The 1,153,433-nt window shown below is 40.2% G+C and overlaps 1 protein-coding gene across 1 annotated transcript; it reads left to right on the top strand.

Moving 5' to 3' along the window:
- The first annotated feature begins 379,555 nt into the window (after positions 1–379,555).
- On the top strand, positions 379,556–1,076,724 carry LOC126444898 (uncharacterized). Its single transcript, XM_050090969.1, has 22 exons — positions 379,556–379,582; positions 380,234–385,567; positions 529,643–529,768; positions 574,798–574,911; positions 638,503–638,625; positions 639,314–639,436; positions 660,050–660,193; positions 699,203–699,325; positions 754,990–755,106; positions 835,937–836,053; positions 861,755–861,871; positions 886,640–886,756; positions 897,718–897,834; positions 899,077–899,172; positions 941,635–941,911; positions 974,908–975,017; positions 1,003,565–1,004,198; positions 1,037,070–1,037,146; positions 1,045,803–1,045,959; positions 1,059,888–1,060,027; positions 1,066,420–1,066,543; positions 1,075,629–1,076,724. Exons 1-22 carry the CDS (start codon positions 379,556–379,558, stop codon positions 1,075,631–1,075,633), a joined length of 8,319 nt encoding a protein of 2,772 aa, XP_049946926.1. The 3' UTR covers positions 1,075,634–1,076,724.
- The last annotated feature ends 76,709 nt before the right edge of the window (positions 1,076,725–1,153,433 follow it).

The raw sequence follows: 1,153,433 nt of genomic DNA, 5'->3' as shown, positions 1-1,153,433 counted from the left end.
ATCGGAAACAGAACGAGGGAAAAATGACAGCCTATATGCCTCTGTACGAGCCCTTAATCTGTCTTATCTTTGTGGTCTTTCCCTGAAATGTAAGTTGGCGGCAGTAAAATTGTACTGCAGTCAGCCTCAAATGGTGGATCTCTAAATTTCCTCAGTAGCGATTCACGGAAAGAACGCCCCCTTTCGTCTAGAGATTCCCACCCGAGTTCCTGAAGCATTTCCGTAACACCCGCGTGATGATCAAACCTACCAGTAACAAATCTAGCAGCTCGCCTCTGAATTGCTTCTATGTCCTCCGTCAATCCGACCTGACAGGGATTCCAAACGCTCGAGCAGTACTCAAGAATAGGTCGTATAAATGTGAGAAACTACTTCGTTTCCGTTTCTGACATTGAGTTTTTAAGCATATTCAAGATCAACCTGTAACCCTAGGCGGCGGGCTACTATCTGCTACTAACTGTATGTTAACATCGTCTCTATATTATATCCCAACTTAAATGACAACATGTTTGTTCGCCTTGTATTATATCCCCATTCAAATGACATCATCTTTGTTTTGAGATGCATTCAATCGATGTTAGAATAAGAATACGAGCACGGAACTCCCTAATAGCCCAAAAACTTGAAGCATGTTCAAAATGCACGAGTGCTTAAGGTTTTATCTTTTTACGTTATGTTTCGTTTTTAATTAGCCTGCGAACTTCGTAAATTACGTAAATACAACAGTATTTACAATATGCGATTCATTTTCTTCTTAAAATACTAGGTCGTTCTCTAAACAAGCTTCAAAGATGATATATCGAGGTGTTCGAATACATTTTACATTTAGTGTACATGAAGATAGAAAAGAGGTAGGACATTTAGGGACAGTGACAGATTGTACATATTTGTAACACATTCTGGGATCAGCATGAAATTTATAATCTTCCTTGTCACAAATATTTGGCCGTTTTATCCCGAAATTCGATGGCGTCTTTAGACAGAAAAATTGAGAAGACGATGGTATGCCATGCTGAGGGTTTCAACTCCAGAGTTATAGATAAATTCTACAGCAGAAATGACGACGTACCTTCTTCATTTTTTCGTCACTGAGCGACAACTACTTTTTATTTTAATATATTTTTTAAAACTTGTTTTATTTTTATTTTTTTAATATTGTAGCATACTTGTAAAACCTACACAAGCTGTGTACTTTCGTTGCTGTGAAGGGTGCTCGTTGTGTTTTGGTTTCATGAAACAATCTCTGCAACAACTGTTCGTAAATTTCGCACCGAAAATGCTAAAGAACCGCCAAGCAGGCCTAAAATTTACTCTTAGCACAAACACTTTGTAAAGACGTGTTGTTCACTGCAACATGATAAAACACCAGGTCGCCCGAGTGCTGATAATTATGTCGAACAGATTAGGCAGAGCTTTGCCCACGGTCCACAAAAATCAACGCCACGTGCGTCTCGTGAGACTAACATTCCACTAAATACTGTTTGGCGAGTGCTGCGTAGACGTTTTCACTTGAAACCATACAGATTCGTAATGGCACTGCACATTAATGGTGCAGGTAAGGTTACTCGTTGGGAATTCTGTGCGGAAATTTTGCATCGGATAGACGACGACGTGACATTCCTGAACACAATAGTCTTCAGCGATGAGTCAACATTACACATCAGTAGTGTGATGAACACCCATAACTCTAGACTATGGGGCAGCGAAAATCCAGTGAGCCTTGAGCAGCCGCTGCTGAAGTATCAGCGCAGCAGTAGTGCAGTAGCGAGTCGCATATTTAGCTTTCATATTTGTTTTGTAGTTTGATTCTTAATTTCTTTCCGAGTGTTTGTGCGCTTGCATATTTAATTACATAAAATCCTTGCGTATTCTCTTATTTGAGAGGAGTAATACTGCTTATTGATAGCCGTAGATAAATTCATGGAGCCGTTAGATATTAGCAGTAGGATGGATAGGGTGTGTGCGTGCTGTGTGCGGGCGCAGGAGGAAATGGCCGCGGTTCGCAAGCAGCTGAGCGTGCTGTTGGCCACGGTCAGCCGCCTTCAGGCTGCTGCCTCGAGGTGCAGCGACGGCGGAGGATCTGGCGCGTCGCTTGAGACACCCCAGGTGTCGCTTGCTGCGTCCTCTGACTCAGCCGCCGAGGCACCTTCTAGTGTACCTGACGCGTTGGGGCCACCCTCACCTCAGGGTGAGTGGCGGACTGCAACGCGTTCGCGTCGCTCGAGGCGGAGGGCCAATGTGGAGGTTGGTCGGCTGGCCTCGCCCGTTCATCCTGTCAGTGAGCAGGTGGCCGCTCCTTCAGCACGGCCCGAGCAGGCACACGGAGGCAAAGGTTTGCTGGTTATTGGGAGTCCCAACGCTAGGCAGGTGATGGAGCCCCTTAGGGAAATAGCGTACAGGGCTGGAAAGAAATCCAACGTGCACTCGGTTTGTCTGCCGGGGGGCCTCATCCAAGATGTTCAGGCGGCCTTGCCTGTGGCTATCGAGCGAACGGGGTGCAGTCGTCTGCAAGTAGTTGCTCACGTCGGCACCAATGATGCCTGTCGCTTGGGTTCTGAGGCGATACTCAGTTCGTACAGGCGGCTGGCGGATTTGGTGAAAACCGCTGGCCTCGCACGCGGGGTGCAAGCAGAGCTCTCTATTTGCAGCATCGTTCCCAGAGTGGATCGGGGTCCTTCGGTTTGGAGCCGAGTGGAGGGTCTCAACCAGAGGCTTCGTCGACTCTGTGACGGTCTTGGCTGCAGATTTCTAGACTTGCGCTATTGGGTGGCGAATTGTAGGACGCCCCTAGATAGGTCAGGGGTGCACTATACAAAGGAAGCGGCTACTCTGGTAGCAGAGTAGTTGTGGCGTGCACATGGGGGTTTTTTAGGCTAGGAAGTAGTGCGAAGTGTCCTCATGAACACTTACCAGTCGACGTGCAGGCAAGAAAATCAGGACGCGCTCAGTGTAAACACACTTCAGCTATCAAGATATTAGCAGTAAATTTTCAGAGTGTTAGGAATAAAGTTCCTGAATTTACTGCCCTCCAAGAAGCGCGTGGCGCGCAAATTATTCTTGGGACTGAGACCTGGCTGAACCCTGGGATAGGAAGTTCTGAAATATTTAGTGAGGGTTGGAACGTGTATCGGAAAGACAGATTAGACACCGTAGGAGGTGGTGTCTACTGAGGTCGAAGTAGAGTGTGATTGTTAAGTTATCTGGACACGTTTAACAGGGCTAGGGGAAATAAAGTTAATTGTGGGGTGTTATTACCGATCACCAGGTTCCACCGTGACAGTTCTAGAATCATTCAAAGGGAGTCTACACTCTGTATCGCAAAAGTACCCGGATCATGTTATATTAGTCGGAGGCGACTTCGACCTACCTAGTATAGACTGGGATGTCTATGGATTCATTACAGGTGGTACAGACAAGCCGTCGTGTGAATTACTTTTGAACACATTATCCGAAAACTGTCTTGAGCAGCTAAATCGACAGCCAACGTGTAATGAAAATATTTTAGATCTGAAAGCCACGAACAGACCAGACCTCATCGACGGTGTCAGTGTTGAGACAGGGATTAGTGACCATGATGTTGTCATTACGACTATGGTTACGAAAGTTAAAAAGTCGGTCAAGAAGGCTAGGAGAGTATTTTTACTAGGAAGAGCAGATAAGCCGTTGTTAGCATCCCACTTAGTAAATGAATCGACTTCATTTACTTCCGGTACGATGGACGTGGAAGAATGACGGAAAAATTTTAAACACATTGTAAATAACGCATTGGACAAGTATCTCCCGAAAAAAATGGGTTACGGACGGTAAAGACCCACCGTGGTTTAACAGCGCAATTCGGAGAATGCTCAGGAAGCAAAGACAGTTGCACTCGCGGTACAAAAAAGATCGGGAGAATGAGGACAGGCAAAAGGTAGTAGAGATGCGTGCTGCTGTAAAAAGAGGGATGCGCGAAGCATTCAACCACTACCACCGTCATACCTTAGCAAAAGATCTTGCTGCCGGCCTGTGTGGCCATGCGGTTCTAGGGGCTTCAGTCTGGAACCGCGTGACCGCTACTGTCGCAGGTTCGAATCCTGCCTCGCGCAAGGATGTATGTGATGTCCTTAGGTTAGTTAGGTTTAAGTAGTTCTGAGTTCTGGGGGACTGATGACCACAGATGTTAAGTCCCATGGTGCTCAGAGCCGTTTTGAACCAAAAGATCTTGCTGAAAACACAAGGAAATTCTGGTCTTAGGTAAAATCGGTAAGCGGGTCAAAGGCTTCCATCCAGTCACTCACTGATCAGTCTGGCCTGGCAACAGAAGACAGCAAAACGAAAGCTGAAATTTTAAATTTAGCATTTGAGAAATATTTCACGCAGGAGGATCGTACAAACATACCGCCGTTTGAGTCCCGTACACATTCCCGTATGGAGGACATAGTGATAGACATCCCTGGGGTTGTGAAGCAGCTGAATGGGTTGAAAATAAATCGCCAGGTCCTGATGGGATTCCAGTTCGGTTTTACAGAGAGTACTCTACTGCATTGGCTCCTTACTTAGCTTGTATTTATCGCGAATCTCTTGCCCAACGTAAAGTCCCGAGCGTTTGGAAAAAATCGCAGGTGCCACCTGTATATAAGAATGGTAGAAGGACGGATCCTCAAAATTACAGACCAATATCCTTAACATCTGTTTGTTGCAGGATCCTCGAAGATATTCTCAGTTCGAATATAATGAATTTCCTTGAGACAGAGAAGTTGCTGTCCATGCATCAGCGCGGCTTTAGAAAGCATCGCTCCTGCGAAACGCAACTCGCCCTTTTTTCACATGATATCTTGCGAACCATGGATGAAGGGTATCAAACGGATGTCATATTCCTTGACTTCCGGAAAGCGTTTGACTCGGTGCCCCACTGCAGACTCCTAACTAAGGTACGAGCATATGGGATTGGTTCCCAAGTATGTGAGTGGCTCGAAGACTTCTTAAGTAATAGAACCCAGTACGTTGTCCTCGATGGTGAGTGTTCATCGGAGGTGAAGGTGTCATCTGGAGTGCCCCATGGAAGTGTGTTAGTCGGCTGTTGTTTTCTATCTACATAAATGATCTTTCGGATAGGGTGGATAGCAATGTGCGGCTGTTTGCTGATGATGCTGTGGTGTACGGTAAGGTGTCGTCGTTGAGTGACTGTAGGAGGATACAAGATGACTTGGGCAGTGTTTGTGATTGGTTAAAGAATGGCCGCTAACTCTAAATATAGAGGAATGTAAATTAATGCAGATGAATAGGAAAAGAATCCTGTAATGTTTGAATACTCCATTAGTAGTGTAGCGCTTGACACAGTCACGCGATTAAATATTTGGGCGTAACATTGCAGAGCGATGTGAAGTGGGACAAGCTTGTAATGGCAGTTGTGGGGAAGGCGGATAGTCGTCTTCGGTTCATTGGTAGAATTTTGGGAAGATGTGGTTCGTCTGTAAAGGAGACCGCTCATAAAACACTAATACGACCTATTCTTGAGTACTGCTCGAGCGTTTGGGATCCCTATCAGGTCGGATTGACGGAGGACATAGAAGCAATTCAGAGGCGGGTTTCTAGATTTGTTACTGGTAGGTTTGATCATCATGCGAGTGTTACGGAAACGCTTCAGGAACTCGGGTGGGAGTCTCTAGAGGAAAGGAGGCGTTCTTTTCATGAATCGCTACTGAGGAAATTTAGAGCTCCAGCATTTGATGCTGACTGCAGTACAATTTTACTGCCACCAACTTACATTTCACGGAAAGACCACAAAGGTAAGAGAGATTAGGGCTCGTACAGAGGCATATAGGCTGTCATTTTTCCCTCGTTCTGTTTCCGAGTGGAACAGGGAGAGAAAATGCTAGTTGTGGTACGAGGTACCCTCCGTCACGCACCGTATGGTGGATTGCGGAGTATGTATGTAGATGTAGATCTACTACTATAAGTTTTTCGCTTCCTAATCTAACCGCGGTACTCGTTCATGACAGCTCCAATGTTAATTTGTTTTGTGTCCTTAGCAAATAGTATACTGTCCTTTCTTCTTCATGGAGAAAACTGTCACTGGTTTTGTATATCTGAATACGCTTGAAAACTTTTTAGTTTCACAGATCGATGAAGATGAACGAAATGGGATGGTTTACTACCAGCAAGACGGTGCAACCTCATTTTCTCACGTAATTTTGAGATTTCCACTATATTAACGCCCAGGTCACTGGACTCGCCGTGAAAAGCAAATAGCATATCTACCTCCCTCTCAAGACTTGACACAACTGGATTTCTTGCTCTGGGATTTCGTTAAAGACCGTGTGTATGTTCCTCCCATACCACACAATTTACTCGACCCGAAACTCGAATCTACACTGTTGTTGTACAAGATACAGCCAACTTGCTGCAAAGAGTGTGGGAAGAAATTGATTACCGGTGGGATGTTTGCCGCATCAGAAATGATAGTCATATTAAACTAAAATTACGGTTGACACTTTTATATGAAACTTGAGGTTGTTTGCTGCAAAATTATATAACTCACGATTCTGTATGTTATCTCAGTATCATTCCATTCTATATTATTCCAAAGTTGTAAAGTCCTTTGTGATTCACCCTGTATTACAAATACTATTTCTACCCAATGTCGAGAGTTTCAACGTACGTTTCATTTCTAACCTAATTAACACTAAATGTTCTCTTACGCACAGGAGTTATACAGCCCTCAACAACCCTATATACCTACAGTATAGGCTGTTTGACTCTCCAAAAGGGAAAAAAGAATTACAAATTTGTTACAATAGCAATACTTTGCGTACTTGTCTTCACTATTTTAATACTGTGTTTTTGTACAGTATATTGAACAACAATCTGTATGTTTGCTTTACCTAGGGACCTGAAGATGAATTTTCACCGAAATCAGTCTTAAATAAATAAAAGCTAATACAGAGCAGAAGGCATCATCATTATTGTACAGAATAAAGAATGATGCCTGAAGAGATTTAATTATGTCAGCTTGCAAACTAAAGTAACTGATAAAACTCTTACAGCTTGCCATATAATAGTATTGTGCCATTATTTACCTAAAAGTTTGGACTACTCGTTCTTCATTATATTGAAGAGAGAATTTTATCACTTTCTTGAATTATTATCTATGGAAGGTGATGTAACTCTAGAATATATTGACAGATTCAGTATGGACATGGGAAGAAGATGTGAAGATATTTTGAAACTGAGGGTGGATGAAAATCCTTTTACCAGAAGTACTGTAGAGAATTATACAGCTTGCCAGGAAGGACAGTTAGACCGTAGATATGATGATGAAAGGATACATATATTCGTTACTAATGGATATAAAAAAGTATGACAAAACGAAAACATGGTAGTGTTATCAAAATATGTGGAAAACGATATCACTTCTTTGATACCTTTCCCTACCTCATGTCTTGTGGAATAAGACTTTAGCGATGTTAATCATATTGTGACCAAAGAAAGAAACTGCCTGAATATTTCAGAACGAGGAGACCTTCATTTGTTCCGTATAAAAATTGAGCCATATATTCAGTATTTAGTTTTACAGTATCAGCCTAAGGGATTTCATTAATTATTTAATTGTCTAAATGTAATTCCATCAGAGTTCATGCTTCTGTGTATGCAAGGTATAAATAGACTGGTAGATTTAACTACAGTAATTTATTTTATAAAAATTTATTTTGCCACACTATACGAAAATTTTATAAAAAGTATTTCGTGTGTGATTATTATTGTGTACTTTAATTTGCTATAATTCTCCTCTACAAATTTAATAAAGTAAAGTTACTTCCCCTCTTTATAAATCACCATTACTGTGGAACACTTGGGAAGTTAGAAAATTTGACTACTAAAAGAGATACAGAAGTGGGCGATTGGTATAAAAAGGTTGTTTATCACTCCTGTACATCACGTGTGACGTGGAAGCACAGTCCCTGTGAATCCTGAGTTATGCATGGTGCGCCAGGGGTTAAAAATTCAGACAAAATGAAGAAATCTAGCTTTGCTTCAGATACCAAGTACAGTAGTGTAGTGCTGTATAGTATAGTGTGATGTAGAATTGTAAATTACAAAACTTGTGATGTAGGGACAGGACATAGTCCAGCAGAGCAGTTAGCATATGCCTCCTGGATTATGGATGAATGAATATCTGTGACCCATCTGAAAGAAGGTTAGTATGTGGTTCTTTGAGTATAAATATGATACGCAGATTTTTGTAACGTCATTATCGTGAGTTATACTGATAGATTAGAGTTTTGTGTTAAAATGTTATATGTTATATTCAGATATGCCAATTCAGGGCAACAGTTCTTCTGTTCTTATATGTAGGAAACCGACTAAAAGAAAAAAGTACAACTAAATAAATGCCCATTACTCGCTCACTGAAATGCAGGTTTCCAATCCACTCCCCCCTCCCTTGAAGCCAATCAACCAACCAACCAATCCGCTCCACTTATAATGTATCGCAATCCAGCTGTGACTCATCTCTTAATGTACTTGTTTTGCCCTTATCTCGGTATGTGTTGGTTGTAAAGTTAAAAATATGAGGGAAATCAGCAAACTAAATAATATCTTATATATAGAAAAAGTATTTTATTCGCCTACTAATGGCAACAATGTTTTTTGTTATTTATTTTGTCTGGTGTTTGATCATATAGCAAAAACTGTTCCATTCACTCACGTGTGTATTTAATATTGGGCATTTATAATCTTCAATCATAAGTTCAGAACAATGTCCGATTACAGTCTAATTCAGTTAGAGGAAAAAATGAAACTCCTTTCAGAGAAGAACAAAAAAATGCTTTTGCTTCCAAATACCATCCAAACTGGACAAAGCTGGATTTCGTTGTGTCAGTTTTTTTTGTTTTTTAACTGAACTATTGCTTCATGTCCGCCTCGCTAGCTGAATGATCAACATCAACTGACTGCCATGCGGGAGCCCCAGATTCTATTTCCGGTAGTGCTTGGGATGTTTCCTGGGTGAGAGAACTGGTACAGGGTGCACTCGGGCTAGTTTGGTCACCTAAGGCGATACTCAAACCGGTTACTAGCGCTTCCAAGGTCTAGAACAGTCAAGGACTAGGAGATCAGTGTGCTGACCACATACCCCTCCATACCACACCCGATGACACCATTGGCAGAGCACACTATGGTCGGTTGGGATCGATTGGCGTGTCTGGGGTCAGAACGTGGAACTTTATCTTTTTTACCTCTTTGTTTTCATGTTTATGTGGAGCTGAAAATCTTGCCGTTTAGAGCTGCCCTTAGGTGCAGCTTCTGCATGTATCGTTCCGTTTAGGGCTTTTGACAACTCCTTTTGAGATCGCAACATCCGCAGATAATGGGTAGCGGCTAAACGAAACATCGATCCCTGTAATGAGTAGTTCTTACACTAACTGTAAGTTGATTTGCCACCACATTTTAACACTTATTGAAGTTCGGAATGAATTTTCAGTCTACAGTGGACTATGCGCTGATTGAAACTTCCTGTCAGATTACATCCGCGTGCCGCAACTGGTACCTCTGTCAATACCGTGTAAGTGCTCTATCGACTGGGATGTCCAACCACGACCCGCAGTGTACTCTCCAAACCTCACAGTTTTCCTGTATACCTTCCGGAACTAGCTCTCCTGTACGAAACGATGTTACGTAGAAACGTCTTAGCCACAACGTGGAGTATTGTTTCCAGAAGAATTTTTCACTATCAGAAGGTAAGATTGGAGGTCAGACACTGGCGGAAATAGATCTGAGAGGGCAGATCGTTGGAGCACTTGCCATCGAGAGGCAAAGACCCCAAGTCTCAGTCTCGGTCCGGCATTTCTTGGGAGGTGCTTCGCGAGATTCTCGAGAATTTAGCTATTTCTCAAGCCAGAGAAATCCCTATCCCTATTACGACCTACCTGAAGATTTAATGCACGCAATACGCTGAGGGGCTGGGCAGATACCGGCTTCAGGATTAAGGCCGTTGTGAGCCATCTTAATGACACCATGTACACGTCTCCTTTGACAGGAGACAGAGCTCACACATCTCAGCACTGCAACGGGCTCACTCACTGCTATCGATCTCTCAGGATGCTCTCCAGTTCTCGCACTCACTTCTCAATGGTAACTGGACGATTACTTGCAATTAAGTGATCCTTTCATAATACTGGTCCAGCTACCATACATAGCAGTGCTCAAAAGAAATATTTGTTACCGTCCATAAACTACTTTCACCTCCGTAGTTTCAAAGATGTTGGAACAGGATACTTACTATGTTCCTTTATGTGTAAATGTTCATAGTGTAGCCCTTTCCATTTTCATCGTTTTGTATATAATGGAGAAAAAGTTACAACAAAAGGACATCAGTATAACGAAAATATTTATTTGTGAATATAATCTATTTATTAATGTTTAAGTAAGTAAATAATCATAGGTATGGTATTCCAGGATAGGTGGTCGACTAGCAGAAGGCTTCTCGCAGACTGACTATGCGTCAGCTTCTCAGGAGTCAGAAGGTGGTGCTCCTTCGTATGAAGTAACAGAACCTTCCGAAGGAAGCGTCTCAGTAAGTGCCACATCTTCACTTTCATCATATAACTTTATTAAACAAATCAATGGCGATTTTTACAAACGATTTAGCGTAATTTTCTGATTGTCTGTCTTTAAGAGTGTTTGCAACAAAAATTTGCCTATCTTAACACTTAGAGTTCCAACAGCACGGAAAAAATTTCAAAACGTAACCTTTGCCATCGTACTGAACAACGAGAACAAGAATAAAAGGGCTAAAAGTAAACACTTAGTTGATTTAAAAAGATGGTTTCACTATGGAACCACTAGGACACATAGTTTTAAACCAACCACCATTTCATGTAATATATTTGAGAGCAAATTCGGATTTTTCCGAAATGCGATCCACATCTTGAAACTCCATTAACTCATAACGCCCCAAACAAATAATAATCTCCAATAACAAAAAATGTGGTTAAAATTTAATAAATTTTGTATCGAAACTACATACATACACACTGTTTTCTTTTTGAAACTGCTCAGAGAAACGGTACCACAACATCAAACTTACGTTACAGTAACTTCAGATATACGTAACTTTCGCCGTCAATGATCTCTTCAATATGGCTACTATAAATAAATGACCCGCATGCCACAATCTCCTACATTCACGAAGCACTATCTCCGTGCCGATTGTTGCTTTGCACTCTATAAGTGACCCCTACAACGCACTACATCCGTAGAAGTACCTCAATGTACCATTACATGTCTCTGTCCTGGAACAGCGTCGGTGGTTTCATGCTAACAGCACTGACACTTCAAAAAAAAGTATTAAAATGGTCGTTTCAGGTAGAAACAACTGGTACGCAGAGTATTAAGAAAGGAAGCATAAAAGGCAGAAACACGTGGTACTCAGAATGTTAAGAAAGAAAGCATAGATCGTTATTGATTTTTCTCCGCGTCTCATTTGCCCATATGGTGTCTACTTTAACTGCTGTAAACATTTTTTTTTAACCTCTAACGAATGGTTAAAAATTTGTCACAAATGGGAAAACAGATTGCCAAATACCTCTCAACATCTCAGTTAAGCTCACTATTGGTGACCTCTGATTGTCTTTCCGCGACTAAGTAAATGTAAGTACAACCTGCCTTCTTACACGTGTCCACTGCAAACGGGTCATCATTATAGCGAACTAGAACTCGGAGCATTCGGTCGTATGCCGATTAGACCTTTGAGGGAAACACAATCTTAATACTCTGTCTGGCATACAAATAAAATTCAAGGATTTTATATTCGCTTCATGACCAGTTTAATTTTAAAATTCTATATGAACCTTGTGTTTGGTTTTATTTCATTCGAAAAATTCCATGTTACATCAAAAATTACAGTTAATAATTTTTTACCTACATCTGAATAATTTTAATAGGTGAAGCGGTTTATGTGTTTCCTTACTTCTGGTCCAAAGACGGCAAGGTAATTTATAAGAAATTACTGAAGCATATTGTATTAAACAATTATGAATTATTACTGAGATCTCCTCTTGCATGTCGTATGTGAATTGATAGCATTGGAGTGGGGGCCAAGTGAAAGAAACTTTAATGTTGTGATGCTTGACTCTACATAATATGGCACTGAGATGGGCGTGTTTCAGCCTGGCGAGCACATCGCAAATGTGTAGCACATCGCAAATGTGTTTATCTGAAAATAGGTTGTTGCTACTGAAATTCTGGGTAGATTTTGTGATAAATTGGGATTGCTTTAATGTGATTTCGAGACAAATATTGTGATGAACTGATACTTATTTTTTGGGACTTATACTTAGCTATGGCCTGTGCTAAAATAACCTATCCAGTAATGCAGCAATGACCATCCAACACACTCAAGGACAAACTGAGCCGTGCTTGTACAAGAAATTAGTGGCAACCTTTTTCCTGAGAATAATTTCAGCAGCAGTAGCTGCTACATACAATTAGTTGCATCACTGACTTGCTCACACTGAACAGTGATAGTGTTCTGTGCAATGTTGATCAAATCCATACATGCTTTAAAAGTGGATATATGTATGCATGTATGTATGAGAGTTGCACATCTCCTCCTAAATTACTGGATCGATTTCAACCAAACTGGGTACACGTAAAATTTACTGTATCGAAAGAACCACAATGAGTAAGAATCACCTTCCCCTCAAAGGGGCGGCGGTGGCGGTGAGTAAGAAGCGTAACTTACGACGTGCAAGTAGCAGGAACATTTGAGATTCAGAGCACTAGTGACTTGCTACTAACTTTACCCAGAGTTTCAAACCTCTATGCGACTTTTACTCTTTGACACCCCTCACAGAGTGGTGAAATGAAAGAAGTTTATCACTTATTACGTTTTCGCTGTTTATGCAGTAAAATTGCCGTATTAGGCATGACGTTTTAATTTGTTACTTCTTTGGTACTAAGGCTTGTTGTCGGGCCGTACAGCAGGCAACAGTGAGGTTGATATCCCACCGCTGTCTATGGCGTCTCCAGGCATGTCTTCGCGGGTCATCGGGGCACAGTTCGAAGCAGAACACAGCACTGAAGACAATTCTAATCCATTTCAGGAGATTTTAGGCCGAAGATATCTCTGGATACGTCCTGGCCAGTGGTGAGATACCATCTTGAATGTCGCTCGCCATATGCCCCGATAACCAGTAGTTATGGTCTACCTGGGGTGTCATTGCTTCTCATAACGGGACCCCTGTGGTTGTCATCCACGGCACCCTTACAACACACCGGTATGTCTATAATATTCTACGTTCCGTTTTGTTGCCCTTCGTGTTTGCGAAACCCTATCTTGGCCAGCAAGGTCGCCAGACCACCTCCCAGTCGAGAACGTGTAGAGCGTTATAGGCAGGATCCTCCAACCATCTCAGGAATTTGACGATCTAACGCACAATTTGGACAGTATTTGGCACTATATTCGCCAGGAGACTTCCAACAACTCTGTCAATCAATGCCAAGCCAAATAACTGCTAAAGGGCCAGAGGTTGACCAGCGCGTTATTTACTTGCTCAGTTTGTGAATCTCTTTCTCTTGGATAAATTATCCAGTTTTTCTGAAACAGTAATAAATTGTAATTTGTTTGTCTGTACATCACGTCTACCGATTTCCATCCCATTCGGATAACTCCTTTGTGGTGCGTTTTTTCTTTCTGTCTTACAAGTGTAAATGGTTGACTTGGCGAATAATTTGTCGTACCCTCCTATTGGCGCGTACGTGATTATATGGAGAGAGAAGGGGGAGGAGGAGAATGGACAAACAGAACGGGGGAGGGAGGAGATTGACACAGATAAGGTGGAGGAGGAGATGAATAGAAAAAGGGGAGGGGAAAATGAGCAAAAAGGGAAGAGGTGCAGATGGCCAGAGAGAGGGGACGAGATGGATAGAGAAAGGAAATAAGAAGAGATGGAGGGGGGGGGGGGACGGAGAGGGACAAACAGAGTATCTGAATAAATACATACCCGGGCAATGGTAGGCACTGAGCTAGTAGTAATAGTGGACAACAGTGAGACAAGCAAAAAGTAACAGGAAAAAGTTTGAGATTCCCTGCTCTTCACAGAGAGGGATTTTGCCTCGTTGTTCTTCGTTATTCACGTTTGACAACACTGGAAATATGGAATCCGTGCGCTTCTGCCTACTCAGCATGCATTGTCACAGCGTTGTTCTCCTTCAAATGCAAAACAAGAATTGCTGCACTATACCCGCTTTATCAATGAGCTGCACCATTTAGTTTTGGCTTCTCCAACAGCATGCTACGATCTGGTGGCGTGGGTTATTCGTGTGTACCATGACTGTAGACATTTACCTGCAAACAAACAAAACTTCAGCTACATAACTTCCTGTTTTGTAGGTGATAATTAAATTTTTTTGACTGATCCTTGTCCATGGAAGGATATACATGAAGTGGTTGCCAGATTGGGATAAGCTCTTTGCATCGCATGGGCTTGAAGCGAGATAGTTATCAGCCAAGCACTGTGACAATCACAACATGCTTAGGAAGTTCGCAGCAGCACAGTGGAAAAAATATCATGAAGTGGGGCAATTACACAACTGACACGAGAGTGTGGGGGATTACTCTAGATCAAATTTTACTGCCTCGGAGTAATTTATCGCTTGAAAAAGCACATTGCAGAAACCAACTTAAATGAAGAATGCGTATCTTGAAGTGTCAGAATCTGAAATACGTAAATCACGAACAAATTATTATTGATTAATTCACAGTGATACAAGTACAAAATGAATTGACTGTACAAGAAGGAATTACATAATTTAAGTCAGTTAATGTCGATTACCGATTCGGCGCCCACGTGGAGCAGATTGCATGCTGCCGTCTTGTAACCGGCGTGCAAGGAAACTCAGCCCAAAACACGCTGGTGAGACAAAACGCGGGTTTACTGAAGAATGGGATACAACCCGTAGGCCTTAACCAGTGACGTCAGAAGTTACTATAGATGATGTATTGCACAGATTTAACACCAGAGACGAATATTGAGAAACTAAGAAATGCAGGGCAGAGAAAACAGATGCTTGATATATAGCACGTACTTTCGTATTTGGAATATAATGTTAAGCATATCACTTCTTTGAGGCCTAGTATCCTATTCTTCAAATGACCTGATTTATCTACTCTTATGAATATGGGAGACTTGAAGCAGGGTTCGTCGACTGCAGTAAGAATACAAATTATACAGCTGTCGCTTTTTTTTCACCTTCGCTGGCACTTATACTACTACGATATTTTTCAATCTGTGCTAGTACTGTCGAAGGTGAAAAGCCGACCTATATAGGTCAACTGAAGAATAGGATAATAGTACTAGCAAAGGCGAAAAAAGCGACATACGTAACACTGGCATCCTGTAATACAGTTGAACTACGAATGTAGTATCCTGTTCTTCATTTGACCTATATAGGTCAACTGAAGTGTGGGATACAAATTTTACGTTGGACGGTCTTTCCGCCTTCCCAAGTACTAGTATCAGCTGAAGAATAGGATGCTTGTAGTAGTGGTGACGAAAAAAAAGATCACCTGTAAAATTTGTACCCCGTACTTCAGTTGACGTTCACAGGTCAGCTGAATAACAGATTCTGTCACTAGCGAAAGCGGGAAAGTCGACATACGTTAAATTTGTAACCCGTACTGCAGTTAACCCATACGGATCAACTGAAGTTTGGGATACAACTCATATATGTCTACTAAGGTATTCCATGCTAACGTTACTTCTAACACTTTTTTCTTTTCCTTCCTTTTTTGCACCAGTATCCCATTCTTCAGTTTAGTTGGTAAATCCATACCTAAGAAAGAAAATCAACAAGCAAAAACTAACTGTCCAGAATGAAACAATTCTTCCAAAATATCTCTAACTCACAAGGAATGAAAATAAGTACCGAATGAATTGGATCGAATTTGAACGGATTTGAATTAATACAAGCGCCAAAAATCGTACGCAATGCCTGGACCTGTCTTTTAAAAACACATCCATTTACATCAAATTACAATGATGACGCCTCGCCACAGAAGGTAACCGATTTATTATCAATGGCTCGAAAATAAAGACATTAATGTCTATGAGTAAATTATGATGTCATTGGTCAAAACCGATAGGTTGCAATAAACTTCTTTAGTTGGCCCCAAAACGTTATGACCACTGCCCAGAGCAGGTTGATTGTCGCCTGGTAACTGTGCTGGCGCGTGACGCTGTAAAGGAAAGTTTATGTACGTGGTAGAGACAAATAGGAAAAATGTTCCAGCAACGATACGAGTTTCAAATGGCTAACGTATTGACGTAAGTGACTCTGACAAAAGGGCATATTGTTGTGACCCGGCGTTCGGAAACGAGCATCGAGGAAACGGGAAGATGGTCGGCTGTTCGCGGCCATGTTGTGGGCACTTATGGAAAGTGGTTGAAGGAAAGTGAAACTACAAGTAGGAAACAAGGAATTGGACGTCCACGTCTCAGGACAGAACGTGGACGTCAGAGACTTGTGCATTCTGTGAAGTAGGATAGACGACAATCTGTGGCAGATCTGGCGACTGAGTAGAATGGTGATGCAGCCACAAGAGTTTCTGAGCACACTGTTCACGTACATTCTTGAACATCGGACTCCCGAAAGTGTTTTGAACATGGAGCTCCACAGCAGACGACCCACATGAGTTCCCTTGTTGGCATAATGACATCGCCATTTAGCACTGCAGTATTCACGCGAACATCGAGACTGGAATGCGGAAACGTGCCATCTGATCGAATGAATCACGTTTCTTGTTATATCAGGGAGACGGTGGTTTCCGCAGTACCGTCATCAAGGCGAAACGCTGCACGAAACACGCACAGCACCACGGAAGCAAGCCAGTGGCTATGCTATAGAGGAAGTTCACCTGAGTCTGTGGGACTTGTGATAGTAATCGAAAGCACCATAACGGCTGTGGACTACGCGAATATTGTTGTGGATCAGCTGCATCACTTCATGCTTTATGCCTCTCCTGACAGAAATTCCATCTTCTAGCAAGGATAACAGCCCACACCACAAGGCCAGAATCGTATTACAGTGGGTTCAGGAGTATGATAGTGAACTCACGTTCATGTCTTGTCCACCAAATTCATTTGATTAGATGAACCAGACGCTATTTTGCGATAGTCCGAGACAATAAACCACTGTCCCGTAATTTACGAAAATTTCCTGACCTGCGTGTACAAGTCTGGTGTGAGTGAAATGAGCCGGACTGACATTTACACTCTAAGACAAAAAATAACATCTGACGCACCGCAAAGGAACTATCCAAACGGGACGAAAATCGGTAGATGTGACGTACATGTAGAGATAATCGAATGATTACAAAGTCAGAAAAATTGGATGATACGTTGAAGGAAAGGAGCTTTAAAACTGAGCAAGTCAATAATGCGTTGGTTCTCATCTGGCCTTTATGGAAGCACTTATTCACCCTGGCATTGTTTATAAGAGCCGTGGGATGTCGTCCTGAGGGATATCGTACCAAATTCAGTCCAATTGGCGAGTTAGACCGTCAAAAACCGAGATGATTGGAGGGCCCTGCCTATAATGCTGCAAATTTTCTCAATTGGGGAGTGATCCGGCGACCTTGCTGACCAATTTCGGCTTTTGCAAGCACGAATACAAGCGGTAGGAACTCTCACGCCGGCCGGAGTGGCCGAGCGGTTGTAGGCGCTTCAGTCTGGAAACGCGCGTCCGCTACGGTCGCGGGTTCGAATCCTGCCTCGGCCATGGATGTGTGTGATGTCCTTCGGTTAGTTAGGTTTAAGTAGTTCTAAGTTCTAGGGGACTGATGACCTCATATGTTGAGTCCCATGGGGCTCAGAGCCATTTTTTTGGAACTCTCGCGGTGTGCGGGTGGACATTATCTTACTGAAATGTAAGCTCAGGATCTTACTGAAATGTAAGCTCAGGATGGCTTGCCATGAAGGACAACAAAGCGGGGCTTAGATTATCGTCAACGTAAGACTCTGCTGTTAGGGTGTCGCGGATTACAACAAAATGGGTCCTACTATGAAATGAAATGAAACCCCAGACCATCACTCCTGGTTGTTGGGCCATATGGTGGGTGACAATCAGGTTGGTATCTCCTGTTGTCCGGGACGTCTCCAGAGACGTCTTTGGTATGGAACCTCATCGACTGGAGTAGAATTGCCTTCAGCGATGAGTCCCGCTTCGAACAAAGCCCGGATAACAAGAGGAGGATGTACTCAACAATTATAACAAAGCTGGAAGACATGAGAACTACGAAAATCTGGAATTTTTGAATTGAAAATAAGCTTATTGTTGAGGATCGGTAAAATGCGTCTCGGGAAGAGTTAAAACAGACCAACGTGAAAGAAATTCTTATTTTTGATCCATCTTGATATGATCACATAAAAGTATCAGAAACGACAGTGGACTTCGTGGGCTTATAGTAGAAAGTGAAATAGTTGTTTGATGAATGATTTGAAAAAAAAATAAACTTAATGAGAAGTAACACTGAATCTGTGTTGTCAGATTGAATGGGGACATCAACATGAAAACAAAAAAGTAGTGCCGCAAGTGCTAAAATCAAGTAGATATTTTTAAACGTAATTGCCCTAGCATTGAGTATAATGATACCAGTTGAAACAAAATCTCAGATGCCTCCAGTGAATTGCTTTAAGTGTCTTTATATGGTTCTTTTATTTAATAGAAGTGAATCGTTGCTTGATTCGGGTGCTTATGTGCAGCTCACTGCAAACAAATTGGAAGAAAAATATTGTGAACAAAGTTAACACGCCTGAGATTAAGGCAGTGAATAAGCTAGAAATTCCAGTCCTGTGCTCTGGAGTAGTTTGACAACTATACCTACTAACACACCCGTACCCTGGAAACCACTGTGAAGTGCATGGTAGAGAATATGTTCAATTGTTCAAGTTATTGGGGCTTTTTCCTGTTTCGTCTAGTTATGGAGCGTGCGACGAGTGATAGTTTAAATGGCTCCATGTACGCTGTGATTAATCTAATCTTGTTCTCACGATCACTATGGGAGTGGTATGTAGCAAGTTGTAGTATATTCCCAGAGTCATAATCTAAGGCCAGCTCTTGAAACTTTTTTGAGTTGGCTTTCTTAGGATAGTCTACATCTGCCTTCAAGAGTCTGCCAGTCATGTTCCTTTAATTTCTCTATGACACTTTCCTGTGGTCAAACAAACCTGTGACCATTTAAGCTGCCATACGTTCAATATTCCCCGTTAGTCCTATGTGGTACAGGTCCCACACTGTTCAGCAATGTTCTAGGATGGGTCATGCAAGTGATTTGCAAGCAATCTCCTTTGTAGACTGTATCTATTTCCTAGTGTATTGAAGTCTGCCGCCTGCCTTAACCATGAGTGAGGTAATTCGGTATAGAATCTATTAGAGATTCAGTTGTGCCTTGGGGCTTTTTTTCAGTTTTAATGATTTCAGCTGCTTCTCAATGCCACTGATACTAATACCTATTTCGCTCGTCATTTCAGTAGTAAGAGAATTAAACTGGGCATTATTCCTGGGTGTTCCTTTGTAAAGGAACGTTCGAAATTAGAATTAAGTAGTTCTGCTTTTGCTTTGCTATTCTCAATTTCAATACCTGTCTCGTCTTCAACTGGCACTAACAACCTTCTCATGGTGACCAGAATTTCTTTGGGTTTTGTGGAATACCTTTCGACAATATTCTGCTACTCTAGCCATTCAAGACTTCATGCATTGCTCTCCTGACAGCCAATCGCGTTTCTTTTAGCATCTCTCTATCTATAGGCATGAAACTTCTTTTATACCAGTTATGTAGTAATCTCTGCTTCTTGAGAAGTTTCTTTACAGTGACTGTATACCTTAGTGGATCCCTCTCATCATGAAGTGTTCTGCTGGGCACATACCTCTCTAGTGCATCGTTAACTATTCTTTTAAACTCGAGCCATAGTTGCTCTACATGCTTCTGTCATGAGATACGAAAGTAGTGCTTCTTTGTCTACTACCCTTGGTACTTTTGAAATTCATCCTTGCTACAACTGACTCCTGGTCATTGATACCAGTTTCGACGTGGGCATCATTAAAGATGTTAAATCTGTTTGTTGCCATTAGATCTAAATATTTCCATTCTGCGAGGGGTCCCGAACTATCTGTTCTAGGCAGCGTTTAGCGAAGGCATTTAATAGTGTTTCATGTGATGATCGGCAGATACTCACTAGGATTTTAATACCCTCTCCTATAGGGGAGCATTTCTTTGAATCTTATGCCGACACTTCTGGTTTTCGTACGGCTATCGTTATCTGGATTGTATGGAGAGTCGCCTAGTCTAAAAAAAAAAATTGAGTGCACCTCCCACACACAGTAACGTACATCGCTAGCTGCCGCTGGCCAGTAGTGCACACCCGACTTCATCTAAAGGTGAATGTCCCTCTCAGTGTAGCAAACGTAGAAGATGACGCTCAGCCATGGCTCCGTTTATGAAATGCTGCTACAACTGTTGTGATTATAGGAAATGAGGATCTGCGTTTCAGAAAAGAGCTCTTAAATTTGAGTTGAGGGTTGCCACGTTTTATTTAGTGCTGTAAATCTTGCCACAACATTGTTGGTGCACAAACGAATTATTACACAACATGTCACTCATGTTTAATAATGTTTATCACAGTTTGTGATCTCGCAATTGACAGTAATGTTCAAGATAACTCTTCTTGATGTTTAAGATAGCATCTCAGAAAAATTTGCACAGTTTTACACTCTTGGTGATCATGACTTCATAAAAGCGTAACCGCACTCGGCAATCGCCGTCACCCTATTCTTACAACTACAAGAAGAGAGCTTCTGTCTCGAGCGTTTCAACTAATCACAGCCCAGGAAAATCCTTGCTACGTAGTATTACCAGGCTTAGTTCAGCCAGTGTTAAGTGAGGATGCTGTTTCTTAGTGGATCGTGACGCCTTAAGTTGTGACTCAGACGCAACTGAAATATTCTACCCACACTTAGATCTTGTAACAGATTTCAAGACATTATGATTTATTAGGTACAATTTGCTAGAAATGTTAAAAGAAGTTACGTCGATACGGCTAAAAATCCGTAATAAAGCCCTAACCCTAATGGGCAACGTAACGGTTGGCCGGGATCTAAACTCTAAGAGCGCTTTTTGGCAGTGTATAGTCACCAGTAACAATGACAAGACACTTCATTACTTCATTCAGTCGTAGATAAACTTGATAGTCGCCGTTTCTGATACACATCTACATCTGCATCTATACTCAGCAAGATAATTTCCTGCGTGCTGCGGGTGGTACTTTTCTGACCTAGTGGCATTTCCCCCGTTTCCTGTTCCAGTCGCGTACGGTGCGCGCGAAGAACGATTTCTGGTAAGCCTCCGTGTGAGTTCGAATCTCTCTAATTTTATCTTGGTAGTCTTTTCGGTATATATATGTAGGAAGAAACAACGTGTTGGTTGACCCTTATAGGAATGTACGTTCTCGGAACCTTAACGGTACATCATACCATGATGCAGAACGCCTCTCTTGTAGCGTCTGCCACAGAAGTTGGCTGGTCATCTCCGTGACGCTTTCGCGGTTACTAAATGAACCCTTTGGCTCATATATCTGGTAGGTATCTCATACTGACGAGCAATACGATGTATTGGTTGAAATACTGTTCTGTAGGCTTCCTTTGTTGTTAGACTACATTTCCTGAGGATTCTTCCGATAAATCTCGTTCTGGCATCTGCCTTATTCGGCATTAATTTTGTGTGCTCGCTACAATTTAAATCGCTCTGTACGTATACGTTATAGATATTTTGTGGAATTAACTGTTTCCAGTGATTGTTCTGCAATTTTGTAATCATACAATAATGGGTCTTTCTATCTTTGTATTCGCAATACGTTATTTTTTTATGTTGGCGTTCAATTGCCACTCACTACATCTAGCGTTGTTCCTCCGCAGGTCTCCTGCGTATCGCAAGAATTTTCAAGCGTTTCGACTTATTTTTATGCGAACATCATCATCCGCGAAAAGCCTTATGGTATTTCCAACGTTATCTACTAGTTATTTATACACACAGTCAAAAGCAATGGTCCTACAGGGTGCGACGCGGGAACTTCCTTATTTAAAAAATCATAAATCAGAAAGTATTAGAAACACCAATTTAATTCTTTTTTATTTACAAAGAGTAACATCTTAAGTTTTGTTGCATTAAGTTTTGAAAATGATATCTTGAAGGTAGCCTCCGTTCTGCTTAATGCATTTGGAGAGTCGAAATCGGATGTTTCGATCCACTTTTTCCAACACGTCTGTGTCGATGTTGGCAATAGCAACACGTATATTGTCCCTTAGCTGAGCCAGTGTCTGCAGACAATTGGTATACACCAAGGATTTGAGATAGCCCCTTAACAAAAGTCGCATGGTGCTACATCTGGCGAGCGTGCTGACCACTGGAGATCGCCCCGCTGATCACTGGAGATCGCCCCTCAAAGACATGAGACAATCGGGGAAGTGTTCGCGCAGCATGGTGATCGATGTTCGTGCCGTGCGAGCTGTGGTGCCATCTTGTTGGAACTAGACATCACCCACATTCATTTCTTCAAGTTCTCGAAAAAAAAAAAAAAAAAAAAGGAACTGTTCAATCGTCTCAACATAACACTCAAAAGCGACCGTCACTGCCTTAACATTCTCTTCGAAAAACCATAGGCCAATAATGCCAACTTTAGATAGTGCACACCAAACAGTCACACGTTCTGTATGCAGGGGCTGCTGATGAAGTTCTCGGGGGTTTGTGCCACTTCAATACCGCATATTTTATTTATTCATGCAGCCAGACAAATGAAAATGTGCCTCATCGCTGAAGAACACTAAGGCGCCACGAGGCAGCTCATCAATCAAGGCTTCACATGCATTTTTTGGAGAAACAAAATCATGTGGAAGAAGTGTGTGCACCACTGACAGTTGATACGCATAAAATTTCAACTCTTCATGAAGAATTCGTCCCACTGTGCGTTCAGAAATTGGAAGGACAGCTGCATGTTTGCGTGCAGATCGCTTGGGGATTCATTATCGACATCCTTGCCCTCTCGATGTTTTCAGGCGTCCTAGTGGTTCTTGAAGGTCCTGGTTTCTTTTTCTGCATACTTTCAGTTTCCATACAGGTGTCCACGCACGTAACAATTGATTTCCCATCAGGAACACGACCTGCAGGCGCTATGTTGAACTGTTTCCTGAATGCACGCTGAGTTCTGATGACTGAACGTCCATTGGAGTAGTAGGCCGCAACGGCGAAAGCGCGCTTCTCTCTTGCCCACTGCATGATCGCTACTAAACTAACTTAAAAAAACGCAACAATAAGTAACAGCAGCTGTGTGTCGCGCGTTTCAAGTAATGAAGTTTCTGCGCCGCAGCCTCTATATCTGAAGTTACTTTTACGTCTGAAGATCTCTCCATTCAGAATGACATGCTGTCTTCTCTTTGCTAGAAACTCTTCAATCCAGTCACACAGTTCGTCTGCTATTTCACACGCTGGCATTTTGTTTATTAGGCGGCAATGTGCACCTGTACCGAATGCTGCCCGAACGTCAAAGAACACGACATCTACCTGGGTCTCGTGGACGTACTGAGCGAGCTGGGTTTCACACGATCGATGTTTTCGGAACCCATCCTGTTCCTACAGAGGAGATTGGTCTCCAGACATGTCATAATACGCGAGCATAAAACATGTTCCAAAATTCTGCAGTAGACAAACGTCAGAAATGTAGGCCTATAGCTTTCCGTGACTTCTTGAAAATGGGAATGGCCTGTGCTTTTTCCCATTCATTAGAAACGTTTCGCCCCTTACTACTAGTGAGCATTCAGATATGCTAAACACATTTATACCGAAAAGCATTCCATGGCAGTGCAATTTATCAGTAGTCAACGACTTAAAATAATTTCATTACCCTATCCATCTTATTATTGGAGAACAACTTACTACACTCAGTGCGAACGATTCGATTCAATAGTTTCCACCAAAATTCCAACAGTTCCAAATTTAAATACCAAGCGAGACTTCATCAAAGTTATAAAATCTCCAACAGATGTCATAACTGTGAGTAGCAAGAAAGCAACAACAATTATCGTTACACCACTAGTTAAAAACTTCTCTGGCTTGTCTAGAATTTTCTTACCGAAAAGAAAAAAACATTTGAGACATCAATAAAAATCAATCACACAGCAGACCTCCGCCATATGGACAATCTCAGTCGAAAGACAGGAGGTGACCAGGATAATCATTATCGTGAAGAAATGATCATCAGGAGATTGACCCATTAATAGAGAACCTCAATTGCTGCAACCACGAATGCATCACTCCAGAGATCCTATGGGGACATTAAAACGTTCCTGAACCGGATCAGATCAAACCACTGCGCCTCGGACATGTGCCTCAAAGACTTCCGTAAATGAATCTTTAACGCTTGTTCAGTTCAACATTACCTCCAAAAGACAATGAAATTGGCAGAGGCCATTATCAAAAGTAGTCAAAGAATGACTATTTCTGCAGAACTACGGACTTACCTCTTTCCTTAGTTTTCTTGAAAAATTCCCGAAAGAATCTTACTGTAAGTCCTACATAGTTTCAAAATCATTGTCTCGCGACAGTTTAAATTTCGATATAATCAAAGCACAATCCATGAGGCCTTGAGGAAAGTCGAACACATCTGTGCAGTATGTTAACTCTAACCATGGCATTGTAACTGGTCTACTCAGTGTTGGAATGGATTTAGGCAAAGTTTGATGCTTAGAGTTAATCTACAAAATCATGCAATGTGACTTTCCTCAATACACATTGAAAATAATTATCTCCTCCTTGAAGTTAAGCCAGTCAGGATTAGCCATCTAGAATAAAATAACAAATTACATAGCATAGCTGCTGGACTCTAGTAAAGCTGCCTTGTTTGCAATAGTGTAGTCAATTAATCCGGAAAGTATTAACCGTAGCCATGTGATTAATTACCCTTGGTTGCACGCTTAACCTCCTCGCACAGGAGCAGCTAGAAGCTAATCTACATAGGTCGCAAGCTGACGGAATACCTGGATAACATCAAACGATGGGCATTACTCTGTAAAATTAGTCTCAAAAGCCCAAGTTAATTCCTTCACTTACCAAAGAGTTGATCAGAACGTTAAAACAACAGCTGATGATGTATCTGTCCCCTGGAAAAGTAATATGTTACAAGAAATATTTATGTATGATAGTAGACGCAATACTAACAATGAAGAGACGTATCCAACATATTATCTAATAAAGTTTCCGCTTATCACACGTAGTTGTCTTAGCATTAAAATGTAGTTAAGCATTTTCAACTCTTTTTGTCACTGTAAATTACCTGTTGTTGTTGTGGTCTTCAGTCCTGAGACTGGTTTGATGCAGCTCTCCATGCTACTCTATCCTGTGCAAGCTTCTTCATCTCCCGGTACCTACTGCAACCTACATCCTTCTGAATCTGCTTATTGTATTCATCTCTTGGTCTCCCTCTACGATTATTACCCTCCATGCTGCCCTCCAATGCTAAATTTGTGATACCTTGATGCCTCAAAACATGTCCTACCAACCGATCTCTTCTTCTAGTCAAGTTGTGCCACAAACTTCTCTTCTCCCCAATCATATTCAAGACCTCCTCATTAGTTACGTGATCTATCCACCTTATCTTCAGCATTCTTCTGTAGCACCACATTTCGAAAGCTTCTATTCTCTTCTTGTCCAAACTAGTTATCGTCCGTGTTTCACTTCCATACATGGCTACACTCCATACAAATACTTTCAGAAACGACTTCCTGACACTTAAATCTATACTCGATGTTAACAAATTTCTCTTCTTCAGAAACGATTTCCTTCCCATTGCCAGTCTACATTTTATATCCTCTCTACTTCGAACATCATCAGTTATTTTACTACCCAATTAGCAAAACTCCTTTACTACTTTAAGTGTCTCATTTCCTAAACTAATTCCGTCAGCATCACCCGATTTAATTTGACTACATTCCATTATCCTCGTTTTGCTTTTGTTGATGTTCATCTTATATCCTCCTTTCAAGACACTGTCCATTCCGTTCAACTGCTCTTCCAAGTCCTTTGTTGTCTCTGACAGAATTACAATGTCATCGGCGAACCTCAAAGTTTTTACTTCTTCTCCTTGAATTTTAATACCTACTCCGAATTTTTCTTTTGTATCCTTTACTGCTTGCTCAATATACAGATTGAATAACATCGGGGAGAGGCTACAACCCTGTCTCACTCTTTTCCCAACCACTGCTTCCCTTTCATGCCCCTCGACTCTTATAACTGCCATCTGATTTCTGTACAAATTGTAAATAGCCTTTCGCTCCCTGTATTTTATACCTGCCACCTTCGGAATTTGAAAGAGAGTATTCCAGTCAACATTGTCAAAAGCGTTCTCTAAGACTACAAATGCTAGAAACGTATGTTTGCCTTTTCTTAATCTTTCTTCTAAGATAAGTCGTAAGGTTAGTATTGCCTCACGTGTTCCAACATTTCTACGGAATCCAAACTGATCTTCCCCGAGGTCCACTTCTACCAGTTTTTCCATTCGTCTCTAAAGAATTCGCGTTAGTATTTTGCAGCTGTGACTTATTAAACTGATAGTTCGGTGATTTTCACATCTGTCAACACCTGCTTTCTTTGGGATTGGAATTATTATATTCTTCTTGAAGTCTGAGGGTATTTCGCCTGTCTCATACATCTTGCTCACCAGATGGTACAGTTTTGTCAGGACTGGCTCTCCCAAGGCCATCAGTAGTTCTAATGGAATGTTGTCTATTCCCGGGGCCTTGTTTCGACTCAGGTCCTTCAGTGCTCTGTCAAACTCTTCACGCAGTATCTTATCTCCCATTTCGTCTTCATCTACATCCTCTTCTATTTCCATAATATTGTCCTCAAGTACATCGCCCTTATATAAACCCTCTATATACTCCTTCCACCTTTCTGCCTTCCCTTCTTTGCTTTGAACTGGGTTGCCATCTGAGCTCTTGATATTCATACAAGTGGTTCTCTTCTCTCCAAAGGTCTCTTTAATTTTTCTGTAGGCAGTATCTATCTTACCCCTAGTGAGACAAGCCTCTACATCCTTACATTTGTCTTCTAGCCATCCCTGCTTAGCCATTTTTGCACTTCCTGTTGATCTCATTTTTGAGACGTTTGTATTCCTTTTTGCCTGCTTCATTTACTGCATTTTTATATTTTATCCTTTCATCAATTAAATTCAATATTTCTTCTGTTACCCAAGGGTTTCTATTAGCCCTCGCCTTTTTACCTACTTGATCGTCTGCTGCGTTCACTAATTCATCTCTCAGAGCTACCCATTCTTCTTCTACTGTATTTCTTTCCCCCATTCCTGTCAATTGTTCCCTTATGCTCTCCCTGAAACTCTCTACAACCTCTGGTTCTTTCAGTTTATCCAGGTCCCATCTCCTTAGATTCCCACCTTTTTGCAGTTTCTTCAGTTTCAATCTGCAGTTCATAACCAATAGATTGTGGTCAGAATCCACATCTGCCCCAGGAAATGTCTTACAATGTAAAACCTGGTTCCTAAATCTCTGTCTTACCATTATATAATCTATCTGATACCTTTTAGTATCTCCAGGATTCTTCCATGTATACAACCTTCTTTTATGATTCTAGAACCAAGTGTTAGCTATGATTAAGTTATGCTCTGTGCAAAATTATACAAGGTGGCTTCCTCTTTCATTTCTTCCACCCAATCCATAGTCACCTACTATGTTTCCTTCTCTCCCTTTTCCTACTGACGAATTCCAGTCACCCATGAATATTAAAATTTCGTTTCCTTTCACTACCTGAATAATTTCTTTTATCTCGTCATACATTTCATCTATTTCTTCATCATCTGCAGAGCTAGTTGGCATATAAGCTTGTTCTACTATAGTAGGCATGGGCTTTGTGTCTATCTTGGCCACAATAATGCGTTCACTATGCTGTTTGTAGTAGCTAACCCGCACTCCTATTTTTTTATTCATTATTAAACCTACTCCTGCATTACCCCTATTTGATTTTGTATTTATAACCCTGTAATCACCTGACCAAAAGTCTTGTTCCTCCTGCCAGCGAACTTCACTAATTCCCACTACATCTAACTTTAACCTATCCATTTCCCTTTTTAAATTGTCTAACCTACCTGCCCGATTAAGGGATCTGACATTTCACGCTCCGATCCGTAGAACGCCAGTTTTCTTTCTCCTGATAACGACGTCCTCTTGAGTAGTCCCCGCCTGGAGATCCGAATGGGGGACCATTTGACCTCCGGAATATTTTACCCAAGAGGACCCCATCATCATTTAATCATACAGTAAAGCTGTATGTCCTCGGGAAAAATTACGGCTGTAGTTTCCCCTTGCTTTCAGCCATTCGCAGTACCAGCACAGAAAGTCCGTTTTGGTTAATGTTACAAGGCCAGATCAGTCAATCATCCAGACTGTTGCCCCTGCAACTACTGAAAAGGCTGCTGCCCCTCTTCAGGAACCACATGTTTGTCTGGCCTCTCAACAGATACCCCTCCGTTGTGGTTGCACTTACGGTACGGCCATCTGTATCGCTGAGGCACGCAAGCCTCCCCACCAACGGCAAGGTCAATGGTTCATACCTATGGATCTGATTTCTGGGAATGAACTGCAACTACAAATATAAAAAAGTTCAGACATTTGAAAACAGTTTTCTGAGTAGTGGTTTAGTGTTTTGATAGTGGTAGCAGTTATAAGTAGTAGTAGTTCTCTTCGCGTATATACCACTTTTACAAAGAAATTGGATGCGTCTTGGTATTACAATACCAGAACAGCAAAAATAACATAATTAATATATGCAGGGTTTCATGTGCTTAGAGATTAATTTTGTCATGGATGGGACAATTATTGAGCTTCTTTTCGTTGTTCTCAATCCACTGCCGGACTTTGCTGTCCAAGTAAAGAACATGTATTCCAAACACGTCATGTCTTCCCACGTATTGTATTGGGTGATACGGTCGAGTCCTTTCACCCATTTTATCAAGTCCTGAGTAGCATCTTCAGAAAACACTGATGAATGCTTGATGGACATCTGACTTGCTGCTGCCTTGTAATCCATCTGTCTTCGAAATATATGGACTGTGGTAATTTTGGTTCGTATCTGCGTAGATTACGCTTTTTACATTGCCTAATTGTAGCCATGGTGATGTAAATGTTTTGTAGTACCTGGTGCCTCCACCGAACAATGCCACGCCATAACCACACTCAAGTCCAAATCTAAAAGTAGGATCGTCAGTGGAATACGACACTTATCACTGGAAACACATTTGTTACGAATACCAACGTGCAGCCAGAACAGAAATGAACTGACATAGTGGATCGATAGCTCAGCCATTTTTACAAACATGGAATATTCCAGGATGCTAGTATTTATACGAATATCGAGTATTCCAGAATATACAAACATTACAAACATAAGACATTTCAAGAACCTTAAACAAGGAACACTAAATAATAAACTGTTGCTGCTGTTCGGGTTTGAACTGACGACCCCCAGCTAGCGACACTAACCACTGCGTCAGACATCACTACAGCTCGTGCAGTATTATTTTTAATGTTTACAATTAATGAATGTACTCACATAGTGTAGTTAAAATCCCCATTGTTTTAAACAGATCTTTACATTGCGCTCGACTACTATTTTTTCTTTATTTTTCTTATGGCACTTATCCTCAGATTGAAAACTGCGTTCATATTACTTGCATTGCTTCTCCAGAAAATAATTACATAATTAAGATTTGAATGTAAATATGAATAGTGTGTAAGTAAAAGACTCTGCCTGTTACACGCTGATGATAGGACTGGAAGGGCATAACATGCTGTTGACATCCTGTTTCCTAACATGCTGTTGACACCGTGTTTCTAACAAGGGAACCTCCCCATCGCAGCCCCCTCAGATTTAGTTATAAGTTGGCACAGTGGATAGGCCTTGATAAACTGAACACAGATCAATTGAGAAAACAGGAAGAAGTTGTGTGGAACTATGAAAAAATAAGCAAAATATACAAACTGAGTAGTTAATGGGAAGATAGGCAACATCAAGTATATTGTGAGCTCAGGAGCGCCCTGGTCCGGTGGTAGCGTGAGCAGCTGTGGAACGAGAGGTCCTTGGTTCAAGTCTTCCCTCGAGTGAAAATTTTACTTTCTTTATTTTTGCATAGTTATTATCTGTCCGTTCGTTCATTGACATCTCTGTACACTGTAATAAGTTTAGTGTCTGTGTTTTGCGACCGCATCGCAAAACCGTGCGATTAGTAGATGAAAGGACGTGCCTCTCTAATGGGAAACGAAAACATTTGATCGCAAGGTCATAGGTCAACCGATTCCTCCACAGTAAAACACATCTGATATATTCTATACGACACTGGTGACGGCATCTGCGTCACATATTGTCGACCCACCTATCTTGTACACTTGGCGAATGGGTAAAAAGATAATTCTACCTTGCCCGATTTAGGTTTTCTTGTGGATGTGATAATCACTCCCAAAAAAGTGATGAAAACATAAGAGTTTGTCACATAAACTGAAAATAAAAAATTAAACTTTTGACTCGGTGGAATATTTGAACCAAAGACCTTTCGTTCCGCAGCTGCTCACGTTACCACGAGACCACGGCGCTCCTACGTTCCGAGTGTCCTTGATATTACATATCTTCCCCTGAACTACTCAGTTTGTATATTTTGCTTATTTTTTCACAGTTCCACACAACTTCTTCCTGTTTTCTCAATTGATCTGTGTTCAGTTTTACAAGGCCTATCCCCTGTGCCAACTTATAACTAAATCTGAGGGGGGTACGAGGGGAGGTTCCCTTGTAAGTATCTTTGTATGGTCACACCATTTCAGTTGAGCATCAATATTCATTCCTAGAAATCCCATGTTAGTTACACAGTCTATAGAGGTGTCATCTATTTGCAATTTAATAGTGTCAATTCCCCTCTTCGAACTGAAATTCATAGCATTTGTTTCTCTTTTTTTCAGTGTCACTTTATTTCAGAATGACCAGTTGTAAAGTTCTTTGAGGGTTTCATTTGCATTCTCCATAAGGAGTTCTCTTGTTTTCTCAGCGACTGCAATATTGCTGTCATGGGAGAGAAGTTTTACCCCATGAATAACGCTATTGGGGAAGCCATAGATGTAGATCAGGATCAGTATTGGTCCTAGTACTCCACAATGAGGAAGTAGTACACTCCTGGAAATGGAAAAAAGAACACATTGACACCGGTGTGTCAGACCCACCATACTTGCTCCGGACACTGCGAGAGGGCTGTACAAGCAATGATCACACGCACGGCACAGCGGACACACCAGGAACCGCGGTGTTGGCCGTCGAATGGCGCTAGCTGCGCAGCATTTGTGCACCGCTGCCGTCAGTGTCAGCCAGTTTGCCGTGGCATACGGAGCTCCATCGCAGTGTTTAACACTGGTAGCATGCTGCGACAGCGTGGACGTGAACCGTATGTGCAGTTGACGGACTTTGAGCGAGGGCGTATAGTGGGCATGCGGGAGGCCGGGTGGACGTACCGCCGAATTGCTCAACACGTGGGGCGTGAGGTCTCCACAGTACATCGATGTTGTCGCCAGTGGTCGGCGGAAGGTGCACGTGCCCGTCGACCTGGGACCGGACCGCAGCGATGCACGGATGCACGCCAAGACCGTAGGATCCTACGCAGTGCCGTAGGGGACCGCACCGCCACTTCCCAGCAAATTAGGGACACTGTTGCTCCTGGGGTATCGGCGAGGATCATTCGCAACCGTCTCCATGAAGCTGGGCTACGGTCCCGCACACCGTTAGGCCGTCTTCCGCTCACGCCCCAACATCGTGCAGCCTGCCTCCAGTGGTGTCGCGACAGGCGTGAATGGAGGGACGAATGGAGACGTGTCGTCTTCAGCGATGAGAGTCGCTTCTGCCTTGGTGCCAATGATGGTCGTATGCGTGTTTGGCGCCGTGCAGGTGAGCGCCATAATCAGGACCGCATACGACCGAGGCACACAGGGCCAACACCCGGCATCATGGTGTGGGGAGCGATCTCCTACACTGGCCGTACACCACTGGTGATCGTCGAGGGGACACTGAATAGTGCACGGTACATCCAAACCGTCATCGAACCCATCGTTCTACCATTCCTAGACCGGCAAGGGAACTTGCTGTTCCAACAGGACAATGCACGTCCGCATGTATCCCGTGCCACCCAACGTGCTCTCGAAGGTGTAAGTCAACTACCCTGGCCAGCAAGATCTCCGGATCTGTCCCCCATTGAGCATGTTTGGGACTGGATGAAGCGTCGTCTCACGCGGTCCGCACGTCCAGCACGAACGCTGGTCCAACTGAGGCACCAGGTGGAAATGGCATGGCAAGCCGTTCCACAGGACTACATCCAGCATCTCTACGGTCGTCTCCATGGGAGAATAGCAGCCTGCATTGCTGCGAAAGGTGGATATACACTGTACTAGTGCCGACATTGTGCATGCTCTGTTGCCTGTGTCTATGTGCCTGTGGTTCTGTCAGTGTGATCATGTGATGTATCGGACCCCAGGAATGTGTCAATAAAGTTTCCCCTTCCTGGGACAATGAATTCACGGTGTTCTTATTTCAATTTCCAGGAGTGTAGCTGCAGTTCACATGCACAAACTTCAAAGTGCTGATCGACACAGAATTTGCTTACTTCTACAGTTTTGTATTTATACTCTTGTTTTGTGTAAACAGCAACCCCTCCTTTATCCATGCTAAATCTATAAGTTTAAGATTCTAAATTATGCCCATTTATACTGACACTTTCCAATCCCACAGTTATGGTATTCAGACAGAGAAGTATGCCAGTCTCAGTCTTATTTTTGAGATCATCTAAACATTCAAACACCTCATCTACTGTATTTTTTATTCCCCTGATATTTTGACGAAGTAAATTGATACCATCCTTAGCTTTATCTCTCTTTACTGTACACAAGTTTTATAGCTTGTCCATAACCTGTCCATATTTGTGACCACATGGTTGATTACTTATCCAGTCATGGTAGTAACCCTTGCTGCAGTATTGACCAGCAGAGACATCCCAAACTCTGAAGGATAATAATTAGTATTTTTCTGCTACCACTCACATTTATTTATTTTATACTTAACATCCTACAATGTGTTTCAAGCATGTTTTACTCCTCATCAATCGTTTGTACATACAAACACCAGTTACGGTTTTTAAACTTAGCCAGCATGGCGTCAGCTAACTCTGATGGATATTTATGATGGTGGCACTAGTTTAATTTGTGACATTTATGTCTCCACATAATATAATGTTGACTTTTGTACTTCCAGCTTTATGCATAACTCTTATTAATTTATTGAAAAACGCTTTGACACTACTACTTGGGTAATGTTACAAACACAGAATGATTTATTTCTTGGTGATGTCAAGTGCAATAAATGAAATAAATGATATTATAAAGTGTTTGTCTTCACGGCATGGAATAAGGACAGTCTTCATTTAAACTGTTTTCCTTTACTGATACAAATACGTGATTCTCCTCCCTTTGAAGGAGTCTTACAGTAAGAGTCTGTCCCTTCATACAACAATAATACTACGTATTCGATTTCTGTGTTTCTACAGCAGTTCTGAGCAACACAATCTACTCTCCAGTTTAAAGATTGGAGCTCAATTTCACATTGCTGTATATATATATATAAACAAAGATGATGAGACTTACCAAACAAAAACGCTGGCAGGTCGATAGACACACAAACATACACACAAAATTCTAGCTTTCGCAACCAACGGTTGCTTCGTCAGGAAAGAGGGAAGGAGAGGGAAAGACGAAAGGATGTGGGTTTTAAGGGAGAAGGTAAGGAGTCATTCCAATCCCGGGAGCGGAAAGACTTACCTTACGGGGAAAAAAGGACGGGTATACACTCGCACACACACACATATCCATCCGCACATACACAGACACAAGCAGACATTCGTAAACGAATGATTGATGCTCTTACAGAGGATTACTTAATTTGTGAAATGTTCCCTGTTACCTTGTCTAATGCTTTCTTTTTGTTTATGAATGTAACAAGTATTCCAATTAATGTGTCAGAATATTTCTTCTCAATGCTTAATACAGAATTTTTTAACTAATGGGAATACTTTCTAGGCAAGAGAACCGGTAGTTCAGATTTTACCTTAAAAAAAAACCTACTTCTCCTGTCCATGACAGTAGGCATTTGAACATCCATGGCCCATCCATGGCCCTGCATCCATGGCCCAAGAGCGATTTCTATACGTTCATGAATCAGCTGTACCGTTCTGTCCTTCCCAGTCCTTTTTATGTGTAGGTCATTCCTGGAGAAATTTCGTATATAGGTGATCCTGAGTGCTACCACAGTGACATGCACAGTCGGCAGCCATCAGTGCCATCTCTAACCTTACATTAGTCCTTCTGAGAGCCCGATTAAGATGGCGACCATGATGCCAAAACAGCTCGACAAGTGTACGTTGCTGCCACGAGTCAGGGAAGTCATCTTGTCTAGGTCACTACCTATGTCATATACCCCATTTCTGTACAAACGTTTCTTGCAACACTCACTATCTACATGGCCCTCTTTTGAAAAATCTTTGCAGAAAGATGCTAAGTCTTCTATCACTTGACTCAGCCTGGGATTTGGTTTGAAAATGCTGGTGGCCTGTTACGCTACCCCTAAGCGTTCCTGTAATTGAGGGCTATGGCTACTACCTAACAGCCTACCATTCTTCATCCTGATACTTTGCACATTTCTAGGCTTCCTCATCTCATTTGATGAGTGCTGCTCACTTACTGCTCTGAGTCTTATCTGAGTTGCTTTAATCGCCTGTTTCGTATGTAAACCTGTTGTTGTGTTAAAATACGCTCTCTCCATGGCTAGAAAACTAGTTATTAATATATCACATTCTGATCTAGGCTAGGAAAATCAGGAAATAATAATCCCTTTAGTTCATGTGTGTTTGAGTGTTCTATATATCAAAGTTATTATGCCTTAATAAAGTGGGATAACTCTCATTAAATCATATATATTTCTTTACAGAGCCACGAGGAATCGGGCTATTATTCCACTATTCCAGAAAAACGAAGCCATGAAGGAAAAGAGTGTGAAGAGCTACGAGGAATAATAGACAGTCTCCAAAGAAGGATAGAAATTCTTGAATCAGAGAGGCAAGATTATCGTGGCAGTGACACATATGAAAATAGAGAATTAGCTAATCTAAAAGAACAACTTCAGAATCTTTCAGTAGAACGTGATAATCTTGTTTCTCAATTAAACAATTCCAGAATAGAAGCAGAAACGTTGCAGCAAGAAAAGGCAAGGTGAGATATAAAGCATAATTCATCTGGCATTCTAAACACTCATTGTGAACAAAGATTGTGCTAGCCTTAGGTGTCACTAAATACATTTTAAGTTCATGATGAAGATCTGATTTTTACATTGCTGTTAGTATGACACTGTAAGTATGTTCAGGGATGATAAGACCAACAGAAAAATTTAAAGCAATCAATTTTATTAACAGTTCCATTCGAATTTTAACCGTTATTTTGATAACTATTTGTCTTCAAATAGAACCACAAAAATGTCTCTATTGAATTAAGGGTATAGTTGGCAAACTATGTTGAATAAATTATAGGTGGATGAACTGATGTACTATTTTTGTGCTAAACAATTAGGCTATGGTAGAAAAACGTATTGTAATGATCCATTAAATTGTGGGCGTCAAGCCTCGTAAATTGTATTTCTTTTCCTTTTCCTGCCTCGAGATGACTGGGTGCTGTTGGGTCGTCTTCATCATCATCATTCATCCTCACTGTGGTCAGAGGAAGGCAATGGCAAACCACCTCCGCTAGGACCTTGCCTAGTACGACTCTGCGGGTCTCTCGCATCGTCCCCTACACTCTTCGGAGTATGGGACCTCATCATCATCATGTTAAATATTTAGCCCATATAGATACCTTACGGGATCTTGAGAGTGAGTCGACAACTAAAGCACTCATTCTATCCTTTGAAAACTGCGGATCGCGACATTTCACATGCAGCTACAAATACACAAGCGCCTCAAACGTTGATGGGAGGCAAAGAAGTATGCATGAAGTTAGTCTGTGGCTGCATGGTCGATCCACGGTGGCATATCGATGTATCTATATAAGCTGCATTGTGGAAACGCTTTGCAAAATCCATTAAAGAACATGAAGATGCATTTTATATTGTAGTTTACTACCATTGTTGATATTTAGACAATCCATTTCAGTGCATCAGATTGCAATAAGACAGACTATATGAAGTGCAGTAATACACTTGAGATTAAAAATTGCATAGAATGAAATTGGAGGATTAGGTCCACCAAATGCAGAAATGTAATTTATAGATGTCGTAATTTCCTTTTTGTTTTGACATGAGTTACCTATTTTGGAACATAGGTAAACTGATTGTTGATTATGTCTTTTCGCTAAAGTATTTAAGACATATCAACCAGTATTCTGACATTATACAATAGTATTTAAAAGCAGAACATGGTCATTCCATTAATTATAATCTCAGGATCACTTTTCTGATTATCACCTATTAATGACATTGAGACATACAGAATATTGATTGGTGAGATATTACTAGGGTGCCCCAGTTCATATCAGTAACGAAGTATTATCAGTTCATTTACAGTATTTGCTGATTTGGGGCATTCGTACTGTTAATGAGAGATGGCAGTATTTATCAGCTAGAAAAAGAGAGAGAGAGAGAGAGAGAGAGAGAGAGAGAGAGAGAGAGAGAGAGAGACGGAAAGAGGACCAGTGTCTAACAGCACTAACTAACTGGTTATCACGGTTTACCTAATAGTGCAACTCTCTAGCTGCTGTCCTGTGGAAGTCGACATCTTGTGTTGCACATTAGGTTTTGTTATAAATCCCCAAGTTGAAATCTATCAGAATTTTTCACCTTCGTAGATATCCTATGAAAATGTGTTGTGGGCTACCATTATTTTTCAGCTCATCAATGGTTGTGGATTTTTGCTGTACATGTTGTCTTTAGTATATCCCCACAAAAAGGAGTTGTATATATTCAGATCCAAAGAATATGGCACCAAATCGCGCCCATGCCAATGGCCTCTGGGTAACCCAGAGACAGAATTCGGTCCCCTAAGTGCTCCTCCACGACATCAAACACTCTCCTGCTTCGATGAGATCGAGTTCCGTCTTGCATGAACCACATATTTTCGAAATTAGTGTCACTTTGGATAATGGAGATGAAATCATTTACCAAAACCTTCACATACTGTTTGGTAGCCACCGTGCCGTCAAGAAATGTCACACCGATTATTCTGTGACTGGACGTTGCACACCACACAGTCACATGTTGAGAGTGAAGAGATTTCTCGATCACGAAATGTGAATTCTCAGTCCCCCAAATGCACCAATTTCGCTTATCGACGAACCCATCCAAATGAAAGTGGGTTTCGTTGCTAAACCAAACTATATGCGAGCATACTAATTCCCGTCATGCCCCATGGCCAACCGTGCAGTTTGAACGTCCTAACGCAAACTGTTAAGTTATGACGATTTTATTTCATACAGTTCAATAATAGTCGCCCTGTAACAATAATATACAACATATTAACTTTTCAAACCAATGACTGCCAGACAGCTGGTGTTTTGTCCATGGTGAGGTGTGCTGCTGTGAAGTCTTCATCACATGTAGTCAAATATCGAGTGTTACTAGTCACAAGAGTTGCAGTCATGCATTTAATGTATGGTGTGGCAGGATACAGTGCCCATAAAGCAGCATGAATGTACAAGAATGCTTTCCCAACAGGCATAATCCTAATTGGAAGAAATTTATCTCTGTGGATACCTAGTTACTAGACATGAAGTGATTCACGCCACAGAGAGCTGGCCAGGATACCAGAGGATACTTTGACGAGATGGTGTTCGATCGTGTAGCCAACTGTCCATCAATCTGCACCTGTCAACTTTCCCATGAAATGCACACTTCGAAGGACACAGTGTGGCGTGTACTTGTGGCACATGAATTACACCCCACTAGAAAAGAATTTATGCAAACACTGGGATCAATGTATTCACTTCTGTCAACTGATTATCCACCACAGTGCTGTAGCGCTGAACTTCGTACAGTTGGCATTGTTTACAGATGTGGCCTCAGTCACGCATGATGGTATTTTCAACAGCTGTGACAGCCTTGTCTGAAGTGAGGACAAACCCCATCGCACCCACATTGGTGGCCACCATCAACGATTCTCTGTCAATGTATGGGCGGGTATTGTCCAAGAACACCTAATACAGTCTTATTTGCTACCTCCCGGTTTGACTGGTCCACATTACCTGGTGTTCCTGTGAGATGTACCGCCACAGTTGTTGAGACTGTACCCCTTGTGCGCTAAAGGATGTGATTTCAACATGACGGTGCTCCAGCCAACTTTGATGTTAATGTATGTGAGCACCTGAGCAATACACACCTTCATTGTTGTATTGGAAGGGGAGCTCCTGTCCCATTTCACACCTCTCGGCTTTTTTCTCTGGGGTTACTTCAAGATGTTGGTGTATAAACCCATATAGAAATAGATGACGACCTGCTTTTAGGGTCCAAGCTGCCTGTCTCCTGACACAACAAACACAAGGGATCTCTGAGAGAGTGCAGCAGAACTTCATGAGACATTGCCATGCATGCACTAAGATTGGCAGTCGTCACTTTCATCGATTACTATGAACTTCGTTGCTGTTGTGCAGTATACACTTTGTGTGTCCATAACACAATAAATATTTATTTCTGACCAGTGGTTACCTATCTCAATATAATCGGTTGTGGACCCTCTATCACCTGTTTCAGTGTAAGACAAAAGATTTGAGATACCCTGTATAAATGCGAGGCAAGAAGCTATTTAAATTACAGAATAAAAAGCAGCTACATTGTTTCATGTGCAGTCGACAATAAGAGAGAAGTGTATTGAGCTAATTGAAGGTAGGTGAAAACCTGAAACCTGCCTTGGGATGAATAAAGCTATACAAAATATACCTGGCTACTGCATTTTTCAGGTCGTTTAATCCACAGCCATAGAGCTTTATCAACATTGTCGTGAATAAGTGAAAGGGTTGAATGCTCATCTTGCTGTAGCTCATCATAATGGTATATAGTCTGGACGTGACTGTTATCCTTGAAGGATATTTGCTCCATGTCTGTTTAATCACTGAAATGTCTTCGTTTCTTTCGTTGGAAAATGGCTTTGCGTCGAAAATTATTGCTAAACCTTCCTTTACAGACTGTGCAGCCATTGTGCTGAAGCATGGCCACTTTGGCTCTGAGCTTCAGCATGAGCAGGTATGCTGAGATAGTAATTGGTGGCCTACTACACTAGACACACAGAAATTAGATACGAGACTTGTTTGATACCCTCCTTTGGCTTGTCTAATTCGCTCATAGAGGGCTGCTTTCATCATCTTTAAAATATAAAGGTCTAGCTGATCCATACCCTATGCCTCGTCAAGTGTTGTATCTAACATGAGACTATGAGTAGACTAATTTGTTGTGCATCCCAGCTCTTGCCATTTAGACATGTTAATATATTGGGTATCTCATATCTGAGGTGGTGCTGAAAGGTAATGCCTCCGATATTTTTGTTGAGGTTCTACATATCACGCATATTACTAAATCAACACTCTCGCTTTGTTATTGCAAGTTTTAACCATCTGCCAATGGAGGGATCCGAATTGTAGCGTTTAATGTGGGTGTTGTAACGTAATATAGGAGCCCGCTAGATGTGGCCTGATATGTGTGTGTATGATGGACAAGTGGAGATGTGGTGATGGAGTCCTGTGGAACACTGAGGCGCTAATGAGATATTGTTGAATTAACCGTCATTTGTTAACAAGAGTTTGGCATTCACTTAGTCCACTTCCTTGTTCTACTTAGCAGTAGCTGTGCTGAGCCCATGTTACATGGACAAGTGGAGATGTGGTGATGGAGTCCTGTGGAACACTGAGGCGCTAATGAGATATTGTTGAATTAACCGTCATTTGTTAACAAGAGTTTGGCATTCACGTAGTCCACTTCCTTGTTCTACTTAGCAGTAGCTGTGCTGAGCCCATGTTACATTAAGGCATAGAGTAACACGCCCATGCCCCGGCAAGGAATTTGCAGGCAGAGGCTCTGGTGTAGTCGATGGTCAGTACTGTGGCCACATAGTGGGAGGGTCCAGTGGCCAGTGAGTCACTACAGCCTGGCATGGCTGTGGACGTAGATGGAGCCTCAGCACTCTTGTTGAGTAAAGCTGCTCTTAGACTTGGCCCCAGAAATCTCATGCCCCTGTTGTCAGGTGTCAAGATAAAATGTAGGGTTAAGACCCAACAACGATATGGACTACCTGAAAGGTGGTCCCAGCATACAGCTGGTAAAATTGTATTTGTACTGCCTAGGAGTGGTGGCACAGGTGCCTTGCTCCCAAGGTGAGTAGCTCGCAGATGAGCAGATCAGTTCTTCATTCACGAAAGATTGTCCCGGCCTTCATTTTCTGTGAGTCGCTATTATGACGTGCAGGAGTGCACCTAACGGAGGTGAAGTTCCCTCCACAGCCAGACGACTGCGGATTTGTAGCAGCCCACTCTAAGGTGGCGGTGGCTGTATTCACCAGGGCGTCCTGCACCTAGTAGAGCTGACCTTGCATCATTATCCGTGATGCAGATGGAATGGCCTAACTCTGAGAGTGCGTAGAAGAAGGTGAGCTTTTTCTAGTAGTCGATGATGTGATTCCTCCCGTATGTATAATCGAGTGTGCTCCCATTTTCTGAGCATATCCATGCTCTTTGCTGGCTTAATGATCGACTTCAGGACTTCATCGCATTCCTTTATGCAAAGCTTGCATGTTGAAAGTCGTTTTTGTCTCATCCCTAGGTAGAGTAGTTACATATAGTCTCGTTTCAAAAGATCGTTGTCTCTGTTCTGCACTGTTTTCTGAGTACCGAATGAGGAACTACTGGTGTCCTGTCTCACATACTATGAGGAAATAAGCTCCCTATCTGTTTGTGGTTTGGTTTTTCTGAGTGTTGATATAGTTACGCCACTGTTGCGTACTTGTTGTACATGCTCCACTTAGTCATCCAGGCCAGTTCTAAGAAAACTTTATTGCTACACATAATTGCTGTTCTGCTGACGCAACAGCAACTATTCCAGTGCATGAAAACAGCATCTTGCAATCAAGTCTTCAACCACAGATAATGTACCTCCAATTGAAATTCGTAGAAGAATGAAAGCTATGAATGATGATGATTATATCAACATCAGTAATGTATGACAGTGAGTTATTCATGCTCGTAATGAAGAAACGATGGTGCTAACCTTAACTTGTGTGACAGAACTTGGAAAGGACGATCATGTATGGCAACTAAAGGAACTCATTGGAATCGAGTTGTTGCACTCTTTACAGAAAATCGTTGTGTGACATACGAGTAGATACAGCTTTCTGGTAAGTGTGGCCAATCATTAGAGCATGTACGAGCCATCATGGCACAACTACAGCACAGAAAACTGTATAGCTCCAGGGTGCCTCGAATGATCACTTCTGAAATGAAACAGAGTAGATTGGACATCTGTCAACAATTTCTTTTGCATCTTGAGCATGAAGATGATGGGTTCCTTGACAACATTGTGTCAGGTGATGAAGGCTGGGTTCACCATTTTGACCCCAAAAACACGAGAGCATCAAGTGTGTAGTTCCGTCACAATGGATCACTGACCATCAAAAAGTTCAAGGCGATGCCATCAGCGGGCAAATTCATGTTCAGTACTCCAGGATTTTCAAGGTGTGCTGTTTTTGGAACTCACGTCTAAAGGCACCACTAAAACTCTGCAAGATACTTCAAGACCCTCATAAAACTGAAAGCACGATTTATTCTCCTTCAGCACGATAATGCCAGACCACTCGTGAACGCTGCGACATTAAAACAATCCTTGACTTCGCTGCCATAGATCATCCTCCATACAACCCCGACTTGGACCCATTCGATTTTCATCTGTTTCCAAAACTTACAGAACTCATTCGAGGGCTTCAGTTTAATATGCTGAAACGGTGCATGTTGAGGTGAGGTTGTGGCTCCATCAACAAGATCCAACTTCCTTTTCTTGCCAGAGTGTCTATGACGACAAATAAATGTGTAGACATGAATAATAAGGATGTCGAATGTTATTAACGTTTTTTATTTAAAAATCTTTTCACTTAATAAATTCGGAGGTATTAGTTTTCAGCACTCCCTCATATGTGCACTACATATCACACAGATGTGGCAGTCATGATATTTTCACGCAAAAGACGACAACCCCGAACCTTTCTGAGGTACTAAAATTCAGAATGATGCCACCTCATCTAAATTTTTTGTTTTAAATTACGCTACTGGCCAATAAAATTGCTACACCAAGAAGAAATGCAGATGATAAACGAGTATTCATTGAACAAATATATTATACATGAATTGACATGTGATTACGTTTTCACGCAATTTGGGTGCATAGATCCTGATAAATTAGTATCCAGAACAACCACCTCTGGCCGTAACAACGGCCTTGATACTCCTGGGCATTGAGTCAAACAGAGCTTGGATGGCTTGTACAGGTACAGCTGCCCATGCAGCTTCATCAAGAGTAGTGACTGGCATATTGTGACGAGCCAGTTTTCAATTGGCGAGAGATCTGGAGAATGTGCTTGGCCAGGGCAACAGTCGAACATTTTCTGCAACATGCGGTCGTGCATTATCCTGCTGAAATGTAGGGTTTCGCAGGGATCGAATGAAGGGTAGAGCCACGGGTCGTAACACATCTGAATTGTAACGTCCACTGTTCAAAGTGCCGTCAATGCGAGCAAGAGGCGGCCGAGACGTGTAACCAATGGCACCCCATACCATCACGCCGGGTGATACGCCAGTATGGCGATGACGAATACACGCTTTCAATGTGCTTTCACCGCGATTTCGCCAAACACGGTTGCGACCATCATGATGCTGGAAACAGGCCCTGGATTCATCCGAAAAAATGACGTTTTGCCACTCGTGCACCCAGGTTCCTCGTTGAGTACACCATCGCAGGCGCTCCTATCTGTAATGCAGCGTCAAGGGTAGCCATGGTCTCAGAGTTGATAGTCCATGCTGCTGCAAACGTCGTCGAACTGTTCGTGCAGATGGTTGTTGTCTTGCAAATGTCCCCATCTGTTGACTCAGGGATCGAGACGTAGCTGCACGATCCGTTACAGTCATGCGGATAAGATGCCTGTCATCTCGACTGCTAGTGATACGAAGCCCTTGGGATTCAGTACGGCGTTTCGTATTACCCTCCTGAACTCACCGACTCCATTTTCTACTAACAGTCATTGGATCGCGACCAACGCGAGCAGCAATGTCGCGATACGATAAACCGCAATCGCGATAGGCTACAATCCGACCTTTATTATAGTCTGAAACGTGATGGTACGCATTTCTTCTCCTTACTCGAGGCATCACAACAACGTTTCACCAGGCAACGCCGGTCAACTGCTGTTTGTGTATGAGAAATCGGTTCGAAACTTTCCTCATGTCAGCACGTTCTAGGTGTCGTCACCGGCGCCAACCTTGTGTGAATGCTCTTAAAAGCTAATCATTTGCATATCAGAGCATCTTCTTCCTGTCGGTTAAATTTCGCGATTGTAGTACGTCATCTTCGTGGTGTAGCAATTTTAATGGCCAGTAGTGTAGAAGAACAATGTGGGTGTTTAAAATTTACGTAAACCGCATCTTTTGTAGAAAATTTAAATCAGTCATCTGGGCCTGGTCATGATGGACAAAGAGTGTGGGAAATCCTGCGGAACGTTAAAGGAGATGGATTAATAGTCCAGACTAGGCCAGGAGGTAATCACAGAAGGAAAGCAACTTTGCACATATCAGACCCAAGTCGAGTTAGTAATTAGCGAGGAAGCATATACAAGAGTGTGCTAGCAACCTTGTCTTTGGTTTATTTCAATTTTCAGCGTCTTGTTTATTCACCGCTTATTATGTATCACTGAGCAGACAATAAAGTTATGTTCAAAGCGAGAAAAAAATTGTTAGAAAAGAAACGATGGTAATTGCCGTAAATTAGGTTTAGGCATCGCGTGTACACAGAGACTTCCAACATGTTCTGTATTTCAGATTAATAATACATAAAAACGTATAAATATTTATTTTACAACACTAATAAGATGTTAATGGTAATGGAAGCTGAGTATATTTTTAGTGGTTAAATTATGACCTTTTATAAAATAAAGTACCATAACCTAAATTTTAACTTTTCTTCAGTGAGTGTGCTGTTTTTAGTAATAATGTCGAAAGATCTGTGTACATCTTGGATCTAGTGTCTGCTAAGATACGCTTTAGATTAGTGGTGAAGGATTTCTTCAACTTTTTAGGTTAACAGGTACTTTTTTCAATACGAGTTTTGTTCTGAGCACAAAAAAATAACGTGATTCATTAAAATGAAGATTGAATGACATCCTGATTATTAAAGTTATAAAATACCTATTGCTTTTAAAATTACACGACCTTGAGATTTACATTGTTGGAACTGGTCTTTCATTTTACTACTTATTGTCCACTTCTATTGCTATTTTAAATAGTATCTTTCCTTCTCTGTTGTCACGAAGTTTGTGAATAGTAGTGGAATCTGAATAATGATATCGTTAGCGACAGCTTTGTTAACAGGATTGTCAGCGTTCTCATTAAGCTCTGCAGTGAAACGTACTTTCATCCACATAAGTTTTACTTTTTTTACATCTTCTACAACATTCTATTCCCTTTTAACCAGTATTTTCATGTACCTATTTGCACCATTGTTACATTTGTGGTTACGAAGCGTTCTAAGAGCGTTTTGGGCGGTGGTTGCAATAAGAATCTCTGATGCACAGACATATTTTTCGTATAGCAATTGTTTCTCTATGGCACTAGTGTCGGCACTTCATGTCGAACTATAACATATTGTTCCTGAGGCAATAAGACAAGACTTTCCCATTTACAAATAAGACAAGGTATACTATTGATTTCTACTTTCTTTCCAAAGTGTTATCTGTAATCTGGAAATCTGTTATAATTTCGTTCCACAGTCTCCTGTGGTTCATTAACGAGGATCGTGCATGGTTCGAATCATGAGAAAGCACGTGCTTAACTGTTAGACACTGTAGAAATCATAGAGATTTCTTATATATACACTCCTGGAAATGGAAAAAAGAACACATTGACACCGGTGTGTCAGACCCACCATACTTGCTCCGGACACTGCGAGAGGGCTGTACAAGCAATGATCACACGCACGGCACAGGGGACACACCAGGAACCGCGGTGTTGGCCGTCGAATGGCGCTAACTGCGCAGCATTTGTGCACCGCCGCCGTCAGTGTCAGCCAGTTTGCCGTGGCATACGGAGCTCCATCGCAGTCTTTAACACTGGTAGCATGCCGCGACAGCGTGGACGTGAACCGTATGTGCAGCTGACGGACTTTGAGCGAGGGCGTATAGTGGGCATGCGGGAGGCCGGGTGGACGTACCGCCGAATTGCTCAACACGTGGGGCGTGAGGTCTCCACAGAACATCGATGTTGTCGCCAGTGGTCGGCGGAAGGTGCACGTGCCCGTCGACCTGGGACCGAACCGCAGCGACGCACGGATGCACGCCAAGACCGTAGGATCCTACGCAGTGCCGTAGGGGACCGCACCGCCACTTCCCAGCAAATTAGGGACACTGTTGCTTCTGGGGTATCGGCGAGGACCATTCGCAACCGTCTCCATGAAGCTGGGCTACGGTCCCGCACACCGTTAGGCCGTCTTCCGCTCACGCCCCAACATCGTGCAGCCCGCCTCCAGTGGTGTCGCGACAGGCGTGAATGGAGGGACGAATGGAGATGTGTCGTCTTCAGCGATCAGAGTCGCTTCTGCCTTGGTGCCAATGATGGTCATATGCGTGTTTGGCGCCGTGCAGGTGAGCGCCACAATCAGGACTGCATACGACCGAGGCACACAGGGCCAACACCCGGCATCATGGTGTGGGGAGCGATCTCCTACACTGGCCGTACACCACTGGTGATCGTCGAGGGGTCACTGAATAGTGCACGGTACATCCAAACCGTCATCGAACCCATCGTTCTACCATTCCTAGACCGGCAAGGGAACTTGCTGTTCCAACAGGACAATGCACGTCCGCATGTATCCCGTGCCACCCAACGTGCTCTCGAAGGTGTAAGTCAACCACCCTGGCCAGCAAGATCTCCGGATCTGTCCCCCATTGAGCATGTTTGGGACTGGACGAAGCGTCGTCTCACGCGGTCTGCACGTCCAGCATGAACGCTGGTCCAACTGAGGCGCCAGGTGGAAATGGCATGGTAAGCCGTTCCACAGGACTACGTCCAGCATCTCTACGATCGTCTCCATGGGAGAATAGCAGCCTGCATTGCTGCGAAAGGTGGATATACACTGTACTAGTGCCGACATTGTGCATGCTCTGTTGCCTGTGTCTATGTGCCTGTGGTTCTGTCAGTGTGATCATGTGATGTATCTGACCCCAGGAATGTGTCAATAAAGTTTCCCCTTTCTGGGACAATGAATTCACGGTGTTCTTATTTCTATTTCCAGGAGTGTATTTTTTTGTGAAAGCCAAGATCGCTTGATTTTGAGACCTTTGTTCCAATTACTATTTTCGACGAATCGTGCTGTTATCTTCAGATTACAACGCAGGCAAAGAAGTCCAGTAACTCGTTATCTGCACAACCTACAACTATCTTTTGGGATGACCCAAATTTTACAAAAACTTCTATTTTTTTCCTTTATTGTATTTTCCCTTTATACAAAGGCGGGCCAGCAGCAGCGTACAGATGCTGCTCTTCAGCCAACAGAAAGGACATATAGCAAACATGGAGACATAGAAACAGAAATACATGAATGTTAAAAACAGAAGACACACACAAGAATAGTGATGAAGGCATACGTCGGAACGCATTGCTTTCAGAAACAAAGTCCACAGTGCTCACAAACGAAGGTAATAAGTTTTACACTCGAACAGAGGAGCACATCGAAGATAACAATGACGCACAGCAATGAAGAAAACACCGTTGCACTAAACACTGGTGACGATCTTTGGCACAGAAAGCACTGAACACACTTGATGAAATGGTGTGGGACCTGCCACTGGGTGTAGGGGACAAGCAAGGGGGGGGGGGGGGGGGAAGAAGCCAGTGGGAGAAAAGAAGGGAGAGGGGATGGGAGAAGGTAGGGAGAGGTAGGGAAGCCTGGGAAGGGGGGGAGGAAATGTGGAAAAATGGGAGAGGGGAGGGGGAGCAAGGAAAAATGGTGAGAAAGAAGAGAGATGGAGCCCTGGAAGTAAGGGGGGAAGCGGGAGAGGAAGGGAAGGATCAGATCTGGTAGGGAGGGTGTATGGAAGGAACAAGGACATCAACAGGGAGGGGGAGTTGGTGGAAGCCACCTGGGGCAAGGATATGGAGAGTGTGAAGATGAAGAGCAGGTAGGAGAGGATGGGAGAGAAAAGTGGGTGGGGCGGATCAAGCTTGCAGGAGGTGTAAAGGATCTATATCCGTTTGAGGAAAAGGAGGAGGTGTGGAAAGGGAATCAAATCGTATAGGATCCGCGTGGGGCATGGGAGATGGATGCGATAGGCAAGGTGGAGAGCATGGCGTTTCAGGATTTGGTGGGACTTGTAGTAGGTGGGAGGGGTGGAATTCCAGGCAGGGTGGACATTGCAAAGGATGGGTCGGATGAAGGATTTGTAAGTGTGGAGGATGGTGGAGGAGTCCAGACCCAATGTACAGCCAGACAGGAGTTTAAGGAGCTGGAGTCAGGTACGTGCCCTGGCTTGGACTGTCCAGAGATGGGGGGGGGGGGGGGGTCCAGGAAAGGCAACAGTTGAGGGTGATGCCAGGGTACTTGAGGGTGGAGGTTGGCCGATGGATTGGCCATATATGATGAGGTAAAAATCCAGGAGACAGAAGGAAGGGATGGTGTTACCTATAATGATTGCCTGGATTTTTGAAGGATTGACCTTGAGCAGCCATTGTTGCTCCAAGTGGTGAACTGGTCAAGGTGGGATCGGAGAGGGCATTGGGAGCATTGGAGGGTGGGAGTGAGGCCAAGGAAGGCAGTGTCATCGGCATATTGAAAGAGGAGGATAGGGCGGGGGGGTTGGAATGATGGCATGTCTGCAGTATAGAGGAGGTAGAAAAGAGGGGAGAGGACGGTGCTTTTAGGCACACCAGTTGAGGGGTGGAAGGTATAGGAGTCTGTATTCTGGAGGGTAACATAGGAAGGACGATGAGAGAGGTAGGAGGCGACCGGGTGGACGTAATTAATGGGAAGGGCGAAGGTTAGGAGCTTGAATAGGAGACTGGAATGCCACACACAGTCGTAGGCACATTCTAAGTCGAGGGAGATGAAGATGGTGGATACACGGGAATTGAGTTGATTAGAGAGGAGGTGGATGAGATGCAGGAGAAGGTCATCAGCAGAGGAGGAGGGTCAGAAGCCACATTGGGTAAGGGGTAGGAGGCGGTGCAGCTGGAAGTGCAAAAACTTATATTTTTTTCTTTATTGTGATTTCATTCCCCTACAACATATGGGCAGGGGAGAGCTGTCAGCGGCACAATCCACTGCTCTTCAGCCGAGTGACATGACAGCTAATACAAGAAGAAAATGTTACATATAAAGGCGACAAAAAGGGGGACATAAAACAGAGTAAGGGGAGATAATGGAGGTAAAAATACACTGACATGGAGACATTCAACACAGCTGGTGATTCGTAGAACACAAAAAATACACTGAAGTCACACACACAGATTAAAAGTTGGCCACAGTATTAAAAACACTCCTGAACAACACACTTTAAACCCACCTGGAGCACACATGATGAATAAAACCGCCAGGTGGGACCTGCTGAGGGAGAGACCTGAAAGGAAGGAAAAGGAGGGGAGAGCAAGGTGCAGCAGGGGAGGGGACATGATGAAAAGAGCAGGGGCATCAGCGGGTGCACCAAGAGGCAGGAGACAGGTGGGGCAGGAGATGAGAGAAGACAAGACAGGAGGGAGTGCAGAGACACTGAAGGGGAGCACAGGAGATGGAGGGTGAGTAGGAGGGGAAAGCCGCTCAGGAGAAGGGAGGGGGAGTGGTAGATGTTGAAAGTTGCATTGGGAAAGGAGGCAGAGTGTGTGGAGATGGAGAGAGGGTGGGACACAATGGCAAAGACACGGCAATGGGCTGGGGGTGGAGAGTAAGGGAGGCACCAGGGGGTGAGGGGGATCGAGGCAGCAGACAATATATAGGGTACGGATGTGTTCAAGGAAAAGGAGAAGATGGGGGAAGGGAATGAGGTCGTAGAGGATGCGTGTGGGGGATGGAAGGTGAGTGCGGAAGGCGAGGCAGAGTGCATGGCGTTCGAGGATTTAGAGGGCTTTAGAGAACCTGGGAGGGGTGGAAATCCAAGCAACGCTGGCATAACAAAGGATGGGGCGGATCAAGGATTTGTAGGTGTGAAGAATGGTGGAAGGATGCAGACCCCATGTCCAGCCAGACAGGAGTTTCAGGAGGCGGAGTCTGTTGTGAGCTTTGTGTTGGATGGTAAGGAGATGGGGAGTCCAGGTGAGGTGGCTGTCAAAGCTGAGGCCAAGGTATTTGAGAAAAACTTCTGCATACCTTTTTTTGTGTATGTTCCCATACATGTGTTGTAGACATCTTGAGAACAAAGTGTAAATACATTAAAAAACTCTACATGGTTTGTCATTTATAGAGCACAATGCTCCCAGTTGGGCTGTCAAATGTATAAAAGACATAGAGTGCAACATCCATAGCGTCGGCAATCTCACGTGGATTAAACTGACGCACCTCAGAGTTCATGTGACTTGCTGTGTAGAAGTCAGATGGTGCCACCTCATTAACCAGCATATACAGAAATATTTTGAAATTGGTTTCATAATATTTTTACACAATTTCTGTGTAGAAGTCATATGGTGCCATCTCATTAACCAGCATATACAGGAATATTTTGAAATTGGTCTCATAATATTTTTACACAATTTAAAAAGCATATTACTTAATGTAGGAATCATGAAGGTAAATATTTACACCTGATTGATATATACAAATGTGGTGCATTTCACCAACATAAATTACGTGTGTGGAAAAAAATAATGGTGACAAACATTTGTGATCCTACTACCTGTCATTAACTGCTACAAGTCAGCTACATATCTGATGTCTTCTGAGATTACAGAGCGCATGTGCCCTTTATGGCTTGCATCTCCCGTTTTCGCTTCTTCCTAATGGCACCCATGTAATTAAACGAATTTTTCGAGTGGAGAATGTGCACATAGGTATTTCTTCTTGTCCATAGGCTGGATCAAAAGTTTATCCGAGTGCAACCACATGGCTAAAACTACAGTTGTCCATTCATTGTGGAGTTATTTGAAACATATTTTGCTGCAGGTGACATTCTTAGCAACACATAGTGCACAATACTTTATTGTTCATATGTATAATTCATTTAGGACATTCGTTCGTAGCACATGACTCCATCCCATAATGTTACTACAATATAGTGAGCCTTTCAGCGGAAGTAAGAGGATCGTATGGTCGATCATCACTTTAGCAGAGCTACCAGATGAATCTACATATACGTGATCACTTTGCTATTCCAATAAAGTGCCTGGCAGAGGGTTTAGTGAACCACCTTCAAGCTGTCTCTCTATCGTTCCACTCTCGAAAGGTGCGCAGGGAAAACAATCACTTAAAATTTTCTGTGCGAGCCCTGATTCCTCCTATTTTATCGTGATGATCATTTCTCCCTTTGTAGATGGGTGCCAACAGATGTTTTTGCAATCGGAGAAGAAAACTGGTGATTGAAATTTCATGAGAAGATCCCGTCGCAACGAAAAACGCCATTGTTTTAATGATTGCCACTGCAGTTCACGTATCATGTGTGCGGCGCCATCTCCCCTATTCGTGATAATACAAAACGAGCTGGCCTTCTTTAAACTTTTTCGATGTCATCCGTCAATCCCACCTGATGCGGATCCCACACCGCACAGCATTACTTCAGAGTAGGGCGGACAAGCGTTGTCTGAGCAGTCTTTTCAGTAGACCTGTTGCACCTTGTAAGTGTTCTGCCAGTGAAACGCAGTCTTTGGTTTGCTCTACCCACAACATTATCTATGTGATCGTTCCAGTTTAGGTTATTTGTAACTAATTCCTAAGTATTTAGTTCAATTTACAGCCTTAGATTTGTGTCACTTGTTGCGTAATCGAAATTTAGCAGATTTCTTTTAATACTCATGTGAATAACTTCACACTTTTCTTTATTCAGGGTCAACTGCCAATTTTCGCACCATGCAGATATCTTATCTAAATCATTTTGCAATTCGTTTTGGTCATCTGATGATTTTACAAGACGGTAAATGACAGCATCATCTGCAAACAATCTAAGACAGCTACTCAGATTGTTTCCTATGTCGTTAATATAGATCAGGAACAATAGAGGGCCCATAACACTTCCGCCGGGTATTACTTCTGTTTTATTCCATGACTTTCCGTCTATTACTACGAACTGTGACCTTTCACGCAGGAAATCACGAATCTAGTCGCACAGCCGAGGCCATATTCCGTAGGCATGCAGTTTGGTTAGAAGACGCTTGTGAGGAACAGTGTCGAAAGCCTTCCGGAAATCTAAGAATATGGAATCAATTTGAATTCCCTGTTGATAGTACTTACTACTTCATGAATATAAAGAGCTGGTTGTGTTTCACAAGAACGATATTTTCTGAATCCGTGCTATGTGTCAATAAATCATTTTCTTCGCGGTATAATTCGAATACAGTATATGTTCCAAAACCCTATTGCAAATCGACGGTAGTGAGATGGGCCTGTAATTCGGGGTATTACTCCTATTTCCCTTTTTGGTTATTGGTGTGACTTGAGCAATTTTCCAGTCTTTAGGTACGGATCTTTCTGTGAGAGAGCGGTTGTATGTAACCGCTAAATATGGAGCTATTGTATCAGCATACTCTGAAAGGAACCTGACTGGTATGCGATCTAGACCGGAGGCCTTGCCTCTATTAAGTGATTTAAGCTGCTTTTTTACACCGGGGATATCTACTTCCATGTTTCTCATCTTGGCAGTTGTTCTTGATTGGAATTCAGGAATATTTACTAACATCTTCTTTGATGCAGGAGCTTCGGAAAACCGAGATTAATAACTCTGCTTTAGTGGCACTGTCATCAGTGACTTAACCGTTGTTATCGTGCAGTGAAGGTATTGTGATTCTTCAATTTCTCCTGGCGTATTCGGATGAAGAGCCTGGAGTGAGTGTACAAAGGACAAAATATTTCGGCAATCGACCTTTTTGCCAGATTCTCCCTCCCCCTCCCTCGGGCGCTTTCTTCGACGTCCGCGCCGCGGGCACTCTCTTGGCCGTCAGCGCCGCGATTCGACGCCCGGCTTGTGGCCCAACGTCTGAGTGTTCCCTCGTAGGTCAACGCCCAGGGAGGTTTGCTGGCGGCGGTTCGGAGGTTCCTCCACCTGCCCTCGAAGTTGGTACGTTCTGGGTTATTTCTATCTTCTCCTTAAGGCAGATAATGGCTGGTTCCCAAGCTTAGCTAAGAGAATAGCTGCTGTCACGATTCTGTTCAGGTTTTCTTACCATGATCTCTGTAGCTTATTTGATTATACAGTCACAATATTTTGAAGTCTGTGTTAGGACCTTAGTCTTGTCATAATCTATGCCGTCGAGTTCTGACAAGCAACGCTCGGCGATTTCATACTTATTAGGCTGTTGCAATCACGTATGCCGTTGGTGTTCACGGCATCGGTCTTCAGTGGTGCGAATTGTCTGACCTGTGTATTCCTTACCGCTCTGGCACGGTATTTTGTAAACCCCTGGTTTACGTAAACCAAGGTCGTCCTTAACACTGCCAAGAAGTGTTCTGGTTTTAGTTGGAGGGCAGAAGACAGTCTTTACTTGATATTTGCGTGGAATGCTTCCAACGTTTCCCGATAAGGCCCCACAAAACGGAATGAATGCCATGGCCGTATTTTCCTCAGGTTCTTCATTAGTTTCCGCCGGTTGTGTTGCGAGTGTCGGACGTAGAGCATCCCGGATTTGCCTTCCCTTATAACCAACCGTTCCTCAGAAACCCGTGTAGCCCCTTCGTGTGTGTAGTGGACTTGTGATCTATGGCACAAGTCAAGGAATCTGCAACCTACACGGTCACAGAACAGCTTGAGCTTCTGATTCAGACTCTCTACTCGGCTCTGCACCAAAGGACCACAGTCGGTTCTATCAACGATGCTGCAGATGGTTCGCTCCGCCTTAATATCGCAAGCAAGACTGACAGTCTTTTGGCCGGCAGGAGTGGCCTAGCGGTTCTAGGCGCAACAGTCTGGAACCGCGTGACCGCTACGGTCGCAGGTTCGAATCCTGCCTCGGGCATGGATGTGTGTGATGTCCTTAGGTTAGTTAGGTTTAAGTACTTCTAAGTTCTAGGGTACTGATGACCTCAGCAGTAAGTCCCAGAGTGCTCAGAGCCATTTGAACCATTTTTTTGGCAGTCTTTACCATTTCTGCTAGCCGCCCAAAACCAGGGAGAATCTCCTTCAGTCCAAAGCGACACACGTCATTGTTTCTGACATGAGCCACCACCTGCTGTTGGCTGCACCCTGTAGTTTTCATGGCATCCAGAAGCACCTTTCCCACATCCGGAATGACTCCCCCCCCCCTTCCCTCTCCTCCACGTATGCACACGGAGTGCACACTGGCTTCCTTCTTCTCTTTGGCAGCCATGTTCCTAAGGGGCCCCACTACACACCTAACGTTGGAGCTCCCACCCTCTGCGTTTGCCCAGACCTTGCTTCCTCTGGAGCAGGGTGGACGATTGTATGCGGCTTAGAGACTTCGTCAGCCACAGATAACGCCCGAAACTTGTTCGGAAAACGAACCGGGGAGGCCCTACGATCGGCCCCTCGGTAAGTATTTCGCCCTCTGCTTTCTTTACTCTGTCTTCCATGGTTGACTGAGGAACATTTAAGGCTTGAGGAGCTCTCTTGGAACCATTTTCCGCTCGACAACATCTTGTATCGCATCTGCCATATTCTTTTGTTGCATCGCATCTGGCAAATTCTTTTGTGACTAACTGTCGTGTCGTTTTCCGCTGGTAGTTCTTCGGAATAACTATGGGAAAAAAATCTGTACGTAGTGACAAATTATGTACTTACAGCTTCTAAAAAAACTTACACTCCTGGAAATGGAAAAAAGAACACATTGACACCGGTGTGTCAGACCCACCATACTTGCTCCGGACACTGCGAGAGGGCTGTACAAGCAATGATCACACGCACGGCACAGCGGACACACCAGGAACCGCGGTGTTGGCCGTCGAATGGCGCTAGCTGCGCAGCATTTGTGCACCGCCGCCGTCAGTGTCAGCCAGTTTGCCGTGGCATACGGAGCTCCATCGCAGTCTTTAACACTGGTAGCATGCCGCGACAGCGTGGACGTGAACCGTATGTGCAGTTGACGGACTTTGAGCGAGGGCGTATAGTGGGCATGCGGGAGGCCGGGTGGACGTACCGCCGAATTGCTCAACACGTGGGGCGTGAGGTCTCCACAGTACATCGATGTTGTCGCCAGTGGTCGGCGGAAGGTGCACGTGCCCGTCGACCTGGGACCGGACCGCAGCGACGCACGGATGCACGCCAAGACCGTAGGATCCTACGCAGTGCCGTAGGGGACCGCACCGCCACTTCCCAGCAAATTAGGGACACTGTTGCTCCTGGGGTATCGGCGAGGACCATTCGCAACCGTCTCCATGAAGCTGGGCTACGGTCCCGCACACCGTTAGGCCGTCTTCCGCTCACGCCCCAACATCGTGCAGCCCGCCTCCAGTGGTGTCGCGACAGGCGTGAATGGAGGGACGAATGGAGACGTGTCGTCTTCAGCGATGAGAGTCGCTTCTGCCTTGGTGCCAATGATGGTCGTATGCGTGTTTGGCGCCGTGCAGATGAGCGCCACAATCAGGACTGCATACGACCGAGGCACAAAGGGCCAACACCCGGCATCATGGTGTGGGGAGCGATCTCCTACACTGGCCGTACACCACTGGTGATCGTCGAGGGGACACTGAATAGTGCACGGTACATCCAAACCGTCATCGAACCCATCGTTCTACCATTCCTAGACCGGCAAGGGAACTTGCTGTTCCAACAGGACAATGCACGTCCGCATGTATCCCGTGCCACCCAACGTGCTCTAGAAGGTGTAAGTCAACTACCCTGGCCAGCAAGATCTCCGGATCTGTCCCCCATTGAGCATGTTTGGGACTGGATGAAGCGTCGTCTCACGCGGTCTGCACGTCCAGCACGAACGCTGGTCCAACTGAGGCGCCAGGTGGAAATGGCATGGCAAGCCGTTCCACAGGACTACATCCAGCATCTCTACGATCGTCTCCATGGGAGAATAGCAGCCTGCATTGCTGCGAAAGGTGGATATACACTGTACTAGTGCCGACATTGTGCATGCTCTGTTGCCTGTGTCTATGTGCCTGTGGTTCTGTCAGTGTGATCATGTGATGTATCTGACCCCAGGAATGTGTCAATAAAGTTTCCCCTTCCTGGGACAATGAATTCACGGTGTTCTTATTTCAATTTCCAGGAGTGTATATGTAGCTATAAATCACCTGTACATAGTTTATATCACAACAAAAATACCGTATGCGCATGTTTTAACTTAATAGGCTCAGACGTTTACTGTCCATAAAGATTTTAAATGGTGAGGTAAAACCAGGTATTGCTGGAATTTACCCCTCTTCGCAATGCCCATTTTTACCCCTCGGCGTCAGAAAAAGGTACAATGGTATTTGTAAACCAAATACAAACAATGAGATATTCGCCTTAACATTAAATTGTGTGTCAAATAACACTAAATAAGCACAAGTACTTACTGAAGTATAACTGGATTATTTTCAAGATACACTTGAGCAGATAATTAAAGAAATTCCGACCGAAATCTTCTAGTCACCATCACAGCGAAACTACATTTCATGCTCGCGAAACTCAACTCATACACCACTAGATAGCACAGTTAGAGCAACAGCGGTCACAGAAATACATGGGTACCCGCTTCCACCTATCCGGTTTTGGACAACTCTCCCCTATGTTAAAAAGCAACAATATTCCAGCGACCTTTACTGAAACAAATAACCTTGGACAATTAGCATAAAGAATAACCGACACCCAAGAAAATGACACAGCCATAGAGAGATAAATAACATTTATCTCCTAATACAATGTTTCTGCCCTTATGAAATTATACAAACTGCAATAAATTTTGGAAATCTGTGGTAAGTTCCTGAGGTTCCAAACTGCTGAGGCCATCGGTCATTAGGCTTACACACTACTCAGTCTCATTTAAACTAACTTTAATTTTAAAATAACAATAAAATACGTACCAAACCAGCAGAAGTCACTCGCTGAGCTAAATACAGAATAAATGAAATTGCGCACTCTTCCTTTGCGCTGTATCTTAGTTATTAGTTTTGCTAGTGAAATTTTACGTCGCTTTAAGTGAATGAAGTTGATACTTAAAACTGCAAACGAAGCAAGTTAAACCTCTATTGTCCAATACAATAATGAACAGTTATTGAGGCAGAAAATTTAGAATTAAACTGGTCAGTAGCAAACACACAAAATAGGCAGTAAATAGTTAATCAATTTTCGTATTCTTACGACACTCTGTGACTGCTTGGAAAGGGACTCTGCCTGGTAATGTCTGAGGACAATGACAACATAGGTGCCCTACAAGTTTTAACTACTGCAGGTTATTATTCAAGTTAGTCATACTTTGTGAAAGAAATGCAAGTGGGTAAAGCCTCTACATTACTATATATGCCAGTTAACAGTTTTACGATGTAGCAGTGCGGACGACGAAGAATGTAGCCGACGACAGTACTGAGCTGCCGCTGGTGCTGCTGCTGGATGAGAATCCCTAGTCGTCTTCAGAGCCACGGATAATCATGAGGCAGACACTAGTTAGAGTTGCAGCTTCCTCCACCTGTCCACTCCTACCGTGCTCTCAATACTAGCGACTTAACGAATTAGGCGCGCCTACACTGGCTCGATCATAGCTGCACCCCTCATCTGCGGGAGCGCCCAACAAACACTTCCGCACTGTTTCATGAATTAAACTGCTTTGCCTCCTCTCTGCTCGCAGCGTGACAGAGTGTCTCCATGCTCAAAGATAAACAACGGCTCAGCTACTGCCATTTCGACGTTGCTATCGATACATTTAATTAAAGTTCCCTTGGCTATTGCCCAGCAATTTACAATATTTTCATTTCTTTTAACAATCGTATTGACTAACTAGTATCACGTTACCAACTTCAGTTCCTCTCCTTCCTTTGTTGTTGGTTCCTGTTTTTCCAGTATTCCCTCATTTTCTCCCCATGACGACTCTTCCTTTCTCCTGTCCATGTTGTTCCCGATTTCTTATTTCTTCTGCTTTGAAAGGCTTCCAAATTTAGTATTTTATTTTTAAAACGGTTTCTTTCTGCTATTTCTGATTCTTTGATGTTGTTTCCATATAGATCTTTTCTTACTTCTGTAATCCATGCTGTTGTAGATTTCTTCTTGCAGACATATAGGAGTATTTGTTTTGTTAATCTATTTCCATCCATTTGGTAGAGGTGTCCGAAAAAGGTTAATCTTTGTTTGGCCATTTCTTCAGATATTTCTCTATATTTTTGTGGATCTCCTCATTACTTCTTATTTTCCAACTATCTGTAGTTTTTATTGCACCCATTATTTTTTTAATAATCCTTATTTCCAGTACCTCTAGTTTGTCCATCTTATAGTTCAGTTTTTCTAGATATACATTTCTCGTTGCAAATATTTTTGGTCAAACCATATGTTCTTTCCATTTTGTTAATTCTTACATCTATTGCAGATTTTCGTAGACCATTCTGTTGCATAGTTTCTCCTAGATATTTAAATTTATTTACTCGCTCTATTTTACCTATTTGTGTTTCTATGAATTTTGGCGCATTTTTCTATCTTTGCCATGAATTTTGTTTTTTCAGCTAAAATTCTGAGGCCAGTTCTGTTTTCTATTTTTTCCAGAAGGTTTATTTGAATAACTGCTTCTATCAGGTGTTCTGAAAGTATTGCAAAATCATCCACAAAAGCCTAGCAGTTTACCTTAATTACGTTTGTTTTCCTTCCCAGAGTTATTAGTTAAATTTTGTGATATTTTAGCTCCAAAATCCAGATCCTTACAATTTTTTCTAGAACAATTAAACAGAAAGGTGATAAATCATCACCAGTTTTTATTTCAAATGGCTGAAGTACTTCTTCCATAAAATTGACTGACATATTGTACCTGTTAGTGTTTCATGAATTATATTTGCTAATTTTGATTTAACACCAAATTCTCTAGTGACCTTATCTATTGTTTCTCTGTCTATACAGTCAAATGCTTTCTTGAAATAAATAAATGACACTACTATTGTTTTGCTGGTTAACATTCTATGGTGAATTATTGACTTTAAGTTAAGAATTTGTCGTGCACAGAATCTTCCCTTTTGAACACCACCCTGATATTCTCCCAGTTTATCTACCATTCTGTTCAGGAGAATTTTTGATAATATTTTATATGCTACTGGCAGAAGTGACATTCCTCTGTAATTATTGACATTTTGTTTGCCTCCCTTTTTAGGTAGCAGGTGGATTAATGCTGTTTGCCATTCAACTGGAATCGTTTTAGTTTCCAAATGTTCTCAAAAAGCAGCTGTAGAGCCTTTGATTTTTGGTTCTGACCACTTCAATAATTCTGCTTTAATGGAGTCTTCACCACTTTCTTTATTGCTTTTGAGTGTTTTGATGGCTTTATGAATATCTAACTCTGTTGGTGGGAAATCTTCCACTAGATTTTGAGGTGTCACTGAAAATTCTAATTTATCCATTGGAACTGGACAGTGTAACAGCTTTTCAAAATATTTTGCTAAAATTTCACAGTTTTCTTTGTTATATAATCCCATGTTGCCATTTTCATATTTGAAACAAATACTTGGTGCCTGATATCCTCTAAGTATGTGTTTAAAAGTTTGGTAAAAATTTCTTGTATTATTTTTGGTGAAATTTTCTTTTATTTCAATGAGCTGAGAATTTTCAAAGTTTCTTTTGATTTTCCGGATTATTTTTTATGTTTCTTTTCTTCGTTGTCGTAATTGTTCAATGTCTTCCTCTTTTTTCGAACATATCCATTTCCTCCATATCTGAGCTCTTTGTATTAGTGCTTCTGCACACTCCTCATTCCATCACGTCTTCTCTTTGCTCTTGGCCAGTCCTAAAGTTTTCTCTGCTGCTTGAGTTACTTGCATGTGGAGTTCACGCCAATCACCTTCTTTACTTGTCTCAATTTCTTCTCTAAAGTTTTCTATAATTTCTTTTGTAATATTAGCTCTAGTGGTATTGTATCTGATCACTTTCTTGGTCACCTTTTTTGTTCTAGAATGGAGAAATTTTATTTTAATCTTAGAGAGATAATGATCTGAATCGAATTATCCATTTCTGAGTAACATTCATAATTCCCGTGATATATCTTCTAGATATGGCTACGTGATCCAGTTGAAATTCCCTTAGGTTTGGATTTGGATGTCTCCAAGTTTTGACTTTTCTTGGTAGTTTGCGGAAATGTGTGGACATGAGTTTTAACTGGAACGTTTTACACATATGGTCAGTCTTTCACCATTTCCGTTTGTTGTTGAGTATGCTCGATATTCACCAACAATAGTCCTAATTTATTTCCCTCCAAATTTCCGCACTGAAGTCACCAAGAGTTATTTTAGTGTCCTTTTTAGGTATGATGGAAATTTCAGATTCTAAGAGGTCCCAGAACTGATTTACTTTCTCCAGATTTCTTCTGTTGTCAGCATTTATAGGTGCATGACATTTTATGAGGGTGTAGATTTTATTCTTCAACTATATTGTTAACATGGATATTCTTTCTGAATTCGATCTAAATTCTGTTACACTGTCTACGATTTTTTTGTTGGCATAAAATGCTGTTCCAAACATCTGCATGTTTTCCATTACTCTCACTGCCGGTTTCCCTTTGTAAATCTATGATGTTGTGTATGAACTACATTATCATCTAAGAATTGTGTTTCCTGGACTGCTATAATTTGTATATCGTTCTTTTGCAGAAATAATTCTATATCCTTTTGTTTCCCAATTTTTAGAAGAGATTTTACATTGAATGTTCCAAAGTAGTACTTCTTGAACTGAAACTTGGAAGGCTTTTCAATATATTCCATCTCTTCTTCACCACAAGTGTCAGGACTCCCTAGAATCCTAGGTCCCATTGCATTACATGATGTAATGGTAGATTCCTCACAATATTTTCATTATAATTATAATCATTATACACAGATAGAGATAAATATACCATTACATTGATTACTTATTAAATATACAGCTTCAGAACCATAAGTATAATACAAGTTATCAACAGATATTAAACGGCAAAATTTTTGGGTAGTACAGAAAGTATTTTATCTGCATTTTCGGTGTTACAAACTACAATAACCCAACGATTTTAATGTCCACCTCTTCCTCTAATTTTGAAGAAGCCATAAAAATTAGATTAACAGATAATTTAATAAATAGGTATAATGGTTTTAATTTGGATAAGACATGGAATCCAGTTCTTGGTGTAATTAAACTGCAGGCAAGCTGTCAAGGTTTCACTGCCGCCAAATATAAATCGATAAGTGAATCGAATATCCGAACGTTATCATCACAGGTGGTGCGCATGTTAAGTGCACCTTTCTGCCACCGATCAGCATGTGTGACCCGTGTGCACAGTAGCACCATGGTGGGGCATACACTGATCAGCCAGAACATTATGACCACTGCTCACTGTGATGTTGGATGCAGCCGTGTGGCACTGCAGGCAAGTGACGTGGTAACAGAAGTATGTGAGCAGAAGATTCACGGATGGGGGATCGCTCTACTGAAGGTATGGAGTGCAAATTGGGAAATCCATTGGTATAAGCAAATTTGACAAAGGGCAGATTATTATTACGCAGAGCATGTGAACAAGTATCTCGAAAAGGCGGAACTGGTCGACTGTCCATGCGCTACTGTCGTAAGCACCAACGGAAAGAGGTAAAAAGACAGGAAACTGCCAAAAGGCGCTAAAACCTTGGAGATCCACTACTGTTGACAGAAAGTGGATTTCAGAGGCTTGTCTGCTCTGTACAGTAGAATAGATAGTGATTTGTGGCATCTCTGCCGAAAAAGCAGAATGCTGGCGCATGCACAAGTGTTTTGGAGCACATTGTTCATCGTACATTGTTGTACGTGGAGCTCCACAGTAGACCACTCCTGTGTGTTAACATGTTGATGCAAACACATCATCAATTACGATAGCAGTGAGTACGAAATTGTCGGTATTCGACCGTCGACCAATGGAAACGTGTTGCCTCTCCAGGTGAATCACATTTTTGCTACACTAGGTCGATGGTCGTCTCTACAATCACTGTCATCATGGAGAATGGCTGCTCGAAACGTGCGGCATGCCACAGATACAGGCTGGTAGGTGCAGTATTATGCTATGGGAGTTGTTCTCCTTCGCTTGCATGGGACCTATGGTTGTAATCGAAGTGTAACAGGATGACCAGAGCAGGTGACGTGGTCGGGGTTGTAGGGTGTGGCTGGGTCGAAGAAGGTGGATGTTTTTAGCAATCTTCCTCTTTATTATTGGTTCTCCCAATACATTTTCCGGTAGCTCAGCACCACCGTGCATGTCGTGGTGGAGACGTGCTGTTGCGCGCAGTCTGGGGAACACGATGCCACGCTCGGTCAGCGGCTGCGCAGGTGGTAGGAGGTTAGCAGCACGAGGCCTGGCACAGGCGGTGGCTTGTGATGACGCTGGGAGTCGCTGGTGCAGCAGCGGGCAACGCCCTCCGCCGGCTGGTCTTCGGGGGACATCGTCACTGACGACGACAACGTAACAGCGACCGAACGCCCAATCGGTCGAACCGAATGCCGACGCCCACCTCTGATGCCCTTAAATAGTGCAGACCGCTGCTGAATCCGCCGGTTACGCGGCGGCGTGTTTATTAGAAGGTTCTCGATGAGTTGGCTAACGCAACAGCGCCACACGCGGCCCGCGCCTGCGTAATTCTGCTAATGCTGCGTTCCGATGGATGCTGCGTACATACACACATACCAACGCTCGTTGCAAAACTGTGTCACCTGCATAACGCGCCGGCCAGCCTTCGTCCGCCGTCTGCCGTGAGGCTGGCGCATTGCGCACTGAAACACACTAAATCACAATTTCGCACCATATTTCCTAAAAATAACCCCTTGTCCTCTACAGAAGACACGCTGACAGCTGTGAATCACCTGAATCCCTTCATGCTTGATGTCTTCCCCGACGGTGATATCATCTTTCAGCATTGTAATTGTACGTGTCTCGGAGCTACATTGGCTTGAGAAACATTATACTGAACTCACGTTGATGTCTCGGGGATCAGATTATCCTGATGTAAATCCAATGGAACCCATCCGGGTCGCTATCGTGAGCCATCACCGCGTACACAAATCAGCGACCCATTATTTATGCGAATTACATGACCTGTGCATATACATCTTATGCCACGTACCAACAAACCATCGGGTCCCTGATATGCAGAACCAGTGACGTAATTCGTTTCAGAGACGGACGGACAAGGTACTGCTAAGCAGGTGGTCATAATGTCTTGGCTCATCAGTGTATAAGGCCACGCTTGGCACTTTGTCGTCAGTCTCTAGATTCAATCTAAGGATGGCCGAACGATACGCGGGCGAAATGTCAGTCGAAGAAGTATTATTTGTTTGGCTGCGTGCCTTAAACTTAATAGGTAGTTGTTATTCGATTTTCACGTTTCCCCTTTAATGTTAATTACTCGATTTCTAAGGAATCTTCTTCTTCAAAATGGTCTAGATTATTTAGCAGTTGCCCTCTGATTTTCATTGCATAATACATATGCACTATCTTAGAATTTTCTTCAAGGATAAGAGTGCTGAGAATTCCTGGTTACTCATAGTTTTCGTATATGGCGATAAACTGTGTTAGGATACCAATACCTTTGCTCTGACACTTGTCTTAGGATTTGCATTTATCCATGCTAGCTATGATACTTAACATATCGAATGCTTCTCATATGTCTTTCTTTCATTTGGATTTGGTTTATTGAGCCATACTGCCATTATCTTCGTACAAATGTAGAAACGATATTGAGGTAGCAGAAACAGGAAAAATATTCAGAATAATTTGAGATAACGTTACAGCGTCAGCATAGTCGATAAACTTATAGCCGAAAGAATCTTGATACAGTATCAACTTCAGCTGAAAGAGAATTTAAAACAGGTAACATAACTCGAGGAAATTATTCCAGGAGATAATAATGTTCATTTAACCACTGATACCACCACTCCATAGCATATGTCCTTATACATGATGATAAGATTGTGAGAGTCGGCACCCTAGAAAGTTTCAAGACTGATCTCATTGTGTTATTTCTTTTTTCCGCTTTTTAGCTAATGTTGAGGACTTATAAATATCAACGATAAAAATTGTAATGTGGTCAACACAGGGAAGCAGAAACCTCCAAATAAAACGCTAGGGTAGTCCGTCATATCCTTCTGTTGCTGAAGTGAATTAGATATAAATTTTCAGATGTAATTTCAATATTTTATTGTCAAAGCAGTCGGTAAGTATGCATATCATAATGTCTATAACCAGGCGTAGAGATTCAGTATCTTGATAAGTGGTAACTGGCGAAGATCGTTTACCTACTACTGCTTAGTTCTAATACCTAGGCAATAAATATTGTTCGTATGTCACTTGTAGATTAAAAAACATTGTCGTAAGCACTCTCATTGTTAGTAAATGTTGCTGTCTGACACTGCTGAGTGTTGAAAGACAGAAAAAACCAGAAAGTGCAAGGTACAAAGGATGTTAAGCGTTTGCTCACCTTTTCGAAAGCCTAGTTGACTTTCTGAATGTTGATTCATGAACTCTGGCTACCATTCTAGACAGACCTTAATTAGTCTATTTAAAATTCTTTCCTCAACATATTAGTATAAAGCTATGGACTTGTATGAGCTGAACTTTAGGGCATTCTTTTTGTTCGAGAAAACTAACGATTATTTGAATCGTGCAGTCATTCTTTCCCCAAGATACCGTAAAGCATTTATAAAAGCGCCGTAAAGGCTGAACTGGTAAGTAAGAGAATAGAACAGTGAACATAATCTATTACGGGGTCGAAGTTCGTCGAGGACTTTCGAGTTGTTGTTGTGGTCTTCAGTCCTGAGACTGGTTTGATGCAGCTCTCCATGCTACTCTATCCTGTGCAAGCTTCCTCATCTCCCAGTACCTACTGCAACCTACATCCTTCTGATCTGCTTGGTGTATTCATCTCTTGGTCTCCCTCTACGATTTTTACCCTCCACGCTGCCCTCCAATACTAAATTGGTGATCCCTTGATGCCTCAGAACATGTCTACCAACCGATCCCTTCTTCTAGTCAAGTTGTGCCACCAACTTCTCTTCTCCCCAATTCTATTCAATACCTCCTCATTAGTTATGTGATCTACCCATCTAATCTTCAGCATTCTTCTGTAGCACCACATTTCGAAAGCTTCTATTCTCTTCTTGTCTAAACTATTTATCGTCCATGTTTCACTTCCATACATGGCTACACTCCATACAAATACTTTCAGAAACGACTTCCTGACACTTAAATCTATACTCGATGTTAACAAATTTCTCTTCTTCAGAAACGCTACATTTTATATCCTCTCTACTTCTACCATCATAAGTTATTTTGCTCCCCAAATAGCAAAACTCCTTTACTACTTTAAGTGTCTCATTTCCTAATCTGATACCCTCAGCATCACCCGACTTAATTCGACTACGTTCCATTATCCTCGTTTTGCTTTTGTTGATGTTCATCTTATATCCTCCTTTCAAGACACTATCCATTCCGTTCAACAACTCTTCCAAGGCCTTTGCTGTCTCTGACAGAATTACAATGTCATCGGCGAACCTCAAAGTTTTTATTTCTTCTCTATGAATTTTAATATCTACTCCGAATTTTTCTTTTGTTTCCTTCACTGCTTGCTCAATATACAGATTGAATAACATCGGGGAGAGGCTACAACCCTGTCTCACTCCCTTCCCAACCACTGCTTCCCTTTCATGCCCCTCAACTCTTATAACTGCCACCTGGTTTCTGTACAAATTGTAAATAGCCTTTCGCTCTCTGTATTTTACCCCTGCCACCTTCAGAATTTGAAAGAGAGTATTCCAGTCAACATTGTCAAAAGCTTTCTCTAAGTCTACAAATGCTAGAAACGTATGTTTGCCTTTCCTTAATCTAGCTTCTAAGATAAGTCGTAGGGTCAGTATTGCCTCACGTGTTCCAATATTTCTAGGGAATCCAAACTGATCTTCCCCAAGGTCGGCTTCTACTAGTTTCTCCATTCGTCTGTAAAGAATTCGCGTTAGTATTTTGCAGCCATGACTTATTAAACTGATAGTTCGGTAATTTTCACATCTGTCAACACCTGCTTTCTTTGGGATTGGAATTATTATATTCTTCTTGAAGTCTGAGGGTATTTCGCCTGTCTCGTACATCTTGCTCACCAGATGGTAGAGTTTTGTCAGGACTGGCTCTCCCAAGGCCGTCAGTAGTTCTAATGGATTGTTGTCTACTCCGGGGGCCTTGTTTCGACTCAGGTCTTTCAGTGCTCTGTCAAACCCTTCACGCAGTATCATATCTCCCATTTCATCTTCATCTACATCCTCTTCCATTTCCATAATATTGTCCTCAAGTACATCGCCCTTGTATAGACCCTCTATATACTCCTTCCGTCTTTCTGCTTTCCCTTCTTTGCTTAGGACTGGGTTTCCATCTGAGCTCTTGATATTCATACAAGTCGTTCTCTTCTCTCCAAAGGTCTCTTTAATTTTCCTGTAGGCAGTATATATCTTACCCCTAGTGAGATAAGCCTCTTCATCCTTACATTTATCCTCTAGCCATCTCTGCTTAGCCATTTTGCCCTTCCTGTCGATCTCATTTTTGAGACGTTTGTATTCCTTTTTGCCTGCTTCATTTACTGCATTTTTATATTTTCTCCTTTCATCCATTAAATTCAATATTTCTTCTGTTACCCAAGGATTTCTACTAGCCCTCGTCTTTTTACCTATTTGATCCTCTGCTGCCTTCATTACTTCATCCCTCAAAGCTACCCATTCTTCTTCTACTGTATTTCTTTCCCCCATTCTTGCCATTTGTTCCCTTACGCTCTCCCTGAAACTCTGTACAACCTCTGGTTCTTTCAGTTTATCCATGTCCCATATCCTTAAATTCCCACCTTTTTGCAGTTTCTTCAGTTTTAATCTACAGGTCATAACCAATAGATTGTGGTCAGAGTCCACATCTGCCCCTGGAAATGTCTTACATTTTAAAACCTGGTTCCTAAATCTCTGTCTTACCATTACATAATCTATCTGAAATCTGTCAGTATCTCCAGGCTTCTTCCATGTATACAACCTTCTTTTATGATTCTTGAACCAAGTGTTAGCTATGATTAAGTTGTGGTCTGTGTAAAATTCTACCAGGCGGCTTCCTCTTTCATTTCTTAGCCCAAGTCCATATTCACCTACTACGTTTCCGTCTCTCCCTTTTCCTACTACCGAATTCCAGTCACCCATGACTATTAAATTTTCGTCTCCCTATACAATCTGAATAATTTCTTTTATTTCATCATACATTTCTTCAATTTCTTCGTCATCTGCAGAGCTAGTTGGCATATAAACTTGTACTACTGTAGTATGCATGGGCTTCGTGTCTACCTCGGCCACAATAATGCGTTCACTATGCTGTTTGTAGTAGCTTACCCGCATTCCTATATTTTTATTCATTATTAAACCTACTCCTGCATTACCCCTATTTGACTTTGTATTTATAACCCTGTATTCGCTTGACCAAAAGTCTTGTTCCTCCTGCCACCGAACTTCACTAATTTCCACTATATCTAAATTTAACCTATCCATTTCCCTTTTTAAATTTTCTAACCTACCTGCCCGATTAAGGGATCTGACATTCCACGCTCTGATCCGTAGAATGCCAGTTTTCTTTCTCCTGATAACGACGTCCTCTTGAGTAGTCTCCGCCCGGAGATCGGAATGGGGGACTATTTTACCTCTGGAATATTTTACCCAAGAGAACGCCGTCATCATTAACGGTACAGTAAAGCTGCACGCCCTCGGGAAAAATTACGGCTGTAGTTTCCTATTGCTTTCAACCGTTCGCAGTACCAGAAAAGCAAGGCCATTTTGGTTAGTGTTACAAGGCCAGATCAGTCAATCATCCAGACTGTTGCCCCTGCAACTACTGAAAAGGCTGCTGCCTCTCTTCAGGAACCACACGTTTGTCTGGCCTCTCAACAGATACCCCTCCGTTGTGGTTGCATCTACGGTATAGCTATCTGTATCGCTGAGGCACGCAAGCCTCCCCACCAACGGCAAGGTCCATGGTTGATTTTCTTCAATTCTTTTAACTGAAAATGTGGGCTCGGGAAATGGTGGGATAATAATCCTATTGGGAAAGTAATAGCACTGTAAATATAACGAGGCGTGTCATAATGGTTCAGTTCCCTACACTGATTACTTTATAGGTGAATTTCTTCATGTTAATGACTTTAACTGCTTATCAAGTTTCAAAGCTAAGGGTCGAATATTAACCTTCCTTACATACCATGTACACAGGTGTAACAGGTCAGGTCCCAAATTGCACTAAGTCAGTAAATCCGATTGTGCTAAGTGATTGATTAGAATGGTGCATGTGGTGATGTTTCATTCCTACTGTGGCTTGGTATCGGCACTTCTCATCTAGCGGCAGCTCCTTATGAAGTATTATGTATACGAGTATACGAGATCTTTGCCATTCCAAAGGCACTGTTGACTGTGATCTATCTTTCGGATTGGCACGTTAACCTCGGCATACACCTTGTTCAAATAGAAGTTTCTATGTGCTTGCACCGGGTTCACGCTCTTTTCTCACCATCATCCGAGACAAAACATGACGCCACACACCACACACATCTGTTATGATCAACTGTTCTTACCGGATACATCAAAACACACACTTTGCATAGGAAAGGTGCCATATTGCGCGAAGAGTTGAGAAACCTTTCCTATAAGAAGGCTGATCCAGCCCTTTGCGCTCTTTCATCCAACAGTGGAATACGACTTTACTTTGTACCATTCCAGAATCAGTGGCACAGCAACACTTTGCTCACCCTCCAATCAATATAATATTCACAAAGCATCCATACATAATGAGGCCTTTAAGAATGTGTACGATGCGTGAGCTATTGCCACTTGACTTATGAAAAATACGATCTCTAACTTAGGGTTGTAGCCAACAACCGCACTGACTACTGATGTGGCGTAAAATAATTTTAGACTTAATGAGGTGCAAAAGAGACTCTCCTTTTGCCCATGTTTTTAATTCTACTGTTTACGATATTTTAAATGAGCATCATAGCTGTGTAAAGGTGTTTACAGACGGTTCTAAACAGTGGGACGCGCTAGACTGCTTAATAATTTCCTTTGAATGTGTGGCTAAGTCTCTTTTACCAAAGGAATTTATTGCATTTAACCCAGAGTTTCTTGCAGTCTCGACGGCCCTGGAGCAGATGTGACATATTCGTGCTGAAAAATTCTTTCTCTCATCCAGCTCTGCTGTATGTGATTATATGTCTTCCAACGTCTGTATTCAGCAAAGAAAAATGTATCCAGAATTTCCAGGACCCTCTTCTTTTCCTGGAAAGACTGAGAAAGAAGGTATCATTCTGTTGGGTACCACGGCACAAGGGAATTCAGTGAAATGAATTAACAGGTGTGGAGCCGCTAAATTGTGTACTCCCCAGACTCGGTGTGCAGTTCCCTTAGACGCCGCACTCTGCCACTGAGATAGTCTCATGCGTTTGTAGAAAGAAGGATGACATGATGTGACTAACAATACGTTGGGGTTAGTAAAGCATTTGGCCACTGAAGCAAGATACGATACTCTCATTCGACTTCAGATAGGACACAATCTGATGACTCATTTATTTCAGTCCCAGGTGGAGGATCCTTCAATGCATAGTGCTTTTAGTGCACAGATTTCAGTGTGCAATGAATGTATTTTATATTAGATAGGAGGGGGATGGTAATCTGTCGTCTACCGCAACCCCTACTCTCATAGATAACGAAACAACTTGCTACAATACCAGAAGAGCATAGACTTAGTGCGTTACGTAAGATGTCCTACAAAGTGAGAGGCAATGTTCGCTATATCGCTGAAGATTTTAGGTCGCTAGTGATAGTGTCCTCTATTTTCGGTATTTTTTTTAGTAATTTACTTAATTTATTGTTCTCAGCAGGTCATTTTGCATTGGTACTGCCTGTAAGAGGTATCACTTTACTTTAGCAGGCTTTATTCTAAGGACATAAAGTCTCATTAGCTTGAACACAGACTATCACTCAAAGACGAACTCTGTAGGACGAAAGTAAGGCGAGCCAAACGAGGATGATGGAGTGTGCTCATCTCTACACTCACCACCATCCCCACTGCGCACCCCAAAAAGAGGGCTATATATAGGACCTCTAATCCCAAGCGCCAGTGTTCAGTCCTCAGTATGTCTGAGATTTTTTTCTGTCGATTATCTCTTGACTCACCTGTAGCAACGATTTATCTGTCGAAGAAATGGAGCATGATATGAACCTTCTGGTCTCTCTATAGTTTGTGACAGGGGAAGACAATGGCACACCTCTTCCAGTAGGACCAGAACGGTGATTTTAACGTCGTAGACCGGCAAAGTGGTGCAAGAGAGAATATTTTCGAAGATGCAGAATTGGAGACATTGCTGAGTGAAGACTTGCGTCAAACTCAAGGAGCATTGGCACAATCAGTGGGAGTGACACACCAAGCCATTTCAGATCGACTCAAGACTATGGGAGTCATTCAGAAACAAGGAGCTTGGGTCCCGTGTGAGCTGAAACCAAGAGATGTTGAGTGGCGTTTGTGTGTTTGTGAACAGTTGCTTCAGAGGCAAAGACTGAAGGGGTTTCTGCATTGCATTGTGATCAGGGACGAAAAATGAGTTCATTATGATAACTATAAACGCAAAATATCATGGGAATATCCCGGAAATGCTTCCACGTCGACGGCCAAACCGAATATTCACGGCTCCAAGATCATGCTCTGCATTTAGTAGGGCAGCTTGGCGTCGTGTACTATGAGGTGTTAAAACCAAGCGAACAATCACAGGTGCTCGTTATCAAACTTCATGCGTTTGAGCAGAGCATTAAAAATCAAACTGCCGCAATACAGCGAGAGGCACGATAAAGTGATTTTGCCGCACGACAACACTCGACAACACGTTGCAAAAGAGGTCAAAACGTGCTTGGAAACGTTAAAATGGGAAGTCCTAACCCACCTGCTGTGTTCTCCAGACATTGCTGCCTCTTGACTGTGACATGTTTAGATCAATGGCGCATAACCTGGCTGACCAACACTTCCGATCTCGTGAAGAAGTCACACATTGGATTGATTCGTGGATCGCTTCAAAATATTAACAATTTTTTTGATGCAGGAATAGTACACTGCCCAAAATATGAGTGAAAGTAGTGGCCAACTATGGAAAATACTTTGAATGATACATGTGTAACCAATTTGTTTCATTAAAGCCTCATATGTTGGGGAAAAAACAGCAGAAGCAAAGTTGTCCACCTTGTAGTTTAAATAAAAGATCCCTAATGAAAAACACATCCAGCCACCCGACAACCGACGCCGACGCTGAAGTCCAGGTGCAACAGCAGTCACTGCAAAGTGGCAACGTGGCCTTCAACTTCCAAGTGACACACATGTGTCCATTCGAGTTCCACAAGCATGAGGCGGTGTGCATCTCTTTCATACTTGATACTTGAGAAATTCCTGTCGAAATACATATTCACATACTCACCATTGTTGGCGCGAGGACGCATAGCTGTAGTGCATTTCCAGCGCCGAGAGAGATGTTCCACGGTCTCCCAGAATAGCACAGGGTGCATTGCTCCTAGCGATCTTAATGGGACAGCCCGTTCGTCACTGAATTTACCTGTCAAACTGCTGCTGCTGCCAGTGTGGGAGCACCACCCGCCATTGTTTTCTGCAGACGAGTTTCAGAGGCAAAATTGTTTTTTGCAGGTAGCTACATTGTAGTGCAGTTAAACCCTGCAAAAATTGTCTACAGATCATCAAATACACTCCTGGAAATGGAAAAAAGAACACATTGACACCGGTGTGTCAGACCCACCATACTTGCTCCGGACACTGCGAGAGGGCTGTACAAGCAATGATCACACGCACGGCACAGCGGACACACCAGGAACCGCGGTGTTGGCCGTCGAATGGCGCTAGCTGCGCAGCATTTGTGCACCGCCGCCGTCAGTGTCAGCCAGTTTGCCGTGGCATACGGAGCTCCATCGCAGTCTTTAACACTGGTAGCATGCCGCGACAGCGTGGACGTGAACCGTATGTGCAGTTGACGGACTTTGAGCGAGGGCGTATAGTGGGCATGCGGGAGGCCGGGTGGACGTACCGCCGAATTGCTCAACACGTGGGGCGTGAGGTCTCCACAGTACATCGATGTTGTCGCCAGTGGTCGGCGGAAGATGCACGTGCCCGTCGACCTGGGACCGGACCGCAGCGACGCACGGATGCACGCCAAGACCGTAGGATCCTACGCAGTGCCGTAGGGGACCGCACTGCCACTTCCCAGCAAATTAGGGACACTGTTGCTTCTGGGGTATCGCCGAGGACCATTCGCAACCGTCTCCATGAAGCTGGGCTACGGTCCCGCACACCGTTAGGCCGTCTTCCGCTCACGCCCCAACATCGTGCAGCCCGCCTCCAGTGGTGTCGCGACAGGCGTGAATGGAGGGACGAATGGAGACGTGTCGTCTTCAGCGATGAGAGTCGCTTCTGCCTTGGTGCCAATGATGGTCGTGTGCGTGTTTGGCGCCGTGCAGGTGAGCGCCACAATCAGGACTGCATACGACCGAGGCACACAGGGCCAACACCCGGCATCATGGTGTGGTGAGCGATCTCCTACACTGGCCGTACACCACTGGTGATCGTCGAGGGGACACTGAATAGCGCACGGTACATCCAAACCGTCATCGAACCCATCGTTCTACCATTCCTAGACCGGCAAGGGAACTTGCTGTTCCAACAGGACAATGCACGTCCGCATGTATCCCGTGCCACCCAACGTGCTCTAGAAGGTGTAAGTCAACTACCCTGGCCAGCAAGATCTCCGGATCTGTCCCCCATTGAGCATGTTTGGGACTGGACGAAGCGTCGTCTCACGCGGTCTGCACGTCCAGCACGAACGCTGGTCCAACTGAGGCGCCAGGTGGAAATGGCATGGCAAGCCGTTCCACAGGACTACATCCAGCATCTCTACGATCGTCTCCATGGGAGAATAGCAGCCTGCATTGCTGCGAAAGGTGGATATACACTGTACTAGTGCCGACATTGTGCATGCTCTGTTGCCTGTGTCTATGTGCCTGTCGTTCTGTCACTGTGATCATGTGATGTATCTGACCCCAGGGATGTGTCAATAAAGTTTCCCCTTCCTGGGACAATGAATTCACGGTGTTCTTATTTCAATTTCCAGGAGTGTACATACAAGACTCACAAGAATATTGGGAGCCAGGAAAATATTTACCAGTGCAACTAAAATTAAATATTACAGTTGCTGCTGCAGTCTGACACTGATCGATGTACAGGCAATGTCTCCTCTTGACGGCTGTGGTTCTGAAACGAATCTCAGTATCTAAAGTGCACAAAGTTTTCCACGTAAAAATCTCTCTCATCCCCTCAGGGTTATCGATGTGCTGAATCTATATGTCCCTCATGATAGGACACACACTCATTTTCTCTGGTCATGCCACAACATAAGCCACAGTAACTTTGCACTGCAATGTATACGCATTTTACACAAACAGTGCAGTTACCTTTTATGTCTGTATGGAGCCCGAAAAAGTTATGTCATAACTACACTCACACCGGCTATATGTCTCGATTTTCCTCAGTTTTAGGAAATTATCTGACAGTCTTCGAATCAGCGCTTCTGGAAGGTGCTGCATTCTGCCAAGATTATCTCAAACAAGTATTCGTGAGGACAGGTGTCGGGCACTATATGATAATGAATACCGCACCTGTGGAAGTAATGCTTGGAAAGACTTACCGGCGTGGGATGGTGTACTGTAATCAACATCACTATTGACAGAACAACAAGGAAAATGCGAGGGTACGCTTAGGGGTGCCGATGATGGAACGTATGGTTACAGCCGTATTATCCGTGTTGTTTGTATACTATAGCAGGTCTAGTTGAACACTTGCATTGCTATATTGTGCATCTGTTTTTGCTTCATTCATATAGTTATCGGCCGCCAGACACTCATACATAAACCGCAAAGACAGACAGCACTGTATATACTCCTCGCAGCACTAGATATTTTCCTGCAGCCAATGGTCAAGTCATCCACTCCTTACATGTGAACACAGGGGCCTTCAGTGGACGGAAGCCACCCTGAGAACTTTTTTACAAATTTGGGGTCTTTTCCCCTCGGCACAAAAGCGTTACTGTTTCTGGTCCGGACCTGCTTGCTCGCTTGCTTTTCTACACCCATCTCCAGACACTGTGATTGTAAGTACACATGTATTTTCGCATGGTTTACCATAATATTATACCATTTTCGCGATACTTCTCGATATCAAGCACATAAAAATATCCTACTGAACGCACATGCAGTATAATTCCTAAGATATAGACTGGAATTTATTTCTGTACAAACCCGAAAATTTAGCCAGTTGGAGCATGCTGTAAACTACTGAGTAACTAGAAACTTATACTGTCTGCGAGGACCTTTTGCGTGAAAACTCGAAAAATAATAGAGGAAAGTGAAATTTCCACTTGTGAAAACCAAAGTCGGTGATGTAACAGATTCCAAGTCATCCCTATAATTTACAGAGTCAACTAAGGTGTTTCTCATGTCCAGAGAACAAGCAAACGTGTCTTGCACCCGTCTTTCACCTGCTAGATGCACACACCACAATCGATGTTCCCTCAACTAAATAAAGGCGCAAAATGTGCAGAAGCAGTCAACCGAGCAATTTACATGGGAGGGAATAATGGTCCGGTGCAAACACACGTCCATATTGAATCTTCCCAAATTTCCAATCAATCACGAAAGCTATCCAACGCATACTAAGTATTAGTTCACTATTCGGCCGTCTGGAGGACAACACAGTTAACTCAGCTACATTCCTACACTCCAACAGGCCTCTCCATTTGGATAGCTCCTACCATTAATGGGAAACGTGAATCATCACCGCCGCAGGACACTGGCGCTGCATGCCAAGAATGCATAGACAGAATCGTCCCAGGAAAAAAAAAACTGGCCTCATGTATATTTTATCCCTGTACCTACAACTAAATGTTAGGATTGCGTTCTCAGTTGAATGAAATTCGACAATGAGCAAAATATCAGAAATAAATCCTGCTGACGGATGTGGTCCTGGAAATAGAAATATCAGTACCATTCTTATGACTTGACATACTCTTCCCTTTGCTGTCACAGTACTCCATGTCAATCCATACCTTCCTTATGACTAGACATATTAATTTCCTTTGCACATGTTGGAACACAAACACATACTTTATAAGCCTGATGCTCAAGGCGAACCTATCATGCACCCCCTACTACTAAGTATAATACTTCATCAGTAACTGATTGCTGGTGACACGAAATAATGCTGATGGAAAATCAACGATGGGTGGACATGTCTCATAAGTTTCTCTTGCGAGTGCTGCCACCGTTTCTTAGAAAGAGAGGTGCAATCGACTTACAAACCGCTATATGTTAAAAAAAACACAACCATATTACCATCACAAGCGGTCTTGTTTCTACAGGTGCACACAAGTATTCATGTTAAAAGCTATATGGGCTTTATAAAGACTTATATTGCATTACCTAGGAATGATGTGGTTTTTCCAGAGAAATACCGTTACACTGAATGTTGACGGTTATCGCCGGAGTGCATATTATCACACCAGCAGGGCGGTTACACGTCGCAGATGGTGCACCCTTGTATTAAAATTACCAATTTTTGTAAGTGCTTCAGCTAAAGAGCATGCTATGAAACCGGTATTTGCAACTCCCTCAAGTCACCGACACTAGATGTTTCTCTAGTACTTGTGGTGTATTCTGTCTCGATGTCATGTCAAGAGTTTCTGCGATATATTCACTGAGTTATAGGCGATGATTGATTGAGAAAGATCACAAACAATAGATGGTGTGATGTTTGAGGTCGTAAGTAATGTACACTAGCTTTTCAGATCTCTAGTGCTACGCTTTCGGTAGAAATGATGTCTATGATTTGGAATCAAGTCTTCCCATTCAACCACATCCTATGGAGAAGTCCTTTAATGATTACAACTACTAGTGAACCATATTTCTGGCAGTCTCTTATCTAGAAACGAGCCACCGTTCTTGAACCTAACAGTTACAGTAAAGTTCCAACATGGTTTTAGGTAGCCCCGGTCAGACACTGCACTACGGTCCCTGCAGCTTTACACATGTGAATGTTCCAATGTAAGTCGTAACTGAGTAGAAGTCGGAGAAAGCTATATCTACCACCTTCTGCAACCCCTGTAGATACAGTCGAAGTTGACTTACTGTGACAGAACTGTGTTTTGACCATTCGACGGAAACGAAGCCTGCTCCTGCATAATGAGGTAGTATAAAAGACAGTATGGGAACTGGAGGAAGGACATGGATTTTGCATTGTGGTGCTTCTCCAAACTACAAGCAGGTACTACAGATGCACGTCTCTCAGGGCCCATTCACGTCTATCGCCCAAACAATCTATCATCATTATTCTGTACCGTCCACCAAAGAACAATCGCGAACTATAAAAGCTCCACTAACTTCATCCGATATAGAACAAGATAAGATTTTTACCGCATCTCACTCCTTCCATACATCGAAAACAAATATTATATGCATGCCGGCATTGAGCACATGTGACAAATCTATTAAATATACAGGTATTGATCCACTGCACAGACTATACTGTAAGTCGCAAGAGACGCACCCTGTGACTCTGTGTCATTGTTTGAAACATTGTTTTTTCTGTTATGACACACTTTGTACACTGCCATACATTTTGTGTTTCTGCCATGACTTCGAGGTCTGTGTCAGGTTCTAAATTGACATTAACACATTCTGGTCAATTGCCTCTCGCAGGAAAAACTAGATATCGCATGGTGTAAATCATGTTGTTCTTACTGCAGTTACCATAACAACTCACACATACGCTGGGAGAATTTTAAATAAAAAGACAGTTACAACATAAGGAAACTAGAACAGTTTGGCAGCATTGTGAAGAGTTTCCAAACTGCCATCTGAAAGTGATTGACGACCTATACATTTAAGCTCATCTGTCACACTGGTGGGGTTAGCCGTGGTGTGCTGCATTGTCCTGATGAAATTTGGACTTCCTGCCATTTTCTAGGGGAGGTGGTTTACCAGAGATGTAGAGGTAAATTAGTTGATCAATTTAATTAAGTAGTCAATCAAACTGATAAGAGTGAGAGGGGCTATTCCAATAACTCAGACATGAAAGTGTACCTGTAGCAGTGAGGGTGAGGGGGAGGGGGAGGGTGTGTGTTGGATGTTTCCCAAGGGGGGAGGGGAGTGGGAGGGGGTGGGGGAAGATTAGGTTAAATGCCTGTCAATCAAAAGGAAGGATCCTTTTAGTAGAACAATAGGTTAAGTGCCTGTCAATCAAAGGAGAACAATAGGTTTGCCCTGAACGTGTACCTGCCCCTGATGGAGGCAACCTGCACTAATAAAATGTGCCACAACATACTTGTTTCCACTACTCTCAAATGCTATACATGTAGGTTTGCCTTTCCTTAACCTAACTTCTAATGTAAGTCATAGGGTCAGTATTGCCTCACGTGTTGCTACATTTCTATGGAATCTGAACTGATTTTCCCCAACGTTGGCTTCTGCCAGTTTTTCTATTTGTCTGTAAAGAATTTATGTTAGTATTTTGCCACAGTGACTTACGAAACTGATAGTTCGGTAATTTTTACACCTGCCAGCACCTGATTTCTTTGGAACTGGAATTATTATATTCTTTTTGAAATCTGAGGATATTTTGCCTGTCTCATACAACTTGCCTACCAGATGGAAGAGTGATCATGGCTGGCTCTCGCAAGGCTATCAGTAGCTCTAAAAGGATGTTGTCTAGTCCCGTGGCCTTGTTTCTACTTAGGCCTTCCAGTGCTCTGTCTAATACTTCATGCAGTATCATATCTCCCTTCTCATCTTCATTTGTGTCCTCTTCCACTTCCGTAATATTGCTCTTAAGTACATCGCCCTTGTATAGACCCTTTATATACTTCTTCCAACTTTTCGGCTTTCCATTGTTTGTTTAGGACTGGTTTACCATCTGAGCTCTTCATACACGTACAGGTGGTTCTCTTTTCTCCAAATGTATTTTTAATTTTTCTGTAGGTGACATCTACCTTACCCCTAGTGATATATGCTTCTACATCCTTACATTGTCCTCTACACATTTTGACTTTCTGTCGATCTCATTTTTGAGATGTCTGTGTTCCTTTGTGCCTGCATTTACTGCATTTTAGTATTTTCTTCTTTCATCAATGAAATTCAATATTTCATGTGTTACCCAAGGACTTCTGCCAGCCCTCGCCTTTAATCTTTGCTGCCTTCACTATTTCATCTGTCAAAGCTACCAATTCTTCTTCTACTGTTTTCCTTTCCCCTGTTCTTGTCAATTGTTCCCTAATGGTCTTTCTAAAACTCTCTAAAACCTCTATTTCTTTCAGTTTATGCAGGTCCCATCTCCTTAAATTCTTACTTTTTTGCAGCTTCGTGAGTTTTAATCTACAGTTCATAACCGAAAAATCGTGCTCAGAATCCACATCTGCCCCTGGAAATGTCTTACAATTTAATACCTAGTTGCTAAATATCAGTCTTACCATTATATAATCAATGTGAACCTTCCTGTATTCATGTCTCTTCCACATATACAACCTTCTTTCATGATTCTTAAACCAGGCGACTTCCTCTTTCATTCCTTACCCCCACTCCATGTTTACCTACTACTTTTCCTACTCGTCCAATTGCAGTCCACCACGATTATTAAATTTTCGTCTCCCTTAACTGTTTGAATAATTTATTTTATATCATCATACATTTCTTCAATATCGTCATCATCTGCAGAGATAGTTGGCGTATAAACTTGCACTACTGTGGTAGGCGTGGGGGTTCATATTTCTCTTGGCTACAATAATGTCTTTACTATGCTGTTCATAGTAGCTTATCTGCGTTCCTAATATTTTATTCAATATTAAACCTACTCCAGCATTACCCCTATTTGATATGCCTTTATAACACTGTATTCACCTGACCAGAAGTCCTGTTCCTCCTGCCATAGAACTTCACTAATTCTCAGTATATCTATCTTTAACCTATCCATGTCCTTTTCACATTTTCTTATCTACCTGCCTGATTAAGGGATCTGACATTCCACACTCCGATCCGTAGAACGCCAGTTTGTTTCTCTTGATAACGTGGTCCTCCTGAATAGCCCCTCCCCTGGAGATACGAATGGGGGACTATTTTACTTCTGGAGTATTTTACATAAGGGGACGGCATCATCATTTGACCAAACAGTAAAGCTGCATGCCCTCGGGAAAAATTACGGCCGTATTTTCCCCTTGCTTTCAGCTGTTCGCAGCACCAGCAGAGTAACGCCATTTTGGTTGATGATACAAGGCCAGATCACACAACCAAAGACTGTTTCCCTTGCAACTACTGAAAAGGCTTCTGCCCCTCTTCAGGGACCACACGTTTGTCAGGCCTCTCAACAGATACCCCTTCGATGTGGTTGCACCTACAGCATGGCTATTTGTACTGCTGAGGCTTGGCAAGGTCCATGGTTTATGGGGGGGATTCTGTAGATAGAGAAACAATATATATAATCGTTGGAGAAGCTGGTGCTTAGCAAAGTTACAAAACATAATTCGTGAAAATGTAACAAATATGAGATCTAAAGTAAAGTGATGGGATAAATATTTCAGCTGTTTGAAATAATAGTTCATGTTAAACAAGGGAACGGATTATCACGTATACTGTTGAACTATGTCTTAGAAGAAAATTGTAAGAATGTGGAACTTAAGAGCTGAAAAATTACAGTAGAAAACCAAATGGACTTAAGATTAATTGCCTGTTCTTTACAGACCATTTTGAAATACTTTCAGAAAACCTAATAGAAACAGTTACTCAAATTTTCTAGAAATAATATGGATTAGAACTGGTCTAAGATTTTCAACTAAGAGAAAAAAAATCAAAAATATGTACCAAAATATGTTCAAACACAAATATGTAAACTAAAATGAATCATTAATTGTAAATATCTTGGAGAAACCACACAGTAGAATGAAATAGGTAAGATTTAATAAGATAGGAAGAACATATGATTTGACCAAAAATATCTAAAACAAAAAAAGTGCATATCCAGAAATAAAAATCTAAAACACTGTGCAAAATTAGACTTTTTATATGCACGTGAATGCTTAATGATGAGCTATAAGCTGGACAGAATAGTTACTTGGAAGACTGGTTATTATAAAAAATTATATTTGCAATACTAATTATAATGAAAATGAGACGTAATGGAGTTCTATAAAAATATACGTGATATTTTAGCAGCAGTGGCAAACGGACAGTTAATCTTCTTTGGACACTTTTACTGAATGAATGACAGAGGCTAACGGAAGAAATATTCCTGTGTTTGTGGAAAATAAATCAGTAATAGTATGAATTATAGAAATAAGAAAAGAACTAGACAGAAACATCATCAAAGGATTCGCAGCAACAGAAAGAAACTCTTTTAAGATAAAAATATTAAATGTAGAAGGCCTTGAAAGCAGAAGAAATAAGAAATCGTGAACAACATGGACAGAAGACAGGGCCAACAACGTGAAGTTGATCCTGGTGAATACAAGTACATAAAGAAACATGGGTGAAATTTATTTCCTCTTCTCCCACGAACACACAGGTGCTTCTCTCAATTGCTCTCCTAATAGTACATAAAACTGTGTCAAAAGTACTTACTGCAGAATATGAAAAGAAATAGAATGACAGCCAGTTTGAGATTCCCTTCATCGCTACGGATGTAATGGGCACAGGGTGGCAACCTCCCTAGGAAAACTGTTAGATTCACCACCAGGTAGCGTATTAGGTATGTTGACCAACTTAAATTCTTTCCTCTGTTTTGGTTCCGCCAAACTGTATGCAGTATCTAAAAACGTCACTAAACAGGAGTAGAAGTAGTATCATATATGCTACAGACGGATAGTATCCATAGTACCCATAAGTGTGTTACAGATGATACAGTTATCAGGGGACTGACGACATCAGAAGTTAAGTCCCATAGTGCTCAGAGCCATTTGATACAGTTATCGATAATGAATTACTCCTTGAGAAAAGCTACGCAGATATCTAGCCAGATCTTCATAAGACTGTAACGTGGTGCAAAGACTGACAACTCGTTTTAAATTTTCAGAAATGCAAAACTGTGTGTTTCAAAACATATAGCAAATGACATCCAACTGAGATCAGTCATTCGTTATAAATACATGTGTTTAATATTTTGTAGGCTTATGAAATGGAATGTTCTCATAGGCTAAGTCACAGGTAAAGCAGATGGCAGATTTCGGTTCTTTGAGAGGATACTAGGAAAATGCAGTCAGCGTACAGAGGAGACCACTTACACATCACTTGTCTGTAGTACCGTACTGTTCAATGGTGTGACCCATACCAGTGACGACTAACAGGAGACTGCCCTATATATACAAAGAAGGGTGGCACGAATGGTCACAGATTTGCTTGACTGATGGGAGAGCTTCACGGAAATCTCTTGAAGATAGCTGTCAATCAAACAACGAAAGGCTGCTTACAGAGTTTCAAAACCCAGTATTAAGTAAAGTCTCAGGAAATGTAATTCAACCCCCTATGTATCACTCCCATAACACCAACAGAGGTACTTCGGCAATCATTCTTCCTGTGCTGCCTAGGTGATTGAAATGGGAAGAAACGTTATCATGTGGAACCATGTTTACCCTCTTGCATCCACTTCACAGTGGTCTGCATTCATCATAATATCATTATTTCAGCATTCATGTTTTTAGACTTTTATGCTATTTTCATTTGCACCAGTATCTCTACTTGAAAACACCTGGCTTTGATTATGTTGCTTCTGTCTGTATTCTACCTCCTTATTTATTAATTCTTTGGTTAACATTTTCTTTTTTGGCAGTGGTATTTCGCTGAGTTTAAGAAATTCCACATCGGCCTCAGTCACATTGCTTCCTCTTCTGTCTGAGTGACATATTGTTAAGTCTTCTGAAATACTATTTTACTTGGGTCATCTGTGAAGATAAGTTCAGCTTACATGTTTTTCGGTATACACGTTTCAACTCTTTTGTCATCTTTTACTCTTAGATATCAAATATACTACACTTCTGTTTCTGTTGTCAGATAAGCTGAGCATATCCGTCGGAAATATGCTTTACTCCGTGCTGTCCATTCTCAACGATTCAAGTAATGCTGGGACTGACGTGTTGGGTTCCTTTAATTTGGCAATATCCTGCTTTTTTGTCTCTATCCCTGTAACTGTACAATGAATATACAATCTGTAGGGAGCTCAGTGTTTTCGTTTCTCACCATGCACACCCATTGTAAACCTACTTCTTATTTTATGGAAGCCAGATCTTCCGTGATAGCTCTTCTGTGCGTTTTTTCATTTTGATGGAAAAGCTACTATTTATTTACAAATTTAAGATAATGCCTACGTATAAACTGCTGTAGTTTGTCCATGGAGCTTGAATACAGGTATTAATTATAAAACTAAAGCCAATATTCTGTCGAACAGATTCACATATTACCACTTATAAAATACGACTATACCACGACCATTTGCAGCACACTGACATACGATGATCTTATCGTTTGACAGTTTTGCGAATGAAAGATGAGCGTTTGCTCATTCGTAGCTTATTGATCTGCATCATGGCAGTCACTCGCCTTAAAAATATAAATTTGTGCTCCTCTTTTTCTACAATGTGGTTACTGCAACAAAGTATATCTTCCTAGAGTAACACTATAATTATTTTACTTCCATAAAACACTGTACATGTAATTTATGACATGGGAAGGTGATCCTCCCACCTATAATATTAGACTTTAGTGATATCCTGATGTAAAAATATGTGTAACCCTTTCCTTACTATAGATCCATGAAAACAGGATTAATAATCTTCGTATTGTTTCATGTCATTCGGTCCTAAAATGCAATTTTTGTGCTCGCTTGGTTCACAAGTATTGTCAGTGGTAACTGGGAATGAGACAAGTTTAGTTCCTTCGTTACTAGCTTATTTAGGCCAAAGTAGAGTAATTTACTAAACTGTTGCTGAAGGAGTGTAGCACAACTACGACAGCACGATGCTTTGCAAAGTTTCACTCACCTTGTGGTAAATTTCTTCCCAGACGCAAGCCTCCTTGAAGTCACTGAAATGCTGGTTTCAGCCGTAAAAAGTTACAGAAAAACAGCGGTGCATTTCGTAACCACAAGTCACACTAAAACTGTTTTTTCGGTGGAAGGAATATCTAAATGAAAGTATTTATGAGCGTAAAATTTCACTTTGTTGCGATAAGCTTGCACACACCAGTCAATACCAAGTCTTCCTCTAAACTCTACAAAGTCTGAAAAGTCCACACGCACACCTCATTCATAACCGTAGCCAGTAGCGATAATTACCAATGGCACTTCCCAAAAAGTTTACAAACGGATTCTTTCTTTTAGAATAGCTCGCTCAGATGTTACTACAAACAGTCACACATAACACAATGTTCATGTTGGCGAGTAAGCAACCCGATACGCGAAATTTAGTTATTTTAATCGTCACCAAAAGTTCCGCATTTCACCCCGTGCATTAACTCCAACTCTCTTCTACACTTTACGGCACTTTTCAAATATTTAGGTACCAACATACTACACACATCAAAAAAGTTTTGCAACACCTCGGTTCCGAGGTTCCGACAGTTCCGGAACCTGTACAGATAATTGGAATAGAGATCAACATAAACATCATTGCCGCCCATTTTATTTCTCATGAAAACTACAGGTTGCATGTTGTACCACCATACAGCGAGACCTTCAGAGGTAGTGGTCCAGACTGCTGTACACACTGGTACCTCTAATACCCAGTAGCATTCATGCACGCCTGTATTCGTCGTGGCATACTATCCACGTGTTCGTCAAGGCGCTGTTGGTCCAGATTGTCCCACTCCTGAACGACGATTCGGAGGAGATCCCTCAGAGTGGTTGGTGGGTGACGTCGTCCATAAACAGCCCTTTTCAATCTATCAGACATGTTCGATAGGGTTCATGTCTGTAGAACAGGCTGGCCACTCTAGTCGAGTGATATCGTTATCCTGAATTATGTCATTCAGAAGATATGAACAATGGAGACTCGAATTGTCGTCCATAAAGACAAATGCCTCGCCAATGTGCTGCCGATATGGTTGCACTATTGGTCAGAGTATGGCATTCAGGTATCGTACAGCCATTACGGGGCCTTCCATCACCACCAGCGGTGTTCGTCGGCCCCACATAATGCGACCCCAAAACAGCAGGGAACTTCCACCTTGCTGCACTCGATGGAAAGTGTGTCTAAGGCGTTCAGCCTGACCGGGTTGTCTTCAAACACGTCTCCGACGATTGTCTGGTTGAAGGCATATTCGACACCCATCGGTGAAGAGAACGTGATGCCAGTCCTGAGTGGTCCATTCGGCATGTTGTTGGACCCATCTGTACCGTGCTGCATGGTGTCGTGGTACCAAAGATGGACCACGCCATGGACGTCGGGAGTGAAGTTGCGCATCATGCAGCCTATTGCGCACAGTCTGAGTCGTAACACGACGTCCTGTGGCTGCACGAAAAGCATTATTCAACATGGTGGCGTTTCTGTCAGGGTTCCTCTGTGCCATAATCCGTAGGTAGCGGTCATCCACTGCGGTAGTAGCCCTTGGGCGGCCTGAGCGAGGTATCGAAGATTTGTCAAAAGTTGTAATTTCTGTACTGGCGAAAGGAGGCAATTTTGCTGTGACGCCCCAAAACGTACCCACAGAGGATATTGTAGCAAATATTGAGGCCGGTATCCGTCAGCTTCCAGAGCAGTCCGCTGACGTAATTAGGATGGAAACGGCTAGGATTTTACTTACATGTAAGCCACTTAACAGTTATTTGTCGCAGGCACAAAGGAAGGCGCTGAGGGATGTAAATGCAGATAAAAACATTACTGTTCTTAATGAAGATAAGGTTAATGCCACCGTCATACTGAACAGTGAGGACTATCATGGAAAAATTAGTGATATTTTGGTTCCCTCCAATTACAAAAAACTTCAGAAAGATCCGACTGTGAAGATTTTAAGAATGACCATTCGACTGGTGAAAGCGTCTTCATTCGCCTCCAACGATAAGAAGCTGCTTTGTAAAACAGTAGCGTACCCACCTAGACTTTGTGGCTTACCCAAAGTGCATAATCCTGAGCGTCCGTTGAGGCCAATTGTCAGCGCTATAGGCGGACCAACACACAAGTGAGCTAGACACCTTGCCTCATTGCTGCAACCTTATGTTGGTAGGACGGACAGTCATATTAAAAATTCAGCTCATTTCATTGACAAGTTAAAGGAAACGAGCGTGGGCCCGGATGATATCCTCGTCAGTTTTGATATTGTGTCGTTATTTACCAAGATTCCGGTAAACGAAGCTATCTTATGCATAGCGGATATTTTTCCTACGGATATTGTGGCATTATTCCGACACTGCCTCACCACAACCTACTTTCAACACAAAAACAACTTTTATGAACAGATTGACGGGATGGCTATGGGCAGTCCTCTTAATCTTGCTGTGGGTAACTTATTTATGGAGACTTTTGAACAACGGGCGCTGCAGATTGCCAGTGAGAGACCAGCCACATGGTATCGCTATGTCGATGACACGTTCGTAGTATGGACACACGGAGCAGAGGAGTTGGATGCCTTCCTGACACATTTAAACAGCATTAATCCGTAAATCCAATTTACTATGGAGACGGAAAGGAATGGGCAATTGAATTTCTGGGATGTGTCTGTCATTAAACGACGGGACGGAACTTTGGGTCATAAGCTGTTTAGAAAGGCCACACACACTGATCGTTATCTACAAAATTTGTGAGCCTGTTTATTTAAAACATGAGATTGAACATCTACGGTCAACTTTCGCGAAGAATGGCTATTCTAGCAAGGATATAGATCGAGCACTTCGCTCTAGGCAGAGAATCAGGAGCAACGTCGAACAACAGTCACCCAAGGGCAAAATTTTTTTTTCCGTTCATTAGTAAGGTCGCAGATCGCATTGGGAAAGTTTTAAGCAAGTATGGAGTGGAAACTATTTTCAGACCCACCAGAAAAATAAAAGAATATTTAAGATCGGCAAAAGATGCACGACACCTTTTGGCTTCACCGGGGGTGTATAAAATTCCCGTGATGACTGGGTGTTGTGTGCTGTCCGTAGGTTAGTTAGGTTTAAGTAGTTCTAAGTTCTAGGGCACTGATGACCTAAGATGTTAAGTCCCATAGTGCTCAGAGCCATTTGAACCATTTTATAAAATTCCTTGTAGTTGTGGACAGATTTATATCGGTACCACAAAGAGAAGTGTGAACACCCGTCTTGTTGAACATAAGAGGAACTGCCGCCTGGGTCACACGGATAAATCGGCCGTAGCGGAACATGTTTACCAGGAAGGTGATCATGAAATAAAATTCAGCGAAACGAGCGTCATATCAAAAACCTCCCATTATTATGCACGCATGTATAGAGAGGCTATCGAGATTGATAAACACCATAATAGTTTTAACAGGAAAGACGAAGGTGTTAAACTGGATAAAATTTGGATGTCAGCGTTGCACTGCAAGCGTGACGATCGATTACTTTCAATGGAGAATGTTGGCATTACCAGAGACAATTTCATAGCCGGCGTCACGTGATCGACAGTGGCGCCCTCTGTACTGCCTATATAATCAGCGCTTCCTCGACTTCTCTTCGCAGTTCGCCGATGTACCTTCGAGGATGTCTCCCATAGTCAGAGACGAAACGTCAGGGGAGAGTTTTATACTTCGACCACAGCCTATCAGCCCGGAACTTTTAAGTGAAGACTGAAAGATTTTGTTATAAAAGACTACAAATTATATATTAAAAAGAGTAGTTAGAGGTTTTTACAAGAGAAGAACAAATGATAATGACAAAGGAACACATTAAACAGTTTATAAAGTATTTAGTAGTTAATTACAGACTGTATTATTCATATACTATAAATACTATCCTTTTGCTGCGTTTGAGGGTAATGAATATTACTCACATAATAACCAATTATATTTCCGTATGCTTCTTTCTGAAACTATCAATAGCAGATTTAGTTACAAAACTTGATTATGTATTTTAACACAGTTTAATAGTTATTTACGAAAATCATAATTTAAACAGTATCTCTCAGTGAAGAAAATACAGAAAAAGTAGACCACAATAATGATCTGTAACTGAGTTCACAATATAGAAGCTTTAATTACATACTTAAAATTAATGAATTGCAGAACAATTTCTAATATTTGGAAAGAATAATCTTCATTACAATTTTATTATGAAATTAGAATTAATGTGTTCAGTAAAAGTGTTGTAGGGGAACTGATTATTTTAAATAAAGAGGAATAAAAGAGAAATGGAAGGAAAGTGAAGTATCTTTCGTATGGTATACAAAAAGACAGCGATTAGAAATCATATGAAATTACTGGGTAAAACTGTACCTAATGTAATTTAAACATATGTTGGATTTCATTATTTCCTACTGAGAAAAAAAAATGTCGGACACATCTCTCCACACACAACTACACAATCTTTTAATACATTTAAGCAGCCTAATTATTAAAGTTTACAAACAATCTGAACATGAAATATTTAAAAAATATAAAACATGCAACCTTACAAAATTATGTACTAATTTATTAAAAAACTTGAATGTATCATGGATGTAAACGTACATTACCTGGTACATATGTTAGTTACAAAATGTTTGGAATACCTTAAATGAAAAAAGCTTTTTCATAATGTAAATATCTGAAGGCTATGACTAACAGAAATTCTACACATGATGTGACATTTGTTTTGTGAGTAATTAAATTTATGTCCACTGTTTGTAGGTAAAATGAATTTATGCTCATGCAAGTGTTTGTAGGATTTAAAATTAAAACTTTTGGGAAATAGACAAAATTGTACTGATCAACACTGTATATTTTAGACATAAGGTATTTTCTAAAGTTAATTTTATTGTATTGTGTTACACGTTAAGTTCACCTTAAATTTGTCTAGGTAGTACTGAGTATACACTATGTGATCAAAAGTATCCAGACACCTGGCTGAAAATGACTTACAAGTTCGTGACTCCCTCTATCGGTAATGCTGGAATCCAATGTGGTGTTCGCTCACCCTTAGCCTTGATGACAGCTTCCACTCTCGCAGACATACGTTCAATCAGATCCTGTAAGGTTTCTTGGGGAATGGCAGCCCATTCTTCACGGAATGCTGCATTGAGGAGCATCTCAAAGGTATTCTATAGGAAACAGGTCAGGACTCTCTGCAGGCCAGTCCATTACAGGGATGTCATTGTCGTGTAACCACTCCGCCACATTATGAACAGGTGCTCGATCTGTCGAAAGATGCAATAGCCATCCCTAAATTACTCTTCAACAGTGGGAAGCAAGAAGGTGCTTAAAACAATGTAGGTCTGTGCTGTGATAGTTCCACGCAAAACAAGTGGTGCAAGCCCCATCCTTGACAAACACGGCCACATCATAACCCCACCGCCTCCGAATTTTACTGTTGGCACTACACACCTGGCTGATGACATTCACTGGGCATTCGCCATACCCACTCCCTGCCATCGGATCGCCACATTGTGGACCGTGATTCGTCACTCCACACGTTTTTCCACTATTCAATCGTCCAATGTTTACGCTCCTTACACCAAGCGAGGCGGCGTTTGCCATTTACTGGCGTGGTGTGTGGCTTATGAACTGGCGCTCGACCATGAATCCAAGTTTTCTCAACTCCCACATAGTACTTGCAGTGTATTCTGATGCAGTTTGGAATTCATGTGTGATGGTCTGGATACATGTCTGCCTATTACACATTACGATCCTCTTCAGCTGTCAGTGGTCTCTGTCAGTCAACAGACGAGGTCGGCCTGTACGCTTTTGTGCTGTACGTGTCCCTTCCCCTTTCCACTTCACTATCACATCAGAAACAGTGGATCTATGGATGTTTAGGAATGTGGAAATCTCGCGTACAGACGTGTGACACAAATGACACTCAATCACCTGACCACGCTCTAAGTCCGTGAGTTTCACGGAGCACTCCATTCCGCTCTCTCACGATGTCTAATGACTACTGAGGTCGCTGATATGGAGTACCTGGCAGTAGGTGGCAGCACAGTGCACCTAATATGGAAAACGTATTTTTTGATCACATAGTGTATTTTTAGATGTCTAGATAATTTTCCTCTATATAATCCATTTTTACAAACAAACTGCTTTCAAAACACTTTCTTTACAAATGTGGTCTAGGCGTGACAAAAATTATCTATGACAACCATAAGATGTCTGTTGCCAAGCTGCTTCATACAAGACATGCCTAATATAGTGATTGCATACAGCATGAATGAACCAAAACTTTAATTTGTATTTGGAGGATATAGTTCTTAGCCAAGTAAGTCATATTTCAGAGTTTGTCAATAGACGCCATCAAGAAAGAGCCCACACTGTAACATTCCTTTATATGTCATTCCGCTGATATCGCTTTCGCATCATTAGGACTGTGTCCCTCACCACAGTTTCAAATGGATCGTACCATAGCATACTAAGCTAACAAGTTTTGTACTGATAGTTATTCTTCTACGCAGTGTATGGTAAGACAACTGTCTAGCCATATCAAATAGGCTTACGACGAGTAAACACAGTTTATCGAGATGTTATTTCCGCTATATTATTTCAGACAAAGGAGCAAATTTTCTGACTTGAGAAAGCAGTGTCTAACGCTTATAGCAGCTGAATGATGACGGTGACATTTTTGTTTTTTGTGTTAAGGAAACTATGTAATTTTTCCTGTGACAATGGAAGGAGCCTTTGAAGAGAACTTCGGTGACATACCAACTGTGAAATTTTATTAAGTAGTAACAATATAATAACGCTGAAAAACCATAAGACTACCATCGCGAGAAGAGATTACACAAACATCTGCCCTACGAGGTGCATTCAAGTTCTAAGGCCTCCGATTTTTTTTCTCCAGACTGGAAAGAGATAGAAACATGTGCATTGTTTTCAAATGAGGCCATGTTCATTGTCAATACGTCCCAGAGATGGCAGCACCGTACGGCAGATGGAATTTTACCGCCAGGGGCGAGAATGAGAACTGTTTTAAATACTTAAAATGGCGACGTTTTCCTTGCTTGAACAGCGTTCAATCATTCGTTTTCTGAATTTGCGTGGTGTGTAACCAATTGAAATTCATCGACAGTTGAAGGAGACGTGTGGTGATGGAGTTATGGATGTGTCGAAAGTGCGTTCGTCGGTGCGACAGTTTAATGAAGGCAGAACATCGTGTGACAACAAACCGAAACAACCTCGGGCTCGCACAAGTCGGCCTGACGACATGATCGAGAAAGTGGAGAGAATTGTTTTGGGGGATCGCTGAATGACTGTTGAACAGATCGCCTCCAGAGTTGGCATTTCTGTGGGTTCTGTGCACACAATCCTGCATAACGACCTGAAAATGCGAAAAGTGTCATCCAGGTGGGTGCCACGAATGCTGACGGACGACCACATGCCTGTGTGGCATGTTGCCAAGCAATGATGACGCGCAACGACAGCATGAATGGGACTTTCTTTTCATCGGTTGTGACAATGGATGAGACGTGGATGCCATTTTTCAATCCAGAAACAAGGCGCCAGTCAGCTCAATGGAAGCACACAGATTCACCGCCACCAAAAAAATTTTGGGTAACCGCCAGTGCTGAAAAAATGATGGTGTTCATGTTCTGGGACAGCGAGGGCGCAATCCTTACCCATTGCGTTCCAAATGGCACTACAGTAACACGTGCATCCTACGAAAATGTTTTGAAGAACAAATTCCTTCCTGCACTGCAACAATAACGTCCGGGAAGGGCTGCGCGTGTGCTGTTTCACCAAGACAACACACCCACACATCGAGCTAAGGTTACACAACAGTTTCTTCGTGATAACAACTTTGAAGTGATTCCTCATGCTCCCTACTCACCTGACCTGGCTCCTAGTGACTTTTGGCTTTTTTCAACAATGAAAGACACTCTCCGTGGCCGCACATTCACCAGCCGTGCTGCTATTGCCTCAGCGATTTTCCAGTGGTCAAAACAGACTCCTAAAGAAGCCTTCGCCGCTGCCATGGAATCATGGCGTGAGCGTTGTGAAAAATGTGTACGTCTGCAGGGCGATTACGTCGAGAAGTAACGCTAGTTTCATCGATTTCGCGTGAGTAGTTAATTAGAAAAAAGATCGGAGGCCTTAGAACTTGAATGCACCTCGTACTTTACTAAATGTAAGAAAGAGGTTCCGAGGCAGTACCGGTGCTAAATCGCTCAAAAACATCAGACATTTCCGTACTGTTATCATATTGCCCTCCAAGTAGCAAAATTAAAATTGTTGAGTGACGTTCATTGGTAAACAGCCTCGACGCCCCTTTTTTCTTGTTATGTAGAGATTTCAGTGCACAGCATATGATCTCGGCATGGGACATAAATGACATATAGGTCACCTGTTTTGGACAACTCCGGAATTCTGTCTGAATAGTCTTTGAAGACCTAGCGGTAACGACCGACCGCCATGTCATCCTCATTGCATAGGCGTCTTTTGCTGTGGATATAGAGGACAAGTCGTCATCACACTGCTATCCTTTCCGTTGTCAGTTTTCTCAAACGAGATAGCTGTTCAGTTTGCCTCACAAGGGCTGAGTGCACCCTACTTCACAAAAGCACTTTGGAGACTCAGATGGTCACCCATTCAGGTGTTAGCCAAACCTGACAGTGCTGAAATTCGTTAACCTGGCAGGAACCGCTGCTACCACTGCAACGACGTGGCTTTTGGATGTTGTAGATGAATTCATGTTATCTATACTAAACAACAGTTCTCCAACTGTCATCCCTGCACGGGAAGACGCTTGTTTGCTATAGACATCACCCTGTGTTCTCCCAACATATCACAGCATTCCGGTTTGCAAAACCGAGAAAAGCTCTAAAAGTTACTCGCAATGCTGCTCCTGGGTATAGTGACATACACTTCATAATGCTAGCCAATTTGCCAGATGAAGAATTAAGCATCCTGAGCGACAGTTACAAAAAAATGTTTCAAATGGCTCTGAGCACTATGGGACTTAACATCTAAGGTCATCAGTCCCCTAGAACTTAGAACTACTTAAACCTAACTAACCTAAGGACATAACACACATCCATGCCCGAGGCAGGATATGAACTTGCGACCGTGGCGGTCGCGCGGTTCCAGACTGTAGCGCCTAGAACCGCTCGGCCACACCGGCCGGCCGACATTTACAATCACTTACGGACAAAAGGCAAGTTCCTAGACGACTGACAGATTTAAGTAATTTTTCCGATACTGAAACCTAGCAAAGGCCCAGATTCAGCCTATTTTCGTACTGTCCCACCGTACTTTCTTCTTTAGTGCTCAAAACATTAGAAATAATGTTGAAGTGGCTGTTTAATAGTGATTTAAGAGTAATTTCTTCATTGCATGGTTCTCAGTACGGATTTAGGAAACGAAGAGGCGCCACTGATGGCGTAAGTCTATTGAATAAGGACGTACAATTCAGGTGTGCTTTTAATGGCCATGTGACGGCCTTGTGTGCTTGCGACACTACGGACTGCAGTCGATGGGTATTACACATATCATTACCATTACTCTATCTCTGATCTAGGTTGGACAACAAGACAATACCTTGTATGTACCACGCCTGGTCTGCAGAGGACTGCTGCATGGCTCCATTTTGAGTCCTATACTCTGTGCAGTATATTCATCAGAACTTAATACAACTTTCTATCCAAACATTAATATACGTTGGTGCTATCTGAATGTACACGTTTTCTCTAAACTTGAGGATGACATTAATTTGGCTGTATCGAGCGGCGGATGTGCTCTCCTCCTGAATATGCATAATAAGACGTCGTCGTGCAGAGATCAGATCTTCAGTGGTTGTCTTTACAAGACAAAGACGGACGTCACTACCGTCCGAGTTCCGATTAGGACCTTTTAACATCCCCTTCAGGAGATCATTCAAATGGCATGGACCCTCTGTCGACGATAGATTGACGTGGGAGCAGCGTGTGGAATGTTTGATTACCGTGGGCGATCACTCAACATAATACTAGTTGCCCACATATAGATGAGTGTCGACGTTACAGTCCTACGCATCCTTTATCGTTGGCATGATTCATTATATACTGTATAGGGTTGCACGTTGTATGATGGAAATGGAAATGTCGTGTGGCTAGGGCCTCCCGTCGGGTAGACCGTTCGCCTGGTGCAGGTCTTTCCATTTGACGCCACTTCGGCGACCTGCGCGTCCATGGGGATGAAATGATGATGATTAGGACAACACAACACCCAGTCCCAGAGCGGAGAAAATCTCCGACCCAGCCGGGAATCGAACCCGGGCCCTTAGGATTGACAGTCTGTCACGCTGACCACTCAGCTACCGCGGACACGTTGTATGATAATGCCCCAACATCTGTACTAGGCAAGATCGAAAGAGAACAGTACCCCGCTAGGCCTATTCGAATCTTTCCAGGAGCGCTGCATGCTTCACCTGAGAATGCACTTTTAACGGAGACAAGAGACATTCCTTAACTTAGAAATTCATACAGTATTTAGTAGAGCAGCGAACACAGCTCATCCTCTCCTCCATAACCTAAGTTGGTCCCCTGCAGATAATTGGTATACCGTTAGAATTCTAGAGAGGAAGGCATCTCTGAAAATAAAGAATTACATACAGCAAAGGTATGTAACACCTCTCATATTGAAAGACACACCGTCGTTTGCATTTAGCGTGGGATACGAGGCACTGAATTACCAGCCCAACGTCTTCTTTCAGCCCAGAAGGTCGGATTTATCATCCACTTCCCCTGCTACCATCTCCCAGCTGATTGCATCAGTGTGACCATCTTCGATCGACATATACACAGACGGCTCCAAAACAAGAGAGGACAATGGCTTCGTTTATGTCGGCGGACATACACTATCTTGGAGTATGTTTCAGCTTTCAACGGCAACTAAGATATTCACTGCCGAAGTTCTCGTAATTAAGGAGGGAAATCAATTTGATGACAACCTTATCACAGACTCAATGGGACTCTCAAAGTAACTGTCATGTACTTCATGTACTTAAAATGATCTACCAGTGTGAATGCCTACATAAAAGTATCCAGTTATTATTATTATGGATCAAGGGTCACACTGATATCTCATAAACGAGTTGGTGGAGCACCAGGCGAAACGTTGTGTGACTGATGGCCAATTTTACTACGCTTCTTTACTGCATACGGATTTCCATGCTATTGCAAAGAGGCAAGTCTTCCAAGAATGTTCAGAGGTGGCAGACCTGACAGCAGTCAAAAGGAAGACATTATGCAGCAATACAGCCGAGCACACCTCAGAAAATTTGGATTTCACAGAAAAAGCTACGTAGTTGATACACCACTACTATAACGCGCGTCCAGTTGGGACAGGGTGATTATCCTTCACATGTTTCCGTACTGCAAAGAAAATCGCAATGAGGTCCTAGATCTCAGCAACGTGTCAATAGGGTGTTACGTTGCGAAAAACAATGACGCAGACTTCTCCTGGACTTGACCACAGCGGGAATTCCACAAGCTACGTCTGTGACAGACCTATTCCGGCAGCTGTCCACGGAGGACTACGTCAGACATGCTCGGTTTCTGCAAGAAGTGGATATATAGCTATAAATCAGACACAAAGCCAAAGGAAATTTCACCACAGAGGTAGTCCCATGATCAACAAGACTTCCCCGTCATTTGGAATCCCGCGCGTACATTTGAACACTTTTAGCCCTCACCTCATAGCTAGTGCAGCCCAACTGCATCAGTTAGGGAAGAGAAAACACGCTATGTCTTATCCGTTTCTCATTGCCCATGCCGCTACCATACAGACTAGTCTTTAGAAACCATGATGAATATCAAATTGTTTTTGCCTACATTACGTAAGTAATTCACAGCATTTTTTCTCTCAGGTGTGCAATAATATTATTAATAATAACACATATTTTTGGAGCTACTAAACATTTTACACATTATTTCCTCCCAAAGCACTGTGCATCAGTGGCGCTCTGTTGCACTACAACGCTATTGATCAAGCTGTGATTACAGTTAACTGCGAGAATCCAGAATTCAAAATAACGTATGCCAATTCTTGTCTTTCAGAGTTAATAAAAGGAAGGAAGGAAGGAAGAAGTATTAGAGTTTAACGTCCCGTCGACAGCGAGGTCATTAGAGGCGTGAATAAAGAAAATTCCTGGTTTCATTCAGTGACTAAAAAATTTATCCAGGATAAATTTCTACACACTATTAGGAATATGTCAACAATATTTAGCCGGCCAAAGTGGCCGTGCGGTTAAAGGCGCTGCAGTCTGGAACCGCAAGACCGCTACGGTCGCAGGTTCGAATCCTGCCTCGGGCATGGATGTTTGTGATGTCCTTAGGTTAGTTAGGTTTAACTAGTTCTAAGTTCTAGGGGACTAATGACCTCAGCAGTTGAGTCCCATAGTGCTCAGAGCCATTTTTCAACAATATTTCAGTACCGCTGGAGCCTATACTCAGTTGAATTGAGATTGGCAAGGTATACGCCCTATCCTTTTCGAATCAGTTATTATGGCCATTATCTGGAGTGATTTAGCGAAACGGTGGTAAAATGTTTGTCAGAATTGGTCAGATGGGAATTAGAATAAAATTGGAAGTGTTAATCATTACATCAAGTTCGTTACTCTAACACAAAATACGAAAATCTTTAAAGAAACTGTTATCCTGCTGAGGCCACAGACTGTATGCATTTTCAAACCAGCCACATGTTGTAGCACCTGTGAGTATAAGTTTAAGTAGGAGGTATATCTGTATTGTTGCCTATATTGTTTACGATTTACGTAGGCCCTTCATATGAAACAATGACATTTAAATTGTCATTCATATGGCATATTCATCTTTATAATCTGTGTACGTATTCGCTTCTGATTTTGTTTTATTTCAAAGGGCATATAAATTGATATCTGTCTTAAGTTTTCGTATATGCTTCCCGTGTGCATCGTACAAATTGTTAATAATTATAAAAGTATTTCTTCGTCGTTTTTATGTACAACATGAAGTGCGTAGCTAATACCACTGCTGATCTAATTTTCTGTTAAATACAGCCTACTTATTGAAGCCGATGCGATTCGCCAGGATATGGGACAATTACAGGGCGAACATTTGGCGGCACTGGACTACATAAAATCACTAGAAGAGTCTACTGCAGAGTGTACAATGTTGAAAGAGGAAAATAAACGCTTTGAGGATAAATTACAGCAAAGCAATCGAGAACAGGCCAAGCTGCACCATGAGGTACACAGGCTTCGATGTGCCATTGGAGACATGGAAGACGACCGAAAGCGCACACTGAACCAGCTCGAGCGGCTCTCACACGCAGCTGAATGGGCAAAGGTACTGCAGAAAGTACACTGAAGTAAGATTCAATTGTAGCACACTAGGTCCTTCTGGACGAGTAGCTGACGTGCCTCCCAACGCCATTCGTACATTAAGCATCAATTACGTCACTTTTTGGTTATAGTCAAATTGTTCCGTGAAAAGAAAATACAATAAAATAGTTCTTGCTGCCTGCTACACCATATTCACTGTGATTTTTATCAGTAATTTAGTGACTATTGTTATCTAACGACTGTAGTTAAAGTAAGCTATAATCCGAATTTCCATTAATGTACTAGTTTAAGTATTTTGATTTAACGTAAATATCCGTAAATTCGGGCTTGAAATTTTTCTGTGTAGCACGTAACTTTGTGTAACTGCTAGTAATGAGAGCATACAAAACTACATTTTGTGCTCTTTACTGCACCTAACGATTGCAGCAACTGGTTGTTACCGAACGACCTGTAGCCAACATTTGTTAGACGCGCCGTATCGGACGTACGGTAAGCTAAGTAGGACTTTTAGAAAGGAGCTCGCTATGTGCTGCCATCATCTTTCTGCCTTTGATTTCCTGCTAATGCATATTTATATGTATTAAAAGCCGCTTTAGTGCATGCAGGAAAACTACATATACCTGATCACTTTGCATTCACAATCCACTTTGCGGGAAGTGTGTTCATAGAACCACCTCCAATCGATTTCTTTACCGTTTTACCGTTCTACTCTCGAACAAAGCGCCGCAAAAACGAACACTGAAATCCTTTCTTGCGAGCTCTGCTTTCTCTTATTCTGATGATCATTTTTCCAAATTTTGTTTGGGGGGGGGGGGGAGGTCGGTCTCCAACAACATATTTTCTCATTCGGAGGGAAGGCTGGTGAACATACCGCTGCAACGATAATAATAATTGCCACCCCACTTCGCATGTCATGTCGTCATATGCATAGTGCTCTCTCCCCTGTTTTGTCATAATACAAAATGAGCTGCCCCTCTTTGAACATTTTCGACGTCCGCCCTCAATGCTATCTGAAGTCCGCCCCCGGTAGCTGAGTGGTAAGCGCGACAGACTGTCAGTCCTAAGGGCCCGGGTTCGATTCCCGGCTGGGTCGGAGATTTTCTCTGCTCAGGGTCTGGGTGTTGTGTTGTCCTAATCATGATCATTTCATCCCCATCGACGCGCAAGTCGCCGAAGTGGGGTCAACTCGAAAGACTTGCACCCGGCGAACGGTCTACCCGACGGGAGGCCCTCGTCACGCGACAGTTTAATGCTATCTGAAGCGAATCCCACACCGCGCAGCAATGCTCCAGTACGGAGCTGACAAGCGTAGTGTAACCAGGGTCTCTAGTTGACCTGTTGCATTTTCTAAGTGTTTTGCCCGTAAATCGCAATCCTTAGTTTGCTTTCCCCCACAACATTATTTATGTGATCGTTGCAATCTAAGTTTTTCGTCATTTTAATCCCTTTTAGTTGATTTCACAAGCGTTAGATTTGTGTGAGTAAGATGCAACCGAAATTTAGCGGATTCCTTTCAGTACTCGTGTCAGTAATCTTACACTTTCCATTATTTAGAGTCAACGGTCACTTTTCGCACCATACAGATACCTTGTCAAAATCATTTTGCAATTAGTTTTGGTCATCTGATGACTTTACAAGACGGTAAGTGACAGCATCGTCTGCTGGCAGTGTAAGAGGTCTGCTCAGATTGTGTCCTAAATCATTTATGTAGATCAGGAAGAACAAAGGGTCTGCAATACGTCCTTGGGAAACGCCAGATATTATTCCTATTTCACTCGATGACATAACGTCGATCATTATGAACTATGACATTTCTGACAGTGAATCACGATTCCATTCGCACAACGGAGATGATAGGCACGCAGCTTGATTAGAAGTTGCTTGTGTCGAACGTGCCGGGAACTCTATGGAAATCTAAAAATACGTAATAACAATGTTAACAACATTTCGTTCTACTCCCTTCTCGTTGGAATCAGGCGAACCTGTCAGCGACCTTAGCAGCGTATCTCTGAGTTTGTTGGACGCCTGCTGTCATGCCTGTTCGACAGGGACTTCAGATGCTTCAGCAGTGCTGTGGTATTCCTCACATTGTCGTCGTGTTTGTGATTTCCTTTGTACGGGCACCACACTCTTCCAATTTTCCCAACAAATAAAAAAATAAAATCCGCTACGCGATTCGTTTCAGTCATATCCGCGGTAGAGATTTGTGCAAGAGAGAGCGAGGCCCTCGCGTTTTACACCGACCGGGGCACATTTTCGGATATTTCAGACACTCGAATGACCTGCCCTTGGCCAAAAATCGACAAGTAACTCCTACTTCCAGTAACTCGTACACCGCAGCGCCAAAGAAACTGGTACAGGCATGCGTATTCAAATACAGAGATAACGTAAACAGCTAGAATACGGCTGCGGTCGGCAAGCCTATATACTCGTAAGACAAAAAATGTCTGGCGCAGTTGTTAGATCGGTTACTGCTACTACAATGGCAGGTTATCAGGATTTAAATGAGTTTGAACGTGCTGTTATAGTCGATGCACGATCGATGAGTCACAGCATCTCCGAGGTAGTGATGAAGTGGGGATTTTTTCGTACGACCATTTCACGAGTGTACCGTGAATGTCAGGAATTCGCAAAACATCAAATCTCCGACATTGCTGCGGCTGGAAAAAGATCCTGCAAGAACGGGACCAACAACGACTGAAGAGAATCGTTCCGCACATTGGTGCAGATTTCAATGCTGATCATTAACAAGTGTCAGCGTGCGAACCATTCAACGAAACATCATCGATATGGGCTTTCGGAGCCGAAGGCCCACTCATGTACCCTTTATGACTGCACGACACAAAGCCTTAGCCTCGCCTGGGCCCGTCAACACCGACTTTGGACTATTGATCAGTGGAAACAGGTTGCCTGGTCGGGCAAGTCTTATTTTAAATTGTATCGAGTGGTTGGACGTCTATGGGTATAGAGACACGCTCATGAATCCGTGGATACTACATGTCATCAGGGGACTGTTCAAGCTGGTAGAAGCTCTGTAATGGTGTGGGGTGTGTGCAGGTAGAGTGATATGGGACTCCTGATACGACTCTGAGAGGTGACACGTACGTAAGCATCCTGTCTGATCACCTGCATCCATTCATATCCATTGAGCATTCCGACAGACTTGGGCAATTCCAGCAGGACATTGCGACACCTCATTCACCCATAATTACTACAGAGTAGCTCCAGAAACACTCCTCTGATTTTAAACACTTCCGTTGGCCACCGGACTCCCCAGACATGAACAGTATTGAGCCTATCAGCGATACCTTGCAACGTGCTGTTCAGAGAAGATCTTCAGCCCCTCGTACTCTTACGGATTTATGGACAGCCCTGCAGGATTCATGGTGTCACTTCCCTCCAACATTACTTCAGACATTAGTCGAGTCCATATCACGTCGCGTTTCGTCACTTCTGCGTGCTCGCGAGCCCTGCACGATATTAGGGAGGTGTACCAGTTTCTTCAGTGTATATACGAAGCCGAAATAGAGTCTGTCATCCTGTACTTCATGATTATCATCCATGATTATCATACAAATACAATTCTACACTTTAGACACCAACATCGTCGGTGAACAGGTTGATACTTACTCTGGCCTTGTCTGATAAATCGCTTATAAACACTTACTAGCGGGTAAACACATATCTATTGTCGTACATCATCCAATTACACCCCGACGACGGCGGCGACGCGTTGTTGTGTGAACTTCACAAAACACCGAAAGTGCTGTAGAGCTAGACTGAAGTCATGTGGCGCTGTTAATAATGATCCTCTGTCGAATGGGAAAGTCAATCTTGGCGGCTCCTTGATGCTATGCAAGAGATGTAAGGTCAGATCTTCCTCCTTCTCTCCCTCTGCCATCATTAATCGCGTCGACAAGTGCACAAACACAGCATTATACGCCAAGCATGGTTACTGAAGTATCACATACATTTCAGAGAGATTGATTATGTGGTGCCTGGCCCAAAACATGTACATCTTACTTGATATGTTCAAAATATGCTCATGTGGTGCCTGGCCCAAAACATCTACATCTTACTTGATATGTTCAAAATATGCTCAGTAGAACTGAGTTTATATGTCTTGTGGAGCCAAACAAACACTCCTCCTGTTCATAGGGTGCTCACCAAACCATTCTGACAGTGGTAGAATAGTGCATTGTGTTTTAGAACGCACTTATCATACTTTTCGTGCTGTAAGCGAATGAATGGATGCACATGATTGGACAGAAAGTTGCTTTATTGATCACCAGTCTAAGACATAGCAAAGCATAGTTTCCTCCATTTAAAAAATCTCCTTACCGGGACACACTCAATACATGCCTGAGCTGACATCTGACGACACACAGAAAGTATGCCTAACATGGTTTTCGATGTACTCGTGAGTAGCAGGGAAACAGGGGCATCACCATACTCTGCACTGTTGCCAAATTTATTCAAGATGGTGGATCCAAGATGGCGGCGATAGATGAAGTGACGTCGCAATGACATCATGGCAGAAGTTGAAATTTTGGTGGAAACATAGGTCAAATGGGCTACCTCTACCAACCTAACCCCCTCCCCTCCCCCTACCCATCACAAGAAAATGGTGGGAAGTTCAAATTTTTGTGGGAAAAAAGTCACTTGGGCTACCTCCACTAACCTAAGTCAACTGACCACTACCTCATCCTTGGAATTGTCAGGAAAGGACTCAGTCTGTGCTGGAAAGGATGGGTGTAAGTCTTTAATTTCTATGCAGTACTTATTTAAACAGTTTTAGTTGTCATAGGCAATAGCTCAATCCAGTGTGTTCACTATGAGGTCCACAATCCAACTGACCTAGTACACAGTACTGACACTAGAAGGCACTGTTGTCCCATGGCGGTCTGGGGAAAACAACAGGAAAAGGACTCAGACTGTGTCCAGCTGCTGGAGAGAGGAAGAAGTGTACTTTATTTATTTTCAATGGGAAGTTGGAACAATTTATTTAAGGATGAATTTCACACAGTATATTTATTACACTGTACAAAACACTCACCCTGGGGTGCTTGGGGCCACAGTACATATCTTACAAACCTGAAAATTACTCATAAATCACCGAAGTAATGCAGTACACTGACGTGCAGACACGAAAACAACTCGTAAATTGTCAAATTAATGCATGTAGAGTGCTCTGCAAACACGCTCACTAATAGTAAACTGTCGAAATAATGCATTGCACAGCCTACAGACATGTTCACAAAATACTGCAGTACACTGATTCAAAGACACGTTCACTATGCATAAAATTGGCGATATAATGCATGTATAATTCTGTGCAAACAAGCTCACAACGCTTAAACAGCTGAAATAGTGCAGTGCGCAATCATTCATTGCATGTAGAAACGTTTTTGGAGAATTGTTAAGAAATTTGACCACAATGCATCACAAACTGCTCTCACGCTGGTCGAATCAATTCCACATGCGAGAGGCCTCTGGCCACACACACATGTTTACTTAGGCTTCATTGCTGGTGCGATGACGTGAGATGTTTCCCTAGCGAGTCACCTACACAGGCGCAGCTAAAAGACTGTCAGTGTTATACTGACATCTCTTGTGTATATAAATAACAGCCAAGCCTCCCTCTGGCCGTGTTATAGAAATCTTTTACAATGCTTCCCAGAATAGCACAGGATGCATTCTTCCTAGTGATCTGAACGGGAAAGCCCATCTCACATGCGAGATGCCTCTGGCCGTGCACTTGTTTACCTAGCCACCATGGCTGACGTGGCTTTCATAGCTGCAGGTCCAGCACCCTGCGAGATGCGTACATAACAGCTCGACCTTGCAGGTGCAGCTAAAAGGTGGTCAGTGTTATACTGACATCACAAGTCTATGTAAAGAAGAGCCAAGTCTCCCTCTCCAAAATCGTTAAGTGTCACAGAAATAGTTGATGGTTGCTTTTGTTGTTGGAGGAGCTTTCGTGATGTCTCAGACTGTCTGCTTGGAAATTCTTGTCCTAACACGACCTGTTTACGAAAATAGCCCAGAATAACACCGAATTCATTCTTCCTGATGGTCCTAACGAGGCACCCCGACCATCACGTGTTACCCTTCCTGGAAATCGTGATGTCATGCTTTCAACAAACATTTCCGAAACGATAAACGTTCTCACCGCTATGTAGTACAATGGATGTCTTGTGGATGAATGGAGTATTCTGATTGGCTCTTACTGAATTTACCCACCAAATTACTAATGCTGCCGGTGTGGGAGCACTGTCCACCTTTTTTTTCTGCAGACGAGACTTTCAGCGGCAAATCTATTTTGTACAGATCACCATATTGCGCTGACAGTTACACCTTGCAAAAGTGATCTACAGATTGTCAAATATGATAAGAGACTTCCTCAATTACACTGCTCTGCGGCTGATGACAGAGGCTTGAATATATCAGCGTGAAACCCATCTCCAACCTGGCTACATATCACCACATACCATTTAGATTTAGTAAACACACAATTCATAACCTTCGCCATAAAAAATCACCAGTTCTGCATCTTGCATATAGCTATCGACCATCAGACACTCGTACATATACTGTGAAGACAGATAGGTTAAGCAGATGGACCGTATATTGTCGTTGCAGCACTACATATTTCCCGCGAAGTCGATAGGTCATCCACTGCAGCCCAGCCGACAGACACAAGTCATCTGCCCCCCCCCCCCCTTCCACACACACACTGGCCAGATGCACGGCCAGAGCAACCTCAGGAGGCCAAGGTCACTCTCTGAAAGGTTGTACAAAGGCTGGGTCGGTTCTCCTCGGCACAAAGGCGTTACTGTTTCTAGTCCCGACCTGCTTGCTTGCTTTCTACAACGATCTCTAGACTCTGGGATTACAAGAACATTTGTACTTTCACATGGTATGCCAGAATATCACACCTTTTTCGCGATACTTCTCGATATCAAACACATAGCAGTTTATTACTGATCGCTTGTACAGCATAATTCTGAAGATATAGACTGGAAATTATTTCTCTAGAAACCCGAAACTTTCGTGAGGTGCATCGTGCTATAAGCCACTGAGCAACTAGAAACTTTTCCCGTCTGTGAAGATCTTTACATGAAAAATCGAAAAAAATAGAGGAAACTGATATTTACACTCACGAATACCGATGTCGGTGATATAACAGATTCCAAATCATACTTATAATTTACAAACTCAACTAAAGTGTTTCTCATGTCTAGAGAACCAGCAAACGTGTCTTCCACCCGTCTTTCACCTGCTAGATGGACACAACACACACCAGAATCGATTTTCTCTCAACCAAATAAAGACGGGAAATGTGCAGAAGTAGTCAACCAGACAATGTACGTGGAAGGGAATTATGGTCCAACGCAAACGCACGTTCGCATTGAATCTTCTCAAATTTCCACACGCAACATACGTGAACATGAAAACTGTCCAACACATACTTAGCATTAGTTCACTATTCAGCCATATTGAGGACGACACATTTAGGTCAGGTACAATCCTGTACTCCAACAGGCTTTTCCATTGGGACAGCTCCTGCCGTTAGCCTGAAATGTGATTCATTCCCACCCCATGCCACCGCCACCTTGTCCAACGCAAACCCAGACAGAATCGTCCTAGGAAACCGGCTACATACATATTTTATCACTGTACTTACATTTAAATTTTACGATGACGGTCTCACTTGGACGACATTCGACAATGAGCGAAGTGCCGGAAATACCCAATGCCGACGGCTGTGGCTCTGGAAATAGAAATGCCTGTACCATTCTTATGACTTGACATACTTTTCCAAGTAAAAAAAATCTCCCACTCTCTTTGCTATCGCTTTATTCCACATCAAATCCATACCTTCTTTATGACTGGACTTAGTCATTTTCTTTCCACATGTCAGAAAACACACACACACACACACACACACACACACACACACACACACACACAGTTTATAAGCCTGATGTTCAAGGCGAACCTATCACGCACCCCCTACTACTACGTATAATACTTCGCCAAAAGCTGATTGCTGGTGATGCGAAACAATACTGACCGAAAATCAGCGGTGAGTGGACATGTCTCGTAAGTTTTTCTTGCGGGTGGTACCACAGTATATCAGAAAGAGAAACGTAACTGCCTTACAAGCCGCCAGATGTTAAAAACACAATCGCAACGACTATGTTACTGTCACAAGTAGTCTTGGTTTTACAGGTGCTCACAAGCATCGCTAATGGTATCCGTGTCAAACACTATACAAGCCTTATAAATCGAGGTATGGCATTACCTCCGAATGAAGTGGTTTTCCAGACAAATAACCGCGACACGGATCACAGACGGTGGTCGCCGGAAAGAATATTAACAGACCAACAGCGCGGCTACAAGTCGCCAACGGGTTTAAGCTCGTAATAAAATCACGAAATTTAGGAAGTGATTCAGCCAAGGAACACGGTATGAAGCGGTATTTGCAGCTCCCCCATGCTGCCGCTAGATATTTCTCCAGTATTTGTAACACATTCTGCCTCGATACACGTCAGAGGTTCTGCGATATATCCACTGGGTTATGGGTGATGGTTGATTGAGAATGATCACATACAGTAGACAGTGTGCTGATTGAGGTCCTAAGAAATGTACACTGGTTTTTCAGGTCTCTATTGCTACACTTTCTGCTAGTTTTTCCATCCATCCATATACCTGCAATGGATTCTATGGAGGAGTCTTTTAATGATTACAGCCATTAGTGAATCATGTTTTCTGGCACTGTCATATCTCGAAACAAGTCACCTTTTTCGAACCTATCTGCTATAATGAAATTTTAGATAGTCCCTATGCATTTGGCAACTGCCCTTCAGACTCTGCGCATGTGATTGTTCCAATTTAATTTGGAACTGAGTAGAAGTCGGAGAAAGCTATATCTACCACAGTCTGTGTAGAAACAGACAAAGCTGTTTTGACCACTTGATGGATATGGGAACAGGTTGTCATACGTCCGCTAACCATGTATGATGTGTAAGGTCGACACCAAAAGAAGACTGCTTCTGAAACAAGAAGTACTATAAAGACAGTACGAACAGTTACGGTGGTATTTCTTATTGGGAAAATTAGGAAGACTCAACATCATACAGGTACTGCAGTCCGAAGCAGATCCGCGTCCCTAAGGGACCATTCACATCTATTACCCCTACATTCTATCATCGTTATTCTGTACCATCCAACAAAGAAAAATTGCGAACTATAAAAGCTCTGCTAACTTCATGCGATAGAGAACTCGATAAGATTTTTACCACCTCTCGCTCTTCCCATATATCGAAAACAAATACCGTCTGCATACCGGCCTCGAGCACGTGTGGCGATCCCATTAAACACACACCAGTGTAAAGGTTCATCACCTGTAGTGTAGGAGGATGACCGTATCCCTCAGACTGTACTATCAGTCGCAAGAGAGGCTCCCTGTGCCCCTGTGTTGTTGTTTGAAACTTTGTCTGTTTCTGCTGTAACATGCTTTGTAAACTGCCATACATTTTGTTTTTTACGCCACAACTTCGAGGTCTGAGTCAGGTGTCACAAGGTGTAAATCATGCTGTTGCTGCTACCAACACACACACACGCACACACACACACACACACACACACACACACACACACACACTGGATGATTTTAAATAAAAGACAGTCACAACATTTGGAAACTGGAAGAGTTTTGCGGTGTTGTGGAGCGTTTCCAAGCTGCTGTCCGTAGGTGACTGACGGCCTCTACACTTAAACTCATCTGTCACAGTGACGGAATAGCTGATGGCTCAGTGTTCCGTTTCGATTCAATCCTCAATTGCAGTCATGTACGCGACCACTGTTTCGGTGTTAGCAATCTCCAGAAGCTGTTGACCCTCCACCAAGACTATTTCTCCATCTCAAACAAGCGATGTCCGTCAGTCATTATGTGGTAATCAACAGCGTACCAGTGGATGGATGGGATGGAAAAGACACCGTCGATGTACTGTAATAATAAGCATCACAGTTGATAGTGCGAACAATTTTAGCAATTTTACAGTATTTTCAACACTGACCAATGATGCGAGACAATGCTTCCCAATTTCAGTATCATCGCCAAAATGCCCCATATCTACTTTGCGTGATCATTGCGAATGTAGATAGATGACTGTGCAGTACGTCCATTCATTGTTAATTCTCGAACATGTATACCAGACAGTGGTCTACATACACTCCTGGAAATGGAAAAAAGAACACAGTGACACCGGTGTGTCAGACCCACCATACTTGCTCCGGACACTGCGAGAGGGCTGTACAAGCAATGATCACACGCACGGCACAGCGGACACACCAGGAACCGCGGTGTTGGCCGTCGAATGGCGCTAGCTGCGCAGCATTTGTGCACCGCCGCCGTCAGTGTCAGCCAGTTTGCCGTGGCATACGGAGCTCCATCGCAGTGTTTAACACTGGTAGCATGCCGCGACAGCGTGGACGTGAACCGTATGTGCAGTTGACGGACTTTGAGCGAGGGCGTATAGTGGGCATGCGGGAGGCCGGGTGGACGTACCGCCGAATTGCTCAACACGTGGGGCGTGAGGTCTCCACAGTACATCGATGTTGTCGCCAGTGGTCGGCGGAAGGTGCACGTGCCCGTCGACCTGGGACCGGACCGCAGCGACGCACGGATGCACGCCAAGACCGTAGGATACTACGCAGTGCCGTAGGGGACCGCACCGCCACTTCCCAGCAAATTAGGGACACTGTTGCTCCTGGGGTATCGGCGAGGACCATTCGCAACCGTCTCCATGAAGCTGGGCTACGGTCCCGCACACCGTTAGGCCGTCTTCCGCTCACGCCCCAACATCGTGCAGCCCGCCTCCAGTGGTGTCGCGACAGGCGTGAATGGAGGGACGAATGGAGACGTGTCGTCTTCAGCGATGAGAGTCGCTTCTGCCTTGGTGCCAATGATGGTCGTATGCGTGTTTGGCGCCGTGCAGGTGAGCGCCACAATCAGGACTGCATACGACCGAGGCACACAGGGCCAACACCCGGCATCATGGTGTGGGGAGCGATCTCCTACACTGGCCGTACACCACTGGTGATCGTCGAGGGGACACTGAATAGTGCACGGTACATCCAAACCGTCATCGAACCCATCGTTCTACCATTCCTAGACCGGCAAGGGAACTTGCTGTTCCAACAGGACAATGCACGTCCGCATGTATCCCGTGCCACCCAACGTGCTCTAGAAGGTGTAAGTCAACTACCCTGGCCAGCAAGATCTCCGGATCTGTCCCCCATTGAGCATGTTTGGGACTGGATGAAGCGTCGTCTCACGCGGTCTGCACGTCCAGCACGAACGCTGGTCCAACTGAGGCGCCAGGTGGAAATGGCATGGCAAGCCGTTCCACAGGACTACATCCAGCATCTCTACGATCGTCTCCATGGGAGAATAGCAGCCTGCATTGCTGCGAAAGGTGGATATACACTGTACTAGTGCCGACATTGTGCATGCTCTGTTGCCTGTGTCTATGTGCCTGTGGTTCTGTCAGTGTGATCATGTGATGTATCTGACCCCAGGAATGTGTCAATAAAGTTTCCCCTTCCTGGGACAATGAATTCACGGTGTTCTTATTTCAATTTCCAGGAGTGTATTTCTAGCAACTCATGCATAGTGCGTAATTTTCTATGCGGCTGGTAGTCACAGGTAATTCTCGCATTCTTTAGATAAAGTTAGAGACTCAAAGTCCCCCTCGCACTGTCTTTCACCAACGCACCCTGCAGCGCCGCTACTGATTTAATATGCAGCTGGCCAGAAGTAGACCGCCACATCCTGCGTCTCGTGAATAAATGTAGCTTGCCGCATCCATTCTAGTGCACAAGATTTCTCCAGAGGTGCACATGTCGAGGGGGTTAGCATGCCTTATCAGTATATAGTAGTAGATTTGAATGTGTTGTGATGTAATAGCAGACGGTTAAGAAGAACAGGAAACGGGTGCTGTTTATACATGATGGAGCTCCAGACGGATGGAGTGCGAAGCATTTTACGTAAATCAACTGTGCTGTCAATCTGAAGTATTGTTCTAGTGTCTGGGATCAGTTCCAGGAAGGTTTTGGTAAGAGAGAACATAAACACACGCACTCCTAGTGCTACAAGGTACTGCACTTAAAACAGGCTATAATGTTTGATCGCTTCAGTTTCCGAACTATTAGTCGTATCGAATGCAACACTATTACTATCCCAATGTAAGAAATATATTTTCGGCGCATGACATACATCCTTCTTGCAGGTTCCTCTACGACCAACTATGGTAACAAACTGTAAAATGAAAAAACTACTTCCTTAAAACATCAGTTATGTGTGATACATGCACAATGTAGCTTTCCAGAGATGTATAGCGTCCACAGTTCATATCCGATCACGGTTCAGAAGTTATACTGTCATACAATACATACATGCTGTCAAAAAGGCTGTCATACAAATCGTTGGAGGCAATTATCCGAAAATGTGTTCAGTATCACTTCTCAAGACAGTTTGTCCTGCCCGCGGATAATTATTCATACTTTTTGCAGTCGAAACTAGGAAAATTAAAGTCATCCACTATTACTATTCTTTGTTTGGAGTATAAAGATAATATCGAATTTAAGTAACACTTCCAGTGATGTGTTTTCATCTGGTGACTGCAGAAACGTCCGGTTTTTAATTTAAGTTCACCAATATTGGCTACTCTTCTTGTTATGAGTTAACACTATGAGTCGATTTTGGACCTGAAATGAACCAGTGTTCTTATTTTTTGATACAACCATCGATCTCTTGAGGAACTTCACCTATCATTCCGACATATGTAACACTCTTGGGTGGAAAAAACCTTGCTTCAGTTTTCAACTAATCCCCTGTGCCAACTCTGACGTATGTATCACAGAAGAGTGTTTGTTTAAACGCCTCTGCTTTTAACTGCTGGTATTTTAATATGCAAAGTTTCGGAATTTGGTTTCCATATGATTTTAGTAATTAGTTTCTGGAATGTCAAATTTTCGCCTGGACAGTTCAGAGTTTAACTTAATGAAAACGTTCCTAATGCACATTTCACGCATACTGTCCTGCCTGCGTGACTGCTTCTGTTGTACGCTCATGAGCCAATACACTCTGACCATTGCTCACTTGGTAGCGTTGCAGACACGTAATCCGGTAAAGGAAGTATACAGTTCGTTCACAAATACTTTTAAGAACTCCGAAGGCCGCTTCCGTTGACCAAAATGAGAAAAAATACACTACTGGCCATTAAAATTGCTACACCAAGAAAAAATGCAGATGATAAACGGGCATTCATTGGACAAATATATTATACTAGAACTGACGTGTGATTACGTTTTGCCGGCCGGAGTGGCCGTGCTGTTCTAGGCGCTACAGTCTGGAACTGAGCGACCGCTACGGTCGCAGGTTCGAATCCTGCATCGGGCATGGATGTGTGTGATGTCCTTAGGTTAGTTAGGTTTAATTTGTTCTACGTTCTAGGCGACTGATGACCTCAGAAGTTAAGTCGCATAGTGCTCAGAGCCATTTGAACCATTTGATTACATTTTCACGCAATTTGAGTGCATAGATCCTGAGAAATCAGTACCCAGAACAACCACGTCTGGCCGTAATAACGGCCTTGGTATGCCTGGGCATTGAGTCAAACAGAGCTTGGATGGCGTGTACAGGTACAGCTGCCCATGCTCGATACCACTGTTCATCAAGAGTAGTGACTGGCGTATTAAGACGAGCCTGTTGCTCGGCCACCATTGACCAGAGGTTTTCAATTGGTGAGAGATCTGGAGAATGTGCTAGCCAAGGCAGCAGTCGAACATTTTCTGTATCCAGAAAGGCCCGTACAGGACCTGCAACATGCGGTCGTGTATTATCCTGCTGAAATGTAGGGTTTCGCAGGGATCGAATGAAGGGTAGTGCCACGGGTCGTAACACATCTGAAATGTAACGTCCACTGTTCAAAGTGCCGTCAGTGCGAACAAGAGGTGACCGAGACGTGTAACCAATAACACCTCAGATCATCACACCGGATGATACGCCAGTATGACGATGACGGATACACGATTCCAATGTGCGTTCACCGCGATGTCGCCAAACACGGATGAGACCATCATGATGCTGTAAACAGAACCTGGATTCACCCGAAAAAATTTCGTTTTGCCATTCGTGCACCCGGGTTCGTCGTTGAGTACACCATCGCAGGCGCTCCTGTCTGTGATGCAGCGTCAAGAGTAACCGCAGCCATGGTCTCCGAGCTGATAGTCCATGCTGCATGCAGCGTCAATAGTAACCGCAGCCATGGTCTCCGAGCTGATAGTCCATGCTGCTGCAAACGTCGTCGAACTGTTCGTGCAGATGGTTGTTGTCTTGCAAACGTCCCCATCTGTTGACTCAGGGATCGAGACGTGGCTGCACGATCCGTTACAGCCATGCAGTTAAGATGCTCCACCAGCGTGAGCAGTCTTGTCGCGATACGGTAAACCGCAATCGCGATAGGCTACAATCCGACCTTTATCAACGTCGGAACGTGATGGTACGCATTTTTCCTCCTTACACGAGGCATCACAACAACGTTTCACCAGGCAACGCCAGTCAACTGCTGTTTGTGTATGAGAAATCGGTTGGAAACTTTCCTAATGTCAGCACGTTGTAGGTGTCACCACCGGCGCCAACCTTGTGTGAATGCTCTGAAAAGCTAATCATTTGCATATCACAGCATCTTCTTCCTGTCGGTTAAATTTCGCGTCTGTAGCACGTCATCTTCATGGTGCAGCAATTTTAATGGCCAATAGTGTATCTAGTAAGCATGGGCTCTGAAATACATTCCGTAAAAGCTGTGAGCACTTGTTCGTCTTTGAGAATATGAAGCACATCTCGCCTGCTGCAAACTCTGAGCTTTCCGTATTTCAGGAGGAGGTAGTATAGACCAAAAGAACAACACAAAATGACCAGCAAACAAGTGCTCTAAAATGCATACCTTTAACGGTACGAGCACTTGCTCATCTTCACTGCTGTGAAACACATCAACAAATGTTAATACCTCTTAAGGTACGCATTTTAGAGCCCATGTTTACTAGGTTTTTTTCCTTGTATTGGTGAAACGATCCTGTACCCAAAGTTTTCAAAAGTAATTTTGAAATACTCTGTATAAGCGAAGCAGAGACGCTTGGGGGAAGTATTCTATCAACGATACGGTCCGCGATGGGGAAATCCACTGCCACGAGCGACTTTCAAGAAAGGCAGATTGTTATGGTCCGGCGCCTGGAAGCAAGCGTCTCGGAAACAACGAACCTGGCACGCTAGTCATGTGCTACTGTCGTGAGCATCTGTGGGAAGAGACTGAAATATAGTGAAACCACGAACAGGCGGCAGTGTGGTGGACATACGTGTCTCATCACAGGACGTGGAGGTCGGTAGCTAATCCACTCTATAAATCAGGATAGGCGGCGATCTATGGCAGATCTGACGAGAGAGTACAATGCTGGTGTTGGCGCAATTGTCTTGGAACAGATTGTTTGGCACATATTGTTTAACGTATGGTTGCTTAGCAAACTACTCCTCATGTACCCGTGGTGAACCAACGACCTCTTCAGTTACGGCATCTTAGAGATTGGACTGCGGTTCAATGGGAACGTCGTGTTCATATATGCTGTAATCCAGGGAACAGCAGCTTAAAACATGCACTCTATCACAGACACAGGCCAGTGGGGGCAGTATTTTGCTGCGTGAGACATTCACATATAGCGTGTGATTGCTAGTTGCTATGTGTTCTTCTCCAGAAACTAGAGATGGGGGATCCGCTCCTGAACTGATTCATAGAGTTGAATCTTGCAAAGGAGTGAACAATCAGTGATTCAGAAAAAAAGAACGGTAGCTCCAAACGTTTCCCACAGCAGAGAGAGAGAGAGAGAGAGAGAGAGAGAGCAGATCAGCGGGGCCTGTGCTGGTCAGAGCACACTGCACGCCACACAACACCGCCAGCACTGGCCCCGCCCTGCTTCTGCCTTGGCTGCCTGCATTTTGTAGTGCCCCATTGGATTTTGTGTTTCACATATGCCGTGCCGTCTCTGTGCTTCCTCTGCCGCGTGCAGTGTCTGGCGCAACTTAGCATCACACGCCGTCGGCGATCGTTTCAGTCGCATGTCCTGGCCTCCGGGCAGTTGATGCGAGTAACAGGACACAGAGCCTCCTAGCGGAGAACATAAGAAGTACTTGCAACAGCCTGCTCGCAAGAGAACGGACGATTTGTCTCGGAGTGGGTGACTGGTGGCCGTTCACTGCCCCCCCACCCTCGGAACTCGCCCGCTCAACGCTCACCCCACCGTTCTCGACTCTAGCCAGAGCGTTGAGCAAAGCTGGTAGCAGTTACTTCTGTAAAATATCTGGGAGTATGCGTACGGAACGATTTGAAGTGGAATGATCATATAAAATTAATTGTTGGTAAGGCGGGTACCAGGTTGAGATTCATTGGGAGAGTGCTTAGAAAATGTAGTCCATCAACAAAGGAGGTGGCTTACAAAACACTCGTTCGACCTATACTTGAGTATTGCTCATCAGTGTGGGATCCGTACCAGGTCGGGTTGACGGAGGAGATAGAAAAGATCCAAAGAAGAGCGGCGCGTTTCGTCACCGGGTTATTTGGTAACCGTGATAGCGTTACGGAGATGTTTAATAAACTCAAGTGGCAGACTCTGCAAGAGAGGCGCTCTGCATCGCGGTGTAGCTTGCTCTCCAGGTTTCGAGAGGGTGCGTTTCTGGATGAGGTATCGAATATATTGCTTCCCCCCACTTATACCTCCCGAGGAGATCACGAATGTAAAATTAGAGAGATTAGAGCGCGCACGGAGGCTTTCAGACAGTCGTTCTTCCCGCGAACCATACGCGACTGGAACAGGAAAGGGAGGTAATGACAGTGGCACGTAAAGTGCCCTCCGCCACACACCGTTGGGTGGCTTGCGGAGTATCAATGTAGATGTAGATGTAGAACTCAGGTGTCACTCTGGTCTCTGTGGTCTTAGCTCACGCAGCAATACAGCTAGCGGCTCGACCTGCTTGACTCAGCGCCTCTGCATCGGAGTTCATCTGTACTGGATATTGTTCTTCGTAGTAATACCTGTATGTCTATTACATAATTATGTTATGTATACATCATTTGTTTTTATTTTATTTTTATTTGTTTAAACTGATCAGATTAGGTTCCTGACGACTCCTCTTACTATAGGATTTTTTATTATGGACACTTGAATTTACGCTTTAATTACGAGCAAACCGATAAACATATTGCAAAATGTGATACACCAATATTTTCCTTGTTTTGTGGGGCACTCAAAAGTGTCGTTATCAGCATACTATTTTAGTTTTATAGCCATTATCACATGCAGAGGTGAAATATTTATTACATATCTGACATGTCTGAATGATTATTGTCACAATATTACAATCATTCAGACATGTCAGATATCTTATGACTATTTCACCTTTGACCATGATAATGGCTACAAAGTCAAATCCACGATAGTGCAAAATAAATCAATAATCACTAACTTTGTCATATCGGGGAAATTTCAATAAACAATACAAAATTCTTACTCATTATCTGTGTTACTTCAAAATAGGATCAAATAAGGTCAAAATACAGGTATAGTACTGGAATAAACCAAGTTTAAAGGGCAATGTGCCTTCCATTTATTTTCTATTGTGAATGAGTGCTGAGTCATGAAAAAGAGCTAATTCATTTCAGGGAGTGAACAGTTCTGATCCGATCTCTGAAAAGAACAGTTTTGCCCATCTCTACCAGAAACGTGGATATTGTCTTCTTTGTGTGACAAGGATTCCACATCACAGACAATCGATTTGTTCCAAAGGAACTTGCTCTTTGAATGCTGGATGGTGTTTGTAGAGCTGTAGTTGTTCCTGACGATTTCACTCTGCAGTGCACAATACCCTACTATGAGTTTGACATAGCTTCAAGAAAATAGTTAATGGAAAATCACCACCATCACAGCATTGGCTCAGCTGATATGTCATAGGAGGTGTTGCTCAAATACTATCAGAGCAGCATGTCTTCTTGAAAGGTTTATGGTAGCTGTAGTGCATTAAGAAATTGTTTCCAGAATATGACATGCAAAATATTGAGGACCAGGGCTGCCACTCACTTCCCGTGCTGCCATAGAAAATATGTGTTGACAAACACAAACCAGTGACTGCTGAGTTAAATGTGAATTTGTTGGATCACTTGGGATGAGAATGTCACTTACAAGATTTCTCATATGATGCTAATGAGCGGAATGGACCTTGTTGAAGAATGAAAGGAATGTAATGTTTTTATAATAATAATAAAATTTATATATAGAGTATTATTGCTTGTTTGAGTTTTCCTCCTTCTTCCCCTCAGTAATATAATATTATATAAAGAAGCAGCGTATTCTTGCTGCTTCATTCGAAATAGGTCTTGCTCCTGTTGCTTGACTTCATTGTAATCAAGATGCAAGCTGAATTAACTGAAGAACTGCATTGACCAATATGCAAAAATTATCTGAGTAGAGTGATTATCACGAAAGGAGTTGATGACGCTCATCGGGCTGGTTTAGTTAGCTAGAGAGCATATTCTAATTACAATTCAGGCTGTAAGTATTTATTAACAGTAACTGATGTGTTCTCCATGCATGTGTTGCTGTGCAAAATACTAAAAATGGTTGTGAGGTTGCAGATGTGTCTACAAAGACATACGGAAGAAGTGGTAGAATTCCGAATGGTTTAAAAGTCACTTAGGTAAGGAACTATACAATACTCATTTCAAGAAGTTGATGCAAAAATATTAGATTAATCATTGCTCATCATTTTCTACATCAAAAGCTTCAGCAGTGAACTGATTCACTAGAACTCTTAAATCTAAGGCTTATGAACGTTTCGACATTCAAAGTTCTTTCAAATGGGTTGATATGGTGCAAAATCTACTCAATAAGTTTAGTCACATGAAATATAGAACAATTAATATGAGATCTCTTGATGTGATGGATAAAGCCATCTTTGTCGACCCCACCTGGCGTGCCAATCACCGCTATATGGGAGACAGCAGTTTTAACACGTTGGCTGCCGTGTGGCTGCCAGCGGTCACAAGTAGAACCGCACACCTGACACCCAGCAGCCGCCGAAGACCATAGTAGAGCCTCACGACTAGCACGGTGTGCCTGGCATGTTGGTGAAACATCAATCACTAACCGTGCGGCTGTCAATGTGTTATTTTTTTTAAGCCTCCCTCCAGCGCGCCACTGGGCGAGCGCACTCTTCTGTCACTCACCTGTCTTCAGTGTGGGGCGCTATGCATACACACCACCAGAAAACAATAAATTCACATAACCTAATTCTAATTGGCTGACGCGTCTTTTTAAGCTGTCTCGCACTATGCTTGACACTAGTCTCAATGCATCTTAGTACAGAGGACTGTAGTAAAGAAAAAAATACATCGACGTAATATGGTGCTACTAAACATTACTACGACTCAGTTACTCGTCGGATTGTACCAGACCTAGACTATTTGTTTCCATCAAGAATATTACTCTCATTGTATGTAACTCGGAACCATAAAAGGACCTTATAGCACAGCAAAGTAACGTATATATCAGTTATTCAGTGTGCATATTGTGAATAAACTTATTAATGTGTTACCTCTTGTAGATGTCGTATTGTCATTATTGGTCTTATTGTCGCTATTACGTACACTTCAGTCTTTTGTGTATAATAAGATCAAAATGATAAATCCATGTAAACCTGACTTTAAAGGCAGGAATTTAGGAATTTTGTTAGAGTTAGGAAAGATAAGAATATTTTTAAAATGTCTTCACTACCAACTGGTCAACTGATGTATTCAAAATTCTAGAGATTCAGGAAACTAACTTGAGAATACATCTACCGTAAGATTATAATTTACAGGCTGTACACCACAGAACTACAAAAAAACCATACATCAATTTGAAAATAATCTTATCAACAAAGGAAACAACGCTTTTGCAAAATTGTTGGGTTTCAATAAAAAAACACAGTTGCTGGACTACTAAGTAAGAAAGTGCATGTGTGTGAGGACTTGGCTCCATGGAGACAATCACTTGCAGCTATTTTTCCGAACATGAATCCATAATGAAAATGATACAGTGCCATTCCAGCAATAAGTTATTGGGTTCTCTGTGCATGGATGTGACAGCCTTTAGCAAGAGGTATGTCTTATTGTGCCTCACTGACAGCTGGGCACAAAAACAAACACTCGTGTGATGACGCTACTGCTGAATTACAAAATGGGAAAGGTCGAAGTGACCTAAGCAGAAGCTTTTTTCTCCCCCCTTCCAACTGTATTAAAATCTGGAGATGTGAGCATAATACCTCTCACACGTGTTTGTGTTTGTGTGTGTGTGTGTGTGTGTGTGTGTGCGTGTGTGTGCGTGTGTGTGCGCCTGTGTGTACGTGCGCCTATGAATGTGCACGTGCAAGTGCAAGAGTACAGGCGTGCTTGCATAGTTTTTGAAAGACAATACAGGTCGTTGGGATACTTAATGATATACATATTTAAAGATGTAGATGAGAAACTTAGAACAGAAATCAACATTTAGCACAACAGCTATCACGTAGAGTACTAATAAATAATAAAGAATAGAATAAGAAAAATGCCTTTTATTTTATGTGTCTGAAAACGAAGCTTGGACAGTTATATCAGTTAGTTCCATAATCTTAGTATGACATAGAATTTAGTATTGATGTTACTCTAGTACAGATTTTCATGTCTTCATTTTACTGAAATTCTCAGTAACGTTGCTGAAAATTATTTAATTGATTTTCCCAATTTTTTGTTTTACTCTATATACTGCCGACATTGATGTGTTTCAAATGGTGTTGAATATCTTTTGAGATATCTTGTACAGTCTTTCCTAATATTAAATAAAACCTCGTCCACGCGGTCGCACCACGGCTCATCGCTAGAGGGCTCGGTAATCGAGCCGTACCGGCAGTGCAACGCGCCTGTACGGACGGGCATTAGTGATGAATTGTATTTGTAACTTAGTGTAAGACTTGTGAAGAATAAATGCGTCACGATCAAAATTTCTCTAGTCCTTTCCGTCACAAGCCTCTTTCTTGAACATAGTGCGTGGGCACGGCAATAAAGCCGGATCACTGCACGTTAATGACTGTAAGCTGTGATACCACACGTCTCCGCTTCAACCTAAGAAAGATCCTCCAACTTCCACAGTATTGTCTTCTATATAAATGTATCAAATTATTTGAGAACTTTCAATACTGGATCGTATTTCGCCAAAAAATGCACCAATTCTAAGAAATTTCCTCTGTTTACCGATGAAACGTCTTCACAATGGCTGCAGAAAACAAGTAGTATGTAAAAACCGATGTGAAACTTTTCTCCAATTCTTTCTCTCACCATTAACAATCTTCTGATTATCTTTGTCAATGCTTTTATTAAGTTTCAAGGCCATGGAGAGTGTTTTTCATTTTTCTAAATTTGATTCATACTCAGTTTCATGATTTGTGGCGTTTGGATTCAATTTCAATCACTGACATGAGCCATAAATAAATTTAATTTGTAGACATCGACCACAGAGACAAATAATCGACAGCCAAAACTGTACAGTTTCTTTGTTGATGGTGAGTACTGGATCCATTTCCTTAAACATATAGTCTCCTTCAAATATGAATAAACCACGGTGAAGTTAAACAAATTTGCGTTCTTTTACTCTGTTCTCCTGGTCCTTCTGTAGATTTATAAGATCCCTCCTTGTTTTGGTATACTTCCCTTGGTTTTTCAAACTGACAATTTTCATATGCTCTGGGACAGGTACTGGCCAATGTGCAATAACACTGGATGAAGAAAAATCGAAGTTAGGTACATCAGAAATATGTTCATTCTCAGCAGTTTTCTCATCATTCTAAATTTGTCATCTTTCGTTCACTATCACATACGTCAAAGTCTTCATTTAATTCACATACAGTGGCTTTTTCGCCCGTGTTTGTAATATCTACATCAACAATTATCTGTACGCTGCTGCCAGATGCAAACAGTTCGATAATCCTTTTTTCCTTCGCCATCTCTATTTTGTCCACGTTCGGTAAGGTATTTGGATGACGACCCAGCGAGTGATTTAGTGTCTTCAGTCTTCGCCTTTCTTAGTTATCTTTCCTAACAGCCGGATAGGTGAAATTTTTAGCTACAGAAAAGATTCGAAAGACTAATTCGGTGACAGACACGTCTGTTAACAATATTTTTTTCTCTCGGTGTATTCTGTAGTCTCACAGTAGAGAGTAGATGGTCATAAATGCATGATCAAATTCAAATGAGTGTTGCATATCGAATTTGTTGCGGCTGACAAGAAGGCCAACGTTTTCAGTGGATGACAAGATTATTTTGCTATTTGATAAACCTTTTTCTGATAGTGAAACATAATGATTGTACTGTTTGTAACACATTTCGATATTACAACAAAGTGTTGTTTGTTGTGAAACAGTGTACAGGAATACTCTAATGTTTGCAAAGGATTATTGAAATTAAAGTGTCAATGCGTTTCTGAACCTAATAGTAAGTGCTAGAAAATTTCGAGATAATAATAGCCTCATTAGAAATTTTGGTACTTAGTTTTTGGTCTACTTTTAGGTACACGATAATACAATCACCGTTTAAACTCCCTTAACACATCACAACAAAAATCAGTGAAAAATTTACATTAATTATGTTGCAGTCCTAATCGAGCTTTATGAACAATGAAAGTGAGTTAATACGAACCTCAAGTTATTCTAAAGCACATGCGCTGGCGGTCTATTTTTGTTTTCCCAAATGGACATTTCCCAGGAGTTACAAATGGAAATCGAAGGGAAGTCACACAGCAGGAAAATTACAACACGGTTTTCTGAGTTTGGTTCCGGCGTATGAAGTCTAGATGACTCTGTTGTTGATCTTCATGTGTACAATTAGTACATCACACCGCTTGTCTCTGACCTTGCTGGTCCATATTTCGCAACCATAAAAGGAGACAAAAAACACGAATCTTTCAACAAGCCGGCTCTTTGTGTTGTTTTGTTTATTCCTCTGTTCTGCCAGATCTTGGTGAGCTTCTTCATGCCACTCGCCTTAAGGTGGTCCGTCTTCATAGCTGATTTTCACAGCTTCCCATGTCGCAGATGGCTAACCCAAGACTGATGAAAGAATCCATGAATTCTGAACACGCCCATTGACTGTGCCTGTGTCCTGATAATAGCTAAGAAGGAACCTAGGTTTATATTTTGCGTAAGTGTGGGGCCTCTAATTCCAAATTGCCTCTTGTTTCCTGAATATGCTTTGGCTGTGTTTCGGATATGAATAAAAATGGTGTGATTTTGGCGAGATTTATCGGCCCCCCATAACCAGAGGCCAAGGGCCCCTCCCCCTCTTCCTTCGTCCACCACTGAATGAAATGTCGTGTGACGAGGGCCTCCCGTCGGGTAGCCCGCTCGTCTGGTGCAAGTCTTTCGATTCGACGTCACTTCGGCGACTTGCGCGTCGATGAGGATGAAATGATCATGATTAGGACAACACAACACCCAGTCCCTGAGCCGAGAAAATATCCGACCCAGCCGGGAATCGAACCCGGGCCCTTGGGATTAACAGTCTGCCACGCTGACCACTCAGCTACCGGGGGCGGACCGTCCACCACTGATGTCTAGACAATCATTTAGCACTATGTTTTCTTTAGAATTCGTGCCCAACATATACCATGTACTACTACGTTTTGGTTGAACGGACCTATCACGTCTGATCTTCCACTTACAACAACACAGAGGTCCTCTCCACATCCCAGTGAAAATATAACATTCTTCCACCTATTACAACAAAACCTCTAGTATTTAGGGAATCCATTTATTTTAGACTGTTACACACAATTTGCACTTCATATCTGGTAGAGATACTATACACGGTGAGTCACCTAACATAACCGCTGGATATATTTCGTAAACCACATCAAATACTGACGAATCGATTCCACAGACCGAACGTGAGGAGAGGGGCTGGTGTAACTGATTAATGCAAACCATAAAAAAATGCACGGAAGTATGTTTTTTAACACAAACCTACGTTTTTTTTAAAATGGATCCCCGATAGTTCTGTTAGCACATCTGAATATATAAACAAATACGTAATCAGTGCCGTTTGTTGCATTGTAAAATGTTAATTACATCCGGAGATATTGTAACTTAAAGTTGACGCTTGAGTACCGCTCCTTCGCTGTTCGATCGTGTGTATCGGAGAGCACCGAATTACGTACGGATCCAAAGGGAACGGTGATAGACCTTAGGTACGGAAGAGACTGGAACAACACATTACGTCCACATGCTAACACCATTTTATTTGTCTTTTTCACTGACGCACATGTACATTACCATGAGGGGTGAGGTACACGTACACACGTGGTTTCCGTTTTCAATCACGGAGTGGAATAGAGTGTGTCCCGACATGTCAGGCCAATAGATGTTCAATGTGGTGGCCATCATTTGCTGCACACAACTGCAATCTCTGGCGTAATGAATGTCGTACACGCCACAGTACATCTGGTGTAATGTCGCCGCAGGCTGCCACAATACGTTGTTTCATATCCTCTGGGGTTGTAGGCACATCACGGTACACATTCTCCTTTAACGTACCCCACAGAAAGAAGTCCAGAGGTGTAAGATCAGGAGAACGGGCTGGCCAATTTATGAGTTCTCCACGTCCTATGAAACGCCCGTCAAACATCCTGTCAAGGGTCAGCCTAGTGTTAATTGCGGAATGTGCAGGTGCACCATCATGCTGATACTACATACGTCGACGCGTTTCCAGTGGGACATTTTCGAGCAACGTTGGCAGATCATTCTGTAGAAACGCGATGTATGTTGCAGCTGTTTGGGCCCCTGCAATGAAGTGAGGACCAATGAGGTGGTCGCCAATCATTCCGCACCATACATTTACAGTTCACGGTCGCTGTCGCTCTACCTGTCTGAGCCAGCGAGGATTGTCCACGGACCAGTAACGCATGTTCCGTAGATTCTCTGCCCCGTGGTTTGTGAAACCCGCTTTATCGGTAAACAGGTAGAACTGCAACGCATTCTCTGTTAATGCCCATTGACAGAATTGCACTCGATGATTAAAGTCAGCACCATGTAATTGCTGATGTAGCGACACATGAAACGGGTGGAAGCGGTGACGATGCAGTATGCGCATTACACTACTTTGACTCAGTCCACCGGCTCTCGCAATGTCCCGTATACTCATGTGGGGGTTCATGGCAACAGCAGCTAACACACCAACTGCACCCGCTTCTCCTGTGCCGGGCCTGTTACGGACCCGTTTGCGTGCTACGATCATACCTGTTGCATACAAATGGCTCTGAGCACTATGGGACTTAACTTCTGAGGTCATCAGTCCCCTAGAACTTAGAACTACTTAAAACTAACTAACCTAAGGACATCACAAACATCCATGCCCGAGGCAGGATTCGAACCTGCGACCGTAGCGGTCGCGCGGTTCCAGACTGTAGCGCCTATAACCGCTCGGCCACCCCGGCCGGCTGTTGCATACAGATGGTGGTAGATGTTTTGCAATGTGCGGCACGTTGGATGCTCTCTGTCCGGGTACCGTTCTGCATACACCCTGCAGGCTTCAGCTGCATTTCGTCGACACTCGCCATAGATGAGTATCATCTCCGCCTTTTCAGAGTTCGAATACACCACGGTCACAGCTCCTACAACACTACACTATCACAGACGTCTGGTAACACGGTGTACTACAGTTGGTCTGCGTGCGGAGACGAATGCAGAATAACAATAGCAGCAAGCGCTACATGCGGACACTGTGACAGCTAGGCCAAACCACAACAGTGCACTACAGCCACACTCGTAAACACCGTCGTCATCGTAAACATGTCCCTGCAGATGCTGCTCGCCGACCGTGACCCGTGTTTGTTACAACACGCAACTGAACGTCCGAGGTTTCAAGCGTCAACTTTAGGTTACCAGATCTCTGGATGTAATTAACATTTAACAATGCAACAAACGGCACTGATTACGTATTTGTTTATATGTTCAGATGTGCTAACAAAACTAACGTGGTTCCATTTTAAAAAACGTAGGTTTGTGTTAAAAAACATACTTCCGTGCATTTTTGTATGGTTTGTATTAAACAATTAAACTAGCTCCTCTTCTCACGTTCGGTCTGTGGAATCGGTTCGTCAGTATTTGATGTGGTTTACGAAATATATCCAGCGGTAACGTTAGGTGACTCACCCTGTATTTTAATAAATGAATTTGTATGATTTCTTATTTTGGAAAATGTTACATTCTTTCTTGTGCAGTATCATTAAAAAGTATCTCGGCTGGAAGGCAGTTCTGTGAAAATATGTTTTGAATGTACCAGAATGAAGGCAGGATTCACGCAATGGAACGTTTGAATCTAGATAGAGGAATGATAGTGTGTACCTCTTAAGAGAGGTAAGAAAGGAAGTGAAAGATTAGGAATAATATAACTGACGAAGGAAAGAAGATAGCTCCAAAGAAAGATACCCATTCCACCCTGGGATCCACTCAATGAAGAGACATGACTGGCAGGTTGGAGTCGTGATGTTCGCCAATCCTACAGAACAGTAGCTGCCGGCCATCCTTTCATAACGCCGAAACTTTTTTGTAGCATTCTACTAAGAAAAGCCAGTGGAGAGTGATGCAATGCAAATAGTAACTTCGGTTCAACGTCTGAACCGGACTACAATGCAGACTGAATAATTAGCCACAATTTCAGTCCATTTTTAAATTTATTAGTTACGGTAACAATGAGAATAAACTTGCCTATTCATATTATCATTAATTCAATAATAAACCTTAAGAAAATCGTACAAGCCCTAGCATATTATCATGTAGAAAATTACAAACGGTACAAATTCGCATTGTATAAAACATGTGCCATATCAGTGTTACAGCTTGTAGAAAGCAATACAAACACTTACCAGTCATCACCGACTAATAAATCAAACCTACAAAATTCTACTGTAACAATGAATAAATTTGTACACGACTAACCTTAACCAAAAACCTTTTCAGGGAATTGACGCGTTTAATAGAGGATGTGTCTGACAGCAGAAGACTCTTAGATGGCGTTGTGCTCATTCCAGAATCGGCAGTAGTAACATTACTATTTCTGATTAACTCTCCAATCATTTAAATGGTACTCCCCTCCAACAAGCAAAAAAGAAACTTACCTGCATGGAAGCCAAAGCATTCTAAGAGCGTGGTAGTTATTTTCAGACCCTTCACGATTCTCCACTCGTTTACTCTACATAAATACACTGAGGTGTCAAAAGACCTTCTAATATCGTGTCGGACCTCCTTTTGTTCAGAGCAGTGCATTATTTCGACATGGTACGGACTCAACAAGTCGTTGGATGTCTCCTGCCGAAGTACTGAGCCATGCTGCCTCTATAGCTGTCCATAAGTGTGAAAGTTGTAGGTGCAGGATTTTATGCAGTTCTAGATCATGTCCCATAAATATTCGACGGGTGGCTAAATCATTCGCTCGAATTATCCGGAATGTTCTTCAAACCTATTGCCAACAATTCTGGACTAGTTAATGACGTCGTTGTCGGAGAAAATGAAATCCATGAATGGCTGCAAATGGTCTCCAAGTAGCCGAACATAATCATTTCCAGTCAGTGATCGGTTCAGTTGGACCAGGGGATCCAGTGGGTTTCAACAAAACGCAGCCGACATCTTTATGGAGCCGCCACCAGCTTTCACAGCACTTTGTTGACAACTTGGGTCCACGGTTTTGTGGGATCTGCGCTACACTCTAAACTTACCGTCAGCTCTTTCAACTGAAAATCGAGACTCATCTGACCAGGTCGCGGTTTTCCAATCGTCTAAGGTCCAGTCGATATGATCACGAGCCCAGGAGAGCGCGGCAGGTGATGTCGAGCTGTTAGCAAAGGCACTCGCATCGGTCGTCTGCTGCAGTAGCCGTTACCGCCACGTTTAGCCGCACTGTCTTTACGGATAGATTCGTCGTATGTCCGACGCTGATTTCTGCGGTTATTTCACACAGTGTCACTTGTCTCTTAGCAACGCAACTCCACACAAACTCCACCACTCTCGGTCATTAAGTGAAGGGCGTCAGCTACAGCGTTGTCCGTGGTGAGAGGTAACGCCTAAAATTTGGTGTCCTCTGAACACTCTTGATACTGTGGGTTCCGAATTATTGGATTCCATACAATTTCCGAAATGAAACGTCTCAGGCGTCTAGCGCCAACTACTATCAAACGTTTAAAGTATGTTAATTCCCGTCATGCTGCCATAATCACATCAGAAACTTTTTCACATGAATCATCTGAGTAAAATGACAGCTCCGCCAGTGCACTGCCCTTTTATGCCTTGTGTACGCCATACCACCGCGGTCTGTATGTCTGCATATCGCTATCCTATGACTTTTGTCACCTCATTGTATACACCAATAACAGCGCCTACCCCTTTAAGGCTAAAAATCATTCAACACAGGTATTAAGTAATGCTAAAACTCGTGACGTGTGTAATTTCTATTGTGTTTTTGTTTCCATACAAATCGACTGTGCAGTCACATTAATGTGGCCACCTGTCAGAAGCCTGAATAACCACCTTTTGCAGCGCGGACTGGTTCCGGCAAGTACCGCCAGGGATGTGGAGTCATGCCGTGACCTGCTCCGCTAGGTTTCTTGCTTGACGATCCATAGCGCGAACAACCTGATCGAGGAGATCCCACAATTCTCGATTTAATTTAAATCCGAGGGGTTTGGTGGCTTGGAAAATTCGGTAAACTCATTCCTGTGCTCTCGAACTGCGTTTGTTCACTGGTGGTAGATGCCATAGTGCCAAGGATAGCGAACTGCAGGCAGGCGTGAACATGAAGCCAAGAATAGATGTATACTTGTGTTGGTTCATTGTGCCTTCCAGAATGACGAGATTACCCAGGAAATCCCACAAAAACATTCCCCAGATAATAATGCTCCCTCCTCTGGCCTAGACCTCTCCGACGATTGTTACACGACGTTTGATTTCGGACGTTTTCACGCCGTACGCGCCAACGACCATCTGTCCTGCTGCGGAAGCCCATACATAGCAAACATTCGCCGAAAAGTCGTTGAGCAGATACTGTTTGACTGCAGGTTCATCTTCGTGGTCTATTGCTCAACAGTTGCACGTCTCTTCACTCGCACACATCTCTGCAGCCGTCGTTCAACCGTGTTATCCATGGCTCATGGCGCACAACAGTTTCCTTGGCGCCGGTTTTGGATAGCGCCAATCTGCCATGCACAGTATACTTCAACCACGGCGGCAAGCGAATGGTTTACAGACTTCCCCTGTTTCAGGAATATTTCCATCCTTCGTCCGAAGGCCAATTATCATGCTCCTTTCGACATCAGATAAATCACTCCGTTTCAACATTACAGTAAGGACTGAACAGTTTTCCGTGTCCCCTCGACACACTTTATACATAGCCTCCACTACTGATGCTGCTACTTGCCGTCTGTGAGTGGTTATTGTACGTTGACTTTGAATATAGGCGATGGTCAAGCTAAGATGAGTGGACCGTGTATATAACCTTGAGCTATTTAAAAGTGGTCCCCCACTGAATCGGATATTCGTAGGTTATTAACTGAACGGTAGGCATGTTAGTCAATTAAATCTCGTCAAAGAAATAACAAAATGAGATTAGATTGTGGAATACTATTGATTGTGACTGTCAGACCTGCTGTCCTAACTGTAGCCTCCTCTAACAATCAACAAATAAGTAATATCTTACCTACGGGATCTTCCTACGGAGACTTAATAGGTAAAAGCGTCTGAAACAGCCCTGAGCGAAAGAGGGAAGACGTTGCTGTCCGTCAAGGCGAATGAGAATCGAATACAAATGGCACCATGCTCGGCAACCATTACCAGAATAAAGTTTTTGTGTGATGTACAGTCGGCTCGCAGAGCACACTGCGTGCGCACGTAGTCATTTGCATTCTCTCGCAATGCAATCGGATTTCTTCTGTCATAACTCTATGCCTGGCTATGATGGGGAACAAATTTCGCTGGAGACAAAATGTTCACTGACACTTCCCATTACTGACAGGCGCCCTTTAGTATTGCTGGTCCTGAGGTGACGTATTTCACTGAACTAGCGTGATCTACTAACCAGGTGTGACGCATACTACATAGCCCAGTAAATCGATACAGTAATTTTGAACAAGAAAACTTTAAGAATGAGATTGTCTAGTGGCAGAAAAATATTTTACAAGCGAATCAGGAACATTAATAGGATTGGCCTACCCCCTTTCACAGGGTGCACACGACCGAATTATAGACAACATACATTCCATACACACATGGCAGAAAGCCTATGCCATGCCACCTCTCAGAAGCATAACTCATGCAAGAAGTGTTAGCAAACATTTTGTCTCAAACAGAAACTGTACCCCGTGGTGTGATCTGTCACCTCTAGATGTTTGATGAAAAATACATTGCAGCATTCTGTGTCTATATATAACTACCTCAGCTTTATTTTCCACTAGCCATCTTTCCTGCGCCTCGAACTACAATTACAAACTCATTCTACACACATCAAAAAAAGTTTTGCATCACCCCGATTCCCAGAACTCCTGAAGCAAGATGTTGACATTGGATATTGTATCACGGACACAGTCCCTTTGACTGTTCAGAGATGTCACTAAACCCATCCAAAGATGTAAACAACCATGAATGAGCAGCACCTATTGGACGGAGGGGATCCGACAGCCGATCAGTTACAGACATTCCACCAGGAAGGAAGTACACGGCAAGTCTTGTCTGTAGTTTGATCGCGTCAGCATTGTTACTTTGTGATAGAAAGGGTTCTCAACAAAGGAAGTGTCCAGGCGTCTCGGAGTGAACCAAAGCAATGTTGTTTGGACATGGAGGAGATACAGAGAGACAGGAACTGTCAATGACATACCTCGCTCAGGACACCCAAGGGCTGTTACTGCAGTGGATGACCGCTACCTACGGATTATGGCTCGGAGGAACCCTGACAGCAACGCCACCATGTTGGATAATGGTTTTCGTGCAGCCACAGGTCGTCGTGTTACGACTCACACTGTGCGCAATAGGCTGCATGATGCGCAATTTCACCCCCGACGTCCATGGCGAGGTCCATCTTTGCAACCACGACACCATGCAGTGCGGTACAGATGGGCCCAACAACATGCCGAATGGACTATTCAGGATTGGTATCATGTTCTCTTCACTGCTGAGTGTCGCTTATACCTTCAACCAGACATTCATCGGAGACGTGTTTGTAGGCAACCCAGTCAGACTGAACGCCTTAGACACACTGTCCAGCGAGTGCAGCAAGGTGGAGTTTCCCTGCTGTTTTGGGGTGGCATTATGTGGCGGCGTGGTAGGCAAAGCCGGCTCGTGTTACCTGGGCAACGTCGTCATGTCCCCACCAGTGAGCCAAATGTCAAAAGTCGCAACTAATTTTAAATACACTGTAGTGCTTCACTTTTTCTCGTAATGCAGTTTCAATGGCGTCTGGCGACTGTTCGTGGCTTACACCCCTCGTGACCCACTCTTCTTCCATATTAGCGATTATCAACCCCTTAGTCAATCCTGTGTCGTCTGTCGTCTGTATCTATAGAAACAGGTACATTCTTTTCACCCTTTATATCTTGTATGTGTACAGTACCTCTTTTAACTGAGCAACCCGCCTTATCAAATACTTCGTTCTTTTCTAACTGTTCCACAACACACAAAATTCCTACCGGCGAGGTAGACTCAGCACTGGCCCAAAGTTATTTTCCAGCATCCTTAGGTACACAGTCGTGTGAATCAAGTCTTAGTGTGATCGTTCAGAGTTTAATCAGTTTCTCTTTCGTGACAGACTACCCTCACAACATCGCAACACTGGCAATGACTTCATCTAACTGAAACTTTTTTCCCTCAAGTTCCACCCTATGTTGCTGTAGATCTATTATGGCACAATGCTGATATAAGAAGTCTAATCCTAGTATCATGTCATAGCCCTCACTCACAGGTGGCACAATCGCTACACTTGTTTAAATTGAGCAGTATCCAGGATAAAGTCTATGTCCACTGATTCTAATGATGTGACGTCTTTATCCCCGACTCCACTCAACTTGTACCGTGGTGGTCCCGTTGCTTACATTTCACCAGATCACTAATGGCGACCAACACATGCACCCCTGTGTCCAATAATATCCCACAACACATGTTTCCTACTATTCCTCTTATCACACAATCCACCTCTGCATACGATTTGTCCGCAGCTCGTGGTCTAGTGGCTAGCGTTGATGCCTCTGGATCCGGGGTCGCGGGTTGGATTCCTGGCCGGGTTGGGGATTTTCTTCGCTCTGGGACTGGATGTTTGTGTTTTCCTCATCATTTCATCATCATTCATGAAAGTAGCGAAATTGGACTGAGTAAAGATTTGAAATTTTTATGGGCGCTGATAACCGCGCAGTTGAGCGTCCCACAAATCAAACATGATCATCATCGTTATCCCATACGATTTTGTAGCATCCATCCTTACTAGGAATCACTGTAGGTGGACCTGGGGCTCCTGTTGGCCTTAAACACCTTATTCTTCCACAGACCCGTACTTCTAAAACTATTTCTTCCTCTTACTTTAGTTACGTCACTCTAAGACTGGCGTCACTGCCTCTTTATATGCCCCATTTGTCCATACCTGTAGCTGCAGACATTGTACGTTTACTCTGCATGCCAGTCGACAAATTGGTCTCCTTACACTGTGTAGCTAACTGCTATGCTGTGCGCAAATATGTCGGACCATCTGACTGTGTACGTCTTGAGATTTCCACAGGCAACCCTGTTAAAAACGCACTGAGCTCCCTCTGCTCACCTTCTTGCAAAATAATTTCATTTTGTTGTGTCTAGGAATCCTGCATACTCGGTTCGCTAGACAAACAATCAAACAACTGGTATTAATGAGTTTTATTACAACTAGACAAAGCCGGCCGTGGTGGCCGAGCGGTTCTAGGCGCTACAGTCTGGAACAGCGCGACCGCTACGGTCGCAGGTTCGAATCCTGCCTCGGGCATGGATGTGTGTGATGTTCTTAGGTTAGTTAGGTTTAAGTAGTTCTAAGTTCTAGGGGACTGATGACCTCAGCAGTTGAGTCCCATAGTGCTCAGAGCCATTTTTGAACAACTAGACAAATACAAATACTTTAAAATGAAATTTTCATTATATAGCCTGAGTGTGTGCTGATATGAAACCTCCTGCCAGGTTAAAACTGTGTGCCGGACCGAGACTCGCACTCGGGATCTTTACCTTTCCTGGGCAAGTGCTCTACCAACTGAGCAACCCAAGCACGACTCACGCCCCCTCCTCATAGCTTTAATTCCGCCAGTCACAGAAGCTCTCCTGCGAACCTTGCAGAAGTAGCACTCCTGGAAGAAAGGATATTGCGGAGACTGGCAGAATTAAAGTTTCCGAGGATGGGGCGTGAGTCGTGCTTGGGTAGCTCAGTTGGTAGAGCACTTGCCCGCGAAAGGCAAAGGTCCTGAGTTCGAGTCTCGGTCCGGCACACAGTTTTAATCTGCCAGGAAGTTTCATATCAGCGCACACTCCGCTGTAGAGTGAAAATTTCATTCTAGAAACATTCCCCAGGCTGTGGCTAAGCCATGTCTCCGCAATAGCCTTTCTTCCAGGAGTGCTAGTTGTGCAAGGTTTTGCAGAAGAGCTTCTGTGAAGTTTGGAAGGTAGGAGACGAGGTACTGGTGGAATTAAAGCTGTGAGGATGGGACGTGAGTCGTGCTTGGGTAGCTCAGTTGGTAGGCAAGTTCGAGTCTCGGTCCAGCACACAGTTTTAATCTGGCAGGAAGTTACAGATACTTTACTTTGATTACACAGATGTGTCGCAAGCAAAGAGCAACATACAAAATAATCGGTCTTCTTCAGAACAGAAAAGCACAAGTCTGTGCTAGGTAGAGCTTGCTAATGATAGAGGCTACGGAGCATTGGCTAACAAAGTGGCTAACGTTGAAGCTGCTATCGAAGTGGCCGCTACAAGTCGGGCACGGCGCTTATGTGCTCTTCACCTAGGGGCCACTGCTGTTGCGTTGTCGTCCGGGAGGGAGGTCGGTCACCCTGCAATTGGCTGACCTCTTCTCATAGCTTTCCCTTTTTTTCGTTCCGACTGGCGTCTGGCGTTGACTTTATGCCGTAAAAATTCACTGCACCATCCTGTCCTAAGTCATAGGTGCATATATTAGATTTTCTTATCCTTTCCGCAAATTGTTCCACAGTTCAGTATTTCTCTTAATTACCACCTCTAATTGTTCGCTGTATTGTCTTGCACTATGCTGTTTCGTATCTCTCTGAATCAACTCATCTTTAAATTCTTAAAATGTTGCGACTCCTTTAAGAGCTTTGAAATACCTTACGTAAGTTTTAGCTTTCCGTGTTGATTTCAGTTTTGCAGCACTCAATAATTCCTTATCAGACCAAACTTCTCTCTCAGCAAGGTTTCCAAGGTCTCCCACAAAGGCTTGCACATCCTCAGTTGCCTTACCAGAAAAGGGAGCAATTAAAGTTGCTACTGTCGAATCTACACCCCACTGCGACGAAATTCTACCAACCCACACAGGTCTGTATTATCTGCTGTTAATTGTGCTACCTTTTCTGACAATATGCGTACTGCTTCGAGCTGTGACACACTATGCGTCTCCGATTCTGTCGAAGCTTTGTCCTTGACAACACTCATTTTGAGAACTAACATTCCCAAGACAAGAAAAGAAAATACATTAACTTAATTCTTACTTCTCATCATGAGCCATCTCTACTCCTGGCATTGCTCAGCCTTGTGCTGTGAACTATTACATGCATAACATTTTACAGGAACTGACTCTGTACTTGGTGCTAGTAACTGTGCACATCTAACAGGCACTAGCGAACTGCGACGTCCATTACCTCAGAAACTAGACAAATCCACTGGTTCTCTACTCAAAATAAAATATACTTTACAAAATGCATGATTGTCAAAACTTTTCTCCATGATCAAAATACGGTTAAAATTTTTTTGGGCTGACTGTACCATCGGATGTAGGTTCAGACATTGCTCTAAGAAGGCGACGTCACTGACCTGATACCGTTGTAATATGATCCAGGGATGGTCACCCGTGGAGAGTGAAATAAGGCGTCTGGATGGCAGTAGATTGGTTGAATTAACTTCTTCGTTCTGACAGTCAGCCATAGCACATCACAAACAGCTTCATGGAAACATCCAGTTGCCTCTCATACGAAGCAATAAACGTCTGGCATTGCTGACAGCATGAAGAGCAGTTCCGAGCTTTGACCATGATGACAGTACGAGGTGCATTCAAGTTCTAAGGCCTCCGATTTTTTTCTCTGGACTGGAAAGAGATAGAAACATGCGCATTGTTTTAAAATGAGGCCGCGTTCATTGTCAATATATCCCAGAGATGGCAGCACCGTACGGCAGATGGAATTTTACCGCCAGCAGCGAGAATGAGAACTGTTTTAAATACTTAAAATGGCGACGTTTTCCTTACTCGAACAGCGTGCAATCATTTGTTTTCTGAATTTGCGTGATGTGAAACCAATTGAAATTCATCGACAGTTGAAGGAGACGTGTGGTGATGGAGCTATGGATGTGTCGAAAGTGCGTTCGTGGGTGTGACAGTTTAATGAAGGCAGAACATCGTGTGACAACAAACCGAAACAACCTTGGGCTCGCACAAGCCTGTCTGACGACATGATCGAGAAAGTGGAGAGAATTGTTTTGGGGGATCGCCGAATGATTGTTGAACAGATCGCCTCCAGAGTTGGCATTTCTGTGGGTTCTGTGCACACAATCCTGCATGACGACCTGAAAATGCGAAAAGTGTCATCCAGGTGGGTGCCACGAATGCTGACGGACGACCACATGGCTGCCCGTGTGGCATGTTGCCAAGCAATGTTGACGCGCAACGACAGCATGAATGGGACTTTCTTTTCGTCAGTTGTGACAATGGATGAGACGTGGATGCCATTTTTCAATCCAGAAACAAAGCGCCAGTCAGCTCAATGGAAGCACACAGATTCACCGCCACCAAAAAAATTTTGGGTAACCGCCAGTGCTGAAAAAATGATGGTGTCCATGTTCTGGGATAGCGGGGGTGTAATCCTTACCCATTGCGTTCCAAAGGGCACTACAGTAACAGGTGCATCCTACGAAAATGTTTTGAAGAATAAATTCCTTCCTGCACTGCAACAAAAACGTCTGGGAAGGGCTGCGTGTGTGCTGTTTCACCGAGACAACGCACCCGCACATCGAGCTAACGTTACGCAACAGTTTCTTCGTGATAACAACTTTGAAGTGATTCCTCATGCTCCCTACTCATCTGACCTGGCTCCTAGTGACTTTTGGCTTTTTCCAACAATGAAAGACACTCTCCGTGGCCGCACATTCACCAGCCATGCTGCTGTTGCCTCAGCGATTTTCCAGTGGTCAAAACAGACTCCTAAAGAAGCCTTTGCCGCTGCCATGGAATCATGGCGTCAGCGTTGTGAAAAATGTGTACGTCTGCAGGGTGATTACGTCGAGAAGTAACGCCAGTTTCATCGATTTCGGGTGAGTAGTTAACTAGAAAAAAAAATCGGAGGCCTTAGAACTTGAATGCACCTCGTATGGCGGCACAATTGACGATGGCCGTGACCTTGCTCCAGCGGCGGCTCTCTTGTGACCCTGTCCTGTGGTCAAACAGTGGACCCGGTACTGCATTCCAGGACGTCGCTCCGTGTGTAACAGGCTCGTGGTACTGGTTGTGACACTGGGACGAGACTAATTTAGTACACGAATGGATGAGTACTGATACACACCAAACTATGTTCGTTTAGAACTTAAGGCGTGTCCCCTAAACACTTCTGTGGTGTCATGTGAGAAAAGGCTTCTGTCTTTCCGCTAGTGTACTGTAGCAATAGCTGTTGTATCATGCCCAGCTTGCTCTGCTTCGCAACACCTGTCGGCTGTGTTTTGCTTCGCAACACACAACGCCCTTGCCTGCCTGTGGCGGCCGCTGTTGCAACTCAGTTCCTCTCTGGCTTATTTTTTTACTGAATACGGTCGATATGCTACACTACTAGCAGATCCACATGTTACACATGTTGTGGTTGGCAGGAGGGCCAACACCGTGTTACTAGAGGAAGCCGAAAGGCACGCGTTTTAGCTCACACAGGCTGGTGTGAGGTCTGGAGCAGGACAAGGAAATTAGAATTTAGAAAAAAATGGACGTAGCTGGTGGAATACTTAACTTTAATCCATTAATGGTGAACGTCGCTCTTAACGGTACATGATTCAGTATCAATAGTAACTGGTAATGGCGCCTTGCTAGGTCGTAGCAAATGACGTAGCTGAAGGCTATGCTAACTATCGTGTCGGCAAATGAGAGCGTATTTTGTCAGTGAACCATCGCTAGCAAAGTCGGTTGTACAACTGGGGCGAGTGCTAGGAAGTCTCCCTAGACCTGCCGTGTGGCGGCGCTCGGTCTGCAATCACTGATAGTGGCGACACGCGGGTCCGACATATACTAACGGACCGCGGCCGATTTAAAGGCTACCACCTAGTAAGTGTGGTGTCTGGCGGTGACACCACAACACACAAGTACGGGGAACCATTAGGAGAATTTCAGTTGAAAGAAAGTAGACAGCTTCTTATATGCTCTCATTGTGAGCTGTCAGTGCTCTGCCGATAAACCAAACCTGCACGGGAAGGGTATACAGGTTTCTACTTGGATAGCATTGTATGACAACACGTTTTGACACTGACAAGGTGCAGAATACTTTTTGAAGCACAGTGTTTTAGGGCAGCTCTACCAACAGATCTTTCGTGGCCAAATACCTATACTGATTTTGTCCTTCGTGGAACAACTCTTCTTCAGATACGCAGTTGCTGATGTTCTTTTGGTAGTTTTAATCAGGAGAAATGTGTCCCTGAAGAAGATGTTTCTGGTGTTATCATATTTGACATAACTATAAGTAGTATCAAAAGTACACTATGGACTCCTGTACAACGCTCCTTATCAGAGGACATGTTCTAAACAGCCGGTGCAGCTCACAGTTGCAGTTTGGAAGTTGGGTTGCAGAAACAAGCTTTAAATTCTATATTGATACGTGTGTGTGTGTGTGTGTGTGTGTGTGTGTGTGTGTGAGAGAGAGAGAGAGAGAGAGAGAGAGAGAGAGAGAGTATATTTGTTGATTTGAATTTCTCTTGTCGCATTTCTTAGTTTCCTGCACTTAAAAAAAAAAAACGGAGCTTATTTACGTTTCTAAAAATTCGCTTAAGTTTCTGGGTCTCATACATATTTTATTCAGAACTTTCGTGGTCTTAACACTCTAGGAACCAGTATGTATGGACTGTGAAGGCACTGAACATATTGAATTGCCTTATTCACAGGATTTGGAGAGCAGACATGCTGCGTCTCTGCTAGCTTTGTGACGTATTGTGTGGATTAAAACTATGAATTATGTACTTTTGTGAGACCTGCTTTGCTCAGAACTATTAATGCTGTTAGAAACTACGCTGCTAAGAATTAAGAAGAATTACTGGGAATTGGGCTGAATCAACATTAAAACTACGATGAGGCAAACGTAATCTGCACAGCGAAAGAAAAACAAAGAGGATGCTGCATACTGTTGAAGGGTATCCGTGTTCGTCATCATTACATTTTGTTGCAATGTTCTTGTCACTGAATGTAAAACGTTACGGTCGAGAATAAATCAGTATATACAGCAGATAGAAACAAGACAAAAAATACCAGAAATCAATGTAACTGTCTATCAAATCTAAATTTGTTGGTAATTGTTAAGAGATGCGGTTGTTCTCCAAAATTTCTGAAAAAATTACTTGTACTTGATTATGTCAAACTTTGTAACTTCTTAGATTATGTATTTGACTTGATATTTAGTCTCACGAAAGTAACTCTTTTCCCTGAGATCTAAGATTCAGTAGTCTTGGAAAAGTAAAGTACATTAGTGCTTATGTTTTCCAATACTGGTAAACAGACAGTTATTGGCCATGAGAAATGATAACATTTACTACAGAATTCCGCAGTGGGGTGTCGTAACCATTTTCTTCATATAAATTAAAGACCGTTTTCACACCTATAATTACTGTGGTCAATTTTTTCTGGTTCTGTTTCAACTGATTTGTTGCCTTTAGGTTCATTTTTTTGAAGGTAGGAATTGTGTACTTTTATTAATTGTAGCTTTATTTCTAATTTTATCTTTTTTGCTTCCTTCGTCAAGTTCACTTTTTATTTTCTGTTACAGCAATCATGAAAGAAGGTATACATCTCATAAATCAGACACTTGACGCTGGTGCTATTAGGTAGCAAACCACTTCTAGTTCTTACCTTACTGCTTATTAGGAGTCTGGTTAGTTTCCATTGGTGATTCGTGTCATATACATTCTGAATTATGTTTCTCTCCAACCATTTTACAGGCGAAAGTTTCCAGTATATATACTCTACAATGTCTACCTTTTATAAATCCTTGAAGGCTGAAGCTTGTGCCTTTGTCCCGTAGTTTCGCAGGATCGGCATGGTTAGGGCCGGATTTAGCAAGCTTAATTTAGAGGGTGGCCGGATACCCTTCCTGTCGCCACCATGTTGCTCCCTGGGATGGAATTAGTGTACCCCAGCTGTCTGTGTCTAGTGTAATCCATGGAATAGTGCGAACATGTTCAGATGTCTGTGAATCGTGTAACTGAGGCGGCACGTGGGGACTAGCCCAGTATTCTCCTAGTGGGATGTGGAAAACCGCCTAAAAACCACATCCAGGCTGGCTGGCACACCGGCCTTGGTCGGTAATCCGCCGGGCGGATTCGATTCGTGGTCGGCGTTCCTACCTGAGCCCAGAAAGCAGTACATTAGCACTCTCGGCTAAATTGGCAAGTCCTTGACAGCTGAAGCATTATCACTAAAGAATTACACTCTGATAAGTGGAAACATTTTGACCACCAGGTTAGCAGCATGCTGTGCAACGTTTGTAACATACTAAGGCAGAGATTTTGACAGTGGTGTGGATTCGACAAGTCCTTTGCAGGTTTCCGAAAGTGTGGCACCAGATTTCTACACACAGTTCACTATTTCCCGTAAATTATAGGCCAGTTGTTCGTCGGCGCGGATCTGGTGACTTATAGCATCCCAGATGTGTTCCATACGGCTTAGATCTGGCGAATTTGGTAGCCAAACCGCCAACATGAATTCACTATCATGCTCCTGCAATCACTGCAGCTCGATTCTAGACTTGTGACATAGGCAGTTATTCTACTGGAAGATTCCTTCTCCTACAGGGAAAACATCAGCCATGCAGGGTAGCAGATGGTTCTCAATAATGCTAGCGTAGTCCACACCTTTCATGGTGCCTTCGATTATTATCAGAGTCCCATGAAAGCACAAGTGAATTACCCCCATAGCATAATAATACCCTCACCAACATGCGTCTGTGGCGCTGTGCATGTTTCAAGCAGTCAGTCGCCTACAAGATGGCATATCCTTTCTCAACCATTTATCTGTTGTAACGGTCCAATCTCGACGACATCGTGTTCACTGCAGTTGTAATTCATGGTGTCATTGTCTTAACTTCGGAACACTTAGGGGTCGTCTGCTGTGGAGCCCAATGTTCACGAACGTGCACTGAATTCTGTGCTCTGAAACGGTCATGCTAGCAACGGAATTGTACTCTGTCGTCAAACCTGCCACAGATCCCGTCTGTCCTGCTTCATAGAACGGGACGTCTACGTTTTGTGATGAGGCATGGAAGTCCAACAACGTGTCACCTAATCGTAGTTCACTACATTCCATAGATGCTGAAGATGGTAGCACGTGAATAGTAGAATAGCTTCGCCGTTTACTCGTTCCCAGGCGCCGGTCCGTAACTATCTGTCCTTTGTTAGTATTGCTTATATCAGTAGATTTACGCATTTACGGTCCCCTGACGTCTGTGTAATGAGCCTCATTCGTCTCTGCGCCGCTCCTTTGCATTTCTTAGCGCAACTTCACCATCTTACTGTGGGCAATGTTCATGTTTTAGCTCATCCATGTACGTCCAACGAACGTCTTGTCTTCATACAACTAATAATGCATTTCAGAACCAAAGTCACTATGAGCCACTTTATCTGTGCCATTTAGCTTTGCATCACTGTAAACCTGTATGGGTTTTGAATCCGAATTTTTCTCCATGCATCCCAGAAAGGCGCTAGCGGAAACAGGGTCTACTATATTTATTTTACAGAGCTGTTAACGAAACGCTGAGTCCTTTTTTTACAGTTATATTCGACACTCGCAGTTTTCTTGAAGACTGGTGATGACATACTGTTAATAGATTCGATGAAAACTTCCTTGTAATGTTACAAGCCGATTATTTCTTGGCAAATTCTGCTTGTAATGAAAATTAACTATTTGGCGATGTTTAAAGGATTGAATCATCAGATATCTGGTTTTCTTCTAGATATTTGATTTCATTCTTCTTGTTTACCAAAATTCAGTATGACTTTTGCCTTTTACTGAACTACTTCCAGTCAAATTTTGCTTAAAAACTGCATTATTTATCTGTCCATCGTTCAGATTCTCATTCAGGTTTTATGCGTATATTGCTGATTGTGCTAGCTCGACAAGTGTGTGCATTTCTCTTTCAATTCTTCCGCTTTGCCGAGGTGTGTACGTATTGGCCTTTATGTGGAAACTTCAAGTTCATCTACAAGCTTCTTAGTGAAAGCATTCTTGATTTCGGACCCTTTGTCTGACTTTAAGCATTTTACTTTCTTCCCATACTGATTTCTATCAATTTGACGAAAGTTTTTGTTTTGGAAGCAGCTTCATCTTTCGGCTTCAGAAAATAAACAGTCCGGAAATGGGAAAAATCATCTTTAAACAACAAAAAGTACGTTGCTCCTACTAATGATATGAGATTCATTTCACACAAGTCAACATTAACTACTATTTTAGCACTCTTCACATTTGTCCGATGATACTTGTGATGTTTATCATAGATTCAACCAACACGTGAATATTCATTCCAGTCATCAATATAACCAATGCCATTTCTTTTCAGTACGTCTGTGACTGATGTGCTAACTTTTCACTTTGTACAGCTGTCGTTCACATCAGCCTATTACTACAGTTCCCGGATTGTCAACAGTTTGGAAAACTGACATGTCTGCATTTATAATCTGAACATAGCCTTTATATAAGACTTGAATAAGAGAGGTTAAAGTTTGTGTTTGGTACATTTAAAACATTCTCAAGAACAACGCTGTACCACTGTCCTTCATCGAAAGCCTTTAATTCGACCTCTCCAACTTCAGTTCCTTCTAATTTGATAGAATTACCAATCAACACTTTCGTAAATTGATTTAATCTTACTTCGTTAACCATGTCTTTCTTAATGCCATCTGTTACGTAGCGCCACAATCTTGGTAACAAATGTTTCCTATTTGTGTTTGCAACAGACAATCCAACAGTAACTATTATTTTATGTCTCAAACCACTGATGTTTTACTGTGGGACTTTTCGCTTTTCTCATGTCCGTCTAAAGTTGTATTGGACAATCCATGACACAATGTCCCTTTTGGTTGCAGTTGATCCGTTGATAATTGTCTATACAATATGATATAAATTTCGCACATGATTCATTTCTGCAGTTTCTTTACATGCTAGTTTTTGCCGCCTTTGAAACACTGAGTTGGGAGACTTTTCCTATTGATTTCCTTTGACAATGCGTTTATTTTGTTTTGAGATAAAAGTGTTGTGGGTCATGTTCAACGGCTGTGTCTCATTTAATCTATCTTCTTCTAGAAGCAAACTTTCAAATAATACGTCGAGATTTTTTTCACATGCTGCTACATTATCGCGTGCAGTACAGAAGTAGCAAAATTTCGGCATTAACTTTCCAGGATTTCGTGACAGAATCCAACTTTCTTTCACAGCCTTGCCTTCTGCCGCAAATCTTCCGCGCATTCTTGAATCTACATACGGATCTGAATACTAGTGTCGTATTTGCAGCAGAAGATATTTTTCTGCAAACCTTCAGTTGTTAAATCTGACTCCTTACCATATATCGCTCCTAATTTTTTAAGCTTCTGACTGACAGACTTGCAGTTTACTGTTTTCGCGGTTATGTCCCTGCTGGCATTCAAACCTATAAAAATTTGTACCTCAAAATGCTTCTCAACCCAAGACTTTACATGTTGATCGGTTTCTCCTCCAGTCGGTTTAATTCTGTGTCTAGTGGCTACTGCTTACAAATACTTTGACTTCAATGTAAAGCCTAATTTAAATCACCAAGAGACATAACTGATATTTCCTTGATGATCCCCTGACAAAAGTTCCAATTGCGGCTTAATAGAATGCTTTGATATCAGACAAAAATTTATTACCTGTTACAAAAAAAAAAGCATGTAACTGGCTTTTCTGACTGCACTTTGACTAACGATTAACAAAATAATTCCACGCCTTTCATTAACTGACACCAATTCGCCGCCTGACGTTACGTCGCATCGCATCATTTGCTGATATGCAGTGCGTCAAGTGACCTGCTTGTGTGCTCTTTTGTAGTATCGGACGAATGATTCCGTATTCATTTTTCTACTTATGTGTATCCGGGACCATAACTTCTTACTAAATTCTGGTTATAATGATAAGTAACTGGTGATCTTTAAAGAATTACGCTTTAATATAACTTACACACAACATGCTCGCACAAGAAACAATTGACTGAGCAAAGAGTAATAACTACAGCGTTATTAAGAAAAATACATAGAACTTACACACACCTTGCACAACATATTAAAATAAAACATAGAAAAATAATTAACGATCGACATTATTCGAACAGAAATACATAACGACAAAAATTGGGAAAAACTGAAGCAGTGATTTTAAATGAAGTTACGCTAAATCTTATCGTAACGCATTTTGACCTAAGTCAGTACGAGGGTCAAAATATCATGGACTTTTCTAAACCTTGACGCCAGACGCAATTTTCTGAGCGATCTAAGTAATAATATTTATATACAATTTCAGAGCCGTCAAGTCTTTCTGAAGCAACATGCATTCGTCCAAATGACAGTAACTTGCACGACATATACAAAGTACGTAACACTGCATTTCAGTAAAACGTACTGCATGACTCTGAAATATCCTTCGATACAAAAAGCAGAGGAAATCACACTGCAGTATCCTTAGCAACCGTAAGATACATCATATTTTGGACGTAGAGCTTACAATGAACCTGCAAGAAGAGTAAGAACATTGTATCTACAGGGAGAATGCTTATCAAAATCTGCTCAGTTAGAATAGTGAAGTTCAACCGATTTTCAAAATTATGGCAAAGTACCGAATTCAAATAAACCCAACAATACATTTACAGGTCGACAGTTTTTTGTTTTTTTTTTGTTTTACTCTCTTGCATACACCAATACATTTTGATGCTGTACTTCCTCATTGTAGTCATGTAAATTATTTTATAAATATAGTTTAGTGGTCAATAAACGATTGATGATGATATGAAATTCATACAATAAAATTATATAATGCATTAATAAAGTTACGAGCCTTTGTCACTGCCCAAACAATGATATCTTGGACCATAAAACACTTTTTTAAGTCACAAACACATTCTCTCAACATCAGTTTGCAGCATTTGTCTTTGTTTTCCTTCCTCTGCAATTACTGCTTACTTCTATTTAATTAGTGGTAACAGTTATTAGCGTTTTAATCGACGAAAGTTTATCATTATCTAAGTGACAGTGGCGCCGTGAGTTATTATTTCCGAATGCTGCAATCACAGTTCTAGTGCCACAGTTCTCAGTATGATGCCAAACATTAATATCATAGTGAGGATTATGGCTGTAAAGCTGCACCACGGGCTAAATAAGAGGAATAGAAACCACAAATGTAAAATCGAAAAGTAAATGCGATACAAATATAACACGTGGGTTTCAAACACGGTGATGAACAGGAGTAATTTATTCATTATCTCCCGAAAAAAATTCAAACCATAATGTAGCTTTCAGGTTAATAAAAATAAAACTTCCTTCATTAATTGCGTAATCAACACATTGTTATATACAGGTGACGTTTGCGCTGTCGTGTCCCAATTTCCTGACCTTAAGTCAAACTGAAAGTTGCTGCCCCAGTGAAAGTTCTCTTGTGACTGTACTCTTTAAATTATTAAGTGCTTTTATAACCAGATTACACAGTCTTTACCGGAATGTGCCAGTAGTGAACGGCAGGATTTCATTAATTTTAGGTAGTTCCTTTTCCGCACGTTTGGCATGAAGTGAGGTGCTGGGAAACGGCCTACAGTTCTTAATTAATTGATAATATTCGTTAACCTACAAACTAGTCACGGATCAGAAATAATATGCTCAGAATTCTTTCAGTGGGTAAATTTATTACTGTGTCCCGACGAAACTTTCAATTGTCTACAATCTCTGCATAAAAAGTGGAGAGTTTTACGTTTATCCTTTTCTGGGAGGTTGTCATTCAATCTGAAATGTATACATCTTTATATAATGGTTGCAGATATAGCATTAATCTTGTACCCAATACACACAATTCTCTCAATTATATTTTGATTAATTTTCTTATACGCAGAAAAGAAAGAAGACGGTATCAGTTTAAGTACTTTTGAGTTATCATCACTTAATTTACTTGTGATAGCAGTTTGCCAGTACACAGGTCTGAGTCCTGGTATTACATACAATGAAATCATTTTCACATACGCGGAATACCCCATCTGCAGGGAGGCGGGGAGGGGTGGGGAAGGACCAAGAAAGCACTACCAAAAAATTTAGCACAGAATAAACAGTACATGGAATTGTGCGTGGAAAAGGTAAATGATCTTGCAGGAATGTCCAAAAATCAAGAATACACTGGTCGCCTTCATGAAACAAATAAGAGATCGATAGACCTTTTATCCTGTTCACCGCATTGGTCTTTGTAAGTGAGAAATAAGTGTCATCTGGGAACAGAAGTGACTTCAGCGCAATGGCATGGGAGCCTTATGTAGAAGAAAGGCATGTATTTTCTGAATCAGCTGCCACACCTCTGCATAAGATCCATATATCAGTCAATGTTCATCCATGTCAGATGTGTGACAGTGGTGGCAAAGCGAGGAATCTGTCAAGTTATTGCCATCTATAAGACGTTGTCTCATGTATTTCCCATTAACAACCTGATACCAGGTAGCTCGAGCATTCGAGTCGAGGAGGACGTAGTGCACGCAACTCCAGGCATTGGGTCATGTGACTGTAGTATGATCTATCATTAGGTTATAAGTATCACATGCCATACGGTTCCTAGTACAAGGCAAGTCGGTGTGGACATAACCGTATTCGATGGGAAAGGTCCTGACATATGAGAGGAAGGCAGAAATATGTGCTACTGCAAAGGGTACCACTCAGGAGGGAGAGTTCAGTTTGCAAATCAAGCTTCCCATTAATTCAGTTCGATGTTGGGTCCATGATTTAACCTTTGTACTTACATTAAGGGCAGCCATTCTTGCATGGATGTTGTAAGGACTGAGGCCACCATCTCGAAGAGGAAGAGTTTGCGTGTCATAGCGGACTTTGATGAAAACATACGCACTTACAAAGCAGCCAAACGCCGCCCACGACATGTGTACTACTGCCTTTGGCATCGGTAAAATCTGTGCCCAATTGAATAATCGTGAAGCCAGGTGAGTGTTAAGAAAATCCACCTGTTGCATCATTTCTATTGCTTGCGGGAACTTGCCACAAGTGTTCATGCAGATACTTGAAGAACTCATTTAAATAGGCCATTCACTGCATATTACACGTGAAGATGATTTCCAAACATTTGAATTTGTTCAGTAAGGGCAATGGGTTAACACTTCCTGCTGGAAGACTTCTGCCAACGAACAAAGGACCAGACTTCGTCTGATTCACGCGGCTTCCAACAGCAGTCCCATGTTGGTTGATTCATTCCAATGCCTTTCGCACTTCATCTCCTAACAGAACCAAGAAAATCAGGTCATCCGTGTACACATGGAAATTGGAAGCATGCCCCTCAGTGTAATTCCAGTTAGCCAGCTCCGCAGACCGTGTAACAGTGGCTAAAGGGCAATGGCATGAAGAAGCATCGAAGTGGACATCCCTGGAGGACTGACTGCATAATAGTAACAGGACCCACCATCGGGCGATTGACCAGCACTCGCGATATGGCACCTCAGAAGAGTCGCAAGACGATATGTACTCGTATTAATGTCTGGAGGAAGCCATCCGTCATAGCACATTTTCTGGAAACTTATGACTCACTATATCAAAGGCGTGGTCTATGTTCACCGTCACTAACACACCATGAATGGAGCATGTCGCTGCCAGGGCTATGACGTCACAATAATCGCTGAGCGCTGTCTGAATATTACTGCCGCCACCAAAGAACGTTTGATTAACAGAGATGACTTTAGGGAGGACTCGCCGAAGGCTGGCAGCAAGAATCCGGGTAAAAATCTTGAAGTCACAATTTAACACTGTTAATGGCCGATAAGGTCCTACTTCCTGACCTCTGGCACGGACTGGATACTGAGATAAGCAGGCTTTCTACGAATTCAGGTGAGAATGGAAGGTTTGAGTTCGTCAGTTCTTGACACATTGAAGTCCAGTGCGAAAGCGTGATGTCGTGGAATGCACAGTAAAACTCCAGCAAAATGCCGTCAGGACCTAGGACTCTGTTTGCTGCACCGATATGAAGAATATAAGTGATGTTATCTGCTGTAATCGTCACTGTAAGAATCTCCACAGCAGCCCTATCAAGGATCCTGTCAACGAATAGAGGACGTCATTCATTACTGTGATGTTCTGGTCCTCTGCCACATAGGATTGTTTGTAGTGTTCCACAAAGGCACTGCCGATATTGTTCTGGGACGTCAATCAGCGACCATATGCTATGTCGAGGAGATGGACCAGCGTTCTCAGACATCGCTGCTTCTTTTGGATAATATGATGGACGGACAGGGGATCTTCTCATAACCAATCTCGATATCTTGTACACACTATTGTGCCCTGGCATGCCCTGTGAGTTCGTGGAGAGTTGTAAAGTAATATTCCATGGTATGTCGTTGTCACAGTACTTTGTTGCGACGGTAATTCATCACTAAACGAAATAAAGTAGGCCTAGTGCAGTTGAGCCATCACTGGAGTGTTGAAGGATATGCTAGAAAGTGTCTCACACTGTTCTTCCACGTCATCTCTATGATCTGCCTGCTTTCCAGATCCTTGAGATGGTTGATATTCAGCTTCCTTGGGCCTCGATCATACCACATTTTCTGCCACGGTAGGGAAGCAGTCCAAATGTAGGCGATATGGTCTGAGAAGGCCGTAGGCCGCAACTCAGTGTTTAGTGTGGCAGTTACAAGTCGTTGGGAAACACATACACGGTGAAGATGACTCGCTGAATTGCTGGTGACATATGTGTATCCAGACCGAACACCATGCACATGTTACCATGTATCGATGAGGTTCAATTCATGCACTTTCCACCAAGAATAACATGGCTGTAACGGCCAACAAGCAAAGGAGCGACCTCTTCTGCATAAAATCGTGACCATTCCTGTCGCTTGGCCCAGCCTGAGGCAGCAGAAACATTGATGATTCGGATACCATGGAGGGTGACAGCAATACCCTTAGCCAGGGTAGGTCAGGCACTTCGTCTATCTGTATGCCTTCTTTTAAAAGTGTAGCCGCTCCACTACCACTGTCAGCACATGGCGTGAGATAAGAAACATAGTCACACATAGTCGGAAACGTTTCTAGGCGAACTTCCTGCAAGAGGCCGACAACGAGGGCCGACGCCATCGACGTTTGGCAGAAAAACTGTGCCAGTGGAGTTGACATTGATAGAGCAAATCCTGTAAGCTTGTCGCGAATTATGACCACTGGGATGCTCACTGAGGCAGAAGAGCAGCAGCGAACAGGAGTATTGTCCCAGCAGGCGGCACACCACCATTAGCAGTCATGTCTCAGTCATGTCTCAGAGAAGCAACATTCGCTGCTGTCACAATGACAGGTGTTCGTCTTCTACATCATGAGACCAAGCAGAAGTGCCTAGATGGTGTTGTTGTGTCTGTGGTGGAAGAGTAATGCTGGCTCAGCTACTGTTCAACGACCATAGGCATGATGCCTGGTGTGTAAGATGATGGTTTCACCTCAGACAGGGGCAGGACGGTGTTTCCACCACGAAATCTTCCATCAGAAATTAATTTTGGTAGTTGTGATCCTCATCATCTTGAGGCTGTGTCTTGTACGTGTTACACGGGGTAATCCGCCATTTCCGACCTCTGTTCAGCGACCGCTGCTTGGACACATGATCGTCAGTATCCGAAGACGCCAAGGGAACCTGATGGTCAGGCACAACCACAGATTCGAGGACCATCCCCTGCACCAGAAATTGCTCATCACTGCACAAGACAGGCGGTGTAGGAGGAGGCAAGGGCATAGCCATCATTCCATCCACAACACCCAGAGCTGCTACCGGAGATGGTACTGGTTCATTAGTAGGATCCTGCACGGATCACAGTCACAGATTGTTTTGGAGGATCTTGACAAACAGCAGCGGGAGCGTTACTAGGATGGTCATGGCCCATTCATCCCCAGGTGGCAACTCTGCACAGCATCCACCATATAAGTAGAACAGCACAGGATCTGTTGTACACCCCTCAGAACCGGGTATGCAGTAAACTGAGCCCGTTTTTCCGTTGTACGGCAAATCACCTTCCCATATGGGCAGAATGTAGATACCATCACGTCTGAAGACACTTCAATAGGGAACTCACACACATGGACCGTCCACAGGCCAAGTCCCACCTATTCTACAGTTACGTCACCAATGTGTCCATCAGAGTGACGAAATTTAAGACCACTTCTAGTTGCATGAAGAATTCTGCCACATACTTCTTCGTTAATAGGTTTCATGTACACCACATTGCTCACTATAGATGGGCGGCTGCCAACAGGATCGTTACAATCGATCTTCACTTCATCTGTGATACACTGTTCGATTTCAAGTGCTATTGATCGATCATAATAAGTCCAAAAGCTGATATTCAGTTCGATTTTCCGTGGGCATAAGCCATTCTCTTTCTAAGAAAATATAGCGGACTAACATGGCAGAATCATGTAAACAACTCTATGCGCGAGCTGTATGGTGGGGTCGTAAAAAAGACGTCCATACTGCTAGCCTGCCGTGGGGCGACTGATCATTCGGATACAGAGGCACTCTTGTCGATATAATTATTGGATTAAAAGACCACACTTAAAATGTTACTTATGTAATCAGATCAAACGAATTACATGATTGTAAGACATGAAGCACATTCATCGTATATTGTGACTGCCGACATTTCTTCCCCATAGAAGGTATCCAGCTGCAAAGTGTTATGCAGATGTCTGTGTTTCAGGGATACCGCAAACTAGTTGGTTCTTTCGCCTGATTGTAAAATCGTTTGTCAATACTTTAGTGGAAGCGAGGATACAAAATACTCTGATGGGGAAGGCCATAGATGCTAGAAACAGCATCAACAGCAAATCGACAGCTTCCTTGGGGATGTCACATGAGTTGCATTCAGCTGGTCCTTGCTGATTACCTCCTGCCTCCTTCCTTGGATGTGCGTATGATGTGTATGGCGAATGTAGTTACATTTTCTTCCGCAACATTCGTGACAGACAAATAAGTCCTGCGTGGTTTCAGCTCGTCACGTTTTTAGGCACACCTTCTGAATAATAGCTCGAAGGGTAATCAACGGACTGGAGAAATCAAGAGTCTTCCGGGCATAGTTTTACCTCAGCAGCCTCTGCGCCCACAAATATTACACGTAAGCTGTGATGTTCTGTGCTTGTTGATTTATGCTAATTAATTCAGACTGTATCTCATTAACTGTATCGCATTTCTTAAGAATAAAAAGAAACTCCACACATCTGAATATATTTCTTCCTGATAACAGTAATATAAAATAAATCGCTATAATACTTTCCCTTTTAATTTTAAATATTATTTGCTCGGGACTTGTGGGTTCTTCCAAATATTCGATGTGGAAGACAGGAGTCTCTTCTAATATTAATTATTTTCATTTTATAAAAGCTGATAGTTATTAAATCTCAAATCACGGAAGATGTGTTAAAAGTTTGAACTATACTCTCTGATTTCCATAATTAATGTGTCTTTCGTAGTTTTCCTTTGGACGAAGAGTTTTCAATATTCTCGAGATCAAGACTGGAAATACATACACTCCTGGAAATGGAAAAAAGAACACATTGACACCGGTGTGTCAGACCCACCATACTTGCTCCGGACACTGCGAGAGGGCTGTACAAGCAATGATCACACGCACGGCACAGCGGACACACCAGGAACCGCGGTGTTGGCCGTCGAATGGCGCTAACTGCGCAGCATTTGTGCACCGCCGCCGTCAGTGCCAGCCAGTTTGCCGTGGCATACGGAGCTCCATCGCAGTCTTTAACACTGGTAGCATGCCGCGACAGCGTGGACGTGAACCGTATGTGCAGTTGACGGACTTTGAGCGAGGGCCTATAGTGGGCATGCGGGAGCCCGGGTGGACGTACCGCCGAATTGCTCAACACGTGGGGCGTGAGGTCTCCACAGTACATCGATGTTGTCGTCAGTGGTCGGCGGAAGGTGCACGTGCCCGTCGACCTGGGACCGGACCGCAGCGACGCACGGATGCACGCCAAGACCGTAGGATCCTACGCAGTGCCGTAGGGGACCGCACCGCCACTTCCCAGCAAATTAGGGACACTGTTGCTCCTGGGGTATCGCCGAGGACCATTCGCAACCGTCTCCATGAAGCTGGGCTACGGTCTCGCACACCGTTAGGCCGTCTTTCGCTCACGCCCCAACATCGTGCAGCCCGCCTCCAGTGGTGTCGCGACAGGCGTGAATGGAGGGACGAATGGAGACGTGACGTCTTCAGCGATGAGAGTCGCTTCTGCCTTGGTGCCAATGATGGTCGTATGCGTGTTTGGCGCCGTGCAGGTGAGCGCCACAATCAGGACTGCATACGACCGAGGCACACAGGGCCAACACCCGGCATCATGGTGTGGGGAGCGATCTCCTACACTGGCCGTACACCACTGGTGATCGTCGAGGGGACACTGAATAGTGCACAGTACATCCAAACCGTCAACGAACCCATCGTTCTACCATTCCTAGACCGGCAAGGGAACTTGCTGTTCCAACAGGACAATGCACGTCCGCATGTATCCCGTGCCACCCAACGTGCTCTAGAAGGTGTAAGTCAACTACCCTGGCCAGCAAGATCTCCGGATCTGTCCCCCATTGAGCATGTTTGGGACTGGATGAAGCGTCGTCTCACGCGGTCTGCACGTCCAGCACGAATGCTGGTCCAACTGAGGCGCCAGGTGGAAATGGCATGGCAAGCCGTTCCACAGGACTACATCCAGCATCTCTACGATCGTCTCCATGGGAGAATAGCAGCCTGCATTGCTGCGAAAGGTGGATATACACTGTACTAGTGCCGACATTGTGCATGCTCTGTTGCCTGTGTCTATGTGCCTGTGGTTCTGTCAGTGTGATCATGTGATGTATCTGACCCCAGGAATGTGTCAATAAAGTTTCCCCTTCCTGGGACAATGAATTCACGGTGTTCTTATTTCAATTTCCAGGAGTGTAAATGTGTTTGAAATAAAAATACTGAATTCTTTAATATTTTTCCATAAGCTTCTTGTATCATAGTTTGTTGAATGTAGGGAACATAGGAGATTGTTCTCTGACTGTGCACTAATAGATACATTCTGATGCTCATCCAGTGCCGCTGGTCTACTTCTGTCGACAGTCAGTCACAAATCAACACTGAACACTTTTATTACGTTAATTGAGGAGTACAGCTAAGTTACTTTTCATATCTTTTGTTCATTCTTACTGTGTTAAGCACAATAAGGATCAGCAAACACCTCGTGCGATGTTCGCTGCGAGGCCTCGAATCCATTGTGAAAAAATACACCTTAATGTCACAATCTTCTAAACACATGAAACGAAAATAGAAACAAAAATGTGTTTACACACTGGTATCCAAAATTAAAATAACAGACGGAAATTTTGCAAGGTTGCATATATTTTTCCACAAACAATGTAAACAGCTGATAGTAAATTAGAAACAATGCAAAAAAATCAGAACGTAAACAACTGCAACACACATAACGATAGACAAAAATGTTCGTTTTTTCCAACTTAACGTATTTGCACACACGTTTCAGCAACTGATTAACGTGCTGACTATAGGGTGGGGTCCCCTCTGGCAGCAGCATTGGTTTGACAACGACAGGGCATGCTGTAATGTCATCAGCCTCATGCTGAGGCAACAACGCCCATTATTCCTGCAGAGCTGATCGCAAGTTTTGGAGAGTGACTGGTGGATGCTGATGTGACGCAACCTGTTTCCCTAGAGCATCTCAGACAGGCTTTATGGGATTCAAATCGGGAGGCCGAGCAGGCCACGCCATGCAGGCAGTGTCTTCCATTTCCAAGAAAGCATCAGCCACCCATGCTCTATGATGCCGAGCATTCAGTACTACGTCTGGGCCCACAGCACCTCGCAACAGCCGCACATTAGGTCCCAAGATCTCGTCACGATACCTGACAGCAGTTAAATCTCGCCAATTCACCTGTACAATTTCATGAAGAGGTGTTCGAGTGGTCAACGTAATCCCTGCCCAGACCATCTCGATATCGGTCTCCATCCACAATGTTTGGATTCCTAAATCGTGTTCCACGTTCCCTCCAGATGCGCCTGTGCCGAGAATCTTCCTCCAGACCAATTCGGGACTCATCTGTAAAAAGAACATTGGCCCACTTTTCGAAAGCCCAGGTGACATTTTGACAGCTCCATTCTAGACGTCCCCTTCTGTGAAGACACGACAGTAGTAGAAATACAGAAGATCTCCGACAACAAAGGCTACTTTGCCGAACCCTTCTGTATACCGTTTGTCTCGATACAACACGTCCAGTGGATGCTGCCAGGTCAGATTCCAGTTGCTGTGCAGTACTAGGTGGTACCGTCGTGTCTTTACGGCCAAATAACGGTCCTCTCTGATATTACTCGTGGTCGGCCCTGCCCTGGTCTTCGGGATACTGTTTCAGTCTCTATAAATTGTCGCCACATCCGAGAAACAACAGAACGATTCACATTAAGCCTTCGGGCCACATCAGTTGGCGACTGTCCAGTTTCCATTCTTTTTATGATCCTCCACCGCAGAGAGTCTGGTAGGCGTGTTCTTTGTGCCATACTGCACCGTCTGTGACTGTATACACATCGATGTGAATGTGGGACTACCTGGCAAACACTACCTCGCAGGGGCGGCTTCGGAGGTAGTGCCGCTGTGCCATAGCACCACTTGTATAAAAAAGGAAGGAAGAGAAATCTATGCGAACTGCGCATAAAACATTGTTTCGGAGTACGTATTTTCTGATTTGAAGAAGCGCGTTTCACTGCGCGCGCTGTCACGGTAGTTTGCTGAAGCTTGGAGTCTACTGCAGATTGTCACCGTCTGCCTCATACACGCTTACTATGGCGCAGGTATAGCAACAGCTAGTCTGGCCCAAAGCGTCACGTTTTTTTCCGCCAGAGAGCAGTAACGTGTAGGACCTGTAGAGGCACGATCTGCCATCAAGCGATCATGTTAGAATACACTGGGGTGAAGATTTCTTGTAATCCAGTTTTACAATCTTTCTACAAGTTAACGCTAATGCATTCCTAAACGCTAATTAATGCTTAATTAAATCGAATACAGAAATAATACACTTAAATATCTTTATAGCTATATGTAGTTTGAATATAATTATGCCCTTAGATTTTGAAACTAAGAGGCATTATTTCAATATTGGTATATTTCACAACAGCAGGGCTATTGCTACTGAACAAAAAGACTAACGTATTCACCAACGGTTGAGCATCTGATTTTCAAACAAAGGTGTAGTATTTCTGTTCACACTCGTTACGTGGATGTATCACAGTTTGTACAAACACGTTGTAGTTACTGTGTGGTTAGGTAATTGACTTTATATAGCTGTCTGCAAAGTGATATCTGTAAGGGAAAATTAATTTGACTGTGAAAATAGCAAAAACATGAACAAAGTAAATGAGTTATTGAAAACGCCATTTAGCGGCTGGACTGTCAGATAAAAAACACTAGATTGGCCACTCCCGAATCTGAATCTGTAGCAGCAAACAGTAAATTGATGTCTTAAATTCAATCCAGAAATTTACAAAAAAGAAGTAATGAATTTGTGGCTGTGAAGAAAGCAACGCTGTTTTTTGTGCCGGCCGGAGTGGCCGAGCGGTTCTAGGCGCTACAGTCTGGAACCGTGCGACCGCTACGGTCGCAGGTTCGAATCCTGCCTCGGGCATGGATGTGTGTGATGTCCTTGGGTTAGTTAGGTTTAAGTAGTTCTAAGTTCAAGGGGACTGATGACTTCAGCAGTTAAGTCCCATAGTGCTCAGAGCCATTTGAACCATTTTTTCTGTTTTTTGTTTTCTTTGTGTGTTATTTAGGGGGAGATGTCAATTGGTGTAATGCCGGAATAACTGATATTGGGCTTATATGGTCTAAAATGAAAGTTCATTAAATGCCAAAGCGACACATGAATAACGTGCTTAGCCTTTCATTTCTAGGCAAAACTAACATTCAGCAGAAATTAGATTAGCAATATAGACAAACAATTGACAGCCACAACAAACGTGTGGGAAAGAATAGATATATATTGAATTTAATTATAAACTGTGTTCGGTTCTATGGTGCTTTGGAACTGGCTCTCAGGAGCCACAGTGAATCTGATACCTCTCAAAATAAGGTGGATTTTCGCGAGATGATTCTGTTCAGGACGGGACTGGATAAACATCTTAAAGTAAATCTCATTCAAGCATCAGTGTTCAAAGGCATTTCTAAAAATGTTCAGGACGAACTACTGCAATGCACGTTGGAAGTGTGCTGATTATGTTGCAATAATCACTGATGAAAGTACAGATATGTTTTGCGAATTTCAGTTGGTTATTGTTTTGCGTTATGTTGTTGAGGAAATACCTTTGAAAGATTTTGGAACTATGTTAATCCAGAAAGTCAGCATGCTCATTCTATAGCAGAGTATTCTGAAAGAAATTGAACCATTAATTTTCGATGATCGAGCATAACTAATAGTTCAGAGTTACGATGGTACAAAAGTTATGAGTGGCACGTCGAACGGAGTTCAGAACTTAAAATCCAAATGCAAACTACATCCATTATTATGCGCATCAACCTTTTGCACATCTTTCAGGTAATTCTTGTTTCTTTTCTAACTCGCCACAGAGATCAAGAATGTTGCATAGCATTATTCAAAAAAGTTCGTCCCGTTTGTGTGACGAGATAGAATTTCTCGTACCTCCCGCCGCGGAAGTCGAACATGCGCCAGAACAAATGGACATGGTCAGCCCATAGAGGGCTCCGCGTACGCGGCGGCTATTCCGCGCAGCGAGGGCGCCACCGCTACGCCACGTGCAGACAGCGGCCAATAGCCGCTCCCCACGACGTCGTATATAGGGACACGCTCTGCCCTAGTCCAGTACCACGCTCCCCATAAACTCTTCCAAGTATTGGTCTGCTTTCCACCGCCTTACTGGGAACCGCCCCACCACCCAGTACCCTCTCCTCCTTAATGACCGTCCCTTTCCCGACAACCACTTTGCCTCTCACCTCTCCGATGTGATCCCCACTTTGATTATTCCCTCTTCCCTGACGTCATGGACCGTACGAATACCTCTGTTCCTCCCCTTGCTCCTAGCTTCCAGTACTTGGGCCACACACCACCATCTGAACTTAACACTCCCATCACTACACAGGACATCAGCCTCACACTCCACACTAAACGCAACACTGCTCCCGGCCACAACTGCATTACCTACCGCCACCTCAAACATTGCCCTCCCTCCTTGCTTTCAATCCTTGCCACCCTCTACATCACTACACAGGACATCAGCCTCACACTCCGCACTAAACGCAACACTGCTCCTGGCCACGACTGGATTACCTACCGCCACCTCAAACACTGCCCTCCCTCCTGCCTTTCAATCCTTGCCACCCTCTACAATGTCATCCTTGCCACTGGCTTCTATCCCGACCTGTGGAAAACCTCCCATATCCTGATGTTCTCCAAACCCAACAAGCCTCCATCTGATGCCTCTTCCTATCGTCCTATCTGTCTCACATCGGTGTTCAGCAAGCTCTTGGAATCCATGCTTTCCCGGCGCATCCATCACCACCTCTGCCAAAACCACCTCCTCCCCAACACCCAATGTGGCTTTCGACCTTCCTTCTCTGCTGATGACCAACTTCTCCACCTCACTCATCTCCTCTCCCTCCAGCTTAACTCCCGTTGCTCTGCCATTTTTGTCTCCCTTGACCTCGAAAAGGCCTACGACTATGTCTGGCATCCCAGTCTTCTGTTTAAACTCCAAACCTATGCCCTTCCTATCAACTACATCCATCTGATGGCCTCCTTCCTCTCCCACCGCCCCTCCTATGTTACTATCCATAATGCCAATTCCCACACCTTCTACCCCTCTGCAGGTGTGCCCCAGCGCTCTGTCCTCTCCCCTCTCCTCTACCTCCTATACACAGCAGATATGCCCCAACCCCGCCTCCAGTACACCTCTTGCAATATGCTGATGACACCGCATTCCTCGCCCTCGCTCCTACCCTCCAATGGTCCCAAGCCTTCTCCAGAATCGCCTTGACCTTTTTGCTGCATGGTGTAACCAGTGGCTCCTGAAAATCAATCCTTCCAAGACCCAGGCAATCATCGTAGGTCGTACCACTCGTTCCTTCCAGCTCCTGGATTTCTCCCTTACTGTCTGCGCCCATCCTGTATGCCTCACCCCTACCCTCATCTACCTTGGCCTCACCATTGACCGTCACCTCACCTGGATCCCTCATCTCCGCTCCATCCAATCCAAAGCCCACAACTGCCTCCGATTCCTCAAACTCCTCTCTGGCGAGACATGGGGATTGCACCCCTCTTCCATCCTCCACACCTACAAATCCTTCATCCGTCACATCCTCTGTTATGCCAGTCCTGCCTGGATATCTGCCCCCCCTCCCAAATTCTATAAGTCCCTCCAGATCCTTGAGCATCATGTACTCCGCCTCGCCTTCCGTATAGGCCTCCCGTCCCCCATGGATCCTCTATGATCTCATTCCTTTCCCCCATCTGCTCCTACTCCTCGAACATACCCGCATCCTCTACACATCCCGCCGCCTTGAACCCCCTCACCCCCTGGTTGCTCCTCTCCTCTCCCATCCCCGCCCCTGCCACGTCTTCACTGTTGTGTCCCCCCCTACCCTCCATCCCTACACCCTACATTTCCTTTCCCAAGGTGGCTTCCATCAACTCCCCCTCCCAGATGATGCCCTCTCTCCCTCCATTTATCCCTCCTATCAACTCTGATCCTCACGCCCCCACCTTTCCTCTGTCCTTTTCCCGGGCTCCCTCTCCCCCCCTTCCATCCTCTTTCTTCCCCACCTCCCCTCTCTTTGCCCCCTTCACTCCCCTGAGTCCTTTTACATTTCCCTCCTCTGCCTCCTCTCATTCCCTCTCGCGTCTGCCCTTCTTCCCCTTTATTAGTTCTCTCCCTCCTTGGTCCCCCCCTTTTTCGTTTTTTTTTCCTTCCTCCCTCCTTGTTCTTCCCCCTCCTCCAGCTCTCCCCCCTCCCCCATCTGCCTTTGGCTCGGGAGTGTCATCTTTGTGCCGCCATTTTCGTGCAGTGTTCTACATTGAGTGTTCTACAGTGAGTGTTTTACAGTGGGTGTTCCGTGTTGTGATTTTTGGGAAGTGTTGCGAACAGCCATCATACTGTCGCTGAGTGTGCCTTTTATCTCGTCGCTGTGTTTTTTTAATTGTGTGTGTGCTATGTTACTTGTCTGATTCCTGTGTCTTGTATTAACGTTACCAACCCCTTTTGCTTTCTGTTTTAACTTTCCCCATTTTTCCGCCATTTTAACTTGACGTCACCGTTTTATCGCCTGTTTTTCTTGTTTCTTTTCTTCTTCCGTTTTTTAAAATAAAAGTCTGTAGAGTACTAAGCTGCTGCCAGCCCGCCCCCTTCGGGGGGGGGGGGGGGGGGAGGGGGGAGGGGGAATTGAAAATCAATAAAGGAAAAAAAAAACTAGTCCAGTCGGTCTGGTACTCGCTCTGGATTGCGTTTCTATCTCGGCGGTACTGCGTTCTGGTCGTTGCTCGTTGTTGACATTGCCTGTCTCTGGTTCTGAGTGGATTTACTGTTAGTCTTTGGTGTTGTGGTTTCTAGAAGCCTCCGTTGTTTATCTCTCCTTGTTGTGTCGGTCATAGCGTGTCGTGTTCGGTTGTCGTTGGTCTGTCGTCCGACTCGTCCTTGTGTTTACCCGGTGGTGCATGTTCCACCGTCGGCGGCTTCCCCGCCTGGGGGCTCCGATCCGCAGCCCAAGGCGTTCCCGCAGTTGGTTTTGGTCACAACAGAATTACCATTCACGAGTAGTAAAAATGTTTTTGAAAACAGGGAAACATCGTGTTTCTGTTATGGAAGTCACTGAAACAAGCGAGAGAATAAAACTATTTCCTACATACAAACAAAGACTGCAAGATAACGAAGTCATTTTCTGGCTATTATTTTTCTGTAAGATAATGCCTCATGCACACGTACTTTTTAATGAGTTTCAGAAGTATATAACAAGAACATTGAAGCGGTATTGCAAAACATCAGAGATGACATTGACTCCATCCTTAACGAGATTAGTTCCGAAAATGATGAAACGATGCCTGCCAAAAAGCCACTGATTCTTGATGGGCTTTAAAAAGAGATGCTTTGGAATTGTGCGATGCCGTCCTTTCTGAAATAAAATTACGTTTTCAGTTCACTGGACACCTCACTGCAGCCAACTTATTTGAAGTAAATCAGTTTGACAAATACATCACAGATTTTCCTGACAAATACCTTGAAATTAAAGACATATACATTTCCGGAAAAAAGAAAGTTGAAGGGTGAGCTTCAAGTCTTCTATGCTAGGCCTGAGTTGAGAGCAGTTGCATTTCTTCCACTGATTCTAGAAGATGAACTTCGTGACACATTCGATGACGAGACTGTTAAAGTTTTGAAACTGCTAATTACGACGTCTATCTCGACCAGAAGCTGAGCGGTGCTTTTCAATTCTCAAGAGAATTAAAACGTTCTTACGAAACACTATGGAGGAAAAATGACTAGGTGCCTTAGGGTTGCTATCCTGTGAAAAGTCGTTCGTGTGTGAAATTAAACATTTCAATCTGAGATGACAGATTTATTGCCAACAAGAAGGAGCGACGCATCGATTTACAATATCGTTCCTCCCAACTATTTTGAAGCTGTCTTCCCAAGGCTCTGGCTCTGAGCACTATGGGACTTAACATCTATGGTCATCAGTCCCCTAGAACTTAGAACTATTTAAACCTAACTAACCTAAGGACAGGACACAACACCCAGCCATCACGAGGCAGAGAAAATCCCTGACCCCGCCGGGAATCGAACCCGGGAACCCGGGCGTGGGAAGCGAGAACGCTACCGCACGACCACGAGATGCGGGTTGTCTTCCCAAGTAATGGAGTTGCTGCTTTTGGTGAGTACAATGCTTTTAGTTTTAAATGTTGGTAATTTCATTAAATTTGCTTCGCAAAATCCAGATTACAACTTCGAATAATTTATAAATGCTGTATTATTTCTCGAACTGGCACTCATGTTGTAGCACTTTTCTGGTAGTCGGCTGCGAACGTAAAACAAACGAGGAGTTCAGGCTGTCGAAGGGAGAAGATCGGAGTGGGGGGACAAGCCACCCCTCTCTCTCACAGGGCTGGCAGCCTACGTCCGTGTTCGGTGCTCCTGGGAAGGCGGAACTGTACATGTGGATCGCTGATTCCATCTGGTGTTTTGAGAGTCATTGGAACCTTGTGACAGAGCAAGATTGCTCTCTGCACTCATTTCAAAATAAGAAAAGGAAACAACCAGCAAGCACAACTCAAAGCAAAGCGGAGCACATAAATGATTTGATAACGGCTATAGCGCAATTGTTAGCTGAGGTTGGTGGCGTCGTTACGTGGTAGTTCAGGCCCGATCTCCACCGGTATCTTAAACAACTATACATCAAAACATCCCCTGCTTACGACTGCCACGTTAATGTGACCGAACATACACTGTGAGGAGTGTGTGCATTTGTGTGTTCGAAAGAGATTTTCCGAGTTGGTGTTACGTTTTATATCTCATGCAGGCGTGCGAAAAAGGTAGCTATAGAAACTCTCTCTCTCTCTCTCTCTCTCTCTCTCTCTCTCTCTCTCTCTCTCTCTCTCTTATACAAACACTTGCTATCATGTTCTACAGGAATATATCAATTTTTTTACTGTGCATCAGAAGGGCGCTGTTGTACGTGTTCATTTCTGTCTCTCTATACGCTTTGTTTGATATAGTGTCTTGTGAAACATATGAATTATCGGCAAAATTCCGTATACGTTCGAACAAACTAAGTTTTTTTGGTGCCATCAATGGAATACCTCAGCGGCCGCCCCTGCTACCTCGTTTAAGAGATGCACTGACGTTATAGTTAATGTGGTTGTCCATTGACCGAAATGCCACCTTCCACGCAGAACACGATTGTACACATCTGTTGACAGTTCGTATGATTGTACCGTCATTTAGACACAACACGGGGAAATAGCGGTTTGTTGGTGTAATTTAGGACATCAGTGTATATTGAAACAAAGAGAAGGTAAATACATTGACATATAAATTGTAAGTGTGAGCCTGACGTGGCTTCGACAGGAAAGGCATCACTTTCACTGCCAATGTTTGGAACACTACAAAGGTGGTGTCAGAATATCTTCACTCATTTGAAAGACATTTAGGGGTTAACATTCCGATGAGGTCGATTTCATGCCATTCTGACCTCAAGTGCTATTTGATAAGGTTGAGGAAAAAAATTGACTTTAGCCTATTCAAATGAAACGCAGTGATTTAGGGAAACCACACCCTTCTGAACGTGAGTAGAGTGCTTCAGCCACTGAGTCACTTCAATTGGTTGAACTACTTTTGAAAGAAAATATTGATAGCTTATAACCTAATACGTAAAACAAACCAACAAAATCCCTCCGTTTAAACAGGTCAGTGTACCTACAAAAATTTTATTATGCTCAGTGAAAATGTGACTAGATGATGACAAATGTAATGATGAATAGTTCTGTACTCCGCACTGTGACTTTCCCCTTCCAGACGCGAATAGTTCGTGGCAAGAACGATTAGTGGTAAGCCTCCGTCAGGGCCCGAATCTCTCTGATTTTTTGTTCGTCTTTTCGCGAAATGTACATAGGAGAAATTAATATATCTATTGACTCTTCTAGAAACATATGCTATCGGCGCTTCAACAACAAACCACATCGTGATGCGGAACACCTCTCCTGCAGCATCTGCCACTGGAGTTCTTTGATCATCTGTGATGCTTTCATGCTTACTAAATGAAGCTATAAAGAACTTCGCTGCTCTTCTTGGGGGTCTTCTGTATTTCCTCAGTCCTATCTGGTATGGGTAATTTCCAAGAATGATTGCCTATCGAAGTTCAAATGGTTCACATGGCTCTGAGCAGTATGGGACTTACCATCTGATGTCATCAGTCCCCTAGAACTTAGAACTACTTAAACCTAATTAACTTAAGGACATTACACACATCCATGTCCGAGGCAGGATTCGAGCCTGCGACCGTAGCGGTCGCGCGGTTCCAGACTGAAGCACCAAGAACTGCTCGGCTACACCGGTCGGCGCTTATCGAAGTCACTGGGTCCAAACGATACATATCGTACGTGCGATCGTAAATCGATCATCCAACTCTGGTGGTGAGCATTATGAGTATGTTTACTGTGGTCACTACAGCAATGACAAAAGAAGAGCGTTACAAAAATACTTGTAATTGCAAATGAGACGTCTTACCTTACTCGTCGTCGGTGTTGTCGTCATGTTAAAGTCCATTACAGTGGTTTGAATGGATAACTTTGAAAAGTCGAACCATCTATTCTTCCTGTCCGCAATGATATTGTAACGGTATTTCAGCATCGACACTGTTCTTACGACGTTTTTCACACTTCGCACCACCACAGTCTACACAGTCCCTTCTTTCCTCGTCCGGTGGTACTCCATATTTGTTTCAAAAAGTCAAACAATTTTCTACGCTGGATAAACATGGAATTAGATTTTTCATGTGAGAGAATCCGCCGAAGAAACATAAAGAACATCAGACATCCCACTCACCAACGACATAAATCATCTGGTTTTCCCTAGCAACTCACAAATAATTCGCGGAGGTATGCAATTTAGAGTAACTACGGGAACAACGGGAAACAGATAAATATGACGATCACAAATAATTGATCGCAACGCCCGCCAGCGGAATCGCACGATAGATTTACGATCGTACGTTCGATATGTATCGTTTGGACCCGGTGACTTCGATAGGCAATCATTCTTGGAAATTACCGAATGTTTTTTAAGCTACTTCCTTTGTTAATGGACTACATTTCCTGAAAATTCTTCCAATGAATCTCAGTCTGGCATGTACCTTCTTGCGATTTAGATATTTTATGGAAGTACCTGCTTCCAGTGACTGTACTGCAATTGTGTAATCACATAATAAATGGTCTTTCTGTCTACATATCCGCAGTACGTTACATTTGTTAATGCTGAGAGCCACTTGGCACTACTTGCAGCACTACTTGTGGTGGAGCTTTTCGTATGGTTTTGCAGCCTTGCATTATACGGGCACGGACATTCTGAACCTCTTGTAATGGGATTCGATACACAAGATTTTTCGAGAGCTCCCACAAATAAAAGTCCAGTGTGCTTATATCTGGAGAGCGTGGAGGCTAGGCAACTGATCCATCTCTACTCATCCATCTGTCACCGAATCTGTTATTTAGAAGCCGACGGACATGAACACTTAAATGAGGATGTGCTCCATCGTACATGAAGTACATGTTTTGTCGCACGGTTAAGGGCACACCTGTTAACTGATCAGGTGGAACATTCTGTACGGAATTATGACAACTTTATCCGTTGAGCCTGGGTGGAAGAAAGTGAAGCCTACCAGACAGTCACCAACAATGTCGGCCCAAACATTGACAAAAAATCGTTGTTGATGACTTACTTCAACAGTTGCGTGAGGACTGACGTCTGCCCGTACATACCGATTGTGAAAATTTACAATGTGATCTTGATCAAAGGACGCCTCATCTGTGAACAGCACCTTTTCACTGAAATTAGGGTTGACACTTCGTTACATCAATCTTTTGCAGAAGAGTACCCGTGCAGGAAAATCTGATTGTGCCTGCACGCACTGTAAATGGTATTAATACAGTTCGTCCTCTTCAACACTCGCCAGATTGTCATGTGGTCAGTATTCAATGTTGCAGCCACATGTCTTGTACTGACACTAGGGTTGTCGTCAACTGCATGAAAAATTGCTACCTCCCGTTGCGGTATCCTCGTCTTTCAGTCGCGAGTATCAGGCTTAAAAGGTCCCCAAAGACGACGATCAGTGTCTTCAAACGTTTTCCTGTCGGGGCACCTTCGTCCTGGATACCCTCTCACGGTGGAAACGATGAGCATGAGTGCCATTGCCGTCAGCTAATCCATACATCAAATAGACATCAGCCATCTCTGCTTTTATGTACACTCTCACTGCACGAGCCAAGCCTGCAATTAAATCTACGTAGTAACTTGCGTGCTTCCAACGGTCGTACTGATCGCCGGAACAGTGATGTTAACTATAGCAAAGACGCACGTTGCATAGCAACAGAAACATGTTAAACAAAACACTGGCGGTGCACAATGTAACCAGATGTCACCAAGATTGGATGTTCTCCATGATTCTAGCGTTCTGTTCTTGTGTGTTACCCATGATTAATGAGCTGAATAAAACGGTTTCTAACATGGAAACGAAGCGTTTCCATACGTCTACGTGTGAGGAGACTGCCCTGCGTTTGTGCAGTACATTTTTGTTACGCCCTGTATATTGTGAAAACTAATGGTCCTATAGCACCCTCCTGGTGCACGCCCGGAGCTACTTTTCCGCCTCAAGACATCTCCCTCTTCGGAATGGCATGCAGAGTTCTATTTGCTAGAAGCTCCTCAGTCCAATCACATAGTTGTTCTGATATTACATACGCTCGTGTTTTGTTCAATAGGTGTCAGGGCGGAGCTATACCGAGTACTTTACGGAAGTCAAGGAACACGGCATCTTCCTGAGAACCTGTATGTACTCTTTTCTGGGTCTCATGGACGGTTAGAGTGATCTGTGTTTCACACACTTGTTGTTTTCGGAATGCATGTTAGCTCCTACAGAGGAGATTTTCGGCCTTCAGAAATGTCACAATACGTCTGCATATGATATGTTCCAAAATTCTACGAGAGAGCGACATCAGGGATTCCGGTCTATAGTTTCGTGCGTCTGTTGGACGACCATTCTTATTATTAATGCACTGTCCAAGTGATCATTGGGACGACATTTAGTGCATAATATTCAGACATTAACCCGTACAGACAAAAACCCGTACAGACAAAATAGAATACACTAAACACTTCTGCTGCTGTGCGGCTTGCGATAAAAGCAGTCTAGTACAGCAGGGATACCAGTGATAATTTCTACAAGAAATACGAGTAGGCATCAGCCCATTGCTCAGGGTAGCACTCTGTTCACAAGGAGCGAGAAGAACGCGACATCATTTTGACGTGTCACGCTGTATTGAAGGCGCTAGGAGCTGTCTGTCTGATTTCATGATAACTTGTGAGACACCTGTGAATTTCGTCATTCTTATTTGAAGCTCGTGTTTCTTAACTCTTATATTATAACATTTGTCCTATAGATATACGCTGTTTCAAAACACAAGCACACAGATGATCTCTCGAAAACTCACCAGTATTGATATAATTTGTTCTAATAAAGTACTGACAGTTTCAGAATTTTCGTATTTGATTGTTTACATATAACTGATGAAGCTTTATCTACAAGACGTCGTTCTTAGTATGAACTGTTATAAATAAATGTCACATAATAACATATCAGAGGTTGAAGCCTACAAGAGATAGGATAGTGGACAACTGTCATACACTGCACAAATAAACGATGAAAAGGCAGTTGTGAAAGACATACCATGTAGACATGACCTTATGGCATCTTCTGTCATAAACAAAGAGATCCTAAACGCCAACATGACTTACAGGCAGCCAGTCAAGTCCAAATGCTTCTTTCCTCAGCATAGACAATCTGGAAAGAAAACACTTTACATCCCAGGAAAAAATCATTACTCAGTCACAGAATTAAAGTGTTCCTAGGAAGTGTTTATCATGGAAATGAGAACTGGGACACTGTTGCACTGCATCAGAAGAAAAGGCGTGCAAAGCATCGTACACAGCCAAGGGCATCATATCCGTGCAGAATCCTTCTTTAATAGCTGATGCAGAGGACGAGGAAGCTGTCACTGCATATCCATCTGCACTCACAGCAACAACAACAATAGCAGAACACACTGAAGCAACACCAGCAGAAGAAGGGGGAACAGCTGCAAGTCCATCTGCACTCACAGCAACAACAGCAGTAGAAGACACAAACACCAGCAACAGAAGAAGAGGAAACGACTACAACTGTAGTGCAACAAGCAGACGAAAAATAGTTCCACCATCCCATCTGAACGATTTTTTAACGTCAGATACGAAAAGGAAGCAACCATCAAGATAAATAGAACTAAATATTTGACAGTACTTCATCAAAATAAGTTCAGCAACTAGAATTAGAATTTCAAACACTGGACAGTGTCATTGTATGTATAACCGAAGTCTGGTGTAATGAAAATGAAATTGTATATTTTGCATTAACATCGTATGACATGGCCTGTTCCTGTAGTAGAAATTTCATGAGAAGTGGGGCTTCATGCATTTATGTGAAACAAAATATTTCATTTAAAAATAGAAACGACCTTGTAGCATTAAGTGAAGAATACCATTTTGAATTATCAGGGGGCTGAAAGACCAGAAAAGAGGATATCAAAAAGAATTTATTGTATTTTTTTTGTGTACATTCCCTAGTGGTAATATGGACATTTTTTCCTCACAACACAATCAGAGCTTGGACGAGGTATCTAGGCAAAAAATGGACAGTCTCATATGTGGGGATTAAATATCAGTACAATGAAATTAGGTGATATTAGTATTACATATCATCTGCAGCTAAGGCATAGCATGATGTGTAAACTGTCCAACTAAAATGGCTAAACAGTCTTCCTCAAAAATAGACCACGTGGCAACAGACAAAAGAAAACACTGCAGGTTATATATCCAAAATCTAGGCCTATCAGGTCACCCCTGCCAAGTAATAAAAGAAATATTTATGTAGAAAAGTCCTAAATTGAATGCATACAAAAGGGTCATCTCAGAATCAAACCTATGTCAGTTCTCATTCCAGCTACAACATGAAAGGTGGCAGAAAGTGTATGCATTTAAAATGTAAAGAAAATGTTTAAAAAGAACATAAAAATATTTAAACTAAAATTTGAGTAGGCGTTTCCCAATACATTGTATTCCATTGGAGCTTCAAAAAAAGGTATATGCGTGACCAGAGGTATCAAAAAGTCATCTGAAACTCTTAGGTATTTCATGTGTATTAAAAATAACCAGACTGACAGAGGTTTCTCAGAATTTTACAAAACTTACAGGAGAACTTACAGAAAGGTGTTGGTAGGTGCAAAAAAACTTGCGAACAGTAAAACATTATTGAAGGCAGATAACAAAAGTGAAGCAACTGGGATACAAGCAAACTGGAGACAGCAAATGTTGGATCAAAACAATGTCAATGTTCAAATCAGCAACCCAAAGGAACTTGCAAACTTTGTTAATGAATACTATCCAGACACATACGTTCTACACCACCAGGAGCAGCCACCAGCCACCACCCTCAATGGTGCTCTTTCCAACATCAGAAAAAGAGGTGGCCCAGGTAATACACAGATTGAACAATAAAAAATCCACAGGGTCAAATGAAATGTCAGTCAGTGTCCTTAAGAAATGTATAAACACATTAAAATCCTATTAACAATAATAATTAATGAATCTTTCAGATCCTGCTGTATTCCTGACTACCTGAAACAAGTGAAAGTAACACGAGTACCAAAAAGTGGTGATCCAGAAAATGTGGGAAACCACAGACCAGTTTCTTTATTATCAAGCGTTTCCAAATAATAGAAACTATAATGAGAAATATACTTATGCAGAACTTAAACAAATACAGCCTTCTATTAAATGAACAATTTGGCTTCAGGCCCACAAGAAATACACAGTCAGCTACAGCACAGTTTACTAAAGTTGTACTTAAAGCACTAGATAAACGTGAGAATGCAGCAGGCTTTTTTTTTTGGATCTATCAAAAGTATTCGACATAGTTGACCACAGAAATTTACTACACAAATTAGAAGTGTTAGGAATAAGGGGTGTGGCATGGAATTGGTTTAACTCATATTTTGAAAACTGGGTGCAAACAGTTAAAATCTCACATGTTTCTTAAAGACTAGTAGCAAAACGCTTATCAGATCCAAAATATTGGTGTCCCCATGGAACTGTAATAGATGTAAATGATTTCCCACAGGGTGTCAGGTATGGAGAAAAAATACTATTTGCTGATGATAGCACCATGGTGATTAGAGACAAAAATTCAACTCAGTTAGAAGAAAAATCCAATGAAGCTCTCAGAGACGTTCACAGCTAGTCTTAAACAATAGAGTAAATTTAAATGTTAAAAAGACAAACTGTATAAACTTCTGGCTAAATAAAAAACCCAATAATACTATATCAAAAGTAAACAATGATGAATTAGCTTATGTAACTGATTCAAATTCTTGGGGATGGACGTAGATTGTCAACTGATATGGAGAGAATGTATGAGAATTTTTGGCAAAGAACCTATTCTCAGCATGTTATGACCTGCGAATCCTTGCACCAGTGTGCAGCATTTCAGGCCTCAAAGTAGCCTACTTTGGATATATGCATTCAGTCCTCAGTTATGGGATAATGTCTTTGGGAATACGTGCTAATAAGTGCTGTGAACATACAAACGTTTTACAGATACACAAAAGAGCAGTACCAATAATAACAAATATTTGTAACAGGGCACACTGTAAAGAATTACTCGAGAAGCTAGAAATCTTGACAGTTCCGAGTAAATAGATCCATCACGACATAATACATACACAAAAATCTTAATCCGTGCACCATAAGCAGCACAATACGTGACCACAGAACCAAATCCAAATAGTGTTTACATCTAAACAGGAGAAAAAAATCACTCATAATAGTCTATTACACTGTGGAATAAAATTGTACAGTAGACTGCCACAAGAAATAAAAGATGCAAATGATCCCCACACATTTAGCCAAAGTCTACAAAAATATTTACTAAATAATAGCTACTACACTGTAAATGAATATTTAAAATAATTATAGACAGTAATTTAATGTTAATGAAAATTGTACTACGTAACACTTCATAACAAGATTATAAAAGTAGAACTAAGTATAGGAAATATAAATACTGTTACCGAAATATTTATTTTAATAAGAAATATTGTAGATCCATAGAATGTAAATTGTTCTATAGATGAATAAATCACTCAGACATTCAAATTCACCATGGTGGAATGAATAGATGTTTAGATTTACAAGGTCTAGAGCAAATGAGTCTCTTCCCATCAATTCCTAATACTTTTTATTCAGCTTTTCACTTATAAAAGTTTCTGGAATTTTCCTATTAATTTAATAGAAGTATTTTTTCTAATATTTGATGTAATGTACATATTCCAGCGCTCTCTCTCAAGAGTAAGTTGTCACTGGCAGTAATTCACAAAATTGAATATGAAATGCACAAAACAGAGTAAATATTTGAAGCACATAGATCGTATGGTGAAGCAAACTACCACTCTGAATAAAAAGCTTAGAAAAGACTGACACATCTAGAAAAGAATTAAAATGTAACATGGATTCAGCTATATATAAAATATAGAGGAAAATTTAGAAGCTACTGGTTTCAGGAGACATCTTTTCTGTAGAAGAAACTCTGCTATTAAAGTACATGGGCAGATAAAATTTATTCAGGCACCAATACAGGAATGTTCTCACTGCTGTTTTTTCTCATTGTTTTACTTAATTTAAAATGCTAAAGGAAAAATGTTCATTTTTCTCGCAGTACATTGTAATTAATCACACAAAGTAGAACAAGACCAGCTTCACGCGACCAGCAAAGTTATTTATCATTGTCGAAGCTTATCGTTAAGTATTTTTCGTAATAAACGTATAAATAACGTATATGGACGTGATAGATTACCATTTTCAAAGAAAGAAAAGACAGCAATAGTTTCTAAAACTGCACTGATCGTACCAATGGAAAATATAATGAGCTGTTTTTTTAATTTGTCTGCTGTGGTTACTGACTCTTTCTAATTATAGTCTAATCAATGGCAGTTCATCCTAAGGCAGAATGGAGCAACGGAATCCAATAAATATATGGTAGAATTGGAAAGTAACAACAAACCCATTGTAGAATTAAAGTTTATTATCCCTGTACCATAGTTTTGGCAAATGTAAATTTGTCTTGTTCAGAAGGAAAATGGGCTTGTAGAAATATATATTTACAACACTGTATGTGAAATCCAATAGGTTCCTGCGTGCATGTTAACCACAGATATCAACGGTTAAAATGCATACATCTATATCTACATGATAACTCTCCAATTCACAGTTAAGTGCCTGTAAAAGGGTTCATTGGTGTACTTTTAAGCTACTTCTCTATAATTCCACTATCAGACAGCACATGGGAAAAATGAACACTTAAATTTTTTTGTGCAAATTCTGATTTTTTATGCAGTCGAACTCTGTTTATAAATCATTTATACAATTTATTCATAAAATAGTTTTTAACTGCATCTAAATACAAATTTGTGTTTCGTTCTAAAACAAAAAACTACAAACTAGAGGCTAAAAAAATCGATACATTAACTACTGCCCTAATACAACTGCAAGTCACTCACAGTTTGCCAAGAAATAACTGCCATACTACTAAAACCACTGCCATGCAGTTGCAACTGTCAGAACATATGAAGGGATTATTTCAATAGTGGTACAAGTCCATTACCTCCACTTTTCTGCCTATAATGCTTATGCAATTAATGATCCAAACAGACAGAAAGAAAGGTTCATCTCTGACAAGAAGCCATATGCTTAGACATTTCTAGTATCTCAACTGCAGGTTTTTCAGCGCTCATTTAACTTTAGGACTCTGTATCTCACAATCCACAAAAATGGTCTTGTACCACTATTGAAATAAGCCCTTCATACACTGGATAAAATTTTTAAATAGGGAAAAATTCTGGAATGATCCCTGAGAAGACAAGGGAAAAAAGAGGTCATTGGACATATGCCTGGAAAAGTGGAGATAAAATATCTTTGACAATGAAGGTTTCTGTGATTGAAAGCACACATGAGAACACACTAGGAATGTGGGTATTTTCAATCTCCACAAATGTTTTAGTGGTGCAGTGGTACCAAACCATCAGCACCAGTTCAGCCTCATTATAAAGTTGGGATAGACACTGAGGTGCCTCAGCTCAGAAATGTAGAAGTGAAGTGGAGCACCCTCATGCAGTAGCCACATCAGCCTTTGTAGCATCAAAAGCAAATCTTCCAGCAGGGGAGATAGGGTCTCCTCAGGTAGTGGAAAATGTCTGGTACAACTAGACAGTTCACCAATAATCTGTGCCTACACATTGAGATTAAACCTCTGCTGATAATTTGCTTGCCCTATACAACTAAAACACTAGTGCATGCCAATATGTACATTGTAGACATAAATAAATTGGTGCTTCACTTGCCTAAAATTGCAGTTGCTCAGTATGACAATTCTAATTATTTTATACTCAATTTTATTTTGTACAGAAGATTATAATTGTGACATCCGTTTACTTTACAGAAAGGTTTACACATTATTTTGTGAGGACTGGTGTAAGAATCAAATACATATGCTGTATTATTAATGAAATTGTAATCTGATTAAATCTTTACTCGAAATGTACAAGTTACACATATATTTATGTAAGTTGTCAGTGGTATATGTGCTAAAGCTTAGCAGTGTGAGCATATATGCTATATTATTCAAGACAGACAAGTATAATAACATCATAAATGGACGCATTAATAATAATAACTACAAAAATTATGAAACTTCTTCAGTCACATATTATCCTAATGAAATGAAGGAACTGTTTAATAGCAGAGAAAGGAAAATGACTATTATTTGAATCGTTCAGAAACAGTCTCCCATCCATTATCATATATAAAAGTTAGTTCTTCACCATAGTGATGAACAGAAGTGTTTTCAAAGATATACTGAAACAAAATGACAAAATCCACTGGTGGTATTCATGTTTGTAACGTATCAAGAAACAGAAATACGCTTCAACAAGACTAATGTTAAAAAATGGCACCTAAGAATTAATATGTGGGAATATGTAAGCGAATTGTAATTACAATTGAATAATATGACATGTTGTAAAGAAGGCATTAATTAATAATGTGTGATACATTATCTGATTATTCCATTTGAGTAATAATGTTTTGTGTCATTACAGTGACTGTAACCTACACTTCCCTTGTTACATTCTTCATTAATTGTAACATTTTTCCTGTGTGCTAGAACTTGTTTCTACCTAAGTCTTGATTGTTTCTCATTAGAGGTGACAAACATGGTGATTTCCAGTATTTATTACATTATTTGACAGTGAATCATTATCCCATATAGTTCCATACAAAAAATGTTAACAATTTATTCATTCATTACTAGTCTTTCTCATTCAGTAAGCTAATAATTGACATATATACTACATTTTATTTCGTCATTGATTATATGATGTCCATATTAGCTGGAAATTGTCACAGATATGCTACAAAAATTAATTCAAGTCTTACTTCTTTAGCACTTCTGTATTACCTGTCTATTACTACTCCACTTATACATTCCATGTAAAAACTGACTACAGTATACAGATTTACAAAGCCTATAATACCACTTAGTAGGTACACTGTGTGTCTACTCTTGCTTCCTCTTACACGTGACAGGGCAGTTATTACACCCAACAAGCAGTTATCTCCAAACACATGACTACAGACGCCCATTACCCTGCATTGCAAATATGCTGCATCCATTTCTGCTCTCATGAGATGCACAAAAGAGCAGAAAAAATTCTCACACAATATGAGGCCCACAACCACACTCTTACATGCTAAGACAATAACATAATTGCCCAAGTCACAGCTGCCATCTGTCGGTTAGAGAGGTAGAGGGCCAAACTCATCCATATCTCTGAAGTGGTAGGTTACACCTCAAGTTAATCCCTAATCATAACCTAATCATAATGATACTCTAAATACTTAAACAATGCATGTAGCATTATCTTCATAATATACCACAAAGAACCCTATTTTATCATCATAGTTATATGATCTCATTATGAAAACTAACTGTGACAACAACAGTATTAACGCTTTGAACACTATTTTATAGCAAGTGTTATCCGTGTTTGAGCTGTATGATTATTAAAAAGATTATTGTGCTTCTTGCAGAGAGCTTAGTGAGTAACTAATGTAGTCGCTGCATCCAGAAAAAATAGGAACTTCACTTCTCTATTACCTGCAATTATCGTTCTGATAAGTAATGTTTCCCACTAAAGCAAAATTACAGCATTTCCTACTGGGCCAGGAACAGAAATTAAATCACCTTGGGAACATTCCCCCTAGAAATCAATAAAACTACTTGCTGGTAGTGATGACCATGTCCTGAAGGGACGAGTTTTGAATGTAAGTCCGTTCATTCAGCCTATGCTAGATAATGAACTTATATTTTCTTAAGTGTAATTGCAGCATTTTGTACCAGAATGCAACTGCCAACATCTGAAATGACTTCCTTTTTAAAATTACTATACGCACTTTGAAAAGTAAAGATGAAGTTAGTAATAGTCAGTAGAGATTTCGAAATTTAAATTAATAGTGTTACAAAGCGATTCATCAAGTTTGTGTGTCTCCACCCTTCTTACTGTAACATGCGACAAGGCCGCCAAAGGACACAGCCGCTTGATGCCATGTGTCTGCTGGAAGTCATATGCTATACGTTGTGTAGTAAAGTAAATGTTTGGATGCTGTGTAGAGCTGCAAAAGAAATAAAGTTCATAATGTTGAACAGGTTGCTATACCCAGTTTCCAGTGTACCATCGTCACTCAATTCACAAATACAAATTATTGCATAGTCCTGCACTGTAAACGATAATAAACAAGAGTGGAGCACATGATGGCCAGCCAGTATACAGCAGCAGATGTGAACCTTTAGTGTGTCCATTGTTGGCCTCATGACAATCAAAATATTAATAAATCACAGAAATACTGCCTTCACTGTCGTTACTTTTCCTCTCAGTAAATTACAGTTCTCAGATGGAATTTTCGAAAATTAAATGATAGGTACTTTAAATAAGATAATAACTCTTTTTGTTATCATCTGTCAATATTTTTAACCAAAAGCACTTTTCCTCACAATTTATGTTAACACAATTTGGATCCCTTTGCATGAATAATGAAATACGAGGGCCGTTCAGAAAGTAACCTCCGGTTGATTTAAAAAAATACACCAAGTTAAATATAAATATTTTAATATATACATCTTACAACTACATCTTTGCACTATTTTTCTACATAGTCTCCATAGCGATTGAGGCACTTATCGTATCTCTTCACAAGCTTTGAAATTCCTTCTGCATAAAAATCACCCGCTTGTGCCTGGAGCCAGCCTGTGACCGCATCTTTGAGCTCTTCGTCGTCATGAAACCGCTGTGACCCGAGCCATTTCTTCAAATGCATGAAGAGGTGATAATCACTTGGCGCCAGGTCTGGGCTGTAAGGTGGATGGTTGATAACGTCCCACTTGAAGGACTCAAGAAGGGCCGTTGTTCTGCGAGCAGAGTGAGGACGGGCGTTATCGTGCAAAAAAACGATACCGGAAGTCAGCATACCACGGCGTTTGTTCTGTATAGCCCTTCGTAACTTTTTTATTGTTTCACAGTACACGTCTTGATTAATGGTCGTAGCACGTTCCATGAATTCAACCAACAACACCCTTTGGCATCCCAAAACACCGTTGCCATCAGTTTTCTGGCAGAAAAATCTTGCGAGGCTTTTCTTGGTTTGGTAGGCGAATTTGAATGTGCCCACATCTTTGATTGTTCTTTTCTCTCAGGGTTCACGTACTTAATCCAGGTTTCGTCACCGATCACGATTCTGTTTAACAATGGTTCTCCTTCGTCCTCATAACGTGACAGAAAGTCTAATGCAGAGGCCATTCTTTGAGTTTTGTGGTGGTCGGTAAGAATTTTGGGCACCCATCGTGCACAGAACTTACGGTAACCCAATCTTGCTGTCACTATCTCGTACAAGAGAGTCTTAGAAATCTGTGGAAAACCAGTAGACAACTCCGACATTGAGAAACGTCGATTTTCACGAACTTTTGCATCAACTGTCTGAACGAGTTCGTCAGTCACCAATGATGGTCTACCACTCCTCTCTTCATCATGAACGTTTTCTCGTCCACTTTTGAATAAACGTACCCATTCACGGACAACTCCTTCACTCATAACTCTTGGTCCGTACACAGCACAAAGCTCACGATGAATAGCTGTTGCAGAATATCCTTTGGCTGTAAAAAACCTTATGACAGCACGCACTTCACATTTAGCGGGGTTTTCTATTGCAGCACACATTTCAAACTGCCACAAAAACTAAACTAGCGCAGGTACGACGTTCACTCGACCACGGCTTGATGCCGACTGACCTGTTGAGTGCGTGAACGCACAGATGGCGTCGCTAATCCCTCCACAACCCGCACTGTGACCGATCGGAGGTTACTTTCTGAACCGCCCTCGTACATTGTTTGTAGATTACCTTGTCAGATGCAGTGCAAATGAGAGTGCGGTACAAAAATAATTCGACAGATTCACCACATCTCTTATTAATTAAGTAGACCAAAAAATGACTTAATGCCTACCTTCGATAAGCATTCTTGAAGTAAGATGAAGTAATTCTTGCAACACCATATTTTGACGTGGAAATATCTTGCATACATGACTTACTACTGCAGAAGTGCTAATTATCACCTTTTTCCATAAACTGTACCAGTATTACCACAAAATATTTAAGATTTATGAGCTTTCCAATATATAACCCCACTGAAGCACTGCTAATTAACTTCTCACTACAGTTCAGTCTTTCTTTGGTATATGGTTCTTGAAATTTGCACAGTGAATCGAATATTCCAACTTCCTTGTTCGTTCCTCCTGGATATTATTAACTCTTGTATTTCAGCTGAAAACCTTTCAGTCTTTTTCAAAGTGAGTCACTTGTAAAATTTTTTAAACACTTTACATTGTGGAGTGTAAAGTGCCTTAAAAATCTAGCAAGCAAGTCACCTTGAGGATGACTGAAAGATTGTCAGCCAAAACAACGGTACAGGAATTAATCAAATCCTGCAGGCACTCCCAAAAATGCTGGAATATGTCTGGTATACTTTGTACCATACGAAAGGCATACACAAAATGGAATCAACAAGCTCTCCTGCCAATCGTATCTCAACTGTGTCCATTGGATCAACCTTCTGGACATTATTACTCATACAAAAGATGCTCATAAATTTAAATGACAAGGAAAAGAGTTTGGTGGACTTCATGCATAAGGGCTTTCTCATTTAGTTGCCAGGATACTGGTATATTACAGTTTTCGTAATAATAAAATAATAATCCTTAAGAGGAGCTCATCACTAGCAAATAAGGTATTTCATTTTCTTAAGTCTATAACATTAAAATAAATGTACAGTTATTAATCACTGTTCACTTTTACAGTTGTTTGATAGCGTCTCTTCTGCAAAATCATCATTAAATTATCATTACTAAATAATGTCAGATGTCGACAACTAACTATATGAATGTGAATGCAGCATTCTTCCATTTGAAATGACCCATAATTTCTTGGAATATCTGTGAGGATAGTTTCAAGGAAATGTGCCCCACACATACTGTAGCTGTCTTCTGAATGTAGTGTGACATTTGTTTCTAAATCACATAAAACGTTACATATCGATATTTAAATGTTCGGCCTAACCCTTAGACAAACACTTACGATATTTGTGTATCTGTTTACTTATACTTACTGCTACTTTCTGTAAATATGTGTATCATATTTATTACAGAGATTATTATTCATCATTATTTCACTTAGTAATAACATATTACAAATCCTAATCTAAAAGTCATTTTGGTTCCATTTAGAGATAATTTTAGTTTTAATTTTAACAGCATCTCAGTCCACTGAGCGTTCTTAATGTAACACCAATTTTCTCTAGCATGCATTTCTTCCTTAAACTAAACGCTTTTTAATACAAAATTCCAATGCCCTGCGAGAAAAATGAACTTCTTCCACTGCACTTGAAAGTAACTGAAGCATTAAGAAAAGGCAGCAGCAGGAACATTCTGTAATGTTACCAGAATACATTTTGTCTGCATCTGTACTATAATTCATGATATTCCTGTTTGGAAAAGAAGCCTCCTAAAATAACTAGGTTGCAAATTTTCTCCATTACTTTATACACAGCTGAGACTAAATAGTCTTTTAATTCCTTTTCAAATGTTTCATGCTTTCCTATGCATTTTATTGAGAGAGATAATTTGTTTCCCCAAGTGATTAATATGTTTCGAATACTTACCTACATCTGCGTGTCTCATGCTTAATTTTTAAAATGGTCAACAGTGATATCTCTGACCTGAGAGAGAGAGAGTAGTCTTATATGTACATAACATTTAATATTACAGGGATACAGATATTAAATTAATAAGAACGTCCCATAATATTTAAGAAACGTGAAGGTTATCTAATTTTCCTTGAAAATGGCATGACTTAAACCAGCTGCTATAGACTACATAACTCTACCCTTCTAGTTGCTTCACCCTGGTGAACTTGTATAACGTATGACCATATTCTGTATGTTAGACTTCCTGAAAGTTTTAATTGCTGATTTGAAATTACCTGATGTGCCGAGTCCGACGTATTTTTAATAAATCTCGAATGTGCCATTGCCTTAAAATGGCACAGTTTAATGATTCATAACTTCTAATATGAACTCGATCAAATATGAAAGTAGTGTAACTACAAGTGTGACTTTCTCCAGCATTTTACTACAACAAATTTTACCAATACTGCCATGTTTTTGAGAGATCATTAATGTGCTGGTGTTTTGAAACAGATGTCTATATTCATAGGACATGCATAGCTTCAATTAAGAATGATGAAATGCAATATGGCTTCCCCCAAGTTATTAGGAAATTCGGTAGACACACAGAGTGTCATCTCAAAATGATGTTACATTCACCTCAAGTGTTAAGTACTGTGAGTTACCCCATTTGTGACGTTACTGCAAGTTTAGTCTCGCTCAATATTAGGCTGTGCATCAGTATCTGTGGTAGAAACTGCGTTGGTCGGATGACTTTCGTGATACCATAAGGAGGTATCTGAATCTGTAACGGCCACTATCTGGTGACGTTTCCCCATAACTTTCCTTATGATACAAGAGACATCTTCACCTGTTTGCCAAAGCTTTCAAATAGTTAGAAGACCTGTGAATACTCAGTATAGGGTTATATGTAGCTTCCTCTATGTGTAACCCAATTGTATTAAGAACAACTCGAATTAGCTGACAGACTGATATGTAATGTACTTCAAATTCGACTTGAATGTAATTGTCTGAAGACAAAAAGTGTTACCAGTTGAATGACAGGCTGATCTGTTTGTACCATGGTCCAAGTTATCAGCTTAATCAGAAAAATGATGATATAGTACCATTACCTCCATTTGCCCAGAGTTCAGAGTCACTTATGGATACTTTATTGTCAGAAAATGCGTAATAATGATCATAAAATAGTTGCTTAAGTGCAACTATCTTAGAACGTCGTAATTAGTTCAAATATGGTTAATTCATAATCATATAATCATAAAGATAGCTCTGTGCTATTATGTGATAATTATACACTGTCTCCATATATTTGAACATATTTAATATTTTATGTCATTAAAAACATAAAAGCGGTTTACTGAAGCCTTGAATACCGATGCACCAGCTCACTGTCCTACAGATCAGTGAGTCACTACATTTAAAATATCGTATTCACATTCACTGCCTTTGCTAACACACAACAAAATTGTATTTGCAGCAATTCCATCCCTCCTTTTTGAATCAGACAGAAGTCACAAAATCGAAAAACCTAATTCCTAAGGGAGGTCGCTCTTGTATGTAAATGATATCGAATACTACAGAATACCATTGCTTTACGTTAATAAGAAACCCAGAATTAATTTCAAACAAAAAATGAAAAGAATGTTAGTGTATAACAGGACACAAACATATTCCCTTCGACTCTGTAAGTCGACATCTCTAGCCACAGGACCATGGTAAATAAGTGCAATTGGAAAGTTGTGGTAAGATCTTATGGGAACAAACTGCTGAATTAATAATTTAACTTAAACTAACTTACACTAAGGACATCACACACACTCATGCCCGAGGGAGGACTGAAACTCTGACAGAGGGAAAGTGCAATTCTTGGTAATTTTGTCACTCATATTAGGATCTCCTAGAGGCTTTTACCGTTGATGCATCATTAACTGCCATTTAATTATCAGAAATCGTACCAAGGGTAATGTGTTTGTCATAAACATTCAGTGTCACATTGCCTTGAAATAGCATAATGCCATAACACACAAGTTGTAATACAAAAATAATGAAATACAACAAAATCAATATGACATCTCCAACATCGTCGACAGACATGATCACATCAAGTGACATGTCATTTTGAAGTCACTTCCAAGTGGGCTGAGCATGTCATGAATGCGGCGACCCTTCAAAGGATAGCTGCGTTCCAAAAAGAAGCAGTCATTTAGATTGGCTGGAATGGCTAGGCTATCAGCATCAATATTTGAGTGCAGTCTAATTTTTAGAATATGTTCATAGACTCTAACCTCCTTGGTCAAACCAATATCCAAAATGGTGTTCATTTATTGCATTATTATTTCTTATTTATCTTATGGCAATACATATATGAAGATAACAAAACTACTAGACTTGAACATTTAAGTGCAGCTCTCCAGCATAAAATAACACAAGTCACAACGGCTATAGATGGATATCAAGTTCTTTTATGTGTTTCATAACATTACTCATCACTGTGAGGAAATCTTCGGAAGGACCCTTGTAGGCACATGCCAGACATGTCGATACAACATGAGCAATTGTCTGTCGTTCCACACTGCAGTCACCAATGATGATTTGCCTCATTTGTAGTGGGTGTTTGCGCATCGTCCATAGAGCATTCGTATGCTGTTCAAGATAGTGCAAATTGCCCAAGGTTGGGTGAATATTAGTGGTTTCTTCTGGATGCAAGGCAGCTTCAGGCATTGTGAGAAACCGTTTTGTTGGCAGCCGCGTTTCCATTCATCGATGGGATTGAATTCAGTTTCCATGAGAGTCCTGGCTGTAACGAGAGTGGAGTGTCTTGTCCTTAGTCTTTTTCACTGTGCAGGGAATATGTCGTCCATTACTGCAAGGTCGGTGTTACTAGCAATCTTCTGGTGTTCACGCAGTAGCACTCACCCATCTGATATTAGATGGTGGAATGTGGCTGAAGATAGGCAGCCAGTACGTGGTAGTAGATCGTATTGACCCACTAACACTGTGCATGGTGTCGTTAAGTTGTATTGGTCTATCTTTTTTACGTGTGGGCTATTAAGCCAGACAGGCTCACAGTACTTTGCTACTGAGTGTAACAAATCAAGTGCTAATACCTGAAGAGTGACTGCTGATCGTCCCCAATGAGAGCAGCAGATTTATGGAGAATGTTGTTTCTGATTTCGAGCTTAGCAGATGTTTGTGTCAAGTGCTTCTTAAAAGAAAGTGTCATATCTAACGCAATCCCAAGATATTTTGGGTGCATATTATGATGAAGTTTGCCTCCTTAAAAATAGTCATCGAGAGCTCTGTTAGCCACACCACTGGACAGATGAAAACATTAAATTTCTGTTTTATTTGAGTTTGGTTGTAACTGCCATTAACGGAAATAGTGGCTTAAGACATGTAGATCAGAAATTAGGATTTCTTCAGTTCTTTCAAGAGTTTCCTGTTGGGTAGCTATTGCCTAGTCGTCTCCATAGGCAAACTTCCTGGACTGCGTTGGAGGAATGTCAGATGTATATAGATTAAATAAGGGAGGATTAAGGATGGATCCCTGTGGTAAGCCATTATACAATACTTTTGGGCAGCCAGTGTCCTCTTCTGCAGTTACAGTAAATGTCCTTCCAGTTAACATGTTGTCGATTAGTTTTGTTGTCCGTTTGCATGTGATAAGTTGCAATAATTTATAAAGCAGTCCATACCTCCAAACTGTGTCATATGCCACACTTAGATGGACGAAAGCAACTGATGCTTTCTGCCTCATTTGGTATCCTACTCGAAAACATGTTGTTAAAGACAAGATTTAAACAGCGTAGCTCAGTCCTGGTCGGAATTCAACTTGCCTAAGAGGAAGGATGTGACTAATCCTCTTTTGCTTTTGCTGTCAATAAACCATCAAAATTACAGCCAACACTGACCTTCGTTGTTATCCGAGTGTATAGAATTCTTTCAAGGAATTTATAAATAGTGCTCAATAGTCCAACTGGGCAGTAGTTTTTAGGCTGGTCTGGTGCCTTGCTGGGCTTGAGTATTGCTATGATTTTTGATTGATTCATTTTTTGTGGGACTCAAGAAGATACCATAAAGTCAGAGAAAAAAATCTGCTAGCCTTCTTTTTGCGTAGTTCCCATTATGCAGGAGAAACTCTGTGTGGATTCTGTTACTTTCCAGTCCCTTTCCATGTGTTTTCAGAGCAGCAGAAATTTCGGGTGTAGAGAAAGTTCTTAAGAAATCAGATTGTTCATTAATGTTATTTTTGAGCAATTTAAGTTTCTATTTGATGTATCTTGTGTGAGTTTGATCCCTTGGTGCTCTTGATGTGGACAGTAGATGTGAAGCAATTCTATTAGCTGATATATGAGTGTTCTTCCTTAGTTTAACTTTGTTTCTATCCAACTTTCTTAGTGGTGACCATGCTTTTCTATTTGATATTTGAAAACTGAGTGACTCAATAGTCTCTGCCCACCTAATTTGTCTGGCTGTATTGAGGTTATGAATCTGGTTATTGGCAATTCATTTCATTGTTTCTCAGTAGTTTCATTCCAACCTGCCCCTAGGTATTGCCGTCTTTGTGCACTTATCAAAGCTCCAACTAGCCTCTCATAGTGTTTTGCTTTTGGGAGAATCCAACCAAGACATTTGTTGAGATTTTTATCAAATACATCCCACTTTGCTTATCTGAAGTTCCATCTTGGTCGTGGAAAGGATTAAACGAGTGGGATATTTGTCCCTATTTCAATTAATATTGGACGGTGTTGGATGTGTGGGAAGTCTTGTAACCTGAACCGTGGACTTTGGAGAGGTAATTTATTTTCATTACTTGTTATAAATCATAAATCGGGATTATGCTCTTGTCTCCAAGCTGCTGATATGAACGTTCCTTTATTCTTGCATAAAACACCAAATAGGAACTGTTGTCTTCTGCCAAATTTACAATGGCTTCACGATTTCCATCACTTCAGTTATACTTTCATTGAGTATGATGGCTACTAAAATCTCCGAGGTATACACCGGGGTGTTATGATACTGGGACGACCTGTGGAGGCCAAGAGATAGCTGGGAAGTTTTATACGTTAATTACTGGTAGTTCTCCTATTTTTGCTGAAGCTTCGTGGATGTAATTGAGACTGGATACAGAGCATAGATGTGCGATCTTGATTGATGATCATATACATGTCGCCACTCTGTAAGCACAGTAGTACAACGCTTCTAGTAATTCAAAGCCAGGAATTTTTCCTCTCTGGTTCATTTGCTCTTCATTTGCTCTCCTGAACAACAACATCAATGTTATACTTTGCTAAAATCTTCTGTAAGACTTGGTCTTTCGATTTACTTATGCCTTCAGTGTTCATTTGACATATAGTCATGACCAGTCCCAAATTTATAGCTCGAGGGGCCTGGAAAGAACCATGTGAGTCCATGTCTTATGACAAATTCATTTTAGCCAGGAGATCTTTGCGATTATCTGGCTGTCTCTGCTTCTTGGCTTTAGATATTTGCCTTGAAGTGATTAGCACCACCCATAGGACACATGTGACTTATGGTGCGCCACTGTATGTTACTGTAACTTGTATTCAAGAAAATAACGTATTTAAACCTTAACTCATTAGGTGTGGTCTGTCAGACCGCGCGGAAGTTTCTGAACTCGGTCTCCATGGTCAGTTCCAGCGGAATGATTCTAAAGTCCCCCTACCCTTCTTAAATCGCGAACCACATAATTTTTTGTCACTTGCATTATGACCTTCCGTGTTTGTTGTTGACACATGCTGGAATCTCCTAGCCCGCACCTTGTGAAGTATGTAGACTACCTGTTTTCTTCAGTATGGTACAAAATGTGCTGTTAAGAATGTGTCAGTTTTATCGATCCTAAGTTCGATGAAATTGTTAATCGGTGGGTGAAGGAAATCTTCAATGATGTAGATCAAGAAATATACAAAAAAACGACGAGTTTACGATAACCCAGTCATCACAGTTTTGCTAGCGAACAAGGCGATCATTCTCAGGGAGAACTTCAGAGTAACTCTAATTGAGACCTTTCTGTGTCTCCACTTAGCGATTGCTAAGATAAAATGTGTTCTGAGTGGTGATAAAGGGAATTGAACATCAATTTTGCACATTTTATTTTTGTACCTACCAAGTGCAATTTTATGTGTAAAATTAAACTTTGGATTTTAGTTTTATGGGAACAGTTACTTGCTACAGAGATACTAAAATTTTTCATAATGTAAAATTCAGTTCTGTAACAGTAGGTTTATGTGTACTGTTAAAAAAATACATAGAAGTATGTAATTTTTAGTGATAAATACCAAAATATTGCAGGCATTATTTAGTGCAATAGAATGGACAAGGAATATTTCAACTACAATTAAATAATTAAAAAATAATGGTTATATAATTTCGCTTAGAAGTTCCAAACGATTTGCACCTTCACTCTCAGGTTAAATGTAGAGGTCCCAGAGACCCCATCTTGTAGTATACATTACAGGAAAGTCACCCCATGAGTTAAGAGTTATTGCTCTTAGCAGTATTTTCTTTTTGGGTATTATGCTGTGTTCTAAGACATATTTCTGTATGGAACATTTCGTCTTTCAATTCTTCAGCCATCATCAGAAAGCAGTTGGCTCTCAGACAAGCTCAGTGAACCAAACTTTAAATGTTTTCTGAGTTGTTAAAACCTCTGATAATGTGTCTAACATTGGAAGATGAAGGGCTTAGCAGGGCATTATGACTTCGACCACAGCTTAATGTTCAAAAACAAATATTACCAAAACCGAAAATACTGGTCGTGGGAACCTACATTGTATTTAATAGTATTTTGTACAAAAAGTGCTGCAATATAAGTGAACAAACTAATCATGTGTAGTGAATAACGAAATAAAACTAGAAATTATAAGTCCTCTACCAACAAAGTTAACAAACAAGCATTTTACAAGTAACAGCGACAGGCATATCAATTTAAATGAGTGGAATGAATTTTGAAAGTGAATTAGCGAGAAGACAAACTTTATTCAGAAAGGAAACACTGAAATGCAATTAAAAAACAAAATCCTTAGAAAACTTCTGTTATATCAGTGAGATTAAGAAGAACGTTAGAAATATCGAAAATAGTCCAAAGTCGAACTTTATTTACGATCTTAAATGCCGAATTTACAATGTTCAAGTATTTGTCTATAACAACTACATCTGCCCAGATTGAAACGGTCACAAATAAAAAACACAAGAAGAACAAGTTATTCATTTTAGCAGACACCTTCTATGATAGAATCTGGACTCATCTTCACAGGTGTAAATGACAACGATGTGTGCCTTTAAAGGAAATCACAAACAATGCCGTAAACCACAAAACGTTTGCAAATAGATGATACCACAGTGCCATTCAAATTATTAAGAAAATGGCCAATGTGTTTCAGTTTGTATTAAAGCTTTGTCTGAAAATTCTATAACACATGACATCTTAACTCAAAAACTGAAGCATTAAATCACTGTATGACACATTCAGTGAAATAAGAAAAGAAAACACAAGAAAAATCAGTGTGAATTTTTACATGGAAAAACTAAACCAAAACACATTTACTTCACATCGCTTCCCATAAATAGAAAAGGAAAGAATAAGTTTGTGAAACACTGGCTTTTCTCAGTTTCATGAAGACATTAAAAATTTTCAGATGTTAGAATACATCATTTTAATTCCATTTGATGAGATGAGTGATATTGAACCTCATTTCGACTCATATCTATTTTGAATACATAGACATCAGGGGATGCATGTGATGAAGGTGAACACTGTAATTATATGGTTAAAATTTTATAATGTTATATTTTTGCTGATTATAAGATTTTATATATAGAACATTTTTTATAAAACATAAAAAATGATTGTCTAGCCATTATGGTGAAAAATTCGAACATTACAATGGACATTCAGATCAAATTAGAAATATGACACAGCTACACCAGAATACAGACATCCTGCCTGAAGAATCTCTTTCTAAAATTTTTTCTATGTTTAATATTGTGAGCCTCATTCTTGTTCCCTAACGAATGCCATGCATATTTTACTTAAAAAATTATCACAGGTGCATACATTATTATTCATAAAAATTCTCATATTTCTCTGCCTTGGATAGTATGATAATGTAAATAAAAACAGTCCTTCATCAACTACTACCAATTCTATGGAATTATGTAGAAGATGATAATCCAATCTACTACCACAGTGCCACTTGGTGGATGTACATGTTGGTAATTATATTTATACCACTTCCGTCAGTTGACAGCTATCGGTGAACATGAAACTTGTAACTGGTGCAATAGAGTCATGTTTATGTTTGTTCATCATACTTTTACATTTGACATGTTTATGTGTAGTGATCTTCATGGAAGTAGGAAGTACATATGCATTGTGAATTGACTTACAACTCTTACGGACAATATGTTGTAAAAATTTTAAAGCATAGGTCGTGTTATAATCCGCTAAGTTCTCTAACAAGGCAGTTTATCCACTTGTAATATCACGACAGTAAAATATCTACATCTACATCCATACTCCGCAAGCCACCTTACGGTGTGTGGCGGAGGGTACCTTGGGTACCTCTATCAGTTCTCCCTTCTATTTCAGTCTCGTATTGTTTGTGGAAAGAAGGATTGTCGGTATGCCTCTGTGTGGGCTCTAATCTCTCTGATTTTATCCTCATGGTCTCTTCGCGAGATATACATAGGAGTGAGGAATATAATGCTTGACTCCTCAGTGAAGGTATGTTCTCGAAACTTCAACAAAAGCCCATACCGAGCTGCTGAGCGTCTCTTCTGCAGAGTCTTCCACTGGAGTTTATCTATCATCTCCGTAACACTTTCGCGATTACTAAACGATCCTGTAACGAAGCGCGCTGCTCCCATTGGATCTTCTCTATCTCTTCTATCAACCCTATCTGGTACGGATCACACACTGCTGAGCAGTATTCAAGCAGTGGGCGAACAAGCGTACTGTAACCTACTTCTTTTTTTTTCGGATTGCATTTCCTTAGGATTCTTCCAATGAATCTCAGTCTGACATCTGCTTTACCGACGATCAACTTTAATGATCATTCCATTTTAAATCACTCCTAATGCGTACTCCCAGATAATTTATGGAATAAACTGCTTCCAGTTGCTGACCTTCTATATTGTAGCTAAATGATAAGGGATCTTTCTTTCTATGTATTCGCAGAACATCACACTTGTCAACATTGAGATTCAATTGCCATTCCCTGCACCATGCGTCAATTCTCTGCAGATCCTCCTGCATTTCAGTACAATTTTCCATTGTTACAACCTCTCGATGTACCACAGCATCATCCGCAAAAAGCCTCAGTGAACTTACGATGTCATCCACAAGGTCATTTATGTATATTGTGAATAGCAACGGTTCTACAACACTCCCCTGCGGCACACCTGAAATCTCACTTACTTCAGAAGACTTCTCTCCATTGAGAATGACATGCTGCGTTCTGTTATCTAGGAACACTTCAATCCGCAATTGGTCTGATAGTCCATATGCTTTTACTTTGTTCATTAAACGACTGTGGGGAACTGTATCGAACGCCTTGCGGAAGTCAAGAAACACGGCATCTACGTGGGAAGCCGTGTCTATGCCCCTCTGAGTCTCGTGGACGAATAGCGCGAGCTGGGTTTCACACGATCGTCTTTTTCGAAACCCATGCTAATTCCTACAGAGTGGATTTCTAGTCTCCAGAAAAGTCATTATACTCGAACATAATACGTGTTCCAAAATTCTACAACTGATAGACGTTAGAGATATAGGTCTACAGTTCTGCACATCTGTTCGACGTCCCTTCTTGAAAACGGGGATGACCTGTGCCCTTTTCCAATCCTTTGGAACACAACGCTCTTCTAGAGACCTATGGTACACCGCTGCAAGAAGGGGGGCAAGTTCCTTCGCGTACTCTGTGTAAAATCGGACTGGTATCCCATCAGGTCCAGCGGCCTTTCCTCTTTTGAGCGATTTTAATTGTTTCTCTATCCCTCTGTCGTCTATTTCGATATCTACCATTTTGTCATCTGTGCGACAATCTAGAGATGGAACTACAGTGCAGTCTTCCTCTTTGAAACAGCTTTGGAAAAAGACATTTAGTATTTCGGCCTTTAGTCTATCATCCTCTGTTTCAGTACCATTTTGGTCACATAGTGTCTGGACATTTTGTTTTGATCCACCTACCACTTTGACATAAGACCAAAATTTCTTAGGATTTTCTGCCAAGTCAGTACATAGAACTTTACTCTCGAATTCATTGAACGCCTCTCGCATAGCCCTCCTCACACTACATTTCGCTTCGCGTAATTTTTGTATGCAAGGCTTTGGCTATGTTTATGTTTGATGTGAAGTTCCCTTTGCTTCCGCAGCAGTTTTCTAACTCGGTTGTTGTACAACGGTGGCTCTTTTCCATCTCTTACGATCTTGCTTGCCACATACTCTTCTAATACACATTGTACGGTGGTTTTGAACTTTGTCCACTGATCCTCAACACTATCTGTACTTGAGACAAAACTTTTGTGTTGAGCCATCAGGTACTCTGAAATGTGCTTTTTGTCACTTTTGCTAAACAGAAAAATCTTCCTACCTTTTTTAATATTTCTATTTACGGCTGAAATCATCGATGCAGTAACCGCTTTATGATCGCTGATTCCCTGTTCTGCGTTCACTGTTTCAAATATTTCGGGTCTGATTGTCACCATAAGGTCTAATATGTTATCGCCAGAAGTCGATTCTCTGTTTACTGCTCAAGGTAGTTTTCAGATAAAGCACTTAAATTTCACTGGATTCTTTGTCCCTGCCACCCGTTATGAACGTTTGAGTCTCCTAGTCTATATCCGGCAAATTAAAATCTCCACCAAACAAAAAACAAACACGAAATCTATGGAACACTATTACTAGCACTCGACAATCCTAAAAGCAAAAACACACGGAAGAAGAAGTGACAAGTAAGAAAAATACAGTTAATACTTAAATTAACGTAGCCCGCTGCACAGCAGACGTGACGCAGATGGCAGTTACCAGAGGCTGCCTCGGAGTGTAGCGGCAGTGGGGAGTCTGGTGCGTCGCATGGTACACCCCAGGTGTTACATGCTTCACCCACTGTCCGTGCTGTCGAGACATCTTCGCGGGTACCGGGCGCGGTTGGGCCACCCTCTCCCCAAGTGGAGTGGCGTGTTCAGCGGCGTTCGCATAACCCTCCTCACACTACTTTTCGCTGTGATGATGACAGGATAGCTATGCTGAAACAGGTCATCCAATAAAATGCTTTTTAGCGATCTTGGCTCGTGAAGTTTTCGTCTGTCACCTTTCACTTTAGATCGCTTCCAGACAGACCATGTAAGGGATATAGGGGCATAAATTCATAACAATTTCGCGATGTCTGACGCAACCTGAAGTTCCTTCACAAGAAATGTTGTAATTGTTTTTATTTTGCAATACTGTTATTGTGACGAAATGTGTTTTTCTGCCTTATGATAAGCCACTAAAGCTTTTCTGCCTTCAAATTTTATCGAAAACTTTTTAGGCCAAATCACACTTCGCTCTAAAGTCGTTTTCTTCCACAGACCATGTGGAAAAATCTTTATTTTTTAACCAGTTTTTCTTGAAAGCCGTATGTCTTTTAACTTTCTTCTTCGGAACTCGCGAACTTGACGAACTCTCCTCGTTATTAGACCAAGAACGAAACACGTTCTCGGAATGCGGATCCTTTCTAAATTCAAAATGCTCATATTGGACGCGAAATGCACTACGCAATAATTACTAATTTAAGAGACGAATCACATACAGTGACAAGCCAACAGGCAATCAGAAGCATATCACCCCTCTCTTGAGGGCTCTGAAACAATACTGCACGTAAATCATCGAGATTTTCAAAATCTTTTGCTTCTACTTCTCAAATGAATTTGTTTGTAAGCACGTTCTACAGTTTGAATCATATTTAAAAACTGTGTAGAGTCTTAGATCGAAAGCGTTTGATATACACATTTGCCATTGATTCACATTCTCCCTACTACATTTTTCGATGTTTTAACTTCTTTTCAGTACTATTATTTGCATAAACTATGCGTATAACAACGGCAAAATTTTCAATTTCTTTAGTGTCATGTGTACTAAAAGTTAGTGGACAAACACCATCCGTTACTGCCAACTCTTCTAAAATGAAATTTACGTTTTCGGATGTGTCGATTAAAAATTCTTCTTTTACAGTGTAAATATTTTCAGCTTCATTTCTGTAATCAGACACTACTTTTACGGTATTATTTTTGACTAAATTACCCTGGGCGTCAGATTGTTTGTGCTCTGATTCAAAGTAGAATTCTTTTCGTACCGCCACAATTTGAATGCTGTTGTTTTATCAACACTTTTAATTCGTTGTTTGCAACATTAGTTCTTCTTCCAAAGTCTTCACTTACACCGCTTTTATGGTGCTTCAGTTCTAACACCAAAATCATTAGACAATTCCCTTACCAGTTCACTTCTCGTGTGTTCGATATTTTTATTTGTTACAACTGTTTCTTTAGTTGGCTTACTAAATTAATTTTAATTTTAAAAATTAACAGCCCTAGTTGCACCGTTTACCTAGAATTTGCCTAGGTTTCAGTCGGGATAACCCAATCTTCTTCAGAATAACAGTAACTATCGTTTGTCCATAGCGGACATCTTCAAGCTAAAACTACAAATCCAAAAATCATCTTCAGACTATATAAACTTATCTGGAACTGCCTCGGCCCCACTTCATGACCGCGACGCGGCAGCCACTAGTGCTGTACTGGAACTGACCGTAGCATCATGAGGCCCGCCTAGCCGGACACAATACCTTGTGGCACAATACCTTGGTCAGTTCCAGTACAGCACTAGTGGCTGCCGCATCGCGGTCACGAAGTGTGGCCGAGGCAGTTCCAGATAAGTTTATATAGTCTGAAGATGATTTTTGGTTTTAGCTTGAAGATGTCCACTATAGACAAACGATAGTTACTGTTATTCTGAAGAAGATTGGGTTACCCCGACTGAAACCTAGGTAAATTCTAGGTAAAAGGTGCAACTGAGGCTGTTAATTATTAAAATTAAAATTAATATTTACACAGTTGGTGACAGGGCCGCGAAATGTTGAAGACACTTTAAGTGCTTACTAAATTGTTTCTGCATAAAACTCTTCATTTGCTCAAAATGATCGTTATTGGACCCTAAAAGTTATCTGTGGTCAAACCTTGGAATGGACTACAAATACTAACAACCATTCTGCCTATTGTCACAACTTTAAGTTCCATATTATTATCTAAAACCGGTACTTCATTAAACTACTACTGTCTTGGTGCCATATTGAACTATGCTAACTAACACACCATTAATGAATAAAATGTCATATGACCGAATCACTGTCTTTGAAGCTGAACACAAAAAAACATAGAAACAGAGTATATATGTTTTGGCTTTGCATGATAATCACAATGGCCCACGAAACATTTTCTGTGATATTCTGCATGACATTCCTTGTCTTTTCTTGCAAACGCTTACTTTTCTGACAATGCTGGTTTTTACTGTCGTATTCTTCTGTGACTTTAGATCGTTTCCATTCCAATAATTTTTTTTTGGTGCAGACCTACAAGTGATAAATATTTAGAATACAATCCTTATCTTCTCGGCATATCCTAATTTGGGCCACAAAGCTGAAATGTGCTGTCGTCTGCATTATCACATTCCACAATTTTTTCAACTAGGCCTTATCATACCACTCTAAAACCGCTTTTATATTTGCTCATTTCTTGTCTCAATCGATTAATCGTGAAGAGCTGAAATTTTCCATTGTTGTTATGAACACACTTCAGTACTTGACTGAAAAATCCCAATTTCGTTGTATGAATACTGCTCATCTCTGGAATGCAGACAATGCCAGGAAAATTTTGTGACATTCTAATTGTTAAATGACTTGAACTGCTTATTACAATATGAAAAAGAAAATAATAGAGTTTACATCACAAATACTGTTCCAGCACTGAGTGACCGTGGCTTCAACCATGTCCCTTTTGTAAATTGACAATAATTAAAGTTTAAAATATCTGTTATTGTTTCTCTGCATTTCATGAGTTGCAATCAAGTTTACACAGCTGTGAATGGCTTGATACTGAATTGAACTTGGTCATGACGCAAATTTCCATGCACAATAATAATATTGTTGATGTATAAGAATTTACTTTCAATATTATGTTATTTCAGTTGAATTAACAGTTTATTTGGAGAAAACTAACAACTTTCAAATTAAAAAAGTTGCGATATTCGTAAAACGTTCTCAGTATTATAATGCTGACTGCTTAAAGTTGAGTTACTATATTTCTGCCCAAACTAGTTTAAGTTATTATATTCATGTCAGTAGTAGGGCAAAGTTTGTAGGCCCACTCTGTGTTTTTGCCAAATTTATTCAATATGGCGGAGCCAAGATGGTGGCAATAGATGTGGCAACATTGCAATTATTTCATGGTGATAAGTTAATACTTGGGCCACCTGTACTAACCTAACCGCCTCCCCTCCCTCATCAATGCCCTCACAACCCCTCCCCTCCCTCCCCAAGAAAATGGCGGGAGGTTTAAAAATTGGTGAAAGAAAGGTCACAAGGGCTACCTCGACTAACCTATATCATCTGACTACCACCTCTTCCTTGGAATTGGTGGGAAAAGGACTGAGTCTGTGCTGGGCTGCTGGATGGTATGGACATAAGTCTTTATTTTGCATGCAGTGTTTATTTAAACAGTTTGAGTGATCATAGGCAGTAGCTCTCTCCAGTGTGTTCACCATGATGTCCAGAGTCCAACTAACCTAGTATACAGTATTGCCACCAGAGGACACTATTGTCCCATGGCTGTCTGGGCGAAAATGGTGGGAAAAGGACTCAATCTGTGTCCAGCTGCTGGAGAGAGGAAGGAGTGTACTTTATTTGTTTTCAGCGGGAAGATGGAACAATTTACTTGGAGATGGAGTTCACATACTTCATTTATTACACTGATATGACACACTCGCCCTGACGTGCTTGAGGTCACAATAAATAGCCTGCAGAACTGCAAATTACTTGAAAGTTGTCGAAATAGTGCTGTAGATTGATGTACAGACATGTAATCAACTCGTAAATTCAGAAAATTATGATTGTATAATGCTCTGCAAACACGCTCACTAATTGTAAACTGACGAAATAATACATTGCACAGACAACAGACCTGCAAACTACTCATAAATTACCGAAATAATACAGTACACTGATGCACAGACACTTTCACTACACGTAACATTATCAAAAACAGTGCATTTATTATGCTATGCAAACATGCTCACAACTCTTAAGCAACCGAAATAATGCAGTGCACAAACACTCAATTGCATGAAAAACAGTTTTCGAACTATCGTTAAGAAATTCGACCGCAACGTATCAGCCAACTGTTCCCTACAGAGTTCCAAGGCGGAATGATGACTGGATACATTCTTCCAAGCGACCCTAATAGGCCAGCCCATCCGACATGCAAGTTGCGTCTAGCGACGCACATGTTTGCTTTGGCTGATGCATAGCTCTCAGAGCTGTGGGTCCAATACTGAGCGAGATGTTTGCATAGCAGTTCACCCTCGCAGGTGCAGCTACAAGGTTGTCATTGTTACACTGATGTCACGTGTCTATATAAATAACAGCCAAGTTTCCCTCTCAGAAATTGTAGAGTGTCACAGTAATAGTTAACAAATGGTTCAAATGGCTCTGATCACTATGGAACATAACTTCTGAGGTAATCAGTCCCCTAGAACTTAGAACTACTTAAACCTAATTAACCTAAGGACATCACGCACATCCATGCCCAAGGCAGGATTCGAACCTGCGACCGTAGCGGTCACGCGATCCCAGACTGTAGCGCCTAGAACCACTTGGTCACCCCAGCCGGCAAATAGATAACAGTCGCTTTTGTTGTTGTGGGAGATGTTTTGATGTGTCAGCTTGTCTGCATGGAAATTGTTGTCCTAACAGGACCTGTTTACGAAAATAGTCCAGAATAACACCATAAGCATTCTTCCTGAGGGTCCTAATGAGGCACCCTAGCCTTCCTGAAAATGCATCCGGTAATCATTCCACCTTGCAACTCTGTAGGCAACAGTTCACTGATACGTTGCGATCTAATTTCTTAAAGATAGTTCAAAAGCTGTTTAACATGCAATGAATGTTTGTGCACTGCATTATTTCGGTGGTTTAAGCATTTTGAGCATGTTTGCATGGCATAATATATGCGTTATTTTTGATAGTTTTACGTGTAATTAATGTGTCTGTCCATCAATGTAGTCTATTATTTCGCTACGTTACTAGTGGTTTGCACGTCTGTAGGCTGTACAATGCATTATTTCAACAGTTCAAAATCAGCAACCTTGTTTGCAGAGCATTATACATGCATTATTTTGACAATTTATGAGTTGTTTGCTCGTCTGTACATCAGTGTATGGCACTATTTAGATAATTTACGTGAGTAGTTTGCTGGTCTGCAGGCTATTTCTTATGTCAGGGCGAGTGTTTTGTATCAGTGTAATAAATGAAGTACGTGAAATTCGTCCCTAAATAAATTGTTCCAGCTTTCCACTGAAAATAAATTAAGTACACTCCTTCTTCTCTCCAGCAGCTGGACACAGACTGAGTCCTTTTCCCACCTATTCCAAGGAAGAGGAGGTGGTTGGATGCTTAGGCCAGCCGGTGTGACCGTGTGGTTCTAGGCGCTTCATTCTGGAACCACGTGACCGCTAAGGTCGCAGGTTCGAATCCTGCCTCGGGCATGGATGTGTGTGATGTCCTTAGGTTAGTTAGGTTTAAGTAGTTCTAAGTTCTAGGGGACTGATGACCACAGATGTTAAGTCCCACAGTGCTCAGAGGCCATTTGAACCAATTTTTTGGATGCTTAGGTTAGAGGAAGTAGCCCATGTGACCTGTTTCCTGTCACTTTCTTAGGTTAGTGGTAGTAGCCGAAGTGGCTTTCTTCCACCAAAATTTGAACTTCTGGCTATGATGTCACTGCAACATTGCCACATCTATCGCCACCATCTTGGATCCACCATCTTGGGTAAATTTGGCAACAATGCAGAGTGGGGCCGTACAAACTTTGCCCTACTACTCATGTTCACATTACAATTTGGGTTGGAATTTTTAAAGAGTAACACGTATTAAATTTACTTCGAAACTCAGCCAACTTTTTTCAAAAGTAAACATTTGACACACTGACATTGATAATTCACTAACTGTTACGCAGTTTCACTATAACCAGTTGTCATTTGATGTTGTCCTGAGACTGGTTTGATGCAGCTCCCCATGCTACTCTGTCCTGTGCAAGCTTTTTCATCTCCCAGTACTTACTGCAACCTACATCCTCCTGAATCTGCTTAGTGTATTCATCTCTTGGTCTCCCTCTACGATTTTTACCCTTCACGCTGCCTTCCAATGCTAAATTTGTGATCCCCTGACGCCTCAGAACATGTCCAGCCAACCGGTCCCTGCTTCTTGTCAAATTGTGCCACAACCTCCTCTTCTCCACAATTCTATTCAGTACTCCTCATTAGTTATGTTATCTACCCATCTAATTCTCAGCATTCTTCTGTAGCACCACATTTCTAAAGCTTCTATTCTCTTCTCGTACAAACTATTTTCCACCCACGTTTCACTTCCATACGTGGCTACACTCCATACAAATACTTTCAGAAACGACTTCCTCACACTTAAATCTATACTCGATGTTAACAAATTTCCCTTCTTCAGAAACGCTTTCCTTTCCATTGCCAGTCTACATTTTATACCCTCTCTATTTCGACCATCATCAGTTATTTTGCTCCCCAAATAGCAAAACTCCTTTACTACTTTAAGTGTCTCATTTCCTACTCTAATTCCCTCAGCATCACCTGAGTTAACTTGACTACATTCCATTGCCCTCGTTTCGCTTTTGTTGATGTTCATCTTATATCCTCCTTTCAAGACACTGTCCATTCCATTCAACTGCTCTTCCAAGTCCTTTGCTGTCTCTGACAGAATTACAATGTCATCGACGAACCTCAAAGTTTTTATTTCTTCTCCATGGAATTTAATACCTACTCCGAATTTTTCTTTTGTTTCCTTTACTGCTTGCTCAATGTACAGATTGAATAACATCGGGGAGAGGTTACAACCCTGTCTCAATCCCTTCCCAACCACTGCTTCCCTTTCGTGCCCCTCGACTCTTATAACTGCCATCTGGTTTCTGTACAAATTGTAAACAGCCTTTCACTTCCTGTATTTTACCCCTGCTCCTTAAGAATTTGAAAGAGAGTATTGCAGTCAACATTGTCAAAATTTTCTCTAGGTCTACAAATGCTAGAAATGTAGGTTTGCCTTTCGTTAATGTTTCTTCCAAGGTAAGTCGTAAGGTCATTATTGCCTCACATGTTATAACATTTCTACGGAATCCAAACTGATCTTCGCCAAGGTCGGCTTCTACCAGTTTTTCCATTCGACTGTAAAGAATTCGCGTTAGTATTTTGCAGTTGCGACTTATTAAACTGATAGTTCGGTAATTTTCACATCTGTCAACACCTGCTTTCTTTGGGATTGGAATTATTATATTCTTTTAGAAGTCGGTGGGTATTTTGTCTGCCTCCTACATCTTGCTCACCAGATGGTAGAGTTTTATCAGGACTGGCTCTCCCAAGGCCATCAGTAGTTCTAATGGAATGTTGTCTACTACCGGGGCCTTGTTTCGACTCAGGTCTTTCAGTGCTCTGTCAAACTCTTCACGCAGTATCGTATCTCCCATTTCATCTTCGCCTACATCCTCTTCCATTTCCATAATATTGTCTTCAAGTACATCGCTCTTGTATAGACCCTCTATATACTCCTTCCACCTTCTTTGCTTAGAACTGGGTTTCCATCTGAGCTCTTGATGTTCATGCAAGTGGTTCTCTTATCTCCAAAGGTCACTTTAATTTTCCTGTAAGCAGTATCTATCTTACCCCTAGTGAGATAAGCCTCTACATCCTTATATTTGTCCTCTAGCCATCCCTGCTTAGCCATTTTGCACTTCATGTCGATCTCATTTTTGAGACGTTTGTATTCCTTTTTGCCTGCTTCATTTACTGCATTTGTATATTTTCTCCTTTCATCAATTAAATTCAATATTTCTTCTGGTACCCAAGTATTTCTACTAGCCCTCTTCTTTTTACCTACTTGATCCTCTGCTGCCTTCACTACTTCATCCCTCAAAGCTACCCATTCTTCTTCTGCTGTATTTCTTTTTCCCATTCCAGCCAATTGTTCCCTTATGCTCTCCATGAAACTCTGTACAACCGCTGGTTCTTTCAGTTTATCCAGGTCCCATCTCCTTAAATTCCCACCTTTTTACAGTTTCTTCAGTTTTAATCTACAGTTCATAACCAATAGAGTGAGGTCAGAGTCCCGATCTGCCCCTGGAAATGTCTTCCAATTTAAAACCTGGTTCATAAATTTCTATCTTACCATTATATAATCTATCTGATACCTTCTAGTATCTTCAGGATTCTTCCATGTATACAAACTCCTTTTATGATTCTTGAAACTAGTGTTAGCTATGATTAAGTTATGCTCTCTGCAAAATTCTACCAGACAGCTTCCTCTTTCATTTCTCACCCCCAATCCTTATTCACGTACTATGTTTCTTTCTCTCCCTTTTCCTACTGACGAATTCCAGTCACCTATGACTATTAAATTTTCATCTCCCTTCACTACCTGAATAATTTCTTTTATCTCATCATACATTTCCTCAATTTCTTCATCTGCAGAGCTAGTTGGCATATGAACTTGTACTACTGTAGTATGCATGGGCTTCGTGTCTATCTTGGGCACAATAATGCGTTCACTATGCTGTTTGTAGTAGCTTACCCGCATTCCTATTTTTTTATTCATTACTAAACCTACTCCTCCATTACCCCTATTTGATTTTGTATTTATAACCCTGTATTCACCTGACCAGACTTGTTCCTCCTGCCACCGAACTTCACTAATTCCCACTATATCTAACTTTAACCTCTCCATTTCCCTTTTTAAATTGTCTAACTTACCTGCCCAATTAAGGGATCTGACATTCCACGCTCTGATCCGTAGAATGCTAGCTTTCTTTCTCCTGGTAACGACGTCCTTTTGAGTAGTCCCCGCCCGGGGATCCGAATGGGGGACTATTTTACCTCCGGAATATTTTGCCCAAGAGGACACCATCATCATTTAACCATACAGTAAAGTTGCATGCCCTTGGGAAAAATTACAGCTGTAGTTTCCCCTTGCTTTCATCCGTTCGCACTACCAGCACAGCAAGGCCGTTTTGGTTAGTGTCACAAGGCCAGATCAGTCAAATGGTTCAAATGGCTCTGAGCACTATGGGACTCAACTGCTGAGGTCATTAGTCCCCTAGAACTTAGAACTAGTTAAACCTAACTAACCTAAGGACATCACAAACATCCATGCCCGAGGCAGGATTCGAACCTGCGACCGTAGCAGTCTTACGGTTACAGACTGCAGTGCCTTTAACTGCACAGCCACTTCGGCCGGCCCAGATCAGTCAATCATCCAGACTGTTGCCCCTGCAACTACTGAAAAGGCTTCTGCCCCTCTTCAGGAACCACATGTTTGTCTGGCCTCTCAGTAGATACCCCTCCGTTGTGGTTGCATCTATGGTACGGCCATCTGTATCGCTGAGGCACGCAAGCCTCCCCACCAACGGCAAGGTCCATAGTTCATAGGGGGCTATAAACAGTTATGGTACCATATTTTACAGTTGACATGGTATCAAGTATATCATAATATGTGATCCCATTCTGCTGCATTACAAAATGAATCTACTGCAGCGTCCCAGGTTTATTTTTCATGTTCTGATTTTCACTTGCCACGAGTGGTCATTTTTATTCAGACTTGTATTCCATGCTCGATTATAGCAACAACAGCGGCAAAAAGAAATGTGGCTCTACATCAACCCAATAATAAACTTGCACACAGATCAAGTACTTCATCCTGTCTGATGTGTAGAACTGATATGACTTCTTGTGCACAATGTACATGACTGTAGAAACAGGGTGTACAAATTGGAAAACTGCGTATGATTTGGAACGAACAGAACTGCAGTACAAAAAATGTGATTCTGTACATGGTGCAACAATACTGGTAACTGGTAACCCAAAAGAAGGAATATAAAGAAGAAATCATCACTGCATTTCGTTAAAATGTAAACTGAAACAACAGAACAGACAATTCGAAAAAAAACCATTGAACCATTGATAAACTCTAGGTCTCCTGAATACATAAATACTAACGTCGGTGATAAATGTAAGAAAACCCTGAAAAGTGGCATTAAGTGCGCTCACTGAAACTAGGTAAGCTTCTGATGTGGAAAGATAAACCCATAGACATATTCTTTTTAGTAAATATACAAGAAGTTTTTATGAATGGAAGTGTCTCAAAATGTCAAAATGAAGGGGCCCAAACGTCATACAAACGTCACATGCTGCTGTGTCAGCAACCCAAAACGAAAATGCTATGAAACCTTAAGGTTACCGGCACAAAACTCCCAGTGAAAAACGCGCGCTCCCCACTTCACTAAAGAACCAACTGAAATGTCTGAGATACAGAAGAAAAATATTCTTGTACTATCTAATAGTCATGTAAGGTGTTTATATAACATGATTAGCTCTGAACTCAGAAACATGTGCTGTACAAAGAATCATAAAGCCATGTGCACCATTCCGGCTAAACATTATGGTCTATGGATCGTATTCATGAACCATGGAACTAGTGTTAATCTAATCTAATCTAATCTAAATGATACAGTAATAGTTGTGCTTGGAACAAAAAATGTTGAGGAAATATCTTGTTATATTAGTAGATTAAGCAGTGCAGTTGTAGTACTTTCTCCACTTATCCATATAGCAAATGTAAAACTCAGTGTAGCGCTCAACAAATATGGCAAACCACAGCTACAAACTAATCTTAAAAGGCTAAGATAAAGATGAGCAGGTGGCACACAGTCTGTGACCCAGATACTGGCCTGACTGTGGATACATTGCAGCCTTTCGTCGACGTGGCACTAGATTAGATTAGATTAGATTTACTTTCATTCCAATTGATCCGTAGTGAGGAGGTCCTCCAGGATGTGGAACATGTCAGAAGAACAACAATACATGACAAATATTTAAACTAAAACAAATAAGCTAATGTACCATTCCACAGGTCCCAAGTGGAATGATCGTCATTTTTTAATGAACACTAAGAGTCATTTTACAAATACTATTGCACTGAATTTAAAATAAAAAAGTTTTTTATTTATTTATAAGGTAAGAAACATGTAATACAACTACTGTAATACTTATTTACAATGAACACATTACTGCACTGAAATGATGCAGAAGTTAGATTATACTTACACACACACGCACACACACACACACACACACACACACACACACACACACACACACACACACACAAATTTTCAGTGAACACATTACTGCACTGAAATTGTGCAGAAGATATGTTGTACTTATATACAAATCAGTTGGTTTTCCTCAGAAATTCATCAATGGAGTAGAAGGAGTTGGCCACCAATAAATCCTTTAGGCTTCTCTTAAACTGAATTTCATTGGTTGTTAAGCTTTTTATGGCTGCTGGCAAGTTATTGAAAATGTGTGTTCCTGAATAATGCACACCTTTTTGTACAAGACTAAGTGACTTTAAATCCTTGTGAAGATTATTCTTATTTCTAGTATTGATTCCATGAATTGAGCTATTGGTTTGAAAAAGTGATATATTTTTAATGACAAATTTCATTAAGGAATAAATATATTGGGAAGCTGTAGTTAGTATCCCTAGTTCCCTAAACAGGCTTCTGCAGGATGTTCTTGAGTTCACACCACATATAATTCTTACTGCACGTTTTTGTGCCCGGAAAACTTTAGCTTGGCTTGATGAATTACCCCAGAAAATAATCCCATATGACATTATGGAATGAAAGTAAGCATAGTATGCCAGCTTTTTCATTTTTATATCCCCTATGTCTGACAAAATTCGCATTGCAAACAGAGATTTGTTAAGACGCTTCAGCAGTTCTGTGGTGTGCTCCTCCCAGTTGAATTTATTATCAAGCTGTAATCCCAAGAATTTAACACCGTCCACTTCTTCTATCTTCTTGTCATCATATGTTAGACATATACTCTTGGGACACCCCTTACAAGTTCTGAACTGCATGTAGTGTGTTTTTTCAAAGTTTAGTGACAAAGAATTGGCTAGGAACCAGTGATTAATGTCTACAAATATTTTATTGGCTGATCTTTCTAAGACTACACTTGATTTGCTATTTATTGCAATGTTTGTATCATCAGCAAACAAAACAAACTTGGCATCTGGTAATGTTACTGATGAAAGGTCATTGATATACACAAGAAAAAGTAAGGGCCCCAAAATGGAACCTTGTGGGACCCCACATGTAATTAGTTCCCAGTTGGATGATGCCTGATAGCTTGATACATGTCTCTTTCCTAATAACACCCTTTGTTTCCTGCCAGAGATATAAGATTTGAACCATTTTGCAGCATTTCCTGTTACACTATAATATTCTAGTTTACTTAAAAGGATATTGTGATTTACACAGTCAAATGCCTTTGACAGATCACAAAATATACCAGTTGCCTGCAATTTTTTGTCTAATGAATTAAGTACATTTTCACTGTAAGTGTAGATAGCCTTCTCAATATCAGAACCTTTTAGAAATCCAAACTGTGACTTTGACAGTATGTTATTTGAGATAAGATGGTTATAAAGACGACTGTACATTACTTTTTCGAAAATTTTTGAGAATGCTGGCAACAGTGAAATTGGACGGAAATTTGATGCTATTTCTTTATCTCCCTTCTTAAACAGTGGCTTAACTTCAGCATATTTCAGCCATTCGGGAAATATTCCACTGATAAACGACTGGTTACACAGATAGCTTAATATGTTACTTAGCTCAGAATCACATTCTTTAATTAACTTTGTTGATATTTCATCATACCCACTAGATGTTTTTGATTTTAAAGATTTTATGATGGACATTATTTCTGTTGGGGTAGTGAGGGTCAAATTCATATTATGGAAGTTACTTGAAATGTCTGGTCTAAGGTAATCCATAGCAGCATCTACCGAACCTGACAACCCCATCTTTTCAGTAACAGTTATAAAATGTTTGTTAAAAAGTTCTGCAACACTATACACATCTGTCACCAATGCATCATTTACTCTTAATGCTATTTGTTCCTCTTCATGTCTGGTTCTACCGGTCTCCTCCTTCACTATATCCCATATTGTCTTTATTTTGTTATCTGATATGACTATCTTTTCCTTGTAATATATTTGCTTTGACATCCGTATTACAGTCTTTAATATTTTGCAGTATTTCTTATAATGTGCTATAGCATCAACATTGGAAATGTTTCGGATTGACAGATACAGTTTTCTTTTTGTTTTACAAGATACCCCTATTCCTCGAGTAATCCATGGCTTCTTTGTAGACTTTGCTCTAACCTTGGTAAGTTTTGGGGGAAAGCAGTGTTCAAATAAGATAAGCACTTTATTAGCAAAAATGTTATATTTTTCATTCATGCCATGAGCACTGTAAACATCAGTCCAGTGAATGTCTCTGAGGAGTGTCCTAAAATAATCAATTTTTGGCTTACTGATTACCCTCTTGAGCTCAGATTTAACAGATTTTATATCTTGTTCAGTATTAACATTTAACAGAAGGAACTGCATGTCATGGTCTGAGAGGCCATTGACTATTGGTTTTGTAATATAATTTTGTTCATTTGACTTTTCTATAAAGATATTATCAATGGCTGTTTGTGAGCAAGTGGTTATCCTAGTGGGGAACTTTACTGTGGGAATTAAGTTGAATGATAGTGTTACTAACTCAAATAGGTTCTTATTGGGAGAGTCTTTAAGGAAATCTACATTGAAATCACCAGCAACCATGGGAATGCGGCAAATCCATCAACTGGACTGCCTTTTACTGCAGTAAATATCTCCAGTATTCATTTGGTAACAGGCTGAGAGGATCTTGGCCACCCTGAAGGGACTGCAATGAGGAAAAATCCCCACCCCTCTGCAGGACTGAAACTGGAGCTTCCAGGGTCAGAGTCCAATGCTCTACTGCTAGATCACCATGGTCACTAAATACTAATATTAAGCTATTACTGACAAACCACACGTTACCTGGATTTTCATTTTGGCAATTTTCTACTAGAAACGAAAATAAAAAAGTAACCTGTGTTCGTTGTGTAATAACGAAAAATAATATACTTGCCATGTTTTTGAGAAGAACACCTTTTAAATTATGAAATAGTTTCATTGCGCTCGGCGCAGCTGATTAGCGTGTCTGCAACGCGATTTTGTAAGCACTTCTATGAAAACGCCTTTTTATAGCTGCAAAGAACGATCTTGGTTTTGCCTATAGCCGTTTGCGTTTTGCAGATGAAAGTTGTCTTGCTGCCAAAAGCGCTCCCAGTTGTCAGGGATTTTCTTAAGTTTAGTCGACTGTTGAAGGTAGGAGTGTTTTACAAGGGAACATGTCCAAAAAAGGTAATTTGGCATTTTAGGTTTAGAGGGAATATTTTCGAGACGATGATATATAAAAAATGATTGTCTTATAAAAGTTTGAGTAACTGATGTTCTTGAACGCTGTATAATCAACTTCAGACATAATTTAAAATTTTACAAAATTCCCCACAATAACTGTAAAATGGAGAGGGTAGAAACAAATGTGAACTATAGATTACAAATATGCTTTATAGTAGCCAAAACTCAGGTCTGTATTGCCCCTATCCGCTTATTACTATTAAATTATTTTATTTCAGTTAGATTTAAAAAGCACAAACATGATATTCTTATCACCCCACAGATGGGGGTGAATAGCGACAGTGCTATAAAGCAATAATAATTTCTTCTAAAAGTGAAAAAGGTGAGTAGGAACTATGAAATATATATTCTCTATTAGGGAGTAAATAGATAGACATCTATTTCACAAAATAATGCAGTATTAATGTAAAAAGTAAGTAAAATATACAAAAATGTTTATGTCACAGGGTTAATATATTCAAACATAAGGTGAACAAGCAGACTATAGTTCTTCATCGTGACTCTGATACTATATCATTAACAAACTGTTAAGTCAGACAGATCATACTGAAAATATAGCATGTCTTGGAAACGAGCGCTTGAACTGACAACTGGCAACGACAGTTTCAGGATGACATTCTTTCTCGAGACAAAAGATTCTTCTTTAGTAGTTGTTAGTTTTTTAGTTTGAGGAACTCTTTTTGAAAATGTTCCAATAAAAGCACTGTCAATGAGGTAATTAACTTTGCAAGTATAACATCTAACATATGTTATTGTTTCTCCGTACACTTTGACCACCATACAGTCACCTTCGCTTGTGGAGGTATCAGTATTTTCATATGGATCACAGGAATCTGAAGAGGGTAAAATCAGGTCCTCATTACCGTCTTGCAGTGAGTAGGCACCGTCATCCTCTGTTATGAATCAAGGTGTTTTCTGTTTCTCTTGAGATTTCATTTTTTCTTGGCCTTTTTTTCCTTGACTCAGCCAATTTAGATGTTCAAGGCTTGGGTCACTGTATAGAAAAGCACGGGGTTTATTACATCCTCTCAGTCCACATCCTCAAAGTCACCAGTATTAACTCTCCTGCCAGGCTGGAGATTTACTTTTGCCCTTTTTTTCCTTGGTTGAGGATTTTGATCTTGCCGAAGACTTTAAATGAGTCAACAGCAATAGTGTATTCTTTAAGATTGTTCATATTCTAGTTTTTGTCTTGCTGGATACCAGTACTTGGGAACACTGGTAACACAATATTGTGGTCCACACGTGTAATCTTGCATTTGCTAAAACCTTTTCTTCATTCAAGGAATTGCACAATGTTTTTCAAAAGAAGTTGAAATTTATGCTTAGGAACTGTTGTCTCCTTTCTTCCTGGGCTCTTGTTCTACGAGTATTCCTCCAATATTTGACACCAGGTCGTTTTGTGGCGTCGAAAAAACGCCATGTCCAGAGCTTGTGTCAGGTGTGTTGAATTTGCTGGTGGGAATATAAATCTTATCTCGTTGTCTTGACATAGCTTAACTGATTCTCGGAACAAGTGCGAAGATAAATTGTCTTCAGTGTGAAATTTCTTCCCTTCTTGCTTTTTCATATATGGGACAGCAACTGTAAGGGCACATTCCTCGAAACAGAACATCTCGAAACAGCAAGATTTCGTCAAATTGTATTTAGCATATTTTGACCTGGCTTTGCCTTAGCTGTGATAAACGCAAAGCCTTATACCGTGGCTGTACCTGTGCCGTCGAACCCTATGGAATCATCAGATGTCATCAGGTACGACAAGCAAAACGGTTCTTTTTCACACTGACTACTCACCTTTTCAAAGTTTTAAAAGAAACTAATGGTGAGTTTTGACAGAGAATTCGAGAATCTCTTTTTGAAGCCCCAAATGTCTTTGTGAAGCATTTAAACTTGATAAACAAACGTCTCTCAGGGTCTAAACATGTTTGGAAGTTGTTTTATTTCCCAGTGAATAAGAAGTACCCGTGTTATTGTTAGACTGCTGTGGTGGTCAGTGTTAAAGAACCGTTTAGAGCATTGTGGATGAGGACAAGGAACTTTTTCATCTGGTGATCGCAAAGGGCATGATGGCACAGATACACTAGGGGAACACATATGCCTTTCGATGTTGAAAGAACTTTGTGAGAAGATTTTCGGATCTATTTCTGTTGAATGAGTGTGATATCAATCTCCACTTGAAAAACAAGCCAGTCAAGCCAGAGCCACTAATACATAATCAAATTTCTTCACCATGGCTTACTAATGTGCTGAAATGTGCCCAATACAAGTCAAGTTATTTAAAGGATCACCTGTGACAATTGAAATGCTGCTGAATTTTGTTTTATATCTTCTCCGTCGTGTATATTATGTGAAGAAATTCCGTTCATTTTGTGAGCATGATGTAAAAAAGATTGTGTTTTAAGCATTTACTTACAAATTATCATTATTGTAATAATTTTCTATCATAATAGAGTTACTTATTACTTTCAATTAATAAAATACATGTATACAAAACAGTAAACGAAGAAACAAAAAATACCATGAATGCAAAACGTAAAATAGCAATTTCAGAAATTAAGCAAATGTAAGTAAACTAAATAATTAGAATAGTAGTGAATGTTTAACTACTACAGCAGGACATTTGTACCATTTATTTTCCAGAAAGGGTATTTCAGAAACCATATTTATTATACAGGGATGTATGTGCCTTGAAAGCTTCATTAATTTGCGTTGTAACAAACGTTCTCAGAATTAATTAATTAATAGTATTGGGATTTCACAAGATTTAAGATTCTTACAAAAGCTGATTATACAGTTATCAAAAACATTAACTGCATCTCAACTTTTGGATGACAAACACTTTTATATATCATCTTTCCAAAAATTTTCCGTCTGAACCTGAAATGCCACATTACCTTTTGGGGAGTGTTTTACCACTAAAAAGCGAAATTGAGCATAAACAAAAAAATAAGTATTGCGCTATTTGGCCCCTCTACACACCCAACAGGTTTCATTAAAGTCGTTAATTGACGCTTGAGAATGTTCCATTGTAAGTAGTAAAGAATAAATATATTAAAACTTCATGCATGAAGGTGGATTTTTTCACGCATCCCAGTGTTTATGGCATCATATCTCTTGAACTATGTGTCATACAATAAAATAATTTTACAGTCATATTCGGCCTTATATGTGGATGTTTACTGCAAAATGTTTTGCGAATAAGATTAGTAGCAAAGAAGTAATAAATTTAAACGTCACGGTCAATGAGTGCAGTTTTCTACGTATCTCACTGTTTATGACGTCATATCTGCTGAGCTGTGTGCGGTACCATTATATAATTTTGAAGGGGCATATTGCGGCATATGTGTACACCGTCTGCAAAGTTTATTTCGAAAAGATTTACTACCACAGCAGTAATAAATTTAAACGTCATGCATTATGTGGCAGTGTCTTTAGAGATGTGCAACATATATACACAAACATATCCATTTTTATCCCCCCCCCCCCATGAACCATGGACCTTGCCGTTGGTGGGGAGGCTTGCGTGCCTCAGCGATACAGATAGCTGTACCACAAGTGCAACCACAACGGAGGGGTATCTGTTGAGAGGCCAGACAAACGTGTGGTTCCTGAAGAGGGGCAGCAGCCCTTTCAGTAGTTGCAGGGTCAACAGTCTGCATGATTGACTGATCTAGCCTTGTAACACTAACTAAAACGGCCTTGCTGTGCTGGTACTGCGAACGGCTGAAAGCAAGGGGAAACTACAGCCATAATTTTTCCCGAGGGCATGCAGCTATGCTGTATGGTTAAATGACGATGGCGTCCTCTTGGGTAAAATATTCTGGAGGTAAAATAGTCCCCCACTCGGATCTCTGGCTGGGGACTACTCAGGAGGACATCGTTATCAGGAGAAAGAAAACTGGCGTTCTACGGATCGGAGCGTGGAATGTCAGATCCCTTAATCGGGCAGGTAGGTTAGAAAATTTAAAAAGGGAAATGGATAGATTAAAGTTAGATATAGTGGGAATTAGTGAAGTTCGGTGGCAGGAGGAACAAGACTTTTGGTCAGACGAATACAGGGTTATAAATACGAAATCAAAACGGGGGAATGCAGGAGTAGGTTTAATAATGAATAAAAAAACGGGAGTGCAGGTAAGCTACTACAAACAGCATAGTGAACGCATTATTGTGGCCAAGATAGACACGAAGCCCACACCTACCACAGTAGTACAAGTTTATATGCGAACTAGCTCTGCAGATGACGAAGAAATTGAAGTAATGTATGATGAAATAAAAGAAATTATTCAGATAGTGAAGGGAGACGAAAATTTAATAGTCATGGGAGACTGGAATTCGGTAGTAGGAAAAGGAAGAAAAGGAAACGTAGTAGGTGAATATGGATTGGGGGGAAGAAATGAAAGAGGAAGCCGTCTGGTAGAATTTTGCACAGAGCACAACTTAATCATAGCTAGCACTTGGTTCAAGAATCATAAAAGAAGGTTGTCTACATGGAAGAAGCCTGGAGATACTGACAGGTTTCAGATTGATTATATAATGGTAAGACAGAGATTTAGGAACCAGGTTTTAAATTGTAAGACGTTTCCAGGGGCAGATGTGGACTCTGACCACAATCTACTGGTTATGAACTGTAGATTAAAACTGAAGAAACTGCAAGAAGGTGGGAATTTAAGGAGATGGGACCTGGATAAACTGAAAGAACCAGAGGTTGTGCAGAGTTTCAAGGAGAGCATAAGGGAACAATTGACAGGAATGTGGGAAAGAAATACAGTAGAAGAGGAATGGGTGGCTTTGAGGGATGAAGTAGTGAAGGCAGCAGAGGATCAAGTAGGTAAAAAGACAAGGGCTAGTAGAAATCCTTGGGTAACAGAAGAAATATTGAACTTAATTGATCAAAGGAGAAAATATAAAAATGCAGTAAATGAAGCAGGCAAAAAGGAATACAAACGTCTCAAAAATGAGATCGACAGGAAGTGCAAAATGGCTAAGCAGGGATGGCTAGAGGACAAATGTAAGGATGTAGAGGCTTGTCTCACCAGGGGTAAGATAGATACTGCCTACAGGAAAATTAAAGAGGCCTTTGGAGAAAAGAGCTCAGATGGAAACCCAGTTCTAAGCAAAGAAGGGAAAGCAGAAAGGTGGAGGGAGTATATAGAGGGTCTATACAAGGGCGATGTACTTGAGGACAATATTATGGAAAATGAAGAGGATGTAGATGAAGATGAAATGGGAGATATGATACTGCGTGAAGAGTTTGACAGATCACTGAGAGACCTGAGTCGAAACAAGGCCCTGGGAGTAGACAACATTCCATTGGAACTACTGACAGCCTTGGGAGAGCCAGTCCTGACAAAACTCTACCATCTGGTGAGCAAGATATACGAGACAGGCGAAATACCCTCAGACTTCAAGAAGAATATAATAATTCCAATCCCAAAGAAAGCAGGTGTTGACAGATGTGAAAATTACCGAACTATCAGTTTAATAAGTCACGGCTGCAAAATACTAACACGAATTCTTTACAGACGAATGGAAAAACGAGTAGAAGCCGACCTCGGGTTTGTTCCGGGTTTGGCTTCCGTAGAAATATAGGAACACGTGAGGCAATATTGACCCTACGACTTATCTTAGAAGCTAGATTAAGGAAAGGCAAACCTACGTTTCTGGCATTTGTAGACTTAGAGAAAGCTTTTGACAATGTTGACTGGAATACTCTCTTTCAAATTCTAAAGGTGGCAGGGGTAAAATACAGGGATCGAAAGGCTATTTACAACTTGTACAGAAACCAGATGGCAGTTATAAGAGTCGAAGGACATGAAAGGGAAGCAGTGGTTGGGAAGGGAGTGAGACAGGGTTGTAGCCTGTCCCCAATGTTATTCAATCTGTATATTGAGCAAGCAGTGAAGGAAACAAAAGAAAAATTCGGAGTAGGCATTAAAATCCATGGAGAAGAAATGAAAACATTGAGGTTCACCGATGACATTGTAATTCTGTCAGAGACAGCAAAGGACTTGGAAGAGCAGTTGAACGGAATGGACAGTGTCTTGAAAGGAGGATATAAGATGAACATCAACAAAAGTAAAACGAGGATAATGGAATATAGTCGAATAAAGTCGGGTGATGCTGAGGGAATTAGATTCGGAAATGAGACACTTTAAGTAGTAAAGGAGTTTTGCTATTTGGGGAGCAAAATAACTGATGATGGTCGAAGTAGAGAGGATATAAAATGTAGACTGGCAATGGCAAGGAAAGCGTTTCTGAAGAAGAGGAATTTGTTAACGTCGAGTATAGATTTAAATGTCAGGAAGTCGTTTCTGAAAGTATTTGTGTGGAGTGTAGCCATGTATGGAAGTGAAACATGGACGATAAATAGTTTGGACAAGAAGAGAATAGAAGCTTTAGAAATGTGGTGCTACAGAAGAATGCAGAGAATTAGATGGGTAGATCACATAACTAATGAGGAGGTATTGAATAAGATTTTGGAGAAGAGAAATTTGCGGCACAACTTGACAAGTAGAAGGGATCGGTTGGTAGGACATGTTCTGAGGCATCAAGGGATCACCAATTTAGTATTGGAGGGCAGCGTGGAGGGTAAAAATCGTAGAGGGAGACCAAGAGATGAATACACTAAGCAAATTGAGAAGGATTTAGGTTGCAGTAGTTACTGGGAGATGAAGCAGCTTGCACAGGATAGAGTAGCATGGAGAGCTGCATCAAACCAGTCTCAGGACTGAAGACCACAACAACAACAATATCCATTTTTATAATATTTATTGATTTGACAGAATACTTGTCTCTTGTGTGGATAGGTGCAATGTGAACAAATGCATGACAGCTTCTTGATTCTGAAACAGAGAGACTGAAGAGATTCCATTTCAATATGTTTGGGCTGCCTGTGAAGGTTTTCTCCAGATCTGCCTACCTAATAGAAAATATAAAGAACGACAGACAAGACAGTATCGTACTAAGAGGCCTGATCAGTAAGCAATGAATGAAAGCAGAAAAAACTGTCATGGATCGACAGGTTGTTTAAAATGATCTGAGACAAGCCTTGTTTAGGTCAAACACAGAACAGGAGAAGCCCAAAAGAAAAACCACAGACAGAGTGCCAGGACGTAAAACTTTGAATTAATCCACCACAACACAGAATAAGGGAAAAGAAGGTATACCAATTGAAATTAAACTAAACAAAGACTCTCCTAATACTGTGGTTCCTACATAGTATGAATTAAATAGTCACGAAATTTTAATCTTACTCTCTTATCTGGATCCTAGACGTCTGTTGGTGGACGACAATATGGGGTATGATCACCTCCACATCTATACCGTGTAGGTTGCAGACTCCTTGACTTGCACCATCGGGTGGTGGGTTTCCAGGTTCCGCTTAATAGGTCAGGAGTCCACTACACACAGGAAACGGCTACACTGGTAGCGGGGCTGTGTGGAAGGGACTGGGCGCTTTTTAGGTGCAGAGCGTTTCAGAAAACCACAGAAAGGGCGTCCATCTAAAAGGGAGTAGGTAAATCACAGTAAGGTAGTTGTAGAAACGATTGATGTTGTGGTTGTAAATTGTCGTAGCTGTGTTGAGAAAGAACCAGAGCTCCAAGCCCTAATAGAAAGCGCTGAAGCTCAAATAGTTATGGTACAGAAAGCTGGCTAAAGCCGGAAATAAGTTCAGCCGATTCTTTTTAAATGACCTAACAGTGTTCAGAAAGGATAGATTAAACGCAGTTGGTGGAGGAATATTTATTGCTGTCAGAAGTAGTTTACCTTGTAGTGAAATTGAAGTAGACAGCTCCTGCGAAATAGTATGGGTAGAGGCTATATTTGACAACCGAATTAATATATTAATTGGCTCGCTTTACCGACCTCCCCGGCTCAGAAGATATAGTTGCTGAACAGTTCAAAGAAAACTTGAGTCTCATTTCAAATAGGTACCCCAATCATACAGTTATAGTCGGTTGTGACTTCAATCTGCCCTCGTTATCCCCGAAAAAGTATACGTTTCAAGCCGGCGGAAGGCATTAAACCTCATCCGAAATTGTACTGAATGCTTTCTCTGAAAATTATTTTGAACGATTAGCATATGAGCCGAATCGAAGCTTAAATGGTTGCGAAAGCATTCTTGACCTCTTGGCAACAAAGAATCCTGGGCAAATAGGGAGTATCATGACTGTTACAGGAATTAGCGACCACAAGGCAGTTTCTGCTAGGCTGAACACCGTAACACCTTCAACCATCAAAAAGACATGCAAAGTTCATCTACTTAAAAAAGCTGATAAAAATCCTCTTAAAGCCTTTTTAAGAGACAGTCTCCATTCTGATCATGTAAGTGTAGAAAAGATGTGGAATGATTTCAAAGAGATAGTGTGGACAGCAGCTGAGAGATATATACCACATAAATTAATAAGTGATGGTACTGATCCCCATGGTACACAAAACGGTTCAGATCACTGTTGCAGAAACAATGAGAAAAGCATACAAAATTTAAAAGAATGCGAAATCCCCGAGATTGACAGAGTTTTGCAGAAGTTCGAAAGATAGCGCATACTTCAACGCGAAATGCTTATAATAATTTTCAGAACGAAATTCTGTCTCGGAATCTGGCAGAAACCCAAAGAGATTCTGCTCATACAGAAAGCATACCAGTGGCAAGCCGAAATCAACACCTTCACTGCGCGATAACAACGGTGAAGTCACTGATGACAGTGCCACAAAAGCAGAGTTATCAAACACGTTTTTTCCAAAACTCCTTCACCAAAGAATTCCAATCAAGAACAACTGTTAAGATGATAAACATAGAAGTAGCTGTTCTCGGTGTAGCAAAGCAGCCTAAATCACTTAATAAATGCAAGGTCTCCAGTTCAGATTAAGAGCAGCGTAGAGTGCTGCTGACAGCCTGCCTGTTGTACAGGTTTTAAAATAACAAGAAAGAAAAAAAACTAGTTCAGATTGTTTACCAGTCAGGTTCCTCTCAGGGTATGCTGATACAATAGCTCCACATTTAGCACTTATATGGAACCTCTCGCTCACAGAAAGATCCGCACCCAAATACTGGAAAATTGCTCAAGTCACACCAATACCCAAAAAGGGAAGTAGGAGTAATCCGCTGAATTACAGGCCCATATCACTAACGTCGATTTGCAGTAGAGTTTTTGGAATACATACTGTGTCGAGCATTATGAGCTACCACGAAGAAAATTATTTATTGACACATAGTCAGCACGGATTCAGAAAATATCGTTCTTGTGAAACAGAACTAGCTCTTTATACTCATGAAGTAATGAGGGCTATCGATAGGAGATTCAAACTGACGGAAAGTCATCGAATAAAACAGAAGTAATATCCGGTGTTCCCCAAGGAAGTGTTACAGGCCCTCAATTGTTCCTGATCTATTTTAACGACACAGGACACAATCTGAGTAGCCCTCTTGGACTGTTTGCAGATGATGCTATCATTTACCGTCTTGTAAAGTCGTCAGATGACCAAAACGAATTGCAAAATGATTTAGATGCGATATTCTGTATGGTGCGAAAAGTGGCAATTGACCCTGGATAAAGGAAAGTGTGAAGTTATTCACATTAATACTAAAAGAAATCCGCTAAATTTCGATTACGCGATAAGTCACAAACCTGAAGGCTGTAAATTCATCTAAATACTTAGGGGTTACTATTACAAATAACCTAAACAGGAACGATCGCATAAATAGTGTTGTGGGTAGAGCAAACCAAACACAGGGATTCCTTGACAGAAAATTTAAACGGTGCAGCAGGTCTACTAAAGAGACTGCTTACACCATGCTTGTCCGCCCTATTCTGGAGTACTGCTGCGCGATGTCAGATTCGCATCAGGTGGGACTGACGGTTGACATCGAAAAATTATAGCGAAATAGGGGAGATAGTGCAACAGATATGATACTTGAAATGGAGTGGCAATTATTAAAACAAAGGCATTTTTCGTTGTGACGGCATCTTCTCATGAAATCATCAGTTTTCTCCCCCGATTGCGAAAACATTCTGGTAGCACCCACCCACATAGGGAGAAATGATGATCACGATAAAATAAAAGAATTCAGGAATCGCACAGAAAATTTAAGTGCTCGTTTTTCCCGCGCGCCGTTCGAGAGTGGAACGGTAGAGAGACTGCTTGAAATTGGTTCATTGAACCCTCTGACAGGCACTTTATTGTGAATAGCAGAGTAATCACGTGGATGCAGATATAGATAATGACTTGAACTCTGCTGGGAACACTTTTAATTATGTGTCTGAATGCCTGTGGAGAAATGGCAGCCCATTCTTCCTCAAGAGGGGTTCTGGATACAAGTCAACATTCTAAATCACGCCAAAGGCGGTACTTCGATTTCACGGCGAGCCTCTCGGCAGGCCAGTCCATTTTAGGAATATTATTGTCCAAAAATCGTTCCCCCACATACGTTGCCTAATAACAGGATGAATTGTCATAATGAAACAAACAATCGTTGTTTCCAAACGTCTCTAAGCAGTATACAGTAAGGTAGAATGTATTCATATCTTGACATACTCAATGTTTACTTACGCGCAATAAGAAGCTACACTCTCACCAGGAAAATGCCTCTGTACTGTAACACCACCTTTTCTGTACTTCACTGTTGCCACTACACGTTCACCAAATCCTAACCGTTGTATTGGATTTCCATAGGGTATTGGATTGCCAAATCACTCGTTTCCAGTAATCCGCTAGCTCTTCACAATGCCTCGTGTGCCATTGGCTGTAGAAATGTGTGACTTACGAGAAGCTGCTTGACCCTTGTACTCCTTTTTTTTTTTTAATTCACTGGGCAAAGCGATTGAGTTACCTGGACTGTTGGTTGAGCCTTGGTACTCATGAGTGATTCCTTTAGCTCATTTCATGTGATTTTTTACAACCATTCTCCGTGAATCACGGCGGTCTATTTCCATCAGTGCATGAAGTCTACCTGGTCTCGGTTTAGCTGTGATTGTTCCTTCACACTAGCGCTTCACAATTATTTGTGCCGACTTGATCAGGTTATAAGGCTGAAAATATACCTGATGGATTTGTTAGTCGGCTGACATCCAATGCCTAACTCACATCTGCAATCAATAAGCTCACCCTTCTGTTATTGTTTTTCTACTGACAATACAGTGCTCCCCACGTCCTTTTATGCCGATGGATCCACTTCTGGTGACATCTAGAGACCAGTTCTGCATTACATGGAACACATGGATTCTTTTGATCAGATTGTGTGTAGAGTCGTGATTTATGTAAAAAATGTTATATTGACAGTCTAGTGGACAGAATAGTGCAAAAACGTATTAATGTGCTACAGACTGCAAAATGGATGCATGGGTAGTTTCTTTGAAAATATTGTAGAATTCTATCGTATCATTCTGAGGGAACGTTTGCAAACTTTTACTTATGGGTGGTCTAAACATAAATACATTGGAAGATTCCAAGATAGGAAAGAAGTTCTTATCACATTAACAAAATAAAAACGTTGGACTCGGGCAAGACTATACCAAATTCAATAGTTACAACTGCAGTCTCACACATGTTGATCACATACAAATATATATGATTTTCGGCACTAAATTCAAGTTATAGAGAGAGTGGGTGATTCAGCTGCCCCTACCGCTGGGTTTTAAGCAACCCACAGTGTCTTGAAATACCATACACAAGATTTTCATATTCTCTCTCTCGCTATGTGCAAACTATTTGTCCTACAGAAAAAAATAAACAGGACATTTCTGAAGAAAAACTTTCAAATTATTCAAGAAAAATATGTAGAAGTGTCGTTCAAACGCGTTATTCTTAAATAACTCGAAAACCGTGGCCTCTGCCGAAAATGTATCCCAGAACAAAATGTAACTTAGTTAAATTTCCTACAAAAATGTCCTTTTCATTTTTTTCTGTAGGACTAACACTTTCTGCGGAGCGATCGGAGATTATGAAAGTTGTGCATGTGATATTTGAAGACGTCGTGGACTGCTAAAAACCAGAATTAGGGGCAGCTGAGTCCCTCTACATAACATATCGACTTTGGAGCCAACATTCGTCTTGTCTACCATCAGATAATGGGGGGGGGGGAGGGGGTTATAGTCAAATTTTACCTATTTAACACGTTACAACACTGAAACAAATTACCGGCTGAATACCAAACTAGGTAACATTAATGAGGAAGAGAAATAACGTAGAATAACCAACCGGTATTGTGAGGCATTCGTCTGTGATGTGGCGATGATTTGTAGTTGTCTGCACTCCCAAAGTGGGTATGTTTCTTTACGCCATTTGTGTAAAACGTATGCGCATCTGTCGTACTGGGTTCGAATTCTGTTTAGCACTAATCACGTTTTGCGTGGCGGGTCAAATACAAGTTGTTTTCAGGTCATACACTGTTGTACAGTCCAGTCTTGAATCCACACATTACTAAGATTGAACATATCTTCTGGAGTGACCCTTGCCGTTACTGTTGGAGATTGACTAGAATGGAGTCGGTTATACTTTACATAATCGATGCCTTGAATGGTAGATCTTTATTGTATGTAAGCGTTTTGTATTCGCTTGTGAGAGCATTTGTGCACTGTAGTTGGTGGGATGAAATGTGGCTTACTGCTGGCAGCCATTCAGTAGGTGTTGCTTTGAGAACACCAGAAGTCCTTCTCATGTATGTAAGAGCCGTTTAGCCAGACTGGGACGCAATACTCAGCGACTGAGAAGACACGACCCAGAGCTGATGAACGTAAGGTGGATGCCTATGCTTACCAAGTCGTAACACATAATCTACTGTATTATATTGTTTATTGTTTTCAGTTTTGTGCCTGTTTTGTTGGATGCTCTGTGAAAGATAGAGTTCTGTCAAGCAATACCCCCAGTACACTGGTGTATTATTATGAGTAAGTGTGGTGTTTTCTAACTGTATGTCGAGTATACCTCAGGCGAGTTTATTATTTAGGTGGATCAGGAAACCTGTTTTGGTGGATTATGATTAGAGTTTCCTCTTGTGAAAGTGGTGTCCCATTATGTCTTGATCCTCCGTTAGGATTTCTTTTGAGTGTTCAGTTGAGGTACACCGTGTTCCAGGTAGTCAATCCTAGGCTTAACCAAACTTTCGTGAGTGTCTTTCTCCATTTCTGCGTTCTACAATCTGAAGAGAAATGGAGCAAGGACTGATTCTATTTCTGGATCATTTTTTAATTCTCTTGGGGAGCTAATGTTGGACCCTACGAGTATTTCCAATAAAACAATACCAATCACCGTTATTTAGGTTTTAATTTTAGGCTACCAGTTCCGACGACACACTACGTCATCTTCAGGCCTGCTTCAACCGAGTAATCGTCGTGTTACAAAATACAGCAGCACTTTTAACTGGTCGTAACGATTATTACGGGCATGAGTGCTCCTTGGACAACCGTCAGTAACGGTCAAAATATCCACTCAAACTAGATGGCCAAAGACGAGTATTTGGGCCAGTAGGTCGTTTAGTATATAGTATTGCAGATTAGGCAAGCGACTGGTCTGGGAGGAGTTATGTGAAGAAAATTGTGTATCATGCTTTCTCTCCAAGCTGTATCATAGGTCAAATCTATGAATGCAACTGCAGTTTTAAGTAATCTTATACCGATTTTGTTATGTATAAGACGTTGTAATAGCTTGTAAGTCAACTATAGCTGGGCTATTGGCCTGTAGTTCTTAGGACCATAAGCTAGTTCATCAGGTTTTGATATAGGGTTGATATTTTCAAATCCTGGAACTTTTTCTGCCTTAACACGTTTAACCATTGTTAAGATTTCTTCACAAGTGAAAGTAGAGGAATGGTCTGTGTCTGTGACTTCAACTTTTAGGGTTCTGAGTTTTCATTTCACCTTTATTGTATGTGGTTTGTCTTTTGGTGCTCTAGATGTCACCAATAGACCTAAGGCTATGGCATTTGGATTAACTGTTGTGTTGTTCCTTGCATGGGGCCCCCCACTTCCTAGTTTCCTTAATAACTTCCGTGCTTATCTATGTCTGAAAATTTAGGCCTTCTGTCGTTTCTGCCCACTTTTGCTTCTCGCCACATCTAGACTGTGTTGTGAGCAATTGATCTGTTTTTCTTAACCAATTTTGAGGAAGTTTTGGTACAACTCCTCTTTGTTTTGGGATGAGGCAGAAAGGTATTGCTTTTGGTGGCCTCCTGGTGTTCTGTAGATTTCTTGTCACTACTATATATAGCGCCACCAAATATTTTGAAGTTTCTGCTTTTAGTGGAGTGTCCCATCTCTCTATTTTTCATTTACAAAAGGATATACAGGAAACTGCCACAGGATACAAAAAACCAAAATTATAAGATCATACAGAATTCAAGTAATAAAATCAAAGTAATTTTGAACATAGTATTACCAGAAACTGGCAGCACAAAACCAGAACAGATACATGAACATAAAATCAGAACTAAAGATTGTTTACTAGATATCCTAGGGACCTGGTCAACTTTATAAACTATTATATTAGTAATACAGCAACCAAACTGCAAAAAAACGACCATAAATACAGCATATAGTTACAAGTCACTATTTAGATTACATAGTGCTACTGCTAACCATCACTGGGTAGGATATCAGTTTTACTGTGCATTAATTAAAGAGTAAAATGTTAGTAGTTTAGACAAGGTTCCAATGTGTCTACTAAAATACTGCATTAGCAGCATAAAATCATCCCCAGCAGACGTTATAAATGGGTCATTCACACCTGGTTGTTTCCCTGATTACCTGAAACATGCAAAAGTTCACCCTATCCATTAAAACAGCGTACATGAAACCTAGAGAAATACAAACCAGTTTCACTACTGCCTTCTTTTTCAGAATTAATAGAAATTATTATACGAAATACTCATTTGGATTATGGATTACGTAAGTAAATACCAACTTCTGTCCAAAGTAGGGCCTACAATTTGGTTTCAGACCCGGAAAGTGGAAAGAAAATGCAGTAGCAAAATTTACAAAAGTAATTTTAGAGGCCTGGTGTGAAGGAGAAAATGTCACACATATTTTTCTAGATCTCAGTAAAGATCTTGAAATATTTCAAAGTAAAATTTAAGCACAGAGAATAAGGGCAAGGTGTGAGGGAGGTGGGTGGGGTAGAAAATAAATGGTTTAGGTCTTACCTATCAAACAGAGTACAGAAGGTAGAGATCATCTTGATTTCAAATGACTCACAATGTATGGTGAAATACCTTTCACATGCAGAAATTTGAACAGTGGAATCTCTCAAGCGAGTGTGTCAGGCCCAGTACTGTTTCTCGTTTACATTAATGGCTTCGCACCATGAGTCCCATAAGGTGAAAGAGTGTCTTTTCTGATGACAGCAATTTAATTATTACAGACAGGACTGTGTAACTGTTAGGAGTATAATGCGACAATGCATTTACAGTGGTCTGTATCTGGTCAACAAATACTATGATATATTTTAATATCAGAAAGACTAATAATGTGAACATCTGTATAAGAGAAAAACCAATACGAGACTTAAACTAAATCACGAGAAAATGAAGTGTGAAGCTAGCATGAAAATGTTAGATATGTACCATGATCAGAAATTAAAATGGGTAGAATATATCAGAGTATTTACAAAAAGAACTAGCACAATGTACTATATGTACAGCATACCACAGTGTGCAATAGCTCATACCTAAGAACATCTTACTTTCACATATACATTATATAAATAGGTTATGGCACAAATTCTGGGGTGCAAATTGTCATAATATTGAAAATATGTTCAAACTGTAGAAATGGGTCTCCAGAATGATGAGAACGAGTTACAGACTGCCCATTCCATCGATCTGTTTAAATATTGGTTGTTTTGGTAGATCCAAGTGAATACATTACCAAACTACATTTTTATAAGTTGGTTAATGGGTGGAGGGGACCAAACAGTGAGGTCATCGGCTCCTGTTTTTATACAGGAAAACATTGAGCACTATACTCCATACATGATCGCCAAACTAGATACAGTGGTTGTTTGTATCGGGACAGAAAGTATGAAGTCTAAATTCAGATGACTAAGTTTTACCAAGGTGGAAAGCTATACAATAAACTAACAAAAAAGATTAAAAACTTACAACATGTCTTAAACAAATCTACAAAAAGAAATAATAATTTTTACTCACTTAAGTATTTCATGGAATGAAAAACATTACGAACAAATAATTAAGCTTCCAAGCAGGAAATTAGACCAGAAAGATGGTGTATGTTTGTAAGCAACATAGTACATTTGACGTTTGTAAATTACTCCATGTTATCTAAAAGTGAAGATTTATTATCTGTATAGTCTTGTGCTTGATTTCCCTTCTTTGAATCGGCTTTTTTTTGTGTTTCTTTAATCTTGCCTTATGTAAGTCAGTGATGTATAGCAAGTAAATGTCTGTTTCATGTATTCCTTTTGCATATAATGTGTTTACATAACTCTTATTTTATGTAGGCTATCTCCACTATAAATAATGAATGTATGTATGTAGAATGAAACACATTTGTTTATGCCTCAATGTATAAATAAAATACAGCTCACTTCTGTATGTCCTGCACACACTTGGCTACCTAAAAGACATCACTGTTGTGACAATGCAGAACTGTACATAAAATAATTTTTCATTAAGTTGTTGCATAATTTTGTGCTGAGGTCCCTTGAAAATGTAAGAGATAGACCATCCAAATTGGAGAAAAGTTTGATAATAATAATACTAAACCTTAAATGGAGAGAATCATAAGCACTTAAGATACTAACTGTATCAAGTACATGTCCATATAAACTCCTATGCTGAACACAAACAAGAAGAAAAAACATAACCACCAATAAAGAAGTAAAAACAGAGAATATAACAAAATATCAAGACACGACCAAATGATGACACAAGGAAATAAAGTTCGTTCTTGAGCAACACGAAATTCAAATTAAAGTCATTGTATCCAAGACTGAAAACCGTACTAAAACTCCCATTCAGACTGGAGATCAGTGAACAAGAGAAATAATTTTAAATATCACAGGAAACGTTTTCGATACAAAGCTGTTTCTGTAGTATTAATAAGGTAATGTGCAATACAGAGTAAGACAAATCACAGTGCATTACTATGTAAAAAATGAGATGTATCTTTCATAAATCACACAATACGTTTCTAAAAGAGAGGGATAAAATCTCTCAAACCATATGGAAATATCTATCATTATAGCACAGATAATGCAAATAAAATTCAATTTAATATCATAAAATCCTAGAATACTTATGCATGTACTGGGAAGTCTAATGAGCTAAATGTTTGTTGTTAGGCACGTGTATTCTTTTCTGTGCTTCTGATACAAATTTGTCTTGATACAAACAATATATTTTGTCATTGTATCCAGTAAACGTCACATTACGTTACATTAAGTGGGAGACAAAATTGTGTGTGTTGTGTGAGTTACCTGCTGTCAAAGTTACGATTTGAGGACAACAAAGTCACAAAAAATATCGATATACACTAACAGAAGAAAAAACTAACAATGTGAATACAGTCTATTAATGACCAAAACAAAATTCATAGTGGATTTTTTGACAAAGTTCATATGAGAGTGAGTCAAATGAAAAACTTAAATATTTCTTACAATATTATTTATTGTGCAGAAGTGGTATAAAGCTGTATCACCTTTCAACATAATCTCCCCCACGCTCAATGCAAGTCCCCCAGCGCTTACAAAGTGCACAAATTCCTTTAGAAAAAAATTCTTTTGGTAGTCAGTGCAACCACTCATGCACTGCGTGTCGTACCTCTTCATCAGAACGGAACTTGTTTCCTCCCATTGCGTCTTTGAGTGGTCCAAACATATGGAAATCACTTGTGCAAGGTCTGGTGAGTATGGTGGCTGAGGAAACACTAAAAATGCAGGTCTGTGACTGTTGCAACTATGATACGGGCAGTGTGGGGCCTTGCATTGTCATCTTGCAAAAGGACACCTGCTGACAGCAATCCAGGTCACTTTGATTTGATTGCAGGCCGCAGATGGATTTTTTTAGGAGATCTTTAGGCATGTAATGCTCCAAAATGACGCCATTTTCGTCCAAAAAGAGAGTCAGCATAACATTTCCTGATGATGGTTCTGTTCGAAACTTCTTTGGTTTTGGTGATGAGGAATTGCGCCATTCCTTGCTCGCTCTCTTCGTTTCCGGTTGGTGGAAGTGAACCCAGGTTTCGTCCCCAGTAACGAGTCTTTCAGGGAAGCCATCACCTTCTCGTTCAAAGCGCCGAAGAAGTTCTTCACAAGCATCAACACGTCGTTCTCCCATTTCAGGAGTCAGCTGCCGTGGCACCCATCTTGCATACACTTCGCGAAACTGGAGCACATCATGCACAATGTGGTGTACTGACCCATGTCTAATCTGTACACATGCTGCAGTATCATTCAGTGTCACTTGGCGGTTTTCCTTCACTATGGCTTCAACTGCTGCACTGTTCTGTGGAGTCACAAATCGTTGTGCCAGACCTGGACGAGGAGCATCTTCCACTGATGTCACACCATTTGCGCACTTCCTACTCCATTCGTAGACTTGCTGCTGTGACAAATATGCATCACCGTACTGAACCTTCATTCGTCGATGAATTTCAATAGGTTTCACATCTTCAGTACGCAAAAACCGAATAACAGAACGCTGTTCTTCCCTGGTGCAAGTCACAAGTGGGGCGGCCATCTCTATACTGAAACTGCGACGGTATGTGTGCACCTGCATTTGGTGTCACCTACAGGCCAGTATGCACGCTGTGTGTAGCACGCTTACCAACTTACAGGATAACGGCGCGAAGTTTAGATGTGTTATTACAAATTTAAGGTTTTCATGTGACTCACCCTCGTATGTTTCAATTCTCCACACTGCTGATAACTTAAAGGATAGGAAAAATTTCGTTCAAATATTTCAAAACATCAACATTTGTTTGCTCAAGAACAAGTGTTCATATATACAAAACAAATTATATATATATATATATATATATATATATATATATATATATATATATATATATATATATATATATATATTGTTTTCTTTCGATGTTCCTAATTATATGGTATCAGCATGTTATATCCTTACAGAGTCATGTCATCAGTGTATAACAGCCGTCTTGTGTTATATACTATTCGTGTATACACAGTGGAACCTCGCATAACGAGCACCTCCCATTACTTGCAATTCGCATAACAAGCAAAAGATATTGTAGGAAAAAAACAAAAGAAAAAAGAACCTGTCTCGCTTAACGAGACACGACGACTTATTGTGACGTCACCAGCTGTTCGCGCGTGGTGTGGGGGAAATGTTCGACATTGTCAACACTCTCCATTGTCGGCAGCGGGCTATGAACAGTGTATTTAGTACGTTCTGCAGTCTCGGTTTAGCGCTCCTTATCCTACCCTCTTAGTGCAGCTTACGATCACACATTTTTCTAAACTGTGTTCCCACATTGTTTTTTTTTTTTTTTTTTTTTTGTGTGTGCAAATTTTGATGTCCCCGAAGACAAAGCCGCAAGAAGACGACCATAAAAGAAAGAAAATGATCTTAGAAATGAGATGTGAAGTCACTGAAAAACACTAACGTGGTGTGAGCGTTGCAGACTTAGCACGCAAATACAATCGATCTACATCAACTATTTGCACCACCTTCAAGAACAGGGACCAGATTAAGGAGATAGGTGCTTCATTGGGAGTGACAGAAGTATCTAAACATCGGTTTTGTATTCAAGACGATGTCGAAAGGCTGCTCCTTCTATGGATAAATTAAAAGCAACTGTAAGGCGACACTATTAAAGAGAACGTCATATGCGAGAAGGCGACGATGACATTCGCCGACCTCGTTATGTAGACACCAAGATAATCATCGGCCGAAGAAGTGTATAAGGGAATCCGTGGATGATTCCAGAAGTTTGAGAGAAGAATCGGCGTTAACAGTGTTGCGAGGCACGGCGAAGCAGCCAGCTCAGATACAAGGGGAATGGCGAACTTCATCAACAACTTCAAGATACTCGTAAATATTGTGGGTTATCTGAGGCAACAGGTTTTTAATTGTGACGAGACGGGTCTATTCTGGATAAAGACGTCGAAGTATACCTCTATAACAGCAGAGGAAAATGCGTTGCCTGGTGACAAGCTAACGAAAGACCGTGTCGCACTGCTATTTCGTGTCAACGCAAGTGGCGATTTGAAAGTTAAACCACTACTCGTTTACAAATCAGAAACTCCAAGAGCCTTCAAGAATTGTAAATTCGAGAAGAGCAGGTCAAATGTGATATGGAGGTCCAACAGCAAGGCTTGGGTGACACGTGATCTTTTTAGTGATTGGACCAATAAAGTGTATGGTCCTTCAGTGAAAAGACATTGAAAAGATATTTGCTTCAGATGAATTTGCCACTCTATGTTCTGCTTGACAACGCTCCTGGCCATTCCCCGCAGCTACAAGACCATCTCCTTGAAGACTTTCAATTCTTCAAGATCAAGTTACTGCCTCCCTACACCACTCCTTTACTCCAGCCTGTGGACCAGCAGATTATTTATAACTTTAGGAAGCTCTACGCTGAAGCACTCTTCGAGTATTGCTTTGGGTTGACTGAAGCTACTCGCTCTCAGAAAGTTTTGGAAATATCACTTCAACATAGTTGCCTGCATCAAGATAATCGAAAAGGAGTGGGAAGGGGTTACCAAGAGGAGTCTCACCTCTTCTTGGAAGAAGCTTGGCCAGAGTGCATTTGAGTCAGTACCTGTGGAGCCTGTAGTCAATGTAGCCAAGAGTATGGGACTAGAAATGGATAACAATGATATCGATGAGCTTGTGGAAGACCACAACCAAGGAATGGCCACCGGGGAGCTCAAGGGGTAGCAATGTGTTCACAGCAGGACGTTGTGGAGAGGTGTTCTTCAGAGGAGGAGAAGGAGGAGGAGGCAGTAATAGCAAAGTGGCACTCTTCTGGTGGAACAAGAAAAATTCTGAAAGCGTGGGAATTGGTTGCATCGTATATGAAACATCACCCCAATAAAGCATTTGCTACGTGTGCTACAAATTTGTTTGACGATAATGCTGTGTCGCATTTTCGACAAGTGAAGAAGTGTCGGCGGAAACAAATGACTGTAAATAGCTTCCTAACAAAAAGAAATTAGTTATATATTGTGAGTAATAAAGTACATAATATTCTATGTATAATTTTCTTTGAATAAGTGGCATGAATAAGATAAAACATTTACTACTTTTTCAGCATGGAGCACATTATCGTATTTTACATTAATTTATAGGGGCAAATTGCTTCTCTTAAGCAGTGTTTCGCTCCATGAGTAAGATTCTGGAACGAATTACTTTCGCTACATGAGGTTCCCCTGCACTTAGTTCTTAGCTATGGCATTCTTTTCTGGAGAACAAATTCACGAAATATGTACACAATTTTCAGACTGCGTAAATTACCCGTAGGAATAACGATCGAAAATAATGGTTCAGCTCATTGTAAAGATGTACTCAAAACACTGGGTATTTTAACTGCACTGTGTGAGAACATTTACCAATTAGTTGCACATGTAAAAACTAAGCTCTGTCCATGACCATGGAAGAAGATTTAGGCTGAATAAGAAAGAAACAGTGTTTTCTAACAAGGAATGAAACTACAATAAGGTACCAAAGAAGATTAAAGACATTACTGAAAACAAACTTAGTTAAAAAGTGCCAGTTAAGCATTCCATTATATACGTTGCAGGTTTATGTATGTAATACAGATGAAATGAAATGTGCATGTGGTTAGGGCTACCCGTTGGGTAGACCGGCCACCTGGTGGAAGTCTTTTTCAGTTAATGGCGCTTTAGCAACTTCCGTGCTGACTTGAATGAAAAGATGATGAAGACAACACAACAATCCATCCCTGAGTGGAGAAAACTTCTGACCCCTGCCAGGTATCAAGTCACTATTTACTCAGCCTCCTCACTTGGCATTCTGATGTGCTGACCACTCAGCTCTTTATTTATTTTTTTATTTATTTATTATTTACACCTCATGTTCCGTAAGACCAAATTGATGAACATATCTCCAAATCATGGAACGTGTCAATAAATGAAATTACAACATGAAAGTAATAACAGATAAAAACAAAATGTTTATGAACCCAAAAAAGTCAAGCCATAAATTTATGTAAATGCAATCAACAATACAACAAAAATAAGCTTAATTTTTCAAGGAACTCCTCAACAGAATAGAAGGAATGACCCATGAGGAAACTCTTCAGTTTCGATTTGAAAGCGCGTGGATTACTGCTTAGATTTTTGAATTCGAGCGGTAGCTTATTGAAAATATATGTAGCAGTATACTGCACACCTTTCTGCACAAGTGTTAAGAAAGTTCCGATCCAAATGCAGATTTAATTTCTACCAACTATTAGCTGAGTGAAAATTGCTTATTCTTGGGAATAAGCTAATATTGTTAACAAGAAATGACTGGAAGGAATATATGTATTGAGAGCCAATGTGCAAATACCTGGGCTCATGAACAAGGGTCGACAAGAGGTTCATGAACTTACACCCCTTACTCCCCGAACCGCCAGTTCCTGAGCCAAAAATATCCATTTAGAATGGGGAGAGTTACCCCAAAATACAAAACCATATGACATAAGGAAATGAAAATAAAAATGGTTCAATTGGCTCTGAGCACTATGGGACTTAACATCTAAGGTCATCAGTCCTCTAGAACTTAGAACTACTTAAACCTAACTAACGGAAGGACATCACACATGTCCATGCCCAAGGCAGGATTCGAACCTGCGACCGTAGCGGTCGCGCTGTTCCAGACTGAAGCGCCTAGAACCGCTCATCCACACCGGCCTGCAAATGAAAATAAGAAAAGTAGACTAATTGTCATGTTGAACCACCTCTCACTTCAGATATCGTTCGAATAGTAAAAAGGGCAGCATTAAGTCTTTGAAAAAGATCCTGAATGTGGGCTTTCCATGACAGTTTACTATCTATCTGAACACCTAGTAAGTTGAACTGATCAATTTCACTAATCATATGCCCATTCTGTGAGATTGAAACATCAGTTTTTGTTGAAGTGTGTATTAGAAACGGTAATAAATGAGTCTTACTGTGATTCAGCGTTAGTTTATTTTCTACAAGCCATGAACTTATGTCATGAACTTATAATGTTACAGCCTTCCCCAAAATTCATATGAAATGTCTGATACCACCTTTTTCGTTATGCATCTGGATAATTATCGGACAATTCAGTGCTTCCTAAGGCCTTGTATGTGTGTCTTTATATTTATCATTCTATCCTATTTAATAAAAAACGTGACATTCATTGTGAAGGCATGTGGAATGTTCTGTAAGGATGTGCGTTGTCGTAAATATCGGTGGATTGTTGTCATTGATAAAATTATGTACATATACTAAATTAAGTAACTAATCAAGAAATTGAAGTAATAAGTCCTTCGCAATAAATAACTAGAGACTGCAGAGATGTTAGCATGAAAAATCAATGCTTCTAATTAACAAAATGGTAATCCAGTAACAGAAGACCACACTATCTTGAGAAACAGCTTAGAAGTTATTACCAAGCGATGTATTTTCATTTGTTATTTATTTTTATGTCTTCCTCTGTAATTAATATTCTTTGTAATTACATTTCTAAGTAACTCTCCAATTGTTTACATCTCATCATTTTCCAATTTCCAAAATTTGAGGCCTTGTTTGTGCATTTTATGTATGTAATCAGATAAAGCATGAGCTCTGTACTACCAATGAATATTATTAACCAAATCCAAACTGTAGTTAATTATGTTAACTAAAATGATATGTGAGACATTATTTTAATTAAAGTCCAGAATGATGTTCTTATGGAAAACTAAAGACATTTCTATAAAAGATTGGAATTGAAAATTGTATTTTATACCTTCTTCGGCTGTAACATCAGTTTCTTTACGTTTTGTAAATTTTAATTGCAACACCAAAATTGTACAATATTAATAATCCTTTATTTTGGAAGTTATTGTTAAAATTCTATATAAATCGATGTTGCAATGCTGTGAGGAGTCAGTTTTGAAGTAACTTTTGGAAGTCAAAGAGATCAGTGAAGTCTGTCCGTGTTTTGTTTATGTGACGAGTGTGCAGTTTGGATGTCAATTAATGTGAATAAATTTTGAGAAGCATGAAAATTTCCCATTCATTCGTCAGTGGACCAGGCAGAAGAAACTTAAGTTAAGTAACATTCAACATGAATCAGTTAACAAACTGCACTATTTGAAACTGAGCCAATGTTGCACACAACATCCTTTACTACCAATCTAGTGTCATCAGCAAACAGAAATATTTTAGAGTTACCTGTAATACTAGAGGACATATCATTTATATAAATAAGGAACAGGAGTGGTCTCAACACTTATCCCTGGGGCACCCCCCCCCCCCACCCCACATCACCGTTCCTCCCTCAGACCTCACATCACAGCCATTCTCAACACTGTGATTAATGATCTTTTGCTGTCTGTTGCTTAAGTAAGAGGTGAACCAATTGTGAGCTACTCCCCATATTCCATAATGGTCCAACTTCTAGAGCAATATTTTATGATCAACACAATCAAATACCTTAGTTAAATGAAAAAATTATGTCTAATGCTCGAAACCTTTTGTTTAACCTAGCCAGTGCTTCACAGAGAAAAGAGGATATAACATTTTCGGTTGTTAAACGACTTGTGAAGCCGAATTGAACATTTGATAGCAAATCGTGTAATATAAAATGATCAATTACCCTCACATACACAGTATTTACAACAACTTTAGCGACTACTGTTGGCATAGAAATAGGTCTAAAATTGTCTACACTGTCTCTTTCTCCCTTTTTATAAAGCAGCTTTACTACTGAGTACTTTAAACAGTCAAGAAAATGATCATTCCTAAAGGAAAAATTATAAATATGGCTAAATACAGGGCTAACATGTGCTGCACAGTACTTTAATATTCTGCTAGGCCCTCCATCATATCCATGAGAGTCCTTAGTCTTCAGTGATTTAATTATTGATCCAATCGACCCCATGTCCGTATCACAGAGGAGTATTTCAGACATCAATCTCGCAAAGGCATTTGCCAAGAGAGTTATAGGATTATCTTTAGAAAATAAATTTTTATTTAATTCACCAGTAATGCTCAGAAAATGATTGTTAAATACTGTACATATATCTGATTTACCAGTAACAGAAATATTTTTACTATGGACTGACTGTGTAACGTCGACCTTGTGCTGTTGACCAGACACTTCCTTCACAACTGACCATATGGTTTAATTTTATCCTATGAATTAACTATTCTATATACGTACCACATACTCTTCGCCTTCCTTATAACATTTTTAAGCATCTTACAGTATTGCGCTCAACATGTCACTCACTATAGAAAATAAGTTTTCAGACTAGTAAATGGAAAATTGCAGTAAAGAAAAGGTCCTGATGTCAGATGGTAGTGTGTGCAGTGATATGAAACAATGTGTACGTAGGGCATGCAGAAATTAATGAACAGTGTAGCAATAGCGTTTTACATTATTAAATAACTTACTTATAAAACAGTATTGCGCACTAACGATAAACCGAATGAGGTAACTCTGTTTTAAATGAAGTGGCTTTGTATTTGGGAGGGTGGAGGCTCCAATCCTCATCTAGACATTCAGATTTAAGCTAGCCAATTTTTCCCTAAATTACTTCAGGCAGAGATGCTTACTGTAAGACCTGTCTCATCCTTGCCAACTAGATCTGTAAGTATGGAAATGTCTGTACATGTGAATTACTTTATTTTTGTTGTTATTAAGTTGTAATACCAGAACATGCACAATTTACTTGTAAATGTGATCTACAAATGAATAAAACTACTTCCACTACTACATTGAAAATTATTTTTTTCTCATTCATTAAGTCTAACCATTTCACTGCTGAAATATTTTTCATTAAAACAACTTTATCCATTTACATTCTTATTTATGCAGAGTGTAAGCATTTTCTCTTTACTGGTATAGTAAAATCTAAATAAATCTTTGCTGTCAGATATTAGGCCTCCCTTCAGGGAAAACATTAGTATACAAAAATACTAGATCGTCATGCAGCCTTTGAAACATGTCATAAAAACAAAGCGAACCATAAAATCAAGATTAAAAGTAGACAGAAAACATTACCAGCGTAATAAAACGAATCATGGTGGAGAGAATACGTTAACTTCCAGTTTTAGTGACAGAGGTGGGAAAAACCGACTAGTTCAAATCGATACCGGTATTTTAGTTCTGAATAATTTGTCCTTTTTGGCACTTGTTTGTTGTTGGTTATAGATGGTTAAAAAACTGATGTGTCAAGTTGTCATAGGAGTCAGTGGTGCTAAATCTTTTGGTTTTTAAATAAAAAATTTTTTGCAGGCTAGTAATTTTTATTTCTAAAAACTCCATTGTTTGGAAATACTGAGGTATTTAGAAAATACGAAAAGTGATAAGTGCTATTTTAATAACAACGTCGCCACTTGGAGATGAGCACCAAACATTTGAGATAAGAATCGGTACAGTATAATTGAGACAATAACCTCCTTTACTAATGAGGGAGTGTTCCTTCCTATTTTTTGGAGCAGAGTAGAAGATAGATGCCAGGCTTGTCATTTGCAACCCAAGCACATTTATTGTTGACACAAAGTTTTGTGACTTCTGAACGACTGGTATTGTCTCAGCATGATACCGATTCTGATGAAAGAAGTCAACACATTAAAAAACAAGTATTTATGAACAGATTGGGCAATAAATATTGGTAAACGAATTAATTCATTACTGAAATTTTAACTACCGTCAGATAATTGTTCCTGGCAAATGTTTTATCTTGTGTGGTATCTAAGGTGTTTACTTGCAGCTTCTAAAGGACATTTTAGTGTTGTCATAAGAAAATCAACTGTGTTTTAATTCCTTTTAAAATGTAAATAAGTATGTTTTACTACGAAAAGGGTTTTTGATTCGAAATAATTGAAGAAAAAAGAACGCTAAAAATTTTACACAAAACTTATTACTTGTCTGCCATTTACATGAAATTCTAGAAAAGAAAGGAAATTAAAGCAACAATAAGAAATTAAAATCATCGCAATTCATCTACTGTTTGAATAAAAACAGAATGTAGCTGATCTCCTGCCTGTATCAACATACTTAATTTGTCTTCAAGAAACGAATAACAACACAAAAATAAAGTTCTCCAGCCTCAGTTTTCATCCTTTAGCACTGTCTATTTGTAAGTCACAAATAGTTGTTTAGTTCTCGATTACAACATGATTATCGAGCACAGTTTTTAAAAAATTAGAATCAGTATAAATCTACTTGTGATTTTTTGTTGTATTCAGGTGTCCGTTACTTTCTAAGAAAAGCAGTAAACAGTATATGTGCAGACAAGTTTTCGCTAATTTATGTGAAATTTTGATTCTAGGTATCTTGAAATGAATAATTCAAAAGTTCTTAGGGTGTCTTAGAACTAAACAGACTTTGTTCAGTGTCTATGTTTATTAGCGGAGTAACAGCAATTAAAAAAAAAAAAAAAAAACAGAAAATCTGTTATTCCAGAAACCAGCTATTTTGAGGGGTTTTAACAATCAAATGAAACAGTAGAAGAAAAAAAAAACGGTGTAATCGAAAACCAGTTGTTTCGGCGATAACGGAAATCCCTAGATAGCTGAAGACGCCACTCAAGCATCTGTTCTCGCAAGTGCAATTGTACTTTGATGATTGATGCTGCTGAGCCACTTTCAACGTGGTTGATGGTTTATTGACACTCAGTCACATGACGTGCATCTATCGTGAGTAATCAGTTTTGAACAGAAGGTAGCTTGTGTAACATGAGCTTAAGAGTAACGTGACCCTTACACGGTTGTTTAGAATATTATTCAGTAGACGCGTCTGCAAGTAGCCTATGTCAGTTCCCGGTGCAACTGAAATGAGAAAAGGTATTAGGCATGTGAAACATTTAATGTATTTGATGTAATTTAGGTATGATGTGTGTCTGGTGTATTTTATTGTCAAACAAGTTGCTGAAAGGAAAAGTGACGAAAATTAAAACGCCCATGGAATAAGTAGTGCCTACCACACACTGTTGCACAATTAGCAATAGCTGACACAACAACTGAAACGTACTGTACTGTAATTGGTATGACGTGTTGAAGGTATTTCCAATGCGATGAATAGGTGTCAGAAGAAGTGTATAGTCTGTACAAAAGAATAAGGACGAAGGACAGAAATACTGAAATGTTTGCCTTGCTTTTAGAAGAGGTGCAGTGAATGCGAGTAACTTTGTACCACTTACTACTCTGGTTTCAAATTACTGGTGTTTTGTTTCCTCTCTTACAAAGCAGTGCCACTAAGTGGAATACCAGCAATTTAAAACAAAAATTGTAAGTTGTACAAATCTACATTGACTGGTAAAATGTTACCGTACCGTGATGCCGTAGGTATTTTAACCTCAAGCAGCACAACCACCTGCGTAATAACGACAGAAACAGTGAGCTAGATATCTACACTAGGACTTCATGAAAAAATTTACAGCTTTTCCCACTGAACAGTGGTGCACAGTTCCAAAGTAAAGTTTAAGGAATGACATCATGGGCTCACCATTAGCTGTTTTACAACAAATTTCGGTGGTTCCGTTATGCTGTTCCTTAAAAGTGATCGCGTTTGTAAAAAGTGCGGGAAAATCGTGAAAAGTGGTTATATAGGCTTATGTGTTATGTGTGGCATAAAATTTCACTTTCTATATGTACATATAGATCCCCATCGAAAGGAAACTCTTAACAGACGAAAATACGGACATGCCATGATTGAATGAATATATGAAGATTGCGTAGAAATATTCCATTAACGAACAGATTTGTTCTCATTAACGGTACTGTGGTGTTGCTGTAGGTCGAACTGAACGTATTCAGATACTGCGTACCGCAGTACCTACGGTAGTCTCTAAACCACCTGTACTTCTAAACTAAAATGCGCAAATATGCGGAGTTCATCTTCTGCTGTTCTTGTTTTTCAAAATACCCTTCATCATTATTGAAAATGTAATTGCCTGAGATAGCTTGTCATTCTCTCCTTTAATTATGGACGTAATTCGTTTCTCAGTATTCCCAGATTTATTTTCTTTCCCGCACGCAGCAGCCTATGTTCAAAAAACGTTTTTATAATATCTGCAGCCTTCCGCCTTATGCCATTGCAGTGCAGTTACTCCTGAAGGATTCTATGACGGACGCAATCAGAAGCTTTGGAAGGTTCAAGTATATGGTTTCCTCTAATCATCCAGGGCCCTATTTATGTTTGTTGTGGACTTCGCCACAAAGGTTTTTGTGCGTCTTACCTTCCTGCAGCCATGCTGTGCTTCTTTTATAAAGTTTATCATTCTATCTTTAATTACTGTTTCTATGATATTGGAGAAAACATTTGCAATAGTTATGGTTCCATAGTTTCCTGCATCTCTTTTATCCCCTCCTTTAAGCCCTGGTACTGCCTAGCACAGTGTTTAACCATTCTTACAGGTATGCCGTTCATACCCTCTGTAATTCTATTTCTTAATACTAAAAGTCTTTTAAACTTCCGGTTCATCTGGCAATAGTAGGTAAAACTCTTAGCCCCCTTTTTTGGGGCTTTTCACGCTCTTTGGTATTGCTATGGTTTGTTTTATGGGTTTTTCTGCTATAGCTATATACTATCAAATGAAACTATAAGCGGCATTCAAAAAGACACGATTCGGAGGCATAATTACAGAAACCAGTACCTTTATGTTAAAAATATTGACCCTGGCTGTTGAGACACTTGTCCTACTGTGACACAAAGTGGTGAATGGCTGTCTCATAAAATTCCCGGGGCTGCAATGTTAATCAGTTCCCTACGTAAAGCTGGAAGTCGTCGTCTGAGGTGAATCGTTTGCCCCTCAGAGCCTTTTTAAGGGGACCAGAAATGGCGTAATCACAGGGAGAGCGTTCTGAACTGTATGGAGGGTGGCCCAAAACCTCCCGATTGAATTTCTGCACGAGTGCCGCGACTGTGTTGGCCGTATGAGGCTACATTGTCGTGGAGCAGAGTGACCCCAGGGGTGATTTTGCCTGGTAGTTTTGATTTGTTCACTTGGCGAAGGGTGGTCAAGGCTTGCGAGTAACATTCACTGTTGTCCCATGCTGCAGGAGGTGAATCAGAAGCGGACCATCTTGGTCAAAGAAGAACGTCAGCATAACCTTTCCTGCACTTGTGTGGATGGCCTTGGCTTTGTTTGGTGGTGGTGATCCTGGATGCTTCCACTGGAGACTTTGTCGTTTTGGTTCTGGTTCGAAGTGTTGACACCATGACTCATCTCCAGCCACCACTTATGCCAGGAATGCATTCCCTTCCTGAGCACAGCGCTGCAGATGAGCAAGGCAGTGGGTCATTCAACATGCTTCCTGGTATGGTTGAAGTCTGTGGGGCACCCATTGCGCACACACTTTGAGCATGTGCAGAAGTTCCTGCATGATAGTGTGAACACTTCCGACGCTCAATCCGACCACGGCGGCTATAGCTTTCACTGTCACTTGGCGGTCCTGAGTATGAGTGCCTACACTAGCTGGACGCCAGCCGAAGTGGCCGTGCGGTTAAAGGCGCTGCAGTCTGGAACCGCAAGACCGCTACGGTCGCAGGTTCGAATCCTGCCTCGGGCATGGATGTTTGTGATGTCCTTAGGTTAGTTAGGTTTAACTAGTTCTAAGCTCTAGGGGACTAATGACCTCAGCAGTTGAGTCCCATAGTGCTCAGAGCCATTTGAGCCACTAGCTGGACAATGTCATTGGTAATTCAGTGTAGTACTCCAGACCGTGCATCATCGGCTAATGACACTCGTCCTTCCCTGAAGCGCTTGTTCCACGCCTTGACCCTTGCAAAGGACATACAGTGTTCTCTGTACACTTGTGACATTCGTCAATGGATATCCGTTCCTCCTACTCCTTCCACTGCTAGAAAACGAACATCTCTTTGCTGTTCTGTTGAATATATCACAGAAAGATTCCCAGCTCATTTGTACACTGTTGTCTTTGTGAATACCATCTCATTTTTGTACCTGTAGCAAAATTTCTAGCCTGCTCAAGTCCAAGTTTAATCTGCATAATTCGACCACGATGTTGTCCTCATCTTTTTATAATTTCACAGCTCAGTCGTTTGTCCATGATGATCTGAAGCAACAGTATTCACAACTTGGACGCTTGTCTGAGTCTAGGTATATTTGCCAGAACATGTACTACTAACGTGCTTGAAGTTTTTGAACGCCTTGTTGGATATTTTACATGATTTTCGATGTTGTACGTCTTTATAATCCTTGAAAAGTTCCTGTACAACCACTGACCTTCAGCATATCTACACATGAGTCTTCTGCTACTACTTCGAAAGTGAATTTCCTCATGACATTGCGCAATAGCAAATCAAATTTCAGTTAAAAGCTTTAAGTGCTCGAACTTGGTTATTGATGTATTCTTACTAGAAGACATTTTTCTCGAATATTTTATTAGTACTGCTGCTGCCTCGAAACCAATTTTATGCAGTTTGGAATCCCAACTAAGATTTCACTCAAAAATAAGTGTATTCTGTGCTAAGCCTCAAAGCTACAGTGCAAAAAAATCGTTGTTATCACAAAATCAGCATGATTTAGCAAATCCAACTTTTCATTGATAGCTGACAATGTGCATCACTATTTAGAAGCTCATTTGAAAGCACTGGATGACGGAGAACACACTATTGGAATTTTTATTGATCTGTCGAAGGCATTTGACGTAAGTCCCAAAACGTTTCAGAGGAATCCTTACCCGTGGGTAAAGTTTCCATATTACACAGGCAACAACTGTATTATTAAGGCATAATGACATAAAAGAAAATGCCTTTAAAACAAAAACAAATGTATCTAGTAAATCACTGATTATGTATGGTGTCCTACAGGACTCTGTCCTATGACTTCTGTTGCTAGTTTTGTATTGTATGTACTTTACTGATCAAGAAATCAAAATATTGTTGGACAAATGAAGTATATATTTTTAACAAACAAATTTTTACCATTTATTTTCTTACAGCAATATTGCAATGCTGTAACAGACATCTCACTGCACCTTCATTAGCTAGGGGGGCTGCAGCTTGTTTTTACAGTAAGATGAAATAATAAGTGGTACCATGAAATACGATGGGAGCAAAACCAGGAATAAATACAGAACAAAATGTTACATATATTTAAGAAAAATACACTACAAACAATCTATCAGGAGTGAGAGAGCATTTGTAAAATTTTTCAAAAAAATTAACTTTACCAAAACTTTTTCCAATAGAAAAATTTTTAATTTATAGAACATCTTGGCATTTCTGTGCCTTTAACTTCATTTGGTAAATTGTTATACATCTGCATACCAAAATGTAGCTCACTTCTCTGAAAATAAGCTATTCTGGATAGGGTCAAATGATTGCCAGATTTCTGGCTCATTTCGGATTTAATGTGTTCATTTAATATCAATGAGCTCTCTCTGTTTAATAGATAGTGCTGAACAAACGATGTGATATAGCAGTAAATGTATTGTGGAGTCATAATGCCTTGTCCCCTGAAATGTTGACTACATGATGCAGTATGTCTCAGATTGCTTATTATACAAACTGCCTCTTTTTACATGATGATGTATATCTGCTGCAGTGTAAGTTTCCCCAAAAGATGATTCCATGCTGTATTGTGGAGTAAAAGTGATAATAATATACTTGTAGCAGAAATAAAGTGGTGTCTACTTTTTTGAACACCCTTAGAACTGAACATACAGTTGACAGCTTATTGAGATACAATTGACGTGAGTACTCCTTTCAAGATTTTCTTCAATTCACATACCGAGAATCCTGAATGTACCTAACATTAGACAACTCTTGGCTGCTTAGGTATATACTGGGGAGTCCTAGTTTTTGAGGTGAGACCCTACACTACCTTTTCTGTTTTTTCATTACAAAAAGATTGCTCCCGCTGAGCCATTCATTCAGTGATGAATTGCTCCATACTTTAATGAAATATTCCGTCTGTAAGAAACGTTTATTTATAACAACACGCCGTTTTTTTTAGAATGTTCCTCGATGTTTTATGGAGCAGGTTAACCTCCTTCACAATCTAGCAAGGCATCACTACGTAAAACGAAGGATGTAAAATCTAAATAGAGGTCTGCAAGACACTTTCAGGATTAGAATTTGCTTACAAAACTCTCGTTTTTTAAAATTTCATTTCATGTCTACTCATCTCTGTGGACGAGGTTATTAATACACGGCTGTGCAGTGGCACTCGCCTCAGAGGTAAGCCAGTTCGGATTCTGCTGGTGGAAGAAATTTTCAATGCCAGTATTTGGCTGGCAGGGGCAGATGGGGTGGTAGCGAAAAGCACTTGATCATCAGACTTTTCGCCAACGCCCTGGTTTAAATACCAAACCTCTACACAGTATCCCATGTAGTGAAGGCGTATGACACTGGGGAAGTTGTGCTCATCAGTCCCCTTGGTGCTCTCCAAAAGGATTAGGCTATGTGCCGGCACTGGGTTTCGCACTCTCCGTTCCCCGATCATATAAAACACAAACATGTAACAGATATGCTTATGCACACAGTTCTCATACTTTAGCAAAGGAAAGATGGCTGTGGGTAAAAAGGATACAGAAAACCTTTCCAATTAGGTGACTGAACCTGCCCTTCAGGGTCTCCCAGTCAAGCATGCTATACAAGTCCACCTTACTTATTTATTTCGTATGTGATTGGCTAAATGGTTCAAATGGCTCTGAGCACTATGGGACTTAACTTCTGAGGTTATAAGTCCCCTAGAACTTAGAACTACTTAAACCTAACTAACGTAAGGCCATCACACACATCCATGCCCGAGACAGGATTCGAAGCTGCGACCGTAGCAGTCACGTGGTTTCAGACTGTAGCGCCTAGAGCCCCTCGGCCAGTCTGGCCGGCCGTGTGTGATTATTAGGGTAAATAAAATGTAATCCAGACAGAATTTTGCATTAAAACAGAAACTATGATCATTTACCTCCACTTAGAATTCATATTTTTAATTCACTTTATTTACACTGAAGTAGGGAATACAGTGATCTTATCCATCAAAAAACGTTTGTAGAAAGAAAAAAATAGTTTTGGCTTCCATATCAAATTTAATATGTTTACAAGCAGTCTTGAGTTATAGTGTTATTAAAAATCACTGAACTACGTAAAAAAATTGTGAAATATGTATACACCCTTCAGCAGTGTCCAGCTCAGTTTGAGAGAAACACAACAAAATCAAAGAAAGACAGTTTCTGTATATTATAGTACGCTAAATGTGTGCCATCATTTGTTGATAAACATCTAAGTTATAAAAATAAGTGTTACTCATATGTAATATATTTAAGTGCACACTTATCATAAAAGCTTGTTACATTTGTTACCTTGTACTTTTCTATCAAAAGAAAGGAAGCATACCAGTGTTTGTGGAAAAAGACTACAAATTTGGTGCACGAGCTAATGGGCCACAAAGTTTAATAATTTCATTTGACAACATAGGACATAAGTTTCCGCTTAGTAAAGGGAAAGACTTTTTAGCCTTTTCTCACAAAACTTTACAATTTTTGTAAGACCTAATTTTCAGCTTTAAGCCTATTTTCCAGTACATGACTGATTCCCAGTGAATCAGTTGTGTACTGGAAAGTGGGCTTTCTACCCAAAACCTAGACTGTACAAAAATAATAAAGTTTTGTGATCAAACACAGAAATGGTTTGGGTGTAATTAATACTGTATACATGGTTTCTCCAGGAACCCACAGCCGAATTAGTTATAATTACTGATTATTAGATATGTCCATTTGAGGCTATCAGATACTTTTAATTCAGATGGAAACATGACTCAAAGTTTGCTGTATTTCGTATGATAACAGCTGATGTGCTGCTTTCTTTAATGAAAGATTCTGTCTGTGAGAAACGTTTGTTTATAACTACTTACCGTTTTTTACAGTGTTCCTCAATGTTTTACAGTACATGTTAACCCCATCCACATTCTAGAAAGGCATCACTATGTAAAACGAAGGAAGTAAAATCTAGCTAGAGGTCTGCAAGGTGCTTTCAGGATTAGTATTTATTTATAACTTTTGTTTTCTAATATTTCATTTTCTGCTTGATTACACAGGTAAATAAAATGTAATCCAGACAGAATTTCGCATTAAAAGCAATATTATAATCATTTACATCCACTTAGAATTCGTAGCTTTTAATTTGCTATATTCAGACTAAAGTAGAGAATTCAGAGAACATATATGTCGAAAAATGATTAATTTCGCTTTCCATATGAAATTTAATGCACTTACAAGCATTCTTGAGTTGTATTGTCACTAAACATCAGTAAAACATATAAAAAGTTATGAACAATCTAGATTACCTTTGAGCAATATCGATCTCGATACGAGAGAAATAGAATAAAAGGATAGAAAGGTACTTTCGACATTATGCTGTGCTAAATGTGAGCCGTCTGTCGTCAATAAACATCAAAGTAGGAAAATTAGTATTGGTCATGTACTTCACATTTACTTACATACTCATTACATTCCATATTATCATAATAATTTGTTACATTATACTTTTCTGTGAAAAACAGGAAGCACATGAAAGTTTGCTGGAAAAAGACTGCAAACTTGAAGCTCAAGAGCAAGAAATAAACTATCTTTTGAATACTATTGATGATATTTCATCTGAAATGGACAAATGTAAGGTGAGCATAACTGTACAATAATAAAGAATTCACTTTTTTTAAAAGTATCTTTCTGGGCTCACTGCTGACAGCTGTCTCTGTAAGCTACACATGTCACCTGACTGAGCACCATGGTAAGCTCAGCCTGCAGTAGTTGACGTAGTTATGGTGGGCGTTAGGTTCATTAATTACGTGCTGGTAAATTTTCTGTTGTCATGTCACTTTGTGATCTGTGCATACTTCAACAACTGCAACGTTTTGTGTAACAGAGATTGACAATCTTAGTCAAATATTTTGATTGTTAGGATGGTGTAAAACAAAACAAGAAGAACCTCATTGCAACCTGCGAGCCAGTGACACTGGTGGCTTTTAAATGTAATATGTTTAGCCTAAATTCAGTAGATTTTTACAGGTAAGCAATGCTCTGTTTAGAGCAAACTAATTTTCATTACCATCTTGTGAGCCAGAGTAGCTAATATATCTAAAAACTAACAAGCTCTCAATGAATCCCGCGAACCACTGGCAAATGCTAATGTCCAATTACTAAAGAGAGCTCATCAATCTAGCGAAGGGCTCCAACTTTGTTTAAGCTAAAATTCTGAGAATCAGATTCCATAAGAAAGCATGATATTCAATTTGTTTGTCCTATACGCCCACAAGCTGTTCTCTCATAATATACTATTTTTGCTTTGTTGTTTGTTGATGGTTGTTACACATTAGCGTACACAAAGATCAGTGGTCCAATAATCGAGCCCCTGTACTTAATATTTCCCAACACTTAGTTCGTCATTTCACCTGCATGTGTTACGGTAATTCCTGTTATGTAAGTATGACTGTAACTTAATTTGTTAGATATTCTCCGATGCCCTAGTGTAGAACATCATTACTAATACGTTATGTCTTACACATCTAAAAGTTTCAGCAAAGTCACAGAAAATTCCTTCATGATACCTTCTGCGAGGGGCATTCCATAGGTAATCTAACACATTTTTTCTTGGTCAGTTTCGTTTGAAAAATTCGTAATTTGTTGTGGGACATCGTGAAATATTCTCGCTTCAGTCACTATAGTTCCACAAAGTTCCAGTTGGTGACAGCGCTTAACATAGCCTTCAAAGAAGCGTCTATAATGCAGATGTGTTCCAGCAGGAAGCTATGGTTGAGTGTCTTTTGGCAGAAATCCAGACCATCACAGATATTCATAAGAACTTTTAAAATGTGTACTGAAACCTAGCAGTGAACAAAAGCACAGTGTGTCATTGGCCGAGGCGTCCGTCCATCGCGACAAGGTCACCCAAACCTATCCAATCTCTTGCGTGCTGGCCGGCCGCGTACAGCTGTGACTTCTGCAATGTTGGAAAATGCAGATATTGTCATTCGAGGTGACCAACAGATTACAGTCAAACACTTCGATGCTCAACTGGACGTCTCTGTTGGTAATACTGACACACTTGTCCACCAGTTTGAGTACCCAAATGTGTGCGTATGGTGGGTTCGTCGCCACTGCATTAGAGAAGACAATACAGAGCTTCCATCTATTTGGCCCAATGAAGCATATACTCCGTGAGAAGCATTACGTGGATAATGGGGTTGTTAGTGATGTGCCAAGATGTTGGCTCTAACGTCGACCAATAGTGTGGTACCATGTGGGCAGAAAGGCCCTCTCAGTAAGCTGGCGTAAGGCTGTCTCACTGAACGGAGGTTATGTTCAAAAAGAAGGTTTTGTAGCCAAAAGAGTGGGGAATAATATAGTGCACTGGGATCCAAAAATCTGACCAGCTTTCAGACAAAAATATTTTGCATTACTTACTGAACGCTCCTCGTAGGATTTATTTTGTGAGACTGAAACATTACTCTCATCTGGGAGAGCTTTTTATGAAAGCCAAACTGGGAGTGTCAGTGGACCATTTTGTGTAAGGTGTTGTACACTGTCCTCTCAAATATTTTTAAAACAACTCGCACCAGAGAGATACATCAATAATTAGATGTTACATGACTCACGCTGTATTTGTGTATTGGCATCACTATTCACCACACAATGTTTTAAACTGTAAGGAAACAGTCTAGTTTGTACAGGCTCGTTACATAAACCTTCACTACATCTATACTTTGAAAATCATTGTGAAGCGTACTCCCATTGTACCTGTTGTTATGGCTTCTTTCCATTCCAGTGGTATATAGTGTGCAGTAAGAATGATTACTTAAACGCCTCTGCAGGATATGTGCTGCAGTTAGTCTACTCTTGTCTTTCTAGTCCCTTTGGGAGCAACATATAGGGGCTTGTAGCGTATTCCTTGATTCGTCCCTTAATTTGGGTTCTTCAAACATTCTAAGTAGGCTTTCATGGGAGACCTTGATCTGTCTTCAAGTGTCTGCAGTTCAGTTCCTTACACATCTCCCATGACATGCTTCCATAGATCTAACGAACCTGCGATCACTCATGCTGCTCTTCTCTGTATAGTTCAATATCCCCTTTTAGTCCTACATAGTATAGGCCCAACACATTTGAGCAATATTCTAGCATGAATCATGTGAATGACTTGTAAGTGATGTCCTCTCTAGACTGAATGTATTTCCCCAATATTCTACGGATTAACGGAAGTCTGCCAACTGCTTTACACATAAATGGGTCAATATAAACATTCCATTTCATGTACCTACACCCAGGTACCTGTATGAACTGTCCAATTGCGACTCACTGATATTATAGTCCTAAGATACTAATTTTTTAGTTTTGTGAAATACAAAACTTTGCGTTTCTACATGTCTAAATCGAGTCCTAATCCTTATACCACTTTGAAGTCTTATCAAGATCTGGCTAAAGATTTATACAGATTCCTTCAAATAGTATTTCATTATACATAACTGCATCATCTGCGAAAAGTCACAGGTTACTAGTTATATTATCTGCAAGGTCATTAATATACAATACGAACAGTAAGGGCCCCAACACATTTCCCTGGGGCAGACTCCTGCTGATGACTCTATCTGAGATAGTGTGCTGCGTCCTACCTACCAAAAAATCCTCAATCCATACACACTTTGTTACCCCATGTGACGATACTTTTGATGATAAGCGTGGGTATGGAACTGAGTCAAACGCTTTTCGAAGATCGAGAAATACTGCCTCTACCTGACTGCTTCGATCCCAAGCTGTCAGTACGTCTTGTGAAAACAGCGCAAGTTGGGTTGCATCCAAGCACATAAATTTAATCTCAATCCTCGACATATTCTCTGTTCGAATATAATAAATTTCCTTGAGAGGGAAAAATTTCTGTCTACGTATCAGCACCGTTTAGAAAGCACTGCTCGTTCGAAACCGTGCTTTCCCTTTTCTCAAATGAGATCATGAGAACCATGGATAACGATCAACAGGCAGTTCCATATTCCCAGATTTCCCTAAAGCAGTTGACACGATGCCACACTGCCGATTGTCAACGAAGGTAGAAGCATATGGAATAGGTTCCCAGCTATGTGAGTGGCACGAAGACTTCTTAAGTTACAGAACTCAGTATGTAGTCCTCGATGGCGAGTATACATCAGAGACAAGAGTATCATCGAACAAAAAACTATGCCCGGTGATGGCGGGAAAGCGCAGGTCAGAGCCATCTTCAAGAGGGCAGTAGAAGTGGTCCACAAAACTACAGCCCATGAGATTCATTTCTTGTAGAATCTTAGACCATATGGATAACTCACGTAGAGAAGTATCTCAAACAGAAGACCTTCTCCATTCCAACCCTCACCGGTTCCGAAAATACTGTTTATGTGAAACCCATCTCAGACTTCTTTCTCACGGCATCCTGATAGCCATGGATCAAGACAGCTAGATAGATGCAATGCTTCTTGACTTCCAAAACGCAGTTCACTCAGTGCCACACAAACGTTTATTATCGAAAGCGTCAGCCAAGATTTGTGACTCGATTGAGGATTTCTTGGTGGAGAGCACACAGCGTCTTATCTCTGATGGAGAATCATTGACAGATGTCGAAATAATATCACGGGTGCCTCAGGAAAGTCTGTTGGAATCCTTGCCGTTCATGTTGTACATTAATGACCTTGCAGACAGTATTGCTTGCAGATGATCCATTTTTTTTTTGTAATGAAGTATCGTACTGTCTGAGAAAGTCTTCACAAACGTTAAGCCATATCTTGACGACATTTCTAAGTGGTGCCGAGATTTACTTGAAAACAAACTTGATATTCTGTGACAACAGTTTCAATAAATTACTGTTCGAATCTGTCAACTCACAGGCACATGACAATTTTTGGGATTTTCAGATTGAACCATCACACAGCCTCAGACTCTCAGTCACAGGTAAAGCAAGTAGCAGACCTTGGTTTAATGGTAGAACTAGTCTACAAAGGAGATTACATACAAAAGACTTGTGTGACCCATCCGAGATTATGGCTCAAGTGTGTGTGAGCTGTGCCAAATAGGACTAGCAGGGCACTTTGAAAGTATACATAAAGGGCAGCACGAATATTTACAGGTTTGTCTGACCCATGTCAGAACTTCATCGAGTTGTTGAAAGAACTGATTAGGTAGACCCTTGAAGACAGATGGAAATTATCCTCAGAAAGTCTACTAACAACGTTTCAAGAACCGGCTTTAAATTATGACCATGGGAATATACTACAACTTCCCACTTATCGTTCCCCCAGGGATCATGAAAATAAAGCAAGATAAATTACAACAGACACAGAATCATTTAAACAACCATTCTTCCCGCGTTCCATACATTAATTGAAAGGGAAAAGCCCTTATTACTGGCAAAATGGGATGTACCCTCTGCTATGCACTTCACAGTGATTAGTAGAGTATACATGTAGATGCAAATTTGGAAAAAAAGGCACCAAGAAAAGCAAATTTCTTATTCTAGACACAATAAGTAAATAACGCTTTACTATTCCTGAAATTAAAATACATGTGCTACATGCAGTCCTGGAGTCTTTACTCTGCAATCCTTTCGTAACAACGCCCGATGTCCCTTGCACGGCTGTTGTAGCCATTGCATTCCCCACGTCTACACACATTTAACTTTACACGAGGGTCTACTCAAGAAACACTGTAGCATAGACTTCTTAGTAACATTAAGATTTTAACGTGGGTTTCGTACGATTTCAGTTCTCCTGAAGTTTTCATGTGTGCACACTTCTTTCACAGATTTTGCTGATGCTGCATAGTCCGTAGCCCCTCGTTCGTCTATTGGTGTAACGAAAAAGAAACGGCAATATATTAGTTTTAGGTCACAATAGGTATTTCCTTTGAACTTGTCTTGCGATCATATGGTATCCTCTCTCGAAATTCGAAGACTACAGTGAAGTTTGCATGCTCTCATGGTCGACATATTCTAATCAATCTGTGCTGGGGCTGGATTCCTGTTCTTTGTGATGACATCAGCCTACTGGACAGATTTATTAAAGTTTTACGTCACGTCATACTGATGGAGAATTATGTCCCGACGTCATTTGCTGTCCGATGTCTGAGGAATTAAACAACTGGAAAAATTCGTTAACAAAGTTTATTCTAATTGATTGTTATAGAAAAATTAAACTTTTGGTGTCTCACTTGGTTTATTAATACCTGATCCAAAGCTTGTTCACAGTGTTAATGTGCAGCCAAGCATGGGACGAATTAATTATTTCTCACTTGTGTTTTTACAGTACGTGGAAGCAAGAAAAGAAATCAGTAGAAATTCCTTCCTTTATCTCAAATAGGCCAAATCAAATTCGGCATATGTCTCTGGAAAAATATTATAGTGGCAACTGAAGGCCGCTACACTTACGTCTTTTATTAGTGTACATTAAACAAAAGTTACTCATAATATCGAACGCGCACGTAGGGTCGTTACATGCTATGTCTAAATTGAGTGTAGCTTGGCACATTCTGTCTCAAGCAATGCGGACTGCAGATCTCATACAGGAAATGGTCGTTTGTATTGCTCAGTACTGTTTGCACGAATGTTCCAATAATCGTTCTCCATGAATACTCAGTCGCAGGAGAAAGTTGTGTGCTGATTTTCATTGGCAGTGCCTGAAGTGAAGTTCTCTAACACTACGTCAGTGATGTCTTCAGATGCAATTTGAAGACGTATATAGTTATGGTTGTGTTAACCAAAAATAATTCTTTTGGTTGCCATACCTCTTCAGAGTTGGTAAAATGGTGCATAGAGATCAAAAACAGTCACAAACTCATTGTCTACTATTTCGCTGTTGACAGTACCATTGTTCTTGAACCCAAATGTCAAAATTCTCAGTAGATTTTTAGTGTCTGAATCACCACGCAGTTCCCCAACCATTCCTATTTTGGGACTGACACTCTAAACCTGACATAGGACAGGTTATGTTTGACATTTTCTTCAGGACTTTGGCATGGTAAGGCACCAAATTCCCTCTACTGAGTATCCATCATGGCAGCGAAAATTTGAGAACTGTTCTTTTTGAAAGGGATACTCAAATGAGAAAGCAACTACCGATAATATAAGTTGTCAACCACATTATACAATGTAACATAACGATGTGACAGAATGACCATACTGCACCTCTTAAGCATGTGCTAGCATTCAGATTTAGAAGACCTTATTATCTAGATACAATGGAGTTCACAGCAACTTGATCCTAAGGTTGGTTAAAGTTTAATCCCTATGACACATTGTTGTTGTTGTGGTCTTCAGTCCAGAGACTGGTTTGATGCAGCTCTCCATGCTACTCTATCCTGTGCAAGCTTCTTCATTTCCCTGTACCTACTGCAACCTACATCTTTCTGAATCAGCTTAGTATATTCATCCCTTGGTCTCCCTCTACGACTTTTACCCTCCACACAGCCCTCCAATACTAAACTGGTGATCCCTTGATGCCTCAGAACATGTCCTACCAACCGATTCCTTCCTCTAGTTACGTTGTGCCCCAAACTCCTCTTCTCCCCAATTCTATTCAATACCTCATCATTAGTTATGTGATATACCCATCCAATCTTCAAAATTCTTCTGTAGCACCACATTTCGAAAGCTTCTATTGTCTTCCTGTCCAAACTATTTGTCATCCATGTTTCACTTCCATACGTGGCTACACTCCATACAAATACTTTCAGAAACGACATCCTGACACTTAAATCTATACTCGATGTTATCAAATTTCTCTACTTCAGTAACTCTTTCCTTGCCATTGCCAGTCTACATTTTATATCCTCTCTACTTGGACCATCATCAGTTATTTTGCTCCCCAAATAGCAAAACTCATTTATTACTTTAAGTGTCTCATTTCCTAAACTAATTCCCTCAGCATCACCCGACTTAATTCGACTACATTCCATTATCCTCGTTTTGCTTTTGTTGATGTTCATCTTATATCCTCCTTTCAAGACACTGTCCATTCCGTTCAACTGCTCTTCCAAGTCCTTTGCTGTCTCTGACAGAATTACAATGTCATCGTTGAACCTCAAAATTTTTATTTATTCTCCATGGATTTTAATACCTACTCCGAATTTTTCTTTTGTTTCCTTTACTGCTTGCTCAATATACAGCTTGAATAAGCGGCCTCGGGCCGCGGACGACGCGGCTCGCGGGGGCAGGAGACACGCGCCCTCTGGAGCTCAGTTCGTCAGCGCACCTGACGATAGCGAGTTGTCTGATCTCCAAAACACTGTGACCGTTGGACTCTATGAACCGGCAGTACGCCCATGAACTGTTCGATCAGTACTAATGATTATTGTGTGTAGTTCATAACTTCATAATTTTTGTACATAACTGAGTACCTTATTACTGCCTGTCGTCCTCAGTCATATTTTTGATGGTTTTCAGATGTAAGTGTTAATATTCGACAGAACAATGTTACACAGTCATTTGAATTTAAAGCACTGGTTTTCGCTGGTTTTTCACATGCAGTGTTTGATTGTTAAAAAGTGTTTGGTTCCACACACTGACGTGTCATCGATAACAGACTAGATTTAAGAAGATGTCAGTACTTGAGTCATTCATACTTGTGGGCCAGATGTGTTCTTTTAGTGTGCCACTACCGGATCCGCATGAAATATATACTGTACTTATAAGTAGCTTCTTTTTCTAACTTAATTAATAAAGATAATTTTTTCTTTTTCAACTACAGAGAAAATTATACACCTTTCCTTGTAAATCAGGATATTCAGCAGTGCCTGGAGAAAACGGAAGATCAGCTTGAAGCCCAGGAAGAAGAGATAAGTCGTCTGATACAGAAAATAGAAGAACTCTCAGCTGAAGTAGAAAATTTAAAGGTAAGGTAGAAAACTTGAAAAGAATAGCAACAGTTGCTTTAGGTCACGAAATTGTCCTACTGAAACTCTCAGAGAAACATCAGAAATAGGAAAATACTAGAAATAATTTGGTATCAAAAACAATGTTATATCATCAAAGATCTTCAGTATATTCACTTATAAACAATGACAGAATAATGAAAAAGAATTAACAGTGGTCATAACTTGGTGTAATGACTAGCCTAGTTATCTGCAATCTGTTCTTGCTGGTTGCCATAAGATGAAGAGTTACTGAAACGATGGGCTAATGGAAGGTGGGTCTATAAAAGTAGAAAACAGCATGGAAGTGTATAGTTGAAGACTATATTGCATCAAAGGTCATGGAGGCTGCCTTTTCCTGAGAGCGGATATCAAATTATTCATGATGGGTGATGATGATATCTTTGGCATAACAATATACATTTAATACACGTATGTTAATAGAACTATCCATACGTTGTAATGATCTATTTAAAACACACATAAATTATGAATTTTTCTTTTTACAGTTAAGACGACAGATAAATAGTTAAAGAAGGTTATCGATTGTTGTACAGCCTGTTCATATTACACTGTGGTTGTATAAGGGTTATCAAGTATATGTAAACATAGGCTTTAATTTGAAGTGCTCCTACCTTTTAACAACCACACATTAAAACAAAAGAAGTTTCCATTTTCTTTTCTTTTGTGCTATTGTTTTGCTATGTGTAGTTGTGAGTGAAAAATCTCATATCTAAGACTGTGATAAAAGTAATTTTATTACTTTTTTTTCTTTCAAACAAAATCATTATATTCACGAGGGGCGTTTGAAAAGTCCATTCAAAAATAAAAACTACTTACGTGTTTGGGGTAAACCCTCGACATAGTCTCCTTTTAGACTTTTACACTGCGTCCAACGCTGTTCTAATTTGTTGATCCCTTCTGAATAATGGGAATTGTCCAAGTCTGCAAAATAGCTATAAGTTAGTGCAGTTACCTCCTCATTTGAATAAAATCTTTGTCCCACCAGCCATTTCTTCAAATTGGGGAACAAATAGTAGTCCGAGGGAGCCAAGTCTTGGGGAATGTGAAACGAGTTGGAATTCTATTTTCATTAATTTTGCGACTACAACTGCTGAGGTGTGTGCTGGTGTATTGTGATGGAAAAGGAATTTTTTTTTGTGGTCCAATCGCCGGCGTTTTTCTTGCGGCTTGGTTTTCAGGCAGTCCAATAACTATGAATAATATGCACCTGTAATACTTTTACCCTTTTCCAGATATTCGATGACGATTATCCCTTGCAACTTCCAAAAGACACTCGCCATAACCTTTCCGGCCGAAGGAATGGTGTTCGCCTTTTTTGGTGCAGATTCTCCCTTGGTAACCCATTGTTTCGATTGTTCTTTGGTCTCAAGAGTATGGTAATGTATCCGTATTTCATCCACAGTGACGAAACGACGCTTAAAGTTTTGCGGATTCTTCCTGAACGGATGCAAACCATCCTTGAAACACTTCACATGATTCCGTTTTTGGTCAAGCGTGAGCAATCGCGGAATGCATCTTGCGGATAGCTTTCTCATGTCCAAATGTTCATGTAATATATTATGTACTCATTCATTCGAGATGCTCACAGCACTAGCAATGTCACGCACATTAACTCTTCTGTCATCCATCACCATATCATGGATTTTATCAATGATTTCTGGAGTCGTAACCTCCACAGGGCGTCCAGAACGTTCAGCATCAGTTGTGACCATATGACCACACCAAAAATTTTGAGACCACTTATAAACTGTTCTAATCGAAGGTGCAGAGTCACCGTAATGTTTATCAAGCTTCTCTTTTGTCTCTTGGGTCGTTTTGCCTTTAATAAAGTAATGTTTAATCACCACAAGAAATTCTTTTTCGTCCATCTTTTGACAATCACTCGACTTCCTTGATCCTTACGAATGCGAAACTCAAAAAAATAGACCAATATGGGTAAAACTTGGTGTGTGTTCTTTCCAAAGATGCTACTAACTAAAGATGACCTTGATACACACCGGTGGTGCCATCTCTCGGAGGACTTTGCATGAACTTTTCAAGCGCCCCTCGTGTGTGTGTGTGTGTGTGTGTATATATATATATATATATATATATATATATATATATATATATATTACAGTTTGAAACCAGACTCTTTTACCTTTACATTCATGGTTTATTTGATAATAATAATAATAATAATGATTTTATGCTTATTAAGCTATTACAGCAACAGACAACATCACTTACGTAGACAATACAACTGGGATTTTAAAATAACAATAGGCCAGTTATTAAATTTACAGTGCTGTATTAATACTGAAAAATTCTATTATATCATATAACAAATGAGCAGTTTAGCAGTCATGCTGTGTTGATTTGTAAGCTGGTTCTGGTAAATATTGTACATTTTGTGAAACTTTGTTAAATAATTTGTGCTATATGAATTCTAAACTGTTAAGTAATTTTAATGACCTACAGTATGGAGTATAAATGGATCAGTTGCTGTAGTGTTGTAACAGCGTATATTTTCTCTGTGTTTTGAGTGTGGTCAGTTCCTATTAGTACGAATTAAAAGATAGTCATGGTTTTTTGTTCGTGTAATGAAGGTATTAAGAATGAATATTTACTCCAACAATTTTCTTATGCACTATTTAGTCGCCATGCACAGAACTAAAGTTTCTCCATAAAATAATAGCATATAATATTATGATTTACCAAAATAAAAAAATAGCATGGTCAAACATATATTTCTGGTTCACAATCCATAAGTTGCCTTAACAAATAAAATTACTCTAGGCATCTTACCAGTAATAAATTTTACATGCTAACCTCAAGACAATTCATCTTATATATGTACCCCCAAAAACTTAATGTGATTTCGATCACCTGATGGAAGCTTGTCCTTCAGACTAAAAACTATTTTTTGAATTTTGTTTTCATCCAGCAAGAGTCCATTTACTTTAAGCCAATACTTACTTGAGCAATAGTCTTTGCATTGCAAATTTGAGGCTGTAAAAACCGTTACTACTGTGAGAGAAGGTTCTGTTGTCTGCATATAATACTGTATTGTACTTGTACAGTATTTAATAAATTGTTATTATTAACAAGAAAGGGAACAATAAATACCCCTATTGTACTCCTACTTAACCTTGTTCTATGCTGAACATTTAGATTGCCAGCACAAACATTTTGCTTACAATTCTGCAGATATGATTTTAATGCTTTAAAAGTGTCATCTGCAATGCCATAAAAGTCTATTTTTCTGGAAGCGCTGAGGAAGACTTTGCCTAGATTACAGAAAGTGAGGAGATTCTTTTCCTTCTTAGAATCAACAGTTGACAGATTTTCCATTAAACAGTATTACGATTCTCTAATTATTCCTGTATTTTCAAAGTAAACAGATAACTGTCAGTAAATTATCCGTCACAATACTTTTAAAATGCTTTGGAAACTGGCCTGTAACTTATCTCTCTTTTTATATACTGGAAGTATCCTAGGCAGTTTAGGTTGGGCAGGAAAATACTCCTGAGTATTACACTTGCTTATATAGTACGTTAAGTGGTACAAAGTAGAGTCTATTTCCTTCTTCAATATGTTGTAAGATAAGACAAATATACTGATGAGCCAAGACGTTATGACCATCTCCTGAGTAGCTTGTTTGTCCTTCTTTGGAACGAAAAATATCACTTGTTCTGCGTATCAGGGATCCGACGGTTTGTTGGTAGGTTTGTGGAGGTATGTGGCCGTAGATGTCTACGCACTGGTCATGTAATTCGCGTAAATAAGTGGCCGCTGATTTGCTTGCGATGATGGCGCCTGATTGCGACCCAGATGGGTTCCATTGTAGTTACATGGTTCGCCGAGACACCAACGTGAGTTCATTATAATGGTCCTTAAAGAACTGTAGCATTGTTCTGGCTCTGAACAAGGACATTTGAACTGCTGAAAGACGACGATCATTGTGGAATACACCAAGCATAGAGGGGATGCAGATGCTTCACGGCTGTTAGCGTGTCTTCGAATACTACCACCGGTCCATGTAACCGAAGAGAATGTCTCCCGTAGCACAATGCTGCTCCCACCAGCCTGCGTACGTGGTGTGCTGCACGTTTCGAGCCACCGTTCACCTCTATGACGGTGTTTGTGGAGACGACCATGCACCTAGTGTAGCAAAAATGTGATTCTCCCAGAGAGCCGACATGTTTCCATTGATCGGTGGTCGATTCCTGATAGGCTCGTGTCCACTGAGATCGTAATATTGACGATGTCGTTGGGTCAACATGAGAACGGGTAGGGATGGTTTGCTTAGGATCTCCATGTTCAACAACTTACGATGAACGGTTTTCTCCAAAACACTTGTACATGCACCTAGGTTCTACTGTTTAGGGAGAGATGACGTAGATCGCCGTCTATCGTACTATACAAAGCAGACAAGCCTCCAAAGACAACGTTCTGTGAAGAGTGGTGGACGTCCAACCATTTAGCGCCTAGTTTCCCTGTCCTTCTACGTCTTTTCGTAGACACTCACGACAGGAGGACCTGAACATTTGACCAGCTTCGCTTTTTTCGAATTGTCGTTCACAAGCTCCGGGTGATAATAATCTGCCCTTTGTCAAAGTCGCTTATCTCATTGGATTTCCCCATTTGCAGCTCATCAGTTTAAGAAATCACAAAGAGCGACTACGCTGAAGTAATGAGCTGAACTGATTGAATACTGGTGACACTTTGGTGCAAATTTCATCGTATATGTAAAACACAATTCCTACTAGAAGTATTTCGAATGGTCTGTTAGTGAAATTAAGTAACAGCACTATTTAAGTTTTTAGTAATAAAGACAACTATTAATAAAAATGTATTTATGATGAATGAAAAATTTCGAAAAATGTAAGAGAAACAAAAAGTGTTTATATAGTTATTAAAACAAATCAAATAATTTTCCAAAATATTCTGTGTCACAGTGTTCACATAAGTTAGGTCTGAAGACTTACCATAGACAAGTGGTATTTGTTGTGGTTGACAATACATCACTTTCATTACTAAAAAATAAAAATAAGATTGCAGTTTGTTGTTTATGACGAAATTAATAGGATAAGTGCTTTTGTAGCAAAACACAGAGAGACGTAATATTGTTATTACATAAAAACAGCGACTCTGAACGACAGAGAGCTTCGGCAATGTTCTAACGCATCGCACAATACTGAGAATCATGAATCTGATCCTTCATAACCTAATATTGGCATAAACATTACTGGAAATAAAGTGGTATCGCAAGTTCCTGTAATTCAAGAAATTAATGTAACGCTTGCTTGGTTTGTTATACAGTGCAAATACTAACTTAAAAAGGAATTAATAGCTGAGTTAAATGTTTAAGGAGATAATTTAAAAGCCTAATTACAACCAACTTATCATAAATTAGATGAACACATAAGTGATTACTGCAAGGAAAAGTAAAAAATAAATACTGCACGACAATCTGCCCTTTCGGCTTTAACAGGGAAATTACGTTCCTCGAATATTCAAGAAAATGACTTAGTAAGGAATGAGGATAATGAACAGTTCGCAAGTGTTAGAAAAGATACAACACAGGTTGAAGAGTTTGCTGAGCACGAAATTCTGGACACACATATACGTATTTCAAAAATTACAGAAAGGTTAAGTGTTTCAGAGCGAAATAAATATCTCAACGGAACTGAAAACTCATGCTCTACTCTTACAAGATTCAAGTAGGTGTCTGTAGATCAGTTATTTTTCAGTCTTATGTGGAATAAAGGAATTACATCTACTTGCCAGTTAGGATTATTGGTAACCTAAAATTCTAGGAAATACGCGATGCGCGCCCTCGATCCCTAAATTTGGAGGTCAGTAACTAGAAATATATGTGTCGACGCAGTATGTCACATGCAGCATACGTAACAGTCCTGCAGTTTAATAGCAAAACGAGAAGCCATATTCTCAGTCCGATTGTGTCATACCGGTACTGAATACCGCGGAAAATCACGCTGGGCACCCTCGTCCCCTAAATTCAGAGATGAATAGCTAAATAAGTATCCCCTTTTGCAAAATGCCCCTTGCAACGTGCACAGTACACGTCTTCTTTAGTTCAATAACAAACATGAAGCCACATTACCTGTCCAATTAGGAGATGCTGGCAACTGAATGTCGCAGAAAATACGCAGCGGACGCCCTTGACCGCAAACATCGGAGATCAGTAACCAAATAAATATCCGCCTTCGCAATATCCCAGCATGTCACATAGCCCCTAACTGCAAAGCAGTTGCGGTAGAGGAAGGGACAACATTAGTATTGGGGATGGACTGGACAGCTCCGTAGGGGAAGTGCAGTTCACACAAATGCATAAATTGTAGCTTACGGCTTGCAAGTCTCCAAAACACCGAATAGACATGTTATAACAGTACGACAAATAATTCGCCAAGTCAACCACTTATACTCTAAAATAGGAAGAAAAGACGCACCACAAAGAAATCATCCAAATTGGTAGATGTGGCATACATGTACAGACAAACGAATGACTTCAATATCAGTAAAATAGAATAATTTGTTCAAGAGAAAGAGCTTCATAAACTGATCAAGACAATAACTCATTGGTCCACCTCTGACCTTTATGCAAGCAGTTACTTGCGATACATAGAAAGAAGGATTCTTTATTGTATGATTATATGATAGCGGAACAAACATTGGTAGCAGTTACTTCTGTAAAATATATGGGAATATGCATACTGAACGATTTGAAGTGGAATGATCATATAAAATTAATTGTGGGTAAGTCGTGTGACAGGTTGAGATTCATTGGGAGAGTCCTGAGAAAATGTAGTCCGTCAACAAAGGAGGTGGCTTACAAAACACTCGTTCGACCTATCTTGAGTACTGCTCAACAGTGTGGGATCTGTACCAGGTCGGGTTGACAGAGGAGATAGAGTAGATCCAAAGAAGAGCGGCGCGTTTCGTCACAGGGTTATTTGGTAAGCGTGATAGCGTTACGGAGATGTTCAGCAAACTCAAGTGGCCGACTCTGCAAGAAAGGCGCTTTGCATCGCGGTGTAGCTTGCTATCCAGGTTTCGAGAGGGTGCGTTTCTGGATGAGGTATCGAATATATTGCTTCCCCCTACTTATACCTCCCGAGGAGATCACGAATGTAAAATTAGAGAGATTCGAGCGCGCACCGAGGCTTTCCGGCAGTCGTTCTTCCCGCGAACCATACGCGACTGGAACAGGAAAGCGAGGTCATAAAATTTTGGCTCTTCCGTGTATATGCTTCACGAAGGGGTAAAACATTTTAACAGGGCTTTCGGTTCTTAAGAACTCCGATCCTATGTCTATGCCTGGAGCCTTTGCGTTTTTTAGGCTTCTCAAAGCACCCGTAATTAATTCCATACTGAGACACTGCAGACTGATATATTGACCTGCTTCGACTTCCTCTGGAACTTCTGCCACAGGTTCCTCTTGGTTTTCTTTGCCATTTAGCAGCTCCTTGAAATGCTCCTCCCATCTCTATAGCTGTGTCCGTTGAATTGTAGTTAACACCCCATCCTTCCTTTTAACTGGTGCCTCGCAGCTAAAGTTCTTCATTGATAGTGTTTGGTGATGATGTACATCTTCTTTATGTTCTTCCATCTTGCTGACTCTTCTACTAACTGTGACTGCTCATCTGCCTTTTTCCTTTTACATCTCCATATCCCAGTTTTCAATTATTTTTTGCCTTTACGTATTCGTTATGCGTTCGATTTTTTCCGCTCTTGTCTTACAAAGATTTAACTTGAGTTTTAGTTCTTTCCTGCATTTAATTTCAATCCACACGTCATCAGACATCTGTTCTTTTCTCTGATGCATCTAAATCCTAAGATGTTCTCCTAACATCTAGAGAGCTGTCTTTAAGTTTTTGCCAACCTGTTTCAATTCCTCCCTGCAAAAGGGCATCGTCTGAGAGGATCTATAACCTGTTTTGTAATTCAAGGACAAATATTTCATTGATCTGGTGGTCTTTTAACCTTGCCACATCAATTTTTTGCTCCTGTGATTGAACTTGGTTCTATTTGCCACTATCTTCAATCTGAACTTAGCCAAAAAGGACACTACTGGCCATTAACATTGCTACACCAAGAAGAAATGCAGATTTTAAACGGCGATTCATTGGACAAATATTATATACGAGAACTGACATGTGGTTACATTTTCACGCTATTTGGGTGCATAGATCGTGAAATATCAGTACCCAGAACAACCACCTCTGGTCGTAATAACGGCCTCGATACGCCTGGGCATTGAGTCAAACAGAGCTTGGATGGTGTGTACAGGTACAGCTGCCCATGCAGCTTCAACACAATACCACAGTTCATCAAGAGTAGTGACTGGCTTATTGTGGCGAACCAGTTGCTCGGCCACCATTGGCCAGACGTTTTCAATTGGTGACAGATCTGGAGATTGTCTGGCCAGGGCAGCAGTAGAACATTTTCTGTATCCGGAAAGAACCGTACTGGACCTGCAACATGCGGTCGTGCATTATCCTGCTGAAATGTAGCGTTTCGCGGGGATCGAATAAAGGGTAGAGCCACGTGTCGTAACACATCTGAAATGTAGCGTCCACTGTTCAAAGTGCCGTCAATGCGAACAAGAGGTAACCGAAACATGTAACCACTGGCACCCCATACCATCACATCGGGTGATATGCCAGTATCGCGATGACGAATACACGCTTCCAATGTGCGTTCACCGCGATGTCGCCAAACACGGATGCGACCATCGTGATGCTGTAAACAGAACCTAGATTCATCCGAAAAAATGACGTTTTGGCATTCGTGCACCCAGGTTCGTCGTGGAGTACACCATCGCAGTCACTCCTGTCTGTGATGCAGCATCAACGGTAACCGCAGCCACGGTCTTCGAGCTGATAATCCGTTCTGCTGCAAACGTCGTCGAACTGTTCGTGCAGATGGTTGTTGTCTTGCAAACGTCCCCATCTGTTGACTCAGGGATCGAGACGTGGCTGCACGATCCGTTACAGCCATGCGGATAAGATCCCTGTCATCTCGACTGCTAGTGATACGAGGCCATTGGGATCCAGCACGGCGTTCCGTATTACCCTCCTGAACCCACCGATTCCATATTCTGCTGCTCCAACAGTGGTTTTTCGTTTCAGGACAAAGGTCGTATCCTTAAGACCCATTCAAGCATAGTATCCACGATCTTCATTTTAATGACAAGGCATGAAGCGAGATTACCGGACCAATTACGACATACCGGCAAGTGAATATCTCAGAAACGATGCCATACTCGCTCACGATCCTAACTTTTGAGGGCAATAGCTAAATAAATATCTGCCGTAACAATGTGCTCTCTGGAGCATCTAGAGTGCACTCCTTCTTTAGTTTTTTAACGAAACATGATGCAAGACGACGAGTCCGATTAGGAGATACCGACAATGGAATAGAATTTTCACTCCCACCCTATGTTATATCCTCCTTCTCCTGTACGTATAGCACCTATCTTTTTCTTTATTTTCTTTTGGAAGTTCTTGAAAGATTTTACTTTTACTCCGAAGTTCCTCCTTTGTCCTATTTCTTCCTCTGTTATTTCCATTTTCATGATGTCTGCTTTATCTTCTTTGATCCACTTCATTGATGTTTTTGGATTTCTGTCCAAAAAGTGAACAATCCTTTTTTTTACATTTTTTTAGCCTAGCCTTTTAGGCATCTACATAATGTGTCTCTTCCCTTCCTCGTCGTGTCCAATATCCGTTCTATTATTTTATAAATCCTTATTAATTCTCAATTTCCGTTCCTCATTGTCATATCAAGGCACTAGAGTTTTCTGACTATTTTTCTCTTCTTCTTTTCTGTTTTACCTAACTGTTTGGCAGTGTTTAACGAAATACATTCTGAAGCATAAAGACATTCTGATCTGATGACAGTGTTGTAGTGTTACATTTTGGAGACATTTCTTGTTGTACATGTATTTTATACAAATGATATGACACAACTTCTGACATTACTAATCTCATACAGATATGATGTTATGTACATAGACTGAAGCGATGAGTGAAAATTTGCACCAAGGCTGGGAATCGAACCCAGGTCTCCTACTTACTAGCAAGTGCACTAGCCACTAAGCCACCTTGGCACAGCAGTTCAGACATCTGAATGGATTACTCCGTAATTTCAATTGTGTTGTATTAGTACCTGCACCTGGCTTTCAGGCTGTATCCCTCATTTACGTTCGAGGCTGAGATACTATTCCAGAACATAGAAAGCCTCGACAATTCTGTTCGTATGTGAGGAGGAATTTAAGGATACAGGGTACTCTTCCATCTCAATATTATGTAAAAGTCAACACCTATTTCTTTCAGGCACTGTTTATAATGTACACTCCTGGAAATTGAAATAAGAACACCGTGAATTCATTGTCCCAGGAAGGGGAAACTTTATTGACACATTCCTGGGGTCAGATACATCACATGATCACACTGACAGAACCACAGGCACATAGACACAGGCAACAGAGCATGCACAATGTCGGCACTAGTACAGTGTGTATCCACCTTTCGCAGCAATGCAGGCTGCTATTCTCCCATGGAGACGATCGTAGAGATGCTGGATGTAGTCCTGTGGAACGGCTTGCCATGCCATTTCCACCTGGCGCCTCAGGTGGACCAGCGTTCGTGCTGGACGTGCAGACCGCGTGAGACGACGCTTCATCCAGTCCCAAACATGCTCAATGGGGGACAGATCCGGAGATCTTGCTGGCCAGGGTAGTTGACTTACACCTTCTAGAGCACGTTGGGTGGCACGGGATACATGCGGACGTGCATTGTCCTGTTGGAACAGCAAGTTCCCTTGCCGGTCTAGGAATGGTAGATCGATGGGTTCGATGACGGTTTGGATGTACCGTGCACTATTGAGTGTCCCCTCGACGATCACCAGTGGTGTACGGCCAGTGTAGGAGATCGCTCCCCACACCATGATGCCGGGTGTTGGCCCTGTGTGCCTCGGTCGTATGCAGTCCTGATTGTGGCGCTCACCTGCACGGCGCCAAACACGCATACGACCATCATTGGCACCAAGGCAGAAGCGACTCTCATCGCTGAAGACGACACGTCTCTATTCGTCCCTCCATTCACGCCTGTCGCGACACCACTGGAGGCGGGCTGCACGATGTTGGGGCGTGAGCGGAAGACGGCCTAACGGTGTGCGGGACCGTAGCCCAGCTTCATGGAGACAGTTGCGAATGGTCCTCGCCGATACCCCAGGAGCAACAGTGTCCCTAATTTGCTGGGAAGTGGCGGTGCGGTCCCCTACGGCACTGCGTAGGATCCTACGGTCTTGGCGTGCATCCGTGCGTCGCTGCGGTCCGGTCCCAGGTCGACGGGCACGTGCACCTTCCGCCGACCACTGGTGACAACGTCGATGTACTGTGGAGACCTCACGCCCCACGTGTTGAGCAATTCGGCGGTACGTCCACCCGGCCTCCCGCATGCCCACTATACGCCCTCGCTCAAAGTCCGTCAACTGCACATACGGTTCACGTCCACGCTGTCGCAGCATGCTACCAGTGTTAAAGACTGCGATGGAGCTCCGTATGCCACGGCAAACTGGCTGACACTGACGGCGGCGGTGCACAAATGCTGCACAGCTAGCGCCATTCGACGGCCAACACCGCGGTTCCTGGTGTGTCCGCTGTGCCGTGCGTGTGATCATTGCTTGTACAGCCCTCTCGCAGTGTCCGGAGCAAGTATGGTGGGTCTGACACACCGGTGTCAATGTGTTCTTTTTTCCATTTCCAGGAGTGTATATGTTTTATAGATTTTTTGTTGATATCAGGTAATGGAGCACACTTTCTAAACAAATTAGAAGTATTCTGAGTATTTTTGAACCTGCTTAGGGTTATTAAAAAATTACAAAGAAATTGATGCAATTTCTTTCTCTAAAATGCTTCCTGAAATTGAGGTACCATTTAATCCAATGGTATACATTTGCAGGAGACCAAATTTTTACCAGATGTGCATGACGTGATGGCTGAGGTACTAGACCTATTTAATTCCACCTATTATGTATATTACAAGGATAAGAACATTACTTATTACATTTTAGTTTTTATAATTTTTTCCTAATAAAAATGTTATTTTTTTCTATAATTTAGTTGATTCTTCTTTAAAGCTTAGGTCTACTACATAAGTATGGACTATTGCAAGTTAACAGAAAAAATTGGAGCAATGCTTTATAAAGTTTAGGAAATATTTGTAACTGAATTCTGAAAAATACAACTTGCGGGAAATTGTGAATGAAGACATGAGTCCAATTAAACTGTGCTTCAGATTATTCCTGAAGCATAGTCTTCATCCTGCAGCATTTCTTCATCTTCAAGCCTCCTCTTGGCATTCCTCTTAGCACTTTTTGGTTTTATGGTAAGTTGAAGAGCGAATCTTTCAGCTCCATGCACCCATTGTCTGTCACATGCAAGCAATTGATGTACCATATTAGAGCCATATTTGATGCCTATATTTCTCAGGTCTTCCAACCTTCCTATCAATCCAACATTGAAACATATCACTACATCTAGTACACCCACTTTTTATGTATTTAGTCCTCTAAAAACATTCTTGGGTAATCTTTCCCATATGCAATGGTTGAAACTTTAATTTGTAATATTAGTGCCCCCATGAATACATTTACTATGGTAAACAAAACAGGGTCACTCAGGTCCCTAAAAATTGTTTTTTTTTTCATTTATAACACACTCGCAAAAAGAATGCTTAGCTTGGTATATTTGACCACTTTCTTTTGCTTTTTGGTAACCACACCAAGAATCTGCTCTGTTAGAGCAAAGTCCATGAACAGGGTGGTCATCTGTGGACAGTTTTATAAAAGTAGGTGGCCCATAAAGCTTTCTCATTGCTGTAACATCATTCAGAGGTGCAGTTCATCTAATAGCCAGTCCATAACAACTCTGAAGAAGGTCTGTTTCAGTTTCTGTCAATCTGCCTTGGCCAGACAGAGATTTTCCATCAGACCATCAGATAGCAACTTTCCTTTCATTTCTCTTCGTAACTTCCTCAATCTAGCACCCATCCTCTTTTGCACATGTCCACAACACTCCAGTTTTATTACCAAGGTACCGCAATAAACGATTAACTCATTAATTTTATTGAAAGCTTTATAATCCCCATCGCCTAGGTAATTCGTATATCGAAATGGGCACCGACCTCTGAATAACTTTAGAGCTCCATCACACTCCATACCTCCACTGCAACCATCGTAATTCCTAGAACACTGATGTTCAATATGTCCTTCTGCGTTACCATGGCAGGTGTGGCAGTACTTAGATAAGCACTCAATGTCAACAACTTTTCCATTCTCCAGAGAAGTATCACTTGCAACACAACTCAGGGAACGATGTCCTCGACGTTGCCATGTCCCATCAAGCGCAACAGGTATATCTCTGGTTCCACTAATATTTATAGTTTTTTCTACTGAAAGTTTCATAGATGCTTTAGACACAACCATCAAGACACCTAAAAGTAGTTTTATGTACTTGCTTAACCTACTGGAAGGAGGAGGAACGTCCATCAAACCACAAAACCTTTGAGCACCCTTTTTTTTCCTTTTCATATTGCACGCTTTAAATACATTAACTTCAAATTCACTTCATGTGAATTATGCATAATGTTCTAAGTCATTTCGGAGGTTTATTTATTGCCGGATCTGCACAGAACAACTAATTTTGACGTTGAACGCTTCCTGCTACTTTGTTGTACAGTTATTTCCAGACAGCGTACACCATCACAATGTTTACGTTTCGCCACTTCCTTTATCAAAGAAGATAAGATTCCCACATCAACAACACAAAATCCACTACAAACAGTGTCACTGTTAACACAAAAATTTGAATCACCAGGGGGCATGCCATGTGAGAGTTTCTTCCCTGCAGAACTGATACATAGGTTACTTTCAACAGTGTGGCTTGCTTTAATTGTGAACTGGTTACCACGGAATTTCCTTTTACTGCACTTTGTGATGAGTGGCACAGTTCATATTTATTGCACGCTAAAGGATATGTACTGCCACAAATGTATGTAGCACTTGGGCAACAAACATTCAGTAAGACGTGAACAAACTGCTTCAGCAAAACAAAAGTAGATACTGGCAAAGATAATCATTTACAGACAGTTGAAACCTGCACTGTTAGCAACATATACAATATATCATACAGATAATCGCTGGAAACAGAAAGTTCACAGTTCTTTTCGAAATAATACTGGTTTCTTTAACAGAAATAAAGGGGGCGTGGTGGCATACATGACCCTAACTAAAATTTGGTATATATAGGTCATTCTTCATTTGAAACCCTATAATATGTACAGGGTGTTACAAAAAGGTATGGCCAAACTTTCAGGAAACATTCCTCACACACAAATAAAGAAAAGATGTTATGTAGACATGTGTCAGGAAACGCTTAATTTCCATGTTAGAGCTCATTTTAGTTTCGTCAGTATGTACTGTACTTCCTCGATTCACCGCCAGTTGGCCCAATTGAAGGAAGGTAATGTTGACTTCTGTGTCTTTACAAGTACGACACAACATGTAGTTCATGTACGATGGAGCTCCTGCACATTTCAGTCGAAATGTTCGTACGGTTCTCAACAACAGATTCGGTGACCGATGGATTGGTAGAGGCGGACCAATTCCATGGTCTCCACGCTCTCCTGACCCCAACCCTCTTGACTTTCATTCATGGGGGCATTTGAAAGCTCTTGTCTATGCAACCCCGGTACCAAATGTAGAGACTCTTCGTGCTCGTATTGTGGACGGCTTTGATACAATATGCATTTCTCCAGGGCTGCATCAGCGCATCAGGGATTCCATGCGATGGAGGGTGGATGCATGTATCCTCGGTAACGGACATTTTGAACATTTCCTGTAACAAAGTGTTTGAAGTCACGCTGGTACGTTCTGTTGCTGTGTGTTTCCATTCCAAGATTAATGTGATTTGAAGAGAAGTAATAAAATGAGCTCTAACATGGAAAGTAAGCGTTTCTGGACACATGTCCACACAACATATTTTCTCTCTTCGTATGTGAGGAATGTTTCCTGAAAGTTTGGCCGTACCTTTTTGTAACACCCTGTATATATCAATGTAATCAGGAAAGGCTATAGAATTTATAGAGGTCAAAAAAATTTCGATTTTTCCACTATTTATAAGTACCCTGCATCCTTAAGGCAAACTGGGGTGGCAGTGAGAATTTGTACCAAGAAGGGAGTAGTATCAGGATAATCCGTGCAAGTGTGTGAACGGCTGTTCCATGGTGGCTCAGTGGTTAACTTACCTGCACAGTAAGCAGGAAACCCGGGTTCCATTTAAAGCCTTGGTACAAATTTTCACTCGCCTCTTCAGTCAATACACATAAAAAACAGGTATTTTATTAATTAAAAAACCACCTACATTTTTCTTGCCGTTGATAAGTTAGCTTCTTTGTGGAAAGCATTTAGTTGTATTGTTTCATCTGTACATTTAAATTTTTTTTGTCTCTGTTATTCTTCCATAATCAGTTTCCATGTATTTCAGTGCAACCTTCGCATCTGTCCTATACTCTGTTACTTCACAGGATATACGAAGGCCTGCTCTAGAAGCTCTTTTTATGGGAGATTTAACTGCATTGTTTTATCTTCTATAGATTCAGCTAAGATGGCGTGGTCGTCTGCAAAGGCCAATCACTAAGTATTCAGATTACCCTCTTTCTCCCAGTTGTGATTTTTTTGTTCCTTTTTCTTCTGGCCACCCTCATTCCCAGATTATCTCTTCGAGTACACAATTGAACAGAAATGTGGATAAATCCTTCTCCTTGACTTACACCAGCTTTGATAACAAAAGACTTAGAGGTTTCATTTAAAAATTTAAATTTGTATTTTGTATTTGTTAATGTATTCTTCATGATTCTCATACATGAATATAAACTTCATATTTTAAAATTTGTTTTGCACAGGATCTTCCTTTTCGAGACTCTCCTAACTACTGACCCAGCTGGATTTCCACTGTAAGTCAAGAAAGGAAATTCCTCTATAGCTGTTGGTGTCAGTTTTGTTTCCTTTTTCTTGAATTGAGCGAATATAATGCTGTTTTCCAATCCTCAGGTATAGTTTCTGTTTCCTGACTTTTTTTAAAAAAAAGACTGCATGTAGCTTCTTGCCTGTTCCAGCACCTGCAAACTTCCACAGTTCAGTAGTTTCTGAATCTTTTGCCACGGCCCATCATTCCTTAAATCTGTAATGCCATTTTGGATTTCATCCACGCTGGTGGGTTCTGAGTTTGTGTAAGTGCATCCTGGAGTTTGTTTCAAAAATTTTGCTCTTATTCCCTCACAATGTACCAACTAATGGAAATAGCTTGCTACTATTTCACCCTTCTTTAGCTAAAAAAAAAATATGAAGTCAGATTACTGGCCCTGTTAAGAGATACTGACAGTTGAATGTCGCAGAAAAAATGCGCTGAGTATCCTCGACTCCTAAATTGGTAGGTCAATAACAAAATAAATAGCCACCGTCGCACTTACATGCATAGTATCGTCATTCTTTAGTTTAATAACAAAACATGAAGCCATCTTACAGGTCCGGTTTGATGGTACTGGCAACTGAATGTCATAGAAGAATGTTGCGTCCTCGGGTTCTAACTACAGATTCAATAACTAAATAAATATTCGCCGTCGCAAAATGTCATTTTCAACAAGTATAGTACAGCTCTTCATTAGTCTAATAACAAAACACGAAGCCAACTTGCTGGTCCGATTAGGTGATACTGGGAACTGAATACTGCAAAAGATACGTGCTAGGAGGCGTTGTCCCTAAATTCGCAGGCTAATAACGTAAGTAAAAAATTGATATCAGGGTAAAGTTTAAGAGAATCGCCCAGAATGATCAATGTGGTATGAAGTAGGATGCTTGACGACTGTGGAATGATGACACGCGTTTGAAGTTCTTTAAATCTGAAGATACAGCGATAGTGCATATCACAGCAGATTAGTAGGTTGAAGCGGAGTATTCTCTCTAAAAAAAACACACAAGGAAGCTGGCCTGACAGATATAGGTAACTGCTAAGAAACCTTGGTTAACGAAAGAAGCACTTCAACTTATAATCGAAAGAAAGAGGTACAGGGAATGCCCAGGAAAGACATTAATTCTACAATATACTTAGGAATAAAATAAGTGGGAAATACAGGGAAATCTTGGTGAAATCGATGCAGCAAAAATGTGAAGAAATCGAAAAAGGAAATGTTTGTCTTAAGACCTGATTAATCATATAGAAAGGTCAAAACAAACTTTGGGATGATTAGAGGAATGGTGTCAACACAAAGAGTGCAAGAAGCATTCCATTGTTAAACACAGGGAAAGAGCTGATGGGTAGAAAGATTACAATGAATGACAGTATGAGAGAAAGGGACTGTATGATGACGATACTGAGGAAGAAATGAGAGTCGACACAGAAGATATATAGGATCCAAAATTAGAGTCAGTAGATTGTAAAAAAACTGAATATCTTTTACGTCACAAATAGGCTGGCAAAGGCACTTCTGACGTTGCGATTGATACTGGAAGCAAAACATAAGAAAAACCAAGACATGTTCATAGTTTGTCGTCCCAGGAAAACCGTTCGGCAGTGTAAAATGTTGCAAGATGTTCAGATTTCTGAAAAAAAAAGAGCAGTAAACTATGGGTCAAGACGTGTAGTATACATTATGTGCAAGGAACGAGGAGGTAACAATAAGAGTGGAAGACCAAGAAAGAATTTCTTGGGTAGAGAAGGGTGTGAGACAGAGAATCAGTCTTTCGCCTGTAACGTTCAGTATGTTCATTGAAGAAGCGATAATGGAATTAAAACAATAGTTCAAGAGTGGGAGTAAAATTCAGGCTGAAAAGATATCAATGATAAAATTCACTGAAGGCATTGCTACCTTCATTGAAGGTGCATAAGAATTACAGGACCTACTGAACGGAATTCGGGCGCTGATAACCACGCAGTTGAGCGCCCCACAAACCAAACATCATCATCATCATGAACGGAATTAACAGTCTAATGAGTACAGATTACGGATTCTGAGCAAATCGAACAAAGACAATAGCAACGTGGAGTACCAGAAAGAGATTAGCAATAAACTTAACATTAAAATTGGTGATCACAAAGTAGACGAAGTTAAGAAATTCTGTTATCTTGGAAGCAAACTGACATGTTCAGATGAAGAAAGGACATAAAAATCAGTTTAACAGAGGCAAAGAGGGCATTCCTTGGCCAAGAGATGTCTACTGGTATCCAAATTCGGCATTAACACGAGGAAGACATTTCTGAGATTGTAATTTGAAATACAGCATTGTATGGTACTGACCATGGACTGTGGGAAAACCATAAAAAAGGGAATTAAGGTATTTGAGATGTGGTGCTGTAGAAGGATGCTGAAAATTCAGCATACTGATATGATAAACGAGGGGTTGTCTGTAGAATTTAGCGAAGTAAAGAACATATGGAGAACAAGGAGAAGATGAAGGGATAGGATGATAGTATATCATGTCTACGCATTAAACGAATAGAATGCATGTAGTGTCTGGTGTCTTTAAATTTTTATTAAAGTTAATTATTAATGCAAATGACGTTAAAGCGAAAGTTAATCTTAGAATGGAACTCGTTTCGAAAGTGCAGGTTCTATTGCCATTAAATGAAATGATAATAAAAAATCATGAAAGCTAGCCAACACCAGACGTATAGCAATGCACGACAAACTATAAATTTACATATTCCTATATGGGAGTGTTAAGTATTCGTATTTTTTGCTTGAACTGATTAACTATCGTATAGATTAGGACTGAGGTACTAGTTAATGTAACACGCTAATACTCCTTTAACGTTTTACGTAGCATACTTTCTCATAAGATTTTCATACGCCAGAGTTGACAATAGAAAGCAGGAAGAGCAAGGGACATTAATGATATTAATTTTACAATTCCATGATTACCAACAAGTGAAACTGATAGTGCCATGGAGCCCTTATAAATGATTGAGATGTATTTTCCTTGGATTCATGTACGCTGAACACAGATAAGCCTCTGGCAGAAAGCGCACACTCATAAACGTGGCACTATATTTGCTCCCAATGACAGTTCCTCTCGTGAGCACAAGATTATTCCTTCTTTTTAAGTAAGATCAGATTTACAAATTTTTCATATCCTTGGGTATTTCGAGAAATGTTGCTTTACATGAATTTTATCCAATTAGGTGATGATGACTCGTAAAGTTTTAATCTTTCGAACATCACTCTGCTTAGTATTTGCTTTTTATTGTTGAAAGATTTTTTTGTCATAAACGATGATTCACTGATTTCACCGGTTCTTGCTATTCGTGACTAATTGTTTTCTTCTACTGGGATTATATGAACCACACACGCCTCCCCATCCCATTTAGGTGCGGTTTCGTGGAAAACTCAGCGAAAAAGGATTCTACCCTCATGATATATGCCCACTGATAATATTTCATTTTACATAACAATTTCTCATTTCCAAGCTTCTTAGGCACTTTTCGTTGCGGTTTAGTTACATTTCTGTAAAGTCGTTTTTAAAAGGAAGATTTCAATTTTAAAACATTTACATATTCAGTACCATAATGGTGTATTTCTTTCAATATAGTCCTTGATATCGGAATGAAGATTTCGCTGGAATTTTGTATGGATTTCGAAAGTATCGATCATGCGAAAGCCAATCGCACTTTTCTCACATGACAAAAAAATGGTTTAAATGGCTCTGAGCACTATGGGACTTAACTGCTGTGGTCACCAGTTCCCTAGAACTTAGAACTACTTAAACCTAACTAACCTAAGAACAGCACAAACATCCATGCCCGAGGCAGGATTCGAACCTGCGACCGTAACGGTCGCGCGGTTCCAGACTGTAGCGCCTAGAACCACTCTTCCACTCTGACCGGCTTCCCACATGACATACTGAAAGCTTTGGATTACGGCATTCAAGTAAAAGCAGTACTTTTTGGTTTCCGAAAAGCATTTGACTCAGTAGCACATCTACCCTTGTTACAAAAGTACCATAGTATGGGGTTATCAAGCGAAATTTGTGACCAGGTTGACGATTTTTTGGAAGGAGGACGCAAGATGTTATTGTGGATGGAGAGTCATCGACAGATGTGGAAATATCTTCGGGTGTGCCCTAGGGAAGTGTGCTGGGACCCTTGTTGTTCATATTGTATACTAATGACCTTGCAGACAATATTAATAGTAAAATCAGGCTTTTTTCAGGTGATGCAGTTATCTATAATGAAATACTATCTGAAAGAAGCCACAAAAATATTCAGTCAGATCTTGATAAGATTTCAATGTGGTGCAGAGATTGGCAACTTGCTCCAAATGTTAAGAAATGTAAAATTCTGCCCTTCACAAAACGAAAAAATATATCATCATACGACTATAATATCTGTGAGTCACTATTGGAATCGACCAACTCATACAAATACTTGGGTGTAACGATTTGTAGGGATCTGAAATAGAATTATCTCACAGGCTCAGTTGTTAGTAAAACATGTGGCAGACTTCGGTTTATTGGTAGATTACTGGGGAAACCCAATCAGTATACAAAGAAGATTACTTACAAATCACTCGTGCAATCCCTCCTAAAATATTGCTCAAGAGTGTGAGACCCATACCAAATACTAAATTGTAGTAAGAGGGAATACTGTACGTATACGAAGAAGGGCAACACTATTTGTCACAAATTTGTTTCACTAGCGAGAAAGTGTCACAGAGATGATGAAAGAATTGAACTGGTAGACTCTTAAGAATGAATGTAAACCATCCCAAGAAAGCCTACCTACAAAATTTCAAGAACAGCTTTAAATGATGGCTCTATAAACATCGACAGCTCCAGCCTCCTAACAGACTGAAGATCAGGAGCAGCATCTTATCGGTTGGACACAGTTTGTATACATAATTTTGTTAATGGTATTCTAACTTACTTCCGAGTAGAAGTGAACAACAGTACCTGACTATTTAGTTGTTTTTAATAGTGCTATTTATTATTGATGTAAGAGTTTGCATATTTTTCGATGGTTTGTTTTGAGTGAGTGTTATGTTAACTGTAGTTCAGAAAACAACTGATTAAAGACGGGTAGGGACTGCATATAGATACAGGGGTAATTGTCCACTGTTCGTAATCAACTGGAAGCTGTGCTGGCCGTGATCGATATACTTCAGGCTGCTGTCCTGGGCTCCGGTGGCGTCGGGGCATCCGAGATGAGACACCTCTGATGCCCTGGGATACCAGATGCCGTTGCGTCTTCCGATTCACGCGTCCCGGACGCTCGAATCCTAACTGACAGTGATTAGCGAGCAGTGGTGGGGTCATGAAGGTCCCTGAGCGGAAGGCGAAAGCGGGTGCCAGTCGCATATCTCAGAAACACGTTTGAGGTGCTGCCTGCTGCTGAAAGTAAGTCTGAGCCACCACGGGACTCCACCGCACTGCTGGGATTGTAGCCGATCTTCCTGAGGGTCCCAGACAAATGCAGAGGGTGGCACTGCTTGTCGATTGGAGCTCCAGTGTTAAGCGGGTGATTGGATCCATGACGATAACAGCGAGTTGGTCGGAAGAAAAGGCCACTGAGTACTGATTTTCAGCTGAGGGTTCTTGTCCGAGATGTGAAGGAGGCTCTGCCGACAACGATTGAAGGCACTGGGTGCACCCATGGTTCATGTAGGCGTGAGTGATGGCTTCCGTCTTGGTTCATAGGCCGTCCTCAATTCCTACAATTGGCTGAATGATTTAATGAAGACGGCTAGCCTCATCCATGAGGTGGAAGCGGGGCTACCATTTTGCAGCATCGTTCCCAGAATCGATTGTGTTTCTCTGGTTTGAGACAGAGTGGAAGGTATAAACCAGAGACTATAACGATTCTGCGACGTAATCGGAGGCAAATTTTTCGATCTACGCTGTCGGGTAAAGAACTGTAGGGTTTCCGTTAGTTGGTCAGGCCATGTCCAACGTGAGCGGCAGAAGCGAGCGACAGCGCGCGACAGCTTCAGGCGACAAAACACAACCACAGGTGTAGTTACGGAAGTGTCCTATGTGAGCGAAATCTGTGTCGCTGCCTGTCTCCTGCTGCAACTGGCGACGTTTGAATTCAAACGTGTTTGAATCTTGTCGCTGCAGCACACATGACACAGAGGCACAGCCACATGTCTTCTTGGCAAAGCAGTGGAGCGGGCGAGACGGCAGCTATGAATTACTACACGTCCGATTTTAAGAAAACTATTCGGTGAAAAGAATTGATTCTTCCACAACCTGTAGCTTGATATCCTTAAATGATAAAGGTCAGAATTTATTTTCGTTATTCGTCATAGTTACTGTACTGCACGAAATTGAATATATGGCTGCACGAAATTTTTAAGAATTTGCAGAGGTAAAATCACATTGTGTAGACTTTCCGTATAGTTAATTTAAGTCCATACATTATTGCGTATGAAATGTAACCAATATATCTAAATTGTATTTAAAGCTGAGACCGGAATGATATCTCTTTTCATTCTTGAGATATTGTTTGTTATATCCGTGGGCGGGTCGCTCGCGGCGCGTCCGAACCTTTCTTTATGTCAACGACGGATTTGGAAATGACAGCACCCAGAAAGGACTATTTTATCGTATGATTAACACTCGATACGTTTTTGTAAACGCGTGAGCAGAGCTAAAACAAGACTTCCTATAACTTACACCATGAGGTTCATAGCCAAACAAAGGGAGTTAAACGGGTAAATGGGGTATCAAAGTGACCAGCATGAGGTCTAGTTTGGCATGAAAATATTTAACTGCTTGAAAGTAATCAGAGTAATGAACGAAAATTTCATAAATAAGCTGAGGAAATACTGAAATATTTCACGAAAAACTGCTGTAAATGAAGAATAAAAAATGTCATCTGTTCAAGTCCTACCTATTTTGAATATAAATAGATACATTGGTGCGGTATTTAAATGTCAAAAAGGCTTCCTTCAAATCAAGTACATCAGGAGGGCAAACAAGGAGTCAGTTAAGATCATGCTTTCTGAATAAAACTTGAAATTCGAAAATGGAAGAAATCAGTCAAATATTTTATGAAATGATTTAGAATTCAGAACCTTAACTGAGTCAGTAAAAATATAAAAACAGCCGGAAATAAAAACGGCTACCTCTCCGTCATATGTAATTTTGAACTGTATACACTACCGCTACACCACAACTACCAATTGTTCATTTGTCTCAATCTGTGTGCTTATGTTTGTATTCAGCGTAGTTAGTCATGTAATACTCATTCCTCCCCTGTTATTGGCTGTTAAAAGTTCATGATCATGTAAAAAAACATTCGCATTTAATTTATTGCTGAGATAGTCGAATGTTCCTCTGCTCATTCACATGTATTAGGAACTTGTCTGGTGATGTTTGTAGTTGACGATACTTCCTCTAACTATTCCCTCATCAGGTAAAAGTATCTGCTCTTATCAGCTTAATATCTATTACTCTCTGCATCATGCTTAATCTCATTTTTCGCTCATGACGGAGTGCTAAGAGCATACTCTACCTCTGTCACAGGATGCTTCCCCACTTTCAAACTCTCTTAAAGTAGCCAGATGCCTCATCACCTACGGAGTCTCTTAAGGTGGCAGCACAGAGGTGTTATAATTTCAGGTTAATACTACGTTTTACTTTATATGTTCGGTAATATAGTTGATTTTATTATGATGGCCATCTCTCCCTGTGTAGGTGGAGAGTGAAATTCCATTAAAACATCTAGCTGTAACGACAAAACGCCTGATTACAGCTCCAACTAGTGAATCATATCCAAGTTACTTCCGCCATCACTTCCACCTCCCCGGTGGCATATCATTGATGTGAAATTGATTAGCTAATTAATTTAATTAATTATATTGATCACGAGAGTTCCTTTGCATAGTGTATAATTTTTTGTCCTGCTGTCGAATTGCACTGGCTATATAACCTTTACAGACGCTTCTGTGACGTCTCTGGGGGCTTTTCACAGGCTAGGTAGTCACCTCCTCCGATACCTAAATGGGTGGTAACCGATGTTAAATAGTTGAAGATATTCAACGCTAATTATGTTCTGTCTGTCAGTTGCCTTGTAATGTTGGTAGAAGTAAGTCACTAAGAATCCTGGTATACGGCTCCCAAACTAATCCTGCTGCGAGATGTTGGTCTGTGGGCAGTAGGATGCTTCACTCTCCCCCACTCTCCCCACCCCCACACTCACGCGGTACCTCCAACCCATCCCCACCACCTCACTAGATCGAACCTAAACGTGTTTCCGAATCTGGAAAGGGTCCCTCAGTAAACATCAGCAGAATACCTGAAACTTCCTGGCAGATTAAAATTGTGTGCCCAACCGAGACTCAAATCGGGATGTTTGCCTTTTGCACGCAAGTGATTTACCAACTGAACTACCCTTGCACGACTCACAACCCGTCCTCACAGCTTTACTTCTGCCAGTACCTCGTCTCCTACCGTCCAAACTTCAGAGAAGGAGACGAGGTACTGCTAGAAATAAAGCTGTGAGGATGGGGAGTGTGTTGTGCTTGGGTAGCTCAGTTGGTACAGCAGTTGCCTATGAAAGTCAATAGTCCTAAGTTGAAGTCTCGATCCAGTACACAGTTTTAATCTTCCAGTATGTTTCGTATCAGCACACACTCCGCTGTAGAGTGAAAATTTTCATTCTGGAAGCAGAATACCTGTCTGCTGACCACCCCATCCCAAACATGTATGAGCCTGCAGACCTGGGTTTCCCTCAGAATAAAACCCTGTGAGGCGTTCCTATTGGCTCCCACCAAATCAGTGAGTGGATGCTACGAAAACTCAAATGGGAATCCCGGGTGAGAATGTAATCTTCTCGAGGAATGCTACTGAGAACCGACATCTCAGGCTGACTGCTGAAGGATTCTATTACCGCTTACATAATTTCGCGTTATGACCATGAAGATAAGATATGAGAAATTAGCACACATACAGAGGCATATACACAGTCTTTGTTTCCCTCGCTTTATTTGGTTTAGGAAAGGGAATGACTAGTAGAGGTACAGGGTGCCCTCCGCCATGCACCATACGGTGGCTTGTGAAATATGCGTATAGATGCAGATGTAAATTTAGTCTACCAAGTAAGATGTCAGTCCATCCATTTGCAGGCACACAAAACTCATGGAAGAATGTTGTCTGTTATTTGTCGAGAAAACAAAAGATAGAACTTCTGCTGACGGTCTCTCGGTAAAATCCGTTGTATTAGCCCCAAATTTTCTCATTGCAGTCACTTCAGGAGACGTATGTGAGAGGATGTAATATGTTCGCCCACTATACTCAGAAGAAACGGTATAGAGCTTGGCTCTGAACTCCGCTTTCGTCAGAGAACGGTTACCTGCCGTATTCTTAAGAATCTTTCAGTCTTAGATACACAGCAGTTGAATCCACCTGATTTCGATGAGTAGATGTTCCCCACCAAGTTACAGACTTCTTCTAATTATCTTGAAATCTCATCACTTTCCAACTGCCATGTTCTGTTACAATAATTAAAAGACTGTCTAGTCCTCCACCTGTCACTGACAATAAGAGAACTAGCACACTTACATACAGAAGAAAATTTGTAACCATGAAGGATATATGTGGACTGCACAAAGAAATTCAGAAATGTAACGCCTACAATTCATTGATATCAAATGACTGTCTATAAATATCCCCCTGTACATGTCCTAATATCCTTTACCGTATTCCTCTGACTACTACACTTGAAATATGACAGTGTAATGGTGTCAGAGTCTTCGTTGACAGTGCAGTGCCTCTCTCTCTCTCCTCATTATTTTTAAGACATCCAATGGTGTAAACCTATCAACCATAAAATCTTCACTAACATCACCTGGTAGTGAACTCGATAAGTCTCTCTTCTGATATATCGAAAACAAATACCATCTGGATGTTGACATTACGCATATGTGGTGATCCCATTAAATATACATGTATTGGTCCACTAGAGCAGGTGGCCAGTGATCAATGTTTCTTTCATGGACCTGTGTAAAGTTTTGTTGCCTGTACTGAAGGAAGACCATATCCCACAGACTGTCAACCAAAACAGAGGTTTCTCGTGTTGTTGTTTCACAATCAGTTTGATACATTGTCTTTTTATTGTAATGCATCCAAGCAGTGTGTTACTACAGATTTGTACAATGCCAGATATTTTATTTTTCTACCATGACTGAGACCTCTGCCAGGTGCTAAACCACCATTAGCACATTTCAGTCAACTGGCTCTCACAGAAAGCTAGACATCACATGGTGTAAGGTAAGCTGCTCCCACAGCACAGAGCATGGTTGAAATAGAGGACAGAGGCAGTGTTTCTTAATGACAAAAATGTGGAAGACATAACAACATATGGAAACCTGAAGAGTTTGCAGCTCTGTGGAGTGTTTCCAAACATTTGTCCGAAGGTGATTACCTCTACATTTAATCTCATCTTCCACAGTGACAGGATAGCAGATGGGTGTCAGTGATCGTTTTTAGAAGAGACCAAGAAATTGATTCCTCCCATTGGTGGTGCACATTGCACCCAGGTATATGATAACAGTTTCAGTGTCCTTGATTATGGTAATCCTGATCTTCAAATCTTCGGAATAGCACTTATCATTTTTATGCCTTACAATGCATAACTTCAAGAGGAACAAGGGGGTATTCTGCAGGGCTTAAACCCGTAGAGAATCAGCTGTCAGTTCCACCAGGAACGTAATGATTTTCATATAGCCATGTGAGCATGTAAGTACCCTCATTCCTCCACATTTCCGTCGTATTTTCCTCAGTTTTACGTATTTTCCATCAGTTTTCAAATTTTACCATTTTTTCCATAATTTCAGTGCATTTTGACCAATTATTTGAGTTCCAAACCACCACTCTCATTGACTTGTCATGTCAATAAAACGTCTCATCACGTTAATCTTCTGATGCTTTCTGCCAAAGACATTGCAGCATAGTTTTCAATTTATGTGTCATTTCTAAACCACCCCCTCCATTACTCTGTGAGTCCTATACACATGTGGACATCGCAAACCCTGTTGCACTGCCTACATCACATGACACAAAAACTATTTCTTAGTGTAGGAAATAGCCATCAGTGGAGAGGAGATGCAACAACTATATGTTGTAGTGTTTGGATTCCATACCAAGAAGATACTGGAAAGAGACAAATCATTGTAGAACATAAACACACTCTCCTAAGGGTATCCAGCTCTGCACTTAAATATGCTATAATGTTAAAGCAATATGGGTTTTCAATACATTTGTCACGTGGAATACAACGCCGTTAATACTCCAATGCAGGACACAGATTTCCAACACCAGACATACATTCACCCTGCATGTTTTCTATCCCACTCACTGCGGAAGGAACTCAAAGATGATAAAACTACTTCCTTCTACACAATAGGAAAAAAATCGATTCTTTGTGATTCATACATTATGTATCCTACACTCACATCATTCCAATAAAGTAACCATCAGCAATGGGAAATACATGAAACAACATCCTATGGGGAAATAGATAAATGTATAGCAGCAATCTTTGAATGTGAAATCACATGTCGTGCTGCTCTCACTCTGTGAACAGAGCACGATCTTTTCCATACATAACAACTGCCAAGCAAGTTTATACACCATGATTCCAGCAGCTCACAGACTCCTGTCACTAACTTAGAATCACTGAAGTTATGAAACTGAAGACTCGACTTACTTCCAATATTTGGCTCCAAAATGGAGAACTTCACATACATCCTTGTTCATCTAGAGGAGTGTGCCAAAGTAGGTTTCTATCAGTGTGTTGAATACGATTTATCAAACATGCTTTGAAAGTCCTCTGCTGACTCCAGTATGGGGAGGTTTGCTGTAAACGACTGCAGTTAAATAGCTTTCTAAGTCACACCCAGAACACGAAATTGTTTACGAGTCAGATTCAGGTTATACACAATTGATATAGCCAAAGAAAACAACGAAAAAAAAAGGTTAACTGTACGATAAATGACCTGCCACAAAATCTCCCTCCCTCTAGAATGCATCATCAGTCTACCATTAATTTATACCTTGTTACAACTCCTCTCAACCGACTACTCCATCTGCATTCAATCATCCTTTAACACAGATCCTTGGCAGTTTAGAAGCTGATCTTCCTCTTTTCTAGGAATACAAGACAGCAGTCAACTTGCATGTATTCCTGGTACCTCAGTTGAAATACTGCAGAATGTTTTTAAAAACTGTGCAGCAACTGTTCTGTAAGGTATTTGGTAGCTGACACCGCATGGTTGTAATTACTATTGAGTACAGAGAAGCATACTGTAAACAATGTTTGTTAGAGTTTAAAACACTTGAATAATTTTATGTAGGGTCAAACATGTGATCCATTCTGTAGTTGTATATTGCAGTCCCCAAGCTGGTAACACAATGCTCTTTAGCAAAGGAGGACGTAAATTTTATCTTAGTCACTTGTCTGGACACTTCATAAAAATCTATAATTTTGGGGGTCACACCTGGGTTATAGTCAGTCATATATAGATTTACTACTGTGTATTTGGTGGTTATCCATGTTAAACAATCTGTTACAGCTGTCTCATTATTGTCCACGATCAGTTACTTTTTCACTGGTTCCCAGTGCCTCCATGTCGACTTTCTCTTTTATTCCTCTTGCCATCACACACTCGTTACCATGTGCAAGAATTTCCCTGCACCAAGCAGACATCTTAGTACTCTCTCATTCTCCCTCAATTTTCCTGCATTTTGTCATATTTTACCTCAATTTACATGTGTTTTCCTTCAATTTTCGTAATTTTACCGATTTTATGTCACTTCTGCTCACATGATCATGACTTTGCTTCTGTCCATGTGTTCTAAATTTTCTTGTAAATGTAGTACAGTTGTCAACGCCTATGCAAATGCGTTATTTTTCGGTATGTCTATGTGTGTGTGTTTGTGTGCAAGCGTGTGTGTGTGTCTACCAGTTTCACACATGGGACACATAGGTTCGGGATCGACCCACGATATGTCCGGGGCAGTGTCTGAACGTCTGGAGTAGGGTTTTGGGACCATCCATATGACACACACACACACGCACACACACGCGCGCGCGAGCGCGCGCACACACACGCACACACACACACACACACAGAAAAATAGTGTAGTTACGCTAGATATTGGCAACTCTACTACATTTACAAGCGACTTTATAATATGTGTCAAGAAGAAATGCCATGACTACGTGAACAGAAGTGACATAAAATCAGTAAAATTACGAAAATTGACGGAAAATACATATAAATGAAGGTAAAATACGACAAAATGCGGGAAAAGTTGAGGGAAAATGAGAGAGCGCTCATGTCTACTTGGTGCAGGAATATTCTTGTACATGGGAATAAGTGTATGACAGCAAGAGGAAGATAAGAAAATGTCGAGATGGAAGTAGTGAGAACCAGGAAAAGAGTAATTGATCGTTGACATCAATTAGACGGCTGGAATAGATTATTTAACGTGGATGACCACCATACGTAGAGTAATAAATTACGTCGGAACACAAGGCCAGGTGTGACGCCAAAGTTGTCGGCAATCACACTATAGATTTTTATAAAGGGTCTGTATATATGAATACGATAAACTTGACGTCCTCTTTAACCAAAGAGCATTGTATTAGCACCTAACTAACCTAAGGACATCACACACATCCATGCCTGAGGCAGGATTCGAACCTGCAACCGTAGCAGTCGCGCGGTTCCGGACTGAAGCGCCTAGAACCGCTCGGCCACAACGGCCGGCATCTACTAGTCGTCTCCATTCCTATACCACTCGCAAATAAAGCGAGGGAAGAAAAGACTTTATGCCTCTGTATGAGCGCTTATTTCTCGACTCCGGTATTCGTGGCCCTTACGCGAAACCTATGTAAGAGGTAATAGAATCCTTCAGCAGTCAGCTTGAAATGTCAGTTCTCAGTAGCATTCCTCGAGAAGATGGCATTTCCTCCCGGGATTCCCATTTGAGTTCTCACTGCATTGGGGGGAGCCAATAGGAGCGCTTCTACAGGGCTGTATTCTGAGAGAATCCCAGGTCTGCAGGCTCATACACGTTTGGGATGGGGTGATCAGCAGACGAGTATTATGCTGTTGTTACTAGGTCAGCCTTTCCAGCATATTTCGAAAAAATATATCAAAACGTTACGGTTCGTAGGTGGGATGAGGGGGAGCATGTTGTTCAACTTCTTGGTATTTACCCCAGTGACATTTAAGCATACAGTCCTTCTGTGAAGAATAGGACAATTTTTGAGAATCTGCCATCATTAACAGCTGTCCGGAATGGTGAGCAATGGCTTGTCCAGTGGAGGTGGTGCATCTAAGCTCTGTGAGTTGGAGATTCGCAACCCAGCGGCGGGGTGGTAGCTGTTCGGATGCGATCTGTTCAGGTGGTGGGGATGGTGTGGGGGCGTCGCGCGAGTTAGGAGGAGAATGAGGCATCCTACTGCCCATAGACCAGCGGGTCTCAGCAGGATTAGTACACGAGCAGTATTCTAGCTTACTTCCACCAACATTGCAAGGAAGCTGACAGACAGAGCGTAATTAGCGTTGAGTATCTGCAGCTATTTGACAGCGGTTACCACCCATTTTGGTATCAGAGGAAGTGACTACATAACCTATGAGAAGCCCCCAGAGAACACATAGAAGCGTCTGTAAATGTTATATGGCCAGTGTAATTCGACTGCAGGAAAAAAAATGATTCAATATGTAAAGAGACTCTCATGAACAATGTAATTAATTAGCCAATCAGTTTCACATCAAATATGTGCCGCCAGGCAGGTGGAAGCGAGGGCGAGAGTACCTTGGATATGATTCACCAGTTGTAGCGGCAATCAGGGCTGTCTTCGTTCCATCTCGACCTTTTAATGGAATTTTAGTCTCCAATCTACACAGGGAGAGATGGTCATCATACTAAAATCAGTTATATTACCAAATTTATAAAATATTAGAGGTTTCTGGCTACTTTAACCCTTTCAGACCCTGTGGTTACAATTGCGTACATTAATTTTCACGATGTCTTAACTGCAATAGAAATATTTTTCCTCAATTTGGAGCTGATGTACACATTTGTGAATGTTCATTCTTTTCACCATGCACAAGTGCTGCCATCTGTTGCGCAGCACTATAAACATATCAACAGAATAATGTAGCAGTGCAGAGCAGTTTGTGACCTTGAAAGTACCTGGTAGTCTTTGGTAAGCTGTAACCCACAGTATAGTAGAGTACCAGTATTGTTGTTTTGTATGAACATTGTAGAATGTTCACTTTATTTATTACAACAATCAATATTTCAAAATCATTAGTTTTAGTCAACAAAAAGAAGCGATGTTTTTCTGTGTGCACAATTGTAGCCATGAGGTCTCAAGACCAATGTTTTACATAACTTTGAGTATCTTGTGTTTCCTTCATATGAAGTGCTTGTTGGAACAGTTCCTTTTTATCCTGACGATTGTATGAGTTTTGATTGGGATGTATTCAAAACATATGAAGTATGTTGCATTACTAGGTATTGTTATGAGCAACAATAAGGAAAATAGAGCATTGAAGCTCCAGTTGATGACAATGGCGTTAGGTCTACTGTAAATTATTATTTTAGGGAAATACCACTACTGATATTATTATTTGTGAATATTTCAGTTCTGTTCATCATGTCAAAGAAACAGTATTTCAACACTGAGCGAGATGCAGGTGCCATTTTAGAAATGCTGCTGAATGGAGAGGTGTCAGATTTCGATTTATCATCAGATGAAGAATCAGTTCCTGATGTAGAATCCTACTGTACTTCAAGAGAGAAGGAAGTGAGAGTGGGGGCTTGTGGGGCAGCAGGTGGAATTATGTTGATTAATATAAAATGTTTTGTAATGTAGAAAAGATGCATTTCCCTGCCGTTTAACCATATGTGGGGCGGCAGGTGGAATTAATTGTTATATAAATGTTCCTATTATTTATGCTGTTGTTTTGCCGTTCTCAACACTGGCTCTCTAACTACAATTTTGGCAACCAGAAAGTGATTAGCAAAACGTGAAGCCTGTAATTGGAATTCCTAGTGCCCACTTGATCTGAGAAATACACTTACAGCTACAGCTTATAGCTCTGAGGAATTAGTAGATTGTCTGGGATTCATAATCAAAAACGATCGTGAAAAACCGTTCTCTGTATTCTGAAAGTCACAGATGAAAAAAAAAAAAAAGAAGAACCCACACAACCTGACTAACAGAGCAGTTCAGAGTCTAATGCGCTGATGCAACTATAACTGTCCAAATTAAATGTTTAAATGAATGCTCGCCATAATTTGATGAATATGCTCATCAAACGCCACGCTAAATAATGGTAGAATGTCTGCCCCGCGGCGGCACGTGAAAATACAACATACGCAAACTGAAGATGGTCATTAAAGTCATCCCCAAATTAACACTTCACTCGAAAACGATTTCATGGTTACGCATACCCTGAGTAACTTAATACGGCATCCGAGGCTGTTTATAGCAATGATACCGACGCGACGCGACTCCCAGCACAGATGGTGTACTAATCTGCGTCTGGAGAGAACTGGGGCCTTACTTCCTCGTGCAGCGTTCTTATATATAAAGCCACGGTGCGGACGGCTAAGGGAATGCCCGATCAAATCGGCTCTCCCGACTAGCCGCTGGGCTAGTAATGCACCACATTAAGTTATTGAATAAATCATCGTTTCCTTTGCTGATGGCCGATGAAGCTCTCAATTTATATGTGCATTCAGCACACAGGTGCTATCGCTATAGTTATATAGTTATTCAATTGAAACTTCTCACATCTTTATGATTATAGCGGATCTCCATTCTACTTAAATTTAAACATCCTAGCCTTATTTATTAGCCTACTTAATCTATCTTGCTTCCTTAATTTTTAAGACAAAAACCAGAAAATATTGAATTTCAACTAAAATCTTAATTTGTGAGATCCAAAGTACTGTCTCTATTAAATTATTATGAAAAAGGAATCTAAATATAAATTTTTAAGTCTCTAGCTCTTTTCTGTTGTGCCAATGATTTTTACAGAAAAACGTCCAAATTTCGAAAATGGTTAAAGTTATTGAACTGACATTCAACACATATTGATTTAGTATTACTCCTGACGTGCTAGAAACGTTTCAGGTTATTTACTTGATTTTAAAAGTATTGCGCAACATTTATGACGTCAGAGCTAGTTACAGCGGACTGGCTGGCACACAATGGAAAGACTGATGTGAATTTATTGCGGCGTGAGTAGGCTGCTTCCCTACAGGCTGACGAAATAAACAGGGGAAAAACCAATGATGAGTCAACTGCAAATAATGAATGTGGTGTGTGTAGTGACAATGATAACAACGATAGTGATATTCAAGACAGTGATCCACTTACAAACAATGAGCTCAGTGATGTAAAATACATTTTGTCAGAAAAAAAGGACATCAAGTGGCGTCATCGTCCTCTCTCTATACTGGATTCATATTCTCCTTGAACTTATTTGACCAAGTACATTACCAATGATCTGTTCAGTACTATGGCTGATATGACAAACCTATATGCCTTGCAGAGTGGAACAATTAGCAATTTCAAGCAAACTACACCAGGGGAACTCCAAATCTTGTTTGGGCTTCACATAATTATGGGAACTCTAAAATTTCCTAGAGTCCGAATGTATTGGGACACAACATAGAAAATACAATTATTCTTGGACAGTATGCCCAGAAACAGATTCTTCCAACTCAGAACAAATTTACATCTTGTTAACAACACGGCTGTACCAGCAGACAATAAAGACAAGTTCTATAAAGTTTGGCCTGTATATGTCTGGATACCTTGAATAGAAAATGAGGCCGACAATCTGCCACGCCTCCAGATACACCTGTTCAAAGACGACGAGGAGAAACTAAGCCTCCTGAAGAGATTCAGTTTGATGGAACACAACACTTGCCTCTTCATAAAATTGGTGCACTGCAAACCAAGTGCCAATTTCTGGGATGCAAAGGATATTCATGAATAAAATGTGAAAAATGCAATGTACATCTTTGTTTGTCAAAGGAAATAAAACTGTTTCCGTTCATTTCATGTCAATTAGAACCACATAATGAACATAATTCCTGACTCATTTCATTTTTAATTAAAACTATGGTGAATTTTGCATGTATTTTGTGTGTAAATGATTTCAAATTTATGTGTAATGTTTAAATAAATTTGTTTTATCTGCTATGATTTCAGTGTTGATTGAGACCCAGTGTACACAAATGTGTACAAATTTTTTTTCGAAAATGGTAACATATTTTTATAAATGTTGCTTTTAAAATCATTAAAAAATCATCCAAGTCCATTATAGTATTTAAAAAAATTTTCCTTCCTCCAGAAAAAATTCGGGTCTGAAAGGGTTAAGAGAGTTTCAGGGTGGGGAGGCGTCCTGTGGCAGAGATAGAGTATGCTATTAGCACTCAGTCATGAGCGAAAAGTGAGTTTAATGTTCTAGTCCTATGATGCAGGATGCAACCGATATTAGGTTTATAAGAACTGATTTCTTTACCTGATGAGAGAATATTTAGAGGAAAATAGCATATGCCATACTGTAGTACAGGATTTTCACAACAAGTAACGATAGCTTAGCGATGTGAAGACGGGTGTGTGCTCCATTTTCTTCTGTCTTCGAAAATATAAGATAACTCTTATAAAAGGGACGCATCTACATCTCGCATGAGAAATTCAGAATGTATGGACAAAACAATAACCCCTTTTTTGGATTGGATCAAGTGGATTTTTTGAAGTGGGCCATCTACGGAAGTCGCACCTGCTTGTTTCACTGTGCGCCATGGCCAGCTGCTGTAGTGGTTCCGAGGAATCAGCAACTGCAAGCTACGGCTTAAGCCCCTTTCTGGTTGGCCCTTCCGGTACACAGTACACTAGGAACATGATGCTGGAGTAGATTGGTCAATTTTTTTCGTCTTGAAATGCCTTGTCTAAGTAAGATAATGTGTGCTACTCTCGTAGAAAACGTCATTGAATGGATTTCCATATTTCTGTTGGCTGGGATGTGACTTGTAACTCGTGATTAATTACAAGCGTGCTTCATTCCACAACAGCTACAGGAGTTCTGTATATAGGGGCAGGGATTATAGCCGCACTGGTCTTCGTGCATACAATGTCCCAACACCAGGCTGACTCTTTCACCCTTAATGGAACTTTCCTCCAACCTCACTATGTTGTCCGCACTTCTTCCTATCTCCTTCACAGCACCAACAACCCCGTTCCCCTCACATGAACTGGAGTCGCTATTGGCCACCTCAAGCATCTCCCTGTCCAGCCATAACCCAAACTCAATGACCCGACGAAACACCTTCTCCTCAGCATCTTTTTTCTCTCCCTTACCATCACCTGAGCCACTATTTATATCCATCCCACAGTTCCTCTCCCCTACAACTTCATTTCCCATGTTGACCATACCTTCTCCACCTATGTGATTGCTGCCAACCTCAACATCTGCAGCTGTGACCCAGCCACCCTTTGGCAGTGGCATCAGTTTCGCACTCCCCTCCATGGTGACCTTGTTCCTCTCCCACAGCATATCCATCATGGAAGTAACTCCACCCTGAATGTCATCCTTGCCTCCCCTACCTCCTTGGTTGTATCACCACAGACATCCTTGATCCAACTGGTAGTGACCATCTCCCTGTCCTTCTCACCATCTCCTCTGCCCAAGGCCCCCCTCCAGCCCCCCACCCTGCTGCCTCTTTGAAGTCCATCCACAACTACTGTTGCATCGATTGGGATGCCTACTGGGAATCCATTGTCTCACAGATCGAAAGCCATCCCCTTCCCATTCACCATCCTGCTCACATCACCCATTCCCCTTCCTTCCTCCAGAGGACCATCAGTGGCACTGCGGAGGCCCACGTTCCTACCAAACACATCCACCCTCACTGCCCTACACTTCCTCCATAGGCCGTCCTTCTTCTCTGTGAATCCTGCAGGCTCTACTGCTCCCTCTTCCACACCTGTGACAGGGATACACTCCTTGACCACTGTCAATTACGACAACACATCTCTAACCTCCTTACAGCAAAGAAACATTGGGACTGGCGCCAGACATGTACATGCCTCAACTCCACACTCCCTGTTAACTCCTCCATGTACTGATCAGCCTTCCACCACCTTACTGGTAGCTATCCCACTCCACATTATCCTCTTCTCCATGACGGCTGCCCCTTCCCTGACAACTTCAGTAAGGCTAACCATTTTACTTCCCATCTGTCTGAGGTCTTCTTCATTCCTGATTATCTCCATTTCGATTACTGCACTGTCCTTGAACGCACTGATACTTCTGTCCCACTGCTCATCCCTAGTTTCTGGTACTTGGAGAGACGTAAACATTCACATCACCACACACAACATCACAATTGTCCTCTGCTCCAAACAAAACACCACCCCTGGTCACAATGGCGTCACCTACTGTCACCTCAAGGAATCCCCCCCTCCCCCATCCTTCCTGGCTGCCCTTGCTACCCTGTACAATGTCCTCCTCTCCACCGGCTTTTAACTTGACCTGTGGAGGACTTCCTGTGTTGTGCTGCTTCCTAAACCCAACAAAACCCCCTCTGACACCTCTTCCTATTGTCCCATTCAGCCTCACCTCCATGTTCCGTGAAGTCTTTGAGTCCATCCTCCTCTGCCGTATTCATCACCACCTAAACCAGCACCACCTCCTTCCCCTTACACAATGTGGCTTCCAGCCCTCCTTCACAGGGGACAACCAGCTCCTTAACCTTAGCAGACTTGTTTCCCTCCAACTTAACTCTCGTTGTTCTGTTTCCCTCGACCTCCAGAACGCCTACGACCATGTCTGGCATCCTGGGCTCCTCTTCAAATTCCAAACCTATGGTCTCCCCATCAATTTCGACCATCTTGTTGCTTCCTCCCTCTCCCATTGTCCCTCCTATATCACTATCCACAATGCCAACTCCCGTACTTTCTATCCCACCACCAGTGTGCCCCAAGGCTCTGTCCTTTCCCCTCTCCTCTATCTCCTGTATACTACCAATATGCCCAAACCTCCCCTGACTGTTCACCTCCTCCAATTTGCTGATGACACCACTTTCCTCGCAGCTTATCCTACCCTTCAATGGTCCCAATGTACCCTTCAAAGCCACCTTGACCAGTTCACCAACTGGTGCAACGAGAGATTCCTTTACATCAACCCTTCTAAGATGCAGGCCATCACCATAGGTCTTACTACCTTCTCCTTCCAGATCCATGATTTTTACCTCACCATTTATGATCGTCCTATCCAGCTCACTCCCACCCTGACATACCTTGGCCTCACTCTTGAAAATTACCTCACCTGCACTCCCCATCTCCTGATACTCCTGTTCAGCTGGACATGAGGATTGCATCCTTCCACCATCCTTCAAACCTACAAATCCTTGATCTGCCCCATCCTTTGTTATGCCAGCTTTGCCTGGATTTCTGCCCCTCCTAGATTCTATAAAGCCCTCCAAATCCTAGAATGCCAGCACTCCACCTCGCCTTCTGTCTCTGCCTTCCTTCTCCCATGCGAATTCTTTACAACTTCATCCCCTTCCCCCATCTTCTTCTTTTCCTCAAACACATCCACACCCTGTACATCGTCTGCAGACTCGATCCCCCACACCCCCTGGTGTCTTCCCTCCTCTCCACCCCCAGCCCATGGCCATGCATTTACTGTTGTGTCACGCCCTCTCTCCATCTCCACACCCTCCACCTCCTTTCTGAATGCAACTTCCAGCACCTACCCCTCCTGGATGATGAGCTTCACCCTGATCTCTACCCTTCCTTCTCCCTCCTACTCCTCAGGGCTCCCTCTCCCCTCCTCTTTCCTTCCCCTGAGCGATTTTCCTCCCTCCTACACCCCATCCCTTCCCTGTGCCCCCCTTCTGTGTCCCTGCAATCCCTCCTGCCTTGCCATCCCTCTTCATCTCCCGCCCCACCCGTCTCCTGCCTCTTGGTGCGCCCCCTGTCCCTCTTTCTTTTCCTTCCTCCCACCCCCACCAGCCCCCCTGTACCTTCCCCCCCCTTTTTCCCTCCTCTCAAGTCTCCCATCCATTGGCAGGTCCCTACCAAAGGTTTCTATTCATTGTGTGTGCTCTGTCATTTGCAGTGGTTTTTTAAGTATCTCTAGCTCTGTGTGTTTTTATACTGTGACCAACTTTTAACTTGTGTGTGTGTGACTCCTGTGTATATTAAGTGCCCCATAAACCGTGAACTGTGTTCTTCTAATTTTCTATCAACTTTTTTAACAGTACCCCAATGAATGTCCCTGTGATAGTGTATATTTTAATCTCCATTGTCTCCATTTACTGTGTATTTATATCCCTCTTTTTCCACCCTTTTTATGTATGAGTTCCCATTTTAATATTTTTTGTAAAGCCACTTGGCTGAAGAGCGGCGGACTGTGCTACTCTCATATGGGGCCGAGGCATGAATTTACAACAGAGGAAAGAAAAATTTATGAAAGATGGACGTCTGGGTTTCACTAGCAATTCAGCGAACTGTTTTGTTATATATAGCTCTCTAATATCTTACTGATATACACATTCACAATGCATTCCATATGAGTCCGAATGGGAGCCATTAACTCTGAAACAGTGTGACCAGCATTACAATTGTTTAAGCATCAGCCTTTTGTCAAGTAATGATCCTAACTTTACATCCATGACCACAATATGCTAGGACGTTTTGGATGTCCTCACGCATCTACTTAAAGACAGTTGTTATATAAGTCAGATTTTATAACTTTATGTGTTAACATAAAATAAAAATTGTATTGTAGCCACACTGGGATAGTGTGTCGCAGTTCTGATTTTATTACCGATCCTTACGTCTCTCCCAGCAGTTGTTCACTTGTAGATTGGCAGGCAGCTACTCCCCTGCACTTGATTGATCCTTTGATGTCCATTCTTATCATCATCATCATCATCATCATTATCATGATCATCATCATGACATCAGAACCCATCCTTCCACAGAGAACTATTGGCTAGACTAGCAGCGAAAATTTCCTCTCTACACTACGATGGCACTAGGCACTACACATTGAAGTTTGAATAGTTTGGCTCGAGCCCCCACATGCTATGGCAAGAAAATAGACATATTTGTTACACTCAGCTTAATTAATGTGCCTGGTCTCAATGTTTGGCTACGTTTTTCGTCATAGGGTGCCAGCTCACACCTGTCGTAAACTCAATTTTTAAGCTGAAATAAAATATAAGAAAATATAAGAAAACAATGCAGGCAGGTATTGCAGTGAAATTTAAAATATTGAGTCACTCACGTTGATTTATAATTTGGATAAGTAGTTTATTTCTATTTTTTGGTATATTCACTAAACAATTAAAATGCAGTCTGAGGGGCTTTTACGTAAGGGCGGCCATTAATAACTGATGCTATAGCACTTCACTGTACAATTCATCTGTCACAATCATGGCAATCGACAGTCTGTTCACAATTCACAAAATATATTCTTGTCTGCTGTCCTAAACCGCTACCTTGCGCTTCACTTGATCGCTTTCGAATGTCGCTACATACATACTTGTCCCCGAACGTGGCTACCAACCCACTGCTACCCCCAGACGCGCTGCATGTCTGGCTCTTAGTGTCGCTCAGAACCAACTCTCCTCAAAGATAGCTACCCTGTCCACCCTCGTATTGACTGCTTAACTCAAAACAATGTTTGACAAAAATTACGAATATTCGAAAACTGAATACAAAAACGTATATGATATATTGATAAATATGGAAATTTTCTCGGTAATGGCAATTTAAATTCCAATTTTTTTTTTTCTGCCATCGTTTTTTCACAAATAATGTTCTGGAGGTGTGGTTTTGCTTTTCCTAGATTTTTTTATACTATACATAAATAAACAAACAAAAATACATACTTAATTACTCATCTACTTCTTTAAACTCTAGAATTCTGCCGCTAGTTCCATCTCTTTAAATTTATTTATTACCAAAATCACAGTTGGTCTCAGTCGAATTCCATATTCCGACCTCGCATTAAAAATGGTTGCTCGATGCAGCTCTACTAGCCGCACCTGTAAAGACTTTGTTCATATTAATCGGCCAAAGCATTGCCGAGATATTAGCTTTTGAACATTCATAAATTTACAATTTTTATGACGACAGTAACTTTTAAACTATTACGTATTTTTGTGGTGCGTCTAGATAATTTAGCTTTACATATATTTCTGTCCATGAGTGCCAACTCGCACCTCCATGTCACTCTTAGCTTTGTTTTTATCAACTTTTCTCTGGCATATAAATTTCTCCAAGCGCGCAGACACGGTCCTACACGCCCCTGCCAGGCGTCCGCCCGGATTTTTCCAAGGCCACGTAATGCTAGCTGTTTGCCATGGCCCTGTAGCAAGCGCTGGCCACGTGCTCTGCGGCAAGAAACTGCCGCTCTAAACTCCTGCCATAGCTTGTGTGCTCATAATTACCCCCACTTGCTTCTCCATAAACACAGTGAATGGCGTCGCAAGTAGCACCAAACCCAATCTGCAGCCTCAGAAACGAAATAATACACTAAATAAACCCTATATATGATGGCAGCAAAATCGTCATGAACAAGGCCCTATATTATGGTGCGGCACTTCCTACCCAAACTTAACTAAACTTATGCTAAATTCATTTATTCATCAGCATTTGAATGATGCTGGCATGATTGGTCAAAGGATGTAAGTAACGAAACATAAACGAATCGAAGGTGGACCAGAAGTTTTTCTTAAAGTCCTCTAATTATTGTCCGTTTTTATCAATCTTTTTATATCGATGTACTATATTTCTTGGTAGTAATTACACAGCACATACAGTAAGCACTACATCTTTTGTTGTCTTCTGTGGTGCGCCTCTGACCTGCATCAGTGCTGCAGCTCAGACCTCAGGCGCCGTTTCTCAAGTTCTCCCGCCAGTCTAGCTAACCCGATTCTACCAGGAACAAAAAAAAATCACCTGATCTATTTCCTATCAGCAAAGGTGTCTGGGCACCAAGAACCGATTGGATGTAAATCCACCCACTCTCGTATCCAGACATGACACATTTAAAGCCAAATCTCATGATGAAACCTGACACAAAGACGCAGATAGTAGTGTTGCCAAGAAATACATGCTGGCTACACACTTTTGTTTGAACGCAACAATTTCTTCCATTCGTGAACAGAAATGCCCCAAATCGTTGCAACTGTACAACATTGAGACAAATTTTCTCTAACCAAAGTGAGACTAAGAAAATATGTGACCAGAATAGTTCCATGGTAGGCTCCAGCAACAACCCTGTCTCTAGTTTTAACCCAAACAATAATGTAACTGCTGCTCAATGACCAATGAAAATTACAGCACTGCAAACTGAATAAAATAAAATGTATAAAATACCCCATGACACAACATAATTCACAAATCAGCCTATATTCCCACAAAGAGCAGTAGATACAAGCGCCCAGGTATATATGCCATGCTCCTTTGACTCCAGGAAGGCATTAGATACAGGTCTGCACTGCCACTTAATGAACAAAATAAAAATCATATGCAATATGAGCCTTACGGTGTAATTTGAAATAAAATTTCCTAGCACACAGAACACACCGTGTCATTCTGAATGGACAGAGGCCTTCAGACGTAAATCAAACATTGGGTGTGCCCCAGTGGAGCGTTGTAGGACCATTACTTTTCACACTACACTATGTGATCAAAAGTATCCGGACAACTGGCTGAAAATGACTTACAAGTTCGTGGCGCCCTCCACCGGTAATGCTAGAATTCAATATGGTGTCGCCCCCCCCTAAACCTGGATGACAGCTGCCACTCTCGCAGGCATACGTTCAATCAGGTGGTGGAAGGTTTCTTGGGGAATAGCAGCCCATTCTTCATGCAGTGCTACACTGAGGAGAGGTATCGATGTCGGTCGGTGAGGCCTGGCACAAAGTCGGCGTTCTAGAACACCCCAAAGCTGTTCTACAGGATTCAGGTCAGGACTCTGCACAGGCCAGTCCATAACAGGGATGTTAGTGTCGTGTAACCACTCTGCCACAGGCCGCGCATTATGAACAGGTGCTCGATCGTGCTGAAAGATGCAGTCGCCATCCCCGAATTGCTCTTCAGCAGTGGGAAGCAAGAAGGTGCTTAAAACATCAATGTAGGTCTGTGCTGTGATAGTGCCAAGCAAAACAATAAGTGGTGCCAGCCCCCTCCATGAAAAACACGACCACATCGTAACACCACCGCCTCCGAATTTTACTGTTGACACTACACATGCTGGAAGATCATGTTCACCGGGCAGTCGCCATACCCACGCCCTGCCATCGGATCGCCACATTTTGTACCGCGATTCGTCACTCCACACAACATTTTTTCACTGTTCAATCGCTCCTTCCACCAAGCAAGGCGTCGTTTGGCATTTACCGGCGTGATGTGTGGCTTACGAGGACCATGAAATCCAAATTTTCTCACCTCCTGCCTAACTGTCATAGTACCTGCAGTGGATCCTGATGCAGTTTGGGATTACTGTGTGATGGTCTGCATGTAACACATTACATTCAACTGTTGGCGGTCTCTGTCAGTCAACAGACGAGGTCGGCCTGCACGCTTTTGTGCCGTACGTGTCCCTTCAAGTTTCCACTTCACTATCACATCGAAAACAGTGGACCTAGGGGTGTTTAGGAGTGTGGAAGTCTCGTGTACAGACGTATGACACAGGTGACACCCAATCACCCCCATTCGAAGTCAGTGAGTTTGGCGGAGCGCCGCATTCTGTTCTCTCACGATGTTTAATGACCACTGACGTCGCTGATGTGGGGTATCTGGCAGTAGGTGGCAGCACAATGCACCTATACGAAAAACGTTTGTTTTTGAGAGTGTCCGGATACTTTTGATCACATTGTGTACATTGTAGCAAAAATCAGGAAGACCCAAAGATGACCGACACTAGGTGCAGGAGTGGCAACCGACTCTCAGCATAAACAAATAGGAACCATTACGAAAACATAGACAGTTTCTTTATTGTATGATTACACAATGCCGCGCGGGATTAGCCGAGCGGTCTAATGGCGCTGCAGTCATGAACTGTGCGACTGGTCCAGGCGGAGGTTCGAGTCCTCCCTCGGGCATGGCTGTGTGTGTTTGTCCTTAGGATAATTTAGGTTGAGTAGTGTGTAAGCTTAGGGACTGATGACCTTAGCAGTTAAGTCCCATAAGGCTTCACACACATTTGAACATTTTTTTAATATATATTACACAATGGAAGAACCATTTCTGGAATTAGTTACTTCCATAAACTATCTAGGAATATGCGTAGGGAGCGACTTGAAATAGAACCACTACATAAAATTAATCGTTAGTTAGGCATATGCCAGAATGAGATTTATTGGAAGAATCCTCAGAAAATATAGTCCATCAACTAAGGAAGCTTGTAGAACAGTCGTTCGACCAATACTTGATTATTACTCGTCAGTATGGGATCCGTACCAGGTTGGACTGATAGAGGTAACAGAGTAGACCACAAGAAGAGCGGTGCGTTTCGCTGCAGATTCATTTAGTATTTGTGAAAGCGTCACAGAAATTATCAACCAACTCCAGTGGCAGAAGCTGCAAGAGACGCTTTCTGCATCACTGTGTGGTTTATTGTTAAAGTTCCCAGAGCGTACGTTCATGGAAGAGTCAACAGAAACATTGTTTCTTCTTACACGTATCTCGAGAACAGAGAACAGACAGTGCAGATAGAAGTAGAGAGACTCGAGCCCAAACGGTGGCTTGGGGTCGGAGGGGGGGGGGGGGGGGGAGTCAAGTGGTACATAAAGTCCCCTCCGCCACCCACCACAAGATGTGTTGCAGAGTACAGATATGCATGGATATGCATGTAGCTGTAGATATTACAACCCCATACTTACAGCCCCCGTAAGAATTTTGAGGACAAGATTAGATTAAATACAGCACGCACTGAAATGTTTAAACAACATTCTTCCCGCGCTCCGTAAGTGATGAAACGGGAAGAACCCGCAATAGCTGATGCAGTAGGACGTACTCTTTGCCATGCACTTCAAAGAAGTTTGCTGAGTATAGAAGTATATGTAGATGTAAAGTTCTACCGATAGTTATATCATCTTTTCACAATACAAGTTCTTTTTTTCTTTTTTACTCCGTTAAATCATTTTAACTAGTTCTATCCTGAATTTTAATATTGACGTTCACGTAGATTTTAACATAGACAACCAGTACAAAAAGTTTATGAGACAGGAATGTTGTTTTACTGAATCTTTGATCACAACGCTCAGACGTAACTGGTTGGAACAGGTAGCGTTAATTCCAGCCAAGGATAACGTGTAAGTCAGTTAGGTCGGTCAGTAGAGAAGGAACTACCGGCTCCACCATCCCACATCAGGTGGCGATGAACGCGGAACAGTGAGAACACACTAGCAACAATTAATGATTCACCTCGCTGTGGAAACAACATAAATTCGTTCAGTTACCAACAGGAGGCAGAGTTACTTCTGCTACCCCACTCATATTTCTGTTGTTTGGAATCGGGTGCTTTATGGGTTACCAGGCTCTCAAGAAATGAGTTCTTTAAGTTTTATTCCGTTTCCCCACTTACTAGTCCACACGCACATTGTTCTCTTAGCTTTTTGTTATTATACGCATTCCTCCTGCATCAACGCTTAATTTCTGCCGGAACAGCGTTCCGCCGCCTGCCAGGGATTTCATTTATTTATTTTTAAATCACGGAAACAAGTCGGCAGCGGAGATCCAAAATAACTACATAGAGCAGCTACAATGCATCTGTTTGAATGTTGCGGCAGGCAGCAGTTCGCAACAGACGGTACAGTCAGGAAGACTACATACCAACTTGGGCTGATATGTATCGAGCAGAACTAGGGGGCAAATATGCACTGCTACGGTGTCAGACGATTTTATATTAATCTTGTGGTATTATTGTTGTGATTACATTAATTATGTTTTTAAAACCTGAATTTCAGACATTATTTTGTAACAACTGATTTCTCTTTGTAAGTTTTAATACAAGTTTTCAAATATCGGTACTTTTGATTTTCATGGCTAGAGAGGGTTGTGGTTAAAGGAGTGCGTTCAGACATACACAATTTTAGAAATTAATCGCTGCCTTCCATGAGTGTTTTCGTAGTTTCTTTCGGCACCTTCAACACCACACTTACTAGACTCTCAACTCAGCTTTATGTTCTACGACAATGCTGTCTGACGGTTGGCGTGATTGTTGGCTACCAGCGCTGGTCCGCCTGACGTCTGTTGCAAACGCACTCTCGAGAAGGAAACATAATTATTTTTCCTTTGGAGACAACGGGATTAGTGGTTACCCGGGTCTGCTTTCTACGAGTGCACCACCACAAAGTTCACTTTCAGCGATCTGACATTGTAGCATAACGTAAGTGTCTTTTACTCACTGTCTTTGAATGTTAGTTACTTCGGTATAGTCCGGGAAGACCGCCGTTGCTTGATACAGACAATTCATCGATTTTTTCCTGTCGTATTTGCACCATTTTCTAAACATAAAAATGGTTCAAATGGCTCTGAGCACCATGGGACTTAACTTCTAAGGTCATCGGTCCCCTAGAACTTAGAACTACTTAAACCTAACCTGACCTATGGACATCACACACATCCATGCCCGATGCAGGATTCGAACCTGCAACCGCAGCGGTCGCGCGCTTCGAGACTGTAGCGCCTAGAACCGCTCGGCCACACCGGCCGGCTTCCAAACATAATAAGGCATCAACTGGCAATTAAATTACTTTATGCTTCATCGAATCAGCCATATGCGCTGAATACGAATCTATGTTCCTCAAATGGCTAAAAATAGGATATCTCACTATACTAGGGTCGTTTGAAAAGTCCGTGCAAAAATAAAAACTACTCACATGTTTGGTGTAAACCATTTTTATTTTTCTACATGGTCTCCTTTTAGATTTATACACTTCGTCCAACGCTGTTCTAATTTGCTGATCCCTTCTGAATAATAGGAATTGTCCAAGTCTGCAAAATAGCTATTAGTTGCTGCAATCACCTCCTTGTTTGAATAAAATCTTTGTGCCGCCAGCCATTTCTTCAAATTGGGGAACAAATAGTGGTCCGAGGGAGCAAAGTCTGGAGAATAGGGGGCATGTGAAACGAGTTGTAATGCTATTTCCATTAAGTTTGCGACCACAACTGCTGAGGTGTGTGCTGGTGCATTGTCGTGATAGAAAAGGACTTTTTTGCCGTCCAATCGCCGGCGTTTTTCCTCCAGCTCGGTTTTCAGACGGTCCAATAACGATGAATGATATGCACATGTAATAGTTTTACCCTTTTCCACATAGTCGATGAGTATTATCCCTTGCAAATACCAAAAGTCAGTCGCCATAACCTTTCCGGCCGAAGGAATGGTCTTCGCCTTTTCTGGTGCACATTCTCCCTTGGTAACCCATTGTTTAAATTATTGTTTGGTCTCAGGAATATAGTAATATATCCATGTTTCATCCACAGTGACGAAACGACGCTTGAAGTCCTGCGTATTCTTCCCGAACAGCTGAAAACCATCCTTGCAACACTTTACACGATTTCATTTTTGGACAAAGGTGAGCAATTGCAGAACCCATTTTACGGATAGCTTTCTCATGTCCAAATGTTCATGTAAAATATTATGTACTCATTCATTCGAGATTCCCACAGCACTAGCAATCTCACGTACCTTAACTCTTCTCTCATCCATTACCATATCATGGATTTTATCAATGATTTCTGGAGTCGTAACCTCCACAGGGCGTCCAGAACGTTCAACATCACTTGTGCCCATATGGCCACTCCGAAAATTTTGAGACCACTTATAAACTGCTCTAATCGAAGGTGCAGAGTCACCGTAATGTTTATCAAGTTTCTATTTAGCCTCCTGGGTCGTTTTGCCTTTCATAAAGTAATGTTTAATCACCACACGAAATTCCTTTTCGTCCATTTTTTGACAATCACTCGACTTCCTTGATTCGCACGAATGCCAAACACAAATAAATAGACCAACATGGCTGAAACTTGGTGTGACAGCGAGGGCGTAATCCTTACCCATTGCGTTCCAAAGGGCACTACAGTAACAGGTGCATCCTACGAAAATGTTTTGAAGAACAAGTTCCTTCCTGCACTGCAACAAAAACGTCCGGGAAGGGCTGCGCGTGTGCTGTTTCACCAAGACAACGCACCCGCACATCGAGCTAATGTTACGCAACAGTTTCTTCGTGATAACAACTTTGAAGTGATTCCTCATGCTCCCTACTCACCTGACCTGGCTCCTAGTGACTTTTGGCTTTTTCCAACAATGAAAGAAACTCTCCGTGGCCGCACATTCACCAGCCGTGCTGCTATTGTCTCAGCGATTTTCCAGTGGTCAAAACAGACTCCTAAAGAAGCCTTCGCCGCTGCCATAGAATCATGGCGTCAGCGTTGTGAAAAATGTGTACGTCTGCAGGGCAATTACGTCGAGAAGTAACGCCAGTTTCATCGATTTCGGGTGAGTAGTTAATTAGAAAAAATATCGGAGGCCTTAGAACTTGAATGCACCTCATACTTCCCTTGAAGGTGCTCTTCCTCCTCTCTGGTTGTTGCTGCGCTTCTTGAACACCTTGCAGCTTGCCATGTGTGGCACGCTACAGTTGCAGCACTGTTGCGTGTCTTCTCTCTGCAGGGTGCATCCCTTACTCTGATGTAGACCTGTGCACTTTACACAAATGGGCAGCATGAGGCAGTAGTGTGTGATGTTGTCTAGGCCCTGGCATGAGTAACCAGCCAGTCTCCCCTTTGTTTGGAGTGGCTCATCGGTCACCCGTAGTTGGGCGACGTGGTGCAACTAGAAAGATCTTTCGGTTTTCGATGTTATTGATGAGGACAACACAGAACAGGGGCGTTTTTCTGCGGTTGGCGACTCCATCAAAGTTATCGATCAGACGTCGTAGCATAGTGACTCCAGTTGCAGTAATCAGGCCCCCTTTAATACTTTAACTATCCAAGCTGGTGGCACTTCCGGTCATGGGATTATTTCACCTCTTCTGGTCACAATTATAAACTACTATCTTAATTGTAGTTTATAATTGTGATCAGAAGTGGTGAAACTACTAAACTACTATCTTAATTGCCCTCCCCCCATGAACCATGGACCTTGCCGTTGGTGGGGAGGCTTGCGTGCCTCAACGATACAGATAGCCGTACCGTAGGTACAACCGGAATGGAGGGGTATCTGTTGAGAGGCCAGACAAACGTGTGGTTCCTGAAGAGGGCAAGAAGCCTTTTCAGTTGTTGCAGGGGCAACAGTCTGGATGATTGACTGATCTGGTCTTGTAACACTAACCAAAACGGCCTTGCTATGATGGTACTGCGAACGGCTGAAAGCAAGGGGAAACTACAACCGTAATTTTTCCCGAGGGCATGCACCTTTACTGTATGGTTAAATGACAATAACGTCCTCTTGGGTAAAATATTCCGAAGGTAAAATAGTCCCCCATTCGGATCCCCGGGCGGGGACTACTCAAGAGGACGTCGTTATCAGGAGAAAGAAAACTGGCATTCTACGGATCGGAGCATGGAATGTCAGATCCCTTAACCAGGCGGGTAGGTTAGAAAATTTAAAAAGGGAAATGGATAGGTGAAAGTTAGATATAGTGGGAATTAGTGAAGTTCGGTGGCAGGAGGAACAAGACTTCTGGTCAGGTGAATACAGGGTTATAAATACAAAATCAAATAGGAGTAATGCAGGAGTAGGTTTAATAATGAATAAAAAAATAGGAATGTGGGTAAGCTACTACAAACAGCATAGTGAACGCATTATAGTGGCCAAGATAGACACGAAGCCCGTGCCTACTACAGTAGTACAAGTTTATATGCCAACTAGCTCTGCAGACGACGAAGAAATTGAAGAAATGTATAATGAGATAAAAGAAATTATCCAGGTAGTGAAGGGAGACGAAAATTTAATAGTCATGGGTGACTGGAATTCGACAGTAGGAAAAGGGAGAGAAGGAAACATAGTAGGTGAATATGGCTTGGGGCTAAGAAATGAAAGAGGAAGCCGTCTGGTAGAATTTTGCACAGAGCATAACTTAATCATAGCTAACACTTGGTTCAAGAGTCATAAAAGAAGGTTGTATACATGTAAGATCCTGGAGATACTAGAAAGTATCAGATAGATAATATAATGGTAAGACAGAGATTTAGGAAGCAAGTTTTAAATTGTAAGACATTTCCAGGGGCAGATGTGGACTCTGACCACAATCTATTGGTTATGAACTGTCGATTAAAACTGAAGAAACTGCAAAAACGTGGGAAGTTAAGGAGATGGGATCTGGACAAACTGATTAAACAAGAGGTTGTACAGAGTTTCAGGGGCAGCATAAGGGAACAATTGACAGGAATGGGGGAAAGAAATACAGTAGAAGAAGAATGGGTAGCTCTGAGGGATGAAGTAGTGAAGGCAGCAGAGGATCAAGTAGGTAAAAAGACGAGGGCTAGTAGAAATCCTTGGGTAACAGAAGAAATATTGAATTTAATTGATGAAAGGAGAAAATATAAAAATGCAGTAAATGAAGCAGGCAAAAAGGAATACAAACGTCTGAACAATGAGATCGATAGGAAGTGCAAAATGGCTAAGCAGGCATGGCTAGAGGACAAATGTAAGGATGTAGAGGCTTATCTCACTAGGGGTAAGATAGATACAACCTACAGGAAAATTAAAGAGACCTTTGGAGAAAAGAGAGCCACTTGTATGAATATCAAGAGCTCAGATGGAAACCCAGTTCTAAGCAAAGAGGGGAAAGTGGAAAGGTGGAAGGAGTATATAGAGGGCCTATACAAGGGCGATGTACTTGAGGACAATATTATGGAAATGGAAGAGGATGTAGATGAAGATGAATTGGGAGATACAATACTGCGTGAAGAGTTTGACAGAGCACTGAAAGACCTGAGTCGAAACAAGGCCCCGGGAGTAGACAACATTCCATTGGAACTACTGATGGCCTTGGGAGAGCCAGTTCTGACAAAACTCTACCATCTGGTGAGCAAGATGTATGAGACAGGCGAAATACCCTCAGACTTCAAGAAGAGTATAATAATTCCAATCCCAAAGAAAGCAGGTGTTGACAGATGTGAAAATTACCGAACTATCAGTTTAATAAGCCACAGCTGCAAAATACTAACGCGAATTATCTACAGACGAATGGAAAAACTGGTAGAAGCCGACCTCGGGGAAGATCAGTTTGGATTCCGTAGAATTGTTATAACATGTGAGGCAATAATGACCTTACGACTTATCTTGGAAGAAACATTAAGGAAAGGCAAACCTACATTTCTAGCATTTGTAGACCTAGAGAAAATTTTGACAATGTTGACTGCAATACTCTCTTTCAAATTCTTAAGGAGCAGGGGTAAAATACAGGAAGTGAAAGGCTGTTTACAATTTGTACAGAAACCAGATGGCAGTTATAAGAGTAGAGGGGCATGAAAGGGAAGCAGTGGTTGGGAAGGGAGTGAAACAGGGTTGTAGCCTCTCTCCGATGTTGAGCAAGCAGTAAAGGAAACAAAAGAAAAATTTGGAGTAGGTATTAAAATCCAGGGAGAAGAAATAAAAACTTTGAGGTTCGCCGATGACATTGTAATTCTGTCAGAGACAGCAAAGGACTTGGAAGAGCAGTTGAACGGAATGGACAGTGTCTTGAAAGGAGGATATAAGATGAACATCAACAAAAGTAAAACGAGGATAATGGAATGTAGTCGAATTAAGTCGGGTGATGCTGCGGGAATTAGATTAGGAAATGAGACGCTTAAAGTAGTAAAGGAGTTTTGCTATTTGGGGAGCAAAATAACTGATGATGGTCGAAGTAGAGCGGATATAAAATCTAGACTGGCAATGGCAAGGAAAGTGTTTCAGAAGGAGAGAAATTTGTTAACATCGAGTATAGATTTAAGTGTCAGGAAGTCGTTTCTGAAAGTATTTGTATGGAGTGTAGCCATGTATGGAAGTGAAACATGGACAATAAATAGTTTTGACAAGAAGAGAATAGAAGCTTTCGAAATGTGGTGCTACAGAAGAATGTTGAAGATTAGGTGGGTAGATCACGTAACTAATGAGGAGGTGTTGAATGGGATTGGGGAGAAGAGAAGTTTGTGGCACAACTTGACTAGAAGCAGGGATCGGTTGGCTGGACATGTTCTGAGGCATCAAGGGATCACAAATTTAGCATTGGAGGGCAGCGTGGAGGGTAAAAATCGTAGAGGGAGACCAAGAGATGAATACACTAAACAGATTCAGAAGGATGTAGGTTGCAGTAGGTACTGGGAGATGAAGGAGCTTGCACAGGATAGATTAGCATGGAGAGCTGCATCAAACCAGTCTCAGGACTGAAGACCACAACAACAACAACATCTTAATTACGGTATTTTACGTGTGCCGAGATGTTTGTCGGTGGAAGAAAGGAAATTAACAGTCGTTAAATTTACTTCTTTCGCCGATTTTGGACTCCAGAAATGGGATTTCAGGTGCTAGACACACAAAATTACCTAGATCCAAATGAGAATTAAAGTTTCACAACAGATTTTGTTGTATATTCTGTGATGTGGTAAACGTAACGTAAGTTTATTACTTTAGACATAATTAATGTTAGTGTATCCAGAATGAGATTTTCACTCTGCAGCTGAGTGTGCGCTGATATGAAACTTCATGGCAGATTAAAACTGTGTGCCGGACCGAGACTCGAACTCGGGACCTTTGCCTTTCACGTCAGTTCTGCCAGTACCTAGTCTCCTACCATCCATACTTCACACAAGCTCTTCTGTCAACCTTCTGTGAAGTTTGGAAGGTAGGAGACGAGGTATTGACAGAACTGAAGCTATGAGGACGAGTCGTGATTGGATAGCTCAGATGGCAGAGCACTTGCCCGCAAAAGGCAAAGGTCCCGAGGTCGAGTCTCGGTCCGGCACACAGTTTTAATCTGTGTACGTCTTCACGTAGAGCTGACGTTCTGTCTGCTTGTACCTATCTCGAAGTAGCGGGACGCCAGTATCTTCGTGTAGCATTTGCGTGCTATACCTGCTCGGAAGGCGCAGAGCGAGCTTCTGGCCCGGTTCTGCTCCTCTGCAGCGTCCCGACGTTGGTGTCGGCCGCGTTTCCTCACACCACCGCCGCGTATTCTAACACTGGCCTGGTTAGTGTCAGGTATGGTGTGACGCCGTGGTGCGGAGGCAACGAGGACAACGGGTTGAGCAAAGGGTATAGTGCGCAAAGTCGTCCTAGTGCTTTGCCCTTGACGTGGCAGCTATGTCAGTCTTTGGTCCCAAGTGACTCCAAGGTATCAGCCAGTCTTGCTCCATGGGATGGGGCCTCCTGCGATGGTAACAGGTGGCAGATCAGGTGGCAGCAACTTTCTTGAGAACACTACTGCCTGTTTCTTGGCAGCATTGGGTTTCAGCCACCATTTGTTCGAGCACGTTTCAAGCGTGTTGCAGCCAAGTTGCAGCAGTCTTCTCATTTCTGCGGCATTCATACTTCGCACGAGTAGCGCCGTGTCATTGGCATACAGGGCCAATTTCTAGTGCGCCATCCTTAGGGCGTCGGCGGCGTGGAGGGAGTACAACAGGGGCCCAAGCACTGATCCCTGTGGCACTCCCGCTCGAATCGGCCGCTGCGTCGATCTTCCGTCGTCAGTGCGGACTTGGAATGCTCGTCTGGCGAGGTAGGAGTGGATCAGTACTCCAGGTGGCATGGGCACGCCATGCACAAATAGTTTGTACACGAGGCCATTGTGCCAAACGGAGTCGAAGGCCCTGGAAACATCGAGTAGCACTGCCCTAAGGTACTCTCGCATCTCCAGGGCGCGCATGGCTTCTTCCACCAGCCTCAGAAACTGATGGATGGTGGAATGTCCGCTCCTGAACCCGAACTGCTCGTCGGGGATGATGGCCTCTTCTTCGACATGACACAGCAGCCTCTTGACGTAGAGTCTCTCGAATACCTTCGAAGGGGATGAAAGAAGACTAATGGGACAGTAGCTGGCGGCCAGACGAGCATCCTTGTTCGTCTTTGGCACTGACATGACTTCTGCATGCTTGTATATGGAAGGCAAGACTCCAGTCCGAAGGATACTGTTAAAGCTGGTCGTCAGAGTCCGGTGGGCTGCTGCCTGCAGATTTTGTAAGAGAAGGTTGTCAACTCCATCAACTCCTCCTGCCTGTCTGACGTTCATGGACCGCAGCTGCTCTGCTACTTCCTCTTCCTTTATGGGGGTGATATCATCATTCTTTTGCCTCGCTGATAGGTACGTTGGAAGTTCTTTGTCCTCATGTTGGATGTGATCCAGGTCCATGTCGTCCTCAATAGCTGTGAAGTTCTCCGTGAAAGTATCTGCTAATACTATCTCCTTCTCGCCTGGGTTTCAGTACTCGCCATGCGCTGCCGTCCTCTGGGCTTAGGAAAGTGACCAGCCCAGCCCAATCCCGGTTCCTGTGGTCTTCCACCACTGCCTTGATTTCTCGCCTCATCTGGTCTAAGCGGCACTTGGTAGCCGGCAGTTGCATGAGCTGCCACTCTCGGAAGGTTCTGTTCTTTTTCCTGATGGCCTCCACACTGCGAGGAGCGAGTTTATAGGAGTGGTCCCACTGCTGAGGTGGACGTCTCGGTGTGGCTGCTTCTGCTGCTTGTAGAAGTTCGCGATTCATGGATTCAAGAGTGGCGTTGGCACCTTCGGCGTCAGGGTCTGGCAGGTTCTCCAGCATGTCGAGAACTTCGTTCTCAAAGTGCCGTACATTCATCTCCTTGTAGCAGCTGCGACGGGCGGGTAGTACAGTACGTACAGTGTCTATATCGTAAATAACTGGCAGATGGTCTGATGACATGGCGCAGTGAGTTGTGGCAGCCGTATGTTGCTCAACGCCTTTGATAATGGTGACATCAAGGACGTCTGGCTACCCTTGGGCAGGGTAGATCGTCGTGTTGGGCGACCTCAGTATGATGGCGCCGTTTTGCTGGGCGGTGCGCAGGAGGCAGTGACTGCTAACATTTATGATGCAGGAGTTCCATTGTGTGTACTTTGCATTAAAGTCACCTGCAATGAAGATTCTCCCCCACTCCCCCCACCACCACCATCATTGTCAGCAATGCTTCAATGTCAGCAGCCTCCAAGTTCCCTCTCGGTGGTCAGCAATGAAGATGATCTGTCCAACCGTGGTGTTGACAGTGACTCCTGTTTCCTCCATGCTCTCCAGCGCAGGCAGACGCACCAAGTGGTGTTTCAGGAAACACGGCAGTGCCGCCACCAGCTGTCAGCCTGTCACTTCAGTGGCTCACACGTTGACTCCAGCTTTGAGGTGAACTTCACACACAAGACAGATGTCGATTACCTCATTGTGGAGGAACTGGCGAAACTCACCCTGCTGGGGACAGAGACTGTTTGTGTTGAAGCCGGAAACTGTGAGACCATGGATGTGATGATTATCCATGATGCATGATGGTTTTTCATGGGAATGGCGCAGGCCTGGAGGGCTGCCGTAACTGCTGTCACCAGGACTGGCAGTTGCTGTAGGAGCTCGTTGAGTGATCTCAGGAGTGATCGGAGTTCTTTGGCGTATCTCTCTGGGCAGGGGCAGCTATGGTGGCGTCCTCTGTGGCTGGAGCAGCGCACTGCGAATGGACAGCAGCTGCTGGCTGTTGTGCGCCTCGTTTTGTGGGCCGCAGTGTGGTGAGGGGGGGGATGGCACTACGTGCATTGGCCTCGCCCTCTGCGTGCTGTTTGCGGAGCAGCTGCTTCTTTGTCTTGCTGTTCCTTGGCTGCTACGGTAGGCTGCGGCTGTTGGTGTGGGTTACCGTTGGTTACTTCCCCTTTAATGGCATCCACGAAACTGGCGCAAGGCTTCTTAGACAGTGCTGCCTTTCCTCGCTGATTGTTGTTGGACTTCTTGAACGCCTTGCAGCCCCTGTAGCTTGACACATGAGGCTTACTGCAGTTTCAGCATCGTGGCACGTCTTCTTTCCTGAGAGGGCACTCTTTGCTCTGGTGAGGGCCTGCGCATTTGATGCAGCGAGGTGACATGAAACAATACTGCGCCACGTGGTTTAGGCCCTGTAACGAGTAGCACTGAGGCCGCCTTCTCTTAGCTCGGAGCAGCTCTGTCACTTGTACTTAGACAACGTGTGCAGTTGGAAAATCTTACGATTTTCGACGTTGTCGACCAGGACAACACAGAACAGAGACATGCCCTGTTCATCCTCAGAGACTTCATCAGGCTCATCGATAAGCCACCATAGCCCAGTGCCTCAAGTTCTTCCTTCAGGTGGCTAGGATCCACCTTCATTGGAAGCCGGCGTTTGACCACCTTGAGGGGTTTGAGTGGCTCCGCAATGCGCGTGTAGCATTGGAGCCCATCCTTTCTGAACATATCCATGGGTTTGCAGTGCGCTTCAGTACTGCCGACTTTGACCTTGAGAAGGTCGTTTCCGTTGACTCCGACTGTTGCTGGTTCTATCTCTGCGATTAGGTGCAGGAAATCGTTGTCGGTACCACCCCACTGGACGATAACAGGCGGAGGGGGAGGAGGTTTCCTGCCCTGTGACGGCTCAGTGCCACTCACCCCAGCGTCCCCCGACTCAGGTATACCACTGAAACGATTTTCCATCGGTAGCTGTTGCACTGGCTAGAGCACTATGGCCCTAGCAGTGTGCTTCTGGCTTGGGAAGATAAATCACTCACCTTCCTTCTGATTAGAAGCAGGCGCAGCAACTTCCTTCTGCTCCCCCTACTTTGATCATGACTTGCTGTTGCAGTTTTCAGTGTGGGGTATGCTTCCTCAGAGGTGGCTCTGTGTTTCTGGGATAGCCGCAAGTATTTCAGGTGTTCGTGATCCTCTAGGGGTGTACGCTTAGGGAGAACTCCCTTTAGGGACGCCAGGGCATCAGTCGCAACCTGGGTGGATGCGGGCGTCTGCGTCTTCCTGGCTGCCACAATGATTTTCGTATCCCCGTCTTGACGGTAGAAGTGGCCTCCCCTAGCCATACAGTGCATGGCACCATTGGTATACATCGACAGAATGTGTATGGTTGCGCGAGTTGTGTACATGCACAGATGGATCTGTGTCCGTTTTACATGCTCACAATCTTCCAGTGACGTAGTGCAGGTGCCGGTCAGTCATAGGTGGCAGGCAGGATGTTGCCAGCAGAGCAAGCTCCATCTGACGACGATCCGCCGGGCCACTCACATCTGCAGTCAGCATAACGATCTTCCAACCCTCTAGTAGCGTCCTTCTTGTGTGCCACTGAAAGAGACTGGTCCATCATAGGTGATGAGCAGAAGGGTACCGCTGATTGAGCAAGCTCCACTGGACGGTCCTCCGCCATGTCACTCGCTTCTGTGACTGAGGCCGTGTCTGCGTACCACTGTCCCATCCTCCTAGCAGCGCCCATCTGTCGACTGGGTGCGAAAGTTGGTCAGCTATACCTGGGGAGCCGGATTAGGCCGCTGACAGAGCAAACTCTGCCAGAAAACAATCCATCACACCCTTCGCTCCACCACCGCTTACATCTCGCCTCATCATCTCGCTAGCACTGTCTGACTGTCATGTGAACGCCGCTTCCATGTTTATATGGCTGCACCGCTGCCAATGATGTCACTGGTGCCCAGCCTCGCACCATATTTGGCAATGTTCTGGTGGTGCGACCACTGTACCTGCCTCAACCCCCCAATCACAGGATCCCAAGCCATAATTAACCATAATCACTGTCTTTATTGAGGGTGTTGTCTGATATTTTGATCTCAATTACTTCATTTATTACGCTGCACCAGGAGCTGTTGGTCCATTCAATAATAGAAGTATCATCGAATGCAATTCAGTGTCTTTTTTCCAGTGCATGCTCCGCTACAGTTGATTTTTCAGGATAGCATATTTGGAAGGACCTTCCATATCCTATGTGGCGCTGTTCAGTGGTGTGGACAGTCTCACTGACGTAAGACTGGCAACACCCATAGGGTATTTCGTGTATTCCAGGCGTTCTGAGGCATCGTCTTTTACAGGCTTCATTAGTTGCCAGATCTTTGCTTGGGTTGTGAAGATTGTGTTGTTTTTATGTTTCTTCAGGAGCCAGCTAACCTTCACTGTTAATGAGCCAAAAAACGGTAAAAACGCTATCCTCTTCATGTCTTCTTCGGAGGTCCTCTGCTTTTGCTGCTTAGATGAAACTGCTTGAGAAATTTGTCTGTTATTGTATCATTTTCCTTAAAATCTTGAGGTAAGTGGCTGAGTTCTCTCTGCAGGTTTTCGGCATGTGACGTGGCTTCAGCTTGATGTATCAAGGTCCTCAGAAGAGACCATTTCTGTGGAGAGTGGTGTTAGCTGCTGGTGTGCAGATACTGGTCCATGTGGATGGGCTTGCGATAAATGTTTTGAATGAGAGACCCATTAGATTTATGCCAGACAAGGACTGGCAAGGAACTATCCTTCTCTACTTCCATCATGAATTTTATGTGTTCGTGGATATTGTTGAGATGTTCCAGGTACTCTTTCATCTTTTCATGAGGCCATAAGACGAATGTACTGTTGATAAAGCAATAAAAACAACTAGGAGCCATGCACAAGGCGAAGTCCTGAAAATGCTCCGTAAAGAGGTTGACTACAATGGTCAGACTGTCTGCACTACTGAACAGTGCTCCATAGAACATAAAAGGAATTCCCACTTACACTGTCCCGAAAAATCAGCTGTAGCAGAAGATGCGCAGGAAAATGGACACTGAATTGCATTCTAAGATACTTCTAATATTAAATGCACCACTGGCTTCTGGGATAGCATAATAAATGAAGCAACACAGAGAGCAAAATAACAGAGAACATTCTCAATAAAGACAGTGGATTGTGGCTGAGTGCAGCCTGATATCCAGTGATTGTGGAGTTGAAGCAAGAACAGCAGTTGCACCACCAAAACATTGCCATATATGGTGTGCGACTGGACACCAGTGGCTTCACTGGCAGTGATGCAGCTACAGAAACATGGCAGTAGCATTCACATGACAGTCAACCACTTGACAATGGCACAGGACATCTCTGCCAAAAGCTCTTGGGCTGTTAACTACTTGATGTGGGTTGAAACGTGAGAATATTTTATTAATGGGGTATATACTTATACAACATTTTTAGCCAACTCTACCATAGGGTTTGTGACTGTATGTACAATGCAGTATAAATGTTGCATAATATTTTTAAAAAAATGTTTACTTATCATGCTTATTTCTTAAGACCTGCAGAGAAACAAGATGCACATCCTAAAGTGCACTACATGCCAATACAGTATAACCATCATTTTTAATCATATCCAAATGGGAGTGAAAGCTTGTACACAGATCGTCCATATACCGCATAATATATCGGTAAACGTTATTGAACCCATCACTTTTGACAAGTCCACCAACAGGTGATCACCCTGCATTAACATTTACATTAAATACAAATATCTTGTATCCCCCATTCGTATCCTGATTTTTTCCATGTTCTATTTGCAAATTAATAAAGAATGTGTACAAGAAAATTTATATTCTTACTGATATCCTACCAAATGCAGGCTGTTTTCTTTACTACTCATCGATGATACAGTTTCCTCACACCTAACCAGAGTGTCTGCAAAGTGTACCTCTTCCTATTTCACCAAAAGTCTATGCCAAAAACCTCCTGTAACTACATAATGCTGGCTGTTCAAGACACACCTTATGTACATTAAAATGCACCAATTGTGGTGAATTTGGGATCTGTTACTGTGTTAGTGCATTGTAGAGTGGTTTGTTGACTTTAGCTATCTTAAAACATCCTTTCCATATTATTTCTCACAAACTTCGTGATCACTTAACAACAGTCACCCTCAGTTACGCTTAGTCCTATGTCAATAACACAAATTGCTGTCCAAATATAGCAGTCAGAGCTTTGTTTGTACACTAAAGATCTACGAAGGAAATAATGTTCAAGGAACTGATTTCACTCAGTTCGAAACACCTAGACCCATTGTGCTATTTTGAGTATTTGTTGCTTTATTGTGGGAGTTCCCCAGACCCTACCCTGGAACTAATGCTGGTGGATCCACCTCTGAATACTATTCCAGATGTAATGGGCGTGTAACAAACTCTGAACACAATTGTGGAATTCACCTCTGAACACTGTTCAGATGTAAAGGGTTTGGATTCACCTCCACACACCAGTCTGTGAATAACATGGGTGGATCCACCTCCAAAACATATCCAGAGGTAATTTGGGTGAATACACCTCCAAAACATACAAAGAAGTGATACAAGTGGATCCACCTCTGAACCTACCTTGGAGCCTTCATATTTAGAGGCATGGAAATAGCTTCTACAGCTCTGCACAAGGCAGCTGAGGCAGTTGATGAATGAATAGATGGCACACCTCACAGTGATCTGGTTGCTGCTGTGGTACATCTCAGTGTGGTGGGGTTGCTGGTGTGGCACTTCATGTAGCTACTGAATGAGCTACTGTATCCATCTTACTGGTCAGTAAATGTTTGCATATTTAGTATAAAACATGTAAATTAATAGATAAATACCCTAATCCTAGAATAAAACCCCAGCCCAGTTCCCTATCATACTGCACACAATGGTGGTAAAACTATGCATGCATTTTAAAGAAAAGATGGTGACACATGCATTTATGAGTAGATAATCATCTTATTGATATTATAAGAGGCTCTAATATACATCTTTCTGGAAAACAATGTATTAAGCTTTTATTTAAAACTCTATGGAGCTGCAGTGCATTTTCACACAACGATGCAATATTTATAGTACACCTCCCTCCTGTGTATAATTTTACTAAATGAAAATTGACCATTCTTTTGCAAAAATGGTATAAACTCTAGTTCTGTGCATAAGAAATTAAGAAAAGGTTTGGCTTCAGTTTTAATTGTTTAAAAAATTGTTCAACAGTTTACACCATAACAGAAGTGTCTGGCATGGGATTACACTGTAAGAAAATGTATACTGGTTGTTATCATGAAAAATGCCTTGCAGCACCAGGGAGTTACAAATCATAGCTTAATACAATGCTCTTTAGTCATAGCACTTTACAACATAGTTCGGAGTTTGTGCAATCGATTTCCTTTTTAAGCAATTAAAACTGAAGGTGCATTTTTGGCTGCCTATAGTTTTAATTATTATAGGTTTAAGGATCTGTGATGGCATATCTTGCTTTGTTGTGAACTTTTTTATGTAGGTTAGTATGTTATTTTTATCATCGTGACAGTGGTCTACAGTCAGTGACATCTAGAGGACAAGAACGCCTTCATTCTAATGGAATGTGACTGGATTCCTAGAGAATCAGCAGAGGAGTATGACACAGCATCGCTCATAGCTATAATAACAATATCAATGGAAGCACTGCTTGCTGGATTGTAGTTCATAGGAGTTGACAGCCACTTCTTTGCTCCTGGTGTGAGCAGTGGTTTGGAGTAGGGGATGGGTTAGTATGGTATCTCTCATAATCATGGGCAAATTTGTGAGTGTGAGACATGATGATGCAGGCGTAGCGGTGCGAGGTAGAATGGGGATCAGAGGATAAGACTGGAGCGAAGTGGTCACTATCCAAGGCTTGAAGAGGTGCATTATTGCAGAAGAACTCCTTCTTACAATGCTCAAAACAGCTATAGAGGGACAGAGTGAAAAGAGAAGGAGGCTAAAAGAAGAGGAATATAAAAAATATAAAGAAAAATTGGCAAGGATAGGGAGACTCAAAAAGTTTGCAGTAGAGTGGAAGCAAAACTTTTCAGACAGAAGGAAAGGCTATGGAAACAAAAATACAGAGAAAAATTGAAAAACATTGTAAAATTAGTAGAAGATAATCCAGACAAACCAGGATTTACAGTGCCTCAAAGCAAAGGGAAAGCTGTTGTAAGAGTATTAAGGTAACTCCCATGAAGTTCTTCAAAGGCTTGTTATCACAAAAGAAAAAAGTAATCGGATTTCTGGGATGGAAAATGAAGTTTAACAGTATTGTTAAAGAGATGATGTTTCAAGACAAAGACCTGGAGGCAAGATGTCATAACTGTGAGAAATCATAATGTGAAAACCAAATGTCAAAAGAGATATGTGCACACAAATATTGCAGAAACCTATCAAATTTTAAAAACAAATATTCAGGCATCACAATTGGAAAGTCAAAATTTTCCCAAAATTTGTTCTTCCTCATACTGAAATGTTACATCATTACTGTCTGTAACATTACCATGAAAATATTCAGTTGCTTCTAAGAGCTCTGTCAGGTGACTGCAGAGAATTTCCAACAAAATACTATTATTTGATATCACTTTCTGTTTGTAGTGATGAGAATGAAAATGTATGACAAATAAGTGTGAACTATGTGGTGTACAATGTGTTTTTCATATGTTTAATGAACTCACAGATGATACCACTGAATTAACATGGTAAACTGGGAAAAATTGAGATAGAAGATGCTGTATCTGAAGCTTTCAAAGAGTTAATCAGAAACATACTTCTTTTTATTAATCATTGTTTCTTAATAAAGATGCAAAGTTGCCATGTCTCACAAAAAAAAAAAAAAAAGAATAATGTAGATATCTAGTCTTTATACTGGGGTTCACAATAAGTCAACATATTCACAGCTATTACCTGGATATCTCCTACAGTTCTCTAAAGCTGTGCTATAATGATGATGAACTCTCTGACAGCAAATACGCTGTTAATGCCTTTCTAAATATCTATTAATTACAATTAAAACAAAGTTTACAAATGCGGTGGGGCAGCCAGCTAATTCAAGCAACTGTATGCATTATGCAACATAACCTTAATTCAAGAGGAACTGAAGCTTTTATTAACATGGAATTACCTGACTGCTAGCCATGGTAAAGACAATGTTGATGGTATAGGCGAAGAATTAAAATGTCATATGTGGCATGCTGTGTTGAGTGGAAAATTCAATATCGTCAATGCTAAATCATTTTATGAATGTGCTCAGAAAGTTTTGAAATCCACCAATGTGATGTCATATTCAAAAGATGAAATACAAATAAAAAAGAGAGGCATATTGATGCAATTCCTGATACTTAATGAGTGCACAAAGTTAAAGCTGTTTTGCCATACACAGTATCCTATAGCACATATTCCCTAAGCAGTGTTGAAAGTGCTTCACTTCTTACAAGGAAAACACCAAATGAATGATCCTCTTGAAAATAAAAATACAATTCGTCTAGGCTCTTTTGTTATGGTTAATATTGCTGCTAAAAGTGGAATCATGTAATTCATAGGCCAAATTACGACAGTTCAAGATGAGTAGGAAATTATGTTCATGAGGAAAAACACAACAGACCTAAAAATTTACTTTTCAACATATTAATACAACTTCCATTGCATGATCGGACATTGTGAAAACTCTTTCAATCCTTGACATTGACAATCCTCAAAGATTTTCTTTCCTGGGTTAGATGTAACAATTGTATCATAAATATTAAACATGTAGTCTGTAACTTCATAATGTTGACTGTTTCTCTGTAAAATCCATGTAAGATCTTAAATAAGCCACATATTGGAAAGAAAAACTTAGTTTTGTTCAAACTGAGTAGAGGATAATCACACCTGTCCCATTCTGTAACACTGCCTGTCCCTGTCTGTCACAGAAATATATGTTTTTAAGATATTAACCATGAGAGCTATTGCATGTATGTGACTTGTATACCCTAGTAGCGCCTCTAATGCATCACAGAAAGAAAACTGCTACTACCAATAATTTATTTTCACAGGAATTCCATCTTATACTCAGAAGGATAATGTTACTCAGGTTTGTGAGTCCCATTCCATCATGCATTTGATTGTTTATAAATTTTGTTGTGTTAAGTGAGGTATTGCTGTGTTTCCCATTCTGTTAAAAATAAATTATACTCTTTTTACTATTGTGTATTAAGTTTCAACATTTAGTCTCCTACAAAAATTAAAAATTAAAATTGTTGCATCATTCAAATAAATTTTCCCTAATCTGACAGAGATGTTAGCCTTACATACTTTGCAATATAGGTAATTATAATGTCAGTCATTTCATATATATTATTTTGCCCATGTAGTGTGAGGTACAGGAAGACATTACATAATGATATTAAGGTAACTGAATCTTTTGTCCTCCGTGTCATTGCAAGTGTACATATTCACTAGTGGTTGGGTAGGAGGTCTTGAGCTATGTTTTTATATTAGATTAGATTTACTTTCATTCCAATTGATCCATAGTGAGGAGGTCCTCCAGGATCTAGAACATGTCATAAAAACAATAATACATGACAAATATTTACAACTGAAACGAATAAGTTAACGTACCTTCCACAGGTCACAAGAGGAATGATTATCATTTTTTTTTTAATGAACACTATATGAAAGAATTATTTTACAAACACTCGTTTACTAAGATTGCATTAATACACTGAATTTTATATTAAAAAAAGAATGTTTCTTTTTATTTATAAGGTAATAAACATATAATAGAACTACTACAATACTTATTTACAATGAACACATTACTGCACTGAAATGGTGGAGAAGTTAGATTGTACTTCATATTTTAGTCCTCTCTTAAACTGAATTTCATTGGCTGTTAAGCTTTTTATGGATGCTGGCAAGTTACTGAAAATGTGTGTTCCTGAATAGTGCACACCTTTTTGTACAAGAGTAAGTGACTTTAAATCCTTGTGAAGATTATTCTTATTTCTTTTATTGATCCCATGAATTGAGCTGTTGGTTTGAAAAACTGATATATTTTTAATGGCAACTTTCATTAGGGAATAAATATATTGGGAAGCAGTAGTTAGTATCCCTAGCTCCCAAAACAGGCTTCTGCAGGATGTTCTTGCGCTCACACCACTTATAACTCTTATTGCACATTAATGTGCCTGGAAAATTTTAGCTTGGCTTGATGAATTACCCCAAAAAATATTCCCATATGACATTATGGAATGAAAGTAAGCATAGTACGCCAGCTTTCTCATTTTTATATATCCCCTATGTCTGACACAATTTGCATTGCAAATAGAGATTTGTCAGGACACTTCAGCAGTTCTGTGGTGTGCTGTTCCCAGTTGAATTTATTATCAAGGTGTAATCCCAAGAATTTAATGCTTCTATCTGCTTGTCATCGTATGTTAGGTATATACTTGCGGGACACCCTTACAAGTTCTGGACTGCATGCAGTGTGTTTTTTCAAAGTTTTGTGACAAAGAATTGACTAGGAACCAGTGGGTAATGTCCACAAATACTTTATTAGCCAATCTTTCTAAGACTACACCTGATTTGCTATTTGTTGCAATGTTTGTATCATCAGCAAACAAAACAAAGTTGGCATCTGGTAATGCTACTGATGAAAGGTCATTGATATACACAAGAAAAAGTATGGGCCCTAAGATGGAACCTTGTGGAACGCCACATGTAATTAGTTCCCAGTTGGATGATGCCTGATATCTTTCCTAATAGCACCCTTTGTTTCCTGCCACAGATACAAGATTTGAACCATTCTGCAGCATTTCCTGTTACACCATAATATTCTAATTTACTTAAAAGGATATTGTGATTTACACAGTCAAATGCCTTTGACAGATCACAAAATATTCCAATTGCATGCAATTTTTTGTCTAATAAATAATACATAAATGCATTTTTACTGTAAGTGTAGATAGCCTTCTCAGTTTCAGAACCCTTTAGAAATCTGAACTGCGACTTTGACAGTGTGTTATTTGTGTTACCAAACTAACCATTATTTCTTTAGGGTCATAAAATTTCAAATGTTGAGCAGAACTTTCTTAGTTTTACTAACTCATGTTCTTAGATGATTAACTGCATATGATGGTGAGTAACTTAGAGATAATAAAACTAAGTATTGTTTCTGAGAATGCTATTAATCTGGAACAAAGAGCAATACAGGGCAGAAAATATTTTGACTGATTTCAATTGAAACTTGTGAAAACTGAGTCTACGATACATGAAACGACTTACATATTGTATGAGGAATAAAGAAAATAGCAGAGGTTTCATATATATGTGTTTAGTAAAAAAGAAAAACAGAAACATAAACAGGGGAAATGTGATGAGGGGAAAAATATTAACTAGTAATACATAGTAAAATAAGGCAATAAGAAATTATTATTAATAAGTATCATATAGGTTTAAAAAGGCTCAAATGATTAAACATTATAAGCACATGCAAATAATAAGAAAAAGTCACTGTCCTGTATTCTGTTTCATTTAAATCTATCCAATTTCATTGGGCCTGAATAATTTATATGATAAACACACAATGATGAAAACTGGAAGAGCCAGGAGAAAACCTGCAGCACAGCTTACCGATCAACTCAAACGCCTCATGAGTGTCAGAGATTGGGTCAGAGATGGACACAGGAAATGTTAAAGGCACCCAGCCTCTGAGACTCATCTCACTTACAAGCAACTGTGCAACTGAGTTAGTCAGACTGTGAGAAAAGCAAAAGTCAAGCATGCCCACTCATTAACTGAGGAGTTTCACAGGCCCTTCAGCTTTTTGAGAAATCTACAAGGTCTAGAAATAGGCTGACACAAATCTGCAACTGAACATCTTGTTCCTATTGAGGATCTAAATGAGTATTAGTATTAGAAGGAGTTTATTCATCCAGAAACAATTTGCATTTCATGAGTTTCATCAGAAAATACATAGTGTATGTGTGTGTCTATATATAGGGAAACATTCCATGTGGGAAAAATATATATAAAAAACAAAGATGCTGTGACTTACCAAACGAGAAAGCACTGGTAGATAGACACAGTAAAAAACACACAAACACACACACAAATTTCAAGCTTTCACAACCCAAGGTTGCTTCATCAAGAAAGAGGGAAGGAGAGGGAAAGACGAAAGGATGTGGGTTTTAAGGGCGAGGGTGTGGAGTCATTCCAATACTGGGAGCGGAAGACTTACCTTAGGGGGAAAAAAGGACAGGTGTACACTCACACACACACACACACACACACACACACACACACACACACACATACACACACAGACAAAAATAAGCAATTATTGATAATATGATGCAAATGGGTAGATAAAAAATCTACTCATCAAACGATGAAAACGGAATGTACACACAAAAGGATTTAACTTTTACAATCTTTTGGAGCCAGTGGCTCCTTCTTCTGGCAGAAGAGCCAGAGGAGAAGGAACAGGGGTTAAGGAGAAGGACTGGAGAGGTTTAGGGAAAGAGGTACAGTTCAGAAAAGTCACGCAGAACTCCGAGTCAGAGAAGACTTACTTTTATTATCTCTTTTCATCCATCCTGGTAAGTCTCCTGTGACCCAGTTCTGGGTGAATTTTCTGAACTGTACTCCTCTGCCCAAGCCTGTCCAATCCTGTTCCTTCCCCTCCAACTTTTCTGCCAGAAGAAGTAGCTCCAAAAGCTTGTAAAAGTTAAATCCTTTAGTGTGTTTGTTCCCCTGCCGCCACTTGGTGAGTAGCATTTTTATCTATCCCTTTATACAGGGTGAAGCAAAATGCATGCACCCAGGCTTTGCAGCACAACTCCTCACATCCCAGTGATAAAGAAATGTCTCACAAAATTTTGTCCGGCGAGGACATCCGGCAGGAAAAGAACTTTAGTCTGGTAACATTGTAACCACAGATATGGCAACTACCTCTGTCAGCAATCAATAGCCGTATTGTACAGTTGCTGCACTGGATAGAGTTTTGGGTTATTGTGCAGGAGGTTGTGTGTTCGATCCTGGGTTGGTGCACTTTTTTTTTTGTTTTTTTGTTTGCTGATTTCATTCTGACATTTCATGCTGTAATATATGTCATTTCTTGGCCCACTTGTATCCGAAATTTACAACATTTGTAACACTGACCATAAGAAATACATGGTTAGACAAATAAAAAATAGACAGTTGAAGCAAATGACCTGTCATAGGACAGAATAACTACAGAAATAATGTCAATTTTGAAATGCTTAATATGACAGCACAGTACAATAACATAACATCTACTTGTCCTTTATGCTACATGTAATGTGAGCTCACAGATGTCACACATTCGCAACCAGTGACAATAATAATGTCCATATTAATGACTTTATGACCTACACAACAGAATACACTGTCCTCAGAGCAACAGATGCTCAAAGTGACCTCCCTGCTTATTCAAATGTTGTGCAACAATGTGGCGGCCATACAATTCTATCTCCACGTCTGAGCCATTTCCCTGGAAATGTTCTGTTAAAATGCTCTCTCACATTAATTCAAGAGTGTGTAGGTGCACCACCATGTTTGAACCATATCCTCTACTGAACATATAGTGAAACATCTTCCAACACATTAGGCAAGTAGTTTGAGCAGAATGCATGATACTTTTGTGCAGTCAACCGGTCAGGCAACATATGTGGGTCCAAACACCTCTCACCCAGTATTCCAGCCCAGACATTGATACAAAAGTGAACTTGAAATCCACGATCCCAGGCCACATGCCGGTTAACCTCACACCAATGGTGGGCATTGTGTATGTTGAAGACACCCTCGCAAGCAAATGCTGCTTCATCTGACCATATTACAGCGTTCATGAAGTCATCGTTGGCTTCATGTTGCTGTTGGAACCATTCACAGAATTTCACCCGCTGATGGTGATCTGCACGATGCAGGTGTTGTGTGAAAGCATAATGACAGGAGTGTGCTGTGAGACATGCAGCTGCCTTACTATGCTATGTGTACTTTGCTGAGGTTCTTGGTGTATGACCTCCGGACTAGCTTCCTCAGTAGCTGGAGTACGGTGAACCTGTGGACAATCTCAGTCATGTGATGCTGGAAGGAGAAAACCTGAGTCCCAAAGGCACAGAACCAGACGATGAAACATAGTTTTATGTCGATGCCGTTGATGGTGATATCTAGCAGCTTATTTACAAATGGCCCAGTTATCAGATGCACCAATAACCAGATGCATATCCACATAATCATTGTTCGTGTATGCCATACATCTGTCACACTGGTTTGGAGGTTTACAATGTGAAAACTCTATACATTTTAATGACCTCCTTTGTTACAGACAATTGGATGACCATTAATTGTAATAAATGTTGGCAGAGTAAAAATATTGGCTGAGTTTAGAGGTAGATTTAAAGAAAAATACTCATCTTGTTTCTTAAGGATCTCCTCCAATCCATTGCTCAGATTTCTTCTGTCTGGAATCCAGATTGTATTGGAGATCTGGAAACCCTGTAGGTTGACACATTTCTTGAAATAACATAGATGACAGTTAGTTAGTTACTTAGTCACGTGTTCCATTGATCAACAACACATAAAACGGTTATGATGTGGAACGTGTCAAATGCACAAGAAATGCGCACAGGAAACAAGGCTCTTTTTTTTTTTTTTTTTTTTTTACATTATAGTGTAATACCTAAGTATTTCTGTTATCTATCCCATTCCATTAAATGGCATAAAATGCACATAGTATATCTCCAGATTTATTTACTCATATTCAAGAATTCATCTATGGTGTAGAAGGAGTTGTCAAGGAGGAATGATTTCAATTTGTTTTTGAAACTATTACTGCTGTCTGTCAGACATTTTATTTCATCTGGTAATTTATCAGAAAGTTTTATAGCAGCATATTTTACCCCTTTCTGTGCTAAAGATAGGTTAAGTAAATGATAGTGTAGATCTTTCTTTTTTCTGGTATTGTAATCATGAATGTCGCTGTTGATTTTAAACTGGTCCATGCTGTTGAGAAAAAAATTCATTACTGAGTAAATGTACTGTTAAGCAGTTGTAAGAATTCCTAACCTTTTAAAGAGATGCCCACAAGATATGTGACTATGAACCCCACACATTATTGTAACTACTTTTTTTTGAGCAGTGATTACCTTTTGCCTACCATGTTTACTCGAATCTAAGCCGGACTTTTTTTCCGGTTTTTGTAATCCAAAAAACCGCCTGCGGCTTAGAATCGAGTGCAAAGTAAATGGAAGTTCTGAAAAATGTTGGTAGGTGCCGCCAGAACTAACTTCTGCCATCAAATATATGTAGCGCTACACAGGCATGCTTTGCAGGCACAAAGATAAATACTGGCGCCAAAACCTCTGCGTCAGTAAATAAATTTTTTTTAAAAAAAGGTGTAAGATGAGCTTTTTTCTCCGCCCCGAGTTTCGACCACTGCATTTTCATACATTATCCAACGAAGTAAATACAAATTCCGTGTTGTTCATCTTTGAATGTAGCAGCATTTCAATGTACTACAAAAATCCGACTGGCAAGACTATTTGGGATGTTTGTCAATATGGCCAATTCTACGTTCTGAATTTTTTCCTACCTGTGAGAAGAGATGGTTGCTAATATGAACTTTTATGAATTGCGAATCACATGCAGTATTTTCTGCAACATAAGAATAATACGGATATAAACATTTTGCCATGTATTCTTTCGTGTTTGCTGCTATCTCATTTAAATCCTGTCTACCTAATAACCTACGAAACTAGTGTGAGACAGCAGCAAATGCGGAAGAATATACATATCATGTCATGTTTATATTCGTATTATTCTGATGCCTAATAGTGATACAATCAGAAATGAAGCACGGCAATTAACTAGATTTTTAAATCTAAGATCACTGATTTCTGTGCAGAATGTAATGTACAAAAGAGGCGTCTGCAAAGATTTTCAAACGGAGAAAAATTTTATCTAAACTGTGGTTCAGAACATCTATCATACACAGTCTATTATTTGGTTCTTGTTGATCATTATCAAAGAAAGCAGCAGTATAATTAACAACAAATAGCAGTCTCTTGCCATTGTTCCGCTAATGAGACAATTCCTTTCTTTTTTTTATTGTAAGCAAGCCATGCCGCGAGCGGCGACAGGTCGTAAACACTTACTATCAGAATGCGACAAACAATACATGACACAGTACAATAATGCATTTTCAGCCTAGAGTGACATAAACACCTATAACAAAGAGAACGGCACAGAAAAATAAGCAACCCATTCAAACCAGACGAAGCACGCCTGACGCATAGCAATGGCTACCTGGTAAAGCTTAACTGCTAAGCTTATGACTCAAACCAAACTACTGTAGCTGTATCGTCATTTATTCTACCTAAATTGTGTCTCATATTACAATAGACCAACTTTGTTTCGATTTGGAGGTGCGGCCTAAAACTTTTCTCTCGAGTCTCAAATTTCAGGTGCGGCTTAGATTCGGGAAATTTTTTTTCCTTGATTTCGAGTCTCATTTTTCAGGTGCGGCTTAGATTAGAGTGCGGCTTAGATTCGAGTAAATACGGTAAGTGTTGAGTTCCCCCAGAATATTATTCCTTATGACATCAGAGAGTGGAAGTATGCAAATTATGTTAGCTTACTAATTTCTACATCCTCAAAATTGACAATTATTCTGATTGCAAAAGTTGCTGAGCCTAGTCACTTTAGGAGATCCAAAATATGAATTTTCCAATTAAGATTCTCATCTATATGTACACCCAAAAACTTAGTGTGCTCTACCCTGGCTACTGACTTCTTTGGATGTGTTATGTTTATTGAAGGAACTATACTTTTTGCAGCAGAAAATGGGATGTACTGTGTTTTTTCAAAGTTCAGAGCAAGCACGTTCGCAGAAAACCAATTAATAACTTTTCCAAAGACCTTATTTGTATCATTTTCTATCGGACTTTCTTTTACTGGATTAAAAATTATGCTTGTATCATCAGCAAACAGTGCCAGTTCAACATCTTGTTTCACATAAGAAGGGAGATCATTCACATATATCAAGAACAGGAGGGGACCCATGATCGAACCTTACGGAACACCTACTGTAATTTTACCCCTGTTACATGAAGTGGCAAACACCTTTGAATCACTTGAAGCATATAAAGAGACTTTTTGCTTCCTGTTCTGTAGATATGACTTCAACCACTCATATGCTGTTCCATTTATACCACAGAATTGTAATTTCTCTAACATAATGTCATGGTTCTCACAATCAAATGCTTTGGATAAGTCACAGAATATTCCTACTGGTGACATTTTACTATTTAAAGACTCTATTATGTGGACAGTGAAATTGTATAATGCTGTCTCAGTGGAACAGCATTTCTGAATTCCAAACTGTGATTTACTAATTATCCCATTACTGTAGAGATGGCTAACCACTCTTGAGTACAATACTTTCTCAAAGATTTTTGAAAATGCTGTAAGCAAGGAAACTGGCTGGTAATTATTGACATCTGTGGTTTCTCCCTTTTTGTAGAGAGGGCCTGACAATGGCATATTTTAACCTGTCTGGAAAAATACTTTTAGTCAGTGATGCATTACATATGTGACAAAACATCACCTGCAATTGCTCCACATTGTTTTAATAACTTGTTAGAGGTGTCATCTACACCAGCAGAACATTTATTTTTCTAAGATTTAATAATTTTCCTTATTTCACAGGAGGTTGTTAGATGAAATTTAATTTGACTAAAATTTTTCAAAACTGACTCTTCTATGTACTGCCTGGCTTTTTCTTTTGAACTATTCTCAGCAATTTTTCCTACACTTAACAAGTGATTGTTAAATACATTGGCTACCTGTGTACTGTTGGTTAAGATGGTCTCGTTCTCTGTTAGTAATACTACCTATCCCAGTGGTTAATTTTCCTGTCTCCCTTCTAACAACATTCCATATTGATTTTATTTTATTGCTGGAGTCATTAATTTCTTCTCTAGCATACACATTTCTTGGTTTCCTTACAACTTTTCTCAGTATGTTACAATAATTTTTATAGTGTAAAACTTCTTCTGGGTCTTTACTGGTTCTTGCTGTCTCATACAGTTTTCTTTTTCTTTCTGAAGACACTTTAATACCTGTAGTAATCCAAGGTTTCATTGAAAAGTTTGTGGTGTTACATTTAGTAATTTTCTTTGGAAAACAATGTTCAAAAAGGGATACAAATTTATCAAGAAATATGCTGTATTTATCATTAGCATTTGGTTCATTATATACATCTTTCCAGTTTACATTTCCTAAACTTTCTCTGAAGTGATCTATAGATACCAGGTTGAGCACTCTCACACTTTTACTTAATGGTTTCTGAACTGTACATCCTGTTAGGTTTTGTAAGTCAATCAGTTGTGATGAAAATTAGGCTCATAAGCTGCCTTGACACCTTCAATCTTCTAAATTGTAATCAACATGGTTTTCGAACAGGTTACAGCACAGAAACAGCTACACAGGCTTATATGGAAGAAATTATTAGAAATTTAGACAATAACAGATATGTGGTAGGAATCAACCTAGATCTTTCCAAGGCCTTCAATACAGTAGATCGTCAAATTCTCCTTGACAAACTGGAGGCAATAGGCATCAGAGGAATTGGGAGGAAGTGGTTTGAATCCTATCTTCAAGATAGAACTCAGGTTGTGGAACTCACCTCATCTCAGAATAAGCAAAAAATAAAGTGGGTTTTTGATGCTAAGAAAGTGGCAGTTGGTGGCCCTCAGGGTAGTGTTCTTGGCCCCCTAGTATTCCTAATCTATATAAATGACATTGAAAGGCCCAACAGATCATCAAAACTTATGTTATTTGCAGATGATACAAGCATAATTGTAAGTGATGACAGCAAATCCTTATTCACGACAGCTGAAAACGTTATGAAGAGTGTGCAACAGTGGTTTTACACTAATACGTTAACACTCAGTTTAAATAAAACAAATTACATACAGTATGGTAGAGTAAATGAGAAGGATGATCACTATTTATCATTGAGTGACCATGAAATAGAGAGAGTGTGGTCTACAAAATTTTTGGACATGTACATTGATTGGCACTTGAGCTGGAAAGACCATGTCACATACATATCCAAAAAACTCAATTCAGCATGTTTTGCACTGAGAATAATTTCTAGAGTTTGCAGAGCAGAGTGTGCAAGATTAGTATATGTGGCTTATTTTGATTCTATTATATCCTATGGAATAACATTCTGGGGTGCAACTAAATGTCACTTGAGAGAGGTTTTTAAAGTACAGAAAAGGGCCATTAGAATTATTACACACAGCTCCCAACAAACACACTGCAATCCCTTGTTCATGCAGCTAAACATACTTACAGTACCATCTTTGTACATATTAAAAAGCATACTGCATACAAGAACACACTTAAGTAGTTTACATGTAAATTCAGATCTTCAAGACTACAATACATGTATCTGTAATTATCTGCATGTAGAAAGAACAAGAAAAACAAAAACTCAAAAACATGTAAGCCACTATGGAATAAAGCTTTATAATGCTCTGCCACTCTGCATCAGGGGAACAGAAGATGAAGGAAAATTTAAGTCAGAACTTAAAAAGTTTATGATAAATAAATGTTTTTGTAGCATAGAGGAATATTTTGAATCCTTAAATCACTAACTGATAGTTGTGTTGTCAATATCATTTTGTTCTCATTGTCAGTTCTACGTCTCATTTAGACTCTTTTAACTCTAAAATTATGTGTAATATGTGTTTTCAAAAATGTACTAAATATATATAAATCCATCACATACAGTACATGTTAAAAGAGCATGTAAAAGAACAACACATTAATTCAATGTTTTAATTTTCAACATATTAGATAACATTAATTTTATGTGTTTTAATTCAATGTTTTAATTTTCAACATAATGTTAATTTTGTGTGGTTGATAGAAATTTGTAATATTCTGCTGTGCATATTGTGGACAATATTATGACAATTCCTATATTATGTAAATGATGAAAAGGGTGATAATAAATGAAATGAAATGAAGTGAAATCATGGTCAGATAATCTATTTACCACAGGGAAAGCATGTGTTTGTTCTACATCCTCTTGCTGTGCAAATACATTATCTATTAGAGTACTTCTGTCCTGAGCTATACATGCAGGGAAATTGATCACTGATATATGTTATATGTTGTTAACAACACTTCTAGTTCACTTTTGCTATCAGAATTGCTTAGAAAGTTAACATTGAAATCACCACAGATTAATAACTTTTTCTTTTGTCTGACAGACAGCATAATAGAGAGTCAAACTTTTTTATGTATAGCTCCCAATCTCCTAGTGGAGATCTGTACACTGATGCTAATATCAACACAACATTATCTAGGTGAAGTTCACATGCACAAACCTCAAAGTGCTGATCAACACAAAATTTGCTTTCTCCGACAGTTCTGTATTTATACCCTTGTTTTATGAAAACGGCAACTCCTCCTTTCTCCATACTAGATCTACAAGTGTAGGATGCTAAATTATACCTATTTATACTGACTTTTTCCATCCTCACAGTTACATGGTGTTCAGACAGACAAAGTATATCAATCTCATTCTTATTTTTGGGATCATCTAAACCAGTTATCAGTTCATCTACTTTATTTTTTATTCCCCTGACATTTTGGTGAAGTAAGTTGATACCACCCTTAGCTTTATCCCTATTTTCTGTGCATGAAGTTTCTTTTCTTCTATTTTCCTTGGTTGTAGTCTGCCTGGAATCTGGCTTTAACCTATAAAACCTCTCTGCCTGGTTCCAATAACCACAGGGATCACCCCTTGTGTGACTGTGGCCCCCCTCCCAGTATCTGCTAATAGAGAAGCTGACTTTATCTTTCCCCTTCCTATTAATGTGCAGGCCATGTGTAATGTAACTCCACCTACCAATAGCATCAACTGAAACAACACTCATGTGAGACTTTGCCGGTGTCTGGAGTATCCCGTTCAGTTCAGTGTTAACACCCCTTACAGCAGTAAGGCTATGGCTGATCATGGCGCAGAAAGACCTCCACAAACCCCACATTCGTGTGCCCAGTTTCTGCTCCTATTTTATCCAGGTCACTCCTAATACTATATCTTGGATTCATAGCCAGGCTGTTTCCTGCTCCCCCAACTATAATTACCTGATCTTCCTTCTCAAAGTCCTTGCTAAGCTGACCTAAGTTTGTATTGATTTGTATGTAATTTTCGTTTTTAATACTCCTAGATACCTTGCTGCTATCAATTACAATGGTGACTCAGTGAAATACATCCCATTTGTACACAAATTCAGAAAACTTTACATCTCTCCAGTTTGGATATTATTTGCGAAGCATGTTGCTAGTCCTACTGGTATCCTAAGGCCCAAATGAAATGTAATGGGCCTGAACAAGGCAAGAATAATAGCTGGTACTAATCTATGGGACCATTAGAGGAGGGTACAAAGAAAACAGGTTTTGCATCTGTGAATTAATACATGCCCACAACGTGAAAAGGGCTTCCTTCAAAGCTGACCAATCTTCCATTTCTACAATTGTAGTATGTTAAGTGCAAATGTTTTCTAGAGGACCTGCTGCAGTCACCAGATACCATATCACCAGGACTGCATTTACCAAATAAAAAACATATGCCTGAACCCAGGATTGAACTATCAACCTCCTACAGAGACACACTCTCACACACACACACACACACACACACACACACACACGCACACACAGACACACACTCATATATAAAGGTATGCAGTATCCCACAAATACAAGGGTTCACAGTGCCCTACACAATCTTACATTAAAAACTGTACATACAACTTTGATTAATTACATAAAAATATTTATCATGGATTACTTTGTTAAGCTATAAATAAAAACACATTTTGGTTGTAAAAACTCTGTTCACTCTGCTAATTCCAATCATAGTGAACATGTGACTGGAAATACTATTGTCATTTAGCAACATAGTACATAAATATAATTACTTGCTGCTAGGTTGTTGAAGGTATTTGTTTACACTGTAATAGCAGTTGGTCATTAAATACTTGAATATTACTTCCTTAAATGCTGGCAATTTTTTTCATTGCTTTTGTGTGTGCTAGAAGTTTTTTATATGATTTTGTACCTTGATCATTTGTTTGTTTTTGTGAAGTAGCCTTGTTTATTAAATGGATATCATTGCACATTCTTGTATAATACAAGGTGCGACAATAATGTAATGAAATGGATGTGAAAAAAAATGTTGCTTACCATTTTAGTCAATTTTAGTGTTGTCTCCTTCAAAGTAGTTCCCTTCTGATTGCACACACTTTTTCCAACGCTTCTACCATTGATGGTAACATTTCTGGAACTCATCTTCTGTAATATCCTCCAAGACCCTCGTCACAGCATTTTGGACATCTTGTGTTGTTTGAAAATGGCGTCCCCTGCCCACTGTTTTGACTGTTGGAAATAGAAAAAAGTTGCACGGGGCAATATCTGGTGAATAAGGTGGCTGTGGTAGTACTGAAATTTGTTTTGAGGTTAAAAATTTCTGTACTGATAGAGCAGTATGGGATGGTGCATTATTGTGATGCAAAAACAAATTATCAGCAATTTTGGCACGGACACAAAGAATTCTTTTATGAAATCTTTCTAAAATTTCTTTGTAGTTATATTGGTTAACTCTTTGACAAGGAGGCACTCATTCTTTATGCACAATTCCCTTGGAATCAAGGAAGCACACAAGCATGCATTTCACTTTTGACTTTGACATGTGAGCTTTTTCTGGTCTGGGTGATCCCTTTGAGCTCCAATGCAAACTTTGGCGTTTTGTCTCTTGATCATACTGAAAAAACCAACTTTCATCACCAGTGATAACAGAGCTCAACAATTCTGGATTGATTTTTGGTTTGCTCTAACAGATTCGCTGCCACATTTTTCCGTGTTTCTCGCTCTTGTGATGTGAGATTTTTGGGGATCATTTTTGCACAAATCTTTCTCATACCAAGATCCTCAGTTATTATCTGATGAACCATTTCTCAATTGATGTTCAATTCTTCTGCAATCATTTTCATGGATAATCTTTGATCAGATTCTACGAGTTCACGCACCCTGGCCTAGTTGACATCTGTCCGTGAGGTTGATGGTCATCCACTGCGGTCTTCATCTTCAACATTCATTCTACCTTCACTAAACATTTTATGCCAATGAAAAACTTAGCTCTTGACATAACCTCCTCTCAAAAAGCCTTCTGAAGCTCACTGTTAGTTGTCATCATATTTTCACCCAATTTAATGCAAAAAGAAATGGCATACTGTTGCACAATATTACGTGGTTCCATTTCCGTGACAAAAGACACAAACACATGTTAACTTATTACAGTACAACTCTCAACTGAGCAGTTGCATCGATGTGTCACTTGGACTAGAAGCAGCTTATAGACTAAGGTCAAAGATATGGTGCCTACGTAAGCCTGCAGGGTTGCCACATCCTTCAACGAAAATCAGTCTCATTGCTTTATTGTCGCACCTCGTATGAATGCAGATATGAGTTAGTTTTGAAATTTTGACTGTATTTTTTTATGATAATTACAGTTTTTTGTACATAGAGACATGATAAAGGTAGAATATTTAGCTGTTGAAATAGCTGTTTGGTGGGTGTTAGCCTTGAACTGTTGGTAATTGTTCTGACAGCTCATTTTTGTGATGTGAAGATGAGATGATGATGATGATGCTGATGTTTGGTTTGTGGGGCACTTAACTGTGCGGTCATTGGCACCAATACAAAGTCGCAATTTTTACACAGTCCAAATTTTATGCAGTCCAGTCCACTGTCCCAAATAGTAATGATGATGAAATGATCAGAATAACACAAACACCTGGTCCCTGGGCAGAGAAAATCACCAATCCAGCCAGTAATCAAACTCAGGACCTCGTGATCCAGAGGCAGTGATGTGAAGATGGTTTTTATATTTGTCATATTATGACCCTAGAAAGTAATCCCATGGGTAATAGTGTTGTGAATTCAAGCAAAGCAGGCAGTTCTACTACACTGTTTACTAGACACATTATAAAATTACATATAGTGCAAAGCAAGAAGAACTTAACTTGCTAGTGTGGTAGTGGATTTGAGCTTTCCAATCTAAATTTTCATCTATGTGGACACCTATATATTTGGTGACAGCTACTTTCTTAACTTCTTTATTTTTTATTGTGTGGTTGAGGTCATTTTATGACTTTATTTTCTCATGTATGGATGTAATTGGTTTTTGAAATATTTAAAGCTAACTTATCCATTTGAAACCAATTTTGTAAATATTCCAAAATTCTAGTTGCAGGTGTTGGCAATACTCGTTTTACATCAGCTACAACAATATTTGTATCACCAGCAGTCGTGGTTGTATGCGTATGACTGATTGGAATTTTGATATCATTTACATAAATTAGAAATAAGACAGGCCCTAAAACACTTTCCTATACTACCCTAGATACTGAAAATCAGATCTGTAAGCAATACCTTGGTTTTTAATGTTGACTGAGGTAATTGCTACTATCTGCCTTCTGTTATGGACATGAGACTGGAACTATTCTTTTGCAGCTCCTCTTTTATCAATAGCTTTTAATTTGTCTAGCAATATATCATGTCGGATAGTATCAAATGCCTTCAATAAGTCCAAATTTACTGCCATTGTAGTGTTGTGTCTGTCTAGTACCATTACAACATTTTCAATGGAATGGGAAATAGCTGTTTCTGTACTCAATTCTTTGCAAAAACCATTCTGGTTTACAGACAAGAGATTGAATTTTTCAATTTGTAATTTTATGTTTGATGACTGTCTTTTTCACTTTTGAAAATACAGATAACAAAGCTATTTCTGTATAATTTCCCACTTTTTATTCAGTTGTTTTATTTTTGAAATTTTTAATCTTGAGGTAACACTTCTTCTGATAATGATATATTTATGATGTGTGAAAGTGATACTGATATGACCTGTGACACTCGCAAATTTTAATATGACTTAACCAGGTACTTCATCAGTCCCTGAAGACATTTTCCTCATTGTTTTTATTATTCTTAGAACTTCTGGTTTGTTTGTGCGGCATAGCAACATTGAATTGACACTTTGTTCTTGCAGAATAGAGGTTCCACTATACCTGAGGCAATTTTTACTCAAGTTGACTAGAGTATTTATAAAGTAGTCATTTATATAATTTTCAAGAGTAAAATTTCTGAGCTACACATCATGATCATCTTTTAAAACAACGTCCTTGTGACTTTTAACATTCTTGTTTACTTCTTTTTTTACTACAGTCCACATTGCTGACCCTAAAGTTTCTTTGTCATTTTGCATTGTTTTAGCTTTATTAATCACCTTCCTATAAATGTTCTGATACCTCTTAACATAGTCTGCAAATTGTTTATCTTTGTAGTCTTTTTTGATTTGGCTGAAATGATGTAGAGTTTGGCTAGATCTTCTGATAGATGATATCCACTGGTTGTTGTTCTTTGGCATGACATTGTTTTTGTAAGCTTTTATGGAAAAAAATATCTCAAAGAGGGACATGAAAGTGCTAGAAAAAGCATTTATGAGTCATCAGTAGTTGTTTTTGAAAATAAGTTCTCCCATGTTTCCTTTGCTAACATCTGAATAAAAGTATTTACTTTTCATGAGCAGAAGCATCTTTCGTATTATCATTTATTTTATTACCTGGGGTATAGAAAAATTTACACATGCGATGAGTGTGCTGCATTCTGAAAGACCTAAGTTTACATTTTGTGTCTCAGTGATACCATTTTCTGTGTTTGTGAAGATAGTATCTAATAAGAAAGATGGAAAATTTATTCACTGGGGTTCATAAAAAGTGCTTTCATGTGAAAGCTGTTTAGGATACTTAGAGGCTGTCCCTTTTCTTCTCTTTCAGTCACCATGTTAATGCTAAAAATCCTAACATAAAAATAATTTCACTTGATTACTATATAAAGTGCTTAATGCTGCCTCCAGAATTTTAAAAACCATGTTTTTATCACCCACTGGTGATTTATATATTGACATGATAATTAGTATTTTGCTCTTCTCCTCAGTTTTTATCTCTATGGCACATTATTCAAAATGTTTCTCAGTATTTAGATCATTCACTTTGTTAAACTGTAATCCTGTGCCTGTACAAATGTATAATCAAATGTGGCAGTACTGAGATGCTGATTTAAATGTGCTTATATTTATAAGAGTAAATTCATTTCCCTTGCACCAGTGTTGTGTTCAGATAAACAAACACATGAGGCATCAGCAAAATTATTTAAAGCTACTTCTAAATCCAACACTTTGTTCTTGAGGCACTGTATATTTTGACACATTATCCTGAAAAATGTTCAAGTATTTCTGTTTTTGTCATTACCTGGTAATGTTCTGCTTTTTTCTTGATGTTTGTCACTTATCTGCAAGCTCCAGTTTTTTTTTTTTTTTTTCCCCTCCATCCATGGAACAATATACATTGTATGGATGTCATCAGTTTATAATACATGAACACACATTATTTACATTTACAATGAAACACATTTATCATATTTTGTGTAGTTTTTATAACTAGTCATACACACATTTATAATTACATCATATTTTGGTGATAATGTCGTACGTTGCTTATAATTTACCTCTATGTTAAATATTCTTTTACAGTATAACAACTTTTACTTACTAAGAAGGTTTTAAGCTTTTGTCTGAAAGTGAGGGGCTCATTTATTTCTTTAATTTCCTGTTGTTGCTGTTGGTGCTGATGCAGATATGATTTTTTGAATGGTATCTGTCTTCGTTTCTTTTACTGAAGCTACTGGTACTGCTGATGTCTGATCTGCTATTTTTGCTGGTGTTGGTTTTGTTGCTGTTACTGGTGATGATTCTACTATTTGTATCAAGTCTTTTGCTGCTGCTGATGTTGGTCCTGTTGTTGTTGCTGTTCCTGTTGTTACTGTTAGTGGTGGTTGTGGGGCTGCTGCTGCTACTAGTTCAGTTGTATCAGCTGTTACTGGTATTTGTGATGTTGCTGGTACTGCAGATGCATGTTTGTGTCTCTTGATTTCTTTAAATAATTTCTGCATCACAATTTGCTTCCCTAGGCCATTCAAGTGAAGTCTATGTGTGGTGTGAAATATGTGCCCAATGCTATTAACGTCAACACAGACATTTTTAAACTGTTTTCAAATACTCCAAAAATGCTCATTAGTAGCACTAATCTCCTCCTTTACACTAGACCAATGCAGCAAATCATAGTGGTGTGGAATGTTCACAAAGACAATGTTTGAGTGTGACAAATTAGCCAGAAGCTTCTCTACTTCAGTGCAGGCCGTGGATGTTTCGTTCTTGTATTACAGCACACCTACATGTCTACTTGGCTAACACAGAAGGATGCAAAACATAAAGATACAAAGAACTCTCTGAGTACAGACCCATTTGCATTCTAGCAGCATTACCTAAAACTTCAAAATACATTGTTCACAATTAACTTACAAATTACATAACATCACATGACCTGGATGAATACCTGTCTGATTTCCAGAAAAATCACAGCATTTGATCTGTTTTATAAGAGCAACTGACAAACTGAAACAGGCTGTTATCCCTTTTTGGATTTCAGCAAAGTGTTCAACACCATTGACTTTAATATTCTCCTTGCTAAATTCAAAAGTCAAAACTTTCCTTCAACTGCTGTACAACATTTGCACTCATACCTTGCATTATATCAGTAGAGTACAACGGCTGGAGCAAAGAGGTTACAGTGAAGAACATAGTATCAGGGTTCCACAAAAATCAATATAGGGCCAGTGGGAGTGACAGAACTGATAACTGACAGCGCACCATGTGCAGATTTTCATAATAAAAGTACTTTATTTGATTATATTGTTGGTTGGCATTTACTGATGATACACAGGTGCTGTTGTGTCTTTTGTGGTAACCAAGATCATTTTTGGTGTGTAGTATCCATGTATGCACTATTTAGTGTGAGTACTCCTATACAAGGGATGATCCTGGAACTAAAGGATCATGATAATGGACCCATTACTAATCCATAACTCACTTCATTATGTATCAGCATGTTGTCCATGCATAACTTTTTGTGCACCAGTGATGGTGCAATCCAAAATATCAAGAATGAGATCAAGGTTGTATAACACCCTTCTGTGTTACCACTATCATGAGATCCTGCACCTCATGCCGATATCAACTGTGAGGTGACAGAATCATATGCCATGCTGTCAGATTCAGTACCACTGCCACAGAATGTTGGATGCGTTTGTTTGTACCCAAATAGTTCGATATTTGGTTTACTACACAGTTCAGTCACATTAATGTGACCATCATCTGAATTCAGAGTCAATGTTCAATAATCACTCAATGATGGCAGGTGGTAGCACTAGCAGTGGAGGATATATAAAGCATGTGGAGGGGGAGCTTTGGAAAAAAGTGCAGTCATTGTCATGATTTGAAAATGGATTGATTTATCGGGGATGTCAAAAAAGGCTTGATCATTGACTTTCTGGCCAAGGGTATAGGCATTTCCAAAGTGGCTAAGTTTGTAAACTGTTTGCATGGTGCTATGATCAAAGTGTCCTGCTCATGGCAAAATGATGCTATTTGAAACTGGCAATGAAGAAAATGTGTGCGCCATGGACCTTAGATGAGAATGGTGAAGAATGGTTGTGGAGATGTTTAAAGGCAAACAGACATGCAACTGTTGTGCAGCTGACCACCCAGATAAATCAAGGAGCTACCAACACTGTCTCAGCAACAACCTCTCAGCTAACATTGCTGTGTATGGGCCTCCACAACAGGTGCCTGCTGACTGCTGTTCATTGGTGATGAAGGGTAGAATTCACACACCAGTACTGCAACTGAACGTCCACTGACTGGAGGCAGGTAAGCTTTGTGATGAATCACATTTTATGCTCCATTGGACAAATGGCCTTTGGCATGTATGGCCCTGCAATGGCTGTCAGAAGTGTCCAGGCCAGAGGAGGGAGTATTATATGTTGAGGAAGATTTTTGGCCAGCAAGAGTGGCCAAGTGGTTCTATGCACTTCAGTCTGCAACCGCACGACTGCTACGGTCGCACATTCAAATCCTGCCTTGGGCATGGATGTGTGTGATGGCCTTAGGTTGGTTAGGTTTAAGTAGTTCTAAGTTATAGGGGACTGATGACCTCAGATGTTAAGTCCCATAGTGATCAGAGCAATTTGAACCATTTTTGAATATTTTTGTGGCTTTCCTCAGTGATCACATAATTCCAGAAGGCATAAAGGATCAACACAAATATGCATCAATCTTTGGAAACCATGTCCACTCTTACACGCAGTTTGTTTTTCCTTAGCACAAGACCAACTACCAGCAGGACAATGCAGTGTGTCACACAGCTTGCAATGTTTGTGCATGGTTCAAAGAAATCCAGGATGAGTTTATTGTACTCCTCTGGCCACCAGAGCCCTGGATTAAAAATCCCATCAAGAATCTGTGGGACCACCTCATTTGGGCTGTTTGTGCCAGGGATCCTCAGACATCAAACCTAGTGCAGTTGACCATGGCACTGGAATCAGCAAGGCTCCACCCTCCTGTTGGTATCTTCCTGAACCTCACTGACTTTCCCTGCAGATGCATAGTGAAAAAGGTGGTTATTCTGGCTTTTGGCAGGTGGTCACATTAATGTGACTGGACAATGTATTATGGAGAATATTTTCATGCAACAGAAAATACGATAAGTTGAACAGTTTATGTTGTTGATCTCCAACCTTCACGAATGTGCTTCTTTGATGATGTAGGAAATTAATTTACACTCCACTTCACAGCATGCCTACAGCACCCTCAAAATGACGTTGATCTCCTGCTGCAAGAAACCAATATATCAGTGACTGACACAGTTTCTTTACTCAGAAAAACGTAGTGAGGGGTCACTTTCCAACCTTTGGAGATACTTACATGCTGTGCTTGATTCCAACATTCTTTCAGATGCTACACAATGTAGTTGATTCCTGCGTATTTTTGGATGCTCTGCTCTTACACATTTGGGAGCAACAGTTACCTCCACATGTATGTTTAAACTAAATTGCATGCAAAAGTTGCCCATTATATGAGTTACTATAAGTGGCCGATAGAGTGCATGCCCTGCTTGACTCGCCCACTATCATGGCCACCACCACAACCACCATTGTTTATGATAATATCAAGCATTGATGACCCCTGCAGATGTAGTGCTGCCAAGCTGTACAGCAACAACTGACTGATGACCAATGAATGTCACTGTTGACCTCCTGTCTCTCCACGCACCCTTTGAGAAGCTATGTAAACAACTGCAGATTTTGCAGTTGTGGAACACAGTAGCAGATGACCCAGTCTTACAAACTAACTGCCCTTCAAAACTCAGACACAAAGAACCTAACTGGACAGAGTGTTACTGGTTCCACAGGCATTTTGGCTTTCAAGCTATTAGTGAAAAGCACTGTGCTGTCACTCAAATGCCTCTTATGGTGAATTTTAGGTGTGACAGATTGTGGTGACAGCAAACAGTGCCTACCTGCACAAGCCAATGTTGGGAGACACAAGCTGCACACAACTAAGAATGATGTCACAGCACGCAAGTAGCCTCCCCGAGCACTGGTCAGACACACAGCATCACAAAGGCTTTTCATTTATTATCACTCTACAGGGCTGATGTTTTTAGTCCACACTGGACCTGATGTTGGCACACTGATTGTTGGTTCCCTTCCATATGCCACACACACCAATGTAGCTTCCTTGAAAGCCATCAACAACCCTGTAATAAAAAAATATGGACTAACAACAGTGGTCTTTGACAGTTGACTCTCTACCAAGTGTGGATGGACCTTTGTGCCCACCGACATTGGCCAACCCATTCTAGTCACTGATTTCCTTAAAGAAAATACATTTATTGTAGACTTGTACAACATACATCTTGTCCATAGCCTCAATGGCCTCATTATTTCCATAGTGAAGGGACAACAGAAATCTTGTGTCTACTGCAGTGTGGACAGCCTCGGCAAACCTAATCTGGAGGACAACAGGAAATGGTTGCAGCATTATCACAGCACCCTGCAAATGGCTATCTTTAACTTGGAGGAGAAGACTGAAGCAGATAGGCGTGAATCAAACAAATTACACAGAGAGAACAAAGTTCTGGAGGATGCTGCTTGGAAGTGGGGTCCTACCTTCAGGTTACTCTGAAAGCAACAGAATAGCTCACGGCACAATAACAAGTAGTTGCTTCTTCACCCTTTTCTACAGCCTCTGAGTCACTGCAACCTGCAGCAAATAGGGGCGTGGTCAAACACTAATCAGTACACCCCATCCAGACAACACTGGGTCTGCCAGTTTTCTCAAATATTCATTGAATAGCACCTGATTGTCTATGCAAGACTAAGGCTGTCTTCAACAACATATCACAAGAAGGAGTCACCCGCCTATCTGACAATGCACTGTCCTCTCTACTGCATCTTGTGTGTAAGAAAAATGAGCCATATCATCTTTGTGGGTCATATCATCTTTGTGGTGACTATTGGGCACTGAACACCAGACCTGTCCTAGACAGATACCCCCTACCACACATCCAGGATTTCAGAATTCACTGCTTTGGCAAAAGTTTTCAGCATGTTATACTGTCATACAGCTTACAATCAGAACATATTTCCATGTCTGACATACTTAAGAGTGCAGTGACTGTCCTGTTTGGGCTATTTGAATTTGGATTATACCATTTGGGTATTGAAAATGCTGCTCACACTTTGCATCATTTTCAGACAGTCTACTGAGGAGATCACCTTACTGCTTTGCTTATCTTGATGACATGTCTGAATTTTCACAAAAATCTCAGGTCTATGAGAAACATTGGAATAAAGTACAAAGCAGGCTATATACCCATGGAGTTGCACTGAATGAAGATAAGTGCATACCTGGTGCACCTGTGCTAACTTTCCTTGTATATAGACTATTGACCCCAGAGATGCCATTTGCACACTATGGTAGGCCAATTCCTGACATTTTCAATGCTATTCAGGCTTGTCCACATTGATTTAGTTGGGCACCTTCCACTTCCTAATTCCACACTGATGTGTGAAGAAGATTCTTGAATGCATACATTGCCACTGGCACTGCTAGATCTACAAACAACACTGAAGACTGATGTTGCTTGCTCGTCAGCAGAGATGGTATATAGAGAACAACACAGATTCTGGCATAATTTCCAGCACCCATTCCACTAGCTAATAACATGCATTTATCCAACCCAGTGCATAAACTCTGGAAGCATTTTGGAAAATTTCAAACTATTCCAGCGTCACAGAAGAATATTCACCCAGTCTCACAAAAACTCTTCCCACATCATGCTCCGTGCAGTACTTGTACATTATCCTTTACAGCCTCCATACGCCAACCTGTACCCCTTTTTTAATGTGACACACACATTAAGGACACTCTTCTCCAAGGAAACCAACCATGGTTTCCATTGAGCAGATCAGACCGACTTGGTAGCTTGTGACATCGTCAAACATTACCCTGAATGCCATTACGAGCTCCTGCAATAGGAACTGCCACCCCAGTGACTCCAGTCAGATGAGCCATTCCTGAATTTCACACAAGAGGACTGCAGGGATCATCAGAGTTATTCACCAGCCCACCTTGCCTGGCTGTCTTCACATGTGCATGCCGTGAGGTCAAATTTAAGTATTCTGGCACCCCTGGTGCTACACGCCTTAGGGGTTGGTCAGTGTGGGAGTGACACAATCAGTAATTGACAGTGCACTGTGTGGAATCTGTCTTTAAAAAGCTACCTTCTTTGATTATGTTGTAGGTTGACATTTGTTGATGATTCACATGTGCTTTTGTATTGGTTGTGCTTAAAAAGTGAATTTCTGCTGTTTGATATCTGTGTATGCTTTGTTTCTGTAATATGACTGTTCCTACAATCCAATTACTTTTCTCATTGTATGTTAATTGTGTGTTGAGTATTATTTCACATTGTGACTGTCTCCTCACTCCAAAGGTTAGCATCACTAGAAACAGATAAACAGCTCATTCATCCAATTCCTAGTGATCATCTTGATTTTTTTATGGGGTGAAAAGATCACAAATGGGATCCACTCAACCTCATAAGGCCACTTGAAAAGTTGATCAACTAAATAAGCAGTGATTGAAACACTGAAGTTGCTAAAGTCACATCTCATTGAAGTGTTTACACAACACTGTAATCAAAAAGTTTTTACTATTTCCAGTAGTAATAATGTGTTACTGTACACACACTCAATAAAACCATTCAATTCATAAACCAAGTTTTTGGGAATTGAATTGTATCAGAATAGTATAGTTCACACAGTCCAACTGTTTGTCGTACGCTAATTTTTTTGGGAGTAGCGGATCATTTCCAAGAAGTGCTTTATACATTCAGTTCACACATGCAAGATGACATAAATAGTGCCTGTGCAACAGTGTCTTAGAATTACATTGCAGACTCATCATAAAGTTGGCCCTAACAATTATAACAGATTGTATCATGTATTTCTCAATAGAGCTACCAGTTTCAGCAAATTTGTAACAGTATTATATTTAATGTATATTTCAATATAATCGATTGATGGTTAGCTTAGGCAGTAAACCATAACTTAGTCACTATAATGTTTGTGAATTTTTGACTACACTTTGTTTCCTATTATCCTCTCATAACATTTAGTTTATGGATGTCATTTGAATATATGAAATAAACTGAATAAATGTAATATCTACTGTTCGTGGATAAATTTATTTCAGATTTATTTTTAGCTGACTTATCTGTTGTATGTTTCTTTTTATTAAATCTGTTCATAGTGGCAGGATCTTCATTCAAAAAATAATATTTTAAAATTATATCATTCTGTACTCATTTAAACTGGCACTATTTTGACTGTTCTGGACATTAAAATATTGATCTGGATAACCTTCTCTCTCCAAACAGGATGCTAACCAAACTCTTGAGGCCAAAGAGAAAGAACTAAGAAGTCTGCAAGAGGCACTTGAAATGCTGTCGACTGAACGTGATAGGTATAAGGTAACAAACCATTTGTTACTATTTACTACCAAATTTTAATAAGTTTTAAGTCATAATTGGGCAGATTGTGGCAGTTTTTCAACACAATTAGGAAAATGTACAATAAACTGGGGATATGTTAATGTTAGAATATGTTAATATTGTGTAACTTAATAACTAGAAAAAACAATTTAGTGGTTTAGCCACCGAAAAGTAATAAATACTTAAATTTTTAAAAAAAGTTGTATCAGACGTCTTAAATTAATGACACTATCTGGCCTGGCTACAAATTCTAGCAATTGTACACTTCAATTCTGCGACTTCAGTTTCAGAAGATACACTATCTTCATTAGGAGGTTACTAGCTTACAGAATTTGAAACACTTACTTTGAACCTCTTCAATTCTGTGACTTCAGTTTCAGAGGATTCACTATCATCACTGAAAGGTCACTAACTTATAGAGTTTGAAACACTTACTTTGAACCTCTACTATGGCAGTGACATCTCATAGAAGTAGTATTCCCACATAACATCATCTGTTAATTGGTTAGAAACTGATATCTTTATTGTATCTGTAATTTTATTTTGTGCTTGAAGTCACTTAGCTTATAATTCATTGAAAAAACTTCAACATGTAAGAATAGTAGCCTGAATTACAATTGAAGCTTATAACTGCAAGTGTTTGCCATTATGAAATTCCTGAATACTGTAAAAAAAGTTCATTCTAATGGAGGGAATCATAATATTGAAGATAAATCATTTTATAGTGTTGAGTGCATCAATTAATATTCACATGGTCTTGTATAACTTGAGAAATTTATTTTTCATTATTTTGGCCCTGGACATTTTTTTGCAGGTATAGGACAAAAGACAGTTGAAGTTCATTACTAATATTATTACAATTTATCTTTCGTGATTGCTATTTACAATATGGACTTTGTATGTAAAATAAAGGCAATGAAACTACTCTCTCAAAGCTAACTGAAGTGTGGCACATAGAACTCCCAATAGAATACAGTACTTGCACTTGCTTTCAAGGTCTTGCTCTTTCTCCAACACTTCCACATTCACACACTTAACAAACAGACATGTGAACACATACACCCAGAGCTGCAGTAAGGTGTTTGGGTGATTGTGGGTGTTCTGACTGTCACCATCCTCTTGTTGCTAAAGGTGCTTTATTAACTTTGAAGTAAATTACTAATTTGGGCAGCTGGTCACATTTTCACAGTACTTGCCACACTGTGATAGTGACACAGTGTAGTGAGAGATAGCAATGGTAGAATTTGAATAACCAGTTTTATCAATAATACTCATCTTTCTTTCCTCTTCTTTGTTGTAAGTTGAGGGCTCAGTACCCTTTTTTTGTGTAGCTTTTTATGATAGTCCTGAGCATGTCTGGGTTCCTTCTACTAAATCATGCAAACACTGGTGGACTTCCTGGTAATTAACTCATATATTTTCAGTCATTTCACTTCACACCACAAATCAATATAACAGACATAACTTGTACTCCATCCTTGCATTTCAAACTCATACAACCAATCACTCAAAGACAAATATTTATCTCTAACATCGTGCAGCAAAGAAAATAGTATCATTTATTAATCTATTTGTGAAAAATTATCTGTGGAACATATATTCCATAAATAAAATACAAATAATTGTTTATCTTTTTAAGATGCACATAATTATCACTGTAATTACATTAATTGTTTATATAAGTATATGTAAACCATAAATTTAATAGTCATGTGTGACTGGAATTTGATAGTGAGGAAAGGAAGAGAAGGAAACATAGTAAGTGAATATGGACTGGGGGTAAGATATGAAAGAGGAAGCTGCCTGGTAGAATTTTGCACAGAGCATAACTTATTCATAGCTAACACTTGGTTCAAGAATCTTGAAAGAGGGTTGTATGCATGGAAGAAGCCTGGAGATACTAGAAGGTATCACTTAGATTATATAATGGTAAGACAGAGATTTAGGAAGCAAGTTTTAAATTGTAAGACATTTCCAGGGGCGGATGTGGACTCTGACCACAATCTATTGGTTATGAACTGTAGATTAAAACTGAAGAAACTGCAAAAAGGAGGCAATTTAAGGAGATGGGACCTGGATAAACTGAGTAAACCAGAGGTTATACAGAGTTTCAGGGAGAGCAAAAGGAAACAATTGACAGGAATGGGGGAAAGAAATACAGTAGAAGAAGAATGGGTAGTTTTGAGGGATGAAATAGTGAAGGCCGCAGAGGATCAAGTAGGTAAAAAGACGAGGGCTAATAGAAATCCTTGGGTAATAGAAGAAATATTGATTTTAATTGATGAGAGGAGAAAATATAAAAATGCAGTAAATGAAGCAGGCAAAAAGGAATACAAACGTCTCAAAAACTAGATCGACAGGAAGTGCAAAATGACTAAACAGGCATGGCTAGACGACAAATGTAAGGATGTAGAGGCTTATCTCACTAGGAGTAAGATAGATACTGCCTACAGGAAAATTAAAGAGACCTTTGGAGAAAAGAGATCAGATGGGAAGCCCAATTCTAAGCAATGAAGGGAAAGCAGAAAAGAGGAAGGAGCATATAGAGGATCTATACAAGGGCAATGTACTTGAGGACAATATTATGGAAGGAAGATGATGTAGATGAAAATGAAATGGGAGATATGATACTGCGGAAAGAGTTTGTCAGAGCAATGAAAGACTTAAGTCAAAACAAGGCCCCATGAGTAGACAACATTCCATTAGAGCTACTGACAGCCTTGGGAGAGCCAGTCCAGACAAAACTGTAGCCACTCCCCAATGTTATTCAATCTGTATATTGAGCAAGCAGTAAAGGAAACAAAGGAAAAATTGGAGTAGGTATTAAAATCCACGAAGAAGAAATAAAAACTTTGAGCTTCATCAATGGCATTGCAATTCTGTCAGAGACAGCAAAGGACTTGGAAGAGCGGTTGAATGGAATGAACAGTGTCTTGAAAGGAGGATATAAGATGAACATCAACAAAAGCGAAATGAAGATAATGGAATGTAGTCGAATTAAGTCGGGTGATGCTGTGGGAATTAGAGTAGGAAATGAGACACTTAAAGTAGAAAGGAGTTTTGCTATTTGGGGAGCAAAATAACTGATGATGGTCGAAATAGAGAAGATATAAAATGTAGACTAGCAATGGCAAGGAAAGCATTTCTGAAGAAGAGAAATTTGTTAACATCGAGTATAGATTTAAGTGTAAGGAAGTCATTTCTGAAAGTATTTGTATGGAGTGTAGCCATGTATGGGAGTGAAACATGGACGATAAATAGTTTGGACAAGAAGAGAATAGAAGCTTTCAAAATGTGGTGCTACAGAAGAATGCTGAAGATTAGATGGGTAGATCACATAACTAATGAGGTGGTACTGAACAGAATTGTGGAGAAGAAGAGTTTGTGGCACAACTTGACTAGAAGAAGGGATCGGATGGTAGGACATGTTCTGAGGCATCAAGGGATCACCAATTTAGTATTGCAGGACAGCGTGGAGGGTAAAAATTGTACAGGGAGACCAAGAGATGAATGCACTAAGCAGATTAAAAAAGATGTAGGTTGCAGTACGTACTGGGAGATGAAGAAGCTTGTACATGATAGAGTAGCATGGAGAGCTGCATCAAACCAGTCTGAGGACTGAAGACCACAACAACAACAACAACAATAACAAGAGGTTTATGTTTAAACATTTTTGTATTCCTATGTACTAGTGGATTTCTGGGTATTGAGTCATCAATTTGGAATCGGTCATGTCATATAATCAAAGATTGGTTAGTGAATTTATCTCACGATAATCAGATTTATTACAGTGTGAATGAGTATGTGTGTACCTACATTAGAGAAAGAGCTTGAGCTCAAAAGCTTGTGTTAACACACTATGCACCTCACATCAGTCAGTTCCATTAAAAATGTATTCCATTGATGGATTTCCATTTTTGTTAGACCTGGAGAAAAAACATGGTTAAACTCATTAGAACAATTTATCACACATGACTGTGCTATGAGCAAAAGAATGTTAGTAATTAAACAATGGAAACTCCAGGTAGTAATATCAACAAAGTAGCTAAAGACAGATGGCTGCTTACTGTAAAGAAGACATGTTAAGTTGCAGACAGGTACAATTAAGTGTCTTTTAGTTGTGTCTCTCTGCAGCTTAATATGTGCTCTTTATGGTAAGTAGCAATCTGTTTCTTCCTACATTGTTAATGTTAGTAATTACACCTGTATGACAAAATTAATATACTTTATAACACATATGTGCAATTTTAGTCATATCACAATATACATTTAGGAATGTGTGTTTATCAGATAGTAAATACTCACACAGTGTACTTTGTTTAAGAAACCAATCATTAAATTATATATAACACCAGTACATTATATTCAGCTGGCACAATTTAATAATACTGGTTTTTGTATGTGTATGAGAACACGTACATGTGTGTGCTTGCGTGTGTGTGTGTGTGTGTGTGTGTGTGTGTGTGTGTGTGTGTGTGTGCAGTATACATGAAGACTAACATACATACGATATTATGTATGTGTACTCTACTCAGGAAATCGATTATCCTAAAGCTAAGAAAGATTTCAGTATTGGTTATATGCCTGTCAGTTACTAAGTGCCTCTACTATTTGGAGAGTTGTTACCTTACAGCTAAATGACTTATATTTTCTAGAACTTCCCCCTATCAATTTTAGGAGTGGTATTTCTCTTCTCTTTAATGGGAAATGTGAAAGATTATGTCTACAGTTGGTCTTAGTTTATAGTATAAGCTGATTTCTATTGTCAAACCAGTGTGTTAGCTCAAATCATGATGTATCTGTCGATTACTCAATGATCTAACTCAATGATCCTACCCTGAAATCAAACTGCTGGAATCATCCACAAACAGAGATTTCTTTTTGGCATCATCAAAGTCTCTCAGATCATCCATATACAACACAAAAATTTTGAACAAGTGTTGACCTCTGCTACATTACAGTCTTGGTTAAACAGTATGTATACGCCATGTAACAAGTGGGAAACCTGAGAAAAATTCAGATTTTTTTTCATATGGCAGAAAACCAGGGAAAACTGCGGGAATTTTTTAGAATTCCAGGAATTTTTTATTGTTTTAGTTTTTAGTTAAGTTTTTGTAATTTTGTCTAGTAAGAACTGATACTCTAACAAAGAATTTTACTGTATTCCACTACAGCAAAAGAATACTGCAGCAATAAAACATAAATGAGAGAAAAAATAAAACTTAAGCTGCAAAGGAAATGTGCCATTTGCTACAATAAAATGTAGTACACACATAAATGACTACCAACAGCAAAATGTGTCAAAGGTTTCAGAAAGAAGACTATACAACACTTCATAGAAAGAAATTGCTTCTGACAAGCATGACTTCACAACATTAGGTTTGTTTGAGCAGTTGCCAGTGGGCGCATGCACCATTAATCACTACCATCTCCCATTTATGACTACTTGAAATGTGGCTGTTATCTGTATTGGCAGTAGCAGCAAACAGCCAGATTACATTAGGAAAAATTTCTCTGACATGCCCAAGCTGCCAGATTCACACATGCACAGAGCAGCCTGAGTTGTAGTGGGAGGGGGGTAGTCTCCATGTGACCTGTTTTTATGTTTAGTGATTCTGCTGTTTCCCCTTTGTTTACACCTCCCACGTCGAATGAAAACAAAATGGATTTCTGTGGTTGAGAGCTATCAAGTGAATTAAAATACATAATTATGGAAGGCTAAAATATTTTTTTTAGTTTCAGTTTTCTGATCTTATTTTGTTTCCACACTTTTAGCAGTTACATTAATCACCTAGCAGAACAATGAATCTATGGGGGTCGAGATGTTACGTACGGTAATATCGAACCCAAGATTAAGTATTCGTTCATTTATAATAAATTAACTTTATTTTGATCATGTCAGTACAAACACATCCGCTCCAATACAGAGTTCGTAACACACTGAGATCAACAGTTTTCAAAGAAGTTCATTCTCAAAGATGAGGTGGTCGACTCTTGCAGTCGATAACCGCCACAGAGACCCCCTCCGGTAGTGCGGAGCATCGTTAGGACGATGAGAGGTGTGTGTGCACCTGGCTGGCTGATGGCACAGGTGCGCATGAGCAATCGTGTCGTGGCATGCGCTAGTGCGAGGCACGATTGGACCGTTCCTCGATGTCTTGGTAGGAGTGACCAGCGGAGGGAAGGAGGGTGCGGAAGGTGTCCACAGGTTGACCGTGCCCTGCTGCTGATGGCACGGTGGAAGCAGAAGGTGGCGGTGTGTCTGTGGGGAGAACATCGTCACGCTGAGGCCGTGCGGCGCAGTGGGGTTTTGATCCAATCAAAGGCGTGGATTGCGTAGAAGATGTGATGTGATGTATTGCCGAAGTATTTGCTGGCAAGTGCCACAGTAAGTGCAATGTGTCCGGTAACAGTTTGTTACTGGCTGTATGATATAAAGGAGCAAGCATCCTGTGGCTTAACAGGTTGTGTAAGAGATGCCAGATGAGTAACACTTGCAGTAATGACGGAGTTATAGAGGCACTTGATGTCGCAGCAGGGGAGAAAACAGCAAGCTGCACATGACTGACCTTGGCGGTGGATGACTTCGGTGTAGAAGCACGCGTCACCCCAGAGTCCGTGGATGGTGAGTGTGTTACAGCGGTAGATGGCAGGATGTTCCGAGCGGAGTTGACAGTGTTGGTGTTTTGATATGCGAAATAGCTGTGGTCAAAGGTTGGGGGCGTGGCCGTGAGCCCTGTGCATGAGGCATGGTGATGGCGAGAGGTGGTGGAAGGCAGACATGGTCGCCGAAACCATGGTCGGAGCAGGAAGGCGATGAGGTGTAATGTGAATGTGAAGAAGTCGAATCGGCAGATGAACTACTGGTCCGTGGCAGAGAGGTGACACAGTTCGATGGAACTGGAACTGTGTGTGTGCTGTCGCTGTTGGCACTGTGGTCAAGTTGTAAGGCTGCAAGCTGCTCTCGTGAAACTGCTGCATGGTCGTGTGTCAGAGCGAAAAGATGCTCACTCGTCGAAGCAGAAATGGCAGATATGTTGGTCATACATTGCAGAGGTAGTGAAGAGGGCGGCAAAGCAAGTGGCAGTGGAATGCAGCTGGTTATGCCATGGTACAGAAACGAAGTGTCCTTAACTACCAAGTAAAGGTGGCAGCGGCGTAAATAAGTTGCTTGTATCACATCAGTAACATAGAATTTCCACTTGAGGCGGCGTGATGATGACAGTTGTGACATCTGGGACATAGATCCATGTAGCGTTATTGTCAGGTTATTAATGGTAGCTGGTAGTAACGGCGAAGGATAATCAGCAGTCGGAGGTGGAACAATGACAGGAGCATCTCGTTGCATGTCGTGCTTGGCAAATTCCAAAACTATTTAGGATAAGATCAGTTTCTATTATGCTGAACTACTTGTTAGAAATGCAAACAACTGAGTTGGTATCAAACACTTCTCTGTTTTCTGTTTCTAGACTAGTGCATTTTGCTATTAGTTTTGTTTGTATTCTAGACCGGGCAATGTTCCATACAACCTGATCTTGTGTTTATCATTTATTTTTTATTATAGAAGATGTATTCATCTTTACACCTTTTGTTACATTTTTAATACCTTTTTATTATACATTTGTGTTTTTAATAATATAGATTTTGGTTCATATTGTATACATAGATCTTTCTTTTTACTGGAGATTTCCAGTTCTCTGTATTGCTGAGAACTTTCATTAGATTGTAGTCAGCATTCACTAGCTCACTCTTACACACATCAATTACACCAACAGTTAATGAAAACGATGATTATTTCCTTTTATGTAATCCTATGCAATGTCCTTAACAATTTCCTGCCTATTTGCAACTGGTTCTACAATATTCCATTGTAAGATGACCAACCTGAATGTTGTTCGTTCTTCTATGTTTTTTCATAGCATAGCAGCCTGTAGCTTTGGAACTGAAATTTATGATGAATATTATATGGTTTCTATTTAATAATGTATACAGTGCCATAATTTTGGTTCTTTTTCATGCATTTATTATCCTTGATACCCTGCTGTAGGAACAATTGCCTGTTGCTTAACTTTATAAGAGAAACAGTTCATAAACTGAATCATCTGTCTCACACAGCAAGAGCACAGTGGCAGGATTTATCACATAAATTATGATCTTATTGAAGTACAGTTTTTACAAGCACTATCTGAGATTAAACAGATCAGCAGAACTAAATGATCACAAGTGGCACGGAACACAATTCATATTCACTTCATATGTCACAGTACACATACGGTCTTGCAGTAATACATCAAAGAAATTTCCTCAAAAGGATTTCTCTTAGTCCATTAATGAAGGTCACCATGTATTACAGTAAATTATTCCAGTGACAGTAATGATCTGACAGTCCTACAACACAACTTAATGGAAATATTCACAAACTCACTTCTACGTCATTTAGAAGTTCCTTGGCACATACATTACTGAGCTGTTGCAGATAACAATAGATATTTTCATGGGTAGGTTGCACATAGCTATTACATGAGTGATTACAGGGAGCAGACTTGACAGTTGTGTTACTTGTTTACTCATTCAGCCAGGACTGACGGTTTTGGGTGATGAATGTCTATTTAAAGAGTGATATGCGAACAAACTGTTTTTCAAAGCCTACACAGTCATTTGAACAAGTACTGTGTTAATTTATGCTACTTAGAATGAACCATAAGTATTAACCATCAATTTGTTTCTGAAATACCAGGTCACTAAGATAAAAGAGGCCTTGTCTTACACTGAATGTGAAATTTGAAGGTATCTGAGTGTTGTTATTTCTTAATGCTAGGTTGCATGATGTCATATGATATGGGATGGTGATTTAGAGATCATTGCAGCATTGTCAAAAGTCAGTTTTAAGGTTGTTGTGAACACAGTTTTGCATGATCAATTGCTTGTGTATATTTGAAAAATGGTTGTTGACAGCAGTAATCTTATTGTGTACGAAAGAGCAAGGCAGCAAGTCATGGCAGTGTAGTATGTTTATAGAGAGAATGTTTGTGTGAGACATATGAGAAAGATGCTTCTCTAATTCACAGCAAGCTGTTGAATTTTCATTCTTGTATACAGCATTAGAACCAACAAACAGTGCTAGAAAGTTCTTTGAAGTCAACTTGATAATTTCTTCAGAGTGAACGTTCTTAATTATATCTGAAAGACAGACGCCAGGCCTAATGAAGCTTGTGGATTCTACAACTAACACTTTGTTAAGGAGTGAGATGATTTCCTGTCCATGGTTATCTGCTAAAATGTAAAGTTTCTGAAGGTGATCATGATTGCATGGTGTTCTATCACAGTCTATCCTTGCAGGTACTTCAAAGGGGTTTTCTTGCACAAAATTTACTTCACTACACTCACTGGTTTTACATGTTTGCACATCTTGCGCACTGTTTTTATGAGTCACTTACCATCTGATAGCAAAGTATTTGTCAATTATCATGGACAGATTCACTTGACCACAGTGAAAATGATATCTTCTGTTGTGCTATTCACACCTTATTCCTGATTCCACAGTTTTACAACATTTCTTACAAATATGAGATTTCAAAGCAGTATTTTGAAGTGATCATCTGTGCACATTCTTACTTTGCATACTTTGTTTGTTGCATGTTACATGCTGTTTCACTTAAATATCTTCTTCTTGATTAAGTGATGCTTACACTTTAAGATGATAATATCTTCTATTTACATGGTAATGACCTCTCTAATGCGATCTTAGTTGTTAATTTTTGGCTTGAGTTGTGCTCACATTTCACATATACCCAAATTTTCTGCTTGGAGTCAGCACTCATGCATTTGCTATAGTATGTTTCCTTCCTTGCATTTAACACACATAAGACATTTTTTTTCCCCCAACAGCAAAACTTTCCTCAGGAGTGTGCATCGTTAGGTGTACCAGCTGAGCTCCCAAGGTCACTAAAGAATCCTTCTGATTTCAACTTGCATTTTTCTATCACCTTTGATATAATATATAATAAATTTATTGTCACTGTAAATAGTATGTTTTTGCAGCAATGTCAGTTTTCCTCATCACTTTTTGTTGTTTACATTGATCTTCCAAAATTATGATTAGGATATGGTGCCATATTGAAAATGGAGGATTTTAAACATGTTGTACTGACAGAAAAATATAATAAGAAAACTGTCTCTGTTTCATGTTAATTGTTACTGTCTTTATTTAGACAACACATCTGCTGAAGTGGTGTGTTATTCATTCCATAGACCCATAAAAGAGGGAATCCTCCTGGTTGTGGAAAATGTCAGATAAACACATTACAAAAATGTAATTAGAAAAACTTGAGTTTCATTAATTTTTATGATCCTCAGTCAATAAACAGTAAAATTATATACATGAATTAAATTTAAACTTCTAATATTTACAGGTTTAATACTTACATCTGATTTCATTAAATCCATCATTCAGACATTTGCTAGTTTCTTGGCTATTACATCCAAGTAGTGTCAAAAATTAAAGTAAATTATTCATTTTAGTGATCCTCAGTTAAGAACAGTTAGATTAAGTACAAGATTTAAAATTAAACTTCGACTATTTACAGATTTAAGACTTACATCTGCTTTCCATACATCCATCATTCACACAGTAGGTAGTTACTTGGCTGTTACAACCAAGTATTGTCAAAAATTAAAGTATAATAAATTTTCATTAAAATGTTCTACTGCACATGTTGAGAAACTCATGGATGGAATAGAATGAGTTGTCCACCAAAATGTCTTTTAAATTATGCTTAAATTGTGCCTTGTATGAAACTAAACTCATAATGGTTGCTGGTAACTTACTGAAAATATGCGTTGCTGAATACTGGACTCCTTTCTGGGCAAGAGTAAGCGATTTTAAATCTTTATGTATATTGTTCTTATTCCTAGTATTGATACTGTGTTCTAAGCAGTTAGTTGGAAAAAGAGATGTATTATTTACAAAAACTTCATTAAGGAATAAATATTCTGAGAAGCTGTGGTTAATATGCCCAATTCTTTGAATAGGTTTCAACATGATGTTCTTGGATTTACACTACTCATTACTCCTATTATACGCTTCTGTACTCTAAAAATTATTTCTCTGTTTGTGGAGTTACCCCAGAATATGATACCATATGACTTAATGGAGTGAAAATAAGCAAAATATGCCAGGTTTTTTATATTTATATCTCCTATGTCTGACATCATTCGCATTGTAAACACAGACTTGTTTAGGCACTTAAGCAGTTCGTTAGTATGTTGTTCCCAACTGAATTTATTATCAAGTTGTAATCCCAAGAATTTTGCACTCTCAATTTCTCCTATTTCCATGTCATCATATTTTATACACACACCAGAAGGAAATCTCTTGGAAATTCTGAACTGCATATAGTGGGTCTTTTCAAAATTTAATGACAGTGAACTGGCTATGAACCCCTTATTAATGTCAGTAAAAATTTGATTAGCTGCCCTTTCTAAATTTATATTTGATTTACTATTTTGATGCAGCTCTCTGGGCTACTCTGTCCTGAGCAAGCCTCTACTGCAGCCTACATCCCTCTGAATCTGCATACTGTATTCATTGCTTGGTCTTCCTCTACGATTTTTTCCCCTAACACATCCCTACAGTACTGAACTGGTGATCCTTTGATGCCTTAGAATGTGTCCTACCAACCGATCCCTTCTTTTAGTCATGTTGTACCACAAATTTCTCTTTTCCCCATTTCTATTCAGTATATCCTCAGTAGTTACATGATCAACCCATCTTAATCTTTAGCATTCTTCTGTGGCGTATTTCAAAAGCTTCTACTCTCTTCATGTGTAAACTGTTTATCATCCATATTTCACTTCCACATGTGGCTACACTCCATACAAATACTTTCAGGAATGACTTTCTGACACTTAAATCTACACTCAATGTTAACGAATTTCTCCTCTTTTTTTTGCCATTGCCAGTCTACATTTTATATCCTCCCTATTTTGTCCATCATCCGTATAGCAAAACTCATTTACTACATTAAGCGTCTCATTTTCTAATATAATTCCCTCAGTAACAGCTGGTTTAATTTGACTACATTGCATTATCCTTGTTTTGGTTTTGTTGATTTTTGTCTTATATCCTCCTTTCAAGTCACTGTCCATTCCATTCAACTGCTCTTCATTGCCGTTTCTGAGAGAATTACAATGTCATCACCAAAACTCAAAGTTTTTGTATCTTTTCCTTGGGTATTAATTCCTACTCCAAATTTTTCTTTCTGTTGTTCACTGCTTGCTCAGTATACAGACTGAATAAAATCAGGATAGGCTACAACTCTGTCTCACTCCCTTCTCAACAGCTGCTTCCCTTTATAACTGCCATCTGGTTTCTGTTCAAATTGTAAGTAGCCTTTTGTTCCCTGTATTTTACCCCTGTCACTTTTAGAAAGAGAGTGTTCCAGTCAACACTGTCAAAAGCTTTCTCTAAGTCCGCAAATGCTATAAACATAGGTTTGCCTTTCCTTAACATATCTTCTAAGAGAAGTTGTAGGGTCATTATTGCCTCATGTGCTATAGTATTGAGTGTATAAGTGTGTCAAGGGAAATTGTTTACAGTGAACAATATTGAAGTAATCATCTGTAGTTGGAAAAAACCAATTGTACCTTCCTTTTCCCTGATGCTCAAATAATAACATATCATACAATGCACTAAGGTCACAATAAACACTGTATTTTTCACATAGTACACACTTTTCTCACTATTAATATTTATATTTGTGAAGCTAACACACATGTGATTTATACTATCCACCATCCTTCTTGTGAAATGTAATAATAACAGTATGACAAAGAATAGATGTATAAAATCAAGTTCTCTTGCTGGAAAGAAACTCCATTTGGTTAGAACACAGTCTCATAATAACAGGTGCTCAAAGAATGTTGAAAATATACAGTACATCCATATTCATAATCATCTGCCCTAACTGATGCAATATTAACGACACAATATTCAGTAAAAAGTAATGTTATTCACAACTAGAATCTGTGTTCAATTTATTTGAAAGTTGATTAATGTTTGAGGAGAGACACTAAGTTGTTATGCATGCAAGTATATCCTTATAACATCTGAATTTGACATTCAAACACAGCAAAGAATCCAGCAGCTCCATCAGTCTGCAGCAGCGAAAGCAGTACATAATGCTCTTATTTGTGCATTTTCCACATTATTTCTGCTTTCTTCAACCCCCTCCTCTATCGACTCATGCTCTTTATCTCCTTGTTAGATCAGGAAAATATCCCTAACCTTAGCTAAAACCCAGTTCTTCATTATGTTCCTTAAATGCTACCTAATCCATGGGATCCTCCTCTCCACTCTATGGCCCAATCACAAAAATTCCCTTCTCTAAATCCCACCTATCTATTACACCACTTTCAACTTTTCAGATTCTGCCAATCCATATTCCTCACAATCTTTGTACTACAGAAACAAATCTCCATAGTACCACCTCTGCTCTTGTTTGCAAGATATTGTTACTGTGCAATCCAAAATACCTGCACTGTAAGTCCCAAATTGAAACACTTGCCCTCCAACACCTATAAGAGCACTCCAATCATTACTTCCAAAAATTACCCAATAAAATTGACTTCCTGTTCTCATCTCAGAGCACCACTATCCAACAACATCTGTCCTACCACCAGTGTACCCCATGTCAACCCCACATAGCATCCAGATCCTGCTTTGCTGACCTTTTCCATCTGCCACATCCATGAGACCTCCCACTTGACATTGCATGAAATCCAGAACCTAACAATCTCAAAACACTGTTGGCAACTTGTCGACCAAAAACTTCAGTCCTGTGGAGGCTTCTTTCCTAACTAAGGACCTCATCTTCAACTCAACCAGTTCAACCATACTGACCTCATCAAAGACCTAGTCTTCTTCTTGTGATTCCAACAGCAGAAACACCAGTTTGCTAACAGTTCCTTCAATGGAAGCCAACCTAATCCCAGCATTGAACCTTCCCTCTCCCAGTTCATTTCACCATCCACCCTGGCCCTCCCTCTCTTGCACCTAATCACCCTATGGCTGTTTTCCAAGAATTCCTAACCTCCAACTTGGCCTCACCGTATTTACCTCTGTCCCCTCCCAAGAACATAAACCTCTCCATACAAGAAATAATGGTCATCTGCAACCTCAAGATAGACCCTGATTCAATCATGCTTCCTGCAGACAAGGGATCCACCACTGTCAGATGAATCACTGTGACTACCTGACACAAGGCATCCACAAAGCTTCTGATCGCTCTAGCTACAAGCTTTGCCAAAGTGATCCCGTACTGCAAGTCCAGTGTAATCTCCAATCCCTACTGAAATTATAGCCACTATCATGAGGTGCACGAGGGTCAGATTGCAAAACATGTGAGAGAGACGTTGACCAGAACACAATTGATGTGGGCCAGAGGTGGTGGTGTAACACTGTGGTCAAGACTGGAGTCACATGAAATAGGTGTGGTGCTGCTAACCTGTGTGCTGTTGTCAGCAGACCTGTCAGGTGTGGCGGATGAAGGCTTGGGTGTCGGCACTGCCGAGCGGTGTGAATTGATGCAAGCGGTGTTCGTAGCAAGGTCATCCTCGGCACGTGCAATGCAATATTTCAAAACAACATTCTCATCGCAGAGGGTGCATATCTTGACACTTTCTGCCAGGATGTGATTCACAATTGCACAAGCCCTGCTCATGAGAGCTGTGCACTGATGCACTAAACAGCTAATGGCATTTCCACTTAGAGCAGGTGACAGAGCACGGTCACATGTGGTGTGAATGTTAGAGGTGTGGTGAAACTGAGAACCTTGAATGACATTTGGAAACAGGTGGTGGTGTGATAACAAGTTGATTCCCAAGATTGGTTCTGTGATGTCCGCCACATGGAAGATCCAGGGGAGCGTGGGGGTGGGTGGTGGAGGGTGGGGGTGGGGCGGCCGTTAGGGAGGTGGAGTTGAAGCTCGATAGCTCGATGGGGTGGAGCTGTAGGTCTGGAGTGTAGATGAGTTCACAGCTTGCAGGAGCAAGCATGTGCATGAGAGGGGCATGTGACCATCAAATTAGGTATGACTGAGACTTGAGTGCTGGTGTCCACGAGGAAGTTGTGACTAGAAGAATAGTCTTTGACGTAAAGGCGGCTATTCAACAGGACGGAGGCATGAACAGAATGTAGCATGGGTTGGAGCTTATCAGACAACTGGCTTTTCAGATGCTTGCACAGGGACAGCACTGTTTTGCGTCATTGCCAAGTATGGTGTGGTACCAACATTGAGTGTACTTTGGGAGAGGAGCTGGCTGATCATCCTCTACGTGTTCAGGTTCATACACTGGGGTGTCAGCACAGGGCGATGGATTCCAGGGTGTGGGAGGAGGAGATGAAGCTGGAGATCTGTAGGCAGTTTTGATAACCACACTGAACACAGGGTTTCATCTGGCATCATCTGCTCGCTGACCAGAAGGTGTAGCTAGCACCAAAACTGGTATGGAGTGTTGTTGCCAAGATGTTCCTTGTACAGTACTCACAGAATAACCTCTTATGGAGAATGCAAGAGGCACTCGATCATAGTCTATTTTGTGAAATCATACTTCAAAGTAAATGGTAGCATCAGAAGTAGGTCGCAGATCAGGTCTGTGTGTGCGTGCAGTTGAGTCATGAGGCACAGGAATTTTGAATTGTCAGCGGTGATGCAGTACAGTTCAAACAAGTTCTCCACCAGTGTGAACCATGTTGCTGGGTTGTCCTTATATAGCAGGGGCAGGGTTGGTAAGCAGCCTGGTGGTGGCAATGAAGGCACAACTAATTCTGTATCTGAGTCCCTCATATCACTCGTATGACATGAATGCTGGACTGGCATGGTCGATGCAGATGGCGCTGTGTAGTGTGTGAGTGAGTAGTCTGTCAGAGCAGGTGAGAATGGCACCTAAGCACTAGGAAATGATGCTGTTGAACTGCTGGATGTGACATTCATAGCGCAGAAGCCTGACACAAAAGGCATGGCCAGTGAAAAACAAGCTGGTGAACGGCTGCAGCCAAAACTCCCTGCAAGTTTACTTGTGGTGGAGGGTTGGGTGGAAGAGCAGACGTGCACAGAGCATTACAGTAACATGTTCCCACCGGGCTGTTGACATGATGAGCTGAGGCATGTTCAGAGGGGTGGAAACCACAGTTAGTATCACTATGTGGTACATAGTTCACATCAGGTGGGGGCCCGTAAAGTGCACTGAGGGGCCAAATGGTCACTGGGGGTGGAAACTGGCCTGGAAATGTTCATGATATACACTGGGCGTTGTCCAATTAGTAAACCGATGAAGTGGTAAAGCACTCAGGTATCACAGGAGCACAATCACTACACATGGCCTGTCCTAAAAAAGGCAAGGTTGCACATGGCACTGTTGTAACGGTCGCCCGGCCGGCCGGTGTCTGATACATTTGTGCATGAAACCCAGAATTCACATCAGCATGTTGAAATGCAGAAACTTTCCTCTGCTCATTATCATTTTTGAAATGCATGTGTCAATGCACAGATGCTGGAGGGGCAAAGCCTGAGTCTGCAGTCACATGTTGCACTGTCGATTGGCGGAAGTATTGAGGCGACAAAACTGCAGGAAATGGGTTGTAGAATTCGGGTGGTTGTGAAGTAATGAAGTGTCCTGCTGTAGGTGCAGGAGCTTTGATATCCGTGTGGTGGGCAGCAGCATACATGGCCAAGAGGAACAAATGAAGGTGTAAACAAAGCCAGTGCGGTAGACATGAGAACACTTGCACTATGAGGAAACGGAGTTTGAATTCTTACTCGAGGTCACCACTGCGGGATTTCAGTTTGGTTGTAGCCCAAGGAAAAACACTTACTTCTGTAACACTCAGTATATTTCACACAGACATCATACAAAAAATCATACATTGAACTGAAAAAGTAAGAAGGCGTGGGCCATTGGGTTACAGAGTCAAAGAACTTGCAATGGCAGAGATGGGTCATTTGTACTTGTCGACGCCACACACTTATTTTGCTAAGAATTGTAGAAGATGAATTTTAAGGTTTCTTCTGAGTCTACGTGTAACTCAGGAATTGAATGTTCACTCAGAAAAAGCCTTTACTTGTGTAGATCAGCATTATATGGCTGGGATGTGGTAAGTGTCCAAGAGGTTTCTCACTTATGATTGGTTCTCCTCAAAAGTCATTCAGTCCATTTGATTGTTTCACCTCAAAAGTCATTCAGTCCATTGGCGCATGTGACACCTTGAAACTGGGTTTTGTTTCACAGATTTTTACTTTATTGATTCTGAAAAGCAATAAGCAAAAATCTCCATTAACTGTGATATAAGATATTCCACTTCCATAACACATAGTAGTTGCCCAAGGGTGCATGGAACTTACGAGTAGAAAGGAATTGCACCATTGATTAGCCCCTGACTCAACAACTCCAACTCAGCAATCTAAAACTGATCCCTTAGAGGCGCTTACCAACTAGCACCACCCAGAAGGCAGATGTAGTTTATGACTTGCTGCAGATAGGGTAATCAATAATTCTGTTGCCCTGTTTTCATTCAACTCACTAAAATATTATGTAAAAAATATTGAACCTAATACAAAACCTTTAAATTATAATTTTCTGTTCTGTCTTACGAATGATTTGCTTGTGTTGTACCCAATTTTGAAACTGAGAGTGTAGTTGTTTCACACATTCTCACTAAGAGTGGAAACTATTTTTCATAATATGTTTGAAGCTTAACAGGAACTTAGTGAACCCAATATGGTGCCACCTGCAGCAGATACAGTAACGAAAGATATCAATGTCTTTAGCTTCTTCTGATGTAAGATATCAGTGCCACTATCTGTTATACTTCCTCTTGGAGTCTACTTTGCATACTTGACTTGCATTGTTTACCACTCCCTGAGTTCTGCTGTTACACATTCCAGGAGTTTGGAATATATGATAATTAATATGATTAGCATGTTGCTTGACATCTGACTGTTTTCCAGATTTAGGGATTGCTGTTGCTGAGGCTGTCTCAAATATGAAATAGCTTATCAACTCTTCTTTGTTTATACTTGGAAAGAGAGACAGCATTGGTCGTATATTTTTGTTTATTATCGCAAAATCGATTTTTGGTCACTTAGTGACCATCTTCAGTGCTGTAATTATAACTTAAATTAGTAAGCACTGGTGTCAATAAGCTTACGGCGATCACATAGAGTCAGTCTATGTGATCACCGTAAGCTTATTGACACCAGTGCTTACTAATTTAAGTTATAATTACAGCACTGAAGATGGTCACTAAGTGATCGAAAATTGATTTTGTGATAATAAACAAAAATATACGACCAATGCTGTCTCTCCTTCCAAGTATACCCATTATCTGATCGTAGTACACAGGACACTATGGAGTCGCCAATCAATAATCTTCTTTGTTTACTTTGATGGCTAGATATACAGGAAATTCCTTAGCTTTCACTTTCATGTGGGATGCCATTTGAGCAAATATTTGATTTACTTCCAATGTTTCATAGTAGTGACTGTGCCTTTCTAGTTTCCTATGTCTTTGATGATGTTACCATTAAAGCTACATAAACAATGATCTTCTTCTAATTGAATTCATAATATTTAGATAGGAAATTAATTCTTCCATGTATTCTTTCTGATCATTTAGATGGTTTTTCTGGTAAGTTTTTTGTAATCCTTTACTTTTATCCCTGCTGTGCACTTCCTGCCTGTTTTTCACCCAGATGATTTTCTTGAATTCCACAGAGTAAATAAGTTGTTTTTAGTGTTGGAATTGCAAAGATGAGATTGCTGAATTTTTATGATGGTATGTATAGATGAAAACTGAGCAAGATTACTATAGGTTTACCATCTAGCTGAACAAAATATTTTCATTCATTATCACAAAATTTGAGGTGCAAATTGTACATTTCAATACTTGCAGTTATGCTCAGAGTATTTTTTCATTACCTGTGCAAGCCAAGGTTTTGGGTAGGCTTTTTGTTTTCTATCTAGGTACTAGGCTTCAACAGTCTGTATCAACCAAAGTGGTTGCCTTTTGCATTCACAATAGACCCCTGGTGAGATAAATTTCCACATAATATTGCATATTTAATCACTGATGAGAATAGGTATAATATCAAAATTATGTTCATTGCCAATTTACTTCAGCTGCCCCTTATATAGAGACAGTGTATTTATTTTAGTCACATCAACTCAGAATCATAAATTTACATTAGCTAGCTCACAGGCTGTGTCCTTGACTAACTGAACTGATTGTCTGATTTGAAAGATTCTCCAAACTGGGTTCCTTGTGGACCCAATGAAGGATAAATAAACATGAATATTATCTTATTATTGCTGTTTTACACTGGATTTGTCTGTATATTAATTAAAGTTCTGGTTATGCTGATTAACTTGAGAATTTTGTAACACTTCTTTTTACCATTTTGGTTCACTTCTAAATAACATTACTCAGTTGTGAACAATTCTGAGTTAAGATCTTGTACATCAATACACATATATATGCCTGACCATGTTGTACCTGCCTTCCTGATTCAGAATTTTTTTGTGTGTTGGAATTGATAGTGCTATAATTATTAGTGCTGTTATACAATTTTAAATCAATTAAGGTAATTCTTTGAATGTTACTCACTGTAGTTTTGTTCTTTTTTGCACAGGAAATTGCCGAACAAGCCCAGAGGACAGCAGATTCAATGCAGGCAGACGAAATGGATGTGAATGCTGAACTTATAGCTTTACAACAACAAATTCTTTCTCTTACAGAAGCACTGGCAAAACAAAAAGAAGAATCAGAAAAGTTACAGTCAGAATTAAGTAAACTTAAAAGTACCATGTCAATTGTAGAAATTACACAGAAGGAAGAATCTCATAAGTCTGTATCAGCAATATCCCTATCAAGTCTTACAAGTTCAGATATGAGAGATATGCTAGTACAGGCACGCAGTGCATTATCGGTTGTAATGATGGAACTGGAAGATTCAGCAAAAAATATGGAAATTTTAGCACAAAAGAACAAAATCCTAATGGCAGAAAATGAGCAACTTAAACAAGAGCTTGAAACTCTTCAAGGAGGATTCAGGTTAACATTAACAGGCATTGAAGTCGAACAGGACAGATCAGGAAAAGAAGAACTGTTACCTAAAAAGGAAGAAAAGAGAATGAAGGATGTACAGGATTATTCATCTGATCAAGACTCACTAAAACAAAAGGTGAGGAATAAATGAGTAGCCTTTATAATCAGATTTATTTTGCTGTGTACAGTGTAAATATGTTGTAATTTGGGCTAATAATTTATTCTCTTAAGTGTCACTTATTACACATTTTCACTTTGTTAAAATTTATTATGGCTTCATTTGTCTACTGATCAATTTTAAATCATTTTCAGCAATAATTCATAAAAATAATGCTCTTTGCTTGCTGATAACAGCTTAAATATTAACATCCATTTAAATTATCAGTTCATCTGATCAGATACTTCTCTGCCTTACATCCAGTTTTGGGAATACGAACTTGTCTTTACTAACAAAATCTCATTTCTGTTGTCTATATTTTATGCAAAATGAAATTCTGTTTCAGCTTTACAATCAGGAAGAATTTTTGGGAATGAATTTGCAAAAGTGTATGTTTGTTCACTTCTCTTACACATCTTGATCTGTAGCTTGTAGAACATAGATGTTTATTTATTGGGCTTCCAACATGTTTACCATGAAATTGGCTTCATCAGTTGGAGTTGTAGATGTACTTTTTAATTAAATACTTAAGTGTTTAACACATTTACAACCTGTCAATTCTCATTAGATATTTTACATTGTTGTATATGTCACTACATATCTACACAATCATAGATAAATAAATACATCATCCCCTCCATTATACATCTGCATGTTAATTACTAAAGTACACACATTCTTCCATTTTCATGTTATGTATCGGGTATAGGTACATTTTACACAACTTGAAAAGTATGTTATAGTTACAGAGCTACGCTATTCTTATTTACTAGCAATTAGTCATGACAGACTCAACGAAAAATTGCACACAATTATAGCTTTTGGCCATTAAGGCCTTTGTCAGCAGTAGACACACATACTCACATCCACACACACACTCATACAAATGCAACTTACACACACAGCTGCATTCTCAGATAACTGAAACCACACTGTGAGCAGCAGTACCAGTGCATGATGGGAGTGGTGACTGGGTGGGGGGTAAGGAGGAGGCTGTGGCAGGGAGGGGGAGGGATAGTATGGGGGGGGGGGGGGGTGGCGGACAATTAAGTGCTGCAGTAGTAGACGGAGGGCAGGAGAGAAGGTGGGGAGGGGGGGTGGGGGGGAGCTAAGTAGTGGAAAGGAGAGAAATAAAAAGAAATTAAAAGACTGGTTGTGGCGATGAAGGTGAAATTATGGCTGTGTAGTGCTGGAATGGGAACAGGGAGGGGGCTGGATGGGTGAGGACGATGACTAATGAAGGTTGAGGCCAGGAGGGTTACGGGAATGGAGGATGTATTGCAGGGAAAGTTCCCACCTACGCAGTTCAGAAAAGCTGGTTTTGGTGGGAAGGATCCATATGGCATGGGCTGTGAAGCAGCCATTGAGATGAACGATATGATGTTTGGCAGTGTGCTCAGCAACAGGATAGTCCACTTGCTTTTTGGCCACAGTATGTCGGTGGCCATTCATGCGGACAGACAGCTTGTTGGTTGTCATGTCTACATAGAATGCAGCACAGTGATTGCTGCTTAGCTTGTAAATCACATGACTGGTTTACAGGTAGGGATAGGTGATGTTAGTGACTGGACTGGAGTAGGTGGTGGTAGGAGGGTGTCTGTGACAGGTCTTGCACCTAGGTCTATTACAGGTGTATGAGCCATGAGGTAAGGGATTAGGAGCACAGGTTGTGTAAGGATGGATAAGTACATTGTGAAGGTTCAGAGGTTCAGTGGATGGCAGAATACCACTGTAGGAGGGATGGGAAGGATAGTGGGCAGGAAATTTCTCATTTCAGGGCATGACAGGAGGTAATCAAAACTCTGGGGGAGGGGGGGGGGGGGGGGGAGGGTGTAATTCAGTTGCTCCAGTCCCAGACAGTACTGAGTTATGAGGGGAATGCTCCTCTGTGGCCATACTGTGGAACTTTGGAAGGTGGTTGGAGACTGGAAAGATAAGGCACAGGAGATTTGGGAGGATAATTACAGTCAGTGAAGGCTTCAGTGAGACCCTCAGTATGTTTTGAGAGCGACTAATCATCACGGCACATGTGACAACCATGGATGGCTAGGCTGTACAGAAGTGACTTTTTGGTATGGAATGGGTGGCAGCTGTCGATGTGGAGGTTTTGCTGGTGGTTAGAAGGTTCAATATGGATGGAGGTGCTGATGTAGCCATCTCTGTGATGTAAGTCAACATCTAGGAAGGTGGGTTGTTGGATCGAGTAGGACCAGGTGAAACAAATTGTTGGGGGGGGGGTCTGGATCTGGAGGAATGTGAATAAGGTGTCCTCACCTTCAATCCAGACAGCAAAGATGTCATCAATGAATCTGAGCCAGATGAGGGTTTTAGGGTTCTGGGTTTTTAGGAAGGATTCCTCTAGATGGCCCATGAATAGGGTGGCATGGGATGGTGCCATGTGGGTGCCCATAACTGTATCCTGTTGCCGGACATGCTGCCAAACATGATATCCCTCATTTCAATGACTGCTTCACAGCCTGTACCATATGGATCATTACCACTAACACCAGCTTTTCTGAACTGCGCAGGTGGGATCTTTCCCTGCAATACATCCTATGTTCCTGTAACCCTCATGGCCTCAACCTTCATTAGTCTGCATCCTCACCCACCCAGCCCCCTCTCTGTTCCCATTCCAGCACTACACAGCCATCATTTCACTGCCACACCCAGTTCTAATTTCTTTTATTTCTCTCCTTTCTGCTACTTATCCCCCTCCCCTCCCCACCATCTCTTCTGTCCTCTGTCTAAACTGCAGCATTTCACTGTCCGCCACCCCCACCATACTATCCCTTCCCCTCCCTGCCCCAGCATCCTCCTTACCCCCACCCGGTCACCACTCCCATCATGCACTGGTGTTGCTGCTCACAGTGTGGTTTCAGTTATCTGAGACTGCAGACAAAGTGTGCAAGTTGCATTTGTGTGAGTGTGTGGTTGTGTGTATGTGTGTCTCTTGCTGACAAAGACCTTAATGGCCAAAAACTATAATTTTGTGAAACTCTTTGTTGTGCCTATCATGACTCAGCATCTCCACCATATGGTGAGTGGCAACTTTCCTTCTCTAATATTGTTACATCCCATCCTAGATTTTCCATTGTGTGATTGGTCCTAGCAATTAGAGTTTTCTCCTTCATTGTACATGTCACTCAGGTTACCTTTGAAGGTATTTTTCCATTGAATAATATGACATTTTAAACCATATCTCAGGTTCTACCTGAAATTTAGTTATAGTGATGATTTTTACTGATTGTGGTCATTTATTGTACATCTTCAGACTTGAGTGCTCGTGGCTATTATGTATAAGTGACAGTCTTGAATATAATATGTCTATCATGCAGTTGTTTCTGGAACTGTGCATAGATACATTCATTAACAGAGTAAATTTCTGTATATTTTCTTAAATGTAAGTTAAGCAGATAGACATATAAAGACTTGGGAATGTCTTGATATTAAAGTGACTGACATGTTTCTAACAGGATTCTCTACAACCCAATCCTGGAATACAACTATTTTTTTTCTGCCATCTGAAAACACAGTTTGCAGCTAATCAGTAATTTTTGTGACAGAATACATTAGTTTACATCATAGGAAAGTCAGATGTGTAAGTCTACCAGTCAGATATTTTATATACTCATCCCATGAGAGTCCTTTGTGTATTGTGAAGCCCAACAGTTTGACACTTCGATTCTCTTCTTGTATGTTCTTTAGATTAAAATATATGACATGTGTCTTTGTTTTATTTATAAACAGCTGGTTAGCTTTAAGCCATTTACTACATTTTCAAATGATTCTTTATTTTTGTCTATAACTATGTGAATATTCTCACCAGATGAGATTGTAATCATATTATCAGCTTACAGAACATTTTTGCATGCTGTATAGTTTGAGAAATCATTAACACAGGCAATAAAAAGGAATTGCCCAAGAAGAGAGACTTGTGAGATTCCTCTCTTGGTTTTCAATTGTTTTGACCTCTCCTTGTTGACATGCACTAATTATAGCCTGTTCCTTAGGTAGGATTTAACTAAATTTCACTAGTGTTAACAGATATTGACCTTATTATTGTCTCTGTTTACCACTCACCAGATGGTAATTTTGAAAACTTTATTGCACAAATGGAAACCTGTTTGGCCTACCTAACACGTCTTAAATCTAAAATTGCACTGTGTGGAGATTTCAACATACATATAGGTGATGGAAGCACTAAAGAGAGAATCTTCATGACTTTGATAAATAGCTATGGGCTGTTTGTTGCAAACCGACTGCCAACAAGAGGTGATGCCTCCCTAGACACAGTTATCACTAACCTCAATATCTGGGACTGTAATATCAGTGATGTTGAACCAATGATTGCTGACCATAGTGCATTAGTAATGGAAATAAGTATGAAATGCTCGAGTCAACTGCAACCAAGCTCACGGCACACCAGTTACACATTTAGTAAAAGGATCATAAAAGCAGAATGACTAAATGATCTTAAAATAGCCTTGTCAAGTGTAAACTGGCAGCAAAAAATTGCAGGAATGGGGGCCAGTGCCTCATATGAATGTCTGTTTCAATCATTAAAAGCTAAATTTGATGATTTATTTCCAGAAATCCACAAGAAGTATCCTAGAGGCAAAGCTAAAGGAAGGGACAAACCTGCTACAGGAAAGATGTGGTATACCCCTGAGCTAAACAAATTAAAATGCATTGTGCTAATTTTCAGGGACGGTATGAAAGCAGCTAGAGCTCTCCCATCTAGAGACCTGCTTCAGTGTAACTATGTAAGAGCCAAACGAATTCCCAGAAAGCAAGTGGAGGAGGCAAAAAAAAGATACAATGACAGGTTCATTAAAGAGGCTCACAATCCATGCAAAGCAGCTTGGAATCTGGCAAACGAGTGCAGAAAAAAGCCCACCTCAGCCTTAAATTCTGGTAGCCCTGACGCCTTCAATCAGTACTTTGTTAGGATAGTGAAAGATACTACTAATGAAATACCTGACTTGGGCTTAGTCCCCACAAGTCACATGAGAAGCATAACCAATAGCACTTTTGAAAACTGGAAGGATATTGTAAAAATACACTCCTGGAAATGGAAAAAAGAACACATTGACACCGGTGTGTCAGACCCACCATACTTGCTCCGGACACTGCGAGAGGGCTGTACAAGCAATGATCACACGCACGGCACAGCGGACACACCAGGAACCGCGGTGTTGGCCGTCGAATGGCGCTAGCTGCGCAGCATTTGTGCACCGCCGCCGTCAGTGTCAGCCAGTTTGCCATGGCATACGGAGCTCCATCGCAGTCTTTAACACTGGTAGCATGCCGCGACAGCGTGGACGTGAACCGTATGTGCAGTTGACGGACTTTGAGCGAGGGCGTATAGTGGGCATGCGGGAGGCCGGGTGGACGTACCGCCGAATTGCTCAACACGTGGGGCGTGAGGTCTCCACAGTACATCGATGTTGTCGCCAGTGGTCGGCGGAAGGTGCACGTGCCCGTCGACCTGGGACCGGACCGCAGCGACGCACGGATGCACGCCAAGACTGTAGGATCCTACGCAGTGCCATAGGGGACCGCACCGCCACTTCCCAGCAAATTAGGGACACTGTTGCTCCTGGGGTATCGGTGAGGACCATTCGCAACCGTCTCGATGAAGCTGGGCTACGGTCCCGCACACCGTTAGGCCGTCTTCCGCTCACACCCCAACATCGTGCAGCCCGCCTCCAGTGGTGTCGCGACAGGCGTGAATGGAGGGACGAATGGAGACGTGTCGTCTTCAGCGATGAGAGTCGCTTCTGCCTTGGTGCCAATGATGGTCGTATGCGTGTTTGGCGCCGTGCAGGTGAGCGCCACAATCAGGACTGCATACGACCGAGGCACACAGGGCCAACACCCGGCATCATGGTGTGGGGAGCGATCTCCTACACTGGCCGTACACCACTGGTGATCGTCGAGGGGACACTGAATAGTGCACGGTACATCCAAACCGTCATTGAACCCATCGTTCTACCATTCCTAGACCGGCAAGGGAACTTGCTGTTCCAACAGGACAATGCACGTCCGCATGTATCCCGTGCCACCCAACGTGCTCTAGATGGTGTAAGTCAACTACCCTGGCCAGCAAGATCTCCGGATCTGTCCCCCATTGAGCATGTTTGGGACTGGATCAAGTGTCGTCTCACGCAGTCTGCACGTCCAGCACGAACGCTGGTCCAACTGAGGTGCCAGGTGGAAATGGCATGGCAAGCCATTCCACAGGACTGCATCCAGCATCTCTACGATCGTCTCCATGGGAGAATAGCAGCCTGCATTGCTGCGAAAGGTGGATATACACTGTACTAGTGCCGACATTGTGCATGCTCTGTTGCCTGTGTCTATGTGCCTGTGGTTCTGTCAGTGTGATCATGTGATGTATCTGACCCCAGGAATGTGTCAATAAAGTTTCCCCTTCCTGGGACAATGAATTCACGGTGTTCTTATTTCAATTTCCAGGAGTGTAGTTAAGTCATACAAGAACTCAGAGAGCAAAGATATCTATCTTGCTCAACCATTATCTATAACAATTAACAAATGCTTATCCTCTGGTGTCTTCCCAAAATTTCTTAAACTAACACGGACAGTACCAATCTACAAAAAAGGTGACCCATGTGAAGTGTCCAGCTACAGACCAATTTCTATTGTTCCTATTCTAGCTAAAGTTATGGAGTCTGTTATGAAACTTCAGTTACAGAATTATTTTGAAGTAAATAAGCTCTTCCAGGACACACAGCATGGTTTTTGCAAGGGAAATTCAGTGTTTATGGCAGCACTGGACTTAACCAGAAAAATAAGGCAAGGATTCGAAGACAGAGAAAGTGTTGCACTGACACTCTGTGATCTTAGCAAGACATTTGACTGCATTTCCCACAAGATACTGCACAATAAATTGAAGTGTTACAGTGTTGGAGGTGGTGTTCTGGCAACTTTTCAGTCTTATCTGGAAAACTGGAGACAAGTGGTATCAATTCATGGAGCAGCATCACAAGAACAAAAGCTGGAACATGGAGTACCCTAAGGGTTCATCATAGGGCCTCCTTATTTATGTCAATGATATGTTACAGTTTGCTGATGACACCACCCTTTTTGCCAAAGAAATGCTGCAGAATCACTCCAAGAAACAGATGTACTCTTCCAAAACATTAAAGAATGGTTCATCAAAAATAAAATGAAAATGAATGAAGAAAAAATAACATCTGATATGCACCCTTAACAACATTGGATGCCATGATAATATGGAGCCTGTCAAACTGTTGGGCTTCATGATAGACAGGAAACTAACAATGAACGAACACACAGTGTATGTGTGCTCCAAGCTCTCCCATGTAATATACCTTCTGAGGAGGTTAAAAGGTGTATTGAGTGACCAATATCTCATAACAGTATATTATGCCCTATTCCATAGCCACATCAATTATGGTCTACTGTTATGGGACATTCTGCAGGTTGTAAGGATGTGCTAATTCTACAGAAATAAGCTCTCAGAATAATCACATCTAGTAAAAGACAGGTGCACTGTAGGCCTATATTCAAGTAGTTAGGAATTATGACAGTCTTCAGCCAGTATGTGTTTTTATGTCTCATCAGCATGAAAGAAAACCAAGGAGTTTTCAGCATGTGGCAAGATATACGCAATCACAATACCCTTAACAAGAGAGGAGCATCGAAATACCCAGGTGTTGACTGACGGGAATGCAAGACAGTGTTCCAGTGGTTGCCCTAAAGATGTTCAACTCGCTGCCTCAACAAGTGCAACCCCTGCCGCAAGGAACATTCAGAAGGAGAGTAGCACAGGACCTGAAAGAATGCCTATTGCACTCCATTAGGGTGAATTCTTTAATAGTGACCAAAGTGAATGGACAAACAAATATTGTTTCTATTAAGTATAAATGTCTTAATTTTGTGAATATTTTTTAAAATGTGTATGTGTAATTAATCTTGATGCAGTCATGGCTGTTAAACGACACAGATCTAGTAATAAAGTAATAGTAATAAATGTAGTGCTTTGTCCATAAAACTGTAGTATTCATGGTTTTTTGCAATAGTATCATGTGGCACAGAATCAGAAGCTTGACTTAAGTCTGTAAAGATAGCAGAGGTGATCAGTTTCCTTTCATAACCATCGAGAATTGCAGTAAGAGGACTTCGAATAGCTTTTATGGCTGATTGGCTTGATCTGAATCTAAACTGGTTTTCACTGAGTAATTCATTATTCTCAGAATACTTGTATCTGTGTATGTATGCAGCTCTCATTTTAGACATTATAGAGACCATTGATACTAGTCTATAGTTGTCTGGTATGGCTGTGTTACCCTGTTTGTGTTTTGGAAGTGTACCTGTAATTTTAACACACTCAAGAAAAGTGCTGTAATCAAGAATTTTGTTTACAAGATACGCAGAGGCTTTCTGTTTTCCTAGATGATAGATTTTGGAACATAGTCACTGAACCCTATGTAGTCCTCTGTTCTGGGGCTGTGCAACTTCTTTACAGCATTGGTAATATCCATAGCAGTAATTCTTCTCCTAGTGAATTCTTCATGTAGTTTACCTTTGACTGCAAAAGAAAGAACCTTGGCATTAGATGCGTTATCACTTTGTGATACAGGAGTGTTTGCAGAGTTTACAAAATATTCATTGAGAGTGGTACAGTTAAATGGAATACTGATTTCTTCCAATCCCATGTTTATTTCACTTTTCACTACACTGCAAGCTACTTAATTTTTAGAATTTAAGACATACCTTTTATTTACTTTGATTTTTGCTGTGCTAATATCAGACCTGTAGATTGTTTTTAAGGTTATACAGTTGGTCTCGTTGTCATAACTGTCAGTATTTCTGTCCTTTAGCATGAGTAAAACTATCCTGATTTTACTGAGTTGCGGTGTGTACCACATGTATGTATGTTGTGGTTATTATTGATACTGTTGCATGTTTTAGTAACAAGGGTGAAGTTATTGTCTAGTGCATGTCTTATAATGGAAATGAATGTGGAAAAGAATTCATTAATATCTTCCTTTGTGGTTAACACAATGGACCACCTTATTTGTCTCAATTCATTTATCATTCTATTGATATTCTTTTTTGTTGACAACTCTGTAGTAATTTGTGTCTGGGAATTATCAGTAGGCTGGTTTCCAGTTTGAACAATATGCCATCATGGCCAGACATTCCAAATCTGATGATTTCTACTAACATTGCTAATCATGTTGTCAGGGTATGCATCCATCCTAGTTGATTTATCATTTAAGTAGTAAAATTTCATTGATTGTAATATATGTAGTAAACAAATCACATTTTTTCTCTTTACTCTTCTGTCTAGGTTAATATATCCTGTGATAGAAATTTTATAATGTTTATATTTAGCAGTCTTCCAAATTAAAGCAAAGAGTTCTTTTGCAAATTTTTCTTTGTTAGAAGTTGGTGTTTAGTATACAGATGCAGTAATGCATTTCTGAGCATGTTGTGCCACAGCAGATACTTCAAAAACACCAGCTACACATAGGCTGCTGAGATCTCTCTTTGAATGTTCCAAATTCTTATTGTTATTGAAAGAGATGGACACTCCACCATAGGCAATGTTGAGCTACAGTAACTACTTGCCATGAGTAACAAAAAATGGTTCAAATGGCTCTGAGCACTATCGGACTTAACATCTGAGGCCATCAGTCCCCTAGAACTTAGAACTACTTAAACCTAACTAACCTAAGGACATCACACACATCCATGCCAGAGGCAGGATTCAAACCTGTGAGTGTAGCAGTCACACAGTTCCAGACTGAAGCACCTAGAACCGATCGGCCACTGCAGCAGACCCCATGGGTAACTGGAGTTCAGTAACTTTCTTCTTAAGGATTGTACATTTATGTGTACCAAAATTAGTTCATTTTTGCTGTGGGGAGGTACAGTGTTTGTACTATGCCTAGTTTTTTTTTTTTATGTTTAGTGATTCTTATGTACTGTGTTCTGAAGCTCTTTGCTTTCCTTGATCTGGTTCTGATGATTATGAATTGTCACCTGACTTTCTAGAGCTAGGTAATTTGCTGTGCACTGCATTAAATTTTTATGGGGTCAACAAAGTCTTGCCCAGCCCATTTAGGTTCTGACCATGTCTTAATGGCAAACTGCTGGGCAATTAAAATTATTCATAGATGGATGATTATAAGTAATATCCTTAATATCAATAAGTGTTACATTCTTAAACTGTTTGCAGTCTTATATAACTGACAGATGAGAAGTATAGGACATATTTTGTGATGGGCTGAAAAGACGAATTTTGAAATGAAATACAGGAGTTTCAGAAATAAGTCTGATACGTGCATTACATTGGTTGCTGCAGATCAATAAACATCAGATATGTAATTTCAGCTGAACAAATATATTCCTCGTGTGTTAACAACAGTTTTCACCTGACCTCTTGAAAATTATGTTAATTTTCTTGAGTTAGTTATAACACATTATAAGCTTTTGCATTATTTTACTTACTGGTGCTATAAACATTTTGATTCAACAGTTGTAGCCTGCTTTAAACAAAGAAATACCTTATGAAAAATTTCTGATTCATCAAAGAATATACCCTCTAAATGAACAATGGAATATTCTATAGGAGAGGAGAGCAATTATTACAATATTTTAGTATAACATTTCCTAATGCTTTTTTATTTATTTATTTATTCATCCATGGAACAATAAATATTGTATGGATGTCATCAGTTATAATACATGAGTACACATTTACATTTACAATGAAACAGATTTCTCATATTTTTTGTAGTTTTTGTAACTACTCATATACACATTTATAATTACATCATACTTTGGTGATAATGTCATATGTTGCTAATAATCTACATCTATGTTAAATATTCTTTTAGAGTATAACAACTTTTACTTACTAAGAAGGTTTTAAGCTTTCGTCTGAACGTGAGGGGCTCATTTATTTCTTTAATTTCCCGTGGTAATTTGTTATACAGTTTTATCCCATTATAAAATATACTTTTTTGCATCTTTGCCTTGTTCTTTCTATCTAGATGGAGGTGGTGACATGCTCTTGTTTCATGGTCATGTATTAGGCTGTTTGTGTTATACATGTTGAGATTTTTCTTAATGAAAATTATGTTCCGAAAGATATACTCACAAGAAACAGTTAGAATGCCTAACTTTCTAAATAATTCTAGGCTGTGGGCACTGTTGTTGCTGTTTGTTATTATCCTTATGGCTCTTTTTTGTACTTTGAACACAGTTTGTATGTTACTGGCACTTGTTCCCCAAAACATGATCCTATAGCTATCCGTAATATGTTATTTTAAGACAGGTATTATTGCATACCGGTGCAAGGATTCTAAGAGCATAGCATGCTGTGGATAATTTCTTTGCCAAAATGTTGACATGGTTTGTCCATTTCAATTGGCTATCTACATTCATCCCTAAGAATTTGGTACTTGTTACACATTCTAATTCATTATTATTAATTTTTATTCTAGTGGCATTGTGTTTTTTGTTCAATTGGAAGTTAATATAGTTAGTTTTCTTTACATTTAGGGTTACTTTATTTTTTAATGACCAATTGTGGACATCACTGAGAGCCTCGTTTGCTCTTTCTGACAGTTGTGTTGGATTTTCACCTGTTATTACTATGTTGCTGTCATCAGCAAAAAGTATTTTTTCTCCATGTCTGATACTTTGTGGGAAGTCGTTAATGTGTATAAGAAACAATATTGAGCCCAATACACTTCCCTGTGGGATGCCTATATTCACATGTTCTGGGTCAGACAGGTGTTTTACAAGGGAACTGTTTGAAACGTGTGATATCTCAACTCGTTGAACTCTGTTTTCCAAGTATGATTTGAACCACTTCTTTGTCACACTTCTTATTCCTATTTGTCCTAATTTATGAAGTAAGATTTTGTGGTCAACTGTATTAAAGGCCTTTGACAAGTCTAAAAATATACCACTTACATTTTCACCTTTGTCCAGTGCTTCTAAAATTACTTTAGCGAACTGTGCTACAGCAGATTGTGTGCCTTTTCTGGGCATAAAACCAAATTGGTCATTGGAAAGAAGGTTATATTTATTCAGGTAATTTAGCAGTATCTTTTTGACTAGTATTTCTATTATTTTAGAAATGATAGACAGTATAGAAATCGGCCTGTAGTTCTCTACATTTTCCACATCTCCATTCTTAAGGATAGGTATAACTTTTGCTTGTTTTAGGTACTCTGGAAAGTATCCAGATTGGAAAAATTCCTTAATTATGTCTGTTAATGGGCCCTTTATGGAGTCTATACATTCTTTAATTACGCAGACTGGGATTTCATTGAGTCCTACTGAAGTTTTATTTTTTAGTTAGTGTACTACTAGTGCCACTTCCCTTTCTGTAGTTGGCAAGAGCACCATTGAGTTTGTTGGCTGGTTCTGAGTGGGTAAATCATATGTAACTGGAAATTTCTGCTGTAATTGTTTTGCAATACTACTGAAATATGAGTTTACAAAATCAGCTAATTTTTTAGGGTTACCTACTGGTACATCTTTCAATATGTGAATTGAGGTCCTTTTTAGCAGAGTTAGATGTTTCCTGTTTGACAATGTTCTAGGCTGCTTTGCTCTTGTTTTCAGCTTGAAGTAATGTTTTGTTGTTTGAAAGTTTATTTGCAGCTAGCAGCACTTTTCTGTATATTTTCCTGTACTTTTTGTAAAATTGCATAACTTCTGGGTTAGAGTGATTATTTTTTGTGGAGTTGAGATATCTAAGAGTTTCTGAGGATTTTATGATATCTGTAGTCACCCATTGATTTCTCTTTGTAGTTTTAATTTGATAAAGAGTTTTGGGAAACATCTCTTCAAATCTGAGTTTAAAAATTGACATGAACTTGATAAATTTCTGATTTGCATTAGTTTCTGCATAGACTTCCCCCCAATCTTCATATTCTAGCTGGGATTTAAACTCATACAGGGCTGATATGGAAAACATTCTTTTGTATGTACACAGTTTAGGAGGAGTTTCTACATGAATGTTAGTTTTTAAGATCTGGCAGAGGTGGTCTGATAGGCCCAGGTTTTGGACAACAATATGACATTTTTTTACTTTCAATATCTGTAGCTACATGATCTATAGATCAGGAAGATTCTTTTGTTATTCTAGTTGTACAATTAACAAGGGAGGATATTCCATAACAGCTTAGAATATTCACATATATGTTGCTAGCCTTATCAGGCTTCATCATATTGATGTTTAAGTCACCACACATAATTACATTTGCTTTTGGTCCATAAACCTTATCTAAGCTTTGACTCAGTTTTGAGAAGAACATATCAATGTCTCCACTGGGAGAGCGGTGCACTCAAAATAGGACTAATTTTTTTGCTATGCCAGGCCTTATTATTTCAACAGTGGAAAGTTCAAAACGTTTGTCCTCGCCTAGATCCAAAAGATCATATCTAACTTTAAATGACATACCTTTTTTTACATAGATACATGAACCTCCACCATTAATTGAGATTCTGCGATAGTAATATGCCAGGTCATATGAGGCTAATGCAATGTGTTCAATTTCCTTCCCTTTCACCAGTGTTCAGTGACACACAAAATTTGGAAGTTGTCGTATCTGAAGGTATCTGCCTTATGTTAGTCTTGTAACTGAGGCCGGGTACCAAAAATCCTGTAGAGTTGTAAGTTTCCTGATTCTTGTGCTTCTTCTGTTTGCTTCTGTTACTGCTGATGATGGTGAAGCTGGTGAAAAGTCTTTCACTGTTGAAGACTGAGGAGGGGCCAATACTGATGAAAGGTCGTTGGCTGCTGGCACATCAGGCATTTTTTTTTTCTTGTTAATGATGCAGTTGCGTAGTATGTAGCTGCGTCTGCTGAAGCTGCTTTGGAAACTTCTGTCCTAGTTGAATCATTTATCTCAGCTGCTTTTGAGGAAAGTGGAGATTCTAGTGCAGGACCGGTTGTCAGTGATTGAGTTTCATTTTCTTGTTGGAAATTTTCAGTTGCTGTGTTTGATGGTGGAAGTGGTATGGTCATGCTATTCTTGTCCTTAACTGCCTTCACTGCATTAAGGATTTCTCGACTAATGAATGATTTTCCAAGTTTATTTCTGTGAAGCCCATACCTGGTGAAATGACTTCTCTCTGTAGATGGTACGTCCACATATGTGGCATTTGGGAGACTTCGGCAGATTTTCTCAAATTTCCCATTAGTAACTGTGATTTCTTTGTTGACACAGGATTGTCCTATAACATCATGTCTTTGTGGGATAGGCCTACTGGCAATGAAGAAGTTAACATCTGTAATTTTCTTTAATGTACTTCTTAGAGCTCTTGTGGCGAGTTTGCCCTTGTTCCTATAGACATCATTAGCACCTCCTATTATTAAACAGTTGCTTTCCGGCTTCAAAGAATGTTCACAGTTTTTTAAAACTTCTCATAAAGGGGCACCCGGTTTCATTATTCCACTAACCTGGAACATAGTTTGCATGTTACACAAAATGTTGGCTAGTCCCTTTCCATGACTGCCTGAAAGCATGAAAATATCTTCTTTGTTCTTCTTACCTGTATCGGTAATTATCTTGTTTGCATGATTAGTATGTTCCATGTATTTTCTGGTATTTCCTTTCTTGTTATTCAGGACTTTGTAGGCCTACTGAAATGATTTGTGGTCGCTGCATTTGATGAAAGTACTTCCTTTTTTTGGCTCTTTTCACATATTTCATATTCATCACATGTGAAAAATTCAAACTTATTTGCTTCTGGGAGACGAAAATTGTTTTCATTACGATTAACAAGACAAAACTTTTTAGACCTAATAAAGTTACCGTTTGTTTAGTTTACAACTGTTTCATTACACTTTGAATGCTCTATCACTTCTTCCAGCTTCTGTATACTATCTATCACTGATTCAAGCTTCTCTACATATAGTTTAGCTAACATAAGATCGTATTTTAATGAAGAAGTCATGCATTCTTCTTCGCATTCCATTTGTAAACACACAATATAACGATAGTTACATTGCACATTTCCACAGTCACAGGTCATGTTTTTTTTCTTCTAAGGCATTTAAACATTGACAATGGATCCATTTCTGTGACCATGAACATAATTTAACACCATATTTCACCTTCTTACTACATTTTACACACACAGGATTTAAAAACTCGTAATTTTCCGCAGATCAGTTTATTAGTACATCTATTCGTGCCGCCATCTTCCCTATGCAGTTCAGAAAAGCTGTGTACATTTTACATCAGCAACTTCCCCACCACACAGCCTTGATCAATTCGCTGCATTTTTAAAATTGTTCTATTTTAGGGAATTCAAGAACACATCTCTCCCTTATACTACATTTTGTTATTGGCAGTTAATTTAATTATAACAATGGAAAATCTAAAATGGAACATAAAAATATTATGAAAAGTGTAATTGTTACTCACCTTACAGTCAAGATGTTGAGTTGGTTGGGTGATTGATCTGAGGGAGGGGACCAAACAGTGAGGTCATCAGTCAGATGCGGAGTTGCAGGTAGACACAACAAAAAGACTGTGAGAAAGTGAACATTAGGCCAACAAGACCTTCATCGGAAACCACACACACACACTCACGCATGACCACAGTCTCTGGCTGCTGAGGTCAGACTGCAAGCAGCAGCACATGATAGGAGAGGCAACTGGGTGGTGCAGGTAAGGAGGAGGCTGGAATAGTGAGGGGAAGGTCTGGGGGATGGAGGACAGCAAAGTGCAGTGTGAGGTGGAGAGATGGAGGGGGAGGGGGGGGGTAGCAGAAAAGGAGAGAAGTAAAAATTGAGAACAGCGGTGAGAACAAAGACTAATGATGGTTGAGTCCAGCAGGGCTACAGGAATATAAGATATATTGCAGGGAGATTCCCACCTATGCAGTTCAGAATAGCTAATGTTGGTGGGAAGGATCTGGATGGCACAGACTGTGAAGCTGTCATTGAAATGAATAATGTCATGTTAAGTGGCACACTCAGCAATGGGGTGGTCCAGCACTGTTTAGGCTACAGTTTGTCAGTTTCCATTCATGCAGACAGCTTGCTGATTGTCATGCTATCATAGAATGCAGCACAGTGGTTGCAAATTTTACTTGTAGATCATACGATTTGTTTCAGAGGTAGTCATGCCTTTGATAGGATAACTGATGCTTGTGGCCATACTGTAGTAAATTGTGGTGGGAGGATGTATGGGACAAATATTGCATCTTAGTCTATTATAGGGATAGGAGCCATGAGACAAGGGGTTGGGAGCATAGATTGCATAGGAATAGGCAAGGATATTGTGTAAATTCAGTGGGCAGCAGAATAACACTAGCAGGAGGGATTGGAAGGATAGTGGATAGGACATCCCTCATTTCAGGGCATGATGAGAGGTAGCCAAAACCCTGGCAAGGAATGTGATTCAGTTGCTCCAGTCCTGGGTGGTACTGAGTCACAAGGGGAGTGCTGTCTGTGGCTGTATGGTGGGACTTTGGGAGGCGGTGGGTGACTGAAGAGATAAGGCACTGAAGATCTGTTTTTGTACTAGTTTGAGAGTGTAATTACAGTCTGTGAAGGCCTCAGTGAGAACCTTGCTATATTTTGAGAGGGATTACTCATCACCGCAGAGGCAATGGCCACTTATGGCTAGGCTATAGGGAAGGGACTTCTTGGTGTGAAACAGGAGGCAGCTGTTGAAGTGGAGATATTGCTGGTGGTTGGTACATTTGATATGGTCAGAGGTTATGGTGAAACCTTTGAGGTGGAGGCCAACATTGAGGAAGATGGCTTTTGAAACAAATGGGGAAGAAAGTGTTGAGCTTCTGCACGAATGTGGATAGTGTGTCCTCACTTTTGATCCAGATCATGAAGATGACATCAATGAATCTGAGCCAGGTGAGGGGCTTGGCAGTCTTGGTCTTTAGGAAGGATCTCTTTAGATGGCCCATGAATATGGTGGCATAGGATGGTGCCATTTGAGTGCCCATAGCTGTACACTGGATTTGTTTGTGGGTAATGCCTTTAAAGGAGAAGTAATTGCAGTTGAGGATGCAGTTGGTCGTGGCAACTAGGAAGGAGGTTGTAGGATTGGAATCTATCAGACATTATGAAAAGTAGTGTGCAACAGTGGTAAGGCCATTGTGGATGATAGTGTAAAAGGAGGTGACATCATGTGATAAAGGAACAGGAACTGTGGAGAGTCAGTGGAGGAAATGGTAGATATCTTTTGTATTGGGGGTAGGTAATAAGCTGCAGGTGTTGGTCTAGGAGAGCAGAGGTTCTCCCAGTGGGGGCACAGCAACTGGCTACAATGGGGGTGTCCTGGGTGCTTGGATTTATGGACTTTGGGAAGCATGTAGATGGTAGGGATGCAGGGAGTGATATGCGTGAGGGGAGAGATGGACTCTGGAGAGAGGTTCTGGGATGTGCATGAGGATTTGAGGAGGGGCTCGAGATCCTACTGGATTTCTGAAATGGGGTTACTGTGGCAGGGTCTGTAGGTGGATGAATCTGACAGCTGGTGTAGTCCTTCTGCCAAATAATGCTTGTGTTCAAAACAACAGTGGTGGAACCTTTGTCAGCATATAGGGTTGTAAAGTCAGAATCTATTTTTAGGTGGTGAATTGTGGATTTTCCTGTGGATGTAAGGTTGGTTTGCACGTTGAATGATTTGCGGAATGACAGTGAGGCAAGGATCGAGGTTAAGAAATTCTGGGAAGTTAACATGGTGTGATTGAGGGCAGTGGGGTTGCATCATTGTTGGAAGGATTCAGGCTGTGTTCAATATTGGTCTTTTGTTGAGTCTGATTCGTAAGATTACTGGTGAGAAAGTGTTTCCAATTTAGGGAACAGGAGAAGGAGAGAAGATCTTTAACAAGTCCTGTGTGATTGAATTTTGGAGTGGGGCAAAAGGTGAACCTTTGGAAAGGACTGATAATTCTGTGGCGCAAAGGCTTTTGAAGGAAAGGTTCATGACTGTGTTTCAGGTCTGTTTAGTTTCTGGATTCTGTGTGGTGATGGGAGGAGGTTTTGTGGGTGGGGTAGATATAGTAGGTCTGTGAGACTGGGTTTGTCAGCTATGAGGGGATAAGGGGGGAGGTTTGGAGGTTGTTGTAGAGGTGGTTGACAGTGATAGTCCAAGGGAGAAGTAGGAAGTGAATAGGGTGGAGGGTTTTTTGAGGGGGTATTGTGCATGTTATTCTAGTTCCAGGAGGGCAAGAGAATCAGTGTGTGATATGGGAATTTTGGATTGCATAGCAGAAGAATTTTGTGGATGGAGAGGAGATATTGCAAGGTTTGGGCCTGATTGAGATGATTTTGCAGGACTATATTGGTGAGTGCTAAGAACTGGTGGAATCTGAACAGAGGGAAGTCATTGTGGAAGGTAGGGTGGCAGCTGGAGATGGGAAATTTGATATTAAGGCCATTTGGTGGGACGCCATGTGCCAAACAATGCTTGTGTTTAAGCACTGAGTTCTGGCTAGGGATAAGGAAACTTTGCTGTATTGATGCAGATGGGAAGAGCAAGGCTCCTTGGCGATGGATAAAAATATGTAAAAATATGTAAATACGATAGAAATATGTCGAAAAAAATTGGCAAAAATACACCCAAACATGTGGGAAAAATCACAAAAAGGATGAAACAGATGAAGTAAAGAGAAGTAATATGAAATCTCAGGGAGTAGGCCAATAGTGAAGGCCAAAAACCAACCGTGATTGGAGTGAAGATACAATGAGCTCAAACACAGTCATGAGCCTTTCCTCCAAAAGCCATAGCCTTAGCCCACAGAAGTATCAGTCCTTTCCAAAGGTCTCACCCTCGAAAATTCCGTCATGCAGGACTTTTTAAAGTCCTTTCTCCTGCCCTGCTGCCACTCCCTAACCCAGCCTCCTCCTTACTCTCACCACCCAGTTGCCTCTCCTAAATGCACTGCTGCTCACAGTCTGGTCTCAGCAGCCAGAGACTGTAGTCATGTGTGTGTGAGTTGTATTTGCATCAGTGTATGTATGTTGTCTATTTCTTGCAAAGGCATTGTTAGTTAGAAGCTCACTTTCTGAAAGCCTTTTTTCTGTCAATCTGTGACTCAGCATCTCCACTGTATGGTGGGTAGCAACTGCTCTTTTCATACTATTGTTTAATTTTGGTGCCTTAGGCTCATTCACGAAATATATTGTCCTCAGTCTTTTGAGAAAGTGCTCTTTGATAGACTACTGACTCATTTATCTTAAGCAGAATTTATTACCTGCCTCTCAGTTTGGTTTTCATAAAGGATTTTCCACAGAGATCACAATGCAAGACCTTACAAATGGACAGCTAGTAGAGGTAAATAAGAATTGATATCCTTTTGTTATATTCTGTGACTTTTCCAAAGCATTTAATTGCACAAAACACAAATTTCTACTTGCCACATTAAGGTGTTATCATATTATTGGCATCTGTTTTGCCAGTATGGCATCATACCACAACAGAAAGAAGTAGTCACATTATGAGATTTATCTTAGAATAGGGAAACATAATATTGAATGTGTAAACTCCATTCCATAATTAATGATGCTACTGAAATACTTAAACCAAAATATGTAAAACCAAAAAATGTGATACATTTTCAATAAGCACAGTTGACAGTAATGTAGGTTAAAATGTTCATTTTACTATTATTAACAACTATAGCCTGTGTCATGCAGGATGGCAGTTCCACAGAACAATTGGAAAGCATGGAGGGGATGAGGTTTGTGCATGCATGGCGGCAAAGAGTGAGCAAGGTCCATGTTCCCACAGTGTGTCAGTGCAGACAACAATCAGGTTCAGTGGCTGGAAGTGACTGACAATAAGCTCCGTATAGTCAAGCCCACAACGCGTGTGTGGTGTACTTCCTTTCAGCCCCATCGACGGGACGAGGTTCTCCTCACTTGGCTTCGAATAGGCCACAGCCCTATGACGCACAGCTTCCTGCTCCGGTGAGAGGACCCTCCAATGTGTGGTGGTTGCAGCGTCCAGGTCACTGTGTGCCACGTTTTATTGGATTGCGTTTTATTTTCTGACCAGTGGGTCGTGGCTGACTTGCCAGCAGATCTGCCATCTCTTTTAGGCAACACTCGGACGAATGTGGTTAAAGTTTTAAAGTTCTGTGCCCTGTCAAATGTTTTTACAAAGATTTTAGGGAGAGGATTTTAATTTGCTCACTGTGTGACACGCTCGCCCATATTTTATGTAAGTGGCCAGCAAATAACAATTTCCTGTGACATTCTTGTTGCTATGTTTCCCCTTTCCATAGGTTTTACTTTCTTATGTAGCATTTTCCTTCTTTTCCTGCTTTCTTTGAGTGTGTGCTTTAGTTTTCTTAGGTCTGTCCACATTCGTTCCTTTTAATGTGTGTCAGGGCACTGATGACCTCGATGTTGAGCACCCATAAGCTCCAACACACACCACCAAATCAGGTTCATTTGCCTGTAGTACATTGTATTATATGTTCAAATCTATGAGGGAATTTAAAACTTATTTCAATAAGTCATCTACATAAGAGAAATCGTATTTCACATCTTGAGGTTGAGTCCACTGCTCCACAGCAATTGTCTGTGTGATGTCATAAGGCGAGAAAAGCAGATGCAGCTTTGTGAAGATATCAAGTATAATTGTTCTCAAAATGTAGAAAATGGTTGCAATAATTGCTATTTATTGCGACTTGGTTGTAGGTCCATTATAGGTAGAAATGTAATAAACAAAAAATAAACTTCAGATTCGAACAGAGATCATTATATTCGTTTGACAGCTGCTTCTACTTCATATAATTTTTTAAAATGTATATAATGCATATATGTTGGTGCATGCCACTGCAGTTCAGTGTAAATCACTATGCATAAAAAGAATTTGTGGCAGCAATGACTAGTGCAAAAGAACTATCATAAAAATTGACAGTATGTTGTCATGTTTTTTGGTGTCAACAGGCATTATGAGTTTAAACTAATTTGTTTGATGTTACTTTGGGAGAACACATTTATGATCCATTGAACAAGCTGAGAATTAACCATCTTCTGTGAATAGCTCAACAGATTGCTGATAAATAACATCAAAAACCACCAAATCTTGATTGGTAACCCTCCCTTTCAATTTAAGGCACTTTACAATTCATGCCTTGAGAATGACAGAAGTTTATGTGCCAAAATATTGGATTTTTTGATGTATTTATCTGGCTACATTCTCGCAATTAATTAGAGCATACAACACTCTGGGAAAAGCTTAACTTCTCATTGGGCAATGTGTTGAACATTATAGTCTGAATACTTTATAGGCTACATATTCCTAATCAATAAAAGTAAGGAAGTTCTCATGTACTATGTACACAGTTGATATGTTGACAAAAACATTTTTAAACCATGAATCTTTAAAACCAAGAAAGATTATGACTTTACTTTGTTTCAAAGTCTGCATCATAATACCATCTGCTATCTGTGTCCATGTCTAAACCACCTGTAAGTAAATTTAGGATGATAGGTTGAAGGCTTTTAACCATCTTCACCTCCCTGTCAAAGTCATTTTTCCGAAACTTTTCATTGTGCCACCCACAGTCTGTCCATACTGAAGGGGGATGCTGTCTATTGCTTCATGCACAAGTGTTTCAGTGTCTGGTATGTCGAATGTCATGTTGTTTCCCCATATAGCTTGTAACTTGTGCTCAAATTTATCTTGTTGGTTTATACTGACAGTGATATGTGGGTAATCACAAAACTGTGTGACCACATTCACATTCAAGAGAGTCAAATTTGTACATTCTGTCACCTGACTTTTATATATTAATGATCTACAGGAGTTGAGCATTAGTCTAGCTTATACTGTCCAGAATATTTCTATTTTTCAGCCACAATGCTGTATCCCCTTTCCTAGTGCTCATACTTGTTCATTTCTGAGTAACAGCTGAATGATAACTGACTTCAAAGCAAGGTATGACAAGAATTGTTCAGTGAACAACTTCTTGAAAGTGAAAATGTTCATTTCCAAATGGCAGTCACTGCTGTTATTCTTACACCTGAGTTTACTCTCAGGAATCAAATAAGAAGAAGAGTCAACATGCTGAATAAGTATCTGAGAACCCTTTCCTTTGTGAACTTAAAACTGCCAGTACCATCACTCATTTTCCAGCAGGTAATAATGAAATGATTTTGATTCACCCATATTTCATCAAGGGAATGCACTGTAAAACTTGTACCATGCATCTTTATAAGGGACATGGTTTGTGCTGCCTCTGTGTCACTTTCTTTCAATTAAAACACTCTCTTCTTAATAGGTTTGAAACCAATGTGTTTGTTAATTCTTTGTATTGATGAAGCACTAACTTTGAAGCCAATCTGCTCAGGCATAATTGTAGCAAGTTTTTGTGATGTTTGATATTCCCTTCCTATACACATTTCAAACAAGGAGCACTTTAAAATGTCTTTGTCAAAACCATCTGTTACTGTTACAGGTTTCTTGTGATTTCAGTGCTATCTAGGTGACACAAAAATAGATTTTCTTGAGTTTTATAGAAAACTGACACTTTTTCTACTATTCTCTTGCCAACACATGCTTCTGCAGCTTGTTTTTGAGTCTTCAAAATGTCTAAAATAGAAGTATTGCTTTCAGATGCACATTTGAAAAAGTTATAAATCCAGGACATAAGCCTCCTCGACTGCTTGTGAAACATCTACATCTACATCTACATGATTACTCTGCAAATCACAATTAATTACCTGGCAGAGCATTCATCAAACAACCTTCAATCTATTTCTCTACCATTCCACTCTCAAACAGCATGTGCGAAACACAAACACTTTAATCTTTCCATGTGAGCTATAATTTCTCTTATTTCATTATGATGATCATTCCTCCCTTTGTAGGTAGGTATTTTCACACTCTGAGGAGAAAGTTGACAACTGAAATTTCATGAGAAGATCCTGTTGCAATGAAAAACACCTTTGTTTTGATGATTGCCACCCCAATTCGCATATCATATCCATGGCAGTCTCTCCTCTGTTTTGTGATAATACAAAATGAACTGCCCTTCTTTGAACTTTTTCTATGAACCTTGTCTGCTGTGGATCCCACACAGGACAGCAGTACTCCAGAATAAGGCAGAAAAGCAAGGTGCAAGTGGTCTCTTTAGTAGACCTGTTGCATTTTCTAAGTGTTCTACCAATAAATCACAGTCTTTGCTTTGCTATCCATGCAGTGTTAGCCATGTTATCATTGCAGTTTAAGCTATTCATAATTGTAATCCCTAAGTATTTACTTGAATTTATAGCCTTTAGATTTGTGTGGTTTATCCTGCAGCTCAAAATTTTGGGGATTCCTGTTAGTACCGTACTCATGTGGATTACTTCAGACCTTTTATTATTTATAATCAATTGGCACTTTTCTTTCCATACAGATAGCTTGTTCATGTCTTTTGTAATTTGTTTCAATCATCTGATGACTTTATAAGATGGTAAATCACAGCATCATCTGCAAACAGTCAAGAGGGCTACTCAGACTGTCTCCTAAATCATTTATTAGATCAGTAACAGAGGAGTGCCTATAACACTTCCTTGCAAACGCCAGATATCACTTCTATTTTATTCAATGATTTTCCATTGATTACTACACACTGTGACCTTTCTGACAGTAAATCATAAATCCAGTCATACAACTAAGGGTGTGCAATTTAATTAAAGTTGCTTGTAAGGAACTTCACATTCATTGCTGCCACCTGAAATATTCATTCGGAAATCATTCTAAAACATTTACAGATATGCATTCACAGCTATACTGCTCCAAAAAAAGTAACATTAACATCTGAATGAATAATTTGATCACTCTGTGAATGAAACTGCATTGTAGCAAAGTACTGCAACAGTGTAGCATGTGGGAGAGAGATTCTTGCAGGACAGTTTATAACTTACATCTAGCTGCCCAGAAACAGAATGAATCTTATTGGATGCTTGCAGTTAATCATGAGGTATGCTCTGAATGGCTGAAAATAGGGCTGTCTTCCTATTTTAGTAGCAATATTGATTTAAGATCATGAAAGAAAGTTGTATATGTGGAAGAGATCTGAAGATACCAGAAAGTTTCATATTGATTACATAATGGTAAGACAGAGATTTTGGAACTAGATTTTAAACTGTAAGACATTTTCAGGGCCAGGTGTGGACTCTGACCACATTGTTGTTGTTATGATCTTCAGTCCTAAGACTGGTTTGATGCAGCTCTCCATGCTACTCTATCCTGTGCAAGCTTCTTCATCTCCCAGGACTTACTGCAATCTACATCCTTCTGAATCTGCTTAGTGTATTCATCTCTTGGTCTCCCTCTACCATTTTTACCCTCCATGCTGCCCTCCAATGCTAAATTTGTGATCCTTTGATGCCTCAGAACATGTCCTACCAACCGGTCCCTTCTTCTTGTCAAGTTGTGCCACAAACTCCTCTTCTCCCCAATTCTGTTCAATACTTCCTCATTAGTTATGTGATCTACCCATCTAATCTTCAGCATTCTTCTGTAGCACCACATTTCAAAAGCTTCTATTCTCTTCTTGTCCAAACTATTTTCGTCCATGTTTCACTGCCATACATGGCTACACTGCACTGCCGGCAGCCTTTACATATGACCAGAATTTCTTTAGGTTTTTTGAAATATTATTGATAGTATTCTGCTATGGTAGTCACTGAAGGCATCATGCATTGTTCTCTTGACAGCCAAATGTACTTCATTCAGCAACCCTCTATCTATAGTCCTATGCTTTCTTTTACACTTATTATGCAGTAATCTCTGTTTTTTTTTTTAGAAGTTTATTTACAGTGATCATATACCATGCAGGTTCCCTCCAATTATGAACTGTTGTACTGGGTATATGTCCATCCAGTCCACGGTAAACTATTCTTTTAAATGTGAGCCTTTGTTTCTGTATATGCTCCTGCCCCATGCTGAAAGTTTCAAGTTCCTCACTGAGATATGACTCTATTGATATTTTATCTAGTTTAGTGAACATATATATATCTTTCTTCTCGTTTTAGTTGTACTTTGTGCTCTGGTAATCGTTGTTCCACAACCATGTCATGGTCTCTGAAACCAGTATTGATGTGTAAATCCTGAAAGAGGTCAGGTCTATTTGTTGCCATTAGATCCAATACATTTCCATTATGCCCTCTGATAATATTGAGTCTTGCTCAAACAATCATACATGCAGCTTCAGTTTCTGTCTCGGTGGATCTGAGTTTCTGTCTACTGTGGCAAATACACCACCTCTATTTCCCATTTGCCTGTCCCCTCAATATACAATTAAATTTTCCCCAAAATCTCACTGCTATCAATTTCAGGTTGCAGCCAGCTTTCTGTACCTAGTGTCATGCAAGCTTCATTGCTTTTCATGACCACTTCAAACTCTGGCACTTTGTTGCTAATGCTTTGGCAGTTTTCATTTAGGATTTTAATACTCTCACCTGTAGGAGGCAACTTTCTCTTTTTCAATAACGAACTCCAACACATGTCATATCTTGTAGATCATCACCGTCCACTTGTAACTTCTGAGATCTTCCTGCCACATTTCTTCTTCTAATAATTTTTTGGTGTACTGCCACATCACATTGACATTCTGCCATGATATTTAGGCCCAGAGATGTCTGACCATCTTCAGGTGAGTAGACAACTACTGAAGAGCCCGGGTGCATTCATGGTATTTATGCCAAATAATGCATATGCAAAATGTGCTGGAATCACCATTCTCACCTTGCAGTTCAGATTTGCTGTCATGGTTCTCACATTTACTGTTTGTATCACTCAAATCTGCATCACTTGTCCCCAAAATATGAGAAGTCTGCATAGACTTCATATTAACTTTGAGTGATTTGCAAATTTCCTCCTATGGTAAGCCCATTGAACTTAAACAAAGTATCAAAAGGAATAAATAAATTCACTTGCCTGTATAACCAAAATAAATAACAATGAATAAATGTGTTTTACTTGTTGTTACACTTACCTCTGCATGTTGATGGCTGGAAGAGAGCTTGCAACTATGACAACAGCAGGTTTGCATTGTACTTTCTACAACATCCAACGCCTCATTGTTTGCAGTTGAGAAAACAAACTGAGAAAGCTAAACAAAGGAATGGGAGCCATTTTAACATTATCGAGTAAGCTTCAACACTGGAATACATTACTACAGTAGTTCAAAATTAAGGTATTGATAAGGTATAAAAACTGCTACTGTAGCACATTTTACAACAGTGTGGCCAGCAGGGGTTAAAAATTCATACCACTTTTCTAGTGTTTTGTTGCTACTAAAAGTTTTGTGTGTTTATGTTCTCTCTTTTATTGCCAATCATAGGCAATGTTCCACCACCTGTGTTTTCTCTTTCCTGGGGTTTGGCCAAATCTCATAATGTTTTTCAGAACATTAGCCACTTCTTTGCAATTTGTGATATTTTATTGCCTAATTTCCTAAATAATTTCTTGCTTGTTGATTTTCAGGTACTGTGGATCATTTGATTTTGTTCTTTTGTTTTTTCTTCTGCTAGGTTGAAGTCTAATTTTTATTTTCAGGAGATGGTGGTCTGACTCAAAAACTCCCTTTCTTGTTTGTATGTTGAATACTTCTTTGGCTTTCTTATTGGGTATAGCAACTCACTTAAAGGGGGTTCAGAGATTTACATGTTTTAAATTTGTCTGCAGGTCTACTTAATTTTGTAGTCATGATTTCAAGATCAGTATTTTTGCAACAGTCTAGCAGTCTCTTGTCATTTTTATTTGTTTGCTTGTTATCCATTTGAACTCCTGCTGTTTATCTGAATTTTTTCTCTTTGCCAGCGCATCTACTGAAATTTTCTAGTAGAAGTTTCACACGATATTCAAACATAAAATCTTAGACACTGCCAATGAACTGGCAATCATGAATCAAGACCTCTATTCATGTATCACAAGAAAAAATGGACTACCGGTAATATGCTGACTATGAGAGTACAACCCTCTGGCAGAATGGCCCACTCCATGCATGGAAGAAAATATATAATTTATTAACTGAACATATAGACCTGTATAATGGACTGTATAATTTGAAATATCTGTTTCCTTGTACCTCCTCAAAAGTTTTTACAGCATAAATAATATTTGTTAATATGCAGAACTGGAATATCATATAAGGCATTTTCTGCCTAGTGTAGTACAAGTTGTGAACACCAGTTAATTTTCAAGTTTTTGACTTTGGTACAATAGTTGAAGTTGTAAACTATGGTCATCAAAATGTTGTAATAACTGTAAATATCCTTTCACTTTTCTAACTAGCGTAACTGTTATATCTTAAGAGGTGAGTAGGTGTGGTTACAGTATTGATGTACACACCATTTTGTGAGATTTAATTAGTTTGAATTGGAATAGCTAATAGGGCATACCAGTGTAGCCTATATGTATTTGCTTACAGTTCTTATACAGGTAAATGTATGTATGTGTCTAATACACACACCGTTTATAAACGTCACATCAGTTCATGCTGTATCATCGCTCAGCATCTCATTAACAGTTGACTTGTCCAATACCAGTTAGTATCTTTGTGCACGAATGATTAAATGATCTTAAAACAATACTATTAACAATACAATACCAATATTACATGTAGGGATATCCCCAAGAATATTAGAGTCCCATCCATAAGGATTATGCTGTCAACACACTCAGTTGCATATCAGTTTCTTTTGCGACTTATATGTCTAATTGAGTGTTTGGTTAATAAACAAATTCATACACACATCCAAGTATACCAAATTTTTTGTTGCTTACCTATGCAAGATAAGTTTTCAGGCAGCAGTCGTCAGTGTGTGTATGGTCAATATGATCTAAAGACAATATAAATATTATTCTCCAGTTTCTTGTCTCAAATACAATATGAAAATATTGGAAGACAAAACATCTTTACATATTTTTATATTTCCTTTTGACTGTGTTTCTTCTCTGAGTATCTTTATGCTGACCTGATGTCTTATTTTCCTTACCATTGCCCCTGTAATTACTACAGCACCATAATGATAAGAATTTCTTATAATGGTTCTCTTTTTAATGTTACATTTATAACTATTTCTTTTTTAGGGAGCTGAAGACTTGGATCTCTTGCACCATCAGCTAAAAGCTTGTAAAATGGAAAATGAGCAGCTATTGAGCTTAATCTCTAAGCAAAATGCTGAAATTATAGACCAGAGAAACACATTGTCACAATTAAGTGAATTAAGAGTTCTTGAACTAGAAGGAAAGTCTCTGGAATCTGTGAAGGAAGAGGCACTTTTACTGCAAAATCAATTGCAAGCTGAAAGGTTAAGATTCCAGAGCATGAGAGACTTTCTTCACAGGCTGCAAATAAATACTGAAAATGTTGTGAAAGAAGCAGCACAGGCAGCAGTTAGTGATGATAGGCTTAAAAGAATGGGAGAAGTTCATTTGTTAGAAAATCAGTATAAAGCACAGAAGATGGAAAGTGAAAAGTTATGGAGGCTTATTGCTAGCTTCAAATCTGATATTGAAACACTGAGGACTGTGTTGCCAGATAACATTAGTGAAGTATCAACCACAATTTGTGAACATGGTAGTACTTCAGAGGAAATGCAAAATTTGTGCAATGAACTGATTGCAGCTAAAGAAAAAAATAGGAGACTCCAAGACATTATGGATAATCTCAGAAGAGGCATTGACACAATGCAGCATAAACTAATAGAAATAAATATTGAAAATGATCATATTCTGATGCAGAATCTGAGGAGTTCATCCATTCTCTCTTCTGGAAGGCATGAAAATGGACAGCTAAAAGTTGAAGTGGATGACTTGACGTCTAGATTGACAAAATTTGTGACAGTTTATCCAGAACAAAGCAAGCTATCTGCTGACACAGATAGTATTAAGGAACTGACTAAAGAAGTCAGATGCCTCCATGAGAAATTAATAGTAAATATAACAAACTGCACTGTTGAAACCATCAAGGAAGAAAATTTAAGATTAGAGAAACTTCTAAAGCAAAGAGAGTCAGAAATTGCAGCACTTAGGGAACAAACGTCGGAAGAGGATAAGAAATGCACATTATGCACATGTTGTGCTGCTAATGATAAAATATTGAAGAAATTAGATGAACTAGAAGCTCATTTAATGCCTTTGATGTCAGATATATACAATCTGAGACAGAAAACATCTGCAAAAGGACCACCCACTCATTTGGAAATCCCTATAGAGGTAATTAGTGCATCCAGAAAGATGGATGTAGTTCAAAGTATTGACTCTTCAGATGATGAATCAGGTACAAAGAAACTTTTAAGTCATCTGGCAGCTGAAAATGAATTACTAAAGAAACACCTTGAAAGAAGGACTACATATACCCCTGAAATAATGCATCAGCTGCAAGAAGAAAAAGAGTTACTCGAAAAACAACTTAAATCTACAACGCAAATTAGGGAAAGTATCACCAAGAAATCAATCAGATTTGCAGAGAAACCTGTGGACATAACTGAAATACCACAGCAACAAAGTGTTGATATACCACATATTGCTGAAGTAGCTCAAAAGAGTTTTGGAACATCCATTGCAGAAGATGAAGAGGAAAGGATGATTAATGAACTGACAAATGTAATTGAATTGTTGAAAAAGCAGCTTAATGTTGCAAATAAAACAATGAGTCAGCTACAAGAAGAAAATGAATTACTCAAAAACCAGCCTGCTACTGCAGAAGTAGACAATGAAAGGATTTTTAATGAATTGAGAAATCACACTGAATCATTGCAAAAGCAGCTTAGTGATGCAACTGAAACAATGGTTCAGCTACGAGAAGAGAATGAATTACTCAAAAACCGACAAAAAACAACCCAAATAATGGAAAGTGTTCCAGTAGAAATAATCAAATATGTAGAGAAACCTGTGGAAGTAATTAAAGCATCACAGCAACCATCTATTGATATAGCACATATTGTCGAAGTAGCTCAAAAGAGTGTTGGAACATCCATTGCAGAAGATGAAGAGGAAAGGATGATTAATGAACTGACAAATGTAATTGAATTGTTGAAAAAGCAGCTTAATGATGCAAATAAAAGAATGAGTCAGTTACAAGAAGAAAATGAATTACTCAAAAATCAGCCTGCTACTGCAGAAGTAGACAATGAAAGGATTTTGAATGAATTGAAAAATCACACTGAATCATTGCAAAAGCAGCTTAGTGATGCAACTGAAACAATGGTTCAGCTACGAGAAGAGAATGAATTACTCAAAAAACGACGAAAAACAACCAGAATATTGGAAGTAGCTCAAAAAAGTGTTGGAACATCCATTGCAGAAGGTGATGATGAAAGGATCATTAATGAACTGACAAATGTAATTGAATTGTTAAAAAATGAACTTAGTGATGCAACTAGAACAATGAGTCAGCTACAAGAAGAAAATGAATTACTCAAAAATCAGCCTGCTATTGCAGAAGTGGACAATGAAAGGATTTTGAATGAAGTGAGAACTCGCACTGACTCATTGCAAAAGCAGCTTAGTGATGCAACTGAAACAATGGTTCATCTACGAAAAGAGAATGAATTACTCAAAAAACGACGAAAAACAACCCGAATAATGGAAGTAGCTCAAAAGAGTGTTGGAACATCCATTGCAGAAGGTGATGATGATAGAATCATTAATGAACTGACAAATGTAATTGAATTGTTGAAAAATGAGCTTAGTGATGCAACTAAAACAATGAGTCAGCTACAAGAAGAAAATGAATTACTCAAAAATCAGCCTGCTATTGCAGAAGTGGACAATGAAAGGATTTTGAAGGAATTGAGAACTCGCACTGAATCATTGCAAAAGCAGCTTAGTGATGCAACTGAAACAATGGTTCAGCTACGAGAAGAGAATGAATTACTCAAAAAACAACGAAAAACAACCAGAATAATGGAAAGTGTTCCAGTAGAAATAATCAAATACGTAGAGAAACCTGTTGAAGTAATTAAAGCACCACAGCAACAAACTGTTGATATAGCACATATTGCTGAAGTAGCTCAAAAGAGTGTTGGAACATCCATTGCAGAAGGTGATGATGAAAAGATCATTAATGAACTGACAAATGTAATTGAAGTGCTGAAAAATGAGCTTAGTGATGCAACTAAAACAATGAGTCAGTTACAAGAAGAAAATGAATTACTCAAAAATCAGCCTGCTATTGCAGAAGTGGACAATGAAAGGATTTTAAAGGAATTGAGAACTCGCACTGAATCATTGCAAAAGCAGCTTAGTGATGCAACTGAAACAATGGTTCAGCTACAAGAAGAGAATGAATTACTCAAAAAACAACGAAAAACAACCAGAATAATGGAAAGTGTTCCAGTAGAAACAATCAAATATGTAGAGAAACCTGTGGAAGTAATTAAAGCACTGCAGCAACAAAGTCTGGAAATACCACATGTTGCTGAAGTAGCACCAGACGTAGACACTGGAAGGATCTTTAATGAACAGAGAAATCAGATTGAGTCATTGGAAATGCAGCTTAGTGATGCAATTGAAAGAATGAGTCATTTACAAGAAGAGAATGAATTACTCAAAAAACAATTAGATACAACACAAATTAAGGAAAGTGTTCCTAAAGAAATCATCAAATATGTAGAGAAACCTGTAGAATTAATTAAAGCACCGCAGCAACAAAATGTTGAAATACAAGGTATTTCTAAAGTGGAACAACTGACTGATGGAACATCTACTGCAGAAGCAGAAAATGAAAGCACTCTTGATGAACTGAGAAGTCAAATTGAGTCATTGCAAAAGCAGCTTAGTGATGCAAATAACATGATTAAAAGTCTTGAAAGTACCCTTAATGAACTGAGAAATGAAAATGAATTATTGAGAAATGAGTTAAGTAGTTCAAATGCCAAGGTACTACAGCTTGAGGATATAATTAGAAAGCTTACAGATGGAAATGATGCTCTTAAATCAATGCAAATTAAAGATGAAATATCAACATCAGTAAAACAAATTCCTGCTGACAAAATCATGGAGACTGTTCCACAGGTATTGGCCGCTCCAGAATCAACCTCTGTAGAGCCTGAAAGTGGAATGGTCATCAAACAGCTCAAAACAGAGAATGAGTCATTGAGGAAAGATCTTGAGGATGCAAGAAAGGCCTTACATACGACAAGTGATGATGAAAGTGAATATGAGAAAACTATTACTGAGCTCAGAACTGAAAATGAGCGACTACTAAAAGAAATCGAAGAGGCAAGAGTGAAGCGTCAAAGAGATCCAGATAGCACAAAAATTATTAATCAGATGAATCAAGAAAATGAAATGTTGAGAAAACAGGTTGAAGATCTAAAAATGGCTTACGTTAGACGATCTACTGTAGGCACTATTAGTGATAAAGCATATGAACAATTAATGAAAGATAATGAAGCATTGAGACAAAGGCTTGAAAATGCAAGAGCGAGCATAGGCCTGCAGCCCACAAGTGTAACACATGATGCAGATGTTGTTCAACTAAGAATAGACAATGAAACATTGAGAAAACAGCTTGAAGATGCACGAAAATTGGCACAGAGTAGTCGAGAACAAGTTTTGTCTGCTGAAACTGATGACACACAAATTATCGATCAGTTAAGGGAAGAGAATGAATTTTTGAAGAGGAGGCTTGAGTCCTTAACTGATATTACAAGCAGCAGTGCAAAAGAAGTTGTGAAGTACGTGGAAAAACCTGTGGAAATAATTAAAACAGACATAGATAGTGAAAAAATTATTAATGAACTAAGAAATCAGAATGAGTCACTACAGAATGAACTTAAAGATGCAAATACCATTAGAAGGGAACTTGAAGAGGAAGTCAGGAAGTTCAAAGATGGAAAACAGACACCATTACTCCAAGCAGAGCAAATTGCATCATTTGATGAAAAAAGCAGAGAGAAAGAGATGAGTCAGCTTATGGAAGATAACAAGTTATTGAACAAACAACTTCTTGATGCAACAAGTACAATTGAAGAACTTACAGTGAATGTCACTAATCTCAAAGTTGAAATCCAGAGACTTCAATCTAGAAAAATATCTGATCTGCCATCGGTAGTAGAGGACCATACCCAAGAATTTCAGAAACTGGAGGCTGAACTACAAGCTCTCAGAGATGAAAACAGACGTCTGCATAGAGACAATGAAAAGCTTTCATTAGAAGTAGAGACTCTGACAGAAGAGCAAATCCCATCTACAGTTGCACTGTGGAAAACTGAAGAGAAACAACTGGAAACAGTTGTAGATGATCAAAAGCGGCGCATTACTACTCTACTTTCAAAAATGGGCAAGAAAGAACATCCAGGAGAGGTCGCTGCCTGGACACGTGAGAGGGAACATCTCCTAGATACAATTAGGCAGCTGACAAAAGAAGCAAAAGAAGCAAAAGAGGCATATGAAGAGAAAGAAGAAATGGAAGATGTAAGTTTTGCCATCCTCTTTTCATTCAGATTCAGATTCTTTATTAGTCATTCAGCATTATTACATGCAATAGGCTTCGTCAGTTCACTTAACCTATTAATTTTACAAAATAAATTTTTACATATTTAAGTTGATATTGGGCATTTCTAAAAATTCTTCTAATGAATAGAATGGATTAGTTAACAAGAGTTATGAACATTGTCTTTAAATAATTTGTCAGGCTTGATTGACCCATTTTTAGACAATTTGTTATATACTTTAATTGCCATATACTTATGACTATTGTTAGGTTCATTCAGTTGATTATTTATGTATATTTATATTAAAAAAAAAAACATCTCTTATCACACTATAGTACAGGAAACAGATAATGAAGAAAGAATCACATAAGAAGTGGACTGACAGTTTATATGAAGTGATCAATCAAGTGCTCAGTCTCTAGATTTGATCTAGATATTTTCTGTTAAGAACAGATATCTGAAGCTATGTAGTTTTGGGTTATCAGTAGTACCTCTGAACGGATTACCAAAGGATATCATCTCTGCACTTTTTAGTATTTGGACATTTTTATTGTGATAGGTGGGGATGTGGAAGGCAGATTGTGATATAACAATACATAAGCATAAGCTCACTAAACTGAAAAGCTTACTAGGACAGTGCAATTCACACCACATTGAAGTCAGTATTTCTGTCGAATTGAAAACTGCAAAAGAATGATATGACTTGAGTAAATTCTGTGTCTTCGCATAAGTCGGTTCCATTTTAGTAAGAGTCATATAAGTAGTTCTGCCCTAAAATTTGTGATCACCGTATGAGTAACTGATAGTAAATTGTCCAGTTTGTGATGGGACACATTACAGTTAAAGTAATGATTTGTGAGTGAAAGTAATATTTTAATGGTTTTTCTAATCTGTTTTTGACACTACTTTCAGTAATTAATTGTTAAGTAACTGACAAGGCCTCAAAAATAGTTTTCAGACAGACAAAATCTGTGGTATACTAAACAACTGGCCAATTTTATTCACCAGTTTAAGCTGTAGTATCATATTTATAATAGCTTGAATACCTACCTTCTAAATTAAATGTAGAAACGAGTATAAAAAAGCTATTCTGGAAACAATAAGAAAGTGTCCACACTCAGTGATATTGAGAGATGTACCAAAAACTGTAAAACTGCATGAAAACTAATGAACAGTTAGCTAAACACACAAGAAATTACAAAATTAACATGTCTCCACAAAATTTCAATCTTTTTTTTAGGGTTCCATAACTCAGTTAGTGAAAACAGAAACCTTATAGAATCACTTTGTTATACAGCTGACTGTTGTCTGTCTGACTGTTAAAAACCATTTTGCTTAAGAACAGGTGGCTGTATCAAGTGTAAATTTGTCACATACTAAAGTCTACAGTCCCTTGATGCCATAGAAAAACTGAATCTTCTAAGCCAAGTCAGTCAAAAGGACATCGTCGGCCCTCTCCCCCTCTCTAACGGCTTTCGATATGTTCTCTCATCTATCAGCCAAACAACTCGCTGGGTCGAGGCTGTCCCCCTCCCCAATTTCACGGCAGTAACTGTTGCTCGAGCTTTCATCAAGTCATGGGTATCATGTTTCAGATGTCCAGCTATCATCACGACTGACCAGAGCATACAATTTGAGTCGGCCCTGTTCAACGAGATTTGTAAAATTTGTGGCATCTGGCGCATCCATACCACAGCATATCACCCACAAAGTTAGGCTAGTTGAGCACTGGCACCACACTTTCAAGGCGGCTCTTTGATGCCATGACTCTCTATGGACGGAGGCCCTTCCCCTTGTGCTACTCGGCATTCATGCGATCTATAAGGGAGACCTCAAAGGCACAATAGCCGAGTTCATATATGGCCAGATCATTGTTCTCCCTGGCAAACTTGTAAGCCCTTCTGCTTCTCCCCCTCAGTCGGACTTACCTTCCTTCATGGACCATGTCAGATGCCACTTCATCAACTTCCACATCTCTCCGCCCACTCAGCCATTCCTGCCCTAAGGTTCACGTCCCAAAATCTCTGAACTATTGTAAGTACATCATGCTCCTAGATGACACTGTCCATGCTCCCCTACATCCTCCATATACTGGGCCGTACCGAGTTCTCCAGCGCTCAGCCAACACCTATGACATTCAGCTAAAAGATTCAGCTGTCAGCCAACTGATGACCTCAGAAGTTAAATCGCATAGTGCTCAGAGCCAGCCATTCAGCTGTCACAGTCTCTCTCAACAGACTTAAGCCTGCTCATGTAGAGCCTGCTTCTACCCCCCTTCAGGCCACGACCACGTCTCTCACTGTCGTGGCCCATGACGCTCCGACCACTCGCCTCCACGTCGGACTTACACACTCGGTCGAGTGACTTCCAGCTCCAATCGTCGAGCTCATCTCTGACCTCGCCCTCTACTCATGGTCTCACACACTCCGTTGAGTGATCACTGATCACATGCTCCCCACGTTCAAGCTTACCTATGATCACGCCCTCACCGCCAGGCCCTTCTCCGGTCCCTTCTACCTCTCCCTGTCGCCGCCCTCGCCCTGTCGAGGTTTCTCATGCCCCCCCCTCCCCCCCCCCCCCCCCCATCATGAATTTGCCCTCGCTCAAGGTGTTTGTGCCTGTCCCCCTGGACATAATCCATGACATCCTCTATATACTATGCGATGACACACTGTTCGTTGTGTGTTTTCCTTCATCCGGTGCTCATGACACAACCTCCGCCATGGTCCCTACCACCTGGTGAAATGTGTTCCCCTCTCGCCCGAAGTCGACCTGGATATGCTTTGGGTGTTTGCCATGCCCACTGGTGTCATCATCATTGTCACTCCATTCCCTCTCGCAAACCCGCCAGCCTACCTGTTGCCACATGACCAGCACGCCCAGTACGATGCCCTGGCGCTTCAATGACTTCCAGGTTTGGTGGCTGGACCTTCCTTCACAACATCTACCCACACAGCTCCCTGATGACGCTGTTGAGCTGACCGCATACCACCCCTGATGACGCCATAGGCACCCCACCTCCCTCACTCACCTTCAATAGGGTCCTACTAGCAGAACTATTTACCTCAAGGGTAAGCTTCAATTAGTGTCAGTGGTTTGGAATAAAGAAGCCCCCAGCCCTTGTGAGGATGCATCTGTAGATGGACAAAAATCCTGGTTATGTCAAGATGATTTAAGATGTTGACATTCAAAAGAGCATCTTTAATATTGTCAAAATCAGTTTGTTCATAACAGGAATGCTTCTTCTCAAGATTCAATAGAGGATCATTATTTATAAGCTGCTGTGAGATAAATTTTCTGAATAAATGTTAATAATCCTCTAGATCCCTTCAACTATTTCTTATTTTGAAGTACAGATCAGTGTCTGATAGCATTGTGCTTCTTAGGGTCTGAAAGTATTCCTTAAGGTGATATTATGTGTCCAAGGAATTTAACTGTTCCCTTCCCGAAATATGACCTCATTGGGTTGGCTGTGACTTGGTATTCAGAAAACCTATGCAAGAATTGAGCAAGAGCCTTAAGTATTCTGACCATGTGAGGGTAGCAATCAGTAAAATCATCACTTTACACAGTGAGTCTACTTAACAATTCAGATACTAAGACTCAGTCTAAAGCAGAAACAGGGTGCATTTATGTTTAAACCAAAAGGGAGAACACAGAGCTTATACCTTCTGCCCCGCATACAAAGGCAGTGTACTTCTGGCTGCCTCCGTGTCGTGCAGTTTCCCAGTATGAGGTCAGAGATCCATTATGATGAGGTACTTAATGTTGTGCAATTTTATAAGTTGTTCTTCCAGGTTGTCAGACTGCTCCCTGACAGGCACAATAATTTTAGTTATTCTTTGTGCATCATGCACAAGGTGGACACTACCAATTGGATGTTAATGCCCCAAATGAGGCTATAGAAAGGAATAAGAACGGTTGCATTAATTCCCCAGTTTAGCATCCCATTGATCTCTTTTCACGCAGGCCCCTTCTGTCCATGGTATGGGATAAGAGGAAAAAGCAGAAGGTTTTGTGAAGGTACACCTTCATTTTGTTTTTGTGTCCTTTGATTATGCCAAGGTATCTTTTTGAAAACATGAGCATGAGGTGTAGTTCGGGTCAGTTACACCAAACAACACCTTATTATCAGGAGTTAATTTATTCACCTCTTTACACAAGTATTGCTTGCAAAGAACTGGATGGCGGAACTACACAAAGATAATGTTTAGCTTCATTCAAAGATGATACTCAGATCGATACTGGTGTCGACCTCATCGATGCCACATAGACCCCCCCTCGGCAGTACGGAGTACTCTTGAGAGGCCGGGAGGGGGGTAGGGTGACTATAGCATCGTCAGGGGTGGTCCGCAGTCAGCTCAAACAGTGTCATCAGGGAGATGTGTGGGTAGATGTCATGAAGGAAGGTCCAGCCACCAAACTGGAAGTCACTGAAGCGCCAGGGTGTTGTGCTGGGCATGCTGGTCATGCGGCGACAGGTAGGCTGGCGGTTTGCGAGAGGAATGGAGTGACAATGATGATGTCTCTGGTGGGGCATGGCGAACACCCAAAGCATGTCCAGGTCGACTTTGGGCGAGAGGGGAACACATTTCACCAGGTGGTAGGGAATGGCGGAGGTTGTGTCATGAGCACCGGATGAAGGGAAACACATAACGAACAGTGTGTCATCGCATAGTATTATAGAGATGTCATGGATTTATGTCCAGGGGGGACAGGCACAAACACCTAGAGCGAGGGCAAGTTCAAAGATGGGGGGGGAGGAGGGGGGGCATGAGAAACCTTGACAGGGCGAGGCCGGCGACAGGGGAGAGGTCGAAAGGACTGGAGAAGGGCCTGGCGGCGAGGGCGTGATCATAGGTAAGCTCAACATGGGGAGCATGTGATCAGTGATCACTCAACGGAGTGCGTGAGGCTGGAGTAGAGGACAAGGTCGGAGAAGAGCTTGACGATTGGAGCTGGAAGTCACTCGACCGAGTGTGTAAGTCCGACGTGGAGGGAGTGGTCGGAGCGTCGTGGGCCACGACAGTGAGAGACGTGGTCGTGGCCTGAAGGGGGGTAGAAGCAGGCTCGACATGAGCAGGCTTAAGTCTGTTGGGAGAGACTGTAACAGCTGAATCTTTTAGCTGAATGTCATAGGTGTTGGCTGAGCGCCGGAGAACTTGGTACGGCCCGGTATAATCAGGTTGTAGGGGAGCATGGACAGTGTCACCTAGGAGCATGATGTACTTACAATTGTTCAGAGACTTTGGGACATGAACCTTAGGGCAGGAATGGCTGATGGGTGGAGGGATGTGGAAGCTGATGAAGTGGCATATGACACGGTCCATGAAGGAAGGTAAGTCAGACTGAGGTAGACAAGCAGAAGGCCTCACACGTTTGCCAGGGAGAACAATGTTCTGGCCATATATGAACTCGGCTATTGTGCCTTTGAGGTCTTCCTTATTGATTGCATGAATGCCAAGTAGCACAAGAGGAAGGGCCTCCATCCATAGAGAGTCATGGCATCAAAGAGCCGCCTTGAAAGTGTGGTGCCAGCGCTCAACTAGCCTAACTTTGTGGGTGATATGCTGTTGTATGGATGCGCCAGATGCCACAAATGTTACAAATCTCGTTGAACAGGGCCGACTCAAATTATATGCCCTGGTCAGTCATGATGATAGCTGGACATCCGAAACACGATACCCATGACTCGATGAAAGCTCAAGCAACAGTTTGTGCCATGATATTGTGGAGGGGGACAGCCTTGACCCAGCGAGTTGTTTGGTCAATAGACGAGAGAACATATCGAAAGCCGTTAGAGGGGAGAGAGGGCCGACAATGTCAATATGAATATGCTGGAAACACCCAGGTGGGATCGAAAAGGCGTCGGGGGTGGGGGGGGTGGGGGTGTTAAGGGGCTCTGGAACGCCCTATACTTGCAATGTTACAATGTTAAAATAACGCTTATAAATTACATCTTTCCTCACAAAGTATTTGAGGTAGGAAGTTGAACTTTTTACAGATTATTTATTGGAATATGGGCTACAACTTAACACAGGGATTTTACAAAATTTTAATTCAGTTATTAAAGATGATTTTTTTTCAATTGTAATGAAAATTCACAACATTTTTTTGCAATTTTTTATTTATATATTCAAAAATATACAGTTTTTTGGAAAAAGGCTGTGTTAAATTATGCAGAAGGTACTGTGTAACATTTACTGAAAGTTTGAAACAAATGTGTTTGGAAGATCCTTAGAAAACATGTAATTAGTATGAGAAAGTAAAAATTTCGGGAATCGAGTGACAAAGATTGGATTAACTTTTTAGTGCATTCCAGGTCCATAGGATGGATTATCTTCATCCTCTGCAAACTCCTCCTCCAGCTTCCTCTTGTTCCTCCTCCTGTTTACTCTTGCTTGTATTTCTAGACTCTTTACAGCCGTGTCTGCAGCCCGAAGGCGTTCCTTGTCTAAAGCAAGCATCGCTCGTACCATGTTAGAACCTATCTTCATTTCCATATTTCTAAATACCTTGCACCTTACAATGTTGCCATCATTGAAAGTCGCAACAGCATCATACACACCAAAGTGAACTGTTTCTATTCCAACAAATACAGTCTTGGGGATTCTCGACCATATAACACTATTTACACTTTCATTGGGGTTTTGAGTTTTTCCGTGAATACACTTTTTCAACAGTTCAGGTGCTGCTAAGTCTCTGAAAATAGGTTTTATCACCTCCATTATTGCATGAGGCAGACTATGCTTATGAGTGTACACTTCACCAGTTAGCAATCCTTTGTTATATTTACACCAACTGTCTTCTTCTTTGGGACACAAGCTATGTTGGGGATTTTCATTGGTTGAAGAAGTATGAAAAAAAAAGAGCCCAAACAGCTTTCTTCATTTCGTCGACACTTTGTGTATTTTGCCTAATAGCCATTCCATAATAGTTCTGTATTTTGTCAATTACACTGTCAGTTAACCTTCCCTTCCCATCCAACCCTTTACCATCACTGAGTTTTTGTTTTTTGTACGAAGCTTTCAGCTTTCAGTCACCGAAGTCTTGTTCCCATTCGCTTCTGTACATGTCCAATACACTCAAATTTCTGCACTACAACATCATCACCATAGTGCTTCAGTCCTTGAACATGTTTGAAACTTTTAGAATCACCATCACCAAGGCAATTAACATATCGCACTTTATCACACGCCTCAGAACGCTGGAATATACTGGCAACACCAGCCACTTCCATTCCTCCACTACTGCCACTATAGTTAGCTTTGCAATTATTTTCATGTGTACCTTTATATTTTTGTGGACATCTACAATACTTTGATATTACTGCTACATCTAAAACTTTCCCTGCATACATACTGGTGGCAGATACTACACCATGAAGAGGTGTGTGTCCCCATTTATGCCAGGTACCATCGAACACTGCAGTCAAATCTCTGTTACCATTATTTTCCATTACTGCCTCTTCCACAGTGTTCTTCATAGATTCTATACAGACATCTTCTACTTTAGACCCTATTAATTTATTATAGGTCGTAAACTTGGTTGGGGGATTTGGAAGATTCATGATGTCACAGAAAATTGCACCTGCAGTAGCAGCACCCTTACCAACTGAACGCAAGGAATAAACAAATTTAATGTTGTGTTCGTAGATTTTGCTACCATTTTCTTCAGTTGCAGTTACTGCAACACTGTTCCAAAAGGTGGTCATGTATGAACACTTATCACATTTCAGTTGTATTTCACTAGCAAGTCCTACGTGCTTTATTATGGGGAGTTCCAGACCAACTTCACTACAATGAATACATCTTACACAGTTTGAAAAAATTCCTTTGAGAACTGACATATCAAATATTTCATTCACATCCGATTCACCAATAAAACATTCATAGTTTTCACTCATTGAACCAAGCTGCTTCTGTGAAGTATTTTCGTTCCCACTTTGACTGCTATGGGCAGGTGTACTTGAGAGGTTAGGTTCACTCACTTGGTTATCGTCTTTATTGTTTACAGTAATAGGACATACCTTTGGCTTTCCAACATTTCTCCTTTTCTTAAAAGCCTTCAGAGGGTTTCTAATAACTTTACATTTACTCATTATTATACTTCAACAAAACAGAGACTCAAGTAACAGAATTAATTACGAATATTTTCGAGATAACGACAGAGTAAATAAACATGAAACAATCGACAATCACACCAGCGATATATACTGAACCATCACAGGTTAGCCACAACACATACTTTATCTCACATCACTAAAATGTACCTGATGAACACGGACGTTAATAATAACACCATTTGACAGCAGTTTAACAGCGCCACAGTGGGTCACGCGCATGTAGAACACATTTCAAAAAAAATTTAAAAATAGTTGTAGTCTTCGGAATTGAATAAATTATATATCTATTAAAAGGTAATAGTCTGCAGATTCAGAAAACGCAAAAAAGTAAAAATTGAACTTTTCATGATTTTGAGCCTTTTCGGAGCCCCTTAAGGTGTGCTTGTGTACTTTCCAGCGTTGGCACACGACGCAGGAGTGTGCCCATTGCGGGCAGTCCTTGTTGACATTTCTCCACACAAAGCGCTGTGTTACGAGGCGGGCGGATGCACGAACACCGGGGTGTGCTAAATTATGCAGTGTGTTGAAGACAGCTTGATGGAGCATGGTTGGGATGAGGGGACATAATGTGCCCATACTGTCGTTGCACCAGATCTCACCAGAAATGCCAGGGATGGTGATGCGGACGAAGTATAGTGAAGAGGTAGAGTCCGAAATCAGGTTTTGTGTATCCTCGTCGGCGAGTTGGAGGTTAGGCAGTTCACAGAGGTCTAGCAGTGAATGAACGGCATCGACGCGTGAAAGAAAATCAGCAACTATATTATCAGCACCCTTTATGTATCTGACTTTGGTGGTGAACTGAGATATGAAGTCCATGTATCTGAAGCGGCGAGGAGGCGGGTCAGCTGACAGGTTTGGAATGGCCGCAGGCAGGGGTTTGTGGTCTTTTAAAACATAGAAAGGGTGTCCCTCAATGTCAGTCTTAAAATGCTTGATCACTTTGTAGACCATGAGCAACTCCCTGTCAAACGCGGAATATTTCCATTGTGCATTGGTGAGCTTGCGCGAGAAGGACTGCAGAGGCGAAGTTTGGCCGTTGACTGTCTGGCTAATGACAGCTCCGATTGCAGTATTACTCGTGTCTGTGGTGATGAAAAGCTGCACATTGGGATGAAGATGTGCGATGGTGCAGGCCTCAGCAAGAAGATTTTTGAGGGCAGTGAAAGAGGCAGTCATAGCAGGGGTCCATGGAATGGGCCGAGATCCAGAAGTGTTGGTGCCCGCCAAGGCATCAGTCAGTGGAGCCTGAATCTCCGCAGCCCAAGGTAGATGACGACGGTAATAATTAACCATCCACAGAAAGTGCCAGAGCTCTTTGAATGATGAAGGTCTGGGTAGGTTTAGTATTGTTTGTACTTTGTCAGGGGGCAGTTAAATGCCGTTGGCAGAGACCCGAAAACCAAGAAAAGTGACAGCAGGTTGATGTAGCTGCAATTTGTCCTGGTTGGTCTGGATGCCTGCTGCCGTGAGAGTGTTCATAGCAGTTTGCACATGACGAATGTTGTCCTTGACAGAGGAGCTGAACACAAGAATGTCATCAAGATATGCAAAGCAGAATTTTGGTTCGAATAGCACCTCGTTGATGTAGCGTTGGCAGGTCTGGGTTGCATTTTTCAGACCAAAGGGCATGAATCGAAACTGAAATAACCTGATTGGGGTGGTGATTGCTGTCTTCTCGATGTCTTCAGGAGCCATGGGGACCTGGTGGTAATCCAGTTTGCAATCAATGACAGAGGATGTGGTCGCAGCATCTTTCTTGAGTGTCATATGAATGGGCGTAAACCAGCTACTGGCAGAGGGTTCGATGATGCCGGAGCTTAGAAGTTCAGAAATCTGCTTTTTAAGGTCGGAGATGCGCTCGGGACAAAGTCGGCAATATTGGGTATGGGGTAGGTGTCCATAATTGTTCGTGCGTTTAATCGACGGTAGTCTCCACACATGTTCCAGGACCCATCTTTCTTGGGTGTCATATGAATGGGCGTAAACCAGCTACTGGCAAAGGGTTTGATGACGCCGGAGCTTAGAAGTTCAGAAATCTGCTTTTTAAGGTCGGAGATGCGCTCGGGACAAAGTCGACATGGTTTACTGGAGATCGGAGGGCCTGGCATGAGGCGAAGCTTGTGAACTATGCTGTTGGTGACGACGGAAATGTTGCCAGCGGCATGGGAGGTGGTTTGTTTACAATGTGTGGCGGGCAGGGCAGGCGAGGCGAGGTTGTGGTGTTCAGAGCCACTCGGTGGATCCGATGGAGCCGAGGCAGCGAAGTGTTCCCAGGAGTCAACGTGACAAGATGGCTGCCGGCCCGAAGCAGTGGCACTGTGGTCGGGTGAGCTTGGTAGGGCTCGTGAAGTGTTAGTGAGTCCATTGTCCAAGGGCACAGCCTGTGGCAGCATGGTTGCGGGCGAAGATCTAGGTGCGAGTGCACTGTTTGTGTTGTCAGTGGTGGTCGAATGGCGCCACGCAGGAGCCGAAGTTGCATAGTTTGAGGTGCTGTCTGCGAGGGGAGGAGTAGGAGCTGTCAGTTCAGGAACATGTGACACTGGTCGCGCATGCACACTCGTGTCCGGCTGAGAGTCAAATGCTGCTGTGTTAGGGGGGTATGGTCCTGTGGAACTGTCAGTACACGTTATGGTAGATAGCACAGTTGCGCGGGGTAGTGGGAGGTAAGCACATGGAGGCTTCATTGCTGGGTCTACAAGCAGATTTGGCGCACTTACTGACCTTGCTTTGTCCTTGCTGCAGTGGGTCTTTAATTCCTTTGCTGCGTCCGAGAGCTGGAGCTGAATTTCGTGGAGCTGGAGGGAGAGCTCAAAGTTTTCCTTGCATAGGTGAGTGACGTTTTTAAGATCAACAAGGCACTTGTGCATTGTTTTTTTGTAATGTCGTTAACAGAGACGAGCATGTACGGATGAGATGAGCCCACACCAATGTGTCACGGGGCGGGGGGGGGGGGGGGGGGGGGGGGGGCGGTTTGCTCGACGGAGCATAGGGGAAGTGAGTTTTGGACAGGTGATGAAACACAGCGTTTTGCACTAGGTCCGGTGAAAGTTTGTGGTGTCGAAAGAAGTCAGTGCGTAGTATAGGTTCGGACTCACATTCAGGAGGATGATGGTCAATCCCACGTATGGCCTTCCTGATTTAGGTTTTCTGTGATTTCCCTAAATCGCTCCAGGCAAATGCCAGGATGGTTCCTTTGAAAGGGCACAGCCGACTTCCTTCCCCATCCTTCTCTAATCCAATGAGACCGATGACCTCGCTGTCTGGTCTCCTTCTCCAAACAACCCCAATCCCCTAATATAGGTTCCTCAATATTGCACACTAAAAAAGTCCACTTGAGTTTGCAGTTTGCGGAGAGTGAGACAACGTGGGAGGTTGAACCCAAGCATTGTAGTTTAGTTGAATTCACAGCTTGCAGTGAAGTATGATGAGGGCGGATGTTCAATGACACTAAGGACATAGGCAGCAGCGAAACATCGGCGTCTGTGTCCACTAGGAAAAAGTATCCCGACGAACTGTCTTTAATATAAAGTCGTCCATAATTATCCAATTGTTCCCGGAAAGAATGGAGCACTGGGAGGTCCCTGTCATGTTGTGCGCAGGAGGTGGCACCTGGACCTACCTGCGATTGGTGTTTGGGAAGCAGCAGGGTGGTCTGCAGTTCTGTGCCGCCTCACCAAACCGTGTGTGGAAGTAACAGTATGGGTAGTGCAATTGCATTTCCTGTGGAAAGTTCGTTGACAGAGGCGGTGGTTGAGGTTCAGTGGACACAGCTGGTTCGGTTGCAGGAGGGGGAGTGACCGAGGGCAGAGCTGTTGACGTCCCAGCTGTTTGTTTACTGTGTCCCGGAGAGAGCAGAACAGTCGGTACAGTGTGGCCCTGGCCGCGTCCGGCCACGGGACGAGGAGTCTGAACCTGAGACTTGCCAGGTAGGCAGTGGCTGGAGAAATAGATCAGTGATGCATCATGTAGTTTGTCAGCAATTGTCATTCGTTGCTCGACAGGTTCGGGGGACCTATGAATCAGAGGAAAGTGAATGTGAGGAGGTAGTTCATCTGACCAGATGGCGAGGAGAGCTGAGTCAGAGAGTAGATCATCGCTGACCAGGGCCCGTAGCCGTCTCCAGAGTTGTGAAGGTTTGTCATTGCCTAGTTGTTTGATGTGAAGCACTTGCCGTATTGCTGTCTCAGTTGAGCACGCAAGCTGACGTAGAACTGTCTTTTTGGCTAGAGTGTACCGGGTAGCTGAGTCCAGGGCGTCGACCAGGTCAGCAATCAAGTACTCCTGGTCGTGCAGGTGGGTGATAGGGCACAGAAATCTGGTTGATTCGTCGAGTTTGAAATGGTCAAACACTTCGTCCACAATTTTGAACCAGGTTGTTGCCCTGTCGGGATTGAACGGCAGCATCATCGGTAAGCATTGTAGAACGTTCGGAAGAACATGTTGAATTGAATTCATCGGGGCACTGCCTTAAGCAAGCTGCTGTTGTCGCAGTGTTCCAGGAGAGTGTGTTTCCAGGGTATGTGGTGATAACGGCTGGTCAGGTGGCAGTGTGAAGGTGAAGCGATGTGGTTGAGCATGATCCGATGAGATGCAGAAGGCCGACACATTAATGTGTCGATTGCGGTTGCAGAAGTTCGACATGTTGCGGGTGTGTTCGGATTGAAAAGTTGTGGAAGACCGAGATGCGCTGAGAACGGTAGCAGAACCTCGACTGAAGCCGCTGCAGGGGCTACAGGTGAGAAAAAGTTCAAAGTTTGAAAATGCGTGTCAGTCCATGGAAAACTCGACGTACGATCAGAGTCGGAACCACCTGTGTTGCAGGGAGGTTGCGGAGGTGCGGGCTGTCCAGGAGCACAGTGAGGAAAATGATGTCAAACGTCAGGCGGAATGTGTGAATGTTCACTGTTCATATTCACTTCACTCAAAATGGTGTGCAGATAAGGTGAATGTCATGGCACAAAACACTGAGGCGTAGCAGTAGGACAGAAATGGAGGTCAGGCACAGATAACAAGCTATTGTTCCTGTTGCAGGCTGAGGTAGGCATGTGCTGATGCTGAACCGAGTCAGGCGTGGCAATGGTTGGATGCTGAGGCGGTTGACCTGTGAACAAAGCAGTTCCTGCCACATGGAAGGAATCCGAGTGATACTGTACGGATTGCGGAGTGGCAAACCATTGTCCTGGTGGTGGTAGGTTATCCAACGAAGCATTTGCAGAAATCAGCATTGATCCCACGCTCTTCTCAACCTGGTACCCGCCTTACCAACAATTAATTTTATATGATCATTCCACTTCAAATCGTTCCGCACGCATACTCCCAGATATTTTACAGAAGTAACTGCTGCCAGTGTTTGTTCCGCTATCATAAGGGGTAACTGCACCGTCAATGAGGGAGGGCACATGCTGTGGGAACAAAGGCATCTGATAGCCGGAGTCATGCACACTCCTAACCTCACTTATTCTTGCAGGCACGAAAACGTCTACATCTACATTTATACTCCGCAAGCCACCCAACGGTGTGTGGCGGAGGGCACTTTACATGCCACTGTCATTACCTCCCTTTCCTGTTCCAGTCGCGTATGGTTCGTGGGAAGAACGACTGTCTGAAAGCCTCCGTGCGTGCTCTAATCTCTCTAATTTTACATTCGTGATCTCCTCGGGAGGTATAAGTAGGGGGAAGCAATATATTCGATACCTCATCCAGAAACGCACCCTCTCGAAACCTGGCGAGCAAGCTACACCGCGATGCAGAGCGCCTCTCTTGCAGAGTCTGCCACTTGAGTTTATTAAACATCTCCGTAACGCTATCACGGTTACCAAATAACCCTGTGACGAAACGTGCCGCTCTTCTTTGGATCTTCTCTATCTCCTCTGTCAGACCGATCTGGTACGGATCCCACACTGATGAGCAATACTCAAGTATAGGTCAAACGAGTGTTTTGTAAGCCACCTCCTTTGTTGATGGACTACATTTTCTAAGGACTCTCCCAATGAATCTCAACCTGGTACCCGCCTTACCAACAATTAATTTTATATGATCATTCCACTTCAAATCGTTCCGCACGCATACTCCCAGATATTTTACAGAAGTAACTGCTGCCAGTGTTTGTTCCGCTATCATATAATCATACAATAAAGGATCCCTCTTTCTATGTATTCGCAATACATTACATTTGTCTATGTTAAGGGTCAGTTGCCACTCCCTGCACCAAGTGCCTATCCGCTGCAGATCTTCCTGCATTTCGCTACAATTTTCTAATGCTGCAACTTCTCTGTATACTACAGCATCATCCGCGAAAAGCCGCATGGAACTTCCGACACTATCCACTAGGTCATTTATATATATTGTGAAAAGCAATGGTCCCATAACACTCCCCTGTGGCACGCCAGAGGTTACTTTAACGTCTGTAGACGTCTCTCCATTGATAACAACATGCTGTGTTCTGTTTGCTAAAAACTCTTCAATCCAGACACACAGCTGGTCTGATATTCGGTAGGCTCTTACTTTGTTTATCAGGCGACAGTGCGGAACTGTATCGAACGCCTTCCGGAAGTCAAGAAAATTAGCATTTACCTGGGAGCCTGTATCTAATATTTTCTGGGTCTCATGAACATATAAAGCGAGTTGGGTCTCACACGATCGCTGTTTCCGGAATCCATGTTGATTCCTACATAGTAGATTCTGGGTTTCCAAAAACGACATGATACTCGAGCAAAAAACATGTTCTAAAATTCTACAACAGATTGACGTCAGAGATATAGGTCTATAGTTTTGCGCATCTGCTCGACGACCCTTCTTGAAGACTGGGACTATCTGTGCTCTTTTCCAATCATTTGGAACCTTCCGTTCCTCTAGAGACTTGCGGTACACGGCTGTTAGAAGGGGGGCAAGTTCTTTCGCATACTCTGTGTAGAATCGAATTGGTATCCCGTCAGGTCCAGTGGACTTTCCTCTGTTGAGTGATTCCAGTTGCTTTTCTATTCCTAGGACACTTATTTCGATGTCAGCCATTTTTTCGTTTGCGCGAGGATTTAGAGAAGGAACTGCAGTGCGGTCCTCCTCTGTGAAACAGCTTTGGAAAAAGGTGTTTAGTATTTCAACTTTACGCTTGTCATCCTCTGTTTCAATGCCATCATCATCCCGTAGTGTCTGGATATGCTGTTTCGAGCCACTTACTGATTTAACGTAAGACCAGAACTTCCTAGGATTTTCTGTCAAGTCGGTACATAGAATTTTACTTTCGAATTCACTGAATGCTTCACGCATAGCCCTCCTTACACTAACTTTGACATCGTTTACAGCGAAATCGGTGTAATCGTCAAGTGAGAGTCATTGTGTACAGTCCTGGAGGGTGTACATCGCTCGCAATATGATGCATGTTGATCACAAAATCCAGCATTAGGCATTGGGCTGAAGCCATTGTTCGAATGTTGTGTTGATGTAAAACACACGAAAATAACTGGCACGGAAGCCGCAGACACAGTAAAACGGTGAAAATGGAAGACGTTACAACTTGGGGTCACCAGTGAGGTGTAGTTCGGGTCAATTACACCAAACAACACCTTATTATCAGGAGTTCATTTATTCACCTCTTTACACAAGTATGGCTTACAAAGAACTGGATGGCGGAACTACACAAAGATAATGTTTAGCTTAGTTCAAAGATGATACTCAGATCAATACTAGTATCGACCTCATCAATGCCACAAGCATAGTATATTAAAAGCTCCTGCACCTCTTCCTTTTGTTCTTCTGTAAGACACACTGACTCACTTGCTTTCACACACACGATCTCAGGGCCTATTTCCTCTTTGTGTGATTGCTCAATTTCCTGTGTGTTTGCAAACATGACAGAGGGATAGAAGAATTGTATTCAAATATCAGCAATGTGTTTTGGTTTGCTTCCTCTGGCTTTTGATTTGAGTAGGTCTACTGAATATTGTTCGTCATTCACAGCGAAATGAGATTTCCCCTTTCTGATGGCAGTTTGTATTTGGTACCTGCTAAAGGTTCCCATGCTGATAAGGGAGTTTACTATCAGCCTTTCAACCACAAGATAAATGTATTGTAAAGATAAGTAATCAATTTGAATAGGAATCCATGCCTGCAGTTGTACATCTTTAGACTTACTTCCAACAGCTGTTAGGAGTTTACAGTTTTGGACTGGAAACATCAGTATGTGTCCTCATTTTCATAATTGGTCTAACAGACCCTATGAAATTATATTCAAGTTAGCTTCAGTATTCAGTACTACAGGTACCTTAAACCAAGTATTTGTGCACTGATTACTGTCTGTACTGTGTCTTCATTGTCATGTACATAGTTGGTAACATCTCCCTGATGAAGGTCATCTTTGATATCACTATAGTTGTTATATCTAAGAAAACAGCTTTTTAACTGGTTCCACACTCATCCCCTATTACTGGTCATCAAATGAGGGACTATCAATAACGGTTCAAGTTTTCCAAATTACCCTGAACACTGACCACCTCTTCAAGGATAGCCTCAACTATGTGTACATTGTGCATCTTGTCTAACCAGTTAACATAGTGCACAGCTCTTGATTCAAAATTTCATTGTCCCTGGCCATTATATGAAATGTAATTTTGTTTGTACTGATTATACTCAGTTGGCAGTGGAATATTTTGTCACTCGGTTGTGTTTTGCACCTGCCAGTTGTCCCCAGTCTGCAGTACATTGCACGCTTGCTGGCTATATCCTCTCTGGCCATTAAATCCTGTCTGATCGTAATCCTGTCCTTGGTTATTATATATATTAACTTGAATTTTTACCCCTTTGTGCTACAAATGTTTACCTGCTGGTATTGTTGAAAGGGGATATGGCTGCCAACTCTGTCAGTCATTACTGCATTCCTGCCTTGCTGTGCATTAGTTCATGTGGGGTCAGCCTGCACACTATCACTTTGTGGTTGTACAGGTTTCTCTTCATAAACAAGATCTGTGGAATTGAGAACTGAGAGGAAATTCTCTGTATTGTGCTCAGGAGTGTTGATTAGTTTCTCACGGATGTTAGCCGGTAGTCAGTTTTCAAAATGTTTAGAACTTCTATGTCCAGTAACAGATTTTATTTAGACACTTCTCGAAGTATTTTCTGAGGACTCTGTGTTTACAGCTGAATGGAACCAGATTAAACACTTCATGACTCAAACTCTCTTTTACTGTGATGGACCAGAGTGTGCCTAAGAATGCTCTACCAAACAGTTCGTAGGTGTGACATTTCTCTGCCATGTCAGTGGCCCATGGCAAGACACCACCCTGTGTATAATCTACTGCAAAGAGCTTCTTTTGTGCTTCAGTCCAGTTTCTTGGGAAAACATTCCAGAAGGCTCTTATGAACATGGGTTTGTTTGCTTACCTTTGGAAGAAAAAATCGAAAACTGCCTGTGTCATTGTAAGCCTTCATCTATGAGCAAAGCAGAAAGCCATGCAGCACTGTCTGTTGCCGGTGTGGCATTGTTTTGATGTATTGAATCATATTTTGAATACCTCTATGCAACAGAGACAGAAGTCAGCAACTCCTGCTACATGTTAGATTTGCAATTTATTTCACTTGGCATGTTAGGGTTGAACTGCAGATAGATGTTTGGATTATCTGTCCTGTCCGTTGACTCCTGATGTGTTGGGGTTGAATGTTCCTTTTCCTTTTCAGTGTTATTAATGATGTTAGTCAGTGATTTTCCCTTTGCCACTTTCAATCTCTGATCTATTTCAGCTCTTAGTTCTCCCTTCTGTACAGGAATGCTGCTCAGGGACACCATTTGTCATGGTATCCCCACAGTCCCTCACTAGAGTGCAGAGCACTGGAGGGTGTGCTGAGAGTTTATCTCATTGAGCAGCAAGCACTGCTGGTACTTGACAATGACTGTCTCCTGAATACAGAGTACAGATGGTACGGCATGAACTTGATGGGTCTGGCCATAGGATGAGGTACTTGGGGTTGGAGGCAATTTTGCATCTGCCATTGACGGTGGTAGCTGTAGTAGTGCTGGTCTAGCCAGGGGGCAGTGAGAAGTGAGAACAGTTAGCTGGCATGGTGATAGTGAGCTCAATTTCTTAAAAAGCCCAGGGAACACAGCAGCAAAGTCCACAGTTGTTGGTAAGCAGAAGGTTGAGGTAAGTGAGGTGGCAATCGTCATAGACTGTGAGTCTGTACCCACATGACTAGCTTCAAGCAAAGGTTCTGTGTCAGTCAGTTTGACCACTACTTCATCCAGTCAAAAGTCATGGATGCTAACGGTAACAGTCGCTGGCTCAGAGGGTCATGAGCCTTGTAGGGTTGAGTTCTCAATGCTCTGTCTTGAAGACCAGTTGGGTCATCTAAGGTGGCGATGATCTGAGATAGTTTCATCCTGTTGATGGAGAGAATCTTAGAAGTGCTGCTTAAGTCAACATCTAAGGTGTGACTACCCTGTTTCAACACCTGGAATGGCCCAGTACAGGGTGATTGTAAGGATAGCCTTATGGTGTCGGCCATATGGTATCATTACACCATATGTCATAGGCATGGTCTCAGAATTTTTCATGGATGTATGGCTTTGGGACAGCATGCAAAGCAGCTTGTAAATAATATTTATGTAAAGAACTGTTCAAAAATTATGTGCTCTCTTGTATTTACGTATATGTAATTTTCATTTATGTGTACACATTGTTACACAAAGTTTAAGTAACTCAAAGACATGTTTCTATGATGATATGTTTATGTTAAATGTAACTGGTGGCATTGTGATGTGAATGTGATGAAATTATACTTCATGTATTACTATTAATGTAAAGCATATGTTGTTTTTGCAAACCTTATACGTATATGTGCCCAACACTGTATGAAGTGTTAAAGATGTTTCACTCATGTATCCTTAATAAGAAACATCACTGAAACATGGTGCATATGTAACAAAGAGAGTCAGCGACAAAGAGAGTAAGTGGCCAGCACTGATCTGTTCACATCTTGTATGTTGAAGAAGTCGAGTAAATCTGCAGGATTGGGGAATAATGCCTCAGATGGTGGCATTTATTGGATGGCTCTGAATTGTAATACTCTGATGCCAAGAAGATTCTTTTCAGTGCACAGACCAGTTATTTGCTTCAGGTGCAAATAATAAGCATGCAAATAATAATAATTATAGAACACTGACCTGACCTTTGCTCATTTTATCTAAGCAGGGGCCTTTCCTTAGTGATGCAATATATTTGAGTGTCTCATTTTATTGAACTTCCAGAGTATTTATTATGACAAAAGAGCTCAATAACATTTGTCGAGTAGTAAATTTCTGGAGTGTTCAATTAGTTTTTTACTGAAACAGTCCACATAAATTTTCATAGCTGAATGATTAATGTTTTGCAAAAGAATGAAAACTAAGAAAAGAACAAACTGATTTATTTCACTTTCATTATCAAAAAAATATTAATTCAGCACTAAAAGTAACTGAATAAAACAGTGATCATAAAAACTGATTAAAGACCATTGCAGTTTAAAGGGCTACTGATGATTACCTGCATCACAGGTTCATAAAAGTGTGTTGTTTTATTCATGTGTTTGTGTGTAACCCAGTAAACAGGCGTAACACTTCATGGGCCCCAAACTAAATTTTGAGCCAGTTTTATCATCATTATTACAGATAAAGTATTTATGAAGTGTAGTGACAGCCTTAACAGCTTTTAAGGTCTTGAAAGTTTAACTGGCAACAACTTGTTCAGTTATAACAGATTCAGGATACCCATGTTTCACTTATTCCCTACTTAATGCAAGGAAGTATGTTCTTCCTTTGAAAAAATGTAGTTATCATATCAATCAGTACAAAAATTTAATGATAATTTATCTGGTTTTTCTTTATTCTCCCCCCCCCCCCCCCCCCCCCAATACCTTTGTGGTAAAACCTCCTATGTCCAATTTATGTAGTGACAATGTATAATGAATTTAAGCTTTCTTACTTTGAATAAAGATTGTATATGTTAGTAAGAGACCTTTTATTAGCAGAACAGTTTAAGCTTTTATCTGTACTGCTCATGACAACCAACTTTTTTAATAGTTGCTAGTTTTGTGCTGCTGTTTCATTTCCTATTTGCAAAACTGGTTTATTACCAAGAGAAGCTCTGTACATGAGTTAATTTTCTTGGTGGATGATATAAATACTTAGTACCACTTTGGCTAATTAGGCTGCAACTTTTTACATAATTACTGTGAAGGAACTACTGTGAAGAAGCTACCATAAAGAAAAGTAGTCTGATACCTCTTTCATTAACACATGATCATTTTCATTTTAAATTCCTTTCATAGGTGTAACATTAGCAGAAACTTGCTCTTGTATTATTAAATGGAAATATTGTACTTATTTTTGTACATAACATGCAAACTAATAGCAGGTTGTGTTATAGGGTCAAAAGAGATCCAAGTGTAGACAATGTAAATGCATGCGCTATATGTCGAAGCTGCAAAGGAGGATTTGTGTGTGGCAACCCACCTTACTGCATTTACACTTGAGGCATGCCTCTGTCATTGCACAGCAGTCACACCTGACACCTGGGCATATGAAGTGCTTGGTGCCTAGTCAGGTAGTTGCTAGAACTCCCAGATGAGTGAGGCTGAGGAGACAATTGAAGATTGGCTGTAGCATCAATGTGGGGAGGCGCAGTTATAGCCTGTGGTGGGTACTTTGAAAAAGATGGTGGAATCTGAACCAGGAACTAATCGGTGTCCTATTTTGAGATTAGAAGAATTGTCATTGAATAAGGCAAAAGTTGTTGGTACCCACTATTATATCTCAGCCAGTCTGCTGTAATTCAGAGTGAAGGAGATTGTGTGCACATATGTGAGGTAATCAGTGACAATGTCGTCTAATCTATGCAGATGATGGATGTCAAAGGGAACTGGGCAGTGAGACTAAGATGGTGACTTTGTTGTGGATTGACAATTATTTGATATGTAAAATATGGTGTCTGCCAGTTGCTTATGGTCAGTGTCATCTCAGAAGGGTCACCGACCCTCATACACTGCTAGTAACTCACAGTTAACTGCAGACCATTTTGATTGAAAGCCTGTGAGTTTCTTGGAGAAGGAGAACAGGGGCTGTGTCTCAGTTGTCACCTCTTGCTGGAGGACAGCCCATGACAGAATCACTCATGTCCATGCTGATGGTAAGCTGGGTGTCCAATATTGGGTGTGCCAGGGAAACAGCCATTGGAAGACACTTCTTGGAGCAGTCCACTGTTTGCATCTCTGTAGTCCAGACAAGTTTCAATTTCACTTGTGTGTGTGTGTGTGTGTGTGTGTGTGTGTGTGTGTGTGTGTGTGTGTGTGTGTGTGTGCGCCCCCCCAAGAGTTTTAATCAGAGGTATTTGAAACTCTGCAGTGTGTGGTAAGTGTCAGTGGTAGACACTGAAAATAACCCAAGGAATAGCAAAGGTCTCGATGAGTTTGAGGTGGTGGCAGCTGGAGATTGAGTTCATCATGATCTGGTGTTGGTTTGATACTGTTAGCATTGAGAGATGTCAGAGAAATGTCATCGCCACCTTGTGAAATTCCAGTTTTTCTTCACTAGTGGTCGCCCTCATGAAATGGAGAACAGCAAGAATGACTTCAAACTGTAGTTCATGGCTTTGAGAGTCAGCAGAGAAAATTGAGTTATCAGCTAGGTACATTTTATCATCTAGGTAGATATAATAGCAACTGATCCTGAGAAGCACCTTGTCAAAAAATTTTTGCCACATTTCAGCTGCATTCTTGAGTCTGTAGATGACAACAAGTAAACTAAATACGCCAAAGGGCATAATAACAGCAGACTTGGTGCCACTGTCTGGGTGCATGGGGATTTCATAATAGTTGTTGCAGCAAATGATCACTCCAATAACAGTAGCCCCTGAAAGCCAAACTCATTAAGTCTTGGATGTTGGGCATCATGAGGTAGCTGTCCTAAACTGTGTGGGAGTTGAGAGTCCTGTCATCACCATAGAGCCATATTGAATGGTCTTTCTTAATGAACAACTTTATGGGAGATGGGAAGCACTTTCCACATGAAGAATAATACTTGAGTGCAACATTTGTTCACCATCACCTTAGCTGCAAGTAGTAGGGCATTTGAAAAATGTCATGGCCCATATCAAGCCAGTGTACTGTACCATTCCTGATAGCACACTGATAGAGCCTATCTGTGTGTCATCTGAGAGACTTGAGTGTATTTGCTGAACCAAGAGGGACATAGTAGAAAGTGATGTAGTGACCTGTTGTAGGTTTCATCGTGGCAGGTCTGTGGCCACAGAGGGGAGGAGTGCCAGACGACAGGGGGATGGCTGTCCAAGGTAGCCACAGTGTCTGAAAGGTGTGGAGTTGCTCACACTCATGTGCATGTGTGAGAGACTTTTCTTGCACCTGGTGACACAAGTTGTCACTGGTGCAGCATAAGAGTCATGAGTCATTGCAGGGCGTGAGGAGACTTTACGGGACTGTTGTAACTACTTCCAACATCACAATGCACTTATCAATAATTGAAGAATGGTCAGTGTTGGCAGTGATGTAGGCCATGGGCAGCATGAGCATTGGTTCATGGACAATGGCAAAGCCAGGGAAAAAGCCCTGGGACAGACTGATGTGTTTCTCATGGAATAAGGCAGCCTGGTCAAGATTGGGGAAGAGACAAAATCTGTGGAAAAAATTGATCCCCAGCAAAGGCTCAGCAACATCAGCAATGTAGAAAGTCCAATGGCTGCATAACGCATCCATGAGTTGTGTGACATGATGTGCAGAGCCATACACACAGGTTCCTGCCTCATAAGCTACATGAAGCTGCAATCCAACACTTTGAGTATCTGATGGGGCAATATGCATAGTTCTGAATCTTTGTAAATAGGTAGGTACATGTTTGAAGATTGGCCATGAATATACAAATGTCCTTCAGTGGATGCCATTGTTGTGGGAAAGAGATGACTTGATGTTGTTGTGTGAGCCAGCACACCTACTGCATTTTTTTGTTTGGGATTAATTAGGGATGATTACAGTTACAAGTGGTGGTGTCACACTGCAAGTGGTAGTATAGCGGTGTGGCCATGAGGTGGCTGTTTCAACTGATGTGGTATTATCTGGTAGCAGAGTGGTACCATGTGCATTCTGCTGTCTGGTGTTCAGGAGGGGATTCAGGATGTCAGCTTCATGTGCAGTCAGACAGCATTACATCTGTCTGGGGAGCATGACAGTTGACAGGATGGTGGGAGTGGATTCACTTACAATAATGTGCTGCCTGTGGTGCATCACTGTAAGCAATCTGTCCACTAAGGAGAAATTCTTGTACAATGGTTCTGTCTCACATATAGTCATTGCTAGCTGTAGTTGAGTTGGGAGTTTCATGATCCACAGCATCCAGAGTGTCACCTCCAGCATCAAAGTGTGGTCCACCAGGGTGTGTAGTTGGTGCCACAATTGAGAGGGACACCACCCTTCAAGTTGTTTATCAGTGAACACTCTGCACAGTTATTACTCTGTGTGTGAGTGAAAAGTTGTAGCAAATCTTCCTTCAGCGCATCGTACTTTGTTGTAGGTACAAAGGGTGACTATGTTAGTAACTGGCTCAGCATATTCAGCAAGATGACAGATCAGCATGAACAACTTTTAATTTCCATCCTCTATGCCTGACGCAGAAAAGATGCTCTCTGCCATTGCAAACCACAATGTCACTTGATTCAGATGGAAAGCTGGAATCTTAGGTTGAGGTGTAGACTGTCAATGTGTTGTATAATCTGACGACAGATGTAGTGTGGTTGGTGAAAAGTAAGGTACAACCAGAGCTGCTGATGACAGCCACAATGAGGTTGTAGCACCAAATATGGCTTCAATGTTGAACAACAGTTTTTCATTCAAAGATATCATGTTGCAGTAGATGCTGAAGATGGGGTTGCCATGATATCCATCCACACAAACATTGAACATAAAGTATCACTGAAACTTGTCAGAGTATATTCAGACTGCAAGTTCATTAATAATGGCTCCATAGATGGCAATTGCTGTGCTGTGTTCACTGTGATGTGTGAAGCAAGATTTGCACTAGCATCCTGGCCAGTTTTCCAGATTGTCTGCTGTTGAAGACAATGAGAACACTGAGCAATGACACATTCTCACAAAAATGGAGCATTAGAGCCGTGTTGCAGAGCTGATGAAACAAGTTTCATGTCCAATGGGTGCATTGTTAACATGCAAGAAGCTGACTTGGCATGAAATTTAGCAGTTATTGCAGAGTACATTGTAGTCAGGGCTATCATTGTAGGTAGATTCCCTCATATAGTAGAGGGGAATATACCAGTAATACACCACACAAAATATATAGATACAATGTTTTTACTAGAATTTGATGCAATACTGTGTGTACAGTACACCATGTAACATGCTCTAGAGTGAACTTCCTGTCCCAGTCACAGATATTCCACAATTCCACACAGGAGCACTGGCCAGCAACCTAATATGCTGTGATGTACCAGCAAATGAAACTCAGGTAAAGTAATTACCCAAAAGGTTCTTTGTGAATAATGCTATAGTTTAGTCTAGCTTACCGTTGAAAAGCTTTCCTTATGATGACTTACACCATTCTGGTTTATTATGAAATGGCAAATTTAAATGTTATCCAGAAAAACTAACTTAGGGAAAATTGTATTCTTAAGACTTATTTTGTGAGAAACCTAACAGAGTTAAAAATTATCAGTTCAAACTTCTCTAATGGTTCAGATGTTGATTTAAGTGTTGAAGTAGGTATACCAACTTCCACTCCTTTAATGAGATGACTTACCTGAGAGGTTTGGTGGACCTTCCTTAATGGTTAGCTGGCTGCTGCAAACTCTCTTTCTCTTATCCTATGAAGTATGATGCTAGTTACAGGAATTTCTCAAGACTTTTGCTACTTATAAAATAAGTAGACATACAAAGTTTCATTTGCTTCAACTAACATGGAATATTTGAACTTGAGACATTTTACAAAATCCCACTCATCACATAAATAAGTACTGTTTTGTAAGTCTCTCATGTCTCCAAACATTAGAAACAAAGTTATTTTACATATAAGAGAAAGGTGGCTTACACACCATGCCCATTCTCAACATGAATCAGAAAAACACATCTTTCCTTTAACAAGGCTAAGACAAAAGTTTTTCAGTGGTTCTTTTTCAGCTGTTCATATTGCTGTAACAGTGGTCAAAACACAATTAGTACAGAGTAGCATAAACATTCCATGGTTCTTCTGTCCACCTTCACTAAACTTCCATGGTTCGACTGACAAGTTCTTGTTGGTGCAGTTGGACTGTCATGTGTACATTCTGCTCATGACTCATTTCCAACCATCACACACAAACATGTGATGTGCAGTAGATAGGATTCCACTCTGTCGCACTCAAATCTAAAATATTGTGTGTTTGAGATGGTAGAAGGCTGAGTGGTTCTACGATTTACACAGAAATTCTCAAATAACTACATATCTCCCCCCTTCAGATCGAACACATGATATCTTATACATAATCATTATGTACATATTATCACACATGATAACATTTTACATTTTAGCAGTATACATGTCTTACATAGGTTTATATATACATGTTCCACTTCAATAACAACCCTTTCTTTTCTCTAGAACAATCTTTAGCTGAGAATTTCTTTATTTTATTTTCACTTTACTTTGATGTCAAGACCTGAGCATTCATTCGCGATTTAGTAAGCTTGATCGGTAGTTGGGAATTGTGGGACTCTCTCTTTATTTCCAATCATGAACTTCAGGTATTCATGACACTTGATTATTCTATTTTCTGTTCTCATTCTTTGTACTAGTTTGTAGCTTATAGCTTGTAGTTTGGAGGAACTCAGGGGGAAATGAAAGTGTTCTTTTGACACTCATTTGTTTATATGAAACACAATAATGTTAGTTGTACATAGAATTCATACTTTCCAAAATAATTCCTATAAAATTTTGTGACTTTTGTCACGATACTGTCCCCTTCTCCTAGGATCAGTACCTATACCTTGCCTGTGGGTTGACCTTATGAGAGCACTTCCTCTTTCCATTCTGGTAGGTACGCCCCTTTATAAAACATTTCTACTTTTTAGGCCACAGGTCAACCTATCTCCACATAGGTACACCTGTCCTTTATTTAGTAAAGGCTGGGTACACCCCCTTTATCCTGTCTGAGTAGGCCTCACGGTTCATTACCCCAGTATATGTTCCTATGTGTACTATAATTAAGTATTCCCTGGTAAAGCTATACATTTATTCTACACTTTGCATTCACTTTTTAATACATTTTTTACTCCCTAGAGCCCTCCTGTACTTCCAAAATTCTATACTCTCCATAGATAATATGTCTTCATACATATTTAAGTCCCACTATCCTATAATCCATCAGTTCCTCAGAATATTAATTAGACAGACTTTTCTTAAATGATTATCATGATTAATTCCACTCTAGCTTATGTTCTCTTTCTTTGCTCATGCCTCTTCCTTATCTATCCCCTGCTCACTACTGCTTCGTAGTTATTCCAGTAACTCAAATGCTTTTGTCTCTCTTTGCGCTTGAGTTGATCACCACTATTCTTTTTTATATACACTTCTTCATAATATGTATATATATATATATATATATAGTTATAATAGAGGGAAACATTCCACGTAGGAAAAATATACCTAAAAACAAAGATGATGTGACTTACCAAATGAAAGTGCTGGCAGGTCGACAGACACACAAACATACACACAAAATTCAAGCTTTCGCAACAAACTGTTGCCTCATCAGGAAAGAGGGAAGGAGAGGGAAAGACGAAAGGATATATATATATATATATATATATATATATATATATATATATATATATATATATATATATATATATATATATATATATATATATATATATATATATATAGATAGATAGGCAACAGAGCATGCACAATGTCGGCACTAGTACAGTGTATATCCACCTTTCGCAGCAATGCAGGCTGCTATTCTCCCATGGCGCCTCAGTTGGACCAGCGTTCGTGCTGGACGTGCAGAACGCGTGAGACGACGCTTCATCCAGTCCCAAACATGCTCAATGGGGGACAGATCCGGAGATCTTGCTGGCCAGGGTAGTTGACTTACACCTTCTAGAGCACGTTGAGTGGCACGGGATACATGCGGACGTGCATTGTCCTGTTGGAACAGCAAGTTCCCTTGCCGGTCTAAGAATGGTAGAACGATGGGTTCGATGACGGTTTGGATGCACCGTGCACTATTCAGTGTCCCCTCGACGATCACCAGTGGTGTACGGCCAGTGTAGGAGATCGCTTCCCACACCATGATGCCGGGTGTTGGCCCTGTGTGCCTCGGTTGTATGCAGTCCTGATTGTGGTGCTCACCTGCACGGCGCCAAACACGCATACGACCATCAATGGCACCAAGGAAGAAGCGACTCTCATCGCTGAAGACGACACGTCTCCATTCGTCCCTCCATTCACGCCTGTCACGACACCACTGGAGGCGGGCTGCACGATGTTGGGGCGTGAGCGGAAGACGGCCTAACGGTGTGGGGGACCGTAGCCCAGCTTCATGGAGACGGTTGCGAATGGTCCTCGCCGATACCCCAGGAGCAACAGTGTCCCTAATTTGCTGGGAAGTGGCGGTGCGGTCCCCTACGGCACTGCGTAGGATCCTACGGTCTTGGCGTGCATCCGTGCGTCACTGCGGTCCGGTCCCAGGTCGATGGGCACGTGCACCTTCCGCCGACCACTGGCGACAACATCGATGTACTGTGGAGACCTCACGCCCGACGTGTTGAGCAATTCGGCGGTACGTCCACCCGGCCTCCCGCATGCCCACTATACGCCCTCGCTCAAAGTCCGTCAACTGCACATACGGTTCACGTCCACGCTGTCGCGGCATGCTACCAGTGTTAAAGACTGTGATGGAGCTCCGTATGCCACGGCAAACTGGCTGACACAGACGGCGGCGGTGCACAAATGCTGCGCAGCTAGCGCCATTCGACGGCCAACACCGCGGTTCCTGGTGTGTCCGCTGTGCCGTGCGTGTGATCATTGCTTGTACAGCCCTCTCGCAGTGTCCGGAGCAAGTATGGTGGGTCTGACACACCGGTGTCAATGTGTTCTTTTTTCCATTTCCAGGAGTGTATATATATATATATATCTGCTTGTGTCTGTATATGTGTGGATGGATATGTGTGTGTGTGCGAGTGTATACCTGTCCTTTTTTCCCCCTAAGGTAAGTCTTTCCACTCCCGGGATTGGAATGACTCCTTACCCTCTCCCTTAAAACCCACATCCCTTCGTCTTTCCCTCTCCTTCCCTCTTTCCTGATGAAGCAACCGTTGGTTGCGAAAGCTAGAATTTTGTGTGTATGTTTGTGTTTGTGTGTCTAGCGACGTGCCAGCGCTTTCGTTTGGTAAGTCACATCATCTTTGTTTTTAGATATATTTTTCCCACGTGCAATGTTTCCCTCTATTATATTCATATCATTAATTTGAACCCAACAATTACGTTTGTTATTGTCACTGTTGCATTATGAAATCTTTTCTGTCGTCTTATTTTCTCTCTTTGTTTTTGCCAGTAGTTTCACTTTGTATTCACCTTCTCCTTTTTACCGCAATCTACTATACAATTTTATCTCACCTATATATACTCAATAATACGTCACCCACTTCCAAACCATAACCAAAAAAAAATTTTTTCCGCTTTCAACACTACCGCTGCTATAAAATCCACCGTTTCTAGTTCACAAACAGTTCCTTTCACCTATTAAACAACCATTTCGGCTAGTTCTGATAACTTTCGCTTTATTTCCATTTCCGTTTTTCCCACACCACTGATAATTTTTAGCCGCTTCCCACAGGTTTTAACGTCATTATTTCTTCGCCAGACAATTGTTAGCCTCATTTTCATAATCTGCCACCACAAAACCACTCCTTTTAATACATTTACACGCAGTTCTTTCGAAATTTTCCCGAATTTCTCCATCCTTTAACGTGTTTTGGCGGCAACACAACCACCTAACCGTTGTGCACATCGTTGTCTACCAACCCAAGTTCACCACAGGATCAACATAGCCCAGCTTTAACCAACACTTTTTCGCCTTTTTTCACAACAGATCTCCAGTTACTTTCTAGTTCACCTTTATCTCTCCCTATATATTTTTATTTTCATTTTCATTTCAACCTCATGTTACACTTTCCACCTCCTAATACCATGTCACCCTCACAACACTTCCACAACGACCCCATTAAGTTTTATTTACATTCCCTCCACAAACATGCCTTCACCCTAGCCAGATTACGCTCGCATATTTTATTTTGTCAGGCTTGTCTGACATTTGGCATTATCCCCAAAGGCCTCACACTTAAAGTTCCCATCTCTGGCTGCAACCCTTCTTTCCATCAGTCCCTATACCAGTTCCAAACTGAACAATCCATTGCCCTCACCCACCTAATCCTTCACCTACACATGAACTCAGCCAATGAACACACCCGTCAACTCCTATCCGTAATAAAAGTCCTCAATCTTTCCTCTCCCACATCCACACTGGCTGTTCAGAGCATCCTCCTACAGGCCAACTGCAAATTAGAACAGCATGCCACCCTTCACCTCAAAAAACTATCCAATCTCCTGGTTTCCCACCTCCGGAAAGGCAACTCACTCACCTTTCACAACCTTTCCAGCAAACCTCAACCTCCTCTCATTGCACACAAACCCAGTCTCTCCCATCTACTCAATCTCCCACTTCCAGCTCCACTCCCTCCAAAACCTCAAAATTCCAATCAACACAATCTTGAACCACAACATCCTAATTCAGTAGTTAACCTTTCCTCCAAACCTCTCTCCCAATCCAAAACCTATGTCCTTTCCAAAGGCCTCACCTTCAGCCCCACTCCCAGATTCAACCAAACAGCCCTCGTCAAAGATTTACTGTCCTACACTCGTACTCTCTGCTGGAAATATCACTTTGCCACGAAGAAAAATGATCCTAATCCTACTCCTAATGATCCAACTCCCCAAGACACTATCCAAATTGAACCCTACCTGGAACAGTTCTGTCCTCCGTCACAGCGGGACCCACCTCCTCTTTCTCAAAATCACCCTCTCCAAACCTTCCAGGAATTTCTGACTTCCAGCCTTGCCTCTCAATCCTTCTTAAAAAACCTTAATCTTACTCCCAACATCACCACTTCTGAAGCCCAGGCTATCCGTGATCTGAAGGCTGACCGATCCATCGTCATCCTTCCGGCGGACAAGGGTTCCACGACCATGGTACTTGATCGTCGGGAGTATGTGGCTGAGGGACTGTGTCAGCTTTCAGACAACACCACATACAAAGTTTGCCAAGGTAATCCCATTCCTGATGTCCAGGCGGAGCTTCAAGGAATCCTCAGAACCTTAGGCCCCCTACAAAACCTTTCACCTGACTCCATCAACCTCCTGACCCCACCGACACCCCCACCCCTACCTTCTACCTTCTTCCCTAAATTCACAAACCCAATCATCCCGGCCGCCCCATTGTAGCTGGTTACCAAGCCCCCACAGAACGTGTCTCTGCCTACGTAGATCAACACCTTCAACCCATTACATGCAGTCTCCCATCCTTCATCAAACACACCAACCACTTTCTCGAACGCCTGGAATCCTTACCCAATCTGTTACCCCCGGAAACCATCCTTGTAACCATTGATGCCACTTCCTTATACACAAATATCCCACACGTACAGGGCCTCGCTGCGGTGGAGCACTTCCTTTCACGCCAATCACCTGCCACCCTACCTAAAACCTCTTTCCTCATTACCTTAGCCAGCTTCATCCTGACCCACAACTTCTTCACTTTTGAAGGCCAGACATACCAACAATTAAAGGGAACGGCCATGGGTACCAGGATGGCCCCCTCGTACGCCAACCTATTCATGGGTCGCTTAGAGGAAGCCTTCTTGGTTACCCAGGCCTGCCAACCCAAAGTTAGATACAGATTTATTGATGACATCTTCGTGATCTGGACTCACAGTGAAGAACAACTCCAGAATTTCCTCTCCAACCTCAACTCCTTTGGTTCCAGTAGATTCACCTGGTCCTACTCCAAATCCCATGCCACTTTCCTTGATGTTGACCTCCACCTGTCCAATGGCCAGCTTCACACGTCCGTCCACATCAAACCCACCAACAAGCAACAGTACCTCCATTATGACAGCTGCCACACATTCCACATCAAACGGTCCCTTCCCTACAGCCTAGGTCTTCGTGGCAAACGAATCTGCTCCAGTCCGGAATCCCTGAACCATTACACCAACAACCTGACAACAGCTTTCGCATCCCGCAACTACCCTCCCGACCTGGTACAGAAGCAAATAACCAGAGCCACCTCCTCATCCCCTCAAACCCAGAACCTCCCACAGAACAACCACAAAAGTGCCCCACTTGTGACAGGATACTTTCCGGGACTGGATCAGACTCTGAATGTGGCTCTCCAGCAGGGATACGACTCCTCAAATCCTGCCCTGAAATGAGATCCATCCTTCATGAAATCCTCCCCACTCCATCAAGAGTATCTTTCCGCCATCCACCTAACCTTCGTAACCTCTTAGTTCATCCCTATGAAATCCCCAAACCACCTTCCCTACCCTCTGGCTCCTACCCTTGTAACCGCCCCCGGTGTAAAACCTGTCCCATGCACCCTCCCACCACCACCTACTCCAGTCCTGTTACCCAGAAGGTGTACACAATCAAAGGCAGAGCCACGTGTGAAAGCACACACGTGATTTACCAACTGACCTGCCTACACTGTGACACATTCTATGTGGGAATGACCAGCAACAAACTGTCCATTTGCATGAATGGACACAGGCAGACAGTGTTTGTTGGTAATGAGGATCACCCTGTGGCTAAACATGCCTTGGTGCATGGCCAGCACATCTAGGCACAGTGCTACACCATCCGGGTTATCTGGATACTTCCCACTAACACCAACCTATCCGAACTCCGGAGATGGGAACTTGCTCGTCAATATATCCGCTCTTCCCGTTATCCACCAGGCCTCAATCTCCGCTAATTTCAAGTTGCCGCCACTCATACCTCACCTGTCATTCAAAAACATCTTTGCCTCTGCACTTCCGCCTCGACTGACATCTCTGCCTAAACTCTTTGCCTCTGAATATGTCTGCTTGTGTCTGTATATGTGTGGATGGATATGTGTGTGTGTGCAAGTGTATACCCGTCCTTTTTTCCCCCTAAGGTAAGTCTTTCTGCTCCCAGGATTGGAATGACTCCTTACCCTCTCCCTTAAAACCCACATCCTTTTGTCTTTCCCTCTCCTTCCCCCTTTCCTGTCGAAGCAACCGTTGGTTGCGAAAGCTAGAATTTTGTGTGTATGTTTGTGTTTTACTGAGTCGTTATAGGCACAACAAAAAGATTCACACGATTATAGTTTTTGGCCATTAAGGTCTTTGTCAGCAATACGCACACACACGCACACACACACACACACACACACACACACACACACACACACACACACACACACATGTAAACGCAACTTTCACACACGTTTGCAGTCTCAGAGAGCTGAAACCACACGGAGAATAGCAGCACCAGTGCATGATGGGAGTGGGGACTGGGTGGGGGTAAGGAGGAGGCTGGGGCAGGGAGGGGGAGGGATAGCACGGTGGGAGTGGTGGACAGTGAAGTGTTGCAGTTTAGATGGAGGGCAGGATACAAGGTGTGGAGGGTGTGGGGTAAGTAGCAGAAAGGAGAGAAATAAAAAGAAATTAAAAGACTGGGTGTGGCAGTGAAATGACGGCTGTGTAGTGCTGGAATGAGAACAGGGAGGGAGCTGGATGGGTGAGGACAGTGACTAGCAAAGTTGAGGCCAGGAGGGTTATGGGAACGTATGATGTATTGCAGGGAAAGTTCCCACCTGCACAATTCAGAAAAGCTGGTGTTGATGGGAAGGGTCCATATGGCACAGACTGTGAAGCAGTCATTGAGATGAGGGATATCATGTTTGGCAGTGTGTTCAGCAACAGGGTGGTCCACTTGGTTTTTGGCCACAGTTTGTCGGTGGCTGTTCATGTGGACAGACAGCTTGTTGGTTGTCATGCCTACATAGAATGCAGCACAGTGTTTGCAGCTTAGCTTCTAACTCACATGACTATAGGTATCCGCATGGCACCATTTTATGCTAACCTATTGATGGGCCATCTAGTGGAATCCTTCCTAAAAACCCAGAATCCTAAACTCCTCACCTGGTTCAGATTCATTGATGACATCTTTGCTATCTGGATTGAAGGTGAGGACACCTTATTCACATTCCTCCAGATCGTCAACAACTTCTCCCCCATTTGCTTCACCTGGTCCTACTCAACCCAACAAGCCACCTTCCTAGATGTTGACCTTCAACTCAGAGATGGCTATATCAGTACCTCCATCCATACCAAATCTACTAACCACCGGCAATACCTCCACTTCAACAGCTGCCACCCTTTCCATACAAAGAAGTCCCTTCCATACAGCCTAGCCAACCGTGGTCGTCGCATCTACAGTGACGAGCAGTCCCTCTAAAAATATACCGAGGGTCTCACTGAAGCCTGCACTGATGGTAATTATCCTCCCATCCTTGTACATAAACAAATCTCCCTTCCCTTATCTGTCCAGTCTCCCACCACCTCCCAAAATCCCACAGTCAGGCCACAGAGGAACATTCCCCTCATAACTTAGTACCATCCGGGACTGGAGCAACTGAATTACATTCTCTGCCAGGGTTTTTATTACCTCTCATCATGCCCTGAATTGAGAAATGTCCTGCCCGCTACTCTTCCCACCCCTCCTACTGTGGTATTCCACTGTCCACCAAATGCTCCCAATCCTTACCTCATGGCTCATATCCTTGTAATAGACCTAGATGCAAGACCTGTCCCATACATCCTCTTACCACCACCTACTCCAGTCTGGTCACTAACATCACTTATCCCATCACAGGCAGGGCTACCTGTGAAACCAGTCATGTGATTTACAAGCTAAGCTGCAACCTTTGTGCTGCACCCTATGTAGGCATGACAACCAACAAGCTGTCTGTCTGCATGAATGGCCACCGACAAACTGTGGCCAAAAAACAAGTGGACCACCCTGTTGCTGAACACGCTGCCAAACATACCCCTCATCTCAATGACTGCTTCACAGCCTGTGCCACATGGATCCTTCCCACCAACACCAGCTTTTCTGAATTGTGCAGGTGGGAAATTTCCCTGCAATACATCCTACATTCCAGTAACCCTTCTGGCCTCAACCTTCGTTAGTCACTGTCCTCACCCATCCAGCTCCCTCCCTGTTCTCATTCCAGCACTACACAGCCGTCATTTCACTGCCACACCCAGTCTTCCAATTCCATTTTATTTCTCTCTTTTCCTCTACTTACCCCCTCCCCCCTCCACACCTTCTCTCCTGCTCTCCATCTAAACTGCAACACTTCACTGTCCACCATTCCCACCATACTATCCCTCCCTGTCCCCGCCCCAGCCTCCTCCTTACCCCCACCCAGTTACCACTCCATTGTGTGGTTTCAGCTCTCTGAGACTGCAGATGTATGTGCAAGTTGCATTTACGTGTGTGTGTGTGTGTGTGTGTGTGTGTGTGTGTGTGTGTGTGTGTGTGTGTGTGTGTGTATGTGTCTACTGCTGACAAAGGCCTTAATGGCCAAAAGCTTTAATTGTGTGAATCTTTTTGTTGTGCCTATTGTGACTTAGCATCTCCGCTATATGGTAAGTAGCAACTTCCCTTCTCTGGTATTCCATCCTGGATTTTCCATTGTCAGATTTCTAGTCTGTAATTTCAATGTTTGTGTATAACGGTTTCCTTGTGTGTGTGTGGATGTGTGTTCTTGTGGTCTGATTCTTTGGCCTTCTTATCTAAAGATAAGATTCAAGTTATTAGAAACCATGGGAACCAGGAAGAACTTCAGCGATAGAAGTTAATGAATATGAATATGGAAAGAGGGAAAAAATGGATAGCTTATCAAATGGGAAGTAAGAAAGTAAAAAGTAGATGTGTTTGCTAAGATAAAAGAAGACAGGAAACCCTTCCCACCCCCTTCCCCAGGATCCCTACCTCTCAGGTACTTGAGTGAGACGCCAGAGGAGGTTTTGTGTTAAATCGTCTCCTAGAGAATGGACATTCCTACCTTTACCCTTGAGGTCCCTGAAGTAAATTTTAGCAACGTTATGGAAATGGCAAATGGTGAAGAATCACACACACTTGTTTGTGAAGGTTGTTTGAAAGGTGTGATGTATGCTTTATGTTAGCCATGATGTTCTGTTCTCATAAACCATGATTTTATCTACAATACCCACCCCTTTCAAAACTGACACAAACCCTCCCGTCTACATCACATCTCATAAAAGGTATAAATTATTGTGTACAGAGTAGAAAATTATACACTATAGTATCACAGTTGTTTAATTAGTCACACAATATTATATTTTCTACCAACATAATATTCCCTTCAGTTCACTAAAAAATATTTGTGTCAAGGAGTATAAGTTGGAACTTTGGTCCAGTTACATTACATTCAGCATGAGAATAATATTCTCATGAATTCAGAAATTAATTTCGAAGTTATGTGCCAGGACATGGTTCTCCATAGTTACACAGAAATATGTGACAGAGAAAGGGATTACTGGGCAGCTTTCAAGAAAACCATTGTTGGGGTCATCATAATGATACCTTGTATCAATAGTACATACAAAATTGATGATGTTGATTTCATCAAGACCTGTACACACAGGTTTGCAAAGAAAACTGGTGAAGAGATTACATACAGAAACTATTTCAAGCAAAAATATGACCTAAAAGTACATGGAGACTGCCAGTCTCTGTTGGTGTCAAGATCAAAACTGCGGGAGAGAAGAGCTGGCCAGGCAGACTTAATATATCTTGTCCCAGAGTTGTGACAAATGATGCGGATCAGTGATGACATGTGAATTTCCACCTCATGCATGCTCTTGCAGAGCACAGAAGCTTCTTTAGTTCAATGAGAGATTATATAGGGAGCCGGAGGTTGTTAGCACTCTAACTGAATAGAACATGAAACTAGGAAGAAGTTTAGTTGATATATAATGTAGAATTTTACTTCAAGAAAAAATAATATAGGCAGTTAATATCAAGTATGATGCAGGTCATGATGCAGATTGGATGAGACAATTACAGTTAAATTCAATGTTGTGTGTTGCACTTTAAAGAACTGGGCTGTCATAAGTCCCAGATGTATGAAGGATGCAGGATCATTTGTGCAAACACTTTAGCAAGCTGCCAGTGGTATGCAGTGCAATCAAAAAAATGTTGCATTGACCGAGCCATATCTACACAGGTCATACTGGCCAAAAATTGGTATTGAAAAGTGTGATGTCCATTGTAACCAAAGTTGCAATTCAGTTAAATTGTAAACTTAGCGGTATATCCTGGACTGTAGAGATACCTCTCAATGGTAAGATGAGAACTTAATTTGATGTTTGTCATGACATGACAAACAGATCACATTCATATGGAGCTCTAGTGGTTTCCTTGGACAAACAAATGTCTAAATACTTCAGTGCAGTTGTACCACATGCTTCGGATGAAGAGCTGTCAAATGAAATAACAATCAATATCATAAAAGCTTTGCAAAAATACCAGAAAATAAACCAGGGTTCTCTCCCTCAGAGAATATTCCTGTATCGTGGTGAAATGGGAGATGTATAATTGCCTTACGTTTTTGAAAATGAGGTGGCCTTGCTGAAACAGAGTCTGCAGGAAGTATATGGTTCAGCAGTTTTCAAGCTACTGCTAATCATCATGACAGAAAGAATAAACACAAGGTTGTTCCTGAAACAAGGACATCCTCCACCAGGAACAACTGTGGATGACATAATCACAAATCCTAGCTGGTACGATTTCTTTTTAAATCTTTTATAGTATCTCAGAGTGTGGGATGATTTTAAGGAATTCAGTGCAGGAAAACTGCTTTGGAAGAAACACCAAAAACAACTTGGGATCAGGCGATTGTCACTCCACCCATTAACTCAGAATGTTAATGTCCCTTGGGGACAGATGACAGAACAGTTTAAGATTTTAAAGCTATTCGATGTGAGAAAACTATTATGGAAGAAACACCAAAAACAACTCAGGATCCAGCAGTTGGCACTCCACCTGTTAAATTAGAATGTTAATGTCCCTCAGGGACAGATGACAGAATAGTTTAAGATTTTAAAGGAAATCATTGTGGGAAAACTATTTTGGAAGAAGACACTGAAAACCACTCAGGATCCGACAGTCGGCACTTCGCCCATTATCTTAGAATGTTAATGTCCCTGGGTGATATAAAACTTTATGTCCTTTACATTGTACTTTCCCTTTTCTGATCCAGTTGTAGGATCCACTAAAAGCAACATCTTAGGATGAATTATCGTTTGTACTCAGTAGGGTCCTTCATATTTTTGGAAAAATTTATTGAGTCTCTTTCTTTAGCGTTGAGCTTTGAAGATGTTGTTTTATGAGAACTAGGTCATCGACTTGATATTGAGGTTCCACAGCCTTTTTGTTATGTTTACTTACTCTTTGTTGTGCTTTTTCAACTAAATTCTCAGAAACTATTTCATCATTCACTCCGTATGTGATACTTGGTTGTTCAGGTCAATTAAAACATTTGATTACAGATTCTCCTATAAATGGTTTACCTATAACTTCTGAAGGTGTTAATCCAGTCGATGGATGTGATAATTCATTTAGGATAAGTTTGAAATCCTTAATTTTTGTTGCCCACAAAGTACATCTCTCATGACAGTAAGTACGACACAGTTTCCCAGTTTCCTTCATTACTCATTTACACGGGAATGATGATGGGTTATAATCAGATATTAATACCTGACAAATACCTTCCCATGCTAGGAATTCTTTAAATTCGTTACTTATGAACTGTGGTTCATTGTCTGTGAGAAACTGTTTTGGTTTACCTACCTGTAGGAAGTATTGCTATAAACAGTGTATAACTGTGTGCGTATTTGCTTTTTTAATAGGATATAGTTAACATATTTTGACCAGCACTCTATTATTACCAAAATGTGTGATACTCCTCCCTTTCCCTGTGGAATTAGTCCAAAAATATCTGCTGCTGTGAGATTGTGCAATGACTTAGGAATAATAGGATACATTTTGTACTTCACATGAGTATCATTCTCTTTCACTTTCTGGAAAATTTCACAAGTTCTTACCAAAGATGCTATTTTATGCCATAGCTTCTTCAAATAATAAAAGTTATTTATATGGGCTATACACGTTTTTATTCCAAAGTGTCCATATCCTGTATGAACATATCCCACAAGTGCATCTTCCATTACCTTCGAAATACATAAACACTAATGCTGTGATGTTACGCTGTCTCTCCAAAACAAGTAATGACCTACAATTTTCCATTTTTCTAATTGATTAGGAGGTAAGGAGATTTTGATACACATAGAAAATACTTCTGTGAAATAGGGATCATTATGGATATTTCCTGTTATTCTTTGTGCCATTTCCTTTACTCTGATATTCGGATATTCTGTTGACATCAAATTAATGGCGAAAATAATGCTGAGTCCTTCTGTGTGTTTCAATTCTTCCATTGCTATGGGTAGCCTAGACAAAGAATTGGGTAAAACATTCTCAGAACCATTTATGTACTGTATCCTTATATCATGTTCCTGGAGGAAAAGCATCCATCTCATTAACCTACTGTGATATAATGGACTACTCATTAGAAAAAATAAAGCTTGATGATCTGTATAAATATGGATTTCGGATCCCCATACTAGTGTTTGAAATTTTTGGACACTCCATACAATTGCCAATAGTTCCTTATCGGCAGCCATATAGTTCAATTCATGCTTAACTAGACTATGGCTATCAAAAGCTATGGTTCAGTGTTCTACATTACTTAGGTCACACCCTCCGTGGAAAAGTTTGGCAGCAATACCGTAATAAGATGCATCTGTTGACAACTTAAACAGTTCGCCCATAACCGGATGATATAATATGGGTGATTCCAAAAGCACTCTTTTGAGTTTTCAGATGCATCCATTGTACCTTGATCCCAAGTCCATGGTACTCCCTTTTTTAATAAATGTAAAATTCTCGGGTCATTTAGCTCTTGCCCTCATACTTACCATCGGTAGTATCTGGCCATACCTATAAATGCTTTTAACTGTCTTACAGTTTTTGGGTGTGGACATTCTTTGAAAGCTTTGATGTGTTCAGGGTCTGGTCTAATTCCATGTGGCCCTACAATATGACCTAAGAACTTAAGTTCATGGCACTCAAAGTATGATTTAGACAGTTTCACTGTAATACCTTTCTTTTAAAACCTTTTTAAAGTCTTGCAAAAAGTTAAACAATGTTCTTCCCAAGTAGCTGATATTATCAGCATATTGTCTACATATATTATCAAATCCTTTAATAACTCTTTCCCTAGTGCCTCTTCTAATGCACGTATAAATACAGACACAGAAATATTAAGTCTGAATGGAAATACATTGAAATGATTCGATATACCATCAAACAGAAATAGCCATATACTTTTTAGATTCTGGATGTAACTTTATTTGCCAGTATACCACAGTCAGGTCCATTGTGCTAAAAAAACCTTCCATTTTCAAATTTGGATGACAATTCGTCAATATTAATCAGTCTTTCTGTATTTATATGTCTATTCAATGTACAAGCACCTAACACTAATCATAACCCCCCCCCCCCCTTCCCCCCATAAAGCTTTCTTTACCATGACTAGAGGATTATTCATTATGCTGGAACTACATTCTACAATATTATTATCAATCATCTTGTTGATTTCCTCCATAACAGCTTCTTTCAAATTCGCTGGTATTGGATATGGTTTGCAAAAGAGTGGGGTGCCATCTTTGATTTTGAAATTACAGATGTAGTTGCTGATATTGCCTGGACAATCAGAAAATACTACTTCATATTCCATTAGAGTTTTATATAAAGCTTGTCTTTGTTGTTTGTGTAATATTTGGGATTCATTAAATGTGTCATGTACATCAGTTTGATGAAATACGTGATCTACATTATCGATCTTTGGTGAAAATTGTGCTGTAGCTGTTAATTGCAAACACCGACCCTCAATTATTTGTTGTCCAATGTAGTTATCTGACACAAATGGCATTCAATGTCTACAATCACCTCTACCGAAACAAAGAAGATTTTCATTAAAGTTCAAGATGGCTTCAAACTCTAATAACCAATCTAATCCAAACAATATATCTTATTAATATTTTCTACTATTAATAGTGTTTGAAGAAATAGTACATCTCCAATACGACAGGTCACCTGAGTTTCATATTTTACAATTTTACACTTTTTTCCTGTTATCCCAACTATGTAAACCTAGGTTACGGGCAATAGCGGTAAGTGATGTTTAGTCTGTAGTGAATTAAAGAATTCATTGGAGATGGGTGATACCTCCCTCCCAGAGTCTATAAATATGTTAACCCAGTAGTCTCCACAAGAAGAAAAATTCTCAATATTTACAGTTCCCAATTTTGAGGCCTCCCCTAGAAGGTACCACACAGCAAATTTGATCTTTTTAAAATCTTCCCAATTCTTTGACAAAGCATGATTCGTTTCAAAAAATGGGTCAGATGTACATCCCCATCTGGCTTAAATTTAGGAAATTGCCTTGATAGTCCTGAATTAGCCCCCCCCCCCCCCCAATTGTAGATCGCTCATCACCTCACGAGTTAATACCACATTAGATGAAGTCACTCTTCTGTCTAATTTATCCTCAATAAGCTTGAATTCTTTCCTTGGGTCATCTATGACTTTCTTGGTATCACTAAGTTCAGAAGATAGAATAGGAGATACATTTCCGGATGCCACTTTCTTGGAAATTTTTTGATCCATAAGTTCTTCCATCTGTTCCTCCAAACTAATTATATTTATGATACCAGAGTTCATAAATTTCTCTTTGAAGTTCCTTTACATATTATCTACTCATGCATGAACACCTGTAATTTGTGACTGGATGGTTGGCATTAAATCATGTTGCTTATCGACACTCTCTTTCAAAGTACTTGACCCTTGCCTTACAACATTAAATTTAACATTGTACACATCTTCAAAAGATCCTAGCTTTTTATTAATCTTAGATTCTACACTATTACATTTGTCTTCAATAGTCAATTCTAGCCTGTTTGTCAAATCCTGAAATTGATCATTCTGTTTCAAGGAATTAGTTAACCCATCCTTTAAGTCTAATTTCAAATACTCTATTTTTCTATTTAAGGTGTCAAATTCAGTCATTAAAGCCTCCATGCCTTCACATATATTATTAATTCTTTGCTCAGTGAGTCAATTTTGGCACTTAACAAACCTATATTTGTTGCCTGTATATTCAATTGAGAATTTACTGAGTCTAATCCTTTACATAGCTCTTTATTTAAAGTAGCATTTTGAGCAGTTGAAGCTTCATTCTGGGCATCTAATTTAGAATTTAAAGTTTTGATCAGATTTACCAACTCCGACAGTCAGGTCCTTCTTTGCTAATTTTCCTAGCCATGGGTATTTCTGAAGTTTCTTCAACTTGCTGTACATTATCCATACTCCTATAGGCCTTAGACCTTGTAAGAATTTAATGCTAATTGTAATTATACTAAATACACAGTAAAGGTTGACTCCACAGTATTCTGTCACACTTCTTATTACAGCAATTAAATTTTGTTTCATGCTCACGTGGCATAGAGTTCTCACTGCATGAGTGAGCAGATGTGGAAGCAGGTCAACACTGATGAACAGCAACTGGTGCTGGCAGCATCAGATGTTGGTTTCTGCATCTGCGTTCCTGCGATGTGTGTGAGAGCTACCCACTCCACGCACTGAATCTTCTTAGTTTTATTTGTTCTATGCATATTTCTTCTTGGTCTAAGAGATTTTCTCCTTATTGTGCTCGATTTCTATGGCAACACATGATAGTTACAGGAATTTCTCAAGACTTTTGCTACTTATAAAATAAGTAGACATACAAAATTTCATTTACTTCAACTAACGAGGTATATTTGAACTTCAGAAATTTTACAAAATCCCACTCTTCACATAGATAAGTACTGTTTCATAAGTCCCTCATGTCACCAAACATTATAAGCAAAGTTAATTTACATATAAGAGAAAGGTGGCTTACACACCATGCCCATTCTCGACATGAATCAGAAAAACACGTCTTCCCCTTAACAAGGCTAAGACAAAAGTTTTTGACTGGTTCTTTTTGAACTGTTCATGTTACTAAAACAATGGTCAAAACACAATTAGAACAGAGTAGCATAAACACTCCATGATTCTTCTGCCCACCTTCACTAAACTTCCATGTTTGACTGACAAGTACTTGTTGGTGCAGTTGGACCGCCACATCTACGTTTTGCTTGCAACGCATTTACAACCTGCACACACAAACATGTGATGCACTGTAGGTAGGATTCCACTCTGTTGCACTCGTATGTAAAATATCATGTGTTCAAGACAGTAGAAGGCCAAGTGGTTCTACAATCTACACAGAAATTCTCGAATCACTACACTTCATCTGTAAGCTCATCAGTGATTCTTTTTGAAATCTTATGGTACACCTTTCTCAAGGAAAAAATAAATTGGACAGAGAAAAACAGAAAATGGAGACAAGTGGGCTAATAGCAGGAAGTAGAAGTGAATACAACAGTCCATTAGATGTTGTGTCATAAAGCAGTGGCCTAATAGTAAGAAGTAGAAGTGAATACAACAATTCATTAGAAGTTGTGTCATAAGGCAGTGGCCTAATAGTAAGAAATAGAAGTGAATACAACAATCCATTAGATGTTGTTTCAAAAAGATATGGAGGTGTTAAGCTGATGCTTGATTCAACACAGCTTAATAAATTTTTACAAAGAGAAAATAATTGCATTGAAAATATGAGCAAGCTTTTGCTTAAATCAGATTATGTAATGTTTTGTGAGTAGACTAGAGTTAATTTCAAGCTTTCATCCAATTCCTCTTGAACCAGATTCCAGAATTATTCTGCATTTTTATATGGTTGTAAAAGTTATCCATATTGTGTGATCCCTTTTGGGTTGAATATGTAAATAGCTGAATTTAACAGAGCATTGGACCTTACATTGGCTGCTGAAGTTTCTTTTGAGTTAAGCAAATATATCAGCACTATTGTTATTTCTGGTTAAACATGGGAAGAAGATTTGGATCCACTGAGGGGAAATGGTTTAAAATAAAGAGAGGGTTATAATTACTTTGAATATAGAAAACTGTAATTTTTTGGTAAATGAACTGAAGTTTCAGGACATACTCTTTCTCAAAAGCAGATCTTGCCTGATAATGACAAAATTGATGCCACCACCAATTTTCCTGCTCCAAAAACCAAAAAACAGTTAAAATAAATTTTTGGCCTCACAGGATTTTATAGAAAATTCACTTTTAGTCAAGCTTAAGATGCCAATTGTTTATATAACTTGTTAAAGAAAAATTCAGTTTGGGATTTGGCTCATGGGTGTTGGAGTGTTGTTGTTGTTGTTGTTGTTGTGGTCTTCAGTGCTGAGACTGGTTTGATGCAGCTCTCCATGCCACCTTATCCTGTGCAAATTTCTTCATCTCCCAGTACCTACTGCAACCTACATCCTTCTGAATCTGCTTAGTGTATTCATCTCTTGGTCTCCCTCTACGATTTTTACCCTCCACGCTGCCCTCCAACGCTAAATTTGTGATCCCTTGATGCCTCAGAACATGTCCTATCAACCGGTCCCTTCTTCTCATCGAGTTGTGCCACAAACTCCTCTTCTCCCCAATTCTATTCAATACCTCTTCATTAGTTATGTGATCTACCCATCTAATCTTCAGCATTCTTCTGTAGCACCACATTTCAAAAGCTTCTATTCTCTTCCTGTCCAAATTATTTATCGTCCATGTTTCACTTCCATACATGACTACTCTCCATACAAATACTTTCAGAAACGACTTCCTGACACTTAAATCTATAGTCGATGTTAACAAATTTCTCTTCTTCAGAAACGCTTTCCTTGCCATTGCCAGTCTACATTTTATATCCTCTCTACTTCGATCATCATCAGTTATTTTGCTCCCCAAATAGCAAAACTCCTTTACTACTTTAAGTGTCTCATATCCTAATCTAATTCCCTCAGCATCACCCGACTTAATTCGACTACATTCCATTATCCTCATTTTGCTTTTGTTGATGTTCATCTTATATCCTCCTTTCAAGACAATGTCCATTCTGTTCAACTGCTCTTCCAAGTCCTTTGCTGTCTCTGACAGAATTACAATGTCATCGGTGAACCTCAAAGTTTTTATTTCTTCTCATGGATTTTAATATCTACTCCGAATTTTTATTTTGTTTCCTCTACTGCTTGCTCAATATACAGATTGAATAACATTGGGGAGAGGCTACAATCCTGTCTCACTCCCTTCCCAACCACTGCTTCCCTTTCATGTCCCTCGACTCTTATAACTGCCATCTGGTTTCTGTACAAATTGTAAATAGCCTTTCGCTCTCTGTATTTTACCCCTGCCACCTTCAGAATTTGGGAGAGAGTATTCCAGTCAACATTGTCAAAAGCTTTCTCTAAGTCTACAAATCCTAGAAATGTAGGTTTGCCTTTCCTTAATCTTTCTTCTAAGATAAGTAGTAAGGTCTGTATTGCCTCACGTGTTCAAATATTTCTACGGAATCCAAACTGATCTTCCCCGAGGTCTGCTTCTACCAGTCTTTCCATTCGTCTGTACAGAATTTGCATTAGTATTTTGCAGCTGTGACTTATTAAACTGATAGTTCGGTAATTTTCACATCTGTCAACACCTGCTTTCTTTGGGATTGGAATTATTATGGTCTTCTTAAAAATATAATATTTGGAGTGTATTTAACAAAATAAAACAGTAACTTTGCTGAAGCAAACTTTTCTAACAACCAGAAATGTCTCAAGCAATTTGTATAATGACAGAGAATAACAATACAAGTTTGGGAGCACATTTATTTGAAGCACAGGAAATAGGGATAAAGATTGAGCACCATTCAACCACATTTGCAAGTCATATGTTACAGAAACATGATAAATTTTATTTAAGGCCTGAAAAAGGCACTGTCAGCCATTAACTAAGCATTTTGTTAAATTCAAAAGCTATCTTCTGGGACACAAAGTAATTCTTTATTTGGAACACAAAATTCTGACTAACATTCAAGAATGCAGACAATATCATAAAAGAATAAATAGATGAGTCTTATTTATGCAGTGGTTTGATTATGAAATTAATTACATTCAAGGAAAAGACAATGTTGTGGGAGCACAGAGACAGACAAAATAAATAAACAGTTATGCACAGTGCAGCAGTCGACATCAAAGATATTAATTATTTGAGTACTGTTCATTTTTACCTTTGTTCTGTGGAGTTAGAATGTTCCATTGCTGGTTATTCACTTTTACATCTTATGCGAAAGACAAATACAGTTACATGTTCTTGCATGTACGTATAAGAAGTTTTTGTTCAATATCATGTTACTTAGTAGCCATAATGTGGTGCCCCAGGTTCAGAAAAACTCACACAGCAACAAACGAACAAGTGAGGCAATGCAAATTAGACAACACATATGACAGATGATGGGCAGTCCTATGACACATTTAGTACAGCTACGGAGTACTTTGTGCAGTCAGATACAAGACTTACAGAATTAAGTTGTGTAGCATCAAGCTTTTCACTGGAACAAATTGATGAATTCCATGCAAAAGACTCCACAGTTGACAAAACTATGAGAAACGATGATTCATCTTGAGGGCATATGTTGGTGTGCATGCCTCAGTTCCTGCCTGATAAAGTGGAATTCTGTTTTTTTTATGTTAGAGTTGGTGGTCACTTGTAGTAAAGTAACAAACAATCAAGAAAAGTACACAGTAGCAGTCAACAGTCTCTATGTCAGACCAGTAGCATTACTAGAAGAAAACTTAAGGGTCCACCAACAACACAGCAATATAAGAGTCTAAAGAAGATTTTGATAAGCAGGCTTAGTAAACCATTACATCAATGGAGACACCACCTGTTGTGCAGCAAGTAATGAGGAGACAGATTCCCTCAGAATTTTGTAGGTAGTTACATGGGATAGTGACACAGGCAGAATTTTCAGATGCTATGTTGTGGTACATTTGGATATCACATATTCCCATGGCAATAAGAGCGGTGATGGCTACAAAGGACTGGTGCAACATGACCACTATTCTCCAGCTGCCTGACAGAATGTATGCAATAATGGAGACAGTAAGTTCACTGACCATTGCAGGAGTGGCTTCAAAGTCGGGAAAGTATCAGGTGGTTGTAATTCACAAGGATCAACAAGTGGATACAAGCACACAATTTCAGAAACTAAGGGGACAACTAGATGGCCTACAGAATCAAATTAAGGTTTGGGGAATCACTGGTTCAGAGGGTCTGGCAGCACACTGAGGAAACAGTGGACAGACGAAACTGGAACAAATTTTTGTTGGTATCATAAATGATTTGGTGAATGACCTGCCAAGTGTATTCTGGCATGCAGTCATGCACACCATGCCAATAACAAGACTGTAAATACAGACACTTCCTTTCTGCCTTTACCATGACAACACGCTGTACGAGATGTGAAGAATTCATGTTATTATGCAGTAGACATCAGGTCTGACGTAAGCATGTTGGCAGTAAAGAGAGATATGTCATTTGGGAACAGTTCACTGGTTAACCTCACAGCAGCAAATAAACAGCTGATAAGAATGTCTGGCAGCTGCAGCAAGGATGTAGATATAGGTTTTTGTAATACTTGTCATTAGATGTGTGTAATAGTGGATGTAACAGAACCAATCTTAAGGGTGGATTATCTATATGCATATAGTACCACCATTGAAATTAATTTGGCCCAACACAAAAAGGGAGAATAAATGGTAACTGGGCTTCTGGGAAAATTCAGAGAAAGAGGAGATAGTTGAGTATGAGTGACAAGAGTTAGACCGGCATATGAACCTGGCAGCACAAATATTAGTCACAGTGGCACATAATATGTTTCCCCACACAAGCAAAGTGCTAGGCTCTCCAGTCTCTTTTAGACCAAGTCAGATAGCACATGGTCTTCACATTTTCATATATTTATGAAGAAAGACCGAAGTTGGAGGCCTTGTGGCAATACAGGGAATTGAATACTTGCACGATACCCAATCGATATCCAGGACCCAGTATTTGTTATTTTATGACTGTACTAATGGGAGGAATATATTTCAGCATCATAGATTGTGAAAAGGCATACCACCAGATATTGGCTGCAGACCTTGACATATTGAAGACAGTTGTCTTTACACCTTTTGGACTCTTTGAATTTTTATGTATGCCATTTGGCCTAAAAATCATGGCTCAAACATGACAATTGATGTGGTGTTACAATGGCTACATATCACCTTTGGTTATCTCAAGGATATACTGGTGTTGTCAGTGACACAAAATCTCCATGAGGCACACCTTGAAGCAGTTTTTGGTAGGCTATGTAGGTATGGGATAATAGTGAAAATAAGTGCAACTTGGAAAAAACACAATGTATCTGGAGCGGACAGTTTCCTCAGATGGCATCTGCCAGTTGGAAGAGAAAGTGGAACTTATACTACAGATATCTCAGCTGTTGGATTTGCAACAATTATGTAAGCTCTTAGGTGTTGTAAGTTTTACTGTTGATATCTGCTGGGAGCAGCTGCTTTGCAAGCATTGCTCACAGAGGTACTGACAGGCCCTAATACCAGTAAACATCAGATGATACATTGGACACCTTGCCTGCAGCAAGCCTTTGAATGGACTGAGACAAGTCCGAAGCATGTGATTCTAATGGTCCATCCTGAGAGAAATGCGAAACTAGCTATAATAGTTGATGAAAGTCAGATAGCCATTGGAGCAGCTTTACATCAATGGTCTGCAGGATGTTAGTAGGTGTGTTTGGGACTTTTTCACAGAAACTCGATGAAGTATGAAGGAACTGGAGGGCATATGACTGAGTGGTAAGTGAGGTAATAAAGGCATTTTAATCCTAATTTGGATGGTAGACCATTTACAGTGTTCACATACCACAAATCACCCACCTCTGAGTTCAGCAACCATGTAGATGCTCTGTCACCTATGCAGTTCAGACAGTCAGAATACATAAGCCACTTCAGCACTGACTTACATCATGCAAAAGGAGTGCAGAATGTCACAGTAGATTATTCCTTAAGCATCATGATGGTAATCAATTCTGTGGATTATATGAGATTGGCAAGAGAGCAGAGAGAAGATGCACAAATTCAGATCTTTTGCCAGAGCACTTCACGAGGTTGAGACTGCAGGAAATACATCCATAAGGGGAGGCCACTAAAATATGGTGCAATTCCTCACAAGAAAGACTTAGATCATTTGTGCCTGAATATTTACTGCAAGAGATATTCAAAAGTATACATAATTTGGCTCATCTAGGTACATGAGCAAGTATCACATTGCTGACAGAACACTTTGCTTGCATGGAGTTAGGAATGATTGTCGAAGATGGACACCGATGTGCCCTGCCTGTCAAAGCTGTAAGGTGGGATGTACAAAACTTTCAGTGGAATATGGTGCCACAACAGGAGCAGGCATCTTCCAGAACAACAAATAAAATGAATCTAGTAGAAGATATGGTAGCAGAAGAAGAAGACACAAAAAGACACAAAACTGATGATTTATACAAGGGCAGGTTGAAAGGTCTGATACAAGTTTCCATACATACCTGGAGCTTCGCTCTAGTGGGAGGGACTTTTTGGGAGTGGGAAGATACGCAAAATAAACAAACAGCTATGTGCAGAGTCATAGTAGGTTGCAAAGTTTTTAATTATTTGAGTGCTGTTTATTCTTTGTCTTTGTTGTGTGGAGTTAAAATGCACTATTATTTGCTTTTATATTTTTTGAGAAAGACAATTAAAGTTGTATTTTGTCACTTGTGCATATAAGAAGTTATTATTTAATATGATGTTATGTAGTGGTCATAATGTCATAGCTGGTGCACTATGTAGGTTATCTGTTGCAGCAAATTCTGAAAACACTTATGGGAATGGGGAAAAGAACTTAGAATTACTTATTCAAAGTGGTAAAAGACGAGGAAGAGATTCTAAAAATTTGTAATGATATAAGGAGAAATCAAAATTATCATGACATGATGCAAATGAGCGAAAAGCTTTTATTTAGTTAAGTAAATGGGGGAAGGAAAAGTTGACAAACACTTTAAAGTTCATAAAGGGATTTTATTGAGAACACCAAAACCAGCATTTTATGATTGGAAGTTATGCTGGCCTGAACAATAGATTAACACCTTAAGAAAATACCTAAATCAACATTTTTGGCACTGTGGTTCAACAAAATGCCTACAGAAGGTACAGGAAAACATATAATTTTCTAAAATTTGCAAAAGTGTCAAAAAGAATCCTCTACTTATTATGATTGTCAGAGAGTAAATGTTAGTGATAAAACTTGTAGAGGATTGCTGCTGAACAAGAGTTTTGATCTTGCAACAGTATGTAGCATCCAAAATGACAGCTGTTACATGTTACTGTGAAAAAGTGTGTACATGCAGTATTACATGGTATAATAGCTGAACTGTGGGTGTCAAGGTGGTTCTATGCTGGCTGCCAGACGTCCTGTGATTTATGTGTACTGAGTGAGTCATAGTTCTCAAAGAGTTCAGCATCCTGCTCCCAGTGGTGCTGATTTCTTATTTTTTGCATGTTCTTGTGCATTCTCCACATGCAATATTTATTGCTGTGGTTTTTTTTACTCCATATTTTTTGACATTTTATGTTCTCTACTGTCAATCTGCTTTACAATTCAATTATTCCTGGCTTCACTCAATAAAGAGTTTCCTGTCAAGTGTAATCCTTTAGTGTCAGATTAATCAATATTATTAAGGATTTTACTCTGATCTAGACAAGTGGTGACCCCAACATGATCCTTCAGATGAAGGAACTTAAGTACACCGCTTTTTTCTATTGAGCTCAGGAATCATCTAAAGAACATGCCTTATAGAGACTGGTGGTCTGTTTGCCACCATTTTGGCCCAGTAGCCCTGTCATATTGCTCAAAAAAGTGGAAGCAAGTTTTTGTAGTGTTAGAATTATGGAATTATGGTTGATGCCACAAAGGCCACACTCATAGTAAACTAAGTGGACCATCATTTTGCGCCTGAGGTGCAAGACATCATCACTGCACCCCTGGTAACAGATTACTATGAGAAACTCAAGGCAGAACTAATACAGAGAGTCACTGCTTTGCAGGAGAATTGAATTTGCCAAATTCTTATGCAAAAAGACATCAATAAGAATAAGCTGTCCTAATATCTGAGGCATCTGTACATTAAAGTGAGCATTGTCGCTGTTCTATACAACATGTTGGTGGACACCATAAAGGGTTCTATCACACCTGTCCAGATTAGTGCAGCCATGGCACAAAGCAGCAGTACCACAGCCTCAGCTACAGTTGTGTGTGCCACTTACAACTTGGTCACAAGAAATGTAGATATGTTATGTGCGCAGGTCAGTGCATTGTTGTCACAATGTGGCTCCGAAAACAACAGAATAGAAGGCATTACCACAGATTTTTCACAGAGCTGGTTTTTGAGCTGCCTCTGTGTTGGTAACACCACAGATTCAGCGAGAATGCCCAAAAATGTATGCCACTGTGCTTCCATCCAAATGATGGTAGTGGCCGGTTGTAGGTGCGTCATACTGACTGTCACCATCCAAGTGCCTGTTCATCAGTGACAAAGGTTCTGCCCTGAAATTTCTCATAGACACTGGTTCAGAACTCAGTGTCCTGCCAAGGTCTTCATTGCATCACTGTTGGCCACCAGCTGCCAGTAATTTGACTGCTACAACCTATGGAACACAGTGAATGGAGCTGAACTTTGGCCTATGTCATCTGTTCACATGGAATTTCACTCTTTCAGACATCATGGAACCGATCATTGGTGCAGATCTCCTAGTGCACTAGAATCTGTTGTAAGTCATGGCAAATGCCCAATTGGTGCACAGCATTAATGGTTTAACTAATACCAGTTTTCATCACAGTGCAATTATCCACAATGTAAAGCTCACCAGAGGGTGAATATGCTTCACTGTTAAAGCTGCTTCTGAATTTGACCATGCCACCTGGTGCACCTAAACATATTCTGCACAATACAGTGCATCCCATCAAGACAACAGATGGACCACCAATGTCATGCCAGCCTAGATGTTTAGCAGTGGACCATCTTGTAATCAAAAAGTCAGAGTTCGACACCATGCTGTGAGAGGGCATTATTAGACCATTGAACCGTCTGTGGTCCTCTGCCTCACATCTAGTGCTGAGAAAAGGTGGGGCCTGGCACCCCTGCAGAGATTATCATGCACTGCACACAAGAACAGTGCTAGAGTAATATATTGTGCCATTATGAAGATACTATAACAATTCATTGCATGGTGCTATGATACATGGAGTCTCAGAGTGTGCTGAAAGCTATACACAGATACCTGTGGCTAATGAGGACATTCTGAAAAACACAATTATCACACTGCTTATCCTGTTTGAGATAATGTATGTGACACTCTGATTACAAAACACAGTGAAGATTTGGCAAAGATTCATTGATTTTGTTCTCCATGGCCTCCCGTTCTGGTTTGCATATCTGGATGACATGCTTGTGTTCTTAGACATCGGGGTACAACTCTGACAACATCTACAATAGGTGTTCAAGCGTTTGGAGCATTATGGTGTCATATTAAATGTTGACAAGCTTGTTTACAGACAATCTAAAGTGACTTTCTTGGGACACAGAATCTCTGCTGCGGGCTCCCTACCTTTCACAGAGAAGTCACTGACTGCACTCCTGACTAGATAGAAGGCAATTCCTCAGTGCAATGGACTGAGATTATGCATTCCACATTTGAGGCCATGAAACAGAGTATGGTCTCATAAAACAGAGCATGGCCGCATGAAACAGAGTATGGCCAATGCTACTCTTCTAGCTTATCCTATACTTGACACATGTCTTTCATAGGTGGTGGATGCAAGCCATATAGGGCTACATCAGTGATCAGACAGTTCATGGCAACCATTGGTACACTTTCAAACTGTCACCACCTCAGAGGAGGGAAGTGGAGTGGTTATGGCTGCCATCTCCTGGCAGTATATGAAGCAGTGAAATACTCCTGCTCTCAAGTCAAAGCTTGAGTGTTCAGAATATTCATGATCTATAAACTGTTGACTTTTACTTTCAAATGGAAAAGTACTACCTCCTCTCCTTGCCAATTCAACCATCTAGAGTTCATATATCAGTTTTCTACTGACATTGAGCACATTTTGGGAATTGGTGACATTGTGGCCAACTATCTTTAATGTGTGAGCAGTGTGACAAGTCCTATGACTTAACTCCACTGACCCAAGTGCAACAAGAAGAAGAGGATCTCAGAATGATAGTCAGTGACAATGCATCAGAATTATAATTGCTGTTCATTAATACTATGGGGAAAGATGTCTATTTCTACTGTGATGTCTCTTGTGTACGACCTCTCCTGCTTCTTCCACCAGCATTCAGAAGACAAGCTTTTGACAGTATCCATAGCATGTGACTTGAGTATGTCCCACTTTTTGACTCATCTCACAATGTTTTGTGTGGCCAAGCATGAGAAAGTGCTGGAAATAATGAACAAGGATATGTTTGCAGTGCTAAAGTTGTAAAGTGCCTTGCCATGCACATTCCTCAGTCCGTGACTTTCCAGGTACAGCTTGTAACCCTACCATCCCACAAATCACCATTAAAGTTCTCATTTTTGCACAAATTTTGAGAACTTTGAGAGGAGTAAGATTACAAAAGAACTTTTTTTACTTATCTTGTTTATCTCATTGTTGTTGTTGTTGTTGCTGGCTCAAAATCTTGTTGTTTCTAGGAGTACATTCTTGCTGCTGAAAATTTTGATTTGATGTTGCAGGTTCTTGAATATGAAATAATTGATGAAGAGTTGCCTGTTGTTATGAATATATTTTTATTTTATTCCATTCTTCTAAATCATACCGACTATATAATTTTCACTGTCAAAAAACCAATAGCTGTATTGTTGGTGACAAACTTAAAACACCATCTACTTCCACCTGAGGTGGGCCCACTACTGCTTACATTCCATTGTACACACCCTTCCCAGTGAGTTTACAAGGCAAAAGAGTTTACAAATTTTCTTGACAGGGGAAGAATCTTTACCAAATTGTATCATTATTTCATACATAAATCCAGATACAAATTAAATAATTAGCATTTGATCGTGCAATTAATAATATGAATTTTAAGTATGCAGGAAATTTTGCAATTTCAATTATTCTTAAAACAAGAATAATTTTAACTGTTAGTACTTATCGATTGCAACACATTAATTTATTTGTCATACACTTTAGCCTGAAATATAATACATCTTATACAAAATCATATGAATTCTTTTAATGAAACAGTTAAGATAATTCTAACCATGGTAATGGTTATCTATAAAAAAAATTAATCTTAGGGGAGCATGATTCATTATAAACTGTAAATTTTGCCCAGGTACACTTGGATGTTGTGGGACTGCTTCATCAATCAAATGGTCATTGCTACGGTTTCACCCTGAGTGATTGTTTTACCTGCTGGCCAGAAGCAGTGCCAATTGATAATATGATTAATGGAAAATCTCATACAAATATGTGAAACAAATACTAACAAAGAGATAGAGGGGCTGGCCAGTACTTACCTCAGCTCAGTACAGATACACAAAACAGAACAGAAAATTTACGTTCCGAAATTTTGGAACTTTGTTCCTTCATCAGGGAGGAGAGAGGGGAAAGAAAGGAAAGAAGGGAAAGTGGATTCAGTTACTCACAACCCAGGTTATGAAGCAATAGGGAAAGGAAAACAGGGAGGGTAGCAAGGATGGAGGCATGGTTGTAAGAGGTTTTCCCTCTGACAACCATGCATCCATCCTTGCTACCCTGAAAATGATGAATACATCTATACTGGAATGGTATTCACAAATGAAGTTGCATATGTGTGGACACCTAGTTAGACCAATAGTTAAGAATAGGTAATCTCTAAATTTTAAAGTGAGTTGGGAGTGGATTAAGAAAAAGCAGTGTATGCCTTCAAAAAATTCTTTAGTGTTAACACCTAGAATACCAAGTCCTATCACAACTCAGGCTCCAGTTTTGTATTAAAAAGATTGCACCCAAGTACAGGTCAGGGTGCAATTTTCTCAATGTGTACGCTAGCTATCACTCAAAAACTGGACTCATTTCATATGAGAAAATTGTACAGATGTCTCATGACCTTCAACATTACTACCTGCTGTAATTTTGTCATATGATGACATATTGGAGACCGTGGCTGTTTTTGAAGACAAATGTTGATCGTGTTAGGACAGCAACCAGCCACAAATTTACTTTGAGTTCCTTTATTCAAAGGAAACCGTTACCGGTTTCGAATCATTGCGATTCATCATCAGACGGTTTACACGCTTTCTTTCTACATTTGGTGTGTTTTTTACAGATTAATTGTCGTGAAACGTCGGTTTCGAGTGATTGTTTCTATAACACTCATCCAATCGATGTAAATGCATTCCCACTGCATCCTCGTTGTTGCACACGTAATAGTTCTCACTGTACACTTTAGATTTGTCACTGAGTTCATTCCAGCCACGCACCACATGTTTTGGTACATACAAAGAGCTCTTTGTATGTACCAAAACATGTGGTGCGTGGCTGGAATGAACTCAGTGACAAATCTAAAGTGTACAGTGAGAACTAATACGTGTGCAACAACGAGGATGCAGTGGGAATGCATTTACATCGATTGGATGAACATTATAGAAACAATCACTCGAAACCGACGTTTCACGACAATTAATCTGTAAAAAACACACCAAATGTAGAAAGAAAGCGTGTAAACCGTCTGATGATGAATCGCACCGATTCGAAACCGGTAACGGTTTCCTTTGAATAAAGGAACTCAAAGTAAATTTGTGGCTGGTTGCTGTCCTAACACGATCAACATTTACTACCTGCTGTTGTTAATTTCTAGAATTATTTTGAAGGAACATTAGCAAATATAACAGTTTCTGTCATGACTGTCTGAGCCAATATGATCACACTGAGGAATTCTGTGCATGTTCTTGTTAGGTTCCATAGTCTGTTGTAACACTGCAACAAATACGTCACATTTGTTGAGTAAGCAAGAAATTTTGGAAACTCAAGAGGAAGAAATTGCTCAATAACTCACCTCACACTTATAACTTGTGTCGCGGCCACATGTAGTAAGCATTGCTTCACACAGTGGAGAATGGCAAAACAGGGGCACACTGGCGATCGAGGCATTGTGAAGTAGGCAGGCATAGATAACCTTGCTGACAGCAGCAGTCTACCACCAGGCTGACACAAGGATGCACACAGACTGAGCGCCGAGCTAAGCCTGGAGAGTGCTGAGTAAGGGGAAGTGAGGCCAGCACGCTAAGTTATGCTGCAATAATAACGCTGTAACAATAAAAACACTATAATAATAAAAATGCTGTAATAATAAAAAGCTACCACCGAGGGTAAAAAACGTCCTCCTGCTGGATATAAATCGTGGAGCACAGGCAGCAACCGACAGAAGCCATTAGGAAGCAGTTCGGATCTGAGGACAGACGTGGTCCATGTCCGAATGTTCAATCTTCATAGGTGACGATTCCGGAAGTCTGTTCCACCTCGCAGGAGTCATCCATTCACTGCCAGATGTCAACTTCAGCTCTGGAGGTTGGCCCGAGTTCGGTCGGCACCATGACTGACTAACAACAGCGAGAACTTCCAGCAGGACCAGCCGCAGCGCGGTCTTGGTTACAGGCGCTGCCAGGGACTGATGCCCGGATTTCACAGCAACCCGGCCCCATGGCGTGTGGTCCATCCCTGATGGAACCTCGCAGACATTTTGACTGATGGCCTCCCAGCCGCAGGTGCAGCAGGTGTCGGCAGCTGACCTCACGGCAACGCGGCTCCGTGGGCGTGCCCGTACTGGAGCGCCGAGCGGCGACAAGTTCATCTCAACCACAGGGCATCCTGGCTTCAGCGGAGCACTGGTGGCCTGAGGCTCCCGAGTACGATCAGTGGTGTGCTTTGTGTGCATTGTTGGAGAATCTACACAGCAGTAGCCAGGCAAAGGGATCCGCAGGGCTGGACAGCCACACCGAGGGATAAATTGTAAAGATAGTTCAATAAATAATTGTAAAACTCCACGCCATCTCAGTCTTTTGTGCAGCCACTGTGTCTGCTACTAACAAGTGGCGCAGAAGTTGTAACAAGTGGTGTCAGGCTCACCGAGCCCACGACTTTGACGAGCACCATGCAGAACAACCGAGAAACATTGAATAGGGTGAGTCCAGCAACTGCCTTCTCTCTATGTTAGTTTACTGTGTAGCTAGACATGTCGAGGTTAACGTTAAGGGATGTGAGAGTGTCACTTGAAATGCATAACAGCCCTGTAGACTTATTGCAGTTTTGTGTGAATGATAGTCATGTTACCTTAGTACAATCTAAATGTGTAGTGTGTGAATTAACAGGTCATGTCGCTCCTTCCGATAAATTTGTACCAAGCACTTGTGATGTGTGTGGCCTTTATAATCATGTAACGGGGCAATGTGGTAAGTCTAGATGGCTTGCCATTAGATGTGCTAGGAATTAACTTGCTTTTGGGTGATACAATTTTATTTTTGTGATGTGAGGTATACCACATGGAAAATGCCAGAGACACGTGCAACCGGGACAAGTGATGCCGTAGTTGCATTGACAGAGCAAGTTAAGAAACTGATTGAATAAAATAAGTTGCAAAAGCAGCACATGCAGATGATGAAGCAACAACTGTTGCAAAATACTCAATCAAGCTTGGGAAGCGATAGTGTAGAATGCAAGGGTACTGTCTTTTCCGGTGTAGCAGATTGTTCAGCAGCTAATTTGATACCTTCCTTCTCAGGTAAAACATCAGAGGATGTGAATATTTTCATTGGTGATGTACGTAGTACGGCTAGACTTTGTGGCTGGTTGGATGAAATGTGTTTGCAAATGGTGAGGCTAGGGTTAGTAGGTGACGCAAAGACTTATGTGGCATACCATGAAGGGTTAACGGATGCTACTATATTCACAGAGTTGGCCGAGGGATTATTGCAAAGGTTTAGGAAACAAAACAGTGCCAGATTTTTTAGAGAAAAATTGGGGAGGATGATGCAAAAAATGGGTGAAATGGTAGAAGAATTTTCAGAGAGAATTAGGAGAATGAATGCGCACATGAATGAGTTAACGGAAGATGCAAGTGCAAATGAAGTTTTATTGAAAGAAGCAGAGAATAGAGCTTTAGACACATATTTGCGAGGGGTCTCTCCGGATTTTTCACGCTGGATATGGATCAAAAATCCAAGTGACTTAGCAGCAGCATTGCACATAGCTACACATTTGCAGGAAGCGGATAGCGCCACTAGAAGTCACAATGACAAGAAAATTTTTCGTGTGCCAAAGAGTGTTACCATTGTGGGAAGGAAGGTCATTTTAAGGGACAATGTCAGGAACCACAGTGTTTCAATTGTCTGAAAATAGGGCATAAGGCACGGCAGTGTAAAGCTAAGAAACGGGTTAATGATACAGCAGGTAAAAAACTGTTAAACGAAAAAGGGAGTTTTCCTGCCATTGGGAGGCATTCCCAGTAAAAAGAGGTACTCTGAGAGTGTACAAAGAGGTGGATTGTAGTTTGATGGTTTGGATAAAAGATAAGTGGTGAAAAGTTTTAGTGGATACTGGAGCGCATGTAACAGTTGTCGGTGTGGACCTCGTGGGCAAGAAAGGATTGGAAGCTCCGAGTTACAGATTGCGTGCAGTAGGTGATAAAAAATTAGATGCACTAGGGACAGCACAGCAAGATAGGGAACATGTGGTTCTGGAAGCAAATGGAGGTGTTATCAACCGTGGGACAGGGATTTTCAGTGATACTTGGGTTGGACTTTCTGATTAAACATCATGCCAAAATTGACCTTTCGCAACATACGCTGGAACTCGATGGGAACTTGTTCTCAATAGGTACAGCCATTGCAAATGTTTCAGAGTCACATGGTGCACCGATAGCTAAGGTGATACCAACTAAACTTCATACAAGTCCATTAAAGGTGATTTCGTGTGGCAAAGTACGAACAGGTACAGGGAAGTTGATCTGGGTACAGGTGGATGTCAATGTGCCACAGCAGGGGTTATTCTTGGTAGAGCCACTACCAAGTAATGAAGTTTTAGACGAAAACCATTGCTTTATTCGCAGGAGTGTATCACGGGTAACGGACATAAATGGGCAGTTTATGGTTCCAGTGAGTTTAGATAACTTTGGGTGGAATGATGACAATCTGCTGAAGGGATTAGTAATAGCCACAGTAGAGTTAATGGATGAAGAGGACATTGATAGTTCAAGACTAGACTATGATGTAAAGCAAACCGTCAGCACGTTTGCACTTCGTGACAAGGTAAATCATTTGAGAGGAAATGATCATTCAGGTATGGAAGCATTATTACTAAAGTATAAAGCACTGTTTGAAGCACAGGGTACACTACCTGCTACACCGATAACACAGCATCGTATTCCGACAGGGAATCACGCTCCAGTGTATCGTAAGCCATACAGACTACCGAAACAATTACAACTAGTAGTAGAGCAATTAATAGAGCAACAACTGAAAGATGGGATAATCCAGCACAGTAATAGTTCTTGGTCTAGTAGCATGGACCTAGTTCCGAAGAAGACACCGGATGGGTCGAAAAAATTTCGCTTTTGTTGTGATTACAGACATTTGAATGAATGGACAGTGGCGGACGTATATCCAATTCTGAATATCACAGAAATGTTAGACAACCTAGGGCAGTGCAAATTTTTCTCCACTATGTATTTGCGAAGCGGTTATCACCAGATGGAAGTATGTCCAGAGGACAGGCCAAACACATCATTTACGATGCATTGTGGTTACTTCGAGTATAAAAGAATGCTGTTTGGACTAACAAATGCTCCAGCAACATTTCAGAAGTTGTTGGATGGAGTCCTTTGCTGGTTGAAACTGAAAAAATGCATGGTGTATCTGGATGACATTACAGTTTTTCAAGAGATATAGAGCAGCATGTGGAACGGTTAGAGGAGATGTTTAAAAGATTAGAGGCAGCATGGCTAACATTAAGTTTGGACAAATGCCATTTCGTGCAAGCACAAGTAAATTATCTCAGGCATGTTATCAGTTAGGATGGGGTACGGACAGATCCTCTTCTCACTTCTGCAGTACAAGATTTTCTGGTTCCGCAAACAGTTAAACGACTGCAATCATATATTGGTCTTGCGAGCTATTATTGAAAATTCATACAGGGGTTTGCAGAAATAGCAAGGCCACTCACTAAGTTGCTAAGAAAAGGTGTTGCCTTCCAGTGGACATCAAAGTGTGTGAAAGCATTTCAAGAGTTGAAACGGATATTTGACATCAGATCCAGTTTTGAAGTTTCCAGACTTTTCAAAGGAGTTTATACTACAATGTGACACATATAATCACGCTCTTGGGGCTTTACTTGGGCAAGAAATTGATGGCAAAGAACATCCGATTGCGTTCCGACAACTTAACAAGGCAGAACGAAATTACTCCAAGACGGAGAAGGAATTGTTAGCGGTAATACACGGGATTTCATACTTTCAATGTTATCTGTACGGTAGAAGGTTTAAGGTTGCGATGGTCCATTCAGTTCTGAAATGGTTATTAGGTCTGAAAGACCCAGCGAGTAGGCTAGTGAGATGGGCGCTGAAACTCAGTGAGTTCGATTATGAGGTAATACACAAGCCAGGTGCGAAACATGCCAATGCTGACGTATTGAACAGGTAAGTGGCAGTATTACAAGTAACAGGGGTGACTGAAGATCAGTGGAAAAGGGCACAAGCCATGGATAGTGATTGCCAATTGTTCAGAAAGCAACCGCAGTTCCTAGTGCAGGACGGGTTACTTTGCAGTTCGACAAAATGCGGCCCGCGCGTCGTCGTACCAGCAGCGTTAAGATCTGAAGTTTTGCAACAAACGCCTGATCATTTTCTTTCAGGACATGTTGGGAGAAGAGCTATGGATATGTGGATAGCTGAGAAGTTTTGGTAGAGGACACAACGTCAAGACATGGACGAGTATGTCAGGAATTGTGTGCCATGCGCACAGCGCGCGGATTGGAGCCATCAAAAGATTCAGCTTCAAAGATTACCAGAGCAGACAGACCTTTCCAAGAAATCGGAATTGATGTATTAGGCCCATTTAATAGGAGTGCAGCAGGGAATAAGTGTGTGTTAACAGTGATTGACCACTTCTCTAGGTATTTAGTCATGGTCGCATTACCAGATCAGAAAGCAAGTACGGTGGCACAACCTTTAGTTAATAATTGGTTACTCAGGTGTGGGATACCTCAATCCTTAATCTCAGATCAATGTACTAATTTCACGTCTGATCTGATGAAGCAACTGTGTAAGTTACTGAAGGTAAAGAAACTATGGACTAGTCCATTTCATCTGCAAGCAAACAGTCGAACGGAGAGAGTGCATTGCATGATCGCTAAGATGTTAAGTCACTATGTAAATAGTCAACACACCGACTGGGATGTGTACTTGCAATTCGTAAGCAGTGCATATAATAGTAATGTACATATGTCGACAGGATTGTCGCCGTTTGAAGTGGTGTATGGGCGGAAGATGCCATCACCTTTTGACATGCTTCGTCCAAGGCTGGGAGCAGAGGGCGAGCATGTAAGGCAATTTGTGAAAACCATTAATGAAGTATGGCAGAGGGTCAGAAGAGATAACACACAAGCATTGGAACGACAACAATGGATGGGAGGATGGGAGGTACAATGAGGAAGTTGCGACAGTACAGAGTAGGCCAATGGGTACTACTAGCTAATCCGTATGTTCCGAAAGGGAGAACCAAGAAGTTCACAAACAAGTTCCATGGGCCATACCACGTAGTGGAAATGACATCACCTGTCAATGTAAAATTAAAATTGCCTACAAAGACAATGGTGGTTCACGTTACTAGAGTTAAGTTGTTTCAGGGGGTAGTAGACCTGTGTATGTGTATTTCTCCTTCTGGCAGAAAGTGAAAAGAAGCGCCAGAAGCATGCGATAAACTGGGTATTAAGTATAAGTTGCATTCGAGGGATGTGTAGTTAGCAGTAATTATCATGTGTGTATTATTTTTGTGCATGGATTAGGGTTATTTTATTGGTATTAAGGGGTAGTGGTGGGAGTTTCGGCTGGTCCCTGCAGAGGTTCAAGTCCTCCCTCGGGCATGGGTGTGTGTGTTTGTCCTTAGTATAATTTAGGTTAAGTAGTGTGTAAGCTTAGGGACTGATGACCTTAGCAGTTAAGTCCCATCAGATTTCACACACCTTTGAACATTTGATGGAAGTTTTTTCCTTCTCTCTCCATTCTGTAGGTGACAAAGGATGGGGTACAAGTGAATAGTATGGGCATAGTCCTCTGGCAGCTGACAGGGCTGGCCAGGTACAGGATATGCCATTGCGAAGTGGGTGTTGTTCAGGAAACAACCAGATGTGGTCCTCACGAGTCACAAGTGGACTCTTCGGCTGCCACTCAGCATCCTGCAGGTAAGGAACGAGATGCAACAGGTACAGGAGGTGGTATCAAGTGTGGAAATGGTTGCATCTAAGAAAGGAATAATACAGGACATGCAAGAAGAGTACGAGGCTTTGGATAGGTCATGTAAGGAAATAAGGGAACAGCTGTGCCAAGTCGTGATCATGATTCCAGAGAGGTGAAAGAGAGTAAAGAGGGGTTGGTTGAATGCAGGTGGGAATTTGTTGAAAGCAATTTTTGGAACAGTGGATAGAGATGATATTGAGGGTTTGAACAATTCTTTAACAGTTATTTGCAACAGGGAGGAAAGCATTGGGAAGTTAGTGGAAATACACACAACAGAGATACGGGGATTAGGTACAGAGTTGTTGAATGTGACACACATGGTGTGTGGGATGGCTACAGGGTTACGAGCATAGATAGAACAAACACAGAAATTATTGAATATGGATCTGGAACAGGTACAAATGCGATTTGATATAGTGGAAAGGAAGCTGGAAATGGCTAAATTGCTGCGGGAACTGGTGAACAGCAATGGTGATGCACGAGTAAGGATGGATGAATTGCAAGAGGCAGCACATCATGCATTGCACGGGCAGGTGAGTGTGACATTGATGTCACCAGAAAAATTCAGACGGAGTCTGAAGCAGGCAAAGGGAGAGTTTCCAGAGAGAGTAGAGCACATAGTGTCGATAACTGATGCGAGTATGTCAGTTTTTTATCATATGTCTAGGATTAAGGTAACAATGGATCTAGTTAAGATGTGTATAGAGATTAGATTTCCAGTAACTAGTGTGGGGAGACAGTATCACTGTTACACAGTTCATCCTTATCCAGTCAGATGGGAGTGCATGGGGAAGAGCATGCAGTTCAGGACACAGGAGGTTTTATTAATTTCTAAGGAGGGGGATACTCATCCTACTATGTTGAGTTTAGAGTTGAGTAGATGTCTAATGGAGTCAGTTTCCATTTGTCCATCACGGGTTGTTTTCATGGGCAATGGGTTGTGTGAGATCCAGTTATTTAGGGCAGAAGCAGAAGCTTCGGAGTGTCAGAGAATAATAGTGAAGCCTTTGCCACATTTTCAGTACGTTGGGAGGCATTGGTTGTATTCAGTATTCACTATGGAGAGGATATCTGCCAAGTGTTATGACAATGGGAATTGAACAGCAATCGCAAAAATGGAATTATGGGACAGTGCTTTGCAAATCAATGGGACAAATTGTGAAATAGTAGGGGATTGTTTCAGGTTACCAGCGACAGTCATGAGAGTCACCAAGGTTACAGATACTCAACTGACATTGTACAGGCCAGATGCATCATTCAGCATCACTCCAGGAGAAAATTTGATGTATATTAACAACACCTTGGATGCTACACTATTGCAAACGATAGATAAACTAGTAGATTCAGAGAAAGGCCAAATTTCAATGCGGCAATTATTAAGGCATGTGGAGGAGTATGATACCAGCTGGAAACGTAGCATAGTGACCATTGGTATTTCAACCAGTACTATTACAATGTTGATGGTATTTATCGATGTGGTATATGTGTAATTAAAATGGAGGATTTAGAATGTTGATGCAAGACTGCTCCATGAGATACCTGTAGAATGGATTACCTATAGGGCATGAGTCAGGGCAACCTGGATGTATATAGGGAAGTGGTAGAATATAGGGTAGAACTAGAGTTAACGTATAGGGTGAATTTGGGGACGAATTTAATTTTTAGGAGGAGGCAGTGTTGTGGCCACGTGTAGTAAGCATTGCTTCATGCAGTGGAGAATGGCAAAACAGAGGCACACCAGTGACCGAGGCATTGCGAAGTAGGCAGGTACAGATAGCCTTGGTGACAGCAGCAGTCTACCACCAGGCTGACGCAAGGACGCACACAGACCGAGCGCCGAGCGAAGCCTGGAGGGTACTGAGTAAGGGGAAGTGAGGCCAGCACACTAAGTTATGCTGCAATATACTGCAGGTGTAATAACAAAAAGCTACCACCGAGGGTAAAAAACATCCTCCTGCCCGATATAAATAGTGGAGCACAGGCAGCAACAGACAGAAGCCATTAGGAAGCAGTTCGGATCTGAGGACTGACGTGGTCCATGTCTGAATGTTCAATCTTCATAGGTGACAATTCCAGAAGTCTGTTCCACCTCGCAGGAGTCATCTGTTCGCCACCAGATGTCAACTTTAGCTCTGAAGATCGACCTGAGTTCAGTCGGCACCATGGCTGACTAACTACAGCAAGAACTTCCAGCAGGACCAGCCACAGCGTGGTCTTGGTCACAGGTGCCGCCGGGGACTGACGCCCGGACTTCACAGCAACCTGGCCCCACAGCTTGTGCTCCGTCCATGACAGAACCTTGCAGACGTCGCGACTTATAGCTCCCCAGCCGCTGGTGCAGCAGGCGCTGGCAGCTGAACTCACTGCCACGCGGCTCGTGGGTGTGCCCATACTGGGGCGCCGAGCAGTGATTAGTTCATCTCAACCACAGGGAATCCTAGCTTCAGCAGAGCACTGGTGGCCTGAGGATCCTGAGTGCGATCAGCGGCATGTGTTGTGTGCATTGTCAGAGAATCTACACAGCAGCAGCCAGGCGGAAGGATCCGCAGGGCTGTGCAGTGACGTCGCAATAAATAATTGTAAAACTCAACGCCATTTCAGTCTTTGGCGCAGCCTCTGTGTCTGCTGCTAACAAGTAGTGCAGAAGTCGTAACACTTGGGAGGATAGTTATATTTTTTGTCATCAAAGAACGAAAGTAAATATGAAAAATAAGTCTTGTAGCAAGCCCCCTTTTTAGTATCTGTTACCCTTGAAGATACATCATTTGCAAATGTGCCAGTAATCCTTTAAATAACAGCATAAATGCCTTGTTTCCTAGGACCAATATGCTTCTAAGTGGTTGATCTCCAAAGTGTTAAAGAACTACTATGACTTCACATCATTTATAAACAAAATTCAAGCCCCAGAAGGGGCAGTGCTGACATCTTTTGATATCATAAACTTCTATACAAATATGACCATTAATGAATCCATTTAGATAGCAGTAGTCATGGAAAATTTATTGAAGTGTCAGAAAATCAGTAGAACAAAATGTTTGAAATTAATAGAATTCCCTGAATTACTCCTTGCTTTTATCTGCTTTCAGTTTAATTACCTTATATATCAACAGATGGATTGATTAGCAATGGGAGTAGTTTACACAAAAGAATAACAGAGATTTTTATGAGCAGCCTTGAAAACAGATTCTTTCAAGTGGACCAGGACACAGAAAAGAATACTGCATATTATACTAAATATGTTGAGGCATTATTTTATTATACAGAAGTAATGGTGATGAAATACAGAAGTTTCTAGGAAGATGAGCACAATGGGTCCAAAAATGAACTTAAAGTTCAGCCAGAAAAAGATAAAAGCATAGCTGTTCTGGACCTTGTGATTAATAGCAAGAACTGATGACACAAAAAAGGTACTGTATGCATATGAAACAAACCAACACTGACGTAATCATAAATGCATAATTGAGGAGTGTGATGGACTATGGGCATAATTGGCTTTATGCCCTTTTTCTACCAAAGTGATTAATTATAGAATCACATTTGAATTACCTGCTCTGAAAATTTCAGCTCCATATCTTTCATATGGGCTAAGCAATCGTCTTAAGAAGGTACTGGATGACAGGCAGTTATCACCTTATTTACCGTGTATAGCTTATTTGTGGACTGTGAGTTGTGTTGTTTGTAAAGCTGTGTGATATGAGTGAAGTGAGTGGTAATGAATCAAAAAATGTCTTTACAGACGAAAAAGAGAAGAAACAGATGGGAAAGTTATCGAAACAAGAAAGGAACGGTAGTGGGTATAAAAACATTTAAGGTTGTTGATTGATGTCTGAAAGAGTGTAGTGCAATAGTAACAGATGATATCCAAGAAACAATATTCAATCTGTTTTATTGTTGTGGTGATAAATCTCAACAGGATGCATTCCTCTCAGGATGTGTGGAGAGAAAGATGTTAACCTTGCAGCAGGCGCACTTAAGATTGTTGCGTCAGCGGGCGCGTGCGGCACTCACTGCCACCTACATTTAAATTCATAAAAAAGTAGTTTTTTAAATTTTTTGGTGGAATTACTTATTTAATTTTTATAACATCATTCTTAACAGCAACTTTTAATGCGATCTGTATACATATATCCAAGGTGCATGGGAAAATTAAAATTGTTACAGAATATCTGACATATGTTTCCAGGATATTTCCTAAGCGCTACTTTAATAACAAATTCTAAATAAATTATAACCACAGATATGATTCGATTGTTTACCATTGTTGAAGTAAGTTTTACAAAAACGTCTAATATGTATAAAAACTTTGTAGTAATAATAAAGAATAAGGCAGTCAGAAAATACACATCAAGAATCACATAGTTTCTTCCTCCAGAGAAGCGTTGCAATCATTACATGTGACAACACTGTGGCAATGTTGCTTGCAAACGAATCTGTTGCAGCTATTGCAAGTGACAGTAGTTTCATTTTTTTTTTACCACCACAAATATGGCACCTCCCACACCTTCTTAGAGTCTCATCGTGATTGGTGGGAATTGATTGATGAGGTGACAGAAATCCTTGAATATCTAGTGGTAGAGTAGAGAGCTGAACCCTTTATTTCAAATGGCAGTCCATCAGAGCCAAGGCCAGGTTTGTTAGGTAGGTTCTTCTTCTGAAGCTTTTCTCTGGATTGTTTGGAAAAAAACAAGATCTGGGAATTTATCCCAGCAATATCCAGATAATGAAAAAACAATGCAAAGAACCATCCTCTTCTGGTCCTTTGTGTAGAGTAGGATGTACACATATAATCCACAGTATTGACTTTATGTTGCATTGTAATCCAAATTTACACCAGACTTGCCTGTAGCGGCGTCGATTTCAGCCGTTTCATGTATTGATGACAGGAAAAGCACAGCCTTGTTCCTTTTTGTTTGGCACGAAACAAGGCAGAAGTCATATTGAAATCTGAAAAGACATTTTCCAGTTTCTCGCGATCTGTTGGGCAAAAATTCCGAAGGAATTTCCTTCTTGTTCTTTTTCAATGTTCCAATGAACATTAGCCCATTTTCTAAAAGATGCTGGGCTACAGGGTAACTACCGTAGTAGTTACATTCCTGTGAGTTCCCTTGATTGGCTCAAACAATCTCTTCACAATATCCATTGGCTGGTTAGATCCAACGTATGGTCCAGGATTCTGTCTGCTGCAGTATAGTTCAAAGTTAAAAGTATAAAATGTCTTTCTATCACACCATGCATACCACTTCAATTCATACTTAGCGGGCTTATTGGGCATGTACTGAACAAAACCACAAGCATTTCGAATTGATTGTGAACTCCCCTGGACTGTAGTTATTTCTGCGATTGTTCAGAAATGCTGAGTGGAGATTGCGGATGGCAGAAAGTTTATCAGTTGCTAGTCATTCTTTTCTTGTAGAAGTTTTGTCAAACCTGAGTGACCGTAGAAGTTTCGTCAAACCTGAGTGACCGGAGCAAGAACAGAAAGCGCTTATAGCTAAATGCTGCCCTTATAATAATCAGTCCTGTTCCATTTGATGGCCACAGTTCTAATACATTTGTGCATCCTTCTTTTTGTACAGTAATGAGTAACAGTGCTCCTAAAAGAGCCATTATTTCAGAAGCAGAAGTAGTTTTGCAATTTCTAGCCCTTGAGTAATTCACAGATGATCTCTTGTTATTTATGTACTTGTCTGTGTTCGCAACAACATAATCCATAATCTCTGGATCAAACAATTTGAGAAAACTTTCAATTTCAGTTTTAGCTTCTCTACCATTGCATTTTGGGCCAGGTAGGACTTTGATTATATTCTTACATTTTGGTTTCCATGGTAGTGCTAACGGATTATTTACCCACAAAGTTTCTTGGTCCTTATCAATATAAAAATGGCAGTCATCATGTGGCATTCCTTTCACTTCATTCCTGTCAACGCATGACTGCTCAGATTCGCTGGAATGATCTACAGTTTCAATTACTTCTGCTTCATCATCGCTGTCAGAGAAATCTGTGTAAGCTTCTTCATCAGATGATTGCAGAAGAAGACGCTCTTCTGGTGTTAGTCCTTTCCTTTGTGCGGACCTGAGAGGCAATAAAATAATTCTAATACCAAAGCAATGTTAATAACTAAATCATCATTCACCCACAGAGCTGTAAAACAAAGCTTCTAATCATCAAAACATTCGACAGTGGTACGGCTACATGTACTTACGTTACCGGGCACGTGCGGTACGCAGTGCCGTCTCGGTGCAGTCATCCACTTCACAGGTGAGTCACAGCTGTTATGGTGGGTATAATGATGGCCCAGTAATGCAGTTTGGCCCGTGATTAAATGATCGAAGCATATCTAGCATGACTGACGTAATTATTGAATGAAAACAAAATTGGCGGCACTGTATGCCACCATGCGCCTGCCGCAGGGTTAAAGAAATAATACGTATAGGAAATATTTACATAAATTTAAGATATTAGTATGCTTCGTATTTGCATCAACATCCATTGAATTGGAGTACACTTACTTCTATACAAGAAAATACAAATGAAATCTGTTAATATAAAGTTATAAATGAGCTTTTTTCGCTCTATTTCTTTCCATCATTGTCCATCTGCATGCAAATAATAGTTCATATTTAAATGTTCCACAGATATTTAAAATGTCTTTGTCCCTTTGGTTCCTTTTTTGCTTTCAACAATTCAGATAGTCTTCATTAGGACTTTTTCTTTAGTTACATCCTTTCAGTAATCTCCTTTATAAATTCTGGAAATACTTTCATCACTAAATTACCTTAGAGGACTGGTATGTCTTAATAGAAGTGTAAGTGTTCATGAGTGTAAGAAATTACAAACTAAGTATGAATTCCAGAAATACATTCATCCAAGTAAAAACAGATAACGAAAGTATAATCCCTTTTTATGAAACAAGCATAATTTTCACATAAAGTACAGTAGTAAACATATATTTCAAAAGATGAAAACTTCTACTAACCCCACCCCCTCCCAGACTAATGTACTCCAAGGTACAGTTTCACATAAAACCCATGCTTACGTGTATTTTAGAAATATCCACTATCCCAAAAGATCAAAGACTACATGTAAATAAATACTAACAGAATGAATAATAATTACTAAACCCGTTACCTACTTTTGTGTGTGTATGTGTGTAGTTTCTACTTCTCATTTCATTACCAGGATGTACATAATCACTTTCACCAACCAATGGCTTTCTAACTGCTGATAAATAAATAATGAAGTTCTTTCAGAAAACTGCTTAAATACAATATGAGTTCAGCCCCCTTTCTCTCCTACTCACAACTTGCATCTAAACATATCTATATTTTAACCCAGAAGAATCTTTATAAATGAGAGATGAGGTTTTTATAAGACATTATTAAAAAATACTTGAGTTTTACAGTATTACAGATAATTTTCATTTGAAAATCACACCTCAGTCATATTAATGCAATTTATTCAGACGCAACATTTTGAATATCACTGTTCAGCAAAGACAGATGTTTTGAGTTAAAGGACACATGATGCTATAAGCACATAACTACATTAATTTTCATCTAGTATTGTTTATTTCTTGAATGTTCTGAAGGGTTTTTCTTCTTTTCTGGAAAGTTATAATCCTGAAAAGTCAGGAACTTCATAGGATGCAAATCTTTGTGTTAAGGCATATGCTTATGAAGCTATAATTCAGTGTGAATACAAATAATTTCCTAGACTTTGAGTAGATAAGCCTATATGGATTTTGGGAAACATTCTCCTGTACCTCAAACAGCCCCATGTAGATTTCCAAAAAATTCTCTGATTCAGAAGTCATTAGTTCAGATTTTTCTTGCGTTTTACCAAATCCCCTACCCCAAACTGAACTAACTTACATTCAGCATCAAGTATTTTTTTTCTGGCACCTCCTTGCTAACCTGTGATCTCTTTAACAATTCTTTCCCTTTTCTGAGATGTCATGATTTGACATATTGGATATTCAACGTTCTCAGGAATGTGATTTTCAGGTTTCTTGCTAAACATATTTTCAGTGGGTGAGAACTGAGTTAAAGAATGTGGTAGGCTATTCATTATGCCCTTAAAATCACTGACATACTCAATCCAATTAAAATGATTTTTGCTACAAATGATCCTGCAGAGTCTTCCTATTTAACTCATGTATCTCTCAATGATGTTACAAGAAGGGTGGTATGCCTAAATCAAAATTTTGCTTCTTCCACATACATTTTCCCTGATTTAGATATAAACTAAGACTCCCAGTCTGATGGAACAGCTGGTAGTATATCAACATATGTAAAATAGTTACCTGTTATTTGCAAAATGATTTATTTGATTATTGCTTTTATCATTGGATATAGCTTTATAAATGTGTGAACTGTCTCAATGATTACTGAGAGATAACAGGACCCCTTTTGTGTTTGATAATGGGTCAAAAAGTCTACCTGTAGATATTAGTGTAATTACAACTGATGAACTTAATAACACTGATTAATCTGATGACAAAAAGGATTATGCTTGACAGAAAGCTCCTTATTCAATGAGAGCGAGGGGCTAATTCAATTGTTGCCCAGAGCAAGAGTACAGAAAATAAAACACAAAAAATAGGAAACAAAAAAGCACAGGAATAAATATCACACATGTAGAATGGACAATTACAAGTGAAAAATAAAAAGCAGTGCCCCTTGTGGCTTGGTGTGGAACTCTTTGTCTGCTTGAAATTCACTTATTACACGTGAAATGTCTTAGCAGCCATTTATTAGTTAGAGCGCCCACACAACCAACATGCAAGATGGGCTGCCAACCTCAGGAGTGCAGAGAGAAACATTGCCATAAGATATAAACAATAATAGGCTTTCCAAATAAACACGGAACCACTTTGCCAGGCAACATGTGACAGTGTTCGACCAATCAGAACTCATATGACTCATTTAGCACTCCGCCGACCTGGCTTTATAAGTATGACCAGACAGTGAGACCAGCAGTGTTTACCAACCTCTAGGAACAGCTCCAACCAGTACTTACACTGGCCCTAGCATTGTATACACTCATCATAGCATTGTAGTAGCATGTGGTATTTTGTAATTGGTAGATGTAGATTTTGGTCAGTATTTTCTTCCATTATCTTGAAATGAAATGTTGTGTTGCTATCATCTCCCATCAGCTGGCTGTTTGCCTGGTGCAAGTCTTTGAGTTGATGCCACTTGCATGTTGAATGGGATGAGATGGTGATGAAGACAACACAACACCCAGCACAAGGAGTGATCAGGCGTTCAGAACTTCATGCTCATTCACCAGCATTGCAAGAGGTAACTCATAGAGTTGATTCCATCGCAGGTAAATTGAACACTTTGCACGTGGCTCCACCAACGTTTCCGGTTTTTGACAGGTCTGTCAAACCATGGTCAAATTATGTTGAATGGTTGGAACGACATTTACTTGCACATGGGAAACATGATGAAAATTGAAGTTGGGCTCTTTTTTTTTCCAGCAAGCATTGGTTCACAGGTGTATCATTTAATTCAACAATGGAACCCTGAGCAGTCCCCTCATGATCTCTCATTTACCCATATTAATGGCTGCCTTTTTGAGTATTTTGATGCAGAAATACACATCACCTCCATCTGCCAGACTTTCTTTTCTTATCGAAAGTCACCAAGTCAGACTTGTCAGGAAAGGATTATGATGCTCCAGTGTCTCTCCTGTGGTTGTAAATTCCAGTGTGCCAACATTGCCTAGAAGCAGTCTTATGCCTCTTCATTGATTTGTGATATGGTGATGTTTCATGCACCAGATGAGGAGGATCTTTGGGCTGATGTTTTGAAGTTACGGGACCCATCCCTTGACACCTGTCTGCCGATCACTCATGCGTTTGAACAGTCTCACTGGTTAAAACCACAGCGTCTAGCTCCAGCTGTTTTCACGGTTCGCCAGTTGCCTAGTGCTGAGCAGGAGTCTCGTTGATCTGTTGGTCCATCCCGTGACAGGAAGTCTTTCACCCAGCTTCCATCCTGTCCATAGAGTTTCTGGACTCACCAATAGTCAAAGTGCCCTCACCTCTGAGCAAGATACATGGCTTGCAGCTGAGTAGGCGATTTCGCTGTAGTGTGTTAGGCTTTGCAGAAACATTGCGTAGATGCCACACTTCTTGTGGACGCACAGGATCATTACGAATTGTCACCTCAGGACGTGGAAGCCTCGCATTCTACTGATGGCCAAGTATTATTCATCATACCCCAGATGGGTGCCTGTTTTCTCCTTACCTTGGAGTTCGTGCATATTCTGGTGGTCTTCCAAGCTGACACAGCATCATCTATTTCTATTGTGGATACAGCCACATACCAGCACTTGGGTTTGCCAGCTTTATCCCCATACACTCATGCCTTGTGCAGTTTCAGTAATCATTCTGTATCAGCCGATGGCGAGTTTTTCCAGACAAATCTCTTACAGTGGACGTTCATCCACTGCTCAGTTTTGGATGGTCAGATCCCCCAGTGCTACTAACCTTCTGGGTGTGGACATTTTTGGTCATCTAGGTTTATCAGTGCAGGACACATTCCAAGTGATGTCGATTCCCACATTGGATACCTTCCTTGCCCTGTCACTCAGCAAATACAAAACGTTGCTCTGGTCCTTCATACCAGGGGTGAAGGGTTTCACCGCACATGTTCAGCTTCTTTCCTGTGCTATTCCTCCTTTTCTTAAGGCTCACCCAGTCTCCTTTGCTCTCTGAAACCAGCTCCAGATGGCACTTTGCCACTTACAAGATGAAGGCATCCTTTCTCCCATCATCCACAGTCCCTGGATGATGCCTATTGTGACACTCGAGAAGCTGAATGGTGCTTTACGCATCTGTGGCAATGTTAAGGTCATGGTCAATTCTCAGCCCATTATCAATCCATATCCTGTACCGACAGTGGATGACATTCTCGCACGTCTTGTGGGCTTGACCATTTTCGCCAAAATTGATTTGTGCGATGCTTATTTGCAACTGCCATAGGATGAGGAATTGCAGCAGATCCTAGGCATCAATAGCCCATGTGGCATTTTGCAGTACAACCACCTACCGTTTGGCATTGCCAGTGCCCTTGCCATTTTCCAACATTATTTGGAATGCCTCACAAGCCAGGTGCCCAGTGTGGCCAATTATCTGGAAGATTTCATCGTCATTGGCTCATCTGTGGTGGACCTTGCGGACAAGTTGGATTGGCTGTTTCAGGTTTTATCTAAAATTACCTACGCTGCCAGAAGGAAAAGTGTGACTTTCTTGCATGAGAGGTCAGTTATCTCGGGTTCACGATTGATGCCTGTGGCCTACATGACTCTAAGGAGTATGTTGAGGTGATTCAAAATCTGCCTCCTTCCACAAAAGTGCAGCAACTGCTAACTGCCCTCGGTCAAATCAACTATTATCGGTGTATTATACTCCATGCCACTGAGGTTTCACCACCCCTGACAGGATTATTGCACAAGGGTGCACGTTGGGTTTGGGACATGGCATGTGAGCCAGCTTTCATAAGTCTCAAGTCAGCTCTCTCCCGCCTTCCTTAACTAGAAGCTTTGGCGCTGGTTTTTGCCCTGACAAAATTCTACGATTTCGTGTATGGTCATCATTTCACTCTGCAGAATGACCACAAACCTTTGGTTTCTTTGTTCCATCTGGGTGCTGCAGTGTCCACCCTGATGGCATGCCACCTCCAGCTTTGGGCACTCTTCCTGGTGACGTTCGACTTTGATATGGTCTACCATATCTTTGAATGACATGATAATGCCGATGTTTGTCCTAGCTGCCTGCCGGGTTGAACTGTGAGTTTGACAACTCACCCTTGGTTTGTTTCCACTTGGAACTGGATATGGACGCTATTCTGGACACGCTTCAGTTAGATGCCAAGGCGGTCCAGCAGGCCACCATTCAGGATCAGACACTGCAAGCTCTCTGCTGCCAAAGATCTGTGGGTTGGCTGACCAGCTGGTGTAGCATCTGCAGTGTACAAGTCTTGTTTCCTTATCTAGTTTGCCACAAGCGTTGGAGTTTTCTTGTTGTTCTTGCGTTTAATGCTTAATGTATGCCAAGAAGGCGTTTTTACTTTAACTATAATAAAGTGTGTTCAAATTGACTGTTAGTTCTTTCTTACTGGCTGCAGAACACTACATGCTCCTGGTAGCCAGTGTGAAACTACCTTGACAGCTATGATTCAGTTGTTATACCAAGTGATACTGCTCATAGACACACTATTTGAAAACTTCACTTTTCCACACTAGTACATAATGTTTGTTGTGATGACTGCTATATCACCCTTCTCAGAGGATGTGGACCATCAGTATTGAGGAAATGGGCAGGGACGTGAACATGATGTCTGGAGCGGGTTGTCAGCATTGGTGGATGTTCTCTGGGTGGCTGTGGTGGTGGTGGTTCTAGCAGCCAGTTGTCCAGGTAGGGAAGGTTCTGATACCTGTGCTGAATGTCAGATGGGTTTGTCTTTTGAAAAATATACACAGATTTGACTCTGTTCCAAGAAATAGTCGTTGTCTTGCTGTACACCAATATGTCCATCGTCTGCACACTTCTCAGTAACACACGCTATGGGTCAGTACCCAGAGGATGTAAGGGAGACTTTATGCTGCCTGTGTGGACCACAACATGTGAGCCATGATCAAGGCTCTGATGTATGTAACAAAGTGGCTTACCACAACATGAAGCCTTGGGAGACGATTATGTGTAACAATTCTGCAAGGGGTGTAAGGAATTCGGCTGCTTTTGCAAGGGGTGTAAGAAATTAAGCTGGTCTTGCATTGAAGTTGACACTGTATCAGCATTGATGAATTCACCAGGCAGATGCAGTGCCACCCCATAGACAAACTCCGCTGCTGAAGAATCAATATTGGTTTTGTAAGTTGTTTATAGCCCAAGTACAATTGTTTGAAGAGACAAAGTCCATGTGTTTTCACAGCACATAAGTGCCATTTCAAGGAACAATGCCAATGTTTGACCATGGCATTATTAACATGATGGTAATTGATGGTTATGTGGTGGACATACCCACTAGCAAGCTGGGTGAACAGGTCCAAATCACACTGGCATGCACGGTCGGTAGTGATATGCTGTGGGTAGGCAAATGGTAACCATGCTGATGAGAAGGTAGAGGCAAACGTTTTGGCAGTAATATCATCAACTGACACAGCGTCTAGCAAGCAGGTAAAATGATAAACTATTGTGAAAATGCAGCATTGACCATTTGATTGATGAAGCAGTCTCACAACATCCAAATGTACATGGGAAAACTTATGGTTGTACTTGAAAGTCACTGACTGGGGAATGTGCATGGTGAGGAACTTTGCACCTTTGGCACTGCAAACATATCCTTGTTCATTATTGTTAGTATTTTTCCATGCCTGGCCACACAAAACATTGTGAGATGAGTCAAAAAGTGGGACATACTCTTGGAAGTCAAAAGTTATGGATGCTGTTAAAAGCTTGTCTTCTGAATGCTGGTGGAAGAAATGGGAGAGGTTGTCCACGAGAGATCTTGCAGTAGAGCTTCACATCTTTTCCCAAAGCATCAATGTACAGCAATTATAATTCTGATGCATTGTCACTGACTATCATTCTGAGCTCCTCTTCTTTTTGTTGCACTTGGGATAGTTAAGTCATAGGACTTGTCATACTGCTGACACATGTCATCAATTCACAAAATTTGGTCAATGTCAATAAAAAACTGAGCTATAAGCTCTAGATGGTTGAAGTGGCAAGGAGAGCAATTAGCACTTTTTCATTTCAATGTAAAAGTCAACAGTTTATGGTCCATGAATATAGTGAACTGCCTGCACCTATGACAGACGTGGGTCAAGCTTTGGATAAGCTAGAAGGGCAGCATTGGTCATACTCTATTTCATGTGGCCATGCTCTGTTTTATGAGACCATGCTCTGTTTCATGGCCTCAAATGTGGAGCACATAGACTCAGTCCATTGCACTGAGGAATTGTCTTCTATCCAGTCAGCAGTGCAGTAAGTAATACCTGCAATTCTGCTCCATGAGGCAGGTGGCAATAATAAAAATTTAGGATACCAAGAAATTGACTTAGTTCCTAGATTGTGATTGGCCTAGGTAATTGCAAAATCATGTCAATCTTCCCTGTCAAAGGTAGGGAGCCCGCAGCAGAGATTCTGTGCCCCAAGAAAGTCACTTTAGATTGTCTGTACACATGCCTGTTGACATTTAATATGACACCATAATGCTCCAAACGCTTGAACACCTATTGTAGATGTTGCCAGAGTTGTCCCCCAATGTCTAAGAACACATCCAGATATGCAAACGAGCATGGAAGGCTTTGGAGAACAGAGTCAATGATTCTTTGCCACATCTTCATTTTTTTTTGTAATGAGAGTGTCACATACATTATCTCAAACAGGACAAGTGGTGTGATAATTGTGTTATTCAGAATGTCCTCTTTAGCCACAGGTATATGTGTGTAGCCTTCAGCACAGTCTGAGACATGGTATATCATAGCACCATGCAATGAATTGTTGTAGTCGCTCCATAATGGCACAATATATTACTCTAGCACTGTTCTTGTGTACAGTGTATGATAATCTCTGCATGGGTGCCAGGCCCCATCTTTTCTCAGCACTAGATGTGAGGCAGAGGACCACAGACTGTTCAATGGTCTAATAATGCCCTCTCACAGCGTGGTGTCGAATTCTGATTTTGTGATTACAAGATGGTCTGGTGCTAAACATCTAGGCTGGCATGACATTGGTGGTCCATCTGTTGCCTTGATAGGACCCACTGTTTTGTGCAGAATCTGTTTAGGTGCACCAGGTGGTGTGCTCAGATTCATAAGCAGCTTTGACAGTAAAGCATATTCACCCTCAGGTGAGCTTTGCACTGTGCATAATTGCACTACGATGAAAACTGGTGATAGTTAAACCATTAATGCTGTGCACCAATTGATTATTTGCTGTATCTGACAAGAGATTCTAATGCACTAAGAGATCTGCACCAGTGATTGATTCTGTGATGTCTGAAACAGTGAAATTCTGTGTGAACAGATGACATAGGCCAAAGTTCAGCTCCATTAACTGTGTTCTATAGGTTATATTAGTCAAATTATTGGCTTCTGGTGGCCAACACTGATGCCATGAAGACCTTGGCAGGACACTGTGTTCTGAACCAGTGTGTATGAGAAATTCCAGGGCAGAACCTCTGTCACTGATGAACAGGCACCTGGATATTGACAGGCAGTATGATGCACCTATGACTGGGAACTACTGTCATTTGTGTGGAAGAATGGCGACATATATATTTTTTCATATTCTCACTGGTGATACAACAGGCAGGCTTCTTGAAAACCAACTCACCTGAAACATCTGTTGTAATGCCTTCTATTCTCTTGTTTTGGGAGCCACATTGTGACAAGAATGCACTGACCTGTGCACATAACATGTCTACATTTGCTGTGACCAATTTGTAAGTGGCACACGCAACTGTAGCTAGGCTGTTGTATTGCTGCTTTGTGCCATCACTGCACTAATCTAGGCAAGTGTGATAGCTTCCCATATCAAATCTGCCAACTCCAACACAGTGATCAATGGTATTTTAGTTTGCAATGCCACTATTGCCTTATTTTGCGTTGGTAATCTAATGTTCCACAGTGTACAAAACAAGTTGTCTAGAATGGCGACAATGTCCACTTTAATATGCAGATGCCTCAGATATTGTGACAACTTAGGCTTACCTATGTTGTCTTGCATAAGAACTTGGCAAATTTGATCTTCTTGCAAACCAGTGACACTCTGTATTAGTTCTTGCTTGAGTTTCTCATAGTAATCTGCTACCAGGGGTTCAGTGACGATGTCTTGCACCTCAGTTGCAAAACGGTGGTCTACTTAGTTTACTATGAGTGTGATCTTTGTGGCATCAACCATAATTCTAACACTACAAAAACTTGCTTCCACTTTTGTGAGCAATAAGACAGGGTTAGTCGGGCGAAATGGTAGCAAATGGACCACTAGTATGTATATGGTGTGTTCTTTAGATGTCTCCTGAACTCAACAGAAAAAAAAACAGCTGTAGTTAAGATCCTTCATCTGGAGGATCATGTTGGGGTCACCACTAGTCGAGATCAGAGTAATTAGAACCAGTCAACTTAATAATACTGATTAATCTAACACTAAAGGATTATATTTGACAGGAAACTCTCGATTCAGTGAGAGCAGGAAGGTAATTGAATTGTAGCACAAATTGTCAGTAGAAAACATGAAATGTTAAAAAATATGTAGTAAAAAGCACAGAAATAAATATTGCACGTGGAAAATGCACAAGAACATACAAAAATAATAAATCAGCTCCCTGGGAGCAAGCTGCTGAACTCTTATGAGAGCTGTGATTTGCTCAGTACACATGAATCACAGGACCTCTGGCAGCCAGCGTGGAATCACCTTGACACTCAAAATTCAGCTATTACAACACGTAACACTGAATGTAGATGCATTATTCTTTTCCACACTATCATGTGTTCAATGTTAATCTGCTATCAACATGCATTGTTTTGATCACAGGTTTTGTTTGTTCTATGTTTTGAAAGGCGTGCAGTGTGGTGCTGTGATCTTTGACACAATTTTCATTTTTCTCTGTTGTTTTGTGTTTGTTTGTGGCATATTATCGCACAGGGTGCCTAGAATTCATTGCTGCAACCGTAAACACTGTCACCATGGCAACAGATACACAGTAAAAGCTGTTACAACAAATGTTACACCAGTGGCTCAAGACTGCAACCTCTCAGAGCCAGTAAACAATTCACCACCGAGTGCTTCTAGAAAGAAACTTCTTTTTGGTGCCAATGAAAATGGAGGCTGTGAATCCTAAGGTTCATGTAATATTATCATTGATATTAACATACTGTCACAATTAATATTGGACAATGTTATGTGCAAGCATTGCTTTGGTGTTCAGTGTGTTTCTTTGGTGGAAGATAAGAGTGCCAGGAAAGGCCTTGCTATGAACTTATCTGTGATATGCAGCAAATGCAACGTTGGTGCGTCTTACATGACATCTAAAATCGCAAACAAAGGTTATGATGTGAATTTGAGGGTAGCATGTGGCATGTGCTCTATTGGTAGGGGACAGAAGACAGCAAGAACACTTTGTGCTGTGATGAATCTTCCTCCTCCTTCAGCAAAGTTTGAGAGGTATTATGGCTTACTGATTGAGGCTGTAAAAGAAGTTGCAGAATCTTCAATGAAAAGTGCTGCAGAAGAATTTATTGTCGAAAATGATGGTGACAGGGACATAGTGGCTGCTTGTGATGGTACCTGGCAAAAAAGAGGGCACACTTTATTGAATGGTGTTGTAACAGCAGCATCTGTTGGCACTGGTAAGGTACTAGATGTTGAAGTGCTGAGTAAATTTTGTCATAGTTGTGTGAAAGGGCTTGCAGATCAAGTATGTAATATGAATTATAAAGGCTCAAGTGGAGGTATGGAAGTGCAGGGAGTTGTAAGCTTGTTTACCAGATCTGTTGCCTCCCGTGGCCTGCATTATGTGAAGTACCTTGGTGATGGTGTCATAAAGCTTTCCTTGAGGTTCAAAAGTGTACACCATATGGAGCTGAGACTATTGTGCAGAAGTTAGAATGTGTGGGACATGTACAGAAAAGACTTGGAACTAGAGTTAGAAGGCTGAGACAAGATTTGTCAGGAAAAAAATTATCTGATGGGATGGGAATAAAAGGGAAAGGGCGACTGACGAATGCAGAAATTGACAAACTACAGACATATTATGGTTTGGCAATAAGAAGGAACACAGGGGACTTGAAAAATATGAAGCAAGCAGTTTGGGCCTTATACTTCCACAAAATGTCCACAGACAATAACCTTCTCCACATCTTATGCCCAAAAGGAAGTGAATCATGGTGTGGTTACCAAAGGTCAATTGCTGGTGGTGAAGAATATCATCATAGGAATTCTCTACCAACTGCTGTAATGGAAGCCATCAAATCTATATTCAGGGACCTTGCAAATGAAAACTTACTGAAGAAATGCCTTCATGGTGGTACCCAAAACCCAAATGAAAGTTTTAACCAATGTGTATGGGAAAGATTGCCAAAATCCATTTTTTTGGGAAGAAATGCACTTGCTATTGGTGTTTATGATGCAGTTTCACGTTTTAATGACAGTGTGCATAGCAGGAAATATGTATTAGAGAAAATGGGAATTAAGCCCGGAGTGAATTGTATCAAAGCTTTGTATGCGATAGACAGAGAGCATGTAGTGAAAGCTGATAAATCATTTTTGGAGGTCATAAAATCAAGAAGAGTGCATCATAGGAATGTGAAGAGGAAGGAAACTGATATTGAAAATGAAAAAGATCCTGCTTATGGTACTGGACAGTTATAAAACTATGCCAAATACAAGCAGAAACTTTAACAGCCATTTTCCGCAAAACACAATTTTCTGTACTTAGGTACATGTAGCATTCAAAATGAATATCCTATTATTATCAAACTTGGTATGCTTATTAAACACAAACTCCTTAAGGCAAAACTCTAGAATTTTCCAAATTCATTAAAAATTGTGATAAAAATTGGAATAATTAACTATAAAATTTGCGTTTTTTCTAAACACAAAGTTTAAAATGTAATAACTCAGCCATTTTTTTCATAAATTAAATAAATTCTAGATTTTCATACTCCTTTAAGTATGATTTGTATGCTGTGGAAAATTCATTGAAGAATCTCTCTTACTTATGACGAAAAGTGTACCTAAAGCAATTAATGCAGCCAATGGTAAGGAAAAAATGGTCGAATTTCACATATAATACAAATTGCTTTTGTTATGTTTTTCAACATCCACTGCTATCAGTGTGAATCCTGAATACTTCTTGGTCATGCTGACAAATTTTTATGAATTTATTTATAAAATTATAGACAGTGGAAATTAAAATGTCCTGTGGTGCCTCTCCTGCTATAAGTTTGACGTCCTACCCCCTTAAATGATTCATCTGATGCTCTCCAGCTGTGTCTTGATTTTGTTCATAATAATTATTATGTCCATTTGAATTTCTGCAAAAGTCAGAGATCCTGTTGTAATTTGATCTGTTTACCCAAAACTGCAGATCCTCTTTAAAGTGATCTGATGTTTTCCAGATGGTTTCCCCATTTCTCCTGTCTCCAGATTGACTACATTCTATTTTATACATTTTATCTTTTGTTTCCTTTTTTAAAATCCTTTCCCAACCTCTGTCTCCTCCATTTCCATTGTAATCTCTTGCCCTATCATCCTGATTTTCATGTGTGAAGTTACTATGATCTCTTTTTCTATGATTCTCACCACTGAAATCAGAATTTCAATTCCCATGGTGATAATTCTCATGACTGAAGTTTTGTGAATGGTTTCTCAACACATCCCTATGTAATTTGTCCACATAATTAAGAAACTGAGCAAGTCACTCATCTGGCCCATGAACTAGATCCCACTATAATCTTTCAAACAACATTCTTTTGAGTGCATCTTTTCTTCCTAAAATTCACACCTAAGTCGAGCTTGCTCAGACTCTGAACAAAAATTTTCTTAAAATTACTATAGGTTTTTTAACAATCAAAATATTGGTTGACCAATGATAATGCCTAACCTTCAAAAAAATTTTGACACAGTTAGTCATTAAAATATCTGAAATACCAGGTACAAAATTATCTTGACAACATTATAAGAAATCAATGTGGTGTAAGTTATCAAGGAAAACTTTTTACCAGTACGCAGGACTACATGATACCATTATTCACAAAGAACATTTGGATACAAACTTTACCTGAATTTCATTTGCAGGTACATCACAGCAAATTAGGTCACTGACCAGCATTTCTGTGTGGAATTGTGGAATATCTGTGACAGGGACAGGCAGTTCACTCAAATATTATGTCAAGTTCTAACAACAGCATTATACCCATATACTGTGTCTGGTGTATTACTGGTATGTTACCCTATACTGTATGAGGGAAACTACCTACAATGGTAGCCCCAATTAGCACTAACAGTGCAATAAATGCTAAATTTCATCCCAAGTCACCTTACTGCATATTGACAATGCAGCCATTGCACAAGAAATTTGTTTTATCAGCCCTCCATCACATCTCTACTGCTCTGTTTTTGTCAAAACATGTCACTGTTCTGTGTTCTCATTGTCTTCAACAGTAAACTGTTGAGGTGCAGGCCATGTCTAGTATAATCCCACCTACTGAGAGAATCAACAGGAACCAAACCAATATGTGACCCAACCCCAGCAGCCGTTCCAACTCCAAATTAACTCTCCTGACAGAAGAGTTTAAATGAGGTCGGTCATGGTGTCTCAAACAGACACAAACTCAACACTGGTATGTCTCATTGCTGATGCAATCTTTGCCAGGTCACACTCTGTATTGTACCCAGGATCTCTGTCCATACTATTGCCAGGCCCACCCACCTTGGTAAAATCTTTACAGAATGAACCTAAATCCTCTATCACCTGACCCAGACCAGCACTTGGTTTAAAAAAATTTGTGAGCTGGTATTCTGATCTTAACTGGTCCTGCAAAAGTTGGCCTGCACCTCTGGCATGTGAACTACCTAACAACAAAACTTTCTCTCTCTTTGCTGACTTCCCTACATTCTTATTCAATTTTCTACTGAAAGTTTGTTGTGCCCTCTCTACACCAACCTCTGTCTGAGGCTCATCAGCTTCTAACTGAAGCAACAGGTCAAACTTATTCTTCACATTCACCACAAAGATGTCTGACAAATTTCTAGGTCTGTTACTCCTGTTACCTGTTCCTACTTCCCACCTCTCATTACCCTTCTCCCTCCTTAACCTGTTCAGATCTTCCCTAGCCTGCTCTAACTGAGAATCAAGAGACATTGTGGTTTGCAATGACAGATACCATCTTTTTTACTTCAGGCATAGAGGATGGCAATTTAAAGTTTTTCATGCTGATCTGCCATCTTGCTGAATATGCTGAGCCAGTTACTGACATAGTCACCCCTTGTACCTACAACAAAGTACAGTGCTCTGAAGGAAGGCTTGCTGCAACTGTTCACTCATACACAGAGTAATAACTGTGCAGAGTGGTCACTGATAAACTTGAAAGGTAGTCTCCTCAATTGTGGCACCTACAACACTACCTGTTAGACCATGCTTTGATACTGGAGGTGACACTCTGGATGCTGTGGATCATGAAACTCCCACCTCAACTACAGCTAGCAATGACTGCTCATGAGACAGAACCATTGTACAAGAATTTCTCCTTAGTGGACAGATTGCTTACAGTGATGCACCACAGGCAGCACATTATTGTAAGTGAATCCACTCCCACCATCCTGTCAACTGTCATGCTCCCCAAACAGATGTGATGCTGTCTGACTGCACATGAAGCTGACATCCTGAATCCCCTCCTGAACACCAGACAGCAGAATGCACATGGTACCACTCTGCTACCAGATAATACCACATCAGTTGAAACAGCCACCTCATGGCCACACCGCTATACTACCACTTGCAGTGTGACACCACCACTTGTGACTGTGATCATCCCTAATTTATCCCAAACAAGAAATGCAGTAGGTGTGCTGGCTCACACAACAACATCAAGTCATCTCTTTCCCACAACAATGGCATCCACTGAAGGACATCTGTATATTCATATGGCTACCTATTTACAAAGATTCAGAACTATGCAAATTTCCCCAGCAGATACTCAAAGTGTTGGATTGCAGCTCCATGTAGCTTATGAGGCAGGAACCTGTGTGTATGGCTCTGCACATCATGTCACACAACTCATGGATGAGTTATGCTGCCCTTGGACTTTTTACATTGCTGATGTTGAAGGGCCTGTGCAGGGGATCAATTTTCACCACAGATTTTGTCTCTTCCCCAATCTTGACCAGGCTGCCTTATACCACCAAGAAACACATCAGTCTGTCCAAGGGCTTTTTGCCCTGGCTTTGCCTTTGGCCATGAACCAATACTCATGCTGCCCATGACCTACATCACTGCCAACACTGACCATTCTTCCATTTTTCATAAGTGCATTGTGTTGTTGGAAGTGGTTACCACAGTCGTGTGCAGTCTCCTCATGATCTGTGATGACTCACGACTCTTATGCAGCACCAGCGATGACTTACATCAACAGGTATAAGAAAGTCTTTCACACTTGCGCACAAGTTTGAGCAACTCCACACCTTTCTGACAAGTGACTACCTTGGACAAAGCTACCACGCCCCTTACATCTGGCCACTCTACCCTTCTCTGTGACCAAAAGAAGCCACTGCACAGGAGCTGCCTACCAGAGGTCAGTACAGTCTTCCTACATGGTCTCTCCTGGTTTAGAAAATGCACTCCAGTCTATCAGATGACACACTGTGATTTAGGCTCTGTCAGTGTGCTATCAGGAATGGTACAATACACTTGCTTGATATGGGCCATGGCATCTTGCACATGCCCTACTACTTTCAGCTAAGGCAATGGTAGACAAATGTTGCACTCTAGTATTGTTCTGCATTTGGAAAGTGCTTGGCATCTCCCATAAAGTTGTTCATTAAGAAAGACCATTCAATATGGCTCTGTGGTGATGATAGGACTCTTGGCTCCCACACAATTCAGGACAGCTTCCTCATGCCTAACATCCCAGACTACTATTATTAGTGTGATCAATTGCTATAGCAGGTATTATGAAATTCCCATGCACACAGAGAGTGGCACCAAGTCTGTTGTTATTATGCCTGCTGGCCTATTAAATTTACTTGTTGTCCCCTACAGACTGAAGAATGCAACTCAAATGTGGCAACAATTTATTGACAAGGTACTTTTCAAACTCAGTTGCTGTTATATGTATATAGATTATAATATGTACCTAGCTGATAACTTAGTACAATCAATATCAAATGTAAGTCTTATACAAGCACCATGTTTGAGTGATGTTTCCTGTTAAGGATACATGAGTGAAACACCTATACAACTTCATACAGTGTTGCGCACAAATGTGTCCTAGGTTTCCGAAATCAAAGTATACTTTACATAAATAGTAATTCATGAAGTTTTATTTCATCACAATCACATAAGAATACCACCTGTTAACATTTAACATAAACATATCATCATGGAAAAACATTTTTGAGTTATATTAACTTTGTGTAACAATGGGTACACATACATGAAAATTACACAAACCCATAATACATAAATAGAAGAGAACACATTTTTTTGAACAGATCTTTACATAAATATTATTTACAAACTGCTTTGCATGCTGCGCACTTAGCCTCAAAGCCATTTGCCCATGAGAAATTCTGAGACTGTGCCTATGACATGCGGTGTAATGACCATGTGGCCGACACTATATGGTCATCCTTACAGTCTTTCTGTACTGGGCCATTCCAGGTGTTGAAAAAGGGTAGCCTCACTTTAGGCATTGACATAAGCAGCTCTTCTAAGATGGTCTCCATCAATAGGATGAAATGTGTATGGATCCTCTCCACCTTGGATGACCCAACTGCTCTTGAAGGCAATGCTTGTGAAAACTCAAGCCTACCTCACTATGAACCTCTGAGCCAGCGACTATTGCAGTTGGTATCCATGACTTTTGCCTGGATGAAGTAGTGGTCAAGTTGGCTGACACAGAACTTTTGGATGAAGCTAGTCATGTGGGCACAGATTCGCTGTCTATGACGATTGCTAACTCTCTCTCCTCGACCTTCTACCTAACTCCAGCTGCGGATTTTGCAGCTGTTTTCTCGTGGCTTTTTCCAGAAGTTGAGCTCACTATCACCCTGCCAGCTAACTCTTCTCCCCTCTTATCACCCCTGGCTACAGCAGCACTACCACTACCACCTATGGTCCACCACCATCAATGACAGATGTGAAATCACCTCCAACCCCAGGTACTTCACCCTATGGCCAGACACATCAACTTCCACCATGGCTCATGTCACACCATCTGTATTCCATATCCAGGAGACAGCTATTGACAAGTACCAGCAGCGTTTGCTGCTCATTAAGGTCAACCTCTCAGCACACCTTGCAGTGCTGTGCACTCAAGTGAGGGAGGCCACTGTGGGACACCATTCAAGGGATATCTGTGACTGGGCCTGACAGTTGTCTCTAGAGATTGTTAAATTGTGTACAAAGTATATTGTTACATGTTCTGGTAAAAGCAATATACCTGTATATCATTTCCAGTGATTTAATGGTATTTTCCTCTATCCTATGCAAGGGAAACTACCTTACTTTAGTTTTTTGTCTCGTACATTCACACTTTTTGTAACTGTTTGTTTCTTCGTCATTGACCGTTACAATTAATTTCGTTACCTTTATCTCTGTTTCAGAATCTAGATTGTTAACTTTCTCCTCTACTGCTCTTTGTATGCACCTTAACTCTACAATGTCCTTTCCGTGCTTAGAAGTTTCTTTGACCAACTCATTTTCTAAGACTATGGCTCTGTTTTCAGCTACATGTATTCTAAAATTCACACCCTTTAAGCCAGCTTCCTCCTTATCTTTTGATTCTGAGACTATTCCTTTGCATTTCACATTTCAAATGGTCATTATTGGATTTTATTGTGTCTTGCAGCTCCAATTTCCAAGAGTCACTATTTGACCTTATTTCAGATTTTAATAGCTCATTATTGGGTTTTATTGTGGATTCCATTCGAAATTGCAGTTTCATTTTCAAAGATTCACTCTTAGATTTTATTTCATTTTTTATTATAGATTGTAGTTTTACCATTTGTCCTAATGCTGATCTGAATAAATCTTTAAGATCTGGCTTTTTTTAATCAACTTTCAACTTGTCTAAATCCTGACTCATATCTGATATCACTCACTGCTTGTTTAACTGAATCTTTGTTTATTATTTTTTTGTTAACATAAAGACAAAACATTTTATCTGGAAGTAAGTAATCTTGAACCTTAAATACTTAACTTGATTTCTGCTCCAGTAAGTTGTTTGCAAGTTCTCTGTTATCCTTTTAATTTTCATTCATAATTTGGTTAAACAAGAAACATCCATGAAGTTCATGTACAGATTCAAAATTTTTCTGTCTTTTCACTGCAGAATCTCTTTTTTAAATCATGTTTCAGAATAAATTGTTTTTCATTATTTGAAGTACGAAACAAAGTTAATATCTTCACAACAAAAAAGGATACTGGCATGAGTTCTAACATCTGACAGTACCATTGCCATGGGCCGATCAACAAGAGTATTTTTTATTGATGTAGTCAAAGTTTCCACATTACTTTATCACCATTATCCAAAGTGTAACTGTTAAACAGCCTGTGATGGGAAAGGGCACTATAGAATTTCAGCTTCAATAACAGTTGTTGCTTTGACTCAAGATAATTTTAATGCCTTGGTATTTCAAAGAATATGTAGCTGAGATTATTGTTGGAATGTATTTTATGGTATAAATCTTTAGGAAGCCCAGGTTTGTTGAGTTTCTGTGAAGGTATTAATTTTCAACTGAAACAGCTTTATAATCTATTGTCAGGTCCAACATTTCCAACAATTAATTTTATGTTTAAAATTTTTGGATCTTCACTAAAGAGAGGATTTCACTTAATGAGATCATTAATTTGTTTCTGCTATGTATTTCATTAAAACTGACAGTGTTCCGACCAAACATTATTATCAACTTTTACACTATTGACTATTTTACTCCATATCTAAAATAACACTTCCTTACTCCTCTTCTAAACCAACACTCTGTAATCTTACCCACCCACACATAACTATTAAAATTCTCTGTCTTTGCCCAAACTTTGAAAGCTTCAAGAGGTGTAAGATATACAAATAATAACTTTTTACTTATCTCCATTATCTCATTGTTGTTGATGGCTCAAAGTCTTGTCTAGGGCTACATTCTTGCAGCTGAAATTTCGATTTTGTAGGTTCTTGATGACTAAATAACTGATGAAGATTTTCCTGTATTATTCTTGAATTTTATCCTTTGTCACAGATTTCAACACCACACCATTTTTACATTTTCCACATAAAAAAAACAATAATGACATTGTTGGTGACAAGCTTAGAAAACATCTACTTCCATCAGAGGTATGTCCACCACTGCTTACATTCTGCGATACTCACATTATTGCAAAGAGTTTACAAAGCAAAAAAATTTATAAACTTTCTTTATCAAAGAAGAATCTTCGCTAAAATATATCATTATTTTGTAAATCAATCTAGAAATAAGTTTAATAAATAGCATTAGATTGTGCAATTAATAACATGAATTTTAAGTATGCCACAAATTTTGTAATTTCAGTTATTTTTAAAAGAAGGGTAATTTTAACTGTTAGTACATATTGATTGTAACACATTAATTTCTTTTTTATACATTTAGGCTGAAATAAGATACATCATATACAAAACCATATGAATTTTTTTAATGAAACAGCTTTAACAATGTTCACCTACAGAAGAATCAATAGTATATGTGGTATCAGTTATTTCTATAAAAAAAATAGTAATGTTAGAGGAGGGTGATTAATTTTACTCTCTTACTCCATCTTACGTGAAAGAGAATCAAAGATGAGCTTGTGTGGAAGCTGTTCAAAGACTATGTTACATGAACTTAACAAAGAGAGCACAGTTCTCTGGTGCAAAACACCAATGATACCTTTTTACAATATTGTTGAAGAAGAAGCTGAGTAATACCATGGTGTTGTGGTTATGATGCTAAACTGTTGAATGGATGGTTGTGACTTCAAAACTCACTGGAATGTTCTGTAGTTGTATATATCCTGTATGTATTCTGGCCAGAGGCAGTTTGCTCCATGCTCTTGTACATGTAAGTGCTGAATAAACCTTCGTTATGTGAAGTTAGTGTCCATCATTCATCTAATTACACCTTCTTCTACATGACATTATTCTGGTGGAGACGCTGAGTATTGGAACTTGTGATAGGGCACATTATCAATGACACAGTGGCTCCCATCAGGCTATGACAGAGCCTCCATTTACGTGCAAGAAACCCGAGTTTGTGCCATATTCAACAGATTGCAATCTACTGGAGACAGAAGAAGAAGAGGACATTATGATGACAGCAACTGTGAGCCACCATATGAGACATCCTTCCAGGTTATCTGGTGATGATGGCCAAGATCCACACAAGTGACTGAAGGTATATGAGCGTATTGTAGAGGACAACGGGTTATTGTTAGGAAATATGATGCGAAATTGTGATTTAGTGTGTTTCAGTGTGTGATGTGCCAGCCTCATGGCAGATGGCAGACGAAGGCTGGCCAGCACATTATGCAGGTGACACAGTTTTGTAACGAGCATCGGTATGTGTGTACATGTGTGGCAGCCATCAACAGCCAGAATGCAGCGTTATTACGCAGGCGCGGGCTGCATGCGGCATGGGCTGTGTGTGGCCTGGTTGCGTTAGCCAACTTATCTAATAAACACACCACTGTGTAACTGGTGGATTCAGCAGTGGTCTGCACTACTTAAGGGCGTCAGAGGTGGGCGTTGGCATTCAGTTCGACTGATTGGGTGTTCGGTTGCTGTCACGTTGTCGTCATCAGTGATGCTGTCTCCGAGGACTGGCCGGTGGAGGGCATTGCCCGCTGCTGCACTGGTGACTCCTGGCATCTTCACGGGCCACTGTGTCTGCAGGAGGCACTCTGGGCCGGGCCTTGTGCTGCTAACCTCCTACCGCCTGTGCAGCTGCTGACTGAACACGGTGTCGCGTTCCCCATACTGCGTGCATCAGCATGTCTCCGCCACAACATGAGCGGTGGGGCTGAGCTACCAGAAAATGTATTGGGAGAAGCAACAACAAAGAGGAAGATTGCTGAAAACAGCCACCTTCTTCAACCCAGCCACACCCTACGATCCCAACCATGTCACCTGCTCCGGTCATCCTATTAGAGTATAGACAAATTTAACAAATGGGATGACACTGTGTGTTTGGCTAATTATTTTTCTACTTGGAGGGCACTGCAAAACAACGGTATGAGAACAACGAGGAGAAGTTTAAAATCTTGTAAGTATTCCAGGCTGAATTGTGCAAGTATTTTGTCGACACACAATGACAGAAGTGCAAGGCTGAAGATAAAGTGCAGGGCATAGTGTCCAGGACAAGCTACAGCATTCTACATTCAAGACGTCTTGGAGCTGTGTAAAATAGAGGTTCCTAGAATGAAGGAGGAAGATAAAGTTGCTCATCTCATGAAGGTTGTTGCTGAGGAGTTGTATCAAGCCCTACTACTGAAGGAGGTTTCGACAGCAGACGACTTGGTAAAATGGTGCTAGCATATCGAGACAATGCATCAAAAAAGAATTACACACAAGAAGTTTGAACAGCTTCCAAATGTTGTATCAATGTCTGTGATGGAGGAAGCAACTGATTTCACAAGTGTTCTTCTTCAGATAGTGAGAGAGGAAGTTCAGAAGGCATTTGGATTGCATGGTGAGCAAAAAACCGAGACGCTTCAAGAAGTCATAAGGGAGGAAATGGAACAGACATTGAACCCAATCTCTCATCCTTCATTTCCCTTTAAAACAGTGAAAAAGTCAAGAACCAGGCATAGTTACATTCCCACAATGCTGTATGAGGAACCTGTTTCGGCACCAAGGAAGACTGACATCTGGAGGACACAGGGTAGCCAACCAGTATGTTTCCACTGCAGATGACCGGGACACGTGGTGTGCCATTGTTGAGAAAGGCAGCAGATAGTTGACGATGCCCGCACCAGAAGACAGCAGACTGATCTTAGCCAATGCCAACTCTGTGACAACGAAGATGAAGAAGAAGATGTGGGTGCAGGACGACATAGGTCACCATCACCACAAGCTAGCTGCTGGAGAGGATGCTCTCCAACGTGCCGATCAAGGTCTCCATGGCATTTTAGAAGCTCCAGCTGATCACCTAGCTGCCACAACCTGGAAAACTAAAGAGTGCGATCTTCCTTGGAGGTGAGGCTGCTGAAGAGAAAAAACCTCCACTGTCGATCACTACAAAAATGATTGGAAACTAGGTTGATATCCTTATGGATGACCAACCAGCCCAAGCTCTTGTGGACTCTGGAGCATCATATTCAGTCATTTCGGAGATGTATTATCACCAGTTGCAGAAAACCATATTGCCGGCCGGAGTGGCCGAGTGGTTCTAGGCGCTACAGTCTGGAACCGCGCGACCGCTACGGTCGCAGGTTCGAATCCTGCCTCGGCCATGGATGTGTGTGATGTCCTTAGGTTAGTTAGGTTTAAGTAGTTCTTAGTTCTAGGGGACTGATGACCACAGCAGTTAAGTCCCATAGTGCTCAGAGCCATTTGAACCATTTGAAAACCATATTCATCAACAATGAAACATCTCTGCTGAAGGCGGCTAATGGGAAATAAGTAAAACCTACAGGAAAATGTAACATTCATGTGGGTATAAGTGGCCATACACAGCCCTTCGAATTCATCATCTTACAAGAGTGTAGTCATGATGTCATTCTCAGATGAGACTATTTTAAAAATTCTCGGGCAATTATAGATTGTGGTTGCTCAAAGATTATGCTAGACAAGCTGAGATACTGTGGACAGGAAGATGCGCATCCGAGTGTGTGGAGACTTTGTGTGCTGGATGAAGTGATCATTCCTGCAGTCAACACTAGAAAGGCGACTGTCATGTGTCATGCCATACATCAACCCATGGATCTTGTAGTGGAATGCAAGAGAAGCATACCACTGAAGAATAACTTGGTCATCTTAGCCTCTGTCATCTCATTTAAGAAGAGATTTGGTGAATTGTGGATAGTTAATGTTGCTGAGAACCGCAGATCCTTCCAAGATGCATGTGTGTAGCAAACATTTATACAGTAGCAGTTTAGTGCCTTTAGGCTGTTAACCATGCCATTTACATTTTTTCTACTTTCCCTTATATCTATATAGAAGTGGCCTGCAATAAAAATTTTGTGATTTTTGTGTTTAGTGAATAATTTGATTAGTGAAATTAGTTTTTCTATAAGAACTTCCTCATCAGAGGCTGGTGTACAGTACACAGAAGCAATGATAATTTTGTGGGTATGCAGTACTATGGCTGCTACTTCAAATACACCTTCAATGCAATGTTTGTGTAGGTCTATCACTGAATGCTGCAGATTTAAGTTTTCTTTGGTGTAGATTGCAACTCCACCATGTGCAATATTTGTTCTACAATATTTTGTGGCTAATATGTAGCCATAAAGTACACACATATCTATTTCCAACTCACGCAACCAGTTCTCATTAATACACAGTATGCTACAGTTAATTTTGTCTGCCAAGTACTGTAACTCATTAACTTTATGTCTTAGGGGTTGTACATTAACATGAAATAACATTAAATCGTTATTGTAAACAATGTAGAAGGATTTGGTCTGTGAGACTGTGCCACACTAACAGAGGGTTAAATATGACACAATGCAAAGTATTCATTAATGGCAGAGTTATACCACTTCTGTTTAGGGCTTGAGACTATTACATCACTCATACATTATCTCAAAATAATGTATCAGTTGATGTAACAGATACCATACTGATTTTGGCATATTTAGCTGTCTTTTTTATTACAACTTTCAACATGCCATTTCAAGACAACTTTGCATTGAAGATTTATCACAGACATGTCACACATATAATTAAATGTTAGTTAAGTACACATCAGTGACACGTCAGTGATATCAGCCTTCAAGTTATAGTATGATACACAAAAGTTGAAAACCACATGTCCTCAGTGAAGTTTAGTGTACAAGTATGTCGGATACAAAGTCAAAGGAAGTAGGTTTTCATCATGCTATATGCTCATTTTCTTCATCTCAGCATTTTAACATATTCTGAAAAGTTTTTTATGAATGTTGTTGTTGTTGTTGTGGTCTCCAGTCCAGAGACTGGTTTGATGCAGCTCTCCATGCTACTCTATCCTGTGAAAGCTTCTTCATCTCCCAGTACCTACTGCAACCTACATCCTTCTGAATCTGTTTAGTGTATTCATCTCTTGTCCTCCCTCTATGACTTTTACTCTCCATGCTGCCCTCCAATACTCCCTTGATTTCTCAGAATGTGCCCTACCAACCTATCCCTTCTTCTAGACAATTTGTGCTCTATCCATCTAATCTTCAGCATTCTTCTGTAGCACCACATTTCAAAAGCTTCTATTCTCTTCTTGTCTAAACTATTTATCGTCCATGTTTCACTTCCATACATGGCTACACTCCATACAAATACTTTCAGAAATGACTTCCTGACACCTAAATCTATACTCAATGTTAACAAATTTCTCTTCTTCAGAAACACTTTCCTTACCACTGCCAGTCTACATTTTATGTCCTCTCTACTTTGACAATCATCAGTTATTTTGCTCCACAAATAGCAAAACTCATTTACTACTTTAAGCATCTCATTTCCTAATCTAATTCCCACAGCATCACCTGATTTAATTCGACTACATTCCATTATCCTGGTATTGCTTTTGTTTATGTTCATCTTATATCCTCCTTTCAAGACACTGTCCATTCCTTTCAGCTGCTCTTCCAAGTCCTTTGCTGTCTCTGACAGAATTACAATGTCATCGGTGAACCTCAAAGATTTTATTTCTTCTCCATGGTTTTTAATTCCTACTCTGAATTTTTCTTTTGTTTCCTTTACTGCTTGCTCAATATACATACTGAATAACATTGGGGATAGGCTACAACCCTGTCTCACTCCCTTCCCAATCACTGCTCACTAGATAGTAGAGTTTTTTTAGGCCTGGCTCTACCAAGGCTGTCAGTAGTTCTAATGGAACGTTGTCTACTCCCGGGGCCTTGTTTCAACTTAGCTCTTTCAGTACTCTGTCAAACTCTTCACTCAGTATCATATCTCCTATTTCATCTTCATCTACATTCTCTTCCATTTCTATAATATTGCCCTCAAGACCCTCTATATCCTCCTTCCACCTTTCTGCTTTTCCTTCATGCCCCTCGACTCTGATAACTGCAATCTGGTTTCTGTAAAAAGTGTAAATAGCCTTTTGATCCCTGTATTTTACCCCCGCCACCTTCAGAACTTGAAAGAGAGTATTCCAGTCAACATTGTCAAAAGCTTTTTCTAAGTCTACAAGTGCTAGAAATGTAGGTTTGCCTTTCCTTAATCTATTTTCTAAGATAAGTCATAGAGTCAGTACTGCCTCACGTGTTCCAACATTTCTACAGAATCCAAATTGATCTTCCCCGAGGTTGCCTTCTACCAGTTTTTCCATTCGTCTCTAAAGAATTCGTGTTAGTGTTTTGCAGCCGTGGCTTATTAAACTGATAGTTCAGTAATTTTCACATCTGTCAACACCTGCTTTCTTTGGAATTGGGATTATTATAGTCTTCTTGAAGTCTAAGGATATTTCGCCTGTCTCATACATCTTGCTCACTAGATGGTAGAGTTTTGTTAGGCCTGGCTCTCCCAAGGCTGTCAGTAGTTCTAATGGAATGTTGTCTACTCCCGGGGCCTTGTTTTGACTTAGGTCTTTCAGTGCTCTGTCAAACTCTTCATGCAGTATCATATCTCCTATTTCATCTTCATCTACATTCTCTTCCATTTCTATAATATTGTCCTCAAGACCCTCTATATACTCCTTCTGCCTTTCTGCTTTCTCTTCTTTGCTTGGAACTGGGTTTCCATCTGAGCTCTTGATATTCATGCAAGTGGTTCTCTTTTCTCCAAAGGTCTCTTTAAATTTCCTGTAGACAGTATCTATCTTACCCCTAGTGGTATGTGCCTCTACATCCTCACATTTGTCCTCTAGCCAACCCTGCTGAGCCATTTTTCACTTCCTGTCAATCTCATTTTTGAGATGTTTGTATTCCTTTTTGCCTGCTTCATTTCTGCATTTTTATATTTTCTCCTTTCATCAATTAAATTCATTATCTCTCTGTTACCCAAGGATTTCTATTATCCCTTGTCTTTTTACTTACTTGATCCTCTGCTACCTTCACAAATTCAGATTCAGATTCAGATTCTTTATTAGTCATTCAGCATTGTTACATGCAATAGACTTCGTCAGTTCACTTAACTTATTAATTTTACAAAAAAAATTTTTCACACATTTAAGTTGATATTAGGCATTTCTAAAAATTCTTCTAATGAATAGAATGGATTGGTTAACAAGAAGTTATGAACATTGTCTTTAAATAATTTGTCAGGCTTGATTGACCCATTTTTAGACAATTTGTTATATATTTTAATTGCCATATACTTATGACTATTGTTAGTTTTGGCTAATCTATTTTGTGGCAACAGCAGAGAAGTACACGTTCTTGTATAGTAGCCATGTCTTTCATTTGTTACACTTAAATTAGGTAGTTCAGCAAGTATGTAGTTAACACTTTCAAGAATATATAAATTAATTACTGTTAAAATTCTATATTTAGTGAACAATGGTTTACAATGTGTTCTATTATCTACCTTAGCCATTACTCTGATTGCTTTCTTCTGGATCACCATAATTTCATTTATTTTTCTGCTGTTTCCCCAGAGTATTAACCCATACCTTAAAACAGATTGAAAAAAGGCAAAGTACGCTGTCCTTACGTACTCAAATGTCACACAACACATCAGTCTCTTCAACAAATATATAACTCTTGACAACCTAACCACTATGTGATCAGCATGAGAGTTCCATGTTAGACTGTTGTCAAGTACAATACCTAAAAACTTTGCCTTTTGTTTTTCTATTTTTGTAGACTTTGATAGACTGAACCACATATTCTGGGTCTTTTCCTCATTTAATAGCAGACCATTGGCATTAAACCATGATGTTGCATTTTCTTTTGCCAATTTCATATCACTTACAAGGTTATCAAGTACATGGTTTACAGATAGAAAAGTTGTGTCATCTGCATACATATATGTCTTTACATCTATATTTCCTGGTAAGTCATTTATGTGTACAAGGAAAAGAAGTGGTCCCAATTTAGATCCCTGTGGCACTCCATGTTGAACCTCGAGTATGTTTGACAGATGACTTCCTGAACTCACCACCTGGTTCCTTTTATTGAGGTATGATTTGATGAGTTTTAAACTTTTATCACGTATTCCATAGTACTCAAGTTTAGAGAGCAGAAGTGAGTGGTCAACACAGTCAAAAGCTTTGCTCAGATCACATAAGGTTACCTGTGTGTGCGCATGGTCCTCAAATGCTGCTAGAATGTCTCTGACTAAGAGCTCTATGGCATGTATAGCTGACCTTCCTTTTCTGTAACCAAACTGTGATGCACTTAACATACCATTTAGTTCTAGGTACTCATACATCTGCTTATATATTATGCCTTCAAAGACTTTTCCTAGTACTGGAATTAGTGAAATTGGTCTGTAGTTTGCAGGATCTGATTTGACACCCTTCTTAAAGACTGGAGTTACCTTGGATAGTTTGAGAGGATCAGGAAAAAACCCTTCTATGAGACACAGGTTTATAGAATACGTTAATGGTGCTGCAATGTAATGTATGATTTCTTTCAATAGATTGTTTGACATATTAAAAATATCTGTACTGTATGAATTTTTCATTTCTTTGACTATTTTAAGAACTTCATGTTGGCATACCTCTCTGAAGTGTTTCAATGATGATCTGGCCCTATTATGATTTAGGTTTGCTCTCTCAAAGCTACCCATTCTTCTTCTACTGTATTTCTTTCCCCCATTCCTGTCAATTGTTCCCTTATGCTCTCCCTGAAACACTGTACAACCTCTAGTTCTTTCAGTTTATCCAGGTCCCATCTCCTTAAATTCCCACCTTTTTGCAGTTTCTTCAGTTTTAATCTACAGGTCATAACCAATAGATTGTGGTCAGAATCCACATCTGCCCCTGGAATTTTCTTACAATTTAAAACCTAGTTCCTAAATCTCTGTCTTACCATTATATAAACTATCTGAGATCTTCCAGTATCTCCAGGCTTCTTCCATGTATACAACCTTCTTTTATGATTCTTGAACCAAGTGTTAGCTATGATTAAGTTATGCTCTGTGCAAAATTCTACCAGGCAGCTTCCTCTTTCATTCCTTAGCCCCATTCCATATTCACTTACTACGTTTCTTTCTCTTTCTTTTCCTACTATTGAGTTCCATTCACTCATGACTATTAAATTTTCATCTTCCTTCACTATCTCAATAATTTCTTTTACCTCATTATACATTTCATCAATCTCTTTGTCATCTGCAGAGCTATTTGACCTATAAACTTGTACCACTGTGGTAGGTGAGGGCTTTGTATCTATCTTGACCACAATAATGCGTTCACTATGCTATTTGTAGCAGCTTACCTTCATTCCTATTTTCCTATTCATTATTAAACCTACTCCTGCATTACCCCTATTTGATTTTGTATTTATAAACCTGTATTCACCTGTCCAGAAGTCTTATTCCTCCTGCAACTGAACTTCACTAATTCCCACTATATATAACTTTAACCTACCAATTTCCCTTTTTAAATTTTCTAACCTACCTGCCTAATTAAGGGATCTGACATTCCAAACTCTGATCCGTAGAATGCTAGTTTTCTTTCTCCTGGTAACAACGCCCTCCTGAGTAGTCCCCGCCTGGAGACTATAAGTGTAATACAAACATTTTCTTGAATATTTGATATTATTTGCATACAAATTCACACTCTCTGAGGAATTAGTGTCTTCAGCCTTGTGACTCTGCCTTATAAGTAAACAAAGGACGAAATAAGTATTGGCCTGTTTATTTCTGAATAAGTGATGATTTCCAAGTGTGTGGATAGGCAGGAACCTAAGAGTACAACTTAAACTGCTGTGAGTGAAATGAGGAGCAATAAAAATTCATATGTTTCCTAGTCACAAATATTTGGCCGTTTATTTCTGAATATGTGACAAGATCTGAGAGTGTGATTAAACAGGAACCTAAGACAACACCTTAAACTGCTGTAACTGAAATGATCTATGCATAGCACATGCAAAGATAAGAGACAAATACTTTGTGTTACAAAACATGACAAACAGTTCCATCTGGTATAGTCCTGCCACTAATGAAATGTCAGAATGCACACCACAGATACACACGAGTTGAAATTTCATAGTGTACCTAACACATGAGCAACAGTGCTCCTTGTGGCAACCAACGCTGACTCAGCCACCATTTCCACAGTGGTCAAATCATTAAGACGAGTCCTATGGGATAAAATCACGTTCATCAATTCCTGGATTTGATTAAGTATGTAGGCACACTGTAACCTGATAAATTATATGTTTTTGCAGTAAAATAATTATTAAACAATGGAAAAGCCAGGATGGAGTGTAACAATATTATGAAAAGGATAGTAGCTACTCACCATCTAGTGGAGATGCTGAGATGCAGATAAGCACAATGAAAAGAATGACACACAACATGCTTTCAACCAGCAAGGCCTTTGTCAAAAATAGACAACAGAAATACACACCCAATCACTCAAATGCAACCCATACACAAACATGACCACATTATCTGGCAGCTGAAGCCAGACTACAAACAACAAGACATAAGGAAGATGGTGGGGATGCGAGGGAGAGGGATAGAAGAGTACGGGGCAGATGGTAAAGTGCTGCGGCAGGAGCATGCAGGGACGAGGTGAAGAGAAGAAGGGTAGGGTAGGACAGCTAGGTGCAGTTGGGAGGTTAGATGGAATGTGGGGAATAGAGGGTGGTGGGAAGAGAGGGTGGTGGGAAGGTACCGGAAAAGAAGATAGTTAAAAAGACTGGATGTGTTGATGGAATGAGAGCAGTGTAGTGCTGGAATGGAAACAGGGAGGGAGCTAGATGTGTAAGGACAACGAATAATGAAGGTTGAGACCAGGAGTGTTGTGGGAACACAGAATATATTGCAGGAAGAGTTCCCACCTGTGCAGTTCTGTGAAGTTGGTGTTGGTGGGAAGGATCTAGATGGCACAGGATGTGAAGCAGTCATAGAAGTGAAGAATGTCATGTTGGGCAATGTGTTCAGTAACAGGGTGGTCCAGCTTGTTTTTGGCCACAGTTTGTTGGTGGGCATTCATGCAGACAGACAGCTTGTTGGTTGTCATGTGCATGTAGAATGCAGCACACTTGTTGCAGCTTAGCTTGTCGATCACATGACTAGTTTCACATGTAGCCCAGCCTTTGATAGGATAAGTGATGTTTGTGACCAGACAGGAGTAGGTGGTGGCAGGAGGAAGTATGGGTCATGTCTAGCATCTAGGTTGACTACAGGGTTATGAGCCCCGATGGCAATGGGCTGGGAATAGGGGTTGTATAGGGATTTGTGAGGATATTGTGTAAGTTTGGAAGGTGGTGGTATACCACTGTGGGGGGTGGGGGGGGGGGGGATGGCAAGGATACTATGAGGACATTTCTCATGTGCAGTAGTCAAAACTCTGATGGAGAATGTAATTCAGTTGCTCCAATCCTGGGTACTATTGAGTCATGAGGGGAATGCTCCTTTGTGACCGGACAGTGGGAATTTGGCAGGTGGAATGATAAGGTATGGGAAAGCTGCTTTTGTACATGGTTGGAAATAATTACAGTCTGTAAAGGCCTCAGTGAGACCCTCTGTGTATTTTGAGAGGGACGGCTTGTCACTGCAGATGTGATGGCCATGGGTGGCAAGGCTGTATGGAAGGGACTTCTTGGTGTGGAATAGGTGGCAGCTGCCGAAGTTGAGGTATTGCTGGTGGTTGGTAGGTTTGATATGGAAAGAGGTAATGATGTAGCCACCTTTGAGGTAGAGGTCAACATCAAGGAAGGTGGCTTGTTGGGTTGAGTAGGACCACATGAAGCAAACGGGGGTAAAAGGGTTGAGCCTCTAGAGGAATGTGGCTAGGGTGTCTTCACCTTCAATCCAGATCACAAAGAAGTCATCAATGAATCTGAACCAGGTGAGGGGTTTGGGATTCTGGGTGTTTAGGAAGGATTCCTGGAGATGGCCCATGGATAGGTTGTCTTAGAATGGTGCCATGTGGATGTCCATAGTTGTACCCTGGATTTATTTGTAGGTAATGCCTTCAAAGGAGAAGTAGTTCTGGGTGAGGATATAGTTGGTCTTGGCAACTAGGAAGGAGGTTGTTGATTTGGAATCCATCAGGCATTGTTCAATAGTGGTAAGGCCATGGGCATTAGGGATGTTATTGTAAAGGAAGGTGCCATCAATAGTGAGGAGCAGGGAATCTATTGGTAAAGGAACAGAAAGTATGGAGAGTTAGTGAAAGAAATGATTGATATCTATAGGAGGGTAGGTTGCAGGTAATAGGCTGAAGGTGTTGGTCTATGAGAGCACAGGTTTTCTCAGTGTGGACTCAATAACCAGCAACAATGGGGCATCTACGATGGTTCTGTTTATGACCCTTAGGAAGCACATAGAAGGTAAGAGTGCAGTGAGTGATTAGGGTCAGGAGAGAGATGGATTTCCTGTAATACACCTAGATTCAAGATCTGTCCCATTTATCCTCCCACACTCCAGTCTGATAACAAACATCACTTGTCCCATGAAAGGCAGTGCTACCTTTGAAACCAGTCATGTGATCAACAAGCTAAGCTGCAACCACTGTGCTGCCCTTCTACATGGGCAGGACCATTGATGAGCAGTCTGTACACATGAATGATCACCGAAAAAGTGTGGTCTAAAAGCAACTGGACCACCCTGTTTCTAAGCACACTGGCCATCACAATGTTCTTCATTTCAATCTGCTTCACAACCTTTGCCATCTGGATCCTTTCCACCAACACCAGATTTTTCTGATTTACAGAGGTGGGCACTCTCCCTACAATACATTCCCATAATCCACCTGGCCTCACGCTCAGTTAGTCATTGTCCTCACTCATTTAGCTCCCTCCCTGTTCCAGTTCCAGCACTAGACATTGCTCATTCCACCAATGGCCCCAGCCTTTCTACTTCTCTCCTTTTCTGCTACGCCTGCCCTCCCATCCTCTCTACCTTGTCCTCCGTCTAACCTCCAGACTCCAGACTGCACCTAGCTGTCCTATCCTTTCTCCTTATCATCTGTTCATGCTCTCACAGCAGCAGTTTATCATCCACCACTATTATCCTGCTATCCCCCCCCCCCCCTCGCCCCACTGCCTCAGCCTCCTCTCTTAAACCCACCCGGTTGCCTCTCCCATCATGCACTGCTGTTTGTAGTCTGATGATCTTGTATTTCATCCTATCAACCCCTCCCCACTCCCTCCTCCTTCTTCTGTCTATTCCAGTTTGTACCTACTAATTTCACCTAATTTAGACACATCTGCCACCCCCTCTCCCCCCCTCTCCCCCCCCCCCCCATCCGCACTCTTACAAGCTCACAAACCTGCAATCAATAGTAAAAGTTTTTTATTTGTATTTTTCTTTATCTCTTTGTGACTTCACGTCAATTTCAGTTGGTTTCGGCCTTTCAATATCAATGTACACCCTTAGATTTCATCTGGTTTCCCTTTATTTCATCCATTTCATTCTTTCCACAGTTTTTCTCATGAATTTACGTGTCTTTTGCAAAATTTTTTGGACGTAATGCTACGTTATTTACATACTTTTTCATGGTTTTTCCATCTGCAACAATATAGGGAAGTTTCGTTATCCCTAGTCAGAACCAAGTCTCATATACTGATCCTGTGTTGTTGCTTGGCTCATGGAATCTCGCAAAAATGACCCTAATCTTCAAACCACACATCTCCAGCTGCCATCTTTCCTTCCATACTCTATCTGTTCAGATTCCACCAGTCCTTAGCCCTCACCAACATAGTGCTGCAAAAACATATCAGTCAAGCCCAAACCTCCTTGCAATACCTTCTCTCCATCTGCAAAGTTCTCCAACTCCCCAATCCCAAATTCATGGATCCCATAACACACATTGAAACTCTTGCCCTCAATGAACTAGAGCAACATGCATAATGCCACCTCAAATAACTCTCCTTCCTACTCACTTCCTACTCAGATCTTGGACTACTACTGTCCACCACCTCTACACCTCCGAAACTCCCTTCCACTACCAAACAGAATCCAGAACCTAAAATGATCTGAAAAACAGTCACAAACTTTTCCTCCAAATGCCTTAGGCCTGTAGAAATATCAGTCATTTACAAAGACCTCACCTTTTGTCCCACTCTCAAATTCAGTCATGCAGGACTTGTTAAAGATTTTCTACCCTTCTCCTGGTCCCTATAATGAAAACACTTTTTTGCAATCAACTCTACCAACATGACTCAACCAAAGATCAATATTGAACCCTTTCATCTCAGTTCACTCCTCCATCCAATCCACCCCCACTCCCCCAAATCACCCCCTATGTACTTTTCAGAATTTAATAACCTCAAAACTTGCCTCAACATCATTCCCCAAGTCCCTCAACACACAAACCAATCTTACATCTGAAGAAAACATTGCAATCCACCACCATAAAAGTGATCCCAACCTCATAATCTTACTTGTTGAGAAAGGCTCCACCACTGTTGTCTTCAACCACAAGGATTAGCTGAGAGAAGGACTCTTGACAGTTGTCAGATTCCTTCACCTGCAAACCCTGCCACAGTAAAACCATTTCAGAAATACAGCAGAATCTCTAGTCTCTCCTCAGATCCTTAGGCCCATCTGTCGGGTTCACCTGCTTTATTTCCTGATTTATTGTCCTTGGTGTTGATGTGCTGTGTTGCTATACTGGCTTGAAAATGGGGTTGGAACTTCTACACTGTCTACTTTAAATGATGTAGCCGGCAGGTGCTCAATTGTGTTTCACAGTACTTTACTTTCACTGTACCCCCCCCCCCCCCCCCCCCCAATAATACAGAGTTATATGTCCAGTGCACTATTGTTTAAATTTTGATAAGTCTCATTAATAGGTTGCAAGCAAACATCAACATACTGCTACAATAGTTTACTGTTAAACATCTACGAGCAGTAAAAACCTAACAACACAGTTCTCTCTGAATAATAAGGTACATACTAAAGAGGCACTGTCATTGTTTTAGCACACTGCCTATTACACTTATTTCACAGTTAAGTGGACACACTGTTGTTGATATAACCAATATGGGTTCCTCGGCTGAAACTCGGGCATGGACTGACTGTCTCAGGACCAAAAATTGGGCCCTTATATGTCATCACAATAACAGACACTGAAACTACCCATTATTTTAAGTTAAAGTTATAGACATTGTAATTAAAACATAACTCATTCAATTAACTGAATCCACCAAGAAATGTGTCTTTTTAACTGTTTCTTGTACTACAAGGGTTAAGCCATATTATTTGTTTAAATTATGAAATTAACAGATATAGTCACGCAAACAGTACTTTTGACAAAACTAGTAATTACTTTGGAAATGATTAAGGCCTGGCTAAAATGTTTTTAAATAGAGCCAAATAGATACTTTCAGAAAACTATTAGTTGTTTCTCCAAATGTTTATAATTAGTACAGAATTTATATTTGTTTATAAGTCAACAATACAATTTAAGTTATGAAACAATTACTGATTTCACCCTATAATGAAAGATACTAACTAGGAATAGTCAAAATAAATTAGAAAATCAGTTGCATACATAAAACAAAGCACAAAATTAGATCTGGTGTTATATTCTTTAAAACTGAGGGCCAAACTTTCTCTTTTATGAAAATGCAGATTATACTCATGTAAATTAATGGTAGTTAGTCAAAAATGAAAAAAATTAATTTTAAGGAGGCAGATGGCAAAACAAGAGGGGAATTAAAAATATCCCAGCTTGCTTCATCACATCATCACCTCATTGGATTGACCATATAGACATTGCAAATAGCTAACTGGGCAATTCAGTGATAACCAGTGACCACAGAAATTGGGTTTAACAAGTACACACACAAAAATATTACATATGAAATCTTATCAAACTACAGTACATATGTTTTTTTTTTTTCAAATTTATGCTTATGTGAACTGGCCATATGAAAATCCTCATATACGATATTTGTATACAGTGTATTATTGAATGCCACAAAATATCCACAAGTCATACTTTTAATAAAAATTAGGCATCTTCATCACAAGTGATGTCCTTTTTGGGTGAGCAAAGATTACATTCCAAGATAAATATCACGTGACACAAGGCCTGTCTTGCTTCAAATAATAAATCTTCATGGGTTGCAATAAGTTAAATTAGCCTGCTCATTGCAGTTCAATTTTTAGACAGAAAATTTCACTGGCTCAATGTTTAGTATTTTTCACAAGCACTTTCACCCTTTCAATGAGCTTTAACAGACTTTCTCACCAAGTTATCCACACCTTCAACAGTTCCAAGTGGCAGTTAGGAAATGCACTGCTATCAGTTCCCTTGGAGGTGATTCTCCTCCGCCACAGTACATGAAAAAATTAGACAAAATATCCTACTTTAGTAACTTACTTTTACCTCCAATGTAATCTAAGAAAAAAGGTTTCACACTGTAGATGATAGTCATTACTTCATAAATAAATGCATTACATAGTTCTCATACCACCACAATAATTAGCACTAAAATTGACTACAGTATAGTACGAAAGGTGTGGGCTAGAAAAAATTTGAAAATCAAGTACACATTACACTATGAAACATACCTTAGGTCATAATATGATTGAAAACGGTTAAACTTGAAAGATTTGGGTTTCTTTCCCATTTGCAAAATATCACCTTAGTGTCTAAAATATACACATTATCTCTAGCAAAAAGTCAAGATGTGCTGTAGCATAGATTTACTAATCATTATGTTATGAAAGAAATTAGTCACCATCACATAACTTAATTACTACTCAAATAAAAATTAAGGGGATGAAAGTTATTCCAGGTCATTGCCCTACTTCTCCATTCAACTCTGAGCACTACTCTCATACAACTAGAAAATTGAATCCTCACAAAATCACAAAATGTTACCAAATAGTTGACCTGACACAAATATTCACATCAGTCTAACACACAGTTATCAATTAATCTGAAAAATTATTGTTCTTCACCCCAGTATTACCACTGCAAGCTCATAATTTCTCAGAACACAAGTAGAGGTTTTCAGATAACGCAGCATTATTTGACTTGTTCCTCACTAAAATATTGCTGTTTCCGTTAAGCTCTCATTCCCAGTTGCAGTGTCATGAACTCCACAACATGCACAGTACTCAATGTTGCCTAGTTCAAAAGTAGGTCATCAATATAGTTACACCACATTTGTTTGTATTCAGTTATCTTTTTCATTACTCAATTATGTCTGTCAGCTCTATCATTTTACTTACCTTTTTTACCTCATTAGCTAGTGGAGTGCATTCTCAAGAAAATATCCCTACTGCAGAGACAGGCTCTCTAACCATTAAGACCCTAACATTATTCATTATTTTATTACTTAATTATTACTCCATTGCCTAATAAATAAACACCTGCTCTGCTTATCCAATGCAAAACTGATTCTACTGAACAACCCTCCAACATAACAGATACTTATGCTAAGGCAAATTTAGCTCTCATTACAGATCAGACAAAATTATCACTTAGAAAAATGATTATTTCACTGTATTCCATCAAATTGCTTGAGATTCTAGCCTGAAGGGTGATATAGATACAAATCTTGCCTATTCTTTCCACATATTACTCCAGGCAACTATGTTTAAAATTGTAATTCCTTAATGTTAGAAAAGGCTGTACCATGACATGCTTCTGTAGGTAGATAGTTATCTTAGTATACTGACTGCACTGAACACAAACACTTTCATTATATGACAATTAATATTAATAACTTAATATCCAAGATGGTATATACTGCATATTGCCTCTGCTGCTGCACTCATGAGCTGATTACTTCAGGTGTTAATTACAGTTTTCAGATAATTTGCACCTTCTCCTCCACATAATATTGACACCTTTCATTTTCAGTTTACCTTTCCTCTTTGTTTGGCAGAAATTCTTTAACTGTGGTACCAATTTACTTTCTTCCATCCTTGTATGATTCTACTACTTATCACTAACACAGCAAAATGTATACTTAGATACACACGTAGAAACACTGGAAAAACCTTTTCTAAAATATTTCTATACTTGTGTATCCTGCTGTACAAAATCACATGAAAGTTGAAGATGGAATGTTTCTGTGTCACTTACAAACTTCAGATAGGATAGGAGAAATGGTTGACTGCCTCAGGAAACATGAAAAATGAGACAGACAGCTGGGGTAAGCATTATAACCACATAATGAATCCAACACAGAATGTTGAACCCCCTACTTTCTTGCAGGTCTTATTTCTGGTTCAATGCACACTCCATTCTCCTAACAAAATTGATACCACCCAAGCTCAGAAACGTTTCAAAATGTTGTGGACCAATATTCAAACATCTAATTGGTGCTACATAAGGTTTCAGGTCAATAATATTCTTTAACCCAAAAGTCCTGTTAGTCTTTGTGTAGGCCAATTCATAAGAGTTGTCATGGGCAATGCATACCACTCTCAAAGGACCATGATACACATTCAAAAATTTCTTTATCTCATCATTTGCTTTGTTAGATTTTTCTTTGGTTTTGATGAGGACAAGGTCACCTACTCTGAAACTAGTTGAATTCACTCCTTTTTCATGCCTTCTCTTCCTTCCAGGTGCATTCCTTTTCATCATCTCTTTAGCCAGTCTGATCTTTTTGTCCTGTTCTACTTCACTTACCTGAGGGAAATCCACTTCTTCTCTGATGATGTTGCTGGGTCACTAACTGAACATACGCTCACATGGGGCATATCTTGTCAATTCATTCCACAAGCTGTTGATAATATTTTGAAAAAGTCTAATATGACCCATCCAGGCAGTGTGTTCCTTACTACAATAAGTCCTGCACAGTCTATTAGTACCCTTCATAACTATTTCACTCATGTTACCTTGTGGAAAATGGATAGAAATGTACTGTATTTTATCTTATGTATTGCCATACAGTGTTCACACCTCTCTGTAACAAATTGTGGACCATTGTCAGATAGAAGTGATTTTGGCACCCCTACATTGCAAAAGTAATCAGATGTAAACTTTTCAATTATAGTATTAATATTTGCCTTCTCAATTGGATACAGTTTTACATATTTTGAGAATGTGCCCAAAACAACAAAAATATATTTACAACCACCTGTAGATGCAGGCAATGCTCCTAGAAGGTCAACTGCTATAAGCTCTTTAGGTTTTCTAGGAAGAACAGAATGCATTAAGCCTTTTGATGGCACACCAGTTGCCTTTACTCTCTGACATTTATCACACCTTTCTAGTCTCTGCTTAAGCCTTTTCCACAAGTAGTTAAATATTACTGTCTCTGTATCTTAACTACTGTTTTCCTGGTCTCATAATATCCATAACTCTCATGCAAGTAGTCACAAAATTTATCAACATGTTGGTCAGGAAAGCATAACTTCCAGTCCTTACCATTCAAATTTTCCCTCCTAAACAACAAACCTCTATCTATAGTACATAGTATATCACCTTTGGCATGTTGTCTGAATTGTAATACTGCTTTACCAACCTTAAATTTGGATCCGCATTCTGCTCCCTTCTCGTTTGCTTGCAAATTTTCCTAGTAGGTTTTACATCTTTCACTCCCTGCAAATGAAACAACCTTACTTGTTCTTTGCAGTTCTCTCTATTGTCAGTACCCTTCTTCTCTGCTGGCATCCTAGATAACACATCCGCCACAATATTGTATTTTTCTTTTACATACCTTACCCCCAAATCAAATTGTGGCAAATACAAAGCCCACCTAGTTAATCTGGTGTGTTTCAGCCTGCACTTCTGAAGGTAACTCAAAGCCTTATGATCTGTATGCACTATGGTCTTATGTCCAAGCAAATAGTACTCAAACTTTTGAAATCCAAAAATAATTGCCAAAACCACTAATTCTGAAATGTAATAGTTGTTTTGAAGTGGCTGTAATGTTCTACAAGCAAAATCAATAGTTCTGTGTTCAACCCCCATCTCAGTAGGTACTAATTGGAAAATTTCTACCCCCAAATCACAAAAAATTGCATCAGTATTCATACAGAAAGGCAGTGAAAAATTTGGATGTCCTAACATCTTACTATTTACTAATTCTTTTTTCAAACTATGAAATGCTTCTCCACACTCCTCTGTCCAATTCCACACCACATTCTTTTTCAACAAATTATCAAGGCAAGGACAGTTAAGTGACTGATCTGATATGAACTTTTAGTAGGAGCCAAACAAACCAAATATAGCTTCACGGTCCTTCTTGTTCTTTGGGGGTCGGAAATCTGCAATAGCAGCAAGCTCTTCTGTATCAGGCTGTACAACTTCCTCATTAATCCTGTGACCCAAAAATGAATTTTCCTTCTCCACAAATTCAAATTTACTTAATTTTAGTTTCATACCTCCTCTATACATAGCTCTCAGTAATTCATTCAGAATCTTACAGTGCTTGAACCATTGTGCACTTGCTATGAGGATATCATCTACATAGACCATTATTTCAGTGGTTAATATCTCGCCTAGCACCTTGTCAATAGTTCTGATAAACACACACACAGGCAAGTTCAGACCAAATGGCACCACACAGTATTGATAACACTTACCTTCATGTAAAAATGCTGTACATGGCCTAGAATCCTTGGCCAAACTTATATTCCAATAGCAACAAGACACATCAGAAGAAGTCAGAAATTTACATCCATGGAACTTTTGCAAAATTTGATCTATGTTAAGTGGGTATGTCACTCTCTCTTATTACAATTTCATTTCACGTCCTGGCATCCAGAACCAACTTGTCACCACCATTCTTCTTCTTTACAACCACAAGTGGGTTGTTATACCTGCTGGTGGACCTTTCAATAGTCCCCAATGAAACCATCTTTTGAATTTCTTTTGTCAACACTTCCTTTTTTGAAAATGGAACAATATAAGTGGAATAATATCAGGTTTCTTGAAAAATGGTTCATAATCCTTAAACTTTAATTTGCACTCAAAATTTTTTACCAAACCTGGCTTGCCTGAAAATGCGTTACAGTTGCTCAGGAGAATACCCTTTAATACCTCCCTTTGACTATTTGTAATATGTTCAATATCCTCAACTCTCTTTATTATTTCCAACCTTACTGTCTCCTCCTCTTCTTACACAGTCACCTGCTCAGCAGTCAAAACACTTAATGGCATATCTAATTCTGTTTGCATACACTTGTCCATACCTTCCAAAAATGATACGCCATACCTATTTCCATTGCACTTAAAACTAAACTTACCACTAGCAAAATCAATATTTACACACCATTTTCACAAGAAATTAGTTCCAAATATTACATGAATGCTGAGATTTTGAATCACCAAGTAACTGCATTCCAACAGCTGTCCTGCCAATTCCACAGTTAATAGTACCTGACGTTTCACACTCTTTGATACCTTACCAGTAGCACCAATAATTTTTATCCCAGAAACGTGCATCATTACTATATCCTCTGTGTTCTTAATATATTAAAAAAATGCCTGTGAAATACCATTCAAATCACTACTACTGTCCAGTAAACACTTAACATGTATATACACTTGCTGTTATTACAGGGTGCCACACTTCCTTTTTACTTACCATGTGATCTTCTTCATACAACAAATCCTCATTAATACTTTCCCTGGAAAAATTATCATCCTGGTTACCAAAATAATTATCAGACACAGTCAAATGACAGATAGCATGGTCTTCTTCCTCATTACAGCTCTCACACTCTTAAATCTTCATTAGGCCGAATATTATACTCCTTTATTCGTTCTTTACTTAACACATTGCAATCATTATCAATTATAAACTCAAATACCTCATCCTCATCACTACCGGATTCATCACAGCTATCATCATTACCGCTACTGTCTGAATCAGACCCATTGTCACTTTCTTTGTCCTCAGATACTTGACTGATTAGTTGATCCATGTTTCCCATATCAATCCACAAAGCAGAACACCTGAATTCGTTATGTCCCCTTAAAAATTTACCATCCATTTTGACACTTTGGACATTCTGAGCAACAGCAACACAATGTGTTCCCTCATTTAATTTTATTACAGTAACTTGCTCCTCTCTTTCTACTGGATAAACATTGCTACATACACCATCAATCAACATCACACTAGGATTAGAAATGACACTTGTCTTACTACTATCATTTACATTACCCTTACCTGTTACTGCAGCACATTTATATACACATGGCTCTTCATCACAACCTGCTCTAGTGGGAACCAAAACTTTAGCATTATCTAGTTCAAATGGTTTGATCCAGAATTAAAGTCATCTCCTCCATTTCTTTTACTTGAATTTCTCCTACCATTTCTGTACCCATTCTGGCTATCCTCCACCCAATTGTTCCTTGGACTTCTATTGTAATTAGTCATGTTCATCCCATTTACCTGAAATTCTTTACCTGATTGATTAGTGTCATCAAAATTCCTCCTTTGATCTTCCACTGAAGGCTTCACCCTCTCCACTTTATCAACTGCCTAGGGGCAGGTACAAGTAATTCTCTAACTTTCTGAGGTGACTAAGTTTCTAAAACCACAATTATTGATTCACTACATAGCAGTTTCTCCAAATATTTCATTTTGTTTATCCAAAGCTGACGGAAACCTTTCACAGTACCCTTCCTAGAGTCAAATCTCTTTCCTCCCCAAAATTCACTCAAAATTTTCTGCTGCTTCTCTTTGGACTAATATTCATCTAAAAATGTTTTCCCAAAGTTTCTCTATGAATTACAGCTATCAGCTACCTGAGCTGCCCATCCATAAGCATCCCCTTTCAAAAAACCTCTCACAAATGACATTTTCTCTTTGTCATTCCATGTTTCATGCAAATCATTAAGTTCTCCAATGAAATCCAGTGGATGCACTTTCCTATATGGTTCAAAATTATTGAATTTCTTACAACTAACAAATGAAGGACTGTTTGGAAAACTACATACTCTATGCTTTAGGTTTTGTACCTCTTCCATCTTTTTCTCTATTTCAGACAATTTGGAATCTACATTTTTATTTACTTTTACCAGTTTTCCTCTACCACTACTGCACACTTTGTTTCTACCTCCATTTCTAAATTTTTAATCTGATTGATTTGATTCTCAAGTTTAACCCTGTTTTCAGTACAAAATTTTCTGGCAGCTTTGACTTCATATTTTCACGGTTTTTCGGAAGCCTCCACCCTCATACTATCATCATTACAAAGTTTCTTTCTCTCTTCTACACATTTACTACTCATTAATGTAGAGCTAACTTTCTTAACTTCCTTTTTAATTTCTTTCTTCAGTTCATCTTATAAGCAGGTCATGTCTTCTTTCATACTGTTTCCCACTCTACTAATGTCTTCTTTGATACTCATACAACTCAAACTACTCATTATTTTCCTTAACATCACTTCCACTTTTCCATCTGCCATAAACTTTTGCCCTTGCTGACTTTTGCCTCTAGATTATGCCTCCTTAACCTTAACGATTCATCTACTTCAGTATTTTTTTCATCCAATTCACTCACATCACCATACAATGTATATGATGCTTTTATCATTCCATCTACAATAGGACTTTTGTCCCCATCATTCAAAGTTGCAGTCATGTTTGATTTATAGCCACTATCATTTACAGAACTAGTCTCCATTAAGTCTTTCTGTTCATTTAAAAACTTAACCTCTACAGCTCTGTTAGCAATTTTCACATCACTTCCCAGCTGTCCATTCTCCTCAATCTCACTCTCATGTTCTTTAAGGCTACTCATTATTATCGCTTAACATAAAATGGCTTTTGCTATAAAATTACCTTATTCTTATTCACTTGCGTCCTGCTGCTGCCCCTGTGGTTGTCATCTTGACTCATGTAGTGACTCAAGAATTTCGGTGTAAATTCTAGAGACACTCGGCCTTTCACCATCTTGAGCACCTGACATTTTAAAAGTAAGTAAGAGAGATGTAATGTATCTACTGTGCCACTGGTTTCTGTGTTCAGCTTGGAAGACAGTAAGCAGGGCAGTCGAATGATGCCGAGAAGTGTTTGCCGCAAGAGCCACAGGCGCAGTGTGAGAGGATGTGGAGTAATTAAATGCTATTCTTTGCTGTGTTAGTGAATGTGATTCTTGAAAAAAGAAAAAGAAAAATGAACATTTGACTATAGACTTTTAACTTCCTTCATGTCTTAGCTCTGAACGAAGCAAAATGCATGGGACATGTATAAATTTTTTGGTTGTTAAAACCTAGCAGTTTTGATTATATTTAATTGTATCTAATGGGTATTGGTGCAGTTGACTTGCAAGAGTTTGTATGCTTATATGAAACATGTGGAAAGGAAAATATACCAGAGCTTGACTGAAAGTATGAGAGTACCAAGTTATTTCAAGAGAGACTGATAGTAAATATATGGTTCCTCTAACATGCATTATTTCTTTGAAGAAGAAGTTATGGAGATCGATGCAGCCACATATCCAGAGAAGAAGATTGGCTAAATGTTTCAAGTAAGTCAGCTGTAGCAACAGAAGTGTGAAGTTTGCAATCCAATTTTGCACCACTTCTTTTGTTGCTAAAACTGTTGGAATATGGTGACCAACATGATCAGGACTCGAAGAAAGAGGAATTTTCAAACAAAATCAAGATAAAAAGATATTATGAGTTGCTATGGCAACCAATAGCAACAAGGCAGGGAAATTGTTTCACAGAGTTGGATTCTGCATAAACAGTAAAAAGGGCTGAAAATTAGTAAATACCATACAAGAAAAGATGCAAGGAAAGTCTCAACAGTTTAGACTAAGAAGAGTTATGATGAGATCTATTCGATGATGAAGATCTAGTGTGGAGAGTAAATAGACCTCGCACACATCGCGGTGGCGTGGGCCACATAACCAGCAACCGACACCAGTGACATCAGCTGCTGCTCACCAGTGCTGACTACAAATCCGTTCACTGACACTGATGCTGAAACCAACTTTTGACACTGCCGGCGCCCGTGTTGTTCACAGACACTGATTCCACACCTGCTCACTGATGCAGCCTAAAACTCTACACTGGGTGAGCAAAAGACAATTAATTGAGGGTGAAGTTAAGGACACTGTTCAATAATAGGCTTATAGTATAGTTGTTATACTCAGAGGTGAATTTTTTTAATGATCTAAAAGTAATAAAAATATGGATATTACCAAAAAAAAAAAGGGGGGGGGAGACATCAAAACCAGCCATGGCCATGATAGTGACAAAATAAATGCCAGACTGGACTGAGGTAGCAAATTTAATTAAAACACTAAGTCTTAAATTAGACTCAGTGAATACTCATCTAAATGCTAGATTAGATGACCAAAATGAAGCTGCAAATGCTCAAATTGCAACTTTAAGTGAAAAATTAGATGCACAGAGTGCAGAAGCAGCTACTTTAAGACAATAAGTAAGTCTTAAGTTAGATTTAGTAAATATTCAGTTAAATGGTAGATTATATGAACAGAAGGCAGATTCAGCTGCTATAAGAAAGGAACTAAGTGCTGCTTTAAGTGAAAAACTAGAAGCACAGGATGAGGTTTTAAACTCTGTGTTCAATGCCTTAAATGATAAAGTGGAGAGTTTGCAATTAGATTTAAAGAATGAAGTAATTCCCTGACTATCCATGTAAACCAACTGTTCACTGACTTTATTTAGTCAGACCCAGAGTAACCAATTTCAGGACTTAGCTAAAAAACTAGAATTTGATATTGAAGATAAATGTAATAATGTAGAATCTGAATTTAGTGAAAAATTAGGATCATTTCAAAGTATATGTAATATTACATTTGATGCGGTACAGCAGAGACTACACATTTTAAAGAAAAGTGTTGAGAAAGAGGACAAGCTAATTCATATAGCCCAATTGCAAATTCCAGGCAGTAACACTCGAGTTGATAACATAGAAAGAAAATTTAAATAGAAGCTACCAACATCAGACACAATAAATATAAGCAGTCTGGAGGAACAAGTAGGAGAGATGATCGACAGAAAAGTTGCCATGAGAGTATCCTCTGACAACGTGTCTCCAATTTGGTCTTCCGAACTTAGTAATACCAAGAGAGATCGAAGATGAACTGTGGAAAGAATTCAAATTTATGCAAGACAAAGTAGATAATAGAGTAACTTCTCCCAACATAGTATTACCTAGTGAAGTAATGACAGATTTACAATGGGGAGCAAATTCAGGGTTATCTAGACAGTTCCCTAAGTTTAAGCCGGATGGGGAAGTACATCCTACTCATTTTTTGAAAAGTTGCAATCAAGCCTTGCCCAAGACTTGGGAAGATTAAAAAGAAAGATTGAATTGGCAGTGCAGTACCTTTTAGGAGAAAATTCAGAGTGGGGCACAGTGAACATAGAGAATTTTTTGTCTTCGGCAGACTTACAGAAAAAGTTTAAGGAGAAGTATTGGTCAGCAAGTGCCCGGGAAAAACTAATATCTGACTTGTGGGACCCAGAGTATTACACCTGTTCATGGGGTGTGATGCAAAAGTATTTTGACCGGCATTTAATGAGAGCAAAGTACTTAGATAAGCCCATGGAGGAAGAAGGGTTGATGCAAATTATAATAAGAAGTTTACCCATTTACACAAGGAAGGATGTATTACGTTGCAGGTGGAAAACCATAGAAGAATTACTATCCTTTGTAGATGCACTTGATACCTTAAACAAAAACCGCAATGAGAACATACATAAAAATGAAAATCAGAATTTCAGAAGGGGTAGTAATAACAGTAATAGCAATTTTAAGAGATATGAGGCCAACATAGCTAGAGTACACCAGTGTAACCAGAATAAGGGTAACAAATACTATCAGAAGAAGCATCCTCCTTTGAATTTAGATCCAGTTACTTTGCAAGAATTTGCACCAAGCAGTAATAGAGTACAAAATGGTAATGTAATACCCCAATTTGGTAACCAACTAGTGATCACCAATAATGAAGAAAACATAGTGCAATTTGGATCCAGGGCCAGGGCTTATAATAAGTATGTTAATTTCATGCATAAAATACCAACAAAAGAATGGCTGTTACTGGAAGAATCAAGTTTAACTACCATTAATCCACAACCAATAATAATAGGAAAAGTGGAGGATTTTGAAGTTAACATATTTATAGATTCCGGGAGTGAAGTGTCACTTACTTCTAGCACTTTCTTTAACACATTATGAATGAAATATCACTTACCGATATTACTAGTAACTGGACTGTAAATAGTCAGTATTACTGGATAAGTTGTAAGACACGAGACCCAGGTGAAATGCAACACTGGGAATATCCCATTTCGTCAGACACTTTTAGTAGTAGAAAATGTCAATAGGGATGTATTATTTGGCCTAGACTGGTTATCAGAATTAAATGTCATATTGAATTTTGAAGAGAATTTTCTTTATTTTGGAAGAGGTCACTACAAATGTTGTGTAAAGTATGTGACAGACAGCTATATTGGTAAACAAACAACTGAGAGTCAATGTTGGAGATTAATTGCTACAGCAAGATTGTCACCAGCAATTGATAACGTAAGCCACGTATCATACCATGCTGGCATACAAATGACCAAAACTTAGATTTATCTAAAATTCTATTGGAATATGAAATGGTATTTTATGATCATCCAGGTAGTATTAGTGACTATGTATCTAAGTTTAAAATTGACAGTAGTACTCCATTTTTATGCAGCCCTTATCCATACCAGTAAGTTCAAAAATTGCAGTTAAGGAAGAATTGACTAAATGATTGACAATAACAAAATAGAACATAGTTCTAGCATCATGAATAACCCCTTGGTAGTAGTAAAGAAGGCTACAGGAGGAGTGTGGTTAGTACTACATGTGCATACTTTGAATAAGCATATAGAGATGGAATGAGACAGACCCATTAACATTGATGAATTATTGTCCAAATTTGAGAAAGCAAAGTATTTTAGCATGGTGGACCTGACTTCTGGATACTGACAAATTTGGTCACACCCTGAATCAAAGAAATATACAGCATTTCTATTTGATGGGTAATTCTATCGTTTTAATGTGTTACCATTTGGACTAAATATCTCAGTATCTGTGTTTATACATGCACTAGATGAGGCATTAGGAAGGGAATCGTTAAAGAATTTAATAATATATGTAGATGATATACTAGTAAGCTCATCTACCTGGGAAGAGCATTGCCTGACTTTGAGTAAAACACTGAAAACATTTAACGAAAAAGGTATTACAGTAAAACTGTCTAAATTACACTTTGTGAGGCAGGAGCTTGCATTTAGGTCATATAGTAGGAGTGCGAGGAATTAGACCAGATGTGGAATGCATAAAGGCCATTAAGGGGTGTCCACCCCCTAAAAGCATAAGACAAATGAAGGGATTTATTGGAATGGCTGGGTACTATAGATGATATATACGAAGTCAAGAGCTGAACAACCCAAGACTTTTAGGTTTATTAAGGAAGGAAATACCGTGGGTTTGGGACCAAGAGGCCAATGAAAATATAAAAAGGGCGCTGGTCAAATCACCCATATTACACCATCCAGTTATGGGTAAGCCATTCAAAATTTCAACAGATGCATCCAACTATGGTATAGCAGCAGCACTTTTCCAAGGAGAGTAGGGTCTGGAGAGTAAAAATCACAGATCTGTAGCTTTTGCTAGCTGGAGTCTTGACAAATATGAATTAAACTATACAGCCACAGAAAAAGAACTATTAGCAGTAGTACAGGGTATCCAAAAATTCCAAACATTAGTATGGGGGTCAGAAATACACATACATATAGATCACCAAGCTCTATCCCTTTTAATGAATAGCCAGTGGTTATATAGTAGATTAATGCAGTGAATGTTGTTCCTACAGGAATATGACATTAATATATAGTATATAAAAGATTCTGAAAATATTGTATCTGACACTTTGTCTAGGTTACCTATAGACATGAAAGAGTTAAAACGTATGGAAGGGCATGGCATAATTTTTGTGATTAACTGTTTGGCACAAGGATATCCACGTAACAGGGTATAAGAAATGGCTCGAAGAATAACCGAAAACATCCATCGTGATCACTACTTTACAGAAATATTTGCTATGTGTATTAGAAAGTCTTTACCTCCTAATCAAGCAGAGAAATGGAAGGTTATAGGGAATAATTTGTTTTGGAGAGACAGTATAACATTGCAACATTGGCATTTATGCATCCCAAAGTTAATGGAGGATGAGATTGTGTGGTATGTTCATACTGGATATGTACATTTCCAGACAAAGAAATGTATAGCTCATATGAATAAGTTCTATTATTTTACAAAACTAGGATCTAAGGTGGCATCTTTAATTAGGACTTGTGAAATCTGTCAGAAGGTGAAACTCAAATTAAATATAAAATGTATCCAATTATTCCTAAGACATTACATGATTTTACAGCAGCGGATTTCATTGGACCACTTCCAAAAATAAAGGGAGGAGTGTTGTACATTTTTGTCCTCATAGAGTGTTGGTATGTTAAGTTGTATCCTATTAAGAAAGAAAATACACCAACCATGATACACTATTGGCAACAATACTTTCTCGAGGTAGGCAAACCAAAATGATTTCTCTTTGATATGGGCCACTACTTGTCAGTAATGAATTTAAAGAATTTCTAACATGGGAGGATATTCGTTAGGTAATAATATCCAACTATAACCCATCATCAAATCCATGTGAACAAGTAATGAAAGAGATTGGTAAATTATGCCGCACCTTCTGCCATGGAAAACATACATTATGGGCAACAAAGATCAAAGACTTTGAACTTATTTTAAATGAGCTACCACATTTATCAACTAGATTAATACCTTCAGAAGTAATAGGCAAACCATTTATAGGGGAACACCTTATTAAATTTTTCATTAGGTCAAACAACCTACTGACAATTACTAATTTAAACAGGAAACAGTCTCAAAGAATCTAGTTGACAAGGCACAAGAACAAGTGAGTAGACATAATGAGAAGGCTATCAAACCTTGGTGCAAGGTAGATGACCTAGTTCTTCTAAAACAGCAAGCTCAAAGTTCTTCCCTGAAGAAGGGGAGACATAAATTTTTCCAAAAATATGAAGGACCTTACCGAGTACAAGTGGTAGTACATCCCAAAGCCTTATTTTTACTAAATCCTGTAACAGGATCAGAAAAAGGAAAATACAGTGTTAAGGATATAAAGTTGTGTATCTCCCAGGGACATTAACATTCTGTGTTAATGGGCAGAGTGATGACCGTCGGATCCCTAGTTGTTTTCGGTGTTTCTTCTGCATTAAAATTTTCCTGCACCAAATTCCCCCAACTTCTTACACTATCACTCTGCTTCTTATACTATCCTATCATCCACCATTACGAGAAGTTGTCCTTGGTTGTTAGAGGATTGTGCCAGTTAAGTCACCATCACTCTCCAGTCTAGGGAGCGGTGGTCTCAATTGTAATGTCAACAGCAGCCAATGCAGTCTCTGGAGGAGTGTGCCTGCTAAGTATTTGGAGGAAGGATCATGCCCGATAAGCATTTAAGTCACCTTCATGCTCCGCTCTAGTAAGCAGTGGTCTCAATTGTAATGCGGATGTCTCAATTGTAATGTCAACAGCAGCTGATGAAGTCTCTGGAGGAGTGTGCCTGCTAAGTATTTGGAAGAAGTCATCTTTGGTTGTTAGAGGCTCATGCCTGATAAGCATTTAAGTCACCTTCATGCTCTGCTCTAGTCAGCGGTGGTCTCAATTGTAATGCTGACAGCAGCCAACACTCTCCACATGTAGTTAGGTCTTATTTTTGCCTAAGCTATTCTTTGAAAGTAATCTCATATCCAGTTGGTCTATGCAAACCTGGGTGCAGATTAATAAACTGCTAAGAATATTAGATTAATAGAAAATATGATTTTGTATGAATCATTACATAATTTTGATAATATGATACATAATTTTATATGTAATGCAGAAGGTTTTTTTTACCTTTTCTGAGATGTGATATACAGGGTGTTACAAAAAGATATGGCCAAACTTTTAGGAAACATTCCTCACACACAAAGAAAGAAAATATGTTATGTGGGCATGTGTCCGGAAATGCTTACTTTCCATGTTAGAGCTCATTTTATTACTTCGCTTCAAATCACATTAATCATGGAATGGAACCACACAGCAACAGAATGTACCAGCATGACTTCAAACACTTTGTTACAGGAAATGTTCAAAATGTCCTCCATTAGCGAGGATACATGCATCCACCCTCCGTCGCATGGAATCCCTGATGCGCTGATGCAGCCCTGGAGAATGGCGTATTGTATCACAGCTGTCCACAATACAAGCATGAAGAGTCTCTACATTTGGTACCGGGGTTGTGTAGACAAGAGCTTTCAAATGCCCCCATAAATGAAAGTCAAGAGAGTTGACATCAGGAGAGCGTGGAGGCAATGGAATTGGTCCACCTCTACCAATTTATCGGTCACCGAATCTGTTGTTGAGAAGCATACGAACACTTCGACTGAAATGTGCAGGAGCTCCATCATGCATGAACCACATGTTGTGTCATACTTCTAAAGGCACATGTTCTGGCAGCACAGGTAGAGTCTCCTTTATGAAAACATGATAACGTGCTCCATTGAGTGTAGGTGGAAGAACATGGGGCCCAATCAAGATATCACCAACAATGCCTGCCCAAATGTTCACAGAAAATCTCTGTTGATGATGTGATTGCACAATTGCGTGTGGATTCTCGTCAGCCCACACATGTTGATTGTGAAAATTTACAATTTGATCACGTTGGAATGAAGCCTCATCCATAAAGAGAACATTTGCACTGAAATGAGGATTGACACATTGTTGGATGAACCATTCGCAGAAGTGTACCCGTGGAGGCCAATCACCTGCTGATAGTGCCTGTACACGCTGTACGTGGTACAGAAACAATTGGTTCTCCCGTAGCACTCTCCATACACTGACGCGGTCAACGTTACCCTGTTCAGCAGCAACTTCTCTGACGCTGACATTAGGGTTATCATCAACTGCACGAAGAATTGCCTCATCCATTGCAGGTGTCCTCGTCATTCTAGGTCTTCCCCAGTCACGACTCATAGGCTGGAATGTTCCGTGCTCCCTAAGACACCGATCAATTGCTTCGAACGTTTTCGTGTCGGGACACCTTCGCTCTGGAAATCTGTCTCAATACAAATGTACCACATCATGGCTATTGCCCCATGCTAATCCATACATCAAATGGGCATCTGCCGACTCTGCATTTGTAAACATTGCACTGACTGCAAAACCATGTTCGTGATGAACACTAACCTGTTGATGCTATGTAATGATGTGCTCCATGCTAGTACTGTAGAGCAATGAGTCGCATGTCAACACAAGCACCGAAGTCAACATTACCTTCCTTCAATTGGGCCAACTGGTGGTGAATCGAGGAAGTACAGTACACACTGACGAAACTAAAATGAGCTCTAACATGGAAATTAAGCATTTCCGGACACATGTCCACATAACATCTTTTCTTTATTTTTGTGTGAGGAATGTTTCCTGAAAGTTTTGCGGTACCTTTTTGTAACATCCTGTATAGGGGATGGTTTATATTAGTTTTGGAGGGGTGGGTAGTGTAAGTACAAACATGGCTAACACAGAACACACACCATGCCTCCCAAATGACACTCACGAACAAGTGTGACTGATTCTTCAGAATTTCCCGCTCCATAGGTGTTGCTAAAATTTTTCTTCAGGGACCTCAAGGGTGAAGGTGAGAATGTCCGCTCTATAGGAGATGATTAACACCATGCATCCTCCGGCTTCTCTTTCAAGTACCGGTGAGGTAGGGATCCTGGGGAAGGGGGGTGGGAAGGGTTTATATATGAACATTGACAATTTTATATTGCATATGTACATATAGATAAAAAAAATCTATGATAATTCTACATCAAGGATACATAAGAAGGAAGTGTGAGTAATTGAGGAGAGCATAAGCCAAAGAGGAATTAATGAGCATAAGAGAGGGAGGGACAAATTGTGATAATTATTCAGGAATGTCAGTCAAACATTTGTTTTGATGATTTGTAGGATAGTGGAACAAGTATAGAATAAGTAAATGTATGATAATTGAATAGTGTGTATAAATGTGGTGTCTACTGGAAGGTTAGAAATGGAAGAGTTGTGGTGGGCTCTAGGGGATTAAGGGAAGTTTTAGGGAGTGAGTGTTAAGTGTGAAATAGATTATTTAATTATTGAGTACATAAAGATGTATACTTGGGAAATGAAGCATGAATTCTACTCAGAAAGGATAAAGGGGGGGAGGGGGGGGGGGAAGTGGGCACACCCAGCATTTATTGGATATAAAGGGCAGATAGGCAGACCTGAGAAAGGTTGACCTATACTGTGCGGACAGGGGCACCAATAAGGGGATTGACCTGTACCATAGGAAAATAGGAAATAAGAGGGGGCGTACCTACCAAAACAGAAGGAGGAAGTGCACCCATAGGGTCAATCCATATGTAAGGTGTAGGTACTGTTCCTAAAGGGAAAAGGACAGTATCATGGCAGAGGTCACACATTTTGTAGGAATTATTTTGGAAAATTTGAATTCTATATTCCACTAGCATTATTATGTTTTATTTTTATGAGTGTCGGGAAGAACAATTTCATTTGCCCAGAGTTCCTCCAGACTAAAAGCTACTGTAGGTAATGAAACTGTTATGTACTAAAGAAAAAATAGTACAGAGAATTAGAATGAAGAATGAAATAATTAAGTGTCTATGACACCTGGAGTTTGTGACTGGAAATCATGAATGTTGTCCACGTGATTCCTAGACATAAAAGCACTAACAGCAACATTAGTTGAAATGCTCAGATAGTTATTACCAAAACAAAAAAAGAAGAGCTAGATATTAAGTACACAGTTACTAAAAGAAATATAATGTATACTGATTAAAATGTAAAATAACGTTATGTGGGATATTAAAGTACATAACGAACATGTGTAAAATATCGTGAGTTCAAGCTAAGGGGAGGGATATGTAGTGACTCAAGAATTTTGGTGTAAATCTAGAAACACTCAACCTTCCACTGTCTCAAACACCTGATATTTTAAAAGTAAGTAAGAGAGTGGAAATGTAGCTACTGCACCACTGGTTTCTGTGGGCAAGTTGGAATTTTGTAATGAGATGACTATAAGCGGGGCAGTCAAACTACACTGACTAGTGTTTGCTCCAAGAGCCACAGTGCTGTGTGAGAGGATTATACAGGATGGCGGCTACAGTAAAAGTTAAGCAAGTGTCCTTCCAGAAAAACTTAAATTTTGCCGTAAAAAAGAAATTGTGTGAAAATTGTAAAGACGAAATCAAGAAACTGAATGAACGCATAACAAGCTTACAGTTCATAATCGGCAGTTTGAAAACGGACATTTCGAAAATACAACAAGAAAATAGTGAACTGAACACGCTAAAACTTGTGCGAGATAGTTCGTCCGTTACGGAAAAGTGGTCAAATGTAAAGTGCAAAAACAGCAAGTCCAAAGTGCAAAATCGGAAAACCTGCGTAAGTTACGCAAGCTTTGTGCACGAAAACACATTTCAAGTACTTTCGATCGCCAATAGTGAAAATGCAACTTACAGTTCGCATGAATGTTGTGAAAAGCAAAATGGCACTTTGGGGAATAAGGTAAGAGAAGAAAATTTACTGACGCAAACAACTGTGAAGGAGGTCAATATAAATGTGCCGACCAAAAATTGTGTCGAAGTGTGTGGTAAAACTATACAAAACGATTCGCAAATTGTGAACTCCAATAACAGGAAACTGTTTGTGTTTTCAGACAGCCATGGTCGTGGACTTCCTAGTAAACTAAAAGAAACAACTGAAACATTTTCGTGTGGTATAGTGAAACCGGGAGCCCCACTTAGCGAAATTAAAAAAATGACCGAATCCGCAGAGGCAAAAAATCTGCATGATAAAGACTTCGTTGTACTTATGGGAGGCGCAAACGATGTCTACAAAAATGAAACATTGAGTGCAACGCGCGATCTTAAACAGTGTCTGAGGAACCTCACTCACACTAACGTAATACTTGTCAATATTCCGCATCGCTATGATCTTGTAAGATGGTCATGTGTTAACAGGGAAATAGAAAGTGCCAACAGTCAGTTTGCAAAAATCTGCAAACATTTTAAAAACGTGAAATGCGTTGATATAAGCAGTATTGGACGTAGATTCCACACGCAACACGGACTTCACCTGAATGGCTTGGGGAAAGAATATCTGACGAGCCTGATAACCAGGGTAATAAAAAACCACCAAAACAAATTCAAAACCAAAACGATAATTGCATTGCCATCGCCTGACTCCATTACGAAAACACTTCAAAAAAATTCATTAGAAACTTCATCAGCAGCAGCAAAACATGTAAAAAAAGACCAAATTTTAACAGAAAGAACAGTGGACATCGATTTCAACAACAAAAGAACTACTGTTCCTCATCAGCCAAGTATTATTTTAGACGAAAATAACAAAAACGAGAAGACTCCAAGTTCACAAGGAAACACAGCAGTAGTGGTAGAACCAACATTTGAAGTGTCAGAAACAGCACCACCATCAACAATAACAAATAGAAGGCTGTTGGACAGAAGAAATGCTGAGCCTCCTTCTCATCTCAACGATTTTTTATGTGTGGGCCCGAAGAAAAAGAAGGGACAACAGTAGGTAGTGTCAGATGTCTCCTCTCTCCTGTCTCAAGGCAGATTCCAATGGACTCTCAGTCAGGTAACAGCACTAATAGAATGAAAAAGCAAGAGGAAGGCATCTCTTTTTTTCATCAAAATATAAGGGGCCTCTTAAACAAAATAGATCAACTCCTTATTAACATTAGTGAAAAGGACAGTATAAATAATGCCCAGATTTTGTGCTTAACTGAGCACCATGTTACTGATAAATGTGCCTTGCCATCTATAGCAAGTTATACTTTAGTAACATACTACTGTAGGGAAAGTAAAGATAAAGGTGGAGTAGCAATTTATGTTAAGGATAGTGTAGCATACAAAGCTATAGATATTAAGAAATATTGTGTGGAACAACAATTTGAGGCATGTGCCACAGAAATAACAACTAAATTCTATTCAATAATAGTGTTGGCTGTCTACAGGGCTCCTTCAGGTGACATAAAAACTTTTCTGCATTCAATGGAACTCCTTCTGTCATGGTTACTTTCAAAAGCGAAGGATATTGTAGTATTAGGTGATTTTAATATAAACTTTTTGACAGAAAATAAGAATAAAATAGACTTTGAGATTGTGATGAACTTACTCAACCTGACTTCAGTAATAAATTTCCCAACAAGAATTACATCCGAGTGCCAAACTATGATAGACAACGTTTTTTTAGATGTAAATAGACATCAGAATTATATTGTCAGGCAGGTTATAAGTGGGCTTTCAGATCATGATGGACAAATTCTCACTATTTATGACGTTAATCTGTTCAAAAAAGAATTTCCTCGATGGAAAGTCATAAGAGTAATTAATGAAAAGGCGAAAGGAACTTTCAACCACAGGTTGCAGCAAATGGATTGGTCTTTAGTATATAGCCATGATGATGTTGATACTAAATTTAACTGTTTTATAAATGAATTCTGTGCTCTTTTTGAAGAAATATTTCCCAAGAAATGGGTCAGAAACAGTGCTTCCAATTCTGTAAGCAAGCCTTGGATTACAAAAGGTATAAAACAGTCATGTAAAACCAAAAGGGAAACTTATGCTGCAATAAGATTCTGTAAAGATGTAGAAAAATGGGAACACTATAGAATATACTGTAAAATTTTGAAGAAACTAATACAGAAATCAAAAGCCCTTTATTATGAGAAGAAAATAGATAATTCTAATAATAAAATAAAAGCAATTTGGAGCATTGTAAAAAAAGAAACAGGAAGAGATGCAACAAGTAAAGAAGATATAAATAATATTAGATATGAAGGTATCCTAATAGATAACCCCAAAAAGGTGGCTGAGATTTTTAATAAACACTTCCTATCAGTATCTCAACAGATTGGTTGCAAGCCCGATGTTGATGAAGCTGTAACTCTTTGTCAAGCTGTATATTCTAACACAATTTCAGAAATGCACCTTAATCCTGTCACTGTAGAAGAAATTCAAAAAATCATCATGTCTCTAAAAAGTACGAATTCTGCAGGGGTTGATAATATATCTAGTAATTTATTGAAATATTCTTGTGTGTGGATAAGGGACATTCTCTGTCATATTTTCAATGCTTCCCTTCAGAAAGGTGTTGTTCCCAGTAGACTTAAGTATGCCATTGTGAAGCCCCTGTACAAAAAGGAGGATAAAGCTGAACTAACTAACTATCGACCTATCTCTTTGCTGACAGCTTTCTCCAAAATTCTAGAAAAGCTAATACATGTAAGAATTACTGATCATCTCATGAAGAATGGAGTTCTCAGCAAAAGCCAGTTTGGCTTTCAAAAGGGCCGTTCAACAGAAGACGCAGTCTACGCACTTGCAAATGAAGTTCTAGAAACCCTTAATGAAAAAATGCTAGCACTTGGTGTCTTCTGCGATTTATCCAAAGCGTTTGACTGTGTTGATCACCAGATTCTCTTGCAAAAAGCAAAATTAGTAGGAATAAGTGGTGTTGCAGGCAATTGGCTACAGTCGTACCTCCAAGACAGAAAACAAAAAGTTGTGTTGAATAGCTCGGGTGGAGTATGTGACACTTCCTCAGATTCTGAATGGAGTTCCATTACATGTGGAGTGCCCCAGGGCTCAATTCTTGGGCCACTATTATTCCTGATTTTTATAAATGATCTACCATCATGTACAAGCCTGCCGTGTAAATTTACATTATTTGCTGATGATACCACAATTTTTATGAGCAGTAGAACAGTCAACAATCTTGAGGAACTCAGTAATCACATACTCTCAGATATGGTTAATTGGTTCAAGGTGAATGGTCTCTCATTAAATTCCAGTAAGACCAGCTTTATTCAATTCTGTACAAAAACAGAAAAAGAGAGAGAGATAAGTGTGACATGTGGTAATCAACCAATAGTCAGAATGGAAACAACAAAATTTCTTGGAGTGCACATTGACAAGAAAATGAACTGGTCTTCACATATTATTGATCTCTGTAAGAGGTTTAGCTCTGCTACCTATGCTTTACAGGTTGTCACTACATGTGTTGAACCTAACACTGCAAAAGTGGCCTATTTTGGCTATTTTCATTGTCTCATTGAGTACGGAATTATTTTTTGGGGCAACCAGCCATTAGCAAGGAAAGTGTTCATTGCACAGAAGCGAGCTTTAAGAATTATATGTAGATTGCGCCCAAGAGACTCTTGTAGAAATAGTTTTCGTAATCTTAAAATATACACAACTACATGCCAATATATTTTTTCTCTCATGTGTTTTGTTTGTAAAAATATAGATATATTTCAACCAAATAGTAATTATCATGAGCATAACACACGGAGGAAGAATGACATACACAGTGAACTCAGAAATTTGAGCTTGGCACAAAAGGGTGTCCATTACACTGGAGCAAAACTCTTCAATGCTCTTCCTCCCGAAATAAAGACAAAGATTCATAACAATAGCGAGTTTAAGAAAGCACTAAAAATATTTCTGCTAGAAAAAGCTTTTTACAGTCTAGATGAATTTTTAACTAAATAAATTGTAATATTTTAATATTATATAATACAAGTTGACATAATGCCACTACGAATTTTATTTAACCTGAGATCTGTATCTGTGTGTTGCTCCGTATCTGTTTTCTGTAGTGTTTTAATAATTCTAAGAAAATATGTATTTTCTTTTTCTATATTGCTGCCCAAAGAATTTACTGTATAAGTTTTTATATAATTATGTACTCAAATTTCTGTATATGCTATAAGATTATCAGACTGTATTTGTAAAAAACTGACTCGTTCCACGTCCTTGTGTATTCAACACAGTTGACCTATGGAACACGAAATAAATCAAATCAAATCAAATCAGGACATGGAGTAATTAAATGGTGTTCTTTGCTGTGTTAGTGAATTGATTGTTGGAAAAAGAAATAGAAAAATGAACATTTGACTGTAGACTTTTAACTTACTTCATGCCTTAGCTCTGAATGAATCAAGATGCATGGTACGTCTATAAATTATTTGGTTGCTAAATCCAGGCAATTGTGATTATATTTAATTGTATCTAATGAGGATTCCTGTAGTTGACTAGCAAGAGTTTGTATGCTTATATGAAACTTGTGGAAAGGAAAATACACCTGAGCTCGACTGAAAGTATGAGAGTACCAAGTTATTTCAAGTGAGAGAGATAGTAATTTTTTGGTTCCTCTAACCAGCATTATTTCTTTGGAGAAGAAGTTATGGAGATCGATGCAACCACATATCCAGAGAAGAGGATCAGCTAAACGTTTCAAGTAAGTCAAATGTGGTAAGAGAAGTGTGAAGTTCGCAATGCAGTTTTGCACCATTTCTCTTTTCACCGAAACCATTAGACTCATCATCTACACGGCTGCTGCAAGTTGTAGTTCTTTTGGCAAGGCATCTTGTTTATCTTGGTTGGATGTGTACACCTGCATGATGCTTAGATGCTCCTATACTCAATGGCTGCTTCCATAGAAAGTGCTTGCTGATTGGCCGCTGTCCTACTGTGGCCATGAAACCCAAGTGCTGATTGGCTGTTGTATCACTGTACTGTAAACTGCTCTTGAATTCACTATTCAAAGTTCACGAGTCCTAGTTTATCAATCCCACATACAATATTCCTCACCCGCACGGGCACCATATGTGACATTTGCCTGCTTTATTTCCTCGTTTATTGTCCTCAGTGTCATCGTACTGCGTTGCTATACAGGCTTAAAAATTGGGGATGGCAGTTCAACACTGACTACTTTAAATGATGTAGCCGCAAGTGCATATTTACTTTTCACAGTTCTTTACTTTCACTGTTCACAAGCCCCCCAAAAATACACATTTGTATGGTCAGTGCACTATTATTTACTTTCACTGTTCACAACTCCCTAATAATACACAGTTATATGACCAGTGCTCTATTGTCTAACCAATAATACACAGTTATAGGTCCAGTGCACTATTGTCTAACTTTTGAAAAGTCTCATTAATAGGTTGCAAGCAAATATCAACATACTGCTACAATAGTTCACTGTTGAACATCCACGAGTTGTAAAAACCTAATCACACAGTTATTGCCAAATATTAAGGTATGTATTGAACAGACACTATCATTGCTTTAGTACATGGCCTATTACACTTATTTCACAGTTAAGTGGATGCATTGTTGTTGACCTAACCAATACGGGTTCCTCGTCTGATTATCTTGGGACCAAAAATCTTGCCCTTATATATCTTCACAATAATAGGTGCTGAAACTACCCATTGTTTGAAATTAAAGTTACAGAAATTACAATTAAAACATAACTTGTTCAATTAATTGAATCTGCCAAAAAATTGTGTCTTTTTAATGGTTTCTTCTACTAAAAGGATTAAACCATACTATTTGTTTAAGTCATGAAATTAACAGATATAGTTATGAAAACAATACTTTTGATAAAACTGGTAATTACTTTTCAATTAATTAAGGCCTGGCTTTGCTAACGTTTTCGAATAGAGCCATATAGATCCTTTAAGAATACTATTAGTTGTTCCTCAAAATGTTTATAATTAGTACAGAATTTATATTTCTTTATTAGTCAACAATACAATTTAAGTTATGAAACAATTACTAATTTCACCCTATAATGAAAGTATTAACTAGGAATAGGTGAAATAAATCAGAAAATCAATTACATATGTAAAACTAAGAACAAAGTTGCGTCTGGTGTTATGTTCTTTAAAACTGCAGGCCAACGTTTCTCTTTTATGGAAATGCATATTACTCTCACATATGTTAATGATAATTAGTCAAATTAAAAAAAAAAAAAAACTTAAGGAGGCAGATGGCCAAACAAGAGGGGAAGTAAAGTATCGCTGCTTGCTTCGTCACACATCGGAGAACCTCTTCCCAGAGTTCATCTCTCTCCTCACCCCTACCACTCTCTGCACTCATGCCTTCTACAAGTTTCCAAAAGTCTATAAACCCAACCACCCTAGATGCTCCATTGTGGCTGGTTGCTGTGCCCACACTGAGAAAACCTCAGCTCTCATAGACCAACACCTTCAGCCTATTACCTGCAGCATACCCTCATACATAAAATATACCAACCATTTCCTCCACAGACTCTCCACACTTCCTGTTCCTTTACCAAATGGTGGTCTGCTCCTCACTATTGATGCCACCTCCATTTACACTAACATCCCTAATGCCCATGGCCTTACTGCTGTTGAACACTACCTTTCCAAATGCCCGATGGATTCCAAATCAACAACCTCCTTCCTAGTCACCAAGACCAACTATATCCTCACCATCAATTACTTCTCCTTTGAAGGCATTACCTAAAAAAATTTCAGGGTACAACTGTTGGCACCCACATGGGCCATCTGCAGGAATCCTTCCTAAACACCCAGAATCCCAAACCCTTCAGATGGTTCAGATTCATTGACAACCTCTTAGTGATCTGGATTGAGGGTGTAGGCAGCATCTTCACATTCCTCCTGAACCTCAACACCTTCTCCCCCATTTACTTCACCTGATCCTACTCAACCCAACAAGCCATCAACCCCAATGCTGACCCTCACCTCAAAGGTGACTACATCCATACCTCTGTCCATATCAAACCTACCAAATACCAGCAATCCCTCCACTTTGACAGCTGCCACCCATTCCATACCAAGAAGTACCTTCCATACAGCCTAACCAACTGTGGCTGTTGCATCTGACTCAGTACAAGTCAGGACTGGAGCAAGTGAATTACATTCTGTGCCAGGGCTTCAGTTACCATCACCATGCTCTGGAATGAGAAATTTCCTGCCCACTATTCTCCCCACCCCCTCACAGTGGTGTACCTCTGCCCACCAAACCTACACAATATCCTCGTCCATCCCTACACAGCATCTACTCCCAACCCCTTGCTTCAAGGCTGACATTCTTGTAATAGAACTAGATACAAGACCTGTCCCATACACCCTCTACCACCACCTACTCCAGTCCGGTCACAGACATCACCTATACCATCAAAGGCAGAGCTACTTGTGAAACCATCATGTGCTCTACAAGCTCATCTGCAATCACTGTGGTGCATTCTACATGAACATGTCAACTAACAAGCTGTTTGTCTGCATAATTGGCTACCAACAAACTGTGGCCAAAAAACAACTGGATCACCATGTTGCTGAACACAACATGATACCCAACTCAACATTCTTCATTTCAATTACTGTTTCACAGCCTGTGCTATCTGGATCCTTCCCACCAACACCAGCTATTCTGAGTTGCTTAGGTGGGATTTCTCGCTGCTGTATATCTTACATTCCCGTAACCCTCCGGGACTCATTCTTATTATTCAAATTCCACGCCTATCTAGGCCTCTCCCTGTTCCCATTCCAGAACTACACAGCCCTCATTCCACCAACACACCCAGTCTTTTTACTTCTCTACTTCTCTGTTACCCACCCTCTTTTCACCACCCACCATCTAGCCTCCTGATTGCACCTAGCTGCCCTACTCTCTCTCTACCTCTTCCCTGTATGGTTCCACAGCAGGCACTTAACTATCACAAATCTTTGTTATCCTTCCCCATCACCACCCCAGCCTCTTTCTTACCCCCACCCAGTTGCCTCTTCCATCAGATACTGCTGTTTGCAGTCTGGCTTCCTCTGCCAGAGACTGTGGTCATGTGCATGTGAGTTGCATTTGTGTGAATGTGTGTGCATGTGTGTGTGTGTGTGTGTGTGTGTGTGTGTGTGTGTGTGTGTGTTTGTTTCTATTGTCTATTTTTGACAAAGGTCTTTTCAGCTGAAAGCTTATTGTGTGACAGTGTGTAAGTCTTTCTGTTGTGCATGTCTGTGACTCAGCATCTCTGTTATATGGTGAATAGCAACCATACTTGTCATAAAATTACTGTTATAAACTTATGGTAGAATTTTATTCCTTTGGTGAACAGTACATATGTTTTTGATGATCACAGTTACGGTCTTCCAAAAAAATCTGAAAGTACAACACCACAGTACAAGTAGATAATGTGCTACTAAAGAAGCTTAAGGCAAATTAGTGTGCAACATGAGTGAACAAAAATACAGTTGGTAACTTGAGTTGCTGGTCTGATGGGGTGTGGGGATGTGGGAGGAATAAATAAATAAAAAAGGACTGACTACATAGGCTTATTTCATTTCCTGATATGTTAAATAGTGAAAACATAACAGGTATGTTGGAGGGAATTTTGAACTTCAGGTTAGTGCTAAGGAGTCAAGATATTCTCAGCAGCTGATGGAATTGGGTCTGTCCAACAGTTTTATTCTGCTAAGTTATATAGCTACTTATGAAAGTTTTTTCCCCAATAACACTTCACTGCAATCATTCAGAAGTTCCATATTTATAAACAGTGACCAGCTTTTTATAGCAACTGAAGTTGGGGGGGAAAAGTGCATTGAGTGTAATCTTAATCTGCAGTTCAAGCAATATTTTATCTGCAGCATAAACAATTTATTTAAATCTAAATCTTTTGAGGAGACAGGTAAATTTTCAAGAGAACTATATACCAACCTTATTTTATTTATGGGTCAGTGAAAACATTACAAAAATAAATGAGCAATGAAAACTCTGGAAATATTAAATATCTATAAAATACCATAAAAATGAAATGGCAACAAATTATTTGACTGTCTTGTAAGTCATTATGATTATTCTTGAACTACTTGTGGCAATGACTTTAACATGAAACTTCCTGGCAGATTAAAACTGTGTGCCCGACTGAGACTCAAACTCAGGAGGAGACGGGTAGGAGACGAGATACTGGTAGAAGTGGAGGTGTGAGACCAGGCATGAGTCGTGCTTCGGTAGATCAGATGGTAGAGTACTTGCCCGCGAAAAGCAAAGGTCCCGAGTTCGAGTCTCTGTCGGGCACACAGTTTCAATCTGCCAGGTAGTTTCGTATCAGCGCACACTCTGCTGCAGAGTGAAAATCTCATTCTGGACTTTAACATGATTTTTTAAAAATGTTCTCATCAATAGTGGACTGGTTTCTGAGGCTATGACCCCCTCCTTTTTTTACATAAAAAAAATAGAGTTTCTTTGCCAGTCATTGTTTCTATTAGCAAACCAAAATGCATTTTGAAGTTTACTTGTAACCTACATGTGGTACCTACTGAAGCTGCTGAATATAAAGCAACATCCAGTTTTCTAGCAACACAAAGTTATTGTGAGTAGACGAACAAGGTTTGAGTTATCTTGCTGCTTTATCTGCATCAAAAAGTTTGTTCATATTTTGATTAAAACTTAACTTGTTGCTGCAAGTGTATGAAGTAATCACTAACGTTTATTGCTTTTTTGAAAAGAAATGAAGTGAGAATGAGTTTCTGAATTTGGTTAAAGATTTTTTCAGGCAGACATGACAAAGTAGACAACGCTCTTAACTACAGAAAATATGGCAGATGTGAATTGAATTTTCTTCAAACAAGGGGGCTTATAGCCACTTTATGAAATTTAAACTCATTGTTTTTGGGGGAGACTAAATACATATGTACCCACTGGTGCTAGTGCAGTGTTCACATATTGAACCCACCATTTACACAGAATGCTATGTTTTTCACTTAGTGACTGATGTCAAATACCTGACAAAAGGTTGCATACACAATGACTTAACACATGCAGATATTGTTAATACAGTCTCTGCATCTCTGTTGTAATGCATTTAAAAATGAGTTGGCTAGTTCAAGTTATTTTAGAGATCACAATAGTTCACTTCCATTTCTAGTTGAAGGAGAAATATGATAAAACTGTGGAAAGAAATTGTGCCATCAAAATAATAATAATTATAATTATAATTATAATTAGCACAAAGGAGCGACACAGAGAATGTTTGAAGAAATATTAAACATGAACCAAAAGTGAAGAACATTGTGAATGATAAAATAATTTCTCTATCTGCTACTTCATAAGTTTTGGCCAACTAACCTGAATAGATAACTTTCTGCACTTTCACTACCATTTGTAAGAAACAAGCCCTACATTCTTGAACAGATAACTTTAGCTTCATATCTTTTGATGTAGACTTAATACAGTAAATTATTAAGTATTCATTTAAAACAGACACATACTCAGTAGCACTTTTGAAATAAATAGTATTTTAATTTGTTCAGTTTCCATTTGTTGTTTCTCATACACTTCAAGTCAGTAGGTGAGCATTTGTATTCATCCCTGCAAATGGCAGCTTCAGTTCAGGAACAGATGCCTGACTTCTCTTCTATGGTGTGGTTGGGACATAGCTTTAGTTATTAAATAACACCAAAGATATAAAATACAACAATCTCCCATAATGAATTACTTGTAAATTTCAATATCTTTACATGGATAATGAAATTTAATCATAAACAATGATTTCATTAGTGTAAGGGTAAGTTGTTCTTTGGAATCTGCTTTTGAAACTGGAATTCACCAACACTAATTCATGAACTTCTATGAATAGTTTTGTTCTTCAATGGAACCCAGAATTCTGGGCAAGCTGGATAGCCACTTCAGTGTCAATCTGTAAATTTGGTGTTTCTTTCATCTGGCCCAATTCTGTCAAAAACTTCTTGATCCAGACAGTATCACAAGCAGCTTCACCGCCTGCCACAGCTTCAGTTTCAGTTGTGGATATGGCAACAGAAGATTGCTTTGTCCTTTATAATAGAGGTAGCTACAGCCTTAGAGTTGTTCATGTTGAAATGCTCTAATGTTTCCTCTGTTTAAAGAGTGACTTGTAGATAATGGTGCCAGCATTAAAGTAATTTTGAATTCTCATAAATCACCTACAAATCCTTGAAATTCCTATTCACTCTCAGTCGCTATTAGCCACCATCAACATAAAGGATGAAGGATATTTTCTTAAAGCTGTTCTGGATCATAAAAAGACAAGGATTAGCTTGACTCTTCTGGAAGCCCAATTTTATAAGATGATAGCTGAAATTCTCATTCAAGCAATGAGAGAATTGCTTCAATCCATAGGGATATTTCTTCAAGCAACATGCTCTCTCAGACCCATTACACATCCTTCAAATTGCTCCATGTATATGGTTTCTTTCCAATCACAAGAAGGAAACCAGTTGAAACATCAGTTTGTACAAGTTTCATCCTCAAATTTACAGAAACACTTAGCAGTGCCTGCTACAGGACTAAAGGTTTTGTCGTAGTCAACTCTTCTCCTCCGTGAAACAATGTAAAGTCTGTGTTGGAATATCAACAGTTGTAAGGAGGACAGATTGCTACTCACCATAACTGTGACACTCTGAACTGGAGACAGGCACAATAAAAAACTATTTCACATTAAGCTTTTGGCCAAAGCCTTCATCAGGAAAGAATAACACACATGCATTCACACAAGCAAGCACATCTCATGCACAAATGACCATTATCTCTGGCTGCTCAGGAAAGACAGCCCTGAGCAGCCAGAGATAGCAGTCATGCAATCTATTTCCTTTGACTCCATAACTGCACATCTCTAAGCATAAATTTGCCCCTTAGCTGAGCATGCCATGCAGCAGGCCCAAGTTTGTTTCCTAGTTGGTCAGAGACTTTCTCTCATCAGGGACTGGGTGTTGTTTTCTTCATCATCATTTCATCATCTTTGATATGCAAGTGACCTCATGTGGCAACAGGCATAAACTGAAAAGATTTGCTATTCAGTGACCGAACTTTTCCAGGTGGGCACTCCAGCCATCAATTCCATATGATCGTTTCATTTTTGGTAACCCCAAGACCACCTTCTGGGGTGATGTAATGGAGAATGTAAAAATTTATTTAAAAAGTCATTACAGCTGTATTTATTAATGTACAGATATAAAATTTTTCATGTGTAAAGTGAAAGAGCTGTTTTTAAAAGAAAAATATGATAAGATATGCAGAATTAATATTTTGCCAGAAAGTTGAATTTTTAATTTTTATTGTCTTTTTCATAAAAAGCCATAACTCAAATTCTAATCATGCAATTAATCAGGAAATTTTATTGTAGTGTCCTGAGAAGGTTATACGGCCACTGAACTACAGTCATTAATTTATGGTACAAATTGTGTCATTAAAAAAGTTTTTAATTTTGCACATCTAAAATTAACTTTTTTTCTACATGCAATCATCTAAAATTAGAATATAAATGCAGCATCTCATATTCTTGTATTTTTTAGTTCCAGGGAGACAGAAGCTCATTGGGAACAGTTTCTGAAAATGTCATATCATTAGTGCATATACTTTTTGAGAAAAGGCTTCTAATAACCAAAAAAAATGTAAAACAGAGGAAATGAGGTTCAGAGATTTTCTTCTCATACTTCTACATGTAATAAGCTTACACCAATTTTGAAATCCTCCATACTGATTCTTCTCATTGTCCAGGTTTCTTTTCTTTCCTCTTTGAATCTACTTGGCCTGTATTTGCAGGTAAGACACTGATCTATTAGCCTTCTTGACCCTGCTCTCATTGATAATGCAAAATGCTTTTGTTGTAAACACACCAGGATCTATATCAAGTCTCTTCAGCACTTAAATTCTGCAATTATTTCTGATATTGTAAGATAAAACTGCATCATAGACACCTATTTTGAGTACTTCAAGTCCACAGAATGTCCTCTTTGAGCATCTAATACAAATTAAATTATTGAAGCTTTCACTTGTATTTTGTGTCTTTACTTGAAAACATTTCCTCAATAAATCAAGGTTTGCAAAAATCTTGAATGTGGGCTTAATTGTATTCATAACAGGTTCTGGTAATGAGTGTTTGTGTAAATACATCACATTTCTGTTGTTGAACTTACTCCGATCATCTTTCAGACACAGATTGTGCATTGGAGTTTGGTCAGTGAATAATTTCTAGAAAAAATTGCCCACACAGCACACCTAATTGCCTCTAAATTATGTGTTGTCCCTGATAGCTTGCCCATAAAATAACTGAAGAGAATCAGTTTCTTTCAGAGTAAGCCTGCCTTTTCCTCCTAGTTGTTTTCCATCCTCAAGTAATTCACCATTCTTCTCTTTCAGCAAGGGATGAAGCCTACCACCAAGCCTCTTTTGAATATGGCCAACACATTCCAACTTTTTTATTGTTGTATTGTACAGATTTTTATCTGTTACAGCTTTGAATGAAGAGGAATCCCCATCACCAAGGTATTTAGTATATCTAACACCATACTAGTCCTCAGATCTGGAGAACATCCGCTCAACTGCAGCAGCCTTCATGCCCCCACTTGAGGCACTATAATTTTTAGAGCATGCTACTGCATGCTTTTTTTGCCACAGTTTTTCACTGTCTTCTTTGTTGGACATTTTCCTTGTTTCACACTGGTGGCAGTATTTAGACATAATTTCTGCATCTAAGACTTTACCTGAGTCAATACCAATAACAGATGCAACTCCGTATAGAGATGTGTAACCCCTTTTCATCCAGGTGCCATCTACAGACACACACAGGTCAGTAAAATTTGTAGGATATTCACTATCATGAGTATCTACCCCAGGATCTATTACTTTTTGATTTATTTCCACCAATTCCTCCACTGCTTTCTTCATAGAAACTTGGGCAGTATCGTGTACAGCATCAGACATTTCTTTATTTATTTCTTTAAACCTTGCACAAGGTGGAGGCATGTCCAGAAAACCACACCATAAGTTACCTCCTCCCCTGCCCTGTCCAAGGCAGCTCAGAGCATATGCTAACCTAAAATTGCTTTCATAGGTACCACCAGTGTCAGTTTTTTTTGGAGGAGAGAGATGAAAATTTATAGCCACATGAATTAAAAATTAATTTAAAATCAGAAGCTATTCCCCCTCTTCTTTCTTCAACAATAATCATGCATTCCATATTTTTACAGCTACTGGTAGCACATGAACATGAAAACTTTATAGCCTGGCAGAGAAGCTCTTAATCAATAAGTCTGAATCTAGTGGAATTCATGTCAACGTCATTCACACACCTGTGTAATTCTCCTGTCGTAAGTTTCAATGCTGAAGCTGAGAGCTTATGTTCTTCATTTCGAGTTGCTTCCACTTTTTTTATGGTAAACCAATTTCCATGAAACTTGTTTCCTAAATACAATTTTTCCACTATCTATTATGAATAAATCTTGTCTTACACATAAAGGTTTGTGAATTCAACCTTCCACCTACTAACATGTGTTAGTATTGTCAGAACATAAATAAACCACATGCAAGAAAGTTTTCAGGCAAAGATACAGATGTCAGCCAGAGATGTAGATGTCAGCCAAAGGTATTGAAAGAAAATAGCATTCACACTGACAAAAATTCCGCTGAAGCAAGCAGTTTCCCAAATGTTGGAAAAGGTGGGAATGGCTGCCAGCGTTCAGTTAATCAGTTTAACAATTTAAAGGCATTTCTAAAGCTGATATCACCATAAAATTCATACACAACATTGATTAAACTGTATAGATAAAGAAAAAATATTTTTGAAAAATCTATTTTTTTGGACCAAAATCCATTACATCCCCTTAAGTACAACCTACACTGAGCTTTATTACTATTTATCTTAGTATGTTTTAAGGGCTTTTACTTAAATGAAATTTAATTGTAACATATTATACCAAGAACAATGTATTTGTGATAAATTATCAATGCACTGTTGTACTGAAATGGCGTACCTTGATAAAACATAAGTTACAATACAGAAACAACAAAATACAATGAAAGCCAATATTAAATCTTGAAAGGAACAAGTGAGAGACCTCACATGACCTGACCTGAATGTGTTTTAGTTTCCTTATTTAGACACTCATCAAATGAAAAGAAGAACACGTCAATGGTCTCTGATTAGCTGCTCCAAGCAGATGACATGTATTGTGTGATTACAAATTATGTATCACAGGTAGCAAATATATTTAAAAGCCATTTATTAAATATAGAAGAAAATAGAGGGACAAACATTTCAAGAGAAAAATCAGAGCACTATTTTGAAAAGTTACTCCCATAAAAATCAGTCATCTGAATGTATCAACAACTTCTACTTCTGAAATTAAGAACTTTAAATATTCTCTCAAAAATAAAAGCTCGTGTGGATCTGATGGTGTTTTCAATAGAACATTAAAGATTAGTTCCCATATAATAAGTCCTTTTTTATCTGTAATATATAATGCATCACTAAATCTACCATTTTTGAAGAAATAGTTGAAATATACTGTAGTTAAATCACTGTTTCAGAAAGATGATAAGAGACATGCCAAAAACTAACATCCTGCTTCACTACTAGCACCACTTTCCAAAATTTTTGAGAGGGTGATATATTCTAGGATAGTATATCACCTGAGCATCAGTAATAGCCTCAGAAAATCAGAGTCTGAGTGGATGTCAGAAGAGTTGTTCTACTGAGAATACCATTTACATATTCACTCACCAAATTTAAGAAGCACTAAATAACATAATAGCTGAGGTTGTTATTTTCTATGATCTATTGAAGGCACTTGACTCCGTTAATTGCAATATTCTACTATATAAACTGAAGTCTTTTGGAATGATGGTATAGCCAACCAAAAGAATGCAGAAAGTTGTACTTAGAAATTCAACAAATGTAGTCTGGTGTCGCTATTCTATTTGAGGGGAAGTCATGTTTGTCATTCCCAAAGGCTCAGTCTTAGGTCTGCTATTATTCATCATACACTCCTGGAAATTGAAATAAGAACACCGTGAATTCATTGTCCCAGGAAGGGGAAACTTTATTGACACATTCCTGGGGTCAGATACATCACATGATCACACTGACAAAACCACAGGCACATAGACACAGGCAACAGAGCACGAACAATGTCGGCACTAGTACAGTGTATATCCACCTTTCGCAGCAATGCAGGCTGCTATTCTCCCATGGAGACGATCGTAGAGATGCTGGATGTAGTCCTGTGGAACGGCTTGCCATGCCATTTCCACCTGGCGCCTCAATTGGACCAACGTTCGTGCTGGACGTGCAGACCGCGTGAGACGACGCTTCATCCAGTCCCAAACATGCTCAATGGGGGACAGATCCAGAGATCTTGCTGGCCAGGGTAGTTGACTTACACCTTCTAGAGCACGTTCGGTGGCACGGGATACATGCGGACGTGCATTGTCCTGTTGGAACAGCAAGTTCCCTTGCTGGTCTAGGAATGGTAGAACGATGGGTTCGATGACGGTTTGGATGTACCGTGCACTATTCAGTGTCCCCTCGACGATCACCAGTGGTGTACGGCCAGTGTAGGAGATCGCTCCCCACACCATGATGCCGGGTGTTGGCCCTGTGTGCCTCGGTCTATGCAGTCCTGATTGTGGCGCTCACCTGCACGGCGCCAAACACGCATATGACCATCATTGGCACCAAGGCAGAAGCGACTCTCATCGCTGAAGATGACACGTCTCCATTCGTCCCTCCATTCACGCCTGTCGCGACACCACTGGAGGCGGGCTGCACGATGTTGGGGCGTGAGTGGAAGACGGCCTAACGGTGTTCGGGACTGTAGCCCAGCTTCATGGAGATGGTTGCGAATGGTCCTCGCCGATACGTCAGGAGCAACAGTGTCCTCTAATTTGCTGGGAAGTGGCGGTGCGGTCCCCTACGGCACTGCGTAGGATCCTACGCTCTTGGCGTGCATCCGTGCTTCACTGCGGTCCGGTCCCAGGTCGATGGGCACGTGCACCTTCTGCCGACCACTGGCGACAACATTGATGAACTGTGGAGACCTCACGCCCCACGTGTTGAGCAATTCAGCGGTACGTCCACCCAGCCTCCCGCATGCCCACTATACGCCCTCGCTCAAAGTCCGTCAACTGCACATACGGTTCACGTCCACGCTGTCGCGGCATGCTACCAGTGTTAAAGACTGCGATGGAGCTCCGTATACCACAGCAAACTGGCTGACACTGACGGCGGCGGTGCACAAATGCTGCGCAGCTAGCGCCATTCGATGGCCAACACCGCGGTTCCTGGTGTGTCCGCTGTGCCGTGCATGTGATCATTGCTTGTACAGCCCTCTCGCAGTGTCCGGAGCAAGTATGGTGGGTCTGACACACCGGTGTCAATGTGTTCTTTTTTCCATTTCCAGGAGTGTATATGTAAATGATCTCCTGACTAATGTTCAACAAATAGAATCAGTTATTTTTGCAGATGACAATAGTATTGTAATCAATCCAGAAAAAATGGTAAAGAAGGTTCTTCGCAGTATCATTCACTGGTGTTCTGCTAATGGACTTAACCTCAACTTATGAAAGATACAACATATTCAGTGCTGCACATCTATGGGTACTACACCAATAATAAATGCAAACCATCTCACAGGCTGCACACTCTTATAAACACATGCTTTTGGGACCTGATATCAATATACAGTGTTTGAATATGCAACATACATTGCCACCACTGTTCAGCGGTCGTCAAGCAGTGAGCTACTACTCACACAGTGTGTCTCAGTGTACTGTAATCGATGGATTCATTCTACTCTTTCACTACAAACATTTTTCACAGCCACAGCTGTACCACCAACACGGTCCACTTACTTCCCAAATTTTGTAACCAACCTACTTGGCCAAATGATCTCACATTACATGCTCATATTTGTAGAAGATGATTTATGTTATGTCATAATTTGGGCAGATTTACTATCATGAAAATGAAACAGCCCCTGTGTTTAAAAGCTTGCTAGAGAAGTGTTTAGGCAGACATATTCCTGATGAATCCACACTTACAGAACATTATGTCAGCAGCATTTATGAGAATTGTTTGGCATTAATTTGAGACATAACTCAGGATGGTACTACATGGGTCACAATCGATGAGACAACGGACACTCAAGGATGGTGCATTGGCAATGCAGTAATAGGATGACTGTATGGAGATGAACTGGGCAAATCCTTTCTGTTGGCACTGAAGAACTTCCTGAATCTAACTACTAAGCATCAGCAAAGCATTTTAAGTTTTCCTATTAATTACCAATACTGTTCCTTATATGATTAAAGCTGCAGATGTCCTGTTATGTTTTATATCCTAAAACGATCCATATAATGTGTTTGGCACCTGGAATAAATAGATCTGCAGAATGCATAAATGTAAATTACAAAAATGTTGATAGTTTAATATCAAATGTGAAAAAAATATTTTTGGGAACTTCCAGTAGGATCTCGAAATTTAAAGAGATGTTACCCCAACATTATTTTACCACCAGAACCAAAACTTCTAACGTTTTTGATGACTAAGAGTGTGTGAAGTGTATGTGCAAACTTCCCACTTCTCTTACACGAGTTGACTTACTTGGGAATGCGCAGCTTCGAACGTCGTCCTGTCAGGACACCTTCGTTCTGGAAATCTGTCTTGATAAAAACGTACTGCACCACGGCTATGGCCCCATGCTAATCCATACATCAAATGGGCATCTGCCAACTCCGCATTTGTAAACATTGCACTGACTGCAAAACCACGTTCATTATGAACACTAACCTGTTGATGCTACGTACTGATGTGCTTGATTCTAGTACTGTAGAGCAATGGGTCGCATGTCAACACAAGCACCAAAGTCAACATTACCTTACTTCAATTGGGCCAACTGGTGGTGAATCGAGGAAGTACAGTACATACTGACGAAACTAAAATGAGCTCTAACATGGAAATTAAGCATTTTCGGACACATGTCCAAATAACATCTTTTCTTTATTTGTGTGTGAAGAATGTTTCCTGAAAGTTTGGTCATACCTTTTTGTAACATCCTGTATATCACATCTCATAAAAGGTAAAAAAAAAAAAAAAACTTTCTGCATTATGTATAAAATTATGTATCATATTATCACAATTATGTAATGATTCATACAAAATCATATTTTCTATTAATCTAATATTCTTAGCAGTTTATTAATCTGCACCCAGGTTTGCATAGACCAACTGGATAAGAGATTACTTTCAAAGAATAGCTTAGTAGCTCCACTACATGTGGAGAGCGTTGGCTGCTATCAGCATTACAATTGAGACCACCGCTGACTAGAGCGGAGCATGAAGGTGACTTAAATGCTTATCAGGCATGATCCTCTAACAACTAAAGATGACTTCTTCCAAATACTTAGCAGGCACACTCCTCCAGAGACTGCATCGGCTGCTGTTGACATTACAATTGAGACCACCGCATTACAATTGAGACCACCGCTGACTAGAGCGGAGTATGAAGGTGACTTAAATGCTTATTGGGCATGATCCTTCTTCCAAATACTTAGCAGCTGATCTTCTTTTCTGGATAGCTGGCTTCTGGAATCTCTACAACCCACAACAAATGGTGGAAGTCACAGGAACCTTTAAGACTTCTCTCTCTTTGTGAAATAATGAGGTACTCGAAGAATACTTTTCAGCAACTATTGGTATATTTGAACTTCCACAAAGAACAAAATTCACATTTCTCACGTAAACAATTGATTTCTTGTAAGTCACCTGTGTTGTCTCACATTAAGTTACATTTACAACAGAGTTGGTTTTATAACCATGACTCTATTATACAGGAATCATACACGTATCTTGCCTCTAGCAAGTTCAAGTTAAAAGTTACAAAAAATCTTTTTACACTCAATTGTTCTTTTGTCACTAACAACAATCACAGTTATAAAACAGCATAGAATAATACTGAAGTTCCTTGGTGCTGCCGTTTGCTTTCATTACGTCTTCCATGGACTGACTGACAAGCACTTGTCGGTGCCGTTCGATCGCCGTGTCTACCGTTTTCGTACGACGCACTTCAAACCTGCACACACAGACAGGTTACACACAGCAGATAGGGCACCTTTCTCCCACTCACATCTAAAATATCATGTGTTTGAGACAGTGGAAGGCCAAGTGATTCTAGAATTTGAGCGGAAATTCTCGAAACACTACGTACTGAGATGTTGGAGTACATGGACAGAAGCAGTTGAATACTATGTTGAGCATTTCAGTGACATTAAAACAGTTATTTTTCAATTTGAAGATGACCCTGCTTGTGTTTTAAATGGAAAAGAACCTCTTGAAAGTGATACTCTAAAGATTGATTTAGGGTACATGAAAAGCAGTTGCTAGTTTTCATTGCATCAGATTAAGCCATTGGAAAACCCTTCAACATTACTGAAAGCCAATGTGAAGATTATTGAAGGCATTAATATGACAATTAGCTAAGCAAAAGGATCCATTGATGAGTTAAAGCAAAAATTGAACTACCTACTTGAGAAAAATAAAAGATTTAATCTGCTGACAAAAATTAACAGTACACTGTACAGAAGAATAGCTGACAAACTTGACATGCCATAATCACTTTTAGGATTGTGCAAATTTAAGTTTGCTCCAATCACATCCTGAAACGCTGAAAGATCTTTCAGTCAGCACAAAGCGTTGTTCCATTCAAACAGAAATAGTTTTGATTAAAAAAAGTGTGATTGTGTATTATAACAATACAAATAATGCCAGTGAGGCTGAACAAGCATAATATTGTTTGTATTTGGTATAATAAAGTGTGGTTTATTTGAAAATTGTAGTTTTTTTGTCTCCATGTTTTTTCCATATTTTATATTTTTAAGCCCATATTATATGTACACATTGTCATTTTTAATATATTTTTGTCCATCACTATACATAAGATATGCTCCTTGCTATTTCGTTATGAGGTTATATTGTCTGTAAACAGTAAAAGCTGGCAATTGTAGTCCAAGTAATTCTACAATCTTATGAACAGAAGAGGCTCAGTCAAAGATGTATGGGCCACATGATATTACTAATGTACCGGTAGTTTGTAAGATATTTGTATTCCATGAAATGTTAACTCCAAAGAAGCTGTCGCTAATCCATTAACAGCCAAGTTCTGTGGAATGCTATTCCTGCTTTGTGTGTGTGATAGTGTCAGTGGAGTTTCCAAACATAGTAGAGATGCAGACCACTGGTTGACAAAATCATTTAAGCACATCTGAGATATGGTCATATTGGTAGGATGTTACTCACAAAGCCAAAATCAGATCTTAATCTTAAAGGTGATCTAAACCAATTCTGCTGTGGAGTTGCAAACACCTTTGTTGAAGTAAAGATTAATTGTGGAAAAATATTGATATTTTAAAAAAAGATTCTATCATTTGTTTGCTCAAAACATTTTTCATTTTTTGCAGAGAATGAAGTCGCTGCTGTCACAGATAGATGAAATGAAGCAAAAATTGATGGAAAAAGAAAGAGAAGCTGAAGTGGGTGGACCAGCTGTGCAGACTCTTCAGGAAGAAAACAACAAAATTAGAAATGTATGTGTTCATATTTTATTTCACATATGTTACCAACAACAGAAACATCTCATAAAAATTTGTCCCTATTATACTGTTATTGTAGCAAATTTTCATGATTTCAACAAGCAAGATTCCACTAGAATATGGGCATGGACATGGGTGAGAAATTTATACCAGAGATAGGGGGAAAAACAGGACAGAAAAAATAATAAATGAGGCTAGTTGTAGTAATTATCACATATATATAATAAAAACATCCCCTTATCAATTATTTTATCTACTATAACAAAAATACAAAATTATACATATGGAGTTTCTGTGAATGTTACGTAAGTTCCTCTGTACGTATGTCTTCAGTGTAAATTCTGATCAATGTATCCTTATTGTTTTACAATTTTTTTATTACCAGGATTTATATGAATGGGAAGTGTTGCACTGAGAAGTACCAGTGAAATATTTATCAATTCTTTTTGATATGGTCATTGCATAATTGATATTTATTAACTGAACATTCATTTCATTTGGAACTGATATCCATAATCAACATCAGCAAAGTTGACTCTCGTAGAGATGGTTATGCTTTGTATTCATTGTGGCATGAAAGCTAACAGGTTTTGATTGTCATCTGGAGGAATTTCTTCCCATGCCTGAAATACGTATTGAAGCGTGTTAGTTCATGAGTATGTAAATATCTTCCCACCACATCTCACATGTGTATTAAGAGTAATAAATCTAGAGATCAGGCAGGCAAGTCAAGGATCTCTACATCTCTGAAGGAAATTGTGTTCAGAACTTCAGTGTGTGGCCTTGCTTCATCAGGAATTTCCATCTGGCACCCTGCTTGTACCATACTGATGAGCAGTCTGCCTCCCTTCAACAATTACCAAAGCAGTCTGTTAACATATATCTAATGGCTCCCCATACTTTGCTTCAAGGTGCTGGAGAGGCATGGATCTCAAGAATCTATGGACTGTTACTAGGTCTACATCTACATCTATGTCTACATAGATACTCAGCAAGGCACTGTTAAGGTGCATGGTGGAGGGTACCCTGTACCACTGCTTGTCATTTCCCCTCCTGCTCCACTTGCAAATAGAGCGATGGAAGAATGACTGTATGAGCTCTAATTTCTCATATCTTATACCTTATCATTGTGGTCCTTATGCATGATGTATGTTAGTATGATCAGATTTGTTTGGCAGTCAGCTTCAAATTTCTCTTCTCTAAATTTACTCAGTAGTGTTTCCCTACAGGGATTCCCATTTGAGTTCCCAAAGCATCTCCGTAACACTTAAGTTTTGCCTAACCTACCGGTAACAAACCTAGGAGCCCTCATCTTAATTGCTTCAATGCCTTCCTCCAATCTGGCCTGGTATGGATCCTAAAGACTCAAGCATTACAATAGAATAGGTCGCACTAGCATACTATATGAAGTATATTTTACAGGTGAACCACTAAAATTCCCCCAAAAAACTGAAGTTGACCATTTGTCTTCCCTCTTACTGTTTTCATGTGCTCATTCCCCCTCACATCGCTTTGCAGTGTTACACTTAGATATTTAAACAACGTGACTCTGTCAAGCTGGACACTAGATATATTATATCTGAACATTACAGGTTTGTTCTTCCTATTACTCTGCATTAACTTACATTTTTCCACATTTAGGGTAGCTGCCATTCATCCCACCAACTGGAAATTTTGTCTAAGTCATCTTGTATCTTCCTACAGTGACTTAATATCAACACCTTACCATACCCCATGGCATCATCAGCAAACAACCACAGGCTGCTGCCCACCCTGTCTGTCAAATTGTTTATGTATACAGAGAACACCCGTGATCTATCACCCATCTCTGGGACACTCCTGACGATACCCTTGTCTCTGATAAACACATGCCTTTGGGGACAACATGCTGGTTTCTATTATTTGAGAAGTCTTTGATCCACTCACATGTCTGTGAACTTGTTTCATAAGCTTGTACCTTCATTAACAGTCCAAAAAGGCGCACTGCATCAAATGCTTTCTGGAAATCTAGGAATCTGCCTCTTGCCCTTCTTCCATAGTTCTCAGTATATCATGTGAGAAAAGAGCAAGCTGAGTTTTGAATGAGTGATGCTTTATAAAACCATGCTAATTCATGGACAGAAGCTGATTAGCCCCAGGAAAGTTTATTACAATGGAACTGAGAATATGTTCAAGGATTCTGCTGCAAACAGAAGCTAGGAATATTGGTCTGTAATTTTGTGGTCTGTTCTTTTACCTTTCTTACGTACTGAAGCCACCTGTGCTTTTTTCCAGTTGCTTGGGACTTTTTGCTGGGCGAGAGATTCATGGTAAATGCAAGCTAGAGAAAGGGGCCTATGCTGTTGAGTACTCTGTGTAAAATCAAACTGGGATTACTTTTAGACCTTGTGATTTATTTGTTTTCAAATGTTTAAGTTGTTTCTATACCCCAGGTATGCCTATTTCTATGTCATTCGATGGACAAATAATGGTATTTTTCTATGGTTCTCAAGTGTGAATGATTTCTTGAATGTGAAATTTAAAACTTTCATTTTGCTATCTTCAACTGCTACACCAGACTGGGACTGAATGGAAGCCTTAGACACATTTAACAAATTTACATACACTCAGAATTTTCTTGGGTTCTCTGCTGGATCTTTTGTTAAGGTGTGATGGCGGTAGTTGTATGCTTCGCACATAGATCTTTTGGCAGACACATGAATCTCTACTAACCTTTTCTTGTCATTGCTTGTGTGTGCCCTTTTGAACCTGGAGTCCAGCAGCTTCTTCTTCCTCTGCATCTTACGAATTTTGTTATCAAACCATGGTGGGTCTTTTCCATCATTAGTCCACTTACTAGACACATAACTCTCCAGATTTACAATCTGGTTAAACTTTGTCCCTAATTCCTCTATATCCATATTACTGGTACTAAGTGATGCCATTTCACTGGCTAAGTAAAATGGTAATAGCTGCTTATCTGCTCTATCTAGCAGAAACACTCTCCTAGCCTTCTTGATTAATTTATTAACTTCCATAATCATAGTTGCTATAATGATATCATAATCACTAACCCCATTTCTATACTGACATTGTCAATAAGGTCCAGCCTATTCGTAGCTACCAGGTCTATGATATTTCCACTGCATGTGAGCTGCCAAGCTAGCTGTCCAAGGCAATTTTCAGAAAACATGTTCAAAAGAATTTCGCATGGCTGTCTGTCTGTACCCCCCATAATCCACAGACATCCCAGTCTACAGTTGGCAGGTTCAAGTTATCTCCAACTAGTACTGTTGATCTGAATATTTACAGGCTATTGACAGTATACTTTCTTTGAATGACTCTAGAACTTCCACAGTGGAAATGGGTGGTTGGTAGAAACATCCAACAGTTAACTTCATTTCACTTACACTTGTTGTATATGACCATATGACTTCAATGTCACATTCAACTTTGACCTCAATAGAGACAATGACTCACTAAATATCTTACAGTTTTCCTCTTCAGGTTTCATCCTGCGGTCAGTCACAAGAATTTGAGCATGAGACCTTTCCTGTAGGATTGTAAATTTGGGAACTTTATTATAAATACTTTGACAGTTTACTGATGAAATTGTGACAGTTGAACTGTCTTTATTCCAAACGCCGTTTGACTTCCCTTGCTGTGAATTGAGTGGTGAGTCTTCATCAGAGCACCTCAAACTACTGCCTACCCAAAACAAACCTCACGTGCACTCCACAATTACTCTGCTACCCGAGTATCTGCTTCCTTCGTGTAGTGCACCCCTGACCTATCAAGAGGAGTCCTACAAGTCCTCATCATCCATATCCATGTTGACAGCAATCTGGCCTTCACAAACAGAAGCAAGTCACATTACTGAACGCCACAGAATGCCTTTGAATGTCCAAGTTGACTCTGGCTTTACATTGTAATTTTAGATCTCACCCCCATTTGCAGTAATCTCTTCCCAACAGTTTGTGGTGACACTCTTCCTATAACCTCTGTTCCTATTTCAGTCATTGTCATCTTTCTGTTCATTAGAGCCAACTGAACAGTTCTGTGATCTTCTGTTACAGTAGTTCTACAACGAATGTTGCCTACTTTTATTGCCAAACTGTTGTCTTGAGTACATCTTGTCACCATCTGTTCTGCACTCATTACATTACACAGGTAGTTTGGAAACTATAAAGTGGCAGTTTCAGTGGGGGTGTTTTTAACTATGATTGTATAAGATACTGGTTGAAGTCAGGCCTAAACTACATTGTGTGTGACACTGACAAGCACAGCAAGCATTTCTGCCATTGATGTTACCAAAAGATTTTTGTGTGTTTCACTTCACTTTACCATGCACTTCACAGCAGTCTGGGAGTGTAGGTGGGATGCAGAATATTGTGCATAGCTCATTGTTTCTTTTTATGATTTTGAAGTGAATGAAAAGACTAATCCCAGTCAGTGAAGGGGTTCAAGCATTAGACCCTTGAGACCAAAAGAGATAGGCAATCCATATGGTCATGGTTCAGTTCTGTTTTTGCCATAGAACAACTCATGGGTGCGGGCCATCAGCCCTTCAAGAGGGAGACTAAGCTTACTTCCCTGCCTCTCCCTTTGGGCAATCTTAAGTTTTTATTTATTTACTCTTGTGGGCAACTGCCAAAGAGTCAATACTGTAACTGTCTATGCCAAAAGTGGCCAATGATTCTGCACACATGTGAGATCTTTCACTTGTGCAGATCTCCTTCATCTGACTGCACAGTACCCTCACCTCCACACATATTGTCTCAGCAGGAAGATGGAAAAATGCAAACATTTCACATTAGATGGCAATTCAGTCAGAATAGGAACACTAATTGGCTTGCATGAAGCTTGGGTTCACATTTGTCAACTAATAGATCACAAATAAAACCAATTTTCAGTATTATTCAGCTATTTGTGGCTCACTGGAGACTAGATAAAGTTAAGTTTATATTTGGGACACAGGAAAATACTGACAGTTTTGCATAATTTTGTTACTGAGGTAGCCACAAAATGGTGACTTATTTAGTTCCACCATAAAGAAAAAAAAGGAAAAAAAAAATCCTGGGCACTTGTAATGTAACATAATTTGTCTTTAAAATGGGAATTACACTGCAGATCAATTAGTTCCATCTGCACAAGCATGGTTTGCATTCATCTAAAATGGCAAATGGTCTAGAAAACAGTTCAAGGACAGAAGATATGATAATAGCAGTTTAGAAAACTGCACATTTAGAAAGCTGTTCCCATAAATCTTTCAATGACACAATGAATTCCTCTAAATTTGTGTTTTGATAACTTCCAGAGAGATTACACAGATTGGGAGGTGGTGGTTTATTCTTTGTTGGAAATTGTTCCTTGCACATTACAGTTTTTGTTTCATATGTTTACGTTTTCTGTGTCAAATCAGACATAAGTTGCTTCTCATCTTGGAACACAATGTGCAGTCAATTTCACTATAATGTAACGTCTTCAATCCCTTCCAGATCTTCTGATTTCTGTTTCTGCTTTCCTTTTCCCTTCAGAAATTCAATGATAGCAAGTTTTAGACCTAAATATTGTTCCAAGCATAACCTCAACATAACCAGTATATTTTATTTTGCAGTAATAGGAGATATTAAGTCAAAACCACAGACAAGTCCAAATACAAAGGCAGGGTCATCAGTAAAGTACCATACTCAGAACTGGAAGCATGTTTGTTATTGACACTAACATATAACCAAATAGGGCTCAACTTCTGGATGGAAATTGCCGCTTAGAAAAACACAGATTATTCCAGGAAGCTGGTATTTATATGACCATCAAGTATTCCAGAATATGTGAAAATTACAAATATGAGATATTTAAAAAAATGTTAAAGAAACAATAAGTACACAGTAACAAATAATTAAAGGTGGTTGTGTTACAACTGGTGACCTGCAGCATATAAACCACTAACTCTAACCACCGGACTACACTGTGTGCAACAGAACTTGCAGCATGTCTCCCTCTCAGGCATAAATTGTGACCTGCTGTTTCAATAATTTTCATTGGTGCTGATTACAGCTACATCTAGACCTGAATCTTATCAGTGGTTCTCTGTATGGTGGCACTGGCATACCCTACATCATTTTAGATGCTTTGTTACATCCTCTTCCCATTTGTGGTTGCCCCTTCTGTCAAAGCTTTGCAACTGTTGAGTGGCTCTAAGTTTCCTTAATACTACCAATGTTGATCTGCATTTCTGGACTTTAGTAGTGCTTCATACAGAGGACATGGTCCCTGGACTTTTGTCTTCTTGATTAAGGATCGTAATCCTTGTCAGCCTGTGTGACATCTGACAAGCAACAAAGAATACAATGCAAGTCAAAGTAGTGATTTAGGAACTTTTCCAGTAATCTACACAGATTTAAAAATCAAAACCAAGCGTCCTGGACTGTATTTCACAGATTGGTGTTTAGCGCTGGGTGTAAAAAATGTTCAAATGTGTGTGAAATATTATGGGACTTAACTGCTAAGGTCATCAATCCCTAAGCTTACACACTACTTAACGTAAATTATCCTAAGGACTAACACACATACACCCATGCCCGAGGGAGGACTCGAACCTCTGCCGGGACACTTGGGTGTACAAAAGCCATATATGAACAAGCTATCTTGCTTCATCACTCCTCTTGATGAGGTGTTTCACATAGTCATCTTGAGATTTGACCCCTGAAATGAGGGAAATGTATCAATTGTCACTTCAACCTGGTGAACATAGAGCAGAAAACAATGGTGCCTGGTGAACAAATCATGTGGGCGTGATGTTCTCTTTATCACAAAATAGAAGAGTGTGGTTTTGGGGGTGGGAGATGGAGAAGTTTCCAGTGGGTAGTCTGTTAAGCTTGACTCAGAGGGGTTCATGGGGAGAGCACATTTACTGCCACACGAAGGATGGTGCTGAGTGAGGAAACACTTAGCACATCCAATATGAAGTAGAACAAATCATAATAAATTGACTCACTTACTGAATGATGTTTTAGGTATTTTCAGTTTTTAATAACCATTTCAAAAAATAGACCAGTCTCTCTGGCTACTCTGAATGGAGTTGTTAGTCATGCACTCTGCTATGCACCTCAACTGTTACCTCCAGTACCATTGCTACAACCACTGCAATGATGTCAAAAGTACATTGCAACTATTTTGCAACTTTTCCTCACTTCAACAGTGTCACTTCAACTGCATTACATTGCATTAATTTTTTTAATTCCAGTTCTGATTTGCTGTCATTAACTAATATTTTTGCTGTTTTGTGCATTACAACTAATGTTGACAACAATGATTAAAAGAAAATGGAGCTGGACCATCAGCACATTCATTGTAATTGATTACTGACATTGTTTAGTTATATTTTTATAGTGAACTTCCTTCAAAACAAGCTTTTTGAATTGTAAAAGCATTATAAGTTCATTTAGTCAAAAATACTGGTCAATGGTTAATTATTTTAGAAAATAACACCATAATGAGAAAAAATTCAAAACATACATTTGAAAATTAGCATCTACTCTTAAAATTACTGATTTTCCACACAAACAAATTATTATGTGGCACACTGCCCTTCCCTTCCCTACCTGAATACATTAATTGTCATCCCTTGGGCTGTTAGTAAACTCTTTAAAAATAAATCTAAAACAAATCCAGTGACAGTTGAAGTTGTTTGTTGTAGCTATTAATTTTTTTACACCATGTATGCAAATTTTCAACCTCTCAGCTGGGCGTGCCAAGCAGTTGCTTATTTTGCATGAGCCCTAAATCAGCCCTGGATTTATACATCAACAGTTGCTATAACATTTCCAAAAATAGTGTTTAAACATTTGACAGTATTTTCCATGCATGGAAAAAACTTGGAAATAACTATTAGGCACAAACATATTATTGTGATTAATGTTAAAATAGCCTCACATTTTTTAAAAGTAATTATGAGATTTAGAGCTTGACTGTAATAGTTTGTGGAGTGTCTAAGGTGTTAACAACAATATTTTGAATGTTTAAAAGCTAAAGAAAATGAGTTATCAAAAAAGTAAAGACAAATAGTGAAAAACCTACAATCTTAGGCCTTTCTAATCTTGGCACCATTTGTTCAAAATGCTTGTAGCTTTCAGAAGTGTTGGAATTACTGGGAACAGAACCTGGTCCCTGGAGTAGTGCTCATCTGCACTAATCCCTGCATTGTGGGGATATCACAAGTAGTCACTGAAACTGGAAATAATAATTTCACTACTGAGGAATGTAGGCATAATGTAGAATGGTGAGCAAGCTGTGAATCACAACATTGATTTTTAAAATACTACCCACAGGAAAGACTCATTTTTCAGTCTCATTTTGAAATAGTTTACAACTTCAGAATTAATTCTGAGAAATAACTCTAAATTGTCTGATCTATTTACAAATAGTCACTTGTACATCAATTTAATTCTGTAATGCTGGAACAAGCAAAGGAATTTCTCTGTCTTCATAAAACAGGGGTTTGCTCTTCAGAGTGTTAAGTGTTTGGTTCTTTGTAGAAAGTAGACTTAAACCATTCAGTATTTCTGCAAACAATCAACTATTTCAAAAAGAGACAAAATAATATCTATTTCTGTTTCATCTGAATGCAGCCTGTTCACTATCTGCTTAGGATTTGTATCAAAATTTTGAGTCAAAGACAATTTCCAAAAAAATATTGAAAGTCTGTTTTCTGACTATCTGCAGCTGTTCCAAAAAGTTGCAACTTAATGTATCCTGAGTAACATTGCACAAAGTATTGCACCAGAGTCTTTATTTGTACAAATAGTGCAGATTCTGTAGTGTCTGAAGTGGAACAAGAAACCATACTGATAACAATTTGCCATTAATTTGCCATAGCATATTGACTTGAATGAAAGCTTCTTGGAAAGATGTTTATTCTCAGATGAGGCACCCTTTCATGTATCAGAAATGGTTAACCAGCATAATGTTTGGATCTGGAGCATATAACAACCTCACACTATCATTGAACATGTTCGTGATAGCCCTAAAATGAATGTATTGTGTTGTCTAATGCACGATGGGATTGCTAGACTGTTATTATTGGCAGAAAAAAAAAAGTGAATAGGTCTGTGTATCTGGAGATGTTGGAGCACTTTGTATATCCTCAGATTCCCTTGCAACTGAATATCATGTTTAACAATATGGATCACATTTAACAAGATGGAGTTCTGCTGTATTGGTCAACAGCTGTTCACAAGTTCCTGGATATGAAATTTCACAATCACTGGATCGGATGCAGGTGACCTACTGCCTGGCCAGTATGTTCCTCTGATATTACCCACTTGATTTCTTCTTGTGGCAATTTGTGAAGCACCAGTTGTATACAACTTAAGTGGACAATATTTCAGTGTTAAGATGTTATGCTACTTATTTGATTGCAACAGTGGCAAGAAAGTGAATAGAGGCATGATATTCTTTATGTTACAGATGGTTCATACACTATGTGATGAAAGTATCTGGACACCTGGCTGAAAATGACTTACAAGTTCATGGTACCCTCCATCGGTAATGCTGGAATTCAGTACGGTGTTGGCCCACCATTAGCCTTGATGGCACCTTCCACTCTCACAGACATGCATTCAATCAACTGCTGGAAAGTTTCTTGGGGAATAGCAGCCCATTCTTCATGGAGTGCTGCACTGAGGAGAGGTATCGATGTCAGTCAGTGAGGCCTGGCACGAAGTCAGCATTCCTAAACATCCCAAAGATGTTCTGTAGGATTCAGTTCAGGACTACGTGCAGGCCATCCCATTACAGGGATGTTATTGTCATGTAACCACTCCACCCCCGGCTGTACATTATGAGCAGGTGCTCAATCATGTTGAATAATGCAATCACCATCCCTGAATTGCTCTTCAACAGTGCAAGAAGGCGTTTAAAACATCAGTGTAGGCCTGTGTTGGCATCTGTTGTGTTGGCATCTGTGTTGTGGTAGTGCCAAGTAAAACAACAAGGGGTGCAAGCCTCCTCCAAGAAAAACATAACCACACCATAACACCACGCCCTCCAAATTTTACTGTTGGCACTTCACATGCTGGCAGATGACATTCACTGGCCATTTACCATACTGACACCTCGCCATCGGATAGCCACATAGTGTACTGTGATTCGTCACTCCACAGAACGTTTTTCCACTGTTCAATTATCTAATGTTTACTCTGCTTACACCAAGTGAGGCATCATTTGACATTTACCAGCATGATGTGTGAGTTATGAGCAGCCACTCAACCATGAAATCCAAGATTCCTCACCTCCTACCCAACTGTCATAGTACTTGCAGTGGATCCTGATGAAGTTTGGAATTCCTGTGCGATGGTCTGAATAGATGTCTGCCTACTACACATTATGACCCTCTTTAACTGTCAGGGGTCTCTGTCACTCAACAGACAAGTTCAGCCTGTGTGCTTTTGTGCTGTACATCTCCCTTCATGTTTCCACTTCACTATCACATTGGAAACAGTGGACCTTGGGATGTTTAGGAGTGTGGAAATCTCGTGTACAGATGTATGACACAAGTCACACCCTAGCACCTGACCACATTTGAAGTCTGTGAGTTCCACAGAGCACCCCATTCTGCTCTCTCATGATGTATAATGACTACTGAGGTTGCTGACATGGAGCACCTGACAGTAAGTGGCAGCACAATGCACCTAATGTGAAAAATGTATCTTTTTGGGGGTGTCTGGATATGTTTGATCACATGTTGCGCATAGAGGTGTACTGATGATTATTATATAAATTCTTTGAGATGCTCCAGAATATGGTGCAGTTTCTACTGTAGTTTTCCCTGGGCCTTGGAAATGTGAGAGGTTTGAAAGGGACACCATTTACATTGAGGGGTATTTGCTAGTTTCTTATTACAGTGTTCTGGGAGGTCATTCATCTGTGGTTGGTATGCAGTTGTCATCATGTCTGTGATGTCACAAGATGAAATTACTTCTGATACTAGTCTCAATTAGGAAACATTTCCACAATCAAAGATCAGCACAGAGGCTCCTCTATGCTTCCAGGTGTTATCTTCTACAAGCAACTCTGCAAATTCAGAGCTTCCGTAAACATCACAGCTTTGGTGACAGCACAGCAGATGAGGTAGGCAGTACAGTCCATCAATTCCACCTTGTCAGCTTCATGAACCTCTCCAAGAAATTGATTCCAGTTTGGTTAAATGGTGCTGTTGTAGGCAGGATTGGTGGCAGATGTCCTGGAGATAGCTGCTGCATGTACAACTGTCATCATCATTCCTCACAGTGATTCATCATGTCCAACTGATCAGAACAGATCTGGCCTGTAATAAATGTGTGTAATTCAGTCTTCTGTCTTCAGTCTTCACAACTCCCAGGTGTCCAGATGTTGCTGCATCAAGGAAACACTTCAGGATAGCTGGCCATGGATGAGCTGGGACAATGAACAACCGTTACTGCCTCATTGGATCACAGTTTCTCACACAATCCTCGAGTAATTTGAATTACCCTTTCATTGATTCCTCTTTCTTCAAGGCTTCTCTGGATCTTCCATTTTTTTCAGATGAAATGTCATTTAATGCAATGATGACTGACATTTTATTCATGCTGCCATGTTCTGCCAAAGTGAAAGGCAATTACGTCCTTGTGTTTGCATCCACTTTTGTACATCACTGTGACATCATAATGCTGAAGACTCAGTGCCCATCTTGACAGTCAAAGCAACAGATCTTTCAGGTTACTCAGTCAGCTAAGAGAATAGTGGTCCACCACAGCCAAGAATGGTTTGCCAAATAAATATGACTGGAATTTGATTGTGACCCAAACAACTGCAGAACACTCTTTCTGGGTTGTAATGTAATTCTTCTCAGACTTGGAGAGTACTCTGGAAGTGTGAGCTACCATCTTTTCAGCATCCTCCTCAATATGTACTGGAGTTAGTGTGGTTGTGAATTCCTCTTTCAGTAATTGTCATAGAATATTAGAACTGGAGAAGATATTAGCACCTCCTTAAGGAAAGGGAAATATCTTTCTTGCATCTCATTCCAGGAAAATTTGGTATCTCCCTAGAATAGTTCTTGCAAGCAACAATCCTTGCCACATAAGTCCTTTATGAATCAACAGCAGTACAAGAACACTAAAGTCTCACATAATGAAGATGCCAAGGAATTAGGAAATCTGTGCCTACTTTTATTTCCTCTGGATTGTGGTTAACTCCAGTGTCATTCACTAAATACCTCATGATTTTTACTTTGTGAATGATGAAAAGACACTTTTTGCAATTCAGGAGAAGACTAACAGTCTGAGCATACTTCAAAACACACACACACACACACACACACACACACACACACACACACAAGTGTCAGAGCAGGCTCTCCATGTAAAGTGGTTTGACCTTTACACTGTCCAATAAACTTTAAAACCATAGAACCCATCAGGAGCTTTGAAGGCAGTCTTTTCCCAGTAAATTTTGATTTCCTGTAACCTGTCAGTATGTCCATAATTAAAAAATATGTTATTCCTTTCAGGCAGTGTGAAGTGTCATTATGTGTGAAAATGGATACACATCTCTCTTCACAATTTTGTTCAGTCATTGGTATTTGATGCACATACCCCTTGTGGTTTCCTTCTTCACAAGGATCACAAGAGAGGACTGAGAACTGCCTGAAAATTCAATGATGTCATCTTGCAGCATCTTCTCCATTTCCACCCAGATTATCTGTTGTTTAGCTGGTGATGTACTATATGGGTACTGGCTAATTGGTGGATGATCCCCTGCGTTAGTACAATATTTCACCATGCGACACATGATCTGTCTTTTTTCACATTTGATTTTAAACTGACCAAAAATTAATGCATTGATGTTCATTGGTCAGGGCAGATCATGTTGGCATTTGATGGTACTTCCTCCTTCCTCCTCTGTTTTATCTGTTGCAGTGGCAGAGCATATCTCTTCACTGGTGACACTAAGCTGCACTACCTGGTTCAGCTGTGCCTACACATATTCCTTTAGGGATTAGTTGTGGCTGCTCATGACAATTAATTATCCAGAATTCTCCTTGACCCTCCACAGTGCTTATGTTCATCGCTGTCATGTGGATTACTTTTGTGTGCATGAGAAGCTTACTGCAATCAGCAAAAGTGCCAGATCTGAGCTTCTCAAATAATGGCTAAATCATATTATTGATGATGACCTGATAACATCTTCAACTGCAAACATCCACCCAGAGCATCTTCATGATGTGTGCTTGTTGGAATAACTTTATCAGTCTTGAAGTCTGATCTTCCACAGTCTATGCCTGCTTGTGATGCCAGCAAGAGATCCCAGCCAAGAATAACATTATGACTATATATATTCTGCTAAAATGAAAAATTTGAAAGCCTGCATTCTGTTGCTGATAGTTATTCTTGCAATGTATTTTCCTGTCAGTTGGACACTTTCCCATCTACAGTCTTTAGCATAATCACATTTGTATCACAGAACACAGTATCTGGACAAATTGGTTGCCGGTGATAATGTCAATGATATTTCCTGATGTATTGATAATTTTTGTTCATGGAGGATATTCATGTGTGGTAGAATCACCTCTGTAGATGTTTGCCTGGCTTATTTTCACTGAATTAGACTACTGGGACCTCTGGTTGGCAATGGGGTATGTCTATGACGTGTTGGAGAGTGACCTTGTGCAGTGTGTGGCAATGGTCTTCAGCCAACAGGTCATCTGCAATCATCTACAGTGGATTGGTGTGTACAGGACTTCCGCATTTATGTCTTGCAGCACAATAGTTGTTGAACACTCTTCTTTTCACCCTGCAGTAGTGTACAACATGTGCTAGGCAACCACAGTAAAAACATACTGACATGTTATTCTCCATCCTCCAAATGTCTGTCTACCTGTGGGGAGTTGTACTTGGCTATAGAGTTTATTGTGCCTACATTGGTCAGAAGATGGATTGTCATTTGATGGGTACAAACTGAGTTCAAGATGTCCTAGTCCATTGTTCATGGTGGCTTCAACTGAAGGCAAAGATTGGTGACCAAAATACACACACCTCTTCTTTGACATTCTCTGTTACCTCCTGATCTATTGGGTCAAAGTTCAGGGCAACTATCTCTTGTGTAGTTGACCTGACATTTCTGGTTGCCATATGCTGCCAGTTCTCTTTCCCACCTATCTGGCATCTGAGAGAGATGAGCTTATGGTGGTCTTCTACAACTGCTATATGAATTTTTCATATTGCATTTGCTGGTATCACTTGATGAATTTATCTGTCACTGTGACAGTGTTTACCAGAAGAGCTTGTTACATGTCTTGTGCAGCTCCTTTCATGAATTGGAGATTTTATCATCTTTTATCCTATTTGAATCCAAAACGTGGCATATGACTGTCTCATTTCATGATGACACTGGGCTCTGTTCTCCTATCGTTCTTCTGCTATGTGGACTTGCTGCAGATTGTCACTGAAAATTTTCTTCAGTTTATCTTGGATTTTCTGTATCTCCGCTGGTAAGTTTCTCTTTATTGTTCTTGGACTGCTGCTGCTCACCTGCACAGTCCAACAACATGTCATCTCACTTGTACTTTGTGGCTCATTTGAATCCTCCGAACCATTTTGTTGGGACGTGATCAGTGTTTTCTGAGAACACCAATGGCTGGCTGTTGTGCAGCCGACTTATGCCTGTTTGAGAATTCATCTTTATCTTGAATATACAGATCTTAGAAACAATGTCTGCTTATATTTCAATTTCAGTCCATGTAGGTGATGGCTTTTGCACTGTCTAATTAGAGATACTGTGGTGCACATGTTTTGAAATATCTAGCGCAGCCACCAAACAATGTCACATTGAAACCACATCCAAAACCAAATGCACAATCATCAGTGAAGTACAGCACTTACCATTGTTAGCCCATTTATTACAAACACAAACATACAGGTCAAACAGAACTGGCCTCTTGGACAGAGAATGCAACTATTTATACAAACATGGAAAATTCCAAAATTCTGGTATTTAACAATCACTGAATATTCCAGAATGCTTGTACTTACACAACCATCTAATATTCTAGAATATACAGACTTTACAAACGTAAGGTATTTAAAGAACACTGCAGAACTGATAAATACTAAACAACAAATTAATACTTGTGGTGAATTGGAACTGGTGGCCTGAAACACTCCAACCACTAAGCCTAACCACTGCACCACATTGTTTGCACCACAGCTTGCAGCAGTATAACATCCCCATACCATAAAACACTTCTTCAATAGCGTCTATGCAATAAAAAAATTTTATCAGGTGTAAATCCACAGCAGAGGAATATATTAATAGAATTTTTAAAAAATCAACTTCATTTGCCAGTAATTTCCTAATTTCCTATTCAACTTCATTTGCCAGTAATTTCCTATTAATTGGACAACCTGTTTCAAAGCCTATTGCTTCAGGTGGCAACAATGGTGAACAAGAGTAGGAGCTACTAGCTTACGAGAGCTATGGGAACTGACATACCAACATGAAGATAAAGCTATGAAAAGTGGTGCACTCACAGAATTATGGAAACATAAAACCCTTTTCTTGGCTTTACCTTTCATGTTGGCATGTCAATCGCATACCCCTTGTAAGCTAGTAGCTCCTACTCTTGTTTGCAGTTGGTGGCACCTGAAGATGAAGCTTTAGGCTTCAAAGCTGTAGTATAATAAATAAGAAATTACTTGTGACAGAAGCAGTTTTTCTGTTCTATTAATGTCTGTGCAAGGACTCGTCCTCTGAATGTCTATTAAGGGCATGTTGAGTTTACTGTTTACTCAGCTGATTGTCTTGAAGTTGATTGCATTGTCTTCCTGTTAGAAGTGTGACTATGGCCACAGCTCTTTTCTGTGCAAAGAACATATACTCTTTCCAGGGTTATGAATGTTTGAATGAATCACCAACTATGAAGTGAAATAAAACCTCTACACATTTAGTTTTTGTATTTTCCAATCTCCAGGTATCAGATTGACAAGATTTAACTTCTGCTTCCTTGAGCCACTAATTTCAACTAAGCATGACTCCTTTCTACAGCATCATGAAACATGGCTTGACTCCATTTCATATCAACTTCCTGCTAAGTACCCACAAGAAGGAGAACAAAGATTACATTTGATGAAAAGAAATTCAGTTAGTTACATCATTCTCAAATATATTGTTTCTATCATCTGATATGTAATTTATAAAAACTCACTGAAATAAATTTCAGATTTTTATATTAAAACTTCAAAATTCATTTAATTACATATGTTATTAATGCATGAAATGATGAATTTTAGGAACCTAGATTTACATGCACTTTTATACTCTCATAAATGAAATCACTGATACCTGCTTGTGTTCCAGAATGGGGATCGGTCTTCATTATATCACAGCATGGTTCACCCCCCCCCCCTCCCCCCTCCCCAGAATTCTGCACATAAACATTTATGGGTTGGATTCTACCAGTGATACAACAAGTCAGTATTTAATAATTTTTTCATTCGTACAAAAAATTTAAATAACTTTCTTCACCGGTGTCAATGGTTTCAGAATGGGTATCAGTTCTGATTACTTCAGATTCCCCTGCTTCATGCCACCAGTGTTCCACACACAAACATTTCTGGGTTGAATTCTTCTAGTGATGCAACAATTTAGTATTATTTTTTGAAAGATTTCTTGATGCCTTCAGCTGCCTTTCTCTTTATTTCATGTAAGATTGTACAATTTAGGCCTTAGGCCATTTTCAAGTATCTAAAACAGAAGTATCATACATTGATACATTAGTGACACTTGTGATTTTGATTTAGGAACAAATCATATCTGTAGCTATACTAGGTGCATTGTAACTTACTTTATGGATGAGTTTTTAGTAGTAAATTATGTCATGTATGTCGTTGCTCCTATGACACCATGCTATACTCATAAAATAAATTCAAGATATTCACACTATTTTAGAAGCGAATTACTTTCGAGCAGTTGTTGCGAAGCTCTTATATATAAGGCCCATGTTTTAACATACTTAACATTAGGAAGATTATAATTACTTTACAGTAATTTTCTACTTAACCTGCTTATGCTTTTGTTGTCAGTTATATTTAATTATCATTCATCATAGATGTAAATATGACTGTACATAGTTCCTTTAAAATAGCTTGTAAATATTTGTTCTGTTATTGTGGAAGCACATCATTTTTGACTAGTTGGTGCAAAGGTCTTATGTATGAAATCTGTCACTGTACTCTAATGAAACTGTACTGAGAACTACGAGAGTTGAGTAAAAACTAGTTTATGGTTCTGTGATGCTTCACATTATAGTCATATTTATTAATGAGTGTAGTGGTAATTTTACATTCTATGGTTCTGTAATGCTTCATCATAGAACTCGTAGCAAGTTGTCTAGGAATATTTGCTTATTTGAAACTCTGTCTGACTGATCTTTTAGATGGATGTAAATTTCAATTTCTTCCATTACATCCAAGATTTTTTTCCTTTATGTAACTTATGTAATGTTTGAAGTGATCCATCTTTTTTAGGAATTTTTTGGATGGTGTCTTTTAAGTGGGAATAAAATGTGGATGAGTTATTGTCACTTATTGTCATGTGTTCCTTAAATTGTGTAATAACTTTTCCTGTTTGTCCAATACAAAATTTTGGGCATTCTTCACAGTTAATTTTGTAGATTCCTGATTGTGAAAATAGTTCTAATGTACATAGTATTTGTCTCAAAAATTGTTTTATATTGTTAGTGGTTCTGTAACTGACGTATAATTTTGTATTCTTGAAACATCGAGTAATTTTGTCAGAAATAATATGACCATACAAGAACTTTATTTTTCTGTGGATCGCTTTTTTCTCTAGTTAGAGTTATTTGATGTATGGGGCTGGTGTGTGTTGGATTGGTTTCCTTTTGAATAACATGTCTACTAAGTTTCTAGGATAACCATTACTTATAGCTACATTTCAGTAAAGATCTAGATCTTTCTCAATTTTTTCTATTTTCAGTGGTAAACTATTTAGTCTATGAAACATAGAATGAAAATACGTGAGCTTGTGTGCTTTTGGGTGGCATGGCTGTTGTGGATAATTATGTCTGTGTCATTGGTTTATGAAAAATATTGAATACGTGTTCGGATTTTTGTTTGAAATTTTTAAATTCAGAAAGATTAAGCCCTTATTTTCTTCTCCTTCCATAGTGAAATTAATTTTTGGATGCAAACTGTTGAATTGTGAATTCATGATGTTGCAGTCATCTGTTGCGCCATTGAACAGGATTAAGAGGTCACTGACATACCTATAGTAATAAATGATTCTTTGGTTGTTTGAGTGAACTTGTTAAAAAGTTTTTTTCCAAAGTGTTAACGAAAATAGCAGCTAATGTACCTCCTAGACATGAGCCCATTACTACCACATCTTTTTGGAGATAAATTTTGTTCTGAACTGAGAAATAATTGAAGGAAGCGAATAATTGTAGAAGTTCTATTATTTCACAAATTTCTTCTTGAGTGATTGTCTTATATTTCACAAAGTTGTTTTTAATGATTTCTGTAGTTTCTGTTACTGGAATGTTTGTGTACATGTTAGATATATCGAGTGATAAGAGTATTCCATTTTCTGGTATTTTTATATTTTTAAATTTATTAGCAATATAACTTTTTGTAGTGTATTCTTTCTGAAATATGTAATATTGCTTAAGTAGTATATTGAGCTTTTTTTATTTATTTGTTTTTATTTATTTATTTTGACAGCATGTGCTGGGCTATTAACCTTGTTAACAATTGGACGAATCGGAATTTGTTCTTTGTGTGTCTTGGGCTGAGCACGCAATGATGCTGTTGTCGGATTCATTATTATGGTGTCTTTTATACCTTTTTCTGTGAATATGACCTTCAGTCTCTTTAGTGCTTTCTTTAGTTGTGCATTAAATTTGATGGTTGGACCCTGATCGGTAATTTTGATATTATTTTTGTCGAAAAATTCTAGTACTTTTCTGTTGTAATCTTCTTCTGACATAATTTTCAATATATTTCCTTTATCTGATTTGACACTAATTGCATTATTGTCTTGATGTTTATTATTTATCTGACATATAATACTACTGCCCTTCCTTTTATATTAGTCCTAGTTTCTCATTTTATTTGTGTTTGTATTATTTTTGCAATTTTACAAGTAGTGTGGCTTTACTCTTGTGGTGGTAACTGGCTCATATCAAAGGCTACTTTAGTGTTTGCAATAATATTTTTAATCACACTGTTTCCAAGGTGTGGTTGTATGTTAAATTTCAGGTCTTCATTTAGTATGTTCATTTCTGTGGGAATGAATATAACGTTGGTCAGATTTTTCATCTGAATGATCAGTCAGATAGAGTTTTAAACGAGCAAAAAGACTGGAAAACGGGAAATTCCTAGACAACTTTCTTACAGTTCTGTTTTGAAGCATTACAGAACCACAGAATATAAAATTATTGCTACACTCATTAATAAATATGAGTGTGATGTGAAGCATCATGCAATCAAAAAGCAGTTTTTACTCAACTCTTGTAGTTCTCAGTAGTGTTTCATTAGAGTACTGTGAGAGGTTTCATATATAAGATCTTTGCACCAACTACTCAAAAATGCCAGAATGAGATTTTCACTCCACAGCAGAGTGTGCACTGATATGAAACTTCCTGGCAGATTAAAACTGTGTGCCGGACCAAGACTCGAACTTGGGACCTTTGTCTTTCGTGGGCAAGTGCTCTACCAACTGAGCTAACCAAGCATGACTAATGCCCCATCCTCACAGCTTTACTTCTGACCGTTCCTAGTCCCCTACCTTCCAAACTTTACAGAAGCTCTCCTGTGATATTCAAAAATGATATGCTCCCACAGTAACAGAACAAACATTTATAAGTTATTTTAAAGAAACTACATACAGTCATATTTACACGAATGATGAATGATAATTAAATACAACTGAGAACAAAAGCATATCCAGGTTAAGTAGCAAATTTCTGTAAAATAATTATAATCTACCTAGTGTCAAGTTCATTAAATGGGCCTTATACATAAGAGCTTTGCAGCAACTGCTCAAAGGTAATGTGCTTCTAAAATAGCGTGAACATCTCGAATTTATTGTATCAGCATAACAAGGTGTCATAGGAACAACGACATACGTGACATTATTTACTACTAAAAAATCATCCATAAAGTAAATTATAATGCACCTAGTATATCTAAAGATATGATTTTTTTCGTACATCAAAATCACAAGTGTCACTAATGTATCAACGTATGATACTTCTGTTTTTGATACTTGAAAATGGCCTATGCTGAAACTGTACATAAAGTAAAGAAAATGGCAACTGAACGTATCATTAAATCTTTCAAAAAATTCATCACAGTGGTGGACCCAATTGCACTGAAAATTATAGAATCCAGTATTATTAAATTTTTCATTCCTACAATAAAGTAACATAGCTTTCTTTCAATTTCAGAGTTGAGGATTACGACTGTTTACATTAGGTATGGTCTTATCTTCTCATCTTGATTCTTAATTGACTCTTCTGATTTATCCTTTACCAAAAGTTATAGTCTATACTCTGCTCTCCTTTCTTTTACTCCGGCTTCATCATAATGTCCAGCTCTTTATGTATACTGGACACAGTCTTTTACAATATCAAGTCATCATCAAATACTCCTACAACAATATGTTCCCAGTAGTAATATGCAGAACTAGGTTCCCCCCTCAAATGACAAAACAGACACATAAAAAGACAACTAACTGAAAGGTAAATGTAGAAATTGGTAGAAAAACCCATCAAAGAATGTGAGTGAGATTTATTAATAGCAAACAACTTAATCTACATCCAGGCAAAATCATCAGCAGCAATGGCAGCCCTGCAGCCAAGCGACTAGCGCGAGGTTTGGTGTTCTCGTAAAGATAAGTTATTTTAGATTATAAAACACATAGATTAGTACTGATTACGTGGTAAATAAGTGTATTAGTGTGCCGTTTAAGTGTACCATTAAAGGTTTCATTTCTCATTACGTAATATAGCAGAAAACGCGAAAAGACCGTACAGTCGTATTTTCTGTTTACGTTCTGCTGCAGCAAATCTATAGAATTTCGTTTAGTTGTTCCTTGCTCTCTCCAGCAATTTAACTTAGCGTACCTCTTCATTATTTAACTAGCATTTCCGGAAAGTAGCGTAAAGTTTAACTTGTTGTTTCGGAAACTTTGCACTTTTGTTTTTGTTTACACACAGTTGCGTATAGGCCAAATTTGTGTAACCATATTTTCGTGTTTATCTGTAATTTAACTGACTTATTCTTAATAAATTATTACGTTTATCATGAGTGAAAAGTGCTTGACTTGCCGTAGAATTGTTAGGTCGGGGCTTTGGTGTGATGGGTGCTGTAGTTTTTTCCATGTGGGTGACTGTAGTGGCGTGGGAATAGGGGAAGTAAATGAGACTCATCAGTGGTTTTGTAGGATTTGTAGTAGAGATAGGAAGATACTGGAACAGGAGGGGAAAATTGCTGCCCTTCAGGCTGAGTTAGACAAGGCCAGGGGAGATCTTGACAGGTTAAGGAGGGAGAAGGGTAAAGAGAGGTGGGAAGTGGCAACAGGCAACAGGAGGAACAGGCCTAGAACTTTGTCTGACAGCTTTATGGTGAATGTGGAAAATAGATTTGACCTGTTGCTTCAGTTAGAAGCTGGTGAGCCTCAAGCAGTTACAGGTGTAGACAGGGCACAACAAACTTTCAGCAGCAAATTGAAAAGTAAGAATGTAGGGAAATCAGTAAAGAGAAAGAAAGTGTTGTTGTTAGGTAGTTCCCATGGAAGAGGTGTTGGCCAACTCTTGCAGGATGAACTAGGATCAGAATACCAGGTCACCAATTTTTTTAAACCTAGTGCTGGTCTGGAGCAGGTGACAGAGGATTTAGGATCACTTTGCAAAGATTTCACTAAGGAAGACACCGTGGTTATAGTGGGTGGGGCAGGTAACAGTATTGACAGAGATCCTGGGTACAGCATAGAGTGTGACCTGGCGAAGATTGCATCAGCATCGAGGCATACCAGTGTTGAGTTTGTATCTGTTCTTGGGCCCCATGACCGACCTCATTTGAACTCTTCTGTCAAGAGAGTTAATTTGGAGCTGGAACGGCTGCTCATGTCGGGTGCGGGGTCACACATTGGTGTGGTTCATGTTGATTCTGTCAGTAGGTGGGATTATACTAGGCATGGCCTTCACCTCAACAGGAAGGGGAAGGGTAAATTGGCTGGGGAAATAGCAGGAAAGTTAAAGGGGGGAGGCACTGTCATGAGTGGTAAAATACCAGTGGTTATAGGATTCAGAAAAGACCCTTTTTTAGGGTAGGGAGGACAGAAAGAAAACAAATTTTAAGAGAGGTTAGAACTGAGACAAACCTTCAGTTTGAGAAAGAAATCAAAAAACATAATTCCAGCTTATTACATCAACATAAACAGCCATTGGTTAAGAATTTTCAACTGTCAGCAGATATTTTAACTCCATCCAATTTTAAGTCAGTCAATGTGAAATGTCAGCTATCTTTATTGCATCAAAATATTCGAGGACTGAGAAATAAAATTAATGAATTAACTATCTGCATAGATGAATTAGAGTCTTCAAACCCAGCTGACATAATCTGCCTCTCTGAACATCATGTGACCACTGGTATAGAACTTTTAAATGTTACAGGGTTTAGGTTAGCATCTCACTATTGTAGATCAGAAATGGAGAAAGGAGGAGTTGCCACATTCATCAGGAACTGTCATAAATTTAAGAACATAGACATTCATAAATTTTGCCTAGAACAGCATATGGAAGCATGTGCAACAGAATTAGATTTTCACAAAAAATCTTTCATAATATTAAGTGTATATCGAGCACCTGCAGGTAACTTTAATCTGTTTGTAAACCACCTTGAAGCTGTACTGGCCCATTTAACAACCAAAAACAAAGAAATAGTGTTTGCTGGTGATTTCAATGTAGATTTCCTTAAAGACTCTCCCAATAAGAACCTATTTGAGTTAGTAACACTATCATTCAACTTAATTCCCACAGTAAAGTTCCCCACTAGGATAACCACTTGCTCACAAACAGCCATTGATAATATCTTTATAGAAAAGTCAAATGAACAAAATTATATTACAAAACCAATAGTCAATGGCCTCTCAGACCATGACATGCAGTTCCTTCTGTTAAATGTTAATACTGAACAGGATATAAAATCTGTTAAATCTGAGCTCAAGAGGGTAATCAGTAAGCCAAAAATTGATTATTTTAGGACACTCCTCAGAGACATTCACTGGACTGATGTTTACAGTGCTCATGGCATGAATGAAAAATATAACATTTTTGCTAATAGTGTGCTTACCTTATTTGAACACTGCTTTCCCCCAAAACTTACCAAGGTTAGAGCAAAGTCTACAAAGAAGCCATGGATTACTCGAGGAATAGGGGTATCTTGTAAAACAAAAAGAAAACTGTATCTGTCAATCCGAAACATTTCCAATGTTGATGCTATAGCACATTATAAGAAATACTGCAAAATATTAAAGACTGTAATACGGATGTCAAAGCAAATATATTACAAGGAAAAGATAGTCATATCAGATAACAAAATAAAGACAATATGGGATATAGTGAAGGAGGAGACCGGTAGAACCAGACATGAAGAGGAACAAATAGCATTAAGAGTAAATGATGCATTGGTGACAGATGTGTATAGTGTTGCAGAACTTTTTAACAAACATTTTATAACTGTTACTGAAAAGATGGGGTTGTCAGGTTCGGTAGATGCTGCTATGGATTACCTTAGACCAGACATTTCAAGTAACTTCCATAATATGAATTTGACCCTCACTACCCCAACAGAAATAATGTCCATCATAAAATCTTTAAAATCAAAAACATCTAGTGGGTATGATGAAATATCAACAAAGTTAATTAAAGAATGTGATTCTGAGCTAAGTAACATATTAAGCTATCTGTGTAACCAGTCGTTTATCAGTGGAATATTTCCCGAATGGCTGAAATATGCTGAAGTTAAGCCACTGTTTAAGAAGGGAGATAAAGAAATAGCATCAAATTTCCGTCCAATTTCACTGTTGCCAGCATTCTCAAAAATTTTCGAAAAAGTAATGTACAGTCGTCTTTATAACCATCTTATCTCAAATAACATACTGTCAAAGTCACAGTTTGGATTTCTAAAAGGTTCTGATATTGAGAAGGCTATCTACACTTACAGTGAAAATGTACTTAATTCATTAGACAAAAAATTGCAGGCAACTGGTATATTTTGTGATCTGTCAAAGGCATTTGACTGTGTAAATCACAATATCCTTTTAAGTAAACTAGAATATTATAGTGTAACAGGAAATGCTGCAAAATGGTTCAAATCTTATATCTCTGGCAGGAAACAAAGGGTGTTATTAGGAAAGAGACATGTATCGAGCTATCAGGCATCATCCAACTGGGAACTAATTACATGTGGGGTCCCACAAGGTTCCATTTTGGGGCCCTTACTTTTTCTTGTGTATATCAATGACCTTTCATCAGTAACATTACCAGATGCCAAGTTTGTTTTGTTTGCTGATGATACAAACATTGCAATAAATAGCAAATCAAGTGTAGTCTTAGAAAGATCAGCCAATAAAATATTTGTAGACATTAATCACTGGTTCCTAGCCAATTCTTTGTCACTAAACTTTGAAAAAACACACTACATGCAGTTCAGAACTTGTAAGGGGTGTCCCAAGAGTATATGTCTAACATATGATGACAAGAAGATAGAAGAAGTGGACAGTGTTAAATTCTTGGGATTACAGCTTGATAATAAATTCAACTGGGAGGAGCACACCACAGAACTGCTGAAGCGTCTTAACAAATCTCTGTTTGCAATGCGAATTTTGTCAGACATAGGGGATATAAAAATGAAAAAGCTGGCATACTATGCTTACTTTCATTCCATAATGTCATATGGGATTATTTTCTGGGGTAATTCATCAAGCCAAGCTAAAGTTTTCCGGGCACAAAAACGTGCAGTAAGAATTATATGTGGTGTGAACTCAAGAACATCCTGCAGAAGCCTGTTTAGGGAAGTAGGGATACTAACTACAGCTTCCCAATATATTTATTCCTTAATGAAATTTGTCATTAAAAATATATCACTTTTTCAAACCAACAGCTCAATTCATGGAATCAATACTAGAAATAAGAATAATCTTCACAAGGATTTAAAGTCACTTAGTCTTGTACAAAAAGGTGTGCATTATTCAGGAACACACATTTTCAATAACTTGCCAGCAGCCATAAAAAGCTTAACAACCAATGAAATTCAGTTTAAGAGAAGCCTAAAGGATTTATTGGTGGCCAACTCCTTCTACTCCATTGATGAATTTCTGAGGAAAACCAACTGATTTGTATATAAGTACAACATAACTTCTGCACAATTTCAGTGCAGTAATGTGTTCACTGAAAATTTGTGTGTGTGTGTGTGTGTGTGTGTGTGTGTGTGTGTGTGTGTGTGTGTGTGTGTGTGTGTGTGTAAGTATAATCTAACTTCTGCACCATTTCAGTGCAGTAATGTGTTCATTGTAAATAAGTATTACAGTAGTTGTATTACATGTTTCTTACCTTATAAATAAATATAAAACTTTTTTATTTTAAATTCAGTGCAATAGTATTTGTAAAATGACTCTTAGTGTTCATTAAAAAATGACGATCATTCCACTTGGGACCTGTGGAATGGTACATTAGCTTATTTGTTTTAGTTTAAATATTTGTCATGTATTGTTGTTTTTCTGACATGTTCCACATCCTGGAGGACCTCCTCACTACGGATCAATTGGAATGAAAGTAAATCTAATCTAATCTAATCTAATTGTTACATTAAAACAAGTTTAATGTTAGATGATAAATGGGTGTTCATAAGTACCTACATCACTCAATGAATCTCATTGAGAAATGATGTATAGTATGTTCAGAAGACAACTAAGCAGCTACAAATACATATAAATCCTGTATACAAGAATATTGCATAATAAAATGTTATGAGTTGCTATATGTACCAGTGAATATATGGAAAAGTAACAGTGTACTGAAATGGGTCAGAATATGACTTCTTATCACTTATGTGTGTTTATTAACACATGTTTAATCTATTCAATAAATTGAGTAGGCTTTTTCATATTTTTCAGTAATATCAACCCTCCCATACCTTTTGTCTCATTCCTCAATAAAGTCATGTACATTTGTTAGGATTTGTTTGTATATCATATTACATGTTAATTAATATTCATCAGAATTTGATTATGTTTTGAGATATTTTTCAAATAGTGTTTATCTACATAATATCTCACACTTTTGTCTTTGTGTGATTATCAGATTTCTTCCATGAACTACAATTCTTTTACTTTACAGTACTTCACAACCACAGTTAGCATACTACATTTTCTTTTGTCAATGACAAGAAATTTACTTATTTATAAAATTACCACTGTGCCTCTATAATTACAGTCCACAAAACTTAGTGAACATAATACACTTCTTTTAATATGATTGAATTCCTGCTTTTCTCATCACTTCTCATTAGACTTCCTCCATATAATGTGAGTATAATTGTCATCAGCAATAGCATCATCATCATTTTCTTAGGGCCCTAACATGTAATGATTCATGATAAATCACTATATTGTACCATTATTTTGACAATTATCATGCAATTAATACCAGAACATTAATATTTACTACAACATCATCCATTATAGAGTAGCATTAATATTGCTATTCATCTTCACAGCAACTCGATCATAAAAAAATAATTTTAGATTAATTAATTTAAAGATTTAATTAAAGATTTAATTTTCACACTATTTGGTCAGACTTCAACACAATTTTTTCAGTTTTGCAGTTACTTGTGCATTTACATTTATAATAAATCTGTAAAACTGTCTTGTCTTTCTGAACATGCTCCTCCAAAATCACCAGATGACTTTTCAGGGGTTTTTCACAGGTACTTTGGGCACAACTTGAGACACCATACAGGTTTTACTTAATCAAAAGTGGATCATGGGGAAAAAAGAAATTGTGATTTTAAATTTTATCAAAAATCGTTGTTCTGTCTGTATCATGGAGTTTTGACAGGAAACTAGAACATAGCTTGTGGCATGATATTGGCTCAATTTCATGAAGAACAGAGGCTGCTTAAGAAAGTGTTAAGTAAAAGGTGATTATTGATTTGAAGACTTAGGGAGAAATATTTTCTCTTTCAAAATTCAAGCTACTGTTTGACATTAGATTGTCGTCATATGTGTAAAAATATTTTTATTTTTTGATAGCTGCTATGTGATATGATTCAGAGTAATGAATACAATGTGTATACAGTCTTGAATTTGTTTAATCCATGCTTCCTCACTATTTGTTGCATAATGTATTTGTTGTATAATGTTCACGTACTTCAGCAGCATGATGCATAGATGCCTGCTCCCACCCATGCACCTCTGTAGATATTGCTCAGCAGCATTGCTGCAGATACCAATGCCAATGCATTATGTGCTGGGACAGCTTGGGAGATGGAGAGTGGGTTTCACATCACAAGCTTCGTATACACATGAGGGCAGCTGATGGTGTTGCACGTACAGCAGCTTACTTACTTAGCATTGCTCATCATAATAAAACTTCTGATACATGGTCACAGCCATGGGTAACAGTTTTCAAGACACATGCAATATTTCTTAAAGGAATTTACTACATCATGTCTTTACACCAACTTTAACATAGATTCTCACTGTAGATTATCACAAAGGCAGCTCAAACCAAATAGAAGACTTGATGAATACGAGATTTATTTTTCTGCAAGACATCAGATTAACTCGAGGATCCAACAAATGTGCTGGAGCCTCTTAGCCATCCTGATCCAGAAGAATAGAAACATGCTATGGATGAAGAGATACAAGCTTTTGAATACAACAATGCTTGGAAGGTGGTAAATCTTCTGGAAAGTGCAAGATACGAGCAGTGTAAGTGGGTGTTCAAGAAAAAAGTTAACAGTGAACGTGAAGTGCAGCATCTTGCTAGACTAGTGGCAAGAGGATTCACTCAGAAAACTGGAGTTGATTATGATGAGGCCTTTTCTCCTCTTGTAAGGCATTCAACACTTACACTTCTCATGGCTGTTTCCATTGAACTAGGTTTGAACATTATACATCTTGATGTTAAGACTGCTTTTCTAAATGTTATTCTCAAAGAGGATGTTTTCGTACAACAACCTGAAGGATTAAATCTTTGTAATGGTAAAAGAAAAGTTTTGAAGTTAAAAAGGGCTGTGTATGGTGTAAAGCAATCATCTGGAGTGTGGAGTCAAAGAGTAAATGATGTCTTAAGCTATCTAGGGTAGAAACATTCTGAGTTAGAAGCTTGCTTGTTTATGAAACATAAAGGTAAAGGCTTAGTTACTATGACAGCTTTGTATGTTGATGACTTTTATATTTTTTCAAATGACTCAAGTGAGATTAAATTTTTAAAAAGTAAGTTAAGTTCAGAGTTCAAAGTAAAGGATTTATTAGGAATGGCTAAAGATTGTTTGGGATGGAAATCAAATATGGAATATATGCTAAAGGAGTGTTAGCTTTAAGTCAAGAGAATGATACTGATCAGTTATTGGCAAGGTTCAATATGATAGACTGTAAAACTGTAAAGACTCCTATTGAAACTAAACTTGATTTTCTAGATGAGAATGAAGGTAAAACTGATGATGAACTTTATCAAGCCCTAATAGGTAGCTTAATGTGTTTATCAGTACTTAAAAGACCTGAAGTCTCTTTCAGTGTGAGCTACTTAAGCCAGTTCAATAATTCTTATACTGAAAAAAATTGGATATGTGCTAAGGGAATTTTGAAATATATGAAGGAAACTAAGAATTACGTTCTTAAGTCTAGGAAAGGAGTTTTAGAATTATGTGTTTACATAGATGCTGATTGATCAAATTGTTAGACAGAAAATCATACACTTATTTTATTTTGTAGCTTATTGAATCTTTAGTGTCATGGCAGAGTCCTAAGCAGAAGACTGTTGCTCTTTCTAGCACAGAGGCTGAGTATATGGTTCTTTCCAAAGCGTTTTGGGAGGCCGTTTATTTAAGGAACTTGTTACATGAACTAATAAGCTATAATAAGTGTGTACATTGTTTAATGATAATCAGAGTATGCTGAATTTGTCTGTTGATCCTTCAGATCATAAAAAGCCAAAGCACATTAAAGCTATAATAAGTGTGCACATTGTTTAATGATAATCAGAGTATGCCGAATTTGTCTGTTGATCCTTCAGATCATAAAAAGCTAAAGCACATTGCTATTCAATATCATTATATAAGGGAATCTGTGTCCAATAAAGCTGTAAAAACTCATTACTTACAAACAGCTGATATGCCTTTAGATATAAAGGATTGATAAAAGGAAAACATTATGATTTTCTGAACTGTATGCATCTAGGTATTTTTTTTTAGAAAATCATTTAAATCTTTTGAGGTGGGGATGTTAAGCTGGTCAAACTCATTTAAATGATACTGATATACGGTTACATATATGTGTATTATATTTGACTGTTTTTACATCTTCGTTCCTACATGCTGTTCTGTTTTGTTCTAGTTTGTTCATATTGACTGCATGTGTGCTAACATGTGGCAAGGTGTACCACTGTGAAATGTTATAATACATCACCAAATGAGAACATGTTTATCAAGTTCTCAATATCCATGGAATCTCAACAATAATAGCTCACAGCAAACAACTAAAATGTAACTGTTGGTGGATGTCAAACACAACAACATCACTAATGAGTGAGAGCAACTGTTTGGAGTCTCTCTCTCTCTCTCTGACTGTTTAGTAACCACTGTGCACTGTTTATATGTTTCATGTCATCATCTTCAATAAAAAGACCATTAACCTACATAGCTATCATGTAATCGATATTCTACACCCATCTGTGTTCTGAAATCCCACTCTGGTGACCCTGATGACTTGTGACTGCTGTGTATGTGCAAAAATTCATGTTGATTCAGGTAATCTTGCATGTAATTACCAACCAGCAAAATTCACATGCCACACCAGTGATTTCCATTCTGAACAGTGCAGTGCTTCTCAACTGACTCCTGCACCATCTTTAGACATCAGTTGCACAAGTGGAGTGCTTCAGCTCTGTATCTCAGTTAACAATGTTAATGCTGAACAACTGACAACAAACTTAGTTGCTGCATGCTATGTGTAGAAATCCTAAGCCCCGACTAGATTGCAACATTCTGACTACATGGATTTGTGTTCACTAGCCATAGATGTCATGTATTTTGCACCATGCACAAATTTATTCAATTTGCTCTTGCTGCCACTGATTACAGGTTTTCGAAAATTACGATGTAAATACCGAAGTTCATCCACACAAACCTCAAAATGGACTTACAGTTGTGTATGACTTATTTCTAACTTATGGTGTCATAAATGAACTTCAACACCAAGAAAATCCTATGAACCACCAATACATTATTCACATTTCTGATGACAATGCTTACCACCATGTGCCACAGCTACAGCCTCAGAAACCTTTTTTCCACTCAGTAGCTGTGCCCGAACACGTTTGACTGATTTCCAGTTCTAACATCACGGTGCCTGGCTGGAGTGAAGACCTTTGCATGTCAATAGATCCCCTCCTCCCTGCAACCTGCTCCATGCCTGTGCTGGCACAGAGCACCATCATGCTCCTCATATCTGGGTCTTGCACAGAATTCCAGCAGGTGTGCCACTCCCACACCTGTACAGAACATCCACATATGCATCATACCTAGGCCTGGGCAGAATGCCACTGAGCATGCTATGCTTCCACTTGCGCAGAACATTGTGCCATACCTATGCAGCCACTGCATGCAGCCAAATCCACCATAGCCAGGCAGAGCTGCATCTATTGGTGTCATACAGTGTTTATCTACACCACAGCTTGGCACAGTGATCTGCAGCCCATCAAACCAAATGACCTCATGCTGTGCAACCATTCCCCATGTGCTAACACATGATGTGTGACTGTCACCCAGCTTGTTAATACACAATAGTACTTTCAATAAGTTTATATATTCAAGAAGTTAGGAATCAAACACAACAGGACACCAGTGCAACCACTGTCAGTAGCACTATTCATCTCTGTCACCAAGAACATCCGCACATCTTCCCTACATGAGCTCAACACAACAGTGCTGGACTCTACAACTGCATCTCTGCCTACACCAAATTCAACCACGACTAAATATGGATTGGTACCCAGAATTCCTGTCTCTTCTTGCTCTCCAGCCCATCACACAGAGTCATGCCCATTGTCCCTTTGGTACATGTGGCCTCCACATGCACACATCCTCACCACTGACATCCTCTCACCCCCCCCCCCCCCCCCCTCTCTCTCTCTCTCTCTCTTCAGTTATGACCTTTGTGGACACTTCAGATGTTTCCTACATCAGCCATAGATATATCAGCTGTTCAGCACTCATGTACTCATGTGATACCCATCACAGCTTTGTGAAAGGGCCTAGTTGTGATTCGTTTAAGTGTCAACCATGGCATGACAGATCACGTGCGTCTGCACCTCATTACCTGTAAGAAATGGTCCAGCAGTGCCCGGTTCCTACCCCAGCCATGACCCATCAGGTCAGAACAGATTAAAACCTGTGAGAAACAGTCCAACCAAGCTCCTCTTCTGAGCTAGTTGTGATGCATTTGATCAGGCAAATTTGCCATACACAATGCCTGACACTGAACAGTCACCATGTTGCTGTGTTGACCTCAGTGCTGATCCTTCATTTTCTCCCTCATTCTGCACACTGCTGGGGAGGGGTTCTGTGGCAGCTATCAACGACAACATCACTGATTAGTGAAAGTTGAAAGTGGCTGTTTGGCCTCTCTTCTATCTCTCCCTCTCCCTCTCTCTCTCTCTCTCTCTCTCTCTCTCTCTGACTGTTTAGTAAACATCATACTCTGTTCATGTGTGGATGAGTCATAAAATTTTCTTCAATAAAAACTGTTTTACTCTGTATACAGACTGTGTTTTTGATATTCTACACCCATCTGCATCCCAAAAAACCCATAAACTAAATGCACTGATGGTTCATGTAGGCTGTACTCTGTTTATTATCCATGTAATTGGCCAATTTCAACTGTGGGTCATATACAGGCACATATTTTAAGCTTCACACTTCATTTCATATTCAAGTGCATTGCTGGTACATTTCGAGAGATATACATCATATTTCTGTGTGTCTGCAGTACACAGTATAAAAACAATACAAGAGCATGCGTGATTATGTCCATTAGGTGGCACAAACAGAAAACTTATGTGTTTCATAAAATTTTGATAATTTTTTTCCAAACAAAGAGTTGTTTCAAAATTTAAGTTTCATGTAACTTTCTATTTAATGTTGAAAATTAATATGCTCCTGTGAACTGAAATAACATGATTTTTCTGTCTTTAGATACAAAGTCATCTTTCAAAGCAAGAAGATAATTTATCTCAAAGTGACATCATACTGCATTTGCAGCATCATCAGTTAAATAAAGTAGATTGTCCTCTGTATGAGGCATATACTATACATCAAAATTGTCAACGTTGTCTACAGTGTCAGTTTCAGCTTCAAATTCAATTAATTTTTGATTAACTGTTTGAGGCTGGTATTTTCTGTATGTGACTAATATGAGCCATTTCACTTCCTGCAGTCCTGCTGCTTTCAAAAACTTGTTTATTCATTTTGGCTAGCAACTGATTCATGTCCAGTGTAAACTGCTCTATTGTTTGCTGAGTCTGTTGAAATTTCCATACTCTGACCTAGTCTTAACCCTGAATTAAACTCTAGAAATAAGTCCTGTGCTGAACCCTTCCTCTCTTTTTTGTGCCAGTTTTAACGAGAGGTCTAAGGAAATTGTTTCACACACAAAGGATGGTCACAACTAATAAAATTTGTGTCACTCTGAGGCGATAATTGAACAAAAAATGCCAGTCAGCTGCTATTCTCCTGATGTCTGGGGTGTCTCCAGACACATTTTCATTGGTCATCGGGGCTCAATTCAAAGTTCGACTCATGACTTAAGACAATATTACTCCAATGAATGAGATTCCAGGCCAAAGATGTGTCTGAGATGCCCCAAACATTGGTGGTATACCAAACTGAATGGTGCTTACAATATATCCTGAATTCCAGGATTGATGGTGTTGAGTGCCATTTTATTTCATAGTAGAACCTTTTTGGTAGTCATCCGTGGCATCCTTACTGCATAGCACTATGCAAACAATATTCTATGCCCCATTTTGTTGCCCTTCTTGGCAAGCCATCCTGGGCTTACATTTAAGCAAGATAATGCTACCCACACAGAATTTCTTTGTGCTTACCAAACCCTACCTTTACCAACAAGGTCACTAGATATCTCTCCATTTGAGAACTTTTGGAACATTTTGGTCAGGGACATCGAACCATCTCAGGATTTTGATGATCTAACAATCTGCCCCTGGTAACTAAGTGGTCAGTTTGACAGAATGTCAATGCCAAGGGCCCAGGTTCGATTCCTGGCTACGCCGGAGATTTTCTCCGCTCAGGGACTGGGTGTTGTGTTGTCCTAATCATCATCATTTCATCCCCATCGATGTACAAGTTGCCAAAGTGGCGTCAAATCGGAAGACTTGCACCTGGCGAACGGTCTACCCTACGGGATGCCCTAGTCACACGACATATACTTTTTGATGATCTAACATGCCAATTGGACAGCACTAGGCACAATATTCCTCAGGAAGGCATCACAACTCTATCATTCAATGCCAAGGTGAATAACTGCCTGAATAAGGGCCAGAGGTAGATCAATATGCTACTGATTTGCTCAACTGCTCAATTTGTGAAGCTCTTTCTCTTGAATAAATTATCGAATTTTTCTGAAATTGTAATTATTTTTTGTATGTTTGTTTCTTCCCATCTTTCCACTCTCATAGAGTGTATTTAAAGTTAAAAAATGTATCATGCATTGTTTGTCAAGCTCTGTAAATCCCTTGAAGGAGGAAAATAAGAAGGGATATGGAACATGTCAATGTGTAAAGTAATAAAAGACAAGGAGCCATTGAAACATAGTATGTATAACATATTAACAGTGAACTAGTATTACACTGTTCACTGTCATTCACTGTTATAAAATCGAAATTTAATAGACTAAATTAGAAAGAAAAAAAAATTGTGCTGTCTCCTCAGTTTATACAATATAGCTGCAATTTATTTGCTATTAGTAGCTTTAATATACACAGCAAACTATTAGAACCCTACTATTCACCCAGCTTTACAGTGAATGCAGTGAGTTACTGTATAGTTAAGAGAAATTTTAAATTCCCAAATCTAGATATTCAGGTAATTTGTAGAATGAGTGGCTAATGAGCTAAGTTTTTAAGTTGATTTTATACTTGTAGTAATTCTTAAAGCCTTGCTTTATTTTAAATGGGAGCTTCTTAAATAGCTTCCCATCAGAGTATATAACTTCATTTTGAACCCTGTGCAAGGAGTTGAGAATTACGTTTGTGTATTGCACTAATCACAGTTTAGATGAAACAGATTTTTATTTTCAGTAACGAAAATCATTAAGGAGCTAATGTGGGAGTGGGTATAAGAATTCCAAGATCCCTAAAAAGGTTTCTACAAGATGTAAGGCTATGTACTTTGCAAAGTATTGTTTGTGCTCTTTTCTGCTAAGTAAACATTTCATTTAGTTTGAGTGCACTACCCCAGCAGCTAATTTTATAAGCCAAGATGGAATGACAATCCTCAAAAGAAGCCAACACTCACATATATTGGTCAACAGGATGAGAGATACTTCCAGAGGCAAGACTTATTGAACTGAGGTTCTTGGTTTGCTTGTGTGTGAGTTGATTCAAAATTAACTTGTTGTCCAATTGGATCTCAAGGAGTTTCATACACTGCATTTGAATTTAATTGAATTTTAAGAGGTACTGTAGGATTATGTTGTGCACATCAATTTAGGTGTAATATGAGACATGTTATCAGGAGAAAGAAAACTGGCATTCTACAGATCAGAGTGTGGAATGTCAGATCCCTTAATCAGGCAGTTAGGTTAGAAAATTTAAAAAAGGAAATGGATAGGTTAAAGTTAGATATAGTGGGAATAAGTGAAGTTTGGTGGCAGGAGGTACAAGACTTTTGGTCCGGTGAATACAGGGTTATAAATACAAAATCAAATAGGGGTATTGGAGGAGTAGGTTTAGTAATGAATATTAAAATAAGAGTGCGGGTAAGCTGTTACAAACTGCATAGTGAACACATTATTGTGGCCAGGTTAGACACGAAGCCCATGCCTTCTACAGTAGTACAAGTTTATATGCCAACTAGCTCTGCAGATGATGAAGAAATTGATGAAATGTATGATGAGATAAAAGAAATTAATCAGGTAGTCAAGGGAGATGAAAATTTAATAGTCATGGGTGACTGGAATTCAAGAGTAGGAAAAGGGAGAGAAGGAAAAATAGTAGGTGAATATGGATTGGGGGTAAGAAATAAAAGAGGAAGCCCTCTGGTAGAATTATGCACAGTGCATAACTTAATCATAACTAACACTTGGTTCAAGATTCATAAAAGAAGGTTGTATACATGGAAGAATCTTGAGATACTAGAAAGTATCAGATAGATTATATAATGATAAGACAGAGATTTAGCAACCAAGTTTTAAATTGAAAGACATTTCCATGGGCAGATGTGGATTCTAACCACAATCTATTGGTTATGAACTGTAGATTAAAACTGAAGAAATTGCAAAAAGGTGGGAATTTAAGGAGACGTGACCTGGATAAACTGACTAAACCAGAGGTTGTACAGAGTTTCAGGGAGAGCATAAGGGAACAATTGACAGGAACGGGGGAAAGAAATACAGTAGAAGAAGAATGGGTAGCTTTGGGGGATGAAGTAGTGAAGGCAGCAGAGGATCAAGTAGGTAAAAAGATGAGTGCTAGTAGAAATCCTTGGGTAACAGAAGAAATACTGAATTTAATTGATGAAAGGAGAAAATATAAAAATGCAGTAAATGAAGCAGGCAAAAAGGAATACAAATGTCTCAAAAATGAGATTGACAGGAAGTGCAAAATGGCCAAGCAGGGATGGCTAGAGGACAAATGTATGGATGTAGAGGCTTATCTCACTAGGGGCAAGATAGATACTACCTACAGGAAAATTAAAGATACCTTTGGAGAAAAGAGAGCTACTTGTATGAATATCAAGAGCTCAGATGGAAACCCAGTTCTAAGCAAAAAAGGGAAAGCAGAAAGGTGGAAGGGGTATATAGAAGGTCTATACAAGGGCGATGTACTTGATGACAATATTATGGAAATGGAAGAGGATGTAGATGAAGATGAAATGGGAGATACAATACTGTGTGAAGAGTTTGACAGAGCACTGAAAGACCTGAGTCAAAACAAGGCCCTGGGAGTAGACAACACTTCATTAGAACTACTGACGGCCTTGGGAGAGCCAGTCCTGACAAAACTCTACCATCTGGTGAGCAAGATGTATGAGACAGGCAAAATACCCTCAGACTTCAAGAAGAATATAATAATTCCAATCCCAAAGAAAGCAGGTATTGACAGATGTGAAAATTACCGAACTATCAGTTTAATAAGTCACAGCTGCAAAACACTAACACGAATTCTTTACAGATGAATAGAAAAACTGGTAGAAGCCAACCTTGGGGAAGATCAGTTTGGATTCCATAGAAATGTTGGAACATGTGAGGCAATACTTACCTTGCGACTTATCTTAGAAGAAAGATTAAGGATAGGCAAACCTACATTTCTAGCATTTGTAAACTTAGAGAATGCTTTTGACAATGTTGACTGGAATACTCTCTTTCAAATTCTAAAGGTGGTAGGGGTAAAATATAGGGAGCGAAAGGCTATTTACAGTTAGTACCGAAACCAGATGGCAGTTATAAGAGTTGATGGGCTTGAAAGGGAAGCAGTGGTTGGGAAGGGAGTGAGACAGGGCTGTAGCATCTCCCCGATGTTATTCAATCTGTATATTGAGCAAGCAGTAAAAGAAACAAAAGAAACAAAAGAATGGAGAAGAAATAAAAACTTTGAGTTTGACCGATGGCATTTTAATTCTGTCAGAGACAGCAAAGGACTTGGAAGAGCAGTTGAACGGAATGGACAATGTCTTGAAAGGAGGATATAAGATGAACATCAACAAAAGCAAAATGAGGATAATGGAATGTAGTCGAATTAAGTCAGGTGATGCTGAGGGAATTAGATTAGGAAATGAGACACTTAAAGTAGTGAAGGAGTTTTGCTATTTGGGGAGCAAAATAACTGATGATGGTCGAATTAGAGAGGATATAAAATTTAGACTGGCAATGGCAAGGAAAGTGTTTCTGAAGAAGAGAAATTTGTTAACATTGAGTATAGATTTAAGTGCCAGGTAGACGTTTCTGAAAGTATTTGTATGGAGTGTAGCCATGTATGGAAGTGAAACATGGACAATAAATAGTTTGCACAAGAAGAGAATAGAAGCTTTCAAAATGTGGTGCTACAGAAGAATGCTGAAGATTAGATGTGTAGATGACATAACCAATGAGGAGGTATTGAATAGAATTGGGGAGAAGAGATGTTTGTGGCACAACTTGACAAGAAGAAGAGACTGGTTGCTAGGACATGTTCTGAGGAATCAGGGGATTACAAATTTATCATTGGAGGGCATGGAGAGTAAAAATCGTAGAGGGAGACCAAGAGATGAATACACTAAGCAGATTCAAAAGGATGTGGGTTGCAGTAAGTACTGGGAGATGAAGAAGCTTGCACAGGATAGAGTAGCATGGAGAGCTGCATCAAACCAGTATCAGGACTGAAGACCACAACAACAACAACAATGGAACATGTCGAAAATAGGAAACATCCAGTATCACTTGTTTCCTTAGAAGTAAATGTTTTCATTAAATTCTCTAGTACCATATTTTTACAAAGGACAATTTATATAAATTTAATTTAATAGTACCCTTTGACACTTCAGAGTTATTTTCCCTGTCGAGAATCTCAAATTTTTAAAAAGAATTTTCACGTAAATACTGTCACATCTGTTTTATGGCAAACTTCATAGTAACCAAATATCCATGTAATGAGATCCTTTTTCAAGGATTGTCAAGTGAATTCTGGCAAGAATAGGGGGGGGGGGGGCATTATAAAATATAATATATAATGGAGACTGATTAATAATTGCTGCTTGAATACAAAATATTATAGAAAGGAATGAGAGAAAACGATATTGTTCTTCCTCCCCATGTTATGTATGTGCACACTTGAATTTTTAATCCCCACTAAACTATAATGATTTTTTTCACATTCTTTTTAAAATTTGAGTTTCCTCACATTTTTACACAACACTGGTGGTATGGTTCAAAATATCTATGCAATACAATGTACAAAAGGCTGCTTGCATGTCTATTGCAGAAGCTGCTTCATCATGAATGTGATAGAGTTGAGTTTCATACAGCCTGAATTGATATGTTGTTTTCATTTGATTACCAACTATGATACCCAAGAAAGTAGTGGTATTCTATTTCTTCCAGCCTTGCTTCATCTGACTCTAAACCCACATCCTCAGACTAGTGTGTACATAATCTTTTTCATGTTTATAACCAGTTAATTTTGCATGAGTTATTAGGCTCTGATGTTTGCAGAAGGTATGCTTCTATTTCAAGCATCTCATATGTATAAAATATTTTCTTTTCCTTGTTTTCAACAACTAAATCATTTGCAAGCAGATGAGACAGCGAATGTCCCATTGCCAAACCCTGTATAATCTGTATTTGATTGCTTTGATTTTTGACTGTCATCTGTTTGCATTTGATACATTTCAAAAGGGGGTCATCATCTCCCCCTTCTTGTACTATTGCCATAATACTGCTTACCATCAGTTTTTCTGGAAAATTCCGTATCTGAAAGAGTTGTTTGCTATGCACAGTAACTGTATGATTATTTGTCCACTTACTAGCTGCATTATGTGATTTTATGTTTCACTATCAGCAGATGATTTCTTTGCCTTTATTTTCTTTGTACTTTTTCTCAGTTAATCTTTGCATCTGATTTCTAGAACATGACACTCTATAATTTTTTTATACCATAGTACACTTCTTTTTGGGGATATTCATGTCCAAATTTATGAGTTCTACTACATTTACATAATTATTATTCAGTTTGTTTGCTATATCTCTGCCATCTGAATCAAATTTATTATCTGATGCTTTGATCTGGTCCATGTTTCCTCTCTCTCATCATTAATTACACTCCAGTCTGTCTTTATCTTGTCTTTTGAGTTTGTTATAATAATGTTAAATAGTATTGCTATTTCTTCCATTATTATTTTCCTGTACTCCTTTTATAATACTTTATGCTTTTCAGCATTCCCTATGCATCTCAGTTCATGCAGCTTCCTTTGCTGTTCTAATATTTCACTGATAATCAACTGTACTCAGTTCTGCACCTTTTCCTGTTTCTTTACTTTGAGAGATGCTACATGAAATTTATTTTTAAATGTACTGATAATACATCATACTTTTCATGCAAATTATGTGTTTGCAGAGTCTCAGTTCAATGTTACCTACTTAATATTGTTTAACAATGCTAATATTTGTTCACTGATGTTCCTTACTGCTTTGGGTGTTTAGTTAGATTCAGATATTGCATTATTACTCCTGCAAAAGTAGATCAGCTGTCCATGATAATCAGATACTTTCACTTGAACAACATGTGCCTCATAGTTGCATCTAATTATTTATTTTTATTTATTAAGTTAGGGCCCATTTTATCACATTTTTGATATTGGTCTTGTAAAAGAAAAAAAACAGTATAGAATTTTATGTATTTACATTCTTATACAAAATAAAGTTACGTATGACATATTATTTTTCCAGGCTACTTTCATTCTCATCAGCACATCCTCGTGGTTGTAATAACATAAACAGTTTTCTGCTTAGTTAGGCAAAATAAAATAAAATTTTTTACAGACGTATGAAAAGTTACTGAAACATCTTGGTCGATTTTACTAAAGCATTAAATATTTTAGTTAAACAGGTATACTAACTTTATTTCATATCCATATATGTGGCACAAAAGATAGGTACATAGTGAGACGATGTGTACATTAGTGAAAAGAGTTTAGTTTTATCTAGGAATACTTCGATAATTAGGAATTTTTGTTTGGGGAGAATATGAGGCTATGGACATTATTTCAGATATTCGGTAATACTGTAGAAGCTGTTCTTTATTTGTAGATTTTTTAGTTCTTTTTTTAAATCTATTAATATTTGCTATTCTTTCATGTTAGCTGGCAGTGAACTGTAGAGGATTTTTTGTTCATAAACTGCACTGTCCTGATATATTGATTTTCTGTGTACATTGCTACGATAGTCATCCCTGTTCCTTGTCTGATAATTGTGGATCTCACTGTTCATCACTGAAAACTCTCTATGGCTCTCAATGAAACCTATACTTCCAAATGTAAATGTAGATAGTAGGGTCACAATTTTTAATTCCTTAAAAATGCCTCTACATGGTTCTCTGCAAGCAACATCTCTTATTAATTGAGGAGCTTTCTTTTGAAGTTTAAAAGACTGCTTTGCAAAGGAGGTATTTTCCCAGTATAATTGTGATACCTTAGCAGACTATGCATGTAGGTGTAATAGGAACTTAAACACTATTTCAGCATTGCAACAATCTTTAAGCATTCTTAATATGTAACAGCACTTGCTTAATTTTTTTTAATCATTTCTACATGTTTTTCCTATTTACATGTTCATCCAGCCATAATAAAAAAATAATAATAAAAACATAATGTGATTATTTTGCTGAATTTGACTATTCCCTAATTAAACTTTGCTTTGGTAATGTTTTTGTCCCTTATATGATTGAAGCTAATCAATACAGTTTTCATTTCACTAACAATGAGAATTAGTAATGATGTTGTAAATAACTGCCTGACTTTGAAAACTCACTCTTGCAGGTGAATTTTGTTGTTTGCCAGTTCTTCAAAACATTCTCTTATTTTTGATCCTTTTTGCATATCACTGCAATATTCACAAAATAACTTGGCACTTTTTCACCAATTTATTTGCTCCCAGAATAGAACCAAGTTATATTGTGCAGACAGTGCTGAAGTACCCATATATTTCTCTTGATTTTCACTTCAAGTAAGTTAGCAATTTTTTTCCCTGAAGAGGATAATCTTGTTACCTGGTGATCTGAACTCACAAAACACTGTTTAAGTCATCTGTATCTATAAAAGTAATTTTAAAGTCTTTTTTTTCCTGCTGTGGATAATCTCACAACTGTATATTAACAGTTTTTACGTATATTTCATTATGTGTATGACTGTTAATGTCTACTTTGGGTGCTAACAGGTCAGTACTATCATTTGAAATAACTTGATGTGATTATTTATGATACTGAGAAAATGTGTTTCTATTGACAACTGTTAAGTTTGTTCAGCTATCATCTAACAAAATATAAATTTCATTTATTGAGTTACATACAGATGTAACCTCAAAGCTGCTAACATTATATCACTAAAAACTGAGCATTGACAGCTCAAAACATTAACCCTCAAGCAGACCAACCAATTTTTGTGACATGAGAGGGTGTGTAGTGTACTTTGTACATGTGTAATAAAAGCTGTCATTTTGCTACCAAGAGAAATGTGTATGAGCTAAATCATAGTTTAATTTTAGTTTATTTAAACAACAATACAAAAAACTTATATTACATAGCTAATTTACAATTTGATTAAACAAATAAGAAACTTTCATATCATTCTATCACCACAGCTGACATATCAATCTATTACAACACTTTTTTAACCTCGTATGAACAAAAACACTCTTTCATTGTGTAACGATGCTTTATCCTTGAACATTACTTAAATTAACTTAACTTGGCCTGGAGTTCATTTGATGAAAGAATATAACAATTTCCAACTTCACAAAATTTATTGATAACTGAACTGCATACTTGTCATGTTAACAAAACACTGACTGAGATACTTCACAGATCTCTTTCACTGACTGACAAAACAAAACCTCAACAACTAACTTGCAGGCTCACTGCATCACTTTATATAGAATTTTAACAATAAATTTCAAAATAAACCATTATTAATTTTGTACAGTTTTGATGTTACAATTAAAATTTACAAAATGTAAAGAAACTGATGTTACAGCCGAATACGATATAAAATATAATATCATATTACGTAATTTTTTTTATCATTATCTGCCGTTTCAAATATAAAAAATCAATCTGAACTTTAATTAAAATAATGTCTCTTCTATTATGTTGGTTACCTAATTAATTACAGTTTGGATTTAGTTACTCACATTCAATGACAGTACAAATCTTGTGCTTTATCCTTAAAATTTACAAATAAGGCCTTAAATTCTGAAAATCGGAAAGTTGTGTTATGTGAACTATTGGAGAGTTAATTATAAGTATAATTATAGAGGATATTAATTACAGAGGAGGACATAAAAATAGATAACAAATGAAAATATATCACTTGGTAATAATTTTTAAGCCGTTTCTCAAGATAAAGGGGTTCTCTGTGTCATCCCACCAATCATCTGCAATTAAGGTAATTAGAGGTGCTAGCCACTAGTGTCAACATTTCCACAGCCTCTTAACATTTGTTACTAATTATCTCTTACTTCAACTTCTCAACTAGGTTTTTAATTTGGAACCTGTTCATAATTTTGTTAACGACAGCAATCCATAGACAATTATGATAAGATACGTCCTTCCAGACTACTTACAAATAATAAACTGTATTTTGGCAAAATGGACTGAATAATGCATCCAAAACACACACAAAAGCCTCCAGTAAGTACTGAAACATCCAAAAACCACCCGGATGCATAGAAAAAGGGTGGTATCTGACATTTCATATGAATCTAGGGGGAGGCGCTACCCAACCACTCTTACAAGTATTACTTGTATTTGTATGAATGGCTGTACCATTATAATTTCAATTATAAACATATAAGAACGATAGTTTTATATGTTGAAGAAGTATCAGTTATCACAAAGTTCCTTCCATTTACACAGTTAATTATCTTGCACATTTTTGGAAAATGCTTTACACTTCTCACATGTATGCACTGTTTTTACATGATCTTTGCAAAAACAGCTATAGCATGAGTTACACCTTATGGTATTAAATGTGTTTCTTGCTCATACACATGTCACACACCAAACTTCTTTTCTTGGTGGTAGGCTTCTCAGTTCTTTCAACACATTGAGCTTTGCATTTCATGAAGAAAGGTGCAATGTTGGCAGGAAGTGAAGGAATATTAGATCTTTCCACTAGTTGAGACTTCATGAGAGACAGTGCTAAATCTTTCAAGACAATTCTTCTATTTGTTTTTGGATTTGACTCATTTGCATGAAAAATTATTTGAACATTGAGTCCTGCTATATCCATTAGAGCGTGGAATACAACCAATGGCCATCTTCTTGTCACCCTTGTGATGGAATACATACCTCCCAGTTGATCAATTGTGTTAATTCTTCCCTTTGTTGTATTGTAATCCAAAAATATCTCTTGTTTACCTGTAACTTTGTCAATGGTTACAAAATCATGCATAGTTGAAAGTAAGATAACTGCCTTGTTTTGTTTCAGCACATATGAAACTAGTGTTATATCATTCTGAAAACCAAATAAAGAGGAATGGATAGTCCTACATTTCACACCTAAAAATTCTGGTAGGATCTCATGGACGTTTTTTCTCTACATGCTGTTGCATGTTAGTTACTTTTTCAAAAGGGGGTTGGGTAAGGAATAGCTAGTGTACCAATTATTCATTGTAATGTTTTTTCCTGAGCCTTCAGTGTGAGTAAAGAGAGAATTAGAAACATTGTATGGTCCTTTAGGTTGTTTTCCGCAAAATACTTCAATATTGCTAGTGGACAATGTTTTAGCACCTGTTAAAACAAAAATCTTTATCCTGTACTTTGCTGATTTGTTTGGGATATACTGAACAAAAGAACAGTGACTCCAGAAAGCTTGCAACTTCTTATGTGCTATATTTTGATTTGATTAAAAAGGAATGAAATAAAAGTGAAGGAAAAATTACTTACATAACGAGGCAAGTGGCGTACTTTGTACACTAATATGAAACACTCACAGTTTATTTTATATTACTGTTCCTCACATGAACCTATGACAGCACAACTTCTCACTGTGCTAGCTGAAATGATAATGCAGGAATAGGTAGGGGCTTGTTAATGTAAAACAACAATGGAACTGTGCATGATGATGTTATTTGCAGTTGGTGCACTTTATAAACAGGTGCGCCTGCTTGAAGGTTAAAGATGTGAAAATTTTCTGGTTTTGCAACGTTATGCCATTTGGGTGCTAACATAAAAAAAATATGCCTAGTGCTGAGCTGAATAACACCTGAATGACAAAATTAAAATTTTGTATTGTTGCAGAAAGTTATAGCCCATTTTTAATATTTTTACAGGGAAAAATTTTACTGCTGTAGTCTTAAATAAATGTATGAACTGTACTGGTCTGTTCAGTGAACAGCTGGGTATTTGTGATATCTGGCATGGGCAGAACAGAACAGACATTAAAGGCATTAATCTTTTTGGGAAATGTTTGATGTCAAAGTAATAAATGTTACCCCCGCATTATGATACATTTCCCAGCACAAAGTTGTATAATGCATGATATAGAGGTTAAAAACTTTATACTGCCAAAGAATTGTCAGTGACCGTAGCTGCATTCTGTAAAAGGAGAGCATTTATTTTAGTACTTTTATTCTTTTCTGGTGAGTACAATTTATAGCTATCTTTCTGTCCCACTGACAAATTTTATGTTATTAATATTTCAGTTGTAGGGAATTCAATTCAACCATATTGTCCACAAAGTTTTGCAGAATTTGGTTTGTTCCTATAACCAGTTTTATTTGATTTGCAGCAAATGGAGTCTCTGAATACAGAGCTTGAAGCTATGCAACAGAGGCTTAAAGACCAAGAGGCAGAACTAAGTCACTTAACAGGGTTGCAAGAAGAAAACAACAAACTGAAAAATGTAAGTTCCTATCTCTTTAAAAAAAAGGTTATTGATATTAGTTCCACAATACTGAGTTTATTTTTGTATTTTTAAGTAAGATATGTAAGAGTTTCTAAGTAAGGCACGGGAAGCTCTAGCTGAAGGTAAATAATTTAGGAGTAAAGCAAATAACTCACCAAGTAGATGAAGTGTTGAGTCACAGACAGACACATGTAAAAGAATGAAACTTCACTAGCTTTTTAAAGAATCCTTTTTCAGGCTATAGCACACTACTTTCACAGTATTTCACAATGAAAGTCTGGTGAAAATAGTTATGCACAAGATATGATAAGAACAAAGAACTGAATACCATAAAAGTAATCATATTTTCTTTAATATTTAGTTTTAAGATTTTTAGGCAAGGTCTCACGAAATAAAATTTGCACAGAATTTTAACTCTTCCTTTAAATTTAAAAAATATACAAAATTTATCACATTGCACTAGACATTTCAATTCTGAATACACACAAAATTCAAGCTTTCACAACCAATGGTTGCTTCATCAGAAAAGAGGGAAGGAGAGGGAAAGATCATTCACAGAACTTTTATGTTTGATATGAATTTGTTTCTAGTTAAAGATTTTGTGAATACGTCTGCCAGCCATTTATCAAAATAAACATAATAAACTTCAAACTTATTATTTTCAACAGGTTTGCATTTATAAAGGTATTTAATGTTAATGTGCTTGGTATGTTTGTGATGTTATGTGTTTTTAATTAGGCGAATAGCACTTTCATTGTCAACATGGAGTGTTGTTGGTTTGTCTCACTGAGAACCAAGTTCACTGAGAAAACCATGCAACCATGCAACCAAACAACTTCTGTAGCAACAACTAAAGCTGCTATGTATTCTGCCTCAGTTGTTGGTCAGCTAACATATTTCTACCTACATGTACACCATGTCATATGCCCACCTGCTGACAAGCTCACATAGCCTGTTGTTGACTGATGAGTGTTACAGTCACCAGCAAAGTTGGCATCTGGGTAGACCACCAGTCCAGCAGAGTCACCTTTATACCTTATAGTCAGATCCGCAGTCCCCTGTAGATACTTCATAAACCTTTTAACAGCATGCCAATGATTGAGACCCAGATCATTTAAAAACATACTTACCATGCTCACAGCGAACATGATGTCTGGCCACGAGGCCATGAGACAGTTGCTGTAAACATTAAGGTGCCAACTGCCTGCTGATAAGATTTGCTTTCCATCTCCTTCACCTCATGTCGGTTTGCAGGAGACTGCCCACTGTGCACCATGGTACCAACATCTAAAGGAGTGGAGTTCAATTTTGAATCACCCGTGTTGAACTTCTGAAATAAACAACTGATGTATCTTTGCTGGCCTAAACATATTTCTTTTGTAGAAGGACTTCATTCAATTTCCAATCCACAGAAGTATTTTCCATTGCCCACACCAATTTCAAACATTGACCCCAGTGCTGTCAAAACATATTCCATTATTTTTGGAGACTTACAAATAAGCCATCATCCACATAAAGTGCCAGGCAAACATTAGTGTCATCTGTTAAAGCATGGAAAACACATTTGTCTGTGTTTAGTTGCACAAAGCCAAACAGTGTCGGAAACTGTACAAATTTTTGATTCCTACAATGTGGTGATTCTTTCAGTCCATATAGACTCTTCTTCAAATTGCAAACATTATTTGAGCCTTCTACAACAAAACCTTTTGGTTGCTCCATGTAATAAGCTTCTTCTTTCAAATCCCCATTCAGGAATGCAGTCTTAACATCAAACTGCCTAATTTTCATATTTCGTGAAGCTTCTACAGCTAAGAAAACTCTGATTCAATCATATCAGACCACAGGAGAGAATATATCTTCATAATCAATGCCTTTTCATTGTGAATAACCTTTTGCACATAATCTAGATTTAAAGTGTTCAATTTTTCATTCAGAATTCTGTTTTACGTGATAGACCCACTTACATCCAACTGCTTTGCAGTTGTGTGTAATGCTACTAGATCCCAAGTTTTGTTCTTCTTCAAGGATGTAATTTCCTCTTACATTATTTGTTTCCACTTTGATGACTCTTTCAAAACCATTGCTTCTTCAAAAGTTTGAGGTTCAAAGATAATGGCAGAACAAGCTGTATCTTGGTCCCAAAAATGAGCAGGTGCTCACAGATTAGACTGATCTCTTGGATTCATCCTTTTCTTTCATTTCTTCACCAGTTTCATCCTCTTCAGATTCCTCTTGAACATCTTCTGCAGCATCGTCTCCCTTGTAAAATTTATTATATCTTTGTTCTATGTTTAAGCTATGGGTTTGTTGTTCATTGAAAGAGACATTGCAGAAGACTGTAATTTTCTTTTTAGTCAGGATTGTAGAGGTGATAATTGGTACTATAACCATCATAGCCAAATGCGATCGGTATCTTACATGTACTATCCGATTTTGATCTAAACTTATCAAGAACATGTATGGATGCTGCTGATCCAAACTTCCTCATGTGTCATAAAGAAGGTTTTCCAAACCATTTTTCATATGGCATAACACTGTTGTTTGCTTTACATGGTTGGCAATTTAAGATATATGCTGCACAATTTTCTGCCTCTGCCTTTGTGAGACAAGTCAGTACTTAATAACATAATGCATGCAAACTCACCATGGAGCTACTTTCTTGTTTAATTTGGCCATTCTGCTGTGGTGTATAGGGACTTGTCTTCATATATTACAACATTTTGCTTGAACTAATCTTCAAATTGCTTATTTATGAATTCTGTTCCATTGTCAGTTCTCAGAACCTGGATTTTGTTTCCAGTTTGTCTTTCAGTCAGTCTCTGAAATTCCAAAAACACAGGGAAAGAATCATGCTTACTTTTAAGAAAATACATGTACCTGTATGAAGTGAAATCTTCCTTAAAAACTATGTACAAATATGCACCTCCAGGACATGGTTTTCTCACCCATCCACTCAAATATACATGAATAAATTCGCCAGGAACTTCTGATCTTGTTTCTAAATTTCAATTAAAAGATTTTCTTTTCATCCTGCCATACTGACATGGTTCACAATGAAGGTTTTTAACTTTCATCACATTGAAACCAGGTATTAAGTTCAGCTCAGCCATATTCATGAGACCACTGAAACGAATGTGTCCAAGTCTCTCATGCCAGATCATGGTGGAATTCAGGGAAACAGGATTTGCCTGTAGTATATCCAGACATTTGAACAACATTTGATAACCCTGATTGCCCATCTTAATTTCTGCTGGAATTAGACCTGAACTGTGAACTTCCATTCTCTTGTCTTCAAAAACAACTTTCATTGCCCTTTTTGTGACTGCTCCCACTTAAATTTTTCTGTATCTTAGGAATATATAATGTGTTTTCCAAAGTGCAAGGTTTCCATTTGCCCTCAAATAATGACAGTACATCAATTTATCCAATGCCTTCTGCATTGACAATTGAGCTCTCTCCAATTTGAACAAATGAGTCATTTGACTAAATTGGCTTAAATGTGCAGCGGGGCAGGTTATGATGTATTGCTCTTCATCATACTGTTCACTGCAAAAGTTCCACCTACCTCAGTATGGTGTCAGTTCACCATCTCAATTCTATGCAAACATAGGTACTATTAGTAACTGAAAAAGTAGCATTGATAAAATTATGCCTATATTTACATTGCAAAGTCATCATAACTCTAGTAGCCAGCTATCCTGTAAATATCTTATAATAATTTTCAGGCCGATGCTGGTTGCTTCATACCTTTAGTAGAATGTCATAATTCTAATACAAGTCCTTTTATTTCCTTTAGCTCAAATGAAAAGAAAAAAACCTGCCATCAAGTCAAAATGTTCTTAGCTAACAAGACCACTGTTCTCAGTTAACAGTTCATGCAATCCAGATCACATGAAAAGCAGCCAGAAATATACATAAGCCCAACCCAAATAATTATGCAATTTCACAGTTACAGTTCCGCTACTTATAGTGTGTTTCACTCTTAATCCTTTTCAGTGTTTTTCAATAACAGAAACTGCTCATCACATATTCCATATATGAAAGCAAAACATGTCATGTGGAATTTACACACAGGCTGAAAGTTCACACACAGTTATTTTTCCAACAAAACAATTCCAAAATTTCCGCCAATCTGTCTGTAAATGCAACTGCTTCCACAGCAACACAATCTGGACACAAAAAACCAATTACTTCTTCATTTTACACATAATGAAGACTGAAATGTTCAACATGACTTGCACATCCAATAGCTGATTAGCGACTCCCCGAATGCTGCTTCTGCTACAGCATATCTACCTAGCAGTGTGTGGAAACTGTTTCACTCTGACTGGCCCATCATTTTGGCTGGCCAATCAGAAGAATTGTTCGAGATCATTCTCACACCAAACCTGGCCTGCAACAATCATTGTTCTCAGATGCATTTACATTGTTCCAACAAGCAAATAATAATATAAGAAACTCCTGGCTGATTAAAACTGTGTGCCCGACCGAGACTCGAACTCATGACCTTTGCCTTTCGCAGGCAAGTGCTCTACCAACTGAGCTACCGAAGCACAACTCACACATGGTCCTCACAGCCTTACTTCTGCCAGTATCTCATCTCCTACCTTCCAAAATTTACAGAAGCTCTCCTGCTAACCTTGCAGAACTAGCACTCCTGAAAGAAAGGATACTGCGAAGACATGGCTTAACCACAGCCTGGGGGATGTTTCCAGAATGAGAATTCCACTCTGCAGTGGAGTGTGCGCTGATATGAAACTTCCTGCCAGATTAAAACTGTGTGCCCGACCAAGACTCGAACTCGGGACCTTTACCTTTCGCGGGCGAGTGCTCTACCAACTGAGCTACCGAAGCATGACTCACAGCTTTACTTGGCAGAGCACTTGCCCGTGAAAGGCAAAGGATCTGAGTTTGAGTGTCAGTTGGGCACACAGTTTTAATCTGCCAGGAAGTTTCATATCAGCGCACACTCCACTGCAGAGTGGAAATCTCATTCTGGAAACATCGCCCAGGCTGTGGCTAAGCCATGTCTCCGCAGTATCCTTTCTTTCAGGAGTGCTAGTTCTGCAAGGTTCACAGGACAGCTTCTGTAAAGTTTGGAAGGTAGGAGACGAGATACTGGCAGAAGTAAAGCTGTGAGGACTGGGTGTGAGTTGTGCTCCAGTAGCTCAGATTGTAGAGCACTTGCCTGTGAAAGGCAAAGGTCCCGAGTTCAAATCTCAGTCGGGCACACAGTTTTAATCTGCCACTCCGCTGCAGAGTGGAAATCTCATTCTGGACTAATATAAGATTTAATAAAGAAAATTATTTTTAGTAAGAAAATTAATCTTGAAATTTAGAATATGATTTTACTTTCCATCTATATTCTTGCTGCTTCCTTAGAAAAACAAGTACACTTACACATACGTCATCAGCAATGTGGGTACAAACGTCTTTCCCATGCTATGATTGCGTAAATCGTTACATAAAATTAATCTTGAAATTTAATGTATGCTTCTCATACACTATTACATTTACTCTCATTTATTCCCACGACAACATAAGACACAATAATTTTATCGATTTTTACATAATGAAAATGAAAAGTAGTTAAAGTTTTTAAATTAAAATCTCAGTTAAATAATTCTGCCCATTGAGAGTTCTGGTTATGTTTTCAAATGATACCAAAAGATAAACTGTTATAGTTCCTTACTGAATTTAATTCCGTAAGTGCCACTTTTGAATTTTTAAGTTATTTTCTCTGTCTCTGAAAATATGACAGTTACAACGTTGAAATGTTTATACAATCGTCTCTTGAATAAAAACTAGTGCACTGATTTTGAAAATGATTGAATAATATTTAATATAGTTTATTTAGATTCATAATGGGTTTGAATATATGGCTAGCAGTAGCAACAGGTGCAAATGACTCATCGCTAAGACACAACTTGCTGTCTCCTTGACAGCCTCTGGCTCCAATACTGTGGGCTGTACTACAATGCAGCTTACTGCAATAAATGTTATCGTGTAATAACTTGTCACATCACAAATGTATTGACCACACTCTGCGTGGTGTCATATGTATTGAAACAGCACTGTCAGCTAACGAAATGTTTTTGCAACTTGGAGCAAAACTTGTGTTATATAAAAATAAATAATAAATACACATATATGGATGGAAAAAGTTTTAAAGGGTAATACAATTGCATTATTTGAAATGTTCTGCTTGTATGAATTTAGACTGTTGGGACTTCCTTTCCTACATTTCAATTGTAGATGCAGGCAGCTGACTTCAAGGACACCAGTGCATGTCAAAAAATGAAGAAAATTCTCTTTACTGGGCTACACTTCACTTCAATAAAAATACTTAAGTCTTCTCTCTAATTCACACACACATATAATACATAACACTCATAAGACTTCATACTTCAAGCTATATATCTTAATCATCCTTCTACATATGAGAGAGAGCAATGAATGATGTTTTTTTTTTTTTTTTTTCATTTGTCAACACCTTACCACACAATCATATTTAATGTCTTTGCCAATGCTTATGGTCATTCACTGTTTCATTTCTTTATTTTTCTTAAAATAAATTTTAAGCTTATCATATCTGCGGGGTCTTTCACCATGTTCCTACCCAATTAACCCTGGTACTGTATATTGACATGGTAAGGAGACATAGAGTATTTTTGCATGTACATATTTACATTTAAATTTGCCGATAGGGGTTGTTGCACTTTGTATATCAGCTTCTCTTTTATTTAATGAAATGTATATGCCAGCTTATCCTATATATGTTAAAGTTCTATGAGATATTGAAAGATTATATACAGAATATGATAGTTCATTACATTTTTAAATTTAGCATGGTGAGAATAATATTCATTTTCCTTTGGCCTCACTGCTGGGTTTCATGCTTGCACACTAGCAGCCTTGATGGCTAAGCACTAGTCGCTAATGGTCTACATGCTAGTTGCTACCATCTCACGTGCATGCACTTGTTTTCTTAGTGTTGATTTCTCACTGAGTCTCACTCTATCACCTGAGTATTACATATTAAAGAATTGCCACAGTGTTTGTCTTCATTCTGGGTGCAGTGGGTGTGTGCTTATTGTTCAAAATCCAACGTTGTGGCAGAAATCTCCATTTTTACATCCCAGCATCATTAATACCCATCATACTCTTATTTTCAGTGGAGAGAACCCTGGCCAACAGCATCCATGTATTACTTCTCATTGCTGTTGATTTTATGCTTACGTGTACAAATCAAAAGAATTAATTATGCCTATACACATTATTTTATCTTAAAATACAGTCCATAAGAAAACCTACACTTAGAGTTATGTACATTATGTACAATTATCTTGTGATAGAAACAAAATATGCTACCTAGCTTTATCATTCTACAAAAGCTTTCACATCTTTATGTGGTTGGAGGCACTTGTCTCTCCTTGTTTTCTCATAGGTTAATTTGTACGTCCCAGGGCATGGACTTTTGGAAATTACATATGGTCCTGAATGGAGAAACTGCCACTTCTTATTCAGTTTGCCAGATTTTCTTGATTTAGGGTGCATCCTTAAGAGGACTCGTTGTCCTTCAAAAAATTGTGTGGCACGTTTTAGTTTTTTATTATAAAGTTTCCTTCTATACTCAGCCCTGTTTTCTAGTGTAACCATGGCTTGTATGATTTTGTCTTGTAGTGTCATTTCTGTAGTGGGTACCTTTGGTATGGGTGACTCCCACTCATTCATTTGTTTTACCTGGAACATCTATTCATTTGGAGTGAAACCTGTTGAAGAATGTGGAAAGTTATTGACAATGTGCATGAAAGGAGTATGTATTCTACTTATCGGGTGTGTCTGTGAGGGGTGTATGTACTAATAAACTAGTTAAATTCTTTAAAGACTCATTCTACTGGTCTTGCTTTGTGGTGATTTGAGAATTTCTGTGTAAATTCTAGAGCTTTCTACTGTCTCGAACACACGATATTCTGGATATGAATGTGGGTTGGTAGAATCCTACCTGCTGCACATCACATGTTTGTGCTTACAGGTTTAAAATCAGTCATGGGCAGAAAGTAGATGTTGTAGATGAATGACACCAACAAGTACCTATAGCGTATAAATTTTCTATTTTGTATATAATATGTTATACCTTTTATGGGAGGGTTTGTATATTTTTCTTTACTTATTTCTCATTTGGGGACCTGTCTATTTTCCCCTCTTTTCATATTCACAAACTTCTATCAATGAAGTCCTTTCTTATTTCTGTGTTTACTAGAAACCTAAATCTTATATTTAGATAAGAAGGCTGAAAAATCAGACTACATGAACACACATCCACATATATACAAATATACACTTCTACACAAACATTAAATTACATAAGACAAAGTAGAGAGGATATAAAATGTAGACTGTCAATGGCAATGGCAAGGAAAGCATTTCTGAAGAAGAAAAATTTGTTAAAATTGGGTATAGATTTAAGTGTCAGGAAATTGTTCCTGAAAGTATTTGTATGGAGTGTAGCCATGTATGGAAGTGAAACATGGATAATAAATAGTTTGGAAAAGAAGAGAATAGAAGCTTTCGAAATGTGGAGCTACAGAAGAATGTTGAAGATTAGGTGGGTAGATCATGTAACTAATGAGGAGGTATAGAATAGAACTGGGGAGAAGAGAAATTTGTGGCACAACTTGACTAGAAGAAGGGATCAATTGGTAGGGCATATTCTGAGACATCAAGGGCATGCCCTCCAGCATAATTCTAGGGACCTAGGAACCTGCTACACCATAAGTGCCATTTGGCTTCTCCCACCCAACACCAGTCCCTCGGAACTGCAGAGATGGGAACTTGCACTCCAACACATCCTTTCATCCTGCCATCCCCCTGGACTGAACCTACGTTAACCAACCTCACTCCCATTTACTCTTCAGTCTTCTCCTCTTTCCCTTTCCTCTTTAGTCATTCACAGATCTTTTCATCCTACATAGTTGTGTTTATCTTTATACTATATACCTCTTTACTTCTGTATATATCCTCTTTGGTTTGAAGCTGGCACAGTACTTACAGTAGAATATCTTTGGCTTCTCTCTGACACCCATGCGTCCATCTTTGCTACCCTCCCTGTTTACCTTTCCCCTGTTGCTTCATAACCTGGTTTGTGAGTAACTTAATCCTCTTTCCCTTCTTCCCCTTTTTTCCCCTCTCTCCTCCCTGACGAAGGAAAGAAGTTCCGAAAGCTAGGATAGGTAAATTTTCTGTTCTGTTTTGTGTGTCTATCAGCTGTACTGAACTAAGTACAGGCCAGCCCTTTATCGCTTTGTTAGAGAAGCAAAGTTTGTATGTTTACTTATTTAATAAGTAAAAAGAGTATAATAATTCCTGTACCAAGCATTCTTAGATGGAGAAGAAGTCAAAAGGGTTTCAACCTCGTAAAGAAATGGAAGGTGGTTTGGGGGAATAAACCAATATAACCCAGATTCACACTCACACTTTAAGTCGTTAGAACATTAGAGCTTCTGGGTGAAAAATCCTTACTTATACATGTTTTATGCCCTGTGAGGTCATAAATTGTTTCCACTTTTGCCCAACAATATATGAAGCATTACACAGCTCTACAAAATAAAATTTTTTTTTCGTTGCCAGGGAAGTTTGAACGAAAATGGGATATTGTTATGATACTCATTCCGAGTATATTTGTACTTTTTCCAAATTGGCTCTGGTTTTTGAGATATAGGTTATTTGTGGAAATGAGAGTTTCATGTGGATAATATCGACTGCAGGGTCCATATATGGTGTAATGTATTTGCTACCTGTTTTTTAATTAGTGATATTGTACTATCTTTATTAAACAATTGTGCTCAGGGAGTGCATCTGTGTGGTTGAGGATTACATCATGCAAACATCACACTGTCAGCATGTGTTCAGTCCTGTTGTGCGGTGCGTGTGTTGAAGATATTGAGGGTTGTGCAGATTTGAATTCGGCGGTACTCGACATTCATTTGTTGGCCGAGGTAATCCCCGCAACAGCGGATAGCTAGCGTTCAGTGTAAACAAGAAAAATGGCGATGGTCGAAAGTCACACACATGTGCAGTGCAGCTTCAAGGAGATAGAATCTTTTCATCGTGACGTAGGAAATAAGAGGTGAGTATTCATTTCACACAAAACAATTAATGATGTTTGTTGGATGTGATTGACATGCAAATACAAGAAAGTTCTTCATAATATGTAGTATTTGTGCAATTTTGTTTTAGGAAAACATGAGCTCTTCACGCCGTCTTTGCGTGAACCATCCAGATGAGTTCTGCTACATTTGTGGTGAATACGTTCTTCAAAAGAACAGGAAGAATATCACTCCTTTTGTGAAGGAAACATATCTGGCATATTTCGGAATTAAACTTGGAGATCAAGACAAGGCGTGGGCACCCCATAAAGTTTGTAAATGCTGTGTGGAGTGCTTACGGCAGTGGACAAAACGAAAAAGGAAAAGCTTAAACTTCAGAGTGCCTATGGTATGGCGAGAGCAGAAGAACCATACAGATGATTGCTATTTTTGCATTGTTAATGTGAAAGGTTTTAATAGGTTCAAAAAACGAAAGTGGGAATATCCCGATTTGGAGTCAGCAAGAAGACCGGTGGTGCGCAGCAATGATGTTCCTGTACCAACCTTCACAACATTACCCATGCTAACATCATCAGATGACGATGTGCACGGCGAGGAATGTACAAGTAGTGGTTCGGAATACGAAGGACGTGAGACACAACCCCAGCAGTTCGACCAGAAGGAGCTCAGTGACTTGATACGAGAACTCAATCTTTCAAAGCAAGCATCAGAACTCTTAGCATCCAGGCTTAAGGAAAAGAACTGTCTTCATCCAAGTGTTAAAATAACAGCTTACCGGACGAGAGAAGAAAACCTTCTTCCATACTTCAACCAAGAAGAGGTTATAGTGTATTGCAGCAATATACCTGGACTTTTACTTGAATTGGGGCTGCCGGAATATAGACCAGAGGACTGGCGTCTCTTCATAGACAGTTCCACTAGAAGTTTAAAATGTGTTCTCCTACACAATGGCAATCATTACGCATCTATTCCAATTGCCCACTCAACAAAACTTTGTGAAGCATATGCTAACATCAAGATGGTTCTGCAGAAAATTCAGTATATGCAGCACCAGTGGTTGATTTGTGTTGATTTGAAAATGGTGAACTTCTTGCTTGGACAACAAAGTGGATACACAAAGCACCCATGTTTTATCTGCATGTGGGATAGTAGGGCAAAGCACGAACATTGGAAGCAGAAAACATGGCCTCCAAGGGAACATATGGCTGTTGGTGAAGCAAACATCATTAATGAACCTCTGGTTAGTAGGACAAGATTGTTCTTCCACCATTACATATTAAGTTAGGACTAATGAAGCAATTCACCAAAGCTTTAGACAGAAATGGTAATTGCTTCACATACATCTGCAATACGTTCCCTGGACTCAGTAGTGAAAAACTTAAGGCAGGAATATTTGATGGTCCTCAAATTCGCAGGCTCATCAACGATACCAATTTTACAAGTGTCATGACTGTCACTGAAGCATCGGCCTGGAACAGTTTTGTCGCTGTTGTAAAATGTTTTTTGGGCAATCATAAAGCTCCCAATTACGAGGAACTGGTCAAAAACATGCTCACTGACTTTCAAAACTTAGGAGCTAACATGAGCATAAAATTGCACTTCCTTCACAGCCACTTGGATCGATTTCCTCGTAATCTAGGTGATTTCAGTAAGGAACAAGGAGAGCGGTTCCATCAAGATATGAAAGGAATAGAGGAAAGATATAAAGGAAGATGGTACAGGCATATGATGGCAGATTATTGCTGGAATCTGCAACATGACTGTTCTGAAGAGACCTATAAAAGGAAAGCGTGCAGGAAGCGGTTCGTCATGGACGGAAAATGATATACTTATAGAGAAACTTTTCAATTATGTTTTATACGTGGTCAAATGCCTATCAGGTTTTCATAGAAGCTATTTATAAAGATTATTTTCTTTTTTCATTGTAGTTTGTAGCGCTCGAGTTCAGTATTAGCAATTTTTTCTAATTTTTTGAATAAAACATGCATTATTTCAAAAACTAGAGCCAAACTGCATAAATGGTTGCTATATTCGTCCTCAGCACCACTAACCCATCCTAAAGCCACTCAAATATCCTTGGCAAGAAAATGAGTTTTGACCAGTGTTATCAGTAAGTAGTACCTTTGGGTTACCTATTCTTCTCATATAGACTGATATTTGTGGCCGTTGCATTTTTAATGGCATACATTTTGTTACTACATATCCTACTCCTCCTTTTCTTCTTGGATATGGGCCAACTATGTCCAGGGACCTACCCCCATGAACCATGGACCTTGCCATTGGTGGGGAGGTTTGCGTGCCTCATGGATTAAGAATTTGTGCGTTCAATCATAAGTGGTGCCATACCCATTGTTTCTCATGATCGGAAGTTCTAAATAAGTGTGACTGTGGTATGGAATGCAACGGGTGGGACAATACCAGTAAAATGCACAGGGCAGGTTTGCAAGTGAATGTAAAGAATGAACTTAGGAAACAACTCGATTATATTATAAAATATGCAAAATGTGGTAATAAGTTTGAGAAATTCCTCAAAATCTAGCCTACAAGAGTTCTCAAATACCAGTCAAATAAGCTGCACATGACCAAAAACAAGAACAGCGGAACTTACTTTAAAACCAAATAATAGGTTTAGTGTGCTTGAAAATAGCACAGAGGAGAAAGAACAATCAAATTGTACCATCATCCACTTGGACAGTTCAGTGATCAATGCTAAATTGCGCTCACAAAGCAAAACAAATCGGCCTACTATTTGTAAACAAAACAAAAAACACACATTGGAAAATAGACATGAAATCCTTATTCTAGCAGACAGCCATGGAAGAAGTGTAGCTGAAATTACCAGTTCTAAGAAAACAGGATTCAAGGTAACTGGCATAATCAAACCAGGAGCGCCACTATGTGAAGTTTTAAATAGCTGTAATCAATCTATGACGAATGGCAGCACATGTGTGATAATTGGAGGCGCCATCGATGTATACCACAATGAAACTAGACGTGCTACAACAGTTTTAAAGCAAGTAATTTGTAAAATGCCTGAAGTGAAATTTTTTGTTGTCAGTATCCCTCATAGGTATGATCTCATGGAAAACTCTTGCGTGAATACTGAGATTATTACCACCAATAGACTTTTCGCTAAGATATGTCGAGGTTATCCTAATGCTACATATGTTAGAATAAATAGTGATTGCAGAGAGCATTTTACCGAGCATGGACTTCACAGAAACATGAAAGGGAAAGAAGCCATGAGTGCTGAAATATCGAATGCTATTAAAGACTCTAAAGTAGAACGAAACACTATTACACTGTATGAAAATGGCCTTATTAAAGTATCAATATTAGTGGAAATAGGAAGAGCTGATCTCCCACAATCATTGGTAGCAACAGAAGATTCTTTGACGTTAGAAGAAGTAAAAAAATCTGAAGTGTCGTCCAGTACAGCAGCCACATCAGCCAAATTGTCAGCAGTGTCGAAATCATCAAAAACAGCTGAACCATTATCATCAGCAGCAGATGTACCACCTTCCCCAGCAGGTTCAAAATCAAGTCCAGAATCTGTGACTAGTCCATCAATCAGAAGAACAGAGGCAAGACCAGTGGTACAAAATGCCACTCAGATATCATCAACAGAAGAAAAATCAACACCATCGAAGCATCATTTATCAGCTTCATACACAGCTTCAACGTCCACAGTAACGTCAGTGCCAACTGTAGTTCAAGATTTAAATGAAAATACAGTTTCAGCAAAAGTTCCAGTATCAATTGGAACATCAGTTACAAAAACAGACTCAGCATCAAAACTGGCAGCATCTCCAACATACACTGAATCATCAGCTTCAGAAACACCTCCAGCATCCACTGAAACAGCAGCTACAACTACAGATACAACAAGTATGGTGGCACGTCCAGGGGTAAGAAATACAAGGAGCAGGAAACGTGTAATTCTTAAGGATTTTTGGTACCCAGCCTCAGCAAGGAACAGCCGGTAACATTGGGAAACATAAGTACAAACTCCTCTAAATTTAATTTCAATAATTTAAAAGTAATGAACCTTAACATACAATGCATTAAAAATAAAATATTAGAACTTGAGATTGCAGCCAGTGAAGCTAGTGTAGATTATATTTGCATTCAAGAACATTGGTGCATGAGTTATGAACTAGAAAACATTTGCATTTTCCCATACAAATTAGTAAGTCATTATTGCAGGAAAGAAACAAGACATGGTGGTGTTTGCATTTATGTAAAACCTGGAGTAAAGGTTAAAAATATGTCTGTCACTGAATCCTTGAGTGAAGAAAAACATTTTGAGGCTGCAGCAATACAGTTGAATATGCAAAAGAGTAAATTAATAATAATGTCAGTGTACAGATCACCATGTGGTGATCCTGAAAATTTTAGAAATAAGTTATAGACATTGCTCAAAATATTACATAATAAAAAATCAACAATAATTTTAAATGGAGATTTCAATGTCAACTTATTGACTGAAGGTGCATCCAAAGATCAGTTCCTGAATGTTTTACGGAGCTTCAATTTGTATCCACATATAACTAACCCTACAAGAATAACAAACTCTTCAAAAAGTCTCATAGATAATATCTTCACAAATATAGATGCCATAGATATAGATGTAATAAATGTTGACCTAGGAATACCTGATCACAATGCACTCATCCCTAAATTTCCCATAGCCCCTGTGACCAAAAATAGTTCATACCAAATGTACAAAAGAACCTTCTCCACAAATAGTTGCAGTCACTTCATAAATACACTGACTAACCAATCATGGGCAGAAGTACTGTTACAAACTAGCACAAACACTGCATATAATGTTTTTTCTTCCCTGTTTATGTTGAATTTTGAAATGTGTTTTCCCAAGAAACTTGTCAAAACAAACACATATGGGCATACACATGCTAACTCCTGGATCACAACAGGTATTAGAAATTCCTCCAGGACCATGAAAATGCTTAACTATAGACTGAAAAGTTGGACTGACCCCAAGTTTAAAGAACATGTAACAAATTACAAAAAAATATACAGAAACGTAATTACAAAAGCAAAATTACTAAGTAATGATAAATTAATAAGAAAATCAGGCAATAAATCAAAAACTATTTGGGAAATTGTGAAAAGGGAAACAGGTAAAGGCCTCAAGGATCAGGAAATAGTACTCAAACATAGTGAAAATATTGAATTAAAAGATGAAACTCTGGAAAATTACATTAATAATTACTTTTTAAGTGTACCAGTGTCATTAAGTAAAAACTTTACTAAACATGAGAAATTAACAGCCCCAAAAGTAGACAGTAGTTGGTAACTCCCACAAATGATAATGAAATATTAAAGGTGATAAAGAGTCTAAAATCAAAAATGTCTGCAGATGTGGATGAAGCGCATGTGTCAATAATAAAAAAGTTGCCCAACAAATTTTAAAGCCCCTGGTACATATTGCCAATTTGTCTTTCAGCGAAGTTGTGTTTCCTGAGAGGTTGAAAATCTCTAAGGTTAGACCTCTGTTTAAAAAAGGAGATCCATACAAGGTAGAAAATTATAGACCAATACCCCTTCTCCAATCATTTTCAAAAATTCTAGGGAAATTAATGAAAACCAGACTCATAAATTACTTAGATGCTCACAAGCTTCTAAACTGCAATCAACATGGCTTTCGCCCGGGCCACAGCACAGAATCAGCTATCCATGCCTATACCAAAGAGATTGTCAGGAGTCTCGACACTAAAAAATGTGTAGTGGGAATTAACTTAGATTTATCTAAAGCTTTTGATACAGTAAATCACAAAATTCTGTTAAACAAGATGGAGGCAATAGGTGTAAGGGGAGTTGTGAAGCAGTGGTTTGAATCTTACCTTCAAGATAGAACTCAAGTGGTAGAAATCATCGCAGAACATAAACATCAGAAAATCAAGTGGGTCTCTGATGCAAAGAAATTGGAAATAGGTGTCCCACAGGGCAGTGTTCTTGGTCCCTTATTATTCTAGCTTTATATAAATGACATAAAAAATCCTAATATTTCTACCAAAATAATGTTGTTCACAGATGACACTAGCATAATTATAAGTGATGATAAAAATCATTAACCACCACAACTGATATGGTCCTGAAATATATTCAACGTTGGTTTAATTCTAATGAGTTAACACTTAATCTAATTAAAACAAATTATATACAGTATGGCAAAGCAACTCAAGATATGGACCTCTAGTTAAAACTAATGGATAAGAAGATAGAGAGTGTACAATCCACAAAGTTTTTGGGCATGCACATTGATCAAAACTTAAGCTGGAAAGACCATCTCAAGTACATATCTCACAGGCTCAATTCGGCATATTTTGCATTGAGGATATTATCTAGAGTATGCAGCACAGACTGTACTAGACTAGTGTATTTTGCTTACTTTCAGTCCATCGTGTGTAATGGCATAGTGTTCTGGGGTAAAACTAAATCAAGCTTAACAGATATCTTCAAATTTCAGAAAAGAGCTATACGAATCATAACACATAGCTTTCCAAGAACTCATTGTAGGCCCCTTTTCAAAAAACTGCAAATACTCACAATACCATCACTGTATATTTTTAAAAGCATTCTGTGTACAAGAGCACATATGAAAAATCTATGTACAAATGAGGACTACCATAATTATAATACTAGAACTTGTAAGAATTTGTATGTAGAAAGGGTAAGGACAACACAAACCCAAAAGCACGTAAGTTATTTTGGAATAAAACTATACAATGCTCTGCCAGTGTACATGAAGGAAATAATAGATGAAGTAAAATTTAAAACTCAGCTTAAAAATTACCTTTTAAGCAAAACTTTCTATGACGTAGATGAGTACTTCGATTGTGTGTAAATTTATTGCCAAAAATTTTAATTTTTATGTCTAAATTTGTACTTTTAAAAAATGCCTTGAAAGTGATATTCCATTATTATGTCTGTAGTACTTGTACTAGTATGATAACTTTGTTGTGACAATTCCTACATCATGTAAATGATTTACAGGAAGATAATAAAATGAAATGAAAATGAAACGATACAGATGGCTGTACCGTAGGTGCAACCACAACGGAGGGGTATCTGTAGAGAAGCCAGACAAATGTGTGGTTATTGAAGAGGGGCGGCAGCCTTTTCAGTAGTGGCAGGGGCAACAGTCTGGATGATTGACTGATCTGGCCTTGTAACACTAACCAAAACGGCCTTGCTGTGCTGGTACTGCGAACGGCTGAAAGCAAGGGGAAACTACAGCCGTAATTTTTCCTGAGGGCATGCAGCTTTACTGTCTGGGTAAATGATGATGACGTTCTCTTGGGTAAAATATTCCAGAGGTAAAATAGTCCCTCATTCGGATCTCTGGGCGGGGATAACTCAAGAGGACGTTGTTATCATGAGAAAGAAAACTGGCGTTCTACGGATCGGAGCGTGGAATGTCAGATCCCTTAATCGGGCAGGTAGGTTAGAAAATTTAAAAAGGGAAATGGATAGGTTAAAGTTAGGTATAGTGGGAATTAGTGAAGTTCGGTGGCAGGAGGAACAAGAATTTTGGTCATGTGAATACAGGGTTATAAATACAAAATCAAATAGGGGTAATGCAGGAGTAGGTTTAATAATGAATTAAAAAAATAGGAGTGCAGGTAAGCTACTACAAACAGCATAGTGAATGCATTATTTTGGCCTAGATAGACATGAAGCCCATGCCTACTACAGTAGTACAAGTTTATATGCCATCTGGCACTGCAGATGATGAAGAAATTGATGAAATGTATGATGAAATAAAAGAATTTATTCAGGTAGTGAAGGGAGATGAAAATTTAATAGTCATGGGTGACTGGAATTCGAGAGTAGGAAAAGGGAGAGAAGGAAATATTGTGGGTGAATATGGATTGGGGGAGAGAAATGAAAGAGGAAGCCGTCTGGTAGAATTTTGCACAGCACATAACTTAATCATAGCTAACACTTGGTTCAAGATTCATAAAAGAAGGTTGTATACATTTAAGAATCCTGGAGATACTAGAAAGTATTAGATAGATTATATAATGGTAAGACAGAGATTTAGGAACCAGGTTTTAAATTTTAAGACATTTCCAGGGGCAGATGTGGACTCTGACCACAATCTATTGGTTATGAATTGTAGATTAAAACTGAAGAAACTGCAAAAAGGTGGGAAGTTAAGGAGATGGGATTTGGACAAACTGATTAAACAAGAGGTTGTACAGAGTTTCAAGGAGAGCATAAGGGAACAATTGACAGAAATGGGGGAAAGAAATACAGTAGAGGAAGAATGGGTAGCTCTGAGGGATGAAGTAGTGAAGGCACCAGAGGATCAAGTAGGTAAAACGACAAGGGCTCGTAGAAATCCTTGGGTAACAGAAGAAATATTGAATATAATTGATGAAAGGAGAAAATGCAGTAAATATTGTTGTTGTTGTGGTGTTCAGTCCTGAGACTGGTTTGATGCAGCTCTCCATGCTAGTCTATCCTGTGCTAGCTCCATCATCTCCCAGTACCTACTGCAACCTACATCCTTCTGAATCTGCTTAGTGTATTCATCTCTTGGTCTCCCTCTATGATTTTTACCCTCCACACTGCCCTCCAATGCTAAATGTGTGATCACTTGATGCCTCAGGACATGTCCTACCAACCGATCCCTTCTTCGAGTCAAGTTGTGCCACAAACTTCTCTTCTCCCCAATCTCATTCAATATCTCCTCATTAGTTACGTGATCTACCCACCTAATCTTCAACATTCTTCTGTAGCTCCACATTTCAAAAGCTTCTATTCTCTTCTTGTCCAAACTATTTATTATCCATGTTTCACTTCCATACATGGCTACGCTCCATACAAATACTTTCAGAAACGACTTCCTGACACTTAAATCTATACTCGATGTTAACAAATTTCCCTTCTTCAGAAACACTTTCCTTGCCATTGCCAGTCTACATTTTATATCCTCTCTACTTCGACCATCATCAGTTATTTGGCTCCCCAAATAGCAAAACACCTTTACTACTTTAAGTGTCTCATTTCCTAATCTAAATGAAGAAGGGAAAAAGGAATACAAACATCTCAAAAATGATATCGACAGGAAGTGCAAAATGGTTAAGCAGGTATGGCTAGAGGGCAAATGTAGGGATGTAGATGCTTGTCTCACTAGTGGTAAGATAGAGACTGCCTACAGGAAAATTAAAGAGACCTTTGGAGAAAAGAGAGCCACTTGTATGAATATCAAGAGCTCAGATGGAAACCCAGTTCTAAGCAAGGAAGGGAAAGCAGAAAGGTGGAAGGAGTATATAGAGGGTCTATACAAGGGCGATGTACTTGAGGACAATATTATGTAAATTGAAGAGGATGTAGATGAAGATGAAATGAGAGATACGATACTGTGTGAAGAGTTTGACAGAGCACTGAAAGACCTGAGTCAAAACAAGGCCCCGGGAGTAGACAACATTCCATTGGAACTACTGACGGCCTTGGGAGAGCCAGTCCTGACAAAACTCTACCATCTGGTGAGCAAGATGTATGAGACAGGCGAAATACCCTCAGACTTCAAGAAAAATATAATAATTCCAATCCCATAGAAAGCACGTGTTGACAGATATGAAAATTACTGAACTATCAGTTTAATAAGTCACAACTGCAAATTCTAACATGAATTCTTTACAGATGAATGGAAAAACTGGTAGAAGCCGACCTCGGGGAAGATCAGTTTGGATTCTGTAGAAATGTTGGAACACATGAGGCAATACTGACCCTATGACTTATCTTAGAAAGTAGATTGAGGAAAGACAAACCTACGTTTCTAGCATTTGTAGACTTAGAGAAAGCTTTTGACAATGTCGACTGGAATACTCTCTTTCAAATTCTAAAGATGGCAGGGTTAAAATACAGGGAGCAAAAGGCTATTTACAATTTGTACAGAAGTCAGATGGCAGTTATAAGAGTCGAGGGGCATGAAAGGGAAGCAGCGGTTGTTAAGGGAGTGAGACAGGGTTGTAGCCTCTCCCCGATGTTATTCAATCTGTATATTGAGCAAGCAGTAAAGGAAACAAAAGAAAAATTCTGAGTAGGTATTAAAATCCATGCAGGAGAAATAAAAACTTTGAGGTTTGCCGATGACATTGTAATTCTGTCAGAGACAGCAAAGGACTTGGAAGAGCAGTTGAACGGAATGGACAGTGTCTTGAAAGGAGGATATAAGATGAACATCAACAAAAGCAAAACAAGGATAATGGAATGTAGCCGAATTAAGTCGGGTGATGCTGAGGGAATTAGATTAGGAAATGAGACACTTAAAGTAGTGAAGGAGTTTTGCTATTTGGGGAGCAAAATAACTGATGATGGTCGAATTAGAGAGGATATAAAATTTAGACTGGCAATGGCAAGGAAAGTTTTTCTGAAGAAGAGAAATTTGTTAACATCAAGTATAGATTTAAGTATCAGGAAGTCGTTTCTGAAAGTATTTATATGGAGCGTAGCCATGTATGGAAGTGAAACGTGGACAACAAATAGTTTGGACAAGAAGAGAATAGAAGCTTTTGAAATGTGGTGCTACAGAAGAATGCTGAAGGTTAGATGGGTAGATCACGTAACTAATGAGGAGGTATTGAATAGAATTGGGAAGAAGAGGTATTTGTGGCACAACTTGACAAGAAGAAGGGACCGGTTGGTAGGACATGTTCTGAGGCATCAAGGGATCACAAATATAGCATTGGAGGGCAGCGTGGAGGGTAAAAATCATAGAGGGAGACCAAGAGATGAATACACTAAGCAGATTCAAAAGGATGTTGGTTGCAGTAAGTACTGGGAGATGAAGAAGCTTGCACAGGATAGAGTAGTATGGAGAGCTGCATCAAACCAGTCTCAGGACTGAAGACAACAACACCAACATGTCCAGGGATGCTATACCTAGAGGGTTTTTTGTGAGTATTGGATGTAGCTCAGTGCTGAATAGCCCAAATAATGTTGGGAGGGTGGTAAACTCTAGTGGAGAGTTATTACAAAGGGAGTCCCACAGGTTTCAATTTTAGGTCCTCTCCAGTTCCTTATTCATGTGAATGACCTCTCACTTTAACACACAGCAACCAGAACTGTTACTTTTTGCGGATGACATGAGTGTTATAATAAATTCCATTCCAGAAAAAGCAGCTGAAGATGTTGTTAAGGATGTCTTTCAAAGAATTATTAAGTGGTTCTCAGAAAATGGACTCTCTCTTAATTTTGAAAAACTCACTATATCCAGTTCTGCACACCAAATAGATTCGTACTGACAATTGATGTAGGATATGAACAGGGCTCAGTTAACAGGGTAGATTCCTCCAAATTTTTGAGTGTTCACATTGATGGCAACTTGAACTGGAAGAAGCATATTACTGAGCTTCTCAAACAATTAAGTTCAGCTTCTTTTTCTCTTCGTATGATTGCTAGTCTTGGTAATAAACAGATCAGCTTCCTAACATAATTTGCGTATTTCCACTATATAATGTCTTATGGAATAGTTTCATGGGGTAACACACTGCTTGAACGTAATGCAATGATTGCACAAAAGAGAGCAGTGAGAATAATTAGTTGTGTTTACACAAGGATGTCATGTAGGCACCTTTTCAGGGAGTTAGGTATTTTAACTGCACCATCAGAGTACATATATTCGCTAATGAAATTTGTTACAAATAATCAATCTCAGTTCGTGAAGAACAGTGATGTTGATATGTACAACACTAGAGGGAAAAATGGCCTTTCCTATCTGATATTGAAGCTGTCAGTTGCTCAAAAAGGAGTGCATTATTCAGCAACAAAAATCTTTGATCATTTGCCCAACAACATAATGTATCTGACATGTAGCAGATCAAGTTTTAAATCTAGCTTAAAATCATTTCTTTTGGACAACTCCTTCTACTCCATGGATGAGTTTCTGTTTCAGAAATGGTAAAAAGAAAAAAAGTACCTCTAAATGTAGTTGCATGTGTAGAACTAAAAATTTCAGTGATACTAATATTAGCACTATTCATGTGTGAATATGTATCTAGTAATCTGACTTGTTCCACATCATATCAATAAAATAATCAGGAAAATGATCTACAGAACATGACATAACTAAAATTAAAAATAAATCAATTTTGACACTTTGGACTGTTTCAAGTTTTGACATATTGCTCAATTTCTTAATACTTGTAGGACTCGCCTTCTCAAATTTGGAAAATAACAAAGTGTTCCATTTTTTTTTCAATATATTTGCCTTCTCCATAATGTCCCCATACTTCATGTGTGTGTCTTATAAATTCATTGATATTATCTTCAGAATACACACACACCATTGATCAGATTTTTCATGTTTCCTATGAAACAAAATGCCCTTGTACTCGTGCTACCATTTACTTACATTTCCACCTTCACCTTGCCTTATGTTTTGCATGACTTTACTCCATCTGGGAACTTGCTATTGTATAATTTTTGCTTTGCTTACAAAACTTATAGTAATCAGACTGTTGCATTGTACCTTGCAGTATTAACATTTTGATTTCTGCATCTTTCACTGTTAATTCACTAAATTCTTCTAAACATAGACAAGGCATCTGCAAAACATTCTGACTTCCTGTGCTAATGTATGGTCCAAAAGGTAGAACACAGAATTTATAACTTCTGCCACCACATACAAATGCTGTATATTTTAGACTTCCTTTGTGGAGCTTTATTTGCCAGTAAAACGTTTGAGATCAAGTAAACTGAAATATTTTGTATTGTAAAACTTTAGTAGAAGTTCATCCAAGTTGTCTGGTCTTATGCTTACTGGTACTAAAATCTTATTGACACCTCTGGCTTCGAGAACTACAGACCCATCTGGTTTATGTACTGGTGATAAAGGACTACAATAGGGTGAAAATAAAGGTTGTATAATTCCCCATTTAATCATGTGATTGATCTCTTCCCATACTGCCTCTCATTTTGCCCATGGAGTAGGATATGACATAACACATTCATGTGGATAGACTTCAAATTTATATTCATAGTCGTTGATTACTCCTGGTTCCTTACTGAAAACATCTGCAAACTTAAATAACTAATTAGAGAGTTCTTGTCATTGCATATCATTTTGTATCTGTCATTCACTTAGTTTCTGCTTTACCATTTTGTAACTAACCTTAGTGTTTGCTTCTTGTTCAGTATCAAATTTGTTGGTGAAATGTACAGTTGGGAAGGAATATTGTATTAATACATTTGACTCTCATTAGTTTTTGTTACTTTCATCAGGTCTTATGACTAAATCACTAGAAAAAATCTGATCCTTTACAGAAAAGTGGCATTTACCGTTACCTATGTCAATCTGTGTATTGTACGTTCTAAATGCATCCATTCCAATAAGACAATTAACTATAAGTTTGTCAATTATAAGAAAGTTGCACTTCACTATAAAATGTTCAATTTGTTGTGGAATAGGTGCCTGATGTTTAACCAATTTAGTCTTACTTCCTGTAGCAGTTTGCACCTTGCAATTTTGGACAGGAAATTTAGGAATTTGCCTCTCTTTTTCAATTCACAGAAAAATGCATTTGACATTTGGGTGGTAGTTGAACCTGTATCTAAAATTGACTGTGTGTCAGTATTAAATATTTTCATGTTAATGATTGCTTGTACTTGTTTTTCCTGGATATTATTCACTGTATCTAACTCAAGCTAATACAGATCATCCTTGATGTCACCAGGTTTGTCAAATGTTATGAAACATGTTTGTTGTTTTACTTTGCCCCCACTCCCAGAGAAGTCAGTAGCTTGGGGCTTATTTATTACTGGTTTGTTTTTTTCCAATGGTGTAGTGTGATGTAATTCATTACCTGGAGTAATTTCAGTTAGTTTCACTGTGTGGGTACATTGCCAATTTGTGTCATTGGCTGCTGTGCCATTATTTTGCTGTCAAAAGGTCAGCTGCGGTACAGCATAAGACATGGCATTGTTGGTGTTGGCCACAGCTGCAGCTGGCTGCTTCTGTTCATGTTTGGCATAGGGCCCTGTGATGGTGGACTGTAATTTGCTTGTGCATTGAAATTACTTCTGTTGTTTTGAAAATTTCTTTTAAATCATTTTTTTTCTCTTCTCGTTACTGTACTCATTACCTCTGGGTATGTAACTTTGCTGTTGTATTTATCATTATTGCTGTGTGTTTAGATCACATTTTACTGATTGATTTGCTTAACTATGTTGTTGTTGTGCCTGGTTTTCTGTTGCTCTGTTGCATACAGGTCTTTCCTCATAGGTTAAGTCGATAGAATCAAGCACTGACAGAAAGTATTCAGTGTCTTACTCTGGTATTGTGACTAATTTTTCTCTAATTTGTGATGGTAAATGACATTTCAAAATTTTTAATGTGCCTACCTGTGATATTGGGTTCATCCAGTAGTGTGCCTTGTTCAGGTATCTTTCAAAGTATCCACGTAGACTTCTGTATTTGCCATTGAATGGTGCGGGATTGAAACCTCACATCTGAGTCTTTCTTGCACTGCGCCAGACCAGTATTTGTTGAGGGAAAATCTTGTTAAAATTGGATGTAAGTGCTGCAACGTTTGGCTACTTCAGTTGCCCATAAAAGAATGTCACTTTGCATGTATCCCATGACAAATCTGATTTTCTGTGCTTCTGTCCACCTGCATGGAAATAATTGATGAAAAGGACTGATAAATTCTACAGGATTCATTCTTTTACCTTTGCTAGTGAATATAGGAAACTGTTGAAATCTCAGCAAACCTTTGTCTACAAAAATAGTTGACAGGCACGTGGCATTTTCAGTCATATTTATGTTGTCATTGTAGTTACCTGTAATTCCGATTGGTAGTTGCTCAGGTATTGGAGTTGTGGGTATGTTTACATTTTGCTCACTACAACTGTCACTGGTACCTGCTGTGAGACTCATGACAGTTTGTGGATAAATACCAACAGGTTGTGGTTTGTTCATTGTAGCCTGTGTATTATTTATGTGCATGTGCGTACAACTTACAATCTGTTACTAACTTCTCTGCAATGGTAGCCTATTACCCTTATCTAATGTACTTGCTTCAGCTTGAATAATGATATCACTTAGATTTTCATTGACCTCCTCTCTCTCCTTCTCAGTACATGCTGAGTCAACTTCTAATGTTGCTACCCTTAAAGTAAGCTCTTCTACAGCTAGAGGTACACTTCCATACTCTTTATTTAGTTTTTTGATGACAGTGGTTACCCTTTTTGCTGTCACACACAGCTGGATTTGTGTGGTTTCACTTGTTGAGTTTGCATTTGTGATTTTTCTTTATCCGTTGCTCCACTAGATCATGATGGTCATTAAAAGAATTGACCTTCTGTTTTAACTCCATAATGTTATTGATAACTTCAGAATGTACTTCAGTACTTCATCCTTAACTTGTTTTTTCATATCATTCAATTTTATGTCCATTTCAGTGTGAAACTTTTTGACTAAGTCATTAAATTTCTGTGATAGCATGTCTTGCAAATCCATGACTACTCATTTTTATTCTTGTTTCATTGTGTTTGGATCTTGTGTGATGGTGTTCATATTGTATATCAGATTATCAATTTTGGTATTCAGATCTTGTTTCATATAATTGAATTTGTTGTTCATATTGGTTTCATATCACTGAGATTGATGTTCGTATTATAAAATTTCATGTTCATGTTAGGTAATAACTGCCATAGCAGTGCTTCAGTTGTACTACTGTGGTTGCTGTCAGCTGTACTTTCCAAGTTGAAGTTAGTGTTGTGAACAAGTGGTGTTTGTAACATGCTGTCATGATTCGTATTTGTATCACTGTCCAATGTTTCATTCATGAGCAGTATCTGACTGTGGGAGATGCATGATATTGTCTCTTCAACTGTAAACATTGTATCATCAAAGTTATTCTGCTGTGGAGCATCGCTGTCATTTGTCACACCTGTAACTCTCATCTCTGACCTACTTAAACCTTCTGCAGTAAGTCTGCATGACACCTGAACTTCAATCGTTTGATCTTGCAATTGCATGCCATCTTGGCTGATTGTGTTTTCACTGTTGCTATCAACAATTGGCATATATTTTTCTGCCTTGTTGTATGAATATGCAAAAATAAAAATTTCACAACAAATGGTAAAATTTCATATGCTAATTATTACACTTGATAATTGTAATTTATGTGATGTTAAAACGTGTTTTACATCTATTATGATACACAAACTATTGTGTCACAATTCCTTATGTTTTACTGACAATGTGTATCACGCTGAAAAATTCCTGTAAATTTTCCACCATGAAATTCAACGAAGAGAATAATGAGGAAAACGTTTCTATCTACATCAAAAGAGGCGCTACCAAGTGTAACCATACAAGCAACTTGCCCGGCTGTCCTACCTTTGTTGCACCAAACAAAACAGCTTACACTAGAAAATTTCATGTAACCTGTGTCCAATTCTTATTTCTTTCCAAAGTTTTCTCCTCAATTTGTGCCTTTTTGCTTTACATGCTCCCCACTGTGATAATGCAAACAGAAAATTAGTTTTTATGGCTAATAACAATGTCATAGAAATATCTTACTACACACATAAAATTTTTTTTGTATCACTTCAGTTCCAAGAGACCAAAGAGCTTGCCAAATAAGATCATGTGGAATATGATTGAAAGCCTTTTCTAGATCTAGAAATGCCATGTGTACACTCCTATGTCTCTTTCCATATATTTCCATCAAAAGGCATGTGACATGGATAGCATTGATGGTGCTGCATCCCGTAACAAATCCACGCTGTTTTGGTGTTACAGAGACAATACTTCTGAGTCAACTATCAAGTAATTGTTCAAAGATCTATAAAGATCTTTTCTGCCATGGTGTCCCTGAAGAGTATGTAAGCTGGGTACAACTTTTGTACCATAATTCCACTGGTGTTGTTCAGAGTCCTGCTGGAATTTCTCTGCACTTCAATATCTCTGTGGGTGTTCATCTGGGTTCTGCCCTTTCACCATTGCTATTCATCCTTTGCATGGATACGGCAACAGCTGACATACAGACTACATATCCCTGGACCCTTCTTTATGCAGATGATGTGGTTCTTGCTGACCAAGCTCGCCCTGAACTCCAGCACTGGGTTCAAATGTGGAAGGACAGGCTGTCTGAAAATATCTAACACTAAATCATTAAATAGTATTTGCAGTCAAAAACTGTTGATTGCTTATTTCATTTTAAATCAGCATAGTACTCATTAGATGTGCCACATTTTACTGATAGTAGCATAATTACTTCCCAGAAATACAGTGTTCAGTCAGATAAACTCTCTAAGCCCAAGTAATACAGAAACACAATGCATTGATAAATCGAATTTCATGTTAACACTTTCTTTTAGTTTATTCTTCAAATTGATATAGTAGTTTCTGAGAACAGAGAAAAGTTTGTGCAGATAATTTTTTTTAACCAACATGGACAAAAAATAAGTATACTCATTGTTATTCCATCCAAGAGTATATGTCCTCACAAAACAGTGAAATACATATCCCCTCTTTCAAAACAAGTGTTTCTATTACTGATTCACAAACCGATAAAGATAACAAAGACAAAAGTATGTAGCACTACTGAAAGCCATCAACACTAAGGATAATGAAAGGTAAAACTATTTAGTAACCATGATTCAACATAAATTCTATCATAATCTATTCTGCAATATTAAATGATCATTAACTGTTTTGTCAGTAAGAGTAACCTATTCATAAAGTGCAAAGCAAAATAATAAGGAAATGTTCATTACCAGAATATAGAGAAAGTCATTAGAATATTCAGGAAGAGACAAAATTTTAGTTTCATCACTTTTTTTTCAGACATTACTTTGTCTGGAGGTTCTTTCACTCTGTTCAGTAGTAAAACCTGTCATACCTTTTCCATTTCAATGTCAAACTGAGACACAGTTCTGCCATTACATTTTCTATAGTAAAACATAATGTCATTTTTACATCCCACATTGACTTTTTCTTTAAAGCCTACTGGCAGATCAAATCCATGTACTTTTTGATCAAATACACACAAACTTACTTTCAAAGACCATGCAATTATTCCTTCCATCAATGAAATGAAAAGATTATTATTCTAAAATTTTTCATCAGTGCGAGTCTACATAATTTTCAATAATGGTATAGTCTTTGGAATTACTCTCTGATTTTTGACAAAAATCTTTATACTAATTCTCCCATCAATCAATCTACCATTGATTACAAAATTTGAATAACATAACCTGCACAGGATAATTTATGCACCATTAGAATGTTAAGCAACTTCCTGTATGCAATGCTGAAAATTTAAGGAAATCCCTGGTGCCTGACAGCACTTTTGACAGCTTTAAACTGTGAAGTGCAAACTGCCATAGACAAAATTAGTCACCATCTATAAAGCTATGAATTACAGAAAACTCAGATCCCAAGTTTTCACTGTTTCAACTACAGGATAGCCTTTAAAAATCAGTTTTTTTCTTCATCTAGTGTTCAAAATTCTGTTGCTGAATAGTTTATTTCTGGTTTACTGGCTTTGTGTTCTGCCTATTGTTTCACACTTTTTTCAATGACAGATGATGTATTTATTGATAATCATACTTGAAATTGTTTTTAATTAACAGTAATAAATGAAAATAATGTTAACTAAACAAATTCTGAAATAAATCCAGTTTAAGAAAAATAATGAAGTCATATAAATAATGATAAACTCACATTATTCACATTGTTAAAACAATACATGTTAAACAATAATTTTGTTAAAAGATGGCTTCATTTCCCACTTTGGCCTTATTAATTTTATTTGTTCAGTTTTGAATTTGTTTGTACTCCATAATGAAAAAAATATGAGACATGTGAAAAACTCATGCATCTTGCATGACATTTAAATTTATTGCTTCTATGCTACCAACTGTATTCACAATAAATTTTTACAGACACTATCAACATATATAACTTAAAGTACCTACAAAATTATGTCATGGTATCACATCATAAACACTGAGACACATGAAAAACTACTGCATTGTACATGACTTTTAGATTTATTACTTTTTATCCTATTAACTCCATTCACAGCTTCCAGACAGTATCCACATATGGCACTGAATGTACCTAAAAAATATATCATTATATGACAAATAGTTCATGAAATATGATGTCATAAACACTGAGATTCATAAAAATACAGCTTCATTCAGGATTATAAATGAATAATACATCACACATGAAGTTTTAATTCATTTATTGTTTACTGCTAAAGCACTCCTACAGTTGAGTCAATTTAAGGAAATCCCTTATGCTGACAGCGCTTTTGACAGCTTTCGACTGTGAAGTGCAAACTGTCATAGACGAAACTAGTCACCATCTATAGAGCTGTGAATAGATGTTCCCATAGACATGTCTACAAAATCATGTAGTATACATGTGAAGCAGCTGCATCCAACATATAGAAACTATCTGGAATGGTCCACTGCAATTTTTTTTTTTCTGGCTTTAATAGAAAATTGGCAAAATGAATACCTGGCAGTGCCATGATTGTGAGCCAGTTAGTAAATTTATAAAGTCCATCAAGTAACTCTTTTTCATCTGTTTCGATTAGATTAGATTAGATTTACTTTCATTCCAATTGATCCGTAGTGAGGAGGTCCTCCAGGATGTGGAACATGTCAGAAAAACAACAATACATGACAAATATTTTCAACTAAAACAAATATGCTAATGTACAATTCCACAGGTCCCAAGTGGAATGATCGTCATTTTTTAATGAACACTATATGAAAGAGTCATTTTACAAATACTAATGCACTGAATTTAAAATAAAATTTTCTTATTTATTTATAAGGTAATAAACATGTAATACAACTACTATAATACTTATTTACCATGAACACATTACTGCACTGAAATGGTGCAGAAGTTAGATTGTACTTACACACAGTCACACACACACACACACACACACACACACACACACACACACACACAAACACAAACACACACACAAATTTTCAATGAACACATTACTGCACTGAAATTGTGCAGAAGTTATATTGTACTTATATACAAATCAGTTGATTTTACTAAGAAATTCATGAATGGAGTAGAAGGAGTTGGCCACCAATAAATCCTTTAGGCTTCTATTAAACTGAATTTCATTGGTTGTTGAGCTTTTTATCGCTGCTGGCAAGTTATTGAAAATGTGTGTTCCTGAATAATGCACACCTTTTTGTACAAGACTAAGTGACTTTAAACCCTTGTGAAGATTATTCTTATTTCTAGTATTGATTCCATGAATTGAGGTGTTGGTTTGAAAAAGTGATATATTTTTAATGACAAATTTCATTAAGGAATAAATATATTGGGAAGCAGTAATTAGTATCCCTAGTTCCCTAAACAGGCTTCTGCAGGATGTTCTTGAGTTCACACCACATATAACTCTTACTGCACGTTTTTGTGCCTGGAAAACTTTAGCTTAGCTTAATGAATTACCCCAAAAAATAATCCCGTATGACATTATGGAATAAAAGTAAGAATAGTATGCCAGCTTTTTCATTTTTATATCCCCTATGTCTGACAAAATTCGCATTGCAAACAGAGATTTGTTAAGATGCTTCAGCAGTTCTGTGGTGTGCTCCTCCCAATTGAATTTATTATCAAGCTGTAATCCCAAGAATTTAACACTGTCCACTTCTTCTATCTTCTTGTCATCGTATGTTAGACATATTCTCATGGGACTCCTCTTACAAGTTCTGAACTGCATGTAGTGTGTTTTTTCAAAGTTTAGTGACAAAGAATTGGCTAGGAACCAGTGATTAATGTCCACAAATATTTTATTGTCTAATCTTTCTAGAACTACACTTGATTTGCTATTTATTGCAATGTTTGTATCATTGGCAAACAAAACGAACTTGGCATCTGGTAATGTTACTGATGAAAGGTCATTGATATACACAAGAAATAGTAAAGGCCCCAAAATGGAACCTTGTGGGACCCCACATGTAATTAGTTCCCAGTTGTGTGATGCCTGATAGCTTGATACATGTTTCTTTCCTAATAACACCCTTTGTTTCCTGCCAGAGATATAAGATTTGAACCATTTTGCAGCATTTCCTGTTACACTATAATGTTCTAATTTACTTCAAAGGATATTGTGATTTACACAGTCAAATGCCTTTGACAGATCACAAAATATACCAGTTGCCTGCAATTTTTTGTCTAATGAATTAAGCACATTTTCACTGTAAGTGTAGATAGCCTTCTCAATATTAGAACCTTTTAGAAATTCAAACTGTGACTTTGACAGTATGTTATTTGAGATAAGATGGTTATAAAGACGACTGTATATTACTTTTTCAAAAATTTTTGAGAATGCTGGCAACAATGAAATTGGACGGAAATGTGAAACTATTTCTTTATCTCCCTTCTTAAACAGTGGCTCAACTGCAGCATATTTCAGCCATTCAGGAAATATTCCACTGATAAATGACTGGTTACACATATAGCTTAATATGTTACTTAGCTCAGAATCACATTCTTTAATTAACTTTGTTGATATTTCATCATACCCACTGGATGTTTTTGATTTTAAAGATTTTATGATGGACATTATTTCTGTTGGGGTAGTGAGGGTCAAATTCATATTATGGAAGTTACATGAAATGTCTGGTCTGAGGTATTCCATAGCAGCATCTACCGAACCTGACAACCCCATCTTTTCAGTAACACTTATAAAATGTTTGTTAAAAAGTTCTGCAACACTATACACATCTGTCACCAATGTATCATTTAATCTTAATGCTATTTGTTCCTCTTCATGTCTGTTTCTACCGGTCTCCTCCTTCACTGTACCTATAAGTACTAAATATAGCAAAAGATGAGCTATTGCGCAGTTCCATTACAAAATAAAATTAGTTTTAGATTCTTGATGCACGTGGGTTTTCAGGAAAGCTTTCTACTTAAATAAGATACATCAAATTTTGGACAAGCTTCTGCTGAATAATAAATAACAGTTTCCTGCCTTTCAAATAAACTTCCATCATTTTGAATAATTATGTACATTTTGGGTTGTGCTTAATAAGAACTATACAGTGAAAATTACTGTAATTATGGTCCATTTTAATGTGTTACAATTTATCTACTCAAAGTTGAAGAATAGGATCAAAAGCTTTGAGAATATTTTGGTTTTTGTTGTAATTGACAAAATGGTTATGATAATTATAAACAGGGAAAATGGTGTTACCATCACAAAGGCTCAAATATATCATATCTATGTCTACATCATACTCTACAAGCCACCTAATGGTGTGTATCATAGGGTATTTCTGGTACCACTAACTGATCCTTGCCTGTTCCTCTCATGAATGGCACATAGTAGGAATGTTCATCTGCGACCCTCTGTACTGGCTCTAATTATTCTAATTTTCTCATTGTGGTGATTTCTTAAGATGTATGTGGGAGGAAATAATCTGTTGTCTGACTCTTCCCAGAATGTGCTCACTCAAAATTTCAGTAGTAGACCTCTCTGTGATGTGCATTGTCTCTCTTGTAATGTTTGCCACTGTAATGTTCTTGCACTGACCAAACAGTCCCATGACAATGTTGTGCTGTTGTTCACTGCATCTTCTGTACCTCTTCCAGCAGTGCTATCTGGTAAGGATCCCAGACTACTGAACAATACTCAGGAATTGGTTGAACAAGGGTCTTGTAAGCCACTTCCATCATCTACGAACTACATTTCCTTAAGAATCTTCCCATGAATCTGAGACTAGCATCTGCTTTTCCTACTGTCTATACTATGTGGCCTTTCCGCTTAAAATCAATCTAGAAAGTTACTCCTAGATAAGTTATATTAGATACAGTTTCCAGTAATTTGTTATCAATAATAAAGTTGAATTTGTGTTTCTTAAAAGGGCTCAATTCTAGAAAACTAACTCAGTTGAAAAGTTATGTGTGTCACATCTTGGATTGTTCCTTGTTTCTTTAGAAATTGTTGTTGTCTTATAATATTTTATCCACCAACCTTTAAAATCCAAAATGTCAAATATGTCAACTTCTGTAACTATAAATTTTCTACATTTTGTACTACTTTACAGAATTTTTTGTCTTATTTTATGAGAAGTGACTATACTGTCATTCTGTTGAAATTTCTTTAAAACAATACCAAAGTCTTTATTGCATGGTCAAATGCTGTGTCCTCTCACTGGAAAATGCTGTTGAATACGTTTGAAACATTCACAATCTGTCAGTGAAAGTAGGAATCTAGAGAGCATTTGGTTCTTGTTGTGTCCCATGGAATTTTCAGACAGAAGTCAAAGCTCTGTGATATTTTTGGGGATAAACTTCAGATAATCAAATAAAAAGGAACAGACTTCATTGGAACCATTCTACCAGTCCATTCATGATAAACTTACAAAGTACTTGATCCCTTTTTTATCTCATGAATGTTTGCAGCCACCAGACCATTGCGAACTGTTCAATTTCAAAAGGGTATCATGTCAGTTACTTATGCCCATTTAAAACAAAATGTCTATTTTCAATTCCATGTTACAGGGCAGCTGAATGAGTTACAGGTTCCTTTTTAAACACAAATCATAGATCTACCTTCATTATATATAAACTACTATAGAACATGATGTAGCCAATGTAATGACTTATGCCCTTTTAAAAAAGACCAGTTCAGTTCTACAGTGGAGGGTTTCTTTTCCTGTGTATGTGCAATAGCATACATTTATTTACGTACAGGCTATTCAGCATCAAATACAAGAGCCAGCACCATAGATTAACCCATTGCAGGTAATTCTGCAAATTGGTGCTATCTGCTGGCATTGTTGCTTTCACAGAGACTACCCCATCATCTGTGAATGATGTTAAAGACCTTTTCATACTTTCTACTATATCATTTATAGACAGTGTAAACAGTAACAATCCTATCACACTTCCTTGGGGTACTCCAGAAATTACCTTTACGTATGTCAAGTTTGTTCCACTAAGAGGAACATGTTGAGTTCTGTCTATTAGGAAGTCTTGAATCCAGTTGCAAACCTGGTCCAGTAATCAGTAAACTCAGTTTTTTTTCACTAAATTATAGTGCGGGTTAGTGTCAAATGCCTTCCTGAAGTCAAGGAACATGGATGGCATCAAACTGAGCACCATTGTCTACAGCTCCATGGATCTCACGGAGGAACAGAATGAGCTGAGTTTTGCAAGGTCTCTCTTTGTGGAATCCATGTTGATTTTTATAGGGGAGATTTTTGTTCTTAAAAAGGCAACCTAATTCTTGGGAATAAAACATGTTCCATAATTCTACATCAGATTGATATGAACAGCATAGGCCTACAATTATATGCATCTCTCATACAACACATCTTGAAAATGGGACATTTCTGCACTTTTTTGTAGCCTCTACTTACTGATTATTGCTCCCGTAATCTATGATTAGCTGCTCCTAGAAGAGGAGCAAGTTCTTTCACATATTCTTTGTATAATCTTGTAGGAATCTAATCTGGTCCTGATGCCTTTCACTGCTAAGTGATTTTAGTTCATTTTCTATTCTGCAGTCAGCTATCTCAGTATTTGCCATTCATTTGATGACTGAAAGGAGGGACAGTTTTATAGTTTTTCATGGTAAACAATTTTGAAAGAGCAAATTCAGTACTTCAGCCGTATCTTTGTTATCTTCTGCTTTGGTGCCAGTATGCTCACTGAGTAGATGAATAAAGAATTTTGAATCATGTACTGATTTTATGTAAGACCAAAACATGTTAATGTTTTTACTCTGTTTAGTTGACAAAATTTTACTTTCAGATTCATTGAACTCTTTTATCATTGCTCTCCTTACACTTATTTTCATTCATTCACCTTTTGTTTGTCAGCTAGGTTTTGACTTCTCTTGGATCTGTGATGAAGCACTCTCTGTTTATGTAGCTATTTTATAATATGGTTATTAAACCAGGGTGCATCATCCCCATCCCTTTAGACATTTATCAGAATATACTTTTCTAAGGCATACTTAATTATGATACTTTTGAATTTTTTCAATTAGTGTTTCACATTTTTGTACTTACCACTGAATCTCAATACTTAATGCTGACTGCTAAATTCTCTCCAATTTTTATTCTGTCACTCTTGCTAAGCAAAAATACTTTCCTACCTTTTTTAACATTCCTTGTAAAACCCATAGTCATAGTTGCTATCACAGCTTTATGATAATTGATACATTCCTCTATATTAACTTAGTCAGTAAGTTCAAATCTCTTTGTAGCTATGCCATCTAGGATGTTACCTTATGAGTTGGTTCTTGAATTATCTACTTGTATTAATTTTTGGACAAGACAATCAGAGAAATGCCTCATGAATCCCTGTCTCTGGCACCAGTTTGGATGGCATGACTCTCCCAGTCTGTACCTGTCAACTTGACGTCACCCCCAATTATAATGGCATGATCAGGAAAATTATTAAAAACATTCTGCAAGTTCTGCCTGAAGTGCTCAACCACTGCAGTTCCTCACCCAGAGGGTCTTTTGAAATCATCCAATTACCATTTTGACTGACATTCGATGCTTAACTTCACTCAGATTAATTAACATTTGGTATCTATGATGACCTTACTACATACTATTATTAAGTTCTGTACTATAATAAATATGTTGCCATACAATAAATATTCCAATCTCAACTTTAGATTTGGTTGCTATTCACTTCTGGTTTCAACCAATTTTCTGGTTTCAACCAATTTTCTGTACCTAATACTTCGTGAGCATTATACTGATCAAAAGTGACAGTGATTCAGGGATCTTTTCTTGAATGCTCCTGCAGTCTACCAATATCACATTAATCTTTTCCATATCCAGTCTGTGAAGACAAGCATTCTCTGAGAACATTGTGGCTATGTAACTTCGATTTTGGCAGACTATTCATTTCTGACCCAAAGGGGAGTTTTGCTAACCTAAAACTCCCAAGTGCTTGCTGCACAGACTTTCTGTGTCTAGTACAAGCCTAACCTACACAGGGCAACTCTAAATTCTCTACCCAATAGTGGAAGTGGAGAAATTCCCACACAGAGAGTCATCTGAGAATTGGTTTATACCTTCCACTCTGCTCCAAACTGAAGGATATTGATTGACCCTGGGTATGATTGTACATATAATCAGTTTACCTTGCACCCCACATGTGATGCTTCACCTGCTGAAAGGAAGCAAGGATGGTTTCAGAGCTGCAACAGCAGGGCACCATTCATGTGGAGAGGAGTCCCTCTTTGCAACAGGTTGCACCGGGTGTCCTCAGCAGCTGCCAGAAGAACCTCCTCCATGTCATGAATAAGACCCACCAGCAAGTACACTACCGGGTAAGTGGGCACTGGCATTCTTTCTTGCCTTGCATACCATTTCCCTGAGGAGCTCCTTAATCTGCCTAATGTTGGAGCTCCCAGTAACTAGCTTACCCTCCCTTTGCACTTACCTCGATTGGGCAAGGAAACTGTCCACTTGCCTATCAAAGAGGTGACTTGTATGTAATGCAAAGGTGTAAGGAGCCAGCTGTGCAGCCCTTTCCCTCATGTTCAGTGACAAGTGAACCCACCACCATCTGCCACTCATTTTTGAGTGGAGACGAACTGGTCAGATGTTGCACATCAGTGATAGAGATGCCACACATCAGGAGTAGCAGTGACAATCTGATCATCAGAGGATTCCAGTGCCACCAAGAGTAATGCAGGTCTCATTTCTAGTGCCCAATGTCACTGCAGCTTTAAGCGGTAGTCATAATCCTGTTTATCAAAGCCAACACAGCCTCCACCTGTTTATGGATGGCAGCCAGTTCTCCTTGTGTCCGCTCACAACAAGATCAGTACCTATTCATATCATATGATGGGAAAACGGAATAAGACTGCAAAGAAAGAAGCAAGGAGTAACTGATGAACTACAAATAGACTCCAAAAAATAAGAAAATTACCTGGCTGCAGCACTACAATGTGCATAAAATATAAACTAGGTGTATAAATGAGCATTAAATCCTGCTGTACTGAATTCTCTCCACAGCCTGAGATGGCAAGATCCACTTGATCTTGAAACAGAAATAAGTTTCTCTATTGAAGACAGGTGTATCAATAGATACTTTTTGCCAGAAACCCTGCTTACACAAAGTTTAGCTTAGTTATGTCACATTCCGTAGATAATTTTCCCAATTATTTTATTGATATGATGTGGAACAAGTCAGATTACAAGATATATCTACACAAATGAATAGTGCATATATTAATATTACTGGAATTTTTAGTTCTACTCATGCAACTACATTTAGAGGTACAATTTTTTTTATCTTTTCTGAAACAGAAACTCGTCCATGGAATAGTAGGAATTGTCCAAAAGAAACGATTTTAAGCTAGATTTAAAACTTGATTTGCTACATGCCAGTCACTTTATGTTGCTGGGCAAATAATCAAAGATTTTTTGCTGAATAATGAATTCCTTTTTGAGCAACTGACAGCCTCAACAATGGATAGGAAAGGTAATTTTTCCCTCTAGTGTTGTACATATGAACATCACTCTTCTTTGTGAACTGAGATGGTTTATTTATAAAAAATTTCATTAGCAAATATATGTACTCTGATAGTGCAGTTAAAATACCTAATTCCTTGAATAGGTGCCTACATGACACCCTTGAGTGAACACCACTAATTATTCTCATTCATCTCTTTTCTGCACTCAATACTTTATGTCCAAGCAGTGAGTTCCCCCAGGAAACTATTCCATAAGACATTATTTAGTGTAAATATACAAATTACGTTAGGAAGCTCATCTGTTTATTACCAAGACTAGCAATCATACGAAGAGAAAAAGAAGCTGAACTTAATTGTTTCAGAAGCTCAGTAATATGCTTCTTCCATTTCAAGTTGTCATCAATGTGAACACCCAAAAATTTGGAGAAATCTACCCTGTTAACTGAGCCCTGTTCATATCCTACATCACTTGTCAGTACGAATCTATTTGGTGTGCAGAACTGGATATAGTGAGTTTTTTCAAAATTAAGAGGGAGTCCATTTTCTGAGAACCCTTTAATAATTCTTTGAAAGACATTCTTAACAACATCCTCAGCTACTTTTTCTGGAATGGAATTTATTATAACACTCATGTCATCTGCAAAAAGTACTAGTTCTGGTTGCAGAACGTTAAGTGAGAGGTCATTCACATGAATAACGAACAGCAGAGGACCCAAAATTTAATCCTGTGGGACTCCCTTCGTGATAACTCGCCATTTACTGGAATTTACCATCCTCCAAACATTATTTATGTTATTCAGCACAACATTTTGCTTTCTGTTTGTTAAGTATAATTCAAACCAGCTGTGTGTATAACCTTCTATTCCATAAAACATGAGTTCTTCTAAGAGTGTGACATGATCCACACAGTCAAATGCCTTAGAAAGATCACAAAAAATACCAACTGTACTTGTACTATTTGATGGGTAAATGTGTAGATAGCATTCTCAGTCAAGTAACCCTTATGGAATCTGAACTGTGACATGCTGAATAAATTATTTCCAGTACTCTTGAATACATAACTTTTTCGAATATTTTAGAAAATGAAGTCAGCAATGAGATTGGTCTATAATTATTTAAGTCACTCTTGTCCCCTTTCTTATGAAGAGGTTTTACAATTGCGTATTTCAGTCTCTCTGGAAAAATTCCCTGTGCCAGGGAAGCATTACATACGAGTATATCACTAAGGACTCCACCTATTAAAGTAGGACAAACTTCCAAATCCTGTTAGAGACTCCATCAACACCACATGAGCTCTTGTTTTTCAGTATATTTATAACTCCTTTAATTTCAGTTGGGGATGTTGATACTATTTCTAAAGGCCTAAAGTGCTGGTGAATGACATTTTTAACATATTTGTTTGCTTCTTCTACTGAACCCTTTAACTTTATTTTTGCTGCAACACTCAGAAAGTGTTAAAAATACTTGCAACTTGTGAATTATAATAATAATTAAACAAAATAAATAAATAATAATCAAATAAATAAATAATTAATTAAGAGTAAATGTAGTAAATGGAAAGTAAAATGAATTTAAATATTTCACTCACACACACAAATAAATTTCTTAATTTTTTTGCCATTTTTGCTGTTTGAAGTGAAGGTCAGTAGACTCTTGGCGTGCTGAAAAACATTTAATTTGCTTTCTTATGATGTCAGGGACATGATTAGCTATCTCCTCACCTTGCAAGACAATTGAGAACAGTTTTAATTTAATTTTGTGGGTATAACATTGGCAACATAAGAAAAAAATCTAGTAAAGCAAAATCTGTAACATTTTATAAATTGGAGATAGATGGTCGTTACTATGAAATGATAGCAGAAATACCAAATTAAACAATTATTATTTGACAATGTAAGTTTTTTCTTTGCACAGACACCTGACATCACAGTTTTGGACATAATAAAGAATTGTGCTGTATTTCAGCAAAACACGTAGAAATTATAATAACCTTAGCTTGGCTAATGAAATAAAAAAAAAAAAAAAAAAAAAAAAAAAAAAAACAATTCATTCATTGAAAAGTAAAGGATCTTCAGGTATAGACAACATCTCTAGTAAACTGTTGAAAGCCTGCAGTAATGATGTAAGTGTAGTACTTGCTTAAATTTGCAACAAGTCTCTTTATGAGGGAGTTGTTCCAGAGAGAATGAATTATGCCATTGTGAGACCTTTTTTCAAGTCTGGTGATGCTACAGATGTCAAAAATTATCACCCTGTCTCTCTCTTAACAACATTTTCAAAGATTCTTGAAAAGGCAGTGTATAACAGGATTGTGGCACATCTTGATAAACTTAATATTATTAACCACAGACAGTTTGGTTTTCAAAAAGGGGTTTTCACAGAGCATACCATATATTCAGTCACAAATGATGTCTTGGAGTCTGTGTATTCTGTGATATTTCCAAGGCCTTTGATTGTATAAACCACAAGATACTCTTGGAGAAGGCCTATCATTATGGAATCAAAGGGCCTATAGGTAACTGGCTAAAATCATATCTTGAAGACAGGAAACAAAAGGTGGTTCTAAACAGCTGCAACAAAGGATCTTCTAATCTAGTGGATTCTGAATGGGGCAAAATTCAGCATGGAGTTCCCCAGGGCTCTGTCCTTGGACCTTTCCTGTTTTTAATGTATGTTACTGATTTACCCCGGTCCATTAGTAAAAATTGTGAATTCACAGTGTTTGCTGATGATACGAGCATTGTAGTAGATGGTAAGTCTACTGCTGATCTGGAGACTGGTGTTAATGATATACTCAGAGAAGTTACAGCTTGGTTTTCAATTAATTCTCTTTCAGTTAATATTAAAAAAACTAACTTTATACAGTTCCATACAAAAAATTAAACTCTAGAAAATACAGTAATTGCTCATGACAATCAGGAACTAGAACAGGTGCTCTCCACTAAATTCCTGGTGGTTCACATAGACAGTAGGCTCAACTGGGAACAGCATGTGTTCCTTACTCTAAAAAGGCTGTCATCAGCAACTTTTGCTCTAAGAATCATTACTCATTTTGGGGACATCAACATTTTAAAATCAGCTTATTTTGGGTACTTTCACTCATTAATGAGTTACGGAATAATATTCTGGGGTAATTCACCAGACTCAAAAAAAATCTTAACTGCTCAGAAGAGAGCATTCAGAATCATGTGTGGGGCTCCTCCACGAACCTCAAGTACAAAACTTTTCACACAGTTCAGTATTCTGACCACAAAATGTCAGTACATATACTCTCTGATGAATGTAGTTAATAAAGACTATGCTCAGTATGAAACAAATTGTTCATACCATAACTACAATACTAGAGTTAAAGATGATCTACATGCTGAACTAAAAAATTTATCACTTGTACAGAAGGGAGTAAAGTATGCTGCTATAAAGACTTTTAATGCATTGCCTAATTATATTAAATATACAAGAGAAAATGAAACGCTGTTCAAAGGTACGTTAAAAAAATACCTGCTTGACCATCCACTGTACTCCTTAGATGAATTCTTTCCCAGAAGTAATGCCCTCCCTTAATAATAGATGTATTTTATCTCTTAGTTATTAGATGGACAATACAATATTATGTTAATGTTATAGTGTTAATGTTATAGTTATAATGTTATATTGTGAATTGCTATACTAGTTAAATGACAGCTTGAAAATGAGAAAAAGTGATACTTATCAATATCTATATCATTATATTATATTACTACTCTGTAGCATTAATTGTATTTGTACAATTGTATCAACATGTTCCACATCCAGGCGAATCACTCGCATGTACGGATCCATGGAATACGCATACCAAATAAAAAAAATAAAATAAGAAAAAAGTGTTCATAGTAAAGTCATATTGGTAATCGCAATTGGTGATAGTAATGGCACAATTAAACAAATTCGTAACAGGAATACAATTTCAGTTCATTTGAACAAAAATGGAAGAAAATAGGAGTCTGATAGCGTAAGATGCTGTTGGAAAGGCGTGCGACTAAAGAGACAAGAAGAAAAGACAAGCGCACATTATGCTGGGTGTACATATTCTCTGACTTGCAGTGCAGTTAATTGGCACAAATATTAAATTATATCTTTAACTTTTGACATTACGATACGAATGGAAAATAGTATGTTATTGCATCATGGGCAGGGCACAGTATTACATTGGCCCCCTGACAGGAATTTAAAAACTATTAACAATATTTTGAAATTCACATCCATAATAGATTCTCTGATTTGTCATAGATAGGTATCAGTTATTTCAGTTGACCATAGGGCTTACATCCCCTTTACAATGTTCATTATTTAGCTTCCAGTGGCTTTCTAACATTGACGTGTGCACTCTCACATTTTGACTATGGTTTTGTTAAATTTTGACGGGCTCCCCAATTCGGCAGAGGAGGGTCTGGGAGAAACAAAACCTGGCAGATTAAAACTGTGTGCCAGACTGAGACTCAAACTCGGGATTTTTGCCATTCATGGGCAAGTGCTTTAACTGCGAAAGGCAAAGGTCCCAAGTTCGAGTCTCAGTCCGGCACACAGTTTTAATCTTCCAAGAAGTTTCATATCAGTGCACACTCCACTGCAGGGTGAAAATCTCATTCTAGAAACAAAACCATTAAAAAAAAAAACCTCCCCCGTGAACTGAGGGTTGTGTATGTCTACTAGTTATATTACAATCAGGTCTTTATGATATTGTCAAACAGTAGTTAAACATTGCATAATTATTGAAGTTTTCAATAAAATTCCTTTCACATTGGCACTCACTAATTTTTAGTTTGCACTATTTGGAAGTTATGCTTTTATGGAATATTACCAGGTAGTAAATATCTATCTTACTGGAACCCTGGACAACGCCCACCAAAAAATCATAAAACAAGAAAATAGTATGCTAGTAGATGCAGCAAACATAAATATAATTGCAGCCTATTTTAAACCACACACAAATGCTGTAGAAATAATTGATGAAATAGTCACACTCATCAAGCAATGCGACAGCAAACCCACCATTATTGCAGGTGATCTCAACTGCAGAACAGACACAGAAAACTATAAAACAAAACTAGTCATTGAAACCCTAGAAGAAGATGACTTCATCCTATTTAACGATAGACAGATACCTACATACATATGTCACAATGGGAAAAGCAACATTGATATCACATTAACAAGAGCAGAAATAGAAGGAAATATTCAACCAGTATGACATGATTTCATTACTCCTATACGAAAGCACATTCCAATGAAGATAAAAATAAATATTGTCACGTTACCGCCAGCAAGAAAGACCCCCAAAATCACAAAAAGAAAAATTGATGTAGAAAAATTAACAAACCAACAAGAACAATTAACACAAATAGAAACTTTAATAGAGGTAAGAGACCTTGAAAAAGCAACAGACCAAATAGAAGACCTCCTAAAAAATTCAGTGATACAAAGCAACCCAAAAACAAGGACGGCAAAAAGATGGTTCGATGCTGAATGCTACGGCAAAAGGAACAGTGTTCTAAGAACGCTCCACAGATTAAGAAACCAGCATGATGAGGAAACACACAAACTGTACGCAGAAGATAGGAGAATCTACAAAAAACTAATAGAAGAGAAGAAAAAAGAATACGTAGAAAGAGAGGCAAAAAGAGAAGCGAATGAAGAAGAGAAAGACCCATACATAGCAGCAAGACCAAGAAAAATGGCTCATACACCAAATATAGACTTGAAGGAATGGGAAGACCACTTCAGTAAGATACTGAACAAACGAGGAATCAAAACACCCCCAAAGAAAGAGAAACAACATCAGACTAAGGAAAAAGACAATGTATGGGAACCTCTAAATGAAGAAGATGTGAAAGAAGTAAAAAAAAAAAAATACTGAAGAACTAGAAAGCAGCAGGACCCAATAATATATATAATGAACATATAAAAGATGCAAAAGAGGTCCTCCAACACGTATGGACCAAACTATTTAACGAATGCCTGGAACTTGGAAGAATTCCGACACAATGGAGACACTCGATAATAAAAGTTCTCTACAAAGGTAGAGGAGATCGAATGGACCCAAACAAGTACAGAGGCATAGCCCTGGAAAATTCTCAATTCAAGATGTTTTCAAAGATAATAACACAAAAAATCCAAGCCTCTGTGGACAGTAATCTCCCAGAATGACAAATGGGTTTCAGATCTGGAAGATTAACACTTATGGCAGTCAGGCTTCTTCTAAACAACATCGACGAAGCACTACAAAAGAAACAAATGTTCTACACAGTGTTCATAGACTTTAGCAAAGACTTTGACCTACTGGAAAGATATCTCATAGTCCGAAAACTGGAAAACAAAATGGGAGGAGATAGCGTATGGGCAAGAATAATCAAGTTAAACCTCGAATACAACTTAATAACAATATCAGACAACCTCTCTTTTTTGAACCCCATTCTGCAATCGAACAGAGTCTTACAGGTTGACCCAATGAGCCCTTTGCTGTACATTCTTGCCACTGAAGAAGTACTCCGAATTGGAGAAAATGAAGAAGATCTATATTTATATGCATACACTGACAACATAGCCATAGGTTCAACAGATATACAGAAGCTGAAGAGAATCATTGAGAAAATAGACATATGGTGCAGTGAACACAAACTACAAATAAACATAACAAAGACAGAAATGGTAATTTTCAGAAAAGGAGGCAAAACACCCAAGAATGCAGAAATCAGCATCAGAGGACAAAAAATAAAAATCTCATTAGACTTTAAATACCTAGGAGTGACATTGCAACCAACAGCCAAATGCTTCACAAAACATACAACAGAATGTGCAGCCCAAGCAATAATAGCAATACAGGACATCAAAAACATCTCAGTCTAGAAACAGCCATGAAATTATTCAACACAAAAATCTTGCCAATCCTGGTGTATGGGATGGAGGTTATATGAGACCACCTGACAGAAAAAAATTTAGAAACACTAGAAAAGGTAAAATTGACCTACCTAAAAAGAGCACTAGGCCTCTCAAAGAAAACAAGATCTAGACTATTGTACCTGCTAGTGAGAGAGACATTCCTAATTGAAGACATCAGACTTCGATATATGATGCCACACACCAGGGTTTCCAGAAGGCAACTGAAGATCATGGCAGACAAACGAGAAAAAATATAGCTGGAGTTCTATGGCACTGAAGCAATGATGAACCGCTCATGGACAGCACCAAACTTCAAACAGCAACATGTCGTAACTAGACTTTCTATTCGCGGCTTTCATCATCTAATCTGCAAAAACAAAACTTATCATGACCCACCCACAACATGTGTATGTGAACTGTGTAACGGAGCCTGTGAATGATATCACATAGAACTGCCCAGTAAAAAAGTGAAATTGATAAATGAATATGCAAAAATGTAAAATGTAAATGTAAAATGTTGAGCAAAGTAACCGTATATGGCTATTTGGCTGCAATTTTATTAAATAAAAATATTTAAAGTCAATTCATTGAACTTGTGTGTGACTATGCTAATATCTTATGAATCCCTAAATGTTAATTAGTTACATGAATACAGAACAATAAATATACCTTTTTTGTTATTAATGTCATATTGGTATGGAAAAGGATATTACTCTGTATTATGATAACACAACACATCATATATTGTAACGGGAATAGTCTTAAATATTTTACAATACAGTTGCATTAAAATTTGTGTTACTGTGAATTAAACAGATTTCAGTCACAGAATACTTTACAACTTTACTGTGTGTGTAGTGTGTCTTTTGTGGATATGTTTCATAACAGCTCTCTATTGAAATCTTCACTTGGTGGAATGATGAATGTCTTGATTGAAGTGTTGGTTGATTTGATGAAAAAAGTTCATTGGAATGTAGTGGCGGACGGTGGGGACTGCTAGGTACAGTTCTCACGCCCGTACGTAAGTATTAAGTCCAGATGGACCTACTGTGGTTCACTGACGTCTGGTGGCTGCGACATTCATTCTTCCTTCCTCTCGGACATGAACACTTGTACTTCTCTGGAACACAGCTTGTTATGGATGGGTGGCAGCTCATTGCAGGTTGTCATGAAAAATCTAAGTACCTGTTGTAACAGTCATATTTGTAAGCACTAGCTTATCGCCCTGTAAGGAAAGTTGTTCAATTAGGCATGTGCCAAGTCCTGAATTTTGTTGTTCATCCATAACATTTCACAGAGCGCGGAGCGCGACTGATAGCCGTTGCGTGCAAAGTATCTCTACGACAGTTCAGCAAACATTAGTTGGCTCTGCACTGTGCTGCATAAACCTTTCCAACAATCGTTCAGGCAATGCTAGTGGCAGCTGGTGATGAAATATTCATGCCAAAGCAAGAACGTTGCCTCAATGTTCTGACAACACACATAAAACATAGTCTTTAACAATTCCATCAAATTTGCATTCCTGGGCAGATTCTGTCCTATTGATCACACTTGTTTTCAGTTTTGTGGCAGTAAAGCATGAAATTTGGAGATCACTTTCTGTCTGGTTGCAGTTTATGGTCACTGAATGAAGCACTTCACACAGTTCGCACACAGTAATGTATAGGGAAATGTCACCAATTGTCATATCTTGGAGAAAAATCATCACACAAAACTTGACATGGTACCACTGTTCATTAAATAGGATAATTTTTTTACACAGTTCATTGTGACAACCTTTGCTTTTATATATTGTCCAATAAATCACAACACTGTTCAGTGAAAAATACAATGACACTTTATTTTTAAATGTCTTAATCAAAATATTCACTTTGGGCAAATTTTATAGTTACAGCATATAAGTGTTCTTTGAGATACAGGTCTGTGAGAGTTCCCTGCTGTGTACCTTTAGCTATACTCATGTTGGAGGTTTATATTTTGGGTTTCACAGTAACAGTAACTGATCTGAAGATCATCATTACTGTCCATAAAGAATTACAATGAAATTAGAAATATACACTACTCAAAATTCAGTTACTCATAACCATTTACATATCCACAGGAAAGAAAGCATAACTCCCTTTCTCATTCCAATGATATTTGTTGCTTGGTCAAGTGGAGAAAATTTTGTGATTTTACTTCCTACTTACGAAATTATAATCACAATGAAATTTAGCCAAAAGGCTCCCCTGTATACATCAGGAGATGTATAATGTAATGGTTTAAGCAAGGCAACACCTTTAACTCTCTATAGGCTGACTATTTTAGGGTTTTATATACATACATTGCAAATAACACATTAGCACAAAAATCGAAATTATTTCATAACTAATTGGAAAGATGAAATTTACTATTCATCAAGTTATTCAAAGTTTGAGTTTACTCACTGACTTCGAAAAAAAAGTTTAAAACATTTTTTCAACTTTATTCCTGCCATGACTAATTATTAATATTCGTTAAAGCAATAGCATTTGGAAAAGTTCTGTTTGAAAAAAGTTATCTTTAATTATTGAATGAAGTTATGTAGTTAACTATTTCAAAAAGAAAAGATTCACATTAGTTATATATACACCATGAAATCTATATACAAGTAAGATACACAGTACAGTCATTTACATACAAATATTGGTACACATGTAATAAAGATCATTACTTCGAGTTGGCAAGTAGCACATTGTCTACTAACATTTGATCATTCATAAAACTTTTTTGGGGAGTCTGATGGTTTGATTATTCCCCAGTCTAGCACGTTACGTATTTCTGCCTTTACAGATTCTTTTTTACTCCATGGCATGGCATATGATGTCGTCCAAAAAGTTTTGTGTGGGGCAACCTCCATGTTATACACAAAGTTCTTTATGATGCCAGGTTTACTGTCAGATACAGGCATATAATCTTCAATGAGATTTGCGAGTTCTTCCTTCTGTGTTTGGTTCAGATAGGTCAACTCTGGTCCTTTTGCTACAATTGATGCTGCATTGTTAGGTACTGCTGCCTCATTGACTTTCAAGTGCAGAAATTCTGATGTCTTGAAATCTTTAGAAATGAGGAGTATTCTTGGGCCTATCGATGTCACGATAAAATTATAACACTATCTGTTTCATGCATTTGTAGTCCTAATTAACCATAGTGCAATTCTTTTGCCTTTGTTCGTAACCAAACACTTTCGTGCTGGTAGACCAGTCTTTGCATCTCTACACCATAGAAAATACCATCCTAAGATGCAATGAACTGATAAATTTTTAATTAGTAAGAAGTGGCATGTAAGTTGCTTGTCTTCTGCATAGAGATTGGACTACACCTGTTGCTTAACTATTTGTGTGGCAGTGCCTAATGCACCAGAAACTCGGCAATTTTGCACGGGCAATATAGGTAATCTCTTAATGCGTTTAATTTGGTCGAATGAGGTCTGGTTTATGAGACTTGTAGTGGCACCAGTATCAATGATTCCTTCCACATGAACACTGTTAATAATGACAATCTGCAGCTTGCACCTTGTATTCATCGTCATGTTTACAGACATCAGCTTCTTCTAAAAATTCATCCCTGATGAACATAGCCCTTCCAGATTGATTGTGGGGTTGCCTCCACTTATAGATCTGACCTTGCTCGGGAGGCCGTTCAGAATGGTCAGCTTAAGTGTTGACTGTTGCTGGTGGCTGGAATGTTCTACAAATTCACATGCTCATGCTGGAGTAGGACAGTTACTGTCAATGTGACTTTGATGGTTCATGTCTGGAATGACGGATACTGCTTGCATTAAATTCGGCATCTGGTTACCAAACCATAGAATTGGTTGCTGGTTTGACCATTGGTTGCCATTATTACTACTCGAATATTGGTTCTTGTTCTGATTATTTGTTTTTGGCTGATTTGGAGGACTGTCATTGTTACCCCATTGATTGTCATTCGATTTTTTCCATGGTGTCCTTTTAGCATGGTAAGCATCATGGTAATTGTTTCCACCTCTGAATTTGCACTTATGGCTCATGCCATTTCCCAAGTTACCATTACCATAATTCCATTTATTGGCTACGTAACTGGTATTCGCGTCATTCCAAGCATGGTTAGGGTTATGGTTGTAACCAGGCACATTCACTTTGTCATATTGACCGTTTCTGTGTTGGTTATGTTTAGTCTGTTCATTGCTGTCCATATTATCAATACTGTGACAACCGTTACAGTTATTCATGAATGCTTGGTAAGACATTGTGTCTTCTTGAATTAGATCTAAGAAGTCGATCACCGAAAGGAAATGCTCCAAATATTCATCTGGTACATTTATTAATTTTTCCCTAAGGTTCATTGGTAATTTTGTCTTTAATATTTATAGTACTTCTTCGTGTGAGATAGGCTCAGACCAATATCTCGTTTTCGTAATGTATCATTCAAAATATTTGCTGAGGCTCCCCTTTTTTGGATTATACAGTTCTGGGGTATAAATGTTCTTGGCTTCCTGCAGACCAATATTTTGCAAGGAATGCTTTCTCTAATTCAGCGGTTTCACTAGCCCATAGGGCTGTGTCACTGGCGATATGTGACATCACGAACTGAATTTTTTTATATTCTGTCCAGTATCTGGGTAAGATATTCTTAAAAGCATGTATAAATACAATTGGGTGGATGGATTTCTTGCCCTCAGAAAATGTTTGAAAATGGTGACGTTTGAGTAAACTATGCTCAATTTTAACTGAACTCACTATACCTTCATCTTCGTGATTGCATTTTGCTGGTGACCAGTCGCGTGTTTGGAATATTTTTTCATTCCTGAATGTCGTTTTTCATGCATTGTTGTCATTTAGCGGTTGCATAGGAAAATTCATTTCCATTCTGCTGCCCGTCGAAACAACTTTCTCTGAATTACGGACTCAAGCGTTTATTTCCTGTGTCCTCATAGGCATTTCTTTGTTTGGTTCTTTTTGTCCATCTCATGGATTGCGCACCGTGTCTGAATTCGCTTGTATGGCAGAACTCATTTCTTCACGTACATGCTGCACAGCAATGTCGATGGCAACATTAATCTTTGTACCAAGTTCTGTGTCTTTAGTGGTTATCCAATTGGATATTCCAGTATTTATTTCCCTTTTGTGAGATTCCAGCTGTTCGTGTAAAATCAAAATCTTTTGATTATTTATTTTAAGATTTTCAACTTCAGATGTTATTTCTTCCACATCTGATTTTATTGCGAAATGCGAAGTTGTTAATTTTTCAACATCACTTCCAGTTTGTTGACTTTGCTCAAGACTGGAGCATAAACTTGCTTCATATTCATTAACTCAGACCATTTGTTGACTAGTTCAGTTTTTATTTCATTTCTTAATTCTCTATCTCTTTGCTCCTGTTTCATTTTGTGTAAAGCTTCGCATTCTTTCTCCCGCCGATCGCGTTCACGATCTCGTAATTCCAACTTTTCAGGCGAGCAGTAAGCGGGTCAAGCACAATACTGTCTTCTGACATTTTATTATATTGATCTGTATCCACTGCAGGTCGATTATTTGCAGTGGCCAGATGACCATTTTTGATGTTTTGTGCGACCTCGAATTCGCAGTGGACATGTTCAAGTTCGTAGTTTCATTTTCTAACTCATTTGTGGTGAAATCTATGAGTGATTCATTTAGATTTAGCATTTAATTTCTGAAAGTTGATGGTGAATCCATGATTTCAACTGGTAATTGACCATAATATGAAATTTTGAAAAATTGCGAAAAATTCGTCACACAAATGTTAACTGTGTTAACACATAGAAATTATAATAATCTTAGCTTGGCTTTGGAGCAAAAGAAAAAGGTGTTCATAATAAAGTCACATCGGCAATCGCAATTGGTGATAGTAATGGCACAATTAAACAAATTCCTAACAGGAATACAGTTTCAGTTTATTTGCACAAATATGGAAGAAAATAGGAGTCTGATAGTGTAAGATGCTGTTGGAAAGGCATGCGACTAAAGAGAGAGGAAGAAAAGACAGCGCGCATTCTTCTATAGGACAAAATATGGATGATAATGCTACGCCGCTCTCATTACCCTGGGCATACATATATGCCGACTTGCACTGCAGTTAATTGGCACAAAGATAAATTATATATTTAACTTTTGACATCTCGATAAGGTCATGGGCAGGGCGCAATATTACAGAATTGTCACTCACAACACCATCTTTTAGCTTTATTGCTATGGTATGCTGTGCACTGTCAGGCTGCCCTGTCTCCTGTTTGTCAATATTCCATATAGTTTTGATCTTGTTATCTGCATTATTAATTTCTATCAGAACACATAAGCTTCTCAACTTCTTAATGACTTTCCTTAAAATATTACAGTATATTTTGTAGTAGGCAAGTAACATCGGATCGTGACTTATTTTGACCTGTCCATATACTTCCCTCTTCCTCTTACACAGTATCTTAATTCACTGAGTAATCCATGGCTTACTTGACTTTGTAATGACTTTTTTAAATAACGTTTCAGGAAAGCATCTCTCAAATATTGAGATAAATTTATGGTAGAATAAATTGAATTTTACATCAGCATCATTTTCTGTGTATACTTCATCCCATTCTACCCCTTCTATGCATCTCTTAAAACTCTGTACTCAGTTAATATCAATAAGCCTCCCTGCCTTGTGTGAAACTGCCTGAAGCCTGTAAGGTGCTATATGTGTTATTTCCATTAACTGTGCATCATGACCAGATAGCCCATTAGGAAATGGGTACACATTTGTAGTTTCTGTCTGAGCACTGTCTATGAAAATGTTATCAATAACTGACCTACTATCCCGCTGCACATGAGTTGGAAAATTTTCAGTAGATACTAGATTGAAACAACCAAATGAAGATTCTAGCTCCTTTTCACTATCTGTATCTTTTAAGAAATCTGCATTAAAATCACCACAAACCATTAACCAACAGTAACCCACCCCTCATCTCTCTGCTAACATGGTTGACAGCCGTATTAACCCAGGGCTGGTCATGGTGCTGCAAAACATCCACTGAATAATTTACTTTAATTTTTGACAATACCTTGTTGAAATAGCCAAGCAACTAGCTACTGTGTGAATGATGGATTTAATGAAAGCAGATGTAAGTATTAAACCTGTAAAGAGTAGAAGTTTAATTTTACTTCATGTACATAATTTTACTGTTTATTGACTGAGGTTCATTAAAATTAATGAAACTCAAGTTTTTCTTGTGTGATGTATTTTTCTGACATATTCTGCACCCAGGAGGATCCCCTTTCTTGTGGGTCTGAGGAATGAATAATTAATCAAATCAAAGCTCACATGAGTGTGAGCTGTTACTCCTCCTATTACATCCAGGTCACACTTAATACTATAGCCCGAATTGCTAGCCAGGCTGTTTTCTGCTCCTCCTACTATAAGAACATGGTCATCACCATTGAAATCTTTGTACAAGGCCCCTCGCTTTTCAGTAACCTGGCTAAACTCAGCACTAGGTTTCACTGTGCTTGTGACCTGGTACTCGACTTCTAGCCTATCTTGTAGCAACTGCTACGTAACAGCAGGACTCTTTTCTTTCTGCTTGACTTTACTCCTGACCTAGCATTACAATTGTTACTACGAGTCTGCTGTACCATACTTTGCTCAAAAACTGTTTGAGGCTCTTCTACTTCAGGTAACAAATCAAACTGATTGCTCACTGGAATCTGAAAAGTGATTTCTGGGGATTTCTCCTTCTAATTACAACTTGTTACCTGTTCACAGCTCCCACTGTCTCTTTCCCCCTTCAATCTGTCTAATTTGAAGTACACCATTTCTAGTTCAGCCTGAAGGGCACAAATCTTTTCTCCCTGTTCCATGATTTTCTTGTCACAGCTACATAATCTATAACTCCACTGGTGAGCCTCATCTGTCACTATAACAGCTGCCCTGCTACAATCATCCCAGTGAAACACCTAGCCACAATCCTGACATTTCACTCCCATGCTCACTAATCTACGACAACATCCACATCTGTAACACATGACAGCAGATTAAACAAGATACTGTAGGAAATAAATACACTAACTCTAAAGCACTAGTGTGAACTATTCAGTATATACTAAGATGAGATTTAAATGGCATTATGTGATGTGGCTTTTCAGTTAGCAGTCACCTCAAGCAGGTATGTACTAAAATTTACACAAAAAACTTAGAGCAAATTAGGAAACACTAGTCTGCACAGTAAAATACATGCAGTTCAATTGCTGTGAAAATACATGAGGAACAAAAACTAAACTAGAAACCAAAACTAAACTAAACTATCATTCATCAGACAAATTGATATAGGAACAGGCATCTTCTCTGCTCTGTGAGTGCAGCTACATGTTTTATTTTTCTTTACAAAAATTGTTCTGGTGTGCCCAAGGCACTGAAAATAAAAGTGGTTTCACAAAGTTCATATGAAAAATTTTGCATCCCTCTTGCTATTTTCCAGAACCCCCCCACAGCAATTCAAGCATAATATATGAAATGAGTTCTGTTTTCCTGTGGAAATTATTATATTTCCAGAGTTCATCATTCTCTATGTAACAGAATTTTCTTCCTTCCAGAGGTATAGTTGCTTAATGTTGTTGTTATCTGTTGAAGTGGAGTTGCTAAAAAATTTTTTGCGTTCATGTGACCTATTCAGATTGTATAAACTGCCCATAAGTTTCATACAAAAATCTTTTAAATTTTCCAAAACCATTTGCATATCAGTAGGGTACCATAATGTTTAATACTGGATACATTCAGACAGAAAAATGCAAATTTGTGTTGTTTAGCAAGTCTTTAAACTTTGGTACAAGGTGTGCAACTTTGCTTCTGCAGTTTTTTTCCCAAAATTTGAGGCTTTAGTGAAACAAAGTGGTTACACAAATATCATTCAAAGTATTTTCCATCACTGGCCACTACTTTCTCCCATCTTTTGGGCAGTGTACGAGTCCCGTGCCAAAAAAATTGTTCATCTTTTGAAGTGATCCATGAATCGATACAATTTGTGACATCTTCATGAGATCAGAGGTGTTGGTCAGCCAGGCCATGTCACATTGATCTAAACAGGTGATAATCAGAGAGATCAATGTCTGGAGAATATGGCAGGTGGGGTAGGACATCCCATTTTAACATATCCAAGTACGTTTTAACCTCTTTTGCAATGTGGGGTTGAGCCTTGTCTCACTGCAAAATCACTTTATCATGCCTCTCACTGTATTGCGGCCGTTTGTCTTTTAATGCTCTGCTCAAACACATTAATTGTGTTTGATAACAAGCACCTGTGATTGTTTCCCTTGGTTTTAACACCTCATAGTACACAACGCCAAGCTGGTCCCACCAAATGGAGCTGTGAATATTTGGTTTGACCATCGATGTGGAAGCATGGCTGGGATATCCCCATGATTTTTTGCATTTAGGGTTATTGTAATGAACCCATTTTTCATCCCCGATCACAATGCGATGTAGAAATCCCTTCTGTTTTGTCCTCCGAAGCAACTGTTCACAAACACACAAACGCCGTTCAATGTCTCTTCGTTTCAGCTCACACAGGACCCAAGTTCCTTCTTTGTGAATCATGCCCATAGCCTTGAGACGTTTTGAAATGTCTTTCTGTGACACTCCCACTAATCGTGCCAATTCTTCTTGAGTCTGACACGAGTCTTCACTCAGAAATGTCACCAATTCTGCATCTTCAAAAACATTCTCTCTTCCACCACTATTCCAGTCTTTGACATTAAAATCACTGTTCATGAAGCATTGAAACCACTCACAACACATTCTTTCACTAATAGCGTCCTTACCACACGTACTTGAGAGCATTCAATGAGACTCAGCATCTGTTTTCTTCATATTGGAACAAAACAGTAACACCTCCCTCAAATGAGAATTAGGCTCATAAACTGACATTTTCAATCAAGAACAACTTTATGATGCAGGCACAAATCAATGAATGTCTGAATGAGGTTATATTGACTGATGTCGAAGCTAACTGCCTGATGTCTGTGATCTGTTTCTTTCGACTGCTACTTACAGTTGTCGCCACCTATTGGCAAATGGCAGAAGCAAAGTTTTACACCTTATCCAAAATTAACCATTTAGTACTTGTGTGACAGGAAGTAACATAAGTACTCATGTTGTGTCAATTTAACCAAGCACAAATTAAACTGAATATATGTGTTTAGCCGTATAAAAAAAAGAAACATTGTGATTTTTGGATGATCTTTGCATGCAAGTGATTAAATACAGCATGTAGTTAGCATTTTTCAATGACACAGTGATTTATTATGTGAGGAACAAAGGAAATGTAACCTAGAACTAAAAAAGGAGATGCTGTGCATTAACAATACAAAGTTTCTTGGATCATCAAACTATTTTAGTGAGCTAAAGTTTGTTTGCAGATTCCTTCAGATATATTCTTCTTTGTATCTCTCCCCTAGTGTTCAGCTCCTAAATAACATAAAAGTTTAGTCCAGAAACATTTAAAAAATGGAGAAACACGGTGAGGGGCCATCTCCCTGTTCTTTGGTGAACCCTATAGTTGCTGCACAGATGGTCACATGTGTCCACACCTCCCTTAGTGCAGTTGTAGAAAAAGTCACTCTCTTCCTCCCTCTCTCTCCCTTTAAAAAATCTCTTTCTCTCTTTAAAAAAAAATAAAATAAAAAAAAATAATAAAATAATTGGACCTGTCTCACTCAACAAAGATCATGTGTTTGTACCAGAATGACAGCAAACCACAAAACATAATGAGTATACATCTGAAATTATGTCATTTTGATCATATTAGGTCAGCCAATTGTGAGAGCAGCTGTTACATTTACTAAAATATCTTTCAAAATAATTCTGGAAACTAATAATAGTAGGGAGCACTAGTCAAGGGACATGTAGTGAGACATCTCTAAATTGTTCTCATATGAATTAAGTCCAAGCAATAGGTGGCTTGTAGCGAAGAAAATTGCAGCTTGGACTATGGTTAGGCATGGTCATTTGAACACAATGTTGTAGCCTGAGCTATGCGCAGGCTTGGTCTCCAAAGTATTAAGTCAAACAACACAAAATTCAAACTAATTCTGTACGTCTAATGTCATTACCTTAAAAGAAAAAGAAAGAAAACCATGTGCACACACACAAACAAAAACACTTTTTCATTACTGCAACTAAAAGAACATTAAATGTTACCTCTTTTGAAGATCTTGCAAATGAAACCAGTAGTTCAAACTTCATTTCAAAAGACTTCACAAAAGTTGCTTCACTTTTCAAACAAATGTGAACTAACTTTGCACATTATATACTGTGAGACTACTCTTAGTGATTTCCCATTAACTACCTAATTAATATCTGCTAAAGAGAGGATAGACTGACGGTTGAGGATAGCTTGCAAATGACAGACAAGTTGGAGGAAACACAAACTGCAAAAAGTGAAAATTTCAGCAGTGATACTCAATGAACTTGATGCCATGGATTTTGCCACGCTGAAACCATGAACAGGATTCATGTCCCGCTAATGACACAAATGATATTATCCATGTGCATCATCACTTGGTTATGACTCTACTCCTATTATTGACACAGATCTGCTCTCATCTGTTAACTTCAGTACTTATTTACACAAAAGTCTAAGTAAATATTGCTTAGATGAAAAATTCAACTTCCTTTAACAGTTCTATTTATAAACTTGTACATGGAAATATGGTCTACAGAATTGTCTTTTCACACAGCAATGTCTCCAATATTTTCAAACATTTCTCGGTGCACAAATTTTCAAAGACAATTAAGATGATGTTATATTAAAAGTGTCGTTTTTTTATTCCTGATGTAATATTCGAGTTCAAAATTTTATATTCAGCATCAAGAAAATCACTAACTTTTTCAAGTGAATTTTTGACTTTATCAACCAAACTATCTTCAGTGTCATTAGTATTACTATTCCCAACAGCTTTTAAAAGTATATTTGAACTTCTCTCTATTTTTGGCAAGATTCTTATCCCAGAGTTTCTCAAGTGGTCTAATATAATCGTAAAGCATCTGACAAATTTAAAATTCCCTTTTCTTGTACTGTTCTATTTATAGTGTGATATACTTCATCCAATTGTATTGTTACTTCCCTATTTTTCCATCTCCTCAGTTTTAATATGGTTGTTACTGAAATTTTCCAAATAGTGTTTAAAATTTAAAAAAAAAAAAAAAACTTATCCTCACTTTCTCTCCAAAGACTAGTTCACCAAATGTTCTTGTCACATGATTGTGTGAAACCTCAGTTTCCAGAATTATTCACATTATGTGTATACCATTTTCCTCATTTTCCTGTATCAGTTTCTCACTTTTCCATAGATCATTAAAAGTCATTTAAATATGATAATCATTAATGCTTCAGTCTGCACTCTTCACATCCTGGCTGCAGAACTGACATAAGATTGTTGATGGAAACATATAGACACCTGCATGCACTTTTATTGTTAACACTATTTTTGAATCTAAAATTAAACTTTCTTGTGAAGTATGTTATCAGAGAAGTAGTACTTAACATTACATCTGACATCAGTGCACAAGGCCTGGTTTTATTCAACATTTTATAAATGTTTCTACGTTCAAGGGAAAATCGCAGTACTTATCTCGGTATCCCTTATTGAAATAAATGACAATGTAGCTTGCAGTATCTTATAGCTCCCCCATTAAAGATGTTGTCTGTTATCCATTCCTATGAATTCTGAAGCAATTTGTGATGTGCTAAGTACTAACAGATTTATGCTATACCGAGTATTTAATGTCCAACACATTTATTATTATATTTTAGCCCACCCAGCACAGTCTTAACACCACAAAATCTGTTTCTATTCTGACACATGCAAGGCTACCACCATTCTGCATTATAGTTTTGAAACAATTAATGTCAAACATAAACATTGCTATTTGATCACTGGTACATTTAATAACTACAATTAATGTTTTGCAATGTGAAAAACATCACCTAACTTGCATAAATATGTGATTCTCTTTGCCTAAACAGTGTTTCATATAAAATTTTAATTACTTCAATATTATATAAAAGTATATGTTCCTAGCACGTTTTTGCTGTAATTTTGTCTTATATTATTCAATACATTATGAGTGTGAGAACAAAATAGTAAGTATAGCAGTAACTGTGCTGTTTTCTTCACATGGCAGATATATTTTCAAAATGCAAAAAATGGCAATACGCATAATATGTAATCTAAGACATAACGAATCATGCAGACAACATTTCAAAACAAATGGCATTATGACACTGCCCTCTGCTTACATTTATAATATCGTCTCATTTGTCAAGTCATACCTGTTAAACAATGACTGCACACTAAAATTCAATGGAGATATTCATAACTATGCAACAAGGCAGCAATCTGACCTACATATGATTCAGTCCAGAACTACCTGCTACCAAAAAGGTGTTTTAAATGTTGGGATAAAAATGTATAATAATTTACCCAATGAAATCAAAGCAACAAAGAACCCAAGAGCCTTCACACAAAAGTTAAAAAAATATCTCTTGGACCATTGCTTTTATGCAGTTGATCATTTTTCTGAAAGGGGTTAAAAATGTAAAAAATATGATAAATGTTCAATTAGGTCTGAAAATTATATACTGTGCATGTCTATAAAATACACTGGACTACTTTACTATTACATTTGTATTGGCTGTTTGTATTTTACCATACAACATTTGCATTTACTGTTTTGTTAAAGATAGCTAACTTCCTCATTGCAAAATAATGTAAAATCAATTTATTAAATATTACCTGCAAATATGTTCCCTTGACCTATCCAATATCGTATGTAAAACCTTACATCTCTTTGATTTGTATTAACTGTTTTGTTGAAGATAGATAATTTCCTTGCTACAAAATAATGTAAATATCAATTTGTAAAAATTACTGTAAATAGCTCTCTTGACCTATCCAATATCATATGTACAGCTGTACAATACTATGATTGCCTGGATCAATAAAAATACAATACGATACAGACCTGTACAGTATGTTATTTGTCTTAATCCACTGAAAATATTTAATAGGTTTATATGCCAATCTGTCTGTTTACGTGTATAATATTGTTATAAAGTGTAGGAAACTAAATATGCTTGAGTATTTCAGTGTCCGAAAAATCTGACATCAACCTGTTCATGATGTACTAATCCATTTGGCTTCATTATGTACCCCAACCTCCCTCCTCTCCACCACAGTATCACACACAGGAATTACTAGTAAGATTCCATGATTCCATGCAAGTACCAGGATAGAAATTTTGTAATGCAAAATAATTAAAGTGTGTGTATTTGTTTGTGAGTTATAATGATAGCAAATACTGATCTATCAGTCAAATCACATAAACATTTAGAGAAAAATATTTGTCACTCAGTACAAATTAACCAACATATTTTGTGTATATATCTTTCAGTTCATATAGCAACATCTTTTCATTAATTTCAATTCCTCAGAGCCAACACATGACAATTTGTTATACTTTACAGAAGTTATTAGTATATATTTTCTGTGTAAATGGCTTTGGAATGTCCTCCTTTCACTGTGTGAAATTGCAAACAGGTCCAAAGCTTTTCCATAGGGATGAAATCTCTAAATCTGACTTCTTGCATACCTTCTAATTAATAATTGTAACATCAAATTTCATAAGTAACCACAGTAATCACTGGACAAGAAAATCATCTGGAAAGCACATTTGACTGTAAAGGACAGTTACATGTACAATTTTTGCATCTCTTAGTAATAGTATTCTTAGGACATCACCATTATTTCCCATAACAGCATAAAGCAATTTTAAACTAATCTTAAAAAATGATGTTATAGAACATTAAGACTATAAAACCATTCACAAAATATTTTTATTCTTAGGACAAAAATATTTGTTCCTCAATTCTCAAAACCATGACAAGACATTTTCTCATTAAATGTATAAAAATTTAAGACTTATGGCTTACACTTAAATAAATCAAAGAAATTGATACAAAAGAAATTTTACCAAATATATATTTGCACACCAGTTTGAGTGAGAATTGAAAGAAAAGTTAAGTATATCATTGAAAGAACTCCATATTGGTATGATGTGTTCGTGTTTAAGTGAAGGTACTGTAACTACATGTAAATTGTATAATTTCCTTATGTAGCACTATACAGCTTTATATTATAACCGAGTAGTTCAATAAAACACTTATGAATGAATATCTATGAAACAAGAATAATCAAAAGACAACAGTTTAATTGTCATTTGTATTTTAATGATCACAAAGTAGAAGGTGATTTTTCTTGGAGTGTAAAGTCATACTGACTGTTAATTAATTGTGATTGTTTCAAAAACTTGAAAGGATTTTACACTTACTGCTACCAGTTGCAGTATTTAATTTATACTGAAATTGTTTACTTAGCAGCATGTTTTGAGGTTAGACCTCAACATCAGGCTACAGTGGCAGTGAGGGTAAAAGAGACAGAGAGAGAAATAGAAGGATAATTTAATAAGAGGTGATGTCTCTTTCTGTGGTTGTGGTTTTTCTGTGGCTGATATGAGAAATTTTTAAATAATCACTCACTTTGTTCTTATGTTCTGGTAGTCTTCTTACAGTGTGCTGAGGTTCCTTTATTTCCATGGCTATATGGAATTTTTTTAACCAGGACATAATTTGTCAACTGAATATTTTATTCTAATAGACTGGTGACTCCCAAATCTTGCATTAAAAATCCAGGAATTAAGCACAAACTGCTTTGATCTGCATTTTAACAAAGGTATCTAAATGTGCTAATTGCTCTCCCTCACTATTTTCTCCAGTATTATGATTGGCATGCCATTAACAACCATTACTAAACCACCTTGCCTATGTGGGCAAAATTAAAACTGAACAACCTTTCTTTTTAATGGCATCCTAACTGTAACTGTTGGCTAAACTCTGCACTGCTCGACCTTTCACACAAGATCCTGAATGGTCACCATCACCTGTGAAAATGTCAGTTATCTTAGTGCCAAGTCAAGCAAGATGTATATTTGTTCATTATTTAATGAAGCACAAACAGTCATTAATAGTGCTAATTAATTTCCTATTCCTACCATTTAACTGTCATCAATCTTGCATTTCACTGTTTCCTCACACACGTTCCTTCTTCCCATACCTGACTCCCCACACTTCCTACAAATTATTTTTCGATAGCCTTCTTCGTTATACCTCTCCTCTCACTCTCACCTGTGAAGTTGTATTATTAAGGCAACCATCCTTTATAACCTACCTATCCCTTCACAAATCCATGAATTCAATAGCTTCAGTTTGTAATGATCTTTTAAATGTTACTAATTAACTTGCATTGGCCTGTGGTTCATCATTGTTGTGGATGCTGCAAACAATGAGAACATCACAAAAATTCAAGTTTAACAAATTATTTATTGACGTAAACTGATTGACAGAACTGACACTAAGTGAAAAACAACTGATGAAACTGAGCTAAACCACACTGAACTGCCCCACGCAGCATCACAGTGTTACTTTAAATACAATTTTAACAATTGCTACCATTGTCAATTTATTACAAACTGTAACTTACAATTAAAAATAATTTCATCTAAACTAACTGCTGTTACATTTGTACAGGTTATAAAATATAACATCAGATGACACAATATTTTTATCATCATCTTCGTTATATGTTTGAAAATTTATTCACAATCTTATTTCAGCAATTATTTTGATTTTGCTTTAATTTCATAATTAGTGACTGTATGGATTTTATCGCTAATGTTTGTTAGAAGTGTATACACGTCATGCTTTGCCAGATTACATAAATTAAATACACACATTTTCTCAAATATCAGAATTACCTGAATTTGGGTGGTGTAACTAACAAGAGGTAAATATCTGTGTAATTTACAAGTATAATTAATTACAGTGAATTAGATAAACTGAATAACGAATGAAATTACATCACTGCATAATGACTGATATTTTCATTTGAATCATAATGAGGTTTTTGTGTTAGCAAAATTACAAATTGCTATTATGGTAATTAGAGGCATTAGTTGTTTATCCTAACATTTTCACATCCTCTTAATATTTGTTGCTAAATGTTTTATTACTTCAATTTCATGATCTGATACTTAATTTGGGATATTTACGTATTTTTGTTAATGACAACAATCTATTGATAATCATAAGAATGTACATCATTCCAGAATATTCTATAAGTATTCACAAAGAAGAATAGGATTTTTGGGAAAACTGAACTGAAAAATACCTATAAAAATACTCATAATAGGCCCTAGGAAGCTCTGAATTGTATGATAAATATATGTATGAATATGAAAAAGGCAGTATCGGACAGTTCATAATTATCTTGGGGGAGGCTGTTGTATAATAAGTTTTGTGGATTGCTTCATCTAATTGTGCTATATTTTTGGGGACACTACTCTGTTTTAAGCTATTAGCGCACATAAAATACTATGTATCACTTGTTCTCGACTATAAGATAGATCCAAAGCTACCGTACTCTTTTTAATTTGTTCTGATTCAGGAATCAGCAGTATATTATGCTCATGGCCATATTGATTATACCCTAACTCCTGCAGACCTCTGGGAGGGGGGTGTATTATTTGGAAAATTCAAGCCCAAAATTGTTTAAGGTGCTTTTTTCCTGTACAGCCTGTGGTACCTCTTCAGGTAATCCATCTTGTTCTTTTACTACCATCAACCATAACACATCCAATTCTCTCACTTTTCATAGCCTGCACTTTCCTCTGAAATTCAGCAGTAAAATACAAAAACTCAGCTATTTGGTCTACTAAATTCAAAGACAAATCCATGTAATACTCAAAAATTCCTATAATGAATTTTGTATTTTTGGGAACAGACTCTCAGAAACTGCTAATTCACCACTAGGACCCATTCTCTTTGATTGGTTTCATTTCCAGACTCACTTATCTTTCTATTATAGGCCTCAGACCATTCACTAATAGTTTTATTATAAGTTTCCAAACTTTGTTCCTGATCTTCAAACACACTCACCAAGTTACCAATGCTACCTAGATAACAGTTTGGTCTTTAAACATATCCATGAAGTTACCAGTTCTGTCTATGTAATAGTTAAAACTGGTCTGTAACCTCTGTACTTTGTTCAGAGTACAACCACCTTCAAATTGAGTCACCCCTAAAATATTCTCAAAGTGAGCACAATTTGTAGCAGCAGCCAAACTTACTTCACTTGGTTCAGTAATCTGTTGTACACCAGGCATGTGACTATCTCAAATGGTTCCTTTTGGTTCTACCTTCCTTCTTCGTAACTCATAAGTAGTCTCTCTTCTACAAAGAATAGCTGGGTTCTTATGTCATTAGGCATTCTGAAAAATATAAAGTGAATATAGCTGCTGAAAGTTTGTTCATTTATAATTTAATGCAACTCAATCAAGCAAACAGTGTCTGCCATCACCATTTTCACTATTTGTCTGTTGGAAGGCTAGAATTGATTGATTGAGTTTGAATTAAAGTGCAGTAAGTGATATCTTTATGTAACAAACCTTTGCAATACATAACAAATTTCTTTCTCAAAATGTTGCTGAGGTCAAGTAAAAGCACAACAAGGCAAAGAGAGAGAGAAAAAGAAAGAGTGAGTGAGAGGGAGAGAGAGAGATAGTGTGTGTGTGTGTGTGTGTGTGTGTGTGTGTGTGTGTGAGAGAGAGAGAGAGAGAGAGAGAGAGAGAGAGAGAGAGAGAGAGAGAGAGAGAGAGAGAGCGACAGAGAAATTGTGCTCTAGCTTGTCAAAGGATTTGTTCTGAAATCTAGCAAGTTTTCATTCTGTTTTGTGTGTGCCTGTTGACAACTGAATATTTTTGCTATTCACTGAGTGGTATCCTTTACTCCTAAGTTATTTACATTCTCTAGGAACTTTCCCTATTATACAAAAGCGTAATCAGTGTAAAATAAGTCATACCCTAGAAACTACTGAAATAAAATATTATACTTCTTGCTCACTTATAGACAGTACTGATAACAGGCACAGCTAAAATAATTGTAAAATAACACAGAATGATCTTGTTTGTAGGATCTGTATGCACTGCAAGAAGAATTGGAAAGACTGAAGTCTCTCGAACAGCAAGCTGGGCAAGGGCAGGCTATTTTGGAAGATAATCAGAGACTGAAAGATGAAAATGAGAGCCTTCAGACAGTAAGATTTTCCTTTAGAGAATGACTTGTAATCAGTACTTTCAAAAATGAGTAACATCAGTTTACTATGAATTGGCTATATCTGAAAGAGTCTTAAAATCAATATGGATCTGTGTAATTTGTGCACTTTGAATTTAAGGAGATTAAGTTGAACATTACATTTATATTTTTCAATGTGATGTGTCAATGTTCTGAAGTGTGCTAACATGTAATTATTAAAGACATTTGTAGAAACCACTACAGAGTACTTCTAAGGGTTATGCTATCAAATGATCAATCAATTACTGTGTGAAATGATTCATTTTACTTTTCAGTAGTTGATTACATAATAGCCATACTTTGTCCTTAGACAAAGTTCTTTGTGTGTGTGTGTGCCATACTTTGTCCTTAGACAAAGTTCTTTGTGTGTGTGTGTGTGTGTGTGTGTGTGTGTGTGTGTGTGTGTGTGCACGCACACGCGTATGTTTTTCTCTGAAGTTCAATTGTGAGTCTTAAAATTTTATTCCAATTTTTTATTTAAGTTGTATAATCCTTCTTTGTGTCCATACAGAATTACATAATTTCTAATAACTGTTGAAGTATCTTATTGGGTTCATTTAACCTTTATCAGGAGTTTTGAAGATAAAATTTAGAAAGTCTTTTTTCAGCTGAAATAACTGTAGGATAGTGCAGAGAACTTTTGTTTACAGGAACTTGATTTACTTAAAGGAGAACTGGAAAGAGTGAAATCTGTTGAACAGGCAGCTGAACAAGTCCAAGCTCTTTTAGAAGAAAACCAGAAATTGAAAGATGAAAATGAGAGGCTGCAGAAGGTAAGATCTGTTACCTGAAAGTAATTTTTCTCTTGATTGTGCTTCTCATATTGGATGTGTCTTACTGAATTTAATTAATTTTTCTGCACCACCTGTATATGTGTGAGTTTAGATTCAAGGAGTAAAGGGAATGGTAGGATAAGCCTTGTAGAACTTAAAAAAGGACATGTGTAAAGTCAGAATTTTTTGCTTGGTAACATTCAGTACCATGTTGGCTCACCACATGCATTGATTCCTCTATGCCATGATATCTACTACATAGTCGAGATGTTGTATGTGTCACATTATTTACAGGTTGCCTCTTTTGTGTGTGCAGTTCTAAATGGCAAATTTAAGGTAGATATTTAGACTACAAACACAAAGACATACAGTTTCATGAGTAAAATTTACACATATTATTGTAAGATATTTACACATAGGCAAAGCTTACAGAGACAAATACTTTAAGTTAATTTGTTGGATTTACAATGGTTTTCATCACTGTATAGTGTCCTTAGTTCTGAAAGTTGCTTCTGGTAAGTAATGTTTGTGACCCTGGCACTGATGGCAGTCTCAAAGGTAGAGCAAATATTCCACCTGTTTCCAACGTATCTAGCGTATGTGCACCTACTTACAAAGAGTCAATGAAGGAAACTGTTTGCTCTGTTGAAGGTGTAGCTATTTACAGATACCTGTGTCTTTGTATATAATCCCATCCTTCTGTCTTCCTGTGAGCGATGGAACATACAGAGTGAGTGTAGAGTCTGATGATGACCAGTGGGTTATCATTCTCAGCCGCTTTTGGAACAGTGCACTAGCAGTGTTGTGTTCAGTCAGCATGAAAACTGCCAGTTCTGCCAAAACTTTCATACTGTGTTTGTGTAGTATCATGATGGATGATGACATGGGGAAGGCCTACGCTTGATGGAAATTATGGAGTTGGACAGGTAGCTGTGGCATACAGCAGGGTCCAAAACACCTTACAACATTCACCTTGAGAATTCATGGAAACATGTACTACAAAATCAGAAATGGAGAAATGGAAAGGAAAAATGACAATATTATGAAAATTAGAGATTGGTACTCACCATATAATGAAGACGTTGAGCTGCAGACAGGCACAACCAAAAGACTGTAAGCTTTTGGCCAAAAAGCCTTCTTCTGAAATAGGCTAGCAAACAAACACACACACACACACACACACACACACACACACACACACACACACACACAACTGCCTCTGGTGGCTGAGGCCAGACTGCAATCAACTAAGCATTATGGGAGAAGCAGCCTGTGTGGTGAGGGTGATGACGAGGCTGGGTCATTATTGACAAACACAGCGACTCCGCCTTTGGCCCTTTCTCCAGTCAGGTCATCTTTGCGATATGACATATAGCCCCTTAGTACAGGAGCATCAGATGGTTTTAAATGCGTTTCCTGTAAACACAAGCACAGGGGGCGTTGCCGTGCTAGGAGGTTCAGTTCCTCCACATGTGCCCGGAATCCATTCATGTTCCACTGTATAATGGGAGTCATCTATCAGGGTGGGAGTACCTTCATTCTCACTTTCTGTCAGGGAGGAGAGCACACAACAGGTGGAGGATCAGTTTTGGGGCGAGATGATTGCCCCAGTCTGAGATCAACCTCCATCGCCTCAGAAGAGGAGTCGAGAGAGATGTCAGAGAGAATGACATCTACATCAGGAGACTGTATAACTGCAGTCTCCTTTAGTGGGCAAGTCTTCACCTTTGTCTTTGGCTTCGATGTTCTGTCCTGAGGTGGCATTGGAGCCAAAACCTCAGAAGCAGTAGGGGGTGTAGCAGCGCTGGGCAGTGCACAAGACTGGACCCGGGAAGGGGCAGGAAGTTTCATGATGTCAGCTACCACGGCCTGGTCAGAAGGCCGGGAGGGAGCAGCAGGCTTCACAGGAATGGCAGCAGCACACGTACATTGACAAGTGCAGGTGCTAGTGCTGACACCACTCCTCTGCTCTCCCCCTGGATACTGACCTGCAAGCAGTTGCAGTTGAAATTCATTCACCTTGGAGGCTTACCGTTTGCTCCCTTTATTTACCCCCTCTAGATGCAATGACCTTAGACGCTCTCACAGATCTTATTGACCAACTCCCTCACCCATTTCTCCTCCTGGGAGACTTCAATGCCCATCATGTCCTGTGGGACTCCGCTTCTCTTTGCGCTCGAGGTCAAATTTTGGAGAGCCTCCTAACATCTCAAGTGTTGTGCATCCTCAACACAGACACTCCGACTCATTTCTCTACTGCTACAGGGTCATTCTCAGCCATTGACGTATCTTCTTGCTCTCCAACCCTCACCGACTCTGTTAACTGGGAGGTCATTGACGACCTTCATTCCAGCGATCACTTCCCTATCCGCATTCACCTCCTGGATGGTGTATTGCTGGAGCAGCGGCCACCATCGTGGATGATTGGCAGGGCTAACTGGCCACTATTCACTTGGTTGGCTGTCTTTGACCGCCACAATAACGTACAGGAATGGGTGGATCACATCACGTTTGTGGTCCATCATGCTGCTGGCCTGTCCATACCACAGTCTTCTGGCACTCTTAAGTGGCGCCTTGTGCCTTGGTGGACAGAAGAGTGCCATTCAGCCATCCGGGACAGGCCGATTTAAATGCTACCCAACATCGGTCAATCTTACCGCCTTTCGAATCGCGAGAGCCAGGGCACGCTGTGTCATTAAAGAGAGCAAGAAAAGGTCATGGCAGGAGTTCCTGGACTCCATCAACCGTTCCACTTGTTCCACAAGAGTATGGGAAGCCATCCGCAGGATTTCCGGTAAACATAGCCATTTACCAATAGCTGCTGTCCTGAACAAGGGATGCCTCCAAATGACACGCAGAGCCATTGCTCAGATGCTGGCAGAGCATTTTGCACAAAGTACTGCCACTGCAAATCAGGATCCAGCATTTCGACGCTACCGTGCGACTGCCGAAAGAGCGACCTTGGACTTTCGGTCGAACAGTTCTGAGGCCTACAATTCCCCTTTCTCCATGTGGGAACTTGAATTGGCACTTACTGAGACTTCTGACACTGCACCAGGTTACGACCGCATCCGGTACTCCATGCTATGAAATCTACCAGCGGCGTCAAAGGAAATCCTCCTCGAATGTTTTAATCTCATATGGCAGACAGGAGTGTTCCCCGCCTCGTGGAGGGAGGCAATTCTCATCCCTCTCCTCAAACCAGGAAAGGACTGCACATGTCCCAGTAGTTATCACAGTATCGCCTTGACAAGCTGTGTCAGAAAGACCCTGGAACGGATGGTTAACCGGCGTCTGGTCTGGCTGTTAGAGACCAGACAGCTCCTTAGCCACTTTTAGTGTGGATTTCGAAAATTTCGGTCCACGGTCGACAACCTGACCCTCCTAGAGGCAGCTATTCAGCAGGCTTTTCTCCATCAGCATCACTGTATCGGTATCTTTTTTGATATCAGTAAGGCATATGATACTACTTGGAGACACTGTATTCTTGCACAAATGCATCAATGGGGCTTTCGTGGCCGCCTCCTGATTTTAATTCGGTCTTTCCTGTCTCAGCGATTGTTTCGGACCCGCGTTGGTAACACACAGTCTGATCACTTTGAGCAAGAGAACGGTGTCCCCCAGGGCAGTATTTTAAGCATTACCCTCTTTGCCATAGCCATCAACAGTATAACGTCTACAGTGAGGAGTCCAGTACAGTGCTCCTTATTTGTGGACGACTTTGCTGTTTTCTGTTACTCCTCCAGTGTTGCAACCGTGAGCCGTCAGTTGCAGCTAACAGTGCGGCAGTTAGAGGAGTGGGCTGCAAAGACGGGTTTTCAGTTTTCTGCCCAAAAGTGTGTTTGTGTTCATTTTAATCATTCTTGTCATCTTTTTACTTTGCCTGCCTTGCATATGGGGGATACTGTCTGCATTTTAGAGACACAGTGCGGTTTCTGGGCCTAATTTTTGACTCCAGGTTGTCATGGCTGCCACACATACGTGACTTGAAAGCCAGAACGCTGAAGGCACTGAACATCCTCAAGTGCCTCAGCCACAGGTCTTGGGGCGCAGACAGGGCGTGTCTCCTACAGTTTTATGGAGCTTTTGTGCATTCACGGCTGGACTATGGGTGCACAGTATATGGGTCAGCGAGGCCATCTTATTTGCGGATCCTTGACGCTGTTCACCATGCTGGGATCCGACTGGCCATGGGTGCTTATCGGACCAGTCCCGTACCCAGCCTCTGTGCTGAGTCTGGCGAACCGCCACTTACCATCCGGCGGCAGCTCCTGCTGGTGCGCCAGGCTTGTAAGTTTCTTGCAGCTCCCAGATCGCCTGCTCACCATCTTGTTGCCCATCCACCTCTGGACCGCCTTTTTTCCCGCTGTCCCCGGGCTACGTTGCCGTTTCGGATCCGTGTGCAACGTGTACTAGAGTCCCTCGGTGTGGAGTCTGTACAACCCCAAATCCAAGGTTTTAACCGCCTGCCACCCTGGTTACTGAAGAGGCCTGGAGTGATTTTAGATTTATTGCAGTACAAGAGAGATTGCACTCCTGCCACCGTTTTTAATGCAGCATTTTCTGCCATTTTATCTGAGCACCACGACTATGTAGCTGTTTTTACGGATGGGTCGAAACAAGGGGATTCTGTTGGTTGCTCAGTTGTTTTTCCATATCGTGTCCTCAAGGTCCGACTGCCTCAGACTTTTACTGTCTTTGATGCAGAATTGTTTGCTATCTTGCGGGCACTGTAGCACATGAGACATTCTTCCTCTCCTAAATTTCTTGTCTGTTCCGATTCACTCAGTGCCCTTCACTCATTGCAACGTTTGTATCCGGCAGACAAAATTGTCCAGACCATCCAGGATGCCCTCCTCCGACCACAGTGACTGGGGAAGGTGGTAGCGTTCTGCTGGGTTCTGGGGCATGTTGGCATTGCTGGGAATGAAAGGGCAGATCTCGCAGCCAAGGAGGTGTGTCTCGCCCCACAAGTATTTCAGTGTGCTATCCCCTTGCACGCACTCACCTTGCTGTTGAGCTCACGGGTCATGTGTCGGTGGGAGGATGAGTGGCTGGAAGTGACTGACAATAAGCTCCGTACAGTCAAGCCCACAACGCATGTGTGGTGTACTTCCCTTCAGCCCCATTGACGGGACGAGGTTCTTCTCACTTGGTTTCGAATAGGCCACAGCACTATGATGCACGGCTTCCTGCTCCAGCAAGAGGACCCTCCAATTTGTGGTGCTTGCGGCGTCCAGGTCACTGTGCGCCACATTTTATTGGATTGTGTTTTATTTTCTGACCAGCGGGTCGTGGCTGACTTGCCAGCGGACCTGCCATCTCTTTTAGGCAACACTCGGATGAATGTGGTTAAAGTTTTAAAGTTCTGTGCCCTGTCAAATGTTTTTACAAAGATTTTAGGGAGAAGATTTTAATTTGCTCACTGTGTGACAAGCTCGCCCATATTTTATGTAAGTGGACAGCCAATAACAATTTCCTGTGACATTCTTGTTGCTATGTTTCCCCTTTCCTTAGGTTTTACTTTCTTATGTAGCATTTTCCTTCTTTTCTTGCTTTGTTTGAATGTGTGCTTTAGTTTTCTTAGGTCTGTCCTCATTCGTTCCTTTTAATGTGTGTCAGGGCGCTGTTGACTGCGATGTTGAGCGCCCATAAGCCCCAACACACCACCACCTTGAGGCTGGGTTAGTAGTGGGAGGGATAGCAGGGTAAGGATGGGGAATGGAAAAGTGTTAAGTGCTACTTATGGGAGCATATGGGGATGTGATGGAGAGGGTAAGGCATCTGGTGCAGTCAGGAGGCTAGGCAGTGGATCGAAAGAGGGGTGGAAAGGGAGAGACATAAAAAGACGGTGGGTGCATTGGTGGAATAGAAGGCTGTGTAGTGCTGGTGTGAGAACAAGGATAGGTGAAGAACAGTGACTAACAAAGGTTTTGGAAGGGAGGGGAAGGGGTGTTATGGGAATGTAGGATATGCAGCAAGAAGAGTTCCCACCTGTGAAGTTAAGAAAAGATGGTGTTTGTAGGAAGGATCCAGTTGGCACAGACTGTGAAGCACTCACTGAAGTGAAGAACATAGTGTTGGGCAGTGTGCTCAGTAACTGGTTGATCCAGTTGTTTCTTGGCCACAGTTTGTTGGTGGCCATTCCTACAGACAGACAGCTTGTCGGTTGTCATGCCCATATAGATCGCAGAACAGAGACTGCACATTAGCTTCCAGATCACATGACTGCTTTAATAGGCAGCTTTGCCTTTGATGTGATAGGTGACACTTGTGAATGGGCTGGGGTCGATGGTGATGGAAGGATATACGGGACAGGTTTTCCATCTCAGTATATTACAAGGATATGAACCATGTGACAAGGAGTTGGGAGCAGGGATGGAGGAGGATTGGACAAGGATATTGTGTAGGTGCAGTGGATGGGAAGAATAGTGGGTAGGACATTCTCCAGCTCTCAGCTTAAAAAGGTCTAAAGAGCAGCAACTTAAGTATTTATCTTTTCCTGTGTTTTCTTTGTATATTTCTAAAATGCCATACTTGTTTCCATTTAAGAAGTTTAACCTCACATTCTGTAAGAGTAAATTCAGTTAGTCTGAATCACATTTTTCATTTTGGTGACACATCAGGAGGGTAGTAAGTTGCATATGTAGGACTCTGTCACTTTTATATTTTATGCCTTCAGTTAGTCTTGCTACTATGGGTGGGATGTGTGCATGCTGTGGGCAGACAGAGGAGGAACTGGCTGCAATTTGTGAGCAACTGAACAAGCTTTTGTCTCTGATCAGTCATCTTCAGGCTGTTGCCTCAGGGTGTAGCTGTGATGGAGAGCCTTCGGCGCCAAATGGCACACCTCATTCGTTGCTTGTTTCGGCCATGGGCTCTACTACCAAGGGACCTCCTAGTGTATTTGTCACAGTGGATCTGCCCTCACAGCAGAGTGAGTGATGGGTGGTAATGGATTTGTGTTGCTCTAGGTGGATGGCCAGTGCGGAGACTGCTTGTTTAGCCTCACTCAGTCATCCTGTAGTGGACAACTGGCTGCTCATTCAGCAGGGTCTGAGCAGGCACACAGGGGGAGGGGTTTACTAGTTATCAGGAGCTCCAATGTTAGGCACATTATGGAGCCCTTTAGGCATATAGCATTTAGGGCTGGAAATAAAGACAATGTGCACCTGGTATGTTTGTTGAGGAGCTTCATTCAAGAGATGGAGGCGGCCTTGCCTCTGTGGGTATTGTGCATGCATAACGTAGTCAGCTGCATGTTATGGTTAACATCAGCACCAAAAATGCCTGTCAGTTGGGTTCTGAGACCATCCTCAGTTCATACAGATGACTGTCAGAAGTGGTGAAGGTTGCTGCTAGCCTCAAGTGTGGGGTCCAAGTAGAGCTCGCAATTTGCAGCCTTGTTCCCACTGTTAATTGGGGTACTTTGGCATCTGCTTTACTGATGATCAACTTTATATGATCATTCCATTTTAAATCACTCCTAATGCGTACTCCCAGATAATTTATGGAATTAACTGCTTCCTGTTGCTGACCCGCTACTTTGTAGCTAAATGATAAGGGATCTATCTTTCTATGTATTTGCAGCACATTAGACTTGTCTACATTGAGATTCAATTGCCATTCCCTGCCCCATGCGTCAATTCGCTGCAGATCCTCCTGCATTTCAGTACAATTTTCCATTGTTACAACCTCTCGATACACCACAGCATCATCTGCAAAAAGCCTCAGTGAACTTCTGATGTCATCCAGCAGGTCATTTATGTATATTGTGAACAGCAACGGTCCCATGACACTCCCCTGTGGCACACCTGAAATCACACTTACTTCGGAAGACTTCTCTCCATTGAGAATTACATGCTGTGTTCTGTTATCTAGGAACTCCTCAATCCAATCACACAATTGGTCTGATAGTCCATATGCTCTTACTTTGTTAATTAAATGACTGTGGGGAACTCTATCGAATGCCTTGCAGAAGTCAAGAAACATGGCATCTACCTGGGAATCCATGTCTATGGCCCTCTGAGTCTCGTGGACGAATAGCGCGAGCTGGGTTTCACATGACCGTCTTTTTCGAAACCCATGCTCATTCCTACAGAGTAGATTTCTAGTCTCCAGAAAAGTCATTATACTCAAACATAACATGTGTTACAAAATTCTACAACTGATCGACGTTAGAGATATAGGTCTATAGTTCTGCACATCAGTCCGAGGTCCCTTCTTGAAAACAGGGATGACCTCCACCCTTTTCCAATCCTTTGGAACGCTACGCTCTTCTAGAGACCTACGGTACACCGCTGCAAGAAGGGGGGCAAGTTCCTTCACATACTCTGTGTAAAATAGAACTAGTATCCCATCAGGTCCAGCGGCCTTCCCTCTTTTGAGCGATTTTAATTGTTTCTCTATCCCTCTGTCATCTGTTTCGATATCTACGATTTTGTGATCTGTGCGACAATCTAGAGAAGGAACTACAGTGCAGTCCTCCTCTGTGAAACAGCTTTGGAAAAAGACATTTAGTATTTCGGCCTTTAGTCTGTCATCCTCTGTTTCTGTACCATTATGGTCACGGAGTGTCTGGACATTTTGTTTTGATCCACCTACCGCTTTGACATAAGACCAGAATTTCTTAGGATTTTCTGCCAAGTCAGTACATAGAACTTTACATTCGAATTCATTGAACGCCTCTTGCATAGCCCTCCTCACACTACATTTCGCTTCATGTAATTTTTGTTTGTCTGCAAGGCTTTGGCTATGTTTGTGTTTGCTGTGAAGTTCCCTTTGCTTCTGCAGCAGTTTTCTAACTCGGTCGTTGTACCACGGTTGCTCTTTTCCATCTCTTACGATCTTGCTTGGCACATACTCATCTAATGCATATTGTACAATGGTTTTGAACTTTGTCCACTGATCCTCAACACTATCTGTACTTGAGACAAAACTTTTGTGTTGAGCTGTCAGGTACTCTGTAATCTGCTTTTTGTCACTTTTGCTAAACAGAAAAATCTTCCTACCTTTTTTAATATTTCTATTTATGGCTGAAATCATCGATGCCGTAACCGCTTTATGATCGCTGATTCCCTGTTCTGCGTTAACTGTTTCAAATAGCTCAGGTCTGTTTGTCACCAGAAGGTCTAATATGTTATCGTCACAAGTCGGTTCTCTTGGGCGTCATTAAGAGTGCTCCAGGGAAGTGTGATATGTTAGGACAGCTGTTGTTCTCTATATACGTAAATGATATGGCAGACATGATGGAATGATTTGGCAGACAGGATGGGCAGCCATCTGCAGTTGTGGTCTGTGGTAAGGTGTCGAAGTTGAGTAATGTGGGAGGGTACAAGATGACTTAGACAAAATTTCTAGTTGGCATGATGAATGTAGAAAAATACGAATGTATGCAGATGAGTACTGAAAACAAGCTCATGATGTTCTCATACAGGATTAGTGGTGTCCTGCTTGGCACAGTCATGTCATTTAAATACCTGGAAGTAATGCTGCAAAGCAATATGAAATAGAACAAGCATGTGAGGATTGTGGTAGGGAAGGCGAATGGTCAACTTCAGTTTATTTGGAGAATTTTAGAAAAGTATGGTTCATCTGTAAAAGCTAAAACTAAACTCTGCCTTAACAGGCCATGAAACCTCAATGGTACCGACTGGCTGACATGTCATTCTCAGCGCACAAGTGTCACTGGATGCAGATATGGTGGGGAAAGTAGTCAGCACACCACTCTCCTGGCCATATGTCAGTTTATGAAGCTGGAGCCACTACTTCTTGATCAAGTAGCTCCTCAGTTTGCCTTACAATGGCTGAGTGCATACCACTTTCCAACAGTGCAAAGCAGGCCTGATGGTCACTCATCCAAGTTCTAGCCCTGTCCAACAGTATTTAACTTTGGTGATCTGTCTGGAACTGGTGTTACCACTATGGCAAGGCAGTTGATGGTTCATCTGTATTGGACACTAGTGTGACCTATTCTTGAGTACTACTTGAGTGTTTGAGATTTGTACCAGGTTGGATTAAAGGAAGACACTGAAGTAATTCAGAGGTGGGCTGAGAGATTTGTCAGTGGTAGGCTCGAACAACACACAAGTGTTGCAGCTTTGAGAACTAAAATGGGAATGCCTGGAGGGAATGCAACATAGTTTTCAAGGATCACTACTGAGAAAATTCAGAGAATTGACATTTTAAGCTGACTGCAGAACGATTCTGCTGCTTTCAACATGCATTGCATGTAAGGATCAAGAAGGTAATATATGAGGATTTAAGGTTCATATGGAGGGATATAGTTAATATTTTTTCCCTCATTCTATTTGCAAGAGGAACAGAAAAGGGAATGACTAGTAGTGGTGTGTGGTACACTCAGTTATATGCCAGATGGTGGATATTGGAGTATCTAAGTAGGTGCAGATGTAGACAGGAAATAGTTGGAACCCTGCCAGCGTATGTTATTCAGTTGCAGCTTGACAGTGGGTATTTGGGAGGTGGTGGATAACTGGAGAGAAAAAGCATTGGATACCTGTATCTGTACAAGGTTGGGAAAGTAATTACAGTCTGTGAAGGCCTCAGTGAGACCCATGGTACATTTGAGAGAGATTACGTGTCACTACAGATGCAATGGCTACAGGTTGCCAGGCTTCTTGTTGTGGAACAGGTGGCTACTGTTGAACTGGAGGTATTTCTGGGATTGGTAAGTTCCATATGGTGGAGGTACTGTTGTAGCCATTTTGAGGTGGAGGTGAACAATGAATAACCCAACAGGGTTGAGTAGGACCAAGTGTAGTGAATGGGGGAGATGGTGTTAAGGTTCTGGAAGAATGTGTGTAGGGTCTCCTCACTCTCTGTCCAGATCATGAAGATGTCATTAATGAATCTGAAACAGACGAGGGATTTGGGATTCTGTGTGGTTAGGAAGGATTCTCCTAGGTGAACCATGATGGTGCCATACTGGTGCTTGTTGTCGTACCACAGATTTGTTTGTAGACGATGCCTTCGAAGGTGAAGGAATTGTGGTGTGTGGATATAATTAGTCATGGTGCCCAGGTAGGAGGTTGTAGGTTTGGAATCCATTGGACGTTCATGATGCACACTTGCTCACAATTTAGCCTCAGTGGGCAGAGGCAATGGTCATGTGTGTGAGTTAAGCTTACGTGTTTAGCAGATGTTTGGTTGTGCCTATCTGTGACTCAACGTCTCCACTATATGTTGAGTAGTAATCTATCCTTTTCATAACATTGTCAAAACCAGAAATAGGATGTACATCCACAATCAACAGGAGGCTGCAATTATAGTACTGATGATCATGGTGCCAATGGTAAGATGATGGCAAGATGTCCATGAAAGAAGTCATTGATGGTTGAGATGGATGCTGCAGAAACATCTGATATGGCTGCTGAGTGGATGGCTGTGGCAAAGGTGGGCAGGTGTTGATTTTCATGGGTGTTGCACATTCAGATGACCTGTGGTTCTGGACCTCTACAACCAGTAGTGGCTGTGTACAGACAGTAAACTAGTTTCCTGGAAGCATCTCTAAAAACCATAAATCTACAGTGTATGTACAAAATCAAAGTTGGTTTTGGTGTCATTGGCAAGTGCTTGTTTTGACCTGAATTGTATAGTTTGCTGGTCACCTGTATGACAAACCCTGGCTCCCAGTTGTGTGGCTTATTGTACACTTGATAGACTTGATCATGTTAGTAATTTATTTATTTATTTATTTTTTGAATGTTCCTCTGAAACAATGTTCTTACGCATTAAAATGTGATGAGATTGCCCATGCAATAGTTATTTATTTTTCTGCAAATTGAATTGTACAGTAAGTGCTAAGAAGTAATAGTAGTCCATTTTACCATGTATACAAGCATAAAAATCAGACATTTGAGCCTTGAAAGTGCATGCTAAGTGTGTGGCTTCCCATTTGACTGACGAGAGAATGGAGCCCTCTTCATATGCCAAATTCCAAAATGCACCAGCAAAATTTATATGAAGACATCACCAAGATCCTTTTGGTCATGTTCAATTGAAAATTTTTTAGTGTAGCTCTGCCTGGTTTTCTGTGCAAATGTGGCTGTGTGAAGTCATCATTTCAGTTTGTTTTCCATCCCAGCTAGCTGCAATGTTTGTGTGCTAGCTGTTTGCTTTTGACTATATACCAATGTCTTCCACATAAAAGATGTGAAATATTATGCTGTAATAGTGTGTGAATAAAGAATCTAGTTCTCTCATTTGGCATGTGTAACAAAATTATGCGATTTTTTAGAGAAAAACTATTGCTTTGCACTTGATATTTTTGAACCAGTGATTCTTGAGCTGAATTCTTATTGTGAGGACTACCCTTAGAATGAAATTGTTGAGCAAATGTACTCACTGAACATTTTATGATGCTTCATTGATTTGCTGATGATCAGTGAAGAAAGCTTACAGAACTTCTGATTCAGAGTGATTTCTTTGAATACAAGATGCTTCTGAAGCATAGGGTTCTGGGTCAGTGTGAAATGGTAATTGAAACACAGTGTCTGTGTTTGCATATTTTGAAGTAGGATGGCAAATAATATCATACTGGTAACTAGAAAGAAGTAGTGACCAACACTGCAGCTTGTGAGCCATTCAATATGATATATCTTTTGCTGGATGGAACAGTGCTGTTAGTGGTTTGTGATTGGTAACAAGACACAAATCTTGTACCATGCAAATTCTGATGAAACTTGGTAACTCAAGAACTGATTGCCAATGCTTCTTTTTCTAACTGGCTGTAATTTTCTTGAAACTTGTTTAAAATCTTTTATGTAAATGCTATAGGGCACTCAGTTTTGCGAACCGTGTATGATAAAACTGCGCCGTTGCCATTTGAAGAACCATCTACTGCCAGTGTCACTGGTTTCGTTGGATCACATTATAATTATATATTACAAGTTTGAGTAAGAAAGGCATATTTTAATTTCTGAAGATGTTTATTAGCATTATGGACTCCATTTGAAAGCAACTTTTTTATCCCTGATTTGATGCAACAGTGCTGCTTTTTAAGCTGTGTTCAGGATGAATCTTACATAATAATTATGCTTCTCAAGAACTGCTTGTAATTTCTGGATATTTCAAGGAGGCAGTGGCATGTGCACATTGAACATCAAAGATATATCCCAAATACTCAATTTCCATATTAAAGACAGAGCATTTTGGCAGATTGAACTTCAAAGCTGTGTCTCTTAAGATCTGGGAAAGTCAGTCCAAATTACTGAGATATTCTTCCAGTGTCTTTCTGGATGCTATTATATCATCCAAATAATTAGAATACAATAGGTCTTTATGGAACATTCATTCTCACTTGTCGTAAAAAATGTTGAAACAAAGCAGGTGCTAAGGTGCATTCAAATGGAAGGATAAGCCTTGATGCACATTAATTTACATGCATATCTTCATCAAGATCAAGATCCAGGCATCAGTAAGTAATGCTAAATCTATTTTTGATAAACAATTACTCCTGGTATTTAGTCTATTAATTCTTTGGTACTTGGTACTGGGAGTGAATCCATCACTGTTTGAGCATTTGGAGTGGATTTGGTTTCTGCAAGGAGTCTAATTTTCCTGTTTGCATTTTCTAGTGATTACCAGAAGGTGTGCTCATTAGCTTTCTGAGGTGGGTTTCAGGATGCCAATTTGTGCCAACCATTTGATTCAGTGGCTACTTAATTTCAAATAGTATGTTGTACTGGTACAGGATGTGCCCTTTAGAATCTAGATATGGCATTGTCTAAGTTGCTATGTGCTTTGAAAGCTTTTAGGTAATCGAGTTTGCCATCAAACAGTTGTTGTGCAATTATGTCAGCAGCTCATTAATTGGACAACTTTGAAACTGAATAAGCATTTTGTGGGTTTTCTCTCCTTTGCATGTAATTTTTTCACAGGTATCCAGTAGACTCAAAGACCAGAATACACACTGTAGCTAAAGTATTTGAGCTTATAATGTGACACAAAAGAAGAACAAAAGAAAATAATTACTTTTCAAGTATGTTGCTTCAGTACAAAAAAGAAAGAATAATTAAACACTTTTTCAGACTTCAAAAGGAAAAGAAAATAAGCAAGTGCTGCTGTTAGTTTTTGCTGCTGGTTTTTGGAAAAAAAAAAAATTTTTTTCTTAATGCATGATTTCTGTCCTAATAAGCCAGCTGGGATTAGTTAACTGCCACCAACTACCTCACAATCCAGTCAATGAGTCTATCTGGTGGATGTCTCAGTCCTATGGATGTTTAAATCCGATCTTAATTGCCAGAGGTGTCTATTCTGTCTGCAGGTATGAAATAGATACTTTTGCTACAAACACAAAGGCAACAGTTGCATGGGTAAAATTCACATAGCTTTATTTAAAATATTTACAGGTAGCCAGAGGTAGCAAAAATAAATATTTACCTTTATCTGTTGGATTTACAGTGGTTGTTTCATTGTTGTTTGATTGAATAGTGTTATTAGTTCTGTATACTTGCTTCTAGTACATAACTTATGTCTGTGGTGTCCACATCACTGGGAACCCTTCAACGTTTTGTGTATGTTCTGTGTGTCTTGGACATGTCTTTTCTGCATACATTGACATATAAAGAGGTACAGAATGATACTGGTTGCTCCATTCTGAACATAGCCCTTTATGGCAAGCACAATGTCATTTTGTAATGACACCAATCAGCCTTGTGACAGAGTAAGCGCAGTGCTCAGTGTGGTTATCATACTTGGCTGCCTTTGCAGTGGTGCACTTTCAGTTTTTCAGGAGGGTTCCTGTGCTGATGCACTGTAATATTCACCTGTTCCCAAGCATGCTCAGTTGGGTTCATGACAGCAGGTCCCTTAAGCCATTTCACTTGCTCAATTCCTTCCAGCAAGATGATGTTCATGAGGTGGGCAAGGTGTGCTCAATGGGTGTTGTCTTGAAAGATAAATTCATCATGAAGTATTGGCTTTAGGGCTGGATAATAGGTTGGTTGATATTGTTTTGATACTGCATGGCTGTCAACAGGAATGACTGACTTCCTCCAGGCTGAAGACTTGGGCCTGCATACCTGAGATCTGAGAAATGCATTGTTTCTCGAAGCCTCCACACTCTTTTGTGATGATTGGCAGGCATCAAACAAATCCACCACTCACTGGTAAAGTGAACACAAATTTTTTCATGCAGATTCTACTCCAAGCCTTCTGTTGTCTGTCCTCTTTATATACTGTGATAATTTGTATTGTTGCCAGAATGAGATTTTCACTCTGCAGCGGAGTGTGCGCTGATATGAAACTTCCTGGCAGATTAAAACTGTGTGCCAGACCGAGACCCAAACTCGGGACCTTTGCCTTTCACAGGCAAGTGCTCTACCAACTGAGCTACCCAAGCACAACTCACACCCCATCCTCACAGCTTTACTTCTGCCATTACCTCGTCTCCTACCTTCCAAACTTTACAGAAGCTAAGCCATGTCTCCGCAATATCCTTTCTTTCAGGAGTGCTAGTTCTGCAAGGTTTGCAGGAGAGCTTCTGTAAAGTTCGGAAGGTAGGAGACGAGGTACTGGCAGAAGTAAAGCTGTGAGGACGGGGCGTGAGTCGTGCTTGGGTAGCTCAGTTGGTAGACCACTTGCCCGCGAAAGGCAAAAGTCCCGAGTTCGAGTCTCGGTCTGGCACACAGTTTTAATCTGCCAGGAAGTTTCAATTTGTATTGTTATTTGTAATGGGGCCTAGAGACCACATTGATTGTGTGAAGATTGTGGTACATCCAAAATGGCAGAACACAAAGCCATTGAATTCCTTGCAGAGTACTCACACACCATAATTTCTACTTAGTGATCATCAGTATGTAGTGCAGGTGCCAGATGACCATTAAAACAGGTTTGCAATATACTGTGTCTTTCAGTAGTGGTTGAATTTTTAAATGACACCATCACTTGAAGGATGAGTTCTCATGTTTACAATGTTTACAACACTTCTTGATAACATGATTTAAATTTAAAAAGACCCTTTAAGGCATGCTGGCAGCTTCATCAGTGCCTACAGGCTGCATTGCCTATTCATCTTTGAGACACAGCACATTCTACTGCAGTACACTAAATATGCATGTATACTTTTATCTCCATTGCACAAGTCACTTTACATAGTGGTTTCTTGTGGTAAAAGTGTCTTAAGAATGACCTGCACAAGTGATTAGCAGCAGAAAAAAACTGTTTAGGAGTTGTTTGTAGATTAGTTATCCAACGTGGTGGAGGTCCCAAACACTGTAGCAGTTCTCAAGAAAGAATCACGCAAGTGTTCTACATGTGGTCTCCATTGTAGATGACTTACACTTTCCTAAATCTCTTCCAATAAAGTAAAGTCCACTATTCTCCTTCCGCACTACTGTCCTTACATACTCATTCCATTTTGTATTGCTTTGCAACATTACCCCTACATATTTAATTTCGTTAAGCATCACACTGCTAATAGACAAATTCAAACACTAAAGATTTGCTTTTATTTCTCATCTGCCTTAAGTCAAATTCGTCTACTTTTAGATCAAGCTGCCACTCATCACATCAACTAGAAGCTTTTTCTAAGTTATCTTTTAGCCTACTACACTCACTCAGTGTTGATACTCACCTTTATAATTTGATGTCTTCAACAAACAGCCATCGACTACTGCTTACCTTATCTATCAGATAATTTATGTACATAGTGAACAAGAGAAATCCTATCACACTTTCTTGCAGCACTCCTGATGATACTCATGTCTCTGGTGAACACTTGCCATCAAGGACACCATACTGGGTTGTATTGATTATGAAGTCTTTGAGCCACTCTCATATCTAGCAACCTAGTCCATATGCTAAGGCCTTTAACAGTCTGCTATGGGAAACTGTGCCAAATACTTTCTGTAAATGTAGGAATATGTAATATGCTTGTTGCTCTCCATCCATTGTTCACTGGATATCATGTGATAATGATGATGCTTTCGAAATCTATGCTGATTTGTGGACAGAAGCTTCTTTTGTCTCAAGAAATTTTGTTATATTTAAACTTAGAATAAGCTTAAGATTTCTGCAGCAAACCTATATTAAGGATTGATGATGATCTGTAATTCTGCAGGTGCTTTCTTTTTCAGTTCTTATATTGAGTAGTCTCCTGATCTTTTTCCCATTTGCGTGGAACTTTGGGCTAGGGAAGAACTGTGATAAATACATGCTAAGTAAAGTGCCAATGCTGTAGAGTACTGACTGGCAACTGAATTGATATTCTGTTCTGACCCAGTGACTTTTTTGTTTTCAGTCTACTCAGTTGTGTAACACTCCGGTTTATTCTACTTACTTATCCCGCTCGATCGAGATCTGATAGCAGCCCAAAATAGATATTAATTAATGTGACCGTGTACCTAATGGGGCTGGCAATCGGACTGGACTGCTACGGAGTTGTTACATTCCATTCTGTCCTTCTCGAATGCTGTAATAATGAAATGTCTGGTGGCAAAAAGAACAACAATACAGCTTCATCAATCAACGACCTATATTCTTCACAAAAACACAAGTAAGGAGACAGCCACTGCCTTCGTCGTACAGAATTAATAACGGCTAATCTCAGCACAGGCCTTTTCATTATTCATTATCGTCACATGCAATTCCAATCACTGTAATCCAACACTGCAATCCAACACTGTAATCCAAATAATGCAATCCAAATAATGTCGGCGCGGTAGACGCATAATTACAAATATCGGCACAAAAATATCACTGATCACTCTATTAATTATACTCTTCCACTTTCCCGTATATTTCTAACACAAAGGGGTTAAACCACGGCGATGGCCACTCCCTTTGTCGGTACGGTCTTGCATTTCAGCAACAGACCTCCACCCGGCTCGGCCCGCTGCGCGTACCACACTCTACTGTCTCAACACTCGCTCTCGCTCTCGCAACCCGACACACACTATCGATTGTTTGTCCTGTCGACCTGTGCTGTCGCAAAACTTATAGTAAGGGCCTACGGACCCCTTACAGTTGCCACTCAGTATTGTGGATGTCTATTTCTGTATCCTCCATAAAGGAGTCCGTTCATTGGTCAAACAATGGCATGTCTCTAAAGACCTGAATGAATGATAATTTAAACACACAATGTAAGGCTTCAGCTTTTGTTGTGCTATCTTCTATTCCTGCACCAGACTGGCCACATGCTTTTGACCTACTCAGTGATTTTATGTAGCACCAGAATTTTCACAATTTCTTGACAACATTCTTTGTTAAAGTAGTACAAGTGGAAGATGTTAAATGCTTTGTACATCAGTGTTTTTATAGATGCACAAACTTCTACTAACTTTGGCTGTTGACATTTTCATCTTTTTTGATCCAAGAATGCAACCACCTCTCCTTCCTATTTTCCAGATTTAGCTATTAAACCACAAAAGTGTTTTCCATACTTAATCCACTTACTCAGCACATACTACTCCAGAACATGATTTTCAGTCCATTTAAACTTTGCAGATAATTACCGTGTGTCCACCATTTAGGTGCTAACTGAGGTTCATTCATTGTCTATTAAGGAAGTCACACTTAGTCAGTATCACTGATTCATTCCAAATTTATAGTATCTGCAGGGCTTGGTCAAAAATGAAGATGAAAGAAGTAGGGCTTGACAAGACCAACTGATTAGAGAAAATTTCTTTTTTTGACATAGGTTGGGTGAGATAAGATCCATTTATGTTGGTGTAGTTTTCATGGGTGTTGTGAGGCATACTTGAGAACTTCATAACTGAAACTAGACACTTTTATTATTTTACAGTTGATGATTTACATATTCTTGAGTGATATTCATTGTAAATACAGGAAAAGGAGTAATTTTCTTGGCATCTGTATCACATTATAAATGTTGAATATTTTCAGTTGTTGTAAAGTTTCTATAGAAGAGCAAACCTGCTTACACCCATAAAAGGTTCTCTGTCATCATACAGTTTGGCAGCAAGCCATCTGTAATGAATCATTTTGCCAAATATGTACAAGGATAGTTGGTGATTTACAGTGGAATGTATTTTGATGCAGTCTTCTTGAAAGCCAAAACAAAAACAAATAGGATGCAAAGCCCAGTATACTTTAATTGTACAGTACCCTTTTGGAAAGTTACTTGCAGAATCCTTGTGGACAATATAGATGCATTTGTTTCTTCAAAAATTATTTCCAATACTGAATATTTCTTTGCTTTTCCTTTATTGATTTAGATATTAATACATACATTATATTGAGCACTAGCTCAGCTATTTATGCAGTGCAAGTAACATAAAAATTGAAAATAAAATAAGTTTCATACAAAGATCCAATCTTACAACACTTGTGTAACCATTTCAAATCTTTGCACTATGCCAACTGCTGCCTTCAAATTATGCTGTCATAAATGGCTCATGCCTTCCCCAAGCCACTATGCTATACTGTTTTTTTTTCTTCTAATCACTTGGCCATTTGGAGCTCTCACTTCTGTCTCTTTCATTTCTGGTCAAGTTGTACATATACCATACATTGGACAAAATTAGTGATGATGAAATACTAACAACTGTTGATAAGGTCAGGTCTGTTTGTAGCTGTGAGGTCAGGAACATTTCCACTGTATGTGGGTTGCTTAAGAAAGTTTTCAGGAAATGTGTTCAGAACTACTTTGCCAGACTGTCTGTCCATTCCATATGCAATGGAGCCATGGACATCCCCGTCTATACTCAGTAGGTCACAGTTGCCTCCAACTAATACTTCATGATCAAGGTATTTCCATGCTGCTAAGTGTAGACTTTCTTTGAATGATTCTACAACTGTTACAGTGGATTCAGTTGACTGATAAAGACATCTGGCGATTAACTTGGTTCACCTAGGCCAGGTACTTATGTCCAGGAAGCTTCACAGATATGTGTACTCAGTTTCAGCGTTAACAGGGACAAAAATTTTGTCGATTGCAATGAACAGCCACTTCTATGGCATCCAAACTGTCTTTCTGATATACATTCTATCCCTTGTTAAATCTACCAACTGGAAATTTTTCATCAGGATCTCAAATTATTGCCTAGCCTAAAAAAACCATGTTCACACTACAAGTACCCTGGTACCTGAGTAGATGCTTCCTACGTGTAGTGCACCCTAACTTATCAAGAGAATTCTGAAATTCAGCACCCCATAACACATTCCCAGGAATCTGCAGCCAAGACTGTCACAGCTTTGAAGGAGCCTTTGCTTGAGACCCTCCACCCTTAAATGTAGTCTTAAAATATGCAGGGGCATTGCTGTAGAATAATATAAAAGTTTACTTAGAGTGAGGACAGTCTATTGAAGATCAGTTTGAATGATAACGGGGGCCATATTTGGAATTGCTGCTCTTAAATAAACTACCTGTTACTACATAGTATGATTCTTGGCTGCTTTTAATACACAATTGTGGTGGTAATGTAGTTTTATGTTATAAGAACAATCATGATAAATGTTGTTAAATTATAAGTGAAAAATATTACTGATACCAGAGGTTAAGATTTCACAATTTGTCTTTATGCCTATATGGGAGTATGAACAGCTTCCTACAACAAAATTCTCTGTAACTATAGACATTACTATTCCGAGCCAAGGTATTTGAAAGATAATGCAGACTGCCTTTGTTTACAGGAGCTGGATTCTTTGAAAGACGACCTGGAAAAACTGCAAGTAGCTGGACAGGCAGCTGAGCAAGCCCAGGCTCTTCTAGAAGATAACCAAAAATTGAAGGATGACAATGAGAAACTGAAGGATGACAATGAGAGGCTTCAGAAAGTAAGATATGTGTTTTGGCAGTGGATTTTATTCAGGGTGCATGGTTTGCATTGGTTGTGTCATGCAAAATGTATTAACACTGATTTGTCATCTCTAGAAGAAATGTAGATATTGTATTATAATCTGGGCATCATTTTACCTAATTTAGAACATGAGTAGCTATATAATTGGTAATTTTCATATAGCACCAACAATTATCAATACATCATATCATTCTATTCTTATTTGGCTTAAACCGATGTACATTGTGAATAATTTAATGTATGGTGCTGCATCTTCTTTATTGGGTACATTCAAGAATGCTTTACCACTGTGCTGTAGATATCTTTTCTGACACTTCTGGTTGGCTTTGGAACACCCAGGTACTTATTTTGTTGTACTGCTATATCTCTCCCTCAGTCTCCCTGTAGCCCTTCATTGTTTCAGTAGCTTATATGGATAAATATCTGTTTTTGCTGTTGTTCTCCTCTCATCAAAGTTTATCTTCTTTAGATTCTTCCACAATGATGTCAAAGTACTGTTCCATGTTTTACATTGGCATATGAGTTAGTGTATGCCAAGTAAATGACATGCACAATAGATGCACAGAGGAAAGCAGAAGAAATCCTGGAGATAGTAGAAATGACAATTAAATTAAATTTTTTTGTGTTGATAATAATAGTTGTGCAGAAGTACTTGAGAATCAGATGAGGTGAAAGCGATGATATAACTCTTATGAACACAGAAGGCTTTAGTTGCAAATTTGTTTGTGAATGTAGTTTTATCCATTAACGTATGAGTATCAGTCCACGTGCATAAATTAGGTTGCAACACAAGGACTATATTACCAATAGTAAACATTTGTTATACAAAGCCTGACAGCATCTTCTTCGCTTTATTCTTCATTTTATTCTCTCCTTGATGTGTATAAATTCAATTTCTCTGCTTGCTTTTTTCTGTGTATTCAGGATATCTGGGGAACTACTGTAGAAAATTTTATACTATTTCTACTAATAGGTACTCTGATTTACAAGAAAGTTTTTTGTGTATAATTTGTAAACATTTTGAGCAAATCTCCTGAGCTATGATGAATTTGTAAAGCATCACTTCAAGACTCATGACATAATAATCTAGTGTTGAATGGCGGAATCCCTTGGATTCACAGCTCTGTGCAATTCAACGTAGCTATGGCCTAAATGAGTGTGCACAAGCCCCCTGCTTTCTTTCATGTACTGAAAACTGAAGGAACTTTTTTGGTGCAGAGCACTCAATGTGGATGCAGCTTAATGTAATCAGATGTTATTTGTTTGGGCACTTTCAAACTCAAATTAAGCTACATTGTTTGTGCAGCACTCAATAATGTAAAGTGCATGAACCAATAAGTAACAGCATTGCTCATAAATGTTCGTGGATTCATGAGCTTCCTAAAGAATGAAACAGCCAAGGACATGAACTTCTTGACACCTTAAAAATAAAGGGTGGATTGGCATTCAGAAACTCCTAACAGATGTCAGAATCTCCTAGTGGATGACTAGAGAAAATTTTGAAATATTTACACACACTATGTGATCAAAAGTATCTGGACACCTGGCTGAAAATGACTTACAAGTTCATGGCACACTCCATCGGTGATGCTGGAATTCAGTATGGTGTTGGCCCACCCTTAGCCTTGATGACAATCTCCACTCTCACAGGCATATGTTCAGTCAGGTGCTGGAAGGTTTCTTGGAGAATGGCAGCCCATTTTTCACAGAGTGCTGCACTGAGGAGAGGTATCGATATTGCTCGGTGGTGCCTGGCATGAAGGTATACTGTAGGATTCAGATCAGAACTCTGTGCAGGCCAGTCCATTACAGAGATGTTATTGTCATATAACTAACTACTCTGCCACAGGCTGTGAATTATGAACAGGTGCTCACTCATGTTGAAAGATGCAATTGCCATCCCTGAATTGATCTTCAACAGTGGGATGCAAGAAGGTGCTTCAAATATCAATGTAGGCCCGGGAAAACATGACCACACCATAACACCACCACCTCTGAATTTTACTGTTGACACTAAAGGCACTGGCAGATGATTTTCACCAGGCATTTGTCATAGCCACACCCTGCCATCAGATTGCCACAGTGTGTACCGTGATTCATCACTCCACACAGTGTTTTCCACTGTTCAATTATCCAATGTTTATGCTCCTTACACCAAGTGAGGCGTTGTTTGGCAATTACCGGCCTGATGTATGGTTTATGAGCAGCGAGTTTACCATGAAATCTACATTTTCTCACCTCCAGCCTAACTTTCATAGTACTTGCAATGGATCCTGATGCAGTTTCGACTTCCTGTGTGATGGTCTGGATAGATGTCTGCCTATTACACATTAAGGCCCTCTTCAAATGTCAGCAGCCTCTGTCAGTCAACAGACAAGGTCAGCCTGTATGCTTTTGTGCTGAACATTTCCCTTCATGTTTCCACTTCACTATCATATCAGAAACAGTGGACTTAGGGATGTTTAAGAGTGTGGAAATCTGACATACAGATGTATGACACAAATGACACCCAATCATCTGACCACGTTCAAAGTCCATGAGTTCCCCGGAGCACCTTATTCTGCCCTCCCATGATGTCTAATGACTACTGCGGTCCCTGATATGGAGTACCTGGCAGTAGAGGACAGCTTAATGCACCTAATATGGAAAATGTATGTTTTTGGGGGTGTCTGGATGCTTTTGATCTCATAGTGTAGATGTGGGGTGGATATTAGAAAACAATGATAATTACAAACCGTCAGTTTCTACTTCGCTTACATTTGCAATAACAGTTCACACTCATAACTCACTGCACATTCTTTGAACAACAGACATTGAGTTATTTAAGTTGAAGGTATCACAAGCAGTTGTTTGAGAACAATTTGTTAGAGAGGGCAGGGGGGCATGTGAATCTAAAATTTGTAACTTTTAATTTTTTATGCAAAAAGTAAAACATTTTCCTAAAAATGTGATGCACCTTTGATTCATTATGACTCGTCTTGTAGCTTTCTGCTTCCATTCAGTGAAAACTAGATGTGTACATGGTTCATTGCATGCCAGAAGCAATATGTCTGGCACAAAGAATTGCAGCAATGAACCTGAATACTAATGTTTACAAGTAGAGTGATGTCATGAGCTATACATCCAGGACAGGCTTGCTTTTTTTCTGTTTCATTTTATTTTATTTATGATCTCAATTTGACTAGAAAAAACAGAGAGCTCTTATTGCATTATATTTCCTTGCACAGCCAAAGTATTTCTTTGAGAACATTTTCCATGGTACAAATTTTTCATTCTTGTTTTCCTTTACCCATGAGCCACTTTCTGCTTGCAACATTTGACATTCTCATGACATTTATGATCATTCACTATTGCTGTACCACCATTTCTATTGGTGGTAGTTGGATTTTTGATATGTCTTTTTCCAGTGGAGATCCACATGAAGATGTAGTTCTTCCTTTAGTTATGTCATCTAATAAGAAGCTCCCTTCACATTCAACAAATTTCTGCTATAGCTTTTTTACATTACTGGAGAAAAGCAAAATGGGTAACCACCAGATCATAAATATATCAATCACATTAACTGTTGTGACACGGTCTTGTATGGGATTGGTTGTTTATTACATTTGTATTATTATGTTGCAAAGTTATATAAAAGTCCTAAGGTCACAATAAAGTAAAATAACAATTCTGAAGCATTGGAAAATTAAAGAATTCACACAATTAATTCACTGTGCATGCAGGTAGAATTGAATACAGGATAGCTACCATGTAGTACACAAGGATGGCGATATTGATAAATGGTGGTGGGAACCCCTACTATATGTAGTTACTTTGTTTGATTGAATAATTATACCAGTCCACTGCTGCTGAAGTGTCGCTTCATTCAAGCAATCTCACAAACAAGCATAGTAAACATGCAAGCTGTAAGAGCAGTCCACTTTGTTATTGGACAGAGTCCATAAAAATAGCTGAATTGCCTCAGAAAGCATTGGTTATATCAGAAGATGCATCAGTTCACTTATGGAGAATGAGGGTGCTTGGGTTTAAATCAGTTAGGTAACTGCTGTCATGTGATCAGACAGCTGGAGGTGCTATGGTTTCATTGCTGGCAGTGCCTTTGTCAGCTACAGATGTAATGGCACCTGTTAATAGTTCCATGTTTCCCACCATTATATCTAGCTGCGCTATTAGATAACCCTCCCCCCCCCCCCCCCCCTTGCCTTGATGCAGCACACAGTGACAGAATTTGCCAGGCTGATTCAGGGGAGGCTACTGAAATGGCGTAACTGATTGCTTGAGGAAGCCATTGTGGTCAGTTCCAGGGCAACCCTCTGTACCCCAGATAATTATGGTGAAACAAAAGCCAAAAGCTAAAGGCTTCAGGGGCAGTGAAAGAACATCATTAGTGGGCAGTGTCAATGCTGATATCAACAACCCTAGTGGTTTTTCTGATGGGAGAATGTATTTGTTGTCAGTTAGGAGTTGATAGAATGACCAGAAGAAGCCCATCAACTATGGGGAACTATTAAAGGGCCTGATGCGGAGGCTGGTGCTGGTACAGTTTTCCTCTGGATGGTAGAGACATCAGGCCACAGTGTTGCAACTAAAGCTGGTTGCAGTGTCTATGCCATATCCCATGCATAATTACAACTAAAATCGGCTGGCACCACTGTTCCTTGCAGTGGGCCCCCAGACAGCATTCAGTGTCAGCCTGAAAGGGCATGCCCACACAAAATTGCACTTATGAAATAAAGTGCTTTTTCTTCAAATTGCTCATGTGATGGTAAGAGAAGATCAGGTAGTGTCCAGCCAGCATGTCCCATGCAATAATTCTACCAGGCTGCAACCATGTATGGGCACTGGTATGTAAGTAGATTAAAAGTTGTTAAGAACAGAGTCTGATTTGGTTGATCCCATGGCTTTTTCAGTTTTTGTTTTTAAAGTGCAAACTAAACATTTTACCATCCTGTTAGAAGCCAGATGCAAAGGCTGGATTATTAAATGCTTAGTGCTATTGTGAGTACAGAACTGCCAGAGCTTGGATACTGAAATTTAGGCCCATTGTCCATAGCCATGGTGCAGGGTTCTTGCTCAGTGGCAAACATACATTCACTGAAATCCATGTGGATATGGTTTAATGGGTGGGCAAACAGTGACCACAGAGAGTAAGACTACGTGGGGGAACATCTGTGCATGCTCTGGCTTTTACGTGCACAAATAATCAGCAATACAGTAATATAATAACCCAGTGGAAGCTCTTTAAAAAAGTTCACTCCTGAAATCCCTTCTCATCTTATTCCTATAATGCAAATTGTTCTCTGAGTTCACACATAAGTCTGCAGAAACATTCACCTGTAACAGTTCCTGAACTAATGAGTCTCTGTATAATAGTCTTTTCAAACAAACATTCAACAAAGAAGGTATGTCACAATAAAGGCATATACACTCCTGGAAATGGAAAAAAGAACACATTGACACTGGTGTGTCAGACCCACCATACTTGCTCCGGACACTGCGAGAGGGCTGTACAAGCAATGATCACACGCACGGCACAGCGGACACACCAGGAACCGCGGTGTTGGCCGTCGAATGGCGCTAGCTGCGCAGCATTTGTGCACCGCCGCCGTCAGTGTCAGCCAGTTTGCCGTGGCATACGGAGCTCCATCGCAGTCTTTAACACTGGTAGCATGCCGTGACAGCGTGGACGTGAACCGTATGTGCAGTTGACGGACTTTGAGCGAGGGCGTATAGTGGGCATGCGGGAGGCCGGGTGGACGTACCGCCGAATTGCTCAACACGTGGGGCGTGAGGTCTCCACAGTACATCGATGTTGTCGCCAGTGGTCGGCGGAAGGTGCACGTGCCCGTCGACCTGGGACCAGACCGCAGCGACGCACGGATGCACGCCAAGACCGTAGGATCCTACGCAGTGCCGTAGGGGACCGCACCGCCACTTCCCAGCAAATTAGGGACACTGTTGCTCCTGGGGTATCGGCGAGGACCATTCGCAACCGTCTCCATGAAGCTAGGCTATGGTCCCGCACACCGTTAGGCCGTCTTCCGCTCATGCCCCAACATCGTGCAGCCCGCCTCCAGTGGTGTCGCGACAGGCGTGAATGGAGGGACGAATGGAGACATGTCGTCTTCAGCGATGAGAGTCGCTTCTGCCTTGGTGCCAATGATGGTCGTATGCGTGTTTGGCGCTGTGCAGGTGAGCGCCACAATCAGGACTGCATACGACCGAGGCACACAGGGCCAACACCCGGCATCATGGTGTGGGGAGCGATCTCCTACACTGGCCGTACACCACTGGTGATCATCGAGGGGACACTGAATAGTGCACGGTACATCCAAACCGTCATCAAACCCATCGTTCTACCATTCCTAGACCGGCAAGGGAACTTGCTGTGCCAACAGGACAATGCATGTCCACATGTATCCCGTGCCACCCAACGTGCTCTAGAAGGTGTACGTCAACTACCCTGGCCAGCAAGATCTTCGGATCTGTCCCCCATTGAGCATGTTTGGGACTGGATGAAGCGTCGTCTCATGCAGTCTGCATGTCCAGCACGAACGCTGGTCCAGCTGAGGCGCCAGGTGGAAATGGCATGACAAGCCGTTCCACAGGACTACATCCAGCATCTCTACGATCGTCTCCATGGGAGAATAGCAGCCTGCATTGCTGCGAAAGGTGGATATACACTGTACTAGTGCCGACATTGTGCATGCTCTGTTGCCTGTGTCTATGTGCCTGTGGTTCTGCAGTGTGATCATGTGATGTCTCTGACCCCAGGAATGTGTCAATAAAGTTTCCCCTTCCTGGGACAATGAATTCACGGTGTTCTTATTTCAATTTCCAGGAGTGTAGATGACCAATTATTTACACTAGAAATGTTCATTGTTTACAAGTTTGATATATGTACTGTGTGGTAGCTATGTGTGATATTTGTGGACTTAAACAAGAAATGTTGACTATATGACTGCTGGACTTGTACTTTTGTAGAGACATTAGCAGTGTGCTTCCTAGATGTGAGCTTTTACCTATATATAGTGGCCGAAATAATTACATGAACAGACAGAGAGATGTAGTTCTGGTGACTGCTAGCCACAAGAACCTTACAGAAGAGTTCTTAGATGTTTACCAGTTTAGTTTTAGCTGCTGACTTTTACAGGCACTTTAACAAGTAGGTGTTGACTGTGTGATTGGCAGGCATGTAGTCATTATACATAAGTGCAGACACTATTATGGAGGTGTTACTTGAGTAGATTATAGCCACAAACTTTCATAGTGATTTTGAAATTATGGTGGCTTGATGTGCACTGAATATTTGATGTCTGGATAGCATACTTAAAAATGTTGCTGTTATTGTGGTCTTCAGTCCGAAGACCAGTTCAATGCAGTTCTCCAGGTTACTCCATCCCATTCAAGCCTCTTCATCTCCATATAACTACTCCAAACTATATCCTTCTGAATATTCTTGTTTTATTCACATCTTGGTCTCCCTCTACAATTTTTACCCCCTCTCACATACAAACAGACACTTCCTCCAATACTGAATTGGTGATTCTTTGGTGTCTCAGGATGTATCCTACCAACCAATCTGTTTTTGTAGTCAGGATACATAAAAAAATTCTATTTTTATGTTTTATAAAAATTCACTATGGATTGATGTCGATATACTGAGTCAAACAATAATTTTGTTTAACGGAATGATGTGTGGTTATGAAAGTATTAAAGTTCAGTTTACTGTTTGCTTAACACACTGCACATATACATAATGGATTGCCTTTGTTAATTTAAAGTTTTTCAGGTCCCTAAGTTTAGTAATGAAGTTAGATCCTTGTTCAGCTGTTTATTTGAACAAACTAATGCTTATCTGATACAGGAAGATTAAGGCAACAAGACTGTAATGTCCGACCATGAAAGCAAACTGGCTAAAAACTATTTTAGGGTTTGACAAAACTTTAATTAGAGATAAGTTTTTAATTAATGATTTTTCAGAATAGTTAGATTTTTCAGAAGAGTTAAAGTCTTTACCATAATGAATTAAATTATGGCTATCAAACTAGCTATGGCTATCTCCTCAGACTTAATAAGTAGCTTACTTCTTTCTTCCATCTGCATGGCTTTATAACAATTTCAATTACTGATTTTTATTTCAAATAAAGAAATTTTACTTGTAACAAACATGGCATGGGAATCTGCAGTTGTTTAATTAGGATGTAAGTAATAAGATTATCTTATCTATTACCTAAACAGGAATTTGTTATTTCTTTATACACTCACTATATACATTTTGTGTCTGGGAATTCAGTTGGGTTGTAGCCCAAGGAAAACACACTTAATACTGTAAGACTTGATATATTTTGTATTGCTAATTGCTAACATCCACTTTACAGCAAGTCATACAGTGAACGAAATAAGCAAGATGACGTGGGCTGTTAGGTTAAAAAGCCAAAGCTCTTGTGATAGCAGAGATATGTTGTTCACACATGTCGACTTCATAGTTACCCCCACCCCCACCCCCCTTGCCCCCAAGAGTGGAGCACGGTTTGAGTGCAGTGGAAGGGGGGGGGGGGGGGGGTGACCAGTGATGAAGATGGTTAAGGTGACGGCAGTGATGTATGTGATGGGGATGTCCATCTGCAGAGGTTGTTGTAGCAGGCACCATGCTGGGAGGTCGACGTGGAACTCCTGTAGGTGGTGTAGGTGGATGAGGCAATGGCCCACATGCATGGATGGAGTGATGTGGGGAGGGATTGTGTCTTGTGCATGATCAGCTGGCAGCATTCGAACTGTAACCCTCCATAGGGGGGTTACCACAGGTCAGAGGAGCATGTGGTCAACCCCTCACAGGAGCAGGCAGGAGCCGTCGATGGACTGATTAACCAGGTCTCTGGTCAGGTGGGGCGAGTTGTCTTGCAGCAGGATGTAGATGTGGTTGTCATCAATGAGGATGGTGATATCCACCACACATTCGGGCAGGATATTGATTTGCAGAACCACTAAAGGGGGTAGCAGGGAGGAGGCAGAGAGAAAGGACGAGAACTTGATGGTGATGGTGATGCAGGCACATGTTCGGGTGAGGGCTGTTGCAGCAGAGGGCTCATAGCTTGAGCATGAGTCCTCAGGCCTGAGAGATTGCATAATGTCTTTGGGCATGAAAGACACTGGGTTGAGGTGTGCTGGTTTCATGCAGTGAAGGTAAACAGTGAGTGGTGAATCTTTAATGCTGATGTCCATCATGTCAGCAGTGTGACTTATGACTTCGTATGGGCCTGAATATGGTTGGGTGAGTGGGGATAGGATAGTGTCATCGTATAGAAAAATGAACTTGCATGAAAGGAGATCAGAGGGCACATAGGAGTGTGGGGGGGAGTATGGCTAGACAAAGGGTTCAAAGAGATGTTTGCAAAGTGTGTTCAGATATGGCTTACAAAGTGGTGAAGGGGGTGAGATTGTCAGGGGGGTAGGTTGTAACAGCTCCCCAGGGAGGACAGGGTTTTCACCATAAATGAAATCACTTGTGGTGCCCTGAATATCTGGTTTGTATGACGACCATAGGCTGAGGAGTACCCACTTGAGGGCCGCAGTCCAAAGACTGTTGGACACCAAAAAAAGTGCTGTCTTGAAAGTACGATGCCACTGTTCTACCAGTCCATTTCCTTGGGAGTGTCAGGCAGTCATGTGACATTTGTTGATACTGCACAGATGGCAGAAATGGGCGAAGAGTGCTGGTTCAAACTGCCAGTCCTGGTCAGTGGTGATGGTAGTGGGGCAGCTGAAGTGAGAAATCCAGGAGGAAACAAAACCCTTAGCCGTGATTTTGGCGATTAACAACTGATGCATGAAAGAACATAATGGAAGCTTTCTGAGGGGGGAAAGAGACCAATGAGGTCCAGATGTACATGGAAAAAATAGCCAGATGGAATGTCGAATTTGTGGAGAGGTGGAACAGTGTGCTGGTGAATTTTTTGCGCTGGCAGTTGATACAATTCTGGACCCAGGTCTGACAATCACACTTCATGTCTCAGCACATGAATCATTCAGAAATGAGGCATGTCAATGACTTAATTCTGGAGTGTGTTAGAGAATGTAGTGTGTCAAACACTGAACGCAGAGGGCATTGGGGATGAGGGGATGGTGGAGGAGTCACACCAGACATCCTCTCATATGCTGGAAAATTTTGCTTTGGTGAAAGACAGTGAAGTGGAGGTGCTGTTGAGGGGTTGCTGTGTATCCCCATTCCAGATCTGTAGGGACACAAGGTCCAAAAGGTTGACAACCACTGAGATGGCACTAAAGCGGGAAAGGAAATCTGCAATGATATTGTTGGCACTTTTGATAAGGTGGACATCAGTAGAGAACTGAGACATGAAATTGAAATGCCAAAAGCTAGGGGGATGAGGGGAAAGAGGGGGTATGGCATCTGCTACTGGTTTATGGTCAGTCAGGATGTGGAAAGGTTGGCCCTCGACGTAGGGGTGCAAGTGTTTCACCGCCTCATAAACTACTAAAAATTTGCGGTTGAAGGTTGAGTATATTTGTTGGGCACCTGGAAGCTTCTTCAAAAATAACTGAAAAGGTGTGACCACATTGTTGTAGGACTACACCTACCATGGTGTCACTGGCATCCATGGTGAAGAAGAGTTCAGCATCCGAGATTGGATGAATGAGGGTGACGGCTCGTGCGAAAGAGTGTTTCAGGGCCCGGAAGGCTGTGCACATTGTTTCCGTCCATGGAATGGGGCATGTCCCTGAAGTTTGCTTGTCAATGAGGGCATTAGTGAGGGTAGCCTTGGTGTTGGCTGCTGCAGGCAAATGATGACGATAGTAGTTTATCATTCCCAGGGACCAGTGGATCTCTTTTTATGTGGTAGGGAGTGGCATGGTTAAGACTGATTGCACCTTTGATCCAGGGAGGTGTATACTGATGATCAGCACTGTGTACCCCTAGAATTGGACAGATTGTTGGCGTGGTTACAGTTTGTTGGTGTTAATCACAACTCCGTTAGATGAGAGAGTCATCATCATTTGCTTTGGGCCTCTGTCCCATTTCAATGTGGCGTCAGCTTTGTTACCCTGGAAGCTACATCTACATCAACATCCATACTCCACAAGCCACATGACAATGTGTGGTGGAGGGTACCTTGAGTACTTCTATCAGTTCTCCCTTCTATTCCAGTCTCGTGTGGTGATGTTAGTGTCAGAGAGTGGCTGGATGCGCTTCCTGTTGCCATCTCGTATCCCCTTGAGCAGAAGTGGTGTACCCCAGCTGTCTGCGTCCAGTGTAAGCCATGAAATAGTGTGAACATTTTCAAATATCTGCAAGCCTTGTAACTGAGGCGGGACATGGGGACCAGCCCAGTATTCACTTAGTGGGATATGGAAAACTCCCTAAAAACCAAATCCAGGATGGCCAGCACACCGGCCCTCATCGTTAATCCCCTGGGCAGATTTGATCTGGGGCCAGCACGCCTACCTGAGTCCAGGAAGCAGCGTATTAGTGCTCTCAGCTAACCTGGTGGATTCTGTTAGATGAAAGAGTGTCCTTTACTATCATGATGTGTTGTTCATGAACTTGCGTAGATTTTATGAAGATCAGGATATCATTGAGATATATGAAACAGAAGTCACACTGGAGCAAGAGGGATTCAGTAAAGCCTTGCCACATCCAGGAGTCCTTTTCTAACCCAAATGGCATGAAATGGTACTTTTACAACCTGATGGGGGTGTGATTGCTGTTTTCGTAATGTCCTTGGGTGTGACTGGGATTAGGTGATAAGCAAGTTTGCAATTCAGTAAGCTGAAAATTGAAATACCCGCAAGAAGGTGAGTGAAGTCAGAACTGTTCAGTAGAGGTCAATTGCCCATCACATTTCTAGTGTGCAAGCATCTGCAATCACCACACATATGAAAGGAGCCATCCTGTTTATAATGAGGTGAATGGGTGATGACCAGTTACTATAGGAGGTCTGTAAAATTCTGGCCTCAAGCAGTTCCTGTATTTGCTGGCTTGTGTGTGGTAAGGCAGATAGCTCTGTGGTGAATAGATGGGTTCACAGATGTGATGAACAGTTCCATTTTTGACAGCAGAAACTTTATGTTCGACGATTGCATGCAGGTGGGGTGCAGTGTTTGTTGATTTTTTAGGGGCACATGGCTTGGAAGCAGTGTAGTTGTCTGCTTGATAGGGGAACAGCAGCGAAAATGTCACATGTTTGTTATGTTTACACCAGTGCAGATGGCAGTTTGTGGGTGCCTATCATGTGGTGGGTGTGTGCAGTGTGCATAGAGGCTGTCTATTGTCTGTAGTGCACGAGAGAGGCATGCTTGGCAATCACCACTGTGGGAAATGAATTGGGCTGTAGCCCAAGGAAAAAAAAACTTAATACTGTAAGACCCAATATATTTCCCATCACTAATTACAAACATCCACATTACAGAAAGTCATACAGCGAACAAAATACACAAGATGGTACGGGCTGTTAGGATAAAATGTCAAAAATCTTGTGATGGTGGAGGTATGTCATTTGTACTTGTTGATGCCACACATGACATAAGTGGAGTTATTGGAATGGAAAGTAAAAATTATTGAAACTTCCTGGCAGATTATAACTGTGTGCCAGACTGAGACTCGAACTAGGGACCTTTGCCTTTGGCAGGCAAGTGCTCTACCACTGCTGCAGAGTGAAAATCTCATTCTGGAAACATCCCCCAGGCTGTGGCTAAGCCATGTCTCTGCAATATCCTTTCTTTCAGGAGTGCTAGTTCTGCAAGGTTCACAGGAGAGCTTCTGTAAAGTTTGGAAGGTAGGAGATGAGGTACTGGCAGAAGTAAAGCTGTGAGGATGGGGTGTGAGTCATGCTTGGGTAGCTCAGTTGGTAGAGCAGTTACCTGCGAAAGGCGAAGATCCCGAGTTCAAGTCTTGGTCCGGCACACAGTTTTAATCTGCCAGGAAGTTTGATATGAGTGCACAATCTGCTGCAGAGTGAAAATCTCATTCTGGAAAAAATTATTATTTACAGCAGTAGAATGGTAGCATGTGGATCAAATCTACTTTACTAGATTTCAGTATTCCCCTCTCTCCTTCCTCCCTACCACATTGAATTACATAGACAGCTATTGCAAATAACTGAGTATTTAATTCAATGTGAATCAGGAAATATTTAAATAATTACATATTTTAATAAACAGTTAATATCACAGCCTATACAAATTTCATACAGTACGAAAAACAGTAAATCCACTTATAAAGTAAAACTGGTGCTGGTAATCACTCTAATTTAGCAAAATAAATGTATTTTGCAGACACGAAAAACAATGCAGTTTCATATATACCTTTTTCTTTTAAAATAGGTTCATATTTTCTGAGGGGAAATCACTTTGGAAACACATTTTACACAAATTTGTAAGGTACTGATAATAAAATATTATAGTATATTGTGTTATTCATGCACTACAATGTGGAGTCCTGTAAGTCCATTAAACATTGCTCCAGCTCAACCCTCATCCTATATTAGTTCTGTCTGTGGAGGAGTCTACTAGTAACGTTGTCAGTATTCATTATTTCAATGACTTCCAGTATACACTTTAAAAAGAGAAGTCAAGCTATTTCATTTAGTAAAATACTGAAGCAATTACAGAAAATCTGAAAAAGACAGAACTGCTCCATACACTAAATGAAATACACACTAAATTTTAGATAACTGTTGTGTATGAATATAGCTCCATGGCATATTTTGACATTTTGTGAAATCGGATGGAATAATGTTGTATATGGCCATCTGCATCACCTGCTGAAATACTTGACCTGTTTACCATCTGAGGGCAGAATTAGAGTGCAAGGAGAAAGATGCAGTTTTAGCATCTCTGTGCAAACAGTGCTGTATGTTACAAGAATGGTGGAGTGTAGTAAGGTGACGCTTACCACAAGTGGTTACAAACAAACAATCCTCAGAAAAGGAAAATTGGCAGGGTATTAATAGGAAAAGACTTCATTATGATGGATTGGATCATAATCATGAAAAGGAAAGGTAGTTCCTGTGAAACAGCCTCCAATGCAAGAGAGTGGAATAATGCTATATTGGTTTTGTAAAAAGGTGTCTGTCTATAGAGTAACACATGTGTACTGTATGGCGGCATATGTGCCCTCTAGTGTACACAGCACTAACAGCACACATTATATGCATCTTCTGAGAACTTTACAGTAAAAATATGTAACATAAATAAAATTAACTACAGTCCTGTTACAAAAAGTTAAAAAAATGCTTTGAGCACTGCTATATTATTAAAAGAGGATATGAAATATGATAATTCAGTTGAGTATTAGGTAGTAAGATTGTGTGCATGATTCAGGATCATATATGCAATGCAGAAGTGTATTAAGTTGTATGCAAGTACATAAACCTGTAAATAAAGTTAAAGCTATACGAAGAACATCATGTCTTGATGCATGATGAACAGCCCATTTACTTAACAAATTCCATGGAAATAGGTGTGCCAGCCAGACGAAAGAAAGGTAAGACAGATGATATTTCATGGAACTAAGCCACTTTTAAATATGAAGTCCAGTCAAAAGAAATGTGGCAAAAACATTGCTTGACATCTTCTGCATCACCCAGCAATGAATACTGACTCTGCAATGTAAATTGAAAGGTAGAATCACCACTCCTAAAGGTGGTCGAGGAAAACATTTCAATAGACCATGTGTCATGTCAAATTATGACAGGGCTCTTATTCAGGAACACATTTTGAGTTTCCTGAAGCTGATGACTCATTACAGCAGGAATAAATCATCAAAAGAATGTCTGAATCTCTACCTCAACCTCTGCAGAATGTATTGGTTTTTTACAATCAGAGCTTCAGATGAAATAGAAATGCACAACATCAAATTTGAGGATTAGTTGCATCTTGTTAAAGCAGACCAAGCATACAAAGTGCTAAGAAATGATATGAAGGTCGCTAGAAGCAACAACATTTTACATGTGTTGACCTACAACAGGTTTTACTTTGTTCTACATAGACGCACCTCATGGTATTCTGCCAGAAACAGCTGTCATCACATAATTTCACAGTTCATGATGTTGGTACTGGTAGCAACACAGTAAATTTGTGGAATGAATCCACCTCAATGAGAGGTTCAGCAAAAATAGTTTCCTGTCTGATTAAATCTGTGATGTTGGAGAAGGTATGGAACACAAACTGATTGTACAGTTTAACCACTGTGTACAGCAGAGCAATAGCTGGAGAGTTTTAGAGCTTTATTTCTATCTGCTTATCAGCAAGTATTTTACAGAAATACATCAGAGGTTTTTGTTTTCAAGTCATAGTTTCCTAGCTTGTGGCAGTAACTTTGCAATAATCAGGAAAAGAAAGAAAGTGTCGAAAGTTATGGTTCCTTTAGAGGGGAAGCATGTCATTGTGTAGGTCTTGTCTGATCCTCCAAAACTGACCATTCAGGGGGTGATGATGGAAGTTTTCAAGGGCATAGGATCCATTGAGTTGGTTTTCAAAATACCACCTGCTTTGGGTATTACTGGTATGCTCTGTTTGAAGCTATGTAGTGATGATCCTCCAGGCATAAGCATGTGTCATAATCACAATATGCTCACCCATGGGAATTGGTTGGGAACATGAAGTAAAAAAAATGTGTCTGGTTTTCAGTTGCTCCAAATGGGGCTTTGAAAGTTTACAAGGACAAGAAAAGTGATTCATTGGACATGATGAAATATGTGGATCCAAAATACAGGCATTTTTACAAAAACCTGCAGTGTAACAACTGAGTCTAATGTACCAGATTTTGTCTCAGCTTTATAGCAAACACATGTTCTATTACCTTTAAGACCAAAGTAATCAGTTTACAATAGGTATTATTTTGTATCTTATTATAATTTTCTTATGTACAAATTTTGGGTTCTATGCAACCTTATCATTACAGCAGAGTACAGAGTGATCTGGAATAACGCTGTATTTCTGTTGCTATACAATATTTTTCCATTTTGGCACCTACTTATTTTCAAGAAAACTGTGCTTAGCACAATTTTAAAAAGCACAACCAAGCATTTTCAATAGTCTGTATGCAGAAACAATACATAACTGCTATTACATTAATATTTTGCCATAATTCTCTGGAATTAACAGTTTTTGTCAATTTCCAAAAAACTACAAAATGTGCCATATAGCATTATCCATGCACATGCCTCAAATCTCTACTAGTTAAAGGGCCTGGAAGCTAAAGATCTTGAAATTATTTAATTATCATTTTCATTGTTTACTCCTGTGAGGTTTTTACACATTTATTTCATCTGCTTAAATCAGTAGTCACCAATGTATTTTTCATAGAGCATTACTCCTGAATTCATTAGTACAACAGCATAAAAGGCAGATTTAGAGAATGAATGAAATAAGCACAATACTTTCATGTAACTTAACTTTGCAGCAGTGTACATTCAATAAGCGTTAGCCAAATTATGATTTCATTCAACTTTTTGCCAAAAATGCCATATTTACATATAGATTACCAAAATTGTTGGTTCAGTTGTGAGTGCATACTACAGAGAGATACACAAGGGAGGGGATGTTGGCATTTTTGTTAGAAATTACATACACTGTGAAAAAATTGACTGGGTTGACAATCTTGCAATGGAGCTGGCCTTTGAAGTAGCAGCTGTAAAAGTGAAGGTAGGCAAAAACAGCCTAATAATTGTAGGCCTGTATAGATCACCAAATAGTGATGTAGAAGAGTTCTGTTGCCAGCTAGAACAACTTCTGAATAAACTATCAACAAACAAAAAACAGGTAATAATAGCAGGAGATGTAAACATAGACTCTTTAAACTATACTGGTAGTGTAAATTATCTTAGATATTCTGACTTATTGCATTGCTATAACTATAACAAAATAAATGATGAACAAACCAGAATAACACCTAACTCACAATCTTGTGTTGATCATGTTCTTTCAAATCTAGATAGGAAACATATAGTGGTAAGAGCTGTTGAAACACATCTCTCAGACCATACAGCTCTATCCATGGAAGTTTGTACAGACCACAAAATAGTTCTGCATAGTGACCTACACACTTATAAAAGGAAGATTAATTATAACTTACTTAGGAAGGAGCTTGCTGAGAGAGAGTGGGATAAGGTATATAGATCACAAGGTATTAATGAAAAGTTGGACCTTTTCTATGATATATTTAACCATAGCTTTAATCATCCCACAAAGAAATTTAAAATTCCCCCAGAAATACATAAAATAAAGGAAAATATGAAAGACCTTTATGTGCTGTTCTGAGAAACAAAATTGCAGTACTTCCTAACAAAATACAAAAGCATCAGAAAGACATACAGGGAATCCCTGAAGAGACCAAAAGCACTTCATTATGCTGAACAGATAAGAAAAACTAGTAATATTAGCAAAACAGCCTGGCATATTGTAAACAAAGAATGTGAACATAGAGAATAACCAGGCTGCAGCAACATTGCATTAGAAGAAAATGGAATACTGTTGAATGAAACAAAGTCTGCATGTGAGGCCTTCATTAAACATTTTAGTAAGGTATGCAGAGAAGAAAAAGATGAATAAGCCCTGAAAATAAACACAGTTAAAATAAGTAATTCGTTTTTCCTAAGGAGTGTAACAGAATTTGAGGTCATGAATATAATCTCAAAACTCAAAGCAAAATCATCTAGTGGCTGGGATACATATTGTCCACACTACTTAAAGAATGCAAAAATGAGTTAATAAAACCAATAACACATCTAATTAACAGTTCAATTGGCCAGGGGATCTTTCCACAGCTTTTAAAAATCACTGAGATACAACCAGTGTATAAAAAGGTGGCTATCACAGACATAAATAACTACTGGCCAATCTCTTTGACTTCAACACTTGGCAAGCTGCTTCAAAGAATAATTCTAGATCAAATGGAATCCTTCTTCTGTAAATACAAACTATTAAATAAAACATAACATGGCAGGTCGATAGACACACAAACAAACACAAACATACACACAAAATTCTAGCTTTCGCAACCAATGGTTGCCTCGTCAGGAAATAGGGAAGGAGAAGGAAAGACAAAAGGATATGGGTTTTAAGGGAGAGGGTAAGGAGTCATTCCAATCCCGGGAGCGGAAAGACTTACCTTAGGGGGAAAAAAGGACAGGTATACACTCGCACACACACACATATCCATCCACACATACACAGACACAAGCAGACATTTGTAAAGGCAAAGAGTTTGGGCATTTTTTGGGCAGAGATGTCAGTCGGGGCGGATGTACAGAGGCAAAGATGAAGTTGAAAGACAGGTGAGGTATGAGCGGCGGCAAATTGAAATTAGAAATTAGCGGAGATTGAGGCCTGGCGGATAGCGAGAAGAAAGGATATGCTGAAGGGCAAGTTCCCATCTCCGGAGTTCTGACAGGTTGGTGTTAGTGGGAAGTATCCAGATAATCCGGACGGTGTAACACTGTGCCAAGATGTGCTGGCCGTGCACCAAGGCATGTTTAGCCACAGGGTGATCCTCATTACCAACAAACACTGTCTGCCTGTGTCCATTCATGCGAATGGACAGTTTGTTGCTGGTCATTCCCACATAGAACGCTTCACAGTGTAGGCAGGTCAGTTGGTAAATCACGTGGGTGCTTTCACACGTGGCTCTGCCTTTGATCGTGTACACCTTCCGGGTTACAGGACTGGAATAGGTGGTGGTGGGAGGGTGCATGGGACAGGTTTTACACCGGGGGCAGTTACAGGGGTAGGAGCCAGAGGGTAGGGAAGGTGGTTTGGGGATTTCATAGGGATGAACTAAGAGGTTGCGAAGGTTAGGTGGACGGCGGAAAGACACTCTTGGTGGAGTGGGGAGGATTTCATGAAGGATGGATCTCATTTCAGGGCAGGATTTGAGGAAGTCGTATCCCTGCTGGAGAGCCACATTCAGAATCTGATCCAGTCCCGGAAAGTATCCTGTCACAAGTGGGGCACTTTTGGGGTTCTTCTGTGGAAGGTTCCGGGTTTGAGGAGATGAGGATGTGGCTCTGGTTATTTGCTTCTGTACCAGGTCGGGAGGGTAGTTACGGGATGCAAAAGCTGTTTTCAGGTTGTTGGTGTAATGGTTCAAGGATTCCGGACTGGAGCAGATTCGTTTGCCACGAAGACCTAGACTGTAGGGAAGGGACCGTTTGATGTGGAATGGGTGGCAGCTGTCATAATGGAGGTACTGTTGCTTGTTGGTGGGTTTAATGTGGACGGACGTGTGAAGCTGGCCATTGGACAGGTGGAGGTCAACGTCAAGGAAAGTGGCATGGGATTTGGAGTAGGACCAGGTGAATCTGATGGAACCAAAGGAGTTGAGGTTGGAGAGGAAATTCTGGAGTTCTTCTTCACTGTGAGTCCAGATCACGAAAATGTCATCAATAAATCTGTACCAAACTTCGGGTTGGCAGGCCTGGGTAACCAGGAAGGCTTCCTCTAAGCGACCCATGAATAGGTTGGCATACGAGGGGGCCATCCTGGTACCCATGGCTGTTCCCTTTAATTGTTGGTATGTCTGGCCTTCAAAAGTGAAGAAGTTGTGGGTCAGGATGAAGCTGGCTAAGGTAATGAGGAAAGAGGTTTTAGGTAGGGTGGAAGGTGATCGGCGTGAAAGGAAGTGCTCCATCGCAGCGAGGCCCTGGACATGCGGAATATTTGTGTATAAGGAAGTGGCATCAATGGTTACAAGGATGGTTTCCGGGGGTAACAGACTGGGTAGGGATTCCAGGCGTTTGAGAAAGTGGTTGGTGTCTTTGACGAAGGATGGGAGACTGTATGTAATGGGTTGAAGGTGTTGATCTACGTAGGCAGAGATGCGTTCGGTGGGGGCTTGGTAACCAGCTACAATGGGACGGCCGGGATGATTGGGTTTGTGAATTTTGGGAAGAAGGTAGAAGGTAGGGGTGCGGGGTGTTGGTGGGGTCAGGAGGTTGATGGAGTCGGGTGAAAGGTTTTGTAGGGGGCCTAAGGTTCTGAGGATTCCTTGAAGCTCCGCCTGGACATCAGGAATGGGATTGCCTTGGCAAACTTTGTAAGTAGTGTTGTCTGAAAGCTGACGCAGTCCCTCAGCCACATACTCCCGACGATCAAGTACCACAGTTGTGGAACCCTTGTCCGCCGGAAGAATGACGATGGATCGGTCAGCCTTCAGATCACGGATAGCCTGGGCTTCAGCAGTGGTGATGTTGGGAGTAGGATTAAGGTTTTTTAAAAGGGATTGAGAGGCAAGGCTGGAAGTCAGAAATTCCTGGAAGGTTAGGAGAGGGTGATTTTGAGGAAGAGGAGGTGGGTCCCGCTGTGACGGAGGACGGAACTGTTCCAGGCATGGTTCAATTTGGATAGTGTCTTGGGGAGTAGGATCCTTAGGAGTAGGATTAGGATCATTTTTCTTCGTGGCAAAGTGATATTTCCAGCAGAGAGTACGGGTGTAGGACAGTAAATCTTTGACGAGGGCTGTTTGGTTAAATCTGGGTGTGGGGCTGAAGGTGAGGCCTTTGGATAGGACAGAGGTTTCGGATTGGGAGAGAGGTTTGGAGGAAAGGTTAACTACTGAATTGGGGTGTTGTGGTTCCAGATTGCGTTGATTGGAATTTTGAGGTTTTGGAGGGAGTGGAGCTGGAAGTGGGAGATTGAGTAGATGGGAGAGACTGGGTTTGTGTGCAATGAGAGGAGGTTGAGGTTTGCTGGAAAGGTTGTGAAGGGTGAGTGAGTTGCCTTTCCGGAGGTGGGAAACCAGGAGATTGGATAGTTTTTTAAGGTGGAGGGTGGCATGCTGCTCTAATTTGCGGTTGGCCTGTAGGAGGATGCTCTGAACAACAGGTGTGGATGTGGGAGAGGAAAGATTGAGGATTTTTATAAAAGATAGGAGTTGATGGGCGTGTTGATTGGCTGAGTGGATGTGTAGGTGAAGGATTAGGTGGGTGAGGGCAATCCATTGCCCTCACCCACCTAATCCTTCACCTACACATCCACTCAGCCAATCAACACGCCCATCAACTCCTATCCTTTATAAAAATCCTCAGAACCTTAGGCCCCCTACAAAACCTTTCACCCGACTCCATCAACCTCCTGACCCCACCAACACCCCGCACCCCTACCTTCTACCTTCTTCCCAAAATTCACAAACCCAATCATCCCGGCCGTCCCATTGTAGCTGGTTACCAAGCCCCCACCGAACGCATCTCTGCCTACGTAGATCAACACCTTCAACCCATTACATACAGTCTCCCATCCTTCGTCAAAGACACCAACCACTTTCTCAAACGCCTGGAATCCCTACCCAGTCTGTTACCCCCGGAAACCATCCTTGTAACCATTGATGCCACTTCCTTATACACAAATATTCCGCATGTCCAGGGCCTCGCTGCGATGGAGCACTTCCTTTCACGCCGATCACCTTCCGCCCTACCTAAAACCTCTTTCCTCATTACCTTAGCCAGCTTCATCCTGACCCACAACTTCTTCACTTTTGAAGGCCAGACATACCAACAATTAAAGGGAACAGCCATGGGTACCAGGATGGCCCCCTCGTATGCCAACCTATTCATGGGTCGCTTAGAGGAAGCCTTCCTGGTTACCCAGGCCTGCCAACCCGAAGTTTGGTACAGATTTATTGATGACATTTTCGTGATCTGGACTCACAGTGAAGAAGAACTCCAGAATTTCCTCTCCAACCTCAACTCCTTTGGTTCCATCAGATTCACCTGGTCCTACTCCAAATCCCATGCCACTTTCCTTGACGTTGACCTCCACCTGTCCAATGGCCAGCTTCACACGTCCGTCCACATTAAACCCACCAACAAGCAACAGTACCTCCATTATGACAGCTGCCACCCATTCCACATCAAACGGTCCCTTCCCTACAGCCTAGGTCTTCGTGGCAAACGAATCTGCTCCAGTCCGGAATCCTTGAACCATTACACCAACAACCTGAAAACAGCTTTTGCATCCCGTAACTACCCTCCCGACCTGGTACAGAAGCAAATAACCAGAGCCACATCCTCATCTCCTCAAACCCGGAACCTTCCACAGAAGAACCCCAAAAGTGCCCCACTTGTGACAGGATACTTTCCGGGACTGGATCAGATTCTGAATGTGGCTCTCCAGCAGGGATACGACTTCCTCAAATCCTGCCCTGAAATGAGATCCATCCTTCATGAAATCCTCCCCACTCCACCAAGAGTGTCTTTCCGCCGTCCACCTAACCTTCGCAACCTCTTAGTTCATCCCTATGAAATCCCCAAACCACCTTCCCTACCCTCTGGCTCCTACCCCTGTAACCGCCCCCGGTGTAAAACCTGTCCCATGCACCCTCCCACCACCACCTATTCCAGTCCTGTAACCCGGAAGGTGTACACGATCAAAGGCAGAGCCACGTGTGAAAGCACCCACGTGATTTACCAACTGACCTGCCTACACTGTGAAGCGTTCTATGTGGGAATGACCAGCAACAAACTGTCCATTCGCATGAATGGACACAGGCAGACAGTGTTTGTTGGTAATGAGGATCACCCTGTGGCTAAACATGCCTTGGTGCACGGCCAGCACATCTTGGCACAGTGTTACACCGTCCGGGTTATCTGGATACTTCCCACTAACACCAACCTGTCAGAACTCCGGAGATGGGAACTTGCCCTTCAGCATATCCTTTCTTCTCGCTATACGCCAGGCCTCAATCTCCGCTAATTTCTAATTTCAATTTGCCGCCGCTCATACCTCACCTGTCTTTCAACTTCATCTTTGCCTCTGTACATCCGCCCCGACTGACATCTCTGCCCAAAAAATGCCCAAACTCTTTGCCTTTACAAATGTCTGCTTGTGTCTGTGTATGTGTGGATGGATATGTGTGTGTGTGCGAGTGTATACCTGCTTTTTTCCCCCTAAGGTAAGTCTTTCCGCTCCCGGGATTGGAATGACTCCTTACCCTCTCCCTTAAAACCCATATCCTTTTGTCTTTCCTTCTCCTTCCCTCTTTCCTGACGAGGCAACCATTGGTTGCGAAAGCTAGAATTTTGTGTGTATGTTTGTGTTTGTTTGTGTGTCTATCGACCTGCCAGCACTTTTGTTTGGTAAGTTTCATCATCTTTCTTTTTAGATATATTTTTCCCACGTGGAATGTTTCCCTCTATTATATTCAAAACATAACATGGGTTTCGAAAAGGACGATATACAATAACAGCATTACCAAATTTTTTCCATGAAGTACTGAACAGCCTGGATGAAGGAAACAAAGTTATAGGGACTTTCCTAGATCTGTCTAAAGCATTTGATTCTGTGAATCATGCAGTACTGTTATCCTAGTTAGAAAATTACAGGATAAGAGGAGTAGCTCTAAAATTACTAAGTTCTTATCTCCATGACGGAAGACAGTGCACAAAACTAAATTATAAGAATGAAAGTAAGATCCAAACAGTAAAGTCATCATACAGAACTCTTTTTAATTATCTCCTTTTACACTATTTCCCCCCTCCCCCCACCTTTCCTGTGCCCTGCACCAGCCCCACTGTAGTATCCTTCCCCCCCTCTCCCCACTCTCCTCCTTACCAACACCTTCATATGTAGCAGCCTAGAAGATTCATTTACAATTTATACAAAAAATACATACTGATTTAAAGTGAGGTAATGTATTGGGAAGTCAATCACCTTATCTGAAAAAAAAAAACATATGTTTATGTGGATTAACAATGTCCATGCCAGTACCCCGTTTTTCTAAGAAAATAGTTCCATGAATTGTTCATAAAGGATGATCTCTTGGGTAACAATTTACAAATCTCAGTCACAGCACTGATGTAGGTGACAGGTGCTTGAGCACATTAACCAGCACCAGTGATCTCTTGTAAGCCAACTGGACTAGCAGGGTACAGCCATACAGCAGTAGGGGGAGTGGATCCATCCACATCTTTCATTTTCCTCCCTAGATTTCTCATCACATGCTCCAACAGATAGGTAACCTCATGTCTAGCATTCACATCAGATCCTGAACATTGTTTTGTGTACTATATATGCTGTTAAGTACCTTCCTCACATCACACAGCATAAGCTCTTCCTACTTATATTCCAAAAGCAACTGTATAGGATTTACAAACAATGGAAAATCCAGGATGGAATATAACAATATTATGAGAAGGAAAGTTGCCACTCACCATATAGTGGAGATGCTGGGTTGCAGATAGACACAACAACAAAATTACTCTCACAATTAAATCTTTTGGCCACTGGCCTTCATCACAATAGACACAAATAAGCAAACACACACATTCTTGCAAATGGAACTCACACACATGACTTCAGTTTCAGGCAACTTAAACCACACTGCAAGCACCACCAACCACACATGATGGGAGTGGCGACTGGGTGAGGGTAAGGTGGAGGCTGAGGTGGGGCAGGGGAGGGATAGTATGATGGAGGTGGCGGACAGTGAAGTGCTGCAGGTTAGATGGTGAGCATGGAAGAGGAGGGTGGGATAGGGCGTGGGGGGGGGGGGGGGGGGGGGGGGGGAATAGCGGAAAAGGAGATAAATAAAAAGACTGTGTGTGGTAGTGGAATGACGGCTGTGTAGTACTAGAATGGGAGCAGGGAAGGGGCTGGGTGTATGAGGACAGTAACTAATGAAGGTTAAGGCCAGGAGGGTTACAGGAACATAGGATGTATTGCAGGGAAGCTTCCCACCTATGAAATTCAGAAAAGCTGGTGTTGGTGGAAGGATCCATATGGCACAGGCTGTGAAGCAGTCATTGAAATGAAGGATATCATCTTTGTCAGCATGTTTAGCAACAGGGTGGTCCACTTGTTTCTTGGCCACAGTTTGTGGCTGGCTATTCATGCAGGCAGACATCTTGTTGGTTGTCATACATACATAGAATGCATCAGAGTTGTTGCAGCTTAACTTGTGGACCCCATGGCTGGTTTCACAGGTAGCCCTGTCTTTGATGGGATAGGTGATGTTAGTGACCGGACTGGAGTAGGTGGTGGTGGGAGGATGTATGGGACAGATCTTGCATATAGGTCTATTATGGGGTTGTGAGCCATGAGGTAAGGGACTGAGAGCAGAGGTTGTGTAAGGATGGACAAGTATATTGTGAATGATCATGGGCAGGATATTTCTCATTTCAGCGCATAACAAGTGTTAATCGAAACCCTGGAAGGGAATTTAATTCAGTTGCTCCAGTCCTGGGTGGTACTGAGTTATGAGGGGTATGCTCCTCTGTGGTTGTACGGTGGGACTTAGGGAGGTGGTGAGAGACTGGAAAGATAATGCATGGGAGATTTGTTTTTGTAGAAGGTTTGGAGGACAATTATTGTCAGCGAATGCATCAGTGACACCCTGGATATATTTTGAGAGGGACTGCTTGTCACTGCAGATGCAATGACTATGGGTGGCCAGGCTGTTTGGAAGGGACTTCTTGGTATGGAATGGATGGCAACTTTTGAAGTGGAGGTATTGCTGGTGGTTAGTAGGTTTGATATGGATGGAGGTACTGATGTAGCGATCTCTGAGGTGGAGGTCAACATCTAGGAAGGTAGCATGTTGGGTTGAGTAGGGCCACGTGAAACAAATGGGGGAGAAGTTGTTGAGGTACTGGAAGAATGTGTCACCCTCAATCCAGATAGCGAAGATGTCATCAATGAATCTGAAACAGGTGAGGGGTTTAGGATTCTGGGTTTTTTAGGAAGGATTGCTCTAGATGGCTCATGAATAGGTTGGCATAGGATGGTGCCATGCGGGTGCCCAAAGCAGTAACCCAGTTTTGTTTGTTTGTAGTAATTTTGGGTGAGGATATAGTTGGTCATGGCAACTAGGAAGGCGGTTGTTGGTTTGGTATCCATTGGGAGTTGGGAATGGTAGTGTTCAATAGCAGTAAGGCTATCGGCATTAGGAATGTTAGGGTACAGGGAGGTGGCATCAATAGTTACAAGCAGGGCACCATGTGGTAATGGTCCAGGAACTGTGGAGAGTTGGTAGAGCAAATGGTTGGGATCTTTTATATAGGAGGATAGGTTCCGGGTAATAGGTTGTAGGTGTTGGTCTACAAGAGCAGAGATTCTTTCAGTGAGGGCACAGTAACGAGCCATAATGGGCAGGTTTACGGACTTTAGAAGGCATGTAGAAGGTAGCAGTGTAGGGAGCAGTAGGAGTGAGTAGAGAGATGGAGTCTGGGGAGAGGTTCTGGGATAGACATAAGGATTTGAGTTGTTGTTTTTGTTGTCATTGTTGTAGTGGTCTTCAATCCTGAAACTGGTTTGATGCAGCTCTCCATGCTACTCTATCCTGTCAAGCTTTTTCATCTCCCATTACTTACTGCAACCTGCATCCATTTGAATCTGCTTAGTGTATTGATCTCTTGGTCTCCCTCTATGATTTTTACCCTCCACACTGCTCTCCAATGCTAAATTTCTGATCCCTTGATGCCTCAGGACATGTCCTACCAACCGGTCCCTTCTTCTTGTCAAGTTGTGCCACAAACTCCTCTTCTCCCCAATTCTATTCAATACCTCCTCATTAGTTATGTGATCTACCCACCTAATCCTCATCATTCTTCTGTAGCACTGCATTTCGAAAGCTTCGATTCTCTTCTTGTCTAAACTATTTATCGTCCATGTTTCACTTCCATAAAAGGCTACACTCGATACAAATACTTTGAGACATGACTTCCCGACACTTAAATCAATACTCGATGTTAACAAATTTCTCTTCTTCAGAAACGCTTTCCTTGCAATTGCCAGTCTACATTATATATCCTCTCTACTTTGACCATCATCATTTATTTTGCTTCCCAAATAGCAAAACTCCTTTACTACTTTAAGTGTCTCATTTCCTAATCTAATTCCCTCAGCATCACCCCACTTCATTTGACTACATTCCATTATCCCCGTTTTGCTTTTGTTGATGTTCATCTTATATCATCCTTTCAAGACACTGTCCATTCCATTCAACTGCTCTTCCAAGTCCTTTTCTGTCTCTGACAGAATTACAATGTCATCAGCGAACCTCAAAGTTTTTATTTCTTCTCCATGGATTTTAATACATACTCTGAACTTATCTTTTGTTTCCTTTACTGCTTGCTCAATATACAGATTGAACAGCATCGGGAAGAGGCTACAAACCTGTCTCACTCCCTTCTCAACCACTGCTTCCCTTTCATGCCCCTCGACTCTTATAACTGCCATCTGGTTTCTGTACAAATTGTAAATAGCCTTTCGCTCCCTGTATTTTACCCCTGCCACCTTTAGAATTTGAATGAGAGGTTTCCAGTCAACATTGTCAAAAGCTTTCTCTAAGTCTACAAATAGGATTTGAGTAATGACTGGAAATCCTGGTGGATTACTGGAAAGGGATCATTGTGGCAAGTTTTGTAGGTGGAAATATGTGACAGCTGGCAGAGTCATCCTGCCAGGTAATCCTTGCACTTCAAAACAACAGAGGTGAAGCCTTTGTCTGCATGTAAAATTATAAGGTCATCAGAACCAGTTTTTAGATGGTGGACTGTGGTTCTTTCTGTGGATGTAAAGTTAGTCTGCATGTTGAGGGATTTGGGGAAGGATGGAAGGATGGTGAGGCAAGGTTTGAGGTTAAGAAATTCTCAAAAGTTAACAGTAGGTGGTTTGGAGGCAGTGGGGGTGGATCATGGTTGGATGGAGGAGTGAACTGAGTTAGGCATGGTTCAATATTTGTCTTTGATTACGTCTGATTGGTACAGTTGGTGGCGAAGAAGTGTTTCCACTGTAAGGACTGGGAGAAGGAGAGAAGATCTGCATGAATAAATTTGGGAGTGGGACAAAAGGTGAAGCCTTTGGAAAGGACTGATATTTATGTGAGGCTAAGGCTTCTGAAGGAAAGTTTCATGATGGTGTTGCAGATCTCTTTAGGATCTGGAATCTGTGAGGTGGTGGGAGGGAGTTTTGGAGGTTTCTCCTGTCTCCCACACCTCCCTAAGTCCCACCATCTAGCCACAGAAGAGCATACCCCTCATAACTCAGTACCACCCAGGGCTGGTGCAACTGAATTAAATTCTCTTCCAGGGTTTCGATTAACACTTGTTATGCCCTGAAATGAGAAATATCCTGCCCACAATCATTCACTATATACTTGTCCATCCCTAAACAACCTCTGTTCTCAATCCCTTACCTCATGGCTTACAACCCCATAATAGACCTATATGCAAGATCTGTCCCATACATCCTCCCACCACCACCTACTCCAGTCTGGTCACTAACATCACCTATCCCATCAAAGACAGGGCTACCCATGAAACCAGCCATGTGATCTACAAGCTAAGCTGCAACAACTCTGCTGCAATCTATGTAGGTATGACAACCAACAAACTGTCTGTCTGCATGAATGGCCACCCACAAACTATGGCCAAAAAACAAGTGGACCATCCTGTTGCTTAACATGCTGCCAAAGATGATATCCTTCATTTCAATGACTGCTTCACAGCCTGTGTGATATGGATCCTTCCCACCAACACCAGCTTTTCTGAATTGTGCAGTGGGAACTCTCCCTGCAGTGCATCCTATGTTCCCCTAACCCTCCTGTTGTTTAACTTTACCCTTTGTTAGTCACTGTCCTCACACATCCAGCACCTTCCCTGTTCCCACTCCAGTACTACAAAGCTGTCATTCCACCACCACACCCAGTCTTTTTAATTATCTCCTTTTCCATTATTTCCCCCTCCCCCCCCCCCCCCCCCACCTTTCCTGTGCCCTCCACCATCCCCACTGTGGTATCCTTCCCCGCTCTCCCCACTCTCCTCCTTACCCCCACCCAGTTACCACTCCTTTCATGCATTGATGCTGCTGCTTGTATTGTGGTTTCAGTTGCCTGAGACTGTAGTCGTGTGTGTGAGTTGCATTTGTTTGTCTGTGCGTTAGTGTGTCTGTTGTCACGAAGGCCAGTGGCTGAAAGCTTTAATTGTGAGAATCATTTTGTTCTGCCTATCCATAACTCAGCCCCTCCACTACATGGTAAGTGGCAACTTTCCTTCTCATGATATTGTTATGTAGGATTCATGTGAGAAGGGATTAAAAAGTGTTCACTTATGAAACATTAATAACCAGGGCTAAATGCAATGTAAAAAAAAAGAACTAGTAAGGTGATAAACCACAAATCTATTACAAAACATAATTAAATAGTTGTATTATCACGTTGGAAACATAGTGTGTCATAGATTTAAATTGAATCATAGATAAGACAGAATTTCAGAAATCACATCGCCTTATGGACTACATTCAAGATAAACAAAAGACCATCATATAGTCATATGAAACTGCAAATATAGTGCATATTTTCTTCCAGTCTAGGCATCATTATGCATCCATGTTCAAAGGTTTTGTCTTCTATACTAAAAGTTAACAGTAATTGAAAGTTTAACAATTTGCATTGTTTACCAGTAGCTCCCCTTATCTTTACATGTACAATGGACATTTTGACAGAATTCTTACTATAGTGGATCTTGTCTCTAAATTGTTCAGATATACCAGAAATCAGGCTACATTTACCAACCAGTTACCTGCTCACTGATCAATATTAATTTCATTGTAAAGACACCCAAAATCTGAGTCATCTTCTCTGTTGTCAGGCTCTTCATGCAAAAGATCGCTTTCAATTTCATCAAATGCTACATCCACATTGTCTTTATAGGGTTTTATCAACTCTACTCATATACAGCATTACTTTGGTTACATTGTCGGTAAAGATTGAACACAATGAATGGTTACCATGGCACAGCTAACATCACTTATTACAGAGGAAACACAAAATATATTACTGTCAAAATTACATTCCTTCTAAGATCTTCTTGCACTTCATTGCACCAATTTGAATACAAATTCTGACCAACTATAAATAATTTCTTCCAGAATGCACATTTATCTATGTTATCACCTATCTGGTCCCAAACAAACTTCAAAAAGTTTTCACCTTTATTCTCTAGGCTTACAGATAACTCACCTTTTCTGTTTGGATCATTACTCTGAATGACAGTTATGAAAAACTGTTTTGACTGAACTGGTATTCCATGACTCTCAGTTACATAATTACCTAAATCACTTACCTTACCTATATTATCAACATCTCTAACAAATAACTCTGAAACTTCATTATTCTTAAACTCTACAAATATCTGATACTCATCATCACCATATTCATGAAAACTATCCCATCAACATCACTAACAACAAAAGTCTCATCTCCATCAAAGTCACTTATCTCACCTACACTCGCTTGCAATAAGCTACTAGTCTCAGACTTACCAAACACAGTTATTTCACAGCTCTCATTCACATCTGCATAAAAAAATCACATAATTCAGCTCCAATAGGGTCCTCATTTGATTTAAAAACACCAATAACACTGTTTTCTGACCAAGATAAGAATTCATTACTACATACTACATCAAAATTCTCACTACTCTCACATTCTGGTTTGTGATTGATACCTACATCACGATAATTAAACATAGGTTCCCAAAACTTTTGATCAAAACATAAATGGGAAATCTGATATTACTTCTGCTCAATGTCAGAAACCTGTGTCATATCATTAACATGGTTATTATTTTCTAACTGCAAGTGTAGCTTGGAGGTTCCCCACCCCAAAACTGTGGACCTTCATTGAGGCACACTGCTGCTTACCAAGTAATTACTTCTATGACGATTTCTTCTGTTAAAATGCCCATGTTTATCCCCATTATTCCAATCCTTTTGATGTTCAAAATTTCTGCTTCTTTTAACATTTTGATCCTGATGGAAGTTACCATTGTCTCTGTTTCTGTAATTATTCCCACTGTGATTTCTATCATTCTGATTATTATGATACATACTTCTTTCTACTGCCCAATTGAGCCTGTCAATTTATCGTAAAAACTGTTCAAGGCAATCATCAGGTCTGTTACTAAATCCAACTGCAAACTATCTGGTATATCCTTTTAAATGCATCAATCAAGGTCATTTCATCAAATGGTTTGTCAAGGTATGTTAATTTTTTAAGTTGGTTATTACAAAAGTCTTTCAAAGTACCATCCCTATTCCTACAATCTGGACCAATCAGAAATTCATTTTTAATTCTCCTCTGTTCAGCTTCCAACCAAAATTTATTTAAAAAACATTTTTCGATACTTTAATATATTTCCCACTGGCTTAAATTTAAATTTACCCATAACAGAGCTTCACCTTCAAGATATGTTTTTAAAAAATTAATTTTTTGATTGTCATTCATGCCTGACACAAAACTATCTCTACAGCGATATAGAAAATCGACTGGATGTAAATTGTCTGATGAAAAACTTTTGGACCACACAGTACCATTGTTTGCACTTAGACTTTAGCTTACTTGAATTTCTTGAAATGCTGAAATTTTTTTATATAAAACAGTGACATAAGGTTCCATATTGTTTTCAAAATTTAAAATTGCTTGATCCAAACTGGTGCTGTTTTGTTCCATTTTGTCTGCTACAGTCTTCTGTTCAACCCTGATGTCATTAACATTCTTTGATTGTCTTTCTGATTCAACAATCAACTCATTTCCATAGCAGTAAATGTATTTTCTAAAACATCAGCTTTCTCATACACAGTTTTTAACCACCCTGACAACCCAGTTTTTAACTGATCATTAACTGCACTAAATTTGCTATTGTTATCTGCCTTCATTTTCTCTAGTTTTGCCAAAATTAACTGCAAAATATCAGTTTTTACTGTTTCTTTGCTGTCTATGTTTTCGCTTGGCTCAGACATGTCTACATCTACATCTACATCCATACTCTGCAAGCCACGGTGTGTGGCAGAGGGTACCTTGAGTACCTCTATCAGTTCTCCCTTCTATTCCAGTCACGTATTATTCATGGAAAGAAAGATTGTCGGAATGCCTCTGTATGGGCTCTAATCTCTCTGATTTTATCGTCATGGTCTCTTTGCGAGATATACATAGGAGGGAGCAGTATACTGCTTGACTCCTCATTGAAGGTATGTTCTCGAAACTTCAACAAATGCCCGTACTGAGCTACTGATCATCTCTCTTGCAGAGTCTTCCACTGGAGTTTATCTATCATCTCCGTAACACTTTCATGATTACTAAATGATCCTGTAATGAAGTGTGCTGCTCTCTGTTGGATCTTCTCTACCTCTTCTATCAACCCTATCTGGTACGGATCCCACATTGGTGAGCGGTATTCAAGCAGTGGGCAAACAAGTGTACTGTAACCTGCTTCCTTTGTTTTCGGACGGCATTTCCTTAGGAATCTCAGTCTGGAATCTGCTTTACCGACGATTCAATTCAATTCAATTTATTAGCGTCCTTGTACTATATCATCAAAATGATTAATTTTATATGGTCATTCCATTTTGAGTCACTCCTAATGCCTACTCCCAGATATTTTATGGAATTAGCTGCTTCCAGTTGCTGACTCGCTATATTGTAGCTAAATGATAAAGGATCTTTCTTTCTATGTATTTGCAGCACATTACACTTGTCTACATTGAGATTCAATTGCCATTCCCTGCACCATGTGTCAATTCGTTGCAGATCCTCCTGCATTTCAGTACAGTTTTCCATTGTTACAGCCTCTTGATATACTACAGCAACATCTGCAAAAAGCCTCAGTGAACTTCTGATGTTATCCACAATGTCATTTATATATACTGTGAATAACAACGGTCCTATGACACTCCCCTGCGGTACACCTGAAATCACTCTTACTTCGGAAAACTTCTCTCGATTGAGAATGACTGGATTCTACAGCTATCACTTCTACCTCACTCCTACCCTCCATTTGTTTTTTTTTAACAAGCACAGGAGTCCACAAAGAATTTAATTTCACTTATAGTTTGTAATTATCTTTCCTTTTTTATGTCTCTGGTTGTGGTTGTAAAGTCCTCTTTCATTCAATCTGGTCTTTCATTGTTGGCAGTACATCATTACTGTTGTTGTAATTTACTTTGTGAGGCATCCCTCAGTCTTCTTTCTTCATTTGATTGGAAATCTATTCATATATAAATTGCCAATGACACAAATCACTCTCCCTTCTTATGCAACAGACAAAACTTCATTGTTAGTCAATTGATCTCAGCTGAGTCCCCATTTGTAATCTACCCCTCCCTCCATCATTTGTTGACTGTCACTGACTCTTTTAATGTAAGATTTACAATAAACTTTTTACTTATCTTTTTTTCATGTTGTTGGCTCCAGTTCTTCACGTCTAGGGGCTGATTGTTGAAGCTGAAATTCTCATATTTTGGGATCTCATGGTTCCAGTTGATGTGATGAATTCTGATGAATTACCTGCAATGTATTTTTTGTTTTAACAAAAATTTTATTCTCTCACATTTTTCTAAATTACACTGTCTTCCGAATTTTCACATTAACAAAGCCAAAATTACATTCTTATTCCAAAATATAAAAATATGTCCAATCACATCAGAGGCATACTCACAACTACTTCACTCTGCAGTAATAACAATATTCCAAAGGGTTTGCAAATTTTCTTGACAAATGAATTTCTATTAATTTATATTATTATTTTATGAATGAGTCCAGAAGTAAACATAATAAACAGTACTAAACTGTGTAATTAATAACAGAAATTTTAAGTGTGATAAATATTTTGTAATTTCAAATACCTTCAAAAAAAAAATAAATAAATAAATAAAATTAACTGTACATTCAGAGCTATTAAATGTAGATCATGACAAAGAAAATGAAGTAATTTATTTTTATGGATTTTAGCTTTAATTATAATACATCATGTACAAAATCATATGAATTTTTTTTAGGAAAACACCTGTTTAAAAAGTCGAAAATATTTCAGGTATCAACTACTTCCATTGAGGAAAAGTAATGCTAGAGGAGGGTGTCCCCTTACAAGCTGTAGATCCCTCACAATCACTCAACAGTTTAACAGATTTGGGAAACCTCTTTAGAATATTTGTGTTTGTTTTCATTTTTTGTATACTGATGGCCCAAAACATTATGATCACTACCACCTGCAAGACTGAATACCATGTGACATATGACATGGTAAGGAAAATATATCAGCTGAGTGAGATGAATGGGGACTCATCCTATTGAAGATATGGGCAGGAAATGTGGAGCAGGATAGGCACTGATCTGTGACAGATCTTATGTCCGAGTACAGTGCTGGAACAGGTGCAAGTGCTTCAGAGCACACTGTTCAGTGTGTATTATTGAATATGGGGTTCTGCAGCACAACACCCCTACATATTCTCATGTTCATCTAATGACATCATAAATTCAATAGCAGTGAGCATGGAACTGTTAAGATTGGACCATGAATTGCCGGTATGATGAATCACATTTCTTGTTACATTAAGTTGATGATTGTGTCCAGGTATACTACCATCTAGGTGAACAACTGATCAATATGTGCATCATGCCTGGGTTCTGGCTGGTAGGAGAAGTCTTTCATGGGACCTGTGGTAGTAATCGAAGGCAATATTCTAACATTCTAACGACTTAAAGTGTGAGTGTGGATTTGGGTTATATCGGCTTATTCCCCCCAAACCACCTTCCACTTCTTTACGAGGTGACTTATGTGGAATTTGCAGCCACTCTTCTGTACTGAATAGCTAGCTGCTGGAAACCTTCTTGACTTCTTCTCCATTTAATAATGCTGGGTTCAGGAATTCTTAGACTCTTTCTACTTATGAAATAAGTAGACATACAAACTTTACTTTTCATCAACTAATGATGTATTTGACCTTCATACACAATAAATATCTCACTTTCCACATGAATATGTAACTTCCTGCAAGTCACTTGTACAGTCAGACATTAGAAACAAATAAAGTTGCAATTAAAAGAAAGTTGGCTTGGATACTATGACTTTTCTTAACATGAATAATAAAAATTATTCTTGCCTCTAACAAGGTTGCGTCAAGAGTCCAAAAGAGTATTTTTTTCAACTGTTCTTGTTTTAATAACAATAGTCAATGACAATAAGCACAGAGCTGCATGTAAACACCATGATTAACATGCTGGATTTGCATTCAGGAGTATAATTGTTCAAATCTGTATCTTGCCATCCAGATTTATGTCTCACATCTTTTACCATGATCAGTGTAGGCAAATATCAGGATGGTTTGTTTGAAAGGGCATGGTCAGTTACCTTCCCCATCCTTAAAAGCACCCTGAGTGTGTGCTCCATCTCTAATGATCTTAATGTTGATGGAATGTTAAACTCTAATCTGCCTTCTCACCTTCAGTCTCCCAGTAGTTGTTCAAATTTGAGTAACTCATCATCATCATCATCATCATTTAAGACTGATTATGCCTTTCAGCGTTCAGTCTGGAGCATAGCCCCCCTTATACAGCTCCTCCATGATCCCCTATTCAGTGCTAACATTGGTGCCTCTTCTGATGTTAAACCTATTACTTCAAAATCATTCTTAACTGAATCCAGGTACCTTCTCCTTGGTCTGCCCCAACTCCTCTTACCCTCTACTGCTGAATCCATGAGTCTCTTGGGTAACACTGCTTCTCCCATGCGTGTAACATGACCCCACCATCTAAGCCTGTTCGCCCTGACTGCTACATCTATAGAGTTCATTCCCAGTTTTTCTTTGATTTCCTCATTGTGGACACCCTCCTGCCATTGTTCCCATCTACTAGTACCTGAAATCATCCTAGCTACTTTCATATCCGTAACCTTAACCTTGTTGATAAGGTAACCTGAATCCACTCAGCTTTCGCTCCCATACTACAAAGTTGGTCGAAAGATTGAACGGTGCACAGATAACTTAGTCTTGGTACTGACTCCCTTCTTGCAGAAGAGAGTAGATCGTAGCTGAGCACTCACTGCATTAGCTTTGCTACACCTCGCTTCCAGTTCCTTCACTATGTTGCCATCCTGTGAGAATATGCATCCTAAGTACTTGAAACCATCCACCTGTTCTAACTTTGTTCCTCCTATTTGGCACTCAATCCGTTTATATTTCTTTCCCACTGACATTACTTTCGTTTTGGAGATTCTAATCTTCATACCATAGTCCTTACATTTCTGATCTAGCTCTGAAATATTACTTTGCAAACTTTCAATCGAATCTGCCATCACAACTAAGTCATCCGCATATGCAAGACTGCGTATTTTGTGTTCACATATCTTAATCTCACCCAGCCACTCTATTGTTTTCAACATATGATCCATAAATAATATGAACAACAGTGGAGACAGGTTGCAGCCTTGTCTTACCTCTGAAACTACTCTGAACCATGAACTCAATTTACCGTCAACTCTAACTGCTGCCTGACTATCCATGTAAAGACCTTTAAATGCTTGCAAAAGTTTGCCTCCTATTCCATAATCTTGTAGAACAGACAATAACTTCCACCTAGGAACCCGGTCATATGCCTTTTCTAGATCTATAAAGCATAGATACAATTCCCTGTTCCACTCATAACACTTCTCCATTATTTGCCGTAAGCTAAAGATCTGGTCCTGACAGCCTCTAAGAGGCCTAAACCCACACTGACTTTCATGCAATTGGTCCTCAAGTAATACCCGCACTTTCCTTTCAACAATTCCTGTGAAGATTTTTCCCACAACGCTGATTAAAGAGATACCTCTGTAGTTGTTACAATCTTTTCTGTTTCCATGTTTAAAGATTGGTGTGATTACTGCTTTTGTCCAGTCTGATGGAACCTGTCCTGACTCCCAGGCCATTTCAATTATCCTGTGTAGCCATTTAAGATCTGACATTCCACTGTATTTGATGAGTTCTGACTTAATTTCATCCACCCCAGCCGCTTTCTTGCACTGCAATCTATTGACCATTTTTTCCACTTCCTCAAATGTGATCCTATTTCCATCATCATTCCTATCCCATTCTACCTTGAAATCTGAAACATTACTGATCGCATTTTCACCTACATTGAGCAACTCTTCAAAATATTCCCTCCATCTGCCCAAGGCATCCACAGGATTCACCAGCAGTTTTCCTGACCTGTCCAAAATACTTGTCATTTCCTTCTTACCTCCCTTTCGAAGACTGCTAATTACACTCCAGAATGGTTTTCCAGCAGCTTGACCCATAGTCTCCAACCTGTTTCCAAAGTCTTCCCATGATTTCTTCTTGGATGCTGCAATTATCTGTTTGGCTTTGTTTCTTTCTTCAACATAACTTTCTCTGTCTACCTGGGTTCTGGTATGTAGCCATTTTTGATACGCCTTCTTTTTCCTTTTACAGGCTGCCTTGACTGTATCATTCCACCAAGCTGTTTGCTTCATCCTACTTTTACACACTACTGTTCCAAGACATTCTTTTGCCACTTCTCGTACTGTGTCCCTGTACCTTGTCCATTCCTTTTCCAATGACTGTAATTGACTACACTCAACTAACTGGTACCTTCCTGAGATCACTGTTATGTACTTGTGCCTGATTTCCTTATCCTGAAGTTTCTCCACTCTTATCCTCCTACATATGGACCTGACCTCCTGCACTTTCGGCCTCACAGTCCCAATTTCACTGAAGATTAGATAATGATTAGTATCATCAAAGAATCCCCTGAATACACGTGTGTCCCTCACAGCCTTCCTGAATTCCTGATCTGTTATTATATAGTCAATGACAGATCTGGTTCCCCTGCCTTCCCAAGTATACCGATGAATGTTCTTATGTTTAAAAAAGGAGTTTGTGATTACTAAGCCCATACTGGCACAGAAATCCAAGAGTTGTTTCCTCTTCCTGTTGGCCTCCATATCCTCTCCAAATTTACCCATAACCTTTTCATACCCTTCTGTTCGATTTCCAATCCTGGCATTAAAATCACCCATGAGCAGAACACTGTCCTTGTCCTTTACTCTAACAACTACATCACTGAGTGCCTCATAAAAACTATCCATCTTATCTTGATCTGTCCTTTCACAATGCGAATATACTGACACAATCCTAATTTTCTTGCTAGACACTGTCAAATCTATCCACATCAGTCGTTCGTTTACATACCTTATTGCAACTACGCTGGGTTCCATTTCTTTCCTGATGTAAAGCCCTACACCCCATTGTGCTATTCCTGCTTTGACTCCTGACAGGTAGACCTTGTATTCTCCCACTACCTCTTCTTTCTCACCCCTTACCGAATGTCACTAACAGCTAAAACGTCCAGCCCCATCTTACTTGCAGCCTCTGCCAGCTCTACCTTCTTCCCAGAGTAGCCCCCATTGATATTAATAGCTCCCCATCTCATTACCATTTGTTTGCCAAGTCGTATCTTAGGAGTCCCTGGTTTGTCAATTAGAGCTGGGACTCCGTCACCTCCAAAGGTCCGAGGCATTTTGCTCTGATTGTTGCCAGCATCATATTTAAAGTACCAGGGAAGCAGGTTGCTAGGCTTACTTGCCCCGAGTCCCATTGGGTTTTACGCCTAACAGCTGAGGGACTAACCGGTGGATTTGGTTGTCTTTGCCGTATGAGCACAAAGGTGACCACGACTCAGAATATGTCCGAGATGCCCAGCCTTATTCCAAAGTAACTGGTATCCCGACTGTTGGGACCACTTACTTGGCCACTCATACGTTGCCCATGGTTCATGAACTAGGACATGACTACAGGAACCCACACCATGAACTTCAGTATCTTATTCAGAATATTTGTGTGTGCCTCCAGGTGTTTTATATAGTTCACATAACAATTGTGCATCGGATTTCTGATAATTTTTCAGTACTGTTAACAGAGTTCTTAATCATACTGTTGTGCATGTTAAGACATATTTGCAGTTTTACCATGACACATTTTCACCTATACAATCTTTTGGAATTAGAGAATATAATTTTAATATTGATCTTCACCTCTATGAAGAGTGGTGAGCAATTTATAGTTAGCAATGTCCAAATAGATAAGAAAAATTATAAATCTTTCTCTTTTCTCATTAGTAACATAATACGTTCTTACCATATAGTGGGAAGACTATACAGAGTGAAAATATTTCAATGATAGTACAGAAAGCTTTTGTTTACAGGAACTGGATTCACTGAAAGAAGAGCTTGACAAACTAAAGTCTGCTGATAAGTCAGATGAGGAAAATCAGGCTCTCTTAGAAGAAAACCAGAAACAGAAGGATGATAATGAGAGGCTACAGAAAGTAAGATATTTGTTTGATAATGGCATCTCATTCATTGTGCACTGACATGTGTTTAGCTTACAAAATGTAACAACAGAGTGTAGCAATGACTAGAACGATTTTAGATACTGTAACTTATTCTATATTTAAGTTTAGATATATGAGTATCTGAACAATAATATCTATATCTTTGTTAATTTTCACATGGCAGATATGACTAACATTGATACTTATCACTTAATTGGGTTTTATTTTGAAATTGTGTGTTACGAGTGGAGTAACCTGCCATGCTGTATCATCCACATTGTGAATTGGTTGTTCCATCATTTTGCTGTAGACATTTTATTAGTGGCACTATGTTAGCCCTCTAGTACAGTCAACCTCTATAGACATACAGCTAATCATTTACTTGTGTTTTATGGATATTTTCACATAAACTCCATAATTGTTCAAACTTGGGTAATTTGATCAGAGTATATGTGTCTGCCTGCAGTTGTTTTTGTCTGTTTCATATATCAACTATGTATTACATATTATTGTCTCATTAGATACAATTAAAAGACGTCTAAAGTTTTAGTAAAATAAATCAATGAATCGGTAGACTCAATTTTGAGTGATCTTCAGCTCCATAAAGAGGTGAAAGCAATTTATAGTTGGTAATCTACCAATAGATAATAAAAATAGTTAATTATCCCTTTTCATATAAACCCTTGAGCAGGCACACTGTTTTTCATAATATGATCAGGAGTGTGGTGCACTTTTTATACTTATATAGAATAGCTTTCCTTATGTTGCCAAGGTAATTCATGTATGATGAAAATCACAGCTTAATCTTAGTTTACTTAAACAATGAGGAAATAAACTTATTTAATATAAGCTAAACTACTGATTTATTAAACAATAATGAAATAAATTTTCACTAAAAAACTCTGTTGCCAAGGACAGGTCTTACAGAGACAATAATGCAGAGACACTCAAAGCATTAAGCAGTGCAGATGCATCAGATCCCAGCCAGCTGCTTATTTGATCATTAATTATCTTGAAGACAACTGCCTCAAAGTGGGATTATGTTGCCAGTTTGTAATCGGGGCATTTTAATTTGCACAGATCGTAATTTTTTCTTACACAGCTTGCTTTGTATTTTATATTACTGCTGCTCTTGGATGTACAAGAACACAGTTACACAGTTTATCACTCTGTTACCTGTTGCAATAATGAAGGAATAGGTATGGGTTTGCAGTTCTGAAACAACAGTGGAACTGTGCACAATTTTTTTTTTTTTTTTTTTTTTTTTTTGCGCACTTTATACACAGGTGCATATCAGTGCACACTCCGCTGCAGAGTGAAAATCTCATTCTGGAAACATCCCCCAGGCTGTGGCTAAGCCATGTCTCCGCAATATCCTTTCTTTCAGGAGTGCTAGTTCTGCAAGGTTCGCAGGAGAGCTTCTGTAAAGTTTGGAAGGTAGGAGACGAGATACTGGCAGAAGTAAAGCTGTGAGACCGGGCGTGAGTCATGCTTCAGTAGCTCAGATGGTAGAGCACTTGCCCGCGAAAGGCAAAGGTCCCGAGTTCGAGTCTCGGTCGGGCACACAGTTTTAATCTGCCAGGAAGTTTCATATCAGTGCACACTCCGCTGCAGAGTGAAAATCTCATTCTGGAAACATCCCCCAGGCTGTGGCTAAGCCATGTCTCCGCAATATCCTTTCTTTCAGGAGTGCTAGTTCTGCAAGGTTCGCAGGAGAGCTTCTGTAAAGTTTGGAAGGTAGGAGACGAGATACTGGCAGAAGTAAAGCTGTGAGACCGGGCGTGAGTCGTGCTTCGGTAGCTCAGATGGTAGAGCACTTGCCCGCGAAAGGCAAAGGTCCCAAGTTCGAGTCTCGGTCGGGCACACAGTTTTAATCTGCCAGGAAGTTTCATATCAGCGCACACTCCGCTGCAGAGTGAAAATCTCATTCTGGAAACGTCCCCCAGGCTGTGGCTAAGCCATGTCTCCGCAATATCCTTTCTTTCAGGAGTGCTAGTTCTGCAAGGTTCGCAGGAGAGCTTCTGTAAAGTTTGGAAGGTAGGAGACGAGATACTGGCAGAAGTAAAGCTGTGAGACCGGGCGTGAGTTGTGCTTCGGTAGCTCAGATGGTAGAGCACTTGCCCGCGAAAGGCAAAGGTCCCGAGTTCGAGTCTCGGTCAGGCACACAGTTTTAATCTGCCAGGAAGTTTCATATCAGCGCACACTCCGCTGCAGAGTGAAAATCTCATTCTGAAATCATCCCCCAGGCTGTGGCTAAGCCATGTCTCCGCAATATCCTTTCTTTCAGGAGTGCTAGTTCTGCAAGGTTCGCAGGAGAGCTTCTGTAAAGTTTGGAAGGTAGGAGATGAGATACTGGCAGAAGTAAAGCTGTGAGACCGGGCGTGAGTCGTGCTTCGGTAGCTCAGATGGTAGAGCACTTGCCCGCGTAAGGCAAAGGTCCCGAGTTCGAGTCTCGGTCGGGCACACAGTTTTAATCTGCCAGGAAGTTTCATGTTAGCAGCATCTAGGAGCACTTCAATAGAGGCAATAGGTGACAAAGAGTTACAAGATTTTTGAGCTTCCTTTTGAGTAGCCAGATAATCAACATCTGTGAAGAGACCACTTACTGTAATATGACCAGTTTGAACTTGCAGATAAGCTTTCCTGGACAGATGTATTACTTCATATGCTGTAATATGTTTCTGAGCATCTAACATACTGTCTTGCCAGCTCACTGCAATAGGCCTTAAATGGTCCCATGTAAGAGTTATTGAGGGGCTGGAGATTGTGTGTTGAGTGGGGTTGCAATGAAATGATCCAAATGTGGTTCATCTGGGCCTTATCAACCACTTCAGTGTTTTGAACATGGCCATAATGTCAATCTAAAACAAAGGGAATTGGTAAATCTTCAGTTGGCTCAACCATCATGATGAAGTGGTTGAACTACCCAATAAACAGATTAATTTCTACCCAAACAGAATGGTGGGCTCATTCAATACTTTCTGGAAGAGTACATTTCACCAACTGGTCCAACACACTAGTTCTGGGAAAACAACATAAGGAGGAATAAAATGTCTTGATACAACCATGCAAACTATGAATACCATTGTTGAACCTCTTTCAGTAGATGTAAGGGCTGGAATTTGGCAGTTTCCTTTTCTGCCAATTGCTTGTAGTGTTTTACTCTGCACAATACTCAAACCTGTCTCATCAACATTATATATGCAATCCAGTGGGTTGTGGTTTTTATTATAAGTCTCTTCTGATTGCTCATAAAAAGCTGTATCATTTTCTATGTTGAAATCAATGCTCTTGAGAAAGAAGTGCTGCAGGGCTTCCTAATCAATAAGTGAGATGAATGGCGATTCAGAAAAAGATCTGTTCAAATCCGATAGTTGCATTAGTGGTGAAAAGTGCATTAATGCTATTGCTCTCTGCTAAAACAAATGCCATTCATTTCAAATTGGATAAAGTATAACCAAAACATTTTTGATCCATAGTCAACAAGTAAGAAATAAGCTCTTCTTCCAGACATGATCCTAAAACAGAAGGCCTACCTAGCTTAGAACTGGCAGCAGCAGTTGGAGTAGGATCTGTTCTCTTACTTGAGGTCTCTCAATTAGATCATATACTTTTATGGCCTTTATAATTTCCACTTTGTTTGCCCACACAGCAGTGATGGTTTCAGCCATCTTCAGAAGGTCTTGTCTTTTTGCTCTTGGCTTGGTATTTAGGCTTGTTATGTAGCATTCTGAAAAACAAATCTTGAGTATGGGGTAACCCATAATTAGACTCATCATGGTAACCCATATTTGGATCACACTGTGGTTCTTGAAAAATGGCCCTAAGAGCCATTAAAAAATACAGACAGAACAATGAAAACTGGGAAACAGATACTTTCACATATCAGTAATACAGTTCTTTGAATGAATAGCATGTGGAGCTAAAACAGATCCTAAAGAAAATGGTACCTGTCAATAGAGTGCAGTCCACAACATTGAGACTTTCATGCACAAAATCTGACTGTAAAGAAACAATACATGTTTGCACAACCAGTTGTCATCTGGTTATACATGCCACAGTCAGTTGCCAGCACTTTCTGGCATTACCAGGCCTCCTAGCCCGTATTTAGACCACTGCCCATATTTGGACCATCTCCTCTACATCAAAACATTCCTGCCAAATAAGATTTTTGACAACGGCCATGAGTGAATTGCATGGAACAGCTAACACCGTAACACAGTGTGACCAAGAGTGAAGTAACATTTTGTAACTCAGAAATTCACACATTGCAAATTTAACCATGTGTAGCAACCCATGTTTGGTGCAAGGCAAGTTAGGAAATGCTGACAGGGCAAGTAATATGACAAACACCCTCCCAACAGTACTATGTCAGAAGTGTAGCTTTAAGAATGTAAATGACTGAGCTTAGGGGTTCAAGGCATTCAGCCATGATGCCATTGTAACTGCATCTTGAAATGGAAAGAACAACAGGCTTTTGAGTTTCAGAGGAATCATGACTAACACTTGATTATAGCAATTTGAGGGCAAACTGCCCTCTGATTGACTCATCAAGTTCCATAAAGCACACCATACCTGTGGTGTAGTGGTAGATACAGGACTTAGGAAACTTCACTGACGTGGGGAGCTCGTGTATGGCCAGCCTCTGGTCTCTGAGGGATATCAGCTAATGGACTGCAAGGTATCTGTTCAGCTAGGGGAGGCACACCCTTGTGGCTTCCTGGTCACCTACATGTCATTGGTCACCATCCTGGTCTACCCAAGGGGAGAGGTTACGGGAGGCTGGGGGATTGTGAGCAGGGCATTGATGCATCAGGCCATTGGTGGCAGCTATCATAACTAAGTGCATGATATGGGGCCACAAGCATCCTCAGGGATGGATATCCGGTGAAACCCCAAAGGGCCTGAGTAGACCACACTTGTTCTTCACCCAGTGGTGACCCACATGGTGCTACATCAGCTACCACCTGTGACCCAGGACAACAGACATCATAATGAATTCTGCAATTGGCTGCATTTGCACACACAGTGCCACACTGATGCTGGATGGAGTGCAGTACAAGTCTGCTGAAATAAACGACTGTCAATACTGCTACTGTTTCACCACATAGCCCAGTGTAAATCTACCATCTCTCACACAATTTCTCTCACCCATCCTGATTCATAGCAGTGTGGAATAGGCTGGGTCATTACAGTTGGTGTCAGTAAGTGACTGATACACTTCTTGATATGTATTGAGAAGTGTTCATCCAATGTCCAAATGCTATGGTTTGCTGAGAGAAGAGAGTTTTGAGTATCTCTTGACATCCGAATTCTGTAGTTTTGATGTTAGGTAGTAAGACTACATACTTTAGTAATTGTGTATGAGCATTGGTACTTCACACACCTCCAGTTCAGCAATATCAGCTCAGCAGAGTATGGTGCAGTGAGTCTAACTTTGTTTCTGTTTGATTTAGTATCTGTTCTCAGTTATTAGATCTAATTTGTGAAAACTAGATAGATTATGTGTAAGGCTACATTTGTGACCCACATGAACCTGGGGGTATCACTGTTTAAGGGTAACGGTATACCTGATAGCTAGTACCAGCAAGGTATTAGTTTTGTAGTCTTGCAGGGCATGAATGTTTTACATGTAGACATGTTGGTCATTTGGCTAGTAACTGTTCAAAATGCAGATAGGCCAGGATATGTTGGCAAAAATAATTTACAAGCTTTTGTGAATACTGAGTGCATTAGTTTGTTATTTGTGTTTCTGGTATTAATTATGGTAAGAGGCAAAGTACACAAAATAGTAAAAACACATGCTGCCAGTAGTACAGAGTGTGTTTCTGCTATAACAGAGCAGGGGCATGAGGAACTCCTTGATAGATTTGAGACTTTGGAAGATGTTCAGGTTCAATCATAGTCTGAATTAGAGAAAAAAAGATCAGAGTCGAGAGCAACTTCTTCTTTTGATGCATCTGTAGATGTACTTATCAGTTGCTTTTCAATGGAAGATATGTCAATGTTCATTAATGATGTTATAGATACTTCTGCAATGAGCAGTTGATCAGATGAAGTAACACTTTTTGTAGCTAACTTGCTTTTAACAGGGGAAGCAAAACACATATTTATTGAATGACACCCTTAGTTACCAATAACAAAATAGCATAACCCAGTGTTACCAAAACCAAAACAGCACATGCTTTTTTCATGAGAAGCTCAGTAATTTGTTTATGAAAAATAGTGGGTTAGTGGAAATTTTTTCAAACAGTATTTGCAAAGTCAATGTTCAGACATATATTTCAGATGTTGTGAAGACTTCATGTTATAATCTTACTAATATACAGAGTAAAAATTTTTAAACTGATAACCTCTGGGAGGTTACATGGGACACCAAAACAAACATTTTTCTCTGATGTCATAACTACTTGTGAGCTTTTTTAATCCAGTAGAGGGCATAATCACTCTCAACACTAGTGCTGTTGTGCACATCATGGGAACAAATTGGACAGATGGAATGAACATCATTCATAAGAAATTGTTAATTCATTTCACTTACTGCATGTGCACAACCTGGAGCCAGATGATTATCCAGTCAGAATGCAGTTTCTGCAATGGTACATCAAATAGTATCAGGTGCATCCTATACTTCCGTCCTCTGTGTTGATTACTGATGGAGCAATGTTCGGGCATGTTTTAAGTGAGGTTAATCTACTTGCCACATTTACTTGTGCTCATCAAGTGAAGTTCTACTTGAATGTGTGGGGAGGAATAGTTGGCCAGTGCATTGCCTGAGTTGATGGATGGTGTGCCACTCATTTCAAGACAGCACATGTGGTTCCAGCATGATGGGGTGCCAGTACAAGTGGATTGGCAATGGTGGTTCTCTAACATGGCCTATCCAGTCCCCTGATTTGACCCTTCTGGACATTTTTGAATGAGAAGAGATGTGCAGCCTTGTTTATAAAACCCCTGTTGAACCCAAAGGGGATCTGGTTACCCAGTTAATAGCATCACCAGTAAGAACTAAGGAACCTCCTGCAGCCTTTAGCTGTGTCAGGTAGAACATGACCCACTGGTGTAGCCTCTGTTTACAAGTCAATGGAGGTATTTTTGAATCTCTGTTGTAACTGAAGTAACTGTGTTGTGTTAATGTTTTTGTCTCCTGGTAATAAAGGATTAAAACCTGTTTCTATCATTTGTTATCCTCACAGGAAAATCACATCGGAAGAAATGCCCATAAACGGCAAAGGTCCCAAGTTCAAGTCTCAGTCCAGCACACAGTTTTAATCTGCCAGGAGGTTTCATATCAGTGCACATTCCACTGCAGAGTGTAAATTTCATTCTTAAAACATTCTCCAGGCTGTGGCAAAGCCATGTTTCTGCAGTATCCTTTCATCCAGGAGTGCAAGTTCTGCAGGGTTCGCAGGAGAGCTTCTGTGAATTTTGGAAGGTAGGAAATGAGGTACTGGTGGAATTAAAGCTGTGAGGATGTGTAGTAAGTCATGCTTGGATAGCTCAGATGGTAGAGCACTTGCCCGTGAATGGTAAAGGTCATGAGTTCAAGTCTCGGTCCGGCACACAGTTTTAATCTGACAGGAAGCCTCCATGTTTTCACTGTCCCATGCAGTTTCCTGGAGTTTGTAAGTTTAATTAGCTTTCCTACAGAGAAAACTCTCTCCACCAGTTCAATAAATCAACACAGAAAAGTATGACATTAGAGAAAAATATTTGTTTTGGTATCCATTCCGACTGCCAAGTTTGTTGGTTTAAATAATCTTCACTCTGTATATCTGTAAGTTTCAGATTCTTAATTATCTTACTTTATGAGTAATGAAATGGATATTTTGAAAATGTGGAAGGATAACTAAAGGGTTGCATTATGTAATAAGTTGCAGCCTAATAATGGAGATACCCAAAGAAAAGTAAAATGTTCCTAATAAATCAACTGCCAACATTATAAATACTCTCCTCCTAAGTGAATACCACAGGAAATGTGTTTCAATTGGGCTGCCACAAGTTTTCAGTGGATAGCCAAATATATGCTTGATCCAAAGGGGTTTTCAGATAAAAGAATTTGGTGCAAACTGCTGGAAATGATGAATGGGAGGTGGGAAATTTATATTTATTGTAAATAGTTTTTATTGAACTGTATGTAATTCAAGCAGCCAAAAGCACACTTCTGGTGAAAGTAATCCCAGTTTCTAAACTGTCTTTTTGTTTGTGAAGTGCAAGTAAAATCTTTAGTAATATCTGTAAAATATGGATATGAAAACTGAAATGCTTGCTAAAAATCAGAATGAATGGATGACTTAACATTTCTAATAAAGACCAGTATTTACCAAACAAATTGTAAAGAACATTTATGTAAAAGTCTGTATTATGTATTTTCATGTACTTATGTACTGTGTGTATTGTATGTAATTGTCATGTGTACGAGGTCTGTTAAAAAAATTCTGGAACATTGTTAATTTCTTGCCAATGATGTATTGGATCAAAATGTAGTTGGTACTCCTGTGCACACCTGTATTTAATGTGTAACTGCCAGAGGTTTCATTGTTGTATGTTTGTTGGTTATTGTTCGGTGTTGTAATGAATAGAATGTTGTGTCTCATAGTTCTCGAATTTCAAGTTGGCAAAGTTAGAGGAGCAATGTGTCTGCATAAAATTTTGTGTGAAACTCAAGGAAACCTTCACAGAAACACACCAAATGATGTAGAAGGCCTACAGTGATGAGTGCTTAAGCCAAACTTGGTGTTATGAATATTCACATGGTTTAAAAATGGCCAGATGGAAGTTAAAGATGACTCTTATTCAGGATGCCCTTCAAATCTACTGACAATGCTCACGTCATAAATGTCAACAAAACTGTGCATACCAGTTGAAGACTGACTGTCCAGCAGAATGCAGAAGAATGTAACATTTCACTTGGAGCATGTCATGAAATCTTGACACATCATATTGGAATGCATTGTGTTACCACCAAGTTCATCCGACAGCTCGTGAGTCAAGACGAGAAAGACCTTCACCTTGAAATTTACAAAGAGCTTTGGGATAGGACAAATGAGAATGTGGTTTGCTTTAGGAATATCTTAACTGGTGATGAGATGTAGGTCTGTGGTTATGATGTTTAGAGCAAGGTTCATTCTTCAGAATGGGTCAGGAAAGTTACTCCAAGATGGAAAAAAGCTCGTCAGGTCAGGTCACGTCAAATGTCAAAGCCATGCTGATAGTTTTCTCTCACTTTCAGGATAGTTCAAAATGATTTCATGCCACAGGAGCAAACTGTTTTTCTGAGATAATTCATGGTTCTTGCAGTATGATAATGCACCTGCACATTCATCCCTTTTGGTGCATGACTATTGCACAAAAAATGACATTGCTCTGCTGCTCATCCTTGGTATGCTCCAGACCTGGTCCCTTTTTTTATTTCCAAAGTTGAAAACCCCTTAGAAAGGATGAAAGTTTGCAATAATTGATGGGATAAAAGAAAATTTGCAGACAGTGATTTGCACAATCCAGAAACGGGCATACCAAGACTGCTTCCGGAAGAGGTAACGGCTTTGGTAGTGATGTGTCAGTAATGGATGAGAGTATTTCAAAGAGGACAATGCACAATAAGTAGAAGGTAAGTGCAGAAAAATATGTTGGACAAAGTCCCAGAATTTTTTGAACAGACCTTGTGTGTACCCATCTCTACACAAAGTTTTAGGTAACACAAAAACCATTTTCTGTAATGATATACTTCTGTAAAATGCAACTGATAATATTATTATGTAAATGTTACGAAATAATATTCTTTGTCTTGCTATTTGTGTAAAGTTTATGCTGTTTTGATAAATTTGCAATTTTTTTCAACCAACACTATCTGAAGTGTTACAGATGTTTTGCTGACGTATCCGTAGAAGGAAACATCATTGGAATACGGGTCATATGTAACACTTTTGTACAATATTGACCATAAGTATATCATGTAATATCTTCATTTTCTTGTGCTTAATGTGACACCTGTGTCATCCTGTTCTTTGGTTTAACACCTATGTAAATGTTTAGTCATATTTGCTTTGCATGTATCTCACTGTAATTAACCAGTGCACGTAATTTTGAATCTGTATTCTGTTCAAATGCTGTTCTATTAAAATACAAGGGGCATTCAATAGATAATGCAACACATTTTTTCCTTGGTCAATGTCAATGGAAAAAATGTAGAATTTGTTGTGGAACATTTTGGAATAGTCCCACTTCAGCTCCTATAGTTCGTGAAAATTCAGTAGGTGGCAGCACTACACATAGCCTTCAAAGTGGCATCTGCAATGGAGATGCACTCCAAGGAGAGAACTATCATTTAGTTTCTTCTGGCAGAAAACCAGAGTATCACAGATATTCATAGGTGCTTGCAGAATGGCTGCAGAGACCTGGCAGTTAATGAAAAAATGATGAGGCATCATCATTGCAACAGTGTCGTGCAGAACTGAACATTCCCTCACACACCAGCCAACCACACAAAGCTGTGATACCTGCAGTGTTGAACTTCAGTGTTCATCACTATGAAAATTAAAATGAACTTCTCTTTCTCCATAAAAACACATGGCTTCATACAAGCCTGTGCACCTGACAGGAGATCACTAAACTTCATTGGACCATTCTTCTTCATCCACCCAACAGCCCAGATCTCACAACTTCCAACTTCAATCTGTTTGGACCAATAGATGATGCACTCTGTGGGAAGCAGTTCATGGATAATTGAGAGGCTGTTGATGCAGAAAGATGTTCACTTTGACATCAACCATTAGAGTGGTACCATGTAGGCAGAAAGGTCCTCTCAGTATAGTGTTGTAAGGCTGTCAAATCAAACAGAAATTAGGTTGAAAAATGGAGTTTTGTGGCACAAAGAGTGAGGAATAATATGGTGTATTATAATCCTTAATAAAACCAATCCACTTTCAGAAGGGCATAGGAGGGCAGGGATGTGTTGCATTATTTATTCAACACTCATCACAGTATTTGCAGAACTGGTTCATGCATAAGGCATATAGGTTTCTTGTATGTTGGAGACAGCAAGGAAAGCAGTAAGAATGATTAATAATTCTCTAGATGTGGAAGGTAGCTGGCTAGTTATTCATAGCATTTATTGGTTGTCTCTGAATCACAAAAAGCCAGCACTGGAAGATAACTATCAGAGAACTTTATACTTCAAGAGCCATGGGTACATTGGCAGCCTTCACTTTAGCCACAGAAGATCATCACTGTCATGATCTTCACCTCAAGCAAAAATTTACTGTTGTATTTGTTTGCATGTATGACTTATTTTCTTCAGGTGCAAATAGTAAGTACTTCGTCTTCAGTATTGTGTGATAACAACATCCAGATGTAGTTGATGTAGGTTGAAGCAGAATATTAGCTTAAAGAAAAAAGACAGGTCAAAATCAATTCAGAACAGGAAAAGGAGAATTCTGCTTCTAGGTAGCAGTCATGGGAGGGGTGTGGTCTAGCAGCTTCAGGAGAAATTACGTGCAGGGTACCAGGTCACAAGTTAGCCAGGTGGCAGAGAACTTAGGTAGCTATGCAAGGACTTCAAGAAGGAAGATCAGGTAATTATAGTTGTGGTAGCAGGAAAGAGCCTGGCTATTAATCCAAGATATAGTATTAGGAGTGACCTGAAAAAAATAGGAGCAGAAACTGGGAACACAAATGTGGGGTTTGTGGACGTCTTTCAGCGTAATAATCGACCCCGGATAAACACTGCTGCAATGCGTGTTAACACTGAGCTCCAGACACCAGCAAAATCTCACGTAAGCATTGTTCCAGTTGATGTTATTGGTAGGTGGAGATACACTACACATTGCCTGTGACTAAAAAAGAAGGGGAGAGATAAATTAGCTTCTCTATTAGCATATATTGTAAGGGGAACCCCAGCCACACAAGGGTTGATTCCTGTGGTTAACAGGAGCAGGCAGACAGGTTTTATAGGTCAAAACCAAAGTCCAGGCAGACAACAATCTAGAAAAATGGAATGAAAGGAGCTTCATATACAGTAAATAGGTATAAAGCTAAGGGTAGTACCAATTTACTTCATCCAAATAGCAGAGAAATAAAAAAATAAAGTAGATGAGGTGTCAGTGTATGTAGATGATTTCAAAAATAAGAACGAGATTGAGATACTTTATCTGTCTGAACAGCATGTAACTGTGGGGCTGGAAAGTGTATAAACGGGTATAGTTTACCATCTTACACTTCCAAATCTAGCATGAATAAAGGAGGAATTGCCATTTACACAAAACAAGGGAATAAGTACAAAACTGTAGAAGTAAGAAAACTTTGCGTCTATCAGCACTTTGAAGTTTGTTCATGTGAACTACAGCTAGATAATGTAGTGCTGATATTAGCAACAGTGTACAGGTCCCCATTAGGAGATTTGGAGCTATTCATTATGCTGTCTGTCAGACAAAAAGAAGAAGTTATTAATCTGTGCTGATTTCAGTGTAAACTTTCTCAACAATTCTGTTAGGAAAAGTCAACTAGAAGTGTTATTAATGAAATATATCTTAGAATCAGTGATCAATTTCCCTACTTGTATAGCTCAAGACAGTAGAATTCTTATACATAATGTATTTGTACAGCAAGAAGGTGTAAAACTAAGATATGCTTTCCCTGTGATATGTGGATTATGAGACCATGATGGACAATTATTGATTAACTTACAAAACCTAACAGGGTACACAGTTTAGAAACCATTAAGTACAAGTGTAAAGTTGCTCAGTCCAGAATCTATAGAGCACTTCAGCGAAAGTTTAAGAAATGTTAATTGTGGAGATGTACACTCCTGGAAATGGAAAAAAGAACACATTGACACTGGTGTGTCAGACCCACCATACTTGCTCCGGACACTGCGAGAGGGCTGTACAAGCAATGATCACACGCACGGCACAGCAGACACACCAGGAACCGCGGTGTTGGCCGTCGAATGGCGCTGGCTGCGCAGCATTTGTGCACCGCCGCCGTCAGTGTCAGCCAGTTTGCCGTGGCATATGGAGCTCCATCGCAGTCTTTAACACTGGTAGCATGCCGCGACAGTGTGGACGTGAACCGTATGTGCAGTTGACGGACTTTGAGCGAGGGCGTATAGTGGGCATGCGGGAGGCCGGGTGGACGTACCGCCGAATTGCTCAACACGTGGGGCGTGAGGTCTCCACAGTACATCGATGTTGTCGCCAGTGGTCGGCGGAAGGTGCACGTGCCCGTCGACCTGGGACCGGACCGCAGCGACGCACGGATGCACGCCAAGACCGTAGGATCCTACGTAGTGCCGTAGGGGACCGCACCGCCACTTCCCAGCAAATTAGGGACACTGTTGCACCTGGGGTATCGGCGAGGACCATTCGCAACCGTCTCCATGAAGCTGGGCTACGGTCCCGCACACCGTTAGGCCGTCTTCCGCTCACGCCCCAACATCGTGCAGCCCGCCTCCAGTGGTGTTGCGACAGGCGTGAATGGAGGGACGAATGGAGATGTGTCGTCTTCAGCGATAAGAGTCGCTTCTGCCTTGGTGCCAATGATGGTTGTATGCGTGTTTGGCGCCGTGCAGGTGAGCGCCACAATCAGGACTGCATACGACCGAGGCACACAGGGCCAACACCCAGCATCATGGTGTGGGGATCGATCTCCTACACTGGCCGTACACCACTGGTGATCGTCGAGAGGACACTGAATGGTGCACGGTACATCCAAACCATCATCGAACCCATCGTTCTACCATTCCTAGACCGGCAAGGGAACTTGCTGTTCCAACAGGACAATGCACGTCCGCATGTATCCCGTGCCACCCAACGTGCTCTAGAAGGTGTAAGTCAACTACCCTGGCCAGCAAGATCTCCGGATCTGTCCCCCATTGAGCATGTTTGGGACTGGATGAAGCGTCGTCTCATGCGGTCTGCATGTCCAGCACGAACGCTGGTCCAACTGAGGCGCCAGGTGGAAATGGCATGACAAGCCGTTCCACAGGACTACATCCAGCATCTCTACGATCGTCTCCATGGGAGAATAGCAGCCTGCATTGCTGCGAAAGGTGGATATACACTGTACTAGTGCCGACATTGTGCATGCTCTGTTGCCTGTGTCTATGTGCCTGTGGTTCTGTCAGTGTGATCATGTGATGTATCTGACCCCAGGAATGTGTCAATAAAGTTTCCCCTTCCTGGGACAATTTCCAGGAGTGTATATAATGAGCCAAATGCTAATGATAAATGCAACACATTTCTTGATAAATTTATATCCCTTTTTAAACATTTTTGCCTCAAAAAATTACTAAATGTAGCACCAAATAGTTTTCAAAGAAACCTTGGATTACTAGAGGTATTAAAATGTCTTCAGAAAGAACAAGAAAACTCTAGGAGACAGCAAATATTAGTAAAGACCTAGACGTAGTATTACACTACAAAAATTTATTGTAACATTCAGAGAAGCATTGTCAGAAAATCAATAAATATGTATACTAGAGATAAAATTGATAACTCCGGCAATAAAGTCAAATCAATATGAAATGTTCTTAGAAGGAAGGCAGGAAAAGTAGCCCCTGGGTTACGTAGTATTACTATTAATGAGAATGAAATCATCTTAACCAACTGTACACAAGTAGATAATGTATTTAACAACCATTTCATAAGTGTACGTGAAACATTTTGGTGAAAATAGTTCAAAATAAAAAGCCAAGCAGTACATGGAAGAATCAGTTCTGAGAAATCCTAGTCAGATTAATTTTCATATAACAACCACATGTGAAATAACAAAAAATCATTAAATCTCTGCAAAAAAGAAAAAGTTCTGTCGGAATAGATGACATCTCTAACAAGATATTAAAACAATGTGGAGCAGTTACAGTTGATGTTCTGAGTCACAAATGTGACTAACTCAAGCTATCTTCCCAGACAGGTTAAAATATGCCATTTTCAAGCCTTTCCTCTAGAAAGGGGACACACCAGATGTCAATAACTATCAGCCAGTTTTCTTGCTTAGAGCGTTTTCAAAAGTTGTTGAGACAGTAATGTAGTCAAGAGTGGTTAGCTAGCTCAAAAGTAATGGGATACTTAGTAAACCACAGTTTGGATTCAAAAAATGCTGTTCCACTGAGACAGTTATATACAGTTTCACTGCCCACATAACAGTCTTTAAATGCTAAAATATCACCAGTAGGAATTTCCTGTAATTTATCCAAAGCATTTGAATGTGTGAATGATGATATTATGTTACAGAAATAACAATTCTATGGTATAAATGGAACAGCATATGAGTTGTTTAAGTCATATCTACAGAACAGGAAGCAAAAAGTTTCTTTATATGGTTTAAGTGATATAAGGAAGTTTCCCACCTAATCTAACAGTGGTGAAATTACATTAGGTGTTCCACAGTGTTCAATCATGGGTCCATTTCTGTTCTTGATGTACAGGGTGAGTCACTAACTATTGCCACCTAGAATAACACTGAAAGTATGATAGTAGCTGAAAAGTTTGTGGGACAAACGTCGCATGGGACAACGGTGACCATAATATGACACTGGGTTTTTGTTACTAGGTGGGGTTGTGTCAGAGTGATGAAGGTCAACTTCGTTTTTTAAACTGGGATGCTATGGTTTGGAACATATTTTCTGATAGCAGCTATCGAGACAAATCCAATGATGTGTAACAGTAAGGTCTTTGACCTGTTTGGAGTGATGAACATTCTTACCAACACAGTGCTGCAATCTTCTTATCATGGATTGAGTGGTATTCCTTATCACATTGTCGCTTACTGATGCACATGCTCTGACCATTCTCTCTTGTATATCATGCAAATAGTAAATATTTGCCGAATACAGTGTATCCATCTAACATGCCGTTGACATGTAAAAACAATTCGATGGTTTTGCAATACAACACTAATAGGAATGGTAAGACTAGTACTGTTGAATCAAGCAAATGTGGATAATTTATTCCTTTGAGGAAGAAGTTAATATGCTTCTCATTTATGGAGAATGCCAACGAAATTCAGTGAGAGCTAGAGACTTGTACACTGAAAGATATCCCCTACACACTCACCCTATGCATCATACATTGAAATATGTATATGATAAATTGAGAACAACTGGATCTTTAACGCATTGGAAACATATCTGGCAAAGGAAAGTTACTAATGAGGAAACGGAATTTTTTACTCATGCCACTGTGGTTTGTGGTCCTTGTGTTAGTTTGTGTCATATTGCAAGTGAATCTGGCACGAGCCAGGGTAGTGTTGTTCATGTTCTGAATCACCACAAATATTATCCTTACCATATCCGTCTCAACCAAGAATTAACTGGTATGTATTAGATGCATTGCATTGAATTCTGCTGATGGGTTCAACTTCAGATTCAGAGGGATGACACTTTTATTAATTTGATTTTAGTTATTGATTCATTCATGAACCATGGAAATGTTAATTTGGATAAGATGCATTATTGAGCAACTGAAAATCCATGTTGGCTGCTGCAACTTGCCCACCAAAAACTGTGGTCAGTGAATGTATGGTGTGGGATTCTGGAGGACAGAATTATAGACCCTTATTTCATCAAAGGGAATCTTAATGGAAGGGAGTACACCACATTCCTGCAAGAAACATTAGGTCTGTTATTGGAAGAAATACCTTTAGGAGCAAGGAACAGCATGCGGTATCAACATGATGGGTGTCCAGCACATTTTTTGCTGATGAATAGAAATGGGTTTCAGAGACAATTCCCAAATCATTGAATTGGATGCAGGGGAGATGTGTTGTGGCCAGCCCATCCACCAAACCAAACACCTCTGCATTTTTTCTTGTGGGGATTCATAAAAGACATTTTTTAGAAAAGACATTCCAACTACATCTGAAGATATCTGAGAGAGTATTGTCAGAATGTGCGCTTTGATAAGTGCTGATGTGATAAGGAATACCACTGAATTCATGATAAGAAGATTGCAGCCCTGCAATGATACCAATGGTCATCACTTCGAACACCTTCTGTAAATGGATGTTTATGCCACCTTTGTGACCTTCAAGTACCTTCAAAGACCTTACTGTTCCACTACATTGGATTCATTTCAATAGCCACTATCAGAAAATAAGTACCAAACTACAGCATCCCATTTAAAAAAAAAAAAAAAAAAAAAAAAAAAAAAAAAAAAAAAAAAGGTTGACCTTCAAATCTCGGAAATGAGCCCACCTAGCAACAAAAAACCAATATCATATTATGACTCACATTGTCCCATGCAACTTTTGTTCCAAAATCTTTTCAGCTCCTATCAAACTTTCAGAGTATTTCTTGGTGTCAATAGTTTGTGACTCGCCTTGTATATGAATGATTTTCCTTCTTATCAGAAACAAGAAGCTAAACTGGCACTATTTCATGATCATACAAGCATCATCATTATTAATCAGTAAAAGGAACTGCAATAGAAAATGATAAAAATAATGTCTTTGGAAAAGTTACTCACCTTTTTTTTGATATAGGCTTGCTCTGAACTTTGGAAAAACCCAGTGCACCCAATTTTCTACTGCAAGGAATACAGTTATTTCAATAAATATCAATAAATATATCACATCAACAGAAGTCAGTTGACAGGGTAGACCACACTAAGTGTTTGGATGTACATATAGATGAGAATCTTAATTGTAAAATTCATATTTTGGATCTAATGACTAAACTCAGCAACTTTTCCAAACAGAACAATTGCCAAATCTGTGGATATAGAAATTAGTACGGTAACATACTTTGCATACTGTCACTGTCTGATGTGATACGGAATATTATATTGGGGTATCTCAAGAGTTATGCAAAAAGTATTCACTGCTCAAAACAAAGTGGTTAGAATAATGGGTGGGGATCATAGTCCCACATCTTGTTGGCATCTGTTTAAAAGGTTAGGAATTCTTACAACAGTCTCACAGTGCATTTAATCAGCAATGAAGTTTGTTATCAACAACATGGACCAATTTAAAAACATCAGTGATGTTCATGATTATAATATGAGAAGAAAGAAAGACTTACACTGTTCACCAGTTGATCTATCTTATAGGGTAGAGGTAAAATAGGCTACTGTAAAACAATCTGATAAATTACCAGATGAAATAAAATGTCTGACAGACAGCAGCAATAGTTTAAAAAAAACTGCACTTAAATCTCATTGACAACCCCTTCTGTACCATGGATGAATTCTTGAATAAGAATAAATAATTCTGTAGGTATAATATATGCATTCTGAGCCATTTAAGGGACAGGGATAGGTAAAAACATCTTAAGCTTTCCTTTTCTTTTCTTTCATTATTTAAAAAGAAACTTGATTCATGTGTGCATTTCTTATGCACTTGACAGCTTCAACATCATAACATTACCATGAGATTGATCAGTGGTACACATAACTAACTAAATAAACCTGAATTACTCCTTTGTCATTTTATGTGGACATGATTCTTTACCTAGTTTTGCAATATATCTGAGTTGCTTACATTATTGAGCTTCACTGTATTTCTTGTGTGAATAGTGCTCATTTAACTTTTGTGGAATAGTAAATCACTTAAGTTAGTTTTGTTCCTGATGTACTGCATGTAAGTTTCCGTAAGCATGTGATGTCTGGTGCAGAGCACCCAATATTTGACTCTGACTTCTTTGAACTGCTTTTGTTCTATGTCACTCAGCGCACAACTTGTGTTACTGCCATGTTTGTTCTTCTTGCCTCAATGTCTAATAAATGCATTTACGATATTTAAAGTGTGTTATTACCAACCAGCACTAAATGATACCCCACTGTGGTGACTCCGACATCGTTGACGTGTGGTTGTGAGTTATTTTGTGCTTTTCTTCATCATTAATGGACTTCATGAGCTAGCCCGCATTGTTTTCAGAACAATGGATCCAGACCCCATAAGTGATCTGATTCCCTCACTGCCCGCCACGCACAAGTATTCAATGGCAAAAGCAATACTCTTCATATACAGGATTTCATGCAATTACTTCATGGCTGGAGGTTTTTCTCTGTGTTAGATTGATCCCAGGCATATGATCAAATCCTTATGCATCCACATGATATTTCAAAAACAGCCATCATCACACCATTCGGCCTATTTGTATACTGTTACATGCCTTAAGGATTGAAAATTGCTCCACAGGCATGGCAGCAGTTCATTGATTCTATTTTGCTACCTCTGCCATTTGCTTATGCTTACTTAGATGATATACTGATCTTTTCCTCCTCTGCTGAGGAGCATCAAGTTCACCTCCATGGAGTCCATTCAGTCCTCAATGCCAATGGTGTAGTCATCAACCATGATAAATCTCAACTCTGTTCCACATCTGTTACCCTCCTAGGCCATTCTGTCTCTGCTGACGGCCTCTGTCAGACAAGTTCTCACATCGAAACCATACTTGACCTTCCTCTTCCTGAGGACTATGCTCATCTCAGTCATTTTGCTGGTATGGCAAATTTTTACCACTGCCATATTCCTCAAGCTGTGTCCATCCAAATGGCCCTCACCAAAGCCCTCTCTGCCAAAAACACCATGGGGAAATAGCAATTGGACTGGACCAAATCCATGTTCGATGCATTTAGTAGCCTTAAAACTGCCCTTGTAAAAGCTGTTATGCTTGGCCACCTTGGTCCTGAGGCCAGTGTTTCAAACATGACTGATGCCAGTGACTCAGCTGTGGGTGCTGTTTTACAACCCACCCGCTCCACTTATTTTCAAAGAAACTGACAAGGAGCCAGTGTAAGTGTTCGGTTTTTGGTCGTGAGCTCCTCACTGTGTACAAGGCTATTAAACACTTCCAAAGTGTCCTTGTGGGGTGGCCTTCCATGATCTACTCAGATGAGAAGTCTCTTGTGGATGCTATTTGTAAGCTGCCTAAGGACCTTCTGCCAAAGCATTTCCGCCATATGGACTACATCTGTCAGCACTATTCTGACGCACGTTATATCTGCGGTGAGGACATTGTTGTGGCAGACTATCTATCCCGCATCTGTGTGCTAACTGCAGTGTTGAATCTGGAAGAGCTCACCCAACTTCGGCCGAAGATGATGACATACAGCTATTACTTTCAGGCAACAAGACATCGCTCCCTGTCCAAACCCATATCCTACATGGGTCGATGACCCTAGTCCTTTGGGACATCTCTATGGGCACTCCCTGTACCCTGGTCCCTACCGCCCTTCATCATGGGGTTTCTAGTGCTTTGCATGGTGTGGCTCACCCTGAAACATGAGCCATGATGAAGCTGGTTACCTAGTGCTTTGACTGGCCTGGTGTGAAGCATGACTGGCACACTTGGACCTACACATGCATACCATGCCAACATAGCAATGTTGGCAGGCACACTTAACATCCATTAGGAAAATTTGACTTTCCAAGAGGGCGCCTTCTGCATCTCCACATTGACATCATTGGTCCCCTTCCGAGGGGTACAGTTACATCTTGTTGGTCATCGACCTTGTAACCCACTTGGTCGAGGCGGTCCCTCTTCCTGACATTATGGCTGATACCATTGCTCATTATTTGTCTTAGCATGGGTTGCTCATTTTGGCTGTCCTCTTTCTCTCACGACTGACCAGGGATGTCAGTTTGGTCCGTCCTCTTTGCACGACCGTGCACACTCTGCGCTGTTGCTAAATTCCACACCACGGCTTACCACGGCAGGTGAAAAGCCTGATCGAATGGTGGCATCACACTCTCAAGACTGCGCTTATTTGCCATGGCAGCTTATGGTCCAAGGCCCTCCCTTTGGTCCTTCTGGACATTCACTCAGCCCATAAAGAAGACTTGAATGAATCACATGCTGAGATACCATACGGCAAACCCCTCCTCCTTGCAGCATAGTTCATGGAGGATTCACCATCGGCCAATACTATGGACCTTCCAGCTCTAGTTGAACAGGTTTGTGCACATGTCACATGCCTCTGCACCCACTGCCACATCCTCACTCTGTCCTGCCTGTGTTTGTCCACAAGGACCTTGTATCATGTGAATTTGTGATGGTGCATGATGACTATGTGTGAGTGGCCCCGCAACCACCTTATTCGGGCCCTCACCAGGTGTTACATTGGGGTGCAAACAAGTTCATAATTCATCTACAGACCATGTCTGTTAATCGCCTGAAACCACCATGGTCACTCTCCGACCTGCCTTCCTATGCTGCTGACCTGCCTCCCGTTGCTGGTACTCTGCCTTCCGATGCCACCTATCTGCCTTCAACTGATGTCTCTCTGCCTACACAGCAGTTGGTCATACGGGACACTTGCAGTGCAGTTTCTGATTTTCCGATGCACCTACTTCTTGTGCCAGCCTCCGCCTACAACCACCGCGCTGCTACGATGATTACAGATTCGAGTGATCAAACTTCCCGCAGCTGTGCTCAACACTACCGTGGAGGGGTAGGGGTGGGGTGGGGGTGGGGGGGGGGGGGGAGGGGTTGGGGGGGATCCTTCTCCATGGTGGCGTCTATGGTGCAGAGCACCCTATCATTGACTCATACCTCTTTGAACTGCTTTTGTTCTATGTCACTCAGTGCGCAACATGTTTTACAATATTTAAAGTCTGTTATTATTGACCAGCCTTACATGATAACCCTCAAGTGAATAAAAAAATGTTCTGGGTCAGTCCATGTGAAATCAATCAATGGTCTGGTTCTTGATAACTCAGATTTAATTTGTTGTACATTTGTAGTAGTAGATGTTTGTATGAAAAATCACAAATTCAATTTCTTTTGGACGTTTCATTTTTGACTTACTAATTTTTGGAACTTCCAAAGTTATGAGTTATTTGTTCCATTTTTAATCTTAAAACTGTATATTTCAAAAACTATTTGAGTACCACTTCTAAAATTTACACAGTTTCATCCAGTGTCTTGTAAGCTTTAAAAGTATCTGCTGTTTGATGTTATTCATAAAAATGCTGAATTTTCCCAGATTAAATTATTTTTTGCTTTTATGGTGGTATTCTAGTGGGAATTATTCAAATAAATTTTATTTTACATGTAGGCAGAGCCAGGGCTTGGGACTGGTTGGTAAGATGTAATATGTCAGAAGCCAAATACGGTTGTCAGATCATTATTTTTCATTTAGTGACAATCAGTTTATTACATTATTAGAATAGTACACTTCAAATTATATTCACATTTGTCCTTCTCGTATCAATAGTGAAGATATTTTAACATACACCATAATCACATGTCAGAAAAGGCTGTTGTTGTTGTTATGGTCTTCAGTCATGAGACTGGTTTGATGCAGCTGTCCATGCTACTCTATCCTGTGCAAGCTTCTTCATCTCCCAGTACCTACTGCAATCTACATCCTTCTGAATCTGCTTAGTGTATTCATCTCTTGGTCTCCCTCTACGATTTTTACCCTCCACGCTGCCCTCCAATACTAAATTGGTGATCCCTTGATGCCTCAGAACATGTCCTACCCACCGATCCCGTCTTCTGGTCAAGTTGTGCCACAAACTTCTCTTCTCCCCAATCCTGTTCAATACTTCCTCATTAGTTATGTGATCTACCCATCTAATCTTCAGCATCCTTCTGTAGCACCACATTTTGAATGCTTCTATTCTCTTCTTGTCCAAACTATTTATCGTCCATGTTTCACTTCCATACATGGCTACACTCCATACAAATACTTCCAGAAATGACTTCCTGACACTTAAATCTATACCCGATGTTAACAAATTTCTCTTCTTCAGAAAAGCTTTCCTTGCCATTGCCAGTCTACATTTTATATCCTCTCTACTTCAACCATCATCAGTTATTTTGCTCCCCAAATAGCAAAACTCCTTTACTACTTTAAGTGTCTCATTTCCTAATCTAATTCCCTCAGCATCACCCGACTTAATTCGACTACATTCCATTATCCTCGTTTTGCTTTTGTTGATGTTCATCTTATATCCTCCTTTCAAGACACTGTCCATTCCATGCAACTGCTCTTCCAAGTCCTTTGCTGTCTCTGACAGAATTACAATGTCATCGGCGAACCTCAAAGTTTTTATTTCTTCTCCATGGATTTTAATACCTACTCCAAATTTTTCTTTTGTTTCCTTTACTGCTTGCTCAATATACAGATTGAACAACATCGGGGAGAGGCTACAACCCTGTTTTACTCCCTTCCCAACGACTGCTTCCCTTTCATGTCCCTCGACTCTTATAACTGCCATCTGGTTTCTGTACAAATTGTAAATAGCCTTTCGCTCCCTGTATTTTACCCCTGCCATCTTTAGAATTTGAAAGAGAGTATTCCAGTCAACATTGTCAAAAGCTTTCTCTAAGTCTACAAATGCTAGAAATGTAGGTTTGCCTTTCCTTAATCTTTCTTCTAAGATAAGTCGTAAGGTCAGTATTGCCTCACATGTTCCAGTGTTTCTACGGAATCCAAACTGATCTTCCCCGAGGTTGGCTTCTACTAGTTTTTCTATTCGTCTGTAAAGAATTCGTGTTAGAATTTTGCAGCTGTCACTTATTAAACTGATAGTTTGGTAATTTTCACATCTGTCAACACCTGCATTCTTTGGGAATGGAATTATTATATTCTTCTTGAAGTCTGAGGGTATTTCGCCTGTTTCATACATCTTGCTCACCAGATGGTAGAGTTTTGTCAGGACTGGCTCTCCCAAGGCCGTCAGTAGTTCCAATGGAATGTTGTGTACTCCAGGGGCCTTGTTTCGACTCAGGTCTTTCAGTGCTCTGTCAAACTCTTCACGCAGTATCGTATCTCCCATTTCATCTTCATCTACATCCTCTTCCATTTCCATAATATTGTCCTCAAGCACATCGCCCTTGTATAGACCCTCTATATACTCCTTCCACCTTTCTGCTTTCCCTTCTTTGCTTAAACTGGGTTTCCATCTGAGCTCTTGATATTCATACAAGTGGTTCTCTTTTCTCCAAAGGTCTCCTTAATTTTCCTGTAGGCAGTATCTATCTTACCCCTAGTGAGATAAGCCTCTACATCCTTACATTTGTCCTCTAGCCATCCCTGCTTAGCCATTTTGCACTTCCTGTCGATCTCATTTTTGAGACGTTTGTATTCCTTTTTGCCTGCTTCATTTACTGCATTTTTATATTTTCTCTTTTCACCAATTAAATTCAGTATTTCTTCTGTTACCCAAGGATTTCTACCAGCCCTCGTCTTTTTACCTAATGATCCTCTGCTGCCTTCACTACTTCATCCCTCAAAGTTACCCATTCTTCTTCTACCATATTTCTTTCCCCCATTCCTGTCAATTGCTCCCTTATGCTCTCCCTGAAACTCTGTACAACCTCTGGTTCTTTCAGTTTATCCAGGTCCCATCTCCTTAAATTCCCACCTTTTTGCAGTTTCTTCAGTTTTAATCTACAGGTCATAAACAATAGATTGTGGTCAGAGTCCACATCTGCCCCTGGAAATGTCTTACAATTTAAAACTTGGTTCCTAAATCTCTGTCTTACCATTATATAATCTATCTGATACCTTTTAGTATCTCCAGGGTTCTTCCATGTATACAACCTTCTTTCATGATTCTGAAACCAAGTGTTAGCTATGATTATGTTGTGCTCTGTGCAAAATTCTACCAGGCGGCTTCCTCTTTCATTTCTTAGCCCCAATCCATATTCACCGACTATGTTTCCTTCTCTCCCTTTTCCTACACTCGAATTCAAGTCACCCATGACCATTAAATTTTCATCTCCCTTCACTATCTGAATAATTTGTTTTATTTCATCATACATTTCTTCAATTTATTCGTCATCTGCAGAGCTAGTTGGCATATAAACTTGTACTACTGTAGTAGGTGTGGGGTTCGTATCTATCTTGGCCACAATAATGCGTTCACTATGCTTCACTAGGCTATGAATAACTTACTTAATTATATCTTCATTTTGCACATACATTAATATTTATCAATGTTATTAATTAAACAAGGATGTAGCTATTTTTACTTACAATCGTGCTATTTGGATGCCTTGGAAAAATAAACTTTTTACTCATCTTCAACACAGAAGATACCTGATGATCCGCTAACAATCTTAGTATAGTCTAATATTATATATTGCAACTTTCTTTCAAATGACATTACCCAGTTCTCACAAACAATAATGACAGATTGTTAAAGTAACAATGTGTTCTTTTCCAGTATAATCCCAGGTTTTTTGCATCTCTTAATTTGATAGATTATATGTTGATCCAGTGGCATGGATTTAATTTACAAAGTATGAAGTCAATGTATCTGGTCTGCTTGGTTGTGATATACATCCACAAGGATGAATAAATAAAAGTTTTTCTTCTCCTTTTTGTATCTCTTGATAGCACTGAAGACATCCTCCATTTGTTGTCATAGGCACATGCAATAAGTTGTGCAATCTGTTCAAATGCTGCAAAATTTTACCCACTTGAATTTGATGAATATCAAATTCTTAGCATCAGAAATAATTTTTGCTTTACTTTTGGCTTTGCTCATAGGAAAAAATTTATGATACTTTTGAGTTCCTATGACTGTTGCGGCTTTATAAAATATTTTAGCCAAGTTCTTTTTTCTGTGTTGTCACTGATGGAATATATGTTTTACCTCATTCAAACAACTGGAAGGTATTTAATACTTCATTATATTGTGTTTCCACAACTGTTAAGTAAACGACTTCAACTTTTATTTTATGTGCTTATATGAAGCCAGTGGTTTCATACTATATGAACATCCTCAGGTGACAACGTGGGTACAAATGTGCCAGCCTCATAATTTAAAATGCTTAATTTCTCAATAAAACATTGAACTGCACATGTTGGAATACTACAAAGGGAATATTGCACTTTGTTGTCTGTGCTTGGTACTTGTACTTCAAGACAAGCCTTTCAACATTTAATTGAGTGATGAAGCATTTTAAATCATGACATTGGCACATTTCTGTTACTTTATTGCTGAGCTTTTGTGCTTGCAGATTGCATGCAGCAATCTGATCTTTTTTGCTCACCAGTGCTGTGCTAATTTTATCTCAACAATTCATCTCTGCTGAAATGAAGTACTTTCAATAGAACTGATTGTTTTTGTTTTATCACACACACACACACACACACACACACACACACACACACACACACACACACACACACACACACACACAAACAAATAAACACACACAGACACACACAGAGTTGTTTTACAAATATGAACTGAGCTAGTGTAAATTAAAAGTTACATAAAATGGAAAATGGTTACTGTCCCTTACATCATTTATGTTATTTTTCGAAATTCCGTCCATAAGGGGTGAAATATGGACTGAAAGGTTTTTTGAAAATGCATGACTACTAAGACAGTTTTGAAGCTAGAACTGTGACAGTCGGTATATGATTTTACACTGTTTTCATATTGTGTAGATTTGCACAAAAGCAGTGGGCATAACAACATAAAAATTGAATTAGATAAAAACAGAAAAAAATTGTGCAGACCATGCTGTCAAGGTGAGTGAAGCAGTGGGTCTAATCTAGTATAATATCAATACTTTTTAACCTGTATATATGTGAATGCGTTATTCTTTTGGTGATGAAAAATTTGTTTTATGTTTCTGATTATCCTTTAGTAATGGTGTCACATATTTTAGTATGATTTTAAAATTTTAAAGCGAAGTATGCATAATTAGTACTCAATAATTACATTTTAACAGTATTTTTATGAACCAGCTTGCAAACCAAGTGCAGTTGAGATAAAGTTGGCAATACAAATAGCAGTAAAATGAAATTCATTTCCATATGCTCCTTTTGGAATACCATCATGAAATCTGGTACACACATCAGCAAACAATGTATGACTAACATACATGGTTTTTCTTTTCTCTTTTTTTTATTTTTTTTATTTTTTTTTCAAAACAAAAAATGCATTTTTGGAACTGTCCAAATGTAAAATGTTTTTGGCATGGGAAAATTCTGCATTTTAATGAAGTTGGTCAAGCAGCTCATAAACCCTGCAATAAACTGAATAAAATGATATAAATGTCAAGTCTGTACATACAATACTGTTTGAGCAATGGACATTTTAAGGTTTAAAATTTGGCAAAAATTGCAAAATTTTGTAAGCTTAAAAAATTAATAATCAAAAAATGGAAAATCTTGCAATGTGGATTATATTTTATATTGATAATTAGAATCAAATGACAAAAAATTACAAAATTCTAAATCACTGAGGTACAAATCTGTTTTCTTGTTGGCTGATTTCACATTTAATGACCCTTCTGCAAAGTATAGATGCAAAGAAAAGAACTAATTACATGTACTTAAAAGTCATTCTTACTAAAATCTCTATTCAGTATTAAAAATAACTGAATAAAACAGTGATCATAATAAGTGGTTACTGAACATTGCATCTTAGCAACCAAAATACTGAATACCTACTTTATTGGTTAAAATATCCTTATATTCTTATGTATCTATGTTTCCTCACTGTTTCTTGCCAGAACTATTCAGCTCTGACTTCAGTTAACCAATTAATAATTTCTGGTTCCCCATGCTAAACATTGAGCCAGTATTACGATCATTATTACAGTAAAAGTGCCATTTTTACAGTGTACAGAAATCATCTTAATAGCTTCATGTTATTTAATGATTTACTGGCAGTTCAGCCTATAACGGAATCAGTGTTTTATTTATTATGTGTTTAATGTAAAGAAGTAAATTCTCCTAAATAAAACATATATTAGTTAGAGCAGTTAATAAATAGTTTACAGAACATTTCTATGTCAGTGTTTTCCAGTATTTAATTAGCAAAAGCTCCTCATGCCCAAAATTAGGTGTACTCTCCCTTTATGTAGTGACACTGTGTGATGCATAGCAGCTTTATTACTTTAAATCAGGCAGTATATGTTAGAGTATTGTACATTCATGCTCAGAAGGAACAGAACACCATGAATGATTATAGATAGAATGTACATTAGTATGTTCTGCAGAAATGATTAGCACTTCGCTCACCTTAGTCGTCATGTGTCATGTTGCCTAGTAGGCACAGGATCCTTCGTGGGTCCCAATTTCTTGTTCCATGCATGATAGCATCAACATGTACAAGGCATCGATGGTGTCCTGTGTTATAACCATCCATGCTGCATTCGCCTGGTTCCAAAGTTCATTTGTGATGGTTGGCATTGGTTCATAGTGCTGCACTTGCCATTTCATCATATCCCACACATATTGGATTGGCAACAAGACTGGTGATCTGGCAGACCAGGGCAAAAGGATGACATCCTGTGACACCAAGAAGTCATGAGTTCATGCAGAAACATGTGGATGTGCATTTTCTTGCCTAAGAATGGTGTCTGTGGTGTTCTGCTGAAAGGTTATGGCTATGAGTTGCAGGAAATCATTCACATAGGTCAAACTGGTCACAGTGACCTGAACTTGCTCAAATTTGAATTTTTGGTTGTACCCAATAGCACCACCCACCACAAGGCCTTGATTTGTCAATGTATGTCTTGTGTGAATGCATGAGAGACAGTTTGTTGCCAGAATGTTTCAGGATTCCATGTTTGTTACTCATAGCAGACTTCTGTTTGGAGGTTTGCTAGGTCGTGCCATTGTTTCACATTCTATTTGCAAAACAGAGTTTAGTACCACTTAAAGCTATACACAGTAGTTAATTTTCTAATGAACAATATAATCTCTTGGTACCTCCTTACCTCATTGGGCTGGCAACCATTTTCCTTTCCTTTAATTACAGCTAACTTTATAACTAGCGGAACCTCAGTTTAATTTCCTCTTATCCAACTACTGCTTCCTATAGATAGTGAAATATAGTCCAATTCCTTAAACATCAATACACAGTGATTTTCATTTTAAATTCGTTCCATAGGAGTATCATTATTGACAACTTGCTCTTGGAGTGTTGGAGGGAAGTGTTGTAAGTGCAAGGCACATGACATGCCTTATACATGGAGATCACTTAATTAGTTATGCTGTTGCTCTCTTTGGAATTTTTTGGCTGTTTTAGATTTCTTAATATTTGAGTTTCGGGATATGTTGTACATAACATGGGATTCAGACGCATATAGTATTTTCAGATCATTGCCACATGTATTTTTCTTTTATAGTATTATTGTTATATTTCTTTGGTAATTTTTCTTGTTTTCTACTTGTTGTTAGTTACTCATATCAAAAGGAGGGAGGGGATGATGGACAATTCCTTTCCTCAGGTGGTGATTTTGTGGGACATCCTGGGTAACAGATAAATGTATATAATTAAGGGTGCAGGAGGTGGTGTTGATTTCAGAAAATGTGGAAGCTCATGTATTTATGGCATTAGCAAATTTGATGTTCACTCAAGAAAGTATTGTTGTTTGTCCAGATAGATAACTACAAACTGATATGCAGACATGTAAGAGGAGTAGGAGTTTGGAAAAAAAATGAAAGAGAGAAGTTGCAAAAAATGAAGTTTTACCCACACAATCTTACTTACAGAAGGTAGGGATGTAGTGGCTTGACGAATTGCTATGAAAAAGGGAATTTGGAGATGTTAAGGAAATTAGAATTGCAAGGATGCAGTGTTATCAAAATTGTCAGGAAGGTTTTACACCCTCTGGCTACACTCACTGCTGTGACTGTCATGGCATTGATGCAGAATACATTGTATTTGCCAAAAAGATCAAAATGGTATGACCCACCCAAAATTAAATGACCTTAATTACACACTTAATATTTCAATAACCAGGCAGATTAAATTCACTGACAAATTTGTGGAAAATTTACAACAAACCTGGGTGTAAATATGTGCTAAAAATGCACATCAATAAGGTGACACAGTGTGTGCAGTGCAATTATAGCACAAGAAACACTAAGAATCACACTAAAGCTACAACTTAATAGGTTTTTCTTCTATTGTGCAACAGAATATCAATATTTTCCAGTGAAAACTATATTTTTTCTTCATTCAAGAACAATTTAATTGTAGTAACAAGAAAGAAAACGTGTTGCCACACATATCAGCAGCACTCATATCAACAACACGCATATCAGTATTTGGAGTCAACATCTGATAACAAGTTTATGGATTGCTAAATATGAACTAAGCAATACTTAAATACATTTCCAGCATGCTCATTTAAAGCTATGAAGAGTTGCTGAATATGATTACACCAGTGGTCTGCCTCAGCACACAGTATCACAACCATCCAGTAGTGCTTGTTTGCATTGTGTAGCATATTCCAACCTTCCACACTCACACCTCACAGCAGCTCGACACATAATTTAACAGCACACATTAACGTCTGCCTTTTCTGCTATAAATACACAATGAGTCAAAACCGAGATACTTTTATGTGGTTGTATGATGACAAATATGTTGTATTGAATGAATTTAGTGTGTAACAAGCAGTGAGTGTTTATTTGGATAATGTAACTTTGTGTTGATATAATAAATAGTTAGGTCATGAGTTTAACAGCCATGTCTTTCGTATTAGATTGCCAAACAGTCGAGGCATTGTTACATACATTCATACTACAGATCATTGAAAAAATATCACAGAAGGAACCATGGTTTTTTCAGATGGAATTGCACTGTCATTAGGTTGCAGAAACAATGACAGATCTCCAGAATAACACTTTTACTCAATTAGATTCAAGGTTGAACCAAATGGATGGCAGGCCATAACAGGTCGAATTAAACATCAATATCTTATGAAACAGGTCAACATGAGAATGGATAATTTGGAAACTAGACTCAACAAAGGGCTTGAACACGTAGAAGTAGATATATAGTTGGAATTATTAGATAACAAGGTTGAGGGTCACTGTCAACATATACATTCCGTTAAGACAATCCAAGACACTATAATTAAATGGCTCCAAATAGTAGAAACTGGTTTACTAGAGACTAAAATGAATTTGGAAAAATTGAGAAATAGCGATATAGAAACAATATCATTCCCAATTAATGAAACTGACTTTCATTTACTAACAATGGAATGCTATAATGGTCACAGAGAAAGTACATACCTTGCATACACAAGATGTTTCATTGTCATACTTTGCAGTCAGGCCAGCAGACATTAGGTCAACAACTTGTAACAATACAAAAGACTCCCACATTCATTGTTCAGTAGTAATGATACATCATCTCAGTACTGCTCCAAGCAGAAAGAAAGTGTAGGAATGGGGAATCTATTAAGAGCAATCAACACAGTACTGTGTATGATTAGCAGCAACATTTAGAAGGGAAATCAATCATAAATTTTCTAAATTTACACCATGTGGAGATATACATTCTGTGTTATTCCTGAAGGGATTTTAAGGCACGTTACCTACTACATGGTTGGACCACAACAAGATTAGGTTCACAGTCAGCCAATTATCCAGAAATGCAGGGCAATGGAGTACACTGAGGGTATATGATTTCAAGTCTTTTACTGATTTTGAAAGGGAATTCAAAGCAAAATACTTTATTGAGGGAGTAGAAAAGAAACTTCTCTTCATATTATTGGGCTCAAAATCATATAATAGCAATGAATGGACAGAGTACAGAGACTGTGTTGAATGACAGTTACATAAAGCCAAATACCTTGATGACCCAACCCTTGAGGAGCACTTATTAGAAAGAGTTATAATCAACCACATGTTGTGGAGAGTACAGGGTGAGTTATTAGGAAAAGACTGGGGAAAAGTTAAAAGCCTTCTAGACTATTTATAATAGCTTGATACAGTAGAAAGCTGGTCAGAAGGTTGAGAAAATAATTGTACAAACACAATCAGCAATAGGAGACAAGTCCGTGCTAACAGTTAAATTTATGGGGCAAAGAGAACAGAGAAATGAATATAATAACAACATAACAATAGATCAAGATGTAGGTAAAGAGATGCTAATCAAAGTTCTCTTGACAGAGGTCAGGATACTTGACAATTTCATGACAACAGGTAAAGGGCAAACTGATAAATTTAGAAAGAGAGGCTCAATCTTCTGAAGCTATTGCAGTCAAGCTGGTGAAACTGGAATCCCATATGATTAGGCATGATAAAAGTAATATGATAATGAATGATTTATAAGATGAGAATAAGTACACCACTAAAAATAACATCTGGCTAAAGCTACACAGCATGATAGTTGAGGTACTAGTAAATATAATTATGGATTTGGGCAGTGAAATTTGCATTCTGGACCAGAATTATTTAATGTCCTATAATTCGATGCATGTGTTCCCAATGCTGCCAGTCACCAGAGTGAAGTTAATGGGAATTACAGGAAAATACAGCAAATTGGTACAGATGGAAATATTAATTCATTTTCTTGGGCACATATAAGATTAATTATCTGAAGTTCCTTGTATCTGATTGAAACATCCCTGCCCTTTTGGAAACAGACTGACACTTAGATTCTAAATTTATTTTAGACTTTTGTAAGAAATTTATAACTTTCTCATACAGTGAAGATCAGTGCCTAGTATAGTTACCATTCAATTCCATGGCAACTATTCATGCAGACGTAATATTTAAAATACAGACTGTGATATATCAAGTGGAGATACATATATGCACTTCATATTCGTAAACAATATCAATGAAAGATATGGTAGGTAATATTGATAAATGACTAGAACTTAATGCAAAGCAGAAAGTAGAATTTAGTCAATTGCTTACCAATCATTAAAAAGATATTTCCATTGAAACTAGAACAGTTAAAGAGAAAACATGCACATTAAAGATAAAATGTTCCATGCGAGGCCATACAAGATACCAGTAGCATTTAAAAACATGCTACAGCATGAAATTAATAGAATTATAGATTTAGATGTAATAGATACATCTAACAGTTGTTGGAATAACCCACTGGTTGTTGTTAAGTAACCAGGTGGGCCAGTCATGCAAGTGATTGATGGAAGAACACCGAATAGGTAATATAACCAGAAAGAGAGAGCATCCATAATAGATGAGTTGTTGAGAGAGTTTGCAGGACTGAAGTACTTTAGTTGTATGGAATTAACATATGGGTATTGGCAAATTAAACTACACAAGATGTCACATGAATATAATGCATTTCAATCTGAGTGTAGAGCTTATCATTTCAATGTTCTACCATTTGGACTAAACATCTCAAGAGTCAGTTATCATAAGAGCTCTTGGTGAGGCAATTGAAAAAGATCTGAAACACAACTCAATATACACAGATGACATAGTAATAATATTGTAAACCTGGGTGTATCATGTACACCCATTGGATACTCTAGTATCTCAATTATATTAGCAAGGAATTGCCCTAAAATTACACAAATCTCAGTTCAGTATGACAAATTTTTAGTAAATGTGATAAATAGGGAAGGAATAAGAGCAGACCCACTTAAATCAGACACAATTAATAAATATTTGGAACCATCCCACAAAAAACAACTTTGAGCATATTTAGGGGTGGCAGAATTTTATAGAACATTTTTGAACAAATCAGTCACAAATACACTAAATCTGATGAAATTATTGAAAAAATACTCAATTTGGTGATGGACAGAAGAATGCACAGCTGAGTTTTTAGCTATTAGAGGTGGAGTGGTGTCAGCACCATTATTGTCACATCCCAATTTCAGACAATCTTTTCATCTTGCAGCAGATACCTCAGATTATGGCGTTGGGGGCCTTCTGAACCAAGAAAAATGACCAGGTGTTGTAATGGTACACAGACATACAGCATTTGCAAGCCGTTTGCTCACAGACACTGAAATTAAATTTGTCATAACCAAAAAGGAAACATTAGTAGTAATGTGGGCATTTAAGAAGTTTAAAAAGCTATTTGCAGGACACAAGATCATCATCCATAGTTATCACACATGGTTAACACTACTCTCAAAAATTATGTTACTACACAATTTGCTCACTAGGGTGAGCACTGTTGTTGCAGGAATTCAACATTTCTATAAGTTACATCAAAGGCAATGAAAATATAGCACAGGATGTGTTGCCTTGGCTTCCAGTAGGTTTATGGCTACAAGAAGATGTCAGGGGACATGATACTTTCACAATACATTTTTTGAAAGCAAAGAGCTTAGGCATGGCTGTTACAAATTCCTGTCATAACTTGGAAACAGGACAATGTAGAATCAAGCACTTATTAAACATAATCAATGGTTAAAAAATGGGACAGATGAACTAAACACCCGATAGAGGCCCCACAGAGAGATGATGTTCCTCAAAAGTCCTTCTTCTAGTAACTGGTTGCCGTGTATACCTTCAGCTGTACTGAATTAACCCTGGAGTGGGCATGTGGTGTACACCTGTCACCCAGCGGTTTTACATTGTGATTATTTCAGTTACGTTTAAAGTTGCAGCATTCCCACACTCAGTACCTTTCAGATGGGTGCATTGTTGAAGATCCATTTACAATAATGTCAGTTGGACAGCTAAACACAAAGCAGCAGGATATTGAAGTGAGTTGGGGTACAACTATCCACCATGTCCCTATCTACATAACAGCTCCTTAAGGTAGGTGTTTTCTTTTTTTTTAACATTTTTCGTACTAAATTCATTGTAAGTACAATATTTGATATTTTTATTAATCTGAATAAAATAACTATGGTAACTAAAGTGATTATTTACTCAGAAACTGGTACTCAGAAATATGTTTTTTATTTTAGTGATGTCAGCTCTGAAGATAAGAAGAGTGGATGTGTCTTCCGACCTTGAAGTGTGGATGAGGTGGCTTGAAGTAGATGAAGAGAGTGATGAAAATGATGTATTTGATTCTGAAGAATCTGATTCAAATGAAGATGATCAACTAATGGAAAACAATCATGATACTGAAACTGAACAATCTGCAGATGAATACGATAATAAGAACTGTGAGTCTAGTATTTCCTATTATCTTGGAAAGGACAGTAAAACAAAATGGTGTAAGTCTTTTCCTAAAAGAAATGTGAGAACAAGGTCAGAGAATATAATAACTCATCTACCTGGCCCCAAGATGCAAGCATCAGCAGTACTTTCAGAAAGTTATTACAACTTTTCTTAGACAGCAGTGTTTACAAAATTGTGGTTAACTGCACAAATATTTATGTAAGAAATTTGAAAAGCAAATTTCAGAGACACAGCGATGCTAGATTCACTGGTGAGACTGAAATAAGAGCACTTTTCAGTATACTCTACCTAATAGGAACCCTAAGAATTTCTAGAAAAAACACTGAATTACAGCGATGTGCACATTTTCTACTGGGAATAAATCCAACAGTTACACCACAAGACAATCCCAGAGAAGGTTCCAAAGGATGTAGCTATGAGTGTGGATGGCAGAAAGACAAATCACCTAGAAAATGATGTCATAAATGTAAAAGGTGGATGTGTTCACCACATTTGCAAAGCGTATGTGTTAACTGTCTGTGAAATAAATTATTGAAATATTTTTTGGATATTTGTATTTTATTTCTATCTCTATACAAATACAAAAGTAGAAAAAGCATGTAAAGAACATCTGATAAGCACTGCAATTAGTAATTAAGAAACACAAATTGGGCACAGAAGTCCCCCATGCGCCTAACCCTGTAACGATATGGCAGCACCTACTACAGAGCTAATAATGTGGTACATGCATCTAGAGTATGGCCATTTGGCACTAAGAAATGTACCAAGCACACTAAAAAGTACTGTTACTTTAAAAATACACACCAACAAGTTAAAACAATTACAACATTGTGAGGCATGTGAGAATGTGAAAAAACAAATGACACAGCTACATACCTTACTTCATTCCACAATCCCAAATGAGTTATGGGATTTAGCAGCTGTGGACTGTTTTTGTCCACTGCCTCTGGGGCAAGGAGATACGGTGTTCAGACAAAGGACATTATTTAAAGCAAATAGAGAGACTGAAACATTTGTTACAGACACAGTTTATGGCAAGGCAATTTAAGGATTTCCTAGCATGAAAAAAAAAATCAATCATACCCTCTTACCTTGGTACATATGGGCTGGGTGGATGACATCTCCACACGATGTGAGGAATCATCTGGAAGCACTTGTGGCGCTAAGAAGACATGACTACTCAGTGAACTGTTTATTGTGACAACTTTACAAAGAGTGGTGTGCTGCTGGTCATAGTTTCCTCCTGCCCTGGTCATGGACAGACTCTTGGTGTCATACACCATACCAGCCCTTGCACCTGAATCCTAGTGAGACATCATTCCTCTTCTGTTGAAATGGATGCTTAGCCCAGCCGGGGACAACATGGATAGCTGCTACTGGCTGAGGGAGTGTACTCTCTTCTTCTCTGGACCACCAAGCCCATGGTGTGATGTAGGCAGCAGGTGTTGAACCCAGTACTACTGGCCTCGTAGGCCCCGCACCCGGAGTCGCTTAGGCAACCATGGTCATCGTCTTCTATCCCACACCCAGAGAGTACAGCACATGGTACTGCACTTCTGCTGGTGGTTCATCAGCTCTCCCATCAGTAGTGGTTGGTGTGACACAGCATGAAGTTCATCAGTGAAGTTCAGCTCTGTGGCACTCCTCGGCTGGCTGGTACTGCAATGGTTTATCTGAGACAAGTCTTACTCAAACAACATGGTCATGGAATGGAATGTCATTGAGATGCACTCCATCATTCACATTTACTTGAATTGTTCCCCCTTATTTGGAGCTGAGGCTCCGGTATTTAAAGAGCTCTCTGTAGTAATGTGATGTGCGGTTTACTAGTTATCACATGTGGCCTCGTTATTCTGCTACCCTCCCATTAATTCTCTCTTAGCAGCTAGTTAAATTGACCTATGAATGTTTTTCCTAGCCATGTAAGTTGATTCTTGTGGAATGAGCATGCATGTTATTTTACTTGATCGCTGCCCTTTCCTGTTTCCCCAGTGTGTGTGCTCGCTCTCGCTCAAATACTGCAGAGTTGCAGACTGTGTAGTGTTTTGAGAATTTTTGCACAAATTCTAGACTCATTCGGCCTTCCACCATCTCAAAGACATGATATTTTAGATGTGAGTGGGAGAAAGGAGCCCTATCTACTGCACATCACGTGTTGGTGTGTGCAGGTTTGAAGTTTGCCATACGAAGACAGTAGACACAGCAGTCAAACGGCGCTGACAGGTACTTTTCAGTTGGGCCAGAAAAGTTGTAATGAAAGGACACAGCAGTCCCAGGGAACTTCTGTGTTATTGTGTGCTGTTTTATAGCTTTGACAATTGTAGTGATGAAAAAAGACCAACTGAGTGGAAAAAGATTTGTAGTAACTCTTAATTTGGACTCACTAGAGGCCAGACATGTGTATGACTCCTGTATAATAGTCATGGTTAGCAAACCAATTCTATTTTAAATGTAACTGAATTGTTTCTAATCTGAGACAACACAGGTGACTTACAAGAAGTCAATTGTTTATGTGAGAATGTGAATTTTGTTCTTTGTGGAAGTTCAAATAAACTGATAGTTGTTGAAAAGTATTCTTGAACTGCCTACTTATTTCACAAGTAGAGAGAGAGAGAGTGAGTCATATATATTCCTTTAACTAGCATCATTCTTTGGAGAAGAAGTTTTTGGGTACTGATATAGCTGGCTCTTCAGAGAAGAAGATCAGCTGTGCATACCAAGTTAAGTCTATGCGTGTAAAAGAAGGTTTCAACCCAACTTCACACATTCTTGTCATCAAAAACATTAGAACTGTGCTGCCCATCTATCTTGCATTACCATATTTCCTGGTCCATCACTAATTCTGCCATAACCAGCCTATCTTACGTCAAGGTGATTGAACTCCATTAAATATTTTGAAACTTCAAACCTGTATCACTCTGTGCCCCAACACGTCCCTCCCATTTGTTAAAATTTGTCCCAAATTTTCAACTTAACTTTTTCTGAGTTAGCCTATACAGTCTTAAACATTAATTGTGTTTAATTTTAATGGAATATTGAATCTTAGTTGATTCTGATATGCTTATCTAATTACAGTGTTGTGTTTTTTGCTTCCATCTTATAACTAGGTCATACATTTTACTGGCATTTGTTGATTTGCTATTTAACTTAAGTGAATCTTATGATTCAGACAGAAGTATCCCAAATAAATATCAGAACAAAGATTATTCTCATGGTTGACAAACTGTAACTATTTGTCTTCTGCCCATGCTTTTCATGATGTAATTTCACATGCTCCAACATTCACTTTATTGAAATTTGTTGGTTTTCTGAATTTATCAAGTTGTCTATCAACTGTAATAAAATTGAATCCAATGAGTTGCTGATAGAAGTTAGGTTTCGGTGGGATATAATGTATCGGGGTCTCTCTGGCCAATACAACAATGTTCTGTACACATTAGTGTTGTAGCACTAAAACTTTTTTTTCACATTCTGGCACTTCTAGCTTCCCTAAAAACAATTGTATTTCACATGACTTTTAGTTGGTTTGTATTGCACTTGTTGGACAAATAATAATTCATTTCTGAAAACAATCAAAATCCACTACAGACATGACAACATGAGCATCTCTTTCCTTAGAAACTAATAATATTTCTCATGTTTGTAACTGTACCTATTTCTGAATTGTACTCCATTTTATTGGATATGGAAGTATTGTGTAACACTGGTAGTTTGCATTCATTCCTATTACTGTAAATTTAATTCTAACATTTATCCTAGCTTGATCAGTGGTTACTTCTACAATAAATATATGATAGAATAAAACTATATTCTTACTTGTTATTGGTAGGATACACTGCAGCCCTTTGGGAAAGTCTCTTTGTGCTTGTTGTAACGCTACGAGAATTTGCTGTGTACTTGCTAATGTTGAACTCAACTGCCCATGAGTAGCATGGTGTATTGCCTCATGTACTCTTGAATTGTCTAATGTGTTTGCTAGAGTGTGTAGCAATGCAGCTACTAGCATTTTATCATCTAAACCACTCAAATGAATTTGAATCTTCTCTAAATCACTATTCAAAACATATCTGGTTCCACATGCAAACTGCTAACTTCTTACTGTTCTAGTCACATTGAGTATTTCTTGCTCCATATTCCCTATTTGTGTCATGTGTCATCCCAGTTTTTTCTCATATCCTTCTCTAACTTTTGTACACTATAAATGTTACTGTGGATGTTCTCAATACCTCATTATCTACTGTTCCAAATATCATTTTTAATAGCTTCCTTCCTGCATTTAACCAACATCGCTTCCTTCATACTGATGCTCATGGTACATTTTATATTACCTATTGCAGCTGAGCCCTCAGTTTTTCATACTAGAGTTTCAGCTCCTGGTACTCACTTTTCTTATCCTCCAACAATCCTCCTCTATCTACCTGTTTCTGTAATGCTACAAACCTGTCTTGTAGTCTTCTTACTTCATTTCTCACTTCCCAAACATCAAATGCAAACTCAATTATCCAACTGTGGCTTGTTAGTAGGATATCTGCTTTTGTAATGAACATGATACCAGTGTGCAGTGGTTGATCCTGTATTATATCTTCTTTGCAACAATATAGCAGTGCTATGCACAGAAGAATTTTTCTGGTCAGCATCTTGGCACAACCTGAGAGACAGGTAAACATCAGCACTCCCCTCCCTCCTTTAAAGAACTGGTTAAAGACAAAACAGTATAATAGAAGAAAAAATGATACTAACATAACAACAACAATCACGACACTTGGGTTACATTGGAGAATCCATCTTTACTTACTCCTATATCCAAGTGAATATGCTATATCCCTCTTAATTAGTTGCTTCTTTCATTCATATGATCTTTCAGGACTGGTTCAAGAGATTTGTGGCAATGTGTCAACTTCTTCCTTAAACGGTTTGACTTGAATGACATGCACTACAATGTCCTTATTGGTAACTGCAATTTTACATTGATTGGTGAAGTCATTTCAACAACCTGGTAGTACTTGAGACTTAGTCAAAGATTTCTTAGCTTTGCATATCGAAGTATAAGGATTAGTTAACAATACACATTGTTTTAGTCTATATTGTGGTAGTTTACTTGCTCTTTGGTCAGTATGGTCTTGTTTTTCTAATGCTTTTGTATTGGCGTGTTTCACCATGTTTCAAATTTCTTTTAACTTTTTTGCTAATTCTTTCACTGGTTCACCTTGTTGACCCAGTTTCTGTTGGAGCACATCAAAATATGATGGCATTTTCCTACCACATAGGACTTTGTATAGCGAGAGACCCATTCCAGAATAAACTTTTGTACTTTAGGCATAGATGACTAGGTTCAGATAGACATCCCAATTTAAATTCTGTGAGTCAATGTAGTGGCTCAACATCATAGATAATGTATGGTGAACTTGTTCAGTTCATCCGTTTGCTTGAGGATGAAGTGGACTGGTACTTAACACCTTAATTTGTAATAACCGACACAGTTGTTTCAGTAGTTCGGATACAAAACTTTTTCCCTGGTCTGTAATAATAGTTTCAGGAATACCATACTCCACTAGCCAATTGTTCACTATTGCTTGTGCTACTGTACTAGCCTTCCAATCAGGAATAGCTACAATAATCAAATAATGTGAAAATGATGCAAAATTGTTAAAACATATTTGTCCCCAGCAGGTGTTTTCTTAAAAGATCCCAAAATGTCTAATTCTAAAAAAGAAAATGGTCTATCTGCTTCAGGTAGTCATAGTAACTCAGTTTCTTGATGACTTAAATCCAATCGTTGCACACACAGAACACAGTTTTTTACATATTGTGCTACATCATTGCAACATGTCTTCCACCATAAACTTTCAGCTACCCATCAAGCTATTGTATGTTTACCTCCATGACCGGATAAAACATGGTAATGAGACTGATATAACAGTTCCTGTCTCAACATTGCAGGGATGACAAGGTGTGGCCTGCACTTTGTATTTCTGCATAGCAAGGCTTCTTGTATTTCAAACTGTGGCTGTGTGTGAAACAATGCACAGCCTCTGATGCCTAGTTGTGCCTTTACCCAATCTATCCAACCAAAACCTATTACTTGTAAAGCTGCAACCTTTCTGCTTAACACATCAGTATTTTTATTTAAAGCTCCTGATTTATTGATCACTTCATAATCAAATTCACTTAATTTCAGTGCCCATCTTGGCAATTGGCTTGATGGATTGTTTAATCCTAGTAACCATCTGAGAGAAGTATGGTCTGTAATGGTTTTGAATTTCTGACCATACAAAAAACAATGGAAGTATGAAATTCTGGGTATGACAGCTAGCATTTCCTTGTCTGTTGTGGAATGATTTGTTTCTGCTTTATTTAATTGCCTGGAGGCATACCCCACTGGATGTTCATTCCCATCTATATTATGACTTAATATACAACCTAATGTGATATTAGATGCGTCATGTGCCAATGTAAATTCACATTCAAAAAAATACTAACACAGTGTCTGACATTAAAATTTTCTTAAGTTTCTCGAAAGCATCTTGACACTGTGGTGACCATAGGAAACTAACTCCTTTCTTACGCAACCTGGTTAATAGTTGTGCAATTTCAGCAAAACCTGTTACAAATTTACAGAATTAATTACATAAACCAAGACAAGATGGCAATTGCTTAGTAGTCTTTAGTACTGGAAAATCACATACAGCTGATGTAAGTCTAGTATTGTTTTGACTCCATCTCTCGTAATAATACGACCAAGATACATTACTTGTGCTTGCGCAAAATGACATTTCTCTGCACTTAAAGTAAGACATGCTGCTCATAACCTAATAAACACTTCATTTAAACTTTTAATGTGTTCTTCCACTGTTTTTGAATGTACTTTACATCATCCACATAAACCAAACAAATTTTGGATTTTAAACCATGAAGGACACCATCCAGTAACCTTTGAAACATAGCAGGAGCATTCTTCAAACCAAACAGCTTTCACTGATATTAGTAATGTCTATAATTGGCTGTGAATGCAGTCTTATGTCTATCACCCAGAAACACTTCTGCGTAGTGGCAGCCACTTTGAAGGTCTATCATTCAAAAATACTCACCATTTTCCTAGTTTGTCTAACATATCCGTAATGTTAGGAATTGGATATGCATCCATTGTAGTTCATGCATTTGAAAAATGATAGTCACAACAAAATCTATGTTTTTTTGTACCATCAAATGACTTTTTGGGGACCATGACTATATTGCTGGACGAACACTACCACAAAGTTCTATGCTACCTTCATGCAGCTGTTGGTCAATGAACTTGTCTATAGTGGTCGTAGATGCTTTGCAGTTGTATATGGCTTCTTATACACTAGTGAATTATCTCCTGTTGATACATGATGCTGTGTGATCAGTGTTGCTGGTAGTGGACCATTCAAATGAAATAAATCTATATACTGCAACAATAAAGCTTCCATGCCTTCCTGTTCTCCATCCTTCAAGTTACTAACCTTGTTCCATAGTACATCTGCATTAATGGAATGTGATGCTCACCATGTGATCCATCGATATCCTCTTTATTGAGTACGTCTAAGCTCAAAACAAATAAACCCTTTGGGAGATCCACTACATCTGCCCCAAAATTATCCTTGCTAACCCGACTCATCAGTTCCCCATTAACATCTGATACGTGCATAAGACTCTTCCTTATATAACAATGCATTTCATCCAATGTCTCATTGTTGTGCAGTGGCTCAACCACATATAATCTTGAATGAGATTTTCACTCTGCATTGGAGTGTGCGCTGATATGAAACTTCCTGGCAGATTAAAACTGTGTGCCGGACCGAGACTCGAACTCAGGACCTTTGCCTTTTGTGGGCAAGTGCTCTACCAACTGAGTTACCCAAGCACGATTCCCCCCCCTGTCCTCACAGCTTTACTTCTGCCAGTATCTTGTCTCCTACCTTCCAAACTTTACAGAAGCTCTCCTGCGAACCTTGCAGAACTAGCACTCCTGAAAGGAAGGATACTGCGAAGACATGGCTTAACCACAGCCTGGGGGATGTTTCCAGAATGAGAATTCCACTCTGCAGTGGAGTGTGCGCTGATATGAAACTCCTGAAAGAAAGGATATTGCAGAGACGTGGCTTAGCCACAGTCTGGGGGATGTTCCCAGAATGAGATTTTCACTCTGCAGTGGAGTGTGTGCTGATATGAAACTTCCTGGCAGATTAAAACTGTGTGCTGGACCAAGACTACAACTTGGGACCATTGCCTTTTGTGTGCAAGTGCTCTACCAACTGAGCTACCCAAGCATGACTCACACCCCGTCCTCACAGCTTTACTTCTGCCAGTATCTCATCTCCTACCTTCCAAACTTTACAGAAGATCGCAGGAGAGCTTCTGTAGAGTTTGGAAGGTAGGAGACGAGATACTGGCAAAAGTAAAGCTGTGAGGACAGGGCATGAGTCGTGCTTGGGTAGCTCAGTTGGTAGAGCACTTGCCCATGAAAGGCAAAGGTCCTGAGTGCATGTCTCAGTCTGGCACACAGTTTTAATTTGTCAGGAAGTTTCACATATAATCTTTCCTGTGGAACATTGGCATCTACCGATACCCAACCTAGCTTCCCTGTACCAGCAGGTACTTTGTCATGCATAACTACCCTTAAGGCATGTGTACACAGTTCATTTGGTAGCACCTTAGGTAATGGTACACCTTGCAACATTGCAACATCTACAGCTGTCACACCCATTGGAAACAAGTTTTCCCCAAGTTCGACAGTGTGCTCTGGAAGATTAATTTTAGCATGATGCTTATCCAGGAAGTCAAATCCAAGAATCACCAAATAACCTTGTTCCACAGACAGCAATAATTCCATTTGTTCACAGAATTCCAAATTTGCGATATGAAAAATGAGACATGTTGTCCCAATTGACACCACATCATTGTTTCCTACTCCACATAAATTATACCTAAGAGTCACCAGTCTTCTCCTACCCATGAGGTCTAGATTAATCACAGAAATATTTGCACATGTATCAACCACAAACTTATACAGTACTTATTATTATTTATAATCTCTATGAAACAACAATCCATCTCTGCCTTAAATTCTGCAGTATTTCGATTTAATGGAGATTCTTTCTGACAGATGAAACATTCCTTGTGCGGCATATTGTCTCCTGCAATTTGCTTCCACCATTCTGCTTTCTAATCCTATTATAATTCGCTTTCTGACCAAACTGCCCACACATTTAACATTATACCTGGTTGGATCGGACTCTGATATGCCCCTTGTTTTTACAACAATAGCAAGTTTTCTCTATAACAAATACCATTTCTCTGTGCATCTTCGCACTGCACTATCTATTTCCTGCAAATGCATGGCAGTACGCAATGCTGCAGCTCAATCATCCAGATCTCCCATCCTAACTTGTAGCAAAACTTCCACAGGAATACCGCCCCAAAAAACATCTAAAGCCAGTTCCATATTCCCACAGGATAACATGATCAGCATCTGGATTTCCCATTGATTCATATGTCTGAGCATTCACCTTACTTATTCGGTCCAAAAAATTTTCTACTGTTTCATTTTCTTTCTGGGTTAACCCATTCAATTGTTTTCTAAAAAACATAGCACTACTCTGCTTACAATATCTCTGCCACAAACCCTCAGCTAATTGCTTAAATGAAGTTGCTTTACAAAGTGTTCCATGATACATGATGTATATCTTCATTTCACTCACAAGGCATAAATTAGCCATCCATAACATAAGTTCATGTGACCAATTACACATTCTGGCTGTAGCCAAGACATCACTAATAAATACCATGGCATCATCTGTTGTCTTCCCAGAGAAAGTTGAATCATGTGAGATACTGAAGAATCTATTGCAAAGTGACACTGCCTTACTGAAGATTTTGTTTCAGCTGAACCTGGCTGTAAATTTTGTGCAGCTCGCAAAGCCTCTAATTGTGCCATTAATTCGTCATGATGCACTCTCTGTTGTGCATTGTTTTATAGTAAATATGATACTTGAACTGTTAATTTGGCTATTGCCTCACTGGTAGAAACTGACTTTGTGCTATTAACTACTATCTGCTAAACCACAAAAGTAACAGATACATTTGACACTACACAAAGATCAGACAACAAACTTAATACTATAATATGTAAATGACAAAGAATTATGGTCCACCTGACCCTTTAACCACCCTAAATCAAACTCCTTGCACACCTTACACTAACACTTACACGTGACCCAGCCACTGACACAACAACTCATATGACTTAAAACAGCTTGACACATGCTAATGAACACAACTTACAAATAATATTACACAGGATTACTATTTCCTCCACCCCATATCCACATATTACTAACACAATGATGACAACATTTGCCTTCTAGAAACTCAACCTGTGACTGCCACCAGAACAGTAAAAATGTTTTTATGATGCTCACCACATTATAGCTGCTGTTGCAAAGTCTGGATTCTCACTACAGTGATCTGCTGCAAGTGTTGAGGTGGAGCACCTCCAATGCCCAGCCTCCAGATGAAAATAGAGCAGTTGACATTTCTGATGCCAATTTACATAAGGGCCGAGTGGATGACTCCTGTGCCCAATGTCAGGAATTGTCTGGAAGCCTTCATGGTGCAAAGGGAACATGACTACTCAGTAAATTGTTTATTGTGACAGCTTTACAAAGGGGGGTGCAATGTTGGCCATAGTTGCATCCTGCCCTGGTCATGGACAGACTCTCTGTATAAGAAGCTGTGCCAGTCCTTGCACCTGCACCCTAGCTAGACATTGTTCCTCATTTGTTGATACAGATGCTTAACCCAGTCTGATATAGCATGGATAGCTGCCACTGGCTGAGGGAGTGTACTCAATCCCACTCCATGCCTCTTCTTCCCTTGACCATCCCATCCACATTTTGTTGTAGGCAGCAGGCATTGAACCCAGTACTGCTGGCCTGGTAGGCCCCACACCCAGAGGTGTTTAGGAGTACCGGATGGTGGTCAACCAGGAGCCTTGGTTATCATGTTCTGTCCCACACTCAGGGAGTTTTCACCTCTGCAGCACTCCACAGCTGGCTGGTACAGTACTAGTTGATCAAAGAAAGAGTTACTAAAACAAGTTGGTCATGTAACGGAATGTTGTTGACACAGGCTCCATCATTCCCATTGACCTCAACTGTTCTGGCCTATTTAAAGAGCTCTCTGCGGTTCTGTGACATGCAGTTTACTAATGATGACCGCATGTGGCTTCATTATTCTGCTACCCTGGTTTTACTTCTCTAGTTAAATTGGTCTATGAGTGTTTCCCCTAGCCATGTCTATTGCTTCTTGCAGTATCCCACCATGTGAATGACAGTGCGTGTTATTTTGCTTGGTTGCTGTCCATTTCTTTTTTCCCATTGCATATGCTCTGTGTCGCTCAGCTAATGAAGAGTTGCAGGCTGTGTTGCCTGTCTGTCTTGCATCACTATGCTTCCTGTCTGCCACAAATCATGGCATAACCAGCCTATCTTATGTCAAAGTGGTTGAACTCTGTTCAAAATTTTATAAATTGTAACCCATATTACTCTCTGCCATAATGTTGGTACCACCCACAGGAAACCGCCATTGCAAATGTAATGTCACAATTAGAAACATTATGTTGAACATATTGTGTCAGTAAACACTCCAAGTGAACTGAAATGGTAAATGATTTTGAAAGAATATTGAACAAACTCCCCCATTCAATTGCCCGTGTAGCACCCATAGACATTTTAGGCAAGCAAATTGAAGGTGAGCTTTTGTTAAAGTGTATCAACTGGCCTGAAGGAACTGTCACCCCATTTACATGGGGTCCCAAAACTAGATTTCATAAACTGATATCCCAGTACCGCTTCTGGGAGGTCATGTAAACACTTCAAAATTGATTCTGGAAATTTGCTTCTAGCTTCTGGTTTTCCAAATCTGCTATAGATTTTTGCTCCCATGTGCACACGGTACCATTTTTTAAATGTACTTTGATTGTCATGTTCTGTCTTATTCTCAAAATATTTGGTTAATGTGGATGGAGAGACTTATTATGCAGTGAAGGAGAAGCAGAAATACTAGACCAAGCATGAAGTCCTTTACCTCTAACAGTTAAGTGAAGAGAAACAGTCTTTGTTCTGACTAATTGAAACCTGGAACAGTTGTTTCCCAGACATGATATTTAACTAGACTACCAATTATTTTAGTTTTGTTTTTTTGGTTTCCACATCTTTATGAAGGGCCACATGCAATGAAACATATACCTCAGCTGAAAGCAGCTGATCTCACTGACCTGATTCAAATATTTAAAAAATGGAATATTTAACATGCACACTTTGTAGCCAGTGAGTGATAAATTCTCCACTATAATATGTTAAAAGTTGTTTTTTCCAGGAACTTGAAATATTTTTCCTTTAGTTTTCCATTTAAGTCTGTTAACAATCTTGTTCCATATGGTTCTTTGTGGAAAGCTTTCATTCAGTTTTGGAGGTACCATATTTAAAAATTTATCAGAGATAGTATTAAATGAAGTACAGCTTTCCAAAGACCATTTAATCTCTCTAAACTTAAGCCACTGGGACCAATAACTTTCATGTGTTTCACATTAGATTAATGCATACCATGATTACTCCCCATTTTGAACTTGTTGTTCCATTGTATTCACTCTTTGTGTCTCCCAATGTGACATTCTGCGTTCTTTTAATTTCACAGGATGAATATCAGTTACCAATAATATTTCTGGCACAATAATAATTGAACTTCTCCAAGGGAATACTGTGAATTGCATAATCAAATGCTTTTGACAAACTACAAAAAATTCCACTTAGAAACATTTCTTCATTAAAATTTTGTATGATCTAATTCATCAATTGAAAGACAGCATGTTGCATGGGGAGCCTCTTTTGAAATCCTAATTAAGACTGACTAATTACCTTACTTTGAGAGAGCTGTGTAGTGCTTCTTGCATATATATTCTTTTCTAGGATCTTTGGATAGTAGGAAGTAGTGAGACTGGTTGCTAATAATTAACATCTGTTCTACTGAATTTTTTGTTGTTATGACACAGAACAGTGAGGTGTAGAAATTAGAAAAAAATGTTAAAACTCACTCACATTTCCACGGTCAAACTCAGCTGTGCTAGATACAGATGCAGAAGCAGGATGCAATTCAGTATGCCACAGGTATGTCAGGTTGTTGACACATTACAACACTATCTACTGGGTGAGAATATGCATTCAGCAGAAGGAAGACTATGACAGAAAACAAAAGGAAATGAGACAAGCATATTGATAACTCATAAGACATGTTGCAAGAAACTCTATCTCTTTTGCAGGAGCACTTAATGACAAACTGACACAGCAGTTAACAGCTTGTTAAGTGAATGTAACAGAATAAGGACTATATATGGTCATTACGAACCAAGCCTTGCACCATAGCCTTGTGGTAGCTCCCTTTAAATGTCCCAGTTCCCACCACGAGTTGATTGTTGGGATTGGTGGCATTCAAAGTAATGGCATTCAATTCCATGATTATGATACAGTAGTGAATCTATGTTATAGGTGCTCCAGCTCAGTATGTGAACTAGCTGAACATGTATACGTAAGATGGTGGCGTACACCTGGTGAACTTCATGCTGCTTGCCACCTACTGTCTCCTGATACAGGAACTGTCTGTCTTCCAACAACACCACATTGCAGGGTATTGCCAGTATGGGACTTCATTATGGATGCCAGCAACAGGTTCTCTTGGGGTCCATGTTCCTGTTCAACACACAGGCACCTATGGGTGCTGAAACCAACCAGATGGTGGGGATGAGATCAACGGACTACATGACGACCAGTGCTAGGTACATAGCAGATTGGTCATATAGGGTCATCATAGTATTCAAAGTGGTACCAAGGACAGTCCAGCAGCCATCCTGAGAAGACCTCACACCGGGCGTTGGCCATGCCTTCTCACTGGCAGCAGCCATGGCACTGGGGTCACTAAACCTCCCATGTGTTTGCAACCACTGAGCTAACTCAATGGGCATCAGCCAGAACCTAATATGCAGCTGGATAAGTAACAGTCAAGGTTGGTGCAAAAGAATGATGACTTGTAAACAATGAGGGTAAAAGACTTAACCCTAACAATGTTTTAGTAGTATTGTTAATGCTACAAAGGCTCCCAACAGCTATTTTGACAACATGTAGAAATGTCTCTAATTGGCCCCCTGTTTTGTAAATGGCTGTGACAGTAACATATTGCAGTCTGCTGTATGTGGATAACAGGTTACAAGTAATTTATTTTCTAACATTTTGGACGACTTGAAGTGGTGAAGTATGTGTGCAAACTTCAACTTCTTTAACACTGTGACTTACTTTAGATGGTAAGCCAACTTTCCTAGCTGGTTAGCCTGCTGTAGAAAACTCCTTTTCTCTTCTTCTCTGCAGTATATTGTTGGGAACAGGAATTCCTCAAGACTCTTTCTACTTATAAAAATAAGCAGACACACACAGTTTCTTTTGCTTCACTTAACAATGTATATTTAAACATCAGAGTTATACAAATCTCACTCTCCACATGAATAAATACTGTTAAGTAAGTCTCCTTGAATGTCCAAATGTTAGAAACACAGTTACATTTTCAACAGAGTTGGCCTGCTAACCATGACTCTATTATATAGAAATCATACACCTGTCTTGCCTCTATGCCTCTAGCAAGTTCAAGTTAAAAGTTACTAAAAATCGTTTTTCCACTCAACTGTTTTTTTGTCATTAACAAAAGTCACAGTTATAAAACAGCACATAATAACACAGAAGTTCCTTGGTTCTTCCGTGTGATTTCATTACAACTTCCAAGTACTTGTCGGTGCTGTTTGACTGCCACGTCTACCTTCTGCTCACGATAAACTTCGGACCTGCACACACAGACAGGTGACACGCAGTAGATAGGGTTCCTTCCTCCCACTCACATTTAAAATATCTAGTGTTCAAGATGATTGAAGGCTGAGTGGTTCTAGAATTTATGCCAAAATTCCCAAAGCACTACAGTTTGAGTTATCATCAACTCCTTGAAAGCTTTTGGTTTTTAGGCAGTTAATTACACTGTTAATTGATTTCTCAGAGCATGGGTAACTGTGATATGCCTGTATGTATTGGGAATTACTTCTAGCAATCAATCTATTACTTTCTCTTTTGAATTGTCTGTGCCAATTTTTTGAGCCACTTTCAGGAAATGATTACTAAATACGTTTGGTATGTAACTGATATATTCTATTATTTGGCTGTTTTCTTTAATAACATAGTCTTTACATTCTTTAACTGATTTCTCATTTTTTCTTTCAACTATAGCTCATATACATTTAAAATTATTGTCAGAATTATTAATTTCGATGTTACAAAGAGAATAATTTTTTTAAATCGCCTTCCTTAACACAGCACATTGTACAGGGTGGGTTTTTCCACTGTGTACAAACTCCAGGGATTAATTAATGTGAAGATATGGAGCAATAAAGGTCTAATGAACTTATGTCTGGAAATGCATGGTTTCCATGTTAGAGACCATTTACTCAGTCATGCATTTTTACAGACACTGCAGTCTAATACATACTGTACCATGCAACCACAATTACGGTATGTGTTGAAAATGGTTTCCACGCGCCTCAGTGCATGTGTGTATGCACCTTAGCATGTTCTGTCTCACACATTCATGTCAGCCATGCTGCATCTGAAAAGTGTGAAAGGCAGCATGAATATGCTGCTTCAGGGTTTTCATATCTGGAGTGGGCTCTGCATAGACAATACTTTTGAGATGGCCTCATAACCAGATATCACACCGGTTGAGATCTGGTGAACAAGCATGCCATGCAACTGGATCCCTTCATCTGACCCATTAAAATTACTGTCAGAATTATTAATTTTGATGTTACAAAAACATATAGATCTGGGTGGAGATTTTAATTTGCCAGATATAGACTGGGAGAATCAAATGTTCATAACGGGTGGCAGGGACAAAGAATCCAGTGAAATTTTTTTAAGTGCTTTATCTGAAAACTATCTTGAGCAGTTAAACAGAGTACCGACTCGTGGTGATAACATATTAGACCTCCTGGTGACAAACAGACCCAAACTATTTGAAACAGTTAACGCAGAACAGGGAATCGTGATCATAAAGCGGTTACTGCATCGATGATTTCAGCCATAAATAGAGATATTGAGAAAGGTAGGAAGATTTTTCTGTTTAGCAAAAGTGACAAAAAACAGATTTCAGATAACTTGATGGCTCAACACAAAAGTTATGTCTGAAGTACAGATAGTGTTGAGGATCAGTGGACAAAGTTCAAAATCATCGTACATTATGCGTTAGATGAGTATGTGCGAAGTAAGATCGTAAGAGACGGGAAAGAGCCACTGTGGTACAACAACAGAGTTAGAAAACTGCTGTGGAAGCAAAGGGAACTTCACAGCAAACATAAACATAGCCAAAGCCTTGCAGACAAACAAAAATTACACGAAGCAAAATGTAGTGTGAGGACGGCTATGTGAGAGGCGTTCCATGAATTCGAAAGTAAAGTTTTATGTACTGACTTGGCAGAAAATCCTAAAAAAAATTGGTCTTATGTCAAAGCGGCAGGTGGATGAAAACAAAATGTCCAGACATCTGTGACCAAAATGGTACTGAAACAGAGGATGACAGACTAAAGGCCGAAATACTAAATGTCTTTTTCCAAAGCTGTTTCACAGAGGAAGACTGCACTGTAGTTCTTTCTCTAGATTGTTGCACAGATGACAAAATGGTAGATATTGAAATAGACAACAGAGGGATAGAGAAACAATTAAAATCGCTCAAAAGAGGAAAGGCCGCTGGACCTGATAGGATACCAGTTCGATTTTACACAGAGTACGCGAAGGAACTTGCCCCCCTTCTTGCAGCGGTGTACCGTAGGTCTCTAGAAGAGCGTAGCGTTCCAAAGTATTGGAAAAGGGCACAGGTCATCCCCATTTTCAAGAAGGGACATTGAACAGATGTGCAGAACTATAGACCTGTATCTCTAACGTCGATCAGTTGTAGAATTTTGGAACATGTATTATGTTTGAGTATAATGACTTTCCTGGAGACTAGAAGTCTACTCTGTAGGAATCTGCATGGGTTTTGAAAAAGACGGTCGTGTGAAACCCAGCTTGCGCTATTCGTCCACGAGACTCAGAGGGCCATGAATGCAGGTTCACAGGTGGATGCCATGTTTCTTGACTTCCGCAAGGCGTTCGATACAGTTCCCCACAGTCGTTTAATGAACAAAGTAAGAGCATATGGACTATCAGACCAATTGTGTGATTGGATTGAAGAGTTCCTAGATAACAGAATGCAGCATGTCATTCTCAATGGAGAGAAGTCTTCCGAAGTAAGAGTGATTTCAGGTGTGCCGCAGGGGAGTGTCGTAGGACCGATGCTATTCACAATATACATAAATGACCTTGTGGATGACATCAGAAGTTCACTGAGGCTTTTTGTGGATGATGCTGTGGTATATTGAGAGGTTGCAACAATGGAAAATTGTACTGAAATGCAGGAGGATCTGCAGCGAATTGACGTATGGTGCAGGGAATGGCAATTGAATCTCAATGTAGACAAGTGTAATGTGCTGCGAATACATAGAACGATAGATCCCTTATCATTTAGCTACAAAATAGCAGGTCAGCAATTGGAAGCAGTTAATTCCATAAATTATCTGAGAGTATGCATTAGGAGTGATTTAAAATGGAATGATCATATAAAGTTAATCGTTGTTAAAGCAGGTGCCAGACTGATATTCATTGGAAGAATCCTAAGGAAATGCAATCCGAAACAATGGAAGTAGGTTACAGTATGCTTGTTCGCCCACTGCTTGAAGACTGCTCAGCAGTGTGTGGATCCGTACCAGATAGGGTTGATAGAAGAGATAGAGAAGATCCAACGGAGAGCAGCGGGCTTTGTTACAGGATCATTTAGTAATTGCGAAAGCGTTACAGAGATGATAGATAAGCTCCAGTGGAAGACTCTGCAGGAGAGACGCTCAGTAGCTCAATATGGGCTTTTGTTGAAGTTTCGAGAACATGTAGCCTCCGCCACACACCGTCAGGTGGCTTGCGGAGTATGGATGTAGATGTAGATGTAGATGTAGACCAGGGAAGATGGGATTGAGATACACCCATATGTTAATGACAGAGTGGGCTGGAGCACCATCATGTAGCATCCACATAACCCTTAGAATCATCAATGGCACTTATTTCGGCAGGGGAGGCAAAGTCACCCACAAGAAATTCTGATAGTTATTGCCTGTTAGGCATGAAAGGAAGACATCCCTAAATACAGCCACCAATTATCCTCGCTGACATATTCTGGCTGCATTGATTCTGATGATTTGCTGTCACCATACCTGGGGGATTCTGCATACTACCCCATCGATGACTGTTATGAAGACTGAAGATACCATTCTGTACAAAGGTGACCTCATCAGTGAATAGTGTGGATGGAAAAAATCCTGGAATCATGGTTGCCTGGTGAAGAAACCTGTCACAAAACTGCTCCCAATGTGGAAAATCTGTCTCTAGTAGGCCCTGCAAGTGCTGTAAGTGATAACGGTAGTAACAATTGTCATGAAGAATGTCCCACATCGTCATCTGGCTTGCCCTGCACTAGAAGGCCAAGTGTCTGGTACTGACATGGCAGCCACCTTCCCCAGTGTTAATCACATTTTCCTCCATGTCTGGTGTCCAAACATTTCTGGTACATCCTGCATAATTTCCTGCTTCCTGAAATGACCCTGTCTCAGACAAATGGCGAAACACTGTTGCAAACATTGAATGCTGTGGTGGTTGTTGGAGGGGATATGTCTTCTGATGCAACCTTGCTACACAGCACAATTGCCATTTGTCTTTCCATAAGTAAACACCATGTTAGCAAGCTCTCAATCCCAATACAGAAATACAGAAAAATTGGACATAACATTAACAATCAATATGGCAGGAGAAGGCACTAAGACTTGATGTATGAGGAACAGTACCACCCTCAAACAGGCAACTATACGTACTGTAACTGTGGCTGCATGGTACAGTGCATATTAGATTGCAGACTCTGTAAAAAAGTGTGATTGAATAAATGGTCCCTAGCATAGAAACCATGCATTTCTGGATGTAAGTTCATTAGACCTTTTTTATTCTGTCTCCTGTCATCGATCAGTCCCTAGAGTTTGTACATGGTGGGGAAAACTACCCTGTATTTTGAAATATGAAATTAGCACCATTTCTCTGTTTTTTCTTTTTCCGCTAATCATTTCAGTCAATTTAATTTTACAGCACATGGCATTTTGATTTCTTTTGTGTTCCTAGCCTTTTTTGATGTCTTGTTTGTGTCATACTTATTTGTTTTCTTGGGAAAAAACTGTTGAACATTGGCAGAATTCCATCTAGAGTGTCCCAGGTGAGGTCAATATTCATGGAAATGACAGGAATGATCACTCAAAGTTCAGGTCCAGTAAACATGGGCAATATAATGCATACTTTAGCAGCTTCAAACATTTCCACATGTTTCATACTGTGAAACAATTTCGTTTGCAAGCTCTTGGCTTTCTATATTTTTGAAGGTGGTATTCACCTCTTCTATGGGACAACTGTTCATAGCTTTTAAGATATGCATTTTAGAGCTCATGTTTACTAGAATTTTTTTGCTTCTAATGATTGTTCATGTGATATACCTGCATACTGACCATCCTTCTGGGACATCCTTTACAAATATGATAAAAATTGATATCTTTTACAATACAGATATTCTTCCAGTCAGACTCTATAAGATTGGCAGGATTAGTATCATGCTTTCTTTTGTAATTCTTGTAGGTAAATTAATAATATCACTCAAGGTGTGTGTGTTATGATGGACTTCCAGTTCGTTTATCTTTTCAGAATCTTTCACAAGATTAATATTAAAATCTTCACAGACCATCATTTGCTTTCTTAAGAACTAAGTGCAATAATAATTACGCAGATTTTTTTAAGAATACGTTTAAGTTTCCCAGTAATGATCTCTATACTTAAGTAGCAATAAATTACTTTTCTGGCAGTAGTAATTCACAATCACAGACTTCAAATTCTTGATAATAGAAATCCTAACAATATTTATACTGAAGGAAAGCAACGAATTTTACATCAGCGCAGACAAATACAGGTATGCTAGAAAGAGTAAATTTTTGTTGTCAGTATGAAAAAACTGTCATTTCCATGACAGGCAGAGCAACAAAACCAGACTCTTTTGGAAAATAACCAGAAACTACCAGACAACAATGACAGGTTTCAGCTGATAAGTTTATCTGTAGGACCTTGAGATTTTGCACAGGACGTGCTTCACATTTTGGCTGTATCTTGATTAATATAGCTTAGTTTCATCTAAAAGTAGTTACACTCAGTATTTATTTCAGTAAATGAAGTATGAGGGTTTCAATAAGAAATATTCCATTTGTTACCTCATTATATGCTTATGAGTATTAGTGCATTGCATCAACTCCATGAAGTGTGAGTTAAGGAGAAGTTTGGAAACCACCAAAGAGTAATTTTATGATAAGGTTTTCTATGTAAGGTGTGACATTGTTGTTCTTGAATATACAATGATGCTGCGGTAATATGAACCTAGTAGCTATTTACATCCTTAAAGAACATAAGCTGCATAACATAATAAATTCTGAACCATAATCTTTTCTACCATCATTCACTTGAATTTAGAAAGTGATCTTCTTCTGTTTAAGAAATGTAAACAATATAAGAAATCAAACTCTTAAAAATTAATCATGCAAAAATGTGACTTTTTCCATATTTGAAAAGAAATACTGAGAATAGTGCAGAGTTCTTCAATTTATAGGAGTTGGATTCACTGAAAGAAGAACTGGAAAAACTTCGGTCTCAACCAGCTGAGCCAGACCAAGATCTTTTGGGAGAAATCCAGAACCTAAAGGATGAAAATGAGAGGCTTCAGAATGTAAGATCTGAATTTATGAAATGGTTTCTCATTCTGTGTGTGCATTTTGTATTGTGTACATCTTGAATTAGGTGATTTGTTGAGATTTTTGTGTATGTTTGCTGTTGTTTTTTCCATTAATTTTAACTTCACTTTAGATATCTGTTTTTTCTTTAGCAATGTCATCAGATGAGTTTTCTTTCCATTTACCAGTGCTACAGAGATAAATTTCCTCTCAGTTTTACTAAGTAAATCACACAACAAACTGTACAGGATAATAAACCTTATAGTTACTGGAAGTAACAATGATACTGAAAATTTTGGGTTTGGTTGTTATAATGGGTCTTGTACGTATATCTGAACCATGTAAACTCACCTTTATGTGCACCAATCTGTTTATTCTAATAGGGATGTAGCTTGTATGTCTCCAGATCATAAAGAACGTGAACAAGATGTTCAAACATTTAGGAGCAGAACATGCCTTAGTGGCACATTTGATTGCTAAAGCATTCTTTTGTTCATTGACAAATGCATTTATTGATCCGTGGTTAGTAGAAAAAGATGATCAAATATTTAGAAGTATAACATGCATTAGTGCCACATTTGATTGATAATGTGTTCTTTTGTCCATTGACAAATGCATTTATTGATCTGTGGTTAGTAGAACAACATGTTCAAACATTCAGGAGCTGAACATGCTTTAATGGCACATTTCATTGATAAAGCATTATTTTGTCCATTGACAAATGCAATTATTGATCTGGTAGACCTTACAATACATGTAGCAAATGGAAGGGAAACATAAATGTAAGAATCAGTAAATTCTCAGCAAAGAAAGCAAATAAGTGAAAAATTAGTGTTACTATGGGTCATGTGAAAACGCTAAAAATTAGATATCAGTAGTTCAGAAATGCACTTTCGAGTCACCCATGTTTTGTCACTTGTAGCATGCTGGCAATAGCCAGCAACTTACTATATAATCAGACTAGCACAGATGTTTGTTCTTATTTAAATGGTGACCAGTTTTGGACTTTAGTCCACTATCAAACCATTCACATAAGTACTACTGTAACACCATATTGTGTGTACACTGGCCACATTGGTACTGTAGGGCATAAATTTGATTACATGACAGGCACTTATCTACTCATACAGGCAATATGGCCACCATACACACATTATGGTGTGGTTGATAATCAACTTAAGTCTGAAACTTGTTGCCATTTTAATAAATACAAACTTCTATACAACTTTTAACAGTTTTATAATTTCATTGAGTCATATTTTCCATGAAAATGTGTCCAGCAGTATGTTATGCTGCTTTTGGGAATACTTTACTTCTATGCCAGTTTTGCCACAACTAGATTAAATATGTTTACTCAAAACTGGGAACATTGCTGCTAAAATTTATAAAGTAATTTGCAGTGTGTTCCATCTATAGCAGAACCATTGTAGTAATGGAAATGAGCGTCACTTGAAGTTTTCTCTGGTCATCCTTAAAGTTCAGTAATTTGTTACTGTAGGGCATAAATTTGATTACATGACACTGTGTAGCGGTTCCACCTATTTTTATTTCTTTGTTTGTTGATTGTCATCAGTGTGGATGTGCTGCGTTGCCACACTGGCTGAAAAATGAGGTTTGGAATTTGGGCACTGACGTCAGTAAATAATGTAGCCGACAGATGCATTGTTGCACTTCACAGCACTTTAATTTCACTGCTCACAACCCCCCCCCCCTGCCCCCCCCCCCCCCCCCCCCACAGCCCCCTCCACATACACATTTAATATGGCCTGTGCACTATTGTTTAAACTTTCCATAAGCTCATTAATAGTTAGCAGGAAAACCTCAACATATTGCTACAATAGTTTCCTGTTGAACCTCTATGAGCAGTAAAACCTAACCACAAAGTTCACAGTTCTCGAAGAATAATCAGGTACATATGGAGCAGACACTGTCATTGTTTTTACACATGGCCTAATTGTTTAACACTTATTACACTGTTAAGCTGAAGCATTGATATTGTTCTAACCAGCACAGGTTACTCATCTGAAACTCGGCATGGACTGTCTATCTTGTGACCAAAAGTTGGGCCCTTATATATCATCACAATAATAGGTGCTGAAACTACACATTGTTCAAAGTTTAATTTACAGAAATTACAATTAAAACTTAACCCATTAAATTAACAGACTAAATTGAAAAGATTTTTCCTTTTAACAGTTTCTTCTACTGCAAGAGTTAGGCCAAATTATTTGTTTAAATCATGAATTTCCATATATAGTTATGCAAACAATACTTTTGACAAAACTGTTAATTACTTTGGAATTAATTAAGGATTAATTTTGTTAACATGTTTTCAAAGAGAGCCAAATATATACCATCAAACAGGGTGATTTTGGACGGTTTTGTCATTATTTTGATTGTAACTTTCATATATATTGTTAGATTAAATTCATTGTCATGGAAGTGGTAGGCTATATGTGTAACAAATAAAATATCCCACAACCAGAAAGCATAGTGTAGCTATATTTATCTGAGGCATTTAAATGAAGTGTCGAAAGTCACCCCATGGATTGGGATGATTTTGGACACATGTGTTTTTTAAATCTCTGTCCAAAATTACAGTATATAGAGGGCAAATTTGGACAGTTACTGCCTTTTTCTAAATTCTACATGCTTTTTATTTGATTTTGGTGACATTTTACACATTTTAAGGTTGCTCTTTGTTATGAATAAGTGATATGGAATGATATAATGAATTTTATATATTACAGATAAGTTTGTGTTTTGCAAGAATTTAAATAAAAAATTTTTACACTTCTTAACTGAAATATTAGAAACAGACAGAAACAAACAAAGTAATTTAACTAAAAGGTCAAAATAATTTTTCTCACTCATCATTCTAAATTAAGCTGCAAGCACTTTAAATGAATGATTGTCTTTGAGTCTAGAGCACATCTTCTCCAAAAATGAACATTCCTCTTGTCTCAACTGGTGTGGGAAGTTTTCTCAAAATTTGCAATTTTTGTATTGTGTCTTCATTGGAGACATTAGGGAACACAAATATGTTTTTACTGTTCTTGTGTGGGTGCAATAACTTCACACTTACTTCCGTAGCACCAACATTTGTGGCTACTCCAATATACTGCCTTGTTTGCTCCTTGTTTCCACATTTATATTTGTACCCTGCAACAAGAAATGCCTCTTCTTTCAGCAGTAAAACTTCATTGGATGATGTGTCATTTACACTTTCACTACTGCTAGAAGCACTGTCACTTGTTTTAGCACTGTTTTTGTTTCCTTGAAAATCTCATCCAGTGATTGATTTTCCAGGTTGAATGTCTAGTTTGTGGTGGCAGTGGGAGCTACCAAGCTTATTTGGAGGATGACGAATTTCTTTGAGAATTTCTTCAAAAGTGGAAGCCAATGCGTCTCTATTGCTTTGCTGGCTCTCCTCATTATCAGGCAATTTTTGTAAGACATGATCTGGATCAAAAGGGATTAGGCCTGTGGTGCAAAATCCACCCTTTATCTTTTCCTTGGAGTTAACTGAAATCATAGTCAGTGTCTGCTTCAGAAGAGATGGGAAGGCATCCTTTGAAATGGTCCCACGAGTGTGTTTCTTCCAATCAGTTGCCATGCTGCTTTCACTGGCCTGAAGAAGCTTACATCAAGTGGCTGGAGGAGGTGGTGGGAAGGAGAATGAATGAAATATTGTTCCACTCACACTCTTCAATAACATGTAAAGACACATGACGTGGTCCACCTTCTTGCCATGAGTCCCACAAATGCTCTGATTTGTAAAGGACATACAGAGGAAGCAGTTTACCATCAGCACTAGCTGCCATTATTATTGAGACACTATATTTTGATGAGTCCATCACTTTTTCAGCATATACTTACTCCCTTGTTTCATAATTATCTGCTGCTTGCCTGGATCATCTGACAGGGTGGTTTCATCATAGTTGATCATGTTGCTAGATGGGAGATTTTCCATCTTTGCCTTGATATTGGAGAAAAACATCTTAACAGTCTCTTTCTTCACTTCTGCACAAGCTCATTTAATATTTTCACTTCTGACTGTCGTTTGAGGAATAAATGCATCCATTCTTCTCCTGGCAAATTATTACAAAATTTCTTCTCTTTTCGGCCATATTTATCAAGGTAGCCTTTAACTAAATATCTAATATCTAATTTGGTGAAGGGAAATACACAACGTGCAGCCATCACAATACCTTGCTTCAACATTTCTTCTTCTTTATTTAGCACTGGCTGCCCTCCCATTGTTTCAGATGTGCTTCCTGCACTTTATTTTGTAGGGTTGATTTAGGTATACCATACAAATCACATACTTTTTGGTATGATAATTTACCACTCTGAATATCACAAACAGCTTTATCTTAAAGCTCTGGGTCATAATTACACTGTACTGTATCACCTCTACTGCTCTTATACGTTCTTGGCATTGTCCAAAATCATCCCACACAGTATACACTCTTACAAAAACTGTCATTATTTTATAACCTTGTATGAGAAACTTGACAAACTTGAACAGAAATTGTCTCAATGCTGTTAGCTACTGAGTGCATTGACAATTACATTTACAATAACATCCCACTTGGCGCAACAATAGAAAGTTTCCACTTTACGAGAATGCATGGATTTTTAACACTGAAACTGTTCATCAATTGTTCACCTAGGGAAACAATTGACACCAAATAAAAGTTGTGGAAAGCAATAAATGGAATCTTGCACTTAAGATAACTGGTGCATGAATGTTAAAATAAGTAACTCTTTGTTTCTATGCAGTGGCAAAGAGCAAATAAGCCATACTGTCCGAATTCACCTCAGTCTCCGAAATCTTCCCATTTGACGGTACTTTAAGATTTCTAGTATTTTGTCTTCCAAACATTTATAAGTAGTGCAGAATTGATATTTATTTATAAGTCAACAATGGAACTTAAGTTAAAAAACAATTACTGATTTCTCCCTATAATGAAAGATACTAATTATGAATAGTCAAAATAAATTAGAAAATCAATTACGTACATAAAACTAAGCACAAAATTAGATCTGATGTTATATTCTTTAAAACTGAGGGCCATCCTTTCTCTTTTATGAAAATGAAAATTATACTTATGTATGTTAATTAGTTAAAAGTGAAAAAAATGAATTTAAGGAGGCAGGTGGCAAAACAAGAGGGGAATTGAAATCATCCCGGCTTGCTTCGTCACAACTGGACTGGTGTTTAACATTAACAATTTTCAGGAACACTTGTACAAAGAGCCATTATCAACAATTAAAAACATAAATCTTATATTTTTCGTTTCAGAGTTAAAGTGAACAAATACTAATAAAAACAATGTAGTTATACAATACACTTCACGAGTCATCAAAATTAGCTAGGACCATAATCTTCACATTCAGTATATTTACTTCAGCAGGTAAAGATAATTGTGGTGAGTGCTTGTGTTGTTGTTGTTATTGTTGTGATCTTCAGTCTGAAGACTGGCATGATGCAGCTTTCCACATTACTCTCTCCAGTGCAAGGCTATTCATTTTTGAATAACTACTGTAACTTACATCCTTCTGAATCCACTTACTGTATTCATCTCTTGGTCTCCTTCTGTGAGTTTTACTCTGCACACCTCCCTCTAGTTCCAAATTGGTGATCCCTTGATGTCTCAGAATGTGTCCTATCAACTGAAACTTTCTTCTAGTCAGGTTGTGCCACAAATACTTTTTCTCTTCAGTTCTGTTCAGTACGTCCTTATTAGTTATGTGATGTACTCATCCAGCCTTCAGCATTCTTCTGTAGCTCCACATCTCAAATGCTTCTATCCTCTTGTCGTCTAAACAGTTTATTGTCTATGTTTCTTCCATACATGGCTACACTCCAAATAATAACTTCAGAAAAGACTTCCAAACTTTTAAGTCTGTATTCAATGTTAACAAATCTGTGTTCTTCAGAAACACTTTTCTTGCCATTTCCAGTCTACATTTTATATTTTCTCTACTACAGCCATCATCAGTTATTGGGCTGCCTAAGTAGCAAAACTCATATATTACTATTAATGTCTTGGTTCCTAATATAATTCCCTTAGCATCATTTGATTTAATTTGACTAAATTCCATTATCCTTGTCTTGCTTTTGTTGATGTTTGTCTTATATCCTCCTTTCAAGACAATGTTGATTGAATTCAACTGCTCTTCCAAGTCCTTTTGCTGTCCCTGATAGAATTACAATGTTGTTGGCAAACCTTAAAGTTTTTATTTTTTCTCCCTGAACTTTTAATTCCATCTCCACATTTTTCTTTGGTTTCCTTTATACCTTGCTCAATGTAGACTGAATAACACCAGGGATAGGCTGCAACCCAGCTTCACTCTCTTCCCAATCACTGCTTCCTTTCCATGCCCCTCAATTCTTATAACTGCCATCTGGTTTCTGTACAACTTGCAAGTAATCTTTTGCTCCCTGTATGTTACTCCTGCTACCTTCAAAGTTTCAAAGAGAGTATTCCAGTCAACATTGCCAACAGCTTTCTCTGAGGCTACAAATCATATATCCATGGGACTGCTTTTCCTTAACCTATGTTCCACAATAAATTGTAGGGTCAGTGTTGTCTCTTGTGTGCCAACATTCCTCTGGAATCCAAACTGGTCTCCCCAAGATTGGCTTCTATCAGTTTTTCCATTCTTCTGTAAAGAATTCATCTTAGCATTTTGCAACTGTGACTTATTAAACTTAAAGTCCACTAATATTCACACATGTCATCACCTGCTTCCTTTGGAACTGGAATTACCACATTCTTCATGAAGTCTGAGTGTATTTCACCAGTCTGATATATATTGCATAGATTTTTTAAGGCTGACTTTCCTAAGGCTATCATTAAGTCTCACAGAATATCATCTACTCCCTGGGCTTTGTTTCAGCTTAGGTGTTTTGGTGCTCTGTCAAATTCTTCTAGCTGCATCATGTCTCCCATTTTCTCTCCATCTACACCTTCTTCCATTCCTTTGTGCCTGCAACTTCATCTCCATTTTATAGCCTCTCTATATACTCATTCCATCTTTCAGCTTTCCCTTTTCTGCTTGCACTGGTTTTCCATCCGAGTTCTTCATATCCATACAGCTGCCTCTCATTTTTCCACGGGTTGCTTTATTTTTCCTGAAGCAGTATTTACGGGTGGTCTCACAAAAGAGGTAAGGGGTCCGTGTGTTGCATGGCATGACCACCAGCCACCGCCACCACATCTGCTGGCTGCCAACACACCTGACTCTCAGACAATAACCTGCTGGTAGCCAGTGTGTGCGTGCTTTCCTTGACTTAACCATAAACAACATTGCCATCCGATTAACTTAAACTTAAACCTTTATTTACACTGGGTCCTCAAAATGATGTTCCTCTGTGGTAAGAGTAGCCTGATGTCTCCTGCACTCATTAACAAACACTCACCAAATATCAGGTGCCAAAATCTGGGAAATGATTTGCCAAACCCTGTCTTCCAACTCTTTGAGTGTGTGGTGATTGGATGAAAATACCTTGTCTTTTAAGGTTCCCCAAACATAAAAATCACATGGATTCAGATCTGGGGAACAAGGAGCCCATTTAACTATCCTGTCATCAGAAACACTTCATATTGCTGTCTTAGAAGCAGTGGTGGTGAGTAGTTGTGCACAGTCCTGCATGAAATAACTGTACATATTTTCAGTATCTAAATTCTTGAAAAAAAAGGATGCAGTTTATTGTTCATATACCTGTCTGTTAGAACATACTGTTTCATGGAAAAAGTTTGGTCCAATAATTCATCTTGCACTTATTGCACACCATACTCCTGTTTCCACATAATGCAGAGGTTGTTGACATAAATCATCAGGGCTTTTGGAGTTCCAACATTGATTGTTCTGAGAATTTACGTATCCTGAAAAATGTAACCATGCTTCACCAGAAAAAAAAAAGCCTCTCATGTCATGCACAGACTGTAACAGTCAGTTGGAATAATGATGTCAAGCAACAGTATCTGAGTTCCTCTGTTGATGCACTACTGTTGTTTTGTATGGTTTCAATTTCATTTTGTGTAGATGCTCTTGGCACACCAGTCTGAAGTACCAAATGATGCAGAAATTATCTCAGACTTCTTTCCAAGGCCTCCACTATCTTGTCTAATTTATTTTTGGTTAAAACACTATGTTCTCTAGGTCTTTGTTTGTGTAACACAGATCCAGTTTCCTGAAGTTTCTTCACTAATCTGTGTATTGTTGAATGATTGGGAACACATCAAGAATTTTCTGTATGAACTCAAACTGACATTCCATGTATGATTCATTTTTTGCATAGTTCAACACATAAAACAATCACTGATCCTTTGTGTATACCATACCTAATGGGAACTTGAGAAAGAACTCAAAACAAAACACCCAAACACTCAGTTGCACAATATAGAAGACACACACACGGTGTTTGTGTCTGAGGACTGGGTCCAGCACCATACAGGCAAAATTTTATCAGGCAACTTCCTCTTTCTTTCATTTCCCCCAGTCCACATTCACCCACAATTTTTCCTTTTCATTCTTTTGATTCCTTTGAATTCCAATCCCCATTAGAGTTAAATTTTCATCTCCCTTAACTATTGGAATAATTTCTTTTATCTCCTCATATATTTCTTTAATCTCTTCATCACCTGCAAAGATAGTTGGCATATAGACTTGTACTACTGTATTGGATGTGTATGTCTTGTCTATCTTGGCTATGACAATGCATTAACTATGCTGTTCATGATAGGTTACCAGAAAAGAGGTGAAGCCCGTCCACACCTGCACCGGCATGATGGCAAACTCAAATGGTCTACTGCCATCTCTGCTTAAGGGTTAGTTTTCACTAAAGTGAGGTGTCACAGGATGTAGGCTCTGCAATGTTTGCATACATCTGGTTAAGGTTAACCATTAATACATGCTCATCTGGAGATGGATTGGGTCAAAAGTTTAATGAAGGGTAGCAGTTTGAAGAGCAGAGGAAAAAAAGTGCCAAGGCACGAGCCAAGGGAAAAAAAAATCTCTGTGATAGTTAGGCCAGGTAGTAAGAGCAGTAGCAGATGTCTAGCTGCCTGCGACAGGTCATGCAAGGGTAGGCTTTCTTAGTAGTGGGTATCATGCATGTCGATACCTTTGACATTGAGCGGTGGTTTTACTCAGTGGCTGCTGCTGTGTGCTGGTGTTGATCTCTTGGTCAGCATCAGCAAACGTGTAACAGTTAGTTTCATCATCATTTTGTGTCCGATAGGTCAAATATCAGATGCACAGTGTAGGGTGATGTTGGCGATTTGTTTGTGCATCAGTGGGTGAGCTCATCTGTTTCTCTGCTGTAGCATGTTAGTCAGCTTTAGTAGCAGCTGGTATATCCAGTCAATGTTGCTGATATGCAGGGGCTTGCCAACATTTGTTGCTTGTCGGTATATGCTAGCTTGCGATAGGTGGTTATGCCCTAGTTAGTAGTGTCTCTGGCCACTTGTGCTTCCACCTATGGTTGTTATCATAGTTTCCCAGAGTAAGGATGAAAGGATTATTCAAGTGTCTTAAGTTCCTGTATCATTGTGTGGCATGTTTTTGAATACATCCTTGAGGGTTTCAAGGCAGTATTCATTGTGAAGATCCACAGTGCATGTGTAGCATGGAGTGTTGCTAATGATTTGTAGCACTTTGTTCTGTATGATTTGCAAGCAGCACAGGCATGCTGCATATCCCCAGATGGGAGCTGTGTACATCATTAGTGGTCTAATCAGTGTCATGTACACAGACCTCGACACCCTCCTATTCAGTGCGCTTTCGCTGTTGAGCATTGGGTAGATTTGTTTGAGCCCAGTGTGCGCTCTGTTGGTAATGTATTCAATGTGGTCCCCCCATGTAAGTTTCTGGTCCAGCCAGACACCGAGGTATCTATCTTTCTCTCAGAAACATATTGGGCATGTATGTAGTGTTATCTGTCTACTGTATTGGTGTTTGCACAGTAGTTTTGGTCTGAGTGTAAACAGAACTGCTTTGCACTTGTCAACGTTTACTTTAATACACCATCGTTCCAACCGAGGCTCTGCAGTTCTGAGTGCCATCTGTATTCATGAATTAATGTTTGATGGTTTCAAGTCTTGTGCAAGCATGGCTGTGTCATCCGTGTAGATGGCTAACATAGTATTTTGTGTTGCTGGGAAGCCGTTAATGTACAGGTTGAACAAGATGGTCCCTAGGATGCTTCCCTGGGGTACTCCAAATTGGATACTGTGTCATGTTGATTGTTTCCCCTGCACATCAGTGTTGAAACATCTGTTCATGAGATATGAGTGTATGAGACATATGAGTCCATCCAGGGAGGCCATTGTGCTTAAGACGGTCGAAAGCTTTTTTGATGTCCAGGACTATTTGGTTACCCACATTCCTATTTTCTTTATTAAACCTAATCCTGCATTAGTCCTATTTGATTTTGTATTTGTACTCCTGTATTCATCTGATCAGAAGTCCTGTTCCTGATGACATTGGACTTCACTTATTCCCACTACATCTAACTTCAACCTAGCCATTCCCCTTTTTAAATTTTGTAATCTACTTGCCAGTTAAGGGGATCTAACATTCCACACTGCTATCCACAGAAAGCAAGTTTTGTTTTTCTTGGTGATGATATACTCCTTACTAGACCTGGCCCAGAGTTGAATGGAGTCCTATTTTACCTTACCCAAGAAGATATCATCATCATTTAACCATACAATAGAGCTTACAAGCCCTCAGAAAAAAAATACAGGTACAGAAAGGCCATTTTGGTTGATGTTTCAAGGCCAGATCAATCAATCTACCAGACTATTGCCCCTGCAACTATTGGAAAGGCTGATAGCCCAATCAGGTACCATAAGTTTGCCTGGCCACTCAACAGATAACCCTCCAATCTGGTTGCACATATGGTGCAGCTGTGTGCCTCACTGATGCATGCAAGAGACTCTGCCAATGGCAAGGTACATGGTTCATGGGGGAGGGAATAAGTGCTTTTACTGCAGGCCTATATTTTTGATGAAATAATTTCTTTTTGTTCTAAGTGCTTATATCACAAAAAATATTATTCCATTGAAAATGATGGCCTGCAGTAAAAGTATTTATGCTCAGCAGCTGTTGAAATCAAACTATTATGTATTATGAGAACAAAGGCTTTCACAATGGCACTGTTGTGTAAAACATTCTCAGACTTCTTGCTGCATCAATTTAGGGTAAAACCTCAAGCTTTTGATGATTACCTCCATTGTCTTTGTCAGGAGTAACCTACTGTCAAAATTGCAACTGTGGTTGCATTACATAGCCCACAGACCTTCTGATTGGTCATTTTGTGCAAATGGTGTCATTGTGCAAATGGTGTCAGTGCTGCTGTTGGTGGTGCCACTGATCCTCTTTAATTATGATGGTAAATTTTATGAAATGATGGATGGAATGGCTATGGATTTCCCGTCATTCCTAGTTAGTATCCAGCAATAGCCAACATTTTATGGAACACTTTGAGGAACGTGAATAAAATTTGGCTCCCCCTCAGCCATCTATATTTTATTGTTATGTTGATGGCACATTTGTGGTCTGGCCATATGGCATAGAAGCTCTTGAACACTTCCATGAACATATGAACAGTATATATCCAAACATCCAGTTCACTATTCACGCAGAGAAACAGGGAAGGCTGCCATTTTTATATGTTTTGGTACAATGAAAGTTGGACAGATGGATTGGCTACTCAGTGTACCACAAGCTGACACACACTGTGTGACAAAGCAAGCTGGGATGTTTTTACTTCCCCTCTTGTTTTGCCGTCTGCCTACTTATAATTCATTTTTTCACTTTTAAGTAATTACCATTAACATACATGAATATAATCCACATTTTCATAAAAGAGGAATGTTGGCCCTTAGTTTTAAAGAATGTAACACCTGATATGATTTTGTGCCTAGTTTTATCTATGTAATTGATTTCCTAATTTATTTTGACTATTCGTAATTAGTATCTTTCATTATAGGGAGAAATCAGTAATTGTTTTGTAACTTAAGTTCCATTGTTGACTTATAAACAATTCAATGTATCAATTCTGTGCTACTTATAAATGTTTGGAAGACAAAATACTAGGAATCTTAAAGTGGAAAACATGTTAACAAAACCAGCCCATAATTAATTCCAAAGTAATTAACAGTTTTGTCAAAAGTATTGTTTGCATAACTACATATGGTAATTTCATGATTTAAACAAATAATTTAGCTCAATTTTTGTATGTAGAAGAAACTGTCAACAAGATGGAATTTTTCGATGTAATCAGTTAATTCAATGAGTTTCGTTTTAATTACAATTTTTGTAAATTTAACTTTGAACAATGTGTAGTTTCAGCACCTATAACTGTGATGATATATAAGGGCCCAATTTTTGGTCGTGAGACAGTCAGTTCACAGCCGAGTTTCAGACGAGACACCTGTGTTGGTTAGAACAACAACAATGCTTCAACTTAACTGTGAAATAAGTGTTACACAATTAGGCAGTGTGTCAAAACAATGACAGTGTCTGCTCCATATGTACCCAATTATTCTGAAAGAACTGTGAATTATGTGGTTATGTTCTTTACTGCTCATTGATATTCAACAGTGAACTATTGTAGCAGCATGTGGATGTTCTCCTGAAAACTACTGATGAGGCATATTGAAAGTTAAACAATAGTGCACTGGCCATATTAAATGTGTATATGGGGGTTCTGAAAAGTGAAAGTAAATAACTGTGAAATGCAAATGTGCATCTGTTGGCTACATTATTTACAGTAGACAGTACTGCACTTCCAACCCTCTTTTTTTTCAGCCAGTACTTCAACACCAAGGACAACAAACGAAGAAATAAAAGAGGACAAACCACCACAATGGACTGATATTTTAGCACCCAGAGTTTTAATCACCCAGTGTAGAAGAGTTCAGTTTTAAATACACTGGTACACAGAGCAAAAGCTGTTTCTGATCAGGCCCATGTGAATTCTGAAATTAATCAACTGAAGTAAGTATTCTGAAAGAATGACTGTGGGTCATGTCATATAAAGTCAGCATCCTCCAAGAAAAGGAAACATCAAAATATTTAACATTCACATGATGAGCCAATGATTGCAATGCTTCCCTTCTGTGGCACTACATCCAGCACAATAGGCATAGTCCTGGGATGATGAGGTTTAAGACCTATTTTCTGACCTGCTAAGAAGATAAAAGATATGCTACACTCTTTTAAGGACAGTCTCTACTTCAGGATCCCTGGGATTTACAACATTGTTTGTGAGTGTGGAAGCAATTTCATTGGTAGTCCATCCACACAATTTCTGACCACTGTGTAGAACGTCATCAGTATATAAAAAATTAAGAATTCAAGAAATCTGCAGTTGCTGAGCACATACTCACAAAAACATAAAATACTGTTTGATGAAACACAAGTTTTCTCCCAGGATCCTACACACAAGGATTTAGTAATAAAGGAGGCTGTAGAAATAAGAATGTGTGGTAAGATCTTAAACTGTAATAGGGGATGTAACCTTAGTGGTGCATGAAGTGAGCTCTTGATGCAGAAAAGTGTCAGAGATATTCATCACAATGTTTATGGTATGGTGAGATTGGTGGCAAAACCAGAATGCACATTGACATCATCTGTGATAGCATTACATAATTACTGATGAATTAGAAGCTGGCTACGGGCTGTATAAGGTCATCACAGCAACAGTTTTAAGAGTCAGTTGCTACTTGTGAAGACGATGGAAGTAATAATCAAAAGTTTGAGGTTTTGCCCTGAACTGACCTGGCAAGAAGTCTAAGAATGTTTTATACATTCTGTATTTTATTTTGTTAAGAGGTAAAGCAATAGAAATGGTTTCAACAAAACAGGAGAAAATAGCTACAATGTGGCATCGCAATGGAACCATTATTGGAATAAAGACAGAATCTTTGTTTTAGCATGTTATATTCATGCATAGAATTGTTTCTCTGTCATCAGTATCATGGAGCCATGTTGTGTGATACAATTTGTAGGTATAGATCATTATACTGAACATGAGTTGTGGAACATGATATCATTTCGATAAAGAAATTGTTAAAAAAATCTATGGAGCATATAAAAAAACTGGCTCAAAACAATTACAAATCTGCAGTTATTTGTCACAGAACATACTGATATTGAATTCAGAGATATTCTTGGGTATGCAGCTGGGTTTCCAAGTCCACAGACTATTAAGCCTCCATTGACAAGGGTGGATGCAGAGGAGGCATGTCCATGTGGTGTAATACTAACTGTTGAGTTGACATGATGTGAGTGGGTCTTCCCACATAATGTCATTCTGCTTTGAGCACACTCAAGGCCGATTCCCAACCTCTAATTACCTGCAGACAGCAGTGTGTTTATAAGTTCATCATGTAGCTGAATCTCTACAAATTCTTGTAGGACACAGTCAAAGAATGTGTCATCTTATTATAAAATATTGAGGCCGTCATGATACATGATGTGGCCTTTAGAGATACAGTGCCCTCACAACAAGTAATATTGTTAGTCAGTCTCTATCCATGTGACATTGGTACTTGATACTGTTTTTCTGCGCCTTCTAAGTAATATGGCTTACATACATTTTTATACACTGACGTGATAATGCAGTACCATAGTTTATTAGTTTTGGAAATCCTAAGTCATTCTTAACAGACTGAAAGAAATCTTTTTCTGCATCTTCTAAGTAATATGGCTTAGATGCATTTTCATACACTGATGTGATAATGCAGTAGTTTATTAGTTTTGGAAATCCTAAGTCATTCTTAATAGACTTAAACGAATCTTTTATTTTGGGAGAAGGGTGAAATGCACCATTGAATTTGGATTTTCTAAGCATTTTTTTCAGTTTTTGGTGCTGTGTAAAGCATAAAATCTTCTGTAGCAGGTTTCCGTCCTTCTTCTGCATTCTGTGGCTTAGACACTGGATCTGGCAGTTGTTGCAATCATTCCTGTGGAAAACAGTCTGTAAGTGGTGCAACTCTGCTGCCTAATGGAGAACAGACCATTTTCTTTATGAACAATTCAACAACCACAAAAGATGAAAGCCTTGTAAGGATCTGTTAACTATGACCTAGGAATCTACTGCATCGCATGTCAGTGCAGGAAACTATATGTGGACCAGATTATGCAGACTGTTCATGAAAGGTGTTCTGCTCCACTAAAGGGCATATCACAGATACTGATGGCATCAACTTATTACAATTGGTTAATACATTCTGGTTTGTGTCTTAAAAGATCTGTAGCTACATGATGAATTTGTAAATAAAGGCAGGGATTCTTATCTACAGTGTGACGCAATATTGCAGCATTGCTTGTGCAAGTTGGGGAGTCTCTTTGACTATCTTGTGTCTTTAGTGGAGCAAACATTGATTGACTCTGAACAAAATCCTTCTTCATTTTATCTCACACTACTCTATTGCTGGAGTAGCACATTGCAACAAATTCAGAATAATAATTTATTACTTCATCATGTACAAAGACAAATACAGACAAGCAGGACTGGCTAATCTTGTTCTCACATCAGAAACAATTGAAATTCCAATTGACATTCTTGTCAACTCTATGTTGTGGTCTTCAGTATTCCTTGGGAGCTGTACATGGCCTGGGATCTCTTTGCTGCTACTTGTGATGATGTCACAGACAGTCATATGTAGCTTGGAAGGAATATCTCAGACAAGAATACAACAAATGCAGACTACAAAAACAAAATGATTCCACAAACAAAATAAAGGTAATTGCCTCCTTAACAAGAAAACACAACATGAACATAAAATAAACATATGTAAGAGAGACTTTGTACTCTTACATATGCCTTACTTTATAAATGAACAAGCAGGAAAAGAAATAAAAAAGAAAAACAAACAAATATACTTAAAGAGAAATACTTTTGCAATATTGTAAAACAATAACTAAAGTTATGAACACTTTGGACTTCTCCTTTAACTGTTTTCATTTTGTTTTCAAAGACAATAAGTCAACCTTTCATTTATTTATTTTATTTTTTTCACACCTTACAGAAGTAACAACCTGCTGTAGTTGTGGTCTGAAACATCTGTACCCTTACAACCTAAGTTAATCAGTCAGTCTACCACTCAAAATACCTGCATTATGTAGTACAGCAGTCATGATAATTATCATTAGTAAACCTATTAAACAAATATTAGAACCCAAGAAACTTTGTTTGTATTTGCAAGCAAAGACTCATAAAACACTTTTTAGGGTGTCATTGTGAAGCTTAGTTTCCATTATAAAATCCACTATAATCACTCCCAAAACCAAATGAAGTGTCACATACAAAAGGGAACAATATGCCATTAAAAAAATTATGTCATATGAACGTTAATTTTTCATAATCTATTCCTGATAAAACTTCTGTAACTCAAAAATAATATTTAGTGGGTCTTAACATGGCCATAAGTGGAGGAACTGATGAAAGGTTTAATTTGTGTTTGATAGTGTAGACATTCTACATGTCTTTCATTATAATGTACACCCTTGGCATACCTAATCATGCAAAACAGACTCATAATTGAGAATGTACTCCTCATGTTGGAGGAGCTGCTATGTAACTGACTCTATATGTGCAGCAATATCAGATACCTTTATCAGTGTGGAAACTTTTACAGGAAACAAAAAAAATTGTTTTTGTTTTTATTGATGGGTTCACTGCAAAACTTAATGCCTCACATCGAATTTAGTCCTAACATTCTCTGCATCATCATTCATAATGCAATCACCTTCCTCTTGTCACTCCTCAGTGAAGGTACATAAAACAACATACGTCATTTTGTTAATATCATAATAGTGTTAGCATACATTAGCCTTACCTCTACCCCACTGTTATAAATGATGGGTTACCATCATTGTATCAATCCTGCTGAGTGCTGACTACATAATGTTTATGAATCATTCTATTTGTTACGTATTTGGGAAAAGAAAGGACTGTTACTTAATTGCTCTTTAATTTGTTATGAATGGTCATGAATCCTGGGTATTATACATGTCCTTTTCTTTGCTGGTTGTTGGGTCAGTTAATATGAGGGTCATTCAATAAGTAATGACTACATCTCCCATTCTGTACAATATAAGGGTATCTTTATCCCACCTGTATTTCTGTTTTTAAGCTTCCCTAGTCATCTCTTCTTTAATATTCTTTGTTGACATTGGCTTGAAAAGTAGAGTTTTCTTTTGGCCACTTAACCTTATTCAAGAAGGTTGTAATAAAAATAAATAAATAAATAAATAACAATACACATATACACATGAAAAACATTTAAAAAAGGATAATACAATTGTTTTATTATAAATGTTCTGTGCTTGTACGAATTTTAGGCTATCTGACTTCTTCTCCTACACTTCAATTGTAGATGTACGCCAGTGTGTTTTATAATTACAAAAATCCTCCTTACTTGGTTTCACTTTACTTGAATAAATAATACTTAATACTAAATGACACTTATTTACAGACCTTCTACATACAAGAGAGTGTGTAACAAAATCATGTACAAAGAAATGAATGATGAAAGATGGGTGTGTGATGTAAATATATGAATAAACTTGGACTTCCTAATAACTTTTATAACACTTTTTAATATACAGTTGGAATATAAATTTTTAAACAATTCTGGTACAATGGAGCCAGCCACACATCTGCCAGCTACCACTTACAGAAACAAACAGGTGACGGTACTGGAATTAATCAGCTTAAGAGTTTATCTCTTCTCTTTTTTGCATCAAAACATTATCTTTGCCACAAAACAATTTGTTGCTTTACCTGAGGGAAACATTCCACGTGGGAAAAATATATCCAAAAACAAAGATGATGTGACTTACCAAACGAAAGTGCTGGCAGGTTGATAGACACACAAGGGTAGGAGCCTGAGGGTAGGGATGGTGGTTTGGGGATTTCATAGGGATGAACTAAGAGGTTACGAAGGTTAGGTGGACGGCGGAAAGACACTCTTGGTGGAGTGGGGAGGATTTCATGAAGGATGGATCTCATTTCAGGGCAGGATTTGAGGGAGTCATATCCCTGCTGCAGAGCCACATTCAGAGTCTGATCCAGTCCCGGAATGTATCCTGTCACAAGTGGGGCACTTTTGGGGTTCTTCTGTGGGAGTTTCTGGGTTTGAGGAGATGAAGAAGTGGCTCTGGTTATTTGCTTCTGTACCAGGTCGGGAGGGTAGCTGCAGGATGCGAAAGCTGTTTTCAGGTTGTTGGTGAAATGGTTCAGGGATTCTGGACTGGAGCAGATTCATTTGCCACAAAGACCTAGGCTGTAGGGAAGGGACCGTTTGATGTGGAATGGGTTGCAGCTGTCATAATGGAGGTACTGTTGCTTGTTGGTGGGTTTGATGTGGACGGACATGTGAAGCTGGCCATTGGACAGGTGGAGGTCAACGTCAAGGAAAGTGGCATGGGATTTGGAATAGGACCAGGTGAATCTGATGGAACCAAAGGAGTTGAGGTTGGAGAGGAAATTCTGGAGTTCTTCTTCACTGTGAGTCCAGATCATGAAAATATCATCAATAAATCTGTACCAAACTTAGGGTTGGCAGGCCTGGGTAACCAAGAAGGCTTCCTCTAAGTGACCCATGAATAGGTTGGCATACGAGGGCGCCATCCTGGTACCCATGGCTGTTCCCCTTAATTGTTGGTATGTCTGGCCTTTGAAAGAGAAGAAGTTGTGGGTCAAGATGAAGCTGGCTAAGGTAATGAGGAAAGAGGTTTTAGGTAGGGTGGCAGGTGATCGGCGTGAAAGGAAGTGCTCCACCGCAGCGAGGCCCTGGACGTGCGGAATATTTGTGTATACCTGTGTACCTGTGTATCTGTCAGAACTCCGGAGATGGGAACTTGCCCTTCGGTATATCCTCTCTTCTCGTTATTCGCCAGGCCTCAATCTCCGCTAATTTCTAATTTCAATTTGCCGCCGCTCATACCTCACCTGTCTTTCAACAAAATCTTTGCCTCTGTACTTCTGCCTTGACTGACATCTCTGCCCAAACTCTTTGCCTTTACAAATGTCTGCTTCTGTCTGTGTATGTGCGGATGGATATTTTTGTGTGTGCGAGTGTATACCTGTCCTTTTTTCCCCTAAGGTAAGTATTTCCGCTCCCGGGATTGGAATGACTCCTTACCCTCTCCCTTAAAACCCGCATCCTTTCGTCTTTCCCTCTCCTTCCCTCTTTCCTGACGAAGCAACGGTTGGTTGCGAAAGCTTGAATTTTGTGCGTATGTTTGCGTTTCTTTGTGTGTCTATCGACCAGCCAGCACTTTCGTTTATACACACTTACCAAACGAAAGTGCTGCTATATATATATAAAAACAAAGATGATGTGACTTACCATACGAAATCGCTGGCAGGTCAATAGAAACACAAACAAACACATACATACACACAAAATTCTAGCTTTCACAACCAATGGTTGCTTCATCAGGAAAGAGAGAAGGAGAGGGAAAGACGAAAGGATGTGGGTTTTAAGGGAGAGGGTAAGGAGTCATTCCAATCCCGGGAGCAGAAAGACTTACCTTAGGGGGAAAAAAGGACAGGTATACACTCGCACACACACACACACACACACACACATATCCATCCGCACATACACAGACACAAGCAGACATTTGTAAAGGCCTTTACAAATGTCTGCTTGTGTCTGTGTATGTGCGGATGGATATGTGTGTGTGTGTGAGTGTATACCTGTCCTTTTTTCCCCCTAAAGTAAGTCTTTCCGCTCCCGGGATTGGAATGACTCCTTACCCTCTCCCTTAAAACCCACATCCTTTCGTCTTTCCCTCTCCTTCCCTCTTTCCTGATGAAGCAACCATTGGTTGCGAAAACTGGAATTTTGTGTGTATGTATGTGTTTGTTTGTGTTTCTATCGACCTGCCAGCGCTTTTGTATGGTAAGTCACATCATCTTTGTTTTGAAATATATTTTTCCCGCGTGGAATGTTTCCCTCTATTATATATATGTAGCTTACACGTATATAAAAAAAAAAAAAAAAAAAAAAAAAATAATAATAATAATAATTCATCATAATTTTCCCCCACTGTACACTGATGTCAGGGTCAATAACCCTGGTCGATATGGGCATTGCCTTTATTTTCAGTCATTGTAGTTATTCAGTATGGTTATCAATTTATATGGACACGTCAGCTTCTTTTAACACATATAGACACAAGTTTTCTTTCCTAATGAAGTGCTTGCTGTAACCACATAGTCCCAGTGTTGTCATATGGCATCTGCACAGTGTTTAGTTTGTGAAGCATGTGTGCACAGCTTTGTGTCCATTATAATTCCAGCTTGCACTCACATGTTCAGTAGAAAGCCTGAATGTCCATGTTGTACATTTAGAGTAGCTTTCACTGCACAAATTCATGAAGCTCATGTTTGGTGACGTGAACATTAGTGAAATCTTTGATGTTGTGGGAACTGGTTTCCCTATTAGTGGCCCGAGGAATATATTTGACCTTGTCACTCATATATTAAGTGGGGACACCAGCCGCACAGCCGACATCCATCCACAAGGTAAGTTTCTTGCCACTTTTAAGGTGTTGTTGAGCACAGAAAATTCATGTTATGCAAAGTATTTCCATCTTTACTTTATTATGTGCACATCCATATACATCATATGCACACCTAACACTTTGCAGTCAATTTTTGTGTATTTGTGCACTTTGTTTTGGAGCATCTTTCATACAGTTGCATTACATAAAGTTTCTGTAGTGTCCTTTCCACATACTACATTGTAACATAAAAAAAATACAAATACAATTACAAAATGCACTTACCCCATTAATCAGCTGACATGCCATTATCATTGCTTATATACACTGTAGTCTGTAACATATTCCCTCTCCTTTTCCATTGCTTGTCATTTTGTTTTAGTACATTTTGTTAAATTACAATTTCTTTACATTGTTCAATTCCAGTTATACGAGTACACATTTTATTCTTGTTTGGTTATACATTCTTCATATAGCAGTCATACAATAATAGATTCTGTTTTCCTTTTTGGCATGAACTGACATACATTTCATATAAATTTACAGTGACTTTTTGTTGGAGCATATTTATCAGTTCCAAAGAATTAAAGAAGTAAACAATAGTCACTACAATAGATAGTACCCACTGCTCAATAACTACGCATGGCCTAACCTCTCTGGCATTCTCTAGGAAGCACTACACACTACAGTGTTGAGGAAATTTCGTGGAAAGGCATTTATGTGCTTAGTTATGTCTTCTTACTAGACTTAACTGTGATTCCAAGAACAAAATAGCTTGTTGTTTATAACCACATCTCAAATCCAACAATATCAATCACATCAAATATGTATTCAGTGTTTAAAACTGCAGCTTAATAATCACTTGTTATGGTCATTGCATAAACAGAGACCACTTCATATGCTGAGGTATACAAAGTTTTATCATCAATATGACATCATATGTACAAAGAGCATAAAACAATTTTTATACAAGTAACAAACATGCATAAAAATATTAATGTAAATCAGGTGCTTGATGCTTTCATGGGTAGTTGACATTGACAGTAGATAGGTTTTGACCCTTTGGTTATTTGGTAGTGCTCAGCCTTAGTTTATCATGAGTGTATGTGATGTACTACAACTGTTTTCTTCTTCACATACTTTGACACTATAACATTACTCAAAAGTTATCATAAACTTATAATTATATTTATCTTTCGGTGCGATCCTTTCTTATTTTTATGTGGTACCTAAATCTCTACAAGCATCATCTTTGTTCACTTTAGGATGTGTAGATGCATCATTCCCTGGAAGAAAAACTTAATAGTAACTTAAAACTAAATCTTCATAGATAAGTGTACAGTGACTCAATGGCTACTAATACCTTTTTCATATATTCAACCATGTATTTATTCACTGAAGTGTGCAGTCGTGCTAACACAAAACTTATTTAATAACATGTGTATTTCTCTACTTACCTTATAAATCTGAGAGATAGAGTGTATTGCAGGCGTAGTGTGACCTCTTATTGAGTTTGACACTTACACTGTAATCACTTTTTTATCTGCAACAAGACTTTTCTGGTCCATAAAATGTAATTAGTGCATGTACTTTCAACACTTAAATTTGTAAATATTCTACAAATATAGTTATAATGTATATGGTAGTGTAACTTAAGTAAATATCTCATAATTTAGCATCCATTTCTCTCTCTCTCTCTCTCTCTCTCTCTCTCTCTCTCTCTCTCTCTCTCTCTCTCTATATATATATATATATATATATATATATATATATATATATATATATATATATATATATATATATATAAAAAAACAAAGATGATGTGACTTACCAAATGAAAGTGCTGGCAGGTCGACAGACACACAAACAAACACAAACATACACACAAAATTCTAGCTTTCGCAACCAACGGTTGCCTCGTCAGGAAAGAGGGAAGGAGAGGGAAAGATGAAAGGATTTGGGTTTTAAGGGAGAGGGTAAGGAGTCATTCCAATCCCGGGAGCGGAAAGACTTACCTTAGGGGGAAAAAAGGACGGGTATACACTCGCACACACACACATATCCATCCACACATATACAGACACAAGCAGACATATTTAAAGACCATGAAAGTACATATATATATATATATATATATATATATATATATATATATATATATATATAAGCTTTTAGCTAATCTTTGTATGTGTGTATTGTGTAGATAGTTGTAGTTGTAGTATAGACTCTCCCTTAATTTTCTATGTACCTGTTTATGCAATAGGCTTTACAAATGATAGTGCAGGCTGTAGCTCATCGGGTTTGTTTGTTCTGGGTGCTCCAACACTCCCAGCTGTGTCTGTCTGGTGTGCTTGCACTTGCAGTTTGTTGACTAGAATATTCCCTAATGTGCATGTGTTGCATCGCTCTGATTCCACTTACAACACGGCAAGTTGTGTATTGTATTGCACACTGCTGTGCATTTCACAAGTTCATTTATTTGTTTACACCTGGGCTATGCACAAGGCAAAGCATTGTATTTAGAGTATTATCATCTCTAGACACATGGGTAGTCATGTTCATGTGTACCAATCTGTATGCTACCCAGTAGGGGATTTTAGTAATTATGTGTGGTCCAGTGTATAGTAGTTGTCACATATGGTTCAGTTTTCCAATTTTTGTGGATTTGAAATGTGTTCTAAGTAACATCTTTTGTTCTATATAAAATTATGTTGTACTTTTCAGCTTTTGTAATAAATTCCTTTCCTACATTTAGCCCGGGTTTCAAGGTTGATTACTGCTTGTCGTATTTTATCATCCAGTGATAATTCTGGTATTGATATCTTGGGCAAAGGTTTTTCCCACTCATCTACTTGTTTTCAATTGAACATCAGCTCATTTGGTGTAAATGCAGTTGATGTACAGGGAAGGTTATTAACAACTTGTAAGAAAGGAGTGACATATTCAATCCACAGGTATGTTTATGAGGTATGTATGTCCTCACAAACCTGTTAAATTTGTTAAACACCCCTTCTATGAGGGATGTTTTGGGATGAAATTTGGATACTAAAATGTGTTTAATTTGGTCGGAATCTACAAACTCTTTCCATTTGCATCCAATAAATGATGAGGCATTATCTGTTAAATGGCTTCTGGTTTTCCTACTCTTGCAAAATAATCCTCTTTGATTCATTTTATAATTTAACTGTCTGTAATGTTCTGTACAGCATACAGTTTTACATACTTGGAGAAATATCATACACACCTGCTATATATTTTAGTGCCCCCTTACCTCTGAGAGAGGGTCCAGCCACATCTAATGATACCTTTTCTAGAGGTTTTTTTATCCACAATGGGATGTAGGTCTATCTGTTTGGAAATGTTAGAATGTTTTACTTCCTGCAAACAATACACTTTCTTACCACCTGTAGTAGTCTTCATCTAAGGTTGGGGAAATAACAATATTTACCTATTGTTTCTGTGCATTTTGCAACACCATAGTGGTCCCAAGTATTGTGTGTGCACAAGGTAAAATCTCCCCCGTATTCCTCTGACAAATGCATGTGCCATTGTTTTTGTTCTGGGCGGTTCCTATGGAACAGAATACCATTGTGAATAGTGAAAAACCTTTTTCATTTTTCATCACTGTTTTGCATAAGTTTCACTCTTACCTTACTCCAGCATTTGTCTTCCTGCTGTAATTGCTTCATCTGTTTATACATTTAGACATAATATGGTTGGAGTGTTTTGTTGTCCATCAACATAGCTATTATTCCACCTTGATGCTCTAAAAGCTTATTGAATTGCTCTAAGCCTTGTTGTAAACGAGAAAGAGCATCAACTATTATGTTTTGATTTCCTTTTATGTATACCATTTCAAAATGAATTCTTGAAGGTACATATACCACCTGGCTATCCATCAGAGTAGTAATTTACAAGTTAAGAAAAATGGTCGGGACTGATGGTCAAGTATACTTTCATGTGTTTACCCCAAAGGAAATAGTCAAACTTTTTAAAGGACCAAATTACAGCCAAACCCTCCAACTCTGTAACTGAATATGAACATTCAGCTTTGGATAAAGTGCAGCTGCTGAAACTAATTACTTTATGGATGAGATTTCGCTCTTCCTCTACCGTTTGAAAAAGGAATGCATCCAGACCTTGAGAAGACATGTTGGTGCATAAACAAAAATACTTCTTCATGCCTGATTGAGATAAAATATTAGCATTTAATAAGGCTTGCTTGATGTTCTTGCAATCTGTTTGACATTGCTTGTCTCATAACCAATGACTCTTTTTCTGAATAAGATTGAGTAAAGCTCACCAATCATAATTTGTTTAGGATGAATTTCCTGAAAAATGACACTAGACCTAAGTATGCCTTTAATTGTTTCTTGTTTTGATGAACAGGGCAGTTCCTAATGACATATAGTTTTTTAGGAACTGTTAGTATACCTTCTAAAAAGATTATGTGTCCTAAAAATTTTATGCTTTCTTGTCCGATATTAGATTTCTTGAGATTTGCTGTTACTTCATATTCAGAAAAGCAGCTCAATACTTGTTCAATTAATTTTAAGTGTTCTACCCAAGTGGATGTAGTGACTTCAAGGTCATCCACGTATACTGTTACCTTACTCAAAAGTTCAGGCTCTAGCACTCTGTCCAGTGCAGAGATAAAGACAACTGCACTTACATTCAATCCAAACGCTAATACTTGAAGTTCGAAGCTCCTGCCCCCGTGTATGAAGGCAATATACTTCCAACTTTCTTTGTGTAGTTTTATTTGCCAATATGAAGACCACAGGTTAATTCTAGTAAGAAATTTAGCATCATGGAATTTCATAAGCTGTTCCTGTAAATTGTCTGGACATACTCGGACTGATAAAATAATCCTATTAATGCTACGTGCTTCGAGGACCAAATCACCTCGCCATCTGGCTTGCTCACATCCAAAATAGAACTCAATAAGGGGAAAATAGTGGTTCCATTATGCCCCATTCAAGCATCCCATTAATCTATTTTTTTACTGCTTCCCTCTTTGTCCATAGTATAGGGTATGAGGTAGAACAAAATGTTTTGTGAGGATATACTTCCATTTTGTACACAAAATCCTTAATGACACCTGATCTTTTTCAAATACATGTATATAACCAAGAATCAGTTCCCTAAGTTTGCTTGCTGTTTTTGAGACAAACACTTTGATTCACTTACCTTTGTGCTTATTGTGCCAACGTGTACTACTTCTGCTGCCGACTGTTCGTTATTGTATGTGTTGACAAATGTAACTATGGGATTTACCAAGTGAACTTCAAAGTCACGAGTAACTTCAGTTTTTCATCTATTAGTGTTTTTCCTGATTAGGCCTATTGTACATAATTGGTTATTTACAATGAAACGACATTTACCCTTTCCTATATCAGTTTGTACTTGGTACATCTTTAATGTATCCATACCAATTAAACAACCAACTCTTGGTTTCTCTACTATTAAAAAATTGCATTGTACAGAAAACTGTCTTAATTGTATGAGGATTAAGGCTTGTATTTTTACTACTTTTGATTTCTGACCAGCAGCAGTTTGTACATTGCAATTTTGCACTGACAGTGTTGGTGTACACCCAAATTCTTCAGTTCTTGAAAGAATCCATGTGACACCAATTAGCCTAGGCACCTGTGCAAGGCACCATGGGTACATCAAGATCAAATATTTTGGCTTTAATAGTAGCTTGAAAATACATTGTACTATGTCAGGTTTTTCTCTGTAACCTCATTACTTTGATACAGAACATCTTTCCCATCACTACCATGATCGTGTCTGGTAAAGCAAGTGTTGATCAAGCTTGTGGTCCCACTCTCCTTGAAGGTCACAGAATGGGGGGATACCATGGCTGGTTCAGGTTTTCCAGTGTCACAGTGACATTGGTCTCTGGGTTAGGCATAACTTCTACTGTATGGACTGTTGGTGCTTGATTACACCAATGAGTATCCTGTGAGGCTCTTCACTGAAATTCTCTTTGGCTTTGCACATTATTTGGCATATGTGCATTACTTTTCTGGCCAAATTCCACTGTCTGCAGATTATTTGGCTGTTTGCTATTGTTTTGTGTTTGCCAAGTGATCAGCTGATTATTGTTGGTAGTTTGTGTCTGTATACATTGTACAGCCTAACCATATGCTACTTGCCCATTGTAATTATTTTTGTTAAATTTTTGCTTATTTCTTTTATATCCCCTCTCGAATTTATGGCTTTGTCTGTTGCCATTGTGATTACCATTACAGTTACCATAGGTCTGTGTGGAGTAAGGTCTGTGTTGTACTACAAATCTGTTGCTCACTTTTTGGTCTGTGGATCTCTGTGGCACTATCTGCTTATCAACAGACTTGGGTTGTACTGGCCTCTCTTCACATATCAAATCTATTGAGTCCAATACACATAGAAAGTATTCAGTGTTATGTTCTGGGATGGCAATGAGCTTCTCCGTAATGTGGGCATGAAGATACACTCAAAAAGCACTCCGTCTTCAGGCCACAAGTAACCCATTGGGACCATCCGACTGCCATGTCATCCTCAACTGAAGATGCTGCTAGAAGGGGCTTGTGGTCAGCACACCGCTCTCCCGGTCATAATGATCGTTTTCTGTGACCAGAGCCACTACTATTCAGTTGAGTAGCTCCTCAATTGGCATCCGAGGCTGAGTACACCCTGAAAAATGGCAAAAGCACAGGGCGACCCAGATAGTCACCCATCAAAGTGCCGGCCATGCCTGAAAGTGCTTAACTTCAGTGATCTGATGGGAACCAGTGTAACCACAGCAGCAAGGCTGTTGCCCAGGCAGGAAGATGGCTTTTTAAAAATTTCAGCACATCTACTTGAGATACCAGGTTTGTACAGTATCTGGTTTTATCCAAGTATTTTTCAAAATAGCACCTTAAACTTCCGTGTTTGCTATTGTATGGAGCCAGATTGAATACTTCATGTCTGTGCCTCTCTTGTATGGCCTCAGTGTCAGTTAGACCATCAGTGAGAGTGCACCGCTAGTTCCTGCTACTAATAAGGCGAGTACACCATTCGCTAGTTACATATTTTTACGAGCTTCAAACAGAAGTGACTGCAGTAAAGGATAGGAACTGTTATTGTTGTGTACAGATGTGAGCTGAGCTGATAACCCTTGGCTCAGAGCTTCAGGCTGTGTTGGCCTCCATCACACAGCTTGAGGCTGCTGCCAAGGGGCGTCACTGTGCGGGATCGGACGAGGGGATGCTAGGGACATCGAGCACGTCCCACGCGTCCTCCGATCGTTCCACTGCTGTGACCTCCACAGGTACTGCCTGCACTGAGGTTGACCCCTCACCTGTGGTCAAGCGGGAGATCATTCCAAAGTCTGGCAGGTGGCGAAAAACTTTCAAAGGGGCCGATCATAGGGCCTCCCTAGTTCGTTTGACAAACAGGTTTTTGGCGTTATCTGTGGCTGATGATGTCTCTGAGCTGGATGCAGTCATCCACCCTGTTCCAGAGGAAGCTTCTTAGCCTGCAAGGTCTGGACATTCAAAGACAGTGGGTTTGCTGGTAGTTGGGAGCTCCAACATTAAGTGCATAGTGGGGCCCCTTAGGAACAGGGCTGCCAAGGAGGGGAAGGAAGCCAGTGTGCACTCTGTGTGGATTCTGGGGGGGAGTCATTCTGGATGTGGAAAGGATGCTTCCGGATGCCATGAAGAGTACAGAGTGCACCCAACTGCTGGTGGTGGCTCATGTCAGTACCAATGACATGTGTTGCTTTGGATTGGAGCAGATTCTGTCTGGTTTCGGGCAGCTAGCAGAAATGGTAAAGACTGTCAATCTTGCTTCTGAGATTAAGGTGGAGCTCACCATCTGCAGCATTGTCGATTAATCTGATTGTGGTCCTTCGATACAGAGCCAAGTGAAGGGTCTGAATTAGAGGCTCAGGCAGTTCTGTGACTGTGTAGGCTGTAGATTCCTTGACTTGCGCCATTGGGTGGTGGGTTTCCGGGTTCCACTTAATAGGTCAGGAGTCCACTACACACAGGAGGTGGCTGCACGGGTAGTGGGGGCTGTGTGGAAGGGACTGAGCCGTTTTTTAGGCTAGAGGGTCTCAGGGAACCACAGAAGGGGCGTCTGTCAGAAAGTGGGCAGGTAAAACACAGTAAGGTACTAGTAGAAATGATTGATATTGTAGTTGTAAATTGTCATAGCTGTGTTGGGAAAGAACCAGAGTTCTTAGCCCTAATAGAAAGCACTGAAGCTCAAATAGTTTTAGGTACAGAGAGCTGGCTAAAGCCAGAAATAAGTTCAGCCAAAATTTTTTCAAATGATCTAACAGTATTTAAAAAGGATAGATTAAATACAGTCGGTGGTGGAGTATTTATTGCTGTCAGAGGTAGTTTGCCTTCTAGAGAAACTGAAGTAGATAGTTCATGTCAAATAGTATGGGTAGAGGTTATACCTGACAATCAGACTAAACTATTAATTAGATCGTTTTACCGACCCCCGACTCAGAAGACATAGTTGCTGAACAGTTCAAAGAAAACTTGAGTCTCATTTCAAATAAGTACCCCACTCATACAATTATAGTTTGTGGTAACTTCAATCTACCCTCGATATGCTGGAAAAATTATACATTTAAAGATGGCGGCAGACATAAAACATCATCCAAAATTGTACTGAATGCTTTCTCAGAAAATTATTTTGAACAATTCGTTCATGAGCCCACTCGAAGCGTAAATGGTTGCGAAAGCATACTTGACCTTTTCGCAACAAATAATCCTGGACAAATAGTGAGTGTTGTGACAAATACAGGGATTAGCGACCACAAGGCAGTTGCTGCTAGGCTGAATACTGTAACACCTACAACCATCATAAAGAAACACAAAGAATATTTATTTAAAAAAAGCTGATAAAAAGGTTCTTAACGCCTTTTTAAGAGACAGTCTTCACTTCTTCTGATCTGATCATGTAAGTGTAGAAAAGTTGTGGAATGTTTTCAAAGAGATAGTATCAACAGCAGTTGAGAGATATACAGGGTGAGTCACCTAACATTACCACTGGATATATTTCATAAACCGCATCAAATACTGATGAATCGATTCCATAGACCAAACGTGAGGAGAGGGGCTAGTACAATTGGTTAATACAAACCATAAAAAAATGGAACCCCATTAGTTTTGTTAGCACATCTGAACATATAAACAAATACGTAATCAGTGCCGTTTGTTGCACTGTAAAATGTTAATTATGTCCGGAGATATTGTAACCTAAAGTTGACGCTTGAGTACCACTCTGCCACTGTTCGATTGTCTGTATTGGAGAGCACCGAATTACGTAGGGATCCAAAGGGAATGGTGATGGACCTTAGGTACAGAACAGACTGGAACAGCACATTACGTCCACATGCTAACACCTTTTTATTGGTATTTTTCACTGACGCACATGTACATTACCATGAGGGGTGAGGTACACGTACACCGGTGGTTTCCGTTTTCAATTACGGAGTGGAATAGAGTGTGTCCCGACATGTCAGGCCAATAGATGTTCAATGTGGTGGCCATCATTTGTTGCACACAATTGCAATCTCTGGCGTAATGAATGTCGTACACGCCGCAGAACATCTGGTGTAATGTCGCCGCAGGCTGCCACAATACATTGATTCATATCCTCTGGGGTTGTAGGCACATCACGGTACACATTCTCCTTTAATATACCCCACCTGCACATTCCGCAATTAACACTAGGCTAACACTTGACAGGATGTTCGACGGGCGTTTCATAGGACATGGAGGACGCATAAATTGGCCAGCCCGTTCTCCTGATCTTACACCTCTGGACTCCTTTCTGTGGGGTACATTAAAGGAGAATGTGTACCGTGATGTGCCTACAACCCCAGAGGATATGAAACAACGTATTGTGGCAGCCTGCGGCGACATTACACCAGATGTACTGCGACATGTACGACATTCATTACGCCAGAGATTGCAATTGTGTGCAACAAATGATGGCCACCACATTGAATATCTATTGGCCTGACATGTTGGGACACACCCTATTCCACTCCATAATTGAAAACAGAAACCACGAGTGTACGTGTACCTCACCCCTCATGGTAATGTACATGTGCGTCAGAGAAAAAGACCGATAAAAAGGTGTTAGAATGTGGACATAATGTGCTGTTCCAGTCTCTTCTGTACCTAAGGTCCATAACAGTACCCTTTGGATCCCTACATAATTTGGTGCTCTCCGATACACACGATCGAACAGCGGAGGAGTGGTATTCAAGAGTCAATTTTAGGTTACAATATCTCCGGATGTAATTAACATTTTACAATGCAACAAATGGCACTGATTACGTATTTGTTTATATGTTCAGATGTGCTAGCAAAACTAACAAGGTTCCATTTAAAAACACGTAGGTTTGTGTTAAAAAACATACATCTGTGCATTTTTTTATGGTTTGTATTAACCAATTACACTAGCCCCTCTCCTCACATTCGTCTGTGGAATCAATTCATCAGTATTTCATGTGATTTACGAAATATATCCAGCAGTAACGTTAGGTGACTCACCCTGTATATCACATAAATTAATAAGTAATGATACTGATCCCTCATGGTACACAAAACGGGTCAGATCGTTGTTGCAGAAGCAACGAAAAAATCATGCCAAATTTAAAAGAATGAAAAATCCCCAAGATTGGCAAAGTTTTATAGAAGTTCAAAATATGGCACGTACTTCAATGCAAGATGCTTTTAATAATGTCCACAACAAAATTCTGTCTCGAAATCTGGCAGAAAACCCAAAGAGATTCTGGTCATACACAAAGCACACCAGTGGTAAGACGCAATCAATACCTTCACTGCACGATAACAATAGTGAAGTGCCACGAAAACAGAGTTATTAAACATGGTTTTCCGAAACTCCTTCACCAAAGAAGACAAAGTAAATATTCCTGAATTCCAATCAAGAAACATAGAAGTAGACATCCTCGGTGTAACAAAGCAGCTTAAATCACTTAATAAAGGCAAGGCCTCTGGTCCAGATTGCATACCATTCAGGTTCCTCTCAGAGTATGCTGATAAAATAGCTCCATATTTAGCAGTTATATACAACAACTCACTCACAGAAAGATCCATACCTAAAGACTGGAAAATTGCTCAAGTCACACCAATACTCAAAAATGGATGTAGGAGTAATCCTCTTGATTACAGGCCTATATCACTAACATCGATTTGCAGTAGGGTTTTAGAACATATACTGTATTCAAACATTATGAAGTTCTTCGAAGAAAATGATTTATTGACACATAATCATCACGGATTCCGAAAATATCATTCTTGTGAAACACAACTAGCTCTTTATACTCATGAAGTAATAAGTGCTATCAACAGTGGATGTCAAATTGATTCCATATTTTTAGATTTCCAGAAGGCTTTCAACACTGTTCCTCACAAGCGTCTTCTAACCAAACTGCGTGCCTACGGAGTATCACCTCAATTGTGCTACTGGATTCGTGATTTTCTGTCAGAAAGGTCACAGTTCGTAGTAATAGACAGAAAGTCATCGAGTAAAACAGAAGTAATATCCGGCATTCCCAAAGGAAGTGTTATAGGCCCTCTATTGTTCCCGATCTGTATTAACGACATAGGAGACAATCTAAGTAGCTGTCTTAGATTGTTTGCAGATGGTGCTGTTATTTACCATCATGTAAAGTCATCAGATAATCAAAACAACTTACAAAAGATTTAGATAAGATATCTGTATGGTGCGAAAAGTGGCAATTGACCCTGAATAAAGAAAAGTGTGAAGTTATTCACATGAGTACTAAAAGAAATCAGCTAAATTTCAATTATGTGATAGGTCACATAAATCTGAGGGCTGTAAATTCACCTAAATACTTAGGGATTACAATTACAAATAACCTAAACTGGAATGATCACATAGATAATATTATGGGCAGAGCAAACCAAAGACTGTGATTCATTGGCAGAACACTTAGAAGGTGTAACAGGTCTACCAAAGAGACTGCTTGTCCGCCCTATTCTGGAGCATTGTTGTGTGGTGTGGGATCTGCATCAGGTGGGACTGAAAGATGACATCAAAAAAGTACAAAGAAGGGCAGCTCATTTTGTATTATCACAAAATAGGGGAGATAGCGTCAGAGACATGATATGTGAGTTGGAGTGGCAATCATTAAAACAAAGGCGTTTTTCGTTGCGACAGGATCTTCTCGTGAAATTTCAATCACCAGTTTTCTCCTCTGATTGCGAAAACATTCTGTTGGCACCCACCTACATATGGAGAAATGATCATCATGATAAAATAAGAGAAATCAGGGCTCACACAGAAAAATTTAAGTGCTTATTTTTCCCGCATGCCGTTCAAGAGTGGAACAATAGGGAGACAGCATGAAGGTGGTTCATTGAACCCTCTGCCAGTAACTTTATTGTGAATAGCAGAGTAATCACGTACATGTAGATGTAGATGTAGCTGTAGATGTACATGTACATGTAGACCAATATTTATCCAGAAAGGCTCTCTCAAACTGTTCATAGTAGTGGCAACATCCTGCCATGTCCATAGCCCATAGAAGAATATCATCCTGTGAATATCCAACAACAAATCTAATTTTCTGGGCTTCAGTCCAGGTACAAGATAAAACATTTTGAAAGGCTCTGATTAAGACCAGGTGGTGTGTTCTTTTCCCTTCAGAGGTAAATACAGGAACCTGTTGATGCCTAAGTAATCCCTCATCTGCAAGTAATGTTAAAAAACATGCTGCGCTATCAGTGACATGCATGTTTGTGATCACTTGTGGCATAGCTCGTGGCAATTGTGCTTGCTCGACAGGGACAGCTGCCAGAAAGTGTTGCTGCATTATGAAACCTTTGCTATTTTCCTTTGATGGTCTAGCCCCATATTCTGGGTAATCAGTGAAAGTAATTAACTTCTCTAAAACCATGAGTCTGTTTTCTGTCAAATGTTGTTTCTGAATGTCAGTTGCTTTAGCAATACTGCCTCATAACTCTTCCTCTGCTTCCTTTAAACCTGAATCAATTTTAACTAGAAGTTGACTTTGTTACTCCTTTTAGAGCTTCTTCTACAGTGTCTACATATTTTTTGAACTCTGACACTAACTTTTCAGCAAGGGTGCTACCCTTATCCAGCATCCCGGCTTCCACTATTTCAGTTATTTCTTTCATGTCTGCACATATGTTATCTCTCTGGTTCTTGGCAAATTTTGACTCTAACCTTTACTGGTTTACTTGTCTAACTTTTGTACTTCTGTAGGTAAATTTTTGCATTTATCTTGCAGTTCACTGACTGCAAGCATGACAACTTTTACTGATGCATCCACTTGTGATTGTATCTCCTGAATTTGAGAATATGCTTCACTAAGATCTGTAGCTCACCTGCAATTTGTTCCTGTTTATCATCTGCTGATAATAAGATTTCCATTAACATATTTATATTGCAGGACATGTCAGTAATTATTTCTTGTTTTTGTTGTTTACCTAGCTCTGTCAACTTCCTGGATAGTTCATCAGATAATTCAGTGCATATAACTTTGTTCACCTCACTGAATTGTCAACTAATACTATTCTTGAAATCTTTAAGTACCTGATTTTGCTGTGTAAGCTGGTGTCCTAGATTAGATTAGATTAGATTTACTTTCATTCCAATTGATCCATAGTGAAGAGGTCCTCCAGGATGTGGAACATGTCAGAAAAACAACAATAAATCACAAATATTTACAACTAAAACAAATAAACTAACGTACCATTCCACAGGTCCCAAGTGGAATGATCGTCATTTTTTAATGAACACTAAGAGTCATTTTACAAATACTAATGCACTGAATTTAAAATAAAAGTTTTTTATTTATTTATAAGGTAATAAACATGTAATACAACTACTGTAATACTTATTTACAATGAACACATTACTGCACTGAAATGATGCAGAAGTTAGATTATACTTACACACACACACACACACACACACACACACACACACACACACACACACACACACACACACACACACAAATTTTCAATGAACACATTACTGCACTGAAATTGTGCAGAAGTTATATTGTACTTATATACAAATCAGTTGGTTTTACTAAGAAATTCATCAATGGAGTAGAAGGAGTTGGCCACCAATAAATCCTTTAGGCTTCTCTTAAACTGAATTTCATTGGTTGTTAAGCTTTTTATGGCTGCTGGCAAGTTATTGAAAATGTGTGTTCCTGAATAATGCACACCTTTTTGTACAAGACTAAGTGACTTTAAATCCTTGTGAAGATTATTCTTATTTCTAGTATTGATTCCATGAATTGAGCTGTTGGTTTGAAAAAGTGATATATTTTTAATGACAAATTTCATTAAGGAATAAATATATTGGGAAGTAGTAGTTAGTATCCCTAGTTCCCTAAACAGGCATCTGCAGGATGTTCTTGAGTTCACACCACATATAACTCTTACTGTACGTTTTTGTGCCTGGAAAACTTTAGCTTGGCTTGATGAATTACCCCAAAAAATAATCCCATATGACATTATGGAATGAAAGTAAGCATAGTATACCAGCTTTTTCATTTTTATATCCCCTATGTCTGAGAAAATTCGTATTGCAAACAGAGATTTGTTAAGACGCTTCAGCAGTTCTGTGGTGTGCTCCTCCCAGTTGAATTCATTATCAAGCTGTAATCCCAAGAATTTAACACTGTCCACTTCTTCTATCTTCTTGTCATCGTATGTTAAACACCCCTTACAAGTTCTGAACTGCATGTAGTGTGTTTTTTCAAAGTTTAGTGACAAATAATTGGCTAGGAACCAGTGATTAATGTCCACAAATATTTTATTGGCTGATCTTTTTAAGACTACACTTGATTTGCTATTTATTGCAATGTTTGTATCATCGGCAAACAAAACAAACTTGGCATCTGGTAATGTTACTGATGAAAGGTCATTGATATACACAAGAAAAAGTAAGGGCCTCAAAATGGAACCATGTGGGATCCCACATGTAATTAGTTCCCAGTTGGATGATGCCTGATAGCTTGATACATGTCTCTTTCCTAATAACACCCTTTGTTTCCTGCCAGAGATATAAGATTTGAACCATTTTGCAGCATTTCCTGTTACACTATAATATTCTAGTTTACTTAAAAGGATATTGTGATTCACACAGTCAAATGCCTTTGACAGATCACAAAATATACCAGTTGCCTGCAATTTTTTGTCTAATGAATTAAGCACATTTTCACTGTAAGTGTAGATAGCCTTCTCAATATCAAAACCTTTTAGAAATCCAAACTGTGACTTTCATAGTATGTTATTTGAGATAAGATGGTTACAAAGATGACTGTACATTACTTTTTCGAAAATTTTTGAGAATGCTGGCAACAGTGAAACTGGACAGATATTTGATGCTATTTCTTTATCTCCCTTCATAAACAGTGGCTTAACTTCAGCATATTTCAGCCATTCAGGAAATATTCCACTGATAAATAACTGGTCACACAGATAGCTTAATATGTTACTTAGCTCAGAATCACATTCTTTAATTAACTTTGTTGATATTTCATCATACCCACTAGATGTTTTTGATTTTAAAGATTTTATGATGGACATTATTTCTGTTGGGGTAGTGAGGGTCAAATTCTTATTATGGAAGTTACTTGAAATGTCTGGTCTAAGGTAACCCATAGCAGCATCTACCGAACATGACAACCCCATCTTTTCAGTAACAGTTTTCTGATGCTTTGTGAACTGTTGTGTAAACCATTGTCCTATGTTTCCTGATGTTTTGTGAACTACTGTGTCACACCCTTGAGTTGTTGTGTTACACTTTCCTGAAATTCCTGTTGTTTTGTAAACTGTTGTGTTGTTACTTGCATGAGTTGTGTCAAATTGTGTGTCTCACTAGTGTTTATATTGCTTTTATGAACTGTTTCCTGTACTTGTGTCCATGACATGAGCAACTAATCAAAGGAAGTTTCATTGTTGCATGATTCAGTTTCACTATTTGTGGTGAGAACTGAGAAATTGTCTCATCAAGTGTCATACAAGTATGTCATGATTAGTTATATTATCAGTGTCATCATTTTTTGATAGTGGGACACCAACCTCATTGTTTTGGTAGCCATCAGCCAGTTCGTGAGTGGGCGTGTTGCCTTCAGCTGCTGCCAAGCTCAGATTTCTGACATCTTGGCTTATTACATTTAGTAATGAATTTTCAACAGTGGCCATTTCCTTTCACTCCATTGTGAATAGCGTGTAACAAAATTATGAAAAAAAGGTTTCTAAAATGAAAATTTGACTGTATCAGTATCAATTCAAGTAGATTTATCTGCATATTCACTAATGATCCTGATTATTATCTGACATAGTCTTGTAGAATTTGATGACTTATCTTGCACTTTCATGATAACTTTATACAAGTTTTCATCTTTTCTGTAGAAATGTGCTTTCTGTACAGGATATTAATTGGAAGGAAAAGTGATTATCTACTGTCAGAGAGACAGCACCAAGAGTGGCCATATAAGCATACAGCGTAGCAACTCCCTACCTTTACTGCTAAAATCAGCATTCCTGGTGTGTCTCGTTTGTTGCCAGAATCTAATTTTAATTTGCTCCTTCTATGTGTTTCTTATTCCCAATTTCATGGACATGTAACAAATGCAACAAAAGTCTCATTAGTTTCATGTGACAATTAAACGGATCATTTATCTCAAAAATTTCTTACCTCAACAATTGAAAGGTCTGTAAATATTCCACTTTGCGCCATCCTTTAGAAGGTCACCACTGTATTTTGGGATATAGGTTGGTGGCCAAATAATGTAAACTGATTAATAATGGCTGCTTGAATAATTTAAAAAATTGATTGGAAAGAATAATTGAAAAAAATTGGAAGGTAATTTATAAATCTGTACACATATCCTGGGTGAACTTTAAATGGTACTAATATGAACAGACCTTCAATGTCAATACATTTAATATCAATATTCAGATTCTGAGATACATACTGCTTCACATTAGTTCCATTGTGCCTAGTGGTGATTATGATAATGCTGATACAGCATCACTCTTCCGATGCTCCCGGACATTTTTCTTGTCTGCTTCAAATCTCCTGATCCAGGATTCTCAGCATGTGCAAAATGATGACAGATGGGTGTGATTGATGTAAATATATGAATAAACTTGGCCTTCTAATAACTTTTATAACACATTTTAATATATGGTTGGAATACAAATTTTTAAACAATACTGGTACGACTGAGCTAGTCACACATCTGCCCGCTATGACTTGTAGAAACAAACAGATGACTGTACTGGAATTAGTCAATTGAAGAGTGTATCTTGTCTCTTTTTTGCATCAAAACATTATCTTTGCCACAAAACAATTCGTTACTTTACCTTTGGATTTATATACATGTAGCTTACAAAGAAAGGAAAGAAAAAAATAATATTATGATTCATCATAATGTGCAAAGATCTTTGACTATCTTGTGTCTTCAGTGGAGCAAATATCAACTGACTGATGACAATATCATTTTTTGTTTTGTGTCATACTAGGAGTAGCACCATTCCTCAAAAACAGAATAACAGTTTATTATTTCTTCATAAACAAATACAGACAAGCCAGGCTGATTAATCACGTTCTCACATTAGAAACAATTGAATTTCCTGTTGACATTCTTGTCAGATCTATGTTCTAGTCTTCAGTATTCCCTGGGAGCTGTGAATGGCCTGGGGGTTTGCTGCTACTTGTGAAGACATCAAAGGCGGTCTGACTGCTCTCAGCATCACACATAGCTTCACGGTAATATCTCAAAAAAGAAACAACAGCAGCAGACTACAAAAACAGAACAGTTCTAAAAATGATTATCTCCTTAATAAGAAACAGTCTAATTCTCAACTCATTCTGCTTGTTCATTTATTTGAAGTTACACGACATGGATATAAAATCAACATATATAAGGGATCATTGTACCTGCACAAAGTGAACTGTGTTCCTCTTAAAAAACGAAAATAATGACATTAAAAGTAAAGTGCACATGAATTGTAGGAATAAAATTGTGAAGTTAAATGAGATTATAATGTCAGTGCATTTAATAGTGACATGGAAAAAAAATAGAAATGAGTGAGCAGTTAGCCAAACAAAAGTCCATTTCTCTTAGACATAAAATCATGAATGAGGATACTGAAATATCATTAGATATAGGAGTTTGTGTTGAGTAAACTGGGGATGAACATGCAAGAAATATTACTTTTAAATAATTTAATCTCTATAAAGGGAAACAATATGTGACATACTTTACAACACCACATACTGTACCATATAACGCATGTCAAATGCTCTTCATCACCACTGATTGATAAATCCAAATAAATCGTGAGCAACATGATATAAAACTGCTTGTAAGGAAAACACTTGTGTGGAATTTATACTGTGAACGACCACCTTTATTTTACCGCACAAACACACTTGATACATACGTTAACGCGGGAAAACGAACACTCGTCGTGTCCCCCAAAGAACCCCGCTCGTAAAGAGAATCTCTCAGTGTCTTGTCGACTATCGACTTGTCACTCTCACACAGCCCCCCCCCCCCCCCCCCCCCTGAAGTGCAGAGCACCCGGTATGGTGGGGTACTTAAACTTCACCTCTCGGCCTGCCCGAGTGCGGATAGTGCGGGTGTGGGTGCTGCTTACTGATTCTGTTGCTGCATTAGGCCCCCTGGTGTGGGGCTCATGTGGGACACAGCTGTCTGGTTCTGCGGAAGGTGTGGGTTCGTTGCAAGTTGTGTCTGAAGTCGTCTGTGAGACTGTCGTCGGTGCTGGCATTGTCCAAGCTGGTTTTACTCGCTCAATGGAAACTTTGGTCGACTTTCCCTGGAGGAGGATATCCATTGTGTGTGTGTCCCGTCCTAGCACTTGGTATGGTCCAGTGTACGGTGGCTGTAACGAATGACGTACCAGGTCTGTGCGGAGCATGATGTGGGAACAAGTATTGAGGGACTTGTGTATGAACACTGGATGCGTGCCGTGCTGAGATGTCGGGGCTGCACGTAGTGTCTCTGCCTGCTTCCTCATTTGTTGCAAGAGGTGGGGTAGTTGTGTGTCATCTGGGAGAGGAACTGGTGCAAGGAATTCTGCTGGAACTCGGAGTGGTTCTCCGTATACCAACTCTGCCGAGGAACAATTGATGTCTGTTTTTAATGCGGTCCGTAACCCCAACAAAACCAATGGCAACACTTGAGTCCATGAGTCCTTGTGGCACATCAGGGCAGCCTTTAAGGTCCGGTGCCACCTTTCCACCAAACCGTTGCTGGCCGGGTGGTAGCTAGTAGTACGGTTTCGTCGGAAGTCACAGAGTTTTGACAGTTGTTGGAACAGTGTTGACTCGAACTGGTGTCCTTGGTCGGTGGTAACAAAAAATGGGCACCCAAAACGAGCCATCCAAGTTTCCAAGAATGCGCGTGTAGTAGTCTCTGCAGAAATATCCCTGATTGGTGTAGCCTCTGCCCACCGCGTGCAACGATCCACTGCCATAAACAAGTACCTGTAACCTTCTGAAGGGGGCATGGGTCCAACCAAGTCAATGTGTACATGCCCAAAACGTGCCGTTGGGTTTGGGAATTGTCCTACTGGAGCGTGAACATGGCGTCCTACTTTGCTACGTTGACACTGATAGCAGCTGTGGGCCCACTCCCGTGTATCTTTCTTGATTGAAGGCCACACAAAACGGTCCGTCACTAATTTCACTGAGGTATTGGTTCCCGGATGTGCCAGGTTGTGAATGCTGTCAAATACCTTTCGTCGGAACTGGGGGGTGATGTATGGGCGTGGTCTAACCGTGGAAGTGTCGCACCATACCTTACATGGGCTGCAGGGGACGTCCACAAGTTGTAAATGTAGGCCAGTGGACGGGTCCGCCAACAAGGATTGCAGCTGCGCATCTGAAGCCTGAGCCAATTCGGAATAATCTAACATTGGACTTATCCCATTAATACGTGAGAAATAGTCTGCCACAATGTTTTCAGCACCATGGATGTGACGCACGTCTGTCGAAAACTGGCATATAAACTCTATATGGCGGGCCTGGTGGGGGGAACATGAATCGCTGACTTTGTAGAAAGCTGCCACGAGAGGTTTGTGGTCGGTGTATATGGTGAATTGCCTGCCCTCAACTAAGGGGCGAAAGTGCCTGATGCTTTCATACATTGCGAGGAGTTCCCTGTCATATGCACTCCAACGAGTTTGACTCATCTGTAGTTTTTGTGAGAAGAAACTTAGTGGCTGCCAATGACCCTTCACTCTCTGGTGCAGTGCTGCCCCAATTGCGACTTGGCTTGCGTCCACTACTATGGCTAGCTGAGCTCCTGGTGCAGGGTGTGCAAGCCCCACTGTGTTGTGAAGGCTGTTTTGCAGCCCATCTCGGGTGTCCATGGGAGTGGGCGCTTGCCAATTTTGTTGTGTCCGGCCAAGGCATTGTTCAGTGGCGTCTGGATTGCTGCTGTTCCGGGGAGGTGGCGACGATAGAAATTTATCATCCCTAGGAACCATCGGAGATCGTGGTAGGTTTGAGGCCATGGTAGGGTATGCAACAACTCCAGCTTCTCTGGCAGTGGGAAAATGCCCTGAGCTGACACTTTATAACCCAGGAAGGTTACAACGGGTTCCCCAAACACGCACTTGTCCTTGTTAAGTGTAATTCCATGAGCACTAAGCCTGCTTTGCACCTCGCTTACGTGTTTCTGATGGTCAGAAACATTCTCCGAAAACACCAGAATATCGTCTAAATAGGCGAAACAATATGGTAGTCCTCTTAGTACACTGTCTAGGAACCGTTGCCATGTCTGGGCCACATTTTTCAGCCCAAATGGCATCACCAAAAATTCAAACAGCCCGAATGGGGTTGTCACGGCAGTCTTTGGTATGTCCTGCTCTGCCATTGGGATCTGATTATAAGCCTTACGGCAATCCAAAACACTGAATATGGATGCCCCGGCCAGTGAATGGGTGAAATCCTGTATATGTGGCACAGGGTATCTGTCTGAAACAGTTCGGGCATTCAAAGCTCGATAATCACCGCACGGGCGCCATGACCCATACTTTTTACGGGCGAGATGCAGAGGAGAGGACCACGGACTGTTGAATGGCTGTATAGTTCCTTCCTGTAGCATCTCATTGAAAATGGCCTTGGTTTCCCACAAGCGATCAGGTGCAAGCCTGCGAACACGTGAGGAGACTGGTGGGCCTGGAGTTGTACGGATGTGGTGCACCATCTCATGCTTCGCCCTGTTCTTTCTTGTTCCCTGTTGTGGTTTGGGTGTCGCCTTTGTGGCTGAAACAGCAGGAGCCTGTTGTTGTGTCGTTAACTGTTTTGATGTCGTTTGAGCCATGTGCCGGTCAGCTTCCTTCGTTGCTATGGTGTCCTCCCAGGTGGATGCACTGAGGTTATCTACCCTTTGGCATGCATGAGAAGTCGGACGTCCTTATATTCCTGGAATAACAAATCCATTGACAGAATGGACGAGTTGTGACTTGTGTAAATCCATGGACAATGCATGTTTTGCCAGGAAATCAGCACCTAGTATAGGTTGGTCGATATCGGCCATAACGAAGGTACAGTTGCATTCTTCTGGTAGCCCAATGTCCACTGGCAGTGTTTTCTGTCCATATGTGTGGATGACTGAGTCGTTGACTGTTTTCAAAGTGGTCTCCCCAGTGCGTTTGTCTGAAGGGAAGAAATTTACAGGCAGAGTGCTGACATCTGAGCCGGTGTCGACCAAGAACATCCATCCTGTAGAGCGATCAGGAACGAAAAGTCTTTGTGAAGCAGCATACCTTACAGCTGTGGGAGAAGTCGATCCACATAACGTAGACTCGTGCTGAAATGGGGGTGTTCCCCTTCCATGCGTCTGTGAGTTTAGGCGCAGTTGCTTGTTGTCACGGTCGGCTGCGCCTAAAGCAGGCCATGGGATGCATTTGGGTGCGAGCACGGCATCTTACACTTCGTAGCCTGCACGCCAAAGCGCTGGTGGAACCAGCAATAACCAGTGCCGTTGTTTGCGTGACGCGGTGGTCGCGTCGGCTGGCGACGACGCGTGTGTGTGTCAGCCGCTGCAATGTTGCGTGGCTCTAGCCGCTGCAGCTGGGCGGTCAGCTGATCGATGGCAGCGCGGAGAGATCGGAAATCTTCGGTCGCGTCTGGCGCTCGGCGTGCGGTCGTGACAGCACAAGCTGGAGGTGCCGCGTCGACCGGCTCCGGCCGTGCTCGGCTGGTGTCGTTGGCCGAGGTGATTGCGGCGGCGGCCACTGTGGCGCGCGAGTCAAACAGGGAGTGCGCTCTATTGGCTACTTGCAGCAACTCGCTTAATGGCCGGCCCTCATAAGCAATTAAGGTTAAGCCCACCTGCAGAGGTAACTGCTGTTGCCATATGTGCAAAAGTAATGTGTCTGAGAACACGGAAGGGTCCACCATAGCACGTAAATGCCGGTAAAAGTCTGAAGGTGACCTGTCACCGCATTTCTCGTGGTACAGGAGCTGTGATATCCGCTGATCCACAGGTTTTGTACAACGCGAAATTAAAGCCGTCTTGAGAGTGGCGTAGGCTTGTTGTGGTGGGGGTTGCATAATTATATCCGATACCACTGACGACGCATGTTGGTCCAGGTTGCATATCACTAGCGTGAACTGTTCAAAATCGTTGACTATTTGTTGCTGCACGAAAATGTTCTCCATAATAGCGAACCAAATTTCCGGACGCTCGGGAATGAAAGGTGGGGGTCGAATTTGTAACCGCGACACTGGTGGCCCACGATCACTGGCGAACGGAAAGTGCGAAACTCGTGGGAGTGGTACCGACGCGGGTGATGAAAACGGGAGCACTTTGGGTCTGATATCGGCGTATCCTGCGCGCTGGTTGTGCGAGGCAATGTCCTGTGGAGGCGGCGTGGAACCTGCCGGCACACGCAGCGCGGTTGGAAACGTAACGTCGTGGGCGAAGTCGGTTTGAGATGTAGGCGTCCGTGGCACTGTGAACTGAGGGTCTTGCTGCATCGTAACGAGCTCCTTTTTGATGTTTTGGATGAAGCCGTCGATGTCGCGGAAGAGGTTCTGTGCAGACGACATGTCGATATGAGACGTCGCGGAAAATATCTCAAGAAACTTGCCTACTGTCACACTGCTTAGTTACGGGGTCACCACTTATGTAGGGGTAATTTCACTACATAAAGGAAAACACTTGTGTGGAATTTATACTGTGAACGACCACCTTTATTGTACCGCACAAACACACTTGATACATACGTTAACACGGGAAAATGAACACTCGTCATGTCCCCCAAAGAACCCCGCTCGTAAAGAGAATCTCTCGGTGTCTTGTCGACTATCGACTTGTCAGTCCCATATGCTGTTCTTTCACTCTGCCTTAGCTCCATGTAATGCTAGTCTACAACTACATACATTTTCAGTCCTTGTGACAGTTTTTCACATTTTGTTTGCACAGCAATTTTGTAAAAATGTGTGCTTATGGATTTTCTCTAACACTGCATGTGACATCTGTTTTTGTTTTCAGACATAAGTCCTTAACAACCTCATACTTAACATCTGTCTGCTTTACTCTTCTATATTCCCATTTACAGAGAGAAGCAATGCAAGACTGATTGCCTTTGTAAATTATATTTTGTTTTCATTTCTCTTAGTTTTTAGGTAATGTAACAGCCCCTCAAATCACAAACATTCTACAACACAAGCTGCAGATGGTACAAATTACAGAAGACAGTGCTACAATATTTTTTTTTTTTAGTTCACCATTTTAATGTCACCAAATAGGTTGATCCATGAACATGTTGATTTTCTACCTGATGTATAGGCCCAATCAGCATTAACTTAAGCCATTTCAGTTTCATTGTTTCCCTCACGTTATAATACACACACATTAAATGCCAATTTGAATGCAGTTTTCATCTTATCATTTCCTCAAAAGACAAAGTCATCTATATACAACAAAACAAACTCTTATTATGTAACTTCCTGTACTTATCTAGACACCCATGACAGCTGATTTGAACAATGCCCAGATACATAGCAGAGTTGTCAAAAATTATGTTTCAAGATCCTGAGGCCTGCTTTAAACTATAAACTGGTTTGTTTAGTGTATCTACAGTACTTGGTTCTACATTAAATGGTGCTAACTTCTTCATCTCAATTTTCATGAAGAAATGCACTTTTTACATTCATTTGATTTGTAATCATTTTTCATGATTAATAACAGCAATTTGTGGTCTCAGAGTTGTCAGCATTCCTACATGTTTCATTGTACTCAAAACCTTTTCTTTGAAAATAATCATTAGCAATTTGTCTAGCTTTATAATTACTAATGTTGACGGTGTCATTACATTTTCACTTTAGAAACCCACTTACTGTTAGTAGCCTTCTTGTTTTTAGATAGTTCAAACACTGTCTAGATCTTGTTTTTATTTATAACTCACATGTCTGCTGATACAGTCTGAAGCCATTCTTTTTGATCCAATCTGGAATAAATGTCATTGAAAGTCTCTGGAACATCTGAAGGGGAAAACATGAGTGGGTGAATTGGCAGAGAGTGGCACAGTGTTAACAGTTTACATCCATTTGCAGCATGTTCATGCTACAAGAAGCCTTTGAACATTCTGGTTTTTCTTGATTTGTGAATTTTGAGCTTAATGAAGATGTTGCATGTGTGAAACAACTAGCTGACAAATCTGGCACTGCCTGTGTATTCATTGTGCCAGTCCTCTGGTAGAAACAAAAACAAAAAAATGACTATGATTGTAGCAAATTATCGAAAAAATAATATTTCCATGTATTTGTGAAAACACCTTTGAAATTATGAAAGAGTCATGCAAAGAAATTTACATTATGTGCAAATGTGTAAGTACCGTATCCAAATTAAGAAACATGATCCCTGACATTTTCCATAAACTGGGTTCAGAAAACGTCTCTGTGGCAATGCCTCTTCAGAGCTCTATAAATGCCTATAATTTTTGCCCAAAAGCCAGTTTCACTTCACAGTTGAAAGCTGTCAAAAGTGTTGCAGCTGTCCAGGATTTCCTTAAGCTAACTCAGATGTAGTAGTGCCTTGGTAGCAAAGAATAAATGTATTAAAACCTCACTCATGGTGCAGCATTTCTTCATGTATCTCAGTGTTTATGTCATATGTCATGAACTATGTGTTGTACAATGATATATTTTTGCAGGTACATTCAGTGGTATATGTACATACTCTCAATAAAATAGTGTGTGAACAGAGTTAGTAGCAAAAAAGTAATAAATTTAAGTCATGAATGATGAGGCAGTTTTTCATGCATCTTGTCCCCACATTGGTTGTTACCCAACAGTAAGGGACATGTGTACCAAGTTTTGTTGAAATCGCTCCTCCATTGGTTTAGGAGGAGATGTGGAACACACACACACACACACACATACTCATACATATTTATAATTTTTTCTGGATATAATATATATGTGCTGTTGATATAATATGTTTAATACTGGCATTTTCTACGTGTTTGAGAATGATACGCTGGTGTTCACCTATTTTCCCATTTCAGTCTTCTCAATGCCACATAGAGTTTTTAATATGTTTTCAGACTGTCTCATCAAGCCACCGTTACTCATAATTTTTCTGTTAACAAATATTATGGCATGCTGAAAAGTAATGCCGCCAAATTTTTTATACAAAAACTCTTAAAGTTTTTAAATAAAAATTGGGGTCATTGGTCAGATACAGTGGTCATGTGTGTGTGAGTTGGACTTGCATGAATGTGTGTGTGTTGTCTACTTCAGTAAAAGGCCTTTGGTCAAAAGCTCACATGTAGCAGGCTTTTCATTGTGACTGCCTGTGATCCAACATCTCCTCATATGGTATGTAGCAGTTTATACTTTGCACAATAAAGTTTGAGATTTGAACTTTTTGCAAGTTGTTATTACTCACAAATTGTACAATGAAAATTAAAAATTGGCAATTCCTGAAAGAGGCATAAATCTCAAAACTTGTCCTCACATGGGTGGTACTAATTATAATAAAACAAGAAAAAACTGGTGGATTTTCATTGCCAATAGACATGTATATTTGCTTTGTTATAAGGCATATTTCATGTTAATCATGAAATATTAGCTTTGCTTGCAAAGAAAAGTCCATTCAAATCTGAGTAACTTAACAATTCTGAAACGGATTATATACAAAATAAATGTAATGCCAGGAATCACAAACATAAGATAAAAATGCAATTAAGACTCCACTACAAGGGAAGTGTGATGCTTCAAAACATGAGAATAGAAGAGAAGGCAGAAAACTTCCACCAGCAGGGCACTCTGTTCATTGTAAGCCTGACATAGACGCTAACAGTCTGCTATACATTCCCCATATCTGTTGTTCATTGTTGCACACTTCTCTTTCTGCAACTTGTATATGATTAGGGACATTTGTGTTTTGGCCTTATTGCCTGCACATTGTAGGCTCAGTCCAGTGGTAATGGAAGATACCCACTAATTACTGACACATTTAAACTGCAGTAACCCTGCCAAATTTGCTGTGCATTTCTCTTATCCACACTTTCCAATGACAAGTCCATATGGCACAACTGGTCATAGTGAAAACAACTGTCCAGTGAGATTTGATACTGCCTGAGTTAAATGTTTAGCACAGTAATTAATAAAGAAGCTTAACACTTCCGATGATTTAGCATGTATCAGAGGTACAAGTGATGGAATAACAAGAAAATACCTAACAAATAGGTAAGGACTACTTCAGTGGTCTTGTGACACAAGATGCTTAAGCAATGTAATGAACAATGACAGAGTATATGTTCCTTGACATGGCTGGACCAGCAATTAAATTACCCAGACATTTTGTATTTTATGATTGCTTCCTCCACCATTGCACCTGGCTCCAGAACTTAGTCATCAGTATTGGAAGCCTTCAGACAAATAGCATATTTATTTCATCACCATACACTCACTGGCCTTTGAGATCCTACAATACCACTGTGAGGTAGCACCAACAATTTCACTGTTGAACATCAGTGAGGAACACAGACGGCAGCTGTGTGAAATAAGTCACTGTTGCCACATACAACATGTTAGCAATAGATATATGTTAAGTAGTAATTGTCTCTTTATGGTGCTTCTTAGATGAAATAACACTGTATGTTTATGGTTGGGTATGAGGAAAAATGGTTCTTTTTGCAGGAAGAAGAGAGTCAATCAAGAAATAGGTTAACTCAAGTACCTCTCCTTGTTAATTCTTAAACTGTAGATTCATAAATCCCCACCTACTCTCCCAAGAGCTTCATTTTCTATGATTTTACAATCTCTTCCTGTCAATGTTATGTAGTTTGTATGTTATGTTGTTTGTATATTTATGCCAACATTCATTTTCTGTGTGTGTGTATGCACATTTGTATGTTCATTTTTACTTCTTCACTACCATCTGAAGTTTAGTTTCAGATAAATCTCAAAGTGGTAAGGCTTATTGCACTGATGCAGGGTAATGATCACAATCATCTATTTTGTCAATTTGTGTAACAAATTTATGTTGGTGGGCAGTTGATATTGGATGCTACTCAGATCTATCTTTGAGTTTCCCCTTCTTTATTCTTACCCTCTTATCACTGTTGGTATTATTTCTTTATTCTCCTGTTGATAAGGGGTAGTTTCCACTGGTCTTCTCCAAAAGTAATACAGTAACTTATGGTCAGATATAAAAACTTGCCAACCTGCAGTATTGTTTTGTTGTTGTCAACTATATTGGCTCATTTTCTCAGAATGCCACCACTTTGGTATTTGCTGAAAAGATATTCAAGTTGGATTTCTGTCCTATGTTCTTAAGTATCTGCAGCCTTCATTGCTGATCATTTTCTGAGTCCACTAAAATCACTTGGCCAATTGCAAAGAGCATCATGTTTAGAATGAAATAGTTAATATTAAAATATGTAGGTATTTACTTCCCCCATTCATTAATGACAACAGTATAAAAATAAAATACTGTGGATGAGAGAGGCCACTCTTATCTATGGTCATGGGTTGACTCAACTTGTGTGGTGTCATCTAGAATCCTGATATTTGTCTTCTTGTGTGTACTTTCTATTGCTCTTACTAGATGTTGGAGACCCTTGTTCACTAAAATTTGAAATAGTTGTATTCTGTCTACTCTCTCAGATCCAATATCATGATTAGTGTAAGCAATTTACATTGTTTTCTCTGTGTTTTTCTGTTAGCTGGGTCTTAGTGAGTGAACAGTCTCACATTGAAGAAGCCATTTTGAGTATCAGTTTGAGTGTTTTGAATTACCTTAGTATGAAACAATAAGAAATAACACAGTTTTAATCTGCCAGGAAGTTTCACATCAGCACACACTCTGCTGCAGTGTGAAAATCTCATTCTGGAAGAATTAAACATTTAACTGTCATACTACTGTATACATTTAACATTTTGTCATCAAAGAATCATTTTCAGTAATAACAAAGTGCCTTCATTAGAAACATACCTGTTTTCTTTCTCTACAATCAAGAATAATACTGACTGTTCAAATTTATTTTTGAATGATCTGTCTACCAGCTCGTTCTCTCTCTTGCTGCAGCACAATGCAGCACTGTGCTCCTTATGGGCACACACTTCATCTGGGCATGTTGTAATCCTATTTCCACACATACACCTCTTCCTGCACTACTTGTGAGTGTTTTTCTTCACCGGGACATGCAAAGGAGAGTAGCCTTTCTGAAATGTCTCACTCACTATGTGATATTATGTGGCAGGAAACCTGTGAAGATTTTATTAAGGGTGGTATTGCTCAAGAAACTCATCTGTGGATGCAGCCATAGTGGGAACTAACTCAACTGCTCTACTTGGCACAGCCATGTTCCTGTTGGAAGCTGTGCGTGTAGTCACCTTGCTGTGCAGACAGGTGTGGCAACTTGATATTGATACTGTTACATATATAAAAATGAAGGAAGATTAGGGTTGATGTTCTGTCAACAACAGGTCTGTTAGATATAGAGCACAAGCTCAGATCATGGAAGGTTGAGAAAGAAAATTGGCCATGACGTTTCATTGGAATCATCCCAGCCTTGGCATTAAGTGATTTATATAAATCATGGGGAATCTAAATTTGGATGACTAAAAGGGGATCTTGAACTGCAGTCTTCCTGATTGTGGATCCCGTGTCTGTAGGCAAAAATTATAGCTGTTTATAGAGCTATGAAGACATTCCTCAGCAGACAAAGCACAGCTTGAGCAAAACATGTAGCATATACAATGAACAAAGGTTGCTCATTATCAAGGCAGTGACCAGTTGGTGAAAGTTGCATGCTGAACAGGTTTTGTGACAGCACTTGTCACTCGTATGAGTTCTTCAGTCATATTGCTATTGCACTGTACCTGGTCAGATCTAAAGTTTTCTTAGATGCATAGTGTTCATTATTGTGCATGCTGTTTTTACCCAAACATAGTAAGATCGCATACTAAGGGCATGTTTTTGTCTTGGACTGCCCATTCATCCAGCCAGAAATGCAGTATATTTATAAGACTCCAGTTAATAGTGTTCCAAATGTACTCAGTGACATCATTTCAACTGGGCACACATTTCTTGTTGGAGTAAACAATGTTCCTTTTGTGTTAATTCTCCATTCACGTGAAAACTGATAATAATACAAAACATTTTAATTTGGATTTGCTGTAACCTTGACTACTAAATATTCTTAAACAAAGTAAATGTATTTGAAATAGAACAACAAAAGTGTTGAACTACCTTCCTAGCAACTCCCCTCCCCCCTTTCTGATGTAAGCATCAAACTGTCAAGGAACAAAACTATTAAGCTCAGGAACTTGCAAACACAACAGTGTCTCATAAGACTATGTAGATAGCAAGGATATACATCTACTTAAACATGTACATACATACATAATTCACAAGCTACTACATTGTGTATGGTGCAGGATGCCATATATCACTACTAGTCATTTCCATTTCTGTTATAGAGCAAGCGAAGAATGACTGTCTAACAGACTCTGTATGAGCCCTAATTTCTTGCATCTTACCTTTGTGGTCCTTGGTGAAATGTATGTTAACAGCAATAGAATCATTCTGTAATCAGCCACAAATGACAGTTTTCTAAATTCCTGCATAGTGCCTAGCAAAAAGAGAGTACATGAAGCATCTCAGTAACACTTGCATGCCAGCTGAACCTACCAGTAACAAATCTAGCAGCTTGCTTCTCAATTGCTTCAGTGTCTTCCTTTTGAAACAGTACTCAAAAATGGGTTGCACTAGAACTATTTATGCCATATCCTTTATAAATGATCTACAGTTTAACAGAATTCTCCAAATAAAATAAAGGCAAGCGTTCACCTTCTGCATTACCAGACAAAATGCTCATTCCATTTCATATCACTTTGCAGTGCCAATGCAACTGTCTCAAGCAGCATTCTACTAATGGTGCATTTGACCATTACAGAATTGATTTTCCTGCTCATCCACATTAATTTACAGTTTTCCATATTTAGAGCATGCTGCCATTCATCAAATCAATTAACAATTCTGTCTAAGTCATCTTTTGTCCTCCTACTGTCACTCAGTGATATCACCTTTCCACACACCATGGTGTCATCAGCAAACAGCCACAGATTACTGCTCGCCCTTTCTGTCCAGTCATTTATGTGTATAGAGAATAAGAGCAACCCTATCATACTTCCTGATGATGTTCAGGGATCTATCACTTAAGAAGTCTTTGAACCACTTAAACATATGGGGATCTAATCCATATGCTTAGACCTTCACAACAGTTTCCAGTTGTGCACCACATCAAATAATGCTTTGTGGAAATTTAGGAGAGTGGAATCTGCCTGTTGCCCTCCACCCTTGGATTGCAGGACAGCATGTGAGAAAATGGCAAGCTGAAATTCACATGAGTGATGCTTTCTGAATCCATGCATTAGCATGGATTCAGAAGCATCACTCATGTGGACAGAAGCTTTTCTCTCGTCTTTGCACTGGGTAACTGATTCATGATGAATGCAAGCTGTATAAATGGCCAGTGCCACAGAGCACTCTTTGTAAAACCGAACTGGGATTACATCTGGACCTGGTGACTTATTTGTTTTCAACTCTTTCAGTTGCTTTTCTATACCATAGATACCTATTTCTATGTCCTCCATATCAGAGTCTGTGTGACAGTCAAGTGACAGTATGTTTGTACAATCATTCTGCATGAATAATTTCATAAAAGTTAAATTTATAACTTCAGCTTTCCATTTGCTGTCTTATATTGCCATCCCAAACTAGCTGACAAGTGACTAGATAGAAATGTTCAACCCATTTTGTAAATTTATGTATGACCAGAATTTTCTAATGTTCTCAGCAAGATCTTTTGATAAGAATTTGATTATCAAATCATAGTGGCACCTTTCCATCCCTAATCCAGTTACTGGGCACATATGTCTCCTGAGCACAATTTACAATCAGTTTAAACAATCAGTTTAAACTTTGCCCATATTTCCTCTATGTCCATCATATTGGAACCAAATGATGTCCATCCATCTCTTAAGCGGAGCTGGAGGTGCCTATGCTGCCCATGTTAAAATCACTAAGTTTGAGGAACATTTATGAATAAACTACCAAATAGAAAAATTTGAATTTTTTTTACATGTAGAGTGGTTTAGTATTGCAGTTATGACAGAGGGATTTTGAAGTATCTTTTCTAGTTTCCTTCCAATTATTTTTTTTATTAATGACCCAAATTTTTTTACAAATAATTGCTTTATAATTAAACTGAAATGAAACTACTGAACATATTGCCAAATGGCTGTGTTACAATGTAAGTTTGACCACTAGGAGTGCTGTATAAAAATTTCATCTCTCTAGCTTGAGTGGATTTTGAGAAAATGTTCCTTATATTCGAAAAATGTTAATTTACGGGAAATGGCTATCAAAGTTTCACAATACATTCCTGCACTATAGGATGGATTATCAGGGTCTTCTTCTTCATCCTCCAAAAGCTTCCTCTTCTGTCTTCTTTTCTGGCCTGTTGTTCCATCATACTTCATATGCCTTTCTCTTCTTTCTGCTCCTCTTATCCTTTCTCTGTCAATATTCCTTAGTGCTCGTACAGTGTTCACCCCAGCTGTAAATCCTAATGCCTTCAGAACTTCACACTTCACACTGTTCCCTTGGTTGTAGGTTGCTATTGCATCATAAATGCCAAAGTGCAGTGTTTTTCTGCTTACAAACTCCCTTTTAGGAATCACTTTCCAAATCAAATTGTTTACGCTCTCATTAGGATTCTGCATCTTTCCATGTAGACATTTGTGTAACAATTCTGGCTGTGCTAAGTCATGAAAAATTGGTTTTATTGTTCCCTCCTGATTCTTGTACATACTGCATATTACCCGCTTTACACAAGAAGTATAATACTACCAACAACAGGCGCAACACTGAACTAATTCGAAACGGTAAACAGCAGAGAGACAATGTTCCGCGCTCTTATTCATTGTAGTAACGCAACTTGGTATTAGTGTTAATTTTCTTTTCCCTACATTCTTCCTCTTCTTATATACACAGTTACTAAAACGTGGCATTGTAACCAGAACAAAAGTGTACGACAATATTAAATGGAGCAAGATGTTCGAAATTCTGAGGAAAATAGGAGTAAGCTGTAAGGAAATACGGGTAATATTTGTCACAGAAAACAATGTAGCCAACCCTTGCACACTTGTTGTATGCATAACATAAAGATGCTGTATGCATAACAGGCTGAGAAAATCCCAAGCAGTTCGCCAGGAAGTCACGAGCGGGTATTAGATGCATTCAGCGGCCGCCCATTTCCTCTGCAGGCGTGGGGGAAAATGGTAATAACTCCACATCTAGGGCGAGTGGAACAATAATTCAAAGTTTACATTAAAGAGGAATGTTCCAATTAATTTTCGATAGCAAAAAAAAAAAATTCCTAATTTTTTGGATTTGACCACCTCCGGCTCCCCTTAAGTGGGATTCTAACTACTACTTATCTGCTTCTTCTATGTATAAATACTCTCCTAGTCTTCTTTATAGATTTAGAACTTTAGTAACCATCATCATTGAGACAAAATCAGTATTAGTAATACCTGTCTCTATACTGACACTGTCGAAGAGAACAGAATTGAACATTCCTCCTCCTAAGGCATCTACTCTGTCTTTTTGATATATGCTCCACAACACAGGTCCAGACATCTGCAGCTGTGACTGTCACAGAATCAATGGTGCCTCTTGTTGAGACTTCCACTCAGTTTCAAATCAAAGGACTCCAATCAAATCTGGGCATGATGCTTCAGATTACAACTTCTACTTGCACCCTGCAAGCATTTGGGTGAAATGACTGACACCTGAGGCATCCCATGCAATGCTCCACTTTCTACACTGCCACCAGATCCCAAGGTAGCAGCAGCAGACTGCTGACCAAGGCAATAAGTCTCTTCAGCTGTTTGAAAACTTTGGTCAGCTTCTCCTGCATCCACACCCACAGTATGTACATATGCCATCCATCATAATATCATTAACTTGAGAATTAAACTATGAAAACAGACAGAAAAAGCTAATTATGTGACTTGTTAGACTGATGGTGGTTCCCTAGTGGAGGCTGATGGCTGTCTGCCTATGATAAGTGGTTATTTGCCATACAAAGCAAACAAAAAAGTCACTGTTCAATTCCATAACCATTGGCTTGATGATAATACTAAAATGTTCCACAGAAAGTAAATCTTCATCATACAAAATGAAATAAGAATTGAATGTTCAGTACACACAACTCAAAAGTAAGTATAATATTCATAACCAAGTAGGTATACTAAACAATTAGAATCCAGGATAGAATAACAACATCATTATAAAAAGCACAGATTGCTGATCATGCCAAGTCACAGACAGTCATGTACAACAAAAAGACTGCTTTACAATTTAACATTTTGGTTTTTGGTAAGAAGGCCTTCTTCTGAAGTGAAGTAGAAAATGGACACTCATTCACAAAAGCATAACTCACACATATATGACCACTGTCTCTGGCCCATGTTGAACAACAGTGTCATAACTCTTCCTGATGAGAGCAACAATCCATCAGTGGGTGTGTAATGAGGAGGCATGGAGGGAGGGGGAGGGGGGAACAGCAAATAGCAGGGTAATGTCAGTGAAGTCATGGAGCTGCTTATGGGAGTGAGCAGAGATGTGTTGGAGGCAGAGGGTAGGGGTTGCTACCTGAAGTCTGGGGGATTGAATGGGGCAAGTGGCAAGGGGAGGAGGGGGGGGGGGATGGAGAGGAGAAATGAGAAATGGAGAGAAATAAAGAAGTGGAAAGGACTAGTGAGTGCATTGGTGGAACAGAAGGCTGCATTGTACTGGAGTGGAGTGAGAAGAGGGCTAGGGAATGGGGGATGGTGCTAGCAAATGTTGAGGTCAGGGGGTTATAGGAATGTAGGATATACTGCAGCACTTTGTGTTGGGCAGCATGTTCAAAAACTGGGTACTCCATCTGTCTCTTGGTCACAGTTTATCAGTTGCTGTTTATGAGGAGAGACAGCCTGTTAGGTGTCGTGACCACCCTAAAGCAGCACATTAGTTGCAGCTTAGTTTGTAGATCACATGACTGCTTTCAAAAGTAGCCCTGCCTTTTATGGGCTATAAGATGTCTGTGACTGGACTGGGGTAGGTGCTGGTGGGAGAATTATGGGAAAGGTATTCCATTCAAGTCTATTGCAGGGGTGTGAGCCAGGGCAAGAGTAGAGTGGGGATACATAAAGATACTGCATAGGTTTGGTGAGCAGCAGAATACCACCATGGGAGTGGTGGGAAAGATAGTGGATAGGGTAATATTCATTTCAGGGCAAGATGGATCATGTGATTCAGTTGCTCCATTGCTGAATGGTACTGAGTCACGAGGGTAGTGCACCATTGTGGCTAAACTGTGGGTATGTGGGAGTTAGTAGGAGACTGGACGGACAAGGTAAGAAAGATCTTTTTCTGTAGAAGTCTGGGTGGGCAATTTTGGTCTGTAGAGGCCCCAGTGAGTTCCTTCATATATTTGGATAGGGACTGCTCATCACTGCAGATGTAACAGCCACAGGTGGCTATCCTGTATGGAAGTGACTTTTTGGTATGGAATGGGTGCAGCTGTTGCAAAGGAGTTAAAGCTGGTATTTGGTAAGTTTGATATAGATGGAGGTACTGATGTAGCAATCATTGGGGAAGTCGACTTGTAAGGTTGAGAAGAACAGTGTGAGGCAAATGGGAGAGAAGATGTTGAGGTTATGTGGAGATATGGGTAGTGTAACATGATCCTCAGTGCAGACATGAAAATGTCGGTTGAGAAGAACAGTGTGAGGCAAATGGTAGAGAAGATGTTGAGGTTATGTAGAGATATGGGTAGTGTAACATGATCCTCAGTGCAGACATGAAAATGTCATCATGACATCTGAACCAGGTGAGTTGTTTGGGATTCTGGCTGTTTAGGAAGGATGCCTCTAGATGGCACATGACCATGCCATGCAGGTGCCTGTTGCTGTACCTCTCCTTTTAAGATATCACCTAGAAACAAATCCATGATGCTGAAATGGGCACCACTATGAATGTTCTTATTGGTCAGAACATTTGTGCACTGCGTCTCACAAGCAGGTCGAAATCATCCTGATTAGTCAGGCAGTTGCAAGCTGGAGTGAATGGTGTGCAACCAAGATTCAAATACAAGAAGGTTCCTCAAGTGTCTCCCTCTCCTGTGGATACTGTGTCCTCTACAAGAAATGCATGACCCTTGTTGCTGCTTGTAAACTAGACTGTGAAAGGTGATTCAGTAGTAGGTCTTAAGCAAATTGTGTACGGCAAACATTGGTACCCCTTAGGCAAATGGCGTGAAGGAATATAATAGTTAATCTTTTGTCCTGAGTATGTATCCTGTGGGTCGTCCTCCAGCATGTTGAAGAGATTGTTCCACCTATTGTTTTAGAATCAATTGTGTGCATATTCAGAGTGTACTGCAAATTAAGACAATCATTAATTTTTATCAGAGTTCCAAGATCATACATGGATCATTCCAGCAACTGACAGATAAAAGTGGGAAGACCAGCCTTTGTAACAGAATTGCAATGAAGCTCACCATCTACATTCTAGCTACCAGGACTAGTTTTAACTCCTGTTTCTGTGTCTATTGGAGAGCTTGAACCAGAGTTTAAGATGATTCTGTGACAAGCTAGGCTGTGACTTTCTAAATTTGCAGTACATGTTTGAAAACTGTATTCTCTTGCCAAATGGCTCAGTTGTGCACTTAACATCACGTGTCAGTTGTAAACAAGATTTTTTTGTTTTGTTTTAGATTTGGTGATTCATAATATAGTCAAGGTGATGTTGTGGATCACATATGATGGGGCTCTCAAACGTACTGGGGGAACATTCTTTCGTCTACCCATGGCTCTACTTGACTTCAAGTAGTTTCACAGTGTAAATGTCATTTCAGGGAAATCCCCAGAAAAGGTACTTGAATTAACCCCCCCTCCCCTCCTCCCAAGAAAAAATTGCTATTTATTAGTGAATAAGCCTGTGAATTACCATTAGCGTATGACTTCGTTAAGCTCGAAAAAAATTCCTGGTCTTGCGGATGCTTCCAAAATTTAAAAAAACCCAAAATAGCATTTATGTATTCCTGGGAGTAAAACACACAGATTATATTCAAAGCTGTTATTCATTATTACTTAGATAAAACTCTTCAACCAAAATAGCAACCAAGTAGATACACAAAACAAGTATATCAGTCACCTACTCCAGTCCTGTCACAGGCTTACACTACCCCACCAGAAGCTGTGTTATCTATGAAAGAAGCCATGTCATATACCAATTCTGATGCAAACGTTGCACAGTGTTTTATGTCAGTATGATTATGAGAGATCTTTCACTCAGCCAACATATTTTCCAGGGTTTTTCAAAAGTTACATGAATCCAGAACACTAAGCAGTCAACACTTTAATAACAGAACATAAGACCATCCAGTCAGCTGAGGAAAGGGCAGACATTATCACAATGGTACAAGAGAGTCATATCAACAGCACATGTTGCAATAGCTGTCAGCTTAATATTTCACAAATGTGAATGTTGCACATTATATTTTAAGAACTTGTAGCCATTTTGTGTGTGGCCTGTGCAACATCTGCATCCAGGTAACTCAGTAAGCAGACAACAGTTTTTGGAATGGTTGGCTACCAAAGAGACATCAGCAGTACACTTTAGTTACAGATGAGGCTACATTTACAGGCAATGGTATCATGAACACACAAAGTTTTCATACATGAGTGTTGGATGGATATATGTGTGTGTGTGTGTGTGTGTATGTGTGTGTGTGTGTGTGTGTGTGTGTGTGTGTGTGTGTGCGAGTGTATACCTGTCCTTTTTTCCCCCTATGGTAAGTCTTTCTGCTCCCAGGATTGGAATGACTCCTTACCCTCTCCCTTAAAACCCACATCCTTTCGTCTTTCCCTCTCCTTCCCTCTTTCCTGATGATGCAACCGTTAGTTGCAAAATCTTGAATTTTGTGTGTATGTTTGTGTGTCTATTGACCTGCCAGCGCTTTATAGAGGGAAACATTCCACGTAGGAAATATATATCTAAAAACAAAGATGATTTGACTTACCAAATGAAAGTGCTGGCAGGTCGACAGACACACAAACAACCACAAACATACACACAAAATTCAAGCTTTCGCAACAAACTGTTGCCTCATCAGGAAAGAGGGAAGGAGAGGGACGTCTTTCCCTCTCCTCCCCTCTTTCCTGATGAGGCAACAGTTTGTTGCGAAAGCTTGAATTTTGTGTGTATGTTTGTGGTTGTTTGTGTGTCTGTCGACCTGCCAGCACTTTCATTTGGTAAGTCAAATCATCTTTGTTTTATATATATATATATATATATATATATATATATATATATATATATATATATATATATATATATATATATATATATATATATATATAGACACACACAAGATGATGTAATTTACCAAGCAAAAGCGTTGGCATGTTGACAGACAGACAAACACACACACAAAATTCAAGTTTCGCAATCACACAAAATTCAAGCTTTCGCAACAACCAACGGTTGCTTCATCAAGAAAGGGGGAAGGAGAGGGAAAGACGAAAGGATGTGGGTTTTAAGGGAGAAGGTAAGGAGTCATTCCAATCCCGGGAGCGGAAAGACTTACCTTAGGGGGAAAAAAGGACAGGTATACACTCGCACACACACTCATATCCATCTGCACATATACAAACACAAGCAGACAAGTGACAAGTGGCAAATGTGGTGCACCAAGGCTGGAGTAGGGTGTCAACAGTTTGGACAATTTATTTAAGTGGTGTCTGGGACTTTCCCCCAGATGCTGGAGTAAAAAGGTTTCTGTTTCAGAGATGTTGTTTATGTAGTGAGGTTTTCACGGTAACTTATATTGCAGAGGGGAGCCTGTGCCATGGATAGGTCTTTTGCAGTACAAGGTTTGTGAAGGATAGGGACTGGTGCAATCTGAAAAGCTGAAGGTGCTTGTGGATATAGGTTTGGGACACAAAGCAGGGGATTTTTATGGTTGGACCATTGGGGGGGGGGGGGGTTCCATGGTTTCAAGAGCATTTAAGGAACTGCATGTGCTACAAGGGAGGGGATAATCTTTTAAACTGGTGCAGAAAGATGGGTCAATGATATACTGGGTATGGATGATGTTAGGAAATGGTATATGACACAGGAAACAGGCAAGTGAAATTGTTAGATGGTTATATGGAGAACTAAATGATGTGCCATGTGGTTGGGGAGTGGAAAAGATGGAAGAAATAATGCTGAGTGGTATAGGATAGTTTTGTGGCATGACGATATTTTATTGCTCATTAGTTATGTGTGGAAAGGAACAAGGAAAAATGTAAAGTTCAGTTCGGAAGGATGTTTGAGGTGGGATGGCTGGAAGCTGTTGTAATAGTGGTCTCACTTGTCACATGTCCATACATGAGGTCTGTTCAAAAAATTCTGGAACATTCGTAATTTCATGCCAGTGGTGTGTTGCAGCAAAATGCAGTTGGCACCCCTGTAAATGCCTGTGTTTAATATGTAACTTCCAGAAGTTTCACGGTTGTATGTCTGTCAGTCATTTTTCAGTGCTGTATTGAAGAGAATATTGCGTCACACAGTTTATGAATTTTGAGATGGCAGAGTTAGAATAGCAACACGCCTGCATTAAATTTTGCCTAAAACTCAAGAAAACCTTTACAGAGATACACCAAACTATGCAGGAAGCCTACGGTGCTGATTGTTTAAACCATACTTGGTGTTTGGAATGATTCAGATAGCTTAAATAAGGGTGGACAGAAGTTAGATATCCCTCATTCAGGACACCCTTCAGCATCTACCAACAATGTTCATTGCAGGAATGACAAAGAATTACTGCATGCCAATTAAAGACTGACTGTCCATGAAATTGTTGGAGAATGTAACATTTCTGTTGGCTCATGTCATAAAACCCTGGCACAGCAGTTTGGAATGCACTGTGTTGTGACCAGGTTTGTCCCACAGTTCTTGAGTCAAGAGCAGAAAGACCTTTGCATTGGAATCTGTGAAGAGCTTTCGGATGGTACAAATGAGAAAAAGATGTTCCTTAAGAGAACCATAACTGTTGTTTACACATGAGTCTAGAGATACGATGTTGAGACTAAGGTTCAATCTTCCCAATGGATCACGAAAGGTTCTCAAAGACCATAAAAAGCTCATCAGGTCAGGTCAGGTCAAATGTCAAAGCCATGCTGATAGTTTTCTTTGAGTGAAGAATTAGTTCATCATGAATTCATGCCACTGGGAGAAACTGTTAATTGATGGTACTATCGGGATATGTTGCAACAACTACAAGAAATGTGGGAACAAAATGGCCTGAAATGTGGCGAGATAATTCACGGCTATTGCATCATGATAACGCACGTGCACAATTCTTGCCTGCTGGTGTGTGAATACTACACAAGAAACATAATCATTGTTCTGCCTCATCATCTGTGTTCTACAGACTGGCCTGCTGTGGAGTTTTTTAATTTCCAAAGATGAAAACCCTGTTGAAAGGACCAAGATTTACAATGATACACAAGATAAAAGAAAATTTGCAGATGGTGTGTCACACAGTTGAGCAAGAGGTGTACCAAGACTACTTCCGGAAGTGGAAACAGCATTGTGAGCAGTGTATCAATTGTGGAGGAGAGAGTTTTGAAGAAGACATGCACAATAAGTAAAAGGAAAATGTAGGAAAACCTTGTGGACAAAATTCAGGAAATTTTTTAACAGTACACTCAACTCTAAAGCCTTGTGCATGATGTTGTTGTGGTCTTCAGTCCAGAGACTGGTTTGATGCAGCTCTGCATACTACTCTATCCTGTGCAAGCTTCTTCATGTCCCAGTACCTACTGCAATATACATGCTTCTGAATCTGCTTAATGTATTCATCTCTTGGTTTCCCTCTATGATTTTTACCCTCCACACTGCCATCCAATACTAAACTGGTGATCCCTAGATGCCTCAGAATATGTCCTACCTTGTGCATATTGATCACTATATCTATCAGTGCCCTTCAGACTCCAAACATAACACCTCTTTCCTTATACACCTCACGAACTGTATCCTCACCCACAACTATGTTTCCTTGCAAGGGATGGCATACTGACAAATCTGTGGCACAGCCAAGGATACATGCATGACACCCTCCAATGCCAACATGTTTATTGGCCATCTAGTAGAATATTATGTATCCTCCCTAAACTACCAACTGGGTCTGGTCTAGAGGTTCTTGGACATCTTCAGGATCTTGACTCAGGGCCAAGACATCCTGTCCTTCACAACCTCGACTGCTTGTCTCCTGTAAGGTTCACCTGGTTATCCTCTACCTAACATGCCACCTTCCTGGATGTTCTCCTCCACCTCTCTGATGTCTCCAACCACATATCTGCCCACATTAAACCCACTAACCACCAGCAGTACCTGCATTTCAACAGCCGCTAGTAATCTCACACCAAAGTCCTTTGCAAACAGTTTAACCTCAATATGTCTGCACTGATGAGAACCCCTTTGTTCAGTATGCTGAAGGACTCATGGAGCCCTTCACAGACAGACAATACTGGCACCCTTCTAACCTAGTCCACAAATAGATTTCACAAACCATATCCTCTAACATTCCCAATCCTCCAACCAGCCCTAAGTATCAGCCACAAAGGAGCATACCCCTCATCAGCCAGTATCACCCTGAACTCGCCATATTTTTCAGCAAGCTTTGATTATCTCTTATCCTGTCTTGAAATGAGGGAGATACTCAATACGATCCTTCCCACTCCTCTTATGGTGTTTTCCGTCACCCTCTTGACATAAACGTAATTCACATCCATCCTTATGCCATTTCCACTCCACAGGTATCATATCCTAGAGGCAGAAAAAGATGCAAGACATGTCCAATGCATGCACCCATCACTTCCTACTCCAGTCTTGTCACAGAGTATCCTGCCCCATAAGAGTTCAGGCCACCTGACAACAGCCATGTAATTTACCATTTTTGCTGCAGACACATCACAGCTTTTTATGTCATTACCAAGAAGCTTTCCACCAGGATGAATTGTAACTGCCTGCTATTGCCAAGAACAAAATTAATCACCCAGTAGCACAATATGCAGCTGAGCACAACATGCTCAGTTTCTATGGCTGCTTCATAACCTGAGCTGCCTGGATTCTTCCATCCACCACCAGCCTCTGTAAACTACACAGATGGGAGTTAGCCTGAAAACACATCCTACACTCCTGTAATCATCGTGGTCTCAATTGCAGGTAACCTACTATACCCACATCCTCAACTCAACAGTTTGCCCTTCCTCCTGTCTGTCACTCCCTACCAATTCAGATTCACCAGTCACCCATGCCTCACAGTTGGATGACTGGGGAGTTTGGTGGAGATATTCACAACTGTGTTTTGGGTCTGGCTGAGTAAGGTTTTCTTGCAGTTAGGAGGGGGAGGGTGTTGAAGGATGTGGTAAACTGAATAGGTCAGCTAGGCCGGATCTGGGCATTACAAAGGACTGACATGGGGAGAAAGAAATACAGGTGTTAATCAAAAGCAGTGCTCCAAGGCTGGAGTAAAAAGTCAACAAGTCGGACAACTTTTGGAAGTAGTGTCTGGAATGCTCCTCCAGATGCTGGAGTAAAAGGGTTTCTTTTCAGGGATGTTGTGAATGTAGTGAGGTTTTCACAGTAACAGTATCTTGTAGAGGGAGTAGAGATTCTACTGGGAAGCATGTGCTATGGAAAGGTCTTTTGCAGTAACATGTTCATGAGTGATAGGCACTGGTGCAAACAGAAAAGCTGAAGGTCTCTGTGTATAGATGGTTGGGATACAGAGAAGGGAATTTTTATGGTTATGGAATGGTGGAGTTTCCTTGTTTTCAAGAGTATTTAAGGAACTATGTGTGGCTTAGGGGAAGAGACAATCTTCTGACAATTACACAGGAAATGGGCAACAGAAAGTGTTGGATGGTTGTAAGGAGAACTGGATGACACAGTACGTGGGCATGGAGGGAAATGGGTGGAATAAATAGTGCTGGTAACAAAAGGCTTGTTTTGAGATATGGAAATATTTGATTACACAGTAGTTACATGTGGGAAGGAACAGGTAAAAGTGAAATATTCTGATGGTAGGGATGTGTGAGGTGGGATGGCTGAAAGGCATTGTAATTGTGGTGTCTGACTTGTCACTATTGATGCCACCTCCATATGAAACAATATCTCTCATGGCCATGGCCTTGTGGATATCGATCAATACCGCACTCACTGTCTTTCAGACTCCAAATCCTCAACTTCCTTCTGTACACAGTACACCAACTGTACTTTGTCCCACAACTACTTCTCCTTCCTGGGGAAGGTACACAGATAAATCAGTGGCACAGGCAAGGGAACATATGTGGCACCATCCAGTGCCAACCTGTTAGTGGGCCATCTAGTAGAAACTTACCTAACCTCCCAAAACTCCCAACCTTGAGTCCAGTCAGGTTCTTTGATGATACGCTCATTGTCAGGACTCAGGACCAAGACAGCCGGTCCATATTCCTTAACAATCTCAATGGCTTCTCTTCCATCTGGTTCACCTGGTCCTCATCTACTCTAAGCACCACATTCATGAATGCTCTCCTCCACCTCTCTGATATCTCCATTGACATATCTGCCCTCATTAAACCCACTATCCAGCAATAGTAGCTGAATTTTGGGGGCTGAAAGACCTCTTACACCAAAAAAATCTCTCACAAATTGTGTAGCCACCCATGGGCTATGTGTCGGCAGTGATGAACTCTCCCTTGCCCTGTATGCTGAAGGACTCATAGAGGCCTCCACAGGCAGGCTTTATCCCACAAACGTCCGCAGCTCGTGGTCGTGCGGTAGCGTTCCCACGCCCGGGTTCCCAGGTTCGATTCCCTCTGCCTCGTGATGGCTGGCTGTTATGTGATGTCCTTAGGTTAGTTAGGTTTAAGTAGTTCTAAGTTCTAGGGGACTGATGACCATAGATGTTAAGTCCCATAGTGCTCAGAGCCATTTGAACCATTTTTATCCCAAAAACCTAGTCCACAAACAGATTTCACATGCCATATCCTCACATTGCCCAATCCTCTTACCACAACCAAGAATTAGCTACAAATGAGCGCCTTCCCTCATCAGCCCATACAACCCTGGATTGGAACAACTCAACTATAACCTTTGATTATCGCTTATGCTGTCCTGAAATGGATGACGTATCCTAGAACCTTCCCACTCCTCCAGAGTTGGTGTTCTGTCACCTTCCCAACATACGCGTGGTTCCAGTTCATCACTATACCACTCCCACTCCACTTGGAACATATCCCTGTAGCAGACCAAGGGGCAAGACCTTCCCAATCTCCAACCCAGGATCTGCTACTCCAGTCTTGTCAAAGGCTTATCTTATCCCATCAGAGCTCGAGCCACCTGTGAAAGGAGCCAGGTAATTTACCATCTCTCCTGCAGACACTTAACAGCTTTTTATGTAACTACTGAGTGGCCGTTCACCCGGATGAATGGCCACCACAAAACTATTGTCAAGAAAAAAGTTGACCACAAGGTGGCACTACGTGCAGGTGAGCACAATAGGCTCAGTTTCAGTGGCCACTTCATTCTTCCCTCCAATACCAGCTTCTGTAAACTACACAGATGGGAGTTATCATTAAAAAACATCCTCCACTTCCATATTGATCCTGTCTTCACTCTCAGATAAACCACTGTCTCCACACCCTCAAACCAACAGTTGTCCTTTCCTCCACTCTGTCACCCCCTCCTAATTCAGTTTCTGATATTGTATTTAGTGTGCCCCATTTCCCAGTGGCTGCTACAATCTTGATGTTCTCCAGCTGCCACTCCTCCCACCAGCATTACTAGCTGGCAAACTGAGTGCGTCCCTCCAAGCTTCCAACCATTCAGCCATAGTCCCTCTCATACTTCCTGCCATCTCCCCCCCCCCCCCCCCCCACCTGTCACTACCCACCGCCCATCACAACCAGTCCACTTGCAAAGATATAGCTTTGCTGTGTTAATCTGGCCAGCAAAATGTAATTGCCTAGATGTGTGTATGTGAGTGTTTGAGTATGTATGTTTTCACTTTTGAAAACCAGTGATATTACAGCAAGGATGGCAAATGTACCTGTAACATGATAGATCTCTGATTCAGTGCACCAGACAAGTATCCTAGTATCTGGTTATCACATATCTTAAATGGCTGAACGGCCATGGTGGACCCATTAACTGGCATGTCTGATCACAAGGCCTAACCCCAACAGACTTCTTTTTAGTTGCCGGGTTACAGCTGGATATGTACAACACATGTTGATACTCATGAATATATTACTCCTTGCAACACCATTCTGTTGCCTGCATTGAATCCCACTGGGATTATGTCTGATATACAACATAACACACCGTCCAGCATGTTGCCAATGCTGCCAACGCATTGAGATGGGTGGTGGCATTCAGTGATTGATAGTCATCTGTCCCACAATTGTTCTGTCCACCACGGTGCCTAGGCAGTAATTCAGTAAGTAATATTATTCACACTTGTCTCCATAATCGTTAATGGATTTGTGTAGGCTTCAACACGCTCCAGTTTGTGATGTTCACCTGCTTTATCTCCTCTGTGTTGACATAGTGCATTGTTATACTGTCTGAAAAATGGGGGGGTGGGGGTGGGGAGGAGTTCAACACTGATTACTGTAAATGATACAGTAAGTGATGATGACAGTTGCGCAGTTGCATTTCACAGGTCTTTACTTTCGCTGTTCATAACTTGCCCAGTTTACTCAGTTATATGGCCAGTTCACTTTTGGTACATGATAAGCCTTATTAATAGATTGCAAGCAAACATCAGCATAACAGTACTGCTGCAATAGTTTGCTACTGATCATCTATGAGCAATAAATACCTAACCACACAGTTCACAGTTCTTGCAGAATAATCAGGTACATGTGACACTATTTCTCAAATAAATTGGACAAATACTGTCATTGTTTTAACACACAGTGTATTTGTGTTACACTAATTCCACTACATTATTAATACTTTAACTAATACAGACTTCCTGTCTGAAAACTGGCCATGGACTGACTGTCTTGGGACAAAATTTGGCCCCTTACATATCCCCACAATGATAGGCACTGAAAATATACATTGCTCAATATTTAACATCCAGTAATTACAAGTAAACACAACTAATTCAATTAACTAAATATATCAAAAAATTCCTCCTTTATAATAGTTTCTTCTACCACAAAGGCTAGTCCCAATTTAATTGTTTAAACAATGAGATTAACAGACATAATTATATAAACAATACTTTTGACAAACTTGGTAATTATTTTGGAATTAATCAAGGGCTAGAATTGCTAACATGTTTTTGAATAGAGCCAAATGAATACTTAAAGAGTACTAGTAGTACATCTTCCAAATGTTTATAACTACTACAAAATTTATATTAGTACAACTGATAGATACACAAAAAACAGAACCGAAAATTTACGTTCCTAGCTTTTGGAACAAATGTTCCTTCATCAGGGTGGAGAGAGGGGAAAGAAAGGGAAGAAGGAAAGTGGATTCAGTTACTCACAACCCAGGTTATGAAGCAACAGGGAAAGGAAAACAGGGAGGGTAGCAAGGATGGAGGCATGGTTGTCAGAGGGAAGCCAAAGATATTCTACTGTAAGTACTGTGCCAGATTCAAACCAAAGAGGATGCATACAGAAGTAAAGAGGTATATAGTATAAAGGTAAACACAACTATGTAGGATGAAAAGACGTGTGAATGGCTAAAGAGGAAAGGGAAAGAGGAGAAAACTGAAGAGTAAATGGGAGTGAGGTTGGTTAATGTAGGTTCAGTCCAGGGGTATGGCGGGATGATAGGATATGTTGGAGTGCAAGTTCCCATCTCCGCAGTTCTGAGGAACTGGTGTTGGGTGGGAGAAGCCAGATGGCACATAAGGTGTAGCAGGTTCCTAGGTCCCTAGAATTATGCTGGAGGGCATGCTCCGCTAGTGGGCGTTGGTCATCTCCTAGGCCGACAGTTCGTCTGTGTCCGTTCATGTGCTCAGCCAGTTTAGTTGTCATACCAATGTAAAAGGCTGTGCAGTGCAGGCATGTCAGCTGATAAATGACTGTACTGTGTGGTCTGGGGGTAGGAACATGGTTGTTGGACGGGGAGGAATGTATTGGTCAGGATCTGTTTGTGGACAAGGTCTGCAGGATAGTTTCGGGAGAGGAAAGCACTGGCCTGGTTATTGGTGTAATTGTTGAGGGATTCATCACTGGAGCAGATACATTTGACACAAATACCTAGGCTGTAGGGAAGGGAGCGTTTGATGTGGAATGGATGGCAGCTATCAAAGTGAAGGTACTGTTGTTTGTTTGTGGGTTTGATATGGACAGAGGTGTACTTGTGAGCTTCAACAAGATGAAGGTCAACATCCAGGAAGGTGACCTGGGTTTCGGAGAAGGACCAGGTGAAATTCAGATTCCAAAAGGAGTTGAGGTTATGGAGGAAATTAAGGAGTGTTTCTTCACCATGAGTCCAGACCACAAAGATATCATCTATAAATCTATACCAGGCCAGGGGAAGCAGTAGCTGTTGGGTCTTCAGGAAAGCCTCCTCCATGTGGCCCATGAAGAGGTTGGCTTAGGACACAGACATCCTGGATCCCATGGCCGTTCCCTGATTTTTTGTAGGTCTGGCCTTCAAAAGTGAAGTAATTATGGGCGAGGATGAAGTTGGTATGTGTGATAAGGAATGAGGTTTTTGGAAGATCTTCGGGTGGGTGTTGGGAGAGGTAGTGTGCAAGGGCAGAGACACCATGGGTATGTGGGATGTTTGTGTAAAGGGATGTAGCATCTATGGCGACAAGAAAGGTTTCAGGTGGGAGAGGAGTGGGAATGGATTTGAGGCATTCTAGGTAGTGGTTTGTGTCTTTGATGTAGGATGGGAGTCTGTGGGTGATAGGTTGGAGGTGTTGGTCTACCAGAGCTGAGATACATTCTGTTGGGGCTTTGAAGCCTGGTACAATGGGGCGGCCAGGATGGGTCTCTTTGTGGATTTTGGTTAATGGGTAGAAGGTAAGGGTACGTGGCTCAGGTGAAGTGAGTAAGTCTATGGAAGCTGTTGTGAGGCCTTGTGAGGGACCTTGAATTTTTAGGATTTTCTGCAGCTCAGTCTGGATGGAGGGAATGGGATCCTGGGTAACAGCTTTGTAGGTTGAGGTGTCGAAGAGTTGACGCAGTCCTTCTGCCACATACTCCACACAGTCAAGTACCACATTTGTGGAGCCTTTATCTGCCTGGAGGATGACAATAGAGCAGTCTGTTTTCAGCTCCTTAATGGCATGGGATTCAGCTGTGGTGATGAAGGAACATTTGTTCCAATAGCTCGGAACGTAAATTTTCGGTTCTGTTTTTTTGTGTATCTATCAGCTGTACTGAGCTGAGGTAAGTATTGGCGAGCCCCTCTATGTTTTTGTTAGTATTTGGTTCACATTTTTATATGAGATTTTCCATTAATCATTTAGATCACCTATATGGTCTACATCCTTCATTGTTTTGTCTCTTTTGTTAGCTATCACATCTGTCATCTAAACACTTTCTCTTCTTCAGTGTTTTATATATACATAAATAAATATTTTCGTCACCAAGTGTGCTAGTTTCATTTTCCTCCTATTATCTTGTTCCGTTTATAGTCCACTTCTCTTTTTTTATTTATTGATTTGTTTATTTAACAATCCATAGTTTTAACGTTCGTTATTGACTTTTTTCCACCCAATAATCACTGCCAACAATCTCTCCCACACCTACCAGTATCATCCATTTCCGTCGATTTCGTGTTGCTGGCGATATTTTTGTGCCACTGGCTATCTTTTTCTGCCACAGGAAAATTTTTTTGGGACATTTCAGCACCACCCACGAACTTTCTTGCGGCACGCGCGATCTTTTTTGCGGCCCGCCGCAATCTTTTTCTCGCCACTCGCTATCTCTGCTTTTGAGCAATGTGTGTTCTTTTCCCCTGATCTGGACATACCTGCTTGGTATGGGTCAACTGTTTATGTATTTTTCTTATTTAGGTGGTCTTCCTTTGGTATTGGACATTACCAACAAAATTTCTTTCTTCTCGTCCTTCCTCCGTGTTTTAATTCCTTCTTATGATTACTATTTCAAATTTAGTTATTTCACTTCCCCACCCACCAGTTACCCCACTATGTACCCTAATCCTATACCACATTATTTACATTCATTCCGGAAACATGCATTCACCGTAGCCAAATTGCAATCCCACATACTTTTCTTCCAGTCCTGCTTAAACCTTTGGAATTACCCCTAAAGGACTTACCTTAAAAGTTCCCATCTCTGGGTGCAATCCCACCTTCCACCAGTCTCTCCTGGACTTCCAGAACCTTCAATCCTTAGCCCTTACCCAACTTGTCCTGAATCTCTACACTACTTCGTGTAACCACCACTCCTAACAGTTCCTATCTCTCTTCAAATTCCTCTACCTCTCATTTCTGCTTCGAGAACACACTCAGGAATATCATCCTAGAAGCCAGCTGTAAACTTAAGTTCTATCCCACACAACACTTGAAAAAACTATACACAGTGCTATTGCAACACATAAGAAGTGGGGTCCCTATCCCTAACCCTCACAGACACCAACCACAAAAGGACCTTCAACAAACCCCCCTCATAGCCAACAAACCTACCCTAGACACCCTACTCAATCTCCCAATCCCAGCACATACCCCACACAGACCAAATCTCAACTATAGCCACAGTCAAATTCCACATATACCCAGTCCCAGTTCAGTTCTAAACCTCTCATCCAGATCCCTCTCTCCTCTACAGTCATCTGTTATATCAAAAGACTTAACCTTTAGCCCCACGCCTAAATTCAACCACCCTGCCCTGGTTAGAGATCTCCAATCATTCACCTGGAACCTCAACTGGAAATATCACTTCACCACCCAAACACAGCCCCCACATACAACACCCAGCGTTGAACCTTCTCTAGAACACTTCCATCCACCTTCTCAAAGGGATCCACCTCCCTCCCCCAAAACCATCCCTTGCAGACATTGCAAGAATTCCTCACAACCAGTCCCAGTCCATCTTGAAGAAGATCCCGACAACCCCTACCATCAACCTAGGTGAATGCCTTGCCATTAAGGAGCTGAAAACAGACCACTCTATTGTCATCCTACTGGAGGATAAGGGCTCCACAACTGTGGTACTTGACCATGTGGAGTATGTGGCAGAAGGACTGCGTCAACTCTCCGACACCTGAACCTACAAAGCTGTTACCCAGGATCCCATTCCCTTCAACCAGTCTGACCAGCAGATAATCCTAAAAATCCAAGGACCCTCACAAGGCCTCACAGTGGCTTCTATAGAACTACTCACTGCACCTGAGCCACATACCCGTACCTTCTACCTATTACCCAAGATCCACAAAGACAACCATCCTGGCCGTCCCATTGTGGCAGGCTTCAAAGCCCCAACAGATCGTATCTTAGCTCTGGTAGACCAACACCCCCAACCTATCACCCACAGACTCCCATCCTACAGCAAAGATACAAACCACTTCCTAGAACTCCTCAAATCCATTCCCACTCCTCTCCCACCTGAAACCTTTCTTGTCACCATAGATACTAAATTTTTTTGTACAAACATCCAACATACCCATGGTCTCTCGGCCCTTGAACACTACCTCTCCCAATGCCCACCCAAAGATCTTCTAAAAACCATGTTCCTGATCACACTTACCAGCTTCATCCTCACCAATAACTACTTCCCTTTGAAGGCCAGACCTACGAAAAAATCAGGGGAACGGCCATGGGAACCAGGATGGCTCCATCCTATGCCAACCTCTTCATGGGCCGCATGGAAAAGGCTTTCCTGAAGACGCAACAGCTGCTTCCCCTGGCCTGGTATAGGTTTATAGATGACATCTTTGTGGTCTGGACTCATGGTGAAGAAACACTCCTTAATTTCCTCCATAACCTCAACTCCTTGTCGAATCTGAATTTCACCTGGTCCTTCTCCAAAACCCAAGCCACCTTCCTGGATGTTGACCTTCATCTTGCTGAAGCTCACATCCACACCTCTGTCCATATCAAACCCACAAACAAACAACAGTACCTTCACTTTCATAGCTTCCATCCATTCCACATCAAACGCTCCCTTCCCTACAGCCTAGGTATTCATGGCAAACGTATCTGCTCCTGTGACGAATCCCTCAACAATTACACCAATAACCTGACCAGTGCTTTCCTCTCCCGCAATTATCCTGCACTCCTTGTGCACAAACAGATCTCCCAAACAATACATTCCTCCACGTCCAATAACAATTCTCCTACCCCCAGGTCACACAGGAGCATCCCCCTTGTCACCTAATATTAACCTGGCCTTGAATACATCAACAAATTACTCCACCAGGGATATGACTTTCTCAAGTCAAGCCCTGAAATGAGATCATCCCTTGACAATATTCTCCCCACGCCACCGAGAGTTGCTTCTCATTGCCCCCCCCCCCCCCCCTTCACCCAAACCTCCGTAACACCCTTGGCAAACCCTACAATATCCCAGTCCACCTTCTCTACCCAGTGGATCTTACCCCTGTAATCGACCCTGCTGCAAAACCTGCCCCATCCATCCCTACACAACCACCTACTCCAGCCCCGCTACTCGTAAATCATACACAGGGCCACATGTGAAACAACACATGTCATTTATTAGCTGACATACCTGCACTGCACTGCCTTTGACATTGGTATGATGTCAACTAAACTGGCTGAGCGCATGAATGGGCACAGACGAACTGTCGGCCTTGGAGATGTCCAATACCCAGTTGCAGATCATGCCCTCAGGCATAATTTGAGGACCTAGGAACCTGCTACACCTTATGTGCCACTTGGCTTCTCCCACCCAACGCCAGTGCCTCAGAACTGCGGATATGGGAACTTGCACTCCAACACACCCTAACATCCCGCCATCCCCCTGGACTGAACCTACATTAACCAACCTCACTCCCATTTACTCTTCAGTTTTCTCCTCTTTCCCTTTCCTCTTTAGCCATTTATGTATCTTTTCATTATACATAGTTGTGTTTATCTTTATACTATATACCTCTTTACTTCTGTATGCATCCTGTTTGGTTTGATTCTGGCACAGTTCTTACAGTAGAATATCTTTGGCTTCCCTCTGACACCCATGCCTCCATCTTTGCTACCCTCCCTGTTTACCTTTCCTCTGCTGCTTCATAACCTGGGTTGTGAGTAACTAAATCCTCTTTCCCTTCTTCCCCTTTCTTCCCCTCTCTCCTCCTTGATTAAGGAACAAAGTTTTGAAAGCTAGGATAAGTAAATTTTCTGTTCTGTTTTGTGTATCTATCTGCTGTACTGAGCTGAGGTAAATATTGGCCAGCCCCTCTACCTCTTTGTTAGTATTTAATAATCACAGTATCTAAGATTTTTACCAGATACCACTGTTTTCCATTGTTTTTAATTGCCTTTTCTTCCATCCTCTTGTGATACCATCACTTATCAATAACACAACCCCCCCCCCCCCCCCCCCCTTACTTTAGGGGGAAAAAAGGACAGGTATACACTCGCACACACACACATATCCATCCGCACATACACAGATGCAAGCAGACATTTGTAAAGGCTTGCGTCTGTGTATGTGTGGATGGATATGTGTGTGTGTGTGCGAGTGTATACCTGTCCTTTTTTCCCCCTAAGGTAAGTCTTTCCACTCCCGGGATTGGAATGACTCCTTACCCTCTGCCTTAAAACCCACATCCTTTCATCTTTCCCTCTCCTTCCCTCTTTCCTGATGAAGCAACCATTTGTTGCGAAAGCTTGAATTTTGTGTGTATGTTTGGGTGTCTATCGACCTGCCAGCACTTTCGTTTGGTAAGTAACATCATCTTTGTTTTTATATATATATATAAGCTGAATTTTGTGTGTATGTTTGTCTTTGTTGGTGTGTCTATCGACCTGCCAGCACTTTCGTTTGGTAAGTCACATCATCTTTGTTTTTAGATATATTTTTCCCATGTGGAATGTTTCCCTCTATATATATAAATACTGTATGAAGTCACATGAAAGTCATAGAGAGAATATTTCTGATTCATTTATATACTACAGATAGGATAGGAGAAGAGTTTGACTGCCTCAGGAAACATGAAATGTGAGACAGACAGCTGGGTAAGCATTATCACCACACAGTGAATTCAACACAGAATGTTGAACCCCCTATTTGCTAATTGCACAAGAAATTAGTCCCAAATATTGCATCAATGAAGAGATTTTGAATCACCATGAAACTGCACTCCAACAGCTGTCCTGGCAATTTCACAGTTCATAATACCTCTCATTTCACACTCTTTGATAGTTTAGTAGTGGCACCAATAATTTTTATTCCAGAAGCGTGCATCACTACTATACTCTCGGTGTTCTTAATACATTCAAAAACTGCCTGTGAAATGGCATTCAAATCACTACTATGGTCCAGTAAACACTTAACATGTATACACTGTACACTTGCTGTTATTACAGAGTGGCAGACTTCCTTTTTACTTACCATGTGATCTTATTCATACAACAAATCCTCATTAATACTTTCCCTGGAAATACTATCATCCTGCTTACCAAAACAACTATCAGACACGGTCAAATGTCAGATTGCATGGTCCTCTTCCTCCTTACCATTCTCATTAAGCCCTAACTCTTCATTAGGCCTACTACTATCCTCCTCCATTCTTTCTTTACTTAATACATTGTCATTGTTATCAATGATAAATTCAAATACTTTGTCCTCATCACTACTGGCTTTGTCATTGCTATCATCATTACAACTACTGTCAGAATCAGACCCATTGTCACTTTCTCTATGCTTTAGATTTTGTAGCTCTTCCATCTTTTTCTCCATTTGAGCAAATTTTGAATTTACATTTTTATTTACTTTTACCATTTTTTCCTCTACTACTACTGCACACTTGGTTTCTACCTCCATTTGTAAATCATTTTTAATCTGATCGTTTTGGTTCTCAAGTTTAACCCTTTTTGTATATATATTACACATAATTTGCCTTAACGTCACTTCCAATTTTCCATAATCACTATCATCCTCCAAATCAGCCTCGACTGAGTCATTCTGTTCATTTAAAAACTTAACCTCTAGAGCTTTGTTATCAATCACATCTGTCCCCTGCTGTCTATGCTCCCCCATCACCCTGTCTTGTTCATTAAGGCCACTCATTATGTATCACTTAATATAAAATCGCTTTTGCTATGAATTACCTCATTTTTATTCATTCATCCGCTGCTGCTAGAGTTGTCATCTTGATTTGTCCACTGCAAGGCTGCAGCAATTTGTAATTTTCTCAGTGATGTGTACTGTTTATCCCGATCAGCTATGTCCATCTGTATGCTGATTGGCTGCTCCTGTACTCAGTGTCTGCTCCATAGAACCCACTCGCTGAATGGCTGCTGTCATTCTGTGGATATGAAAGCCATGTGCTGATTGGCTGTTGCACCTACCTGTTTATAGGCAGCTATATCAACTCTGACATTTTGAAAATAATTGATTTTCACACTCTAATAATATTGTCTGTTCACTGTCTTTGACAAAACTCCGATGCCACATGTACCATATGCGCACTTTGTTAAAATCACTGTAGTGTAAACCATTCTTGAATTCACTGTTCAATGTTAGTGGGTCCTTGTTTATTGTGTACAGATAAATAATCATCACCTGAAAGGGCCCCAATAGCGACATTCACCTACTTTATTTCTTCGTTGATAGTCCTCAGTGTTGACATACTGCAATGTTATACTGCCTGAAATATTGGGTGGGGGGGGGGGGGGGGTTGGAAGTTCAACACTGACTACTGTAAATGATGTAGTTGACAGTTGCATAGTTGTGTTTCACAGTTCTTTACTTTCGGTGTTCACAACCCCCACATATTACGTAGTTATATGGCAAGTTCACTATTGGTAAGTGATTGTTGTTGTTGTGGTCTTCAGTCCTGAGACTGGTTTGATGCAGCTCTCCATGCTACTCTATCCTGTGCAAGCTCCTTCATCTCCCAGTACCTACTGCAACCTACATCCTTCTGAATCTGCTTCGTGTATTCATCTCTTGGTCTCCCTCTATGATTTTTACCCTCCACGGTGCCCTCCAATGCTAAGTTTGTGATCCCTTGATGCCTCAAAACATGTCCTACCAACCGATCCCTTCTTCTAGTCAAGTTGTGCCACAAACTTCTCTTCTCCCCAATTCTATTCAATACCTCCTCATTAGTTACGTGATCTGCCCACCTTATCTTCAGCATTCTTCTGTAGCACCACATTTCAAAAGCTTCTATTCTCTTCTTGCCCAAACTAGTAATCATCCATGTTTCACTTCCATACATGGCTACACTCCATACAAATACTTTCAGAAACGACTTCCTGACGCTTAAATCTATACTCGATGTTAACAAATTTCTCTTCTTCAGAAACGCTTTCCTTCTCATTGCCAGTTTACATTTTATATCCTCTCTACTTCGACCATAATCAGTTATTTTGCTCCCTAAATAGCAAAACTCCTTTACTACTTTAAGTGTCTCATTTCCTAATCTAATTCCCTCAGCATCACCTGATTTAATTTGACTACATTCCATTATCCTTGTTTTGCTTTTGTTGATGTTCATCTTATATCCTCCTTTCAAGACACTGTCCATTCCATTCAACTGCTCTTCCAAGTCCTTTGCTGTCTCTGACAGAATTACAATGTCATCGGTGAACCTCATAGTTTTTACTTCTTCTCCGTGAATTTTAATACCTACTCCGAATTTTTCTTTTGTTTCCTTTACTGCTTGCTCAATATACAGATTGAATAACATCGGGGAGAGGCTACAACCCTGTCTCACTCCCTTCCCAACCACTGCTTCCCTTTCATGCCCCTCCACTCTTACAACTGTCATCTGGTTTCTGTACAAATTGTAAATAGTCTTTCGCTCCCTGTATTTTACCCCTGCCACCTTTAGAATTTGAAAGAGGGTATTCCAGTCAACATTGTCAAAAGCTTTCTCTAAGTCTACAAATGCTAGAAACATAGGTTTGCCTTTTCTTAATCTTTCTTCTAAGAGAAGTCTTAAGGTTAGTATTGCCTCACGCGTTCCAACATTTCTATGGAATCCAAGCTGATCTTCCCCGAGGTCCGCTTCCACCAGTTTTTCCATTCGTCTGTAAAGAATTCGCGTTAGTATTTTGCAGCTGTGACTTATAGTTTGGTAATTTTCACATCTGTCAACACCTGCTTTCTTTGGGATTGGAATTATTATATTCTTCTTGAAGTCTGAGGGTATTTCGCCTGTCTCATACATCTTCCTCACCAGATGGTAGAGTTTTGTCATGAATGGCTCTCCCAAGGCCATCAGTAGTTCTAATGGAATGTTGTCTACTCCCGGGGCCTTGTTTTGACTCAGGTCTTTCAGTGCTCTGTCAAACTCTTCACGCAGTATCTTATCTCCCATTTTGTCTTCATCTACATCCTCTTCCATTTCCATAATATTGTCCTCAAGTACATTGCCCTTGCATAAACCCTCTATATACTCCTTCCACCTTTCTGCCTTCCCTTCTTAGCTTAGAACTGGGTTGCCATCTGAGCTCTTGATATTCATACAAGTGGTTCTCTTCTCTCCAAAGGTCTCTTTAATTTTCCTGTAGGCAGTATCTATCTTACCCCTAGTGAGACAAGCCTCTACATCCTTACATTTGTCCTCTAGCCATCCCTGCTTAGCCATTTTGCACTTCCTGTCGATCTCATTTTGGAGACGTTTGTATTCCTTTTTGCCTGCCTCATTTACTGCATTTTTATATTTTCTCCTTTCATCAATTAAATTCAATATTTCTTCTGTTACCCAAGGATTACTATTAGCCCTCGTCTTTTTACCTACTTGATCGTCTGCTGCCTTCACTACTTCATCCCTCAGAGCTGCCCATTCTTCTTCTACTGTATTTCTTTCTCCCATTCCTGTCAATTGTTCCCTTATGCTCTCCCTGAAACTCTCTACAACCTCTGGTTCTTTCAGTTTATCCAGGTTCCATCGCCTTAAATTCCCACCTTTTTGCAGTTTCTTCAGTTTCAATCTGCAGTTCATAACCAATAATTGTGGTCAGAATCCACATCTGCCCCTGGAAATGTCTTACAGTTTAAAACCTGGTTCCTAAATCTTTGTCTTACCATTATATAATCTATCTGATACCTTTTAGTATCTCCAGGATTCTTCCAGGTATACAACCTTCTTTTATGATTCTTGAACCAATTGTTAGCTATGATTAAGTTGTGCTCTGTGCAAAATTCTACAAGGCGGCTTCCTCTTTCATTTCTTCCCCCCAATCCATATTCACCTACTATGTTTCCTTCTCTCCCTTTTCCTACTGACGAATTCCAGTCACCCATGACTATTAAATTTTCGTCTCCCTTCACTACCTGAATAATTTCTTTTATCTCATCATACATTTCATCTATTTCTTCATCATCTGCAGAACTGGTTGGCATATAAACTTGTACTACTGTAGTAGGCATGGGCTTTGTGTCTATCTTGGCCACTATAATGCATTCACTATGCTGTTTTTTTTTATTCATTATTAAACCTACTCCTGCATTACCCCTATTTGATTTTGTATTTATAACCCTGTAATCACCTGACCAAAAGTCTTGTTCCTCCTGCCACCGAACTTCACTAATTCCCACTATATCTAACTTTAACCAATCCATTTCCCTTTTTAAATTTTCTAACCTACCTGCCCGATTAAGGGATCTGACATTCCACGCTCCGATCCGTAGAACGCCAGTTTTCTTTCTCCTGATAACGACGTCCTCTTGAGTAGTCCCCGCCCGGATATCCAAATGGGGGCCTATTTTACCTCCGGAATATTTTACCCAAGAGGACGCCATCATCATTTAACCATACAGTAAAGCTGCATGCCCTCGGGAAAAATTACGGCTGTAGTTTCCCCTTGCTTTCAGCCGTTCGCAGTACCAGAACAGCAAGGCCGTTTTGGTTATTGTTACAAGGTCAATCATCCAGAATGTTGTCCCTCCAACTACTGAAAAGGCTGCTGCCCCTCTTCAGGAACCACACGTTTGTCTGTCCTCTCAACAGATACCCCTACGTTGTGGTTGCACCTACGGTACGGCCATCTGTATCGCTGAGGCACGCAAGCCTCCCCACCAACGGCAAGGTCCATGGTTCATGGGGGGTAAGTGATAGGCCTCATTAATAGCTTACAGACAAACATCAGCATACTGCTACAGTAGTTTGCTATTGTACATCTATGAGCAGTAAATACCCTAACCACACAGTTCACAGTTCTTGTGGAACAATCAGGTATGTGTGACACTATTTCTCAAATAAATTGAACAGACACTGTCATTGTTTTAACTCATGGCCTATTTGTGTTACATTTATTTCACTACATTATTATTACTTTAACTGATACAGACTTCCCATCAAAAAATTGGCCATGGACTGACTGTCTTGGAACCAAAATTTGGCTCCTTATACATTCTCACAATAATAGGAGCTGAAACTGTACATTGTCCAATATTTAATTTACAGTAATTACAAGTAAAACATAACTCATTTAATTAATGGAATATATGAAAAAATTCCCCCTTTTTAATAGTTTGTTCTACCACATAAGGTAGGCTAAATTATTTGTTTAAATAATGAAATTAACAGATATAGTTATATAAACAATACTTTTGACAAACATGGTAATTATTTTGGAATTAATCAAGGGCTAGCTCTGCTAACATGTTTTTGAATAGAGCCAAATGAATACTTCATGAATACTAGTAGTCCATCGTCCAAATGCTTATAACTATCACAAAATTTATATTTTTTATGAGTCAACAATAGAATTTAAGTCATGAAACAATAACTGATTTTACCCTATAACAAAAGATATGAACAAGGAATAGTCAAAATAAATTAGGAAATCGGTTATATGCACAAAAATAAGCACAAAATTAGACCTGATGGTATATTTTTTACAACTGAGGGCCATCCTTTCTCTTTTTTAAAAATACAGATCACACTCATGTATGTTAATCATAATTAGTCAAAAATGAAAAAAAAAAAAAGTGTTTAAGGAGCAGATGCCAAAACAAGAGAGGAACTAAAGAGAACCCAGTTTGCTTCATCACAACTTCTGTAATGACTGAAAATTGGACACGTTTTCATAGGACTTTTTCAGTTTATTTTCACATTTAGAATCACCTTACAAATTATGTGATGTTCCTCCTGAATCACCATGCATATATTTTTTTTCATATGTGCATTTACATTACCATCTGATGACCTGTGATACCTAACAAGAATTTGTTTTTGCTAGTCAGATTTTTGCTAGTGAAATCTCTATCTTGTTAGTTTTTTTCTAGTGAAATCTCTATCTTGTTCTGAATAATACCTACATTGACACATTTTGATAATTCCACTTCCTCTCTTACAAAACTTACTATCCCAACATTCAACCACTGCTTCAATGTATCCAGTACAAACAAAACTATTAACTTGACATTTTGACACCAATTGTCACTATCACCTCATTAATGTATACAATATTACTTGTACAAGTATTTTTAATTTATAATTTTGGTTACAGTATGACACACCAACAAAGTCAACAGTTTATCTCTACCCGTATTTTGCAAGGAACCATATATTTTATATTCTTCCTTTTTAGTATTAAGTGTAAGGACTGGTCATTGTTGGTTCTCAGTCACTCAAAAATTGCTGACCTCTTTATGATTATTTTGTCCACCCACACTGATTGCTGTATGCTTTCTGTTGATATTTTGAGCTATTGTACCTCAGCTCTATTTTTCTCATTGTTGTCGTACAAAGTGGCTATTTGTGTGAAGCACTGAGAACACCTTTACTCAAATCTTGTACTTATCCATAAGTAGACCAATCAAGTTAGCAGCACAACATCTGCCATTTCAAGCAGAAACAAAAAATTCTTTAATATTATGTTTCAGTTCCTGTACTGCTCAAACTATGTCTTGCATCTGTACACTGTGTCCTTGTAGCTTGCATTTCCTTAATGACTATATTGTTTCTTTGCATTATATTTACTGTTATATGCTGCAGTGTGAAGTTCTTGCTGCGTAGAAAGTCATAATTTATTTTAGATGCCACAGCGATGTCGTTTAGAACACTGCTCTCTCACAATAATTTCTTTCCAGATAGTCAGTAATATGGATACCAACTTTGTTTGAAACTTAGCCACAAAAGTATCCAGCATACTGAGATAAAATCATGTGGTTTTAATCTGTTCATTCTCTGTGGATTATGGAAGAGAATCATGACATCTTTGAAGGTTCTCTCAACTATGTAACATAATGATGAATTAAGGACTCAGTGTATCTTACACTATTAATAAATTTATATGTAAACATATCCATACAATATAAAATTTGGAAAAATATTCCTATTTACCTGATCATCACGCCAATGCTCTTTTCAACTACATTTTGTAGCTACATAAAAGGATCTGATTTTCTTGTATTTTAATTGAAAGCAATTATACACTCATAAGGAACAAAGTTATGTTTAAATTCACATCTATGGCCTTATACTTAATTTTATGACAATTGGGTTTCCAGGAGCTACAATCTCTGAGAGCAGAACTGGATACAGCTAAACGACAAGCAGGTGCAGAGGATCAAAATTTACAGGCTGAAATCCAAAAACTGAAGGAAGAAAATGAAAGACTCAATAATGTAAGTTTTCTCCATTACAAATTTTTGTAGAGAACGAGATATTAAAACTAACATTATCTTATTAGCTCACTAGGAAATGACAGGGCCTTGCCACAGTGGTACTACCTGATCATCGAAGTTAAGTGTTGTTTGCTTCTCTAGTGTTTGGATGGGTGCCTGTTCTGGAACTTCCAACCGCTGTTGAAAAGTGAGGTGCACTCAGCCCTTGTGAGGTGAACTGAGGAGCTACTTGACTGAGAAGTACTAGTTCCAGTGATGAAACTTGACAATGGCTGGGAGAGTCATGTGCTTACTACATGCCCCATTATACCCACTTCCAGTAATGACTTTAGTTCAAGATGACGTGGTCACAAATGGGATTTGTTTCTATTTTGATTTTGATACTGAGAAATATAATTGCATGTTTTTTGGGTCTATGTTTTAAAGGAATAGAGCTGCTGAGTAACTGTGTAGACTGCTGCAAGACTCAGTGAATAAACAAAAAGCTGCAGGGGTCTTGCATACAGTCAGTAAAGTATGATCCAGTGAGTGGCTCTTTGTTTGTAAATGAAATGTGTTTGCTCTGAATATCTTTTGGAAAGTTAATGTTGCTCATATGTGTACAAACTCGTTCTGTGAAGCATCAAATGTGGGCCTCCAATGTACAGAATGGATTTACGGGTTTTAGTGTTCTAGGACAGCAGAATCCAATGATGCACACTATATGACATGCAATAAATACTATTTTATTACTCAGAAGCACACATATACGGTTAGATACATTCTTGGTCTCTCTCCACGTGTGTAAACTTTCACGCGTGGCCACACACTGCTACAAAGAACTTTGCTAAAGGAAGATATTACACACGACTTGGTCGATAGTCACCACATTATCCACCCCCCCCCCCCCCCCCCCCCAACAAAAAAAAAAAAATTACTTCTGGCACAAAGAGTATGGAGCACAAAACATAAATATTGGTGCATACATGTAAAAGAAACACCCAGGGGAGAGGGAGAGGGTGTTTAAACCGAAACCATACCTTACATTACATTACATTAGTAATTGAAGTCTTCAAGCCAGTGAGGGGGGCGGATGGTCCTGCCTGACCAGGTGAATCCTCGTACAGCAGTCGAGGGACCCGGGAAGGGGACTGTGGGTTGTGAGGAGCTGGGGTAGCAGACCTAAACGCCTGTTGCAGTACATAGTACTTTTACCATGGATGGGTCAGTACCAGCAGGCAAGGGGACAGACTGGAGAAGGTTAATGTGGGTTAAGTTGTCTTTGGGGGAGCTGGCTCATTCATAGAAGATACATTATCTGGCTGCATCACAAAAAACACTTCAGAGCCACAAATAAAATCTGTGTTGTCATTCACTACCACTCCCGTATACGGGTTGACAGCATCTCCACACGAGTCGTCAGGGGCAACATCACCTGTTCCAAGGCTGGCCCCTGATACATCACTGAATCCTAACAGGGGAGAGGCAGGGGGCTGCCTGTAGGAGGGGGAGTCATCACACACATCACTCTGTATGGGAATGTCACATGCACCTGCAGCACTGTCTCACGATTTGGAGTGGGTAATGTCACAAGTGCGGGAACAGCGTTACTCATCCGCAGACAGTCGGTAGATGCCTCATGTGAGGTGGGTGTAGCAGGGAGTCAGGGCTGACTGGGTGGGATATCAGCTAGTTCTCCCAGAGACCATGCTGGTTTGAGGCAGCAGACAGATACTGTTTGAGGTGTGCCATTAATGAGCACTTCAAACGTGTTGTTACGCCCCGATATGACTCTGTGTGGGCCTGAGTATGGAGGTCTGAGTGCCGGTCTGACAGTGTCATCATGCACCATGATGTGAGTGCATGACGCCAAGTCCTTATGCAGAAATATGGGAGGGCAGTCCAGGTGGAGGCACACAAATGTTAGCGATTAACTCCTTAACGTGCCCGACGAATGTCAAGTCGCATATTTGATCTGGATGGAGTGAAGGCTTGACTACCTCTGCTGGGAGTGTGAGGGGTTCTCCATACAGTACTTATGCAAGGGAGGTGCCAAGGTCCTCTTTGTATGTGGCCCAAATGCCTAACATTACCCATGGTAAGGCGTTGGCCCACTCACCTCTGTGGCACATCAGGGAAGTTTTAAGCGTTCGGTGCCAGCATTTGGCAAGCCCATTGCTCTAGGGGTGGTATGCAGTACTCCTAAATCGTTTCACCCCACACAGTCACAAAGCTGTAGGAAGAGGGTGGACTCAAACAGGCAGCCCTGATCAGTGATGATAGAAACCGGGCAGCCGAGGCACGAGATCCACATTAATAAAAGGCTCAGGCCACTGTGTTGGCTGTGATACTAGTGAGGGGAATTTCCTCTACCCAGCGGGTAAAACTGTATATAACAGAAGTGTCCTGTTGAAATGTCACACCAGATGGGTGGTGAAAACCCAAGAAGCATCTGTAACTCTAGTTTGAGTCCTGTTTTAACATCGGAGCACAATGCAGTGCGTTCAGTATCCTCTGTCTTCAATTTATGGAGTTCACTGAGGTCCAGTTGTGAAGATAAAACCAACACATGAGATAGAAAATTGGAAATGACATTGTCTGCCCCTCTGATGTAACGTATGTCATTCATAAACTGACATATGAGGTCCATATGATGAAAACATCTTGGGGGTGAGTCCTTGCCTAGCTTACGGAAAGCATATACCAAGGGCTCATGGTTGGTAAATACCATGAGATGGCGACCTTTGATATCGTCCTGGAAATATTTGATAGCGGGCCACTGTGTCAGCTGTGATACTAGTAAGAGGAATTACCTCTACCCAGCAGGTAAAACTGTCAATGGCAGACAGTATGGAACAGAAGAGGCCTGAGGGGGGGTAAGGGCCCAACAGTATCGATGTGTATGTGCTGGAATCTTCTTTTTGCCACATCGAACATACCCATGGGGTGCTGTGCATCACATCCTACTTTTGCATGCTGACAAGCCACACACGCTCATGCCCATCTGCGACACTGTTTTATCACGCTGAGCCAAATGAAACGTTCACATACCAGACATGTGGTGGCGTGAATGCGCAAACAGTTTCCAGTCGAAGGTCGACCATTTATGTTGGGAAGCGGACAGTTTGTGGGAAAAAAATTTGAGTGGCTGTACAACAGAACCCACGGATGAGTGTGTGTAACGGCTTTCTGTAAGGCTGACTTTAGGTTATCGAATGCTTAACTCATATCTGGAGTCCACATGACCGCCCGAGTCCCTAGAGTGTTTTTTCCTACGAGAGCATCTGTCACTGGGGCTTGTATGTCAGTGGAAGGGGGGGATGTGTTTGCAGTAGTAATTTACAGTTTCAAGGAAGCGGCAGAGGCCCTGAAAATCTTTAGGCAAAGGCACCGTACTAATGGCCTCAACCCATTTGGGTAGGGGGCAGATGCCATCGGCAGAAACCACATGGCCCAGAAATGTGACACTAGTGTGGCGGAGTTGTGACTTACCATCATTCACTGTGACACCATTTGCTTTTAATAGTTGGAACACTGTATTTAAATGGAGTTCATATTCCTCAAGGGATGAAGAAAAAATTGGCAAGTCGTCCAGGTAGGCATATGCAAAGTCCAGTTTTCTGACCAATGAGTTGATGAACCGTAGCTACATCCATGCAGCATTTTTAAGGCTGAATGGCATAAACAAATACTTGAACAACGAACGGGGTGATGATAGCGGTTTTTTCAACATCCTCCGGTGCCATTGGCAGTTGCTGATATGCATTGTGACAGTTTATTATACTGAAAATTCATGCCCTGTGCAGTTGGGAAACAAAGTCTTGAATATTTGGGATGGGATAATTATCTAGAATTGTTCTGGTGCTAAGCACCTGATAATCACCGCAGAGGCAGAAAGTGTCATCTTTCTTGGGCACCAAATGAATGGGTGACAACCAACTACTAGAAGAAGGGAAAATAGTCTTATGATCTAAAAGTTCCTGAATAATAGCCTGGGGGAGGTATGCAGGGTGGGCAGAATACTGTATACCTGGTCAGTGATCTTCAGATTGGCTTCTAGTGGGGCTGAAGTCACATGGAGAAGTTGAATTTGAACTTCTGGAGGAAGTTTGAGCAACCAGATGAATCAAAGTGTAACATCTGGCATGTGACGTGCGTCTCTCACAGTGTGGAGATGACGCCAGAGCTGCAACGGGGATCTGGAATCCAGCAACTTGTGACTGATGAGACAGATAGCTTCCTCTGTTGATGTGGATAGTTGCTCAACGATGGTATATCAGACGAATGCATATTTGTCCATAGAGGGAGGCAGAGCCACAATATCGCAGATCAGGTCCAGTTCATCATGGAGGTGACACAGTAGGCAAGGGTTGCATCATCAGAAAAGAGGGAAGGAGAGGGAAAGACGAAAGGATGTGGGTTTTAAGGGAGAAGGTAAGGAGTCATTCCAATCCCGGTAGTGGAAAGACTTACCTTAGGGGGAAAAAAGGACAGGTATACACTCGCACACACACTCATACCCATCCGCACATATACAAACACAAGCAGACAAGTGACAAGTGGCAAATGTGGTGCACCAAGGCTGTAGTAGGGGGTGTCTGGGACTCTCCCCCAGGTGCTGGAGTAAAAAGGTTTCTGTTTCAGAGATGTTGTTTATGTAGTGAGGTATTCACAGTAACTTATATTGCAGAGGGGAGCCAGTGCCATGGATAGGTCTTTTGCAGTACAAGGTTTGTGAAGGATAGGGACTGGTGCAATCTGAAAAGCTGAAGGTGCTTGTGAATATAGGTTTGGGACACAAAGCAGGGGATTTTTATGGTTGGACCATTGGAGGGGGGGGGGGGGGGGGACGGGTTCCATGGTTTCAAGAGTATTTAAGGAACTGCATGTGCTACAGGGGAGGGGATAATCTTTTAAACTGGTACAGAAAGATGGGTCAATGATATACTGGGTATGGATGATGTTAGGAAATGGTATATGACACAGGAAACAGGCAAGTGAAATTGTTAGATGGTTATAAGGAGAACTAAATGATGTGCCACGTGGTTGGGGAGTGGAAAAGATGGAAGAAATAATGCTGAGTGGTATAGGATAGTTTTGTGGCATAACGGTATTTTATTGCTCATTAGTTATGTGTGGAAAGGAACAAGGAAAAATGTAAAGTTCAGTTCGGAAGGATGTTTGAGGTGGGATGGCTGGAAGCTGTTGTAATAGTGGTCTCACTTGTCACATGTCCATACATGAGGTCTGTTCAAAAAATTCTGGAACATTCGTAATTTCATGCCAGTGGTGTGTTGCAGCAAAATGCAGTTGGCACCCCTGTAAATGCCTGTGTTTAATATGTAACTTCCAGAAGTTTCATGGTTGTATGTCTGTCAGTCATTTTTCAGTGCTGTATTGAAGAGAATATTGCGTCACACAGTTTATGAATTTTGAGATGGCAGAGTTAGAATAGCAACACACCTGCATTAAATTTTGCCTAAAACTCAAGAAAACCTTTACAGAGATACACCAAACTATGCAGGAAGCCTACGGTGCTGATTGTTTAAACCATACTTGGTGTTTGGAATGATTCAGATAGCTTAAATAAGGGTTGCAAGGGATGGCATGCTGACAAATCTGTGGCACAGCCAAGGATACATGCATGACACCCTCCAATGCCAACATGTTTATTGGCCATCTAGTAGAATATTATGTATCCTCCCTAAACTACCAATTGGGTCTGGTCTAGAGGTTCTTTGACATCTTCAGGATCTTGACTCAGGGCCAAGACATCCTGTCCTTCACAACCTCGACTGCTTGTATCCTGTAAGGTTCACCTGGTTATCCTCTACCTAACATGCCACCTTCCTGGAAGTTCTCCTCCACCTCTCTGATGTCTCCAACAACATATCTGCCCACATTAAACCCACTAACCACCAGCAGTACCTGCATTTCACCAGCCGCTAGTAATCTCACACCAAAAGTCCTTTGCAAACAGTTTAACCTCAATATGTCTGCACTGATGAGAACCCCTTTGTTCAGTAAGCTGAAGGACTCATGGAGCCCTTCACAGACAGGCAATACTGGCACCCTCCTAACCTAGTCCACAAACAGATTTCACAAACCATATCCTCTAACATTCCCAATCCTCCAACCAGCCCCAAGTATCAGCCACAAAGGAGCATACCCCTCATCAGCCAGTATCACCCTGAACTCGAACAACTGAGCCATATTTTTCAGCAAGCTTTGATTATCTCTTATCCTGTCTTGAAATGAGGGAGATACTCAATACGATCCTTCCCACTCCTCTTATGGTGTTTTCCGTCACCCTCTTGACATAAACGTAATTCACATCCATCCTTATGCCATTTCCACTCCACAGGTATCATATCCTAGAGGCAGAAAAAGATGCAAGACATGTCCAATGCATGCACCCATCACTTCCTACTCCAGTCTTGTCACAGAGTATCCTGCCCCATAAGAGTTCAGGCCACCTGACAACAGCCACGTAATTTACCATTTTTGCTGCAGACACATCACAGCTTTTTATGTCATTACCAAGAAGCTTTCCACCAGGATGAATTGTAACTGCCTGCTATTGCCAAGAACAAAATTAATCACCCAGTAGCACAACATGCAGCTGAGCACAACATGCTCAGTTTCTATGGCTGCTTCACAACCTGAGCTGCCTGGATTCTTCCATCCACCACCAGCCTCTGTAAACTACACAGATGGGAGTTAGCCTGAAAACACATTCTACACTCCTGTAATCATCGTGGTCTCAATTGCAGGTAACCTACTATCCCCACATCCTCAACCCAACAGTTTGCCCTTCCTCCTGTCTGTCACCTCCTACCAATTCAGATTCACCAGTCACCCATGCCTCACAGTTGGATGACTGGGGAGTTTGGTGGAGATATTCACAACTGTGTTTTGGGTCTGGCTGAGTAAGGTTTTCTTGCAGTTAGGAGGGGGAGGGTGTTGAAGGATGTGGTAAACTGAAGAGGTCAGCTAGGCAGGATCTGGGCATTACAAAGGACTGACGTGGGGAGAAAGAAATACAGGTGTTAATCAAATGCGGTGCTCCAAGGCTGGAGTAAAAAGTCAACAAGTCGGACATCTTTTGGAAGTAGTGTCTGGAATGCTCCTCCAGATGCTGGAGTAAAAGGGTTTCTTTTCAGGGATGTTGTGAATGTGGTGAGGTTTTCACAGTAACAGTATCTTGTAGAGGGAGTAGAGATTCTACTGGGAAGCATGTGCTATGGAAAGGTCTTTTGCAGTAACATGTTCATGAGTGATAGGAACTGGTGCAAACAGAAAAGCTGAAGGTCTCTGTGTATAGATGGTTGGGATACAGATAAGGGAATTTTTATGGTTATGGAATGGTGCAGTTTCCTTGTTTTCAAGAGTATTTAAGGAACTATGTGTGGCTTAGGGGAAGAGACAATCTTCTTACAATTACATAGGAAATGGGCAACAGAAAGTGTTGGATGGTTGTAAGGAGAACTGGATGACACAGTACGTGGGCATGGAGGGAAATGGGTGGAATAAATAGTGCTGGTAACAAAAGGCTTGTTTTGAGATATGGAAATATTTGATTACACAGTAGTTACATGTGGGAAGGAACAGGTAAAAGTGAAATATTCTGATGGTAGGGATGTGTGAGGTGGGATGGCTGAAAGGCATTGTAATTGTGGTGTCTGACTTGTCACTATTGATGCCACCTCCATATGAAACAATATCTCTCATGGCCATGGCCTTGTGGATATCGATCAATACCGCACTCACTGTCTTTCAGACTTCAAATCCTCAACTTCCTTCTGTACACAGTACACCAACTGTACTTTGTCCCACAACTACTTCTCCTTCCTGGGGAAGGTACACAGATAAATCAGTGGCACAGGCAAGGGTACATATGTGGCACCATCCAGTGCCAAACTGTTAGTGGGCCATCTAGTAGAAACTTACCTAACCTCCCAAAACTCCCAACCTTGAGTCCAGTCAGGTTCTTTGATGATACCCTCATTGTCAGGACTCAGGACCAAGACAGCCGGTCCATATTCCTTCACAATCTCAATGGCTTCTCTTCCATCTGGTTCACCTGGTCCTCATCTACTCTAAGCACCACATTCATGAATGCTCTCCTCCACCTCTCTGATATCTCCATTGACATATCTGCCCTCATTAAACCCACTATCCAGCAATAGTAGCTGAATTTTGGGGGCTGAAAGACCTCTTACACCAAAAAATCTCTCACAAATTGTGTAGCCACCCATGGGCTATGTGTCTGCAGTGATGAACTCTCCCTTGCCCTGTATGCTGAAGGACTCATAGAGGCCTCCACAGGCAGGCTTTATTTCACAAACGTCCGCAGCTCGTGGTCGTGCGGTAGCATTCTCGCTTCCCATGCCCGGTTTCCCAGGTTCGATTCCCTCTGCCTCGTGATGGCTGGCTGTTATGTGATGTCCTTAGGTTAGTTAGGTTTAAGTAGTTCTAAGTTCTAGGGGACTGATGACCATAGATGTTAAGTCCCATAGTGCTCAGAGCCATTTGAACCATTTTTATCCCACAAACCTAGTCCACAAACAGATTTCACATGCCATATCCTCACATTGCCCAATCCTCTTACCACAACCAAGAATTAGCTGCAAATGAGCGCCTTCCCTCATCAGCCCATACAACCCTGGATTGGAACAACTCAACTATAACCTTTGATTATCGCTTATGCTGTCCTGAAATGGATGACATATCCTAGAACCTTCCCACTCCTCCAGAGTTGGTGTTCTGTCACCTTCCCAACATACGCGTAATTCCAATTCATCACTATACCACTCCCACTACACTTGGAACATATCCCTGTAGCAGACCAAGGTGCAAGACCTTCCCAATCTTCAACCCAGCATCTGCTACTCCAGTCTTGTCAAAGGCTTATCTTATCCCATCAGAGCTCGAGCCACCTGTGAAAGGAGCCAGGTAATTTACCATCTCTCCTGCAGACACTTAACAGCTTTTTATGTAACTACTAAGTGGCCGTTCACCTGGATGAATGGCCACCACAAAACTATTGTCAAGAAAAAAGTTGACCACAAGGTGGCACTACGTGCAGGTGAGCACAATAGGCTCAGTTTCAGTGGCCGCTTCATTCTTCCCTCTAATACCAGCTTCTGTAAACTACACAGATGGGAGTTATCATTAAAAAACATCCTCCACTTCCATATTGATCCTGTCTTCACTCTCAGATAAACCACTGTCTCCACACCCTCAACCCAACAGTTGTCCTTTCCTCCAATCTGTCAGCCCCTCCTAATTCAGTTTCTGATATTGTATTTAGTGTGCCCCATTTCCCAGTGGCTGCTACAATCTTGATGTTCTCCAGCTGCCACTCCTCCCACCAGCATTACTAGCTGGCAAACTGAGTGCGTCCCTCCAAGCTTCCAACCATTCAGCCATAGTCCCTCTCATACTTCCTGCCACCTCCCCCCCCCCCCCCCCCCACACCTGTCACTACCGACCGCCCATCACAACCAGTCCACTTGCAAAGATATAGCTTTGCTGCTGTTAATCCGGCCAGCAAAATGTAATTGCCTAGATGTGTGTATGTGAGTGTTTGAGTATGTATGTTTTCACTTTTGAAAACCAGTGATATTACAGCAAGGATGGCAAATGTACCTGTAACATGATAGATCTCTGATTAAGTGCACCAGACAAGTATCCTAGTATCTGGTTATCACATATCTTAAATGGCTGAACAGCCATGGTGGACCCATTAACTGGCATGTCAGATCACAATGCCTAACCCCAACAGACTTCTTTTTAGTTGCGGGTTACAGCTGGATGTGTACAACACATGTTGATACTCATGAATATATTACTCCTTGCAACACCATTCTGTTGCCTGCATTGAATTCCACTGGGATTATGTCTGATATACAACATAACACACTGTGCAGCATGTTGCCAATGTTGCCAACGCATTGAGATGGGTGGTGGCATTCAGTGATTGATAGTCTTCTGTCCCACAATTGTTCTGTCCACCACGGTGCCTACACAGTAATTCAGTAAGTAATATTATTCACACTTGTCTCCATAATCTTTAATGGATTTGTGTAGGCTTCAACACGCTCCAGTTTGTGATGTTCACCTGCTTTATCTCCTCTGTGTTGACATAGTGCATTGTTATACTGTCTGAAAAATGGGGGGGAGTTCAACACTGATTACTGTAAATGATACAGTAAGTGATGATGACAGTTGCGCAGTTGCATTTCACAGGTCTTTACTTTCGCTGTTCGTAACTCGCCCAGATTACTCAGTTATATGGCCAGTTCACTATTGGTACATTATAAGCCTTATTAATAGATTGCAAGCAAACATCAGCATAACAGTACTGCTACAATAGTTTGCTACTGATCATCTATGAGCAGTAAATACCTAACCACACAGTTCACAGTTCTTGCAGAATAATCAGGTACATGTGACACTATTTCTCAAATAATTTGGACAGATACTGTCATTGTTTTAACACACAGTGTATTTGTGTTACACTAATTCCACTATATTATTAATACTTTAACTAATACAGACTTCCTGTCTGAAAACTGGCCATGGACTGACTGTCTTGGGATCAAAATTTGGCCCCTTACATATCCCCACAATAATAGGCACTGAAACTATATATTGTTCAATATTTAACATCCAGGAATTACAAGTAAAACACAACTAATTCAATTAACTGAATATATCAAAAAATTCCTAGTTTATAATAGTTTCTTCTACCACAAAGGCTAGTCCAATTTAATTGTTTAAACAATGAGATTAACAGACATAATTATATAAACAATACTTTTGACAAACTTGGTAATTATTTTGGAATTAATCAAGGGCTAGATCTGCTAACATGTTTTTGAATAGAGCCAAAGGAATACTTAAAGAGTACTAGTAGTACATCTTCCAAATGTTTATAACTACTACAAAATTTATATTAGTACAACCGATAGATACACAAAAAACAGAACCGAAAATTTACGTTCCAAGCTTTTGGAACAAATGTTCCTTCATCAGGGTGGAGAGAGGGGAAAGAAAGGGAAGAAGGGAAAGTGGATTCAGTTACTCACAACCCAGGTTATGAAGCAACAGGGAAAGGAAAACAGGGAGGGTAGCAAGGATGGAGGCTTGGTTGTCAGAGGGAAGCCAAAGATATTCTACTGTAAGTACTGTGCCAGCTTCAAACCAAAGAGGATGCATACAGAAGTAAAGAGGTATATAGTATAAAGGTAAACACAACTATGTAGGATGAAAAGACGTGTGAATGGCTAAAGAGGAAAGGGAAAGAGGAGAAGACTGAAGAGTAAATGGGAGTGAGGTTGTTTAATGTAGGTTCAGTCCAGGGAGATGGCAGGATGAAAGGATGTGCTGGAGTGCAAATTCCCATCTCCACAGTTCTGAGGGACTGGTGTTGGGTGAGAGAAGTCAAATGGCACATAAGGTGTAGCAGGTTCCTAGGTCCCTAGAATTATGCTGAAGGGCATGCTCCGCTAGTGGGCGTTGGTCATCTCCTAGGCCGACAGTTCGTCTGTGTCCGTTCATGTGCTCAGCCAGTTTAGTTGTTGTCATACCAATGTAAAAGGCTGTGCAGTGCAGGCATGTCAGCTGATAAATGACATGTGTAGTTTCACACACGGCCCTGCCTTGAATTGTGTATGTTTTACATGTAGCAGGGCTGGAGTAGGTGGTTGTGGGGGGATGCATGAGGCAGGTTTGGCAACGGGGTCAGTTACAGGGGTAGGAACTGCTGGGTAGAGAAGGTAGTCTGGGAATATTGTAGGGTTTAACAAGGATGTTACGGAGGTTAGGGGGGTGACGAAAGTCAACTCTGGGTGGTGTGGGGAGAATTTTGTCACGGGATGATCTCATTTTAGGGCTTGACTTGAGAAAGTCATATCCCTGACGGAGTAATTTGTTGATATATTCGAGGCCAGGATAATATTGAATGACAAGGGGGATGCTTCTGTGTGGTCTGGGGATAGGAACATGGTTGTTGGACGGGGAGGAATGTACTGCTCAGGATCTGTTTGTGGACAAGGTCTGCAGGATAGTTTCGGGAGAGGAAAGCACTGGCCAGGTTATTGGTGTAATTGTTTAGGGATTCATCACTGGAGCAGATACGTTTGCCACGAATACCTAGGTTGTAGAGAAGGGAGCGTTTGATGTGGAATGGATGGCAGCTATCAAAGTGAAGGTACTGTTGTTTGTTTGTGGGTTTGATATGGACAGAGGTGTAGTTGTGAGCTTCAATAAGATGAAGGTCAACATCCAGGAAGGTGACCTGGGTTTCGGAGAAGGACCAGGTGAAATTCAGATTCCAAAAGGAGTTGAGGTTATGGAGGAAATTAAGGAGTGTTTCTTCACCATGATTCCAGACCACAAAGATATCATCTATAAATCTATACCAGGCCAGGGGAAGCAGCAGCTGTTGGGTCTTCAGAAAGCCTCCTCCATGTGGCCCATGAAGAGGTTGGCATAGGACGCAGACATCCTGGATCCCATGGCCGTTCCCTGATTTTTTGTAGGTCTGGCCTTCAAAAGTGAAGTAATTATGGGCGAGGATGAAGTTGGTATGTGTGATAAGGAATGAGGTTTTTGGAAGATCTTTGGGTGGGTGTTGGGAGAGGTAGTGCTCAAGGGCAGAGACACCATGGGTATGTGGGTTGTTTGTGTAAAGGGATGTAGCATCTATGTTGACAAGAAAGGTTACAGGTGGGAGAGGAGTGGGAATGGATTTGAGGCATTCTAGGAAGTGGTTTGTGTCTTTGATGTAGGATGAGAGTCTGCGGGTGATAGGTTTGAGGGGTTGGTCTACCGGAGCTGTGATACGTTCTGTTGGGGCTTTGAAGCCTGGTACAATGGGACTGCCAGGATGGGTCTCTTTGTGGATTTTGGGTAATAGGTAGAAGGTAGGGGTACGTGGCTCAGGTGAAGTGAGTAAGTCTATGGAAGCTGTTGTGAGGCCTTGTGAGGGACCTTGAATTTTTAGGATTTTCTGCAGCTCAGTCTGGATGGAGGGAATGGGACCCTGGGTAACAGCTTTGTAGGTTGAGGTGTCGAAGAGTTGACGCAGTCCTTCTGCCACATACTCCACACAGTCAAGTACCACATTTGTGGAGCCTTTATCTGCCTGGAGGATGACAATAGAGCAGTCTGTTTTCAGCTCCTTAATGGCATGGGATTCAGCTGTGGTGATGAAGGAACATTTGTTCCAAAAATCTAGGAACGTAAATTTTCGGTTCTGTTTTTTTGTGTATCTATCAGCTGTACTGAGCTGAGGTAAGAACTGGCAAGCCCCTCAATGTTTTTGTTAGTATTTGTTTCTCATTTTTATATGAGATTTTCCATTAATCATTTAGATCACCTATATGGTCTATATCCTTCATTGTTTTGTCTCTTTTGTTAGCTATCACATCTGTCATCTAAACACTTTCTCTTCTTCAGTGTTTTATATATACATAAATAAATATTTTCGTCACCAAGTGTGCTAGTTTCATTTTCCTCCTATTATCTTGTTCCGTTTATAGTCCACTTCACTTTTTTTATTTATTGATTTATTTATTTAACAATCCATAGTTTTAACGTTCGTTATTCTCTTTTTTCTACCCAATAATCACTGCCAACAATCTCTCCCACACCTACCAGTATCATCCATTTCCGTCGATTTCGTGTTGCTGGTGATATTTTTGTGCCATTGGCTATCTTTCTCTGCCACAGGAAAATTTTTTTGGGACATTTCTGCACCACCCGCGAACTTTTTTGCGGCACGCGCGATCTATTTTGCGGTACGCGCGATCTTTTTTGCGGCACGCGAGATCTTTTTTTCGCCACTCGCTATCTCTGTTTTTGAGCAACGTGTGTTCTGTTCCCCTGATCTGGACATACCTGCTTTGTATGGTCAACTTTTTATGTATTTTTCTTATTTAGTGGTCTTCCTTTGGTATTGGACATTACCAACAGAATTTCTTTCTTTCTCGTCCTTCCCTCCGTGTTTTATTCCTTCTTATGATTACTATTGCAAATTTAGTTATTTCACTTCCCCACCCACCAGTTACCCACTATGTACCCTAATTCTATACCACATTATTTACATTCATTCCGGAAACATGCATTCACCGTAGCCAAATTGCAATCCCACATACTTTTCTTCCAGTCCTGCTTAACCTTTGGAATTACCCCTAAAGGACTTACCTTAAAAGTTCCCATCTCTGGGTGCAATCCCTCCTTCCACCAGTCTCTCCTGGACTTCCAGAACCTTCAATCCTTAGCCCTTACCCAACTTGTCCTGAATCTCTACACTACTTCGTGTAACCACCACTCCTAACAGTTCCTATCTCTCTTCAAATTCCTCTACCTCTCAATTTCTGCTTCGAGAACACACTCAGGAATATCATCCTAGAAGCCAGCTGTAAACTTAAGTTCTATCCCACACAACACTTGAAAAAACTATACACAGTGCTAGTGCAACACATAAGAAGTGGGGTCCCTATCCCTAACCCTCACAGACACCAACCACAAAAGGACCTTCAACAAACCCCCTCATAGCCAACAAACCTAGCCTAGACACCCTACTCAATCTCCCAATCCCAGCTCGTACCCCACACAGACCAAATCTCAACTATAACCACAGTCAAATTCCACATATACCCAGTCCCAGTTCAGTTCTAAACCTCTCATCCAGATCCCTCTCTCCTCCATAGTCATCTGTTCTATCAAAAGACTTAACCTTTAGCCCCACACCTAAATTCAACCACCCTGCCCTGGTTAGAGATCTCCAATCATTCACCTGGAACCTCAACTGGAAATATCACTTCACCACCCAAACACAGCCCCCAAATACTACACCCAGCATTGAACCTTCTCTAGAACACTTCCATCCACCTTCTCAAAGGGATCCACCTGCCTCCCCCAAAACCATCCCTTGCAGACATTGCAAGAATTCCTCACAACCAGTCCCAGTCCATCTTGAAGAAGATCCCGACAACCCCTACCATCAACCTAGGTGAATGCCTTGCCATTAAGGAGCTGAAAACAGACCACTCTATTGTCATCCTACTGGAGGATAAGGGCTCCACAACTGTGGTACTTGACTATGTGGAGTATGTGGCAGAAGGACTGCGTCAACTCTCCGACACCTGAACCTACAAAGCTGTTACCCAGGATCATATTCCCTTCAACCAGTCTGACCAGCAGATAATCCTAAAAATCCAAGGACCCTCACAAGGCCTCACAGTGGCTTCTATAGAACTACTCACTGCAACTGAGCCACATACCCGTACCTTCTACCTATTACCCAAGATCCACAAAGACAACCATCCTGGCCGTCCCATTGTGGCAGGCTTCAAAGCCCCATCGGATCATATCTTAGCTCTGGTAGACCAACACCCCCAACCTATCACCCACAAACTCCCATCCTACAGCAAAGATACAAACCACTTCCTAGAACTCCTCAAATCCATTCCCACTCCTCTCCCACCTGAAACCTTTCTTGTCACCATAGATACTAAATTTTTTTGTACAAACATCCAACATACCCATGGTCTCTCGGCCCTTGAACACTACCTCTCCCAATGCCCACCCAAAGATCTTCTAAAAACCATGTTCCTGATCACACTTACCAGCTTCATCCTCACCAATAACTACTTCCCTTTGAAGGCCAGACCTACGAAAAAATCAGGGGAACGGCCATGGGAACCAGGATGGCTCCATCCTATGCCAACCTCTTCATGGGCCGCATGGAAAAGGCTTTCCTGAAGACGCAACAGCTGCTTCCCCTGGCCTGGTATAGGTTTATAGATGACATCTTTGTGGTCTGGACTCATGGTGAAGAAACACTCCTTAATTTCCTCCATAACCTCAACTCCTTGTCGAATCTGAATATCACCTGGTCCTTCTCCAAAACCCAAGCCACCTTCCTGGATGTTGACCTTCATCTTGCTGAAGCTCACATCCACACCTCTGTCCATATCAAACCCACAAACAAACAACAGTACCTTCACTTTCATAGCTTCCATCCATTCCACATCAAACGCTCCCTTCCCTACAGCCTAGGTATTCATGGCAAACGTATCTGCTCCTGTGATGAATTCCTCAACAATTACACCAATAACCTGACCAGTGCTTTCCTCTCCCGCAATTATCCTGCACTCCTTGTGCACAAACAGATCTCCCAAACAATACATTCCTCGACGTCCAATAACAATTCTCCTACCCCCAGGCCACACAGGAGCATCCCCCTTGTCACCTAATATTAACCTGGCCTTGAATACATCAACAAATTACTCTACCAGGGCTATGACTTTCTCAAGTCAAGCCCTGAAATGAGATCATCCCTTGACAATATTCTCCCCACGCCACCGAGAGTTGCTTCTCATTGCCCCCCCCCCCCCCCCTTCACCCAAACCTCCGTAACACCCTTGGCAAACCCTACAATATCCCAGTCCACCTTCTCTACCCAGTGGATCTTACCCCTGTAATCGACCCTGCTGCAAAACCTGCCCCATCCATCCCTACACAACCACCTACTCCAGCCCCGCTACTCGTAAATCATACACAGGGCCACATGTGAAACAACACATGTCATTTATTAGCTGACATACCTGCACTGCACTGCCTTTGACATTGGTATGATGACAACTAAACTGGCTGAGCGCATGAATGGCACAGACGAACTGTCGGCCTTGGAGATGTCCAATACCCAGTGGCAGATCATGCCCTCAGACCTAATTTGAGGACCTAGGAACCTGCTACATCTTATGTGCCATTTGGCTTCTCCCACCCAACACCAGTCCCTCAGAACTGCGGAGATGGGAACTTGCACTCCAACACATCCTAACATCCTGCCATCCCCCTGGACTGAACCTACATTAACCAACCTCACTCCCATTTACTCTTCAGTTTTCTCCTCTTTCCCTTTGCTTGTTAGCCATTTATGTATCTTTTCATTATACATAGTAGTGTTTATCTTTATACTATATACCTCTTTACTTCTGTATGCATCCTCTTTGGTTTGATTCTGGCACAGTACTTACAGTAGAATATCTTTGGCTTCCCTCTGACACCCATGCCTCCATCTTTGCTACCCTCCCTGTTTACCTTTCCTCTGTTGCTTCATAACCTGGGTTGTGAGTAACTAAATCCTCTTTCCCTTCTTCCCCTTTCTTCCCCTCTCTCCTCCTTGATTAAGGAACAAAGTTTTGAAAGCTAGGATAAGTAAATTTTCTGTTCTGTTTTGTGTATCTATCTGCTGTACTGAGCTGAGGTAAATATTGGCCAGCCCCTCTACCTCTTTGTTAGTATTTAATAATCACAGTATATCAGATTTTTACCAGATACCACTGTTTTCCATTGTTTTTAATTGCCTTTTCTTCCATCCTCTTGTGATACCATCACTTATCATCAATAACACAACCCCCCCCCCCCCCCCTTTTACTTTAGGGGCAAAAAAGGACAGGTATACACTCACACACACACACACACACATATCCATCCGCACATACACAGATGCAAGCAGACATTTGTAAAGGCTTGCATCTGTGTATGTGCGGATGGATATGTGTGTGTGTGCGAGTGTATACCTGTCCTTTTTTCTCCCTAAGGTAAGTCTTTCCACTCCCGGGATTGGAATGACTCCTTACCCTCTGCCTTAAAACCCACATCCTTTCGTCTTTCCCTCTCCTTCCCTCTTTCCTGATGAAGCAAACATTTGTTGCGAAAGCTTGAATTTTGTGTGTATGTTTGGGTGTCTATCGACCTGCCAGCACTTTCGTTTGGTAAGTAACATCATCTTTGTATATATATATATATATATATATATATATATATATATATATATATATATATATATATATATATATATATATATATATATATATATAAGCTGAATTTCGTGTGTATGTTTGTGTTTGTTGGTGTGTCTATCGACCTGCCAGCACTTTCGTTCGGTAAGTCACATCATCTTTGTTTTTAGATATATTTTTCCCATGTGGAATGTTTCCCTCTCTCTCTCTCTCTCTCTCTCTCTCTCTCTCTCTATATATATATATATATATATATATATATATATATATATATATATATATATATATATATATATATAATTTTTTTCCCTATACTGATGTATCTTACTGTACTGTATGAAGTCACATGAAAGTCATAGAGAGAATATTTCTGATTCATTTATATACTACAGATAGGATAGGAGAAGAGTTTGACTGCCTCAGGAAACATGAAATGTGAGACAGACAGCTGGGTAAGCATTATCACCACACAGTGAATTCAACACAGAATGTTGAACCCCCTATTTGCTAATTGCACAAGAAATTAGTCCCAAATATTGCATCAATGCAGAGATTTTGAATCACCATGAAACTGCACTCCAACAGCTGTCCTGGCAATTTCACAGTTCATAATACCTCTCATTTCACACTCTTAGATAGTTTACTAGTGGCACCAATAATTTTTATTCCAGAAACATGCATCACTTCTATACTCTCAGTGTTCTTAATACATTCAAAAACTGCCTGTGAAATGGCATTCAAATCACTACTATGGTCCAGTAAACACTTAACATGTATGCACTGTACACTTGCTGTTACTACAGAGTGGCACACTTCCTTTTTACTTACCATGTGATCTTATTCATACAACAAATCCTCATTAATACTTTCCCTGGAAATACTATCATCCTGCTTACCAAAACAACTATCAGACACGGTCAAATGTCAGATAGCATGATCCTCTTCCTCCTTACCATTCTCATTAAGCCCTAACTCTTCGTTAGGCCTACTACTATCCTCCTCCATTCTTTCTTTACTTAATACATTGCCATTGTTATCAATGATAAATTTAAATACTTTGTCCTCATCACTACTGGCTTTGTCATTGCTGTCATCATTACAACTACTGTCAGAATCAGACCCATTGTCACTTTCTCTATGCTTTAGATTTTGTAGCTCTTCCATCTTTTTTTCCATTTGAGCCAATTTTGAATTTACATTTTTATTTACTTTTACCATTTTTTCCTCTACTTCTACTGCACACTTGGTTTCTACCTCCATTTGTAAATCATTTTTAATCTGATCGTTTTGGTTCTCAAGTTTAACCCTTTTTGTATATATATTACACATAATTTGCCTTAACGTCACTTCCAATTTTCCATAATCACTATCATCCTCCAAATCAGCCTCGACTGAGTCATTCTGTTCATTTAAAAACTTAACCTCTAGAGCTTTGTTATCAATCACATCTGTCCCCTGCTGTCTATTCTCCCCCATCACGCTGTCTTATTCATTAAGGCCACTCATTATGTATCACTTAATATAAAATCGCATTTGCTATGAATTACCTCATTTTTATTCATTCATCCGCTGCTGCTAGAGTTGTCATCTTGATTTGTCCACTGCAAGGCTGCAGCAATTTGTAATTTTCTCAGTGATGTGTACTGTTTATCCCGATCAGCTGTGTCCATCTGTATGCTGATTGGCTGCTCCTGTACTCAGTGTCTGCTCCATAGAACCCACTCGCTGAATGGCTGCTGTCATACTGTGGCTATGAAAGCCATGTGCTGATTGGCTGTTGCACCTACCTGTTTAAAGGCAGCTATATCAACTCTGATATTTTGAAAATAATTGATTTTCACACTCTAATAATATTGTCTGTTCACTGTCTTTGACAAAACTCCGATGCCACATGTACCATATGCGCACTGTTAAAATCACTGTAGTGTAAACCATTCTTGAATTCACTGTTCAATGTTAGTGGGTCCTTGTTTATTGTGTACAGATAAATAATCATCACCTGAAAGGGCCCCAATAGCGACGTTCACCTACTTTATTTCTGCGTTGATAGTCCTCAGTGTTGACGTACTGCAATGTTATACTTCCTGAAAAATGAGGGGGGAGGGTTGGAAGTTCAACACTGACTACTGTAAATGATGTAGTTGACAGTTGCATAGTTGTGTTTCACAGTTCTTTACTTTCGGTGTTCACAACCCCCACATATTACGTAGTTATATGGCAAGTTCACTATTGGTAAGTGATTGTTGTTGTTGTGGTCTTCAGTCCTGAGACTGGTTTGATGCAGCTCTCCATGCTACTCTATCCTGTGCAAGCTCCTTCATCTCCCAGTACCTACTGCAACCTACATCCTTCTGAATCTGTGTCGTGTATTCATCTCTTGGTCTCCCTCTACGATTTTTACCCTCCACGGTGCCCTCCAATGCTAAATTTGTGATCCCTTGATGCCTCAAAACATGTCCTACCAACCGATCCCTTCTTATAGTCAAGTTGTGCCACAAACTTCTCTTCTCCCCAATTCTATTCAATACCTCCTCATTAGTTACGTGATCTGCCCACCTTATCTTCAGCATTCTTCTGTAGCACCACATTTCAAAAGCTTCTATTCTCTTCTTGCCCAAAATAGTTATCCTCCATGTTTCACTTCCATACATGGCTACACTCCATACAAATACTTTCAGAAACGACTTCCTGACACTTAAATCTATACTCGATGTTAACAAATTTCTCTTCTTCAGAAACGCTTTCCTTCCCATTGCCAATTTACATTTTATATCCTCTCTACTTCGACCATAATCAGTTATTTTGCTCCCTAAATAGCAAAACTCCTTTACTACTTTAAGTGTCTCATTTCCTAATCTAATTACCTCAGCATCACCTGATTTAATTTGACTACATTCCATTATCCTTGTTTTGCTTTTGTTGATTTTCATCTTATATCCTCCTTTCAAGACACTGTCCATTCCGTTCAACTGCTCTTCCAAGTCCTTTGCTGTCTCTGACAGAATTACAATGTCATCGGTGAACCTCAAAGTTTTTACTTCTTCTCCATGAATTTTAATACCTACTCCGAATTTTTCTTTTGTTTCCTTTACTGCTTGCTCAATATACAGATTGAATAAAATCGGGGAGAGGCTACAACCCTGTCCCACTCCCTTCCCAACCACTGCTTCCCTTTCATGCCCCTCCACTCTTACAACTGTCATCTGGTTTCTGTACAAATTGTAAATAGTCTTTCGCTCCCTGTATTTTACCGCTGCCACCTTTAGAATTTGAAAGAGGGTATTCCAGTCAACATTGTCAAAAGCTTTCTCTAAGTCTACAAATGCTAGAAACATAGGTTTGCCTTTTCTTAATCTTTCTTCTAAGATAAGTCTTAAGGTTAGTATTGCCTCACGCGTTCCAACATTTCTATGGAATCCAAGCTGATCTTCCCCGAGGTCCGCTTCCACCAGTTTTTCCATTCGTCTGTAAAGAATTCGCATTAGTATTTTGCAGCTGTGACTTATTAAACTGATAGTTTGGTAATTTTCACATCTGTCAACACCTGCTTTCTTTGGGATTGGAATTATTATATTCTTCTTGAAGTCTGAGGGTATTTCGCCTGTCTCATACATCTTCCTCACCAGATGGTAGAGTTTTGTCATGAATGGCTCTCCCAAGGCCATCAGTAGTTCTAATGGAATGTTGTCTACTCCCGGGGCCTTGTTTTGACTCAGGTCTTTCAGTGCTCTGTCAAACTCTTCACGCAGTATCTTATCTCCCATTTCGTCTTCATCTACATCCTGTTCCATTTCCATAATATTGTCCTCAAGTACATTGCCCTTGTATAAACCCTCTATATACTCCTTCCACCTTTCTGCCTTCCCTTCTTTGTTTAGAACTGGGTTGCCATCTGAGCTCTTGATATTCATACAAGTGGTTCTCTTCTCTCCAAAGGTCTCTTTAATTTTCCTGTAGGCAGTATCTATCTTACCCCTAGTGAGACAAGCCTCTACATCCTTACATTTGTCCTCTAGCCATCCCTGCTTAGCCATTTTGCACTTCCAGTCGATATCATTTTTGAGACGTTTGTATTCCTTTTTGCCTGCCTTATTTACTGCATTTTTATATTTTCTCCTTTCATCAATTAAATTCAATATTTCTTCTGTTACCCAAGGATTTCTATTAGCTCTCGTCTTTTTACCTACTTGATCGTCTGCTGCCTTCACTACTTCATCCCTCAGAGCTGCCCATTCTTCTTCTACTGTATTTCTTTCCCCCATTCCTGTCAATTGTTCCCTTATGCTCTCCGTGAAACTCTCTACAACCTCTGGTTCTTTCAGTTTATCCAGGTCCCATCGCCTTAAATTCCCGCCTTTTGGCAGTTGTGGTCAGAATCCACATCTGCCCCTGGAAATGTCTTACAGTTTAAAACCTGATTCCTAAATCTCTGTCTTACCATTATATAATCTATCTGATACCTCTTAGTATCTCCAGGATTCTTCCAGGTATACAACCTTCTTTTATGATTCTTGAACCAAGTGTTAGCTATGAATAAGTTATGCTCTGTACAAAATTCTACAAGGTGGCTTCCTCTTTCATTTCTTCCCCCCAATCCATATTCACCTACTATGTTTCCTTCTCTCCCTTTTCCTACTGACGAATTCCAGTCACCCATGACTATTAAATTTTCGTCTCCCTTCACTACCTGAATAATTTCTTTTATCTCATCATACATTTCATCTATTTCTTCATCATCTGCAGAACTAGTTGGCATATAAACTTGTACTACTGTAGTAGGCATGGGCTTTGTGTCTATCTTGGCCACAATAATGCGTTCACTATGCTGTTTGTAGTAGCTAACCCACACTCCTATTTTTTTATTCATTATTAAACCTACTCCTGCATTACCCCTATTTGATTTTGTATTTATAACCCTGTAATCACCTGACCAAAAGTCTTGTTCCTCCTGCCACCGAACTTCACTAATTCCCACTATATCTAACTTTAACCAATCCATTTCCCTTTTTAAATTTTCTAACCTACCTGCCCGATTAAGGGATCTGACATTCCACACTCCGATCCGTAGAACGCCAGTTTTCTTTCTCCTAATAACGATGTCCTCTTGAGTAGTCCCCGCCCGGAGATCCAAATGGGGGCCTATTTTACCTCCGGAATATTTTACCCAAGAGGACGCCATTATCATTTAACCATACAGTAAAGCTGCATGCCCTCGGGAAAAATTACGGCTGTAGTTTCCCCTTGCTTTCAGCCGTTCGCAGTACCAGAACAGCAAGGCCGTTTTGGTTATTGTTACAAAGTCAATCATCCAGAATGTTGTCCCTGCAACTACTGAAAAGGCTGCTGCCCCTCTTCAGGAACCACATGTTTGTCTGGCCTCTCAACAGATACCCCTCCGTTGTGGTTGCACCTACGGTACGGCCATCTGTATCGCTGAGGCACGCAAGCCTCCCCACCAACGGCAAGGTCCATGGTTCATGGGGGGTAAGTGATAGGCCTCATTAATAGCTTGCAGACAAACATCAGCATACTGCTACAATAGTTTGCTATTGTACATCTATGAGCAGTAAATACCCTAACCACACAGTTCACAGTTCTTGTGGAACAATCAGGTATGTGTGACACTATCTCTCAAATAAATTGAACAGACACTGTCATCGTTTTAACTCATGGCCTATTTGTGTCACATTTATTTCACTACATTATATTTACTTTAACTGATACAGACTTCCCATCAGAAAATTGGCCATGGACTGACTGTCTTGGAACCAAATTTTGGCTCCTTATACATTCTCACAATAATAGGAGCTGAAACTGTACATTGTCCAATATTTAATTTACAGTAATTACAAGTAAAACATAACTCATTCAATTAATCGAATATATGAAAAAATTCCCCCTTTTTAATAGTATGTTCTACCACATAAGGTAGGCTAAATTATTTGTTTAAATAATGAAATTAACAGATATAGTTATATAAACAATACTTTTGACATACATGGTAATTATTTTGGAATTAATCAAGGGCTAGCTCTGCTAACATGTTTTTGAATAGAGCCAAATGAATACTTGATGAATACTAGTAGTCCATCGTCCAAATGCTTATAACTATCACAAAATTTATATTTTTTTTATAAGTCAACAATAGATTTTAAGTCATGAAGCAATAACTGATTTTACCCTATAACAAAAGATATGAACAAGGAATAGTCAAAATAAATTAGGAAATCGTTTATATACACAAAAATAAGCGCAAAATTATACCTGATGGTATATTTTTTACAACTGAGGGCCATCCTTTCTCTTTTATAAAAATACAGGTCACACTCATGTATGTTAATCATAATTAGTCAAAAATGACAACAACAAAAAAAATGTGTTTAAGGAGCAGATGGCGAAACAAGAGAGGAACTAAAGAGAACCCAGTTTGCTTCATCACAACTTCTGTAATGACTGAAAATTGGACACGTTTTCATAGGACTTTTTCAGTTTATTTTCACATTTAGAATCACCTTACAAATTATGTGATGTTCCTCCTGAATCACCATGCATATATTTTTTTTCATATGTGCATTTACATTACCATCTGATGACCTGTGATACCTAACAAGAATTTGTTTTTGTTAGTCAGATTTTTGCTAGTGAAATCTCTATCTTGTTAGTTTTTTTCTAGTGAAATCTCTATCTTGTTCTGAATAATACCTACATTGACACATTTTGATAATTCCACTTCCTCTCTTACAAAACTTACTATCCCAACATTCAACCACTGCTTCAATGTATCCAGTACAAACAAAACTATTAACTTGACATTTTGACACCAATTGTCACTATCACCTCATTAATGTATACAATATTACTTGTACAAGTATTTTTAATTTATAATTTTGGTTACAGTATGACACACCAACAAAGTCAACAGTTTATCTCTACCCGTATTTTGCAAGGAACCATATATTTTATATTCTTCCTTTTTAGTATTAAGTGTAAGGACTGGTCATTGTTGGTTCTCAGTCACTCAAAAATTGCTGACCTCTTTATGATTATTTTGTCCACCCACACTGATTGCTGTATGCTTTCTGTTGATATTTTGAGCTATTGTACCACAGCTCTATTATTCTCATTGTTGTCGTACAAAGTGGCTATTTGTGTGAAGCACTGAGAACACCTTTACTTATATCTTGTACTTATCCATAAGTAGACCAATCAAGTTAGCAGCACAACATCTGCCATTTCAAGCAGAAACAAAAAATTCTTTAATATTATGTTTCAGTTCCTGTACTGCTCAAACTATGTCTTGCATCTGTACACTGTGTCCTTGTAGCTTGCATTTCCTTAATGACTATATTGTTTCTTTGCATTATATTTACTGTTATATGCTGCAGTGTGAAGTTCTTGCTGCGTAGAAAGTCATAATTTATTTTAGATGCCACAGCGATGTCATTTAGAACACTGCTCTCTCACAATAATTTCTTTCCAGATAGTCAGTAATATGGATACCAACTTTGTTTGAAACTTAGCCACAAAAGTATCCAGCATACTGAGATAAAATCATGTGGTTTTAATCTGTTCATTCTCTGTGGATTATGGAAGAGAATCATGACATCTTTGAAGGTTCTCCTAACTATGTAACATAATGATGAATTAAGGACTCAGTGTATCTTACCCTATTATTAAATTTATATGTAAACATATCCATACAATATAAAATTTGGAAGAATTTTCCTATTTACCTGATCATCACGCCAATGCTCTTTTCAACTACATTTTGTAGCTACATAAAAGGATCTGATTTTCATGTATTTTAATTGAAAGCAATTATACATTCATAAGGAACAAAGTTATGTTTAAATTCACATCTATGGCCTTATACTTAATTTTATGACAATTGGGTTTCCAGGAGCTACAATCTCTGAGAGAAGAACTGGATACAGCTAAACAACAAGCAGGTGCAGAGGATCAAAATTTACAGGCTGAAATCCAAAAACTGAAGGAAGAAAATGAAAGACTCAATAATGTAAGTTTTCTCCATTACAAATTTTTGTGGAGAATGAGATATTAAAACTAACATTATCTTATTAGTTCACTAGGAAATGACAGGGCCTTGCCACAGTGGTACTACCTGATCGTCGAAGTTAAGTGTTGTTTGCTTCTCTAGTGTTTGGATGGGTGCCTGTTCTGGAACTTCCAACCGCTGTTGAAAAGTGAGGTGCACTCAGCCCTTGTGAGGTGAACTGAGGAGCTACTTGACTGAGAAGTACTAGTTCCAGTGATGAAACTTGACAATGGCTGGGAGAGTCATGTACTTACTACATGCCCCATTATACCCACTTCCAGTAATGACTTTAGTTCAAGATGACGTGGTCACAAATGGGATTTGTTTCTATTTTCATTCTGATACTGAGAAATATAATTCCATGTTTTTTGGGTGAATGTTTTAAAGGAATAGAGCTGCTGAGTAACTGTGTAGACTGCTGCAAGACTCAGTGAATAAACAAAAAGCTGCAGGGGTCTTGCATACAGTCAGTAAAGTATGATCCAGTGAGTGGCTCTTTGTTTGTAAATGAAATCTGTTTGCTCTGAACATCTTTTGGAAAGTTAATGTTGCTCATATGTGTTAAACTGGTTCTGTGAAGCATCAAATGTGGGCCTCCAATGTACAGAATGGATTTACGGGTTTTAGTGTTCTAGGACTGCAGAATCCAACGATGCACACTATATAACATGTAATAAATACTATTTTATTACTCAGAAGCACACATATACAGTTAGATACATTCTTGGTCTCTCTCCACATGTGTAAACTTTCACGCGTGGACACAGACTGCCGCAAAGAACTTTGCTAAAGAAAGATATTACACACGACTTGGTCGATAGTCACCACATTATCCCCCCCCCCCCCAACAAAAAAAAAAAAATTACTTCTGGCACAAAGAGTATGGAGCACAAAACATAAATATTGGGGCATACATGTAAAAGAAACACCCAGGGGAGAGGGAGAGGGTGTTTAAACCGAAACCATACCTTACATTACATTACATTAGTAATTGAAGTCTTCAAGCCAGTGAGGGGGGCGGATGGTCCTGCCTGACCAGGTGAATCCTCGTACAGCAGTCGAGGGACCCGGGAAGGGGACTGTGGGTTGTGAGGAGCTGGGGTAGCAGACTTAAATGCCTGTTGCAGTACATAGTACTTTTACCATGGATGGGTCAGTACCAGCAGGCAAGGGGACAGACTGGAGAAGGTTAATGTGGGGGTAAGTTGTCATTGGGCGAGCTGGCTCATTCATAGAAGATACACACATTATCTGGCTGCATCACAAAAAACACTTCAGAGCCACAAATAAAATCTGTGTTGCCATTCACTACCACTCACGTATACGGGTTGACAGCATCTCCACATGAGTCGCCAGGGGCAACATCTCCTGTTCCAAGGCTGGCCCCTGATACATCTCTGAATCTTAACAGGGGAGAGGCAGGGGGCTGCTTGTAGGAGGGGGAGTCATCACACACATCACTCTGTATGGGAATGTCACATGCACCTGCAGCACTGTCTCACGATTTGGTGTGGGTAATGTCACAAGTGCGGGAACAGCGTTACTCATCCCCAGACAGTGGGTAGATGCCTCATGTGAGGTGGGTGTAGCAGGGAGTCAGGGCTGACTGGGTGGGATATCAGCTAGTTCTCCCAGAGACCATGCTGGTTTGAGGCAGCAGACAGATACTGTTTGAGGTGTGCCATTAATGAGCACTTCAAACGTGTTGTTACGCCCCGATATGACTCTGTGTGGGCCTGAGTATGGAGGTCTGAGTGCCGGTCTGACAGTGTCATCATGCACCATGATGTGAGTGCATGACGCCAAGTCCTCATGCAGAAATATGGGAGGGCAGTCCAGGTGGAGGCACACAAATGTTAGCGATTAACTCCTTAACGTGCCCGACGAATGTCAAGTCGCATATTTGATCTGGATGGAGTGAAGGCTTGACTACCTCTGCTGGAAGTGTGAGGGGTTCTCCATACAGTACTTATGCAAGGGATGTGCCAAGGTCCTCTTTGTATGTGGCCCAAATGCCTAACATTACCCATGGTAAGGCGTTGGCCCACTCACCTCTGTGGCACATCAGGGAAGTTTTGAGCGTTCGGTGCCAGCATTTGGCAAGCCCATTGCTCTAGGAGTGGTATGCAGTACTCCTAAATCGTTTCACCCCACACAGTCACAAAGCTGTAGGAAGAGGGTGGACTCAAACAGGCAGCCCTGATCAGTGATGATAGAGACCGGGCAGACAGGGCACGAGATCCACATTAATAAAATTCCTCAGGCCACTGCGTTGGCTGTGATACTAGTGAGGGGAATTACGTCTACCCAGCGGGTAAAACTGTCAATGGTGGACAGTATATAACAGAAGGGACCCAAGGGGGTAAGGTCCTGACAATATCGATGTGTATGTGATGGAATCTTCTTTTTGCCACATCGAACTTAGCCATGGGGGGCTGTGCATGATGTCCTACTTTTGCACACGACATTGTTTTATCACGCCGGGCCAAATAAAATGTTCACATACCATACATGTGGTGGTGTGAATGCGAGGGTGTGTCAAGTCATGAATACTATTAAAAATATCCTGGTGGAGAGGTGCATAAATCATTGGGCGTGTGTGTCCTGTTGAAACGTCACACCAGATGGGTGGTGAAAACCCAGGAAGCATCTGTAACTCTAGTTTGAGTCCTGTTTTAACATCGGAGCACAATGCAGTGCGTTCAGTATCCTCTGTCTTCAATTTATGGAGTTCACTGAGGTCCAGTTGTGTAGATCAAACCAACACATGAGATAGAAAATTGGTAACGACATTGTCTGCCCCTCTGATGTAACGTATGTCATTCATAAACTGACATATGAGGTCCATATGATGAAAACATCTTGGGGGTGAGTCCTTGCCAAGCTTATGGAAAGCATATACCAATGGCTCATGGTTGGTAAATACCATGAGATGGCGACCTTTGATATCGTCCTGGAAATATTTGATAGCGGGCCACTGTGTCAGCTGTGGTACTAGTAAGAGGAATTACCTCTACCCAGCAGGTAAAACTGTCAATGGCAGACAGTATGGAACAGAAGAGGCCTGAGGGGCGGTAAGGGCCCAACAGTATCGATGTGTATGTGCTGGAATCTTCTTTTTGCCACATCGAACATACCCATAGGGTGCTGTGTATCACATCCTACTTTTGCATGCTGACAAGCCACACATGCTCATGCCCAACTGCGACACTGTTTTATCACGCTGAGCCAAATGAAACGTTCACATACCAGACATGTGGTGGCATGAATGCGCAAACAGTTTCCAGTCGAAGGTCGACCATTTATGTTGGGAAGCGGACAGTTTGTGGGAAAAAAGTTTGAGTGGCTGTACAACAGAACCCACGGATTGATGAAGTACCACCCCCACTGCTGTATCACTCGCATCTGTAGTAAGCGAGATGGGAGCATCAGGAAGGGGATGAGTGTGTGTAACGGCTTTCTGTAAGGCTGACTTCAGGTTATCGAATGCGCAACTCATATCTGGAGTCCACATGACCGCCCGAGTCCCTAGAGGGTTTTTTCCTGCAAGAGCATCCATCACTGGGGCTTGTATGTCAGTGGCAGGGGGGGATGTGTTTGCAGTAGTAATTTACAGTTTCAAGGAAGCGGCAGAGGCCCTGAAAATCTTTAGGCAAAGGCACCGTACTAATGGCCTCAACCCATTTGGGTAGGGGGCAGATGCCATCGGCAGAAACCCCATGGCCCAGAAATGTGACACTAGTGTGGCGGAGTTGTGACTTACCATCATTCACTGTGACACCATTTGCTTTTAATAGTTGGAACACTGTATTTAAATGGAGTTCATGTTCCTCAAGGGATGAAGAAAAAATTGGCAAGTCGTCCAGGTAGGCATATGCAAAGTCCAGTTTTCTGACCAATGAGTTGATGAACCGTAGCTACATCCGTGCAGCATTTTTAAGGCTGAATGGCATAAACAAATACTTGAACAACGAACGGGGTGATGATAGCGGTTTTTTCAACATCCTCCGGGGCCATTGGCTGTTGCTGATATGCATTGTGACAGTTTATTAAACTGAAAATTCATGCCCCGTGCAGTTGGGAAACAAAGTCTTGAATATTTGGGATGCAATAATTATCTAGAATTGTTCTGGTGCTAAGCACCTGATAATCACCGCAGAGGCAGAAAGTGTCATCTTTCTTGGGCACCAAATGAATGGGTGACAACCAACTACTAGAAGAAGGGAAAATAGTCTTATGATCTAAAAGTTCCTGAATAATAGCCTGGGGGAGGTATGCAGGGTGGGCAGAATACTGTATACCTGGTCAGTGATCTTCAGATTGGCTTCTAGTGGGGCTGAAGTCACATGGAGAAGTTGAATTTGAACTTCTGGAGGAAGTTTGAGCAACCAGATGTATCAAAGTGTAACATCTGGCATGTGACGTGCGTCTCTCACAGTGTGGAGACGACGCCAGAGCTGCAACGGGGATCTGGAATCCAGCAACTTGTGACTGATGAGGCAGATAGCTTCCTCTGTCGATGTGGATAGTTGCTCAACGATGGTATATCAGGCGAATGCATATTTGTCCATAGAGGGAGGCAGAGCCACAATATCGCAGATCAGGTCCAGTTCATCATGGAGGTGACACAGTAGGCAAGGGTTGCATCATCAGAAAAGAGGGAAGGAGAGGGAAAGACGAAAGGATGTGGGTTTTAAGGGAGAAGGTAAGGAGTCATTCCAATCCCGGGAGTGGAAAGACTTACCTTAGGGGGAAAAAAGGACAGGTATACACTCGCACACACACTCATACCCATCCGCACATATACAAACACAAGCAGACAAGTGACAAGTGGCAAATGTGGTGCACCAAGGCTGGAGTACGGTGTCAACAGTTTGGACAATTTATTTAAGTGGTGTCTGGGACTCTCCCCCAGGTGCTGGAGTAAAAAGGTTTCTGTTTCAGAGATGTTGTTTATGTAGTGAGATTTTCACGGTAACTTATATTGCAGAGGGGAGCCTGTGCCATGGATAGGTCTTTTGCAGTACAAGGTTTGTGAAGGATAGGGACTGGTGCAATCTGAAAAGCTGAAGGTGCTTGTGAATATAGGTTTGGGACACAAAGCAGGGGATTTTTATGGTTGGACCATTGGGGGGGGGGGGACGGGTTCCATGGTTTCAAGGGCATTTAAGGAACTGCATGTGCTACAAGGGAGGGGATAATCTTTTAAACTGGTGCAGAAAGATGGGTCAATGATATACTCGGTATGGGTGATGTTAGGAAATGGTATATGACACAGGAAACAGGCAAGTGAAATTGTTAGGTGGTTATAAGGAGAACTAAATGATGTGCCATGTGGTTGGGGAGTGGAAAAGATGGAAGAAATAATGCTGAGTGGTATAGGATAGTTTTGTGGCATGACGGTATTTTATTGCTCATTAGTTATGTGTGGAAAGGAACAATGAAAAATGTAAAGTTCAGTTCGGAAGGATGTTTGAGGTGGGATGGCTGGAAGCTGTTGTAATAGTGGTCTCACTTGTCACATGTCCATACATGAGGTCTGTTCAAAAAATTCTGGAACATTCGTAATTTCATGCCAGTGGTGAGTTGCAGCAAAATGCAGTTGGCACCCCTGTTAATGCCTGTGTTTAATATGTAACTTCCAGAAGTTTCATGGTTGTATGTCTGTCAGTCATTTTTCAGTGCTGTATTGAAGAGAATATTGCGTCACACAGTTTGTGAATTTTGAGATGGCAGAGTTAGAATAGCAACATGCCTGCATTAAATTTTGCCTGAAACTCAAGAAAACCTTTACAGAGATACACCAAACTATGCAGGAAGTCTACGGTGCTGATTGTTTAAACCATACTTGGTGTTTGGAATGATTCAGATAGCTTAAATAAGGGTGGACAGAAGTTAGATATCCCTCATTCAGGACACCCTTCAGCATCTACCAACAATGTTCATTGCAAGAATGACAAAGAATTACTGCATGCCAATCAAAGACTGACTGTCCATGAAATTGTTGGAGAATGTAACATTTCTGTTGGCTCATGTCATGAAACCCTGGCACAGCAGTTTGGAATGCACTGTGTTGTGACCAGGTTTGTCCTACAGTTCTTGAGTCAAGAGCAGAAAGACCTTTGCATTGGAATCTGTGAAGAGCTTTCAGATGGTACAAATGAGAAAAAGATGTTCCTTAAGAGAACCATAACTGTTGCTTACACATGAGTCTAGAGATATGATGTTGAGACTAAGGTTCAATATTCCCAATGGATCACGAAGTGTTCTCAAAGACCATAAAAAGCTCATCAGGTCAGGTCAGATAAAATGTCAAAGCCATGCTGATAGTTTTCTTTGAGAGAAGAATTAGTTCATCATGAATTCATGCCACTGGGAGAAACTGTTAATTGATGGTACTATCGGGATATGTTGCAACAACTACGAGAAATGTGGGAACAAAATGGCCTGAAATGTGGCGAGATAATTCATGGCTATTGCATCATGATAACGCACGTGCACAATTCTTGCCTGCTGGTGTGTGAATACTACACAAGAAACATAATCATTGTTGTGCCTCATCATCTGTGTTCTACAGACTGGCCTTCTGTGGAGTTTTTTAATTTCCAAAGATGAAAACCCTGTTGAAAGGACCAAGATTTACAATGATACACAAGATAAAAGAAAATTTGCAGATGGTGTGTCACACAGTTGAGCAAGAGGTGTTCCAAGACTACTTCCAGAAGTGGAAACAGTATTGTGAGCAGTGTATCAATTGTGGAGGAGAGAGTTTTGAAGAAGACATGCACAATAAGTAAAAGAAAAATGTAGAAAAACCTTGTGGACAAAATTCAGGAAATTTTTTAACAGTACGCTCAACCCTAAAGCCTTGTGCATGATGTTGTTGTGGTCTTCAGTCCAGAGACTGGTTTGATGCAGGTCTGCATACTACTCTATCCTTTGCAAGCTTCTTCAGTACCTACTGCAATATACATGCTTCTGAATCTGCTTAATGTATTCATCTCTTGGTTTCCCTCTATGATTTTTACCCTCCACACTGCCATCCAATACTAAACTGGTGATCCCTAGATGCCTCAGAATATGTCCTACCTTGTGCATATTGATCACTATATCTATCAGTGCCCTTCAGACTCCAAACGTAACACCTCTTTCCTTACACACCTCACGAACTGTATCCTCACCCACAACTATGTTTCCTTGCAAGGGATGGCATACTGACAAATCTGTGGCACAGCCATGGATATGTGCATGGCACCCTCCAATGGCAACATTTTTATTGGCTATCTAGTAGAATATTATGTATCCTCCCTAAACTACCAATTGGGTCTGGTCTAGAGGTTCTTTGACATCTTCAGGATCTTGACTCAGGGCCAAGACATCCTGTCCTTCACAACCTCGACTGCTTCTCTCCTGTAAGGTTCACCTGGTTATCCTCTACCTAACATGCCACCTTCCTGGATGTTCTCCTCCACCTCTCTGATGTCTCCAACCACATATCTGCCCACATTAAACCAACTAACCACCAGCAGTACTTGCATTTCAACAGCCGCTAGTAATCTCACACCAAAAGTCCTTTGCAAACAGTTTAACCTCAATATGTCTGCACTGATGAGAACCCCTTTGTTCAGTATGCTGAAGGACTCACGGAGCCCTTCACAGACAGGCAATACTGGCACCCTCCTAACCTAGTCCACAAACAGATTTCACAAACCATATCCTCTAACATTCCCAATCCTCCAATAAGCCACAAAGGAGCATACCCCTCATCAGCCAGTATCACCCTGAACTCGAACAACTGAGCCATATTTTTCAGCAAGCTTTGATTATCTCTTATCCTGTCTTGAAATGAGGGAGATACTCAATACGATCCTTCCCACTCCTCTTATGGTGTTTTCCGTCACCCTCTTGACATAAACGTAATTCACATCCATCCTTATGCCATTTCCACTCCACAGGTATCATATCCTAGAGGCAGAAAAAGATGCAAGACATGTCCAATGCATGCACCCATCACTTCCTACTCCAGTCTTGTCACAGAGTATCCTGCCCCATAAGAGTTCAGGCCACCTGACAACAGCCACGTAATTTACCATTTTTGCTGCAGACACATCACAGCTTTTTATGTCATTACCAAGAAGCTTTCCACCAGGATGAATTGTAACTGCCTGCTATTGCCAAGAACAAAATTAATCACCCAGTAGCACAACATGCAGCTGAGCACAACATGCTCAGTTTCTATGGCTGCTTCACAACCTGAGCTGCCTGGATTCTTCCATCCACCACCAGCCTCTGTAAACTACACAGATGGTTGTTAGCCTGAAAACACATCCTACACTCCTGTAATCATCGTGGTCTCAATTGCAGGTAACCTACTGTCCCCACATCCTCAACCCAACAGTTTGCCCTTCCTCCTGTCTGTCACCCCCTACCAATTCAGATTCACCAGTCACCCATGCCTCACAGTTGGATGACTGGGGAGTTTGGTGGAGATACTCACAACTGTGTTTTGGGTCTGGCTGACTAAGGTTTTCTTGCAGTTAGGAGGGGGAGGGTGTTGAAGGATGTGGTAAACTGAAGAGGTCAGCTAGGCAGGATCTGGGCATTACAAAGGACTGACATGGGGAGAAAGAAATACAGGTGTTAATCAAATGCGGTGCTCTAAGGCTGGAGTAAAAAGTCAACAAGTCGGACAACTTTTGGAAGTAGTGTCTGGAATGCTCCTCCAGATGCTGGAGTAAAAGGGTTTCTTTTCAGGGATGTTGTGAATGTAGTGAGGTTTTCACAGTAACAGTATCTTGTAGAGGGAGTAGAGATTCTACTGGGAAGCATGTGCTATGGAAAGGTCTTTTGCAGTAACATGTTCATGAGTGATAGGAACTGGTGCAAACAGAAAAGCTTAAGGTCTCTGTGTATAGATGGTTGGGATACAGATAAGGGAATTTTTATGGTTATGGAATGGTGCAGTTTCCTTGTTTTCAAGAGTATTTAAGGAACTATGTGTGGCTTAGGGGAAGAGACAATCTTCTTACAATTACACAGGAAATGGGCAACAGAAATTGTTGGATGGTTGTAAGGAGAACTGGATGACACAGTATGTGGGCATGGAGGGAAATGGGTGGAATAAATAGTGCTGGTAACAAAAGGCTTGTTTTGAGATACAGAAATATTTGATTACACAGTAGTTACATGTGGGAAGGAACAGGTAAAAGTGAAATATTCTGATGGTAGGGATGTGTGAGGTGGGATGGCTGAAAGGCATTGTAATTGTGGTGTCTGACTTGTCACTATTGATGCCACCTCCATATGAAACAATATCTCTCATGGCCATGGCCTTGTGGATATCGATCAATACCGCACTCACTGTCTTTCAGACTTCAAATCCTCAACTTCCTTCTGTACACAACACACCAACTGTACTTTGTCCGACAACTACTTCTCCTTCCTGGGGATGGTACACAGATAAATCAGTGGCAGAGGCAAGGGTACATATGTGGCACCATCCAGTGCCAACCTGTTTGTGGGCCATCTAGTAGAAACTTACCTAACCTCCCAAAACTCCCAACCTTGAGTCCAGTCAGGTTCTTTGATGATACCCTCATTGTCAGGACTCAGGACCAAGACAGCCGGTCCATATTCCTTCACAATCTCAATGGCTTCTCTTCCATCTGGTTCACCTGGTCCTCATCAACTCTAAGCACCACATTCATGAATGCTCTCCTCCACCTCTCTGATATCTCCATTGACATATCTGTCCTCATTAAACCCACTATCCAGCAATAGTAGCTGAATTTTGGGGGCTGAAGGACCTCTTACACCAAAAAATCTCTCACAAATTGTGTAGCCACCCATGGGCTATGTGTCTGCAGTGATGAACTCTCCCTTGCCCTGTATGCTGAAGGACTCATAGAGGCCTCCACAGGCAGGCTTTATCCCACAAACGTCCGCAGCTCGTGGTCGTGCGGTAGCGTTCTCACTTCCCACGCCCGGGTTCCCAGGTTCGATTCCCTCTGCCTCGTGATGGCTGGCTGTTATGTGATGTCCTTAGGTTAGTTAGGTTTAAGTAGTTCTAAGTTCTAGGGGACTGATGACCATAGATGTTAAGTCCCATAGTGCTCAGAGCCATTTGAACCATTTTTATCCCACAAACCTAGTCCACAAACAGATTTCACATGCCATATCCTCACATTGCCCAATCCTCTTACCACAACCAAGAATTAGCTACAAATGAGCGCCTTCCCTCATCAGCCCATACAACCCTGGATTGGAACAACTCAACTATAACCTTTGATTATCGCTTATGCTGTCCTGAAATGGATGACGTATCCTAGAACCTTTCCACTCCTCCAGAGTTGGTGTTCTGTCACCTTCCCAACATACGCGTAATTCCAATTCATCACTATACCACTCCCACTACACTTGGAACATATCCCTGTAGCAGACCAAGGTGCAAGACCTTCCCAATCTTCAACCCAGCATCTGCTTCTCCAGTCTTGTCAAAGGCTTATCTTATCCCATCAGAGCTCGAGCCACCTGTGAAAGGAGCCAGGTAATTTACCATCTCTCCTGCAGACACTTAACAGCTTTTTATGTAACTCTTAAGTGGCCGTTCACCTGGATGAATGGCCACCACAAAACTATTGTCAAGAAAAAAGGTGACCACAAGGTGGCACTACGTGCAGGTGAGCACAATAGGCTCAGTTTCAGTGGCCGCTTCATTCTTCCCTCCAATACCAGCTTCTGTAAACTACACAGATGGGAGTTATCATTAAAAAACATCCTCCACTTCCATATTGATCCTGTCTTCACTCTCAGATAAACCACTGTCTCCACACCCTCAAACCAACAGTTGTCCTTTCCTCCAATCTGTCACCCCCTCCTAATTCAGTTTCTGATATTGTATTTAGTGTGCCCCATTTCCCAGTGGCTGCTACAATCTTGATGTTCTCCAGCTGCCACTCCTCCCACCAGCATTACTAGCTGGCAAACTGACTGCCTCCCTCCAAGCTTCCAACCATTCAGCCATAGTCCCTCACATACTTCCTGCCACCTCCCCCCCCCCCCCCCCCTGTCACTACCCACCGCCCATCACAACCAGTCCACTTGCAAAGATATAGCTTTGCTGTGTTAATCTGGCCAGCAAAATGTAATTGCCTAGATGTGTGTATGTGAGTGTTTGAGTATGTATGTTTTCACTTTTGAAAACCAGTGATATTACAGCAAGGAAGGCAAATGTACCTGTAACATGATAGATCTCTGATTCAGTGCACCAGACAAGTATCCTAGTATCTGGTTATCACATATCTTAAATGGCTGAACGGCCATGGTGTACCCATTAACTGGCATGTCTGATCACAAGGCCTAACCCCAACAGACTTCTTTTTAGTTGCGGGTTACAGCTGGATGTGTACAACACATGTTGATACTCATGAATATATTACTCCTTGCAACACCATTCTGTTGCCTGCATTGAATCACACTGGGATTATGTCTGATATACAACATAACACACTGTGCAGCATGTTGCCAATGTTGCCAACGCATTGAGATGGGTGGTGGCATTCAGTGATTGATAGTCATCTGTCCCACAATTGTTCTGTCCACCACGGTGCCTACACAGCAATTCAGTAAGTAGTATTCACACTTGTCTCCATAATCTTTAATGGATTTGTGTAGGCTTCAACACGCTCCAGTTTGTGATGTTCACCTGCTTTATCTCCTCTGTGTTGACATAGTGCATTGTTATACTGTCTGAAAAATGGGGGGGAGTTCAACACTGATTACTGTAAATGATACAGTAAGTGATGATGACAGTTGCGCAGTTGCATTTCACAGGTCTTTACTTTCGCTGTTCATAACTTGCCCAGTTTACTCAATTATATGGCCAGTTCACTTTTGGTACATTATAAGCCTTATTAATAGATTGCAAGCAAACATCAGCATAACAGTACTGCTGCAATAGTTTGCTACTGATCATCTATGAGCAGTAAATACCTAACCACACAGTTCACAGTTCTTGCAGAATAATCAGGTACATGTGACACTATTTCTCAAATAATTTGGACAGATACTGTCATTGTTTTAACACACAGTGTATTTGTGTTACACTAATTCCACTATATTGTTAATACTTTAACTAATACAGACTTCCTGTCTGAAAATTGGCCATGGACTGACTGTCTTGGGACCAAAATTTGGCCCCTTACATATCCCCACAGTAATAGGCACTGAAACTATACATCGTTCAATATTTAACATCCAGGAATTACAAGTAAAACACAACTAATTCAATTAACTGAATATATCAAAAAATTCCTCCTTTATAATAGTTTCTTCTACCACAAAGGCTAGTCCAATTTAATTGTTTAAACAATGAGATTAACAGACATAGTTATATAAACAATACTTTTGACAAACTTGGTAACTATTTTGGAATTAATAAAGGGCTAGAATTGCTAACATGTCTTTGAATAGAGCCAAATGAATACTTAAAGAGTACTAGTAGTACATCTTCCAAATGTTTATAACTACTACAAAATTTATATTAGTACAACCGATAGATACACAAAAAACAGAACCGAAAATTTATGTTCCTAGCTTTTGGAACAAATGTTCCTTCATCAGGGTGGAGAGAGGGGAAAGAAAGGGAAGAAGGGAAAGTGGATTCAGTTACTCACAACCCAGGTTATGAAGCAACAGGGAAAGGAAAACAGGGAGGGTAGCAAGGATGGAGGCATGGTTGTCAGAGGGAAGCCAAAGATATACTACTGTAAGCACTGTGCCATCTTCAAACCAAAGAGGATGCATACATAAGTAAAGAGGTATATAGTATAAAGGTAAACATAACTATGTAGGATGAAAAGACGTGTGAATGGCTTAAGAGGAAAGGGAAAGAGGAGAAGACTGAAGAGTAAATGGGAGTGAGGTTGTTTAACATAGGTTCAGTCCAGGGGGATGGAGGGATGAAAGGATGTGTTGGAGTGCAAATTCCCATCTCTACAGTTCTGAGGGACTGGTGTTGGGTGAGAGAAGCCAAATGGCACATACGGTGTAGCAGGTTCCTAGGTTCCTAGAATAATGCTGGAGGGCATGCTCCGCTACTGGGTGTTGGTCATCTCCTAGGCCGACAGTTCATCTGTGTCCGTTCATGCGCTCAGCCAGTTTAGTTGTTGTCATACCAATGTAAAAGGCTGTGCAGTGCAGGCATGTCAGCTGATAAATGACATGTGTAGTTTCACACATGGCCCTGCCTTGAATTGTGTAGGTTTTACATGTAGCAGGGCTGGAGTAGGTGGTTGTGGGGGGATGCATGAGGCAGGTTTGGCAACGGGGTCAGTTACAGGGGTAGGAACCGCTGGGTAGAGAAGGTAGTCTGGGAATATTGTAGGGTTTAACAAGGATGTTACAGAGGTTAGGGGGGTGACGAAAGGCAACTCTGGGTGGTGTGGGGAGAATTTTGTCACGGGATGATCTCATTTTAGGGCTTGACTTGAGAAAGTCATATCCCTGACGGAGTAATTTGTTGATGTATTCGAGGCCAGGATAATATTGAATGACACGAGGGATGCATCTGTGTGGTCTGGGGGTAGGAACATGGTTGTTGGACGGGGAGGAATGTACTGCTCAGGATCTGTTTGTGGACAAGGTCTGCAGGATAGTTTCGGGAGAGGAAAGCACTGGCCAGGTTATTGGTGTAATTGTTGAGGGATTCATCACTGGAGCAGATATGTTTGACACAAATACCTAGGCTGTAGGGAAAGGAGCGTTTGATGTGGAATGGATGGCAGCTATCAAAGTGAAGGTACTGTTGTTTGTTTGTGCGTTTGATATGGACAGAGGTGTAGTTGTGAGCTTCAATAAGATGAAGGTCAACATCCAGGAAGGTGACTTGGGTTTTGGAGAAGGACCAGGTGAAATTCAGATTCCAAAAGGAGTTGAGGTTATGGAGGAAATTAAGGAGTGTTTCTTCACCATGAGTCCAGACCACAACGATATCATCAATAAATCTATACCAGGCCAGGGGAAGCAGCAGCTGTTGGGTCTTCAGGAAAGCCTCCTCCATGTGGCCCATGAAGAGGTAGGCATAGGATGCAGACATCCTGGATCCCATGGCCGTTCCCTGATTTTTTTGTAGGTCTGGCCTTCAAAAGTGAAGTAATTATGGGTGAAGATGAAGTTAGTAAGTGTGATAAGGAATGAGATTTTTGGAAGATCTTTGGGTGGGTGTTGGGAGAGGTAGTACTCAAGGGCAGAGACACCATGGGTATGTGGGATGTTTGTGTAAAGGGATGTAGCATCTATGGTGACAAGAAAGGTTTCAGGTGGGAGAGGAGTGGGAATGAATTTCAGGCATTCTAGGAAGTGGTTTGTGTCTTTGATGTAGGATGAGAGTCTGCGGGTGATAGGTTTGAGGGGTTGGTCTACCGGAGCTGTGATACGTTCTGTTGGGGCTTTGAAGCCTGGTACAATGGGACTGCCAGGATGGGTCTCTTTGTGGATTTTGGGTAATAGGTAGAAGGTAGGGGTACGTGGCTCAGGTGAAGTGAGTAAGTCTATGGAAGCTGTTGTGAGGCCTTGTGAGGGACCTTGAATTTTTAGGATTTTCTGCAGCTCAGTCTGGATGGAGGGAATGGGACCCTGGGTAACAGCTTTGTAGGTTGAGGTGTCGAAGAGTTGACGCAGTCCTTCTGCCACATACTCCACACAGTCAAGTACCACATTTGTGGAGCCTTTATCTGCCTGGAGGATGACAATAGAGCAGTCTGTTTTCAGCTCCTTAATGGCATGGGATTCAGCTGTGGTGATGAAGGAACATTTGTTCCAAAAATCTAGGAACGTAAATTTTCGGTTCTGTTTTTTTGTGTATCTATCAGCTGTACTGAGCTGAGGTAAGAACTGGCAAGCCCCTCAATGTTTTTGTTAGTATTTGTTTCTCATTTTTATATGAGATTTTCCATTAATCATTTAGATCACCTATATGGTCTATATCCTTCATTGTTTTGTCTCTTTTGTTAGCTATCACATCTGTCATCTAAACACTTTCTCTTCTTCAGTGTTTTATATATACATAAATAAATATTTTCGTCACCAAGTGTGCTAGTTTCATTTTCCTCCTATTATCTTGTTCCGTTTATAGTCCACTTCACTTTTTTTATTTATTGATTTATTTATTTAACAATCCATAGTTTTAACGTTCGTTATTCTCTTTTTTCTACCCAATAATCACTGCCAACAATCTCTCCCACACCTACCAGTATCATCCATTTCCGTCGATTTCGTGTTGCTGGTGATATTTTTGTGCCATTGGCTATCTTTCTCTGCCACAGGAAAATTTTTTTGGGACATTTCTGCACCACCCGCGAACTTTTTTGCGGCACGCGCGATCTATTTTGCGGTACGCGCGATCTTTTTTGCGGCACGCGAGATCTTTTTTTCGCCACTCGCTATCTCTGTTTTTGAGCAACGTGTGTTCTGTTCCCCTGATCTGGACATACCTGCTTTGTATGGTCAACTTTTTATGTATTTTTCTTATTTAGTGGTCTTCCTTTGGTATTGGACATTACCAACAGAATTTCTTTCTTTCTCGTCCTTCCCTCCGTGTTTTATTCCTTCTTATGATTACTATTGCAAATTTAGTTATTTCACTTCCCCACCCACCAGTTACCCACTATGTACCCTAATTCTATACCACATTATTTACATTCATTCCGGAAACATGCATTCACCGTAGCCAAATTGCAATCCCACATACTTTTCTTCCAGTCCTGCTTAACCTTTGGAATTACCCCTAAAGGACTTACCTTAAAAGTTCCCATCTCTGGGTGCAATCCCTCCTTCCACCAGTCTCTCCTGGACTTCCAGAACCTTCAATCCTTAGCCCTTACCCAACTTGTCCTGAATCTCTACACTACTTCGTGTAACCACCACTCCTAACAGTTCCTATCTCTCTTCAAATTCCTCTACCTCTCAATTTCTGCTTCGAGAACACACTCAGGAATATCATCCTAGAAGCCAGCTGTAAACTTAAGTTCTATCCCACACAACACTTGAAAAAACTATACACAGTGCTAGTGCAACACATAAGAAGTGGGGTCCCTATCCCTAACCCTCACAGACACCAACCACAAAAGGACCTTCAACAAACCCCCTCATAGCCAACAAACCTAGCCTAGACACCCTACTCAATCTCCCAATCCCAGCTCGTACCCCACACAGACCAAATCTCAACTATAACCACAGTCAAATTCCACATATACCCAGTCCCAGTTCAGTTCTAAACCTCTCATCCAGATCCCTCTCTCCTCCATAGTCATCTGTTCTATCAAAAGGCTTAACCTTTAGCCCCACACCTAAATTCAACCACCCTGCCCTGGTTAGAGATCTCCAATCATTCACCTGGAACCTCAACTGGAAATATCACTTCACCACCCAAACACAGCCCCCAAATACTACACCCAGTGTCGAACCTTGTCTAGAACACTTCCATCCACCTTCTCAAAGGGATCCACCTCCCTCCCCCAAAACCATCCCTTGCAGACATTGCAAGAATTCCTCACAACCAGTCCTAATCCATCTTGAAGAAGATCCCGACAACCCCTACCATCAACCTAGGTGAATGCCTTGCCATTAAGGAGCTGAAAACAGACCACTCTATTGTCAACCTACTGGAGGATAAGGGCTCCACAACTGTGATACTTGACCATGTGGAGTATGTGGCAGAAGGACTGCGTCAACTCTCCGGCACCTGAACCTACAAAGCTGTACCCATGATCCCATTCCCTTCAACCAGTCTGACCAGCAGATACTCCTAAAAATCCAAGGACCCTCACAAGGCCTCACAGTGGCTTCTATAGAACTACTCACTGCACCTGAGCCACATACCCATACCTTCTACCTATTACCCAAGATCCACAAAGACAACCATCCTGGCCGTCCCATTGTGGCAGGCTTCAAAGACCCAACAGATCGTATCTTAGCTCTGGTAGACCAACACCCCCAACCTATCACCCGCAGACTCCCATCCTACAGCAAAGACACAAACCTCTTCCTAGAATGCCTCAAATCCATTCCCACTCCTCTCCCACCTGAAACCTTTCTTGTCACCATAGATACTAAATTTTTTTGTACAAACATCCAACATACCCATGGTCTCTCGGCCCTTGAACACTACTTCTCCCAATGCCCACCCAAAGATCTTCCAAAAACCATGTTCCTGATCACACTTACCAGCTTCATCCTCATCAATAATTACTTCCCTTTGAAGGCCAGACCTACAAAAAATCAGGGGAACGGCCATGGGAACCAGGATGGCTCCATCCTATGCCAACCTCTTCATGGGCCGCATGGAAAAGGCTTTCCTGAAGACGCAACAGCTGCTTCCCCTGGCCTGGTATAGGTTTATAGATGACATCTTTGTGGTCTGGACTCATGGTGAAGAAACACTCGTTAATTTCCTCCATAACCTCAACTCCTTGTCGAGTCTGAATTTCACCTGGTCCTTCTCCAAAACCCAAGCCACCTTCCTGGATGTTGACCCTCATCTTGTTGAAATTCACATCCACACCTCTGTCCATATCAAACCCACAAACAAACAACAGTACCTTCACTTTGATAGCTTCCATCCATTCCACATCAAACGCTCCCTTCCCTACAGCCTAGGTATTCATGGCAAACATATCTGCTCCAGTGACGAATCCCTCAACAATTACACCAATAACCTGACCAGTGCTTTCCTCTCCCGCAATTATCCTGCACTCCTTGTGCACAAACAGATCTCTCAAACAATACATTCCTCCACGTCCAATAACAATTCTCCTACCTCCAGGCCACACAGGAGCATCCCCCTTGTCACCTAATATTATCCTCGCCCTGAAACATCAACAAATTACTCCACCAGGGATATGACTTTCTCAAGTCAAGCCATGAAATGAGATCCCCTGACAATATTCTCCCCACGCCACCGAGAGTTGCTTCTCATTGCCCCCCCCACCCCCCCACCCCTCACCCAAACCTCCGTAACACTCTTGGCAAACCCTACAATATCCCAGTCCACCTTCTCTACCCAGTGGATCTTACCCCTGTAATCGACCCTGCTGCAAAACCTGCCCCATCCATCCCCACACAACCACCTACTCCAGCCCCGCTACTTGTAAATCATACACAGGGCCACATGTGAAACAACACATGTCATTTATTAGCTGACATACCTGCACTGCACTGCCTTTGACATCAGTATGATGACAACAAAACTGGCTGAGCGCATGAATGGGCACAGACAAACTGTCGGCCTTGGACATGTCCAATACCCAGTTGAAGAGCATGCCCTCCAGCATAATTTGAGGACCTAGGAACCTGCTACACCTTATATGCCATTTGGCTTCTGCCACCCAACACCAGTCCCTCAGAACTGCGGAGATGGGAACTTGCACTCCAACACATCCTATCATCCCGCCATCCCCCTGGACTGAACCTACATTAACCAACCTCACTCCCATTTACTCTTCAGTTTTCTCCTCTTTCCCTTTGCTCATTAGCCATTTATGCATCTTTTCATTATACATAGTTGTGTTTATCTTTATACTATATACCTCTTTACTTCTGTATGCATCCACTTTGGTTTGATTCTGGCACAGTACTTACAGTAGAATATCTTTGGCTTCCCTCTGACACCCATGCCTCCATCTTTGCTACCCTCCCTGTTTACCTTTCCTCTGTTGCTTCATAACCTGGGTTGTGAGTAACTGAATCCTCTTTCCCTTCTTCCCCTTTTTTCCCCTCTCTCCTCCTTGATTAAGGAACAAAGTTTTGAAAGCTAGGATAAGTAATATGAGATCTTATTTTCACCAGATACCACTGTTTTCCATTGTTTTTTAATTGCCTTTTCTTCCATCCTCTTGTGATACCATCACTTATCAATAACACAACCCCCCCCCCCCCCCCTTATCTTAGGGGGAAAAAAGGACAGGTATACACTCGCACACACACACACACACATATCCATCCGCACATACACAGATGCAAGCAGACATTTGTAAAGGCTTGCGTCTGTGAATGTGCGGATGGATATGTGTGTGTGTGCGAGTGTATTCCTGTCCTCTTTCCCCCCTAAGGTAAGTCTTTCCACTCCCGGGATTGGAATGACTCCTTACCCTCTCCCTTAAAACACACATCCTTTCGTCTTTCCCTCTCCTTCCCTCTTTCCTGATGAGGCAACAGTTTGTTGTGAAAGCTTGAATTTTGTGTGTATGTTTGTGTTTGTTTGTTGTCTATCGACCTGCCAGCGCTTTCGTTTGTTAAGTCACATCATCTCAGTTCATAATACCTCTCATTTCACACTTTTTGATAGCTTACTAGTAGCACCAATAATTTTTATTCCAGAAACGTGCATCACTACTATACTCTCGGTGTTCTTAATACATTCAAAAACTGCCTGTGAAATGGCATTAAAATCACTACCAAGGTCCAGTAAACACTTAACATGTATACCCTGTACAATTGCTGTTATTACAGAGTGGCACACTTCCTTTTTACTTACCATGTGATCTTATTCACACAACAAATCCTCATTAATACTTTCCCTGGAAATACTATCATCCTGCTTACCAAAACAACTATCAGACACGGTCAAATGTCAGATTGCATGGTCCTCTTCCTCCTTACCATTCTCATTAAGCCCTAACTCTTCATTAGGCCTACTACTATCCTCCTCCATTCTTTCTTTACTTAATACATTGTCATTGTTATCAATGATAAATTCAAATACTTTGTCCTCATCACTACTGGCTTTGTCATTGCTATCATCATTACAACTACTGTCAGAATCAGACCCATTGTCACTTTCTCTATGCTTTAGATTTTGTAGCTCTTCCATCTTTTTCTCCATTTGAGCAAATTTTGAATTTACATTTTTATTTACTTTTACCATTTTTTCCTCTACTTCTACTGCACACTTGGTTTCTACCTCCATTTGTAAATCATTTTTAATCTGATCGTTTTGGTTCTCAAGTTTAACCCTTTTTGTATATATATTACACATAATTTGCCTTAACGTCACTTCCAATTTTCCATAATCACTATCATCCTCCAAATCAGCCTCAACTGAGTCATTCTGTTCATTTAAAAACTTAACCTCTAGAGCTTTGTTATCAATCACATCAGTCCCCTGCTGTCTATGCTCCCCCATCACCCTGTCTTGTTCATTAAGACCACTCATTATGTATCACTTAATATAAAATCGCTTTTGCTATGAATTACCTCATTTTTATTCATTCATCCGCTGCTGCTAGAGTTGTCATCTTGATTTGTCCACTGCAAGGCTGCAGCAATTTGTAATTTTCTCAGTGATGTGTACTGTTTATCCCGATCAGCTGTGTCCATCTGTGTGCTGATTGGCTGCTCCTGTACTCAGTGGCTGCTCCATAGAACCCACTCGCTGAATGGCTGCTGTCATACTGTGGCTATGAAAGCCATGTGCTGATTGGCTGTTGCACCTACCTGTTTAAAGGCAGCTATATCAACTCTGATATTTTGAAAATAATTGATTTTCACACTCTAATAATATTGTCTGTTCACTGTCTTTGACAAAACTCCGATGCCACATGTACCATATGCGCACTGCTAAAATCACTGTAGTGTAAACCATTCTTGAATTCACTGTTCAATGTTAGTGGGTTCTTGTTTACTGTGTACAGATAAATAATCATCACCTGAATGGGCCCCAATAGCGACATTCACCTACTTTACTTCTTCGTTGATAGTCCTCAGTTTTGACGTACTGCAATGTTATACTGCCTGAAAAAAACAGGGGGGGGGGGGGGGGGGGTTGGAAGTTCAACACTGACTACTGTAAATGATGTAGTTGACAGTTGCATAGTTGTGTTTGACAGTTCTTTACTTTCGGTGTTCACAACCCCCACATATTACGTAGTTATATGGCAAGTTCACTATTGGTAAGTGATAGGCCTCATTAATAGCTTGCAGACAAACATCAGCATACTGCTACAATAGTTTGCTATTGTACATCTATGAGCAGTAAATACCCTAACCACACAGTTCACAGTTCTTGTGGAACAATCAGGTATGTGTGACACTATCTCTCATATAAATTGAACAGACACTGTCATCGTTTTAACTCATGGCCTATTTGTGTCACATTTACTTCACTACATTATATTTACTTTAACTGATACAGACTTCCCATCAGAAAATTGGCCATGGACTGACTGTATTGGAACCAAAATTTGGCTCCTTATACATTCTCACAATAATAGGAGCTGAAACTGTACATTGTCCAATATTTAATTTACAGTAATTACGATTAAAACACAACTCATTCAATTAATAGAATATATGAAAAAATTCCCCCTTTTTAATAGTTTGTTCTACCACATTAGGTAGGCTAAATTATTTGTTTAAATAATGAAATTAACAGATATAGTTATATAAACAATACTTTTGACAAACATGGTAATTATTTTGGAATTAATCAAGGGCTAGCTCTGCTAACATGTTTTTGAATAGAGCCAAATGAATACTTCATGAATACTAGTAGTCCATCGTCCAAATGCTTATAACTATCACAAAATTTATATTTTTTTATAAGTCAACAATAGAATTTAAGTCATGAAACAATAACTGATTTTACCCTATAACAAAAGATATGAACCAGGAATAGTCAAAATAAATTAGGAAATCATTTATATACACAAAAATAAGCACAAAATTAGACCTGATGGTATATTTTTTACAACTGAGGGCCATCCTTTCTCTTTTATAAAAATACAGATCACACTCATGTATGTTAATCATAATTAGCCAATGAAAAAAAAAAAAAAATGTGTTTAAGGAGCAGATGGCAAAACAAGAGAGGAACTAAAGAGAACCCAGTTTGCTTCATCACAAGTTCTGTAATGACTGAAAATTGGACACGTGTTCATAGGACTTTTTCAGTTTATTTTCACATTTAGAATCACTTTACAAATTATGTGATGTTCCTCCTGAATCACCATGCACATATTTTTTTCATATGTGCATTTACATTACCATCTGGTGAGCTGTGATACCTAACAAGAATTTGTTTTTGTTAGTCAGTTTTTTGCTAGTGAAATCTCTATCTTGTTCTGAATAATACACTGCTGGCCACCGTAAATGCAACACCCTGAAGGAAGCATCTGAATCAAGTGAAATTTACACCATGGGTTTGCAGCGATGAGATATGCAACTGATTAGAATTTCAGCACAGACGCACATCACGCGTGCCTGTGGTGCCACCTCATAGCGCCATTTAAGGCTTGGCTATTTTGACGAGTGTACGTTCGGCACGTGTGTTTACCTTGTGGTTGTTTCACAATACGATCAGTTATGCCTCATAGACAACAGCGAACATCGTTTGATCAAGTATCCGAGTTCAACAGAGGAAGAATAGTGGTTTACCGAGATTGTGGATTATCATACAGAGAAATCGCTAGTCGTGTAGGACGAAACCAAACAACTGTAATGTGGATATGTGACCGTTGGATGCAGGAGGGTACGATGGACCGACGTGGTCGATCGCATTCACCTCGGTGCACCACTGCATGTGCTGATAGGCAAATTGTGCGCATGGCAGTGACGGATTGCTCAGTGACATCCCGAACCATAGCACAGCACATTGCGTCTGTAACGCATCATCCAGTGTCTGCGCGTACCATTCGACGCCGTTTACAGCAGAGTGGTCTGTCCGCAAGACGTCCATTGCTTCATCTACCTTTGACGCAGAACCATAGACGTCTCCGTCGCTAATGTTGTGATGACAGACGGATGTGGATGGCAGAATGGAATGATGTTGTCTTTACTGACGAGGCACGCTTCTGTCTGCAGCACCACGATGGTCGGATTCGAGTGTGGAGACACCGTGGAGAGAGGATGCTGGACAGCTGCATTATGCCCCGCCACACTGGTCTTGCACTGGGTATTATGGTATGGGGCGGTATTGGATATTACTCTTGCATGCCTCTAGTACGCATTGCTGGTACTTTAAATAGCCGGTGCTACATATCCGAGGTGCTGGAGCCAGTTGTCCTTCCTTACCTTCAGGGCTCGGCCACAGCCATATTTCAACAGGATAATGCGCGACCACATGCGGCACGCATTGTCCAAAGGTTCTTCGTCAATAACCAGATTGAATTGCTTCCCTGGCCGGCTCGCTCTCCGGATCTTTCGCCGATAGAAAACATGTGGTCCATGGTTGCTCAACGAGTGACCCAGATTACATCCCCAGCTGCCACACCAGATGATCTTTGGCAATGTGTGGAAGCTGCTTGGGCTGCTGTACCCCAGGAACACATACAACGTCTCTATAACTCAATGCCAAGACGTGTGGCAGCGGTGATCTCTAACAATGGCGGCTACTCTGGCTACTGATTCTGGCAGGAACCACATGTCACCGACGTCTGTAAACATCATCATTTGATACTTGGTCAACATGTTATCTACAAAATAAATTTTGTTGTGCTACCTCTTGTCTTTCTTGGTGTTGCATTTATGGTGGCCAGAGTGTACATTGACACATTTTGATAATTCCACTTCCTCTCTTACAAAACTTACTATCCCAACATTCAACCACTGCTTCAATGTATCCAGTACAAACAAAACTATTAACTTGACATTTTGACACCAATTGTCACTATCACCTCATTAATGTATACAATATTACTTGTACAAGTATTTTTAATTTATAATTTTGGTTACAGTATGACACACCAACAAAGTCAACAGTTTATCTCTACCCGTATTTTGCAAGGAACCATATATTTTATATTCTTCCTTTTTAGTATTAAGTGTAAGGACTGGTCATTGTTGGTTCTCAGTCACTCAAAAATTGCTGACCTCTTTATGATTATTTTGTCCACCCACACTGATTGCTGTATGCTTTCTGTTGATATTTTGAGCTATTGTACCTCAGCTCTATTTTTCTCATTGTTGTCGTACAAAGTGGCTATTTGTGTGAAGCACTGAGAACACCTTTACTCATATCTTGTACTTATCCATAAGTAGACCAATCAAGTTAGCAGCACAACATCTGCCATTTCAAGCAGAAACAAAAAATTCTTTAATATTATGTTTCAGTTCCTGTACTGCTCAAACTATGTCTTGCATCTGTACACTGTGTCCTTGTAGCTTGCATTTCCTTAATGACTATATTGTTTCTTTGCATTATATTTACTGTTATATGCTGCAGTGTGAAGTTCTTGCTGCGTAGAAAGTCATAATTTATTTTAGATGCCACAGCGATGTCATTTAGAACACTGCTCTCTCACAATAATTTCTTTCCAGATAGTCAGTAATATGGATACCAACTTTGTTTGAAACTTAGCCACAAAAGTATCCAGCATACTGAGATAAAATCATGTGGTTTTAATCTGTTCATTCTCTGTGGATTATGGAAGAGAATCATGACATCTTTGAAGGTTCTCCTAACTATGTAACATAATGATGAATTAAGGACTCAGTGTATCTTACCCTATTATTAAATTTATATGTAAACATATCCATACAATATAAAATTTGGAAGAATTTTCCTATTTACCTGATCATCACGCCAATGCTCTTTTCAACTACATTTTGTAGCTACATAAAAGGATCTGATTTTCATGTATTTTAATTGAAAGCAATTATACATTCATAAGGAACAAAGTTATGTTTAAATTCACATCTATGGCCTTATACTTAATTTTATGACAATTGGGTTTCCAGGAGCTACAATCTCTGAGAGCAGAACTGGATACAGCAAAACAACAAGCAGGTGCAGAGGATCAAAATTTACAGGCTGAAATCCAAAAACTGAAGGAAGAAAATGAAAGACTCAATAATGTAAGTTTTCTCCATTACAAATTTTTGTAGAGAATGAGATATTAAAACTAACATTATCTTATTAGCTCACTAGGAAATGACAGGGCCTTGCCACAGTGGTACTACCTGATCATCGAAGTTAAGTGTTGTTTGCTTCTCTAGTGTTTGGATGGGTGCCTGTTCTGGAACTTCCAACCGCTGTTGAAAAGTGAGGTGCACTCAGCCCTTGTGAGGTGAACTGAGGAGCAACTTGACTGAGAAGTACTAGTTCCAGTGATGTAACTTGACAATGGCTGAGAGAGTCATGTGCTTACTACATGCCTCATTATACCCACTTCCAGTAATGACTTTAGTTCAAGATGACATGGTCACAAATGGGATTTGTTTCTATTTTGATTCTGATACCGAGAAATATAATTCCATGTAGTGTGTAATGTAAAATATTCTGCATACTCAGAGATGTTTTTCTTAACCATGAGAATCTCAAAATTAGATTAGCAGTAGAGTGAACAATGTACATGAGTATACAAAGTGGGGATAAATCACTATGAAATGTGTGGCAGAAAGACCTGTTGTAATATTAATAATGGTTTTTTGCATTCACGTAAAAAAACAATTTTGTTGGAGACTAGTTTACCTCTTGATGACGTAGCATGTATGCTTATTGCTACAGGGTTATAAAGAAGGGCAATTTCATCAAAAAACTCATTGTTGTTCAGGCAGTAGTAAAGGCAGAATTTGAATGGTGATAGTTTATTATATCGTTTTTTGGGCGAATGTTTTAAAGGAATAGAGCTGCTGAGTAACTGTGTAGACTGCTGCAAGACTCAGTGAATAAACAAAAAGCTGCAGGGGTCTTGCATACAGTCAGTAAAGTATGATCCAGTGAGTGGCTCTTTGTTTGTAAATGAAATCTGTTTGCTCTGAACATCTTTTGGAAAGTTAATGTTGCTCATATGTGTTAAACTGGTTCTGTGAAGCATCAAATGTGGGCCTCCAATGTACAGAATGGATTTACGGGTTTTAGTGTTCTAGGACTGCAGAATCCAACGATGCACACTATATAACATGTAATAAATACTGTTTTATTACTCAGAAGCACACATATACAGTTAGATACATTCTTGGTCTCTCTCCACATGTGTAAACTTTCACGCGTGGACACAGACTGCCGCAAAGAACTTTGCTAAAGAAAGATATTACACACGACTTGGTCGATAGTCACCACATTATCCACCCCCCCCCCCCACCCCCCCCCCAAAAAAAAATTACTCCTGGCACAAAGAGTATGGAGCACAAAACATAAATATTGTGGCATACATGTAAAAGAAACACCCAGGGGAGAGGGAGAGGGTGTTTAAACCGAAACCATACCTTACATTACATTACATTAGTAATTGAAGTCTTCAAGCCAGTGAGGGGGGCGGATGGTCCTGCCTGACCAGGTGAATCCTCGTACAGCAGTCGAGGGACCCGGGAAGGGGACTGTGGGTTGTGAGGAGCTGGGGTAGCAGACCTAAATGCCTGTTGCAGTACATAGTACTTTTACCATGGATGGGTCAGTACCAGCAGGCAAGGGGACAGACTGGAGAAGGTTAATGTGGGTTAAGTTGTCATTGGGGGAGCTGGCTCATTCATAGAAGATACACATATTATCTGGCTGCATCACAAAAAAACTCTTCAGAGCCACAAATAAAATCTGTGTTGCCATTCACTACCACTCCCGTATACGGGTTGACAGCATCTCCACACGAGTCGTCAGGGGCAACATCACCTGTTCCAAGGCTGGCCCCTGATACATCACTGAATCCTATCAGGGGAGAGGCAGGGGGCTGCCTGTAGGAGGGGGAGTCATCACACACATCACTCTGTATGGGAATGTCACACGCACCTGCAGCACTGTCTCACGATTTGGAGTGGGTAATGTCACAAGTGCGGGAACAGCGTTACTCATCCGCAGACAGTCGGTAGATGCCTTGTGTGAGGCAGGTGTAGCAGGGAGTCAGGGCTGACTGGGTGGGATATCAGGTAGTTCTCCCAGAGACCATGCTTGTTTGAGGCAGCAGACAGATACCGTTTGAGGTGTGCCATTAATGAGCACTTCAAACGTGTTGTTACGCCCCGATATGACTCTGTGTGGGCCTGAGTATGGAGGTCTGAGTGCCGGTCTGACAGTGTCATCATGCACCATGATGTGAGTGCATTATGCCAAGTCCTTATGCAGAATTATGGGAGGGCAGTCCAGTTGGAGGCACACAAATGTTAGCGATTAACTCCTTAACGTGCCCGACGAATGTCAAGTCGCATATTTGATCTGGAGGGCGTGAAGGCTTGACTACCTCTGCTGGGAGTGTGAGGGGTTCTCCATACAGTACTTATGCAAGGGATGTGCCAAGGTCCTCTTTGTATGTGGCCCAAATGCCTAACATTACCCATGGTAAGGCGTTGGCCCACTCACCTCTGTGGCACATCAGGGAAGTTTTAAGCTTTCGGTGCCAGCATTTAGCAAGCCCATTGCTCTAGAGGTGGTATGCAGTACTCGTAAATCGTTTCACCCCACACAGTCACAAAGCTGTAGGAAAAGGGTGGACTCAAACTGGCAGCCCTGATCAATGATGATAGAAACCGGGCAGCCGAGGCACGAGATCCACATTAATAAAAAGGCTCGGGCCACTGCGTTGGCTGTGATACTAGTGATGGTAATTATCTCTAACCAGCGGGTAAAACTGTCAATGGTGGACAGTATATAACAGAAGGGACCCAAGGGGGTAAGGGCCTGACAATATTGATGTGTATGTGATGGAATCTTTTTTTTGCCACATCGAACTTAGCCATGGGGGGCTGTGCATGATGTCCTACTTTTGCACACGACATTGTTTTATCACGCCAGGCCAAATGAAATGTTCACATACCATACATGTGGTGGTGTGAATGCCAGGGTGTGTCAAGTCATGAATACTATTAAAAATATCCTGGCAGAGAGGTGCATAAATCATTGGACGTGTGTGTCCTGTTGAAACGTCACACCAGATGGGTGGTGAAAACCCAGGAAGCGTCTGTAACTCTAGTTTGAGTCCTGTTTTAACATCGGAGCACAATGCGGTGCATTCAGTATCCTCTGTCTTCAATTTAGGGAGTTCACTGAGGTCCAGTTGTGAAGATAAAACCAACACATGAGATAGAAAATTGGTAACGACATTGTCTGCCCCTCTGATGTAACGTATGTCATTCATAAACTGACATATGAGGTCCATATGATGAAAACATCTTGGGGGTGAGTCCTTGCCTAGGTTACGGAAAGCGTATACCAATGGCTCATGGTTGGTAAATACCATGAGATGGTGACCTTTGATATCATCCTGGAAATATTTGATAGCAGGCCACTGTGTCAGCTGTGATACTAGTAAGAGGAATTACCTCTACCCAGCAGGTAAAACTGTCAATGGCAGACAGTATGTAACAGAAGAGGCCTGAGGGGCGGTAAGGGCCCAACAGTATCGTTGTGTATGTGCTGGAATCTTCTTTTTGCCACATCGAACATACCCATGGGGTGCTGTGCATCAAATCCTACGTTTGCATGCTGACAAAGTGGGGCGGTGTGGTGTGGGGGGGGGGGGGGGGGGGAGGGGGGGAGGGAAAGATGTTTGGAAGTTTGCTATGAATGAAACTTGAACATTGGTGTGTCTGTGTCTAATTGTCTTAATAGGTATTCACAATTGTATTGTGTAAACAGGCACCCTTACAAGTAGCAATCTTATTTGTACAATACAAATTAAGTTACTTTAAAATATTCAAAAGGTTTCTGAGAATTGCTTATTCACATTTGGTATATCTGTACTGAAATCATCAAAAGCAGGAACTCATATTTTAATATTTGAAGTCATAAGTTAATTTAGATGCCACAGTGACATTGCTTGGAACACTGGTACTCTCACAATAATTTTTGGTCAGATAGGAAATCATAAGGATACCAACTTTGGATGAAATGTAGGCACAAAAATATTCAGCATACAGAGGTAGTTAATCATGTGGTATTAATCCATTTATTCTCTTTGGATTGCATTCAGAAAGATAATCATAACATCTTTGAAAATTATCCCTATTACATAACATTATTAAAAATCTTTGTAGTGAACAGTTCCATGTAAACTGGAGATGGTTTAATCAATAATTCTCCTTCTTTACTAAAAACTTGTTTTCGCTATAGTGCAGTTCTCAGGGAAACATCTAGTTGGAACAGATGCCTATATTGCATCAGTGTCAACTATGTATTTGTTACTAAATCATTATGCTCATATATGTTTTGTTTGTATAGAATATTTTCATAAAATACTTTGGCATTTTGAATGACACTGTAACTATAGAGCATCAACGAGAGTAAACTGTAAACATAAGATGTCAACAAGAATAATCTGTCATTCCAACTGTCAAAAGTTGGACAATTTATGGAGGTAGTGTCTGTAATGCTCCTCCTGGTTCTGGAGTAAAAGGGTTTCTGTTTCAGATGTGTTGTATATGCAGTGAGGTTTTCACAGTAACAGTATCTTGAGGATGGAGTAGAAGTGCTTCTGGGCAGCCTGTGCTATGGGCAGGTCTTTTGCAGTACCGTGTTCATGAGTGATAGGGACTGGCACAATCTGAAAAGCTGAAGGTCTTTGTGAATAGATGGTTGGGATACAGAGAATGGACTTTTTGTGGTTAGGGCATAGTGGGGTTTCATGGTTTCAAGAGCATTTAAGGAACTACATGTGGCTTAGAGAGAGGGATAATCTTCTCATATGGTGCAGAAAAATGAACCAGGGATATATTGGGGTGCTAACTCTGTTAGGAAATACTAAAAGACACAGGAAATGAGGAGGTGAAAGTGTTAGATGGTTAAAGGGGAACTGAGTGATACATTATGTGGACATGGAGGGAAGTGGGTGGAATAAATAGTCCTGGGAGCAATAGGATGGTTTTGTGGCATGAAGATATTTGATCACTAATAAGTTAAATGTGATAAGGAACAAGGAAAAGTGAAATATTCTGTGGGAAGGATGTGTGAGGTGGGATGACTGGAAGGTGTCATAATTGGTGTGTCTGACTTGTCACTGTCCATGTCACCTCCATGTACAACAATACCCTCATGGCCATTGCCTTGAACATTTTGGTCACTACTTCTCTCTCTGTCCTTTTGACTGCAAATCAATGACATCCTTCCATACACACTTCACCAACTGTACCCTATCTCACAACTACTTCTCCTTTCAAGGGAAGGTATGCAACAAATCACCTGCACAGACAACATTCCTGTGAGGCACCGTTCAATGCCAACCTGTTTATGGGCCATCAAGTTGACACTTACCTAACCCCCCAAGACTCCCAACGTCTAGTCTGATCAGGTACTTTGATGATATCTTCATTATCATGACTCAGGGCCGAGACACCCTGTTCACATTCCTTTATAACAGCTTCTCTCCTATGTGGTTCACCTTGTCCTCATCTGCCCAGTGTATCACCTTCCTGAATGTTCTCCTCCATCTCTCTGAGACCTCCATTGACATATCTGCCCTCATTAAACCCACTATCCAGCAACAGTACTTGTATTTTGAGAGCTGACAGACCTCTTACATCAAAAAATCTCTCACAAATTGTGTAGCCACCCATGGGCAACGTGTCTGCCGTGATGAACTCTCCCTTGCCCTGTATGCTGAAGGACTCACAGAGGCCTCCACAGGCAGGCAATATCCCACAAACCCAGTCCACAAACAGATTTCACATGCCATATCCTCTCATTGCCCAATCCTCTCACCACAATCAAGATTAGATACAAATGAGTGCCTTCCCTCATCAGCCTATATCACCCTGGACTGGAACAACTCACCCATAACCTTTGCAGAGCTTCGATTATCTCTTATGCTGTCCTAAAATGGATGACATTGTACCCAAGAACCTTCCCACTCCTCCAGAGTTGGTGTTCTGTCACCTTCCCAAAATACACATAATCCCAAATCATCACTATACCACTCCCACGCCACAGATGCCTGTGGCAGACCAAGGTGCAAGACCTGCCCAATCATCAACCCATCATCTGCTACCCCAGTCCTGTCAGAGACTTATCTTACCCCTTCAGAGCTCGGGCCACCTGTGAAAGGAGTTGCATAATTTACCATCTCTCCTGCAGATTCTTCACAGCTTTTTATGTCACTACCAAGCAGATGTTCACCTGGATGAATGGCCACCACAAAACTATTATCAATAACAAAGGTGACCACATGGTGGCACTACATGCAGATGAGCACAATAGGCTCAGTTTCAGTGGCTGCTTCACAGCCTGAGGCATCTGCATTCTTCCTTCCACCACCAGCCTCTTTAAACTTTGCAGATGGGAGTTAGCCTTAAAGCCATCCTCCACACCCATAGTCATCCTGGCCTCAATCTCAGATAAACCACTGTCCCCGCACTCTCAACCCAACAGTTGCCCTTTCTTCCAGTCTGTCACTTCCTCCCATAGTCCTCCTTCCTGACACGTGCCTGCTGCATACCTCTCACTCTATCCACACCACCTGACACTACCCCCCTTGCCCCCCACCGCCATCACAACCATCCACCTGGCAAAAAATAGCTTCGGCACTGTTAATCCAGCCAGCACAATGTAGTTGCATAGGTGAGTGTATGTGAGTGTTTGAGTGTGTATTTTTTCACTCTAGCTCATAAAAGGATAACTGTAAAAGTATTGCATTTTCTTTCTTTTGTGTGATCCTACCGACAACTCAATGCTTCTGCTCTTTGGGGAGTGGTCTCCTTTTTATACAACGGTATTTACTATCTGCTCAGTTCTTTCCATGTAGGCATTCATGCAACATCAGCAAGTTTTCCTAATTTTTTCAGTTTTGTGTATCAGTTATACAGTTTTATTTTACATTCCATTCTTCTGATTCTCCTCACCAGTGAACAAGAATATGTGATGTCATTTTTTTGTTTCAATTCGCAGTTTTACAACTTAAATTGTTAACAGTCTTAAGTCCATCCTTTCAAAGCATCTGTAGCTGCATGATGTACTATTCCTTCTGTATATGCACCATAAATATAAAGTGCGAGAGAAAAGGGTCATATATGTAAAGTCTCCACCCACAGTTGTGAGAGTCAAATCATCTTTATATAAATTCAAGTTCACATTTACATTTGCTATTCCTTTATTGAAATCAATAAATACAGTTTTTCATATTTCAAAAATAAAGGGTGATTCAGGAGTAACTTCACATAATAATAACAAAAAAATGGTTCAAATGGATCTGAGCACTATGGGACTTAACATCTGTGGTCATCAGTCCCCTAGAACTTAGAACTACTTAAACCTAACTAACCTAAGGACACACACATTCATGCCCGAGGCAGGAGTCGAACCTGCAACCATAGCGGTCATGCGGTTCCAGACTGTAGCACCTAGAACCGCACGGCCACACCGGCCGGCCATAATAATTTCAAATCCTGTGAATCTCTGTCTGAGTTTTGATCATTATGAAACTAGAGTGCGTTGATGACTATGCACATTCATGAATGCATATGAAGACAAATGTGAATATTACTTACTGAAATGCTATGTTGGGATTATTGTGGACAGAATAATGGTAATATAGATGACTGATCCATTCTACAAGTGGTGTTGGGGTTCTGCAACAGATGATAGAACTCTGACTTCACTCAGAGGTGACAGTTGCATGTGTACCTAGTGTGCAATCACGGGTTGTATCAATGATCAGTCATGAGGCCTATGTATGTCCTGCTCAGATGTTGTTTAATTGAGCAGTCCATTGTATCTGTGAATACCAAGATGCCACATACATTAAACAATGCAGGATATGCAGACATGTTGTCTGGTACAGCTACTGTGTTGGCAGTGCCTGTTTGGCTGTAACAGAACACCAGAGATCTTTCCCCTGTGTCCAGGTACTTTCCAGGGTTCATCAAATATTACATGCATTGGATGCACTACACAGTGTACACTTTAATATCATAATGTGTGCCATCCAGTCGATTGAGGAAAGGGAAGACATTATTGCTATGGTACAACCAAGTCACACCAACAGTACATGGCACAGTATTTGTCAACTCAATATTCCACAAAAGTGAGTGTGTCATACATTACATTCCAAGGACTTGTAGCCTTTTCATGTGCAGTCCGTACAACATCTACATCCAACTGACTCAGTAAGCAGGCAACAAATTTGTGAGTCATGCAGTACACTTTATTTACAGTTGAGGCTACAGTTACAAGCAATGGTATCGTGAACACACACATTCTCATATATAGATGATGGTGAACCCCATTACACTAGAACACATGTTCTCATAGAACATCTGGTGTGGTATGCCTGATGACCTGCTGCAAGGGCCTACCTTTTTGTCAAATAGCATGACAACCACAGCATACATATATTTTCTGATAGAAGACCTACCTACACTTTTGGAAACCTATGATATTATAACAACAATGACAAATATAGTGTAACATGATGGATCACTGATTCACTGTACTAGATAATTATCCCAGTTTCTGAATATCACATTTCCTTAACAGCAGAATTGGCATGGTGGATCAATTAACTGGCATGCCAGATCACATGACATACCCCCATTAGACTTCTTTTTATGTAGCTGGTTAAAACTGGTTGTGTACAGTACCTGTGATGAGCTTGCAACTCACAGCACTGTTGTTGGTGCCAACATTAATGCCTGCCAAGATTATGTTTGATGTGAAACACAACACACTCACCAAAATGTTGACAAGTGGATTGAGATGGACGGGGAACTTTTTCTCATGAATCAGTAATCTGTCCCACTATTATTCTGTCCACCACAGTGCCTATACAGCATTTCAGTAAGTAATATTCACACTTGTCTTCATAATGATTCATGGATGTGTGTAGGACTTTTTCAGTTTATTTTCACATGTAGAATCACCTTGCAAATTATGTGGCATTCCTCCTGAATCACCATGTACATTTTTTCCAGGTGCACATTTAAATTACCATCTGGGGAGCTATGACACCTAACAAGAATTTGTTTTTGTTAGTCAGTTTCTTGTAAGTAAAATCTTTAACATATTCTGAGCAATATGATGACACAGGAATTGAAAATTCCACTTCTTCTCTTACAAAATTTACTATCCCAACATTCAATCACTGTCTCAAAAATATGGTATCTGCTTCAACATATCCAATATTAACAAAACTATTAACTTGAAATTTTGCCACCCATTGTCCGATATCACCACATTAGTGTACACAATATTAAAAGTATTTTTAATTTCTAATTTTGATTACAGTATGGTACTGCTACAAACTCAATAGTTTATCTCTACCCTTATTTTGCAGGAAACCATATATTTTAGATTCTTTTTTTTTTTTTTTAGTATCAGATGTAAGGACTGGTCATCATTGGTGGACATTCCCTCAAAAATTCCTGATCCCTTTATGATTATTTTCTACGCCTTCATTGATTGCTGTATGCATTCTGTTGATATTTTGAGCTATAGTACCTCATCTCTATTTTTCTCATTGTTGCCATACATAGTGGCTGTTTGTGTGAAGCACGGAGAACATCTTTACTTGAATCTCCTACTTACCCATGTGTAGACCAATCAAGCTTGCAGCACATGTGTCATTTCAAGCAAAATCAAAAATTTCTTTAATTTTATAATTCAATTCCTTTATTTCTCAAACTATGTCTTGCACCTGTAAGCTGTGTTTTTGTAGCTTGCATTTCCTTAATAACTGTATTGTTTCTGCGCATTGTATTTACTGTTATATGCTGCTGTGTGAAGTGCTTGCTGTGTAGAAAGTCATAATTTATTTTAGATGTCACAGTCATTTTCTTTATAACACTGCTACACTCAACAATAATTTTTTTTTTCTGATGGTGAGTAATAAGGATACCAACTTATGCTGAAATAAAGCTACAAAACTATTCAGCCTACCTTGCTAGTTAATCACGTGGTTTTGATCCATTCATTCTCTGTGGATTATGAAAGAGAATCTTGATATCTTTGAAGGTACTCCTTACTATGTAATGTAATTATGATTTGTGAATTCAATTTATATTACACTGGTAATAAACTTATACATAAAAACATCCATAAATATAACATTTGGAACAGTATTCAAGTTTCCAGAATGAGATTTTCACTCAGCAGCAGAGTGTGTGCTGATATGAAACTTCCTGGGAGATTAAAACTGTGTGCTGGACCTAGACTTGAACTTGGGACCTTCGCCTTTCATGGGCAAGTGCTCTACTATCTGAGCTACCCAAGCATGACTCACAACCCTTCATAACAGCTTTAGTTCTGCCAGTACCTCATCTGTTACCTTCCAAACTTCACAGAAGTTCTTCTGTGAACCTTGCACAACTAGCACTCCTGCGAGAAAGGAAACATCTCATAGGCTGTGGCTATGCCATGTCTCTGCAATATCCTTTCTTCTAGGAGTGCTAGTTCTGCAAGGCTCACAGAAGAGCTTATGTTAAGCTTGGAAGGTAGGAGACAAGGCACTCCTGGGAGAAAGGAAACATCCCATAGGCTGTGGCTATGCCATATCTCTGCAATATCCTTTCTTCTAGGAGTGCTAGTTCTGCAAGGTTCACAGAAGAGCTTATGTTAAGTTTGTAAGGTAGGAGACAAGGTACTGGCAGAACTGAAGCTGTGATGATTGCTCATGAAATGTGCTTGGGTAGCTCAGATGCCAGAGCACTTTTCCATGAAAGTCAAAGGATCCAAGTTTGAGTCCCGGTCTGGCACACAGTTTTAATCTGCTAGGAAGTTTCAGTATTCAACTTTATCTGATCATCAAGCCAATGCTCTTTTCAACTACATTTTGTAGCTTCATAAAAGGATCTGGTTTTCATGTATTTTAATTGAAAGCAATTATACATTCTTAAGGAACACAGTTATCTTTAAATTCACTTCTATTGTCTTATACTTAGTTTTATGACAATTTCGTTTGTAGGAGCTGCAGTCTCTGAGAGCAGAACTGGATGCAGCTAAACAACAAGCAGGTGCAGAGGATCAGAATTTGCTGGCTGATATCCAGAAACTGAAGGAAGAAAATGAAAGACTTAAAAATGTAAGTTTTCTCCATTATAACTTTTTTTAGAGTGACATGTTAAAACTGACATTATCTTATTAGCTCACTAGCAAATGACAGGACCATGCTACAGTGCACTGGTTCCTACCTGATCATCGAAGTTAAGTGTTGTTTGGCTTGGCTGGCACTTGGATGGGCGACTGTTCTGGTCTTCCAACTGCTGTTGGAAAGTGGGGTGCACTCAGCCCTTGTGAGGTGAACTGAGGAGCTACTTGACTGAGAAGTAGCAGTTCCAGTCATGAAACCCGACAATGGCTGGGAGAGTAATGTGCATTCAAAATGCCCTATCTTATCCACTTCCAGTGGTGCCATTGGTTTAAGATGACATGGTCACAAATGTTCTGTTTTGATTCAGTTACTGAGAAATGTAATTTCATGTAGTGTGTTATGTAAAATATGAGCATCTCAAAATTAGATTAGCCATAGAGTGATCGATGTGTATGAATATACCAAGTGCTGGTAAGTCACAATAAAATGTGTGGCAGGAAGACCTGTTGTAACATTAATTATGGTTTTTGCATTCACATAAATAACCAATTTTGTTGAAGATATCTTTGGGTCTTGGAGATGCAGCATGTATGCTTATTGCTGTGGGGGTGTGAAGAAGGACAAGTTAATTTAAATACTCACTGCCGTTCAGGCAGTATTAACTAATACAATTTTTGAAGAGTTTATTAACATCACAATGAATGCTCATGAAAATATTCTGTATAAACAAAACTTACCCAATTAAAATGATCTAGCAACAAATAGCCAGTTAACAGTTGCTCACTGATGCAATAAGTGTATCTATTCCAACCAGATGTTTAGTTGGGAATGGTGCTAGAGCCAAAAAAGCTTGTAGTGAAGAAGGAGGTTACTAAATAAATGATCTGCATTTTCCTGGAATTATTCACTGCAGAATGTCATATTGTGACATAATACATGCTCTTGGCCTCACTGAAGAGAAGATATAATTAGTGAATTAATGACTCAGACAAGGATACATTGTTAATAAACTTATAGGAAAAGATATACACCCAATGTAAAATTTGGGATCAGTATTCAAATGCATTTGCCCATCAAGCCATTGCTTTCTTACAAAGCATTTCATAACTTAATAAAAGGATTTGGATTTCATGTACTTTAATTGAAAATGATGACACATTCTGAAGAAACACAGTTATGTTTAAATTTATGTCTGTATTCTGCTGCTTCTTCATTTGATAATTGTGTTTCTAGGAACTGGATACAGCAAAGCAACAAACAGGTGCACAGGATCAGAATTTGCTGGATGAGATTGAGAAACTGAAAGGAGAAAATGAACGACTTAAGAATGTAAGTTTTCTCATTATATATTTTTTTTGAAGTAAGAGATTTTAAAATTTTCCTTTTCTTATTAACTTATTAGCAAAACAAAAAATTTGTTTTCTTTTTTTTCTTTCATTCAGCTTATGATTGATTTCCCTACAAAATGGCAAAATCCCATATCTTACTTTGTAGCTGTTCTTTACTGTAAAGCCTTGTGCAAGCCACAGTGAAGAGAAAAAACTAGTTTTGAAATATCATTTGTGAGAGCAGTTTTATAAATCAGAGATGGTATTTGTTCCTAATTTAAAAACTTGATTTTAGTTGCTGAGAAATATAATTTCGTATAGTATGTCGCTAAAAACCTTGTGTATTCAGAGCTCTTACTGTAATGGGATTTTTTTTAGTGATAAGTATTGTAACTGACACACAGCTTTATTGTATGGAACTCATAGGTGCTCTCCTAAGTCATTTCTGCAGACTTAGCTGAAACTGTATAAAATGAATGTTTTTTAACTTAATTTTCATTGTGTTGTTCTTCTTCACCTTGTATCAATGCTTGTGTTCTCTCAGATTCAATGTTCCATGTAGTATAGAGGTTTTTGCGGTCCTCTATTGTCTCTTAAATAAGTGGAATATAAGTGGTAAATATCTTCATTTATTCACTGATAGTTTAACAGCTACCCAGTGCATACATTGTACACTAACTCATTTGAGACATCTTGATAGAAACATGTCTCCACTCAAGTTTTTGCACATTGCAAGCCAGCTTTACTTTAGAAAGTTTTAAAGTCTTTGAAAAACTTCCAGTATCAAATTATCTCTTATAGTGCCACTTTCTTACACAGCTGTTTATCAAAAAAACAATATTGGTATTCAAAACAGAACAGATATGACTGCTTCTTGTAAATAAATTAAATAATGTTAACTGTGAAAATAGGCTATGTTTTTAAGATTTCATTTGTTAACAGTTCATGTGATTTGATTAGAGAAAAATTCTGGACTTCCTTGGCAACATTATGATTTTGAGCTACTGGTACTTAAAGCTGTGATTTTTTTGATGCTGTTCAATTATTTTAACACCTTAAGAACATACATGGAATTTCAGTTTTCACATAAAGATGAATCAATTGTGTTTTGATGATATATTGTTACAGTTACTCATTTAAAATAGGTATCAATACAGTAAGTTTGATGGAAAGTGAAAATTTTTCTATACTTTCCAGGACCTGAGCTTTCTAATGACACATAAATTTCAAGGAAGATAAATGATTTTGTAATAGAACATTTTGTAAATTATGTAGTTTTTGAATTTCAATGTTTCTTCCTTGTTTTGGTAACTTTTATTGTTATTTAGAGAATATATAGAGAATGACTGCCCATTAAATTTATTTGCTCTTTATTAGTACAGCATTATTATGGAGTGTCAGTCATGCAAGGATTTTTGCTTGTGATCAGATATTATTAACTGGAAGAAATTAATTCACCTATTATATCAGTAAGTGCATGTCAGCATCTCAAATAGTTTAGAAGAAGTTGTTGTTCCTGTTATGAGCAAGAGTGTAAAAATAAAAATTGGATTTCTCAATACCTAGGCAATTGAGTTTTGTTGCTCAATGACCAATTATAAAGTGAAAGTATCAATATCGTGTGTTAAATGTTACAATAGGATTCCATTCATATTCCGCTGTGGATGGAATTCTAACAAATTTGCACAGATTTAAGTTAGAAGTATTTTATTCTTGTCACTACCATGTTAAATGCTACTTAAAATTGGTAAATTTATCTTACAATCTCTGTACTGCAGCTAACAATTGTAAATGAGTGCATAGATTAATAATGTGACTGCTGTATCTTGGAAATACAAGCTGTGAAATGCAACATTCAAAAAGGTAGTAACTATTTAAATTGATATTAAAAGTCTGACTTTGTGTAAGGAGTATCATGTTAGATATTCAGTTTGCATTATGTTGATTGTTTGTTCCTTCATACAAAGGAAGTGTTGTTTTTCTTCATGTGTATTGTCATTCACCCCTCCTGGGCATTTACAGTTTTTTGAGGCAATGGCATTGGAATCTTCACAATTCCTGGTGTTGTGTATCTTCCTTTGTTCTCTTCTTTCTTGGTCGGTTGGATGGTGCATCAACTTCATTTTGATTTCCCAAGATACAAGATTTTGCCATAAATCCATGAAATCCTAGTTCAGCTACAGAACACAGATTGTCTTAACTACATAAAAAGTATCTTATGGTAACTTTTTATTTGAAAAATGGCTGAAAAATTAAGATTTTATCCACGAATGAATTTAAATAAGGAACTCTGAGATCACGTTTGTTGGATGAGAAATAAACTTCGGTGTTAGGATGGTACAATTCCCTTCAGTTTAGCTCATAGGTTTATCAGAAGGTTACAGCATGTAAGGAAATGATGAAAATGGTATTCGATATGTCACATCGACCATACAAATTACAATCTTTGGAATATTAATTGCTCTGACGAGCCACCCTGTTTAATACAGTCTGCCTTTGTACTTCATGCAGTGTTCATGCATATCAGTCTTTGTGGTAAAATATATGTGTATGTAGGAAACTTGGGAACTGTTTATTATGTATTCTTGTTATGGATTTTTTGTTCCATTACAAGCTCTCCCCGAACCTAGTCCATTATTCAGTGTTACACCACCTGTCTAACACTCAGATACCATGCTCCGGCACCCATACTCCTCGTTCCATTTCTGCCGCAACATGGGATTTAGTTCATGAGTGTTCTGCCCTCACAGGCAAGATTGTGACCTTTGTCACTAACCTGCTTTCAGAATATGACTCAGCGATGCACCTCCACCTGGAGAATGACGAGCTGAAACAACACATTGCTAACACTTATAACGAGCTCACTGTGGCTTGTACCTCCCTGTTGAAACTACAGTCCGCAGTTACTTCACCGGATCGAACTTCATTGCCAAGCATCAGTTCGAACACTTATCAGGTTAGTTCAAAAACATTCACTGCATGTAACAATTTGTGTTCAGTAACCTCCATACTGCCCAAGTGCCCACTACACGCAGTGCCTTGTGTTTCAAGCAGCGTCTCTAATAACAATCACTCGTACAGCTGGACCACACCCACTATGCAGGCAGCTGCCCCTCTTGTTGAGAAACATTCCCCCTCTCCCGCATGCTGGCCAAGCAACTCGTTGGCCATCGCTTTACCTCGAGCGATGCCAGGGCCTCTCTCACCCATTACCGGTTACCCAAGGCAAAGTTAAAAACAGACAGTCGCCGTGTGCCCCACTCTGTTCCATGCTGTGTGTACAGCTGACCTCTACAAAGAAGCGCACACTGCGCTTGTGTAATAGGCATGTGACTTTCATGCTGCTTTTTCCCACTCGCACTTACGGCTATGCCTCATCTAGCCCCACTCGTCCCAAAACTCCATGTTAGAACATTACTCAGCCTTGTGTGCAGTTCTCAGTCTTTTCCGTCGCTGACAGAATGACACACAAGATAATTACCACTGCTGGCCCTCCTATAAGACACAAGGTTAGATGCCTCAACCCCATTAAGCTGCAAATTAATGAACTTCTGGAGGCAGACATTATACAGCCATCGGACAGCAATTGGTCTTCACCAATTCACTTTGTCACCAAAAATAATGGTTCTTTTCGAATGTGTGGTGATTACAGACATTTAAATGCTCGACTGTCATGGACAATGCCAGCCAGAGTGGCCAAGCGGTTCTAGGCGCTACAGTCACTATGGTCGCAGGTTCGAATCATGCCTCGGGCATGGATGTGTGTGATGTCCTTAGGGTGGTGAGGTTTAAGTAGTTCTAAGTTCTAGGGGACTGATGACCTCAGAAGTTAAGTCCCATAGTGCTCAGAGCCACCACTGGTCATGGACAATTACCCCGAGCCAAAAATGAATGATTTCACTCATCTGTTATCGGGCACCACACTCTTCAGTGTGATTGACTGCAAATGTGCTTATCACCAGATTCCTGTACCGCCAGCAGGCATTCCAAAGACTGTGATCATCACATTGCTCAGTTTGTTCCAGTACAACTTCATGCCATTCGGTTTAAAGGATGTGGCACAAATGTGGCAATGTTATGTTGACTCAGTCTTACGATGATTTGAGTTCTGCTTCGCATACCTGGATGACATACTCATTTTTAGCAAATAAAATGAAGACCATGAAGATCATTTAACTCAGGTCCTCCAAACTTCGGCATCCAATAGTGTCGAGGTCAACAAAGAAAATTTCCAATTGCATCAGTCTTCTGTGACATTTCTGGGTTACACTGTCTCCGCAGACGGAATACAACCTCCCAAATCCCACGGGCAGGCTGTCACATCATTGCCACCCCCAGCTACGTACAAAGAACTCAGATTTTTCCTAGGAACTATAAATTACTACCACCGTCATCTACCTTCTGCCGCTACCGCGCAGGCCCCGCTGACGGACTCGCTATCCAGCAAACAAACATCGAGCGTGAAACCAATCTGTTAGACTGAACCCATGATAGAGGCTTTCAGGGCTCTTAAAACAGCTTTAGCTCATTCAGTCATACTCGCCCACCTGGATCCATCTGCCGATTTGTTCACCATTACCGACGCCAGCGACATTGCAGTTGGAGTGACACAGTTTCACCACTTTGTTTCTTCTCCAAATAATTGTCTACAGCACAAGAGAAATATTCTGCTTTTGATAGAGAGCTTCTGGTGGTGTATGAGGCTATCAAACATTTTTGCACTGATGTTGTGGCCCGTCCTTTCTTCATTCCTACTGATCACAAACTGCTGGCAGACAGCTTCTGCAACACACCAGAGGATACTTCCTCCCAACATTTCTGCCACTTCGACCTGGTCTCTCAATTTACTATGGACATACGCTATATCAAAGGCATGGAGAACATCTCCGCTGATCTCCACTCGCAGATCAATGTCGTTTCAAGTTTTGTTGATTTATCTGACCTCGCTGCTCTACAGGCTTCAGACAAGGGCACTCAGGTTCTGCTCATGGACCCACAGTCTTCGCTAGTGTTCACCAAGGCAAAGTTCCCTGGCATTTTTGATGAAGAGTGGTGCAACTCTTCTGTGGGCATTCTGTGGCCTTTGTTCCTGCCCATGCTGTGCGGACAGGTTTCCGGCACCTCGAATAATATTGCCCACCCCAACAAATGAGTCACCACTCACCTCGTCACCAAGAATTTTGTGTGGAAAGATGTGAAATGGGACTGTCAAAAATGGGCATGCAGCTGCATTTCCTGTCAACAAAACAAAATAGGACGTCACACCTCTCCACCACTCGGCAAGTTTGACATCCCTAAGGGACGTTTCCGTCATGTACATATTGACCTTATCTGTCCCCTGCCTTCGTCGGAGGGCCACAGGTAAATCCTGTCCACAATAGATCAAATGTCTTGTTGGGTGGAAGCTGTCCCCTTACCCAACATCACAGCAGAAACTGTGGCCAAAGGTTTTGTTTCTTCTTGGATCATTAGGTTTGGCTGTCCATCCACCATCAGAACCGAACAGGGTCGACAGTTCAAATCTGCACCTTTTTGATTTTCTGTAATCTTCGCGATATTAAAAAGATCCATACAACAGCCTACCACCTGCAAAGCAATGGCTTGGTGGAACAATGGCACCACACAATTCAAACTGCACCCAGGTGCCATGATTGTCGCTGGTCTGAGGCACTTCCTTGGGTGTTGCTGGGACTACGTTCTACATTTAAACCAGATTTACATGGGACGATTTCCGAATTCGTTTTCGATTCAAATAAAATGGCTCCAAGCACTATGGGACTTAATATCTGAGGTCATCAGTCCCTTAGAACTTAGAACTACTTAAACCTAACTAACCTAAGGACATCACATACATCCATGCTCGAGGCAGGATACGAACCTGTGACCGTAGCAGTCGCGCGGTTCCAGACCGAAGTGCCTAGAACCGCTCAGCCACACCAACCGGCTCATTTTCGGCGAAAACCTAGTTTTACCTGGGATACTAATTATTCCCGAAGGTCCTGGGGATTCCCCCTCCTTCCCAGACTGTATTAGAAGGATGCATGCAGACTTTAGAAACACCCGGCTACACCCACCTGTCAACCCTTCCCCACCTGACACTTACATGCCCACTGCACTCAACTCTTGCTCACACGTCATGCTCAGGGACGACTGTCAGACAACCCTTACAATCCCCTTACCTCGGCCCTTTCAAAGTACTCTGGAGGGGCAAGACAATGTTCGACATTATGATAAAAGATCATCTGCAAACTGTTTCTCTGCACAGGCTCAAGCCTGCCTTTGTAGACTCTGACACCCCTCTGCCATCCCAGTCAGACTGCCCAAGCACATGTTCTTTTGACAAACCCTTTAACGAGTCCTTACAACCTAAGGTTGGGTTTTTTTCTGTCCAATGATTCACCACCACAGTTTGCAGGTTCCTGAGGCATGTCATCATCATCCCCATTCACAGGTTTTGAAGACATTTCAGGTACTAGAGACGCAGATGCCCCATCCTTCATTTTGCGCTGCAACATACCACCTGACTGAGTTGACGACATGTCGATTATTGTGTTAGATAATTGTGTGCTTGTACTGCTCACCGACAGCACAGATCCAACCCTCACCGACAAACTCAACGTCAAGATAGTGCACAGCTTGTCCCTGCCACAAGAGTGCGACCCATCATGTGTTCAAGCTTTCATTTCTTCAGACGGCTCAGTCTGGATTTGGGGATGATAAAATATATGTGTGTATAGAAAACTTGGGAACTGTTTATTACATATATTACGATCCATATCCAGAATCTCGTAAGTTCCTAGGATTTATGAAAAAGGTTGTAGTAAGTAAGAATATGAAGAAGATATTATTAACACTATTCAGAGATAAAGGGATCAAAGTCAGCTTACATCACACATGCAAACACACACAGGATCTCTCTCCTATGTGCCACCAGGCACATTTTCTCTGGTGTTTCAGTCGATATTTGCAATTTCATTTTCTCTTTGTGTGGATGGAGTCAGTCCACACAAATACTGCTCATCACTTTCTTCATGGAACACCCAGCATTTCTAGGAAGTGTCGGTTTGTTTCCCATTACACAAAATACGATGTTTAAAGGGGAGTTTTACGTGCCCAAAAGATATAGTGCTCCCAGATTTGTCTTGCGTGATACATTTTATCAATGTATATTATCAGAGACAGTAAAACATAGCATACATTTTATCAATGTATATTATCAGAGACAGTAAAACATAGCAAATAACCAGTGCTCCAGCATCAACACTAATGCCCTTGCCTGGGGTGTCTGCTATTATCAAGCACTACTGAGTCACTGCCAAAGTACTTCATGTCTTACTGTCGCTGTTAATATCTATCAATAAAACAAACATCACCTAGACTGATCTGGGACCTCTCTATAGAGTTGGCATGTAGAATTCCATCCTAAAAATAATTTTGTTTGTGGGAAACAAACCAATGCTTTTTATTGACACTGGACATTGCATAAACAAAATGATGAACACAATTTATTTGAGTTAATTCTGGCTAGATAATGCAAATACAATATTGCAAATATCTACTGAAACGCCCAGGAAAATGCACCTGACGACTCTTGGGACACACACGCACACACACACACACACACACACACACACACGCACACACACACACACACACACACACACACACACACACACACACACACACACACACACTAGTTGTCTCTCCCAAGAGTCATCAGGTGCACTTTCTCAAATGTTTCAGTAGATATTTGTGACTTCATTTTCTCATTGCATAACTGGAAACAGGCCAAACAGATAGAGCTTATCACATCTTTCATGAGACACCCAGTGTCAATGAAAAGCATTGGTTTGCCTCTTGTTACAATCACAGTCAACTCAACAGAAATTGCCAAACAAAATCAGTGTATCTTATGAAAATTAATTAGTTTCTTGATATAAATTATGTGTCAAGATCTAACGTTTTCAGGCGACAAGAGACAGTGTTGTATTGGGTTGCAAGTCAGGCACGTCTCTCAATTCAATTAACTTACATGTTGTGTGTAGCCGATCCTCTTCTGGGGTAATTAGCTATGTTGATCTCCTAAAAGCTTCTTCTCTGAAGACTATAGCTGGTTAAAGGAATTTATTAAAATACTTCTCTTTCCTTGAAATAATTTCGTACTCGTAAAATACTTTTCAGTTCAATCACTACATATTTTCAACTTTCACAGACATTAACTTCTGCAAGCTAACTTATTCCTTAAACATTAGACTCATTTACACATATTCAAATAGCAGACATTTGTCTTACTTCATTCATATCCAAAACTTGAAGTAATTCAAAAGTCTCTAGTCTTAAATGAGTCCAGTACATGAATGAACATAGAAATTTATATTCAGTTCTTCATTAGTTTTTTTTTTTTTTTTTTTTTGCACACAACAGAGACACTAAAATGCACAGAATACTACATAAAGTTTCCTTGTTCTTCTTGACCTGTACATGGAGACTGTGGAATATAGAGCAGGTACTTGTCTGCAACAGTTCGGCTGCTGGGTCCAATTATTTTTTTTCCCCTGCACATACAAATAGGCAACGTGCATTAAGGCATATTCATTTCTCCCACTCACCTCCCACCTCCCTCACGTCCCTCTAAAATATCAGGTGTTCGAAACGGTGGAAGGCTGAGTGGTTCTAAAATTTACTTCAAAATTCTCGAAGCACTACAAAGAATGTGAAACTATACTTTAGCTTGATCTTATCAATACCAACACATTTTCCTTAATGTGTACACCAAGGGGAGGGGGACTTCATGACCACTACAAAAAATCCTTAAAAATTTACATTTAATCAGTTTACCTAGACTTTTATTCACCAACCTACTTCTTAAAGATATTTTGACATGTAAGAATGGTCCTGAATCTGAAAATATGAAAATGACATTTGTTGCGCCAACACACATTGACTACTTGGACATACATTTTTGGCTTAAAATTTACTGTAAAATTTAGTGCAATCGCAGAAGGTGGTATAAGAAATAATTAAAATCAATTAACATCTTTTTTCAAAATTTTCAAATATAAAATACGTGACTAGATTATGATGTTTTCAAAAGGTGAACATAGAATTTTATGAGCCAGTAATGGACTTACCAGTTCTGACTACATGCAGCAATATCACAGACATAGATTGTTAATTTAGACCTCAAGAGCTGCCCTAACACAGAGTCCAAAGGTCTGATAAAGGTCTGACTACATGCAGCAATATCACATACATAGATTGTTAATTTAGACCTCAAGAGCTGCCCTAACACAGAGTCCAAAGGTCTGATAAATGTTGCTAGTGAACCAGTCAGTCCAAATGGAATAACTTGACATTGGTAACATTTTCCATTGTACAAGAAAGTTGTGTAATTCCCTGACTCAGGAGCTAAAGGTATTTGGTAGAGTTCTGTAGTTGATCCAGACTGGTCAAGTAGTTTATACACTGAAATTTATGAAACAGATCATTGATTCTTTCAGAGCTAGTTTATATTTTAGTAATTTATATTTTTCAGACTATGTGACATTGTTCAATTTTTTGTACTAAATACTATCACCATTCAATTTTTTAAGCAAATTTATCTACATGTTGTTGTTGTTGTGGTCTTCAGTCCTGAGACTGGTTTGATGCAGCTCTCCATGCTACTCTATCCTGTGCAAGGTTCTTCATCTCCCAGTACCTACTGCAATCTACATCCTTCTGAATCTGCTTAGTGTATTCATCTCTTGGTCTCCCTCTACGATTTTTACCCTCCACGCTGCCCTCCAATACTAAATTGGTGATCCCTTGATGCCTCAGAACATGTCCTACCAACCGATCCCGTCTTCTGGTCAAGTTGTGCCACAAACTTCTCTTCTCCCCAATCCTATTCAATACTTCCTCATTAGTTATGTGATCTACCCATCTAATCTTCAGCATTGTTCTATAGTACCACATTTCAAATGCTTCTATTCTCTTCTTGTCCAAACTATTTATTGTCCATGTTTCACTTCCATATATGGCTACACTCCATACAAATACTTTCAGAAATGACTTCCTGACACTTAAATCTATACCCGATGTTAACAAATTTCTCTTCTTCAGAAACACTTTCCTTACCATTGTCAGTCTACATTTTATATCCTCTCTACTTTGACCATCATCAGTTATTTTGCTCCCCAAATAGCAAAACTCCTTTTCTACTTTAAGTGTCTCATTTCCTAATCCAATTCCCTCAGCATCACCCGACTTAATTCGACTACATTCCATTATCCTTGTTTTGCTTTTGTTGATGTTCATCTTATATCCTCCTTTCAAGACACTGTCCATTCCATTCAACTGCTCTTCCAAGTCCTTTGCTGTCTCTGACAGAATTACAATGTCATCGGCGAACCTCAAAGTTTTTATTTCTTCTCCATGAATTTTAATACCTACTCCGAATTTTTCTTTTGTTTCCTTTACTGCTTGCTCAATATACAGATTGAACAAAATCGGGGAGAGGCTACAACCCTGTCTTACTCCCTTCCCAACCACTGCTATCCTTTCATGTCCCTCGACTCTTATAACTGCCATCTGGTTTCTGTACAAATTGTAAATAGCCCTTCGCTCCCTGTATTTTACCCCTGCCACCTTTAGAATTTGAAAGAGAGTATTCCAGTCAACATTGTCAAAAGCTTTCTCTAAGTCTACAAATGCTAGAAACGTAGGTTTGCCTTTCCTTAATCTTTCTTCTAAGATAAGTCGTAAGGTCAGTATTGCCTCACGTGTTCCAGTGTTACAGTATCTACATACTGAATAATAATTGCAATTTTTATTGGGGTCCTTTCATTACCCAACCTGCGACTCCACATGAGATGAAAATACACATATATTGTATATTGTAGAAAGCTGTGTTGGTACAGGTGTGAAATGAATGTTTTAAATTTTAATGCATTGTTATGTGTATTAATTTTCAATCACATATTTTTCTCTGTTAGTCAATTCCTTCAGTTCTGTTACTATAGCACACTGTGTCGTGAAACAAACATGTCTAAAAATCTGAATTTACTGAAGAAATTTGATTTACATGGTGAATGAGATGTAGAAGAAGCAATGAAAATAACAGAAGCAGAAGCAGATTTAGGAGACAGTAATGTGTAGTCTGCCTGTCCAGAAATAGAAGACAATGCACAAACAAAGGATATGATTGAAGATGTTATTAAAGTAAGGGACAATGAAAAGTTGATTAATGTGATTCTAAGGCCACAGAGACCTACATACACTAACAAAAGTGGAATGATATGGCATTCAATGTACAAAAACCCACGTAGGTGTTAGAAACAATGTACTTTGCCTAAACCTAGGGGTCTCACAGTTACTTCCAGGATTGTGTCTCTGATTGTGGAGACTTTCATGTTGATCATTACATCTAAAATAGTTGACAAAGCTGTAAAATATGCAAAGCAGAGACAGTTTATAATATATGAAAAGTGACTCATCCTTGTAACAATCGTAAGTGGATGCCAACAAGTACAACAGAAATATTTCATTTCATAGGGCTCCTTGTAACTATGGTAGCATTAAAAGTTAAATGAGAACAAATTTCTATGTTATGGTGCACAAACACTGTGCACTAAAGGAAAATATTTCAAGCTTCATTTCTGCGAAATACGTTTTCTGAACTTCTATCTTACATCACATATGACAACATGACCACAAGAGAGGAATGGAGACATATAGACAAATTTGGTGCATTTAGAGAAATATTTACAGCTTTCTAATAGGAATGCTGTTAGACTATTATCCAAGTAGCTATTGGACAGTGGATCAGCAGTTGATAGCTTTCCTAGGGAAACATCCATTTAGGGTTTACATGAAATCAAGATAGATACAGCATACAGATTTGGGCCCTCTGCAATGTTGAATCTTCCTATGCCTTCAAATTGCAGGTTTACACAGGGAAAGAAGGATCTATGGAAAAGAATCAAGGTGCTAGATTTGTAGTGGGGCTTGCATCTCCTTTAGGAATTGGATATGGTGTTTACAACAGAAAACTTTTGTAGTAGTGTTCCACTTGCACAGGAGCTCCTGAAACAAGGGCTAACATTGACTGGTCCCCTTGAGAAAACAAGCTTGAAACAACATGTGAACTTCAACCAGTACCACTGAAACCACAATTTTCAAAAAGTCTTAGTATCATACATGCCTAAAAGAACAAGGCAGTAATCCTTTTGAGTTCTGAACATCATGATGACAGCACAGAAAAATGGACAAAGTGATAAATAAGTATTCATGTAATATGACTATGGCCATTTCTGCTATTCTTGAACATGACTGATACAGTAGCCATTAATGCCTACTTTATTTGGAAAACAGAAAATCCTAACAGGAAGGCTTTTGCATTCAGCAAAAGGAGAAAATATTTGCTAAGCCTAGGACATGAATTTATAAAGCCATATGACAAGCCAAGAATGTAGAATTAGAACAAAATGTCACAAACAGAAGAACATCAATGAAGTCATTATTGTTTGGTGAAGATGCAAGTCCATTGACACAGTAGCCAAATTTAACTGAACCACTGCAAGTGATGGCAGTGGTGGACGTTTACAAACTGTGTCCTAGCAAAAAGACAGATGAGAGGAAACCAAAATGTGGCAAACAGTATTCGTTTGTGTGTAGTGAACATGCTAGTTGTGAAAATGGAAAAAGTGTGCAAAAATTGCAGTGATTCAAATTGAAAAGTGTGTAATTACCAATAGATACTATATTTGAAAAAGAAATAATAATTTACATAATTTTTTATTACTACACTTGAGGTACATTATATCTTCATAATATTGACAGTGTAGAGGATTATTCTTTTTCCAATACTTTGTTATTCTATGTGATTATTTTTGTTTCTGTAGATTTACCACATCTAACAGTGCATTTTGCTTTGTGGGTTCCCTGGTCCACCCTCCTGGTATACCATGAAAGTGTTTTAGCTTGGTGTGCAGAGGGTTAAGCATTGACTCACTGGTATAAAATATAAGCAGTGCTTGATATTTATTTTGTTTTCTGTGTCTACCTATAGCTCTCTTAGCCTTCACTCTCATCATTGATATTTTGATGTGATCTGGTCCTTTAAATAAGTTCTTTTCAGAGTACTTCTGGTATCGCAGAGATTTTATTCCCTGAGACCATCAGATACTTTCCCTTCCACGCTCCAACTTTTATATTGACAAAAGGGCTTCCTACCAACTTACAGGTTGCTTTACGTGCAGTTTCTTCTAATAAATCTCTTTCCATGTCATCAAAATCAATGCTGTATCATCCACTGACATATGCTACTCGCTTAATCAGTTTGATACTTTCTTCAGAACTGTGACCTTTCATCTCTCCACTGCCATTTTCAAACAGAGTCTCTACATTAATTGAATTTTACTTTCTATTACTGTCTTTCTGTAAAGTAGTTACAAAATACCTTTTGATACTTTTTCCACTGTCTTGTGTGTGTGTAAATTTTTATTTATTTATTTATTTATTTTTTGCTGCCAATTTTTCCCAGAAAAACATGGTACAAGTAATTATACTAAAACTCATCTTTTCCCATAGCAACAACTGGTTTCACAAACTGTGAATTTTGTTCTGTATATAAATTGTCTTCAACCCCATTTCCATGATTCCATGATTCAGCCATTTCCAACATGCAGTTTTCAGGTAACTGAAATCTTCTTTAAAGCTCCCCATAACATCTCAAAGTTTCACAATATCCAAAACTTAATTTTCTTCATCCTTTAACATATATTCACTTAAGCTAACAAAACAGCTCACTTATTTTTCGTCTGCACTTTTCAACTCTCCAATATCTTTATTTATAGTATTACCCTTCAGAAAAATGTCAGTTACCTTGTTATATATATCTCGTCCTCATACTTCTGCTAATATATACATACTTCTCCACCGTTTTTACCTTCTAGTCCATCCCCAAATTCTTGGCTGAACAAATTGTGTAAACCCGTTCTTCTAAACATAACTTGTCAAACAGTGTTTCTTTACTGCTGTGGTTAAGTGTTCTTTTCTTATCCCACTCTAACATTCTTCACCAATGGCAACTGTATTTGCTTGGTACACGTCTATTATTATCAGAATTCTGATTTAAACATTGATCATTATCAGTGGTCCCTGCATTAACATTATTGTAAGCTCTCACATTTTGGGCTGCCAATGGAGAGGTTTGCTGTTTAACAAGCCATTCTCCCCATCATTAGGTCTAAAGGGTTGTTGTGGCTGATTGTACACTTTATGTGGTCTGCCTCTATTTTCAAACACTCTATTATCATTTCTAAGCACATTGAACTTCGAGTAACCTTGCATGTGTTGTCTCTCTGGGTAATAGTTCCAGGTATTACTGCTACAACTTCTTAGTTATTACTATTATTACTGTAGTTATTATGTCCACAACTTCCTCTCACTTATTCAAAAAAATTTTCTAGTTGTTGTCTCAAATCCCATATCCACCTTGTCTACATACTTCAAGAAATGATCAATAGAGTCATCAAGTCTGCAGTCCTAACCCCATTGTACTCTTTCAGGCAACCTCCATCTTAAGGCACTATTCTAAGTTACCCCACCAGAACATTGACTAAAATGAACTATCCTCTTTAACTGAGCTCTGGAGAATTCTTTCATGCCTTCCTTCTGCTGTCTGTAACCTGACATGTTTAGGAACTCACTCTTAATCCTAGCTCCGCCTCAGATCAAAACTTGTTTAGAAACCCCTTCCTACATCATCAAATGTGAAAATTTGACAACTTAGTGATTGGTCAAAGATAAATATTTCTCAAGTAAGCTTTTAGCAAAGAAAATTTCCATCCCCAGGGAAACTTTGCAGTCATATTGGATCAGTTACTGTACCCATCATTACAGAAAGCTTTTGTAATAACTGTATTTCTTTTTGAACAACAATAACATTTTCTTGTAGTGTAGTTACATTAGATTTTCAATCTTCATCTGCTTCAGTTACATTTTTCTTTACCTCTTCAATTCTATCATTCAAATTTTTAGTGTAATGAAGTTTTGATTATTATTAATTTCAGTTCCACTCTTAACTTCAGTTTCTACAATGAACATTTCATTTCTAAGATACTTTTATATATCAGTCACTTTCAGTTTTATCTTATCAGTTCTGGATTCTGTTTCAGTTACCCTTTCCTCTATAACTTTCACTTTTTCATTTAATTTTCATACCTGTTTATTAATGGCTGTTATTTGGTCACCTAACACTTGTTTAAATTTAGCAATTTGAGCATTTAGTTCATTAACTATTTTAGATTTTGCTACTGAAGTCTTCTTGGTCATTTTAGAACTCATTCTGTCTGTTTCCGAAAGTTTGCCACCAATTTCACAAAGTTCTTTGGAAATTCAACCATTTGATTCTATAAACATGTAACAGTAATCTATTTACAATTTGCAATATACCTCCTGCAAACATATTCCTTACTACTTCCACTTTGACCCAATTTTGTTTGCCCTGTATTAACCTAACTTGTTCCTGCTTGCTCTACCCTTGATTGATGTAATGTAAGAGTTTCTGCTGTTGTATCATGTAATTCTGTCTCATCCTCCTCCTCTAATTCCTGCTTAATGTTTTCTAGTGCCACTGGTAGATTAGCCATGTGAAAATATTTGACTGCCATTATTTGCAGAATTACAGTGTAATTGATTATAGTTGTAAACACTGTTAGTTCATTTCACAGAGTACAATATTGGAATGTGAGATATTGTTAGACATGGACTTAACTTAAGACACTTGAAACAGTGTCCAAGTTCAAGTTCCTGTTTAGTGCCCACAATGTTTTTAAGGATGCCACTTCAGCTTGCTGTCCATGTTATTTATATTGACAACCACTATTATTTTCACTGGCAAAATATTCAGAATGAACTATTCTGCAACAGGATAGATTTAACTAATATTTACACAGTAAAATTCTGCAGCATGACAGTGATGTAACTGGCACTCAACTTTGTTGTCTGGAACTTGTATATGTTCTCATTGGTTATGAGGTTAGTGGAAAAAATCCCACTTCTGCAAGGTTAGCTGAATAAGTACAGTATCAAAGTGGTGGAAGCAACAGATTAGGGTTGGATGCACATTTGTTAAATGAAGTGGCAATGAAAAAGTGTGTGACTGCTCCCAAAGTGTGGACAAGTTACTGCAAAAATAACTGTTAAAGCAGGTGACAATTTATGTAGATAATACACCGAAAAACATGTAAGACTGGAAGCAATAGAAAAAAGAGACATGAAGTTAAAGCTAGGAAAGACTGAATGCATTAAAAACAAATTAAATTTCTTGGGCCATGAAATTAGCAGGGTATCTATATTAACAGATTCTTCCAAGCTACCAAGTACTGAAAAAACCCACCCAAATAGCTTCATGTGTTAATGTGACTGATTCTGGTATGGGGAGGTATGCTGACCCTGGTTTGAATTAACAACATGGGGTCAATGTGCCAGCCACCCTATGTATTGCATTGCAAACATTTAGAACAGTTTCTCATACTTGTACACAGAATTTATTCCCTATACATGTATATGGGTACACTATTTCTGTCTGGGGGGAGGGAGAGGGGAAGTGGGGATGGATATGAGACTCACAACCTTTGCTGTTCTTTGGTCTTCTTAAACACTTCAGCTTCAGCATTGAGAAGTTTGAGGTGATCAAGAAGTAAAATAACTTAGATCCACCCTGGATTATTTGGGTTCTACTGACATATTTTAGGTTGTCTGTACCTCACCCTTCTCTGTCAAAGGAATTACAGATTCCTTGCACAATTCAGCACTTCTCAGTAACACATCAGCTACCAGATTATCTTTCTCTGTATACTTCTAATTTCAAGGTCAAACTGCTGATGGTACTTGGCCCACCTTGTCAGTCTTGCATGTCTCATCTTGTTCATTTTTAAGAATGTAAGAACCTTGTGATCACTATGTACAATCACTTTGTGACTCAGGAAATAATGTTCAAACTTCTGCATACCAAACACACAGCCAATGACTGTTTCCATCTGAAACACCTATACAGCTGTACCATAACCACTTGCATCAACTGACATACTAAATGGCTTTCCAAAATCTGGATGATGCAGTATAACACTATTTATCAAACAGTTTTTTGTTTCTTCAGAAGTGGACTTTCACTGTTTTGTCCAAACCCAAGCGGTATCCTTTTTTAATAATCAGTGCATACATGGTGCATGAAACAACTGACCACCTACAAAACATTGGTAGAACTCGAATAATCCAAACACAGATCTAAGATGCTTTTTATTCTTGGCTGCTTCAGACTTCTCAATAGGTGACAGCTTGGAAGGATCTTGTAATATGAATTCCCTGCTTATTTTGTGGCTCAAGAAATTTAATTTGTCTCTGACACATTCAGTCTCTTCTAACTTCATACCACCTTTTCCTATTGGTTCCAGTACTCTGTCTAGCAGACCAATATTTTCTATTTTCTTCCCTAATGCACATGGAACTTACTTACAGTGGAAGAAAAAAAAAGAAATGATCGTGCGGCGTTTGGTCAGTAGGTTACGTCTGGGGAAGTTCGGCCACCAGGTTGCAAGTCTTATTTCAGGGAACATCCCATTGGGAAATTTGCACATCAGTGATGATGAGTTGATGATAATGACAACACAACACCCAATCCATGAGTGGAGAAAATCTCCAACCCGGTTGGGAATCGAACCCGGGCTTGCTTTATGGTAGGCAAACATGTATCCAGTCATCTAACTAATTTTACTTGCACTATATAATATAGAAAAATTGTCAACTGCTTTAATAGTTCTTTTTCCAATACAAGAGTCATCGCTCTTACAAATGCACACACAGAAATATTTAATCAAAAAGGGACTATTCTATGCTGCTAGCAAACACCCTCACATAAAAATTCTGCATATTATGAGATTCTGTCATAAAAAGCAAATTCACTAATTGACATGTTATGTACATTGAAGTGTGACATTTTAGTCCAGTAACTCATCCACATTTTAGGGGACGTTTTCATTTAACTGGCATGTATCCAACACTAATTTGACACTACTCTCATGTTTAAGTACTACAACAAGGGATTATTAAATTCACTAATTGCTTTTTTAATTACTACCTACTCCAAAATATATTGTATTTCTTTCTTGATGGTTTTCTGTATAGCAACGTGTATGTGGTAGGGTTTCTTGAAAAAAAAAATATTGCTCAGGCTCTACATTAAAATGACACTCATAAACTTTTACCACACCTCACTTATTCAAAAATACACTGTGAAGACTGGTTAACACTTTTCTAAATTCTGTGTTTTCCAAAAAGCATTTGACTCAGTGTGACACCTCCACTTATTGTCAAAAGTATGATCATATGGGGTATGAAGTGAAATTTGTGACTGGCTTCCTCAATCCAATCACAGAATTCACTTGATACCCCATATGATTTTGGTAGGGGGAATACAACATGTTATCTCGGATGGAAAGTCATCATCAGATGTAGAAGTCACTTCGGGTGCACCCCGGGGAACTGTGTTTGAACCCTTGCTTTTCATGTTATATATCAACGACCTTGCACACAATGTTAATAATAAAATTGGGCTTTGTGTAGATGATGCAGTTATCTGTAATGAAGTACTATCTGAAAAAGTTGCATAAATGTTAAGTCAGAGCTTGATAAAATTTCAAAGAGGTACAGAGATTGGCAACTTACTTTAAAAGTTTAGAAATGTAAAATATTGCACTTCACAAAATGAAAAAGCTTAGTATTCTGTGACTGTAGTATCAATGAGTCACTGCTGGAATCAGTCAACTCATACAAGTACTTGGGAATTTCAGATATTAGGAATATGAAATGGTATGACCACATAGGTTCAGTCATGGGTAAAGCAGGTGGTAGACTTTGGTGTATTGGTGGAATACTGGAGGAGTGCAAACAATCTACAAAGGAAATTACTTACAAATCCCTCATGTGACTGGTTCTAGAATATTGCTCAAGTGTGTGGGACCCATACTAGATAGGCCTAACAGGGGTTATTGAACATATACAGAGAAGGGCAGCATGAATGTTCACAGGTTTATTTAATCCCTGGGAGAGTTTATTTATTCATTTATTTCATGTTCCATAGATCCATATGGGAACATATCCCTGGATATAGAATGAGTCAAGGTTTTCCACAGATTATTATTTTGTGCACAGATACATTGATCTTATCATTAGATTAAGGAAACTGTGAAGTTTAGCATATACCCTTACATATTAGTTAAGATACAGGACATCTGAAAGAATATACAGTCATACATAAATTTGAGTATTGTTCTTAAGTTATACAGGTGTCATATACAGACATACATAAATCTGGGTATTGTATTAAGTTACACTGTACTTACAGATTATGATTAATCAATTGTAGAGGTCACACAGTAAGGTTTAAGCACAAACAAGAGATTCTATGCATTTTTGCTAAGAAATTCACCAATACTGTAACAAGATTCATCTAAAAGGAACTGCTTCAGATTTTCTTTGAACTTTGGCATGTTTCCAACCAGTTCTTTAATGTACGGTGGGGGGGCATTAAAAATCTTGGTGCCACTGTATAAAACCCCCTTCTGGACATTGCTTTTCGTTTTTAACTCATAATGGATATCCAGTTTCTTTCAGGTGTTGTAACTGTGGTATGAGCTATTGATTTTGAAAAAAAATATATGGGCAGGTGTTGTAAGGATTTGTAGAGCTCTGAACAGATACCTGCACGAGTGCCTAGGATGTACTCCACACATAATTCTTATTGCTCACTTCTGTGCATGTCACAGAGATACTGAAGGAAATGAACTGGAAGGTTCTTGAAGATAGATGTAAACTATCCCAAGAAAGTCTGTTAACAAAGTTTCAAGAACTGGCTTTAAATGATTACTATAGGAATATTTTACAACCCCCTCATATATCACTCACACAGGATTGTGAAGCTAAGATCAAAATAATTACTGCATGCACAGAGGCATTCAGTCATTCTTCCCACACTCCATATGTGAATGGAACAAGAAGAAACCCTACTAAATGGTACAGTGGGGTGTACCCTCCTCCATGCACCTCATGGTGGTTTGCAGATTACAGGTGTAGATGTAGAAATCTGTTCTCTTGACTGTATTTTAGCATCCATTTCCTCCATGATACATTTTTCTTTCTCATCAGTATTTTGTGTATTTCTACTGAATTCAGTATCTTCCCCTTATTTTTCAATATTCTGATCAGTAGTACCCCTGTTTCATTATTATTAACAATATGATTTACCATGAAAGGCACAGTACTTACATCAGAGTTTGACAAAGTACTTCTTGGCTGTGATTCAAATCGGTCTTTCCTTGGCACTTTGATAATAAATCTGTACCAATTAACATATTCACTGTTAAACCTGGTACAATAAAACAAGGATGATCTGGAATTATTTCTTTTATACCCTTTGGTATCAAAGTTTCTTGCTTTACTAGTCTAGATAATTTTCTAGTAGGTCTTGTTGTTGTTGTGGTCTTCAGTCCTGAGACTGGTTTGATGCAGCTCTCCATGCTACTCTATCCTGTGCAAGGTTCTTCATCTCCCAGTACCTACTGCAACCTACATCCTTCTGAATCTGCTTAGTGTATTCATCTCTTGGTCTCCCTCTACGATTTTTACCCTCCACGCTGCCGTCCAATACTAAATTGGTGATCCCTTGATGCCTCAGAACATGTCCTACCAACTGATCCCTTCTTCTGGTCAAGTTGTGCCACAAACTTCTCTTCTCCCCAGTCCTATTCAATACTTCCTCATTAGTTATGTGATCTACCCATCTAATCTTCAGCATTCTTCTGTAGCACCACATTTCGAAAGCTTCTATTCTCTTCTTGTCCAAACTATTTATCGTCCATGTTTCACTTCCATACATGGCTACACTCCATACAAATACTTTCAGAAAAGACTTCCTGACACTTAAATCTATACTAAATTTCTCTTCCTCAGAAACGCTTTCCTTGCCGTTGCCAGTCTATATTTTATATCCTCTCTACTTCGACCATCATCAGTTATTTTGCTCCCCAAATAGCAAAACTCCTTTACTACTTTAAGTGTCTCATTTCCTAATCTAATTCCCTCAGCATCACCCGACTTAATTCTACCACATTCCATTATCCTCGTTTTGCTTCTGTTGATGTTCATCTTATATACTCCTCTCAAGACACTGTCCATTCCATTCAACTGCTCTTCCAAGTCCTTTGCTGTCTCTGACAGAATTACAATCTCATCGGCGAACCTCAAAGTTTTTATTTCTTCTCCATGGATTTTAATACCTACTCCGAATTTTTCTTTTGTTTCCTTTACTGCTTGCTCAATATACAGATTGAATATCATTGGGGAGAGGCTACAACCCTGTCTTACTCCCTTCTCAACCACTGCTTCCCTTTCATGCCCCTTGACTCTTATAACTGCTATCTGGTTTCTGTACAAAATGTAAATGGCCTTTCGCTCCCTGTATTTTACCCCTGCCACCTTTAGAATTTGAAAGAGAGTATTCCAGTCAACATTGTCAAAAGCTTTCTCTAAGTCTACAAATGCTAGAAACGTAGGTTTGCCTTTCCTTAATCTTTCTTCTAAGATAAGTCGTAAGGTCAGTATTGCCTCACGTGTTCCAGTATTTCTACGAAATCCAAACTGATCTTCCCCAAGGTCGGCTTCTACCAGTTTTTCCATTCATCTGTAAAGAATTCGTGTTAGTATTTTGCAGCTGTGGCTTATTAAACTGATAGTTCGGTAATTTTCACATCTGTCAACACCTGCTTTCTTTGGGATTGGAATTATTATATTCTTCTTGAAGTCTGAGGGTATTTCGCCTGTTTCATACATCTTGCTCACCAGATGGTAGAGTTTTGTCAGGACTGGCTTTCCCAAGGCCGTCAGTAGTTCCAATGGAATGTTGTCTACTCCGGGGGCCTTGTTTCGACTCAGGTCTTTCAGTGCTCTGTCAAACTCTTCACGCAGTATCGTATCTCCCATTTCATCTTCATCTACATCCTCTTCCATTTCCATAATATTGTCCTCAAGTACATCGCCCTTGTATAGATCCTCTATATACTTCTTCCACCTTTCTGCTTTCCCTTCTTTGCTTAGAACTGGGTTTCCATCTGAGCTCTTGATGTTCATACAAGTGGTTCTCTTGTCTCCAAAGGTCTCTTTAATTTTCCTGTAGGCAGTATCTATCTTACCCCTAGTGAGACAAGCCTCTGCATCCTTACATTTGTCCTCTAGCCATTTTGCACTTCCTGTCTATATCATTTTTGAGACGTTTGTATTCCTTTTTGCCTGCTTCATTTATTGCATTTTTATATTACTGTTCATAAACCACTTATTCACATTACAGCTAACTTATTCATGCTAAGAATAGAATCAAATATGGCATGGGGCAGTGCAATTGCCTCATTGCCAATACCAAGAAGTGAGCGCTCCATTATGTCAGAAATATTTAACTCTGTAATAGGGTGGCTTATTTTAAATTGTACAGATGCCTCATGAAATTCATTGAGCAAATTTTTCTCAGTCTGCCCCCAGCTAAAATAGCCACTTTCTGCTGCAGTTACATATGCAGTTGATTCACAGGGTAACCAGTATTCTCATTTGCAGCTCCCTTTTCTAACCTGTCCACTAATTTCAAATCAAAGTATTTGACAGTTTTTGCTCCCTTTGTTTTTTGCGCATCAGCTAAAATTTTTGAGCAACATTGTTCATCTGCATTCTTTGTTACATAACTCATCATCTGCTTCTGCTTCATTTGACAAGCTAGAACAGCTCATAGTAACCTCAGTTTATTTGTATTTGCTACTGTCTTCATCTATTAGTGTTTCCTCTTCAGTATTTTGCAGTACTGAATCTACATCCTTGAGAGGAATTTTAACTTGTAGATTACCATAATTATTTTAAATGTAAGCATTTACTTCATTTTTGTTATCACATATTACAAATGAGCTATTTGGCTCTTCTCTGTCAATAATATTTTCTTTTCAAGCTCATCACGCTGTGTCCAAAATGGTGCCAGTTGGATAATTAGTATGGTTGAACAGATTATCAGTCCTGGTAGATGCCACCAAAACATCATTCCTGTCATCGGTTGATGTGTATTGATTTACTACTTTGTCCTGCATGTTGATTACTAGCTGTATTATTGTTGTCTGTCTGGTGTGATCCAGAAATTAGTTTCCCTTTCCATCATTTCTGTCAAATGCAACAGACACAAAACCCATTGTGCAGAGAATTTCTTGATAGATTCATAAGTAGGAGTCTATTTATTTTATTTTTATTTATTTATTTATTTTTTTTTACGCCAAAATTCCCTTAATACATTAGTATGATTATCATGGGGCCGGTGTTCTCTCAAGAAACCTAATTTGAACTCTGATAATGTTTGACAATGTACTTCCTGTCTGTGATTCAAGTTGGTCTTGGCTGATCAGTGTATACCATCTACTGTCAAATGACATCTAATAAAAGAAATTTTCTCATACTCATACCATCCATTTGGCAACTCATCTTTACAAGCAATCCCGATCTCTTATCGGGCGTTTGACAGTTTGTATAAAATGCAAAAATTTCCACCATCCAATAACAGCTGCATAAATAGAAGCAACATGCTACACAAATTACCATTGGTTACCCTACTTTCTCCATTAGCAATGCTAGTATTTAAATTCTCTACTTGGTGTCCTACTATTACTGCTTTCTCAGAAATCTATTTGTTGATTTGTTCATATATTTCGACATAATCAGTATTTGAATTTCTTTATAAGGAAAGTTCAGATTCCTTGTTTATTCTTTATGTTAACTTATTTTATAACAGCTTATTCTCTGTTGTGAATTGACTGTGAACCTCACCAATGTTGGCTTAAAAATGTTATGCAGTTTGGATAACTGCTGCTCTGTTTTGATTTTCAGATAATGATAATTAGACTAAGTTTTATAATTTGATATATCTATGTATGATTTCATTTCATTGTGAATGGCTTCAGTTTTTGTGGTTAAATCTGAAGTCAATTTATCTCTCAACTCTTTAATTACTGGACTCAATTTTAAGACTTGTTTCTTTATAATTGGAGTGCAATTCACACTTTAAACAAGATTCCAACTCATATTTTTAATTACTCTTTCGTTAATTATTACTGAATTTCATTTTTAGCAAACAGAAATTGGACTCAATGTAGCATCTGTATCTCTCCTCTGTGCACTGTCACTGGTTTCAAAGAACTCTTTTGCTTTATGTGACTGATTTGAATCTCTCATTCATCAAATTCCATTTCAATATCTGATACTTCCTCTAGTTCTCATTTTACTTTTGGAAAACCCACATTTTTAATTTTTGTTACTTCCCTGACCTTGTCAGAGACTCATTCCAATTTTATTTTCACTTGGTTTCCCACAGAACATTCCATCTCTGATTTAATTTCTATTTCTATCCCTTCATTCTCAGAGATTGGTTGTAGTTTAATTATCACTTCACCCTTTTCAGTAAGCTCCATCTTTGATAACTGGTTAGAAGCAATTAACAAATACCTTAAGTACTCTCAACTTAAGGTATCTGCTTGAAATTGATGAGCTATGCTGGTGTGGTGTACCAGCAATTGTGATGCAATGCATCACAATGTAATTCAGGCAGCAGCAGTGGCTATGGTGGTGATGTTAGTGGTGAGTACACCTACTAAAGTACCACCATGTGGGGCCAACACTGGTGAGTGCACCTTGTAGACCAACACATCTCCAGAATCGTGTGCAGTCTCGTTCTACACTCAGTGCCACGATGGCCATTACATAACATTGTCTTCCCTCTCCTCATCATATTCAAAGTCCCTGTGAATAGCATTCACCGTATAGGCTTCAGACTTGTGAATAAAAAGGAACAATGTTCCCACTGTTTCTTTCTCTATATCCTGCTTCTATATGTTTCACTTCATTATCCTATTTGTGCGTATCATGTTCATTTTCTATATTGTTCACTTCCACTTATCACTTTCTAGAACCAATATGCATCATGTATAGAGTGGAAGGTTTCATTTCAGGTTATGGTTCATTGTCTTTTAGTTCCTAAGGTTTGTGTGATTTCTAAATACCACTGCCTTTTACAAGACACTGATAATTATTTGTGCAAACAGCCAGAAAGTGATGGAGAACATGCCGCCCACAATTTTCAGTCAATCTACAAGGACACAACTAAGTTCACGGAAATAAATAAAATTTTCTAACTGTCTAAATATAATCAAGAGGAGTCAGGAACCATGATGTTTAATGAAAGTCTAGTCATTTAATAATATGATCCAAAAAGTTCCATTTATATAAAGTTAGGATAAATTGATTATTTTCAGTTAGCTCTGCTCCATACCATTTTTTTCCCATGGTTATTGTAACAATTACATTGTCTGTGGCCCAAAAATACTCATCTTCTTCCAGTGTGGCCCAGGTAAGCTAAAATGCTGGACTCCTCTGATGTAGAGGAATATCTGTTTGATATTTTTAAAGATACAAAGACTGGCAGCCATGTAAAGAGAGAAGACTCATTAGTTTGCACATGGTAGTTTTTATTGTTTTGTTTGTTGCATGATTGGAAACTGAAGTAATACTTCTGTCAAGATTTTGGTTTTGTGTATTCTTCAGTTGTATATGAAGATTTTAAATATAAATGGTGAGTGGGTGCCATAAACTGTGGTAAATATTGCAAGGGGTGGAGCCTGCCTATTTTGGGCACATTTGTATGTCATGTACAACAATCAGTTATTAGCTAGGGAAGTTAATGATCTAATTGTAGATCATGTCATAAGGAATTGGGAAGAATGTTCTGTCATGCCACATGACTATAATGGTAATAATCACAGCAGTACCGATGCTTATTTGCTGATATATCACTCACTACCTCATACATATGGTGGGTATTATAAGTTAGTGGCAGCTGGGAAGCCTCTTGAGTTTGTATTCAAAGTTTATTGAAATGGAGAGCTGTATGTGAAATTTGGAATTGAAGGTAACTCTGTGGAAAGGCTGCACTTTACACTTAACATCTCTAGTGGTCATTTCGATGTATATGTTTTACCTCAAAATGCGGGGTTTTCTATTGCAACATCTGTTATTCAACCTTAGTTTGTCAGACCCTATTTACAAACTTCATTCACCTTTCATCTGGCTCAACTGTACCTAATTTACAGACATCACCTTCCATCTACCCTCCCCACTATGGTTTTAGAAAATGTGCTGACGGAATAAGATCCCAGGAAATTGCACCAAAAAAGTATAGGGTAGCGAGTGTAAAATATGACCTCAAAAATCCTGGAAGAAAAGCTACAGAACATGCTCATCTCTGGGAAACCTCAGCTAACTCCAGCATGGCAAATAGTCCAGGAGAAGTTTATGAGGTTAATAGTAACATGGCTTTAGGTAGTATGTGCTATGAGTGCAACTACTGAAAGCCCTAAAGTGCAAGGGAGAGGCTCCTGCTCCTGCAATGAACAGCCATGCTGGCAAGGAGCAAGTTTGGTCCTCTGAAAGTTTACCAAGGCCCCTGTAACATCTGCTTATAGGTGAGCATCCAGAACATATCCATTTTATAAATCATATATGACAGTGCAATGGATGCTTCACCCGGTACCAAGAAAAATACAGAAGACAGTTTTATGCCAACTTCAAGGTTCAAGGGCTACTATGTCATTTTGTAGGAAGTCTTTTACCAGAAGTTGAATGGGAAGCACAGTTTCTTCAAATACATTTTGTGAGCAAGAACAGAAGAGAAGTACATTTGAGATGCAGCAAGGTTCTTGATGTGAATTAAACATAAGTGAAATTTGTAGAAATTATGTTATACATTGTCAACAAAAAGAGAGAGAGAGAGAGATAAATTTATGATATGTGCATCATGAAAACCCAGTGATGCTTATCCTATTCACTGTAATGCAACCACAGAAACTGAGATGGTGTTGATGATTGTTGGTTGACAATAGTAGCAATGAGACATCTTTATTCAGAGCCCTGATAGATGGTTGCAGTGTCTCAGGGAAGACCATCCGTCATATGATGGATGGTTATGTTTTATCGTGATGAAAATGGGTACTCTACAGATTTGCTCAGTTAGATGTTGAGGCCAAATTGCCACTCAAAAAGACTGTTTCTTATTCAAATTTCTATTCTTACCACTTAATGTCTAGGAAAGGAGATAAGACAACCACCTCATGCACTGTAGGTCTCTATTCAGGCAATACTTAGTTGACACATACACTAAAATAGAAACTGAAAGGCTAAGCTATATTAGAAATAACTATTGGTAACTGAGGGTGGGTAACTACATACATGTCAAAGATGCTGTTGGGGAATTGGATGTCAATGTTACTCATATTGGTCAGATGGTGGAATTACCATTATCTTCAACTGTTGGTCCATGTTATAAGCATGAATGCACTCAGGATGCATTGACTTATGTCCACCATTATGGCCATTCAAATTTATTTATCACATTCACTTATAACCCAATTGGACAGAATTTACAGATGCATATTTTCCCATCAGAATTCTCATGACCATCACAATGTTATAGCCAGAGTATTCCATCTTAAGGTTAAGAAAATGCGGCATCTCTTAACTAAAGGAAATTTGCTCAGCCAGTGCAACGTTTTATAATCTCTGGGAGTGGCAACAATGGGGCTTAGCACATATTTACATACTTTTGTGACCAAGACAAACCATAACCCCTGACATTATGGATAAAATAAACTTTGGTGAAATACCAGAGCCTGAAAAAGATCAGATTCTATGTGATATAGTTAAGGATCAATGGAACATGATGCAGTTTAATCCCAAATTTACCCTGCATGAAAGAAAACAACTGCAACAAAGAGTACCACAGAAAATTTATTACAGACAGTCAAATGGGTGAAGAGGGGTATCCACAGTATTGAAGGAGGTCACCAGATGATGAGGGATTTAAAGTAAAAATAAAAAAAATATGAACCTAGATAACTGTTGCATCGTACCTTACAACCTAGTACTTTAACATGCTTTCAGTGCTCACATTAACATCAAGTAGTGCAAATCCAATCTATTTCAATAAATTTGTAAGAGCTTGTCACCACCTCCATCTAGATAGAAAGAACAAGGCAAAGACGCAAAAAAGTATATTTTATAATGGGATAAAACTGTATACCAAATTACCACAAGAAATTAAAGAAATAAATGAGCCCCTCACTTTCAGACAAAAGCTTAAAACCTTTTTAGTAAGTAAAAGTTGTTATACTGTAAAAGAATATTTAACATAGATGTAGATTATTAGCAACATATGACATTATCACCAAAATATTATGTAATTATAAATATGTGTATGACTAGTTATAAAAACTACACAAAATATGAGAAACCTGTTTAATTGTAAATGTATGTGTGCTCACGTGTTGTAATCTGACAACATCCATACAATATTTATTGTTCCATGGATGAATAAATAAATAAATAAATAAATAAATATAAAAATGTAATGATCAGGCCAAATTTTCGTTGGAAAACCATAAAGATGAGGTACAATTATATGAATGGTCTGTTACACAGCAGTTATGAGGCAGTTTGGAGAATGTTTCTCTTTCCAATTCGTTAAGAGATACCCTACAGTCACTCGTCTTTCTGTCCATCTTCATAATGGTCAACATGTTTACTTTAGATCTGAAAATGTGACTGAAAATATCAACAACCCATCACAAACCACATTACTGGCCTTCTTTGAACCATACAAAACTGAGCAATTTTGTAAGAACTCTTTTGCATCTTGAAGTCACTTCATACTCTGTATGGAATAACAACAAGTTTATATGAAGGAAATCTGGGTTGGTAGTGCCTATCTGGCCAGGATTGATGAAGGGCCATGCTCTTGAAAAAGTCTATATGTTCACCCAATCAGTATTGAATGCTATCTATAGATAACGCTACATGAGGTTCAAGGTCTAGCATATTTTTTCTGACCTTAAGAATGTAACTGGTATCCACCACCCCATGTTCAAAGCATTGGGATTCTGCACTGGAGGAAGCCACACTGTGTTATGCCATTTAAATTACAAGAGCTATTCACAGTGACTGTAGTAGTCTGTCAACTCTCTGACCTACTGAATCTCTGGAAAAGCTTAAAAATAATTTATCAGAAGATATCATTCATGAAATTGAGAAAAATTTAGATTGTACTGCAGAAAATATTTTGAAAACTTGTACCATTAATGTCTGATACAGATTGATGATTCAGTGTTGGCTTTTGGAGGGCAAACTTTACCGCAATGTGGCTTACCTGAACCACAACAGTGTGAAGAAGTCATGCAGAATATAGATTATCTGAGGGAAATAAACTATGAGACAAATATATTGATGCAAGTAGTCTCCAATGGCATAACTTCTCTATCAGCTGAGCACCTCTCTGTTTATCGTGAGGTGTTAAATAGTACTGAATCGGGTTTGAGTCAGTTATTTTTCTTGGATACTCTGAGAAGACTTTAATAATAAATTTGCTTCTACCGAAACTAATAACTGACTTGGGCATTGCTTTAGGTGTGGCATCATCTGACATTGCTGCTGCAATTTTGGAAGGTGGTAAAGCAGCTCACACTGCCATTTAAACTCCCAGTCTACCTCATTAAAGTTGAAATGCATGTATGCAATATCTCTAGGCAGAGTATTGTAGGTCAATTTCTCCGTCAATGTAAATTAACCCTATGGGTTGATATTATCATGGTCCACAAAGGCTGATTTGAAGCACTTAACAGAACCTTGAAAGAAATCAGAGGTGATGATCATAGGACGGGTAGAGACACTGTGCTGCTGTCAGGGGACTTTTGGCAGACTCTTCTTGTCACACCTAGAGGAACTAGAGCTGATGAGGTTAAGGCATGCATAAAGTCCTCACATCTGTGGCCCTATTTAAAAAAACTGTCTCTAAAGAAAAACATGATAGTCCACGTAAGGGGCAATATGTCTGCTGTAAGGTTTTTTGAGCTTCTACTGAAAATAGGTAAGCCCATCCAGCCACAGAAATCACAGCCATAAACGAACTAATAGATAGAATGTATCCCAATATTTCAACAATGAAAATGAAGACCATGGACTGGCTTTGTGAACGGGCCATACTAACACCAAAGAACAAGAAAGCTGCTGTTATTAGTGACATACTATGTAATTACTTTTGAGGGTTACAAATAGAATATGGTTATATTGATTCAATGTTGCAGACAGGTGAAGCAGTTCACTATCTGATGGAGTTTCTTAGTAGTGTTAACCCACCTGGCCTTCCTATTCACAAGATCCTCCGAAGGTTGGTACAGAAATTATACTACTGCCCAAACTTAATCCGGCTGAACTCTGTAGTGGTACTAGACTGCAAGTAACTATCTCTACAGAGACATTATTGAGGCCACCTTGCTTACTGTATGTGCTCAGGTTGAACCAATATTCATACTGTGAGTACTGCTTCGACCTTCTGACTTTGCATTTGAGTTCAAACAACTGCTGTTCCACCTGAAAGTCATCTTTGCACTGATGATTAATAAATCTTAGGGCCAGTCATTAAAAGTGGTAGGCACTGACGAGGAAGACTGCTTCTCACATGAGCAGTTCTATGTCGGTGTGTTCAAGAGTCAATGATGCAAGAGCAGCCAGGTGATTTTGGCACAAAACAGTACAACCACCAATGCATAAGAATATATAAATTCAGTTAATTTTTTTTTTTTTTTAAGAAAACTGCAAATCTTATATAAAGAATTCCTCTATTAAATTTTAACACCCAGTCTGCGGCCTAGTTTTGTAGACTACATACACTGTTTGCACAGGTGTTGATTTGCACATGAGCAATGGGCAGAGCAACATACAAATTCAATCAAAGAAAAATAAGAAAACTATACAGTCTATGCCAGCAACACAGCAGGCTCTAAGCCTTGCATAAACATAACACTATAGTTTTATTATTGTAATGTATTTCTAAAGGCTAGTTAATCTATATGATTTTCTCAATTTTAGTCTAAAAACCTGTTTTTACTTAATAACTTAAAAAATTAAAGAGGTGGCACCACAGAAACCTTTACAGTATATTTTTACAGTAAACTGAAACAAAATTCAAAGATACAACATTTTGTCACGTATATTAAATGCTTCTGAAATTTTGTAAAATGTGGATTTTTGTGGAAACCAAACTGCTGATCTATAACTGAACAAAGATCAAGTAACCAGTAATTAGAGCACCACATACAGTAATTATGCAAGTACAGTCGTGTACAATTATTGCTTATCAGTGGAAATGCTATGTAGTTAACATGATCAGGACCAAGACCCAAGCAAAAGACATAGAATATTGCACAAATAGAATTTGCAATAAGGTCAATCAAAAGAACAGAAAAAAGGCAATTGAAAGTTGGGATCAGGTTTAATGTCCAACATATTTTATATTATGATAGCTGATAGATGCATTCTATTTTTAATGAAGCGATCTGAACATTGGCAGCTTGCAACACAAATCTGTATTGTGTGACTTTTGGTGTAATATGGTTTGAAAACTCCCAACCTATTAAAAACCTATCTATTTTTTATAGTTTCCTGATCTGACTCCACATCAGTACTGACCACATAACACACAAGGTTTACATTGCTGATTTTTTACCTTTAGCACAACCTCATCACTGCTGTAGAAATTCACTATGCTGGATAACACATTTATGTCCATATAGGTGCACTTCTCACTATAGAATTGGATACATATCTCCAAATCATAACCAAAATATGCATACTCATATATTCTTCAAAAGTAACTAAATAATCATATAATAAAATCTAACAATTTTACTACCAGTTTAAACATTATTCCCACATAAAGTTTAAATGGAATCCAAAATATTCTTTACAAAATAATAACTTGTTATTAATTATCGCAAGAAAATTGCAGCAATAAAAGCCTCATTAGATGCCTCAGCTACCATTAAATTTACTTATAAGGCTCATAAGTTACAAGTTATGTTGGAGGTAGGTCATGCCATTTATTTACAGATGTAATACTGGATTACACACAGAATTTGTACTCTACACTTGACCACTGCTATGCATACAATTTGAGCATTACACACTTATCATGCATTGGCATATCTGACATGTTCAGCCTACCAAAATCTGACACATTCAGCCTACCAATTTCTTCAAAGCTGCTAGACACCTACAGCTGCTTCTACAGTGAGTGGATGAAGATGAGGTTATTCAGTATATAGCATATCAAAATGGCCGCAATCTAGGATTTGTTAACACAATTAAAATAAGTATGTAAAAAAGGAAAAATCTTCCTTCCCAAAGTGGGTCAGAGACAGATTTTATAATGCTTAGACCAGCCAAGCAGACAAAGGAAATTCTGTTTTTTGTAGATTGTCATAGTTGGGTGCAGTATCTGAAAAATCTGACACATTTATGAAAACTACAAACATGATTCCTGTGTGTTTTACATTTTCAGACCCAGGCAGAAAACTCAGACACAAGCAAAAAGCTGTGGGTGTCTACCACATTACATGCAATGATTGCCCTAAGACATATATATAGGGCAAGCTGGTACATCATTTTGAATAAGGTTTCAGGAACACCTTAACTTAAATAACCCATGCTCTGCATAACAGCACACTTACAATGAAGAGGAGCACAGCACCCCTTCAGAAAATTTAAAAATACTTCATAAAAAAGAAAAATGCAATATTTTGAATATATTAGATGAAGTAGAAATTTTTAAATGTAAAAATGAAGATGCACAGTTCAGGTCAAATAATCAATTAGAATTAAAGTACCATAACATTCTGGTTAATTTTGGTTGTTTATACAGTTAGGTATTAGTACAAAATAAAATTCTGTGCTATTCTCACTTGTAAAGGTAGCAAATCAGCACTCCTAGTCACAAGTAAATGATACCACACTACTCACATGGATAGCTTCTGTTCCACCAGCCAACTAGTCTCTCTTTGTTGTTTGTGCAGCCACTTTGCTTATCCCAGTGCTGAGTTACCCTTCTGTCACAACAGTAAGATGCTGCCACCTAACACACTAGACATAGTAATTTGTTTGGTGTCACCACTAATACGTTAATAGTGACAATTTTTTATCACCAGTCTGGTTCCTCTTAAAAACTTTTAGTGTCTGCTCACTATAAAATTTTTTCTAATCTGTTTTTTTGATTCAGGCAAATTTTAAAGAGTGGAGCATGTCTTCATTACCTTTTGCCCCCAAAGTGTTGACAATATTCACTGAGTAGTACTTTTTTTTTAGGAGTGATGGGTATGCCTATGATCCTTTAATGTTGGGAGTATATGTTAGACATTCTTTTATTAATTTTAATATCCAGAAAATGTGGTGACATTCTACTTAGCTTTTTACCATACAGGTTGCACCTGATGATGTGGCTTTAGGCCATGAAACTGATTGTGTTTTCATAAACAGCAATTTTACCAGCTGTTAGTGGAATTCTTCATAACATCAAGCATCAATGTGTCTCCATTAATTTGCAAACTTATTCTTAGTTGGTCTGTAGTGACACTTTACCCTGATGTTACACCTACACACACCATATCATCAAGCAGTGAAGCATAAAGTGATTCCAATCCTAGATAATTAACTCTGTTCAAACTTATGTTCCTCTAATCAACTTTAATGAAATCCTACTTAATCTTACCCATATCAAGACCATTCTGTCTCCATTGCTATCCTTTCCTACCACACCTTTTCACATGACTTCTCAGATACTCTTCTTAACATACTCTTCCACATCATACCTCTAACTCTAGCTCATTACACCAACCTCCACACCACATCCTCCAAGCTCCTATACTACTCCTTACTTATAAGCCCATAGCACTAATCAACCTTAATTTTATTAATTCATTCTTTCCCTGTGCATGTCTTCCCTGAAAAGTGAAGAGTATTACTTCTTTGATGCAACTTTAACATCATAGTGTTAAAGGAAGACAGAAACAGGAATGTGTTGTTACTGAGTGACTGTAGGGTGATACAAGATGACTTGGACAAAATTTCTAGTTGGTGTGATGAATGGCACATTGTTTAAGTGTAGAAAAAATGTAATTTAAAGCAGCTGAGTAGGAAAAACAGTCCTGTAATTTTTTGAATACAGCATTAATAGTGTGCTCCTTGGCACAGTCATATTGATTACATGTCTTGGCGTAACATAAATCAGTATGAAATGGAATGAGCACATAAGGACAGTAATATAGAAGGCAAATAGTCCACTTCAGTTCATTATGAGAATTTTAGAAAAGTGCAGCTAATCTATAAAGGAGATTGCTTATAGAACACTAGTGAAACTCATTCTTGAGCACTGCTCATGTGTTCGTCATCCTCACCAGGTCCAGTTAAAGGAAGACATTGTATCAGTTCAGAGCCAGGCTGCTAGATTTGTTACCAGCAGGTTTGATCAATATGTGAGTGTTATGGAGATGCTTCATGATCTCAAGGAATCACTGGAGGGAAAACAATATTCATTTCACAAAACACTACTGAGAAAATTTAGAGAACCAAAATTTGAAACTGACAGCAGAACAAGTCCACTGCCTCCAATGTTTATATTACATAAGGACCATGAAGATATGATAAGAGAAATAGGGCTCATATGAAGAAATGCAGACAGTCAGTTTTCTGTAGCTCTGCTTGTGAGTGGAGCAGGAAAGGAAATGACTAGCAGTAGTATGAGGTACCCTCTGCAAAGTACCATACAGTGGCTTGGAGAGTATGTATGTAAATGTAGATGTAGAATCAAATGAGTGTAGTTTCAACATAATATATAATAGCATATTATTTTGTATGACCTAAAAACATTTATTAATGTTTGCTGCAACATAACTTTTGCACTTTTAACTGAAGAATAGGTATTGTGCTGCTGCCAATTCACTTTCATTTGTGAGTGCCAGTAAACAATATATTCATTGCACAGTATCTACCTCCTGTCCATTTGATGGAGAAAAAACATTAACATACACTCACTGTAAGTTGACAAACACCGATTTTCATATTGTAAGTACTCTACTGATTTGGGAGTGTTCTACTAATTTGGATCAGTGGAAGGTGAATCAAGCAATAAGAATGATATGCTTTCCAGTTAGTACACATTATAGCAGACACCACCATAATTAATGAGTACACAGTACAGAATGAAGTTGTTTTCCATAAAAAATCATTAATACTGAAAAGGTATGTTACATTAACTTAACATTGTGATGTTTATTAACATACTGGTGATATGCTATGCTCAGTTGCCTGAAGATTTCATTTTCTTGTTTTTAATGTACTCAGAACAATAACTTCTTCCAGAATATAGGAAACAATATTTTTCTTGGTTTGAAATAATTGTGGAGACCTAGCAGTTGTCATGTGATACAGCATGATGAAACTTTTTGGCCAATGCTATGTCTCCAACACTGGATAAGCTTTGAGCTGGTCTGCTGTGAGTTTTTGTTGTGTTTGTATGTTCTGTGCCTAGTAATGAAGTGTAAATTCGCAGTAGTTGTGATCTCCATTATTTAACCTGGAGCCTTCTCACAACCTTAGAACTGGAGACAAGCAAATACAACACAGTAGTGACTTATACGTTATTGAGTTTCCTTCTATACTATGGCTGTCACAAGAGATCTCCTCCATTGTCGCCATTCAAGCAACAGCAGTGATATATGAACCCCACAATCCTGAACCCTGCAAGCACACAAACAGAATGAAAGATCCACCATAGGTGCTCTGCATCATTGCAGCACTTCAGATCACCAAGTACCTTGAGATGTGAAACAATCTCATTGCACGCCATCATCTTGCAGCAGACTTCATATCCTGTATCTCTCTTGCAACCTACATTTTCTCAATGGCACTGGATAAGACATAAGCATCATCCCACATGAACTACCACTAACAGGAAAACTTTATCTGCATTTGATGTTCATGCAGCAAACGTTTCACATGCTGCAGTGTATGAAACAACACCTCGAACCTTGGATTTTGGCTTAGAAGACGCATTCTCCTGGCAAATTTTCATCACTTACATCAATGATCCACTATTGGAGGCTGACTTTTTACCACATTTTTATCCCTCTGCCAATTTGGCTCGTGGAATTCTACTACGTCATAGTAGCAGACATCTTGAGACTGGAATCATTGGTACTACACCTTCCCTCATGAATCCAATGACTATGGACCCAGCTTGCAGACTGTCAATTCCATTGACACATACAAACATTGTCAGAATATACAACAAGACTGTTTGCCATCACTGCTGGAACTGCATCAAATTACTCAGCAATACTTCAGAAACTGGAAAGAAGTGCTTTGCCTATGTGAAGAATCACACTATATGTGAAAAGATTCATACATTGAGGGGCAAGCTCATCACTGCACATACTTACTTGGGAGCACCCTCAGCATTATGGCTATCTCATCACAAATGAATCAGCAGATACAGGACATCCAGCAGCAGATACTCACACACCATCAGAGCAATCTGCAATAGCCTTAACAGCAGGGGTCAGTCAAATGCATAATTGTTTTGGAGCCCATGGAATTGTTGTGTATGTTTACCCCACCAGGTTCATGCAAGCAGTTCAGACAGTATGCTGTTAGTAATGGAAGAAGCCATAAAACAAATACTGCTCCAGGTTTGTCAGTCCATGTCAGGGCATGTAGGTTAGCTCCATACAAACTTCATCAAGCCAAATTGGTTGTAGAGGAGTCAATTGCCAGCTGGCCTTATTAGACATTCTGTTAGTCCTTGGGCCTCCCCTGCCTGGCTTACACCAATGAAAGACAACACCTATAGACTGTGTGGTGACTATCAAGTTCTTAACTCCCACATGAAACCAGATAGTTATCCTGTTGTGAATATTCAAGACTTTGTACATTATTTGGCAGGGTATCAATGTGTCATATTGTAAGATAGCACATTTTTAGATCCTTATGAACCCAGAAGAAGTTCCAAAGACAGCTGTCATCATCCTTTTCAGACTTTATGAGTTCCTTTATATGCTACATTGAGTTAAAATGCAGCACAGACTTGGGGTATGATTGTAGACAGTGTTTCTTTTCAAATTTCCCTTCTGAAACACTTTCTTGAATGATATTTTAGCCTCTTCTGCTTCCCAAAATGAATATGATGAGCATCTCAAACTAGTTTTTGATGGTTTACAAAGACTTGGCATTGCCATCAACGATTATAAGTGTCAGCTGAGACAATCTGAGCTTACCTACCCCATCCATTTGCTTGGTCATGATGGTTTGTGGCTTACACCATAATGTGCCAAACTCATTGGTCACCTACCACAGCCACAGACCTTTTGTGAATTAAGTCAATTTCTTGGCACAATAAATTTTTATCGTAGACACCGACCTAACACAGCTGCCATACTGGCACATCGTGCAATTTACAACAGATGTCTGACAGCTTCACAGAATGGACAGTGTAATGGCTGATTTCCTTTCACAGATCAATGTTCTCTCAGTAGATCCTGATTTTGATAGTCTTGCAACAGTGCTAATTCAGAACACACAATTACACAAACTCCTCCATGAAAACACAACAGCATTGTACATTGAACACCACTCTTCAATACAAGTACTATGCATTATCTCACAAAACTGCCTTCATCTACTAGTCTCACTAACCATGAGGTTAGCAATTTTTTGTAACTTACTTGGGCTCTCACAACCTGGGATCTAACTTACAATGAAGCTTGTCACATGCTCCTTCATACAGCTAAATGCCAGGAAGACTGTAAATTTTGACCATTATCATTTTAAGGTTGCCAATTCGCTAAAATAGGATGACATGCATGACCACAGTGTGGCTGTTACTCTGTTTGTAAGGACCATTTTCAGCACATTCACTTAGACCTCATCATACTTCTCCCCATTTCAACTGGTTATCAATGTATTCTTTCAACGATCAACAGACTAACAATCTGGATCAAGGCTATACCAATTCCAGACATCACTGCTGAAACTACTACGAAAGTGTATGTCAGTCTATGGATTTCCTGATTTGGCTGCCCTGCCACAATAATGACAAATCAGGGTAGTCAATTTGAGTCAGCAATTTTTACCAAACAGTCACTTTAGTGATGTTCAGGATTTCATACAACAGCTTAGCATCTACAAAGTAATAAACTGGTGCTTGGCTACTCACATAATCAATAAGTTACCAGAGCATACCAAAGGTCTTATAAGTGATAAAGATCAGTTTCAGAGTGAATTAAAGAACTTCCTGTTGGTCAACTCCTTCTACTCCATCAATGAATATCTTCACACTGCTGTGAGTTGTTTTAGGTTTAGGTTCAGCTTATAAAGATCTCCATGCATCTCTGGTGGACCTCCTTTATGGAGAACCAATCATCACCTGGCTGACTTCACAGAGTCATCCCAACTGCCTACAGATATAGGACTGGTGCAGATCATCCACAAAGTTACGCAATACACTGCACATCTGCACACTGCATAACAAACTGACTGTTATTACAGCTAACAGACTTAAAGTGAGTTGGACCCTGTTCATTGCCACTAACATGCTTGGAAGTAGCGTTAACCTCATAGATGCATTCCGCATGTTGACCTGAATGACTACAAAATTATAGAGGGAGTGGACTTCCACCAGTTCTGACCTGAAGAGAACTCACGCAGACTAATCTATGATATTCTTGTCAGGGAGGGACACCAAGATGAGCAATGTGGCAATGTGTCCATAATGGCACACACCCAGGTAAATTCTCCTGAGGATACAGACACTCATAGGATGTTGATCCAAATTCCATCACTCCCACATTTTCTGCAGATGAGGTTCTCATGTTCTCATGGTCATGGCTGCTAAAAATCTTGCTCAGATCCAGCATTTGCCCCTGGAGCAAGTGACATGCACTGCTGTGACCTATTGCTTCCCTTACTTCAGCCTTCACCACTTGTCAACCCTGCCACCTGTTTCAGATGACCTTACTGGCTACAACCTCACTTCACACAAAACCATATTTTTTTTACTAGCACTGATTATTCACTCTTATCTCACTCAACACAGTGAGAAACAGTTTAAGTGTGCCACTGTGTAGCAGCCAGCCATGATACGGCTGATCACATTCACCTGCTGAAGACGATGTCTCTGCAGCAGTCTCCCCTCTCCCCTCCTCTTCCATCTCTGCCACAGGACAGTCTTAGAGCTGGTCCATTGCAAGCTTCTGAGGTTTACACATACTCCATGATGTGTGTCCACTTAGTAATAAAGTATAGAGTCACACTATTTACAGTCTCCATTATTTAGTCTGGAACATCCTCATCTACATCTTCTCTAAATAATGTAGTGAATTAACTATTGTTAAATCATTGGAACTGTAAAGAAGACTCCCTTTAATCTGTTATGTAAATGGTTTGAATGATTCCATTTTTCTCTTCAAGAACACTTCTGAAATTTTTCAGACATTTAGTTTGAGCATTTCATAGGCTTGTTCATATAAGTATTCCTTTCAATAAAATGATCACTCATCATAAAATTGATTTTATATGTTTAGCTCTGTATTGCCCAATGTCACTCATTTGAAGAAAACAATTTACATCTTCTAATGTGATGTAATATCATTTACATGTAAATATACCACATGTAACATCATTTATTTACTTCAGATGTGCAAAGAGAAATATCACATGTAAGAAATAAGTTCATGTATTTCCGACTATAGCTGAGAAAGCTGTAACCAGTTTCAACATGACATACTAAGTGATATGTGACAGACATTTAGTTATTCTGAGTATAACAGTTCAATTTTGATTAATGCAATGGCACCATTGGCAACATTGAATGATAAGGTCTTGTTGCAACTGCTGACTGTTGCGTAAATGTGGTGGTGGCTGGCTGATCATCTGTAGCTGCTGCATTGAAAATACTGACATCATAATGTGCTGCTTGTGTACTCAACTTGAAACAGAAATTAAATGAGATCTGTAAGTAAGTATGTTTCACATATTACTGCAACTAACAAACAAAGTTATTTCAATGCATATTTCATTGCAATAATGTACATTATATTATCACCAAGACTTTAACCTGTAAGTGCTTGGATGGCATGTACAGCAACATAAAACTTCCAATATCTTGTCACACAACATTCTGTAGGTGGGTTTTGAGTTCAGACCACAAATAATTCATTTTCACACTTTTGGACTGGGAAGACTCTAGCTCAGTCTGATGTGTTGCCACAAAATATGATACCAAATGACATTATGGAAAAAAAGTAAACAATTAATGCCAGAGTTCTTATTTTTATATCACCTGTGTCTGACAATATTCAGATTGTTTCAGCAGCTCAGTGTGTCCTTTCAAAGTTTAGTGACAAAGAACTAGCTATGAAACATTATTAATGTTCACAAAACTTATATTAACCAATATTTCTACAACTATACTTCATTTAGCATTTACTGAAATTTTTGAATCATTTGTAAATAAAACAAACTTGGTATCTGCTAATGTTAACTGATAGCAGGCCATTAACATATCCAAGAAAAAAATAAGGATTCTAAAACAGAAACTTATTCATTAGCTCTGAGTTGGATAATGACTGATAGTTTAATAACAGGATTCTTTCCTACAGACACCTTTGTGTAATGTCAGGAGACATGAATAAAGCCATTTTCTATTGTTTCTTATTACATTACAATATTGTAATTTACTGAAAGTGATATGCTCACTTACAGAGTTAAAAGCATTTGAAAATTTGGAGAATATGGCAGTAGCTCAGTAATACTGTACCTTCTTGCTATATGGGTAAACCGCCTTCTTGGTATCAGGAGGCTTTAGAAATACAAACTGTGACTTTGAAAACATGTTTTATGAAGTCAGATAGTTAAGAAGTTGCCTGTGTATCATCTATAAATTTTTTGAGGATTCTGGAAAAGTGAAGTAACATTGAAGTTTGATGGTGTTTCTCTATCCCCTTTCTTCTATAGTGGATTTACATCAGCATACTTCAGCTAACCAGGAAGTATTCTAGTGGTAAATGACTGGTTTCACACATATGCAAGAAAAGTAAAGTGCCTGGAAAGAGAGGAGAAATGAAAATTAAACTTCACAGATTGAGAACACACTTAAACAACAGCCTTTAATGAATTTCTTTAGTTATTTTATAGTAACCACTCATGTTCATAAGGATTTTATAGTTTCCATTACTTCAACAGTTGTAGTGAGGGTCATCCTCACATTACCAAAATTATAAGCAGAGAAATGCAAATTTCTGTTTATAATGTCTCTGCAAGACACATATCACACTGAGGCCCTCAAGATACAAACTGTTGTTGAAATTATTTGTAATGGGTGACAAGAGATAAGCAAAGGCTGCATCTGATGAACCTCGCAGCAATCATTATTTGAGTAACAGTTATGACTTGCTTGTTATAGAGTTTTGTAACAGTGATACATCTGTTGCCAAAGTATCATTTACATTTAATGCTCTCTGCACCTCTTTATCTCTGGTTCAACCAATCTCCCTCTTCCTACATCCCTTTTCATCTTTATTTTGCTGTCTGCTTTGACATATTTTACTTCTAATACATATGCTTTGACATTGGTATTACTGTTATCAATATCACGCACAATGCTTTTGTTGAGCTATAGCATCAACATCACAGTTCTTTCTGAGTGAGAGATACCCTCTGTATTTTGTCTTACAAGATGTTTTTGCTGCTTGGGTATTTAACGTTTTTTAAAAATTTGTTTTAATCTGTGGTTCTTTTGGAGAGTGAGAAGGGGGGGGGGGGGGGTGACTGCTTTCAAAGAAGGTAAGGATCTTATTAAAAAACGTTTTTGTATTTTGCATTCATGTCATGAGCATTGTATACATCACTTCTCCTCATGTCTGTGATGAACTTCCACAAATAATCTATTTTTGGCTTTCTGACCACCATACTGAATTTTTAGTAGATTTTATACTTGGATTAGTATTAAAATTTCAAATAATGAACAAAATGTCATGGTCTGAGAGCCCATTTTAATTTTTTGTCAAGGTGTTATCAATGACCATTTTAGGGCAATTAGCTACCCTACCTGGTAAGTTTAGAGTAGAAATTTAGCTCTGTGATAATACTACCAATCAAAATAAATTTTTACGTGAAGAGATATTCGAAAAAATATATCTTAAAATCACTAGCAACCACTCTTTTGTCCTTTAAGGCTAAATAGGCCAACAGAGTTTGAAGGTGATTTTGAACAGAATTATCTCCAAATGCTTGTTGTGATAAAGGATTTCTTATGAAATACTACTTATGTCAGCACCTGCCTCTGTGCTCCAAGTAAAATGTATAATGCCTGTAGTCTTCCTGGTGAATATTTCGAGAAGGCAGACAACTGTTTGCATTCTTATGTCTTTTGTTTGAAGATATGATGTTCTATCAAGTATTGTCTGTTGTGCAGGAAGTTGAAGAAAAAGCAGAACAGATGAAGAAATTGGAAAGTGCATCAAAAGAAGCTGGTGAGAAACCAGACCTTAGTAAGGAAATAGAATCTCTGACAGAACAAATTAAGCAACTTCTGTCAGAAAAAGAGAAACTTGAAAATGAACTAAAAGATTATATAGAAAAGAACAAAATTCTGGAAGACAAATTAAAGGCATATGAAAGTGGTGATGATGCAACAAAGGCCTTACAAGATGAACTTGAAGCCCTTAAATCTGAAAACCAAAAACTTAAAGGTATTGTTATTTCTATGTACAAAGTTCCTGCCACTTCTGTTCACAGATTTAATTTTTTATTTGTGTAACTCTTGTTCATCAAATCATTGCAGGTAAGTGCAAATATCAATTTACAGTAGGAAATCGCCTTTGAAACTTTCAGATTAATCTAACATCTTCATCTTGTCATAAGTGTCAATTAGCTAGATGAAACCAAAATTATCATTTTTCAGTATTTAAGCCCTCAACTAATCAATTCATCCAACAATTTTTGTAGACGTTATCACAATATAAAAACATCATGAATGTGTTGATAGGCAAAGCACTTATTAACAAAGTAAAGGACCTAAGAGACAGTACCTTAACCCTTACTTGACAAAATTTTGTGGAGTGACATTCTTGAAACACTGGGGTGGATGACCTCAAAGTTGAGAAAAATTGTTCTAATATTGTGTTGAATATTTGTATTTGAAATTTTTTTGTAACTTCTCAAAAGTTTACTTTTTTGAAGTTGTATGGCTTGTAGAACCAAAAACTAAAATTAAAATATATAAATATTATAGTAACTGAAAAATGTGTTTATAAATAAAAACCATAACTTTTTATCTCCTCATATAAATGTCTAAAAATTTAACTGAATCTGTCCAAGATAAAGGACTACAAGAGAAGAACAGTATGTATCTGAAATATCTAAGCAAAAGATATCTATTCTGAAAAATTAAAGGAAGGAATACTGTGAAAAAGTGAAAATATTGTTATTAGCAAAACAATTTTATTGTTTAAGCATAATATTCATGTGATTTTGATTAGAAAATAGAAGAAGAAACATGTTCATCATAACAAAATGAAATGATTTGATCTTTCCTAATGATGCTGTTGTGATCTTTTATATCACAGATCTAGGCTTCTCAATAATGCTGATACATGGTAAGTAAAAGTTTCCGGTATAGTAGAGCCTTGATTATTCGCCACTTTTTAGACTGTGCAGCGGTTGGAATGCTAAAAAGGTTGGATAGTAAGAAGAGAATGAAACAAGGCATTTACATAGCTGAAAATGATGAAATATATCAAAATTAAGTAAAAAATTACATTTCTAATAAAGAGAAAGGATAACAGAAAATTGTAAACACTGAAAATCTATTTAAAGAAGTGTAACATGTTCTTTTTTGTTTCAGTTTCTAAAACTTGACTTGGCACATCTTTGCCCACAATGTGTCCATAGCTGTAGCAGTTGACTGTTATTCAAAATATTTGATGGCAGTCTCGAATGGGCCCTTTGCTGCACCCCTCTTTCTTTTCATCATTATCTGTATCCTCTTGCTCATGTTGCAAGAGAAGGTCAATGAGATTATCATCTACATGTTCTTCATTGGTAACAGCAGCAACACCACCTTCTGTTAGCTATTCCTCTGCATCAGCTTGCAAAGTATCATTACAAAACACATCAGTGATTAAAGCCACAGCATCTGACTCATTAGATTCTGGATGTTCTTGCTCTTTGTCTGTACTATGACAAATTTCTGCAATGATATTTGTAGAGTGGTTTTTCAATTTCCTCTTGAGCTTGAACAACTGTGTAAATTGCATCCGTAATGCTGAAGCTTTCAATTGCTTAAAAAAAAAAAAATAAAATAAAATAAAAATAAAAAAAAATCACGATCCAAGATTATTTTCGCTAGCAAATTTTGTTGTTTTAACCAATCAGTAACAACCTGGCCAGTTGGTTTGGTTACTGAAGTCATATAGCAGGGCAGAAATGTAGAAGCATAACAAACCTTGTTGAAGTCCAGACACGGTGGTGGTGGCTTGTGATGTTGTTTAGCAATGAAACTGAATGGGGCAATAGGTGTTTTGAGTTCAAGTATCTTTTAACAGTTGGAACAAATTCATTAAAAACCATTCTTTAAACAAATAACCTTTTATCCAAGTACTTGTTTTAACTTTGTAATAAACAAGAAGTCCTGACAAGTTTATGAATGCTCTTGGCTTCTTAGGTTTACTGATTACAAAAAATGGCAATTAATGGTCATCACTATCGTTGCTGCATGTTGCAATTGTCAACTGGTCATTTGCTAGATTCGTGCCTATGAATGTCTCAGTCTTTGAAGCAAGGGTTTCCTGAGAGAGCCAAGTCTCTTCAATGTTGTATAATTGATCAGCTACCTGTCTATTTTCTATAAAAAAGAATCCCATTGCTTATGGGGTGATAGCTCATCATTCTATGAAGCACAGTGCCACAGAATTTAGTCAGCTGTGTGAAAAGGTTTGACTCAAACTGGCATTGTGACATGAGAATGCAGACAAAGCGTGACACCCTATAGAAACAAAGGTGGAAGCTAAGGCCTCTGCCGAGATATTGTCTACTGGTGTGGCTTCCACCCAACAGGTGCAGCAGTCTGTCATTGTTAATAAATAATGTTGGCCATTAGATGGAGGTCAGGGGGCTGGCCATATCAATATGAACATGTACAAATCGAGCTATTGTATCCGAAAAGATGCTTACTGGCATGTTCATATGTCTGCTGTCATTGCTACATTGACGTTTAAATACAGGTCTGTGCCCAGTCTCTACAAGCTTTCGTGACTCCTGTGCAGAAGTTAATTATTGCCATTCTCTCATACAGGACATCCCATCCCCACATACAGACAATAGACAGCTTAGGCACTATAAGGAATGTGCACTTGAGATCTTCCTTTCCTGCTAATGCTTCCACACTAGCCTGAAATTTGACAGTCTGTGACTGCACCCCTAGGATTCATGTAACATTACAGTTCTGAACCGGCAAGGTTGGAATTTTTCTATTCTGACTGATTGATCTAAGAAACGACTGGCTCATTACACTGATCGTGGTCCAGGTTTGCGGGGCTTTAGTTCATCGCTTATCTCCTTGTGAATATCTCTCTGTTATTATAATAGAAAATCCCAAAAACGTTTTCAATAATTGTGTCTTCCCCTTATCCACCTGCCAGTAACGGAAGGCTGAAAAGATGCCAATGCTTCATTTCGGTGTTTGCTTGTTCCATCAAAAATGCTCTTGCTGTGACAAGGGTGTCGCAGCAGCTTTCACGGGCTTCTCATTTACATTATGTAGGTACATTTCTGTCATTACTTGGTGCTGCTCCTGGCAGTGGAATCGGCACCATGGGTAATAGTCAAGAATTTGGATTTACATTCGCTGCTTGCTTGCTGTACCACTGATTTTTGTGGTGGTCCTCTGTTCTGTTCGTGATTTTAGTTTACATTAATGTTGACATTATACTTCCTCTTACAGTTAACATTCTGTCAGTTGTTAGGTTGATTCACATGATTACTAATTTATTTCACTGCCATTGGTGTTCTGGTAATCATAACTCTAGTTATTATTTTGCCCTTGATCGAAAGGAATATTTCCACTGCTGTGTTCATTTCATTAACAATTATTGTTGTTATTATTTCGAATGTGATTACCGTTGTTGTTGTGGTCATTATTTCCATTACAGTACCACTCCCGTTTCGACCATGGTTGTCAGTGTTCATACCCCAAAAGTAAGGACTCATTTTTTGTCAGCCTGCAAACTTTTTAATTTCTTCCCAGATAATGTCCATGGAATGGTCAAAAGAATAAATCCAGGTTGTGGTCCGTTACGTATACAAGTTTTTCTCTCAAAGGAATTGGAAGTTTTGGTTTTACTATTCTCAAAACTTCATGCAGGTATATGGGCTCATCACAATATCTCATTTTGTTAATATAGCACTCGAAGTATTTCCTCAAGCTTCATTTCTTCGGGTTCGAGAATTCAGGATTATAAACCTGTTTTCTAAGTTGCTCCTTACAGTTATCACGCATGGTGGAAATTTCTTTTGCCCATAAAGCAGCTTCTCCCTGTTATATGGGATATTATATGGGATACAAGAGATTGTGTCTTATAGTGCTCCAATCAAGATAGCAGAAACACATTTCTGAAACTATTTATTGGCGGTTCATACTTTTCCGCGGACTATGACAGAAACTGTCTGCTTTTCATAATGGTGATTTCTAGTTTGGATGCTAATGAGTCAGAAAAATCCCTCTGCATATCACCCATGTGATTAGAACATGGGCCATACGAGGTAGTAAATTCATTTCCATAATCATTCTTGACTGGCCGGGGTGGCTGAGCGGTTCAAGACGCTACAGTCTGGAACCGCATGACCGCTACGGTCATAGGTTCGAATCCTGCCTCGGGCATGGATGTGTGTGATGTCCTTAGGTTGGTTAGGGTTAAGTAGTTCTATGGGACTGATGACCTCAGAAGTTAAGTCCCGTAGTGCTCACAAGGGAACCTCCCCATCGCACCCCCCTCAGATTTAGTTATAAGTTGGCACAGTGGATAGGCCTTGAAAAACTGAAAACAGATCAATTGAGAAAACAGGAAGAAGTTGTATGTAACTGTGAAAAAATAAGCAAAATATACAAACTGAGTAGTTCATGGGAAGATAGGCAACGTAGGGACACTAAGAACGCAGGAGTGCTTTGGTCTCGTGGTAACGTGAGCAGCTGCAGAACGAAAGGTCCTTGGTTGAAATCTTCCATCGATTGAAAAGTTTAATTTTTTATTTTCAGTTTATGTGACAAACTCTTATGTTTTCATCACTTTTTTGGGAGTGATTATCACATCCACAAGAAAACCTAAATCGAGCAAGGTAGAAGAATCTTTTTACCCCTTCACCAAGTGTACAAGTTAGGTGGGTTGACAACATATTCCTGTCATGTGACGCACATGCCGTCACCAGTGTCGTATAGAATATATCAGATGTGTTTTCCTGTGGAGGAAACACAGACACTAAACTTATTACAGTGAACAAAGACGTCAATGAACGAACGGACAGATAATAACTATTCAAAAATAAAGAAAATAAAATTTTCACTCGAGGCAAGTTTTGAACTAAGGACCTCTCGTTCAGCAGCTGCTCATGCTACCACGGCACCACGATGCACCGAGCTCATTTTGTCTATGATTTGTCTATGGGTCCCATGGACTACTCAGTTTGCATATTTTTTCATAGTTCCACACAATTTCTTCCTGTTTTCTCGCTTGATATGTGTTCAGTTTTTCAAGACCTATCCACTGTGCCAACTTACAGCTAAATCTGAGGGGGGTGCGATGGGGAGGTTCCCTTGTCAGAGCCATTTAATCATTCTTATTTGCAAACATAGGATTTCCCCTCCTAAGCTGCTTTTCGTCTCTATGCTAAGTATCTGATTCAGGCTTACCCTGAGCTGCCACATCACATCACTTTCAATTTTGTTTAAATGGAAAGTAGTATATTTCTAACATTTTTAGGTTTCTGTCAGGACTTTATCTTTTACTTACCGAAATTCTTCTCTGAATTTTTCCGCAGAATCGCCATCAGTTGTCTTCGATTCTTATGCAGTTTTTACAGAGGAAATTTGTGCAGTAACACGTTGGTTTATCTCAGTGGATTTATTTTCAGTCCACTCAGACATTTCTTCTTTCCATTTCTTAGATTGATTGACCAAATAGTCATCAGTGTATTTCTGTTGATTTTGAGATTTTTAAATTGGGTATTTCAACTATCTACCATAGTCTTTACTGTGGATTGAGCCGTTTTAATTTGTTGTATTTTGCTTTCAGCTGATTTACTAAATCAGGCAGGCCTTTGTACTATTCATTTGGCTCACTCAGTTCGTATCTGATTTGCTGTAGGTCTTCCAAAATTATTTTATCTCACTCTACTTGTTTCCTTTCGCATTTAGCTTCTAAAGCACTTGTTTTCTTTCACATTTGGCTTCTTGAGCCGCAAATTTTTCGTCTCGTTTCCGATCTCTGTGTCCAGTCTCCTGAAAAATTCTGAAAATGTATCCTGTGATTCCATATTGGTTTCTACCACTGCGGCCTTTTCCCATGAAAGTTTATGAAAATCTGACGAGACGTGAGCAGAAGCATTGTCACTGTTAGTTAAAAATGATGTAGAATTCTCTATGTCAGCTTGACTTGCCTCAGCCATTCCTATCTGCTTAGGTACAAATTCTCGACATCCGAAACATCCAGTTCATTGAGACTGTCGTGAGACCCATAATGTAATGCATTCGCGGATTCCATTTTAGCCTTATGAGCTTCCCTCACCATTACACTTGAACTAGCTTTGCAAGAAAAATATAACGTTTTAGAACACAAATACTAATTATATCCATACTAAACATCACTTCCTAATCAACTGCCTTTATTCACAAAACGAAAGAATATCACACACAAAATATAATAGCAAAATGTGTGAAGATCTTGCCTTGGTTTGATCTACACACTATTCACAATTAATTTATTAATTATTAGAAAACTCTGTTAAAATTTCAATGGTATCACAATGAAATGTTTAGGCAGAAATCCTTTAGTTCACAAGGCAAGAACCCACAAAATATAAGCGTCCTTACCTTATCAATAGCTAGATACATCAGACTAGGATATCGCCTTGCAGGAATATTGCTTTTAGAGTTAATGTTAATGGGCTTGTGGCGGCAGCACCGTCCAACGCATGAAGGGCTGAACTATGGCACTGCCGACACAAGTAGGGGCAGCTGTATCGTTACGCAGAATTTCGGCAACGGTGCATCGCACACCAGACCGCATGGGAACAAAGCAGGTGGCCAGTGCGAGCTAGTCGACGCGACGCGACACATGTCTCCCAGTTCTTCCGCCGCGGACTGCGTGCGTCGAGTCAACGTGACTCCGCCGTAAATGCGTACGCGCGGTCGTAAGCGCAGTCGCCATTAAAGTGTCTTTCGCTCCTTCGCGGACGTTACGGCGCCTCCGGTCGCGCCAGGAGCAGAACATTCTATGACGCGGCCTTTTGTCCCGCTCAGTCCACGCGGTCGCGCCACGGCTCGTCAGTGGAGTGTACACCCTCCGGGATCGGAGATCGAGCCGTGCCGCCAGTGCAACGCACCCGTATAGACGGACATTAGCGAAGAATGTTATGTGTCATTTATTGTAAGGGTAGGAAAAATAAATGTGTCCTGACCCGAAACCGCTCTAGTCGTTTATTGCCACAAAGCCTCTCCCTTGAGCATAGTGCGTGGGCGCGGCGATAAAGCCGGTTTACTGCACATGAGTGACTGTAAGTGGAGGTACAACACGTTCCCGCTTCACTGGTGATCCCGACGTGATCTGAGGCTAAAAAAAAACACGCGGTGACGAACGTTCGTCAGTACGAGAGACGTGGAACCGCGAGTAGGCTTGCGCGTATACGCCCGCTCCGAACAGTGCTCCGTAGTAAATTTTTTTTAACTAACATTTTTGGATTGTTTTTGTGCGCATATGTTTTGATCGCGGACTGCTTAGTCTTATTTTTTTTTCGTGTGTTTCCCTTGTGTTATTTTCACTGTGTACTTTCCTCTTGTACGAGGATTCAACTCTGAACTAAGACGGCGACACTAGAGGAGTTGCGAAAGATCGTCGAAGAACTGCTCGCACGCAACACGAGGCTAGAGAGTGAGCTACAGGCACGGACTATACGCGCGGACGCCGCGCAGACACAGACAGATCAGGACAATGTTGGCGCGCAAATCCCCGCCACACCGATGCCTCCTACGACCGCCGGAACGCCAACAAGCGCTGGAGGGGCATTGATCAGGCTGCCTCCCTTTTGGCCGCGGGACCCTGTAATGTGGTTGAGCCAGGTTGAGGCGGTATTTATGAGCAACCACGTGACCTGTGACCTGGCGAAATTTGGGCACGTAGTGAGCCAGTTGGACCAGAACTATGCGGCCGAAGTGCGGGATATAATCACCGCCCCGCCGACGCAGTCAAGCTACAAATGGCTCAAGGAAGAGCTGATCCGGCGGATTTCGTCGTCAAAGGAACAGCAAGTGCACCAACTGCTGCGGCAAGAGGAATGCGGCGATCGGAGGCCCTCGCAGTTCCTGTGCCACTTGCGGAGCCTCGCGCTGTCCGATATGGTGCCAGATTCGCTGTTACGCACTATCTGGGTGCCCATCCTCCCAGCTAAGGTGCAGGCAGTGATAGCCGCACAGACGGAGATGCAGCTGGACGCCGTTGCTAACTTGGCCGAGAGGGTGCACGACGCGCTGACAACGGCACCTAGCACCGTGGCTGCGGCAGCTTACGACTCTGTCCCCCCACCTCCGAGGCGACAAGCGCCTCCCGCACCCACATCGGATGCCGACCTGCACCAGCTAGTGCACAGGTGGCAGCTCTCTCGACACAAGTCGACCGGTTGGCGCGCTCGCAGCAAGAGGGCAGCACGCGCCGCAGCGGCAGCAGGCCGGGCGACAGGCGGCGCGGCTCGCACAGCCGGCAACGCAGCAACAGCTGCTCCAACGGTACCCCGCCGACTTCACAGAACGCACAAAGCGGCTACTGCTGGTACCATGCCCACTTCGGCAACGAAGCAACAAGGTGCCGCGCTCCTTGCTCGCACCCAAACGCCAGCTGCGACCGGACCTAGGCGCACCCGGCTGCAATAACATATCGAAGTGTCTGTTTGTTGCGGAACAGGGGGCAGGCATGAGGTACCTTGTCGACACGGGTTCGGACCTCTCGATATGCCCCCGTTCTATGTTACGAGACCGCAGGCGGGCCGAGGCACTCTGCCTTACAGCGGCGAACAATTCCACTATTAAAACTTACGGCACACACAGCTGCAATATAGATCTAGGCCTACGGCGCACGTTCTCATGGACTTTTACCGTGGCCGACGTCAGTGAGCCGATCGTGGGCGCAGACTTTCTCAGCCACTACGGGCTGCTAGCCGACATCGCAAACGGCCAGCTCATTGACGCGACACCGAGTTCAAAGATAGCGGGACAGCGCCGGCAGGCTGCATACTACAGTGTTAAACCCGTCAAGTGCCCCGGACCATACGCTGACATTCTTGAACAATTCTCCGACCTCACCCACCCAGCCAGTGCACCGCGAGACATCAAACATTTGACGGTGCACCACATAATAACCACACCCGGACCCCCCACATCATGTCGCCCATGTCGACTCGCGCCGGACAGACTCGCAGCAGCAAAGGCAGAGTTCGAGGCCATGCTGCGGCAAGGCATCGTGTGACCATCGAGCAGCCCATGGTCATCGGCGTTGCATTTAGTGCCCAAAAAAGACAATTCATGGCGCCCGTGTGGGGACTATCGCGCCCTTAATTCGCGAACGGTGCTGGACCGATACCCAGTCCCACACCTTCACGACTTCAGCTACGCCTTGGTGGGCTGCGCGGTGTTCAGCAAGATTGACTGCGCAAAGGCGTACACCCAAATTCCTGTGGCGCCCAAAGACATCGTAAAAACAGCCATCGTAACGACCTTTGGGCTTTTTGAAAGCCTGTTTATGACTTTCGGTCTTTGGAATGCTGCCCAGACTTGGCAGCGGTTCCTGGAGAGCGTCTTGCGAGGCTTGCCATTTTGCTTCGTGTACCTCGACGACATCCTGGTGTATTCCAAGTCGCCCGAACTCCACCGCCGCCACTTAACGACCGTCTTTCAGCGCCTGAGTGAAGCCGACATCGTCATTAACCCCACTAAATGCGAGTTCGGTGTGACGGAAATCGAGTTCCTCGGCCATTTAATTACGCCCACTGGATCGACACCGCTACCGGAGAAAGTGAAAGCCATACTGAACATGCCGCGTCCGCAGACGCACAAAGAATTACGACGTTACCTCGGCATGTTGAACTTTTATTGTCGACACCTGCCCAACGCCGCAGCCGTGCAAGAGCCGCTGACTAAGGCGTTACAAGGTCCTACCTCAAAAGGAAAGACCCTCGTGAATTGGACAGACGCAATGGAGCAGAGCTTCACGGACTCAAAAAGGAATCTCGTGGAAGCGACGCTGCTCGCACACCCGGTACATGACGCGGACTTAGATGTAGTCGTGGACGCCAGCCAGGCCGCCATCGGCGCGGCGTTACAACAGCGCGTCGGCGGGAGTTGTCAGCCTCTCGGTTTTTTCTCTAAAAAGCTTTCTGATTCGCAACGTGCTTGGAGCGCTTATACCGAGAGTTGCTTGAGGTGTATGCGGCGGTGAAATACTTCCGACCGTCCATAGAAGCCCGACAGTTCATCATTTTCACCGATCACAAACCCATTACCCACACGTTTGAGAACAACCACACCAAGTGTTCACCGCGCCAACTTCAGCAGTTAGAGTACATGTCGCAATTCACGATTGACATTCGACACATTTTGGGGATAGACAATATCGTCACCGATTGTTTGTCCCGGGCATGTTCCGTTATTTCACCCCCTGTGAACTTTGAGGACGTGGCCCAAGTACAGGAGAGTGACGAAGAACTGCACCACTTCCGTCACGACACGTCCAGCGGCCTGCAACTGGCGCTGGTGCCTGTCCCCGGCTCCACACGGAAGATTTGGTGTGACACCTCAACCAGCACGCACCGACCGTTCCTCCTGGAGAAATTCTGGCGCAGTGCCTTCGACCGTGTCCACGGACTGTCACACCCCGGCACCAACACTACTGCAACCCTCGTGGCTGTGCGTTTCGTCTGGCCCAGGCTTTGGAAGGACTGTCGCGAATGGGCGCGTACTTGCACCGCATGTCAGCGCGCCAAAGTCGGGAGGCACACCCACGCACCCGTGGGCACGTTCCCGGATGCGACACGCCGATTTGCGCACGTTCACGTGGACCTCGTCGGCCCGCTTCCTCTCTCACAAGGCAAGCGGTACCTCCTAACTATGGACCACTTCACTCGCTGGCCGGAAGCAACGCCCGTCGCGGACGTCACAGCTGAGACTGTCGCCACCGCATTCGTCGACACCTGGGTGGCACGCTTCGGATGTCCCAGTCACGTGACAACTGATTGCGGCCGCCGGTTTGACTCCGCGTTGTTCACGCACGTCGCCAGCCTGTGTGGCACCCTGTTACACAGGACAACCAGCTACCATCCGGCGTCGAATGGCATGGTCGAATGGTTCCACAGGACTCTCAAAGCCGCTCTAACCTGCCATGACACCTCATGGCCAGAGGCGCTTCCACTGGTGCTGCTCGGCCTGCGAGTCATGCCGAAGGAGGAGATTGGCGCGTCACCTGCCGACCTCGTTTACAGGAAATCTCTTGACAATCCCGGGTGATTTTCTCGAAGATATAAGACTCCCATGCGACGCCGTGGCACCCACTCTGGCGGAACGTCTGCGTAGTCACATGGCCGGCCTCTGAGCGCACGCACTGACGCGGCACGGCATCGGGAAGATATTCGTCCACACCGACCTGCAGCACTGCATGCACGTCATGTTGCGTACCAATGCATTATGGCCACGTCTCCGACTGCCCTACAGTGGACCACACCGTGTGATCGCCCGAGAAGACAAAACGCTGGGCCTCAAGTGCAACGGAAAGCCGTCGACAGTGTCAGTCGACCGCGTCAAACGAGCCTACATCTTGCCCGCTCCATCAGCCACGCATTTCTTCGACCTGGAGGAAGATCTGATCACGGACGACACTCCCACTGCCAGCGGTCAGACGGAACCCGCACCCGGAGCCGCCGGTGATGCACAGCTGCAGCCTGCAGTCATCGCGCCGCCACATGCACCTCCCACCACCACGCCCAGGCAGCTGGTACAGCTGCCCGGACCGCGCCCACCACACGCGCACCGGTCGCCCCCAACACAGCCGCCAGCATCCGATTCAAACGGTCATGCTGCGTCGCCAGCGTGCCACGACACCCAAATCGGCAATCACGCGCCCGAGCCGCCAAACGCCATCAGAATTAGGCGCTCAAGAGCCACCGTCCATTGTAGAGACCCGACCTCCAGCTGCAAGTGCCTTCGGCCGGTAACTCCAGTCGAGCCCCGGACACCGTCTACTGCGTTCATCACAGCTCCTGGACCCGCGTTCGCGTCGTTTGCCTCCACCGTGTCAGGCGTTGAGGCTGGATCGGCATCCGCGCCAGCTTACCGCATTCGCTTCTCCGTCGAGCTCCAGACATCGCGCTCCACACCGCCCGGATTGTTCGTAGTAGCTCCTGGACCTGCGTTCGAGTTCCGACGGCAACGCACTCACGCAAGCGGCTTCGAGACGTCACCACCAATGACCTGCAATGCATGCCTTCATGCGCATTGCTACAGACAGTCGCAGCCAGTGCCTGCTGCCGCTGTCACTAGCCGCCAGCGCCAAGACATGCCCACCGCACGCTCGCCGGTCCGGTGCACTGATGTCACGGGCCACCGCCCTTCCGACGCCGACCAACCCCCACCAAAGCTGCCGCACTGCCATCACGCAGCGCGCAAACTTTAAACACATGCGCGCCACCGAACAATGGCCGCGTTTTCGCAGCTACGGAGCTCCGCTCTCCAAGGGGGATCTGTGTGGCGGCAGCACCGTCCAACGCACGAAGGGCTGAACTACGGCACTGCCAACACAAGTAGGGGCAGCTGTGCCATTACGCAGAATTTCGGCAATGGTGCATCGCACACCAGACCGCATGGGAACAAAGCAGGTGGCCAGTGCGAGCTAGTCGACGCGACGCGACACACGTCTCCCAGTTCTTCCGCCGCGGACTGAGTGCGTCGAGTCAACGCGACTCCGCCGTAAATGCGTATGCGTGGTCATAAGCACAGTCGCCGTTAAAGTGTCTTTCGCTCCTTCGCGGACGTTATGGCACCTCCGGTCGCGCCAGGAGCAGAACATTCTGTGACATGGTCTTTTGTCCCGCTTGGTCCACGTGGTCGCGCCACGGCTCGTCAGTGGAGTGTACACCCTCCGGGATCGGAGATCGAGCCGTGCCGCCAGTGCAACGCACCCGTATAGACGGACATTAGTGAAGAATGTTATGTGTCATTTATTGTAACGGTAGGAAAAATAAATGTGTCCTGACCTGAAACCGCTCTAGTCGTTTATTGCCACAAAGCCTCTCCCTTGAGCATAGTGCGTGGGCGCAGTGATAAAGCCGGTTCACTGCACATGAGTGACTGTAAGTGGAGGTACAACACGTTCCCGCTTCAGGCTCGTTTAGTTACAATGCCTCACACACAGTATGGTACATCAAACAATGAAACAGAAGATACAAATCACATTAGTTATACAGCAAAAATCACAAGTCACTATAATAATACAAATTTCACAATGAAACAATTGTGAAACGATAATTACCATATATTTTGGCTTTATCAGGCCCCACATCAAAGGGTGCCGTTTAAAGCTGGTTTCATCTTGTCTTGTCGTACTTGGTAGCAACCCTTATAATATGTGTCTCAGGATTTTCCTCGTTCTTTTCCTATTGTTAGTGTCGCTGGGTGCAGTGATCCTGATGCGTTGCTTTGATAGCAAAGACCTTGCTGTTGTTGTACTTTTTAACGACGATCTATTTTGTAAATATTTACTCTGGTTTTATATAGACATCGACAAGGTGCACAACCTGGCCCCAAGCAACACAGAGTGTTTTTATGTATTCTCTTAATCATAATACTAGTATGTGAGCACGAAAATTGAAGTGCCGATTTCTAGGCCTAATATTCATTGTGCAAGAAGGCCAATTAAACTTCTATAATTCGATAGATACTTTGCCCTAGACGTACACAAAGGCAACATCGTATGTGTATGTAGCCATTAAGAGTGGTAAATTGAAGTAGATGTTTCTATATTTGAAACTCTGAATATTCCTTCCCTATCACGCATTAAAATCTCCAATAACTGTACGTAGACTGCTGAAGTGCTGCCAACATCTGCTCTGCGTGCCAAGCAGGTTCCATGGTGGAAATGACACACCGAAGTAACAATGTTTAGTGGAATAGTATTCTAGGGACGTTCATGTTTATTTGGTTCATTAGCAGTAACGCAACCGTATCGGGCACATACAGTCACTACATTTACATGTAACATATCCCCCGAAAGACGGAAACAGAATTTCAGAAATCGTTTTTCGCTGTTGTGTTTACATGTTAAAGGTTTGAAGTGGATTTGCTAGCCCAGTTAAATGTGGCACTTGGAAAACAGCTGTCACAGTTTGTGATTTAGTCAAACAATCGCTATTTATCTTCAATTAGAGGTGTAAACAGCTTGAGTCTGATATTTCTACTTATCCTTGACAGTATAAAAAGCCACTCCATCCGTATTATCCGAAAATTTGTTAAAACAAGACGAAATCTGACAGCCCAATCACTTTCCAAAACCGATTGAGTTTACATGGCAGCGAAAATCGATTGCAGAATTTGATTTCCAGAATCGATTTTGAAGTGTTTACATTACCATCCGAAATGGTATTGGGAAATCTGTTTATGAATTTTGGATTTGGGAGCCACACGTAAATGGGGTGACTATCACTCAGAAGCGGTGTTGGGAAATTGGTTTACAACAACCAGTTTTGGCTGTTCCATGTAAACAGGATGAATGTGACAACTGCTAGATCGATGATTTTGTCAGCAATGGAAATCAAGATAACGTAGTAAGGAAGTCTGTAAATAACGTTGTATATTAGCGACGTTATTTCGCATATTTTCTGTAGTCGTTTGCTGCAATTACCAGAAAATTTGAAGTAAGTTCCTAACTTTTTATTTCTTCATTTTGAATAACTGTGACTTATAACTTTCCTAATTCTACATCTACATATATAAGAGAATAACCCCCAAAGTAAAGTCTCCTACTTTTTTATAAGTACAGAACTCTGTTTGTTTGGCAGTTGGTCACACTGTTATGAAGAGTGCTTCACGTGCTGTGTGTAAACATGTGTGCGCCACGCTGAGGCGTTCAGTCTTGACTTGGCAGCCATTGAGAATGGAGCTCCCGTTGGATGTTACCGTCAAAGGCAAATTGCGCGCAGTTATTTGGTCTTTGAAGGGCGCTGCGCCGATTGAAATCCATCGCCAATTGATGGAAGTGTATGGTGAGTCGTGCATGGATGTCAAAAATGTTCATAAGTGGTGTAGAGGGTTTGCATCTGGTCAGACCAAAATTCACGACAAACAAAGGAGCGGGAGACTGTCAATTCCTGAGGAGACTGCGTTGAAGGTTGAGCTAATCGTGGGTGAAGATTGGCAATTCACCCTGGATGATCTCTGCACGTTAGTTCCTGAGGTTTCCCGAAGCACTGCTCACAAAATATTAATGGACACATTGAACTACCAGAAAGTGTGCGCAAGATGGTTGCCACACATGCTGACTGAGGACTAAATGCGGCAATGAGTTGATGCTTCCCGCGCATTTCTTCACCACCTTGCAGCCGAACCGGACAACTCTCTGGACTCAATTGTTCAAAAATGGCTCTGAGCACTATGGGACTCAACTGCTGAGGTCATTAGTCCCCTAGAACTTAGAACTAGTTAAACCTAACTAACCTAAGGACATCACAAACATCCATGCCCGAGGCAGGATTCGAACCTGCGACCGTAGCGGGACTCAATTGTCATGGGTGACAAAACCTGGGCATACCACTCTACACCTCAGACCTAGCAACAATCACGCCAGTGGCGGCATCCTTCTTCAGCAAAGCCGTGGAAATTCAATCAAACACAGTCTGCCGGTAAGGTCATGACAACCGTTTTTTGGGATCAGAAAGGGGTATTGTTGGTCTACTTTATGTCCACTGGGACCACAATTACCGCTGACAGGTACTGTGAGACTCTGAAAAAACTCAGACGAGCAATTCAGAACCGGAGAAGAGGAATGTTGAGGAAGGGTGTACACATTCTCCTTGACAACATTCGGCCACATATCATTCAGCAAACCGTTGCTCTCCTGCAACAGTATCAGTGGAACATAATCAGCCATCCACCCTTCAGTCCTGACTTGGCGCCCACTGACTATCACCTGTTCCCTGAGTTAAAAGAACATTTGGCCAGAAAGCGATTCAGCTCTGACGTTGAGGTGAAAGATGAGGTTCATAACTTTCTGAAAAGCACGGCGGCGAGCTGGTATGACATGGGCATACAAAAACTGCTACAGTGTCTACAAAAGTGCATCGACAGAAATGGTGATAATGTCGAGAAATATCTAAATGTTCAAGATGTAAACTGAGGTAAACCGTTGTAAAAATAAACAGGTCTATGTACTTATAAAAATATAGGAGACCTTGGGATTACCCTCATACTCCGCAAGCCACCGTAAGGTGCATGGCGCAGGGAACCCTGAACCACTACTATTCATTTTCTTTTCTGTTCCGGAAGGCGTTCGATACAGTTCCGCACTGTCACCTGATAAACAAAGTAAGAGCCTATGGAATATCAGACCAGCTGTGTGGCTGGATTGAAGAGTTTTTAGCAAACAGAACACAGCATGTTGTTATCAATGGAGAGACGTCTACAGACGTTAAAGTAACCTCTGGCGTGCCACAGGGGAGTGTTATGGGACCATTGCTTTTCACAATATATATAAATGACCTAGTAGATAGTGTCGGAAGTTCCATGCGGCTTTTTGCGGATGATGCTGTAGTATACAGAGAAGTTGCAGCATTAGAAAATTGTAGCGAAATGCAGGAAGATCTGCAGCGGATAGGCACTTGGTGCAGGGAGTGGCAACTGTCCCTTAACATAGACAAATGTAATATATTGCGAATACATAGAAAGAAGGATCCTTTATTGTATGATTATATGATAGCAGAACAAACACTGGTAGCAGTTACTTCTGTAAAATATCTGGGAGTATGCGTGCGGAACGATTTGAAGTGGAATGATCATATAAAATTAATTGTTGGTAAGGCGGGTACCAGGTTGAGATTCATTGGGAGAGTGCTTAGAAAATGTAGTCCATCAACAAAGGAGGTGGCTTACAAAACTCTCGTTCGACCTATACTTGAGTATTGCTCATCAGTGTGGGATCCGTACCAGATCGGTTTGACGGAGGAGATAGAGAAGATCCAAAGAAGAGCGGCGCGTTTCGTCACAGGGTTATTTGGTAACCGTGATAGCGTTACGGAGATGTTTAATAAACTCAAGTGGCAGACTCTGCAAGAGAGGCGCTCTGCATCGCGGTGTAGATTGCTCGCCAGGTTTCGAGAGGGTGCGTTTCTGGATGAGGTATCGAATATATTGCTTCCCCCTACTTATACCTCCTGAGGAGATCACGAATGTAAAATTAGAGAGATTAGAGCGCGCACGGAGGCTTTCAGACAGTCGTTCTTCCCACGAACCATACGCGACTGGAACAGGAAAAGGAGGTAAGGACAGTGGCACGTAAAATGCCATCTGCCAAACACCTTTGGGTGGCTTGCGGAGTGTAAATGTAGATGTAGATCTAGACAAATAGATCGAGGGAAAAATGACTGTCTATATACCTCCATAAGGGCCTTAATTTCCCGTACCTGATCTTCTTGGTCCTTATGCGCAATGTGTTGGCGGCAGTAGAATCGTTCTGCAGTCAACTTCAGATGCCAGTTCTCTAAAAAAACATCGCCTTCCTTCTAGGGATTCCAGTTTGAGTTCCCCAAGCGTCTCCATAACGCTTAAATGTTGTTCAAAGCTACTGGTAACAAATCTAGCAGCCCACCTCTGAATAGCTTCACTGTCCTCCTTAAATCTGATCTGGTACAGATCCCAAACACTCGAGCGGTACTCAAGAACAGGTCGCACCAGCGTCCTATATGCTGTCTCCTTTACAGGTGAACCACTTGTTCTCAAAATTCTTCCAATAAACTGAAGTTGACCATTCGTATTCCCTACCACAGTTCTCTCATGCTTTTTCCATCTCAAATGGATTTGCAGTGTTAACACAGACATTTAAACGACTTGGCAATGTCAAGCAGGACACTAGAAATACTGCATCCAAACATTACTGGTTTATTCTTCCTACTCATCCACATTAACTCACATTTTTCCACATTTAGGGCTAGCTGCCATTCAGCACAACAGCTGGAAAATTGTCGAAGTCGCCTTCTATCTTCCTACACTCACTCATCTTCGACACCTTACCGTACATGATGTCATCATCAGCAAACAACTGCGGATTTCTGCCCACCTTGTCGGACAAATTGTTTATGTATATATAGAACAACAGCGGTTTTATCACATTTCCCTGGGGCACTACTGATGGTACCCCTCTCTCGAATGAACACTCGCCATCGAGGACAACACACTGGGTTCTGTCTTAAGAAGTCTTCGAGACTCTCGGATATCTGTGAATTTATTTCATATGCACGTACCTTCGTTAACAGGCTGCAATGGGACACAGTGTCAAATGTTTTTTGGAAATCTAGAAATATGCAATCCGCCTATTGCCCTTCTTCCATAGTTCGCAGTATACCATGTCAGAAAAGGACAAGCTGAGTTTCGCACGATCGATGCTTTCTAAAACCATGCTGATTCGTGGGATAAGCTTCTCAGTCTCAAGAAAGTTTATTGTATTCGAACTGGAAATGTCTTCAAGAATTCCACGGCAGACAGAAGCTAACGATATTGCTCTGTTATTTTGCAGGTTTGTTCTTTTAGCCTTCTTATATACCACAGTCATTTTCGCCTTTTTCCAGTCGCTTGGGACTTTGTGCAGAGCGAGAGATTCACGATAAATGCAACTGGGTAAGGGGCCAGTGCCGTAGAGTACTCTCTGTAAAATCAAACTGGTATTCCACCTGGACCTGGTGGTTTATTTGCTTTCAGTTATTTCAGCAGTTTGTCTAAACTAGGAATGCTTATTACTTTTTCGTCCAATAGGAGTCTGTCTGAAGGTCAGTTGACAGTATTTTTGTACGATTCTCTCGTGTGAACGATTTCTTGGACGTGAAATTAAAAAAATCAGATTTCGTTTTGCTGTCTTCAACTGCCACTCCAGACTGGTGATCAAGTAATTGAATGGAAGCCTTAGACCCGCTTAGCGATTTTACCTAACGCCTGAATTTCCTTGGGTTTTCTGCCAGATCTTTTGCTAAGGTGTGACAGTGGCAGTTGTATGCTTCGCGCATAGATCTTTTCTCAAGATTCACGAATCTCTACTAACCTTCGCTTGTCGTCAATTGTATGTTCCCTTTTGAACCGAGTGTGCAACAGCCTCTGCTTCCTTAGCATCCTCCGAATTTCCTTATTAAACCATGTTGTGTCATTTCCATCCGTTATCCATGTATTAGGCACATAACTCTCCTGACCACGATTTACAATCTGCTTAAACTTTGCCCATAATTCCGCCACATCCATCTTGCTGGAACTGAGTGATGCCAATTGACTGTCTGAGAGGGATTCTAATATCTGCTGATCTGCTGTATCCAGTAAAAACACTCTCCTAGGCTTCTTGACTGATCTATTAACTTTCATAGCCATAGCTTCTATAATGACATCATGATTGCTAATGCCCGTTTCTACAATGACATTCTCGATAGGGTGCGGCCTGTTTATAGCTACAAGGTCTAAGATATTTCTATTGGGTGTGGGCTATGGAGCTAGCTGCTCAAGACAGTTTTCAGAAAAAGTTATACACGGAAACTATGGTTGTTTTTGGCTGTGACTAGAAGGAAAACGCTGACCGTTTGGAGTGAAAAATGCGAAGCAAGATACACAATTTTTGCGTAGAGAGAGGGAGAGTAATGTGGACATTTATAATGATAATGCATCTGGTTTACTGAGCAATTGTAATATTAATACGTGAAAATAAAAACTTACGTATCGATTTTTAAAATGAATTATACAAGGAGGCCAATGAAACGTACATAATTCTAAAGGTAGTTTGCCAGAGGGAAAAGGAAGTAGACATACACGAACGGACATTGATGATCAGCATGGGCATTGATGATGGACCGTTATGCATCAATATGTACGGCTGATATGAAGTTGTTTACCATATGGATTAATGGTTCTTAACAGGTGATGAACAGTATCATTAATAAAGTGCAACCCTGTCTGACAGAATGTTGGATTGGGAATACTTCCGTAAGATGTATGTTTATTTGCACTTTTCAACTCATTTGGTACTGATTTCGTAGCAACAAATCTATTGTTGTTTGTGGAAATATGAAATGATGTAACAGTTGTTACTTACTGATGACTGATTTCATCGATAGCTTTCTCCAAGTAAATGATCAGTAGCTCTAATGATTGCACATGATTCTGGCATGAGATGAAGGCAGTGTCTCTTAAGCAGCAAATTCCATGTACAAAGCTTATTTTTTAGATAAGCTAAATTATTATGGTTTGAGGGGGCAGTGCACAAATGGTTTAATTCATACTTAACCGGATGAATGCAGAAAGTTGAAATAAGTGGTTCATGTAATCTTAAAACAACAGCTGATTCCTCTAACTGGGGGGGGGGGCTATACTGTATGGGGTCCCACAGGGTATGGTCTTAGGTCCTTTACTGTTCTTGATATACATTAATGACTTACCAGTCCACATTGATGAAGATACAAAGTTAGTTCTTTTTGCTGATGATACAAGTATAGTAATAACATCCAAAAACCAAGAACTAAGTGATGTAATTGTAAATAATGTTTTTCACAAAATTATTAAGTGGTTCTCAGCAAATGGACTCTCTTTAAATTTTGATAAAACACAGTATATACAGTTCCGTAAAGTAAATGGCACAACTCCAGTAATAAATATAGACTTTGAACAGAAGTCTGTAGCTAAGGTAGAATTTTCAAAATTTTTAGGTGTGTCCATTGATGAGAGGTTAAACTGGAAGAAACACATTGATGGTCTGCTGAAACGTCTGAGTTCAGCTACGTATGCTATTAGGGTTATTGCAAATTTTGGTGATAAGAATCTCAGTAAATTAGCTTACTATGCCTACTTTCATTTACTGCTTTCAGATGGCATCATATTCTGGGGTAATTCATCGTTGAGTAGAAAAGTATTCATTGCTCAAAAACGTGTAATCAGAATAATTGCTGGTGCCCACCCACAGTCATCCTGCAGACATCTATTTAAGGATCCAGGGATCCTCACAGTAACCTCACAGTATATATATTCACTTATGAAATTTGTTGTTAATAATCCAACCCAGTTCAAAAGTAATAGCAGTGTGCATAGCTATAACACCTGGAGAAAGGATGATCTTCACTATGCAGGGTTAAACTGACTTTGGCACAGGCAGGGGTAAATTATGCTGCCACAAAAGTCTTCCGTCACCTACCAAACAGCATCAAAAGCCTGACGGATAGCCAACTAACATTTGAAAATAAATTAAAAGAATTTCTAGATGACAACTCCTTCTACTCATTGGCTGAATTTTTAGATATAAATTAAAGGGAAAAAAACAACAACAACTTAAACATTAGTGTCATGCAATATTTTGTGTAATGTAATATCTTGTACAGACATCTTTTATTAACCTGACACGTTCCACATCATTACGAAGTGTCGTATTCATGATCTATGGAACAAGTATTAATCTAATCTAACGCTATACGTCTTTTCCGGCTGAGGAGGTCTGGAAGGGTTTGTTTTAATCTCGCCGTTATGACATCAGATATTACTGTCGAGTCTGTGCATAACAATACTACGGGCCTGAAACGTGCTATTCTTTGTGGCTTCTTTGTACTTTTGAACGAGAACAATTATTCCATGGACTTTTTCAGAGTACTCGTGTGCGCAACATTGTTTCTCCCTCACTATTTGCGTGAAGAATTTTTTGACGACTAGCCCGAAAATTTTATACAATTCCCAGGGGACACCGTCTAGTCTTAGGGTCGACTGTTTCGGGATGATTTGTATTACGTCCTCTGTTTCTTCTTTGGATACTGATTCTGACAAAGTACTACCGGTAATACCCCTGTGTAATTGATATAGGGCCTATGAACGATCTTGTAACAGCTTTGTATCATCAGGCAATTGTGCTCCGTCAGCCTTCTATGGAGAAGAGTAAATGTATCAATTTGACACCACAGACCCTAGTCCAGAAACGAGTGGTCGAAAGATATAAGTGAAAATCTGTACAGGTTACACCTCATCTTCACGTAGCGCTCAAATTGCTGGCCCAGTTTCCGAACCATGATCATGATATACGGAATTCCCGCTGAATACTCCCCAATAATCTCAGATAATTATCCCTGTCTATGGACTACGAATGGCGCACGTAACTTGCTGTCAGAGACACATGGTTCAAATGGCTCTGAGCACTATGGGACTCAACTTCTGAGGTCATTAGTCCCCTAGAACTTAGAACTAGTTAAACCTAACTAACCTAAGGACATCACACACATCCATGCCCGAGGCAGGATTCGAACCTGCGACCGTAGCGGTAACGCGGTTCCAGACTGAAGCGCCTAGGACCGCACGGCCACACCGGCCGGCTCAGAGACACATAAAATCGTAAGTTTACAGAACAGTTATGATGACTTCCTTTTACCTGCACAAGTTTCACAGGATGCAACATTTATTATAGTTGTAAAAAATGGCATCCCACAGCGTCAGTGTAGGCATTGCCTCATCGCACAAAGTTCTGTCGTACCCTTTCCAATATCCCCGGTATCGTCTCAACTGTGTCACAGACCGATAATTGTTGCCACTGAATCTTCTTAAGTTTCGACAGGCGTCTCATACACAGGACTTTTCACATGGTCCCACAGAAGAAATCAAGTGCGGTGAGATCAGGTTCGAATGCTGACAATGAAACAGGACCTCCTCTGTGTACCCACTTTTCAGGGAATTAATCACTTTCCGGTATATAACCTCTGAACCATTTACGAAAGAGTAAGTACTGTAAATGGAATAAACTTACTGAGACATCCAAAACCCGAATGACCACATTACACAAAAAAAGACTGGAGACTCTTGGATTAGTATGGCAGAAGTGAACTATATCTTGGTCCAAAAATACCGTGTAACTCATGGCCAATCCTCACTTTCTGATACAGTTGTAGTTCGGGTTGCATAAAACAAGCCCTATATATATTATTTAATTGTGGAGAAGAATGCCATGGTTTGAGAAAACGTTTCTCCAGCTTTAATTATTTGGCAATAATGTGTAATACTTGTGTCGTCGAAGGCGACAGTTATCCAGACGAAGCTGTTGCAAAAGGCCAACACAACTGATCCGTCACAACCCCTCAGTTTTTTAATGTCAGCCTGAGTACACAGGAGTGTATTTGTTTTTTTAAATAAGGCACTGTGGTAGTTGTTAAACATTAAACATAGGGGGCACCGACAGATGCTCATTTTCTGTTAGACGGATAGTGCTATCTCTGTGATGTGGACAAGACTTGATTGCTGTGGTTCTGGCGGATTAGCGACGACACCCCTGACCCACCAGCACGGCGGTGTGATCAGGCAAGCACAGTTACGAGCTGTGTGCAAGGAAGTGGCTCTAGAATCTGTGGATGTGTGTATCTGATGCAGTGTAAACCATACAGAACATCCAAAACACCAACAATATTTCTATGCCCCTCGTGTCAAAATTATCACGTAAACAGCACAGAATCAATCACTTTTATTGAAGTATGGCAACATTTGATCATTTTACTGCAAAATCAATCAGCTTTATGTCAGATTCCTTAAACTATGTGTGTACCGAAATCAATCAATTTTGTATCGTAAATATAAGCCATGGACGTGAATGTAGTTGCGTGTATTGTTTACAACCTAGCTTGTTATGGAATACTAATGTATTGTTTTGCATGCTTGAATCTTTTGCCGTTAGGAGTTTTGCAGTGCAGGTATCCTAATATTTTGCTGTGTAATATAACATTCTACCAGCTGAGGTATAACTGTATAACTTCTGCACATCTTTGTAGCTCTTATTGATGTGTTTTATCCCTCTACAGGGCGGTAGGGACTTAAAAGGAGAGCGGCTATCAGCATCAAGTTTCGTTATTCACTCATCAGCCACAATTTTTCTTATTTTCTACATTTCTTTTATGTTTCCATCTTTTTACATATTTCCCACTGTATGTAAATGTGTACACATATTAAGTACTCTTATAGCTTACCCCTCCAGGTTTCTTTAGCGTTCAACAATGATTCGCATTCACCCACCACGCCACATAATCTAAAACGTGTCTGCAAGATTACGACAGAGCTAAGTGACGAAGTCGTCAGCATAGACTCGCACTCGAGAGGATGACAGTTCAAACCTGATTTAGGTCTTCGTGATTTCCCTTAATTGCTTCAGACAAATTCCAGGGTGGTTACTTTGAAAGCGCACAGCCGATTTCCTTCCACATCCTTCCCTAATCTGTCTCTAAATGATCTCGTTGTCGACGGGAAGTTGAACACTAATCTCCTCCGCCTCCAACGTTACGTTTACCTCTTCTTCTTCTTCCAAATGTCCACCCAGAAAAAGACTTCAGTCAACACACAATGCTAACTTTCAAAGCCATGTTTTCAACAAGTACAGAAACATGTGGTAACTGTCCATTAGTATTTACGGTAAATGAAAACATCCCCCCCCCCCCCCGCCCCTCCTCAATCTTCCATGTCTCCCGTGACTGAAGTATAACGTAAACTGGAGTATGTACTGCTATATGTCATATTAGCAAAACGTTTTGTCACCAAACTTTATCTTTGTTTACAATAATTTTACTCTCCTACCCACTAGTCATCTTTACTGCACACAGGAGATCGTGTGTTAGACAGTCGCAGGTTAAAGATCCTTATCATAATCTTGTACAAGGAAAAAGATAGATTTCTACTTACAGTAAATATTACATGTTGAGTTGCAGACAGGCAAATCGAAAAGACTGCTCCCAAAATTACCCTGGCTTCGGCCAAATGTAACCTACTGCCCCACACCCTCTACCCCACAGTTTTCTCTGTCCTATCACGTGCTCCTCACGTTCCCTCACCACCTTTGTGTGCCACCCTCTGCCAGTTCACCCATTCGTCTTTCCTCTTCCTTCCTCCTCTCCTTTCCCATTCCCCATCCCTTCCACTCTGCCAACTTCCCTGCCCCACTTCCTCCCTCCCAATGCCTGGCGGCAATCTTGTCATGGCTCTTTCTAGTCCATGCACGCTCCCCCAGACCACAATCTTCTCTTTCCCCATCAGTACCCAGTATCCTGCTATCCCTTTCCCTTCCCCACCCACTCCAGATTGCTGCTTTCATTGAACACGATAGTTTCATTCTGGTCCTAGCTGCCAGAGATGGCAGTCATGTTGTGCGATGTGTGCTTCCTTCTGAAGAAGGCATTGACCAGAAGCTAAATGTGTAACAGTCCTTTCGTTGTGCCTGCCTGAAACTCAATATGTCATCTTCATGGCGAGTAACAATCTATTTCCTTATATTGTTGAAATTCCAACCACGAATTTCTATTGTTTGATTTCAGCATAATTTTTTGTTACATCCAAATCCATGAGCATTAAAGTCCTACAGCTTCTACCACACAATCTGATTACTTCCTCCTGTGCCAACTTTTTCATCTGAGAGTAGCACCTGCAACCTACTTCCCTAATAATTTGCTGGATGTATCTCAATCTCTGTCTTCCTCTACAGTTGTTACCCTTTACAGATTCCATTAGTACTGTGGAAGTTATTTGCCTTGACAGATGGGCTGTCGTCCTGTTCCTTCTTTTTGTTGTCAGTGTTTTCCATGTATTCCTTTCTTCGCCGATTCTGTGGAGAATCTCCTTATTTACCTTATTAGTCTACCTAATTTTCAACATTCTTCTGTAGCTTTTCAACATTCTTCTCTAGCACCATATCTCAAACGCTTCTACTCTCTTCAGTTCGCTTTTTCTCACATTCCATGTCTCACTGCCATACAGTACTGTGCTCCAAAGGTACAGTCTCAGAAATTTCTTCCTCAAATTAAGACCTGTGTTTGATACTAGTAGACTTCTCTTGGGTAAGAATGCCCTTTTGTCGTGCAAGTCTGCTCTGTATGTCCTCCTTGCTTCGTCCGTCATGGGTTATTTTGCTGCGTATGTGGCAGAATTCCTTAATTTCATGTACTTCATAATCACCAGTTATGATGTTAAGTTTCTCGCTGTTCTCATTTCTGCTACTTCTCATTACTTTCGTCTTTTGTGATTTACTCTCAATCCATATTCTGTATTCATTAGATTGTTCATTCGATTCAACGGATCCTGTAATTCTTCTTGACTTTCCCTGAGGGTAGCAATGTTATCAGCGAATCTGAACATTGGTGTCCTTTCACGCCGGCCGCGGTGGCCGTGCGGTTCTGGCGCTGCAGTCCGGAACCGCAAGGCTGCTACGGTCGCAGGTTCGAATCCTGCCTCGGGCATGGGTGTGTGTGACGTCCTTAGGTTAGTTAGGTTTAAGTAGTTCTAGGGGACTTATGACCTAAGATGTTGAGTCCCATAGTGCTCAGAGCCATTTGAACCATTTTTTGTCCTTTCACCTTGAGTTTTAATCCCACTCTTGAAGCTTTTCTTATTTCCATCGTTGTTTCTTCGACGTATATATTGAACGGTAGGAGAGAAAGATTCATCCCTGTCTCACATCCTTTTCATTCGTGCAGTTCGTTCTTGGTCTTCCACTCATATTGTTCCCTCTTTGTTCTTGTACATATTGTGTATTACCCCTGTCTCCCTATAGCTTACCCTTATTTTTATCATTTTCATTACTGAACATTTTTTCCAGTTCGACATACCCTATGAAAGCATCTTTATTTTCTTCAGTCCTGCTTCCATTATCAACCACAATGTCAGAAACGCCTCTCTGGTGCCTCTACCTTTCTTAAAGTCAAACTGATGGTCATCTAACAGATCCTCAATTTTTTCCGTTCTTCTATTTATTATACTTGTCAGTAATATGGATGCATGAGTTGTTAAGCAGAGGGTGCGGTAATTCTCGCGATTGTTGACTCTTGCAATCTTAGGAATTGTTGGATGATGTTTTTACGAAAATCTGATGGTATATCGCCAGTCTCATACTTTCTGCACACTAAGGTGAGAAATCGTTTTGTTGGCACTTCCCCCAATGGTTTCAAAAATCTGATGGAGAAATATATATCCCTTCTTCCTCATTTGATTCTGAGTCTTCCAAAGCTCTTCTAAATTCTGATTCTAATACTGGATCTCCCATCTCTTCCCTATCGACAGCTGTTTCTTTTTCTGTCACGTCATCCCATCAAATCATAAAGGCCCACAAGGTACTCTTTGCACCTTTCCCTCTCTCCTCTGCTTTTAGCAGTGTATTTCCCACTGCACACTTAATGTTACTGTACTGGCTTTTAATGTCACCGAATGTTGTTTTGGTTTTTCTGTATGCTGAGTCAGTCTTTCCAACAGTCATCCCTTTTTCGTTTTCTTCACATTTTCCATGTAGCCACTTCGCCTTTGGCTCTCTGCACTTCCGATTTATTTCATTCCCAAGTAACTTGTATTTCTGTACCGTGGAATTTCGCTGAACAGTTTTGTAATTCCTCTTTTTGTCAATCAAATGAATTATTTCTTCTGTTACACATGGTTTCTTCTTAGTTACCTTCCTTGCATGTACGCTTTTCCTTCTGCCCTCCGTGATTCCTCTGTTTGGGGATGCTGATTTCTCTTCGACTGAAATGCCTACTGAGCTATTCATTATCGCATTATCTACAGGCTCAGAGAACTTAAAGCATATGTGTTCATTCCTTAGTGCTTGCGTATCCAACTTCTTTGCGCATTTATTCTTTCTGACTAGTCTCTTAAATTTCAGCACACTCTTTATCATTACCAAATTGTGACCTGAGTCTATCGTGGGTGTGGCTTACAGTCCAGTATCTGATTTGGGAATCTCTGGCTGACGGTGAAGTAATGTGACTGAACGCTTCCAGTATCTACATCTACAGCAACACCTACACTCTGCAAACCGCTGTGACGTACATTACAGAGGGTATGTGCCATTGGACTATTGACTAGGATTTCTTTCCGTTCCATTCACGCAAGGAGGGAGGGAAGAATGACTGTTTGAATTCCTCTGTGCGTGCAGTGATTTTTCTAATCTTATCCACACGATCCCTATGTGAGTGATAAGTGGGGGATTGAAGTATATTCCTAGAGTCATCACTTAAAGCTGGTTCTTGAAACTTTGTTAATTATTACTATTATTGTTTTGCAATATTTGTTAACAGACTTTCTCGGGTAGTTTACGCCTCTCTTCAAGAGACTTAAGTACCTCTGTGACACTCTCCCTCGCATTACACAAACCTTTGACCATTCATTCAGCCCTTCTCTGTATATGTTCAATATCTCCTGTTAGTCCTATTTGGTATGCGTCCCAAAAACATGAGCAATATTCGAGATCCCGTTACACGAGTGATTCATAAGCAGTCTCTTTTGTAGAATGATTGCACTTCCCCAGTACTCTACCAATAAACCAAAGTCTACCACCAGCTTTAATCATGACCGTACCTATGTGATCATTCCATTTCATATCCCTACAAAGCGTTACATCCAGGGCTTTCTATGAGTTGGCCGATTCCAACAGTGACTCACTGATGTTATAGTCATATGATATTACTCTTTTTCTTTTGTGGAGTGCAAAATATTTCATTTCTGAACATTTAAAGCGAGTTGCCAATCTCCGCACAGCTTTGAAATCTTATGAACATCCGACTGAATTTTTGTTCAGCTTCTTTCAGACAGTACTTCATTATAGATAACTGCATCATCTGCAGAAGGCCTGATTTTACTATTAATATTATCTTCAAGTCACTAATATACAAAATCAACAGTAAGGGTCCCAACACACTTCCCTGGGACACACCCTGAGTTACTTCTACATCTTACGATGACTCGCCACCCAAGATAACATTTTGCGTCCTCCCACCAAAAAGTCCTCAATCCAGCACAAATTTCACTTGATACTTTATATTATCGCACTTTTGACAGTCAGAGTAAGTGTGGTACTGATCAGTTCGGAAATCAAGAAATACTGCATCTATCAGACTGATTTGATCATAAGCTTTCAGTATGTCGTGTGAGAAAAGCGCGAGTTGGGTTTCACATGACCGATGTTTTCGGAATCCATGCTGGATGGCACTGAGGAGGTCATTTTTTTTCAAGATACCTCATTCTCAAAAATGGTTCAAATGGCTCTGAGCACTATGGGACTTAACATCTTAGGTCATCAGTCCCCGAGAACTTAGAACTACTTAAACCTAACTAACCTAAGGACATCACACACATCCATGCCCGAGGCAGGATTCGAACCTGCGACCGTAGCGGTCCCGCGGTTCCGGACTGCAGCGCCTAGAACCGCATGACCACCGCGGCCGGCCATACCTTATTCTGTTTGAGCTCAGAATACGTTCTAAGATTCTACAACAAATCGATGTCAAGGATATTTGACGGTAGTTTTGTGGATCGCTTCTACTACCCTTCTTGTAGACATGTGTGATCTGTGCTTTTTTTCCTAGAGCTGGGCGTAGGTTTTTATTTGAGGGATCTATGATAAATTGTAGCCAGAATTGAGTATAGAATCTGATATGGATTCCATTGGGTCCTGTAGTTTCATTCAGTTTTAAGTATCTCAACACCACTGACACTAATACTGATTTTAGTCATCTTTTCAGGTATGAGAATTAAATTGGGGGAATTCTTCTGGGTTTTCCTTTGTAAAGGAACATTTGGAAACGGAGTTAAGCGTTTCAGTTTTTGCTTTCATACCCTCAGTTTCAGTTCCTGTCCCATTCGCTAGGGACTGGACACTAACTTTGTTGCCACTAACAGCCTCTCATACGACCAGAATGTCTTTGCGTTCTGTGAAAGATCATTCGACATTACTCTGCTATGATAGTCAAACGTTTTAAGGACTTGTGCTCATATTTACTTATCTGTGTAAGCCTGATTGTGCTAAACATGACGTGGTTCCAAGATTATTTACCGACCTGTTACAAGAAGATGCTTTTACATCTGGCATTTCGTACGGAGCTAATATTTTTTAAAATTTATGACTCACTTTGAGCTTAGCGACTTGTTAAGTGTCCTGCAATATACAACCTGCCCTGCAACATCCCTACAAGCGTTTCAGACATTTTCTGACCACACTGTATGTTCAAGACGTAAAACCAAATACGTGAAAATGGCATAAAGGCCGAAACCTGGTCTGTGGTTAAATAAGCAATAAAATAGTTAAATGACGGTGTGTTTCTTTAAAAAAATATGTATGACTGTTGCTGAGCAACATCAAAATCAGTTATATACACTCCTGGAAATTGAAATAAGAACACCGTGAATTCATTGTCCCAGGAAGGGGAAACTTTATTGACACATTCCTGGGGTCAGATACATCACATGATCACACTGACAGAACCACAGGCACATAGACACAGGCAACAGAGCATGCACAATGTCGGCACTAGTACAGTGTATATCCATCTTTCGCAGCAATGCAGGCTGCTATTCTCCCATGGAGACGATCGTAGAGATGCTGGATGTAGTCCTGTGGAACGGCTTGCCATGCCATTTCCACCTGGCGCCTCAGTTGGACCAGCGTTCATGCTGGACGTGCAGACCGCGTGAGACGACGCTACATCCAGTCCCAAACATGCTCAATGGGGGACAGATCCGGAGATCTTGCTGGCCAGGGTAGTTGACTTACACCTTCTAGAGCACGTTGGGTGGCACGGGATACATGCGGACGTGCATTGTCCTGTTGGAACAGCAAGTTCCCTTGCCGGTCTAGGAATGGTAGAACGATGGGTTCGATGACGGTTTGGATGTACCGTGCACTATTCAGTGTCCCCTCGACGATCACCAGTGGTGTACGGCCAGTGTAGGAGATCGCTCCCCACACTATGATGCCGGGTGTTGGCCCTGTGTGCCTCGGTCGTATGCAGTCCTGATTGTGGCGCTTACCTGCACGGCGCCAAACACGCATACGACCATCATTGGCACCAAGGCAGAAGCGACTCTCATCGCTGAAGACGACACGTCTCCATTCGTCCCTCCATTCACGCCTGTCGCGACACCACTGGAGGCGGGCTGCACGATGTTGGGGCGTGAGCGGAAGACGGCCTAACGGTGTGCGGGACCGTAGCCCAGCTTCATGGAGACGGTTGCGAATGGTCCTCGCCGATACCCCAGGAGCAACAGTGTCCCTAATTTGCTGGGAAGTGGCGGTGCGGTCCCCTACGGCACTGCGTAGGATCCTACGGTCTTGGCGTGCATCCGTGCGTCGCTGCGGTCCGGTCCCAGGTCGACGGGCACGTGCACCTTCCGCCGACCGCTGGCGACAACATCGATGTACTGTGGAGACCTCACGCCCCACGTGTTGAGCAATTCGGCGGTACGTCCACCCGGCCTCCCGCATGCCCACTATACGCCCTCGCTCAAAGTCCGTCAACTGCACATACGGTTCACGTCCACGCTGTCGCGGCATGCTACCAGTGTTAAAGACTGCGATGGAGCTCCGTATGCCACGGCAAACTGGCTGACACTGACGGCAGCGGTGCACAAATGCTGCGCAGCTAGCGCCATTCGACGGCCAACACCGCGGTTCCTGGTGTGTCCGCTGTGCCGTGCGTGTGATCATTGCTTGTACAGCCCTCTCGCAGTGTCCGGAGCAAGTATGGTGGGTCTGACACACCGGTGTCAATGTGTTCTTTTTTCCATTTCCAGGAGTGTATGATGAACTGGTATTCCAAAGACGTATTTGTCAGAAATAAGACAGAAATATCTCTATATTGCTTTATGTATGCCCATTATGTGCGTGCTTCAGTGCCACTTGTCATATTGGGTTGTTTAATAAGTGTTTCTTAGATAAATATATCTTAATTTTATATTTTACACGCACATACACACGCACGCGCGCACAGACAGACAGACAGACACACACACACACACAGTATATATATATATATATATATATATATATATATATATATATATATATATACTTTATAATTTTATGAAATATAAAATATCTTATGTTGTATTTGTGTTTTCATTTTGCATTAATTTTTTTCTTTTTGTTTTCAAGTCGTAACCTTTTTAGATTTAATTGTGTCACCTTTTAAATTGTTTGTACATTATTTTGTAAGATTATTATAAATCTGTAGACCTACGACAATGAGGAAATGCAGAACTGTTTGGGGAAAGTGTTGAATGCACTCTGATTTTACGCACTGTACATATTACACAATTGAAATTTCATGACAGAAGTGGGAAGGAAGAGAAGATTCCCTGACTTTTTTCTTCAGACTTAACCCTAGCACACGGACAGTGGGGTGGGGACAAGTGGTGTGAGGGAAACGTTGCATGCTGGGACGCCTAGTTTGCATCACAGATAGTGATGCCAACACACCAACTGATATGTACACAGTTTTAATCTGCCAGGAAGTTGCATATCTGCACACACTCCGCTACAGAGTGAAAATTTCATTCTGAAAACATCCCCAAACTGTGGCAAAGCCTAAGGTTTACAGGAGAGCTTCTGTGAAGTTTGGAAGGTAGGAGACGAGGTACTGCCGGAATTAAAGCTGGGAGGAAGTGCCGTGAGTTGTGCTTGTGAGGCTCAGGTGGACTGCCGGCACGGTAGCTCAGCGTGTTCGGTCAGAGAGCTGGTTGGCCTCTGTAATAAAAAATAAAAAAACTGATTGAAAGGATCAACAATGAACTTGAACGGATTTCATGTGACGTCCGCAACGAACAAACACAACGATAAAAAAAAAATGGTGGTAGAGCACTTGCCCGCAAAGGCAAAGTTCCCGTGTTCGAGTCTCGGTCCAGCACACAGTTTTAATCTGCCAGGAAGTTTCATATCAGCGCACATTCCACTGCAGAGTGAAAATTTCATTTTACTCCTACAAGATGTTTTGCCAGTCTGTAGGTGGGCGAACTGATTGCACTAACAAAGGGCCTACGAGGGACATTTTCCTTATGAATATTTCGGCAATCCGTGTAGCCCGGGAGGTCTGTCGACACGAGGCATTGATTCGCCTGCTAAGCCACAGTCCTTTCATAATTTCCTGTCTTTCTGACTACGGTCTGTGTCGGATCGCGACTGAGCTTCCGGTACGCGTCATCTTCGAATAAATTTAGCTCCTTCAGGTGGAAGTCGTCAGTGTTCAGAATCACAGTTGCATTTCCTTTGTCGTCTGGTTAGACAAAGTCCTCGTTCTCACGCAAAAAGCGTAAGCCACGTCGTTCCTCCTGGCCAATATTACATTAGATACGTATCTAATTAATGTTGTAAACCACATTTCATTCCCGAATGTCTAAAAATAAGTGTACTGCTCGGTCATCGAAAATGACTCGTATGTACTTTTACAGACGGTGGGTCATCTGAGGCCGCACTGCGTCAAGAAATGGAAGCAGAATGCGAAGCAAAGCTCGCAGCTCTTAGGAGTGAACACCAGAAGGAACTGGAACGACGTGAGCAGGTAATATTTCAAGACATAATGAGACAATATAGCGTAGTTTGTAAGATCCTGCCAAAAACGCAGTATTTCATGTGCAGATTTGGTGGATACAGACCCAAAAAGCGCTACTGTTTTATATTTGACCAGTAAGTTGAAAGTTAAAAGTGTTTGTAGTTTGTGGGGTTCCAAGACATAACCCACGCACACGTATGCAACTAAATGTACTTTATGTGGACGGTTGTATGTCTGTCATTCGTCTTACTACAGATCGATGTGGGTATGTGTTAGGGTAAGAAGACATTGTAAATTTTGGGAGTATTCAGATTTTCACATAGAGCTAAAGCTACAAGAGAGATAGTTAGTAGACTGGCTGACGTGCATTATTTAGCGCTACCTGTGGTAACATGTCATACTGTTGACCGTCTTCCTTTATTTACTCATTTTTCAGTTGATTCGAAAGAGAAGGAGTGTTAGTACATCATTCTGTAAGCTCCAAAGTTGCTGAATTTGTTTTCGGAATCTTGCCTACCATGTCCTCAATAAGAAATGCACTAAATTATTTAGGCGAAGCGTTGAAGATTGGTGTATGTTTTATTACCTGTGTTCTGTAACTCTGCTGTATTTTGCGTATATTGATGTATTACTTTGCTTATGTGATGAAGCTTGTTTCATCCGAGTTATCCTTGAGATGACGGAGGGCATTGATCAACGCTTGCAGTGTAATTTGTAACATTTCGAAAGCTTGAAAAGCATAAAATCATTAGTTATTGTTGTAACTAAAAACTTCCGAACTGTATGGAACATATGGTGAAATATGAATTTTTTCCTTTGGAAGCATTCTAAGGCATTTACAGTTCCTTTTGGCATTGGCCCAGAAATTGTTCTTGCAGCTTTTAATGAAAATTTAAATCAAGCTTACACACCAGTAAATATGGGTTAGAGAGTGAAAGTTACGTAAGTTCCTATGAAGTAGTTTTAAAGGCGACACCTTGTACATAAAGTATAACATGCAAAATGTAAACTGTTCTCTGATACTGACGATTGGTATCCATTTGTAGATGGGTTGTCGTTTTGCAAAATTAGGATTTATGTAAATTGATTCAACAGAGAGATAGTTTAGCTAGTTATCGCTTTTGATGTTAATTTCATCAACTTACGATCAACCAAACCTTCGATGGCTATTCGATCAGCTATGAGTAGTTAGGTCGTAATGTACACCTGACAACAGCAAAATTGGACTACTGCTGAATGCAACCAACATAACGTAGCTGTGTCGCAGGTCCTCTACATGTGGAAAAACTATGGGGTACAGTTGTTTGGCTTTACTCAATGGTTACCACAAGACACTACTAGAGAACACTGCTCATTATGGCAGTCAGTCCAGATGTAAACTAATACCACGATACAACAAATATTAGAAAACATATTATTAGAGATGAGACAGTACCTAATGCTTATAAATTAAACTTCATTACAATAAGTGGCAGGTCTGTGGTCTTATAACACTCATTAAATGACACGATGGGTTGTTGTTTGTGATCCAAATTTGAAATCACAGTTAACCAAACAAAGCTTGTGTGTCTGATCAAGACTCAGCTAGGCATAAAGTGGTGTAAAATATCGAAGTGTTCACTAGTGTCAGTTTACAAGGCCAAATATCCAAACCTGCGAATAAATGATGATACGTTTAGCACTGCACTGGGAACCCCATGAAGGTTATACTGCACCTGAGAAGTAACCATGAAAGATATTTAATAAAGTGCAATGCACCAATGTGAAACGCCATGAAGTAAAGTTGGGGTGATGGACTGGGACTAGAACCCAGTGCTTATATGAATTGTTAAATAAGTACAATCAAATGTTAGATGTTAAATATGTTCATCAACAGCGTTATACCAGGACCTGAAACTACGATACAAATGATTACTGCCTGTCAGGGACTCGAACCCGGTACCTTCCACATTTCTTTTTTAGCTACGAATAGACCTGAAATGTTTACTGTCACTTAATCAATAGCGAGATGTGCATAAGTTCGGCTACAGGTAACGCAACGAATAGTTCTGTGCTGCCTGGGACCCCAACCCCACACGATGCTGATGTTGACCCCACACGAAGAGGTGTCAACTATGAATTTCTCTTTTACTACTAGTTACGATCACAACGTTCATAGAGACCTAGAGGAGTTTAGGCATCATGAGGAAACAACGAAATAAATGGGACAGTATCACATCGAAGGGTTCAAATGCAGAGAATAATTGGAATCGGTGCTCGAATCCCAGTCCAGTATGAGTATTTTCAAAATCTCAAGGTCACTTAAAATAACAGATGAACGTCCTTTGACCTTACTGAAATAACATTACTAGTGGAAGAAAGTTTACTAGAGACAGAGTTCCTGCAAGCAGCGACTTCTGCCTCTGACAACCAAAACTAATCCAGCACTGTTCCATTCAGTAGCGAATGGACATGTTTGTTGTTGATTTGGAACCATGGCACAATCCTGGATTCTTTGCTTTTCGAGTCGCTGGAGATGAAGATGGTGTGTTTGTGGCTGTTAAAAAATGGTACCCCCAGCAGGAATTTAACACACACCTTAGCCATTACAAGTTAGCCTCGGTCCAACTAACCACCGAATTTCACTTATCTTAGCATCATGTGTTTGTCGTTATGGGGTACACAGCACGTGGAACGAGAAGAGTTGACTTCCACTTGATCTGCTGTTGTGAATAATCGATTCGTGTTCTAGTAGTCAACTCATGTGGGAACACATTTCAGTAATATCAAACCCATCCTTTTCCTTCCTTTTTTAACCCATAATCCATTGTCTGCCAAGAGCATCAGACTGACAGAAGGTCAGAGACAGTTCTGTTCACTTTCTAATCAGCCAGTAATAGAACACTGTTGTGGAAACATGTTTGTGAAAGGCTCGTGGGTATCTACCCTGGTAAGACCATTTTCAGCACCATCAACCAGTGGCCACTTGATACAGACCGACGTCTGCCCAAGTGATTGCGACATCCGACCTCTGTTACCAGCATGCTCCGTGGCGCTTTCATTTGGCATGTCGCTATAAGCGTATTTAACTATTTTGTTGAAGGTTTGTAGTACAGCTTGTGCCATGACAGCTTGAATATTTCTCATTTTTGATATTATGAAGATCGTCACTTCCGCATAGACAGAGTCTGAACCAGAGCAAAGTCTAACATCTGTGATATTGTGTTGTGTTTGTGTTTGATAAAAGGGTGAAAGCAGTGGAGGCAATTCGAAACACCTGCTCCCTGTATGGAGTGACTGCTATCGAGAAAGTCTTTGCTGGTAAGATGGTTTTCAGATAAATTAATCACCACATTCTGGAAGACAAAGAGGCATTGATGAAGGACGCTTCTGCGATTTACTACTATGGTCAGTGACAGGGTATCCGATAACCGGCAAGTGCGATACTTACCTTCAGTAGACATACTTAGGTTGAAAGAAAAAGTGAACGATCACTGTATTACATCTCGCCGAAAACGTGATTAGACGCGAAGCAGGATCTCGACCTGAGAGGGATGGGGAAGGGGGTTGACTGTGCCCTTTCGAAGGATTGATCCTGGCATTTCCAATAAGAGATTTAAGGAGGTCATCGTAAACCTAAATCACTGTGGTCTGATGGCGATTTGAAATACTGTACGGTAACTTCTAAGGAGAAAATATTGGGTAAGTCATAACAAACAGTATCTCAAACGATGGCCTGTAATGCCCACAAAATGTATTGTTATTGATATACTTCTGGTGGGACAAAGAAGGTGTTTTGTGTTACGAAGTGCTCCACAGGACTGTGCCCTTCGCAGCTGACATCTGGTGCCATAAAATGAGGTTTTGCAGTTGTAGAGCAACAAAAGCGATCTGGAAGACAGCACCAAGAAGCTACTTTGGCAAACACACCTACTGCACATATTCTAATTTGGCACCCACCTGTGTTTCCTTTCTCGCCACTTATCCATCAACCACCAAGAAAGTTGGTTTTGTTTCCTTTTGTTTGTTTTTGTTTGTTTCGCTTTGAGAATTGCGCTTTAAACGTGGCTTAACTCAGAATCGACAAGTCGCTACTTGTATGGGATCGAAAAACTACCTGGGCATCATCAGACGGTTTTCGATAAAGAGGTGGAATATATTGTTGGTAGTTTCTCTGATATTTGCGTCCATGTTGTTCAGTAACCTAACGGCACACGCCATTAATATGCAATACACTAATACAAATGGTGTCTCCAGTAACTTTACCAGACGACAACGTAAATACGAAAATGTGTCTGTTAGAGTTGTTGCTGTATGAAAAACAGTTAACAGAGTATTCAGTGGTACGATTGAATTGACAGTTTGTATATTTTCAGAAGCAGTTCCCCAGTATTTTATGTTTCTTACCTCTAGATCTACTTGTTACTGAACGTAGCGAGACGTCTTATGACGACAAAATTTCTAAAGATGTTCTGAATTCGATATACCTGTTTGTAGCTTTGTCACAGAGGAGGTAAAATGTTACTCTCGCACCAGTTTGGAACTGAGAGCTACTGCCAATTTCTCTTTGCGGTGCATCGAAATTTTCATGGAGCAAGCGACCAAATGCTGCGTTCATCGCCTCCTCATTACCCTTGTGATGGCTGATACAGACAATTTTCAATGTATAAAACGAGATTAGTAATCTACCCAGTCTGTAAACACATACTTGATAAGTCGATGTCACATCACTCTGGAATTCATTCAGAACCTTTGATTGGTATACCATGAATGTATCTAGTCGATCTTGCAAGAACATTCTCTGTCATTTCAGGAAATAACAAAACTAAGGAGAATTTGACAGTTGCGTGTTGGGTCGACAACGACGATATGTGCGGGCAGCATAGAACTATTCGTTGCGTTACCCCTAGCCGAACATGTGCACACATCGTTACCGGTGAAGAAACAATAACTATTTAATGTCTATTCGTAGCTATGAGACAACAGCGAAAGCTGCTGTGTCCGGATCCCTCCCAGGCAAAAATAATTTGTATCGTCCTTTCAGGTTCCAGTATCACGCTACTGGTGAACATATTTAATATCTGATTCTAGGGCTATACGCTGCAGACAGCCGACCATGTGAAGAAGAGCTTGGGACAGAAGAAGAAGATAAAGTTGCAGATGATGACAAAGGAAGTGCAATACTAACTAGTGAGATTGAAGCACCTATGAGGGAGATGAAAAATAGAAAGGCAATGGGAACTGATGAGATTCCTGTGGAACTGTTAAAGTCATTGGAGAAAGAAGGGAAAAGGGAGTTGATTGAATTGTGTAATCAAATATACATGTCAAGAAAATGGCCAAAGGACTTTACACAAAGGATCTTAATACCCGCAGAAAAGAAAAAAGAACAGCAAAAAGTGTGAGGAACATAGAACAGTGAGCCTGATATCGCTTGCAGGCAAAGTTTTGATGAGGACGCTCAACAGAAGGCTATATGGAAAGTTGAATTTCGTAATAGGAGATGAACATGGTTTCAAGCGAGGAGTGGGAACTAGAGATGCCACTGGGCTACTGAGAGTGATAGGGGAGAGGTACATGGAGAAGAAAAGGAAGATGTATGTTGTGTTCATTCGTCGTGAGAAGGATTTTGACTGTGCTAGATTGGACAAACTGATGGTAATCCTAAGGAAACATGGAATTGACTGGAGGGATAGATGGATAATTAGAAAAAAAAAAAATTCAAATGTGTGGGAAATCATATGGGACGTAACTGTCATCAGTCCCTAAGCTTACACACTACTTAACATAAATTATCCTAAGGACAAACACACACACACACACACACACATGCGCGAGGGAGGACTCGAACCTCCGCCGGCAAATCAGAAATTTATATTTGAACCAGAGAACAAAAGTAAGAATAGGAAGTGTAATGAGTGAAGAAATGGAACTGGGAAGAGGGGTAAGACAAGGTTTTTTTTTTTCACCAACACTGTTCAATTTCTATCTGGAGGAAATTATTAATGAAAGTTTGGATGAAAGGAGAGGTGTTGTATAGGGGGTCGGAGAGTGGAGTGTATAAGATTTGCAGACGACACGGTTGTAACGGCAGGGGGTGCAACAGAGATGGAACAAATGTTAGATAATCTAAACACAAAATTAGAAGAATATGGAATGAAGATTATCAAGAAGAAAACGAAAAGCATGGTAATTGGAGGAACGGGGAGAAAACGCTGTATGAAAACAGGGGGAGAGGAAATAGAACAAGTGAACTTCAATTACTTTGGAAGTATAGTAATGGATGACGTGTATTGCTCAACAGAAATTAGGAAAAGAATTTCAATGGCAAAAGAAGGATACAAGAGGAAACAGAAATTACTTTGCGGGCCACTAAACAAAGATCTACGGAAAAGACTTGCCAAATGTTACACCTGGAGCGTTGTACTGTGTGGTGCGGAGACCTGGACATTGAGGAAGGAAGATGAAAGAATATTGGAGGCACTAGAGATGTGGATGTGGAGAAGAATGGAAAAAGTGAAATAGGAAGACAGAGTAAGGAATGAAGAAGTATTAAGAAGAGTTGGAGAAGAAAGAAATCTGCTAAAAGTCATCAGAAAGAGAAAACGGAACTTAACTGGACATTGTTTGAGGAGGGACTGTTTATTGAAGGAAAGAATGGTGGAGGGAAAAAGGGGAAGAGGGCTGAGGAGAGCTGACGCTATCAAATAGCATTGCCGCGCGGGATTAACCGAACGGTCTAGGCGCTGCAGTCATGAACTGTGCGGCTGGTCCCGGCGGAGGTTAGAGTCCTACCTCGGGCATGGGTGTGTGTGTTTGTCCGTAGGATAATTTAGGTTAAGTAGTGTGTAAACATAGGGACTGATGACCTTAGCAGTTAAGTCCCATAAGATTTCACACACATTTTATCATTTTTATCAAATAGCGTTCCTCTTGCCCCCTCCAGAGGAACTATGTCAGAGGCATAGGGAAAATAAGTATAAATAAGCGAGCCCGGAGGCTAAAAGCAGGCAGTCGTGTCACCAATTTGTCCGCGTGGTGCCCTGTGCTGCCCGATTATTTCACATTTGTATACAATGCTCGCCGGGCAACTTGCTTTAAATGTTCGTTTTGTGAAGTGCAAAATTTTTCATTTCTGAACGTAACTAAGCACTGCTGCCCCATGAATAAGTGCAGGCGTGGATTTGGTGAATTCTTGTAAATTTCGCGCAGCTATGGGCGAGCTGTGCCTTCTAGCCTGCGAGCGGTGTCATAAACCTGCCTCGCAGAATCGTTTGCAAGATACCGACATCGCCCACGCCTGCCATGCGATGTATCAGTCGGTCCTTTAACTACTGCCTTCCAGTCGGCCTCAGATGCTGGTTCTCTAAATTTTGCACAATAAGGCCTTGCTGAAAGAGCATCGTCTTTCCTCCAGGGATTTCCATTTGAGCTCACGAAGCACTTCGGTACTACTTGCGTGCTGATCCAATCTACAGCTCACTTAGCAGCCCACCTCTGAATTTCTGCGATGTCTTCCTTCAATCTGACCTGTTGGCGATCCCAAACTCTCGAACAGTACTGAAGAATGCGTCGCCCTAGCATTCTACACGCTATCTCTTTTGTCGCTGAGCTACACTTTCCAAAAATTCTCGCAATGAAACAAAATCGAGCATACGCCTTCCCTGCTACTGACCTGACGTTCTCCTTCTGTTTCATATCGCTTTGCAACATTACGCCTAGATATTTAATCGATATGACTTTCGCAAGCTGCAGTCTACTAATGCAATATTCGAACGTTAAAGGACTGTTTTTCCTCCTTATTAATTTAATTTTTCTACGTTTAGAACGAGCTGCTATTCATCTTCCCACACACCGCAGCGTCACCAGAAAAAAGTCGTTAATTGCTGTTCATCCTGCCCGTCAGGTCGTTTATGTATATAGTGAATAAAAGCCTCCGTATCACACCTCCCTGGGGAATTCCTCACAATATTCTTGCCTCTGATGAATACTCGCCGTCGACACCACATGCTGGGTTTTGTTACTTAAAAAGGCCTTGAGCCACTCACATATCTTGGAACTCAAACCATGTGCTCGGACCTTCACCAACAATCTGTAGTGGCGCACTGTGTCAAACGCTTTCTGGAAATCACGGAATATGGACTTTGCCTGTTGCCCTCCATCCATGGATATCATGTGAGAAAATGGCAATATGAGTTTAGCACAGGCGATGGTTTCTAAATCCGTACTGATCTGTGAACAGAAGCTTTTCTACCTCAAGGAAATTTATTACGTATATTCCTACTTAGAAAGTGTTCAAGAATTTTGCAACAAACCGATGCTAAGGATATTTGCCTTTAATTACGTGGGTCAGTTCTTTTACCTTTCTTATCTACAGGAGTCACCTGTACTTTTTCCAGTTCGCCTGGGTCTTTTCACTGGGCGAGAGATTCGCTACAGGCTAAGTAAGGGCCCAATGCTGCGAAGTACTCTCTGCAAAACCAAATTAGGATTCCAACTGAATCTGGTGACTTACTTGTTTTCCACTCTTCCAGTTGCTTGTCTTTGTTATGAATGCCAAATATATGTGGTGTCTGTACGAAAGTCAAACCCTGGTCCTCTTCCGTGAGTGATTTCGTAACCGTGAAATTTAAAACTTCAGCTTTTATTTCGTTGTCTGTTACTACAGCACAAGAGTGGTCGACGAGTAACTGTATAGAAGTCTTCGACCCTGTTGGTGATTTTACACATTACCAGAATTTTCTGGCTCTGTTGGGCCATCATGGACAGGGAACATCGGCTGGCTAAGGAATTATCAATGTCAGTTACCGTAATCTGATGATTATAATTTTCATGGGTCGATTTCAGTAATAGTGAAGCACTTTTGTGTTTCTTTATCGCAAAACTGGACCAACACATTTGGGTTTAGTTAGAAATATTGGATTCGCTGAATTGAAGTAATCTTGACTTGAGGTCGAATTGCGTTTTACAGTTATCGGTCAACATACGACGTCCTTTTTAAGTAAAGACTAGTTTCTTCTTCACATGATTGTGTTTCTCAGTGGGTTCTCCTATCATTAGTCCAGCGGGGCTGTTTTGTAGAAGTGTTTGTCTTACAAAAGATCAATTTGACCTATAATAGGGCGCGGTGGTCTTATGGTTTTGGTTGTGAATACCTAGCTTGCTGTCACTATTTAGGCTTCCATCATTTCTTTGACGTTGCAATTCCCCGATACTGGGCTTTAGAGGAGTTTCACCGTGATATAGTCAGTTCTGCGGGTGACGCATGTAGTTTGTTAGTGACTCAATGTATTCCTATGGGGCGTTCTCCGTCATAACTATATTACCGTTTTAATTTAGCTAGAATAACCCATGGTGAAAGTGGCACGTCAGTGTCTACTCAAACCCCATTTCATTTTGTTACTTTGGGGTTTTCTTTTGAGTACAGGTGTTAATTTTGTTCACCTATATTAATATACTTCTATATTAATTTAAGCATTTATATGTTTGACCATTAAGTTTCCGACAATATAAATTTTTCTTCACTTATAATTTTGCTGTCTAAGAATCTTGGTATGAATGTACTTTTTCACCATTACTGTAACGCACTGATTTGTTTGGCAAGGGCATAAAATATGTCACCTTCTTGTGAGCTCGTAGATTTTGGTCGTTTCTTGCCACTCTTCGTATTCTACTTTATAACAGTTTACTCTCTTGGTAGACAACATGGTTTTACTAGTGACCATGTTTTCGGTTTCTCTTTATCTTGTACGGTACTTTTATAATAGGACACTGAAGTGTTGTACTGGTTTCTTATGGTGGGAATTGGTGTTATCTATTGTCAGATATCACCATTTAGCCAGTTGCATTTCTAGACGTAAAATGTCAAATTGCGCATTGGGAATTCGGTACGTCTTGACTGCATTTTATGAATATCATTAGGACGCGAATAGTTTATCTGCGTGTCAGCGTTTTCCTTACTCCTCCATACAGCTTACGGGGAATGCTATGATATTCTTACTCGATACAATTTTTGGTGTTCATGGAGTTTGATGTTTACCTGACGTTAGTTATAAAATTTGTGAATTTATAGGCTAACACCGTGCCACATAAGCGGTTTGAGATTCTGTACATATTTGGACTGGCACTAACACTTTCTTTCATTGCCTTGGACTACTACGTTACTGGTCGAGCTTTGAGTAATATTGCTTACCCCACGAGTACTTTATAATATGGTTCCAGTGAACAAACTTTTTTTCGCGCTAGGTGCCTCCTTGGCGCGCAAATACGTTACTCACTTTGCGGGCTTTAACTTTGATGATATGGCGGTCCTTGGACACTCACTTACCTTTGATCTTTTTACATATCCACGTTACCCATCGCGACACAGCTTGCAATGTCTTATTATTTAGATGGGTTCGTCATCTACAGATAGGTCTTTAGGGTATTGGCTTTCAGTCCCACGGAAATAGTATGACATTGTCGGCTGAGAACTTGGAGGACTCTTCTTCGTTAAATAGGATTTGAGGAAATCAAATCACATCTTTCTGTTTCGAGATGCTTTTCATTTGTGAATATTCTTAGCGTGCTTTCTGCATGCTGTTTTTTTCTTAATATGTCGAATGTCCTTGGGTTTTGCGTCAAGTTCAGTTTTTTTTTTAATGCTGTGGCAACTAATTATAACACCAGTTGTGATAGTACCTAGGCTGTAAATATGCATACTATTGTACTTCATGGAGTACTGTGTGACATTTTCCTTTACGTGAAGATAGGTCCTGACATATACTAGGGGTTTCCTCAGCTATAAGAATTTTATAGGATTTTATATATTAAAAAAAAGAAAAAGACAAGCTTCTTTTCAACGGAGCTTGTAATTATATATTCTTTAGTTTTTAATGTTTTTGCATATTCTCTTGTAAATCTGTGGTGTTAAATAGTTCTATGACTAACAAATATGTACTCACGTTTTAGTCTATTGTGCTGGATGTACACAAAGATTAGGTTTTACGCCACTAACCAATATGTACATATGTTTTAGTCTATAGTGCTGGATGTACACAGAGAGTTAGTTTAACGTCACTACTGTCATTTGTAGTTTAAGCGCTGTTATGATTAGCCGTCACTTTCTGTAAGCTTGCTTTGTACACGCTGATGCACACTACATGTGTACTCTATTATTATGCATGGGCCTGAAGTTGACATAGTGAAGTACTGAAATTGGTAGCCTTCAAAATAAAACAAAATGATATCTTAAGTTACAAGGCTGTTGGTAAGTAACATTGACATTAACAAAAAGAATTTTCTTGGGTTCTCGGCAAGATCTTTCGCTAAAGTATGACAATGAAAGTTGTTATATGCTTCGCGCATTGCTCATCTTACGGACGCAATAATTTCTATTAAATTTTGCCTGTCAGCATTTGCACATTCTTTTTTGAGCCTAAAGTGTAATAATCTCCGATTCCGCAGCATTTTCCTGATCTGAAGGTTAAACCGCGAAGGGTCCTATACATCTTTAACCCACATACTTGGCACACACGTCTCCAGAGCGGGATTTACAATCAGTTTACACTTTGGGCGTAATCCATCTACGCCCGTCATACCGGAGCTAAATAATGTCCATTCACTGTCTGTGTGGGATGTTAGCAACTGCTCGTCTTCCGTTTCTAGCATGGACATTCTCCTGGTGTTTCTGACGGATTTATTAACTTTAGTAACCATCGGTTTGAAATGTCTGACTGGAGTAGAATTGTCTTCAGCGACGCGTCCCGCTTTGAATTGGGCACCATAACCAGCAAAGACGTGTTTAAAGATAGCACGCTGGCATATCAAGTTGAGTGTTGCCTACCATATGGCCCGACAACCAGGAGTGATGGGCCGGGGTCCCATTTCATTTCAAAGCAGGACCCCTTTGATTGCCATGCGCGGCACCCTTACAGCGCAACGGTACGTTGACGGTATTGGCTCTGAGCACTATTGGACTTAACATCGGAGATCATCAGTCCCCTAGAACTTACAAATACTTAAACCTAACTAACCTAAGGACAGTACACACATCCATGCCCGAGGCAGGATTCGAACCTGCGACCGTAGCAGTCGCGCGGTTCCAGACTGAAGCGCCTAGAACCGCTCGGCCACCGCGGCCGGCGTTGACGGTATTCTACGCCCCGTTTTGTTGCTGCTCGTGGCAAGCCATCCTGGACTTACATTCAGCAAGATAATGTCCGTCCCTACTCGGCGAGGGTTTCTACCACTTGTCCTTGTGATTGAGAAACCCTGCATTGTCCATCAAGGTCGCCGGATCTCTCCCCAATTGAGAACATTTGGGCATTATCGGCAGGGCCGTCCAAACAGCTCCGGGTTTTGACGATCTAACGGGCCAATTGGACAAAATTTCGGACATTATCCCACTGGAGGACATCCGACAATATTGTCAATCAACGCCAAAACCAATAACTTCTTGAATAAGGCCCAGAGGTGGACCAAAACACTGTTGACTTGCCCAATTTGTGATATTCTTTCTCGGGAATAAATCATTCAGTTTTTCTGAAATTGTAAGCATTTGTACATCACATCTACCGATTGCTTTCCTTCTCGGATAATTCCTTCGTGGTACGTCTTTCTTGTTTCTTAGAGCGTAATAACAATAATACTGCAGGTGCAGATACAAACAATTAAATTCCTGTAAACTCTCTGAATTCAAAACAGGAATCCGAGAGGAAGACAGATCCTGGTTCAACTGCGGTTGGAGCAAATTTCATGCCAGGTTGGAGTATGCCTTTATGTGATACTGCTGTATTTGTCGGCTGTACATGCATACCACTTATTTGACTTATGTGGTAGTTGCGTACAGATTAACTATGGGTGATGCATGCTCTGTCCCTTCCATACTCTAAGAACTGACAGAAGATCCAGTTGACACAATAATCTTTTCCTGAAATCAAAATAATTTCAGACTTCTTCCACAGTTTCAATAAAATACTACTCCACATTTCAGTACAAAGTGAGCCTAATCATAACATAGGATTCTTAGATTATCGTATGACATGTAGTTTCTTGGTATTTGTACTATGAGACTTTTTTTTCCAGTTTTCTGTTTATGTAATCTACGTGTCTATCACACTTTATCTTCTGTCGTATCGATATAGTGAGATTTTTGAACTCTCTGCTTTTTCCATTGTTTGTCCATTTATTTCAAGATGAGGTATCCTATTCTGTGTCGTGAATATGCCCTTAGCAACAGTCTTTTCCTGATTTATAATTAATCTGTTTGCATCACAGTACTCTACTTTATTCTGTGTGATAGCTTAATGTTGTTTGATACTTCCTGTAATTAAGATGCTGGTGTCATAATTAAATTAGTATAATTTTTATTATTACTGTTTACAACGAAATTATTTGTGTATAGTAAAAACAGAACTGAACTCAGTATGGAACCTTGGGGATCTTTATGTCCGACTACTAATAAATCTGACAGATGGTAGTGACTTCATATGTTATCTCTATGAGCTGTTATTTAATCCAGTTACGTCTGCTCCCCTAATACCCCATTTCCGAATCTTACTTAGTAAATTATTGTGACTGATGGTAACAGAGGCTTCTGATAAGTAAAGGAATATGCACAAGGTATGTTCCTGAGTATCAAGTGCCTTGTAGTACTTCACACAGAGAAGAAAATATTGGTTGTGTGATTCTATTAATATTTTATCCTTATTTACAAAAGAAGACACTCATTTTAAAGAACGTTTTTCTGGAAATTTTTAAATATATACAGCAGACAAATAGGTCTCTAGTTCGGTACTATTTTTCCTTCGTTATTTGTGAAATGATTTCACTTCACCAAATTTAAAGCGTGTGGAAATTTGCCAGTTGAGATGGACAAGTCGGTACTTCAGAGATAATATCTGCACATTTTTTTACAACGGAATATGTCATATTATCTATTCCTCATTTGAGATTTAATTTTAGCAGCTACATTTCTTCCTGTACTTCCTGCATCTTTGTTGGTATGAGAAATGCTATGGTACTACCTGTTCAGTTTTTTATATCATGTGTGCATGACATCTGGTTAACTAGTTTTTCTGGTACAAAATACATTAGCCTCATCTTTATGTTTAAATTTAATTCGCCTGTTCGTTATTAATTTCAATTCTGATTCTTTCTGTTTCCTTCTTTACAATATTCCGAACAGTTTTCGTTTCTGTGAATGCATTTCTTCTGTACTGTCGATCTTCCAGCATTCTGGAACTTTTAAAAACGTCTGTGAGTACTGTTTTATAGTTTAGTTACAGATTTTAGTAATTCTGTGCTGGATTCCTTTCTGTGCAAATGATTTGATAAAGTCACAGATGCGGAGGATTTGCAATTTTTTTCAATTTGAATTAATGCGTTTTCCACGTGTTGAAGATGGTTATTCCGTTGCTGATATTTCAAAATCCTTTTCATTAGTTCCAAATGATTCTACCTATTCCTTTATTTTACAAAGAAGCCTTTATTTACAAAGAAGCCGTTTCTACCGCATTGGAATTAATTTCTACAAATATCAGGTGCTAATCAGTAGCTTGTTATGTTCACAGTTTGTAATGCAACCTCTTTTAACTAATGCTCTTTGAGACACAGTGCAGAAGCATCAACTGACTCATTTTAAAGTATTGTCTACAGTTCTGTAAACTTATTGTTTAGAGACTGAACAGTCTGCTGTGACAGCTTAAAATAAAGGATCGTTTTTTTTTTTTTTTTTTTTTTTAGATTGCTTGATTGAGCATTTCCATTTTGCCTCAGTTTCTGACTCTTATTTCTTATTGTATATTTCGAGTACATAATCCATTTTATTGAGGAATGCGTGTCTATCGTTTTGTATTACTATTTAAATTGTCACCCGATCACTGAAACCCTGTTTTCATTGTCGTCAAGGACTGTGCCTCAGTCGGTAAAAACGGAACTGTTACTGGATCACCTTGTTGTCCGTCTGTCTGTCTGTAAGCCAGTCTGTCTGCCCAACTGTTAAAAACCCTTTTCCTAAGGAACGGATAAACGTATCAAGTTGTAATTTATGTCACACATTAAGGCCTATAGTCCCTTGGCAGTGTAAAAGCCTGAAGCTTCTAAGTGAGTGCCGTCAAAAGGTACAGCCATTGATGTCAGATATTTCGGTATTCTATAACTCATTCTTCAAAACCTATGGGGTACTTCCTGTTGCCCTAGAATCATGATATAAGTCAGGAAGCAAGGCTCCACAGCACAAGAAAAGGAAAAAAAAAACAGAAAAATGTTAATGTGTTATTATAACACACGAAAAAATATTTCTGTTGTCATTTGTTATTCAACTTTCTGTCTGTCCTTTCGATGAGAGCCCTTTTTATCAGAAAGTGGTAGACTATATCATGGCTGTATCGATATCAGGCAAAAATAATCGAGATTTGCGATTCCTGGGATGGATGAATTATATGTGTACTGTACATAACTAAGTTTATACAATACCTTCAATGGACGTGTTCTACTCATACGTATCCGCATTTTTTATAGATGAACACACATTTGCCTATATTTTACTGCAAAACGTAGAACATTGTGTAAAGAACTTATTGGCAACGAATTTATTAAGATCTAAAAATACTGCCCCTAAAGTATCACAGTGACCTTGAAAACCAGTCATTTATCCTGCCTATATAGTATCGTTCAATAACTTTCTGTAATACCAGTTATCACACTGTTGCATTCTTGACAGCCAGTTTTGGCTGTTCTCATTACAATTCTTGTTTGGTTTTAGATGCTCAGTTTCACCGCAGCTGCGAAGAGAATTTGTCACTACATGCAAAAATATACCTGATATCTTCGTTCCAATGGTGATATGACTTGGTGGAACCGTTCACCATGCTCATTACTCACTGCACCGCAGTTTTCCGGGAAAAATTCTGAATGCGAGTGGAGAAAGTGCCTTGTCAATGACATGTTGCAACCAAGCAATGATGTTTGTCCGGCATGTTGTTCACCAATTAAATATGATTTTTATTTTACCCAAGAAGTCATTCACAAATATTTTAAAGGCTTTTATAATTTGTTTCTCATTGCCCTGGAGGACTTTCCCTTGACAAAGTTAATCATGAAACCAAGTTTTATGTGTTAAGGCGGCAGTACAATTTTATTTCGATATACCAGCGAACTGCGCTGGACATTCTTCTACCCCTGTTACAGAGTTTCTCTTGGAGACTTGTATTTTGTGAGACAGTGTGCGGATGTATAGTGAGTGTTCCACTCACGTAGCAAACAGCAGTATTTTGTGCATCAGAACTCCACACCCAAAAATTTCCTATTGGCATACGTTTCCCCATATTGATGGCTTGGCCTACAGGAATTGAAGGCATATAATTCTCATTATATAGCAATACAGCTTTTAAACTAAGCTTTGATGCCTCTATGAATATCCTCCAGTCTTCTGGTCATGCACAACATTCAAAGCTGTCATCAAACCACTCACGTCCCAAAAGACATTTCAGTCTTTCTCCTATTCAAAATATTAAACTAAATCTTTCTTCCGTTGCTGTACGCTGACACATTAGTACGTGGTTCTAGAATGTTCCACTGATTCAGCCTAGAAACTAATCTTTGATTTTTGGCGGGTCTACGTCTCGAATTAAATCACTCAGATCACCTTGAGTTAGTCTGTGTGTCTCAGATATTGATTCAGCTGCTAAATCAGGCTCCTGTGATGTTTCCTGCTTTTTGGCTTCATCGACATCCAGACTGCAATTCCCTGCTGGATTCGGTACAGGCAGAGGCAGGTACTCGTAGTCCCCATGTGGAGTGGGCGGATAGCAGACGGAACGTTGTCTGTTGAAACACGTATTTGAATAGCAGGTAGCACGAAAAAAAAAACAGCAGTTGTTACCTAATTGGTGGTTTCCTAAAAATCATAGGCAAGACAAAAGGCATTGAATGTCCAGTTTTATTGATCCATCCATGTAAATTTGCATAACAGGAATGAAGCACATATGAGGTGTTCATGGTTTATTTTAATCACCAAATTTCGCATCAGAATAATGCTAGTAGGCTGTCTGAATAGTGATGTAAGTTATACGACGTTTCTGGTTGGAAAACGTCCCGGTTCCACAGATACAGCAAAATTGGTCAGTATGGTTTACTCATTTATGTAATATTATGACTTTTTCAGCTGAGTCTGCTACCGAATTCAAACTGAAACACCGAAAGGACATTTTCGCTTTCACCAAAGAAAATCTACAAATAGATAATGAAATGAAACGAATTGTATGCAAATAATTAAATACACCACTGGCCATTAAAATTGCTACTCCAAGAAGAAATGCAGATAACAAACAGGTATTCATTGGACAGATATATTATACTAGAACTGACATGTGATTACATTTTTACGCAATTTGGGTGCATAGATCCTGAGAAATCAGTACCGAGAACAACCACCTCTGGCCGTAATAACAGCCTTGATACACCTGGGCATTGAGTCAAACAGAGCTTGGATGGCGTGTACAGGTACAGCTGTCCATGCAGCTTCAACTCGATACCACAGTTCATCAAGAGTAGTGATTGGCGTATTGTGACGAGCCAATTGCTCTGCCACCATTGACCAGACGAGTTCAGTTGGTGAGAGATCTGTAGAATGTGCTGGCCAGGGCAGCAGCCGAACATTTTCTGTATCCAGAAAGGCCCATACAAGACCTTCAACACGCGGTCGTTCATGATCCTGCTGAAATGTAGGGTCTCGCAGGGATCGAATGAAGGGTAGAGCCGCGGGTCGTAACATATCTGAAATGTAACGTCCACTGATCAAAGTGCCGTCAATGCGAACAAGAGGTGACCGAGATGTGTAACCAATGGAACCCCATACCATCACTCCGGGTGATACGCCAGTATGGCGATGACGAATACACGCTTCCAATGTGCGTTCGCCGCGATGTCGCCAAACACGGATGCGACCATCATGATACTGTAAACAGAACCCGGATTCATCCGAAAAAAATGACGTATTGCCATTCATGCACCCAGGTTCGTCGTTGAGTACACCATCGCAGGCGCTCCTGTCTGTGATGCAGCGTCAAGGGTAACAGCAGCCAGGGTCTCCGAGCTGATAGTCCATGCTGCTGCAAACGTCGTCGAACTATTCGTGCAAATGGTTGTTGTCTTGCAAACGTTCCCATCTGTTGACTCAGGGATCGAGATGTGGCTGCACGATCCGTTACAGCCATGCGGATAAGACGCCTGTCATCTCGACTGCTAGTGATACGAGGCCGTTGGGATCCAGCACGGCGTTCCGCATTACCCACCGATTCCATATTCTGCTAACAGTCATTGGATCTCGACCAACGCGACCAGCAATGTCGTGATACGATAAACCGCAATCGCGATAGGCTACAATCCGACCTTTATCAATATCGGAAACGTGAAGGTACTCATTTCGACTCCTTACACGAGGCATCACAACAACGTTTCACCAGGCAACGCCAGTCAACTGCTGTTTGTGTATGAGAAATCGGTTGGAAACTTTCCTCATGTCAGTAAGTTGTAGGTGTCGCCACCGGCGCCAACCCTGTGTGAATGCTCTGAAAAAACTAATCGTTAGCATATCACAGCATCTTCTTCCTGTCGGTTAAATTTCGCGTCTGTAGGACTTCATCTTCGTGGTGTAGCAATTTTAATGGCCAGTAGTGTAAGACGAGCATTACTGTTTTAACATGGTGATGCTTGACGTATTATAAAAACATAATTAGGCCTCCATAGCTGTGCATAATTGTGAAAGTTTGGCCGCTGCAGGATTTTGTGAACGAGTGACCTCTTGACTACGTCGATGGGATTCATGTCGGGCGATCTGGGTGGCCAAATCATAGGCTCAAATTGCCCAGACTTTTCTTCAAACCAGTCGCAAACAATTGTGGCCTGCTGACATGCCACATTATCATCCAAAAAATTCCATCGTTATATGGGAGCACGATGTCCATGAATGGCTGCAAATTGTCCCCAGGTAGCCGAACATAAACATTTCCAGTCAGTGATCAGTTCAGTTGGACAAGAGAACTAGACCTATCCATGTAAATACAGCCCACACCAATATTGAGCCACCACCAACTTGCACCGAGCGAGGTGGCGCAGTGGTTAGACACTGGACTCGCATTCGGAAGGACGACGGTTCAATCCCGCGTCCGGCCATCCTGATTTAGGTTTTCCGTGATTTCCCTAAATCACTCCAGGCAAATGCCGGGATGGTTCCTCTGAAAGGGCACGGCCGACTTCCTTCCCCATCCTTCCCTAATCCGATGAGACCGATGACCACGCTGTCTGGTCTTCCCCAAAACCAACCAACCAACCACGAACTTGCAGAGTGTCTTGTTGACAACATGGGTCCATGGATTAGTGGGCTCTGCGTCATACTTGGATCCTACCATCAGCTTTTACGAATTGAAATTTCGGCACACTTTGACACTGTCGAGCTTCGAATATTGAATTCCCTAGCAAATTCCGAAATGAAATGTCCTATGCCTCTCGATTCAACTACCACTCCGCCTTCAAAGACTGTTAATTCCCGACGTGGGGCCATAATCACGTCGGACGCCTTTTGACATGAATCACCAGAGTGCAAATAACAGCTCCGCCAATACAGTGACGTTTTAGACCTTATTGTAACTGAGAACGTTGGGTGCAACTGCTACTCTGAGATGAAGAGTTTTCCGCAAGAAAAGGAACTGCAGCACTGGAAAAAGACATGGCGAGAGAGTTACAATCCTTTGGTAGTTGTAATGCAGTGAATGCGGCGTTTGAGGAAAGTTTTACGCAAGAAAGGAACTACGGCACTGGGGAAGTTTATTAAGATTTGACACAATAGTTTTACAGCTTTTTTTCAGAAATGTCGAAAATTGTATACACATTTGTATAACACACCATTAATATTTGCATATCACCTTATGTATATGTGCACTTACAGCTGGTGCGGACTCCAGTCGTGCACGCGTCGTTCGACTTTGTCCATTTTAATTGATTTTTGTTAGTGACAACGAAAACATTACTGCTGGGCTGTTAGTACATGACGAAGGGAACAGCGATTAACATAAAGTTTGTGGGCTGTTGTCAGACGAAATATTGCTTTTTAATGACAAGTGCCGCTCATGCACGGCTCACTACACCATTGAAACTACCATGAAACTGGATTTTGAGCTGTTGGAAAACCCTCCCTACAGCTGAGATCTTGCGCCCTCCGATTTTCATTTGTTTGGCTGGCTCAAGGATATTGCGCGAGGTTGTCCAGTTTATCATGTATTGAGGTGCAGACAGCGGCCCAAAAATTATCTCCGCGACCACCCAGAAACCTTCTTCTTGGCAGGAATACGCAAGCTTTTGGTCGGCTGGAACAAATGCATCGAAAACGGAGGCGAGTTTATAAAAAGATAACGTATGTCGAACCACTATTTAATTTAACTGTAAATACATCATAGAACGAAAAGTGCAGATAATTCTCGACTCTTCCTCGTAGATAATTTCATCATCTGCGGAAGGCTGAGGTTATTATTAATATTGTCCGCAAGCTCATTAATATTCAACATGAACAAGAAGGATCACATACTTCCCTGGCGCCCACTGGAAGTTGCTTCTGCATCTTCTGATGATTCTCTATTCAATATAAATGCTGCGTGCGCCCTGCGAAGAAGTCCTCAATACACTCACAATTTTCGTTTGATACCGCATATATTCGTGCTTTCGAAAATAAGCGAAGGAGTGGTAGCGGTTCAAATGATATACTGCATCCATCTGATTTCCTTTATCTGTAGCTTTCAGGATATCATGTGGAAAAACTGCAAGTGGCGTTTCGCATGACAGATGTTTTCGGAATTCATGCTGACTGGCATTCTGTTCGAGATACCTTTCTACGTTTGACCTTAAAATATTTTCTTGGATTCTACAAAAGAGGGTTCCCAGAGATACTGGACGGTAGGTTTGTGGATCAATCACTTCTGCTGCCCTTCTTATACACTGGTGTGACCTGCACTTTCTTCTAACTATTAGGCACAGTGTTTTGTTCGATTGATCTACGGTAGAGGGGATAGCTCTGCTGCAAACTCTGCATGGAACTGATAGGGATTCCATTGAATCCTGAAAGTTAGTTCACTGTTAGCTATTTCAGCTGTTTCTGTATATCATTCTGACAAAGCTTTATTTCAGTCGTCTTTAAAGTGGAGCAAGAATCAAACTGAGGCAATATTTCTGGATTTTTATTTGTAAAGGAACGTTTGAAAACGGAGTTTATCATTACTGCTTTAATTCTGCAACCTTCCCTTTCAGTTCCTGTGTAATCCATGGATGTAATTTTAGTGCCATTAATACCACTACATTTCACCAGAATATCTTCGTGCTTTGTGGGAGATCGTTCGATAATATTCTACTACGGTAGTCGTTGAAGGCTTCACGCAAATCAAGCCAAATGTTGGTACGAACGACGCCTACCACTTGAGTTCAAAGGCTGTTTCCAATTCATATAATCACCATGATGAATAATTGGTAAAGACAGTCAGTCTCGTACGCGCCTATACAATTCTGTATTGCGTATACTAAAGAATTTGTACTTCTTCTGGCAATTATCTGTCGTAGATTATTGAACAAACGAACTTTTCAAAGTGACTGGAAAAATCGTCAGATCAGTTCTGTTTCCAACAAGGGACATCGAACAGATGCAGGCAACTACAGTCAATATGCTGTCAACGTTTTATGTCCGCGTATCATGACAATTCTTGAGACGAAATTTTCGTTTGTGGGAATCGACATGGGTTCCACAAAACACAGTCATGTAGAACATCTAGACGTAACGTTGCAAAGCGATATAAGGACTGTAAGGAGAAGGAAGGCGAATGGACGACTTCGGTTTATTGGGAGAATTTTAGGAAAGTGTGGTTCATTTGTAAAAGAGACGGCATGTAGAACACCATTCCGAGCCATTCTTGAGTACTACTCTAGTGTTTGTTATCCCCACCGTGTCGGATTCAAGAAAGATACCGAAGCAATACAGAGGCAGGCTGCTAGATTTGTTAGTGGTAGGTTTGATCACCACACAAGTATTACGGAGATGCATTGTGAACTCAAATGGAAATCCCTGGAGGGAAGACGATGTTCTTTCCGAAGAAAGCTATTGAGAAAGTTTAGAGAACCAGCATCTGAAGCTAACTGCTGAACGATCATACTGCCGCCCTCGTACATTTCGCGTAAGGACCACGAACAGAGGATGAGAAAAATTATGGCTCGTTCAGAGGTATACAGTCAGTCTTTTCCCCTCTCACTGTTTACAAGTGGAACAGGGAGGGAACTAATTAGTGGCTCTGAGCACTATGGGACTTAACATCTGTGGTCATCAGTCCCCTAGAACTTAGAACTACTTAAACCTAACTAACCTAAGGACATCACACACATCCATGCCCGAGGCAGGATTCGAACCTGCGACCGTAGCAGTCGCGCGGTTCCGGACTGCGCGCCTAGAACCGCTAGACCACCGCGGCCGGCAACTAATTAGTAATGGTACAAAGTACCCTAGACCCAAGCACCATACTTGCGCAGTATGTATGTGGAAGTAGATGTAGATTTGGAGCTCAGCTCACGATGTTTATTCACGGTACGCCAAAGACAGAGGTACTAGCGCCCACGTAGTTGTCGTGTTTCTTGACTTACGACAGGCGTTTGAAACTTGCAGCACTGACGACTAATAAACAATATACCAGCGTGTAGATTATCGGACCAGCTTTAATGGATGGAATAGTTCCTAGAAAATATAACATAGCATGTAGTTCTTAACAAAGAGAAAACTTCTGATGTAATGTATCTTGACTAAGGAATTACTACACAGACCATTACTGTTCACAATTTACTTGTATGTGACCTACTGAACAACGTTAGAATCTCCATGAGCCTGTTGGTGAATGATTCTGTTTTATCTATAGAAGTCACTACGTTAGCTAAGTGTGGTGAAACGCAAACGCGCTGCAGAATATAGACGTTTAGTGCAGATATTAGCAGTTGATTATTAGCTTAAAAAACAGGATTTTGTGCGTAAAAGCGGAAATACTAATTTTTCTTTGATTTCGCTATTACAGATCAATTACTGAAAACAGTCACATCCATTAAATTACTGGGAGGATGTGTATGGACTGATTCGAAGCGAGACAACTTCAATAAACTAATCGTAGGAAAGGCAGACGCCAGACTTGAAATTAATGGGACGTATCTGCAGGAAGCGTAGTCCACCCATGAAAGAGTTAGTTAAAAAACCGACCGATTCTTGAATATCGCCTCTCAGTCTGGTGCCCTTACCCTGACTTGAGTCACACTTTCAATTCCCCATTCTTGTTAGTTCTTTGGTGTCGATATGGATTACAGCCCGGCAACTGACTACACCTTTATTATAGTTTAGGACTGTGTGTACCTCTATATTTTTCACATACTTTGTAGGTACTTAGAGATAGCAACTTGCTAGCTTCGGAGTCTCTTGCTCTCTCGTTCCTGCGCATAGTTCTGAGATTTGTTCATCTGAAAAATCAGCTATTTTACAGATTTCTTGCCCTCTGATAAATAATAAATAAATCTTTCGTCGTTGAAAGAGGCATCTTACTAATATTTTTAACGTTGTTCTTTGAAGATGTCTTTGGTGAACTAGTGACAAGAGTTATCTTATTTTTTTGCATGTGATGACTGCCCAACGGGCCTTCCGAACCGCTGGTCGTGTTAAAAAGTAGTGTGGAATCCATTTGCGGCCCACTTGTAGCTAGGAGATTAACAGTCAATTCCACTTTTTCGGTAAGAATTACAAACTGAGATTTGGCCGGTGGCTTGCTAACGACTGCTTGTCCTCAACAGCAGTCCATTCTTCCAGAAAGCGGTACATCTTGGAGTTACAGTTATTTTCATAGAAGTTTGTACCATCTTCACGATTTGTGTGGTTAAGCCAAGAACATTCCAACGCCGCGCCATGTGACGGTCGCTCAAGCATGTACTGAGCTTACAGAAACGGAAGGCTAGTGGCACTCACCAGTTCCCATCTGAGGAATCCCGGCTTCAGCAAACCAGTACCCAACGCCCTGAGGTGCTCGACATTTGGCACGGACAGGGAGGCACGGGTTGCTTATGGAACAGCATGGAAGCAGCAAGCAGTCTCCTCCATACTTTAATGTGGGTTGCCGATAATAAATGTAGATATATACGAGGATAAATGGCGCCCATACGATAGTTTGTAGGGGTGCGAGGGCTAGACCTGGTGTTACGGAGTATTTTAAATATTTGTGAAGACGAATGACCACTTGTAAGTAGTCACACGAAAGTTCCAGTTCCGACCTTGTTAAAAAACCTGCGTAAAACCGTCTTTTAAATCATTTTCTTGAGAGGAAAACACTCGACTACACTATAATAATTTCCTTTCAGTGAGAGATAGGGGCGGCCTTGGACAGCCTTGACGAGAATAGTAAATTTAGTGTTATAAACTCAGAGGAGTCTGAGCACGGGATAATACAGACCGCGTCCCCGTTTTCCTTGACTGTGTCTTAGAATCCGTCTTTCAGATGTGTTCCCTACCTTTGACATTGAACTTTATGTGATCCTGGAGACAGTGAAGTTGTTGAGACGTGGTTGTTGCACTCAGCCCTGGTACTCAACAGACAAAGCTGTCCAAAGACACAAGGACACCATTTACTCGTTACAGGGAAAGTAGAGGCGTTCGGCTGGGTACCCAGCCACGCAGGAATCTAGCGAAACGAAATTTCTCATGCAGTGGCGAAGGAAGTCTGCACAGGGCTAACCGTAGGTGCCGTGTGCCGTCCTCAACGCACGCTGTTACCGCGCTGCAGAGCCACAGAATGATGCGCAGATCAGAAAATAAGTAACGGGGTGTGCGTGAAAATAAGATGCGACATACGAAGCCCACAGCATGACTATGAGCTTCCTCCATGCAACCGCGAAGAAGAGATGAAATCCTCTTAACACGCTTAAGTACTCTTTTAACACGTGACTTCCACATTCAGCGCTAGGACTCACCTTTACGTGGGGGAAGCCGGGGCAGGACGGAACCACGGGGCACAGCAGAACTAGGGGTTAAATAATTTTCAGGAACTATTTCCCAAGCGACAAGTACGGCAAGAAGACACGTAACGTTTTGGCGCTTGTTTTTGGTGTGCATATTGCAGTATTAGTAAGCTTTTTAACTATAAGGTAGCCCGTAGTCCAGTGTTTAGGGTTGCTGACTGTAGATCACGGAGCTGTGGGATCCATTCCCGGCCAAGTCGATGATTTGCTCCGCTCGGGACTGGGTGTGTCTGTGTTGTCCTCGTCTTCATTTCATCGTCATCGACGAGCAAGTCACCGAAGTGACGCCAATAAAAAGACCTCCACCAGGCAGCCGAACTGCCCACCAGCAGGCAATCGGTCAAATATGCCATCTACACATCGTATCTGAACGTAGCCGAAAACGCTTTATTTGTTAGTTTTCTTTCTTTCTTAAAATCTCAGAACGTATCTTTGAACAATTATTTTAGTACGATTAGACGATGTTTACGTTTCAAAGCGCTTTGTGGGTTTTTGACTGTACGTAAACTGAAAGGTCAGGGCGGAACGTAACTGGGCATAACGGAAGGAGGTTCTGTTCTGCCCAACTATCGTAACCATTCTTTCCTAATGTTTACTTTTTAGTATCCATGTTTGGTCTAACACTCGCATGATACAATACCATATTTTCAGGTTTTCCATATTGTTGCTAGTAACAGTACTCTTTTTTTCACTGTTGGATAGAAAATACGGACACAAACCTAATCGTCAAAGTTGGTATACAGAAAATATGAAAGAGGCCATGAAATCTTTAGTGAATTAGGAAGTGGGTCTTAGAAAAGTCACTATTCAGTTCAACGATCCAAAAGAAACTCTTTAGAAAGCAGTTCAGAATAGACTTCAAAATCGGATTTTTCAAATTGACGAGTCAACGGGAAAAATTTTAGGTTTTTAACGACTGAGCAAGAATTAGAGCTTATCAGTTATTTATAAGACCAGATTGTTTGGATTGACAATAAACGAGTTCAGAGCTTTAGAGATCCACTTGGCAAAGGAAAACAAACCGAAACACCCTTTTAATAAAGAACTGAAAATGGAGGATGAATACTGGATGACCCAGTTTCTTTCGAGAAATCCGGACCTGAGGATTAAAAAGCCGTAGGCTGGTGCTCGAGCAATAGGCTTCAATCGTGCAAATGTTTCCAAGTTTTTGAACTTTTGGTAGGAACTTACGAGAAGATCAAGCTGTCTATTGATCGCATTTATAACTGCACGAGACTGGAATATGTGTAATCCCAAAGGGGCATTCTAAGCTAATTGTTCCCTGAGTAGAACGTCAAGTAGGCGTTCTTATCTCATTAGAGAGGGGAGAAACCGTAACAATAGCAACATGCGTTTCATCTGCCGGTGCATCCTATATCGATCTCCCCAGGTAAATAATACAGAAATCGTACACATTGTGTCTTCCAGTGGTGGTTGAGCAGAATGCAGTGTCAGGCTGAATGAACACAGAGATTTCCACCAAGAAATTCATAGTGTCTTCTAAGTCGACCAAATGTGGTGCTATTGATTCTAGAAGGTCACTGAACGTAGATAAGGGACTCCATGCCACTGACTTTGGCGAAACAATATTGTGTGGTCATGGTATGTCTTCCAGCTAATTCTTTTCATAGGCCACAACCCCCTGAGGTGTCCATGGTAAAGCCCCTCAGTTCCAACTACGAGCAAGAAACTTGAAAGTGATTCAGAACACATACTGAAAAAGTTGTTACTCTATGTCAAGTAGCATCTCTTTTTCGCTCGGAATTCCTAAATGCCGCTGTGATTCTGCACTCAAAGGGTTTCAGGCTACAGGACTTCGGCGTGTCAACGTGAGTGTCTTCACTGATGCGGACTTATTACTATCAGCACCAGCTTATGGAAGACAGGACGCTGAGCCCATCAACTACATCTGATAATGTCGCAGAACCAGCAATATTTCCTGTCTCTGATAATTTGTCGAAATAGGTTGCGCAACAAGACAGAAGTAGGCCTGTTGAAGCAACAAATGGTTCAAATGGCTCTGAGCACTATGGGACTGAACTTCTGAGGTCATTAGTCCCCTAGAACTCAGAACTAATTAAACCTAACTAACCTAAGGTCATCACAAACATCCATGCCCGAGGCAGGATTCGAACCTGCGACCGTAGCGGTCTTGCGGTTCCAGACTGCAGTGCCTTTAACCGCACGACCACTTCGGCCGGCGTGTTGAAGCAACAGCTTCCACTTTAATTTCCACAACATTTCCTCATGTTTCTCCATAATACTTCGTTGCCATTCCAATAGCTGGGGCGGTAGTAGGGATACGGACAAAATAAAAGAAGGGTCGTACTTTGATTCTGACTTCTTCTCCCTATGAGAATGAACTGCAGGTAGCTGTGGCAAGATGAGAAGGCCAAAAGGAGACAGAAATTTATGCCTGAGAAAAACAAAAAGAATTGAAAATTTAAGGTAAGAAAAAAAAAATGTCGAAAGTGGAGCAGACGAGACGGACGCTGTAAATCTAACGATTCCCGTAAGACTTCGGGCAATGTGAGTGCATCTGCACTGAAGAAAATGTCCGAAAGAACAGGTACCATCTTCATATTTGTATTAGAGGTCTACTGAAGACAAGGGGTGCTTCTGCTTTGTGTCAATTTGTGGGCACGCAACTATCGTGCAGGAATTGACTGCGAAGAAAATGAAACTGAACTCATCTATGAATTTTGTGCCTTAAGTTACTAACATTCTGCCACTTGCGTTTTTGCAGATTTTAACAAATTTTATCAGATTTTGAAATTAAGCTTGCAAGGAAGTGTAAATTACTCATTGCCCTGACGCTGTATTAGAGTTGTAAATGTGGTTCCACTCTATCCCAGCTGTAGGTTATAAGGAATCAATTGTCAGCCCTTTTTAATTTTTTGAAAGTGTTTGTTTGTGTGCCTTCAAATCAGATATTTTTGTTTCACTGATAAATGTCACGTAGAAATTTTTTAGCTTCTTCTTCTCCATTTTCTGAATCATCACAACTATAAACAATTTAGGTATAGAATGTAATATGTTATAGAACGGTTAGTTTATCACGTTTCGTGATAAATCAGTCACATGAACATGGATATTGGACTTTAAGCCTAAATGCGTATGTTCTGTGTTTTAAACTATTGGTACACACATGTGTAACTATGTGTGTGTGTGTGTGTGTGTGTGTGTGTGTGTGTGTGTGTGTTATTACCTTGTCAGCTAGTCACACACTTCCGAGTGACAGTTTAAGATACTTTTGTTGTATTGCCAGTTACAAATATTTAATCTTATGACTAATACAGTCTTTTTGAGACAGTTTTACCAATTCGTAGCTCACTCGTGTTAACAGAGTATTACACGGGATCCGATAATCCCGACGTTCAGTGCCCTAAATGCAAACAACAACGACATTAAATCTTATGTTTCACTATGGTATGGATATAGTTATGTTTAGCTATTTAACGGTAAGCATGGGACGACAGTTTGCTTTTGATGTAATTATTCACATATAGTAATATTATTTACAGGTACACCGTGAAAACTTGGAGACATGTCAGATTGAACTAAATGAACTGAAGGGAAAGTTACAAGAGAGTGACAAAACACTTCAGTTAAACTTGGATAAGGATAAGAATAAGGACGAATACGCAAAAGAGTACGAGGATGAAATTGCAAGACTACAGAAGCAAAATGATATGCTTACTAAAAATCTGAAAGCAGACTTAGAAGCAAAAAATGCTGAGCTAGATACGGTAAAATTTGAAATGAACAAGGAAATTACTGAGCTAAAAAAACAACTCGAGAAGTGTATGGGTGATTGTGATGGATATCAAAAAGAATTAAACTTACTTAAAGAGAAACTAAAAGGTTTCAAGTCTTCCAAATCAGAAGTCGTCGTAGAAGTGACTAAGTCTGAGCCGCTTCCTACTGTGAAAGAGGAAAAACCTGAAAAGAAACCAAAGAAAGAGAAAGAGAAAAAGGAGAAGAAATCAAAACTTAAAGTTGATGAAGCTCCGATCAGTAAAACCGAGATTGAAACCGAGAAAAAGCCAGAAGTGGCTCCCAAAAAGAAAACTGTAGCTCCTACTAAAATGGAAGCAAAACCTGGAATGACGTCTAAATCGAAACTGGAAGCAAAAATACCAGAAGGTGAAAAGAAGGGTATGTATATCATACATTAATAAATATTTTGCAAAAATCAATTACCCATATTAAAGTTAATTTTGTTCCCTTACTAACAAATAAATTTCATAAATAGAGTAGTAAATACATTTCTATTGGAGGAAATGCATCCCTTCTACTCTTATTAGAGTTATAGCGTGGATAAGCATGATTTTGGCTAAGATTTTTTCTAATTCCACTTGTGTCATCATATTTTGGCAAACACTGACAGAAATTCAGTTACTGCTTTGTTCAAATCTTAGCTAGTTATTATCTTTTACATGTATATCAGATTCAGAGCTTTCAATCAATTTACTTCTTGGTTTAAACATGTTGAAAATATATAACCTGCACCTTCAAAGTTTTCTGTTAGGTTTGGTTTTCACACTTCAATCTATATCTTGAGAAACAAATAAACATTCTACTAGACTTCTAAAATAACCAACTTTTTATTATTTTTGAGGTACTTTGTCATAGGAGGTTGTACATCTGCAACTACGTAAATGCTAGAATTTCCCTTATGGCTTCAGCCATGTATGCATTCAACACATATATTGAACACACCTGCTCCTCCATCTCTCTGTGTCCACCTCTTTCTTCCACTGTGCATCCACCTCATACTCTGACATCTATCTGTCTGCTCCTTCTCCTCTGTCTGTCTCTTCACCTCCTCTCCCCCTCCATTTGTCTATTTCCTCCATCTCCTAGCTCTAACCATATCTTCTTCCCCCTCCTTCTGACCATATTTTTCTCCCCTCTCTCTTTCTATATGCACCTCCCCCTCTTCCTTTTGAACCTTCTCACTACTCCATCCTTCTATCTCATGTATGTCCCCCTCCTCCCTTCTCTCTGCCTGTGCCTCCTCCTAGTTATTCTGTCCATCCCCTCCTCTACCCATTGCAACCTGTCCCCAGGCATGCTCCTGCAATACATGGTGACACTACTCTCAAAACATCCCTGTTATACAGGGCAGGCTCCACACCAGGGGCTTGAAAATCATTTATTTGCCCCTAGTCTACAGGCTGTCATACAAAGCAGGTTGATAAAGCATGCCCATACTATTCAAACGCAACACACCTGCCTTGCAGGGCAGCCTACATGTCACATCCCGAAACACTGTTTGTTGCCCCTGCCATACAGGCTCCTCTGCAAAGCAGGTCGATTTGGGAGGCTGATACTATTTCCACACAAAATGCCTTTCATGCAGGGCAGTGTATATGACAGAGGCTGAAAAACAAGTTTTTGCTCTTGTCTCTGCTCCTTGTAAAGTTGGGAGTTTATAAATCCCACAGTGCTAGTACTGAGGCCTACTGTTTCTATGTCAAATATGGTACACATCGATCCAGGGGTTTGGGAGGAGATATCTGCATCTACATCTACATCTACATCCATACTCCGCAAGCCACCTGACGGTGTGTGGCGGAGGGTACCATGAGTACCTCTATCGGTTCTCCCTTCTATTCCAGTCTCGTAATGTTCGTGGAAAGAAGGATTGTCGGTATGCTTCTGTGTGGGCTCTAATCTCTCTGATTTTATCCTCATGGTCTCTTCACGAAATATATGTAGGAGGGAGCAATATACTGCTTGACCCTTCGGTGAAGGTATGTTCTCGAAACTTTAACAAAAGCCCGTACCGAGCTACTGAGCGTCTCTCCTGCAGAGTCTTCCACTGGAGTTTATCTGTCATCTCCGTAACGCTTTCGCGATTACTAAATGATTCTGTAACGAGGCGCGCTGCTCTCCGTTGGGTCTTCTCTATCTCTTCTATCAACCCTATCTGGTACGGATCCCACACTGCTGAGCAGTATTCAAGCAGTGGGCGAACAAGCGTACTGTAACCTACTTCCTTTGTTTTCGGATTGCATTTCCTTAGGATTCTTCCAATAAATCTCAGTCTGGCATCTGCTTTACCGAGGATCAACTTTATATGGTCATTCCATTTTAAATCACTCCTAATGCGTACTCCCAGATAATGTATGGAATTAACTGCTTCCAGTTGCTGACCTGCTATTTTGTAGCTAAATGATAAGGGATTGAGATTCAATTGCCATTCCCTGCACCATGCGTCAATTCCCTGCAGATCCTCCTGCATTTCAGTACAATTTTCCATTGTTACAGCCTCTCGATGTACCACAGCATCATCCGCAAAAAGCCTCAGTGAACTTCCGATTTATGTATATTGTGAATAGCAACGGTCCTATGACACTCCCCTGCGACACACCTGAAATCACTCTTACTTCGGAAGACTTCTCTCCATTGAGCCCCCCAGGGGCTCAGCATTCATTTGCTGAGTACGGGCTTGGCGACCCCGGGGTCCTGAGCTGGGGACTGGTCAGCGCCACCAGTCTCCTGTCACCGTAACCCCCGGACATGCTTCAGCGACCACCGCATGGCGCGGCGGTGGAACGTTGTGTGCTGCGGGGAATGGTAATCTTGGCTTGACCGCCTGGATTGTGAGGAAGGTAAACCTCTATAAAAACCCCTCAATCTTACGGTGTGCTGCGCGCCTATAAGATGCATGGCTGTTGGGGTGGAACAGTCACAAGCGGGCAACCTCTGGGGCACCTGCCGCGCCCCAGTTGTATAAGGCTTACCTAGGCACGCGGGGCTCTGTCTAGGTGGACTTCTAGTTCCCTAGCTGCTCGTGGGACCGAGATGGAACCCTCGAACTTTTATTCTTCTCCTGCCAGCGGAAAGGGTGGATCGCTGGTGGGTTCTAACACCCAATCCAACAAGAGGGCTCGTGTAGCCAGTCCTCCTGATTCAGGTAGTAGTAACAGAACGCATGCTGCTTCGCAGAATGTGTTTTTCATAATTAAAAGAAAAGATGGGAGTTTTGAAAAAGTTTCGCCATTTTATATACAGAAGGGCTTAGAAGGTATTGCTGGCACATTAAAATCTGTAAAGCGCTTGCGAAATGGCACCTTGTTGGTTGAAACATCTAGCTTCCAGCAAGTCCAGAACCTTCAGAAGGCACAATTTCTTGGGGAGTTTGCGATAGAGACTGAATTTCACAACACCTTGAACTACAGCAAGGGTGTTGTGACTTGCAGAGATCTCGTTGACATTCCCCAAGACGAACTGAGGGCTGAATGGTCCCGGGAAGGAATTGTGGACGTGCAACACATTATGAAACGGGTGGATGGTGCTCTCATAAAGACTGACTCGTTTATCCTTACATTTAACACCACCAAATTGCCAGAGCATGTGAAGGCAGGTTTCCTACGTCTCAGTGTACGGCCTTATTACCCCAACCCCATGCGGTGTTTCAAATGCCAACACTTTGGACACACTACTCTCGGCTGTAGAGGGGAAGCCACTTGCGGGAATTGTGGTAAAGCCGCCCATGAGGGAGTTGGTTGCTCCTCTCCTCCCAAGTGTGTCAACTGCTCTGGGGATCACCCTGTGTGGAGTAGGGAATGCAGAGTTTTCCTTGAGGAATGGAAGATCCAGGAACTAAAAACTACAAAACGCATCCCGTATGGTGAGGCGAAGAAAATCTACAAGTCCATGCAGCCGCCCACGTTTGCTGCTTCCTTTTCTTCCGTTCTCAAACAACCAGTCTTGAAAACCGATGCCGCTACACAAACGGAGGTTGCTACTGTCTGCACTAGCACCTGCGCTTGTCAATGTACAAGTGCTGCTGCCGTTACTGTGAAGCCTGCTGCTCCCCCCCGGCCATCTGACTGGGCTGTGGTAGCTGACATCATGGAACTTCCTGCCCCTTCTCGGGTTCAGTCTAGTGCACTGCCCAGCACTGCTACACCCGCTACTGCTTCTGAGGTTTTGGCTCCAATGCCACCTCAAGCCGGAACATCGAAGCCAAAGACAAAGGTGAAGACTCGCCCACTAAAGGAGACTGCAGTTATACAGTCTCCTGATGTGGATGTCATTCTCCCTGACGTCTCTCTCGACTCCTCTTCTGCGGCGATGGAGGTTGATGTCAGACTGGGGCAATCATCTCGCCCCAAAACTGAGCCTCCACCTGTTGTGGGCTCTCCTCCCCAACAGAAAGTGAGAATGAAGGTACTCCCACCCTGATAGATGGCTCCCATTATACAGTGGAACATGAATGGATTCCGGGCACATGTGGAGGAACTGAACCTCCTAGCACGGCAACGCCCCCTGTGCTTGTGTTTACAGGAAACGCATTTAAAACCATCTGATGCTCCTGTACTAAGGGGCTATACGTCATATCGCAAAGATGACCTGACTGGAGAAAGGGCCAAAGGCGGAGTCGCTGTGTTTGTCAATAATGACCACCACTCCTCTGCCCTCCCCCTGGATACTGACCTGCAAGCAGTTGCAGTTGAAATTTATTCACCTCGGAGGCTTACCGTTTGCTCCCTTTATTTACCCCCTCTGGATGCAATGACCTTAGACGCTCTCACAGATCTTATCGACCAACTCCCCCGCCCATTTCTTCTCCTGGGAGACTTCAATGCCCATCATGTCCTGTGGGGCTCCACTTCTCTTTGCGCTCGAGGTCGAATTTTGGAGAGCTTCCTAACATCTCAAGTGTTGTGCATCCTCAACACAGGTACTCCGACTCATTTCTCTACTGCTACAGGGTCATTCTCAGCCATTGACCTATCTTTCTGCTCTCCAACCCTCACCGACTCTGTTCACTGGGAGGTCATTGACGACCTTCATTCCAGCGATCACTTCCCTATCCGCATTCATCTCCTGGATGGTGTATTGCTGGAGCCGCGGCCACCATCGTGGATGATTGGCAGGGCTAACTGGCCACTGTTCACTCGGTTGGCTGTCTTTGACCGCCACAATAACGTACAGGAATGGGTGGATCACATCACGCTTGTGGTCCATCATGCTGCTGACCTGTCCATACCACAGTCTTCTGGCCCTCCTAAGCGGCGCCTTGTGTCTTGGTGGACAGAAGAGTGCCGTTCAGCAATCCGGGACAGGCGTGCGGCTCTTCGCCGATTTAAATGCCGCCCAACAGCGGTCAATCTTACCGCCTTTCGAATCGCGAGAGCCAGGGCACGGCGTGTCTTTAAAGAGAGCAAGAAAAGGTCATGGCAGGAGTTCCTGGACTCCATCAACCGTTCCACTTGTTCCACAAGAGTATGGGAAGCCATCCGGAGGATTTCCGGTAAACATAGCCGTTTACCAATAGCTGCTGTCCTGAACCAGGGATGTCTCCAAACGACACCCAGAGCCATTGCTCAGACGCTGGCAGAGCATTTTGCACAAAGTACTGCCACTACAAATCAGGATCCAGCGTTTCGTCGCTACCGTGCGACTGTCGAAAGAGCGACCTTGGACTTTCGGTCGAACAGTTCTGAGGCCTACAATTCCCCTTTCTCCATGTGGGAACTTGAATCGGCACTTACTGAGACTTCTGACACTGCACCAGGTTACGACCGCATCCGGTACTCCATGCTTCGACATCTGCCAGCGGCGTCAAAGGAAATCCTCCTCGAATGTTTTAATCTCATATGGCAGACAGGAGTGTTCCCCACCTCGTGGAGGGAGGCAATTCTCATCCCTCTCCTCAAACCAGGAAAGGACCGCACATGTACCGGTAGTTATCGTAGTATTGCCTTGACAAGCTGTGTCGGAAAGACCATTGAACGGATGGTTAACCGGCGTCTTGTCTGGCTGTTAGAGACCAGACAGCTCCTTAGCCGCTTTCAGTGTGGATTCCGAAAATTTCGGTCCACGGTCGACAACCTGACCCTCCTAGAGGCAGCTATTCAGCAGGCTTTTCTCCGTCAGCATCACTGTATCGGTATCTTCTTTGATATCAGTAAGGCATATGATACTACTTGGAGACACTGTATTCTTGCACAAATGTATCAATGGGGCTTTCGTGGCCGCCTCCCCATTTTCATTCGGTCTTTCCTGTCTCAGCGGTTTTTTCGGACCCGCGTTGGTAACACACTGTCTGATCGCTTTGAGCAAGAGAACGGTGTCCCCCAGGGCAGTGTTTTAAGCGTTACCCTCTTTGCCATAGCCATCAACAGTATAACGTCTACAGTGAGGAGTCCAGTACAGTGCTCCTTATTTGTGGACGACTTTGCTGTTTTCTGTTCCTCCTCCAGTGTTGCAACCGTGAGCCGTCAGTTGCAGCTAACAGTGCGGCGGTTAGAGGAGTGGGCTGCAAAGACGGGTTTTCGGTTTTCTGCCGAAAAGTGTGTTTGTGTTCATTTTAATCGTTCTCGTCATCTTTCTACTTTGCCTGCCTTGCATATGGGGGATACTGTACTACATTTTAGAGACACAGTGCGGTTTCTGGGCCTAATTTTTGACTCCAGGTTGTCATGGCTGCCACACCTACGTGATTTGAAAGCCAGAACCCTGAAGGCACTGAACATCCTCAAGTGCCTCAGCCACAGGTCTTGGGGCGCGGACAGGGCGCGTCTCCTACAGTTTTATGGAGCTTTTGTGCGTTCACGGCTGGACTATGGGTGCACAGTATATGCGTCAGCGAGGCCATCTTATTTGCGGATCCTTGACGCTGTTCACCATGCTGGGATCCGACTGGCCACGGGTGCTTATCGGACCAGTCCCGTACCCAGCCTCTGTGCTGAGTCTGGCGAACCCCCACTTACCATCCGCCGACAGCTCCTGCTGGTGCGCCAGGCTTGTAAGTTTCTTGCAGCTCCCAGATCGCCTGCTCACCATCTTGTTGCCCATCCACCTCTGGACCGCCTTTTTTCCCGCCGTCCCCGGGCTACGTTGCCGTTTGGGATCCGTGTGCAACGTGTAGTAGAGTCCCTCGGTGTGGAGTCTGTACAACCCCAAATCCAAGGTTTTAACCGCCTGCCACCCTGGTTACTGAAGAGGCCCGGAGTGATTTTAGATGTATTGCAGTACAAGAGAGATTGCACTCCTGCCACCTTTTTTAATGCAGCATTTTCTGTCATTTTATCTGAGCACCACGACTATGTAGCTGTTTTTACGGATGGGTCGAAACAAGGGGATTCTGTTGGTTGCTCAGTTGTTTTTCCATATCGTGTCCTCAAGGTCCGACTGCCTCAGACTTTTACTATCTTTGATGCAGAATTGTTTGCGATCTTGCGGGCACTGGAGCACATGAGACATTCTTCTTCTCCTAAATTTCTTGTCTGTTCCGATTCACTCAGTGCCCTTCAGTGGCATTCTTGTTGCTATGTTTCCCCTTTCCTTAGGTTTTACTTTCTTAGGTAGCATTTTCCTTCTTTTCCTGCTTTGTTTGAGTGTGTGCTTTAGTTTTCTTAGGTCTGTCCACATTTGTTTCTTTTAAATGTGTGTCAGGGCGCTGATGACCTCGATGTTGAGCGCCCAAAAGCCCCAACACACCACCACATCTCCATTGAGAATGACATGTTGCGTTCTGTTATCTAGGAACTATTCAATCCAATCACACAATTGGTCTGATAGTCCATATGCTCTTACTTTGTTCATTAAATGACTGTGGGGAACTGTATCGAACGCCTTGCGGAAGTCAAGAAACACGGCATCTACCTGTGAACCCGTGTCTATGGCCCTCTGAGTCTCGTGGACGAACAGCGCGAGCTGGGTTTCACACGACCGTCTTTTTCGAAACCCATGCTGATTCCTACAGAGTAGATTTCTAGTCTCCAGAAAAGTCATTATACTCGAACATAATACGTGTCCCAAAATTCTACAACTGATCCACGTTAGAGATACAGGTCTATAGTTATGCACATCTGTTCGACGTCCCTTCTTGAAAACGGGGATGACCTGAGCCCTTTTCCAACCCTTTGGAACGCTACGCTCTTCAAGAGACCTACGGTACACCGCTGCAAGAAGGGGGGCAAGTTCCTTCGCGCACTCTGTGTAAAATCGAACTGGTATCCCATCAGGTCCAGCGGCCTTTCCTCTTTTGAGCGATTTTAATTGTTTCTCTATCCCTCTGTCGTCTATTTCGATATCTACCGTTTTGTCATCTGTGCGACAATCTAGAGAAGGAACTACAGTGCAGTCTTCCTCTGTGAAACAGCTTTGGAAAAAGACATTTGGTATTTCGGCCTTTAGTCTGCCATCCTCTGTTTCAGTACCATTTTGGTGACAGAGTGTCTGGACATTTTGTTTTGATCCACCTACCACTTTGACATAAGACCAAAATTTCTTAGGATTTTCTGCCAGGTCAGTACATAGAACTTTACTTTCGAATTCATTTAACGCCTCTTGCATAGCCCTCCTCACACTACATTTCGCCTCGCGTAATTTTTGTTTGTCTGCAAGGCTTTGGCTATGTTTATGTTTGCTGTGAAGTTCCCTTTGCTTCCGCAGCAGTTTTCTAACTTGGTTGTTGTACCACGGTGGCTCTTTTCCATCTCTTACGATCTTGCTTGGCACATACTCAACTAACGCATATTGTACGATGGTTCTGAACTTTGTCCACTGATCCTCAACACTATCTGTACTAGATACAAAACATTTGTGTTGAGCCGTCAGGTACTCTGTAATCTGCTTTTTGTCACTTTTGCTAAACAGAAAAATCTTCCTACCTTTTTTAATATTTCTATTTACGGCTGAAATCATCGATGCAGTAACCGCTTTATGATCGCTGATTCCCTGTTCTGCGTTAACTGTTTCAAATAGTTCGGGTCTGTTTGTCACCAGAAAGTCTAATATGTTATCGCCACGAGTCGGTTCTCTGTTTAACTGCTCAAGATAGTTTTCAGATAAAGCACTTAAAAAAATTCACAGGATTCTTTTTCCCTGCCACCAGTTATGAACATTTGAGTCTCCCAGTCTATATCCGGCAAATTAAAATCTCCACCCAGAACTATAACATGGTGGGGAAATCTACTCGAAATATTTTCCAAATTATCCTTCAGGTGCTCAGCCACAACAGCTGATGAACCAGGGGGCCTATAGAGACATCCAGTTACCAAGTCTGAGCCTGCTGTAACCGTGACCTTCACCCAAATTATTTCACATTTCGGATCTCCGTCAATTTCCTTCGATACTATTGCACTTCTTATCGCAATAAACACGCCTCCCCCTTCACTGTCCGGCCTGTCTCTGCGGTATACATTCCAATATGAGTTTAGGATTTCATTACTGTTTACGTCTGGTTTCAGCCAACTTTCTGCCCCTAGTACTATATGGGCGTTGTGACCGTTTATTAATGAAGCAGTTCTGGGACCTTTCTATAGACGCTCCTGCAGTTTACTATTAGCACATTAATATTGTTATTCCCTGTTGCATTTTGCCTACTCCTACCTTTCAGCGTCTCAGGAGGCGTCTTGTCGGGCCTAGGGAGGGAATTCTCTAACCTAAACAGACATATACATATACACTCTGCTTTATATATGTAACAGATAACCTTTTGCAGAGCAGTGCAAAATTTCACTTATCGTAGTGAAGTAGCAACAATATGGCTTCTCTAATCACTTTGCAGTATATTTCTGTTTGCTTATCCTTCTGTGATTTTTTTCTGGTAATTCCCTGAAGGATTTGTTTTTCTGTAACCATTTCCTTACGCATTACGCATATAATGAAATACTACTTAATAGAAACACCAGCAACAGGGATCTTTTTCATCCAAATAATAACGATTGAAGAAAGGGTCCTTAAGCTCAATAAACAAGTGGAAATGTGCGGAAAATAATCTCTCTCTCTCTCTCTCTCTCTCTCTCTCCCTCCCTCCCTCTCTCTCTCTCATACACACACACTCAAAACCATTAAAATCACTATATCATCTGCGATATAAAAACATGATACAGCAATCAGGAACATACTTGCATTTTTTCCTTACTTCATATCTTCATATCCGTAAGTGCGCTGATACACAACGGAATGATAGAACTTTTCTTGCTGTTGTGCCTAGTGAAAGACTTCGAATTTATGAGATCGATTTTCTACAATCTCTTGATCTTTGACCTCGACTGAGGTCTACGAGAAATACAGGCCCTCCAGTGAACTTGATGTCACACTAGTTGCCTTGTCCGACATACAACATGAAGGCTTGGCTCCACTGAGGTCCACATGATATCAATGTGTCAAAGAAATGGTACCCACTACAGGTGTTAACTTCGTCCTGTATCATCGAGAGCCTGCATGCATTTAAATATAGAGTTAAAAATTATTGAAATCGTCTGTAGTAACAGCTTGTTCTATGCCGGAGATGGTTGCTGAAACTCGTAAGACCTGTAGTGTCGCTTGCTGTGATGCACGCTACAGGGCCCATGTATCTTGTTGGTCCAAACCTTGACTGCATGATGTCATCAGTGACCTTGTACGTATGTCATCACACCTCTCCCCTCTCCTCACCCCTCCCCTACTCACCTCTCCACCCAGTATTTTACCAGCCATTAACTCGAGACAACCAATCACAGCCCAGTGTTTTTCCAGCTCTTAAAACGAAACAGCCAATCAGTAAATAGCTGCCGTCTTAGCCATATTCAGAAGTATTCAAATAATATGAATTTTGCTTAAATCGGTACCATGATCAAAATTATTCAATCTTTAGTCAAAACTGGGTAAATATATTGAGAATCTGGTGCAACTAATAGTATTTTATCAAAAGTACATATGTACAGAAAAAAAATTTACGGAGCACAAAAGGTCTTGCTGACAGCCTTATCTAGCACACATGTGTATGAAGGCTATGTTCACAAAGCAATAGCTGGAATATTTCATGGCAGCAGCAGGTGACGCACAGGGGTTTGGAGGTGGAAGGTAGGAGATACGACACAGGGAAGACGGCCACCCACAGACATTTCAGGACCCTAGTCTTTAAATCGTGATCTGTCGTTCTGATTACGGATTTTTGTTCGGGACATGTATAAATACCCGAAGAGGCGAAGGTTTATGAGCCTGCGAGCAATATTTCAAGAGAGATTAGCATTTTATTGACCTTTAATTGAAACTGAATCGATTTAAGCTACGAACACCAAATCTCGTACGGACATTTAGCTATACAGTACATTATATTCATGGGTTTATTATCACGCTGTGTAGCTTTTGAGCGATAATAAAGCTGCAACGTTATGGTATATATATATATATATATATCCCTGGATGAAAAAATTCCTGCGTTTTTTCTGTCTTTCCCGCTTGTCCCAGGATATATATATATATATATGGATGAAAAAATTCCTGCGTTTTTTCTGTCTTTCCCGCTTGTCCCAGGATATATATATATCCTGGGACAAGCGGGAAAGACAGAAAAAACGCAGGAATTTTTTCATCCAGGAAAATCCTGGAAATTTTTTAGAATACTTGAATTTGTCATTGTTTTGGTTCTCAGTTAAGTTTTTGTAATTTTTCTGATAAGATCTGATACTCTAGCGAAGAATTTTACTTTAGTCCGCAGAATAATACTGCAACAATAAGACATAAACGACAGAATACCACCAAACCAAAACATTAGTTGGAAAGAAAATGCGCCATTAAAGAAAGAAGAAGAAAAGAACACACAGTGGACGCACAAGCGTCTACTGGCTGCAGAATGTGTCAAAGGCTTTAGGACGAAGACTATGCAATACTTCGTAACAACAAACTGCTTTCAGTGACAGTGGTCGACACAACTGTTTACATTTCTAACAGCTCGCGGGAAAATATTGCGATTAGTGGTTTGAGATGCGTTAATTTCAAAGTAAATTTCTTTTTATGCAAGACGATTTATGTTACATGTGAGAATGTTATATGAGGTATGATTGGCTGACAAAAGCGGCCCGCACAGCATAGTTTCCATTTCAGTGCTTCGGAAGCTACTTTGCTGTACTTTAGTGGAATACGTGTTTATAATCTCGTAATATATAAATATACAGTGTACATGTGGCCACGCATCAAGGACCTTTCCGAAACGCAATGGCTTTTCCTGGGTCTTATTTCCTGAAGTGCCGGGGTGTTCTACGCCAGTGTATAAAACCTTTGCCGCTAAAAGGACTGATAAGTTTGACTACTCCGGTGGAAAATATATTCTCGCTTAACACGAAAAAATGTACTTTCACCTGGGGTATAGTGTATTTTCAGCCGGTAAAAGAGTTTACTTTCATCCGGTAAAGCATATTTTTAAACGGGGAATCTGGAGAAATCTGTTTTTGTTTGTTTATTTGTTTTTTTGCCTATGCACCCTTATTTACGTATGAGCCTAACTCCATTTCTGCCAACTAAAATGTTTTAATTCTGTGCAAATAAACCTTCTCTTGAAATTACATCGAGTCGGGCTATTAAATAATTTTGTAAGTGTTGTATTCAGGATATTTTCATATGCACTCCATACTATAAAAGCCATGTTGCATTTCAGACAGCTATGATCGTTGTTGATGAATGTTTTACTAAAGCCACATTATTTATCAGACTCAACAGCAGTGCGGAATCATACTTCTTACGTTGTGGATGGGGGTTAATGATGTGAATTATAGATTCTGGATGAAATAACATAAAAAATGCTACAAAACTGCTATGAAGAATTTAAACAAAATAATATGCTAAGCAGGCAAGATAATTGTAGCTGACACAAACGAACAGGCATGACTTGACAGTCAGGTTTCAGCTATTGCAGTTCCCTCATTTTATATACGCTTACATATAAGCATAAAAAAATGCTCTTTTTATATTTTATCTTTTTTTACATCTGTTCTGAACACTACTGTCGTCTTGAAAATAGCTCGTCATAATGAAAACATCATTGTTTCGTTACTTGAATGCATAAATGTCGCACATATTCTATCAGAAATTCCGTACAGTACACGAACACTCTCAATACCAGTTGGGTGGGGGAATTCGCGTCCACCTTCTCAAAATATTGTCATCTAGTCAGTCACTTCATATTTCAAAATTTTGAAGAAAATGTTTATTTTTTCCGGAATTTTTTAAACCAAATTTCATAAATGTTCTAAATTTATCAGTTAAACTTAATGCAAAAATTTAAGTCTTAGGTGCAGATGTCCCTTTCACAGTGAACGTCATATTCAGTATTTTTAGGTTCAGGACCTTACTTACAAATCAATAACTCTTTAATAAGTATGTTGTGAGAGAAAGTCAACAATAATGAACGAAATTTACATTTCATTTTTTTACGCTGGTCATAAAGTACTACCTCCCCCACCTCGTTGACCGTACACGTAAATGAAAGAACGAACGTTAATTTAGCTAAAAGTGGGCTGAAAGATATTTTCAGGCCCTGGAGCCTGCTTACACATCAGTATGTCTTTCAAAAGTATGTTAAGATTATACGTCAACAACAGACAACTACATTTTTTTTCAACTTTTAGGGTGCACACAAAATACCTCCCTTCTCCCCCACTTGGTAATTCCCGTTGTGAAAAATGCGTTGGTATTACTAGAGTTACACCCGGTGCAGACAAATGTCTGTTAAATGTACCAGTTCTGAAATCTGGAAATGTGAAGATGACCATATTTAGATACAGAGTAAGCCTTTCTAGCGGAGAGTGTATGTCGCTTTGACTGAATTAAATATCGTTTAATCAACATCATTTAATATCTAGTCTAAGTGCTAAAAGCCGCAACCATTTCGATAAAGCTATTATGACCAGTAACAGACTATGCACTGATCTTGCGGGCATCGCTAACAAGAGTTTGAAACTAATAGCATTAAACTGCCAGTGTTCCGAGGGCTGCAGTGCGGTTTGTATACATTGCAGGACTCTGAGACCGTAGGAATCTTTTCTGCCACTATGTGAAAATACGCGCTTTGAGCAGTCAGAATATGATCTGGGTGCGGGAAAAGTAGAGGAAAGATGAAACACTTGGTAACAGTGGTTCTGATGCATTTATTAGTTTAAGAATATGGGTGACACGTTACAACATGTGTTCAATATAGTCTCACTAGTCAGAAACATGCAGTAGCCGCAACAGTGCATGACCGACAGTTGCTCACAGCGTATCAGGTGTCATCGAAGCGATATGTCGTCGTATGCTACCTTTCAGATAAGGAAGAGTCGGGATACATCCCTGACAGACACGATCTTCCAGATATCCCCATAACTAAAAGTCGCAATGATTTAAGTCGGGGGTGTGGAAGGTATATCGAAGCAAATCTTTCACCTGGCAAGCGGCATGTTGTGTTGCCCCATCGCCGGCCGGTGTGGCCGAGCGGTTCTAGGCGCTTCAGTCTGAAACAGCGCGACCGCTACGGTCGCAGGTTCGAATACCGCCTCGGACATGGATGTGTGAGGTGTCCTTAGGTTAGTTAGATTTAAGTAGTTCTAAGTTCTAGGGGACTGAAGACCTCAGATGTTAAGTCCCATTGTGCTCAGAGCCATTTGAACCATTTTTGTTGCCCCATCTTGCATGAAAATAGTGGTGAGGACACAGTTACGCTCTTGCAATGCTGGTATCAAGTAATCCACAATATGTCACTGTGCACCTAATAGGCCCGCGACATGCCATGTCCTCGAAGAAAAGTGGCCTGAATGAAGAAGCTTGCAAAACAGCACTACACATTCACATAAGCAGGATACATTGGATGTTGCTGCACAACATGTGGCAGGGTAGGACCCAGTATGCAACAGTTCTGTGCATTCACGGCATAGTGCAGAGTAAAACGGGCCTCGTCCGTCTAAAGAACATTCCTGACCACATATCATCCACTTCCATGTGTTCCAAAAAAACAAATAGCGAAGTGATGGTACTGTAGCCTATCTTGGGTCTTCATTTGGTGTACGTTCTGAACCTTTTAGGGAAACCTGTGTAAAATGCACCGCAAAATCTTTCGAACTGTTGGCCAGGGAAGAAACAAATTCCAGTGACACAGCTCGAGCACAGGCTGCAGAATTTGAGGCAGGTGCTGCAAGGTCGGCTGTAGATATAGCAACTTCATGAACAACTGCCATCGGAGTGAGCCTCTCCCTGCTGCACCACCTACTTCACCTGTTTCTGCAATTCACTTGATCGTATTCTTTAGTCTATTTATTGACATGAGGCCTCTTCGCAGGTGTTTCTATCGGCCACATTCCCGCAACTCAACGCTGTTATTGCGTTCTGATGAAACAATTTTACCAGCAATGCAAGATCTTTCTTCTCAACAGCCGTTGGGCGTCGTACGAAAAACGTCAACCTCCTTGACACTCTGCACCAACGGTCACTTCGCAAAATAAATCAACATGCGTCGCCAAGTGTCAAAACAGGAAACAGTCTATATTACAGTTGCTTAAAGCGCCATATTTTCACCTTGTGGCAGAAAGTGGAACTATTATTTTTTCAGCATACTCCTCGAGTGAACCGATTATAACGTCCCCTTAGAAAAATTAATGAATTACTGTGCTGGTAAGCCCCTATGTTATTTGATTAACAAACAACTGAGCAGAACGGAATGTACTCAGACATTTCGCATTTCGCTCTTTACCTATTCTGATCAACACTAAAATGACACACAATATGTTTAACGTAACGCAATCTGACTTTCAATAATCCCTACAAAAGAATGGCCCTGACTAACATTAAACTATACGTTTCACAAATCACTTACCTCACAAAAATCTTCGTTACTCAAGCTACTGCAATACAGCGAGCGCCACTACTGCCAGCTAAGTAAAAGATTCAAACTGCTGAAGGCACTAACAACTGATAGGCATAGTTAGCAAATGAAAGATTTTGATAGAGAAGAAACAATGTATTTACCTTAATATTGTTCAAAAGTCATATTATATATATCAGTTCATGACATCCAGTCTTACAAATTTACTCTCTCTGTCCAGATCATCCGCTCTCAAAACTCCGCCATCTCACTCCCCACATCCACCACTGCTGGCGGCTCACCTCCAACTGCGCTACGCCACGCGCTGTTCACATCCAGCTGCCGCTGCCCAACACTACAATGGCAGACAACAATGCAAACTAGCCACAGACTGCACACAGCACAGCCAGTGATTTTCATACAGAGCGCTACGTGGCGTTACCAATAAGAAAACCTAAACAGCCTACTTACATGGCCCCCATGCTCCCCACAAAAAATTTTACAAATTGTTTTAGGCACTGGCGAATACATATTTGTTAAAATTTTTTCACAATTATAATAACAAAGAAATCAAATGCACACACTTATTGATACAATGTTGGTCAAAAGATAAAATTTTCTCACAGCACATAAAGACAGTCCTCATCGTTCATCACAGTAAAATAGCTGTGTTTTTCTCAAAGTCTGAGCAGTAAAAGAAAATGCACACGGAAATAGTGGCTTTCCATGCAGTCTTGAAGAAGTAGTGTTGTCCTTCCAACGGAAAGACAGTGCTGGCTCTTGACTTGCAGACAGGTAAGGGGCCACAACAGAGCAAACCCACCGCAGAGTCAGTGGAAGTTTTGAAGAATATTGGTAGGTAGGTCATCACAGAGCAGACCCACTGTAGTCCTGGTAGAAATTACGGTATTGGTGGGCCACCAGAGCTGCAGACCCAGTGTAGTCCTTGAAGAAATAATGGTATTGGTGGGCCATCAAAGATGCAGACCCACTGTAGTCCTTGTAGAGATTACGGTATTGGTGGGCCACCAGAGGTGCAGACCCACTGCAGTCATTGTAGAGACGGCCAGCAGCCATCTGTTACGACTGTGCAGGTGCACAATTACCATCGAAGGGTCTTGCAGAGAATATAGCAAGTCCATAAACCACCACTCGTGCACGCACAAAGTTTTTGGAATTGTCCTTAGAAGTCTTGCAGACAATATAGTAAGTCCACAAAACCACCACTTGTGCACTCACAAAGTGTTTGGAATTGTCCTTAGAAACAGCAATGCTGTTAATCAGTCCCTTGCTGAATTATTAACACACATCCAAACACTAACAGTCCTCTTTTCTTCACATATTGTGCATATACTATGACCAACAGAAATAAGTGCAGTGAAATGAATGCATACAAGTTACTTAAAATGATGAACTGGTGTCAATTACAATTTTATAACATGAGAATACAAAAACAAAGGTACAAAATACATCATTAAAGAACATAACAATACAGATAACATTTGTAGTAAAACAGGCTTTACAAAAAAATAGAAATAAACATGTACATCAGTGTTACAAGAATTATGACATAAATACATACATAAATGATCAGAATAACTTTTGAAACATCAACTTCGCACATGAGCAACAAAACAGAACAGATAAAGAATGTTTAAACATCTTTACAAAGTAAATAACATAGTATCAGAAAAATTCTTCAACATAACTCTCATCAGCTAAACACATAAAGACAGGAAAAACACAAATACACAAGGGTACACAAACACATAGCAGAATAACACAAGAGGAAAGGGGAGGGTTTGTTTTAAGTGTAACATTTGGTACTGCAGTCCAAACCAAAACTTCTTTCGTCTTATTTCAACATTTGTTTCCACCAAAAAAATCCAATCCAAGCATGCATTCTGTATTTATATGTTCACATATTTCTTACCTCATTGTTTATTTTCCATTATCTTACCTCATGATTTATTTCCAAGAAAATCCTATCTAAACCCTTTGTCCCTAAACCCTACTTTTTTGTTCATATCCTCTTTCAAAATAATTTTGTGGTCAAACCATTTTCTTATAGCTTCTCAATGCATTTCTTCCAATTCATCACAACTCGTTCTCTCATATAGCCTACCCCATCTTAAGCTAACTTAAATCTACTGAGCTCAGATATATATATTAAGGGACGAGGCAATGCAGTGGTACAAAACAATTAACACAAACAGCAATGACAAAAAATGCAGATTTGCAAAGCAAGCAGCAGTATATCTAAATTAGCAAAGCAAATGCAACATTACAACTAATATAAGGCAATGTGCAGCAAACAAGAAAAATAAATCAGTAGTAAAACGGGCTTAACACAAGGTAAAATTCAGTAGAACTATGCCTGGCAAACAGCAGCAAAAAAATGCAATAACTTATACCTAAACATGATAAAGCTCAAGAAGAAAAAATATTACAGTAAAGATATGAAATGTCTAATACCTGTGTCAGATTTTAACACTACAGTGATGCATCACCTTAACTTACACTACTAAAACGTTAACCAGTCATTTACAAAAATTATGTATGCATTTCCTGTGAAAGGAAATGTCTTTTTGTGCTCCCTCGTTTTTTTGGAAGTAGATCATAAAATTATTATTTACTGTATCTGTAGGCATAAAATAACTACATTAGTACATCTATTAAATTTTAATTTAACCAATGCTGCAGTGCAGTTAGAAACTAGATATTAAACGTTATGAGCAAATATATATATAAAGCAACATATGAAACGTCATTCACTAGGCAAATGGCGTCTCCAAAGGCAAAAAAAAAAAAATCTCTCAACTAGAAAGACAATAGATGTAAAATGTTTCTCATCATTTCATTAGGCATTTTAGTAAATATCATAAATTAAGAGCTACACAGTGTAATCATATGTTTTCAAGTTTGAGTGTGTCCTATTTGCGATGCTTTCTACAAAGAAATGTCAATAGCGAGGATAATGGCTTTTTCTCCAGGCGACTGGCACACCTGGGCGCCACCTGGGTCACTTAGCTTCCTTACCGAAATATTTCTGACAGCAGTTTGCGCTACAGTGACAGCCTCATATAAAAAATTTCACAGGTCGAGAATTTGCGTTACAAATGTGTAGAAACAAAATCCTATAAATATAACAGTGTCCAAAAAATTTTCGCCGGCATTGTGATACATTCACGCATGTACATACATTTCATAACTCTTAAAGTACGATTCTTGGTTTCCAACAACCTTTTTCACAAACCCGAGTCCATAGCCAGTACTCATTATTCCTTACCTTATTACACATATACATATTCGTCGACACTTCTTCAACATTTCATCATAACAGATACGTAGCATAATCAAATTCCTCATTTAGCATCAGCTTATTGATCATAAACATACCTCAGCAGCATAATACACTTCGTCATCGTAATAATATCATAAAAACTCAGCAAAATCTCAAAATCGTTGTAGCTTCCTCCAATAATTTTAAAACCTAAAAAAAAAAAAAATCTCTGCCTCTTCAATAGTGTCATCTACCTGAAACGTACGTTAAAAATCATGATTCCATACCAAATACATCATTCAAATCTCTTTTTTTTTATAATACCACAATGGTTCCGAAAAATATATGAATAGTTCATAAAGTACAGACAAAATACAATTTCATAAGTTTGAAGTCATCTAACTGTGTAATTGTGTAAACATGTGTCACTGACATAGTAAAAAAAATGTTTGTCTCTCTCAGTTAAATGATCAGATAGCTGTGTAATTTATGTGTTACAGAAATATGGTACCGATGTGTAAAGTTGTTTAAGCAAATACCATATTAGCTAGGGCTCCTTGTGCTTGCCAAACACATGGTACACAAAGTAGGCATGTACCCCCCTGAGGATTAATGTATTATACCCTCAGGTATTACAGATTACAGCAATGGAATTAAATGCATCACAGAAAACATTTGTATCATTGTAATTCAAAAATCTTTAAAAATAAGTGTTTTAAGCACAAAATTAATCACTCAAATACTTGTACTGTAGCGCTGATAAAAAATGTGCCAAGTGTCGTAATTATAGTCGTCTGGAAGCAAAGTTCTGTGGAAGTCAATGTACTTATCTCGTAATAAACAAAAGCGAAATGCTATGCGTATAGATCTCGTAGTTATTATGTACAGTACCGTGTTCAAGAAAGTACTACACTGTAACGTATTGTTGTGCTACGAAAAAGGCTGTCTCATTGTAGCTATACCACAAAAGTTACTACTGAAACATGTTTTGCTTTCCAGAAGAGTTCAGAAAAACTGTGCAGAGATAAAACAGATACACCGCAAAAGCAACAATGTAAATTGTGTCACACATTAGTAGCATCATGATATAATCGTTTAGCTCTCAAATAAACTAACCACTGTGTCATCTGGTATCCCTCAGAAAGCACATTAAATCCATAATGTATTTTCAGTTAAACGAAAATGTTGCAGTAAAATCTCATTAGAAAGTACTGGTATATGTTCTAAGTATGTAAGCCTTATAGTCGTTATGTCATCGTGCCACTAACAAGCAAGATTGTACACACACACAATAACACTCTGTCATCTGTTCACTATAACAATGCATTGGTAATTACTGTCTAAATATGTTCCATAGGTTCTAGACTGGATAGTTAACTTTAAAACATAGTTGCATGTTAACAGTTTCTAAGTCTGACAAAGAGTACGAGTAATGTGAAGTGAAAAACTTTACAGCAAAGGCTAAGTTAAAAAACAGATTATCTCTCAATCAACGGTTTTACATTTGAAATGTTGTGCAATCTTTTACCCTTTCTAGTGCACAGAGTTTCAACTTCAAAGCAATTATCATGTTGTATACTTCGGTAAGGAATGCTAAAATTTTTCTCAAGGTTAGCGTCTATGTTATTTCTCTCTGAGTCAGCCGGCGCACGTGGCTGCCTGCGGTGCGAGTCATTGTCTGTCTCTTTGTTGGCGCGCCTCGTTATTGGGATTAGGAGACCTAACTTCTACAAATTCACCTTGTCAAAAGGGCCTTGCCCTGTTTGAACCACGCCAATTTTGGTTAAATTCTGGTCTGTTGTTAAAATTATATCGTCTGTCGTCATGTCGGTAGTTTTTGTAATTTTTTTCTTGTGGGTCACGTGCTGGAGAAATTCTCCATGAATTGTAACTGCACAGTGGACTGTTGCATCAGAAGTTACTCTGTCTCCCTTGATAATAATTATTTTGGTTCCCATATTGTCTGTTTACCCCTCCCCCCCTCCCCCATGAACCAAGGACCTTGCCGTTGTTGGGGAGGCTTGCGTGCCTCAACGATACAGATAGCCGTACCGTAGGTGCAACCACAACAAAGGGGTATCTGTTGATAGGTCAGACAAACATGTGGTTCCTGAAGAGGGCCAGCAGCCTTTTCAGTAGTTGCAGGGGCAACAGTCTGAATGATTGACTGATCTGGCCTTGTAACACTAACCAAAATGGCCTTGCTGTTCTGGTACTGTGAACGGCTGAAAGCAAGGGGAAACTACAGCTGTAATTTTTCCCGAGGGCATGCAGCTTTACTGTATGGTCAAATGATGATGGCGTCCTCTTGGGTAAAATATTCCAGAGGTAAAATAGTCCCCCATTCGGATCTCCGGGTGGGGACTACTCAAAAGGACGTCATTATTAGGAGAAAGAAAACTGGCATTCTACGAAGCAGAGCGTGGAATGTCAGATCCCTTAATCGGGCAGATAGGTTAGAAAATTTAAAAAGGGAAATGGATAGGTTAAAGTTAGATATAGTGGGAATTAGTGAAGTACGGTGGCAGGAGGAACAAGACTACTGGTCAGGTGAATACAGGGTTATAAACACAAAATCAAATAGGGGCAATGCAGGAGTAGAGTTAATAATGAATAGGAAAATAGGAATGAGGGTAAGCTACTACAAACAGCATAGTGAACGCATTATTGTGGTCAAGATAGACATGAAGCCCACGCCTACTACAGTGGTACAAGTTTATATACCAACTAGCTCCGCAGATCACGAAGAAATAGATGAAATGTATGATGAGATAAAAGAAATTATTCAGGTAGTGAAGGGAGAAGAAAATTTGATAGTCATGGATGACAGGAATTTGTGAGTAGGAAAAGGGAGAGAAGGAAACATAGTAGGTGAATATGGATTGGGGCTAAGAAATGAAAGAGGAAGCCGCCTGGTAGAATTTTGCGCAGAACATAACTTAATCATAGCTAACACTTGCTTCAAGAATCATGAAAGAAGGTTGTATACATGGAAGAACCCTGGAGATACTAAAAGGTATCAGATAGATTACATAATGGTAAGACAGAGATTTAGGAACCAGGTATTAAATTGTAAGACATTTCCAGGGGCAGATGTGGACTCTGACCACAATCTATTGGTTATGAGCTGTAGATTAAAACTGAAGAAACTGCAAAAAGGTGGGAATTTAAGGAGATGGGACCTGGATGAACTGACTAAACCAGAGATTGTACAGAGTTTCAGGGAGAGCATAAGGGAACAATTGACAGGAATGGGGGAAAGAAATACAGTAGAAGAAGAATGGGTACCTTTGAGGGATGCAATAGGAAAGGCAGCAGAGGATCAAATAGGTAAAAAGACGAGGGCAAGCAGAAAGCCTTGGGTAACAGAAGAAATATTGAATTTAATTGATGAAAGGAGAAAATATAAAAATGCAGTAAATGAAGCAGGCAAAAAGGAATAGAAACGTCTCAAAAATGAGATCGACAGGAAATGCAAAATGGCTAAGCAGGCATGGCTAGAGGACAAATGTAAGGATGTAGTGGCTTATCTCACTAGGGGTATGATAGATACTGCCTGCAGGAAAATTAAAGAGACTTTTGGAGAAAGGAGAACCACTTGCACGAATATCAAGAGCTTTTATGGAAACCTAAGCAAAGAAGGGAAAGCAGAAAGGTGGAAGGAGTATATAGAGGGTCTATACAAGGGCGATGTACTTGAGGACAATGTTATGGAAATGAAAGATGATGTAGATGAAGATAAAATGGGAGATATGATACTGCGTGAAGAGTTTGATAGAGCACTGAAAGACCTGAGTCGAAACAAGGCCCCTGGAGTAGACAACATTCCGTTAGAACTACTGACAGCCTTGGGAGAGCCAGTCCTGACAAAACTCTACCATCTGGTGAGCAAGATGTATGAGACTGGCGAAATACCCTCAGGCTTCAACAAGAATATAATAATTCCAATCCCAAAGAAAGCAGGTGTTGACAGATGTGAAAATTACCGAACTATCAGTTTAATAAGTCACAGCTGCAAAATACTAACGCGAATTCTTTACAGTCGAATGGAAAAACTGATAGAAGTCGACTTCGGGGAAGATCAGTTTGGATTCCGTAGAAATGTTGGAACACGTGAGGCAATATTGAACCTACGACTTATCTTAGAAGAAAGATTCAGGAAAGGCAAACTTACGTTTCTAGCATTTGTAGACTTACAGAAAGCTTTTGACAATGTTGACTGGAATACTCTCTTTCAAATTCTGAAGGTGGCAGGGGTAAAATACAGGGAGCGAAAGGCTATTTACAATTTGTACAGAAAGCAGATGGCAGTCATACGAGTCGAGGGGTATGAAAGGGAAACAGTGGTTGGGAAGGGAGTGAGACAGGGTTGTAGCCTATCCCCGATGTTATTCAATCTGTATATTGAGCAAGCAGTAATGGAAACGAAAGAAGAATTCGGAGTAGGTATTAAAATCCATGGAGAAGAAATAAAAACTTTGAGGTTCGCCGATGACATTGTAATTCTGTCAGAGACAGCAAAGGACTTGGAAGAGCAGTTGAACGGAATGGACAGTGTCTTGAAAGGAGGGTATAAGATGAACATCAACAAAAGCAAAACGAGGATAATGGAATGTAGTCGAGTTAAGTCGGGTGATGCAGAGGGAATTAGATTAGGAAATGAGACACTTAAAGTAGTAAAGGAGTTTTACTATTTGGGGAGCAAAATAACTGAAGATGGTCGAAGTAGAGAGGATATAAAATGTAGACTGACAATGGCAAGGAAAGCGTTTCCTAAGAAGAAAAAATTGTTAACATCAAGTATAGATTTTAATGTGAGGAAGTCGTTTCTGAAAGTATTTGTATGGAGTGTAGCCATGTATGGAAGTGAAACATGGACGATAAATAGTTTGGACAAGAAGTGAATAGAATCTTTTGAATTGTGGTGCTACAGAAGAATGCTGAAGATTAGATGGGTAGATCACGTAACTAATGGGGTGGTATTGAATAGAATTGGGGAGAAGAGGAGTTTGTGGCACAACTTGACTAGAAGAAGGGATCGGTTGGAAGGACCTATTCTGAGACATCGAGATATCACCAATTTGGTATTGGAGGGCAGCGTGGAGGGTAAAAATCGTAGAGGGAGACCAAGAGATGAATACACTAAGCAGATTCAGAAGGATGTAGGCTGCAGTAGGTACTGGGAGATGAAGAAGCTTGCACAGGATAGAGTAGCATGGACAGCTGCATCAAACCAGTCTCAGGACTGAAGACCACCACAACAACATTGTCTGTTTCTCTGATTGTCTCTGTGATAGTCATTACAGCTGAGAGGTGATCTTTCCCTGTAATTATTACTACTCTGTCAACGGTTGTCATATGGGTGGTGTCTGTTTTGGTCACGATTTACATTGTAAGAATAGCCTTGTCGTGCCCAGTTATTATTTCTGTCATCGCGGAATTGTGACGGATGTGACCTGTAATTGTTGTTCTCCTGGTTTCGCGTCCCGCGATTGTCGGTGTCAATTTCCAATTCTTGTAAGAGTCCCTGAAAAGCTTCAATGTCGTCTTTGCAACGTCCTGCCAAAATAATGTGTCGTAAATGTTCAGGCAATTTGATTAAGCAAATGCGGATGAGTTCTGAGGGGCTGTATGTGTTTGAAAGACACTGATTTTTATGTAACATGTCCCCGAAATATTTGACAAGACTAGAAAATTCCGATTGTTCGTAATGGTTCATCATTATGATGCTATGTTTTACTCGGTCTTGTGTAGCTTGAGACCAATATGCTGAGAGGAAGGCATGATAAAATTCTCCTTCACTGTGACAATCGTGAATGACCAATCGCATTCTTACAGCTGGTTCATTCTCTAAGTAGCCACACATAAATTCTAACCTGTGCTCCGATGACCAGTTGGGAGGAAAACAATGAGAGAATTGATGAAGCCATGCTTGTGGATGCATGTCGTTGCCAGAATTCTTAAATGTTTTCAATTTACATGTAGTAATGAACAGCTTATTTTCAAAATCATTATGTCGGCGAGTCGCATATCGGTCATTGTTACGTCGTGTCGGCGGTTCCATCTCAAAATTGGGTGTACCTTGCCAATTTCTTTCATAATTTCCGAAGTGCCCTGTGTTATTATTTTGTCGCTGTTCCGTATTTCAATGTCCCTCTTCCCGTGTTGGAGCACGAGTCTCCTCTGAAATATGTAATTCTTGTATTATTTGTGCCAACTGATCTTGTACTTCCCAGATTTCTCTTTTGTGTTGCGTATTAATTTGTTTCTGCTTTTGTTTAAATTTCTTAATTTGTTCATACTCTTCTGTGTCAGTGAAGGCTACGGGTCTTGTGTCATTCATATCATCATCTACCTTTGTGGATAAGTTGGTGAACTGATCCGAAAGTTCGGCTACTTTCTCCGATAGAGAACTTATTTCCTCAGTGTGTTTTTCTGAACCAAGTTTCAGAGTGTCCAATTGTGTTGAAATCGTATCTACTGTGCCCTTTAAGTTTTCCTGAGCTTTTGCAAGTTGCATAACCGAATCAGTAGATGCAACTGAGTCAATTTTAGCTTGCAAGGTATCGTGATTTTCATGAACAATGTTTGCAGTTCTTTTATGGCTGCTTCGTGATTCTGCATTGCCTTTTCATGACGCGAAAAAAAGGTTGAAAATGCTCACAAATTTGTGTTTTTACGTCATTACAGACTTTTTGATATTTATCTTCGATTTTAAGTAACTCTGCAGTTAAATATTCATGTGTTTGTTCAAGTGTGGTGTCTAACTTTTGAAGCTTTTGCTGTGTTGTTTGCGCTAGCAATAAACAATAGCTACACTAATGACACAAACTACAAGAAAAAATCAGAAGATTCCATTGAGGTATCCTCGGCTAAGGGTCGACATATATAACGTCCCCTTAGAAAAATTAACGAATTACTGTGCTGGTAAGCCCCTACGTTATTTGATTTTCAAACAGCTGAGCAGAACTGAACGCACTCAGACATTTCGCATTTCGCTCTTTACCTATTCTGATCAACACTAAAATGACACACAATATTTTTAGCGCAACGCAATCTGACTTTCAATAATCCCTACAAAAGAATGGCCTTTACTAACAATAAACTATACCTTTCACAAAGTCACTTACCTCACAAAAATCTTCGTTACTCAAGCTACTGCAATACAGCGAGCGCCACTACTGCCAGCTAAATAAAAGATTCAAACCACTGAAGGCACTAACTACTGGTAGGCATAGTTAGCAAATGAAAGATTTTGATAGAGGAAAAACAATGTATTTACCTTAATATTGTTCAAAAGTCATATTATATATATCAGTTCATGGCATCCAGTCTTACAAATTTACTCTCTCTGTCCAGATCATCCGCTCCGAAAACTCCGCCATCTCACTCCCCACATCCACCACTGCTGGCGGCTCACCTCCAACTGCGCAACGCCACGCGTTGTTCACATCCAGCTGCCCAACACTACAATGGCAGACAACAATGCAAACTAGCCGCAGACTGCACACCGCACAGCCAGTGATTTTCATCCAGAGCGCTACGTGGCGTTTTCCAATGAGAAAACCTAAACAGCCTACTTACACGATTAATGAACGAACCTAGGACGTTTCATCGTCCTATGATTACAGCACGCTCTGCTGAACTCACAACAGCGTCAGTTTAATTATAATCACCCAGTATAAGCAATGGGAATGATTTAAGTAATATTATAACTGTTACAGAGCACCAGTTCAAATTTTAGTGATTCACACACAGCTTTGTTGCATGTAAAAACACAGTGTACGCAGCATAAAGGAAAGCCACAAATATAATAGGTAACACATAAATATGAACAACGCACACTATGTGATTAAAAGTATCCGAAAACCTCCATTGGTAATGCTGGAATTCAATATGGGGTCGGCCCACCATTAGTCTTGATGACAGATTCCACTCTCGCAGGCATACGTTCAGTCAGGTGCTGGAAGGTATCTTGGGGAATGGCAGTCCATTCTTCACGGAGTGGTGCACTGAGGAGATGTATCAATGTCGGCCGGTGAGGCCTGGCACGAAGTCGGCGTTCCCGAACATTCCGGAGGTGTTCTATAGGATTCAGGTGAGGACTCTGTGCAGGCCAGACCATTACAGGGACGTCATTGTCGTGTAGGCACTCCGCCACAGGCCGCGCATTATGAACAGGTGCTCCATCCTGTTGAAAAATGCAATCGCCATCTCCGAATTACTCTTCAACAGTGGGAAGCAAGAATGTGCTTAATACATCACTGTAAGCCTGTGCTGTGATAGTGCTACGCAACACAACAAACATGACAAGGGAGCTGTCTAACAAGACCTAGACAAGGCGGGGATTGAACATTCGCTCCAAGTTTTTTCCCACACAACTAGTGAGAGCAACACTATGATAAATATTGGGATATGTTCGGCCGAGGTTTTAAAAGTGGAATTAAAATATCCTCTCGCCATTAGTCATTGAAGTGACCTGTCATGCAAATGAGATTAAAAAGAGTGTGGAAGATTTCTTTACCACGCTGTGTGAGGTGCCATAACATACTATAATGGACCTTGTCGTTACCAGATGACGTACCAAATCTGCAGCTAATGCAGAAACCAGCTCCCACGTGAAGAAGGAACAGCTGTATTATTCATTAGTGGTGGAACTAATGTCCCAGTTTCCCCTCTCAGCAACCATTCTGTAGCACCAGGAAGCTCAGCTCTGACTGGTTATGGCGGTTACTGTGGCAAAATTGGGTGCCATAGCATGGGTAATGTCTCGCGGAGTGATCTGGAGACTTCCTTTTCCCATTACAGCAGCCACTGGTCATCTCACATCTCTCTCAGAAATCCTCCTGATGGCCTCCCTTACAACAGTATTTTAGTGGAACTATTTATAGTGGTCAGGAACTCTCCCAGTAATTCTGCGCCATTTCGCCCTCGCTACCCGAAAGACAGTGAAGTTCTCACCAGTTGATCGGCACTTGAACCTATGCAGAGCCACCCCTCTGGACCTGACTGCTACGCGGTATTAAACACTCCACGAAGGAACAGGTTGCCTTTTCAGCTGGCTTGAAGACTGAGGAATGGATTAGGTTGGGAAGTAGGTCATCGGCCACTTTCCACAGAGCGGTGTGTGCAAGTTATGGGCAGCATGCCGAGTGATTAATGGCAGTGAATGACCTTGAAACCGTGCTTAAGTGCTTGTTTTGCCCTACGTTAACAGACACACACATAAGGACCAGAGGGAGCTCTCAGTTACTCTACCCCTGAGAAAGGTGGCTGCAAAGGCACAAAGTGCACTGTATACAATAAAATCACCACACAGGACGAAGGTGTGGGAGAGCTAAGTAAGGAGGTCATAGAGAACCTCTTCATCTAGCACTTCATATGGGGGCTGATAAAGTGAACAACTCATCATCTGATAACAGACATATAAAGCGACTGCTGGCGGTTGGTTGTGTGAGACAAGCTATGAGTAATAGGCGTTGTTGACGAAAGTAGCCACTTCTCCTTTAGCTCTCTATCCACTGTCGCCCTTCTTGTGGAGAAAGTAGCCGTGTAGTTCAGGGGCGTCAGAGAATTTAAAAATGTGTCTCTCGAAGTCAGAGACAACTTGGTTTATCCTGAGTTAATAGATGCAGTTCCTCAACATGTGTCCTGGAACCAATGCAGTTTTACTGCAGCACAGGAGTCATTTTAACAGTGAGCTTTTCCTCTGTCTTTCCCCTTGTCGTTAATCTGTGGTGGGGAGATTACTATGAGGGGGAGGACTTGAAGGACTCACCAGTTCCCTCTGGTAGACCTCGATGGCTTTCCCATTGTAATATGGCATCATTCAATCCTTCAGACAAGATCAAAGTTGCATAGTCTGGAGCCTTCGGACATGAATGTTTTTCCCCGTTGGTTTACGTCCCTAGCTTGGATTTTGAGGATAGTGGCAAGGTTGTTTTACGAGAAACTGTTTGCTTGGTCTCGTCTACTATCTGTCATGAGGGTAGGTTATCCTTCCCGACAGTAGGCTCTGCAGCCCCCAATATTGCCTTGGTGGGTGGACTGGGTTGTTGCACTAGCGATGTAGGCTTAAAGCTGCATTTACAGGTGCAGGTGGAGGTGGCCTGATCGACTGTCAGGACTTGAGTGCCAGCACCAGATTTATAAAAAGACAGATTCAATGCTGAGGCCTTCAGTGATAAGGCAAACGAGTGCACGAAAGCGGACAGCTGCAAGTCCTTAAACGCCTTTTCCGCGTCGGAGTGTGAGAGGCGCTGTGTCACGTATGACTACGCGTTGTCAGTTAAAGAAGAGCATTAAGGCGGAGAAATATGGCTACAATATAGTCAGGAAACATCCGTAAACTGAATGTTTGCATAACAGATGAATTTCTGGAGTTCACAATTAAAGTTGTTTGTAAAATTCTGTGCTTCAGTGGCTGTCACACTTTCTCATTCCTGTTGCAGTTCTTTGGCATCCGTAACCACACTGTTGCGGCACGTCAAACTCCTTTACAACAACTGAACTGAATATAGAGCTCATTGCTGATAGGGTGTTCTCCAAGTAGTTAACTATGCAATAACTATTTTACTTGGTTAACTTGCACTGTCTCGATCAGTGATGTGCCATTACAAAGCGTCTTGATAGATCTACGGTGTCGTGCAAATTTCTCTAAAACGTTATTGATGCAAAACTTTGCAAAATGAACCTTCTACACGATTTCAACGATAACTACGTCATTACTAAGACTGGATGCATTGGAAGGTACAGATGTCTCCGGGGCTCAAGCCACACAAGGTATCTTTGAGATTTGAGTGTTAATTCTGCCCAATGGGCCTCCCGAAACGCTGAGGGTGTAAGGAAGAGAGCCAGACTTCATGGGAATCCCACGGGCAGCTATGGAAGTAAATGGAGAAGGGAGTTTAGTGTTTATCGTCCCTTCAACAACTAGGGCATAAGGGATGGTGCAAAAAATAAGGATGGGAAAGGATAGGCAAGGAAGTCGGCCATTCCCTTTCAGAGGATCGAATCTGACATTCGCATTAGCGATTTAGGGAAATCATGGAAAACATAAATGAGGATGGCTAAACGGGGATCTGAATCACCGCCTTCCTGACTCCATTGTGCTGTACACCGCGTCATCTCGCTCGGTATGGGAACTAAGTGGCTATTCAGACAGAGACCCGCTTCCATGGGTAAACCTTATATATCTGAGGAGCGGCAGGATCCCCAAAAGCTGCCCGCTAAATACTGTTCCGCCGCAGGAGCCATGCAGCAAGCGTGAAGCATACCTTGAAGCTGAGCTTTTTTTTTCTTTATTTGTAGAGGTGTTTACCATCATCGCGATTTGGGCAGTCAAATCAAGATCCCCGTTCCCTGTGGCACAGAACGTTCCTCCATCGCGCTATACAGTGGTCGCTGATGCATGCCTAGAGCTTAATGTAACAGATGACTGGCGGCGCTTACCAGTCTAGAGCTCGGGAATCCCGGGGCGCTAATCCCGTACCCAGCAAACAAATGTTGAGCCCCTGAGTGAAGGGTGTGATGACATTGTGCGTTCAAAATCATTTCTGACGTCATCCATTAAAGGCCAAATTTCACTGGTATCATCATTTTCCCTTGCCTCTGCATGTAAGCAACCCAAAGATCAAAGGTCAAATTTGCACTCGAAACCCCATTACTTTCCTACTAATGTAGTATTTCTAAGAAGTAAGGAGATAAGGGCAGGTAAAAGTTTTCTAAATGTGATGACACTCCAGGGCTTTGAGAACCACGTTGTAGATCGCCAGTTCTATGGAAAATACAATCATGAATATAACGGAGACTACTACTCAGGAGCCGTGAAAGTTTCGTTTCTTTGAAACATCAGTATGTTCTAAACTGCAAAATCATCGCGATGGGCTAAAATACAGTAAAAACAAGACTTAAAAGTTACATGTGTTGTGCTTCCGTTAAATCCTCCTCAGGACTAATATAATTCTGAGTTTCATGACAAGGAAAGAAGCTTCCAGCTTGGTGGAAACAAAGTAAAACGAGCCAAAGGCACTTTTTTGATGTGAATTCCAAAAGGAAACATTTCTCGTAAAAGAAAGTTATTATGGTAGGCGTGCAGTATATAGTTACTGCTAATCAGACTACTATGGGTCTTAGGATCTCATGAAGCGTTCGTATGTTGGATTTAGAAGACAGGCGACAATATCTGCCCCTACAGGAAAATTAAAGAGAAGTCTGGTGAAATGTGAAACAGCTTTATGAATATCAAGAGCACAGATGCGAAGCCTCTACTAAACGAAAAAGGGAAAACGATGGGTGGAAGGAATATATTGAAACGCCATACAAGGATAGTAAACTTGAAGACTATATTATAAAAAGAAAGGGGAAATAGATGAAGATGAGATGGGTGATATGACACTGCAAGAAAAACTTGACGGGGTGCTGAAAGACGTAAGACGAAAATAGACCCGTGGAGTAGACTACATTCCCTCAGAATCATTGAGATCATTACGACAGCCAGTCATCGCAAAATTATTCCGTCTGATGTGCAACATACGCGAGTCAGACATAATACCATTAGATTTCCAGAGAAAGGTACTACTTCCATTTCCAAAATGGTCATGTGGTGATAGATGTCATTACTACTGATCTATCAGTTTAATAAGTCATGGCTGCTAAATATGGACACGAATTAGTTACAAAAGAATTGAAAAACTGATGAAGCTGACATCGGGGATGATCTGTTTGGATTACGGAGAAATGTAGGAAAGCGGAGGCATATACGAAGACCTTTTAATTTGTCTTAGAAGAGAGGTTAAGGAAAGGCAAAGCTCCCTTTATAGTGTATGCAGATACAGAGAAAGCTTTTGACAATGTTTACTGGAATACACCCATCGGTAATCCGACGATGGCAGAGACGTAATACGGGGAGCGTACTATTATATGCATATTGTTTAGAAACTAACTGCAGTAGTAAGAGTTAAAGCGACATGAAAGGGAAGCAGCGATTGAGAGAGGAATGAGATAGGGTTACAGAGTATCCTCGACGTTATTCAATAGGTAAAGGAAACGAAGGAGAAATTTGGAGAATGGATTGAAATTCATGAAGAAGAAATGAAAACACGCGGTTGGCGGATGACATTTAATTCTATCAGATACAGCGAAGGACTTGGAAAAGCAACTCAGTAGACTGGATAGCGTCTTGAAATGCAGTTATGAGGTGAACATCAACAAAAACAAGGGCAGTGGAATGTAGCTGAATTCAATCAAACAGTACTCAAGGAATTAGATTGGGGAATGAAATACTAAACTTAGTAGACCAGTTTCGTTATTTGGGAACCAGAATAACTGATAATGATCAAAGTAGAGAGGTTATCTAAACTAGACAGACAACAGCAGGAAAAGCGTTTCCAAAGAAGCATCCGGACACAGGGGCGGCAGCGACACTGGGAATGAGGGGTGCGACTTTCTTCCCCCTCCACCTTGCCAGCGATAGGGAGGAGGCTTAGAAGATTGCGTCTAGAGGAAGATGGTTAGGGGTCAGGGAGCGTGGAAATCGTGGCAATCAGCTTGCGGAAATATTGCAGCACTTGAACGACGCCAACCGGGTAAATACCCGAGAACGTTTCAAAATCATCATGCGCCGAGGAAGCATAAAATCACAGTAAGCAGATTTTTCTATGAAAGAGATGTGTTTATAACCACACAACTCGCGTATCTCTCATTGCCTGAATTATTTATTCTCGACCATTGGTCTGCTGCGTCAGTACACTGAGTAAGATTCTCAACCCTCCCTACACTTTTGAATCTAGTTTTAACACCCTGTACTGAATAAGAGCGTTTCCAGCAGCGAAGGTTTTTCATTGTTCATGCCTGGACGAACATAAGGTGACAAAAGTAATTGCTAATAAAAGAAGTAAAGTAATTCCGTATCAAGGAAAATTTGGAAGTTTTAAGACTTACTCTTTATAGCACACTTTAATTTAGTTGCTTTTCGAAGCATAGCCACAAATTGAGCTTAATCTGATTTATATCTTTCTCTCTGCCTCACCGATTCGTAAAATATAAATAAGCGGAGCGGTGAGGGATTTTTGTAATGGATTTTCTTTGACAGCATGCTTATGGCGGTGATACTTTGTTAAATAGTGTAGAGGTTGAACGTGTTACACTAAACTGATATTCTAATTGCTACTGTCTTTTGAAGGTGATGGAGGTGTCTGCCGCTGTATGGAACATCCGCTGGTGAAGATTATCTACAAGATTCTCCATGGCGGCCCTGAGGTTTGTGAAGTTTTTCTCTATAGACAGTCTATTTGTATTAAATCTACTGCGTGAATTTTATAACCTATGAACAACAAACGTTTGGATTGACGTAACCAACTGACTTCTCTCAGTCAGTGTAAAAGACAAGATATTTGAAGTTTCGCATTTGGTAACGATGAAGATCGACTATACTTATTGATTAACTGTGATTAGTATTGCGAGACAGCGAAGGAAACAGCTTTCGTTTAATGAGCGAAAATATGACATTTTAATTAAATCAGTAGAGCATTTTTTAATTATTTTAAAATTTAAACGATGAATTAAGAGTGCGGTAAATGGTGAGGAATTCATCATTAAGCATCATATTTTTATTGATACTAGTCTTCTTATGTGAGAAAAGTACCTATATAACACAACTTATTTACTATCGCCGCCATTGCCATATCAACTTCATCCTCAACTTTTCAAGCGGAACATTACCTTGTTGCTTTTCCTCTGATGAAGTGACATTCTTTTTGGATAACTTACGTAGTACACATTATTTTAAGAGGTACAATGTATCTTTCTTATCTTTCTGTTTGTTAAAATGCCTCCTGTTGCCATACAAGTAAGAATTTGCTCGACTGAGAATAGTTTCACATTGTGATACTATGGTTTATCTTAAAGTGACAGTTCTCTGACCTGTTCCACCCTAGCTTGTAATGCACTCTGTTTTCTTTATTTTGGTTTATTATTTTTATTGGGGTCACAACATTAATTAGTACGTTAGTGGAAGAGACCGATAAGCAGGTGGGAGCTCTTCCTACGGCACGTCAAGACTTCCTGGCTGATACAACGAGTCGGCTTCAGCGTCTAAGCAAGCAGTGACCTGCTAGACTGCAGATTGCGATTGCTACCACTACACAACAGCTGAAATAGTAACACGTTGCTGCTGTCTTCTGCAGCTTCAGACAGCGCTTGATATGTTCGTAAATGTGAACTACGTGAACTGGCTCAATATAGATTACGTTCAGTTATCTATATGTTCAATCTTAACTACAAACTTTATTATTAAAATCAATCCCTACGCGTTGAGCTATTACGCATTGTGCTGGCCTTACACTGAAGGCATTTTGTTTCAACAATATTTCACGTTACATTACACAGAGAAGCTTATTGAAATTATTTTGTGTTCTGAGTATGTGTCTGAATTCAGTATGAATGTGCTGATAAGTTAGTGTGCGTAAAAGTGTTTCGATTCCTAACATTTGCTGCAACTGAGGTGAAGTCATTTAACTGTGTTGAGTAAACTGACTGCGTTCTCACTCAGTGCGATATCAACGCTCTATCTTTTAGTAGGCACATAGCGTTGGAAATGGTTGAGACATTACTGTGGTCGACAGGGTGGGGGTAAGAAAGAACGATTAATCATGGGATTCTCCTCCATGACTTCCTGCAGTTTGGTATCTGACTCAGCCTTTGGCAAAGGGACAGCTGAGTCCGTTGGTGGTTGGTAACACATGTGCATAGCATTGCATGGCCCATCTGCAAGTGTGGGTGCTGGGAGTGGCCTAAGGGGTGGTCAGTACTACAGAAAGATGGGCTTCTCCCTTCTCCACTCACCATGCGACCCCTTGGAGCAGGTATCCAATTTTGTGCACTGGAGACCCCAGTTAGCACAGCTGGAGGCAGTGTCTGTGCTGGGTTCACTGCCTGAGGTTGTTCACGTGATGGAACAACTAAACGTCATAAAACTAACATGGAAATAAAGCGTTTTCTTTGTTGACGTGTGAAGAATCAGTTCTGAAAATTTGGCCATACTTTTATGTTATACCCTGTAATAACAGACCCCAGGACAACCCTTGCATAGTAACTTCCCAGTGAGATGGTATGTTAATAGTCTATATCCGAGTTATTTGTTGCGCGTGTAAACAGCATTTTTATTGGATCTGTTAAAACTTTTAAAATTGTTCATTCCACACAAAATAACTAGTCCGTGTACGTGGCATAAAATTAGTGGCAAAACATTTTTATTGTCAATGGCTACCTAGCCCAAGATTTAATTGATTAATACCATAGCGATTTCTTCTAGAAATACACTCTTTTAATTTAAGCGATGTGACTACGGTCAGCATTTGCACACAAGTTACTCTTAAAATCGTAACTACATACTCATTTTAACCAATTTGCCATTACAGTGATTAGAATACTGATAGAAACAAATATATCATGAATCTTACGGTGATTCAGACTTGAGCAGCACTACCCTGATTCCATATAATTAAAATTGCGGTGCCAACATGATACATCAGTGCAAAAAAAAAAAAAAAAAAAAAAAAAAAAATGTTGTTGCATGAAGTGCAATGTATGAGAGTAGATTTGGCCATTCTTTCTGATTACATACATCCACAGCCGTTCCTTCGCTTATATCCTGCGTTCTCACCCCTTCGCAAACTCATTCACCCAGGAACTAATATCTGCACTCCATTCATAACATTACACAATACAGATCAGTGAAATAACACCCGTAATTTTTCCGGCCGGAGTGGCCGAGCGGTTGTAGGCGCTACAGTCTGGAACCACGCGACCGCTACGGTCGCACGTTCGAATCCTGCCTCGGGCATGGATGTGTGTGATGTCCTTAGGTTAGTTAGGTTTAATTAGTTCTAAGTTCTAGGAGACAGATGACCTCAGAATTAAAGTCCCATAGTGCTCAGAGCCATTTTTTTTTACACCCGTAATTTTAAGTATAACGTTCCCAAAATATAATATTACTGATCACAAATAACATTTGGCTACTGAAATAAATGATTGTTAACTTCTTAACTAAAAACAAATACAAAATTGTCCCATGAAATAACTATCTCATATTAAACACTAAACAACTAATACAGCACATTACTTTCAGATTATTCAGTCTTACTGCTCTGTACCCTCCATGTCTACAACATTATCTTTTACAATAAGGGCAACCGAATCTTCTTTCAATAATCATTTAACAGAGACTCTCTTTCAGTTCACTTAATCATTAAATTATGTTACATTTCCCTTAAATTAATCACATTCAGAAAATGCATCACTGATATTACATTCATGGTCGGCACTGGTATTACGCAGCAATTAGCTCAGAATTTGCAGTGTTCGCTTCAAAATTTAACTTCATCTCTTTTTTTAATTTGTTTTCTCTGAGTGCCACTGCTGTTGTTATTCTAACTACATTCACTGGAAATTCTACCAATTTCTTACATGTTATTGTTCCTACAAATCAAGTTGACAAGCCGGATGTGCCACTCCCACCATCAAGTTATCCATCATTAGCAATATCAGCATACTTAACTGAAACAAAGGAAGTATCTTTTTGTACCTTCGGTTTCTGTAAATCTGCCCCCTCCAGCGATCTCCATTTCACTGTACACTTCCTTACTAACTGAAAATACACTGAGGTGGTAAAAGTCATGGGATAGCATTACGCAATGTACAGATGACTGTAGTATTGTGTACACATAGTATAAAAGGGACAGTGCATTGGCGGAGCTGTCATTTGTTCTCAAGTGATTTATGTAAAAGGATTTACGACGTGATTACGATCGCACAATATGAATTAACAGATTTTCAGTGCGGAATGGTAATTGGACCTCGACGCATGGGACATTCTATTTCAAATGGCTCTGAGCACTATGAGACTTAACATCTGAGGTCATCAGTCCCCTAGAACTTAGAACCACTTAAACCTAACTAACCTAAGGACATCACACACATCGATGCCCGGGGCAGGATTCGAAACTGTGACCGTAGTGGTCGTGTGGTTCCTTACTAAAGAGCCTAGAACCGCTCGGTCACATCGGCCGGCCCGGACTTTCTATTTCGGAAATCGATAGGGAGCTCAGTATTCCAAGATCCATAGTGTCACAAGTGTGCCGAGACTATCAAATTTCAGGCCTTACCTCTCAGCGTGGACAAAACAGTGGCCGAAGAAATTCACTTAACGACCGAGAGCAGCGGCATTGCCGTAGTGTTGTCAGTACTAACAGACAAGTAACTCTGTGTGAAATAACTGCGGAAATCAATGTGGGACGTACGACAAACTTATCCACTAGGACAGTACGGCAAATTTTTCTGTTAATGGGCTATGACAGCAGACGACCGACGCTAGTGCCGTTGTTAATAGCACATCGCCTGCAGCACTGAAAAACTGTGGGCAGCTCAGATGAGTTCCGATTTCATTTAGTAAAAGCTGATAGTAGGGTTCGAGTGTGCCGCAGACCCCATGAAGATGTGGACCCAAGTTGTCAGCACTGCACTGTGCAAGCTGGTGGAGGCTCCATAATGGTGTGGACCCTCTGGTTCAACTGAACCGATAATTGATTGGAAATGGTTATGTTCACCTACTTCTAGACCATTTGCAGCCATTAATTGCCTTCATGATCCCAAGCAATAACGGAATTTTTATGGATGTCAGTGCGCCATGTCATCGCTCCACAGCTGTTCACTATTAGTTTGAATAACATTTTTGACTGTTCGAGCGAATGATTTACCGAGCCAGATCGTCCGACATGAGTCCCATCGAATGTTTATGGGACGTAATCGAGAGTCAGTTCGTTTACAAAATCCTGCACCAGCAACACTTCCGCAGTTGTTGACGGCTATAGAGGCAACATGGCTCAATATTTCTTCAGGGACTTCCAACGCATTGCTGAGTCCATCTACTTCGAATTACTGCAATATGACGTGAAAAAGGAGATCCGGCACTGTATCAGGAGGTACCCATGACTCTTGTCGCTTCAAAGTGTGCGGTTATTATATACTACTAATTCATCGTATTGTCTAAAAAATTTCCTGAAACGTCACGTTCACGTCCATACAAATACCTAAGGACTCTGACTCTTTCGCCATTTTGAATAGTATCCCATTCCTTGGTAACCAATATTTTGCTCATATTTGCAGCAGATATCAAGACATTCGCACCACATTTATTCCCATCTTTCTCCATGTAATGGTCATTCGCTGCCATACATTCATCACTATCCCTGGAAACATTCTCATCTGGACATCAATAACATCGTTAACATTGTGAGAAATTACATGAAAAATAACTTCATCACTCTTTATCAAGAACGACAAAACTTCACCCTGTTCCGTGAAATTACACATATTTTCATTATTATCAGTCAGTCCACAATTAACAATCAAAGAACTCCCATCTACTGAAACTTGAGTGTGATCACCTGCCAGTTCTCTCTGTTGCTTACTATGTGGTCTACCTGGTTTTGAATGCTTCAACAATGCCTTCTGATTAAAGTCGAATCAATGGCTCTGTCTTCAATATACTGCAAACACCAAGTGCCAATAAACCAATTTTAATCTCATTCAAATTCTTACCCTTGCTATTTTATTTGAATCAGCTTTGGGTTCCTGGTGATACATTGTAAATTAACTAAACAAACACTGTTTTTAGTCTTGTTTCACAATTTATTATTAATGTTATTGCATTACCTAGGTTTCGGGTTATAACCCAATTTTCAACTTATGTACTGGAAAATGAGCTTATAACCCGAAACCTAGTTTGTGCATTAACATTGATAATAAATTGTGAAACAAGGCCAAAAACAGTGTTTATTTAGTTGTCTTACCCTTGCCATTATCATCTTTAAAGAATTATCATATTGCCTCCTATTACCGTTAGTGAAATCCCCTTCACTCCATTTATCCCTCTTCTTAAAGCTGTCCCTCAGCTAACCATTTCACAAATAGACCAAATCATAAAAATACCAGATTTCTTCACTTACTATTTTAACACTTGCATCGGTCATTATGTCATCTACAATTATTCCTGGTCCCTTTTCTCTCCACAGTTGCGTCTCAGAATTTAAGCACTACAGCCCCATTCTAGAGCTCCAGCATTCACTATCCCGATTCACTAGACACGGAAAGTTCATATCTTTTGAACAACATTTGATATTTATGAAGTAATTGTGCCATGACATACAAATTTAATGTCTGAACGAACTGACACTAAAAACTACATATCAAATTTTGTATGAGTTATCGTGATTTAGACCATTTGCACAAAGCACGAATCTTTGACCAGTTAAAATATATATTACTTTTGCGCTGATACAACAAGCAGGAGTTCTTCTCTATGGGAAAAATCTCCCTCTTACCATTTATGACTCAGAAATTACGTGGTACTTCCGGCTTTCGCAAAACTGACGATGCAATAATACACATTCTGAACTGTCTAATTTTGATGTTAACTTATATAAAAGCGTAGACTTTTACACTCCTCCTTGTACCTTGGTCTTAATAGTAGTGCATGCTGCTGTGTATAAAAATGTGTTAATTAAGGAACATCTGAAAAGCGATTTGTCAAATATGGTAATTAGTGACAGACTTCCACCAGATAAGCAAACACCTGAATGATGTAAGTGAATATATTTGTAAATAGCTCTCACCGAGATCTGTCTGTTAATACTTCACTGAGACTCACATCGATTTTATTAACAGAGTTAATTAAGTTCAGAAAGAATTATTTAATTTTAAAATATGGTAGTGAACTATGATTTTTGATTAACTGTAGATCTAGAACCACTGGTCAAGTTTAAGTGCTCTGATAGCAAATAATTCCATTTCAGTTTCGTCTTTAATTAGTTTTCTCCTAATTAATATCCTTATTGTTTCATGAAACATCACTAAATCAAAGACATTAAGTACAACTACGCCAATTGCATTGTCTATCCGAGAGATATCATCTTGCTTAAACAGCTCTCATAGGTCACAATGGCCTAGGTTTCCCATCCCCTAGCTAGTGGTAGCCTATCTCTAGGGAACACGTAAGGCACCCTCTCCCCAAGACGTTTCCCTGTCGGCCCTTCGCTCGCCATCCGAACGTCGCTGACTCATCCCTAAATAAACAGACGTGGCCGCCTGCTGTCATTTGGCTGTCACGCTGCTCGTAGAAGTCGACACGTTGTCTGATAATGGTTTCTCTTAGTTGCCTTACAAGTGAATCATCTTCAAACATTCGCAGCTCAAAACTCCTTCAAATGGATTAATGTGGTGCAAGCTCTGGTGAGTGTGTACCATCTCTGAGAACACGGAAAAATTAAACTGAGGCCGACTGATCGATAAGTTCACAGTGTTTTATCTGTTATGTACTTGCGTCCATCTATATTTACAGTTATTTTGATGTTATTATTTCGCTTGGCCCCTTAGAGACCACGTAGAACGGCTAGTTAGCTTTAGTCTCTTTGTTCTTCTTATTTTTGTCGAAAACTTCTTCACCCTGTCGCTGTGGTCTGTCGTCTTTCTAATAAGCATGAACTTTTCTTTAGAGTTTTCTTTGTCCTAGTTGCTTGGACGTGAGCTTAATGAGAGTTGAGCTTTTGTCTGTGTGTCACCCTTGCAGTTGTCAGCAGGACAATAGTGACCTGTTTCAGATCCTTTTGGTTACTTAGGTTTTCCGCGTCCCGTTTGTGACGTTGAAGATTTTGTCAGTTAATTGTGAGTCGCTCATTCGTAATAAATGCCCACAAAACTTCAGACGTCTTTTCTATGCAATGAAGCTGTCGTCCAGCCAGAGAATATAATCTGTCTCATGTTTTGCACATCCAGATACCTTCTTCGACCTTGGGATCGAATATTTTCAACTGTATCTGTCTCTTCATTTTCTCGACGACACTGACATTCATGGTAAATGATTAATTCTCAACTGTGTAACGTCCATCTGTGGGAACTATTGTTTGATAGCGGTGTAATTTGTCTTTATTGGGAAGGTAATTCTTGCTATAAATGCGAGAGAAGATTCTACGCCTATCACGCAGTTTTTTGCAAGAGTTTTATTGTTCACTGTGTCATTAAGAGTTTTTCCGATAACGCCACCAAGTACCTGAAATGTTGAACCTGAATGATACTGCCGTACCTCACCACGAAGGATCCCAGGTCTGTCTGTCCTGTATCTTCTGATATGAGATTTTGTGGCCAGTTTTCACAGTGATCTAATGAAGCTTCTCTAGCGCTTCAGATGTAGTCTTGGTAATTACTGATAGGGCATCGGCAAAGACAAAACATTTTATGCTGATTATTTTTTAATTTTGTTCCGATATTTATTACAGGTACCCCTTCCGGCCATAATTTGGTCTTATCTAGTAACAGACTGAAAAGGAGTGGAGAAGCTTGTGCCTGATTTTTATGAAAAGATTTTAAGAATACACCGATTATTTTTACTTTAGAGGTTGTGTGGATACAGTATGTAAGATTAGAGATGATTTATTTTACAAGTAGCCCACTAATGTCAGTTCTACCACAAACTTGACTAGTGTTTCTTTCTTCAAAGTTCTTAGAGCTGAAAAACCGAATATGAGACTATCTATGTGCTCGGGAATGATAAGTGTGAATCAGTCCCAGGTAAGCAAATATCGTCCTCCATAGAACGAGATACGGACACCTCGGAACCAACTCAGACTACGCTAGCAGTAATTGAGGGTGAAAAGGTGGTCAATGAATGCAGATAGATGCCAACACTTTCTGTGTTGTCTGCAGTGCATGCACCACGCCACGTCCACTATATTTAGCATCTATTTATTTTACCACATCTGCAACCAATTTCTTTAATATTCATATTTATTTTCATGTTGACTTTTATGCAGAACAAATGTAACATGGGAAAAATTTTATGAGTATTTTCCTTTCTGTTAAGGTACTGCATTCAGATGAAATCATTTATTTACACAAAAAACTGTGCGCTGAGTGTCGTACGGCCTTGGGTCCGCCAAGAGATGAAGCGCAAATAAGGGCTCACAGAAGGAAGCTTCAAAAGGAAATAACAGAACGGCAAGAAAAGGTGTATAAAGGAGGTAAGTGGGGCCGTAATGAAGTTGGGAAACAGAAAAGGTTCAATGGCACATTTCAGTTACATTTAGTAATAAATGGTTCAGGTTAGTAATGTTGAGTTGCAAATTTCTGACGAACTACTTTGCATTTGTTCTTTTGTGTCAGTATACAAAGTAATTGTTACAGTATTTGTCGTCCATACTGTTCTTTCACAAAAAGTATTGGTGATTCCTGACATAGACTTTCACTCTGTAGCAGAGTGCAGTCTGCTACGAAATTTCCCACCAGATTAAAGCAGCGTGGCAGACCAGAGCGTAGTCTCGGACCATTTACTTTCACAGCTAATGCTCTTGCTGTAAGAGGCTTCCAGTATTGCTCAAATTTCGCAACAGGAAATTTTGTTCTATTAGAACCTATCGTCTCCCGCACGAACTCGTTAGAGACACTGATGTAGGAAAAAACCATTATCAGATTGACGTTGTATCTCAAGTCTTGAAAGATGATGGACAGCTACACCAATGCTTCTAAAAGACTGAGGTCTGGCTGTGGGCCTACGTCAACCTACAAATTGCCACGAAGTTTAGTACTAATATTCGGTCAGGTAATGGAGAATTCGTACCTGACTAGCAGTTAATTGATGTCCGAATTATAATAAATTACAGCTTTATTTCAGACTCTTCATTATATAATGGGGCCGCAAAATATGTAGTGTACGTAATGCAGTATTTGAAGGGTTGGGTTGGGTTGTATGGGGGAAAGAGACCAAACAGCGAGGTCATCGGTCTCTTCGAATTAGGGAAGGACGGGGAAGGAAGTCGGCTGTGCCCTTTCAAAGGAACCATCCTGGCATTTGCCTGGAGCGATTTAGGGAAATCACGGGAAACCCAAATCAGGATGGTCGGACGCGGGATTGAGCCGTCGTCTTCCTGAATGTGCAATATTTGATGCTTTGTAAAGTGTTATGTATATAAGTGGGGCTCTACACATTTCTGCTACTCATTTTCTGGCGCATCTGAAAACAAAAGAGGAAAGCGAACGTGTTGCTGCAGACGTACACATGACACTAGGCAGTGCTACTAGATTCCAAGTGACATGTATGAATGGATAAGCTGGATGTAGCAATATTGGGAGTATAATGCCGGTACGAAGCAGTGCTAGTGCGTGCGGATTCCGGCACCTTCGGAATCCAACAGTCCAAGATCTGCTGCATAATGCTCTAGCACAGCTTTTCCCATCCCGGACGCTAAACTCTTTGAATATAGCAGGCATGCATAATCAGCAAGAAGTATTAAAACGCGAAGGCCGCCACCGGATTTCAACTTGGGATAAAGAAAGCTAAGCCGAGAGAAGACTGGATTTTGTTACTACTCATGCAATCCCTCGCTAACTGAAACACAGGGACGCGATACACTTGCACATAAATTAAATCCGTGTGACTTAAGTCTCAATAGCCAGAGTGAATACTGATGGACAACTCACACGGATCTGACGAACTTTAGGTTGAGTAAAGTTCCACATCGGGTCAACAGAAATTCGTTTTTAAAATTCACGTGGCCTCATACTCGTATTAAGCGGAACACAGTAAGTTTCCTTATATCACATGAACAGTCTTTAACACAGATACTGCAACCAGGCGTATATAGATGCGAAATGTTTTCTGGATATCTCCGAGGCAATTTTCACTAAGTGGTACTACACGTTAGTGGTCTAGGCTGCTATTGTCAAAACGTCTTTTTCTCGTTGCCTGTGTCCTGACTTTAGAAAATTTCTCTCTCTCTCTCTCTCTCTCCAAATCGGTGTGCAGCTACAAAGTTTATACCTCGTATCATTGACTCCTTTTTGGCGTGCTGATGAGTACTGAAAACTCGATAACAGGCTACTTCTTTACACACTATTAAATGAGAAAATTTTCTTCTTTCGGAAACCTCATATATTGTAACAGCTTTTTACACACATCAAGCACTTGAAAGAGCTCTCTGTCTGCTTGACAAGTATATTTCAACAACATTCGCAACGGGTCGAGCTACAGTTCACAGCAATCTTACTCTTGAAGCTCTTTTGTTCCGTGGCTTTCTTACACGCTTTCCCGGCGTTACTGCCACGGTAGCCGCTGCAACTCTGAGGCGCTGCATGGAGCAAACAATAGGAGCATCAAGTGCGGCGATAAGCTAGTCACCCACCAGCGTAGCCCTGTCCAGTAGCAACACCATCCTCCTTATCACACAATCAACGCGCGCGTACAGAAAAATCGCATGCTGAACACCCGTGTCCCGCTTCCCGAACTACATTAAATAAATGTGCTTCAGTAGTGGACGATCATCATTCATCAGTCCTGAACACTCTTTTCAAATGGTTCAAATGGCTCTGAGCACTATGGGACTCAACATCTTAGGTCATAAGTCCCCTAGAACTTAGAACTACTTAAACCTAACTAACCTAAGGACATCACACACACCCATGCCCGAGGCAGGATTCGAACCTGCGACCGTAGCAGTCCCGCGGTTCCGGACTGCAGCGCCAGAACCGCTAGACCACCGCGGCCGGCAACACTCTTTTCAACACATAACTTTAACAAACTGATATGTAACACTACACATAGTAGTAAACGGGTCAGTCGTTGAAAAACTAACAAGGAAACCTCCCCATCGCACCCCCCTCAGATTTAGTTATAAGTTGGCACAGTGGATAAGCCTTGAAAAACTGAACACAGATCAATCGAGAAAACAGGAAGAAGTTGTGTGGAACTATGAATAAAATAAGCAAAATATACAAACTGAATAGTCCATGCGCAAGATAGGCAACATCAAGGACAATATGAGCTCAGGATCACCGTGATCCCGTGGTTAGCGTGAGCAGCTACGGAACGAGAGGTCCTTGGTTTAAGTCTTCCCTCGAGTGAAAAGTTTAATTTTTTTGTTTTCAGACAATTATTATCTGTCCGTCCGATGCGAGGTAACTGCGCCGTAGTATCGGGCAAGGTAGAAGAATCTTTTTACCCATTCGCCATGTGTACAAGTTAGGTGGGTCGACAGTATATTCCTGTCATGTGACGCACATGCCGTCACCAGTGTCGTATAGAATATACCAGACGTGTTTTCCTGTGGAGGAATCGGCTGACCTATGACCTTGTGATCAAATGTTTTCGGTTCCCATTGGAGAGGCTCGTCCTTTCGTCTACTAATCGCACGGATTTGCGGTGCGATCGCAAAACACAGACACTAAACTTTTTACAGTGAACAGAGACGTCAATGAACGAACGGACAGATCATAACTTACAAAAAATGTTTTCGGTTCCCATTGGAGAGGCTCGTCCTTTCGTCTACTAATCGCACGGATTTGCGGTGCGATCGCAAAACACAGACACTAAACTTTTTACAGTGGGTGTGTGTTTGTGTTGCCCATAGCGTAAATGGTTCAAATGGCTCTGAGCACTATGGGACTTAACATCTAGGGTCATCAGTCCCCTACAACTTAGAACTAGTTAAACCTAACTAACCTAAGGACAGCACACAACACCCAGTCATCACGAGGCAGAGAAAATCCCTGACCCCGCCGGGAATCGAACCCGGGAACCCGGGGGTGGGAAGCGAGAACGCTACCGCACGACCACGAGCTGCGGACTCCTATATCGGAAGTTAGTTTAAGTTAGATTAAGTAGTTTGTAGGCTTAGGGACTTATGACCGAAGTAGTTTGGTCCCATAAGACCCTACCAAAAATTTCCAAAAAATTTCCAAGTACGACATCTGGACGCACTGGACAGCACAACCGCACGGACTACGATAGCACGCCTCCATTCAGACCCAAATTCTCAAATTATACCACACACTATTGATGCAGTCTCCCTGCTCATTGGCGTTATTACTCGTGACTTCTCGTCAACACTGGAGGAGATTTGGGGCTGACGAGAAGTAGACTTGTGGTGTGCGGTTGTTGCGACCACTGTAGCGGTATGGCGTAGTCGTCAGCATTCAGGCTGCTAAGCAGGATATCTAGATTTTATTCCCGATTAGGCCCAAATTTTCAAATTGTACCGTTAATATAAATCAATGTCCACTGGCAGCTAATGAATTTAATTTCTTCGTGTCTTGATAAAAATTCAATAGTAAGAGACATATAATATTTATTCTTGTGCAGGTGATAAACATTGCCGTAAAATCATAATGAAGGCGACTTACGGATCTTGGCTGCTTTGTTATTTTATTTCCCATCTTGCCCTCCCCCCTCCCCCCCTCCCCCCCCCCCCCCACTCACTTACCCATTCTTCATCCCATTTAGTGGCGGGAGGAAAACAAGATGCTATGCAAATGGCTCACTTTTGTTATACGAATATTCAACATGACATAACAAGGCCATTTAATGTAAGTATGACCAGTAATTCAAACATTTACAGTGGAAATTTCTGAGGTGGAGTAATAATCGAAACCTCGATGTTGAGTGGAGAGCAAACCCCTCTCACCATGGTCGACCGCCAGTAGGGTAATATGTACATATTATTTGGCTTTATCTGTTTTTCATATTTTCCATTATTTTAGCACTTTTGTTCAAAACACACTGTACTTCTGCCTATCAACACAAGACAATACTCATTATCTGAACTGTGAATCTTCAAGGAGCCGGCCGGGGTGGACGAGCGATTCTAGGCGCTACAGTCTGGAACCGCGCGCCCGCTACGGTCGCAGGTTCGAATCCTGCCTCGGGCATGGATGTGTGTGATGTCCTTAGGTTAGTTAGGTTTAAGCAGTTCTAAGTTCTAGGGGACTGATGACCTCAGAAGTTAAGTCCCATAGTGCTCAGAGCCATTGGAACCAATCTTCAAGGGGAGCGGAGGGTGGAAGTGGACGAGGAGGGCAATTCTTAAAGTGCATTATTTCGTGAAAGACCGAGGAGTGAAGAAAACGAAGCGCAACTTCTTACAAAAGAAAGCTCAAAACTAACGCAAATACGTATTTGTTAATGGTTCAAATGGCTCTGAGCACTATGGGACTTAACTTCTGCGGTCATCAGTCCCCTAGAACTTAGAACTACTTAAACCTAACTAATCTAAGGACGTCACACAACCATGCCCGAGGCAGGATTCGAACCTACGACCGTAGTATTTGTTAATCACTAAACGTAAGCCTGCTGGACAAAATACGTCACCACTTTTAAAAAAGCGCGCTGGTAGCTGTGGAGCGCTGTAGGTAGCGCAGTAATGTCTATTCCATTTTATATCGGACGAAAAGTGAGAAAATTGACCTCATACTTCTTAAAATCGTTTATAACTTCTACGTGCGTCAATTACTGTTATAGAAAACTACTTTCACGAAGTTATCCCTTAAATATTTACTACTTTACCATTTATAATTCGGTAAAGTTTGCGTTATTTTCTGAATGAGACAGTTCGTCTGCCATCTAACTCAAGAACGTTGTATCGGACTTCAGTGTCTAGCGATTCATTTTGAATCCGAATGTCTGTTGTTGAAGGAGGTATATAAAACTAACATTACAATAATTAATACAACTTTTACAAAGATTGATTTTATGTATTAAGCATAAACACAGTTTTCATATACATTAAACTAACATGGGCCCGAATCCCTTTTTGTTACTCATTGACTTCAGTTTTAAGTTTTATGGAGGCCCTCGTATGAAAAGTGGAGGCAAATAATTAAATAAAAAGTACTGAAGCGAACGCCGTACTTAAGATGTAATGGGCTGCTCTCTGTCACTCGACACGGGAAGGGTTGTGCCGTGTAATATCGCGGAACGCCGCCAGCAGGTTTTGCCACTGCTATCCACTGAAAATACTATTAACATTTTCAGTAATAATGTCTTTAAAGCAAATGCTGAACATTATGGCATAATTTTTATTCCATTTAAATTGTGATTTTCATAAAAAATATGAAGCTTGATGAAATTTACATAAAACATAAGTTCTACATATACCGCATAGATATAACCTCAAAGTATACAATATTATCTTCATTCTAAACTTCATTTGACACTTTTAGTTTGAATAGTTTATGAGCTACCATTCTCAGAATCGTATGGTTTCATTAAATTACAGTATCTTTGAGCCTTAAAAAAATCCCGGAAGCACTTGTTCATCAGAGCTGCGATTCTGAAAAAACATATCAACGCAACGTCTGCTTAATATGACTGTCCATAAATAAGTGATCCCACAAAAATCCAAGGTTTCTTGCTGTCCGAAATGAAATGCAACAGCCTATAGATGCCACACGGTTGTATGGAATCAGTGCAGTAGCATCAGCCGACATGGAGACATGGCAGAAAACCCCGAAAGAGCTGTCGCGTTTGGTCGTGTCCACGACCACACTGTGAACAAAGTCAACGTGAAATGTCCGACGTGCCCACAAAGAATGGCGTTTGTCTCGCTGCCATGTTACACGTCGTAAGAGCAGTCGCAAAAATATGCTAATCGACATTAAAGGGAGACTTGTGTCACGCCTTGTCAAGTGACAATCGCTTTCAAACCCGACAAGAATTGTTGTTGTCACGCAACACACGTCTATCTCCAGGCGACTATCGGCGAGAGAACCACATGCTATGGACATTTGGAATCGGGTACCTCGCCAAAGATCGTCGCTCACAGTGGACATACAAATCTATACAGCAAAACAATCTAGAAACTGCGTAATATCTCATTGGAGGCGCGTAGAGTGGTGCAGAGAGTCGCGATTTTGCTTGCTTTATTACGTTGGCGCGTGAGTTTGTAACACTTCTGTTTTGCATGATGGTATCTGGTCGCTATGAGTTTATTTATCGGTTGTCATTATTTTTGGAGTTCACTGTTGCTATTTGAGATCACATAGTGTTATTTTATCGTTAGGAGATAGTGAGTGGAGCTATGGACGCTAGAAAATAGAGTACAAAGTGGAAAAATCGGAACATCTCCGGTATATTTTTCTGTCTGAGATCACTAGAGAGATATTTTTCTGTCTGAATGCAGTAGAAAGGTAACAGCAGCGGAGGAAACCAGAAACATTTACGCTGTGTGTGGGGATAATACCAGTGAACAGAGCACGGCAAGAACACGGTTTTCTCGTTTTAAGGAGGGTCTTTCTGACATTAGTGATTCTCCACGTTCAAGAAGACATTCAGGGTTTGTCGAAGATCGTTTAAACACATTAATCCTCAATGATCCACGTCGCAGGACTCGAGAACTAGTAGATGTGATGAGCTGTAATCGTTCCACTATCATGCAACATATGCACGCTGTGGGGAAGGTTGAAAAATCGTGTGTGATTACCGAATACTCTAAGCAAAATCAGAAAGCAGAGGGTGGCCAAATGTGCTTGCTTGTCATCGACTGCTTGTCATCGACTGACGATTCCTATCCTGCATCGTTACTGGTGAAGAGAAATTGTGTCTTTATGCTAACGTAAGTAAAAGAAAGGAATGGTTGTGCCCAAACACAGCAGTAACTCCCCATTCAAAGACCAGCTCGCATCCACAAAAGGTAATCTTATGCATCTGGTGTGATGTATTAACGAATTGCTTCCACGAGGTACAACAATGACTGCTGACATTAATTGTCAACGACTGAGACGTCTTGCAGACGCAGTCTAAGAACAATGAGCAGGTAGATTGCATGAAGTGATGCTACTGCGCGATAAACTCGACCGCATTCTACTAGAATGACAAAAAACACTATACAGATGTTGGGATCAGAAGTCATTCCCCACCCACCTTTATTCACCTGATCTTGATTTCTCAGATTTTCATCTATTCCGTTCACTGTCGAACAAATTTCAAGAAACTTCCTTCAAGGATGAAAATGTGCTCCGAACGTGGCTCGACGAGTTCTTCGGCTCAAAACCACGTGGTTTCTACAGTCACGGAATCTAAAAGTTACCCCAAGTTGCCTCACTGTTGTGTATGGTGAAGGAGAATGTATTATTTATGACTAAAAGTCTCTGTGTGTTTTTGGTGTTTATTAAACTTACGAAGAAACGCTACCAAGTTATGCACTAACTTCATAAAATGATGCAATATGCTGAGTTCCTGTAGTGTGTATGTGGAGTAGTTCAGGCTGCAGGTGGGTCTGTGATATTTTGGAGGTGTTTTCTGTAACATGCCTTGGGCCCACTTATTCATGTTTGCATGAACATGAACCAAGATGTTTATTTCAGCAGTCTACGTGAGCAAGTGCTACCCTCTTTCCTACATAGTTGTGATGAGTATTCTGTGAAAACTTGCTTCTTCCAAAAGGGTAACATTCATGTTGACAGGCATACGTTCCTGATTTGATTAACTGTCTGGTACCATTGCACACCACAGCTGGCTCTCTAAATCACCTGATTTAGACGCATAGAAAATGTTTGGGAGTATGTGTAACAGCAGGTGAAACGTAGCAATCCACTTAGCAACCTCACAAGATCTAATCGACGTTGACTGGCTTTACCTGGTCATGGCGTACCTGAAGAAGTTTGTGAACTTTCAGCCTCGATGAACTGAAGGCTAGAGTTGGTCGTACATGATATTGAGGTGATGTCTCGTGAGGAAGACTTAAGTTACAATGAAATGAATACCCATAGCTGCATACAGGCGTTTATAGAAGTCAATGGGGACAGTTGAAAATGTGTGCCCGGAACAGGACTCGAACCTGGGATCTCCTGCTTACCTCCATGGCAGACGCTCTATCCATCTGAACCACCGAGGACACAGAGGATAGTACGATTGCAGGGACTTATTTCTGGCACGCCTCCCGTGAGACTCACTTTCTCTACTTATTGTCCCGCACTATATTCATAGTGCCCCTGCCCAGTATACTCATTACTTGAAGAAGATGATCAAGTGGCCGGTGAGCCTTATATATATAAAGATGCTATCTGTTCTTTCGGACACAAAAGTTTTGGCCTATCTACTACTCAGAATGCACATAACAGAGACTGAGTATTTGGAACGACATTTTAGCTTATTATTTTGCTCTCAGAAAAGCAAAGTTCAAATACATGTGAATTTTTTCTATATTCACATATTATTGGTCTCTGACTTGCTAGGTAACATGACAAACAACATTTCAAACTAATGGTATACTGCTTCATCAACGTTTAGGAAACTGAAGCTATCTGGAATTCTCAGTTTTATAGTGAATAACTTTCTTTCCCTTTAATTCATTTCCATTCCCTGCTTCATCAACGTTTAGGAAACTGAAGCCATCTGGAATTCTCAGTTTTATAGTGAATAACTTTCTTTCCCTTTAATTCATTTCCATTCCCTTTCCTTACTTGCCGCCTGTAAGTCACTGTTACAAGGAATTTTCGTAAGTACTGCCGCGAAGTCCGTCTTTCGGTCGCTGTTTTCGCGTTTTCTCCCTAAACAAAGTAGCAAGAAGCTGTCGCCAAGCTTGTCACTTTGCCCGCATTGACGCCTTTACACAAAAACTGTATACCTTCTCACAACAAGACGAAAAATTCATGAACTAAATTTCGATTATGGAGTAAATTTCGTTAAACAGACGTTAGTCACGTTTCCTCTCCATAATTAATACAGAAACTGACCACTTACATTACATAACTATAACTGAAATCCACAAAAATTATAATCACTCCAAGGAGCGGTGCGGAAAACAGTTAGACTTCATGGGGTGAGTGGGCCCCAGTGGAGAATACTCAAAACTTTTCCCGTGCGATGGCAGCACCTTATAGCCCCCCAGGACCCCACTAGCCACTTTGCCCGTCATGGCCACTTTGCCTGGCTCTCCGATGTACAGAATGGTCCACTGATCGTGACCAGGCCAAATATCTCACGAAATAAGCGTCAAACGAGAAACTACAAAGAACGAAACTTGTCTAGCTTGAAGGAGAAAACCAGATGGCGCTATGGTTGGCCCGCTAGATGGCGCTGCCATAGGTCAAACGGATTTCAACTGCGCTTTTTTAAATAGCAAAACCCATTCTTTATTACATATTCGTGTAGCACGTTAAGAAATATGAATGTGGATCACGATAGCAAATATCCTTCAACTTTCCCCATAGAAAGAAATCCGGGGACTCAGATCCGATGAACGTGCGAGCCATGGTATGATGCTTCAATGACCAATCCACCTGTCATGAAATATGCTATTCGATACCACTTCAACCGCACGCGAGCTATGTGCCGAACATCCATCATGTTAGAAGTACATCGCCATTCTGTCATGCAGTGAAACATCTTGTAGTAACATCGGTAGAACACTGCGTAAGGAAATCAGCACACATTGCACCATTTAGATTGCCATCGATAAAATGGGGGCCAATTATCCTTTCTGCCATAATGACGCACCATACATTAACCCACCGAGGTCGCTGATGTTTCACTTGTCGCAGCCATCGTGTATTTTCCGTTGCCAAATAGTGCATATTATGCCGGTTTACGTTAACACTGCTGGTGAATGGCGTTTCGTCGCTAAGTAGAACGCGTGCAAAAAATATGTCATCGTCCCGTAATTTCTCTTGTGCCCAGTGGCAGAACTGTACACGACGTTCAAAGTCGTCGCCATGCAATTACTGGTGCATAGAAATACGGTACGGGTGCAATCGATGTTGATGTAGCATTCACAACACCGACGTTTTTGAGATTCCCAATTCTCGCGCAATTTGTCTGCTACTGATGCGCGGATTAGCGGCGACAGCAGCTAAAACCCCTACTTGGGCATCATCATTTGTTGCAGGTCGTGGTTGACGTTTCACCTGTGGCTGAACGCTTCCCGTTCCCTTAAATAACGTAACTATCCGGCGAACGGGCCGGACACTTGGATGATGTCCAGGATACCGAGCAGCATACATAGCACACGCCCGTTGGGCAGATTGATCACAATAGCTATACATCAACACGATATGGACCTTTTCTGCAATTGGTAAACGGTCCATTTTAGCACGGGTAATGTATCATGAAGCAAATACCGTCCGCAGTGGTGGAATGTTACGTGATACCACGTACTTATACGTTCGTCACTATTATAGCGCCATCTATCACAAAGCGAAAAAAGTGGTCCAACTAAAACTTTCATATTTCTTTACGTACTACACGAATATGTAATAAAAGTGGGGGTTCGTATTAAAAAAAAAAACGCACTTGATATCCGTTTGATCTATGGCAGCGTCATGTAGCGGGCCAACCGTAGCGCCATGTGTTTTCCCCCTTCAAGCTGGACGAGTTTTGTTCTTTGTAGTTTATTCGTTTGATGCTTATTTCGTGAGATATTTGGCCCGGTCACTAGCAATGTACCAGCCTGTATACACAATTCTTGATTGTCACTAATACACAAAGAATCACCCGAAAACATTGGGCTGCGAGAGACAGAAAATGTATAGTTCTCGAACTCTGAATGTTCTGAGTGCACCTACCACTAACTCTTGTCCACAGGACACAATTCAACACTGAGTTTGCTTTAATTTTATGTAAGCTCGAGGACTCAGCGTATTCATCCACTGGAAGCAGAAGTAGAGCTCCACCCAACTGAATTCCTTGCTTGTCCCATATTCATAACCGCTGGCCGGAGGTGCAGCGTCGCAAATCCGGAAGGTGTGGCTCAAAGCTAATCTGCACTGGCGCCGCTGGTGACGCTGCATTGGCGTGCATTATCTTTGCGGCGGTTCATTGATCGCATGAAGCTGTCTATTGACGAAGACACCTGATATTTGACACGAGGTCGAGAAGAGTGACTGTGATGTGTGTTAGAGGCTAGATATTGTGATTAGTTCACAGTTACGTGGGAGATGGGATACAATTCAGAATGTACGAGCATTTGCTGCCGTGTTGAGAGACGGATTATTGCGACTGGAGAGAGTGATCGTTGTGGAAATACTGGATGGTAGAGATCAGAAATGAGCTCTGAATACTTGTGTTAAATTCGGCATCTAGTCTCATGACGTCATCTGCATACTCACCGTCTCCTTATGATCAGAGACTCTTCTCGCGAATCTCCGCTGCTGCCGTTTTAACCAAAACTCGTGACTTAAGTCCATGGTTGGGTACAAGTGAATTACACTAGTATCGACAGGAGAGTAAGTACAGAAGCATAACCGAGGACTCGCGGCATTTCCACAATGTACGCAATCGTTGGGGACAACGTTTTTTATATATCAGCACAATGAGTGATTGGTTATCGGTGAATATTGTTCTGATTATATATGCTTGTCGTTGCCCGCACCCCTCGCACGACTGTCAATCCACCACAACACTGAGGATTGGGACAGGTGGGAGTTAAGCACTTGTACAGTCGTTCAAATGAGTTCGACTAACACAACTTGGGATCACCAGGGTTCAGTCTGGTTCACTAAGAGAGTACCCAATTGGATTACTTCACACCGTCGACATTTATGTGGTCTCTCCTAACGACGAAATATTTTAAAAATGATTATTCACGATATGTCTCTCTAAATTGTTCCGTAGTAACCTCTCGTGTACTAGGTTTTCGTATGTAGGTGCTTTGTCCAATTGGTTCAGGCATATGCACTGTGCTTTACGTGAGTGTAGGTGTCCGTGGTGTTTTATATTTTTATGTGTGGGCCTAAGAATGTGGTTGACTTGTCTGTGTGTGAAACAGACAAGATGAGGGTTGCGTTACACCATTTTGTGGCAGTATGTAAAAGAAAAAGTGTGTTAAGGATACGAGTGTATGCCAATAAGTAGTAACCTTATGAATCTAGAGTAGCATGTGTCAAACAATAAGAAAAGTAAACTTTGGTGTGCGTGTCACTTATGGGAAAAAGTTATGAAAATAAAACCAATAATATGACAAAATATATCTATTAATGAAGTAGCATCTCAAAGATGACCCCTCCAGCACATTCCAAATAAGTACTGGTATATTTATAAAATACTTTAATTAATCCGAGATGGTTATATGTGGCACACAGTGAGGCAAAGATGTACATTTTACAAGTAAAATTCGTCGTCTGTCTGTACTCGCAACTCAGTTTTTACTAGTGATACGTATTTCAGAGCGAAAACTCTATCGGCATGGCTTGCAAGATTCATTTGAGGATTCCCATCGTATCCTGGTGAAGCAGTAGCGACTGCATATTGCGAGAATCCCCTTCACTGGTGGTAAAAGTACTGTAAGTCTTTTAGTGCCATTTTTGGCTGGGAGGCATGGGCTACTGGCGTGTCGCTGATGATGAAATGATGATGATGATGGCAACCCATATCCAGTCCATAAGCGGAGAAAAATTCCAACCCGGCCGGGAATCGAGCCCGCGTGCACTGCATGAGAGGCAAACCCGTTACCACCCAGCTAAGGAGGCAGACACGTAAACAAAAGAACCTTGGAAACAATCATCAAATGTCATCAATAATATTCGCCTAAAGTGGCTTCCCTCTATAGAAAATGCTGCACTGGAGAAACAAAATTTATCCCTAAGACTATTATTTTCTTAGTCTAATAGGAAATTTGTTAAAATCAGGATAAAAATGGGTGCAAGTATTTTTTCAATGTTCTTTATTTTTCTGGCAATATCAGCTTCAACCTAACACATGAAGATAAGATGAAATAAGGGATCCTTTAAACTAAAGTTTCTTGAAAATATTGTTTTCCTAGTTCTTCTCTCCTTTCGTATGTGGTAAGTTCGGGGCACAGGCTTCTCTCAACAGAATAAGTTTATTTATTTATGACATCTAGCCACTACCCTATGAATACTTTTTGTAAGTTCCATTATTTCAATAATCTCTACTAATAAATCCGATAGGGTATGCAATCAGTATTTGTGTAAATAATTTATCCGCTATTATTAGATAATACCTATGTTGATGATCTTACTGTCGTATAAAGAAAGTCGCCTTTTCATTAGATACTTCAAAACTGATATTTAACTTCATGTATCTCTAACGGTAATGCACATACATAAATCGTGATCCCCGTTTTCTGGGGCGTTTTCTCGTTCTTTCTAAGTTACATTGTGGGGATATAAATCAGTGACATAATGAAATATAAGAATTTTAATGTTTTATTTTATTTTATTTCAGTTGCACAGCTTGAGGAGAGTGTAAAAGAGGAGAAACTCTTCCTAGAACGACTGTGTCAACATTTTGCTGAAAAACAGAAGATGGCTAGTGGGCAAAAGAAAATGACTTTCCCTTGTCAACGAGTCATTTCAGCATGTATGGTATGTAATATTGTTTTAAGTTCATATACTCTAACGAGGACACACACTCTCTCTCTCTCTCTCTTCTCTCTCTCTCTCTCACTCACTCACTCACTCACTCTCTCTCTCACACACACAAAAACACACACACGGTCGCACACATGGTCGTGAACCAGCTCCAGAAGGTAATGCAATGGTGACCGACTGGCGTATCGTCCTCCGTAATATTCAGCACACCGCTCTCCCGGCCATTTTCAACTTACCAAACCTTGGAACCGCTATCTCTCATTAGAGTTGCTCCTCAGTTGCCCTCACGGTGTTGAGTGCACCCCCCTGCTGCCCTCCATTCAAGGAAAAACCATGGTGATACTAGGAATTTAACCCAGGTACGTCGCTTGAAATCAGGCGCACTGACTGCTCAGCTAAGCAGGCAGATGGCGCTTCGAAGAAGTAATATTTAAGTCTAGACCCCTGTCTCAAACCAATTTTGCACTTTTCAGTTTAGTCAGACTGTAATCACTGTGTTTGCTTGTCCCCTTTCATTACTCCCTATCGAATGGTGTTTCAAATCGATGGAGTCTAATGTATTCCCACCATCTCCTTCTTGGAAAGGGAACGACTCCAAAGACTGTACTATGCGAAATCTGGGGTCACTGTTACAGTCATTGTTCCAAACCATCCCTTTCTTCCATTAGTAATATTCTCCTCGATATTTAATTGCATTCTGTCATATTATTGTATATTATTACCTATATTGTTCTTTTTTCCAAAATTACCTTACTTTTCATATTGATTTGATTTGCTTTGTTTTGTTCCAATCTAGATTTTTCTGTTATGTCTTTTATTTTGTTTCTGTTTGGATTTATTTTCGTTTCATGGCGCTCTCCTGGCAAAGAGAAACCTTCTGGAAACATGTACTACGATAGTGAAATTACCAATACTATCAACGAGTTACTTGTCTTACTAACATTTAACGTAACACTAATTCCTCACATTAGGCTCTTTTTTGAATATAATACTAATTACCTAGAGGTATTACCTCAGTTTCTTATTTTTGTAAGATAGGACGAGTCTGTAGAGACTGGGATAATTGGCTTTTTTAATCGTGTATGTCCATGGTAGTTTCATAATTTCCTCCCATTGTTCTAATAAGTTGACCAAACTCAATAAACAATGAATGAGAAATTACTAAATAGGGAAATTCCGGACCTCATCAGAAATTACTGCATGTTTCCCTCTAGTGATCAGTCTTTAAAAACTAAGGCCAACTACATCGTCCATTTGCCTGTCTTCAGCATTTCTCGTGGACGACAGTTTTGATCTTCGTTATTTACGGTCCTTTCTCTCTCGTCCACGTATGCACGTCGTATCACATGGTCCGGGCACTAAGCTACATTCCGTACCGACTACATGTACACCTTTCTTGTCTATTAGCATTCACCGTCTCGTGTTTTCGCCAATGGCCATTTCCATTTTGTATGTACCTGAACACTGGTTTTGATTTTCAACCACTGTGACTCATGAAGGTTAATAAGTCCAAATTTTATGAGGCCATAGGGATTATTCATAAGAAGTAGTATCTGGCAGTAAAATAACGTCAGGAAACTTTGACGTGGACATCAACACCACATTTTCCTGTTTAAACTCGACGTAGAGATTCTGACTTTAATTATACAGCCTTTGGAAAACTTCCTTGAAGCTGTCTCCCTCCTCTTGTCAAATTGACAGCCATGGGGAATTTTCAAGCGAAGTACATTCTTCATAGGCGAAATCCTGTAAGTTCCGAGATATTTTCCTTCTAATGCATGAGAGGAACAGAATTCTGTTTCCACGTATCCCCAAGCGAGAGCGCCTTCTTTCTCGTATCTAATGACGTAGCTAATCTTTCTGCTTTCCGATTTCAAGGCGGAAATAAGATATTGATATTGTCCTAGAAACACCAAAGTGTGAAGCTTCCCCTAGCTCATCTTTCCCATCACGAACAATATTGCACAGACCATGGCGTATAGGACCGTAATGCGCAAATTACGGGTAATGGTCAATCATTGTGTTAATCTTAACATTTGCTGTAATGTGAATACTGTACGTACATACCACTACACTGTAACAGTTACCTGCAGATCAGATAGTAAAAATTCCAAACAGTCTGCAATGAGAAGGGAAGGGAAAGGAGCTCGTCACTTTAATGATTTCAAAGTTTGTACGAGTTGCAACTCTGAGAGGAATTTGGAGACACATTCACAGGATTGACATGGTAACTACTATGATATGATCATACATATTGCAAAACAATACATAAGAAAACACTCAGTAACAACCGTCACCGTAACACTAGAAGCAAAATTCTGTTTGAAAGGATGTCACTTTGTACAGAAGGCACAATGTTTGATTTGATGGCTGCTATTTGCGAGAACAATCTTACGTGAAATACACAGAAACAAATGCAACCTCTGTATAACTTCGTGCTAGTATTAATAACTTACGTTAGATCCATTAGAAAATATTCCAAACAAATGTACTGTCTGTACTGTAAAATTTATGTAGCGCACAATTAGTATTAACTTTCAATGATTTCACCACAGCTTGAATTCACATCAGTTTATAATTCAAACAGTTACCGTTTTGTTGTACCATAGTTGCTGTGGCTTCATTAGACACTTATGTCTGCTTTAACATAAACCTTATTTCAGCTCGATAATCGTTTATTACCTGAATTCACTGGATAATATACTTTGTTAATTTAACATTCATAAAAAAGTAGCATAATAAACTGTGGAGTAACGAAAACGAGATACTTTTTAAGTAATCATTAGTAATAAAAATCAATACGAGAAAATAAAGTTTTAATAGATTATTATTACAAAGAAAAACAGCTGACACAAATCATATACTGAAACTACTAATCTTGGAAGTGTAGTTCACCAGTACTGAAGCCGTCAGTAACCGCATCACAGAACTCCAGATAACTGATAACTTACGAGATCTTTTCTTTCTGATTCCATTGTACAAAATAATTATTACGCAACCAATTTCTTCCCTGTTCCGACAATTCTTCTGTATTGAATCATAAATTAATTGGAACCGGCTGTGTATTTTCAGCCGATGGATCAATCCTACAATATTGGTTATCAATGTGTTATCATTGTGTTGTGTAAAAATCTCTCCACAATTTGAAAACAAAATAGAATGAGCATTTGAAGACAGCACTGTGTCCGTCGGCCACTGTTTGCGGCTGCATCGCAGTTCTCACTCAGCTCGACCAAATACAAATGATCTACGTAACGGTATGCTCACAATATGCTCCTCGTTCGTGGATTTCCGAAATTTCTCGCTTGTATGTGGCGTGAGAAGTTAGTCTTACAGTGTATCCTAGCAATTTTATAGTAAGACGTTCTCACACACATAACTTCAAGTTTTTACAAATACAGTATTTACCTTTTATTATCTCTATACATTTTACTAGCCGCAGCTCGTGGTCTCGCGGTAGCGTTCTAGCTTTCCGAGCGTGAGGTACCGAATTCGATTCCGGGCGAGGTCAGGGATCTTCATTTGCCCCGAGATGAGTGAGTGTTGTTATATCGTTTTAATCATCATCATTCATCCCCATTACGGTCGAAGGAAGGCAACGGCAAACCAACCCCATTTGGACCTTGCCCAGTACGGCGGTGCAGGTGTCCCGCATCGCTCCCTTACACCCTGCCTTGAGACTTCATCTTCATTTCCATACATTCTACTTATTACCTGTTGATAATTATTACCCACAGTTTAATAGTTTTCTAAGTGAATCATAGGTAAAATGAAGTTGTCATAGTACGCATTAACCATTTACACTTATCAGTAATTGGTTCCGCTAGTTATCAACAGGTGGGAACCAACTTCCATAGTGCTGTTTGCGCAATGGAATTTAGTTAATTACCAAGTGTAGTCTCTCCATGATGCTGGCTGACATGCAGAAGAATGAAGTTAGTGCCGAGGGTTGTATGTCTATCGATTTAAGGCGCACATATGGAGAAAAAGTTCGCGTCTTGCTGTGTCCAACTTTACTTGTCTCATTGTCAGACAGGTAACAGCCGGCTGCTATGGCCGAGAGGTTCTAGGCGCTTCAGGCCGGAACCGCACTGCTGCTACGGTCGCAGGTTCGAATCCTGCCTCGGGCATGGATGTGTGTGATGTCCATAGGTTAGTTAGGTTTAAGCAGTTCTAAGTCTAGGGGACTGATGACCTCAGATGTTAAGTCCCATAGTGCTCAGAGCCATTTGAACCATTTGAGCATATCTAAGGTGTATCTTCAGTACCTTCACTGTGTGAACTACAGCATAGCTGACTGCATTTTCTTCAACTGCAGCATTTCTTTTGTCTTCATGTAGCAAACAATTGACGGTTGCAGCGGTGCAATACTAAGACTGTACAAGGCTCTACCCCACCAGTGTACCCTACTTCACCACTAGTCACTTCGTCATCGGCAGACAATATGTCCTAACATACCTTCCCTCCAAGGAACCCATGTACATGCTGTGTTTTGAATATGGTAGCAGGTACATCATCTATCGTCGTCCAGAGGGACCAAGCGTTAACCAGCAGCAAAATTTTCTTACCGACAGTACTGGTATCTTGCTTAAAATTACTGAAAATATTTCTTACTTTCACGAAGTTATCTCGTCCTTTCGAATTGTACCTTCTTCATTGTTTGGTAACTGAATATGTAAACTTCTACAATGTATGGAAAGATTGCTTTGCTTCTGTCCAGGCTACTGAGTGCTGTGTTTGTTGTTTGAGTGTTTTAATCTGACGCTGAAATGTTTAATATGCTGTATAATGTGGTAATACCGTAAAGTCTGTTTCTTTTGTGTAGTGATATTACTTCTAGCTATCGATACCTTATAAATGTTCTGTAAAAAAACCTACAATGTGGCCCCTGACGTATTGGTTGATCATGCGCTTATGGTGTAAGTGGAGGTTTATTGTGACTATTCCTTTAGTTACACGATAATAAATGGCTGCCGTAGCGCTGTGATGCCTTGTAGATTGACTAGACCTGTATCTACCGTCTTCATCAGCTGCCGATGCTCATACTGTCCATGTCATAGTTTTGGCATTTCGTTTGTGACAGGCCTCTCTTGGTTGGTAGCTAAAGAACTTTACAAATGTATTCATTCATGTTGTCGTCTACATGAACTACAATGCCTCATAAATTTCACTGAACACGCCTTGCACTGTTTCTGACATATACCGTTAGTGAGTCCAGCACTTCTTGGCCTTCTTAATTCACATCAACATTCATTCCTCCCAAGGGAAAACGCTTCTACATCGACACACACACACACACACACACACACACACACACACACAAACACACACACACTAATAAGAAATCATGCATGGTGGAGTATGATTATCATAGAAGTTTTGCACAGAGAAAGTATAAACTCCATTGTCATATGTTTAGCATACCAAGAGCTACATAAAATATCAACATGCACACTTTCAAGCACTCGTGGAGTTCTGTGGGCCACATTTTTTACCAGATATTCTAATGTCTGACACTTTAGAAATTAGTTTAGTCAGTCCATAACATTTTGTGTCTTCTTATGCAAATTTGCCAGTAGATGGATTAAGCAAAATCCACCCCTCAGGCCACATTGATGTCTACTGAATGAGCATTCCTGTCTTATTTTAGCAAGTTGGCCATTCAGAATTTGAAGTCTATGATTAGTATGTGGTAGTGTGGTGGGCATATAAAGTGGATATCTACAATGTAATGAACATTAGCAAGGCTGTCAGCCAACACAGAACAAACAGTGTAATCTCCTTTGTCCTACAAATACGTTTACAGTATCAGAAAGACAGATGTCCATCGACATAAATAAATGTCTGGGTTTGTTAACATTGCAGTAGGTTTGCAGTCCCCATCTCCTTACAGTATTCAATTTGTTACTACTAACTCACACAACACACACTCACAAATGAAACTGGGAAACTGGTAGATGACTGAAAACAGAGAGGAGTCCAGAAGCAGCAAACCAACAACATACAATCATTTGAAGAGAAACCACTAAAAGGCAGGTCCGTGCATACATTTCAGGATGGTAGAGAGGGAATAGTTTCTACTATGGTTCATTGCTAGAGTGAACTAGTTTGTACTGTAATAGCCTATCTCTCAACTCCATGGCACCTAACCATTCTGGATGTACGTCCTTTTATCCACAATACTTCATTTTTCTCATAATCTATTACCATGAAACACTCATATGAAGTATACTGACAAAAACTGGCCGTAAATGTTTAAGCAAAATTTGGCAACTGAATCTGTTGTTAATTGCATAAGTGAAAATGTTACTCCTGGAAGTACCAGTGAAGTGTCAAGGTAATACACATAGCAGCTGTTGTTACATGAACACATATGTCACTTTCAGACATGTGCTGCCAGAAGAACAGCCTCGGGTACAGCAATAGGAAGTAAAAATCAACAGAGGAAGGGACACTGCAACAAGCCGGTAGATCCAGTAGGAGCATCAAAAACGACAGTTAGATGCCCAGGTAAGAGTGAGTGTGAGGAGTTACATTATATGGATTACGAGGACTGTTCCAAAAGAAACCGAACTTTTGAAATAGAACGTCAGCCGGCAGAAGGAGCGCCCAGCGGCTACTGAACGCACTCTTCGACAGGTTTAGATAACAAAGTGCCATTAGCAGCGTTTAGTACCCACCGTTAGTAAACGAGCTACAACTGCTGAGGTGAACACTTGCACAAGCGTGTGCGATGTGCGTGTGCGTGCGAAATTTTGCTACAAACTTTCGAAGGGACATTGCAGTTCTTTAGCCAAACACGGGAAGGATTGTAAGAGTCGCAATCACTGCTGCGAGTGGTTTAAGCGTTTTAAACATGGCTGAATGCCGCTCTGTGGCGATCCCAAGGCCGGATGGCTTTCCACGTTAACAGAATATGACGATCCTGTCGACAGGATTAGTGCTGTGATTCGCAGAAATCGTTGTTTAGCTGTTCGAGAAGTTTCTGACGGATCCTAGTGTGCATGAGGAGTGCTGTGAGCAGGAAGAGGCCTGAATTGTGGGAAAACCAGACGTGGATATTGCATCATGACAGTGTGCCGGCACACGCATCATTTCTTGTCCGCAGTTATCAAGCGAAACATCACATTCCCGTTGTGCCACATTCACCGTATTATCCGGACTTAGCCCCAGCAGATTTTCCCGGTTTCCCAAACGTAAATCTTGTACTAGGGACAGAAAGTTAGCTGAAACCTGACGTAAACAGTAATGAAATCCTGAACTCAGATTGGAATGTATACCGCAGAGACAGGCTGGACAGTGAAGGGGGAGGCGTGTTTATAGCGATAAGAAGTGCAATAGTATCGAAGGAAATTGACGGATATCCGAAATGTGAAATAATTTGGGTGAAGGTCACGGTTAAAGCAGGCTCAGACGTGGTAATTGGATGTCTCTATAGGCCTCCTGGCTCAGCAGCGGTTGTGGCTAAGCACCTGAAGGATAATTTGGAAAATATTTCGAGTAGATTTCCCCACCATGTTATAGTTCTGGGTGGAGATTTTAATTTGCCGGATATAGACTGGGAGACTCAAATGTTCATAACGGGTGGCAGGGACAAAGAATCCTGTGAACTTTTTTAAGTACTTTATCTGAAAACTATCTTGAGCAGTTGAACAGAGGACCGACTCGTGGCGATAGCATATTAGACCTCCTGGTGACAAACAGACCCGAACTATTTGAAACAGTTAACGCAGAACAGGGAATCAGCGATCATAAGGCGGTTACTGCATCGATGATTTCAGATGTAAATAGAGATATTAAGAAAGGTAGGAAGATTTTTCTGTTTAGAAAATGTGACAAAAAGCAGATTACAGAGTACCTGACGGCTCAACACAAAAGTTTTGTCTCTAGTACAGATAGTGTTGAGGATCAGTGGACAAAGTTCAAAACCATTGTACAATATGCGTTAGATGAGTATGTGCCAAGCAAGATCGTAAGAGATGGAAAAGAGCCACCGTGGTACAACAACCGAGTTAGAAAACTGCTGCGGAAGCAAAGGGAACTTCACAGCAAACATAAACATAGCCAAAGCCTTGCAGACAAACAAAAATTACGCGAAGCGAAATGTAGTGTGAGGAGGGCTATGCGAGAGGCGTTCAATGAATTCTGAAGTAAAGTTCTATGTACTGACTTGTCAGAAAATCCTAAGAAATTTTGGTCTTATGTCAAAGCGGTAGGTGGATCAAAAAAAATGTCCAGACACTCTGTGACCAAAATGGTACTGAAACAGAGGATGACAGACTAAAGGCCGAAATACTAAATGTCTTTTTCCAAAACTGTTTCACAGAGGAAGACTGCACTGTAGTTCCTTCTATAGATTGTCGCACAGATGACAAAATGGTAGATACCGAAATAGACTACAGAGAGATAGGGAAACAATTAAAATCGCTCAAAAGAGGAAAGGCCGCTGGACCTGATGGGATACCAGTTCGATTTTACACAGAGTACTCGAAGGAAATTGCCCCCCCCCCCCCCCCCCCTTCTTGCAGCGGTGTACCGTAGGTCTCTAGAAGAGCGTAGCGTTCCAAAGGGTTGGAAAAGGGCTCAGGTCATCTCCGTTTTCAAGAAGGGACGTCGAACAGATGTGCAGAACTATAGACCTATATCTCTAACGTGGATCAGTTGTAGAATTTTGGGACACGTATTATGTTCGAATATAATGACTTTTCTGGAGACTAGAAATCTAATCTGTAGGAATCAGCATGGGTTTCGAAAAAGACGGTCGTGTGAAACCCAGCTCGCGCTATTCGTACACGAGACTCAGAGGGCCATAGACACGGGTTCACAGGTAGATGCCGTGTTTCTTGACTTGCGCAAGGCGTTCGCTACAGTTCCCCACAGTCGTCTAATGAACAAAGTAAGAGCATATGGACTATCAGACCAATTGTGTGATTGGATTGAAGAGTTCCTAGATAACAGAACGCAGCATGTCATTCTCAATGGAAAGAGGTCTTCCGAAGTAAGAGTGATTTCAGGTGTGCCGCCGGGGAGTGTCGTAGGGCCGTTGCTATTCACAATATACATAAATGGCCTTGTGGATGACATCGGAAGTTCACTGAGGCTTTTTGCGGATGATGCTGTGGTATGTCGAGAGGTTGTAACAATGGAAAATTGTACTGAAATGCAGGAGGAACTGCAGCGAATTGACGCATGGTGCAGGTAATGGCAATTGAATCTCAATGTGGACAACTGTAATTTGCTGCGAATACATAGAAAGATAGATCCCTTATCATTTAGCATAAAAATAGCAGGTCAGCAACTGGAAGCAGTTAATTCCATACATTATCTGGGAGTACGCATTAGGAGTGATTTAAAATGGAATGATCATATAAAGTTAATCGTTGGTAAAGCAGATGCCAGACTGAGATTCATTGGAAGAATCCTAAGGAAATGCAATCTGAAAACAAAGGAAGTAAGTTACAGTACGCTTGTTCGCCCACTGCTTGAATACTGCTCAGCAGTGTGGGATCCGTACCAGATAGGGTTGATAGAAGAGATAGAGAAGATCCAACGGAGAGCAGCGCGCTTCGTTACAGGGCCATTTAGTAATCGCGAAAGCGTTACGGAGATGATAGATAAACTCCAGTGGAAAACTCTGTAGGAGAGACGCTCAGTAGCTCGGTACGGTCTTTTGTTAAAGTTTCGAGAACATACCTTCACCGAAGAGTCAAGCAGTATATTGCTCCCTCCTACGTAAATCCTGCGAAGAGACCATGAGGATAAAATCAGAGAGATTAGAGCCCACACAGAAGCATACCGACAATCCTTCTTTCCACTAACAATACGAGACTGGAATAGAAGGGAGAACCGATAGAGGTACTCAAGGTACCCTCCGCCACACACCGTCACGTTGCTTGCGGAGTATGGATGTAGATGTAGTTGTAGATGTAGATGAAAGGACTTGTTTCCAAACAATAGAGGAGATTCAGAACAATATAACAAGAGTCATGAGAGCCATTCCAGAAAAAGCTTTCCATGAGGCTTTCTGAACGAAGAAATGATGGGGACGGTTTATCGCCAGCAGAGGGGACTATTTTGAGGGGGACAGTGCATAAAATGCTGTGCAGAGATGTTATAGCAGAAGTTCGGTTTTGTTTTGAACCCACCTCGTGTTCCATTCATATGACACAACATTATAGAGTGGAACATATTCATGTAAATAATTTATTAGTCTTAGTTTTAGTGAAACTGATTCATAGCAGATGTCATACAATCCATTCTTTATACAGGTAGGATACGTTGACTGCTGCTTAAATAGTATTAAGAGAAAAAAAAAGTCCATTGGCCAATTGGACTATTCATAGATAGCGCAACAAAGCTCTATTGTACCCTAAGCCTGAGACAAAGTGAGTCAGATTTTTTAACTCTTTACTTCCTGCAAGGAATGTGTTCTCAAAAAGTTATAGCTAAGTGCCATTATTGCATTGCTTTATGTAATGAAAGTAACCTGTTGATAGTAGATCTAATATTCTTATCACCTGAAATTAATCTACTAAATATTCATATAATAAGCTGTCATTAAAGAAGGCTAAATTTTATTGTTGTGAATAAGGCTACATTTTAATGTTGTGAATTCAAACAGATAATTTGACTCATTTATGAGATTTCGTAATAGTAATAGATACAGACAGCTTTGTCCACCTACCTAATGAAGTGGCTATCTGTAGGTAAAGCGTAGGTATACTCTGGAACACACAACAAAAAAACGGAATTTTACAAAGCTTTCATCATAATTATCTAATGTAAGTGCTAATGTTACATTTTGTGTATTTGATTATGTCTGCATTTGTTACCTAATACTAATCAGTCTATCTGAAAAACAATAGCTCTTTTATATGAAAGCAAAGAAATTCATTGGTGGTGTATTAAAATAAAGCTAATTGGTGAAACATTAACTGATGAGATTTTAACGAATCTTAAGAGGGTGAAACGAGAAATAGAAAGCTATCAAATGTCAAAAAATAATGGCTAACCAAAGAGTTAGTTAGGGGATGCATACCTAATATTTGTGTGGAAAATTAATTTACATTTCATTTTTGCGAAATAAAAAATATTGCCATTTAAGAACCACAACCTTAGTGATATTTCAGTCAATAAAATTCTTCTGAGTTTGAGGCCACATTGTCAGAGAAATGAATAGCGAAGCAAGGAACACCTTCCTGTTGCCATATGTACAAGTGGTTACTGAACGTCTGGGCAAAATTCTCCGTCGGGCAGAAATTAAGCCGATTTTTCGTAGTAAGAACAAAATAAAAGATGTTCTGGGCTCGACAAAAGATACAATTGACAAGTTTCATGCCACTGGGGTTTATGAAATCGGGTGCGAATGTGGACGGTGTATGTAGGTGAGACTGAGCGTCCAATAAGCACAAGGTTATCAGAACACGAAAGCTATATACGTCTCAAATAACACGACAAATCAGCTTTGGCAGAAAACCAGGGACAGTGAAGGATGATGATCGAATTTAGACAGGCCCGCATACTGGCGAAACAGCCGTTTAGTTTCAGGAGGAAGATTAGCGAGGCTATAGAAATAACCAGGCTACCCAACAACATGAATAGACAAGACGGGTACCGACTTCCAGCGCCTCAGCTGCCAACGGTAACAGCGGAATGAAAGCTCTCGCAAAGCTACAGGCGCGCTGCAGGCCACAGCGGCGGAGGGTACACAGAGTTCTGACGCGCCCTCGTCGCTACTAGGCAGTTAGTAAACAACGCTACGCTGCAGTCGCCGCTCAGTTTCCTATTCGCCGATTTCCGCCAATGGCAAGCAATAAAGAACACTCCATTGGAAGACCCCAATTTCCGCAAATGACAACACGCAATGCAACGACCAATAAAAGAATACCTAACACCCTTCCTCCTCATCCTCATATCCAACGACATCATTCCTCCATAGTATATAAGCAAACAAATTAGTGCTAATTCAGCAGTAACAATACACCCTGATGAAAGCATCCTGCAGTAGTCGGAATTTTATAGCTGACAATGCGGCCTCAAACCCAAAAGAATTTTATTGACTGTGACAACGTCCGCAGAAGCCTACATTTACACTTAATGATGAAATCACTTCCTCCCATAAAATACCATAGGAGTCCACTGTTATCAATTGTGTTCTTAACTGGCAGAACGACCTTGATTTATTTTAAAATTATCTCACAAAAGACTGTTACAAACCTACTTTCACACATGACAAACAAGGACATATGGCAACAGAATTTACTGAAGCTTATTCAAAGGCGTTCACAACTATAAATAATGGGTAATACGGCTATTCCAACTCCTTGCTTTCTTCTATAATCACTTTCACAGTTCTCAGAGTATCACTTTCAATAAGAGCCAGTTTATCCATTTGCTTGACTAAAATTCTATGTTTTCTTTATCATGGATGATAATTTTGTGTAGGCTAATGGAGCAATACCTTTTTTAAGTTTTCAGGCTTCTTTCACGTGATGTAAAAGCAATTAGAGCATTATTCCAGTTTTTTGGAATTATCGTGGTTTGTTGACATTGCGAAAATGGCTTTGCAACTTCATCTGCTTGCATTTCTTCCAGGTTTAATCATATACAGGGTGGTCCATTGATAGTGACCGGGCCAAATATCTCACGCAATCAGCGTCAAATGAAAAAAACTACAAATAATGAAACTTGTCTAGCTTGAAGGGGAAGCCAGACGGCGCTATGGTTGGCCCGCTAGATAGCACTGCCATAGGTCAAACGTATATCAACTGCGTTTTTTTAAAAATAGGAACCCCCTTTTTTAATTACATATTCGTGAAGTACGTAAGGAAATATGAATATTGTAGTTGGACCACTTTTTTCGCTTTGTGATAGATGGCACTGTAATAGCCACAAACGTATAAGTACGTGGTATCACGTAACATTCCACCATTTCGGACGGTATTTGCTTCAAAATGCCCAACGGACGTGTGCTAAGTATGCCGGGTAGTTACGTTATTTAAGGAAACAGGAAGTGTTCAGCCACATGTGAAACGTCAACCACGACCTGCAACAAATGATGATGCCAAAGTAGGCGTTTTAGCTGCTGTCGCGGCTGATCCGCACATCAGTAGCAGACAAATTGCGCGAGAATTTGGAATCTCAAAAACGTCGGTGTTGTGAATGCTACATCAACATCGATTGCAGCAGTACCATATTTCTATGCACCAGTAATTGCATGGCGACGACTTTGAACGTCGTGTACAGTTCTGCCACTGGGCACAAGAGAAATTTCGGGACGATGACAGATTTTTTGCACGCGTTCTATTTAGCGACGAAGCGTCATTCACCAACAGCGGTAACGTAAACCGACATAATATCGTGTATAACTTCCCGGATCCTCCCGAAACCATCTCAAGATGAACCTGAAAATGTTCGATAACCGGTTCATGTAATAAAGTATTATTATTCAAAAAAAGTGACTGGTTGCAGTTGTGTATAAATTATTTACATTCAATATACAGTCACGGTTCTAAAATATCCGTAATGGATAAGCATAATAATATGCACTATTGGGCAACGGAAAATCCGCGATGGCTGCGACAAGTGGAACATCAGCGACCTTGGCGGGTTAATGTATGGTGCGGCATTATGGAAGGAAGGATAATTGGCCCCCATTTTATCGATGGCAATCTAAATCGTGCAATGTATGCTGATCTCCTACGTAATGTTCTACCGATGTTACTACAAGATGTTTCATGGCATCACAGAATGGCGATATACTTCCAACATGATGGATGTCCGGCACACAGCTCGCGTTCGGTTGAAGCGGTATTGAATAGCACATTTCATGACAGGTGGATTGGTCGTCGAAGCACCATAACATGGCCCGCACGTTCACCGGATCTGATGTCCCCGGATTTCTTTCTGTGGGGAAAGATGAAGAATATTTGCTATCGTGATCCACCGACAACGCCTGACAACATGCGTCAGGGCATTGTCAATGCATGTGCGAACATTACGGAAGGCGAACTACTCGCTGTTGAGAGGAATGTCGTTACACGTATTGCCAAATGCATTGAGGTTGACGGACATCATTTTGAGCATTTATTGCATTAATGTGGTATTTACAGGTAATCACGAGTTCTCAGAAATGATAAGTTCACGAAGGTACATGTATCACATTGGAACAACCGAAATAAAATGTTCAAACGTACCTACGTTCTGTACTTTAATTTAAAAAATCTACCTGTTACCAACTGTTCGTCTAAAATTGTGAGCCATATATTTGTGACTATTACAGCGCCATCTATCGCAAAGCGTAAAAAGTGGTCCAACTAAATCATTCATATTTTTTTACGTACTACACGAATATGTATTAAAAAATGGGGGTTTCTATTTTTTAAAAAACGCAGTTGATACCCATTTGACCTACGGCAGTGCCATCTAGCGGGCCAACCATAGCGCCATCTGGCTTCCCCTTTCAAATTAGACAAGTTTCATTCTTTGTAGTTTCTTCGTTCGACCCTTATTTCGCGAGATATTTGGCCTGGTCACGATAAATGGACCACCCTGTATATTAAAGCACAACCACTTCCTTTAGCCTTTCTTTGTAATACCTGTCTACCTCCTCTGGCATTTCTTATAACATGTCATTATTTTTGTTAGCAACAATGTCTCCCATTCATGTATTGTATACCATTCATTCACTCTGTTATTTGTCACGAAATCCGATACAATGTAATTACTATCAAGTTAACGTTATTTTTTAGTTTGTTTATATCCTTATTGTCTGTGTTTATTCCTTTTTTCCATTTTTAATGTATGTTCTCACATCTTCATGACTGGACTTATAAATCATTGTATTTAATTCTGTTAATTATTTCATATTCTTATTACAATTTTCTCACATTTCTTTCTTTCTTATTTGTTGTCTTTCAATAATTCAATAATGTTTTGCCTTTTATGTTATTTCCATCTTACCAACCTCACATTTTACTATTTGCTTAAGTGCATTTGTCAACGAAGTGTTTGTTTATGTCTGATTAACCATTATTTTCTGTAAATGCTTAATTTGTCGCCAATATCCTGTATCATTAAATACGTTCTCATTACTGTGTCTCGTAAACAATGAGGCCATGTTTGACAGAACTGCCATAAAATCTTAAAAGGTTCATATTTGTGATATTCCCTTCCCTCTTGAAGAGAATTAATAACTGATTCATTTTAAAATTGTATATTTGACACAGCCACAAACAGTTTATATTATTGTACATTAAATAGTTCATGTATGTGAAATACTTATTTTTAACAATTAAATTTTTATCTGCTCTTTTTCCAGTATCTATTCATGAAGTACACAGTGTCTTGATTTTAAAAATTAGTCAATAAATTCGATTCTGTATATTGAAATTCTAATTGGAAAAGCTGTTACAATGGAAATTCACACTCAATGTAGGAGGTTCCTCCTTGTAATTGTGAATCACAGCTACTGAATTTATGAAAGATTGAAATATTATTCTTAGATTATGTTAATCAAATATGACCATGTCTGTAACTGTAAATCCATTCATTCTTTGTGGAACTGAACAAAGTCTTCTGGTATCACTCTTTGCAGGTTGAAGCTAAGAAAATGAGGAATATCCACACTTCATCATCACCTATTGCTCTGGTCTCCAACGAAATATTAAAAATTGTATTGTGCTTGTGATTGTTTGTGAGAACCAAAAGTTCTGTGTTTGTCCTTGGGTTTCAAAGTGTGATACATTCTGAGTAAATAATTTGCTATAAAATTTCATATTTTGTCAATTTATAGTGTTCATATCTTACAGGATTTTTTGTTGAATTGATAATATGAGACATTACAGAAGATTTATATAGTTTTAATGACTGTGACAGAGTGTTCTCCAATTATGGCACATGTATGATCTGATTGTCCAACATAGCTAGAATATTTGTATGCTTCTGAGTGTGAACTGAGACAATGAACTCACATCTCACTGTTTTTACTCCATCATTGAAATGGAAGCATTAAGTGGGATAGGATTAGAATTTGTAAAATATTTGTTTGCAGGACTGTTTAAGTGCACTTGTCTTACTTTTATGTTACTATTTAAAGGAAAATATCTTTATAATGTAATAACAATGTTTAGGTCTATTTGTTGTATTTGTAGTTGTTCAGATCAGTTCCCTTTATACAGAACTTAGCAACATAAGACTTTCAGGTTTCCAAATGCTTTTAATTTTTCAGAAAGATTTTCTAGCTGTATAGGTATCTCATAGATGTGGTTGGTGTAAGTAATTTAGGATTTTCTACATGAGAAATTTAGGTGTTTGCCATGAAATTGCAGTGATAGAGTCAACTAGGATACTTCATTAGATGGATACAGAACATGAGATTGAGATGTATTGAATGTGAGAAGTGACCTGAGCATAGTTTTTGTGCTCACTGCTTGCCATAAGAAGTGGGTACAAATTTGTTCGATTCTAAAAATGAAGACTGTTTGTAGAAAGGCTAACTGTGGCCATAACCAGAAAAAGAATGGTTAAATAATTGCTATTGAGTCTAACAAAGAATTATCTCATTTCTTGGTTTTGTAAGCATGTAGAAAGAATGGCATTAATCCTATCAACAACAGAAGATGGAACCAATACGTAGTAAATGCCAAGTATATCCATGGTCATTCAAAAATGCAAATTGCCCCAACTCACTCATGTCACTTAAACTGATATTATTCTAAAACTTGTGGAAGTTTCAAAAGAGTTCATTATTCCTGTTATGGAATCTATTTCTCAGTTTATCGTACATAAATCTTGGTATGAACATCATGACTACCAATGCTGTGATTATATGATAAATGCTTGTAGTAAAAGGCAGTCACATTCAGAAACTTATAATGAAGTTATTAATACTAGATCTTACTTGTTACCAACATATTTCATATTTCATAGGTGCTGTTTTACATTACACTATCAGTGCTTCATTATCAAACAGACAACTTCACACTACCTTGTCTGGATTGCATAAAAGTCCTTACCACATATTTTATTTTTTGTCTTACATTTTGTTTCCTATGTTGATGGAAGGTACTGAAGATTGCACTGAAACAGCAGTGCTGCCTCAAACAGAAGTTTCAATGGTTATTTTAATCCATCAGTTTGGCCCAACATGAGTTATATGATCTTCATCTGTGCTGCCTAAGATTCACTGTACAGAGCTGCATTGTCATACATTTCGTTACATTGAACTGCAGATGGTATTTTTGTAGCTATTTCACTGTTGATTCATTTTGACAAAAGTGAAATACACTTCACAAAAAATTTAAATCTTTAATTACTGCAGATAAATTTGTTTGTAGTAGAGTCCAGAATTATCTACTCTAAATAAGATAGTTATGGAAAATTGTAACATCTTCATAATTGTGGATGAAAACGTAAGTATATGGTCATGAGAAAGCAAGCTCTCATGCAATTGTTCTGAAACAAGTTTTTTTAATTGATATAGGGATAAATTTTTGGAATTTTTGGTTTTGTAAATTCCATAGTACTTATGTTACAAATATGTAAAATTTAATTGACAAGTGCTGTAATGCAAACATACGATTTAATATATTAAAAAATTTACGTTTTTTGTCCCAGTCCATCAGTAGATCAAAAAACTTTATATTATTCAAAAATACTCATGTTATTTTCGATGAAAATATGTCTTACGTGTCTTTAAACTTTATGTTCATTTCTTATAACTTCTCATATTACATCACAGGTAAAAAGACTAAAGATACTGAGAAAGAGGTTAATTATGCACTAATTTGGTTAATTACACAATAATTTTAATCAACTTCAAGTTGCTATTGTAATGAGGTTGAAAAACTTTGATAAAAGGAAGAGAGATTTACATTTATGAAGCTTTTACGTAAATATTTTATATGTATTAGGTTATGAATTTTCCTTGAAATTTCTTCAGTTAGGAATAGATATGTTGTGGTCAAAATAATGACGTTGTATGTATCATTAGCCTAATACAACATGGTAGCAAGTCCAAAGGATTTCCACTATTAATGGAATTAGTGGTGTTTATTATGGCATGGACATATCAGGCTACAAATGCAGTATCCCTTCATGAGGTTGATCAAGAAGGCAGAAACGTAGTTAAAGCGACATTCTGTACTAGGGATCAAGCAATACAGTGACTCTTCATGCAGTATTCATGGTATCTATGCATTGCCTGACACTAATTCTCTATGTTTTGTGGTAGCTCTATCACGTTACACAATTTAAAAATATCATTGCCAACACTGACTTAAGTTTGTCTCAGTAAAAATCAGCACACAAATATCTGAGGACACACTAAATAATGTAACCAATAGTCAGATAGGTGATAGAAAGAAAGATATTTGTGTGGATTTCCTTTGATGTTGCTACTTTGTAACCAAGAAGTCAGCACTTCATAGAAGAAGTTATAACAACAGATGCCGATGAACCAGAAATAACCTTGCTTAGAAGGAACAGTACAAACAAATTTGCATTTAATATTCGTAGTTCTGTTTGGGTACCAATGCTTGATACACTTCAAAACGTTGATTCATCTGATATTGACCGTCAGTGAAGATTTTCATTTCCTGATTTGTACATCAGTCATATTTCATAGGCTGATGCATTTTTGCTGCAATGTAAAATTTGTGTAGGTTTATGATGGGAACATTATTTCCCAATAAGACAAGTTAAAATAAAACAGTTTTGTACCAGGCTATTTACATCAGATTGAGTGTCCCATTCAGTCTCTTGAAGAAAAATCTTAATATTAAAGTAATAGTTTGGAATAAAAAGATATTGCTGAGAAGATTGACAGGTGTTGTGTTGGATGGTATTGTCTAAACTTCCCAATATTTCATGAGGTAATGGCTCATCATGTTCAGGTACAATGTCGCTTGCTTTTGAGGCTTACCTGTTTATGGATCAGTGGGCGGGGATATTACGTTATCATAGAGGACGTCAAAATCAAGAGTCCCATATGGGACATCATAGGAAAGCCCAGCCATGAGCTTCGGACCCCAGCATACATGCGCATTCGATGTGTTGTCAGCCGGTGTAGCTGTTCTGCTTTTCGTTCCCCATCTGTGCTAACTCACTGCATTCGAATTTCTGTGGCATATGATGCATCAGTGCCATCAATTCTGGTTCCCATGATTTGCTGTATGTAAATCTCGTGTCTCTCTTAGTTAAATTGTTAGCTGTACATTGTGTATATAGGCGACATAAAAATGAAAAAGCTTGCATACTTTGCCTACTTTCATTCCATAATGTCATATGGTATAATATTTTGGGGTAACTCTTCAAGTCAAAAAAAGTTTTCAGTGTCCAAAAGCATGTAATATGTATTATTTGTGGAGTAATTTCATGGACGTCCTGTAGAAACCTCTTCAAAGAACTGGGTATACTAACTACCGTCCCTCAGTATATTTACTCCTTAGTGAAATTTGTCCTAAATAATATATCTATTTTTCCAACAAACAGCTCAGTTCATACATACAATGCCAGGAAAAAAATGATCTGCACAAGGACTTTAAAGCACTTACTTTAGTTCAAAAAGGGGTCCACTATTCTGGAACACTCATCTTCAATAATTTGCCAGTAAACATAAAAAATTTAGTTACAGATAAGGATCAGTTTAAAAGAAGCCTGAAAGACTTCCTAGTGGTCAACTCCTTCTACTCCATGGACGATTATTTTAATAGAAACAAATGATGTATTGTATATACTCATACTATTAGTATTGTTATTTCAGCTTAAAAATGATGTATTGTATATACTCTTACTATTAGTATTGTTATTTCAGCTTTAAAAAAAGTGACATGTTCCACATCCACGAGGATCTCCTCAGTACAGATCTATGTAACGAAAAACTAATCTAATCCAATCCAATCTAATCTAAGTTTACTGAACCGTGGACCTAGAAACGACAGAGAGGCTTCGTCCTGCTGTAGCCACAATGGTCCACAACTTCACAACAGGCTACAGCAGTCCACCACCCTGCTGCTGACCCGCACCGAACCCAGGGTTATTGTGCTGTTCGGCCCCCAGTGGACCCCCCTGGGAGCATCTCATACCAAATGAGTGAAACCTCAAACGTTTGTGTGGTAGAGTAATTATGGTGTACACTTACGTGGAGACAGTGTTTGAGCAGCAGTCGCCAACATAGTGTAACTGAGGTAGAATAAGGGGGAAGCACCCCGCATTCGCCGAGGCAGATGGAAAACCACCTTAAGGGGGCTAGGACGTCAAATGGGCCGACTTGGTGCAGGAGAGGCACCACAGGACATTTTAATTTCCACTGTCTACACTTTTACAAATAAATTCATAAAACTTTGCCCGCTTGACCAGAAAGGATTCAGGATTCTCACTCATAGGAGTGGGAGTTCAAAAACATAATAAAGTAATTTTTTTTTCATGTGAAATTTCCGGCCAGACTGTGCATGGTTTTTAAGAGGGGTAGGACGTCAAATGAGCTGACTCGGAGCAGGAGAGGCACCACAGGACATTTTAATTTACACTTTCTATACTTTTACAAATAAATTCATAAAACTTTGACAGCATGCTCACGAAGGATTCAGCTTCACATTCATAGCAGTTGAAGTTCAAAAACATAACAAAATAAATGTTTTTGTATGTGAAACTTCATCATTTTTTACTTACTATTGGCTGCATTTTTTGCTATAGGTACAGTTTTCTTCATAAGTGGCAAAGATCTTTCGATGAATTTTTCACACCATACAAACCATACTTACAGGTATGAAACCCTAGAATTTATTTAAGTTATGAAAAAATGAATGAGCTGTTACATTTTAAACTTCATGTTTAGAAAAAACTCAAATTTTATAATTAATTATCTCAATTTTACCACAGTTTAAAATAGATTTGGAAAATTCTTGAGTTTCATACACCTGTAAGTATGGTTTGTATGGTGTGAAAAATTCATCGAAGAATCTCTTTTGCTTATGAAGAAAAGTGTCCCTATAGCAACAAATACAGCCAATAGTAAGTGAAAAAATGATGAAGTTTCACATATAAAAAAACATTTATTTTGTTATGTTTTTGAACTTCAACTGCTATGAGTGTGAAGCTGAATCCTTCGTGGGCATGCTGTCAAAGTTTTATGAATTTATTTGTAAAAGTATAGAAAATGGAAATTAAAACGTCCTGTGGTACCTCTCCTTCTCCGAGTCAGCACGTTTGACGTCCTACTCCCCTTAAAACCATTCACAGTCTCGCCGGAACACCTCACCTTGACACAAATCCGCTGGGCATATTCGTGCCTGGCACCAACAAGTCTTCCCACTCGGGAAGCAGCGCGCTAGACTGTGTGGCTAGCCAGGTGAGCTTTAGTTATACATACTCGACTGCTTCTTTAATGATGGAGTCACAGTACGTGGAGGCATTTGGTATCACCATTTTCATTCTGTGTCCTGTATCAAAAGCGATTGCATCTGCCTTTAGCAGGGTGCACATCTGATCAATACTAACATTTCCAACACTGTCACATGCTTCTATGTATTCCCGCTCTCGCGAGACAAAGGTCGTCTTTGATAGGAGGCACCTTCATTTGCATTTGTGCTGGGGGCCGAAACGTATTGAATGGTGAAAGGTGGCTACACTGAGCCACAGCGCCAGAGATTGCGCCAGAGAGTATTATTCAGCCGCCTCCACTGGCAGTTCTTGTCGAGAAGTCGTGGTGGAGAGTGCTTGTCGAGATGTGGCAGTAGTCAGTGCTTATCGAGATGCGGTAGTAGTGAGTCGGTGTTGAGACGTTGTAGTAGGGAGTGCTTGTTCCATGTTTTATGCAGTTGTTTAATGGGCTAGACAGCAGATGTTGTTCGAATGGAGATATTGTAACGATCAGAGTGCTTTTCGTCAATATATATGAAGGTAAAAGAATTCCCTTTTTTTTATTATTTCAGTGTCTTAAATAATGCGTCATTACAGGTTCAGTCAACAAAGCATCTGGCTTGTGTTCTTGTATTAGAGTGTAATTCTGGTTTCCTTACGCAATTATAGTATTTCTATTTTTTTTAATTACTTCAATATAAATGGTATTTAAAATTTCTTGTCTTATTGAAGAAGAACCGTGCCAAATGTGTTCGTTGAATCATACTTCCACACACAGAACAGTTACATTTGTGCTTTGGTTTTGTACGTTTTATAGTTGCTGGGGACTTAATTAATTAATTGTGTTAACGGAAATTTTATTTCATTCTTTGTTGTTATTCTATGGAGTCAGATTGCGTACTAAAACTAATCAGGGCCAACCGTTTACGAGACCTCGTAATCTGACAGACAACTACTAAAAATTAAAAGTATTTGCATTTCATATTTATATAATTAAGCCCCCATGCACGTGGCGACCGCTGCTTCGGATCGTCCCTTGGAATTATTCTGATTGTAAAAATAACAGACAGTAGTATTGTTGTAGTAATTTGTAGTTTAGTAATTGTAGTCTATATTGCATGTGTAGATTTGGTAATTGTTATGGTATTTTTTTTGCAGAATTTAGTTTTTGTTGTCTTGTATACGGGTTTGACAATTTTGTGCAATGATGAAGATTTCAATTGTTCGTTAATCGTGTTTGAGGGAAGCATTTCGTGTGAATGGTATTGTTGGAGATAAAGAGTCATTGTGTGTAATTTTCGTACAGTGACGAGTTTTGTATGTTTTGTAAATGATTACGCGATCGATGAAAAAGGCAAAATGATGAATAGTGAGAATGACGAAATTGTTAACATGGCGAACTCGCCAACACAGTAGAACAGGATAATGAATAATGGAGTTGAAAACAATTTATAAGCAAGGAAAATAGTCCAGAACCAGTTCAAAATTTTTCACAATCAAAAAAAATTTTAGAATACGTGGTTAACGACAGAAGATATGGAGCAGTTGATGGGTGCAATATTAAATCTGGGATCACAGTTGGGATCTAAATTTAAAACAGAGATGGAAACAATGGAAACACGGTTAAGCTCATGAATAAGGACATGTTTCAAAAACATGAATGATGAATCAAAGAAAGAAATTAGAGAAGAATTACAACCGATTTTGAATGCTCATAATAATAGTTTAATTTCAACAGAAATTAGACAAGAGGAACAGGACAGAGAACAGGAAGAAAAAGATCGCGTGATAGTACAGAAGTTTTCAGAGTTAAGTTTACAACGTGCACACGATAAGGAAGAAATATTTGAAAGAATCGAGGAATCAGTACCAAATGACAGGACAAATAACTTAACGCAACAGTATGAACAGTTAACTACTAAATGTGACAATACCGAAACCCGAGTCGCGACATTTAAGGAAGATGTAAATAAACAGAAAGAAAAAATACGTTACTCATCGGAAAGAGTTGAGGAGATTTCAGATAAACTGACAAGTCTTAGTTTAAATGGGGACAGAGATTCAGATGATACAGCTCCATTGCCATGTGCAGAAACTGAAGAGTACCAGAACATAAATAAGCATGTTGAAAATCAGGGAAAATTTAATGAACGCGTCAAAAGGGAATTTGAGGCAGTACGATAGCAAGTCAAACAAATTGAAGGCGAAATCGTAGGAAAAGACAGCAGAAGAAATTTAGAATCACAGATAGCAGAGGGCTTTGGAGAAAATAATTTGTTTCATTTACGGGATGCAACAAGAGAGCGCCAGGCGCGTGAACTTGACAATAATCGACATTCGGACTGGAACAGTCGCGGTAGGTCTTTGTCGCCACGAGGAAAAAACTTTGACTATAGACACTTCTTGACTGTTCGGAAATTTAAGATCTTTCGTAATTCTAAGAATGACATACATCCATGTTCATGGTCAGGTCAATTTGCGTACGCACTTCCGCCAAATTGGTCTCTAAAGTCACAAACTGGAAACTATGTGCGGCTATTAATGTCCTCAGGGGATTCACTACACTAAGTGAATATGTGCCGTAGCGTGCATAGGGCCCCGAGCTGTAGTTGTGCTATTTCCCTTTTAGTTTTCTGCACCGCTGCCTACTCTTTTACTATTCTTTGCATCTGTCAAAACAACTCTTCGACTATCAATCTATCTATAGAATCGTTAAAAAATAACCGGATATGACTATTTTACCCAAAAGTGATTTCGGAAATTACCGTTTGGACTTACTGTACCTTCAGCAGCATTCATTCGTAGTTTAAACGAAATTTCACCTGTTTATCTTCGTAACAATATTACTTCATATGTTGACGATATTCTTATTGCTAAACGTTCTTGGACTGAGCATAACAAAATTTTGGATTCATTATTACGTATTTTTGCAAGAGTTGGCATTACAGTGAACTTGGAAAAATCTGAATTTGGTAGTTCTCAGGTGAAATTTCTCGGTCACATTATTTCTACAGAAGGTATTCTTCCTGATCCAGAGAAACTAGACGCTATTCGTAATTATGCTGTTCCTACCATAAAACGTGATGTTCGTAGTTTCCTTGGTGTCTGTAATTTTCTTAGACGCTTTGTTAGATTGGACAATTTGGCCACACCTCGTTTATGTGAACTATCTGGAAAGAACTCTAATTGGTGTTGGGATGAGGAAGCTCAATCAGAATTTCAACAACTTCATGATGCTTTAGTTGCTGCTCCACTTCTTTCACATCCGAATTTATCTAAAGATTTTTGTTTGGCGACGGACTCATCATACAAAGGCCTAGGTGCACATTTATTTCAAGAGATAGAAGATAACGGCGTTGTAGTGCAGAAAACTATTGCCGAACTGTTCTTGCCAAACGCAAATTATGTCAAAAGGCTAAGCCGCCAACTATTTCTCACAGAGCACTGTTGCTTCCTATCATTCTGGCGAAATTAAAGGACATGGCTGCAGTCGACTTGTTCGGTCCAGTGGTTCGTTCTACCAATGGTTTTGCGTACATTTTGGTAGCAGTGGAATTGACATCAAAATATGTGTGTTTTACACCTTTACGCAAAGCAACAGCTCGTTCAGTATCTAACGCTTTCATCAAACATTTTCTTAAAGAAGTGGGTCATGTTGATAAGGTTATATCAGATAATGGATCACAGTTTCGCTCTAAAATTTGGCTTCGTACTCTACGGCGTCGTAAGATTAAACCAATTTTCGTTTCACTTTTTCACCCTCAATCTAACGCTTCAGAGAGATGGATGAAGGAAATCAATAAATTGTGTCGACTTTATTATCATCAGAATCACAGAACGTAGGATCAGTATCTTCATATTTTTCAAAACATTCTGAATGAACTCCCTAATGATTCAACTTCTTTACCGCCTATATTGATATTAAAAAATAAAGCACCGACAAATCGCATTTCTGAAATCGTTCCTTTTCCGCCTTCACGAAAACTGCGGCATTCTGAAGTTGTGAACCTGGCTCTGCAAAATATTGCATCTGCGGCTGCTAGAAGAGAGAAATCAGCTAAACATCCTGGTCGTTTAAAAATCTTGTCAGTTGGTCAGAAGGTGTTAATTAAGTCTCATCGTTTGTCTCTCAAAGGAAAGGGCTTGTGTCGCAAATTTTTTCTGCTTTATAACGGTCCATATAGAGTTCGCAAAATTATTCATGATTACACTGTCGAAGTAGAAACTTTTAAATCTCGGCGCTCTAAGGGAATACATCACATATCGAACGTTAAAATTTTTGTGGAATGACATACTTTTGAGAAACTAACAGCTACATGTAAACATGCAGAGAATACAAGGATACCGCGCTGTGTTTTGGCGGCGGCATATACTCAAAGCAACAGTCAAGTCTGCGCGCCGCACAAGGCAGTCGTTGACCGCAAACAGTGACTTCCTACGTCACGCGTACCTACAGCTGATCGAGCACTCAGTGCGAATGCACTGACAGCCGTAAACAAATACACAGTCTAATTTTTCCGATTAAATTCAGTATAAAGCTATAGTGACTTGATGAATTATGTTATTAACGTTCAGTATTTTTCAGGATACGGTTGTATAAAATATTTAAGAACTTCAGGTAAATTTTGTGCGTGTCCGACGTTAAGACGACTTGCTATCGAGAAAATTTCAGTAAGAATGTAATTTCGAAGAAGAAACTAATATACTAAAAAGGTAACTATTAATTGAGTTTATTTTTCAGGTAACGTATTTCCACTTGGTACGTACTTTAGTCGTAATTTGCTGCTCGCGATTATGTGATTCATACTTTGTGCTAAATTTTATGTTCTATGAATTTACTTGTGAAGCGACGTGCTTGCGTACATTAACTGATTTTGACAATGCTTGATTAATGCACAGGGTTGTTACTTGTATATATTATGCATCGCTTGGCTGCTATGCTTTTTCACTGATGTCATATTTTTTAATTATGTGCCTGCTGTGCTTATTTATTTAAATTATAATTGTCACCTGATAAATTGTGCTGATGTGTTTATGTATGTAGGTTATGCTTTGTGATTTATCTGCTTGCGCCTTCATGTTTACTTATTAAGATTACATATGAACATTTATTTGCTTATGCTGATATGATGCTAATGACCTGTTTATTATGTGAGATATATATTTGCTGCTTTGCGTATGGATTGCATATTTACACATTTCTGTTTTGTTGTCATAAATATACTCTAATTTGGTGTATAGAGATGCTAATATAAGGTGTACGAACATGGAGTTTAGGCATCAGTATGGTGTTAATCATAGATTGTTTGCTTGACAGAGACTCGTTGTAGGAATTGTGCTGCATCCACTTGTTGACATTCTGTTCTCCACTGGTATATTTACTCGCTATTGCATGTTTTGCTTATGCTCAGTGCCTTATATTTTTAAGATAAGAAAATGAACTGCTATAATTCGACGAACGACATTAGTACAAGAAACTTCATAGAAGTCACATGAGCTGGAGGTTTTATGGAAGCTGTGTAAATTTATGCTAATAGGAAGGAAGCTAACGACATGACATACCAAAACTAGGTTTAGACCATTGACAGTTATTACACTGCATTTTTCGTGAGCAATTGAAATAGGAAGTGACACTTGACACAAGAAATACTCCACATGTATGTTTCTGATTTGCCATGATTCTTGAAGTGGTGTACACACTGTGAAATATTACGAGTTATTCACTCAAAGTCTTATGTGATCTTTCATACTACGTACTCGTACTTACTTACTGAGATTTATTCGAACTAAAGGCTGTTAGAGGTCATGTATGCATTTCTTTTGTTTAATGATGGACAAGGTAACCAAAATGTATCTTATAATACATAATGAGTAGAAGATTTGGGTCAGATGGATTACACAGAGGTTGCGTGTGGACACTGTGTCTTCGGATTGCATGGGATGATGAACTGAAGTTTGCATTAGGATTTTATCTGTAATTGTTCGAGGAGACTGACTAGAGGAAAGAGTTGTTATGGAAGTGAAATGATATTGGTAATAAGGTTTATATGTATCGACGTATTGAAGAGGTATTATTGAGGTATTGAGATTGTGTGAAGTTGATGATTATTGGAGTTTTGGTGGGCAAGAGGTACGGTAAATGACATTGATGATAAGGTTTATATGTATCGACGTAAGAGGTATTATTGAAGTATTAAGATTATGTGATGCTGATGATTATTGGAGTTTTGGTGGATAAGAGGCAAAGTAAGTGAGGAGCATATTTTTTTTTTTTTGTTGGTTTATATGGAACAAGGAGGATGAAGATGGCAGACTAGAACACTAAAGTGGAAGGAAGATTGTCTACACGTACACTTTGTTAAATCACTAAGCAGTATATACTTTTTTTGAGAGAGGAAGCATTTGCATATCTTGGCTCACTGACAGTTGTTCAGCAACTGTACATTTGATTTGGCTTGGCAAACATTGGTCTTGACATGATGACTATGACGTTGACTAACTATTAATGACTGTTATACACTGTGCCACTACTACTTGATACACAAGTTGAACATCAAATTTTGACAGAATTGTATTTACACAGTTAACACTATTCAATTACACAGTAGCACTTAATGTGGATGAAAGATGAGTGAGTGTGTTTTGTGTGTTTTCCTTTCCTAATCCCAAATAATTGGTACCGACCTATCTCCTAAATATTATTTTATTTGTTTGTTGTGGCTTGCACTGACACCCATAAATATTATAGGTTTACTGATATTTGTGTATTTGTAATAGTTAATATGACAATTATCTGATATCATTTGTGTGTTTATTATGATTTGTATGTTTAGTGTAAGAGCATTGATAATAATTTTGTAAAAGTAATTGTGTGTGCATTCAAACTATTGTTCATGCCTGAACTGTGTGATTAGTGATAGTGAATATTATGGACTGTTACCTGCACTTGTTCAACATAATGTGTGACACTTAGAAATGTTTAATTTCTGCTGATGTACTGTGTGATTAGTGATAGTGGATATTATGGACCGTTACTTGCACTTTTTGTACATGATTGGTGCCACTAGGACATGTTTAATTTCTGCTGATAAACTCTGATGAACTGTGTGATTAGTGATAGTGAATATTATGGACTACTGTCTGCACTTGTTCAACATTGCTGGGTGCCACTGATGAAACTGTTTCTACTGACATAATGTCACTTGTTGCTGTCTGCACCTGCTCAACATTGCTGGGTGCCACTATTGAAACTGCTTCTACTGAAATGAAGTTACTTATTGGTGTCTGCACCTACTCAACATTGCTGGGTGCCACTAATGGAACTGTTTCTGCTGAATAATGTCACTCGTTGGTGTCTGCACCTGTTCAACATTGATGGGTGTCACTAATGGAACTGCTTGTACTGAAAATGTCACTTGTTGGTGTCTGCACCTGTTCAACAATGCTTGGTGCCACTAGGACATGTTTAATTTCTGCTGATAAACTCTGATGAACAGTGTGCTTAGTGATAGTGAATATTATGGACTGCTGTCTGCACCTGCTCAACATTGCTGGGTGCCACTGATGAAACTGTTTCTACTGACATAATGTCACTTGTTGCTGTCTGCACCTGCTCAACATTGCTGGGTGCCACTGATGAACCTGTTTCTACTGACATAATGTCACTTTTTGGTGTATGCACCTGTTCAACATGGACTGCTTCTACTGAAATTATGTCACTTGTTGGTGTCTGCACCTGTTCAACATTACTGGGTGCCACTGTTAGAACTGTTTCTACTGAAATGATGTTACTTCTTGCTGTCTGTACCTGCTCAACATCACTGGGTGCCACTGATGGACTGCATCTATTGAAATAATGTCACTTGTTGGTGTCTGCACCTGTTCAACATTGCTGGGTGCCACTAATGGAACTGCTTCTGCTGAAAAATGTCACTTGTTGGTGTCTGCACCTGTCCAACATTGCTGGGTGCAACTGATGGAACTGCTTCTATTGAAATGATGTCACTAGTCGGTGTCTGCACCTACTCAACATTGCTGGGTGCCACTGTTGGAACTGTTTCTACTGAAATGATGTTACTTCTTGCTGTTTGCACCTGTGGACCATTGCTGGGTGCTACTGCTGGAACTATCAACTACTTGTTTTTTTGAATCATTGAAAGCATTTTATGTGAACATTTGTATAAAATGATTTTTTGTGTATTGTGTAAACTATTATGTAAAGTCACATGTATGAAAGAATTTGTATTGCTTACTGTATTTTATATATTAGGTTATTGAAAGGTCAGTGCAAAGCCAAAATTTTATCTAATTATGTGATATTTATGTATTAATATTATCTTTTATTTTTGTCTGTATTTTTGTGGACGAATTTGGTGGTATTTTCACCACCAATGCTGGCAAAGATACCATCAAATTCTAGCCCATGGAGGAGGGGCATATGAAAGGTGGCTACACTGAGCCACAGCACCAGAGATTGACAGGCGTCTAAAGCTAGCGAAATGAGGGATGCTCAACTACCGGACCTACCGATAGATGGCTCTAGCGCGTGCCGGCAAGATATCATTGAGTGTCCGCCATATCTGAATTTGGCAAAAAACCGAAGTGTCAAAACACGGATGAAAATGTTTTTCGTTCTGCGCCCTCATAAGTATTTTATATTGGATGTTCTAGATATCTACATATCAATATAATGAAGTGTTTCTAATCAAGCGAGAAAAAACAGTGACAGTTCTGCTATGAAATTCCTAAATTCGAGTGTGTTTTGAAAGTTTGACAAGCTGACCTATAAATTGTTTACTATTTTATGAGTACTTTACTTATTTGCCCGTTTTAAAACACTATTTAAGATTCAATGGAGGTCAACAAATTACCTTACTTGCCGAAGCTTTTAACTACTGGTATAATTCGGAAAATCGAGTGTGGACAACAGTGAAGACGTCTCTTGAAAAAAAGTTGACATCGTGTGCTTAGGGGTATCTTTACTGACAACAGAAATTACAACTGAACTATTAAAGTATTACTTACGTATAAACAGAAAAAATCGTAATTTTTTCTTTATCTGAAGTGATGCATTACCGATCTGCATATATGCTGACACTGTAATTGCAACATGCACTTACGAATTTGGCACTCTCTTTGATCAGTAATTTAAATGCCATGATTTTATTAACGCCTGTACATGACACGGTGTATTTAAACTGAGTGATATGGTAGAAGCACCAGTTTTTAACAGTGCTACAGTCTTTGATACGAGACAAGAAATACATTTAAATGAGATAAACACAAAGCCCAACGTTAAGGCTCCTCTTAAATGCATGACTTGTATCATTTGGAAGTTAAATCTAGTAATAATATTATATTGGACTGATCCATGATGATGTAGGAAGTGAAGGAACTTGTCGAAAATAACCTCGATCACAGTTGTTAATTTTAAGGTTGGGGTGTCTTAAAACTGTAATTTTCCAGTCTGACACCCAAACAATTTTAAAATTGAATTCAAAACATGTCAGTGAGCAAAATTAATTACACTTTGAATTACAACCATAGAATTCTATTTCTGTGAATCTTGGTTCCAGTCTTTGACATGGTGTCAATCACTGGAATGACTGGTTGTCAGTATACGGCCCAAGCAAAAAACAAACCTGAAAGTGAAAGCTGCAGAAGCTGGCCAGACAGGCACCCCAATGGCTGCTACAATCTGTGTGAGACAAGGGTGACATTATATTGCAAATTTAGTGTAAAAAGTTCCATATTGTTTGAATTTGTCCTATACTGACAGGACAATCTACTCCAGTCGATTTTCTTATCTGCAAAAGTACACTAGCCAATACCAGTGGCACAAAGGAAGTGCCACATTACAAACTATCTGGTAATAACAGAAGTATTGGTGGACAATGTACAGTAAATAATATGTAATAACCTGAGAAATTCGAAATTGGTTTGAAGAAATCTGACAGTATTTGGAAAGAGAGTAACATTTTGAAAATAACAAATGATGCAAGTAGAGTTTTCAGTTATGAAAGCTCGCTTAAATTCCCACCCCCCCCCTCCCCCCTCTCTTTTCGATTATCAAGGGAAAAAAATGTGATAACATAAAAGTGTAAGAAAGTTGTGTACAATGTTGGAAATGATGAAAAAGAAAATCTCACTATGCTTCCTCCTCCATGTGAAGAGTATTCCTGTAATAATAGCTAATAGCATACCAAGAACGTAAGGGTGTCACAGTGGAGATTTGTTTTCTGGTACAGACATCTGATACAACTATTCCACAACAAAATGTACTTTCAATAGGTGTGGTACCAGTGCACTCCCATGGGATAACAGAATATTATGTCCTCCAGGAATCACATTGGGTACACCACATACAGCATAAACTGTACAGCAACTACAATGCTTTGCGAGCAAGTAATAACAGTCAGTATCTTTAATTTTAACATAACTCTTGACTCCCATAATTATCTGCTTATACGTGTGCTTGTACTACAGGTTATTGGTAAAGCAAATACTAATTGAATACGTCTTCACACTTTTAATACTTAGCAGAAATTCTGAAAAAAGTAAATTGTTTTATTGCTGTATCACCTCTAAGGTAAATTAAGAGGTACTGACTGGTTTCTTTGAACATTTAATAGAAGCCTTCTTTTTTACCTGCTATTGATAAAGAGCCATTCCAAGTTCTGTACAGAACAATCTCTCGCATTTTTCATGAGGTTTGTTATTCTGTACACTAATATTTCTTCTTCTAAATGGTAAATATTGCATTCAGACAGTGCTGGTATTAAAGGTAATTCATGAAATAAATTATATTTAAACCAGAAAATTAAATGTTCCACATGGCACATGAAAAGTACCTTGCTACACACGTGTATGTACAGATTCCAAAATGTCTGTGAATTTGAGTTACAAACTTTTTTAAATAGAAATATGAAGATCACAATACTTTGGGTCTGCAATAACTCATACGTAAAATACTTTAGTTCCCTATGGGAAACTTTGTTCTTTACATGACTCGTGCAACTGCTTTCACTCTTAATGGAAAACTAAATGGTTTATGTTAAAGTTAACTAGCAAAAAGTGTAACCATTGTTACATAATTTCTGTGGAGTAAGATTCCTTAATGTTATTTCCTTCCTTTGTCATCATAACTCGATAATTTCAGTTCCGTATGGGACATATGAACAAACAAAATGAAATGCTTTTATTAGTATGACCAAACAAAATCCTTTTAACACGTAGTACACAGTTCAAATCAGCAAAGAGTGTAACCGTATAATTAAGGTAAATGTTAATGAAAATTAGGCATGTAACATGAATACTGAAATTTCCTAGATTTCCACGTGTACCTGTAATCACTGTATTCTGCACTTTATAGTGCTAGAAAGATAATTCTATATGATTATATGCATTCTCTTCTCCCCCCCCCCCCCTCAACACACGAAAATATAATAGAAAGACATCCTAGCAAAATAAAGACAAAATTCAGAAAATTAGGTATTGCCTGACTCAGGTCCCCTTATTCTAGAATGGTTATAAAGTAATAAGAATGCTTATGATCAACTGGAACATTGTGTTCTCTATAGGAAGTATTAAAAGAAGAATTAACAGAGTAACAGTTTTATTGCTCTTATGTTGCAGAGTATCCACAAACATTACTGTTTGAAACATAGGGCCACTGCATACTTCATTAGATCACACCCATCCTGTGATTAAACTGTTTTCTTAAAGTGAGAAATTCAAGTTAACATAGTTATTGAGGGACATATTTTCTCACACTGAAAGCCATCTGTCAAATAAGTCTCAGAACATTTTTTTTTTCATTAATTTCACACAAATCACCCATTTTTAATGCAAGTGCATATTTTGTAACACCAAACATCTTAAAATAAGCTTATATAATAAACAATTATAATTTTGTTAGAATATCTACACAGGATGTAAAGACTTAATTTTACTTCAATGTGATTCATCTTTTGAAGTTCATCATTACACAACAACAAATCTATGGACAAAATAGTTTTAAAAAATCTGTCAAAATGTCACACCCATCTGCATGGAATGTCCCATTACGTAATTTTTCCAATTTGAGCACTATACATGATTAAACAATATGAGTTTATTTAACTTCTGCCTTATACTTGATTTGTTGTTTAAAATTTTCTCAGCAGGCTTTTTTTCCACATGTTTTTAAGCGTATGCAGGAGTATAGGGATGCAATCTTACAAACAAGTTGAGTCTGATGTAAGTCTTCAATCCTAATTTCATAACGGTAATCATGACCAAGATCAGGAAATGGGTAATCTACAAATTTATTTTTAACACAATGCAAAATCTTGGCCTGTATATATTTCTGTCACATATCCCCAGCAGTCACAAACATCTAAAACAGTTTCTGAGTATTCTACAACAGAGTACACGCAGTCACTTGTTTTAACCAGTTTTTTCCAGTTAACAAAATTTACAAATGCATTTTTATTGGCCATATTGGGAAAAGCATAGAGAGAATCACATTCTAATGCAGATTTAACTACTGGTGGCTTCAGTATGTGAAGACAGTCTTTGCATGTGATCTGCCTTGAGAGGCGTAATGACGCATACCCTGCAATATCATAGAGTACATTTTACTTGTGAAATGAGAACTTAATCTTATCATCAAGAAGTGCACACCACTCCTCTACTTCATTTTCTGCAGCACTTTCATCACTTTCTACTACATGCTTTCTTGCATGAAAATCATAAACAGGTGGCAAACAACACACATTAAAATTTGAGCAATTCCCATTCATTGCAGTGACACTGTTACCCAAGAGCAACTTTATCATGGCACATTTGAACTGGTGTGCATTTGGATTGTTGTTCCAACCACATCTGGACCGAATGCAGGGGGAAAAAAGCTCAATGTGGTCTTGTGACAGTTTATATGTTAGCAAATGCTTCAAAGGAGATTCAACACGAAGCATACTTGTCAGAGCTATGTGCCTTACTGATTGCATATTGAAAATTATCCCAAAAGCAAAAGTATTTCTTACATGGAGCAGCAATGGAACACCAATGATTTTTAAGCTTTTGATATAATTTTCAATGTGTCTGAAAATACCAACGTGTTGACTAGGTGTTGTGTGATGTCCTTAGGTTAGTTAGGTTTAAGTAGTTCTAGGGGACTGATGATCATAGATGCTAAGTTCCATAGTGCTCAGAGCCATTTGAACCATTTTTTTAAAATACCAAGCCAATAAGATTTGTTGTCAAGTCTCAGGGGGCTCTTATACCCTTTACCTAATGGATTTCTGGAGTTCAGAATATCAAAAATCCTATCAATATTATACAACAATTCTACTGTTGCTTCACTTCCTTTAATATTTGGATCACCAACCCTACTCAAAAACTCTATACTATCTGCCACAGTAGAACTCAAAGTCTGTTGAGCTAATGAAACATTCATTTTTCTATTTACATAACTTATATGTTGTCCTAATAGTTTGTTGGCAAATGTCATACCTTCTTCTTGTTGTACCTTGTTCAATTGCTCAATGAAATGCCATCTAATAATGCCTGTTGGAGACTCAATAACAGATACTTCTGCTAGAGCATTTCTGGCAAACTTCATCATATGACATGTCCAACATACAATAAACATTGTAGCTCTTAAAATCACCCTTGGAAAAATTTAAAGTACAGCCAAGTGTACGTAAAGTGCTTATATTTACCTTGCAGCCATCACATGTAACACACCAAACCCTAATGCCAGAACTATGCAGCCTCTCTAAAGCGGATTTCATCAGTGTGGCCTGATTATTTGCCTGTACCCCATTGATAAAGAATTATGCAATCGGGCATAAAAATTTGCCTTTAATAGAGACAAGCATGAAAACCAGAGCCTCAGATGCCTCTATTACTTTCTTTGACTGAGGCACTTCCCCACCAAACTCTAAAAAACCTGTGTATTGCTTAGTTCCTTGGTCCCAAACTACTTGCTTCCTAGGTGCCACACTGTCTACAATTAGACATGAATCGCTGAACTGGTCCTTTACGATTGGGTTCGAATCAACGTACTTAAAAACATTTTTTAAGAAGCCAGTTTTACAGTCGACACTTGCCACCCATTTGGAAATCAATGATTTATGGGTCAGAGGCATTAATTTTAGCAGGTATTCATATGCTGCTGGTGAATAAAAGTACACAGTCATCGCAAACATTTTCACATTTGTTGTGTATCTGTTACCCTTTGACGAGAGAGAGTTGTCCACTAAATTGCACACTAATTCCACTTGTGTTCCTTTCTGATGATTAAGGAAGTTATGTAACTTCTCAGGAAGATGCCCCTTCTCCTTCAATGAACTTATGATGTCATCCATGGAAAACTCTTTCTTCTCTTTTCTTCGAAGTTTTTCACGGACACAATTCAGTTTACGTTTTAATTCGTGCACAATGTCTGAGAAAAATTGCAAGTTTTGGTCGCCTTGTCTTCCATTTCTACTTTCGACTGTATACCACAATCAATTACTTGAGAACCAACTGCACTCTGAAATAAAGAAATAATTTCGCTATATATGATTGAAATAACTCAAGGCTTGATGAAAAAATATTATAAGAAAACTTTGGGGGTGTGGAAACATCCTTATACTAACGATTTCGACACAATTCGCAGCTTCTGCATTGGATAAATGGGACATGCTTTCCGCGGAAGAATTCTCATTGACAACATTCTCCACGCAATCAGTAGCTTCTGCAGAGGGCAAATCAAGCACGGATTCCAGGACAGAACGCTAAAAACAAAAATATGGAACTGTATTTCAACATTGCTTGAACCTATGTAGCCCATTTGTGTCCGTACGAAATAAATTCACAAAAGTCAAAACCACACACATAGCAAGGAAATTAATTAGCTACCTCAAATGGAGAAGCATCGTTGTCACTCAAAATCCTAACATGTCGTCGTGGCTGTTTATTTGGTGGCATCAAATGTGTCGGAAAGTCAAAAATTGATGGCACTGCTTCGAGTCTGAGACGTTTCTTCCACGTTCCAGGGCTCACTACGTAATCATCTTGCCCGAAAAGGTTTCCACAAAGAAAACTGCAAGACGTAGGTTTAAAATCTTTCCGCTTCACAGAAGTAATCCACTTCTTTACCAGCTCTGGGTGCTTTAGAGGAAACCTGTTCAAAAACATCGAATTAGCAAACGCACTAAGTCTGTATTGTTGTCGTATTGTATCGGTAGTTCTATTACCTGTGAAATGGTAGGTCACTTTCCTTACTCCATCGCTTCGTACAATTGAAAGCGGAACAAGAAATCACCATTTCGATAATCCTTAATTCCTTATACACCGTACAGACCGAGAGAAACTTCTTGGTAAATTCAAATATGGCGGGAATTACAGACGACAGTAATCAGCTGGTAGAGCCATCTATCGGTAGGTCCGGTAGTTGAGCATCCCTCATTTCGCTAGCTTTAGACGCCTGTCAGAGATTGCGCCAGAGAGTATTATTCAGCCGCCTCCACTGGCAGTTCTTGTCGAGAAGTCGTGGTGGAGAGTGCTTGTCGAGATGTGGCAGTAGCCAGTGCTTATCGAGATGTGGTAGTAGTGAGTGGGTGTTGAGATGTTGTAGTAGGGAGTGCTTGTTCCATGTTTTATGCAGTTGTTTAATGGGCTAGACAGCAGATGTTGTTCGAATGGAGATATTGTAATGATCAGAGTGCTTTTCATCAATATATATGAAGGTAAAAAATTCCCTTTTTCATTATTTCAGTGTCTTAAATAAAGCGTCATTACAGGTTCAGTCAACAAAGCATCTGGCTTGTGTTCTTGTATTAGAGTGTAATTCTGGTTTCCTTACGCAATTACAGTATTTCTATTTTTTTTAATTACTTCAGTATAAATGGTATTTAAAATTTCTTGTCTTATTGAAGAAGAACCGTGCCAGATGTGTTCGTTGAATCATACTTCCACACACAGAACAGTTACACTTGTGCTTTGGTTTCGTACGTTTTATAGTTGCTGGGGACTTAATTAATTAATTGTGTTAACGGAAATTTTATCTCATTCTTTGTTGTTATTCTATGCAGTCAGATTGCGTACTAAAACTAGTCAGGGTCAACCGTTTACGAGACAGCGTAACCGAACAGACAGAGACTAAAAACTATTTGCATTGCATTCATTATATATATTTAAGCCCCCATGCAATGGTTGTTGAATAACCTGCCGATCGCAAAGGACACCCCAGCGACGCAAGGTAGAAAACCCATTCCACGCAGAGTTATCAGGGAAGCGAAGGCAAGTGCGTTAAACTGGGTGTCAACAACTACGCCTTACCCATCTGCTGCTGTCCATGGCTTGCAGCTGGGCTTTCCCACCCAACGCAAGAGAGTTCTTGGTCCGTTTGTGTGGCACAGAGCTCTGGATGGAGAAGTCTTTACGATAACGTTAGAGCCCCAACCCTTGACGCTTGCACTTTTCTAACGAACCAATGCATAGATTTTCTAGCCACAACAGCAAGCGACAATCGCACTGGAGGGTGGCGTATAGCTGCGTCGTGTAAATATTGTACAGTCTAGATGATACCATCTGACGACGCACCCGTGAAACTTTCATGTTGTTATTATGTCGAGAAAGCGTAAAACAGCACAAAATTTGTGAATATTGGTTGAACTACTGACTACTTACGAAGCACAAAGAGTTTTAGTAACAGTTTGGGCATAAGTTAGCGCACGTGTATCTCATATCCTGTGTGAGTCCCTTTCCGCCATTCGTCTATTTTTACTTAATTATACTGTGCTAAATAACATTTCTAACTTTTTCACTAATCTGTTACTTTCGCATACACCATTTTATGACCACAGAAGGCGAGGTCCTGTTTTAATATAAATTTAATTTTGGAATGTGGAAGATGTTAAAATATTTCACTATCGTCCCAGTCTGTCATCTTGAGTAAGGCTGTGGCTAACATGTTTGTGGAAAAACTATTAATGAACCCAAAACCTTGTAGACTATCGGAATTTTATTACAACTCATATATGCATAAAGTGATAGTGCGAATTACAAGTGCTGGCTACGGTACATTGAAGGGAACTGTGCTGTCGGAGACGGCCATAAAGGCTGCAGTGGCGAAGGGTGGAGCAGCGGCAGTAGTCGTCGAGTTCTTCAAGCTAGGACCTCCAGCGATTGGGCTCTACTCTGCATTCTAATGACCCCTTGTGTCGGTGGTGGTATTCTGTCGACCACGTGACTGATATCGCCTTGCTGTCTAGTAAACCAGTAAGCGTGAATGACGTCTGCCGATCGCTTTATAATTGACGTGAAGTAACTATGTGTGTTGGTAGCCGTGGCCCATTAACGTTTTACTGGCCAGCAACAAAGGGACGTTGGCCTGGGGGTCAGCAACCAAGGGCTCCCAAGTATTTTTTTTCATGGGGCTGCATCTTGATTTATACATTAAGGTATTACCATATAATTTATACCAGTGCATTCTTACAATTATAGGTATCTATGTCTATCTATATAACGTTAGGCATTTATGCCAAGTTTAGAGCGCGCCTGTATTTGAGCCTGTATCACTGGTACACGTCTCTGCTAGAACTTGGCGTGCTGCGTAGTGCTTGTGTATGTGTGTGTGTGTGTGTGTGTGTGTGTGTGTGTGTGTGTAGGGGGGGGGGGTAGGGGAGGGAGAGATCTGGTGGTGAGGGAAGGGGTGTGGAGGGGGCACCGTACGAAACTAAAGAACACGTTGCTTGGTCTAGTATCTGCGAATACAAGTGTATGTTTTCTTAAATTGTGAGTGACAAAGGTTTTTCCCGTGCCAAAGACTCAAGATCAACATCGATGATGATGATGATGATACTTCTCATTTTACAGCATCCAGTTCAGGTGTGTTATGTTTGTATTTACAACCAAACTAATTTTTGTGTCTTTTGTTGTCTTTACACATCTTAATCTAGTTCCTCCCTGAAACTGAATTAGTGAAATTATTTGTGATATAATGGGTGCTGTGCACGTGATATATCTCGCGTGTACCGTGTGTTTGCCGCTGTGATGTTTCGTTTACCGGTATATTGGTTTCAATTTAAAAAGTGTGGTCGGGGTACGGGGAATTACTTGCCCGTGTTTTTTGACTTAAGCTGGGAAGTTTTTTGGTTTCAGTTTATAAAGGTGTTGACGATATGGCGAGTTATGCAGACTGTACTCCGTAAAATATCTTAATAGGGTTTACTTTGAATCCTTCTCATAACACTAATTAAGTTTTAGAGTGTAAGAGGCCGACCGGGGTGGCTGAGCGGTTCTCGGTGCTATAGTCTGGAACCGCGCGACCGCTACGGTCGCAGGTTCGAATCCTGCCTCGGGCATGGATGTGTGTGATGTCCTTAGGTTAGTTAGGTTTAAGTAGTTCTAAGTTCTAGGGGACTGATGACCTCAGCAGTTAAGTCCCATAGTGCTCAGAGCCATTTGAACCAAGAGTGTAAGTATACATACGTTAGTCAACAAAAATATTTTCTTTTCCTTGTCGATACCAGTAAAGATATTCCAGAAGATGCCTCGCTAGATTTTACTAGCAGCAGCACAACTGGTCCATTATTGGCCACTGGGTTGTGTTTGGACTCTTAATTATCAAGTCAGTGACGATCTACGTTTGAAGTTATTATGAAATCCTCGGACGCCTAGTAAGCAATAAGTCTTCATTTGATTGTGAATTAAAAACCTGACCAAACACGCCTGATAGGGGCGAGGAGGGTGTTTGGGAACTGGCAGCTGGTAGGAGGATAGGAAGAAAGAGAACGCCATCTGACAGTTTAATCATCAACACAAAAAACAAGTATCTACCACTGCCAGAGTTAGGCCCCCAGTTACAGGAAAGTATAGGTGCAGCGTACCAGGCCACCGGTATCTTAAAGTCAAATGCAGGACTAACTCATGTGGTAGAGGACCTAGGGTCTTTATGTAAGGACTTTAGAATAGAGGACCATGTAGTGATAGTGGGTGGGCCGGGAAACATTTTGGACATGGATTGGACATATGACATAGGTGTTGACCTGGACAAGACAGTTTCCCTGACTCATGGCACCAACGTACATTTTGTTGGGCTGTTCCGGCGTCATGATCGACCACACCTTGATGGAGCTGTGAGGCAAATCAATGTGGGGTTAGGGATGGCTCTGAGGACAGCGAACTTTGCTCATGTTTCTCTGGTGCCTGTCAGGACTATCAACAGATGGGGTTTCACTAGGCATGACCTACACCTAAACAGGACTGGGATGGGAAGATTGGTACAGTTGATTCATGAAAGTATAGGGGGTGGATCTTAGGCCACACATGGTCAAATACCAGTTGTCATAGGTAGGAAATGTAGGTCTTTGTTAGGATAAATCCAGACAATAGATTCCCCTGCTTAAAGAGTATTTCCAGCAATTTAAAAAAAATACTGAAACAATCACTCACAAGACGGATTTTAACTACTCAAACATATAATATGCCAGATGTCACAAAGAAAAACAAACCCTTGGAGAGAGTAACATGGGGCGTTTCACATACTTAACAATCCTCCATCAAAACATGCAATCAATAAAAAATAAAATACAACTATTAGTAGTTGAGCTCCAGTCTTTGAACTGCACAGTTGTTTGTATTACTGAGCACTGTTGTAGAGATACAGAAATCCAACATGTAGTATTATCATTGTGTGAAAAGGCAAACTCTTACTGCAGAACTATTTCAAGGCGTGGAGGATCATGCATTTGTATCAGAAGAGGAACACAGTTCAAATCAAGACATGACCTCAGTACCGTAAGTGAAGAGAAATACTTCGAAATATCAGCTCTTGAATTAACAGGGCTTGATATCAGCAAGAAACTAATCATTTTGTGTGTGTGTATGGATCTCCCAGTGGTAGTGTGGACCCTTTTTTCAGTAATTTAATAAAATTTATAGATAAGGTCTCAAGTACAAAGGTCAACATAATTCTGTGTGGGGACATTAACATCACCACTAACATCATAAATGAATCCAGCAGCACCTTCATAAATATCCTTCAAAGTTTTGGCATGTCCCTATTGCTCAATAGTGCAACAAGGGTTTCCACAACGACTTCATCAGTAACTGACCATGTGGCCACAAATATGGACATAGAAAAATGTGATGTAGCTCTAAAAGATCTCAGACTCTCAGACCATCTCTGTCAAATAACAACAGTAAAGTCAGGCATCAAATCATTCCCTAAACTATGAGCCTACAAACGACATTTATTAGAAAGCAAAATAAAAGATTTTTCAAAAGAACTAGAAAAACAAAGCTGGGATGAAGTGCATAAGAAAACCAGTGTGAATATGAAATTCTCCACATTGTTTAAATTGAACTTTGAAAAAGTATTTCCAAAACTATGTATGTCTGTATCAACATCTCACAAAAACAGATGGAAAACAGCAGGTATTTAGAAGTCCTTACAAACACTTAAACACCTCAATTCCATGAAAAAGATTTTTCAACAAGAGAACTCCTTGCCAAGAAAGCAAATGAAACTCTCAAGGAAGTTTAAGATTGGTAAATAAGTAATAGAGTGACATTGAACATAAATAAAAGTAACGCCATGAATTTCAGTTTGAAGAGGAAAAATGACAATGTTAAATTAAATGTAGATGGCACCTCTATAGACTGTGTAACAAATGCAAAATTTCTAGGAATGAATATTGATTCTCAGTTGGAGTGGTGTGAACACACAAAAGTACTTACAAACAGAATGTCATCAGCATGTTATGCCCTTAGAATCCTATCATCGGTGTGTAACATGCAGTGTCTTTTCGTTACATATTATTCATATGTACACTCAATTCTTAGCTATGGAATTCTTTTTAGGGGAACAAATGTACGAAATATGAACACAGTTTTCAAATTCCAGAAAAGAGCCATAACAATAATAACCAAAAACACTATTCGAGCTCATTGTAAAGATCTGTTCAGAACACTGGGGATTTTAACTGCTCCATGTGAATACATTTACCAGTCAGTTGCACACATCAAAAATAACATTGGTAATTACTGCACAAACAGTTCTGTCCATGACCATGCAACAAGAGATAGACTCAACTTACATTTATCACAAAAAATAAACATAGAACTCTAAACAGCATTTTCTACCAAAATAAATTGCCAAAATACACTTATTTAAAAAGGCAGCTAAAAAGTACCCGTTAACCAACACATTTTATACATTGAAGGATTACTTAGCAAAAGCAGAGTAGGGTTTGATAAAAAATGTTATGCAAACAAATAGTAATAATAATGATTATAAAATATCCAAGATTCCACATAACACATTCACTTTACGTTTTTCCCTTCTTTTTATCCTTTATAGAAATACTTAATCCCAAGCTGTGCATAGCACAATACTGACACCTTTTTCTCTTTCTGAGTTCAACATCTCACTCATTATGGAGGGATGCTGACTCAGTTTTTCAAGATAGCAAATGGGAAGTTGTGGTGCAGAAAATGGCCCAGAGATCACCAGTGTGTGTGTGTGTGTGTGTGTGTGTGTGTGTGTGTGTGTGTGTGTGTGTGTGTGTGTGTGTGTGTGTGTGTGTGTGTGTGTGTGTGTGTGTGTGTATGTGTGTCTGTGTGTGTAATGAGTGGTGTTTTATGAAACAATGTGTGTATAGTGTGTGCAGTGACTGATAGTGACATATGAGTGAACAATGTGGCATTACATTATTTAATAAGTTATTTGTAAAAAAGTATTGTATACCAGGAGTAAATCAAATGATTGTCGCTAAATAGAAGTCTGTAAATATATGTGTATACGAATTACCTTATTTTCAATTGACCTAAATTTGTAAATACTTTGACATGTCCTACATCCTTTTAAAAAGAGATCTATAGATGAATGAAGCTACTACTATTACTACTACTACTACTACTACTACTACTATTTATATGTGGTGTTCCTCAAGGTTCCATCGGAGGCCTGTCCCTTTTTCTTGTGAACATTAATGACCTCATGTCTGTTATATTGCCACATGCTAAGTTCGTTTTATTTGTAGATAATACAAACTGCAATAAACAGCAAGTCAAGTATAGATTTAGCAATGACTGCTAATCAAACTTTCATTGACCTTAATAAATGATTTATAGCTAATTGACTGTCATGAAAGTTTGAAAAGACCTACTATATGCAGTTCATAAACTGTAAGAGATTTGCTTCTGGCTTGTACATGACATACAGAGATGTACAGATAGAAGAGACTGACAGTGCTAAATTTCTGGGATTACAACTAGATAATAAATTCAGTTGAGAATGGCATAACACAGAACTGAGGAAGCTCCAAAACCAGTATGTAGTTGCAGTGTGAATGATGTCAGATGTATGAGATATAAATACAAAAAAAAAAACTTGCATACTTTGATTACTTTCATTCTATTATGTCATATGGGATCATTTTCTGTCGTAACTAGTAAAACCGAGCAGATGTTTTTAAGACACACAGAGCGTGTAATACGACTCATCTGTGGTGCAAATTCAAGAACATCATGTAGAAACCTATTCATGGAACTGGGTATTATAAGCACAGCTTCTCAGCACATTTATTCCTTAATGAAGTTTGTAGCGAATAATATGTCTCCATTTCCAACCAGCAGCTAGATCTAAAAGCAATTGCCTTGGTCCAAAAAGAGGTCCAATACTCATGAACACACATTTCCAATAAATAGCCAGCAATCATTAAAATTTTGGCTTCAGATAAAATGCAGTTTAAACCAAGTGTGAAATTCTTTTTCATAGGCAACTCTTTCTACTCTACGGATGACTGTCTTAACAGGGACTGTCAGACCAGCAGAAATAAAAATGTCTATTAGATTTCAGTTTTCATAGCACTTGGTCACAACTGTCAAGATTAAGTATTCTGTGTATAATAAATCGGTTTAAAGTGCATGTTTCATTCTGGCAGTATACTAATTCTGTAAATATTAGCAATTACAATTTACAGTAGTGTATTCACGTATCTTCACAATCTCCTGATAAATGATAATGGAAGCGAATATTATATTCAAATATAGAATGTTTAATGCTATACTTTATGAATTGTTCCACACTTACGAGACTGATTTCATTGTTGGATCTATAGAGAGAAAACTGAATCTAATATAATCTAATTTCCCCTTGCTCTGCTACTTAGCTGTCAAATACATGTTTTGTTTAGACCACTGGTACAGTGCAATATACTATATTTCTCCTTGCCTTACATTTCAAAAGTTTCATGAAGCTGCACAGTCTCATGTGAAAAGCAAGTGATATTGTGGAATTTTGGCTTCTTCAAAAGCATTTGAACTTTTCATGGACGAAAAGGCATTGAATTTTCTCGAATGCTTAAATACAACATATTACAAGGAAGTTAAATAAAGCCATGTGAAACTTCGGTCTACTGTATCAATAATTTTATGTTGCACATGGCATGATGTTCCACTTCTCAGGAAAGTCAATGACGGTTCTGTTTTTACAGAGCCACTACACTTTTGAGCTAACTCTGGAAATGAGATTTTCAAAAATAATTTAGTCAGGGGGTAAAATTTCCTAGTATATATATCTTAACAGGAAACTTCTAGTATGTATCTCATCAAATTGAAAATGAACTGATTAAAAGTTATTTCTATGTTCTTAGAAGCAAATTAATGGATGAGGTCAAGCAGGCTACTTAGACTGCTGATCAGTGGTAAACAACAATTGGCGTTAGGAGTTCGCTGTATTTTCTGTGATCAAGATAACAAAAAGCCAAAAACTTGTTACGAATTTTTGGGAATATGTGCCGGTCAAAGAGCCGTACGCAAATGCCATTTCTTGGGCTTTTATTCAGGTCAAAGAAGATCATAATTTGGATGTTAAAAAATTCGTTGATCAAGGATACGATGATTTGGCTGCTCTAGCTGGCCATATATTGATTATTAATATTAAGGACAGGTATCCAACAGCTCTAGTCTTCCACTCTGCAAGTCAGCAATAACCTAATCGATTGTGGTGAAGTGAGAAATTTTGCTGAGACAGCAAAGGACATCATATATTTTTTGGAGAGACCAAATACAAGACGATTAGAGAATTTTCTAAGAATTTTATTACTACTGTAAGAGCTCGAGGAAAGAGAAAAAGAATGGGACAAACACAATGGCAGAGGGACAGAGAGATAGTGAAACTGGCAGAGAAGGAGAGAGTATTAAGGAAGAGTGGCAGAAAGGAATGAAGACAGAGACAGTGGGAGAGACAGACAGGAAAAATCGCCAGTGGGATAAAAAGAGGACAGTGGGAGACAGACAAAAAGTCATGGAAAAAAGTATGCATACACCGCTGTTTATATAGAATAACTTTATTTATTAAAACTAAAGATCGAAGCCACAGATGTTATTTGGTTATCTAGCGGTATGGGGTTTCCTTTCCAATGTCTACATATAAAAGAATTAAATAAACAAGCCTTCTGCAAAAAAAGTAAATATTCTGTACCAGCTGGCCTCACGCAGTGGAGAAAAAGCATTCATACTGTATTAGAAACATAAACATAGAAACTACCAACCAACCTCTTGCATCGAGGAGCCCATTCAGTGACAAGCTGCACTTGGTGCATCTTGGTTCTGATACGCTACGAATGCCGTGCTACAGCAAAATGGGCCGCAAAGGGAAGAAAACAACAGTAGAGCGAAGACAAATACGTACCTCCGAATATGAAAGGGGAAAATCATTTTCAGGACATCTGATATTATTTGAAGAAGCCGAGCAACTGTTCAGTCCATAATATCGCGATATAGGAAAAGCAATACTCTCATTAATAGCACAAGAAGATATCGACCGCAGAAGCTAACGCAAAGAGCACGAAATATGTTAATAAGAATCCTAAATTGACAGCTTCTTCATTGTCTGCAGACGTTAATTATCAGTTCTGGAAGGAGATCACCCAAAGGGCTGTTCGCCGTATTTTAAGCTGTGCAGGTTATGGAGCTCGGTATCTAGACAAAACCAGACGTCAGCAAGAAGAACAAGAAGTAGAGACTGGAACTTGCTCAAGTTCATATAAGCAAGAACACAAGTTACTAGAAAAGTACTGTTCACAGAGAAAAGTAAATTTAATATATTTGTAAATGATGGCAGAATTTTGGTGTGGGGATGACCAAAATACTGAGCTGGATCCCAAACACATGCAACCCACAGTACAGCAGGGCGGTGGAGGAATTTTGGTATGGGGAGGTACGACTACATCTGGTGCTGGGCAACTTGTTTTTGTTGAACGTAACGTGGATAGATTTTAGTATTTAAATATCCTAAAGGAAAATCGGCAAAAACACCGCAATGGGTTCAAGCTCAGATTACTACGTTTAACAAGACAATGACACTAAGAATACCACTGAAATTGTATGCCTGTGGCTGTTGTACCATCCCCATGTTCGCAACTTCCCAAAAGAGAGACCAGACCATAATCCAATTGTGTATCTTTGCAGTACACTTGAAAGAACAGACAAAAATATGAAATACGAAGTGAGACTGTTCTGAAACAATATCTACAAGAATGACAAAATATTATTACCTCAGAGACTACCAAAAAATTGGTTCATTTCATACCAAAGAAGTTAACAGAAATAACATGTAGAAGAAGAATGCCTACAAAGTATTAACATTGTTATTATATTGATGTACACTGCAAGGTTTTTGAATGCATGAATACTTATTTTACCATTATGTGAAGCCAGCTGGTACAGAACATTTTTTTTATTTTTCGCAGAAGATTAATTCAGTTAATCCTTTTATATGTGCAGATCAGGGTAGAAACCCCATATTGTTAGGTTACCAAATAATATCTCTAGTTGTGATCTTAAGTTATAATAAATGAAGCACTGTTGTTGTTGTGGTCTTCAGTCCAGAGAATGGTTTGATTCAGCTCTTCATGGTATTCTATCTTGTGCAAGCCTCTTCATCTCCTAGTAACTACTGCAACCTACATCCCTGTGAATCTACTTACTGTATTCATTTCTTGGTGTCCCACTACGATTTTTACCCCACACGCTTCCCTACAGTACTACGTTGGTGATCTCTTGGTGCCTCAGAATGTGTCCTACCAACCGATTCCTTCTTCTAGTCAGGTTGCCCCAAAAATTTCTCTTCTCCTCAATTCTGTTCAGTACCTCCTCATTAGTTACGTGATCTACACATCTAGTTTTCAGCATTCTTCTGAGGCATCACGTTTCAAACTCTTCTAGTCTCTTCTTGTCTAGACTTTTTATAGTCCATGTTTCACTTGCACACCTGGCTACACACCATGTAAATGCTTTCAGAAAAGACTTCCTGACACTTAAAACTGTACTCGACGTCAACAAATTTCTCTTCCTGAGAAACGTTTCTCTTGCCATTGCCAGTCTGCATTTTATATCCTCTCTGCTTCGACCATACTGATTGAATAGAATTTTTTCCATTGTTCTTAGGACTTTCCCTACATCTCCTTTTGTCTCCGTGACTAAAGCAATATCATCTGCATAACGCAGCATCTCTATCTTCTGCCCATTCATTTTGATCCCCACCTCAGTAGTTTCTCGAACTTGGTCTATAGCTTCCTGGATGTAAGCATTGAGTATAAGAGGAGAGAGAGCACACCCTTGTCTTACCCCTTTTCTAATATTTGCTTCTTGTTCCTGGTGACAGTTCCTAATCACTGCCACCTCATTCTTATAGGAACTGAGTATCACATGGATGTATTTGTACTTTATTCCATTCATTTCATGAATGACGTTGGATATAACACATACGTGGAAATGGAGAGGAAGGCAGACAGAAAGAGGAATAGCGCTCTGCTGCAACCAATCTCAGGATTGAACACTAAAAGAAGAAGACTTCGGCCACCAACACTTATTTTGCTTTCCAAATAGCAAAAGTCATCTACTACTCTAAATGTCTCGTTTCCTAATCTAATTTCTTCTGCATCACCTGATCAAATTAGACTACATTCCATTATTCTTGTTTTCCTTTTGTTGATGTTAATCTTATATCCTCCTTTCAAGACACCGTCCATTCCGTTCAGCTGATCTTCCAAGCACTTTGCTGTCTCTGAAAGAATTGAAATGTCATCGGCAAACCTCATAGTTTTTTTCTCCTCCCTGGACTTTAATTCCTATTCCAAATTTTTCGTTTGTTTTCTTTAATACTTGCTCAATATACAGATTGAATAAGTTTGTGGATAGGCTACAAACCTGTCTCATTCCCTTCTCAACTACTGCTTCCGTTTCGTGTCCCTAGACTCTTATACCTGCCATCAGGCTTCGGTAAAAATTGTAAATAGCCCTTCGCTCCCTGTATTTTACCCCTGCAACCTTTAGAATTTGAAAAAGAGTATTCCAGTCAACATCATCAAAAGCTTTTTCTAAGTCTACAAATGCTATAAACGTAAGTTTGCCTTTCCTTAACCTATCTTCTATGAGAAGTCACAGGGTCAGTATTGCCTCGCGTGTTCCTATATTTCTCCGGAATCCAAACTGATCATCCTCGAGGTCAGCTTCTACCAATTGTTCCATTCTTCTGTAAAGGATTCTTGTTAGTATTTTGCAGCCGTGACTTATTAAACTGATAGTTCCATAATTTTCATGCCTGTCAGCACCTGCTTTTTTTGGAATTGGAATTATTGTATTCTTCTTGGAGTCTGAGGGTATTTCACATATTTCATACATCTTGCTCACCAGATGGAAGAGTTTTGTCATGGCTGGCTCTCCCAAGGCTATCAGTGGCTCTAACTGAGCCACTGTCTACTCCCGTGGCCTTGTTTTGACCCACGTCTTTCAGTACTTTGTCAAATTATTTACGCAGTATTATATTTCCCTTATCATCTTTATCTACTTCCTCTTCCGTTTCCACAATATTACCGTGAAGTACATTTCCCTTGTATAGTCTCTCTACATGCTCCTTGCATCTTTCTGCTTTCCCTTCTTTGCTTAGGACTGGTTTTTCATCTGAACTCTTGATACTGATACAGGTGGTTCTTTTTTATCCAAAAGTCTATTTAATTCTCCTGTAGGCAGCATATATCCTACCCTTAGTGCTATATGCTTCTACATTCTTTCATTTGTCCTCTAGCCATTCCTGCTTAGCCATTTTGCAGTTCCTGTAGATCTCATTTTTTGGAAGTTTGTATTCCCTTTCGCCTGTTTCATTCTTTGCCTTTTTATATTTTGTATTTTCATCGAATAGATTCAATATTTCTTATGTTAACCAAGGATTTCTTCTACCTTCGTCTTTTTATCCACTTGATCCTCTCCTGCCTTCACTATTTCATCTCTCAAAGCCATCCATCCTTCTTCTACTGTATTCCATTCCCCTATTCTTGTCAGTCGTTCTCTAATGCTCCCTCTGAAACTCTCTAGAACCTCTCCTTAAATTCCTGCCTTTTTCAGTTTTTATCTGCAATAAATAAAGTTATTTTACATTAAAGACTGTTTATGAATATTTTTTTCCATGACTGTATATAGACAGTGGCACTGAGAAGAAGATACTGAGTGTGGAAGCTTCACTACTAAGAGAGACAAAGAAAAAGGTATTTTGAATGTTCTGTGTTAATAGAGCGCTAATACATTAGCATGCCAAAACTTTTTGTGAGGAAGGCGGAATGAGGAGTGAGACAGCTGGTTCACCACTTTTTTGTCAGAGTCTTTTAAAGAGGAACAAGTTTGCATTTTTGTGCCCTGACAGGAGCATTTTTCGCCTGGTAAGATATAATCAACAAAGTAATACAATTGAATAAAATTTCGCTGAAGACCGGTTTGGATTCAGATGCAACAGAGACTCAGAAGAAACTGTATTAGTATTATGACAGGTTAGATATAAAATTCTGTGCATAAGAAAACCATTATATATTAAATTCATATATTGACAAAAAGGCTTCTATAATGTGAAACTGGAATATTTAATCAAGATTTCATTTAGAGTTTGTCTAGATTTTAGAGGCGCACAAAAGTTAATAAATTTTGTAAAAAGAAAGGTCCACCATACATATAAATTATGAAATGCTGGAAGTTTGCATAAATAAAGGAGTACGTGGAGAGATGTGTATTGAGGAAGGCATTGAGGAAAGCAATGAGGATGTGCAAAGAACAAAATTAAAAGAATGAAAATGAAATTCCTAAAATTTGGTAACGACACAGCTGTCAGCGGGGAAAACGAAGAGAAAATGCAAGAAATTTTAGTATGAATGAGGAAGATCTATAAATAGAAGTATAGCATGAACTTTAATACAAAGAAAACCGAAATTATTGTAGGATGAGAATTACAGAGGCAAAATCAGCCTATCACAAGAAAAATTACTGTTTCCACCAAGAACTTAAATGCACCGACCAAAAAATATTTACCGAGAGCTTTGTCTATAGTGAGGCCCTGTAGAACTCGGACACGTGGATTGTTCGTGCATAAGACAAGAGACTTCTTGAAGCTTCTGAAATGTGGTCTGGAGGAGGATAGAAAAGATTTCGTGGACAGCAGAACTCAAAAATGATAAAATTCTTAGAAGAATTTCTCCTGCAATATGTACAGAAAAGAAGAGATCAATTAATACTATAGTTCTCCTGACAAGTCACAGATGAGGTAGGGGTAGGCTCACTTGAGGAACAAGGAACAGAGAAAAGCGAAGCAGATGAATTGTTGCCAGCCAATCGTCGGACTGAGATTTAAGGAAAGATGTCAGCTCAGTCCATAATTCAACGCTGTATTAAAACTTCGCCAATAGAAAAGTCAGCTATTTGTACCCTGTTGCGAGAAACGTTAGGTTTATGGAGATTTGCGTTGACAGTGAAATGTGTATGAAGCACACCGGGAAAAGACAAAATAACTAGATGAAATATATGTTTTGATAGCCCAGCATTTACACTGACTTGACATTTTTCTGTTTCGTTTTAATTAATGTTGCATAGATAATATTCACCGTAAACGGTATGACGCGGAACGCGTTAAAAGAACAAACACAGTAAACACACACACTTCAGTTACAGTCTAAAAAGCTTGTAAAGGTATTGCAGGACAGATTGTGCTGAGGAATAATTGCTAAGAAATGTTTGATACATTCCACCTTTTCCGAGTTAATTAGCATGGCAGTTAGCTAATCAGGCCGTTGTGTCGGAAATTCACGCGGCCCTTCAGGTACAATTAATGTCAGTTGCTCTCATAGTGTAGATGATAGGGAGCGAGATTGCTCAGCCTTTGGATCGGGTTCGATCGTTTCTACTATCCTATGTCCTGTTTTTGTATCGCTCCATAGAAGCACTCGTTCAGCGACACCGTCTCTGGAAGGCCGCTTGAATTTGCGTGCGAAATGGTCTGATTGCTTAACTTCAATGCTGATTAACGCGAAACGGTGCAACGTATCGAATTCGTTCCTAAACGATTATTTCTCAGCGCAACCTACCCTTCAACACCTTACCAAGTTTTTAATACTGTTTCTGACCACCTTTTATGTATATGGTATATCATATTTCATGTCGTTCAATCATACAGTTCAAAGTGTACAAAAAAAAAAAAAAAAAAAAGCATATCTAACGAACTGTGAGCACTTCTTCATCTTCGACGCTGTGAAACAAGTCTCTTCTACTGCAAACTCTTTGCTTTCTACATTTTGGGAGGAGTTGGTTTGGATCAAACTAAGAAAAAAAGTCCAATAAACACGTAATCTAAAGCTCATACCTCAACACTATGAGCATTTGTTCAGTAGAAGAGATGCATTTCGCAGTAGCGAAAATGAAACAGGGGGTAAGTAATAGCTACACGACCGATCCGATATTTGCCGGCCTCATGTATAGGAGACCTCCAAGTCTTTTTCTTTCGTGGGACTTTCCTCAGATATGCTGGTTTGCTGTGAAGTTATCTTGTCGGCGTCCTGCGGTGTGTCTGGTGCCGATTTCGTGAATCTTTGTGCTACATACTGGACTATGGTTTTCTCATATTCTTTTTCCCTGCCGATTTGCATATTGAAGTCACCCAATAGAATCTTCACATTTCTTTTGGTTTTTTTTGGAGTGACTTTCTCGAGTTTTGCGGGTATTTTCTGTTGTACACGTTACTGGCACATTGGACATTGATCAGTGTGTACTTCCAGTCGGCGCACTGTATGTGCATGGTCATAAGGCGGTTTTTTATAGGAGAAACTTCTCTGATTTAGTTGACTATATTTCTGTACATCACAAAGGCCACTCACAGAAACGAATAGTCGTTAGCAACTCGTTTCTCTGGTTTGCTCTTAACGGTCCTATAGTTACAGTAGTCTATTGTTTTTTATTGGTGAATCATGTTTCTTGGATGGCGAATATTAAACTTTTTTTTGTAGATATAACTCTGACACTAGGGTGAGCAATTTTCCTGGTAGCATTGGAGCGTTGTGTTGAAGATGCAACACATATGTGAATTCTAGGTTGGAGTTTGACAGAGAATTCGGACAATCTCCGTATTCGTGATTGCCGCATACCCCCAGAATCAGAGTGCAGGGGTGCCTTCTGTCTACGGGTGGATCGGTTGCTAGTTTTTACTTTCACGAATTGTAATAGCTTGTGATTGTTTGCTTAGTATGTCCGTTGGTTACTTAAAATCTGGAATTGTCTCTGCCTGAAGCCGAGAGGCAGCCTCACCCGCGTTTGAACGGACACTGACCAAGTCATCAGTGGTTTCCACTGCAGACACCTCATACTCAATAATCCCTTCGCTACTGTTATCCTCAGAGAAGTCTACATCCGAAACAGATTCGTTTCCTCTTTCCACGTCATCTTTGGTGTCGTTCCAGAGCATATCATCCTCACTGCCGTCCAGAGTGTATGAACTACAGCATCTCTTGAATGATTTTACGATCACTGGTGCTTCGATGCTTTTCCAGCTGAAACCGATGGTGCAATAATGTAGGACGCAGGACTCTTAATTTTTCTTGTCAAAGTCAATTCAAGAATTTGGTTCGTAAAACCATTTTTCATACTTTTCTGGAAAGTAACCTTTGAGAGGCTTATTTGTACTAATGTACAGGGGTTGTAGCACAGAAGTTATTCCTCTTGAAATAATGATATGGTCACTGGCTAAGCCGGCGATCTTTATTTCTATGTTTTCAGTGAGATGATCATGAACTGCATGAAGGCAAAGCATTGATGATGGTTTGGAAAGCTCACTAGGACGGAGTTCCCATACATTTCAGAGCCAGTCAAGCATTAAAGTTTCAGTCACGTATCCATCTTCTTGATTTCGAACAATGACATCATTCTTTTTAGGGTTCGTGGGGCTTGTTTACTGCCTGAAGATCAAGAAAGGGTAAAATATGCACGCATCTGCTTTGAATGCTAGCATTACAGTAATGCACTTTTTTTTCGCACCTTGATGTTTTCATGATAACTTCTATTGTCCACTTTCTCATCAGTCGGTAATTTTGTGGCATTTCAAATCACACTGGTGCCGCATCAGCGTTGCCTATTTCGCCAATCGAAAAATACTTATCTTTTTGAAGTGTAATAACATACCGCAGAAGTTGTTGAAGTTCTTTGTCAAAATTCTCTGGAAGGTGTGGGCATACTATTGTACAATAACCTTGCTGGAAAAAATAAAGTTTGCGAAGCATGAAGACAAGCAGTAGAAAATCTCTAAGTGTGCAGGTGGCCATTGTCTTGATGAAACATACGCTCAGGATGGCTTGCCATGAATGGCAACGAAATAGTACAGAGAATATCATCGACGTACGGCTTCGCTGTAGGAGTGCCCTGATGACAAGCAAAGAGGGCCTGTTATAAAATGATATGACACTCCAGACCATCACTCCTGGTTGTCAGGCCGTTTGGCGAGTGACAGTCAGATTGGTATCCCACCAGCCCATTTGCTGGTCATCAGGACATGGAATCTCATCGACTGGAATAGAACTGTCTTCAGTGATGAATCCTGCTTGAAATGGGCAACTATGACCAGTGAAGGCGTGTCTGTAGATGGTACAGACAGCTGAGGGAATACCAACCTGACTGTCACCCCCTGTATCGTTGTCATCAGAGACAACCTTAGAAAAAAGCTGTACGTCGACCATATTCTGTGCCCTGTTTTATTTCTGCTTCGTGGAAAGCCGTCCTGGGCTTATATTTCAGCACAATAATGTCGACTCACACACGGGGAGAGTTTCTACTGCTTGTCTTCGTGCTTGCCAAACCCTACTGTGGCCAATGTGCCAATTATCCAACAACTATATCAATCAGTGCCAAGCCGAATAAGTGCTTATGTGAGGGACAAAGCCGGCCGAAGTGACTGTGCAGTTTTAGGCGCTGCAGGCCTGGAACCGTGAACCGCTACGGTCGCAGGTTCGAATCCTGCCTCGGGCATGGATGTGTGTGATGTCCTTAGGTTAGTTAGGTTTAACTAGTTCTATGTTCTAGGGGACTAATGACCTCAGTAGTTGAGTCCCATAGTGCTCAGAGCCATTTGAACCACTTTTTTGAGGGCCAAAGGTGGACCAATAAGTTGTTGACTTACTTAATTTGTGAGCTCTTTCACTTGAATAAATTACCGAATTTGTCTGAAATTATAATAATATGTTTTTCAACATATGTATTACAAATCACATCCACTGATTTCCGCCTCCCATTGAGAAAATTACTTCGAGGTGCATAGTGGCAGAGTATATGTTTTCAATGCACACGGTGATGAATCTGCCAATAAAATGCTAGTGTGTGTGTGTGTGTGTGTGTGTGAGGGCCCATGTATGTCTCTCTCCACCCCTCTCTCTCTCTCTCTCTCGCTATATATATATATATATATATATATATAGCAATACTCCGACAGTCCTGTAGTCTCAGCAATACTCCATGTGTTCCAAGCCAAAATATTAGCATCTGGAAATGCTCCAAGGCCACCATAATCTGCTTGATTGCCCCATTCAACAGCAAGTGTAAGCCAGGTACTACCTCCAAACACTTCTTGTACATCAGACGTGAAGTTCAGATGGAGTCCACGAAAAACATTTGGACCTCCAATAAATTGCTGTTTATTAAACTGACCAGCCAAGTCAATATCAATAGCCTTCAAACTGCAATACACAGATACACTGCGCCACCAGCGACGACGGTAACCGCGTCGCAGAGGCATTGCTGTCCTTTCCTTATCTCTTTTTCTTATATCCCTCCTTTTTTTTACTAAAAAAATTTATTCACTTTTTGTTTTGGTGGCCGTGCCGCTCTTGGTTGCACGCTAGATGGGTGACCTTGAACGGGACTTAGCCGCTGGACGACATGGAGCTAGGCTGAGACTACAGAACTGTTGGCTAAACAGCCTTATGGTACTCTTGTTCCAAGCATGCCATTTGTTTTTGATGTGTCGACAGAAGTGCCGACACAGTGTTATTTTGAGGGGGCCGATAGGCACGCTATCTAACGCAGACGGGCGTGAATTCTGGAACAAGATACATCTACATCTATACTCCGCGAGCCACCTTACGGTGTGTGGCGGAGGGTACTTATTGTACCACTATCTGATCCTCCCTTCCCTGTTCCATTCACGAATTGTGCGTGGGAAGAACGACTGCTTGTAAGTCTCCGTATTTGCTCTAATTTCTCGGATCTTTTCGTTGTGATCATTACGCGAGATATATGTGGGCGGTAGTAATATGTTGCCCATCTCTTCCCGGAATGTGCTCTCTCGTAATTTCGATAATAAACCTCTCCGTATTGCGTAACGCCTTTCTTGAAGTGTCCGCCACTGGAGCTTGTTCAGCATCTCCGTAACGCTCTCGCGCTGACTAAATGTCCCCATGACGAATCGCGCTGCTTTTCGCTGGATCATGTCTATCTCTTCTATTAATCCAACCCGGTAAGGGTCCCATACTGATGAGCAATACTCAAGAATCGGACGAACAAGCGTTTTGTAAGCTACTTCTTTCGTCGATGAGTCACATTTTCTTAGAATTCTTCCTATGAATCTCAACCTGGCGCCTGCTTTTCCCACTATTTGTTTTATGTGATCATTCCACTTCAGATCGCTCCGGATAGTAACTCCTAAGTATTTTACGGTCGTTACCGCTTCCAATGATTTACCACCTATGGCATAATCGTACTGGAATGGATTTCTGCCCCTATGTATGCGCATTATATTACATTTACCTACGTTTAGGGAAAGCTGCCAGCTGTCGCACCATGCATTAATCCTCTGCAGGTCCTCCTGGAGTACGTACGAGTCTTCTGATGTTGCTACTTTCTTGTAGACAACCGTGTCATCTGCAAATAGCCTCACGGAGCTACCGATGTTGTCAACTAAGTCATTTATGTATATTGTAAACAATAAAGGTCCTATCACGCTTCCCTGCGGTACTCTCGAAATTACCTCTACATCTGCAGATTTTGAACCGTTAAGAATGACATGTTGTGTTCTTTCTTCTAGGAAATCCTGAATCCAATCACAAACCTGGTCCGATATTCCGTAAGATCGTATTTTTTTCACTAAACGTAAGTGCGGAACCGTATCAAATGCCTTCCTGAAGTCCAGGAATACGGCATCAATCTGCTCGCCAGTGTCTACGGCACTGTGAATTTCTTGGGCAAATAGGGCGAGCTGAGTTTCACATGATCTCTGTTTGCGGAATCCATGTTGGTTATGATGAAGGAGATTTGTATTATCTAAGAACGTCATAATACGAAAACACAAAACATGTTCCATTATTCTACAACAGATTGACGTAAGCGAAATAGGCCTATAATTATTCGCATCTGATTTATGACCCTTCTTGAAAATGGGAACGACCTGCGCTTTCTTCCAGTCGCTAGGTACTTTACGTTCTTCCAGCGATCTACGATAAATTGCTGATAGAAAGGGGGAAAGTTCTTTAGCATAATCACTGTAGAATCTTAAGGGTATCTCGTCTGGTCCGGATGCTTTTCCGCTACTAAGTGATAGCAGTTGTTTTTCAATTCCGATATCGTTTATTTCAATATTTTCCATTTTGGCGTCCGTGCGACGGCTGAAGTCAGGGACCGTGTTACGATTTTCCGCAGTGAAACAGTTTCGGAACACTGAATTCAGTATTTCTGCCTTTCTTCGGTCGTCCTCTGTTTCGGTGCCATCGTGGTCAACGAGTGACTGAATAGGGGATTTCGATCCGCTTACCGATTTTACATATGACCAAAACTTTTTAGGGTTCTTGTTTAGATTGTTTGCCAATGTTTTATGTTCGAATTCGTTGAATGCTTCTCTCATTGCTCTCTTTACGCTCTTTTTCGCTTCGTTCAGCTTTTCCTTATCAGCTATGATTCGACTACTCTTAAACCTATGATGAAGCTTTCTTTGTTTCCGTAGTACCTTTCGTACATGATTGTTATACCACGGTGGATCTTTCCCCTCGCTTTGGACCTTAGTCGGTACGAACTTATCTAAGGCGTACTGGACGATGTTTCTGAATTTTTTTCCATTTTTGTTCCACATCCTCTTCCTCAGAAATGAACGTTTGATGGTGGTCACTCAGATATTCTGCGATTTGTGCCCTATCACTCTTGTTAAGCAAATATATTTTCCTTCCTTTCTTGGCATTTCTTATTACACTTGTAGTCATTGATGCAACCACTGACTTATGATCACTGATACCCTCTTCTACATTCACGGAGTCGAAAAGTTCCGGTCTATTTGTTGCTATGAGGTCTAAAACGTTAGCTTCACGAGTTGGTTCTCTAACTATCTGCTCGAAGTAATTCTCGGACAAGGCAGTCAGGATAATGTCACAAGAGTCTCTGTCCCTGGCTCCAGTTCTGATTGTGTGACTATCCCATTCTATACCTGGTAGATTGAAGTCTCCCCCTATTACAATAGTATGATCACGAAACTTCTTCACGATGTTCTGCAGGTTCTCTCTGAGGCGCTCAACTACTACGGTTGCTGATGCAGGTGGTCTATAGAAGCATCCGACTATCATATCTGACCCACCTTTGATACTTAACTTAACCCAGATTATTTCACATTCGCATTCGCTAATAACTTCACTGGATATTATTGAATTCTTTACTGCTATAAATACTCCTCCACCATTGGCGTTTATCCTATCCTTGCGGTATATATTCCATTCTGTGTCTAGGATTTCGTTACTGTTCACTTCCGGTTTTAACCAACTTTCCGTTCCTAATACTATATGCGCACTATTTCCTTCAATAAGAGATACTAGTTCAGGAACCTTGCCCTGGATACTCATGCAGTTTACCAATATTACGTTAACTTTTCCTGTTTTTGGTCTCTGAGGACGGACGTTCTTTATCAACGATGATAATGTCCTCTCTGGTAAGCCGTCAGGTATTTTATCGTTTCGCCCAAGGGGGGCCCCTCTAACCTAAAAAACCCCCGTGTGCACACCACACGTACTCTGCTACCCTAGTAGCTGCTTCCGGTGTGTAGTGCACGCCTGACCTGTCTAGGGGGGCCCTACAGTTCTCCACCCAATAACGGAGGTCGATGAATTTGCAACCATTATAGTCGCAGAGTCGTCTGAGCCTCTGGTTTAGACCCTCCACACGGCTCCAAACCAGAGGACCGCGATCGACTCTGGGCACTATGCTGCAGATATTAAGCTCAGCTTGCACTCCGCGTGCGATGCTGGTTGTCTTCACCAAATCAGCCAGCCGCCGGAAGGAACCAAGGATGGCCTCAGAACCCAAGCGGCAGGCGTCATTCGTTCCGACATGTGCTACTATCTGCAGCCGGTCACACCCAGTGCGTTCAATAGCTGCCGGAAGGGCCTCCTCCACATTACGGACGAGACCCCCCGGCAAGCACACCGAGTGCACACTGGCATTCTTCCCCGACCTACCCGCTATTTTCCTGAGGGGCTCCACAACCAGCCTAACGTTGGAGCTCCCTATAACTAATAGGCCCGCCCTCTGTGACTGTCGGGACCTTGCCGGAGAATCGGCCACTGGCCCAACAGGCGAGGCATCCTGTGGTGGCTCGGAAACGATGTCATCACCACTAGGAAGCACCCCGTACCTGTTGGAAAGGGGTAAGGCAGCTGCCACGCGGCCAGATCCCACCTTCGCCTTTCGGCCAGGCACGCGCGAGCCCACCACTGTCCGCCATTCACCCTGGAGTGATGGCTGAACGGTAAGATGCTCACTGCCGGAAGACGCAGCGACATCAGGGGTTCCATGTGATTCCAAGGCCACCGAAGTAGGCATAGGTCTCACCACAGTTGCCCCAACGCCACTACGAGCCGACGCCTGCGCCTCGGGTTCGATGAGCCTAACAGACAAAGCCTCCACCTGTCCCCGAAGAGTGGCCAATTCTCCTTGCGTCCGCTCACAACAACCACAGTCCCTACACATGACTATGTTTACCCTACTCTATACGGTGACAAATTCCCAAGATAATCTTCTGATGAGCTACTCTGATAATCAAGAAACACTCACTGAAATACGAGACGCGAAAACTACGCTAGGTTTTCCCAGAAAAACTATTTAAAAGCTAAGCGCAGCAAATAAGTACAAAAACGCTTTATACAAACAGTACTCGCTGCTGCTGGTGCTCTCGCTCTGGCTGTCACAAGACAACTGCTGATTCAAGTGACTAGTGGCTAACGGCCGCGAAACAAACAAAAGACGGTTTTAGGGCGCTTTCTGTTCTAAACGATCAAGAAAACACTAAGAAATCTAACACGAAAACTACGTAAAGTTTTATCAAGAACTGTTAGTTAATATGCAGAGCAGATAAACACAAATAGAATCCCTTCCTTAGTGGAAGGTCGTAAACAAAATGCAAAATAAACGCTTTATACAAACAGTACTCGCTGCTGCTGGTGCTCTCGCTCTGGCTGTCACAAGACAACTGCGGATTCAAGTGACTAGTGGCTAACGGCCGCGAAACAAACAAAAGACGGTTTTAGGGCGCTTTCTGTTCTAAACGGTCAAGAAAACACTAAGAAATCTAACACGAAAACTACGTAAAGTTTTATCAAGAACTGTTAGTTACTATGCAGAGCAGATAAACACAAATAGAATCCCTTCCTTAGTGGAAGGTCGTAAACAAAATGCAAAATAAACGCTTTATACAAACAGTACTCGCTGCTGCTGGTGCTCTCGCTCTGGCTGTCACAAGACAACTGCGGATTCAAGTGACTAGTGGCTAACGGCCGCGAAACAAACAAAAGACGGTTTTAGGGCGCTTTCTGTTCTAAACGGTCAAGAAAACACTAAGAAATCTAACACGAAAACTACGTAAAGTTTTATCAAGAACTGTTAGTTACTATGCAGAGCAGATAAACACAAATAGAATCCCTTCCTTAGTGGAAGGTCGTAAACAAAATGCAAAATAAACGCTTTATACAAACAGTACTCGCTGCTGCTGATGCTCTCGCTCTGGCTGTCACAAGACTGCTATCAAGAAAATACTTAGCTTTGGAATATACTTAACTTTATTCACTCCTTGTGATACATCTCTCTTGACTATACAAATGAGACTCGTAAGATACATGCACTGTTACAATTGGCGCCTTGCTAGGTCGTAGCCATGGACTTAGCAAAAGGCTATTCTAACTGACTCTCGGCAAATGAGAGGAAGGCTTTGTCCGTATTGTCGCTAGCAATGTCGTCCGTACAACTGGGGCGAGTGCTCGTCCGTATCTCGAGACCTGCCTTGTGGTGGCGCTAGGTCTGCGATCACACAGTGGCGACACGCGGGTCCGACATGTACTAAATGGACCGCGGCCGATTTAAGCTACCACCTAGCAAGTGTGGTGTCTGGCGGTGACACCACATTCCTCCCCCGCAAATCGGCGTACGGTCGTGTTATAAGGCTTCCGCCCGCCGTGGGGAGGACCCCATGTTGACGTATTCGATGAGGTGGGGAGCCTAACAACAGGCGAGGTGTGCCACCCGCACCCGGCCATTCGGTCCGATGGGAGCTAGGAAACGCCTGCAAAACTAGTCCAGGGTGCACGTCAACATGCGGTGTATGCGCCCGTAATGAGACAGGAGGGGCCGAAGGGTCGACCTCCATTGCGTCGGGGTACCCGACGCGCGATGACGTCATGTGGTCCGGAGCGGGCGGGAGTTCCATGGCGGAGGACAGCTGATCACGGGAAGCGATCGGCGGCGCGTGACCCTGGGAGGCGCTTGGCGGCTGCAGCGAAGCGTCGAATGCGGGCGGCGCCGGCGGGAGAACAGGCGGCGGCGACGGCGGCGGCTGCTGCGGCGGCGCGTCGCCATGGGGCAAAATGGAAGGCATCGTCGGTAACACCTGGGGATGAGGCGAGCCAGTAGACGGGTCCCCAGGGCGCTGACCGGACGGCACCGTCGCTGAAAGCAGACGGGGAGCGGCAGAACCCGTGCGACGACAGAGGCGCAGCTGATTGAGATGCCGACGCACCTCACCAGAGGCCCCCAAAACCAAATACATCGCGCGGCCGAGGCAGCGAAGAATGCGCCCTGCGAGCCAACGCCTTGAACCGCGATAGTTGCGATAAAATACAACGTCGCCTGGAGCAAAAGCAGGAGTCTGCCGCTGCACAGGAACCAGATGCGGCGGATGCAGCAAAGACATCAGGTGCGATGAGGACGACCACGGAGCAACTCAGCCGGCGAGCGACCATCTCGGGGCTGAGAGCGATACGAGGACAAAAAGAGCAACAATGCGTCCTCCCGAGAATGCGACTCTTTCAATTTCAACATCTGTGACTTGAAAGTCCGGACCAATCGTTCAGCGGCACCGTTTGACTGAGGCGAAAACGGCGCGGATGTCAGATGTTGAATACCATTGTCCTGGCAGAATGACTGAAATTCTGCGGACATGAATTGTGGGCCATTGTCGGAAACAATAGTCTGCGGTAGACCTTCAATGCAAAAGATAGCAGACAACGCTTGGATGGTGGCAGAGGACGTCGTGGAAGACATCCGGTCAACAAAAGGAAAATTACTGAAGGCATCGACCAGAACCAACCATCGAGCATTCCAGAATGGACCAGCAAAATCAATGTGCAAGCGTTGCCAAGGGGAAGTGGCTTTTGGCCATGCAAAGACTTTCCGCGGCGGTGCGGATTGTTGTTCGGCACACGCCATGCAAGAAGAACACATATTCGTAATCGCAGCATCTATTCCGAACCAAGTACAGTGCTGACGAGCAAGTTGTTTCGTTCGCACTATACCCCAATGTCCTTGGTGAAGAAGCCGTAAGACAGAGGACTGTAACGAACGTGGGACCACGACTCGGGACTGATCATTATCAGAACGCAACAACAAAACACCACGTCGAACAAAAAGTCTCTCATTGTGAGCAAAAAATCGGCGAACCAACGGATCCTCGATCCGAGACTTTGACAAAGGCCATTGCGTAGCAACAAAACGCAAAACGGTAGCAAGGACAGGGTCAGCAGCTGTGGCTGTAGCTACACGACGAAAATCAATCGGAAACGATTCGACCACTTCATCGGTTTCCGAATCAATGAACATGCAAGCAAGTTCGGAAGAATCGAATGCTTTATCCTCAGCAACAGGCAAACGGGACAACGCATCGGCGTTTCCGTGCCTAGCAGTGGACCGATACAAGATATCGTAGCGGTACTGCGAGAGGAAAATAGACCAGCGAATGAATTTCTGCGCTGTACGTGGAGGTACAGGCTTGGTCGGATGAAAAAGCGATGTCAAAGGTTTGTGGTCTGTGATGATGGTAAAGTGACGACCATACAAGAAATCATGGAACTTAGTAACACCAAATACGAGAGCCAAAGCTTCTTTCTCTATCTGTGAGTAATTTCTTTGCGCAGACGAGAGCAATTTTGACGCAAAGGCAATAGGGCGATCATGCGAGCCAACTTTGTGCGCAAGCACAGCACCGATCCCGAAATCCGATGCATCTACCATGAACAAAAGGGGTTTCCGGGGATCGAAAGGCGTGAGGCAAGTATTAGAAAGCAACGCCGATTTCAACTGGCGAAAGGCGCGTTCGCATTCCGTCGTCCAGAGAAACGGAACACCTGTACGGCGCAAGCGATGAAGCGGAGCTGAAAGGGAAGAGGCATTGCGCACATTCACTTACACCTTGTCATTCTATATCCTTTAACGGTCGTGCGACCGCATCACGCAATGCGTGGGGAACATTGCGCGCTCGGAAAAATTCCGGTTGCGCGTGGACTTTCAGTTCCAATTGTGCTTCATAGTTTTTAGTGCAACCCAGGCCCGGTGCAAAAATGTCTGCAAATTTGTCACATAACCTAGAAACACTGTCTGAAGGCACAGTCTGATTCATTGATAGGACCTGATTTACAATAGACATGTTAAACAATTGAAATAAATCTAAGCCAAACAAGTTCACTGCAGAAGAAGAACGAAGAACGTAAAATGACACAAGTTTTGTTTGTCCCTTGTATGTTGCAAGAAGGCTGCACTGTCCTAACACAGGAATTTTCTGTCCAGAATATGTGATTAGCTTAACATTTGCGGAACGCAACGGAGGTTTGCCCAGTTGTTTCTACGTGTCGTGATTGAGCAATGAAACTGCCGCTCCGGTATCGAGCTGGAATGGAATGATCGTGCCATTAAAGTCCAAATCTACAAAAGGTTTATTGTCCTGCTGACGACAAGAGCGACTGTTTTGTGCAATTTGAACAGACACTGGTACAGCATCACTTGCTAATTGACGTGATTTCCTGCGACGTCGACGCACAGTTTTTGTGGGACGAACACAGTTGCTGTTAGAGAAAGTGGCACTGGAAGAAGTGGAAGTAACGACATGAATGTCCATGGGCGAAGGTCCACGATCCTGAGTGTCCTTGGTTCGATTCCGGCGCGAAGCAAAGGGCCTGGAATGATTGTGATTGTCTGATCTGAGCTTTTTCTGGCAAACACTTTGAACATGTCCTTTCCTATTGCAGAAAAAGCAAATAGCTTGGCGTGACGGGAAATGTTCACGCGAATGTCTAGTAGCACACCGCGGGCATGATTTCACTGCATTTGTGTGCTGGCGCGGCACACCTGGCTTAGAGCGCGGCGGCAGGTGAGTCGAATTGCGCGAGGGCCGGTTACCGGGCCGCGCAGCGCGTCCAGCGGGCCGGTTAATGTTACACACGGCTGGCGAAGTTTCAAAAGATTCCTGAGCACAGTCAAGTGTGTCTTGTCTATCTAATATGTCTATCACTTGTTGAAGGGAGGGATTAACTAGTTTCAAAATTTGCTCCCGTATGCGAACATCAGAAACGTTCTGTGCAATTGCATCACGTACCATTGTATCTGAATAAGAAAGGCCACAGTCACATTCAAAGGCACAGTCCCTAGTAAGTCCTTGCAATGTTGCTACCCACTCCCTATTAGTTTGACCGGCCGTACGTTTTGTACGAAAAAACGTATACCGTTATGCAACTACATTAACTGTTTCTTTGAAATAGGCATCTAAAGCAGACAAAATTTCCTCGTAGGACAGAGTTGCTACATCGCGTCGGGGAAACAATTTCACTATCACACGGTAGGTGGACACACCGACACAAGAAAGCAAAAACGGCTGCCGCTCATTACCTTGAATTCTGAAGGCGGCTAGATGGAAGGCGAACTGTCGGGACCATTCTGGCCATGACTCGTGCACCTCATTAAAACTGCGAAATGGCGGTGCAACTGCATGTTGTGGCTGCGGTAGCGGTTAAGCGGCGGCTGCCGCATCGGTTTGAATGGCACGTTGACCCTGGACGAGCTGTCCAAGGGCATCCAATAACGCCTGCGTCTGCTGATTCTGCAAGCGATAAAATTCGGACAGTACATCTGGCGAAGCCATGACACAAATAAATGTAATCAATCAGAAAGAACACTTTTCCCTTAAGCCGCGTCGCCAAATGATGGAGTTAGGCTGAGACTACAGAACTGTTGGCTAAACAGCCTTATGGTACTCTAGTTCCAAGCATGCCATTTGTTTTTGATGTGTCGACAGAAGTGCCGACACAGTGTTATTTTGAGGGGGCCGATAGGCACGCTATCTAATGCAGACGGGCGTGAATTCTGGAACAAGATACGTTATGACTGCTATCAAGAAAATACGTAGCTTTGGAATATACTTAACTTTATTCACTCCTTGTGATACATCTCTCTTGACTATACAAATGAGACTCGTAAGACACATGCACTGTTGCAATTGGCGCCTTGCTAGGTCGTAGCCATGGACTTAGCAGAAGGCTATTCTAACTGACTCTCGGCAAATGAGAGGAAGGCTTTGTCCGTATTGTCGCTAGCAATGTTGTCCGTACAACTGGGACGAGTGCTCGTCCGTATCTCGAGACCTGCCGTGTGGTGGCGCTAGGTCTGCGATCACACAGTGGCGACACGCGGGTCCGACATGTACTAAATGGACCGCGGCCGATTTAAGCTACCACCTAGCAAGTGTGGTGTCTGGCGGTGACACCACAGTTTTAACTACGAGAAGGAAGAAGAAGTTAAATGCTGATGAGTACCTCTTTTTATGGGTGAAAGTCGGCAATGGCAATTGTAAAATAAAGATCAACAGTGATTGTATGATTTATTATAGACAATAAAATGTGTTCTGTCCTTTCCTTATCTCCCTCCTTTTTTTTATTAAAAAAATTTATTCACTTTTTGTTTTGGTGGCCGTGCCGCTCTTGGTTGCATGCTAGGCGGGTGACCTTGAACAGGACTTAAGCCACTGGACGAGGCTGCCGGGCAGCACGGGCCCTAGTATTACTAGGCCCGTGTTGCAGAATAATTGACTTCCGGTCGCAGCAGTCAGGAGGGAGATAAGGAAAAGAGATAAGGAAAAGACAGAACACACTCTATTGTCTATAATAAATCATACAATCACCGTTGATCTTTATTTAACAATTGCCATTGCCAACTTGTGTTAATGTGCAACAGCAATGTCTCAGCGACGTGGTTACCGTCGTCGCTGGCGGCGCAGTGTACCTGTGTATCGCTGTTTGAAGGCTATTGATATTGACTTGGCTGGTCAGTTTAATAAACAGCAATTGTTTGGAGATCCAAATGTTTTTCGTGGACTCCATCTGAACTTCACGTGTGATATACAAGCAGTGTTTGGATGTAGTACCTGGCTTACACTTGCTGTTGTATGGGGCAATCAAGCAGATTATGGTGGCCTTGAAGCATTTCCAGATGCTAATATTTTGGCTTGGTAGACATGGAGTACTGCTGAGACTACAGGACTGTTGGCTAAACAGCCTTATGGTAGTCTTGTTCCAAGAATGCCATTTGTTTTGACTACGAGAAGGAAGAAGATGTTAAATGCTGATGAGTATATATATATATATATATATATATATATATATATATATATATATATGTATATATTGTTGGGGGTCGGTGAGTCGAACCCAGGACTCCAGATGGCCGAGCTGAAGCCGGGACCCAATGCGCCATTTTTCATCCGGAGGCCGAGCAAGTTCAAGAGAGTCAAAGGGGCAAGGGGCAGTGCAGGGTGATACAGCGGTATTTGGTGGCATTTCCTTATTCAGCTAATTTACAGTATTCAATGGGTGCAGCATAGTGTTGTTGTGCCGTCCACAGCGCTGTCGCACGGGTCCAGTTGGCTCAGCAACTCCTGGTATGCCGATGTTGCTGCTGCTGCTGTCATCAAGACCACTCAGCTGGAAGTTGGCTGTGCTCTCCCCAGTCGCCGCCCACCGATGCATCCTTGTAGCTGCACGCAATTTAGGAGACTGCTACAGTCTCTGCTCCTCACCGCCCTCCAACTCGTTTGGCGTGCTCTGTCCAACCATGGGACGAATGTGGATGTATTGGTCACCTGTGGCCCTTGGACAGCCGCTGCTTCCAGGACAGGACCGGACTGGAACCCACTCCCTCCTGTACACTGTGCAGCAACTTGCCACTAGTGGTGCTTGCTGGATAACAACACCTGCTCCCGCTGTCTCTGGCACTGCCACAGTGCTGCTGCGCCTCCAGCAACATATGCCTCACCCAGACCCCAGTACACCAGATGGAAATCGAACGTGGCCTGTAGACTGGAGTGGAACCGGGCCCCTCCTGGGCCCACTGCAGTCCGCTGTCACTGCCCTCTTTCAGGCAGCCCATGTAATCTCCAAGTTCCAGGCTGCTGTCCAATCTTGCCCTGGTGTTGTGTCCCTGGCAGCGGAATATAGGCTGAACAAGTACATAGAAACAAAGCACAAGTTTATGCCAAATACTTATAACATTGCTGCCACACTGGCCCCCCATAAGCGTAGACGAGCAAAGGTCTGTCCCGACCTTCGACTGACGTGGCACACTCTCCCCTCTAGTTAAAATTGCCCGTCTATTTATACGGGTTTCTCCCTCGCTTCTGATGTAGTGTCAGAGAGGGACAGAAACTTTTGCAGAGATAAATTCCCTCACATCAGACCTGGCTCTGGCCTTGTGCCCCGCCTCATACATCACAATAACTTTAAGCAACTCTGCAGTTTCCTGCCTCGTTGTTGCTCCATTCAAAACATATAATTCGTGCAATACTGCCGTCGCAACTCCACGCCCTCACGTGCCATGTTTACTTTGCCCGGCCTGTTGGCTGTTGTCTGTTACCACACTCTGCCAGTTGCCCCAGATTTCATCGCGCAACCACACCTTCATTGAACTTTGATAAAATTTCCCTTTCCGTCCACTAGGACTGACACTAGCGTAGCACACTTCCCTCCTTTCAACAAGATTCGTCCCAAACAGAGATAAAACAGACGTGGCCTGTGGCTGTGTAAACATACCTTGTTCAAAAAAACTTACATTCTACAGACTAAAATTAACAAGAACATCAAAACCTTACCTCTACACCTACACACTGTTTACACTGGTTACCCATATATATATATATATATATATATATATATATATATATATATATATATATATTGCCGTAGGCAACTGATGTGTTGGCACCTCCTCCACTGGTGCATGTTTCCACATTCTCCACAAAGCTATACTCAAGAAAAATTGAAAAACGACACACCCTGCGGCTGAAATGCTCACTGTCAATATACTGTTGCTCCGATGCTGTTGTAACGTTCGAATGTGTTCCAATACTTTATTAACAGTGATAGATCCTTCCTGTTCATTAGTAAAGGAATGCAACATTTCCAAAAACTCTGGGTTAAATGTGGAGTTCAAACATGTCAGGTTCTGCATTGATAATATCTCCAGAACCCCTTCCGGATAGAATAACGTTCCCCGTGACAAAGGTACAGCTGTTTCATCCATATGTGATGCTGGAAGACCGAAATCTTCCCCCACAATCTCACAAACCGTACCATTTATAATTATTCCACTCTTCCGCAGTTGCAGCCTCCTTATTTTATCGCTGTCTGGTTGCTATAACAAGTATCCATCGTGCATATCGGCGTAAATACCGAATATAACCAATGCCTCTCTACATTCTGCAAGTAGGAATGTATCGATAACACCCCTTTCTCACAATCTGAGCCATTCCTAATCCCCAGGAACAATCCAACTTCGCCTGTACTACTATCTGCAAACACTGGTCTATTAGGGCAAATCATCACTGGTCCCTGCGACGAAAAGGAACGAAACATGCCTGTACTACCCCTTTCCACTACAAGTTACTACAACAGCGTACGACATCTTCAAAAATTCCAGATAGTTCACTCTGCCCCTAAAAAAGTAGTCTCCCCATGCAATGACAAAACTAAAACAACAAACAAAGAAAAATACAGCTATCGTCGGACCCACCTAAACGCGAGACAAAGGGAGAGAGAGAAAAACCACACACACACACACACACACACACACACACACACACACACACACACACACACTCACACACACTCACAAAACAAAACGCAAACTATCCCTTGCTAGAAATGGTCTTGCGGTTGCATTCTCGCTTCCCACGCCCGGGTTCCCGGGTTCGATTCCTGGCGGGGTCAGGGATTTTCTCTGCCTCGTGATGACTGGGTGTTGTGTGATGTCCTTAGGTTAGTTAGGTTTAAGTAGTTCTAAGTTCTAGCGGACTGATGACCATAGATGTTAAGTCCCATAGTGCTCAGAGCCATCATTTTTAAACCTTGCTAGAAGAACACAAAACGTGAACATGCCATACAATACTACTCATACAATAATTTACTTCGTCCGTGACCGTAAAACATACGGAACGTTATGTATTCACTGTTGTTCTTCTGCTGAGATCTTCTTCATCCGTTTGCTTTGCTTAGCCTCTTTAAAAAGTCCATCATAATTAACAAAAGAATGACACATAAACCATAAATCACTCATCCCTCCACATCGTGCTCATGTGCAGGTGAACAGTCCTGCTTTCCTCCCTCTACTGGTATGGACGAACACCTCCTGAATGACAAGATGTAACAAAAAGTGCACGACTACCCATCACGCACGCAACCAAACATCTCAACTACCCCTTTATACAGGCACACCTCAATGCCACTTGCTCAGCAGAAGATGTGGGATTGGAAATCCGGTACCAGCCTTGTAACTGACACCACTTGTGACATCACTGTTGCGGGGTCGGTGAGTCGAGTCCAGGACTGCAGATGGCCGAGCTGAAGCCAGGACCCACCGTGCCGTATTTCATGAGGAGGTTGGAGTTCAAGAGCGTCAAGGGGCAGTGCAGAGTGATACAGCGGTATTTGGTAGCATTTCTTTATTCTGCTAATTTACAGTATCTGATGGGTGCAGCATAGTGTGGGCGTGCTGCCCGCAGCACTGTCTCGTGAGTCCAGCTGGCTCAACAACTCCTGGTACACCGATGCTGCTTCTGCTACCATCAAGGCCGCTCAGCTTGAAATCGGACAATCTCTCCTCGGTCGCCACCCGCCGATGCATCACATCTTGCGCCATGTAGCTGCCCGCGATTCCGGAGACTGCTACATTCCCTGGTCCTCGCCGCCTCCGCCCCATTTGGCCTTCTCTATCTGACCATGGAATGAATGTGAACGCACTGGTCACCTGTGGCCCTTGGGTCGACGCTGCTCACAGGACAGGACTGACTAAAACCCGCACCCTCCTGGACGGTGTGCCACAACTTGCCGCTAGTGGTGCTTGCTGGATGGCAACACCTGCTGCTGTCTCTGGCGCTGCCACAGTGCTGCTGCGCCTCCAGCAGCGTACATTTCGCCCAGACCCTGGTATGCCAGGTGGGAAGCAAACTTGACCCATAGACTGGAGTGGAACCGAGCCCCTCCTGGACCTGCTGCAGTCCACTGTCACTGCCGTCTTTCAGGCAGACTGTGTGATTTCCAAGTTCCAGGCTGCTGTTCCGTCCCGCCCAGAGTTGTGTCCATGGGGGCAGAATATAGCCCAAACAAGTACATAGAAACAAAGTACAACTTTACGCCCATATTTATAACATGGCTGCCGGACTGACCCCTATAAGCGTAGACCAGCACAGGTCTGCCCCAATGCTCGACTGACCTGGCAACTCCCCTCTCAAGCTAAAACTGCCCATCTATTTATATGGGTTTTTCCCTCGCTTCTGACGTAATGTCAGAGAGAGACAGAAACTATGATGGGGGCAGAAACTATGATGGAGATAAATTCCCACACATCAGCCACTTACAAATCGCCCTTCTGGCTCTGGCCTTGTGCCCCACCTCATACATCGCAATAACTTAAAGCAACGTTGCAGTTTCCTGCCTCGTTGTTGCTCCACTCAAAACAAATGGTGTGTGCAGTACCGCCGTCGCAGCTCCACGCCCGTGGGTACCATGTTTACCTTGCCTGGCCTGCTAACTGTCGTCTGTTACCACACTCTGCCAGCAGCCCCAGATTTCATCGCCCAACCAAGCCTTCATCGAATTTTGATAAAATTTCCCTTTCCCTCGACTAGGACTGACACCTAGCACAGCAATATACATAAATATGTATACACTACTGGCCATTAAAATTGATATACCAACAAGAATTGCAGATGATAGACGGATATTTATTGGACAAATATATTATACTGGAACTGACATGTGATTGCATTTTCATGCTATTTGGGTGCATAGGTCCTGAGAAATCAGTACAGAGCTTGTATGGCGTGTACAGGGACAGCTCCCCATGCAGCTTCAACACGATACCACAGTTCATCAAGAGTAGTGAATGGCGTATTGTGACGAGCCAGTTACTCGGCCACCATTTACCAGACGTTTTCAATTGGTGAGAGATCTGGAGAAAGTGCTGGCCAGGGCAGCAGTCGGACATTTTCTATATCCAGAAAGGCCCGTACAGGCATGCGGTCGTGCATTATCCTGCTGAAATGTAGGTTTTTGCAGGGATCGAATGAAGGGTAGAGCCACGGGTCATAAAACATCTGAAATGTATTGTCCACTGTTCAAAGTGCCGTCAATGCGAACAAGAGGTAACCGAGACGTGTAACCAATGCTATCCCATACCATCACGCCGGGCGATATGCCAGTATGGCGATGACGAATACACCTTCCAATGTGCGTTCACCGCGATGTCGCCAAACATGGGTGCGATCATCATGTTGCTGTAAACAGAACCTGGATTCATCCGAAAAAAATGACGTTTTGCCATTCGTGCACCCAGGTTCGTCGTTCAGTACACCATCACAGGCGCTCCTGTCTGTGATGCAGCGTCAAGGGTAACCGCAGACATGGTCTCCGAGCTGATACTCCATGCTGCTGCAAACGTCGTCGAACTGTTCGTGCAGATAGTTGTTGTCTTGCAAACGTCCCCATCTGTTGACTCAGGGATCGAGACGTGGCTGCACGATCCGTTACAGCCATGCGGATAAGATGTCTTTCATCTCGACTGCTAGTGATACGAGGCCGTTGGGATCCAGCACGGCGTTCCGTATTACTCTCCTGAACCTACTGATTCCATATTCTGCTAACAGTCATTGGATCTCGGCCAACGCGAGCAGCAATGTCGCGATACGATAAAACGCAATCGCGATAGGCTACAATCCGACCTTTATAAAAGTCGGAAACCTGATGGTACTCATTTCTCCTCCTCACACGAGGCACCACAACAACGTTTCACCAAGCACCGCGGGCCAACTGCTGTTTGTGTATGAGATATTCGAAACCATTAGGAGGTATGAATGACTGAAACCTTAATGCTTGACTGTCACTGAAACGTATGGGAACTCTGTCCTGGTGGGCTTTCGAAAACATCATGAATGCTCTGCCTTGATGCAGTTCGTGGTCATGTTACTGATAACGTAGAAATCAAGATCGTCAGCTTATCCAATGACATTATCATTATATACATATGGAAGCCCCTAACAGATTCGTTTATGTAACCAACTGTATTCATGAATTCCTCTGTGGTATAGAAGGGAAAACGAGGAATCATTTCTGCTATCCTTAAGGGATTTGATTTTCATGGGTAGGTCATCAAAGAGCTTTTTAGCTGCAAATTTCACGCCTTTCTGTACCAAAGCTAGGTTCGTTGAAGTATAATGCAAATCACTTTTCCTTGGAGCGTTGTCCTTGTGAAAATCGCTGTTACTCTTAAGTTCTGATGGATTGTTGATAACAGATTTCATAACTGAATAAATGTCCTGTAAACAAGTGGTAAACATTCCCAGCTGGCTTAAAGCGATGCCTGTAAAATGTATGTTTATGAACCCCCACACGTAATTCTAATTTCTTTATGTTGTACAATGAATAGTTTTTATGTAAGTGAGGTGTTATCACAGAATATTATTTCATAACATATCAGTGAATGAAAATATGCAATTTATGATAATCTAGTGACTTGTGTATCTGCAAAGCTGACAATTATTTCTATGGCAAAAGTCACCGAAGTTAAATGTTTTAGCAGGTACCTTACATGGTTTTACCACTTTAATATTTCTATAGTTTGGACACCTATGAAATTAACGTTTTGTACCCTGTTTATTTTCTCTTGTTCGTATACTAGAGCAATAGGAGCTGGAATGTTTTAACAGTACAAAACTGGATGAGACGTAGTATTTCAGAATTTAAAACCAGTCAGTTTGTGAAAAAGTAGTCAATAATTTATACAAAAGCGCCATTTATTATTTTTCTCTTGATGTTTCTTTCCTCAGTTTCACAGCAACCCTTATATAATTAGCCAACATTACTAATTGTTCTGATTCAAATGTAGTAACAGATCACAAACATATAGTTAGAAGAGTGATGGGCCAGAGATCGAATGCTATGGGGCTTTTGTTACTTACAAGCATGCAGATGATGTTGTGACCCTCTTTGTATTATCTGAATAGGCTAGGGTCACTTTCTGGATCCTACACTTACAAGTAAGACCTAAACCAGACACATGCTAAGTCATATATGTCATAAAAACTCAACTACAATGATAGAATATTGTGAATGACACAGTAAAATGATTTCTATAATTCACAGAAGATCCCAAATGATGATATTTTATGATTTAAAGATATTATTGCATGCTCTATAAATGTATAAATAGTTTCCAGTAGAGTGGCGCTTTGAAATCCTAACTGTGACTGGCTAGGTATCTGATCGCTATGCAGGGGCTGACGGCCACCCTGGAATACATTATCTCACCAAGAAGTTTGGAAAATTACGTAAGGAGTGACGAAGAGTGGTAGCCATTATCTATGGGGTCGCAGTTCTTACAGAGTCCTACAATAGTACATTTCAGTCTGTCTGGGAAAACATCCTGAATTAATGATGCATTGCATAAGTGATTAAAACATTACATCTTATAGGACCACAGCATTTTTGTGTGTTGTTGGAAATATTATATATGAAGTTTTACTTTTTTGTTAATCTTCCTTATATCAGATGACAACGTGAGGTAAATTTTTAATTCACTAAATGTTCTGCGTATCGCTTTTACAGTGCTGTTTCGCTTCCTCTTCTGAAACTTGAGCACTAATTTCCTCAACTATTTTTTAAAAAGCAACTATTACAATTATCTCCTACACATGAACTGTCTTTTACAGAGTTCCTCTCCTTTTCAACAGAAATAATGTCATCTTCCATAACATATTTACTTGTCTGCCTTTTGGTATTCCATACTGATTTGATTGTAGTGTTTGATCTATCAATCTGAGACAAGATTGCTCATCTCTGGACGTTTCTACAATTTTTCTTAACACGTTTAGTTACTGTTTATAGTATGAAATTGTCTCTGGACCATTACTTACTCTGGATTTTTAGTACAACTATTTTCTCATTCTGAAGAAAATCTGACGCTGTAGTAATCCAAGGTTTTAACACTGACTCCTCATTACTACATGTAATTATCTTTTTAGGAAAATTATTTTCAGAAATGGGCACAATCTCAGTTAGAAATTATTGAATCTAAAACTAGAGCCAAGGTCATTGTAAACTTATATTGTGTATATATTTGCAACTGAAACAAATAAGCCAATATACCATTCCACTAGTCCCAAGTGGAATGATCGTCATTTTTAATGAACATTAAATGAAAGAATCTTTTACAAATACTAATGCACTGAATTTTAAATAAAAAAGATTTTTATTTATTTATAAGGTAATAAACGTGTAATACAACTTATTTACAATGAACACATTACTGCACTGAAATTGTGCAGAAGTTATATATATACACAAATCAGTTGGTTTTACTGAGAAATTCATCAGTGGAGTGGGAGGAGTTGGCCACCAATAAATCCTTTAGGCTTCTCTCAAACTGAAATTCATTGATTGTTAAGCTTTTTATGGCTGCTGGCAAGTTATTGAAAATGTGTGTTCCTGATTAATGGACACCTTTTTGTGCAAGACTAAGTGACTTTAAATCCTTGTGAACATTATTCTTATTTCTAGTATTGATTCCATGAATTGATCTGTTGGCTTGAAAAAGTGATATATTTTTAATGATGGATTTCCTTAACGAATAAATATATTGGGAAGCAGTAGTTAGTATCCCTAGTTCCCTAAACAGGCTTCTGCTTTATGTTCTAGAGTTCACACCACATATAACTCTTACTGCACGTATTTGTGCCCGGAAAACTTTAGCTTGGCTATATGAATTACCCAAAAAAATAATCCCATATGAGATTATGGAATGAAAGTAAGCGTAGTATGCCAGCTTTTTCATTTTTATGTCCCCTATGTCTGACACAATTTCGCATTGCAAATAGAGATTTGTTAAGATGCTTCAGCAGTTCTGTGGTGTGCTCCTCCCAGTTGAATTTATTATCAAGCTGTAATCCCAATAATTTTACACTGGCCACTTCTTCTATCTTCTTGTCATCGTATGTTAGGCATATACTCATGGGACACCCCTTACAAGTTCTGAACTGCATATAGTGTCTTTTTTCAAAGTTTAGTGACAAAGAATTGGTTAGGAACCAGTGATTAATGTCCACAAATATTTTATTACCTGATCTTTCTAAGACTTCATTTGATTTGCTATTTATTGTAATGTTTGTATCATCAGCAAACAAAACGAACTTGGCATCTGGTAATGTTACTGATGAAAGGTCATTGATATACACAAGAAAAAGTAAGGGCCCCAAAATGGAACCTTGTGGGACCCCACATGTAATTAGTTCCCAGTTGGATGGTGCCTGATAGCTTGATACATGTCTCTTTCTTAATAACACCCGTTGATTCCTGCCAGAGATATAAGATTTGAACCATTTTGCAGTATTTCCTATTACACTATAATATTCTAATTTATTTAAAACGATATTGTGATTTACACAGTCAAATGCCTTTGACAGATCACAAAATGTACCAGTTGCCTGCAATTTTTTGTCTAATGAATCAACCACATTTTCACTGTAAGTTTAGATAGCCTTCTCAATATCAGAACCCATTAGAAATCCAAAATGTGACTTTGACAGTATGTTATTTGAGATAAGATGGTTAGAAAGCCGATTGTACATTGCTTTTTCTAAAATTTTTGAGAATGCTGCCAACAGTGAAATTGGACGGAAATTTAATGCTAATCTGACAATCCATTTACCACAAGACAGGCTTGTGTGTCTTTATATCCTGCTTGTTGTATGAAAAAAATTATCTGTAAGAGCAGAACTGTCTTGATCAAATTGGACAGGGAAATTTGTAAGTATTAAATTATAAGTGGCTAACAGACCGGTTAAATCACTTTTTGTCTCTGATTCCTGCAAAAAATGGGCTACATGTACTACAAAATTATAGAACCTTCCTAGCAAATACTTCTGCATCCTGATCTTTACATAATATACTTATTTATGTATTCCTGTATTTATGTTTCTTTTTTATGAACGTGAAAATTTCTCCTCCATTTATAATGGTTTTCCACGAACGTGCAGCTAATTTATAACCACTTACCTTAAGATTTTCAGTCTGTGTCGTTTTATGATGTTGATACAGGAAAATGACATCAAATTCTTTCCAACTACTAATATCTTGCAAACAAATGAACAACACATTTACTTTCTTGTTTAACCCCCCACCCTCTAATACTGTGATGCAGCAGGTGATGTCACTTTTGCCTCTGTTATTACAATTTGAATTGGGAAACCCTGTTAATTTAATTACTTTTAATAGTATCTCTCTGAATTCTGAATTTTTCTGAATTTGGTCTCTAGTCGATAACATCGGAATTTGCCTTTATGCGAGGGTTAGCGCCTTATATTTTCTGCTATTAAATTTGCTAACTTTTTCTTACCTGTTCTGTTCACATGTAATCCACGAGAAACAAATCCCTACGTTCCTATAGCAAATACTGGAACAGCACAATTATGAGATGATGCATCCGTCTGAAGGAGCCCCCTCCACTCCAAGTTTCCTCGCTAAACAGCAGAGTTCAAGCAGGGCTAGCCATGGCGCCACAGATTCTCCAGAAAATCCACACTTGAGTGTTCAATAGCTGCTCCTATTTTTCAGTTACAATATTTGTCCACGCACATGTGATACAGAGTGACAATATTTTTAAAAAAATCTGCACAAAATTTCAAAGCCTGGAATTGCAACCATTTCAGATCCGATGTTTGCAACATTTCACTATATTTTAAACTTACAGGAGAATCAAATGAAAGTGTCTTACAGTCAGCGCCAGTCAGCGCCTTTACAGGCAAAACGCAGTTTGACGGCAAGCTATTGTCATCAGATGCCCTTATGTCTTCCATTCCTTGAGACTGGTATCGGGTACGTAATTATCACAGGATGCAAGTTAATGAGAACTTTTTTGTGAAACTCCCAACATTGTGTTGGCAAAACAATCAAAATAATAAATTAAAACTATAGTGTTCAAATGTCTACCGTTGAAAGAAAAGGAAATAATTCGAAGTGAGTACTTACTTAATATAGAAACATGAGCAGCATCCTGAAATACTTTAGAAGTACTTCAGGACGCCGAGGCCACAATCATACTGGGATTGGCGCCTTTCCTCCAGAAGTATTCACTGTCTTCACATCTGTACGTCTTCGCTTAAAATTACAAAAAAGAAAAAGAACGAGGAGAAACAATATCAGGCATCAATCGTTTCACTACATATTAGTGTCAATGTTCGCTATTTTTCTCATCTAGTTACGAAAAGCTGAACACCAGCTGTTTTGCAGGGCTCACTATTTGCGTGTTCATGCATACAGGTCAGCTCCTTGACGTGCAGGGCAGGCAATCCTTTTCACTGGATAAGTTTTCCCGCGATTTTGTATTCAGTTGATAAACGTAATGCACAGTTAATGATTCAGTTAAGGTTCCGCTCATGTCACAGTGTATCTTTAAAAATGTTCAAATGTGTTTGAATTCCTAAAGGACGAAACTGCTGAGGTCATCGGTCCCTAGACTTATACACTACTTAAACTAACTTACTCTAAGGACAACACACACACCCATGCCCGAAGGAGGACTCGAATCTCCGGCAGGAGGGGCTGCGCAATTCGTGACATGGCGCCTCTAACCGCGTGGCCACTCCGCGCGGCAATGTATCTTATCCTGAAGAACTCTACGAGAGGGGTACGTAGGGTACGTATATGTACACAGTATTTTCTTATATTACTGAAGCAAATTTTCTTTTTGAAGTGTCATTAACACCTTCCGCGCTAAAGTACGGTTCTTGATGGGAGTGTTTGTCACTTGAAGTTGTTTGATATTGCTGCAACACTGCTACACGAATTAGATAAAAGTGTAGATTTTCAAGCGTATTCATTTCCTCCGTTTGTTTGTACTGGTAACGCAAGCGGTATGTAAGTCTAACTCGTTTACTAGCTGACTATTCACACCGTACCTTCACTTTACTCTTTACAACCGTCCTACGTGATTGTTCCACTTCGTGTGCTTACATATTGCCATTCCCAGGAATTTGTACGTCGTTTCAGGCCCAACTTGTGTTCTTTACTGATGTGTCAAGTCTCACATTTTGTTAATAAGAAGTAACGTGTACGTTCTCGGATTCACGAGTCCTCTGAGTTCGCCACAGGGGCGAAACCGTGCGGGCTCTGAGTTACGTAGGACCAGACTCCCCAAAGTTGGGCAGCGGGCCTCCAGAGACACAGAGGGCAGGCCAAGTTTTAATGGCGGCTGCCGCGATGGGTCCTGGCGCACCGCTCGCGAGCCAGAGTTGGCAGCCGGTGGGACTGGGCGCTCGAATAAAATTCCCCCCTCCGCACTTCGTTATTACTGCAAAATTTAGTCCACCGCTGAGTCTGCTCTAACTACCACTTGGAAAAAAATGTAGTAATGTCCGTTTGAAGGGCCACGTTCTCTTGAAACTATCTTCAGAGTTTATATAAATGGTCCAAACCACATTAATTAAATCACACTGTATTTGTTACCCCATTATTTAAAGCACTACACTTGTTCTGTTCTGAAGTTGTTAAACTGATGCATGATTCATCACATTTTTTGAGTATGATCAGTCTTCTTACTTATTTGTTGTGGCCCGCCACGAATTCCTGCCCTGTGACAATCATTTCATCTCAGACTAACCTACGTCCTCAATTATTTGCTGGATGTATACCAACCTCTGGCTTCCTCTACTATTTTTACCCTTTATTTCTCCCTTTAGTACCATGGGAGTTATTCTCTGATGTCTTAACAGATGTCCTACGATTCTGTCCCTTCAACTTGTCAGTGTCTTCCAGATATTCTTTTCCCCACCTCCTCATTCTTTACCTATTCAGACAACATAATTTTCAAGACTGATCTGTCGCAGCACATCTCAAAAGCTTCCTTTCTGTTCCGGTTTTCCCACAGTCTTATATTTTTATACGACAGAATACTATGCTCCAAAAGCAGATTCTCAGAAATTTCTTCTTCAACTTAAGACCTCTGTTTGATACTAGTTCATTTCTCTTGGGCGGGAATACCCTATTTGACAGTGCTAGTCTACTCTTTATATCCTTCTTGCTCCTATTTTGCCATGTAGGTAGTAGAACTCCTTAACTTCGTCTAATTTGTTATCCACAATCCTGATGGTAAGGTTCTCGCTGATCTCAATTCTGCTATTTCTCATTACTTTCGTCCTTCTTCGATTTACCCTCAGTCCACATTCTGTACTCATTACATTGTTCATTCCATTCAACAGATCCTGCAATGCTTATTTACATTCACTCAGGATAGTAATATCATCAGCGAATCTTTTCACTGACATCCTTTCACGTTGAATTTTAATCTCGCTCTTGAATCTTCCTTATATATCCGCCATTGCTTCTTCGATGTATAGACTGAAGAGTAGGGGTGAAAGACCACATCCATGTCTAACTCAATTTTTAATCCGAGCACTTCATTCTGGGACCTACAATCTTATTACTCCCTCTGGGCTCTTGTACATATTGCATATTACCCGTCTTTCCCAATAGCTTACCCTATTATTCTCAGAATTTCGAACACCTTGCACCATTCGACATTGTCGACCGCTTTTTCTTGGTCGACAAATGACATGAACGTGTCTTGATTTTTCTTAATCATGCTTCCATTATCAACAGCAACGACAGACCTACCTCTCTCATGCTCTTAACTTTCTTAAATCCAAACTTATCGTCATCTAACAGGTCTTCAGTTTCGTTTTCCATTCTTCTGTATATCATTCCTGTCATCAACTCGACTGCATGAGCTGATAAGCTGACTGTGCGGTAATTATCGCACTTGTCGGTCCGTCCTGTCTTCATAATTGTGTGGATGGCGGTTTTTCGAAAGTCTAACGGTGTGTCGTCAGTCATATACATTCTACACATGGACGTGAACAGGCGTTTCGGTGCCACCTCCCCTAATTGTTTTAGAAACTCCGATGGAATGTTATCCATCAGTATTGCCATATGTCCAAATCTCTTCCTATTCTAACACTGGATCCCCTATCTCTTCCCCATCGACTCCCGTTTCTTCTTCCAACACGTCATCAGTTAAGTCTTCAACCTCATAGGGGCCTTTAATGTACTCTTTCCACCTATCCGTTCCTTCATCTGCTTTACAGTGGAATTGCTGTTGCACTCTGATTTTACCGACCTTGCTTTTAATTTCACTGAAAGTTGATATGATCTTCCTGTATGCTAAGTCAGTTCTTCCGACAATCATTTTTTTCGATTCTTCCACATTATTAATGCAGCTATTCCCATTTATTTCATTCTTGAATAACTTCTATTTCTGTATTCCTGAATTACCCTGAACAGTTTTGTACTGTCTCCTTATCTACCCATCACATAATCCGTCATAATTTTTACTTCTCATGCTCACAATTATAACATTGGTTATCGTCAAGACTGCCTTTTGGTGCTTTAATTATTTTCATATTTCCTCCTATTTTGAGCAGAATTATTATATCTTTGTATATAACGATTGGTTGTGTAAGTTATTTGACTTCTCACCTAGAAATCAATTTCAGAAATGTCAACACTTGTGTAGCATTTCTAGGCAGCTGGAGAATCAGCGATATTTTTGAAGTAACACTTGGTTGTAACGTAACTGAAATAACAGAACAGTACAAACTAAAAAACGCTATTATCGATTTCTAACGAAATATGACTGAAAACAGAGTAATCTTTGGTATAAAAGAAGTAAAGTATGTTTTACCGAAGGCATGTCGAAGTTCAATTTTACTTACGTCAGAGCTGTTAACAACTCGCTATACTGTTTATAGCAAACACGAAAACTCATTGTTGATGAAGACATGGTGCTCAAACATACATTATGTGATCAAAAGTATCCGGACACCTCCAAAAACATACGTTTTTCATATTAGGTGTATTGTGCTACCACCTACTGACAGATACTCCGTATCAGCGACCTCAGTAGTCATTAGATATCGTGAGAGAGCAGAATGGGACACTCCGCAGAACTCCTGGACCTCGAACGTGATCAGGTGATCAGGTGTCACTTGTGTCATACGTCTGCACGTGAGATTTCCTACACGTCCCTAGGTCCAATGTTACCGATGTGATAGTGGAGTGGAAACGTGAAGGGACACGTACCGCACAAAAGGGTCTGTTGACTGACAGAGACCGCCGACAGTTGAAGAAGGTCGTAATGTGTAATACGCAGACATCTATCCAGACCATCACACAGGAATTCCAAGCTGAGACAGGATCCACTGCAAATACCATAAAAGTTAGGCGAGAGGTGAGAAAACTTGGATTTCATGGTCGAGCGGCTGCTCATAAGTCACACATCACGCCGATAAATGCCAAACGACACCTCGCTTGGTATAAGGAGCGTAAACATTGGGCGATTGAACACTGGAAAAGCGTTGTTTGAACTGACGAATCACAGTATGCAATGTGGCGATCCGATGACAGAATGTGGGCATGGCGAATTCCCGGTGAACGTCGTCTGCCAGCGTGTGCAGTGCAAACAGTAAAATTCGGAGGCGGTGGTGTAATGGTGTGGTCGTGTTTTTCATGAAGGGGGCTTGCATCCCCTTGTTGTTTTGCTTGGCACTATCACAGCACAGGCCTACATTGATGTATTAAGCACGTTCTTGCTTCCCACTGTTGAAGACCAATTGAGGGATGGCGATCGCATTTTTCAACAGGATGGGACACCTGTTCATAATACCGGCCTGTGGTGGAGTGGTTACACGACAATAACGTTTCTGTAATGGATTAGCCTTCTCAGAGTCCTGACCTGAATCCTATAAACACCTCTGGAATGTTTTGGAACGCCGACTTCGTGCCTGGCCTCACCGACCGACATCGATACCTCTCCTCAGTGCAGAACTCGATGAACAATGGGCTGCCTTTCGCCAAGAATCCCTGCAGCACCCGATTGAACGTATGCCTGCGAGAGTGGAAGTTGTCATCAGTGCTAAGGGTGGGCTAACAGGATACTGAATTCCAGCATTTCCGAAGGAGGGCGCCACAAACTTGTCATTTGGAGCCAGGTGTCCGGATACTTTTGTTTACATAGTGAATTATAGGTAAAATTAATTATAGTATTACGTTTTGCAGAGATTATTATGGAAGCGCAGTAAAAATGTTCATGTTATCAACTTTGCAGATACATACATGCTAAAACAAAAGAGAAAACAGGTGACAGATTTAGCTACTACGAAATTCCGTATGACCCGTCATTAATATAGGAGGGCTGGTACAAGTAAAGAGTAACATCGGCCCACGCACCACTTCTGGTGCATCCTTATGCATCATGTCCAGTGAGCACCCTTTCCGAAATACACTGACAGACATCAGAAGTTTCAGGATCTCGGCAGTCTACAGTCGTGTTATCAATATGGATTTGTGATGTGATACGCCATAGCAATTTAGCAGTAGGTTTTCTCCGTCAGTGCGGGACGACAAACCTACTGTTTGAACACCAGTACTGTCAATGTCGGTATGATACCGAAAAGGGAGTTCTGCCTGGTGGTAGTACTTTAAAATCCTCGGTTTATGATGTCAGAGTAATGATATCCATGGTTGAATGGTGTCGATTGTATGACGTGTCAGTGCATATTTCGGCCTTGTCCACGGAAACGTTTACTCTCCACTGGTGATATTGGATGAACATACAACCTCTGTAGGGGATTTCCCTGGCACAGTTAAAATATTTAACAGCAGAGTCCACCACTCGTCACGTGCTGTCGACAATGTAACCATCTCTGACTAACGTCACTACTCTCGATCTAAGGTAATCGATTGTCACATCGTTGATACAAAGTCGACCGCCATATCTTATCCAACTTTATGCCTTCTTCTTTTCTGTTAAAATTACTGTAGTGTTTACAAATCTGTATGAGTTGTCTGCACATACTTGCATAATAATGCGATGTCTTAGCTAACACGCTTGTCTCACTACATTTTATTTCATGATCACCGTCTTCAAAAACATGTTCCGCTACAAGCGGTTTGTCGGTATGCCCTAGACGACACTTCCTTTTGTATTCAGTTAGGCGGTTATTAACACTGCTTTTCATTGTTCCAATATAAATCCTCCCACAACTTCCATGGGACTGTACAGCTGGTCCAAAAACCAATTCTTCTTGATTAGTGATTCGAAGAACTTCACCAGACTAAGGAATCCTCACGCTTTTAGATCATTCTCCAGCATAATCTCCTGCTTGATTATTTTCCGCATGTCTTGAGATCAATATGTGTTAAGCAACGCGTCCATGAACTCTTTATACAAGCGACAACTCTCAGGAACACTGTGCATATGTTCCGCAATCGATCCCTCTAAAAATCCACAGATAAGTTCCAGCTTATATTTCAGTGGTCATGACTCCAGTGGCACTTTGTCGTGCTGACCTACCCAACGTTTTGGACGTAATTTATTGTTATTCTCCTTGACCATTTGGAAATTTTGAATGGATAAGGAATGTTTGAGGTCGTTCGACATTACCTGCTAACGAACTTTTTCTCGTTCTGCAGCACACGTCTCCACAAATCGGTGTCTAAACCTTCCTTGTGCTCTGTTAAGGCCTCCCCTTGTGTCGTCATATTCACGGAGTAATGTTTGCGTTCTCCGATGACGTACACAATTGTGCTCTGGTTCGGTTTCTGCCATCTTTGCGTAACCGACGTGCGCCCTACGGCAGCTGGTGTGTTCTCCTGCGGCATTCACCTTTGTGCTGGTGATGTAGCCTCATATTGTGCATCGAAATGTCATAACACGTGCTCTTCTTACCTTCACTGATCATGCGGGAATGCTGCCGTGCCACACCGTGATTCTAATTGTGCAATTCGCTGACGTGCTGCCTGGACCTCTTTTGCTAGCTTGTTTTGCTGTGAGTGATCCCGGTCTGTTCTCCTTTAACCTCTGATATTTCTGCCTATTTGTTCTCGATCTGTTGGATGCGCTTCACGATCTCGCAAATTTTTTCTTGCATTCTCTTGAAATCCTTCTTCCCTGTGAGGGGTGGCGCCTTATATCGCTCCTGTCTAGAGCCTGTGTATCGGGAGAATGACTCATGCGTGCACAGTGACAGATGGTCTCAAGCGGGTTCAGTTTAGAACGTAGTTCTAATTTTCATCTGGTAGAGACCATTAGTGAACAGAGACATTCAAGAAACAGGTCAAGATAATGTTTTTTTGAATTGTTCTATTTATTTCGTGACGGTTTTTGCTTATTTATGTTTGTACCGTTTTATATATGCCTTTAGTAGTGTGAATGATGCGTGAATGTGGTCTAAAATAAATATGTAGATCATTGTTCTACTGATGAACGCTGTATGAACTAGCATGAGAAATTTTTAAGACCGTGTGAATACAGACGACAGGGAATTTTGTATCATAATATGTTAAGTAAGTTTATAGTGGAAGGAAAGCTAATTCGAGTGCAAAAGAAAGTAGTTAATAACGTAAAGTATAAACAAAATATCAGAATGTTAAATATTTATTTTGGGAAAAAGTACAGTTAGAAAGTATATTGTTTGTGGATTGATTAGTCATGAAAAGCGCGATTAACGCGGAAGAATAATGTTTTCCTATTGGCCTAAAGAAAACTGACCAATTAGAATGGAGTGTTCTTTTCTCTAAGAGATATAGAATACTTACAGCAGTCTAAGTAGTCGGAGCCCCGCTTTTCAATGGTACGGTCATGTGTAGTATAAGCTCCAAAAGAAGTTATATTTTGCCTGTTTTAGTTGGGGTACATGCCTCAAAAGAGCTTGAAATAGAAAAGGCATAATATATCCCGGTGTGTTTTTTCTTTAGAAAGAACGGATTCTTAAGTAAATTTGTGTATGAGAAATGACAGTAATTCCACGAAGCATATTGAGCAGATCGGTGACTAAAAACTTGAGTTCATTAGACTTAATAGCGTGGCGAGCATTTTCATTTAAGAACAATCTGTACTTAGTAGCTGTTCAAATTTCGGGAAATACGTTACCATAATAAATGTAAAACACCAGTTTGCTTCTGTTCTACAATGTCGTAGAACAAAAGCAAACTGGTGCTTTTCATTTATTATAATGTTGTTCTACCAAGAACCGACGGAAGGTTCTGTTAACATGTTACCACAAACTTGATAACGTGAATGAAAGGATTTGTGCATGACTGTGTTGGGATTAGCACGGGCTTGGCAGTGAACGTGTACAGTATCGACTTCAGAATATACCGAAGTTTTGACAGCTTTTCACCTTTCATTAAAAATTAAGATACTTCCCTGTTATTAGAACAGTTACGTTGTTTGCAGCCTGGTGCGAGTTGCAGTACGGTAGGTTTCTGCTCGGCTTTCCTACTGGCGATCTGTTGCAACGAATTCACAGGTTTAGATGCTGGTAAAAAGGACTAGAGGAACCGCGCTGTCGCACATCTTTTTGGTGCGTGGCGAGAACTATTTGGTTTTACACTTTCCTGTTTCGGCATTGTTTACTTGCTCTTTTGCTAACAAAGTGTTCTTGACAGCACCTCGGGCTACTACTGTTGCCGCCCTGGCATCGCGTTTTGCCTCGTTCGCTACCTCTTGAGTCTCAGTTTTTTCCTCTTCTTTAACACCCGCGAGTTCCTTCTTAACCTGCTCTATACTTTCAAAAAGCTCTTCAGACATCATCCGCCTTCGTCTCCTTAGTGACTAATTCCTTCATCTTCTTCGTGGCTACCTCCTCTCTCTCCTGCCTCTTCACCACCGCTTCCTGCGTAAATTGCACGGGGACCTCAAATTGAGATCCTCTGCTAATACCTTCAGGACTATACGAAACCGATTCAATTGCTCTATGGCGTTTTGTTCGTTGATATGATCTGCCACTCTCACTGCCGGTACGTCTTGTCGTGCCTTCACATTCTACCGGGCGCTCTGCTGCAGTTTCACCTTCGCGCTCGTAGTCTGACTGAAGTACCTCGTCATAAGCAGAAAATTCTGCGTTCGACATATCCGCAAGGACATCTACTACAATCGACTGAGAATCCTCCGCAACATTCTCCTGATCAATGCTACCGGTCTGAAACTGGTCCATTTGGGACGAGATTCGAATATTCTCACTTCTTTGGAGCAAACGTACCTTGCTTCTAGTGAACATGCATTCAGGTTTCTAGTACCGAGAGGTTTCAACTGCTCCTCGTGGCAATGCCACACAAGTGTGCCCTGAAATTTGCTCTGGCAAGCCACTAATTGTAAATCTCTGACGGCGCATATCAAATAAATTCAACTCTAATCTACACAAAATGCAAGAGCCACAGATAATCTACCGTCCCCCACGTTAACACAAAGCCGTTCTCCGTCAGGAAGAATCAACAAGTGACACAGATATCACAACAACAACTGAATGAAAATACTAACAAGCAACACACACAAAATTTACAAATATTGCGGTTGCGCGCAACTAATTTACCCCATTGCACAAACTGAATTTCAGCATGGGAAAGCAGAAACCTTTTAAAGAAATTGCATCTGACTGTCACAGAAGGAACAAGTAGTTCAGGATCCTGGCAGCGATCGTCAAATTGCAAGACTACACTGGATTTTACATATAATTCGGAAGGCGATAGGCGACTATGAGTTTACGTCCTGATAGCAATTACTTTATCCATTCCTTCCACACGTCTATCTGGCCCATGCATCTGGTAAGTCATTTTGGCCTTTGACTGTGTTTGTTGTTGACATTCTGAATATATCAGAATATAAATGAACTTGAATACTAAAGTAATATTAATGAAATGGATGCTCTGTGATAATTTTAGTCTATTGTCTATGAGTGATTATATATCAACACAGGATTGATATTTTATAAAAGTTATGGCACAAGTTTATTGGCTAAAAACAGGGCAAAAAATACATGTTAAGTGTGATGAAAAATAAACATGAACTGTTTTGAACCCAATTATGTCACAAACAGTTAAATCTCCCCTGGATGGTGGCTGATTGGCAAAGACTAAGGTTCCTGTGACTGAACTATGTACTCTGGCTCAAAACATCGATAATGTAATCTGAAATATTGTAATTCAAAATATACTTTGATGGATTTGTTCAACACAGAAGTTATAATGCGTTGGTGCAGCTGAGGACAAGTGGCGAGGCTGTGATCCTGATTCATCTACATCTACATCTACATCCATACTCCGCAAGCCACCTGACAGTGTGTGGCGGAGGGTACCTTGAGTACCTCTATCGGTTCTCCCTTCTGTTCCAGTCTCGTATCGTTCGTGGAAAGAAGGATTGTCGGTATGCCTTTGTGTGGGCTCTAATCTCTCTGATTTTATCCTCATGGTCTCTTCGCGAGATATACGTAGGAGGGAGCAATATACTGCTTGACTCCTCCGTGAAGGTATGTTCTCGAAACTTCAACAAAAGCCCGTACCGAGCTACTGAGCGTCTCTCCTGCAGAGTCTTCCACTGGAGTTTATCTATCATCTCCGTAACGCTTTCGCGATTACCAAATGATCCTGTAACGAAGCGCGCTGCTCTCCGTTGGATCTTCTCTATCTCTTCTATCAACCCTATCTGGTACGGATCCCACACTGCTGAGCAGTATTCAAGCAGTGGGCGAACAAGTGTACCGTAACCTACTTCCTACTTGCATTTCCTTAGGATTCTTCCAATGAATCTTAGTCTGGCATCTGCTTTACCGACGATCAACTTTATATGATCATTCCATTTTAAGTCACTCCTAATGCGTACTCCCCGATAATTTATGGAATTAACTGCTTCCAGTTGCTGACATGCTATACTGTAGCTAAATGATAAGGGATCTATCTTTCTATGTATTCGCAGCACATTACACTTGTCTACATTGAGATTCAATTGCCATTCCCTGCACTATGCGTCAATTCGCTGCAGATCCTCTTGCATTTCAGTACAATTTTCCATTGTTACAACCTCTCGATATACCACAGCATCATCCGCAAAAAGCCTCAGTGAACTTCCGATGTCATCCACAAGGTCATTTATATATATTGTGAATAGCAACGGTCCTACGAAACTCCCCTGCGGCACACCTAAAATCACTCTTACTTCGGAAGACTTCTCTGCATTGAGAATGACATGCGTTCTGTTATATAGGAACTCTTCAATCCAATCACACAATTGGTCTGATAATCCATATGCTCTTACTTTGTACATTAAACGACTGTGGGGAACTGTGTCGAACGCCTTGCGGCAGTCAAGAAACACGGCATCTACTTGGGAAGCCGTGTCTATGGCCCTCTGAGTCTCGTGGAGGAATAGCGCGAGCTGGGTTTCACACGATCGTCTTTTTCGAAATCCATGCTGATTCCTACAGAGTAGATTTCTAGTCTCCAGAAAAGTCATTATACTCGAACATAACACGTGTTCCAAAATTCTGCAACTGATAGACGTTAGAGATATAGGCCTATAGTTCTGCACATCTGTTCGACGTCCCTTCTTGAAAACGGGGATGACCTGTGCCCTTTTCCAATCCTTTGGAACGCTACGCTCTTCTAGAGAACTACGGTACACCGCTGCAAGAAAGGGGGGGGGGGGGGGGGGGGAGCAAGTTCCTTCGCGTACTCTGTGTAAAATCGAACTGGTATCCCATCAGGTCCAGCGGCCTTTCCTCTTTTGAGCGATTTTAATTGTTCCTCTATCCCTCTGTCGTCTATTTCGATATCTACCATTTTGTCATCTGTTCGACAATCTAGAGAAGGAACTACAGTGCAGTCTTCCTCTGTGAAACAGCTTTGGAAGACGACATTTAGTATTTCGGCCTTTAGTCTGTCATCCTCTGTTTCAGTACCATTTTGGTCACAGAATGTCTGGACATTTTGTTTTGATCCACCTACCGCTTTGACATAAGACCAAAATTTCTTAGGATTTTCTGCCAAGTCATTACATAGAACTTTACTTTCGAATTCATTGAACGCCTCTCGCATAGCCCTCCTCACACTACATTTCGCTTCGCGTAATTTTTGTTTGTCTGCAAGGCTTTGGCTATGTTTATGTTTGCTGTGAAGTTCCCTTTGCTTCCGCAGCAGTTTTCTAACTTGGTTTTTGTACCACGGTGGCTCTTTTTCATCTCTTACGATCTTGCTTGGCACATACTCATCTAACGCATATTGTACGATGGTTTTGAACTTTGTCCACTGATCCTCAACACTATCCGTACTAGAGACAAAACTTTTGTGTTGAGCCGTCAGGTACCCTGAAATCTGTTTTTGTCACTTTTGCTAAACAGAAAAATCTTCCTACCTTTTTTAATATTTCTATTTACGGCTGAAATCATCGATGCAGTAACCGCTTTATGATCGCTGATTCCCTGTTCTGCGTTAACTGTTTCAAATATTTCGGGTCTTTTGTCACCAGAAGGTCTAATATGTTATCGACACGAGTCGGTTCTCTGTTTAACTGCTCAAGGTAGTTTTCAGATAAAACACTTAAAAAAAATTCACTGGATTCTTTGTCCCTGCCACCCGTTATGAACATTTGAGTCTCCCAGTCTATATCCGGCAAATTAAAATCTCCACCCAGAACTATAACATGGTGGGGAAACCTACTCGAAATATTTTCCAAATTATCCTTCAGGTGCTCAGTCACAACAGCTGCTGAGCCAGGGGGCCTATAGAGACATCCAATTACCATGTCTGAGCCTGCTTTAACCGTGACCCTCACCCAAATTATTTCACATTTCGGATCTCCGTCAATTTCCTTCGATACTATTGCACTTCTTATCGCTATAAACACGCCTCCCCCTTTACTTTCCAGCCTGTCTCTGCGATATACATTCCAATCTGAGTTTAGGATTTCATTGCTGTTTACTTCTGGTTTCAGCCAACTTTCTGTCCCTAGAACTATGTGGGCATTGTGACCGTTTATTAATGAGAGCAGTTCTGGGACCTTTCTATAGACGCTCCTGCAGTTTACTATTAGCAGATTAGTATTGTTATTCCCTGTTGCATTTTGCCTACTCCTACTTTGCCGCGTCTGAGGTTGCGTCTTGTCGGGCCTAGGGAGGAAATTATCTAACCTATAAAAAACCCCATGTGCACTCCCCACGTACTCCGCTACCCTTGTAGCCGCTTCCTGCGTGTAGTGCACGCCTGACCTATTCAGGGGGACCCTACATTTCTCCACCCGATAGCGGAGGGCGAGAAATTTGCAACCCAGATCTCCGCAGAATCGTCTGAGCCTCTGGTTTAAGCCTTCCACTCGGCTCCAAACCAGAGGACCGCGATCGGTTCTGGCAACGATACTACAAATAGTTAGCTCTGATTCTATCCCGCGAGCGAGGCTTTCCGCCTTCACCAACTCCGCCAACCGCCTGTATGAACTGAGGATGAGCTCTGAACCCAGACGGCAGGAGTCATTGGGGCCGACATGAGCAACAATTTGCAGTCGGGTGCACCCAGTGCTCTCTATCGCCGCCGGCAGGGTCTCCTCCACATCTCGGATGAGACCCCCCGGCAAGCAGACTGAGTGGACAATGGCCTTCTTCCCCGACCTTTCCGCTATTTCCCTAAGGTGCTCCATCACCCGCCTAACGTTGGAGCTCCAATAACTAATAAACCCCTCCCCCCGTGTGCCTGCTCGGACCTTGGTGAAGGAGCAGCCACATGTCCACTCACAGGCAGAGCGGGCAACGCCACACGGCCAGCCTCCACATTGACCTTCCGCCTCGTGCGCCGCGAACGCCGCTGAACCCGCCACACCCCTTGGGGAGAGGGTGGCCCAACCGCACCCGGTACGAGCGAAGATGTCTCGACAGCAGGGACAGTGGGTTAAGCATGTAACACCTGCGTTGTACCATGCGACACACCAGACTCCCCACTCCCGTTACAAACCGAGGCAGCAGCCTGAAGACGACTGAACGCAGCCATCAACACGTTCAGCTGTTCGCGAACAGTGGCCAGCTCCTCCTGCGTCCGTACACAGCAGTCACACATCCTATCCATCCAAAGGAATCAATTTACTGTAGAGAGTTAATCAACTTTTAACTAGACTGCTAATTCACTAAAGGCGGCTGATAGTTGACTAAACTGTGGTTACTAGACACTTCTTGTAGCAAACAATGAAAATAGCACTACCTGTCTCTGGACTGTATTCAAAACAAGCACCAGCACTACTGGCACTAAGGCTGACTAAAGGGACTCTCTCTGACTGTATTCAAAACAAACACGAAATCTATGGAATACTATTACTAGCACTCGACAATTAAAGCTTCCTAAAAGCAAAAACACACGGAAGAAGTGACAAGTAAGAAAAATACAGTTAATACTTCAATTAACGTAGCTCGCTGCACAGCAGACGTGAGGCAGACGGCAGTTGCCCTTACAAGCTGGAGAACCAATACACTACCACTTATATCGATGTTTGGCACTGTCTCTGGTGATGGTCGTGGATCAAGCATCTGCATAGCAGCGATGTGCTGCGCCTCTAATTAGCAAGCACAAAATATGCAAAGTCTTGTTTGGTGATCTGTTGGACGGATTGCAATTAGTCTCTAATGGAGCCCTAAAATCGCAACAGATTCCACCACTGAGTGACACTCCAATTTTCCAGTCATATCATGGGCCAATCTAACTCATTCATATGGCAGTGCAGACAAGGAGATCAAATGTCAAGGTGCCAGACTATACATGAATAACATGGCCCTCGACACAGTGAGTTTTCAGAGGTGACTCAGGTCTAAATTATTTGTACAACTAACCCCTCACCGCAGGCTCCCCAGTGAAGACCAGCGCTGGTGTGCACTCACACTCAGGTCAATTATCCCAAGTTCACCCCATTCATAACAAGAATCAAAACCAGTATTCTCTACAGATCTGAGTCTGAATCAGAAGATTCATTTCAGACTCAGACAGGGTTCTGAATCGAAAGACCCAGTTTTCCTCTTCCCACTTTCCATCAAACCGTGGTAAACTCCCCGAAAGCACTTTCATATCTGCCCCCACAAGGGTTTCAAGCTAATCATAAGACTCCAGAAGCTCCATGTCTCCCCTATAACACGTCTGTCCTACTCATCAGCCAATCCTTATCAAAGTTAATAATACTCTACTCTTTTCCAGGAGAAGCAGCCAATCCCTGACTCACAAGTTCCTGTGCAGAGAGGAGGAGATGTTGTGCTCCTGACTTACATCTTTTTTTGGGTGGATTTTCGTATACATAGCTTTGAAGTGAACAACACATTTAACATGGAGAACATTATCTGGACGACCTGAACATTACTAAGTATCCGACCAGAGCCCGTGGCTAAACTACAAGAAATGATACTGTGTCGGAACATACATCGTTTTAAAGTCTCTATAAATGTTGCTTTCCTTCTAAAATTGATTTGAAGACCTGAGGATTCGGGAAAATCTCTGCAGGCAGAGGGCAACACCAGCTGATGGCTCCCTCGACAGCGTCCAGTCCAAGGTGAACCTCGAAACTCGCGAATTTTTATGGTCCCTCAACCATGATCACATAAGACTTCTATGACGCTGCCTAAACGCGTTGGTTGGGCGACCTATATTTCTCTCAGGCCCCTGCCCGTGCTGTGGGTAGAGGCGCATAACAGGTAGGTCCAAGTAGGCAGCTTTTCCGCCTCTTTGACTGAACATATTGTCTACAAACTGGTGTGAGAAATCCGTGAGACCAGCATTTTGTCCTCAGTAAGTGCTTCGAGATGTTAATTTTCCTAATTGCTGCACATGGCTTTCAAGATCCTAATGTTCACTGCCAGATTTATTGTTAAATAGCCTAACTGCCTACCTGTTCACTACTCCTGAAAATACTGTTGGAGGGAGAGTCACTATCAAGGTCCTGCATGCATTAAAAATGTACAAGTTCCCTTCAATGCCTGCTCATGATGATACATTCTTGTCTACTCACATAACTGATGTCTTGAGTGTATAATCAACATTGAATTGTATCTTCAAAAATAGAGAGCAGTGACTGAGTGACTCGCCCCTTAGTACTG

The sequence above is a fragment of the Schistocerca serialis genome, chromosome 1 (assembly GCF_023864345.2).
Source record: "Schistocerca serialis cubense isolate TAMUIC-IGC-003099 chromosome 1, iqSchSeri2.2, whole genome shotgun sequence".
In the NCBI taxonomy this organism is placed as follows: Eukaryota; Metazoa; Arthropoda; class Insecta; order Orthoptera; family Acrididae; genus Schistocerca; species Schistocerca serialis.
Note: the sequence above shows the minus strand (reverse complement) of the source record. Positions and strands in the feature narration are given on the sequence as shown.

Coding starts and splice junctions, on each gene's coding strand:
- LOC126444898 (XM_050090969.1), top strand. CDS start 379,556: ATGTATTTGCTTACAGTTCTTATACAG. Junction 975,018..1,003,564: donor AACTGGAACGACGTGAGCAG/GTAATATTTCAA, acceptor TATTATTTACAG/GTACACCGTGAAAACTTGGA. Junction 1,060,028..1,066,419: donor GAGTCATTTCAGCATGTATG/GTATGTAATATT, acceptor TGTCACTTTCAG/ACATGTGCTGCCAGAAGAAC.